The sequence below is a fragment of the Vidua macroura genome, chromosome 5 (assembly GCF_024509145.1).
Source record: "Vidua macroura isolate BioBank_ID:100142 chromosome 5, ASM2450914v1, whole genome shotgun sequence".
Classification (NCBI taxonomy): Eukaryota; Metazoa; Chordata; class Aves; order Passeriformes; family Viduidae; genus Vidua; species Vidua macroura.
Window position 1 is genome coordinate 71433159 of NC_071575.1, and position 1128088 is coordinate 72561246.

Consider the following 1128088-nt stretch of genomic DNA (forward strand, 5'->3'; position numbering starts at 1 on the left):
TTTTGCTTGTGTCATCTGGTGACAGTTTGTCACTCTCCCAGTCACACAACGAGGCACAGAGTTTGGCACAAAAGAGATGGACCTTGCCCAAAAGAGATGCACCTTGCCATGAAATCAGTCCGCTACAGGATGGGTTTTCCCTGGCTGAAGATACTAAGCAATTAATAAAATTAAGCATTTATTAACCTGCTCTGTGAACTTCGCCCTCGTCCAGAGGCACGAAAAGCAAGTGAGACATCTCAGCATGTCCAGAGAGTCTGGGAAAAATGGGACACAGATTGGGATGGTTATCAGTTATTAATCACGGAATCTCAGAATGGTTTGGGTTGGAAGGCACCTTAAAGATCATCCAGTGCCACCCCCTGCCATGGGCAGGGACACCTCCCACTGTCCCAGGGTGCTCCAAGCCCCATCCAACCTGGCTTTGGACACTTCCAGGGATCCAGGGGCAGCCACAGCTTCCCTGGAAAACCTGTGCCAGGGTCTCAGGAGTCGCTGAGCATCAGTTGTGTATCTCAAGGTACTTGGCTCCAGGAGAAGCAGTGCCTTGTCATCAGTGCCACGGGAGCAACATTTTAGGGACTGATGAAGCAGAGATAGACAGTGGCATATTGATTTAGGAAAGGTGGGAAGGTAATTTAGCTGTCAGGACAAATAAGGGAGGGGTGGATTTTCGCCGTATTCTGTAGGAAAGGGGAAAAAAAGAGAAGTCAAACATGATCTTGGGTTTCATCAGCCAGAAGGCAAGAAGAAGAATGGTGTTATTAAGTGTGTTTAGTTAACAGAGGTAATAGAGAGAGTTTAGAGGGAAGTGACTCCTTTGGGAAGCTGGAGCTGTATTCCGCAGCTCCTGGAGTGCCCCAGTGGAAATTCAGATAAAGCTGTAAACAACTGCAGATGAGTGGAAGGTGAAAATGAATGATGGGATAAACAAGATCCTGAATATCAAACGAGGTCAGGCAAAGCAGATTAATGTCACCTAATTTGTGCTCCCCAGATGAAAGAATATGCAAATTGAGACCTCGGGAAGGTGGGGGAAGATGCAAATCAGAAGAGATGGACTGGAGAACAGAAGGCAGATCCCTGCAAGCCATTGATGAACAGGAGAGTTCCAAACCTGCCTTTGATTGAAACTACCACTTGATGGGTACAAAACCCCAGAGGATTCCAAAATATAGGGGGAAATGGGAGGAAGAAGAGGATGGCTGCAGAGAGAGAAATACTCAGGGAATATCCACAGAGATAACAGTGCCACCAAACCATGGAAGTCGAGGGAAAGCAAGAACTCAAAGGGAAAGATCACGATGGGGGATAAAAATAAAGCAAGGTTTGGCCACTTGTTCAGGTAGGAATAATTCCAAAGTGGTTTCCGTGGAGATAGACGATGCTGGGTGGAGGCAGGTGAATGGAGAGGGGAAAAAATGAATGTAAGAGAGATACATGGATAAAAGGAGTGAAAGGAGATGGGACAATAACTGGAATCACAGAAGAATCTAGAAGAGTGTGTTTTGTGCAGGGGAGAGTGTTTTTGAAAAGGGAATTAAAGTATGAAAGGGAGAAGAAAGTGTCCGTATAGCAGACAAGAGGGAGCCAGGGAAGTTGGAGCTAATTTTAAGATTTGAAAGTGAGTTTCATGCACAATTAATTTAAACCAACGCTAGAGCTGCAAAGCTTCAGAAGGAGCAGGTCCCACTTGTGCAAACCCTATTTGAAAAATTAGGAACAGCCACATTTGCACACAGATGAGATTTTAGACCCAACTGTTCCCAGCTTTATTCCCATTCCATATCCGCTCTGCACTGAGCTGATCAAGGCAACGTCTGCTTGCTGGCAGCTCTGGGTCTTGCCAAATCCCTGCGGACTTAAATTGCAGCCCAAATTTAATTTACAGAGCCTGGATTATCACACATAGTGCCCAGACAGAGAAATGAGCTCTCCTCTGCTGTCTGCACTAGAAACCAGCACTGGTTTGACAGCTGTGGAGAAGCAGGGCCTTGGGAAGCCAGGCAGGGATTTAATTCCTGATGCAGAGCAAAGGTTACTGAGGGATTCTTGGACAACAGTGTCCAAACTTTCCATGGACTGGGAAAACACATCAGCTCTTCTCCTGCGACTCACAGGATGGTGAGTCCTGACCATGAAATCACCCCACGTGGAAAACAATGACTTCTCTACCCTTCCCAGCCAGGATTTTCCTCATTTGTTACAGTAATGGCTCAGTCCAGGAGCCAGCATGGATATCACTCACTTCACCCTGTCCCTTCCCAAAATTCACACCCTGGTAGGAGCCTGCAGGCACAGAGGTGCCACTTGGTGGCTTCCAGTGGTGCCACTCGGTGGCTTCCAGCTGGAAAGGGCTGGGCTGGGGCATGGCCAGGACAAAACTGCAAATGGAAGAACATTCCACATCTAAATCCCTTTATCTTTTTTGGGATTAAGCCCAAGTGGCAGCAGCCATAGAAGCATAGAATTATAGGATGGTTTGGGTTGGAAGGGACCTTAAAAATCACCTCATTCCAAGACCCATCCATGGGCAGGGACACCTTCCACTAGACCAGGTTCTCAGAGCCCCTGCTTGGGCCCCATCTAGGGCTCCCCTGGCCAAAGCAAGGTCTTAAATCACTTGGATTTATCTGAAATCACCACTATATCTGACTAAAAAATACATGATCAGAACTGCTCCTCTGTGTGTCTTTCCACACTCATTCAGAAGAACTATGGCAGATCATAAAAACCCAGCAACATCCCCCAAGCCCAGGGGGTTTAATGAAGAATTAAGGAGATTGTAACTGCATAGCTGAAATAATACTGGGGAAATTGAATTATTCCACCCATATTAAATGCATATATTGTGGAGGTTTCTCCAAGCCAAAATGACTCTGCTAAGCCATGGTGTGAAATCCAGGCTGTTTTCACACGGGTGCATTAAACAGAGCTGCCTGCTGCAGTACAGCAGCTCTGAAGGGAACAGAGAGGCAGCAGGATGAAAAAGTGCTCCCGACGTATGGTTATGTCAGCTCTAAATTGTCTCACAGATGTTTCTGGCTCCATTAAATGGAGCACTGGGTAATTTATAGAAGTCATTTTTAACAATTTGATTGTTGGTATATATCTGCTGAATTGATTGGCTGGGGAGACAGATCTTTATTTTTATAATGGCAATAACATCCTTTGCAGATTACTGCTCAATTTATCCCTGATGTTAACCGTGCTAGCCAGCAACTCTCCATTTATATTATGCTGTTATTTCTTAATTATCAGCTTAATTGCAGGGAAGAGTCTAAGATTGATGAGATTGGCTGGGCTGGACAAGAAACCACGCAAGTGAGGAGTTCAGCACTTTCCCTTTGGATCTTCTCCCCACTCCAGCTGAGATCAGTGGGATTTAAACACTCCAGCTTTGTGCTTTCAAATCTTTTTTGAAGTCTGCTAATCCTGTGTGGATTAGAGTGATAATTCCCACTGAAATCAACGGGAATTTGGTTACAGATGAGACCCACTCAGATGATGTTCCCATTTTTGCATCTAATGATGCAGGAGATGCTTGTCCTGGCAAAGAAGGAGCTTCCAATTCAGATCAGAAGGCTTTGATAGGCACGTGGGGATGTCCATGGATGACCAGAGCAGTGGCTGGGTAATTCCTGGTGCTGTTTTTGAGGGCAGCCAGTGTCATTTGACTCCCAGCTGCTCTGTGTTTTGGGAGGAATTTGTCCCCAGCCTCTGATAGTCCAGATGTGGTTTATACCTTGAAGCTTGGCAGTATTTTGGTCTGCTCTGAGCTCTTTTGAAAAAGTGCATTTGTTTCAGCTGCCTGTTTGAATTTGACAAAATAGCATTCACACCTTTGCTTTCAGTCCTTCGAGTCTCCAAGCCTCAGTGCTATTTTGGGACAGTGAGATTTGCAGATTAATTAAGCAATCTTTGATAAAGTACCTTTTTATATTAACTTTGAATTTGTCACCTCTCGGCTTTGTTTCACCGTTCCCAGGATAGAACAGAACTGGAAGTCTCACTCTGCTCTTCCTAAGTTTCTTGTTTTCCTGCATATTTCTGTTGATTAAATAATTAAAATTCTGAGGTACAGTTCTCTTCTGCATTTTCAGTCACCTAAGAGGAGACATCACTCAGTGAAATAGATAAGGAACTCAAGTCTTCCCCAAATTCCAGGCTAAATTCCTGGAATTTGTTTTCTGCTGTTTTGTGCTATTAAAAACTAGTCCTTGGTAGATGAAAATCTCCTTTCAGGTGTCAATTTCAGAAACCAAATGCAGGAATTACATTCAGTGTTTCCCTGACCTTGGAGAATGTTTTGTTTGACCAAGAATATGGGAGGGGGGATTCAGTCCATAGTCCGGTAAGCAAAGGACTCTCTGAAATACTCTGGTTTTTGTGGAATGAAAGGGTGGAAGAAAGGAGTGAAAGAGTTTGTTGGAAAACAGTGGAAAGACTTTTTCTGCTTTGTAGATTTTGAGGCAGGAAGGAAAAGCAATGGAAACAGAGGTAACTCATTCTCCCCTTGCTCAGGGTGAGTTAAGAGTAGGTGTAGTGAGCACTTAAAAATACTGGTGATATTTACCTTTGGTGCTGCTCCTGGAGAGGTTTATCCCTCCCTTCTCATGTCACAGCCAAGTTTCTTCCACTCAGACAAGTGACACCACTGATTTATAGAAACATGGAATGGTTTGGGTGGGAAGGGACCTGAGAGATCATCTCATTCCAGCCCTTGCCATGGGCAGGGACACCTCCCACTGTCCCAGGCTGCTCCAGCCCCAGTGTCCAGCCTGGCCTTGGACATTCCAGGGATGCAGGGGCAGCCCCAGCTGCTCTGGCAATTCCAGCCCAGCCAGGAATTCCTAATTCCCAAAATCCCACCCATCCCTGCCCTCTGGCAGTGGGAGCCATTCCCTGTGTCCTGTCCCTGCAGGCCTTGTCCCCAGTCCCTCTCCAATTTATGTCACAGGCTCTTCATTCTCTTTCATCAAGGAGTTACTGAAATTCTGCTCAGAGGTTCTTATTAACCCCCGGATTGTTTGGGGATTGTTGAGAGCAGGATCAGAGTCCTGGGTTGTGGGGGTTTTTTTGATAAAATCTATTCTGTATGTATTAAAAAGAATTGTGTCCACATTGCTTAAATGTCACCAAGCCCAGCAGGCTCAGGGTGACATCAATGGCTTGGATATAGAGAGGCAGCAGCTCCCCTGGAGTTTATCAGTGCAAATCAAACCAGTCTCCACTCAGCTGGTAATCCAGGGCTTCTAAGTGATGCTCAAATCCAATTTATTAAAAACACATTTGTTTTTCAAGCACCCAAGGATTCCTGATTAATTTCCAGCACCGTGGGTTATTTAATGCTGTGGGTTTCATTGTCATCTTTGATTTTCCACAGAGCGCTTGATTGATAGGAGCTATTGTGAGCCCGTTCTTTGAGCACATTGTTCTTGTCAAACAGCAACGTGCATCTTATTGATGGAAAGTCAGCGTGCCTTTTATAGATGGCAAAATCAGCCTGCGAGCTCGGGGACCATGTGCTGAGCATATGCACAAATGAAGGAGGGCTGGTGAATTCCGCCAGGAAAGTTTAATGTTGCCGGGAAGTTCCTGTTCCAGTGGAACAGTCGAATTCAGCTGGTGTGACATACCCAGCAAGCCATGACTCAGATGTTAATCAGTGTTAGATGCTCTTTTTATTTTTGTGCTACTGCTGAGAGGTACAAAATCAAGTGTCTTGTACTGAGAGCGCAAATCAATTTGAAATTAAATTAGCCTTTTGTTTGGGAGGCTCTTGGGAATTGTTTGGGCTTTGTTGACTGCCCCCAGCAATGGCTTTGCAAATTGCAGGTAGTAAAGGGGAGAAGCCTTCTGCTGCCTGTAGGATTTCACCATGTACAAAACCATCTTCTGGTTGCCCCTGAAGAGCCAAATCCTTCCTGCTGCTCCGAGGTGTTGCTGGGGAAGGGACTGCAAATTGCTTTTTAGGGGAGCAGTAAGATCCTTTTGTCCTGGACAGCAGTGACCAAAGCCTCTCTGGGAAACTTCTGCTAATGCCTGACCAGTCTCATATAAAAATTTGTCCTTATTTCCAGTCTGAACCTCTCCTGCTTCAGTCCACTCTCTCCAAGTCCTCCTGATGCCTTGACAATCTGACCTAGAGCAGAGACTAGGACATAAAGCAGGGATTTATTCCAAGGATCTCCTGCATGGATCCACCTTGGGCAGCACCAGAGCCCAGCCAGGGCTGCACCCAAGAGGAACCAAAATGGTCCCAAAATGCACGAGCGCTCCCGGGGGCTCTCACTGGGATCAGCTCTGCTCCATTTGCACCTTGCAGTTCATTGTCCCATTCCAGCTTTAGCCCAGGCACTCCCATCCTGCTTGTTTTTCTCTCTCCAGCCCACGCTGTTTGTGCTCCTGGGCCTGAGCTTTGGATCATTTGTCCTTGGTGCCCAGCTGGAGCAGGAACTGTTTTGTCTCCCTGCTCTGTGCAGAGAGCTCGCCATCCCATAATGTGAAGCCCAGATCCACACACTAAAGCAGCTCAGAATGTGAGAAATATAAAAGCTTTAACCCGAGGCATCATCTTCAGGCACGAAAACCAGGAGTGAAAGGATCTCTGTGCTCCTGTCAGGGCACCCTCACAACTCCTGGGCTGTGGCACTGGTTGAACTCACAGAAATGCAAATCCAAAGGTCAGGCAACTTGGGAGTGGAGCTACAACCTGGAGGAAGAGGTTTCTCACATTCAGTGTTGCTTTAAGAGTAGAGAAGTCACCTCTGAATATCAATAGGCACCTTCACAGGTCTTCCAGCTAATGATACATGAGCCACAAGAGTAAATATTTTCCTTTTCTTCTCTTGTTAAGGATAAAGATAATATCTTCTCACTCTAATCCCACATAATCAAATGTAGGACAGATAACACATTAGAAGGTGGAAGACAGGAATTAAATTCTTTGTATTAGAGTCTGGGAATGAAATTGTTTGTGTTAGAATCGTGGAAGGTGTAGAAACCACATTGTTAATTTTTCTTCTGCCATTTTCTGCACTTCTAGCAGGATATTTCTGGGGGATTATTTGTAGGTACAAGGACTTTGTAAGGCCAAAGGCTTTGCATATGGGAGAAGAGTTCAAGGATGACTCCACCCCATATTTGAGCAGAGCCAAATCCTCACCATAGCTCTGTGTCTGGTGGGCTGTTCTGAAATAAAATCAGATGCAAACTCCCACAGTGAGCTGTGGTGGGCCAGGCTGGTTGAAAGAGGATTTTGTGATCAAAATCTTGCTAATCTTTAATCTAAATCCTCATCCTTATGCCACAGCAAAGCCTCTTCATAAGGACTTTTTGATATTAGGGTTCATGTCCATGAGTGGTTTTATGTCAGCTTCATTTTTGGCAGTTCTTACTTTCTAAACTCCACGATGAAACTTTCTTGGCTGGTCAGGCTGTCCACAGAGCTGCTAAAAATCTCTTTTTGCACTGCTGTCAGTAAGAGAATGCTCGTGTTTGTGGGGGTTTTCTTCCCTACTGTTTGGGGGTGTGACAGATTTACTGCCTCTATTTGCCAAATGTGGGGGTTTTTAGGGGAATGCCTGAGTCAGGATAATAAAAATGGCTGGAAAAACTCACTAGTTATGGAAGAAAGTGGCTTAAACCTCCTCAGCTCCAACCCAGCACCCTTGGCTCAGGGCTGAGCTCCTGTGTGCAGATTCTGAACCTTCCCTTATGAATCAGCCCCTCTCCACAGCTGCTCAAAGCTTTGACATAAAGTTGTATAAATCTCCCACTAAAATCCCTGATTTTCCCAGTGCTGGTAAAGGAAGAAGATTAATTACCTGAAATTGTCTCTGCTCCACTGAGGCACAGCATTTGCCTCCAGCATAGCTGATTTTCCAGGATGAAAGCGACTCCGCACATGCCTTCCTTTCCTCTTTACTCTTACCCACACTCCTTGAAAAATCCCCTTGTACCCCTCAGCATAAAAGCCCCAAACTTTTAGATTAATCAAGATATAAATTGCACTCCTGGGAGGGAGAAACTTCTCAGTGTCTCAAAAAAAAAAAAAAAAAAAAAAAAAATCCACACTTTCTACTGTGCTGCAGTCCAGCACCTTGGCTTCAACAAGTGTGCAAGGAGCTGAGAGCCAACAGATTGTCTGCTTTGAAACTGAGACACAGCAATGCATCAAACATGCAAATCTGCTCTGCTGCTGCAGCTCCTTTCCAGGATATTTGCCCAAGGGAGCCGAGCAGCTGCTGCAGGAGCTTTGATAGTTTTAGCACGGAAAATCTATTATTCATAAACACACACACTGGAGGGAGGATTAATGGGGCTTCAAAGCTGTGCAAGGATGTTCCAATGTGTCCAAGCCAAGAGTGGAATCTCCAGCTCCAGAAGGAGCAGGGTGGGAGTTGAGTCAGCTTTTGAGAGGAGCAGGGCTGACATCACTTCCAGGTGCTGCATCCTGCTGGATGAACCACAGGATCACTAAGGGTGGAAAAGACCTCCAAGGTCGAGTCCAGCCTTGTCAGCCACAACAGAGCACCTCCAGTTGTTCCTGGAACAATTCCTTCAGCTGTTTTTCTGGAAGCTGTGGGTGTGACTGTGCTTTGTTAACCCCGTGACGGGGTGAGAAGGAGCTGCTCTCTCCTGCCAGCCCTCCTGCCCAACGTCTCCTCCTGCCATCATGGAATCGTGGAATCACTGAGATTGGGAAAACCCTCTAAGAGCATGGGATCCAGCCATTCCCCAGCACTGCCATGCCCACCCCTAATCCATGTCCCCAAGTGCCACATCCACTTTTAAACCCTTCCACTGGTATCCCTCTGCCCACTCAGGTGAGGCCCCACCTGCAGAGCTGCCTCCAGCTCTGCTCCCAGAACAGGCAGCACCCCAAAATGTTGGAGAGAATCCAGAGGAGGCACCAGGATGAGCAGAGGGATGGAGCAGCTCTGCTAGGAGGAAAGGCTGGGAGAGCTGGGATTGTTCATCCTGGGGAAGAGAAGCTTTGGGGTGACCTCATTTTGGCCTTCCAGGACCTGAAGGAGACAACAAGATGGAGAAGGACTGTTTGCAAGGGATGGAGAGACAGGACAAGGGGAAATGGCTTCAAATAGAAAGAGAGTAGGAGCAGATTGGATATTAGGAAAAAATTCCTGTCTATGAAGGTGGCGAGGCCCAGGCAGAGAGTACTCAGAGGAGCTGTGGCTATTCCTGGATCCCTGGGAGTATCCAAGGCCAGGTTGGACAGGGCTTGGAGCAGCCTGGGATGGTGGAAGGTGTCCCTGACATGGCAGGAGGTTGGAATGAGATGAGCTTTAAGGTACCTTCCAATCCAAACCAGTCCATGATTATGATGCTCTAATGACTCCACCACAGCCAGTTCCATGCTTGATCATCCTCTGGTGAAGAAATTTTTTTCCAATATCCATCCTAAACTTCTCTGATCCCTAAACCTCCCACATATTTTCTCACCCAAGGCACTTTCTGGTGTGCCTCAGACCCTCAGAAGGAACACATCTGCACCTGAGCACAGCTGCAGAGTCTGTCCAGGCACAGATCAGGAGCAGAGCTGGTACCTGGAGATAACACAGAGGTGTCCACAGCTGTCTGGAGATAACAGAATTTTCACACTCTGTGGCAGGGCCGCTTGAGTATTGTAATATTTTACCTGCGTACACTCGTGCCTTGTATCATCACCAAAATTTTACAAACAGACACCAAGCAAAAAAGAAGGAAACACAATGACTGAGGTGGGAAGAGACCTCTGCATGTCACCTGCTCCAACTGCAATATCTGAACTAGTGAAGGATCAGTGGAACCCTTGGGTGAGTAGACAATTAAATCCCTGCGTCCTGAGCCACACTAATGTGAGTCACAATAGTATGTTCTAAAATCCTCAGATTTATCTCTGAAATAATCAGTATTCACAGCAAGCCCCGGGGCTGGAGAGGTTACTGGGGGGTGTAGCACTTGAGGAGACTGAAAAGAATAAATTAAAAAAGCCCATGTGGAGTCCTCTAGCCTTGGGTCCCTCCTAAACAGGACAGACAATGCTGGCATCTTCCTGAAAAAGCTTTTTGACATTCTGATGCATCCATTTTAATTCATCAATAAATCCCTCTTTATTTCATCATCCAAATTTCCCTGAAATCCTGATTTCCCCAGAGCATCTTGCTAAAAGTGCAAAACTAGAGGGAAAAAAAAAAAAAAAAAAAGAACAAGAAAGGAGCAAGCACTAGTCCTTTTCTCTTTAATGAGTTCATTTGCTGGTGTTCAACTCACAGATTTGCTACTGATGTTAAATTAGCTGGTTAAATTAGCTAATTATGGAAAATGTGTACAATACTCTCCATTTGGGACAACTGGCAGGGAACAGCTACTCAGCTAAACTGGTGAAGAAGTTACGTTTTAGACCAAAGAAAGTAGAAATAAAGGAAATATTCAAATCAATCAGTGGCCTCTGGTCAGTATCCTGAGCGTCCAAAATTCAGTATTTGAGCAGCCTGGTCTGGTGAAAAGTGTCCCTGCCCATGGCAGGGGGTTGGAATGAGATGAACTTTTAGGTCCCTTCCACCCCAAAATGTTCTGGGATTCTTTGAGTGAATCAGCCATGTGATTTTGAGGGAGCTGCATTGATACATTTTATATTTTTACGTTTTAACATGCCTGGCTACAGGCTGTGTTTGTGTTTGCACTCACTTTACACATGGCAGTAAATGGGAGGGTCCCTGTTAGTCTGGTGTCATGGGACACTCAGGAATTCTGGATTCTCCTCCTGGCTCTGCAACCACCCTTGGCTTGGAAAAGTCATAGAACCATAGAATTAGTAAGGCTGGAAAAGACCTTCAAGATCATCAAGTCCAACCTCCAATTGAATGGCCACTAAACCATGTCACAAAGAGCCACTTTACATTTTTTTTTAACACTTCCAGGGATGGGGACTCCACCACTGCCCTGGGCAGCTGTGCCAGGGATGGACAACCCTTTCAGGCATGAAATCTTTCCTAAAATCCCCCAGACCCTCCCCTGGCCCAGCCCGAGGCCGTTCCCTCTCCTCCTGTCCCTGTTCCCTGGAGCACAGCCCGACCCCCCCGGCTGTCCCCTCCTGCCAGGGACTTGTGCAGAGCCACAAGGTCCCCCCTGAGCCTCCTTTGCTCCAGGCTCAGCCCCTTCCCAGCTCCCTCAGCTTTTCCTGGTTCTCCAGACCCTTCCAAGCACCATTCCCTTCCCTGGACATGCTCCAGCCCCTCAGTGGCTTTCTTGTCATGAGGGGCCCAAAACAGCCCTCAGGTTTTGAGGTGCCTCAGCTGGAAGGGGATTTTACCTTGGGCAAGTGCAGCCAAATAAATGCAAGTTGATCCAATTCTTGGAGTTCACAAGCTGATCCAAATGACTCCTCCTATCCCTCTGTGTCTTTTGCATTCAGGCACCACACAGAGATTCCTCTGACTGGCGTTTGCTGACACTTTAGCATAAAATTTACACTTTTTGCTGCCTGTGAAAGCCAGCACATCTCATTAAAAACCGATATTGATACACCGTCGTGGCACCTTGCTCGGGATGCAAATTCAATTTCTCCTTGTTGCCATACCCTGTTGAGCAAACATATGTCACGGCCTTTGAGGCTGAGCGTGGCAGATGTCTAATTGACCTGAATAAATTTCCAGCATACACCATAATGGGTCACTGGAAGGTCCTGGAATCCCCTACAAAATTTTAATCAAACCTAATGAGACCAACAAGTGAATGCAGAGATGAGTTGTGCGATGCAGCAAATGCATTGAGAACCACAGGTGATTAATTCAACCCCAATTTTCTCTTCCTGGAGCTTCAGAGGACTTTGCTGGCTGCAAGGCAGGGAAGAGGTTGAAGCAGAGCCAGGTGGATCCTATCCCAGCAACATCATGGAAGATTTCTCCCTCCAAAGGGAGTGGTCCTAGTTAGGGAGGAGATACTGTGAATAGACCTGTCATGAAATGAAATTTCATCAAAGATTGGAGCCAGGAAGCCACAAAACCCTGTAGGACAGAAGTGCTTTGCTGCTAATGAGCTGTCTGCCCTTGGAGGAGAGCCAGAACCAGACACATCCCAAATAATTCTTCAGCTTGAGCTTCCTCTTGCAGCTACCTGCTGGAGTGATGGAATGTGTGCTCCCAGCCCAGAATGTCTGAATGCAGATGTAGCTGGAACTTATGTTAAAGTAATTTGAAAAGAACCAGGGTCATGTCAAGTCTTAGTGCCAAATGTTGACTGTGTGGGCCTGGGACATCACCCCAGATTTTTGTCACCTCCCCTAATTAACCCATTCAGCCAAGACTGAGGCTTCTTATTCCAGCAGCACCTGCTTGTGCCACCACACTGTGCAAACCAATTTGCAAATATGCAAATTAAAGCGTATTTGCTGCTTGCCTTGAAGAGTTTACAGTCCCCATCAGTAATTCAAGGGACAAGTCTGGACAGAAGAGGTGCCCAGCAAGCAGGAATTCCATTTTCAAAGAATTAAGGAGATCATTCAGAGGAATGTAAGTAAAGGTGGAGAAACAAAGGCATGGAGCAATTTAGGTTTGTGCTGCAGAGCCCATAAGGAACCAGTACCAGGTAAGGAGAGGACTCAGGAGTCCTGCACTTGAGGCACTGTGGGGATGAGTCCCAAAAATTACCAAGGAATCAGGGAATGTCTGGCCTAGCATCTCACTGAACTCTGAGTATCCTGCACAAGCTTTTGTCAATTTCCATCAGGTTTAAGTGAAGGTAAATTTCCCGTTTCATCCAAGTTTTTCTTTCTGTTGTGGAATCCTGTGATTGAAGCAGATGAAATGGCCTTTGAGCCTGCCAGGAAAATTTGCCTCCACTTCTGACCACAAAAAGCCTCAGAGCTGCTGCACGAGCTGAATGTGCCTTTGGGAAATTTAATCAGATCCTTTTTGTCATGGCTTCCAAAGCAGAACGAGAAATTGGGTGCCTGACAGAAATCTGCCAGGTTGGAGCAGGGAAGGCAGGAGAAGGTAAAGCACCAAAATGTGTGTTTGCTGCTTCCTGCATTATTGCTGCATTAGAGGTGTCAATCTGCCACGGAAATTCGGGATGCAGAGATGGTGGATTCAGATTCAGCAAAGCCCATTACATTTACAAAAGCTCAGGAGAGATGTCCCAGCAAGACAGTGATGTAATAACTACACGAAAATGTATTTTCAAAAAGATGGGCCCTTGGCTAAACTGTGTGCACCAGGGGATCTCTCAGCTGAAAGCTTCACTTATTACTTTCTTAAAATCCTTATTACATTTCCAGCTCTATAAAAACTGCGTAATTACTGTCTTCAATTACCTCTTGGCGCCAACTTGATTAATGTCCTTTACACCAATTGCTTTGTGAACTGTTGGAGAGAAAAGATGATCTGGGTCAACTCTATAAATGACTTTTTCAATGCCTTGTTAAGCTGAAAAGTAGGAACTTGTGTTCTCAGGGAAGGGTCATCACTTGGTTGCTCTGAGGTGCTGGAATGGACGGACAGGTGGGAGCCAGATTTCAAAATCAGGGTCCATAATTTTGGTGATCCAGTGGATCAGCCTTATGAAGTTGGTTCTCTCTCTTTCCCTGCAAATTCCTCTGCTCTAAATCCCTGGCCCTGAGGCTGCAGAGGTGGCACTAAGTGGGAGGATCAATGGTTGTCTGTTCTGGCTTTAATAATTAAAGCTATTGAGCCGTTATGTCTTGGATCAACAAACAGGGCTCACAGGTCACTCTGCCTGGCCTTGTAAATTGATTATTTTTCTACAGACAGCATTAGGGTCAGGGGGTTTGCCTGACCTGTTCTCCCAGGTCTGGCTATAAACAACTGCTGATTGGGACCATCTGGCCACACTTTGGCTCAAGCCATTCATTATTCTCAGCACAAAAAGACTTTTCTCCTCCAGCAGAAGTGAGCAGTGTGTCCCTCGAGCAGGGACCATGGAATGGGACAGCAAATAGGATTTGCTGCTGGTGTAGCCCTAGTACAACCTCAGGATCTGACAGCTCATTAAAAATCCTGAATTCTCTCTGTTGGCCCAAGTCATTTTGGGACCTGAGTGCTGTGAATAGCTGGGCAAATGCTCCAGAAAACTTTAGCAGCTGCACATCTCCTGATTCAGCACCCAGTGCTGACAATGAGGAAAACACAGGAATTTGTTGAACTGCCAGGGAATGATCTGGAAGTGGGTAGAAGGAAGGTGGGAGAGGAACACAGCCACTTGTTGGAAGTACTCCTTAATAACTCCAACTGCCCTAAGAAATCTCACTCTGCCACGTGGCCTCCTGCCCCACAGAGCCCCATTCCCATTTCCCACTGGTATTTGGCCAGTCACTGGGAGGAAGGCTAAGCCAAGTCCTAAAAGAGGAGGGTTAGGCTGCCTGGAATGGCTGCTGGCTCTGTCCCTCAACACAGCAGGGAACAATCCATGGAGCACTTCCAGAATCCAGGCTGAGTCTTTCTCTGATATCACAATCTCCCTGCTTCCTTACAAAATCAGCCAAGCACTTGTCTTAACTTCCTGATCCCGGCTTTTTTGTGGATCCATCTCTTCTCCAAAGTTCCCGCACCGAGGGCCACTTGAGGCAACTCCAAGTCCCCACATGGGCCAGTGTGTCCTGGGAAGTGCAACCACACGTGGATACCTCCAGCTAAGGACCCCACTATTTTTTGCTGCCAGCTGATTTTTGGGTTCACCTGGGTCATGACCTTCAAAGAACCCCAGCTGCCAGGCTCCATTTTTAACCTACAGAGCCAATTACCAGCAGCACTAATTAGAGGGATGCTGAGCTAAACACTCATTTCTGCTGTGTCTCAGGCAGGGCTTGCAGCTGGCTCTGAGCATCCCATTGTGGATGCTGCCCCTCTCTCTGCCTCCCCAAACAGCTTTTAAAGCTCTCCCAGGCACATCCACATGGTCTGCAGCCAATCTCTGATTGCAGCATAAATGTTTTCATTATGATCCAAGCCTCGCAGACACATTCCAAACCTCTGGCTCTTCCTCCTGCCCGGCTTCCGTGTGGCAGGAGAAGGTCAGCCTGAAAACACTTTGTAATTGCTGAGGATTAATGTCATTTTGCAATGCCAAATCCAGATCCAAGTTGCCAGAGGTCTTCTTTGCACAGAGGATTTTCAAGCAGAGACAATGGGAAATTTGCTCCTTGCAGCACAGTAGAACAATTCCCAGCAGAACATTAGTCCATGCTTGGGTTTCATTCTATTATAATCTCACCTGTCTGTACTTTGGTGTTTAACTCCAAGCTGTCCCCTCTCATTCTTCATCAGACCCACAGTGCCACTTTCCAAATCAGGGCTTTTTGTACCCCTCATTCTCAGCTTGAATTTTCTCCCTTTTCCTTTGATACCTGCATGAGTTTGGAACACTTCAGTTTTACCTGGTTTAATGCCAGATCTCGATTTTTTTTTTTTTTTTTAAATTTCTTTTGCTCATTTTCACCTTTTGGGTGGGTTTTTCAATTTGAAGAACTTCAGGCTGGGACTGAAGGAGCCTTACTGATTTCAGTGTGGGGCTGTGTGGTCCCCAAGAGGGGAGGGGTGAAAAGAACTGCTCAAGGTTGGATGAGTGCTCTAATCCCTGTGCTACCACCACAGGAGGCCACTCCTTCCTGTGACAGGGGTTCAGACAGTGGGCTGTGTTCATCTCAGTGTGCATTGGACGGGGAAAGGGTGACAACACCTGATTTTTTAAAGTGGGAGACAGGACTTGCCTCATTCTGGCTGAGAACAAGGGCAGTGAGCAGCTCTGCTGGGGTAAAGAGGCTTCTGAGTTGCAGAACGAAAACTTTCTGTCTCAAGGGATGGTCACTGGTGAAAATGTTGGCATTTAGAGAGCCTGCAGGGATTTCAAAAAGAGAATTTTCCTGCATTTCCCAGATTCATTATCATAGACACCTTCCAGAGGAGAGAGCTGGACCCAGAGGTTCCAGGTGTGTGCCAGCCCAGCTGCTCCATTTGCTGTGATCCTTGGTGGCTCCAGGCTCCTCTCTGTATTCCCTGCTCTTTCCCAGCTCAGGGAGAACTGAGCACGTGGGGACACTGTGGAAAGAAGGAATCCAAACAAGGGGGGAAAAAAATCTCCTGGATTTTGTTTTCCTTCTGCAGCATGTTGATTTATATTTCCAGCTGTGGTGGGAATAAAACTCTAGATATTCCAGCTCCTTCTTATTCCATGGAAGCAGGGGAGCATTAACTTTGAAGAAATACACTGAGGAGTATCTCTACCCCCATGGCTTTTCCTGCAACTTCTGTACCCACTGAACTAAACCCACTTCACAACGGCTTCTTGCTGAAGAGGCCACAGCATTTTGCAAAGGTTCCAAAATTTACTGAACTCGTAATGACCACAGGTGGTTGCCGAGACTGTGATTGAGAGACCGAGAGGTTCATAACCCAAGGCTACAAACTTATTGCTTCTTCCCTTGGAAAAATGAAAGTGAGGCTGTGTTTATGTCCTCTGGTTCCTTTCTACCTCGGTGTGAAAAGCACACAGCAAAGGCTGTTCTCTGTTCTGCACTTTTCAACTCTTCCTGTCTGCCTGAATCCATGGCTGCCCTGTTTAATGCCATGAGCGCAGCTGGGTGGGGCCACTCTGCTCCCTGGGACAGTGATCCACGAGGGAATCTTGCTGCCAATACAGAGAATTTCAGGAGAACACAAATCCAGCATGGATATTCATTCTTATCACGTATCCACGTTCTGTAGCCCCCAACACAAGAAAGATGCTGACCTCAGTTTCAGGAGGGTGTCACAAGCACAGGGGACAGAAGAAGGTGGAGAGGTCTGGAGATCTTCTACCACAGTGGCACCAAATCACAGAGTCATGGAATGGTTTGGGTGGGAAGGGACCTTAAATCCCATCCAGTGCCACCCCTTGCCATGGGCAGAGACATCTTCCACCATCCCAGGGTGCTCCAAGCCCTGTCCAACCTGGCCTTGGACACTTCCAGGGATTTAGGGGCAGCCACAGCTGCTCTGGGAATTCCAGCCCAGGCAGGAATTCCTTTCCAATATCCCACCCATCCCTGCCCTCTGGCAGAGTAAACCCATTCCCCCTTGTTCCAACACTCCATACCCCTGTCCAAAGTCCCTCTCCAGTTCTCTTGCAGGCCCAGGAAATGGCTGAAGGCCTGAGGAAGGTAAAGCAGGACACGTGGGACACAGTTTCAGTCAGAAGAACAATTTCTGTTGGGACAGGGTATGATGGGCCTGGGTGAGCAAACCGCCAGCAGATCTTTCTCAGTGACAATTTCCTGCAGGACTCGCTGCATCAAGTCCCTTCATCTAAATTACGAAAGAAGCAGGAAAAAGTCATCACACGTTCACTTTAAGAGCAGTGAAACCAACGTGGGTTCCACAATTTCCATTTCAGCCTTCACTGAGGTGTATTTTATTATCCTGCTTAATTATGCTACATAAATCTCCACTATGCTACGGTTAAAATGTGGCCTCTGCCCTGATGAGTTTATAATTCAAATAGATGAGGTACATGAGTTAAGGGGAACGATCTAACACAGGAACCAGCAGCAAAAAGATTTGTAAATTTAGGTTGTGTCACTACAATTTTAAAAATGTCTGTGGTGTTTAGTGGAAGATATTAGGAAAATGTGAAGATGAAGGAAGAGGGGGCACGGGAAGAAGCAGGAGATGATTTGGGGAAGGATGGGGAGTGGATGGTGGCAGTGAAGGGGCGATGACAGACAGCAAAAGGAGCAGCTGAATGGCCTGCAGTGCCCCATCATCTCCAGCACCTGCTCTGACAGACACCTCTTAGTTTGTGGGAAATACCTGTTACTTGTGCTGATCTAATTTTTCACCAGACCCCTGCAGCTGGGTACTCCTTGAAATGTTTTTCTTCCCCAAACCCATAAAGATCATGAGGAAAAAAAAAAGATATTACATTGTAGCACTTGCCTTTCCTGAAGGGGAATTGTTACACAGCAACAGCAGTCACACCAATGCCGTTTTTAACGCTGAGATGAGGAGACCTTTTAGTTCATTTTATCACATTACATTTCATTTTTTAGATGTACAGCAGCTAACACTTCATTTTCTTGCTGAGCATTTACTATTGCCTGACCAGACTTTCAATGGGAATCACAAAACCTCTGCTGAATCATTTGGATACACCACCACCTCTAGGAACTTTTCAGGTGCACTGACAGCTTAAATTCCTGCAATTCCAAGTAAATCTCACAAGAGACTCATCTTTCTTGTGTTCCAAAGGTTATGTGGACCCCAAAAGGTCACCTCTGCTCCACTGACACCTTTTAAAGCACTGTCAGATCTTTTGGTGACTGAAAGATTATGGGTAAAACAGCCCAAAATCTCCCACCCTGACGTGTCTCCAACCCCGTGGCGGTGAAGGAGTCATGGGGTTCATCTGCAAGGCTCTGTCTTGCTGATTTTGCCCTTCTTGCTGACAGAAAAAAATTGAAGACATCAGTCTTCAGCCTTATTCAGTGCCCACAGAGCACTGCTGTGCAATAAAGTTGATTTAAGTCTGTTCCTCTAGATTTGGTGCTTCACTCGGCCCTTTATCACAAGGCTTTCAAAGCCTGCAGCACTCTGAGCATCCTCACTCTGCCCACAGACCCTTCACACCATCAAATATTTGGGAATTACCATCACTGACCTCTTGCAGATTGGTTGCTGCTCAACAGGTTCCAGTTGGAACTCTGAGGCTGCCTGATGGGTTTGTCTAGAAATGTTAGATTTGCCCAGCCTGAGAGTCAGGGCCGTGACTTCAGGGTTGGTCTTCCTCACCAAACTGGAATAATTCCAACATGATGCACTGAAAAGTTTTTGGGCAAGGGGAAAGTCAAACCCTTCTCCGTCACCTAAGCTGCAGAGCTGAGTCTGGGCACATAAAATCATGGAATTGTTAAGACTGGAAAAGATCTTGAAGACCATCAAGTCCAACTGCCAAGCCACCACCACCATGTTCCCCATTAAACCGTGCCCTCAAATGCCCCATCCTCACATTTTTTGAACACTTCCAGGGATGGTCAGTCCACTGCCCTGGGCAGCCTGCTCTAATCCTGTCCCATGAAAAAAAAAAAAAAAAATCCTAATATCCAATGGCCCAACTTGAGGCCATTTCCTCTTGTCCTGACCTCATGCTGTCCCAGGCTTGGGCATGGGGAGGGATCACAACAGTGGTCAGGATGAATTTAACTGGCACCATCAAAGGCAGCAGAGCCAAAAACCACCAGCCACATGTGACAGACACAGGATCATTGAAGCTCAGAGTGGGATATTACAGTACAGAAGGTCTGAAGGGCTTTAAATTAAAGAAACTCCCCAAAAGAAACCCTTTTTCTCCCTGATTTTTTGTCTTTTAGTGAAAATGAAGGACAAGGAGGTGCTGGTCAAACAGTCGGAGGCTCAGATTTCTAACACCAGTGTGGGAAGCCCTTTCAAAGGCACCTCTCATTTTCTGTAAAGTCACAGAATCATTTGGGTTGGGAAAGACCTCCAAGACCATCCAGTCCCACCTGTGACCGATCCCCACTTTGTCCCCACCAGCCCAGAGCACTGAGTGCCACCTCCAGGTCTTCTCTGGACACCTCCAGGGGTGGGGACTCCACCACCTCCCTCAGCACTCATTCCAACGCTTGCCAACCCTTTCCATGAACAAAATTCCTCCTGATGTCCAAACTGAACATTCCCTGGTGCAGCTTGAGGCCGTTTCCTCTCATCCCATCACTTGTTCCCTGGGAGCAGAGCCTGACCAGGCAATTGGTCTTTTGAATATCCATCAAAGTCCCTGTGTTGAGCTGCAGACTGAGCACAGATCATTCCAGTTTCTTCCCCTCTCGGCAGCAAATCCTTGACATTGTCAGGTAAGTGGGGACTGTTGTTGTGTGCTTGATTTTAGCATCCGTGGGCCACAGTTCCTCCTGTGAAACGGGGGTTTGTGGTGCCTGTCAGAGATAGATTTACTTTGTCAAAAGCGCTCTAGAAGTACAACAACCATCGTATTATCCTGCTCTTATATCACCTCGGAGCAAATTAAATTTGAGGCCAGCAGGACTGTTCAGCTGCTGAATCTTGTGCCCCATTTTCTGCAAGACAAGCCTTGAAATTGGCTGGCTGATGTCTCATTTCAGGAGGATTGATGCCACCGCTGCTTCCCTTGGAAATACAAGAGCGCGTTGCTGGTACCGGGAGTTTTACTTCAGTTCAAGTTCTTGTTGTTTCTCTTGCCTGGAGCTTCTGCTTACACAAACCAGAAAATATCCAAAGCTGCATTCAGCAGGATGAAATATTTCTGTGAGCACTGGAATTTCTGAAGTCTTATCTCCAGTGTTTGTTGTGCTCATCTGCCTGTGGCTTAATAAGGCAGAGCTCTGATCTGAGGGGTTGAGGCATCCATTAACTCTTCATCCCAAATGGATTTGCTGGGATAGATGATCCAAGTGTTCCAACTCCCCCTCAGTGCCAGAAGGACTTCTGGAACTTTCTTTTCTATCCAGCCACCTGTTTTCCCCCAAACTGTAGGAATTTAGGCGTGGATATCACTCGAGGCAAGAGCTGATGCCCAACAAATCCTCAAGTCAAAACATGAAGAACTTAATGGAGCTGGGTTAAAATAAGAAGTTTGTGGGTAGGATCTAAAAACTTTTTTACAGAAGGGAGGGAAAAAACCCATAATTAAACATGGGAGAGTTGGAATGGGAGTGTTGTTTTTTATGTCTCTCATATACCCAAAGTTTTCCATGGTTCCAAAGGAAGATTAAGACTTAAGGATTTTAATTTCAAGAAGCCAACAAGCAGCCTGCACCTGTTCACCTGAGGACTTGGAAAATGCCTGCAGACAATTGTAAAAACAGCATTCCCTTAGTGAGGATAAGCAAAATAAAGGGAAAAAATAAACCAAGTAACTGGATTTTTTTTTTTTTTTAATGGGTAAGAGAAGGAGAACATCCTCTCTTACAGCATTTTACCTGCCTGTGAAGAGCAACGCCTCACACCTGCTCTGCTTTCCTTCAGGGACTGCATTACCAGAGGTGCTGTGGATTTGACATTGGAAAAGCAGCAATATTTTTCCACTTAACTTAATCTTAGCTATTATTTTTCTGCAGCAGCAGAACACAGCACAACGTGGGAAATGTCAGGAGGCAAAAAGCAATAAGGAGACATTTGAATCATATCTCTGCATTGAGCCAGGCAACTTCTTCTTCTGCCCCAGGAGTTTCTTCTTATTCACAGAGACAAAAAGAATTGATGGCAGCTACATGCTGGAAAGAGAAACTGATTGTGGCTGTGCAGAAAATAAAAATAATAAAAAAAAGTAAATCAACTTTAGCTCACACTTATTTAATGGTAAATAGGAATAATGAGGTCATCCAGATGCATGACTAATCCTAGAGCAAAATCCTGATGTTTCAGCACACTTTTACTCAGTTCTTTACTCGGGCAGTTTGGCAAAGCTTGGTAAAGCTTCATAAGAAAACCAGAATTCTTTGTAAGTAGAAGGTGGCTGGAACACGATTCATTTACCCATGCACCAATTTCAGCTTAATGCAGCTGATGTGGGGGTGACCAGCTCTGTAAGAAGGGTAAAATAGATTTTATTAAACTGACTGAGAGATGCCAACAGGATTAGGCTCACTTTCTACAGGCAGAACTGCTCCTCCAGCTTAGATGGAAATTCTGGCCTTCACTCTGCTCCCATCTACACTGCTGGAAGTCAAAGGGGGTTTCATTATAACCAATATTAAGGCATTACACACAAGGCAATTGCACCTGTAAGAAGCTGGTGTGGGCTGAACCCTTTGGTCTGACATTTTCACTAATGTTTGAAATGAAATAACAAAGCACTTGTGGTATTCTTTTCAAATGTTAAAGCTGTGGTTGAGAGATCCCATGTGTACATCAGCCCGAAATCTCTTAGGTTTAGGAATTCACAAGAATTCCCAGGAAACACTTAGAAAATATCAGGGAATAGACTGTGGAAAGGGATTGCAGGTGAAATTGCCTCAGGAAAGGAGGGAAGCAATCCCTTAGTGTCACACAAGTCACATGGGGAAGGGAACTCTGACCAGTAGAGTTTGTAAAACACTTCCCAAGGGAATAAACCATTATTTCCCAAAAAACTGCTCTGCCTGTGCCTCTTCAGAATTCTCTTTGGCAGAACTCTGCACTGTGTGGGAAACTGGCCCAGTTGATGAGGAAAAGCTCAGTACAAGCTCACCCCTCCTTTTCTTTTTTGTTATTGAAGGGAGGATGGATGGGAAGGACAAGTGAAACCATCTGTGATTCCCGTTCCCTTCTGAATGGGGGACCCTGTACTGAGCCAATCTGATCTCTGTTGACAAGTTGTGACAAGGATTCATTCACCATCATGAACATTTTGTTTGTCAGTTTGGACTTTCTTTGCTTTCAGTAATCCAGGAACCACCCATTTTACCAGATACTAAAACACTATGTGAAAGGAATGTGAAAAAGAAAAAAAAAAAAATCTTTTGCCTGTTTTCCCTTCCATCAGTTTTCAGATTGAGACCTTTCTCTGTAAATTGTGTAAAGAAAAATGATGTTCTCATGAGCCTTCAGCCTCATTTTTATCATATATTATTAATCAAGAAAGACCTCAGCCTTCATGTGCTGCATCAGCCAGGCCTCGTCGATTTCTCCCCTTTTATTTAAAGAAAACATAAATTCCCACCTGTGGCTTTGCTTGGGTGAAGAGTGAAGGGAAAGGGCTGGTCAATGAAACCAGGCAGTGGGTCAGCAATTAGAGCCCAGGACTGAAAGGCAGCCGGGTCACAGTTCTGGGGCAGATTTGCTGTTGTTTGTCCTGATGAAGTTCCTCCTCAATGAGGTGATTATTGCAGCTGTCAGGAATGAAAAGGTGGGACCCATCGATTTCACCCCCACTGCAAGCTCCAGGCCCTGCTGGTCCAGAGCAGTCGATGGGAATTGCCAATTAACAAAAGCAATATTGGCAAGTCGGCAGTTTGAGGAAAAACTCCCTCCAGCCAGTGCACAAATCTCTTGCCATTCAAATCACCATCCTTGGGCAAAGGCATTGGCAAACCTGCTCAGAAAAACAAGGAAAATGAGATTTTTATTTTGACATAGCTGCATAGGAAATTGTGGAGCGAAGAGCTCGTCTGCACAGGGGAAATGTAGCAGAACAGCTTCACGGGAGCACACTGAAGTGCGCACCCTACCCGGAGATAAAAATCACTTTACTTTGGAGTAATTCTTCTGTTCTTGTTCCTTTATTCAGGAATAAAGTATCTTTTATTTCAGAATTAAAGTGCCCATGCTCTTACTCTGCCCTTCTGCTAATGATCATAGCTACAGTTGTTGATTAACACAGGCTCTTCCACAACAGCTACGGTGGAATTCTTCCCCTTGTAAATAAGGAATTATCATGCTTCCAATTACCTCGTGTTTCAAGCACAGCTCGTATAAATGGGTGCTCTTGACTCACCTACATTCAGCAATTTCCATGCAATTAAATCGTTAAGGTGCAGCTTTGGGCAGAAGAAACACTTCTGGAAGAGCAGCGTGTTTGACGTGATGAGTGAACCTGGTTTACAAAACACCCAGCAGCTCCAAGTGATGTAAATGATGGTTTTTCCTGCCTTTTCTAAGGAATTCTGCCTCTGCAGCAACAGTCCTGGGGTTTGCATGGTGTTTTTTAACACAAGCTCTCAAATGATGTGATGGGAAAAGTGTCCTTATCCCCTCACCTAGAAATGGGGAAAGTGAGCCAGTTCTTGGGAGAGGTTTGTGTGATGTTTGGTGAAAAACAACCTTTGGATTTCCAGCCCTGGACAGGGCGAGATCCACCTTTCCTTTTTCCAAAGGTGATCCCGCGGCAAGGGATGGAGTGTATCCACGGTAAAGCAAGGACTGTGGGCAAGGAGGTTGGTGTTTGTTATCGTGGAATCTCAGCATTGTAGGATCACGGAATATCCTGCGTTGGAAGACACAGCGAGGATTGGGTGTTGCAGCATTTTTGAGGTTGTGAACAGATTCCAATCCGTCACCTCCATCTGTTCCAAAACCATAATTCCTGTGCCAAACATTCAGGTTTGCTTTCAGAGCTGACTTCAGGTACCACCTGGGCTGGCTCATCTTTGGTCATCCCACTGCCTTTCCACGGAAAACGGGGGAAAATTATTCTTAATAACATTGTAGCTTAAAGACATTAAACTAAGGGAAGCGTCAGCAACTCTTGTGGTGTATTTGTGATCAAACTCGTTCAGGCTGTGACACACTGTGAGTATTTAACACTACCAATTCATCGAACGCGTTAATTTAAGTACTTAATGCACTTTACCCACTCTTAACTCTATTAACATTTAAATCTCTCACTGTTCAAGCAACCCTGCTCCATGAGGACCCTGAGGGGATGCTTTGGTCCCTCGTACTTCCACCGTTTCCTGCCGCTCCTAGAGTGATTGATAGCTTTTGGGCACCAGTGTCTTTGCAGGTGTATCTTGTCGGGTCGGTAATTTTTTAACCTTTTACTCATTTTTAACCACCTGCCGAAGGTTTGCGTGGGAATTTGTCTCGCCGCGGCCATAAAAACTACACCTCCCAGAAGGCTCCGCGGAGCATTGATGCTGCGTGCCCCGCCCTCCTCGCCTTCCATTGGGTGGCTGCCCACCCTCCTCGCCTATGATTGGCTGCGGCGCGCCAGCACGTGTGTCCGCGCCGTGTTTGGGGGGGGCGCAAGATGGCGGCGGGCGACGCGGTTGGGAGGTACCGCAGCACTGTGGGCAGGAGCAAAGACCCCTCGGGGCTGCTCATCTCGGTTATCAGGTAGGGGCGGCCCCGCTCCGCATCCTCCGCGCCTCTGAGGGTGACCTAGGGCAGGCTGCGGGCCATGCTGTGCTGGGGAGGCCTGCCCGGCTCGGGCTTCCGGGATGTGGGGTCCCTCCTGGGCATGAGGTGACCCGAGGCTCGGGTCCCTGCTGGCCCTGGAGCGCTGGGGAGGCTGCAGTGCTGGAGAAAACCTTGTCCTGATGCCTGTCCCGCTGCCCTGCCGCCCTGCCCGGCGCACTTCCTCCTGCTCCAAGTGCTTTGCTTCATCCTGGGGCCGGAGGAACCTGGGCAGGCTGGATGGAGGGGCTGGGACCAACGGGGTGAGGTTCATCAAGGCCAGGTGCCGGGTCCTGTGTTTTGGCCACAGTAACCCCCGGCACTGCTCCAGCCCGGGGCAGAGGGGCTGGGAGTTTGTGCAGCAAAACAAGACCCGGGGGTGCTGCTTGTCAGTGGCTGAACACGAGCCCAGGTGGGCAAGGAGGACAGTGACACCTGGTCTGTGTCTAAAATAGCGTGGCCTCAGGACGGGGAAGTTATTTCCCCCTGTTCTGGGCACTGATGAGGCCATACATCGAGTGCCGTGTCCAGTTCTGGGCTCCTCAACTCAGAGGACATTGAGAGGCTGGAGTGTGTCCAGGAAATGGAGCTGGGAAGGGCCTGGAGAACCAGGAGAGGCTGAGGGAGCTGGGAAGGGGCTGAGACGGGACCTTGTGGCTCTGCACAAGTCCCTGACAGCAGGGGACAGACGGGGGCAGGTCGGGCTCTGCTCCCAGGAGGAGAGGGAACAGCCTCAGGGTGGATTTTAGGAGGAATTTCTACACAAGAAGAGTCTTCACACACCGTAGGGACTCCATCGCTCCAGGGGCAGCGGTGGAGTCCCCATCCCTGGAGGTCTTGAAGAAAACCCTGGACGTGGCACTCAGTGCTCTGGTGTGGCTGACAAGGTGGGGATCTGTCACAGGTTGGACTCAATGGTCTTGGAGGTCTTTTCACAGCATCAGTGAGATTGGAATAAACCCTGCAGGTAGTACCAGCTTAATGCCCTTCATGAAGGCCAAGGCACTGTCATGTTACTGCTGTGGGGTCCATAAATGACCCCTACCCTCAAACACAGCAGCACCGAGTAAAATTCATCTGGCTGGAAATCTGGAGGACCAGCAAGTCCAGCGTGTGGACCCCATCCTGTGTGGGAATGCCAGAGTGGGCAAAGTGCTGCTGTTTCCAAGTCTGTCTTGTTGGCACTGAAAAGAAAGAGTTGTGTTCAGTCATGTTTAGCCATTGATTTTTATCTGCCCACATTCCTGAACTCTGCTGGACGATGGTTCTGTGATAGTCTTGGATGTGAATTCACTGTTCTCCCCCCAGTACTTTCCTTAAATCTTTTCTGTGCTGCTTAAAACCAGAGGATTGGCAGCTGATTGCACACAATGAAGGTTTTGAATGCTCTTACATATTTTAAATATTCTTATGTGTTTTGAATGTTCTTACACAGTGGGTGTGGGCAGCTGCAGTCACACCAGCAGGATGCTGGCAGTTGTACTGAGCTCCCAAACTTTGGCTCCTACTCCAGTGTCTCGGAGAGAATCTGTGGTCATTCTGGTTTTGGAGAAGTTATTGTGGCACTAGTTCTGTATCTAGGAAGAGTTATGATTTAAATATCCTCTGTGAATTATAGTGTTTAGGACAAAATTCAATTCTTTTTCATTGCTCTGAAATCTTTGAAGTCTTGCAAAACTTGAGGGAGATGTTGGTTCTATAAAAAAAAACTGGTGCCACTGTCAGTGGAAGAATAATAAACATGCACTGGTTGTGCAGCATTTCCTGTTGTCATCATCTTTTTTCCACATTTCCTGTAATTTCCAAGAGTATTTTAAGGTCTTCTTTTTGTACCTCTATTTTAATAAATCTGGGTTTATTAAATTTATTTAAAACCAGAAGAGTGAGCTCACAGTGCTCTGTTCTCCAAATAAAATGTCTGTCTCATAATCTTTGGCTTCCAGGCACTGATACCTTGGCTAGTTTAGGCCTGGCTTTTAGACACAACATTGAGTTATTGACTTTATGAAATTAAGGTTATTCAACAGAACAGCCTGATAACTAAACTTCCAGAATTTAATTAGAACTTGGTTTGGATGTAGAGATTCTCTGCAGAGCTTGGTCTGTCAAATTGAGCCAGACCATGAAAACCTGAGGGTAGAACTGATTGCAGAGGAAGGAAAAAGTGTTGTGGTAATAATATTGATGTTTCTTAGGCTTAGCCAAGTGCAGAAAGCAAATGGTGTGAAAAGGAATTTAAATCACTTTTCTCCGTATGTTGTTTTTGTGTAGGAACTCAGGTGAGGATGAACTTGCCAAGCAACAGGTGAATTTTTTAGTATGGTCATAAAATACCCCTGCAGACAAATTTAAACCTGGGTGGCTTAAATGTAATTTTACTCAGCTTCAGAAAAAATATTACAAATCTTAACAGCGAGCTGTTGGTTTGAAATGTGGCTGAGTTGCCTTTTGTTGATGGCTTTATTTCCAAAACATTTATGCATAATAGAGACTTCTGCCAATCCGTGTGGTTTTACACTTGCATGTCCCTGTTTATTTAGGCTGTTTATTTCTCCCTTGTTGCTGTGTGAAAGGTCCATAAAGGGAACAATGGATGAAAAAGAGCAAAACTTTGACTGCATTTTTGTGCTGTAAACAAACAAAACCAGAGGAGGTTCTTCAAGTCATTTTTAAGGTCTGCAAAATCTCTTTCTATTGTCTATGAAGTGCTTTGAAGTGTGAAGCTGAAAGGCTTTTTTAAAATAGAAATTATTTTATTAACGAAGGGATAATTTCTGGTATTAACTCGAGCTCAGCAGCTCTCACTCACAAGAGACTGAATAATTCCCTTTTCTGTAATCCCAGATTTAGGGATTCTAGTAGTTTTGTGACTGGACTTCCCAGGAGCAAGTGTCTCACTTCCAGGGAGAGTGTTTGGGGCGAGATCCATGACCAAGTTTAACTTGCATAGCAGCACTAAAATCCAGTCAGAAATGGTATTTTATGGGGTCTGGTTTGGGAATTTTAAGTTATCCCTGCTCTCTGTGGTGCTGCTTTTCAGCAGCTCTGAATACAAAAAGCTCTGAGATGAAGGAAAGCCCAACAGGAAAGAGTGTCCCATTTGTCATTCCTTTCTGTCCCTCTTAGGTGTCACTTTTTCCTGTTGTGTCAGGGAACACATTTGTTCTTTGCCAGTTGTTTCCTGTGGGAGGATCCATGCACTCATGGAATTCACCTTGGTTTTCTGGTTGTTGCCAAGATCAGAGACTAAAGGCAGCCTCAAGGATGGATTAATTTGGAAGAATGTTCCATGAGCACTGTCAGCAGTGAGGGACGTGCAGCTGTCCCAGGACAGGACTGATCCATCTCAAAAGAGCCAGGAGCTCCCAGGGAATTCCCAAATTTAGGTAGGTATAGTCCACCCCCAGCAGTGCTGGGGTCACACTGAGTTCTTGGCCAGTTCCCCTCTTGTTTCTCCCAAAGGAGAAATAAAGGGATTGTCCCCAGCAATAAATCTTTTGGAAGTAAAGAGTGTCTGGGAAGCTTAATGAGTGTTTGCAAAGTCTGCCCTTAAATTCCCAATTTGGCTGCAGCTCCAGGGAGCTTCCCTTCTTTTCCCTGTGCCTTTACAGCTATTGGAAGTATCTTCAATTTGTTCTTGTCCTCAAAGTGCTCAGAAGAAATGAGCATTATTTGCTACAAGAAAAGAGCTCCTGGGATTGTGACTTCCAGAGTGGATATTGGATATCGGGGCTTTACAGCTTCTATCCCTGTGCTGCTGCACTTGTGCTCATTCCTCAGCACACACACCTCTAAAACCTGCTCGTTCCTTTGTGGCTAAGAAAGATCCCTCAAGTTCATTAAATAAAAGGTACTTTGTAAGGTCAAGATGCTGTCACAGAAATCTGCTGATCCCAGGGGCTTTGGCAGTGTCTTTTTAAAAACCATGCAGATAACGGAGCAAATTTGGCTCTCCTGCTGGAGGACAACTTGAGGAATATTTTCTTTTATCACTCAGAGGACAAACACGTGTTTGTATATTGATTTTTCTTAACCTTTTGTTTTGTTGGTAGCTGGTTGAAGCAGCTTTTGTATTTTGAAACAAGCAACCTGGCATTTAGCAAATGCTTTTTTTTTTTTTAAGACTGAGAGATCTTGTCAGATTTTTAATTGGTGAATGTGTCTGCTTTTTATTTATTGTTGTGTGTTTTTCTTCCCAATTAAAGGTTGCTATTTTTTAAAACTGGCCTTTAATAGCTTCTTTAATTGGGGGAAAACAAACTTTAGCAGTGACTCTGTAAGACCTCAGTGAAATTTTTGTGCTGAGTTTTCACAGAAGCAGATGCACCCAACAGATCTCTGCAGAAGTTGAGATTGCAGGCAAAAAACCTTGACCATACTTTATTTTTCACAGGTGGGATTCTTTTTCTTTAATGCTGTGGCTATTATTTTCATTATAAATGAACTTGCTGAATGGATTTTTGCTGATGACCTGGCATTTGGACTTTTCTGTGTCTAAAACAGTCGAGCTGAGATCCCAGTTTGTGATGGAGAGTGAGGAACAGGGATGTGGAGCTGTTGCATTTGAGAAATAGCTGCTACAAGGAATAAATTTGAGTTATTCTGATCTGTAATGGTCTCTTAAAACCACTTTTATTGCAAATGGTGTTTTCCAGTGTTATAAAGGTAGCTGTTCTTCTATGAGAAAAGTACTTCAGAAATTCCCTGAAAATAAATTGTATATGGCAGAGTGTGGTTGTAAACTATAAATTTCCTTGAAATGATCTCCAGGCACTTGTATAAAATGTTTAGGTATTTTGCAAGTGTTGGGCTGTAGATTGATACAGACCCTTGGTTGCATTTAAAAATGAGTAAATGTGAATACACAACCACATAGCAAAGGACAAGAGGTGTGAGTGTGCCAAGTTAAAAGCTCAAAGCACTTTATTTTCAGCTCTTATTTTACCTTTAACCAGTGCAGAGCAGGAGTTGAACCTACCCTGGTAAAACTAGGAACTGGAAATACTGGGTTTTGTTAGGAAATGATTGTGCTTTGAACTCTTCCAGAGGTGTTGCCTTCAACAGCTCTTGGTTCTGGTGCGGTTTTGAAACCTTCAGGTGGATGATGAAATTCCCCAAGCCTCCTGCTGGTTCCTGCAGGTGGGATACCAAGGATGGGTTCATGGTGCAGCATGGGGAGTGGGTCCCAAAATGTTCTTTATGCCTTAATGATCCAAGTGACAGGTCTGAGTAGCACTGTCCAGCCTCTGCTCTTGCAGATCTGGAAATACTGATCCTTAGGGCTTTGACTTTCTCCTGGGAATGTGGTAACACGTGGAATGGCTGATTTGATTTTTGGATTTAAAATTAATTGCCAAAAGAAGAGTTGGGCCCTGTGGTTTCCTGGACATGGAGACAGTCCTGGACAGGGTCTCACACAGTGGAGTGGCAGCTGAGTCCCTCTGCTTGTGCCTGGAGGTGTAAGTGGCATCTCTGGGGCTGTCTGCTGCCTCCATCCCTGTTCCCACCTGGAAAATGTGCAGCTGCTTGGTGTCCCTGGGGTTTTCCTGTGTGTGGGATTGAAACTCTTCCTGTGCTGCTGTTGGAGCCACCTGAAGGAGGGGAATTCTGTTGAAGCCACTGCAATCTAATATTTGTTTCAGAAACCAGCTGATCACTCACTCCCCTGGCATCATTTGTATTGGGGTAAGGAAATTTGATTAAAGGTCGGTTAATTTAGCAAAATAAAGAATTCCCTGCTGGTATTTATTTAGGTGGCTGGAGGCTGCTCAGCCTTTTTGCTGCATCTCTCCTGTACCCATCTGCAAGTCCTCAATGATAAAAAGATCACCAGCTTCTGTTGAAAATGCTCTAACCAACTGTGTAAACAGCATGAAAGATTAATGGAATGTAAGTAGAGGAGGAAAATGTTTTAAAATGCTCTGTTTGCTCTGGGTGCTTAACAGGATTGTGAACAGACTTGGTGCTGCTGTTCTTGTAGTGAGCTATTTCTTTGCACAAGGGAGAGGGAGTTCCCTGCAGGCTGAGTACCTTTGTTCCCCTTGGTGAGGGTGGAGGGTGCTAGCCTCAGGATTTCACTTCTTTTTTAAATTATTATTTATAATTGTTCAGTCACTTCTCAGAATACCTCATTTCCCATGCCCATTGACTTGGACACTACAGTTTTTGACTGTCTGCTTTCTAGCACCTCATGGTCTTTGTGAAGAAGTATCTTTCCTGAATGCTTTAATTCATTTCCACAAATCCAGAATTTCACAGAAACAATCCATTAACCTGTGAAGATAATAAGAAAACATTCAACGTGTTGTTGCCAAGTTAAATTGTTAAATACCTTTTGGAGTCTTTTTTTTTTTTTTTTCCTTCTGTCTGGTTTTGTTTTATAAGGACCCAACTTTTACAGTGGTTTCCATGAGCCTCTGGAGAGGTTTCAAAACCTGAATTATCAAATTATACACTTTGAGGTTAAATAGTGCTGGAAGCTGTAGATCACCCCATTTGGGACTTGTCTTTAAGACAACAGTTTTCAATTATAAAATTCAAATAAGTCCATTTAGTTTAATGAACCTGTGGAAATTTGTAGCTCAGTGGAGACACAGTGGGTCGAAGTAGAGTTGTTCTTGTCCCAGGGAGCTTTATAAAACATTTTCAGTGTGATCTCTTGAAATGGAGCTGCTTGTGATGTCTCGTGGGGTGTAAGGGCAGTCAGGAGGAAGAATTTGTGCTGAACTGCTCTGGACAGGCTCTTTTCCCCAGAGAGGATATTTTTAAACCCATAAAAATAAGGTTGGAAGCAGGGGGAAATATGAATAACCCCTGAATTTCAGAAAGGAGCAGATTTTAGTGTCTCCTCACTTATGCATTTTATTCTGATTAACTCAGGGACTTAAATACTGGTAAGGTAAACATGTTCAAAATGTGTCTTTGATCTCAGGTGTTGCTTGACATTTTCACGGCAAGGCCCAGCCTTTGAAATGATCAGTGTCAAAGCCACTGTGATGGGGGGAAGGCAGTAACAAATGAGTGCATTTGTCATGGGTTATTGCTTGCGGAGCACTTAAATGCATCTTCCACACCTCTGGGAAGTCGACACTTGATGCTACCAACAACTTGCACTTCAAACTCCCTCACTGCAGCAATTCCTGGGATCATTTTCAGCTTGACAGTGCCTGAGGAGCTCTCGGCTCACGGTAGCATGTGCAGGGCAGTGAATGTGGGAGATGATCCCTCTCATCTCGGGTACCTTGTTCCCCCCTCACAGGCTGACCTCGCCTCTCTTCTCGGGTATTTTATTCCCCCTCTCACATAATGACCTCTCCTCCCTTCTCGGGTACCTTATTCCCCCCTCACAGGCTGACCTTTCCTGTCTTCTCAGGTATTTGTTCCTCACACGCTGACCTCTCCTCCCTTCTCGGTTGTTTTGTTCCCCCCTCTCAGACGCTGACCTCTCTTCCTTTTTCGGGTGTTTCGTTCTCCCCGTCACAGGCTGACCTCTCCTTTTTCGGGTACCTCGTTCTCCCCTAACACGCTAGCCTCTCTTCTCTTCTCGGCTATTTTATTCCCCCCCTCACAGGCTGACTTCTCCTTTTTCGGGTGTTTTGTTCTCCCCGTCACACACTGACCTCTCCTCTCTTCTCGAGTTCCTTGTTCTCCCCCTCACAGGCTGACTTCCCTTCACGAGTGTTTTATTCCCCCTCTCACGCTGACCTCTCCTCTGTTCCCGGGTACCTTGTTCTCCCCCTCACAGGCTGAGAGCTCTCCTCTCTTCTCGGGTATTTTATTCCCCCCCTCACACGCTGACTTCTCCTTTTTCGGGTGTTTTGTTCTCCCCGTCACACACTGACCTCTCCTCCCTTCTCGGGTACCTTGTAACCCCCCTCACAGGCTGACCTCTCCTCTGTTCCCGGGTACCATGTTCTCCCCCTCACAGGCTGACCTCCCTTCACGGGTATTTTATTCCTCCCCTCACAGGCTGACCTCCCTTCACGGGTATTTTACTCCCCCTCTCACAGGCTGACCTCTCCTCTTTTTTCGGGTGTTTTGTTCCTCGCACGCTGACCTCCCCTCCCTTCCCCGGTGCCGTTCCCTGGCTCTCGGGCTCGGTGCCGCTCTCTCCCGCGGCTGTGCTCGGCCTCGGCTGCCGGAGCACCACAAATGCTGCAGCGATCACAAGGGCTCGAACCCAAATGAGAAAGCAAATGCTGGGATTGCTGTGTGGCCACGGCCATCAGCAATGGGAATAACTGCATTCTAATAGGTTTCTTTCTACGCTGCTTTTTTTTTTTCCTCCTACTTTTCAATACTGAAGTTTCCTTGGCACATTGCAGCTGTTTCCTGCAGAGAGGAAACTGAGCTTTCTAGACATCCACAGTGCTCTGCTGAAATGATTATTTGTTGCTTCTAGCAACTGCTTTCTTTGTTTAACTCCACAAATCCTTTGTTGTTCGCAATTGTCTTTTGGCTAAGGCTGTACTTTTCTGTACCTTTTTGTACTCTAGTTTGTATTTTAGGTCCTTTGGTGTGGTGTAACATGGAGAATAACAAGACAAAATAATCCCCTTAATTTTCTTTCCTGAGGGGTGATTTTGATAATTTTAATGCCATACTGTGTATTTTATTATCTGGACTGGTGTAAGTATGTATGACAATTATGTGATACATATCACATGAATCCCCCTGTGCTGGGCACTACTGAGGTTTAGATTTTGATAACAGGAAAAATTCCTCCTGTGAATTCCACTGTCCAGGGCAGTGGTGGAATCCCCATTCCTGAAGGGATTAAAAAAAACCACTGTGTGGATGTGGCACTTGGGCATGTGGGTCAGTGGTGGCCTTGGCAGTGCTGGAGGAACAGTTTGACATGGTGAATTTATGGGTCTTTTCCAGCCTTAATGTGATAAATTGTGAAACCTATTCAGCAGAGTTTTTACAATATTTCTGTGTAGTACCTCCCCAGCATTTGTTTTCTGCAGATTTCTGAGGGACCAGTAAAAGAATTATCCTTTAACTCTCACCCAAACCATAAACCAGTGAAAACATCACCCAATTTCTTCGGGAGGAACGGATCTTGTGTATCCCAGAAATTCTGAGTTTTGCCCAGGGCTGCTGCTGTTAAACAGATTTTTTGTGTTTTTGCTGGAGGAAGAGGTCAGTACATCAGTGAGTCCTGCCTTGGCCACATATGAAATGCAGCTGGAGCTTTGAGCAGGACAAGCTTTCAGCCACGCTGCTTTGAGCAGTTGGTACCACAAACTGTGTGTTTGGAGCTTCAAAGGTGTTTTAAAGTGAGGAACTGGGAGCCTCAACAAGGTGTGTGATACAGCACAGAGCGCTTGGAACAGGTGGTGGGAAGTTTACTGTGGATTCCTGTGAAAACTGGAGCTTTGTTTGATTCCCCCCCTCAGTGATTCAGCACTCAGTTCAATTGCACTTCACTAAAATGTCCTTTTTTTCCTGATCAGATGAAAAATATTTAAATTCTGTCAGCTTGCTTTTTTTTTTTTTTTTTTGGTGGTGTTTCCCACTGTCTTTAATGAGTATTTTCATTTGAATGAGCGATGCTGATTGAAGAAGAGTGAATTCCATGCTCAAAGAAACCTGATCCAGAAGGAAAAGAGGATTATTCCTGGATTTCCAAGCTGCACCTGTGTGTCCTGTAATACTCTTTTCTGCCTTTAACCACAAATATTTACATAAGTCTGCTCTGATACTGGGGAGCAGAAGAAAAAAGGCTTTTAGAGGGACACAAAGACATTGAACACCCACAGTTGTGGTGAAAGCCAGCAGGGTCTTCAACCCTCCTTTCCTGTAAGAATTACCTGGTCCTAACTGAGCATTAATTTCCTAAAAGTTGTATTTGCATTATCTGTTCTTTCAGTTTTGCTTCATAAAAAAGAATCTGCAGAAGCATAATGCCCACATACTGTTACTGCAATGTTCTTCCTGTGAAACAAATTTTCTAGTCAGGAAATGGATAATTAAGCCTCAGTTTGCCATCCATAGCTTAGCAGTAATCACACTTAACAGGGCTGGCCCTAGGGCAGGTAAAATAGGCAGGCAGTTATCCAACCAGCCTGGCTGGAGGCATCAGAAAAAGCAAATTTACAGACATGAAACATTTATTATTCATTAATGTTAACAGTTTTCTCTTAAAAATTGACATAATCTAATTTTCTTGGTGTTTTATTGGGCAGGTAGGAAGCTGACAGCAGGCTGGCAAAAGGAATTGCTCATCTGCACTAGAAAACAGAGAGAAAAAATGTAATATAAACTCTGTGAGGAAAAATGAGTCCTCAGTGTAAACAGAAATTCTTACTGAATCTCAAATCAGATTCTTGTTCAAGGTGTAATTGTGAAGTTGGTGCCTGTAAATGGATCACCTTAAAGGTTGTAGCTGAATTTTTTTGCCACAGTGCAAAATATAAGGGGGTGGGGGGCAGCAAATGCAGGATTTGGTGGCAAAAATATTCCTGTGAAGGGAATGAAGTGACAGGGGATGAGATGAAGTAGGGGGGGTGTGGATGGCACCGCAAATTCAGGTTCACAGCACTGAGCTTGTTAGTGCTCCAAAGGTATTCAGCACCTTCCCAACCTAAATGGGGACGGATTGTGGGCATTTGGAGCTTGAAAATTCATGGATTTGTTTCCACCTGAGTTATTTTTGTTGTTGACCCTTGTAGAATAAAATAGAGGGGGAAATGGGACAAAGGGGGAATGGCTTTATGGTGAAGGAGGTTGGATTTCTGAGATTTAAAGAAGAAATTCTTGGCTGGGAGGATGGGAAGGGGATGGGTTGGGATTCCCAGAGCAGCTGGGGCTGCCCCTGGATTGCTGGCAGTGTCCAAGGCCAGGTTAGATGGGGCTTGGAGCAACCTGGGACAGCGGGAGGTGTCCCTGCCCATGGCAGGGGTGGCATTGGATGGGCTTTAAGGTCCCTTCCCACCCAAACCTTTCCATGGAAATAGAGCTGCTTCCCCAGTGCTTCAGTCTGAGGTACATTCACAGGGTGCTGTGTGCTAAAACTGAATCCTCCCCATCAAACAGGAAATAGACTTGAAAATGGAGGTGGAGGAGACTCCAGATTTGTTTAGAAACCTGTTTTTTTCCACATTTGCTGTGGACATCTATATGTCCACAGATACTCCAAGATACTCCATCAAGTACTTGATGGAGAATAAGATACTCCATCCTCTGGAAGCTTTGTGGTTTAGCAACACCAGCTGAGCTCTTTGGGCCTGTGATTGCCTGTAGGACCTGCCATGGTGCCGGGAAAAGCATTTCACAAAATCCCTGGGTTGGGAGAGACCTCCAAGAGCATCGAGCCCAGCCCAACAGCTCAGGCAGACCCTGGCACCCAGTGCCACATCCAGGCTTTTTAAACACATCCAGGGGTGGTGACCCCACCACCTCCCCGGGCAGCCATTCCAGAACTTTATCACCTTTCTGGAAAAGCTTTTTCCTGATATCCAACCTGAATTTCCCTTGGCTCAGCTTGAGCCTGTGTGCTCTGGCTCTGTCAGTGCTGCCTGGAGACAGAGCCCAAGCCCAGCTGAGCACAGGCACCTTTCAGGAGCTGTGGAGAGAGCTGAGGCCAGCCCTGAGTCTCCTTTTCTCCAGGCTGAGCACCCCCAGCTCAGTTCCTCACAGGCTTTGTGCTCCCAGCCCCTCTCCAGCCTCATTGTCCCCTCTGGACGCATCCCAAGCTCCTTCCCAAACTGAGGGGCCAGGACTGGACACAGCGCTCGAGCTGTGCCCTCACCTGTGCTGAGCACAGGGCAGAATGAGCTCCCTGCTCCTGCTGGCCACACCATTCCTGATCCAGGCCAGGAGCCATTGGCCTTCTTGGCCACCAGGGCACACTGCTGGCTCATGTTCAGCCGGCTGTTGACCAGCAAGCCCAGGTCGCTTTCTGCCTGCTCCCTGCCCAGCCACACCATCCCCAGCCTAGAGCACTGGAGGGGGTTACTGTGGCCAAAATGCAGGACTCAGCACTTGGACTTACTAAACTTCATTCAATTTCCTTTGGTTGTTCTCAGTTTGTGCTGAGCTTCTTGGTCTGGGGACTGAGCAGACAAATCTGGTGTGCATTTCATCCACATCAAAGCTCTTTTTGTAGGAGTTTGGTGCAGGTAAGCTGCCCACATTTGTGGGAACAGGAGTGATAGACAGAATAAAGATTAATGTGTGTGTGATGTGTGTTCTCTGGTGGGATCCACGATGTTAAATCCTGGTTTGAGGCTGGGATGCTTTTGAAGCTGGAAAATAGCATTTTTACAGAGGGAGGTGAGTGGTTTCGTAGTTCTGCAGCTGATCATCCCTCTAGCATTGCTGTGCTCCTGGAGTTATCTGTTGTGCCACATGATGAGTGGTACAATGGTGTTTGTTTTCTTCTGCTGCTGACTAGCTCAGTAAACATCATGTTCTCTCAGCTCCCAACAATAACAGAAGTGTATTAGCTTGTGGAGAAATGATAACTGATTTTCTGTCCTTTTACAGCATCTGCCTGTTGTTCTCTTGTGCTGTTTGAGTGCTGGAGAGTTTCCTTGTTCTTTCTTTCCTCCCTAAATTAGTGTATCACAGTGTGGGAGTAATTTTGGACAGAAGATGAGACTGGGTGGTAGTTGTTCATTTGGCACATGCACATCTGGGCCAGATCTATGGAAAGCATTGATTTGTCAAAGCACAAAGAGATATCCAACACTGCCAGTAGTGTGAAATAACTTCCTGTGGAGTGTGCTGGTGTTAGATGTTGCTGGGACCAGATAAATTACATTGGTTTGCAGAGAAAAAATTCTTTTATCGCTGGAGAATGTATGGCATTTTTGAAGCTCTGTCAGTATTTCTGTGGTAAATACACACCACAATTTTATACCTCACAAAAATGAGACATGGTCTGACTTCCTTCAAGAGGCACAGAACAGCTGGGATTGAAAGGGACCTTAAAACCCATCCAGTTCAATGGGCAGGGACACCTCCCACTGTCCCAGGCTGCTCCAGCCCCAGTGTCCAGCCTGGCCTTGGACATTCCAGGGATGCAGGGGCAGCCCCAGCTGCTCTGGCAATTCCAGCCCAGCCAGGAATTCCCAATTCCCAAGATCCCATCCATCCCTGCCCTCTGGCAGTGGGAGCCATTCCCTGTGTCCTGTCCCTGCAGGCCTTGTCCCCAGTCCCTCTGCAGCTCTCCTGGAGCCCCTTTAGGGCCTGGAATGTGCTGGAAGCTCTCCCTGGATCCTTCTCCTCTCCAGGTGAGCACCCCCAGCTCTCCCAGCCTGTCTTCTCAAAACTGAGCATTTTACTGAGAGAGCCATTTCATTTTGCTCCTCAGAGAAAGATTCTGAGACTCTGAGGTCTGTGGGGGGAAAAGAAGCTTCTGAATACTTAGTTGAGCATTTAAAATAAGTACATAAATCAACAATCTTGCCTTTCTCTTCATTAAAAAGTGAATTATCCTTTAGCTTTTGATGGCTACAGTCTGTGCAGCTGCTTTAAGAAGACAGGTGAGAGTAAATTCAAACTTCTTCTGGGTTGTGGCACTTTGTCCCTTCACCTGAAGTGCCAAGGCAGGAAGATTCTTGGAGAGCTTGGAGTTCATTCTGTTTTTTAGAGAGGTGCAGTCTTGTGCAGAAGTGGTAGAGCTGGAAGTTATATATAAATATATGTACATGTGAATACTTTTTCCTGTGTATTTACCTTTGGAAATGACCCGTTCCTGGCTTTCCTGTGAGCTGTTGGAGGAAGCATTTGAAGGCTTTGGGTGTTTGCACAATGACAAGGTTTCAGGGCTCCTGAAAAAATCTTTCCAGTCTCCTCCCTCTGCTCGTTGGGTTGGATGCTGGAAATAGGAGATGAAAAATGCTTGTGACCTACAGATCAACTCCTACTAAAATGAATAGTCCCAAAGGACTTTTTTTATTAATCTAATTCCAGTGTAAATTCAGTGACCTCAGGGAAATAACAAGGTTCATTTATTTTCTCCTGGGGAAAGTGCTGTACATCCTGTGATAAAAACATTTCAGGATTGTGTCTGATCATCTTCTCCTCTATCCTGTCTTCCATCTGTGGGAGTGACTCCAGTGAATGAAGCATTTTGCTTTTGTGTAATCTGTATTTTTAACTATGTAAAATCAGAAGTCTGTGAGATTTGGCTCAATGAATTTCTCTTTCACCATAGCATAAAAATGTCTCTCAGCAGACTCACAGCCAATTGGAATTATTGTAATCCTGGTGAGCTCTTGCTAATGAGACAGGCATCTGCAGCCATCCAGCTGCCAAGTACAAATTCCAGGTATCTTACAGAGGAGGAGGATTCTCATTTGCAAAAAATCAAAGTGGAAAAAAAAAAACAAGTGAATGCTCAGGAATCCCTCCTGGAAACCCCCACCAAGTTCATCATCTGCTACTCAGGATCTAAACTGATTTTCCTTCTGTTTGTCCTCTGTTTGGAATATTTTTCAGGGAGTTCTGAAATGCTGATGTATATTTATCATAGTTTCATAATCCTGTCCTGTTTTGTGATTCCCCCTTCAAAGTTCTTCCTGCGAAGTTCCTTTCCCAAACAATTTGGATCCTTTCTGTTTGACAAACAGTGTGTTGACTTTTCTTCTTCCTTGCAACACATTTTAATAGGACTAAAATAAGCAGAGATGCCCTTGGCTCACTATTCTGCAGTGCTAGCAGGAGCATATATAATCTCAAGAATATTAAGTATTCCTTGCTTTTCTCTTCCTTTTTTTTGTGCAGAGCAAGAAAAAGAAATGGCTCCTGTACCATGAGACTTAAAGGGGAAGTTCAGGTGTACAAAGTTTCAAATTCCAAGTGATTAATCCAGACTCATTATCACTGGAAATAACCAGATTCTAAACCCAAAACTTTACATTTCTAAAACTTACTGTGTTTTCCAGTAAAATGAAGGGGGAAAAAAAAAAAATCTCTGTTGCTTTTTTCCATTTGAGTCTTGGGTTTTGATTTAAATTCTTAGCCTGTCTGTAAGGAAACAATCTACAGGTGTTTAAGGCAAACTCATGTGAGTGGAGGGCTAAGAAGAAACCTGTTGGGGAAAATTTTTTGTGGTGTGGAATTTTTTATCCTTTTTGGTGTAGGATGTGGAGCCTGGCAACATTATTTAATGGTGGCCTTGGCAGTGCTGGGTTAATGGTTGGACTCCATGATCTTAGAGGTCTTTTCCAACCATAATAATTCTGTGATGGTTTGAACCAGAAAAGATTAAAGGGCTGTAAATAAATACAAGCTTTCTGGTCAGAACAGGAATGTGGTATTTTTAGTGGTGATTGTTCCTACAGTATTTTCCCAAACCAGGTAATTAAGTGTAGTGGTGTTGGTTTGTTAATTTGAGATTTTTATTAATTTTTAGATTTCTTAGTTAGTGTGCTAATTAGTGTATTGGGTTTGGTGTTGGTTAATTACTAATGTACTTATTTGTTGTTGTGAGATAGGAGAAGGGTAAAGTAGGTTTAAAAGTTTAAAAGGATATAAAGAAAAATTTATTAATAGTAACTAAAAGAAAGAGTAATAAGAATTAAAACCAGGATGTTCCCAGTACAGGTGTTTGTTCTGCATCCAACGGAGGCACCTGGAAATCCTGGAATGTGGCAATTGACTGAGCCTGAAACTTTGGTTCATCTTGGTTTAGTTGCCCTTTCCAAGGTGAGAGGAGACCAGAACTGTTCATGTTCATTTATGATCTCAGTAGGAATAATCTGGTGGGATCTCCAAGGTTTCTGATTTCCAACTGTCCTGGCTTTGTCCTTCTGCCACTTTTGGGGTTTTTGAGATAGAAACTGCTGGGACCTCTCAGGCTTCACAAGCAACTCTGCTTTGCTGGGCAGATGTTTTTAGCAAAATATATTTTTCCGATACAAAAGACAAGCTAAATTCAAATGCAAGGACAAAAATACTGGGCAAGACAATATAAATCTTCTTAAAAAATATGGCTGAGATTTGTTAGGAAGCCTGGGTTGGATGGGAATTTTCTGGAGCCGTGGAATCCCCGTGGCATCCTCTGACATGGGCGATGTAGCCTTAGCTTTGGAGACAGATCTTCAGCTTTTGTAACCAACTGCTGGCACTGCAGATGGATTCTGTGGCAAATCCAGGATTGTGAAATTGAATTTTGTTTTATTAAAACTACCAACTTTCCTTGTCTGTGCTCTGGGCCAATTTGGTTCTGCTGCTCCCTTGTCTGTCTCCATCCAGGATTCTCCTGCGATCTGTGCCACAGGTCAGAGAGGATGGATGTTTTCATTAACTGCAGGGACAGGCAGCTCCAAACTCAAACAAAATGTCAGTTCCTGAGGAGGATGTTCCTTGTGTCCAGTGTACCCATGCTGAAGAACATTCTTCCAGCAGAAATAAGCAGTTCTTCACAAAGAAAATGGATTTATCTGCAAGGGCTCTTAACAGAGGATGACTTTCTGCCAGCCTTGCACGTGATTTTCATTTTAGAGTTGTGGAATGGTTTGGATTGGAAGGGACTCGAAGATGGTCATGGGCAGGGAGCCTTTCACTAAAATTTATATTTTCTGGGCCCTAAGCAACCTTGTCTAGTGTTCCTACTTCTCAGAGCCTTTTTAAGAGCTTTAGCTAAAATATAATTTTTTTTTTTTTTTTTTTTTTTTTTTTTTTTTTTTTTTTTTTTTTTTTTTTGTGAAAAGCTGATTTAAGACACAATTAAAAGGTTTGGGAGTAGAATATTAATGTAATAACATGAGAAAGGATTCCTCTTTCTGTAGCTACCACGCAGCATGAAACATGAAATGCAATGAGTGTTATGCTTTGGAAGAAGCTGTTTTGAGGGAACATTTGTGGAGGGCTGCAGCTTCTTCAGGAGGGGCAGCTCTGACCTCTGCTCTCTGTGACAAGAACGGGTCCTGAGGGACTTTATTTCAGTTTTGTGCATGTACTTTTAAGGTACCTTGTCAGGGGAGGTTGAGGTTGGGTATCAGGAAAAGGTTCTTGCTGTTCTTCCTGGGATTTTTATCCTCTCAAAGGGAGAAGGGATGACATTGATTCTTGAATAGAAATTTGGATGACATCAAGAAGCTTTGAGCTATGTCCAGTTTCACAAAGTTTTCAGCAGTTTTGTTGCAATCGCAAACTTAATTGATTTCAATAAAAAGAATCTTACTACATGATGTTAGAGGTTAAAATAACTGAGGGGAGGAAATAGGGTCCTGGGGCCTTTTCTTGTTGTATTAGTATATATTTGAAAACTGACTGTTGGAAGACCTAGATAGATTTGTGATGGATTTCTGTGTCCCTGTGACCTCCCTTATCTTTGGCAGGTAAGTTACAGGAACTACAAAACTGCACAAGTTGCAATGATTCCCAAGACTAAAGTTAGGATTTTTTTTCCTTATAGCTCTTCATAAATCATAAATCAAGAAATATTTCAGATGTTACGTTGTGCCTGTATTAATGACTCCCTGGCAATGTGATAACCAATTGAGACCTTTCCCTGAAAAGGGAAAAGAAAAGCTCTGAATGTATGGGAATCAGAAAAATAGAAACTTCCACAGACATGGAAGGGTTTGATTTGCAGCCTTGGAAGAAGCTTGGATTGATGTAAAAATACAATACACAGATATTAAATAGAAAAATCATAAACTTATGTTTCTGTAGTTGTAAGTAAGAATATACCTTAAATGAGTGAGAAATTATATTGATAAGAATTATATTGATAAGAGAGAATTATATTGATAAGATGGTGAAGAGAATTATACTGATAAGATGGTAAAGAGTTTATAATGTAGGGGTGTGGTTGTATAGAATAAGCTAAGCATTTAGAAGTTGTAATAGAAATATATTTGTGCATGTGAGACAGAAGCCTATTGGACAAAAGTATTTGCAGTGCAGCAGAAGTGAGTAAAGGTGATAGGTTAGAAAAGCAAAATAAACCCTAGAGCAACTGTTTATTGGTTTAGAAAGTTCTGTATTGCTTTGTAACAAAGAACTTGTGACTACTCTTGAGCATTGGACACCTGCTTGCTCCTTTAAAATCTCACAGCCTCTGTTGTTTATCTGAGCAATAAATTGCTCTCAGCCTCAAAATAGTCCCATCCCTTCATTACAAGCGGCGACGGTAATGATATGAAGGGCTTGAAAACTGGCAGAGTAATAAACCACAGTATTGGTGGGTTTTATTTTCTCACAGTGCATTGACCTCTACTGAATAAACTCCAAGTAACTTTTGCCGTCTTGGTGTCCTCAGGACTTTGTCCACCAGCGATGACGTGGAGGACAGGGAGAACGAGAAGGGGCGGCTGGAGGAGGCGTACGAGAAGTGCGACCGCGACCTGGACGAGCTGATCGTGCAGCACTACACGGAGCTGACCACGGCCATCCGCACCTACCAGAGCATCACGGAGCGCATCACCAACTCCCGCAACAAGATCAAGCAGGTGGGAGCCAGCCCCCAGCGCTCCTGTCTTTGGGCTGTGGGAAATGCACTGCTGGAGAGTTTGTATACCTTGTGTCTTGGTTTGAACAGGCAGGTGTCTGCTGAGGAAGGCAGGAGCCTCCCCTGAAATGGAAAATGCAAACCCCCTCACTCTGAATTATTATAATTTTGAAATTAAAAGGCTCTCGGTCAAAGATACGGGATTAGGAATAACAGTTCTTAACTAGGAAAATTAAAAATACAAATGCAATAGTACAAAAAAGAAAACAACCCACTGCCAGAGTCAGAACAGAGCTGGCAGCCTGTGGGTCAGGGAGGTGGCAGCAGTGCCATTCCATGGGGGCTCAGCCCTCCTGCAGTGCCAGCTGTGCTTCTGCTGGAGCAGGATCCTGGACAAGGCTGGAGTTTTCCTCTGGAGCTCCAGGGCTGCTGGAGATGGGCCTGGGCTCCCTCTGGGAATGCAGTGGGGCAGAAAGCTGCTCCTCTGGGAATGCAGTGGGCAAAGGCTGCTGTGCTGTTGCAGGAGTCAGATTGGATCCAGGTAGGAATGCTTGGCTCCTGCCCTGGGCACAGCATCTCCCCATGGGATGCTGGAATTTTCTCAGCCATGCAGGGACACTCAGTGGCCATGGACAGAAGAGATCTCCTGGAGGGAGGATTGGCTGTGGGAGAGATAAAGAAAACTGCCTCATGAACAGAAGATAACTGTTAAGAAGATAACCCATCTCTAACAGATAGCAAATTGAATACACACTCCCCAGTAACATCTTTCAACCTCAGACAGATTGTTCTAGTGACAATATTAGTGCTAGTGCCTTTTGTGCTTCACTGTACACAGCAAACAATAAACAAAGCCATCAAAGAAGTGTTTTCCACTCAAGAGAGAGGGGGAAATGTGGGAAGTGGATTGGTAGAGAATTCTCAAAGCCTGACAGAAAGCTCTCACAGTGTGCAGCTGTATGCAAACCTTGAGATGAGAAATGCTGACTTAGAAATGCCCTGGAATGGGACAGACATTGCTGAGAGAGAAATGGAACTGGAAACAAGTTTCAAAGGGTGGCCTTGCAAATCAGACTGGAGACTTTGGAGAAATAGAACTGTGAAAGATGCATTGCAGTAGGACCCACGAGGGGTGATTTTAGAGCATTGGCTTTAAGGCATCGACAGCATGGTGTGGCTAAAGCTGACAGACCAAGAAACACTTATAATGTGTTGTAATTAAGAAATAATTGGCTTCTGATTGTGGTGGTGTGAATTATAACATCTGTATTGTCTCACCCTTCACGTGAGACTGGAAATGGAATAAAAGTTTTTAAAACACCTCTCAGTTACCCCATCTCTGCCTCAGAAAAGAGCTTAATCTGACATGTGTCAGCTCCACAGGCTGTGCTCCAGCTGCAAATATCCTTTTTTCCTGGCTGCTGTTGTATTGGTGGTTTTACTACCAGTGATTGAAGCTCCAAGCTTCCATTTTAAGCTTCTGATTTTCCCTCTGTTTTTCCAACTTTCTCATCATCATTTTAAATGGAATGAAAATTGAGTTGAGAAAGTGCTGTTACCACTAAATTCCCGCCTGGCATATTGTGTCCAGCCCTGTTGGAACAGGTCTAGAGAATGCCCCAGAGCTGCTCCAGGGCTGGAGCCCCTCTGCTCTGGAGCCAGGCTGGGAGAGCTGGGGGTGCTCACCTGGAGAGGAGAAGGATCCAGGGAGAGCTTCCAGCACATTCCAGGCCCTAAAGGGGCTCCAGGAGAGCTGCAGAGGGACTGGGGACAAGGCCTGCAGGGACAGGACACAGGGAATGGCTCCCACTGCCAGAGGGCAGGGATGGATGGGATCTTGGGAATTGGGAATTCCTGGCTGGGCTGGAATTGCCAGAGCAGCTGGGGCTGCCCCTGCATGCCTGGAATGTCCAAGGCCAGGCTGGACACTGGGGCTGGAGCAGCCTGGGACAGTGGGAGGTGTCCCTGCCCATGGCAGGGGTTGAAAGATGATTTTTAAGTTCTCTTCAACCCCACATCTTGGCGTGACTCTAAATCTAAGCTAGGCCTGAATACCAGTGACTCTGTGTCACTACAGGACCATCCAGTCCTGCCATTGTCCCCAGCTGTGTCTTACTGGCAACATTTTCTGTAGGATCTCCCTGAGAACAGAAGTTGTTAAAAGTCAAACTGAGAGGTGGATGTGAAGCACAAAGCTCTGCAGTGCCCCTGTTCATTTATTGTCTGGGCATGTTGCTCTCAGGTTTTTGAAGTCTCCAGGGCTGCTGAGCTCACACCTTTCCATCTCATCTTTTCATGTTTTGCTATCTTGGCCTTCAACCACCTCCTGAATAGTCTGGGTGATTCATCATCTTGCTTTTTGCTCACAGAATATGAATTTTGATGCTATTTCCAAGCTCAGCTGTGTTGTGTGAACATGAGCTCTGTGCCCTCGAATCTTTCTGCATTTTGAGTGCTCACACTTTAGGGTATGGTGCCAGTAAATAACTCTGGCACTTGTGGCTGGGGACTTGTTTGAGCTGCTCTGTCCCTGCAGCAGCAGATGAGTTCTTTGGGCTCCTATCTTGCACTTCCTGTGCAGTTTGCTGTACCTGAACTTTGCACGACAGGCACCAAATTTTTCTTGCTTCTTTTTTTTATTATTTCCTGGCTCTGTGGAAGTCTCAGCTTAAAACCTTTCCCAGAAGTGCTTTAGGAGCAGCAAATTTTTACCCTTGTGGGGTTACATACTGACCCTTCTGGCTTTGAAAATTCATTTAACATTTTCAAAGAAAATGAGACCATTCTGCTGCTTTCCAAGGGTAAGAGTTCATTCCAGGATTTATGGACAAAGCTCAGCACTCTGAAAGCAGAGATCAATTCCACTAAATTTGAAATCAACTGTAGGCAGTGGCCTGGTTTCACAGAGTGTGCAAAGCTTTGCAGAGGTCAACACAAGCAGAGAGTGGTGTGACCTTTGGGTCCCACCTAGAAGAATGACTGTGAGGGTGAGGGACCTTCTGGTATTTAAGTTTGCTTATTAGTTTTGGTCAATATGTATTGAAGTGCTTTTGACCTAATCTCACAGGAGGCCCCAGATCTGGTTTGTCATCAATCTGTGTTACACTCCCAGGCTTGCTCTTCCTGTTCCCCTCTGTGCAAGGTGGGAATTGTACAAGTGACAGATATTCCAGATCCTTCTGTGGATCTGCCTTTTGTGGACTCTCTGGTGGGAAAGGTTTAGTTTTGGGTTTAGCTACAGAGGTGTTGCCTCTGTAAAACTGAATAATGAAGCAGAACTGATCTGGGCTCCCAAGGGGAGGTTTTTTTTTAAAGATCTGTGTTCATTCCTTGCCCTGCCCCCAGATGTGGATGGAGTTGATGATCTTCCTTGCAAGGACAGGAGCAGGAATGTCTGGTGAGATTTCTTCTGGCCCCATGATTGTTTTGCTGACCTAATTTGGCTTTCTGTAGCTGCAGTCCACTGATGAAGCTGCCAGGTCAGTGAAACGTTTCCAATTAATGTATTGAACAGGGATTAGATGTGAAATGATCTCTGTGTGTGTTTTAGTTTGCCTCTGCTTTTTAGGACACTCCTACATGAGTTGTTTTTTTGTTGTTGTTGTTGTTTGCTGAGGATTTTTTCATGCTTCTCTTTTCAGAAGGACATTTTGGAGTGCAGTATTGAAATCTCAAACTCTCCTGCCTCTGAAGAGAGGCTGTTTTATGGAGCTGTTGTTATTTACCAGTGTCCAGTATTGGTCCACTGATGTGTTTTTCACATAGATTTTTTTTTTTTAAACTGCCTTCAGGTGAACAAGGCAGGAGAAAGTGCAGCTGAAGTGGGATTTGTGGAGTGCTTTAAAGGCTCATTATTTAAAAATAAATTGAAGGGCTCCTTCTGAGTGTCTCTCTTCATGTGTAATTCAGTGAGAGTTCAGCCTGAGAAAAGGTTGGACCCCAAGTATTCATAACTTATCACAAAACAAGAGTGGTGTGAAGGCAACGTGTGAAGCTGTGCTGCTAATTGCTTCCACATTTTAGTATGGATTGTTGATTTGCATTAAGCAGGAAAAGCTAGGTTACACTGACCTTACCAGGGAGAACCTGAAAGCAGGGAATGCTGTGAGTTGAGAGAATGGAAAAGGAAACTCTTGGTGTTGCCTAAATGGAGACAAATTAGAGATTTTGCCACTTGGATGATGGCATTAGGCTCAGAACCAAACTGCATGGCAGCACTGAAGGGTTTGTATGGCTTGATAAATAATGGAAATGCTGGTTTGAACTCATAAATTCTGATTAAATCTTCTCTTCCAAAAAAACTGGTATTGATCAAGTTATTGGAAAAATGGTTTTACTCTTAGCTAGTCTTGTTTCAGAGAAAAAAAACACCAAACTTGAAGAAAGGAGGAGACTGCCAAAAGATTTAATAGGCAGATGGAAAATGTTTGCAGCAGGAAAATAAGCGGTGGCTTATTTGCTTCCACAGAAAATTAGATTCTTGCTGTTTGCCAAAATACTGAATTGGTTCTTGGGAAATGGCCTTGGTTGTGGTTAACAGGATCTGGTGTTTTATTGCATTGTGGTACTTCAGTTAAATTTTCACTAGTGGTATAAAACTTGCAATAAAGACCATTTCACTATGAGAGAAGTTCAGTTTTTAGGGTTTGTAAAGCTCTCCTCAGCCAAGGCAGCACGAAGGAAATCAGATTTAGTTTTACCCTGGCGATATTCTTGGAATTCCTAATAAAGCAGACATGGGGAAGGGCTGCTCTCAGTCGCAGGGACAGATGTCATTAACCCTTGCTGTGCTGCTGCAGGTGAAGGAGAACCTGCTGTCCTGCAAGATGCTGCTGCACTGCAAACGGGACGAGCTGCGCAAGCTGTGGATCGAGGGCATCGAGCACAAGCACGTCCTGAACCTCCTGGATGAGATTGAGAACATCAAGCAGGTCCCTCAGAAGCTGGAGCAGTGCATGGCCAGCAAGCGCTACCTCAACGCCACTGACATGCTGGTACTCCCTTTTTGCCCTTCCTCCTTTTTGCCCTTCCTCCTTTTTGCCCTTCCTCCTTTTTGCCCTCCCCCCTTTTGTCCCCCCTTTCCCCTCCCATCTCCTTTTTCAGACTCATGCCTTAGTTCAAAATTAATTTTCCAGCCACCTGCCTGGATCATAGTCTTTCTTAAAATCTTGCCAATTCTTTCAAACCCGTTTTTATAACAGAAGGAGCTGTCCTGTGTCCCTCCTCTTTCATCCCCAGAATTCTCTCACAACTTTGGTCATTATTCACAGGGGAGGTTCTTGCACAATTTAGGTGGGTCTGCCTCATTGTCTGCATCAGAGGACAAAGCCTTAAGGTTTAGGTTGGGCATTAGGAGGAATGTCTTCACAAAAAGGGTGATCAGAGGCGGGAATGAACTGCCATGGAGTCCCCCTCAAGGTGTCCATGGAATTCCTGGATGTGGCACTCAGTGGTGGGGATTGGCCATAGGTTAGACTCGATCATCTCAGACATCTTTTCCAACCTAATTGGTTTTGTGACTCTGTGATTCTTTTCCCAATGCTCTTGATCCTTTCTTCTTACTTCCAGCTCCTGGTTAATCTCCTTTTCTCCCTTCCTTCAGGTATTTTTTTTCTCTTCAGTTCCATCTCTTTTATTAGCTTGCCTTTCAGTTCCAGTCTTGTCCAGGAGTTTCCTGGACTTCTCTAATAACAATCTTTCTTTTTCTAAACTTAACAAGCACATTTCCTGACCAGGCTCCAGTCCTTCCTTTCCTGGAACTGTCTTTAGGAATTAAAAACAAGAGAGGTGATTTTTCTCTTCTCAGTCCTGACATGTGGAGTGCTCAGTCCTGTTCTGGGCTCTCCAGTAAAGACAGATGGAGTTACTGGGTCCAGGCCAGTGGGGGATTACAGGGATGGTTAAGGAGCATCTCACACATGGAGAGAGGCTGAGAGAATCCTCAGGGAAATGTTTTTGATGGTTATTATTGTTTCATGGGAGGGTGCAAAGGAAACAGAGCCAGACTCTCCTTTATGGTGCCCAGGGATGGGAGAAGAGGAATGGGCACAGCCTGAAACACAAGGAATAGTTTGACCCTAAACCAGCCCTTTTTTTACTGTAGGGATGATTGAGTACTTGAAGTTCAAGCTCTACAGACCCAGAGAGGTTTTGGAGTCTCCCTCTGTGGAAAATTTCCAAATCCAGACTGGACATGGCTCTAAGTGACCATGCTTGGGCAGGGAATTGGATTTGATATTCTCTAGAGGTCCTTTCCATCCTGAACCACAAAAAGTAGAGGCAAAAGTGCTACTTCTATTTCCTACTCCTCTTTGCCAGACAGTGTTTTTAAGGCCATCTTTTCATTGCCTTATTTTGTTGTTTTTTTCTACTTCACTGCCCTTTGTTGTCTCTCTCAGCTGTGCCTCTTCACTTTCTTTTTAATAAGTCATTACCCAACAGGAGAAAGAGCTGGAAATTGTCAATCTGAGCTTTAATTTCCTCCTTTTTGCTTTATCTTATTTCACCTTAAACATGACTTTGTAAAACTTACCTTGTTCTCTCTGCTGGATTTCCCACAGCTGGATGCCACTCCCATCCCACCCTCCCATGGCCTGTGGAACCCACCTGGTTTTTGTTGTTGCTGTCACATCCTCATGTCTGGTTTCATTCTGCCATCACCTTCCTTTTGTTTTTCTGTTCCTCCTCCTCTCCTGTGCCAGTCCTGCTGCAGGATCATGGAATGGTTTGGGTTGGAAAAGGGACCTGAAATCTCATCCAGAGCCACCCCTGCCCTGGCAGGGACACCTCCCACTGTCCCAGGCTGCTCTAAGCCCTGTCCAGCCTGGCCTTGAACAGCTCCAGAAATGGGAGAATCAAAGTGTGGTGTTTGCCTGACATTTTCAATTGTCAGATGTAAAAAAAGAGGTGTTAGTTAAGGGTGTTAAGTGTAGGTACCAAAATGTGATACTTACAGTTGCCACCAGTATGAGTTGAAATGTTGGTGATTTTTTCACCAGTTTGCTTGGGTTTTTTTGGTTTTTTTTGTTGTTTGGGTTTTGTTTGTTTGTTTGTTTTGGTGGGTTCCTTTTTGAATTAAAAAAATCCTTTTCAAAATGCCAGACAATCTATTCATGCCAGTAATCTATTTCCTGTTTGAAATCTCTGTTAGGAAGTGTAAGAAGAAAAATAACCTTGCTTAAGATTTCTCATGCACTATGCTTTAGAAATGGTTTGCAGCCTGTGTATTTGATATTTACGGGTTTGCAATATTTTGTGTACGTTTATATTAAATATAAGCGCTTATGTGTTTATAAATATGTGTGCTTGGGTAAAGTTGCCTGTGGCTATGAGGGAGAGACAGCATTAGATCTCTCTGATTTATAGACTTCTGCAGCATTTCTGTTGCTGCTCTGTTTGGTTTTTTTTTTTTTTTTTTTGTTGTTTTCAGCATAGCAAATATCTTCCAATAAATCAAATAGTAATGATATAAAAAGCAGCTGTTAGTTCATGGGCTTTTTTGAATATATATCAAGGAATGCAGAGAAACCTCAAGTGGAAATTGAACACTCAATTTCAGCCACTCATTGACACTTGCAATTCTCATTTGAAGACAAATGTGCCTGTATAAAGAAACAGTAATTCACCTGCATTTGGAGCTTTTCCCTGGCCAAAAATCACTGCAGGCTCATTGGCTTTTGCCATCTTGTGTTAACACAGCTCTGCGAGGCTGTGATGCTGTAATCACTCACTGGCTGGGGATAATTCCCTTCTCCTTTGATATGATAGGAACATTATGTAAAATCATTGCTGATCTGTCAGGGAGGCACAGTGTCCATAGATCTGCCTGTCCTTTGGTTTCATTCCTCAAGGTAAACAGCTGCTCGTGGCTCAGGAGAAGCCCAAAGTGCTCTGACAAGGAGTTTGTAGCCCTCACCCTGTGATTTCAGCCCTGATTAATGCTGTTCCTGTAGCCTTGTGATCCATACAGTCAGAATTAGACCTCTGCAGCCCTTTGCTGGCTGGATGCAATCCTTCCAAAGGCATCATTCCAGCCTGCTGCATCCCATCCCTGCAGCCTGCTCTTTGTATTCCACTCACATTAATTGAAGTAATTTTGCCACTGAAGCGTGTTTCAAACCTCTGCATTTAAATTGAAATTTTAATTCCCTTATTGTTTGGAAAAGACGGCTGAGGATGGCTTGTTACAGGTTTCATTATCACTCAAAACTCTCCAGCTGCTGGTTCTAATGTGCAGTGACTGAGTAATGCAGGCAGGGATTGTTAATAAAAGACTGGCAGCTTTTCCCAGTTGGATAAACACAATGCAGAGGTACTTTGTGACAGCTTACATTTGTATGAAGTTAAATTTTTTTTTAAGTGACAGCTTTTTTTTTTTTCTTTCTGGTTCTGTATCCAGCCAGAGCAGCACACAAATATCAGGTGTTCCCGTTGCTTGTTCCTCCAGCATCTTGATAATTCCAGGAGCACAGGCAGTAGGATCAGGTTTGCTGTCCTGTAATTGCACATTACAGGGTGTCTAAAAGAACCCATTTCCAGCATCCTTTGAATTGTGAAGCTTTGGAGAATTTGGGAATGTCTGGAACAGATAAAACGCCTGTTTGAGCTGGAATGCGTTTTAGTTATTTTCCATTTCTTTATGTGCCTTTTTTATAGAGTGAGTTTGTGCATTGCCTGAAATGGAGCTGGTTTTTCACACACTGAATTACTGACAGCAATATTCACTTTTATGGGGCATTTGAGTGCACGTGCAGCCATTTGTGGGTGGTTTTTGTTTAATGTAAAACAAGAAAAAGGTTCAGGGGGGACCTCCTGGCTCTGCACAAGTCCCTGACAGGAGGGGACAGCCAGGGAGGATCAGGCTCTGCTCACAGGGACAGCAGGAGGAAATGGCCTCAAGCTGGGCCAGGGGAGGCTCAGGGTGGATTTTGGGGAGAATTTCTTCATGGAAAGGGCAGTGGTGGTGGAGTCCCCATCCCTGGAGGGATTTAAAGCCATGTGCATGTGGCATTTGAGGACGTGGACCAGTGGTGGCCTTGGCAGAGCTGGGAATGGTTGGACTCGATGGTCTGAGAGCTGTTTTCCAACCTAAACAATTCCATAATTCTGCCATCTGCTATTGAGGTCTGAAATTGTGACCCAGGAGGAGCTTCCTAAGAACATTCTGCAGAGAGGGGAGCAGAGCAAGGGCCAGAGATGCTGTCACTTCCCACTGTCACAACAGGGACACTGATGTCACTTCCCTGGAAGCTTGAGCTTGGCTGCTGGAATGAGGAATCCAAATTCTTCCAGAGGAGAGGTTTTGGGAGCACTCCACACCACCAGAAGCCAGAGCAGAGATCAGCAGCAGGACAGGCAGCAGTGGCCAGGACAGGAGATTCACCCTTGCAGGGAGCAGTTTCATGTCCAGTCTCCCCAGCACTGGGCTGTGCACTGATTATGCTCTGTGTAGTAATTAATAAACTAATTAGCTCAACATTGTGGAGATCTGTGCTGTTACTTTAGTTCTTCTGATTCCACTGTTGACCCATGAGGTCCTTGTAGGGAAAACTTAGTATTTGCCATTTGTTTCTGTAATTTAAGAGCTGAAATGCTGAAAACAGTGAAGAAACATTGTTGAATAAAGTAATTTAAGGTCATGTCATATAATTAAATAAAAACTCTTCAGGCTACTTTGGTTTTGTGTCTGGATTTGCCCTTGTGGCAGGTAATAAACACTGAAACTGCAGGAATCTATCCATGGGAGCAGAGGGAGGATCATTGCTATTTCCACCTGAATTTCTTTTTATTAGGAAGACAAGAAGGAAGAATGAAGGTGGGAAGAAGGAAGGATGGAGCCCTTTGATTATTCTTCACTTCACTTCTCCCATCCTTGTGTTACAGAGTGAGGAATTGGTGTTTTCCTCACGGGCTCATCCTTCTCCGGTGTCTTTTTCCCAGGAAATAAAAAGCTGCTAGTATTTTGTTTCTCCAGAAGCAGAGAATGCTCCAGCACCTACTTTTCTTTTTTTTTTTTTTTTTGCAGTGTTAAAGACTTAAACTTCATGTTTTTAATGTCAGGAAAATAATAATATGATGTGAGTAATAGCAGGAGGATTTTTTTGGAGCTGATCGCTTTCTCACTGCACACTTGGCATTTTACAGAAAAAGTAATTTTGTTTTTTTAAAGGCAGGACTTTAGAACACAGCTGAGTGACTGGGTGATAACAGGGGCAGAAGTGGATGGGCTGTTACTAAGTGGAAATGCTGTGCTGAAATCGTGGAATTCCAGAATAGTTTGGGTGGGAAGGGACATTAAAGCCCCTCCAGTGCCACCCCTGCCCTGGCAGGGACACCTCCCACTGTCCCAGGCTGCTCCAAGCCCCATCCAGCCCGGACTTGGACATTCCAGGGATGCAGGGGTAGCCCCAGCTGCTCTGGGAAACAAATGAAGGTGGCACAGGAAAAGGAGATAGAGGAGAAATTAATTCTCCTGGAGAACAGCGAGGACAAGGAGCCCTCTTGGTGTGGGAAGAGGGAGTCAAACAAGACTTTTAAGATATTAAAATGTTTTCTTAGGGGCTGAGGGCCATTTTTTCTCTGTGTGCAAAATATTTACTCATCCCATAATGAGCATCTCATCCCAGAGCAGCTGGGGCTGCCCCTGCATCCCTGGAATGTCCAAGGCCAGGCTGGGCAGGGCTTGGAGCAGCCTGGGACAGTGGGAGGTGTCCCTGCCATGGCAGGGGTGGCTCTAGATGGGCTTTAAGATCCCTTCAGCCCAAATTCTGATTCTCTGTCCTCCTCAGCAGCCTCCAGTGCTCCTCACTTTTCTGTGCACTCCACCTTAAACCTCTGGAAAAGCCTTTGGAGTGCCAGCACCTCCCTGGACATGGCTGGGAGGTTTCATTTTTATTTTATTATTTATTAATTATTATTATTATTATTATTATTATTATTATTATTATTATTATTATTATTTTATTTTATTTTATTTATTATTATTTTATTTTATTTATTCATTTTACCTGACTGCAGCTGCCACCTGTGGCTGTCCTCAGGATGGCACAAGGAGAGTCTTTCAATTAAAAATTCCTTGTAGTGAGCCGAGTTCTTACACCTTAAGTAGCCTGGAATAGTGAAATAAATAAAAATAGCAGTACAGTTCTCAGTCTGCATTTTATTTACTGCCTGCCTTTCAGTTGGAGCAAGGAAAATCAATAAAAACACTTTCATTTTGTTTCTGCATTCCTTAGTGCAGTGCTGCCGTGGAAGAGTTTTATAGTTTGGAATTAAGTGGGAATAAGAGAGCTGGGTTTGTTTGGGATTCTGTAGAAATGTTTTTATAGGTAAATTTAAATTTTGGCCCTGCTTGAAGTTCTCTTTTGAGAAGTGAGGTCTCTGGAGTTGTATCTCATTTCAAGTGAGGTTTCTGTTAATTGTTAATGATTGGCTAATCTGATTTTTTAGGGTGAGGGACAAGTGAGGAAGAGGCACCTTGTTTTTTGTTAATTTTATTAATTCCTTGTGTACCTGGAATATGTTCTGGTGATTGACAAAACCATGGAAATCGTGGGCTTTGTGTGACTGGAAGGTCTGGGACCACACAAGGAGGATCTGAGGGCTTTTGGTTTGTCCAGGTTGAGTTTGATACAATAATGGTAAATTCTTTATGCAAAAGGATTGGGGGGGTTTATTCTTAGATCACTTTTCACCTCTCTTCTGTAATTTTCCCCATTTTTTCCTTAAATTTAATTTTTTTTATATTTAAGAAATTAATTTTTTACATTTTTTCCTTAATTACTGCTTTGATTATTTTATTAATAAACTTTAGGCTACTTTTAAACACATTAGAACATGGAATTTCTGCCCCTTAGAAAACACTTTATTTTTTTTCCCCTGGACATAGTTATCAATGACCTGCTCTCACTCTTTCCCTGCTGTAATTTGCATTATCAGTGCAAATTTGAGTACCTAAAGCTCGTTTGCATGGCCATGTGTTTGACCCCAGCTCTCCTCAGGACCTCTCCAGAGCATCATCAGGGGGCTCTTGGCTCTGCTAATAACAACCCTTCATTCCAGCAGATACAAGTTTATTTAATAAGAAATCAGGCTGTGATGAAGGTGGAGCAGAGCTGGAATCCAGAGGAGGCTCTTCCAGCAGTCATTGGTCTTTCCAGGAATTCTTTTTTAAACTCGGGGGTGTAAGACAGAATTTTATCCCAGTAAAACATTGCAGCAACACCATGAAAGAATTGTTGAAGGGTTATGGGGCTCTGTAAAATAATCCAGATTGAATAAATCTGGATAAGTAAATCACATATAAATCTGATTGAATTGCTTTGAAAATGCAGCTTCAGAGCTGGCGGAAAGGTGTAATAAATTCAGTTTTCACTAAAGCATTTGGGATGAAAATGGAAATGAGAAGTGAAAGGAAAAAGTCTTGGGTAATTCTGTCATGCCAGGAGATAATTCTGCCATTTCAGGGAAGTCATTTGTCCATACTGGTGGAGAAATTGCAGAATTTGTGTTCAGGTCCAAGTGAGCAGTTGGATAAACCTCTTGTTTTTAGCCCCTGTCTTCCTTGAGCACCACTTTTGGTTCCAGCACTTTGTTGCTAGAAAGACATTGATGAATTACAGCGAGTGGAGGAAGAAGGAGAATGATTGATGGGTGACTGAGGCAAATGCAAAAGAATTAAATTTCTGTAGCTGGAGGAAAGGACAGCAAGTGAGGAACATAATTTTATAAATATTTAAAAGTTTGCAGAGGGAAAACAGTGTTTGGTCACTGCCATTGGAACACTTCAGAAAAATAAAAGCTGTTTGTCCTTTGTGTTCAGGTGTTTCAGACCAGGTTTGTCCAAAATAACCCTTTTACTTTTGTTTGTACATTTTTTCCTCTCCTTCCCTCCTCAGATCAGTTTGCTTGTCCCAGGATGAGCTGTTTTCCTGCAAACTGAGCACCTTTTTTGTGTGTGTAGCTCAGAATCTTTCAAAGTGATTTTCCAACCCTCTCAGCTTCAGTCATCTGTGTCATTCCCCTCCCTTTTTGTGCATCACAAATCCTTTCATGCCATGAAGGAGATTGAGTTCAGCTCTTCCCGAAATATTGCAAAAGAACCATAATCGTAATTTACAGCTCTTTCTCTGCTTTTTGCTTGTTGATTCTTACAAGATTTTGAAAGGTGAACAAAACTGGGAGCAATTTCTTCCCTCACCTGAATATCCACTGTGTTAGCACCCAGTGCTGTCCATCAGGTTAATCCTCATCTCCTGGCTTCCTTTGCTCCTTTTCCTGTTCTTAGGGAGAAGGAGGCAGTGGCAGTCAGGAATATCATCACTGATCTCTGTGCATTTCCTTTTTTCCATGATTTTACCACTGAACACACTCTGCTTTAGGATCATCAGGGTGGATTTTAAGTTCAGGGTCATCTTAATAATTCCTATTCACTGATTTGTTTTGATGCCACCTCACACTGTGCTGTGGCAATTTGGTAGCAGACAATTCCCATTTCTTATTTCTTAAGTTTTCCTTGTATCCCATTATTTGGCTGGCCCATCCTCAAAGGCCATCACTTTTCAGCTTCATCCTGATTCACCTTGCAACCAAAATACTGCAACAAATCTACAGATGAAACACAGCCTTGATAAAACTTGATAGCCTTGATAAAACTTGTGTCAAGGTTGGAATTAAAAGATATTAAATCCAAAAGATACATCCAAAAGATATTGGAATTGAAAACCATTATATCCAAAAGATACTGGAATTAAAACCACAGCCTTGATAAAACCTGTCAAGGTTGGAATTAAAAGATATAAATGCAGTGTAAAGCAGGTTTAATCAGGTGCTCGTTAAGTGCTGCCAGCAGTGGAGGCTGCAAATGCTTCACAAGCTTTTGGATTTTGGAATTTTGTGTTTCCCAGTGTTGTCCATCAAAAATGTGGGAATTTTGCAGCCTTAAATTCAGGGGCTCCTTGCTTATTTTATTGCTAATAAACTTAAGAGTGATTTGGAGATCTGAGGTGGGAAAAAACAGAGAACACAAACAAACCCTGCTGAAGTGAACGTTCTCTCACTGCTCTCCAGGTACAACTCATGTCAAACAGCTTTATTTATTCACTTCCCTTTTCACAAGTTGCTTTTTGCATGGCTTTTGCTCAATCTGTCACAGTTCCTGTGCTGAGGCAGTGGGTGGCACAGGAATTGGGTGGCACCTCGGAGTGTCTCTTGCTGCTGTTCTGCCTCTCACAGTGTCAGATTAAGCTCTTTTCTGAGGCAGAGATGGGGCAGCTGAGAGGTATTTTAAAAACTTTTATTCCATTTCCAGTCTCATGTGAAGGGTGAGACAATACAGATGTCATAATTCACACCACCACAATCAGAAGCCAATTATTTATTAATTACAACACATTGTAAGTGTTTCTTGGTCTGTCAGCTTTAGCCACACCATGCTGTCGATGCCTTAAAGCCAATGCTCTAAAATCACCCCTCGTGGGTCCTACTGCAATGCATCTTTCACAGTTCTATTTCTCCAAAGTCTCCAGTCTGATTTGCAAGGCCACCCTTTGAAACTTGTTTCCAGTTCCATTTCTCTCTCAGCAATGTCTGTCCCATTCCAGGGCATTTCTAAGCCAGCATTTCTCATCTCAAGGTTTGCATACAGCTGCACACTGTGAGAGCTTCCTGTCAGGCTTTGAGAATTCTCTACCAATCCATTTCCCACATTTCCCCCTCTCTCTTGAGTGGAAAACACTTCTTTGATGGCTTTGTTTATTGTTTGCTGTGTGCAGTGAAGCACACAAGGCACTAGCACTAATATTGTCACTAGAACAACCAATGTCATTAGAACATTAAACTCAGCACTTTGGTTCACAGGTTTGGGTGGGAAGGGACCTTAAATCCCATGGCAGTGACACCTTCCACCATCCCAGGGTGCTCCAAGCCCTGCCCAGCCTGGCCTGGGACACTTCCAGGGATCCAGGAGCTGCTCTGGGAATTCTATTCCAGGGAAGAGGGGGATCAGCATTTGTGGGTGTTGTGTCTCTCTGCCCCCTGCCAAGTCCCAAAAGCTGCAGTGTGAGGACTTTCCTGTTCCACAGCAGCTTCCAGGCTCAGTCCTTATCTCCTGCACGTCGGGTGCAAATGGAATTCAGTGACCTGCTTGTTTAGATCTGCCTACACTTATTGAAGCTGGTTTTTAGTCATTTTCCTTTCCTGCACCTTTTGAAAGTGAGTCCCTTGTAAAAGCAGCAGATCAATTCTCCTTTTAAATGTCAGCGTTGTTGTATTCACCAGCGAGGCAGCTGGAACCTTCTGGGTTGTTGCTTATTTATTTACTCTTTTATTCCGAGGGCTCAGCTTTTTCCCTTTTGTCAGATTGTGTTTGTGTAGGACTTTTTTTTTTTATCTGGAATTATGACCCACCACGTTGTTTCCTCTAAACCTTTCTCAGTTTGTGTGTTCATGTTTTCATATCTATTTTCCAAACTCAGAACAGACTGGTTTCCCAGACAGAAAGGATTTGGTTTTCTAGTTAAATAATTAATAATTGAGGAAGGAATTCTTCCCTGTGAGGGTGGGGAGGCCCTGGCACAGCTTGCCCAGGGAAGCTGTGGATTCCTGATCCCTGGAAGTGTCCAAGGTCAGGTTGGATGGAGCTTGGAGCCCCCTCTGGGATAGTGGAAGGTGTCCCTGCCATGGGGACTGGGTGATCTTTAATGTCCCTTCCAACCCAAACCATTCCATGATTCCATGATTCTATCATTCTATCATTATTTTGTTGTTTTTTTTTTTTTTTTCCCTCCCTGGAAAAAAAAAATTGAGACTTTTTTCTTTATCTCTGCTCACTTCCAGGCCTGTGGGGGTTCAGCAGAGCCTTGGAGGGAATAAACAGATTTCACTGTAAGCAGATTGGGAAACTCTGGCTGAAGTCAGGAAAGAAAGAATTTTGACAAATACCTTGTTAGCACTTAGGTTCTCATTTGTTGTAAAATGGTGAATTAAACCCTTCCAAATTTCCTCTTACACTAAGCAAGTGTTTAGCTGTGTTTTCTTTTTAAGGCAATTAAGCCCTGCTATAAACTGCCTGTGACCTTTTAACAAGCTGCCTAATGGTGCTGGTGCCACGGTTATTTTCTATAAACTTGCAATTTTTAGCTTATACAAAGCACAGCTCTTTTTTTTTCCAGGCTTATTTCATCTCTGTTTCCTAAAGGGTCTTTGCTTATTTGTAGGTACTAATAAGCAGAGAGAGATAAGAAGATTTGAACATCAGGAATTGCTATCAGATCATCTAAGCCAAATTCTGTGCTAATCCAGGCCAATATTTTAATTAGTGTTTGACTAAATTACACTTATTGTGTGTTCATGAGCAGCTTTCAACGGGAGAGAGAGCTGAATTCAAGAATTAAAGGAGGTGCTGGTGGGAACTGCCCATTCTTTTGGTACAATTAGCTCATTGTAAAGCAGTTTTTTTTTTTCCCCACTAGAATAACAACTTGTTTATTGTTGATTCCCTTTCCAGCTGCTCTGTGTTGCTGTGGCTCCTCTCTGCACCCCCGCCCCTGCCAAAAGATTAATGTGGGGGAGCTCTTTTACCTGCAATTATCTTTTGTGTCCAGCTAGTCTGGCACAATGCCGTGATCCCCCTGCAGAAAAACAAACAAAAATCACTTTATTTCCATTTAACTAAGCTGTGTGTGTAAAAAAAAAAAAAAAAAAAAAAAAAAAAAGACCCATCAAGGACCATCAGCTGCTTTTTCTGGAGCCTTGAACCACTTGTAGTCCTTCTGTACATCTCATTTCCAGGTTTTCTTGGGCTGCTTTTCCCTTATCAGTATTAACTGGAGTCTTGCAGGATAACTCCTCCTTTCTCTCTCCAATTCCACATATTTTAGTGCTTTTGGATGCAGCCAGCAGCTGATGGGTTAAAAACCAGGGAAAGCTGATTGGCATCTCTTGCATAATCCAAGTTTTGGTGTGTTAGGAGCTGAGTGGGGGCATAAAGTCAAAAAAGTTCCTCCTAAAGTTCCACTGTTGATCTGCCTTTAATGTATATTTAATTTTGTGCATTTTTTTCTTGATGTTTTTGCTTCCTTTTGGTTGTTTATGCTGTTCTGGGCTGGTCTATCCAGCACACAAAGGTTTTAATCTCATATTTTTTATTCTGGAATATAATCTTGGGTTCTGCTTTGTCCTCAAGGACCTAAATCATCTTTCTGTAAGCAAAACTGCAGAAAGGAAAAATGCTTGGTTTGGTTTTTAGCATAATATTTCTATTGCCATCTAAACCAACTGGAGACCTTCCTTTGACTTCCATGAGCATGAATGTAAGAAATGGTTAAATATTCAATTTTTTTTCTTTAAAAGATCTCCTTGAGAGGTGTATTTTTACCTTAATATTTTTGGTGAGCAATGAACTCTTTAGGAAGTGGCAAGACAAAACCAGAGCTAAGTGGAAAGTTTAAATTTCCCATTCTTTGCATTGCAGAGAAAACTTTTCTGGGATGTCTTGGATTTTTTTTTTTTTTTTCCTGTCACTTTTCACTTCTCTTCTGGCTGCTTTTTCATCTCTCAGTTTCTCAGTATGACAAATGTTGCTCCTGCTCCTTGCTCTGGTGGGATTTTTGGCCCAGCTCCCCTGAAACAACTGGGGGTGGGGGGGGATCCCAAATGCCTTTGGGATGGGGAAATTTGGGGGGAAAAAGCTCCACCTGCCAAAGGAAAAAGTGCCTTTGGGATGGGGAAATTGGGGTTTTCCTTCATCTTTGGGGTGTTTTTATGGTGTGTGATGTTCCCAGATGGATACTGGGAAGGAAGAGGATGGACAGTGTAGTGTGGCAAGTGAGGAGATTTAAAAATTAATATAAAAAGCTTGGCTGTCCCATGGATATTCCATGTTTGTCCTGGGCTTGGAGGCCAGCACAGGAATACTCTGGTGAAGGATGTTCTTTCAGGAGAGTGCCTTTGGAATGGGGAAATCTGGAGGAAAAAAGCTCCACCTGCTAAAGGAAGAAGAGAGGAATTAACATTTCTACTTCATCCAGAGTTTCCCACTTGGTGTCTGCTGAGCTCCTCCACTTGTGTGAGCTCTGCCATCTCTGCTGGGGAGAAGGAAATTGGGTTTTTCCTTCATCTTCAAGGTGGTTTTGTGATGTGTGATATTCCCAGATGGATAAGGGAAAGAAAGAGGATGGACAGTGTAGTGTGGCAAGTGAGGAGATTTAAAAATTAATATAAAAAGCTTGGCTGTCCCATGGATTTTCCAAGTTTTTCCTGGGTTTGGGGGCCAGCAAAGGAATACTCTGGTGATGGATGTTCTTTCAGGAGAGTGCCTTTGGAATGGGGAAATCTGGGGGAAAAAAGCTCCACCTGCTAAAGGAAGAAGAGAGGAATTAACATTTCTACTTCATCCAGAGTTTCCCACTTGGTGTCTGCTGAGCTCCTCCACTTGTGTGAGCTCTGCCACCTCCTCTGGGGCAAAGGAAATTGGGGTTTTCCTTTATCTTCGAGGTGATTTTATGATGTGTGATATTCCCAGATGGATACTGGGAAAGAAAGAGGATGGACAGTGTAGTGTGGCAAGTGAGGAGATTTAAAAATTAATTTTAAAAGCTTGGCTGTCCCATGGATATTCCATGTTTTTCTGGGTTTGGAGGCCAGCAAAGGAATACTCTGGTGAAGGATGTTCTTTCAGGAGAGTGCCTTTGGAATGGGGAAATCTGGAGGAAAAAAGCTCCACCTGCTAAAGGAAGAAGAGAGGAATTAACATTTCTACTTCATCCAGAGTTTCCCACTTGGTGTCTGCTGAGCTCCTCCACTTGTGTGAGCTCTGCCATCTCTGCTGGGGAGAAGGAAATTGGGTTTTTCCTTCATCTTCAAGGTGGTTTTGTGATGTGTGATATTCCCAGATGGATAAGGGAAAGAAAGAGGATGGACAGTGTAGTGTGGCAAGTGAGGAGATTTAAAAATCAATATAAAAAGCTTGGCTGTCCCATGGATATTCCATGTTTTTCCTGGGTTTGGAGGCCAGCAGAGGAATACTCTGGTGATGGATGTTCTTTCAGCAGAGTTAATATTTACTGGTACTGAGGGAGCAGCCCTTGGCTGGGCTGGCTGCTCACTGTATCTTTGCTTTTAATTTTTAATGTTTGGCTGACAGGTTTGTTCTGAACCGAGATCCTGAAGTGCAAGCAAATGACTTGTTTCACTGACAGCATCCTCAGTTAGCAGGGAATGGGTTTTTAAATTTTATTTTAAACCTCTGCATGCCAAACATGCTCTTTCCAGTTTCTTACAACATCAGCACTGAAGGTTTGGAAGCTGCAGAGGGATGCCATCATTTATTTATTGGTAACTGGAAATCTCTGTTAAATGGAAAACCAGCTGGGAGGGGTGCACAGTGAGAGTGTTGCTTTTAGGCACTGACCTGTCATTCCTGGTGGGTTTTTGTCTTTGTTTGGGTTTTGTCCACATTTATTTTTAGGATGGAAAAGAAAATTAGGAAATTTAAGTGCCCATAGGATGTCAGCTGGTCATTATTGCACATATTCAAATGGTGTAGCCACAGGACATAGCCCTTGTGCAGCCTAAAGGATGAGGCCTCCTAAGCTTTTTCAGTCATGAGTTTAAACAAATCAAATTTAAGCCATTTCCTCCCCATTTGCAGAATTTGGAATAATGGGTTTTTTTGGTGTTTCTGTAATGGAAAGAATAGCAACCATCAAACACTATTTGTCACTATCTTCTTCTAACACTTTCCTACTTAATAATCCTCTTATTTGGGGATAAACCATGCTTTGATTTTTATTTAAGAACTGTGTTTTCACTAACTTGTTTTATACGTATGCTTAATGTTTGAAGGCTGCGCATTAAATCTGAATTATTTGGACATTGGAACCCTTCTATATAATTTATTTGGGAATAGAAATAAAGAAATATTACTTCAAGATTCTCTGCTTTAGAAGGGTTTTAAGGGCAGAATCATCCTGAGATTCAGACAGTCCCTTAATCCAAGAGGAAAATTGAAAAACCGAACGAATTGATGGCGAGAGTCGAACGAATGGATGTCTAAAAACTGTCCCGTTTTCCCCCCAGGTGTCAGCAGTGGATTCCCTGGAGGGTCCCCTCCTGCAGGTGGAGGGGCTGAGCGACCTGAGGCTGGAGCTGCACAGCAAGAAGATGAACCTGCACCTGGTGCTGATCGACGAACTGCACCGGCACCTCTACATCAAATCCACCAACCGCGTGGGGCAGCGCGGCAAGGACAGAGCCCGCCTCGGGTGGGACAGCCTTCCCCGTGCCCAGCCACACAGCTGGCACACACACCTGCATTTCTGCCATGCTCTCTTGGTTTGGAAAGACAGGTGGCTGCTGAGGAAGGCAGGAGCCTCCCCTGAAATGGAAAATGCAAACCCCCTCCCTCCAAATTATTATAATTTTGAAATTAAGGGGCTCTCAGGCAAAGATATGGGAATAGGAATAACAGTTCTTTGCTAGGAAAATTAAAAATACAAATGCAATAGTACAAAAAAGAAAACAACCCACTGCCAGAGTCAGAACAGAGCTGGCAGCCTGTGGGTCAGGGAGGTGGCAGCAGTGCCATTCCATGGGGGCTCAGCCCTCCTGCAGTGCCAGCTGTGCTTCTGCTGGAGCAGGATCCTGGACAAGGCTGGAGTTTTCCTCTGGAGCTCCAGGGCTGCTGGAGATGGGCCTGGGCTCCCTCTGGGAATGCAGTGGGGCAGAAAGCTGCTCCTCTGGGAATGCAGTGGGGCAGAAAGCTGCTCCTCTGGGAATGCAGTGGGGCAGAAAGCTGCTCCTCTGGGAATGCAGTGGGGCAGAAAGCTGCTCCTCTGGGAATGCAGTGGGGCAGAAAGCTGCTCCTCTGGGAATGCAGTGGGGCAGAAAGCTGCTCCTCTGGGAATGCAGTGGGCAAAGGCTGCTGTGGTGTTGCAGGAGTCAGATTGGATCCAGGTAGGAATGCTTGGCTCCTGCCCTGGGCACAGCATCTCCCCATGGGATGCTGGAATTTTCTCAGCCATGCAGGGACACTCAGTGGCCATGGACAGAAGAGATCTCCTGGAGGGAGGATTGGCTGCGGGAGAGATAAAGAAAAAACTGCCCCATGGACAGCAGAGAACTGCCCCACCTCTGACAGATGGGAAATAGAACACACACCCCTATTTCCAACCTAAGACACATGCAAATCCCTCAGCATTGTGGCTGTGGAGAGCAGAAAATTCAGATTTGTTGATGCACCTCCGAGCTCATTCGTGTTCTTTTGCTTTTCTCGGTGCTTCTCTTGGGGTTCTGCTGCTTCCCACAGCTCCTTTGTGCATTCTCTCCCTTCCCTGATCTTATCCCTCTCCTGCAAATGTCGTGGTCATGAGGCTCAGGTCAGGGAAAGACTTCTCATTTTCTAGGAAATATCCAATAAAAGCCTCCCACCCTACCAGAAGGTAATGAGATGGAGGCCACAAAACTTAAGTGTCTGAGCTGAAATATGTTGGTTTTGATGTGTTTCCAAGGTGTTTTAAAGGTGTTGAAACTTCTTACCCAGTTGGTGCCTGTGGTCAGTGGAAATTTAGGTAATATAGGCTATTTTTTCCTGATTTTGCTAATTCTGAGTTGCTGCAGGGAAGGAAGAAAGTGGCTGGAATAGAGAGAGACAATGTTGGGAGGTGATTTTTGCAGAGTAGGAGAGGTGGGGAGCAAAATGAGCATTTTATTGCGAGAATGAACAAAAATCTTCTTGCCAAAAGTGCAAGGCAAGATAACCAGTTGCATTACATGAATTTATGAAGGAAAGGATTGGTTGAAATTGGAATTCCTAGGAAGGAGGGTTGCTAGCAAGTCATCAGTTTCTTCCTTAATCATCCTCTTAATTAAAAAGAGCCACAAAGCTTTGGTGTACCCAGACTGGGGGACTGCTAATTAACTGTTACAGGGACCTTCCTCTCACTCTGGATTCTCTTTTTTTCACTTTCCCTGATGCACATTGTGGATATTTGATAACAGGAACTCTTGCAGCAAGGGTGGCTTGTTGCTTTGGGTAGTTTTTCTGCAGGATACCAAGCCTAAACCTTGTTTTTTTTTCACATTTCCATGAGCATTTTTGACCTCTAAGCAAACATCCTGAGCTCCACTGTAGGAGCCTTCCACATTTCTTTCTCCTAAAAATGATTTCTTGCACGTTGTCCCCCTGCCACGTCCAGCAGCTGGGGCAGTGTGACAAAGTTTTGGCAACTAATACAATGTGAATTTTTTAAATGTTTTAATTTTTGAGTAAGGAGGTTCAGTTTGGGGAGTGATGTACATGGGTGGGCTCAAAACAGGAATTTGAAGGGCAGGAAAAAGGGGTGGAGGTTTTTGGTGGGAATAAAGAAGTTTGGAGGATTAAGAAGTTGACAGAAGGCATGGAAATGGGAGCATCTGTTAGGCTTAATCTGTTTCTCAGGCTTAAAATGTAAGGAATAAGTGGATTATTTGTTGTGAATAAATATTGTAAATAATAATCTGTTTGCTTTAATTCTTTTCCCTCGCGCAGGTCCCTTGTGAAAGACGCCTCTCCTGCGCCTCTGATGGATGTCACTAATTTATCTACACCTCGGAAATTCCTTGAGACTTCCCAGTTCAGTACTCCTGGAAGCTCCAGCAGTGAGTATTTAAGCCATATATATTCATTTGTAGACCTTCAGCTGGTTTTGCTGGAGTAGGAGGAGGCAAGTCATCCCCTCATGGCTCAGGGGAGACAAAAACCTGGGCAGTGATTTCTGCAGTGACACAGAACAAGTGGGTGCCATGTCCAGGGGCAGAACTTGGCTTTTTTTTTTCCTCATGGAAAATCATCTTTTCCCTCTCCTAACCCCCACCAGCATCTTAAATCCACTCAGTTTCCTGTGCCTGTTCTCACCTTGACCATGCTCTTGATATTTTGAGCCGCAGAGATTTGCAGTGGGTTCATTCTGGGTGGTTTCCTCAGCATTATTTACTGCAGGCAGCCAGCTTCGTGTGGATATTACTGAAGTTTTTTACTGTGTGGGAGCCAAAAGGTCAAATCTGTTCCTTGTGGGAGCTTTGTAACTTTGACTAAAGGTCTGGCTGTACACAGGAATAATCTGGGGCTGATCTTTTATTCCTGTTACTGCAACAAACACCGAGGAAAACTCTTTCACTGGGGCTTTTGTCTGAGGCTTTGGAAGGGCTGCAGAGAGGGGAAATTAATCTTTGTATTGTTTCAGGAGATTAATAAGTGGGGTTGTCCTTGATGAATAATACAGAAGTGACCTCCAGTCTGTTCCCCCTTTCAAACCTGACTGTTTCAGTATTCCTCAAGTGCAGAGAATATTTCCTTCTCTTTTCAGCCTTATTAATTCTTTTGTCCTTTTGTTTCTAGTTTTGTCACACTTGCCTCCCAGATTGTTCCATTTGATTACATTTATCTTCTGCTCCTGGAAGGGTTTTGTTCTTCAGCTCTGCCAGGCTGGTCTTGGAGCCTGGGGCTGTTTTTCTGTGTCCTGGAGGTTTGTGAGGAGTCACCAACTTCCAGAGCTGGAAACTGCAGCCTGGTCACTCAAAATCTGAAAGGGAAGAACCGTATGAAAATTCTGAGGGAAAAACTTAATTCCTGTTCTGCTCTGTGATCAGTGGGAAGTTCAGTTTTCTTGCAAAAGATCACAGGATTTTGAGGAACTGAGGAAATAAACCACAAAAAACCTGAATCCCAGCCTCACCACTAGAAATAGAATGGTTTGGGTGGGAAGGGACCTGAACGTTCCAACCCCTCTAAATGTTAAAACACTCCTTTTTCAGTGATATTTATAGTGTCTGCTGCTTTCTCCCCCTAAAATATTGCTCTTCTGTATAGTAATAAAACCCAAAAGGTCTGAAGTTGTGGAGCTGATGGGGATCTCCCACCTCACAGGTGGGGAACAGAGCAGGAGATGCCCCTCTTGATCTCTTTTTTAGCAGATCTCTTCTTGCTCTTCTCACCCAATGCACCAGAAAATCTTTTCCTTGGCTCCTCCTCGTGCTCTGCATCACTCAGTGAAGTGCTGGGCAAGTGTCCCTCAGCCTGGCAGAGATGTGGATTCTAACAGAAAACATTTCATCGGCATAAAATATGCAGATGGTTCTGCTTCAAGTGCACAATGTACTTATGTAGATTTTTTTTCCCTGTAATTTTATTTAAAAGTAGCCTTTTCCAGGACTGCACAACTAGCAGGGAATTTCAAACTTATGCCTATGCATAACAAAAGCTGTTTCTGCCTGTAGTCACTTAAGTTCTTTGGCTTTTTATTGATGAAACAAAGTGTCTGTGCATATTAATGGGTGTCATTCTAAAGCACTGACTCATTCATCCCATCCCAGCAAAGATACCAAAATTTGGAGCCCTTCCTGCACTCCCTTCCCAGAGGAGATGTTACCTTGTGCTGTAGAATCTTTATAAGGAAATTAAAGCTGTTCCTGCTGCACATAAAATAAACAAATCCTTTGGAAATGCTCACCTGAGGATTGGAGATGTGGCAGTTCACCAGTAACACTTTCCCTTCATGCCAGTTCAGAGGAATAAATTTATATTTCTCTGCTTGAACTTTCTGTACTCTGTAGGGTATTTAGGAAGGTTCCTGCCTTGCCAAGCTCTTCCTGGAACTCTAAAACGTGCTTGCAAACCCAAGAGTGCCTTTTCCTGGGAAATGTGGGACAATATGTCTTAGAAATCCAGCAGAAGATGAGCTGGTGGTGACAATAAATACTGCTGTGGGTGAGATATGTAGATTTTATGCTCGATTGCTAATTTATTTCAATGGTTTTTTGGGGCAAAAAGAGTTTGTAGGGCCAGGCAGTGTGGTGGTTCTAAGGTCAGGTCTAGGAACTGCTCCTGGCTCTCTTTCTTCAAGAACCAGAGACTTCTGTTACAACACGTGGAGACCTCCAAACCTGCTCCTGCAGGATCCCTCAGGAGCCAGAGCTTGGAATATCCAATTTTCAAGGTGAATCTAAAAAATGCCATTGTGCCAGTTCGTTGTCACAGGTGCCTCTGCTCCAAACATGCTCAATAAATCTTCAAAAGATTTCTTCTCTTCCTATGACCTGGGTAAAAATTGCCTTTATCATTTTTTCTTAGAATTGAATGATCTGGGAATGTGTTTGTGGAAGGAAAGGGAAAATTAAGGAGATTTTAGGTCCATGTGGTGAAAGCCAGGAAAGTAACACATAATTGCTCTTTCTGTGTAATTTCTTGAGTTGTTCCCAAGTTGTGTGGTCCCAACATCAAATAACTGGCTACAGTCCACTTATTTTTTTTCTTTGGAGACTTAATTTTGATGCTTGTATAGATTAGGAGGATTTTGAAGTGGGTTTTCTTCTGGGTTTGGTAGTGATGCAGAGCAGAAAATTCCCATAATCTTCCAAGGACCCATTTCTGCAGGAACTGCCCATTTGTAGCTCCATGAACGTGTCAGAACAAGGATTCAGCGCCAGGAATTAGCAGGTGATGTTCCTTAAAATCTGAAATTATGCCTTTGGGCCACCAGGAACTCCTGTGCTTTTCTCTGGAAGGACTGAAGGTACAAGGGATATCACCAGAAGGACATAAATCGTGGAAAATAGTACATGCCATTTTACAAGACTCCCATAAAAGCCCGTGGATAATGAAACCTCCATAATGAGGAGCAGCAAATTTTGGCTGTTCACTGGAATGAAAAACAAGACCCAAGAGCCATTTTTTTTTTTTTTTCTCAGCTGCTTTGCTTAAATGAGTTCCCAAAGTTGGGTTTTTAGGGATCAGAATGGAGCTGTTAAAAAGCTCCTTGCAGCAGGTTGGTTCCTTGGGAAATGGCAGCACTGAGCAAATGAATTCCAGTTGGAACAGAGGTTTTTGCAGGGCATCATCAGAGCAGGGATCAGGAAACTCCTCCCTCTGTAACTCTGGGGGTTACACATGGTTCAGCTTTTAGGGGTTTAACCCACAGCACAACTTCTGCCTGCTTGAACACAACTGAGCGTTTTCAGGTGAAAAATGGTTTGGAGAGGAGAAATTTGTGAAAATGGCTGCAATTTTATTAGAGAGAGTGGCAAAATCATCATTCCTTCAAGCTCTTGTCTTAGAAGGCTTTTGATAGGATGTATTTGAATGTTCTGCTTCACAAGAGGTTTGCAGACTTTGTTAGGACAAGAGGATCAGCCCAGTCAGAGTGGGTTCAGGAAAGGCAGGTCCTGCTTAGCCAACCCCATCTTCTGTGGAAGTTCTGAAGGGTATTTAGGAAGGTTCCTATTCAGTGTCACAGGTGCCTCTACTCCAAACATGCTCAATAAATCTTCAAAAGATTTCTTCTCTTCTTACAACCTGGGTAAATTGCCTTTTTCATTTTTTTTCTTAGAATTGAATGATCTGGGAATGTGTTTGAGGAAGGAAAGGGAAAATCCTCCATTTGAAGGATGAGGGAAAGGCTGGGGAATGTGTCAGGTCTAGCCAGACTTCGGTCAAGCCTTTATTTCCAAGAACATTCTCCTGGAGAAAGCTGTTTAACCTTCATCAATGACCTGGTGAGGGGATCCAGGGCACCCCCAGCAGTGACACTGGGTTGGGTGGGAGGTGATCTGCTGGAGTGTCTTGGTTTGAACAGACAGGTGTCTGCTAAGGAAGGCAGGAGCCTCCCTTGAAACTGAAAATGTAAACCCTCTCCCTCCAAATTATTATCATTTTGAAATTAAGAGGCTCTCAGGCAAAGATATGGGATTAGGAATAACGGTTCCTTGCTAGGAAAATTAAAAATACAAATGCAATAGTACAAAAAAGAAAACAACCCACTGCCAGAGTCAGAACAGAGCTGGCAGCCTGTGGGTCAGGGAGGTGGCAGCAGTGCCATTCCATGGGGGCTCAGCCCTCCTGCAGTGCCAGCTGTGCTTCTGCTGGAGCAGGATCCTGGACAAGGCTGGAGTTTTCCTCTGGAGCTCCAGGGCTGCTGGAGATGGGCCTGGGCTCCCTCTGGGAATGCAGTGGGGCAGAAAGCTGCTCCTGTGGGAATGCAGTGGGCAAAGGCTGCTGTGGTGTTGCAGGAGTCAGATTGGATCCAGGTAGGAATGCTTGGCTCCTGCCCTGGGCACAGCATCTCCCCATGGGATGCTGGAATTTTCTCAGCCATGCAGGGACACTCAGTGGCCATGGACAGAAGAGATCTCCTGGAGGGAGGATTGGCTGTGGGAGAGAGAAAGAAAAAACTGCCCCATGGACAGCAGAGAACTGCCCCACCTCTGACAGATGGGGATAGAATATCTCTTAACCATATCTTACAACACAGGACATGGAGGCTTGCAAAGCTCTGCAGAGCCCTTGTGTGGATCCCATCTGCCCCAGGGACCTCTGAGTGTCCAGGTGCTGTGGACTGACCATTTCCCTTGCAATCTGGGGCTTTGTTCTGCTCCCCATCTGTGCATTCCCCTGGCTGCCCTGAGAACAGGGTTTGCTGTTAAAGACTGAGGCAGAGAAGGCATTTGCTGCCTCAGCCTCAGATTTCCACCACATCCAGCAAAGGATGGAGGTTCTCCCCGGCCCACCTTTGCTTGCTGATGTATTTATAGAAGTATTTTTATTGTCCTTTACAGCAATAGCCAGGTTAAGCTCTAGCTGGACTTTGGCCCTTCTTATTTTCTCCCTTCACAACCTCACAGCATCCTTCTGTTCCTCCTGGGCTGCCTTCTGCTTCTTCCAAAGGTTAGGAATTCTGCTTTTCCCCTAAATTCCAGTCAAAGCTCTCTGTCCAGCCAGGCTGGACTTTTTCCTGCCTTGGCTCATTGGGCCAGGCTGCTCCTGTGCCTTTAGGATTTCCTTCCTGAAGGATGTGCAGCCTTCCTGGACCCCCCTGCCCTGCAGGACAGGCTCCCAAGGGAGTCTCAGCCAGGCTCCTGGACAGGTCCCATCTGCCCTCTGAGAGTCCAAGGTGGCAGATCTGCTCTCCCCCCACTTCCTTCCAAGAATCAAAGCTAGGAATAACTTCTCCATCCCAAAGAATAACAAAGTTATTCACGTTCCAGGTTTAGGAGTAAATAAAGCTCTCCCTTCTGGAGAGCTGATCTCCAGGGACAGCTTTCCTCACCCGTGGACTCCTCTGCCCACAGGGAGCAGCACGTGGGGCTGCAATTTTCCAGCTGAACTCCTTAATAAACACCTGGGTTCTTCGATGCCTTTCTGGAAGAGGAGGAGGACAGGAGGAGCTTGTTCTTGGGCCAAAGCTTTGTGGTCAAACAGCCCCTTGATGACATTAAATGGCAGGAGAGGATGTTTGAAGCGTGAAAGACACAAGAAAAGGACAGGAAAGTTACCCAGGGTTGGGATCTTGTCAGATCTCACAGATAAATGGGCCCCCAGAGCTAGCCAGGGCTCCTGTTTAACAGGGACAATGTGCAGGGAACACACTGAAAACAGGTTCCCACAGTTTTATCAAACAACCAGATCTGACAGAGCCTCCAGACCCGTGTGCAGCTCCCAGATATCGAATTGCTCACTTGGCTCTTGTTTGTGAGAGATGTAAATCAATGTCCTGACTATTTGGGGATGCTGGAAATTGGTTTGCTCTTTTGAAAATGGAAGAGTTTGTCTCAGTGTGCTGGCAGAGTTCTCAGCGAGATTGCTGCTTTTACTCCTCTTAAATGCTGTCCTCACATTTGGCTACAGCTCCATTTCCTCCCTCTTGGGTGTTCATTGTGTGATATTAAAAATAATTTACAAGCTGCTTACAGAGAAGGTGCAGCCTCATGACAGGACCTGTCCTCTGAGAGGCTGGGAAATATCTGCATTGAACTCAGAGAAACAAGATATTTCGGGCTTTTTTTTTTTTTTTTTTTTTTAAAGAGTAGGCTAAACCTTTCTTCCTGTAGCATTTCCAGTGTTTTTTCACAGCTCTGGTTCCAAAGAGCTCATTCTCTGTGTCTGAGTTTTGCTGTGGGTTTTGGAGAATAACAAATAACAATAACAGAGTGGGCAGAGACCAGGCCTGCAGCCACAAAGTCCTTTGCAGCTCTGTGGGGTGAAAGGTCTGTGATGGAGCAGAGCTTTGAGCAGGAACAGTTCTGCATCCAGTTGTTAAATTCCAATTGGTGTTTGAAATGTCTTTATTTTATCTTTGCTTTTTTTTTATTTATGTCTTTTTTTTAATTAACACCTTCTGGGTGTTTCTAGTTGCTTGTCCTGTAACTTGCTCACATTTAATTGAAAGAAGGGTGTGTGAGAGAGGAAAAAAAAAGCACTGTTTGATCTTCCTGATGTTCATTGCCAGAGGATCATGGAATAGTTTGGAGTTGGAAGGGCCTTTTTAAAGGTCACCCAGTCCAACCCTCCTGCCATGGCAGGGACACCTCCCACTGTCCCAGGCTGCTCCAGCCCCAGTGTCCAGCCTGGCCTTGGACATTCCAGGGATGCAGGGGCAGCCCCAGCTGCTCTGGCAATTCCAGCCCAGCCAGGAATTCCCAATTCCCAAGATCCCATCCATGCCTGCCCTCTGGCAGTGGGAGCCATTCCCTGTGTCCTGTCCCTGCAGGCCTTGTCCCCAGTCCCTCTGCAGCTCTCCTGGAGCCCCTTTAGGGCCTGGAATGTGCTGGAAGCTCTCCCTGGATCCTTCTCCTCTCCAGGTGAGCACCCCCAGCTCTCCCAGCCTGGCTCCAGAGCAGGATCCATCCTCACCTCACTCTCACCTGCTGCTCTGTCTTCAAATGTGAGGCCGTGTGAGCCATGAGCTTGGTTTGAGCCAGGGGTGCAGAGTTTGGGATCACACTGCAGGAATAAAGCAGCCTCTTGATTGATTGAGCCTGAGGTTGGTGTAAACTGGCACCCATTTATTGTGATTGTTTATAAATTGGCACCATGCTTGGGCTGTTGTGTTCTGGATCTTGCTCTACCTTAGCCCTGGTGCTGCTCCTCTGGTCAGAGCCCAGCTTCAGGCAGCTCCCCGTGCCATTCCTCACTCCTGCCACGTTCCTTCCACCCTTCTGCTGGATCTTTTGACATTTCTTCAGCTTCTTGGAAAAGTTTCACAGTAAAAAAAAAAAAAAAAAAAAAAATCTGTTGAGGAGTTGAAACCATGGGAGTCATCTGTCACCCAGCAGCCTTTTCAGAGCTCAGCCCCAGTCAGATGAAACAGCCTTTGGGTTTTAATTTTGATCCAAGGATCTGGCGTGGTGGATGGCACAGAGTGGCTGTAGATCTTCCAAGATGCTTTTAATTCACTTTGCCTTGAAGACACTTACTTCACATAAGTGTTTAAATATATTTATTAAATGTTTCAGCCAGTCTTTAACAGAGCCATGCTTTTGTTGTTGCTGGGTGTTATCTGTAAATTAAGAAATGTTGCTTAATGAACCTACTTAAAACAAGCAGAGTCTCTCTTGCTTTCCCATCCCCTGTCGCTTAGCAACAGGATTTCTCCCTGTGCAATCCCTGTTACTTCAGGACCATATCTGCAATATCCTCTCTAATTCTTCTCACTTTACCCTTCTAGAAGCCTTGCTGGAAGATTTGAGGAACTTCATCAACCCCTTGACAGACGTAATAAAGCAGAAAAAGATAAAATCAAACAATCAGTCGCTTGGGCAGTGTAAACTTTGCTGAATTCATCAGCAGTCTCTTAAGCTTGATAGTGTTTGTAATGAAAATTCCTCTCTTGTGAAGAAAATAGCAAGGAAAACCAGCTGGGGTGGAAACTGAGGGGGGTTCAGCCCCTTGAAAGGGGCTGAATCCCCACATTCAGGGGATTTGTAGGGATATTGTACCTTCTCATTTATGAATATCTTAATTGCAGCAGACTTCCTCTATTTCCTAACACGGAATTTACACCATGAATTGTTCCTAAATCAATCCAATGTGCAGGCTGCTGTATTTATGTCCAGGGAAGCCCCCAGGCAAACAGAAACTTCCACTGCTTCCCCCCAAAATCCACGTGTTCCTGGTTTCCTTGTTCATCCTTGGTTGCTCCACGTGCTGGGAGTTCTGTGAAGCCAGAGGAGCTCCCGTGCTGCATCTTCAGGGTGCTGCTGTTGGGTTCCATTGATAAAACCTGGGATTAAAATCTCTTCCAGTGCGAGACTGCAGCCTTCTGGAAATCAAAGAGGACACAGACCTGGATCCAGAGGAGAACAGTGCTGTCTTCATGGGAATCCTCATCAAGGGGCTGGCCAAGCTGAAGAAAATCCCAGAAACAGTGAAAGCCATCCAGGATCGCTTGGAGCAGGAGCTCAAGCAGATTGTGAAGCGCTCCACCACTCAGGTGGCTGACAGTGGGTACCAGAGAGGGGAGAACATTTCCCAGGAAAATCAGCCTAGGTAAGGAGATTTCAACTCCCAACCCTTGATTGCTGGGGGGAAAAAAAAAAAAAAAATTCCTAATTGATAATATGATTTGAAATGAGAAAATTCAGCCCGGTGATTTCGAGTGTAGCAGAGTCCAATTAAGCTGATGCAGGTGCAAGGCTTTGAAATCATGTATGGAACTAATTCTATCACAAATGTATGGCCAAGTCTCTAATTGTTTTGCAGCCCCATTTACATTAATAGCAAGGTGTGGAAGCCAACTGAGCACGGCGTTTGTGCTGCTTCTCAGAATTCACTGGAACTGGCCTTTGGAACAAAAGGATTCCAGCAGGAATCTCTTCCAGCTGAAATATTCATCTCCACATTGTCGTGATCATTGTCCAAAGGGAATTAAGGGCAGCAAAGTAAAGTGTGTATCTTCATTGTGTGCAATATTTGTAGTGGGAAATCACTCCCAAGAAAAACATCAGCTTGATAAAAACTCCTTTTTTAATTCCTCTCATTAGCACTGCTGCAGAAACAATTCTGTTTTGAAGACTTTGTAGAGGTACAGTGCTGATAACTCAGTGAAAATGAGCTTTTTTTAGATGGGTCAGAAGGCAGAATTTTAGTTTCTGATGCCAGGAGTGTAACATATTCTTGATACTTGTTTTATGAACCAGTCTGGAGAGGTTGTGTGGCTCCTGGTTGTCTGTTGGAATTGATAAATTGGATCAGATCATATATCAATGCCATTAACCTGCCCAGAGGGTTGAGTGAGGCACACAAAGGTTTAATGGGTTTTGGCATCTGTTGCAGAGTGTGAGCCTTTAAGATGCTCATATTCTAGAGCCATGGAAAGTGTCCTGAATTCTTGTGGAATACAGACATAATTAGAACTGGTTCTAAAGCTAAATCACACGTGAAGTTTACAGCAAGCAGGTGAATTCATTTATACTGAAAAGAATAAATTACAGTATGGAAGGGTGTCCCCACCCCTTAAATTAGCTTTGGTTTTAAATCAAAGCTCAGAGAGTTTCCTACTGTCAGGGGAGAAATAAATCTGAACAAAAACTCCCTGCTGCTTCTACAGAGCTCTGTAAGACCCCAGATTTGAGCACAATGCAGTGCCAGAACTGCTGAGCTGCTCGTGGGGCTGTCAGATGATCCCTGAAGTCCCTTCCAACCCAAACCATTCTGTGTCTGAGGATGAGGCTGATGATCTGCTTGGGGGAATTTTGGTGTAATTCCCTTTGAGACCCCATGCAGCAATGATTTGGAGCCCCTCTCGTTGTACAAGATGGAAATGATTTGTAGAACCTGGCCAGAAAAGCTGCAGATCTGATAACAGCCACTGCTGATCTCATTCTTCCTACTTTTGAAATTTAACTCTCTTTCCCTTCCTTCCTTAACAAGCTTTTCCATGTAGCTTTGTGCTGCCATCTTCTACATCTGTGTATAAAAATATTGTTAATTACTCCCAGATTTTTAAACTCAGTATTTTTCTGGTTTGTGGTGACTCTTTGAGTGCTCTCTCAGATCCTCAGAGCTTCAGGAAGGGCAGGAGCAGGTTCCAAGTAGCTCCTTGTCCCTGAGGGAATATAAGTTTGAAAACTCTGCCTGAATCTCACCACGTCTTAGCTGAGCTCACCTTTAATTTTAAAGCCTAGGGAAATTCTCTAACATTTTTAGACCTCTGTGCTTGAAAGAAGTTTATGGAGAAAGGCTTAACTATAAGAATTGCCACTGCCTTATCCTTAATTAGTGGCTCATTAGTCACACCTTCACATTTAGAAATCCTTACCTGGAGTTGTGGAGGACAGAATGTCCCACAAGAGGCTGTGTTGAGTTTCCTTGGGGCGCTGCTGCACAAACCTGTGGGGCTCTCCTGAATTTTGCAAGAGTTTGCACTTCAGAATAACAATGTGGGTGGATGCCTACTTGAGGGACAGATTTATGGGACATTTTGGTAAGGAAACATTAAAAATCCAGTGCATGAAGAGATGGGAGATTGACACTTTTGCTCCTGAATCCTCTTGTTTGGATTCCATGTGCTTTTCCCTACATGCCCATATTATATTTTGACTTTTGCCCTCATCTCCAGGCTTTGAAATAAGCACAGGAATTATGTCCAGGCCACCTCTCTGGCCATCACTTCACTCCCATTATTGCCTGGACCGTGGAAGTCCCTTCTGGGTGTGTGTCACTGTCACCAACACATTTCCTCTCACTCTGGCTGCAGGGGTTATGAGGTGGCTGTGCCAAATTTTCAGGAAAATGCGTCCCTTTTCAGCTCAGGGCACTCCCTGCCCCAACCCCATCCAGGCCAGACTATTTGATGCAATTTGCAATATAAATTGATGCAATTTGATGGGTTTTGCCTCGTTGCCTGTGTCTCATTTGGGTCACCTTCTTTCAAAAATGACCTGACAGATTTATAGGACTTTTGGGGAAAAGGAAATAAGATAAGAGGTGCTGGCTAAGCTGAAAGCAGGGAGATGTGGGAATACACAGTGTAATGTACTGGGGTGGCAGCTGCTGACACTGGAGTGTGGATCTGGGGGATTTCATGTCCATCAGTCTGGAATGTGGGAGCAGGAATTCCAAACAAAAAGGATCTGATCAGTGCAGTATTGCCCCAGTCATGGCTCCATAAACAAGTTCAGGCTTGTCACCCTGATTTTTAAAAGTGTTTTCTTTTATAGTTCTTTTGAAAGTTTTAAAGTTCTCATGAAACTTCTTTAGCCTTCTGATAATGTTGACATATTTGAGAGTCAGAGTTCTTAGACAATTTCATGTAGAAATAGAATTTTTTTACATATTTCTCTGTGGGTGGGGAGAAATGATGGATTGATCTTTGGACCAGTGTGGTTGGAGAGGTGGCAATTCCATCCTCCAATCCACGGTCACCTTTGGAATTCTATAAATACCAAATATTTGAATAAAACTTGCTCTTTTTCTCTTTTGAACTTAGCAAGCTTCTCATTTTGTGTCCAACAGTGACACAGGCTCACCTTGTGAGAATAAAGTGAACTTGTCCAACTCTCCAGGCACTTCAGTTCTGCAAAACTGTTCTTTCCTGGGGCAGCAAGGTGGTGTATGGATAACTGACTTGGTCATGGGATGTTGGAAGAAGCTGGGCTGGCACTGAGAACATTTTCTCAGTGGTAGAGAATTAATTTGGTTCCATAGTGTCACATTTTTTAGCATTTGCTGCTATTCTGAAATATAAAGAAAAGGGATCCATACACAATTTGCTGGGTTTTGTTTGAATAGGTATCTTGGTTCCAGGGGCTCTTTGTTTTTGTGGCTCTTTTATTTTTTTGTTACAGATGTTGTGGCTCAGGGCCAAAGCTGACCTTCAAAAAAAAAAAAAAAAAAAATTAGGGAAATGTCAGCTTTAAAAAAAAAAAATTAGAAATTCTGAAGATTTTGAGAAAAAACAGTTTTTATTGCAAAGCCAGCACTTCTTATCAGAGCTAAGATGTAAAGATTTCAATATCCAGATGTGATTAGAAAGTAAGCCCAATGTTTTCTATGGTTCAAGCCTTTCTTGAGTGAGTGTTTTGTCCCTTATAATAGAAGCTCTTAACACTTCAAAGAGAAGTGGCCACAACCCTGCTGTAATACTTGGCCTTAAAACATGTTATAGATTTATAATCATTAAAATAAAAATGAAGAGAAGTCGAGTCGAGAAGTTTGAGTCGAGAAGGTCACGAATTAATTCAGAGGGCTGGAGCCAGGCTAGGAGAGCTGGGGGTGCAAGGATCCAGGGAGAGCTTCCAGCACATTCCAGGGGCTCCAGGAGAGCTGCAGAGGGACTGGGGACAAGGCCTGCAGGGACAGGACCCAGGGAATGGCTCCCACTGCCAGAGGGCAGGCATGGATGGGATCTTGGGAATTGGGAATTCCTGGCTGGGCTGGAATTGCCAGAGCAGCTGGGGCTGCCCCTGCATCCCTGGAATGTCCAAGACTGGACACTGGGGCTTGGAGCAGGCTGGGATGGTGCCCAGGGATGATCTTGAGGGTGTCCCCAAAGCCATTCCCTGTTCCTGTGAGCACTGGAGGTGCTGGAGAAGGAGTGGGAGCAGCTCCTGCCGTGTCCTGCCCTGGGGATCGCAGCTTCTGCTGGGCAGACTTGGAGCATGTGGTGGCTCCAAAGCTGCTGCAGGAAATGTGATGGAGCCTGTCTGTCAGAGCTACAAGTGCCTAACATATGGATTTGGGAAGTGTTATCTTCACGTTTTGGTGGGGTTACGTGGGGACTCGAGCTGCTCATTAAACGGCGGTGAACTCCAGCGGGATTTTTCTGTTCTCCAGCAGTAAAAAGTGTGATGGTGCTGCCTCATCACAAACTGTTCAGGACTTTGCAAAGGTGCTTTAATTATGATAATTGGGCATTAGGGAACCATAGGAGCAGGTACAGTGCAGCACATTCAGATGATGTTATAGCTATAGCAAATATAGGAGTAAAATCATGGCAAGTGATGAGGGTTGATATTTTAGCTTTCTGATATTTCCTGTCATTTGAAACCTGCCATATTAATGTAATAACTCAAAAAAGAATTCCTTTTATCCTGGTTGGGTGGGTAAGTCAGTTTTTATTGCCCTGAGACTCATACTTTTTTTCTGGGGGAAGAGCAGGTTGTTTCCCTCCCTGCCTGGGGTCTCACAGTGGGCTCTAATATTATGTTAGTCCAGTTTAATTACTGTGGAGTTATTAATGGTTTTGTCTTCCCTGTAGCCCTAAACAGGACACTTTTAAAGTGAGCAATGCTGATAGAGGGAAGGGAGTGAGGAGAAAAATCGTCAGGAATGTTCAGGCAGCAAACCTGAGCTGAAATGAGTCCCCTGAGCCCACAGAGAGGTGACCCCCGACCCATGTCACAAAACAGGAGATGAAACCACAGCGCCCTGCCCCGCTGCGAGCCCTGGGGAACGTTCCAGAAGCTGAGCAGAGCTGTTTCTGTGCTTCCCAGGCTGCTGCTGGAGCTGCTGGAGCTGCTCTTCGACAAGTTCAACGCCGTGGCCGCCGCGCACTCGGTGGTGCTGGGCCACCTGCAGCAGACAGTGGCCTCCCCCTGCAGCCAGTACGACGGGGAGATCAAGCTCTACGACATGGTGGACGTGTGGGTGAAGATCCAGGATGTCCTGCAGGTAAGAATCCTGTGAGTCTGCTGGTTCCAAGTTGGGCAACTCCCTGGGTGCCGGAGTCTTCCCCCAGATCGGGGTGACTCCGGGTGGTGGTAAAGTCTCTCCTCCAACCCGTGCCTTCAAAGAAAGACTCAGTAGTCTTCATTTGTCCTGTCTCAAGGCAGTTTATTGCACGTTATCTCAAGGCACACAGACTCCCTGGCATTGTCCCTGACTCCTTCTCCCTCTGCGTCTCGCTCCGTCTCCCTCCGTCTTCCTCTCCCTTCGTCTTCCCCTCGTCTTCTTCTCTGTCTCCGTCTCTGTCTCCCCCGCCCGAGGGGCTGGTGCCATCTTTTATATCACACATTACGTATTAGATGTTTATAGTTTTTCCCCAATGCCTACTACCTATGTTGAACAGTGGCTTTCTACTCTAAACCAATCTGTGAGTGCCAACACCACCAAGAACATGGGGAATAGGAAGGAGAAAGAAGGAGGACAGGGCACGCCCAAATCCCTCCATCTTAGAACCTCTGACCCCCATGTACAAACCTCAGACCCCCCTGTACAAGGCCTAAACCCCCCTGTACAGCACTCAAAAATCCTACCTTTCACTTTGTGACTACTTCTATTATAATATCTAAACTTTTGTGATTTCTTGTTCTTCCTGCAAGGTTGGTGAATTGTTCCATGGGTCAAACTCAAGACCACAGGGGTTTCTGGCTGCCTGCCAGGGTCTCAGAGGCTTCTGCCCTGGACCAGGAACATCCAAGAGTGTCTGAGGGACACCTTGGGTTCCGACACCTGGGGGCTCCTGGAGACCCTCCTGGAGCAGCTCTGTGTCAGGAAAAGGAGATGCGTTGGATTTTTTCCGTCTTCAGCTTCTGTTTGTTGTTATCTTATCAAAGCTTCAGCACGCTGTCTGCAGCAGACTCTGCGTGCAGGAAAACAGCACCAAAATGGCCAACAATCTCGTGTTGCAAGGCCTTTTGAGCCTAATCAAAAACTAAGCTACCCAATTAAGAAGTGACACCTAAATTATTTCCCTTTCTAACCCAATAACTGACCCCTAAAGACCCGCAATGCAGATTTTTCTACCCAATTACAAGACACCACCTAAACCCAAGAAGAAAGAGGAAGAAGAAAGAAGAAGGGAACTCAAGACAACATCCTGTACCCTCCATCTTGAACCCATCTATAACATACCAAAAATCCTAAAACCTAAATTTCTCACCCATGTGACACACTACATTACTCTCTACAATCTCTACAATCTATTTCACACTTTTGTGGTTTCTGGTTTACCTTGAGGCTTTGGAAGTTTTCTCCATGAATGAGGGTCAGAGTCAGTGCTCCCCTGGGGGTCAGGACACCCCAGAGCAGACAGAGAAATATTCCCAGTGCCCTGGGTTTCCACAGAATCCCTCAGGTGGGCACGTTTTCAGCTTGGAGCACAGATGTAACAACTGGAAAATAATACAAAAAAACCCCTAAAATACAAAAATAATACAAAACCCTTTTAGAACTGTGCCAGAGAATACCTGTTGTGCTCAACACTCAGCAGTGCTGGGATTTATCTTTGGCTTTTTTGGTAAGTGGCCACATTTACAACAGATTGTAGAACTCCAAAGAGCTTAAATATCAGCAAAAAAAAAAAAAAATCCCATGGATTTATCCTTATGGTGTTTGGAAAGGTTGATTCCTTTTGCCTACCAAGTGATTTATCAGCAGCTTTCAAAGTGACATTTTTGTTCTGTGTTACCATGTCATGCCTGTCTTATAAAGTGTCACAGCTCTAATGGCTTGTCTTCTGCTGTCATTATGGCTGGGTTTAGGCAGCTCAGACACTTGGCTGCCGGCGTGTTTGCAGCAAATTCTTATTTGATTCTTCCTCTTAACTGCAAGAGACTAAAGCTGTGCCTTGCTTAGGCTTTATTCAGGTGCTGTGCCTCTCACCCAGGTATCTGTGGCTCTCTCAAGCAGCAGAGCTCTCATCTGTCACACCTGTTCTCTGATTTTTGCTGTGTTGTATGTTTTGTGTTATGCTAAACACGTGTTTAGTATTTTTTTTAAATTTATTTATTTGGAGATCACCCTTCTACATAGTGCACAGATGTGGAACTTCACCTGCCATGTGATAGAGGAGGTCAAAGAAGTGAGCCTGACATTATTTACAGGAGGTGGAAGGATTTATGTTGGTCATTCCAGCTCTGGGCTGGTGATGGAAAATGCTCTCTGCCTCCTGCCCTAATTCACTTTTTCAGTTTTGGGCTGGTTTGTAGCTGTTGTTCTGCAGGATTGTTTTACTGTGCAGTGATGCAGGTTTTTTTTTGCCTTACCCAAATATTCCAATGACTTTAAATACTTGGACATGATAAATGTAAGGTGCTGGCCTTCAATCCCCTTCACTGACTCCTTACCCACATATTGGTCTTTCTAGAGGAATTACTATCAAAGAAATCTCCATTTCCCTAAGCCACAGACTTGCAGCTCCCTTCAATACCGTTCTTGCAAAAATTTGCTTGGAAATGTCCAGCCAGAGGTTCATGAGGGGTTTTCTGAACAACAGAAAATGTCACACACCTGAAGTGGGAATAAATAAGGGAAGAATAAAAGAGAAGAATGAAATTTAAGGATGTGTGGAATGGGTTTGGGATGGGGAATCTGCAGCCATCTTCCTTTGATCCATGAGGCCCAGAAAAACTTCGAGCTTTGAGTTCTGCAGATTTTGCTCCCCTTGGAGTAAGAACACTCCCAAGACTGTTCCTTCAGTGTAGCAGAACATCAAGGCTGGATATTCCCATCCTCTGTGGGGGTTTGGGATGGGTTCAGTCCTGGTGTGTGGTGAAATTTGGAGTGATTTCTATTGGCTGTTCCTGAAAGCATTGCTAGAACTCAAAGCCTGTGGAGGTGTGAGCACTGAGGAGTGAAAGTGCTTTCTGTGCTGGGCAGACAGTGTCTGACCAAGATCTCTGGAAAAAGTGTGCCAAGAAAAACAAAAACAACCCACTTGGAAAGGTTTCCTTGTTCTTGGGTGTCAGGGGGAGTCGGAAAAGCTTCCACAAGAGCTTTTACAATGCATAAAAGCAGCACTTTAAGATCCATGATCTCTTGCTGGTTTAAGGTAAGAGATGAGCACTGACTGGCATGAAAGGGAGGAAATGCTGCATTTCTTTGTTCAAAATCTTGTCGGTGTTTGTACCTTAGTTCCACTGGAGTGGCTTAAAATATTTTTACCTTAGAGTGTAAGAAAACCTTTGATTCCAAAGCCTAAATTATCTCTAGCCCGCTTTTCTCTGTAAGGATAAATTTTGGAGGGGGGATCTTAAGTTTGCAGCAGAGGGAGCAGAAAACTCAGTTTTAAAAGTGTTTAAAGCTGTTGGGAGGGGCTGAAAACTTGGAGGAAGCGGCTCAGGGAAGTGATGCCATCCCTTCAAGCCCCAGTGAGTGGAATTTAGTCAGCACAGCAGAGCAATCTCACACGAGTGCAGTTCCCAGGGATCACGTTCTGTCCGTGTGCATTGTGCATCTCTGCGTGTGAAATTCATTACAGCAGGGTTGTCTCTCCAGGTCTTCACACAAAATTAACAGGAGCTCGTGCTGGGCTGCAAGTTGGGGTTTGTGGGGGATGAGTTGTTTTCTGCAGCTCGTTTTTGGAGCTGGGTTTTTGAAAGCTCCCTAATAACTGCACCAGGCACTCTGGTGTAGGGTGAGGGGTGGCTCAGCGTTGAGCAGTGTTGAGGTACAAAACATGCAGATGCAAAATATTTTTGACCTTCTTTGAGAATGGAGGAATAACACAGAACACAGAGTGGCCTATTCCAGTTGGTAGGGGAGTGCTAGAAAACAAACAAAAGCAGTTTGTCAAAATATCAGAGCAGCCTTGTTCAGGAAAACGCTGTTAGAAATTATTTCCTTGTCTCACAGCCAGCGTAGCCCTTGGTCATTTTGTTCCATCAATGGGAGAAGGGGGGAAATTTGTTTAAATTTTAACTTAAAAGTTTGGCATTTTGTGTGGAGCTAATTGAGCTCTTCAGTGAAGGAGTGGGTGGAACATCCTCCTGAACAAGCTCATTAATGCAGGATCAGGGCCTTGGCTGGAGAGAACTGGGAGCCACGTGCTGATGTCAGTGCTTGTGTCAGGATAAATAGTGAGGGAATTCTGAGGTTTTCTGGGACAATTCCTGTGCTGGATCGTACAGGAATGTTGGAATGAGTCCCTCTGCTCTGGAGCCAGCCTGGGAGAGCCGGGATTGTTCCACTGGAGAGGAGAAGGCTTCAGGGAGAGCTTCCAGCACATTCCAGGCCCTAAAGGGGCTCCAGGAGAGCTGCAGAGGGACTGGGGACAAGGCCTGCAGGGACAGGACACAGGGAGTGGTGCAGGACCCTGCTGCAGGAGAAGCCACCAATGACTTGTCCTGCTGGTGACATGACCAGCTCAGGCTGGAGCTGTTTGCCTCCACGGAAGAGATCTTCTCTCCTTTCTTAGTGGTGAATTTGCAGTTGATGATTCTCAATTTTTTGGGCTCTATATTTTTCTCCCTCCCACAGAAGAGAGGGAGAATCACACGTATTTTCTCTGGGACACAAATCTTTAGCAGGCTCTCTGGTGGGCTGTCTGCTGAGACGACACTGACAACTAATATGTTCCTTTTTTGGGTTTTTTTCTGTCTAATGCTTTCCCGTGTTTTCCAAAATTGGTGTCTTTTAGCAGCCCAAACATTGCTGAAACCATAAGGAAACTGGGGAAGGAGGAACTGAAGCCTCCTCTCTGCCCACACACTCCTGTTGTGCTACTGCAGAGCTGGGGATAGCAGACACTGAGCCTTGAGAAACCTCTCTTAACGATGCTCCACCGTCCTCATATCCTTCCTTTTCCAAAGGAATGGCATTTGATGGGGGGAGCAGGGAAATGGGATCATTTTGTGCCTCACATCTGGGCCTGGTGCTGGGCAGTGGGAGTGATCTTGCAGAAAAGCTGCATTTAAATTGCATTTGCTGTGTCACACTTGGCCAGGAGTCCTGGGAGAGCACTTGGAGATGAATTTCAGGGCTCTGCTGCAAGAACCTGAGTCCCTGTCTGGTTTTTAAGGGAATTAATGGCATAAAATCCTGGTTCCCTGGGGAACCCAGTTGAGCAGGGGAATGTCTGAGCAGTTCAGCTGATGCCTTGTGCAGGCTGAGCTAGAGCAGAGGCTGGGCAGAGCTGAAGAATAGAGCAGGGATTTCTGAAAAGGATCTCCTGCATGGATCCACCTTGGGCAGCACCAGAGCCCAGCCAGGGCTGCAGCCAAGAGGAACCAAAATGGTCCCAAAATGCACGAGCGCTCCCGGGGGCTCTCACTGGGATCAGCTCTGCTCCATTTGCACCTTGCAGTTCATTGTCCCATTCCAGCTTTAGCCCAGGCACTCCCATCCTGCTTGTTTTTCTCTCTCCAGCCCACGCTGTTTGTGCTCCTGGGCCTGAGCTTTGGATCATTTGTCCTTGGTGCCCAGCTGGAGCAGGAATTGTTTTGTCTCCCTGCTCTGTGCACAGAGCTCGCCATCCCATAATGTGAAGCTCAGACCCACACACTAAAGCAGCTCAGAATCTGAAAAATACAAAAGCCAAACCTGAGGCATCACAGCAGCCTCAGTTACTCGGTGGGAAAGGTGTGGAGAGGTTTCATCCCCATCCCAGCCTCTGCCAGCTGTGCTGTCATCCCACTGCTTCCTTTTCCACAGCCCAGGATGTTCTCCTTGCTCTGGCAGGATTCTCCTGTCAGGAATCTCATTTGAGGGAGTTGATTTGGCCAGGGGTTTGCTGCTGGCTGCTTTTTCTCCTCCTTCAGGTCCCTGAACTGTGGCAGGGCTGGCACAGGAACAGGCGAGGGAGGGAAGGCACCGTGGAAAAGGGAAGGGAAAAGGTTCTTTCCTGGCAGGGGAAGGGTTTTTCTGGCAGCTGAAGCTGCTCCGTGGAGCTGCTCATGGAAAACCCAAGTGCTTTTTGCTGGGTGGCTCAGCACAGGTCTGAACCTTTGCATTTGAAAGCTGAATGAGCTCTTTGTGACACAGTTGGTACTCAGAAAGTCAAATCAGCTCTTTGCATGAGAGCTGTTAATGTGCCATAAATCTTGGCTGGAACGCCAGAGCAATATCTGAAACTGCTGCTGCCTTTGGGAAGTTCACCAGGTGATGTTTTGAACCTGAAGCAGTTCTTTTTCACAAAGTGGCTCCACAGATATTTAATGGCTTTGTGGTCATCCTCCAAATAATGGGCCTGACAATCTTTGTGGTTCTTTTAAAATGGTCTGAAGTGTGTGGAACTGCTGCCCTTGGACTCCTGACTGGTTTGTCTCATTAATGCTCATCTCCTTGAGAGAACGTTGGTCATAAAAGGAATTTGTCTGCAGCTTTAAAAAACAAATACAGCTTCACTCGGTCTCTAGCAGGAGAAAGTGAGGAGGGAGAATTCCACTCCTCAGAAAGCTGATATTTAAAAAATGGAATTTAAATAATTAGAGTAGGTCACTTGATACTTTTCCCTCCCCCCTGTTATTTGACATGAGCTCAGCATACGCAGGAATAAATCCAGCAGGGTGTTACAGTGTTTTCTGCAAATATGTGCTGCTAAGAACATGAGAATTTCTGGGGAAGTTTATGGTCCAGGAAGAGTTTCATCTTTCTGGATCTAAGAAGGGACGAGCTTATTTTGCAGGAAGGTATTTTTTTAAATTTTGGCCTAAACAAAAAGATTTGCAATGTCCTGCCCCCCCCCCCCCCCCACTAAAATGTTTTATAGATTTGCTCCAATTCACCTAAAAAATTCAAGTCTTTTTGCAATCACAAACAGCAAATAAATTGGTGCTTTTGTTAAGCTCTTAAGAAGATGCAATTGGAATTTGGGATGGTGGAAATGGCCTTGATAAATGTGAAAAAAACGTGTCAGGAAGCGCAGAGAGATTTCATGGAATCACTGGAAGGGCACAGGAGATGGCAGTGGCATCTGGCCTTTAAAAAAAAAAAATAATATGAAGTAGAAATGCCCCAGACAGATCTGTTTTCTCTCTGACTGGACAATCCTGGCTGAGCTGTGTTCAAAACTAACTGAATTATGTGGTAACAGGTACCTGGACGAGCTCCAGAGCTGAGCTGGCTGCAGACATTGGATTATTTTCTTTCCCAGGAATGGCCCTTGTTGACCTAGCTGTGCCATATTTTATTTTATATTCTGTTAGCAGGGTGACAGAGCAGAATTTTCCTCCCATACTCCTTCATTAAGAACATTTTGTTTGGACACATTTTATCCTGGAGCTGTGGATCCAATGCATTGCATAAACACCCAACATTTATGCTGAAGTTCACAGAAATCAAGCCCAGAATAAAAACTATTTGTTTGAACAAATAATTCAACAATGTGCAGCTCATTGCAGAGGAGGGCAATGGGCTTTGGGGAGATTTTAAAAAAATATTAACTCCTTTAATGAAATATTTGCAGTTTTATGAGCAAGGAAAAAAATCATCATCTTTGTTCCATGCTGTAGAGAGCATCAAGCTGCTCTGAACTTCACTTAAGGTGGATTTTCCTTTTAATTGGTTATCACATTGAGTTACATTCTAGTTTTAAAGGGGTTTTGAAGTTTATGCCTAAATATTCATGTAACTCAAGCCATGTGAGTTAAAAGCAACTTCAACTCTGCTGAAGGTGCCGAAAAAGGTGCCCAAATTCTTGGAGAGAGAAATAATTTCAAAAAGCTGTTTGGTGGAGTTGTGAAAGTCAAAGTCAGCTCTGCTGGGTGTTAGGCTGAGAGGAAAAGGTTGGGAATGCAGGATAGGGAATGACACATTCCCTACTTTGATATTTGGCAGTTGGCACAAAACCTGTGCCTTGTGAACCCTGGGCCATCATTAAATTCTTTTTAATTGATACAGCTTGAGAACACTGAATTTTTTCCAGATTTTTTTTTTTCCCAGTGATGCCACTTGGAAGCTTTTCTTTCTCAAGTTGGAAGATTCTCTGATAAGGACTAAAAGGGGGCGTGGAGTGACCGTCACACCTGATGTGACTCTGTGATTCCAACAGCAATGTGAGTTTTGGAAAGAAAGGATGCAGAATTCCCAGCCTGTACATGGCAGGCTATATCTTCTTGGAGCTGATAAATGTTGATGTGGGAAAAAATGGAAATTCTGCTGCAGATTTGTGCTGTATCTTTTATTTTAACCATTTTTGAACAGTTTTGTCAGCTCTGATGTGGATTTTTTTCCCCCCTCTGTTTCCTGTCAGTGTCTGCTGCACTTCATCCCTGCTGTCAGCTGGAATTAGGAGGTGCTACAAGGAGTTCATCAGCATTTGTGGACATGTTTTATAGGACTATAAACCTCTCTTTTGATGTGCTGAGCTCATACTCTGTCCCTGTGTGAGTGCCTTTGTTCTGATGCCTTGTGAAGGCTGAGCTGGAGCAGAGGCTGGGCTAAAGAATAAAGCAGGGCTTTATTAAAAGGATCTCCTCCATGGATCCACCTTGGGATCTAGAATTAAATTAGCTTCAAGATCCCTTCCAACCCAAACCATCGTGTGATTCTAGCACAGGAAAGACCCTTATCTATCAAAATACAGAATATGAGTACAAAAACAGCAGCAGGATTTACCAACATGTTCATTGAAATCAAACAGCTGGAGAGGATTCACTGTGTCCATTCTAGCAATCATGGAAACCCATTTCCACCTGGGAAAAGGGGGGACAGGAGGGAATAAAGTAATTAAATGTGGCCTGGCCACAGTGATTTTACTCTCAGGGTGTAATTAAATGCCCTGGAAAGCTCTTTGGGGTCTTCATTTACTGGCAGAACTTTGGGGAACTTCATTTACGGGGTGTGCCCTGGGTGAAGCTGGGAGCTGCAATCTGATTTAAAAACATAATTAATGTTAATAAACATAATATGTTAATCCATATTTTCCAGTCAGAAAAGCTGCGCTCCCTCTGCTTTGCATTGGCTTGGGAAAAAACCCAAAATATTAAAGAGCAGCACCAGGAGAAAAAATCCCTTTGTGCTCCACTCTGTGGGCCCAGTGCTTTTATTGAGTGGAGCTTTGCCCTTTATTTTTAGTGTTCCAGAGCCCTGGAATGTCACTGATCACATCTTGCCACGGTTCCTGTGGGTGAAATGTTATTTTCCAGTGGATAATGTGGGGGTGGTGCCCACTATTCCCAGTGCAGCATTGACTGAGGGGCCCTGGAAAGTGCTATAAAAATAATTCTCAAGCTGTTAACTCAGACCTTGCTTTTCTGCAGTTTCTGGTGAACCACCCTATGAATTTCTGTGATGGATGAGGTTTTCTGAAAGAGCCAAAGGCATTTAGGTTCTAACTCCCTTGGCAATCTAGTGGGAATTGGACAACTAATTACTTTGGATTCTTTGGAAAATCCCAGATCTAATTTTGTATTATAATAACATGATTTCAAAGGAAGGTAAACCTCCAAGAAAAATAACATTTGGTGTAATTTTTTTACTTTTTTTTTTAATAGACACTAGAGCTGGTTTTATTTCTGGCCAGTTCTCCTGTGTTGAAGCTCCTTTGGAAAAGGCTTGGAGCTGGAGGTTGGATGGATGGGCTGGATGCTGCTTTTTCCAAGGCCCTGTGCAACACCTGAGATGAAAACTCCTGTCTGATGCACTCCAATTGCACAGAGGTTAATTGTGCCATTAATTTTCTCTCCTGGGCTTTAACAGTTGGAATTTGCTGCCCATGACAAGGAGAATAATCCAAATTAGTTACACCTCCCAGCAGGTCAGTAAATAAATAAATCAGAGCTGTCCCTTAAGTGTAATATCCAGAATCTGTCTGTTTTTACTGACAAAGGACACTGGAACAACATCAGGTTTATCTGGGACACAGTAAAGGGATGATCTCACTTTATTGCAGTGATCTGATGCTCATTCCCTCGCTGTTTAATCAGTGTCACATGGCTGGTGCCCTCCTAGAAAAACTGCATTTTCCAGCCCCTTTTCCTGCCAGAGTGATCAATGATGGTGCCTCTGAATTGTTCCTCTCGTGATGATTTGCTTTAATTCACGAGGGTGACTTTCTCTCAGAGCCCATCGTGGTCCTAAGGTGGAAAAATGAAGATGTTCCCAGAGATTTCTGTGGATGTGAGAGCTGTGGTGGAGAATGTTCCCAAAACTTAGTGATCTCTCAGGAAAAGTGCTGCTGATTCCTTCCTGTTACATAAAAATAATTTTAAAAATAAACATTAAAAAAAAAAAAAGTTCATCAATCAATATAAACCTAACTATAATAATAACTTTAAACTTAAACTTAAAAAAAAAATTACAACAACCTTCCTTCTACCTCAAACTACTTCAGAAACAACCTTAATTAAATCAACTAAGTTATTAACTAAATAAACAATCTCATACCATTTCTCTCACATTAAACAATTTACTAACTAATATTCAAAATAAAAAATGTACAACTCTAGAAAACGAAATAATTAATTTTCTTTTTTTTTAATACACAAACATAAATACAAAAACTTCAATAAAATCTACTATATAAACCTTTCCAAGCATTCAATATCTATACATAAAAACATACAACAATTACAAACAAATAGAACCAAACTCAAAATCAGATCCTGCCTTGCAAGGGGGATTGCAGCTCTCCCACAGGACACTTTTCTTTTTAGTGGGACCAATTTTGGAGTGTGGATTTGTCAGGGTTCATCTCTGCCAAGCCCACACTGATTTTTCAGTGTCCTGCCTGCCTTGCAGCTCTTCAGTGCTCACCAGGACTGCTTGGACACGTAGAAAATAGAGATTTGAAAGTATTTCTGAGAAAATCTGGCAGCTTTTGCTTTCATACTCAGAGGAATAGCAGAAAAAAAAAAAAAAAAAACCAAGGATTCCAGAGGATGGCACATTTGTGAAAATTACTGTGAAAATAATTATTCCCAGTGCATGGGGAGGTTTTGGTTCTGCTTTTGGTGTGGGGACAGGCCAAAACCTTGCAAGGCATCACACTGCAAGCAAAATTTGAGCATCCTGGTCCAGCTTTTTAGTGGGGAGTGGGATTGAAGGGGAGAGAATTCCATCCCTGCCTCCGTGTGTGGTTCAGGACTGGGCTGTCACACCAGCAACTCGTTAATGCTTTGCCTGGAGCAGAACTGTGACTCTCTTTCTGTTCATTATTAATTTGTCATTTTCAAATCTTACTCTTTTGGAGCTGTTTGGAAGGATGAGAGGGGGGTTGGAACTCTTTAAGGTCCCTTCCCAGCCCATTCAGTGATTTTCTGATCTTTGTGCAACAGGCACCTGAGTGCATCTGGGTTTATGCAGATCAGAGGATGTGATTTGCAGGAATTTGTACAGTCAGCCTTCCCTTAATGGCAACCTGTGTGATTCCTTGAATTCTCTGAGGTTGCAGGTTGTTTAAAGCAGGTTAGAATTTGATCCTGGTATTCCCAAATCCCGCTTTCCTTAGCAATGATTTTTTCAGCATAATGTTCTTTGGTTTAATACTCTTCAGAGACTGAGTTTGAGCGATGTTCTTTGTTACTTGTACCTCATATCTGCTGTTTTGCCTCTGCTCCCTGTGCCTTATCTCTTAGCTGTGTTTTCTGAGAGCCAGCCAGATGTGAATCTGAATTTCTGCACTGAATTTTCAGCCTGCAATGTGTTCTGTGCTCCAGCAGCAGCAGCAGAACGATTTTGGGTGCTCACAGTCCACCCCTAAACACGCTTTGACATTGGCTGCAAAGTCACTTGGATGAAAATCCCAACATCAAACAGGGACTGAAGGGATTCTGCAGATGCAGGGGAGACTGAGGTTTTATCAGATTTACCCTCGAGGTCACCAAAATGTGCTCTGCCTTTCCAGGAGTCTTTATTGCCACGCTGGGTGGGTCACTCCTCGTGTGCTGCTCAGCCCCCTGGGAGGTGCCAGCCTTGGCATTTTCTGGGAGTGCTTTTTCAAGGCCAGGAGTTCAAATTGAAGGTTTGCTTAAACATTCTTCTCTTTTACATTTCGTTTTGCTGTGAGCTATAAAATTACCCATTTCCTAAAAGATCAAGTTGAGGGTTTGCAGATTAATTGATGGTCTAAAAACAGCCTCCTGTGATATTTCCTCATGGCCTGTGTAGGATTATTGTGTGATCTGGCAGGGAATTGTTCTTTTGGATGCATAATTTTGTGCTGTATTCATGATCCTCGGGGCTTTTGGCTTTATTTTGAAAGGTGCTGTAGAAGGAATGTGAATCCCTTTGACATTTCCAAGCTACAGCCCCCTCAAAATTGTAACTCAGTGTCTGCTGAAGGAGTAGATGCTGGAAAACAGGAGCAGCACTGTTAGCAAATACATCCAGGGCAGGGCAATACAGTTAAATTTAGGGGGAATTCAGCAATTTGGATTTGTTTTTTTTTCTGTTTGAGGAACAGACAGGGGGCTCTTCCACACCCCCACCTTCCCTGTCATCCAGTGTCCATGAATTCCTGGAAAAGTCTTTATCTTTCCAAAAGTCCTTCTCTTTCCCCTGTAGTCCTGGCTGAGATATTGGAAAGGCAAAACTTCCTGAGGGTACGGAGAGTATTTAAAATGTCTTTGTGAGCAGAGAACTGAAACTTTTGGAGTTTTCTGGGTGTCTGTTTGAAAAGGCTCTGCATGATATTGAAAGAGCTACCCAGTAAAAATGTGCTTGCAGGGGTTGTTGGTCCTTTTAAGCTTCACAGTGCCATTTTTGGGGTTTTGGGGGATGTTTTGCTAATGTGGCATTAAGGAATGGGGAAAAAAGCGATGGCTTTTCCATTATAAAGGAAAAATTGATCTTTTTCGGGCTGTAATTGATTTGTATTTGCGGGGTTTTTTGCCTTGCTAAATAGTCTGGTTGTGTCATAATAACCCCAAGCCCCAGCACCTCGGGAAGATCCTGATGATGCTGGCATTTCTGCACCTGCTTAATTTGGGTTTGCAAGGGAGGCCAGCGAGGCTGCCTGGGAGACTTCACTTCAGCGATGTGCTGGCGTGGCAGAACAGAGCCCAGTGCACTTTAATGAATCTGAAATCATTTCCACCACGTATTTGCTGAACCTCAGCTTATTTTTGCAATCCTGTAAATGGCTCATTAATTGCTGAGAGCCTGACCATCCCTTTGGACCAAAGAAGTTGGGGCCAAATTAGAGTTTCTCTTAAGCAGAGCTGACTTGTTCCTTTAGAGTGGCCCTGGGTGGTTCTGTTTCTTTTAAAGGAGACTTTGGGTTGAAAACATTAATTTTTAGCTTTATCTGCCTCATTTTGTATCTGAATTTTTACAGAATCATAGAATGGGTGATACTGGCACACACTGGTAAGTTTTGAGCCTTCTCTGCTCCAGGCTACCCCTTGTGCTGGACGCTCCAGGTGTGGCCTCTGCACTCACCCAAATTCCTGCTGGCTTCTCCCTCAGCTTCTGAACCATCCCATCCTTGGATTGATGCCTTGAGAAGGCTGAGCTAGAACAGAGGCTGGACTAAAGAATAAAGCAGGGATTTATTAAAGGATCTCCTCCATGGATCCACCTTGGGCAGCACCAGAGCCCAGCCAGGGCTGCACCCAAGAGGAACCAAAATGGTCCCAAAATGCACGAGCGCTCCCGGGGGCTCTCACTGGGATCAGCTCTGCTCCATTTGCACCTTGCAGTTCATTGTCCCATTCCAGCTTTAGCCCAGGCACTCCCATCCTGCTTGTTTTTCTCTCTCCAGCCCACGCTGTTTGTGCTCCTGGGCCTGAGCTTTGGATCATTTGTCCTTGGTGCCCAGCTGGAGCAGGAATTGTTTTGTCTCCCTGCTCTGTGCAGAGAGCTCGCCATCCCATAATGTGAAGCTCAGACCCACACACTAAAGCAGCTCAGAATCTGAAAAATACAAAAGCTAAAACCTGAGGCATCAGATTAGGATCACTTTTTCTGGGATAATCTGTTCATATTTTAGTGATTTCCCTCCCCGTGATACTGTGTTTCACTGGAGGGTGAGGTTGTGCTCTGTAAATACTCACGTAAATTGTAAATACAACTTGTACAACTTGATGCTGCTTCTTTCCTGCACAGATTGTAAACATCTTGGATTTAAATCTTGTTTTCTTTTGGATCTCAGGTGCTGTAATATCCTCTCAGATCCTTGTTCTCCTGTGATCTGGTTGATGGAATAGGCTGGGTTATTTCGGAGTGGATGCTCAGGAGCTGTTCTGTTGCCTGCCTAGTGTGTTTTCCTCATTCCCCAAATTCCCATCTTCTCTGAATTTCCTGCTCTGCTCCTTCCTTTCTGCTGCATTATTGTCTGCAATACTTCCTATTGATTGTGTGTGTTGGGGATGATTTCCTCTGCTGAACACAGTTGTGCAGAATTGGAAGTCATTTGTTCTGAGAAGGGTTTTGGCTTCCTGAGATCTAGAAGACTGTTTAAAATCTCTTCTGTGGCCTGATTTGAAAAGGTTTGATACTCTTGTTAGGGAATTAACATTTTATTAAGACCACTTGGTGCATTCCTGTCTCTTTGGCTGCCTTTGTTTTCAGCCAGCAGGAAAAGCTGTTTCATTTAAGTTTAAAAAAACCTTACGTTATTAATTAAATTTCATATTCCATTTTGGGGTTCTCCAACCTGTTTACTGAGAGCAAAATACAGCAAAAAAAAATCAATTTAGTCACTGTCAGATCAGTCTTGTGGAGACTTGAGGGAAAAAGAGCATTCTGAGCTGGAGAGAGATTTATTTCCAATATTGCCCTGCAAGTTGTGAATTGTTGAGAGAGGTGAATAATCCACGTGCCATAATCTGTCAGAATTCTTGCAAAATGTTCTACTTCTAGGACTGAGCCAAGAGTTTAGAAATCACCTGTTCCTATCTGATGTTTGAGCTGGGTTTTCCTGAATTTGCAGGGGTTTTCAGGGAGGTTTGATCTATGGGATGGGAGCTCTGGCCCTGATCCAGGGGAGCAATTAATGGGATGGGCTGATGGAGGGACCCTGCCCAGGCTGGAAGTGGTGCCTGAGGGCTCTGCTGGCTCCTGGCCAGGCTGCCCAGCACCCTGCAGGATAAAGGCAATAATTTTTATAATAAATACTATATTTTATTTAATTCTGTATTTTATATAATTTGAATTTTATCTAATTTGAATTTTATAGAACCCCTAAAATTTTAGAGATTTTAAGGTGTGGGAGCAGGGCCAGGAGTTGGATTGGATGATCCTGGTGGGTCCCTTCCCACTCAGGATATTCCGTGATTATTTTAAATATTTTATAATAAATAAGCACAAGTCCAGCCTTCTCCATAAGGTGGTGGCAGCTCATTTTCATATCTTTACTGGGAAATAGCCCAGCCTGAATCTCCCAAGGTTCAGAGTGTGTTTTATGGAATATCAAGTGTGTTTTATTGAGTATCTCTGGCACTTCTGGACCAGGAGGATAAGGAAATAAAGTTGTCATTTGTATTCTGCTGTTTGTCAACCTGCAAAACAGGAGGATCTGGGGATAACAGTTCATTATTTACTTAACAAAATCTGTCACGTTGGGGATTAAAAATGTCATTTCTCCAGAAGTGGAGGGGTTGGATGTACTGCAGGAGCCAGGCACCTGTGTCAGAGCTGTTGTGTTTCCACGTGGGAATGGATAACAACATTTTCTCCTGTGCTTTCAGCCCTGCCCTGCGCTGAAAATGGGGAACTGACATTTTTTTTTAAAGACAGGGCATCTAATTGCTCCAAGAACTGGAGTGTTCTGTATCCCTGCATTATCCTCATCAAAAAGCTGCCCTTGAAACCCCATTCCTAACCTGCTGAACAGATTCACAAAAAATCCCAAACCTAAATAGACGAGGTTGATTTACAGCTCCAATTAAATCACAGAATCATCCAGATCATCTTGTCCAACCCTCAACCTGTCGTCAGAGGAAGAACAACGTGGGAAAAGTAGAAAAGTTTTGGTTGTGTTGGGATTTTTTTCTTTCTCTGGTTCTCCAAACTCATGAGCTTCCCCAAAAAAGAGAAGAGTTTTGAGCCCAGAGGTTGCTCGGCTCCCGTGACATTCATGTTTCAGGCACTTCTGAAATCTTCAGTTTAAAACCTTTACCTGGGTTGAGAGAATTGGATTCAAGTGGAACTTTTTTTGCAGAGAAGTTGCTGCAGAGTGTAGGGAGCAATTAGAGAAGGCAGGAGACACCTTCTTGCTAATAAAATCCAAGACAGCTCAGTGACCCAACAGCTTCAGGGCACAGAGTAAAGGAGATTTTTTTTACTGATTATTTTTTTAGAGAGAGCAAGTGGTGGTTTTTTTGTTTTGTTTCTTTTAAGAGAGCCAAAATGAATAATAGGCCCTTTCTGCAACTATAACTATAAAGGTAGTAGGACAGTGACAAAGAAAACACTTTCTGCAGTTTCATCTTTACAAATGGAAATGTCTAAAATCTGTGATGGCTCTTCAGTCAGAGGCAGATGAAGGGGTATTATGTGGCTGCATCTTGTTGTCATGATAATTCAAGAGGGACCATTTTCTTATCCATCTGAAAGCTGGGTGGTGATAGATGTCAAATATTTGTCCTGGGTGGTAAAGTAAATATTTGCCATCTACCTGTCCCCATCAGTGAGCAAATCGCTTGCAAACAACACCATATTGCAAGGAGGAGGAGGAGGAAACAAATGGCATAAAAATTAAAAGTGAAGCCACTGAATGAAAAGGAGACACTAAATAAACCTTAAAAGTTAAATAAAAACGAGGTGGATGGATTCCCTTGTGATGGAGAAAGCCAAATGATAGAGTGCATTATGCAAAGGTGGTGAGATGACAAATGTCAGTGGGAATCTGTAAAGCTGCTTGCAGACGAGGCACGGAAGACAGACTTGTTGTAGGAGGTGGGGGAACATGCCTTTATTTAAAGAATTCCTCTGTCTAGGGAGAGAAAAATTCAGAGTAAGAGGGGGCCACGTCCAGGGACAAAACCCCTGTGCTGTAGGAACTGGAAGGTGTAGGCAGGAATTCTGTCTGGAGTGGGAATGGAGTGGAATTTCTCCTTTTATTTAATGGAAGGAAGCTGTGCCAGGAGGCTTAGGTTGGATTTTAGGAAATTTTCTTTCCTCAGAGGATGCTGGGCACTGCCCAGGCTCCCCAGGGAATGGGCACATTCCCAAGGCTGTTCCAGGAGCGTTTGGAAAACGGGGCAGGATTTTAGGGTGCTTGGACTGGATGGTCCTGGTGGGTCCCTTCCCACTCAGGATATTCTGTGATTAAACACCCAGAAGAGCAGGCTGAGTATCAAATAATAAAATTAACAGAAAAGGAGGTAAAGCAAAACCCCAAATTCCAAAGTCCTAAACAGGCAAAGAAAGCGAAATTCCTCGTCTGCTGCTTCTCAGTTGTCCAGTCTTGAAATGATCTTGCTTTGGAGAGAAAGGAAAACACCAAACAGACAAACACTGCAGCTGCCGAGGCTGGAGCTGTGTTTATTTGGCACAAATAACTTAAAATGTAGAAATCGAGCCCCAGGAGAGCTGATGATCTGAGATATTTTTGAGAGGAGGCTGCAGGAGGGAAGCGAAGATGACTGTTGTGGGTTTTGTGGAGCAAATCTATTTGATGGATCTTTAGACCCCTAAAAACAAGACACCTGCAGAAGGCATCGTGGGTTTGTTGAATTGAACAAGATTTTGTGTTTAAAAAAAAAAAAAAAACCCATTCAACGTTATGGGAAAGAGAAATGATTTCTTTGAAACCAGTCTGGAGTTGTGAGAGTGTAGATGAGGAAACAACCCAGAAACTCTTCCCTTCTGATAATAAAAACACCCAGGCAGAGCTGGAGGCTTTAGAAAGAACTTAAAAATGAATTTAAGCTCCAAGGCACGATGTCAGAAGACTTTTTTAGGAAGGAGGAGTCTGAAGTCACTGAGGAGCCAGGAGAAATCAGCAGCCTCTCCTGAAAGCCTCCAGCTGAGGATTGGAGAACTAGCAGAAATGTCTTATTTACATCTACAAAAGAGCCTGCAAATTATTTATGTAGTGGAAAAATTGGCTCTTGTGAGGTTTATTTATTTATTTAATCACTCAGAGCACTTGAAATGGATGAGGAACTTTGCAGTGGGGTTATTTCGTTGGTTGCTGGGTTTTTGTTGTTTTGTTTTTAATTGACAAAAAAAAAAAAAATAAAACTGGCCAGGAGATGTAGACTAGGAATTGATGGAAAATTATCATAGTGAAAGGAAGGAAGGTTAATTCTGCTTTGGTGATGATCCTTGTGGTGCTGAGCAGGGCTTCAAAAAGGGCTGTGCAGGTTGACAGCAAATTTTGATGCCTGCCACAAAATCTTCTGTGTTATTTGGGACAGGAAGGGACTGATGGATCTGTGAGATGTTTACATAAGTGTGTTGAGGGGAGAAAATGAAATTATTTGTGGAGATTCCATGGTTCTAAAAGAGGCAAAGGCAGGAAAGTGTCATTTTTAGGAGGCTCAGTGGCAGCTGCTGTGAATGTGCAAAGTCTGATCTACTTGTGGGAGATGGTGGGGAGTGTAAAGGATGGAAAGCCAAGGAAATTTTATATTATTTTATAGAAAGGAATGCTGGCAGCCTGACTGGTGTCTGCCAGGAATTGTCTGGGCTCACCCTGAAGGATATTGCAGGACAGGAAGGGATTAGGATTGGGGCAAGGGGTGTTTGGAGCACATTCACCTTTGTCTTGATTTGAAAATGCAGGTGTCTGCTAAGGAAGGCAGGAGCCTCCCTTGAAACTGAAAATGTAAACCCCCTCCCTCTGAATTGTTAGAATTCTGAAATTAAGGGGCTCTCAGGCAAAGATATGGGAATAGGAATAACAGTTCTTAACTAGGGAAATTAAAAATATGAATGCAATAGTACAAAAAAGAAAACAACCCACTGCCAGAGTCAGAACAGAGCTGGCAGCCTGTGGGTCAGGGAGGTGGCAGCAGTGCCATTCCATGGGGGCTCAGCCCTCCTGCAGTGCCAGCTGTGCTTCTGCTGGAGCAGGATCCTGGACAAGGCTGGAGTTTTCCTCTGGAGCTCCAGGGCTGCTGGAGATGGGCCTGGGCTCCCTCTGGGAATGCAGTGGGGCAGAAAGCTGCTCCTCTGGGAATGCAGTGGGCAAAGGCTGCTGTGCTGTTGCAGGAGTCAGATTGGATCCAGGTAGGAATGCTTGGCTCCTGCCCTGGGCACAGCATCTCCCCATGGGATGCTGGAATTTTCTCAGCCATGCAGGGACACTCAGTGGCCATGGACAGAAGAGATCTCCTGGAGGGAGGATTGGCTGTGGGAGAGAGAAAGAAAAAACTGCCCCATGGACAGCAGAGAACTGCCCCACCTCTGACAGATGGGAAATAGAACACACACTTACCTTACAACCCAGGACATCCTTCTGCCCTGGGAAGAAAGGCTGGAAAGTTTGGGTTGGATTCCCTGAGGAAGAGAACAGATGAGGAGGAATGATAAAATAACGTGTGGGAAAGGAAAGTGACAATTCCTGCTTCTTCCTGCTCCCAATACACATAATTTCAGAATAATTTGGTTTGGAGGGGACCTTAAAGCCCATCCAGTTCCCACCCAAGCCATGGGCAGGGACACCTTCCACCATCCCAGGGTGCTCCAACCTGGCTTTGGACACTTCCAGGGATGGGACAGGGGCCATCAGCAGGGCTGTGGGGCAGGGAAAGGATTTTGGGACTGCAGTTGAGTGGAGGAGCTGCTGCCTGAATCAAACTCCCTGTGCCAATATCCGTGTTCATGGAACCATGGGATTAAGGCTGGAAAAGAACTTGGAGATCACCAAGTCCAGCCGTCACCACCACCATGGTCACCACTAAAATATGCCCTGATATGCCACACCCACACGTTTTTTTGGACACTTCCAGGGATGCTGACTCCACAATTTCTTCATCATTTACTGTCTCTGCATTGGTTTAAAATTTACAACTAGAAACGGACCGAAGGAGGCACGTGGGGAGATGTTCAGGCATTAAATATGTTCCAAAAAAAATCTGTGTTTCTCAAGTTATGGGCAGATTTACAGGTGAAGTGGATGAAACTCCTTGCCTGCTCTGCCTGACAAATGTCAGATTTAAGGAGATAAATCAAATCCATGGGGTTTAGATCTTCTCTGTGGGTTTTGTCTCCTCTTGCAGAGAATTTTATTACGGGCTGTCACCTTCCTCTCCCTCTTTGTAGTACCACAATTGAGGTCAGGTCTGAGGGAATCAAAATAAGCTGAAAAGTTGGACCAATCTGAAGAAAACATGAAACCCAGTTATTATTATAGCACTATTTTATATTAAAAATATCGAATATAAATATTTATTATTTTATATATTATTATATATTTATTAATTTGCATATATTTATAACTATATAAATATATTTATATTTATAAATATTTATTTTTTTATAAATAAATACTTGTAAACATATAAGTGTATATATGATTATATAAAGTGTATTTACCACTATGTGGTCCTTTCCAACTCAGAATATTCTGGGATTATTGTATTATCTGAAGAAAATAATACATGAAATACTATTAAATACTATGAAATCCAGTAGTGCAATGGTGGCCACGTTGTGCCAGGAGAGGTTTAGGTTGGGTATCAGGGAAAATTCCCTCATGGAAAGGATTTTAAAGTCCTGGCACAGCTGCCCAGGGCAGTGGTGGAGTCCCCATCCCTGGAAGTGTCCAAAATCAATTTGAGGATGGGGTTTAATGTTGAGCATGGAGATGGTTGGATTTGGTGATCTGGGAGATCTTTTCCAGCCTAAATGGGGAAAAAAACCTAAGGTGGAGGGAGGCCTTTGGCTTTGAGTCTATCAAGAGAGTTGGAAAGGGGAGTGTAATTGTGTTTTCCAGGATGTGATCCTGTAGGAAGTGCTGAGTTACAGCCTGGCCAGGAGACTGGAACATTCCCTGTTTTCCTGTCTGTCCCAGTGGAGAGTGTGTGTAAGCAGGGAGTGGCTTTGGGATGTTTATTGTGGTTCTGTATCCCCCCTGAAGAACTTCCCAAGTATCTCTCAGACAAGGGCAACATTCCTGGGAAGTGTTGGGGATGGACTGGGTGATCTCCTGAGGTCTCTTCCAATTCTTTGTGATTCCTGGAAAATCTCTGGGATTACAGCCCCGCCACCCACAGGGATGGGGTGAAACACCAGAGAGCCAATCCACCAGCCCAGGGCTGTCAGAGCTGTGGAACTTTTCCTGGGGGATTCAGCTCCAAAGGCTGCCCTGCAGGTTGGGATTGGGAGGAACGTGGCAATTAGATGTGGAATTAACGGGAGGGGGAAGGGACGTGTTGCATTTAACTTCACACTCGTGATTTAAGTGCCAGAATTAAAATCATCAGCTCCCTGTGTGGTCTCCTTATTTGTAAGAACTCAAGTGACATTAAAATTGGATTAAAATGAGCTTTTGGTTGAAGGGTCGATATTAAAATCAAGGGAAGCTGAAGGAGGAGGGGAGGGGGTGGCTTCCCTGCAAACTCCCTGTTGGCAGAGGGGAATTGTGTGTTTTTATATGGATCTGCACCCATCCTCCTCCTCTTAAAAGCTTTATCCTCACTGCAGCCATGCCCCAGCATCCTGCTTGCCTTGATTTATCAATTATTTACACTTGGGCTGTAATGCATTTAAACTTTTGGAAAATAAAGGTGGATATTAGTGCTGCATTTCTGACTGATAGGATGGGGGGAGCTGCAGCAGACTAATGGAAGGGAATAAAGGGAGCACTTGGGAGCTGCTGGCTCATCCTTGACAGTGATTTGTGTGTCTGCAGGATTTCCAAGTGCTCTGAGTGTTTGAAATGTGCCTGTTGCCTTTCCTTTGTCTGGCTGCAACCTGTGGGCCTGGATTTTTTTTTTTTTTTCCCCTTGGATCCTTCTCTTTTCCTTGGATCCTTCTCTTCTCAATGCCATTTTTATTTGAATCTTGGAGATATTAATGAATGTGCTCTGGATCTCTTGGATTCCTGGGCCTGGAACTTTGTTCCACCCTGTGTGGTGTCTCCTAAGCCTCTTCCTTTTATCCCTTGTAAATAAAAGTGACAAATCTCCCTGTCCTGTTGTCCAGCTGAGTACTGGAACTTCTTCCATCCTTCTCTTCTCTCTCAACCTCCATGAACTGTTGCTGTGGGGATTTTTAACTGTTTTTTTTTTTTTTTTTTTTTTTTAAAATTTATTTTATTTGAAATAGTTCTGTTTGCTGGAAGCTGCTCCTGCTGGGAGGGGGAGGGAGAACTCCTAACTAACAGCTTTTTTTAATCCATGGGAAGGGATTGGTGTCACACACCAATAAATAGGTGACTCTCCTCGCTGCCAACATTATTAGATTGCAGGAGACAGTAAATTCACAGACTCCCTCGTGAGTCACAAATGTCTTAAAAAACCTCACAAGTAATTATCTGAAATGGAGACAAGTTAATGTAGGTTTGTCTCTTCTAATTCTGGTTCATGGTTAGCAGCCATGTAGTAATTAGCTTTTTTTGCTGAAGTTATATTTATATATATTAAATGTACCGTGACACAACTGGACATGTAAACTGATGTACTGACAGTCCTCTTGACTTTTTTTTTGTTTTGTTTTGTTTTTGTTTTTTTTTTTGTTTGCAAGGGATGCAAGAAGGGGTTGTTTGAGTAATTGTGGTCGCTTGAAGTGATGGGTGATGCCTGTGCAGCATCCTGAGTAAATAAATGCATTTTTAACCTCTGAAGTTTCAGAGCAGGAGGGGAGTTGGTGCAGGAGGAGTGGTTGAATCTCAAAGGATGGAATTTGCCGTGGTAGTGGCAGCTTTTCTCCTGAGCAAGCAGCACTTCAGTGCTTGGAAAACTGGCAGCGTGCGGGAATGGATGCTCAGCCATCTGCTTTATCCTGGCTCCACCCTGTGGCATTCCCCTGCCAGTGGCACACACATTCCAAGGAATTCTGCATCTCCCTGGACCTGGGGCTTGGTGCTGGTGCAGGATTTGGTGCTTTGTAAGGGCTGAGGTGTTAAACACATGCGCTGTGTTTTCCTGCTCCTGTCCCAGGCAGGGGCAGTTTTGTTTGGAATTATCCATTCCTGTCTTTGTTGTTCGGTGCCATTTTAGAAGAAAATGAATATTCAGGCATATTGGAGCCTGAATTCAAATATCCAGCCTTCTGGCCCACATTAGTTGCTGACATGATGCATTTTACCTCTTTTCCTTCAGTTTTCAAACCAAACTAGTCCCCGCCTCTCTCGTGCAATCGCAGTGGAAGCAAAGATGACCATCATTGAAAATTGCCTGTGTGGAATTCCAGCAGGAAGGGCCAGGCTCTGCGATTCCTACTGGGGACAATCTGGATGAATTCACACCTCAAACAGTGGCAGAGGTGTTCTGCAGTAAAAGGCAGGATGGAGATGTCGGGCTGCTGCTCAGGAGAGGCTCTTTCTGAGCTCCAGCACCAATACATTGCTTAAATCCTATAAGAACACAAAGTGGAGGGGGTTTTGTGTGAGGCTTTTAGCTGTAAAGTGGATTCCTGTTGCTGCTGCATTGACACTTCCTTCTGGCAGTCTGAGGAGCTGTTTTTACTGGAAGGAACAATGACGTGTGGTTGGGTTGGGTGTTGGAAGCCACGGAGTGATTCCAGCAGCACTTACACTCTTCTGGGCAAACAGAAGTGAGGGCTGCAGGTCTGGCTGCAAAAATTTTATCTAAAATGATTTGAACACTTGCCAAATGCAGTGTGTTCTCGCAGGGCAAGGAGTGTTCTCAGGGCTGGGGAGTGCTTAGGAATTAGAGTGGAGAATTCAGGGCTTTCCAGCTGGAGGCTCAGGTGAGGCAGCCCCAGCTGCTCTGGCAATTCCAGCCCAGCCAGGAATTCCCAATTCCCAAGATCCCATCCATCGCTGCCCTCTGGCAGTGGGAGCCATTCCCTGTGTCCTGTCCCTGCAGGCCTTGTCCCCAGTCCCTCTGCAGCTCTCCTGGAGCCCCTTTAGGGCCTGGAATGTGCTGGAAGCTCTCCCTGGATCCTTCTCCTCTCCAGGTGAACATTCCCAGCTCTCCCAGCCTGACATTGGATCCATCTCCTCTCCAATTCATTCATGGACCCAGGGGCTTCACTTGGAATCTCAGGAAACCATGAAGGGTCTCCCTTCCCTTTTCCTCTCTTTTCTATCCCCATTTTCCATAAAAATCCCTCAGGATGGATCCTGAGTGTCCCAAATTCCAGAATCCTGGACCAGTTTGGGTGGGAAGGGACCTCAAAGCTCATTCCAGGGACACCTCCCTTATCCCAGGCTGCTCCAATCCTTCCTGGGACATTCCAGGGATGCAAGGGCAGCCCCAGCTGCTCTGGCAATTCCAGCCCAGCCAGGAATTCCCAATTCCCAAGATCCCATCCAGTCCTGCCCTCTGGCAGTGGGAGCCATTCCCTGTGTCCTGTCCCTGCAGGCCTTGTCCCCAGTCCCTCTGCAGCTCTCCTGGAGCCCCTTTAGGGCCTGGAATGTGCTGGAAGCTCTCCCTGGATCTTTCTCCCCAGGTGAGCACCCCCAGCTCTGCCTTTTCCTTCTCAGTTCCACTTGCATTCTGATAATCAATTGGGATTTTTTACCTGCCAATAACAGAGGAGGAAAGATAATCTTTACCTGGGAATTGAAAGCCTCTTGCTTCTCCCTGCCCATTCCTCATCCCTCTGTAGGAATTAATTTCATTGTTCCTACTCCATCCCTTTAAAGGAGTCAGAAGTGTCTTGAAGGTCACATTCCTCCTTGAAACTAATGATGGTGTTTTTCCTAATCCCATTACAAGCCCCCTGGTATCATTAGATGGAGCTGGTACTGTTGAGCTTCATTTGATAAGCTGATGAAAGGGGGAGGAAAAGGCTCCCTGATGCAGAAAAGCATTCAGGGATCTGCTGGAATGGAACATGTTCACAAACATTATAATCTGCTTAACAGTGGCATTTTGGTGCTGCACCTTTAGAGAGCAGCATAAAAGGCAGAAGAGAGCAATCCTGATGGATGTTTAAAAGCTGGAATGCCTCATGCACAGCAGCTGTAAACAGCTGGACATTTTTATTGGGTTTTTTTTTTCCCCCAAGCCTGAAAATGGGAATCTTGTCTATGCTGTGAGCTCCCCCCTCTGGCTTCACAGCATTTGGAATAATGTCAAAGACCCCGAAGCCTGACAGAAACAGGTATTTCTGCAACGAGCTCAGGGGCACTTTCCTTGTTAAAATGTGATTTGAAACCTCCAAAACCAGACTGCTGCCAGCACTGCTGCAACTCCCACCCGTTTGGGAAGGGGATGAATACAAAGCCATGGGTATTGTAGGTTTGACAAAGAGGTTCTGTAGTTCTGCTCTCATTTCAAAGACGCCAGTGGCCTTAAAGCTGGGCTTGAAATGGTGGCTGCTGGGTTGGTGTCAAAGGGGAACGTGCCCTTTCATCAACCTCTTGGTGGCACTGGGCTCTTTCGTACAGAAACCTCCATTTCTGCCCTGGAATTTCGCTGTTCTTTTGTAGGAGCTCTTCATGCCACTAATTTTCGGGGCCGTGTCTCTCTTTTAGGTGCTTTGCCTCCGGGCCACGGTTGTAAGTTCAGATGTGGTTGGATCTTAGAGGGTTTGGTCAATTAGGAAATGCCAGTGTGGGTTTAAAAGGGGTCAGGAAAGCATCTGGGGTTGGTTAAAGGGGGATGGTGGGTGCCAGGGTCTTAAATCTGAAAAGGGTGAGATCTGAAAGTCAATCCTGACAAGCAAGAGTTGAAATAGGAACCTACAAAATGTAGGATTTTTTAAATGCAGCATCACAGCCCTTCCTGTGACACCTATTTAAAAACCTTTTATAGATAATGAGGCAACAACCCCGAGTCTAACTATAGCAGATTTCCTTTTTTTACTCCACTTTTCCTCCTTCACAGGTTTGTAAATCCCTCTTTGGGTGATGTCTTCTGTTGCAGCAGCAGATTACCAAGAGGTGGGTGGAAGTTTCCTGGGGTGGAAGTTTCCCTGCTCATCCTCCTTTTTTCAAGTCACTCTGATGATGTTTCTAATTGCTCTGGAGGAAGATGAAGCAACTGGTGGCTCTGTAGTTCTCTTGCTCACTTTAATTAACTTTCATTGTCCTTACAGCATTTCTTTTTCACTGTTTTCTCTCTATTTACACTCGTTTCTCACTATTTGCTCCTCCAAGGCAAAAGTCTGCTCCTGAAATCCCTTGCTCAGCCTCTGAGCTAATCCCAGGTGCAGCTGCTCTTCCCTCAGATTGGGATTTGAACAAAATACTTATTTTACAATATTTTTGCCATAAAGGATCCTTGGTGGATCCCACAGCTGTGCTGGCTGCTGGACAGCCCTGCAGGGAAGGGCAGGATGCACACACTGATAACAAAATCCACGTGTCCCTGCCAGTGAGTTGAAATCAGAGACTGAAATCCTCCTGGTTTATGAGAATAAGTCTTAACTCAGATTTAAAGCAGGGCTTGGACTCCTGTCTGAGCGCCACATTCAGTTTTTAGATTGGTTCTAGCACGTCTGGAGGTTATAAATGTGCAAATCCAGTAAATTATCAGCATGAGGGAGGGAGCCCAGGGCTTGAACTGGTCCCTGGGAGCATCGTGGGTGGCTCGGGGCTGGAGCTGAGGAGCAGCAAGCTGCACTCTGGCTGCTCTCAGGAGTGTCTGGCACCACAGCCCGCTGCAGACACACTAAATTTCCTCCTGCTGGAGAAGTTTGTGTACTTTTGACTGGTGCTAATTGATGGGCTGTGCCCTGGAGGGGCATAAATCTCTGCAAGTCAGATTTATGAGGACCCTTATGTTTGTTTGGCAGCGTGAGGCTTGTTCCAGGGATAAATGGAGCGAGCAGGGAGAGCTGACACGCTGAAAAATGGGAGATCCTATTTCTCCCTTGGAATCCTGCACTTTCAGAGCCATAAAACCTGAATTCCTGGCGTTTGGGACCAGCAGCTCAGAGCTGGGGAGCTGAGGACTGGGAGATGTGCAGGTGTTTCCTGAGGGAAGCATCCCCAGGTATTTCTGTTCCCGTGTGCTGGAGGGATATCACATGTTTTTGTCAAGTGCCTGATTAAGTTTGACATTTGAAAATAGAACTTCACGCCGAAATAAGTACTGTACTTGTGAGTATTTAATTAAGATGTTTAGTTCCTGTCAAGGTTGGTAGTTTCTCTTTCCTGTTAAGGGCAATACATCTTCAGCTGCTGAAATTTCAGAAACCTGTACTTAACCTTTACTCGTCATTCCATTTACATAGAAATCTGATTAACAACTTTTAAAGTTCAGAAGCTGTGACTAAATGCAATTAAAGCCCTTGTGGAGTCTGTTATTAAGAGCTGGCATTTAATGAAGACTGAGGCCACACTACTGTTACCATCCACACTGGAGCAGGATGTCTTCAGCAATTAGCTGAAGGCATGGAATGCACAAAGTGTGCTGTATTACCCAGCACTGAACATGCTTGGTATTTAAGAAACATGCTTTTTTTTTTTTTTTTTTTTTTTTTTTTTTTTTTTTGTTAAATTTTTGCCCCTCTTTTTGCTGGATTTTCTGTGGCAGTTTGAGCTGCAGAAGCTCAGCTCAGGTGGGTTCAGCACAGCCCTGGTTTGGCTGTGCATTAGAATTCTTCCCTGAAAGGTGGATGGCACTAAACACAGGTGGAGGAAGCCTCTTTCTTTGTGATTTAAAAATGTTTAGCTTTACTTCACTTATGAGTATAAATTTCTAGCTGTATTCTCCCCCACCTCCAAACTGAGCAGAGCCACTGGAGCTTGGCTAAATTATCATTGCAGAGCAGAAATCTGTACTCAATTACTTGCTCAACTCTTCCACTCCTCCTTGACCTTTTTGTGTGCTGCATGAACTAAAGGAAGTCCAGTCAAACTGAGAGGGGGATTTAATCCTTCAGGGAAATGCTTTATTTTGTGCCATCTACAAAGCAGGTGGTAATTGCACCTTTCTGATCAAGTTCCTTGTTTTGGAGCACTTTAGTCTGAATTTGGCTCATAACTGAACCAGATTTATTTCACCAAGTTATCACTCATATCAGAAGGACCATGTGCTAAAGAGATACGTGGACTAGAATTGTAGAATCATGGAATGGTTTGGGTTGGAAAGGACTTCAAAAATCATCATTCCAACCCCCTGCCATGGGCAGGGACACCTTCCACTACCCCAGGCTGCTCCAAGCCCCATCCAGCCTGGCCTTGGACAGTTCCAGGGATCCTGGGGCAGCCACAGCTTCTTCTGGGAATTCTATTCCAGCCCATTCCCAACCTCCCAGCCAGGAATTTCTTCCTAATATCCCATCTAAATCTCCCCTCCTTGTGTGTAAATGTATGTGCAGACATAATGTGCAAAAACACACACACACACAAAGCTATTTTTATTTGCTCATCAAAAGCATAGGAATTACAAGCTACCACCCTGAAGCTAACTGGGCTCACTTGTCAAAAATTCCAAAAGGATTTCATTTTCTTTATTTGTTTTGTGTTTTGTTTGGGTGCCAAGAGCCTGATACCACAATGAGGAAGTGGCCTTGTTACTCAGATCGTTTCTGCCACTGTAATCTGTGTTTGCAGAACAGCTGAGGTGCCTGGAGAAAAATAAACGCTGTCCATTTGTTTTATGACCCAGTTAGTCAAATTGACTATTGGTAGCTTAAATAAATTTGTCACCAGTGTTTGTTTTTCTTTTATTAAAATATATAAATAAACCAGCAGAAATATAGGGGGAAAATGACAGCTCAGATCTTGTTCCCATTTATTTTAGAGACCAGGTTGGATGGGGCTGGGAGCAGCCTGGGACAGTGGGAGGTGTTCCTGTTCATGGCAGGGAAGTGGAATGGGATGAGCTTTAAGATCCCACCCAAAACCATTCCACGATTCAACAGAGCACATTTGGCTTCAGACTGCAGCATGAAAATGAAATCCCTTCTGATTTTCCAGCAATATTAACTCACGGGCCAGGCTGAAAATCCTGGCAGCACTTGGCCTCTAAAAACAGCCTCAAGATTCCCTCTCTCCCTGCACTGAGAGATTCCTGCTGCTCCCCCAGTGCCACCAGCCCCAGCTGCCCACTTGTTCTGCTCTCATCGTCCTCACGCAGGATTTTCATCCATCTCACATTTCAGTCTTACAAGTTCTGCTCTGGCCCTGCACTTCTGAAAAACCACAGCAAGACAGAACCTGAAAATCCACTTGAAAGGCAAGAAAAAAACTCAGATATTAAAAATATCCACTTGAAAGCCACCCAAAACCACCTCCATTTAAATCCTGAGACTGGGTACTTGTTACTGAGCCAGGGTCCCTTTTTATGGCAGCTCCTGTGGCAGTTTGGGTGAAAGTTGTGCTTTTCAAGTAATTTTGAGGTTTGTTCCTTCCCATCCTCCCTCTCTGGAGGGAGATGAATGTTCCCAAGTGTGCAGTAATTCCCAATTAGCATTGATAATGAGGGGAGCACTGATAGCATTATCTGCAGAGTTTGGGAGGGATTTTTTTTACTCCTTCCCAAAAATAAAAAAAAGGAATTCGTCTTGTACAGGAGTAGAATTGTGAGGTGCCTTTAAAGAATTAATTCTGGAAGGGATTTTATTATTATGTTTCAGTTAAATGGATTGGAGGAGCAACAAGGAGATTAGATAAAGCAGGTTGAGCTGCTTTACAGGTGTTCACAGCCCCTAAAAATTTTAAGTTTTATTCCTTCAGACTTCCCTTATTGCTTCCCCTTTGGTGTGTTTGCCAGGTGTGTGCTCAGCCCATGTTCTCCATGGGATAAAACTGACACAGGAAGCTCAGAGCTCTTAGAATTCAATTAACTGTTCCTTTTTTTTTTTTTTTTTTTTATTGAAATGCCACAATTCCTGCAGCATTTTAATTATCAAGACTTTTGATACAGCAAATTACTGGTAATTAGCTACAGACTGCTGCCTCACTGAGCTTTTCTTGCCTGGTGCTGGCACTTTGTGAAGAGTTCTCCTGTCTGCAGATCTTGTACAGGTGTCTGCTCAGGAAGGCAGGAGCCTCCCCTGAAATGGAAAATGCAAACCCACTCCCTCTGAATTGTTATAATTCTGAAATTAAGGGGCTCTCAGGCAAAGGTATGGAAAGAGGAATAACAGTTCTTTATTAGGAAAATTAAAAACCCACTGCCAAAATCAGAAAAGGACCTGACACCCTGTGGGTCAGGGTGGTGACTGAAGACACCATTTAATGGGACTTTTAATATTAAATTTCCAGGCTCCTCTTGTGCACCTTCCATCTCTTTTCCCTGATTTCTTGGTTTGTCATGCCAGGGTTTGATTTGGTATTACAGATGTATTGTAAACACAGGTGAACCCAGGGGAAGAAATGCTGATGTCTGACTCCAGGTCAGAAGCTGAATGATTTCTTTATTATAACTATGCTGTAATCCATTAATATACTATTTAAAGGAGATGCTAAAACTACAAACCTACTTGTTCTAACTCCCATATCTAACTCACAACTCTGACCCTCTCTGAGAGTCCAGCCACAGGTGGGTTGGATTGGCCACCAGGCTCAAACAATCCTCACCAGAATCCAATCAAGCAATCAGCCCAGGTAAACAATTCTCCAAACACATTCCACATGGGAAAAACAAGGAGCAGAAATAGAAATTGTTCTCTCTTTCTTTCTCCCTGTGCTCCTCTATGAAAAATCCTGAAAGAAAGAAGAATGTCCCTGTGACACAGCTGTGAGACCAAAACTCTGCTTTTTACAGCCATTTCCAGTGAAGTGATTAATACCCATTACCTTTAGTATCCCCAAATTTTCCAGACTCAACTTCAACACAATAATCCTGTAGATCAAGACTTCCTTTACTTTCTGTAGAAGTAGAAATTTTCCTCTGCTGACATTGAAATCCTTTGATTGATTATATTATTGAAAATAGGAATAAAAAGCACTAACAGGACATATGATTTTCTGTGTTCACTGTATTATTTGCCATTTTTCTCCCCAAACATTATAATTTATAAACCTTCTCCAGTATTTTTCCATAGGAATGTGAGCCAGGAAAAGTTCAGGTCATTCAATCCAGAAAGGGTTTGAAACAATATTTAAATAATTTAAATTTAATTAACATCTAAAGCCACATTTAAAGAATCATGGAATGGTTTGGGTTGCAAGGAACCTTAAAGATCATCCAGCTCCAACCTCAACACCTCCCAGTGTCCCAGGCTGCTCCAGCCCCAGTGTCCAGCCTGGCCTTGGACATTCCAGGGATGCAGGGGCAGCCCCAGCTGCTCTGGGAAAAGCCCTTTTCATGTGCTATCATTGATTCACCTTCTAATTACTGCTGATTTAAAAATGAAGATGGGTGGAATTGAGACTGAAAATGAGAAGGTTTCCATCCCACAAAAGAAAAGGAGGCTGGAATAATCTGGTGTTTCTCCTGGAATACAGAGGACAAAATAGGAATTAAGATTTCTGGGAGCTTGTAAAATCCAGTGTCAGTGATTTTCTCATTTCTAGTTGAACATTGTCCTGCACCTGCCTGGATTTCTTTGTTGACTTGGGGTGTTTTGGCTTTTGTCACATCCTTGGTGGACATAAATCTTCATCTCTTTCTGTTTATTTAAAGCTAAATTTGTCACCATCATAAGAATACTTTAACCAGGACCTTTTCATCTTGTGGAAATCCCTGTTGCTGGACATGAATTCTATTATTCCCCCTTAATTCTTTTTTAATAGAACCTTCTATCATCTGTTCTGTGATATTGCCCATGATCAATACGAGGTGGAGAGGCCAGTAATTACCTGGGCTTCTCATTCACCCTTGAAAAATTCGTGGTGTGTTGGTTTTCCTTGGATTTTCTGGACCCCCCCAAGTACAGGAAGGATGATGAAAATCAGGGTTTATGGTGTGGAGTTTGAAACTGGTTTGGTGATGGAGCAGAGTGTCCACACTGCAGCTTCCATCTGAATCCAGGGGATGTGAGGGTGTGAAATACCAATTAAAGCTTTTAATGTATAGAATAGGATTTATTCAGAGCTCAGCCCTCCTATCTAAAACTTCACAAAAGGTACAAAAAACCTGAATGAATTTATCTGTCACCCTGGCCAGGGGTGTTTTACTGCCCTTGCTTTGTTCAGGTCAATCCTGGGCATGATAAGGTATAAAAACCTATCCAGCTTGTCCTGGGCTCAGCCAAGGAAGGAAGATGTGTGTTGGATTAGGCCCTTTTCTGATTCAGAGATGGGGTAACTGAGAGGTGTTTTAAATAATTGTGTTCCATTTTCAGTCTCATGTGAAGGGTGAGATGTTATAATTCACACCATCACAATCAGGAAAAAGAATGTGGCATTGTAACTACCTTATGTCTATAAAGTAAATTAATAATTACTGTTACTTATTACTATTACCAATTATTTATTAATTACAGCACATTGTAAGTGTTTCTTGGTCTGTCAGCTTTAGCCACACCATGCTGTCGATGCCTTAAAGCCAATGCTCTAAAATCACCCCTCGTGGGTCCTACTGCAATGCATCTTTCACAGTTCTATTTCTCCAAAGTCTCCAGTCTGATTTGCAAGGCCACCCTTTGAAACTTGTTTCCAGTTCCATTTCTCTCTCAGCAATGTCTGTCCCATTCCAGGGCATTTCTAAGCCAGCATTTCTCATCTCAAGGTTTGCATACAGCTGCACACTGTGTGAGCTTTCTGTCAGGCTTTGAGAATTCTCTACCAATCCATTTCCCACAATTGTGGCTGTGGAGTGTCCCAGGAGCAGATTTGTCCTTGTGGCAGTGTTGCAGTTCAGAAGGACAGAGCAGAGCCAGTGTCACCAGCTCCACATGACAGACAGGCCACACACACTGCCCTGACCTTTGGGAATTTCAGAATTTAATTACACCTCCAAATCCATAAAAATTGCTTTTTTAATAAACCACTTTCTATTAATTTTCATTCCCAAAGAGCAGTTAGATGCAGAGTGCTTTCTTCTGTATTTATGGACAGCTTTATTTCTTTGAGGGATGTAAACACAGCCCACTGATGGCAGGACTCAGCCATGGAGCACAAACTCCAAATCCTTGTTTCAGATGAGTGGGATGCTGCAAACTTCACAGTCCCTCATAAATCTTGCTGTGCAGCCACGTGATTAATGTCTAACGAGGTTTTTGATTGATGCCTCAGCAATTCCTAAGCAGGTGCTGTGGGATCAAATCAAGAAATCCCTTACTTGGCTGCTTCAGGAAAGTTCCTCTGGCTTACACAGGCTGGAAGGGCCTGGTTTTGGGTGGCTTTCAAGTGGATATTTTTAATATCTGAGTTGTTTCTTGCCTTTCAAGTGGATTTTCAGGTTCTGTCTTGCTGTGGTTTTTCAGAAGTGCAGGGCCAGAGCAGAACTTGTAAGACTGAAATGTGAGATGGATGAAAATCCTCCGTGAGGACAATGAGAGCAGAGCAAGTGGGCAGCTGGGGCTGGTGGCACTGGGGGAGCAGCAGGAATCTCTCAGTGCAGGGAGAGAGGGAATCTTGAGGCTGTTTTTGGAGGCCAAGTGCTGCCAGGATTTTCAGCCTGGCCCGTGAGTTAATATTGCTGGAAAATCAGAAGGGATTTCATTTTCATGCTTCAGTTTGAAGCCAAATGTGCTGTGTTGAATCGTGGAATGGTTTTGGGTGGGAAGGGATCATCCAATGCCACCCCTGCCATGGCAGGGACACCTCCCACTGTCCCCATGTCCAGCCTTTCCTTGGACATTCCAGGGATGCAGGGGCAGCCCCAGCTGTTCTGGCAATTCCAGCCCAGCCAGGAATTCCTAATTCCCAAGATCCCATCCATCCCTGCCCTCTGGCAGTGGGAGCCATTCCCTGTGTCCTGTCCCTGCAGGCCTTGTCCCCAGTCCCTCTGCAGCTCTCCTGGAGCCCCTTTAGGGCCTGGAATGTGCTGGAAGCTCTCCCTGGATCCTTCTCCTCTCTCTCCAGGTGAGCACCCCCAGCTCTCCCAGCCTGGCTCCAAGAGCCTGACATTGGCTCCATCTAATCTCCAATTCATTCATGGACCCAGGGGCTTCACTTGGAATCTCAGGAAACCATGAAGGGTCTCCCTTCCCTTTTCCTCTCTTTTCTATCCCCATTTTCCATAAAAATCCCTCTGGGATGGATTCTGAGCCTCCTTGATCCCAGAATCCCGGAATGGTTTGGGTGGGAAGGGACCTCAAATCCCATCCCATTCCAATCCCACCATCCCAGGCTGCTCCAGCCTTTCCTTGGACATTCCAGGGATGCAGGGGCAGCCCCAGCTGCTCTGGCAATTCCAGCCCAGCCAGGAATTCCCAATTCCCAAGATCCCATCCATCCCTGCCCTCTGGCAGTGGGAGCCATTCCCTGTGTCCTGTCCCTGCAGGCCTTGTCCCCAGTCCCTCTGCAGCTCTCCTGGAGCCCCTTTAGTCCTGCCAGGGGCTCTGAGGTTCCCTGAATCCTCTCTGGAGATCTCTCCTGTCCCTTTGGCTGTGTCCTGCCACATTTCCAGTTAATTACTTCATCCCAGAGAATTTGTGGAACTGTTGAATTCAGGGCACTGGAGCAGAAAGAGCTTTGATCTGCCTGGCCCAGTTTCTGCTACACTTGAATTTTTTTAACTGGAAAATGAACTCCCAATTCCTGTCTCCCTGCTTTCATCTTCTCAGAGGTATCCACATCCCTGGAATGTCCAAGGCCAGGTTGGACAGGGCACCCTGGGATGGTGGAAGGGTCCCTGCCCATGGCAGGCGTGGCACTGGAGGGGCTTTAAGATCCCTCCCAATCCAAACCATTCTGGAATCTGATGAATTTGGAGGATAATTATCAAAATCAGCTTTTACAGGTTCTGACTTTTTCATAGCCTTGTATCCAGCCATCCTTCCCTGCCTGTCTAGTAAATAGTTGGAGTAAATTAACAATAAATTAACATTTTTCTCTATTTTTTTTTCCAAATTTTTGGCATTTTCTGAATATCTTAGTGCAAACTCATCTCACAATTCTCTGTTTCACCTGTTACCCACAGGGATAATTCATTCTGCTCCCAATCCAAACCTCTCTTGGCTTATTGTAATCCTAGATTTCACACTTAATATTCCCTCTTCCTTGATATCAAGTGACACCAGAATCGTGGAATCCATCATAAGTAGGTTTCATCCATAATGGAAGAACAAATTGCTTAATTTTTTTTCTTTTTTTTTTTTTCCCAACTTGATTAAGTTTGAGGGTTTAATTAGATTTTTGTGGCGATTTTCGGGTTGTTAATTTAAGTGGAGAAGATGAAATGCAAATAGGTGAATACAAACGGGTTTGCTAAATTAGTGTCAAAAATTAGCACAGTGATTATTTTTACCAATAAACACAAATTTTCAAAGCCTGTGCTCAGGTAAAGTTTTAATTGAGATGGTTTAGGAATCAGATTTTCTGTGTGTTTGTATTATTTTTTTTTTTTTTCCAAGCCATCCCAAATTGTTTCTAATTAGGGGCACGATTCCATTTGCCTGGATGTTTATTCCTGTGTAATTTGTTTCAACTTAAGGCAGCACAGGAGTGATGAATTCTTTTCATTACCTCCAACTCTCTTTGATGGGCTTTGACTGGCTAATTATTCACATGGAACACATTCCCAACAGCCTCTGAGTAGGTAAAAATTCCTGAAAATAAACAGACTTTTGAAATACACCGACAAAAGTTCATTTTTCAGGGCTTTCGTTTCATCTTCAGACACAAGGACATCAAAATGGAATCACTTGGAGTCTGGTTTTACTTCTGCACCCTAAATAATAACAAATATTGGGCTGCAAAGGTTTCACAAGGGGGACTTTTTGTGTCACAAAGGGAGCCCCCAGCTCCTCACTGAGGGATTTGGGGTTGGAAAAATCAATCCTAAACTCCACTGGCAGCTGTGGGAATTCATAATTTCAATGATGAAAGAAGCATGTTTGGGTTGGGAGCTAGTAAAGGACATTTTTTTGCAGCTTTCCAGGGTATTTTCCATCACATGGAAAATCACACACATGGATGTTTCCTATTTCTCCATACAATTATGTTGGAAGTATTTAAGCACATAAATCCATTCATAAACCAAGGTATTTTAACTGCACTGCTCACTATTGCAACCCTCTGTTTTTCAGAGCATTAATTATATTTATAGTCAGTGTATAAAGCTCACCCACCCTCTCCCCATGGCTGCCATGGATGGAATCACTTTTGGGAACTTTTTGCAGGTTCCTTTTGGGACTTGGAGCAGATTGAGTTGGTCAAAAACCCCATCCCTGGAAGTGTCCAAGGCCAGGCTGGACAGGACTTGGAGCAGCCTGGTCTGCTGGTCATAGCAAGGGGTGGGACTGGGTCATCTTGAAGATCTTCCCAACCCAAACCATTCTCAGGAATATAAAATAAATTTTTACCAAATTAGAGCCGGTCCTTGGGATATAATTTTTTTAAAAATAAAGCCGCGTTTCTGCGTTTTTGTGAATTTTGGTTGTTTTCCCACACAGAACCTGAAAATCCCAGGCATTCCAGGGATATGCTGATGCTGTTTCAGCCCAGCTGCTGAGCTCTGTCCTGTAGGTACAGAGTTTGTGGTAATTGGGAGTGGGGCTGCCCCATCCCTAATGGGCACAGCTGTGAGCAGCAGGTGAGCAGCACTGACAGCAGTGAGCCATGGAGTGCCCAGGAGTGCTGAGCCACCACGCAGGGAACAGAGGGCACACAGTGCATTGCACAAACATGAGGGGATAAAGGGTTGGGCTAAAGGATGAGAAGAGCAGATGCTTGCAGTTTCTGAAGTGACATGATGTTATTCTGTGTGGGTTGAGGCTTTGTGATATTGTGTGGTGACACTCTGGGTATGGTGGCTGTCTCCACTGTGACATGTGCTGTGACAGGATGGAGGGATGGAAGGAGGGATGGATGGGGCAGGCACACAGTTTGTGGTAACTGGGAGCTGTACAGTAATGGGCACAGCTGTGAGCAGCAGGTGAGCAGCAGTGAGCCACAGAGTGCCCAGGAGTGCTGAGCCACCACACAGGGAACAGAGGGCACACAGTGCATTGCACAAACATGAGGGGATAAAGGGTTGGGCTAAAGGACGAGAAGGGCAGATGCTTGCAGCTTCTGAAGTGCTGTGGTGTTACTCTGTAGGGTTGAAGCCCTGTGACATTGTATGGTGACACTCTGTGTGTTGTGGCTGTCTCAGCTGTGACGTGTGCTGTGACACTACTGCAGTACAGGATTTGAAAAATATAAAAGCTAAAATTCCAAGGCATCACCAGAACGTGCTTCAACCTCATCATGGAATGGTTGGGTGGGAAGGTGTAGGTTCAGAGTTTGTGGTAATTGGGAGTGGGGCTGTGGCCCAGCCTCATCCCCAATGGGCTACAGCTGTGAGAAGCAGGTGACCAATATTAAAGATAATGAGCCATGGAGTGCCCAGGTGTGCTGACCAAAGGGGACAGAGGGCACACAGTGCATTGCATGAACATGAGGGATATAAAAGGTTGGACTAAAGGCCGAGAAGGGCAGATGTTTGCAGCTTCTGAAGTGACATGATGTTACCCTGTGTGGCTAAATGCTGAAAGCCTTCTGAAATTGCATGATGACACTCTGGGGATGGTGGCCTGCTGGACTGCAGCATGTGCTGAGCTCTCTCCCTCCCCTCAGATGCTGCTGACCGAGTACCTGGACATGAAGAACACGCGCACGGCCTCGGAGCCCTCGGCCCAGCTCAGCTACGCCAGCTCCGGCCGCGAATTCGCCGCCTTCTTTGCCAAGAAGAAGCCCCAGAGACCCAAGAACCCTCTCTTTAAGTAAGTGCAGGGGTTTTTAAAGCTGTGCCTGAGCTGCCTTTGGTCCCTCGAGTGCTGCTGGTAATTGCAGTTTCACAGTGTGAGAGGTGTGGAAGTTCTGGCATGGGGATTTAATGCCCGGAGCTGAAGATCTGTTACGGATTCAGTGCTGGGTTTTAGAGCTGAGCTCTTCCCAGGGCTCGTTCCAGGACTGGGAATCCCATTACAGGAGCTGCTGCAGAGCATGGAGTGATCCATTCTGCCTCTCTTTGTCCATGGTAAATTCAGGAGCTGTTAGAGGGAGCGATAAAGGGCACTGGACAAAGGGAATTAAGATAACTGTGTAATTACTGCATAGACTAAGCACTTAATCCTGTCACTAACTCCTTTAATTCAGCAGTCAGGCCGCAAAGAATTAAGTGGTTGGGAGGAGAGTGTAAGGGAGAGGAGGATGAGAGAGGCTGGGTGGCCAGGGGAAGGATTTGGGAGAGCAAATTGGTGCAGCAGTAAGGAGTGAGGAGTTGCTGAGCAGTGCTGGTGGGAGAGGAGTCACATCTGGATTTGGGGGAGCTGTGCTGGAATTTTCTTCTCTTCCACCATCTGCCTGTGCTGGCCATTCTCTTGGGCCTCTTGAGGATTATGGAGAGGACCTAAAAGTGCTGTTTTATGCTCCCAGTAGATGTCCTCTTATAGCACCTGAGATCCCAGTTAGAAATCCAAGTCTTTGCTCTCCCAGGATGAGCTCTCCTGCAACCTCCTGTTAATAGAGGTGAAGTGTTGCCTCCTTCCCCTGTCAACCCATGATTGTCACCCCTCACCCTTTTATTTTAACCCCCACCATGGCTGTTTTGATCTGAGAATTCCACTTGGAATTTACCCTGACCTGCAGATGGCTATTGGAGCAAAATAGGGCCGCTCATCCCACGTCTGTCCCCGAGTGTACAAGGACCCAAGTTTGGGGTTGGAGGACTGAGTTTGGGATTACAGTTGGAGGAATGAGGATGCTGTGGCTCACCTGGAGCAGGCTGAGGCTGGGCAGAGTTTGTCAGCAGAGAGGAGGTGGCTGTAATTGTTTAGAGGTGGGTGAATCACCTCGTGGGAGCAGCATCTCTCACCACTCCTGGCGCTGTCACCGAGCGGTGCCGTCCCCGCAGTGACAGCATTGGGATCTCTCATTTGGTTATCTGTCAGCTGTCACCCTATCTATGGAAATCTCCCTCGAAATGGGATTTCTCAGCCCACTGAGGTTTGTACGTGTTTGATGGAGTGTTATTCTTGTCTCCCCTCCCATCTTCGGTGCTTCCTGTGCCAGGCTCCTTTCCCTGCCTTTCCATTAGCTCTGTCCAAATCTCGCCTCTTGTCACCACAATATCTGCATTTCATCCCTCAGCAGTCTCTTAGGGCAGGGCTCCACCTCGTGTTTTGCTCACAGGGGGATGCAGGTGTTGGTGCTGTGTCCTGTGGTAGCTGTGAGCTCATTTAATTAATATTAAATACTGAGCTCATTTAATTAATACTAAATATTTCTGCTAGTTATGTCCTCAAGGAATAGTGGGAAGTTGTCCTGCTCTCTGGAAATCAGGAGCTGGTATTTAGGAGAAACTTGGAATCCTTATTTCCTTATCTTTAAAACAGGTATAATAAAAAAAAAATATTTATTTAGTTGCAATGTTGGCTTGAAAAAGAAAGCTCCAGTTGAAGGGTAGTTTGGGAATTTGGGCAATTCGTGCCATCATAAACCTGGCTTTCTTCTCTTCCCAAAAGTAGCCAAGGGCATGCTCAGGTTGCCAGCTCAGATTTCCAAGATGGAAATTGGGAAATAAGATAGGAGTGAATTGTACAAGCAAGGGTTAAACACCCAATAAATCAGACTTGGCTGTAATTCTGTGTAATTCTAAAGAAAACAAAAATGTTTTGAAAGCTTTGTGGGAGGATCAGCATTGGGAAGGGAGTTACAAGGAGTTAAGTGGGAACAAGAATGTGGGGAAGGGCAGCTCGAGGAGGTGGCAGAGGAAGGGAAATAGGGGAGAAAACCTGGATGGTTTTGGAAAAGAAGGGATGAGGTCTGGGTTTGGTGCCTGGAAAGGTCTGTGGGATAATGCTGCTCTTATTGTCTCCCTGAGGCCAGAAGGGAGCACGTGGGGAGCACAGAGCCAAGAATTTACAGCTCATTTGATTAAAATCAGAAAGGTTTGTTGTATTTTGATAAATTATTAGTTTAGTTGCAATAACACCAACAGTCACAGTCCAAATTAAAGTAGAAAAGCCTCATTATTAGTAATAACCTTAGCACTAGTGCCCAGGAAAGCTGTGAAATGCTTTCCCCCTGTCTCTGGTGTGATGCTGGTGTTCCCAGTGTCCCTCTGGGCAGCACTGAGCCTGATTCCATCTTCCTGAGCTGTGGGATTGTGGAGGGAATGAGGAGTGCTTCAGCAACTCCTCAGCATCTTGAGGTCTTCTTGTGACAGAAGTTTCCTTTCCAAGGCTAGTGTCTGATGCCTCAGAGTTTAGCTTTTATATTTTCACATTCTGAGCTGCTTTAGTGTGTGGGTCTGAGCTTCACATTATGGGATGGCGAGCTCTCTGCACAGAGAAGGGAGACAAAACAATTCCTGCTCCAGCTGGGCACCAAGGACAAATGATCCAAAGCTCAGGCCCAGGAGCACAAACAGCGTGGGCTGGAGAGAGAAAAACAAGCAGGATGGGAGTGCCTGGGCTAAAGCTGGAATGGGACAATGAACTGCAAGGTGCAAATGGAGCAGAGCTGATCCCAGTGAGAGCCCCCGGGAGCGCTCGTGCATTTTGGGACCATTTTGGTTCCTCTTGGCTGCAGCCCTGGCTGGGCTCTGGTGCTGCCCAAGGTGGATCCATGCAGGAGATCCTTGGAATAAATCCCTGCTTTGTTCTTTAACTCTGTCCAACCTCTGCTCCAGCTCAGCCTTCTCAAGACATTATGTCCACTGGGGCTGTTTGAAGGTGCTCTGTCCCCACCACGACCTCCCTGGTCCCCTGAGCCCATCCAGGCACTCCCAGAAAATGGGGTTTTTTGCTTCTTTTCTTTGCTAAGGTCAGGATTAAATGTGTGAGATGATATTTCTTGTTTGGACTCAGGTGTTTATTAGTTCTTATCTATATTATAGTCTCACAAGCTGTGAGTTCTGTGTACTTAATTTTAATAAGCTAAAAATGAAGACATATCTCTCATTCTACACGGTTTTCTAAGGATAAACTGTCTGATTAAGAAATGACACTTAAACTATTTTTTAACCCTATAACTAACTACTTGTGGCTTGTAATGGGGACTTTTTATGTAATTACACAGTACTACCCAAACTTATGAAGAAGGTAAAGAAGGACCAGCTTCTGCACTATAACTTCTGTCTTGCTTTATATATGTTACTATATTCTAAAACCCTAAACGCTGAGTTTTCCACCATGTGGTACTATACACTTATAATCTTATTTTTATCCTTCCATTTTGGAAGCTTTTTCCACGGCCTCTGGTCAAATGCAGTGTTCTCTTGGGGGTCAGTGCCTGACAGCACAGAAAGTCTCAAATTCTCAGTAACCAAGGTTCCAACACCCAGGGCTGGGTTTTTTTGGGAAATGCCTGCCTGGAGCAACAGCCCTTGGCCATGGGGGTGTTCCCATGAGCTCAGGCAGGTCAGGCACAAAGCCCTTGGCCATGGGACACTTGTCACAGGGACACTGAGCTGTCCTCAATAGCTGAGGTGTCAGATCAGGGCCCAGTTTGGAGCCTTTTACTATATGTGCCAAAAATCCTCTTGAGGGCAGAAATAGTTGGAAAATATTTGGATTGGTCCTTGTGGATTGTTAGAGCCATACAACAAATAATAATTGATTGGTCCCTAATTTCCAGGAGAACAATATATTTACATCTTTATATTATTAAGAGCTGAGTGGTGCTCACAAGAAGGATGCTTCCAGTGCCTGAAATTGACTGAATTCCTTTGAATTCCAGGTTTGAATCCTCATCCCATGCCATCAGCATGAGTGCCTACCTGCGGGAGCAGAGGAGGGAGCTGTACAGCAGGAGTGGGGAGCTGCAAGGTATGGAAAGGGATCCTTGCTAATTGGGTAATTCCCTTCTGCACGAGTTGGAATATCCTGTCCAGCCTCTGGCAGGTATTGATCTCTGCCCTGAACATCTCCAGGTTTTAAGCTTGTGTTTATTATGAGGTTGTGAAGGGTTTCTCTTTATTCTCTCAGCATTTTCAGCTGGAGGTCGAGGTCTTAAAAAAAAATATTCATAAAACAAAAGGTGAAATACAAACAGCCTCACCTTGTGCACTGAGTTTGGGTGTTGGAGCTACCCTGGATATTTATCTGCAATTTGTTTCCTGTGATACTTACCCTGCATTGCTTTGGGAGCTGGGCTCAGGCAGCTCAAATTTGAAGCTGGATGGACTGAAGTGACCAATTCTTTGTGTTTGGTACACTTGAGGAGCTGCAGAGCGTTTGCAGATGGTCAATCTGGGGACTTGGGCTGCTTTTGCTGATTTATGTTGCCCATGGCAAGTGCTGTGTGTGCCCAGGGAAGTGTTCCCTGCTCCAGGCATGGCATCATTTCCCTTGTTTTTCCTGAATGATCCAGTGGTTGGGCTTGGCAGCAGAATCAAGGGAGTCTCCTAAGGCTGCCATGATCACGTACAGCAGGGCTAAATTCTTTTGGATCATCTATCCCAGTTTCTTCCTGGGCTAACCATAACAGGAGAATAATTTATGTTCTTCAAATATTACAGTGATGACAGAATTCAGGGCAGAATTTCTCCTGAAACTCTTGTCCATGATAATTTTCAGCTGGCTTTTAATTGAGAATGTTTTAGAATTTGCAAGAGACTTTTTGGATGCCTTCGTGTTCCCTTCCTCCTTTCATAACCTGTCCTCAGTGACAACTTAAACCCACAAGGGTGTGAAAAAAAGCCTTGAGAGGCAGAGATTACTCCTGTGACAGCTTGATTCACTTGGGTGACTCCAGAGGTGATCTCAGCACTGATGATCAGTGGTGTAATGGTTCTGTGGTGTTTGCTGAGATTGTCTTGGTTTGGAAAGACAGGTGTCTGTTAGGGAAGGTAGAAGCTTTCCTGAAATGGAAATCTCTCTGAATTATTATAATTTTGAAATTAAGGGGCTCTGAGGCAAAGATATGGGAATAGGAATAACAGTTCTTTGCTAGGAAAATTAAAAATACAAATGCAATAGTACAAAAAAGAAAACAACCCACTGCCAGAGTCAGAACAGAGCTGGCAGCCTGTGGGTCAGGGAGGTGGCAGCAGTGCCATTCCATGGGGGCTCAGCCCTCCTGCAGTGCCAGCTGTGCTTCTGCTGGAGCAGGATCCTGGACAAGGCTGGAGTTTTCCTCTGGAGCTCCAGGGCTGCTGGAGATGGGCCTGGGCTCCCTCTGGGAATGCAGTGGGGCAGAAAGCTGCTCCTCTGGGAATGCAGTGGGCAAAGGCTGCTGTGCTGTTGCAGGAGTCAGATTGGATCCAGGTAGGAATGCTTGGCTCCTGCCCTGGGCACAGCATCTCCCCATGGGATGCTGGAATTTTCTCAGCCATGCAGGGACACTCAGTGGCCATGGACAGAAGAGATCTCCTGGAGGGAGGATTGGCTGTGGGAGAGATAAAGAAAAAACTGCCCCACGGACAGCAGAGAACTGCCCCATCAGATAGGAATAGAACACACACCCCCACTTCCAAGCTGAGACTGAGATCCTTTTGGGTGGATTGAGAAGGAAGAACCTGGGGGTGACAGCTGCCCACCCCCTGCTTCCACAGCCTGTGGGAATGAAGGGAACTGGAGGTACCTGTCAGCTGAATTGGGATCTCACCTTTTACACACCTGGGAGAGGTGTTGAGCTCTCTGCCTTCTGGGATTCAGGTTCTCACCTTCAAAAGTGTCACGTGTCCAGGACTGACTGGGAGATGTCCCCCAGGTCAGTGGGATGATGCTCCATCCCATTACCAGGTTTTATTCCAGGAGGATTTAAGTAGTTCCTTCTCCATAGTTATGAGCTCTCTGACAAACTGTGTGGGACAAGTGTGGGCTTAAAGCCAAGAATTTTGTGGCTGTTGAGAATGTTGAGCTTTCTGGGGCCATCAGAGAGCCTGCAACACTCGCTCCAGAATTTTCTGTCCCTTTGGGATGAGTCCTGTTGCCTTCTGTCATTCCCAGCTGTCCACGTGGCTTTAAAAACAAGCAGAGAACAGAATTGATCCTCTCCATATCCATGTCCTCCTCCAGGTGCCTTGTGGCTGAGATTTGGGGATTTTTGTGGTTATTGCTGTTACACTGAGGGTTTTAAGGAGCTCCTGTTGTGGGTTTGGAGCCAGATTTCATGGAAGAGTGATTCCTTAGGGATACAAGACAAATCTTGGAGCAGCATTTGGGATGAGCAGGACACTGGGAGCATTTCCAGGAGAGGAAGATGCAGCAGAGCTGCTCAGGGAGCGTGGGGTGGGTGAGACAAAAAAGCCCAGGAGCTGACAAAGAAGTAAAGGACAAAACAGGAATTAGTGTGGAGAGGGCCAAGATCCTGCTGCCCTTTGCAGCTCAATTGGAAGAGCCTGGACGTGATGCAATAGGTGACAAAAAGTCAGTGTGGGGAGGCAGTGGGGACAATAGATGAGATGACTTTGCTGAGATTCTTTGCAGTTGAGCCATCAAGAAAAGTTTCCCTTTGAACTTGACGTTAAAAATGCAGTAACCTCTGTCTCTATTATGAGCTGCTGTTCCCTTTTAGGTTGCTCATTAATCTTTCTGAATCCCAGACCACAGCAAGATCTGCATTTGGATTTTATATATATATATATATTTTTTTTTTTTATCCCTTTTAAAGAGAAATACAATTTAATTGTTCAATCAGGTTAGTGGAAAGCAGGCATGTGACACTCTGTCTTCTGTGAACACTGCACAGTTTCTGTTCCCAACAGCCTTATCCACAGGGATGATTTTTCAGTGGCAGCAGGGGGAGGGTGACTTGTTAGGGAATCTTTTTTCCTGAAAAGATCTTCAAAGAAACATATGCATGAAAAGAAAGGAATTTATAAAAGTTTAGCTCACGCTAACTTTTCGACATAAGAATTTAATTTAAATAGCCTTAAAAACGTGTGAAGATCAGAGTGATGCTTTGTCATTAACCCCTTTGATTTGGACTGAAATAGTGCAGAGCATGAGGCTCACATTATCCCTCAGTGAGAGAAAGGGACCTGCTGCAAGTGGTTTAGAGCTGGAATTCTTCTGTCTCATTCCACTGAAATTGCAGGAGAAAGACTTTGGCCATGTGTTTTTTTCCCTTGAAGTTGGCCACACAAGTTCTCTGACAACTGTCATTAAAATAAAAAAAGGTGGGGGCAAGTACAGAAGTGAAATATTTCCTTCTAGACAGGTACAGTCTGGGGAGAGCTGGGGGTGCTTACCTGGAGAGGAGAAGGATCCAGGGAGAGCTTCCAGCACATTCCAGGCCCTAAAGGGGCTCCAGGAGAGCTGCAGAGGGACTGGGGACAAGGCCTGCAGGGACAGGACACAGGGAATGGCTCCCACTGCCAGAGGGCAGGGATGGATGGGATCTTGGGAACTGGGAATTCCTGGCTGGGCTGGAATTGCCAGAGCAGCTGGGGCTGCCCCTGCATGCCTGGAATGTCCAAGGCCAGGCTGGACACTGGGGCTGGAGCAGCCTGGGACAGTGGGAGGTGTCCCTGCCATGGCAGGGGTGGCACTAGAAGGGCTTTAAGGTCCCTCCCAACCCAAAGCATTCCATGATTCTCCAAATGGCACAGAATCCCAGCTGCCACTTCATCACCCACCCCTCTTCTGGTTTTTGCACTTGCCTTCCAGAAGAGGTTTCTACTCAGTGGGAAATATTTAGGAATTGTGCACTCTGTTTAGGTTGGCAATTCCAAGCAGGTGCCACTCTGTCAGAGTCACTGCCAGGTCAGCTCTGCCCTGTCCTGCACCTGGGGCTGACCATGGAATGGGAAGTGCTCCAGAGCTCCTGTGGTTCCCAAGGCTATGAATGGACTCCACACCTGCTCAGCACCTCCAAAAATTTTGGCTTGTTGTTTCTTTCATTCCCTGGAAGCTCAGTGCACTTCTGCAGCAATTCAACTTCTCTGTGGTTTTGTGGAGCAGGATTTTATTGGGGATGTGGCTGTGGGATGGATTGTCCAGGGAAGGATGTTGTGAACAGGAGTAGGATCAGAATTCCAGCGCCAACACTCAGATCCACTAGTTTTTATTGATTATTGAAGGTATTGATTTATAGACAGACAAACAGTGGCTGCCCTGCCACTCAGGAGGATGCTCCATGTGCTGTTCCTTGAGGAATCACTCCTACAAATGCTTTTGTTACATTGAAGGATAAAGAAATATTCTGGGATTCTTGTCATGCCTTTGGTTTTTTTTCCTTTTCATTTGTTTTGGGGATTTTGTGAAAAGTTCTCTGATCCTTCTGCTTTGGCAACTAGTGGATGAGTTTGTGCTCTGCTGGCACTGGAATTTGGGACAGGGCTTGTTGTACAAGGAAAGGAGAAAAAAGTCACCTGACTTCATAGAGAAAGTCTTTCATAGAACAAAGGATGAAACGTGTGCCCCAAAGCTGAATCCTCCCAACTATGGACACATCTTGTGTGCTGAACTGAAACAGCAAAAATTCAATATTACTTTATGACGTTATTTAGGTCGTTTCTGTCCAGTGCATTCCAGAGACGTGGTGCACTTATTCCTACTTAAAAAAAAATTGGACAAGTTCCCCTTGCTTCTGTGTGAAGGAACAGGAGGAGAATTGAATGAGATTATTTTTAAGGACCCTTCCAACCAAACCATTCTGGGACTCTGAAGTTTGTTTTTCAGATATAATTTTAAATACCCAGAATTTTGCATAGCTTTTTTTTTTTCACCTGTTGGGAGGAGTAAGAGCATTATATCAATTTATTTAAAAACTAAAAATCCAATGCAAGAGGCTCTTGTGGATTTTAAACATGCAGCACTTAAATATCTAAAAGCTGGCCAGTAGTTTAGCTGGAAGTGAAGAGCACTTCCACACCTTGGAATGTCCAAGGCTAGGTTGGACAGGGCTTGGAGCAGCCTGGGACAGTGAAAGGTGTCCCTGCCCATGGCAGGGGTGGCACTGGATGATTTTAATCCCAACCCAAACCAGTCTGGGATTTTAGGAACCTTCCAGTTTGCTCACCTTTGGCAAAGGATGGCAAATGTGGCAGTAAAACAAAGCTCTGGTATAACAACACAATAAATTATAGTGGATAGTTTTTAGAATTAAAAAATCCCCTGATCTTTTTCTTGCTGGCTGGGTGATGAATGGAAAGCCTTGAATACCCCTCAGACACAAATCTAAATTTGGGAAGTGGATTTGTGTTACTCCCCACTCCGCTGCTCATCCACTCTCCACCCAAGCCTGAAAAATTCCTTACCATAAGGTTTTTGAGCAATTAAAGAAAATCAACGAGAAACTCTGCTAATTAAGATCTGGACGCCAAGAAATAGCAGCAGAGGCGCCCAGGATCTTGATATGACAAGGGCACCATGTAAGGCCAGGTCCAGGGAAAACGCAGTTATTTGTAGGTGCCTTGTTCCATTTGGATTCACCCAGGGGCTGCTGCGGGGAGCCAGCTGTGCTCAGCGCTGACAGAAACCAAAGCTGACATTTGGGATAATGAAAATTCGGTTCAGCACCTCGCCGAGATGGGGATGATAATGTGTTGTCAGTCAGAGGTGCTGGGGAAGGGGAGAGGGAACAGGATTCACGTCTGGTTAAAGGAGACGTTGTGACAGGTGGCCTGTGCTGGTTAAAAAAATATTCCTTAAGGAAGGAATAAACCAGCGGAAAAATCGGAGAAGGAGGAGCTGATGCGATATCCCGAATTTCCCGTCACACCACTGCTTTTGTCTCCTCGTGATGAGCAGGATCACAGCTGGCTTTGAGCTTGGGGAGAGCAGGGATTTTCGGGGTTTTGCCAGCTCTGAAGCAATCAGCTCCCCCAGCCCCTGCAAAGCCACTCCTGATTTCCTCGGCGTGTGCTTGTCCCGGTGCAGTGGATTAGGGACATGGCCTCTTCAAAGGCTGCCCAATCAAGGAGGGGTTATTAAAACCAGGTTGCTTTATGACTGAGAATTAATTAGAGCAGCATTTTCATGCAAAACATCCAATTTTTTGATTAGCAGCGGAGCAGGGTTGCAATTAACACTCTAGGAAGCTTAAATTTCCAGCGTTTTGATTCTCAGGAAATGAGATTATCAAACTGGGGTCAGGCCCTTGACAGCAAAAGGGGGATTATGTGTAAGAAAATCGTTTGTTTCTTGATTTTTCCTCAGAGATTGTTACTAAAGCTGCAGGAGTTCAGAGGGAGATACCTAAAAAAAGGAGGCAGGAGGGTCCCTTTGCTTTGTCAGTGCAAAGAGCTCCTGGTGTTGGGGAGAGCACATTTGGCATTTCATCTACAGCAACAGGTTCCCATTGCTGGGTGGGGTCAGCCCTCCTTTTCCCATCCACGTGGGTTTGTTTTTTTTTCCTTTTCAACAATGTTTTTGATCCCTTCCAAGTGTCTAAATGTGTGTATTGCTGCTTATTAAAGGCTGACTTCAGCCAGCAGTCGAGTCTGTGAAAAAGGATCAGGGCATCTCTGTTAATCCTGGAGAACATTTGAGGGGGTTGAATTTCCCACTTAATTCTTGTCACTTCTCAGGGAGATGGGAGGTGTTGAAAGTCAGGCTGGGGCTGTGAAATCTCTGCTTTGTGTCGGGCACTTTGAGCAAGGTAAGGCAGGAGAGGAGGAGTTTTGGTGTCAGGGCAATATTTGGTGCCAGTGAGCACCGGGAGCGTCACTGTCCTGGAATGGTTTGGGTTGGAAAGGACCTTAAAGATCACCCAGTTCCAACCCCATTGCCATGGGCAGGGACACCTTCCACTGTCCCAAATTGCTCCAAGCCTCATCCAGCCTGGCCTTGGACACTTTCAGGGATCCAGGAGCAGCCACAGCTTCTCTGGGCCTCCCCACCTGGGTCTTGACCAGGCTCCTCTTCCTTTAATCTTTAACCCTTAGGCTGCTTTCACTTCAGAGCCCAAACACCCCTCAGGTGCCACGTGGTCCTTTTGGAACAGGAAAACCAAGAATAGGGGCATTAGGTGGTGTATGAGGAGAGGAGCTTCTCAAATAGAGATGGAGATTCAATGCTGGAATAATGCCTCAGGTTTTAGTTTTTATATTTTCAGATTCTGAGCTGCTTTAGTGTGTGGGTCTGAGCTTCACATTATGGGATGGCGAGCTCTCTGCACAGAGCAGGAAGACAAAACAATTCCTGCTCCAGCTGGGCACCAAGGACAAATGATCCAAAGCTCAGGCCCAGGAGCACAAACAGCGTGGGCTGGAGAGAGAAAAACAAGCAGGATGGGAGTGCCTGGGCTAAAGCTGGAATGGGACAATGAACTGCAAGGTGCAAATGGAGCAGAGCTGATCCCAGTGAGAGCCCCCGGGAGCGCTCGTGCATTTTGGGACCATTTTGGTTCATTTGGGTGCAGCCCTGGCTGGGCTCTGGTGCTGCCCAAGGTGGATCCATGGAGGAGATCCTTTCATAAATCCCTGCTTTGTTCTTTAGCTCTATCTAGTCTCTCTTCTAGGTCAGCTTTCTCAAGGCATCAGAATCCGCTTTGATTTCTGTCACCAGTTTGGATTCTTCATCCTCACAACTCTCCCACTTCTGCCATGCTTCTCTCCCCTGTTGATGTGTGGAAGCACCATCCTACTTTTATGAAATACCCCAGAAATACTCCACCCTCACTCATTCTGCTGGAAGCTGCTCCAGCAGGACTGGTTGGGTTGTGTTGTTACAGTTGGGACTCGCTGTGTCCCAGTGCCTTGTTTGCAAAGCAATCCTTGATTTTCAAGGCACTTATTTACAGCTCTTTTCCAGCTTTGAATCTGGATTACTGAAGCATTTGATGGCTTTGTGGTGAATTTACAAAGATAACATGGAATTATCTTGTATTATGCAGATTATAACAGAATAGGTGGAGAATGGTTATGCCTGTGAACTATAATACCCTGCTTTATATCAATTACTGGAGTTTTGTTGGAAGTACTGAGCCATGGAATTTGCGCTTTTGCCTAAATGTCAGTAGTGAACCATTTATTTAAACACCACAGAGTTAAGGTGTGAAATGAGGAATAAAATATCCATGGGAGTTCAGATCAGCTGGGTCAGAATTCAACCTGGTGGAAGTTGATCAGTTAATCCTGATTTTTTTTGGGATCTTGATTTTTTGGGATCAGACTGGCCTATACACGGTGTTGGGAAGAGTTTTATCATATATATATATACACACAATATATTTGGACTCTGATCATTGTGGGTCCCTTCCAACTGAGGCTATTCTATGATTCCATCTTCTTTCTAAAATGATTAATTGCTATGTTGTATTTTTTTTTCTTTTGTTTCTTCTGGCCTTTTCAATATTGAACAGTCCCGAGATGCTCATGGATGTTTATGTTTTCTCTTGAAGTCTTGCTGACATTTGACTTTTTCATCAAGATCTTCTTTTCATATTGAAGTTTCTCCACATCCATCATTTTTGCAGGTCAAATTTCTTTGTTTTCACCAGCTTGCTTAGCAAGACCTTGATAAATACGTTGCTGAAACATTCCTTTTCTGTCTCCCATTTGATGGGAGTGTATAATCCTAATTTAAAAAACAGCCCAATGCAATTATCTGTTGGGGCTGAGCCATTTTCTTGCCTCTTCTGCAAATTTTATCCCTTTCAAGCTGAGGTTTCTCCAGGAAGTAATTCCACATCACAGGGGATGGCAAATTCCAGCAGAGACCTTCGGGGTGAGCGTGGAGGGAGCTGCTGCTGCTCTTGTACCTGTTCAGGGGGTAAAGAAGTGTTTAATCTCTGGCCCTGTCATTCTGCTGCCTCTAATCTGTGCCTGAAATCCCTTCAAAATGCGACATCTTTGTTTTTCAAGGAGCATAACAAATGCACCCCAGACAGCTGTATTAGCATTTGGGGTTTTTCCCTCGCAGCCAAGAGGTTTTTATCTTGATAACGTTGAAATGGAACTTTACAGTGGCAGAGGAGTAGGCAGGCTCAGAAAACTCTGCTTTTAAAGAGGGTTGAAGCCGTTTAGGTGAGCATGAATTAACATTTCCCTCAGTCTTGTAAAGGTCAGCCTTTAATTGAGATTCACCACGCTCAGCCCAAAGCCCGGGTTGCAGAGTCCTCTCTCCAAAAGGGAGGCACAAATTGGCAGCATAATCTCATCAGAGGCTGAGGTTAGGTGGTAATAAATCACTCAATTCAAAGAGAACGAGGCTGCCATGGAGCACAAAACACGCCAGATGCTCCAAAGACTTTTGTGGCTTCGAGTTGGAATAACAGTTGGAGGATCTGTGGATGACTTGAGTTTTTTCTTAATAAGGAAGAACTGTTGGGGAGAAAGTAATTTTTACCTAATTAAAGGATTAAAATGCTACACATTTGATTTAATGTTGGTTGTTATCCATTTTACACACACAGGAATTGGAGGTGTTGCTCTCCTGTGTTTCCATGTGTGCATCATAGATCAGAAATTATTGCCAAAAAAAAAAAAAAAAAAAAAGCAACAGCTTTCATAGATCCATTATTCCCTGCCTTTTGTGAGGAGATAAATGTTTGCTGAGGAGGTGATTCTCTTCTGCAGGATGAAGACAGAACTTTAATCAATGAAGGGATGTGATTTAGGGGTCTGAAGATACAAAAGCTGACAAGTTCTCAAGGGCTCTGTGGGCCGAGTGCATCAATTGCTGTTGGAGTTTTTGTTTCCCTCATGGGGAAGATTTTTTTTTGTTTTTTTTTTTTCCTGAGCTTTGAATCCTTCTGAGATTTAAAGTGGGCTTTTAAATCTCTTATCTCCTGGATTTTTGTTGTTTTTGAAGCTTGAATGGAATTGTCCATTCTGGAGTGGGTGGCTCCCTATGATGGTTTGGGATGGCAGCCTCATAATTTAAATTCTGTTCAAAGGTCCATCAGGTGGAGTCATAGGAGGCCATCATGTGCATGTTGAACCAATCTTTTAAAGGGGCTCATTTTGGTGAATATTCCAATTTAAATGGCCTGAGAGGTGTGAACTTGGATGCATTAATTGAAAAATTTTGGAGTGGACCACCTAGCACTGGGGAAACAGAACCTTCCTCTCCAACTGGCCCTGAGTACCTCTCCAGCTGGATAATAACAACGTGAGGAGTGGAGGCTCCATGGGGTGATCCTTGTGGTCAGCTTCCTTTAGGACATCCAAAAGGGTAAATCCATGTTCTCCTCCAAAGGGCAAGGCTGGACTTTGGGATCCATTTGAGTTATTCCAGGCCTCAAAGGTTATTTCTGAACCTGATAAATTTGGTGGAGTTGCACATCCCAGAGTGATTGAAGCTGGCAGTTGGCTCTCAGAAGGATCTGGGTTGCCTGAAGCAGGAGGGAAAGGTGCCTTGGAAGGGTTCCTTCAAAGTTAACTGCCATCAGAAAATGTGATTTTGGGCAAAATGAGAGACATTTCTCTGCCTTGGTTTCCCAGAGCATTTTGGAGTGTTAGGGCTTCTCAGGAGTCAAAGGATTGCCTTGACATGGTTTTTCTTTTGTGGATACTCCCTCTCTCCTCCTAAAATTATGAGGCCCCTTTTTCCTTATGACAAGGGGTCTCTTTTCATCAGTAGGTTTAGAGTTCCAGCAAATATCTGGTGCTGTCACAGAGTCCTTGGGTTTTGTGTCTCCAGTGGCAACCAGGGTTGCATTAATTGGCTCAGTTTGGGAGAGGAGTGCTCCTGTGAAGCCTCCTCCCCAAGAATTCATTTGATGACACACCAGGCAGAGATTGGTCACCCTGTATAGTCATTAATGTGCCACATTTGTGTGACTTCCTAAAGCAAAGAGGACAGGGAGAGTGTTCCATGTTCCAAGTGGTGTTTGCATCCCCCACATCAATGTGCACACCAGGGCCTGCATTTAAATTCACGTTCTGGATATCAATTTCCCAAATTTTCCCGCTTCCCTTGCCAGTCTTTTGAGCCTTGCAGTCACCACAAAGGCGGAGAAGTTGTTGAAACCAGATTTTTCTGTGTTTTCTCCACATACAACTCATGCAGCTGCCTGCAGGAGGTTGTTCCAAGCGGGCTGGAGAAAGCCAGACTGATTCTTTTTCCTCAAAACATTGGATGCAGCAAATCCTCACCGCAGATCTCATTAATGTTTTCATATTTCACTGTAATTACTTAATAATATAATACCAAAGCCTTGCTGCTCAGTAGCTGGATTTTTACATAATACCAAAAATTCCTGTAAGTGATTGGGGGCCTCGAGTACATCTGTGCTCCTCTTTGGGGATTTTAATTGCACGGATCGTGAGGTTGTGTTTGAGTTAATTGTCATCAGGAGTTACTGGATGAGCTCCCTCCAAACCCTGCATTCACTGCACCTCAATGGCATCGAGGAATGGGATTTTTGTGGGAACAAATGGCGCTTCCTTTGTCTGCTTAATGAATGTGGAAGTGATTTCAAACGGCCTCTTCCCTCACACGGCCCTTCCATAATATGGGGGATGTGTTCATATGAAGGGGGGAAAGCTGTAATTCCAGTAATAAATGGTTTACGGGCTCTCAGCAAGGGGAGATGCCAATTTGGCCTGACCCCAGGGTGAGGAGGGATGTGCCAGTGGATGGTTGTACAGAAATCAGTGTTGGTGCCTTTTTAGCTGCTGTGGAAATGTGAGGATTTATCTGGAGTTGCCTACAAGTTACTGGAACCGTAATTTAAATTTAAAGTCTTAAAGAGTTCAGGAGCCGTGATGTGAAATGGAATCATAAACTTGGAAAAGCTCTCGAAGATCATTGAGTCCAAGTGTTCCTCCAGAACTGCCAAGGCCACCAAGGTGCTGAAGGGCCTGCAGCATCTCCGTGCCCAGGAGAGGCTGGGGGAGCTGGGGCTGCTCAGGGCACAGGGGACCCGGCTGAGGGACCCCATCCATAGGGATCCGTGTCCACAGGGAGCTTCCAAAGGGTGGAGCAGGCTCTGCTCGGGGCCAGCAGCGGCACCAGGGGAACGGGCAGGGACTGAGCCCAGGAATTCCCCCTGGATGTGGGGCAGAACTTCATGGAACTCACAGAATCCCTGGGTTGGGAGAGACCTCCAAGAGCATCGAGCCCAGCCCAGCCCAAGAGCTCAGGCAGACCCTGGCACCCAGTGCCACATCCAGGCTTTTTAAACACATCCAGGGGTGGTGACCCCACCACCTCCCCGGGCAGCCATTCCAGAACTTTATCACCTTTCTGGAAAAGCTTTTTCCTGATATCCAACCTGAATTTCCCTGGGCTCAGCCTGAGCCTGTGTGCTCTGGCTCTGTCAGTGCTGCCTGGAGACAGAGCCCAAGCCCAGCTGAGCACAGGCACCTTTCAGGAGCTGTGGAGAGAGCTGAGGCCAGCCCTGAGTCTCCTTTTCTCCAGGCTGAGCACCCCCAGCTCAGTTCCTCACAGGCTTTGTGCTCCCAGCCCCTCTCCCTGCTCCGGACGTGCTCGAGCATCTCAAGGTCCTTCCCAAAGTGAGGGGCCAGAACTTCTGCCCTGGGCAGAGCCCAGAGTGGGGCTGGAGTCTCCTCCCTGGGACATTCCAGAGGCACCCGGGCACTGCCCTGTGCCCTGTGCTCTGGGATGGCCCTGCTGGAGCAGGGAGTGGGGCCAGTGACCCACTGGGGTCCATTCCAACCTCAACCATCCTGGGATTCCATCTCTGCAGTAACAGGCTGTGCTGTTCTGTGCATTGTTTCCATCTTTATTATTTCTCCACGTGAGTTAATTTCTAAGTGAAAGCATTTTGGTGCAGAAAACAAAAATAATTAACCACCAGCAACTTCTTATGTGATTCCCCTCTCTGACTTAAACCAACCTCAAGATATTCCTAAATGCAGTTCCTAAAATATGGATAAAAACTAATTCCTTGTGATCTTTCCTTCCTAATTAGTTCCCTGGAAGAGGGAAGTGCTGGAACTTTATTAGTGGTAATGGCTGGGGTATGTGTGTGTGAAGAGGAGATAATGCTTTGCAAGACACATTTCCATGTAAATATCTGACACTTAATTCACATCTCTTATCCCTAATTGAGGGGTTTGGTGTGGCTTTTGGTATTTTATGGATCTGGAAAAAAAAAAAAAGGCCCTTCCATGCTTGGTAAGTGAAGAAGCCAAACGTTTGTTCAGAGGTGTGATTAGCAGCACAGGTGAGCTCCTCTCACAAACACCTCAGGTCTCCCTTGGAGTTTCAATGGAGCAGTTTGGCATTATTCCATCAATCCCAGCAAACTGGGAACTTCTCTCTATTCTCCCATTGTCTTTGTTATTATATCCTGCATTGCTGCTGGAATATTCTCCCAGAGCCTCTCTGGAATACAGAATAGAGTATTACAGAGAAAAGCCAGGGGTGGGGTTTATTCAAATATTTATAGTTCCTTGTCCTTCTTCTTGTTTCAAGAACTCATTTCATTTATATAAGTTTATATAATTGATTTTATTGATTATTCCATAATTCTTTATCAGAGTCTATGGTTTTTATCCAGAATTTTCGACCTGTTCACACATTTGTGTGTCTGAGCTCTTCAGACCACGGGGCTTTGTGTTTTCATTGGCACAGGGGTTTTGGGGCTGGGTGGAAATGCTTCTGTGCCACCTGCACACCTCAGATCCACCTGGTCTCCTGCAGCTATGAGGTGTTTGTGTCTCTAAAGGCTTTATTTTTATGACTTTTGTAACTGGAGGATCCAATTTAGGAATTTAACAAAGAGTCACCTGCTGGAGCTTGGCCTTTACCTTTGTACGACAAAAGATGCTTTTCCTATATCAGGTGATGCAGCTGCAAAGCAGAAAGGGGAGAATAAATTTATTTTTCCTTCTGTTGAGTGGTCATAGGGATCTGAAATACAGAGATAAATCTGTTTGGGGCAGGAAAAAATATGGCATCTCTTGTCTGGGAACTTGAGAAGCAAATCCTCCATTCCCAGTTAAAAGTTGCTACAAAAAGGGAGATGAAGGAGTTCCAGGACTCAGAATTTTGTGCTTCTCTGCCTCTGCTTGGACTCCTTTGGAAAACTGGAGTCCTTGCACAGAAAACTTGGTAAAATAGTAAAAAATTATTTGTAGTAGTTGAAACATCTGTCATGAAGGACTGGCTTTTGCTCTACTCAAAGAATCACCATCAAAGGTATCAAGCAAAAATGATACAATCTGAATTTATAAGAATGGGAATTGACATTTAGGGTTTACTCTTGTACTCTGTGGATGAAACAGGCAAAGGGAAATGGAGTTAGAATTGATTTGGAATGATTTCCACAGAGACCAAAAGGACAAGGCAGACTCCCCTCCCGTGGACAACAGTTGAAGGGAATTAACAGCGTGGATCTCATTAGGATGGATTTAACACACTGCCAGCAAATTCCTGAGGGTTTGCTGTGGATAGGGGATCCCTGCCATGGGTAAGGATGGATCTGTCCCAGGGAAAAAATTCCAAACCTTAAGGGACATCTCAAGGGAATTTTGAAGCATTTGGAGTGTGGTATGCAAAGCTTCATCCTCTATCCAAGCTGCCATTTCTGATACCTCCCCTTTTATTGACTCTATTTACATTCTCCTCAGCCAGAAGTGATTAAAACCAAGTTAATTTGATTATATTCTCCTGGTTTAAGAGTGCACCGTGAACCCACTAGTAAAAGACAGAAGAAAACAGATTTTAGGTGGAAATTTCTTTCATTTCTTTTGTATTTTTTCATTCCATGCTATAATAGCACAATCCCTGTCACCTTAAAAAACATCTTAAAATGTAATTAGTGTAATTTATCCAGGGGACACTTGGATATCTTCTCACTAGTAAAAATCAGTCCCAGGCTGCCTTTCTGGCCTGGTTTAATAAATGAATCTGATTTCTCAGGGCTATGCAAAATCTGCTTTAGGTGGGAACCACAGTGATTGTGTTGGGCTTTTTTTTTAAATGTTTGTTAACTCTGCTTTTAGTAGATACAGAAAATCAGAGAGAACCATGTGAAGGTTTGGCTTGGAAGGGACCTTAAAGATCATCAAGTTCCAGCCCTTGGCATGGGCGGGGAACCCATAAAATCACACGGAATTAAATCACAGGAGATTAGGAATGAATTTCCCTCTTTTCCCACTGGAATAAAGGAAATCCACATCAATCCCACCTAATTTCCTTTTTTTTTTTTTTTACTGGTCTGGGAGGTTTTCTTGGAAATGTTCAGAGCAAAGCCCTGTTGGGTTGGTGAGTTGGATGATGCATTAACCAGTTCTTTCTCAGCTTGTAGGAAATCAGTTGTGTGAGGGTACAACCATAAATACCTTATTGCCAGGACCAAAAACACTTCATTTTATCTTTTTTTTTTTTTTTTAGTCTTTTTTTCCTCTTACTGGATGTAGAAACTTCTGAATTAGTCCAAGCCAAGCATAATCCATGTCTTGTGCACTGAGTCATTAAAACAAAGTCATGCCAGACAATTGAATTAAATGTGGAGGAAGAAGATTTAAACATCTTTCTCTCTGTTTTAATAGGAACTTGATGAAAATGGCAGTGGATAAGCAAATTATAATACATTTGGATGAAGAAGTGGCAAGTTGGAGTGAGAGGTTGGAATGTCTGGGTGGGAAGTTAATGATGCAGTTGTGAAGCAGAATGAGGGGATGGATGTGGTGGATGTAATACCAGGGAAATTAAGCAGGTTAATTCCAAGCCTTGCTGCAAGATTTCCATTACTCTGCACTCTGAGAGCAGTTTATTACAGTTATTTAATGTGTTTAACCCACTTAATGCTTTTGGATCGTGCTTATGCAGAAAACCAGAGGATGGAAGTGTTTTAACTTCACTTTTTCTTTTGCAGAAAAAGGGATTTTGTTTCTAATTTGAAAATAGCTACATATGGCACACTCAGTGTCCATTTGCTGATATTTCCATGGAGAGCACAGCAGGGATTTAAGTGGAAATATTTACCTGGAGAAAAGGGCTCTGCTTGGCTTCCAGACTGCTTTCCAGTGTGGTCTTTATTTTATTTGTTGCTAAGCTTCCTCCTTTCTCCTGTTTCCTTCATTCCCTCTCTTTCCCCCCAAGAGTTTTCAGCCTGGAGAAGAAAAAACTCCAGGGAGACCTCAGAGCCTCTTCCAGGGCCTCAAGGGGCTCCAGGAGAGGGACTTGGAGAAATCCTGAAAATTTGGGTGCATATTTGGATGGTTTTTGTTTCTTCACTAGAAGTGGAACTTGACTTTCGAGGTCCCTTAACTGACCTGTTTTTGCTTTAAAAATGCTTCAATTTCTCCTCAGTGTCTCAGAAATATAAATATCCTGAAGAGATATAAATATAAATATCCTGAAGAGATATAAATATCCTGAAGCAGCTCTTAGGCTGGGATGTTTGTGTTCAGGTTTGGCTGAGCCCTCAAAACTGGGGGGAAATAATTTTATTTATTGTGGTGCCTGGTCTTTTAAGAAATACAGGGACAGGCACTGAATTTCCCTGGGTGAATGCATTGAGTGGTCAAGTCTTTCATGCAATTTCATGTCCTGGAGGTCTCACCATTTTTTAGAGACCCAAAAGTTGTTGGAACTGATAGACTTTGGAGACTGGGCAGCCTCAATAAATAGAAATGCATTTGCCTTGCTTTCTGTAGAAATCTCCTCAAAATCCAAGGTAATGTTACAACTTTTTACCTAACAAGTTTTATATGAAATACATAAATATGCTTTTAGTTAAGTTTTTGTCAGCATTCACAAGGGAGCATTTGAGACAACAGAGAAATACGTACATTGGGGGATGAAATTGATATTTTAGGGAAAGAAATAGGTATTTAGGGGCAAGGAATATGTACTTTAGGGCAAGAAATGGGTATTTTAGAGCAGAGGAGGAGAAGAGGAGGCTGCTGGGCTGGCAGGTTATGGAGCACAAGCCTTTCACACCTGTGGAGTCTGTTCTGCTCTTCCCTAAAAGTGCTCTTAGGCAGAACCAGATTTCTTCCCACAACGTGGGTTTCAAATTAAGTTGAGTGGATATTGCTGTTAGGGGTTACTCAGGAAAACTCATCAAGAAATTATCCATATTCACACCTAATTAAGTCAGGAGGAGGGGATGGTTTAGATGTCAGTGACACAGGTGCCTGCCTTGGTCTGGAATGATTTTGGTTGTGCTCTCAACCATCTCCCAGGATCACCTGAACTATTTAGGAACAACCTGATCCATGGAGATGGATTAGGAACCTGCAGGTGTTTTGTGCTCCCAGTCCATACCCCTGAACTGGCACTTGGATTCACTGCTTGAGCATGATCTTGGCTTTTCTCCACACCACAAATCAAAGGCTTTTGGGTTTTTTAGGGTTTCTAACAGAGCCTGCCCTTGAGGTGGTTAGTGCTGGGCTTTTACAGAGAAATCCTCTGCTTTTTGAGCACAGCTGCTGCTGTTGGGTGAAGGTTTTCACAGATCAAACCAGCTGTGCAGAATTATTTCCCCAGTGAGACCAAAGCACCCCCATGCTTTCAGCTCTGCTGGGAAATTTCAGTGTATTGGAGAAGGGAAGTATTATTAAAAAAATAATAAATCTGTTCTTCGACAGCACTAGCAAACGTTCCTGGTTTCTGAGAAGCAAGAGCTGTGTGTATTTACTTGGACTTTTTCTATTTGATGCCTGCTTCTGACATTCTGGACATTTATGGATGCATTTGCTTTGTCTGGCTTTCAGAGGAGGAAGCCATCTGGTACTGTCAGTGTTATTGGATCACCCTTCCAAAAACAAAAGGAGATTTTGCTTTTCATCTTCCATTTGAAATAGCTCATTAATTAAAAATATACTTGTTGAGAGACATAATACATTAAAAATATAGATAAATATATATTGGGAAACATAATGCATTAGGCTGTGATCTTGAATTATGCAGGGGAGGGCACAAGCCAAGGAGAGAAGTTGAAACCTCACTTGGCAGCAAAATCAGACCATGAAGTCCTGTCAAACACTGCACATAAAGAGTGCTGGGGACAGAGGGAAGGAAGGGGAGGCAAAGCTTTCCCTCAGTTCTCTGCACTTCGTGCTGGAGTTGAGCATCATTTCCTACCAAAGGGCAAAACCCCAGACGTCTTCATCTTGTGTTTCTGACTTTCCTGGTGGGTCGTTCTCAGCTGGTTGCCTCGACAGCTTCTCCTCAAGCTGATAAATGAGGGTTGCATTGTTTTTATTACCCTCAATATGTTGTCTACTGTGCTGTTAATGCTCAGTGGCAGGAGAAATTCCTGCTCAAGCTCATGCAGGGAATCGCTGAAGTATCCAAGACTCCCCAGAAGCAGATGTGAGGGATCTGATTTTCTCTGCTTGTTAACTCATATACAGAAGATGAAAATTAATCTTTTTTTGCTCCAGAAATTCTTGAGGTTAAGGCCATAGGTTCATCCTGACAGCTGGCAGAGGGTCCTTAATGGAATTGTGAGCCAGGCTGCTGCAGCATCTCTCCCCTTCCTCCTCCAGGGCAACGAGGTGTGAAAATTGGGAAAATTCCTCTTGTCCTCATCTGGGAACACGACGCTCTTTCAGACAGGAGATGTTTTATACCTCTCTCTCCCAGGATTTACGTGAGCAATGGACACGTTTTATGGCAAGTCCTACCTTGTTTTTCCTCTGTCCCTTGCGTTCTTTCCCCTTTGGGATGGAGCTTGTCCTGGTAACCTGAGGAGGCACTGACCCCACACGCCCTGGTGAGGCTTTATCTGCCTCTGGAACTTCTCTGTCACCCCCAGCCTTACCGTGAGGGCTCTTTTTGCCACCACCTTTTTTCCCTTTATCTCCCAGCCCGCGCGGTCGGCTGGGGAGCGCGATCCTGAGGGAGAGAGCTGACTCCATTTCCCCACTGTCCTTTTGATGCCATGTTGGGACTACCTAAAAACAGGGAATAAATTAAGGGAATAAAACAAATTACGTGAATAAAAGCAGTTGTATTTACTGAAGGGCCTCCAGGTATATTTAGGGCAGATGAAGCCCACCCAAAAAATGGAGCAAGGGTCATGGGTTTTCACACTTTTATAAGTTTGGTCCATTTGCATATTGGGGGTTAATCTTCCAATTGCAGCTTCAGGTAATGAAGTTATTTAACCCCCAATTTGCCGCCCCTCAAACTCACTTTTATTTACATTTCTCAGGGCTTGAGACAGTGAGGTGTCCTTGATTCCCAGGTCTAGAGAGGAATTATTGTGTCTAACCAAAAGGGGAAAGCAGCGGCTGACACGGTATATGGAGTTTAGAGTCATACACTGAAGAATTGCAGGATTGCAAAGAAATGAAAAATATTGTGAAAAGCGCCAATCACTTGTTCTTAGAATTTTTAAAAGTTTAATAATAATAATAATAAAATGGCTATAAAAATAGTAATACAATTAGAGTAATAAAAACTTAGAGTTAGGACAATTACAGGACAATAAAAAACAAAGAATTTCAGATGTCCGGATGTTTTGGGCACTGAGCTGCCAAAAACATGCCTTGTGAACAAAGGAATAACCCTTAAAAGCAACAGCCTGTTGCATATTCATATATCTCATACATGATGCATAAATTCCTTGCAAATTAAGCATTTTTCTGGTTTTTCTCAATTTCTTCCCCTTAATCCTGGTGGTTCCATAAAGATGGAAAGAAGGTGGAAGAATGCGTCTTTTCTGATAAGGAGGCTGCAACTCTTTATGTGCCCTGTTGCTGTTATCTCTGTGCAGAGAGTTCCTTGATTATCTCATCCCTTTTCTTGAGCTAGTAAAAAATAATAAAATATCGCAGTTTCAATTTTAACGTTATGTCGTAACCTAAAACTGTATTTAACACACTGCTTAAAAAGAATTAATACAGTATTACAAAATAACCCTCCATAACACATAGAGTATTGGATTTAGTATTTGCGAAGAGCCAATCATAAAATACGCGTTTTTCACAATATAAAAGCTAAAATCGAACGGCAGCACTTTGAGCTCTGTGGTTGCCGGGGAATGCCGCCATCTTGAGGAGGGGCCCTGTTGCCATTTCCTGTTTCTCTCCCTATCAGTGGGCGCCATCTTGGGAAGGGCACTGCTGCCATTTCCCTTTTCTCTCCCTCTCCATGGGCGCCATCTTGGGAAGGGCACTGCCGCCATTTCCCTTTTCTCTCCCTCTCCATGGGTGCCATCTTGAGGAGGGGCACTGCTGCCATTTCCCTTTTCTCTCCCTCTCCATGGGCGCCATCTTAGGAAGGGCACTGCCGCCATTTCCCCTTTGTTTCCCTCTATGTAGGCGCCATCTTGGGAAGGGCACTGCCGCCATTTCCTCTTTCTCTCCCTCTCCATGGGTGCCATCTTGAGGAGGGGCACTGCCGCCATTTCCCTTTTCTCTCCCTCTCCATGGGCGCCATCTTGGGAAGGGCACTGCCGCCATTTCCTCTTTCTCTCCCTATTAGTGGGCACCATCTTTGGGAGGGCACTGCCGCCATTTCCGCTTTCTCTCCCTATCTGTGGGCGCCATCTTGGGAAGGGCACTGCCGCCATTTTGGGGTCTCCCTGTTCCCGTGGGGTTCCCGAGATTTAGTGATTTTGTATCCAATGATTATTTACTTTTCCATTTTTGCCTGTTGCCATTTCGCTTGCTGTTTTTTTTCATTGATATCAACTCATAGTCATTGCATATTGGTGGAAGGGGATTGGTTGAATTTAAGTGGAGGTAACTTATTTTAAATTGTCTTTAAATTGTCTTCATCCAAGACAAGGGGCTCCAAAAGAGCTGGAGAGTGACTTTGGACAGAGGCCTGGTGGGGCAGTAGAAGGGGAAATATATTCCCCCTGCCAGAGGGTCGGGTTAGATGGGATATTGGGAAGAAATTCCTGGCTGGAGGGTGGGGAGACCCTGGCACAGGGTGCCCAGAGAAGCTGTGGCTGCCCCTGGATCCCTGGCAGTGTCCAAGGCCAGGCTGGATGGGACTTGGAGCACCCTGGGACAGTGGAAGGTGTCCTTGCCCCTGCAGGGATGAGATTTAATGTCCCTTCCAACCCACACCATCCTGAGATTCCATGAATCCCATCACCAACCCCTAGGAAACATTTCACACCTTTGGGCAGTGTTTTATGATTTTTTTTTGGCAACACAGATGTCAGAGGAGAGGGAAGATTTATGACTCCAGTGGTAGAAAAACAAACCAAGTGAAGCTCTCTGCTCTTTCAGGACTTACTGATGGGTAGAGCTTAAATTTCAGGTCTATATTGTGCCCTCAATACCTGAGTGTATATATATCCAAAAAAATGAACCTATTCAGTTGGTAAACAACGTTCAGGAGGAATAAAAAGCTGCTCCATTGATGTGTTCTGTGTATTTGTATCTTTGCATTGTGTACTCCTGTGTTCTGGGACTGCTGGAGAAGATCTCGAATGCAGGGAGCATAAGTCTAATTATTTTGTTCACTAGAGGCAATAATTGGCTTGTTCAGAAGTAATGAGATAACTCAGATGTAAATTCGTTTTGGAGAGGGGGAATTTTAATAATGGATAATCTAGGAAATTATATCATGAATGAAAGAATACTCTGTTTATAAAAGGAACAAGTAGTGTAACTACAGAAGGTTGGGGCCATTTCAACTCATTCACAGCTGGAAGGAAAATCTGGGTGATTGCTGTTGACTCCTGTTTGAGCGCTGGCTGCTCTGAGCTCGTGCAGAGGGGTTTGAACAAGGCTCTTATCCTGTGAGTATTTCCAGCATTCAGGAACTTCCCTATGGAGAGAGTTTATGAGATGAACTTTATGGTGAAAGCACGTGAGGGGCCACTGTAAGTTTAAACCTTATGAACGTGTTCTGGTGAACAGAATCCAGACTTGAGCAGTTGTGTCTTGGTATTTTTCCTTTTTTTTTTTCCCGTAGCATTCCTCAGAACAGCCTTCAGGCAGTTTTGCTGAGCCAGTGTGTGTTTCCCTATAGAAACAGGGTTTGCTGTCACAGCTCTGATTTCGAAGGGCTGGGCTTGCTTATTTAATGTCACAGCTTTATTTTCCTGATTCTCAAGCAGAACTGCTCTGTGCTGATTCCACATCCAATGCTGGCTTCTATTGGAATAAATCACGTGGACTCCATTTCCCTCATGGTGGAAAAAAGCCATTCTTTAGTCACATAACTCCTTTTTATACAGTTTTTACAGACCTCGTGTGGGACTCCAGCTGGTTGGGAGATTTCTTACCAATCACTTTATTGATCAATAACAAGTTGTTATTCTGTAATGATTGGTCATGCAGACCCCTGGTGTGTGTGTGTGCAGAGAAAGCTGTTTGTGAGAGATAGTTCTCATTTTTCTATTTAATAGTGTAAAAATAGTTTATACAGGTGCTGGTTGTTTTTCACCCAGGAATAGATTGTTATGCTCACACCAGGATTGCTTTCCCATGGGAATTTGCAAAGGGCTAGCCACTAGACAAGGCCAGCCACTGATTCCAGGAGAGCAGGCTGGATTTTATAAGGCCTTTCATTTATAATTTTTCTACCTTGCTGCAACAGGCTTCCTCTGGGGCTCCTGAGGAGTCTCCATGCCTTGGACTTTCAGCCTTGGCTTAGTGAGCTTTGCTCTGGTGGAAGGTGTGGAATAAGATTGTCTTTAGGGTCCCTTCCAGCCCAAACCATCCTGGGATTCTGTGAACCTGCTGAAGCAAAGTGTTGGTGTCCCCAGGAGCTGTAAAGGTGAGGATGAGTTAGGTGGGCACTTTCTGCCCTCCACTTTAGCTCTTTTGTCTGTGAATTCAGGGAATTGAGCAGGGTGAAGATTTGAGATGCTTGTCGAATTATCTTGGATTTAATCAAAGAATATTTGTTGGCTTTTTTAGCACCCTTCTCCTCCTTTCCCCTCGCCTTTGTTTCACCCTCTCTGGAAGATCTGAGTTACGTGTCAAGCCCTTCTGGTTGGCCCTGTGCTGAAGAACTGTGGCTAATTTTAATCAAGCCTGAACTGTCATTCCGGTTCATCAATGTCACATTAGCGTCATTTCTCTTCATCAATGTCACATTAACAGTAAATCCCAACTCCCTGATTATTAAAGTGGATGGAAATCACAGCTCTGTGTGTGGCCAAATAGCTGCTCATCAGCAGGGTGCTTGATGGGCCCTGATGGTTTCATTCAGGCCTTAATCAAGGACTCTCTGTTCTGCTGGGTTTATCCTCGTGCTGTGGAGTCACATTAGCACCTGCACACCCTCCCTATTCCCGTTCCACTCCCATCTGGAGCAGAAACCTGGATTTCAGCTGAAGCACTGCTGGTATTAACAGCTTAAGCCCTCGGTGTAATGAGACAGAATTAAGAATTGGTGTTAAAGACTGGGAATATTGGGAAGGTGGGGAGTTGTTAGGGAAGGAGGATGAACAAATGTGTTTAGGGCAGAGCACTGGGATAAATCTGCACTGCCTCATTAACCTGGGGTTTGTTTGATTATTGCCTCAATTTCTTCCCTTTTCCCCGTGCTCTTTGCCTGTATCTCTGCCTTGCCCCATTCCCACAAGTTCGTCCCAGTTTTGTCGGGTTACAGCTACAAACGGTTGGTTGTGCCTGAATTTGTGCAGGGTGATCCACACTTGGCTCTGAAGGTCCAAGGTAAAGCTTAGGGGTTTTAATCCAGCCTAACCTTTGTTACTTCTGTGGGCTCTGTTTGTCTTTTTGTTTTCTCTGTGGCCAGACAAAAACTTCCACATGTCAGCAGAACGAGTGTTTTGGCAGGAATGAAGACGGGATGTGATTTTTGGAAGCACAGATGATGCTCAGGTTGGAGCTAGGTGGTCTTTAAGGTCCCTTCCCAAACCATTCCATGATTCCATGAGGAATTCTTGTGGCTCTGTTATTCCTCAAATCATCCCATGCTCTGTTGAATTCCCTTGAGGCTTTTGCCTGTGACCCTTTATTAAAGAATAATTTGCTTTTCCCCAGTTGGTACAAGAGATCCCAGTGCAGTGCAAGGAGCATTTTGGTAATTCATTAGTAATTAGCTGAAATTGCAAGTTAACCAGCAGTGGTGCCCAGTAGCATAACAGGAGAGGTGACAGGATGAAGCTGCTCAGGCACCAAATAAAATTCCTATGATCCCTTAAGTTTCTCCACACTTAGAACAGTATATTTATTATAGAATTCCATAAAAATATCCATGGATGTGTGAGCATTTAAGACTCAGTAAAGGAGTAAGATTTGAGCAGAGGGGTTTGTGTTGCATTTTCTACACTCCAGCCCAGGCTCTTTCTCCTGAAGCCACTTGAGCTGCTGAATTTCCAAGATATCTTTTCCCCAATTCCTGCCTCAGTTTCTGTGTGCAGTGAGCACTTTCCCAAGAACTTTTGCCCAACTTTTACTGCATCATTGAGTCAGTCCTGCCACAGACTTCACTGGCATTAGACTTAATTAGTGCCAGCCTCGTTAAAGGGAAGACAAAAGGCTGTCCTGGGGTGTTTGTCAGTGGCAGATCTGCTCTGTCAAGGGGAGTTACAGTTAACCTTTAACTGGTTTGGATGGCAGCTAAAAGGTGCTTCCATCCTCTTCAGCTGTCTCCAGGCCTGGTTAAAGGTCAGCATTTTGCTTCTGGCACCAGGATCCTTCCAGGGCACTCTTGTTTTCCCAAGAGCCCACCTCACCCAGGGTCTGAATTCCAAGCTATACCCTCAAAAGACAAATAAAAGGCAAAATAAAATAAAGAAAATGCAGGTTCCATCTTAAAAACAACCAAGTAGCAGAGCACATGCTTTGGAAAGAACAAATTCCTGCGTGCACTCTTCATTAGTGAGGCCTGGATTTAATTGGAGTCCTTAAACCAAAAGCCCTGGTGGCTTCTTTACCCTGGTGTCACTTGTCAAAGAATCCACTCATTAGGAAGAAGCTCAGCCCCTTGTTTCCTCCTGTACTTTTCTCTTTTTGGGGTCTGTTTTTAGGAGATATTAAAAATCAAATTTAAATACCGTGCTCCTCGGGTGGGATTTGTCAGAGTTCAGCATCTCCTGCCTCCAAATTCTTCCCTCTGGAGCAGCAGCTGAATCAAAGCTCAGCTTCAGCAGCACTGGGCAGCTGGAAGAGAGTGAGAAAAGGGATGTTGGAAGGAGACTTGGGGGGTGGCAGAGCTTGTTTTGTCCCCTGAAGATTCTGGAGCCATAGAAAGCCTTTGGACTCAAGATCCACAGTGCAAATGAGCACAGAAGCTGCTTGCAAACCCAACTGGACTTTTAAAATCTGGACTTTTTATCATCCACATGGCCACAGCAGCATCTGAGGTGGAAACTTTACCCTGGAGCTCAGCAGATGCAAAGGCAAGTTATGGAGTTCATTTCTGGCTCTAAAATCAGCTCAGGTTTGGGTTTATGGGCTGGTGAGCAACAATTTAAGGCTGTAGTGGACTCTGGAAGGCATAAAAATCAGAGTAGCTGTAGGCAAGTGTAAAGTGTTTTCCTTTCTCAGTATCTTTCATGTTGTTAGAGCCGTGTGCTAAATAATAGGATTATTGGTATATTGGTACATGGTTTTGTAAGGCTTTAATTGAACAAGGGTCCTTTACAACTGATTTCAAACTCATTCATGGGTGGCACTGTAATACACTTTTTTATTTTGGAAAGCTGGATCTTGATAAAACCCAAGTAATTTTGCCTTTTTTTCAGTGATATCCACCTGTGGTGGAAAAAACACCCATCTTCGGGGATGATTTATCAATGAATTGGTGCTGAGTTTTTCCTGGAACTGCCACACAGGGGAAATGAAAAGCAATGACACAATTTACAAACAAGAGTAATTTCAGCTGTTTATACACTATTACATCTCTGCTCCCCAAGGAAACTGCTGAAGGAACATTGTAAGTTTAAGAACAGCTTTATTTTTATAAACACTTCTTTTAATTGCCGAGCTGAAGTTGTGTTTATTACTGAAAATTCCCAAGGCTTTCTGCAAACACTGCCATCTCGATTTAGTTATGTATTTTCATCCTCCTGGTTATGCTCTGTTTTTCTCATCTCCTCTTAAACTCATTTAGTCTCCAGGTTCCCATATATTGTGGAAACTATCTCTGTTTGCCTGAGACCAATTCCAGCTTTCTAAGTGAACAATACTAAAAGTTGACAAAAGACTTTGTTCTTAAATACCATCCTCATATAAGGCTTGGAAGTGTTACAGAAATATTCTCATTTATTCAGTATAAGCCTTGTCTGAAGTATCTTAATGTTGATTTTCCGGAGTAATACAAGGAGCAGAGAGGGATTTACCCCATTGATGTGCAGCACCAAAGGCTGTATTCTATAACCTGTTTTACCTTTCTTGGGTATCATGGAATGCTTTGGGTGGGAAAGGAATTTAAAGCTCATCCAGTCCATGGCAGGGACACTTTCCACTATCCCAGGCTGCTCCAAGCCCCATCCAGCCTGGCCTTGGACACTGCCAGGGATCCAGGGACAGCCACAGCTGCTCTGGGAATTCCATCCCAGCCCTTCCCCACCCTCCCAGCCAGGAATTCCTTCCATTGGGAAGGTTCCTGCCTTCTCTGTCTTCCTTTTGCTTGATTTGCTTCCTTTTGCAAGAGGATTGAGCTTCATTCCACCTTGCAGTGATCCCCCCCCCTTCTTCTGGTTTTGTCACTTATCCAGAATCCCAGTTTCTCAGCCAAGGATTAAGCTGTATCCCATTTTGGGGAGGAGGAGGAGGAGAATCCAGTTCACCTTGCAATGGCACCTCCACTGCTGGAGGAGGATCCCTGGATATCCCTTCTCCAGCCAGCACGGAGTGAATGTGAAAGGATGGACTCCCCTGGCTCTACACTCCATTTCTTCAATTCCCTTTGAGACCTTTCCCAGTGGATTCAGTAGGATTGTGACCTATTTTTGCTATTTCTGCCTTGAAAAATTCAAATTACGCTCCGTGAGTACTCTGGAGCTGTTTTATAGTCACTACAAAAAGCAGCTGTGGAGGGGGAGTCAGCAGCTGGGATGTGCTTTTCTGCCTCCCTCCTGTTCTGCTGTCCCAAATATTGCTTTTAGGGAGAAGCTGAATGTAGCTCCTGTCTGTGGTTGGGTGAGAATATAGGACAATCCCAACTATTCATTTTGGGGCTGGTGAGAATTTCTTAAAGCTCAAGTGACCTGACAAATGAGCGGTTTTTTTGTTTCTTCTCTGTTTTTTACTTCTTCTCCCCAGTCTCCCTCTAATCCTTTCAGCACATGCAGAAATGGATTTCTTGCAAAACTCTCATGGCACAGCGACGTGCACTGTGATTCCCACCAAACACTCATTACCTTCTGTGTGAAACCCATTTCCCTAAATTCTCCCATTCCAGCATCTTGATTTCCGAGTGCCTGTCCCACTTTTCTTTCTTTGCCATTAACAGGAATTTCTGAATACATCTCCTCGCAACAAATTAAACGAGGTTACAGCTTGGCACAAGAGCCTCAGCTCGCCTTTGTGTCTTCAATCTTTGAACTTTGGCTTTGTCCTTTTGCTTGTTGTTCCCTGAATGCTCTGGCACGAGGACAAAATTAAAAAGCACTTTAGCTGCTGCTGAATGGTGGGTGATGCTGAACCCTGGTCTTGAAATGGAAATTAAAGCCCCATCTTTTTTACATTCCTTTTCTTAAGCAACAGGATATTGATCCGCTGGGTTGAAGTCTTTAGAAGAGCTGCTCTGTTATCTTTCTCCCCGGTTTATTTTTCTGGAGGAGCACGTTTCAGTTGCCTCTGCGTTCAGCGGCCTGAAAGAACGTGGAGATCAGATTTAGGTTATTAGAGGGATAAATCTTGTGCTTCATTTGGTGCTTTCTTATCCTGCCTCATGCCACTGATAAAAGCGGCGGGATCTGAGGCCTTCCAGCTTTGTCTGGAAGTTTTTTTAACTGTGGGAAGGGTTCCTGTTAAATGCCTATTTGAGATTAAAGTCAGATGCATCAAAACCATTGATGTGTTAAGCCGAGTTCCTGTTTGGAGTTTCAATGTGTTGTAGTGCAGCTGGACACGGGTCTTTGTAAGGGATGCTGTCCCAACTCTTCCATGCAGTCGTTTCCTGGGAGCTGCTGCGTAAGAGCCGAGCTTGGACCCGTTTTGGGAGCAGTGGTGGCTTTGTAGTGGCTGTTCCCAGCAGCAAGCCCCGGCTCTGGGTGGTAGTATCTGTGTAGTAGGGGCTGCGTAGGTGCTCACTGCTGGCAGCACGTTCCAGTCCGCCTCGGTTCGGCTCCATCCCTTCTTCCCGACTCTGGAGATTTCAGGGAAGGTTCAAAACTGGCTCCTCTGCACTCAGTGGCTCACACAGAACTTCTGCGGCACGAGTGGAAAATCCAGCTCCAGGAGGTCAGGCAGAGGGGGAGGCACTGCAGCGTCCTGGGGTTGTTCCATGATCCCATCCCAGGATTCCATCATTCCTGGATGTGCTACTGGAGACACTACCTAGAGGAGAGGCTGGACAGAGTTGGAGAATAAAGTGGGGATTTATTAAAGGCCTTCAACAGATACACCCTGGGCAGTGCAAGAGCCTGGCAGAGGCAATGTTGGAGTTCAGGCTGCTGAGAATTTGAGACTCTCTGTGCTGGCAGGCACTGACCCCCAAGAGAACACTGCACTGACCTGAGGCTGTGGAGAAGCTTCCAAAATGGAATGACAGAACTGGGATTGTGGGTGTGGAGTTTGAACAGAAGTGTGTGATATCACAGGGTGGAAAACTTGGAGTTTGAGGTTTTAGAATATAGTAGTACATATAAAGCTAAGATGGAAGTTTTAGGGCAGTAGCTGGTCCTTCTTCACCTCCTTCTTCATGGGTTTGGGTGGTATTTTGTAATTAGGGTTCCCAAGATTCACGATGGTCACCCAAGATTGACGATGAAGTTTTTCAGGCAGATATAAGTTTGGTCTATTTGCATATCAGGGGATAATTATCCAATTACAGCTTCAGGTGATGAAGTCACATTCCCCCACTTTGCTCCTCCCAATTCACTTTGGTTTGTACTTCTGGGGCCTGAGGCTGTGAGGTGCCCTTGGTTCTGGGGCCCAGAGGGATTGTTCTGTCTGCCCAAACTGTGAGGAGAGCTTACAAACACTGTGTGGAGTTCAGAGCTACACACTAACGCAGTACAGGATCAGGAAAACAGAAAAGCCAAAACTTCAGGCCTCATCAGGGGAGGACTGCAGCATCCTGGGGTTGTTCCACGCTCCCATCCCAGCGTTCCGCCGTTCCCGGATGGCTGCCAGAGCAGATGGATCTCCATATGGACACTCGCTGGGGCTCTGCCACCTGTACTCAGGCTGGGCTTAGCCCAGGAGATGAAGCAAAGGGAGTGCAGCAGTGAAATCAGGAACCACTCCAGTTTTTATGGGGCTTGCTGTTGTCACAGCAATTACTGGAACGACCAAAAAAAAAAAAATAAATAAATAAACAAATGGATTTAATGAGTGTTTCAGCAATCCAGGAACAAGTGTTTCCAGCACCTCATTGCTGGGGTGAGGTGGGATCTACACGTTCTTGTCTCCAGAAATGCAAAATGATTTGTTTTGATACAGCTTTGGGGAGAAAAAAATGGAATTAAACAAGTTGGTTGTCATTAAAAGTATTGCTGCTGACTGATTTAAGCATGTCTTCATCTCCCAGAAATAATGATGTTCCAATTAATGATTAAGAGGAGCAGGTTTGAATTTTAAAAAAGCAGGGAAAATACATGCTACGAATGATTTGCCATAGATTTATTCTGTTAATGTGGGGTTTTTCTACAACATAGATATGATATCTAAATTTACATTTCTTCGCTTTTTTTTCAAGCAGCTCTGTTACTGCTTTGGATATTCTGTATGAGGTGGATCCTGTATTAGTAGGGATTTTTAAAAAAATAAATAGAAATATATAACTTTTAACAGTTTGGAGATTTTCAACATCCTGTTTGATTTTGCAATAATCTGTCATTTGGGCTCTGTTTTATATTTCTTAGGATTTGTTCTGGTGTCAGGATTGCAGTGAGACGTGTGCAATATTTTATAATCCAAGGGAAGCAGCACCAGAGATCTGAAGTTCTGGTCCTTCCAGGAGTTTTTGAGGTGGATTTAAATCATTCCAGTGTGTGCAACAGAGGCACTTTTAATGTATAGTGGATGGTGTTGAGGCTGGAAATGATGGATTTAAGGAGTTGGACGTAACAGGTAACGACTTGAGGACAAATCAAAAGAGATTTGTCCACACAAGGATGTTGCTTGAGGGCCTTCCTTCCCCAGTAACTCCATGTGGAATGGGAAAATTCAGATGTGTGAATTTACTTTGTCGCCTCCTATTTTATTTAAAAGCTTTCCTGCTCCGATCCAGCCAAAACAGTTTCAGTCACGGACTGAAAATTTCAGCATTTTTAGCTGATCAAGACATTTTTTACAGCTCAGTGTCCTCAAGGTCATGGCCATCTCTATTTAATTTTCTGTCTGTTGTGGAAAGAATAGAGAAGTCCTATAAAATTAACTTTTTTTGGTTCTCTTTCCACCTAAATATATGCACTGGAACTGGATGAGCTTTAAGGTCCCTTCCAACCCAGACCATTCTGGGATTCCCTGAATTATGCATTTATCTTTATTTTTTTCAAATGTTCCCCTTTCCTAGGGATTCACTGAGCATGGAGAGGACAGGTTTTAATGCCCCATCCCGCTTTGACGTGCTAGGGGAACAGGAGCAAATGGTTCCATTTCCCAGGAAGAATTCAGAAGTGAATTCACACCCCAGGAGCGAATGTGATGCACACAAACCCCGTGTCCCTGAGGAAGGTGCTGGCTGGGGTAATTCCCAAAATTCCCAGCAGCACAGAGTGAAGCCATTAAATCCAGGCAGCTCCCTGCACTCCTGGTGTGCCACCAGATCAGTTCCTAATGGATTGGTGCGGCTTTAATGACTGGACTTGTTTTCTCCAGGAAAAGCTCTTCCCAGGGACCTGACAGATCACCTCTGCCGTGCTTCCAGACGTCCTGGCTCTCTAATCCCTCTCCCTAACGAGTTTTGTGCTGCAAGATAAAATATTCATGTTCCAATAGGTTCTAAACTAATTATCTGCAGCCGGCACTTGCCTGAGCAGTCGTTTGCTGTTAGCTTGGCTCAAGTTAATGGCTTGTATTTCAGTACAAATAGTCCCTCCTGGCTGTTTCCTGTCACTGATTCTTATCCTAAATGGAATTTCCATATGTGTCGGCAGCTAATTCTTGTGACATCCAAAGGAGCTTTCTCCTCCTGCGCCCAGGAAGAGGAGGAGGATGTGTTATAGATAATATTTTATGTATTATGCAGTTGCTGCAACTGCGTTTTCCTTGGAAGCAAATGTCTCTGGGTCTGATCTCTTCACACTGTGCAGTTGTACTCAGAGCTCTCCTACACCTCGTGCATTTTTATCGGCTCGAAAATACGAGTTGTTCTACAGACAGGGACCATTCTGGTCAGGTACTGAAGTTAAACAGCAGGAAAAAGGGAAGAAATTGATATATCACAGGAAAACACACAGGTGAAAGAACCTCCGTGTTCATCTGGAGGTGTCACATTAAATTGGAAAATCCTCATGATGTTGATTTGGAGCTTAAAAGTGCCCTTAAAAAGGACTGTGATAAAGGCTGAATAAAATGGTTCCAAAAGGGCTAAAAACATTGTGAATTTTCATTATTCTGCCTGTGGTAATCAAGGGTTTCTCTCCATCCTTTTCTCAAGAGACAAGCCTCTATTTAAAATATTGACAGATCTTAATCTTTTAATGTTGCCATATGTCCACTTAGAGTAAAAATGTAAATACTTCCATACTCTAAATGTATGGCAGTGATTTTGACTAATCACATGTCCATATGACTAATTGTTGCTGGGATCAAGGCCTGCAAGTGCTAACATGGAAATAAATGAGAAATCTTTGGTTTTCCTTCTTTTTTTTTTTTTAAATAATCTTCATATTTATAGTGACTAATTTAAACAGCTTGCAGGGAAAAAAAAATCTGCTGAAGTTTCTGCTAATTTTTTCCCACATTAGTCCTAATGGGATGTTGCATCTGCCATGTCTAAAAAAAAATGAATTTAGACATAAAATTTAGTAGAGATTTGTGTTACAGAAGTGGAGAGAGAGTCTTGCTTTTGGTGTTTATTTGATACCTGAAAATATTATTCTGTTTTCACCTAAACTAATTGAAACTTTGTGCAGTCCAAGGGATATTTTCCAGCTCTTCATGGACCCTACGTGGGTGCACCCTTGGAGAGCTGCTGGAAGCAGAGGGGATTCACCCAAAATCTGCTGGAAAAGAAACTTCTCCAAAATCCCTGGTGTTGCAGAAATGAGCAGAACCTCTCCCCAGCCTGCACGGGTCACTCCACCTCATCCCAGATCCGTTCATTTTCCCATTACTCGGGGTTATTTCTTGTGGCATTTCACCACGAACCCGAGTTTGTGAGTCTGGTGAGCATCTTTAGGTCTGTGCACCTGCAAAGCCCCTCTAAGATCTCTCACCTGTGAGATTCCATCTTTAGGTCAACAGAACTTTGCAGATGACACCAAGCTGGGTGGGAGTGTGGATCTGCTGGAGAGTGTAGAGGGATCTGGACAGGCTGGATCCACGGGCTGGGAACAGCTGGATGAGGTTCTCCAAGGCCAAGTGTTGTGTCCTTGGGTCCCACCAACCCCATGGAGCACCACAGGCTGGGCCAGAGGGGCTGGAAAGGTCCCTGGGGGTGCTGGTGACAGCAGCTGGACATCCCCAGCTGTGCCCAGGTGGGCAAGAGGCCGATGGCACCTGGATTTTAGCAGCAATGGAGTGGCCAGCAGGACTAGGGAAGGGACTGTCCCCTGAGCTGGGCACTGCTGAGGGACCCCCTGGAATCTTGGGGTCACTTCTGAGCTCCTCAGCTCAGGAAGGACCTGGAGGGGCTGGAGAGGGTCCAGGGAATGGAGCTGGGAAGGGTCTGGAGAGGCTGAGGGAGCTGGGAAGGGGCTGAGCCTGGAGCAAAGGAGGCTCAGGGGGGACCTTGTGGCTCTGCACAAGTCCCTGCCAGGAGGGGACAGCCGGGGGGGTCGGGCTGTGCTCCAGGGAACAGGGACAGGAGGAGAGGGAACGGCCTCGGGCTGGGCCAGGGGAGGTGAGGTTGGACATCAGCAGGAATTTCCCCATGGAAAGGGTTGATAGGAATTGGAAGGGGATGCCCAGAGAGGTTTGGAGTGCCCATCCCTGGAGGTGTCCAAGGAAGGCCTGGATGAGGCACAGGTGGGGATGGGGACAAGGTGGGGATCAGTCACAGGTTGGACTCGATGGTCTCACAGGTATTTTCCAACTATCACTGTTTCGTATTGATGCTAAATTTTGCACGTCCTCAGTATTTTATGGAATTAAGGAGTCTTTAAACAAAACCAATTCTCCCAGCAGTGCAGATTGGTGCTCATGGGATTTGCTCTTTTTCCTCCTTGACTCCCTTATCCAAATAATCCTCGTCTCTGCAGTGTGAATATCCAGGAAGGCTGGAAGTGCTGAGACTTGAATTTCTCATGCAGGGAAGCAGAGAAATGATCCTTTAGTGTGGGACTTGAGGGAATACAAGTTTTTTTCCTGTGTTATTTGTATTCTTGAATGCAATTGTTTTATAAATCCATCATTTACTTGTGCTCTTCCTGAACTGCTCGTCCCTCTCCGAGTGGCGTTGAAGAAATAATTTTCTGCTACATGAAAGATGTTTGATAGGAGGTAGAAATTGATATCTTGATCCTGGCTGTGCTTCCAGGTATTTATCAGTGATAATTTCTTCAATATCCTCTTGATTTGGGGAAAAAATAACCCTGTCTCTTCAGAAGTGAGTGGAATGAATGTTATCTTACCATGAGATGAATGTAGATATAAAATTCACCTGATAGCAGCTCTTTTGTGGTTTTAGCTTGATTTTCTAGGAAATTAGTCCCATCCTAAAGGAAATGAGTCCTTTAGGTTCGTTCTGTCCATCCCTCCCCACTAATGGGACCGGTATCAGCCAAATCTGAAAGGAGCAGGAGGTGCAAAGATGTGGAATTCTGGGGGAAGAAATCTGTATATGTGAGCAGCTGCAAGAGGAATAAAAACAGGGAAAAACAAGGAAAAATTGGCCACTGTGGTTGGCAGAAGCCATCTTTCAGGGATGAGAGACAGAGCTTCAAACCACCCCTGTTTGGTGTGGAATATATGGATATTTATGGATCTATGGATATATGGATACTGTAGTGTGGTAGCTGAGGGGACAAAGAAAGCACTTCTGTTTCTCCAAGTGGTGATCCTTCAGCGGGTTTTTGGGGAACTGGAAGTGCAAATAGAATTTAGTTATTCCCAGGCATCTTTATTACAGACTTTGGGCCTGATTTTTGTGTTCAACATCCTCCACTCTGCTCAGACTGAAAACCAGAGGTACAAGTGTTCATCCTGTCTGGAAACAGTGAAAGTTTATTTTTCTCAGGTTGGAATTGAGTCCCTCACGGACACTTCTTTCTCCCAGATCCATGATTCTTCATTAAATGTAGTTGCATATCAAAATTAACTCCTGCTTCCTTGATAACTTTGCCTCAGTAATCTTGATTTTGAGAGATTTAACAAGGCTGCAGAACTTCCTGGTGTTCTCCCAAAGACAGGAGCATCCTGGGGACTTGCAGCACCTCTGGAATGGTCATCAGTGAAATATTTGGTGGACAGCAGTGAGATTTTTATGTTTCTTTGAACAGAATTTAACATGGAGTGTGAACAGGACAATGAACGAGCACGGGGTGCTAATTAACGGAGGTTAATTAGCTCTGGTGAGAGGCACTGAGCACATTTGTGTCCTGCTGGCTGTGCAAATGTAATTAAGAGACACGTGTTCGATGTGGTTTACGTTTGACCTGGGTCTTCCTAGGAGTTCCTTCACCTCTCAGTGGTGGGGTCAGCCACATCCACACGTTTATTGAACATTTCCAGGTGTGGTCACTCCACCACGGCCCTGGACAGTCTGTTCTGATGTTTTACAACAAAAAATCCCAAATATCCAACCTAAACCTCCCCTGACACAGCTTGAGGCTGTTCCCCCTCATCCTGTCACTTGTTTCCTGGGAGAGGAGCACGACCTCCACCTGGTTCCACTCTCCTTTAACGCTTCATAGGAAATATTTATTTAATATTTATTTGGCTCCTTCTGGGAAGGAAAACACTGGCCACACTTGAGCATTTCTGTAAAGGACTTAAGAGGGAGAAAAAGAGAATTACACTCAGGTCCTGAGTAGAGCTGAAATAATCCTGAGTAAATCAGGAAAAATCTTGGAAAAGAAGAGCTGTATTTGCACCAAGTAGTTCAGATATGGCACAAAGTTTTAAAGGGCTCCAGGAAGAAAATAAAAGCTTAGCCATTAATTGTTACAAATCTAATTCCTTGACTCATCCCTCTTTTTATTTTTTCCTCTTTTTGTTTTGGTTTGGTTTGGTTTTTTGTTTTGTTTTGTTGGGTTTTTTGGTTTTTTTGTTTGTTTGTTTTTTGGGGTTTTTTTTGTTTTGTTTTGTTTTTTTGTTTTTTTGTTTTGTTTTCTTATTTTGTTCCCTGGCTCCCCGTGGCCTCACAAAATTCCTAATTAAATTTGATAATAGAAAAAATGATTAGTCAGGTGTGTGGTTCTGCTGGAAGAGAGGACGGTTGAGGATGATGAGAAAGAAAAAAAAAATATCTTGAATTTCATTTGAACTTCCCAAAACTCTGACCTGAAATTGTGAAAGAGGAGCCAGAGAGTCTCCAGCAGGGAAGGGTTAAACGTGAAGTTCAAGAGTTTTGGTGGCATAAATAGGGATAAAAAGGGCTGTAAACTTTATTTTGAGAGCCCTTTAAGAAAAGTAAGCTTTGTTGACCAAGTTTTTAAGAAAGGAGATCAATCTGGTGCCATTGTGAGTGAGCATTCTCCAAGAACATCTGTAAACTGTTGAGTTTAATTGCCCTGCAGCTGCCTCTGGTGGGAGTTTGGGGGGGATTTTTGTTTCCTTTCACTCAGTCTCTCATTTCCTTTTCCCTGTGCTCTCCTGGTGTCATTGCTTTCTTTTTTGGGGTTTGTTTTTTTTTTTTTTTTAATGTTAAAAAGTAAATAACAACACAAACACAGCTCCTTGAAAGAGCCCTGAAGAGAAGAGGGCTTGGCTGGAGGAGCATCTCCTGCTGCTGGAGCATCAATGGGTTCCAGCTGCTCCCAGCCAGGAGAAGGAGGCTGGGAGTGAAAGGTTTGGGGGAACTTGGTTTGTTGGATTGGTTCACTTTCCATTTTGATTTTTCCCTCCATTTTTAGATTCTTTCCAGAATTGTTTTCTGGTGTTTAACGAGTTAACAGGCAGTGCTGGATGGTTCATGGAGCAGAGCTCAGCTCAGAATGGCAAGAGCAGGAAGGGCAAACAATTTTCAGCTGACTTTTCTTTTGTGCAGCTGAGCTGTGAATACAACAGTGGGGTTTTAGTGTTCTTTCTCCCCTCAGAGTCCCTTGGAAATAATAGAAAAGATGAGTTTGGCTGTTGTTTTCTTACGGAATCAATGTTGTCATTGGCAGAGGAGACAGAATTAGGTGACAGTAAGGGGCTACAAAAGTGCAACTGGGACCTTAAATTTATTTTTATTATTGTTATTAATGAGAGCTAGAGAGGGACTTGGCAGGACAGGACACAGGGAATGGCTCCCACTGCCAGAGGGCAGGGATGGATGGGATCTTGGGAATTGGGAATTCCTGGCTGGGCTGGAATTGCCAGAGCAGCTGGGGCTGCCCCTGCATCCCTGGAATGTCCCAGGAAGGATTGGAGCAGCCTGGGATAAGGGAGGTGTCCCTGGAATGAGCTTTGAGGTCCCTTCCCACCCAAACTGGTCCAGGATTCTGGGATTTGGGACACTCAGGATCCATCCCGAGGGATTTTTATGGAAAATGGGGATAGAAAAGAGAGGAAAAGGGAAGGGAGACCCTTCATGGTTTCCTGAGATTCCAAGTGAAGCCCCTGGGTCCATGAATTTCTTGGAGAGGAGATGGATCCAGTGTCAGCCTGGGAGAGCTGGGAATGTTCCCCTGGAGAAGGGAAGGATCCAGGGAGAGCTTCCAGCACATTCCAGGCCCTAAAGGGGCTCCAGGAGAGCTGCAGAGGGACTGGGGACAAGGCCTGCAGGGACAGGACACAGGGAATGGCTCCCACTGCCAGAGGGCAGGGATGGATGGGATCTTGGGAATTGGGAATGAATTCCTGGCTGGGCTGGAATTGCCAGAGCAGCTGGGGCTGCCCCTGCATCCCTGGAATGTCCAAGGCCAGGCTGGACATGGGGACAGTGGGAGGTGTCCCTGCCCATGAATTTTAACTGGAGGAATTTTAAGGTCCCTTCCCACCCAACCCATTCCAGTATTCAGTCAATCCTGTGATTATTATTTTCTCCCCAAAGCAAGTGATTGTTTTTCCTAGCTACTGAATAACTAATTATTCAGTTTTACCATTTGTTGAATTTAGAACATTAAAACTGGCTCTGCAGATTTAGAATGTGTCCATTTTTTTCCCTCCGAAGATAAAGATGCACTTTATATTGGAAAAGCACTCAGTATTTTAACATCTCTCAACACTGGTAAATCACAGAACTTGGGTTTTGCAGAACCTGAATCAGCAAATTTAGGAAAGAGCAGCAATAATTACAAAAAATAATATTTTTGAAGGGGGTGGATGGAGGGAATCACAGAATCACAGGAAAATCTGTGCAGAGAGGGAGCCAAATATGTATTTACATCTAATATTAAATAAAGGCATGTTAAAAACTCAATAACATTTGATGGAACATCTGGCAGAGTGTGTGGCATTGTTAAAAATTATTTTAAACAGCCAAAATATTTGCTGTTACAAAATGAAAACAAACTTCTGTGTGTCTGGGGCTGGGATATAATTGCATCCAGAGCAGAATATATTATTTTCCAAAAATCCTGTTAACAGCCTTCCCTGCTGGAGGTGGATATTTCCAATTAGGATCACAGCGTTTGGAGCGCTGCCTGCATCACCAAATCCAGCTCCTGCCTGTTCCTGAGGCAGGGCAATCCTTCAGTCCTGCTTGTAAACTTGTCCCACCCCGTGGGGACAGCGGTGGCTGGGGACGTGTGACCCCGGAATTCCGCGGGAAGGGTAAATCCCGGCGGCTGGGCCAACTTCTTAAATGACCCTTTTTCCTTCCAGCTTGTTCCTGTGCCAGGAAGGATTAAGCTGTTTGTGAGGAGCAGCTGGGTGGTTTTTTTTTTCTTCGGGAGCTGTGGGATACGAGGCGGGCTGGACGGATAAACCTGCGTCGGGGGGAGAAGTTGGCGTGGCTTCAGTGGAGGAAGCGGTCGGAAGGCGCGGGATTAGGGAACGCCGAGCGCCGGCCTCAATGGGACGCTGCACTCAGAGTGCCCTGACCCCACAGCAGCTGGGGCACTCTGGTGGTTGTGATCTCCAAAGGAATTCCTGTCTGGAGGCAGCTCGAGGCTTAGTTTTGGAATCGCTGTTGGGATTAGTACGGGAATGACCACAGAGCTGCTGAATAAAAGGCCAGGATGGTCCAGCAGATATTTGCGCCTTTTGAAGGATGGCAGGCGGGTTAGAAATCAAAAAAAAGTTAAAAAAAAAAAAAAGAAAGAAAAGGGGGAGAAGGGAGGTGAAATAAGTTGAGATTTAATTAATATCTGGCCTTTTTATGGAGCGCATGTCTCTTTTAAAGGGAAAATTGAGCAAGGAAAGGTCCACGTGAAATGGCTGTGACAAAAGCAGGGAATGGCGAGGGACAGGCTGTGGAATAAATCCAAAGTGAACAGAGGAACGACTGCAGAAAAAAGGGTTTGGATTGAAAGGGATCTTAAAGCTCATCTCATTCCACCCCTATCCATGGGCAGGGACACCTTCCACCGTCCCAGGCTGCTCCAAGCCCCATCCAGCCTGGCCTTGGACACTTCCAGGGATCCAGGGGCAGCCACAGCTGCTCTGGGAATTCCATCCCAGCCCCTCCCCAGCCTCCCAGGGAAGAATTCCTTCCTGATACCCAATCTGAGCATTCCCTCCTTCAGTTTAGGACTGGGGATGAAGTTGAGGGAATAAAAACAAAGCAGAAGAGCCACCTGGAGAAGAGAGGCTGTAAATGTTTTCATGGATATGGATGTTTTCCCAGCACGCTCCCACCATCAGGAGAAGGTGGAAAGTTTAGGGAAGAAGGTAAAATATCAATAAGAATGAGGTTGATATTTAGCAAATTATCATATAAGTGATTTGGCTTAATGTTGTGGAAGGAACAGATGTCAGAGGGAACAAATCCCAAGGGAGGCATAAGAACATGGAGAAATGGAAGGAAACACCAGAACAGGTGATCAGATGTGGCAGATTTCTGAAATCTGGCTGGACTCCTAAAAGACCACATTGGGAAGTGTGAAAGTGGGATGGGAGCTGAGCCAGCCTCGGAGAAACAGAGACTGGTTTAATCCTTTGGTAATAATTAGATTGTTTTTGGGGGGTGGGTTGGAACAGTAGCCAAAGAAAATACTGTAACTTGTAAGTGGTCAAACACTGAGAAAGATGCAAAAAAAATAAAGGAATAACTCGGGTTTTGGTAGTATCTGCTTTTTCTGTATTTTATTTTATCATTTTTTAAAATCCTGGGGTTTTATCAGCTGCATATTATGGGAATGGAGAAGCAAATCCATGTTAGGGCACTGGTGATGTGAGGGCTCCACTGTTCCTCAGTGCTGATCATTATCCACATGCAAAACCAACACCTTAAGCAAAAAAAAAAAAAAAAAAAATCAGTTAAAATGATTTCTGAAGATACAAAGAAGCCTGAATATCTGGAATTCGTTAAAAACTTAAAATTGTGTGTAAATATTTATGAGGAGGAACAGTGCTGGTGAGGGAGCAAAGCCATCTCGGGAGGCTTCCTGTCAATCAGAACACCCGGATACGTTCAAGATGATTGAAATTCCTCAAAAGGTGCATTATTCACATTAAATCTCCCATTTGAAGGGAGTGAGGGCAGGAAAAAAACATCAAGGTTTGAGAAAGGGCGGCTTTTTTTTTGGGTTTTGGTGACTCCTTGTGGGTTAGTGCTGAGTTTTGTGGCACAGCTGGTGAGAGGGGGACACGTGGTGGGAGCAGCTCCAGCCCACAGAGCATCAGCTCAGGGCCTGCTTGGGTGGGGAAAGAAGGAGAAAAACCCGGCTGGAAATTGGTCAGACTGATTTCTTGTGTGGTGCCATGGCTGAGGGAAAAGAGAATTTGATTTTTTTTTTGGTGGCAAGTATAGGGATAGAAGGGAATTCGAGGATGTTAAAGGCAAGGCCTTTCGCAGGGCTTGGAGCAGACACTCAAAAGATGCCTCAAAAATGGGCAGGGACACCTCCCACTGTCCCAGGCTGCTCCAGCCCCAGTGTCCAGCCTGGCCTTGGACATTCCAGGGATGCAGGGGCAGCCCCAGCTGCTCTGGCAATTCCAGCCCAGCCAGGAATTCCCAATTCCCAAGATCCCACCCATCCCTGCCCTCTGGCAGTGGGAGCCATTCCCTGTGTCCTGTCCCTGCAGGCCTTGTCCCCAGTCCCTCTGCAGCTCTCCTGGAGCCCCTTTAGGGCCTGGAATGTGCTGGAAGCTCTCCCTGGATCCTTCTCCTCTCCAGGTGAGCATCCCCAGCCTGACTCCAGCCCTGCAGCAGCTCCATGGATTCCTCTGGGCTCTCTCCAGCAGCTCCAGGTGCTGCTGCTGTTGTCCCCATGGCTGGGGCAGCTCTGCAGGTGGGGTCTCACCTGAGTGGGACACAGGGACAGAATTCCCTCCCCTGCTGCCCACACGGGGGGACAACCCCAAGCCCCTCTCCTCGTGGCTGCTCTCAATAAATTCACATCAACGTGGATTTGTGCACCTTGAGCCTTCACGTGCCGCAGCTTCTCTGTGTGTTGCTGTTGTTTACAGCAGGTTTTGCTGGTTGAAGCTACAGAACTAAAAATCAAATTGCACCAAGGTTAAACAGAGAGAAAACCTGTTGTTGAGTTCTTACCCCCCTAACCTTGAAGTAACTCAGCTACTTCAGACTCCAGGAAAAGAGATGGGCTTGTGCAGAATAACCAAGAACGTGCTTTGAGCGAATGAGGAACGTTCTTTGAGCAAATTTTTGAGCCAGGGGAGGTCACAACATTTTTTTTTTGTTTGTTTATTTGTTTTCCAAAGAGCAGTGTTTCCTTGGACAGTTGTATGCCAAGGTGTGCCTGGTCTGCTGATGGTGGCAGCAACCGGAGCTGGTGGCTTTTAAAAGAGCAACCAAACAAACCTGGCACTGGCAGGGATGGGGAACGTTGCAAATCCCAGCTGTGTTCCCTCAAAGGGCAGAGGATTCCTTGATGAGCCGCCTTTTGTCCTAAACTTTCCTCTGTTCCAGCTGAATAAAGCAACGATCCTCCCAGTCCTAACGACCACGTCTTTCTGGAAATGTAAAATTACCAGATCTCATTAATGCCGAGCTCTATCATTCATCAAAGCACTTCTTATGCCTCATGCTGGTTCCTTTTCTCTCCCTCTCTTAATCTTTCTCTCATTATAAGGATGTGTCTGCCCTTTGGACCTATCTGCTTCCAAGGAGTTGACACCTGCAGGGATCTCATTTGGGAAAGACTCGTTAACTCTTTGAGAGTTGAAACAGCTGAAATGTAGGGAAAACAATCCGGTGGGAGCAGAGGATGCTGTAAATACCCCGGGGACAAAGAGCAGGCAGAGGATGGCACATGAAGGAAAGGGAATTCTTTGTGTCCCTCTGCCTTTATCCTGATAAAATCTCAGTCTCATGGTCAACAGGTCCCTGCAAATGCCGTTAATGGCTTGAATTTTTTTTTTTTTTTCCCCCGCTTTTCTCTTACAAGGATTTTCTGCTGCTTTGGAGACTTCTCCCAGCCTAATGCACTTATCACATGTAGCTGGAAAGCTGAAAAAAAAAAAAAAAAAAAACCAAAACGATTTCAAAATGAGCCCAATTGCCATGAAATTAGACCTGGCTGGGGACAAAAGCGTTTGACACGTACGTGGAAACTGCTCCTCCAGATGATCCTCAGAGTTCTGTAGCAGCTTTTTATCTCAAGAACTAAAGCACTTTGCAAACAGTCAGATTACAGAAGTGCTGCACTGATCAGGTATTTTAGCCAAATAAATACTATTTATAAAGGAATTTTCAAAAGAGCTTTCAGAGATACCTGTCACAGTTTCAGCATCCTTCTTCAGTGACTCGAAGCTCTTATCTGTCTCAGTAGGGGATGCCAATTTACTGATGTACTTTTCAGTTAAAATCCAGCTTCCATAAGGCAGATTAGCAGTCAGAAAATGCAAGTCTCTTTGGGGGGGGGGGGGGGGAAATAGTTTGAAAGTTGTTTTAAAGTTGATTCTGTGATAAACGAGCCAATTGAGGAGATGTATCAGGTGCCACAAAAAAAAAAAAAAAAAAAAAAAAAAAGTGACTGGAAATTGCTGGATCTGTGTTGTTCCAAGCACCCCACCCATCAAGCCAAGCAGCTGAGTTCCCTTGTTCATCCTTTCCCCTCTGTGTCCATCTGTTCCTGCCTCAAATCCCATTCCCTTTGTGAGCTCCACGGGATCACAGACATTTTGTCATTACGAAAAGCAGGCTGGTGCTCTGATCAACATCTCCGCTCCCAGGTATCGATAGTGCAGGTTTTAATTACTTCATTAAATAAAACACTGCTTCTCGTGCAGTGTTTGCCAGGCTCCTGTCAATACTTGATCCTGACAGAGCTGATGTGGTGTAAGAGTTGTCAAGGAATATTGGCTTGGAGGGATGCAGGAAAGTTGTGCAGGAACGAGGTTGAGTAGAGGCTGTAATTCCATTAATCATCTCTAAATACAGCGTGACAGCACTGGAGAGGCTGCTGGAGTCACTCAGTCATTGAGACAACAAATCACTCAAGTAGAGGAGCACTTCTATCAAAACTTGGCCTTTCTTTGATCTTCTACTGAAAAACCAGCCCAGAAGTTCACTGCTTTGACATTTCTCCATGTTATTTTGATAATCCCATCTGGATTTTATCATGGTCACTTTGCATTTTATGTTTTAATATAGTCTCAGAGTACTTTCTTCTCTCCTGTGTTTCCTCATCTCATCTTTTAATTTCATTGATTTTTTTTTTTTTTCTTGTAAGATCAGCTAATTTTTCTCCTGGAATTCTCTCAGGAATTCCTTAAATATTGATAGGATTCCTGTCCTGACCTTAGTGGGAACTGTGTCTTGGATCGTGTTTGATTTTATGGCTCCATGGTTTGTGTGGCCCCAGGACTTCTGCCATTGATGGAAACACTTGAATTTGTCTTCTAAAATTCCAAATCATGCAGTGTTTACCTCATGGCAAACATTCTCAGTACCTGAAAGCACTGAAATAGGCAGTAGCAAATGATATTCCCTTGCTCCAGTGGCCAAGGTGTGGAGTATCCAATTCTCCTGAGTGTTGGTAATGACTTCATCTCTGGTTTCATCAGCACCTGCTTTTTGCACATTAACTTCTGATCAAAGAATAAGTAGGAAGATCTCCTGAGCTCATCCTCATGGATTTTCATTAGGAACCTCTCTGCAGTGCAGAAGTTGTTCTTTCAGTATAAATAATTTTATTTTTTAAGGATAAATTAAATTCATTAACCCCTGCACAGTCCTGTCACCTTTCCTCCCTTCTTCATCCTGATGTTTTCTTTCTCTCTGGGTACTTTTCTTACAATTATTAAGTCATTGAATGTATTAAGGAAGAAACTTAGTTCAAATACCAGAGCAGCTGTGGCTGCCCCACTCGTGGAAGTGTCCCAGGCCAGGTTGGACGGGGTTTGGAGCAACCTGGGATGGTGGAAGGTGTCCATTGGGGGAACCAAATGATATTTAAGCTCCCTTCCATCCCAAGTCATTCTGATGGATCATATTCCAGAAGGAATTAGTCCCTAAATCTCTGAATTCTCTGCTTTTCTGCTCCATGGGAGCTCTTACCCACATCCTTGTGGCCACCACCCTCACAACCATTCCCTGAGCACCACGGAAGCACCAGGAGATTTTTTTTGGCTGCTGTTTCCCCCCATCCACTGCTCCCCTGCTCAGGTGGAGCCCATCCCTCTCCCCAGAAGGACGAGCTGCTTTCATCAGCTCCATTTCATCAATTTGATTTCTGCTGGCAGCCGGGCTGGCTGTGGTTGACAGATTCTGTCTGAGAAGGGCTCTGGTAATTGCTCGTTCTGTTCGGTGCCTGTGTTGGTGACAGATGGTCACACTGAATGTTTAAAATGTTCAGGACCCCTACATGATCCCGAAGCTTATGAACAACAAACTTTGCCAGCATTTCTGTTGTCTATTAATTTAAAATGTTTGCTCGAATTACTATTTTTTCCCCTTACGTTTCAGGCGTGTTTTGCTGGGTTTGTGCTTTTCTAAAACGTTCTCTTTTCCCTTTTTTTTTTTTTTTTTTTTCCTATTAAAGAAAGTCTCAAGATGTTCATACAGACTGGCAGAAGAAAGTGCCAACTGCTGTTGCAGACTTGTTAACAAATTTATTTTTGCCTGAGAATGGCACATATGGCCCAGAGCGGAAATATTAGGGGTCTGTGGTCCTTGTGAGGGCTGGCAGATATTGTCTTGGAAAAAAATAGCTTTTGGGTCAGTCATAAATTTCATTTTTATTGCTGGAAGGACTTCTCAATTTTTCAAAAAAAATTTTTTTTTTTTCTGAGCTGATGGTCTTCAATCATTTCACAGTCCTGTGACAGCTCCAGAGCTGCAAAAAAGAGGTGGTGGGGAAGTGGCCAAATTATTTATGGCCTTTCTTTATTGAACTTGAGTAGCTGCAAACGAGGGAAGTTGGTTTATGAGGCCCATTGGAATTTCATGGACCACAGCCTGTGGTTTAGGGTGTCTTGGCTGACCTGCAGGGTTTGGTGCTTTATCTCCTGCATCTTTATTCACAAGACTTGCAAATCCAGATTATAAAGACAACAAAAATTACAAGGTCTTATATCCTTAATTCTCAATTTCTCCCAGTTTGAAGTGTTGGACATCTTTTTTCTAGGTAGGTTTTCAATCCTGCAAACTCTAAAAGCAAAACAACGTTTGGCTTCCTACAGATTCCTTCGTCCCCATCGTGTTCTGATAAAGAATGTGATTTATTATTTGTGTTTTCAAGGCCAGGTTGGGCAGGGCTTGGAGCACTCTGGGATAGTGGGAGCTGTCCCTGCCCGTGGCAGGGGATGGCACTGGGTTTAAGGTCCCTTCCAACCCAAACTATTCTGGGGTTCTGTGATTATTTCCAAATTCAGAATTGTCCCGTGCAGCAGGACCAGGAGCTGGACTCAACGATCCTTTCAGCTCAGGATTTTCTCTTGATTCCATGATTTCGTGGCACATTTCTGTCCATGCACAGCTGGATTTTTGCACCGTGGTCAAAACTTTGCCGACTTCTCAGATTCTGCTGAGGTTCAGTGAGGGCTGGAATAACCTTCCCCAGGTTTATCCCGCTGGATCAGCTTTGTGTATTCAGCTGGTGTGCGCAGCAAAAGGGCTGAAAATGAGTTCCTTGCACTTGCAATCCCTCCTGATGGATGTCTGGATAATTGTCCTATCTGCATATGTGAGAAGGAGAAGGAAATGATGCCGGCTCCAAGGAGTGAAGGTTATTCTGGAGATCTGGAGGGAGGGGATTGACGCAGGCAGGATGTGTTGGAATCAAATCAGTAAATTAATCAACATCTTGTTAGCCAGCGTTGAGTGCTGGATTTAATTAGGTAAAAAAAGGAACTGATGTGTGCATAAATATATATATAAATATATATATATATATGTGTGTGTGTGTTTGGAGGAATGGCTCAATATGACCAGACTCTGGGATTGCCTGGGATACACGAGGGGAGCAGGCCAAGGATGGGTGAGTTTTCCCCCAGCTGGCAGTGGGAGATGCAGGTGGATTCAGAGCTGGAGATGTCTCTGCCCACAGCACTCCTGCACCTCCCACTGCTTTTCCTCGGTGAATTTTTTGGGGTTCTGCTGTTTTGACCAGACCTCTGGCTATAAATGCAGTATCAGCCATGTTATTTTTAGGTTTTTCTTTGTTTACTTTGTATTAGGCACCTCTTTTTTGTTCATTTGGTTGATTTAGTCCAAGATTTATGTGGTTTTTTTTTACCTGTTTCTAGATAGGATGTTTTTAAATTAAAATTTCATGTAAAGAATCCATGAGCTTCTCAGTATTCCCTGCTTATTGTAGTGTTTATATAGAAATAGTTTGACTTGATGATTTTCCAGCCTAAATAATTCTCTGACTCCTCTGACTCCTTTTCTCTGTCTCTCACATCATTACATTGATGAAATCCTCGGTGCTGCTCCTCCTCATCTTTGGCTTGGAATTTTCAATCCTTGCATTCATTTTCTTCATTCAGTGGGAAAATACTGGAGCAGGTTGAAATGATCTTTGGTGCTTCTCTCCACTGCTTTTTTAGATTTTTTTTTCTTTGAAGCTGTATTTTGGAAATGAAGGACTTGGGTTTCCAAGTGGCTCCTGAACAAGTGCCCCAGCCCAGAACTGGAGACTTAAATCAGCAACAATTTCACCACCTGAAGGAAATCTGGAATTAAACACGCTGAAATATAGAAACTATTTTTGTTTTCCTGGTGTTTCAGCTGACTTGAGGAGTGCAGGCATCCCATACCCTGCTTTGCTAAAACCCTGTGTCACTCCAAGGATGGTTTTCATCGCTCTTTCCGAGGCTTGTGGATGAGCTGGGATTATCCAGGATGTTCTTCACCCTCAGGGAAAGCAGGGATGTATCAAAATACTCATTCTGAGTAAACCCTGTGCAGGCTGATGCTTGTTTGAGAGGCTCCAGGATGGGTCTGTCCTGGTGGTACCGTGAGAACCAAACCAGAGCTGGTGAAGCTCCCCAGGAACCACCTGAGTGTGGTGGCAACATTGGCAAGATGCTGGCTGGGCCCTGGAATAGGGAATGGTGACATTCCCAAGGCTGACGGAGCTCCAGGAGTGTTTGGACAGTGCTCAGGCACAGGGTGGGATTGTTGGGATGGTCCTGTGGGGCCAGGAATTGGGCTTGATCCTTGTGGGTCCCTTCCAACTCAAGATTTTCTCTGATTTTATGAAGACAACACAAACACGTGGCAGCTCTTGGCCTCTTTCCATGGAGCTCAAGACTCCTTGTGGGTCACTTCCAGCTCAGAGCCTTCCATGATTCTGTGGTGGAGGAGACTGGAAAACTCCCAGAGCTTTCTGGGAAAGCCTCTGTGGTTTGACTGCCACGGGTCCTTGAGATTCCTTTCCCAGATTAGGTGTTCCAGATCATTTGATCAACTCTTTGGGATTGTCTGGGACTGACTTCCAGCAAGGACTGCTCTGTTCCAGCACGTGGCTCGTTATTTTCTAAGGTAATTAGAGAGATTAATTACTTACCCAAGTTCCTTTTTTCCCCCCCCTTCTCCATGGGAATAGGACCAAATAAAGAGAGGGAATGAACGAACCCATCTGGTTCACCTGGCAGGACATCAACCTTGTCAAAGTGTCACCCCCAAAAAGTCCAGTGACACCAGTCCAAAGCTGAAGTGCTCCAGGTGTGTGGCAACCACCTCGAACATCTGGGTGGGGAAGTGGCTTCAGATGGAAAATATTCCAAGCAGGAAGGTCACGTTCAGGTGAGCCAAGGGCAGCACAGAGCTCTGAAGGATCTGCTTTTTTCTGTGTCCAGTTTGGAGCTGGGATGGAGCAGGAGCTCTTTCCACAGCACAGCTTTTACTGCAGGATTTGTTCTTGCCAAACTTACTCGATTTTTAAATCTATTTTTTAGCTGTTGTTGAGGGTTTTTGTAGTGGCAGTGTATTTTTGGGAATGGTTCCTTCCCTCAGGAGCTGCTGAGGTGCTGAATTCTCCTTCCCTTGCTTTGTCCTTCAGGGTCTCCAATTCCAAGAGGTCACGTTATGCAAAACTAGCACAAGTTGTGTCAAATATTGTTCTCAAATGATGTCGGTATTTAATTGGCATTTTGTCACATGGTGCCTTTCACTGCCCTTCAGGACTCTGCTTTCTCATTAGGTTTAATGTTTTAATGACTGTCAGGCCTTGCTTGATGGCCACAGTGATGGTGAGGATGAAATCACCTCCAGGAACTGGGTGATCTTGGGAATCCAAGGAAAAGGGATGAAATCTAATCCTGAATGCACTTGGGAATTGAGCTGAGCTGAACTTGGAGCTAATCCATTGGAAATGGTGGGGGATGAGGAAAACATTTGGTTCCAGAATTACTCCAAGCTGCCCAGCAGAGACTGGACAGTTTTAATGTCACTGTACCAGTCCTCTGAAATGTTGGGTGCAATTTCTGGCTGTTTATACTGGGGGGGGGAAAGGACTATTTCCTGCTGGAATTTGATCCCCTTTCCTACAAAAGGTATCAGGCACCTCAGGACTGAAAACTGGAGTTGCCACAGACAGGAATGAAGTGGCCAAAAGGAATTTTAACCCGGAAATGGGAAAAAAAAAAATATTTCTAACACGTAGAGAAGTGAGGTCTGAAGAGTAAAGGCAAGAACTGGGTTTGAGCTTGAGGTGGGTGTGAAAGGGAGAAGTTGGAGATTGTGTGGAGGAGCTGAAGGGGCAAATAATGGCCCTGGCAGCCCTTTCAAGCTTTTTGTCCTCGTTTGAAATCCTTTAGGTTTTAGTTTGTATGGAAATGGGAGGATTTCCCAGCAACTGCAAGGAAAACTTGCTGGAATCATCCAGAGTTTGCTTTTGTTGGTTACAGCTGCAAAGGGAAGAAATGGATTTATTTTAGAAAACAGCTGCCGCTCTGTTTCTCATTTTTCACAGAATTCCAGAATGATTTGGGTTGGAAGGGACCTCAAAGCTCATCCCACACCCTGCCATGGGCAGGGACACTTTCCACTCCCCCAGGTTGCTCCAAACCCTTTCCAGCCTGACCCAGGTACTTTTTATTGGTGCTGAGGTCTAAGAAATGTTGAAATCCTAAAAGACTTTGTGGTTGCTGCCTTCTCCTGGGTTTGTGAAAAATATCAAGTGTTCACAGTTGGAATTAGCTCGGAAGCAGAAGCTGGATCATATCAAAATAATGACAAATAAAATTCCTCCCAAAATGGCAAAGTCAGGGGAGGTAGATGACTTTGAAATAGTCCATAGTGACTGATCCAGTAACTGAGATTTCCTTCTGTGTCAGGAGCCTGAGTTAGTCCAGAAGAAAAAAAAAAAATCAACCAGTAAAACCAAAATTACATAAATAATGAAAGAGCTAAAATTGCCTCAGTTTTGTAATGTAGATGAAGGCAAGGTGTCATGACAGGAGCACATTTACATATTAGAATTATTTAATTATCGGATCTTGTCCTCTAAAGAAGCAAACCCACCATGAATATTCATGGATTCAATTAAAATATTAATGACAGGCTGAGGCTTTGGTTTTCAGGTCTCCAAACAGCCGTAAACAGATTTATTTAAATGCAGTGAGGAGTGGAGGTCAAAAAGGAACTGCCTTTTTGGGTTTGGGTGCAGAGGCTTCTGTTCTCCTTGAAGGCAGGAGGATTTTATTTGCTCCACATTTGCTTTGGGACGGTTTTGGAGAGGAATTTTGTGGATGCCTGTGCTCTGCCCCCACATCTGGAAGTATCTGCAGCTGTAGCTGTTTCACTTCTTCAGTGCCACCACCACGAGCATGTTTGGTGTCATCCCAGAAATGGAAGTTAAACCATCCTGCTGGCTTTCAATTAGGGAAGTTGAAGGTTTCATCAATAATTAAATGTACCCAGTCGCAGGCAAAAAAACAAAAAAAAAAGAAACAAAAAAAAAAAAAAAACCCACAACATTTCCAGCATGTAAATAGTTTTAAAGAAGAGAATTGAGATCTTGAGGTGGTAAAAACCTAATGAGGGACTACTCCAAAAGAATTCTACTCATTCTTAAATCTGATTTTGCTAATAAAAGGCAATTCCTTGAGAAAAAACAGTCAGAAGAGATGCAGCACTTTTGGATTTATCTGCAGGGAGGAGGAGATGCATTTGATGCTTTCATTTCAATGATGCATTTCATTTATCCAACAGAAGCAATTTTCCATTTTTCCATCTCTATCTGGTGCATTTTTCCATTTCTGGCTGTTACAGGGACACTGACAAAGCTCCTGGAATTAAAAATCTCTTGGGATTTGTCTGAGTTTGCCAGGCAGAGGGTGGGGAAGGAGGAAAGATCCCTTGGATGACACAAGGAAATCACAGATGAAGGAGTTGAAATCCAAGAGCTTCACAGTCACAGTTTTGTACAGACCTTATTTAATATTTAATACATGACTTTTAGGTTTCTGCCTGAAAAGGATGTTCCTGTTTTTGTTGAAGCCCTTTTCCTCCAAGGTTTAAATGGAAAATAGAGACAGGTTTTGTGGATGCCCCATCAGGAGGATGGAATGAAATGATCTTTAAGGTCCTTTCCAACCCAAACCAGTCTGGGAATCCATGAGAACCCTGAGATATTCTGATTTGTTTCCATATTGAGCCATTTTACAGCTTTTGGTGACAAGACTCAAGAGTTTTTTTGCTTGCAAAGAGTTAAAGGCAGCTCCTGACAGCCGGGGCATGAATTCTGCATAGACAACCCTGCATTTGTTTTGAACTTTAAAAAAAAACCAATGCTCTGATTAGTTGGAACAGCTTTTCCCTGAGGAAAGACTATGGAGTGGTAATTTCCTTACAAAATACAGTGCTTGGAGATGAGCTGGAGTTGGAATTTATTTTTTTTTCCCACCCTAAGGGATTTGACATTTCTATTTCTTGACATTTCTCTCATTGTTAGACTTTTTTTTTTTTTTTGTGCTGCTTTTTCCCCTCCCTTGGTGCAATTGGAGCTCTCCTTGAACCTTGGTGTGTCTCTTTTCTTGGAGGTAAAACTGATAATAGTTTGAATTAGTTCAACAAGCAGATGGTTGGGAAAGGAGCCTGTGTGGAAGTGTGGAGCACTGGGACATGTGATCTATTGCCAAAAAAAAAAAAAAAAAATGAAGCCCAAGTCTCTTGAACAGGGATATGTGTAAAACTGTCATTAGGGAAGGATGTTATGTGGTAAAAAGAGATGTAAAAATAGCAATGGGTTGCTCAGAGCTCTGGCTTGAGGTGTGTTAAGTGTGTCAAAAGCAGCACCTGAGGCAGGGTTGCTCCTGGAGCCCATTATTTTAGGAACAATGGATGTTGGGACAATGGATTTCTCAAATTTCAGCTGCTTCCCTTCCCTGTTCTTCCCTGCAGTCTCTGAGTTCAGTGGTAGCAAAGCCAGGCAGCTCCTCCAGTGCCTTGGAAGGTTTGTCCTTCATTCCCAGGGGTGTTTTTCCACCTCCATCCCTGGTGATTCCATGGGGGATGTGTCCTGCTGTGTTCTGGGAATGGGGAGCAGCCTCCTGGCAGAGCTCTCAGCTCCCTGCCAGCAGAACGTTGGGAATGTTGGGGATTTATCCCCTACTGATGCCTTGAGAAGGCTGATGGAGCTAAAGACTAAAGATGGATTTATTAGATGGAGCTAAAGAATAAAATTTATTTAGATGGAGCTAAAGAATAAAGCAGGGATTTATTCCAAGGATCTCCTGCATGGATCCACCTTGGGCAGCACCAGAGCCCAGCCAGGGCTGCAGCCAAGAGGAACCAAAATGGTCCCAAAATGCACGAGCGCTCCCGGGGGCTCTCACTGGGATCAGCTCTGCTCCATTTGCACCTTGCAGTTCATTGTCCCATTCCAGCTTTAGCCCAGGCACTCCCATCCTGCTTGTTTTTCTCTCTCCAGCCCACGCTGTTTGTGCTCCTGGGCCTGAGCTTTGGATCATTTGTCCTTGGTGCCCAGCTGGAGCAGGAATTGTTTTGTCTCCCTGCTCTGTGCAGAGAGCTCAGCATCCCATAATGTGAAGCTCAGACCCACACACTAAAGCAGCTCAGAATGTGAACAACAGCTGCTCCCTGGCATAGAGTCTGATGTTCCCAGCAGAAGCAGCAGCCACTATCTCTTTTTTCTTCTTCTTTTTTTTCTTCTTATTTTTCTTCTTCTTCTGCTGCTGCTGCTGCTTCTTCTGGTGTTTCTTCTTCTGCTGCTTCTGCTTCTTTGGCTTCTCCTTCAGCTTTTTCGACTTCTTGTTCTTCTTCGTCTTCTTCTTTTTCGTCTTCTTCATCTTCTTCGTTGTCATCATCTTCGTCATCTTCTTTGTCTTCTTCTTTGTTTTCTTCTTAGGCTTCATCGTCTTCTTCTTCTTTGTTGTCTTTTTCTTCTTCTTCATCATCTTCTTTGTCTTCATCTTCTTCTTCATCTCTCTTGTACCCCATTACAGGGGCATTTTATTCCTAAAACCTCCAATCAGCTAAAAACACGATTCTAAAACATTCTCTCTACACCAATCTAAGCTGAATTTCTAACGAGCAAAAGTAGTGTCAGTTCTTACACAAAACCTACACATATAATATCATCTATTCTACCTAGAATTCTAGGAAGAATATTATCTATTCTACCTAGAAACGTGAGCAATGTTCTGCTGTGGTTTTGTTATGACTGGAACTAAATTATCTGAACTTTAAACTAGGCTTTAGGGCCTCTTACTGGCTATGCAGTCTCTTTAAGGCACTTAAGATATATTTCTATTTACTTAAAACTAAAACTTACACTTCCGTTTCTTGTCTGTGTGGCTTAATTTCAGCTTCTCTAAAGGCTCTAATTCAAACCCTGCATTTCTTCCTCTCTCTGAAGGGCTCAGAGAGGCTTCTGTTCCCTGCATTCCCACAGGGAACAGAACTCTCCACTCTGCTCCAGTGAGGAGTGACTTCCATCTGTTTTTAAAGAGGGAACGCTGGATTTTCAGGCTGCAGCCACAACTCAGCTTGGACAGCCCGGAATGTGCTCTGAGGTCTTAGAATAACTTTGGGTTGTGTCGTTTCTCTCCCTTCTTTTAAAATATCTGCTTGAGGTCAAGTTGACTTTTTTTGCTTTTGCTGTTTCTGGTTGCTCTGTACCAGTGGGTGCTCCTGCTTCCTGCAGCTGAACATGAGAGCACAGACTTCCTTTAATTTTGAAGTTATAAGATCAAGATTCCAGATTTTTAGACTTCACCAACTGCTCAGTTCCTGTAGTTGGGAGCTGCTGAATCAGCAGAAGCCACAAATTAATTCATTTTTCTGTTGAAGCTGAAACGTTCAAGTTTGGCTTCTTTAGCTTTTAACTGTTGAAGCTTTTAAGTGAAATTAAAAATAAGGAAATTTGTAATTTTTTTTTCCCACATGTACTTCCTGAGCTTTTTATAAATTGACAGAATTATTTGGGCTGAAAAAGGATCTTAAAGATGATCCAGTGCCAACCCTGCCATGGGCAGGGACCCCTTCCACTGTCCCAGGGTGCTCCAACCTGGCTTTGGACATTCCCAGAGATGGGGCAGCTTCTCTGCACAACCTGCTCCAATTTTCTTATCCTTGATACCTGTGCAGCAGGAGCAACAAATGAAAAGGAAACAAAACTAAAGAAATCAATTAAGATTTTTCTATAAAACCGAGTTCTTGATTGTTATGTAGGGGAAACGTCAAATTTCCTGGTGATAGAAATGTACAGAAACATACGGAAAAGGCTGGTCAGCCTTCTCCCTGGAATTTGTGATATTGGAAACATCCTGATCCTGACACAGTGGCTGCTGTGAAATGGTGTTTTATTAAATCACCAGGTTATTCTTGTGCCACCAGTGGCTTTGATTAACACTGAATTAGGGTCATATCCTACAATAACAGCGTTTCTAAATCCCTGGCTGCGTTTGAAAGAGTTGTGATTAAAATTCTGGCTGTTTTCCTGCAATTTCTGATGTCTCTGAGGGCTGAGTCCCCTCCTCTTTATTGGCATTTGAGTTTGGTTGCAGCCCCTGGGGTTTGGTGCCAATATCAGTGACAATCTCAGGGGGAGCAACTCTGCATGAAAATGCAAGAAATAAAAGCTGTAACAAAATTAACAGAGAGCTCACGAATTGCCAGGGACCACGGTGGGGGCTGTTTCCTCAAGTCTTAATTCATCTTTGATTGAATTCCAAAGGCCAAACAAAGCAAGGGGGATGAGGAGGTGGGGAAACCCATCTGAAAGGGATTATGGATGAACAGGTTGAAGGATGCTGCCTGACAGCTCCCACTCCTGCCCGTGCAGGGAGTGGCTCTGTGCGTTTTGTGCACAATCCACTGCCTTTCCCGGGGGGAAAAGCTGGGTTATTCCTGGGGATCGTTGTGCATATTGCTGGAAAATGAATTCATTCCCAGCCGTGGAGGTGCAGGTGAGGAGTCAGGAGGTTCCTTTGTTGGTGGGAATTTATGGAGGCACCCCGGTGGGGAATCGCCCAGGAGGATTTATTCTGCCTGGTTTTACCTGCCAGGTTTGTAACATTCTCAAGACTTGTCAAAAGACGGGTGAATTTATCTTCATTAGAACCGACTCCTTCATTAATACATGGAAAACAAGCCCATGACAGCTTTCCTGGGGGCTGCTGGATCCCAGCTGTGTGCCAGCCTCCAAATCCTCTCTTTTACCATCATGGTAAAAAACTGAAGCATTTTTAGACCTCTTGGTTGGACTCAATGATCACAGAGATCTTTTCCAACCTTAATAATTCCATCATTCCGTGTCTGCTTCTTCCAGAAGACCGTACAACATTTTACTTGTCACCTGGACAAGGCCTGCAGGGACAGGACACAGGGAATGGCTCCCACTGCCAGAGGGCAGCGATGGATGGGATCTTGGGAATTAGGAATTCCTGGCTGGGCTGGAATTGCCAGAGCAGCTGGGGCTGTCCCTGCATCCCTGGAATGTCCAAGGCCAGGCTGGACATTGGGAGGTGTCCCTGCCCATTGAAACTGAACAATCCTTAAGGTCCCTTCCCACCCAAATCATTTTGTCCTTCTCTAATTCCAGCCAATTCCTTTGTCTAAAATGTCCTGGAGCTTCTAAATATTAAAGAAAAAAAAAAAAAAAAAAAAAAAAAAGGGGATTTTAGAGTTAAACAGCTTGTAAGAAATTAAGCCAGCAAATGACACTGTGTCAGGAAATATCTTACTTTATTTCACTTGCTTTTTGTTACCTCACGGTGAGGTTGTGGTTTTTTTTTCCTTTCTGACATTAAAACTGAATAGAAAACATGTCAGGGATATAAAAAATTCAGGTAGGAGCCATTTGCTGCTACAGGAGATAAGATAAAGGAAGAAAGCTCTGAGCAGAGAACAGTGGAAAAGTGGATGCAGGGTGTGAGTAATCACAGCTCATTAGCTCCAGTGTGTTTTCCAGTTCCGGATAAGGAATTCTGCTGCAGCCATGCTTTGGAAGAGCTCAGATCTGTGCACGGGGAGTTTTAGGCAAACCAACAAAATCCTAAATATGCAAGTTGACAAATCCATTAATCAAAGTGCCTGCTGCTCAGTCGTGTGGCCTGGGGGAGAGGAGGAAAAAAAAAAAAAAAGAAAAAGAAATCACAACAAGAAAAAGAGGAGAAATATGCATTTTAAACAATTTCTGTAGCTGGAAGGAGACTTTACATATGTGGCTGACACGGTGATCAAATGATAAAGGAGCCTCAAATTGAACCCCAACCTTTTGTGCAGGCTGTGAAAGCCGAGGCGCGGCGCCGTTTTTCAAGGCAGATGGAGTGTGAGCAACTAATAAATCAGGTTTTGAAACATTAAAGAGCAACTTATTTAAATGCATATGGTGTTGGATCTCAGACAAGGCGGGATAGGGGAGCGGGGAGGGGTTGGGAACATCAGCACAGCAATATGGCAGAGCAGGGGCTCGGGGGCTGCATCCAAATCAGGCACCAGTCCTGGGATGTGCCACAGGAACATGCTGGGAGAAGCTGTTTCAGGCTGGGATTTTGGAATTGTTGGTCAGTTTGGGACATTATTATGTGTTCAGTGGGAAGCTGAAGTCAAAGCGTGAATTTAAAACAGTGAATAAAACATTGGCACCTTTTTCCTGACATTTCTCAGAACGGCTTTGCCAGGGGAAAGTTGGAGCCACAATCTCAATTCCCCTTTTGGGGAAGTGAAATGCAGAAACCTGATCAGGGTCAGAGAGGCCACATCGGTCCTGTGGCTGGAATCCAGATCTGCCTCTCCTGCTTTGGGAAATCACTTTTCCTTCAGGGTTGAAGCAGAGTTTGATCTGCAAACCTGAACAGCAACTCCAGCTCTGCTCAGAATCCCAGAGTGGTTTGGCTGGGAAGGGACCTCAAAGCCCCTCCAGTGCCACCCCTGCCATGGCTGGGACACTCCCACCATCCCAGGCTGCTCCAGCCCCAATGTCCAGCTTTTCCTGGATATTCCAGGGATGCAGGGGCAGCCCCAGCTGCTCTGGCAATTCCAGCCCAGCCAGGAATTCCCAATTCCCAAGATCCCATCCATCCCTGCCCTCTGGCAGTGGGAGCCATTCCCTGTGTCCTGTCCCTGCAGGCCTTGTCCCCAGTCCCTCTGCAGCTCTCCTGGAGCCCCTTTAGGGCCTGGAATGTGCTGGAAGCTCTCCCTGGATCCTTCCCTTCTCCAGGGGAGCACTCTCAGCCTGGCTCCAGAGCAGAGGGGCTCCAGCCCTGGAGCATCTTATCCACTCCTTCTTTCCCATTTTATACCTGTGAGGGATTTGTGAAGGTTCAGCCATTAGACTTTACTTGATTTGACCATCCCTTAATTTCTGCCCTACATTTTTAGTGTTTCACTGAAAGATTTTAGGTTGGAACCTCCCACTCTGGGGACCATCACCCCAAATGCTGCTTTTGGGAGAAGGGCTGGGAATTTATCACTGATGGAAATGCTGAAATAGGATGAACTTCATAACCTTCAGGGTGAGCTTGAAGTATTTCCAGAGTGACTGGGGAGATGTCAGCAGGGAGGGCTGTGGCTTTAGGGTGCTCCTGCCCTTGCCTGTGCCAGTTTGGTGTCCCTTGTGCCCTGTTCAGGCTGGTGACAAGGAGCTGGGAGCAGCTCTTGGAGTCACTCAAGCATCTCCCAGCTCCCTTCCTGCCCCTGCAGGCTCCTGGCCCCAGGTCTGACAGCAGCCAGTGCTTTACAAGTAGTTACCACCTAATTCCATCAGTTTCGGCTCTTCTGGAGCTCCGTGGTCGCTCTGAGCTCTGTGGATTTTGGGGAAATGTGGGTGCATGTGTGTTTTTAAACCATCAGCCCCTTATTCCTGATGGTCTGATGTATAAATTCCCACTTGCCGTGATTAAAAGAAGAGCGGGTGATTAAGAGAAGCAAACAAGAAATGCAATCTTTCCTCTGTCAGAAACCTCTGCTAAATTGCTTCTCCCCTCAAGCAAGGAAGTAATCAAGTATTGGCTGGAGCTTATTCTTGTCTATCCTGATAAGGTGGATTTTTTTTTTTTTTTATCTGGTGCATCTCTGTTCCCTCATTCCTGTTCCAGGAGAGGGAATGGGAGCCCCATGTGCCAGGTCGGAGCAGGGATCACTCACTGCCAATTTGAGGGTGGAGAGGGCAGAGGGAACAAAAATCATCATTACAGAAGAACAGACAGAACAATGTGCCTGAAATAATCCCCAAAGTGCCACTGGAAGTGTCCAAGGCCAGGTTGGATGGAGCTCTGGGCACCCTGGGACAGTGGAAGGTGTCCCTGCCCATGGCAGGGGGTGGCACTGGGTGGGTTTTAAGGTCCCTTCCAACCCAAACCATTCTGGGAGTCTCTTAAATGAATGAAGTTTGAGGATTCAAGACATGCAGAAGAATTTGAGAGATGATAAATTGTGTTTGGTTCCATGTGAAAATAAATGAAGTGTGTGAGTGCCAATGCAGTGAATCAGTGCAGGAGAAACAGAACCTGGTGTTCCTGACCTGAGTGGTTCATGGAGCCAGCCTGGGAGAGCTGGGGATGTTCCCCTGGAGAGGAGAAGGATCCAGGGAGAGCTTCCAGCACATTCCAGGCCCTAAAGGGGCTCCAGGAGAGCTGCAGAGGGACTGGGGACAAGGTCTGCAGGGACAGGACACAGGGAATGGCTCCCACTGCCAGAGGGCAGGGATGGATGGGATCTTGGGAATTGGGAATTCCTGGCTGGGCTGGAATTGCCAGAGCAGCTGGAGCTGCCCCTGCATCCCTGGAATGTCCCAGGAAAAGCTGGACATTGGGGCTGGAGCAGCCTGGGACAGTGGGAGGTGTCCCTGCCCATGGCAAGGGGGTTGGAACTTTTGGAACTTCCAACCCAGATCATTCTGAGATTTATTTGTGTGGTCTAACATACAGAAATATGAAAATGCAGGAGATTTCCATTATAAAACTCCTCAGTTGCTGTTCACAGATCCATCCCTTCTCTCTGCTGAGCTGTTTTATGATCACCTGCTTTGCTCTCTCCGGGCACCTTTTGTTTTCCTGCCTTTGCACTGAATGAAATTTGAATTTCCATGCCTTGAAGATGATGTACAGGCAGTAACTGTGGTGTTGATTCCCACACAATCAAGAACTTTTGGGAAGCAGCATGCCATGGAAACTGGTTCCTTTGCTGCTCTCAGCTTGTGCTGCTCCCTCAGAATGGAGGAGCTGCCAGGATGTGCAGGATGTGTTGATTGCTCAGTTGTTGCTTCAAAGCCTCATCCTTTATTCTTCTTTATTCCTCTGTTCTGCATAGATGAACATGGAGTGGCTCCCTAGGAAAGGTGCCCTGATCATGGAGAGGGGCCCAGGAATTCTTCATTCCATGCCTGGAACCTGTTTAGGTGAATTCTGCATTGCAGAGAGATCAGTGAGTCTGTCCTGTGCTAACACAGGGATGGGAAGGGAGCTGAAGTTTTCCTGTGCTCCTCATGATTTTGGGACGTTGCTGTTTCCATTGATCCCAAATGAATATTTCTTGGATGTTTTGAAAAGGGATGTACTTGTGAGTACCATACCTTTGTGTCTGAAAGGTTTTAGTGACTGGTAGGATTGAAAATGTGGTAGGACTGAGGATAAAACTCATTTAGACAGATAAAACTCTGAAACAATGAGGTAACGTCTGATGGCTCCTGAAGTGACAGCATAAGAAATCTCACCCTTTTTTAGCTCTTGTGTGAGAGACAGAGAGAGCTTTTCTCAGGATGTTGTTAAAAAGTTACTTCATTACTTAAAATTAATTTTAAAACCTGCACAGCAGATCTTTCAGGGGCTGAGCTGCCTCTTCTCTGATGTGCTCAGGTCTTTCAAGGAAGAGATAAACACAAAGGGAAATGTGTGATTCCTCCTTAGCATGTTGGAAGAGCAAGAGAATAGAATCCCAAAATTCTTTGAGTGGGAATGGACTTTAAAGATCAAACAATTCCACCCCTCTGCTCTGGAGCCAGGCTGGGAGAGCTGGGGGTGCTCACCTGCAGAGGAGAAGGATCCAGGGAGAGCTTCCAGCACATTCCAGGCCCTAAAGGGGCTCCAGGAGAGCTGCAGAGGGACTGGGGACAAGGCCTGCAGGGACAGGACACAGGGAATGGCTCCCACTGCCAGAGGGCAGCGATGGATGGGATCTTGGGAATTGGGAATTCCTGCCTGGGCTGGAATTGCCAGAGTAGCTGGGGCTGCCCCTGCATCCCTGGAATGTCCAGGAAAAGCTGGGTACTGGGGCTGGAGCAGCCTGGGACAGTGGGAGGTGTCCCTGCCATGGCAGGGGGGGCACTGGAGGGGCTTTGAGGTCCCTTCCCACCCAAACCATCCTGAGATTCCCTGACATTTTCTGTAAACATGGAAGATTTCCATGCAAGCATTTACATTTTAACATACCAAGCAGAATGGAAAACTAAAGCTCTCCTAATGTTTGTTCTGACTTTCAGCACCTGCAGAGATTCCAGTTTCCCTGCTCATCTCTTTTTTCATGTTGAAGCCTGACATTTTAGGCTCCATTTCAGACACACCGAGCTCTGTCACTAATGGCCCCGTCTCTGTCACCACTTGCAGTGACATTCAGGTGGGCACACTTCATTGCCAGCACAGCAGGAGGGTGTCATTAACTCCGTGACAAATTTCACTTCATCTCCAAGTTTTCCTTATTTTTCTTTTGTTCCTCATAATGTATTGCCGGGGAGATTAAACCAGCAAAATTTTCTCCTGAGAGGAGACTGCTACAACAGTGGTGCTTACAGAGAGATGAGAAAGTTTGGGATGTTTTCCTGGACACACCAGGAAAATATCCCTGTGCAGAATTTGCCAGCTCAGCTCTGGTTTGAGAGGCTCCAGATTGGATCTCTGGTGGTCATTGATGAGGATAGAAAAAAGGCATTATTTCCACTCCTCGTGGAATTATGGAATGGTTTGGGTTAGAAGGGACCTTAAATCCCATCCAGTGCCACCCTTGCCATGGCAAGGACACCTCCCACTGTCCCAGGCTGCTCCAGCCCCAGTGTCCAGCCTGGCCTTGGACATTCCAGGCATGCAGGGGCAGCCCCAGCTGCTCTGGCAATTCCAGCCCAGCCAGGAATTCCCAGTTCCCAAGATCCCAGCCATCCCTGCCCTCTGGCAGTGGGAGCCATTCCCTGTGTCCTGTCCCTGCAGGCCTTGTCCCCAGTCCCTCTGCAGCTCTCCTGGAGCCCCTTTAGGGCCTGGAATGTGCTGGAAGCTCTCCCTGGATCCTTCTCCTCTCCAGGTGAGCACCCCCAGCTCTCCCAGGCTGGCTCCAGCCCTGCAGCAGCTCCATGGATTCCTCTGGAATCTCTCCCACAGGTCAGGGACCTTCCTTCCTCTGCAGCCTGGCCCAAGGGAGGTGTCCCTGCCCATGCAGGGGCTGGACCTGAGTGATCTTTATGGTCCCTTCCCACACAAACCATCCTGAGATTCTCTGCTCCCTGTTTCCTCCAGAGCTGCCAGTTTTGGGTTGTTTGGATGAACAAATCTTTCAGCTCCCTGCAGGAGATGCTCCTGGTGGACTCAGTCAGGATGAAGAAATATTCCTGGCGTGTTTTATGGAGATGTTGGTGGCTCTCCAGCGCAGGGAATTGGCTGCAGTGGAGGAATCGTGGCTGGTCCATGTGAATAACACATTTCAGACCTTGATACAATCAGAGGAATTCCCTGTGGAGATCTCCGATTCACAGGGAAAGGAATCCTTCACTCTCCAGGATTTTCCATAACAGTGTTCAGAGCAGGGAAGGAGCAATGGCATTAAAGTTGCACTGCTGCGTAGTTAGGATGTCCAAAGCATCACCAGGAATAAGATTTACACCTCAGCATCTTTTTTTGGGGTAAAATATTTAAATACAAGCAAAATCCCTCCCCCCTCTAGCCTGCACCTACCTGCAGAGCACCCACGATTACTAATGGAAGGCTGAGAGCCAAAGAGATGTAAAAGCACATTTTTCTCTCGGTGCCAGAGTTCTGTTCTCCTCAAATCCATCATCATCTGGCCCAGCAGATCAGACAGATTGTTTTATTCCTCGCCGTGGAGTTCATCCCAGTCAATAATATTGATTAGTGCTGGGTGACTTGATGGAACAAGAATAACACCCCTCTCTTAATTGGAGCTTGCATTTCCTCATCCCTGCCTCAGCAGCTCATGCTTGGCTGGCTTCTTCAATAATTCTGTTCAGACACAGAGCCCGCTGGAGATTGCAGGATCTGACATTAACAGGGGAAGTGAATAATTTTCTTTTCCTTTAACTCAACGCCTCTTTTCTTCCCCGATTAAACTGCCACGTTGTGAGAGTTCACTCTTTAAGCTGCCAGCTGAAATCTCTGGATTTTTTTTTTTTTTTAGCGCTGCCTCTTTCTAAATACCATCAGGAAAGTTTAAAAAGCTCTGTCTTCAGCTGCTTTGTGCTTCCCAAGCCCATATGTTGGGTAGGATTTATGAAGAAGCTCTGTGTGCTCGGGGTTCATTCGAGGAGCTGAGTCAGCTCTGGAAATGTTGTGACTGCAGGCTTCCAGTTCCCCAGGATTTCCCACTCCATGGGGAATTCAGAGCTGGAGCTTTTACTCTCACATCTTTGAATCTATGGGAATTCTTGCAGGAAACACTCCTGATCTAGAGGGATTATTTAGGGTATGAAATGCTGGTGTTGTTGACCTGCTCAGTCCTGGCACATTGCTGCAGAAGGGTCAAATAAATTCAGTCACCAAAGAGCTTTTTCTGCAGATTGGTTGTTCTAAAGCACATAAAATTCCCTTGGAAATGAAGGTTGGAGTAATTTCTTCATCAGTTGTGTTGCTCCTCTTTCCCATTTGGAGAAATCCTTTTTATTGGAGGCAGAGGAGATGTCAGGGTCAAAACCTTCAATGACCTGCTGGGGTAGCTTTGATTTAAAACTTTGTCATTTCCCTGCCTCTAAAGCTGTCCCAGTAATGTGATTGGCTTCTGTATTTATTATTTATTGTCAATCTTTAAGGAGATTTCACAGGGAAAGGGTTTGATAATACCTGAGAGTCAAACTTTGCCCAAGCTCCTTTTTGGGGAGGCCCTAGGCTGGAATTGCCAGAGCAGCTGGGGCTGCCCCTGGATCCTGAAGTGTCCCAGGCCAGGTTGGATGGGGCTTGGAGCAGCCTGGGATAGGGGAAGGTGTCCCCATGGGATTGGAACTGGATGGGCTTTGAGGTCCTTTCCAACCCAAACCACTCCATGATGATTTGTTTATGTTGGGGGTGTCTGGCCTGTTGTCCTAAAAATGTTTTCTTCAGGAATGGTTCCGTGTGGACTTTGTTGCAATCAGGACATGCAGCGTTTTCAGGAAGTTGGTGTTTTCCCTCCCCTCTCTTTTCTCTCTCAATATCCAAATTTAAGGTACTTTGCTGTCAGGAGCAGCCTGTGGAAGTAATTCTGGAGTGACACAGTGACACTGGTCAGGATTTATTGCCACTCCAAACCCTGGAGCTGTGGCGTGTAAATGATGTTCCCTGGGTTGTGTTTTGCTGCCAAATTCTGCAAATTTCTTTTTCCTGTAGCTTGGAGAGCGTTTGTACCCAGGTGGAACTCAGAGAAGGGAAAGTTCCAGGCTGGAATGACAAGACTCAGAGTTGGGAATGAACTCCTGGGAGAGGCAGTAATGCTAAATACAATAAATGATTTAAAATGTCAGTCACTGGCATCCAAACCAGGGCTGGAACTGCGCCAGCCCCAGTCAGAGGAAGCAGGAAAATTCTGGGAGTTGCTGCTCTCCAGACCCTTTCCAACCACTTCAAAACACACCCAAGCCACGTGGCTGAGGGGTTGGGTGTTTGTCACACGAGGTGAAGGACCTGGATTTGGTGGGTTTTGTGACAAAATGTCCCTGACTCCGGAATGAGGATCCCAAAGTCACCTCAAAGCACCACCTGCCCTGGGAGGGCGCAGGGAGCGAAGCCTGGCGTTAATTACTGATCTTTCACCAGGAAATAGGCATTTAATTCCTGTTTAATTATCGCTTGCTAAATGTTTAATTATCACTTACTCTCTGAAAATCAAGGGATGTCAGGATCTGTTAGACAACTTGTTCCACGTTATTTTCCAGGAGGACCAGATGATAACTTAATTGAAGGTGGCGGGTCCAAGTTTGTCTGCAAACCAGGAGCCAGGAACATCACCATCATCTTTCACCCCCTGCTCAGGTAAAATCTGCCTTTCTGCACATCTCTACAGCTGCAAAGCATTCAAATAAGTAGAATGAAACCTTTGACTGGTGGGGATGTTGGGCAAATTCCAGTTCTGGGATCCCAGAGCAAAGGGGCTGCTCTGAGGTTGTTGATGGTGTGAAGTTGCTATGTGTTAAAAAAAAAAAAAAATTTTCCTAAAATATTTAAATACGTAATATTAAATATTTTTCTAAAATCACTTAATATTTAATATTAAATATTTTTCTAAAATTAATTAATTAATTTTAATATTAAATATTATTTAAATATTTAATATATAAATATTTAAAATATTTAAATATTTAATATATAAATATTTAAAACCATTTATTTTAAAATTATTTTTCTTTCAATATTTTTAATCTTTGAATCTTTTTCAAACTGAACTGTGATGTCAGGTGAGATTTCCTGTCTGGGTGACCCTGTGTCACTGAGCAGTGTCATTTATTGACCTAAGCTGGGGGAAGTTTATTTGCAACCTGCCACAAATTGTTTCTTGCTGTTCTTTGTGCTTATTAAAAACTCAGAGGAACTGCAAGGTGAGTTCATTGATAAAACGCTGTGGGCTGGGGACTGCAAATTAATTCCTGATGCAGAGTGAGCCAGTGATTACCAAAATTGTCATAGCTGGGGCTTTAAAGAGAGCAAGACATTTAATGAACCTCTTCTCACTGCATCATTCACCTCTGATACCTGAATTTTGCTGCTTTTCTGGCAGTTTGTCCTGTTGGCTTTGTGGAAATTCAATAATACAAGGTTTGTCTCAGTTCATGTCAACCTCCCAGCTGTTTTTTTTCCTGGGAGGGTTTTCCTTTCTCCCCAGCCTTTCCCGGCTCTTTGGAGAGCATTTCCCTCCTTGCCTGTGTTTGTAAGAATTCACTGTCCTGAGTCACTCAACAGCAGGGGCTTCTCTCCAGTGCTAAACCCAAGAAGTCACAAAATAGTCACAAAAAATGATTGGAATCTGATCCCCAGAGGAAGGAATCTCCTCCTGCCACCTCCGTGGCTGAGAGCTCAGCTTATCTGTGACTTCTCAGGACTTAAAAACACAGTTGGAAAAGGCATAAATGCCTCCCAAACCTAAATTTCTGGTGTTAAAACAGCAGGGATTGGAATAATCCTGAGAACATCCTGAAATGTGTTATGGTGTGCAAGATCTTGCCTTGATAAAAAGAGTTTATCTCTTGCTACGTGCCCATAACGAAGTGGAGAATTCCATAAGCACATTTCATTTCCACCTCTGTCTCTTTTCAACTGAAGAAATGTGCTAAAAAAATAAATTTGCTACAGGATAATTTGTAGTTTTCAGCTATTTTATGATGGGAAAAGATGGGCAACTGAAATTCAGTGTTCTTCAAGGTGTGACTGTGATGATGTGGACTTCAATTTCTAAATCATTAATGAATTTACAGACAGCTTGCAAGCCCAGAGAGTGGGTGATGCTCCTATTTTTATTGATGAGAACTTTCCCATTGATTGAAATTCTTTCTCTTTGCCTTCCTGCTTTATTTTTCCCCATTTTTTTCCCTCCCATCTGAGCGAAACACGAGTGCTCTGCTTTAAACAGCACTTCTCCCAAACGCTTCACTTTGCATTCCCAGCCTGCAAGTCAGGCAGGAGGAATCATTTGCCTCATAAAAAAATAATTGCATCGAGATGGAGGTAGCTGTGTACAGTGTATTTTTCATGCCAACCACCTGCAACATCTTCACTCCCTTGCACTGAGGATTTCATCGATAACTTCAGGAAAAGAAGGAAAACAGGGAATGACCCAGTTTGCCCTTTTCTCCCTGCGGGATGGGAGAGTTTGGGGGTAGGAGTGGCCTCTAAAAACCATTTTAATGTGATTGTATTAATTTTAATGTTTTGTGTGCTGAGAGATTTAACTCATGATGGCTTAGGGATGAATGGGATGCAGAGAATCTGGGATGATCACAGGATTTCTTTAGCTGACAGTAATTCCCTGCAGGGAATTCTGTTCCTGATGGGATAGCCACGACCTGCCCCACCAGCAGCTGAAATGCTCAGTACGGTGAATTTGCTCAAATGTTGATGCTTGCAGTGACTTCTGGCACATGGAATCATAAAATCATCATCTCTTGGTTAGATCCTTGTTGCCCTTTACCAGATGTTCCTGTTTTAAATGTCCAGCTCTCCTGGAGGTAATTCCTGCAGAGCTGTGAAGTTTCCACCTGTTTTATTTTCCTTTTTGAGCTTCTTTATGACCCGCCCCCCTCATCTTTCATCCCTGTCCCCTGTACATGCTTGAAACGGATCTGGTTTGAATTCAAATGATCAATATTTTATTTACAAGAGTTTTTTTCCCCCCTTGTTTTTATTAAAGCTCCATAGATACATTGCCAGAGGAGCTTCAGCACTGCATGGACTCACTGATTTTATGAGGCAGCTGAGTGCTTCTGAAAGTATTAAACAAACTGGATCACTGAGAAACCAGACCCTGGTGTGCTGATTTAAAGGCTGAGCATCACATAAAGTGATGGCTTTAAAATATAATTCAGCCCTGGAATGTTGAGGGGAGAGTTGGAAGCAGAGCACTGATACCAGTGGGAACTTCTCTCTTTTGTACTCCTGCAATGAGAAGTGTCAGTGCTGATCACATCAGAGGTGCACAAGCACAGGGACAAATTTGCTGCTTATAAAGCCACTTGTTAATCCTTTTTTATTTACAAACTGAGGGTGGAACTTGGCTCCAGATCCTCTTGAAGAACACGGGGTCAGACTTCGAGGGGGGGTGTGCAAATTAATTCATTCCCAATAACCAAAGTTTAGAGAAACTCTTAATTAAAACCATGGGCAGTGTAAGGAAAAATACCTAAAAATGGTTTTCAAAGCTTTCCTTGCCTTTGAATTCCTTTTAGAGCAGGGAGCCAGAGTTGGGAAGTGAGATTTGTGTTGTTCAGGATGTGGGTCCCTAATTTCCACAAGGACAGCTGAGACACACCAAGGCCCAGATTAATTACCAGCACTTAATGACAGCAGCACACACACGCAATAAACGAAGAGCGCCTTTCTGAGAGACAAGCGGGTGTTCTAGAGGAGGTGATTCCTGGGAATAGGTATTCCTAACTGCATCTGGAAACTGATTGTGCTTAGAAATCGAGGCAGAACCCACCTCTGATCTTCCTTAATTACATTTCATGGGAGGTGCCAAAGTATAAAAGTTACCAAAGGAGTCCAGCTGCTTCCTTCATCCTTTGCTGGCAACCAGCACTGGAGTTACTGGGCTGAGGAATAACATCTCCCTTTGGAAGGAGGAATCACAGGAGCAATCCCAACGCCCTTCATTCATTCTGGAGTATGGAACAGCCTGGGTGATGTCTGTCGTACCATTTGTTTGGTGGGGGATTTTTTTTATTTTTTTTTTTTTCTGTATTTTATTTTTCTTTTTAATGTTTATTTGTTTCAGCTGGCATTTGAAAGGCACTTGGCTCCTCGGGGTAATAATCATTTTACATATGCTTTATAGAGTGTGTTTATTACCAGACAATTGAGGAACAGATGTCTGCAGTCTCGGGGCTGGAGGGGGAGGAATGGGAAGGGTGGGAGATGGAGGGGATGGATGGTGGTGCCGAGGCACACGCAGCTGAACGGTGCTGGATGCTGGATATTGAGGCCGGGGGGGTTTCCATTTATTACCATCAGCCACACTTCATTAGGATCAAGCAGCAATTAAAAGGCTCGGAGGATGGAGGAGAAAGCCAAGTGCTCATTGATTCGGAAGGAGGAGTCACTTCCCAACAGGACGTGACCTTGGGAAGGAGGAGTGGGGAGGAGGAATTGTCCTGGCAAACTTGGGATCTCCACAGGGTCTGCTGGGATCTCCCCTCTGCCAGGTGGGCAGGACTGGGATGTGCCAGTGGTGTCACTGCCTCGGGGTTCAGAGTCTGGAGAGAAAGAGGAAAACAAAGAGGAAGGGAAAAAGGGAAGAGGGAAAAGCAAAATTCCCAATTTGCCACTGCTGACATTGTTTGGGATGCAAAGAATGAAGGGGAGGGATCTCCCCTCTGCCAGGTGGGAAGGATTGGGATATGCCAGGGGTGTTCTGGTCACTGCTTTTGGGTTCAGAGTCTGGAGAGAAAGAGGAAAACAAAGAGTAGGGGGGGAAAAGGGAAGGAGGAAAAGCAAAATTCCCAACTTGCCTCTGCTGACATCGTTTGGGATGCAAAGAGGAGAGTTTAGTGCTCTGTGTGTGCAAAGTTTTCTGCCTCTATTTTTTTTTTTTTTTTGGGATTGATGGGGGTGAGGGGAAGAGAGCAGCAGTAGTTTGACCTTTTCATGTGAGATGAAGTATTTCTGTTCATTTCTACAGTCTCCATCACTGAAAGCAGTAGGCTTGACAGCAAACTTGGAATTAACTGTTTCTTCCAGTTGCTTTAATGCAAATAAAAGAGTGATTGCTCTGCTATTAAATTAAAAAAAAATCCTTTAGGGACTAACTGGGGAGGGTGATGATGGACTTTTGCTGCCTGTAGATATCAGAATGTCTCTCTCCAGTGGTGGCTCTGAGCTGCTGATGGTCAAGTGTCACATCCAAGGAATTCCCTGTCCTTGGGAGGGAAGAAGTGCACAAGGTGCAGGACAAGTGCATCCACCCAGGTGCACGAGTATAGTAGGGATGTTTTATGGGAATAATCCTGCCAAGCTGCTGTTGAAATCAGGATATGTCAAGATGAAAGGTGCTGGAGGTAGAATTTAAATCCTGTTTATTTTGAAAATGTGGGGAGGGAACAGCAAAGTTGTCATGGGACATCAAAATCCTTTGGTCTTTGAGCATCAACTGCTGCTGGTGTTAAAAACTACATCATTAAATTGATCTAAAACTCAGTGTATAACTCAGAACCCCTGTGTATCTTACCAATAACCCCTTTCATATCTGTACAGTTATAATAATAACAATAATAATCTCATTTTATTTTAAAATATGCTGTAATATCTTGTAATTGCACACTATAAAATTAATAGTTGATAATATAGGGACTGTTGGTCTTGGGAAGCAAAAGGAGTGTGAAAATTAGATGAGTTTGGTACATTTAAACTATGCTAAATCACACCAAATATTTTAAGAAAAATATGTGGTATTTTAAAGTCCAAGGGTTATTTATTATTAGTGAAGTAGATAGAAAATGTCAGGTCCTCCTGTGGCACAAATACTGCTAAATAATGAGAGCTGATGCCTTTAGCTTTCTGAATCAAACCTAAAATACTTGATTTCAGAGAAATAAGGCTAACTCAAGCTGGGCGAGGGAACTTGGAGTGTTCACTACCTAAAGTTTGTGTTTGAGTCTGAGTAATGTGCAGAGGATCAGGGTAAATTAAAAAAAAAAAATCTGAGGTGCTGTTAAGTGCACAGGAAACCTGATTTGGAAACTTTTTATGGTAGTAGGTCCTTGAAAAAAACCCTCCAGATTTCATCAGGTCTTACATTTCGACAGATCCCCTTCAAAGGGTAGGGAAATATCACTTAGTTAATGGAATTCTTGCTTCTGCAAGGTAGGGAATCTCTTCCTGCTCTCTGGGGCAGGGAGATGGGGCCTCTGGTGAGAAAGATGAGGCTCAGATCAGGAGATCACAAATTCCCGGGATCACTGAGGTGGGAAAAGCCCTCCAAGGCCATCCAGTCCAAGCTGTGCCCAATCCCCACCTTGTCCCCAGCCCGAGTGCCACCTCCAGGTGTTCCCTGGACACCTCCAGGGATGGGCACTCCAAAGCTCCCTGGGCAGCCCCTGCCAATTCCTGTCAACCCTTTCCATGAGGAAATTCTTCCTGGTGTCCACCCTGTCCCTCCCCTGGCCCAGCCTGAGGCCGTTCCCTCTCCTCCTGTCTCTGTTCCCTGGAGCCTTCCCAGCTCCCTCAGCCTCTCCAGACCCTTCCAAGCACCATTCCCTGGACACTCTCCAGCCCTCCAAGGCTCTCCTGTCACAAGGGACCCAGCACTGGACGCTCATGAGTGACCCCAAACTGGACACTGCCCTCGAGGGGCCTCAGCAGTGCCAGCACCAAGAGATCTCAAATCCTTATTGCAAAATTCAGCGCTGGAAACAAGGAGAGGGACCTTAAAGATCATTTAGTTCCAACCCCCCCACCATGGGCAGGGCACCTTCCACCAGGAGAACTTTCCCCTGGATACTCCCAGCTTTATTTTAGAAATTCCACTCTTGATGCAGCTTCTCATCCTCTGCTGCTTCCTTCCAGTGACCTGAATGGGAATCTTCAGGGAGCCATTTGACACCTACCTAGGGAGTGCTTTTCCCTCCCTATCCCCATTCAATGAGTGTTTAGGAGGCTTTTAGCTGCTGTTGACGTTCAGTATTTTCTGTCTTGCCAGCAGCAGGGATGGATGTTCCTCTCAGGCGAATCCCAACCCTTTTCCTCCCTGACAAGCCCTCACAAAGTTGGCGTTGCTGAAGGATAGAGACACACCTCAGCAGAGCTCCTTGTGTTGTGACAGTGCTAAGAAAAGGTTTCCTCCTGACTGGGGCCATCACAGGGATTGGGGACTCACACGGAGAAGGGATGGGGGAACAGCTTCACATTTTGTGCCTTTTTTTTTTTTTTTTTTTTTTTTTTTTTTCCCTGATGCTTTATGAGAACTGACAGTCTTGCTGTGTGTGTCTGATTAAAGATGACAGTTTATAAAAACCTTAAGGTGAGGCTGTTCATTTTCCATGACAGAAAATAAAGCGATCCCCACCCCGCCCCCCACCGCCACCTCCCACACAAACAAAAACTCTCACACGCCAAAAAAAACCAAAAACAAAAAAACCCTCTTAATATGTGAGGCATTGATTTTATATTGTCTGTCAGAGAATGTGCTTCAGCAGATCAGTCAAGTTTGGAGTTTTCAAACATGCTTCATCCAAAGGGAAAATCAACAGCCTGTCAGAAATTTCACATGTCTCCAGCTCCTCCTTCCCTTTGGATGAAATACAAGCTGAAGGAACAGAGAAATTTTGACATTTGCAAGAGCTGGGGCTGAATAGCTGAAAACAGTGTTAATGTAATTCCATGGTAATGAGGTACTTTGAACCAGGCTTGTGTTCATTGAGCCAGCAAAGCAGGATGAGCTCGTTCCTTCATGGGATCACAGAATGGTTTGGGGTGGAAGGGACATTAAAGATGATCCAATCCCACCCCCTGCCACGGGACACCTCCCACTGTCCCAGGGTGTTCCCAACCCCAATGTCCAGCCTGGCCTTGGACATTCCAGGGATCCAGGGGCAGCTCCAGCTGCTCTGGGGAACCTTAAATTTACCTCCAGCATTGCACTCGTGTTCTCGTGGAGGAGGATCGAGCTTCCCCACGTTGTTACTCTGATTTTGTCACAGGGATTGATGATGGCATGTGAATTTTCAGTCATTTATTCACTCCTTGGGAACAGCACAGTTCAGTCAGGAGGGATCTAACATGATGGGTTCATCTAACCCCCTGAGCAGCTCAGGGCTCACCACATGGCCAGAGAAGTTCTGAGCAAAGCTGGAAGGGCAGAACAGATCCATCGATTCATTTGAGCCAGCTCAGGTACGAAATTCCTGGGAAAAAAACTGAGTTCCACACTGAGATCCACGTTTAAGATTCACTGAGGTTGGAAAAACCCTTTAAGATCATCAAGTCCAACCATTAACCAGCACTGCCAAGGCCACCACATGTCCCCAAAGTGCCACAAGAATTTTCAGATATGTAAAATCTCAATCATAAGGTGAGATTCTGCCGTGCAGGAGCTGATGCCTTTCAAGCAACTGCTTTGCTATTGAGTAATGAACTTCCAGTAGTAGCTAAAACTTGCTTTAATAGCCCCAACTTTCGTTTCAAATACAGGAAATAATACTCTGATATTGCTAAAAAAAATCTGCAGAGCAACAGAAGAGCTCCCATGGCAGAACCAGAAAAGCATCTTTGATTTTTGTGGTGGAAGAAAAGGGAAGAAGAACTTGACAAATTCTAAATTTGTAATCTGTGTATGGAAGCTGTTCAAAAAAAAAAAAACTTCAGTGAGGGTTTTCCTTGAATGGGGGAAATCCAAGCATGAAAACACAATGTGGTTTAAGTCCACTTCATGGTTGTATTACCCTAAAAATTTTTATACAATGCCTCTGGTTGCTTTCATCAAGCTTTATGAATTTTTGACTGAAGGCAGGAGAGCTGGTGCTTGATGAGAACAAAAAAAAAGTGATTCCTGTACTTAGGATTTGCTGTTAAAAGCAAAGATCTGAAGCCTGGAATGATGGTGCCTTTTGGACCCCACATCCCCCATGGAGCCATCAGAGCAATGAAAGGAAAGATTAATAATTTAATTTTTTGTCATTACTGTGTTTTACATCAGTGTGGTGGTGTGGTGGTGTTTAGCTCAAGGGTTTGCTGGGAAAAGCCTTTGGTGGTGAGCTGGAATTCCCTTGGAGCTGGGCACCTCATGGGAGCTCTCAGCTTTGTGTTTTACCTGGATTGTTCTTGCAGGGTTTTTTTTCTTTCTTTAAAACCTTTTGTACAGTTTAAAGTGTTTGGGGAAACCAGAGCTGTTCCCTCAGAGCATGGAGATAAATTCTTGTCTCCTCCACAGGTGCTAAAAGAGAAAGAAGGGAGATTTTTCAAAGTGTTTAATTTTCATTTAAGATAATCTGAACTGTTTATTTCAACTATTCCACTCTTTTCAGTTTCCTGAGCTGAGCTACAAAAAATGGGTTTGAAGTTCCTTCACCACTAAGCTGCATTTTCCCATTCTGCTGAATTCCTGCATATTACAGTCCAGGACCCTCATTTATTCCTGTTTTATTGGGATTATTTGTTTCAGACACATCAGATGTGGCTCCACAAACGCTTGCAGGGTTTTCCTGGGCGTGTGGCAAAAGGAAAGTCCTGGCAGAACCTTGGGAAAAGCCTTTTAGGAATGTGAGCCCATGGAAAAACAGGTTTTTCAAGCACCAGGTCGTGACACAAAGTAACTTTTTGGTGGGATATTCCTGAGGGATTTAACCTTAAATTCTGATGACTTTTAGAGATCTGCAGAATAGGCATAAATACATTTTGCAGGCCAGAAGTTGGCCTTTAGTTTGGTTATTTTGGGTCCTGGGAATCTTGAATTTCGGATAGCTCAGCAGGAATTGCACTTTGTGGAATATCACTGAAAAGCACTTCAATAGTTCCTTTCCTCTGGTAACATCCAAACTTTTCAAAGACAGAATTCATTCACACCTAAGTGTGAAATTGCTCTGTCCATGGAAATCTTGATGCTGGAACTGCACCAGGAAGAAGTTGTGGGTGAAGTGTGGAGTTGAATGGTCCTGAATTCTGTTCAGATTTAGAATAAATGGGAAAACCTGGAAGTTTAAATTCCCACTGCTATTAATCAAGCTCCATATTTCCCATTTTATTGCAATTTTGTCTCTCCAAGTTGTATTTCTACAAATGGGTTTGCTCTGGAGGTGTGACAGGTCTGAGACACCTCCAGGAGTCCTTATTAATTCAAGCTTTATACACACTCCAAGGTGAAATAATGCTGCTGAATAAGTGCAGGTCCCTCAAAAGTTCCTTGGTTTTGGGATACCCAAGTTTGATATTTTTCACCTGAGCCAGGGAACTCATTCAGGGTATACAAGACAGAATTGTTCCTTACACAGAGGAAAAACTGGAGACCTTCTAGAAATAACAGTAATTACAACAAGAAGGGGAAAATGTTGACAAGTGTTATTTTCTAGCAGCTCTCCCAGAGGAAATCCTGGTGGATTTTGGAGGCGGATGAGTGACAGCCTGGTCTGGTGGATAGCCAGAAACTCAGAATTGCTCCACAAAGTAGGAAAATTTATATACTCCAAAGCTTTACAATCTTACAGGGAGGAAATAAAACCATCCCCTCGTGCTGCATCTTTGCAAAAGGTGGAGGCAAGTCTGGAGTCTGGGGTAATTCCTCATTTTATTCCTTGGGGTTGTGCAGTTTGTCACTGAGACAATCATCCCTCTTGATGTGCCCAGGCTGAGGGGTGTGAGGCAAAATTGGCCTTGTGGTGCACCCTGACAGCCAGGCTGGACCTGCAGCACAGTCATTAATCTGAACTGAAAAAAAGTTGTTGATAAAAGGTAATAAAAGTAGGGAATCCCTCGACTGCTGGTTGTTGTCTTATCTTAACATTGGGATTTTGATGTCTCGCCTTTGCCTGGCTCCTAAAGTCTTGTTTCATCTCCTTCCCAGGCAGTTACTCCAAGTTCTTCATGGCACTGAGTGTTTGGAATAGAACAGAATTATGGAATCATGGAATGGTTTGGGTTGGAGGGATGTTAAAGTTCATCAGTGCCACGGGCAGGGACACCTTCCACCATCCCAGGGTGCTCCAAGCCCATCCAGCCTGGCCTTGGACACTTCCAGGGATGGAACAGCCACAACCTCTCCGTGTTTTCTGCTTCCAGGTCAATCTTTCTTCCTTGCAGGTGGTGCCAAACTTTTTACTTTTCTGATAGAAATGTTCATCCAAGCTCTCCTCTGCTGCCTTGTCCCCACTGCTGATCCCATCACCTGTAGGATTCTTCACCACACAAAACCCACTTTTCCCATCTGCATCCCTTGGGAGCCTCCTAGGGAGAATTTTTACCACTTCTTCCCTGTTTAAAAAAAAAAATAAACCAAACAAATAGAAGTTGTCAAGGATGGGGAGCTATTGTTGCAGTGAGCAGAATGGGTGCTTATTATGAGTTATGGACACGCCCAGGTCAAGAGTGAAGTGGTTTTTTCTGTTTAGTTTGCTGAAAGGCTGGGATGGGTTTAATTGCTGGTTGTCATTTGTAATGGAGTAGATGCAGTATTAGAATTATTCAGATAATTTGTTGTAATTACCCACCATCAGGAGCTTTACAATGCTCAAAACACAATCTTTGAAGCAGTGGAACTGAGGCCTTTGAATGGAAGGCAGCAGCTCCTGAGAGCACAAATATCATTTATAGACGTCAATCAACTCAGTGAGGTAAACAAAACAAAGGTGCTTTTCCACAAATTCTTCCAGTGCCCTAAACCTTCCCAAAAATCTTGGCAGAACAAGCAACATGCCTGGAGTGCTGATAAATCAAAGCTTTTGCAGAGTTCCTCAGAGCAGGCAGGGTTTGAGAAGCATTGTGTGCCGTGAATAAAGCGTTATCCAGAAAAACCTCCCCGTGTCAACGCCCCAGGGATTGTTACTCATCCTGGCTCTGCTGCAGCAGGAGGGAGAACCTCTCTGAGGTGCTGCTGCCCCTGATTCTGCGTGAGAAACGCTGCTGAGAAGTGGGAAATGGGGCACAGCTTTCTGGGGAGGCAGAGGGGCCGATTTGCATTGCCCTCCTCTCCGCACCCAAATGAATGAACAGATGCAAACGAAGCAGGGGAGGCTGAGCTCCCAAATTTGTATTCTCCTGGCTCAGGGCCTGAGCCTCGTCTGGCAAAGACAGAGAGAGGGAGAGAAAAAACCCCAGAGCGTCATGAACACAAGTGTGGGCTCCCTGTGACCTTTACTGCGATAATTCTGATGTAGAACGACCAAATTCCTGGAGATGTTTAATCAGCAAAGTTGAATTTTGATGAAAGCGCGTGTCACAGGGCCATTGCTGCTGCAGGAATTAATTCTGATTCAGAGCAACGTTCTGGCTTCGTGAGGATTAACACCGGTGAACTGTCACCTTTTCAAATTCCTCCCAGCCCTGGTGGCCCAAAGCTTCATTTAAGATGGAAAAAAAATGTCACCTGGCACCCAAAACCCCCCGAGTGCTGGGATGATCCCACAGCAGGGGATGGGGATTTTGTCCCTGTGTCCCTGTGCTCAGGTGAGACCCCACCTGCAGAGCTGCCCCAGCCCTGGGGACAACAGCAGCAGCACCTGGAGCTGCTGGAGAGATTCCAGAGGAATCCATGGAGCTGCTCCAGGGCTGGAGCCAGGCTGGGAGAGCTGGGGGTGCTCACCTGGAGAGGAGAAGGATCCAGGGAGAGCTTCCAGCACATTCCAGGCCCTAAAGGGGCTCCAGGAGAGCTGCAGAGGGACTGGGGACAAGGCCTGCAGGGACAGGACACAGGGAATGGCTCCCACTGCCAGAGGGCAGGCATGGATGGGATCTTGGGAATTGGGAATTCCTGGCTGGGCTGGAATTGCCAGAGCAGCTGGGGCTGCCCCTGCATCCCTGGAATGTCCCAGGCCAGGCTGGACACTGGTGCTGGAGCAGCCTGGGACAGTGGGAGGTGTCCCTGCCCATGATCTGAAAAGGTCCCTTCCACCCTGAACCATTCAATAATTCCATGAGAAATTATCCAGTATTGGGACATCAAACTCCACACCCGCTCAGACGTGGAATTTATTTGGGTAACAAAGCATCAAATGAAAGCTGAATTAAGGCTTTGTGCGTATGTTCTGTATTTTTAGCCTAGATTTTGGATGAGGAGGTTTAAATTGATTATATCCAGAGAAGCACGTGTCTATGTGTAGTCTCGTGATGGGAGTGACATCACTGCAAATTCCCTAAAATCACGACCCAGAATTTCCTTCAACCCAAGCATTTAAAAATCACTTGTTCCTCTAATTTAATGCATTTTAGCAAAAAAACAGAGATGGAAAGTCCAGTGCTGTGACAACAAGGACATTTTTCTTCTTTCAAAAAGAAGTTGAAATAAAATCTTTCCTAGAATTCTTTCCAATTCCCCAAGCTCAGGTAGATCCTGTTAGAGACTTGTCTTTACCTTCAGGTGTTGAATTTCAAAGGCAATTTAAAATACATTGTTTTCCTCTCCTTTTCATATAAATCCAGTTGGGATAACTGGGAGTGACAGTGTATTTTTATGGGGTTTAATGGGCATAAATCTCTCTCAGGCTGGAATTAGCCTGGGGAATGACAAGCCAAGCTCAGGAGATGATCCATGTCCGTGTGTCCCTGTCCCCCACGGCCACTTCCAAAGAGTTCCCCGGGTTTGCTGGCAACTCCCAGCAGCTCCAAAAGGAAAAAAAGTCAAATTGTCAAAAGTCATTAGTGGCTGTCACTTCGTGGACCTTCACACTGGAGTTCCCCCTTTGGAATTTCACTGGAGTGGTTCTCTTTTTCCTCTACTTCAAATAAGTAGGACAATGTTGGACAAAACTGCTGGAATTTAACCAGTTTGTGGTTATGGCTGCGAAACAGTGGTGAATTCAGGAGTTTGAGGCTCTGCTCTGTGCTCTGCCAGGACCTTTTCTCCTTCTAATTATTGTTTTTAGACTCAAATTGCCCAATTCCTCTGCTCCAGGTCCACGTTGAAGCTACGCCACAATAAATCTCTGGTCCCAACTCCTCCAGGACATCCCTGCTCCAAAGAAACCACTGAAGCAGAAGTCTGAGAGGGAGATTCTTTAAATAAATCCCTTTTCTCTCCCTCTGACTATGAGAAGTGGATTTTGGGAGCCTTATTTATGCTTCTTTTTTCCCAGATTCTCAAAGCGCTGCTGCTGCCCACGGCTGCTGAGCCTGTGCTTCGTGGGAAGTTATTTTTACAGATTCATTTTCTGCACAAAGTCATCCCGAAATAGAAAGGTTTTGCTTTTCATTTATATGCTTCGAGTTCCCAAATTTTCAAGCATATATTAGTAATGCTCTGATTTCCTAATTAAACACCTAATTATATTTAGCAGTTTTAGGGTTCTTTGCCTCTTTCTGGTGGCTTTTGCTGCTCTGATCTTTGCTGTTTGTGACATTTCCAACATATGTTTGAATTCTTCCAGCTCCTGTGCCTTGTCATTTCATTGCTCTTTTTTTTTTTAGCACTGATACGTAACTTTTGCAAAATAATTGCACAATAACAACTCCAGTGTTAATTTTTTTTTTTTTCTTTTGGAAAGCTGCAGGAGCTGTAGGTGTTCCCTCAAAGAGATGGAATAGGAGCTGTGGGGCTGCAGGTGGGCTGAGAACAAGGACCCAGGTGGTGCTGGAATTTAACCAGTTTGTGGTTTTTTGGTTATGGCTGTGAAACAGTGGTGAACTTAGGAGTCTGAGGCTCAGTCCTGTGCTCTGCCAGGAGCTTTTCTCCTTCTAATTATTCATTTTAGGCTCAAATTCCCCAGTAGCAGAGTACTTGGGGTGGTGTAAAAAGTTTGATGTGTATTTTAACAGCGATTTGTGTAAAATCCTCTTTTAGGAGCAAAATATATTGAAGGGAGAAAAAGACAAGCAAAACAAGAGCATATAGAAGTCACCTTAAACCTGGCCTGGAGGTGCTTTTTACAGTAAATCTTTTGACATTTTTTGATATCCGTGTCACGACAAAGTTGGGGGGGGAAATTCCCACCTCGTGTGACAGGTGACCCCAAAGAGGGCAGCCGTGTCACAGGCCATTAATGTCCATCCTCCTGAAGCTCAGCCTGGCTTTTCCTTTGTTCATGGGGCCCAGAGGTGGCCAAGGGGGGTGGCAGGAAGGAGGTTCCAGGCTCCAGGGCTGTCTGTCTGCTCCAGCATCTGGAAAAAGCTGCTGGCCCAGCTGGGATTTGTGCCCAGTGCTTGGCAAGGGCTGGGTGACTCCGGTGTCACTTTGGGTTTAGCAGGGAATGTTGGTTTATGGGGGGAGACGAAGCCTGGCTGCCTCAGGGGGTTGGAATTGGGGTGGCAGCTGGAGAATCCCCAGCTGGAAAATCACTGCCTGTGCTTCAACTTCCCTGCTTTGGGTTTTTTTTTTCCCTTTGTTCAGCTGTTTGCTGTGGAGCAAAAAAAAGCACAGCAAAATGGTGCCACTCACTTTCCACACATCACTGTCCTTTTTTTTTTTTTTTTTTTTTTTTTTTGTTGTGTTTATGTACAAAACTCTCTCACTTGCGCTGAGGATGCTGTGGAGGTTTTGGGGCACAACATGAGGATTATCAGATTTTGTTCCTTCTAATAGAAATCACTGCAGTGACCAGTACTGGTGCAGTCTGGTGTGTTTTTATGGAATCCAGAGCAGGATGAATTAAAAACATGGATATTCATGGGTTGTTGGGAGGTGCTGAGCTGTGTTAGTGTGAGAGGAAAATCAGCTTTTTCCTGCAGTCACAGAATCCCAGAATGGCTGGGTTGGAAGGGATTTAAAGCTCATCTCATTCCACCATCTCATCCATGGCAGGAACACCTCCCACTGTCCCAGGCTGCTCCAGCCCCAGTGTCCAGCCTGGCCTTGGACATTCCAGGGATGCAGGGGCAGCCCCAGCTGCTCTGGCAATTCCAGCCCAGCCAGGAATTCCCAATTCCCAAAATCCCACCCCAATCTCCCTTTCCCAGGGAATTCCCTCCATTCCCAGCTCTCCCAGCCTGGGATTGGATCCAGCCCCACCCCGACTCCGCTCCAGGAAGGAATTTTGGGATCCGGGGGCTTCACTGGGAATCTCGGGACTCCAGGAAGGGTCTCCCTTCCCTTTTCCATCCCCAACTTCCATAAAAATCCCTCGGGATGGATTCTGAGCCCCCTTGATCCCAGAATCCCGGAATGGTTTGGGTGGGGAGGGACCCCAAATCCCATCCCATTCCAATTCCATCATCCCAGGCTGCTCCAGCCTTTCCTGGGACATTCCAGGGATGCAGGGGCAGCCCCAGCTGCTCTGGCAATTCCAGCCCAGCCAGGAATTCCCAATTCCCAAGATCCCATCCATCCCTGCCCTCTGGCAGTGGGAGCCATTCCCTGTGTCCTGTCCCTGCAGGCCTTGTCCCCAGTCCCTCTGCAGCTCTCCTGGAGCCCCTTTAGGGCCTGGAATGTGCTGGAAGCTCTCCCTGGATCCTTCTCCTCTCCAGGTGAGCACCCCCAGCTCTCCCAGCCTGGCTCCAGCCCTGCAGCAGCTCCATGGATTCCTCTGGAATCTCTCCAGCAGCTCCAGGTGCTGCTGATGCTGGGCCTGGGTTGGTCTGAGCCTTCCAAGGGCTCCTCAAGCTCCTCCTCATGTCAAGCTCAAGGACAAAGCACAGCTGATAACGAAATGTGCACGTTTTCCTTCAGGATATTTATAGCCACAGTGACAAATTTCCTCTTGCTTTGCATGTCAGATAGGTGGGAATTTGAATTCCTACAGACAAATTCCGTCCGGGGGTGAGGGCAGTGTGAACAGATATTTTTCACCTTCTGAGTTACATCTGGAAGGGGTGGCAAGATCCAGTTCTGTGTTTCCTGGAATGGATGTCAGAAAGGACGTGGCTTCATTATCCTGCTTCCCCTTTTCCATCCACAGGAATTCTGGCAGCTTTGTGGGTGTTGTTCAAATTTTGCCATTGATCCTTGGATTTCCATAATTCCACCATTCCCCAAGGACATGTGTGTATTATAATTATGTGATGACATGCAAATGATGTCTTCTAGGTGAAGAAGCCAGGATTCTGTTACTGATAAAAAGTTTAAAAACACTCTTTTGGTTGAACTCAGGGTAATGATTTTCCTTGCTTTAAGTCCCACGACTTTTGGTTTTGCTGAGTTCACAGCTTTTCCTTAGACCTCTCCAGTCAAATATCCAAAGCGACCCCATTTCCTTGAGTTATTGCCATAGTTTATTATTAGAATAGTTTCTTACTAGAATAATTATTATCATTATATATATTATATATATATAATGTACAATGTATACATTATATTATATATTATATATGCTTTATATTTTAAGTCACATATTACAGTGAGGGTGGGTGATTTTCATTTCTCTTGGCTGCATTTCACAGCAATTAATTAAAACAGGGAAACTTCTGGGAAGAAAGTGCTGAAGAGCCCTGTGGGGTTGAGACATCAGTGGCTCTTCCCTTATTCTAAATTTGGATGAATCAAATCCTTGTTTTCCCTTTTCCCCTTGGGTTGAATCTTCCACTAAGAAGCTTCTAAAAGGAGATGGGGTGGGTGGAAGCAAAGGATTTCAGATTTGAGATCAGGGCTGGTTGGACGTTTGAGGAAATAACTCTGAGTTGTGCCAGAGGAGGTTTAGCTTGGATATTAGGAGAAATTTCTCCATGGAAAGGATTGTCAAGTGCTGGAACTGGCTGTCCAGGGAAGCAGTGGAGTCCCATCCATGGAAATACTCAAAATTGTGTGGATTGAGGTTGTGGTTTAGTGGTGAATGCGATGGTGGTGCTGGGTGGACTTAAAGGTCTTTTCCAACCTTATCAATTCCATGTTTCTATAATTTCCTTTGAAAAGATGAACCTGTTGTCAAAACCAGCTGAAGAGGCAGCACCAACTGCCCCCTCCCCTAAAGACCTTTAAAGCTGCTTTAATAGGAATTCCTTCTTTAACTGCCATGGCCCGTTGTGGATAAATCCCAGAAATTTCACCCCACTTTTATCTTGCCTTTTTTTTTTTAAGGACTCTTCCTCTTTTCTGACCATTTTGGTACAAATCAGCATCACAATTGCACCGAAAATCCATTTTCCTAAACTTTCTGTTGCTTTGCTGCCATCTCCCAGAGACCAGAGCAGAAGGGAAGGGGATCAGACCTGATCCCAGCAACAAATTCACTTGGGGAAGGGTTCAGACCCTCCTCTCTTTAATGTCACTGCTGTCCCATGGTGACCTGATGCTGAGATGGATTTGCTTCCCCCCGACTCGTGTCACAGCAAGTACTGCCCTGACCTTTACAAACAACACGTTAACATTTATAAATTTTATTTTCCTGTGGCTTGTGGAGAGAAACGGTTCCAGGTGGACAGGAGGGGGTGTGGCAGCACATTCCCAATGCATCCCTTTCTCACCCCATCCACTCTTCCACGTTTCTTTTGTCTGTGCCTGTTGGTCTTTGGCTTTGATAGACTGATTTTTATGATATTTTCTACTTTGTGTGGCCATCACCAAACACAGATTAAAGGCAAACTTGGAGACCATGGCTGATTTTTGGTGTCTTTGGGAAGGAGGAGTTTTCTTGGTTGTTTCAATCCAGTTTCTGATGGAGGCACCTGGTAGGGCTTAGGATGATGATCCTTGCCCATTTCTGAGCAAATATTGCAAAATCCTGGCTGTGTTCTGGCTCTAAGCTGAAGTTTTCTCCCACAGGAAAAACACAGATTTAGAGCTCGCCCTCTTTGGGTTTGGCTCAGTAGTGGCAAACTTTAAATTTCGCTTCTTGCCACCTCTCCTGAATTTATTATGAACCAAAACTGAGTCTGAAGGGGAAAATGTGATTGCTATCCATAATTATATCCCATGAATAAATGCAAGTAGCAATTTGGCTAAGGAATAAATGGATTTAATTTTCCCTTTCCATCCCTTGGTAAGACACAGTTTGTTGTCTTTTTTCCTCGTCGTAAATTCAGATATCTGAATTCTGTGCTCACACTCCTGGCACTTGTGTAGTAATTTTTGGTTTCAAACTTGCTTTAATAATGCAAATTAATAAAAATGGCTTAAGAAACAGAGAATCGACGTGCTCTAAAGGACAGCTCTGGAATGCAGCTAATGAGGGGCAGGTATTTGTTTGGAGTGACCTGTTCTGGTTTCAGAACTGGACATTTAGAGGTTAAAATAAAATTAGGATGAAAAACAAAATGTCAGTTTTGTGGTCTGAATCTGGTGTATTCCCCAGCGTGGATGGGGAAGAGCTGGAGGTATCCTTGGGGAAGGTGTTCATGGTTGGAACGAGATGATCTTTTAAGACCCCTCCCAGTCCAAACCATTCTGTGTTTCCATGGTTGTGGTGCCTAATTCTTGGAAGACCCACATTTTCTTTAGAGGGGAATAACTTAGTAATGCCTTCCTGCACAGGACATGGAGCTTTAAATAGTCCGTTTCAGGGAAATTTTGACTTGTAGAATTGAGGAGGAGTTAAAGGAGGCCTCAATTCAGTTTTGTACTAAGTCTGGTGCAGCAGAAGGACCAAGATGTTCCTCTCACTTTGTTATTGCTCTGGATCAGTTTGGGGAAACTTAATTGGTTTTTAATGATGTAAGATTTTAAAGAGGGGGCAGACTTGATATAAATCCCAGAATTATGGAATGGTTTGGGTTGACAGGATGTTAAAGCTCATCCAGTTCCACGCCTTGCCATGGGCAGGGACACCTTCCACTGTCCCAGGCTGCTCCAAACCTCATCCAACCTCACCTTGGACTCTTCCAGGGATGGAGCAGTGTTTCGATTAAAGCAATCAAACCTTTATCAAAAAGCTTTTATAATGGAATTGAAGATCCAAAAAATGGGATCCCACTCCTTGCAGGACTCAATCCCAGCTCTCCCACTGAGCAGCCAGGTGCTGCTCCAGCACAGAACAGCTCTGCTGCCTCTGCTCTGCTCCTCTGCCTGGTGGAGATCATCTTGTGTCCTACCCATCACAAAAGGTTTGGGGATGTGTCACCAGCTGGTTGTCACCGTGCTCCTGTCCCCTCCCAGGGTGTGGGATTTGCTCAAGCAGCCAAGCAATCGCTGCTTAATGAGCATCCTCTGATTAACGACTGGAATTCATTTCTTGGAGATGACACTGTAATAATTAATACAGCCCTCTTGGGCTGCGTGGCATGGAATTGAGTCCAGGAACTGCAGATATTAAAGTGTCACCATCCTTGTCCCCACATGTGAAATGTCATCATCAGCTCCTGCAATCTGCCTTTATTACAGCCATATTAAAATGGATGTTTTACATCTTCATTGCAGCCTATTAACAGCATCTCCTTGATTTAAGGAATGGCTCCGGGATGCAAACACAGCCCCATTTCCATGAATAAATTTAGCACTTTAATGCTATTTATTTACTCCACGCTGTAAAATGGAATAAGATAAATAATGGGTCCCACTGGGGCGTGGGGTGAGGTGGTGATCAACGTCTCAGCAGGTCGGGGAACACAGCTCCAGTGAAGGAATAATGATGGAAATTCACGGGGCTCCCAGGGATGCCGTTCATATCCCTGGATCTAATAAAGGAGGAATTACAGTGTTAACAACGTGCCTGGCACTGGGATTGGGATGGATTGAGACCAGCAGGGGAGAATGTACAGCTGGATCACCGGAATCTCAGTGTCCCATCGGAGCTGGGGACAGCTGGAGTTTGGAGGATCTGATGCCCCATCCACATGGAATTTGCTGGCTGTTGGATACCTGGGATTGCTTCTTTACTGCCTGGAAAATCCAGTTCAGGACAAGCTTTCTGCTCATCCAGTCGTTCCTTGGACAGCTCCAGGGATGGGCACTCCAAAGCTCCCTGGGCAGCCCCTGCCAAGGCCTGACCGCCTTTCCATGGGGAAATTCCTGCTGCTGTCCACCCAGCCCGAGGCCGTTCCCTCTCCTCCTGTCCCTGTTCCCTGGAGCACAGCCCGACCCCCCCGGCTGTCCCCTCCTGCCAGGGACTTGTGCAGAGCCACAAGGTCCCCCCTGAGCCTCCTTTGCTCCAGGCTCAGCCCCTTCCCAGCTCCCTCAGCCTCTCCAGACCCTTCCCAGCTCCTTTTCCCCTTCCCTGGACACTCTCCAGCCCTTCCAGGTCTCTCCTGTCCAGGGCTGTCCCCAGAATTCCCTTCAAAGGGAATCCCCTTCAAAGGGTAGGGAAATATCACTTAGTTAATGGAATTCTTGCTTCTGCAAGGTAGGGAATCTCTTCCTGCTCTCTGGGGCAGGGAGATGGGGCCTCTGGTGAGAAAGGTGAGGCTCAGATCAGGAGATCACAAATTCCCGGGATCACTGAGGTGGGAAAAGCCCTCCAAGGCCATCCAGTCCAAGCTGTGCCTGGTCCCCAGCCCAGAGCCCTGAGTGCCACCTCCAGGTGTTCCCTGGACACCTCCAGGGATGAGCACTCCAAAGCTCCCTGGGCAGCCCCTGCCAATTCCTGTCAACCCTTTCCATGAGGAAATTCTTCCTGGTGTCCACCCTGTCCCTCCCCTGGCCCGGCCTGAGGCCGTTCCCTCTCCCCGTGTCTCTGTTCCCTGGAGCCTTCCCAGCTCCCTCAGCCTCTCCAGACCCTTCCCAGCTCCATTCCCTGCCCTGGACACTCTCCAGCTCTTTGAGATCTCTCTTGTCCTGAGGGTCCCAGAACTGGACACACCATGGAAGCTGTAACATCTCCAGACATCCAGACAATTAGCAATAATAAAAATCCAATTGAGGTTGCCTCAATTTCCAGCTGGATGAACCACTTCTACTTTCAGGTGCTGTCTTTTGTTTTCAGCAAAACATCAGCTTTGTGTGGAGCAAATGGATTCTTTTAATGGGAACGAAACCATTTATTTAATAGATAATTAATTCCAGGGGAAAATTGCAGGGATGATTTGTGACCACCCTTAGTCATGGAATCTCCATGGATCCACAGGCACATGTAGAGCAGATGTGCTGGACTAGGAACAGGCTCTTCAGACCCATCCCTTTTCCAACCAGGCCTGCATAAAATCCAAATATAATTTACATATCATTGAGACAGCTGGAATTCCCAGGTGGACAGGAGGATACGTGTCTTGTGTTCCATCTCCTTTTCATTCTGGTTAAATAAATCCTTTCCCTGTGTGGGAGAATAAAGCTTTCCATGAGCTTTGGTATGCAGGAGCTCCTTCCCATCAGCAATTCACACAGTGCTTGAATAGAATCTTGCAGGAACAGCCTCCACTGGATATTTTTAGGAATCAGGCATCAGGAAACCACTAGAGACATCTCTTCTGCCTCTGGATACACATCCTGGAATAAAAGGAGCCAGTTGCTGCCTAATGCAAAGAGGAATTGGAAGCCTGGCACCGACTTTTGCCAAGATTTTCACCTTCCCGGGCAAAATCCGCTCTCATTTCTTTGCAGAAAGCTCCAGGAATTTTGTGTGGAGAGGAGGAGTGAGCAGAAATTACTGCTGGGTGAAGTAAATTAGTTCAGGGACATGGCAGGCTTCCCCAGCGCTGCTTTTATGGATGCTGGATGTTTGGGGAGGTGTGGGAATGAGCCAGCTCTAATTGCTCTGGGTGAGCGAGGTTGATTTGTGTGTCTGCATCTGCCCCACTCTCACTTCTGGCATCACAAACTCTGCATCCCTGTGGTCTCCTGGGTAGGACAAGAGGATACAAAGAGTAGGAATCCCTGAGGAGAGAACTTCCTTGCTCTGCTGTTGCCTGAAAACCCCGATGTGGAGTGTGTTGGAAGAAATGCTTGTATTTCCAGCAAACTTGGCATTGGAGGAAGTTTCTCACTGGTTTTTGTTTAAGAAACAGGGAATCAACAACATCCTGGCCTGTCCCAGCCCCAGGGTGGGCACAGCCCCAGGGCAGGGACTGTCCCTGTGCTGAATCTACTGAGGGACCCTCTGGAATCTTGGGGGCAGCTCTGGGCTGAATGGAGAAGTTGCTTTGCCAGTGTAAGATATTTAAATGCTCCAAGGAGAGCTCAGAGCCCCTGGCAGAGCCTGAAGAGGAGAGCTGCAGAGGGACTGGGGACAAGGCCTGCAGGGACAGGACACAGGGAATGGCTCCCACTGCCAGAGGGCAGCGATGGATGGGATCTTGGGAATTGGGAATTCCTGGCTGGGCTGGAATTGCCAGAGCAGCTGGGGCTGCCCCTGCATCCCTGGAATGTCCAAGGCCAGGCTGGACATTCCCAGGCTGGAGCAGCCTGGGACAGTGGGAGGTGTCCCTGCCACGACAGGGGTGGCACTGGAGGGGCTTTAATGTCCCTTCAACCCAAGCCATTCCGGCATTCTACAAATATCTTTTGGGATATATAGGATTGGGAATGGAGCGTGACCTTGCTTTTCCTAGACACTCAAAAAGCAGAATAATGAAGAGGAAAATCCACTCCTGAACTGCAGGTGGAATTCTGTGCTGGGAAGAAATCCCAGTTTCTGATGCTGTAGGAGAATAACTGGGGGGGAGGAGGGAGTCTTGGCTGTTCTCACAGATTTTTCCAATAACAGTGCTGCTCCTCAGCCTGGGAAATCCAAATATTCCATCTTTGTCTTTCCATCCCTACATGGGAGCACCGTGTGACATCCAAAACCACATCTTTGGTGGCTCTGTGCACATGGTGCTAAAGATCCCATAACTCTGGGAATTAACCCAGGGCCGTCCCTTCCTAATCCAAAATGAGTTTTGATGTCCAGAGTTGCCCTTGGCTACTGTTTGAATGAATTAAGGTTCCAGCGTTGCCTCATATTTGCTAACTCACCGTAGAATGAACTGGGAGTCAGATCCTCATTTAGTTAAAATAAATGTACTTCCATGGTTTTAAACAAATTTCAACCAGCGGACGATTTTGCCTGGGGGGATTTAAGAGGCTGCGTGTTGGATCAGGTTCTGAGTTGCATTATAATGAGCAGGAAATGTGGAATATATGTGGAATTTGAGGGAAGAGGTTTATACCAGGCTGGTTTTCACCTCATGCCTCATTTTCCTAATCGGAACGGAAACAAATGATTGTGCTATTGAACTGAGGTGGAAACAAATGGATGTGCCATCAAATTTGTGGCTCCGGGAGGAGAATCAGTCAATACAACTTTGGAATGAACATTCCTTCAATTTCAGCCGGTAGATGCAGCTTTCCCTTCATGTTTTTATTGTTTGGGCCTTGTGAAGAAAACATTTCAATGAAGGAAAAGAGATCAAGGAACGTTTTCAAAGTCAGCTCTTCCCCCCACCAAACCTTTCAGTCTCCCGGCTCGTCTTCCCTACTCCGTGACCCTCTTGAATGTCATCTGCTCCTTTCCAACTGTAAAGCTTTTCCCTCTCCCCTCCTTTCCCTTGTGGGTCTCCTCTCTTCTAAGCTGGCCTTTCTTCCCTTGTGAGCCTTCGCTCCTCCTCCTCCTCCTCCTCCAGCTGCCTGACTGGGGCTGACACCTTTTGTCAGAGTTATCAGGCAGATCAGAGGACTCGGACTGGGGGGAACTGGTACAAATTCTTCTGGGTCAGCAGTTTGTTTCCCGATGATCCTTTGATTTCTCAGGACAAGGTGTCATTGATCCATGTCAAATTTGTGGCTAAGCCCAAGTTTGAATGAGTGTGGTTTTAACCAGCTGAGTTTTGTGTTTTTTTTTTTTTTCTTTTTTTGAGGGAAACAGTGATTTGGAGGAAAGAAGAGAAAGAACTGGTGGCTGAGTTTTTAGCTCTTTTCTCCCTGAACTTTTCATCTCTTGGGTTTTTAATAAATGTTCTCTGGGCAAAACAGGGTAAGAAAATGATCAGGATGGTCAAGGGAGATACTTGAAATTTTGGCAGGTTTGGCTTGTGATTCTTTCCAATTCTTCCAAGGAATTCTATCAGGCCTTCACAGATCCACCCCCACAGCTGGGAGATGCCACTGGGCTGTTCCCACCTGGTTATTTTGAACAGCTGCTGCATTTCCCTCCTCTGACACTCAGCAGTGGCTTTCTGGGTATCTTTACTGCAGGGGTTTGAGTAACATCCCTTGACCTTACATGAAAGGCCAAGAACATCCCTTCAGATCATGGAATTAATGTCTTTTTTTCCCACTCTGTAAAATGCTCCCCTTCTCTCTTAACACCAAGCTTTCCTCTCCCTCCAAACTGGAAAGAAGCTGTTTTCCTGTGCTTCCAAATTCATGAATATTCACTCAAGAATTTCAGAGTGTTTGGAGCACAGGGGCTCTGTAGTCCTTCACAAATCTCCCAACCCTCCCTGCTTACATGATCCATCATCACCTGTGGCATCCATGGCCGAATTCCCAATCCCGTCAGCCCAGCCCGGGGAAGGGGCTGGAGCTGGTTGTGTTTCTGGGTCTCCTCAGGTCCACGGCATCACCCATCAATCAAAAAGCTGTGAAAGGAGCTCGTTGAAGCTCTGCCAGCTCCTTTTGCCCCAAACCGGGGGACGAGCTGCCGACAGCTCTCGGGGACCTGCCAGGCGTGTGCCAGCTCCATCTCAGTGTGGAGGAGGAGACTTTGGGATTGCTCTGGGTGTACCTGGACAGACCTGGACCTCGTGCTCCAGGTGCACGTTGGTGTTTTCATCATAAATCCTATTTTTTTGAAGACCTACTCTCTCAGATCTCACTTAAGTACATGAGGTCAGTTTGCAAATCCTGGAGATTTTTTCCCTGGAGATCCTTTTTTTTTTTCCATAAGAACAATTTGAGGCTTGCTCTACAAAGAAGGAAGACCCAACGTGCTGATGTGTTTGTAGGGACCCAAACGATGCAATTTTTCCAAAAACACTTAAATCCTGCCCTGTCCCAGTGGTGTCACTGGGGTTGGGCCTCTGGAAAAGAGCCTGGCTTTATTTACAAGCTTGTGAAGAGTTGAGAAGTTCATATTAAAACGTAAAAAGGGAAAACCTTTCAAACTCTCTCTGCCACCTCTCTAAAATAATATTTACAGCATCTAAGTCTGCCAAAGTGAAATGCAATTTCAGTTTGTATTAGACAGTGACTGAGGTTAGAATGAGCACCCTGTGTTTTATTATCCGCCCTAACATGTACTTAAGGGAAATTATGACTTTCTTAAATCTTTTAACTCTTCCAGTTTATTCTTTGCTTGCTGCAGGTAACTGAGTATATCCTTGTGGTTAAAACATTTCCCTTGGTTTTTATAGGGAACAAACACTTCTGATCTAACTCTGATCTGTGGCACCGTTTACATGGTGAAGAGTCTGTTGTGTTGTTAAATGCTCTCATCTTTATTCATGTCCCAGGATGATTCAGCCTTCCCTGTAAATTACAGGATCAGGAGCACTTTACAACCTCTAGGAGTTTAGCTGGCATCCAGAATAAACAGGGGGGCTGTTTTAAGGTCTGTGTAATTTGTTTGTACACGAGGAGGATCAAGGTGAGCCCTGGTGCAGTCGAGTAGTTCTTTTGGTTTTAATAACTCACAGAAAACACGGTGCTGAGAAGGACTTTGTGTCTTAGGTTGAAAGATGTTAGTGGAGGTGTGTGTTCTATCCCCATCTGTCAGAGGTGGGGCAGTTCTCTGCTGTCCATGGGGCAGTTTTTTCTTTATCTCTCCCACAGCCAATCCTCCCTCCAGGAGATCTCTTCTGTCCATGGCCACTGAGTGTCCCTGCATGGCTGAGAAAATTCCAGCATCCCATGGGGAGATGCTGTGCCCAGGGCAGGAGCCAAGCATTCCTACCTGGATCCAATCTGACTCCTGCAACACCACAGCAGCCTTTGCCCACTGCATTCCCAGAGGAGCAGCTTTCTGCCCCACTGCATTCCCAGAGGGAGCCCAGGCCCATCTCCAGCAGCCCTGGAGCTCCAGAGGAAAACTCCAGCCTTGTCCAGGATCCTGCTCCAGCAGAAGCACAGCTGGCACTGCAGGAGGGCTGAGCCCCCATGGAATGGCACTGCTGCCACCTCCCTGACCCACAGGCTGCCAGCTCTGTTCTGACTCTGGCAGTGGGTTGTTTTCTTTTTTGTACTATTGCATTTGTATTTTTAATTTTTAAAGAACTGTTATTCCTGTTCCCATCTCTTTGCCTGGGAGCCCCTTAATTTCAGAATTCTGACAATTCAGAGGGAGGGGGTTTGCATTTTCCATTTCAGGGGAGGCTCCTGCCTTCCTGAGCAGACACCTGTCTGTACAAACCAAGACATTTTGGCTCTCTCAAATTGATGCTGTTTGATGAGAGATGCCCTCAGAAGCGTCGCTGGCTGCCATGAATGTAAATTCCCTGCCTTGATTCCTTAATTCCAGTATAAAAGCAGAACTGGGGGAGATTAGCAGCTCCCTCTGAATGTGGTAACTGGGCTCTCTCTGAGCTGTGCTGGCAGTAATTACCACGTTAAGTTCCCTCTGTTTGTTCATCCTTACAGTAAATTAAGAAGGGAAGATTTGGGACTTGTCTGCAAGTTGATGGGCTTTGCAAATAGAGATGTGCCTTCAAAAAGTCATTTAGAGCAATTATTTGAGAGCAGTTCTTTGCTGATGGAGACAAAACACGCTATTAGAAGGGTTTTTTTTAAAAAAAAGATAAGACCAGCACAGCAGTTATTTTCTTAATGTGCTCCCGTTTATGGCTTTTTAGTCCGGAATCGTGGAAACCCCCAGCTTCTTACAACTGTTTTTATACATTAACAGGGATTTTGAATTGCTACACCCGTAGCTCTGCTCCCAGGAAACCTCCTGATGAAGGGCTGGGATATGATACCCGACTATATTTAGATGGATTTTTGACTGGAGTGGGGCTGACTCAAAAAATCTTTGTTTTAATATTCCAGTGTGTCTTTTTTATTATTATTGGAAAGGCAGGGCTCTGCCTTTTCAGGGAAAGTGTGTTCCCACCAGGCAGTGGGACAGATGGACCCTTCTCCCTGTATCCCAGGCTGCTGCCTCCCCACAGGCACATTGGGATGGGAGAGATTTGGGACCTGGCACCAGAATTCATGTCAGCCCCCCAAAAAAGAGATCCTGAATCTCCAGTGAATCCTTGCAGAGAGACAGCAGCAATTTGTTTTCATCTCAGCTGAGACAGAAATATCAATTCTGGTTAGTGTCTCCTCTTAGGGAGGTTGTCCACTCCTCTTTAATTCACTTGGGGTGTTTCCCCAAAGGTCAGCTCCTCTCAGACTCCCAAAACCACCCCCTGCTGCTCCATGGGTTGGAAGTCACTGCTCTTTTGAGGTTTGCAGAAATCCACGGTGTGTTCCTGAGCTCCCCTGCTTCCTGAGCTGCTCAGTGCAAGCAGTTCCAGTGTGTTCTCTGGTGATTTATTTTTCTTCTAAGAAAACATTCAGTCCCGTCTGTAGAGTCAGGAGTGCCTGCAGCTTTCTGCTTTCTCCATTTTTTTTGGTGTGTTTTTCTGTGTCCAGACAGAGTGAAAGCTCACATTCCACTTTAGCTTTTCTCATTCCCTGGCTGAATTGGTCTCAGTGTGCTGAAATCTCCCATTCCCACCTCCAGTCCCTTTTCCTGCTCATCCTCATTCCTGTCCATACCAGCTCCACCTTCATGGAATCACCTTTGAGTTGCAGGGGTTGTCCTGATCATCCAGTTCCACCCCTTTGCCATGGGCAGAGAATCTTCCACGAGATGTATTCCCCTCCTAAAGATTTCCACAGGGCATAATATTAACCCGAGTTTTCCTCCTCGTGTGACTGTTGTTCCATCTCGTTGCTGGAAACTGGGATTGGTGTGTTTTTTGGGATGCTCAAGGAGCAGCTCTGTGTGGCCACATCTCCTCTGAGCTGAACAAGTGCTGCTGTCCAGAGTTATCCCTGCACATCCAGAGGTTATGGGTCTTGGGAAGTGATGGAAGAAATCCTGGGAGGACAAAGTCCAGAGGGAGCTCTTGACTCTGCAGCTTTGATGATCGGTCTGGAGTCTGTTCTCTTGGCTTAACTTGTCTGCTCCTTAAATGCATTAGGACACCTTGGGCCAGGTAAATCCCAGTTCTTCTCTCTCAGCTCCCTGCAAAGGCAAAGCAGGGCCTGGGGTGCAGCTCAGCAATCCCACCAGGCTTCCTGCTCTCCTCGTTTTTGTGGCCTCCTCTGGACTCGCCCCAGCAGCTCCACGTCCTTCTGATGCTGGAGGCAGCTCTGCAGGTGGGGTCTCACCTGAGCTGGGCAGAAGGGGATGATCCCACCCCTCACCTCCTGCCCACGATGGATTCTCTTGGCTTTCTGGGCTGAGTGGACGTGGCCAGGGCATGTCCAGCTTTTCATCCACCACCACCAGTCCCTCTGGCCAGGCTGCTCTCAGTCCCTTCTTTAGGGAAACCCTGACCCACTTCAGCACCTTGCACTTTGCCCTTCTTGAACTTCATCAAATTCCCCACTCCTGGAGCTGACAAAAACCCAAAGCTTTAATCAGTAACTGCTATGACAGGAACTCAAACTTCGGATTTGGAAGCTGCCCTGCTGTAACTGATGCACGTACCCCTCCCCTGAGTGCTGCACCACGGTGTTTTTCTTTACAAAAACGCCTGGATTGAACGCTTGTGATGTTACAGGATGTTATTGGGGGCTGTTAAAGACAGAGGAGTCATCAGAGGTGGGCTCAGAAAAGGGGATGAGAAAAAGCCATCAGCTCTCTTGTTGCTGAAACAACGGCAGATGGGGTACACAGAACGAGCTATTGAACGACAGCAATCGAAAATGAACTCTATTATTTCTCACTCACTCCTTCTGTCAGTGATTGAGGCATTGCAGAGCACAAGCAGGAAAATAATAGGTTGCTTTCACAATGGGAGAAGTTTAACGAGTGCTAAATCATTCATTCGACATCAGGGCTGTCGTCAGTGAGACTCCATCAGTGCTGCTGGTGCCTGGCTGTCCTGATTGCTCCACTTGCCTTTCACACCCAATCTCCTGGCAATGAGGCCCTCAGCATCCAAATTTTCTGCCCATGGAGTGGGATCGAAATGCTCAGGGCTACGATCAGGGAGATGCTTCAGGGTGAGGCTGAGCACAGAGGTTTTCACACAATTCCACTGGCACGCTGCTCCTGAGGTGGGGCACAGAGCCAGAGGATGGGGTTTGGGAGTGGAATATTTCCTGTGGGTACTCATGAGCCCTCTGGTATTGTGAGGATGTCTCAGCCCGTGTTAACCTGGGTTCCTTTTCTGTTGTAGGGTTTGATTTTCTGGTTTCTGTGCTTGGCAGAGCTTGATTTTGGGACTTGGTGTGAGCTGTGCCTTCAGTGTCTGTCACTCGTGTTCATCCTAAAGCTGGAAGTGCACTGGGTGTCCTCATAATCACTTGCTAATAATCACAGAAATACGGAATGGTTTGGGTTGGAAGGCATCTGAAAGATTATTCCAACCCTGCTGGAATCTGAAGTGTAAGGAACTCTCAGAACTTTGGGCCTGTTAGCCAAAGCTTAGAATTAAAAACAGGATTTGATCTGAGACCTTGGGAAAGGCTTCCAAACTCAGGTGCTAGAAGTGAGAATGTGGATTTATAGCTTGAAGCAGAGACACGTTAAGTAAAGAAGAAGGAAGTTTAGAGTTTTAGAGTTCAAGATATAGAAAGAATAAAAGTAGTTACACAGGTAAACAAGGAGTTTAGAGTGCAGTACTGTAGGTTTGTGTGCCATATCATTATTGGCTGAGAAAGCTACACTGTAGCATGAGACCATAAGATTAAATATTTAAGGATTGGGTCAAAAACATAAATATCCTCATTGGAAGTGTTTTACTGGTCAGTAAATCTTTAAAAGGTCTTGTAACTAGGGGTCTTGTGACCTTCTGAACCATGCAGTAACAAACCATGTGAGCTCACCCTTCCTGCCTGTGTAGAAGATAAGAAAATAAATTGCATCATCAAAAACAACTCAGAGGTGCCGTCTCTAACTCATTCAAAATTCCTTCAAAAATCCCCATAGAACCCCATCCATGGGCAGGGACACCTCCCACTGTCCCAGGCTGCTCCAGCCCCAGTGTCCAGCCTGGCCTTGGACATTCCAGGGATGCAGGGGCAGCCCCAGCTGCTCTGGCAATTCCAGCCCAGCCAGGAATTCCTAATCCCCAATCTCCCATCCATCCCTGCCCTCTGGCAGTGGGAGCCATTCCCTATGTCCCAGGTCCCTCTCCAGCTCTCCCAAAAGGGGCTCTGAGCTCTCCCTGGAGCTTTCTCTTCCAGTTCTGAGTGTTTCCATCTCAGCTGATGAGTTTGCTGGGACTGAAATTGGGACAGCTGATTTCTAAGGAGGCTTCTGCCTGAAGATTGAGAAGCACCTGGTGGGTTCTGTGTTGGGAAGGGGTCATTGCCCTGTTTTTTATGGATGGAAAAGCAGAGGTGTAGGAGAAGCCATGAATAACCTGGAGAGAGGTAAAGCTCCGTGTCCTTGTCCCCACTCCCTCCCTGTGACCTCTGCACACCTCCCCCATCGCTGTGGCTCTGAAGGCTTCTCACATTGATTTGAAAACAGCAATAAGAGAAATAATTTGTTGGTTTATAGCAGGAGCACATTCCAGGAGGTGACCTTTCTATTTAACTATAGCCAGAAGCGTTCTCTGCTCTCTGGGCTTTTCCTCTTAATTTCCAATGCACTTGTAGGAACCCAGAAAGAAGTTTTCCTTTGGAATGTGACTGTTTCACGTGGGGAATGGGATGAATTGGAGCTGCTTTGCCTTCTGTCCATGTGGTGATGTCCAAAGTCCTCAAAGCAGGATGTTGCTCAAAAGGCAGCAGTAACAGGCAAGAGGGGGAAAAATGGGATCAAGGAGAGGTGAGTGAGGAAAGTCTTGACAGCATCTTTCCTCAAACTGTTAGAAAAATACTTTTTTTTTTTTTCCCATTGCTTCTGCTCTGCTCGTCAGGCAGAAGCTCTGCCTGCCTCCAGAAAATCCTCTTTAAAGCAGAAATCTGTGTCAGTAGAGCAAAAACAGAGGTGACACAGCTCTCCCAGATATCCCAGGGCTGCAGGGCCACATTTCAGCCCAGCCCATCCTAAAATGGCTTAAAAATAGCTCAAGGCAATCAGCTCCCAGTGGCCACATCCCAGACCCCATCAGCTTCCCAGTGCTTTCATTTCCACTTGCATCCAGTCCAAAAATTTGAGATCAGAGGCTTGGGGTGTGAAGAGCCCATTCATTATTCCAGGCTCGAGTTTTAATTACCAGCAGCCTAATTTGGCCCATTAGGAGCAGTAAATATCCGAGTCCTTTCAGGCTTCACTTCCAGTTTAAAATTTTGTCAGTTAAAAAACAAAATAAGAAATCATCTGTCGTGTATTTGTCTGGAAAGAAAAACTGATAATTCCCTCTTGGAACAGAAGTTTCTTGTGCCTTGATGGCTGTGGACCCCTTGGAGGAATACATGAAATTGTTAAAAACGTTTTCTCCTTTTTGGTGTGCGTGTGACTTTTTTTTTCCTCCTCATTTATTTCCTATTCCTGTGGTTCAGGGCGTACAAACCAATATAATCACTCTTTGGTCCTGATTTAACATTTTCTCAGCTCTGAATGCAGGGATTGAGTTACCTCAGAGAAGCTGCTTTGCTTTGGGTAATTTGGAGGCTTGTTGTTAATATTTAGCAATTTGGGCAATTTGTACTTGGTTGCTTTATCTTCTTTTCACTGATCCCACTCAGTGCCTTTCAATAATGTTGTGCAAAGCCTCTCTCCCAGGATTTTCACCCATCCAGGGGGGAAAAGTGAGACTTTGCCCCTTCAGGGAACATCCTGAGTTGGAAGGGACTCATAAGGATCCTTGAGTCCAACTCCTGGCCCTGCACAGGACACCCCAAGAGCTATCCATAGGTCTCAGAGGAATAATCCATCAACATCAGGGCCCAAATTCAGCAAATCTGAGCCCAAGCTGCTCCTTCCACAGCAAATTTGGGGAAGCAGAGACACAACACTTCCACGAAAAAGACTCTTGACAAAGCCAAGCTGTCACGTGGAAGACGACAGCAAAAAACCCTTGGTTTCCTACTCCATCAAATACAGAGCAGCAGAACAATCTCATCAGCTGAAGGAGAAAAATTATGGAGTTTCCCATGATTTATTATGTGGAGATCTCCAGCCTCGTTTGTTGGGAGTCAATATTTTGCCCGCTGGCCGTGGCAGCCCTGCAGAACGTGGACGTTCCATTCTGAAGCAGCTCCCATTGGCATTTCTTTAATGAACTCATAATTTATGGGGCTGTGTTTTACATCTTCCCTCCCCTGTGCCGTGCCCCCAGAGTTTGTTCCAGCCAGCTCTGAAAGAAATGAGCTGTGGAGTTGTTACTCGCCTTGATTAAGTCAATAAAATCCATTTGTCTTATCAGGTGAGGAGCTCCATTTGGCCTCCCAGATTCTGCTTTTTTTTTGGGGGGGGGGGGGGATAAAAACAACAGCCAAGGCAATGATAAAATATGTGAGAATCAGAGCTGAGCAGGCAGTGCCTGGAATTGAGGTGATGATTTGGAATTCTCAGATGGTGACAGTGATTGTTCTACTGAAGAACGTTTTGTTGGTTTTAGATGATGAATTTTAATGATTTGGGTGTTTTTTTTTACTAAATTACCATTGCTGTAAAAGATAGGAGATGCTTCACATGCTGTCTTTCCTAAGGATCAGCCAGATTTCTGCTCCTTCATCCCAAAAGGTCACATTCCTGTCTTTCACTTGTTATAACCTTCACAATATCATCAAGGCCAGGGTTTTTATTTTCGTTTTTATTTTTCTTTTCATTTTCACCTGCTGTGATTCTCAAATTACACCTCAAAGGACTCCTTGTCAAGGGTGGCCATTCCAAGTTTAATCTAGTTTAATAAAAACAGTGTTTGTCCATTAACTTTCTTCCTGATCATGAAAAAGCTCCTCAGCTTTCAAGAGAAATGTGAAATAGCATTAAAACCCAGCCTCTGTTAAAGTCCTGGATCCCTGGAAGTGTCCCAAGTCCAGGTTGGACAGGGCTTGGAGTACCCTGGCTGGTGGAAGGTGGAGGGAACTGGGTGGACTTTAAAATCTTTTTCAACTCACAGAGCTCAGTAAATACAGGCAATGTCTGAGTCCTTCTGCCAGCAGCATCGAGGCTTTCAGATCCTTTTAATATTCCCTAATTCTGCTCCTGACCAGGCAGGCTGGGCCTGCTGGAAGCTTGGTGGGAGCAGCAGCACTCAGGTGGATGTGGAGATATCAGAGCAATTTATTATTATTATTATTATTATTATTATTATTATTATTATTATTATTATTAGTCCTGTAAGTCCTGGGGAGACACTTTCCTGAGAGAACAGTGCCCTGACCTCACTAAATCACTTTTATCCCAATTCTGAGCACTTCCAAACCCCCAAAGGATTGGCAGGAGCAGCAAGGACCAGACTCCTCTGGAGTTCCTCTTCTGTATTTTCTCCCTGTGCTTTGGAGTGGCTGTTCTGGTGTTCCAACACCCCCACAAAACCAGCCCAGGGATTCCTGTTGCATTACAGCAGGAAAAAGCCAAATTTGGGCTGTTTCCTGTGATCATTTGACGTGAGCCAGCACCGACACTTCAAAACAGGCAGACTTTCTGAACACAAACATCCTCAAAAAACTTTTCACTTTGGAATGTCTCTTTCAGAGCTTTCCAGTGTAAACTCCCAAGTCCCTCCTGGATTAGAGTTGCCTCAGAGCTGTCACGTTTTGGCTGCCGTTGTTCTGCAGTGCTTTTGCAATTGCTGACTCACAGAGCAATAAACCCCCAGGACTTTGGGTTGGAATCTCTGAAAACGAAGCAGCACCGAGGAATGGATTTCACCTTGCCACGAGGAGCTCTTGGCAACATTTAGAGTCTGTAGAGACAATTCATCTTCCTCTCCCTTGTAACTGCTGTGCTGAAATCCCATTGCGAGGCAATTAAAAAAAAGGGAATATTCTCATTTCAGTCAGAGTTTTTGCATCAGATCACCTTTTTAGAGCTCTCTTGGAATGCTCTCTGCTCATTGCACAGTCACCGTGGTTCCGAGCCAGTTTAACCAGTGGTGGGTGGTGCAGTGACAGCTGCTAAATTGACATAATTTGATGTTTTCTGATTAGCAAAACTACAAAAGCCAGAGGTGAAAAAAACATTTTAGATGATCCGGGTGCAATATCTCTGTTTGTTACGAGCGTTTTCGTGATGAATCAGCCCTTCAGCCTCAGTGGGGGCCCAGCAGGGCACAGGCAGATGAAAAGAGGATGAAATGTGGCTAAAGTGGGCAAACAAGGGGATGGGAGAATAGAAGGATAATTACTGCCACTTTATGGATGGGGAATGAACACCCAGGAAGATCAAGGGATTGATTGAAGAATCATTAAAGGGCCGTGTTCATCACTAAACCACGGCCTCAGGTGCCACATCCAGAGGTTTTTGGAACACTCCCAGGGTTGGTGATTCCAGCCCTTCCCTGGGCAGCCTCTTCCAATTCCTGTTCCAATCCTTGTGGGCTGTTCAGAGCTCTGCACTCCCCTGGCCTTGATACAACAAACAGCTGGAGCAACTTCGGATCTTTAATTCCCTGGAGTTTTAGAGAATCAGGAGCTGAACCAAAATTCCTGTCCGGTCCTTAAAATCTGATCCCATCCAACAGCTCAAGGAATAGTTTTCCTCCCATTTCTCAGCTTTGCCGATGCGTTTGGAGGCAGCAATTGAGCATATTTTGGGGGGGGGAAAAACAGCCCCAGATGCTTATTTCAGAAGGGAAGAAAGCAGCATTGTTAAAGCTGCATTTAAGTCGTTATCTCTTCTTATTACTGCTGCTTCTTTTAAGAAGTCTCTCCCGTTTGGCTTTCAGGGATAACAAACTCAGAGTGGAAAGCAGAGCTGGGGGCTGCTGGGCTATTCAACATCTGGGGGTTGGGAGGCAAAGAGAAAGGGGCAAATCTATGAACTATCAAAATGTTGTTGGCTTTTCATTCCCAGATCAATGTGGGATCTCTCAGCGCATCACAATGCGTAATGGTGCATAATATCACAGTCCTAAATTGGCCCAAATTACTGTGTTTTTAAGCCAAGCCAGCTTTGTTTAAATAATGGCTTTGCCATGGAGATTTGTCTCATTGATTGGATGCTTCGGAGTGGCAGAGTGAGAAAAATGAATTTGTGTCAGGCTGAATTACAGGTTTCCATATATTATTTAAGCGTTGCTCTTTACCTCTCCCTCTGTCAATCATCATTTCCTTGCAGATTGCTCTATTTTTAATATTTCTCAGAGTTGAATGTTACTTTCTTCTCCAGCAGCAGCTTTGAAGCAAGTGTGATTTTAGTGATGATGTTAATAGTAATTAATAATTACAGGATTTATGAATGTGTGTCTTGCCATTCTCCCCCTTGAACTCTCCTGAAACCCCACCTGCAGAGCTGCCCCAGCCCTGGGGACAGCAGCAGCAGCACCTGGAGCTGCTGGAGAGAGCCCAGAGGAATCCATGGAGCTGCTCCAGGGCTGGAGCCAGGCTGGCAGAGCTGGGGGTGCTCACCTGGAGAAGGGAAGGATCCAGGGAGAGCTTCCAGCACATTCCAGGCCCTAAAGGGGCTCCAGGAGAGCTGCAGAGGGACTGGGGACAAGGCCTGCAGGGACAGGACACAGGGAATGGCTCCCACTGCCAGAGGGCAGGGATGGATGGGATCTTGGGAATTGGGAATTCCTGGCTGGGCTGGAATTGCCAGAGCAGCTGGGGCTGCCCCTGCATCCCTGGCAGTGCCCAAGGCCAGGCTGGACACTGGGGCTGGAGCAGCCTGGGACAGTGGGAGGTGAATGATCTTTCAGGTCCTTTCCAACACAAACCATTCCATGATTCCATTATTTGTGGGCAAGAAGTTTTTCTCTTTCCATTTCCTGTTCAGTTGGTTTTCTATCCAGTCCCCCTGGACTTGGTCAGTCTGCTGCTCCCCTTGCTGTAGGATTACCAAAGGGAAATTGCAGCACACAGTGGGGCTGGAACTGGAAATCAAGAGTTGGAAGTAACAGAGCTGGAAGTTGAGGCTCCTCTTTCAGCCACCCTCACTGGCACCTCACACTGCTCAGGGAGATTTTCTCCTATTCCTTATTTCCATGGTTTTAGGAGATCCCCACAGAGCCCTTGCTGAAGTCCTGTGAAATCCCACATTTCTTGTTCATCAGTGGAGTGACTGAGCAGGAATGAGCTGCTCAAAAGCAAAAAGTCAATACCTATCACTTTTTCATCAAACCTTTAAACATTCCATGAAAAATTGACTGTTTGAGATCCCAGAAGCAGGACACAGCAGAGAGGGCAAAGCTTCAGGAAATCTTTAGGTAACAGTTTACAGACCCAAGTTCCAGGAGAAGCAATTCCTTCCTTTTTGTAGGAAAAATCGTTGGCCCTGGGTTTGTTCCTACAGGAACCTCATGTGCAAAAGGATGGAGCACAAGAGATTAATTCCCTTTCTTTTTTCCTCTGGTTTAAAGATTTCTTCCCAATTAATTGTCAAGAACCAGGGCAGCTGAGAGGCTCTTGTTGAGTTGCTTACCTCGTGGGTTTTGGAAAGGAAGGAGGGACAGAAGCTGCATTTTTATTGTGGAACTGGCGTTTAATAGTCAGGAGTGCTGCAGGTGTAGCCTGAGGAAAAGAAATTCCAGATGGGAGGGGAAGAATTTGCTGTGGTGCAAATGAAGAAGCATTCTAGGGATAGATACTTATCTAGTGATAAATAATCCATGGTCTGGGGGACACACTCTTCCTCATAGGAGGCTGGATCCAGGTGGGATTGGCCTCTTCTCCCAGGGAATGAGCAAAAGGATGAGAGCAAACAGCCTCAAGGTGAGCCAGGGGAGGCTCAGGGTGGACATCAGCAGGAATTTCCTCATGGAAAGGCTGGTCAGGCACTGGAAGGGCCTGCCCAGGGAGGTTTGGAGGTGCCCAGGGAGGTGGCACTCCGAGCTGCGGGCTGAGGCATCGGGCACAGCTTGGACTCGATGGTCCAGGAGGGTTTTTCCATCCTCAGTGATCCTGGGATTGTGTGGGTGCAAAACCAGCTGGGTGGCTGGACCCAGAGGCTGGCGGGCAGTGGATTTCCAGCAGTGGTGTCCAGTGGTGTTTAAGGTGTTTATCACAGATCTGGATTGAGGGCACCTTCAGTCAGTTCTCAGATCCCACGGGGCTGGGTGGGATGTGGACCTGCCAGAGGGCAGGGAGCTCTGCAGGAAGATCTGGACAGGCTGGATCCACGGGCTGAGGCACAACGGGACCACGTGCTGGGTTGTGCCCTTGAGTGACAATCACATCTAATGCCACAGGCTCCATGCCACAGCTGGATTGTTGATGGGAAAAGCAGTTTGGAGGAGTACAACCAGATGTGCTGCAGCCAAACATCTCCCTCGTGTCTTCTCCCCAAGGTGTCTAGGTTTGGAAAGACAGGTGTCTGCTAAGGAAGGCAGGAGCCTCCCCTGAAATAGAAAAAAAATGTAGACCCCCACTCCCTCCCAATTGTTATAAATTTGAAATTAAGGGGGGCTCTCAGGCAAAAATACGGGAGCAGAAATAACAGTTCTTTATTAGGGAAGAAAAAAAAAAGATAAAATAAACAATGCAGTGAACGACAACAACACTGACAGTCAGAATACAACCTGACACTGTTGGACAGGGTGTTGGTAGGAGCCCAGTTGGAATTGTGGTTGCAGCCCTCCTGGAGTGTCAGGTGTGGTTCTGTTGGAGCAGCGATCCTGTAAAAAAGGGGTGCAGTCTTCCTGCAGTGGAAAAGGCAGCTGTTCCTCTGGGAAATCCAGTGCAGGAAAAGCCGTGCTGGTGTGCCAGAAACTCAAGATTATATCCAGGTAGGAATGCTTGGCTCCTCCCTCTGGGCGGAGCATCTCCCAATGGGATGTTACAGTTCTCATCAGTCATGCAGTGACACTCAATAGCCCATTAACAGCAGATGTCTCCCCTGAGAGAGGACTGGCTGTGGAAGAGATAAGGAAAACTGCCCACTGAACAGAAGATAACTGCCATAGGGATGGGAAATGGAGTACATCTTGTTCTCAGTCTGGGACACAAAGCCACCACAGGGGCTGCTCATCCCTTGGGGTGGGACGTGAATCCTCTCCCTGTTGTGGGGAATCACTCCCTCTGCACCACTCCTAAATCCTTGTCTCTGACATTTGGGAATAGTTGGATATTAACAGTTCTGTCTTGCAATTAGAAATGCTGGCACAGTTCTGGGAGCGGCCTGGTCCTGTGGAAGGTGTCCCTGCTCATGGCAGGGGTCTGGAACAAGATTTCAGGTCTCTCCCCACCAAACCATTCTAGGATTCATTCCATGAAAATTCACTTTTTTAAACTAAAACAGCCTTTGAACAAAGTCAGTGTGGGAGCACTGCTGAGTTCCACCATCAGGGTGCTCTTTCCTCCAGTTCTGGCCGTGGCTTTGAGTTCTCTCAGCTGACATCATTTATAAAGTTTTGCAGGGAATTGTGGAACAACCATAGAATTTCATTTTACAACTCATTGCAGAGGGTGAAATTGTTTGTATTGAGCTGGGGTGTAAATGCTGGGGTTTTTTTGCAGGCAAAAAACCTTAAATTGACCGTCCACTTCCCTTGTCCAGCTCGCTAAAAAAGCAAGAAACAAAGCAGAGTTAAATTAAATTTTAATTTGGTTTCATAACCAGAAAGAGCAGGTCAATATTTTGTGAAACAGAGGGGAAAACTCTTCTTGGAAGGATTTTCTTCATCTTCAAAGTGTGGTTTATTGTAAAACTTTATTACTTAGAGCTGAATTCAGTGAAAAGTTCTTAGTGCTGACAGCTCCATTCCATTCCATTCCATTCCATTCCATTCCATTCCATTCCATTCCATTCCATCCCCTGTGTTTAAAATCTCTGAATAATCCTGGAGAGATGATTCCACTTGCTAATTACCTTTACAGACATTACTGAACCATCTCACTACACCTGCTGATTTCTCCCCCTGGTCAAACAGTATAGAATAATGCAGTCAGCATATTTTAATATTATATTTTTCATTTTCTTTCTCTCATTAATGGTTGTTCATCTTGAAAAGTGGAGTAGTTTATTTGACCTGCACCATACCTGCCCTGTCCCTGAACACTGTCTATCTTGTTTGAAAAATAACACTTATTTTTCAATGCTAAAAATTCAATACTAAAAATGTGGCTTTTTCTTCAAGAAAAAAAAAAAAAAACATGATTAGCTGGAAGAGAAATGAAGAGAGTGGTATCTGCAAACTCAGGAGTTCTTCTGCACTATTTATGCTTCTTATCATATCTGAAACAACCTAGGAAATCAATTTCTGCAATCCCTATCCACGTCAAACCAGGCTTATCAACAGGAGCCTCCTGGAAGTTGTTCTTGTCTGCTTGAAAGCAGATGGATCTTGAGGATTGGGATACAATCCCTTTCTTCTGTTACACTTGCAGGTGATGTTGTGGAATGAAGGGTTTTTTTTTTTCCACGGAAGAAAGGTGATAAAAATTGCTCTTTAAATTGTTCCAATCAAAGCAGCTTTTTATAAAAGTTTTCGGTGATAAGGGCAGAGCTCAGTGAGATGGGCACTGAACAGCTGGAAATGAGACAGGTTTCAATTTGGTTCAGTGAGTGGAGTTGAGACAGTCAAAAAATCAATTAGAGCCAGGTGGAGGAAAGAAACAAAAACCAAAACAAATCCACAAAAATTCCTTTGGCCAGAATTGCTGCAGTGAATCCAGAGGAATCCACGGAGCTGCTCCAGGGCTGGAGCCAGGCTGGGAGAGCTGGGGGTGCTCACCTGGAGAGGAGAAGGATCCAGGGAGAGCTTCCAGCACATTCCAGGCCCTAAAGGGGCTCCAGGAGAGCTGCAGAGGGACTGGGGACAAGGCCTGCAGGGACAGGACACAGGGAATGGCTCCCACTGCCAGAGGGCAGCGATGGATGGGATCTTGGGAATTGGGAATTCCTGGCTGGGCTGGAATTGCCAGAGCAGCTGGGGCTGCCCCTGCATCCCTGGAATGTCCAAGGCCAGGCTGGACACTGGGGCTGGAGCAGCCTGGGACAATGGGAGGTGTCCCTGCCATGGCAGGGGTGGAATGAGATGATGTCTCAGGTCCATTCCCACCCAAACCATTCCGTGTTTTAAAAAGAAGGAATTAAATGCAACCACGTTGGGAATGTAGGAGATAAAACACTTTTTCTGGACAAGGACGTTGCTCCCATCAGGGAGATCCAGCTGTTGCTGGCTGTGGACGACACCAATGGGGGGTTTCTTCCAGGCTTTACTTTCCCTTCTTTCCTTCCTTCTTTTTTTTTTTGTTCCCAGTCTCAAATGTTCAGCAGGATATTGGGTCACTTAATTGCATTTTGTTTTTCTCTGGCTGCTGTTCTTATCACGGCAGCACAAGACTCGGGGAGTTCAGTCAATACTTGTGTAATCCATTTAAAAAATGACAAAGGAGTCCTGGTAATTAGGGCCAAGCTGCTGCTTATGATTTTTCAATAATTACTTCAGCTTCCTCCTTCTCCAGCATCTCCAGAAAATGGGGGCTGATTGAAGGAGGGGGATCTTGCTTGACTGAGGACGTGTCAGAATTCCACAAATCCAAGCAGGAATTCAAACTGGGGCTTTTTGTTTCAGCACGTGATGGGGTTCTCAAGGAGACAGGGGAAGAGCGGAGTTGATTTTTATTTTTCCATGGTGCCACGGAGCAGCTGTGCCATTCTCTCCTTACCTGTTTGGCCTAATTTCCCCAAACATCAGCTGCCCTGGCAGCAACCCAGGGCTTGGAAGATCTCTGGGAACGGAGAAAGACAAAAAGTTTTGAGGGATGTGTTGCTCATTTCTCCTTATCTTTGTGGCATCCATGCATTTCTGAGGCCACTGATTTCCTGGATAGTCTGAGATCCAGAAGGGAAAGGGGGAACTGATGGTTTGACCACCCCAAACAAAGAAAAACCTCAACAGGGTTTTTGTTTTTGGGGATGGGAGGAAAAAAAAACTCCATAAAACCACGTGCTTCAGTGCTGAATCATCCATAAAAATGTTCCGTGGCATTTTCTGATCCCTCCCTTTGCTCAGCCAGGGAATCCACGGGATGGGTGAGGGATGAGATCTTCACTGCTGTGCCAACAGAGCCTCTCTGAGAGGGTGCAGAGCAGGGCTGTGGTCAGAACCTTGGGTGCCACCTTTCCCACCCAGATCCTGCCTCACTTGGAGAGGGAACACCCAGCATCCAGAGGAGCATCCTGGGTGGCTGGGAGAGGTCATGGTAAACTCATCATTAATGTTGGAAAGCCACAGGATGGTTTGGGTTGGAAGGGACTGTAAAGATCATCTCATTCCAACCCAAACCGTGGGCAGGGACACCTCCCACTGTCCCAGGCTGCTCCAAGCTGGCCTTGGACACTTGCAGGGATGAAGAGCCCCAGCTGCAGCTCAGTTTTGGTGTGTGAAGGCACTTCAATGGTCCTTCCCTGGCCAGCCTGGGGAAGACTTTCTGCCTTAAACACTGCTCTGTAACAGGGAAAAATCTGTTCCATTATCCTGCACTCTCTCCCCTTCTCCATAAATTGACTTTTTACTCCAGGGCTCAATAAACGCTCTGGTGTCCTTGAATGTCCTTTTCCAAACCAGCTGTGATGGAGAGGAGCAGAGCTGAGCTGGTTCAAAAGGAACTCAGAGCCCTTTCCAGCTTCTCTCCATCCCTCCAAGCCATGGAAATGTCCCCTCTGTCATTCCTGCATCCAGAAGAACCAGAATATGGATCCCACACAATCCTGGCCCTGAGCAGCACCTTGTGCCCACCAGAGATCTCACCACAGCCTTGGAAAAGGGAGAAAGGAGCAGGATGATTTCTTGGATTGTTGGGTTTTTTGTTTTTTTTTTTAATGGTTGAATCTATCACACTTCCTTTTATCCCTGTTTCCAAAAGTTCTGCTTTTCATGTGGGAAGTGTCGGAATTAATTTGGAAGTGTTACTGAGGAGTCCTGGTAGACACAGCTGTAAAAGCACCAGGACCTGCAAAAGCCCCCAAAGAGCTGTCAGAGCTTGGCTCTCACTGGAGAAATCTAAAATTTATATTTTTTTTTTTAATTTTTTTTTCCCCTTTTCCCCAAATGTGCAGAAGCTTTTTTGTCATTTCTCACGACTCCAAGGCAGCTTTTTAAAATCTCAATTTGCCACGTCCTGGTGCTGTGCTCCTGCTGTGCTGCCATATGGTGGTGACCCAGGTGTCCCTGCTTGGTGCCAGCCGTGGCTTCCTAGGGAAGGAGGTGGAACCATGGAATTTTAACGAGGAGCTGCCCCCTCCTTCCCCTGCTCTCACCGAGGCACAGACCATTAACAGACTGAACCCTTCAAAGGTGGCATCCAAGGTGTGACTCGTAAGATTGTCACGTCATTGCAGCCCTCAATTTTCTCCCCTTGGTCTGAAGACCTCAATAATCAGCCAAAGCTCAGTGTCTGTAGCTGCTTTTTTTTTTATGAGGGAGAAAGATGGGCCCTCACCCCATCCTGAAAATTCAGTTGCGTGTTTATTTTGAGACAAAAGTTGCCAAATATTTGGCTATTGATGGCCCAGATGAGCCACACAAAGAAATCCTGGGTCAATATTTTTGTAGTTTTGTGGCCACTGATCTCAAGATCCTAAAAGTTCCTCCCAGTTCCCTTTAGGATCATCTTTGCTGTTGACCAACAGGCAAAAGTTTAAAGTTGTTCTCTCTAAAAGCCTCTTGTTGCCCAGTGTTGGTGCCAAGTCCAATTCTCATTTGTTGGTTTTAAAACTGGAAAAAAAAAAAGAAAAGCAACATCAGCTTTTGTGCTAAGAAAGAAAAGTTTCTCTCGGCACATGAAAATAAAATGAGATCTGAGCTGTCACTGAAACGATGACAGAAATCCATGGCTCCTTTTGCTTTTCCGTGGGAGACTCAGTTCTCACAAGGAGTTAATCTTGGTTTGGATAAATCTGGACATTAAAGCATTTGCTGGTGAGGCCCTTGCTGCTACTACGTGATCCGAGCTTGGTTTTGGGCTGTTTAACCTCGTTTTAAACTTTCCTACCATGAGGCTTGGCTTTGTGGGTGTCTGAAGGACCAAGCAGTGATTCCTGGAATGGTTTGGACCTTAAAGATTATCCAAGTCCAACTAATGCCATGGGCAGGGACACCTTCATGGGCAGAGACACCTTCCATGAGCAGAGACACCTTCCATAGCCTAGGACACCTTCATGGGCAGAGACACCTTCATGGGCAGAGACACCTTCCATGGGCAGAGACACCTTCCATGAGCAGAGACACCTTCCATGAGCAGAGACACCTTCCATAGCCTAGGACACCTTCATGGGCAGAGACACCTTCATGGGCAGAGACACCTTCATGGGCAGAGACACCTTCCATGAGCAGAGACACCTTCCATAGCCTAGGACACCTTCATGGGCAGAGACACCTTCATGGGCAGAGACACCTTCATGGGCAGAGACACCTTCCATGAGCAGAGACACCTTCCATAGCCTAGGACACCTTCATGGGCAGAGACACCTTCATGGGCAGAGACACCTTCATGGGCAGAGACACCTTCCATGAGCAGAGACACCTTCCATAGCCAAGGACACTTTCCATGGCCAGGGACACCTTCCATGGGCAGAGACACCTTCCATGGGCAAGGACACTTTCCATGGCCAGGGACACCTTCCATGGGCAGAGACACCTTCCATAGCCAAGGACACTTTCCATGGCCAGGGACACCTTCCATGGGCAGAGACACCTTCCATGGGCAAGGACACTTTCCATGGCCAGGGACACCTTCATGAGCAAGGACACCTTCCATGGGCAGAGACATCTTCCAACGGCAGGGACATCTTCCATGGGCAGAGACACCTTCCATGAGCAGAGACACCTTCCATAGCCAAGGACACTTTCCATGGCCAGGGACACCTTCCATGGGCAGGGACACTTTCCATGGGCAAGGACACTTTCCATGGGCAGGGACACCTTCATGGGCAGGGACACCTTCCATTGGCAGAGACACCTTCCATGAGCAGGAACACTTTCCATGGGCAAGGACATATTCCATGAGCAGAGACACCTTCCATGGCCAGGAACAGCTTTCCCTATCCCAGGTTGCTCCAAACCCAGTCCAACTTGGCCTTGAGCACTTCCAGGGATGGCTGAACACCTCCAGGGGTGGGATGTGGCCACCAATGTTCTCCTGAGCCAGCAGAGTGTGCCTGGTGCAAATCTCCCAGCTGGGTTACTGCCTCTCATCTCCTGCCCAGATTTGCCATCCTTATTAATCACAATTAATTATTGAGGGAAATATACTCATCACAGAAACAAAAACCCCAGGTTGGAAGGGAGCCCAGGGATCATCAGATCCAACCTTTCCTGGCAATGCACAGCCTGGACAAGGTGGCTCAGGAGCCTGTCCAGCCCAATGTGGAAATTCCCAACCCTGGGAATCCACCATTCCCTGGGGAGATTATTCCAATGGCTTCTTGTTCTCCTTGAGAAAAACATTCCCTTTGTGTGCCACCAGAATCTCCCCAGGAGTAACTTGTGCCCATCACACCTTGTTTTCTCTGGGAAAAAGGGATTTTCCTTCACTCCCAGGAAGGCAATCACCTTAGGATGATGTTTTCCAGAAGGTACCTGGGTGTTGGAAATGGGTCACCCAAAGCCTGCAGTGTGGTTTCACAGAATCCCAGGATGGGTGAGGTTGGAAAGGACCCCAGTGGGTCACTGGCCCCACTCCCTGCTCCAGCAGGGCCATCCCAGAGCACAGGGCACAGGGCAGTGCCCGGGTGCCTCTGGAATGTCCCAGGGAGGAGACTCCAGCCCCGCTCTGGGCTCTGCCCAGGGCAGAAGTTCTGGCCCCTCACTTTGGGAAGGACCTTGAGATGCTCGAGCACGTCCAGAGCAGGGAGAGGGGCTGGGAGCACAAAGCCTGTGAGGAACTGAGCTGGGGGTGCTCAGCCTGGAGAAAAGGAGACTCAGGGCTGGCCTCAGCTCTCTCCACAGCTCCTGAAAGGTGCCTGTGCTCAGCTGGGCTTGGGCTCTGTCTCCAGGCAGCACTGACAGAGCCAGAGCACACAGGCTCAAGCTGAGCCAAGGGAAATTCAGGTTGGATATCAGGAAAAAGCTTTTCCAGAAAGGTGATAAAGTTCTGGAATGGCTGCCCGGGGAGGTGGTGGGGTCACCACCCCTGGATGTGTTTAAAAAGCCTGGATGTGGCACTGGGTGCCAGGGTCTGCCTGAGCTGTTGGGCTGGGCTGGGCTCGATGCTCTTGGAGGTCTCTCCCAACCCAGGGATTCTGTGAGTTCCATGAAGTTCTGCCCCACATCCAGGGGGAATTCCTGGGCTCAGTCCCTGCCCGTTCCCCTGGTGCCGCTGCTGGCCCCGAGCAGAGCCTGCTCCACCCTTTGGAAGCTCCCTGTGGACACGGATCCCCATGGATGGGGTCCCTCAGCCGGGTCCCCTCTGCCCTGAGCAGCCCCAGCTCCCCCAGCCTCTCCTGCAGGCCCTGAACCATCCTCCCATCCCTGCTGTGGCCCTGCCCCAGCAGCCCCAGGTCCCTCCTGTCCTGTGAGCCCACAGCTGGACACTCCAGATGTGCCTCACAGACTTCCCTGTCACACCTGGGTGAGGACTTGGGGCACTGGAACCAAACACCATTTTGATTCGCACAGATTTGCAGATGTCACCACGCTGCTGAGCACAATTTCCCACAAATCCCCATTTTCCTTGGGAAAACCTGGCTAGAACTTGTTTAGCCAGACTATTAATAGCAAAATACTCCAAAATTAAGGTATTTCTGTTTGATCCCTCAGTAATGCCACTGCTGCTTTGACTTGCTAATGTCTCTCCACGCTGCCCTAAACTCCTGCAAGCCAAACTAAACTGCTTTTCTGTGTGTTTAGAAAGCATTACGGTTTTACAATCTATTATACAAACCCTTCCTCACTGCTGCAGCTGGATTTCCTCTGATCACCTCTATTCCATCACTTCAGAAAGCATTCTTGATCCAAAGAAAAAGCCTTTTATCCCGTCCTCTGATCATCTGTTTGCTCACAGTAGGTAAAACAAAAGGCTGAGCTCCATCCCAGAAACCCTTTGTGCACCTCCCTGTTTTTAAATTCCCTGTCAGAGATTTCTCCCAGGATAAGCAAGCGTTAAAATCCTGGTTTAGCCCGGCTGAAGTTGTTTTTTTTTTTTTTTTTTTTTTGTCCCAATATATTGTGCTTTGCAGGGAAGGTGGTGGATGCTGGTTTCAGAATTCGATTGTTTCCGAGGGAAGATTTGATTCTGCTGGAAGTTATTGAACGTAATAACATTTTATTGCTCTTTTTAAGCAGCTCAGAGTTTCGTGCAGAGGCTTTGACAGAAGGAAAAGTGAGAGGAAGAGGGGGTGGTGAGATGAGGTGGAAAGCACGGGGCAGGAGGAAGGTGGTGGAAAAGGCAAATGGGATCTAGGGAAGAGTTTCATTAGGAAATTAACCAAGTGTTAATGAGGAGGGTTAATGTCGTTGCACTGGACTGTTTTGGAATTTTCCCTGGGGTACCTGTGGCTGATTCTGGTTGTTCAGCTTCATAAAAAGGGGTGAGAAGAGCTCTTGGAAAGAGCAGATATTCCTGCAGGAGCAGAGTGAAATAAAAATATTGAGTGGTTTCTGTTAGGAAGAGGAAAGCTTGGATCTGGGCAAAGTCCAAACTCCAGCCAGAAACAGGAGAGGAAAACTCCAGGCCAAGAATTGGAGAGGGAATCCCCTCTCTGCACACAAAACCTAAAAAAAAACATTTGGGGTTTTGCCCAAAATATGTGATTTCCCCCCCCCCCTCCCCCGATCCTGGGTGTGCATCACAAATTTTCACCAAAGTCCACGAAATTGAAATTAGGGTCCACCTGAAGCTGTGCCCAAGGCAGGTTGGTTGATTTTGGATGTTGATTCCGTTTGTGTTGCTGAATAAAACTTGTTCTGTAAAAATTTAGGATTTTTTTTGTGGGATAGGATTAAGGTGGGGGAAAGAAAATATCTTCCAAAGGTTCTGTTTCCATCAGATGGGACAGAGGCTGAATCTTGGTGCAGTGATAATGCTAAATAACCCACTTGGACTGTCCAATATCACATTAAAATATCATATAAAGGACTTTTATATCCCATTTCTGCTGCTGTTTTAATTTAATTGGAGAAGATTCCCTACAAACCAGCACTGATTAAACAGCTGCACCTGTGTTTATATTGTCCAACTTTTATTGGGAATATTTATTGTGCCTCAGATGAATTCTCTGTTGTTTAATCTCTCGTTTCTTGGGGAGGTTTATTTGCAAGATTTCCTTTCTTCCCCTAGACCAAGCTCATTTAGGTTTTCCTTTCCTTTCCTTCCTTTAGGTTTTCCTTCGAGGTTAGATGGGGCTCTGAGCAACCTGATCTTGATAAAGATGTCCCTGCCCATGGCAAAAGGGTTGGATCAGGTGACCTTTAAAGGTCCTTTCCAACCCATTCTGTGATTCCACAAATTAGAAAATACCTCCATAATCCTCATTTCTGGTTTTAAAGACCAAATTCTCTGCACCAAGGTGGTTTTACAGAGATTATTTGTGTTAAGACCCTTTTTTTTTTTTTTTTTATAATTCTGTGGGTGTAACAGAAATGGAACAGCAGCTTCCAGAGTCTTTGGCTTTGGGATGTGTGTGTCCATCCCTTGCTTCAGTTCTCTGGGATGTTTGGGCTCTTGTAGTCATAGACAGCAGCCTTTAATTTCAGCAGCTTTTCAATTTCATTCAATTCTTCATAGATTCTCCCTCCTCTTAATCACATAGATGCTGACATGGCACATGTGGCCATCAAAATGCAAAAAAAAAAAAGAGTTTAAAATGAAATTAAAAAGTGACTTTCCTGCTTCAGATCTAAAGATCTTTGACAAGGAAGTGCTTCTGTTGTGACAGAGGGGAATAAAAACATCCCATGGTGGGAAAACACCCCCAGAACCTTGAGCAAACTCAGTGCCTGCAATTCCAAATCACACCCTGAGCTCCTCTGGTCCTTACTCCATGAATTTTAAGCCAGCAGGAAGCCTGATCTTCCAGTTTATCACCCAGAAATGAAATAAAAAAATATAAAAGGGGAGGGAAACCGTGGCTAATTCAGTGCTCCTCAAAGCCTGCAGGCAGCATGGTAATGCAAATAATAAATTGGGAAATAATAAAGAGCAGAGTGGTGGTGAGGAGCTTCAGGCTGACAACAGGATTGATAAACACAGAGTTTAACATTAAGAAAAAAAAAAATCCTTTGGGGCTTCAACCTTCAGTGACTGTAGAGAGTGTCAGGCAAGAAATTACCATTTTTGTTGTTGTTGTTTACCTCAGAAAATTTGGGAAGAGATTGAGAATGGAAAAAAAAAAGATGCTTCAAGGAACCCTCCTGGAAAAAGTCCAAGCATTGCAAAGTTCCACAGATGAATTGATTTAATTAGGCTGTATCAACACTGCTGCTGCTGCTTCAGAGACAGACTCATAAAAGATATTAAAGATGCAGTTGGGGTGTTGCATTGTTGTTTCAAAGATGCCCACGACTCCTCAGCCATAAAGAGCTTCCCCCTATTCCTTTCCCTTTATTTTTACTGATTAAAAATGTCTTTACTGGCTGGAAATACTTAAACAGGGACAAAAACAAGGCAAAAATCCTCATTTCTGTGATGCCTAAATTATTTAGGAGGAAATTACAACCTTAAAAGATTGAGGATGAAACTGGTGTGGGGAAAATGGGATTGAGAACAAACAAAAAGGGGTTGTTCTCCTCTCTGGAGGATCTGTGTTGGTGCCAATGGCCAAGGTGTCCATCCAGATATTGGTGAATATTTGGGGTGGGAGGATTTTCCTTCAGATTCTTAGTGACCCACCAGTGATGCTGAATCCCCTGGAGTTCGTTCCACAGGGACAAGAGGGTTTTTTTGGGGGAATTTGCAGGTAAATTTTGAACCTTCATCTCTCTGCTCACAAACACAGGGATGGATAAAACCCCCCGGGGGAAGTGAGAGTGAGCTGGGTGTAGGGCAGGTGTAGGAACTTCCAAATCTTGGGGTGAAGGACTCTTGAGTCATGGATAAACCTTTGCTTAACTCCAAAAAAAAAAAAAAAATAGTGGAAAAACCATCAGGGTGTGTTTCAGAAAAAAAGTTGGATTTTTTTTCTGGAATAAACCACTTCCAGTGGATCATGGCAATCTTTGTGAGGGAACTTTCCAAGTTTTTTTTGGGTTATTGGAGAGACCTTTTGTGTCTCCACAAGCACTGATATGACCTTGGGAATTATCCCGTGCTGTGGTGGAAGAAGGATGGGAGAATCCTTCTTCATGCAAACTTATTGGCTGTCAGAGGGAAAATGCCAGGAAAATCCAAGTTTTCCATGCTCAATACCATGGACTTGGTATCTGCAGGCCTGAAATCTGTGACTGAAGTCAGGACTTTCCACTTCAACATGAGGGAATTCCACCTGGACGTGAGGAAAATCTTCTTTCCTGTGCAGTGACAGAGCACTGGAATTGATTGTCCATGGAGGGGGTGGGATCCTTTTTCCCTGGGGATATTCCCGAGTTTTCTGGATGCAATTCTGTGCCAGTGCTCCATGATGGCCCTGCTGGAGCAGGGAGTGGGACCAGATGATCCCACTGGGATCCTTTCCATCCTGGGGTGCTAGGAACATCAGGAAACATGGTTTTCCTGTGAGGGTGTCAAACACTGGAGCAGGGTGGCCCAGGGAGGTCGTGGAATTTTCATCCTTGAAGATCCCCAAAAGCCACCTGGACTCGGTCTTGGACAATTCCCCAACTTCAGCTCTTCCCTAACTCCATGCCTCAACATCGAGGTGCATTTTCCAGGCTGCCAGAACAAGATAAAGGGTAAGAGATGACAAATCAAACTTCTATATTGTTTTGATTTAAGGAATCAGGAATTTTCCTTCATAACCCTGAAGCCCGGCGCTGTTTAAAGTTTTTGTGCACAGCTTTTCCATGTCATAAAAAATAGACAGGGATGGGACAATGCAGGGAATTCCAGGCAGTGCAAGGAATTCCACATCATTTCCTGGGGTCTGTGTGTGTTTCACAGGGGCTGGGCAGAGCCTGATTTCTGCTCTTCTCTACCCAAAACTGTTTTATAATCACCGTGTAAAAATAAAACCCACGCTGTACAATTACTTTGTTACGCATTTTGCTGTGCTGGTGTATTTGTTTAATTAAGTCCCTCGCTAATTAGAGCTGTATGTACTTGTGTTAATTATTATTTGCTTAACACAATCAGCAGTGTAATTCTTTTCTGAGAAGCCACACACTTTCCAGTTCGACTAAATTACTGATTCCGTGGGCTCTCCAAAAGAATAGTTGCTCCCTTTTTGTCAAATGAGAGGTTGCATTCTTTAATGTGAATGAAATTCAATTTAGATTACCTGAAACTTCACATAATATATTGTATTTTTAATTGGTGATGAAGCAAAGAAAGAAAAAGCTGGTTTGATTTGTGCCTCGGCACAAAGATGTCTATTTTTTCTGACTGGATTACAAAATTGGACAGCTCTGCTATTTATCACCCTCCGAGACCTTTTTCTGTCTGACAAAGAAAAAGCACGTTTGTCTTCAGGCTTTGGAAAGAAACTGCTTTCTCATGCTTGAAAAATGTAACCCTGTGCAACTTCTGACCTTTTACCAAGCTTTTAATTAATTTTTTTTTTTTTATGCAGAGAGCTATAAACACATTACACAGCCAGAGCCCTGTCAGGATTTTAATGTTGTGCCCATTTCAGGGGCAAATTTCTGTTCTAAAACAGAAAGGAAAGCGATGCCATAAAAATCCTTAAATCATGTTCCAGAAGGGAGTTAATAACCAAGTATTGTTATTTATTTATTTATTTAGGGTTTGTGTTCACCCACACTCCCACACCCCATCTGGGTTGTGTCTCCCTCTGTCTGGGAAGTGTTGAGGGCTTTGACTTCTGCAGGTTGTTGCTTATTTGAGTTGCTGATCAGTTCTGCAAAATGTGTTTGGTGTTTGGGGGAGCCGCCGTGGATCAAAGTGATTTAGCTGGGAACAACAGGACAGCAGGAAAAGGAGGAAGCAACTCCTGCAGGAGGAGCAGGTGGAGGAAATAATTCTCCTGAAGGAAAATATAAACATGGCCAGGATTATGGAGGGAGATAGGGAGGATTTGTCCTCATCCCGGGAAGGTTGGGGGATGTTTCTTTGCATTTTTCAAGAAATGTGGCATTGAATGGGAACTTCATCAGCAGAGGAGCAGAATATTAATGAGTGTGTGGAGCCTAAAAAGTCCTTCCTAAACTCTGAAATGAAACCAGGCAGGAAATGCAAACTCTCCTGGAGTCCTCTGTGATTCACACACGAGCCAATCTACTAAACATTCACTAATTGCAGTTATTTTCAACTCTGCCACAAAATCAGCAGAAAGATTTTGTTTAAAAAGACAAATTCAGAGCTCAGGCTCTTGGTTATGTGCATCCAGTTGTGGCATTTTTCACCTGTGGTTTGACTTCTGCCCCGTGACTGAGTTACCTGGGGAATAGAGGAGTGAAAGCAGCAAGAATTGCCAAGTGCTTCCACGGCATGGCCTGAAATGCTTTGCTGAGCAAATGTTCAAAATGCACCTTGGCTGTTCATAATCGCCATGGAAAATGTGCCGGGAAATGGGAATTTTACAGAAATGAGGGATTTGCTCCTCCGTACAGAGTGATGGGCACGAGGGCACTGTTGGATATTGTGATTGAAAAATCACAGGGTGGGGGGGGAAAAAAAAGGCATTGAAGAATCACAGGAGAAAATACAGAGAAGTGGAAGAATCAATAATGACGTTAATGAGAACTGCTGGAAATGCCCATTAGTGGGAATCACTGTTTCAGGAATCATTTCAGTCCTGTTGCCTTCCCACACGAGGAGCATCTCAGGGATGTGAACCAACTCCTGAAATTCCCAAAGCCATCATGGTTGATTGGAGGCTCCGTTGGAGGATTCTGCTTTACCTCAGTGTGTTTTTCTCTCAGGGGTTGTGTGAGAAACATCAGGTGGTCCCCTCAGTCCCTTTGCACTTCTGTTGTCCACCTGGAGAAGGGGATGAGAATATTTCACTGTCTAATAGTGAAGGGAAAGTTAAATAAAGATTTCTTTGGTGAAATCTTGCTGGTGGTACCCTCAGGAGGGAGTGATTAATTCCAATCACTCGTTCCAGTTCTGGAAGGAACTCCAGAGCAGTTGGCAACAAGGTCAGAACTTCCCATGAGCATCACAAGCATCCACATTGAATAAAGGGCTAAAAAGGGTATCAAAGAATCATGGAATGGTTTGGGTGGGAAGGGACCTTCAAATCCTCCAGTCTCACCCCCTGCCATGGGGATGGACACCTTTCATCATCCCAGGCTGCCCCAAGCCCCGTCCAACCTGGCCTTGGACACTTCCAGGGTTCCAGGGATTCACAGCTTCTGTGGGAATTCTAGCCCAAGGCTCCGCACCCTCACAGGGAAGAATTATCTTTAACACCTTTAAATTCATACCTGAATCCATAAATTTGTCTTCCTTTGAGTGACTTTGTGCAGCAAAGGGGTCGATGCCACCAGGAATTCCATGAGGAGGTTTCCACTGGCTCCTCTGCTGTGGTTCTCCCCCATGTGCCTGCAGAAACAGAGCTGGATTAACTTAAGCCTGCCCTAATTAATGAAAATAAGACAGAACTAAGGTCTGACTGTGCAGGGGGCTACACAGAACTCAGTTCCACGTTCAGTGTGGTTGTTTGGATGGAATTGTTTCATTGGTCACCTCCTGGTTCCGCAGAGCTCCCACTTTCCCCTGTGTTTGCGTTCTAATCCTTCCCCTTAGGGCTGCCTACAGCAAGGAGGAAGAAAGGAAACACTTCTAATCCATCATTTATTCCAAACAGGAGGCTTTAGGAATTGGGGAGGTAGGGAATGTTTAATAAGACAACAAATTTCACTCACCAGCTCGTTTCAAGGCGGTTTTTAGTATTCTGGAAGAAAATTAGCAGATCCAGCACCAGCCCGGGCCCTGACATGTGTTTGCTAATGACAGTTAATTAGGGGCTGTCTGCAGCAATCATGGGCTGTCAGGCCTCATCCGGGCTGGGGACACGAGAGCTGCCTCCCCCCTCCTCCCCTGATTGGAGTGGTTTGCCAGGATTCACTGTGAATATCCAAGGAGGTGCTTTGACACTTAACAGAGCCTTTCCCACGTGGTGGGCAGGGCTGGAATTCCTGCTGGGCTTGGCATGGCGAGAGGGATATGATTTCCTGGGCTATTTCTTAATTTCTCCCATCTCCAGCCTTTCTCAAGGATTGCTTCTCAGGATTCCCTATAAAAACTGGGAGATGTTTAATCCCACACGACTTTTCCAGTGGCGCTCTTCTCCTCTCCAGCTTTGGGTCATTATTATCCTGGGAAATGTGGGTCCAGGTCCAGGAGGGAGGTAATTCTGTTGTCACTCATTCAAGCTTTTATGGAATTCTGGAAATCCTGATTCCCAGCAATTCCTGGTGCTCGCTGTGGTGTTTCAGGAAAATTGGCTTCGGAGCAGCTGCAACGTAGAACCAAGTTCTCCTCCCACTTCATTTTTATCTCAGAAAATCACAGAATGAGATGGAAGGGACCTTAAATCCCAGTTCCAATCCCACTGTCCCAGGCTGCTCCAAGCCCCAGTGTCCAGCCAGGTCTTGGACATCCAGGGATCCAGGGGCAGCTCCTCTGGGCACCCACCCTGTGCCAGAACCTCCCCACAAGGCAGAATTTCCAGACTGGTCACCTATTTACGGATGTATTTGCCCTTTGCTCATCTCCCCACTGCACTTGGAAGTCCTTTGAAGTGAAGTTTGATGTTGGGATTTCATAATTTAGGGAGTTTCCCTGCGTTCGCGTCAAATACTCGGTTTACCAAGTTCTTTGTCTGGTTTTTGCTGACCCTGAGGTTTGGTGGGACGGAGTTGTGTCCAGGTGATGTTCTGGAGGCACCATCAGGGTGTTCTGAGAGTTCTTTGATTTAAGGGCTGGACTTGATGATCCTTGTGGGTCCCTCCCAACTCAGAATATTTGCGAATCTGGGACTCCTCACCCTCAGTTGCCTCTCAAGGCCCAAGTGGAGGAATCCCAGAGTGGGAGAGGTTCTTGGTTTGGTTGTGAATCCAGAGTGACCTGGAAATCACAGCTGGATCTGGAAAACACGGAATTGGAAAATCTCTCCCAGGAATCTCAGAGCAGGAAAATTCACCTGGCTGGATTTCTCAACACTCTTGAAAACCAGGATTCTTGGCATGCAGCTCAGGATCACTTGGAATTGTGGCTTCACAGCAGTGATGGTGACAAACTTGGTGTCTTTTTGCATCAAATTTTGCTGTAATTGCTCCATCTAATCCCTTATTAGGCTTAATATTGCTCCTGTCATGTCAGACTTTTTCAAAGTTCATTTAAATGAAATGCTGACAATATTTTCCCTCTAATTTGTCCCTTTCCTGGCTGCTTCAGAGATTTTTGTGGCATTAATTATGATTTCGTGGTCAGGCCCTGCTCCTCCATAGGAGTGATGCAATTTTGCCCCCGCTGTGTCTTCAAACAAGGAATCTTCAAATATCCCTGGAATGTCTCCCACTGCTCCAGAAGATTTGATAAAATGGAGAGCTGATAAAGTAATCAAACAAATCCTATTTATGCATCTCTGGGAGGATAATTCATGCACCGGCGAGCGCTGGCAATGGGAAATTACCTTTGGAGTTGAAATTTCCATTCCAAAGTTGCATTGTACTTTTGTTTTTGCAGGCTGTGAGTTTCCTGCTCGAAATTTATATCCAGTTGCCACTTTTACTGTAGAAGCAAGAAGCTTGAATACAAAATATTTAATGCTCTTGTCTATAAATTGATATTTTGTAATAGTTTACTCGATGCTGCTGAATTTTACATTTTGTCTCTGGCATCTCAATAGCTCAGACATGCAGTCCTTTATGTGAGGGGTGTTCTTCTTAAATCTAAATAACAAAAACAGCAGTTGGAAATTGATTTTCTGGGCATTGTTCAACATCCTCTCATCCCTTGTACTCTGTCATCGTCACTCGGGGGTTTATTTGGGATATAAAAGAGCAGGATATAAAAACAAGAAATTTGAGGTCTGTTTTTTGGTTTGTTGGTTTTTTGGGCTTTTTTGGGGGGGTTTTTTTGGTGTTTTTTTTTTTTTTTGTTTGTTTTGTTTTGGTTTGGGGTTTTTTTTTGGTTTTTTGTTTTGTTTTGGTTTGGTTTTTTTTTTTTGTTGTTTCGTTTTTTTTTTTTTTTTTTTTTTTTTTTTTTTGTTTTTGTTTTTTTGTTTTTTTCTGGATTCTTCCTGGAAAGGGCTGGAAGAGCATTGGATGGAGCTGCCCAGGGCATTTGGGAGTCCCCATTCCTGGAGGGATTTCAGAGCCTTGTGGATGTGGCACTTGGTGACACGGCCAGTGGTGGCCTTGGCAGAGCTGGATCTTCCAGACTTCTGTATTTGCTTGGTTTTTTTTTTATTTTAGTCACCTGTGCTGTGTGGGGCCCCTGTCTGGCTTTCATCCATTCATTATTTTTCCCAATAATCATTAATCCATGAGATATTTTGGAAAGGAGATCATGCCCAAAGTTTACAAAGAGGGTTTGCACAGCTCACGTAGAACCACTCCGAAGGTCAGGAACAGATTCAACAATCTTGGTTTTTCCTCCTGCTTTGGTGGTCTGACCTTCATAAAACCTCTAGAAATCCTGTTTGGGAAGCAGAGGAATTCCCTGTGTCTGGAGAAGTTCAGGATTGACACAGGGTAACTCCATGGAATGTTCCAGGCCTGGACAGGGCTTTGAGCAACCTGGGGTAGTGGAAGTTGTCTCTTCTCACTCCTTCTTTCCATCCTTTCCAAGCAGCCTTTGAAACCTGACCAAGCTCTGGGAAGAGTTTCAGTTTCTCTAATCCTGTGACCACTTTCTGTTCAGGTGGAATAACGGAAGGAAACCTCGTTGTTTTTTCCTTGTTTTTTTTTTTTTCTCATTAATTTAATTTTTGGGTGCCCAGTTCTTTGAGGCCGTGGCAAATGAAGGAGGTGAGAGGAGAGCACAGCAGGAGGGATCAAGTACAAGGGACATTATTATTTTTTAATTAACTTTTCTTGACTTCATTCAGACCCTGCTCTATGTCAACATGAGGTTTTGTAAATCCAAGGAGCACTGAGGATGTTTTTGGATGGAGATCCAGTGTGGGGCCTTTTTAATGCTGAGTGCATCTGCTGAGATATAAATCCATTACTTTTCCATATTCCATACCCTGATTCTAAAGCAGGGATGAATTAAATGAGTAAAGAAACATAGGAGATTTTCTTTTCTATTTTAGGATTTTTCTATTTAATTAAAACCTCCAATCAAATAATTTTTTTTTCCTTAGGTCCTCCACTGGTCCAGGACTCAAGAGTTTAGGCTGATTTCCTTAACTCCATCTTAAACTTTTGCAGTTATTTTTTAATCAGACATTCCCTGAGCTCTGTGTGTCCTCAGTTTTCAGCTAATTCTGCTGAAGGTTGTTAATCACTTTTGGAATTTGCTTCCCACCCCACTCTTCCATGGAATTATGTATTCTGTGTTTTGTATTCTGTCTCCTCAATCCCCATCCCACCCCTCCAACCTCACATCCCATGAATATCCCAACTGATTTAATTCCCCCAGTGCTGGGAGACTGGTTTGTGCTCACTGCTGCGTGGAACTTCCTGGTGATTTATGGGATTTTCCTTCCTCCTGTCCCTATTTTTGTACAAATCCAGGGATCCCTGAGAGCCCTCCACAGATGGATATGTTGGGAATGCCAGAGGTGTCACTTCCCCAAGCCCTTTTTTCCTCCTCCTTTATTTATTTCCTCCACAGCCACTGACCAGAAACATTCTGTTGCCATTCCGCCGTTTCTCCTGTTTTCTTCACTTTTTGTCCCGTTTGCTTCCCACTTTTTGCTCCTCTCAAAAACTCCTGAAAACTGCACGTCTCCCAAATCCCTCAGCTTCCAAAGATAAGCTGATCTGGAGCTACTTAGGTAGAGCCTATCTCAAATAATGCGCGCTTGTGATACGGAGAGAAATATTTATAAACCATTGAATTCTTCGAATTGGCAGAATCTGGGGTTTATTTAACATTTTCCATGGGCCCATCTGCTGCTGCTGTGCTGCTATCGGTGCAATTATGATTTCATTGATAAGGGGATGGGGGTGTAAATAAATATAGGCAGGGAGGAACTGAGAGGGTTGTTTTTTTTTTTTTTTTTTCAGGTGTTATTTCATAGGGGCTGAGTGCTGCATGCTGATGTTAAAGGGGAAAAATCCAAGGGGAACAAAGCTCTTGGATTCCTCTTCCTGCTCTCCTCACTGGAGTTTCTGTCTGAGGAATATGGCAGAGGTTGGGGTTCCATCTGTGTTCAGCCTTCTCCCCTAAATTCTGTAATTAAATGACATCACAGAGGTTTAAATCCATCAGCTGAAGGCTGGAACATCCCATTAAAATAAAGGAATTTGAAAATCCCCTAATTCCATGGGAAGAGACTCCTTCCACTATCCCAGGTTGCTCCAAGCCCCATCCAACCTGGAACACTCCCAGCTAAAATCAATATATTCTGAAAATGTATTTCTTTACAAGAAAAAGAATCAGCATGATCATAAATTTGGCTGAATAATAAATTATTCACAGCATTCAAGCACTATTAGTTAGAGGAAAAAGATGAAATATGCAGAGGACTAAAGTGATTCACACAGGGCTGGATGAGTTAGGACAAGTATTAGGATTCCTGGTGCAGTTTTTACAGTGCAGGGCAATAAAAATTCATGGAAAAAATCCAAACTGAAACTGCTGCAACATCCATCATATCTATGAAGCTGCATTGCTGTATTGTACACATATTTTTCCTCTCTTTTTGGTAATTGAAAAGAATTGGGAGCTGTAAGGAGAGCGTATAAGGAAACTGAGCACAATTTACAGTGCAGGTGGCCACAAAGGCAGGGTTTATATCAGAAAAACCCACTCATATTTTCTCAGATTGCTGCTAAATGTCTTGGTGGTTCCCAGGATTTATTCCCAGCTCTTTCAGCTTCCCAAGCTCGGAGCTCTGTCATGCCCTGCAGCAATATAAACACAAACATGAGGCTTTATTTGCAGGGAGACTTGTGAATTCAGGCTGGAGGAGTTCCCAACCCTTGGTGCTGTAAAATCCTTGTAACCCAATAAATGTGGGGTTTTGCCAATCCTCTGGAAAACCACGAGCTCTGACTGGCCCTGTGCTTGTGGGATAATAACTGGATTAGGAAGAACTCTTTGATTAACAGTAAAGAGTTAATTAGGCTAACGACTTCCTGGCGCTGTGCCTCTGGAGTGTCCCTTTGGAAAATCCTGAAGTTCTGAGTGTGACCCCCCATCCCACCCCATCCCATCCCACAGGAGTGGGATGGCAGGGCAGGGCAGGGATGAAATCCTGCTAAACCAGCCCATCTGTTCCTATCCTTAATTAGTGTCATTCCTGTCAGGAATGGGAGATTCCCCATCCTTGATGTAATTAAGGACACTGGAGGGTTCCTCTTCCAGTGTGTAATGATGGGAGAGCTCAGAACCCCTGCCAGGGCCTAAAGGGGCTCCAGGAGAGCTGCAGAGGGACTGGGGACAGGACACAGGGAATGGCTCCCACTGCCAGAGGGCAGGGCTGGATGGGATCTTGGGAATTGGGAATTCCTGGCTGGGCTGGAATTGCCAGAGCAGCTGGGGCTGCTCCTGCATCCCTGGAATGTCCAAGGCCAGGTTGGATATTGGGGCTTGGATGGGTTGGGATGATGGAAGGTGTCCCTGCCCATGGCAGGGGTGGAATGAGATGATTTTCCAGACCCCTTCCAACCCAAACCATTCCATGGGGAGTTCCAGATGCTGGGAAGTGCTGTCCACGTGACCTTAACGTGGGAAAGGATGGGACCTGTCCCTTTCCAAAGGGCAGGGGAAGGATGAGGACAATGGCAGGGTCACCACTTCGTGCCTCTCATTATGGGGTGGCAATTCTCTACAACCTCACAAATACCTGAGCAGCCTCTTCCATCTGGATTTGAGAGGAATACTCCTGGTCAATACACTGCAGTGGGGTCTGCTCTGTGTTTGTGTGTAAAGATCATTTCTTGTCACACCAAAACAGCACCCTTTGATCTGATAATCTGTTATTAAGAGCCAGAGCGTGCCTTACTCTGTCCTTCCAGCCCCATTTTCCACAATTCCCTGCTGAAAGAACCAAATCTGCTCCTCGTGTGCCACGTGTCAGCTGTGCACTGTAATTATGGGATAATCAACCTGACACACACATGAACATCCAGTGACATTTCCCAGGGGCAGGAAATCATTTTCCCACTGGCACAAACAGCCCTGGATGTGTTTGTGCTCTTGTTTGCAGCAGCTTTATTAGGTAATGAATTAAGTGTGGTTTGTAAGGATCACTCTGTGGGCAGAAGCCAAGTGTCTGGGCAGGAGACAGCAGCTGTCAGGAATTCCTCATTCCAGGTTTGAGGATCAGGAGTTGGGAAAAAAAAAAAAAAAAAAGTCAGCCACAAATGGGAATTAGTGTAATTAGTTTGATTTGGAATAATGTAACTCCTGGTGTTGAGGCCATTGGAGCAAACGCCTTCACTCTTTGGAGAAGAGGAATGGGATCCCTAATGGAGGCACAGCATCCAATTTGTCCAAATTTTCTGCCTCCAGTAGCACAGGGCTGTTGCAAATCCATGCTCCTCATTAGCCTGGCCCAGACCCTGCATGCCAAATGAGGTGGATGATTCAAGGCAACCCCAGATCCCAGTTTTCCATCTCTTGTTTCCTCTGGAAGCTGATCCTGTTTTCCCCAAACACATCCTGCAAACACCCCTCCTTGTAAAAGGAGCCCGCTGAGCCTTCTGTCAACCCTCCAGAGGAGCAACAAAATCCTGGTGGTGTTTCCTTGCCATAAATTCCTTCATGTGGGAAACCTCCAGTCGTATTTTGAGGCAGAGCTGCAAACTCTGGCTCTGTGGCCAAGGTGTGAATTTATTAATGAGGAGATCCTGGAGCACAGCTGGGTCTTTGATCACTGGTTCTTGCCTTCCTAAATGGCAATATTGGTGTGTCCCCACTGAGCTCAGCTTCTCAGCCAATTAACTAATGAAAGTGATTAGCTTGGAGCTGTGAGTAGGTTAAAGTCACCTGGCTGGATTTGTGATCTCGACCTCAAAAGTGCAGAATTGTAACCCTGGCAGCTCTTTATAAACAGGATCTTTGTGTTCCTGTGCAAATACCTGGAACTGAACACCACAAAATGGTTTAGTTTGGAAGAGACCTTAAAATTCATCCCATGCCATGGGCAGGGACACCTTCCACTATCCCAGGCTGCTCCAAATGCTGTCCAGCCTGGCCTTGGACACTTCCAGGGATTCAGAGCTGCTCTGGAAAACCTGTTTTTTCTCCTCTGTGGTGTTGTGAGCCCAGGGTTGGTGAGAAAGGAAAGTCCTCGTGCTCCCATTGATCCACTGGGGTGTGTGATTCCTGACCTGGGTGTCCTGGAGGAATTTGGGTTGTCTCCACACTTCTGTCATAATTCCATGGGATTGAGTGTGGCTAAAACCAAACTCTTGTGCCCAGGTGGGCAAGAGACCAGCAGCCCCTGGGCTGTGCCAGCCCCAGCGTGGGCACAGCTGCAGGCCAGGGACTGTCCCCTGAGGGACACCCTGGAATTCTGGGGACAGCCCTGGACAGGAGAGCCTGGAAGGGCTGGAGAGTGTCCAGGGAAGGGGAAAAGGAGCTGGGAAGGGTCTGGAGAGGCTGAGGGAGCTGGGAAGGGGCTGAGCCTGGAGCAAAGGAGGCTCAGGGGGGACCTTGTGGCTCTGCACAAGTCCCTGCCAGGAGGGGACAGCCGGGGGGGTCGGGCTGTGCTCCAGGGAACAGGGACAGGAGGAGAGGGAACGGCCTCAGGCTGGGCATGGGGAGGGTCTGGGGGATTTTGGGAAAAATTTTTCCCCAAAAGACTTGTCCAGCCCTGGCACAGCTGTCCTGGCAGAGGTGGAGCCCCCATTCCTGGAGGGATGTCAAAATCCTGTGGATGTGGCACTTGGGGACATGGGCAGTGGTGGCCTTGGCAGGGCTGGGAATGGTTGGACTGGATGGTCTGAGAGGACTTTTCCAACCTGAATGACTCTGTGATTGTCCTGTCCATATTCTCAAGTCAGGCAATAACCTATGGAAATTATTTGGGATTTGTGTTCTTCTACTCCATCCCGTGTGTTTCAGGGTCATACCAACAGTTTTGGGTACATGACTAAAATGTGAAAAAGAGGGTAATTTGATGAAAGAATGAACTTGATGTTGACTGGGATAGAGGGAATTCATGCTCTGCCAGAGATTTCTGAAGTGATGGTGTCTTATTTCTATCTGTTAAATGAAAGGCTTGTCCATAGAATTCTGCTTCTCCAAATTCTTCCATGGACTCCAGTTTTGGAATGTTCAACTGGCTCTCCTGGCCTTTTCTCCACGTTGGATGTTAGAAAATCCAACTGCTGTGAGAGGACAGCCAGAATCACTCCTCACACAGCCCGGGTGGTGCCACAGGCTGTGGTGTCCCTAACAGGACATCTCAGCCTGTCCCAAGTCCTCCTGGAGCTCCACCAAGGCACTCCAGCACTGTCTCCTGGTGGGCTCTGGAGTTACGACCTTAACCTGGATTTCCCTTTGCCCTGGTGTGTTTTTGGGATCGAACTGGCTGTCCCCACTCCGGAGACTCGGGAGTCAGTGGGATGCTAAAGAGGGATTGTGCCACCTGGCCACTGATTTCTTGGAATGTCAGCACGAGGCAGACAGGACTAACTGGAGTCACAGGCACGGACAGTGATGGGGCTCTTTGCTGTCTGATGGTGCAGCCACTCTGATCTGATCCTGGCTCTTGTAGGCTCACAGAATCTGCCCCACCAAATCCAGGGGCTTTGAAACCTCTGGCTGGTCCCAGTTGTTCTTCCAAAGCCATCCCTATATTCCCATTCCAAATCAGAATAAAACAATGGAGTAACCCCCAGTTTGCCCATTTGTAAAGCTGTCACTACAGCTCCTTTATTAACAGAGCCATTTGAAAGATTTATCCTCAGCATATGTTGCTTTTTAAAAGGGGCCAGATTGAGAGCTGGGGGGTTGGAGCACAAAGGACAAGCCACCAGATCCAATCGACACAAAAAAAAAAAAAAAAAAATAATGGGAATAACAAGTTAATTTTTACAGAGCTTTTGTGCTCAGGAGAAAATGTGAAGTTGTGGGGGGTATCATTACATTCCAGTGGTGGTCAACAAACTGAATGTAATGGGACATTAAAGGAAATGGGATTTAATAATAGGAAAAGCTGAAGTTGGTGAACTTCATGTTTCACTTGTTTAATAGGTAGCTCTGTTAACATAATTATTGCCGTGATACCCAAATGTTTTACACACATTTAATGTTGCCTCACACTATTTCTGAGTGATGGGAAGGAATTCCTGTGGAATTGTCGGGATTGTTTAAAATTACAGTGGTTTGAAAGCAGGGCTGGATGATTTTTCTACCCTGCACGGAGCAAAGTAGAGGAGAAACGGTGTTACCTGTTGTGGGGAAGAAAGCCTTGACTTTGTTTTTATGTAACTTTAAAAAAGGAGAAATGGTGGAATCCTCCAGGTTTGGCTTCATGCCCTCTGGGTTCAGATAAAACAAGGACATCACAGACCTTTAGAGAGAGGGATTGATGGAGTAGTTGGGGCATTTATCTTCTGTAGGACTGGATTTAAATTACAAATGGATCTACTAATGGTGATTTAGTCCAGTGCTCATTCTGGGTTATCATCTCCATCTCAGAGCAATCTTGTCACTTGCAGGCAACTTGGCTCCACCTCACTCTAGTTTTGGGTGGGAAATTCAGGGATTCGAGGATGGGAGAGGAGCTGGGTTTGCTCAGTTCTGTATGAAGTGAAGATGTATCAATTATCAGTTTATTTTATTGGTGACAAAGGATGAAGTGGGAGCTCATCAAAGCTGGATTTGAGGCTGAAGGTGAAGCCTGGTGCTGTGCTGGGCTGGACATCCCAGCTCTGCTCTCCCTGGAAAAGCAGCATTTCACATTTCTCAGTTCCTTGGATGTGCACATTTGGGGTTTTTTGGTAATCATCCCATCCCCCCCTGAATTTGGAGCATCTCTGGTTTTGCAAACATTCATTCATGGGGGAAACTCAGGTTCTGTCCACCTGAACACCCCCAAATAGGTCCTCCATAAATGAGGAAGAGACAAAGCAATTCTCTCACAGGTTTCCTGCTTCCAGGTTGATGCTGTAAGGAACCTGCAGCTGTTTTGGGGGATGAAAAGCAGCCTCATGGCATAGAGGGAATGAAGTTGTTTGTTCTCCAGATGAACTCAGAGGCCTCGTGGTGTCCTCAGGAGTCTGTAGGGGGTGAGCAGGGGCAAAGCCTCTCCAAAGGCTCCCTGTGGGTCAGTGTCTGGGTTTGAACAGACAGGTGTCTGCTAAGGAAGGCAGGAGCCTCCCCTGAAACAGAAAATGTAAACCCCCTCCCTCTAAATTATTATAATTTTGAAATTAAGGGGCTATCAGGCAAAGATATGGGAATAGGAATAACAGTTCTTTGCTAGGGAAATTAAAAATACAAATGCAATAGTACAAAAAAGAAAACAACCCACTGCCAGAGTCAGAACAGAGCTGGCAGCCTGTGGGTCAGGGAGGTGGCAGCAGTGCCATTCCATGGGGGCTCAGCCCTCCTGCAGTGCCAGCTGTGCTTCTGCTGGAGCAGGATCCTGGACAAGGCTGGAGTTTTCCTCTGGAGCTCCAGGGCTGCTGGAGATGGGCCTGGGCTCCCTCTGGGAATGCAGTGGGGCAGAAAGCTGCTCCTCTGGGAATGCAGTGGGCAAAGGCTGCTGTGGTGTTGCAGGAGTCAGATTGGATCCAGGTAGGAATGCTTGGCTCCTGCCCTGGGCACAGCATCTCCCCATGGGATGCTGGAATTTTCTCAGCCATGCAGGGACACTCAGTGGCCATGGACAGAAGAGATCTCCTGGAGGGAGGATTGGCTGTGGGAGAGATAAAGAAAAAACTGCCCCATGGACAGCAGAGAACTGCCCCACCTCTGACAGGTGGGGATAGAACACACACCCAGAGCTCTGCTGGAATGCAGCTCCTGGAGGCAGCAAACGTCACCCCCTGTGCTGTCCCTGCTCACCAGGGACAGAGTTTGGGCCCTTTAGGGGCTTGAGTTTTATCAGGTTTAATCTAAAACCTCTGCAAAGATGTGGAGCCAACTGGGGCCATCTGCTGTAAGGGGGTGAAGGCCAACAGCAGTCCCAGGATGGTTTAGGATGGAGAGACCTTAAAGCTCACCCTAAGTGCCACCCTTGCCATGGGCAGGGACACCTCCCACTGTCTCAGGCTGCTCCAACCTGGCCTTGGAATTCCACCCCAGCCCGTCCCCACCCTCCCAGCCAGGAATTCCTTCCCAATCTCCCCATTTACATTCAGCTCAAACCCATTGAGCCATTCCCTAAGTAAAGCAGCCCCATTCCCTTGTCCCACACAATATTTTTCCTGTTTTTTTTTTCCCATTGCCCCGGGCTGTGATGCTCATTCATTTCACAGCCTTCCTCTCACAGTGGCAACTCCGAGTTGTACCGTTTTGTTCCTTTTGGAACTCATTTTCTCCAAGAGGTCCTCGTTCAGATTTCCCCAATTTGGGAAAATCCCACCTGAGGTTTGGCAAAACATGGAATTGCTGCTGATTCCTGAATTTCCATCCTGCCCTCGCAAGAGATGAGAGGATGGAGAGCAGGAGGTCTGAGCATCCATCCAACCACGCCAGAAACTTCCACTGGGTGGGGTCTTGGGATGTTTGGGAAGGGCGAGGGAGCAATCTGAGCTGCAGGGCACGAGGTGAACATTTCTCCACATCGTGAATCTCTAGATATTATTAATTCTGCCTCTACATCTCCTGGTCCCAAATACAAGCCAATATTCCCCTCTGGAGACATCAGAAGAAATTGCACCTTGAGAGAGTCCCGTTACATCAGAAATTTGTGTCCTTCAGGTGGCAGCTGAGCATTAAAGAAACAATATTTTTAGCAGCACTTGAGAGCTAAATTTTAATTTAATTTTTTTTTTTTTTTTTTTTTTGCCAGAGTGTTTGTGGGTGTTTGCAGGGCCTCAGAGACAACAAAACACTGATTTTTCTGTCACACCTGCAGGGGAAGGAGGCATTTCTTACCTCAATCTCATGGCTGAGCAACCACAACACAGAAATCGATTCTTTAAATCTTGTATTTTTTTAGCTGCTGCTAAAAAAGAGAAGTCCTGGCCTCTTTCATCTTCCAGCACTAAAGCTCTCGGCTCTGTGGGGACACAGAACCTTTTTACAGTAACCAAAAGAATTACCTCGAGTAGTTGAGCCTTTTTATGGTTTGGGAATTTGTGTTTGCACAGGGGCAGGACTGAATTTGGTGATTTATCCAAAATAACCCATTAAACTCAGCTTGGGGTTATGGGATCAACTCTGGCTGGTGCTGCCAGGTACTTGTAATTAATTATTAATTAATAATTTAGAGAAAAACACCCCAAATGTAATGTTTGCTGTTAGCAGCAGTCATTCCTCTGGTTGTCACCTTCCTGGATGTTTTCTAGGCTATTTAATATTTTAAAATAGCAGAAAATTAATGCTTTTTGTCTGGTATTTGGTGGTTTTTTGGTCTGGTTTTGCTAATATTTAAAGCACACTTAAAGTAGCAAAACCTCCTTTGAGTCTCCCAGAGCTGTCTACACTTCTTTTGGTGATAATTTTAATTGTAATCACATTTTGGGGTCACCTAGGAAGGATCTTAAACCTTTTTTTCCTCTCTTTAGAGTGACTTTGTACAAAATCAGCTCCATTACCTTGCATGGCCACGATGTTTATCAGCAAGGTGTGAAACATCAATCCTGGGGTGGCTGATCATGGACCAAAATCATTCCCTGCAGTGACGTTTTTAGGCAAAATAATGTGGTTTTTGTTACTTTAGGATCAGATTGGTTGGTCTTCAGTGGCAATGATCCATGGTCCATGAGCTGCCGTGAATTATTTGAATTTAATTGCATTTATTTTCACCACTAGTGTAATGATCAGGATCTTTTGTTCTGCATCTCCAGGCCCTGAAGGGGCTCCAGGAGAGCTGCAGAAGGACTGGGGACAAGGCCTGCAGGGACAGGACACAGGGAATGGCTCCCACTGCCAGAGGGCAGCGATGGATGGGATCTTGGGAATTGGGAATTCCTGGCTGGGCTGGAATTGCCAGAGGAGCTGGGGCTGCCCCTGCATCCCTGGAATGTCCAAGGTTGGACAGGTTTGGAGCAGCCCGGGACAGTGGGAGGTGTCCCTGCCATGGCAGGGGTGGAATGAGAATCTTTCAGGTTTTCTCCAACCCAATTCTTTCCATGATTCCGTTGACCCTCTCCCAAAATTCCCACTGTTGAGGTGAGGTGGCTTCCTGAGTGTGCCATGGACAAGGTGGGATCTTCCAGGTTTCTCTCTTGGTTTAATGTGTCCTCAGACTTCCCAGAACTCGCAATCCTGGGTATTTTATCCCTAATTTCCTTAAATCTGGAAAACCATTTTGGAATTTTTCATTCTGTCAGCAACTGGGATCCAAGGGATTTCTGATGTTTCTTTAATATTTCCTTCCTTTGCAGAAGCTCCACAAAAGGTTCATGCCAGGTACTTGGATGTTTCATGACTAAGGCAGAGAACAGTTCAGGATCACACAAAAATAATATGTAAATTTGGGCTGAATGTCAGAAAAAATTGTCTTAATAAGGTTCTGGAATATTTGATTTTTTTTTCCTGTCGTTCATTTGTTTGAGGAGAGAATTTCAGATATTATTACCATCATCATTAAGGCGAGGAGTCATTGATGCTCTGCAATTCCAATGTCTTCTGTTTCTTTTAATGATGTTTTAGAAGACATCTGAGAACAAGGAGTCAGAAGAAAGCCTTGGGAAGGCAGGAGTTTGTAGGTTTCTAAATCAATCCACGCAGCTTTTTTAGGTTTTATGCTTTTTATCCCACACTTTCAGCTTAGGTAAGACAGTGCTCACAGCCAATTACGTTGTGAGTTAGAATGAATTAAATTTCCTGAAATGAGGAGCTTTTTTTTTTTTTCTTTTTTAATCCAAATGACTGTCATTTACCAAAAGCTACTTCATTTCCCTGAAAGTGCTTTTCTGTCTACGGGGAATGCTTAATTGCAGCCACAAATCACCTCAAATGCTTTTATAAGAGGATAAAACAAGTTGAAAATTGTGCATCATTTTAAAAATGCAGGTTCTGAATTCAGGATAAGGTGCAAATTTCTAATTTTTTTTTTTTCCTCTTGGCTGCTCTGTTGAACAACTCCATCCTCACCGTGACATCTAAAACTTTCCTTCAGAGAAGGGACATTCCTACAAGCCTTTTTTTTTAGGATTTCGGGCAATTCCCAGGAATATCTACAAGTGGCCACGATACAAAATTTGGCGACACCCCTCAATCTGAATTTTTATTCAGATAAAGCGTTTTTGCATTTTGGAGGTGGGACACAATTGGTGGTTCTGAAATCAGGCTGGGAGAGCTGGGAATGTTCCCCTGGAGAAGGGAAGGATCCAGGGAGAGCTTCCAGCACATTCCAGGCCCTGAAGGGGCTCCAGGAGAGCTGCAGAGGGACTGGGGACAAGGCCTGCAGGGACAGGACACAGGGAATGGCTCCCACTGCCAGAGGGCAGCGATGGATGGGATCTTGGGAATTGGGAATTCCTGGCTGGGCTGGAATTGCCAGAGCAGCTGGGGCTGCCCCTGCATCCCTGGAATGTCCAAGGCCAGGCTGGACACTGGGGCTGGAGCAGCCTGGGATGGTGGGAGGTGTCCCTGTCCATGGATGAGGTGGAATAAGAAGATCCTTGAGGTCTCTTCCAGCCCAAACCATTCTGGGATATATACTCGTTTATGGGATAGCTGTGGGTCAAATTGCCTTTTTTTTTTTTTTTTTTTTGACATCTAAAAGTTCCGCACATGGCTTGGACGAGTAACACAACATTTTTGGCGAGGACTCTTAGGATGTATTTTTTTCCATGCTGTTAAACACTTTCTTGTTCTTTATAGAGACTGAATTCTGTTGAAATAAGGCAGCCAGCAGCATTTGAAATTGAAATAAATAAATAGCACAGTGTGTGGCTGTGTCTGCCAGGCAGAAAATAGGGAATATCTGTTGGCTCCTTAATGCCACCCAACATTTCCCATTTCAAACACTCATTTTCAGTTCCTTGTAGTTTGGCTGATCTTTTATTGCCAACTGGGGCTGTTTTTTTTAAAGAAGCATATCTGAGATACTTGTTTTTTTCTGAGAAGGAGGAGAAATTCTGGTTGAATTCTGGTGAGTTTTCCTTTGGCTGGGAATTTCTTACCTCCACATTTCTCAGCAAGAGGAACTGTTGGATAAAGGGCATGGAAAATAACCCCAAATTTGGCTTATTTGGACCCCTTGAAAGAAGTGCAGTGCTCACACTTCTGCTTCATGGTAGCTGAAATTCCCAATGGACACAATTCCAGGCAAAATTCCCAATGGACACAATTCCAGCCAGAGCTCAGCAAGACCAGCCAAAGGCAAGGGCTGGTTCCTGAGTTGACAACTCTCTCCCCTCTTGGTGTTTTTTGGGCTCCCAAATCTGCTTCTCTCTGGTAGAGAAACACAGGATGACCAAGTGGGATCAGGAACCGTGGAAAATAAGAGTTGGTTTTTTTTTTTTTTCACTTATAGCTTTCTTGACTTTAGCTGCAGCTAGCTCTAAATTTTCTGTTCTTTCTGTTTCTAAAGCCTACTTTCCCAGCTTTCTAAAAATCTTTTTGCCTTTTCTAATTCCCACAAACCTTCCCACAAACAGGAGGGGTGTGATGGGATGAGAAGGCAGGAAGCAGAGAACCCTGTGGGACTTTGTGGCAGAAGAGTCACTCTTGGTGTCACATTTATTCAGGTGACATTTAGACTTTGCATCCCTAATTCATGGAATCATGGAATGATTTGGGTTGGAAAGGACCTTAAAGATCACCCAGTTCCAACCTCAACATCTCCCACTGTCCCAGGGTGCTTCAAGCCCCATCCAGCCTGGCACTGGACACTCACAGGGATCCAGGGGCAACTCTCTTTTCTCTTAAATAATAAAAAAAAAATTATTGTTTTCTGTTTTTAATCTGTTCTTAATGGAATTCTGAGTTACTCTCCCAGTCTAGGATATGGAGGGTGCACCAGTGCTGCCATTCAATGTCCCAAAAGGATTCCTGGTGCAAATCTCACTTACACCTGGAACTTTGTGCCTCTTGCTTGAGCCCCCTGGTCCTGTGCCCAGCAGGATTTTGAAGGCTGAAGCTCCAGAGTGGCTGCCTCGGGTGCAGAGCAGTGTGGGACTCACTCTGCCTGCTGGAAATTCGGACAGGCCATCTCTGAACCATGGCAGATCCCAGCAAATGGGATCCCAGTTGTCCTCTGAGGCTGTAAAAAGTAACTTTTCCCACTGGATTATCGAATCCAGGAACTCCTGGGCTGTTCCTGCTGACAGCTACACTCTGACATCCATAGTTTATTTTTCTTTACCTTTTCTCTGCTTCCATTTCCCTCGGCTGAGATCTTTGGGATTAAATGAAGATATCACTGGTTTCCATTCCCATAATCAGTTCATCAAATTATCCTTGAGCATCCCAACTGAAGGTCTCCCATCTGTATCCTCCAGTTCTCCGTGCCCTCCACGGCTTCATTCTTAATAACTTCCTGCTGCTATCGAGTTGAATTCTGCTTCCTAAGCTCCTGATCATTTGTTGTTTATCACAAGTGATGCTGAACACTCACAAATCCCCCTTCAGTCAGTGCTGTCTGGCAGCTCCCTCATAATCCATGATTATTTTATGGTTCCTATCAAGGAAAACAGGGATATGGTTTGATCCTGACCAGCGTTAGGTGAACTCTTATCTTGTCCGTGCCAAGACGTTAAAACTTAATAGGACACATCAAGGAGAAGTCTTCTGGAGATGAAGGCACAGATCTTTAGGAAGGGTCTGGAATGGTGATTAATGCCAGGCACTGGGACACAAAAATTCTTGGTGACAGCATTTCCCAGAACTGACCTTTAGTCTGTGGTGCAGGAGACACTCGGGAACACCATCAGGATGTTGTGGGATGAGGAGTTGCCACTCCTGTTGTAGGTGAGCACATCTGAGCTCTGGTGGTTTGCACGTGGTCATTCTCCCTCTAAAAGGCTTCTTTTACTTGCTTTGGCCATTTCTGAGCATTTTCTGGATTTTAAAAGTTGTTCCTGTCACTTTGCTGGATGATGCTCATTCCCATTGAGCTTATGATCTTCTCCTTCCCACCTCAATGGGGTTTAACAGTAAAATTCACATTTTGGGGGAGTTTTGTGCTCTGTAAATAAACTTATAAAGGAAGAGTCAGAGATTTACTGACAGCCATGAAAGGACACAGTAAATGAGTTCAACACTGTCCCATCAACCCTGGCAATGTCCCCTTAAGGACATGAGTGGTGTCACTCGGAGCTGGTGACATCAGCTCTGATATTTCTGGGATCAGCTCTGTGGAGTCTCTGCTCTCTTCCCAGAAAACTCCACTGTTTCCCTGTTTTTCAAAGCTGATTCCCATTCTCACCCTATGAAATACAGGGAATAAAGCTGCCTGGCTCTGTGATTACCCTCCCTGCAGCATCTCTCCCTTTGGAGAACCAATCTTCCAACTGAGCTCCAAAGAATCCCCCCACAGAAGGTCCAAAGGTGTCACTCCAGACCCACGGAGTCAACAGGGAGAGGATTTAGGGAGAAAAGAGCTCAGACTGGAAAGAAATCATCCATGGGAACTGGCTCTTCAGTCAGTGCTGGGAAGGGAAGCACCTCTTCTGGAGTGAGGAACGTGGAGGTAGAAAATGATGGAAAATTAAGCAGATATAAGGGAATAAGGTCAGTGGTTAGGAATAAAATCGTGGAATCCTTGAGGCTGGAAAAGACCTCTAAGATCATCAAATGCAAGCATTGTTCACCACCAAACCATGTCCTAAGTGCCGCATCCCTGTTTTTTTTGTCAGGGATGATGACTCCACACTTCCCTGCCAGCCTGCTCCACCTCCTGACCACATCTCAGTGCATGAATTATTCCTCATATACAACCTAAACCTTCCTCAGGACAGCATATCTCAATCCATTATGGCTCCTGATACTCAATCCCTAATTGTTTTGAAAGGAATACCAATTCCACTGCCTCAGATGTAGTTAAAGACACGACGAGGTAATTTCTGGAATAAACTCCTCCGTGGTAAACCAGATGGCAGCACAGAAATAAAGAGATTTGAGGGAGATGGCAAACATTTGGTGCTAAAATATTCCCAGAGTCATCCTGCTGCTCTGTGTGCTCAGGAATGGGATCCTGGGATGGAACAATAAAGGGTGATAAAAATACACCAATAACACAGGCATCCATAATGCAGGAGGATAATGGCATCATGCATAGACATTGCTCTTTTTTTCATGTTTTTTCTGGATTTTGAGCTGGAATATTCTGTTGTTCAGTTTAGAGGTGGGGGAACCCACCTGTGGGAATCAAGTGATCACGCCCAGAAGGAAGCTTGGCTTTTTAAAGGGATTTGTGGCATCTTAGATTTTTTAATGGTGATTTTATTTTTATAAGGACATCTTCCCAGCATGTCCCAAATGGAAAAGCCAAATTTTTTAATATAAACATCTTCCCAGCATGTCCCAAATGGAAAAGCCAAAATTTTTAATATAAACATCTTCCCAGCATGTCCTAAATGGAAAAGCGAAGTTTTTTTATACAAACATCATCCCAGCATGTCAGAAATGGAATAAACAAATTTTTTTAACAAACAAACGGGAATTGTGCCTGGGATGTGGATTTTCTCTCATTTTATCTGTCCTTATCTTTAGCAATTTAAGCTTTATCTCACCAGTTGTTTGTAATTTTTTTTTTCCCCTATATCTACCCTGTGGACCTTTCCTCCTCTTCATTCCTCAAGTTGGGACAGTCCATGGTCATTCCCACACTGAAATGCTGGAGAGAAATGTTGCTCTGAAATGTTGGAGTGGCAAAGGCAACGCCAACAAATCTGAAGCATCTCCATGACTTAATTACAAATCGTCCTTTCTGCTTTCCAGGTTCATCCAGGAGATCGAGCTGGCCATGGAGCTGGGCCCAGCCAAGCAGTGCCCGCTGAGGGAGTTCCTCACCATGTACATCAAGAACATCTTCCTCAACCAGGTCCTGGCCGAGATCAACAAAGAGATCGAAGGCGTCACCAAGGCCTCGGATCCCCTGAAGATCCTGGCCAACGCCGACACCATGAAGATCCTGGGAGTGCAGAGGCCTCTGCTGCAGGTAGGAGCTGAGGGACGCCTCAGGACATCTCTGGTTGTCCTTGTCTGGCTGTGACCTGTGGGTGGCTTTAGCTTCCCCAAGCTGGTCATGTCGGGCACCGAGAGCGTCTCCGCTCCGGCCTGCGTCGGCAACTCCCCCAGGCCACCAGACACCCGTGTAATAAAAGCCTCAGCAGAATGATGGCTCTTGGTACAACCCAAGGGCTTATTAAGGAGAAATCCGAGGGTCCAGGCAGGGCAGGAGTGGGTAGAATCCAAGGAGGCAGGGTGGAAGCAGGAGCACAAGCTCTGCCGAAGGGAACCGGTGGCAAAGAGCCAGGACCGGGGCAGGGCTCAGGGTGTATCAGTGAGGGGAGGTGGAAAGGGTCAGGATACAAATCATCCAGTGGGGACACGAGTCAGGAGAGGAGATGGAGTGGGGTGACTTGACCTGTACCCATGGGGAATCGAGGAGGGAGTGATTTTCCAGGGAGGACTAAAGGGGGAACAGGGGATGCAGTATTTTCTAGAACAGGGGAGTGAACGCCTGGTGATTGACAGCCATCCCTTTGCCTGAAAAAGCGAGGAATCGTGTGAAGTTGCACCAGCCTCTGTGTTAAATGATGGTGCTTTCCCACGGCATCCCGGCCCTGTCTTCCCCATGGCCTTCTCCCACAGTGACCTGGTTGTGTATCCGATAAGGAAAAATGTGGAGCTGCTCTGAGGGCTGGAGCCAGCCTGGGAGAGCTGGGAATGCTCCCCTGGAGAGGAGAAGGATCCAGGGAGAGCTTCCAGCACATTCCAGGCCCTAAAGGGGCTCCAGGAGAGCTGCAGAGGGACTGGGGACAAGGCCTGCAGGGACAGGACACAGGGAATGGCTCCCACTGCCAGAGGGCAGGCATGGATGGGATCTTGGGAATTAGGAATATTTTCATGTTTGTCTCCCTGAGAAGTTCTGGGGACACCTGCCACTCACAGAACTGTGCCATCAGGCTGAATACACATTCCAAGCTCCCAGGAGGAGCAGGGATGGGATCCAATCCTCCCAGGCACGTTGGTGATTGATGTGGAGCCCCACGGCTCCCTCCATCAGAAAAAAAGCTGTGAGGGACTTGGGTTGCAGGTGGAGTGTTTGTAGAAGTCTCCTTTGAAACACCTTTTTTAAACTCCAGTGTGGAGCAGTGAGAAAAGCAGCAAGTTGTCACCCCAACTCCATGGGGAGCAGGACAGTGTGGAATCCCACCCCAAAATTCTGGATTTCATGTGTTGCCTGGCACTGCAAGGAATGAGCTGACCCTGGCTGATGGTCATGTCAAGCTCTTTTAATCCTTTGAAGTTATTCCCTCTTTCCTGGGAAATCCTCTCATCAGGGATGGATAATACTGGCAGAGTCCTTAGGAAGCAGCACCTTCATCCCAAGATTTATGTGGCCATTTTCTATCCCAGTTTAGAGCTGTAAAACACAGGGATATTACAATGCCATGCAATAATAGGAATAACTGTATTATTGTTACCATTTCCAGAATTTTTGATGGATTAATGGTCACTAACTCTGTGCCTGTCTGGGAGCAGCAGGGCTGGGATGGTCCTTGCACAACCAAAACAAAATCAAATTCTAGAATAGCATTTCCAGAAGTCCCTAGAGGGGGAACATCTTCTTTAGAAAGGGGCCAAAATTCTCTTTGCAGGAGCTGAAATGATACTTTGGAGCTGCACAGAATCCCTGGATTTTTTCCTTCCCAAGCTTTACCAACCTTAATATGGATAAAGTATTTTTTGTGGATCGTGGCTTCATTTCACATGAAAATGTATTCTATAATATCAATATATTTCCTTAAAGTTCGTTCAGGGTTGAACACTCAGACTGGCTTGGAATTTTCTCGTCCAGTTCCTACAATTTGCTTCTCTTGATGGATGGAAATTATTTTGAACTGGAATTATTCTTGGTCAAACTGTCTGTGGTCAGGAGGTCTCCTTGTTCCCGACATTAGAGAAGGGTAATTCTCTGAATAGAGAAGAAAAATTGCTGCCTCTTTGAACCAACTCATCCAAATAGCTCCCTAAAACAATCCTATTGATTTTCCATTAAAGGAAAAAAAAAAAAAGGCTGTTTCTGGAGTCTTTTCCCCCATCACCTCATGGATATGATGGAAATGTGGTGAATGATGATCTCCCCCAGTTTTTTTTTTTTTTGCTGTCCGTGGGTTCCTGGTTTAACCATCCCACTCTGTGCTATCCCAAAGATCTCTCTGAAGCCTCTCCAGCTGTGATTGGGACTGGGGAATTTATCAGCCCCACCCCCGGCTGATAAAGCTGCTTTGGGATCACTATCAGCACATGTTTGAGCTGAATTAGGTGGGAGATAAGAGCTTTTCAAGCGCTGCCTCCCCACAGATGAATCACCCATCCCTGTAAAGATTATCCTTTAAAAAAAAAAAAAAAAAATTGTCCTCTCTAAATATTCCATTTTAGCGCCTTGTTTTCCATTCTTCCCTCCTCAAATGTAAAACACTTGAAACTCTTTTCCTTTGCAGAGCGAGACTGAATCACCGTGAAACTCATTTGTCTCAAAATTATTCAGCATTAAATTTCAGGCTGTAATTGTTTAAATCGATCCTAAATTAGGCTACAAGTGCCTCGACAGCTTCTTGCAGCCTGTTCTTGTAGGGTTCTCAACGAGGTGATAAATCTTCCCACCCAGGTGGTCACTGGCCTTAAAAACCTGTTTCTCCATCTCCAAAAAAATGCAAATTGCTTCGCTCTGGAGCAGCAGAGTGGGATTTTTCCTCTCCTTCAAAGCCTCTGTTGTTTCTTATCTCAGCATAGTGTGGATGATGCTCTTGATACTTTTCTGGCCAAACTCCAGCAGCTGAAAATCCAAAAAAAAAAAAAAAAAAAAAAAAACCTCCTTAAAAAAGTCAGGCTGTGCAGGTGTTTTGGAGGATAACGACTTGCTGGAGCCAATTTACCACAGCACCCACTCCAAGCATGGAGTCACCCACCTGTGGCTTTCCAAGGAGACATCCCTGAGAGCTTCTGGAATGTTTTCTTCCCATCAAATGAGTGGTTATTAAGGAGAAGGATGGTCCCAGCTAGCAGCTTTAGATGGCTCACCAATGCTGATGGCTCCACGCTTTGATGGAGGCTGGATGTTATTATTTATTATTGTAAACAAATTAATTGTCTTTCCAGGCTGGCTCCCTGCCAGCAGCATCCATTAAGGGGCAGGCATGGCTGATCCATGGGGGTTTTTCCCATTCAAGGATCATTTTAAAGCAATTTTAATGGTTCTGAGCCTCATACTTCAACTTTGTTTTTTGCAGTGGCGTGGTGTTACAACCAAGATGTTTTCAGCCCTTGTTTATGTGTCTCACATCAAGAGGGTAAAACCCACTGACTGCAGAATTTGTGCTAAATGTCCTTTTCTAGCTTAAAATGAGAGACAAAATTATCTTTTGGTGGGAGCCTGACTCTCCCTGTTGCTTCCAGTGTTTCTTCAGATAATTTCTCCTCTGGGGCGGGGGAACATTCAGTGCAGTTCCTGCCTTTTGTGGAAGCTTTCAGAAGGCTCCTGTGTAAGTCAGCTGCAGATATGCGAGTTCTCCACCGAGGAGTTCTGAGCTGCACAAAAGCAATTGCTTTAGGCAGAACGTCAGGGTTTTACTTTATTTTAGAAACTCAGCTTTCACTGGCACGTTCAGTGCGTCCCAGGGCAGGGGAGTTGCGTGTGGACATTTTCAAGCGGTGCCCCCGGCAGGCAGAATTATTTTAGAATTATTTTCGTCCTCTTCAGATCTGCAGAAGCGGAGTCGCGCTTCGCAAACCACCCCACAGATGTGAGTCACGTCTGACCTGAAGGGAACAGCCCCGTGTTTGAGGTCTCTGGATCCCCTTAATCCCTGAAATCACTGGATGCCTCTTCCGTGTCGTGCGTCGGGAACTGGATAACCCTCGTTTGCTCAGTGATGAATCATTAAATTGTGGGATATTTTGGCTTGAAAGAGACCTTTAAAGTGTTGGAAGGGAGTTTTAAAGGCCGTGAGCAGGGACATCTTCCACAATCCTTGCTCCAAGCCTTATCCAACCTGGCCTGGAGCATTTCCACTGAGGGTTGGGTGCAAAATGTTGATGCTGGTGCTCTCTGAGGCCACCGATGTGTTTTGTTCTCCTCAGCAGGACTCTGCCATATGAGGGAGGTGAGGCCCTGGCACAGGGTGCCCAGAGAAGCTGGGGCTGCCCCTGGATCCCTGGAAGTGTCCAAGGCCAGGCTGGACAGGGCTTGGAGCAGCCTGGGATGGTGGAAGGTCCCTGCCCATGGCAGGGGGTGGAATGGGGTGGGCTTTAAAGTCTCTTCCAACCCAAACCATCCTGGGAGTCCATGAAGGGACCTCACCCTCACTCTGCCATGTGCAGCTTATTTTCAGTGCCAGCTCATCAGGTACTCCCTAGACCCATAAAACCACTAAAACTTCCTTGTAATTTACTTTATTTTCTTTTCTTCCCCCCTTTTGCATTCAGTTTTTCCTCAGAAGTTGTGAGTAAACCAAACATATCTGCCCCCAGCCTCCATCCCAGGCCTTAATTGATTATTTTAATTACCCAGAGAGCCCGCCAGGCTCCCTCAGCAGCAGCACTGCTCTCATAAATCCTCATTTTGCCTCACAGGGCTGGTGTCAGACCCAGCCCCCGTTACCTCCCTGGCCAGAGGAGAAGCCTTTTAGCCTGGCCACCCTCCTGCTTGTTTGAAGCTCCAGCTGCACTTTCCTCATTTGCAAACTCATTAAGAATCCCTGGCAGCAGAGCAGGGCCCTGGGATGCTGAGGCAGAGCAGCTTCTCCTCACTGCTGAAAATCCGGTGTGAAGTCACAGATCCAAGTGCCACAGGAGTGACACTCACCCAATTTTCCCTTTTTCCTCCAGCTCCTTTTTCCCCCCCCCCAGGATTTCTGAAATTTTAAACCAGTGCTTTGCCTTCGCCGGGGTTGTTTTGGTGATGGATGAGCTGGGATTTCAGGAGGAAGCTGGAAAGGCAAAGTCTGATAAACTTCATTTAAAGGAAGCTGTATTGCTCCATCACCAGCATTCCTCCAGGAATGTCTTCCACAGAATCCCAGGATGGTTTGGGGCAGAAGGGACCTTAAAGCCCATCCAGTGCCACCCCCTGGCACTTTCCACCACCCCATTTTGCTCCAAGCCCTGGCCTTGGACACTTCCAAGGCTGGGACATCAAAAACTTCTCTGGGAAACCTGGTTCTTCCATATCTCTCTTTTCCCTAGGAAAGTTTAATATTTGCTGTTCCAGAGGTTTAATTTGGGGCCTTGGTTGGGCTGGGCTCTCTGCACCCATCAGCTGAAGTTTGGGTAACCCTCTCACATCACAGATATTTTTCCCTTCCCTCTGCTTGGGATTTAAATCCCAAATCCAGCCTGGAACAGTCTGCCATGAAACACTTGATGGATGGCTCCAGGAGAAGAAACTTCCCTGTGTTCTTGCCAGGCTCCTCCAAAATCCCATTATTTTTCTTCCCTCGCATTTTGAAGCCTGGGCCCGTTTCATTGAGGAAGAATAACTCTCATTCCCAGGTTTTGAAATGTTTTTCCTAATCACAAGTGCTGCATGAGAGGAGCCATCACATTTTGAATAATTGATGGCTACTTTATTGAGTTGTCAGCACTAATTCATCCTCCTTTTGAAGTGCTGAAATGTTCAAAGAAGTCATCCTTTCACAACATGATCATTTTTTCGAGGAAAAGTTCATTTTTATAATATTTTTTTTTTCCTTTTTCCCTCCCCCACTGTGGAATGTAATTGTAGCTGAGAGGGAGGGATGAGGCACCTTCCAGCACCCTCTAAAATGCCTTTATTCCTCCTTTGGCTGCTCATTTCTCTGCCTCCCTCCTCTCGCAGAGGTTTAATTATACCTGTTTTAAAAGAGCATTTTGAAATATGACACCCAGCTCTGCCGAGGAACAAAAGAGACATTAATCTATTGTTGAAAGGGAAGGTGAAAAGCTCTTTTTTTTCTGTGTGGCAGGGGCTGCCCCTCCCTGACAAGCAGCGTTCAGTGGGGGTAGCTGGGATTTTGGAGGCAGTGATTTGTCAACAGGAGAATTATAAAAGGAACAACAAAGTGGGAATGCTGCCATTCCGCTGGAATGTTCCTCCTGGCACCGAGGTTTTTCTCTCTACCTCTGGAATCTTCCTCCTGAAGTGGATGAACTTTGCAGCTGGGAGGTTCATAGCGCTCTAATTTACATCTGAAAGAACTGAGGGAAGGCACTAAATTAAAAGTTTCCCCTCCTGGTTTTAATCTGTAAATAGAGCCTTTCCATGAAAATAAAATAAAATAAAATAAAATAAAATAAAATAAAATAAAATAAAATAAAATAAAATAAAACAAAACAAAGTATAACAGTTTCCCTCACACACACAAAGCTATCAGAACCATTTTTTTTTTTTTTTTTTTTTTACAAATGATCTGCTTTTTGTGCTGGAATTTTTGCTTTGTGTGAGCTACAGTGTAGAAGAGGGACAAGCTTTTCCCTCTCACCATGAAGCTGTACCAGGTGTGGTCATCCTGGGGCTGATCCAGGATTTCATTGGGATAAGCTCATTAATTAAAATATTTAAGGACTTTGTTTCTGTAAAGAAAACTGCTACAGGGTGTGAAAATCGAGGAAATGCTACAACTCTACAGGAGAGCCCTGGCCAGGGCTGGTTTAATTAATTAATTAATTCTCTGTTTAACTCTATTTTTTTATCATTTAGGGGTGGTGTCAAACATGGTGTTGAGTGACAGGTTGAACTCTCGTTGGGCATTCCCTGTTTAATTCCTGCTCTGTCATCTTCTATCACAAAAATTAAAAAATACTAATCCTTGTCCTCCCAATTAGCAAAGAAATGTTGGGGATGCTCCATATCCCTGGAAGTGTCCAAGGCCAGCTTGGAGCAGCCTGGGATAGTGGAAGGTGTCCCTCCCATGGCAGGGAGGCAGAACTGGATGATCTCTCATTTCCCTTCCAACCCAAATCCCTCTGGGATTCCACGACCCATTTTCCTGGAATATGAACTGCCAAAATGTGCAGGAGCTGGGGTTTTAGAGCTCCAAGTGCTGGACAAGTCATGGACCTGAAAATAAAAACTCAGTGGGAATAATTTGGGCTGTCCCTTGATTTGTTTTGATCAAAAACCTTGTGTCTTGCTCTGGAATTTCAGTTTATTGTTTTTCTCAAGTACTGGACCAACAAAACCTTTTTTGAGGTCGATATTGATTTAGCAGAAAGCTGAGCTGTTTTTCAGAGGACTCGGGTTTATCACAAGCCATTTCCAACTTCTTCTCACCCAGAGTGATCTTAGCAAGGATGGTTTGGAAGGACTCGGGATCCAGCAGCCAGGAATGCTTTACTTTTGTGGGAACAGAGCTGCTCAGCACCACCTCGAGCATTTGACCTCACTTTTATACCCTGAGGTCTCCAGAAAATTCTCTTTGAATTCCTCTGAATTCTCTCTAAATGCTCAGCTCTGAATTCCTGTTGGTGAGGGAAGGGCTCCTGGGACATGAGTGAGTGGGGCATGGAGGTGAGGATGGGATTTGTGTGACTCGGGGTGAAAAATCCTCCCTTTTCACACAGGGTGCTCTGTGCCACTGCCGTGATTCTGCTGAGGGACAGGAGCTTGTGAAAGCAGTTTAGCCAAAAAAAAAAAAAAAAAAAGACTTTCAAAAGGGTATTTAATTGGCTCTTCACTTGGAGAGAGTTCAGGAAACTCCTTTTGGGAAGTTGATGTAGCCACATGCCTCAGCCACCTCTGTACTGCTGAAGTGGAAGAAGATCTGTAAATACAGATTGACTTCGTGTTGCACCAACCAGTGAATATTTAAAATTCCTCTTTCCTCCCCGAAAATTCCCCTTTTTTATGCCCAATGATGAACCCAAATTGTCTGTTTCCCAGATGGGATGATTATCCCATTTCTCCAACACTTCCCTGTTGGGTGCACGTTCCTCATCAGGCCGCGTGTTTTCCTGGATAAGACAGGAAATGTTTTTTCTACATAGGTATAAAACAAAAAGCAGTACCTGAGTAGTATCCTGGTAGTAACTGAGTAGTAACATGGTAGTAACTCAGCTAGTCCAGTTTGCTCCTTCTGTGTGAAACTGAGTGAAATTTACTGCCATTAATTGCAACAACATCGGAGATGAATTCCCACCATTCCACCCGCGGGAGATTAATTTCTCCTCGGGTCTCTTTGCGTTCCAAGGGCTCTCCCATGAGCGATCTTGAGTGCCACCTGCCTTTCCAATAAAGCCTGGGATTCATCCACGAACATGGCAACAAACATGACAACAAACGTGACAAGATTCCAGAGACAAAACGATCTCCACTCCGAGTTAATTCCCCTTTCCCAGCAGGGCTGCGCGGTGACCCCGCTGCGTTTGGAAGCGCTGCTGTTTGGTTAATAGATGAATGTTTTGTGTGGATGGCTCCATCCCAGCCAAGTTTTGGCTGCCTCGCCTTCCCCACTGAATGCCTGCATGGATTTGTCCGCAGGACAATCACGCGAGCGTCGTTAGCCGCGGGAAAACAACGGGCGGTAAAACAAAGCGCTCCTTCCCCGCCATCCGTAACTGCCTGGGAGGCCTCTCGGAGATGCTCTGGCTGCTGGGAAGGGGAGATGGCTCTGTCAGGAAATGATGCACAAATTCCACGTGGGAAGGGAAGATCCATGGCCCCATCCAGCCCATTTTCCAAGCGGGATTGCTCGTTACGGCGCTGGCCGGGGATTGAACTGCAGCGCCGCCATTATCAGACATCTCCTGTAATGAGCTGACCCAGTGGGTTTTTCACTTCCCAGTTTGATGTCTTTTATTCTTTATTCCTCCTAAAATGTGGGTTTTTTTGGGGGGAAAAGACAACTTCTTTTCCATGCTGCTTTTTTGCTGGGTTTTGGGAGTGGGGTTTTGCCGTCGCACGGTGCTTTGCGATGACAGAAATCCTGGGTTAGGAGCAGGTGGTTGCTAAAATGCTGAGTAGTTCCTTGGATTCCCAGCTCAGGGAGTGGAAACACTCAGTGCTTAGTGTAGGAAACTGTGAAGTGCAGCTGTTTCGTTTTGGTTTGGGTTTTGGATTAATGGGCAGGTCTTTGGGAAAATCGTGATGAAAATAGTTGGGATCTGAAGGAAGCAAAGGTGTCCTTGATGTGTGATTCAGGATTTATCTTTACTGCAAGGCATGGAGGGGCAGGACACAGGGAATGGCTTCCCACTGCCAGAGGGAAGGGATGGAGGGGATATTGGGAATTAGGAATTCCTGGCTGGGATGGTAGGGAGGGGCTGGAATGAAATTCCCAGAGCAGCTGTGGCTGCCCCTGCATCCCTGGAAGTGTCCAAGGCCAGGCTGGACATTGGGGCTTGGAGCAGCCTGGGATGGTGGAAGGTGTCCCTGCCCATGGATGGGGTAGCATTTGGATGTGCTTGAAGGTTCCTTGGAACCCAAACGATTCTGGGATTGCTTTGGGACTATCTCTGTCCCGTCTATGAGATTCCCAGAAAATCACACAATCCTTGTGACTGGAAAAGTCCTCCAGCACCATCAGCTCCAACCTCTGCCCAATCCCCACCTTGTCCCCCGAGCACTGATTGTCACGTCCAGGCCTTCCTTGGACACCCTCAGGGATGGAAACTCCACCACAAGTCCAAGTGATCCCATTTCCACGCTGCTTTAAACTGGTGTGGCAGAGCTTTCCTAGCGGAGAAGGTCAGTCTGAAAGGGAAAGTGCCCTGCAGGCCTCTGGCATTTTCCAAATCCATCCCTAGAAATTCCAGAAATTTCATTTCCATTCCAAAAATTGGGCCATTGGAAATCCATTCCAGGAATTGGGCTACATCCTCACACCATGGCTCCTCCTTGGAATCATCTTCCTTTGGGAATGGCCCCACCCTTGGACCTGTCACCAGGTGGGGCCTGAGGCAAGAAGAGACAACAGAAGGAGAACAGAGTGGGTTAAAAATGTTCCAATTTGGCTCCCAGCCCACGGGGGGCTTGTAATTCCTGCTTGTTGTAATTCCTGCTTCTCCTGGCAGGAATCAAAGGCTGGTGTTGCCTGTTCTCCCATCTCCCCAGCTCCGAGTCTGTCATTCCCACGTCTCTGGGGGCTTGGGGTGGTCACTGAGGTTTGATGAATTCCATGTTAACACGAGCTGTCGGATCCTGGGAGCAGCCTCCACGCACGAGGAATTTCCAAGTAATCCTTTGGAGGCATCCAGGGACAGAGCTGTGATCTCCTCGGGCTTTGATGTGTGGAGCACGAGGCTGAATTTATTGAATAAATCACCAGTGATGCTGGCACGTGCAGCTTCCCTGAGTTTTCTCCTGTCTGTGCTTTATGGGGGCAGGAATGAGGCTGGATTTTCCCTTTTGGGATGTGCAAAGATCCCCTGAAGCACCCTTCAGTTGATCAATTCAACCTCTGCTCATGCCACGATCCAAAAATGCAAAATTTGCTTTTTTTTTTTCTTTTTTTTTTTTTTGTAGATAAAAAAAAAAAGTGAACCAAGAGAATAAGTGAAATTACAGATTTTTTTGTTTTTGTAATCTGCTTCATTTTGCAGGAAACAAGGCAATTCTCTTCATAGCTTCCAGCTTGGGAAAATCTGCATAATGCCAAGGGTTCCATAAAATTAAAAATTGTCATATTTGGATTCTATTCTTGTGTGGAGACCTTGAGTCCATCACCTCCCATTCCCAAGTGGTTTTGCTTTTTGAGTCATTCCTGGGAGGAGGAGCAGGGAGGAGCCCTCAGGGTTCTGCCTGGAGGTGCTTGGGAGGCCCCTCCTTGCATTGGGATTTCTCCATCCCAGCACTGCATTTGTTTGAAATCCTTTGGAATCAAAGGAGGTGGAGATTGGGAATTCCAATGTCTTGCTTGTCTTGGAGTTCAGTTGTTCCAGCACTGGCCTGTGCAATAAAATATTGAAATTCAAGTCCTGCTGAACAAACAATCTGAGAGAAAAATTTTTCTCCTTCCTATCCTTTTCCTAACCAATTCCTGTCTTTCCAGTGGTTTTATGTATAAATTGCATTCCAGCACTGGGATGTTCTAATGGAAATGTGAAAAATTTTGCCCATTCTGTTGAGAAACACCTGAAGAACCAAATTGTCACCCTCTGGCCACCTCTGGCCTCTTGTGTGGAAATTCCCCTTGGAAAAAATTTTCTCCTTCAAATTTAAGACCAGCCTTAGCCCTGCATAAAATCAATGCACAGAAAACAAAACTGTGAATTTACCTGCCAATCATGGGATTGGCAATCCCTTTGGGATGCCTCAGAGGGATGAATCCATAGCAAGGCCTCTGCTCTGCCCCCATGTTTGCTTTGGTGAACAAAGAATTCTTCATTAATTAGAGCTGGGTTAACAAAGGGTGAGACAGAAATGTGAATTTTGGTGCTGAAAGGTGAATTTTGATGCATAAAGGTGAGGTTTGAGTATCTTTTGGGATCCCCTTTATAGCAAAATGTCACTGCTGGTGACACTGGCCTGGTCACTCTGCGTTCTCTCACCTCTGCAAATGAGACTTTTAGACACTTATGCCAAAATCTGACAAATTGGCTTCTAATTTCAATGAAATGACATCTTTGTGAGCCCAGGAGCTCAGCCTGGCTTAACTCAGGGTCCCTCTTAAACCTTTACCCCTCATTCCTGGATGTCACCCTTTGTTTTCCAGTGATCTCTTGCACTTTCATTAATTGTGTTGAATTTAGATCACAATTACAGCCTTTGCACTGGACAGCACCATTCTGGGGGCACAACAACATTTTCTTTTGGCAGCTCAGCCCTGCTAAACCTTTCTCAATTACTTTTTTCCCCAATTTCTTTTAGTTTTCCATCACCCACCTCCCTTTGCCATGGTCGCTGTGTCTTCCCAGGAGCATCACTTGAACATTCATACCATCTCCAGCAAGACATTTTTAATAGATAAATATACTTTAAATACTGGGGTTTTCCAGTGATCTCTTGCACTTTCATTAATTGTGTTGAATTTAGATCACAATTACAGCCTTTGCACTGGACAGCACCAATCTGGGGGCACAACAACATTTTCTTTTGGCAGCTCAGCCCCGCTAAACCTTTCTCAATTACTTTTTTCCCCAATTTCTTTTAGTTTTCCATCATCCACCTCCCTTTGCCGTGGTCGCTGTGTCTTCCCAGGAGCATCACTGAACATTCATACTCACCATCTCCAGCAAGACATTTTTAATCGATAAATATATTTTAAATACTGGGGTTTCGAGACTGTGTGAAAAAAAAAAATAGATCTCAAAGCACATAAAAAATAACACTGAGGGGTTTTATTCTCCAAACTGGGCCAGCTGTATGAAAACATTTATTAAAAACGAGCTCCCAAACGGGCGGCTCGGCTCCCGAGCATCATTAATTCCACACTCCACGTTCCATTTGTGCCGTGCTGCAGCTGCTAATGATGTTCTAGAGCAGGGATGACAAAGGAGAGGGAAAGCTGCCACTCACCACTGGTGAAATAAATTTGTCACCTTGCCACCAGCTCACCTGTAATTGGGGGAGTTGTGTAAAAAAAAAAAACGAGTGAAAGCCACTTCTAGGAATATTCAGGGATGGGGGTGAAAGTGTCAGGGATGTTTTTTTTTTTTTCAGCTCCTACAGCACAAACCAGGCTGGGAATCACTGGCTGCGAGTCCCTTTTCCCTGCACAAATGTATATTGATTAATAAAGGGAGAGCCTGGCCTGTGCTGGCACTTCTAAGTGATAAACAGTTCTGCAGCAGTGCAGAGGGTGTATTAAAGGCTAAGAGCTAATGACTTTTCTGGTGGATGTAACACATTAAAAGCAGCGGGAAGCTGCAGCTATTTTATCACCTCACTAATGTCCCTGACAACATTCACTTGGTGGGAGTGAATGGATGGGAATCCATTTGGAGGAGTAAATTAAAATACCTTAAAAAATGCCTTTAATAATAACTCCAGAACTCAGCGGGATCAGAGAAGGGAGAGATACAAAAGACCAATTAAATTATCCCGTCCATCTCCCTGCCAAGGCACTGATATTCCTGATTATGCTGTGGCTGCTGGATCATTCCAGGAGGATTTTGGTGTCTCGAGGGGATAATGTCAGGGCTGGAAGTTGGGGCTGTCACAAACTTCCCCCTGTGTCCAACCAGATTTTCCCTTCCCTGCCCCTCTGCACTGCAAGTGAAATGGGAATAAATGAAAGAGAATCCTTGTCCAAGTGACAATTTTCCTATTCCCTGATTTTTAGGTTTGTAGCAAAGCTGGGTTGGGAGCCAGCTTGGGATCAGGGATTGAAGGTCATGGAAAGGCATCTCCTCATGTGGATACTTCCAGTCCAGCTGGGATTTTTGGAGGTATTGAGAGCACCTGGAGAGCCCACCTTGGCAGGGAATTCTCGGATTGTCCAGCACAGGCACAGCTGCCCAGGGAAGTGATGGAGTCTCCATCCCTGGAAGAGTTCAAAAACCATGTGGAGGTGGCACCTGGGGACGTGGTTTGGTGGTGGCCATGGCTGATGATTGGACTCAGTGATCTCAGAGGTCTTTTCCAAACTTCACCTTGATCCTGCTGAGATCCAGCCCCTTTTTGGGATGCTGGGAAGCTCCTGGGTGCTGGCCAAGGGTTGATGTTCTGAGAATTTTGTGTGGAATTCATGAGATTTGAACAGTTCTGGTGTGTTTTGGGTGGACAGATTGACTTTGCTGGTGCTGGAGAACAAAATGCCACCACTTTTAGATATTCCAGGGTCAGAGCTCCTGGGATGGAGCTTTTGTTGGATTGGGGTTTTTAAGCATAACTTGGGCGTCTTTTCTTGTGGAATTTGAGTTCAAAATCAGAATAAATTCACCAGATCTGCCAGCAAAGTTCCCCCAGTGATTTCTCCACCCAGTAATTTCCTCATCAAGTTCCGTAATTCCATTGGGAATGTGGCGACTCTCCCAGGAAAGCACCTGGGCTTGATTTTGAGCCTGTGAGAGATGGAGAATCCAGCTCACCCAGCTGTACCTGTGGTTAATTCAGAGACACAGAGCTCATTTCTGCTCTCCTGTGATCCAGCTTCAGCTCCCACCTGCTGGATCTCCTCATGGCTGGCTGGGAAGTCTGGAATGAAGTAAAAACAAGGAGCTTGGAAAGGATCCCAATGTCACAGGCATTCAGGAGGTCACAAAGGAAAGGGGTTTTTACCTTCTTCTGTGCAAATATCATCAAAGTGTCATGAAAGACAAGTCCAGGTCATCAGGGCTACGAAGAAGAGTTGAGTGGAGCATTTCCCCTTGGAAAAACTTTCCATGTGGAGTTATCCAGTCACATTTTCCTGTCTTGACACAGGCAAAATTTGTTTCTGCTGGGACAAACGAGTTGAAGTTGATGGAAGTGAACATCACACTTCACAGAGGGCAGTGGGGAAAAGCTGAGCTGCAGCCCAGGGGTTAAATCCATGTCCTGCTTGAAAATCCATGCAGGGAGAGGTTGGATGGTTCTGGGATTCTGTAGGAAGGGACTCAGTTTAACTGGAAATTGGGGAAATGGAGCCAGGCTGGGAGAGCTGGGGGTGCTCACCTGGAGAGAAGGATCCAGGGAGAGCTTCCAGCACATTCCAGGCCCTAAAGGGGCTCAAGGAGAGCTGCAGAGGGACTGGGGACAAGGACTGCAGGGACAGGACACAGGGAATGGCTCCCACTGCCAGAGGGCAGCGATGGATGGGATCTTGGGAATTAGGAATTCCTGGCTGGGCTGGAATTGCCAGAGCAGCTGGGGCTGCCCCTGCATCCCTGGAATGTCCCAGGAAGGATTGGAGCACCTTGGATAGGGGAGGTGTCCCTGGAATGAGCTTTGAGGTCCCTTCCCACCTAAACTGGTCCAGGATTCTGGGATTTGGGACACTCAGAATCCATCCTGAGGGATTTTTATGGAAAATGGGGATAGAAAAGAGAGGAAAAGGAAAGGGAGACCCTTCATGGTTTCCTGAGATTCCAAGTGAAGCCCCTGGGTCCATGAATGAATTGGAGAGGAGATGGATCCAATGTCAGGCTGGGAGAGCTGGGAATGTTCCCCTGGAGAGGAGAAGGATCCAGGGAGAGCTTCCAGCACATTCCAGGCCCTAAAGGGGCTCCAGGAGAGCTGCAGAGGGACTGGGGACAAGGCCTGCAGGGACAGGACACAGGGAATGGCTCCCACTGCCAGAGGGCAGGGATGGATGGGATCTTGGGAATTGGGAATTCCTGGCTGGGCTGGAATTGCCAGAGCAGCTGGGGCTGCCCCTGCATCCCTGGAATGTCCAAGGAGAGGCTGGACACTGGGGACAGTGGGGAGGTGTCCCTGCCATGGCAGGGGTGGCACTGGACGATCCTGAAGGTCCTTTCCTGTTGAGTCTTAACTTCTTCTTGTAAGGGTTGGGTTTAAATGTGTGAGACAGTGTTTCTTGTTTGGACACAGATGATTATTCATTTTTATCTACGTCACAGTCTCACAATCTGTGAGTTCTACGGCACCTCATTCTAACAAACTAAAAATGGAGCCCCACCTCTCTCTCTACAAGGCCTTTTGAGGATAAACTGTCCAATTAAGAAATGACACCTCAATTATTTTCACTTTTAACCCAATAACCAACCACCTGTGCCTGCAGTGTGGACTTTTTTATCCAATTACACAAAAACACCCAAAGCCATGGAGAAGGAGGTGAAGAAGAAGGAGCAGCCTCTGCCCCAAAACCTCCATCTTGCTTTGTATATATTGCTATATTCTAAACCCTTAAGCTCCGAGTTTCCCACATGGCCACAGTAATACAGGAAAGAGCAGATTTTATGGTTCATGTTCTCCTTTTTAAAAAAGACAAACAAATGTACATTTTGCTCTTCATCAATACTCCAGCTCACTGGAGCAAAGCTTTCCCGGATCGCACAGTGCCAGGTAAATAAGATTTATCCAAGACCTTGTTTGTGCACTCATTTGGCTCCTGCAACATCACATTTAAAGCAGGGAGAGAATTCCAGCAGCTCCTGGGCTCACATCCATGGGGTGAATTCACTCAGGAAAAATCCCATAAAAATTAAAATATCACCTGCATTGAAAAAAGAAATAATCCCTTGGAGTTAGGAGCATTTGGGAAGCAAAGTTGTAGTAGGGTGTAGTATAACCATAGTAACGGGCACAACTGATACTGGAATAATGGATTTTCCTGGGAGAGGAAAGCAGGCTGTCAGATTGGAGACTGTAAAAAGAGATTTTGCTGCTAAACATGCATTCGAATGGAATTGATACATTCCAAAAACTCCAGCCCTTTGTAAAACCTGGATGTGCCAGGAAGAAAAGTGGGAAAATGGTGTTATCACTCCACGTGGGATAACCACTGATCAGTAGAAGAGGGAATTTTGACTCTCCTTTTTCCTCTGTTAGCTAAAAAAAAAAAATTAATTTAGTTGGTTCAGGGCTGGTTTTACTCCTATTTTATTGTTTTACTATTTTATTTTAGTGTTGGTGCTGGAATAGGGCTCCAGGTTGGCTCCCCAGGGCACTGATGGCTCCAACTCTTCCCATTCCCACTCCTGTGGCCTCAGAGCTGGTGTTGGCTATTTTAGAGCCACCAAAGAGCATCAAACAGCCCATTTATCCCAAAATTCCAGGCAGACTGGCTCCCTAGCTCCTGCTTTTCAGGTTTCAGTGATTCCCATCTCTGACTCTGCTCATTTAGTGAGAGTTCTTCCATTTTTGAGAGAAATTTGGGTGAAAAGCCCCAGTTTTTATCTCCCTTTCCCACTGCCCTCCAAGGCACTGACAGCACTTGATATTTATTAGCACTTGGTATTTATAAGATATTTATTTATTAAATACCTGGGCAGGTGTTTAAGTTTAAGGAATTTAAGTTTTGTCCCTTGGGAGTTCCAAATTCAGAGCTGTGGCTCAGCACTGAGCCTGAAGAGCTTTGAAAACTTTCCCTCTCTCCTGTCCTGATTTAATTGCAGCTGGGCTCTGCTTGGTGCTTAAAAATTGTCAGGTGTCAGCTAAACTCCAGCTTAAAAATTAGATCAGGCTTTATTAATTCTTCTCCTTTAAGGCAGCCCTCATCTGGTGCCTTCCTCTGCCAAGGCATCTCGAGGAGATATTTTGTGATGGGCAGTAGTCAAGGAAAAATGGACAACTTTTCCAGTGCCAAGGTCTCTTCCTCCATCTGCTGTGTTTTGGTGAGGATATTTCTGAGCAGGACATTCCCATCTTTTGTCTGCATTCCCCAAGGAAATGCAGCGAGGGAATGGAGGTTCTCCTTCCCAAGGCATGGGAAAAGCTGTGATTTCTGGAAAAAAAATAAAATTTAAAAAAATAATCAAGGGAGAAGATTGTTCCCCTAATCCAAGTGCTCCTCAAAGCGAGCTAGAAAATAAAATTAAACACTTCCCATCCTTGGGAAAGTCCCAGCCCAGGTTGGATGGGGGTTGGAATAACCTGGGATAGTGGAAGGTGTTCTGCCCATGGCAGGGGTGGCACTGGATGGACTTTAAGGTCTCTTCCAGCCCAAATTATTCTCTGATTTTATGCAGAGCTGAAAGTTTTGGAGGTTTGAGCTGTTGGTTTGAATTTTGTGCATGTCGAGGACTCGTTGAAAATCACCTTTATTTGTCCTGAAATTGGGTTTTTAAGGAAGCCTTAAAAAGACAGCTGTGTTGTTTTACCTCCAGGGCTCTCTTCCTCCAGTCATTCTTAACCCTCTTCACTGGGATTCCACAGGGCAATAACCCCAAAGGAATGGCTGGAATACTGAAACCCCAAAGGAACGGCTGGACTACTGAAATCCCAACAGAATGGCTGGAATAATATCTCCAGAATATATATGGAATTTGTATATTCCATAGATAATATGGAATAGACAATATGGAACATATAAATTCCATATATTGCTGGTGTAATACCTGCTTGTTCTGCACCACCCCGCAGTCAGAGCAGGGATTCTGCCTGCCCTGGAGCTGCTTTACATCACCTGAAGCTCCAGCCCAGCTGGGAATAAGGAGCAAATCAAGGGATAATGGCAAATGTTTGCAAAACCCATTAAAGACAAACCCCACAGTGTTAATAACCAGCGGTGCTCTCTGTTTTATCCTCGTCCCCGACCACAGCTGAGGGACAGGAGGGCGTCAGGAGGAATTTCTTTTTCTTTTTAGCAGCCTTCAGCCTCTTTGAAAACCTTGCTGGAGGAGTAATGAACCATCCCCTCGGCGTGGTGTTGGGATTCAGGTGTGAGGGGCTGGATATTGTTCCCGGGATGAGTTTCCTTGTTAGTGTGGGGCTTTTTTTTTTTTTTTTTTTTTTTTTTTTTTTTAACAGGCTCCACTGAAGTGCCTCGCCATAAAATTAAGCTTTGATCACATCCATTAACGAATCCAGATGGGGCAGAGGCAACGGGATTGTGGCTCTGGGCTAATGTGTGAGCTGCCTTTCATTTTGGGGACTTTCAGAAGCTCCAAGGCTGGCCCAGCTAACGAATCCAGCTTCCCAAATGCCTCCTCAGACAGGGTGTCCCCAGGGACACCTGCAGAGGTGGCAGCAGGGCTTTGGGAAAGGTTAAGATGTCTCAGGGAAATGGCCATTACGTATCTGGCAGTGTCTTCTTTCATATGGTAATTCCCTTTCTTCTCCCTTTTTTTATTATTTTTTTTTTAATCATTCAAGTAGCTTTGTGTTCCCTTTACATCAGTAGGGTTTATTCTAAAATCCAGACACTGGCAGGAGCTTTGCTGGAATTTTAATGTTGTTGAGGAAAATAAGTGGGGAAAACTCCATAAAAACCACAATACTTTCTGTTTTAACAGCCACTCGTGCTTTTTTAGGTTGTTGTTTTTTTTCCAAATGCTGAGTTACAAAAAGAAATAGAAATGAGCTGGATCGAGGCCAGGTTTGATTCCTCCTCATGTGGTTTTGTGTCCACCCTAGGAGGGTTCACAGGAGGATTCGTGGCAGGACAGATCCTACTCCTGGGAAGATCCTGCAGAGGATCATTTGATTCCATGGATCTGCTGGAAACCGCACCCTGGAAAAGGAAAAATCTGATTATCCACACAAAAAATGAATTGTTTTCGTCTTCTGTGTTGCTACATGAGCTAGGGAAGGATTTTCTTCTTTTTATTCCTGAGGGATCAATGGTGACTTTAATCCCTCAGCACATTTCTCAGCCCATCGTGGGCATGGCTTTAATCTCAAACCACATCAGGCTCTGCTCAGGTGAGACCCCACCTGCAGAGCTGCTCCAGTCCTGGGGACAACAGCAGAAGGACCTGGAGCAAATCCAGAGGAATCCATGGAGCTGCTGCAGGGCTGGAGCCCCTCTGCTCTGGAGCCAGGCTGGGAGAGCTGGGAATGATCACCTGGAGAGGAGAAGGATCCAGGGAGAGCTTCCAGCACATTCCAGGGGCTCCAGGAGAGCTGCAGAGGGACTGGGGACAAGGCCTGCAGGGACAGGACACAGGGAATGGCTCCCACTGCCAGAGGGCAGGGATGGATGGGATCTTGGGAATTGGGAATTCCTGGCTGGGCTGGAATTGCCAGAGCAGCTGGGGCTGCCCCTGCATCCCTGGAATGTCCAAGGCCAGGCTGGACACTGGGGCTGGAGCAGCTTGGGATGGTGGGAGGTGTCCCTGTCCATGGATGGCATGGAATGGGATGAGCTTTTTTCCTCCAAGTGCAGCTGGGAGCCAAGAACATCCCAGGAACAGCACAGGCGGTGCCTGAGCCCTCGGGGAACCCCCATCCCAAGGATCTGGGAGAGTTCCCAAAGAGGATGAGGTTGGAAGGTGCTTTTTAACGAAGTCAGGGACAGGGAGCAGAGGAGGATCAGTTCCTGTCCCTCAGGGGTTGCTCTGGAGGAGCAGGATCAGGGATCAGGGCGATGCTGCCAGGCTTTAATCAGGAAATCAGTGGAGAGGTGGAAGCTGGGCTGGTGGGGGTTTGGCAGAGGTGGCCGTGTGGGGGTTGATGAGATTTTGCTGTGAGTCGCCAACTTCTCCTCACGTCTTGATGAACACAGGGGAAGGGGGGCTCTTCCCAAATCCCTGGGATCCTCCCATATAATTTGAGTCCAGAATTTCTCAGGGTTCCCAAATGCTTCAGTATCTTCCTTTGCCTTTTCTGCAGTTCAGGAATAACCCTTCACTCTACTGAGACCATCAATAATTCAATTTATATCAACCTGGGACTGCCGTGACCTCCCCTCTGTCTTGTTTGCAGCAACAAAATCAAACACAGTGGGCAAAATAAATACAAACTCTGCCAAGTCACCTTGAGGGGGCCTCAGAAATCCCAGAATTCCTATGGAGCTGTAGAAATCTTGGACATTGTTGGATATATGATTCCTCCTGCAGGCTGGAGGAAACCAAACCTGCTCATTGGGTGTTTTAGTGTCACTCTGGGCTCTGTTTGGGGTGGCAAGGTAAGGATTTATCAAAGGTTGGATTGGGTGGTCTGGGAAGTCTCTTCCAACCCCAGTGATTCCAGGATCTGTAGGATATGGAGCAGCACTTTGCGCTGTGTGTACCTCTAAAAATCACAGCTTTGCCTTTTGAGGTTTCACCTACTGAAGGAAACACCTGGTGAACTTCAGGAAGTGGCTCAGAAACCCAAACTTCCCGAGCTGATATTCAAACCCTTAAACCACTTTCCTCCTTTCCTGGCCCAGTCTTTCCCTTTCCCTCACTTGCTCAGCCTCGCGGGAGCCGCTGGCAGAGCACCAGCTGCACGTTTGTGACAAAAATCAGCAAAGCAGGAGAGGGCTGAGATAAAGCTTCACCGAGCTGCTGCTCACGCCTGGGTTTTTGCCCCCCCTTCCCCAGAGCACGGTGATCGTGGAGAAGACAGTGCAGGACCTGATGGACCTCATGCACGACCTGAGCGCCTACTCGGACCAGTTCCTCAACATGGTGTGCGTGAAGCTGCAGGAGTACAAGGACACCTGCACCCTGGCCTACAGGTACAGCCCCGGGGGGAATGGCTGCTCTTTGGCCTTGGCTGTTGTCTGGGTTTGAACAGGCAGGTGTCTGCTGAGGAAGGCAGGAGCCTCCCCTGAAACTGAAAATGCAAACCCCCTCCCTCTGAATTGTTATCATTTTGAAATTAAAGGGCTCCCAGGCAAAGATATGGGAATAGGAATAACAGTTCCTAACTAGGAAAATTAAAAATACAAATGCAATAGTACAAAAAAGAAAACAACCCACTGCCAGAGTCAGAACAGAGCTGGCAGCCTGTGGGTCAGGGAGGTGGCAGCAGTGCCATTCCATGGGGGCTCAGCCCTCCTGCAGTGCCAGCTGTGCTTCTGCTGGAGCAGGATCCTGGACAAGGCTGGAGTTTTCCTCTGGAGCTCCAGGGCTGCTGGAGATGGGCCTGGGCTCCCTCTGGGAATGCAGTGGGGCAGAAAGCTGCTCCTCTGGGAATGCAGTGGGGCAGAAAGCTGCTCCTCTGGGAATGCAGTGGGCAAAGGCTGCTGTGGTGTTGCAGGAGTCAGATTGGATCCAGGTAGGAATGCTTGGCTCCTGCCCTGGGCACAGCATCTCCCCATGGGATGCTGGAATTTTCTCAGTCATGCAGGGACACTCAGTGGCCATGGACAGAAGAGATCTCCTGGAGGGAGGATTGGCTGTGGGAGAGATAAAGAAAAAACTGCCCCATGGACAGCAGAGAGCTGCCCCATCGGATAGGAATAGAACACACACCCCCATTTCTGCCAGCAGTGGTCAGGAGTGGTCAAGGGTGTTTCCTTCTAGGGATAAAAAAGCTGGAATAATGGTCAGTGGAATTATGGGGAGTTGTGGTTTCACAGTGGATTTATCCACATCACAGCATGGTTTAGGGTCTTGAGATGTGGATGGCAGTGGTGGTAGAGTTTAGAAATTACTCCAGTTCTTCCCTTAGTCAGGCAGGATGAGACCTTCCAGGGCCTAAAGGGGCTCCAGGAGAGCTGCACAGGGACTGGGGACAAGGCCTGCAGGGACAGGACACAGGGAATGGCTCCCACTGCCAGAGGGCAGGGATGGATGGGATCTTGGGAATTGGGAATTCCTGGCTGGGCTGGAATTGCCAGAGCAGCTGGGGCTGCCCCTGCATCCCTGGAATGTCCAAGGCCAGGCTGGGCAGGGTTTGGATCACCCTGGGACAGTGGGAGGTGTCCCTGCCATGGCAGGGGGTAGAAGTGGATGGTCCCTTCCAACCCAAACCATTCCATAATTCCATGCTAAAATGTGACCTCGAGTTGGCCACTGAGAGTCTTAAGTGTCATCTTTAAAAATAAATGGCTGAATGTGACTTTTTCTCTTTGGTAAAGTAATTCAGATTCTTCGTTTGAACATTTTCAAGGAATTCAGCTTTATTTGAATTAATTCCATTGAGATTTGGGTATTCAGGTCTCGTTGCAATTTAGGGCTATTTCCTCTCATCTTGAAATTTCTAAGTTGCAGTAGGAGAGGTTTGGATTGGATATTAGAAAAAATTTCTTCCCTGAAACATTGGTCAGGCATTGGAAGGAGCTGCCCAGGGCAGGGGTGGAGTCCCTGTCCCTGGGGGGATTCAAAGTCCTGTGGATGTGACACTTGGGGACACTTGGCAGTGCTGGGGGTGGTTGGATTCCATCCTAGAGGCCTTTTCCAACCTAAAACATTCAGTGATTTTAGGAATCAGTAACCACGTGAATCCACACACTGGGTTTGGTGAAAGATTCCCAAAACAATTCTGTAATCTGGCAGGGAGTCACCAAATGCTCTGTCCTTGTCCCACTGGCATTTTGGGATGATCCACCCCTAACATTCCCCAACCAGAGCACAGAAGATCGAGGCACCACAGTCCATAGCCATGGATGTGTTTGGGTTTAAACCCTTCAAGTACTTGATTTATCAGAGATTTCCTGGGTGAATATCAATAAATAACTTCTAAGGGCATCCCAGTTATCCATCTGTAAAACGACCCTCCTGGACAGGAAAACCAGGATCACGCCTCATCCCATGGGGATAAGTAATTCCATTAAAAAACCACTACAAGATGCTGCAGGAATGTGGGCTGGAATAGCTGCTCTATATCATCCCCTCCGTGGCTATTGAGCCTGAAAAAGCCCTTGTGCTTCCTGACCAAGAAATTACTTCCCATTGCCTGATTTTATTCAGGAAAAACTTCATCCGGCAAATGGGCTCATCATCATCATCATAATTATTATTATTAACAATAGCAGTGAGCAGAGGATAAACTTTGCCTGAACACCCCCCTAAATCGAGAACTGCTTGTGTGCCATTGTCCAAAATATTCCTTTTTCACCCAAAACTTCCCTGCCTGGAGCCAGACAATGGATTTGATTTGTTTGGCTTGAACTTGACGGTCCTTCCTTCCTTTGCCATTCCTGGCTTTGGCACCTGCTGAGGGCTAATTAGGACAACGCTAATTTGGCCATCTCCTGATTGCAGCGAGAGGAAAAAAAAACAGGAAACGTTCTCGTTTTGCTGCTGGCAAAGGACTGAAATAGAAATCCGTACCCATTCCCGGGAATGCAGGGGAGCGGAGCAGCTCCCGGCCCTCCCGCTTCCATCCGCGGGGATGTTATGCCCTCTGCAGGGATCCGGGCTCCACACAGCCCTGCCCTTTGCTCCAGGGTTTTCCCTGAGGTGTTGGGATGGATAAATCCTGGTGTTGGCAAAGTTGGTGGAGTCAGGATTATTTACAGCTCCTTAAAATCAGGACGAACTCCTTGGAGCTGGGAGTCGATCCCACCCGGCAAAGCTGGCGGAGCAAGGGCTCTTCTTGGGATGGCAAAGAGTGAGAATTTGGGAAGGCAGAGAGGTGTTTTTGTAGGGTTTGTTCCTTCAGGGGGAATGTGAGCAAATGTGGGTGAAAAGCATCCAAAGGGAGGCTCCTCCAGGCAGGATTCGATCCGGAGTTCTCTGCGGGAACAGCTCGGGAAGGACGTCAGCACTGGGAAATGCACAGCTGAGATTGTTCATGTCTGAGCTCCCTTTGGCTCGTGTTTTCCAGGGATTTAAAAAGAAAAATATCAAACCTAAGGGGGCTGGATGGGATTGGACATTCCTATAAATAGCAGCTCTCGTGTGTTAATTGATGACGAATTTTGGGAGTTCAGCGTAGGTGAGGTGCCTCCTGCAAATCGCATTTTTGTCCAAAATTCCCATTCCAGTTTGCCACCCAAACTGTTTACAAATGTCAGCTCTGATTTCTGACTAATTGATGAGAGGCTGGGGCTGAAAATGCAAATAAAACTGGGAGATGGAGCCCCCAAACCTCCTGCCGTGCTGGCAGCACTTCCCAGTCGTGTCCAACCCCCGTCTCCAGCAGATTTCCAGGAGAGCAGCTCAACTCCGAAGTTTAAAACCATTTTATGTTAAAAACCTGAGTAGAAAACCATTTTTGTGGGATTTTTGGAGATACTGAAAGGAAAAACCTGCCCAGTTCACAGTTGCTGCCCTTAACATGAGCCCTTCTTTTTAATCCTCTGCCAACACCCTTCTCCAACAAAGTTTGCTGCATCAAATGCAAAAATTCACCTCTTTCCATGTTTTTCTACATAATTTTGCCAATATTATCAATGTCCACGTTGAAGTTGCACATTTTTATTTTGCTGTCCACTCTAAGCTCTGTCTTGTGTGTCCACCCCCTTCTTCCCCATCTTCATCCTCACCTTGTTCATTTTTGAACCTCTCTGAAGGTTCTGAATCCCTCACCCAGATGAGTCTTTTTTGTCTTAAAAGGAGATGGGCATCACCAAAATGTGGTTCAGAGAGTTTAAAAAGTGATTAAATCCTTTGGAGGTGCCCAGCTCCCTCTTTGGAGGCAGCTTCTGGCGACCGACCTCCTTTGGCTGAACTCTCTCAGCTAAATTTGGGGGGAAAAAATGGGAAATAACTGGGCCTGGATCGATCAAAATGGTGAAGAAAAGAAACCCCTCCTGCTTTCCAGCCAGGCAAAGTAAATCTAAGCCCCCTTTTTACTGAGAAAGAGCAGATTAATTCAGCCAAAATGGGGCAGCCAAACAGGAATTTTTGATTCCCCGGGAAATGCTTTTGCTGCTTTTTAGTGACACCTTCCCCTCCTTGCATGAACTTTTGGGGTTTAAGTTGCCTTTTTGGCTCTTTCTGGGGCAAAGGTGTCCCCTCAGGCTGTGGGTGCCTGGCCCAGCTGCTTTTTAACCCTTGGCAGCATGAGCTCAGCATGGAAACATCACTTTGGCAGTGAGAAGAGGGAAAAAATCATCCAAAAATCCACCTGGCACAAGGCAGAGGAGCCCAATTAGCCCCCGTGGCTTCCAGATGTTTCCTGCTGGAAAGCCACCCCCCCCCCCCAGCTGTGTCCAGGGATATTCCCATATTATTTCCCATAAGAGAAATGATTCCTCAGAGTGTAGGATTGGTACCTGGGAAGGTGTGACACACACCAGGATTTTGGCCACGGCATCAAAGCTGTCTCTCCTTCACCAGCAGGCTGGGAATGGGAAAGATTTTGGGAAAGACATATCCAGGATAGCTGTCCAGACTGATATTCCATATTTTAAGATGTCTGCTCCGCAATAAAAGGGGTTTTTTTTCCATAATTTTTCCTGCCTCTGTCCTCTGAGGGGGATGGAGCAGCTGGATCCAGCCAAGGTCAGCTCCCTATGGCAGCAGCAGGAAAAATTATGGAGGAGTTTGGGATTAGGAGCTGGGAGTGCAAGGAAGAGTTTTGAGCTGTACTAAAAGATGTCACCCTGTCCTGGGATAATTCACTCAAGGACACAAATTGGATGGACACTGACTGAAGGTTCAGAGGGGGAACACTGGCTGAGAAGCTGGGAAGAAAATGTGGGGAAAAGGAGTTGGGAACAGCTGGGTGTCCATGGGAGATCGGGGATGTTCCACCCTTTTCAGCATCTTCTTGAGGGGGTAGTTGGAGTAAAACCAACATCAGTAAAAATCAGGAGGTGTTGGAGCCCTGGGAAAGAGTGGGGATGTAATTCCAAGGGATCCAGGCAGTGCTTGGGGCTGTTCCATGGATTACTTTGGAGCTTGCTGATTTCATTGGATCCATGGATCTTGTCCATGGACTCCCCTGGATCCCTGGAATGTCCAAGGCCAGGTTGGACAGGGCTTGGAGCACCCAGGGACAGTGGGAGCTGTCCCTGCCCATGGCAGGGGTGGATCTGGATGGGCTTTAAGGTCCCTTCCAACTCAAACCATTCCAGGATTCCATGGATCCATGGGTAGCACCAAAAGGTGAGGAAAGCAGGAATTGTGGATTAGGCTCTTGGAAAACTCTGACCCCGGAAAAGCAAGGACAGCAGGCTGGGTTTGCAGCTTGTCAGAGCATCCCAACATCCTCCCCCGTCTCCCCCCCCAGCGCTGACTCCACAAACAATTGGGATTTTGAGGATAATAAGGATCATAAAACAGAGAGGTGGCTCTGTGTCTCTCCATCAGGACGCTCCCAAAGATGCCCTGGAGTCGTGGGTGTCTGAAGGGCCACGATAAGGCTGGAAATAATTGAAGAGAGCAAACAGTGGACGTGGAGAGAGCTGAGCTGAGAGGGGAAATAACGGGGAGTAATGGGATGAAATGGAGGAAAATAAAACACGAGCTCGGTATCAGGAGTTTTTTTATCCAAGAGTTGGATTTGTTCAAGTGTGAAATAGACTCCCAAGGGAAGGAGAGTATTACTGCAGTCTATTAAATGTGCAGAGGACAAAGCCCTGGCTGATGTGTTCCCTGGAACAGTTGTCTTGCCTTGGCACAGCAATGCCCAGATATCATCAAATCCCCCTTTTCCATCCCAGATGTCAGAGCTGCTGGTGGAGCTCTTTTATCCCCCTCAGTTTTCACCAGGGTGAAAAATAAAAGACCTTTTTTTTAAATTTTTTTTCCCCCCCTGAGTGGAAAAACACCACCTCCCTCCCAGCAGCAGAAGGCCAAACAGGAATGTTGACGCCGAGGTCTTGTGTGGCTGGAAACAAAGCTCAGCCTTTTGTGTGTGACAGATTGAACGTGAAACTTGAAGGGAAGGAAAATTTGTTTGTAAGTGCATGTGACAAATTCGTTTTCACAAATCCTGTGTGGTTCCTGAGCTGAGCTTGTTTTCCTGGCGGATGGGGAAAGGGTGGGATGAGACATGAGCTGTTCTCTTCAGGATGGATCAGAGCTGGCTCCTGTCTCGGTGCCTCTCTTGTTGTTTTCCTTTGCAAAACGCAGATGCTCGGGGTGTTGTTGTTTTTATTTCTATTTATTCCCCAAATCAGCACCTGAATGCTGCTGACACCTCATCTCTGCCCCAGCATTCCAGCCTGGATCAGGGAGAGTGTGGCTGGAATGGCTCTGCCAGGTCCGTGTCAGGGGGTGCTGGGCTGTGGCAGTGGCTCTGTTGGCTCAGTCCATTCCAGCCTGGAGCCAGCTTGGAAGAGCTGGGAATGTTCACCTGGAGAGGAGAAGGATCCAGGGAGAGCTTCCAGCACATTCCAGGCCCTAAAGGGGCTCCAGGAGAGCTGCAGAGGGACTGGGGACAAGGCCTGCAGGGACAGGACCCAGGGAATGGCTCCCACTGCCAGAGGGCAGGGATGGATGGGATCTTGGGAATTTGGAATTCCTGGCTGGGCTGGAATTGCCAGAGCAGCTGGGGCTGCCCCTGCATCCCTGGAATGTCCAAGGCCAGGCTGGACAGGACTTGGAGCAGCCTGGGACAGTGAGAGGTGTCCCTGCCCATGGGATTGGGGGTGGAAATGAGAATCTTTAAGATCCTGGATTGACCTTACAGCATCCCATTTGTTTCCTGAAATTCCCAGTCAGGAATTCAAATAATTTACCCTGCCAAAAACATGAAACAGGGAAATTCTTCCCAATTGGAATCCGGTGCAATCCCTGACTCAGTTTCCCACATAGGATTTAGGTGGAATCTCCGTCAGGAGATGCTTTGGATGACTTGGAAAGAAGATCCTTCATTCCCCTTCCTTGCTTCACCCCTGGTCCCCAGGCTGGGCCAGCTGTGGGGGGAGGTGGTGGCTCCCAGCCAGGTGTTCTGGGCTAGCCCCACCTTGCAGTGACCCCACCATGGGCAGAGGCTGCTGAGCTCCACGACGTTCCAGAGGAAAATGATCCATGGAGACACCAGTGCAGGGTGACCTCCTCCAGCTGGGTGCCCAACTGAATTCCCAGGGTTGGAGAATTTAGGAAAATGGCCCTTTCCCCCTTAAAAGATGTCTCAAAGTCCATCAGGAGTTGTGTGTTTAAGGGAATTTCCTACCCTGTCCACCCGCCTTGCTGTCCCCTCCATGTGTGGGATTCCTCTCCGGATCCTTTCCTCACTGCTCAACCCCCATTTGTGTGATATGGAGTGTAACAAATAAGACAGAATGAAATGAAAAGTGGCCCAAAAAGCAGGATTTGCTCCTCTCTTAAGGTGTTGTTGCCTCTTTCCCTGCAGGACCATCGTGCAGTCGGATGAGAAGCTGGTGATCAGCGCGTCCTGGGCCAAGGACGACGACATCAGCCGGCTCCTGAAATCCCTGCCCAACTGGAGCAACATGGCTCAGCCCAAGCAGCTGAGGCCCAAGAGAGAGGAGGAGGAGGATTTCATAAGGTAAAATATTGTGGGAAGGTGTGAAAGGGTTTCAAGGAGAGCGGCAGCAAAAAGTAGGAACAAGTTTATGGTGTTTTCGTAGATGTCGCGTCCACAGGCGTGAGGAGAATCATGGAATTATTTGGGAAATGGGAAAGACTTTGGAGATCATCGAGTCCAACCATTCCCAGCCCTGCCAAGGCCACCACTGCCCATGTCCCCAGGTGCCACATCCACAGGGCTTTGCAATCCCTCCAGGGCTGGGGACTCCACCCCTGCCCTGGGCGGCGTTTTGGGGGAAGAAATCTTCCCAATATCCAACCTAAGCTTCTCCTGGTGCAATTCCTGCTCACTCTGTTGTTCAGACAAAGCCATTTGGAGAGTTGTCTTTGTGATCCAAGTGCCAGGGAAGTGCCTGGGACTGGGGAAGGAAAGGATTGTTTTGAATCCAGGCAAATCCAATCCTGCTGGTTGGTGCTGCTCTGATCACCCACGTGATGAAGGGAGCAGCATTTTCTGACCTAAAGGAGGGGCCAGCTGGTTGTACTGGGCAGGAATTCCCAAAATCAGTGCTGTCAAAGGAATCTTTAATTTCAGCCACGACCACGGTGGACTTTCCCCTCCATCCCAACTCCAGGAACTAACTCAGGGAAGCAAATGAAAAATTCCCGTATTTCCAGCAGGAATTCTTTCGGAGACAACTCTCTGTGCCCAAAACCAGGTTGTTCCTACCTTTCATGCCAGTGAAAGGCTGGAAGGAGGCAGATTCCCTTCCCCTGCTCGCTGGGAATGGCTCAGCTCCTGTGAGATTCCAAAGCCTGCACATCCCCATCCCTATTCATCACTTCCTTGATTGGCACTTGGCTGTAAAACTGGAGGAGGAGGAGGAGGAGAAGCTGTTGAAAATAACAAGTCTAATTTGCCCAGATTGTCATTTCCCTCCTTCCCTGCCTGGAAGCCCCGTGACAGGGAGGATGCAGCCTGGAGAGGATGGGATTTGTGGGGTCACAGAAGGGTTTGCAGCTTGGGCAGGGATTTAAAACATCCCCAGTGGAGCAGGGGGAGGCTGCAGAGCCCTTGAGGTCTCTGTGCAGTCCCCGAGTTGAATTTCATGGATTCAGTCCTCACCTGCTTTCACATTTACCCTTCATTTCCTCACCTGGGAAGCCCCTCCTGGCTCTCCCTGTGATTCCTGATCCAGCAGTGTGGGATAGCAAAGCTCCAATGGGCTCTGCTGGCTGAGTAGAAACTCCTGGCCAGGCAAAAACAGATGGCCAAGCTCAGCCTGATGCTGACAGAACCAACATTTTCATCCTAATATGCATTTTATTCCATTCATTCCATTCTCCTGGCCATTAATTGAAGTATTTTGTGACAGTGGATCAGAGGAGCTCCAATGGCAAGCCTTTAGGAAAAGGCTATTAAGCCATCCACACTGAATTTCCTGGGAAAAGCTCCTGTGCCGTGGCTTTTTTTCAGCCCAGGCTTTAGGACAAAGATCTTTTCTCAGTGTCTGTTTGCACAGAGCATCATCTGCTAAGCCCCAGTTCCTCCCAGTGCCCTGTGAACGCTCCTGTAGCATTAATTTAAATCATAATAATTGCTCTGGGCCAGATTTAGCCATTGATGGCTTAGAAACTTCCTCCAGGATGAGTGGTGGTTGAATAGATCCCTCCTGAAAGCTTCAAAATAAAATTAATTGCTCGTCCAATTTTTTGTCATCCTCTTCCCATTTAAGCAGCCTTTTCCCAGCCTTTTCTCCTAATACAAAGGAACATGATTTCTTCACTGCTGCTGCTGCTTCTTTCTCTTGGCACTGCTGATGAATTGGGAATAATTCTGCCTGGACACTGCAGTGGAGCCAAAGGGAAGCAGGTCCTGTGGAATCCTTGGTTAGCAGAGAATGGGAGAGCTCATTTCATTATCATTTAACCTGTAAGATATTTAAAATTTCAATATTTGGTGTTCATGGGCCCTAATTCTTGGTTAGCAGGGCAGGACTACACACCCCTTCCTGGTAAAGGAGGTTCAAGCCTCATAAAATTTGGGAAAATTTTTTTTTTTTTTTTTTTTTGGATGTGGAACTACTCAGCAGCATCCCTTTATGAATATTGGTAAATTAAAACTAATCCTGAAAGTTCACCAGCAGTTTTTTGTCCCATAGCAGCAAAAGAGATCCATACCCAGCTTTCCTTCCCTCCCCAGCCTTCCTGTAACTCATTTGTTTAACTAAAAAGAATACAAACAAACAAACAAACAAAAATCTTTGCAAAAAATAATCCTCTGCCTGTGGACAGAGATTGATTTTGTTGTCTTAACCCCTCGCTGTCTCCTGAGTGAGGAGATGTCAGAAGGCACCAGCAGAATTTCCCATTAATATTCCAGTGGGATTGGGCAGCCAGAGGGACCTGCTGGAGCATTTTAGAGGAGCTCAGAGCTTGGTGAGTGTAGAGGTTTTGGTTTGCTAATTTAAGATTTTTTCGATTTTAAAATTTTCTAATTAATGTGCTGATGAGTGTGGTGGGCTTTAGTGTTGGTCAATTATTAGTGCACTTATTTCATGTTGTGAGATAGGATTAGGGGAAAGGTAAAGTAGGTTTAAAGCATTTTAAAGGGTATAAAGAAAATTTTATTAAAAGTAACTGAAAGAAAAAAAGTAGTAAGAATCGAAACAAACTAGATTTCCTCCCATTCCAAACCACAACAGTGAGAAACAGGCTGCCCTAATCTCTGGAGAAAGGGGATCCCACAGTTCATTCCCCAGGCAGAGGTGCTGCTGATAAACCCCAAAGATGTTCCCAGCTCTGCCTTGGAGAGGGAAAAGAGCTTGGATTCAACTTATATTACTAATATTGTTAAAAAAAAATTTAAAATCAGTTTTAAAAAATATTAGTAATAACACCATGTGTCATTAACTTTCATATCTTTATACAGTTTTACAACACAAAACTAACCAATATTTTATTTCTCATATCAAACCACACCCTTCACTTCCAAGATTCATAACAGAAAATCCTGATTTTCTGTCCCCGATTCCACATTCCTCAGGGGGCTTTGCTTTCCATTCCAGGGCTGCTTTTGGCAAAGAATCCGAAGTTCTGATCGGGAATTTGGGAGACAAGCTGATCCCTCAGCAGGAGATCCTGCGGGACGTCAGCGACCTCAAAGCCTTGGCCAACCTGCACGAGAGCCTGGAGTGGCTGGCAGGACGCACCAAGGCAGCTTTCTCCAGCCTCTCAGCATCCCAGAGTGAGTAACTCCCACGGGAAAGCTCTGCCTGGGGATTGGAGCAGCAGGAATGGGGGGGGGTTTTGGCAGGAATGAGCAGCTTTTGTTCCCGCTCCCCCAGCAGGTTTGTGTCAGAGGGAGGCAGAAAGCAAAGCAGCTGCGGCTCTTTGTTCCTCCTGGGGGCTCCAGGAGCATCACTTCTGTCCGGGTTTGGAAGGGCTAAGCAAGGCAGGAGCCTCTCCTGAAATGGAAAATGCAAACCCCCTCCCTCCGAATTATTATAATTTTGAAATTAAGAGGCTCTCAGGCAAAGATATGGGAGTAGGAATAACAGTTCTTTACTAGGAAAATTAAAAATACAAATGCAATAGTACAAAAAAGAAAACAACCCACTGCCAGAGTCAGAACAGAGCTGGCAGCCTGTGGGTCAGGGAGGTGGCAGCAGTGCCATTCCATGGGGGCTCAGCCCTCCTGCAGTGCCAGCTGTGCTTCTGCTGGAGCAGGGATCCTGGACAAGGCTGGAGTTTTCCTCTGAAGGTTGTTGTAGATGTCGGCGAATGCTGATGTCTGACTTAGTTCAGAAGGCTGAATGATTTCTTTATTATAATTATGCTATAAAACATTAATATACTGTATAAAAGAGGATACTAAATACTACATGCTACTTTCTCTATCATCTCTAACTCACAACTCGTGACCCTGCTCGCCAGACGCAGGTGGATCCGATTTGCCATCAGGCCCAAACAATCCACCATGATCCAACCAAGATAAACAATTCTCCAAACACGTTCCACATGGGAAAAACAAGGAGCAGAAATAGAAATTGTTTTCTCTTTCATTTCTCTCTGTGCACCTTTATGAAAAATCCTGAGAGAGAGAGAAATGTGCTTGCCACAGAAGGTCAAACTCTTTAAGTTTCCCTCCCAGTGACATCACACAGTTCTATCCAAACTCCACCCCCACAATCCCAGTTCTGTCATTCCATTTTGGAAGCTTCTCCACAGCCTCAGGTGAAATGCAGTGTTCTCTTGGGGGTCAGTGCCTGGCAGCACAGAAAACCTAAAATTCTCAGCTGACCGGCTTCCAACAACCTTTGTCTTGGTTTGAGCTCTTCCTCCTGCCCAGCATCCCTGGAATTAAATCTTGCGTGTTTTACAAATCCTGAACAAGCCCTGCTGTCTCGGGATGTGCAAGGGGACAGCTGAGGAGCTGGAAAAGGAAAAGCATGGAATAAATAATCCACACAGCTCGAGGGGATGCCAGGACTCGGGGGAATGTGGTGAGGATAGAAGGAATTTCTGCAGTTTGGTTTGGAAATTTGCAGCAGAATCCTGGGGGAAAGTGCCCAGGGCTGGGGGCAGCTGAGCTCTCCTGGGACGTGGGAGATGAAAATCAGCTCAAACTTTTTTTTTTTTTTTTTTTTCTCTGGGAAATCATGAGGGAAATTTGCTGGTGCTGAACAAAGCCACAGTGTTTTGTGTCTGTTAAATCATTCTTGTCAGCAGAGCCTCTCTGGGTGACTGAAATCCGTCCTGTGGTTCTAACTCTGCTCTAGAGCAGGACTTTAAACTCCTCACTCAGCTTCCCATGGATCAGATCCTTTGGATCCAGAAGGAAAATTAAGGTCATACAACCCGTGAACAATTAAAACCCAAATTACTCCAGGTAGCTTTAATATTCCTGTAACCCAGACTTTGACTCCTCAATACCTGGGTGACAACACTTGCTCTGTTCCAGCGTTTTTTTGTTATTAAACAAATAACAAAATTAAACAAAACCCAGTGGGAAACGCTATCAAAGTTCAGTAGACAAATATTTATTTAGTTACTAGGAGAGTTCTTGGGGCTGAGGATTTATGTTCTAACAGTCAGAGCTGTTAAAACAAAGCATCATTTATAATTTGAGGTCTGGTTGAAACTCAGGTTTTTTAATAAATCAATATTTTCCAGATATTAAAGGGCACGAGCATGACTTTCAGGCCTGGGAGAGGACGTTCCACGCAGCGGTGAATAAACATAAAAGCACAAAGTGTAATATTTCACTTGGCAGCGTCCTCCTGACAATAAAAATTCATCTTCCTTTGTAATAACTTCATCCTAAAACGTCTGTACACAAATGCCAGGAGTGTCTGGAACAAGGGGAGGAAGGGGCACTGGTAGGAAATGACAGAGGCTGGCCTGACCTCCTGCTTATAAATGAAATTTTCATCCTTTGATTGTTTCTCTTTTTTGCCCCAACAACTTGAGATTCAGTCCTGGTCCCACTCAGGGCATCACCCAAGTGTTCAGTGAGTGATCAGGACCTGAATTTTTGGTGGAATGCCAGAAATTCCCTAATCCCAACAAGCCCACGTGGAGGTGGTGGCCCTGGGGGAAGGCAGCAGTTTTTCCAGCACAGCTTCCTTGGATACAAATAATAAATATATTTTATTACATTTTTATATTTATATATATATCAAATATATTATAAAAATATATTTTATAAATAAAAAAATATATTATAAATAAAAGTATATTACAAAATATATTAAAATATATTTAATATTTGTAATATTTTTGTTTTATAATAAATATAATTTATAAAATTAGAAATAATAAATTCCCTCGGTCACCACAGCTCTGAACATCCTGAAAGCACAAGGTGGAGCTGGGCAGGTCTGATTTTGGGAACCCTAAAAAGAGGCGTGACCTGCTGGTGGCTTTGGGGTGAGGCTGTCAAAGGCCCCTTCCCAGAGATAAAAATTCAATAATCTTTGGCTGTGGACGTGCCACAATTATCCCTCATTTAAACCCAGCCTTGCTAATGGAGAGTTTTATCAGGCTGGGCAGTCTCTGCACTGTTCATTATTTGGTGTTTGCTGAGCTGATGGCTCTTCCATGGCTCTGCCCTTATCTGCTCCCCTTCAGAATTGGATTTTTTATTTCCCAAACCAGCCAGATATGACAAAGTCATTTCCTTCTGCTCTTGTCTTTTGAGGGAATACAAACTCCTTTTTAACAAAAACCATTTAAGGATTAAAATTGCTGGGAGAAGGTGAATTTGCTGAGGAAGTCGAGTCACTTTTAAAGGGGTTTTATAGGAAAATGGAAGTTGGGTTTCCCCTCCTCATCTTCTGTGCTGCAGACACAAACTCATCCTTTTCCCTTCAGGAGCTTCAGCATCCTGAGGTTCCCTGAATATTTTAGAGAAGGAATTATTATGAGCCACGAAGGAGTTGGGACAATCTTTTTAAAGATTTTAAACATTTTAAAGACCATTGCTTGTTTGTAGGGAGGAGGATGAAAGATGAGCTGTTGGCTTCTGGAGTTGGAGCTGCCCTTTAAATTCAGCTGCTCTTGGCACCTGGTGACTTGGGACTGCTGAGATCACCAGGGAATGGCTGACAGGCTTCAACTCAGAGCTGGGAATTGCTTTGGCATGGAATCAAATGGTTCCAGTGGGAAGGGACCTTAAATCCCATCCAGTGCCACCCCTGCCATGGCAGGGACACCTCCCACTGTCCCCATGTCCAGCCTGGCCTTGGACATTCCAGGGATGCAGGGGCAGCCCCAGCTGCTCTGGCAATTCCAGCCCAGCCAGGAATTCCCAGTTCCCAAGATCCCATCCATCCCTGCCCTCTGGCAGTGGGAGCCATTCCCTGTGTCCTGTCCCTGCAGGCCTTGTCCCCAGTCCCTCTGCAGCTCTCCTGGAGCCCCTTTAGGCCCTGAGCTCTTCCAGCTCAGCTAAATCACAATTGCCTTTTGTCACAGTACAAAGCAACACTCTCCATTTTCAGAAAGCTCCAAACTGGTTTTATTCTAGCACGCCTGCTTTTTATGCATTCTTACAAAACTCATAAATTTACACTTACTGATCACAAGAGACAAACAAAGTGCTCATTGGAACAGGCAGTTGCACCTTCTCTTATTTTTCCTTCTTGCTTTCTTGGTTTCTGTCGCTGTTGGACTCAAAATGAGCTCACAGAAGTTTGGTAAGTTCAAAAGAGAAAAAGAGCCAGTTTTATTTCTGACCTTGCAATATATAGAATTCCAAAAGTGACAGTGGATTGGAGGGTGGAATTGCCACCTCCCCAACCACACTGGTCAAACCAACAGTCCATCAATTCTCTCCTCCCACAAAGAATGCAAAACAATCATTATTTACATGGACAGGGCGTGAGAACTCCAGTGGAAACATGTAAACATTATCAGAAGGTATAAGAAGCTTTATGAGAACTTTAAAACTTTCAAAAGAACTACGAAAGAAAACATAATGCTTTTAAAAATCAGGGCAACAGGTTTCCAAGTCAACAACCTTGGTAGGAAATTCTTTCGGGGTAAACATGGATTCTTTTATCAAACATGGATACTCTTATCAAACACGGATCCTCTTATCAAATATGGATCCTGTTATCAAACATGGATCCTTTTATCAAACATGGATCCTGTTATCAAACATGGATCCTTTTATCAAATATGGATCCTCTTATCAAACATGGATCCTTTTATCAAACATGGATCCTGTTATCAAACATGGATTCTTTTATCAAACATGGATCCTCTTATCAAACACGGATCCTGTTATCAAACATGGATCCTTTTATCAAACATGGATCCTCTTATCAAACATGGATCCTGTTATCAAACATGGATCCTTTTATCAAACATGGATCCTCTTATCAAATATGGATCCTCTTATCAAACATGGATCCTTTTATCAAACATGGATCCTCTTATCAAACATGGATCCTCTTACCAAACACAGATCCTCTTATCAAACTTCTCTCTGGCTCACAGAAGTCACTGTAAAACCTCTTCCACAGTCTTTCTCTTCCAGAAGGTTCATTGGAATTAAACTTTTTGCCTTGGCTGTCACGGCTCAGCAGCTGCCCTTCCCTCAGCCCCTTCGTGTGGAGAAACCTTTATTTGCCCAGCGTGTCGTGTTCACCTTCTCTGTGTGGGCCTTGCCCGGGTCACCCTGGATGAGTAATACCAGCATTTTAATGCATTTCCAGTTCTGACTGGAAAAACAGCCACCGGCCTGAGGTGGGACCTCCTGTCCTGCCACTGCCTCCTCCACAAAGGGAAAATCTCTTCAGGAACACACCCTGAGGCCATTCTACCTCTTCACTGCGGTATCCAGTGCCCACGGCAGATATTTTCTCCTCAAATTCCCTAAATTCCAAGGGGCTGTGGAGGACGTTTTCCCCTTTTTCCTCTGCAGATGGGCAGCGCTTCCCCCACAGTCCCGGTTTGGGTGAGCTACGACTTCCATCCAAAGCAGGGGAGGAAAAAATGAGGTTTTCTACAGCTTTTAACCAAAATCCCGCATTTCTATGCCACCGCCTGCCTTTATTAATGATAACACTGAGCATTTGCATCTCATTTTCCAGCCACAGATCTCAAAATGCTTTCCAAGGCTTACTGAGGGCCATTAGAGCATCCTGGGATCATCAGCTTTGCTTCCCCCGAGCCTGGAGTGGGCTTTGATGGCTGAGAGGAGCATCCTGCCCCACTCCAGGAATGATGACTTGGAAATGGACAGCGGAGCCCTTTTCTGCCACATGGAGCTGTCACTTAAAGTCACTTTCAGGCCCCTCCGGAGTGGTGCACAGGGGTTTCAGCACAAATGGAAATCAGGCCCGGTGTGGAGGGGAAATTGCTGCCTTTCATTTGGCAGCCAGGCCACCCAGCAGTGCTGAGCTCGGGCAGGGCTTTGTGTTTAACCCCCTAATGATCTGAATTCAGCTCTTAAATGGGGCTCTATTTCTCTCAAGCTGCAGCTGTTTTATTTTTTTTATTTTATTTTTTTTTCCCTGTCACTGAACTTGTAGCACATCTTGCTGTATTGATTGCTCACGGAGAATTTTTTTTTTTTTTAAAGTTGTATTAATAGAAAACCTTATTTGAAAGCCAGATTAAAGATGATCAACACGAGCCTGCCCCGGGGCAGAGGAAAGGACTCGGTGAATGCTGTGGCTTTGTTATTGCAACAAAAGTAAATTTCTGTCTAAACCAGAAAAAGCTGCACATCTCCACCAAATGCAAACCACCTGCCATTAAATTAACAAGGTAAATCTTGAGTGCTTTGATTATTTGGCGAATATCTGCTGCTCCAATATGACTTAATCTAAACGACAGCTTTTTATTTAAGCTTCATAAATAGCCTTATTTTCCAATATTTCTTCTTTCCCACTGCCTGAGCAGTTGGGGCTCTTCTGGAAGAGCACAAATCCTGGCCAGCTTCCATTCCCAGGTGCTCTGAACCTCCTTTGTGTGATCATGGATGGGCCTGCCCTGGGTGCAGGAATTAACCTGGCCTGGGAGCTGCTGGTGGTGGACAAAGTCACTCAGTTCCTGTTGGTTCTGAGGAGAAGCAGAGGAATAGAAGGAAAAGCTCTTTTTGGGCATTTCACCTGCTTGGCCATGGTTCGTGTCCACAGATCTTTTTGTCCATCCCACAGCTCGGCCTGTTCCTGCTCTGGGATGCTCAGAGATTCCCAGTGTTCTCCACAAACATTGGGAATCTCTGAATCTCTCCAAACCTGTGCCCAGGTTTGGCTTCTCCAAACCCCAGCACGCCCTCAGCGAGCTTGGGGTGGTGTTTAATGAAGGAATGAGGTCCCTGCCTGGTTTCCTGGGTTTCCCAGGTGGGAATGCCCTTGAGCAAGGACAGGGAGCTCTGCCACCCTCACCCGGAGTGAAATGGGGTCTGTCACATCCAAACCAAACCAGGGGTGATCAGCTGCTAATTAATCACCATTTATAGCTTTGATAGAACTACAAATGTACTCAGACTTAGCAAAGCTGCTGCAAACAGCTGGGAGAGCTCAGAGCCCCTGGCAGGGCCTAAAGGCCCAGGAGAGCTGCAGAGGGACTGGGGACAAGGCTGGAGGGACAGGACACAGGGAATGGCTCCCACTGCCAGAGGGTGATGCCTTGTGAAGGCTGAGCTGGAGCAGAGGCTGGGCAGAGCTAAAGAATAAAGCAGGGATTTATTCCAAGGATCTCCTCCATGGATCCACCTTGGGCAGCACCAGAGCCCAGCCAGGGCTGCACCCAAATGAACCAAAATGGTCCCAAAATGCACGAGCGCTCCCGGGGGCTCTCACTGGGATCAGCTCTGCTCCATTTGCACCTTGCAGTTCATTGTCCCATTCCAGCTTTAGCCCATGCACTCCCATCCTGCTTGTTTTTCTCTCTCCAGCCCACGCTGTTTGTGCTCCTGGGCCTGAGCTTTGGATCATTTGTCCTTGGTGCCCAGCTGGAGCAGGAATTGTTTTGTCTCCCTGCTCTGTGCAGAGAGCTCGCCATCCCATAATGTGAAGCTCAGACCCACACACTAAAGCAGTTCAGAATCTGAAAAATATAAAAGCCAAACCTTGAGGCATCAAGGGCAGGGATGGATGGGATCTTGGGAATTGGGAATTCCTGGCTGGGCTGGAATTGCCAGAGCAGCTGGGGCTGCCCCTGCATGCCTGGAATGTCCAAGGCCAGGCTGGGCACTGGGGCTGGAGCAGCCTGGGACAGTGGGAGGTGTCCCTGCCATGGGATTGGAACTGGATGGGATTTAAGGTCCCTTCCCACCCAAACCATTCCAGGATTCTGCAGCCAAGAGCTGAGCAGAGCAATTCAGGCAGAGGACAAGAGTCCAGCTAAGTGTCCCTCTTGGCTAAGTTGACTTTTGGAGGACTAAAACCATGGAAAAAGTGGGATAGCAAAGTGTTAAAACACCTTCAAGACCAGCAGGGACCTGCTGACTTCACAAAGATAAAATGCCTGGTTTGATTTAACTGAGCACAAGGAGATTGTTTTGGTTTATTTTAGAATTTTGGCACGAAAATTTCATAGCTTATAAATGGCTCTGCTTTGCTGGAGCTCGGGGATTGAAACCACACAGTCCCCAGTTACCCAAAAGCTCCTGTTTTCCCATCAAAGTGATCTCCTGGTGCCTTCCAGAGCTTTTTTATTATTATTTATTTTTTTTTCCGCTGGAATGTCTGCAGTGAAGCTTTTCCCATGGATCCCCAGCCTCAGCGCTTTCCATGAAATATTTAATGGGATGAGGAAATCAGCCGCTGTTTCCCTGGCCTGGCTGCTCATTTATGGGTTGTTGTGGGAGACAGCGCCGGGGATCGATCCGTGGGGTCAGCACTTAATTCGCCATCATCATTACGCTAATTACCCTCGTTCCGTCCTTCCTTCCTCCCACCCACCAGCCCTAAACGCGGGGGATTGTCATGGAAATAAGTGACCCAATTAGCAAAGCTTTCCAGACCGTTTTGCAGCCGGGATCCCCGCGTGAGCAATGCCAGGAAATCGGGATTTGTGGGAATGGCTCCAAGGAGCCTGCTGGCCACTCCTGTTGGCTCATCCCATTTCAGTCTTGTTATCTCTTTTCTGGAGAAAACCATTCCCTGGTGGCAAAGATCGGGAGCAGAAAGTCCTCCCTGCTCCTTGCCCTGCTCCGGAGGGGGCGAAATAATTGGTGAAATTACGGGATGGGGACTCAAAATCCCAGCCGGGCTTTGACCACACCGTTGGGTCACCCTGCTCTCACCAGCACTTAAATCCCTCTGGGATTTGGGGGAATGGCTCTTAAATAACCAGGAATTGTGGAGAAATCAGGCTGAGTCTGATCACCCTGGTGCTTGTCCCTTTTTCTTTCCCGTTCTTCACCCTGAATTTGAGAATTCTTCATCCTTCTCATGGATGTTCCCATTCCCCACCTGCCTCTGGATTCCCTTGGACAAAACTCATTCTTTGTGTTCCAGGCCTCTGGGCTGCTCCTCTTGCTTTGCAAACCAATCTCTTAAAAACAAACAGCCCTCAAAAAAACCCACTTTTATCTATAATTGATTAATTATATTTATAATTAATTAATTGCATCTATAATTTTATCTATAATTGATTATTATAATGGATTTTATCGATAATTATCTATTTTTTTTGTCCAAAAACAAGATTGCTAAGGATCTGTTTCACTGTATTTATTTTCATTATGCTCTTACTCCTGGGCATCAGGACACTGATTAACTTGAGGAATTTTATTCCTTTCTCTTCCACTGAGTCAAACAGACTGGGAGATTTAAGGTTCTTTTGCAAATCCATCCCTCTGAAGGCCCAGAGAAATCCTGCAGGGAAGTTTTGAGGGCATTTTTTGGGGAGGTGCAGCTCAGTATCCTGGAGGACTCTGAGGAAAAGGGGGATGAGTTTTTGGTTTGCTGTAGATTGATGGAAGTGTCTACACTGACTTGTGATATTCCCTGTTTTTAAGTAAAATTTGGTGAAGCACATTGGGAAACACAAACAGGCAAAAAAAAAAAAAAAAAAAAAAAATCCTTCCCAGAAGCTCAGAAGAAGCTGAAAGGACTTTTAAAAATCAAGTAACTTCTGAGATAATCGAATTCAGCCCAGGAAATAATAATTCTGAGAAGGGCAAGTTCTGGGAAAGTTACATCATAAATGACTGAAAACAGGAAAAATTAACACAGAGGAATTTTCCCAGTTGAGGAACAGCAAATCCTGGACTTTTTAGGGAATCCTACCATAGTGAAATCAACTCTGTTCCTAATCCTGTGTTAGCATCCTGCTCTTCATTCTCCCTGCACAATTTTGCTTCCTTCAGTTTAAAAAAAAAAAATCTTATTAGTGAAAAACACCTGATCTTTGGAGTTTTTTTAATGAACCAATTGGTTTTGGGTGGCTTTCAAGCCTTTTCCAGACTGCAAAGTGCTTAAAGAAAAGTGTGGATCAACCAATGGAGCTCGAACCTCTGAAGTTGCCCCTCTATTTTATTTAACAGATTCCTTTCTCCCCTCCACAATAATCCTTTTTTTTTTTTTTTTTTTTTTTTTTCCCAAGGCTGCATCTTTGCAGAAAACAAACCCACTTTTTGGAGGAGTTATTGCCTTTTTTTAAAGCGCTAATTTCCTGGGGAAATTTATGCCCGGCAGCAGCGGAGGCAGGCGAGGAGCTCCGCAGGCAGCGCTAACGAGACAATTCATTAAGTGTCGAGTGTACACACGCCGTAAAAAAACATTAATTCCCCAAATGAAAAACTAATAGAGTGTTTAGGCTGCTCTTTATCACCAGTGACAGTCTGGGCTCTGCTCATCATTAGTGTTTACCCAGCTGATGGGGGCTGCAGCTCTTCCTTGCCACCTCAAAGGCTTTTTTTTCCAGCTTTGCCCCTTCTCCTGCACTTGGATTTTAAGGAAATTCTCAGTGCCAGCCCTTCATTTTTGTCTTCTTGCTTTCCTTTTCCTTCTTTCTCGCTTTTTTTTTTTTTTTTTCCCTTTCCCTGTGTCCCTGTCAGAAGCTCGAGGAGATTTGCAAGGGGAAATCCCTTCCTTAAATCTCCTCCAGCACATCCCTAATTTTTCTCTGAGAAAACAGGACTCATTAGTGGAAATTTATTAATGAGCAGCTCTCCCTGAGCTCGTTTCCTCTTCACTTCTGTTTGTCCTACAAGTGTAGCTTCGTCCCTTTGGCACCAGTGAGTGCCCTTGCCACTGATCCCAGTAAAAGGTGAATTCCCAGTAAAATGCTGGGAATTTGGACAATTTAGACATCCCAAATCCAGGTGTGAGGTGCCAGATACCTTGAAGGTTGGACTGATGGCCTTTAAAGTTCCCGCCCAACATTCTTGCATCCCTTCCATTCCATGATCTTGGAAGTCTTGGGAGAAATCATTCCTTTGAGTGTTTTATTTCCCTGGATTTTATCCCTACAAAAGAGAACAATTTAGGTAAAAAGCAGTAATATCTGGGTGAATATTTGAAGTATTTGTTTATATCTAAGAGGCCCAAATATTCACACCTCAGAGAAGAAGCACCCCAAAATCCAGCTTTGCTTCCTGAATTCCCATCACTCTGAAATGAATCCTCTGGGAGAATCAAAATCCAGCTCCAGCTTTTATGGCTCATTCCAGTCCTTTCCTAGAGAGCTGGAATTCCCAAATGGACCAATTTAGGAGAAGGCAGTGACTGATCTGTACCCCAAAGTCCCTTTTTGGTGGGGCATGGACACCTTGGTGACATTCCTGTCCCCTCACAAAGTTTTCCTCACCAGCAGCATCTTTCTCTTTCCCAGCTGAGTCCAGAGGGACACATAGAGGTGGCTTTTAAATAATGAAATATTTAAAAATTACTAATTTTTTTCATGCTTTTTGGGTGTGCAAGTCAGAGGTTTCCTGGCAGAAATCCCGCTGAAATAAGTCCTTGATGTTGGATCTGATGTTCACACCCTACTCCTTTAAAAAATAATCACATCTCTCATTCTGCTTGGCTTCACCCAAAGTTTTTTCCTTGAAACACCAGATATTCTCCTTTTTGAAGGTGTTTTAGTAGCGATTTCGTGGCCTTGTGGCATCATCTCCTCGTGGTGCTAAAAGCTGTGGGAACGGGGAGGCCCTGCTGGAATGGCAGTGAGGGATAAAATCTCGTTTTCCAGGTTTTTACCTGCTGGGAACTCAAGCACTGAAAGTGGTGCCTGACATCCCCAGGAAAGTCTCCAGCAGAGAGAAGAGTTAGCCCTGACTCTCCAAAGGCTTAATCCAGCACCTTCCCCATGACAAATTCCCTTTTCCCTGTGTTTTTTTTTGGAGTTACCTCTTCTGGAGAGGAAGGGAAGGAGAAATTCAAATTTAAGGAGCTGCGAACTGGTGCTTAAATTCAGCAGGAGTTTCTTGCTGCATCTCTCTCCCAAAGAAGAGGGATTTTCCCCCAGCAGGGCTGTAAAATGTCTCTGTGAGCCTTTCCTTGCCCCCATAGAAGAAATTAGGGAATGCTGTGCAAATCCTGAGCATTTTGGAAGTTCCTTCCTCAGGTTCATGGCGCAGAGTTTGTCTCCTTGGATTGATTTTGCTCCTGGTGCTGTTAAACCACTGGGATGTGTCAGTGGTCACTCTGCTCACGCCTGAGTGGCTCCAGGGGTTTTGTTTAAAATTCCAGAGGTCTGGCAATCTGCATCCATCCATTTACAACCTGCCAGCAGGCACCGTGGAACCACAGAGTGACTGAAATCCTGGGTGGCAAGGCCTGTGCTGAGTTTATTTTCCTCTGAGGGAGAGGATTTGGCTGTGATTTCAGCCAGGGAGGAGAAATCCCAAACAAAGCTGGGACTTTTATCCAGCAGCATGGAAAATTCACCTTCAAATTCAGCCTGGGAAGGCTCCAGGATGGTCAGGGCCAGCGGAGCAGGACATTGGCCAGGGTCTTGTGGTGGCCAGGTGGGCTCATGCTCAGCTGGGTGGAAACAGGTTAGGAAGGAGGAGAAGGGGAAGAAGAATTGGATGCCTGGTCTGTTTTGCCAGCATTCCAGATTTTTTCCCCCCTTTTCCCAGCATTTCAGCAGAGATCCCTCCCTTTGTTTCAGAGTGTGGTGGGTCCACAGCCACAGGAAGGCTCAGCCTTTGCCCTTTGGGCAACTCCACAGCCAGCTCTACATGGCATTTTCTACTCAAAGCCCTTCAATAATTTAGGCTCTGGTTATTTTTTGCTGCTCCAGCTCATTTGTTGGCTTCGTGCTGCCAAGGATGATGGAGTAAAACTATCTGGAGTGAGACTTAAAGGAATGGGATTTTCTCTTCTGGATGTCCAAAGAAGAAAGGAAAATTGATGGGCTCCGAAAAGCTTCCTTTGAGCTCCAAAAGCAAAAAAAAAAAACACAGGAGAAATTCAGATTCACCCCCCAAAAAAAACCCCACCTGAGCCTCCTCCCTGCCAGGGGGCCCCAGAAGGATTTGAGTGCTTTAAACAGGGAGCAGATTGTGCCCGTCTCCCTCCTCCCCTTATCTCCACTGACAAATATAATTACAGCTTCACTTAAAGTGCCGCAAGTGAATTGTGGAGAGGAGAAAAAATGGTGTGTGCATCTGCCTGCAGCAGGAAGGAGCTGACTCCTGCTTTTCTGGGATGGCTCCATCCATCTCCAGCACTTCCAGGGTGGCATCTCCAGACAGAGCTGGCTCGGCTAAAGAGAGATGATTCCTGCACCACGTGCATCTCCAGGAGGATAAAAACTTCTCAAAACGTAGGAATTTGGGCTTAAAAAAAATGATGGTACAGGTGGGGTTTTCTGCTTTCCTGTCACCAGGTAATTTTCCCTAGACCTGACCCTGAGCTGAAGTCCTGCCACCCTCCAGGGTCACTTGGAGGACAAACAGCTCTCCCCAAGTGCCTCCTGAGAGTCCTGGGATAATCTGGAATTAGAGCTTGTGTAAATAAGCCCCTCACCCCCTCGCTGGTAATTTAATTTTCTTGGTGGGACAGAGCTCAGTGAGCAGAGAGGGGCTGGGAGGACTCTCAGGGAAGGGGAATCCTCATCATTCCCAACCCACCCAGGCTGGATTGTCACCCTCGTTTCCCTCTTTATTTATTCCCCTTTCACACTCCAGGCCAGTTCATCATTTCCAGCAGTATTCACCAGGCTGGGAATTTCTCGGTGTTCCTTGGTTCAAAAAATGACTTCATGAATTTTGCTGTGACCTCAGGAGTTGCTGAGAGGGGTTAATTCCTGGAGTTAATTCATGGAATGGGTTGGGTTGGAAGAGACCTCAAAGATCACATCATTCCAACCATGGTCAGGGACACCTCCCACTGTCCCAGGGTGCTCCAAGCCCTGTCCAGCCTGACCTTGGACACTTCCAGGGATGCAGGGGCAGCCAGAGCTGCTCTGGGCATCAGAGATCATCTACTTCCACGTTCTGTGATTTCCACATTTAATTGTACAGTTCCCTCCTGTTTGTTCACCTCTGCTTTAATTTGTTTTGCACAAAAATAATTGGGGTTTTTATCCCCTCACTTTGCTTTTTTTTTTTTTTTTTCCTCTTTTCAGGCTGGATCTGAGGGTGTGTTTAATTTTAGGCCAATTATTTTTCGTGTTTAATCCAAAGTTCCTCTCCCAAAGCAGGGCTGTGGCTGTACAAAAGTCACATTTCTTGAAATCAGCATGACTCCAATTGGAATTTGATTGTCAGCAGCTCCTTGGGAATGCACAGATCCTTCCTGGGATGTGTTGGATTTGGGAAGGGTCTGGAGCAGCTGAAGGAGATGGGAAAGGGGCTCAGCCTGGAGAAAATGATCCTGTGATTCAACAAAGAGGGAAAGAATAATGTTGCCATGTAAAGAAGCAAATATAAATCATCAGTGAATAGGGTTAGGCTGGAAATTCAATCCCAAACTTTACCTTCCCTGTTGCAGAAGCATTTTGAAGGAGCCAGCAAGGGTAGAAATCACTGATATGTCACAGGAATCTCTACTTGAGGCCATGTGACACAGGGGTTGTGGGGATGGGACTTGGAGATCCAGGAGATCTCCTCACAATCCCATTATTTCATTTGAGTGTTTCAGGGCAGCCTGATTTCAGGCTCTGCTGACCACCCCAGCCAGGATGTCAGCTCCAAAGTGCTGCTTGAATGAGGCCTTGAACTCGGGTATTTGGGATGCACTTCCCCAGATCAGGGTGGAATGTAGGGTTACAGGGGTTTTTTTCTTGTTATGGAGCTGCTTCTGCAGCTCCAGTGGCTGCAGGGAGGAGCTTCAGGGCTCAGCCCTGGGATAGAATACAAGAGGTGAAGTGATGGAGCTGGAGCTGCTCTGGTGGCTGGGATAAAATCCCAGAAGGTTTTTTCAGGGAGGTTTCAGTGGGAAGGAAACCACCCATGAGCAGCTCATGGGTGTTGCCTGTGGTTTAATTCATTTTTACAGCCCCGAGGGATGAAGTTATGGAGTTAGACCTGCACTCATGGCTGGGATAAAATCCCAGAAGGTTTTTCAGGGAGGTTTCAGTGGGAAGGAAACCACCCATGAGCAGCTCATGGGTGTTGCCTGTGGTTTAATTGCTTTTTACTGCCCAAGAGCTGTGGTTAAGGAACAAAACCAAAGCAAGGCTCCTCTGAAGGGATGGGGACTCACCTGAGGGACATTGTGGTGACCAAAAAGGACCCTCCCACCTGTGGGTGCCTTGGCTCCCAAGCAGCTCCTCTCTCCCAGCAGAGGGAGATAAACACTCCTGGACTCTGCAGCCACAGGAATTCTCAGCCCAGAGCAACCTCTTCCCAGGAAAATGTCTCCTGGTGGTTGATGAAACCTCTCAGATCCACCTGGGAGTTCAATCCATTGCAGGAGTGTAGGAATATGTAAAAGACTTTAGAAAGTGCAAAAAGGCCTCAGAAAATAGACATTAAGCTTAGAAAAGCTGGGAAATTTCAAAACCTTCTCATGGGAAGCTAGGAAGTGAAGAACCAAGTGAATACATTTATATTTATCATAAGGAACAAGAAAGAACAAGAACTTACTGATAGTTCAAGATGTGAAAAGTCCTAGATATATGCTCTGCAAAGATAAAGAAAAAGTTTCAATCTTAAATAGTGAATTATTGTGTATTGTTTGAGGTCCTTTTGTTAATGTTAAACCCACGTGGGTCCTTTTCTTATTGGTCAGAGTATAATGACTTCACACCTTTTGTTTTACACTATTGGTTCAAAAAATATGTAGAAAAAGGCTTTGCACGGGCTGCCAATGAGACAGAGTAAAAATTTAACAGGGTAGAAATCCGTTTGGATTTAGGTGAAATGTGCCACTTTGAGCTTGCTAACACAAGTAAAATATGCTGTTTAGTCTGGTAACTGCAGCACTAGCAAAACTGCCCCAGCTGAGGAGAAAGAATGCAAATTTCCAATCTAAAGAGATAAGAGATAAGAAAGACTCTTCAGACCTTGAAACAGACAGACCCAGGAGTTCTCTCTGTGCTTTCTGACAAAAACTGAGTACAAGTGTAACTGGCTGTAAGGTGAAATCAGAGGAATGAATATGCATGAACCTATGGTGAAATTCTATGAATGTGTAAATTAGCTAGAGTAATAAAAAAGGATTGGGAGTTTTCAGGGGCACGCATGCCCTTTGAAGGGAAATCCTGGCGTGCGCCCGGCGCTGTAATAAAAAAACATACCGTGCCCTACAAATCGATTGGAATTGTGGGGTCTTGATTTTTCACTGCAATTCACCATCTTGCCTCTGCTCTGGATTTGCATGGATGTCTTTGTTTCCCTGTGTCTCTTGCTTTTTGCTTGTGTGATACAGACAGATGATAAATCCTAAGTCTGCAGCCAGTCGGGGTCCCGTGTTGTTGGTGAGACACGGACCCGTCCGGCAGACAGGAGCACTTTTGTCCTTGATCCACTCCTGAATCACAGGTGGAGGGAACATCCAGAGCTGGGATGGGAGCACACAGGAGGCTCTGGATGGGGTGGAGAACGTCCCAAATTTAACTCTTCTCTCTTGGCAGCCATGTCCCCAGGCCAGGACAGCCATGCCAGCCTGGAACACCTTCCCGCATCCGAGCAGATCCCAAATTTAACTCTTCTCTCTCGGCAGCCGTGTCCCCAGGCCAGGACAGCCATGCCAGCCTGGAACACCTTCCTGCATCCGAGCAGATCCCAAATTTAACTCTTCTCTCTCGGCAGCCATGTCCCCAGGCCAGGACAGCCATGCCAGCCTGGAACACCTTCCTGCATCCGAGCAGATCCTGCAGAGCCTGAGTGAGCTGGCCAGGTCCTTCCAGGAGATGGCCGATCGCTGCCTGCTGGTGCTGCACTTGGAAGTCAGGTAAAAACCTGGGGTTTGGGGATGGAAGGGGATCTTGGGAGTCTGCAGGTGAAGATCATGCCCAGAGGAGACAAATAAACTTGTCCACAGCAGCATCAAAGGTTAGTCCAGGAATGCCAGACCTCCAAATCGTGGATGGCCAAATGTGGGGTGGAGGCAGGGTACTAAAAGTGGTATTTCCTAGGGAGGTTTGTATCTCAACTAAAAGAGAATTTAGGAAGAAATTCCTTAATGTGGGTGTGGTGAGGTCCTACCAGAGCAGCTGTGGCTGCCCCTGGATCCCTGGAGTGTCCAAGGCCAGGCTGGACAGGGCTTGGAGCACCCTGGGATAGTGGGAGGTGTCCCTGCCCATGGCAGGGGTGACACTGGATGATCTTGCGGGTCCCTCCAACACAACCCACTCTGTGATTCCATTATTATAGTTCAGAGACCAGGAAAAATGTGATTTTCAGGGACTTCATCCTTCCAAAACAACACAATGGTGTTTTCACAGTCTAACAGGTGTCTCCACAGTTTGGTGGGGTTTTTTTGGGATTGCAAATAGGAGCTTCTCCTCCTACTTTTTCAAACAGTAACAGGAACTGGAGCTGGATTGTTTTCAAGGGCTGGGTAATTTCATGAAGTCTCTGCCTTCACATGCAAAGATCAAAGGCAGCAAATCCCTTTCTTCAGGCTGCCAGCTGCCCACTCCAGGGCTGGGAAGATGCTTTTCCCTGGAGAACTGTTTAGGCCAGGTGTATTTTCGTTGCTTCCCATGGCTCTGAGGCATCAAATAGAAGGGGAATGTCAGAGATTTGATGGATCATCAATTTGTTCTTCGGTGACACATCCCAAGCCACGCCGTGTCCCCGTGTGCTCTGCTGGAGTCAGCGTGGAGCTCTGGAAAAAAAAATCCACATTAATTCTGAAGGAGTGTCAGCACTCCTTCATCCTGCCATCCATCACCTGCTGGGCTTGGAAGGATTTGAGGAAAAGGTGGTGGAAGTATGGAAATGGAGCAGTTTTCTAGCTGGGCTGAAGTAACCCAGACTCTTGGGATGGGTTTCTGGCCTCTGTGGCTTTTTGTCACATTTGGGTTAAGCAAAAATCCCTAGAATGGAATTCAGGGGTAAATTCCAAGGGAATTTATCAAGGGATAAACTCTGCTGTAATTTAGGGCAGAGCACTGCCCAGCTCCTCCAGTGCTTCCAACAGGAGCCAAGTTTGGAGCTGTGAATTCACCAAACCACGTCACCGTGTCCAAAGGGTGGAAGGGATTGAGGAGAGGTGCTGACATCAGGAAAACCCCAGCGGGGTGGGAGCTTCCCTGGATCCCTCACTCCGCATTTCCAACCACCTGCAGTAACAGAGAACAATCCCAGTCCCTCTGGTGCCTGTTCCCAGCAGGATTCTCTGATCCTGCACCCATTCCCTGGATCTGCCATGTCCAAGGTGCACAGCGCAGTGGGAATCCATCCACGGAATCCCTGTGGTTTGAGAGGCACTCAGAGCACGTTTGGGAAGAGCCTGGGAATTTATCCCACCTCTGGCTGCTGCAGGTGCAACCTGAGGAGACACCAAAACAGACAGGGATTTGGGAATTGGCTCCATGAATTCTCCAGGAATTTTTGGGAATTCCACACAATTATCCCCTGACTTTCCCCTACCTCAGAACCCCCGTTCATTGCAGATGCAGGTTGGTGTTGTCTTCTCCTCCTCCAGTGCCCCTGGGCATGACCCTGAGGTCACTGAGATCCTGCTCCTTGGATTTGGATGTGCTTCCTTAAAGGAGACATTTGGCACACTCAGGTCATTCACCAAGCCATGGAATCACATCCTACAGTCCTGCAAAGGTTTGGGTTGGAAAGGACCTTAAAGATCATCCAGTGCCATGGGCAGGGGCACCTTCTCCTATCCCAGGTTGCTCCAAGCCCCATCCAGACTGGGAATGGAAGCAGCTTTTGTTGGAATAACCATGAAATTTTAGACTACTTAATGTCTGTTACAGGATTTTCATATTTTAAAACAATATAAAAAATTATATATAAGATGCTTTTACTCTGGGGATTACCCTAAACTGGACTTGCTTGTGATGGCCACCTCAAGGGTGTTCTCCAGGGAATATGGAAACCAGGACATCTCTGTCACAGCTTTGGGCCACTCTGGTGTGAGCTTCCTGTCCCCATGTGCTGACCCTGAGTTATGCCCCAAATGCCAGGGATTCTCCCTCAGGCTTTGATTTGTTCCCCTGGCAGGTAAATCTCAGAACCATGGAATCGTTTAGGTTGGAAAAGACCTTTAAGATCATGAGGTCCAACCATTCCCAGCTCTGACCCTGTCCCCAAGTGCCACATCCACAGGGCTTTAAATCCCTCCAGGGATGGGGACTCCAGCACTGCCCTGGGCAGCCTGTGCAGGGCTGGACGACCCTTTCCATGAAGGAATTTTCCCTAAATCCAACTTAAACCTCTCCTGGTGGAAGTAGAACCCAACCCTGTTCCCCCTGGGTGATTACAAAAGCAGAAGGAGCTCTGCTATGGATTTTTTCTGGACACAGCTCTTTCCTCTCAGGCTTTGAGAGAAATGACTTAATTACGGTTTTTTGCGGAGTCCTAAGAGGGGATTAAGCTGCATGGAATTTCTCCTTCCATGGAGGGGGTAAAATTGGGATTTAACTTCATGGAATTTCTCTTTCCATGGAGGGGTTAAAGTTGGGATTTAACTGCGTGGAATTTCTCCTTCCGTGGAGGGGTTAAAGTTGGGATTTAACTGCGTGGAATTTCTCCTTCTGTGGAGGGATGATGGTTGGGCACATTGGGATTTGACTGCATGGAATTTCTCTTTCCATGGAGGGGTTAAAGTTGGGATTTAACTGCATGGAATTTCTCTTTCCATGGAGGGGTTAAAGTTGGGATTTAACTGCGTGGAATTTCTCTTTCCATGGAGGGATGATGGTTGGGCACATTGGGATTTGACTGCATGGAATTTATCCTTCCATGGAGGGGGTAAAGTTGGGATTTAACTGCGTGGAATTTCTCTTTCCATGAAGGGAGATGGTTGGGCATGTTGGGATTTGACTGCATGGAATTTCTCCTTCCATGGAGGGATGATGGTTGGGCATGTTGGTGAACAGGAAGGAGTTGCAGTAGTGTGAAGAGTTTGGGAATAGGCACCATCTTGGAATGTTAATGATCATTCCATGACCCCTGGCTCGTTGGTCATGCCAGTTATCCCTTTTATGAGGTTTTCATGGAAGGAGTTCTTGTTGGAGGACTGGTATTGTATGGGAAGTTGGGGAATCTTGGGAAAATTCAGCGGGATGATGGAGGTGAGATCTGTCACCAAGGATCTGTTGGGTCCATCCCTGAAGATGGGACAACGACAAGAGGAGGACGCCTTTAACACAGACACCACCACCCATCTCATGAAGTTACTTTTTCACCAGCTTGAGGAAGGGAAAAACCACTTTGCATCCCACAAACACTTTAAAACGGGGGTTGTTGCATTGTGATGTTCCTCCCTCGTGCCTCACAGGGTTCACTGTTTCCACTACCTGATCCCTCTGGCCAAACAAGGGAATTATGCCATCGTGGCCAACGTGGAGAGCATGGACTACGACCCGCTGGTGGTGCGGCTCAACAAGGACATCAGCGCCATCGAGGAGGCCATGAGTGCCAGCCTGCAGCAGCACAAGTTCCAGTACATCTTTGAAGGTCAGGCACTTCCCAAGCCTTCCTCCATAAAGGGTTTTCCATTCTCATCCCAAAGCTCCACGGGGTTCCTGTCAGGGATGAAGCAGAGTGAGGTGCTGCTGTCACCTACAGAGCATCGATGAGTGAGAACCGTGTGGGAGAGCTGGGGGTGCTCACCTGGAGAGGAGAAGGATCCAGGGAGAGCTTCCAGCACATTCCAGGCCCTAAAGGGGCTCCAGGAGAGCTGCAGAGGGACTGGGGACAAGGCCTGCAGGGACAGGACACAGGGAATGGCTCCCACTGCCAGAGGGCAGGGACGGATGGGATCTTGGGAATTAGGAATTCCTGGCTGGGCTGGAATTGCCAGAGCAGCTGGGGCTGCCCCTGCATCCCTGGAATGTCCAAGGCCAGGCTGGACACTGGGGCTGGAGCAGCCTGGGACAGTGGGAGGTGTCCCTGCCATGGCAGGGGTGGCACTGGAGGGGCTTTGAGGTCCCAAACCATCCTGGGATTCCGTGATTCCCTGTTTGTTCAAGAAGAGGGAAATGACTCCACACAGAGCCATGGGGACCACTCACATCCTGTTGAAGTTTAAATTCATACTCAAGGTCCTCCTGAATCTCAGGCACCTCTTAAACCCTGGTCTGGGCTTTACAGATTTCCCATACTGGCTCCCTGTACATGAATTAGATCCTTAATTTAGACTTTTAATTGGCCTCTGGGCTTGCCCAGACCTGTGCAGTGCAAATCAGGCTGGGTTCTTGCTCTTTGTAATGTGGCACGAGTGGATGCATCATTTTGGGGGTGCCTGTGTCCCTTAGCCCCCAGCTGTGCCCTTCTGACATCCTTCAGGCACAGGAAACTGTTCAGGACTGATCAGAGAGGGGTTGTACATCAGGGGCATTGGAATGCAGCTCATTCCTGCTCCTGGAGACTGAATTTCCCAGGAAAAACAGGGAGAACACCACCCTGGATAACAGGTTAAAATCCTGTGGTTTTACAGGAGCTGCAGTGACCCATTGCTCTGCCCAGACAGGGAGAGAGACTGGCAGGGACATTATGCAAAGCCTGCTTAAAGATCAGTGGTCGTGATAACACAGCTCTAACTTTTGGGGCAGTTTTGTGTTTTTACTAAAGAGGTGGAAAGTCCTAAACTGCACCATGAAGGTTACTGAGGGTTTCCAGGTAAAATCCAATTATCCCTCGATCCAGCTCACAGGCACCACTTAACAGTGCTCATTTTGGGGGTTTTACCATGAATTATTGGCACTAAACCTCTTCCCCCTTGCAGGCTTGGGCCACCTCATCTCCTGCATCCTCATCAACGGCGCCCACTACTTCAAGCGCATCAGCGAGTCCGGCATCAAGAAGATGTGCAGGAACATCTTCATCCTGCAGCAGAACCTGACCAACATCACCATGTCCCGGGAGGCCGACCTGGACTTCGCCAGGTGAGCACAAACCTTGCCTTTTGTCACTCTTCTGGTGCCCACAGGAGCTGAGGTGGCTCCTTCCGAAAAGTCTCGGGTGGCCAGGTGAGTGGCAAGTTCAACAGCTGGAGGTGTTGGAGGCAATTTTGGCTTTCCTTTGGTTGAACAGCGTTCAGAGGGACATGGGATCATGGAATCAGGGGGGTTGTTAAGGTTAGGGAAGATCTCCAAGGTCATCAAGTCCAAGCGTGCTGCTAAAAGCTGTGGGAACGGGGAGGCCCTGCTGGAATGGCAGTGAGGGATAAAATCTCATTTTCCAGGTTTTTACCTGCTGGGAACTCAAGCACTGAAAGTGGTGCCTGAGATCCCCAGGAAAGTCTCCAGCAGAGAGAAGAGTTAGCCCTGACTCCCCAAAGGCTTAATCCAGCACCTGCCCCGTGACAAATTCCCTTTTCCCTGTGTGTTTTTTTTTGGAGTTACCTCTTCTGGAGAGGAAGGGAAGGAGAAATTCAAATTTAAGGAGCTGCGAACTGGTGCTTAAATTCAGCAGGAGTTTCTTGCTGCATCTCTCTCCCAAAGAAGAGGGATTTTCCCCCAGCAGGGCTGTAAAATGTCTCTGTGAGCCTTTCCTTGCCCCCATAGAAGAAATTAGGGAATGCTGTGCAAATCCTGAGCATTTTGGAAGTTCCTTCCTCAGGTTCAGGGCGCAGAGTTTGTCTCCTTGGACTGATTTTGCTCAATTGAATTGATTTTGCACATCAGCCTTGGATTGATTTTGCACATCAGCCTCAACTTCACATCAGTTGAGGCTGATGTGAAGTCCCACCAAAGTGTCTGTGCTTGGCACTTCCTTGGGGCTTCTCCAAAACCAAAAGCTTCCAGAGGTGGTGGGTAGAACTTAAACAGGATGACACTGGGGCTTGGATTTATTCCCAGGTCAAAAATATTTTGGTTTGTTGAAGGCTCAGGGCCACCAGATCCAGGTTGGCTTGAAGGGACATCTCCCTCGAGTTCTGTTACCTTGAAATAGCAGGAACAGCAAAAAAAAAACCCCAAAACTGTGTGTGACAGACCCCCTGCAAACCTCTCCCACATTATGGGGTTTCTTCACTCAGGGAGGACTGAGGGATAAGCAGGTGAAGGCGAGCCCTGAGCAGTGGTTTTGGCAGCTGGACTCAGGGCTGGCTGCAGGGAGCTCCTCAGCTGATCCTGTCTGGGTCAGGAGGGGACAGCTGAGCCCAGGAACTGCCAAAGGAAAGGTCTGGAACTTGGAAATGGAGGAATGGGGTCAAATGAGAGAGGTTTGTGTGAAACTTGGATCTGACCCACCACAAACTCTTGGTGCCATCACTTGGCCGCTGCTGCTGGAGGCTGAATTCGGAGGGAGGTTTGAACTGCCTGGATGAGGAGTGTGACTGACTGCCTCATCTGTTTGGGATCTCATCTGGGGATGGATCATTGCTGAATCCATTTCTTCAGATCAGCATTGGCATGGGGAAGCAGTGGATGCTGAGGCCCGCAGGACAGGGAGGGAGGAAGATCCATGAGAAACTCTGCAAGGAATAAACTCCCCAGATTTAATATTTTCTTTCTTGAATGGTTGTCCTGTGGTGAAGGAATTTTCCTGATATCCAACCCTAACCTCCTCTGGCACGACTCAAGGCCATTTCCTTGTGTCCTGTCCCTTGTTCCTTGGGGGCAGAGCCTGACCCCCACCCTCCCACAGCAGCTTTGTGCAGAACTCTTCCCATCTAATCAATTCAGCAACATTTCTTTTATTCCTTTCACAGCTTCATCACTTCCCTCTTTTCTTCTGGGGCGTAATTCCATGCTCTGTTTGATTGCTTAGCTCTTCAGATGACTCCTGAAAGTGTAAATGTTTATTACCCAGACTCTCCTTTGACATAAACAAGGCTCTGGTGCATCCAAGCCCTGCCCTGCTCACCTGAATTCACAATCACCTGAGCAAGGTTCTCACGTCACCCCAGGGACTCCACGGTACCCAGGTCTACTCAAGCTGTTAAATAAACATAACAACTCCCCTCCAGAAAGCATAAAACAACATCAGGCTGGGATAAAAGTGATTTGTGCCTCTGTGATATGGCTCAGGTGGGAATCTGTAAATGCTCTGTGCTGTGGATAACTCTCAGTTTGGCCTTTTCCAAGATAAAGTGGTTTTTTTATGTAGAGGAGCAGTGGCTGAGCTGATGGAGAAATCCAGGGATAAATTCCCTTCCTGCTTCATTTCTCCAGGGAACTGGAGGGTCATGAGTGGGACAGGATATTTCTGTGTCCATGATCCTGAGGCTTCCAGCAGCAATTAGCCACAATTAACAATCAATGCAGCGCTCTCCACACAGCCCCTCTCCATGCCTTGAATCTGAATTCTGGAGCAGGTCCCTTTTCTCAAAGTGAACCTCTTTGAAATCAGTTTGTAGGAAAGACCAGACCAGTTGAGAAAGGACCAAAAGTTTTTTGAAGGTTTTCCTGAGCGTTGTGCTTTTGGGTTTTTTTTAATTATTATTTTATTTTTCACTTCTGCTATGGTCTTCAAGGCTTTTTAGAGGCCTCAGAGAACACTGGGCTTCCCTTTCTCCTCTGCTCAGTGACTTCAGGCAGTAGAAATCCCAACCAGGGAAGCTGGAAGGGGAAACCCTTTCTCCTCTGAAGCCAAAATCACGTGGAGGATTCTCAGCAAGCCCAGGTAACACTTGTTGGTCCTGGTGAGGCTTTTGCTGTTTAAACCCCATTTTTCCAAAGCTTTGTAGCCTGCAGGTGACAACAGCAGCGTTTGCTGCTTTGGGAGCAGTCCCGTGGCAAGGAGAAAATGTGTTTTAAATGAGTTTTGCTCTCAGATTCTCAGTTCAAGGCAGGGAAAGCCTCAGCAGAGCATCACAAGGCGGAGCTGGAGCACGTTTCCACTGGAAAAAAAAAAAAAAATTAAATTGCCAAGTGGTCTGAGGAGTTTTTAACACCAAGAGAAAGGCTGGTTCTGACTGCTGAGGTGTCACAAAGGATTTGTGGCATTTGCTAAATTTCCTGCAAATATTAATAGGTTTTTCACTCCTGTGTGTGTTCAATATCTAGGCCAGCAGAAATGCAGGAGGTTGTTGGGGCTTCCACTGCTTTATTAAGGAAAAAGCAGGATTTTCTCCCTGTGGAACATCCAGGCATGTGCTGCAAAGTCTGGGACTGAGCATGACTTCCAAATGCCTCCAAATTACCGAAGTTTCACACCCATAATTAGATTTATGGCATGAAAGGGATAAAAGCTTCAAATTTGAATTCCTACTCAGGTCCTTTCCCTTGTGTCTTCTTTCCTCCTCTCCCTCTATCCCCACCCGAAATTCTCTGGGATTTTATGAAGATTTCACCAGAGGTAGTCACAAAGGGTGAGGATTCTGCTTCAGACTCAGCCTCAAACTAAAAAAAAAAAAAAAATCTGTGAAAAAAAGGGACTTTCTGAGTCATACAAGTGTTAACACTGAGTGTTCTGGAGAGTGAGCTGAGGTGGTTGCAAGGGGAACAGAGAGAGCAGGGATGAAATGGGAACATTTTCTCTAACAAGTGCCACTGTGACCTCGGAAATTAAGGAAATGAGCAGTGCTGTCATTGTCCCTGGGTCTCAGTGTCCTCCCTGCCTCAGGTGGTGGCAGCAGAGGGATCCAGAGGTGTCCCCAGCCCTGGAGAGAGTTGGAGCTTTCCCCGTGCTGCCATTCCAGGTGTTCCCGGGGCCACCCCTCCTGCAGGGACCAGGAATCTTTTCCTGCTGTTGATGACATTTCCAGGGCTATTGGCTGGGACATTTCCATCAGAGCTCCACTTGTTCCTGGCTTGGCCATCAATAAACCCAAATCATGGACTCACAGGGTCATGGAAGCTGGAAAAGATTTCCCAGACCATCGAGTCCAAGCTGTGCCCGACCCCCACCTGTCCCCAGCCCAGAGCTCTGTGTGAGGTTCCTTGGACACCTCCAGGGACAGGGATTCCAAACCTCCCTGGACAGCTCCTTCCAATGTTTAACAACTCTTATGGAGAAGGAATTTTCCCTAAAATCCCCCCAGACCCTCCCCTGGCCCAGCCTGAGGCCGATGCCTCTCCTCCTGTCCCTGTTCCCTGGAGCACAGCCCGACCCCCCCGGCTGTCCCCTCCTGGCAGGGACTTGTGCAGAGCCACAAGGTCCCCCCTGAGCCTCCTTTGCTCCAGGCTCAGCCCCTTCCCAGCTCCCTCAGCCTCTCCAGACCCTTCCCAGCTCCTTCCCTGGACCCTCTCCATCCCCTCAGTGGGGCTGGGGAATGCTCCCATCACTCAAACCCCGTCTTTATTCCAAGGCCAGGTTGGACGGGGCTTGGAGCACCCTGGGATGGTGGAAGATGTCCCTGTCTGTGGCACGGGGTGGCACTGGGTGATCCTTCAACTCCCTTCTCACCCAAACTGTTCCATGATCCCGTGAAAGGGGAGGATGGGAAGGTTTAGGATGGAGGATGCAGCTGGAGCTTGAGCTTTTATCAAACCCACGTCAAGCCCTGCATCACTGCCGGGCCGGGTACCAGGGCTGTGCTGCCAGGTTTGCCTCCTCGGCGCTCAGGGCTCCTGTCCTGCCAGGCTGGGCAGCTTTTTGTTCGGTTATCCCCAGATTTCTGCCGTTCGCCGCTGATCAGGGATCAGCAATGACCTGCTGCCATCTGCTGGGAGCTGCCGAGGGAAGGGGAAGCATTCCAACATCCCCGTGCTCCGCAGGAAGACTTTTCATTGCCAAATCTCATTTCTCTGTCTGCTTTTACTCTCTTGTGCCTGGGTGCCCAGGTTGCCTGAGGGTGGAGGGGATCTTCCTCTGAGAGCCATCTTTGAGCTCGAATTGTGTGTGGAGAGCATCAGGCCCAGCAAATCCTGACCCGGATCCCTTTGTTCCCTGCAGAGCTCCTGAGATGCTGCCTGTGGGTGAGGGAAGTATCTCAGATGTTCTCCTTGGGGCTGCCCTCAAGCCAGGACTAAATTTGGGGTGTTTAAGATCATTCAGTTTGAGTAAAACCCACATTAGCTGAGTACACAGGGCACTCTATTCCCCCATTTCTTTGAAAGGTAAAAATCCCCAAATCTTCACAGTCTGGATCCCAGGAAGTCCCTTCCCTCCAGGGGATGAGGACCAGAACAGGCTCTGGAGGAAAATCTTCCCTTTGGCAGCGTGGGAAAGCTGTGCTGTCCCCATCACAGACTGGATGAGATGGGGAGCGTGTCCTCGTTTGGGCTTGCAGCTTTTAATTAACAAAGCTGCTTTAGTTTTCAATTAAGGACTCGGTTACAACAAAATCCCTATTTTCTTTCCCTTTCTTTTCCGCCTTGTTTGCTCCCCCCTGTAGTTTCCGCTGAGCTTTGATCTCAGCGCAGGTTTAATTAGCTGTAATTAGCGGTTTCACCGCATTAACCAAAAATCCCGATCGCGGGAGGATTAAAAACCATCCCTCAGCTTGATGGCCTCATCCCCACCTTCCTCCTTTTTCTTCTCCAGGGGGATTTAGGGGATCAGAGGGTCCCTGTGTGGCCTTTCCCCAGACGGGTGCATCCCAGTGATCCACCTTTTTATGGGATCACTGAAACTCCCCGGAGCAATTCACCCACCCGTGGATTTCATTCCCAGTTAAATCTGCAGCTGCCAGGGGTTTTAGGATGGCACCAGTCTGTGCCTTCACAGCACTCCTTAGAGCATTTCTTGGGGTGTCTCCCTGCTTTCGGTACACTTGGAATCATGGAATTGTTTAGGTTGGAAAAGCCCTCTAAGATCATTGAGTCCAGCACTGCCAAGGCCACCAGTGCCCCAAGTCCCCCAAGTGCCACAGCCACATGGATTTTAAATCCCTCCAGGAATGGGGGCTCCAGCACTGCCCTGGGCAGCCTTTTTGGGAAGGAATTTTCCCAAAATCCACCCTGAGGCTCCCCTGGCCCAGCCCGAGGCCGTTCCCTCTCCTCCTGTCCCTGTTCCCTGGAGCACAGCCCGACCCCCCCCGGCTGTCCCCTCCTGGCAGGGACTTGTGCAGAGCCACAAGGTCCCCCCTGAGCCTCCTTTGCTCCAGGCTCAGCCCCTTCCCAGCTCCCTCAGCTTTTCCTGGTCCCTTCCCCAGATCCTTTGGCCTTTTCAGCCAAGTGCCTGCTCCAGGTTTCCCAAACTTCCAACTTTTCCTGGCCTTCAGGAGCTCCTGGAAGCTGAGGCGTGGCCAAGTCCTTTGCTGAAACTTCCCAGCACGGGGTGGAGAGGAGATTTTGGAATATTTTGGAGCTTTTGGAAGTTGTGGCTCTGCTCTGAGGAAACCCTGCTCTTCCCCATGGATGTGCCCAGTCCTTCTCCTCAGGGCTGCTCTCAAATATTCCTCGCCAGGCCAACCCTTGAGGAGGTCACGGAGCACCCACTCTCCTTGGGGATCGCTCCAAGTGCCAGAAGGAATCATCTGAAAGTATCAGCAGGCTCTGGAAGGCACCAGTCCTGCTCAGCCTCAGTGTTGACTCAATGTTTTATTTTGATCAGGCTTTTCAGCCCTTCCCCGAGGCGCTTTTAATCTTCGCTCTGTAACCTTTAAAAGAGAGAGGTTTTCGTGGCCTCCACAATGATTTTCATTGCCTGGACAGGGATGTCTGAGCTGCTCCGAGTAAAGAGATTAATTCAATTTTCCTAAACTGGAAATGGACTGAAAAACTGAGAGGCTTCATTGACTTTTCCTCGCTCGCTTCGTGGCGTGTTAGAGAAACAATCAATGGGGTGAACTTCTCAGCCAGCAGAAACCTGGTGTTCCCATTTCCAGGGAACCGGCTCGGGAAGATGGGAATAAACATTTTTAAGAAGTCTGTTTTGGCCAGAGCACGTTCCTCCTCTGCCTTAAAACCATCAGGATATATTCTCCTGGAAATGAGTTACAAACAAATCCCTCATTTATCCCCGAGGTGACAGTCTTTTGCTGATATGTGCTTTCTGGAGACTAATAAGTTTTGAATGTCAGTGGTGGCGGGGGGAGAAAAAAAAAAATCAAAGTAATTACTTTGTGTTCCCAAGCTCCTTATTTGTGTAGGTGCCTGTGTGTTTATCTCCCTCTGTCATGCTGCATTGCTAATGGTAATTAAAGGCAAGGGATTTTTCTTGCTGGAAGTTTTTTCTTCTTATTTTCCACCTTTAGTGATTTTGGCCTTGGCGATGATGCTTTGCCACCGGCCAGTTACTTGTGGAAGTGCTTTAATAGAAGGTCTGAGTTCAGGAAACTCTGCTTGCCCAGCTGGAATTGGATCCTTTTGTTTATCCAGGCCTGTGGAGTGTGAGGTGGGCATTGCTTTTTTTCAGGCCGGGGTTTGAAACCACGTCCTGGACGTGTCAGTCCTGGTGGCCACTGTCACCTCTGTGGTGGCTCTGGGAAATCGTGGAGAACTCGTCAATATTTGCTTTATTTTGCACAGAATTTGGGTTGTGGGTTGTGGTCCCAAAAATAGGGAGCAAACCCACACGGTCCGTGGTCAGCAGTGGGGTGGGATGGGCTCCCCACGGGCTCTGGATCCTTGGGAAACCCACCCAGGACACGTGGGCTGGGCTCAAGGGGTGGGACAGGGGGTTCTGCCAGCTTCCCAGCCTTGCAGGGGACTTCAGTTTCTCCCTGCACTTCATTTTCCACAGGAAACATGGAAGACGTTTTGTTGGGAAGAGGTTTTGGCTGGGAAGAGGCCACAGGGCTTTCCCCACAGGCCCTCCCAGGCTGCAGAGTCTTAGACCAGGTCTAAAGTCTGGATCAGGAGGCCAAAACTGCAGATCCAGACGGTGTCCAGGTTCTGCTAAGTTTTTCACCCCACAGAAATATGAGTTTGAGTGTGAAAGCTCATTTTTAGGTCCAGGTAAAGCCTCTGTGTGTGTGGTGGATCCACTGCTGGCTTTATCAGGATTTTGGATTTTGTGTGCACAGAGAGCGGCTTTATTTGTGGGCTTGCTCTAAAACTTCCGTAGGAACATTCCAGCAAATCCTTTCCTCTCTGTCCCATCCAAGGACCTTCCCCTGATTCCCTGCACTTCCACAGCTCCAGGCTCTGGAAATCCCATGGAGCAAAACACGAGGGGTTGGGCTGGAGACAACGGAGGCAGCAGCGTGCAGGGATGGCAATGGGACCCAGTGGAACTGGAAATGGGATCCAGTGGAATCCAGGCGAGGAAGAAGAGGGAATTACATTGGTTTTCCTTAATGAAAAGAGTTTTTTTTTGCTTTAGAGTAGCCAAGAGTGGCACCTCGCAGCACAAGGAACGGGTTTCAGTGGATCATCTTTGTTTGGAATCAGGGAAGCATTTGGGTTGGAAAAGCCCTCTGAGGTCATGGAGCCCAACCCTTTACCTGTCACTGCCAAGGCCACCCCTGAGCCTGTCCCCAAGTGCCACATCCACACGGCTTTGAAATCCCTCCAGGCATGGGGCCTCCACCAAGGCTGGAAAAGCCTTTTGGGGAAGAAGCTTTCCCTGATACCCAACTTAAAAATCTCCTGGAACTTGAGGTTGCTGCCTCTTGTTTTGTCAGCTTGGGAGAAGAGCCCAGCCCTCAGACTGAGCTTGAGCAAACATCCAGAGCCATGCCATGGGATGTTCCCATGTTCCCATGTATGGGAATGTGAACTCCCATGTCTGAGCTCTCCCATATGACTTTGGATCTCCTATTTGGGTTAGAAACTGCTTTTTTCTCCCGTGCTAAAAGGTGCTGGATACTGTTCTGGGAGGTTCTGATGAAATTCCCAACAAGCAGCTTTAAGGGAAAGGACAGATTCTTTTAAGAACGGAATTTGTGTGACACACACACAGAAAAGAAACGCCAAAAAAAAAAAAAAAAAAAAAAAAAAAAGGAAGAACCATCAGTGTGTCAGGAGCAGCCATCCCAGGCGTTTGTCTGCAGCTGAAGGAAAGGTAAATATCGGATTGTCAGCTGGAGATGCATCTCTGTTGCCTGGCTCCCACCTGCAAATGGCAGCGATTAGGAAAATGTCCTGCCTTTTTCACAGGAGGCGGCATCTTCCCAGCACGAGCCAGAGAGGCACAGGCGGGCCCGGAGGAGCAGATTGCTTTGCCCTGTCAGTCAGATCTCATTAGGACCTGCCGAGCCCCAGACCCCCTTATCAGCTCGGGAATTGCTGATCCCGGGGCTGGCTGGTGCTGCTGGAGTCACTGCTCATCACTTCCCTGGGCTCTGCAGTCACAGCTGCCACCGCGCTCTCCTCTCTCTTCATTAGAGTAAGGCAGGAGTGAAGCTTTCAGCCTGCTGGAATCAGAAATGTGTCCCTTGGAAGGGGTGGGAGCGGGCAGGGAGTGGCTGGGAGGGAGGAAAATGCCCGTGTTGGGACACAGAGGGACAGTGAGGACATGGCCAGGTCTGGGCACGGGGCTTGCGAGGTGAGAGAAGGGAAAAGGGAAAAGGGAAGGGAAAAGGGAAGGGAAATGGGAAAAGGGAAGGGAAATGGGAAAAGGGAAGGGAAATGGGAGAAGGGAAGGGAAATGGGAGAAGGGAAGGGAAATGGGAGAAGGGAAGGGAAATGGGAGAAGGGAAGGGAAATGGGAGAAGGGAAGGGAAATGGGAAAAGGGAAGGGAAATGGGAGAAGGGAAGGGAAATGGGAAAAGGGAAGGGAAATGGGAAAAGGGAAGGGAAAAGGGAAAAGGGAAGGGAAAAGGGAAAAGGGAAGGGAAAAGGGAAAAGGGAAGGGAAAAGGGAAAAGGGAAGGGAAAAGGGAAAAGGGAAGGGAAAAGGGAAAAGGGAAGGGAAAAGGGAAAAGGGAAAAGGGAAGGGAAGGGAAGGGAAGGGAAGGGAAGGGAAGGGAAGGGAAGGGAAGGGAAGGGAAGGGAAGGGAAGGGAAGGGAAGGGAAGGGAAGGGAAGGGAAGGGAAGGGAAGGGAAGGGAAGGGAAGGGAAGGGAAGGGAAGGGAAGGGAAGGGAAGGGAAGGGAAGGGAAGGGAAGGGAAGGGGTCCCAAGGCCAATTCCTGGTGAGATAGAGGAGGGAAAATGGAAACTGAGGAAAGGACAGGATTAGCAGAACTGAGAGGACCAACAGGCTCAAGCCATGACACAGGATTGGGGTAGAGCAGGGATGGCAGCAGGTGTAGCCCAGGAACAGCAGGGTTCCAGCCCTTTAAGTCGTTCTTTAAGGGAGGTCTGGACTGGATTTAGGAACATTTTTTTTTCCCAGAAAGGGTTGCAAAGCACTGGCACAGCTGCCCAGGGCACTGATGGAGTCACCATCCCTGGAAGAGTTCAAAACCATGTGGATGTGGCACTTGGGGATAAGGGTTAGTGGTGACCATGGTGGTGAAATGGTTGCACTGGACACTTGAATTTTGGCAGGTTGAGATACATTCCTCCATTTCCTCTATAGTTAATTACTCTTTAATCAACAAGATCTTTAACTCATTGATTTTTGGTCTGGCTTGGAGGTTTTAGCCAGCTCAGGGCTGGTGGTGAGTCCAGGTGCAAAGCCACAATTTCAGCTAGGAATAATCCTAAATAATCCTAAATAAGGATTTCCACCAGCTGCATTCTGCAACCAGGAGTTTCATCCTTCACCACCTGCTGAGGAGCCATGCCTGGGGATGTGCTGGTCATTCCAGGTGGTGGGATCTGTAACATTCCCAGCTATCACATCTTATCCTCAGGGTTTATTCCCAAAAAAAGTCCCAAGATGATTTTTCCACCTTTTAAATGCTGAGAGCTGGGGCTGCTGCTGCTGGGGGACACCTGGGGACCTTCCTTTATCACTGGTGCTGAAGGATTGACAGATGATTATGGGGGGAATTTGCCCTCATGCCAGTGAATGTTCTCAACAATCAGCCCTCTCCTGGCTCTGGGATCACAGAATCATGGAATGGTTTGGGTTGGAAGAGATCCTAAAGCCCATCCAGTTTCATTCACCTTTCCCTACCCCAGGGTGCTCCAAGTGCCTCACAATAAACCCTTTCCTCCTAAAACCAAATCCAGATCTCACCTCTTTTAGTTTAAAACCTTCCTTTTGTCCTGTCACTATCTGCGGCCTGTGTAAAAAGTTGCTTTCCATCTTTTTTTTTTTTTTTATTCATTCTCTTCAAGGATTTAAGGCTGCAAAGAGTTTGGGATGTAACCAAGATTTTATGGGCTCCATGGAGTCAGCTGGGGACAAGATGCCCCCTCAGCAGTTTCTGACCCATGGAGGAACAGCTCCACATCATCTTCTTCCCTCCCTTACTCCCCTTTCCTCCCTCTTCAGCTGTGCAGTGAGATCTTATTTGGGGGATTCAGCCTTCCCCATGGTGATCCCCAGGAGCTTTCCCGGGAAAGGCATGATCCATCCAAGCTGGATTTCGGTGTGATTGCCATAATTACCCTCTGACTTCCACCCTCGAGTGAGATGAGACGGCCCAAAAGGAGAGAGCTGTGATTTTTGCAGTAAAAAAAAAGAAAAAAAAAAAACAAAAAACAAACAGACTGAGAAATTATTCTTGAAGTGCCAAAGGCGAGAGGCTCCGGGGCAGGAATGAGCGGGGAATGCAGATCAGGCAACGCCGTCTATCCAAGGTGGAGCCTCTGCTGGGGCTGACATTAAAAATTCTGACTCAAATGCAGGAAACATGGAGTGAAGGAGGTGAATTATTGATGGGGAGCAGGGATTACCATATCTGACAGATGGAGACTGTCTGAGAACGTTTTGCAGAGTGGCATCTGCACCGTGCCTGATTGGCGTCCCTGAACTTTCGCGCGTCAGATGTCGAATATCAACACACAAACTCTGATGCAGCAATTAAATCTGTCCTCTGATGAACCTGGGCCTCGTAGCCAGGAGGCATCCACACATTCAGATAAAGTCCAAATGCCTCGATTCTTATTTTTTAGGGAGATATCTGAATAATTACATCCAGAGCACTGCATTGATGATGTCAACATTTAGATATATTCAGGAAATTATGTGCAACGTATCATGTCTTACTCCAATTCTACTGAGGGCTGTAAAGCTCCCCTTGTCTTTTATACTTTGTATTCCAGATTTGAGCTCAAATAATAGAGAAACTCTAAAATTCAGCTGCCACCTCACGTCACAGAGGTGCATTAACACCTAAAGCTGAAATGGGTCTCTCAAGTAGATCTTCTGCAGAAGTTGTAAATCAAACACGGATTCCATGTTGTCATGTGTGGAAAAACAAAGAGGAGAAGGAAAGAAGTGCAAATAAGAGCAAGTTTGATGCTTTGGTGGGGAACAGCTTGGATTGGGAAGAAGCAAGATATAAAATATGTCTTTTTTTAATAGGATTCAGTGCCTTCGGATCCTGGCTTGTTTTCCTAAGCCCAGCCCAACATGGGAAATAGGTGAATTTTTCTGCCATCTGTTAAAAGTGGGGTGCTGGGGGAAATTCAGATTTCCTTCATGGAGAATGTGCAGATTTTGGGAATCGTCAGGAAAATGTGCTTTTAGTCCCTGGAGGGGCTTTCAGGGGTGGAATCTGGGATTGGTTTCTCAAGGAGCATCACTATTAGGAAAAATCTCTTCAACCAAAGAAGGGCAGGGCTGGAATACCCATCTCTGGAGGGATTGAAAGCCATGTGGGTGTGACATTTGGGGACGTGGTCAGTGGTGGCCTTGGCAGTGCTGGGAATGGTTGGACTGGATGATCTCAAAGGGCTTTTGAATGGTTTCGTGATTCCATGATTCTGTGGGGTGGCTCTTGTTGGGTGGGATCCACCCCGTTGGATCACAGAACGGATGAGGTTGGATGGGACCATGGTGGGATGCTTGGTCCTTCTCACCCTCAAAGCAGTCTTTGAGAGAACAGAGAAGTTCTGGATGCAGTGTCTCCAAAGTGCTTCGGGAAATTCTCGAATGGGAATTGCGAGAGGTTGATAAATGAATAAATTACTAGGGAAAACTCCAGGTTCAGCTCTCGCAGCAGAGTCCTTTGGAGAGCCTGGAGGTTTTGTGCAGTTGAAGATGCGTCTCTGGGAGGAGATGAAAAGCAGTTCAGAGAATTGCTGTGCTTTTGATGGCTCTGAACTACCTCCAGTGCAGGGATTCTCTTCTCACTCTGTGGGGACCAGTTTTGTTTCCAAGGAGCTGCTGTTGCTCTGCAGTGGAGTCTGTCCGTGAAAAGTGACGAGCAAAGGGATGCAACTCCCAAGATATTCCATGAGTAAAACTTGTTTTTTCCATGCAGTGAAGAGTGGAGATAGAAACCCCATATACTCTGGGTTTTACCCTGCACTGACATCGCCTTGATAATATTTTCATTATGCTCAGGTTTGTGCTGTCTGGCAAAAAAAAATACTGTAAGTGAAGCTCTGTTGGATGAAAAAGTTGGGATAATTGGAGCTAAACCCACCAGGAATGGCCAGAAGAGGCCACAGCTGTGCTGCACACGGCAGTGTGGGAGCTGCTCTTTTAGTGGTGGTGGGTTTCAATCCCTCTAAATACGACTTTTGCCCTCAGAATGATAGAGAGGGAAAAGCAATTTCAACCAAAAATTCTGGAAATGAGCAGCAGCTGCCCATAAAAACCTGTGGCCTCAAACCTGGAGGTTTCCAAGCATCGGGAGAAGCTGGGATGAAATGTTCCCCAGGCGAGTGGCCACCACAGAAAGCAAGGAGGAGAGGGTTGAAGCTCTGAATCCCTCATCCAGGAGATCCACAGTTCCATGCTGGTGTCCACCACTTCTGGACATCTCAGATTTTGGCATTGAACCCATCCTGGTTTTTTTCTGCCATAGTTACTACACGGGCTCGTTGGACCTGACCACAGCTACTACAACTTAATGAACCTGACCACAGCTACTACTGGAGCATGACACACAACCACCGACCACAACGACTGCAGGCAAAATTGACTTGATGAACGCAGCCACAGCCTACCACAAGATACTGACTTGTTGGACCCAACCACGACCTACCCCAGGCAGACATTGACTTTTGGAACCCAACCATGACCTACCCCAGGTAGACATTGACTTGTTGGACTCAACCATGACCTACCCCAGGCAGACATTGACTTGTGGAACCCAACCATGACCTACCCCAGGTAGACATTGACTTTTGGAACCCAACCATGACCTGCCCCAGACAGACATTTGGAACCCAACCATGACTTATCTCAGGTAGACATCAATTTTAGAACCCAACCATGACCTACCCCAGGCAGACATTGACCTGTGGAACCCAACCATGACCTACCCCAGGCAGACATTGACCTGTGGAACCCAACCATGACCTACCCCAGGCAGACATTAACTTTTGGAACCCAACCATGACCTACCCCAGGCAGACATTGACTTTTGGAACCCAACCATGACTTATCTCAGGTAGACATCAATTTTAGAACCCAACCATGACCTACCCCAGGCAGACATTGACCTGTGGAACCCAACCATGGCCTAACCCAGGCAGACATTGACCTGTGGAACCCAACCATGACCTACCCCAGGCAGACATTGACTTTTGGAACCCAACCATGACCTGCCCCAGACAGACATTTGGAACCCAACCATGACTTATCTCAGGTAGACATCAATTTTAGAACCCAACCATGACCTACCCCAGGCAGACATTGACCTGTGGAACCCAACCATGGCCTGCCTCAGGCAGACATTGACTTGTTGGACCCAACCATGACCTACCCCAGGCAGACATTGACTTGTTGGACCTAACCATGACCTACCCCTGGTAGACATTGACCTGTGGAACCCAACCATGACCTACTACTGGCAAACATTGACCTGAGAGCCCTACTTGAGCTTCTGCCCCAGTTCTGACTGTTCTGTCCCCATCAGGCAGATCCCATCGTGTCCTTCACCCATCGGCAGCTCCCAACCATCCCTAGTTTATCAAAGCTCAGCTGCCACCACCCCAGTCACGTCCAGTTCCACGTCACTTGATCCTAAATAAAGCTGGGGGCTTGCCGCAGTGATTGTTGTTCCCAAAGGGAAGTGAAAATCGTGGGATTTTTTTGCTGACTGGAGCAATCTCTGCCGCACTTTCTGTGGAAGTGCTGACTCCCTCTTCTTTCAGGCTACATTCATTTCCACGTTCCCTCCAATTTATGCATGAGGCAAGGGGAAAAATCCCTTAATATTCCTTATAAACTGGCAGATGGTATAGATAATTTTTTTTTTTTTAACTATATGCAGTAAAATGCAAATGTGTGTGGCTTATTTGCAAATGCTGGCATTAATAACTGACATTTAAACAGGTCAGATTAACACTTTTACTGATCTATTAAAAAGAATCTTTTCCAATCATTTGCACACTCAAAATCAATTTTAATACAACATGTAAATTGAATTTAATTTTTTTACACAAAATTGCATTTATCTTCCTAAGCCATTAAATTTACTATTTAATATGTACTTTCCAGCTCACTTGGCTAGAATTTCATTGCTCTTTATCTGTATAAATTTAATTAGCCTTGATATCATCAGTATATTATAGAACTAATTAAAGATTTAGATAAGTGCTGAGGGTGCTTGTTTAATACCCTGTAAAGTTCCATTTGGAGAGCGAGAATTTCCATCTTTCATTAGGATCAGCCGGTTTGGAGCTACAAGGAGTGGCTCAGACATTGTTTTTTGAAGAATTATTTAATGGGCTTTAATGGATTTATCCTTCCTTTGAAAAGCTGTGTAATTGCTGTGTCTCACTGCACGCTGGGAGGGGGCTCGGAGGTGTTCAGGGATTGGGTTTAAGTGCTCCGTGCACGTGGGGATGCTCAGAGATCCCCATTCCCAGAATCCCAGGATTGTTCAGGTGGGAAAAGCCCTCCAAGCTCTGCCCGATGCCCACCTTGTCACCAGCCCAGAGCCCTGAGTGCCACATCCTTGGACACCTCCAGGGATGGGGACTCCAAACCTCCCTGGGCAGCCTTTTCCAATGTTTACCAACTTTTTCCATGAGGAAATTCCTTCTGATCTCCCACCTGAGCCTCCCCTGGAGCTCGTGTTCCCAGCAGGGCAGCGTTGTCCAAGTGATGAGCCCTGGGAGGAAGGGAAAAGGAAATAAGAAGGAAATATTAATGAGAAAATAATAGATAAGGCAGATAAATGGCAGGATAAAAAGGAGGAGGGAGAATGGGAGAGAGATTTGGAGGGGGTGGTGATGTTCTGCACGTCCCTTACCCTTCCCTTTGCTAATTAATTCTGCATTTAAGAGGTGATTTCTCATCTGTCTTTGACAAAAAGCTCTGCAGTGGTGGCAAACCCAGTGACAGAGCTGCATGTGGCACCCAGAGGTGTTGGCTGGGGGGTTTTTGTCCAAAATGGCTTTGTCTGTGTAAGAAAGCAACCCCCAGGTGAGCTGATTTGTATGTAGGGCTTCATACGCTGTCTCTGTGGTTTAAACTTTAAAAGGGAAAATAATTGGATTTTCTAACGAGGCTGTCTCTAATTAGAAGGCTGCACTTGTGCCCTTTTGAATAAATACACTTGTTTTTCTTGCCTGGCTCTGTACCTGATCAGAGCCCTGCGTGGGTACTGAGCAAGGGGTACCCTTCCCACCTCTGATATTTTTTCCTGCCTTGATAAATTACTTAATTTTAATTATTATTCCAGCTTTTTTTTAAAAAAAAAAAAACCAATATTATCCTTCCATCCCTTGATTATTTATTAAGGGCTGTGATTTGCAGAGCTACCACAGGAGCGTGAAGCACCACTGTACTCCAAATTCACTTTTATTTCTTCCTCTCCTGCTTTGCTTCCTTTCCCAAATCATTTCCCATCTCAGAATTTTGCACATTTCGAGTTTTTAAGTGGGGTTTTCCGTGTTCTTGTGCTTTTTTATGTTCTTGTGGTAGCACAGTCCCAGAGCCACCTGTGCCTCCTGCCCCAAATCGTGCCACGTGTGGTGATGGGGCAGCTGCTTCCAAGGGGCTGTGGATGAGGTGAGCGCAGAGAAGATGGAGATCACAGTGATAGGAACATTTTTGGCCTCATTTTGGGGTTTTTTCAGTCCTTGGAGCTATGTAGGAACCATGCAGTCCACGCCATTCCTCACCCCAGGCACGCAGGAGAAGTATCCAGGTCTTGCTGTGGTGTCTGAGAGGAGCTGAGGCTGACCAGAACAGCAAAACCATCTCTGATGTGAACTCTCCTAAAGCACTCTGGGTTCTTCTGGAGGTGCAGAAGGAACATTCCTGTTGTTGGCCCCAGAACTGCTCCGGGTTGATTGAAAATCAAGGAAGAAATCTGAAGGAAAGACAATCAGGATTTACATTCCCTCGTGGGACGATGTCCTGGGGGTGGAGTCCCTTATTTTAGGGTTGTAGCTGCAGTTGAGGATGAGCAGTGGTTGGAAAGAGGAACTGGATCCATCCCTGTGAGTGTCCAAGGCCAGGTTGGAAAAACCTGTGGGATAGGGAAGGTGTCCCAGTTGGAATTTGATGATTTTTAAGGTCCCTTCCAACCCAACCCATCTGTGACTCCGTGAAAAGCCGTGATGCAGCTGTCACCTCCCATCCCTGTTTTCCATCTCGTCATCAGAAGCTCCGGAGCTGGAACCAGCAGCTCCCACATTTGCAGATTTTTGATTTAAAATGCCGCTCACTGATGTGTGTGTGCAAACATCCCCGCAGCCTTCACCAGGTGCAGAAATTGAAGCAATTGCTGCTTTACCTGGATTTTCCTTTGGTGTTCTGAGCTTTCAAAATTGTCTTTGCAAACTCCTGCCTGGAACTCATCTCTCCTGCCCCATCTCCAGTGCCCTATAACCATTCTCAGCTCTTCCCCATTCCCACCTCTAATAACTCCAGAGGGAAACTATATAACTATATTGAAAATAACTCCAATCCCCATGGGATTTTCTTCTTTCAGCCAGGCCTGAAAATCCATTTCTTTTGCATTACTTGACTAAAGTCACCTAATTTCTTGCTGTTCTTTCCTTTTTTTTTTTTTTTTTTTTTTTTTTTTTTTTTTTTTTTTTTTTTTTTGCACTCACTCATCCCCCTCTGTAATTAAATGGCATGGTTCCACCATGATCTTCAAATATCAAAATGGAGTGATTTTATAACCACAGCGTTGGTCTTTTTTATCATCTTCAGTTTCTTGCTTGTCCTGTCTGGTGGTTTTTCATAAAATCACAGCATTTGGGTTGAAAAGGACCTTAAATATCATCCCAACCCCCTGAAATGGGCAGGAACATCTTCCACTATCCCAGGGTGCTCCAACCTGGCCTTGGACACTTCCAGGAACCCAGAGGCAGCCACAGCTGCTCTGGGAATTCTATTCCAGGGTCTCCCCACCCTCATCATAAAATCTTCCTTCTATCCTGTCTCCCTCTCCCCTCATTTAGTTTTTATCCAGATTTTTCCATAAGTGCTTCCTACTTAACCTTTTTGATTTCCCATTAGAGCAGCAATTCCGGGTGCTGCCAAAGCACCTCCCTCACTCATCCCCCAAAAGAGAGGGAGATAAGGGACAGAATTTATATTTCTCCTTTTTTATTTCTTTTTTTTTTGGTTCCCTTTGGCTAATTCAGCGCCCAAACTGGAATTCCTGCCCGGCAAATCCCTTCCTGTCTGATGCAGAGCAGGCCCCCAGCTACATCAGGAAGGGATAATTATAAGTGGGATCCTTTATTCTGAAACATCACCTCCTCTGAAGAAGCAGAGATCAAGTCATTCTCAGGGAAATCAGGATTTCATTTGGAATTCACCTGGCCACCTTTTGAAAACTTTTTTGGGTTAGAGGTGAACATTAGCATTTAAATGGAGAATGGTATTAATAGCCCTCAGAGGAGCTGGGCTCATCCTGATTGCCTTTCCTGAGATTTTTTTTTTTTTTTCCCTAAATGAGAAAGCTTCTTAATTTTTATTCTCTTTCTCCAAGAACAGAGTTCAAGAGACCATTTTTTTAGTATGGATATCTATAGATACATAAGCTCCAAACGTCTCCTTGCAGAATGGGTTCGTGGTTGGCAATTTGCTGTACTTTCTTTCAAAAATGCTGCTTAAAACCTGACAAAACAAGCTGGTTTGGGGGTCAGGTGGATTCTGCACTTTTGGTTTCCCCGTGGGATGTTTTTTTTCCTGCAGGTGGGAACCATTTCCATCCCATTAAAGGGATATTTAACCTTCCCTGTCTGCTCTTAGCACAGAGCTGTTCCTCATGTTGTGGTGGATCTTCCAGGAGCAATTCCAGATGGATAAAGGGAGCAGGGAGAGTTCAGTTTTGTCCCAAAAAATGCCCAAAATTCAAGGTAGCTTTGGACCCAATCCCATTGCCAGTGGTCAGAGGAACAGGCCATGGGTGTCTCGGTTGGGATGTGAGTTCGACACATGAGAAATGGATTTTATTTTTTGAAAAATTAACAATTGTTTGCCACCCAAGCCATCAAAATTAGTTAATTATCCGGTTTGAGCAGGATATTAATGATTTGGGATCCCTCAGGCAGTCCTTCACTCCTCATTCCCCAAAATATGCCATCAACACTGGGGCTGGATGCCAGTGGAGAAGTTTTTTTACCATCCTGAAGAGCTGAAGGCTTGGAGCAGATTAATTCCCTTGTAAAGAGCAACTCTTTATTCCATAGGGATTCAGGAGAGATGCTCCCTAAGAACCTGTTCCATGAGCCTGTTCCAGCCCAACAAATCCCATCGGTGCTTTTCAGCATAACACAAATAAGTGATAACTGAGAGTAAACGTGGAAATAAAATTATTTCTCTGTTGGGATGAGTCCCTGGGGCACTTTGTTCCCATCAGCTGCATTCCCACAATCCTAGAATGAGTCAGGTTGGAAAGGGACCTCCAAAATCATCCCTGCCATGGCACACCTTACATCATCCCAGGCTGCTCCAAGCCTTGTCCAACCTTGGACATTCCAGGGATCCAGAGGCAAGGAAGTTTTGCTCCAAAGCAAAAAAATCCGTGGCCTTCCCAAGGTGACAGAGCACCTTAAAGGGGAAAAAAGGCAAAAAAGGACCAAATCTGCACAAACTGATCACTGGACAAGCCCAGCAGCACAGCCCCATCTTCTCCTCACAGCTCCTTCCTCACCTGTCCTAAATCTGGGCTGGCTGAAGAATTCCTGCACCTCACAAACACGGGATTCATCTGTCACTCTTCTCGGGATCAGATTATTTTTTAATTAAAAATTTCCTCTAAAATAAAAGGGGAGCAAGCGAGGCAGCAGGGAAGGAGCACAAGGTGCGCATTTTTAATTGGGTGCAATTAAAAACCTGCCGCTCCGGCATGGCAGCGCCCGCGGCCAAGCCCGATTTGCATGAGTAATTATTCACTCCATTACAGAGTCTGCTCAACTTTGCCTCCCTTGTCTTTGAAAGTATTAATAAATATTGATCAGACACTCTCCTGTTTGCCTTCGCCCAAGCAGCTCTGATGGACTCAGCCTCTGATGTTATCAAATAATGAAATATGAAAGAGGGAGTGGGATGAGCCTCTTGTTCTGTGATTTTTTATTTAGGCTCCTCGTTTTCCTTTCACAAGTGTGTTTGTCCCTGCCATTATAAACCCTCTTTTGATTATCAAGAGGTGGCTGAGGAAGGCGAGTTGTAAAGGATGGAGGGAATAAATAAATGGAGGACAGGTGAGGGGAATCTGCTCCGTGGAATGCTGGCCAAGTGCTTTGTGGTTTTAAAGCTGAGGTTTAAAAGCAAGGAAAAGAATTAAAAGTTACCAAAGGCTCAGTCTGTCATCTGACAAATGGGTTAATAAATAATTATGTGGGGTTGGCAAACCTAACCAAAGAGCAAATTTAGCTCCCCAAGATCTCTTTTGAGATCTTGGGCATGGCCGAGCACAGGGAAGCTGATTTACCCTTTCCAGATCATCAGCCTGAGGAGGAAAAGCTCCCAGGGCTCAGCCATGGGATGGATATCTGGGGGGAGAAGAGAGGAGGTCAAAGCAGGGGTGGAACTGGATGGGTTTTAAGGTCTCTTTCAATCCAAACCATTCTGTGAATCTCAGCAAAGGGGATTTCTGTAACTTTGACTTTAAGACCTGCCCACATTGGGCACAGGTTACCCAGAGCAGCTGGGGCTGCCCCTGGATCCCTGGAAGTGTCCAAGGCCAGGCTGGACATTGGGGCTTGGAGCAGCCTGGGATGGTAGGAGGTGTCCCTGCCCATGGCAGGGCGTGGAACAAGAGGAGATTTGAGATCCCTTCCAACCCAAACCACTCTGGGATTTTAGGATGATCTTCAGCAGGAAGATGTCTGCGCTTTGTTCAGCTTTGTCTGCTCGTGGCACTGCTGAATAAAAGCAACAGCTCATGGAATTCTGCAAAAGCAGAGGTCCGGACCGCCAAGCACAACTTAACCAGGGTGTTTTTCTCTTTGCAGGCAGTATTACGAGATGCTCTACAACACAGCGGACGAGCTGCTGAACCTGGTGGTGGACCAGGGCGTGAAGTACACGGAGCTGGAGTACATCTACGCCCTGAACCTGCTGCACCGCAGCCAGACGGGTGTGGGGGACCAAACCACGCAGAACATGAGGCTGCAGCGCCTCAAGGAGATCATCTGCGAGCAGGCTGCCATCAAACAGGCCACCAAGGACAAGAAAATCACCACCGTGTGACCCCCGCTGCCACCCACGTCACCCGCGGCTGGCGGGTGGCACCTCCGAGTTCTTTTTGTCGGTTTTGTTCTGTTTCAATCAAAGAAAAAGTGGGAATCTTCCGGGCATTGTGGTGAAGAGGGAAGTGCCATTTGAGATTTGGGGTTGGGGTGGTTTTGGTGTGTATCCACGTGACGCTTCTTCAGTGTTCTCCCAAAAGTGATTCCACAGCAGGAACCCCAGTGGGGTTTGGGGTGGGGTATTCGGCTTTGCTGTGTTGCTGCTGCTTTGCCTGGAGATGTAAAGGGAGCTGTGGGGGAGGAGAAGGGAAAATTTGGTCTTGGAAATTTGGACCACACTAAATAATCAGCACCCTGCCAGTCAATCCCAGACCTGTTGATCACACGTGGGATCTTGATGGTTTGGAGATCTTTCTTGGAGCCTGCTCAGCTCTGCTAGTGCTGTCTCCAGGTTGTACCCACGTGAAGTTTCCCGCTGTTTCCACTGCTAAAAGATGCGATTGTTTGTCCCTTCAGGTGGTGATCAGCCAGTTCTCCACGTGGGAGGTAACACAAGACCATTTGTTTCCACTTCTCCTCTTTCATTATCCCTGAGCCATCTGGCGCCAGCTCCTGCAGGAGAAAATTGCCAATGTAAAATAACAAAAAAGCTTCCTTCTCTTGTCCTGAATAATATCTTTGAGTCCCCCCAGCTCCAGAGATATTTTGTGGCTGTCACTTGATGCACTGGAAGGACAGGCAGGGTTGTTTAGCTCAGCACCAATGATCAGCAAGGGCAGGAAGGGCACCAAATCCAGGGTCTGAGGCACACCCAGGGCACCAATTCTGCCCTGCCTTGACCCTCTAAATTCACCTGGCAAAAGGTTCCTTATTCCTCCAAAATCAGAATCCACTGCATTTGTATTTGCCAAGAAAACTGGGGACCCAGCTGGGTTTCCTGTGCTGAGAAAGGTTCTCTCTGAGCTGTAGGTGCTTTGTGTGTCAACCTTAAAACTGCAGAATTAAAGGATGTTTAAAGGCCCTGGTGGTTTGTCTGGCTATTTTTAAGAACTGTCGTTCCTGAGGTGTTTAAAAGATTCCTTTCCAGGCCCAAATTCAGTGTTCTCCAAGGCTCCATCAGCGCGGAAATGATTTTCTGAGTCACTTGGTCCAACCCTCAGCTACCACAGACCAACTCCAGAGGCTTCTCACCATCCATGTAAGAAGCAGAACCCATCAGTTCTTGTTGTTAGGAATCTTCCGAGGGTTTTTTTCCCTCATTTTATTCATAATCCAAATTTTTCTCGTGTCAATATCGGCCATTAACTGCAGGAGTTCCTCCCTCTCCCTGATGGGTTCGCAGGAGGGGGGAGAATTCCACGAGGGATGTGATGGGGTATTCCTGGAATCACAGATCTGGGTTCACCTGCTCGGACACTGCGACGTGGAGGCCCTGGAATGCTGGATATTCCCTACCCAGACTTTGGGAAAGGGAAAAGGAGCTGCCTGGGACAAGGAAATCCCATTTGAGACCCTTTGAGATGCGAGAGTGATGTGTGAGGAGCTCTGAATTCAGACTGGGCTGCTGTGGCCTGGTGTGCAACTGGTTAATTATTAATTTCTTAATAATCTGAGGCTCTGCTTCGCTGATCTCAGGCTTTGCAGTCCACATTTCCCACCCACCCAGCAGCTGTGCTGGTGGGGGCCAGGACAGATTGGATAAAATCAGGAAAATCTCGTCTTTGGGAGTATTTTTGAGTCTAAAACAAATTATTTAAACTGTTTTTCCTCAAGCTGCTCCTCACGTTGTCCATCACAGCCCCACGAGGTGTGAACAGAGCAGCAGTGACACTCAGGGACTCACCTGAAGCAGGTGGAGAGGAAAGAGAAGATTTTTCAATTGAGGTAATTAGAGTTCGCAATTAACTGGTGTCTCCTCAAGAGCTCAGACTCTCAGTCCTCTCCAAACCTTCATGAGGGAAGTGACTATTCCAGGGATCATACCAAGGAGAAAGGCAGGAGCAGCGTGTGGGATGTGTGAATCCAGACCCCAAGAACCTCATTCCAGGCCCCCAGGGACATTCCCTGCTCCAGCTTCCTCTCTACACCACAAGAACGCTGGACTCCACGATCTTAGAGGGCTTTTCCAACCTTAATTCCAGGATTCTTCCCTGCAGCAGCATCTTAGAATCCTCATCAAAGGATCCTCACTGAATATTTTTTCCTGGGAAGGTGGTTTTGGAAGGAACCACGTTTTCTTCCCACCATGAGTGTAACACACCACGGATGCTGTGATTTTGAAGCACAGAAATCAGGTTGTTTATCACAGAGAGTTGCTCAGCCTGGAGAAAAAGAGGCTCAGGGGAGACCTTCTCACTCTCTACAACTCCCTTACAAGAGGTTGCAGCCAGGTGGGATTTGGTTTCTTCTCCCCTAAGCAACAACCTCAAGTTTTACCAGGAAAGGTTTAGATTGGATATGAGGGAAGAGATCCCCTTGCAAAGTGTTGCTGTTTGTTTCAAACCCTCTCTTCACAAACAGGAGATACCGTGGGTGTGGGGCAGAGATTTTGGGAACAGTTTTTGTTTACAGAGCTGGGTTGTGGGTAGAGACAAGCTGTCGTGGTTGGGAGTAAATAACTCCTCAGACAACGCCCTCACCATGTCCACACACCCCCCCCTCCTCAGCATCCCTCTGCAGCCACACTCGGGGGGCTTCCTCTGGAAGAAGAGGGTGGCTCTGACACACCAGAGGCTCCTGAGGTGTTGGGGAAGTCCCCTGAGGGTACATTTGGTCACCAGGTGTTTGAAGCCCTGGAGTCTCCACACCACCCTTTGGGGTTTGGGCCGAGCCCCACGGTCCCTCATTGGTGCTCAGGTGTCCTCGTGGTCCTGCCCAGCTTTATCAGGCTCTGGCTGTGCTGGATTTATCACTTCTGAGGGATGGAACAGAAGCTCAAGGCTCCTGAGAGCACCAGCCCTTGGGAAACTTTTCTGCCCTCCCAGCATTCATTTTTCCTTTCCTGCTGCCTGGTTCCTGTTTCTCCATCCCAGCTATGGAAATCAGTCACACGGGGCATTTGTAACACATTTGCAGTGGGAGATGGTTTCCCAAAGGGGAAAAACCACAGGAGGGTGTTGGAAACTGTACAAAAATCCTGGGAACCTCCTTTATCTTCGACCTGAGCTGTGCAGAGCACGACCTACCCCAAATCTGCCCTGCAGGAGGGACCTAGTCCTCACTCTGGGATCTCTTACAAGAGCCAGAACATCTCCATCTGTTCTGCATCCAGTGCTGGATCCAACATGAGCAGCACCTGGAGCTGGTCCAGAGGAATCCACGGAGCTGCTCCAGGGCTGGAGCCAGCCTGGCAGAGCTGGGGGTGCTCACCTGGAGAAGGGAAGGCTCCAGGGAGAGCTTCCAGCACATTCCAGGCCCTAAAGGGGCTCCAGGAGAGCTGCAGAGGGACTGGGGACAAGGCCTGCAGGGACAGGACACAGGGAATGGCTCCCACTGCCAGAGGGCAGGGATGGATGGGATCTTGGGAATTGGGAATTCCTGGCTGGGCTGGAATTGCCAGAGCAGCTGGGGCTGCCCCTGCATCCCTGGCAGTGTCCAGGAAGTGTCCCTGGAAGTTGGACACTGGGACGTTAATGTCCCTTCCAACCCAAACCATTCCATGACTGTGTTCCCTTGCACCAATCCTTCCCCACGGATCATTTTGCTGTCCTGACATGACCCTGCAGGACACAACAGTTCTCAGACAAAGCCTGGAGATTCTGTTTTGTAAAGCCCCATGAAATGCCGGCAGCTCTGCCAGGAATCATTCCGGGGAAGTGCTCCTTTGGTGCTTAAAGAGACAAGGAAATACTTCTCCAGACCACAAACCCGAAATGTTTCCATGGGGGCTGTAAATGTTCATGAGGGTTTCACAATTTCCTTTTTACAGCCTCATAATCTTTACTGGGTTTTAATTATCCCACGATCTTGAAGCCTGTGCCAGACACAATAGGAAAGGTGGAAGGAAAAGCAAATTGCTCTGATTCCTTGCATAGCTGGAGTGTCAGCCTCCAGCACGTCCTCTTGGGAAAAAAAAAGGGAAAAAAGAGTTTCTTCCCCTTTTTTATCCTCTTGATTAAGGATGATACAAACCAGTCTGGCAGATATAAATTCATGTATTGGATGTACACACAGGGGCATGGATAGGACAGGGATGGATGGATGGATGGATGGATGGATGGATGGATGGATGGATGGATGGATGGATGGATGGAAGGAAGGACCACCCAGGGATATCAAGGTGTGGATTCCCCCCAGACTCATCACCTGCCATTCACAGACAGCTCTGGCTGGAGAGGTTTGCTGGGGAGCCTTTCCACTGAGGCTCTCTCTTTGTCTTTGACTGCAGCAGTTTTATTTTATTAGCATGAATCATAATTGCAAATCTCGTTCTGGCAGCGGAGGGGAGGGCACTCAGACAGGGAGCAGGGAAGAGGTGCCAAGAGGAAATTAGCACTGCAGTAATGTCGCTTCTATGGCTCTCAGACGAGCAGGGAGCTCTGTTGGAAGTGGAAAGAAGTCGTTTTACAGAGCTGAGACATGGAAAAATCCCACAAATGGCCACTTGCACACCCATCCTGAGGCTTCGGGATCCCTGTGATACACAATCCCTGCTCACCACCGCAGACCTTGGCCACAAAGCTGCCTGTGCTGTAATTCCAGGAATTCATTCCCCAAGGATTCATCCCGCCACACTTTAAATACCCAGTGACCCACATCAGTGCTATCCCAGGAGCAACCTGGGCCTGGATGTCCAAGGCTGAGTGCAGAACAGGGAATGTGGTACCCTGAGGACTCTGCTCCAAAGAGATGATAAATTCCAAAGAAAGCTGAGATCCAGGGAAGCCAAACGTTCTTCAGAACACAGTCCCTGGTGGACTGGCCCTGTTCTTTCATTCCTGGCTGGGAAATTAGGATTCCATCCTAATCCAAGCTGGAGCTGCCCATGCCCTGCAATTCAAGTTCCCGCTTTTGCACTGAGCAGGGAGCGTGCTCAGAAATGAGGTGTTTTACTTTATTTTCCATTCCTTCCTTTGCTGATTGGATCTAACCACCGAGCCAGGAACAACAAAAAGAAACGAGGTGGCTGCGGCCAGCATATAATCATTAAATTTCCTTTTGGATGACCTGTGCGAAATTCATCGGGAGCGATTTACTGGGAAGTTCATTGCATCAGTGTTCATTATTTACTCTGCTAAGCTGAGGCACAGTGGCAATCAGGAGAGAAAATTGGACTCTTCGGGCCTTGGACTTTGGTGTTTGTCATTTCCTCTACTGAGCCGCAGCATGAAATGTGTTTGGCACACACAGATCCCCTCTCAGGCTGCCTCAGCTCATCCCGTGGCACCCAGCCACTGTCAGGAGGAGGAAGCAGGGCTGGGAAAAGGAGAGGGAAACACAAAGCAGTCAGAATCCTGGTGCTGAGCACTTCCAAAGGCCTGTGGTGACTTTAATTAATATTGGGGTTATTTTGTAACCAGCAGGAGCAGGGAGTTCATCCGTCCGCTGTGCTCAGCACAGGTGAGGGCACAGCTCGGGTGCTGTGTCCAGTCCTGGCCCCTCCGTTTGGGAAGGAGCTTGGGACGTGTCCAGAGGGGACAATGAGGCTGGAGAGGGGCTGGGAGCACAAAGCCTGTGAGGAACTGAGCTGGGGGTGCTCAGCCTGGAGAAAAGGAGACTCAGGGCTGGCCTCAGCTCTCTCCACAGCTCCTGAAAGGTGCCTGTGCTCAGCTGGGCTTGGGCTCTGTCTCCAGGCAGCACTGACAGAGCCAGAGCACACAGGCTCAGGCTGAGCCCAGGGAAATTCAGGTTGGATATCAGGAAAAAGCTTTTCCAGAAAGGTGATAAATTCTGGAATGGCTGCCCGGGGAGGTGGTGGGGTCACCACCCCTGGATGTGTTTAAAAAGCCTGGATGTGGCACTGGGTGCCAGGGTCTGCCTGAGCTGTTGGGCTGGGCTGGGCTCGATGCTCTTGGAGGTCTCTCCCAACCCAGGGATTCTAGGAATTCTGGGAATTCCATGGAGCTGCTGCTCTTGCTCCTGGCTGGGTCCCCTCTCCCTGACTGGGCTCTGGCACAGGGAGGCCGAGCCTGAGCTGAGCAGAACCAGGACTAAGGGGAGAGAGAGAGACGGGCCCAGGATGGCCCCAGGGCAGGGACTGTCCCCTGTGCTGGCACTGCTGAGGGACCCCCTGCAATCCTGGGGACAGCTCTGGCCATTCATGGGAAGAAGGGGTTGGAGCACGTCCAGGGAAGGGGATGGAGCTGGGAAGGGTCTGGAGCACCAGGAGAGGCTGAGGGAGCTGGGAAGAGGCTCAGCCTGGAGCAAAGGAGGCTCAGGGGGGACCTTGTGGCTCTGCACAAGTCCCTGCCAGGAGGGGACAGCCGGGGGGGTCGGGCTGTGCTCCAGGGAACAGGGACAGGAGGAGAGGGAACGGCCTCGGGCTGGGCCAGGGGAGGGTCTGGGGGCATTTTGGGAAAAAATTCCTTTCCCAGAGGGGTTGTCCATCCCTGGCACAGCTGCCAGGGATTTAAAATCCAGGTGGATGTGGCACCTGGGGACATGGCTCAGTGGTGGCGTGGGCAGTGCTGGAGAACAGTTGGACTCGATGACCTTTGCGGTCTTCTCCAACAACTCTGTGATGTCCTGAGCCACTCTTGACCCCTCACCTGACACTTCCCAGATTCCTGCTGCCAGCTGTCCCCACATGGGGCCTTCTCCACATTGCAGGCAGCCACCTCTGATGTGACACAGACACTCCTGCTCCAACTCCCCAGTGCAAAATTTTGGGCAGGCTCAGCAAGAAACACAAGAAGATGATGGGGGAATGAGTAAACCCAAACTCTATTGGCTGCAGGGAACTGATTTAAGGAGCTTGGATGTGCTCCCAGCAGGAATCCCAGGAGCACAGCCCTGGGAAGAAGCTGAAAGGAGAGCGTCAAATAAATTCCACCTCTGCCCCACCACCGTGAAAGCCGGACGTGCAAAGCTGAGTTTAATGGGATTTGAGTTTTCTGCTTTCCACCTCACTTCTCTTCCTACTCAGGAGCATTTGGAGTTTCCTCCTTCTCCTCCCCACACCCAGCTGGGTGCTTCTACTGCCTGGAGCTTCCTGAGTGCATTTGTGTGGGGCTTTTACAAGTGCAGAGGGCTGCCCATAAATCTGCTTTGCATGTGGCACGGATTTGGGAGCTGATTCTTTTTATAATTGAACAGTAAATCAATGTATTTAAGGCCACTGTTTGCCATTAACACTCCTGAGTAGGAAGTGCTCCCTCTGTCAATAGTGGGGAGGTTTTATGAGGACAATAACTGCAGATTTACAGCTTCAGCTCTGGGTTTTGGGGTTATTTTTAATGGTCAATCAGTGTTTGCTGTTCCAGAGTCAGGAGAATTTGGGGAACATTTCACACCAGAGCCAAGCAGTGTTTGAAACTCAAACTAAGATGGAATATTTAGGGAAACGTCTCACCCATTTGTGCCCCACTGATGCCTCAGGTTTTAGCTTTTATATTTTTCAGATTCTGAGCTGCTTTAGTGTGCAGTTCTGAGCTTCACATCAGGATGAACTCTCTGCACAGAGCAGGGAGACAAAACAATTCCTGCTCCAGCTGGGCACCAAGGACAAATGATCCAAAGCTCAGGCCCAGGAGCACAAACAGCGTGGGCTGGAGAGAGAAAAACAAGCAGGATGGGAGTGCCTGGGCTAAAGCTGGAATGGGACAATGAACTGCAAGGTGCAAATGGAGCAGAGCTGATCCCAGTGAGAGCCCCCGGGAGCGCTCGTGCATTTTGGGACCATTTTGGTTCCTCTTGGCTGCAGCCCTGGCTGGGCTCTGGTGCTGCCCAAGGTGGATCCATGCAGGAGATCCTTGGAATAAATCCCTGCTTTGTTCTTTAGCTCTGCCCAGCCTCTGCTCCAGCTCAGCCTGCACAAAACATCACCATCAGCCCCATCTCCTGTGGGGGAGACCCGATTCCCTGTGTGCAGGAGGGAAGCAGGGAATGATGACCCTGCAGTTTGAAGAAGGCAAAACCCACAGATGTGGGCTGTCAAACAGGGGTTTGGCAAGGACAACATTCTAGACACCACAAAAGCTTGGAACAGCCCCAGCAGCATGACAGGGAGCAAAACATTGCTGCCCTTGAGGAGCTTCTGCTTGGCTTTGCAGCTCTGCTGATCCAGAATTGTTCTCCTGGGTCACAGCAAACCCCAAAGCCTCCTGATGCCTAAAGAGGCTACCTGGAACAGAGGCTAGGCAGAGCTTGTCTTAGGTTGGGAATGCAGGATGTGGCTGGGTTGTGTGTTCTATCCCATCTGTCAGAGGTGGGGCACTCATCTGCTGTCCATGGGACAGTTTTTTCTTTATCTCTCCCACAGCCAATCCTCCCTCCAGGAGATCTCTTCTGTCCATGGCCACTGAGTGTCCCTGCATGGCTGAGAAAATTCCAGCATCCCATGGGGAGATGCTGTGCCCAGGGCAGGAGCCAAGCATTCCTACCTGGATCCAATCTGACTCCTGCAACACCACAGCAGCCTTTGCCCACTGCATTCCCAGAGGAGCAGCTTTCTGCCCCACTGCATTCCCAGAGGGAGCCCAGGCCCATCTCCAGCAGCCCTGGAGCTCCAGAGGAAAACTCCAGCCTTGTCCAGGATCCTGCTCCAGCAGAAGCACAGCTGGCACTGCAGGAGGGCTGAGCCCCCATGGAATGGCACTGCTGCCACCTCCCTGACCCACAGGCTGCCAGCTCTGTTCTGACTCTGGCAGTGGGTTGTTTTCTTTTTTGTACTATTGCATTTGTATTTTTAATTTCCCTAGCAAAGAACTGTTATTCCTACTCCCATATCTTTGCCTGAGAGCCCCTTAATTTCAAAATTATAATAATTCAGAGGGAGAGGGTTTACATTTTCCATTTCAGGGGAGGCTCCTGCCTTCCTCAGCAGACACCTGCCTTTTCAAACCAAGAGAGAGTTAAATGAATAAAGTAGGGATTTATTAAAGATCTTCACAGGATACACCTTGGGCAGTGCAAGAGCCTGGCTGTGGATGGACCCAAGGTGGACTCTGAGTCACGAGTGTTCACACTTTTATAAGTTTGGTCCATTTCCATATTGGGGTTCATTGTCCAATTCCAGCTCCAGGTGATGCAGCCCCATCCTCCCACACTGCTCTCCTCAATTCCCTGCTGTTTGCACTTTTTGGGCCCAAATCTGCCCAAAACCCAAGCTGTCCTTGGTTCTCGGGATGGAAAAGGATTGTTTTGTCTGACTAAACTGTGAGGAGATCTTGCTGACACTTTTATATGAAGTTCAGAGTCACACACTAATGCAGAATCTGGTAAAATATGAAAGCTAAAACTCCCAAACCCCACTCCCAGACAGGGCTCCCCCTTCCCTTGCAGGGTTTTCTGTCCTTTCTGAGCTCTCTAGCCTGAGCCGTCGCTGCTGGGGGCTGCTCAGTGGAAAAGGAATAAAACCCATTAAGGGTTTTAACATTTATGGCCAGCAAGATAATAAAAGGACGTAATTCGGGGTGGCTTTATTGCACTTATCATAATGTTTCCCTGAAGCACAGAGATAAAAGTCAGCGAGCAATGTCCATAAGGAGTTTTTATATCTCCCTCTTCATTTTTTTTTCCTTAGCAATAACCACCTCACTCAAAGATGGTGTCACTTTACCAGCAAAGACAATTCACTGCAGTAACCCCATCCCCAATATTAAATTGTTTTACTACATGGGTAAATGCTTTCCCCGTGTTTATCTTGCAGGGACATGTATTTGGAGACGTCTCCTCATTTTCCCCTTTATTTTCTGACTTTTCATTCTCATTTCACCCCGTTCTGCAATGGGGAAAAAAAAACAAGGTGGATGTTAGACCCAAAAACTCAAATATCCTTAGCATCTTTATTTCAAATTTGTATTAGGAGCAGATTGCTGTCTGTAAGATACACGTGATATAAAAACAGGACAACACGCAAAGCTATCTCAAAAGCTATAATTTTGCTTTCCCCTGCTGTGACAGTCTCATCTCTCATAATTTCCCAAAAATCTTGTAAAATTATATAGATTTTTTTTTTCCCCCCCATCAGTTCTGAAATTGTGCCTTTCTCTTAAGGAAAAACAGTACTTCACCGCCAACTACGGAGCATTAATGGTGTGTCATGAAAGAAAGTATAATAACAGAAATCTAAATTATATTTATATTTTTCTCTGTGTGTCTATACATATATATATATATATATATATATATATATATATATATATCCCCAGGTCTGCTTCAGTGCAGTTGGAGGCATAAAACTCACTAAAAGTCATCCCTTCAGGCAGGAGAAGAGATACAACCATTTACTGATCCCTAACAACAAGTGTTTTCCCCGTCAATCTTTTCGCCCTGAAATCCCTCTTTTATGCTCTTTTTGTCCCTTTCCCCAATGGGATGGAACAATTACAAGTTATAGGTGGGGTTCTGGGGACTGTGCTCATACAGGTGAGACACGGCACACGTGGAAGCCGTTTGATCCTCAGGGCTGTCAATGTTAATATGCAAATCGGGCTTAATAACGGCCTGGGTTACCTTATGGTTGACCAAAAATTCTTTGGTCACCCTCTACACACTGAGGCGGCTGTAAAGGCTCTGTCTTCGCCAGAGAGCCTTTGCGCGCCTCTTTATCGCCTTAAATTGACATATTTATAATACTTTGTTCTGCGGCGGGAGCGACGCCGAGGGCTGCCTGAGGGAGGCGAACTACAACTCCCAAGATGCTCCGCGGCGAGGCGGACGGAGCGGGTGCGCGCCGCTTTGAGAACTACAATTCCCATGCCGCCCCGCTGCACGCTCTGCGCTCCTATTGGCTGGCGGGGCTGTTGGCGCGAATCGCCGCCCTCGGGCGGCGGCGGCGGCGCTTCCCGTCTCCATGGCAACGCGTAAACAAATGGCGGCGGCCAGGCCTGAGCGGGGACGGCGCCGATAGCGGAGTCTCCTCCGTCTCCTCCCTCCTTATTGCAGCTCATGGCGGGCGGCGAGGAGAACGGGACAGGAGACAGCCTCGGGGAGCCGCTTCCCCCTTCTGACGAGCCGCCGCAGCCCCTCGCTGAGGGGTTCCCCGAGGAGCAGCCGCGGCCCGGCCCGCCTCACCGCCAGGATGAGCAGAAGGAGGACGGCGAGGAGGAAGAGTCGGAGCGCTCAGAGGTTCAGCCCAGGGCTCCCCAGCTGTTTGGGGAGGGGTGTGTGCTCGGGAGGGAACTGCCCTTTTCCCCCCTCAGTGCGGATGTGGGGGAAAGAAGGGCGGCACCTCTCGTTTCTGCCTTTTGTAGGGTTCCTCCCATCCCCGTGGTGTCCAGCGTCCTCCTGGCTTGTCCCCCTCTCTCTCTCTCAGAATCAATTAGATTGGGAAAACAAAACTTTGAAGATTGCCAGTCCTAACCACTTACCCAGCACTGCCAAGTGCTCCTGCCATATAAGATTAAGGATAAACTGGCACATGTATGGCCAAATTAACCCCATTTCCTTTTTGAAGTCCCAGCCCCGAGCTTCAATAAGCCCCAATGGACACGTGTGAATTTTCTCTCCCTGCCCTGCGGAGCTTTAAATCCCAGCACCACAAAATATCACCCCATATTTTGCCTCGTGGAAATTATTCTGTGCTCTCCCTTGCTATAACATGTAGGTGCTATAATGAAATTATTCTATTATTTATCTTGGCACCTGCTGGACTATGCTCTTTTCTGACCCAGAGATGGGGCAGCTGAGAGGTGTTTTAAAAACTTTTATTCCATTTTCAGTCTCATGTGAAGGGTGAGACAATACAGATGTCATAATTCACACCACCACAATCAGAAGCCAATTATTTCTTAATTACAACACATTATAAGTGTTTCTTGGTCTGTCAGCTTTAGCCACACCATGCTGTCGATGCCTTAAAGCCAATGCTCTAAAATCACCCCTCGTGGGTCCTACTGCAATGCATCTTTCACAGTTCTATTTCTCCAAAGTCTCCAGTCTGATTTGCAAGGCCACCCTTTGAAACTTGTTTCCAGTTCCATTTCTCTCTCAGCAATGTCTGTCCCATTCCAGGGCATTTCTAAGCCAGCATTTCTCATCTCAAGGTTTGCATACAGCTGCACACTGTGAGAGCTTTCTGTCAGGCTTTGGGAATTCTCTACCAATCCACTTCCCACATTTCCCCCTCTCTCTTGAGTGGAAAACACTTCTTTGATGGCTTTGTTTATTGTTTGCTGTGTGCAGTGAAGCACACAAGGCACTAGCACTAATATTGTCACTAGAACAACCAATGTATATAAACTAATTTTGTAAACTTCCTTTAGTTAAGGTGTAAAACTCTATATTTTAAATTAGTTGTCTAACTATGATTTATCGTCTGTTTTAATTTGATTTGTCAAATCTCTTCATTTTTGAAGTGGTTTGGTGAATGGTTTTCTGAATGGTCAGGCAGGTCCCTAGGTTAGCAATTGCCCTGTGGCTCCTCGGAGCTGAGAGGAATTTCTCAAACCATTGGCTGATTTTCTCGTTAAACCCACGCCGTGGTTCATTAGTGCCATCTGTCAAGCAGCCTCTTTGGCAAAGATTTGTCCTCTTGAGGAGCAGCACCGAGCTGCTCATGCTGAACAAGTGGGAAGGGCTCCCAGTAATGTGCATTTTGGGGCGCAGCAGCCTGTTGGTGCTGATCTGCTGAGATGTTAACATCCATAATCTGTGGGAAAGCAACAGCTCAGGGAATGGGATCTGTGCTTCTGAATCTGACCTAGAGCAGAGGCAGGGCTAAAGAACAAAGCAGGGATTTATGAAAAGGATCTCCTGCATGGATCCACCTTGGGCAGCACCAGAGCCCAGCCAGGGCTGCACCCAAGAGGAACCAAAATGGTCCCAAAATGCACGAGCGTTCCCGGGGGCTCTCACTGGGATCAGCTCTGCTCCATTTGCACCTTGCAGTTCATTGTCCCATCCAAGCTTTAGCCCAGGCACTCCCATCCTGCTTGTTTTTCTCTCTCCAGCCCACGCTGTTTGTGCTCCTGGGCCTGAGCTTTGGATCATTTGTCCTTGGTGCCCAGCTGGAGCAGGAATTGTTTTGTCTCCCTGCTCTGTGCAGAGAGCTCGCCATCCCATAATGTGAAGCTCAGACCCACACACTAAAGCAGCTCAGAATGTGAAAAAATATAAAAATTAAAACCTTAGGCATCACTTCAACCAGGAGGGAATAAAATTAAAAACCTGATGAACCTTCTCTAATGGATGGAGCTGGCACGTGGCACGTTTCTGTTCAGTGCTTTGAGGGCAGGGTTCACCATTTTTCCCAAAAACAATTTTTCTCAGTGGGGTGCTGAAGCATTGGAAGCAGCATTTCATGGAGGTATTTATCAACCCTGCTCCCACTTGAACCCCAGCAGCCTCTGGATTCTCCCAGGTGTGGAATTTCCTTTCCTAAACCCCCCCTTAATCCATTTTTCCCTTTTCCTGGTGTTTTTTAGGGCCACTTGGAGGGGGTGTTGGATGAAGACACTGCTGCTGAGGGACTCCACACCTTTGGCCGCTCAGCCCTTGGGACTGAATATGTTTATCTTCATCTGTCACTTCCAGTAAGTACAAGCAAAAAAAAAAAAAACAACATGATTTTATGGCGCTTTTCTGCACAAATATTTCCTTTTTTTCAACAGCAAATAGCTGGCCTTGTGAAAAAAAATGTCAAGAGGTAAATTTTTGTCACTGCCTGTTTCATGTGCAGGGTTTTTGATAAGACTCAGAGTGGCTTCTGCTGACTGCCAGAGTGGAGGGGTGTTTGTTTTTTTTTTTTTCATGCATCAGCACTGAGATTTTTGATTTTGATTTTTTTTTTTTAATTACTTTTTCCTAAGCCAGTCCTCAGGTATGAAAAATGTCTCTTCCTCCTTCAGAGGAATGTGTAAAACACCTGGAAATGCTGCATTCAGGAAGTTGAAGTGGTTGTGTCTTTTCAAAGCTCTCTGCTGTCTCTCCCTTTTCCACACAGCTTTGTTTCCCTGGTGTTTTTCCTGACTGCAGCTCTCTTTTTGTTGTTCCAAATTTTTTTTTTTTTTTTTTTTTTTTTTTTTTGCATTTTCTCCATTTCTGGCTGCTCCAACATCACTTTCTGTAGATGTCACCTTGTCCTGCTGCAGCTGGAGGGACCTTGGGGCACCTTTCCCCAGCTGAGCTGAGTTATTAACCAGTTATTAAAATTATGATTAAAATCCCTTCCTTTCCTTTTTTCCAGGGTCGTGAGTTGCGTGACATCAGCATTCTCTCTGGATACATTCACCTGCAGAAAATGGAGCTTTCCTCCAATAAAATTAATGGTATGGAGTAAATAAACTTCAAATTCCTGGGTTGTGAAACAGTTTCAGATGAGAAATGCACTGGACCACGGAGTTTTACTGTCACAAAGCCTGGCTGACGTTTTAATGGTGTCAAACATTCCACAGAACCAGGCTTGATCTCCTCCAAAATACCCAAAATATCCACGGCCCATTAAGAGCAGCAGATGTTTATCAGTGGGAACATGGAGCTTAAACTCTCAGTTTATTCCCCAGAGATAAAACCCCAGCAGATATGTCAAGGTGAAGCTGGACATGTGCAGGCAGCAGAATATTCAAGTTATGCTTGGTTTGGTTTGCCCAGCCTTGAGTTTTCCCTTGTCAGGGTTTTCCACCGGTGTGACAAAAGGTAAAAAAAAAAAAATTACATTTTTTTTTACATTTAGAAAGGTGCCAAATGGAGACTGGGATGAACTCCTTACTTCTCACTCTTTACTTTATTTATTTATTTTTTTTAATTTAACATCAAGTGGAATAAGCTGTGGTGGGGCAACCACAAGTTCCTTTCACTTGAGGAGCTGGAGTCCAAGAATAGCAGCACTTTTGTAAAGCAGCTCCTCTCCCTGCTCATTTTAATAAGAGATTTTTCTTTTTTTTTTTTCTCCTGTGGAGGCCAGATATGAACAGAGCAGGGACTTTTCCATAGCAACCACTCATTTACTCCTCAGTCGTGGCCTAAATGCTTTCCTCCACTAATTGATATCTCAGGCCAGAGTGAATCTGTCATTCCAGAGGTGGATAGAATATAAAAATAAATTCTTGCTTTAAGGCAAGTCAGCTGGCATAATGAAAATTAAATGTCGAACTTGGATATTTATTCTTTGTAGTTTATCATTTTATTTTATTTTTTTTTTCCCTTTAGGAGAAGGTGTTAATATATCTGATTTCTGCACTTTAGGCGTCACTTTCTGAATCTGCAGCTCCAAATTGACTCTTAATTGCTCCAGGATGTAATTATCACATTTTGCTGTGATGATCTTCGCATTCAGGCGCAGGATTTGACATTTTGTTTCATTTTCTAGATCTTTCCTGCATCAGTCACATGCCTTATTTAGTAGAGCTGAATGCTTCCAAAAATGAACTGACCACATATTTCAATTTTAAGGCACCTAAAAACCTCAAGGTAAGTCTGGAAAAAAAAAAAAAAAAAAAAAAAAAAAGAAAAAATTAAAGTTTTAAATTCAAAAACATGTTCTGAATCTAAGTTAGATATATTTGAGCATAGGCAAAATTCAATTTCTATTTCTTTCTTATTCTTTTTTTTCTACCTCAATTCACATTTTCCTTTTCCAAATGTTTGGGTCTGTCTTTTAGTTATGTCTTTTATTTTTTTTATATATATATATTTATTTATGTGTATTTTATTTATATTTTTGTTCATTTATTTGTATTTTATTTATGTCTTTTATTTTCTTCCACACTGAACCCCTGCATGTGGTGGGAAGGTGGAACAAACTCCCAGCCAGAGTTGAGTGCTGAAGAAATAACCCCAAATTCCTCTTTTTTTTAATTTTTTTTTTCCTTTAGGAAGTAGATTTTTCACACAATCAAATCCCAAAAATGAAAGATTTGTCAGCATACCACGCACTTACCAAACTCCTGCTGGATTGTATCCTTTGGGGAATCTTGAATGGGAGAAAAGTTCATTTTATTTAAATTTTCTTCAAATAAATACCTGTTTTCTTTGTATTTTCCCCTTCATGTCACTTTTGTCCTTAGGACTGAGATGAAATTGTAATTCTGGTGCTGAGACTGAGCTTAATTTACTTAAGCACTGATGGTGTTAAATATTTGGGGGATTTTCCTGCTAGAGGAACACAAAAACTCCTTTTTGTATCATGGAAAAGTGAAAAGGGGAGATGTCCCTTACATCTTACCCATTACAGAGGTAATAAATAATAATAATAATAATAATAATAATAATAATAATAATAATAATAATAATAATAGTAAAGGATTTAAAATCTCAAATGTTAACAGGGAATCAGCTTGGAACACTTAAATAAAAAAGGAATTTGTTGTTTCATCTTAGACCCAACTAATTATGCAGGACAAGACTGTTTAGTGAAAATAAAGAGAATTTTTAAGAATTTAGGAATTTTTAAAAAGCATTTTTCTGTCTCTTGCCCATTAAGGAAATTAATCCAATGCCTGCTTCAAATAAAGCACTTGCAAGGCACCTGCTTTATATCATAAAAATATTTTTGATTAAAATAAAAATGATTTATTAGAATAGATGCTATATATGATTACATATGTATAATATATTAAAAGAAATGTAGAAATTTATATATTTAATTTAAATTATAGATTAAACCATATTTAAATATATGGTATTGTAAATATAATGTATGTTATATAAATAAATACATATATATATTATATTATATATAGATTTATTGTTATAATTATATTATAATTAATATTATAATATATTTAATTATTATTAAAATAATTTTTAAAATAAAAAATATTATTTGTGTTATTCCCACTCTACAAAGCCTGCAGGTGACACAAATCCTGTCACAAAATGGCACCAAACCACTCTCCTTTTGCAATCCTAATTTTCCACCACGCAGCAAAAACCTCTCCAGCAAAAGGAGAGAAAATGTTAAAAAAAAAAATATAAAACCAAAGATTTATCTTGTCAGTCTGATCCGTAGGTTTTGATTTGGTTTTGTGCTGCCTTGGATTTCTTTATTTGGTGACATGGGTACAAAAATGTTCTCATATACACGAGAGAAACCCCTAAAACAGGGGAAAAAAATAGGGCAGGATTGGAAATGCAGAATTCAGAATTCTCCTCACCTGGCAGGCAGAACAATCCTATTTTTAATCAGAGATGAAAAAATCCTCCCTGAAATATCCTGCAGAAGCAGAAACCTTTGGCATTCATTTCTCAGTGACAGTAGCTCAACTTTCTTTCCTATTTTTAAGTGAATTATGATACAGATGGTCAGGTCATTATCTCTTTTTTTTTTTTTTTTTTTTTTTTCTGTGCACACCTGACAGCTTTCTAAAGGGAGGAATTGTCCAAACCAGAGATAGACACAACTTGCCCAAAAATAAACGACAAAGCTTTCCAATGAGTCGTTAAAAGGCTAAAATTGAATTTATTTTTATTCAGTGCTGAGCAATTTGCTGCCTCACATTGATGCTTGTGGCTTAAACTTTAATTCAAACTTTTGCCTAACTCCAGTCACATCCCTGGGGCAGAATTTTACCCGATTTTGGGCAGATCCAGAGTCAGGTTCCTCTCACTTCATCCATTTAAAGGAGAAATTGGAGCTGGATCTGTTGTCCAAGGTTCTTTGTTTAGAGAAGTGGAGGAGTTCTGTTAATGCTGAGAGGAATTCTAATTACTTGTACTGCTGTTTTTAACTAGTAGTGCTAATTTAAAATACACTTTCTCCTCTCAGGACAGATGGCCAGGACACACCAGGTATAATTTAAACTGAAACAGCCTCATAAAATTATAACATGAATAATTTCTGTAGGAGCAGTGGGATTTAAACCCCTTCAGGATGAATCCTTTCCTGTCCAGCTCCCCCACGCCATAAACCCAATTTGTTAATTTATCACCTAATTACCGCTCAGGTTTTGTGTTCAGCTCTTTTTTTTTGTTGTTGTTTTTCCTGAAAACTCTGCACAGTTAATGAGATTGAGGAGATCAGAGGGCTGGAGGAGTGTCACAGCCTGACCCAGCTGGGTTTGTCACACAACAGGCTCACTGCCATCAGGGGCCTGCAGAATCTGCCCATCAGAATCCTCAATCTGGTAAGGAAAAAAATCCTTCTGATGGTTTTCCTGCCTCTCTCTTATCCACAGATCCATGCCTTGATAGAAATAAGAAATATAATAAATATGAAGATAATAAATGTATATATAACATATAACATATAATATATAATATATAATATATAATATATAATATATAATATATAATATATTATATATTATATATTATATATTATATATTATATATTATATATTATATATAACATATTATATATTATATATTATATATTATATATTATATATTATACATTATATATTATATATTATATATTATATATTATATATATAATATGATATTATATTATATATATGTATTATATATATTATATATAATATATGTATATATATTATGTATATCATATTATATATAGTATACATATTTTTTGTATATTTGATATTTTATATATATTTATTAATATAGTTATATATTAAATGTTTATATTTTTATATATGCATTATATATAATCTATTAATCTATTATCTATATAATGTATAATATATAATCTATTAATCTATTAGCAATATAATGTATATTGATAATATATATTATATATATTATAGATTGATATATTATATATATCCATATAATGTATATTGATTGTATATATATTATATTATATATAATATAGGCATTCTATACATTCTATATATTATATACATTCTATATATGTCTCTATATAATAGATATTATATATAATAGATATCTCATATATTATATATAATAGACATTTCATATATTATATATAATAGATATTTCACATATTATATATAATAGATATTACATATATTAATAGGTTATAATAAATTTTAGTCAATATAATAAATATGAAGACTATGTTATATATTTATTTATTTATGTTATCGATATAATTATATTAAATCTATATTACTATATTATAATACTTTTTATAAATATAATAAATATTAAGATAATTACATAACAAATTATCAGAAATAGCTGCAATGCCATACATTTTTAAAATTAATAATACAAATGTTGCCCAGAAACACAACCCAAACTTATTTTTACTGCAATCCAGTAAAAAAAAAGCAACAGGCTGCTTTTAAACAGCTTTTACTTTGTAATAAGAAGTGAAAATATTTAATGGGACTTTAAAAATAAGTCCCAAAAAACCTATACAGAGCTTCTATTGGCTACATTATTTTTAAGCACCCACATAAATATTTGAAGTGAGTGAATCAGGAATAGAAATATTCTTTTCCAATCCTTTTAAAAAATTTAAAGGTTTTTCCTCTATTCTGTGAAATTGGATATAGAAAATACCAACTCCGACTGGCCCTTGGCTGCTGCAGTATTCAGGGAAGGTGTCCACATTTAGCATGTTTTGAATAATGTATTCAAATAGTGTTAATAAAATTATATTTCAGATCTATGATACCTCCAGGAGCTCTCGGTGATTCCCTCAGTGGCAATAAATTGGAATTTGGTCTCATTTTTAGTGGAGAAGATTAGCTCAGATTGGCCAAATCCCATCGAAATGCCCTGAAAGGAGCTCTAGGAGTGTGAGGATCTTTTTTTTTTTTTAAATACTTTGAAGCTTTTTTTCTCCTCTCCAAATTTGAGCCACAGCAAGTCCCTCCACCAGTGTGTGCCCTGATTTCCTGGTTTGTTTAAAGGTCTAACGAGAATTCCCATGGGAATCTGCTCTCTCCACAGTTGGGAGATAGTTAAGTTTTCTTAAATATGAACCTGTTCCTCATTTGGGGTTCTTAGGTGCTGATATCAATATTGATAACACCGCCTGTCTTTTTTAATTAGCCACGTGGAAATTACGGGAACAGATTTTAGCGGAGCATTTTCTTTAAAAATTAGAATTAATTAGAATAAAATGCAGTTCTTTTTATTGTTGTTATTTTTATCCCCTCTCTTCCCAGTGATTCAGCTTCCTCTCCCCTTTCCCCTCGAGCTTTTTAGGTTGAAAAGAGTAGAAAGTTCTGAAGTTTGGGAGGAAGACTTCAAAACCTGCAAATCCTCCCTTGCTGTACCAAAAACCCCTTTGTTCCACTCATGTTTGCAAAGAAAAAAAAAATAAATAAATAAGAAGCACAGCTCTAATGAACTGGACCCTTAGGAATTTTCTGTTTTTAAAGGATCAAGCCCCAGATCCCTTTTGTTCACAGAATTTTCTGTGCACCTCTGGCCCAGCATTTTGCAAGTGCAGCTCTGAGCTGTACCCGATTAACCAGAGGTCTAACGAAGCTCAGGAACAGAGGGGGAGCCTCCATGCTATTAATAACCTAATTAAACATTTAAAAGTCAGGAAAAATGTCAAGGACAGACAACTGGATTAACATTAGAGTCAGCTGGCTTATTTATTCCCACAGTTCCTAAATATTTATTAATAGGAGATGAGGCTTCCAAGCTTTTAGCACAAGGTGAGGCTGATGGAAAAATAAAATCTCCAAGGTTATAGAGGAAGAATCCTGTGGAGAGGCCATCTGGGAATGGGTGGGACAGGGATGAGCATGGAGTTGTTATCCCTGCTTGGAGTTTGTGGCAGAAATGAGTCTCTGATTTGTGAGGCCCTGAGGAATGAAACCATCTGGAGGCCAGTTTGAATGAATGAATGAGGCCAGAATGAAACCATCAGGGCCTGGTTTGAAAAAACTCTGAGGGTTTGTTCTCAAAATTTTGGGGCGTTTCATGTGGGAAAGTCCAGATGAATTTACAGGAAAATTGGGGGGTTTTTAATTATTATTTTTTAAATATTTCTGTGCTGTCGCCGACAGTGAATGGAGGCTTCACGTGATGTGCATTAATACAAATTTCTGTATTCCAGAGAGATTTTGGTGTCATATCAGAGAATCAGGGAATCATGGAATGGCTTGGGTTGGAAGGGACCTTCAAGGTCACCCAGTGCCACCCCTGCCATGGCAGAGACACCTCCCACTGTCCCCATGTCCAGCCTGGCCTTGGACATTCCAGGGATGCAGGGGCAGCCCCAGCTGCTCTGGCAATTCCAGCCCAGCCAGGAATTCCCAATTCCCAAGATCCCATCCATCCCTGCTCTCTGGCAGTGGGAGCCATTCCCTGTGTCCTGTCCCTGCAGGCCTTGTCCCCAGTCCCTCTGCAGCTCTCCTGGAGCCCCTTTAGGGCCTGGAATGTGCTGGAAGCTCTCCCTGGATCCTTCTCCTCTCCAGGTGAACATTCCCAGCTCTCCCAGCCTGACATTGGATCCATCTCCTCTCCAATTCATTCATGGACCCAGGGGCTTCACTTGGAATCTCAGGAAACCATGAAGGGTCTCCCTTCCCTTTTCCTCTCTTTTCTATCCCCATTTTCCATAAAAATCCCTCAGGATGGATTCTGAGTGTCCCAAATCCCAGAATCCTGGACCAGTTTGGGTTGGAAGGGACCTCAAAGCTCATTCCAGGGACACCTCCCCTATCCCAAGGCTGCTCCAATCCTTCCTGGGACATTCCAGGGATGCAGGGGCAGCCCCAGCTGCTCTGGCAATTCCAGCCCAGCCAGGAATTCCCAATTCCCAAGATCCCATCCATCCCTGCCCTCTGGCAGTGGGAGCCATTCCCTGTGTCCTGTCCCTGCAGGCCTTGTCCCCAGTCCCTCTGCAGCTCTCCTGGAGCCCCTTTAGGGCCTGGAATGTGCTGGAAGCTCTCCCTGGATCCTTCCCTTCTCCAGGGGATCATTCCCAACCCTCAGCCTGTCTCCTCTCCATCCTACCTTAATTTTTTCATTATTTATTCTGTAATCACAAGTGTAAATAGAGCCATGATTACAGAGGGAAATTCAATGTATTTATGTATATATATTCCATAATTTTCCATGCATCTCTGTGTCCTAAATTTTGAGCTGGATGGTGACAAGAGTGTTCTTGGGCCAATATCAGCTTTTAAAAAATGTTAGAGCTCTTTTTGTTGCTGTTCTCTCTTCAAGGTGAGTTGGAGATAAGCTAATCAAGAAAGAGTTGATTCCCTTTTTCCAGGAGGAGGAATGTGATATATCAGCATGTGCATGAGTCTATTACAGAAAGGCCTATTTGTGACAGGATTCTCCACAAGAAAGGATCCTCAAAGGCAACAAATAACTTTTTTTTTTCCCCTCAGGAATGGTGTTTTCCATAGAGGTTTATCAGCAGGAATGTAACACATCAGGACATGCATGAGGCTAATGCATAAAGGCCTATTTTTTACAGGATCTCCATGACAAAAAATCCTCAAATCCAACAAATAACTCCTTTTTTTTTTTTTTTTTTCCCCTCAGGAATATTGTTTTTCATAGAGGTTTATTTGCAGTTTCTCTGCTTTCATTCTTCTTCCTAGAGCTTTAACCAGATTGAGAAGGTGGATGGGCTGAAGAGCTTGAAAACTCTGCAGAGGGTGGATCTGTCCAACAATAAAATCAACAGTCTGCAAGGCTTGGAGGAACATGACCTACTGGAGGTGATCAACCTGGAGGACAACCAGGTACCAGACTGAGCTCAGCTCCTTCTAACAGCACAGAACATTTTCATTTTTTAACACTCGCTTCCTTGAAGGGCTCCAAAGATCCTCCAGCACTGCAAGAAATGAATATTAAAAAAGCCGAGATTTTTTTCTTTTGGTGTTTCCCACGTTGATTCCTGGTGTCCTCTAAGCCCTTGTTTAATATCTAAGGTGGCTTTTTCTTCACTCAGGTGCCACTTTAGCTCTCTCACACACTGAGAATTTACAGTGCTCCCCTGGGTTTGGCCAGGCAGGGATGAGTTTGCAGATTTTCCACCTCGATTATTCCAGAGGATCTTTATTTACACCACAGCTCTGCTGCTGCCAGGCCTCAGGGGGGGTTGTTAATATCTCTCAGCCCAATTTTATGAGCACAGATTCTTCTGAGCTCTCAGCTGGAAACTCCCTGCAAGGCTGAACTGCAAGAACTCTGTTAAAAAGTGGGTTTTGTTATGCAGCATAATTTTCTGTACTGGAAATCCAATGGCACCATCCAACTCTTTTTGAATTTTGAATGCCAAGCCAAACATTCACAATAATTTTGATATTGATCTTCCAGCATCATTAACTGAAAAAAAAAATCAATTCATGAATCACTTTGACATCAAAGACACGTGAAAAAAAAAAAGATAATCTAAAAAAACAAAAATACACAGCAGCAGTGGAACATTTTCTGTCATTTTTCCCTCCTTGCAAGAGGATTTAATTCAAATCACTGTGCATTCTTTTTCTGCCTGTGTTTAGGCTGACATTTAAAGGTACCTCAATTGCAGCAGACAGGAAACTCTCTAATGGTGTGGTTGTTATTAGCATTAATAACACCACTTCCATTGCCTTATTTATTTTCCACTCTTCTTTGCAGCACATCAAAACTCTTCATTTTACCTCATCAAAACTTGCCTCTTGGAATGACGTCATTGAAACTGTTTAATGATTTCTTCTTTAATAATTTAAAGGGGAGTTTTCATTAATTAACACACGGAGTAACTTCAGCTCACGACCACTCAGAATGTTCTTAAATTCTGTTTTTTTTAAAAAAAATAGGGACAGCAGGTTCAGCTGCAAATGTGTCCCTTGTAAACACTCAGCAATTTTCAACTGTTGATGGCTGGAATTCTGGGGTTTATTTAAGAAATCCACTCAAATCGCAATTAACTTCATCCAAACTGTCCTGGGTGGGGTTATTCTGATCTCAAAGTGAGTTTTGAGTAGGCTGTGGTTGAGGTTTATGTTTTTAGATACTTTAAAAGGATTGAGTACGAATTTGGGAACTCTGGAGGCTTTTAGGTTCAGTTGGGCTTTCAGGATTTAAAAGGGGCTACGAAAGAGATGGAGGGAGGCTTTTTACATGGAAAAACACAGACAGGAGAAAAAGGAGTGCTTCTACACTAAAAGAGGAGAGATTTAAACTGGATTTGGGGATGGGATTCCTGCCTGGGCTGGAATTGCCGTGGATGAGTTTGAAGGTCCTTCCAACCCAACCCATTCCACAATGATTCTCTGATTCCATCTTTGAGCAGAAAACCAGCTTGGTTTGGGCCACACAAACCTTGATTAACCCCAATAACTGAGTGCCCAGCTGAGACCCCAAATAGGCAGGACCCTCTGGACCCCCTGATTTATCCCTCTGGACACATCCAAGGACAAAAATCCTGGTCCTTTTTTAGCCAAGTGCTGCAAGTTCTGTAAGGATGAACTTGAACTTCAGTGAAAAAGAAACTCTTAGAAGGATTTTTTTTTTTTTTAAACTACCCAGCCAGAGCACGAATTTAACTGCAGAATTGCCTCACTCAAGCACATCAGCACATAAAAAGCCAAATGTGTCAGGGGCTTGACATTTGAAAGAACTGGAAAAATGCAGGTGCTTGCAAATTGCTGTGTGGATTATCCTGCTGCTCCAGCTAACAGCCAAGTTGTCTCCTTTTGTGCCTGGAAGTGTCTCATTGAGTGCAGTTAACATGTAAACCCCTTTTGTGATTTAGAATGACTTTTTTTATGCCCAGATTTGAAGCGCAGGCATTAAAATGCTTCATTTTTCCCCCTGCCTAGTTCTCTTGGATTCTGTTGCTGCTGATTTATGCTCTGTTTCTGTCCCTGCTCAGGTGGCTGAGCTCAGTGAGCTTAAATGGATTGGAGATCTGCCTCTCCTCAGGGTTTTAAATCTACTAAAAAACCCTCTACAGGTAAGAAAGAACCAAAAATGAGAACCTAAACCTTGATTTGAATCCTTTTGGCCCCAGTCTCTGTCTCTAGAAGTGTGCAGGTCATTTGTCCTGATTGATCAAAGACATTTCTATCCCAACCCTTGTGATTTCTAAATTTTGTGTGAATTTTACAGTCATTCCCAATGCCAGAAAGAAGAAAAATATTAAGAGTTTAATTTTTTCTTGTAACTGCCAGGTTTTTATTGGCTTTTATGAGGCTGGTCTGTCATGGCACACAATGAAATTACCAGGAAAAAGTACCTGAAATAGACTATTCCTGATTTTCCCTCATCTGAAAGGCTTTTCCTGCTGAGATGTCCTTCTCCTTAGCAAAGTCTGATCAAATCCCTTTCCATTTTTAAATTCCCATCACAGCCTTTTGAATATTGTGGTTGCAAACTCTTGAACAATTCAGCTTTTGCTCCAGCAGCTGAGTTGTGAAGGGTCAGTTTGGGCAGTGTCTTGACACCCTTCAGGGTAAAAAAAACCCTTTCATTTTGCAATGTATTAAGGCAAATTTAATTCTAGCCGATTGGAATTAAATATTGGCTGGATGAAATTAAGTCTATTTTGTCAAAATGGAGACTTTTTTCTCTCAGGAAAAAGATAATTATCGGCTCTTGGCGATTTTCATGTTGCTCCAAGTCACAGAACTGGATCTCAAAAAGGTTTCAGTGGAAGAAAAGGTAAGCAAACATCATTTCATTCTTGAAGTTTTCTAAATAAATAATACAAAATCCAGACTTGCAGTTGTAGCAAGTCTGCTTGACAGAAATTCTCTTGGATTGGAAACCTTTCCCTGCTGTGGTGCCTCAACTGGAATTTGGTTGCTGCATGTGCTGTTTGGGGCACATTTTGTGTTCATAAAGGGAAATTTCCATGTTTTACTGGAAGGAGGAGATAATTCCATGAAAAGCATGGAAGGGAGAGGCAGGTGGATGCTCTTTTTCCAGTCTCACCATTCCCAGGTGATTTCTCCCAGTCTCGTTTCTCCTCTGAAAAATGGAATTTTTTGATTCTCTGCAGCTTTCTTATGATATTTGAGGAATTCTAGGAAAATTCTTCCACATAATCTGATGGAATATATTATAAATATATGTGTTATTGTTATTATCATCATTATTATTATTATTATTATTATTATTATTATTATTATTATTATTATATTGGCTACAGTGGGCACTGAGATCAACCTTTGTGCCCCACACCCCATTTTGGTGCTGAATTAATTCATAACTGAGTAACCTGATGGAAAAAATCCAGGATTTAGTAACTCAGAAATTTGTATTTTTATTGTGACTCTGTTTTCTGGGATCATCCACAACAAGCTGGAGCCTTCCCAGTGGGCCCAAGCCATGCTGGAACTGCTGTATTTCAGGGAATTATCCTTTTAAAATTATTCCTTTCAGGAAATCCATCACTCCCAACTTAATCTGTTTAAATTTTGGGGTTCTTGTTTAGTGCCAAGCTCTCTCCATCCTGAACACACTCTGATACCAGAGTGTAATTAACCCCAACTACCCAAGATGCTGATCTTATTCTTTGTCTTATGTGCCAGCCTCTCAATATAATTTTGAATATATTAATGAAATTTTTCCTTTTTATGGACTGTAAAAGTAAACCTGAGTGACTGGTTTAGACCAGCATTTAATTTCTGAGTGATAAAAGTTGTTTCACAAAGTCCTCTCCTCGTGTCATTTTAGGATGCCTCCTCTTAGCCTCAAGAATTCTCTTGGCAAACTGAATTTGGAGGCAGCAGCTCTGTGTCTCACTGACACAAAATGGATGTGCAGGAACGTGGGTTAGATCAGGAGTGTTGGAAGTGGAATTCCTGCTTGTCCAACTCACCACGTTTGGTTCTCACCGTGGAATAGTCTTGCAAAGTTAATAATATTAATAATAATCCTTCCTTCAGGATATCCTGATGTGCACCAGGATCCCAGCCACTAATTCAGAACAAAGGACCAAGTTAGAGCTAAAATTAAATTATTCTCCTCCTCCTGCTTTCCCCTGAATAGTGGGGACGTGGAGTTCTGAGTTCTGAATGCTTCCCCTCCTATTTCCCCATGCTGCTGGCTAATTAAAACAGGCATGGCTGCCACACAGCCATGGCATTCCAGGCTGGAAATGGATTATCCAGGCATGGATTATCTGTCCAACCTTTCTTGGGAAAAGCACAGGCAACACAAAATGGCCCAGCCAAATCCTAAAAGTGACCAGCATTGGTGAATCCACCACTTCCCAGGGGAAATTAACACAGAATCCAGAATGGTTTGGGTTGGAAGGGACCTCAAAGCCCATCCAGTCCCACCATCCCAGCTTGTTCCAAGTCCCATCCAACCTCCTCTTGATTATTCCAAAGGCTGATCGGTCTCACTGTGGAAATTTTGTCTCATGTCCCATTGGAATTGCCTCAGTCGTTCTTAACCTATTTCTGGGCCTTAATAACCCCCAAAATACACAACTCGTTAGTGGTCAGCAGAGTTTCAGCAGGATGGATGGAGGGAATCCTTGGAGTCTGAGTGCTCTCCCTCCCAGCAAAGACAGGAATGCATGGTCAGGAGTTTGCTCACAATGTTCATGCCCATCCTGTAATAAACGAGTGGCTTCAGAACTCAGGGATTTAAGTTTGGCCCCTTCCACCAGTGCTGAGAGGATGCAAATTAATGGGTAATTAAAACCTGCTTTTGCGTCATATGTGGCATCCTGTTTTCTTCCTGGGGAAAGGTTGACTGCATTAAAGATGTTGAGCTCTGGCTGGCTGCCTTCCATCCATCCATCCATCCATCCATCCATCCCTCATCCATCCATCCATCCATCCATCCATCCATCCCTCATCCATCCATCCATCCATCCATCCATCCATCCCTCATCCATCCATCCATCCATCCATCCATCCATCATCTATCCATCCCTCATTCATCCATCCATCCATCCATCCATCCATCCCTCATCCATCCATCCATCCATCCATCCATCCATCCCTCATCCATCCATCCATCCATCCATCCATCCATCCATCCATCCCTCATTCATCCATCCATCCATCCATCCATCCATCCATCCATCCCTCATCCATCCATCCATCCATCCATCCATCCCTCATTCATCCATCCATCCATCCATCCATCCATCCATCCATCCATCCCTCATTCATCCATCCATCCATCCATCCATCCATCCCTCATCCATCCATCCATCCCTCATTCATCCATCCATCCATCCATCCATCCATCCATCCATCCATCCCTCATTCATCCATCCATCCATCCATCCATCATCCATCCCTCATCCATCCATCCATCCATCCCTCATCCATCCATCATCCATCCATCCATCCAATCCATCCATCATCCATCCATCCATCCATCCCTCATCCATCCATCATCCATCCATCCATCCATCCACCCATCATCCATCCATCCCTCATCCATCCATCCATCCTCCATCCATCCATCCATCCATCCATCCATCCCTCATCCATCCATCCATCATCCATCCATCATCCATCCATCCATCCATCCATCCATCCATCCATCCATCCATCCCTCATCCACCCATCATCCATCCATCCCTCATCCATCCATCCATCATCCATCCATCATCCATCCATCCATCCATCCATCCATCCATCCATCATCCATCCATCCATCCATCCACCCATCATCCATCCATCCATCATCCATCCATCCATCCATCCATCCATCCATCCATCCATCCATCCATCCTCCATCCCTCATCCATCCATCCATCATCCATCCATCCATCCATCCATCCATCCATCCATCATCCATCATCCATCCATCCATCCATTCATCCATCCATCCATCCATCCATCCATCCATCCATCCATCCATCATCCATCCATCCCTCAAATCATCCTTCAATGCCCAGGGAAGATTTCTGCTCCCAGCCAAGCCCAGCACAAAGCCTGGCCCTCAGGAACACGAAGCCACCCTTATTCCTGGTGATCACCCAAGAGTTTTGCGCCTGGAAACAATTCCATCACTCCTCCCCTTCCTTTCCCCCCCCTCCTCTAAATTTTGGGAACAGGTGACTGCTGTGAATGAAGAGGACCCTCCTCCAGAAGTTGTGGCTGCTGAAGATCACAGGATTCAGACTTTGAACAACATTCGGCAGCCCCAGCGAGTCCTGGCCAGGTGAGTTCATTTCACAGCCGCTCCTGACGGTGGCACTCGAGTAAAGCAGAATTTTGTCACGTTCACAGGGACATTTTTCCCGAGGAGAACTCCTGCTGGATTCTGTCAGCAGCCTGGAAACGAGGCAAATCTGATTTGGTTCAAACTGATGATGAAACGAAGCTCGTCATTCACCTCTAAAGTCTGAGACAGATTGTCCACGGCTCCACTCCCTTTCCTCAATCTGTTGGAGCAGATGGGCATTTGCACCACAAATGAGAGATGCAAAATTCCTCCCCGTGCCCAAAGGCGCTGGAAAAATCCCTGGAGGCAGCAGAGAGCTGCAGAACTTCTCCTTCCCCTTCTGCCGGTGCCTTCTCTCCCCACTGCTGGCATCCTGTCGGGATAAAATGATTTTATTCGGGGGCTTTGGGGCACATTTTGTGTTCATAAAGGGAAATTTCCATGTTTTACTGGAAGGAGGAGACGATTCCAGGAAAAGCATGGAAGGGAGAGGCAGGTGGATGCTCTTTTTCCAGTCTCACCATTCCCAGGTGACTTCTCCCAGTCTCATTCCTCCTCTGAAAAATGGAAATTTTTGCTGCTCTGCAGCTTTGTTATGATATTTGAGGAATTCTTGGAAAATTCTTCCACATAATCTGATGGAATACACTATAAATATATGTGGATGATGATGATGATTATTATTAATTTTGGCTACAGTGGGCACTGAGATCAACCTTTGTGCCCCACACCCCATTTTGGTGCTGAATTAATTCATAACTGAGTAACCTGATGGAAAAAATCCAGGATTTAGTAACTCAGAAATTTGTATTTTTATTGTGACTCTGTTTTCTGGGATCATTCATGAAAAACAGGAGCCTTCCCAGTAGTGACAACAGCTCTGAGAATTCTTTTAAAAACAAAACCCCTAAGATTTATTTATTTTTGCAAGGATGGAGATTTCTTAAAATAAAAACACAAAATTGGCTTATTTTTCTTCTTTAAAAAAAAAAAAAAAAAAAAAAAACCCTAAAGGCACAGATTTTTTTTCCAGGGCTGTGTTTAAATATTTGCTTAGTGAATTTTGGATTGATGGAAAGAAGGAATTCTGCCTTCTGCCAGAGGAATCGTGCACACCAACACAAAAACATCAGCCCAGCCTTTGTGGGACTGCCCCAAAATTTGTTAATGACGCTCGTGCTCAGCTGGAGAGCACTCCAGAGTCATTAATGAAATCTTCCTAATGATTATTGCCCTTTCCACCCTAAAATGCTTTTTGGAACCAGACTGGGGGAGTTCATTTGCATCTCTCTTCCTCCATCAGGTTATAATTAATTCTGGGTTAGTGATATCTTTATTATTGCAAACAAAACCTGAAAACAAAAAGTTTTGTTCTTGCCTATCCTGCAGGCACAAAGCATTGAATTTCCTATTCTTTTCTTCACTCTCTCAATTTGTGATTTTATCTGTAATTATGTGGTAACACACAAGTGAATATTATGGGTATTTTCCCCTCCTAGAGATGCAGGTGACATTTGAAAATGTTGCTCAGAGTGACCACAGCTACGTGGGGAGCAGAAATTTAATTTAATCTGCAGTCTGTTGGGCCAGGACAGGATGATTTTTGGTACCTGGCTGTTGAGGAGGAACCCAATCAGAGAAGCACCAGAGCATGATTCTTTTTGACAATTAAAATAATTAATCATTGGAACAATTTACCAAGAGTTCTCCACAACTGGAAGGTTTTTAATTCAAATATGATCTCGTGGAACCCCAGGTATCGGGCTGGAAACAGGAACCAACTTGGGGAATTCCAAGTGGGATGAGGGGAGGGTGATAATCCCTTCTGCCCTTAAAATTGATTAATCTTTCACAGCAGTGCCCACAAAGATAAAAAAAAAATTGAATTATGAGTCTAAACCTTTTCCAGAATCTTCTTCCAAGCTGTAGGAACCCCCAAACTTTTTGTGTTGAGAACCAAGAAGGGGTGATGTGATGAAGGACAGGATTATGGAAATGTTCTCCTGATGAAATAATAAATCCCAGGAATGTGAGAACGTGGGGAATCAGGAATGTATTGAAGAGAATTTGAATTTTGAGCATGATCTGATCAAGGGATGATTTATTGGGTGTAACATTTCCTTGAAGAAGGAGAGACGCCAGAGGAAATTCTGCATTTTCCAAGCCTGAAACTGGAACCAACTTGGGGAATTCCAAGTGGGATGAGAGGAGGATGATTTAGATAATCAAAATAGTCCCTTCTGGCCTTAAAACTTATTGATCTTTCACAGCAGTGCCCGCAAAGATAAAGAAATTCGAATTATGAGTCCAAAACTTTTCCAGAATCTTCTTCCAAGCTGTAGAAACCCCCAAACTTTTTGTGTTGAGAACCAAGGAGTTCTCAATGTGATGAAAGACAGAATTATGGAAATGTTCTCCTGATGAAATAATAAATCCCAGGAATGTGAGAACGTGGGGAATCAGGAATTTATTGAAGAGAATTTGAATTTTGAGTGTGATTTTGTGGAGTGATGATTTATTGGGGTGTTATTGGGTGCAACATTTCCTCATAGAAGGAAAGATGCCAGAGAAATTCTGCATTTTCTAGGCCTGAAACTGGAACCAACTTGGGGAATTCCAAGTGGGATGAGGGGAGGGTGATAATCCCTTCTGCCCTTAAAATTGATTAATCTTTCACAGCAGTGCCCACAAAGATAAAGAAATTTGAATTATAAGCCCAAAACTCTTCCGGAATCTTCTTCCAAGCTGTAGGAACCCCCAAACTTTCAGTGTTGAGAACCAAGAAGGGGTGATGTGATGAAGGACAGGATTATGGAAATGTTCTCCTGATGAAATAATAAATCCCAGGAATGTGAGAACGTGGGGAATCAGGAATTTATTGAAGAGAATTTGAATTTTGAGTGTGATTTTGTGGAGTGATGATTTATTGGGGTGTTATTGGGTGCAACATTTCCTTATAGAAGGAAAGATGCCAGAGGAATTCTTCATTTTCCAAGCCTGAAACTGGAACCAACTTGGGGAATTCCAAGTGGGATGAGGGGACAATGGTTCAGCTCATCAAAATAATCCCTTTTGGCCTTAAAATTGATTAATCTTTCATAACAGTGCCCACAAAGATAAAGAAATTTGAATTACGAGCCCAAAACTTTTCCAGAATCTTCTTCCAAGCTGTAGGAACCCCAAATCTTTCAGCCTATCTGAGTGGGTTTTTTTCTATTTAATTGAAAAATTTTAACATCTTTGCCCAGCACAGGACATGGAATTCATGCAGGAGAGTGGAAAAATCTGTAGGATTGAGTTTATTCCAGGTTTATTCCAGTTATCCTGCTCGTTAAAATATTCCCACCTCTGGAAAAAAAAAACTCCTCAGCAAATCCCAGCCCTTTAGAAAAGGCTTCAAATCAGGTGAGATCAGAGCAAAAATAACATTATTCCTCATGAAAAAGAGGCTTTAATGCAGATTTTGGTGCTATTTTTACATTCGGAACACCTCAAGTTTTGTCCACGCTGTGAACAAGGTGAGATGAGTTGAAGGGGTGATAAAATCTCTGCCAAGCTTTCTAAAAAGCTGCTGAAATTTGATTTTTAGGTGATTTAATGGCCTCTGGTTTTCGTTTTTTGCAGCACTTTGCCTGGTTTTGATGAACCCTACCCCATGTTGGTGTTACTGGGCCCTGTGGCCGGGGGGAGGAGGCAACTTTCTCTCAAAATTTGCAGACAATTCAAGAATTTCTTCAGATTTGGGTAAGTTCTGCTCCCTGAGCTTAAAAAAAAACACCAAAGGATCAAGGTTGGAATTGCTGCTGGTTTGGTTTGTGGTTTTTTTTTTTTTTTTTTGTAAAGAAATTAAAAACAAAGAATTTTGCTGCGTTTTTGTCTCTTCCCAAGGCTTGATTGGCTGAAGTCATTAATGAGAGAAAAGCTGTTTAAATTATCAAATTAGGTAAACAGAAAACAAAACAAACAAACAAATGAACACGCAAATCAAAACTGAAAACAACCAAACTAAAACAAAACAAACAAATGAAAAATCACAGACCAAAACAGGAAACAAAGAAACAAAAAAAACTAAAACATAAAAACCAGAAACCAAAACAGAAAAAAAAAAGCCAACAAAACAAAAAATAACAATAAAAAAGCAAAAAAACCCCACAGGCCAAAAAAAAAAATAAAGCCAAAACCCCGAAAAACCATAGCCAAAACCAAAAAAACTTACAAACCAAAATAAAAAAGACCCCAAAACCCAAAAAAAAAAAAAAACCAAAAAAAAACAAACCAACAATAAGCCCAAAAAAACCAAAAATAACCAAAAAACTACACAAAACCCTAAAAAAAATCTCAAAAAAAAATTCAAACAAATAAAAAAAAACACAAAAAAAAAAAAATCAAAACCTGCTCTGCATTCCCTTATTCCCCATTTATTTATGGTGCTAATTTATCCATTCATTTTCTATTTTAAGGGAAAAATCTGTATTGCCACTGTAAAAATTCCTTTTTCCCCCCCCCTTTCTTTCAACTCATATTTTAGAAATTTCAAATTCAACTCCATTTGAAAATTTCCAAACATTCTGTGTGGGCAGTTTTTGGTTTTTTTGGGTTTTTTTTTTTTAAGAGCATTTTTACATTGTGTGTTTTATTCCCTACAACATCCATTAATGAAGGGGAAAATAAAAATAGGAAGAGACAGACCCTTAACAGAGCAGAAAATTGCAACCATAAAGCAAAGTTGTATTTTTAATTATTCAGGGGAGATTTGAGCAATTTTCTGCCTGGAAATTTCAAACATTCTGCTCATTAAAAATGGATTTTATGCAAGATACTCTGGCAGTCTGAATGTAAACATGGCCCTGCAATTAAAAAGGGCTGAAATGTGTAAAAATTGCAGGAAATCAAGTGAAATTGGCCCCTCCAACCATCTGCCTGGTGCTCAGCAGTGACCTTTGGAGCTGGGTGTGTTTGGTGTTATCCCAGAAAAAAATTAAGGAATTTTACAGAGCCTGTGTGCAACTCGCTGCTCTCATTTTTTTGGGGGGGAAAAAAGTGCCACCCTCTGATGCTGACACTGAATTTCTTACTGGTTTCCAGCCCAGCTCCATGGGATAAGGGAGCAGAAATGGCAAAGTAGAAATGAGGAGAAAAATCTGGTTTTCAAACAGAACGGGAGCCACTGAATACTGCAGTATTTAATTGTTACCTGCATTAATTAGATGGCATTTTGGGGTTTTTAGGGGGATTTTTAGTGGGTTTTTAGTGTTTTACCCTGGTGGCTGAAGTTTATCCTTATGGGATGGCAGAGAATTCCTTTCCCTGCCATTTATCCCACTTGAATGGCAAAGCAGAAATGAGGAGAAAAATCTGATTTTCAAACAGAACGGGAGCCACTGAATACTGCAGTATTTAATTGTTACCTGCATTAATTAGATGGCATTTTGGGGTTTTCTTGGGGATTTTGGGGGTTTTTTTTAGTGGGTTTTTAGTGTTTCACCCTGGTGGCTGAAGTTTATCCTCATGGGATGGCAGGGAATTCCTTTCCCAGCCTTTATTCCCACTTGAATGGCAAAGTAGAAAAGAGGAGAAAAATCTGATTTCCAAACAGAACCAAAGCCACTGAATACTTCAGTCTTTAATTGTTATCTGCATTAATTAACTGGGGTTTTGGGGTTTTTAGGGGAATTTTTTAGTGGGTTTTTAGTGTTTTACCCTGGTTGCTGAAGTTTATCCTTATGGGATGGCAGGGAATTCCTTTCCCAGCCTTTATTCCCACTTGAATGGCAAAGCAGAAAAGAGGAGAAAAATCTGATTTCCAAACAGAGCAAGAGCCAGTGAATACTTGAGTCTCAAATTGTTACCTGCATTAATTAGATGGCATTTTGGGGGTTTTTTACTGGGTTTTTAGTGTTTCATCCTGGTGGCTGAAGTTTATCCTTATGGGATGGCAGGGAATTCCTTTCCCAGCCTTTATTCCCACTTGAATGGCAAAGCAGAAAAGAGGAGAAAAATCTGATTTTCAAACAGAGTAAGAGCCAGTGAATACTTGAGTTTCAAATTGTTACCTGCATTAATTAGATGGAGTTTGGGGGTTTTCTTGGGGATTTTTGGGTTTTTTTTTAGTGGGTTTTTAGTGTTTCACCCTGGTGGCTGAAGTTTATCCTCATGGGATGGCAGGGAATTCCTTTCCCTGCCTTTTATCCCACTTGAATGGCAAAGCAGAAAAGAGGAGAAAAATCTGATTTTCAAACAGAACCAGACCCACTGAATACTGCAGTATTAAGTTACCACCTGCATTAATAATGTGGGTTTTGGGTTTTTTTTTAGTGTGTTTTAATGTTTCACCCTGGTGGCTGAGGTTTATCCTCATGGGATGGCAGGGAATTCCTTTCCCAGCCTTTATTACCACTTGAATGGCAAAGCAGAAAAGAGGAGAAAAATCTGATTTCCAAACAGAACCAGAGCCACTGAATACTGCAGTATTTAATTGTTACCTGCATTAATTAACTGGGGTTTTGGGGTTTTTAGGGGAATTTTTTTGTGGGTTTTTAGTGTTTCATCCTAGTGGCTGAAGTTTATCCTTATGGGATGACAGGGAATTCCTTTCCCTGCCATTTATCCCACTTGAATGGCAAAGCAGAAATGAGGAGAAAAATCTGATTTCCAAACAGAACCAGAGCCACTGAATACTTGAGTCTTTAATTGTTACCTGCATTAATTAACTGGGGTTTTGGGGTTTTTAGGGGAATTTTTTTGTGGGTTTTTAGTGTTTCATCCTAGTGGCTGAAGTTTATCCTTATGGGATGGCAGGGAATTCCTTTCCCAGCCTTTATTCCCACTTGAATGGCAAAGCAGAAATGAGGAGAGAAATCTGGTTTTCAAATATAACCAAACCCACAGAATAATTCAGGCTCTAATTGTTACCTGCATGAATTAGCTGGGTTTTGGGATTTTTTGGGGATGCTTTTGGTTTTTTTTTTTTGCTGGGCTTTTAGTGTTTTGTCCTGATGTGAAGCTCAGGTAGCTGAAGTTTTTACTTTCCCTGCATTTTATCCCACTTTTCTCCCCATTTTCAGGATTGTTTCTCCCCTTCCCGTTAGGCATCTCTTTAAAAATTGGACTTTTGAAGCTCTTTCTTAACCTCACAGTTCAGCCCAGCTGCTTTTCCACATTTAGGATTTGACTTTATATCATCCCCAAGCTGACAGAATTGGGAAAAAAATGGGTTCATCATTTCTCAGTCCCAGGCTGCTGTGACAGCTTCAGCTCAGGCCATCCTGGCCTGGGGAGGGATTTATAGCCAAAATACCACGTTACATTTAACTTTTTTTCCGGTGTATTTATGGGTTAATCTTTCAAATACGCAGCATTTAGGGGTGTGATTTGCACCTCTTTCTATTTCTCATATTTCTTTGCTGCTTAAAAATAAAATTATTTCTAGTTTCCCTGCTTTCCTCCCCCCTCCCACTGCTATTCCAGGGATTGAAAACAGGTTATTTCTTTATTATCCCATAAATCTCCCAGGCCCTGCCACACCACCAGGACAGCTTATTTTGGGGAAGAAAACAGATTCGATTATTATTTCATTTCTCAAGAAGAATTTGACAAAATGGTGAACACAGTAAGTACCTGACTCCTGTCCTTGTAGCTTTTTTCCTTCTCCCATAGTGAACTCAACCTCTCTGTGCAAGCCTGATTTATTTTATTTTTTATATTAGGTTCGTGCCTGGGTGTGAATGTTTATTCACTCTCAGTTGTGGTTTTAAGTTTATAGACAGAAACCACAAATTTCTGTTAGATTTGTGCTGTCTTTTCTCCTGTAAATGAATTTATAGAAACCACTAGATGGGCAAAATGGCCAGTGGGGAATATTTAAATAATAGTATAACAAAGAAATAAACTTATTTTCAGGCACAAATATAGCGTGGGGTTTATTGGTTTTATTTTTTCAACATTTTCCAGCAACCCTGCAGGGAATTCCTTGGAAGTTTAGCAAATCCCCCCCTAAAGGAGTGAGTTTTCTCTGAAGGATTTCTGCCTCCAGCTGCTCTTTTTGATGCCTTTTGCAACAAAACTTTGCCTTGAAAAGCCACAACAGAGCCCATTATTTGTATTGATACCAAAAGGGGGAAGCCAGCAGAGCCTGAAACAACTGAGCTGGCCCTTCATGATAACAATTATCAAGGAGTTCAATTTTTAAAACATAAAATAATCTGCTTCCATCTCTCCAGGGCTGCAGAACTTTGAAATGCCTCAGCCAGCTCCACGTTCCCCTTGCAGATGTGTTGCAGTTCTTCCTTTCCCTTGAGATCTCCCATTTTTGTTATAAATCCACCAGAAGGAAGCCCCTTGCTTTGGATGTTCCTTTCCAGTGGGAAGGAATAACCCAGGAATGCTGTCAGCACTTTGTTGCCAGGATTTTGGAATTTGATTATCCATGGACAAGGCACAAGCCCAGATATGGGGGCTCTTTTCTGCTGATTTCAGGCTCTCAGTGCCCTCATTAATGCTGATTTAAACAGGAAGAAACTTTGTAGGGAGAGAAATCAGGGAAATCTAAAGTGTTTCACTCATTTGAGGAAGTTGTTCCCATTGGAGTGTTTCCCTTGGCATTATCCTTGTTCTGAATTTCAGGGGAAATTTCTGGTAACCTACAAATACAGTGGCCACAGCTATGGACTGGGAAGAGACACGGTGGAATCCATAGCCAGGGAGGGGCTGGCTACCTGTGTCCACCTGGAAATTGAGGTGAGGATCACCTGGGTGGGGCCATTTCTTCATGGGATTTGGGACAGGACAAAGGGAATGGGCTCAAGTTGTGCCAGGGGAGGCTCAGGTTGGATACTGGGGGAAATTTCTTCCTGGAAAGGATTGGAACAGGCAGTGGTGGAGTCTCCATCCCTGGAATTGTTCAAGAAACACGAGGATGTGGCACTTGGGGACATGGGTCAGTGGTGGCCTTAGCAGTGCTGGGGGAATGATTTTGGAGGGCTTTTCCAACCTTGGTTTAGTCAGAAGGATCCCTCTGCTGATCTGCTGTTTAAATTTTCAATTTCTGGTTGATTTTTTCAGCATCACCAGCACTTCCCATTTGTCTTGGTTTGTACAGACAGGTGTCTGCTGAGGAAGGCAGGAGCCTCCCCTGAAATGGAAAATGTAAACCCCCTCCCTCCAAATTGTTATAATTCTGAAATTAAGGGGCTCTCAGGCAAAGATATGGGAATAGGAATAACAGTTCTTTACTAGGGAAATTAAAAATACAAATGCCATAGTACAAAAAAGAAAACAACCCACTGCCAGAGTCAGAACAGAGCTGGCAGCCTGTGGGTCAGGGAGGTGGCAGCAGTGCCATTCCATGGGGGCTCAGCCCTCCTGCAGTGCCAGCTGTGCTTCTGCTGGAGCAGGATCCTGGACAAGGCTGGAGTTTTCCTCTGGAGCTCCAGGGCTGCTGGAGATGGGCCTGGGCTCCCTCTGGGAATGCAGTGGGGCAGAAAGCTGCTCCTCTGGGAATGCAGTGGGCAAAGGCTGCTGTGCTGTTGCAGGAGTCAGATTGGATCCAGGTAGGAATGCTTGGCTCCTGCCCTGGGCACAGCATCTCCCCATGGGATGCTGGAATTTTCTCAGCCATGCAGGGACACTCAGTGGCCATGGACAGAAGAGATCTCCTGGAGGGAGGATTGGCTGTGGGAGAGAGAAAGAAAAAACTGCCCCATGGACAGCAGAGAACTGCCCCACCTCTGACAGATGGGGATAGAACACACACCCAGCCACATCCTGCATTCCCAACCTAAGACACCATTCCAGCAACCTCAGCTTCCCACCCATCTCCACCCCACAGCAGCACCAGTCCAGGTCCCCCCTAAAAAAAAATTTCTCCTTTGCTGATGAAGCCACAGAGAGTTTGAGGCAATATTTGAGACAGAACTATTAATTTTTTTTTTTTTTTTGAGGGGTTGCTTTCCCCTGTAAGAGGTTTGTCAGGTGCTCAGAAGCTGGGCCACAGTAGGAGACTGGGTCACAACAAAGAAATGCCAAGACCCTTCTCTTGGAACCCCAAAAGCTGAAGTTTTTAGCTAATTTTATAATTAAACTTCTCATTCCCTTGTGTCAGTCTTTAGTAGGTAGGTGAGGTGACAAAAAAGGAGAGGCATTCTGCATTTCCTTCCGAATTATTTCTTCAAAATAAGCTCCCTCTAGGTGAGATTCCAAAATGAGAGGCTCCAAGGAGTGCCTGGAATGTGGCACCGAGTAAAACAACAGAGATAAAAAATGAATTGAGGAGAGTGTAGTGCTAACACAGGGTCCTGAGCTGAGCATCCTGATCAAAAGCTGATAGTAATTTATCATAAATTACAGGATTTAAGTAATTTATCATAAATTATAGGATTAAAGTAATTTATCTTAAATTACTTTAAAATGATAAGTAATCATTTAAGTAATTTAAGATAAATTTGTTTGGGAAACTGGTGATCAAAAAATCTGATTTTCAGTTGAGTAAAACAACAGAGATAAAAAGAAACATTGGAGAGTGCAGCGCTAGCACAGGAATCTGAGCTGAGCATTCTGATTTTAAATTTCATAAATTACAGGTTGCTCATTTTGTTTGAGAAACTGGTGATCAAAAAATCTGATTTTCAGTTGAGTAAAACAACAGAGATAAAAAGAAACGTAGGAGAGTGCAGTGCTAACACAAGAATCTGAGCTGAGCATTCTGATTTTAAATTTCATAAATTACAGGATGATCATTTTGTCTGAGAAACTGATCAAAAAAAAAATCTGATTTTCAGTTGACTACCTTGGTGTTCATGAGGGAGTTTGGGCCCAGAATAAACCCATGCACATCCACTGGCTGGAACATAAATGTACAGATAACAGCAGCACTAAAAACCAAGTGTTTCCTTGCTCAAAAGAGCAACAATTTAGTGCTGCAATGCTGCTTCTGAGTGCCCGTGACTCAGCTATATTAAAGAGGGAATTAATTACTGCATCTCTGGGTATTTCCAGCTGTTTTTCCCCTCGGTTTGGGCAAGAGCTGTGAATCACCCTGGCTCTCCACTGATGGGCACGGAGCGTGTTCCTTGTCTCGCCAGACAGGCCTTAAATCCACAAAGCAAGAAAAACAGAATATGAAACCTTGATGGAATTTTCAAGCTGTCACTGATTTATTAAAGAAATATGGATATTGATCTAGCACCGATATCCAACTGTGACGGACAAAAACTCTCTGACAGTTTGAAGTTAGAAAGTGTATGTTCATTGCGGCGCCGGGCAGCGTGCGGGACAGCTCCCAAATACACACCGCACCTTTCCAATGATTGCAGAGTCCTTTTATCCACACCAGAATTGAATACCCAAAATACAAACACATATTCATCATTTAGTACATCCCATTCCTCGCTCCGTATGCTAATCATTCCCAAAGCTATTAAGCATGCAGAGTTTGTTCCTTGAAATGGGTCGGTGGTGCCTTTCATGGGGAGGGGTCCCAAAATGAGGAAGTCAATGAAGTCTTCCTCATTCTGACCTCTCTACCTTTTCAATGCAAATATGACAAATGAACCTTGGTAGAACTCCCATTCCCTGTCTTCAATTGGTTTCAGAACAGAGGAGGCCCACAATTGTCTCATGTTCCTAAAAGCCATTTGTCAGTTTCTATATTCCTCATTATAAACCCAGCTAACTAAACATTGTGTTGACAAGCAATCAATTATTAGTTAACTACTAATTCTTAACTTCATCAAGGCCTACTTACAGAGGCCTTTTATTTTAATTAACTCTAGTAAGGCTTATCTCTAAAATCTTAGCTCCTCTAAAATCTCTAAATCCCTTAAAGTTTATGTTTCATCACTTCCTCACCAGGGCAGACGTGTCAGCAAATAATTTAGGGGATGGGGCTTAATGCAACGTGGTGTTTGTTTATTTATTCATGAGGAGCTGAGCCCACACCACAGGCCCCCACCGTAACTTTTATTGGGAATTGCCAAAGCAGGCAGCTAAAACCCCTCTTGTCCCCCAAGTTTTGGGAGCACACAGGAATTATGCAGTCACAGCAATGCAGTTACACTCAAATATTAAAAAAAAAAAATCAGCAGAAACATCAATACACCTAAAACAGCAGCTTGCACATTCCATACATTTGATTTTCAGTATTTGTGTCAAGAGAAACGCACTTAGATACTGCTGCCAGGTGTTCCTCCAGACTATCAAAAATAATGTATTCGTTTAAATATTAAGAATAGATGTGGTCAGTGAATGAGGTTGCTGGATAAGAAAACAGTGGGTCTTGGCATAAATTATGAATATTCTGACCAAATTCTGATTACAGCTGACCAGAATCTGGAGGCAGAAACAGAGGGTGTAGATGAAGAGAATGATTCTATGGAATTAACAAATCTTTCAAGTTAAAACCTAACTGAAATGTTGCCTTGGAACAAGCTCATTCCAGTCAGTGAGATTTTGTGAGATTTAGAAACCTGGCCAGGAAACAAATCCTCCCCTTCCTGCCATTTGCAAGCTCTTTTCCATAGTTTTTGTTAATTCTTAGCCACTGTCACGTAAAACCTCATCCCACAGTGAGTTTTGTATCACTGTGGGCTCTGAGAAACAATAATTTTGAGTTATGGGTGGGAATTTGAAGTGCTGAGTCCATTGTCTGCCACAGGGCTCAGAACAAAAGTGATTTAGCAGCATTTAAAGGAAATTTTAATTATGGGCCGTGGGCTGAGACTGAAAATTTAGAGCTGTTCATTCCCTTTAATTTAGAGTGCATTTTGGGCTGATAAAGGAGACTGACACCAATTTTAAAAGTTCAAATCTTGCTGAGCCTACACTTGCAATCAGAGAGGCTGCTGCAAGTCTGACACTCAGTTCTGTTTTAAAATTAAATTAAATTAAATGTTTGCAGTGCTTCCCCTTTGCTCTGGTAGCCACCAATGCCTGCAGAGCAACCTCCAGCCACTAATTTGGGATAAACACAGAGGGAAAAAAAAAAAAAAAACCTCAGCTACAACTTCAACAAACACTCAGTTTCATAAATAAATCCCTATGGATTTTTTCTGTTTTATTTTCAAGGAGAAAAAACTCAGCTACAAGTTCAACAAACATTCAATTTCTTTAATAAACCCCCGTGTTTCTCTGCTTTATTTTCAAGGAGAATAAACTGGGTTCCTTGATCGACAAACATTCAATTTCAAGAAAAAACCCACTTTTTTTGTCTTGTATTTCAGGGAGAAAAAACTCAGCTCCAAATTTAACAAGCACTCCATTTCAAGAATAAAAACACTGGTTTTCTCTTCTTTATTTTCAAGGAGAAAAAACTCAGCTCCAACTTCAACACTCAATTTCAAGAATAAACCCCTATGGGTTTTTTTTTTTCTGTTTTATTTTCAAGGAGAAAAAACTCAGCTTCAAATTCCACAAACGCTCCGTCTCACAAAAAAAACCACTTTTTTTTTTTCTCTTTTCTTTTTTTCTTTTTTTTTTTTCTTTTTTTTTTTTTTATTTTTCTGCTTTATTTTCAAGGGCGTCCGTAGCTTGAAAAAGACCCACTTTAAACCCAGGTACGTCCTGTTGGTACCAAAGGACAAATGGAAATATGGGGAACACCTGAGGAGGACAGGATTGTTCAGCAGGCCAGAGATTGAAGAGGCAGTGTCCAGAGTGGACATGTACCTCCAAATAAACCAGGACTGCCCTGGGTACTTCAGTGCAGTCATCTACACGGGTGAGTTAATTGCTGATTTCCTTTGGGATAATTAGGGACAGCAGGCTGTTGAGTTTTTAATCTTCTTTTCTGCCCAGGTTGGGATGAAATGTGTGAGATGGTATTTCTTGTTTAGTTGTTCTTATCTGTGTCACAGTCTCACAAACCCTGAGTTCTACAGCACTTTAACAAACTAAAAATGGAGCCCCACCTCTCTCTCTACAAGGCCTTTTGAGGATAAACTGTCCAATTAAGAAATGACACCTCAATTATTTTCACTTTTAACCCAATAACCAACCACCCGTGCCTACAATGTGACTTTTTTATCCAATTGCACAAAAACACCCAAAGCCATGGAGAAGGAGGTGAAGAAGAAGGAGCAGCCTCTGCCCCAAAACCTCCATCGTGCCTTATATCTATTCCTGTATTCTAAACCCTTAAACACTGGGTTTCCCACCCTGTGATATCACACACTTCTGTTCAAACTCCACCCCCACAATCCCAGTTCTGTCATTCCATTTTGGAAGCTTCTCCACGGCCTCAGGTCAGTGCAGTGTTCTCTTGGGGGTCAGTGCCTGGCAGCACAGAGAGTCTGAAATTCTCAGCAGCCAAGGTTCCAAGAAGTTAATTGCTGATTTCCTTTGGGATAATTAGGGACAGCAGGTTGTTGAGTTTTTATCTTCTTTTCTGCCCAGGTTGGGATGAAATGTGTGAGATGGTATTTCTTGTTCAGAGTCAGATGTTTATTAGTTCTTATCTGTGTTACAGTCTCAAAAACCCTGAGTTCTACAGAACTTTAACAAACTAAAAATGGAGCCCCACCTCTCTCTCTACAAGGCCTTTTGAGGATAAACTGTCCAATTAAGAAATGACACCTCAATTATTTTCACTTTTAACCCAATAACCAACCACCCGTGCCTGCAATGTGGACTTTTTTATCCAATTACACAAAACCACCCAAAGCCATGGAGAAGGAGGTGAAGAAGAAGGAGCAGCTTCTGCCCCAAAACCTCCAGCTTGCTTTATAGATATTCCTGTATTCTAAACCCTTAAACTCTGAGTTTGCCACCCTGTGATATCACACACTTCTATCCAAACCCCACAATCCCAGTTCTGTCATTCCATTTTGGAAGCTTCTCCACGGCCTCAGGTCAGAGCAGTGTTCTCTTGGGGGTCAGTGCCTGGCAGCACAGAGAGTCTCAAATTCCCAGCAGCCAAGGTTCCAACAGCAGGTGGGAGAATCCTTTCTGGAAGGAATCCCTCTCTAATTCATTCCTTTTGTAGAGGTGGTTTTTGGGGCTTACCACATTAAATTACAGCACCGTGGTGCAAGTATTGCAAATTTGTAAACGTGGCAGACAGAGCTTGCAATTTAAACTTAGCCCTAAAGAAATAAACCAATAGGAAAATATTTATGAGAGTGCAGAACCTGAATTTCAGATTTTCTCAGTGTGCTGTTTATGAAGACGAAGGTTTTTCTCCCCAAGAGACATTAAAAATGTATTTCTGTGACAAACAACATATTTCTGTATTTTCTGGCTAAGTTAAAAACGTATTTCTGTGTCAAACTCATGTGATTTGTGTCTTTGCACTGATGAAAAGTTGGTTTTTTATCCCGTTTCTCTTCTCTCTGCCATGAAATGCATTTCCCTCTCTGCAGATGAGCTGGATGAGGCATTCACAGAGCTGACTCGCCTTGTCAAGGTCTACCTGGGCTTGGAGCCACCTGACTCTGTGGACAACGTTCAAGGAACCAAGAGCAGGGCAGGTAAAGCGGTTTTATCAGCTGAACAGTCCAATTTATTGGTAATTGATTTATTGAAACCTGTAAATGATGCAGCTTGTGACACCCGAAACCTCCACAAGCTGCTCTGCAATGGCTCTCCCAGGCTGATTCCTCCACCAGGATGGTTTTGGGCTCAGATGGAGTTTCCAACTCTCCTGAGGATGGTCTTGAGCTCTGGATGGAGTTTCCTGATTCTCCTGAGGATGGTTTTGGGCTTTGGATGGTCTCCTCACTCTTTTTTGGGCTCAGATGGAGTTTCCTGACTCCTCCGTGGATGGATTTGGACTCAGATGGAGTTTCCTGACTCCTCTGATGGTTTTGGGCTCTGGATGTTCTCCTGACTTTTTTGGGCTCAGGTGGAGTTTCCTGACTCTCCTGAGGATGATTTTGGACTCAGATGGAGTTTCCTGACTCTCCTGAGGATGATTTTGGACTCAGATGGAGTTTCCTGACTCTCCTGAGGATGGTTTTGGGCTCAGATGGAGTTTCCTGACTCCTCTGTGGATGGTTTTGGGCTCAGATGGGGTTTCCTGACTCTCCTGGGGATGATTTTGGGCTCAGATGGAGTTTCCTGACCCATCTGAGGATGGATTTAGGCTCAGATGGAGTTTCCAACTCTCCTGAGAATGGATTTGGACTCAGGTGGAGTTTCATGACTCTCCTGAGGATGGTTTTGGGCTCAGATGGAGTTTCCTGACTCTCCTGAGGATGGTTTTCGGCTCAGATGGAGTTTCCAACTCTGTTGAGGATAGATTTAGGCTCTGGATCCCCAATTCCAGATAAATCCCAAGTGAGGGGTGCTCAAGGCTGGACTTTGAGCAACAAGAAACAGGGATGGCACCGGGACCTCCCTTTACTCTTCCCCAGGATGGCCCAAAGGGCAGGAAAATCTGGATAATAAGATGAAAAAACAACTTAAAACTCCACTCCAAGTGCTTTTGGGGTGAGCCACTGATCCCAAACGATCTGTGGTGTGTTTCAGAGAAGCCTTTTAACCCCTGAATGGCCGAGGCTGGAGCCTCGTGGCCACTTCCAGCTAATCCAAGTGCTTGCTCTCACTCCTGCTGGTGTAACTCGGGTCAGGGAATGGTTCCAGGCAAAATTTCATGGAATTCCTGAGTGGGAAGGGACCCACAAAGATCATCCAGGCACAGACACCCCAACAATCCCACCCTGGGAGCGGTGTCCAAACGCTCCTGGAGCAGCCTTGGGAATGTGCCCGTTCCCTGGGGAGCCTGGGCAGTGCCCAGCACCTTCTGGGGGAAGAAATTTTCCCCAAAATCCAACTTAAACCTGGCACAGCTCCCGTTGTTTCCTGTCCCTGCCACAGGGAGCAGGGATTGGAGAGACCTCGAGGGGTCTCCCCTCACCTCCTCCTCTCCAGGCCAAACAAACCAGACCCTCCTTATGTAACTTCCTAAATTTATTAAGTTATGTAAATTCCTAAATTAACACAACAAAAAGAAACCCCAGAACTCTCCCAAACTTTCAGACAGATCAATTCCTTGATCCTGCAGCCACGGAATTGGCTCCAGGAGGGAAAGAGAGCGAGAAGAACTTTACTGGAATAAAAAAAAAATAAATAAATAAACAAAAAGGACATCATGGTAAAAAAGAGGATGTGCAAGATGAATTAAAAAGAAGCTAATCTTTAGGAACTTTTCCCTCTGACTCCAGGAATTTTGTGGATTTGGTTCCATTTTAGATCCATTGGAACAGGGTGGAGAATCAGTTCCCCCAGGAGCACAGAGCCAATATCCACGGCCCGTGTGGCTGGGGAAGGCTGCAAATAAAAGTATCTGGAAAAAGGGCAACATGTCTGAAAATTTTAATAAAGGACAGTGCAATATTCATCAGTTCATCATTTCATGTAATTTTGGATCATGGAAGAATGAATAATATTAATTTCCCAGCGGACACAGGAAAAGCTTCTGCACACACTGTGGCTCCTCAGAGCTACAGCAGTGAGGACTTTGCTGAAAAATCTTATTTAGCTTTAAATTAAGTAGATTTTATTTTAATTTCCAGGACTTCCACGTTCATCTGAAATGAAAAAGGTGATTTCCTTGCCTTATTTGCTGTAATATTGTATTTTCTTGCCTTAAAAACTCTGGGGACGTTTTGTCTCAAAGGCAACAAACCCCACCAAACCCTAGAGAGATCATTAGAAAAGAAGGAAAAAGGCTGAGGATTAAAAAGAAAAGATTTTTATATAATCCTGGTATTTTTGGGGATAGATTTAAGCATCTGAAGCTCCTTTTAAGGACTTTGTATTCCTCAGCAGCTCTTCCAGAGAGGCACTTGTCACTACAGAAACTTCATTAACACTGCAAGATTTTTGGCAATTCTGCTGCTCATAAAGTAGCTTTTAAATTTACTACACGCCATTAAATTCACTCAGAGCCCCATTTATAGGTGTTTAAATAAGTTCAACTCTCTTATTTCTAGAGATCCTCTCTTCTCCTGGACTGTGGGAAATAATTTATTTTCCAAACCTTGCCCCGAGGTTGTCTTTAAAAGGGAGGTTTTTAGTGAGATTGCAGAGGGGGAAGTTTGCTTGTGGGAGATTATGAGAGGTTTATAATTGTTTTTCTTTTTTTAATGAACTGCTGGGCAAGATCTTTTGCTGGTGTACAGAATAAAAAAAAAAAAAATCCAGGGAGAAAATCGATAAGTTCTTTTAAAAATCTTTTAATAGCAGAAGTAGAACAATTTTTGGAGCTGATAAGGCTTTGTACTTCCATTGGCAGCTTTCATCCATGGGATCCAGTGATTTGAAACTATTAAAATCCTGGATGGTTTGGGTTGGGAGGGAATTTAAAGCCCATCCAGTTCCAACCCTGACACCTTCCACTATCCCAGGGTGCTCCAAGCTGGCCTTGGACACTTCCAGGGATGGGGAAGCCACAGCTTCCCTGGCAAGCCAGAGCCCTCAGAGGAAAGAAAGCCAAACAACAATATTTATAAGGTTATTTCTATGGCTTCATTTCACATTTAGATATGATTTTATACACAGGATAAATCCCAGTTTACGGATTTTTTTTTTCAATTTTGAAATGATTTGAATTATTCAAAATAATTTTGGTTTTAAAAACTGAGCTGTGTGGAGGGACCTTCAAGCCCATCCAGTGCCATGGACACCTTCCACTCTCCCAGGTTTCTCCAAACCTGTGGTGGTTTTGTATGGGAGTTATTTACAGAAGTGATACAAATTTTCTAATTACTGAAAAGCTGTATACGCTTCCGTGAAAAACACGCGTGAAACATGAAAGAACCTGGAGAACAATAAACTGACAGAAATTTTTGTTTCTTTACATTGTCATTAAGAGAGAAAAGGTTGTAGGGAGAGGAAAAGCGTCCGGTTTTGGTTTGCTAATTTGAGATTTCCCCGCTCGTTAGCGCTCATTAGCTGCAAATCTCAAATTAGCCAACCAAAACTGTCCTAGTTGAGAAGGTCACAATACAAATACTCCATTTTCAGAAGATCCAAACTGGTTTTATTCTAGCATGCATGCTTTTTGTACATTCTTACAAAACTCATAAATTTGCACTTATTGATCACAAGAAACAAACAAAGTGCTCATTGGAACAGGCAGTTGCACCTTCTCTTATTTCTCCTTCTTGCTTTCTTGGTTTCTGTGTCAACGACCTTGGTAGGAAATTCTTTCTGGGGTAAATGGATCCACTTATCAAACATGGATCCTCTTATCAAACATGGATCTTCTTATCAAACATGGATCCTCTTATCAAACATGGATCCTCTTATCAAACATGGATCTTCTTATCAAACATGGATCCTTTTATCAAACATGGACCCTCTTATCAAACATGGATCTTCTTATCAAACATGGATCCTCTTATCAAACATGGATCCTCTTATCAAACATGGATCTTCTTATCAAACACGGATCCTCTTGTCAAAAATGGATCCTCTTATCAAACATGGATCCTGTTATCAAACATGGATCTTCTTATCAAACCTGGATCCTTTTATCAAACATGGATCCTCTTATCAAACATGGATCTTCTTATCAAACATGGATCCTCTTATCAAACCTGGATCCTCTTATCAAACCTGGATCCTCTTATCAAACATGGACCCTCTTATCAAACATGGACCCTCTTATCAAACATGGATCTTCTTATCAAACATGGATCCTCTTATCAAACACGGATCCTGTTATCAAACACGGATCCTCTTATCAAACATGGACCCTCTTATCAAACATGGATCTTCTTATCAAACATTGATCCTTTTATCAAACATGGATCCTCTTATCAAACACAGACCCTCTTATCAAACATGGATCCTGTTATCAAACATGGATCTTCTTATCAAACATGGATCTTCTTATCAAACACAGATCCTCTTATCAAACATGGATCCTCTTATCAAACACGGATCCTCTTATCAAACATGGATCTTCTTATCAAACAGGGATCCTCTTATCAAACAGGGATCCTCTTATCAAACAGGGATCCTCTTATCAAACACAGATCCTCTTATCAAACATGGACCCTCTTATCAAACATGGATCTTCTTATCAAACAGGGATCTTCTTATCAAACATGGATCCTCTTATCAAACTTCTCTCTGGTTCAAAGAAGTCGCTGTGAAACCTCTTCCACACAAAACCACCACAAAAACCCAATCCAGCCGGGCCTGGGCCACTCCGCAGGGATGGAAAATGAAAATGGAAATGTTCCTTCCCGCTTGTGTTCAGAACATTTCTATTGAGGATTGTCTTTCCCACCCCAGGTTCCAGAAATCAGCTCTTCCCAGAGGAAAAGTTGTCCCCGGGCAAGGGAACTCCTGCGCGCTCTCGGACTCTGTCCTTCGGTGGCCTCTTGGACCCTTCTGCCAAAAACTGTCCCAGAGACCTCCAGGATTTGCTGACTGCACCTCCAGGCTCTGTGGTAAGGAGCAGCTCCTGTCACCTGAGAAACCAGGAGCTGCAGTCAAACCTTTTCCAATTTTCAGGGGAAAAAATGTTCTCTGTTCTCTGTCCCGTTCTGATTTCAACAATATTTCCCAGTTCTCCTGAACCGTGGAATGGTTTGTGTTGGAAGGGACCTTAAAGATCATCCTGTGCCACCCCTGCCATGGGCAGGGACACCTTCTGGAATTCCTGTTGTGCACATTCCCAAAAAAAAGGTGAAGGAGCTGAGATGGGGAGTTTTGGAGCTGAGGGATTTGATGGAATAAATAATCCCCAGAAGGTGACAATTTAAGGGGAGGAGACTCAGCCCTTCAAAAGCACCTAAAAATATCTCTGGGTTGATTTGGGTTCTTTTTCAGTGACCTGACAGAACACAAAAAGGGGGCAATTTAAAGCCAACAACCACAAAATCTTCCCAAGAGAGGAAGGAAAAACTCCTCCAGCTGCAAAATTCCAGGGCTTGGGGCATTTCCAGTGGAAGTGGGGTTGTACCTCTGGAATTCCTGCCATGCACAGGAATTCCCACAAAAGGGTGAAGGAGCTGAGATGGGAAGTTTTGGAGCTGAGGGATTTAGGACAGGAGTTGTGTTTCCCACCAGGGCTCTGGGTTGGATCACTTTGGGATTCAGGCACCAAAAGGATTTCATTTTTCCCCATAAATCCTCAGCCCTGCCACAGCAATAAAAACAACGGGGAGAAATGCAGATCCCAGGAGCTGCTCCCTGGTTTTCCCCTCACTGTGCCTGAGTCTCTGTTTGTGTCCTCAGCTTGGCTGGGGTGGAATCCTGGAATGGTTTGGGTGGGAAGGGACCTTGAACTCCTCCAGTTCCACCCTCTGGACACTTCCCACTACCCCAGGCTGCTCCAAGCCCTGGCCTTGGACACTTGCAGGGATCCAGGAGCAGCCACAGCTTCTCTGGGAATTCCACTCCAGGGCCTCCCCACCCTCCCAGGGAAGAATTCCTTCCCAATATTCCATCCAACCCTTTTCTCTCTCAGCTGAAGGCCAATCCCCCTTGTCCTGTCACTCCATTCCCCTGGGATTGAGGCAGCTAAACTCAGAGAAGAGCACAAATCGTATTTTCTGCTCATCTTTACTCCAGAATAAACCCATTAATGATTTAATCCATTTGTGTACTGGGGTGAGGAGCAGAATTTCATCCCTCAGTCCTACACAAGGACGTGGAATTCTGTTTTGTGGGAATATCTGGATGCAGTCCTTATCAACACCATCCCGCAGCAGTGCAAAACTCATCCAGCCAAGCCCTTCCCAGTTTTATTCCAGTGATAACTGCCAGGCATCAAATTTAATCCCATTTTTTCACCTGCTTTTGCTTTTTTTAATCAAAAAAACGCTTGGATTTCAAACAACCTCTGGAAACTCTTTCCTTTTTTCCCTTTTCTCCCTTTTCTCCGTGGCTGCTGCTCCTTTTACAGGAGAACAGCAGGAAAAAGAGGAAAAGAGAAATGAAAGCTGTAAGACCAGCTCAGTTCCAGGGAGGGATGGCTTGGCAGGCACCACAATTCCCCTATTTTTAATATTTCTAATACACTCCGTGTATTTCTAATTCCTCTGGTGTTTAAAATCAGGGCTGGGGGGTGGAGGAACAACCCCTGCCCTGCTTTTCCCAGGATTTAAAAATGGTGTGGAAGAAAGTTCTGCCTTAGAAACAAACAGGGGAACTCCCACCTTTCCGTTTTCTGGAATGAAATTCCTCTTTTTGAGTGCAAAGTTCCCAAACTGCCAGGAGCGCTGTTCGTTTTCATCCAAAGCTTCGTTGGTTTAAGGTGAGGGAGAAGCCAAAATATTTCCTTTGTGTCACTCTGCCCCAACAATTTCTATTTTTTTCACTTTTATATTCAGAGTTTACATTTTGCATACAGTTTATGGTGGAGGAGGCCATCATTTACCTCGGGTTTAACTCACTTGGTGACCACAAAACTCTTTTTTCTTATTATTCTCCTTTCTCAGGAATAACTTTGTATTTACTGTTTTAAATATATATATTTATAACAAATTTTTTTATATATATATATATACTATATACTATATATAATATATATATATTTATACTATATACTATATACTATATACTATATATATATTTATACTATATGTAAAATTATATATAGTAAATATATATGTATATAGTAAATATATACTATATATAATATATATAATATATATTTATACTATATATAAAATTATATATAGTAAATATATATGTAAATCTATATAATAAATAAATAAATACCTTGTTATTTGATTCTGTTTTTCCCCACATGTGTCCACATTCAAGGTGAAACCCAGATGCCTCTTAGACCAAATTAAATGGGAAAATTAGAAATATCTCTGCAGCCTTAAAGCCAAATTTTTCAGCTGTTACATTTGGGACTTTAAATTATTTTGGCACCCAAGTAATGTGATGTCACCAGAGTAACCACACTCCCCTCACTCCAAGGAGAACTGAAATAAAAAATAAAAAAATAAGAAGAGATTCATGTGAGGTTTCCATGAACCAAGGAGAACTAAAATAAAAAAATGAAAAATAAGAAGAGATTCATGTGAGGTTTCCATGAACAAAATAAGAATCTGATTCCTTGCAGCCTCCTCCCTTGTGATCAGGCCAGCCCTGCCCTCGTTTTCTCTGGCTGTAATTAATTATAAAAGGTAAGAACAGAGAGGTTCTATACCTGTAATCCACCCAGGGCTTAAAAAAAAAAAAAAAAAGGGGGGGTCAGAATTCTATATTTAACAGAATAAAATGAAATTAACACCAAGCTCAGTGGGCATGTGAGCATGAAGTAATTCACAATTGTAATGTGAATATTTTATTTGTATTTATTTGATTTCTATTTAGTGAGCAGTTGAACTTGCTCTGTCTCAGCCCATGCCATTAAATTGATAACTATCAGCTGATACCAAAGCAGGTTTTAATAAAGTTCCTCTGGAATTTACATTTTTTCTTTCTGCTCACCGTGGTGCTGGGTTTGTCTGACCTGACAAATGAGATTGTGCCCCAGCACACGGTAATTAATGGTAATTAATGGTAATGAACACACCCTTCAAACTCCTCATTTCCCAGCTCTGCTGAGATCTCGTTGTAAAAAATTTCATTGCAACTCACTCAAATTTGCTCCAGGAAATCCCTTCTTCCATGGAAATTAAGGCTGGAAAGACCTCCAAGATCATGGTCGCCACTCAATCCTCATTTTTTCACTTTTTTTCAACTTTTTTTTCACTTTTTTCTAACTTTTTTTTCCCAACACTTCCAGGCTCGCTGACTCCACCACTGCCCTGAGCAGCTGTTCCAGTTCTTGACACGTTTTTTTTTCCACGGGGAAATTTTTCCCTAAAAAATTCCCCCTGCCCCCTCCTGTCAGGGAATTGTGGAAATTATTTGACTCCTGTGAACAAATTAAGCTTCACCAGAGATCAAAACCCAACACATCATTCCAAGCCAAAAATATTTTAGAATTATTATTTATGTAGATCCAGCACCTCATTAATCCTAATCCAACCCCGCTGTCTTCCCAGGATATTTAAACACAAACCCCCTGGAATCTCAGCAGGAGAAAGGAGGATCCAAAACATTGAAATCACCACAAATAATTTAAAATTGGTCATTTTTTTTTTCCCTTTCTTTCCCAGGAAGAAGCCTCTCTCCAAAGACGTTTCTCTGCAGCACATCAGCTGCTTCTTTTCCACAGGTAACCTGGAATAATTCCAATTTAATTCCTTGCAATCAACTCCAAAAAATGCCTTTTTAGGGTTTTCTTCCCCATTTTTTAGGGTTTCTTCCCCATCCCTCTGAGGGATGAGTGAGCAGAAACTGTCAGGGGTTGCAAATCTCACGGTGAAATCTCATTTTTTGAAATCCAGTCCTCCAAATAAATCACAACCCCCCTGGTTTTCGACTTGGGAGTGCAGCTGAAAATCTCACAGCCACAAGGAACAGGTCGAAAACGATGAAATTATTACAAATTTCTGTGAGAGAAGGAAAAAGGAGCATTTTTTTTGGCAGCTCACAGTGCCTGAGGTGATTTTTTAGCCCTAATAATTAGTGTTGGAAGGTCAACACAATGTTTTTTTTCTGCAGTGGTTATCTCTGTTTAAATAAGATTTCTAAAGCTGATTTCAAGTCTTAATTTTTTTTTTTTTTTTACTAATTTCTAATAGAGTTTATCATGACTGCCTTTCTTCCTCCAAAAATGGGTTAAAAACTCTAGAAATCTCAATAAATCTTCTCTGATTTATTGATCTTTTGTGGCTCTCCTGCCTTCCCCCTGGTGTAAACCTTCCTAATCCAAATTCTTTTCCTGCCTGCTGAGGAAAAAAAAAAAAAAAAAAAAAATCACAGTGGTGGAATTTAAAGCAGCAGAAGGAAGAGAAAAGTTCAGGGGATTCTAGCTCCACCTTCCAGATTTGTTGGTGGGGATTATTCCAGTGGCAGAGTCTGGAGAATCAGTCAAAAAAGAAAATTATAAAAGCCTCCAGAATTAAATTGTCTCTAAGAAAAACAATGCTTCAAGCTTATAGGCAGATGCATTTTGCAAATTTTTACTGAAATAAAAGATTTTTTAAGTAGTTGATTCATTCATTTTAGATTATTTTGAAACGGGGTGGGAAAAAAAAAAAGGAAATCAGTGTTTTCTTTTGCTGGAGGTTTGGGGTCTGATTTGCAGCATAAATTCCTCATCTCAGTTTGCTTTAATTATTGATTTTTTTTTTTTTTTTTAACTCCTTTTATTCCACAATTTTCACTCCTGGGCAGCTGATTTTGGAGTTAAGCTGTGGGGCAGGTGAGAGAAAATCCTGTCAGCCCCAATCAACATTTCCAGAGGAAATGTGGCCCTGAGGGACAGGGGGGGAATGGGAGGCAAGAGCAGCCCAAGGGCAATCCCTGCAGGAGCCGTGTCCACAGGGGCCACCAACAGCAATGCCATGAAATTCTTGGCATTCGGAATCCTGGGGTGCAGGAATCAGCAGAAAACCTGGAATCAGGCAGCCCAGGCAAGTGTTTGCTGCCTGGGTGTGCTTTGGAGTGCGTTTCTTTAAATTAAGGATTAAATCAAGAATTAAATCAGAATTAAATCAGAATTAAATCAAGAGTTAAATCAGAATTAAATCAAGAATTAAATCAGAATTAAATCAAGAATTAATTCAGAATTAAATCAAGAATTAATTCAGAATCAAATCAGAATTAAATCAGAATTAAATCAAGAATTAAATCAAGAATTAATTCAGAATTAAATCAAGAATTAAATCAGAATTAAATCAGAATTAAATCAAGAGTTAAATCAGAATTAAATCAGAGTTAATTCAGAATTAAATCGGAATTAAATCAGAATTAAATCAGAATTAAATCAAGAATTAAATCAAGAATTAAATCAGAATTAAATCAGAATTAAATAAATAATTATAATTAAATCAGAATTAATTAGAATTAAATCAAGAGTTAAATCAATAATTAAATCAGAATTAATTCAGTATTAAATCAAGAATTAAATCAAGAATTAATTCAGAATTAAATCAAGAATTAAATCAGAATTAAATCAAGAGTTAAATCAAGAATTAAATCAAGAATTAATTCAGAATTAAATCAAGAATTAAATCAGAATTAAATCAGAATTAAATCAAGAGTTAAATCAAGAATTAAATCAAGAATTAAATCAGAATTAATTCAGAATTAAATCAAGAATTAAATCAAGAATTAATTCAGAATTAATTCAAGAATTAAATCAGAATTAAATCAAGAGTTAAATCAAGAATTAAATCAGAATTAATTCAGAATTAAATCAAGAATTAAATCAGAATTAATTCAGAATTAAATCAGAATTAAATCAAGAATTAAATCAAGAGTTAAATCAAGAATTAAATCAGATTTAAATCAAGAGTTAAATCAAGAATTAAATCAATCAATTAATTTAGAATTAAATCAAGAATTAAATCAGAATTAAATCAGAATTAATTCAGAATTAAATCAAGAGTTAAACCAAGAATTAAATCAATCAATTAATTCAGAATTACATCAAGTTTTAAACAGCTACCAGAGAGGTTTCCCCTTGGAAAACTCCCCTAGGGTTTGCTGGATCTTTCTCTGGATATGGAATTATGGAAGCAGCCCTGGAGGTGCCCAAGGCCAGGCTGGAGAGGGTTTGGAAAAAGCTGGGATAGGGGAAGGTGTCCCTGCCACGGGATTTTTAATGTCCCTTCCCACCCAAACCATTCTGGGGAACAGATGAGGAGAATAAAATCGATTAAAGCTGATTAGTTTTAATTTTTATTTATTTAAAATTTTATTTTATTTGAGTTTCTTTTTTATTGGGGGAAATTACAGAAAACTTTGCTCTCAGGGCTTTGCAGGAAACCTGAAGCAGCCTAAACCAAGGATTTTACAAATATTAAAATTTCAATAGCCCAAAATCATGAATTATACAGATTCTGTGTATTTTTACCACATGGAAATTCCAATTTGATCAGCTCAAATTTTCCACAATGGAGGATTTTTTTTTTTTTTTAGCTGTTGGACCAGATTTTATCTGTATCAATGTTCTGAGCAGTGTTTTATTTAGGATTTTATATAGGATTTTTTATTGAGGATTTGGGTCCTGATTCCTCTGGTTGAAAAGAGCTGTTGGTTCAAAGCAGATTTATATATATATATATATATATATTTTAATCCACGCATTTTTCCTGTCATGAAATGAGAAAAAAATTCAGTAATTTTAATATTTCATCAGTGGCTCACCCAGCAGAAATACCTGCCTGTGACCAGAACAGGTAGAGGCCAGAGAACCCTTATTCCAATTAAAAATAAATCAAAATCTTAGGAAAAATATCTCAAACTGCTGCCAAAAATAGCAACAAAAGCACCAAAAACTTTGATTTTCTGGGGCATCACTAATATGAAAAGATGAATCTCCTCCTTGCACATTTTTAATTTAAACAGGAAATATATTTTTCCTGAGCCTGGCAGAAAATTTGAGGCGGTGTCACACAAGAATCCAACTTCTTTTATTTATGGCAACCCTGCGGGCTGATCTGCATAAATTTGGATCCTTAAAATCCAAATTATTCTTTGCCTCTGGCTGTGTGCAGGTGCAATTAAAAGTCATTTGGATGTCTCATTGCCAGGCAGCGTTTGGTGCTTTGCTCTGACTGATTCCAGTGGTTGTTTGTGTGGATTTAATTCATTCCGTTTTTCAGAATCACAGATTCAGAGCATCATTAAGGTGGGAAAAGACCTCTAAAAGCTCTTAGCTCAGCGGTTCATTAAGGGCTTCTCTCATTTTGGCTGCTTCTCTTGGGTTTAAACCTGGAAGTGAAGTGGTGTCCACACAAATGATCTGCTAAATAATAACAAAAAAAAAAATCTCAATTTCTGATTGACCTCACCCCATTTGGGCTGTGCTAAATAATAAAAATTTAAATATCTCCATTTCTGATTAAACTCGCCCCACTTGGGCTGTGCTAAATAATAAAAAAAAAATCTCATTTTTTTATTAACCTCACCCCATTTGGGCTGTACTAAATAATAATAATAAAAAATATCTCAATTTCTGATTAACCTCACCCCACTTGGGCTCTGCTAAATAATAATAATAATAAATATCTCAATTTCTGATTAACCTCACCCCACTTGGACTGTGCTAAATAATAATAAAAAAAATCTCAATTTCTGATTAACCTCACCCCATTTGGGCTGTGCTAAATAATAAAAAAAAATCTCCATTTTTGCTTAACCTCACCCAATTTGGACTGTGCTAAATAATAATTTAAAAAATCTCAATTTCTGATTAACCTCACCCCACTTGGGCTGTGCTAAATGATAAAAATTAAAAAATCTCCATTTCTGATTAAACTCGCCCGACTCAGGCTGTGCTAAATGATATTTTTTTTAAAAATCTCCATTTTTGATTAACCTCACCCCATTTGGGCTCTGCTAAATAATAATAATAAAAAATATCTCAATTTCTGATCAACCTCACCCCACTTGGACTGTGCTAAATAATAATTAAAAAAATCTCAATTTCTGATTAACCTCACCCCACTTGAGCTGTGATAAATAATAATTTTTAAAAAATCTCAATTTTTTATTAACCTCACCCCACTTGGGCTGTGTTAAATAATAATAATAAAAAAAAATCTCCATTTTTGCTTAACCTCACCCCACTTGAGCTGTGCTAAATAATAAAAAAAAAAAAAGAATCTCAATTTTTTATTAACCTCACCCCACTTGGGCTGTGCTAAATAATAAAAAAAAAGAATCTCCATTTTTGCTTAACCTCACCCACTTGGGCTGTACTAAATTTAAAAAAATATCTCTACTTCTGTCTGAGCAAGTTGCCCTCTCGTGCTTTGTGTTCCACGTGTGACAGGAGCTTTATTTTTGGGTCATTTCAGGGATTTGGATCCTGAATCCGGGTGCTCCCATCAGCAGCTCCCCAAACCAGTCCCACCTCTGTCCTCAGGGGCCAGCAGTGGCCTCCAGGAGCAGAACTTGCCCCGGGCTACCCCAGAGAGCAGGTGAGCTCATTTTGGGGTGGGATGAAGGTCAATTTAAACCATCACCATTAAAATTAACGGTGATTAACAATTAAAATTGTGGGGCTGCAGCATTTCCTACCAGGGACAGGTAGGAATGGTTTCATTTTATTCACAGCAGGGGATTTGCAAGAGCTTTCTTTGTAGGAGGTACTTGAAGGGAAAAAAAAAAGGTGCTGAGAGAAACTCGGTGCAGGTGTGGAAAACCAGAAGTGGAGTGAGAAATACGGTTTAAAAACCAGAGTTATTCTCTCTCTACATGATTAGCACAGTTCCTGCTGAGCGAGCTTGAAATCCTTCAAGAACTGAACCAAAAAAAATCTTGAAATTGGTGGTGCTGGGTGCTGAGCCCCGAGGTGCCTTTACCTCTCTCTGAGCAAGAGTGGATCTTTCTCTGGATGTGGAATTACAGAACCACCCTGGAAGTGTCCAAGGCCAGGTTGGAGAGGATTCAGCAAGGGACTGCTGGGTGACATTTGGGAGAGATCCTGAGCTTGAAATCCTTCAAGAATTGAACCAAAAAAAATCTTGAAATTGGTGGTCCTGGCCCCGAGACGCCTTTACCTCTCTCTGAGCAAGAGTGGATCTTTCTCTGGATGTGGAATTATGGAACCATCCTGGAAGTGTCCAAGGCCAGGTGGGAGAGGATTCAGCAAGGGAGTGCTGGGTGACATTTGGGAGAGATCCTGAGCTTGAAATCCTTCAAGAACTGAACCAAAAAAAATCTTGAAATTGGTGGTCCTGGCCCCGAGACGCCTTTACCTCTCTCTGAGCAAGAGTGGATCTTTCTCTGGATGTGGAATTACAGAACCACCCTGGAAGTGTCCAAGGTCAGGTTGGAGAGGATTCAGCAAGGGACTGCTGGGTGACATTTGGGAGAGATCCTGAGCTTGAAATCCTTCAAGAATTGAACAAAAAAAAAAAAAAAATCTTGAAATTGGTGGTCCTGAAATTGCAGCGGGTGCTGAGCCCCGAGGCGCCTTTACCTCGCTCAGCCTCGTGTCTTGAGAATCCTCTGCCCCTGCGTGAGGAGCGCCCTCCATCCTTTATTGACTTATCCCGCTCCCAAACAGGTGACACCTCCCGTGGCACTGCAAGGTCACTTGAAGGGGGGTGACACTTCCTGTGTCACTTGAAGGGAGGTGACACTTCCTGTACCACTTGAAGGGAGGTGACACTTCCTGTGTCACTTGAAGGGAGGTGACACTTCCTGTACCACTTGAAGGGAGGTGACACTTCCTGTGTCACTTGATGGGGGGTGACACTTCCTGTGTCACATGAAGGGAGGTGACACTTCCTGTGCCACTTGAAGGGAGGTGACACTTCCTGTGCCACTTGAAGGGGGTGACACTTCCTGTGTCACTTGAAGGGAGGTGACACTTCCTGTGCCACTTGATGGGGGGTGACACTTCCTGTGTCATTTCAAGGGAGGTGACACTTCCTGTGCCACTTGAAGCGACGTGTCACTTCCTGTGTCATTTGAAGGGAGGTGACACTTCCTGTGTCACTTGATGGGGGGTGACACTTCCTGTGCCACTTGAAGGGACGTGTCACTTCCTGTGCCACTTGAAGGGGGTGACACCTCGTGTGCCCCTTGAAGGGAGGTGACACTTCCTGTGTCACTTGAAGGGGGTGACACTTCCTGTGTCATTTCAAGGGAGGTGACACTTCCTGTGTCACTTGAAGGGGGTGACACTTCCTGTGTCACTTGAAGCGACGTGTCACTTCCTGTGTCACTTGAAGGGAGGTGACACTTCCTGTGTCACTTGATGGGGGGTGACACTTCCTGTGCCACTTGAAGGGGGTGACACTTCCTGTGTCACATGAAGGGAGGTGACACTTCCTGTGTCACTTGATGGGGGGTGACACTTCCTGTGCCACTTGAAGGGAGGTGACACTTCCTGTGTCACTTGAAGGGGGTGACACTTCCTGTGTCACATGAAGGGAGGTGACACTTCCTGTGCCACTTGAAGGGAGGTGACACTTCCTGTGCCACTTGAAGGGGGTGACACTTCCTGTGTCACTTGAAGGGAGGTGACACTTCCTGTGCCACTTGATGGGGGGGTGACACTTCCTGTGTCATTTCAAGGGAGGTGACACTTCCTGTGTCACTTGAAGGGGGTGTCACTTCCTGTGCCACTTGAAGCGACGTGTCACTTCCTGTGTCATTTGAAGGGAGGTGACACTTCCTGTGCCACTTGAAGGGGGTGACACTTCCTGTGTCACTTGAAGGGAGGTGACACTTCCTGTGCCACTTGATGGGGGGTGACACTTCCTGTGTCATTTCAAGGGAGGTGACACTTCCTGTGTCACTTGAAGGGGGTGTCACTTCCTGTGCCACTTGAAGCGACGTGTCACTTCCTGTGTCATTTGAAGGGAGGTGACACTTCCTGTGTCACTTGATGGGGGTGACACTTCCTGTGTCACTTGAAGGGGGTGACACTTCCTGTGTCACATGAAGGGAGGTGACACTTCCTGTGCCACTTGAAGGGAGGTGACACTTCCTGTGTCATTTCAAGGGAGGTGACACTTCCTGTGTCACTTGATGGGGGGTGACACTTCCTGTGTCACTTGAAGCGACGTATCACTTCCTGTGTCACTTGAAGGGAGGTGACACTTCCTGTGTCACTTGATGGGACGTGTCACTTCCTGTGTCACTTGAAGGGGGTGGCACTTCCTGTGTCACTTGAAGGGGGTGACACCTCGTGTGCCCCTTGAAGGGAGGTGACACTTCCTGTGTCACTTGAAGCAGGGTGACACTTCCTGTGTCACATGAAGGGAGGTGAGACCTCCTGTGCCATTTGAAGGGAGGTGACACTTCCTGTGCCCCTTGAAGGAAGGTGACACTTCCTGTGACACTTGAAGGGGGTGACACCTGTGCCATTTGAAGGGAGGTGACACCTCCCGTGTCACCCCGAAGCAGAATTCTGAGCTGACCCTGCTAAGAAAACCCCTCAGAATTCCCTTTATATCCCAGCCGCTCTCCCGGATGTGAGGTACAAGCGTTAATTACGAGCACCTAATTAACAGCCTGGGAAAAGGCTGGGTCTGGAGGCTCTGCAGATCCATTTATCCCCAGAATTTCTGCTGAGGGAGCTGCTGAGAGGAAGCGGGTGTGGAATTCTGCATCATCGCTCCCCAGCAAGAGGAAAGACCTGGAAATGTGAAGGTGGAAAAGTCTGGCCCTTGGCAGACGGGAGGAAAAATCTGAATTTCCAGCCCAGCACGTCGGGGTTGTTGTGACTCGAGCGGTGTTTGCATTTAACACTCTCAACAACAGAGTGGAGGAACAACTGTGAGGGGAGGGGAAAAAAAGCAAATTGCTCATCTGAGTCATTTCCTAGGCCTTGCAGCAAAATTGTGATGGAAAAAAATGGAGAATTCAGGAAAAAAAAAAAAAAAAATTGCTGATTGATTGAAATCCTCTTGTGTAGAGGATTGAGAAAAATCCCAGCAGCTGGTGAGAAAAATCCCCCATTTCTGAAATATTCTGGTCCAGCCTGTAGTGTTTTTTTTAAAAAAAATATTGAAGTGGTGTAATATTTTTTTTTTCTTCTTTCTCTCCAATTTTATGCTTCCAACTCTTGGGATGGAAAAAGGAATAAACTAAAAAAAGCCATCAAGGGGTAAGAACATGGATGTGTTGAGCTCCAGATGCATCTGGAAGGAAATGACATTTTCCAGCATCAGGGATTATCCAATCATGGAATTATTAAGGCTGGACAAGACCTCTGAGATTACCAAATCCAACCCTTTTTTTTTTTTTTTTTTTTTTTTATTTGTCCAATATTTATTTTTTAAAAAAAAATCAAAACCTTCAGCTGTGTGGGAACAACATCATCATTCCTCAGGTCATTAACACTCCTTGGAATCGAGTCCTGCCGTTGTTTATTTTATTTTATTTTATTTTATTTTATTTTATTTTATTTTATTTTATTTTATTTTATTTTATATTTTATTTTATTTTTCATTTCTTTTCCATGTAGCTAAATAGGAAATTTTACTAAAGGGAAAACTAAAAGTTGGCTGCTTCACCTCTAATAATTCTCTGTACTGAGCTGTTCAGGGCAGGACTAAATTCACATTATCCAAACTCATTTATAGGGAAAAAGCAGGAAGGAGAGGGAGGTTTTATTCCTTTTAAACACCTTGGGCATCTCCATTCCTTTCACGGGATAAAATGTTCCTTTTCCCAGGATAAAATATTTCTTTTCCAGTATAAAATATTCCTTTCATAGGATAAAATGTTCCTTTTCCCAGGATAAAATATTTCTTTTCCAGGATAAAATGTTCCTTTCACAGGATAAAATATTCCTTTCACAGGATAAAATGTTCCTTTTTCCAAGATAAAATGTTCCTTTCCCAGGATAAAATATTTCTTTTCCAGGATAAAATATTCCTTTTTCCAGGATAAAATATTCCTTTCACAGGATAAAATATTCCTTTTTCCAGGTTAAAATATTTCTTTTCCAGGATAAAATGTTCCTTTCATAGGATAAAATGTTCCTTTCACAGGATAAAATATTCCTTTTCCCAGGATTACCTCTGGTAGCAAAGAATTCCCCATTTCTCATGGAATTTCCACATTTTTACCCCGCTATTCCTGATCCCTTCCTCCTGCTGTGTGGATTTATGGAGCCACCAGTGAAATATTTTTTCCCCTGTAATCCCAGCATTCCCACAGGCCCAAAAGCTCCTTGCAGGAAGGACAGGGTGGAATTATTTTGGATTTCTGCACCATGGATGAGGTCAGGGTGGATAATCTTCGAACTCCTTCCCAGATTGATGAATCCATAAATCCATACATCCATAAATCCATAAATCCATACATCCATAAATCCATAAATCCATAAATCCAAAATCTCTGAGCTGCCCCAGACCAGAGACATTCTGGAATGTTTGAAGCAGTGCCAGAAAAATCCTTGATCAATCAAAACATAAACACACACACAAAAAAAAAAAAAAAAATTACAAAATAAATTAAAAACTTATTAAAAAAAAATTCACAATTACGAATTTCCCCGAACAACTACCGTTCATAAAAACCACAAAAAAACCTTTTTTTTTTTCCTTATTAAAAAAACAACTATTCTGAGGCCTTTTCCTTGCTTTCCTTGGAGTAAATGGATGAGATGAGGATGGGAATGGGAAGCTTTTATCAGAGGAAGCTCCAGCGGGGTCTGAGCACTCCGATTTTGGCTCTGGATTTTCTGCAGAGAGGGAATTTGGATTTTTTTTCTGCAGGAGATACAACAACTCAGAGAGGTGCTCCTCGAGGTTTTTTTGTTTTTGTTTTTTTTTTTCTCCTCCCTAGGGTTTACAGGAACCTTTTAAAGGAATTTTTCTTTTATTTATTTACTTGGAATTCTTCCTTGCAATGCTGCTCCACAGGTTTGGGAATCCCAGTCCAGGGAGCTCCAATCCTGATCTGCTGCCGGATCTCTTTATTGCCCCTGATTAATTAAATCAAGAATTTGATTTAAAATTGAGAGTTGTGGGCGTTGCCTTTGCGATCTCCCGAAGTCCTGAGGGGATTGGGATCGGGTTTTTGTGGGGTGTGGGGCTGCAGCGTCAGTACCTCTGTCAGACACGATGAATTTCCCTTTTTCCTCCCCTTTTTTGAAGCAGGAATCTTTTCTCCCCACAGCTCCAGGGGATTTGGGCGTGTCAGGGCACACGTTTCGGTCCCACCTGATGCAGCTCCTGCCGGAGTGGACCAAGTTCTGTGGACCAAGCTTCCCATCCCTCAGAGGCACCTCCCTGGAGAAGCCAGAGGAGCTGGAAAAGGAGTGGGCACCTCAAAAGGTTGGAGTGATATCCATGGAATCACAGAACCAGGGTGGTTTGGCTTGGGAGGGACCTTAAAAATCATGGGCAGGGACAATGTCCACCACCCCATATTGCTCCAAGCCCCACCCAAAGCTGGACACTTCCAGAATTCCAAATATTATAAAAAAAAAAAACCAAACAAAACAGTGGCTGCTTAGAGTGGATGAGGTTGAGATATTCCCCCAAAACCACTGGAAATCTGGGTGGAATTTTCGCTTTTCATTGGAATAAACCCTCTTTCCTTCTCTTAATTCCTGCAGAGGCTGAAGGGCGTGGTGAGAACCTCCTGAGGAAACCCAGCAAGGCCAAGGTGGGGTCTTCTCCTGTGCCTGGCTCCCGCTCCAAACCTGTCCTGCCTTCAATCCCACCTGGATGGAGAAGCACCAAGCCCTGACGGCCACTTCCATCCCAATTCCTGTCACACTGACTCTTTCTAACCCTGCTTTTCATCTCTTTCTCTTCAAAATCTATCAAATATTATTGCTGGATCCATTTCTGATTAACTTCCAAAAAAAAAAAAAAAAAAGGGTTATTTATTTATAACTTTATTAAAAAGCAATTTCTGTATTTCCCAAAGCCAGAAATTATTTCCCTGGCCACTCTCAGCTGGGAAATGGTGGAGATTTTTTCCTACCATGGAATTGTATCTTCCATTAATTTTATAGATTTAATCGAGGTGTGGAAGCAAGAGGGCATCTGATTATATTGTCTGTATTGTAGGACTGGTGAATTATTTAGAAGAGGGATTCTGTGAAATGTTCAGAGGGAAATTGGGAGCGAAAACCAGTTCAGAATTTTTTGTTCTTTTTTTTTTTTTTTTAATAAAATGTGGTTGAGTCACAATTATTTGATTGGCAAGTGGATTTAAACAACCTAGCGAGGAGCCATCAGCAAAAATGAGAAGAATTATTAAGAGACAGCTGAAGGGGTAGGAAGTGAGTGAAGATTTGGGTTTTCACAAGACAATAAAACTCCTGAATTTACGTTTGTCCTGATTAATTTTTGTTGCCTTCTACTTCCAGAGCCTTTTGCCTCGGCAGGTTCCTCCTCAGAGCGCTTTCCCTGCACAGAAAATGGGATTTTGTCCCAGTTTGGAGCCATGGAAGAGCCAAGGGTTTTGTTGATTAAATTGGATGAATTGCACCAAGGGGCTCAGGGTGAGTAATTCAGATTCAGGGAGCCTCAAATTCCACAGCTTTTTTAGGAAGCGCTTTCCACGGAGCAGGATCCTCAAGCTGAAGATCAGCAGCTCTTCCAAGGCTCCAGATTTTCACCATGGATTTTGGCAGAACAAGAAGTGATTCCGTAGCCCCGGGGCACAGAGAGCTCACGGCCAAAACTGCAAAATTTTGGGATTTTTTTTTTTTGGCCAAGGCAGTTAAGTGAGGTGAGTGCTGGACTGGACTGAAAAACCACCCAAAATCCTGCAGCAAACCATGGAATCGTGGAATGGTTGGGTGGGAAGGGACCTCAAATCCCATCCCATTCCAATCCCACCATCCCAGGCTGCTCCAGCCTTTCCTTGGACATTCCAGGGATGCAGGGGCAGCCCCAGCTGCTCTGGCAATTCCAGCCCAGCCAGGAATTCCCAATTCCCAAGATCCCATCCATCCCTGCCCTCTGGCAGGGGGAAGCCATTCCTTCAAACTCTGATTTGAGATTTTGAGTCTTTTTTGGAGAACCTCAAACTCTGATTTGAGCTTTTGAGTTTTTTGGGAGAACCTCAAATTCTGATGGTTTGAGGATTTGAGCCGTTTTGCAGAACGGAAAATTTTGATGGTTTAAGAACTTCAGTCTTTTTGGAGAACCTCATGGTTTGAGATTTTGGATCTTTTTGGAGAACCTCAGATTCTGATGAAGATTTGAGTCTTGTCTGGGACCCCAAACCTGGACAGTTGTGAGGATTTCAGTTTTGCTGTGAGACCTCAAATCCCGAATTTCCTCCTCCCCAGCTGCTCCAGGCTCCCATTGGTGCTGGATTTAGGGAAAACTTGGATCTGATGGTGGGGTCTTCTCCAGAGCCCCACCCAGCCAGGCTGAGTCTTTCCTATTTTCTCTTACATCAGAGAAGAATGGTGAGTTGTTACTTAGATTGGACATTCAGGGAAAATTTCTTTGTGGAAAGGGTTGGGACAGGGCAGTGGAGTCCCCATCCCTGGGGGATTCCAAAGCCCAGAGGATGTGGCACTTGGGGACATTCATTAGTGGTGGCCTTGGCAGGGCTGGGAATGGTTGGATGATCTTAGAGGGCTTTTCCAACCTAAACAATTCCATGATACCATTAATTTTCCAGCCACCAGCAAAGCACAAAATGAGACACAAACCCGACAGCCTTTGAAGAGGAAACAGATTTATTTCACTTTAAAAAAACCAACCCAAAGCCCACCCTAAACCCAACCAGCCACCCCAAAAGCGGTCGGGCTCCTTCCCTTTTCCAGCCTCTGCTAAAAAATAGGTGCTCTGATCTCTACACAAACATTAAAACCAAACTAATCAGCAGCCCCAGCCTGGAGGGGGAGCCTGGGTTTAATTAATTTTGGCTAACAAGGCCCTTCTGCCTGGACCTTTCCTCCTCTGTCCTCCAGCAGGAAGGGAATTGCTGCCACTCCCGCGACTCCATAAATATTCCAAACGCACTGATCACGCCGGGAAGTTAAAAAAATGACCCTGACAGCAACAAACAACCCATGGTTGATGTGTTGGGAGTGAAAAGCACATGGTAAAAAAAAAAAACAGGAGTGCCCAAATCCCCCCAATATTCCCGTGTCCCACGGGAATTGGGGACAACATGCAAGGTCCTGGAGAGGAAGAGTGACCCAGAGGATGCACAGGATGGGAGCAGCTCTGTGCCAGCTCTGCTCAGTCCCTGGATCCAACAATCCCTGCAACCTACAATCCCTGGATAAAACAATCCCTGGATAAAACAATCCCTGGATAAAACAATCCCTGGATAAAACACCCACTGGCCTTGAGTTACAGCTCCGGTGTTTCCCCACCGGGTTTGATTTCTGAAGAACCTCACCAGTTACTCCCTGTTCCCAAAATCCTTCATCCCGAATTTCTGTTGGCTTCCCCACCTCCCCAATCCCAGCTGAAGCTCCGTGTGAAGAGCCTGGAAGATGAAAATCAGGGATAAAGGTTTTGCCTCTCTCTGGGTCCTTCCAGGAGCCACCACAAACAGCTGGAACAACACCTGACCTACACCAGGTCAGCCTCCCCGTCTACGAAATCCCTGGGAAAATCCCATGGCACTTGAAATTCAGCTTTTTCAGGCTCAGGAAAAATGGAAACTGGGGGAAAAAAAATCCTTCAGGACATCAGGATGGAGCTGCAGGTCCTGGCAGCACCTCGCTGGCTCTGCGAGGGACGGAATTCCCTTTTCCCACACCGAGATTTGGGGTTGCTCCCAGCACAGCATGGAGCCTTTCCCTTTTCCCACTCTGCCTCCCAGCAAGGATGAGGCCATGGAAAGCTGGGAAGGGGATTATCCCAGACAGCTGACAAAAATCAGCAGTAAAAATAGAGGGAAGAGGTTTTGGAAAGGTGACCTTGGCTCAGGGAATGCCTGGGAGGGAGGTGTTGCCCTTACATCACTTTGGGATTTTTTTTTTTTTCCATCGTTTTTCCTTTGCTATTAAAACCCCTTCATCCCTCCTGGCTGCCTCAACTGTCCCAGCTGAGCAGGGACAGCAGCACCACCACGGGAACAAGGTGCTGCTCCAGGAAAACTGCAGGGAAGCTCCAGGAAAACCAGCCAGGGTGACACTGAGGGACAGGGAGGCTGTGCCAAGCTGGCACAAAAGCCATGAGGAAGCTGATCCCAAGGGATGGAAGGAGAACTGGGAAAGGAAACCCAGCCCTTTCAGGATCCACTGGGCAGACTGGAAGCTCCAGCTGGGGCTGTATCCCACATCCTGCCAGCACAGGGCTCAGGGATTCCCACTGGAATGGGGCTCAGCCATCAGCTCCAGACACCGGGACAATTAAAGGATGGCACCAAACTGGCTCAGGGTCCAGCTGATCCAAGGCAACAGCACGGGAGTTGGGCTCCCAACAAAGCCCTGGATCAGCTTCTCCTTAAAAAGGGCTAGTCCAATGGGGGAAAAAAAAAAAATAAGGGAGGAAAAATTAGAAGCAAAAGGGGTCACATAAAAAAATGCCAACTCGCAAAAAACACCCAGATTGTTTCTCCATGATCCCTTCCCCAAGTTCCCAGCGGAGGATCCCCGTTTTCCCAGGAGCTTGGCACAGCCAACACCTCCCCTGTTATCAAAACACCCCCCCCGGGGTGGGGGGCTCCCTGCTGCTCCGCTCTGGAAAACAACAGAAAGTTCCCTGCGGAAAAATCCCTGGATTCACTCCTCCTTGGGCCTGCTGCTCCTCCGGCAGCGCGCCAGGAGGGGCCCGAGGCTGTTCCACACCTCGGTGTACATCAGGGTGCCCACGAAGACAAAGGCAGTGCCCAGCCAGTGCCAGCCCGTGAAGGGGTTCTGGAAGTAGAGGATGGAGAAGATGAGGCTGACGAACTTGCGGAGCGTCACCACCAGGGTGACCGTGAGGGACGTGCACTCCGTGGTCAGGATGAAGACGCCGCGGATGCAGACGTACCTGGGAGCAGGAGGTAAGGGACAGCAGGGATGGAGAATGGGGGATTCCCTTTGGGAACAGGCAGCCTGCTGTGGATGGGGGAAATTCCCTCCTGGGATCAGATGGGTTGGAACGGGACGCATCAAACTCAGGGACATCCCAAATCTCCCAGTTTCCCCTGGGTGACAATCCCTGCCAAGGGAAGCTCCAAACTCCTCCATTTCCATGGAGCAGAAGTCCCAGAATCCCAGAACAAACCAGGCTGGAGAAGACCTTTGAGATCATCGAGTCCAACCTAAAACCCAAAAGTTCCCTTTCCCCGTATTTTTGGAGTTACACCACCAGCAGCTCCCGAGGGCAGGGAAGACTCCAAGGATTTACCTCCTCCTGGGAGCAGGAGGGAAGGGATAGCAGGGATGCAGACTGGGGATTCCCTTTGGGAATGGGAAGGAGCAGGGAGATGGGCAGCCTGGTGTGGATGGAGGAAATTCCCTCCTGGGATCAGCTGGGTTGGAAGAGGACACTACAAACTCAGGGACACCCCAAATCTCAGATCCCCCTATTGGAGCAGCCGGGGCTGAGTTGGACAATGGAAGCTCCAAACTCCTCCATTTCCACGGAGCAGAAATCCCAGAATCCCAGAACAAACCAGCCTGAAGAAGACCTTTGAGATCATCGAGTCCAACCTAAAAAACAGAACTTCCCCTTGCCCATATTTTTGGAGTCACACCACCAGCAGCTCCCGAGGGCAGGGAAGCCTCCAAGGATTTAGGAAGCCAGCCCCAATCCCGCTGTGCCACCCCACAGAGGGGTGGGATCAAGGATAAAGGATACTGGGTGATGACGTTCATGAGGAGGTAGAACCACATGATTGGCAGGGTCAGGCCGATCACCGGCACCTGGAACAGCTCTGCAGGGAAAAAGGATGGGATGAGGTCACTGCTGGAGGAGCCTCTCTCCTTGCCTGGACTAACCATGATCCTGCAGCCTTACGCAGCCCTTCTGCTTGCAATTCCAGAGGGAAGAATGGAAAAGAAGGAAAAATATTAGGAGAAAAGCTCTGTCTTGCTCTTCTGGGTCAGAGCTCTGGTGCTGGAGGAATCCACTCTGTTCCCACAGCAAATCCTGGGGAACACCAGTAAAAAAAAAAAAAAAAAAAATCCCAGCAGGTCCATGTTTACATCCCTTATTGAGGATTAGGTCCTGGTACTCCCATTTCTGAGCTACCACGTTCCTTTTCCCAGGGATCACTCTTGGATGTGGCTGGTGTGTGGGAATTAGTAAGAAACTTGGGCTTTAATCATGGAATTATGGAATGGTTCCTTAAATTCCATCCCCTGCCATGGGCTGGGACACTTCCCACTGTCCCAGGCTGCTCTGTCCAGCCTGGCCTTGGACATTCCAGGGATCCAGGGGCAGCCACAGCTGCTCTGGGAATTCCAGCCCAGCCAGGAATTCCTTCCTGCAAATTCCTCAAAATTCAAAAGGCTTGGAACACCCCAGGATGCCAGGATGCACAACTGCAGGAAGGGAACTTCCCAGAGGATTTTCCAGAGGACAGGAAGGCCCAGGAGCACGGGTCCCTCAGCACAGCACTCACCAGACTGGTTGAAGAGCACGGCGTGCTGGTAAATGTTGGGAGCCAGGAGCAGGAATCCAGGGAGTGGCAACGCGTGCTGGGGGGAGAAACAAACCCATGGTGGGATCAGGGGATGGGAATCCACCCCAATTCCCTGCTGGAAAGCAGCTGGATCTGAGCAGGCTCCTCACTGCTCCATCCTGGCAGTGTGGGATCCTTTTTGTGCCCAGTCCAGGAGTGGAAGGGACCTTGGAGCAGGGAGAGCCCCGGGGACTCACGTTGTAGAACAGGGCTTCCTTGGAGTGCTTCCCAAATTTCTTGTACAGCGTCTCCTGGAAAATCCCCATCCTGGCAGACATCAGCAGGGCGAAGGTGAGGGCAGCAATACCTGGAAGGGAAGCACAGCCCTGCAGCTTCAACTCACCAAATTTGGCTTTCAGGGAAAAAAAAAAAAAAAAAAACCAAACAAACTGCCCAGACTTGGTAAGAAAACTGATAAACAATCCTGGGGTTTGATTACAGGTCTCCCAGAGATCCCTTAAGAATAACCAGGGATGCAGTTTGTGCCACTACTGAGAATCATCAATCCCAGATTTCCCAAAGAGCCACCAACAGACCCAGGGTGGAGGTAGAAAACCACACTTTAAAGCCTCCTCCATGAAATCTTGTGCTGAAGGAACAGCCCCAGCCCCTCTTCCTCTCTGCTCCAGGCAGGGCTGCTTTTGCCAAGAGAATTCCAAGAATCCTGCCAGTATCCCAGAAATGTGGGCCTCACATACCCAGCAACCACCAGAGGAAAGCCTGGGGTCCATCTTCTTCATTTAAGCTGGAGTCAGACGCCTGAAGGGAGACACAAGAGTCACCAAGAGCCACCAGGCCTCTGCAGCAGCCACAGGCTTCCCACTCTGCTCCAGGGAATGCAGAGATTCCAGCAAAAAAAAAAAAAAGGGCAGAGTCTGATCAAATCAGGATTTTTCCTGAAAGGAAGGGCCTGGTTTGATGAGACTGAACTCGTTTAACCACAAAAATAATCAGTGTCACTTTTCAAGCTCCCAAAGCCAGCCCAATCCCAGGTTCCTGTGTCCCCATCCCATTCCCAGGTTCTCAAATCTCCATCCCATTCCCAGGTTCCTGTGTCCCCATTCCTGGGTTCCTGTGTCCCCATCCCATTCCCAGGTTCCTGTGTCTCCATCCCATTCCCAGGTTCTCAAATCTCCATCCCATTCCCAGGTTCCTGCATCCCCATCTCATTCCCACATTCCCGTGCTCCCATCCCATTCCCGGGTTCCTGTGTCCCCATTCCCGGGTTCCTGTGTCCCCATTCCCAGGTTCTCAAATCTCCATCCCATTCCCAGGTTCCTGTGTCCCCATTCCCAGGTTCCTGTGTCCCCATTCCCGGGTTCCTGTGTCCCCATTCCCGGGTTCCTGTGTCCCCATCCCATTCCCGGGTTCCTGTGTCCCCATTCCTGGGTTCCAGTGTCCCCATTCCCAGAGATGACTGTGTAGGAAGGAATAAGAGCTCTGGCCAAGTCCGTCAGGAGCTAAAACCAGACCTAAAACCAGGCTTGTGGTCAAGAAATTGAGGATATCAGGCTGAGGGCACAACTCCAGCTGGATTTGCCTCAGCTCTTTCCCCGTGCTTCAGGGAAAATCAGATTTAGTCACCTCTGCCACAACTGTCAGCTCTACCCCACATTCCAGCCCTGCTGGGAGTTGATGTGGATTAACAGAGAGCCAAGGTTGCAGAGCCCAGCCCTTCCTCAGCCATTCCGAGGGTAAAAAGCTCTGAAATGATGGGGAATTTGGAGCTTTGACAGCTCCCTTTCATTTCCAACCTCTCGGAGCTGGATTAAGTGCAGCCAATTTTCACTTGGCCGCCACTTTGTGCCATTTTTTTGTCATCAGCTGACAGGGTCAGGCCGTGGGTGCTGACTCCGACTGTGTTCCACATGGATTTGCTTCCCTCCCTCCTGCTCTCCAAGCACTGGCACTTTATTTAAGGGTCAGGCTGGATGACAACAGGAAAAATCCAGCCTGAAAGGCAACAATTTCTGGTGGGATGGAAAGAGGGAAGATTTCTGATGGCTTTTTGTTGAGGATTCACCTGCTCCTGCCTGCCACACAAGGCAAGAAAAAGCAGCTTCTTTCTGTTACCTCTGAGGCCAAAAAAAAAGAGGTTTATTCCCACAAAAAGCAGCATGAACAGGTGAAGAGACACCTGTAATTAAATTAAATCCCACAGGAAAATAAAAGCAGGAGGAAAAGCTTTTGGGGAGCAGACGTAGAGGTCGGAGACACCTCGTGTCTCCATGAAAAATCGGGCAAAGGGAATTCCTGAGGTTCCTTGTGCTTTCCCATCCTTACCACTTGCTTTGCAGACATGAAGGTGCAGGTGAAGATGCCCAGGGACACCAGGGCTATGGAGCTGTATTTTGACACGCTGTACCTGCACAGGGGACAAGGGACACGTCACCGACCCCGCCTGGCTCGTGTCCGTCCCCTGCTTCCCTGCATTCCTGCTCTAAATCTGGGATAACGGGCACACTGCCACTTCCTAACCCTGGGAGGGCCAGCTGGCTCCAGCTCAGCACCTGAAGAACCTTTTCTCCCCACATTCATCCCAGTTTATCCCAACACTTCTCCCAGTTTATCCCACAACTCCAGCCTTGACTCTGTGCAGGCACGGCTCAGCGTTATCAACGTGTTAGCAGCGTGTTATTAACGTGTTATCAACATGTTATCAGCGTGTTACCAGCACTGCTGGAGCCACAATCCCCGGCACAAGGGAGGCACTGAGCTCCACCCCAGCCACAGCCAGTACAGAATCCCTCAGGAGCACTTCCAGAAGAGCCAGGAGTGAACACAGAGGCTGCAGCTGTAGAAAATCTCTTCCCAGCCCATAACTCCAGCCAAGACAGGAGGGAAGAGGTGGAAATGCAGAAGGAGCTATTCCAGCCTCTGTGCCATGCTCTCTGTCCCAGTTTCCCATCATTAAAATCAGAATATTTAACAGGAAAAGTGATGGCACAAAACACCCAGCACGATTTAATCCCCGGCAGAGCATTCCCTAAAGATATGAAGTCTGTGATTTACCTTTTCTTCAGGATGATGATCCCTAGAGCCATGCTTGCTATGAGAGAACCCTGGGGACAAAAAACAGAAGGGAAAACCAAAACATGAGGTCAGCAGGCCAGAATTTCCCAGCTTGGGATGCTCATCCCAAAGGGACACTGCAAACTCAGTGTGCTGGATACCAGAACACCAAGAGAAACGCCACGTTTGAAGCAGGAAAACTGACAGGGAAAAGGAACAGCTTCCTTGAGGTTGGATATTGGGAAAACTCCTGCCCTGAAAGGGTTGTCCAGCCCTGGAATCCCCATCCCTGGAGGTATTTCCAAGCCCTGTGGATGTGGCACTTGGGACATGGAGCAGTGATGGCTTGGCAGTGCTGGGACTGGTTGGACTCCATGAGCTTGAAGTTCTTTTCCTGCCTCAGTGATTCCAGATTCTCTTCATCCAGGAAAAGGGGAGAAGGTGAGCTGGGTGCCTTGGGTTATAATAAGGATATTGGGATGGATCTCCTGGCCAGGGGACCTCCCGTTTATTTTTTTTCAGTGGCCAAATCCCACTGGTTTAACTGGAACCAGGAGCCCAGCTCCAGGGATTGAGTGCAGGAGCAGAACCACCCCTCACAGTTCACGTGGGACAGGCCTCCTTCAGTGTGGGCTGGTTTTGAACCTCTCCTGATTCCAGATATTCCAGCCCAGGATGTGCTGTGGGAAAACAGCTCCCACCAGGAGATTTTGTTATTCCCAACAGCTGGGGCTCCATTTCCTTGGGGTTTAAGAGATCTTTTAGCCTGGCACTCATCCACACTTAAGTGAAGATGCAGTTTAATGTTTTTTTTTTTTTTTTTTTTTTTCCCCAAAGCAATGACCTATGCAGGTGGAATTGGGCCAAATCCCAAATCCCAAATCCATGCTCTCTGACCTGTGATGTTCAAGACCAGAACATGAACCACTTGGTGGCAGGGAAAGCTGGATCCCTTTGGCCAACCAGAGTCTGGGATTGGTTTTGTCACTGCCACTTCCCCCTCAGCTCTGGAATTCCAAAGCCTGTCTGAGCCTGTTTCCCTGTCTATCCATTAAGCTGGAATTTAATGATCAACACCATGAAGTGAAACCTTTAGAGCTGAGCTTTGGAGCGAGGCTGCTCTCCCACCAGCTGGATTTCCACAGGGGTTTGGTGCTCTCAGGACACATGGAGCAGGGATAGTTCCAGCAGAAATGATGGAATGGGAGCTCCAGGAGGAGGAGGAGGAGGAGGAGGAGGAGGAGGAGGATGGGGCTCACCGAGCGGAAGATCATGTGCAGCGGCATCGCGATGTTCAGGTTCAGGGCGTAGTTATTGACCACGCTGACGGTGAAGAACATAGCCACCATGATGAAATAGTTCCTGAAACATGGAAAAATACCTGGGAGATGTGCAGGAACCTCCCTGAGATGCTGAGAGACCCCTCAGGAATGATCGTGGGATGCAGAGCAGAGCTCCCGGGTCTGTCACCAAGCTCGTCCCCAGTGGAGAAATGTGAAGTGAATTTGGGTGATTTTCCAGGAGAACTTTCCCTTCCCACTCCCACCACACCAAATCCCAGAGATAAAAAGCTCTTGAAGCACAACAAACTCTTCCCTGTGCAAAACTCTGCCCTGTTCCTGTGACAGGGAAGGATCTGATGGCAATTTCCCATTAAAAACTCCTGATAAATGAGTGGGGATTTTATCTGGCCTGACAGCTTCCCAACGTGGCTCTGCACATGCTGCAGGATGGATGGGATTGCCACAGGATAAGTGGAAAATCCACTTTATGAAAAGCTTTTTGGAGATAAGAGAGATCCAGGCAATTCCTGCTTGGGAAAACCTTGGGACTGTACCTGATGGGGATGGCCGGGCGCTTCCTCCCGAAATTGGCCTCGAAGATAAAACCTTCCACTGCAATGAACAGGAACTGGGAGAAGGTCACGATGTTCCCACATCCTGGGAACTGCCTGCAGGCAGGGAGAGACAAGCATCAGAGCCATTCCACGGAGAAACAACACTGGGATCCAACAAAAGGAGGCAGCAGAGTGAGAATCCTGTCCCTTTTCCCAGAATCCTATCCCTTTTCCCAGAAAGAGACCCACCCTGGAGAGGCTTTACTCAGGGTTTGTTCACCTGAGCTTGTGCAAACACCTGCAGGGTGTTTCCTCCAACATTTCCCAAGAGGAACTGTCAGGAAATGAAAGAAAAAACTGCTGGATCTCTCTCTTTCCCACGGGAAGTTGCTTTAGGAGGACTCTGTCCCTTCCTAAAAGCTGCTGTGTTTGTTAGAGGTCAGGTAATCTGAGGTAATCTGCCTTTCCAGGGGGAAAAGCCAGCTGGAAATTCAATATTCCTCATGCCTGCTGCAGGAGGGAAGTGCCAAGGTCAGCTCTGTGCTGGCAGAGTGTCCCTGGTTCAGATTTGTTCAATTTCCTCTAAAAAAGCTTCAGCTCCCCTGAGATTTCTGGATGCAAAAAAAAAAAACAAAAACAACCCTTCGGTTGTGAATTCTAGAAGGGACCAAAACTTCTCACAAAAACCCAAAAAAGTCCTGGCAGTAAATCCCACATGACATCCACGGATCTTTTTAATGTGACAGCAACTGCACCAAGCTTCAAAATCCACAAAATTTTGTCTGAGCTCAAGAGGGTCCCTCTTAATCCCTTTTTTTGTCCCCCCTAGAGGGACCCAGGAGTGCAGAAATGCCACCACCTCCGAGCAAACCAAGTGTTTGTCCTGTGGGAACAGGAATTCCACAATTCCACACCAGGGAATTCAAACAAACGCTCCCTGAGGAGCTCCCAGGGAGCAGGGAAGGATTTCCTGGGAAGCAGAAGCTCAGAGGAGGCCGTGACAGGGCAGATAATGAGAAAGCTTATGGGAGATGGAAGGATTTAGGGAATCTTTCCCTTTTTTCCTGGTGCAAGACAGAAACTGAGGTCAAGCAGTCCTGGGAGAGCCCTGCTCCTCGTGGAACACGCTGTCCCTGGATGCAGTTTTGCAGGATTCAAGCTGGGAAATGCCCTGGAAAACAGGAAATTTCAAGCTGTCTCCTCGAATTTCTCCTCTGTCACCCCACAGAGCTCTCAGGAGCAGCAGCCACCTGGGGAATGCAGGGCTGACCCAACAACACCTGGAAAAATCCCCTTTTCCCTGCTTTTTTCCAGGGATGGGCACCACCCTGAGCCACTTCCCTCTGCCCACCTGCCAATTCCCACATCCTTCCCAGAAGCAGAATTATCCATAAAACTTCATTATCCATAAAACTTCAGCCCCGAGGCTGAAAGGGTCAAAAGTTCCTGGGAGAAAGAGAAGAAACCTTGAAGCAGAGCCAGGAGCTCCAGGATTGCAATTCTTATCTCCAGCCTTATCTCCAAGCTTTCACCCTCCAGAGGGGATCAAAAGGAGCTGGAAACCTGGGATAACCCAAGGCTGGGCTTTGCCTCCTCCCAGATCACAGAGCCCTGGACATGACCCCATTTTATCAGCAGCGTTGGCACTCAGGGTTTTGTGCTGGCTGATAAGACACAGCTAAGAAAGGGCTCCTTCTTTGGCTCACTCAGATCCACCTAAAAAAATGAGATAAATTTGGATCTATCAACCCAAGATCTGCTTCAGCTGCAGACAACCAAAAAGAGTCCTCCCAGCAAGAAGTCTCCCTGCTCTCTCTCCTACTTCACCACGTGGAAAGGGAGAAAATCTGATTTTTGGGCCTGATTTACATCCCTTCCACAGCAATTTGAGCCCCTTAAATCAAGAAATTTGAGATTGCTTGTTCTGCCTCCACAGCCCAGCAGAAATATTTCTGTCCTCTCCTCTGCAGCCACTCTCCACATGTTTAAAGTCTTTTGTCTGCCCTCAGGCATTTCCAGACTAAACACTTCTCATTCCTTTGCTTTCCTTATAAATCCTGAGCAAGTTTCTTCCCAATCACCTTTGCTACTCCTCACCAACCTGGCCACTGCCTTTTCCTGGGATCCTGCTCCAGGATTTTGTTTGCTATGGGAATATTCATGTGCATGAGGAACTTTCCTTTCCAAAACCCAACAAAATAATTTGTGTTATCCCAATTTTGGGACTAAAGGTGAGCAGGGCAAGTAAAAGGCACAGGAATTGAGCTGTTGGAATTTTTAGGAACGGAGGAATTTTTAAAGTGGATGAGAGGTGCTGCTTGAAAGAAGGTTTTGTGTGAAAAGCAGATTTTCCTTGATGTCTGCAATTGGGTTTCTGGAATTTGCTCCTCTGGGCTTCAGTCACCTTTGAATAATTCAGTCTTTGAACAGGGCCAAATGTTTTGGTTTGAGGTTTGCTTGGAGGAGACACAAGTGGCCAAAAAAAGCCAAATCCAAAGGGTTTTTTTTGCTTCCAAAGGGTTCATTCCTCCCCTGTCACTGATGCTGCAACACAAGCCAGGCAGGAAAGGCAGAGGTTGGAGTAATCCCTGAGAGGAAAAACAGCTCCTCACACAAGCTCTCTTCTTCCAGGAACTGCTTCTTGATTTATCCAGGGATTGTGCACTTAAATCCCATTCTGGAGCAAATATCCCAACTGCTGGATTTTGCAGCCCCGTTTTCCTTCAATAATCTGGGATACTGATGGGCTGGGAGGGAGTAAGGGCTGTTTTTGGAAGCTGGAGTGCACTGAGGGCTCAGGGGGTGCAGCCCCACGCTGACTCACTGGGATTTTACACACCAAACCAGTTCAGGCATCACTTTTTTTCGCAGTAAGGCCTTCCCAGCTTTCTGACCAGCCCTTTCCCAAGCTCTTCCAGCCTCCCTCCATCAGGGTGAGGAAGGTGAGATCCCCAAAAACATCAGGGTGAGGAAGGTGAGATCCCCAAAAATATCAGGGTGAGGAAGGTGAGATCCCCAAAAATATCAGGATGAAGAAGGTGAGATCCCCAAAACATCAGGATGAGGAAGATGAGATCCCCAAAAAACATCAGGATGAGTGAGGAAGGTGAGATCCCCAAAAACAACAGGATGAGGAAGGTGAGATCCCCAAAACATCAGGGTGAGTGAGGAAGGTGAGATCCCCAAAAACAGCACGGTGAGGAAAGTGAGATCCCCAAAAAACAGGGTGAATGAGGAAGGTGAGATCCCCAAAAAATATCAGGATGACTGAGGAAGGTGAGATCCCCCAAAAACATCAGGGTGGGGAAGGTGAGATCCCCAAAATCAATCAGCCTCCAGTCTGGGAATTCAAGGGGACTCGGTGACTTTGCAGCGAGTGACGATTCCGGGTGGAAAACATTCCAAGATTCCAAGCTCGGATTTCCAGGTGGGGAACATTCCCTGCTGTGCCCAGGGGCAGCTCCTGTCTTGTCCCTGGGATTTCAGCGGGAGCTGGGACGGGGTGGGATGGGGACACCGCTCCTTGTGCCGTGGGCAGGGGACACGCCCGGGGCCCGGACAGGTCACCGACACGGCCCACACCCAGGGGACAGCCCCAAAACACCCCCAAACCCCATCCAGCAGCGACACAGGGCCATGATCCAGCTCTGGGCTCGTCCATGAAGGGGCACCAAGGCCTGAGGGCTAAAACCCCCTCAGTGCCAGCCGCGGGTGCCCCCGCACCCCAAATCCCCCAAACCCGCCCTGGCACCGCTGCCGCGTCCCCTCACACACCCTGAGGCCTCACCCCGATCCCACTGGAATGGGCTCCCCTGACCCTTTATCCCCCACAAATCCTCTCCGCGGCCCCGCACCTGGCCAGCAGCTCCAGGAACACCACGTTGCTGCAGCAGCCGCCGAACACCAGCCCCACCGCCACGGCCGGGTGCATGGTGTCGCTCCGGGCAACGAGGCGGCGTCCCGGGCCGCGGCCGCATCCCGATCCCGGGACTCTGCCTCGCTCCCGGCCCCGGCCCCGCCGCCCCCGCTTCCTCCGGCCGCCGGTAGTTCGCTCGCCGCCCGCCGCGCCGCCGCCGCGGGGACTACAACTCCCGGCAGGCTCCCCGCCGCCCCAGCGCGGCTCCCGGCGGGCGCCCAGCCGCGGGGCACGACGGGAGTTGTAGTTCTGGGCGGAATGGCGGCGCTGAGGCGGCGTCAGGAGGAGGCGCGGCTCCCGCGCTGTTTGTGGTGAGGAGCAGCCCGTAATTGACTTTTTGGGGTTATTTAGTGACCCCAAAACGCCAGTTAGAGGCAGTACCTAAGGATTCTGTGCCTAAGAATTCTTTCGCTGTTCAAAATAATAATTATTATTGAAAGAGAGAGCTGGGGGTGCTCACCTGGAGAGGAGAAGGATCCAGGGAGAGCTTCCAGCACATTCCAGGCCCTAAAGGGGCTCCAGGAGAGCTGCAGAGGGACTGGGGACAAGGCCTGCAGGGACAGGACACAGGGAATGGCTCCCACTGCCAGAGGGCAGCGATGGATGGGATCTTGGGAATTGGGAATTCCTGGCTGGGCTGGAATTGCCAGAGCAGCTGGGGCTGCCCCTGCATCCCTGGAATGTCCCAGGAAAGGCTGGAGCAGCCTGGGATGGTGGGATTGGAATGGGATGGGATTTGAGGTCCCTTCCCACCCAAACCATTCTGGGATTTTGGGATCAAGGGGGCTCAGAATCCATCCCGAGGGATTTTTATGGAAGTTGGGGATGGAAAAGGGAAGGGAGACCCTTCCTGGAGTCCCGAGCTTCCCAGTGAAGCCCCCGGATCCCAAAATTCCTTCCTGGAGCAGAGTCGGGGTGGGGCTGGATCCAATCCCAGGCTGGGAGAGCTGGGAATGGAGGGAATTCCCTGGGAAAGGGAGATTGGGGTGGGATTTTGGGAATTAGGAATTCCTGGCTGGGCTGGAATTGCCAGAGCAGCTGGGGCTGCCCCTGCATCCCTGGAATGTCCAAGGCCAGGCTGGATGCAGTTTGGGATAGTGGGAGGTGTCCTTGGACACTGGAAGGGCCTTAAGGTCCCTTCCCACCCAAAAAATTCCACAATTCCATCATGGGTGGAGTTTCCAGCTGGAAGGTTTCGTGGCATCTCCTCAAAATCATCTGTCAAACCCCCTGTGATCGACTCAAAAGTGGGAATTCCATCCTACAGATACTTCAATCCATTTTTGATCTGAATCTGACCCTAATCTCTTCTTTTTTTTTTTTTTTCACCTTTGAATTCCACAGGTGTGAAATGCCATGAACAAATCCCAAATGAGCCCGTGAATGAAGCGCTGCTTTTTTTATGACTTCCAGCACCTCCAGGAATGTGAATGAAACCTTGGCAGCTCCTCTGCTGCTCAAAGCTGCTCAAGAAAGGGTGAAATTGCCAGGATTTCCCTTTTTTTTTTTTTTTTGCTCACTGTGAGACTTTTTGGGCTCTCTGACTCCAAACTTGAGATCCCAAGGTTTCAAATTCTTACCTGGGGGCTGGAAATGGAGATTGGTTGGAGCAACTGAAGCAACAAGAGCCAGAATTTTTTTGATATCTCGAGGGTTTTATCTACAGATAGAAACCCTTAAGTCTCTTGAGGAAATCACACCAAAATCTGGGGATTTGGGGCCTCCTATGTGGCATTTCCAGGTATTTTGGCTTGGATGTTCTGACAGGAATTAATTCTTCAGGGCTTCTGTGAGACCCTGGAAACCCAAAGGTTTTGCTGAGTTCTTGCCCTTTATTTAACTGAAATTCATTCTGCCCACACCTGACTAAATAATTTGGTGTTTTCTGACCTCTCTTTGGGTAGAAACCCCTCCCAAGTGACTTCCTTGATCTTCCATCAAGCCCTTTTAAAATGGTTTATTTTTAATTAAAAATCACCTTGGCCCATTAGCAGCAAACAAAGCTGATTTCTGGGCTTTCCTGGCACTTTTTTTAATATTTCCAGACTTTCCTGCTTCCACCTCCTCTGCTCTGCACAGGTCAGGATGATGGATTTTTTTTTTCCCTGTTCCCTTCACTAATCAGCTCTTGCTACTTTTGGCCTTTTAATTTTGCTTTCTTGGAGCTTCAGATGGAGGTTTTTGGGGGAGGAATTGAGGTGGTTTTGCTGCCACAAAAATGCAGCAGCTTGGCTCTGAACTGGATTAAAGCCACACAACAAATCAGTTTTTTTTTTTTAAGTGCTCCAGTGTGAAAATAACCCCAAAATGACAGCTCAGGAAGCTTTTGGGGGTTTTTTTTTGGCCCTTTCCTCCCATTCTGTCCCTTATTCCTTGGGAGAAGAGCCTGACTCTCACCTTGCTCCATCTTCCTCTCAGGGAGTTGTGGAGAGAGATTTAATAATAAAATTCACTCCCACTCCAATTAAAATGAAATTCATTCATAACTCAGTTCACGTCAATTCTGCGACATCCAAATAAATGACTAAATAATGTAAGAAAACAGAAAAAAATAATTAATATTTAATAAATAATTTAATAGTCAGTTCACCTTCATTGGTACGAATTTGTGGCACTCCAAGGTTTTGGGATGAGCCCTGGCAGCAATTTGAGATCCTGACTTCTGGAATTAAGGAAAAACCCAGAATTGTGGCCTCTTGGGATGTTGGGTGAAGGATCAGGAATCCTTCAGCTGTGCCCAAGAACCACAATTTGAAAATGGGAGCAGGGAATTCAGAATCCCAGATTTTTTTTTTTTAGTAGTTTGCCACTTTTCCCAGCCTTGATTCCACAAAGAATCAATTTTTGGTTTTTCCTTTGGGTGCAAACCCAGGGATAAGGGAAACCAAGCAGAGCTGCTTTGTCCTCTGTGAAAAATTCTCATTTTATCTCCAGGAAATAATTTTTTAAGTCTGTTAAAAGGGGCAAAATGTGATAAAACACCAGGAAATTTGACTTTGTGGCACAGAGAGGTTGTGGGAATTCCATGCCTGGAAGAGGCATCTGGAATGATCTGGGTTTTCTGTTTTCCCTCTCTGATTTTAGGAGCTGAGAGAAGATGAATCCTGATGATTTATGGGTTTGGAGCACCTTGAAGATTCCCACTGTGGGAGGCTGATCCTGGGTTTTAGTGGGATTTAAAAACTCAAATAAACAGCATGGGAAAAAAAATGCACTCAAACATCTCAAAATGATTTTCCTGAAACCCCAGCAAGGTGAGATCCCTTACCTGGCTCCTCTCCTTCCCACTCCCATTCCTGAATCCCATCCTGCTGCTTTTCCCAGGGAAAGAGGAAGAATTCCTTGTGGGATTTGGCTGTGCAGACAAGGCTGGACCTCTCCTCACTCCCTGGTCCTGAATTCCCTTCAGGATAAAAAAGAGATTTGGAACCAGCTGGGAAATGATACCTGGGGAATTGCTTGGGGTTTCATCCCAAATTTCTGGGAAATGAAGGGAGGGCAAGAGGGAAGAGCACCCTGGATTTTAATGGGATAACAGCCAGCTGTGGGATTTGGAATGCTGAGTTGGATTCTTTTTTTAGGGATTTCTTCCCTCAGCTCTTCAGCAGCCTGTTATTAATTCCATTTTTTTTTAGTGGGTTTAGGTGGGGAGACTCTCCCACAACATTCCCAGAGAAGCTGTGGCTGCTCCTGGATCCCTGCAAGTGTCCAAGGCCAGGGCTTGGAGCAGCCTGGGGTAGTGGGAAGTGTCCAGAGGGTGGAACTGGAGGAGTTCAAGGTCCCTTCCCACCCAAACCATTCCAGGATTCCACCCCAGCCAAGCTGAGGACACAAACAGAGACTCAGGCACAGTGAGGGGAAAACCAGGGAGCAGCTCCTGGGATCTGCATTTCTCCCCGTTGTTTTTATTGCCGTGGCAGGGCTGAGGATTTATGGGGAAAAATGAAATCCTTTTGGTGCCTGAATCCCAAAGTGATCCAACCCAGAGCCCTGGTGGGAAACACAACTCCTGTCCTAAATCCCTCAGCTCCAAAACTTCCCATCTCAGCTCCTTCACCCTTTTTTTGGGAATTCCTGTGCACGGCAGGAATTCCAGAGGTACAACCCCACTTCCACTGGAAATGCCCTGGAATTTTGCAGCTGGAGGAGTTTTTCCTTCCTCTCTTGGGAAGATTTTGTGGTTGTTGGCTTTAAATTCCCCCTTTTTGTGTTCTGTCAGGTCACTGAAAAAGAACCCAAATAAACCCAGAGATATTTTTAGGTGCTTTTGAAGGGCTGAGTCTCCTCCCCTTAAATTGTCACCTTCTGGGGATTATTTATTCCATCCAAAACTTCCAGCTCCCCCCACTCTTCCTGCTGCTCCCTCCTCAGCAGAGAGGCATTTTTCCCAGAGAATTTTTTTTTTTCCCCAGGAATTCCAGTTATTTTCTAAAATGTGTCTCATTTTTGGAGCTTTCCTCAGCTCAGCATTCCAGAAATTATCCCTATTTCTCTGGATGGAGAGGAGAAATTCCTTCTATCCCAAACATTTCATTTTTTCATGAGATCCAGGAGATTTTTTTTCACTCCTGGATTTTTTCCCCAAGTTCTTCCCTTGGTCCAAAGTTCCAGCCTCCTTTCTTTTCATCAATTTTTAAATTCCCCCCATTTTTTTTTCCTTTTATTTTCCTCTACCAAGTTGTTGTTTTGGTTTTTTTTTTTGGGATGAATTCCAAATTCTTCTTGCTGCTCCAACTGCCTGTGTGTGTTGGAACTTGTCAAAAATAGTAAAGCCTAAAACCTCCAAGCATATTTTGGGGGAAAATTTGAAATAACTCTTTTTTTCTTGTTTTGGTTTGGTTTTGTTTTTTTTTTTTTTTTCTTTTTTTTTTTTTAAGCCCTCTCCCCCTTCCTCCTCCTCATTCCTTAAGGTTGTTAAATTTGACATCCCTGTAAATGAGCTGGAGAAACTCCAACCTGAAATGCTTTTCCCTTTGGAAAACCTCCCTGAATCAGATTTGTCTCTCCATGCTTTAGGCAAGCGACTTTCCAGAGGTGGTTGATGGGAATCTTTTCCATTAAAATTCCCTAAAAACGTGCAAACAGGAGGAAAAGAGATTTTTATAATTTTTTAACTGTTTTTTTTTCCTTGTCCAGAAAGTGAATCAGAGCCATCTATATCCAAATATGTTTGGATTTGGGATTTTTGCCTTCAGTGGGATCCAAGGGAACCATCCCAAAAATGTTTTTCTCTGGGCTTTGTGTCTTTTTTTCTTTACGTTTTTCTCCAACTTTTTCTGCTTTTGCCTCCCACATTTTGCAATTCAAGCTCTTCCCAACCTCATGGAACCAAAAATTTGGTTTCAGTTCACTGCAAGATGTGGAGGATTTGGAAAATTTGGGAATTCGAGCTCTTCCCCACCTGAGTGCCACGTCCAGGAATTCCTTGGATCCTTTCCCTTTTCCCTTGGAGCCAGCACACCCTCATTCTAAAACACCTCTAATTAACCTAAATTTACCTTCCTTTAATTGAAAACCACCACTCTTTGTTCCCTTTTTTTTTTTTTTTTACAGGCCCCAGAATCTTCACCTGAAACAGACAAAAAGGGAAGAAAATTCAATTTATTCTCTTGCTGCTCCATTACCTGGAGTTTTTCCCTGAATTCCCTTCTGCAGGTGGGATAATCTCAAGGACCACCAGATCTAGACAGGGGTGGCCTCCTGAAGGTCCTAAATCCTGGGAAAGGAGCTGGGAATGGGGTAGCTCCACGTTTAACCCCTCAGCTGCCAGCACAGCCCCTCCCTCCTCTCTTTATTTCCCTAAAATGAGGAATTTGAGATTTATTTCTGGTTATAGTGGGAGTTGAGGATGGGTTATGGATGATCCCCGTTTGCTTCAGTCTTTTAGTCCCTCTTCAATTGTCCATAAATTGCTCCAGTTTTCCATAAATTACTCCATTTTTTCATAAATTACTACATTTTTACATAAATTACTCCAGTTGTCCATAAACCACTCAATTTTTTTCATAGATTACTCTAGTTGTCCATAAATCACTCCAATTTTACATAAATCACTCCATTTTTAAATAACTTACTCCATTTTTTCCATAAATTATTCAAATTGTCCATAAATTACTCAATTTTTTTTTCATAAATTACTCAATTTTCTCATAAATTACTCCCATTTTCCCATAAGTTATACCCCTTGTCCATCAATTACCTTTTCCCCCTTGGCTCCCAGGGTTTCCCTGCAGCTCAGCCTCAAGGGAATCCCATTTCCATGTGGATTTTCCAGGTTTTTCCAGCCCCTACAGGCACTCCAGGTGGCACTGTCGGTGCTTTGGATGCACAGACAGCATTCCCAAGCAGTTCTCCCAGATTTTAAAAACCCAAATCATGGAATCATGGGATGATTTTGGTTGGAAAAGACCTCCAGGATCATCGAGTCCAATCCTGAATATCCTAAATCACTTTGTCAAGTGTCACATCCAGTTGTTTTTTTTTTTTTTTTTTTTTTTTTTTTTTTTGGACACTTCCAAGGATGGAGACCCCACCATTTCCCTGGAAAACCTGTCCCAATTCCTGACCACTCTATCAGTGAAGGAATTTTTCCCAAAATCCAACCTGAACCTCCTCTGGCACAACTTGAGGCCTTTTCTCCTCATCCCATCACAAGATTCCTGGGAGAACAAGCCCAACCCAAAACCTCCTTCCAGGGAATTTTGGGGTTTTTCTTTTGCAAGAATTGAGTGGCAACAAACAAAACCAAGGATTGAGGTTGGAAACCAAGGACAGGAGATAAAAAATGGGATAAAAACCTGTGGAAATCATCGCCAAAGAACTCGGAGAAGGTTAAAAAAAATTTCAGCGGTTAAAAAATTTTAAGATTCCCAGAAGTTCCTACAGGGTGGTGAATGGAAACACATTCCAAGGTGCATCCAGGAAATCCCTGGATTATGGAAGGATGGAGCTTCTCCAGGTGCTTTTCCTGCTTTTCCCTGGAGGGAACAAACCCCGACCTCCTCCTGTGCCTTTCCCTCATCCCTCGCTCCCAACATCTGCTGCTCTTGCAGGAATATTTCCCTGGCACCAGCTGCAGCTCCCTGGCAGCACGAGAGGCAGCAGGGTTGACTCCCAGCTCCTTGATTTTTTCCTGGAATCTGCAGGATTTCCAGTGTGTCCCGGAGTGCTCAGCTCCCTTCCCATCTCTTCAGATGAAGCATCTCAAAAATGCTGAATTTTGGATGCTCCCCTTTTGTCTCCCGTGGAGCAGGTGAGTGAAAAATGGGAAAAAATATCTGGAAAAACGGGGGGGAAAACTCTGTTGTAGTCCCTGCCCTCCAAAGTGAGGACATGAGATAAGGTTGGGATTCTGAGTCTGATTGGAATTGTGAAAAAAAAAAAAACAAAAAACTGCAAAGGAGGGAAAATGAGATTTATTCTTTTCTTGTTACTGGGGTTTTTATACTGTGACCTTCTCATGAATTTCCAGGCTGGCAAATCCGACTTGGAGCAAAAAATATCTGGAAAGGGACAAAAAAAAAAAAAAAAAAAAAAAAAAAAGAAGAGATCTGTGAGGTTCCTTCAATATTCCTTGGGACACTTGGATTCAGGAGAGTGATGCAAATTTAGGGGTAATTTGCCTCCCTCCTTGCATTACATCAAATCCTGCAGCTTAATATTTACAGGGAAGATAAAAATGTGAAGTGGAGGCTTAAAATCTCATCCATAGGAGTGGCTCTGGTTATTTTTAGGGATCACTGGCTGGTTTTTCCATTGGATAAATCCGAATTCCAAGCTGGCAGCAGCTGGGGTCCTGTGCCGTGCCTGGGGTGGGTGATTGTCACCGTGAGGGGACAGTTTTGTGTCCCCCGCTTTTATCCTTCTCCAGTTATTTTTATTCCAAAGAAACAGGCTCATCCTGATGTTGTTCCATGGCAGAAATGGGGTTTTTATCCCTCCGTTTTCCATCTAACTCCCTGTGGAACAGCCACAAATTTATTCCCATGGAAGAAAGAAATCCACACCCCAGGAAGGGCTGGGGACAGAGGCCACCCTTTCTCTGTTCAGGAAGAAAGCAAAAAATTATTTCTTTTATTTTATTCCCATTATTTTTTTCCCTTTCCAATTCCTTTAATCCTGGCAATATTAATATTATTTAATATTATGAATATCCTAACAATATGAATATTATTAATACACTGGAAATAATGATATTATTATTAATACCCTGACAATATTAATATTATTTCTTTAGGGACAGACTGGAGGTGGCACTCAGTGCTCCGGGCTGGTGACAAGGTGGGGGATTGGGCACAGCTCAGACTTGGTGATCTTGGAGGGCTTTTCCAACCTAAATAATTCTGGAATTCTGTGGGATGTGATCCAGAGGATCCCTCCAGGGCTCTGGGAAACTTGGCAGGGGAAGGGGAGAATTTTGGTGTTCGTGATGAGCAAAGTGGGACCTGAGCAGCTGAAACTTCTGGAAGCTCCTGAGATGCTTCCAGCGGGGAATTCCGTGCTTGGAATGGGGATGCTCCAGCTGTGGGGTGGGGGTGAGATCTGAGGGCTTCCCTCCCCATCCCACTTCACTTCCCAGCCTTTCCCCAGGATCCCTGTGGAGACAGAGGGATGGCTGACACCTCCCAGAACTTCCATCCAAATGTCCTGGAATGAGAGGTCTGGGAATGATCAGGCTGGGAATAAACGCCATCCCAAAAATTGGAACGGGCGAAATCGCTGCTGGATTGTGACCAAAACTGTGGCCAAAAATTCCCAACGCGTGGAATTGCAAATCCCATCCCTTCCTGGAGCTCACGGGGCAGAGCAGCCTGGGAAAAAAGCTTGGGAAGAGGTGGGAAAATGGTCTTTGGACACCTTGGAAATGGTTCTCACCAGCAGCTCCTCTGCTGGGCTGCAGGGGAACGTTTTTGGGACGTTTTTGGGACGTCTTTGGGATGTTTTTAGGAGCTGGAGTCCCGTTGATTTTGGTATAGGAATATCTACACATGATGGATTTCCCTGTGCAGGACTCCAAAATTGGGAATGGATCCCATTAAAAGCTTCAGCTGTTTCAACTCTTCTGATTTTTCTCTTCAGCTGAATTATGGGGTTTTAACAGCAGAATTTTGACCAGAATTTTGACTGCTCCCCAGTTTGGAGTGACCCAGCCTGCGGAGCAGTCCTGTGGGAATGGGATGAATCCAGACCTTGTCACTCTCTGTGACCACGATGGCTCAAAATCAAAAAATTCTCATGGATTTCCCTCTTTTTTTTTTGCCATTTTGGTATAGGATCATACAAGGATCATACCAGGAGGACAGAACTGGGAATGTGCTCCAGGACTGAGGCCTGGAGACCTTTTGGTCTCAAAAACATTGAGAGAAGAGGCCATGATTGGGTTGGGAAATTGAAAAATTGGGGAATTTGGATCTCAGGCCGCTCCTGTGCTCAGTGACCAAACTGAGGTGGCTTTTTCATCCCTGGCAAGATTTTTGCCACATGCCATCCATGGAATTGCCACCCACCTCTGCACCAGTGGAGCTCTGGGACTGGCAGCAGCACATCCCAGCCTGGAAATACCAGAATTCCAGGATTACTGAGGTGGGAAAAGCCCTCCCAGGCCATCCAGTCCAAGCTGTGCCCCATCCCCACCTTGTCCCCAGCCCAGAGCCCCGAGTGCCACATCCAGGAATTCCTTGGACACCTCCAGGGATGAGCACTCCAAAGCTCCCTGGGCAGCCCCTTCCAATTCCTATCAACCCTTTCCATGTGGAAATTCCTGTTCTTGGAGTCGCTCCCTCTGGATTCCACGTTGGGATGTTTTCCCTGGTTCAGATTCCCAGATCTCTCCTCCATTTCTGGTCTAACTCCGCTTTTATTTTCCACGTTGAAACATTCCCAGTGAAATCCTGCTACTTCCAAATTAAAACCCCCCTTTCCCAGTGTGATTTAGATCACCCTAAATTGAGAAATCCCAAAAAGGTCCTCAGTGCTCTGAAGGAGATCCTTGCTGGATTTTAATTTTCCATTTTTCAGTGAAATTGATGGATGCTCCAAAGGATATCCTGAAGTGATTTTTCTTTTCTTTTTTTTTTTTTTTTTTTTTTTTAAATAAATTGATGAAGGGGGGGAATGTTTGGAATTGTTTGCCATGGATCCCATGCAGGGTCACACTCTGATGAACTCATCCAGCTGTACATTCCCTGGAATCCAGCTGGGCTTGGATTCACTCTGGAGATTCAAAAAGCTGAGCAGGGAACCAGGAGTGGTCCCATCTCCTCATTCCTTAATTACTTTTCCAAAGATTGGGAGAAATCCCCTTCTCCCAGTCCACATCCAAGGGGGGCTGCTCTTGTTTCCCTGGATCAGTCCTTGGGTTGCTCTGGGTATTTTTGGCTGGAAAAGGAGCAAGTTTTGGCGTGGCCATAAATAATTGAAAGGGGTCTGTGGGGAGAACCAGTTAAACCAGTAGTGGGGAGGAGGACACTTCCCCTAATCCCATTGACACCCCCGTTGTGGGGTTGGACATTCCAAGCAATGTTTCATCTCCCTGTTTTCCATAAAAAAGGGAGGGAGAGGGATTTTTTTGTATGGATATAGTGACAGGGCACAGGGAATGGCTCCCACTGCCAGAGGGCAGGGATGGATGGGATCTTGGGAATTAGGAATTCCTGGCTGGGCTGGAATTGCCAGAGCAGCTGGGGCTGCCCCTGCATCCCTGGAATGTCCAGGTTGGACACTGGGGCTGGAGCAGCCTGGGATGGTGGGAGGTGTCCCTGCCATGGCAGGGGTGACACTGGAGGGGCTTTGGGGTCCCTTCCAACCCATTCTGGGATTCTAAAGCACCTTTGTTGGACTTTCCACGGAGCAAAGTGGGAGAGTCCAGCAAGGAAAACAACTGGGAGCACAATTCTGGACGGGAGCAAAAGCCACTCAGGCCATTTGGGGGCCAAATTTATCAAACGAGAGCTTTATCTCGAAGTGGGACTGATAAGAACCATCCCATGAGCTGGAAATCCTCAAAGCTCCACAGGGCTGAGACCTCATGGAGCACCTTCACTCCAGCTGTTCTTGGTCCCATCTCTCATCCCAAAAAGTCATTTTTGGGTCTTCCCTGCTGCTTTTGGGGCCTCAGGAAGAACAATGGGACAGAAAAAGGGGCTGGGGGCCTTCCTGGTGTTTTTCCAGAGGTGCTTTGGGATCAGAAAATGCTGCTGGACCTTTCCCAGCTTTTATCTTATGGATGAGGTGTGGCTGCCAGGACTTTTTGCTCAATATGAAGCCAGAATTCCAGCAGATGGAAACCCTTCCCTCTCCAGAGGGGTTGGCATTCTGGGAAGTGGTGAATTCTCCTCCTTGTTTGCCTCGCCTTGCTCCCATTGATTGCTCCCAAATATTCCTGATTGCTTCAGGAGCTGAGGAGCCTGGCTCGGAAACCTCCCAAATTTGCTTCAGCACAGTTTATTTTTGTGGTTTGCATTTGGCCTCAGTTTGATGTTCCCCCCTCCTGGTTGTTTTTGTGGGTTTTTTTTTTTGTTTTTGGTTTTTTTTTTTGTGACAATTAAAGAACTCATTTTGTTCTTCACCCCTGCCCTGAGCCTTTGATGGAGCATGTTTGGCTCCGGGGTTTGGGAATAAAGGCACGGAATTGTTCAGCTCCAGGTGTTCCTATCACACCTGTCAAGAGCCCAGCATAAAAATTCCACATGGCCCAAGCCCAGATCCATAAGGAAAAGTCACCCATCCCAACATTTATGGACAGGGACACTCCTACCATCCCAGGCTGCTCCAGCCCCAGTGTCCAGCCTGGCCTGGGACATTCCAGGGATGCAGGGGCAGCCCCAGCTGCTCTGGCAATTCCAGCCCAGCCAGGAATTCCCAATTCCCAAGATCCCATCCATCCCTGCCCTCTGGCAGTGGGAGCCATTCCCTGTGTCCTGTCCCTGCAGGCCTTGTCCCCAGTCCCTCTGCAGCTCTCCTGGAGCCCCTGGAATGTGCTGGAAGCTCTCCCTGGATCCTTCTCCTCTCCAGGTGAGCACCCCCAGCTCTCCCAGCCTGGCTCCAGCCCTGCAGCAGCTCCATGGATTCCTCTGGATTTACTCCAGCAGCTCCACATCCTTCTGCTGTAGGGTGTCCCCAAGTGCCACTTCTCCACCTCTTCCCAACCCCTGCAGGGTTAAACCTGGCTGGACCTGGGTTAAAACCAGAACTCCTTGTCCTGCAGCATTTTGGGCAGCTGGAGCCCAAATCCTGTGGGGAATTGTGTTGGAGCTGCACAAAGACCTCCTGATTGCCCCACTCTGGGTTTGGGAGTGGATTCAGTTGCTGAATGCAGATCCAATTGCAATTAAGCCCATTCAGCTCCCTAATGAGCCATTCAGGGCTTTAGGAGGTTTATAGGGTTTAATTAGGCTCAGTTGTCAAGCCTGAATTTATGGAGTGCTCCTCTGAAGCCTGGGATGAGCATCAATCCCTAAAACTGGAGTCGTCCCGGAGAGCTTGGAGGCAAAAATGATGTCAAGGGGAGGAAAAATTGTGGATATTTATGGACAGGAAGCAGTTAATTCCTGGGGTTTTCTGCTGGAGTGGGGGAACATCAGCTCAAGTGATTTCCCTGCAGGCTCAGGCCGGGAAGAGCAAAATTCCACCTCTCCCAACTTCTAAACCCGTGGATATTTGAACACCTGGAAGCTGATGGGTGATTTAAATCTCTTCTAGCAGCTGTTTGAGGCTCTCATTTATTAATGGGGCTCTGCTGATCCTTTGGCCTCACCTGGAGCCAGGTGGGGCTGGGATTCCCTGGAATTTTTTTCCATCTCAAGCCAATGTGTTCCTGTTCACCCTGGAGGCTCCTGGTTTTCCCTTTTCCTCTGTCCTTGACCTTTTTGGCCCATTTAGCTCCTGGCCAGAGGATCTTTAGGGATGGATGAGTGAGATCTGCCCTTCATCAGCTCTGGAATTCCCAGCACCCCGGGCACGGAAATCCTCGGTGCAGATCTCCTACTCCAAGCAGGAAAACTGCTGGGTTTTTGGGATGTGGGGTCTCTAATTCTTCCTAATTTTTTTTTTTTTTCCCTGAGCTGAAATCTCCTCTCTTTGTGTGGTGGGAGCTCCACAGGTGACTGGATTGGGGTTTTCCCAGTGGCTGGAATCTGCCTTGGGGTGCAGCTCCAGATTTGGCTACAGAAGGTGGCTGGAGCTGAGGGGAGAATTCAGATTTATTCCTGGGATCCTGTCTGGAGCCAGGGGTGAGAAGTCAGATTTATTCCCAGGATCCTGTCTGGAGCTGAGGGGAAAACTCAGATTTATTCCTGGGATCCTGTCTGGAGCTGAGGGGAGAACTCAGATTTATTCCTGGGATCCTGTTTGGAGCTGAGGGGAGAACTCAGATTTATTCCCAGGATCCCATCTGGAGCTGAGGGGATAACTCAGATTTATTCCTGGGATCCTGTCTGGAGCTGAGGGGAGAACTCAGATTTATTCCTGGGATCCTGTTTGGAGCTGAGGGGAGAACTGAGATTTATTCCCAGGATCCTGTTTGGAGCCAGGGGTGAGAACTCAGATTTACTCCCAGGATCCTGTCTGGAGCTGAGGGGAAAACTCAGATTTATTCCTGGGATCCTGTTTGGAGCTGAGGGGAGAACTCAGATTTATTCCTGGGATCCTGTCTGGAGATGAGGGGAGAACTCAGATTTATTCCTGGGATTCTGTTTGGATCCTGTTTGGAGCCAGTCTCCCTCTCCAGGAATCCCCATGGAATGTGTCCCACACATTCCCTGCCCATCACCCCAGAGCTTTGGGGTCACCCCAGTGTCACCAACCCAAGGATCCAAGTGTGGTGCTTGGGTCCTTTTTGGGGTCATTTCCCAAACATTTGAACCTGCACTGCCTTCCCTGCCTCAGTTTCTCACTGTCTCCAATTCTCCATCCAGGAGACAATTCCATGGAAATCTCTGCTGTGGGGAGATGAGACAAATCAGGATTTCATTTGTGCTGTCCCCACTCGTGCCCCTCCAGCCCCCCCCCCCCCCGCCCAGCAATGTCAGCCTCCCATATTTGAACCATAAATCACTTTTCCACCCCAAACCTGGTGTTTCCCACCTGGAGCTGATACCTGGAGTTTTTATCTCCCTGGGAACAAACTTTCCCCCTTTCCCTGCGCCGGCCCCTTCCCTTGCAAACATCCCAGTTATTTTATTATCATTTTATGCCCACGAGGTAAAAATCTTTTAATGTTCCCCCCTTCCCTCCCTTTCTCCCCCCTCCCCATTCCCACATCCCCTGGCCCGATCTCCCCCTCCATCCCAGCTGCCGGGGAGGAACGGGAGCTGGAAGGGGGGACCCGCCTGGAGCAGCCCCTCCTCCCGCCTCATCATTCCTTCTTTTCCCCAGCCTGTGGAAGTTTCTCCGCCGCGGATTCCCGGTGGAGGGACCCACCCCGGGACGCTCCGGGCCTGGGGGAGGAGAGGCCGGCGCCGGGTGAGCAGCAGGGTCGGTCTGTCTGTCTGTCCGTGTCTGTTTGTCCGTCCTTGGGGATTTTTTTTTTTTTTCCCCCACTCTTCAGTCTCAGGTTGCAGTTAAAGAACTGCGGAGGGGAAGGAGGGAGAGGGGCCGGGGAGGAGGAGGAGGAAGAGGAGGAAGCAGCAGCAGCTCCCCAGGGGGAGGATGAGGAGGAAGAGGAGGATGAGGAGCAGCAGCTCTGGATGAAGGAACTGAAGAGGGAGAGGAGCGTGGGGTAGGAAGAGGAGGATGAGGAGGGAGCAGCTCCCAGTGGAGGATGAAGAAGATGAGGAGAATGAGGAGGCAGCAGATTCTGATGGGGAGGAAGAGGACGCAGCAGCTCCTGAGGAAGAGGAGGATGAGGAGGCAGCAGCTCCTGATGGGGGAAGATGAAGATGAGGAGGCAGCAGTTCCAGATGAGGAAAATGAGGAGGATGAGGAGAGTGAGGAGTCATCAGCTCCCTGATGGGGAGGAAGAGGAGGCAGCAGCTCCTGAGGAAGAGGAGGATGAGGAGGCAGCAGCTTCTGATGGGGGAAGATGAAGAGAATGAGGAGGCAGCAGCTCCCAGTAGGTAGGATGAAGAAGATGAAGAGGATGAGGAGGCAGCAGCTCCAGATGAGAAGGATAAGGAGGATGAGGAGGCAGCAGCTTCCAAAGGGGAGGATGAGGAAGATAAGGAGGCAGCAGTTCCAGATGAGGATGAGGAGGCAGCAGCTCCTGATGGGGGAAGATGAAGATGAGGAGGCAGCAGTTCCGGATGAGGAAAATGAGGAGGATGAGGAGAGTGAGGAGGCAGCAGCTCCCTGATGGGGAGGAAGAGGAGGATGACAAGGAAGCAGCTGTGGATGAGGAGGATGAGGAAGCACTGCATGGGGACACTGGGGAGGAAGAAGAGGTTGAGGAGCAGCAGCTCCCAGTGGGGAGGATGAGGAGGATGAAGCAGCCCCAGCTTCCCCCTGTGCTGCACAGTTTGAACCCCTTGCTGTCCCAGAAGGGCCCGGGGTGCCCCAAACCTGTCTGAAGTTGGAATTTTGGGATGACTTTTCACCTCCCCTGGTGGGACGTGGCTCAGGGGCAGCAGGGAGCGCTTGGGAAGGAGATTCCAGAGCATCCTGGAATATCCAGGGTTGGGAGGGACCCACAAGGGTCACCAAAGTCCCACTCCTGGTCCTGCCCAGGACAATCCCAAAATCCCACCATGTTCCTGAGAGTGTTGCCCAAATGCTCCTTGAGCTCTGTTGGCATTGCCAGAGTTCCCATGGTTTTGTTTTGGGGTATTTTGAGGTGTTTTTGGGAAGAAGCCAATTCCTGTTGCTCCTTTGATGCATCCAGGGGGTGTGAGCGTGGAGTGGGCAGAATCTTATCCCAGAAAACTTCCCCCCAGTGGGATAAGGAGATGGATTTTTCCTCGGATCTTGTTCTGTGCGAGGTGGCTGAAAGCAGGCCCTGGATCAAAGCTGGGACAACAACGGAGCAAATCCCCTGGGAATGGGTATAATTCCAACAAAATGGATATTCTGGTGGGATGTGGGAGAAGCAGCAGGAGGGGTTGGTCTGGGGCCATTCCTGGCTGGGGAACTCACAAATTCCAGGGTGGAATTCTCCTTTTCTGCTGCAGGTTTGATCGTGGCAATGGATGCAGGGATTGCGTGGCTGGAATCCACATCCAGCTGCGGATTTGCTCCTTTCCCAATCCAGCTTTTCTTGCCCCAGGAGCACCAGTGGTGGTGGTGGTGGCTGAGATCCACTCACAATTCCCAGCTTCTCCTGTGGATGCTGGAATAATATTCCACAAATTTCATTTTGATTCACAAATTTTTTTTTTTCTTTTTGGCTGCTCTCCATCGTGGCCCAAAATAACGGGAATTCTGCTGCAATCAGGAATTGCAGGGAAGTGCTTTTCAGAGGAGGAAATCAACCACCAGGGAATGATTCCTGGAATGTCTCAAAAGCCTTTGAGGCTCTTCATGGTTTGGGTGGAATTTGCAGGAACTGCTTCCTGTGGTCACTGCACCTGGGAGGAGGAATAGGAAAGGGACAGGGAATGTTGGGGCTTCCCAATTTTCCTGCAGCTCCAAGGATCCTCAGGAAGGGCTGGAGGGATTTGGGGACACGTCCTGGCTCTTTCAGGTGGCATTTGGTCCTTTTTGAGTGTCACTGGATTTTTGGGATCCAGATTTTTTGAGTGTCCCTGGAATTTTGGGATCACTGGATTTTTTGGTGTCGCTTGGTCCTTTTTGGGTGTCACTGGATTTTTGGGATCACTGGGGTTTTGGGTGTCATTTTCTCCTTTTTGGGTGTCATTTGGTCATTTTGGGGATCACTGGAATTTTAGGATCACTGGAATTTTTGGATGTCATTTCATTCTTTCTGACTGTCACTGGAATTATGGGATCACTGGATTTTTAGGTGTCATTTGGTCCTTTCTGGGTGTCACCAGAATTTTGGAATCACTGGATTTTTGGGTATCATTTGGTCCTTTCTGGGTGTCACTGGGTTTTTGGGATCACTGGGTTTTTGGGTGTCATTTGGTCCTTTCTGGGTGTCACCGGAATTTTGGGATCACTGGGTTTTTGGGTGTCATTTGGTCCTTTTTGGGGTCACTCAGTTTTCCCAAGCATGGCTTGTCTGGGAATGGGAAAACCCAGTGGAGTAGGGGATGGATGGATGGATGGAATGGATGGATGGATGGATGGATGGATGGATGGATGGATGGATGGATGGATGGATGGATGGATGGAGTGTGACTCTTTGGGATTTGGGATGAGGCAGCTGCAGGCAGTGCCGAAGCTGTGGGATGTTCTCACCACAGGCCTCACCTTCCTGAGGAATTAATAACAAAATTAATGGGAAAAGTCAGAGATTTGGGTTCAGATCCTTGGCTCCAGCTCAGGGACTGGGGGATCTCTTCCTGACTGGGCAGGGAGTGCCTCTGGATCAGCCTCTCCCATTCCCTGCCCATAAATCAGGGAATCACTGGGGGATTTGTGTTGGAAGGGACTTTAAAGCCCATCCAATTCCTACCTGGCCATGGGGCGTTGGGTCAGGAGATGGGAATGTGGGAATTCCATTCCCAAACTCTCCTTGCTGCCTCCTTCCATGTCCTTGTTCCAGCAAAATCGAATCTGGAGGCAGGGAAACAGCAGCAGATTCCTGCTGGGAGAGTTTCTTCTGCCCCAAACCCAGGAGGCTCCCAGGGCGTGCAGAACCTTTGGGATCTTTGTTTCCTTTGTCCCAGCTCCTGTTCCCCTGGGGAGCACTTGGAAATGTGAATAACCTGGAAAAGTTCCAGCTGGAGGAAGCGGAGCGGTGCAACCCTGGCTGACAGCCAGGCACTCAATCTCTTCATCCATCACTTTCCAACCCTTTCTTTTCCCCTTTTTTTAACCCCCACCTCCTTCAAATCCAACGATTTTCCCACAAATCCCCACCTCTCCTTGGCCACGAATCCTGCTTCCCTGGAGATATTCCCTTTTTGAGAATGTATAATCCCCTTCCACCTTTTTTAAGGGAAAACAGATGAACAAACGTCACTCCCACGTGGCAGCAGGGTGACAAAACTGCAAATATCCCATTCTTTGTTCCATGAATCCATCTGATGAGCGGTGATTCCCAACAAAATTCCCCTTTGGAGTCGCCCACCCCAAAGCTTCACTCCTCTCCTGGGATTTCTTGCAGGAATTGGAGCTCAGGGGTGGGCACCAAATCCCTCCCTTGCTGTTTGCAGCAGCTGCACGGGCAAATCCAGCGGTTTTTTTTCCCTTCAAATTGTGCTTCTTGGAGAGGGAGGAAGGTTCTGCCTAGAGATGATCTTCCCAAGAAACACCCAGCTGGAATTTTCTGCTTGGAAAAACGTCTAAATTTAGCTTAAAAAGGTGTTTTTAATGTGAAAATCTGATTTGTGGGGAAGTCACCATGGAGCAGGATAAAGGAGAGGAGGGTCTGGATGTCATTCCCAGGACTCACCAGGTGTTTTCCTGCTTTTCCCCTGGATGCTTCCAAGTTGAAATCCTCCATCCCAAACTCCTGGAACATTCATTGTCACAGGAATCTTAGAGGGACTCCTTATTCTCATTAATCCCTGGTGTTAATTGGAATGAAATCCCTGGAAAATAATAAAGCTGGATGAAGCCATTGAGATTTTTTTTTTTTTTTTTTTTTCCCTGAATCCATAATTTCCACCTTGGAACTTGTCCACGCTTCCCTGGGAACAGGTGAGGCTCAGAGCAGGAGAAGAACTTTTGATTGCCCATTGAAAAAGAATAAAATTCCTTTTGGCAGCACCACTTCTGCTCCACAGGGAGAATTCCCTGTTTTCCAGAGGGGGAATTCTGCAGCAGTTTTGGGAATCATTAAACCACCAGCAATAACCAAAATTCCAGACTCCTCTGGCATGGTGGGCTGGATCCTCAAGGAAGTTCATCCTGGATTTAGGGTTGATCAGGGTTGGATGCAGGTGATTCCTGATCTTCCTGGCCTTTTCTCCCAGATTAATTGAAGTGGGAAGTCTCTCCTGCTTTTGTCCCACCACCAATATTCCCATTCGGGCTTCAGTGCCTCAGGTGGATGTTGGGAAAGGAGGGGCAAAGCTGAACTCTCAGCGTTAGCAAAGAAATTAAGGAATTCAAGGATTTGTGGATTTCAATCCCAATTTTCCAAGCCAAGAGGAGCCTTTTTAGCTGGAGAAAAGCTTTTCCTGGCACTGAGGGTGGGTGGGAACGTCAGCCTCAGGTGGCCCCAGCTCCAACCTCTTTCCCTCTGCAGGTGAGGGACTCTCCAGGCTCTGTGCTGACTTCCAGGAATTCCCAGGAGCTGCTTCCCGAGGGAAATGTTGTGTTTCCAGATCCTTGTCCTGGCGGTGGCCACGGGGCCATTCCGAGCTGGGGCTGCTCATGAAGGTGAGTGACAAGTGACACCTGGGTCACCACAGGTGCAGCACCTGGGACGTTTCGGGGAGGAAAATCCCTTTTCCAAGCAGATTTTCCTGCTCCTGGCATGGATCCACACATGGAACTGCCGGGGTGGGGCTGTGGTGCCTTTAATTCCTGCGCAGGATCCTCTTTAGTTTGGGATCATGTGGATAACAGAGCACCTCCAAAGGAATTCAGGGCCTGAATTCCTGCCCTGGGATTTATGGAGCAATCAGGGCTCTGCTCAGTGTCCTGCCTCTGTTCCAGCTCCTGCTCCAGAGGAAAGTGGGGAGAGAGGGAAAACAAACCCCACCCTGATTCTTCCTCTGAATTCCAAGACCTGGTTCCAGCAACCACACAGGAAATGGGAGAGGAAAAACCTCAAGGAAGCCTTGAATCCTTCTGTTTTTTAGGGAGTTGGGATGGCACAAGGATTCACCTCTCCAGCTCCATGCAAGCCCACAGAGAGCTTTTGGGGATGAGGGCCTGGATCCAAAAAGCAGGAGGAAAAAGAATTCCAGGGAAGAGCCTCATGGATGACCCAGGGTGTATTTTTGGTCTTGGAGAGGGAGATCCTTGGGACCATCCTGCAGAGCAAATCCAGAGCTCCCAGGATTGTCCCAGGCTGGGTAGGATCCTCCTTTTCCCAAGAAACCCCAGGTTTGGAGGTGCAGATCCACCTAAATCCGTTAAATTCAACAAGGAGTTAATGGAATCTTCAGCATCAGCTTGGAAATTAACTTGATTAAGCTGCTGTCCATCAATTAACCAAGGAACTTGACTCTAATGCTGTTTAATTCCGGGCTGGGAGCGGGGCAATAAATCAACGTTTGGAGATGTCTCTGGCAAAGCCATGATGGATGGAATGGGATCGTTCTGGAGGTGCATGGAAAATTCCAACTCCAGTCCTATCCCCCGGTGATTAATAGAGCTGTCCGGGGTGGGATTTTCTCCAGAAGGTACCAATCCAAATACCTTTAGCATCCCACATTTCCCATGACAGCTCTAGGTGCCTGATCCAAGCAGGAATTCCGAGGTTTTGGGAAATTTTTGCCAAAAAAAAAAAAAAAAGCCAAAAAAAAAAAAAGCCAAAAAAAACCCCAAAAACCAACCAAAACTAACAGGAAAGCCCCCAGATTGAGCTGGGATTGTCATGTTTATAGGGGAAAGGGTGCCATCCCACCCTTTTGGAATCCCATATTTGCTGTTTTCCTCCTCCTTATCCCTGGATGCAAATGAGGGTGGGGTGAGGAAGACTCTGAAAAATCAGGATGGATGAAGGAAGCTCTCTGGGAAATTGGGATGAGGCAGCAAAGACCCCTCTGATACTGATTTAGAGGATGTTTTCCAAATCAGGGCCAAAAAAGCAGGAAATCCTGCACTTCCTGGATTAGCTCCAAGAGGTGGACAGTTCTGGATTTTGTTGGGAATTTCTTGTGGGAATACAGGGTGTGGTTACCCTGAGAAGCTGCTGAAGGATTTCCACCAGTCCTAAGGATGGAGACCAGGACTGGGATTTGCTTCCCTCCATCTTTCTGGGGGAACAGGGACATCAAAACCCCAAAGCTGAGGAAAAGGAACAGATCCAAAATAGAAGCAGCAGCTGGGAAAGGAGCTCGTGGTGATCCATGAGCAGCTGAGCTGATTCCAAACACCCCGGACAGGGAGATCTCTGGGAAGGAAAATTGAACTAATTGTCTCCTATTTTTCCTCAAGGAAAAGTGCTTTATATTCCAAATTTAACCCAAAAAAGAGCCAATCCCTATCTTCCTGCAGCAAACAGAGTTATGTTGGGAAGAATTCAGGGTCAGGAGCAAAAAGGATGAAAACCCCAAAATCCTTGGATAACATCCATCCACAGCTGGAAAATGATCCCTTCTCCTGCTGGTGGCCAAAGAGGATTGATCAGGGACACAGCAAGGAAGGACAGCACAAAACCCAAATATTTCCAGGCCCTTTAGGGGTCCTGCTGGTAGGAATGGGATAAAAATCCAGGGAATTGAAGAGGTCAGGCTAGAATGGGTTTTCCATGTGCAGCAGAATCCTGGGAAACACACCCAGCTCCTCTCCCTGGAAACCAGGACAGATTCTCCAGCCTGCTTGGAGCGAGTTGGGGCTCCAGAGCTGCAGGTGGAAGTCAAGGCTGGGTAAAATCCAAAATGACCCAAAATGGGAAAAAAAAAAAAAAAAAAATAGGGGACAAGGTTGAGCCCAATCCCAGTGAGGAAGATCCAACCCCTCTCCTCCAGCAGGGTCTGGAATAACTGCCTGCAAGGGAGAGAAATTCCAAGGAAAATACAAATTTTCCATATCCCTTGCAGAGTCTTCATGAGTTTAAGCATCCCTCAAAGTCATGAGGTTCCTGTCCATGAAATGGATTTATGGAATGCCTAAAAAATACGGAATTCAGTTGGGAGGGAACACTGGGAAGGGGAAAATGCCTTGCTGTTGGTTAAGGAAATTTCCCTGTACTCCTGTCCCTTCCCTGCCATCAGAGCTGTCGTGGGACAGCTTGGAAAACCACTCCAATTGTTCATGGTTTGCACAAAATTCTGCTCATGCCCAGGTTTGGGTGGTCCCACGTCTCCATTGGCGTCCCTGATATGAATCCCAGGATGGCTGATGGGATGGCAGAGCTGCCACATTCCCAAATTTCAGTTATAGGTGGCTCAGGGGTCTGTGTGTGGCTCTGGGAATGTGGAATCCCCAGGCTTGGGATTCCACTCTGGAATTCCCTTGCTCCCAGTGTCCTACACACCTGATGCTTTGATGGAGCTGGGATTTGGGGTTTGTGCTGAAAATCATGGAATAGTTGGAGATGGAAGGGGCCTTTTAAAGGTGATTGAGTCCAATCCTGCCATGGACAGGGACCTTCCACTATCCCAGGTCATCCTGGCCTTGGACACTTCCCAGGATGGGGCATCTCTGGATAAGCAACTTCTCCTGGGTCAGAACATCCAAATGAGGAGGAAATTAAGGAGAACACAACACTCTGGGAAGCACCTAAACATGGTCTCTCCATCTCTTTCCCTTCAGTATCCTGGGAATTCAGGTGGCTCTGGGGGGTTTCCCTCATTCCGTGGTGTGGCATGAGCCCCCCTGTCCCTCTTGTCCCCCAGCCTGCAGGACAGCAGAGGTGGCCAAGGTTCTGTTCCTCGTGGGGCAGTCGGAGGCTGCAGGGAAGGAGAGCTCACGGCTGCTCCAGGATTTCATCGGGAGCGTGGCCAGGTCCTTCGAGAACGCGGAGATGGGAAGAGGAGGAGTCCAGCTGGGCCTGGCTCTGTATGGGGAGACACCAAGGTGGGTCTGACCATCCTCCTGCAGCCACTCCTGGAATCCAGCTCATGGATGAAAAGCTTCTGCAGCTCTGGGGAACCTCTGAGCAAGAGTTGAACCCTCAGCAGAGTCATCCAGAGGTGCTTGGCCACCGGGAATTCTTTCAGGGCAGGAAGGATGGGTTTAACGTTCAAATTCCAAGTTTTAGATCCTGGGTTGTGATACCACGGTCTGGGGCTCGTTCCCTGCACTCCCCTGACCACTGTGAGGAGAACTTCTTGGCATGTGTTAAATCCATGGAGTGGTTTGGGTGGGAAGGGACCTTAAAGACCATTTCATTCCAGCTTTCACGAGCAGGGACACCTTCCCCTATCCCAGGCTGCTCCAAGCCCCGTCCAGCCTGGCCTAGGACACTTCCAGTATCCACAGACAGCCACAGCTTCTCTGGGCAACTGGAAACTAAATGTCAACATTATTGCTGGTTGTGACCATTGTCAGCGCGTCCCTTGCTCTTTATTCCCCCATCTCTCATTGCCAGGATGAGTGTTGAGCTCACGGATTACGTGACCATCAAAGAAACGCTGGATGCAGTTCAGGATCTCTCCTTCCAAGGCAGCAGCCTCCAAACAGGCTCAGCCCTGGCTTTTGCAGCTCAGGCTTTGGCACCCAAGGACACCCTGAGAGAGGAGGCAGCCAAGGTGGGTGAGCTGCTGAGGTGTTGTCCAGGGAGCAGCTGGGTCATCCCAGAATCCTGGAATGGTTTGGGTCGGAAGGGAATTCAAAGTTCATCCAGTGGCACCCCTCTGCCGTGGGCAGGTAGACCTTCCACTGCCCCAGGTTGCTCCAAGCCCCATCCAACCTGGCCTTGGACACTTCCAGAGATCCAGCCACAGCTGCTCTGGGAATTCCATTCCAGGGCCTCCCCACCCTTCCAGCCAGGAATTCCTTCCCAAGATCCCATCCATCCCTGGCCTCTGGCAGTGGGAAGCCGTTCTCCCTTTGTCCTGTCGCTCCATGATCTTGCAAGTTGTCCCTCTCCACAAAATTCTTTCCTAGTATCCAATCCACACCTAGTCCTCCCTTAGGAGCTGCTCATGAGGACTTGTAGGGATGAATCCTCTCCCTGTGCTGGCAGGAATTTCCTCCTGGAGTTCCTGCCCCAAGCAGAGATGAGACACAAGGGCAGGAGGGCCCTGCAGAGAAGATCCTCAGAGGAGCAGCTCTGCTCCTTCCCAGCTCATGGGAATGATTCCATGGGAGTTTCCTCACAGGTGTTGGGGTTTTTGGAGGATTTAATTCCAAGGGAGGGATTTCATTGGTGCAAAAACCCCACATGTGTCACCGTGACCTCCTGATGTTGTGCCCATCTCTTCCTTGGCTCTTATCCCAACTCTTGCAGGTGGTGGTTCTGATCACGGATGGGAAATCCAGCGATTCCGTGGAAGAGGGAGCTCAGATCCTGCAGGATGGGGGGGTGACAGTGTTTGCTGTGGGTACGTGTGGCCACCAAAACCTCTGTGTGACCAACCCTCGTTCTTTTCCCTGGGAAATATTCCTGATTCACCACACCCTCTTCCTAAAAACTGCTCCCATCCCCAGGCTCAGCCTTTGGAAACCACTGCAAGTCCAGGAAAATTGTTGTGTTCTTGGATATTTTTGTTGTTGTTGCCAATAACTGATTTATTAAGTAAAAATCTGTGGTTTTGTATCTATCAAAGCCACTTGGGAATTCAGAAAATGGTTCCATAAAATGTTTTGATGTGACATTTAGAAAAAAAAAAAATCCACAAGCAACTAAAGGTTCCACTGCTCCTCCTATCCCCAGGAGTGAAATTCCACCAGTCAAATCCTTCCCTTCCTCAAATATTTTAGGGAATGACAGGAATGGTGGTGGGGTTTCAACACAAAGAGCAACCAGGCCGATTTGAACCAGTGTGAGGTGAAAACTGAGGAAGGATTGGTTTGTTGGGTGGGTTGTTCCCCCTTTTTTTGGTTCAACCACAGGAACGCCCTGGAATTTTCAAACAGCCTCCCAAAATCCCGTTGTCTGCTCAGCACAGGAATGCCTCTGTATCCAATGGGAAGGACATCCTGCTCTGTTCCTTTTCTTTTCACCTCTCAGCCCATTACCAGCACTGACACAATCTCTATGACACCTCTGGAGAAATCCTGGCCTCTTTTCCCTGGTGGAAGACGCTTCCCCCATCCAGCTTGAGACTCCATTCCTTGTTCCCTCCTTTTCCTTGGCAGCACAACCCAAAATCGGTGTCAAACTCAAAGCCCAAGACGTTGCTCCCCCTTTCCAAAGCCCGCCCTGCCCCTTTGGATGGTGTTTGATGTCCTCTTTTCCTGCTCTTTCCCTCCCCTAGGGATTAAGGATGCTGACAAGAACGAGTTGGGCAGGATTGCTTCCGATCCCACTGCGGAGCACGTGCTTTACGTGGAAGATTTCCAGCTGCTCCCAAACGTGGCTCCCAAACTCTCTCGGAGGCTCTGCTTCACCGCCTCAGAGCCACCGCGTCCTGTCAAGCAGAGGGTGCAAGGTGTGTCCAGGCTCTCCCTTGATCCTGCTTTCCATCTGCTCAAACCAGTCTCTGGATGTGCTTCCATGGGGATGAACTTCCCACATCCCTCAGAGGGAGCTGGAGGGGTTGGGTGATCCTAGAGGAGCAACCAGCTCATGGAGCAGCTCTTGCTTTGGGACAGTGGCTTTATCTTGATGCTGCCTCTCCATGGTTTGTTTAGGGATACCAGATCCTGGGAATTTTGATGCTGGATCAAACAAAAGGAGCAGCAATGGGATGGAGCAGCATTTCTGCTCCTTGGGGTATTTCGTTGTGGGATTGTCACCAGGAATTCTGGCAGCACAGCTCAGGGTCTGGGGAAGAACTTCATTCCCTGCTGGAGATCCAAAGACATCTCCAAAGAGATTTCCAAAGAGATCTGACACTGCGTGAATCCAGAGGTGATGGCACTGAATTCCTGCCCCTTCTTGTCTCACGAGTTCATGAGAAGCTGAGTTAAAAACTTGGGGTAGAAATGGGGAGAACTTAACCTGAAACTTTAAAGAGTCTCTCTTTTTTTTGGCTTCTTCTGTGGTTCTGCAGCACTTCAGGGCTTCCTGTGATATTCCATGGAAAATCCAGGCTTCCTGTGACATTACATGGAGAGTCCAAGCTTCCTGGCAGATTTCTCCAGTGTCAGGAAGGAGAAGGGCAGGGGGGAGCTTCTACCCCATGCATCAACCAGGTGTTCACTGGGGAAGCATAGCCAGAACCAATTTTGGTTTTTTGCTTTGTGCTGTCAAAAAAACTGGCCAAAAAAAAGAGAAAAAAAAGTCCTGCTGGAGCATCTCCTGTCTGGAAACGGATCCCAAGCGTCCCTGTGCTCCCAACCTGAGCGACACCCGTGGCTTTCTCTGTGTGGAATATGTTGACTCCATCCATCAACTTCCACACGTGGTGGAATCCAATCCAAACTCCTCCCTTTGTGTTTTTGCAGCTGAGCAGATCCTGGGCCCTCGGGAGCTGCGTGTCAGCGAGCACAGCCACAGCTCCCTGAGGCTCTCGTGGGTGGCAGCCACGGGCAGGGTGACAGGGTACAGTGTCCATGTCCACCCCTCGCTGCCACCGGGGCAGCCGGAGCCAGAGCACCAGCGGCAGGTAGGGTCATATTCCCATTTTCCAGGGCACCAGTTGGGTTTCAGTTCCCAATGTTGGGTTTCAGTTCCCAGTGTTATGGGGTCATCCCATCTTGAGGGCACAGCCCAGTTTAGGAGGTCACACCATGTCCTTCAGTCATCCCGGGCACAACGGAATTGGCGGGAATTCCTGAGGGTTGAAGTGAAGGTGGAGATCCACCATGGGATCCACCAGTTTCAGTCCCCAGTGTTGGGTTTCCTTTCCCAATGTTGTGCCACAGCCTGGTTAGGAAGTGGCACCGCATCCCTCAGCTATCCCGGTCGCAATGGGATTGGCAGGAATTCCTGAGGATTGACGTGAAGGTGTGGATCCAGCATGGGATCCACCAGTTTCAGTCCCCAGTGTTGGGTTTCCTTTCCCAATGTTGTGGGGTCGTTCCATGTTGATGCCACAGCCTGGTTAGGAGGTCACACCACGTCCCTCAGCCATTCTGGGCACAGAGGGATTGGCAGGAATTCCTGAGGGCTGAAGTGAAGGTATGGATCCACCATGGGTGTGGATCCACCATGGGATCCACAAGTTTCAGTCCCCAGTGTTGGGTTTCCTTTCCCAATGTTGTGCCACAGCCTGGTTAGGAAGTGGCACTGCATCCCTCAGCTATCCCGGTCGCAATGGGATTGGCAGGAATTCCTGAGGATTGACGTGAAGGTGTGGATCCAGCATGGGATCCACCAGTTTCAGTCCCCAGTGTTGGGTTTCCTTTCCCAAAGTTGTGGGGTCGTTCCATGTTGATGCCACAGCCTGGTTAGGAGGTCACACCATGTCCCTCAGCCATTCTGGGCACAGAGGGATTGGCAGGAATTCCTGGGGGCTGAAGTGAAGGTATGGATCCACCATGGGTGTGGATCCACCGTGGGATTCACCAGTTTCAGTTCACAAAGCTGGGGGTTCATCCTGTGTTGAGGGCACAGCCTGGTTAGGAGGTCACACCACGTCCCTCAGCCATCCTGGCCACAGTGGGATTGGCAGGAATTCCTGGGATTCACCAGTTACAATTCCCAGTGTTGGGTTTCAACTCCCAGTGTTGGGGGGTCATGCTTGGTTAGGAGGTGGCACCCAATCTTCCCAATATCCAATCTTTTCTCTCCTTATCTTTATGATGCCACCACTCAATCCCATCCAGCCTCCCTGGCAGCATCTCCTCCTCCTCCTCCTGCTGCCCGAGTTGTTCATTTTGGTAAGATCTCCATGGATTTTGGGATTTTCCATGTCCTTGTGTGAGCGATGGTGCTGCGTGCTCCAGCTCATCCCACACCACACGAAGTTTGGGAGTTAGACTGAAGGGTAGGAGATACTTGCCCTAAAAGCTTTGGTTCCTAATAATAGAACAAAGCTATGAAAGCTTAAATTATTTAGGTGAAGATTATTAATTGTATTAATTATTAAAATTGTATTTAACTGGAATGATCATCTTTGGCAGCTTCTGTATTTTCCCTGTTATTATGAGATCCTGACATTCTGTTTCCATCTCTTGCCCTCAGGTTACATCAAAATTTCCTTCTCTGAGCTTAAAAGGAGCTATCTTGGTTGTTTTTCCTTCATTTTCTTCAAAGGAATTTGAGATCACCCTTACCCGTAATGCGCTCTCCATGTTTTATTTCCTGGGCTATTCCATGGGTTATTCCATGGGCTGTTCCACAATTTGAGGATCACAACCTCTGGCTGAGGGTTTTAAGAGGCTTCCTGCTCATGGGAAGTCACCTTGAGCAGGTGTGGAAGGTGACCTGATGTTCTGCTGTGGGTGTAACGGTGTCCCTTGTCCCCGTGTGTGACAGATGGAGGTGGATGGGGACACAACCACGGTGCTGGTGACAGATCTGAAGCCCAGCACCAAATACGTGCTCACGGTGAGGGCCAGCTATGGAGGGGCCCTCGGGGAGCCGGCAGCCACCAAAGGGAAAACAAGTGAGTGTCCCCTGGGCCAGCCCTGTGGAAAACACCCACCCCAAAGCTGGAGAGGAGGGATGGATGGATGGATGGTGGCATGGTGGGATGGATGGTGGGATGGATGGAGGAATGGTGGATGAATGGATAATGGCATGGTGGGATGGATGGATGGATGGATGGATGGATGGATGGATGGATGGTGGGATGGAGGAATGGATGGACTGACAGATGGATGGTGGATGGATGGATGGATGGCGGGATGGATGGAGGAATGGAAGATGAATGGATAGTGGCATGGATGGGATGGATGGAAGGATTGATGGATGGATGGACTGACAGATGGACGGATGGATGGAACAGGAAGTCCATCCATGGATGGATGGTGGATGGATGGAGGAATGGATAGTGGCATGGTGGGATGGAGGGATGGGTGGATGGAGGGAATGGTGGATGGATGGATGGATGGATGGATGGATGGATAGTGGCATGGTGGGATGGATGGAAGGATGGATGGATGGATGGACTGACAGATGGATGGTGGCATGGATGGATGGAAGGATGGATGGATGGATGGATGGACTGACGGATGGATGGATGGATGGATGGATGGATGGATGGATGGATGGTGGATGGATGGAGGAATGGTGGATGAATGGATAGTGGCATGGTGGGATGAATGGACTGATGGATGGATGGATGGATAGTGGCATGGTGGGATGGATGGATAAATGGAGGGAGGAATGGATGAGGGAGGGAGGAATAGATGGTGGGATGGATAGCAGGATAGATGGATGATGGAGTGGTGGGATGGATGGATGGATGGATGGATGGATGGATGGATGGATGGATGGATGGATGGATGAATGGATGGATAGTAGCATGGTGGGATGGATGGATGGATGGACTGACGGATGGATGGACGGATGGATGGACGGATGGATGGACGGATGGATGGACAGATGGATGGATGGATGGATGGATGGATGAATGGATGGATGGATAGTAGCATGGTGGGATGGATGGATGGACTGACGGATGGATGGACAGATGGATGGACGGATGGATGGACGGATGGATGGACGGATGGATGGATGGATGGATGGATGGATGGATGGATGGATGGATGGATGGATAGTGGCATGGTGGGATGGATGGATGATGGAGGGAGAGAGGGAGGAATGGATGGAGGGATGGAGGCTTGGATGGAAGGATAGATGAATAGATGGATGAATGGATTGATGAATGGATGGAGGCATGGATTTGGAGCTTCAAAGTTTATTAGAGAAGCTCCTGTTGAGTCCTGCGGTGCAGGAAGCTCCTTGGCATTCCAAACTCCTCCAAGAGGAGCCTGGATGGGGCTGGATCCAACCCCAACCCTGGACTGTCAACAGATTGAATCTAAGGAATTATAGAGGCGTGGTTGCACCTTGTCGAAGGATTAAAGATGGCAAACCAGGTTTATTTATATTATATAAAATTTATATTAAAATGAATGATTTATTATGATAAATTAGTAGATAGAAAGATCTTAATCAGCATTATTCACTGCACAGTAGAGAAGCTAAAACTACCAGGATAGGACAGAATCGTGCACTTTATCAAAGTAATTATACTGTAGTAATTATATTAAAGTAATTAAAGTAATTGTAATAAAATGAGCCAAAAAAAACCCAATTTTTGAAGTAGAGATGGATGTCACTCACCCAGACCAATGTCCAGAGGCAAATCTCTTCTGCTGACCCTCAACTTTCAGGGATGTCCCCACCCAAAGCAGGAATCTCCATTCCCAAGAAGGGATATGGGGATATGTCAGGAGAACATCTAAACGTGGGACTGGACTTTCATCACCTCTGCTTTTAGGGATTTTCAGAGTTTAAGGGGTTCACTGATGTCACTCTGTTCCCTGGATGGAGCTCCAATCCTGCTTTGCCTGAGGGGTTTTGTAAAGAATTTTTCCTTTCTTCCCTGCCTTTTGTTCCTCTCCGCACCCCCTGCGATGTCCGGAATTGTTTGTCTTCTTGAGGGAAGATCTCTGACAGGATGAATAAATAAAGCTCCTCAATGAGGTTTGACTCATCTGTACTTGCCAGGAAGAAGATGGAATGTCTTTATGGGTGGAAATAAAGCCATTTGATCTCTCCTCTTATTATCCCCAACACGAAGCCAGAGGCAGGAGCTATAAATCCGTCTGCCATGGCTGGCTGGATCCAAATGGGCTCCTCTCCCTTGGAATTGTGGCCGTGGGAGCAAAGCAGGCTTTGATTCATGGCTTTGATTCCTGCTCAGTCTGCAAGAACTGCAGAGTTTCCCCTGCCCAGGGTAGATATCCTCTGCTTGTGAGAGGATATTTCAGATCCCAACACCATTCCCAGAGAAAACTCCCAAAATTTCTGCCCTGGGATGTTTTGTCCCTATTTTCAAGAGGAAAAAGGGTTGGTAGGAGGGGGATTGTTGGTTTTAAGGAATCAGCTGAGGGAGAGTTGGTGCTTCTCCTCTTTGTGTCTCTCTGTCCCTGAAGACAAAAGATTTTTCCAAGGATCTTTTCCAGTATTCCGGCACTGCCACCTCCATTTCTGGCCTGTTTTTGTGTCCCCAAAGCTCCTGTGCCTCCAGTCACCAATTTCCGTGTGATAGAAGAAGGACTTTTCAGCCTCAAGGTGGCTTGGACACCTCCCCTGGGCAAACTGGAGGGTTACAAGATCTACATCCCCAGGGGTGAGTTTTATTGATTTTTAATTAATTTTATTAATTGTAATGAATTTTAAATTGATTTTTCTTAATTTTTCTTGGCATTTGCATTAAAAGGAGCAGTGATCCAAGGGAAGGTGCTGTTAACTCCTGGCATGACTCTGGAAAAAGTCCAGGATAGACTTTTCCAAATATTATGGTCCTTCCAGGATAGAGAAGAGTCCTTGGAAGGACTTTTCCTTGGAAGAACAAGCTGAAGATAATGCTGTGAATTCCTTGTTTGCCCTGGCATATCCAGATGTTTTTTCCACTCAGGTGCCTGCTCTGGTGGGGATTTGGGATGAGTTCGGGATGCCTCCCACTCCCCTCTGTGGGATCTGAGGGCTGGGACAGCACAGCCAGAATTCCAAGCAACACCACATGGATTGGGAGACACCAACCACACCCCTGAGCCACCTCCATGGTGTGAAGACCTCCCTGTGGGATTTCGCCTCGTGGAAACGCTTCACCATCCCTTTTCTCCTTGATTTTGCAGCCAACAAGCCCGGGGTGACCCTCGAGCAGATCCTGCGGGGCGATGTCTCTTCCCACCTGCTGGAAAACTTGCAGGAGGACAGGGAATACAGCATCAGCATCTACGCCGTGTATCCTGAGGGGCCGAGCCAGCCCGTGGCTGCCCTGGGGAGGACACGTAAGAGCTGTGACCCCGTGGTTGGTCCCTTCTGTCCCCAGCTGTTGTGTCCCCACCTCGGAGTTGGTGCCCTCATGCACCAGGACCTTCCCAAATCCATCCTGACTCTTCCCTCATGGACATGGACATCCTCAATACCATCCTGAAGTTTGGGGGAATGTGGGAGATCGTTTTCCCTCCTGTTTTGCACCCACCCTTCACAAGGTTGGTGACTCGGAGGTGTTTGGTCCTGGACAGTCACAGGTTGGGCTGTTCTACCTCTGGTTTATGAGATGCCTTCAGCCTCCAGGCAGGAGCTCCTGGAAATCCCTCTCGTGGAATCATTAAGGCTGGAAAAACCCTCTAAGATCCCTGAATCCAACCATCCCAGCACTGCCAGGTCCCCAAATGCCACATCCACTTGGCTTTGAAGTCCCTCCAGGGATGTGAATCCACCACTGCCCTGGGCAGCTCTTCCAATGCCTGACCATCCTTTTCATTGAGAATTTTTTCCCTATATCCAACCTAAACCTCCCCTGGCACAGCTTGAGGCCATTCCCTCTTGCCCTGTCCCTCATTCCATGGGAGCAGAGCCCAGTCCCACCTGGCCACCTCCTTTCAGGTGTTCCCTTCACCCAGCTGAGCTGGAGGAACATTCATGGAGGCCCAGCAAAGTCCTCCACTCCCAAGTGGATGCTCTAAAATTTTCTTCCCTGTCCTCCTTCCAGTGAAGCTCCTGCCTGTGGAGAGCCTCTTGCTGCAGAACGAGACCACGGACACGCTCCAGGCCCGGTGGAGCCCTGTCCGGGGAGCAACGGGATACAGGCTCACCTGGACATCAGCAGGTATGGATGGGGATGGGATTCAGGCTCACCTGGACATCAGCAGGTATGGATGGGGATGGGATTCAGGCTCACCTGGACATCAGCAGGGACAGGGATGAGATTCAGGCTCACCTGGACATCAGTAGGTACAGACAGGGTGGGATTCAGGCTCACCTGGACATCAGCAGGAAGGATAGGGTTGGGATTCAGGCTCACCTGGACAGCAGCAGGGACAGGGATGAGATTCAGGCTCACCTGGACATCAGCAGGGACAGGGATGAGATTCAGGCTCATCTGGACATCAGCAGGTACAGACAGGGATGAGATTCAGGCTCACCTGGACATCAGCAGGAAGGACAGGGTGGGATTCAGGCTCACCTGGACATCAGCAGGTACGGACAGGGTGGGATTCAGGCTCACCTGGATGTCAGCAGGGACAGGGATGAGATTCAAGCTCACCTGGACATCAGTAGGTACAGACAGGTTGGGATTCAGGCTCACCTGGATGTCAGCAGGGACAGGGTGGGATTCAGGCTCACCTGGATGTCAGCAGGGACAGGGTGGGATTCAGGCTCACCTGGACATCAGCAGGAAGGATAGGGCTGGGATTCAGGCTCACCTGGACAACAGCAGGACAGGGCTGGGGATGTGTATCAGTCAGCAGGACATGGAAAGATGGGAGCTGTGAGATTCCCGAGGTGCTGGATGTGCTTTGGATTGGATTGGATTCCACCTATGTCCAGAAGGAATTGAGGTTTTTTGGGGTTTGTGACCGGTGGAGTTTTCTCTGCCACGGATGCAAAATTTCCTGCTGTGGCTCTGCATGAAGCAGGCTGGTGGATATCCAGCCTTGTTACATGGAATTAGTATTCCATGGATTTACTGGACCTGAGGAGCCTTTAAATAGCTGAGAGGAGCTGGGAAAACCCTCCCTGCAGAGTTGCACAGCCCCTGAGTATTTGGGGTCACCCCTTTTTGGGGGGACAACTGAGGATGTGATTTCTGGGGGGACAGCCTGGAAGTGCCTGTGCTCATGGCTTTTGTCTCTGCAGCACTAAAACAAGGCTACATGCCCCAGAATCCTCATTTTTCAGCAAATTTGGGAGTTTGGAGACAGATCCACCTGTGCAGCTGGAGCTTTTCCCCTGCCCTGAAGCCAAAGATATTTTCCGTGGTGCCGGGAGGAGGAGCAGGAGTGAGAAATTCCAGTTTGATGTCAGATTATGGCCTTGGGAGATGGATGTTTCTGGGGCTCAGGGACGTCAGGACACCTGGGTTCTATCCCAGGCTTTGGAGAAAAACCACATTTTCCTCTCCCTCAGCTCCCCTGGTTACAATGGAAGGAGACATCTCCCACCAGGAAAGGGGGGGATTAGTGGGAGAACAGCTCCAGAGGTCACCAGGAGGGAAAAACCTTCGCAGGGAAGACATAAAACAGTTTTTATGGCTTTGCAATGAACCCAAAACTCAGCAGGCTGTGCCCGATATTCCAGCTAGGAATGGAGCTCAGTCTGGGAGTGGGGACACTGAGGGGACAGTGGGACAACCACAACACCTCCACCCCAAATTTCCAGCTGCTTTTTCACCTGGTACCAGCTCACCCCAGTTCCAGGGGTGGAAAAATCCCAAGGGCAGCCCCCGCTGGCCTCTGGATCCTCTTCCCACACTCCATCCCATCCCGGGATTAGGAATGTGGTGATGGGATCCGGACCCTGCTGCCCATCCCAAGCACGGGAGGGGTTAGATTTTCCCCGTCTGACTTTTAAAACCAGGATTAGATGAACACACACTGGAGATGGGAGCTGTGGCGAGCAGGTGGGAAAAGGGGGATGGGGCTCCGGGTGCCGCTGGAACAGAAAATGGGGACGTGGCACCATCCAGTGACCAAACTGGAAAAGGCATTTTCCCCTCTTTTAGAGGTTTTCTTCGACATCCTGCTGCCTGCGCCTCCCTGCCGCTGGGAGTCAGGGGTGGATCCACAGGAATTCGGTTTTAACTCTTCTCCTGCTGGGGATGTTTAGCTGAGCTGGGTTTAGCCCTCAACAAGGACATTAAAACTGGGTTTTGGGGCATCGCTGGCTTCAATTCCTGCAGGGAAGGCAGGATGACTTAAGCACGGAGTCACCCAGGGCTGGGCAGGCTGTGGACCCTTTTATGGGATCACTCCCAGACCCCAGTGTGACCGGTTCGGGGCTTTCCTGGTTTATTCCCTTTGCTTTGCAAATCCACGAGTTACCTCGGTGATCCCTGAGCTCTTCCCAGGTGGGTGTGGATTATTTCCACCTGCTCCCACCCGGGGGTGGTCCCAGTGTGCTGCAGGGTGGGGTGGGCTGAGCCAGGGGACACCGTTTCCCTTCCCAGAGGGCAGCATCCAGGACGTGACCCTCGGCAGCTCCTACAGCTACTACATGATCCAGGGGCTGGAGCCGGGCATGGAGCACACGGTGACCATCAACCCCATCTTTGGGGACATCGAGGGACCGGTGGTGACTGGCAGAGCCACCACGGGTGAGCGTCCTGCAGCAGGGGTGGCATTCAGCCCACGCAGAAGTGGGGGGGGGTGCTGGCACAGAGCTGGTGTCACTTCTGTCACTTCTCCGCGTCGTTGGGTTTGGGGAAGTCTTTGAAAGCTGTTGGAACCTTGACGGAACTGGGCAACTCTTCTCTCCTGCAGTGGCATCCAGCACTGTCCAGATGCTGAAAGTGAGCGAGATCTCCATCAACAGCCTCCTGGTGTCCTGGGATTCAGTCATGGGAGCCACTGGGTACAGGGTGGCCTGGGGTCCGACACCAGGTGAGATCCGTCTCTGCTCTCCCTGGAATGGGAGAACCTCAGGAGTGGTGGGAGTAGGGCAGGTCCAGCTCATGAACTGCTCCAAGCAGCCTCTCCCACAATTCCAGAGCGTGAACTGAAGCCAGGGATTATTCCTGGCCCTGAGATACCAACCTGGCCCCAGCCCTACACAGAGTGAGTTCCCAGGAAGGAGACAGGGAACATTCCCAGATTCCTGTGGTCCCTGGATATAAGATGGTTTGGATTCAGTTCCTCTCAACTTTGGTTTGGATCGTTTAGGTATTAAAATTCCAGAATAAATAACCACAGGAAAACTCTCCCTTGCCCTGGTGAACACATGGAATCCCAGCATCACTGAGGTTGGAAAACACCTCCAAGTCCAACCTATGCCCAAGCCCCGCCTTGTGATGGAAGTGCCACATCATTTGTTCCTTGGACACCTTCAGGGATGGGGACTCCAAACCTCCCTGGGCAGCCCCTTCCAATGCCTGACCACCCTTTCCATGAGGAAATTCCTCCTGAATTGTCCCAGAGCGGGTGTCCTCCAGCAGAGGGAACGCGGTGGATTTCCCAGGATGCAACAGAGCTGCTCTCCAGACTCTTTCTCCTCTTGTGTTTTATTTTCTCTTCCAAAGAATTCTTTGGCAAGGACCGTCCCCGTCACCTGTCCCTCAGCAAGTCGGTGACGTCCCACCGGCTCCGCAGCCTGGCCCCTGACACCGAGTACGTGATTTCTCTGTCCGTGCTCTTCGGCTCCGGGGAGGGCCCTGGGATCACCACCTCGGCCAGGACGGGTGAGTGCGGGTGGGATGGTGGAGTAGCTGCTACAGAACGTAACCTCTGTGTATCTGGTTCGACCCTGTGTATCCCTGGCTGGGGCTGTTCCTGTGCTCTGGGCTTGGGAAGAGCTTCAGATTCATGAGATCCTGGATTGGTTGAGGTTTGGAAGGGTTGGAAGGGTTAGAAGGGTTGGAAAGTTTGGAAGGTTTGGAACGGTTGGAAAGTTTGGAAGGGTTAGAAGGGTTGGAAAGTTTGGAAGGTTTGGAACGGTTGGAAAGTTTGGAAGAGTTAGAAAGGTTGGAAAGTTTGGAAGGTTTGGAAGGGTTAGAAAGTTTGGAAGGGTTGGAAAGTTTGGAAGGATTAGAAGGTTTGGAAGGTTTGGAAGGGTTGGAAAGTTTGGAAGGATTAGAAGGTTTGGAAGGGTTGGAAAGTTTGGAAGGGTTGGAAGAGCTGGAAAGTTTGGAAGGGTTGGAAGAGTTGGAAGGTTTGGAAGGGTTAGAAGGGTTGGAAAGTTTGGAAGGGTTGGAAGAGTTGGAAGGTTTGGAAGGGTTAGAAGCCCATCTTGTTCCAACACCTTCCACTATCCCAGCTCGCTCCAAGCCCCATCCAACCTGGCCTTGGACACTTCCAGGGGTGGAGCAGCCACAACTTCTCTGGGAAACCTATGCCAGGGCCTCCCCACCTTCACAGCCAGGAATTCCTTCCCAAAATCCAACCTCCGCCTGCTCTCGTTCAGTTTAAAGCCACTCTCCCTTACCCAAAGTCCCTCCCCAGTGCCCAATCTGCCCTCACTGAGCTTCCAGGTATCCCAAAATTCACACCAATATTAAGTCCTCAACATTGTTAGAATCCATAAAAAAAAAATCTGAAGAATAGGAAATCTGGGTAAAATCTGCTGTAGGGAACCATAGGAGGATAAAGAGGGTGGCACATCCTAGTGCAGTCCTTTCTGCTTGGTGATAGGGGCTGTCCCCTTCCTCAAAGAATTCCATAATTCCAAAGGAATCCTTCTGGGAGATCAGATTCCCTGGACAAGAGGCAGCAGATGCAAATCCTTTGTGTAAAATAGGGAAAGTTGATGGACAAACCTTGTCCGTCTCTCAAGCTTCTGGGCTGCTGCTCTGGGAGCAGGGGAAGGACAGTGCTGCTGATCCAAAAGCAGAGGTGAGATTCTTGGAAAAGGTTCCAAAGTGGCAGCAGGTGACTGGAAACCCTGGAATACCACATGGGGGAAATGGTCTGACCCTTGTGAGGAAGAGAACAGGGAATATTCCTCAACCGTGAGAGCTCTGGGTGGATATGGATCTCCTGACTCCATGGATCCCTGAACTGCCTGTCCTGGCCTTGCTCCCACTGGATCTGGGCAGAACGTGCTCCTTGATGACCTCAGGGAGTGGTGTGTCTCCAGGTGAGGGTGAGGAGACACCAAGGATAAACAAAGACACCATTTTTAACCCTTCAGTATAACTTTGACTCATTAACGTGTCCATGATGAGCCTTTTGTGGATATTCTCAGCTCAGTCAGAGAGAAATAGAAAGGTTTTCTAACCAGGCAAAAGCCTAAGAAACAGTTGGGAAAAATGTAAATAATTCTGTAATCTACCTTGTTATTCACATTGTTTATAGATATGTTCTGCTGCTGTGCATCATTCACTGCCCACCAATGGTGTGGGATGTCTTTACTGTAAGATCAATGAAATCAGTCTTCTCAATGTTCTCTATAGATAGAGTGGTACATCTGAAACAAAGAGAGAACTCATTTTCTTTGCCTTCTGATCTGGAGTTCTCTGTTCCCGTCCTGCTCAACGGCGTCAAGCCTTTGGGCAGGAATCAGGACACTCCTGATGTTGTCCCCGTCCTGCAGCTCCTCTGGGATCTGTCTCCAACTTCAAGGTGACGTCGCACACCAGCACCAGCCTGTCCTTGGCCTGGAGTGCCACAGCCGCTGCCACCAAATTCAAACTCACCTGGAGCCCCGTGGGAGCAGGCAAAGGTGAGCAGGGAAAGGACATTCCAGGCACCTTCCCAAATTCCTGACCCGCTCCTTGGGGGTAGGAAGGAGATCCCACAGCTGGGAAACTTGGGTCCTGTTGGAGATCCTTCTTCCTCTTTGTTTTCATGGTTTTATTTATGGAGATAATCCCCAGCGCTCTGGGCAATGCTGCAATTTCCTTAGAAGGAAGGAAGTGAGCTCCAGGCTCTGAAATATCCCTATTTTTCCAGGAAAACAGGTTGCCAGGACTCGGTACCTGGGCAGCAGAGTGTTGGCTCATCGGATTGACCACCTGGTGCCCAACACCCTGTACAGGGTCGGTGTCCGGGCTCTGTTCAGCAGGACCGAGGGGCCGGAGGTGATCCTGACTCACCACACAGGTAAGTCCTGCTGGAAAAACCCTCCTTGACTTGGGATGCAAAGCTTGGATTGATCTTGGCACAGTTGGTCAGAGCCCGGTGATAAAAACACCGCAGTTTTGGGTTCAGTCCTCATGTTCATCCCTTTAAGAGCTGGACTCCATGATCCTGGTGGATCCAGCTCAGGATATCCTGTGGATGGTGGAGGCACGAGCAGCTCTCACTGCTTGGTGGCAATAATCCATGGCTGTTCCCGTGGGAGGGAGTGGACACGCCCTTCTGGCACATTGGACAATCCTGGATTTATCAGCGCAATTCCCAGAGTTATTTATCCACAACCACCTCGGGAACGCAGAAGCCTCTCCGCAGGCACCACCCAGGGTCACTCAGCAGCCTGCACTCCCGAGGTTTTGGCAATTCCTTGGATTGTGGCTCTCCCTCTTCCAACACGGAGTTCTGGCTCCTTTCAGTGTCTTTTTTGCCTGAATCCATCTCAATGAGTTTTTCGTGGAATTTGAAGATGTGTGTGGATGATCCATCCTCTCCTGGAGTTCTTCTCATCTCACTCTGTGTGTCACCAGTTTGGTGTGGGTGGTAAGAGATGTGGATGAGTCTCCTCAGCTTGGATTCCATGGATCCATTAGGAATTTCAGCCTGGCATCCTGGATAATGTTTGGAAAGTAGATATTGAATGAATGCCCATATTTTTCTCCTCCACCACAGCTTGGAGCCGTGGTGCCGCTCTGGGACTGAGCTGAAATCTTATCCTGGTTTGTTTTTCCAGCTCCTTCTGGAGATTCCAACCCCATCCCGACCATCCAAGACCTGAGGGTTACCGACACTGGTGTCAACACTTTGAAGCTGGCTTGGAAAAGCCTTCCTGGGATAAGTCACTACAAGATATCCTGGGAGCCATCCAATGGTAAGAATCCAAATCTTTGGTCAGGGAACACAAGGAACCCACAAAAACGGGGAGTTTGGCTCAGGAAATTCCTTTTTCCATGGGTGGTCAGGGTAGGTGGAGACTTTACTGTCTACAGGGACAGGGTGAACTCCTCTAAACGAGTCCTGAGCTAAGCTTTAGGGTCTAACCACGGATAGTTAGGATGTAGTCGGGATTTGGGAATTCCAAGAATTAGTTCCTTTCCATATTTGTGACCAGATCTCTCCGCTGCCTGTGCCTCAGTTTCCCCGTGGGCAAAATGAGTTCCTTACTCTCCTCCCTGGCCAGGTCCTGTCAGATGTGTGTGAAGCTGCTGTAACAATGAGTGTTACACTTCCCTTTCCGTGGACACCATGGATTTTTTGGGATGTCTCCTCTCAGGTGACTCGGAATCCTCCCAGCTGGTCCCGGCAGAGGCCGTTTCCTTCGCGATTCCCAAACTGAAGGGCAACACCACCTACACCATCTCCGTGTCCGCAGTGGGAAAGGGGCAGGAGGGAACCCCCACGGTCCTCACGGCCAAAACCTGTGAGTATGGGATTCATGGATTGGGATAAGAGCATCTCCACAGGGGAATGAAAGAAAAAGAGCAGTTTTGGCTGATGGATGCCTTATTCCTGGAACCCAGAATGTTTTGGCTTGGAAGGGATCTTGAAGATCATCCACTTCCAACACCCTCCGTAGACCAGGTTGCTCCAAGCCCCATCCAACCTGGCCTTATTTCTTCTCAGATCCCACCAAAAAACAGACATTGATCCTGTCTTCTTATTACCGAGGAATGTTGGGATTTCCCTGTCTTCCCCTGCCAATAATTCCCATTTTTGTGGCGCATTTTCTTGGAATTCCCTCTTTATGCAATATCTTGACCTTTTCCAGCAGGTAAAGGCCAACATCCCTCATGAGTTGTGCCAAAACAGGCAAAGAGATCAAACCGAGGAGAAAATCAGGGATGTGGAGCCAACACTGGGATTTCGGGGAAAAAAAAAATCACAGTAAAAACTTAATTACAAGTTTTACAAGTTACAGAAAATTACAAGTTTCAGTCAGTTTAAAGTCCAGACTGAAGATCTGACAAAATTTCCACCGGTTCCCACTAAATGAGAACCTGGTCTGATTCAGCTTCTTGGAAAACGCCTGAAGTGCTGGAGGAATTCCTTCCTCTCACCAGAACCATGGAATTTGGGAGGCAGAAATGTCCCCAAAGCCGTTTCCAGCCCCTAAGCTTTGTCCCTTGCTTTTCCAGCAGTGGATTTGCCCAAAGTGACAGAATTCACCGTGCAGGAGGCCGCGGATTCCAGCGTTTTGTTATCCTGGGATGCCGTTCCTGGAGCATCCCTGTATTTACTGACGTGGGGATTGTCCTCAGGTAACGTTTGGTGCGGGAAGGAAACCCCGATCCATCTCCTGAATTCCTCTGGATCCTGTTTAGCAGGAGAACCCTGGGGGTTTCCATGGGTTCCTTCATCTCAGCTTCTCCATTTGGCAGAAAAAGAGGGAAAAATGGGAACTGGAGTAAGCTCATAAAACGTCCCATTTGGCCCATTGCAAAATCCTTGGGGGAAGAAAAAAAGGAGGGCTGGGAATAGCTTAGGAAAAAGGAATTTTGGCATTATCTGTGTCCCTTCCTGTCCATCAAATCCACCAAAAAAAAAAGGTGGATTTTTGTCATCCATAAAACCTCATTTTTATCTGTTTCAAATCTCTGCTCTACTGTGAAGGGCTTTGAAAAATTCTTTTATCATTCCTGAACATTCCTTTTCCCAGTTGATTTGGCTTTTCAGGATTTGCCCTTTTAAACCACCGACTCCATGATTTTTTCCTGGATTGGACTAAAATCCTCTTTGAAATTTGGAGCTTCCTGTCCCTGTGGCTTCAACCACAAACTTTTTTCCTAGAGTCAGTTCATGTCCAAAGTCAAAGAAACCAAATCCAACAGAATTCCCTGTGCTCCCTGCAGTGCTTTTGGAACTACCAGGAGCTTTAATTTATTTATTTATTTTAATTCCAAGGATATTTCAGGATTGGCAGCTCCATACTTGTAGGTTGTGTCACCCAGGATGAACCATCCCATGACAGCAGCATTTTTTTGGGGATAAATATTATGGAAAAGCGATTTAGGAATGGGACCTTTAGATCTCTGGGGTGATTTTAATAATCCAAAGCAACTGTTCCCCTTCCTGTGCTGTGCTGTTCACATATTGATCTGGAAGGACTCAGAAATCCCTGATTTCAGAGTTGTCTGGGAATCAGGAATGGATAATCCCATGTCTGACAGTCCCTCCATGCCCTCTCTCCATCGATCCCGCTGGGATGAGTTCATAAATATTGATTTCCCATCACCAGCAGATGAATCCTGACCCTGCTTCTCCATTGGATAAAATTTATGCTCCTGAGTGAGTAATTCCAATTTTTCCTGGTTAATTATCCCGACTGCCAACACTGGTGTATAGAAGCAATTAAAAGTTTGGTCCTTATTTTTTGTCTTGATTAATTTTCCTTCACACAACTTGTTTTTTTTTTTCCCTAGATGAACGTTATTTTATTGCACATTTTCCTTGTTCCTTTTTAAGCTCACTTAATGCCCTTTTCCCTGCTGATTCCATCCAGCCTGTCCCATAAAAAAATTGGATCCCTTTCTATTCCACTTGAGATCATTCCACCTGTGGGTCAGACAAAATAAACCAATTTTGGCTATTTTGACTCAGGGAGGGAAGCACAAGAGTTTAAGTCAAATTTCAAGAGGAATTTTACTATTTTATTTAAAGGAGGAAAACCTCCCTTCCAAATATTTTTGTAGAGAGTTAAGAACAGCAAACTGGATTTGCTCTTTGGAGATCTTTTCCAACCTTAATTCCATGAGTTGATTATAGTGGAGCAGATTATTTGCACTGATTTTATGTCTTGCCACACAAACTGAGCTTTTTGGGTTATTTTTTTTAAGTAAAATGTTATTTCAGCATAAAAAAGGTACGAATTTCACTTTGAACAATGTCAAATTCATCATTTATTATTTCTAAAGCAAAGCACTTAGTAAATGTCGATCATTATTATGACTTTTTTTTTCCTATCATTATTTTAAATCAAAACTATGACTTGTGTGCAACCAAATTTCTCAGTCAAGTCTGATTTTATTTTTTCATCAAATTTACATTCATTCCCAGAAAAGAATCTTATTTCTATCCATCAGAACCACTGGATAGAAACTGGTCTCTCAGCCCTGAGCACCACTTACACCAAATTCCCTAAATTTTGGCATAAATTCCAAATTTTCAATGCACAAAATCAACCTAATTTCATCTGGTTTAGGACCTGCCCATTACGCTTTGTAAATTGTTTGCTTTTTGCCTCTTCTCCAAATCCTGGGAATAAATCCCCAAGTTCCTGTTTGCCAACAGTGATGCCACTGAAATGGGAATGACTCTGTGTTTTTCTGGCTCCCAGTCATGTTCCTCCTGTTTCCCACAGCTCCCGCTCTTTCCCGGGAATTGTTACCAGCAGCTTCCCAATCCTATCGGGTGACTGGGCTGAGCTCCAAGGAAATGTATTTTTTTTCCATCAAACCAATGTTTGGAGACTCAGCGGGACCGGAGACGACGCTCCTTGGACAAACAGGTATGAAGGATGGAGACCTGGATTTTCCAGGGAAAACTGCTCTTGAGGCTGATTTTTGGGCTTTCTACCCTTCTTCTCTTTGCTGGAGAGGCTAAAAGAGGTTTAAAATTCACCTTTTCTGTTTGGGTCCTACAGCAGGAGCTCCCAGGGAGCCACCAACTGCTCCAGTGGCTCCTGCACCGTTGGATACGAGGGAATCTCCATCCGGATCTCCCAGCAGGGTGGGGACCACTCCTCTCCCAGTGCCCACCAGTACAAAGCTCCCAGAGCCCCCAGTATGGACCAGCACGGTGTCGGCACCGCTGACAACCCCGCCTGGGCCCAGTGAGTGGGGGGATGATGATGATGATGATGATGATGATGATGATGATGATGATGATGTAGAAATAGTCAAAGCTTCCAGAGGCCAAGATCTTCTCTGATCCCAGGAGCTAAAACCGGTCTTAATTCCCTGAAAAACAGGAGTGGACAATGTCAGGGAAGACCCAAAGCCCATAAATGCAGTGAAGGCCTCAGCACCACCCTGGAGGTGGGGTGAAGGTGCTGCTGCTCACCCAAAAATTGGCATCACAAGAGGGTTTGGGGTTTGTTCTGTTGCTCTGAACACACAAAACCCCAGGATTCTGCTTTAGGACCCCTCAGCTTACGGAATTCCTCTCTTCCCTCTGCAGTTTGTGGGAAGCTCAAGGCAGACGTTGGGTTCCTGGTGGATGAATCCTCGAGTATCGGCCAGAGCAACTTCAATAAAGTGAAGGATTTCCTCTTCCGGATCGTTTCCTATTTCCCCAAGATTGGGCCTGAAGGGACACAGGCAAGATTTTCTCATTCCATTTCCTGAAGTTTTTTTCCTTCCTTTTTCTCCTTCTGCTCAGCCCTGCCTGGAGCAGAGTCTGCTCACCCAGGAGTTGTGGAGCAGAAAGGCCAGGGAAAGACCTGTGTGGAGCAAAAAAGACAGGAATTAAAGTCTCCTCAATGTCAGCTTTCCCATTTGGATAATTTCCATTTCTTGGTTATTTTTCCAAGACTGAATCATCGGGAAAAAAAGCAAATTCCACATCTGAAATGCTGTCTAGGTTAGCCCAGAGATCTGTTGGGTGCACATTCCCCTCTCAGATCCTATTTCTGACCCCATCCAGAGTGGGAATGATTGGAAATTTAGACCGGGAATGGTTGGAAATCGAGAGTGGGAATGGTTGGGAATCCAGACAGACAACAGTTAGAAATCCAGAGTGGGGAAGTGTTGGGAAATCCAGAGTGGGGAAGTGTTGGGAAAGCCAGAGTGGGGATGGATGGGAAATCCAAAGAGGGGATGGTTGGAAATCCAGAGGGAGAATGATTGGGAATCCAGAGTGGGGAATTGTTGGAAATCCAGAGTGGGGATGGTTGGGAATCCAGAGTGGGGAATTGTTGGAAATCCAGAATGGGGACGGTTGGAAATTCAGAGGGAGAATTGTTGGGAATCGAGAGTGCAGAATTGTTGAGAAATCCAGAGTGGGGATGGTTGGAAATTCAGAGGGAGACTGACTGGAAATCCGGAGTGGGAATGGTTGGGAATACAGACAGACAACAGTTAGAAATTCAGAGTGGGGACAGTTGGGAAATCGAGAGTGGGAAGTGTTGGGAAATCCAGAGTGGGGATGGATGGGAAATCCAGAGTGGGGATGGTTGGAAATCCAGAGGGAGAATGATTGGGAATCCAGAGTGGGGAATTGTTGGAAATCCAGAGTGGGGATGGTTGGGAAATCCAGAGTGGGGAATTGTTGGGAATCCAGAATGGGGACGGTTGGAAATTCAGAGGGAGAATTGTTGGGAATCGAGAGTGCAGAATTGTTGAGAAATCCAGAGTGGGGATGGCTGGAAATTCAGAGGGAGACTGACTGGAAATCCAGAGTGGGAATGGTTGGGAATACAGACAGACAACAGTTAGAAATTCAGAGTGGGGACAGTTGGGAAATCGAGAGTGGGGAATTGTTGGGAATCCGTAGTGGGGATGGTTGGGAAATCCAGAGGGAGAATTGTTGGAAATCCAGAGGGAGAATTGTTGGAAATCCAGAGTGGGGAATTGTTGGGAAATCCAGAGTGGGGATGGTTTGAAATCCAGGTATGGATCCAAGTGGGAATTGCAGGATGTCCCAGCAGCTCCCTCCTCCAACAAACCAAAGCCCCAGGTGATGATGGGAATCATCTGCAGGGCAAATGAAGCCTGAAGGATTTAATGACAGCAAAGCCAATGGGAAGACTCAGTTCCTCATTTATTTGGGGTCACTTGTTTAATTTAAATTAGGAAGGGAGAGTTACAGAGCTTGGTTTAAGTTGAGCAGGAAATGGGAATTTCTTGGACTCTGCTTGGAGGTTTTAGGTGAATGATGAAGTTACCCTGGGTCAACAAATAACTCTGGGAACATAAAAAATTTTGATTTAGGTGAGGATCTGACTCCCTTTTCCCAGAGAATTCAACCTCTTCCCATTCCCACGCTCTGACTCGAGGCGGTTTGTCCCAGCTCCTGTGGATCTGGGAGTTTTAATCCCTGTTTTTGGCAGGTTGCTGTTGCTCAGTACAGCGAGGAGCCCAGGGCAGCTTTCCACTTCAACCAACACCGCGACCGCAACGGAGCCCTCAGAGCCATCAAAGGGCTGAGCTACACCGGAGGCAACACCAAAACAGGTCTGGGAAGGGACTTGGACACCTGGGATGATCCTTCTGGCCCAGGACAGAACCTGGAAGCCAAGGAGAACATTTCTCTTGAGTGGTTTGGAGCCATTTCCTTGGTGGGAACGTTGTGCTTAAAGTTGTTCTAAATTTGAGAACGGATTAAATTTGATTTTCAGGAGTGGTTTTTCCAACCACATGGTGCTTTATCCATGTCCTGGTTTTTCCCCCGGGTTTTCCTCACTATTTTATGATTTTGCTTGCACTTGAGGGAGGCTTTTACACCATAAACATGAGGATGGCTGATGTGAAGCATTCTTGCATCCCTGAAATCCAGATATTTTGTCTCATTTAAAAAGCTCAGAGAGGGACAGCACTTTCCATGTGCTCATTCCCAGCTGGACACTGGGAATACCTGGTTCCCTGGAGCAACACAACCAGGAATGGTAAATTAAAGATGGTTAATTTTAATTTAATTGCTTAGCCCAATTGGTTGGAACCTGGTGCCAGTAACTCCAAGATTTGATCCCCCTAAGGACCATTCAGGAATTGGACTCAATGATCCTTGTGGATCCTTTCCAACTTGGAATATTCTGTAATTTTGTGATTTTTCAATGAATTCTTCATATTTGAGGCACCCAAATCCCTCATCCTGCCTCAGTGGTATTGGACAAGAACACAAAAAAACAGGAATAGTCAAAATACAGGAATTTTCATGGGATTGCTTAGGGAAAGAAGGCATGGAATTGGTCAGGCTGGAAATTCCTGGGTAACCTTGCCTCTAATTCTTCTTTTCATGGAGTTTGTGTCAATAAAGACATTTTACTCCATGTAGGAATCTTTCCATGGTGTTTTGGAGCTTCTTGACCATTTCAATCTGTGGGAGATTTCTTTGTGAAACTTTCTTGGTCTTTCCAAAGGCATTTGGAAACGGGAATTCTGTGGATTTTATTCCAGAAGTGTAAGAAAAGTGCTTCAATTTTCTGAATATTTTGGTTCCCCTTTTCCAAAACTATTCCAGCCAAGCTGATTTCCTGCTGTTATCCTGCAAAAGACATTGTCCCATACCCAGGGCTTTCCACTTTTGAGGAATTCCCTTCATCCTCCACCCATGGAAGGAGATCCAGAGTGCAAACCTGTGGAATTAATCCAGACTCCCACCCTGTCTCTTCTCCCTGTCTGCTCAGGCCATGCCATATCCTACGTGCTAAAGGAATTATTCCAGCCCTCCAGAGGGATGAGACCAGGCTTTCCTCACATCCTGGTGCTCGTGACCGATGGACAATCCCAGGATGACGTGGTGTCCCCAGCCAGAGCAGCCCATGCTTTGGGTAGGAGTTCCCAGTTGTGTTTCCCTCAGTTCTCCATTAATTTCCAGGGGTTTGAGGTTGCCCTGTTGTGTTTCCCTCAGTTCTCCATTAACTTCCAGGCGTTTGAGGTTGCCCCGTTGGGTTTCCCTTGGTTCTCCATGAATTTCCGCGGGTTGAGGTTGCCCAGTTGTGTTTCCCTCAGTTCTCCATGAATTTCCAGAGGGTTGAGGTTGCCCAGTTGGGTTTCCCTTGGTTATCCAATTTCCAGGACGTTGATGTTGCCCCATTCTGTTTCCATGGTTCTCCATGAATTTCCAGAGGGTTGAGGTTGCCCACTTGGGTTTCCCTTGGTTCTCCATGAATTTCCAGAGGGTTGATGTTACCCTGTTGTGTTTCCCTCATTTCTCCATGAATTTCCAGAGGGTTGAGGTTGCCCAGCTGGGTTTCCCTCAGTTCTCCAGGAATTTCCAGGGGTTTGAGGTTGCCCTGTTGTGTTTCCCTCAGCTCTCCAGGAATTTCTGGGGGTTTGAGTTTGCCCAGTTGGGTTTCCCTCAGTTCTCCATGAATTTCCAGGGGGTTGAGGGTGATGCACTGTGTGAGGAGTCACTTTGAGGGCACTGTTGGTTCCTTCCCTCCTTTCTCTTTTCTCTCCCCACCCTGTCTTGGTTTGCTGTAACTCACACCCAGCTCCAGGCGACTTCCCTGTGGCTTCTACCTGATCCTTTTTACCAGGTAGGGGTTTGGAAACTCTGATCCCAGGAATTAGGAGTGGTGGAATCCATGTCATTCCAGGGCTCCGTGTCGTTGCTGTGGGGGTGTCAGGAGCTGACCCCGTGGAGCTCCACAAGATCTTGCTGCAGCAGAACCCCCAGGACGTTTTCTACGTCAGCACCTTCGATGACTTCCCCCAAATCCTCCAAGAGCTGATAGAAGCCATTTGTTCTGATCCTCGGCTTCCAGGAACCCAAATCCCACTGGGAAAGGTGAGTTCCTACTCCTGGGAGTAAATCCAGCTTGGAGTGGGTCAGGCACAAGGAAAATCTTCCCTGAGGGACGTTTCAGAGCAGAATCAGAGTGGATTTAGGACGCCGTGTCCCACCCATCCTGACCTCACTGTCCAGCCCTAAAGAAACCTTTGAAATCCAGGGAGTGGAACTGGGGAAGCCAGGATAGAGCTGGGAATGTTTCAGTGGATAAAGCCACTGCAGAACACTTAGATATATTAAAAATTCACATTATAAATTCATAGGAATATACTTTAAATGCCTGAGAATTCTCCTGAATGGTCAATTTTGCTTTTCTCTTTTTTTTGGCCTAAGCCAAGAAATGTTTTAGTCTGTATTTTCCTGGTCGTTCCAGTTTATTTGCCATCCTTTGGTGGATATTAATTCCCTGATAATTTTTTTTTTTTCCTCTTTTCCACTGAAGATCTCCAGGGGCTCAGCAGCTCACAGGGGTTATGACCCCCACACCACAAAGGGAGAGAAAGGGGAGCGGGTGAGTCACGGAATATTCTCAGTTGGAAGGGACCCACATGGATCATCGAGTCCAGCTCTTAGGGGAATGGCCCCACAGCGTGATCCACTTGGATAATTAATATCATGGAATCTTGGAATGGTTTGGGTTGGAAGGGACTTGAAAGATCATCCAGTTCCAACCTCGACACCTTCCGTTATCCCAGGTTACTCTGTCCAGCCGTGGCCTTGGATAATTCCAGGGGTGGGAGAGCCACAGCTTCTCTGGGAATTCCATTCCAGCCCCTCCCCACCCTCCCAGCCAGGAATTCCTTCCCAATATCCCATCCATCCCTGCCCTCTGGGATACAACCAAATTATGACCAAGGAAGAGTTCGAGCAAAGAATCACTCTCAGATTTTTTCTGTCGATGTTTTGCTCTTCCTGCTCCACGCTGGCTTTGAAAATCCAGGAAAAGGGACAGCTCTGGGATTTGGGAACGCCCTCAAGTGTTAGGGTGCTGCATGAAGCTGTTTGGGTTTGCAGGTCTGAGGTCATCCCCCCCACGCTGTTCTTTTCCATGTTTTTAGGGTCTCCCTGGGAAGGACGGCATTCCTGGGCTGCCGGGCAGGCCGGGCCGGCCGGGTCCTCCAGGTCCCGCTGGAATCATGGTATGGATTGGTTCTAACAAACTTTTCCAAAGGGCAATTCCAGAGAAAAGTGACCAGCGTCCCTCTGTCCTGTTTTGCAGGGGCTCCCTGGCAGCCAAGGTGACGTTGTGAGTATTTGGAATCCCGGGGTGGTTTGGGTTGGAAGGGACCTTAAAACTCATCCCATTCCATGGGCAGGGACACCTCCCACTATCCCAGGGGCCCCATCCAACCTGGCCTTGGACACTTCCAGGGATCAGCACCCATGGTCTTGAGGGCGTTTTTCTGTTTAATACTGCAGAATTTATTTTTAATTCCAGGGATCTCCAGGCTATCCAGGGCCCACGGGGCCAAAAGGAGACAGAGTGAGTTCCATTCCTGGATTTCACTGGGAAAAATTAATTTCTTTGTTGTGACCTCTCTTTTCCAAACATTTTCACCGGGATCTTTGGCAAATGTGATTTTTTAAGCTGTGTCTACCTAATCCTACACTGCCAGACTTCATCTTGGGGAGTTTCCCTCAGAAATTTTATGTCTTTATGGAGAAAACTGCTCAATCCTAATCCCAAATTCTGGGCACGATTAATTTGTTAATTAATTAATTAAAAGTTAATAATTAGTTAATTAATTGCAGGAGATGGTGGGGTCATTCTGCCTTTCTGAGTTTCCATTATTAACAAACCTGGTTTGATCCATTTAGGACACTAAAATATTTCAAAATTTACTCGGGGCAGATTCCAGGAGGAGCTTCCTGTCCTTCTCCCAGTCTCCATTCCTCCTCTTTCCTTGCATCCCTCCGAGCTGTCTGTGCAGATGAAAGCAAACCTCCATTTTTTCCTTGGGATTAATTTTTTTCCATGCCAGCAAGCAAAACTCAGGTCATGGCCACGTGGTTTTGGGTACCAGGTGCTTTGGGTTGATGGAATTGCCCCAAAATCACCCGATCTGCTCCTGGATCTCCCAAGGTGCCTTTATCCACAGGGAGAGCCAGGCTATGTCCTGGGAGGAGTGGAGGTGATTCCTGGCCGGAATGGGCAGCCTGGCCCCCCTGTGAGTATCAAACCCCAGGTGTGGGGGAGCCTTCAGCTTCCCAAGGGCTGGGAGAGATCCCAAATCCCTCCCTCTCCCGCTTTTCCTTGTTGCAGGGACAGAAGGGGCAGCCAGGGGTTCCTGGGGTTCCAGGACCACCAGGTTCTCCAGGGCCACCAGGAATCTCCATCAAGGTGAGTTTGCAGCACAGTTCTGGGATGTGCCACTGATGCCTTGAGAAGGCTGAGCTGGAGCAGAGGCTGGGCAGAGCTAAAGAACAAAGCAGGGATTTATTCCAAGGATCTCCTGCATGGATCCACCTTGGGCAGCAGCAGAGCCCAGCCAGGGCTGCACCCAAGAGGAACCAAAATGGTCCCAAAATGCACGAGCGCTCCCGGGGGCTCTCACTGGGATCAGCTCTGCTCCATTTGCACCTTGCAGTTCATTGTCCCATTCCAGCTTTAGCCCAGGCACTCCCATCCTGCTTGTTTTTCTCTCTCCAGCCCACGCTGTTTGTGCTCCTGGGCCTGAGCTTTGGATCATTTGTCCTTGGTGCCCAGCTGGAGCAGGAATTGTTTTGTCTCCCTGCTCTGTGCAGAGAGCTCGCCATCCCATAATGTGAAGCTCAGACCCACACACCAAAGCAGCTCAGAATGTGAAAATACAAAAGCTAAACCCACAGGAAAAGGAAACCCAACACCAAATATTGCAGGTGGAAGTGTCTGGAGACCTCTCCTAAATCTCTGCCTTCCAGTGGGAGTGGGAATTTTGCTCTCTTGGATTGTCAGGCTGCAGGATTTCTTTGTTGGGATGAAATTTGGTGAGGAGCCCCTAAATGCCCATCCCATGGGAATTCTCCTCGTCCTTTCTGTTTCAGGGTGAACCAGGGGATTCAGGAATCAGGGTGAGTACCTGAGGTCAGCTTTCACTTTGGGACAAAAAGCCTTTTTTCCATAATTATTTCCAAGCTGCCCAGGAAGTTCTGGCTTCCAAACTTCCCAGAATTCCATGGAGATCCATGAAGGGATCATGGAGTGAGACTTTTCCTGTGCTTCATGCAGGGTCCCCGTGGGAGGAGTGGCCTCAAAGGTGACAGAGGAGACACGGGAGAGCCGGTGAGTGGTCCCAGGAAGTCAGGGAAAAACTGGGGCAGATCCAGAGGAGGGAAAAATGTGGATCAAGAGCGTGGCACAACAAATGGCCCAAACTGACAGCAGATCCAAAGCAAGGGAAGGGATGGTTCTTCCCAGAAATCATCCCACAAGGAGGTTTGGGCTGTGGGAAGTTTGAGTTCAAGGGGAGATAAGAGAAATCTATGGAGGATTAGTGGGAATACAAGAGACCAGGATTGGTTTGGGAATTCCCTGTGTTACAAATGGCTCGATCTGAAGGATAACATCCCTGTGCTGTTTTCCATCCTTCCTGGATCTGTTTTTGGTTGTTTTTGCCATAATGGAGAGCCATATCCCATAAATCAGCCCTTTCCATGGGTGTGGATTCACCATTCCAGACCAACGTGGGCTGCCAGCCTCTGTCTCCCATTGTTTTCCCTTCCTGAGTTAAGCCAGAGATTCATTATTTGTAAGGGAAAAGGAAATTTGGGAATGCACAGACAGCTCTGCAATTCCTCAGTTTTAAGGGAACTGCTCAGATGGACAGATCAGGATGAATATTTCTCTGCTGAATTAAAAATAAACCTTTCCAATTTGGAGAAAAAAAAAAAGAGATTTGATGATGTTCCTTCCTTTCCAGGGAAAGCCTGGTTTGCCAGGCCCTGTGGGGCTCCATGGGGCTCCTGGACTGCCTGGACCACAGGGAGAGAAGGTTGGATATTTCCTGAATCCCTCAGCCCAGAGGGAAAAATGACAGGAATAGCAGGGTAGACCTATGGGAAGGCATTTTGGGATGTCCCAACATTCCTGGAATTCATTGGCTCTGCTCAGAGCCAAACATTTCCAGAGGAAATCTCTCCCCTCCTGTTTTGCTAAGAAAGACTCTGGAGCAGAAATCTGGGCAGGAATGGATGCTCTGGGATCAGCATTCCTGAGGATTCTGTGCTTTCCTTGCAGGGAATGGCAGGAATTGGCATTCCTGGCACTGCTGGCATGAAGGGGGAAGAAGGAGAGCAGGTGGGTTGGGAATCTTGCAATGAGATTTGCATTAAAATCCTCTCAGAGTGTTCACTGTCTCCAGAGTCTCCTCCAATATTTAGGTTTTTTCTCAGAATCCCGTGGTTCTTCATGGAAAGGGTGAGAGAAGGGAAGATTTGGGGTTTAAAATCGGAGCTTTCACTGTTTCCTCTGTTGTTTTCAGGGAATGGTGGGACCTCCAGGAGCACCAGGACCAAAGGTGGGTGCTGAAATCCTGAACCCGAGTTCCCGGGCCTGGAATTCAATTTCCAAGGAAATTTTCTGCCCCTAACCACCGTCATAAGGAATCATCATCATAATTCCTGTGGGAATCGTTGGATCATGGAATGGTTTGGGTTGGAAGTGACCTTCCAAGGCCACCTCATCCAGGGACACCTTCAACCACACCAGCCTGGCCTGGAGCCTTCCAGGCTCAAAAGCAAAGAAAGGGAATAATTTTCCAGTGCCTGGACTCTGGAATCCCTTGCTGCCAAGGAGAGACCTGGAATGGCAGCAAGGTGGGATATTTTAAATAATAAATGGCACTTTTGTGGCCAGGGGGACTCCAGAGTCCCAGGCTGGAAGAGCTGTCCTGTCATTAATTGAAAATTGGGAAGAAGAGCTCCATCCTTCCCTCCCTCCCTCTGGACAGCAGCAGGAGCCAAAAATGTTGGATCTGTTTTCATTCTGGTGGAAATTCCCTTCTGATTTCTTCCAGGGAATTCCAGGACCTCCGGGGCAGAAGGGAGACCAAGTGAGTAGAGCAGTAAGAGAACATGTGGCCAGCTCAGGTGGAATTATCCTGATTTTTCCCAGCTTATTCCCTGTGGGTTCCAGCAGGGATGTCCTTGAGCTCAGTTCTCCCCTCTCCTTGGCTCTTGTGCTTCTGAGATGACTCTTAGGCATTTTTAAGGAATAAATGGTGGGAAAAGGGATGAGAAAAAAAGCTTTCCCTGCCTCACATTTTTCATTCCATTGGCCACCATTCCTTCCTTTTGCCTTGCAGGGAAATCCAGGATTTCCAGGTGCTCCAGCCTTGGAGGTAACTTGGAGTGGTTTAGGGCCCTTCTTGTCCTTCAGCTGTGCAGCTTCAATCCCAAAATGCCAGAATTCCAAGAGTTGTGTCCCACAGAACCACGGGAAGGACACCCAGACCATTTCCCTGACCCCCCCCCCTGCCAAATTTGTCCTCTTCTCCCTTGCTCCACTTCCTTTATTCCCAATATTCCCACTGTCCCCTCAAAGGAGCTTCACTGCTCTCCAGGAAACATAAGGATAAAAATTCCCACCACGGAATCCGTGTGCTCCAGGCCTGTCCCTGCTCAAGCTCCTCATCCACAGGGATGAGCCTTGCTGGACACCCCCAGCTCTCCATGTCCCTCCAAATCCCAGCTTTAAGGAGAAACCTCGGTGGTGGCCACCTCTGTGGGCCATAAGATTTCTTATCCCATAATAATTCTTATCCAATAACAATTTTTATCCCGTAACATTCCCTGCTTTGCAAAAGGAATCTCAAAATCTCCACGAAAAAGAGATTTTTAAAATGAAATTAAATCAAATTTTTTTAAACAGAGGATTTCTGTGATTTCTTCTTCTCCTCAGATTTTGGGACCTCCAGGCAAGAAAGGTGTCAGGGTAAGACTGACATTTAATTAATTAATTAACTAATTGGCACTGTTTGAAAAGGTAAATTCTATTCCTAGAAAAGCAGAAGTTGTTCCATGTTTCCTGAATTCCATCTCCCTTGTGATTGACAGGAGAGGAGAGCTTGGAAAAGTCTTGTCCTGGGGATATTTCTCTTGCTTTTATTCACGTTTTGTACCCGGTATTCCCATTCTAGCCTTAATCCAGGGGAAATCTGGGATTTCAGAAGGGAGACATCACTCAAGTGCAGATCCAGCCCAATCCCAGAAGACACTTCCAGCCAAGGGAAGCTAAAATCAGGGATGGAAGAGGCTGGAAGGGATTCCTGGAGGTCTCCAATCCCACCTCCTGCCCATTCCAAAGCTGGCTCAGATCTCCTGTGCTGAGAATTCCCACGGATGGAGAATTCTCACATTTTTAGGCCCCTGATGCAGAGTTTGGCTTCATGGAGAGAAAACTGAATTACCAAACCAAGGAGCTGTTCCCTGGCTGAATTGTCCATATTTTCCAGCTCCTTTAGAGAATTCCAATCACTTTCTCGGTGGCTTTGAGGTGGAACGTGACCTGGAGTATTTTAAATTGAATTTTTAAACTTTTTTTTCAGTCTTGCTTTCTCATTGCCATCCTGCCAAGAACCTTCTCTCTGCGAGAAGGTTTTACTCCAGGACTGATTCCACATGGCTTTTCCATGGAAATTCCCTTCAGTGCTTCCGACCCCCCTCATTCCATAGACACAAGGAATTTTGACTTTTTTTCTGGGATTTGATGTTGGAATCACCTCCTTTTCTCGGTCCTACTGCCCAGACTGCTTAACCTTGGCTGGCAAAAATCCCTCTTTTCTTTTAGGCTGAGCTTAAGTGGTGTCCTAGGAATTTTGCTGTGGCCTTGTGGCCTGGAATATCTGAATTTTTTTATTATTTTTTTATTATTTTTTTTTATTATATTTTATTACTATTTTTTATTATTATTTTTTATTATTTTTTATTATTATTTGTGATATTTCATTGACAACCTGCAGAGAAATGACAGGTGCTCATTTTATTCATTTTAACCCAGTAAAATTGTTTCTATGGTGCTACGTGGTGTGGCAACAACTGTGATGAATTTGGGATGGCAGAAGGCAGGTGCCATGGAAAAAATTCCTTATGAATCCAGGATGGATTGGATGGATGGGTGGAATTGGCAAAGGAATTTTTTCCAGGGTGCATTAGAAGTGCAAAATGCAGCCCTAAGGAGTCGTGGGAACAGGGCTTGGCTTCCTGCAGGATATTCCTGGTTTCAGGTGTGTCTTTTATTCCCAGGGAGATCCCGGACCAGCTGGACCACAAGGAGACAAAGGAATCCCAGGAGAAAAAGGGGAGAAGGTGATGACCTTGCACTTCCTTTAGGGATAAAAGGATTTTTTTTTTTTTTTAATTTTTTTTTTTTTTTTTTTTTTGTGGCCACCAAGGAAATTCTGAGGGAGATGGAATTCCTCCCCAGGTCATCCATCCAGGAATCCAGGGATGTGTAGAAACCCAACGCTCCTGGAAAGGAAATCAGGGAGGGAATAAAAGCTCAGCTCCTTGGTTCTCCATGGGGATGGAAGTACCTTGGATCTGCTCTGGCTTTTCCTGCTCTGAGGAGATTTCTCTTGAGCTTGGAAAAGCTGCCTTGGCAAGACCCTGTATCCCTTTGTTTTTTCAGGGAAGTCCAGGATTTGGAATTCCCGGCCAGCCTGGGCTAAAGGGAGACATTGGTGACAGGGTGAGTGGGACAGTGGGGTGGGTGTGGAATGGGAAGGGCCCAGGGGACAAACCAGGAGGTTTAGGGACAAAATCTCGCCGTCACCTCCATGGATTTGTTGGCCCTGAGGAGATGAGCACTGGGGAGGTGACAAGGAGCCAGGCTGGTGACCCTGTGGAGGTCTGGGGTGACAGGGCCATGAGCTCTGTCCTCAGGTCAGGTGCAAAGGTGGGATCCCCCAAAATGTGGAGAATTCCTCGTGACTGGAGGAAAACACGGACGGTCAGTGCTCAACTGACAGAATCCAAGGAAGTCCCATTTCCAATTATTTTCCCTCCTGAAAGTCACCTTGATCTGCATCTTGACTTTTGTGTCTAGGAAGGTCTTGGTGGCTCCCCTATGACTCCACTGATGTCCAGGAAGGGTTGGGTTAATCCTTGCTGTCCCTTTCTCCAGGGACATCACAGTCCCGTTCATTTTAATCCAGCAAAAATTGGCAAATCCCAATGTTATGGATGAGTATCTTTGGAAGAGGGGTGAGAAGCTGAAAATATTGATGGCTTCAAAGTGGGGGAGACAGGAGACACCTCTGGACAGGGTGCACTTGGCACAGCCCCTCGTGGGACATTCCCGGTTTTCCCCTTTTAACTGGAATTATCTCACCTGTGTCATTCCTTCTGTGTTTCTGCAGGGAAATGTGGGATTGTCTGGGAAGCCAGGTCAGAAGGTGAGTCCATGGAAAGCTTTGTGCCTTGTGAGGGAGGTGAGGCCCTGGCACAGAATTCCCAGAGCAGCTGTGGCTGCCCCTGGATCCCTGGAAGTGTCCAAGGCCAGGTTGGACATTGGGGCTTGGAGCAGCCTGAGATAGTGGAAGGTGTCCCTGCCATGGATAGGGGTGGAACCAAGTGGTCTTACATGTTCCAACATCTTTGATCAGGCCTTAAAAGATTCCTGCTAATCCTCACCTGCAGGATTTTTCCCAGGAAAAATTCAAAACCAGTGGAGAAATTTCTGGAAAAGAGATCCCACCTGTGGAATTTGTTCAGTGAGTGTTTCGCTGTGGGCATTCCTCAAACAGGGATCCCCCCCAGGCTTGGCTGGAGGAGGGTTTGGGTTTGGGAATTGTTCCATAGATCAGTGAATGGAATATTTAGGCCGGATCAGCTTCCAGGGCATGGACAAATGGGATGTCACAAAGTGGGATGCAGCCAAGCCAGGAGGTGTTGACGAGATGTGTTAACGAGGTTGCAAAGTGGAGGCAAGGAAAGGTGTTTGGGTTGGGAGAAGGCCTGGAGAGGTGGTGTCACAAATTTCCCAGATTTCATGGAATATTCTGAGTTGGGACAGACCCACAAGGGTCATCCAATCCAGCTCTTAAGGAAATGGGATCAAATCCACGACCTTGTGGGACAAACATCAAACAGAGCAGATGAGGACCCATCCGTGAGAGCTCAGCTGATTTAAATGGGAATAAAAATTAAAACATGGAATGGGAATTGATCCTGTGCCCAAGACTGGATCCATCTCGAGTCTCTGCTAATCTGAGCTGCTCCTGGAGGTGCAGAAGCTCAACAGATTCTGTCCTGAGTGAATTCCAGGGGTGACTGTGGAGTATGGATAGATGAGGTTAGAGTTGGATGCTTTCCAGGCCGGTAACCCTACAAAAATAATAATACTATAATTAAATAAATTGAAATACTATAAACATATATTATTAAATAAATCAAAATAAAATAAATATTAATACTACAAAACCTACAATCCCAACCCTTCCTAGCACAGGGTAAATGCTCTGAGCCCAACCTTCACCCAGGATTGTGGAAGCAACTCCATGACCATGGATGTGCTGCTGGAATCTGCCCCCGCAGTGTCTGAAGTGGGAGGGCTCTGGAATGCAGGACAGGAATGTGACAAGTCTTGTTTCCTTTAGGGGGAGAGAGGTGAACCAGGAGTCCCTGGAAAACCAGGAGAGGCTGGGCTCAGAGGAAAAGATGTGAGTAAAGGCAGGATCCAGGGGGATGGAGCTGCTGATCCTTTGGGACCAGCCAACAACCCCGGCTCTGCCCTGAAATGACAAACAAGGGACAACTTTTCTTCCTTGTTATTCAACATCAGTGCCCAGAGCAGCTGGGGCTGCCCCTGGATCCCTGGAATGCCCAAGGCCAGGCTGGACACTGGGGCTGGAGCAGCCGGGCACAGTGGGAGGTGTCCCTGGAGGGGATTTAAGGTCCCTTCCAACCCAAACCATTCTGGGATTCTTTGATCAGGATTTTTTTGTCACATCTGCTTGATGTGGATTTAGCTCGAGGTGCAGCCACACCAGCCCTGAGGGGTCACTTCTGGTTCTGAGCCTCAGATGATCTCCACTTGGAAAGGATCCATAAAAATCATGGAGCCCAGCTCCCTGATCCCCAGAGAACTGCCCAAATATTTCCCTCTTATGGCCAAACAAGGTGGGTCCTCACAAAAACAGCAGAACAGGCTTCTAGAAATTTCTCCTGACCCCAGCAAAGAGCTTTCCTCAGCTCTGAGGGCTGGGTTGGTCTCTGGAAATGGAATAGGAACCCTATTAAGAGTTCCCTCTTGGGATCGAATGAGGTGGCGCCTCACAAAAACAGGATGGGCCCTCACAGAAAACAGGATGGGCCCTCACAGAAAACAGGATGGGCCCTCACAAAAAACAGGATGGGCCCTCACAAAAAAACAGGATGGGCCCTCACAGAAAACAGGATGGGCCCTCACAGAAAACAGGATGGGCCCTTACAAAAATCAAGATGGGCCCTTACAAAAGTAGGTGGCCCCTCACAGAAACAAGATGGGCCCTCATAAAAACAAGATGGCCTCTCACAAAAACATCCTGACTGGCTTCTGGAAAAATGGATTTTTATACATTGAGCTTGATGTCACATGATCTGGAATATCCCTGTGGTCAGTTCGGGATATCCCTGTGATCAGTTCAGGATATCCCTGTGGTCAGTTCGGGATATCCCTCTGGTCAGTTCGGGATATCCCTGTGGTGAGTTTGGGATATCCCTGTGGTGAGTTTGGGATATCCCTGTGGTCAGTTCGGGATATCCCTGTGGTCAGTTTGGGATATCCCTGTGATCAGTTCGGGATATCCCTGTGGTCAGTTCGGGATATCCCTGTGATCAGTTCGGGATATCCCTGTGGTCAGTTTGGAATATCCCTGTGGTCATTTTGGGATATCCCTCTGGTCAGTTTGGAATATCCCTGTGGTCAGTTCAGGATATCCCTGTGGTCAGTTCAGGATATCCCTGTGGTCAGTTTGGGATATCCCTGTGGTCAGTTTGGAATATCCCTCTGGTCAGTTCAGGATATCCCTGTGGTCAGTTCAGGATATCCCTGTGGTCAGTTTGGGATATCCCTGTGGTCAGTTTGGGATATCCCTGTGGTCAGTTTGGGATATCCCAGAGGTCAGTTTGGAATATCCCTGTGGTCAGTTCGGGATATCCCTGTGGTCAGTTTGGAATATCCCTGTGGTCAGTTTGGGATATCCCTGTGGTCAGTTCAGGATATCCCTGTGGTCAGTTTGGGATATCCCTGTGGTCAGTTTGGAATATCTCTGTGGTCAGTTTGGAATATCCCTGTGGTCAGTTCGGGATATCCCTGTGGTCAGTTCGGGATATCCCTGTGGTCAGTTTGGAATATCCCTGTGGTCAGTTCGGGATATCCCAGAGGTCAGTTCGGGATATCCCTGTGGTCAGTTTGGAATATCCCTGTGGTCAGTTCGGAATATCCCTGTGGTCAGTTCGGAATATCCCTGTGGTCATTTTGGGATATCCCTGTGGTCAGTTTGGAATATCCCTGTGGTCAGTTCGGGATATCCCTCTGGTCAGTTTGGGATATCCCTCTGGTCAGTTTGGGATATCCCAGAGGTCAGTTTGGGATATCCCAGAGGTCAGTTCGGGATATCCCTGTGGTCAGTTTGGGATATCCCTGTGGTCAGTTTGGGATATCCCTGTGGTCAGTTCAGGATATCCCTCTGGTCAGTTCGGGATATCCCAGAGGTCAGTTTGGGATATCCCAGAGGTCAGTTCAGGATATCCCTGTGGTCAGTTTGGGATATCCCTGTGGTCAGTTTGGGATATCCCTGTGGTCAGTTCAGGATATCCCTCTGGTCAGTTTGGGATATCCCAGAGGTCAGTTCGGGATATCCCTGTGGTCAGTTTGGGATATCCCTGTGGTCAGTTTGGAATATCCCTGTGGTCAGTTTGGGTCACCTGTCCTGGCTCTGTCTCCTCCCAGCCCCCCATGAATTCCCAACTTTGCTCCTGGAAAACCTCTCCTGACCACAGTCAGTGAAGAGCTTTCTGCAGCTCCAAGGGTTGGGTTGATCCCTGGACGTTGAGTGGAATAGGATCACCCAGGGAAATCTTGGGAAAAAATAGGAAGCAGCTGCATTCCAACAGCCCTGACTTTGGAGCCATAATTCCAGAGCAAGAGCTCTGAATTGGAGTAGGAAATGATGGTAAAAAACTTGGGAAAACGCAGCACCTTTGCCTTGTAGGGAGAGCCTTTGGAGGAAAGGCTCCTCTGGGACCAAGGTGCTCCCACCCCTTCCCGAGGTGCCAGGAAAACAGCAGCTGGAAAATGAAACCCTTGGATTTGTCCTGAAGTTGATCCCTGCTCGTTTTATTTGTCCATAAATGAGAATCCTCTTCTTTTATCTTGGATTTCACATTCCAAAAGGCTGGAGTGGAAAAGCCAAAAAAGAACCAGACTGGGGTTTTTTTTGGTGGTTTTTTTTTTGTTGTTGTTGGTGGTGGTGGTGGTTTGGGGTTTTTTTGTTTGTTTGGGTTTTTTTTGTTTGTTTGTTTGGTGATTTTTTGGTGGGGTTTTTTTGGGGTTTTTTTGTTGTTGTTGTTTTTGTTGGGTTTTTTTGTTGTTGTTTTGTTTTGGTTTTTTTGTTTTGGTTTTTTCATTTTTCGGGATTTGTTTGTTTTGGGGTTTTTTTGGGGGGGGGGGGGTTGTGGGTTTTTTTTTTTTTTTGTTTGGTTTTTTGGTTTTTTTCCCTGGGAGATGCTGAAAACAGAGTGTTATATCCCAAATATCCCGAGTTGGAAGGGACCCACCAGGATCATCCAGTCCAACCCCTGGCCCCACACAGGACATTCCAACAATCCCACCCTGTCCCCGACATCATTATCCAAACATTCCTGGAGCTCAGAACAGTGGGATTTGATGGCAATCACCTCATCCTATTCCTAAACTTAAATATTCCAGTCACCCCACACCTTGTGCCCCTTTTTCCTCATTTATGGGAATGCTGTAAAACACCATCCCTAATTTAAGACACCCCAGATATCCCAAAACCTGCCTCTATCCCAGTTTTCCAAGCATTAAGCAGGGCTGAAGAGATTTTCCGTCCATTAGAGCTCCTGGAATGTTTGGTGGACTTGGTTCTCTCCCTTTAAACCATTTCCTCCAGGTTTAAGTGCAATAAAATCCCTGTCACTTGATGGAAAAGCATTTGGAAAGCTGCTCCTCTCTTTTAGGGAGAAGCTGGAGTCCCTGGAGAGCCAGGAGTGAGAGGAATCAGGGTAATAATTCAATTTTTTCTCACTATTATTGTAATTTCCTGCCCTGGAGAGTGGTGGGGCTGCTCTCTTTCCCTTCTCCACCCCAACGGGAGCCCTCACTTGGAAATATCCACTTCCAAATATTCCTTTCCTGTGGGAAAAAATTATATTTTCCTTGCAATTTTCCTTTTCTGAGCTGCTGCTCGGGCTCTGTTTGGGATTTTTTTTCTCTCAATCTCTTCTTGCAGGGTCCTCCTGGAATCCCAGGACGACCTGGAGAGCAAGGAATGAAAGGAGATCCAGGAGAACCTGGAAAGGATGTAAGGAAACCCTGAACGAGCAGCTGGGAGAGGGTGGATTTTGGGAGAGCTTTTATTTATTCCCAACATTATAAGTAAATAATATTTATTTCTTCGGATTGGGGTTGGATGGATCCAACATGGATAGATGCAGCAGAGATGGATTCACTCCATCCTTTTTTCATCCCCGTGGGGAAAAAAAAAAAAATCAGGGAAAATATTGCCAAGTTTCTCATGACTTTACCTAAATCCTATTCAGGAGATTCCCAAAAATATCAAAGCAGCTCCTCCCCAACTCCCACCCTTTTTTCCCTGTGGCCATTTCAACAAGAATTGCAAGTTTAAATTTGTAATTTAATAATTTAATTTGCTTTATTATTTAATTTACTTCATTCAATTTATTCTATCAAATTATTTAGCTTATTCCATTTAATTATTTGTTTTAATTTTTTAAAATAATTTTATTTATTTTTAATTTTATTTACTCTTGCTGTTTATTTTGTGGGGACCGGGAAGGACACGAGGCAGAGCAGCCACAGCAGCAATTCCCAAGAAATTTTGCCGTGCTGGGAGGAAAAACTCATTCCCAGAGGTCCAAAGGGTGTCTTTGGATCGATCCTTCGCAGCCATTCCTGCAAAATTCCTGATTTGCCTGCAGGACTCGTGTCCTGAGTCACAGGAGAAGTGGGATTGGGGGAAAAGCTGCAGGAAATATCCCCGTGGATCCAAAACAGATCCAATCCCAAGGCTTTCCCAAAGAAATGGTGTTGCTTCCTCAGCCAAGACGTGGTGGCAGGGAAATAAAAGCAAAATTTGGGTTGCACAAGAGGTAATTCCGTTATTCCAGGTGGGATAGCAAAGGAAAATCCAGGAAAAGCAGGAAAACTCCCGGGAACGTGAGCCCTTCTGGTGGCCAAGCTTCCAGTGAAGAGTTTGCCCCAGATTTAACCTAAAAACAGGAATTAGGGAGACACAAGAAAGGGTTGGTTGGTCCCTCTGGAAAAAGTGGCGGTAGTTTGGGATCAGCACCCAGGAAATGGGAATTTTAGAGGGAAACTAACACATTCCTGCTGGTTTTCAGGGAGATCCTGGGAAGGACGGCCTGAGAGGTGAAAGAGGCCCCCCAGGCCCAAAGGTAGATCCTGAGTCCAGGTTTTTGTGGAGGTGCCACCACCTTGGGCAGGTCAGATGGGAGGAAAACCCAGCTCAGGTCTCCTCTGACCCCCCCAAAAATTTGGGATTTCAAAGCAGAGCTCCTGGGATGGGCTCAGGAGCTCGTGGTCGCGCCAGGGCCGTGGTCCCACATCTCCACAGAGCTTCTTTAGGAAGAAGAATGTCCTTCAGGAGTCGAACGGGATAAATTTCCGGAATGTTCACCGATTGTTCCTTCTTTTCCTCCTCCTGCAAGTTGAAGAGCACATGGAAAAGGGTGGAAGGAGGAATGGCTTCGGATCCCACACATCCAAAATCTTTAGAGGTGGGAGCAGCTCCTTCCTTAATGGAGAGGAAAACGCTGCAGGAAGCAGCACCAGTGGGGACAGGGAGATTTCCTGGTTGCCACGAGATCCAGACCTTTGGAAAAGCAAAGATGCATCCAGGGAAGAGGCATCCCAAATTCTCCCTGACACACCTTGGCTGGAGAGGCCGCCGGAGCCTTCCTGGTGCCCTTCATTCCACCGGAATCTGTCGATGCAGAACCCGGATTTCAGTGAAATGAAGCCCCTCAGAGAGGCAGGTCAGCCCCACCTCAGCAGATGTTCCTCACCCCAGGAGCCTCCCGGCTGGACCTTCCAAACCCCTGCGGCTCATCCGTGATTTCATCCCCGCTCGACCCAAGACCTCTCGCCTGGAGACGGAATTCCATCACCGTGACCCCTTCCGTGGGAGCCCATCCCGCTGGAGACGTTGGGCCCAGCCACGTGTGGGGCCACCAGCACCGTGGCCACCTCCAGAAGGGGCCACCAACCGCAGGAGCACGTTGGCCATGGCCCTCCTTGGTACCCTCTGCACTGATGGCACTGGTGGCACCGAGGGACCTCAACAATCCTTTCCTTTCCCACACGTTTGTGGCCAAGAGGAGGAGAAGGGGATGGAGCAAAGCTCTGGCCCAAACCTCGCTTGGATGCTGCTCATGGGCCAGGCTTTCCCTACAAAACCCCGCTGTGCCCGTGTCCTGTGGAGGAGGGAAGGAGCAGGGTGGGATTCAAACCCCTAAATGGGATTTATCCGGGATTACGGAGCAGGCTGGTGGCAGACAAAGGGTCAGATATGGGATTACCCCCCTTCCTCTTCTTGCTCCTCATGGAAATGATGGAATTAATGAGCTGATCTCGTTTATTCCAAGGGAGAACCTGGCCCTCCAGGAAGAGGAGTGGAAATGAAGGTAAATAAATCAAAATTAAAGACCGAGCAAATGTTGGAAGCACCTCCCTCTCTGTGTGGGTTGGGATGGCAGAGGGGACCCAACGTGTGTCCCCTTGGCCACCTCCAGGAGAAACTTCCTGGAGAGCAAAGGGGGAGAAATTGGGACTTTTCTTTCCCCTTGCAGGACCTGGAGAGGCTTTTTGAAGCGTACGGGATCAAGGTAGGAGATCCTTTGTCCTTCCTCCCGACCAGGGGTTGTAATTTGGCTTTTCCATCTCTTCCCTCTGGAATCCTGGAGGTGACGTTTGCTCCCCCAGCAATCCCAGGAAGGTCCATTCCATTTCCTTTTCCGGGATATATTTAAATATTTCTGGGACAGATTTTTTGCTGCCATTTTATGGGGTGGGTGGTGGCTTTGAGGCCCCTGTGACAGTGACACGTGGACCTTAAAGCCCCTCTAATTCCAACCTCAACACCTTCCACTATCCCAGGTTGTTCCAAACCCCACCCAACCTGGCCTTGGACACTTCCAGGGATGGGGTAGTCACAGCTTCTCTGGGAATTCCATTCCAGCTCCTCCCCACCCTCCCAGCCTTCCAAAAATTCCTTCCCAATATCCAACCTAAATCCTCATTCAGTTTAAAACCCTTCCCTCTTGTCATATCCCCATATTCCCATGGGAAAAGGGAATTTTTCCCCACTCTCCCTCTTCTTTAATCCCCCTTAAAGTCCTGAAAGGCCACAAATGTGGGGTTTTTATTTGGGATGGGGACAGACCACACAGAAGCTCCATGGATCATCTCCATGATCCCAAACCTGTATTTAAACCATCCCCGGGCTGTGAGCTCCCGGGAATCCGTCATCCCTTGTTTTGGGCTGGCTGCTCTTGGGGACAGGAGGGTGTTGGGGACAGGAGGGTGGCACTGGGCTGCCTTACTGGTGTGCACTGGTTCCAGCTGGCGCTGCTGAGGGACCTCTCCGACGCGATCCTGCGGGACGGGCTGGACGGGCTCCTGTGGCACCGGGGCGGCTCCAGGACGAGCAAAACTTCCGTGGAAAACCAGGCAGCCGTGCCTGTGACCGTGAGTCACGTCACCTGCCAGGGGTGACAGACCTCCAGGGAATGAGGGAGATGGGAATGAGCCACCGAAGCCATCGGGGTCACCTCTGTCATCGAGCAGCTCATGGTGCCTTGGGAGAGGCTGTGGCTGGCACCGGGATTTGGGATCTTTGGGGATAAAGGGATACAAAACACTCATTTTTTAATGGGAATGAAGGAATCGGTCAAGCTTTGCTGTCCATAGGAGACATTCCCAAAGCCACCAAAGTGTCCTTGCGCCCTCTGGGAGTTTTTGGAGTGGTGGGTGTGGGGCTGGAAGCACCAAAAGGGGTCATGAGTGGGGTCTCGACGGCAAAAGGGATCCCAGGGAGGGAGGAGGATTCCTTGGAAGGAAAGCTTGGATGCGGCCAGCAAGGAATCGCTGCCCACTCGCCCCGTCCTGGCTCAGAAACGTCACCAAGTGGGACAGAGTGTGCTGGAAGGTTGGGAAAGGTTGGAATGAAGCCCCCAGGATCCAGCTCCTCACGGGTGTGGATCCTGGGAGCTCGGGGCTGTCGCTGTCACACCAATCCCTTGTTTTGGTGTGGCAGGATCCGCTGGTGTCCGACACTTCCCGCGGTGTCCCGGCCGGCACGGAGGCGACAGGAGAAGGACAGAGCCTGGAGCTGGAGGCTCCGGAGGTGCCGCTGTCTGGAGGATTCCCTGAGGTGAAAAGAAACAGCAGGAAAGACGAATTTGGGGTTTTTACTGTGTCCAGTTCTGGGCTCTTCCAATCAGGAAGGACACGGAGCGTGTCCAGGGCAGGGAACGGAGCTGGGAAGGGGCTGGAGAACCAGGAAAAGCTGAGGGAGCTGGGAAGGGGCTGAGCCTGGAGCAAAGGAGGCTCAGGGGGGACCCTGTGGCTCTGCACAAGTCCCTGCCAGGAGGGGACAGCCGGGGGGGTCGGGCTGTGCTCCAGGGAACAGGGACAGGAGGAGAGGGAACGGCCTCAGGCTGGGTGGACACCAGCAGGAATTTCCCCATGGAAAGGGGGTCAGGCCTTGGCAGGGGCTGCCCAGGGAGCTTTGGAGTGCCCATCCCTGGAGGTGTCCAAGGAATCCCTGGATGTGGCACTCAGAGCTCTGGGCTGGGGACAAGGTGGGGATCAGGCACAGGTTGAGCTCCATGGTCCTGGAATTCTTTTCTATCCTGGGATTCTGTGGAGTGCTTCCTGCCCTGGCAGGGATGAATCCAGTCCTATTGTCAGGATGGATTGGGATTGTCCATGCTGGGACTGCCAGAGCTCCAGGAGCGTTTGGACAACACTCCCAGGGACAGGGTGGGATTGTTGGGATGTCCTGGGACTGGATGATCCCTGTGGGTCACTTCCCACTCAGAGCATTCCATGATTCTGTGACTCCAGAGCCCTCATTTGGAGTAACCGGAGAAATTCCAGCCACCTGCATCCTGATTAACAGCTGCTATTTATGGGAATCAGGAATTTATCCACAATTTTAAGGCTCCTCTCCATGCTGGGCTTCCTGTAGGAGGCATCTCCTGGGGTTTTATCTCCCTCTGTGGCTGGATCAGGATGATCCAATTCCTCAGAGACTTGGACAAGGTGGGACAGGACATTCCCTCTCAGCCCCAGGCTCCTTCCATGTCCTCAAGTTCTTCCCAGATTTTTCTGAGCTGGATTAGGACATTTTAGGGGCTTGAGAGGGGAGATTTGCACCAAGAGACGCAACCCTGGAGCCAGCAAAAGTTGGGGTTTGGGATACAGAGACCCCAAAACTGTCTCTGTTAAGCTTTGGGAGCCCAACCCAAACTGGAAAAAAGGATTTGGGACCATCAGAGCATCCCTCACTCCCTCAGGGAGGATTCCCTCAGGGAATTCTTCCTTTTCCATTGATGCTGATTGGATGGGTGCAAAGGAGTTAAAATTCCCAGAGCCTGACTGGACAGATCAGTGGAATTTTGAGTTTTGCCCTTATTTTATTGCAATGGAAAATGAAATTAAGAGAAAGGATAAGGATTTCTGCATGGACCAGTGTCAGGGCTTGGGAGAGGCTCCTGCTGTCCATTTTTTCCATTTTTTTCCCGGTAATTAATGGAATTTTGTTGGTGTTTATCCACCCCTCTCTGCAGAGTTTGGCTGTGCCCCCACCACATCCAGGAGATCGGCAGGAAAACCATTCCCTGGATCTCCTCCAGCCCTTGGAGGAGAGGCTGGAAGGACAAGCCCAGCAGGACACCAGCCAGGTACGTTTTCCCAAGGATTTCACACCAGGGATGGACTGGGATGCAAACCTTAATCCTGGGAGTGGCTTCTCAACATCCCTGGAGGACACCAGAGCTCCTGGAATGGGCAGGATGGCAGTGACAGAAATCCCTTGGGAAATGTTTTGTTGGTTAATTCCACAATTCTGGGGGCAAAACCATGGATAAAATGGATCCCATCTGGCCACACCATCCTTGTGTTATTCCAGTTTGGTTGACTGAAGAGTTGATGATTCCCAAGACTTTTTAAAACAGGGATAATGCAGACTCCAAACAGGGAATTTAAAATATGCCTCCTACAAGACGTTTCCTTTTCCTTCCCACTTTCCATGGATATAGAAATTCATGGATATGGTCTCAGGATATTCCACAGATATTCCAGGATATTCCTGCTATGCTCTGGAGCATCTGAGTCATTTAAAGAGGAGGATTTTAGGGTCTAGGCAGGAATTTGGGGATTTTCTCCGATCCCTAAAATCCCATTTCCCTGTTTTCCTGCCCTCCTGGGCAGAGATTCCCTTCCCAAAACCAGCCCTCTCCAGTCTGGACATCCCTATGGAATTCTTGGAAATACCCAGAGGCAGGACAGCGCCAGCTTTAAAAAGCAAAGGGAAAAATCCCTTGGATATTTCCTTGGAGCTGCAGGAACAGCATCAGCAAGGATATTTTTAAGGATGGCAAGAGGGGAATGACTGGAAGCGGGGAGATCCTGCTCCAGGAAATCCTGCTCTGGTTTGCCGAGCTCTTCCTTCCGCTCCCGTCCCTTTATCCCTGCCCTGGCTCGGGAAATGAATCCCAGGGATAATCACGGAGCTGGAATCACGACGGCTCAGCAGCCACGAGAGGGCTCCCGGCTCCAGCGGAAAATCCTGGAGTGGGAACTGCGGCTCTGGAGAGGCCGGGATGTGCCAAGAGCATCCCTGGGCTCCGCTTTTCCTCCTGGATGCTGCAGTTCCCTCTCCTGGGAATGGTCAGGCTGGAGGAACACAGAGGATGGAGCCCAAATCCATCGCCTTTGGAATGGTTTGGGGGAGGAAGGGATTTTAAGGATCATCCCATTCCATCCCCCTGCCACAGGCAGGGAATCTTCCACCATCCCGGGCTGCTCCAGCCCCAGTGCCCAGCCTGGCCTTGGACATTCCAGGGATGCAGGGGCAGCCCCAGCTGCTCTGGCAATTCCAGCCCAGCCAGGAATTCCCAATTCCCAAAATCCCACCCCAATCTCCCTTTCCCAGGGAATTCCCTCCATTCCCACCTCTCCCAGCCTGGGATTGGATCCAGCCCCACCCCGACTCTGCTCCAGGAAGGAATTTTGGGATCTGGGGGCTTCCCTGGGAAGCTCGGGACTCCAGGAAGGGTCTCCCTTCCCTTTTCCATCCCCAACTTCCATAAAAATCCCTCTGAGTTGGATTCTGAGCCTCCTTGATCCCAGAATCCCGGAATGGTTTGGGTGGGAAGGGACCTCAAATCCCATCCCATTCCAATCCACCATCCCAGGCTGCTCCAGCCTGGCCTTGGACATTCCAGGGATGCAGGGGCAGCCCCAGCTGCTCTGGCAATTCCAGCCCAGCCAGGAATTCCCAATTCCCAAGATCCCATCCATCCCTGCCCTCTGGCAGTGGGAGCCATTCCCTGTGTCCTGTCCCTGCAGGCCTTGTCCCCAGTCCCTCTGCAGCTCTCCTGGAGCCCCTTTAGGGCCTGGAATGTGCTGGAAGCTCTCCCTGGATCCTTCTCCTCTCCAGGTGAGCACCCCCAGCTCTCCCAGCCTGACTCCAGAGAGGTTCCAGCCCTGGGAGCAGCTCCATGGATTTCTCTGGATTTGCTCCAGCAGCTCCTGATGATCCCCAGTCTATCAGGAGCTTTATAAACATGGAACAACTCCCACAAAATTTTTAGGACACTCCAAACTCCCTCAGCAGCATGGGATCTGCATCCCAAGGATGTTTTCCTCGCCTGCATTTGGGGTAAAATCCCATTTATCCTCATGAGAAGGGAACAGCAGATTCCAAAGGCAGGGAGGGAGCAGCTCCCACCTCCCAGAGATGCCAAGGAGGGAGGGAACCAGTTTTCCTGCCTGTTTCCCCAGCAGCAGCAGCAGGAATGACAAATTTCCACCTGGAACAGCCTGGAACAGCCCAGGAGCTCCATCCCTGAGGAGCAATTCCTGGCAGGAGTTAATTGGAAGCAAAGGAACCGCTGGGAAGAGCGGGATGAGCCCAAATCCACGTGTCCGGAGCAGGGCTGGATACTCATCCATGGATGAGCCACTGCTTTGGGGTTATGGGACCATCCCAAAAAATTCCTGCTCCTCCATCCCTGGATTTAAGCTTATTCCTTTCCAGAGTTCGTTTGGATAAATCCCCCTCATCTCCATATGGATAAACCCACAATTGCTTCATCTTCTTCCCTGAAATCCTGTATTTTTTTTCCCTATTTTTCCCTTTCCTTTTTTGCAGGGATATTTTTTTTCCCTCTCCCTTTTATTTAGATTTTTCTCTTCCCTCCTTTTCTCCCTTCCCTCTTTTCCTTCCTTTTTTTTTTTTTTAACCCCCTGCCAGCAACAAATCATTCCTTGAGGAAGCAGCAACCTCCCAGTTTTTCTTGGAAGTGCCTCATTCCTGGAGTAGGAAACTGCCAGAATTACGGAGGAATTACAGAATTAATGGATTCTCGTTACTCCAGGCAATTTCCCAGTAAATGGGATCCCAGGGAACATTCCAAACCTCAGCCAGGTCTTGGCAACCTCTGGAATCACCTCCACGAGGATCTGTGGAGCATTTTAGAGCCATTCCCAGGGGAATGAGCAGTGGTGCCATCCCACGGTGCCACCTCTGGGGGACTTTCCCTCCTTTATCCCAAAAAATCCCACCCTGGATGGGTTCTCCCCATGCCAGCCCATCCTTCATCGCTCTTTTATCCCTTTTCCCCTCATCCTCATCCTCTTCCAGTAAAGAATTCCAGTTTTAATTGGCTCAAAATTGGTTTTTTTTTCCCCCGGTGAGCCAGAAATTTGCTGGGTTCATTATCCATGAGGTGGAATTATCCCATGGTTTGTTAAAATCCAGGAAAACAGGATGACCATCCCTGAAAACCTCACCGAGCTGCACTCACCAGCATTCCCTGGAAGTTTAGGATTTATTTTCCCTGCTTAAACCATCTAAAAATCCAGGAAATTATTGGAGGTGAATCCAGATCTTTGTTCCTAAAAAAAAAAAAAAAAAAAAAAAAAAAAAAAAAAGGGAATATCCCTAAATAACTGCACCACATCCTGACTTTTCTTTCTCCTTGCACTCCTGGAAGCTCTCAGGACATTTATGGCAAATAAATTCAATTTTTGCTTTCAGATCCAAATATTCCCCAAATATTTGCCTCAGGAAATAATCCCTGAGAATATTCTTGGTAGGAATATTCTCATTTTTCCAATAGATCATTTCCCACTGTTGCTATGGAATAGCAGGAACAATTTAGGAGCCAGGTCAGGAATTATTTTCTTTACTTTGTGTGCCTTAAGTATTCCAAATTACCACCGAGGGGCTGATTAACACGTGGCCCTTAATTGGCATTAATTGGTGGTTTATTCCAATTGGATGCTCCAGGTGCAATAAACACGGAGTTGCCCGGGAATGGCTGGAGTAGGGAGGGATTTTTAGTTCCATTTTGGAATATTTTAGGTGGGGTTTTATTGCTTTGAAACAGCCACGGATTTGTGGCCTGGTGATAAACTGGAAAATGGAATTGTGGAAATCTCAAGGTTGTGAAAGATAATTTTGGTTTATTGGTATTAATATTATTATTTTATAATTATAAGTTCATGGAATCACGGAATGGGGTGGGAAAGACCCTCAAGCCCATCCAGGGCAGGGACACCTTGCACTATCCCAGGTTGTTCCAAGCCCCATCACCTTGGACACTTCCAGGGATGAGGAATCCACAGTTTCTCTGGGAAACCTTTCCCAGGGCCTCCCCATTCCCTGGGTAAGGAATTTTTTCCTCTCACCCAATCCAATTCTCTCCTCTGTTGGTTTTAAACCATTCCCTGTCCATATATCAGGTGCTGTGTTTCCCTTCCCACAGGAAAATGGGAATTCCGACAACGGCTCCGCGATCCCAAGGCACAGATCCAGGAGATCTCATGAGCATGCGGGACACCCCACAAGGATCCCATTCCAGAGCCATCCCTGTGATCCAGGAGGAAGCACTGCCCCTTCCCTGGAGGATTCACCACCAGCTCATCCCCCCGGTGCTCCAGGAGCTCGGAAATTCCCGTCGGGATCCACGGTGAGCAATGGATCCCTGTTTTCCCACCTGGCCAAAGAGACAATGAATGTGGAAATTTAGGGATGAATATCCATAAATAAAGCAGGAAACAGCTGCTGCAGGATCCATTTTTCATTTTTCTCCATTAATTTATCCACGGAAATGAGGGAACAAAATAATCTGGTTTTTGGGGAAAACAGGACAACTGGAATCCCCTTGGAATGTCGAAGGTCTTTCCCTGTGAGGGTGGGTGGTGATAAACCTGCCCATTCCTGACAAACCTGGACATTCCAGGGATCTTTAACCCAAGATCCCAGAAATGGGGGGAAAAAAAGTTGATATTTATAAAATTTAGGAGCAAAAATTCCTATTCCCAGGAGTTAAGGATGGAAAATTCTGGATAGTTTTCCTGTAAATGGATTTCTTTGAAAGCAGGGAGTGAACCTCACCCTGCATTCCCAGGAGGAATGAGCTCATCCACACCTTCTCCAGAAATCCCAGGGTTAAAGTGGGACACCTGTGCCACTGCCAAAAGCCTGGAATTCCTCAGGAATTCCTCAGGAATTCCTTGGTCCTGGCAGCTCCCAGATGTCCCATCAGGCTGGAGCAGATGGGGAGCCTGGAGGCCACCCCAAATCCAGCCAGGAACCCTCCAAAGGATCCTGGTGATCCCTGGAAACCCCCAGCTTCCCTCTGGGAATTCCCCACTTCCTTCCTCACATCCCATTCCTCAGAGGCATCTTTTCCATGGCTCAAGGAAAAGTTTTTCCAGCTGCTCTCACACTTCCCTCTCCTCCTTTTGAATCCAAGGCATATCCAGGCCCTCATCATCCAAGGAGAATTAAGGTACGGAATTCCTCCTGTCCTGCTCTTATCCCAGGGAAGAGGCAGCTGCTCCTTTCTCCCATCCCATCCCATCCCATCCCATCCCATCCCATCCCATGGATCTCTTCCCATCCTATCCCATGGATCCCATGGATCTCATGGATCCCATCCCACAGGTCCCATCCCACGGATCCCATCCCATGGCTCCAATCCCATGGATCCCGTCCCATTCCATGGATCCCATTCCATGGATCCCATCCCATCCTATCCCATGGATCCCATGGATCTCATTGATCCCATCCCATGGATCCCATGGATCTCATGGATCCCATCCCACAGATCCCATCCCATGGCTCCCATCCCATGGATCCCATGGCTCCCATCCCGTCCCATGGCTCCCATCCCATGGCTCCCATCCCATGGATCCGATCCCATTCCATGGATCCCATTCCATGGATCCCATCCCATCCTATCCCATGGATCCCATGGATCTCGTGGATCCCATCCCATGGCTCCCATCCCATGGATCCCATGGCTCCCATCCCGTCCCATGGCTCCCATCCCATGGCTCCCATCCCATGGCTCCCATCCCATGGATCCGATCCCATTCCATGGATCCAATCCCATGGATCCCATGGATCCCATTCCATGGATCCCATTCCATGGATCCCATCCCATCCTATCCCATGGATCTCATGGATCCCATCCCACGGCTCCCATCTCATGGATCCCATTCCATGTATCTCATGGATCCCATCCCATGGATCCCATGGATCCCATCCCATCCTATCCCATGGATCCCATGGATCTCATTGATCCCATCCCATGGATCCCATGGATCTCATGGATCCCATCCCACAGATCCCATCCCATGGCTCCCATCCCATCCCATGGATCTCATGGATCCCATCCCACAGATCCCGTCCCACAGATCCCATCCCATGGATCCCATGGATCCCATCCCATCCTATCCCATGGATCCCATGGCTCCCATCCCATCCCATGGCTCCCATCCCATCCCATGGCTCCCATCCCATGGATCCCATCCCATCCCATGGCTCCCATCCCATCCCATGGATCCCATCCCATCCCAGTGCGTTTTTTCCTTGCAGAAGGAGGGAAGTGGCCCAGCAGATCCCTCCTCCCGTGGCCCAAAGGTCAGTGCTTTTATCCCACATTTTAATGCTCATTCCCAGGATAATGGTCCATTTTCCCAGAGCTGCCTCACTTTGGAAACTGAGGAATCACAGGAAAATTCCAGGAAAATCAAAATTAAATCAACAGTTTTGCCATTGGTGATGAGCAGAAATTCCAGGATGGAATCTTTCACAGCTGATCCAAACATGGGATTTGTGTTTTGGGAATTATTAATCAGTTTGGAATTCCTCCTGTCTCCTTCAAATTCATGGGATTCTTTAACACCCACAGTATCCTGGGATAGGGAAACCCTGGATTTGTCCTTTGCTCCAGGATTTGTGCTTTTCCCTCTGCATTCCCACTGCACAGAAGAATTCCCAATCCATTGTGGGAAAGCGAGTGCTGGAAATCAGGGATTCCTCCATGGATACTTGCCAAAAACCGCAGCAGGAACGTGGGCAGCACCCACCTGCTGCAAAGAGGGAAGGGAAAATTCCTTGGAAGAGTGAATTTTTGGGATTGATTTTTTTTGGCGGGGGTGGGGGGGGATTGGTTGTTTTCCAGGGAGAAATGGGAGCTCCTGGATCCCCTGGAGACAAAGGAGAAAAGGTAGGGATGGGATTTTCCAGCCTGATCCTTTGAAACCAGAATTCCCTGTGCTGAGAGGGTCTGGAAAGGGAAAGGCAGTTGGGAATACGCCCATGGAGAGGACGATCAGGTCCAGTGGAAACTGGGATTGGCACGTTCCCACCTTTATCCCCGAACCTTCCTGGGGGTTTTGTTCCCAAATTCCAGCAGTTTTTCCACACTTCTGCCGCGCTCAGGAGGAAAATCAAAATGTAAAGGTTGGATTTAGTGATTTTTGAGGAATTTCCCGACCTAAATGACGGAATTATTCTATCCTACGATTCCAAACATTCAAGCAGTGCGAAGAGGGAAGGGAAAGTTCCTTGGAATGATGAATTTTTGGGATTGAAGGGGTTGCTGGCTGTTTTCCAGGGAGAAACGGGAGCTCCTGGAGCCCGTGGAGACAAAGGAGAAAAGGTAGGGATGGGGTTTTCCAGTCTGATCCTTTGAAATTCTAGCAGTTTCCCCCACATCTGCCACGCTCAGGAGGAAATACGAAATTTAAAGGTTGGATTTAGTGATTTTTGAGGAATTTTCCAGCCTAAATTATGGAATTATTGTGTTCTATAAAACTGAAAATTCAAGGGGGGGGGGTCCCCAATGTTCATTTTCTGCTGGATAAGAGAACTAAAAGATGGGATGGGCAAGGAAATTCCAGCCCTGGCACGAGGGTAGGGATGGAAAAAATGCCACAAAAAATTTCACTTCACTGGACACTTTGGGCAGTGAAATGTTTTATTATTTATTATTAATAAATAATTAAACAAAAATGTCTTCATCAGAATTATTTCTTACGGAGAAGCTGAAACTCCCAGGATGGGACAGAACAGTGCATGATACCGAAGTAATTAAATTAATTTAAATTAATTATTTCGGTCTTCGAAAAGAATTCATTTATTTAAAGCAATTGTTTTTAAAGCAATTAATTATTATTTTATCATATTTATTATTTATTTTTAAGCCATTTCCTTAAAATTAGCCAAAAACCCCAATAATTGAAGTAGAGATTGATGTCACTCAGCCTGACAATGACCAGAGAGGGGCGTTTGATGTCCCCTCTCATCCCATCACTGAATTCCTTGGAATTAGGGCGTTTTCCCAGCTTTTCCCCCACATTCCAGGCAGAGAATCCCTGGAAGTCTCTTGCTCAGGTGTGACAATTCCATGACCTTGGAATCCTCTCTTTATTCCCCAGGGCGCCAAAGGAGACCAAGGGGAAGAAGGTCAAAAGGTAAAGGACAAAGCTGGTGCCAGCCAGGGGTGACTTTTCCTCCTTTTCCCATATCCCAACTTCCCGCCTCGGGATCAGCGTCCAGGTCACCTCCTGAGGTGTGGCTGGGGACTGGGAGGAGATTCCAGGAGGATCACAGGGACAGGACACCCTGGGAATGAGTCGTGAATGCCAGGGAATGTGTCTGGCCCAGAATCCTGGGATACCATTCCTGGGAATATTCCAGGAGGATCACACAGACAGGACACCTTGGGAATGAGTCATGAATGCCAGGGAATGTGCATGACCCAGAGTTTTGGGATAACATTCCCAGGAATATTCCAGGAGGATCACACGGACAGCACACCTTGGGAATGAGTCATGAATGCCAGGGAATGTGTCTGGCCCAGAATCTTGGGATACTGTTCCCAGGAATGTTCCAGGAGGATCACACAGACAGGACACCTTGGGAATGAGTAGTGAATTCCAGGGAATGTGTCTGGCCCAGAATCTTGGGATAACGTTCCCAGGAATATTCCAGGAGGATCACACAGACAGGACACCTTGGGAATGAGTCATGAATGCCAGGGAATGTGTCTGGCCCAGAATCTTGGGATACTGTTCCCAGGAATGTTCCAGGAGGATCACATGGACAGGGCACCTTGGGAATGAGTCATGAATGCCAGGGAATGTGTCTGACCCAGAATCCTGGGATACTGTTCCCAGGAATGTTCCAGGAGGATCACACAGACAGGACACCTTGGGAATGAGTAGTGAATTCCAGGGAATGTGTCTGGCCCAGAATCTTGGGATAACGTTCCCAGGAATATTCCAGGAGGATCACACAGACAGGACACCTTGGGATTGAGTCATGAATGCCAGGGAATGTGTCTGACCCAGAACCTTGGGATAACATTCCCGGGAATATTCCAGCTCCCTCTTTTCCAGAGCTGATTCCCAGGAGTTTCGTCTCTCCAGCTCAGATCATCCAGAGGAGATGAGGGCTCTGCAGGAACCCTTGGAATGGGATCAGCTGTGGGATTTCAGCTGGATCTCCACGGAGCAGCGCAAGCCAAACTCTCCCTGTGCTGGGTTTACACTGGAAGGAGAATTCCTGATTTTTCCCGACTTTCTTTTCACAGGGAGAACCAGGAATTGGGTTCAGAGGTCCCATTGGCCAGGCTGGGCCACCTGGACTTAAGGTAAGGTTGAATCTCGCTTGGAATTTTTTTTTTTTTTCCCTGGGTTTTTCCTCTTTGTCATCCTGGTTTTCCACTGCTGGGTGTGGAGCATGGAAGTGGCTGCGAGAAAGCACCAAAATCATCCTGGGAAAATGGGAGAAGGATTTGGGATAGAGGGAATGCTCTGTGTCCTCCAAAGGGCCATTCCAGAGGGAGATCCTGAGGATAAATATGGAATCATAGGAGGGTTTGGGCTGACCCCTCTGCAATCAGCAGGGACATCCTCAGGCTGGGAAAAAAAAATTCCAGGGAATTGTGGGCTCGGCAGGAATGAGTTCCAGATATCCCTGGAATACTTGAATTCACCACAGGAGCTAAAGGCTCTGTCCTTATTTAGCCATGGAAAAGCCCTTTTGTCACCAAAACTTGGGAAGAAAAGACATCCCGAAGTTCAGTGACAATTTCTCCAGCCCTTGGATCTCCTCATGGATCAGGAGTGGAAGTGGTGTCCCAAATTCCCCACACTGGTTGTGGGAATTCGAGGAGACATCCCAGACTTTCTCCAGGACCTCCAGCAAATCCCACCCAATATCCCAATTCCTTGTGATTCCCTCACCAGGGCGAGCCAGGGGCTCCAGGACCTCCAGGAGCTCAGGGCATCCAAGGAATTCGTGGCAACGCCGGCACTCCCGGATCCCAGGGGGACAGAGGGGCTCCAGGTGTGCCCGGAATTCCAGGAGAGAAGGTGAGGGAACACCATGGGTTGTGTTTGTCACCTCAAGGTGACCACAATGAGCAAACTGCCCGTGCCAGGTGGCTCCTGTGGGCCAAACCTCCACAATTCCAGGTCTTCCTGAGCCTGGAGGTTGTCAGGGAAGTGGGGGAAAAAATCCCTGTTGGGAAAGGAAAGGTACCAGGAATTGTTGGAACGATGGGATGCTCCTCAGGTTCCAAAACAGTGGAGCTCCCAGCAAGTTGTTCTTCCTGGGAATTTAATGGTGTGGCTGGAGGAGGGGACTGGGAAGGAGTGGCAGCTGGAATGTTGGGATCATTAATCCCTGGGAGCGGAGGGAGGAATCCCAGAATCCCAGGATCACTGAGGTTGGGAAAGCCCTCCAAGGTCACGGGGTCCAGCTGTGCCAAATCCCCAGTGAGTGCCACCTCCAGGAATTCCTTGGACACCTCCAGGCATGGGGACTCCAAACCTCCCTGGGCAACCCCTGCCAAGGCCTGACCCTCCTTTCCATGAGGAAATTCCTGCCAGTGCAAGGAACACTCGGATCCATGCTCCTGCTTTTGTCTGGATCAGGGAAGTTGGGACCTTTCCCATCCGTGTGTTCTCCTCTCAAAGGCTCTTGTTTTCCAGGGGGAACGTGGGAGGAGAGGCCGGAGTGGATCTCCTGGGCCCGCGGGACCATCGGGATTCCCAGGAAAAGAGGTGGACTTGTACATATTCCCTGTGCCTTTTGGGCGGGATGGATGAGGGATCTGGGCTTGGATGGGCTTCGATCCTCTGGGAATGTTGGGATAGGAGAGCACTGAGCACTTCCAAAGCAAATCCTCCCTTTTATTTTGTTCTCCTTGTCCTACAGGGAATTCCTGGGACACCTGGACCCAAAGGCAACAAGGTCAGTGCAACCCTCCCGGGAAAGTCACGAGCAGAAATCCTGGGATGGGAATGGGACAGATCCCTGCCTTCTCCTGGCTCCTCATCCCTGACCCCATCCTACTCCATCCCATTCCACCCTCACTCCCTTCCTCCCATGGTTCCTGGAGCAGCCTCCCGAGAGAATAGCAGAAAATCCATGGAATTGAGTCTCCTGAGTCTTTCTGGGATTTCAATCCTGGCCAAACTAATCGGGAATTGTGTGGTGGGGTTTCCCTGCTCCCGGTGACACCTCTGGAATTCTCTGCTTTCCAGGGAGAAGTTGGTGTTGGAGCTGCTGGTCCAAGAGGTCCCCATGGATTCCCTGGCCCTCGGGTAGGTCTGTCCATAAATATTCCAGGCTTGGATTCCTGCAGGCCCCTTTGGAGGCAGCTTTATCATACATCACCTCCCTCCCACCCATCCCAGAAATTCCTGAAGGGTTTCAGGCAGCAAAATTCCCTTTTCATCCTATCCCTGAGAAGTTTTGGTCTCGTTCCGGCAAAGATGGAGTCGGAGGCCGCGTTTAAATTTGCTGCTCCTGTGGCTGTCCCACAAATAAATCGGGATTTTATGGCCCCATCCATCAGGACAAACTCCCCACCTGCTTTGGGATGAGGCCCCCGAGGCAAAACACTCCCTGGAAATGTCAACAGCTGTGGGTAAACCTCGCTGGAGCTTCATTATCCAAAGGAAATGATGGAATAACGTTTCTTCTCTTCCGACTCCAGCATAAATCTAAATCCCAGGATCTCAGGTTGTGTTGGCTTCATATGGGAGACCTAAATTTGGCCTCAGTTATTTGGAATTTGGGCAATTCCTGAGGTTTAAAGGCAGGTCCTGTTGGGTCAACTCAAGGAGGTCTCCATGGACCCTCCAGCGCTGCTCTCATCCCAATCCATAAGAACACCCGGCATCTAATCCTGACAGAGGGAAAAAGAGGTTGGACAAGTCCTCTGGAGACAGGGAATTCTGCCTGCCCCATTCCCAGCAGGATGGTTTGTGGGTTTGGGATTCCCTGTGTGCCTCATTCCTCCTTGCTATCCCTGCCCCTCTGCGTCCCCCAGGGTGACGAGGGCATCGTGGGAATGCGGGGTCCCCCTGGAATGATGGTGAGTGTTCCAATATTCCCGGAAAACCGCGGATCCACGGCTGGCAGAATCCCCACGAGCCATGAGAGAAATACAAGGGGATTCTTCCGGTGGGAAATAGAGATTTGGGATCCTGAATTCCAGTGGGATGGGGGAGTGGAAATCCTGTGAATTCCTTACTGTCCTTGTCCATTTGGGTGGCTCATCCCAAAGTTTGGAAGCCCTCCTGGAATATCAATCCCTCCCTGCTGTTGTCAGGTCTGCTGGAATTTCAGGAATTTCACGGCAGGAATTTCAGGTTCTTGTTCCACTGGAGGGGGCTGGGTAGGGGGAGACACAAAAAGCAGATGGAATTTGGGTAAACTCATTATTATTTATTAATTATTATTTATTAGGCTGTTATTTTTCATGGAATGAAAGGAAGAGGATTTTTTAATAAGGACACGGAGCAATAGGAAGTGGGAAATGCTTTGAACTGGAATAGGGCAGGGATAAATGGGATATTGGGAAGAAATTCTTCCCTGTGAGGCTGGGGAGGCCCCGGCAGAGAATTCCCAGAAAAAATTGTGGCTGCCCCATCCCTGGAAGTGTCCAAGGCCAGGTTAGACGAGGCTTGGAACGCCCTGGGATAGTGGAAGGTGTCCCTGCAGATGGAAATTCCCATCTTCCTGCATATTCCCGGGAATTTAGCAAACAGGGGTGACCACGATGGCTTTTCACCTCCCCAAATTTGCTTCCCGTCCTGCCTTGGCCTCCATGGGATCTGGAGATCCCCATCAAGGATCCACCTCCACCTTGGAGGAACCTCTTGGAGGAACCCCGGCTTTTCCTTGATGTTGAGGGTCCAAAAATCCCAGCGGGATTCTCAAAACGAGGGAATTTGGCTGAATTTATCCGCCTGCCAGGAGATCCCGGTGGATTAAAGTAGGAGCTCCTGTGCTGGTTCTTCCAGCGGATTTTCCATGCTGGAGCCCACCCCTGGAAGCAGCTCTGCCTTTGGATGGAGGCTGCTCTTTCCCAACTTTCCTGCCTTCCCACCTTCCACCTGTTTTTGTGGATCCTTAAGTATTTTTTATGTGTTTTTCCAGGGTCCAAAAGGCTTCCCAGGCATGAAAGGCCAAAGAGTAAGAACTGATCTTATCTACAAAACTTATTTTATCTGCAGCTCTTATCTTATCTACAAATCTTGTTTTATCTACATCTGTTATCCTATCTACAACTCTTACCTGCAGCTCTTATCTTCACTTTGTTCCCTGGTGTTGTGGGCAGCAGCTGCCCTTTAAAACCAGTGGGAATCATCCCAGGATCTCCTGGGAATGCACTGGGAGAGCCCCTGGATCAGCCTTTGGGAATCATCCCAGGATCTCCTGGGAATGGACTGGGAGAGCCCCTGGATCAGCCTTTGGGAATCATCCCAGGATCTCCTGGGAATGCACTGGGAGAGCCCCTGGATCAGCCTTTGGGAATCATCCCGGGATCTCCTGGGAATGGACTGGGAGAGCCCCTGGATCAGCCTTTGGGAATCATCCCAGGATCTCCTGGGAATGGACTGGGAGAGCCCCTGGATCAGCCTTTGGGAATCATCCCAGGATCTCCTGGGAATGCACTGGGAGAGCCCCTGGATCAGCCTCGTGTGCTCTGCACTCCAGCTCCTATTCCATACGGATTCCATTAAAATATTTGAGGGAGAAATTTGGGAAATCCTTCATTTTTAGGATGCCATCATCCCACCCCTGCAGGATGGAGGTGCTGAATCCCATTGGGATGGGAAATCCAGCAGCAGTCCCACATTGTGCTGAGCATTGAGTCAGGAAAACCATCTCAGTCCTCTGGGGTTTTGTTCATTGTCAGTGCCACAAATTTGGGTTTTCCACATCATTTCATGGCGAGCTGAGGGTTTTCCGGAGTGTCCAGAGGATCTGGCTTCCAGCTCCAGGAGGTTTTAGTGGCTTGGAGTGGGAATCAATGACCTGAGCAACACAAGAGGCAATAAAAAGGGAATAATTCACCTTTTTTTTTTCCTTTTCCTGTTTTTAGGGTGATCGGGGACTTGTGGGACCAAAGGGAGAACGAGTAAGGACATCCCAGATTTTTTGGGGTTTTCCTTTCACTGTGTGGCTGCCAGAAAAGCCTGGATCCATCCTCTCCTTGTTGTGCCTATAAAATTAAGAGGAGGCAACACCTGGGTTCTCCCCCTCCTTTTTGGGGGTCTCCACCAGTTTAAATCAAATTTTTTGATTCCATCCTCACACTGGAAACATCCCTGGGAGCTGAGTTTGTGAGATGGATTTTATGGGATCCTACAAAGCACAACAATAAAAAAAAAAAAAAAAAAAAAAGAGAAAGTAATTTTGGGAACAATTTGCCTGACAGGTAATGGGAAAATAACTCCTCAAGTGCTCCTGGAAAATGCTCAGGAACCGCTGAACTCGTGCCCGGCGTTTTGTTAAGTCCCTTCCTGGCCGGAATGGCTCTTTGGAAAATGAGGTTTTGGAAAAGCTCCGTGATGATGCCGCCTTTGAGTCACGCAATATTCCGTGATTAAGGCCCATTTGTCTCTGAGGAAGCTCCTCTGGAAAGGAACTCGCCCCGGAGACCAATCAATTCTTAATTTGCTTTGTGAGGAGGCCTCGGAGCTCTTCCCAAGCCGAAGGAATGTGGGATGAGTTTTCCAAAGGATGCCTTCGTAAAAGATGAGGTGGAATCGGAGATAAAACGGGAGCCGGAGGGAAAAAATGGCTTGGGTTTGTTCCACCTGATTGCAGCTTAATTTTCCATCTCGTTCTCCCTGGATCAATGTGGGAATAACTCCATGGATCCCAGGGTTGGATTAAACTGCAGGATTTTTTGTCTCCCTTCTATTCCCAAAATTTGTTGAGCCCCATCCTGCCTCTGTTAGAGAGCTGGGAAGCAGGAATGTGTATGAAACCAGAATTCGGGCAGGGTCCCGTGGAGAGGGTTGGGCAGAGTCCAAAAAATGCCGGATTTTTGGGAATATTGACGGATGTGGAGCTGTTAAAACCCCAGCAAGGCAGAATCACCCAGACTGGGAATATTTGCACTGAAGGGAGTTGAGTGAAGGGAATTTTTTCTCCGAAGGGAACCCAGCTGCCCACCTTTGGAGACGCACCCATCCCTTCTCCAGAGCAGAGACATTCCTTGGAATAGCCGGGATTCCACTCCCTGAGGAGCTCGGCGCGGATGTGTCCGTGGGGTCCCTGTGGCTCCCAGGGGTGGCACTTTGGGGTGTCACCTCCCAAAACCTCCCTCTAAGGGGTGACCTCGGTGCCATTCCTCAGCTCCGGCTGCATCCATAAACCAGGACACCACGGACAGCTCCATTCCCTGTTCCTGCCGGCGGCCGCTTCCCACCGCTGGGAAGGGCTGGAAATCCCGACCCCCTGAGTGCCACGGGTCGCTCACGGAATGTATCCCGGCACTGGGATCAGGGAATGATCCCGTTGTCCATTTCCATCCCGGAGAAATGCGCTGGGATAATGCCAGCGGGCTCCAACATTTTTAGGGACGGCAGGTCACTGGGAAACCTCAGGATTTGGGGTTTTCTGGGCACGTTCACGATCCAGCTTCTAATTAAGGTTGATTAACCCTAACAATTAACGCTGTTGTTAATCACTGCGTTCCCAGTGGGATCCATCAGCTCCCGGTGGATCCCTTTCCCTGTTTCTCCTTTCTCCAGGGTGAATCCATGACAATTTTTGGACCTCAGGGCTACAAAGGCACCAAAGGAGATCCCGTAAGTTTGGCTTTCCAAGCTGTCCCTTCCCTGCTCGGGATCAGCGCTGGGAAGCAGCGCTTGGATCCAGCTGGATCCTTCCAGGAGAGGTGGAATAATTCAAATCCACCCATTCCTGGTTTTCCTTTCAGGGTGAGCAGGGACTGCCAGGTTTTGATGGAGACAAAGGCGAGAAGGGAGAGGACGGACCCGTAGGAGAAAAGGTGGGAAGTTCCCAAAGCCTGTGAGGAAGGGACTGAGGGTGGTAAACGGAATTCCCAGAAAAATTATGGATGCCTCTGGATCCCTGGAATTACCCAAGGCCAGGTTGGGCGAGGCTTGGAGCAACCTGGGATCATGGAGGGTGTCCCGTGGCTGGGATCGGAACTGGGTGATCTTTAAAGTCACTTCCATCCCGAACCATCCTGGGATTCTCCGGCCTCTGCTGGAAAACACAGCCACACCCAACTCTGGCACGGGCAGGGAGAGGAGGGGGCTGGGCAGGGGGACCCCAAACACATCCCATTGCTCAGGTGTCCCACTGGGAATAGCCACCATTCCATTCCCACATCCCCCTCTCCCTCCAGGAGCCATCCCTGCTCCTGGAGCCTCTGGAATGCTCTTGGTGAGGCTTGGATGGCTCCTGAGTCCCTGTTGTGTCCCCTGGGTGGTGGCAGAGCTCCTCCCTCTCCCTCTGCTCCCCAGGAGCTCATCCCAGGTCCCAACCCAGCCGTGTTTTCCTGGGAGGAATCATGGAATTCTCCCACTCCCAGCTGAGTCACAGCTCCCGTCTCCGTGTGCTACTCATCCCAATTTCCATCTCACGGAAATGGATTTGGCCTCACAAGCCTGACCCAGGACTGAATAAATTGAAGTTCCCACAGCAACCGTGACACATCCAGCTCCTGTTATTTCCCACGGGAAGCTGGATCCCGGTGTAGTCCGGGTGGGAATTGCCTGATCCAAGGTGGGCACGTCCCTTGGGAAGAGGCAGATCCTGCCCTTTTCTGATCCCGCTGCTCACGTCCCCAAAGTGAAGGAAACTCTTGGAGATTCTCCCATGTGTTTTTTAAAGTCGGATAAAATTCCATGTATTTCATGCGTCCGGTTGGACTCTGATGAAAAATCCGCCATAAAAATTAATCCATAAAAAAGAACCCATTAAAATAATCCAGAAAAAAAATAATCCATGAAAAATTATCCATAAAATAACACACAAACATCTCCTCTTGGATAAATATCTGGATGACTTTGGAGAGTGGAATCTCCAGCCCCAGTGAGCCCAGCAGGGACTTCTCCTGGATTTTTGGCAGAGATACGGCTCATCCCGAGGATCCAAACCTTCTTCCTGCCTCTTCTCCTTCAATCCTCACCACTGGGCAAGGAATCTTTTCCGTAACAATTCCCAGAGGTTCCTGCCAAGTCCTGGCACTGGTGGCTTTCTTCCCGACCCTGGGATGGAATTTTGATATGGAAATGGTGCTTTTGGTCATCTTCGTTATCTCCATGGGTTTTTCCATGGATAAATTCCAGAGAGTAGGTGCTCACAATGTATTTAACAGGGATTTTAACATTTTAGGGAATCAAAGGAGAAGCTGGATCCAAGGGAATGATGGGACTTTTCGGGAGCAGAGGACCCGTTGGACAGAAGGTGAGCTCCACACTTGAGGCATCTCCTGCCAGGACTGCAGTGGAAAATCCCATCCCGGTTTTCCCATGGGATATAATCCCTCATTCCCTCCCCAAAATTGCTGATTGGAATGATTGAAGCTCTGGAAAAGCAGGAGCAGCTGCACTTTTCCAGGAAAATCCTGAGGATTTTAAAGGAGCAGAGCGCTCTGGGAGGTTTTCCAGGCTGGAATGGTCACTAAGGAGTTGCTGGAATGTCAATATTCCAGGAGGGAGGTGAGAGATGTTCTCCAAGCTCCGTTTAGAGCCGGTGCAATCCAGTGTTTTCCAGCTGGGATATTTGGGATATCCCACTGTCCTTCCAGCTGCTGCTGTAAGGAGCTCCTCAAAGCTCTCCTTGTCCCTTTTCCAGAATTCCTACAGCATTCCCTGTTTCCAGAGGGATCTCAGCTCTTCCCCAGGGTAACTCATCCCCGCTTTCCTTGCAGGGGGAGCCAGGAGAACCGAGCTCGCCGGGATCTTCTGTGAGTCAGAAAACGTTTCCCTGTCTTCCCAAACTCTGGGCCCTGGTCCTCTCCCAGGCCAGGAATTTGGGAAAGGGTGGGAAGAGGCCGTGGGAACTCAGAGCTGCTCCCTGAAGTCCGTGTTCCAAGAGGTTTTGCTGGAAAACCAGCTTGGATATCAGGGATCACAGCCAGAGGTTTGGGGTTATGGCCTGTGGAAGAAATTCCTCTCTGTGAGGTTCCAGATGCCCTGGAATTCCCAGAAAATTATGGATACCCCATCCCTGGAAGTGTCCACGGCCAGGTTGGAAGGGGCTTGGAGCAGCCTGGAATAGTGGAAGGTGTCCCTGTCCTTGGGATTGGAACTGGATGGGCTTTGAGGTCCCTTCCCACCCAAACCATTCCGTGATTCCATGATTTTGCATTAAGGAACACAAGAAAAACACATTTATTTAATGTTTTTAATGCCTTTGGTGTATTCACCCCAAGTGGAAAAGTCTCCAAGCTCCAAAGACTCTCAGAATCGTGGAATCATGGAACATTTGGAGTTGGGAAGGACCCACCAGGGTCATCGAGTCCAGCTCTTAAATTAAGGGCCCAAACTCCAAATTTCCAAGGTTGTCCAAAGAAATAAGTCCCCGTTGCTTCCTGGTCACAGCCACGGAATTATTGACAGGCCTGGAATCCCGAGTGGGAATTGCTCCCTGAGGAAAAGGCCCTCATCCAATTAGTTATCTTATTATTATTATTAATAATTGTAAATAATCTTCTGAGCACTTGGCCAAAGCCTCGAGGCCGGAACGTGCTGCAAGACCTGGGATCAGCACTGCTCGGTGTTGGATTGAGGATATTTATGGGATTGTTTTGTAGGGAACCCCTGAATCCATGGGGTGAATCCATCCAGGAATAGAGCAAAGTTTGCTGAGTGCAAAGGGATCCCAGCATCCTGGTTTTCCCTGGATTTTAGGGGATAATAACTCCCACAGAGTGGTGACCTGCCATCCACCATCGGAGCAAAGCAAAGGAATCTTCCTTTTGGAAAGATCCTGGGATTCTGCTGGTGCAGGGCAAAGCTGGGATTTGATCCCTCACCACATTCCCAAAATTGTGAAAGCCAGATCCGAGCTGGGACGCTGCAGGAAGACCCAGGATAAATTCTGGAATTCATCCCACCTGGGGCTACCTCTGCCAGGTTCACTTCCCACTGGTTTTATTGGAAGATTTAGGGAATTCTCACCCATCATTCCCATCCATTCAGGCACCTGAGGGAGGATCCTGATGGGAATTAAGCTCCCACTTCATTTCCTAAGCTCTCCCACTTTGATTATTCCTTCCCTGAGTTATTCTCGAGCCGTCCATCATTCCCCAAATCCTCATTCCCCCTTTTCCCGAGGACAGAACTCCCATCCTGCCTGGATCCAACGCCAAATCTTCCAGGCAAAGCCTCATGCTCCTCATTTTCCTTCATTTCCCTCTAATCCCATCTTTTTTATTCCCACAAATTGCCAACAATTGCAGCTCGTGCTGAATTCCCTGGCAGTGATTTCGGCGCCCTCATCCATTTACTCTCCCGATTTTCTGATCCATGGAAGTTCCCAACCGAGCTGACAGCATTTGTGTCTTCTCCCTGCAATTATTCCTCGGAAAATTTCAATGGATCCACTTGACTTCACACACGGGTCCAGTTTTGATATTCCAGGCGCCTCCTCCTCCTTTCCCCTCTTTTCTAAAAGCTCTGCTCCCTTTTTATTTTGCCGTTCCTGCCTCTCTTCCCTCTTTGATGTTCCAATTGCTGCTTTTTATTCCCATTAACTCGTCATTTGGATCATGGGCTCAAGCTTCCAGCTCCTCTCCTTTATTCCCTGTGATTGTGCATTAAAATAACGACGGGTTAACCCGTTATTTTCCCCAAAGCTCTGATTTTTAATGCTCTTTTCTCTCATTTCTTGCTCCCCGTTTTGGTTTTCCGAGGATTCTGAATCCCTGGAGTCTGGAGGGCACCAGACTCGGAGCTCAGCAGGAGTGGGAATGGTTTATAAGCAGGAATTTGAGTTTATGATGGATATTAAGTTTCCCAGGAAAACTGGGATTGCACAGAATCCTAAAACGCTGAAGTTTGGAGCATTCCCTTCCAGATCCTCTCCTTCCAAACCCCCCGCCAAGGGGAATTTTCCACTAAACCAGGCAATTCCCACCCCAAACACCAAATTTTTTTTGGGGGGGGAAAGGAGCTCAAAACTGCAGCAAACAATCCTGCCCAGAACCCAACAACAGGGAAGGGCTAAAACCACGGCTGGAGCTCCGAGGTGGAGATTCCATTTGCATCATCCCATCAAATACTGAGGAGCGGGAGCCCAGGAGGTGGAAAACCTTTTAGGGGAAGTTTGGGAATTCATCCTCCTTTTGATGTGTGCCTTCAAACGGCTCCATCCTTTCGGGGGAGCGTCCCGATGGAGTCCAGCCTTTCCCAGGGTGTCCCTGCTCATTCCCAGCTCCTCCCTGCCTCCAGCCCGGAGCTCCGCGGGAATTTTTGCCTGGAAGCGGAGGATCCGAGGTTTCTCTGCGTCACAGGGTTGGTGACTCAGCCTCTCTGCGTGGACCCGGAGCGTTGGCAGTTCAATTCCAGCAACACTGTAATCCCAAATCCAAAGAGCCGGAGCCGTTTCCAGTATTCCCGCAGTAATTGCCTTTAAATTGCCATTTAAATTTTAATTTACTCCCATTTATTGTCCAGCCTTGACTTCCCTGGCACGACACCGGGATGGAAATCCGAGGGAACAAATTTCCATTTGGCTTCTTTGCATTTTCTTCTTTTTTTTTTTTTTTTTTTTCCTCTTTTAATTCCTCCTGTCCCATCTTTTCCCTGTCCTGGGAAAGCATCACCTCCATGACCTTATTCCCTTTCAGGCCGTGTCCAATCCCGATTTTAAGCCTTCCAATCCATATTCCAAAATCTCTCCAGCCCAGGATAAGCAGGAAACCACTTATGGAGAGATAAAACCCAGCTCTAAATCTTATTTATGTTGCCTGGACTAAGTAGGCCAGGCTTAGACCCAGTTTTCCAGCACATCCTGATGATTTTAAACATTCCAATCCATATTCCAAAATCTCTCCAGCCCAGGATAAGCAGGAAACCACTTACAGAGAAATAAAACCCGGCTCTAAATCTTATTTATGTTGCCTGGATTAAGTAGGCCAGGCTTAGACCCAGCTTTCCTTCAGCATATCCTTAAGTGAGCTTAACTTTTCCTAAAACCATCTGGGGTTCTCTCAGGACGAGAAGGATCTCATGGAAAGCAGGAAGGTGAGTTGGACAGGAAAACATGGAAAACCTGGCACTGGAGATATTTGGGATAATTAAGAGAAATATTAAAGCTGATTAGGAGAACTCTAATTAATGTCAGGGTTTTTAGTGCACCAAAAGAAGCTTTTTGACCCATTCCTGGTCTGATCCCAGCTCCCAGCTCCTTCAAAACTCCAGGCACTTGAAGGTATCCCGGATTTGTGGGATTTAACCATCACACAAATGGTTTATTACCCTCCAATCTGGCCCAACAAACAGAAATATTCCCATTTTCCCGGGGTTTTATGGCTTATTTACGTTCCCAGATGGAATTTCCTATTGATTGTGTCAATAAATAGTTACCAATAAAGAGATATCTGTGCCTGATAGTGCCTGGAATATGGAGGAGCATGGATTTTCCCTGATCCAGGGCGTCCCCAGTAGACAAATCTGATTTTTTTTTTTATCTTAATGAATTTGTTTCCTTCCAACAACCACAGCAAACAAATTCCAAGCAGAGAATTATTCCACTTGTTCAGCTCCTGATTTCCTCAAGCAGCCAATTCATTCTCCCCTGAGAGGGGCTCAAGTGGGGATAAATCCAATTTTTCCTTCACATCCAGCTGCTGGAAAATGCCATCAAAATTGGCCAGGATGGATGAGGAGACTGCAACAACCTTGGGAAAAAAAAATTAAATTTAAAAATAAAAAGAAAAGAGGATTTTTAGCAGCTTTATTTGCTACCACAACAACGGGAGACTCCATGAAATGAGCTCCCAGTGCTGGATGTGGCTCCAGAAGCCAAAAAAATTCCAAAATGGGATAAAAAACCTGCAGCCCCGTGGGTCACACATTCCCTAAATCCCTGTTCCCATTCCCAACCCCATCCAAATCTCCTTGCCTGGAATGACCCTTTTGCTGCCACAATTTCCCCAGCTGGAATTACGAATTCATCCCCTCCCAGGTTTCATTTGCCAGGGATTTACAATCCATGGAATTGGGGTGAGGGATGGGAGCTAAATCCCAACCTCAGGCCTTGGGGCTGTTCCTGGGGGAGCTTCTGCCCTTGGATTGAGGGATCCTACAGCTGGGATTCCATCCTGCACTGTCCTCATCCCTCTTCCCTGTGAAAAATGGGCTCTGGAATGAATTTTTCCCAATTTTCTGGCAGGGTGCAGCAGGACTCGATGGGAAGAACGGGATCAAGGGAGCCAAAGGTGACAGAGGCCTTCAGGGACAGAAGGGGAAGCCGGTGAGTGGCAGGAAGGGACACGGATTGTTTGGAAAAGGCTCTGCTCCTTCCCAGATCCCACATTCCTGGCCGCTCAATCCCACATTCCTGTCTGCTCCTTCCTGGATCCCACATTCCTGTCTGTGCTTTCCTGATCCCACATTCCTGTCTGCTCAATCCTACATTCCTGTCTGTGCCTTCCCAGATCTCACATTCCTGTCTATTCCTTCCTGGATCCCACATTCCTGTCTGTGCCTTCTCAGATCCCACATTCCTGCCTGCTTAATCCCACATTCCTCTCTGCTCCTTCCCAGATCTCACATTCCTGTTTGTGCTTTCCTGATCCCACATTCCTGTCTGCTCCTTCCTGGATCCCACATTCCTGTCTGTGCTTCCCAAATCCCACATTCCTGTCTGCTCCTTCCCAGATCCCACATTCCTGTCTATGCTTTCCTGATCCCACATCCCTGTCTGCTCCTTCCTGGATCCCACATTCCTATCTGTGCTTTCCTGATCCCACATTCCTGTCTGCTCAATCCCACATTCCTGTTTGTGCCTTCCCAGATCCCACATTCCTGTCTGCTCAATCCTACATTCCTCTCTGCTCCTTCCCAAATCCCACATTCCTCTCTGTTCCTTCCTGATCCCACATTCCTGTCTGTGCTTTCCAGATCCCACATTCCTGTCTGCTCCTTCCCAAATCCCACATTCCTGTCTGTGCTTTCCTGATCCCACATCCCTGTCTGCTCCTTCCTGGATCCCACATTCCTGTCTGTTCCTTCCCAAGTCCCACATTCCTGTCTGTGCCTTCCCAGATCCCACATTCCTCTCTGTGCTTCCCAAATCCCACATTCCTGTCTGTGCTTTCCTGATCCCACATTCCTGTCTGCTCCTTCCTAAATCCCACATTCCTGTCTGTGCTTTCCTGATCTCACATTCCTGTCTACTCAATCCCACATTCCTTTTTGTGCCTTCCCAGATCCCACATTCCTGTCTGCTTAATCCCACATTCCTGTCTGCTCCTTCCCAGATCTCACATTCCTGTTTGTGCTTTCCAAATCCCACATTCCTCTCTGCTCCTTCCTGGATCCCACATTTCCTGTCTGTGCTTCCCAAATCCCACATTCCTCCCTGCTCCTTCCCGGATCCCACATTCCTGTCTGTGCTTTCCTGATCCCACATCCCTGTCTGCTCCTTCCTGGATCCCACATTTCTGTGTGCTCCTTCCCAGATCCCACATTCCTGTCTGTGCTTCCCAAATCCCACATTCCTGTCTGTGCTTCCCAGATCCCACATTCCTTTCCCTTCCCACCCCCTTAAAGGCCTCAGGGTCTTTCCCAAATCCTGGAAAAGTCTCCAATGCACATCCTGGCCTGCTTTTCAGGAGTTGTCCTCCTCCAGTTCCCAGCATGTCCATATCCCAAAATTTCTTACTTATCCCGCGTTTCCCAGCCTGAGTTTCCCTCTGTTTCTTACCAATGCCCAAATTTCAATTCCCTTCACATCCCAAGTCCCTCTCGGCCTGATGGAGAGCAGGAAACCAAGGAATCTTCCACTAAATCCCTCATGGATTTCCTGGGATCAGCTCCCTCATGACAGGGAGGCTCCCAAAAAAACTTCCAGCACGTGGTTGGGATTTTGTCCCGTTATTCCTGAACATTCATCTCCTTTGTCCTTTTTTTTTCCCATGTAGGGAGGGAAAGGTGACCCTGGGACCACTGGTGACACCGGGCAGAAAGGGACAAAGGTAGGACATGGATGGGATCCTGGGAAATCTCCATCCTTGGAGATGCCCAAAATCCTTGGGAACGTGGTGGAACAGCTTTGGGTGGCACTGCTTGGATTGGGAGTTGGAGAAACGTTCTCCAGAGCTCCTTCCAACCTCAACCACTCCCTGATCCTGGGAAATAAAGGCTGGGACCAGCAGAGATGGGGAAGGAGCTTCCAGCACCCCCAGAATTCCTCCTCTGCCCTCATTCCCTGTGTTCTCCTTTATTCCCAGGGCTTGCGAGGGCTTCCAGGCCGGATCGGCGCTCCCGGAGCCAAAGGCGCCAAGGTGAGCCAAGCCCAGATTTCCACCCTGCTCCAGCTGCCCCATTCCCAAAATTGTTTCCCACTCATTCCCAGGAAAGCTTCATGCATGGAATCCTGAGGGAATCCACCCCATTTCTGTGGGAAAATCCCTCCTGGAAGGCCGACAAGGAGCAGGGAATCACGGATTGGGAAGCTTTAAGGCTTGTGGGGAATTTCAGGATAATCTGGGGTTAAAAACTAAACTAAACCCTGCCCAAATCCCTCCTGGTCCGTGGCTTAGCAACGGCCTGGGCTCAGATCTAAATTGGTGCCGGGCTCTTATCAGCACCATTAGTCCCTTATCAGTAAACAACGCTAATGAGCCTTAATGGGCTTTTTATGGAGGGTTTGGGGAGCTTGATAAGAGAAGCTGGAGCTGCTGGTGACAGAGGCAATGTTGTTGTCATTGTTGTGGTTACAATAAATTCTAAAATTAATATTGTTTTTATTATTGTCGTTACTAACATTTGGGTCCATCGGCCCTGCTCCATTTCGTAAGGGAATTTTTTTTATCTAGGGAATTCCCCACCTGCTTTCCTCCAGGCGAGCTTGGAGTTGGGATAATCCCCAGTTGTAAGGATTCCCAAAATTGTCTTGGTTAGATGAGTTAAATTAGTGTTAGTTTGTTAATTTGTCTCATTCGTTAATAGTTAAATTTTAGTGATCTGAAATTTCCAGGCTGAGGTGAGACTTTATCTCTGAGTGTCATCCCTGGATTATCCCTTTCCTTGCTTTTCCAGAGTTTTTCCCACTGTTCTGGGGGTTCTTTGTCCTCACAGCACCTCCACTGCTTTTCCATCCACAGGGAGAAGTTGGCAGTTCTGGAAAACCAGGAATTCCAGGATTGAATGGACAGCATGGACCAAAGGTGAGGCTCTGAACCATCACAGAATCATGGAATGGTTTGGGAAGGAACATTAAAGGTCATCCCTCAAGAGTTTTCCCAGAAGTTTTCCCAAATCCCCCTCTGGAAAACGCTAGTTTCTTCCAGAGGGCATAAATTGGGTTTTCCTGGATCTGTTCCCATAAATCAGCATGGATTGGGTGAGGATTCTTGGATATTGGGATTGGGATCTTTACTCACCTCCTCAGCTGAGTTCATCCATCCCAATCCTGATGCTCCACAGGCTCTTTTCCATTTTTATGGGAATTTTCCCCTCTCCTGGAATACCACCAGTGTGCAGACTGAGGTGACACTCAGTAAATAACCCTAATCCAAGCAAAAACCAGTTAATTCCCAAAATCCCAGCTTTTCCAAGCCCACGTTAGCCATGATTTTACCTTGGCTCCTTCCAGGGCGAACCAGGAGCCTCAGGGAACGACGGCGCCTCGGGAATTCCTGGGGAGAAAGGAGAAAAGGTTGGTGCTGAGCACGCTGCCATTTCCAAGGAATAAATCCCACATCCATCAGGTGGAGTTAACAAAATTTAACATTTTCCACATCACTGGTGCCCTTTCCAGAGGGGAAATGTCAACTGGCTGGAACGTTAGGGTTGGGAATGCAGTTGGAAAAGGGCAGGAGAGAGAGGTCTCCTGAAATTCCCCTCTGTCCATGGATGAAATCCCAGGAGGAGGCAGTTTAGTGTGAGGAGAAGCCATCCAGAGGGGCTGGGAGTCACTGGCAGAGTTATTCCACCACCATTCCCAGGGTAAATCCCTGGGATGCTCTGGGGTAGGAGAAGTGGATCAGGCTGTGGCATGGGAAATGGGAAAGGTCTCCAAGCTGATCCCAAGTTCTGTTCTCATCCCCTTGAGGAATTCCCACCTGGATCACTCCCCACCAACCTTCCTCCTCGGCATTCCTTAATTTCCTGCTTTATTCCTCAAAAAAAAACCACACCTAAATTTGTGCTCTGCCATCTGGGGGAAAAACTTGGGATTTCTGCTAAAACAGTAATTTTTTAAGGGGAAAAAAAAAAAAAAACCCAACAAAAAACAAATGAAATCTCAGGAGCCTCCATCAAATCTCTTGGCATTTCCCACCCTCAGACCCTTCCTGCGTTCCAGTCTCCAATGGATTTGGGATCTTAAAGGGTTTTATTGGTAACAAATCTGTTCCCCACTCCCTGATGGTCAAACACCTCCTGAAGTCTCTGGTTGGTGGTCTGGAGATCATTCCCAGGGAATTCTCATTCCCTTCCTCTCCTGGCCTTCTCCTCTCCCACAGACTTGTTTCCCACCACTGCTGGGTATTGGATTTTTCCTTCTGCTGGGTTTCATGGGAATTTTTCCTGTTCCAGCAGCTCTGGGAGAAAGCTCAGTGGTGAAGATGAAATTTATAGGTTTGGGATCTTCCTCTTTCCTCCTTTTTCCCAGGGTTACAAATGAAAGGGTTCCGTTTAGGTGAGCTGGGAATTTCGGAATTCTTGGGAATAGTTGGATGGAAAAATCCAAGTCACCAATCACCTTCTGGACTAGGAAAGGTGGAGAGCAAAGCTCCCACACCAAAGGAATGTGGGAGGTGTTCCCGTATTCCCAATTCTGTGGAAGTGTTTGGATGAGGTTTGGCTGCCCCATCCCTACAAGCCCTGTGATTCCCAGGGAGCCAAGGGAGTTCCTGGACTGGGAGGATTCAAGGGACAAGCGGGATGGCCTGGGAAGCCTGGAGGGGCCGGAGCAGCTGGACCTCGAGGGCCACAGGGCGAGCCAGGCCCACAGGTGAGCAGCAGGTCCTGAATCCCACAGATCCTGAATCCCACAGGAATCCCAGTAGATCCTGAATCCCACATGAATCTCACAGATCCCGAATCCCACAGATCCTGAATCCCACAGGAATCCCAGTAGGTCCTGAATCCCACAGATCCTGAATCCCACAGGAATCCCAGTAGGTCCTGAATCCCACAGATCCTGAATCCCACAGGAATCCCAGTAGGTCCTGAATCCCACAGGAATCTCACAGGTCCTGAATCTCACAGATCCTGAATCCCACAGATCCTGCATCCCACAGGAATCCCACAGGTCCAGAATCTCACAGATCCTGAATCCCACAGGAATCAAACAGGTCCTGAATCCCACAGGAATCGCACAGATCCTGAATCACACAGGAATCAAACAGATCCTGAATCCCAGTAGGTCCTGAATCCCACAGGAATCTCACAGATCCTGAATCACACAGGAATCCCACAGGTCCTGAATCCCACAGGAATCTCACAGATCCTGAATCCCACGGGAATCAAACAGGTCCTGGATCCCACAGGAATCCCACAGGAATCTCACAGATCCTGAATCCCACAGGAATCAAACAGGTCCTGAATCCCAGTGGGTCCTGAATCCCACAGGAATCCCATCAGGTCCTGATTCCTACAGGTCCCGAACCCCACAGGTTCTGAATCCCACAGAAGTCCCAGTGGGTCATCAATCCCACAGGAATCCCACAGGAATCCCAGCGGGTCCTGAATCCCACAGATCCCAAATCCCATAGGAATCCCAGCAGGCCCTGAACTCCACAGGAGTCCCAGCAGGTCCAGAATCCCACAGATCCTGAATCCCACAGGAATCCCACAGATCCTGGTTCCCACAGGAATCCCAGTAGGTCATGAATCCCACAGGAATCCCACAGGTCCTGAATCCCACAGATCCTGAATCCCACAGGAATCCCAAATCCCACAGGGATCCACTCCTGGACACCCTCGTGTCCCCATGTCCCCCCTGTCCCGAGCTCTCCCACATTCCCTCTTCCCGCAGGATCTTGATCCATGGATTCCATCTCCCGCTTCCTTTCCCTCCGGACATTTCCCCTCCCCTTTCCTCCCCTCCTTTCCCATCTCTTCAGGGGAAGATTTGACCTCTCCACGGAGAGATAATTCCAAGTGACCAGGGCACCAAGTGGTTAATTATCCCAGGATCAGAATGCCGGGGCTTGGGAAGGAGCCGGTGGCTCTCAACTCCAGAATTTAATGAATATTTTTGCATTCCAGCCACGCTGGGCACCTTTAGAAACGTAGGGGAAAAAAATCCTGGGAAATGAGATGTTAATTCCATCGATGAGCAGGATCACCCTGCCCTGGAAGTTTTCTTGAGACAGCTCTGAGAAATAAAGAACTTTCCAAAGTGAAAAAAGGCTGGAAATGAAAATTCCCTCCATGGTTTTGCTGGGAGAGTTTCAGGCTTGGATTAAAGAATACAAAAATTGCCTGGAAGATCCAAGAATCAAAGAAAAGCCGGCATAAAATAACCTGGAAAACCAAATTTTATCCGTAAGCCCTGCTTGATTCCTGACAACGACAGCAATAATTCGGATTTTGGAGGATGGAAGTTGGGACAATTCCCCATTTTCTGGGAAAATCTGAGTCAGTCTGGATCTCATTAGATCCACTCTCCTGGATCTCCAAGGTCTCCTTGTCCTACAGATCTTTGCAGGAATTCTGACATGGATGGTCACTAAAAAATCTCTATTCCACCTCATTCCAGCAGAATTTTCCTACTTTTTTTCCAAGCCGGTGTCCATTGACAACTTTTACACCACATCAGCTCCGTCAGGATCAAATATTGGCAGGATTTTGGCAGATTCCACATGAAAAATAATGTTTTGATTAATTAAGTTATTAAAAACCACAATATCGATATCTGGAATGGGAGATGTTGATCAGAACACGAGGCTGCTCTTCAGAAAGACAAAAAATGTGTGATCCCATGGAATTCCCAAAAAAAAAAGGGATTTAAGGCAAGAAGAGGGATGCAGAGCAGAAAGGAATAAACAAGGAACTCAACCCACATCCGGAAATTCCCAATAATTTTCTTTTTTATGGCACCAGATCTCCTTAATCAACTCCTTTATCAAAAAAATCAACTTTAAAACAACTCCCAGATCTTTCTCTTTTTTTTTTTTTTTTTCCCCAAAGACACTTGGATTTTCTCCTGGCTAATTTGCTTTTTGGAAGCTGAATTTTACCTGGAAAATACCTCTGGAAATCGGCATCTTCCTTAAAAATAAGAGCTTGAAGTCCCTGAATAAACATGCTGGAAGTGTGACAGGGATCTTTAAGAGGAATTTCGAAGGGTGGTTATTGGAGGAAGGTGGAAAAAGGTCCTTCCAGAGCAATAAAATATGGATTAAATCCTGCTCCAGCCCATGGAAACAAAATTATTCTTCCTTCTCTTGCTCCCCAGGCTGTGCCTTGCCATGAAAAATAAATCAAAGAAATCACAGGAGGGAGGAGGGAGCTGAAAGTACAAGATTCCCTCATGGATATTTAAAAAGGCTGGAATTTTTGATGTTATTAGCGAGCCCAGAAAAGCCTGTCTGGGATAATAAATGGCTTTTTTTTTTTGGACACTGATTAAAGAGAGGCTGTGAGGTGCCACTTTTTCCACCCACACCGCTCCTTGGCTTCTCCTGGAATTAAAGGAGAAACGCTGGGAATGGCTTGTGGGGTTGGGAGAGAGGGAAAAAAATTCCAGAGCAGATTCCCATCCCAGGCTGGGTTTTAGGGGGAAAATCCCAAAGAAATGTGGGATATCTCTGGAAGTGCTGACTGAACTCTCCTTTTCCTCTCCAGGGTCCACCAGGGAAAAGAGGGAGATCCCAGCTCTGCCTCCAGGGACCCCCGGGCATGGATGGGCCAAAAGGAGAAGCGGTCAGTACGGGAACGATCCAGTGGGGTTCCCAAAATTCCAAACTGGGGTTGGATGAACCTTGGATCTTCCAGGTTTCATTTCTCAGCTCTCCAGATTTCCCAACAAGAGCACAGCCATCGGAATCCCAAATTCCAGACATTGGACATGGGCAGTGCTGCCCAAATTCCTGTCTCCAGCTGGGGGGAAGATTCCTTTGGGATCAAACTTTGGATCAGCACATCCCCGAGGCAGAGCAGGAATGAACCAATAATCAGTGCAGGGTAATTAATGCACAATTAACGCTCAGCAGAGAATTCCAACCAGAGCTTCGGATTCCAACCCCAGCCTGTTTGGGGTCAGTCCCTACACCCTGCAAACCCCAGTGTCCCAAGGGATTTTAGGGTCAGGAGTGGCCCTGCTTTAACTCCATGTGCTGCTGGTGGATAATGTGATTTTTTCCTGGCACTGGAAGTGAGCACGGATTGAGAAAAATGATCCTCCCGGCTTTAATTGGGATCATCCTTCTTGTGCTCCTTGTCCTTTAATATTTTGAAGTACCCTTAATCCACAAATCCAGTTTCCAGCAGTTCTGAGCGGAAAATTTGTCAGGGTGTTTTTTTATCCCTTGTTGACAAAGCTCAACATCTCCTGGTTTTTCCATCTTTCCAGCACTGGAATTGCAGCTCCAGTTCCAAATCTTCTGCTTGAGCTGATTCCCAAAGATTCTGTGCAGGCCAGACCCTCTCCATGTATCCACCTCTTCCAGCTGGAAAACAAACCCGACTTGATCCATGGATTTCATCTCCCAGCTCGTTTCCCTCCAGAGATTTTCCATCCCCTTTCCTCCCCTCCTTTCCCATCTCTTCGGGGGAAGATTTGACCTCTCCACGGAGAGATAATTCCAAGTGATCAGGACATCAAGTGGTTAATTATCCCAGGATCAGGATGCCAAGGCTTGGGAACGGTGGCTCTCAGCTCCCGTTTTTAACGAATATTGTTGGGATGGAGCAGAGCTCCCAAAAAAATCTGGGACGATCTGATGGACACGTGGATGAGGCCGTTCCTGTCGGCCCACTGAGCCACTCGCAGATATCCCTAAAATTTATGGGAAAACACGTGAGGCTTTTAACCCACCTCCCTTCCGAGCTATCATCCCTAAAAGGAGCACTTATTCCCGGAGCATTTCATGGACAATCTCCGGAGATTTGGTAATGATGGAAGTGTTTTTCACAGGGGGAAAATGGTCCCGCCGGGCAGAAAGGAGCCAAGGGAGATCCGGGCCTTTCCGTGAGTGCTTTCTCTCAAGATCGTTTCCCATTTCGGGGGGAAAATGGAGAAAATTGGCCAAAACGGCCCTAAAGAGGCCGAGGGGAGGAGGGAAATGCTGAGAAACGGATCCGCTCCGAGAATATCTGGGAAATGAGGCTGTTGGTGTTAGCCAGGGACGGCAGAGCGGGGCGGGAGCAGAGCTGGGCTCTACCAAGCCAAGCCTAAAGCGCCAGGCCAGATTTTCCCTCCCCCATCTTTGCCATGACTCCCAGCTCCTGGTTGTCCGACAGGATCGGTGCTCCAAGGGCTGATCCAAGCCAAAGGAAAAGCAGGAGAGGGAAATTTGCCCCATTTTCAAAGCCTTTAGGGAAATGCTGCTGCCAAATCCTGAGGAAGAAGGAGGGGTTGAGCCACGTGGATCTGGACAAAATTCCTGTTGCAGCTCCCTCCACATCCCTTCATCCCAGATTTTGTGCCGCTTGACTGACACAAGGCAATATTTCCATTTTTCCCAGGGTGTGGATTAATTTTCCAAGCAGGATTAATTTTAGCAGGGGGGTTGTGGGAAAGGATCTCCTAAATCTGGGCTGCTGAAAATTCCAGCTCCCTACATGGGGAAAATGCCCCAAAATTTGGAATCCCAAGAAGGATAAGAAGTGATGACCCCAGGAAGCCCAGTAGGACATCGATTATCCCAGAGGGAAGATTCCCAATGGGATCAGTGGCTGTTAGCTGTCCCAGGGATGAAGGATGGGCTCCAAATCCATGAGATCGGAGGTCTCGTTCTGTGGGAAACGGCGTTGGCTGGGAAAGAGGCAGAGAAAGCAGGAGGAGGTGCAGCTCCAAATGATCAAATGTGGTTCCACAGCCCCATTCCCAAGGGACAATCCTGGAGGATAATTTGGATGCAGGTGGCTCCAAGGATTTTCAGAGCTCGGGGAAATTTGGGAGATCGTGGCTTCGGGGACAATGCCAGGAGGGTGGGGACATTCCTTGGAAAGCCAGCCCAGGTTTGAGGGGTGACGAGGTTTTTTAAAGACCCTTCCAGTTTGGGACACGGAATGGTTTGGGATGGAAGAGGCCTTAAAAATCATCCAATCCCGAGGCAGGGATTCCAACAGAGAGTTGGACTCGATGGTCTTTATTGATCCCTTCCAATTTGGGTCATGGAATGGTTTGGGATGGAAGGGACCTTAAAAATCATCCACTCCTTGGAAAGCCAGCCAAGGTTTGAGGGGTGACATGGGTTGGGCTCCCATTTCCCCAGAGGATGCAGGAAAACCAGGAATTTCCAAAGGGAATGGGCCACAAATCTTGAACCGAGCTCCCCGTCACACCAAATCTCCCCTCTCGTTGCACCCAAAACGAGGTGGCTCCACCTCGGTGGGACAATGCCAGGAGGGTGGGGACACTCCTTGGAAAGCCAGCCCAGGTTTGAGGGGTGGCAGGGGTCGGGGTGCCATTCCTCGTGGCCAGAGGAGCTGGCTGCAGGAAAACCAGGAATTCCCAGAGGGAATGAGGTGCAAATCTTGAACCGAGCTCCCCACGACAAATCTCCACTCGCTCTCGTTACACCCCAAACGAGGTGGCTCCACCTCGGTGGGACAAGCAGGGAGATGCTGCCGGGGTCGGAATTCATCCCTAAATTCCGTTTTTCCCACTCTGGCACAGGAGGAAGAGGTGAAGGAAGTGCTGAGGAGTGAAATGAGAGGGATTTGTGGTGAGTTGGCCCCGTGGCGACCCTGCCAGCAGCTAAATTGGAGCCATTTCCTTGCCGGCACGCGTCCAAATGTCACCGTTAGCAGCAGGTGGAGCTGGGGCCCCTCTCCAGGAGTGTGGAATTCCAGGCCCTGCAGATTCCTGACCTCCTGAAACTCTCCATTTTTATCCCTTAACCTCCCCCCTCTCTCTCTTCCCATTTGGTTTTGTCAGCAAATCTTTCCCCCATTTCCTCGTGGATTGGGAAGGTGCTGGGTCACTTGGAGCTCACTGAACTTTTTAATTCCCAGTTTTTTGTGGCATTCCTTGGCATACACAATTCTCCACTCCCACAGGGAATAACTGCCACCAGCACCACAGGAAAAAAAAAAAAAAAAAAAAAAAAAGCCAAAACCAAAAACACCAAACAAACAAACAAACAAAACCCACAAAAACCAAACAAAAAAAACCCACAAAAACAAAACCCAAAAAAAAAAAAAAAACCAAACCAACAACACCCACCAAAAAACACCAAAAAAAGGAAAAAAAAAAGAAAAATTTGGGGATGGTTTTATCCCAGAACCTCAGCATTGAAATTTTTTGGGGTCTTGCCTTCCTTGCCCTGAAGAAATCCATTTATTTGAGATCCAGCAGAACCTCCCTGCCCCATTCCCTGGGCTTTCCCTATGGATATGGAAGATTTTTAGGTTCACCACCACTGGAGTTGTTAGGAAGTGTTTGGATCCTTGAAAAGGGGATGAAAAATAATCCATAAAAATAATTATTTCCTTGAAAAATCTGATTTGTGTTGGGAAAAAAAGTAGCAAACTCTTGCCTGTCTCTTCTGTCTGCAGGTTGTGGAGGCGAGTTGGGAAGGATGTCCATGGAAAAGGGTAAGGCTGGGAATTCCTGCAGGAAATTATCTTCTCCTTGCCCCAAACCAGCCCGAAACTGCAAGTGAAAAGTTGTTTTTAGGAATAAATGGGTTTTTTTTCTGGGATTCAGTGCAGGAAATGTTGGATCAACACCAGCTTTTGGATCCTGGTTTGAGGGGGATGGGTCTTCCTGAGAGGAATCTGAGGGATCAGAGGGAATCCTGGAAGTCTCCTGTTTTCACCCTCTCCTCCAGGACATGATCAAATCCCTTCCTGACTCCCAGTTTTTAAAGCTGAACCCACAGAAATCCCAATCCCTGCCCACAAAATTCTGGGATTGCTCCACCATCCCAAACCATCCCCGGGATCAGCTCCAGGACTCGTGGAATCCTCAAATCCAATGGTCCACGGAGCCCGGAGCGCTGATCTGCCCTCCCCAAAGCATCGGATTCATCCTCAGTGACCCTCAATCCGCAGGTCTGGAGGTGGCTGAAGCCCACAGGAGGCTCCAAGGGTATTCCCAGCCTCGGGAATACACCGGGAATGGTGGAAACTGGGAAGAAAAACTTGGCACAACTCACGGCAAGACCGCGGTGCAGCCCTTCGTGGAGCCACCTCCACTCCTTGCAGGTGAGTTCAGCTTCCTCCTTCCCGTCTTTCCAACCATGGAATGCTCTGGATAAATCCGTGATAAATCCTCTTCCCTGGAATTGGGCAGGAATGAGGCAGGGATGGGATTCCCAGTGAGGGCTCCCACGCTCTTTGACACGACACGAGCCGATGCCCCTGGAAGGTGAGGAAAACCCAAATATTCCTGGGATCAGTGGTGATCCCAGCCTTCCAAAGGGTTCCTTTGAAAAAGCTGGGAGGAGGCAGCCATTTCCAGGCTGATTTTTTTCCCACTTTTCCCACCACATCCTTGGCAAGTTCCAGTAAAACTTCCAACCAGGCAGAAATGGCATCTCTGAGACCAAACACTCATCCCAGACTATTTCTGTCCAGGGCCTCGTGAAGGTTGTAATAAAGGATAAAACCACAGCTTAAAAACATGGAAAAACATGTTTTCCACGAGTTTTATCCTGATCTCCTCACCGGGGCTTGGATTTCCATCTGGATTTGTGGGAGAGAGGGAAAACAGGACAGGGGGAAATTGAGGGATTGTGGAGTAATTTGTGGCAGGATTCCTCCTACTTGGAGCTCAAAACCCAAAATTCAGGAGAGGATTAAAAAGGAGGGAGAGTTTGGGAGCATTTCTTGCAATCCAGCAGATGGAGGAGGAGGAAGAGGAAGGTTGGGTACAATGGATGGCACAGCCGGAGAAATAATTTAAAATAAATTAAAATAAAAAATAAATTTAAAAATTAAAAAATAAATAAATAAAATAAAATTTAAAAATCCCATTGCACTGAGCAAGACACCCCAATGTTGTCACCTTTACATCCCCCAAAATCAGCTGTAGTGTTGTCCTACAGTTTACAGGTGTGGGGGTTTATTATGGGATGCAAGTGTGATGTTCCTGGGGAATTTCTTCCAAATTAGGGGGATGGAGCAGTGGAATGGTTTGGCAGCCTGGGGGTTTGGGGCTTAATTAAACTTGATCAAGCACTACTAAATCCTCATAAAATCCTCTTTGTCACCCCAAAAATATCCTCTAGAGGAGGTCTCAATGCTCCAGATTCCAGTCTAAGAGGGAGCTGGACTCCATGATCCTTCCAACACCTTCCAGTTTGGGACATGGAATGGTTTGGGATGGAAGGACCTTAAAAATCCTCCAATTCCAGGCCAAGGGGTCCAACAGAGATTTGAATTCCAGGGTTTTTACAGGCCTTGTTCCAGTGTGGGACATGGAATGGTTTGGGATGGAAGGGACCTTAAAAATCCTCCAATTCCAGGCCAAGGGGTCCAACAGAGATTTGAATTCCAGGGTTTTTATAGCTCCCTTTCCAACTTGAGGCATGGAAAAGTTTGGGTTGGAAGGGGCCTTAAGGATCATCCAATTCCAAGCTCATATTCTATGATTCCATGATTCCCCAGGATGGAGAGCTTTGGGAAGAGCTTTGGGAAGGGTTTTAAGTCAAACCCGTGGATGATGGCCCCATCCAGGGGTAAGGAATGAACACATCCCAGAAATTCCAGCCAATCCTGGAACCAAAACCCCAACAATCCCCTCTCCCCTCCCGCCCCACTCCGGGCGCTCTCCCGACGTCTGTGCCAGACGTCAGAGTCTCCCATCTGGATCTAAACTCGATTTATCCCGCGGCAGCGCTCGGGATCAGATGGATGGGACATTCCAGGTGTTATCGAATCACGGCAGCAGCCAACAATCCCATTAAAAGCTGGGGCTGCGGCAGGAGGGCTCATAAATCCCTCTGCTAAGTGACGAGCGCGGAGCGGCTCCAAATGTTAACAGGATTCTGCAGCCGGAGCGTTATTGCCGCCAGATTCCAATCGCTCCCGGCTTTTCCGAGGCTCCCGAACTCCAGCCTGACATTTATCTCCGGCAAACAACCACCAACACTTCCATTTTCTCTGACGAACGCCCAGCCTCTCCCACGGAGTTGTTTAACACCATTAAGGGTTTTATTGCCGCCGGTTCCTCGCTGCCCGTGGCCGGTTGCTCCGTGACATTTATTAGGAGAACTCGTTAGCCACGGAGGGCTCCAAGGATCTTTATTTAAATGAGGGATAATTTGTTTGCGCGCCCTCATTCCGTGTGGTTTCCTTGGCTTTTTCTCCCCCCGCCAGCCCCGGCGCAGCAGACAACGGGAACCTCTCAGCGAGAAGGCGACAGCCAATTACCAGGTGAAAAGCTGGGAATGAAGTGGCATTTTGGGAAGTCACTTCCCAGGTGGGAAGGGCCGCTTGGCCTTGGGATCAAGGGATGCGGCACTGAAGGAGTTACACAAGGTTAAAACTCAGTTTGGGCTTGGCTTAAAGCAGCTGGGTTTGCCCCGGGGGTGTTGAGCTGGTGGTGAAGGAACTGGAGGGGGTTTTGATCCAGAAAAACGCACTGGGAGGATCCTCCTGGAATTCCCTGAATGCAAACATTCCTGTGAAAATGTCCCGCCCGCAATCCAGGGTTTAACCATCCCTTTGGAAAGGTCAGGGGCCACCATGGTGGGAGTCGCAGGGATGGGTGATGGAGCAACACGGAGCTCATCCCACGCTGGGAATCCACTGCTGGATGTTCCCCTTTGTCCCCTCTGGGAATCCACTTGGATTCCCTCCTTTATCCACTCCCACATATCCCCATTTTTCCTGGAGAATCCGCTCCTGGATGTCCCCATTTTCCCACTCTGGGAATCTACTCGGATCCCCTCCTTTGTCCGCTCTGGGATCCAACCCAGGGGTGTGTGTGGGGTGTTTTCCAGAAAAAATCCAACCCATGGACTGTTATGGGGATGTTTTCCAAAGTGTGGCCCTTTCCCACCTGAATCCAACCCCTGAGTGGTTGTGGGGTGTTTTCCCAAGTAAATCCAGCCCCTGGATGGTTGTGGGGTGTTTTCCCACCCGGATCCAACCCCTGGGGGTGTGTGGGGTGTTTTTCCACCCGGATCCAAACCCTGGGGGTGTGTGGGGTGTTTTCCCACATGGATCCAATCTGTGGGGTGGGTGTGGGGTGTTTTCCCACATGCATGCAGCCCATGGGAAATGTGGGGTGTTTTCCCACCCGGATCCAGCCCCTGGATGGTTGTGGGGGTGTTTTCCAGAGAGAATCCAATCCCTGGGGGATGTGGGGGTGTTTTCCCACACGGTTCCAACCCGTGGGGAATATGGGGTATTTTCCCACCTGGAGCCACCCCATGGGGAATGTGGGATTGGGCAGGAATGAGGCCCAGATCCAACCCATGAGGAATGTGGGGTGTTTTTCCGCCCTGGATCCAACCCATGAGGAATGTGGGGTGTTTTTCCACCCTTGATCCAACCCATGAGGAATGTGGGGTGTTTTTCCACCCTTGATCCAACCCATGAGGAATGTGGGGTGTTTTTCCACCCTGGATCCAACCCATGAGGAATGTGGGGTGTTTTTCCACCCTTGATCCAACCCATGAGGAATGTGGGGTGTTTTTCCACCCCGGATCCAACCCATGAAGAATGTGGGGTGTTTTTCCACCCCAGATCCAACCCATGAGGAATGTGGGGTGTTTTTCCACCCGGATCCAACTTATGGAGAATTTGGGGTGTTTTTCCACCCGAATCCAACCCATGGAGAATTTGGGGTGTTTTTCCACCCGGATCCAACCCATGGAGAATGTGGGGTGTTTTTCCACCCCGGATCCAAGCCATGAGGAATGTGGGGTGTTTTTCCACCCGGATCCAACCCATGAGGAATGTGGGGTGTTTCCCTGCAGCCCGGTGCCTGCAGCCCATGGATGAGGGCTCCTGCCAGCACCATTCCCTGCTCTGGTACTTCCACGGCCCCACCAGCTCCTGCCGGCCCTTCCTGTTCGGGGGCTGCCGAGGGAACAGCAACCGCTTCCCATCCCGGCGGGAATGCGAGCGCCGCTGCCAGAGCTCCCCAGGTGAGCCTGGGCCCTCCAAATTCCCTCTTCCTCCAGCCAGGAGCCAGGCCAGAGCGGGAAAACCCATCCAGGATTTCCCCACTCCCGCTTCCTTAAGGTGGAAGTGCCAGGAAGTTGCAGGGTTTTCTTCCCCTCCCGTTCCCAGATCGTTCCCAGCAGCTCCTGGACATCTCCCTTGGGTCAATTCCATGGGTGGGATGGGCATGGATGTGTGTGTGGATGCAGATCCAGATATTCTGGACGTCTTTTGTGCTTTCCAAGGACCGAAATTGTGCGGGAATTTGGGGATTTGTGCCCTCAGAACCCTGGAATGTTCCATCCAAGCACACTCTGGCCTCTCCAGCCTCCAGGCAGAACCTGAAGTCTGACCTAGACCAGTTTAGGACTGGATTAACACCCCGGGGTTGGGGTCTCGCCTCATCCAGGGGTTCAGTGGGAAAATCTCCTGGAAGCACAGCTTGGCTTCCATTGCCAGATCCAGGGGTTTTGGGATCAGTTTGTGTGGATTTTCCATCCTCTCCAGGTCATCCCAGGGAAAATGGGGCCTGGCAGGAATGCAAACCCTGCTCCAAGCAGGGCAGGAGCTGTGACTGATCCCAGCCTTCCAAGGAAAATACTCCTTTCTTGGAATTCCCTCTGCCTGGACACCTTTGGAAAAAAAATCCATGAATTCTTCACAATCCATTAAAAAAAAATCTCTGGTGGGATTCAGCTGCTCTGGGTTTGAGGGAAACTTAAAAAAGAGAGAGGAATTAAAGGCTCAGATCCATAATTTTGGGAATCACTCCAAGGGCTTGAAATCCAGGCCCAGCAGCACCAGGAAATGACTGAAACTCCTCCTGCCTGTTTTTTTTCCAGGGAATTTGCTTTAGGAGCCACTGGGAACTTCACAAAGCAGTTGAGGGTACCTCCAGCACTGTTTGTGGGAAGAAAAAAAAACACTGGGAATGGGATTAATCCCAATCCAAGACAGATCCCTGAGTCCTCCGTGTGCCAATTTTTCCTGGCTGATCCTAAACAGAGCCAGGATCCAGCCAGGATTGGGACATTTGCTTTTTGTGGATGTGGGATGGGACAATCCCATGGTGTCAGGGACCTCCCAAGCCGCTGTGAGCTTGGGAATTCCAAGGGGGAGCCCGAACTGCAGCCAACATTCCCATTGATTCCTCTTCTCTCTTTTTCCCCAAACCAGGCAGAGGGAGATGAGCGGCTCCAAGCGCTTCATTTAAATCCAACGGGATTGGGAGGAGTCGCTCTGACACCTCCGGGGTGGACAAGGAAAACAAACACCAAAGCGTTGGGAAAAAAGATGTCGGAAAACTGGAATTATGGACGTTATGGGATGAGGAGAGGGAAACCTCTGGCTGCTCGGGAAAAGGAGGATGGGAAGGGCAGAATTCCTGAGCCAAACCAGGTGGCACAAATTCCCGAATTTTATTTTTGTAAAATAAAAGTGTCTCAATGCTGTGGAGTTCTGGATCGTTCGCCTGGAAGAGGGAAACCTTGGGAATGGCAGAGAAAGGTGGGAAAATCTATTTTTCCAGCTGGAGCCCCATCCCTTTTGACCTGGCCCTAAATTCCCTGAGGCCTTCAGAATTCCCACCTCCTCCTCCTCCACTTGGGAATTCCCTGGGGCCTTCAGGAATTCCCTGTGGCCCTTAGGAATTCCCACCTTCTCCTCCACTCCTCCTTCCTTTAGGAATTCCCTGGGCAGGTTAAGAGGAGCAATCCAAAAATCTCCAAGAAAAAAATAGGGATCCAAGCCAGGCTTGTCCCTAAAAAATGCCACTTCCAATTCCTCGAGGAGCCTGGAGCTGCAACTTGTGAAAATCCAAGAAGAGGAGTGGAAATCCAGTAAGAGGGATTCCAAATCCCGGGATTTTGGTCCCATGGAGACACGGACACAGCTGAGAGGGGACAATCCCCTCCATGGGACAATCCCTGGGAAAGGTTACAGGATTTCCAGTGGGAAAACGGGGATTTATTAAAAATTTTCCGTGTAATTTGGTAAACCTGAGCTCAGATTTCCCAGGTTTCAGAGTTCCCAGATTTCAGATTTCCCAGGATTCGGGGTTGGTTCTTTGCTCCTGGTAGCACAGGTAGGAAAAGGATTCCCCTCACTCCCAAAATCCCAGGTACTGGGGAGGGAGGAGCAGAGATTTGGGGACTTTGCTTCTTTTTCCTCCTCCCCTAAAAAAAATGAAAAACGTGGAATTTTGTAAGCCTTGGCAAGGAGCCATTTCCAGAGTGACAATTCCAGCCTCTCTTCCTGAAATCCTGGTCTGTCCTGAGATGTCCTTGGGCAGGAAAAACATTCCAGAAAAATATTCCCTAGGAGAAGAAACAAAATGTTCCCGGTGGGAAAAGTGGTGTCACCTGGAAGGGAGGGATTGGGCTTTTCCACAGGGCTTGGGAACAAGTGGAATTCTGAGAAACATTCCCACATTTTCCCGTTTTCCTGGTTTCCCTGTGTGAATTTACCCAGGAATCCTGAAAGACGCGGATCTTGGGATGCTGCAGCCTCTGGCATTCAACATCCCAGGAAATATGGAATGAGTGGAATTCCAGCCCCAGGGAATTGAGACCATCCAGGGAAATAAAGGATTTGAAATAATCAGGAAATTATCTCATTCCCAAATTAAATGGGCAAAAAATGATCAGGGAAAGGGAGGCTTGGAGGAGCCACAGGTTCCCTGGCTGGAAAATAAAATCATGGAATGGTTTGGATTGTAGGGACTTGAAGGAATATCCAATTCCACCCCTGCCATGGACGGGGAATCTTCTGCTATTCCAGGCTGCTCCAGCCCCATGTCCAGCCTGGCCTTGGACATTCCAGGGATGCAGGGGCAGCCCCAGCTGCTCTGGCAATTCCAGCCCAGCCAGGAATTCCCAATTCCCAAAATCCCGCCCATCCCTGCCCTATCCCTGTTTAAAGCCATTCCCTGTGTCCTTTTGCTCCATATTAAAAATCCTCTTCCTTCCATTCCATTAAGGACAACAACCTATTCAATAATTAAGTGCTCATTAAGAACTCAACATGGAATTTTTCCCCAAAAGGCAAAAATCCAAAAATTTCCAAGGGCAAAAATCCCTCATCCCCCCCTGTGCATCCCTTGGGAGGCTCTTCCCAATTCCTTTGGATGCTCTGGGACCAGGAGGCCAAATCCTGCTCCAGCCTTTAGGATTTGGAGCCAAAAGTTGGGGGAAGTTGTCACCGAGGCGGAGGAGATGCCAAGCAGCAGAAATTCCATGAAAATCCTTTTTAGAGCTGGGAATCCACAGGGATGGAGGCAGCAGGAGGGGAGGAATGGATCTGTGGGATCTGGGAGACTGAGGAAATTCCCTTCCTGTGTTGTTATTCCCAGAAATTTTCGGCCAATCCCTTCATTCTCCCTTTCCAGCCCAGTGCCATCCCTAAAAATCAGACCTCGCCTCCCCGGCTTTGGAATTTCCCAGCAGCTTTTGGCTCCAAATCCCAAATCCAAGGCTGGAGAAGGATTTGGCCTCCTGGTCCCAGGAGCATCCAAAGGAGTTGGGAAGAGCCTCCCAAGGGAATGATTTGGCTCAAAACTCTCCACCAAAATCCACATTCCTGAGGGATCCGAGCGATTTAATCCCGGTTTGGAAGAGCTGGGAAGTGAAAACCACTATTTAGGCAGGCCTAAGGTCAAGCTCAGTGGATTAAACCCAGCTCAAATTCCCATCACAGCTCGGGGAAATTGAGAACTGGAATTTTTTTTAATCCCCCCTGGATTAATCAAATGTTCCCTAGGGATTTGCCATCCGGGCTTTGGCAGGGCCACAGCATTCCGGGAATGCAGCCCCGGCGCTTCCCTGGAAATGTCAGGGCAGCCTAATCGAGTTCCTTGAAATGATCTCAGGGCAGCAGTGCGGGGAGAGGCTTTAGGTTTTCTGGTGGCTTTGCAGGCTCCGAAGCAGAAAATTCCAGAACATGCTTCGGAGAAAGGCCTTGGGAAAAGCCGAGGTGAGCAGCGGAAATCCGGGATTTAACGCACGCCAAGCCAGCTCACAAACCCGCATGGAATTTGGAAATAAAGAGGGATTCTGGGTCGGGATTTGTGGCTCGGGGATGCGAATCCATGGATTTAGGAGCGTTCCCAGCCCCTTTCCAGGAGGGGATTCCTGGAATATCGGATATTGGAATACGGATTCCTGCATGCAGCCGGGGGATCTTGGAATCTCCCGGCCGCAGCCTCCGATGTCCGCGGCAGTTCCTAAGCAACCCCGACAAAGGAAAAGGGATGGAGAGGGAGGAGAGGCTGGGTCGGGATAATTTGGTAATTGGATAACGAGCCAGCCCTGAAATGGCCACGGCTGAGCCTCACCCAGCACCCTCTGGATGTGCCGGGAGATTGGATCGGATCCGTCGGGAAGGAGCCGACAAAACCCTGCCAGATGGAAAAGCAGCCCCGAAAATCCCTGGTGGTGTTCCCAGCTGGAATGGGGCTCATTAATTATGGATTTTTGCAGTGGGAGCAATTCAAGATGCCCTTAATGGAGGGCTGGATTTAATCCTGGAATCATGGAATGGTTCGGTGGGAAAGGATCCTAAAGCTCACCCCATGGCCAGGGACACCTGCCACGATCCCAAATTGTTCCAAGCTTTGTCCAGCCTGGCCTAAATCTTGGAAAAGCCTCCGTGACTCCCTCCAGCCTCTCCTGGGGCTTTTCCTGCCATCCACAATCCTTTTGGGGTGGACTCCTTATCCCTGTTCCCAAATCCCCATCCCCATCCCTGTTCCCAAATCCCCATCCCCATCCCTGTTCCCAGATCCTTATCCCTGTTCCCAAATCCCCATCCCTGTTCCCAAATCCCCATCCCTGTTCCCTGTTCCCAAATCCTTATCCCTGTTCCCAAATCCCCATCCCTGTTCCCAAATCCCCATCCCTGTTCCCTGTTCCCAAATCCTTATCCCTGTTCCCAAATCCCCATCCCTGTTCCCAAATCCCCATCCCTGTTCCCTGTTCCCAAACCCTTATCCCTGTTCCCAAATCCCCATCCCCATCCCTGTTCCCAAATCCTTATCCCTGTTCCCAAATCCTCATCCCTGTTCGGAGCAGGAACAGTCCCCCCTATCCCTGAATCCCCAGGGAATTCCCATCCCCATTCCAAGGGTAGAATTGCATCCCAACACTCTTGGGAAGGCAAAAAAAAAAAAATCCTTGGAAAATCCTGGAAAACCTTCAATGCCAAGCAGGAAAGGGAGAAAAATCAGGATGGGTTTGTCCCTGGAGATCCAAGGAGAAATCCCACCTTGGGCTGTTTGTCCTGCTCCGTCTGGCACCTGAAACCACCTGGAAAATCCCAAAAAAAAAAATCCTGGAAAGGCATCAAAACCCACCTGGAGGGAATGAAACATTCCCTGAACTTTTCCAGCCTTTTCCAGCTGCTGCAGCCTCGGCAGTGGGATCAGATCCCAGCTCTGGGTGCAGGAGAAAGCAGGAGCAGCTCCAAGATCCTTGGGATAAAAGTGGATTTTCCGTTGGGACGCAGAAAATCAGGGAAAATTCCCGGAGTGTGAGTGAGGATCCAGGCTCCCTTCACTAATTCCTGGATTTTCTGTCTGTGCTGCCCACGTGCCCAAGGAGGTGCAAAAATCCCTTTGGAAAAGGGGCAGGAGATGCAACAGAGGGAAAGAAATAAAAACATTCCAGGAAAATTTGGAGGATTTGGGATTATTTTTTCTCTTCCACCACTTTTTATCTCCTCTTCCTTTGGAGGGAAAGCAGCAAAATCCAAGTTTAATTCCAAGTTTAATTCCAAGTTTAATTCCAAGTTTAATTCCATGCCCAGGAGTTGCCACTGGATTGGATTTTTGGGTTTGGCCCGAGTGATTTTTGGGAATTTCCCAAAAAAGCCCCAAAGCCAGTTCGTGCCAAGGAGCTTTCCTGACATTCCATTGGCATCCAATGCTCCAGGCTTTAATTAATTGAATTAATTTTTAATTAATTGAACTAATTTATTTAAGTCCCAGGAAGATCAAACAGGGAGAGCTTTGTGGAAATCCAGGGATACAAATGCCCTCGGAAAAGGTGAAAAAAAGTGCAAAAAAAGCAAAATAATTATTCAAAATTTTGTATTCCCAGCTCTTCTCTTCCCATCGGATGGAGTTTTCCAACATTTGGGAAAACTTTACGGATTTGAGCTGTTGGAAGGAGTGAAAATCACCCCCAAAATGGGGTTAGAAGGAAGAGAGATCCCATAAAATCCCCTAAATCAGCCTGGTGGCAGAGGAAGGGTTTGCTGTAGGATTTTAGGGAAATTCTCCTCCTTCCATAGCCTGGAAAATGCAAACTGAGCCCTAAAAACTGGGAAAAAAAAGGGACAAAGCCAAACAGAAAAGTCCTTTCTGCCCCTCAACACATCCATGGAATTCCATGGAATCATGGAATGCTGGAAGCACCAAGGGATCACCAAGGGAACTTCTGGGATTTGGGATTTTTGTTTGGTTTTTGAAGTTCCTGGGCTGGAATGACCCCAAATCCCTGATTTTCCCCGGCTTGTGGAGATGAAACTTTAATGAGCTCCGAGCAAAGATTCACTCCCGGAAATTCAGCTCCCGGGAAAAGGTGAGGAGAGGTGGAATCCCAGGGATGTGTGGGATTGCTCCTCACTTCCTGCATTTTTCATAAATTCGGGATTTTTTCAGGGAAACTTTTGGGAAGTTTGAGGCCTCCAGGTCCTGTGGGCGCCCTCAGATGTTCCTGGCTCAGCTCGCTCCTTCCCGAGGGATATTTGGATGGAATTTGCCCTTGGAAACACAATTCTCCTGCAGCAAATTCTCCTCCCACGGCCGGGAATTCCAAACCGTGGCAGCCAAAAAAAGTCGGATTTGCTTTTCAAGGGATGAACCGGGAAATTCCTTCTTTTTCCTGCCTTCTCTTCCCTATTTTTCCTTAATAAAGCCACCACGAAAATTCCACGTCTGAAATGTGGAAAAATCCATGTCTGGAGCGTGGATTTGCCTCTTCCAAGGACATTTTCCCTTCCCAACAAAGATTTTGTGGGGAAAAGAAATTTGTGGGGGGAATAAAACTCAGGAAAACAGCCCAGGATGGGATCCAGAGGTGGAAAAGTCTCTCAGTCCCGTGCCCTGGTCCTTTTCCTTGGAAAAATCCCTCACGTGGATTTTCCCACCCAGCTCCTTGTGTTGAGTTGAGCCTGGGAGTTTTCTTTCCCAGAAGCAGCTCCAAAATTCCAAACATTTGGAGGAAAAAATTCCCTTCCAGGCCTCAGGGAAGGAGGGGAGCCAGAACCACATCCCAGGAGCTGGAAGCTCCGAACTGAGGTGGGAAAGGAAGGAATTGCTGGAGAGGAGGATCCTGACTGGGCAGAATTCCCGAGGTTTGGAGGCAAAGGGAAGCTCCCAGCTCAGATCCTGGATCCTCATCCAGGAATTCCCACAATTCTGGCTCCTTCTCTCCAGGCTGGGAGTGGGAACATCTCCCCACCCTAAATCAGAGCCCACCCCAAGTCTCTGCTGGCTCCAGGGTTTTCTCCAGGGATTTTTCCCACTTTTAGTAGGATTTGCCTCATTCCCAGGGATAACTGCTCCCCTCCAGCTCAGCCATGGCTTTTCCAAGGAAGTTTCAGAAAGGAGTTTTTGGATAATTTGGTCCTGGAGCCTCCAGGAGAATCCAACCCAGCCAAAAATCCGTGGTGGGACCCTTTGGAGGGACCTGAGATCTTCCTTGGATCACATGGAAAAATCCCTGTCCCCAAATCTCCATCCCTGTTCCCAAATCTCCATTCCAATCCTCTTCTGCTCCCAAACCTTGGGGGATTCCAGGAGTTTCCTCTCCGGGCTCACTGGGACCAGTCTGGTGCTGGGAGCCCAAACTGGGAATTTCCCCCCCCCCCCCAGCTGCAGTTTTGGGATGATCCCAGTTAATCCTGCTGGAGTTTTAGGGAATTGGAGCGTTTTTTCCCCTCATCCCACACCTCGTCCTTCCCATCCTCTCCCAAAGCTTCTCCTGGGATTGTGCTCACAAATCCTGGGAGAAGTTTCCCAATTTTTCCATTTTCCAGGGGGTTTCCCTGCATGACTGGGAAGAGAAAATTCCCTGGGAAATGGGAAAAACAGGGAAAACCCTTCCAAATCCCCACTCTCGGAATAAAAACCACTTTTTGTGGGATAACCTCAATCCACGCTGGAACCCCAAGAGCCATCCTTGGAGCCGGAAAAAAAACCTTTGGAATTGAAACACCCCTGCCCCAAAACCCCGGGGACAAAGCCGTGCGTGATCCTACAAAATCCCGGCACTGACGCCAGCCCCGCGTTGGGGTGACTCTTCCCAGATTTTGGGATCCGACGTCTTTTCCCCCCCCCCCCACCCCAATTCCCGTTTTTTCCCTGCGGATGGGGAGAGGCTCCGTGACGTCGCCGGCTCGCTCTGATCTCATTTTAATGAAATCATTCCCAAGCCAAGGCTCCGCGTCTGGAATCACGACTCCAACCCCGTGATCCCTGGGTTTTTTATAAATACACCGGGGAGGGGGGGAAAGGTTTCCAGAGAGAGGGAAAAAAATATCCCAGTCCCTGGGAGGGAAAAAAAAAAAATAAAATAAAATAAAAAATAATCAAGGAGGAGAAGTTGGGGAAAGGCTCCTGATGCCTCTTTCCTGGGAGTGATTCCACGGCAAATCCTTCCCATCCCAAGCATCCAGGAGAAGCAGGTGAGTGCCTGGATTCCATTCATTCCCCCATTTGCAAAAAAAAAAAAAAAAAATTAAATATTCCACTGTTTTCCTTGGGAAATCAGATTCCAGGGGTTTTTTTGGTTTTTAGGGACTGAGAGACTTTTCCACCTCCGGATCCCATCCTGGGCTGTTTTCCTGAGTTTTGCTCCCCCACAAATTTATTTTGCCACAAAATCTTTGTTGGGAAAGGAAAATGTCCTTGTAGGAGGCAAATCCACGCTCCAGGCATTGAATTTTCCAGGTTTTTTGGGGTTTTTTTGTTGTTGTTGTTGTTGTTTTGTTGTTGTTGTTTTTTGTTTTGGTTTTGGGTTTTTTTTTTTTTTAGGGAAAAAAAGAAAGGCAAGGTAGGGAAAAGCAATCCAAGATATTTTGATATCACAGGATTCAAAATTCCCCTCGCCCTCCCTCCTAGGAAAAACAATTTTTTTTTTTTTTTTTTAATTATTATTATCCCAGCAATTCTGGGAGGCAGACTGGAATAGGCAGCAGGGGAAGGATTGGGAAATCTTGGGAAAAGGAAAATTAGGGAGATAAATCCCTGCTGTCACCGCAGGGATGGGGAGGAGAGCAAGGCACAGCCACCCCCGAGCCCCGAGCCCGCCCGGATTTTGGGAATCAGCCGCGGGAAAAGCGCAAAGCTCAGCGGGGAAGCGCAGGCAGCACCGGACAGTTGAAGAAGTCCCCAGGTCCCATTCCCAGATTTATCCCAGACTTACCTGGGAAAATCCCGCTCCATTCCCGGCCCTCTGCCGCCGAGGCCAGCAGCGAATCCCTGCTCCCGCTTTTCCTCGCTGGAACGGGGCGCTTTTCTCCTTCCAAACCCAGCGGGAGATTTTTCAGGGTCGGCAGCATCCCGATAAAATTCCTGGAAAACGCTCCCGGCTATCGCAGCAATTCCCGGCGGGCGGAGCAGCAGCGCGGATTTAATTCCCATTTTCCTCCGATTCACCGCGGGTGGTTTTCCTCCTTTTCCTGCCTTTTTTTTTTTTTTTTTTTTTTTTTTTAGCAAGGAGGAAAACGCAATTCCAGCTTTTTTTCCTGCTCCGTAAAAACTTCCTGGAGCGGAGGGGCACAACCCGCCCCCCACCCCCGGCAAAAACAAACCCAATCCCAAAAAAATCAGCTTTTCCTTGCTTTTTTTTTTTTTTTTTTCCTTTTATTTCTGTTCTTTTTGCCAGGATATCCATCCCGGCGAGGAGCAGGAATGGGCGCGGACGGCTCCAGCCGCGTTTTCCCCTTGTTCTGCCTTTCCCTCGGCTCAGCTGAGATTCCCAGAGTTTTGCTGAGCGGGAAAGGATGGGAAAAAAACCCCAGGAAAAGGCGCTGGATTCAGTCCGTGGAGGGAGCTGCTGCTCCGAGATTCCAGACGGGGCAGGAACACCCTGGGGATCTGCCAGCTCTGGAAGGGCTTTGGGCGACATTCCCGCTCCCCATCCGGGATTTGGGAATCATGCAGGGGTGGGAAAATCCCCAATCCCTAAATTCCCATCCCGAGCATCCCATCCTGCAGGGCTTTGCTGAGGGTGGAGGGAGGTGAAACGCAGCTGGGAAAAAAAGGGGAATTTTGGGTTGGGAGGAATCTTCATCCCGAGTCCTTCGGGAATCTCAGCCTTGGATCACATGGAAAAATCCCTGTCCCCAAATCTCCGTCGCCTTTTCCACGAAAAAATTAAATCCTGGGATATCCTCATGTTTAAATGGCCAAATGTGGGATTTGGGGCTGGAGGAAAGGAGAGTTTGGGGTCCTCGATGATCCCATGTGGAGGTCGAGTGCCTGGGAAGGGTTTTCCTCCCTTGATCCTGCAGGAAAAGCTTTCCCTGGATCATTCCACGGCTGCTCCTCTTCCTCTCCCATCCGGATCCAGGGAAAGGTGGAGGGGATGGATTTGGGGGTTTTGGGAAGGGGTGAAATGGGAGGCAAAGAAGTGGGAATGGAGCAGCTCCCTGGAATCCTGAGGGAGGATCGGCACGGCCAAATCTCCCTCGGGAAGGGGGAAAAGGGAAGAGTTCAGGGAATGAACCTCCCAGACCTCTCCCCTTTCCCATGGACAGCAAAGAGCAGAGTTAAAGGGATAAACCTGCCCAAATTTAAGGGGAAATTTCCCAAAACTCCCTCTCCAAGGGATGGAAAAGGGCAGAATTAAAGGGATAAACCTGCCCAAAATTCCCCCTCCAAGGAATGGCAAAAGGCAGAATTTAGAGGATGAAACTTCCCAAATCTCTCCCCTCTACGGACAATAAAGGGCAGAGTTAATGGGAATAGACAGAAATTCCCTCTCCAAGGAGTGGCAAAAGGCAGAATTTAGGGGATAAGGCTGCCCGAAATTCCCTCTCCAAGAGATGGCAAAGGGAAGAATTAAAGGGATAAACAAACCTTTCCAAAATTCCCCCTCCAAGGACCAGCAATGGGCAGAGTTAAGGGGATAAACCTGCCCAAAATTCCCTCTCCGAGGAATGGCAAAAGGCAGAATTTAGAGGATAAAATAATTCCCAAATCTCCCTCTCCAAGAGACAGCAAAGGGCAAAGTTAAGGGGAAAAGACCTTCCCAAAATTCTCTTTCCAAGGAATGGAGAAAGGCAGAATTTAGGGAATAAAACTTCCCAAAATTCCCTCTCCAAGGAATGGAAAAAAAGGCAGAATTTAGAGGATGAAATTTCCCAAATCTCCTCCTCTCTTGGACAATAAAGGGTAGAATTAAGGGAATAAACCTGCCCCAAATTCCCACTCTGAGGAACAGCAAAGGGCAAATTTAAGGGGAAAAGACCTTCCCAAAATTCCCTCTCCAAGGACAGACCTACAGGCATAAACCCGCCCGAAATTCCCTCTCCAAGGAATGGCAAAAGGCAGAATTTTGGGGATAAAATTTCCCAAAATTGCCCCTCCACGGACAGGGAAGGGCAATTTTAGGGAGCGTGGCTCAGCAGGTGACAGATCCCAGACCGTGGATGGAGTTTGGATGGATCTGAGGAACACCCCCCCCATTCCCAGGAGTATTCCCAAGACCTCCTGCTGCTCCGCAAGCCCCCGTGGGAATAAAATCCGCTCCCAACCCCAAAATCAGGGATGGAATTCCAGCCCCAGCTGAGGTCCCCGCCATCCCTGGATTGTCCCCAACCAGGAATTGCCGCGCGAGCCGGTGGCCACAAGATGGGGCCAGAAGATTGGGAATGCCAGCAGGATTCCAGGGTTTTGGGAATGCCAGCCGGATTCCAGGAGCTTGGAGAGCCCGCCCGGCCTCGGGGCTGGCTGGGGACATTTTTCCATGCTGGGAATGGGCAAAAAGCCCCGCGGGAGATCCTTGGTGGCTTTTTGGAGAGGTCAGGTGGGGATAAAGGGAGATGGGGAGGGTTTGTGGAGCAGGAGGGCTCTCCAGGGATTTACAGCCCCCAAAAATGGGCCAAAAAGACCCCAAAAAGACCCCAAAAATGACCCCAAAAACGACCATGTTTCAAGCAGGAGGATCCTGGGGACCAAAAATACCCCAAAAATGACCCCAAAAACGACCGTGTTTCAAGCAGGAGGATCCTGGGGATGGAGCAAGCCCGGAGCACCCAAGGCCAAGGCTGGAGAGGGGACACGGGGCCATCACACGGGATCATCATTCCCACATCCTTTTGGGACTGAGGGAGGTGGGATGGGCTTGAGGAACATCTCTGGTGACTTCAGGGAGAGCAGGGGACAGGGAATGCCACCTTTGTGGCAGCCAGGGACACTTCGAGGAGCTGGAGTGGGATCTGTGGGGTCCCCATGGTCCAAACAGGGTCTCCTGCAGCAGCCACGCGTGTGCCATGAAGGAAAGGCTGAATCTTCCTCCCCAGGGAAGTTTCATGGAATTTCCATGAAGGAAAGGCCAAATCCTCCTCTCCATGGAAATCCCATGAAGGAAAGGCCAAATTCTCCTCTCCGTGGAAGTTCCATGAAGGAAAGGCCAAGTCCTCTCATCCATGGAAGCTCCATGGAAGTTCCATGGAAGAAATGTCAAATTCTCTCCATGGAATCTCAGCTCCATGGAAGCAAAGGCCAAATCTTCTCATCCATGGAAGCTCCATGGAAGTTCTGTGAAGGAAAGGCCAAATTCTCCTCTCCATGGAAACTCCATGGAAGTTCCATGGAAGGAAAGGCCAAACCCTCACCTCCACGGAAGCCCTGTGGAAACTCCATGGAAACTCCATGAAGGAAAGGTCAAAATCTCCTCTCCATGGAAGCAAAGGCCAAGTCCTCTCATCCCTGGAAGTTCCATGGAGCTTCCATGGAAGCAAAGGCCAAATCCTCCCCTCCATGGAAACTCCATGGAAGTTCCATGAAGGAAAGGCCAAATCCTCCTCTCCATAGAAGCTCCATGGAAGTTCCCTGGAAGCAAAGGCTAAATCCTCTCATCCATGGAAGTTCCATGGAAGAAATGTCAAATTCTCCTCTCCATGGAATCTCCATGGAAGCAAAGGCCAAATCCTCTCATCCCTGGAAGCTCCATGGAAGTTCTGTGAAGGAAAGGCCAAATTCTCCTCTCCATGGAAACTCAATGGAAGTTCCATGGAAGGAAAGGCCAAATCCTCTCGTCCATGGAAGCTCCACAAAGCAAAGGCCAAATCCTCCTCTCTATGGAAGTTCCATGAAGGAAAGCCCAAACCCTCACCTCCATGGAAGCCCTGTGGAAACTCCATGGAAACTCCACAAAGGAAAGGCCAAATCCTCTCATCCATGGAAGCTCCATGGAAGTTCCATGAAAAAAATGTCAAATTCTCCTCTCCGTGGAAGCTCCATGGAAGCAAAGGCCAAACCCTCACCTGCATGGAAATTCCATGGAAGCTCCATGGAACTGAAGCTCCTTGGACATCCCACCTCCCATCAGCACCCCAAACCAAGGGCTGGGCGTTGCTCCTTCCCACCTGTCCCAACCTTTGGATGGGACCTGGGAGGTGACTCCAAGAGCGCAGGAAGGGGAGTTTAGGGATCGGGAAGGGATGAGGAGATCTGGACCTCCCCAGCTCCCACGGGAAGCTCACGTCCCTCTCTGCCCTCCCCTGGGTGTCTCCACGGCCAGGCCACCGCCATGTCCCACCCCAGGCTGCTGCTGCTCCTCGTCCTGCTCGGAGCTGCCGGGACCGGCCGGGCCCTGAGCCTCTCCAGCGCCGCCTCCATCTTCAGCTGCCTCAACGCCGCCCTGTCGGGAGCGCAGGGGATCCTTCCCGAGGAGAACGCCGTCCTGGACAAGCGCGGCTCCGAGTCGCCGTCCCTGGAGGAGGCGTCCGAGGAGGACGCGGCGGAGGAAGAGCTGGGGAAAAGGACATTCCCGGGGGACAGCCACTACAAACACGCGTCCCCGGCGCCGGCGAAGGGCAAGACCTACCAGAACCGGGCCAAGAGCGACCGGCGCACCAAGGTCACGCTGTCCCTCGACGTCCCCACCAACATCATGAACATCCTCTTCAACATCGCCAAGGCCAAGAACTTGCGGGCCAAGGCGGCGGCCAACGCCCACCTCATGGCCCAGATCGGGCGGAGGAAGTGACTGGGCCACCGCCGGAGGGGACTCATGGCCGGGTGTGACATCGGCGCTGTCTGGTTTTGACCCATCGAGCGGCCTCACATCCATGTTCCTTCTCCTCCCCTTGTCTCCTCCCCGCTCGCCTCCGCCATTCCTTCCGGACATTTCCACGCGCAGGGAAGAGGTCCCTGTCCCCGGCAGGGCGCAGGGGACGCGTCACCCGGGAAGGTTCCTGATTAAAGTTACGATCTCTGGAGTTTCCAATGCTTTGTTGTCCCATCTCCTGCCCCGGCTGCTCCGTTGGGTCCGTAGGGATTCCTCCCCCAGCTCGGCCTCGTGGCCCTGTCCCCACCACGGCCTTCCCAAATCCCACCACGAGCTGCTCCTGCCACGGCCACCAATCCACTGGGAAGGGAAAAGTGCAGGGACAACCTCAGGATGGATTGCCCAGCTCCTCCTCCTGGGTCTTCCCTGAGTCACCAGCACCTTCAGCATCAACTTCCCACCCACACGGCCCCGGTGTCCCCTGATGGGCTCTGGCCATTGTCACCCACACAGCCCCGGTGTCCCCTGATGGTCATTGTCACCCACACAGCCCCAGTGTCCCCTGATGGGCTCTGGCCATCGTCACCCACACAGCCCCGGTGTCCCCTGATGGGTCCTGGCCATTGTCACCCACACAGCCCCGGTGTCCTCTGATTGTCATTGTCACCCACACAGCCCCAGTGTCCCCTGATGGGTCCTGGCCATTGTCACCCACACAGCCCCAGTGTCCCCTGATGGGTCCTGACCATTGTCACCCACACAGCCCCGGTGTCCCCACATAGGTCCTGGCCATTGTCACCCACACAGCTCCAATGTCCCCACATAGGTCCTGGCCACTGTCACCCACACAGCCCCAGTGTCCCCTGATGGGTCCTGGCCATTGTCACCCACACAGCCCCAGTGTCCCCTGATGGGTCCTGGCCATTGTCACCCACACAGCCCCAGTGTCCCCTGATGGGTCCTGGCCATTGTCACCCACACAGCCCCAGTGTCCCCTGATGGGTCCTGGCCATTGTCACCCACACAGCCCCAGTGTCCCCTGATGAGTCCGGCCAGGGCCGCCCACACGGCCCCAGGTGGGTTTGGATCCCAGGACCTGGAGGTGGCTCCGTGGCTGCTCCAAACCCACCCCGGGTCCCACCACGAATTCCCACCTGTCCCTTCCCATTTCCCCACTGCTCCGTTTTCCAGCTGGTCCAGGTTCAGCTCCTCATCCACAGACCATCCGTGCTCACCCCGCTCCTTCCCGGCCCTCCACCTTGGAATATCCATCCCTTCCTCTAAACCCTTCTGTCCACCTCCCAGCCCCGCTGGAATTCCACCTGTTCCCTCTTCCCTGCATGCAGCAGGTTTGGGAGGTGGAGAGAAATTTGGGAAAGAAATCTGGGACATAAATTTGGCCCTTCTTCCCCCAGGAGGTGCTCACCAAGAGGAGAAAATGAGATCCCGCCAGCCCCATCCAGGGCATGGCCACGGGGACATTCCGGGTGGGACACCACGGGACAGCCAGAGGGTTGGAAATGTCCTGGTGGGTGGGAAATGTCCTGGAGAGCCGTCAGAGGGACAATGACCTCCTGCCTCAGCGCCAGGGGTGCACGGGAGGGGGTCTTTTCCCATCGCAATCCGCTGGAATCTTGGATTATATGGATTTTTATAGCCCAGCAAATTCCCGGTGTTCTCAACCAGCAGGACATGGGCATTGTCCCCATTTTCCGTGCAGGGAAACTGAGGCACGGGAAGAACAAGGTCACACCTGCTCCGTGTCCAGTTGGACGCTCATCCCTTTGTTGGGATTGTGGGTTGTCCGGGTGGCCCCAGGTGTCCCAGGCTCAGCCATCGGGATGCTCAGAGGATCCTTGGAAGGAGGGACAGAGGGATTTGCTCAGAGCCCAGGGAGAAATCCCTGCTTTGAGCAGAAATTTGGGAGAGGTTTCCCACTGGGATTCCCAGGAAAGCGCCGCTCCAGGTTGGGAACAGCTTTTCCCCCCACCAGCCCCTGCCTGGGATCCTTTCCCAGCTCCTGGCTGGACAAGGAGAACATCCCAGCCCTGTGGGAGAGACTGGAATTCCAAAGGTCGCCTGCCTGGAGCTCCCACGGGATCTTTCCTCTGGAAGGAAGGAAATTCCCAGGGGAGTGGGAAGGGATGAGCGCAGGGATCTGCTGGTTCCAGGCAGAGCTGAGGCAGGGGCAGCTCTTATCAGCTGATAAGGAGTGGTGGGGAAGGCAGGGATCCTCCCTTCCCAGCTGCATCCCGGCGGGAGTCCCGCCCACACCTGGCACCCGGACAAACGGATCCTTCCCAAATTAACCCTTCCCAAACGGATCCTTCCCAAAGGAATCCTTCCCAAACTGACTCTTCCCAAATGGATCCTTCCCAAATTAACCCTTCCCAAACGGATCCTTCCCAAATTCACCCTTCCCAAACTGATCCTTCCCAAACTGACTTTTCCCAAATGGATCCTTCCCAAATTAACCCTTCCCAAACTGATCCTTCCCAAAGGAATCCTTCCCAAACTGATCCTTCCCAAAGGAATCCTTCTCAAACTGACTCTTCCCAAATGGACCCTTTTGAAATTAATCCTTCCCAAATTCACCCTTCCCAAATTGATCCTTCCCAAACAGACTCTTCCCAAATGGATCCTTCCCAAATTAACCCTTCCCAAATGGATCCTTCCCAAGCTGACTCTTCCCAAATGGACCCTTCTCAAATTAATCCTTCCCAAACGGATCCTTCCTAAATTAACCCTTCCCAAATTGATCCTTCCCAAACTGACTCTTCCCAAATGGACCCTTCTGAAATTAATCCTTCCCAAATGGATCCTTCCTAAATTAATCCTGCCCAAATTGATCCTTCCCAAATTAACCCTTCCCAAATTGATCCTTCCCAAACTGACTCTTCCCAAATGGACCCTTTTCAAATTAACCCTTCCCAAACTGATCCTTCCCAAATGGACCCTTCTGAAAATAATCCTTCCCAAATGGATCCTTCCCAAATGGATCCTTCCCAAACTGACTCTTCCCAAATGGACCCTTCTCAAATTGACTCTTCCCAAATGGATACTTCCCAAATTAACCCTTCCCAAACTGATCATTCTCAAAGGAATCCTTCCCAAACTGACTCTTCCCAAATGGATCCTTCCCAAATTAACCCTTCCCAAACGGATCCTTCCCAAATTAACCCTTCCCAGGCTCTGCCCAGCAGCTCCGGGGTGCCCAGAGGAGCTGAAGCACCGGCAGATTTCCTGAGGAAACGGGGTGGGAATGGGAGCACTGGAATCTCCACCAACCCTCCCATGGGGCTGGGAGCACCCAGAGCTTGGGAGTGCTTGGGAAGGGCAGCATCGATGTTTGTGGAATTTTGTAGGATCCAAGGGAGGATTCCAGGCAGGATTCAGCCTTTCCTGCCTTTTCTCACAGGGATGAAAACCAAACTCTTGGTCTTGTACCCGGAGCTGCTCACCCAGACCCACACATCCTCCTGCTCCCACTGCCGGATCCCATCCCAAATCCTTCCCTCTGCTGGATCCCATCCAGCTGATCCAAATCCTTCCCACTGCTGGATCCCATCCCAAATCCTTCCCCCTGCTGGATCCCATCCAGCCCATCCCAAATCCTTCCCTCTGCTGGATCCTCTCCAGCTGATCCAAATCCTTCCCACTGCTGGATCCCATCCCAAATCCTTCCCCCTGCTGGATCCCATCCAGCCCATCCCAAATCCTTCCCTCTGCTGGATCCTCTCCAGCTGATCCCAAATCCTTCCCCTCTTCTGGATCCCATCCAGACCATCCCAAATCCTTCCCACTGCTGGATCCCATCCAGCCCATCCCAAATCCTTCCCTCTGCTGGATCCCATCCAGCCCATCCCAAATCCTTCCCTCTGCTGGATCCCATCCAGCTGATCCCAAATCCTTCCCCCAGATATCCAGCTCTTCCCTGCCTCCAGGAATCCCCTCATCCTCCTTTTCCTCCTCCGCGTGCCAACACTCCAAGGTTTTTTCCCCACTTTTTTCCCCTCCCATCAGAGCAAACCAGAGGTGCTGCAAGAGTTCCGACATTCCCGAGGACAGCAGGATCCTGAATCCCATCCTGGGACCGAGGAGGATCCAGCCCCACCTGCTGAGGGACAGATTCCAAAATTACACTCCCAGTATTTAGGGAATACCCCCACGTTCACATCCATGGGGTTTTGGCCGGGAAAACCAAGGCAATTCCCAGCAGCGAGCAGGACAAGGAATGGGATGGATTTGTAGGGAATTCTGTCAGGAGCTCTGGAGCAGGGGCTGCAGGCCCACCTGGAGCCATCCCTGGTGGAATGAATCCCCTTCCTGGGATGCTCCTGGGACGTCCTGTCCCACAGCTGGGATGTCCCTGGGATTCCTGCCTGCTCCAGACTGGCCCAGGTGGGGCCGGGACCATTTATCCTGGGATTTGGGGCATTCCCAGCAGCCGGAGCTCCTCATGGACCCCCCTCAGCACAGGGACAGGAGATGGAAAATCCAAAGCAGGGTGAGGCCCTTCCCCAAATCCCAGCCCCAGCTCCGCTGGCTGCTGGACGGGATCTCCATGTCATTCCCGTGTGCTTTTCCTTTGATTCTTCATCCATTCCCTTCCTGACCAGTTTTTACGGATTTTTCCCGGGAACAGCCTCATTTCCTGCTTTCCTCAGATGATCCCAACCCTCCACTGAACCCAAGCAAGGCTTGGGACAGACCAGGAATGTCCAAGGGGACCAAACCGTGATTCCCAAGGAGCTGTTCCCACATCCTAAACATGTGTAAAGTTTTAAAACTCCTTTTCCCGGCCTCTGGGACACCTCGTGTCCATGAATTCCTTGATTTTGTCTGCTTTGCATGGAAAATAAAACCATTGTCCACCTGCAACGGGATTGGTCTCACTGGTGACTTCAGTCCTGGCTTTATCCCCTCTCCCACAGCTTCTCCAGGACTTCCAGGGCATCCCTAACTCCCCATCTCTGATGGAATTTTTATCCCTATTTCAGGGAAGGGACACTGAGGCATGGAAAGGTCCCCTCCCCACCGGTGTGCCAGGCCCCTCATTCCCTCTGGAAGTGGGATCCAGCTTCCATGGGGAAGGCTTTGGCTTGTCATTATCCATGGTTTGGGCTCAAGGAGTCAAAATTCAGGATTATTTGGGGTCAGGGAGCTGGAGCTGCCCTGGAGCTGGGACAGTCCAAATTTTCATGGATCCAGTGCTGGAAGAACCATCCCAGTCCCGTGATCCCAACCCAGGAGCCCCATCCCCAGGAATTCCAGCGTTTGGAAAAGGAGGGTGGGAAGCAGAAAACCCCTTCCCAGCCCTGAAGGTTGCAAGGGAATTTTGGAAAATGAGCTTAGTCCTTTAAATAGACTAATTTTTAAAAATTTATTTCCCCCCCCAAAAAAAAAAAAAAAAATTCCTGAAATTTTTCTGAATTCACAGGAGGTGCTGATGGACGTTATAGGGAAAGCAGCAGTGAGTGAGGATTTAGAAGCCAAGAAAACCCCAAATTCCATGGATTTGCTGGTGCAAATCCTTCAAAGCGCCTCCATTTCCCACCTGGGCATTCCCAGAATTCCCGGAGCCTTTCCCAGCAGGAGGGGACAGGTTTTAGTGTCCTCGTGTCCCCCGTCACCACCTCACCCACCAGACCCTCTCTGCCACCACCAAACAATTCCAGGAGGGCACCATTCCCGCGGTTCCTGCGTGATCCAGGGGGTTTTGGGATCTTCTGGACCTCTTCAGGCGCGGTGCTCCCAACTTCCAGCCAGGTGAATTCCACAAAGGCCAAGGGCAGATCTGGAGGAGTGCCAAGAATATTCCGTCGGCGCCGTGATCCTGGCTGGATCCTCCATCCATGACACCCACAGCTCCCAGGCAGAGCTGGAATTGTCCCTTCCCAAAGCCCCTGGAGCGCTGCGCACGTGCTGAAAACCCATCACTTTTAATTAAATTAAAGAGGTTTTTTCCCAGCTCCTAAACCTGCTGGGGCCAGGAGGCTGGAAGGAGGCATGGAAAAACCTCATTCCTTCTGCTGGGAATGCTCCAAGGAAAAGGGCAGCTGGAGGTGAGGCAGCTCCCGGGATTTCCCACCTCGGTGACCTCCCAGCCCCAGGAGCTCCCATGAGGAAAAAATCAGGATTTAAATCCAGCTCCCTTCCCTCAGGTCATTTAAACATTCCCGAGCCAGCCCTTCAATTCCAGCCTGATCCAGCTTTTTCTTTTTTTCCTTGGATTTTTACTTTTTTTTCCTTGGATTCCTCTTTTTCCTTTCATTTTTTCCTCCCCAAGCTGCTTTTCTTGGCTCCCTCACGGCACAGGGAGTCCCCAGAGGAGGAGGAATATCCATGCTGCAATCCAGGGAAAGGCAGAGGTCAGGCTCAATCCCCTTTCCCAGCTCGTTTGCAGCTTCCAGGGATTCTTGCATCACGTCTGGGAGCAGCCAGGAGAGGGAAGGGATTTTTTTTCAGGGAGACAGGGAGCTTGGGCACGGTTTTATAGGAGGCTGACAGAGCCAAAACGCTGGAATTCCCATCTCAATTCCAATTAAATTTCCAGCCCTGGCAGCAGGACAGGGATTGCTTTAGCAGGAATGAGAGGTTTAAGGATTCCCTAGGGAATTGCTGGCAAAAGTATGGAAAAAAGTGGATTTAATCTAAAAGCGAAAGCGTGACAAAGCTCCTTGGCAAAGCTCAGCCTGCAGCTTTTACTGGATGGGGAAAAGCTCAGGGAAAAATAAAACCTAAATTTGAGCCACCTGAAAGTAAAAATAAACAAAAAATGAGCTGTGTGGAGGTTGGGAATGGGAAAGGATAAAAGGAATAAGGGAGATCTTCCCATGGAATCCCAAGGTTCAGAGGGAGCCCCTTCATCAACAGTTTCAAGTTTTTAACCTTTAAATTAAAAAATGAAATTCAAATTAAAGCTCTTAACTAATGGCCTAGCTAAAACAATTGAACAAAAGGTTCTGTAGAATTTACTATCAGCACAAAGTAATTCGCTCAGTGGCTTAATTATGAATAAAAGGCAATTAAGAATGGTGGAGGGGTGGAACAGGGAGGGATGTTCCCAACATTCCTGCAGGCTGGAATTTTGTTTTGCTATTCCCAGAAGAGAAAAGAAAGCTGAAGTCACTCGACCAGGATTCACCTCTTGTGGAGAGAATTGGAGGCTCCAGCTCCCCAAAATCTGTGGGGTTTCCCCCAAAATCCCTCAGGGGACAACCTGGGATGGGAGCTTTGGGGTGACTCAAGGGACCCCGACCTTCCCAGAGGCCACCAAAGAGTTTTGGGATCCTTCCACCTCCTGTCCCAAATGTCAAACACAGCTCCCCTCCCTTTCCCTGTCCGCATTCCCGGCCGGCCCTGGAATCTTCCCAGGGACAATCTGGGACGAAAATCTTGGGGTGAAAATCTTTGGGGTGGCTCAAGGGACCTGGACCTTCCCAGGGGCCACCTCCAACCTGGTCCTGGCTGTCGCCACCCCTGGCTTTTTAGGGCCAACAAAGAGTTTTTGGGATCCTTCCACCTCCTGTCCCAAAGATCAGATGGAGCTCCCCTCTCCTCTCCCCATTCCTGGCTGGATTTCCCTGTTTTGGGAATATTTCCCAAATCCTCAGCACTCCCCCAAAACCAGCAGGATTTGCTCAGGCAACACCTGAGCTTCACCAAAGGTGGTGAGGAGGCCAAAAAGTGCCCCCCCCACCACTACTCAGAAATGATTCCCTGATCCCAGACATGGAATTCCCTGAGCAGCAGCCAGCTCCAGACAGAAATTCCCACGGGATATAGGACACTTCCCCCACCACACTCATTAGGGCGGATGACTCTCACAGCACACCCTGATCAGCATTTGCTCTTCTCCTCAGGACGTCTGCGAGCAGGAACCTCCCCACCAAACGCCCCCGGGGGAATCCAAGGAATTCCGAGCCAAAGAAACCCTCTTTATTCATATACAAAAAGCCATTTGCGTAGAAGTTTACAGGTGCGTTTCTAATTCCAAAGTGCTTTTACAAGAAAAAGCCAGAAGCGAGAGTTTGCCATCCCAGCCAAAGCAGGCAGCTTGCAACGTTCCCGGGGTGAGGAACCGGGATCTCCTGGCTAGGCGGGATGTCGGGCCTAAGTTAGGCCTAAGTCGGGCCTAAGTCGGGCCTAAGTTAGGCCCGACTCAGCGCCACTCATCAATAAACAGCAGTGGGGTAAAGCTCAAGACACCCAGGCTACAGAGGAGCTCTGCGAGCCCAAACTATGCAAGCAGTGGGGGAGGTTTAATACATCAAACACGGCCGGTCCTTCGGCACCTCCGGGCCCTCAGGAATTCGGGACACGAGTCTGCATTCCAGCTGGGGTCAAGACCAGGCCGCAGTCTGTCAATACTCATCCTCATCACCCTCATCCTCCTCCCCGTCCGCCGAGTCCCTTCCAACCTCCTCATAATCCTTCTCCAGGGCCGCCAGGTCCTCCCTGGCCTCGGAGAACTCGCCCTCCTCCATGCCCTCCCCCACGTACCAGTGCACGAAGGCCCTCTTGGCGTACATCAGGTCAAACTTGTGGTCCAGGCGGGCCCAGGCCTCGGCGATGGCCGTGGTGTTGCTCAGCATGCACACGGCGCGCTGCACCTTGGCCAGGTCGCCGCCGGGCACCACCGTGGGCGGCTGGTAGTTGATGCCCACCTTGAAGCCCGTGGGGCACCAGTCCACGAACTGGATGGAGCGGCGCGTCTTGATGGCGGCGATGGCGGCGTTGACGTCCTTGGGGACGACGTCGCCGCGGTAGAGCAGGCAGCACGCCATGTACTTGCCGCGGCGAGGGTCGCACTTGACCATCTGGTTGGAGAACTCGAAGCAGGCGTTGGTGATCTCCGGCACGGAGAGCTGCTCGTGGTAGGCCTTCTCCGCCGAGACGATGGGCGCGTAGGTGGTGAGCGGGAAGTGGATGCGCGGGTAGGGCACCAGGTTGGTCTGGAACTCGATGAGGTCCACGTTGAGGGCGCCGTTGAAGCGCAGCGAGGCGGTGACGGAGGACACGATCTGGCCGATCAGCCGGTTGAGGTTGGTGTAGGTGGGGCGCTCGATGTCCAGGTTGCGGTGGCAGATGTCGTAGATGGCCTCGTTGTCCACCATGAAGGAGCAGTCCGAGTGCTCCAGCGTGGTGTGGGTGGTCAGGATGGAGTTGTAGGGCTCCACCACGGCCGTGGACACCTGCGGGGCCGGGTACACCGAGAATTCCAGCTTGGATTTCTTGCTGTACTCCACGGAGAGCCGCTCCATGAGGAGCGAGGTGAAGCCGGAGCCGGTGCCTCCTCCGAAGCTGTGGAAGACCAGGAAGCCTTGGAGTCCACTGCACTGGTCAGCCTGCAGCAGAACATCGGACATTTATCCAAGGACTGGAAAACTACCCCGAGAATATTGGATATTTATCCCTGTAAGGACTGGGATAACTATCCCAAGAAAATCTATATTTTTCCCTTTAAGGACTGGGATAACTATCCCCAAAGGAATGGATATTTATCCATTTAAGGACTGGGATAACTATCCCAAAAGAAATGGATATTTATCCCTTTATGGACTAAGACAACTATCCCAAAAGAAAGGGATATTTGTCCATTTAAGGACTGGGATAACTATCCCCAAAGAATCGATATTTATCCATTTAAGGATTAAGATAACTATCCCAAAAGAAATGGATATTTACCACTGTAAGGACTGGGATAACTATCCCAAAAGAAATGGATATTTATCCATTTAAGGACTGGGTGACTATCCCAAGTAGTACAGCACAAAATTCTGCTTGGAGCACACACCGAGCACCTTAAGCCCAGTTTTAACGCGACAATTCTCTGCTTTTAGGACAAACCCACAAATCCAGGGGGGGCTTTCCCGAGCCCCAAACCAAATCCCAACAGCAGCAACAACCCTTGGACCTCACCTGAATCACAACAACCCTTGGACCTCACCTCACCTGGCGGCCCTGGAGAAGGATTATGAGGAGGTTGGAAGGGACTCGGCGGACGGGGAGGAGGATGAGGGTGATGAAATTAAATTTTTTTAATTTAAGACTTTTTTTTTTTATTTTAAGACTTCTACCCCAAACTCGGAAAATGTGAACGGTGTTATTTTAACCCAAAACGTGGCGCTCCCCCTCACCATTTTCCGGATCCTGCTGAGCACGGTGTCGATGATCTCCTTGCCGATGGTGTAGTGGCCACGGGCGTAGTTGTTGGCGGCGTCCTCCTTGCCGCTGATGAGCTGCTCCGGGTGGAAGAGCCCGTGGTAGGTCCCGGTCCTGATCTCATCTGCACCAGGAGGAGAAATCAGCCAGAGCAGAGCGCACAGAAAGGTTTTGGGAGAAGCTTTCACGGAGCAAAATCCATGGAATGTCCAGCAGGAGGTCATGGCATGGTTAGGGAAGGGTTGTGGGAACAACGGAACGGGGAGGAATAAACTCACACGGGTAAGGTCCCACCAGAACTCCACCCTCACCCTACACCTACCCTGAAATCCTAAATTAATCTGGTTTCATGAGCGAGGACACCACAATTCCAGCGTTTTTGTGGGATCCGTTACCACGGGCAGCTTGGAGGAGAAGTCTGGAAGCTGCAGCTCCATCCTCTGCTCTCCAGCTCGGAAGGGACACAGACAAAGCCCCTCCAGTGTTGACATTTCCAACCTGACCCAGCTCCAGAGGGTTTTTAAATCCACTCCATCCCAACACTGGGCACATTCCATAATCTCCTGGCTCACTCATTAAGTTCTGCATTTAATACCTTAATGAGGTGTCTATAAATTAAGCAGAACCCAAACAAAAGTCTGCAATCCTTTAATTAGGACTAATGAGTCACATCCCAGATGGAAAGATAGGAGGAGAAGCCTGGAAGGCAGGAGCAGGTGGTTGGATTTGGAGTCATTTCCTAAATAAATAATTATTATTCTCTAGGAAGACACCTCGAACTGAGGTGCCACACAAACAAACACCCAGAGATCCCCGAGGGAGCTGGAAGGGGAAATGGGAATCTTTTGGAATCCATCAGGCTGGAAAAGTCCTCCAAGGGATCAAGTTGGCCACACAGGACAGCCAGGTCCCACAATCCCGTGGCACCCCGCTTTGTGGGTGGCATCAGGACCAGATGTGCCACATCTGGCCATGGGATGGTGGAATTCCAGCCAGGACCACCAAGGTTGGCAAATCCAGGGCACTTTCCACCTGCTGAAGGTCCCAAAAGGAGGGAACAAAGACAACTCAGCGACAGCCACGGGTTTGTCCCTCCTGGTCCCTTTGGAAGTGTAAATTCAGTCTGCTTCCAACGGCTGGGGACATTTAACCAGAGCAGAGGAGTGGGGGGCAACAGGAACCCATGGAAAAAGGGTTGGGAATTACGGATCAAGATGGATCTGGGGCGAAATCCCGGTTTTACCAATGACAGTGGGCTCCAGGTCTATGAACACCGCCCGGGGCACGTGTTTGCCAGACGCTGTCTCACAGAAGAAGGTCTCGAAGGAGGAATCCACTTGCTCGGAGTTGGGATCCATGGATTTCACCTGCTTGGAGCCGGGAATGGTCCCGTCGGCCTGGATGCCGTGCTCCAGGCAGTAGAGCTCCCAGCAGGCATTGCCCATCTGCACTCCGGCCTGCCCGATGTGGATGGAGATGCACTCCCTCTGGAAAAGGGAAACGGGGAATTTCACACATCCTGCGCAGCGGGATGTGGGTGGAAATGCACTCCCTCTGGAAAAGGGAAACGGGGAATTTCACACATCCTGTGCAGCGGGATGTGGATGGAGATGCACTCCCTCTGGAAAAGGGAAATGCACTCCCTCTGGAAAAGGGAAACGGGGAATTTCACACATCCTGTGCAGCGGGATGTGGATGGAGATGCACTCCCTCTGGAAAAGGGAAACGGGGAATTTCACACATCCTGTGCAGCGGGATGTGGATGGAAATGCACTCCCTCTGGAAAAGGGAAACGGGGAATTTCACACATCCTGTGCAGCGGGATGTGGATGGAGATGCACTCCCTCTGGAAAAGGGAAACGGGGAATTTCACACATCCTGGGGATGGGGAGTTCCAGCCCCCAGAGCTCCCCTCAGAGCCATGCTGGGGATGATGAGGGAAATGGGACACCACAGGAGCTGGAGCCAGGATTAACTGGGATCTGCTGGACACAGCATTCCTGGGAAAGGCTCTCCCAGCCCAGGGGAGGAGGAAAGAAGGAGCTGCTGGCTCCATGCTGGGGCAGGAAGCAGCACCAGCTCCTCGGAGCCGCTGCCGATCCCTCACATCCTGATGGGACACCAGCACCAGCAGCTCCAGGCTCTTGACCCCGGAAAAAAAGAGCTCAGGGAGAAGCCAAGCTTGGAAAACCTGAGCCAAGCTGGAGTCACAGAGGCTGGAGAAAACAGGGATTGCCCCGGGGCAGAGCAAGGCCGGGCTGGCTCCCGGGAGCGGCTCCGGATTTATCCAGGTCATCTCCAGCAGGCTGTGATTCCAGGGAAGCTCCGCGGGGAGCGGCGTCTCCTGGAGGCTCCCTGGGCACTTCCCTGGGTAATTGGCATCTGCTGCTGCCACCACGCCAAGATCAAAGCCATGGCACAGCCTCCTGTCCCAGAATCCCAATCATTGCCGTGCCTGACACAGGGCAGCGCTGCTTCCCGAGGGATCACTGGGAAAGGGAGCTGATCCCAACTGGGAAGGGCAAGCAGGGCGGCTGATCCCAGTATTTGTGGCATTATCCATTTGTGGCAGCTTGGCTCAGGTCTCACCTCACCAAGCTCTCTCCACAGGCAAGCCCAGCTTAGAGGGGGGGTGGTGGGAAGAGCAGATCCCAAAATTCCAGGGAAGCGCCCAGGAGTCTCCACAAGATTCCAGCTGGACATCCCGGGCCACCAACCACTCGTGGCAGGGAAGCGATCCAGTGAAACTTTTCCATCTCATTCCTCAAGCATGGATGCGCCAAGACTTTTCCCATCCCTCAAGCAACTGCAGAGGCCACCACGGAGCCGGGATAGAGCACGGCAGGACGGGATCATTCCTGGGACACCGACCCAGGGCTGCCCAAACGCCCCCAGATCCCAGCGCGGGATGAGCCCCCCAGTTCTGCGGGGTGTGGAGGCTGCTGGGATCAGGGATTGCTGGGATCAGGCAATCCCAGGATCGGAGGATTGGTGGGATCAGAGGCTCCTGGGATCGAGGACTGTCAGGATAAGGAGCTGCTGGGATCCCATTCCTGCTGGGATCAGGGATTGTTGAGATCAGAGGATTGGTGGGATCGAGGACTGTCAGGATAAGGAGCTGCTGGGATCCCATTCCTACTGGGATCAGGGATTGTTGGGATCAGGAGCTGCCAGGATTGGGGAATTGGTGGGATCAGAGGCTCCTGGGATGAAGGATTTTTGGGAAATGGAACTGCTGGCATCAGGAGCTGCTGGGATCCAGGATTGTTGGGTTCAGGGATTGGAGTGACCCCATTCCTGCTGGGATCAGGGACTGGGGTGATCCCATTCTTGCTGGGATCAGGGATTGTTGGGGAAAAGAGCTGCTGGGATCCCATTCCTGCCAGGATCAGGGACTGGGGTGATCCCATTCCTGCCAGGATCAGGGCTTGTCAGGAAAAGGAGCAGCAGGGATCAGGGATTGCTGGGATCGGGGATTGTGATGATCCCATTCCTGCCGGGATCAGGAGTTACTGGGATCCATTTCATGCTGGGATCAGGGACTGGGGTGATCCATTCCTGCCAGGATCAGGAGTTACTGGGATCCCATTCCTGCTGGGATCAGGACTTACTGGGATCCCATTCCTGCTGGGATCAGGGGCCGGGGTGATCCCATTCCTGCTGGGATCAGGGGCCGGGGTGATCCCATTCCTGCTGGGATCAGGGATTGGGGTGATCCCATTCCTGCTGGGATCAGGGATTGGGGTGATCCCATTCCTGCTGGGATCAGGGATTGGGGTGATCCCATTCCTGCTGGGATCAGGGGCCAGGGCGATCCCATTCCTGCCGGGATCAGGAGTTACTGGGATCCATTTCATGCTGGGATCAGGGATTGGGGTGATCCCATTCCTGCTGGGATCAGGGACTGGGGTGATCCCATTCCTGCTGGGATCAGGGGCCGGGGTGATCCCATTCCTGCTGGGATCAGGGGCCGGGGCGATCCCATTCCTGCCGGGATCAGAGACTGGGGCGATCCCATTCCTGCCGGGATCAGGAGTTGCTGGGATCCCATTCCTGCTGGGATCAGGGACTGGGGCGATCCCATTCCTGCTGGGATCAGGGATTGGGGTGATCCCATTCCTGCCGGGATCAGGAGTTATTGGGATCCCATTCCTGCCGGGATCAGGAGTTATTGGGATCCCATTCCTGCCGTCCCAGCTGCCATCTGCACTATGTGGGAAATGCTGCCTGCCCGGCCCAGCCCTCCCAGCAGCGTGGTTGGGATAGTTCCCCATCCCAGCTCTCCGTGCTCAGCTTCCCAGCACTTCCCTGGGACAGCTGCTCCGCTCCCAAATCCCCATTCCCAGCACCTGCTGCACTGGGAGCCCTGGAATTTGCAGCCAGAGCTCAGGGAAGGAGAACAAAGGAAAGAAAAAAAAAATGAAACACAAAAAGTGGGAGCTGCTGGAAGGAAAAGAGCGCAGCGGTTTGTCGGAGGTTTTCCCCTCCTCTTAAATATTCCAGAGGGGAATTTTTTTTTTTTTTTTTTTTTTTTTTTTTTTTTTTTTTCTTTTTTGGGATCTTCCCAACATTTGCATCCAGCTGAAGTGCCTTTTACAGACTCTGGCTATAGGCAGCCCATTGTTGTCCAGCTGATTTTCCCACTGGGAACACCATGTAAATATTTTAACACTTTTATAGCCAGGCCAGACCAGAAATCCGCAGACTAAAGGAAAAGTTCAAAGCCAAATCCCTGGGAGCCACTTTGAAGTGCTCTCCCATTTGCAACCAGATTTTTCCAACAAGTTGCTCCTTTGCATCCACAAAAAAAGTGCCAGTTGGGATCCTCTTTCCCAAAAAGTTTCAGCTGGAGCAGACAGAAATAATCAGGATTGCAGATTTTTTTTTTTTTTTTTTAATCCCCAGCTCAATCCACTTCAGTTTCCCAGCTGCAAACGTTTTGGGGCAGGGATTCCACGAAAAAAACGACATGGAAAAGGGGGATTTTTAGATTTTTATCCATTTAATATAATCCCAAGGGTTTAGAACAGACAAAGGCAACATGGCAGCTCATTCCTAAAGGGAAAAAAAAACAAAAAAAACCCAAAAAAAACCTAAAGGTTGTGTTTGTTGCAGCACATTGGGAGTGTTAAAATTTTGGGGAAAAAGGGGCAGCAGGATGAAAAATTTTGATTTTAATTGAGGGGGAAAACACACTGGTGCTACACACACACACAAAATAAAATAAAATCAATTAAAACACCAACTTTTTTAAAAACTTTCCAAGTCTCCAGACCCCCCTCAACCTCAGGAGCTGCAAACTCCAGAGGGGAAAAGCACCGAGAGGCCACTCCAACAATTCCAAGCACATCCCTCACTTTTCCCTTATAAGGAGCAAACCCCGAATCAATAACCCAGAAGGTGACGAGCAATTCCAGCAAAGCTGCTGGAAATTAAACCCCCCCCCCGGGAGAAAAGAGAAGGAAAAGAGGGAATTTCGAGCTTGGAAGCCTTTGGAGGGCGGGGGGGGGAGAAAAGTGGGAAAAATTGGGAATTTTAATGCTCTTACCATGGTGAGGCTGGGTAAGATCTGAGCAAAGCAGCTGCTGCCTCTGCCTCTCCCTGCAACTTTATAGCCCAGGAAATCCTGACTCCACCTGAATTTAAAGAAGTTTCTCTGAGCTTAAAGGAGCAGAGCTCCTTTTCCCTCCATCCCAAAGAAAAATCAGGATTAAATCCTGCCTAGCTTGATTAAAGGCAGTGTCATGTAAGCTTTTTTTTTTTTTTTTATTAATTTTATTTTATTTTATTTTATTTTTTAAAGGGTTTGGATTCGAAGGGGAATAAAAGTTGATTTTTGAGTGTGGGGCTGGTTAAAAAAAAAAAAAAAAAAAAAGAAGGAAAAGTTTTGTGTGTTCCCACATTATCCAGCAGGAACAACCTGCCTCTATCATTATTCACAGCGCTGACAGTGATATTCTTAATTTTGGCAATTTTTAGACAAAATCCTGCCATTTTTTGGGGCGTTTTCCCCCCATATTATCCATGATTTCATGGGAATCTGCTGGGATTTGCAGCTCTGGGATGTTCAGGTGGAGGCTCAGCCCCTCTGGATTCCTTAAGGATTCGTTTTCCCCTCCTGCCAAGGATTGGGAATCACTTTTGGCCCCGTTCCTGTGGGATTTCCCAGATCCCAGCAGTGCCTGTGTGCTTCTGCTGATTTATTTTTTCCCCTAAATCCCTTATTTACCTCTTCATCTCCCATTAAAAATTCCCAAATTTCCTTTGATCCATCCCAAATCCCAACAAGTTGGCAGCTCTGGATTGAGGGAGACAAGAATATCCCAAATGGGATCAGGAGCAGGGATTTTTTTTTTTTCCCCTTTAGTTCAGCATTTTTTTGGGATTTTCTTTTCTTGCTGGCTCCAGTTTGGAATTCCCAGTATAAAACCCACACTGGTAAACTGGAGCAAAATCCATGGATTTGGGTGGGTTTGGAGCAGGGAATGGGATTTGAGAAGAGGAAGAGCTTTCAAATCCCCAGGAATTTGGAGAGAGTTTGGAGCAGGAACGTGAAGATTTGGGGAATTTTTATCCTTGGATGAATCCCAAACCTTCCCTGATTTTAGGGGTTTGATCACTAAATCACCTTTTTGGGCAACCCCAAGCCCAAAACTTTGGGGTTTTTTTGGGAAATGGGAAGAGGGAATTTCTGGAGCTGGTGGTGGCAGAGAGAAACTTCCTGGGATTTCAGGTTTTCTGAAGAAAAAATGAGGAATTTTGGTGGTTTCTTCACTAAATGATGCCTTTTTGGGCAACCCCAAACCCAAAATTTTGGGGGTTTTTTTGGGAAATGGGAAGAGGGAATTTCTGGAGCTGGTGGTGGCAAACAGAAACTTCCTGGGATTTCAGGTTTTCTGGAGAAAAAATGAGGAATTTTAGTGGTTTCTTCACTAAATGGTGCCTTTTTGGGCAACCCCAAACCCAAAATTTTGAGTTTTTTTTTCCTTGGAAAATGGGAAGGACAAGAGGGAATTTCTGGAGCTGGTGGTGGCAGACAGAAACCTCCTGAGATTTCAGTTTTTCTGGAGAAAAAATGAGGAATTTCAGTGGTTTCTTCACTAAATGATGCCTTTTTGGGCAACCCCAAGCCCAAAACTTTAGGGTTTTTTGGGGGGGAATGGGAAGGACAAGAGGGAATTTCTGGAGCTGGTGGTGGCAGAAACTTCCTGGATTTCAGTTTTTCTGGAGAAAAAAAAAAAAAAGAGAGAAAATTAGGAATTTCAGTGGTTTCTTCACTAAATTATTTCTTTTTGGGGCAACCCCAACCCCAAAATTTTGGGGTTTTTTTTTTGGGAAATGAGAAGAGGGAATTTCTGGAGCTGGTGGTGGCAGAGAGAAAGAACCCACTTGGGATTTCAGCTTTTCTGAAGAAAAAATGAGGAATTTCAGTGGTTTCTTCACTAAATGATGCCTTTTTGGGCAAACCCAAACCCAAAATTTAGGTTTTTTTTTTCTGGGAAATGGGAGGAAAAGAGGGAATTTCTGGAGCTGGTGGTGGCAGAGATTTCAGCTTTTCTGGAGAAAAAGTGAGGAATTTCAGTGGTTTCTTCACTAAATTATTTCTATTTGGGCAACCCCAAGCCCAAAACTTCGGGGTTTTTTGGGAAATGAGAAGAGGGAATTTCTGGAGCTGGTGGTGGCAGAGAGAACCCACTTGGGATTTCAGCTTTTCTGGAGAAAAAAAATAGGATTTTCAGGGGATTCTTCACTAAATTATGCCTTTTTGGGCAACCCCAAACCCAACATTTTGGGGTTTTTTTATGGGAAATGAGAAGAGGGAATTTCTGGAGCTGGTGGTAGCAGAGAGAACCCACTTGGCATTTCAGTTTTTCTGGAGAAAAAATGAGGAATTTCAGGGGTTTCTTAACTAAATTATTTATTTTTGGGGCAACCCCAACCCCAAAATTTTGGGTTTTTTTTGGGGAAATGAGAAGAGGGAATTTCTGGAGCTGGTGGTGGCAGACAGAAACTTCCTGGGATTTCAGCTTTTCTGGAGAAAAAATGAGGAATTTCAGTTGTTTCTTCACTAAATTATTTCTTTTTGGGGCAACCCCAAACCCAAAATTTTGGGGTTTTTTTGGGGAAATGAGAAGAGGGAATTTCTGGAGCTGGTGGTGGCAGAGAGAAACTTCCTGGGATTTCAGCTCCAGGCTGGATTTAGCAGAGACCACCCCCCCCTTCCAGAGGACTTTTTATAGCCAGAGCTCACAGCTGCTGCCTCCTTCCCACATCCCAAATATCCCAAATCCCTCCCTGGCTCTTCCCACTGCTGTCACTGCTGGTTTATTCCCTGGGGTTATCTCCAAAGATATCCCAAAATATTCTGGGAGGTGAATTTTGGGCAGGACTCACCAGGAGGTGCTGCTTGGACACTTCAATTTGCTTCGAAATCAAAAGATTTCAGGCCTGGGAAGAGAAAATATTTCATTTAATGTTCTTTTTTTTTATTTTTATTTTGGATTTTTTTGGGGGTTTTTGGTAGGGAAAAGTTGAATCCCAGGGATCTTCAACCTGATCGTGTTTTTCCATCTCCACTTCCCAAGGGAAATCCACTTTTTGATCCAACCAATCCTTTGGACGTCCACTTATTTTGCTGATATTTGTTGATTTTTTTTTTAATATATTTTGCTGATTTTTTTCCGATTTTCTGCCAAATTTTTTGCTGATTTTCTGCTGATTTTTTGCTGATATTTTTGCTGGGTTTCACTAATTTTTCCTTATTTTTTCCTGATATTTTGCTGGTTTTTTTGCTGATTTTTTTTGCTGATTTTTTGCCAATATTTTTGCTAAGTTTGGATGATTTTTTGCTGATTTTTGCCCTGATTTTTACCGATTTTTAAATTATTTTTGCTGATTTTTTTTTGCCAATTTTTTCCTGATTTTTGCTGCTTTTTTTTTCCCTGGTGGCACTCCCAAAACAAAACCAATTCACCTTGCCCCCCCCCAAAAAAAAAAATTATCGATTTAATCACAATTATGAATTAATTAAAATATATTTTAAAACAAAGCATTTGGCATCAGCTGGAATTTTGATGTTCTTTATTGTCCTGCAAAAAAAAAAAAAAAATGAAAAATCTCCATCAGGGGTGTCTGGACAATCCAAATTTTCCCTCATTTTTTCTTCCCAATAAATAAATAAAAATGGGCAACAGCTGCAGCAACAAGGAGAATTTATTTTGATTTATTCCTGATTTCTACTCCCCTCCCTTTAATTTAAGGAAAATGTTCCTTTTCAAATAATTTGGAGAAAAATTCTTCTTTAAGGAGGTTTTTCCTGCTTTGTATGGACCCTTAACAGAGTGAGAGAAAAATGGGATTTGGGATATCCATGAAAAAATGGGATTGGGAATATCCATGTGAAAATGGGATTAGAAATATCCATTTAAAAAGAGGATTGGGAATATCCAAACGAAAAAAAATGGGATTTGCAATATCCAAGCAAAACGAGGATTGGAAATATCCATGTAAAAATGGGATTTGGGATAGCCAAGGAAAAAAGGGATTGGGAATATCCATGAAAAAACGGGATTGGGAATGTCTAAGTAAAAATGGGATTTGGGAATATCCAGGTAAAAATGGAATTTGGAGTAGCCAAGCAAAAATGGGATTGGGAATATTGATTTAAAAAGAGGATTGGGAATATCCAAACAAAAAAATGGGATTTGCAATATCCAAGGAAAACCAGGATTGCAAATATCCATGTAAAAATGGGATTTGAGAGATCCATGTAAAAATGGGATTGGGACTATCCAAGCAAAAATAGGATTGGGAATATTCATGTAAAAATGGGATTGGAATAGTCATGTAAAATGGGATTGGGAATATCCATGTAAAAGTGGGATTGGGAATGTCCATGAAAAAATGGGATTGGGAATGTCCATGAAATAATGGGATTTGGGATATCCATGTAAAAATGGGATTTGGGATATCCATGTAAAAATGGGATTTGGGAATATCCATGTAAAAGTGGGATTGGGAATGTCCATGTAAAATCGGGATTGGGAATATCCATGTAAAAATGGGATTTGGGATATCCATGTAAAAATGGGATTTGGGATATCCAGGTAAAAATGGGATTGGGAATGTCCATGTAAACATGGGATTTGGATATCCAGGTAAAAGTGGGATTGGGAATGTCCATGTAAAATCGGGACTGGAATATCCCTGGCCAGATGACGAGCAGTTCAAGGCAGCTTTGGGAACTGCAGGGAATGAAGCTGTGCCAGGGCAGGCTGAGGCTGGGTTTTAGGAACATTTCTTCCCCCAGGGAACGGGCACATTCCCAAGGCTGCTCCAGGACAGCGCTCCCAGGGCTGCCCCAGGGTGGGATTTTGGGGTGTCTGTGCAGGAATTGTTGTTTGACCCCCCTGATCCCTGTGGCTGCATTCCAGCTCAGGATATTCCATGGTTTTCTGATCCTTCACCCTGCACACAAGTCCAGCACCCCACAGCACCCAGAGGGGAGCAGCAGCCTCACCTTGTCCAAAAGAGGCAAAAAAAAAAAAAAAAAAAAATCAGCAAAATCCTGGGAGGAGAACCAGTTCTTCCTTAAAAAAAAAAAAAAAATAAACCAGGATCCAAGAGAAATGGGATCACCCCTGGAGATCCGTGCTCGGATCTGCTCTGCCCTCCTGAGCTCCCAAGGCATGATTTCAGCAGAGAAAGGAAAAAAAAAAACCTCCCAATGTCTGTGCTGAGCTCTGCAACCCGATGGGAAAGGCAAATTCCCAAATCCCAGAAATCAGGATGCAGCCAAGGCAGGACTCAGCTGTGGAGAAGGACAGGGGAGGAATTTGGCTGGTGGAGATAAACTGGATTCATGGATTTTCATCCATGAGCAGCTCCCAGCCACTACAAATGAAACGTTGAGTGAGGCAGCACAGCTTTGCTGGGGTGTTTAGCTTTGAGCCCAAATGGAAACTTCACAGCTTGGTCATCTTAAATCTGCACTGGAATAAAAAAAAAAAAGAGCAAAATTAATTCCCTTTTTCTTTGGCATCATTTCCCTGCTGAGTCTGAGTCCTCTGGCACACCTGGTGCCCCAGGAATGCTCCCTCTCCCGTCCCAATGGATGCTTTTTTCCACCTTCCCCCAAAAAAAAATAAAGAAAAAGCACAAATTCCTTCTAAAACCTTTAAATCCTCACTCTCACATCTGCTTATGTGCAGCTTTTTGACAGCTTAAGGAGGGGGCATCTCCTTGTCTGAATCAAGGTACAGCTGAACTTGTGGGTTTTGCATCTCTGAGGAATCCATTTGTGTGATTTTTTATTATTTTTTTTTTTTTAACTTAAATACAGCCAAGAAAGTGAAATGCTTTGTGCACACGTGGGGGTTTTTTAATGGGTTTTGTGGGTTTTTAAAGAATTTCATCCCAGGGCTGCCCAGAAGCTGAGCTCACCCTGATGAACCTGACCGAGTGTAAAAGGCTGTTCCAGCACTGGGGTGTCAGAGTTGTCAAAAGGAGATTTTTCTTTTGCCAGATCTGTCTGGTCCAAAAGCAGATTTGCACTCTGGAGGAGATATTCCCAATTTATAAGCAGGGAAAAGCCCCCCCCTACTTATAGGGATGGTTGGGGGTGTCACCCCATGAGGGGACAGACCCCATCCCCTCCTCATCCCTGCCACTTTGCAGAGGGAAAAGGCTGGAGTGGAGGAAAATCCAAATCTCAGCCAAGTGGGACAGATTTCCAGATGATCCCCTTACCTGAGAGTATCCAAAACTTCTCCCAGAGTCTGGCTGGAAGCAGCACTTGACCCTGATGTGGGATGGGAGGAACAGCAGGGGCTCCTGATGGCTTTTCAAGGCAGGGTTTGGGGATTTGCTGCTCTGTCTGGCCAAAGCAGCTGCTTTTTTCCAGCTCGGTCTCACTCAAAAACCTCACCACAAATGGTTTAGGCAGTGGTTTTGTGCCACAACACGCCTCAGGATTTAATTCCCTTGGGTGTGTTTTGAGAGAGGTGACTGAGGTACATTTTTGGGATTTGAGCTGATTTCTGAGGTGGATTTTTTCCTCTTTTTTTTTTTTTTTTAGGAAAGAGCTCGTTCTCCTCCAAAATTTCGCTGATTTTTTTTTTTTTTTTTTTGCCTCTTTCGGACTGGATGAGGCTGTTGCTCCCCTTCCCAGGAAGAACTTTTTCCTAAAATCCAGGCTAACCCCACCTCTTAGCTCCAGCTGTTCCCTCCCAGGGATCACGGCTGGGGGTGGGAATGGATGGATCAGAGTTCCAACAGGACCAAGGGCCAGGTTCACCCCATGGAGCGCCCCAGGCTGGGCCAGAGGGGCTGGAAAGGTGCCTGGGGGTGCTGGTGACAGCAGCTGGACATCCCCAGCTGTGCCCAGGTGGGCAAGAGGCCGATGGCACCTGGATTTTAGCAGCAATGGAGTGGCCAGCAGGATTGGGGAAGGGACTGTCCCCTGAGCTGGGCACTGCTGAGGGACCCCCTGGAATCTTGGGGTCACTTCTGAGCTCCTCAGCTCAGGAAGGACCTGGAGGGGATGGAGAGGGTCCAGGGAAGGGGCTGGGAAGGGTCTGGAGAGGCTGAGGGAGCTGGGAAGGGGCTGAGCCTGGAGCAAAGGAGGCTCAGGGGGGACCTTGTGGCTCTGCACAAGTCCCTGCCAGGAGGGGATGTTGGTTTTCTTAGTTTTTATAGAGATGGGGTAATTGAGAGGTGCTTTACAAGATTTTATTCTATTATCAATCTCAATAAACAGTAAAACACATTCTAATTCTCTAAATTATCTAATCTTTTTACAAAACCCTATTTTAAAACTTCTAATTCAATCTTTCTCTCAACAATATCTCTATTCTATAACCTTCCTAAATCAACACACCTTATCTCAATATTTATATGCAAATATACACAACTATATAAACTTTCTAACAAATTTTACAAATTCTTCACAAATCTATTTCCCACAAGGGGACAGCCGGGGGGGTCGGGCTGTGCTCCAGGGAACAGGGACAGGAGGAGAGGGAACGGCCTCAGGCTGGGCCAGGGGAGGGTCTGGGGGATTTTAGGGAACATTTCTACATGGAACGGATGCCCTGTGAAGGCTGAGCTGGGGCAGAGGCTGGGCAGAGCTAAAGAATAAAGCAGGGATTTATTCCAAGGATCTCCTGCATGGATCCACCTTGGGCAGCACCAGAGCCCAGCCAGGGCTGCACCCAAGAGGAACCAAAATGGTCCCAAAATGCACGAGCGCTCCCGGGGGCTCTCACTGGGATCAGCTCTGCTCCATTTGCACCTTGCAGTTCATTGTCCCATTCCAGCTTTAGCCCAGGCACTCCCATCCTGCTTGTTTTTCTCTCTCCAGCCCACACTGTTTGTGCTCCTGGGCCTGAGCTTTGGATCATTTGTCCTTGGTGCCCAGCTGGAGCAGGAATTGTTTTGTCTCCCTGCTCTGTGCAGAGAGCTCAGCATCCCATAATGTGAAGCTCAGACCCACACACTAAAGCAGCACAGAATCTGAAAAATATAAAAACTAAACCTGAGGCATCAGAAAGGGAGATTAAACATTGGAAGGGGCTGCTCAGGGCAGTGGCGGACTCACCATCCCTGGAGATGCTTAAGGAACGACTGGACGCGGCTCTCAGCGCTCACGTCTGGCTCACAAAGTGGTGCTCGGCCACAGGTTGGACTCGATGGTCTCCGAGGTCTCTCCAGCCTCAACACCACCTGCGATTCCCGGGAATATCGGGACGCGGAGGGCGATGCCCGCCCGCCCCGTGCCTCAGTTTCCCCCGCGGCCGGGGCGCTCCCGCAGCGCGCTCCGCCAGGGGGCGCCGCGCCCGCCGCCTCCCTCACAGCCCGCGCCGCCCTCCGGCCACGCCCCCGCGGCTCCTGATTGGCCGCCGCCGCCACCGCCGCCATTTTCAAACCGCCGCCGCCGCCATTTCTCCCCGGGCTGAGGCGCCGCCGCCGCCGCCGCCAGCCCCGCTCCCGGTCCCCATCCCCATGGAGGCAGAGCCCCTGGGACAGAAACCCCCTGGGAGGAGACGGGGCAGGGCCAGCATCTCGCCCCCCGCGGGCGGCACGCCCGGTGTGGCCGCCTCCTGCAGCCGGTAGGAGTCGCGATCCCCCCGCGTCCCCCTCCGTGAGGGGCTGAGGGTGACCCGCGGGGCGTGTGCGCCCTCGGAGGAGATCTCGCCGGTCTCCTGTGTGAGGAGGGTCCCTTTAGCTTCCTTACTGCCTTGTGAAGGGAACCCCCGGCCGGCTGTGAGGGGATTTTTCCAGGGAAATTCCCTTCCTTCCCATCTCCTGTGGGGAATTCCTCTCCTGCGGGCTGTGGGAGAATCCTTTGCTTTTCTGCCTCATGAGATGGGCGCTTCTTTCCTCAGGCTCTAACAGCTTTATAACATGTCCCCTAACGAGGAGGGGGGTCTGTAGGTGCTCCTAGCACGCAATTTTAAAGGGTTGGAACGATCCTTAAGGCTCATCCAGTGCCACCCCCTGGCATGGGCAGTCCCAGGCTGCTCCAGCCTGGCCTTGGACTTGCAGGGATCCCAGGAGCAGCCGCAGCTTCTCTGGGCAGGGCTGGGATCATCTGGGCATAAAATCCACCGCAGCACCAGCTGTGCTTTTATTCTGATTTTTTTAACCCCCTGTGTGAGATGTGTGATACTGTTACTCTGAGGTGTGAAACTTGAGAGATTTTTTTTTTTTTCCTGAGGTCACACCCTGGATGAAACTTGCGAAAAAAATTACCCTGAAGTTCAGTTCGTTTTATTTGTGTTGACCCCAAAATGTTACCTGGGTGTGTTGAGAATTTTAGCAGATTTGACAGCCCCAGACCAGCAGAGGTTTGGATTTTCTGTTGCCTTCAAGGTTAGGAGATGACTTCTCCAAGCGTGCAGATGATGTGGAAACCTCTTGTATCTGGCCAAAGTGGCTTTAGTTACCTCAGCACAGAATTTTCCTACCTCCAAACGCTGTGTTTGGACAGAAATTTCTTCCTGGGCGTGAGCAGGGATCAACCTTTGCGTCCCAGCTTGGCTTGGAGGGGTGAGAGATGCTCCTGCTTTTCCTCCAGCCTCATTTTTCCATGGAAATGAGAGCGAGGAAGGTGAGTGGAGCAATCCCTTGCTTTGAAACCTGTTAAAAATTTCCCAGGGGCTGGAGTGGATGTTCTTAATTAGGCGATAAAAGCAAAATGAGCCTTGACGAGCGTGGGTTTTGCAAGCATCGAGGAGCTCTGGGTGGCAGAAGGGTTTAACAGGCTTTGAAAAAGAAATGTTTTCATAGAAACGTGCTCTTGAAAAACCAACCTGGAGCCTCCCTAATTAAAACACTTAGAAAAGCAGAGCCTAACGGAAGGCTTTGGTGCTTTGGGATGATCGAGCACTCCTGGGTGAGGCCAAAGGGATTGGGATAAAACTAGAAAGGGATGAATGCAGGTACATCTGGACACCCGAGGTGATGCACAGCAGCTCAAGATGCTGCTGCTTGAGGCTTGTTTAAAATAAAGAAAGAGTTTAACTGGGAGATCTCCTGCCCAGCTTCAAATTTAGGTCAGCTTGGCACTGGCTGGGTGAGCTCTAAAAACCTCCAAGGACAGGGATTTTCTTACCTCTCAGTGGTCACGCTCACTGGGGGACAATTTTCCTTGGATTGACTGGAAATTTCCCATGCTGCAGCTTGTGCATGTGGAAGGGTCTGCTTCTGGTTTGATCTCCTTTTTAGATCGTCTAGACAGCACTTAAATCCCTTTTTGCCTTCCCTGGATCCCCTTTTACCTTCCTTAAATCCTTTTTTTCCTTTGCCTGGATCTCCTTTTTTTTTTTTTTTTTTTTTTTTTTACCTTGCCTGGATCCCTTTTTTCCCCTTCCTTCAACCCCCTTTTTGCCTTGCCTGGATCCCTTTCTTCCCTTCCCTAAATCCATTTTTCCCCCTTGCCTGGATCCCTTTTTGCCTTTCCCAGGCTGAACCCCCTGCTCTCTTTATTAATCCCGGGCATCATTTTGCCCCAGTTTGCTGTTCCTTGTCCTGGGAAAGGCAGAGCTGCTCCCAGGATCCAGATGGGATCTCCCAAATCCCAACTGGCATCATTTGAGCTGTTTGCTTCCCCAACCACCAACAACAGAATTTCAGTTGTTTAAACCTTGCAGCTGTTGGGGACAGAGTGACAGACGGTTTGTTTTCTTAATTAAAAAAAAAAACAGACCAAAATCTGGAAGCACTCATATTTTAAACTTCAGCCAAAATCTGGTTTACGTTCAAGGGTCTGACTGGGATTTAAGCAAGGCCTCCACTCCCTGCTAAACCATAAATATATTCAATATATGCACGACAAGTGACCTCAGTCCCTGCTGGTTCGCCTCGGCCCTGAGCGTGTGTGCGCACATCCGTGAAGGAGCTTTTGTCCCCAGCCCCGTAACCTGAGCCTGCCTTTGGGCAGGCTCCAGATTTGAGTTTTTTTCCGGATTTTTGAGATTTGAGTTTGCTCCAATGTCAGCCCAGGCTCCGGGAGCCTCGGACTCCCTAAATCCCCGCAGCAGTGGTGGAGGGCGCGGCGCTTTCAGTGTGAAACCGGGCAGAAGCTCTCCTTTGGTGCCGTGCTTTTGGCTCGCTAATTTGAGGTTTTGTTCAGCTTTGAGATCTCTTGGTGGGTGCGCTGATGAGGGGGGTGGGTTTCAGTGTTGGCTCATTCGCAGCGCACTCGCTTCCTGCGTGGATTTAGGGAATCCGGAGGCTCCTGGAGCTCTGCTGGGAGAGGGCTGGGAAGAAATTATCCCTGAAACTGAGTGGAAAAAGTCATTAAAAAGAAAAATAAGAGTCTTTAAGGGCTAAAACCTCACTTGTGCCCTTTGTTCCTTGGGCTTCTCCTCAGCTGTCCTTGGCACAACAATTCCACAATATTCCAGCAATTGGGAGAGAAATAAGAGTTTTTAAATGTTTAAACCTCACTTGTGTCCTTTGTTCCTTGGGTTTCTCCTCAGCTGTCCAACAATTCCACAATATTCCAGCAATTGGGAGACAAATAAGAGTTTTTAAATGGTTAAATCTCACTTGTGCCCTTTGTTCCTTGGGTTTCTCCTCAGCTGTCCTTGGCACAACAATTCCACAATATTCCAGCAATTGGGAGAGGGCTGGGGAGAAATTATCCCTGAGTGCAATCATTCATTAAAAACAAATCAAATAAGAGTTTTTAAATGTTTAAATCTCACTTGTGTCCTTTGTTCCTTGGGCTTCTCCTCAGCTCTCCTTGGCACAACAATTCCCCCAATCTTCCAGCAACTGGGAAGAAATTATCCCTAAAACTGTGTGGAATCATTCATCAAATAAAAAAGAATTAAGAGTTTTTAAGGGACTCGTTGTGAAGTAGGAGTAGGAGAAAGGCAAAGTAGGCTTAAAACTTTAAAAGGGTATGAAGAAAAACTTATTAACAGTAACTAAAAGAGTAATAAAAATCGGAACAAAATGTTTAGAACGCTTCTCCACCCCACACAGCCTTTCTTCCCACTGACAATGTAAAGAAACAACACCTAAAATTTCAGTCAGTTTACCACTTCTAAAATTCGTTTCCTTAGGAGGAGAAGTCCTCCTTGTTGATGTTATGGAGATTTCTCTATAAGGAAAAAAAAAAAACATTTTCTCGTGGCTTTCTCATGCATAGCAGCTGCCTGCTAGAAGAGAAAGACAAAGTTCCGGGGTGTCTTTCCTCCTTAAAATGTTTTTTCACAAAAGCACGTACAACTTTCTAGTAGCTAAAAGTTCTGTATCACTTCTATAAATGTCTCCCGTGTCAAACTAAGAGAGGGCGAGGTAATTCCCTTTATTAGCCTTGACTTCTCAGGGCTACAACATTCCTGAGCAGCCTCGATCTGCTGCTTCAGTGGGGTATTTGTAAAGGATCACATTTCACTCCTGCCGTGCTGCTGGAGGATTCCTGATGCTCCCAAAAGAGAGCGAGGTGGGAAGGGACAGGCGATTTGTAGCAGCCTCTTGTTTGTGGTGTCTAAAAAGGGAGGAGACTGTGCTGGAGACGGTGACTTCACCCAGTTATGAACAGGGAATGTTTGAGCTGAGGCTGCTTTTCACATCTTCTCATTTTCTATTTATCTTTTCATTTCTTCCCCCCCCCGGCAGTGCACCTGCAGCTCTTGTGTTTCACGTTCAAAAGTGAGAGGTAATTGCAGAGGAAGCTGCAGAGTGCTCAGAAGGAAAAGTAAAGAATGACTTTCCCAAGGAGACATTCTCTCTTTTTCCAGAAGTTTTCCCAGAATCTAGGGGCACAAGTGGATGAGTGTTTTTCTCTCAACCTTTTCCTCACCCCAACTCTAGCTGCAAGGAGATAACAAAAAAACCTGACAAAACCTTTAATCCGGGACAGATAAAACTCCATTTATTGTGGGATTTGTTTGTTTACTCTCTAATCTTGTTCCCAACTTCCCTGTTTCTCTAATCTGGAGGTGAATCCAGGTGAAGCTTTTCTGATGGAACCCATGGGAATAAAGCTGAGGCCTCTCTCCTGCTCCAGAAACTTTCATCTTTTTCCCAGAGAATGGCTCTGGAGCAGCTCCTTCCAGCTGGGAGAAGGAACCCTCCCACCCCAGGCAGGCCTGGAGCTTGGAAAGCTGATTTTGATCTCTCTCCAGAGCCAACTGTTCTCTTTGACACCTGGAAACAATCAACTCCAATGAGATTAATCCCGATTAATTGGCTAATTGTGAATTAAAAGCGTTTTTCTGAAGGTCACAAGAGGGTGGAAGGTGGAAAAGCTGCTCGGGGCCGGGAGAGCCAGGCCAGGCAGCTCCTTCTGGGATCAACCCCGAGGCTGCCAAAGGAGCAGAGCTCAGACTTTTGGGTTGGGTTTTCTCCCAAACTCTCAACCTTGAGCTGCTGCCCAGGGTGGAGTCCCCAAAGCCTTCAGCCCCACTAGGGAGTTGCTTTGCTTTTGAACCTGTTAGAAAAGTCAAGTTTTTTGTTAAAAAAGTCAAGTCCACCTTTCCCTGTGGCCAGGGCATTGCAGGGATGAAGAAGGGAGAAAGGTGGAATTTTTTGGTGGCAGCCTGAGAGGTTTAATGTGAAACAAAACCCTTCCCATCCATGCAGGAATTTTGTCAGGGGGAGCTTTGTTTGCAAGGAATTTGTTGTTCGCTCATCACCAGGATTGGCTTTAAGAGGCATCTCAAGAGAGAGTCCTTCCTGAATTATAGATTTCAGAAAAGCTTTTCAAAATCTTCCCTGATCACCTGCACAAGCTGCCATAAATCCAGTTGCCTTTGATTTATTCCCTCGCCACATTTATCCCATTAAAGGCAGTTGTTTGTTGGCCACTGACCTCACTGCTGTGAGGGCCAAGTGCTTTTGATGCTGGTGCTTTTCTTGCCTTTCTTCTCCTTAATTATGGCTTTTCTGGCAGCAATGTTTGTTTGCTCTTGATCTTGGCTGCGATTAAAGCTCTGTTCCAGCAGATTTTCTAGGGCTGCTGAGAGCCTCCCCAAGAGTACAAACACCCACTTTTCCTTGCCATTATCACTTCAAAGTTCACCCAAGCTGGAAACTTCTCCTCCCCTGAAGAAGGTGGTGATTAAAATGCAGCACTTGAGCATAATTGGAAGCTCCAAGCTTGCAGAAAATGTCCAAAGGCTCCAATTCCCAGTAGTTTGTTGTTTTTATTTTTTTCCAAAAGCAGCTTGGGAGTGTCTGGAGCGTGAGGAACCCACAAGCACTGCAGGCAGTTGTCCTTCCAGAGGCCTCAAACAATTCCCAGGGGAGCAGAGTATCCCAAATTAGGAATCCATATTTTGGCCCGAAGTTACTGGAAAAGACTATTGATACTTTGGGAATCAGTCATTAGAAAAAAAAAAAAAAAAGTCTAATAAGAGTTTTTAAGGGTTAAGACTCAACTTGTGTCCTTTGTTCCTTGGGCTTGGCACAACAATTCCACAATATTCCAGCAACTGGGAGAGGGCTGGGAAGAAATTACCCCTGAGTGCAATCGTTCATTAAAAGAAAAAAAAAAAAATTCAGAGTTTTTAAGTGTTTAAATCTCACTTGTGTCCTTTGTTCCTTGGGCTTCTCCTCAGCTCTCCTTGGCACAACAATTCCACAATATTCCAGCAACTGAGAAGAAATTATCCCTAAAACTGAGTGGAATCACTCATTAAAAAATCGAGTTAGAGTTTTAAAGTATTTAAACCCCACTTGTGTCCTTTGTTCCTTGGACAAGAATTCCACAATCTTCCAGGAACTGAGAAGAAATTATCCCTAAAACTGAGTGGAATCACTCATTAAAAAATCCAATAAGAGTTTTAAAGTATTTAAACCCCACTTGTGTCCTTTGTTCCTTGGACAAGAATTCCACAATCTTGGAGAGGGCTGGGAAGAAATGATCCCTGAAACTGAGTGAATTTGGCTGTGATTTTGTGATGGTTTGGGGTTTTTTTTCTGCTATAGAATAGTGTCCAGTGAAACATTTTAAGGTCACCTTTCTCTTTCCCTACGTTTTGAGTGCCCGGGTTTATTAAAATCCTCATGAAGTGGAATGAAATCCTGATTTCACTGGACATCTCTTGTACCTGGTGTGTTCCTCCAAGGGACAGAGAAGGTGTGAGCAGCTCTGGAAATAATTCCTGGATTTTCTGTTAGGATGTGTTGGAACACAGAATGCATAAACCAAGCTGAAGGATAATTTCATGTCCTTTTGCCCTGTGGAATCTCTTCTCTTCCCAGTGCAATTTGGTGTTTCTCCGTGCTTGGAAATGCTGGAAAATGAATTTTCTCATAGGAAAGATGAGCTAAAGACAGGAGAAAGAAAATACCTGTAAACTCTTATTTTTAAACCATGCTGCAGTGATTAAAACCCAGGAAAACCTTTCAGCACTTGCCATCCCTCAGTGTAAATGTTGATTATCTTAACACCAGGCTTTTAATTACTTTATGCTGATGATAGACTGCTCATTATTGTCTTGTAAAGCAGAAGTCAAGCTACACTTAGCAAATAATTATCTTCCCTCACAAATCATTATCCTCAACATCCAGTGGAGTTGTTTGTGCTGCTTTAATTAATATTTTCTGGCCAAGCTCATGGCAGGTGCTTTGCAGAATGGGAAACCTCAAAAGGGGGGTTGAATTTCAGACGTCAAAAAAATGGAAAAACGTCCTTGGTGATAAGGATGAGCCCTTCAGTGCTTTTTGATCCAGTGAAATAAAAACCCAGAGGAGATTCTTCTCCTTGTGAGGAGCTGCAGTAATTCTTAATTAAAAGAAAAAAATACTTAATTTATAAAAAAAGCACTTGGAGCAGAGCTGGGTGGCAGAGCAGCTCCTGGTGTCTGAGGCAGGTGGTTAAAATACTTAATAATTTCTAAATGAACAAATGATATAAACGAAACTCTTTTCCTGCTCAGACAGGAATGGAGCTCAGAGCTGTTCCCAAAACAGAGCCTACAGAAGGTTTTCCTCGTGCTCTCCCAGCCTAAACACATTCCCAGATTCCCTGAGTCTGACAGCTGCTGCTCCTGATCTCAGATCTCTGGGAATGTGCTGAGGAAAGAGATAAAAAGTCTCGTGCAGAGATTCCCACAAGAGCTTCATGGACTGGGCCTTGGGCTTTTACAAGGAGAAGCCCCCGAGCCTCATAATCCAGGAGAACTGGCTGATCCCAAATGATGGGAATGGCTTTTGCATTTTAATATTTATCATTATTTATTGTAGCATTCGATAGTTATACATAACTATATTTTAATATATATATTATATATAGTATGCGTTATATATTATAAAATATATATGATATATCCTATGCACTCTGTAATTGTTATCTATTATAGTATTAATAAATTAATAATTATATTATTTTCTTATATACTGTATTATTATAAATATTATATTATATTATATTATATTATATTATATTATATTTACTATATATAATATAGTATATATATAATATGTATAGTAATATATACTATATATATACTATATAATATATACTATATATATACTATATTATACTATATATATAGTATAATATAGTATAGTATATATAGTGTATATATATACTATATATATAGTATAGTATATATATGTATATTATATTATATTTTATTATATTTTATATTATATTATGGTAAAGTATATTATAGTATATTAGAATATAGTAGATTATAGTATATTATTGCATTACATTATATTACATATTATATTATATTATATTATATTATATTATATTATATTATATTATATTATATTATATTATATTATATCTAAAAAAATTTCTAAATCCTTATTCTAAACACTAAATCCTATTTCTAAATACTTTCAATCACTAACAGCATGCATAGGCTAATACATAAAAGCCAATATTATCTGGTCATTTTTCTGGAACTGGTGACTGTGAAGGGAAACTGGGAAACAATAACGGTGGGAAGAGAGGAGGAGGAGGAGGAATTGTGCACTTTGGTCAGGATGGTGGGAAAAGGGCAGGATTGTGCTGCTGCCCCACCAGTGGAAAACTGTGGGACAACTTCAGCTTCTGCTGGGGAATTGAGCTGTGTGCTCCAAATACTCCCCTTATTCCTGTTCCTATGGAATGGGCCCTGCTGCTTTTCCAGGGAAAAGCCCAGGGAAATCAAGTGAAATCCCTAAAATGCTGCTGCTCCGGCCAGGGCAGGAATGCTCAGTCCCCATCCCACATCCCCACAAGGGTTTCACCTGGGCTTGGATTGGGAATTTTCCCTTCATTTCGTTCGGCTTTCATTTTGTCTCCCCAAAGTTCTGCCAAGTAAAGCCCGACCTATAGGACTCCAAAATATTCCTCTTCCTCTGGATTTAATTTTTGGGAACAGGATGGGAGCAAATGACCTTTTCCCAGAAATCCAAAGTGAATGCCCAACTCTAAAATTCCCTGCAGCTCCTTTGAAATAATAAATCTGGCACCCTTCTCCTCCACTTCCCAGGAGCAATTTCTTTAACAGCAGGACAAGAGAAATGCAAAATTCCTCTTGATCTTCCTCATGTCTTCAGGAGGGTGATGATGTTCTTCAATTTTGCTTTTTAATATCAGAGGGTTTGTTTGCACCAAAATATTTTTTAAATACCCAGGATAAGCTGTAGGGAAATTTTTATTGCCTGAAAAGAAAGATTTCCTCAGTCTTTGCCCGGCTTAATTTTAGAAATGAATTCCTCAGTAAGGGCTTATCTTTGCTGGAGATCTGGGGGTAATAATTTCAAATATATATTTATTTCTATAATTTGTGAGATGATCATGATGGAGATGGGATCTCTTGGCATTTCTAGTGGATGGTGCTGTTTGTGGGGATAAATTTGGGACTGGAAGTTCAGGAATGAGAGAGGAATTTTGGTTAAAAAAAACAGAGTTTAGATCTTAAAATTATAAATTTGGGACCACCCAGTTTTACAGACATTTTTTGTACTCAGAGGTTGCTGACACTGTTTCCTTTCCTGATTTGCATTTCTTTTCTTGGTGGGGTTTTCACCAAAAAAAAAAAAAAAAAAAAAAAAAAATCTCTTAAAACGGAGCTAAGGTATAAAAGCAAATTCAGTGGAACTGATGGCAAAATTCCCTGATTTTCGCAGAATATTCCATGATTTTTCCCTAAACTGCTTTGTAGAATGGATTGACTTCAAGTGCCAGGCAATTTGACTGCCATGGGATGTTCCCATTTTGGCTGATTTACAAGAATTTCCCCTCTGGATACTGGGAAAACTTCACTCCTATTTGACTTCCATCACTTTTTGCATTTTCTTTTTTTTTTTTTTTTTTTTTTTCCCTTTTTCCTTCCTTTTCTTTTCCTGTCAGTATTTTACACTTTCATTTCTGCCTCTCTGCTCTCACCTGAGGGAACAGCAGGAAATTTGGGATCTGGGGAGCATCAAACCACAAAAATTAAAGGAAATTTTCCAAATGCCCAAGAAAGGAAAGCAGAGATAAAGCAATAATATATGGAAATAGGAATTATTCCCAGAAATGTCTGGGATAACAGGACTGGGAAGGAATGGTCAGGTATTTAAAGGTCATTAAGTTGAAGCTGTTCTATTCCCTTAGTTTTATACAAATTTCCTGGAAAGCAGCTGCAGTTTAATGGAATATTTCCATGTGTAAATCCATTCCTTGTTCTTTTAATTTCAATTTTGCAGCTTGCTTGCTTCAGCTGGGGAACTTCAGCCCTTTGCTGGGAGAGAGGAACATAATTCCAGGGTTTTCTCCACACCTGGAATGCCAGGAAATCTCTTGGATTGTGGTGGTCCCACACTTCCCACATCCTGGTGAGGAGGGAAACACCTCATTAAAGGTGCTGCCCTAACTGGAATTAATTGGGAATTGCTATTAATTATCTGCCCAAACCTTCAGCTGCAGCTGGGACCGGACAGGAAGGCAAGGCTTGATCACAGCAATTTTATTTTGGGCTCCTTTGAAATGTGCCCAGAAATTCAAGAGAGGTTAGGCTCTCCCAGTAATTTTAAGAGTGAGGAAAAAACTCCCAATTATTCCAGCCTTGACTCTCAAATGTTTGGATGGATCCCAGATGGACAAGGAGATTTTTTTTTCTCCTTCAGCAGCACCCTGTGCTTGTCAAGGAGCTTAAAAAAAAAAAAAAGGGTTTATGCTCTGAAAATATAAAACACATTTTATAAAACACATTTACAGGTCCTACAAGCTCCCATTTGGGTGGTTCTCTGCTCCCCTTTATTTTGGTGAAGCCAAAGAAAACCCAGACTAAACAAAAAAAAAAAAAAAAAAAAGGCACGGAACCAAAAATCTCTTTGGAATTGCAAATCCAGGTGGGCCCCACCTCGTGTGGAGGTGGAGGAACAACTCCAGGCCGAGTTTTCCTGCAGGTTTGAGCAGGCATTTCCAAGGATAAACGGCACCAGGCTGGATTCCTGCCCAGCTGCCGTGGCCTCGGGGTCTCTGATGTCTCTGAGGTGCAACAGTTCCTTCACAGAGAAAAAGAAAAGCTTAAAACCCCCCCCCAAAAAAAGCCTGGTGGAGATCCATCCCTGAGGGTGGGGCTGGAGGGGAGGTTTAGTAGGAAAGGGTTAAACAGGATTCCCTTTGCTGGGCGTTATTCCAGAGGCTCCAAGGTTTGCATCCCCCGAGTCCAACAGGCAGAGACCCCCCAGGAGCCTCGGGAAGAGCCTCAGGCTTCTCCCTTTGCCCTCTGCTTTTTCCTGGAGCACTTTCTCCTTCCAGAGGATGAACCAAAGGACTCCAGAGCCACTTCTGGCTCAGGCAGAGCTTTACAAAAATTCCTTTTTCATTCCTTTCCTCTCCCTCTAGGTGTCACCACTGGATTGGGAATCAGAGCTTTTCCTTTCCGTTCCAACCACAGCGTTGGAATTTCACTCCTGCTTTGGGTGAAATATTTAATATTTCCTATAATTGGGATTGGTTTCATTTTACCCAGTCAAATGCAGCAAGGCTGAAAGGAAATAATTCCTTAATACTTCAAGGTGATTTTTTTTTTCCCTTTCCTGCACTGAATGAATATTTATGGAATGACAGAAAGATTTGGGTTGGAAAACTCCAAAGGATTTTAAGGACCTTAAAGCTCATCTCATTCCTCACTTCCCATGGGCAGGGACACCTCCACAAGCCCAGCTTGCTCCAAGCCCTGTCCAACCTGGTTTTAAATATCCTGAAATATCCTCAAATACCCACACTGCCTGCTGCCATGGCCCTTTCCTGAACCTTTGCAACTCCAAGGTTCCCTGGGGAGGGTAAAAAAAGAAAAAAGGAAGCAGGTGAAGGTGTCCAGGATGCTCCAGGCTCTGAGCACGTGGGTGGGCTGGGAGTGTTCCTCACCTGGGTCCTCACTTAAAAGCTCCTGAGCAAAAGTTGTCTGGGTGGTTTGGGAGAGCCCCGGATGTGCTGATCCCAGCATCTGAGAGACCACAGGAGCTGATTGCATCAAGGTGCAATTAAACTGATTTCCCTCCCACACACCCAGCAAGGTCTCCAGACTCCGGAGCTGCTCCGTGTCTGCCTCGGGGAGAAGGAGCAGTTACAGAGCTTGGCTCACTTTAAATTCGGGTTTGAAGAGCTTTTCCAGTGAATCCAGGTTTGAACCTCTACACACGAGCTTTTCCAGTGAATCTGAGTGGTTTCATTCCTAGGGGTGATTTTTTACATTCCAGTTGTGTTCATGAGTCCCTTAAACTCCTCCTGTGGCTGTCCCTGGAATGTCCAAGGCCAGGCTTGGAGCAGCCTGGGATAGTGATTTCCTGGCATTCCAGGTGTGGAGAAACCCTGGAATTATGTTCACCTCTCCCAGCAAAGGGCTGAAGTTCCCCAGCTGAAGCAAGCAAGCTGCAAAATTGAAATTAAAAGAACAAGGAATGGATGTACACATGTAAATATTCCGTTAAATATTCCATTCCCTGCCCATGGAATTGGAGGAACTTTTAAAGAGCCTTTCCAACCCCAAACCGTTTTGTTCTGAACTGCTTGAAAAATATTACCCAGAGAGCACTAGGAAGCATTAATTAATTAATTAATGACGTGCACTCAGGTTCCTCCACAAATGACCTTGCTGTTTGTTCCATGGGACTTCGTACAGCGATCCTGGCAGCAGCTGCCTTGGATACTGCTGAATTCCTTGGATACTGCTGAATTCCTACAAGCCCCTCGTGTTTTTAGATTAATTTCGATTTTTTGGTGATTATCTCCTTGCAGCAGGGCTGTTGCACTGTCACTCCTCCACATCAGGGGGGCAGCTCTGAGCTTGTTCTGCAGCTTAAATCGGTTTTCTTTGTGTGTTTGTGAATAATCTTTAGAACAGACAGATTAATTTTCCTACTCACTGTCCAGGAATGTTCTCCTGAAGGTGAGGTTGAGCTGAGGGAGATTCAATAATGGTTTTCCTGTGGCCATGTCTAACAGACTTTCTCCTCTCTTAAAAAAAAAAAAAAAAAAAAAAAAAAATCTGCTTTTTCCCCCCTGCCCTGGGAGATTTATTTTGTGTGTGGGTGGTTGGTTTGTTTGTTGTAAGAACTAGGAATTACTGTAATGCTTTAATAAAACTTCTTTATTACTCTGTGATTCAAACCTGCAAACAAACTTCAGGTGTATTTATATTTCTGCCATGGAAAGAGATGAGAGGCTCTGAACTCTCCTCCCTTTCTCCTCGTGTTTTCTGCCTTGGCCCCTGAGCTGCTTTTCCCTGCCAGGCTCCATAAAATTCTCCCTGGAGGCAGCAGTTCCTCGTCTGCTGCACTAACTGCATTTTCCTGCATTTCTTAATCCTCCACTCTTGTTTTGTCTCAGTTTTGAGCTCTTTTTTTTTTTTTTTTTTTCCTCCTTGCAGGCCTTTTATTTCTTTATCCTTTATCTGCTCCTGCCTCCAAAACCTCCATGGGTAAATAACCAAATAAAATCCATGATTTTCATCTCCACAAGGAGAATTTGAGTGAAACGTGATCCCTGCCACCATCCATGTCTAGATTAGGAGAAAAGAAGGGATCTCAAGCTGGAAAATCCATCCAGGGCCTGAACCAAATCATTGCATGTTGGAAATAAAAAACCAACAATTGCAGAGCTGATTTTCCTCTCTTGTTTTCCCACCAGGAAGGAGAGGAGGCTCTTTTTATCCTCTTTGCAGGCCTTTCTTTTTGTCCTTTACCTGTTCCTGCCTCCAAAACCTCCACAGACAGACAACCAAAAAAAAAAATCCAAGATTTTCTTCCCCACAAGGAGATTTTGAGTCAGACCTGTTCTGGCCACCATCCATGTGTAGATTAGGAGAAAAGAAGGGATCTCAAGCTGGAAAATCCATCCAGGACCTGAACCAAATCATTGCAGAGCTGATTTTCCTCTCTTGTTTTCCCACCAGGAAGGAGAGGAAGGCCACAGGAAAATCAGGAGATACCCAAACACACACAGAGGGGCAGGGAGGGCTGAGAAAATTTTATTTTTGGTTTTCTGTTGGGGTTCTGTGAGTGCAGGTTTAGCTCAGACACAGATTCCAACGCCTCTCCCAAAGTTCAGGGCTGAAACGCTGCAGGAGAAGGGAATCCAGGGATCTCCAAAGTGCTGCAGAAGGGAGGTTCAAGGTTAAAACAGCCTGAGGAAAGGGAATTCATCTTGCCTAAGCACAATGAAAGGGCTTGAAATGAATGAAATCAAAGTGAGCAAACGCTGCTGGAGCACAGGAGCTCTCCTGGCTGTGTCACCTGAGCCCAGGTCACTGCTGCTGGCTCCTGCCCGGCCTATCAGCCCTAAATGTGTTTGCTTTTTTGCCATTTAGCAAGGGCACAATGAAAGGGACTGTGCCTCGAAAAGTAAAAGCATTAAACAAACTCTTGTCAGAGCAAAGTACACCTTCAGCTCCTTGTAATGTATAAATATTTAAAATATGAAGTCACTCGGTGCTGCTTTACCACCCAGCCAGCCAGGCCTGCTTCTCTTCCATCTTCCCCTGAAATTGTACAGACATTACAAACCCCAGCTCCACCCTGCAGCCATTTCCTGCCTCCTGCTCTTTTCTGATTATTCTTGTGCTCCTTTCAGCTCCATTTTCTCCTCCAGGATTTTTTCTGATTATTCTTGTGCTCCTTTCAGCTCCATTTTCTCCTCCAGGATTCCCAGACTGTTCTCCTGCCCAAATCTACTCCTGGCCCTCGTTTCTTTTTTTTCTCCTGTGGGATAAATGCTACTCCCCCTCAGCAATGCAGGGCAGCTTTTTATAGCCCTGCTGAAGCCAGCCAGGTGAATTTCCCTAAGGACAAGGCCCCTCTGCCCCAGGTGCTGCTCCCAACAATGATTTGGGTGCTAAATAGGACAAGGCTGACGTTTGTGAGGCTCCTTTTTCCTTCACTCCACCACTTCTGGAGTTTTCAGCTTCATCTGACAAATTTATCGATTTTCCAGTCCTTGTCCAGTCTCATCCCAATCCCACCAGGATAACTTTTGGCAGGAGTCCTGCAGCTCAGTTGTGTCTTTGGGGTGTTGCTGATGCCCCAGAGTTTGGCTTTTATATTTTTCAGTTTCTGAGCTGCTTTAGTGTGTGGGTCTGAGCTTCACATTATGGGATGGCGAGCTCTGTGCACAGAGCAGGGAGACAAAACAATTCCTGCTCCAGCTGGGCACCAAGGACAAATGATCCAAAGCTCAGGCCCAGGAGCACAAACAGCGTGGGCTGGAGAGAGAAAAACAAGCAGGATGGGAGTGCCTGGGCTAAAGCTGGAATGGGACAATGAACTGCAAGGTGCAAATGGAGCAGAGCTGATCCCAGTGAGAGCCCCCGGGAGCGCTCGTGCATTTTGGGACCATTTTGGTTCCTCTTGGGTGCAGCCCTGGCTGGGCTCTGGTGCTGCCCACGGTGGATCCATGCAGGAGATCCTTGGAATAAATCCCTGCTTTGTTCTTTAGCTCTGCCCAGCCTCTGCTCTAGCTCAGCCTCCACAGGGCATCATTCCCACCACTGAAACTGGCAGGGAAAAAAAGGGATTTGACCTCTCCCACCTCAGTCCCGCTGAATTTTATGGCTTCTGCAGAACTGGAAAAATGCTGCCTCGGATCATTTTAAATCCGAGCTAAAAAAGGGGAATTTGTGTCTGTCAGCACTCAGTGTGTGTTTTCCTGTGGGTTCTCTTGTGATAACTCCTGATATTTATTGGATCAAGCTCAGTTCCCACAAGAACTCAAAATAGTTGTCTGGATTTGAAGCAGCGTGGTCCTCCTTGGCTCCCTGGGCTTCTGGGCACTTGGAATTCCTCTGGCCAGACCCCTGTCCCCAGGGAATGCTCAAAATAGGGATCCCAGGGGAAGGGGCTCACGGGGGTGACACTTAGGGATGTTTAAATCCCACTGATGCCAGCTGAACTGGCTGGAAACGTTCACAAATTTCAGTGTTCTCATGGAGCTCGAGAGGCTGATTTTGTGGGAATGCAGAAAAGGCAGGTAAAGTTAATTTGGAGGGGTCGGTGGTTCATTAAACATCCAGAGAGCTCCACTCTGGTCCATAAAAACTCTGTGGAAATTCCTCATCTCCCCATCCAGTCTCTATGGGACACTGCTTTCCTGAAAGGATTTCTGTGTCCAACATTTGCTTCCTTTCTCTTTCCTTGGACACAGATGCCTCAACCTTCCTTCATGGCATTTTCTAACATCTTTGCATCGACAAATCTGCTTTTATTTTGACTTTATTTTTATTTTCTTTGTACTGCTGGTGGTTTTTCTAGACCACAGAACTCCGTGCTGACCTTGGGACTAAAATTGCTGAGGAACTATTTTGAGTAATCTTTAGTCAGGCTTTATTCTAAGCCTTTCCAAGTACCTGCTATCAATGCCCAGCTAGGATGACACCAGCAAGTGAGGCAAAAATGGATTTATGAACGTTACGTCTAGAAATTTCAGGAGCTGGTGCCTCCTAACCGAGATTCATTTCACCTAAAAGCCGATTGCTTAAATCTGAGCCTCACCCAGGGTTCCTTTATAGCCCCTGCAGCAAGAGAGGCGCCTCAGGGCAGCTTCAAATGCTTGGCTGGAGGTGTCACCGTCCTGCAGGAGTGACAGGAGGGCCTGGGCAGCTGGGGACAGATGAGATCAGCCCCAGCCGGGAACGGGGGAGCTGAGTTTGGCATGTGGTGATGGCCTGGGGGCTTTATTTCTGTTCTGGGGTTTAATGAGCAGGATTAGCCCCAAGCTCCTCGTTCAGGGCTGATTGACAAGGGCCTGGTGCACCCAAATTTGTGCTTTGGGAGCCTTGGGGATCCTGTGCCAGGGCTGCTCCTGCAGCACCCAAATTTGCGCTTTGGGAATTGGGAAATCCTGCTTTGGGAGCTTTTGGGATGCAGCTTCAGGAGCTTTTGGGATCCAGCTTTGGGAGCTTTTGGGATGCAGCTTTGGGAACTTTTGGGATCCTGGACTCTGCACCTCCTGGATTAGGGCTGCTCCCGCAGCACCCAAATTTGTGCTTTGGGAATTGGAAAATCCTGCTTTGGGAGCTTTTGGGATGCAGCTTTGGGAGCTTTTGGGATCCAGCTTTGGGAGCTTTTGGGATCTTGGGCTCTGCATCTCCTGTGCCAGGGCTGCTCCTGCAGCACCCAAATTTGTGCTTTGGGAATTGGGAAATCCTGCTTTGGGAGCTTTTGGGATCCAGCTTCAGGAGCTTTTGGGATCCTGGGTCTGCATCTCCTGTGCCAGGGCTGCTCCTGCAGCACCCAAATTTGTGCTTTGGGAATTGGGAAATCCTGCTTTGGGAGCTTTTGGGAGGCAGCTTTGGGAACTTTTGGGATGCAGCTTTGGGAGCTTTTGGGATCTTGGGCTCTGCACCTCCTGGGCTAGGGCTGCTCCTGCAGCACCCAAATTTGTGCTTTGGGAGTTTTTGGGGGATTTGTGCTTTGGAAGTTTTTTGGGATCCTGGGTTCTGCACCTCCTGGGCCAATGCTGCTCCTGCAGCACCCAAATTTTTTGGGATCCCACGCTCTGCATCTCCTGTGCCAGAGCTGCCCCTGCAGCACCTAAATTTGTGCTTTGGGAATTGGGGGATCCAGCTTTGGGAACTTTTAGGATCCTGTGCTCTGCATCTCCCGTGCCAGGGCTGCTCCTGCAGCAGGGACAGTCCTTGCGTAGATGCTGAGGAGCAAAATATTTTGGCAGCAGCTGCATGGCTTCTTCCTCAGCCCTGCCTCCTCCTCCTCCTGGGTGTTTGCATCACAGCCCAGGAAAGGAAAGCACAACCAGCTCCGGAGTGGCAGATCCTGGGAATGTGCTTACTCACGGAGCAGATGATGCTCCTTCCTTCCGTCAGCAGCTTTCATTCTTCTCTCATTCAAGGAGAAAGTTTTCCTCTTTCCAGTGATGGATTATTGCCATAATCCTCTCTGGCCTGCTTGGGGAATGGAGCTCTCTGCCTGTGTGGGGAGGAGAGTTTATTCCTGCCATATGGAATGGTGGGTGTTTGGTGGGGGGAGAGCTGGGGATGCTCTGAGGCATCGGGAGGTTCAGGTTGCTGTGATAGGTACAAATTAAAGGGGGGAATTAGGATAAATATCAGGGAGAGATTCTTTCCTGTGAGGGTGCTGAGACCCTGGAGCTGAGGTTGTGGCTGCCCCTGGATCCCTGGGAGTGTCCAAGAAAAGTGGGAGAAGAGAAGGCTCCAGGGAAACCTTGGTGCTGCTTCCAGAGCCTGAAAGGGCTCCAGGAGAGCTGCAGAGGGGCTGGGGACAAGGCCTGCAGGGACAGGACACAGGGAATGGCTCCCACTGCCAGAGGGCAGGGATGGATGGGAGATTGGGAATTGGGAATTCCTGGCTGGGCTGGAATTGCCAGAGCAGCTGGGGCTGCCCCTGCATCCCTGGAATGTCCAAGGAAGGATTGGAGCAGCCTGGGATAAGGGAGGTGTCCCTGGAATGAGCTTTGAGGTCCCTTCCCACCTAAACTGGTCCGGGATTCTGGGATTTGGAACACTAAGGATCCATCCCGAGGGATTTTTATGGAAAATGGGGATAGAAAAGAGAGGAAAAGGGAAGGGAGACCCTTCATGGTTTCCTGAGATTCCAAGTGAAGCCCCTGGGTCCATGAATGAATTGGAGAGGAGATGGATCCAATGTCAGGCTGGGAGAGCTGGGAATGTTCACCTGGAGAGGAGAAGGATCCAGGGAGAGCTTCCAGCACATTCCAGGGGCTCTGGGAGAGCTGCAGAGGGGCTGGGGACAAGGCCTGCAGGGACAGGACACAGGGAATGGCTCCCACTGCCAGAGGGCAGCGATGGATGGGATCTTGGGAATTGGGAATTCCTGGCTGGGCTGGAATTGCCAGAGCAGCTGGGGCTGCCCCTGCATCCCTGGAATGTCCAAGGTTGGACAGGTTTGGAGCAGCCTGGGACAGTGGGAGGTGTCCCTGCCATGGCAGGGGTGGAATGAGAATCTTTCAGGTTTTCTCCAACCCAATTCTTTCCATGATTCCGTTGACCCTCTCCCAAAATTTCCACTGTTGAGGTGAGGTGGCTTCCTGAGTGTGCCATGGACAAGGTGGGATCTTCCAGGTTTCTCTCTTGGTTTAATGTGTCCTCAGACTTCCCAGAACTCGCAATCCTGGGTATTTTATCCCTAATTTCCTTGAATCTGGAAAACCATGGTGGCACTGGGTGATCCTTAATGTCCTTCCAACATCTCCTGCCCACTCTGTCCTCCATGGACTGCTCCAGGATTGCTGGCTTTTCCCTGGAGCACAGATTTCTGGGATATTTATGGAGCACAATGGCAGTTCCAGATGGGCTGTGCAGCTGCAGAGTGATCCCAGCTCCAAGATTTTCACGTGGAACCTTCTGCTGCTGCCAGTGCCAATGTTTGTGGAGCTGGGGCATCAATGAATTCCCTGGAACAAGAATCCCACAGGGATTAAGGACCTTTGGTACCTGGTTCATGTCACTGCTGAGCTGCTCTGCATTTACTGAAGCACAAACATTGGAATAACCTGGACAGCTGGAAAGGGATTGGGGTGGGGAAAAGAGGAGCCTGGAGTGTCCTTTTTTTTCACAATTGGGATGGGAAAAAGAGGAGCCTTGAGTGGGTTTGGGGTTTTTTTCCACTATTAAGATGGGAAAAGAGGAGCCTGGAGTGTCCTTTCTTCCACTATTAGGATGAGAAAAGTGGAGCCTGGAGTGGATTTTTTTCCATTATTGGGATGGGGAAAAGAGGAGCCTGGAGTGTCCTTTTTTCCACAATTAGGATAGGAAAAAAGGAGCCTGGTGTGTTTTTTTTTTTCCCACTATTGAGATGGGAATAGAGAAGCCTGGAGTGTCCTTTCTTCCACTTCTGGGATAGGGAGAAGAGGAGCCTGGAGTGCCCTTTTTTTCCATTATTGGGATGAGAAAAGAGGAGCCTGGAGTGTTTTTTTTCCCACTGTTGGGATGAGGAAAAGAGGAGTTTTGAGTGTCCCCCTGAAATATCTTTTCTCCTATGGAAAGCTCTGCCTGTCAACCCTAAGAGGGAGCTTTGGATTTGCTTGGAGCAGAGTGGGGAGGGAAGTGTGAGGGCAAAGAGGGAGGAAAATGTTTGGCTCAGAAGGGAAGTGTGTGGTGGGAAGATATCCCTGAATCCTCAGCTGGAGCTGCTGCCCTGCTGGCACTGGAGAGCCCGTTAATGGGCAGGTCAGGAGGGTGATTATTCTGGGATATCAGCGCTTGTTTAATCTCCTCAGGCCTTATCTCCAGTTCAGGGATTGCTGCTGGGATAGTCCAGTACCTGCCAGGAGCAAACCCTGCCTGGAAAATCGCTCCTCCCAGCCAGTGTGAATCCCACAAAACTGACCACAGATCCAATGTTCTCTCTCTAATTCCGACCTGCTCCAAGGCGCTTCCTTTGAGAGGCAGAGCTTGTGCCAAGAGAAAAGAACAAAGTAATGGCAATTCCAGAAAAGCACAGGGAGTTCTCAGCTCCACGGGAGCGCTGCTCAGTCCCATCCTGTGGATTCTTTAACTTCTTTCCTGCCTCTGTCAGGGTCGGGATGGAAGCTCTCGAGATGGTGTTTGGTGTTCAGACTCAAATGTTTGTGAGTTCTTATCTGTATTACAGTCCTACAAGTGGTGAGTTCTACAGCGTTCTACTAGCAGAATTAGTAATTAGAATTACTAATTAGTAATTAGAATTACTAATTCTAATTTTGTAGCTACAAAATGGCCAACTACTTTTCTCTACAAAGTCTTTTGAGGATAAACTGTCCAATTAAGAAATGGCACCTCAATTATTTTCACTTTTAACCCAATAACCAACCACCCATGCCTGCAATGTGGACTTTTTTATCCAATTACACAAAACCACCCAAAGCCATGGAGAAGGAGGTGAAGGAGAAGGAGCAGCCTCTGCCCCAAAACCTCCAGCTTGCTTTGTATCTATTAGTATATTCTAAACCCTTAAACTCTGAGTTTGCCACCCTGTGGTATCACACACTTCTATCCAAACTCCACCCCCACAATCCCAGTTCTGTCATTCCATTTTGGAAGCTTCTCCACGGCCTCAGGTCAGTGCAGTGTTCTCTTGGGGGTCAGTGCCTGGCAGCACAGAAAACCTAAAATTCCCAGCAGCCAGGCTTCCAACACCATCCCTGCTTGGGAGTGTTTCCCATCCCTGTTTAACTCCTATTGGCAAGCGGAGCCTGCTGGAATTCCTAAATTGGAATTACCCTGCAAATTATTGCAGTTTTCAAACCACATTTCCAGAGAGCCACCCAGCATTCCTGTTTAATCCTATTTGCTCCCGATTTAATTAGGGCTGCAAGGATCCCACTTGAACTCCAGGCTGGGTTCACCAAATTTTCCAGTTCAATCAAATTAAAATACTGAGTTCTTCTGTCTTGCTTTTAGAAGTGTCAAACGTTTGTCAATAGAGTTTTCTTCAAGCAAAGCTTTTCCCCTGGAGCCTTGCAAGATAAGGAACTGTGACAAGCCCAGCCTAAGTGCCTTGAGGCAGGCTTTGTTTGCACACAGCTTGGGAGGCCTCTTCCAGCAGCCAAAGCCTCTGGATATTGTGGAAATATCAACTCTTAACAAGTTGAAAATATTTTTTTTTTCTCCTCTGCAGAAAAGCTTTGCATTCAAATTCAAAAATTCTTTGTGGAGCTTTCTTGTTCTTATCATTCCAAGCAGGATTCACTGATTGTTTGGGGGGAAAAGACCTAATTTTAATCTATTCCTGTTCTGTTCACTATCTTAAAACTGGTTTATATTTAAGAACATCTTGCTCTGAAAACACACAAAAAAAAAAAAAAAAAAGGAGGTTGGAAGTCAGAGGGGAAGGAAACAAAAATTGCTGTCCAGCCTGAAGAATTTATTTTGGAACTTCCAAAAAATTCAGAGTCCTGCCAGATCAAAGCATTTCTGCAGTTTCCTGGAGAAGTCATCAAAAAGAAGGGAATAAAAGGGGGCAGGCTGTCGAATGGTGCTGACTGGGCAGTGCTGATTTACAGGAAAAAGGGAGAAAAACGACATTAATGGGAATTTGCTCTGCTGTGCCTCACCCTCTGACTGATGGAAGCTCTTTGCACGCCCTTTGTGGCTTCTTTTGCATTCTTGCTGACCCCAAAATCCCATTTATGGCTTTCCCCCCCCTCCTTTCTTAAAACCAAGCAGCAAAAACCAATGTACAAAAAACCCGACCTGCATCTGGTGAAGAGAAGCAGTGAAAAGTTTATGAACAACGTAAGACTCGATAGAAAAATCTGCTTTTTTTTGACAAATAGCCTTAAGATTCGAGGGTGTTTTTGCAGTGCTGTTGAACTTTACTTGAGGTAAATCATTCCCAGGACAAATATGGCCAAGAGCTGAGTGCTTCCATAGGATCCTGGCAGGAGGATCCCACTGTTTATCCAAGGAAGGTGGGGAACAATGAGCGTTTCCTACTCTGCTCCCAAAGCCAAACAATCGAGCTGCCCACTCTCCTTTATCAATTCCTTATCTATTAATTACCCAAACTTCCTCTATTAAGATTATTGGGGCCACATCTCCTCCTCTGCTATGTTGCCAAACGGGTTTTGCCTTCAGGGCTTCTCTCTCAGCGTTGGGGTGACTTTTCTGACTAGAAAATCCCACTGGATTTCTCTCTTTGAAGGTTAAAAATATTCCCTATGGATCATCAGCATGGCAATCTCTGTTTGAACAGAATTATTTTCTCTTGGCAGTGCCATCATTTGCTGGGAAAAGCCTGGAACATTTCATTTCTTGAAGCAAACACAGGGTACCAAAACAGAAATGTTTGTTCTCTTCTGTACAAGGTTGGCCTGAGTTTGGAGGGATTTGTTTTGCCTCGATGTTTTACATCTGCAAACTTTTATTTTTGTGCCTTCTCATAACCCTGAACTCCTTAATCACTCTGAGGTATGAATCAGCCTGCCCTAATTAACCTTTTGTGCTCCTGCTGAGGTGAGGAGAGAGTCTGGCTGCTCACCCTGCCCCAAACACAGGAATTCTGCTGCACACAGAGCCCTCGAGGATCTGTTCCTGACACAACCTGGGCCTGTCTGGGTGACAGTGACACAGCTGGGATGTCCCTCCTGGAGCAGCTTCCCAGTAAACAGGGCCACGAACTCCAGCTGGCACCAGCTGGACACTTTATTTTGCTCTCTTCAGATCCTAAAATATTCCAGCCAGGCCACTCCGAGCTCGGTTCAATCCATCACGGAGTGTTTTGAGCAGTGCTCAGCTCTGCTTCTCCTCACGTTGATTTGTGGAGGGAGAACTTCCAGGATGGTTCCAGGGCATCGTCCGTGACCTTTAACTCACCTGGACTGGCTTCAGCTCCGTGCCAGGGATGGCCCCTGAGTCAGCCCTGAATGCAGGAATCCACGTGAGAGCAGGCAGCTGGCTCAGCTGGGCTTTGGAAGGGCTGCAGGGAGAGAAACCCAGCCCAGGCCTGGTGCCACTGCTCAGGGCTGGAATGGGAGCTCAGCGTCATCGTCATCGTCATCATCGTCATCATCTTAGTCATCATCATCATCATCATGGTCATTTCTGCTTCGCTCTCTTCTCATTTGACTCCTCTAATTAAACTGCTGAAGAAGAAATCATGGAATGAATCATGGGAAAAGACCTCAAAGCCCATCCAGTTCCCACCTTTCCTGGGACACCTTCCACTGTCCCCAGTGCCCAGCCTGGCCTTGGGCATTCCAGGGATGCAGGGGCAGCCCCAGCTGCTCTGGCAATTCCAGCCCAGCCAGGAATTCCTAATTCCCAAGATCCCACCCCAATCTCCCTTTCCCAGGGAATTCCCTCCATTCCCAGCTCTCCCAGCCTGGGATTGGATCCAGCCCCACCCCGACTCCGCTCCAGGAAGGAATTTTGGGATCCGGGGGCTTCACTGGGAAGCTCGGGACTCCAGGAAGGGTCTCCCTTCCCTTTTCCATCCCCAACTTCCATAAAAATCCCTCGGGATGGATTCTGAGCCCCCTTGATCCCAGAATCCCGGAAAGGTTTGGGTGGGAAGGGACCTCCAATCCCATCCCATTCCAATCCACCATCCCAGGCTGCTCCAGCCTTTCCTGGGACATTCCAGGGATGCAGGGGCAGCCCCAGCTGCTCTGGCAATTCCAGCCCAGCCAGGAATTCCCAATTCCCAAGATCCCATCCATCCCTGCCCTCTGGCAGTGGGAGCCATTCCCTGGGTCCTGTCCCTGCAGGCCTTGACCCCAGTCCCTCTGCAGCTCTCCTGGAGCCCCTTTAGGGCCTGGAATGTGCTGGAAGCTCTCCCTGGAGCCCTCTCCTCTCTCTCCAGGGAACATTCCCGGTTTTCCAGCCTCCCCTGCCCATCCTGGTGCTCCCAAACCCCAGGAGGGAGGAGCAGCAGCTCTGGGACAGCTCTGGGGTGCACAAACCCCCCCTGGAGTTGAAGGGAACTTCTCCATCCAACATTCCAACATTCCACCCCTCTCCTGGGAGCTGGGACTGCCTCTCCCCCAGCTGAGGGACAAAGCCCAGGAGCTGCAGCTGGAGCTGCAGGAATTCCTCTCCAGCTCCCGTGGACAGCTGGAAAACCAAAGTTCCCTGTGGGGATTTGGGAGCCTGAACCCCGTCAGACACCTCCGGCCAAAACCGCTGCAATTCCCAAATGAATTCCTCCTTGTTTCCACGGCTCTGCCGTCCTGACATGGGTGACTGGGATTTCTCTGGCTGGTTTTCCACCCTCCTGGGGCTTCCAGGCCACCATCTGCCTGCTGCTGGGCTTGGAAATGAAGATTCCTGGGATATTCTTCATCCCAAAATACAAATTCCTGCCTTCCTGGAGGCTCCATCCATTCTACCTTTGGGCATAGTCTGCAGGCCATTAATTATCTTTAATTTTCCATCTCCAGTAAAGGAAGGTTTAATCAAACTCCTCAATTTCCTTAGGTGAAATGTTGGGATTTTTCCTTTTCCTGGGAAAAAAAAAAAAAAACTATTTGAAATTTCAAGTTCAGATTTTCTCCCTGAGCGGAATGTACCCTTCTAAATCCCAAATAATGTTCCCTTCCAGAGGTTTCTGTGGAATGCAGCTCTTGGAAATGCCACTTTCCTTCCTGGAGCAGTGTCCTGGACACAGGGATGGTGTCCAGAGGCTGATCCTGGAGCTTGTGTGATCCAAGGAAAAGCCTTCTCTGATCTTAAATACATTGGAATTGTGTTTATGGTATTTTCTCCAGTTTTTGCCCTGCATCAGACACATTCCTGCCCCAGAATCTGGGAATGAAGGGAGTGAAATTCAGAGGATTTGCAGCCCTCTGTTATTCCCAGATTTTTGAGAATCCCATGGCATCTTGGGATGAGGAAGAGGAGGAAAAAAAGACAGAAAAAGGGGGAAATCTCCCCACAAAAAAGTGGGAAAAAATTTGTGTGACTCATTTGGGATCAGACACATTCCTGCCCTAGAATTTGGGAATGAAGGGAGTGAAATCCCTGAAATTCAGAGGATTCACAGCCCGTGGTTATTCCCAGGTTTTTGAGAATCCCATGGGATCTTGGGATGAAGAAGAGGAGGAGATGCCTGAGAGAAAAGGGGGAAATCTCCCCCCCAAAAAAGTGGGAAAAAATTTGTGTGACTCATTTGGGATCAGACACATTCCTGCTCCAGAATTTGGGAATGAAGGGAGTAAAATCCCTAAAATTCAGAGGATTTGCAGCCCTCTGTTATTCCCAGGTTTTCCGTAATCCTGTGGGATCTTGGGATGAAGAAGAGGAGAAAAAAAGACAGAAAAGGGGGAAATCTTCCCAAAAGAAAATTGGGGAAAAAATGATGTGGCCCATTTGTGACTAAAAACCCAAAAAAACTCACTAAGAGACACAAATCCCTCCAACCTCGGGCCAGGAGAAGCTGGAAAAAAATCTGGCTGGAAAAAATTCCTTAAATCCAGCAGAGGGTGAAAGCTGGGAGCGGAATTTGTTTGCTCAGGTGGAGCTGGTTCAATGAAGGGCTCAGCTTTGTTCAAAATTGGGATTACAAAGGGCCCTTTGTGTGTGCCTCAACTTCCCAGGAGGAAAATTCCCTCCAGGAAATCTCCCAGTGCAATTCCAGCCTGGAATTCTATGGGAAGCTCCAAGGCTGCCTTGTCAAAATAGGAAAATGAGGCTGTAAATTATGATTATTTTTTATTTTTGCTGTTGTATCCTCCCTTTCTTTTTTTTTTTAAATTTGGGATCAAAAAGAGCTTTTCTTACAATTCCCAGTGGAAAATTTTACACAAAGCCCCTTTTTATTACAGAAAATCAGGATTGTGAACCCAAAATTAAAAATTTTGGTGGGGAACGCTGACAATCCTTTGGCTTTCCACTTCCCAAAAAAATCCTCCTTTCCTTGCCTTGGCTGTGCTGGGAGCTGTGGGAAACATGGAATTTATCAATTCTGCAGCAGGAATTAAATAATAATAGAAATATAATAATAATAATAATAATAATAATAATAATAATAATAATAATTGTTTTCCTCACAGGTATCCTCTGAGACGAGGCAGCTCCTTCACATTCCTGACTCCAGGCCCACACTGGGATTTCACCCTGGTGAGTAAAACAGCTGGAAAAGCAGGAATCCAGAGGTGAAGGAAAAGCAGGAATCCAGAGGTGAAAACTCCTCTGGAAAAGAAGGAAAATCAACATTTTCCTTGGAATAATTCCTGAGTTTTCCAGCTCCTGAGCTCAGCCAGAATTCAGGGAAATTCTGGACACTTTTCCATGCTGAATTCCTGATTTTCTGATGTGTTTTAGCCCTGGCATGGTGTGAAAATAAAATGAGGAGTTTTTTATTCCTTAAATGCAAAAAAAAAAAAAAAAAAATCTGGATTTTATTGGTGTGGAGAAGCTCCTCAGAGGGAAATTTTGGTCTTCCTGTGAACTCTTTTTTCCATCCTTTATTTCCCAAGGCCTGGAGCAGGTAGGGAAGGATTTCCCTTTGGAATTTCCCTCTGGAATTGTCTGTCCTTCAGGCACGGAGGGTTTTGAGGAATTCCAGCTCCTGTCCCATCCTAAAGCTCATTCCCATCATTTGCTGCCCATGGAAATGCTGATCCCATCCTCAAACCTAAAAAAATTCCCTTTCCAAACCCAACCCCTGGAATTTTGGGATGAGCTGATCTGGCACAGCCAAACCCACAAATTCTCCTAAATTCAAATTTTGCTGAATTTTAGAAACTTTCAGTTCCATTAAACCCAGATTTTTAATTCTTACAAAACCTTTTAATTTATTCTTTTAAATCTGAAAATTCTGTGCTCTAACAACACAAACTAATTTTTTTTTTCCCCAAAATTTTTGCCAGTCCCAAAAATCCTCTTTTCATAAGATAATTTATGCAGAGGTTTGGCCAAAAGGCTGGAAAATGAACCTGGCTTGGGAAGAAATTTAAAATTCTAAGCCAGAATTTTCCATGTCTGCCAAAGTGGGATGGATTTTTAGGGAATGATCAGTGCTTGTTCTACACAATTCTAAGAAAAAATTAAATCAGTTTGGGTGTAAACATCCTCTGACTGGAAGCAAAATTCCTCATGGAATGTTTCCCTTCATTTAATTTTATTTCCTTTCATTTAATTTTATTAAATTTCAGTTTAATTTTTTTTTTTTGAGGATTTATTTCTGGGAAAATTGGAGCTTTGTGGATTTAATGATCCTAAAAATCTCATTAAAGTTTCTGACTTCAGGTGGGCAAAAAGCACCAAAAACCACTCAGATCCTTCCAAACCAAAATATCCTGGACTGACACAAAAAAAAAGGAGGAGAATTTAATTGGAATTATTTCCCAATTCAAACCCAGTCATTGCTTCCAAAGAATTCCTGGAGCTTCCCTCAGAATCCTTGAAATTCCATGATCAGCCCTGAGGTGTTCTGAAATAAAATCCCAAAATATTTTCATTTTGCTTCATGAGCAGCATTTCTTTTAATTTTCTGCCCTACAAAGCCCCTAAATTGGGTCTGGGGGTTTCATAATTTTGGGAAAAGGAATTTTTTCCATAGGATTTGAGGGCTGGGAAAAAAAGGAATCTTCTCCTTTAAGAACTTTTGAAAAAGGAATTTTTCCACTGAATTTGGGGGCCATGAGAAGGGAAATTTCCCACTTCAATAATTTTGGGAAAAGGAATTTTTCCCACAGGATTTGGGGACCATGAGGAGGGGAATTTACCCCTTTAATAACTTTGGGAAAAAGAATTTTTTCCACACAGTTTGGGGGCTGGGAAAAGGGAAAATTTCCCCTTTAATAACCTGGGGAAAAGGAATTTTTTTCCACACAGTCTGGGGACTGGAAGAAGGAGAATTTTCTACTTCAGTAATTTTGGGAAAAGAAATTTTTTTCCACAGGATTTAGGGGCTGGGAGAAGGGGAATGAGTGGGATAATGGATGGTAGAAGACCCAAAAATGGGAGAAAAAAAGCATTTTTCAGTTGCTTTTCCATCCTGTGGCTCCAAATCCTTGGATTTGAGCCTTTTTCCCTGGATTTTTTTTTTTCCTCTCTCTTCTGGCTCTGGAGTGCAATGTCTAAGATTTTATCCAGAATTAAATTATTGGGCAGAGGAAATGGAGCCGCAGCCAATGGAATCCTGAGTCTCGCCAGTTTAAAAACAACATTTTGGCCTCATTTTTGTGTCTGGCTTTGGGCTGGAGCTTTATGGGAAAAATTTAAATCCTCCACCCCATAAGGAACCAATAAATCCCAAAAAATAAATCCCCTCAAAAAGGGGGAGGGGGGGGGTCTTTATTGCATTTTTTTTTTTTTTCCTATAAAGAAATCATTAAATCTTCATTTTTTGGGAAAAATCACCTGGAAAAAAATCCTGAAATCCTCAAGGTTTTTTTTTTTTTAGGAAAAATCACCTGGAAAAGTGTGGCCAGAGCAGGCTTGGAGAGAGAACCGAGCTGGAATAATTCCCTGATCCCAAAGAAAAATAAAAAGCTGGATTTGCATTTTTTTTTCCAAGGCTTTCAGGGGGTCTGGAAAAGGATGGAGACAGAAATAAGGGAATTTTTTCCTCTCTGCTTCAGGAAATCTGTCAGAGGAGGGATTCACGTGAGAGTTGGGATCTTGTCTTTGCAAACTCAGAAAGAAAAATTGAAATAAGTGAGGAATTTTATCCTTGAATCTGAGCTGAGGAAAGAAAACAACAGCCAAATTGCAAAAAAAAAAAAACCAAAAATATAAGGAATTAGTGAGTGAATTTCTGTTAAACACCACCACGAGCTGGATATATTTAATATTAAATAATATTTAATATTATATAAGCATGGTGTGGACAGGCAAAACAAATTAAAAATTACTGTAACTATTGAAAATGTTATAAAAAATATTAAAATTGTATTTTTACAGCTTAAAAACACCATAAAAAGGAGCACTAAACACAAAAAGGGGTTTTTGAGAGCCCTCAGATTCTCAAAGGAACTTGGAAACTGAGCTGGTCAGCATCTAAAAAAGAATTTTAATGAATATTTCTCTTCAAATAACTCCAAAATTTCAGCTCTGGCAGAGCTCTGGCGTCACTGCAAGCGTCTCTAAATATTGGAATGCATTTTGAAATGCCAAGAAAACAGGAACTGCACCTTTGCTCCTGCCAGGAGGTCAAAGTGCTGCAGTGGGAGGGCACAAAAAGCGACTTTTGAACTTGGGAGTGGGGCAGGGGCTGGTCCTGCTCTCACCTCCTGCAAGGGATCCAGGCTAAAAAGGAGGAGAATTTAATTGGAATTATTTCCCAATTCAAACCCAGTCACTGCTTCCAAAGAATTCCTGGAGCTTCCCTCAGAATCCTTGAAATTCCATGATCAGCCCTGAGGTGTTCTGAATAAAATCCCAAAATATTTTCATTTTCCTTCACGAGCAGCATTTCTTTTAATTTTCTGCTCTACAAAGCCCCTAAATTGCATCTGAGAGTTTCATAATTTTGGGAAAAGGAATTTTTTTTCCACACAATTTGGAGGCCAGGAGAAGGGGAATTTTCCACTTAAATAAATTTGGGAAAAAGAAATTTTTTTCCACAGGATTTAGGGGTGGGAGAAAGGGAATTTTCCACTTTAAAAATTTTTTTGGAAAAGGAATTTTTTTCTACAGGATTTGGGGATGAGAGAAAGGGAATTTTCCACTTTAAAAAAAATTGGAAAATTATTTTTTTTCTGCAGGATTTAGAGATGAGAGAAAGGGATTTTTTCACTGAAATAAATTTGGGAAAAAGAAATTTTTTCCACAGGATTTGGGGGATGGGAGAAAGGGAATTTTCCACTTTAAAAATTTTTTGGAATTTTTTTCTACAGGATTTAGGGATGAGAGAAAGGGATTTTTTCACTGAAATAAATTTGGGAAAAAGAAATTTTTTTTCCACAGGATTTGGGGGATGGGAGAAAGGGAATTTTCCACTTTAAAAATTTTTTGGAAAAGGAATTTTTTTCTACAGGATTTAGGGGATGAGACAAAGGGATTTTTTCACTGAAATAAATTTGGGAAAAAGAAATTTTTTTTCCACAGGATTTAGGGGATGGGAGAAAGGGAATTTTCCACTTTAAAAAAAAATCGGAAAAGGAATTTTTTTCTACAGGATTTAGGGATGAGAGAAAGGGAATTTTTCACTGAAATAAATTTGGGAAAAAGAAATTTTTTTCCACAGGATTTGGGGGATGGGAGAAAGGGAATTTTCCACTTTAAAATTTTTTTGGAAAAGGAATTTTTTTCTACAGGATTTAGGGGATGAGACAAAGGGATTTTTTCACTGAAATAAATTTGGGAAAAAGAAAATTTTTTTTTTCACACAATTTGAGGGGTGGAAGAAGGAGAATTTTCTACTTTAATAATTTTGGGGGAAATGAACTTTTTCCACAGGTTTTGGGGGTGTGAGAAGGGGAATTTTCCACTTAAATAAATTTGGGAAAAAGGAAATTTTTCCACAGGATTTGAGGCTGGGCGAAAGGGCATTTTTTTACTTTAATATTCCAGAAACAGTGGGAAATAACAGGAATCTTAGTGCAGATGCCTTTGATCATTATTCCAGTGGTTCTGTTCTTGGGAAGGGAAAAGAGCTGAGAATTCCCAGGCCAAAAACCTCATTTTTATCCCACAAAAATCCTTGGTTTTTTTTAGCCACTCGCATTCCCAGCAGGAATTCTGCAGCCACAGCCCTGTGCTGGCCATGCCCAAAGGAATGGGAAATCCCAAAGCTCTCACACACAGGCAGGGACATCCTAAATAATAATGAAAATATAAATAAAAATAAGAAAAATAGAAATAAATAAATAAAAATCCAGAACTTCTGGATCCCTGGAATGTCCAAGGCCAGGTTGGAGCACCCTGGGATAGTGGAGGTGACAGATTTGGAACAGGATCCCAAAATCCCTTTCAATCCAGGATCTTATGACTTTAAATAAATCCCAAATCATTTCCCAGTGATCCCTGCTGCTGCCACTTCCTACTTAAAAATTCAATTCCCAACCAGAATTAATGGATGAGAAGCTTTAAGACAAATAATTTAATTTCCAGGTGACAAACTTCATTAAATAACAAAAAAATTGTGTTCAACTTTTAATTTTTGAGTACTTGCACTTAGCTGGGCATGTAAAAAATGAAATATTTCCAGATTACTGTATTCAAAATTACATTTCTGACCCCAAACCCATCATTTTGTTTGGTTTCTCACAGAAAAGGAAGCGCCGAGAGAAGGATGACGACGCTGTCAGCCTGAGCAGCCTCGACTTTAAGGTACTGAAAATCAATTTACACCACCTGAAAATGAATTTACAACACCTGAAAATCAATTTACAACACCTGAAAATGAATTTACAATATTTGCAATCCCCTCTTTTGGCCATTTCTGTGGAGTTTTCAGGGTTTTGAATTTAGGGTCGTGCCCAGCTGGGTTTGCTCCTCTCCCAACCCTGCCTCAATCCCAAATTCCAGGTGGGATGTGGTGTGAAATAAATGAGCTTTACCCACAAAATGTCACTTTTTGTGCCCTCCCACTGCAGCACTTTGACCTCCTGGCAGGAGCAAAGGTGCAGTTCCTGTTTTCTTGGCATTTCAAAATGCATTCCAATATTTAGAGACGCTTGCAGTGACGCCAGAGCTCTGCCAGAGCTGAAATTTTGGAGTTATTTGAAGAGAAATATTCATTAAAATTCTTTTTAGATGCTGACCAGCTCAGTTTCCAAGTTCCTTTGAGAATCTGAGGGCTCTCAAAAACCCCTTTTTGTGTTTAATGCTCATTTTTTTATGGTGTTTTTAGGCTGTAAAAACACAAATATTAATGTTTTAATAACATTTTTCAAGGCTCAAGGCCTCTGAGTCCTCCTCTCCCAACATTGCTGCTCCTGCCTCAATCCCAAATTCCAACCCCACCTCAGGTTGGATATTGGGTGAAATAAATGTGTTTTCCCCACAAAATCAGCGTTTTTTCAAGGGCCAGGAAGGCAAACTCTGCAAAGCCTCTTCAAATATTGTTTTATTTTGATTTCAGTGCCCTGGGTGGGGGTGAGAACCAGCTGGACTGGCTGGGTGGGAAATTGTCCTTAAAGCTGGGGATTGAAGGGATTTACGGAGCTCAGGTGGAGCTTTTCCTGATTTTCTGAGGGAAAAAAATCCTACATTTGTCCTGAGGTGGAGCTTTTCCTGATTTTCTGAGGGAAAAAAACCCTACATTTGTCCTGAGGTGAAGCTTTCCCTGATTTTCTGAGGGAAAAAAACCCTACATTTGTCCTGAGGTGAAGCTTTTCCTGATTTTCTGAGGGAAAAAAATCCTACATTTGTCCTGAGGTGAAGCTTTTCCTGATTTTCTGAGGGAAAAAAATCCTACATTTGTCCTGAGGTGAAGCTTTTCCTGATTTTCCTGGGGAAAAACTCCTTCATCCATTCTGAGGTAAGGTTTTTCCTGATTTTCTGAGGGAAAAATTCCTCCATCCCTCCTGAGGTGAAACTTTCCCCGCTTTTCCCGCTTTTTTTTTTGAGGGGAAAAACTCCTTCATCCATCTCGAGGTGAAGCTTTTCCTGCTTTTTTTGGGGAAAATTCCTTCATCTCACCTGAGGTGAGGCTTTTCCTGATTTTCTTGGGGGAAAATTGCATCCTCCATCCTGAGGTGAGGCTTTTCCAGCTTTTCTGAGGGAAAAAAATCCTTCATCCATCCTGAAGTGAGGCTTTTCTGAGGGAAAAATTCCTTCCCACTCTCCTGAGGTGAAGCTTTTCCTGCTTTTCTGAGGGAAAAAATCCTTAATCCGTCCTGAAGGGAAGCTTTTCTTGGGGAAAAATTGCATCTTCCATCCTGAGGTGAGGCTTTTCCTGCTTTTCTGAGGGAAAAACTCCTTCATCCATCCCGAGGTGAAGCTTTTCCTGCTTTTATTGGGGGAAAATTCCTTCATCTCACCTGAGGTGAAGCTTTTCCTGCTTTTCTGAGGGAAAAAATCCTACATTTGTCCTGAGGTGAAGCTTTTCCTGATTTTCTTGGGGAAAAATTCCTTCATCCATTCTGAGGTGAGGCTTTTCTGAGGGAAAAATTCCTTCCCATTGTCCATCTGTCTCTCCTGAGGTGAAGCATTTCCTGCTTTTCTGAGGGAAAAACTCCTTTATCTCACCTGAGGTGAAGCTTTTCCTGCTTTTCTTGGGAAAAAAATTCCTTCATCCATTCTGAGGTGAAGCTTTTCCTGATTTTTTGGGGGGAAAATTCCTTCATCTCACCTGAGGTGAAGCTTTTCCTGCTTTTATGAGGGAAAAATTCCTTCCCACTCTCCTGAGGTGAAGCTTTTCCTGCTTTTCTGAGGGAAAAAATCCTTAATCCATCCCGAGGTGAAGCTTTTCCTGCTTTTATTGGGGGAAAATTCCTTCATCTCACCTGAGATGAGGCTTTTCCTGATTTTCTTGGGAAAAAATCCCTTCATCCATCCTGAGGTGAGGCTTTTCCTGATTTTCTGAGGGAAAAAAATCCTTCATCCATTCTGAGGTGAGGGTTTTCTGCGGGAAAAATTCCTTCCCATTGTCAGTCTGTCTCTTCTGAGGTGAAGCATTTACTGCTTTTCTGAGGGAAAAAATCCTACATTTGTCCTGAGGTGAGGCTTTTCCTGCTTTTCTGAGGGAAAAAATCCTACATTTGTCATGAGGTGAAGCTCTTCTGAGGGGAAAATTCCTTCATCCCTTCTGATGTGAAGCTTTTCCTGCTTTTCTGAGGGAAAAACTCCTTCCCACTGTCCTTCTGTCTGTCCTGAGGTGAAGTTTTGTCCATTTTTCTGAAGGAGGAATTCTTTCAACCCTCCTGAGGTGAAGCTTTTCCTGATTTTCTGAAGGAAAAACTCCTTCATCCTTCCTGAGGTGAAGCTTTTCCTACTTTTTTTTTTTTTTTTTTTTTTTTTTTTTTTTTAGGGAAAAACTCCTTTATCCCTCCTGAAACGAAACTTTTCCCACTTTTCTGACAGAAAAACTCTTTTCATCTGTCCTGAGGGGATGCTTTTGCTTTTTTTCTGAGGAAAAAACTCTCTCATCTGTCCTGAGGTGAAGCTTTTCCCAATTTTCTGAAGGAGAAATTCCTTCATCCCTCCTGAAGGAGTTGAAGCTTTTCCTGATTTTCTTGGGGGAAAAACTCCTCCCCATTTTCCATCTGTCTGTCCAGATGGGGACACGAAGAGAAAAAGGAATTTTCCTGTTTAACACCTCTTTAGTTGAAGCTTAACTAAGTGGGGTTTAAGGTTTATTAGGCTGAGATTAAAGGCAATTTGCTAGTGGGGCATTTCCTGTGTGACCTCATGACCAGGGCATCCTGCTGATGTCACCTCATTTGCATTTCTGAATTAATTATTTCTTCTGAATTAATTTTTTTCCCTGAATTATTTCTTCTTGATTATTTATTCGGAATTAATTATTCTGGATTATTTCTTCTGAATTATTATTCAGAATTAAATATTCTGAATTATTCTGAATATTTTTTCTGGATTATTTCTTCTGAATTACTTATTTGGAATTAGTTATTCTGATTATTTCTTCTGGATTAATTATTCTTATTTTTTCTTAATATTTTTTCTGGATTATTCTGAATTATTTCTTCTGGATTATTTCTTCTGAATAATTCTGAATTATTTCTTCAGAATTCATTTTTCTGAATTAATTATTCTGAACTACTTAATATGAATATTTTTTCTGGATTATTTATTCTGAATTATTTCTTCAGAATTCATTATTCTGAATTATTTCTTGTGAATTATTTCTTCAGAATTAATTATTCCCCTGGCATTGCTGGATCATGCCCAGGCAAATTCTGGGTTGTGACCCTCTGAACCTGATTTTTTTAGATTTATTTTGTTCCTGAGGGAATTCTGTGTTCCTGATGCAATGGGAGTGCTCAGACAGGGAAATCTGCCCTAAGGGAGGAGGATTTTCTTATTTTAGTTTCCTTTTTTTTTTTTTTTTTTTTAATCAGACAAGCTCTTCACGTAGCGAAAAAATCCCCTGTGCTAGAATTTCTCCCACTAAGCACTTGTGAAATTAAAATATCAACAATCATTTTCACAGAAACTTTCCAAAAGGAAAAAAAAAAAGGGAATCCCTGGGCTAAAGTTCAGCTTTTCTTTCACTTCATTTTTGAATTTATTCTTTAAAAAGGATCAGCCTCTGCTGGACCTGTGGGATTTTGAGGCACACCCACCAAAGGAACTCCAATTTTTTTTTTTTTTTGGTCAAAATAAATGAATTGTAATTTCCAGGATTTTTGATCCCAACCCTCCAGGATTTTTAAAGTTTCAAAATATTCCTGTCAGATTTCCCAAACTCACCACCAGCCCTTTTGAGCCCATTGAGCTGTCCCCAAATTATTCTTTCCTCTGCCTACATTTAACCAAAATGAACCCAAAACCCCAAATTTGGCTCCATCCCAGCTGAAATAAAATCACAAGAGAAAATCACAATAATTCAATCATGTACTGATCAAACCACGTATGTTTTTAGCCCCTGATAAACTGATTTTCCAGGGTTTTTCTCTCTAAATCTCCAGCAAAAAATGGGATTTCAGCTCCAGCAAATTTAGCTGGAAAATCCCCAATTTTCCACCCTCCCCACATGCTTTTAAAATAAAGCTAAGGGGATTATTTAATTTTTAATTAACTGGGATCTTTATTTATTAATTGGGATTTATTTTATTTTTATCAGTTGGGATCTCTTTTATTAATTGGGATTTTCTTCTGAAAAGCTCCAGCAATGCTTTTTAAAGCTCCCATACCCAGATTATTCCACACACTGGGAATTTGGGATGTGGAATGGTCAGGGGGATCATCCAGAGGCATGAAATGCCTTTATTTATTTAGAAATAAAATCTATTTATTTCCTGGCTCATTTCCTTGCTTTTTACTCAAAACCCAACCAAATCCAGCAAATCTTTGAGACTTCTGTTTTCAAACCATCCAAATATTCCCAAAATCTGAGCAGGATTCCTTCAGCCTCTTCTCTTGTGCCTCCTTTGGGGAGAAAATCAGGAATTTTCTCTTGGGATCATGCCTAGAGCTGCTCTAGAATATAATTTATAATTGACTGTAAGAAGTGGGAATGGAGGGCAGGAAATTCAGTTTTTCCCGCTTTAAAGCTGAATTATTTCTGCATTTCAGGTGAGTTTGGGGCTGTTGGTGATCCCAAATCACCCCCATAACTGACTATAAAGAAACAGGGAAAATTGGGCAGGAAATTCAGTTTTTCCTGCTTTGAAGCTGAAATATTTCTGCATTTCAGGTGAGTTTGTGGCTGTTGGTGATCCCAAATCACCCCCATAATTTACTATAACAAACATAGGAATGGATGGCAGGAAATTCAGTTTTTCCTGCTTTAAAGCTGAATTATTTCTGCATTTCAGGTGAGTTTGGGGCTGTTGGTGATCCCAAACCGCCCCCAAAACTGACTATAAAGAAACAGGGAAAATTGGGCAGGAAATTCAGTTTTTCTTGCTCTAAAGCTGAATTATTTCTGCATTTCAGGTGAGTTTGGGGCTGTTGGTGATCCCAAACCACCCCCAAAACTGACCATAACAAACATAGGAATGGAGGGCAGGAAATTCAGTTTTTCCTGCTTTAATCCGTGCATTTCGGGTCCGTTTGGGGCTGTTGGTGATCCCAAACCGCCCCCAAAACTGACTGTAAAGAAACAGGGAAAATGGGCAGGAAATTCAGTTTTTCCCACTTTAAAGCTGAAATATTTCTGCGTTTCAGGTGAGTTTGGGGTTGTTGGTGATCCCAAATCACCCCCATAATTTACTATAACAAACACAGGAATGGAGGGCAGGAAATTCCATTTTTCCTGCTCTAATCCCTGCATTTCGGGTCCGTTTGGGGCTGTTGGTGATCCCAAACCGCCCCCGGGGCTGTGTGAGGTGCGGCTGAGTCAGGGAGGAAGCAGGAGGGTGTTTTTTGAAGGGCTGGGTGTGGATCTTGATGGTTGTTAGCAACTAAATAAACACTGGCAGCGCCTGCCGGGGCAGAGACTCAACTTCCCCCGAGGCAAAACGAGCGAAAAAAATCACTTTTTGGGTGATGTTTTCTCCTCTTGGGTTGGCCTTGTGAGGATTTAGGGACAGGGATTTCTGGAGGGAAGAGAAATCCCAGTGAGGATCCTTTTACTGAGCCCCCCAAGCTGCGTCCTCTGCAAGTGTCTCTCACGTTTTAGGGGGAATTTCAGCCCAAATTTCCAACTCCTGGAGCTGGAGGAGTTTGGGCAGCGGAATTATGGAATGGTTTGGGTTGGAAAGGACCTTAAATCCATCTCATCCCACCACCCTGGCAGGGAAAAAGGAACAGGCTGTGGTGATAAAGCTGGTGGGGACAACATCTCCAGGCAAGGCAGAAAACACTGATTTAATTTTATTTTTAATGAGAAAAAAATTACTTAGAAAACAGAGGAGAGGGGGAGGAAATCCTTGTTTCCAGAAAATCCTGGATTCTTGCCAGTGCAGACCACTTGGAGCCATCAATGAGAGGCATTCCATGGCTGGAGTCCTCACAAAACCTTCTCAAAAACCTCTTTCCTCTCAAAAATCTTCTCAATCCTCCCAAAACCTTGTAATTCCTCCCCAGAAAATTCATTCCTCCCACAACCTTGTCATCTCTCCCCAAAACTTTCTCATTCCTCCCCAAAATCTTGTAATTCTTCCCAAACGTTGTCTTTCCTCCTAAGAACCTTCTCACTCCTCCCCAAAACCTTCTCAACTCCTCCCCAAAACCTTCTCTTTCCTCCTCAAAATGTTGTAATTCCTCCCAAAAACCTTCTCATTCTTCCCAAAAACCTTCTCATTCTTCTCAAAAACCTTCTCTTTCCTCTTCAAAATGTTGTAATTCTTCCCCAAAACCTTCTCATTCCTCCCAAAACCTTCTAATTCCTCCCCAAAACCTTCTCATTCCTCCCAAAACCTTCTCATTCCTCCTCAAAATCTTGTAATTCGTCCCAAAAACCTTCTCATTCCTCCCAAAACCTTCTAATTCCTCCTCAAAATGTTGTAGTTCTTCCCAAAACCTTCTCATTCTTCTCAAAAACCTTCTCTTTTCCTCCCCAACCTTGTAACTCTCCCCTAAAACCTGCTCATTCCTCCCAAAATTTGTAATTCCTCCCACAAATTTCATTCTCCCCAAGAACCTTCTCATTCCTCCCAAAACCTTGTAATTCTTCCCAAAATCTTCTCATTCCTCCCAAAAACCTTCTCATTCCTCCCAAAAACCTTCTTTTTCCTCCCAAAAACCTTCTTTTTCCTCCCAAAACCTTCTCTTTCCTCCCAAAAAACCTTGCAATTCATCCCAAAACCTTATAAATATTCCCAAAACCCTTGAAATTCCTCCCAAAACCCCTTGGCTTCAGGCAGGGATAACCCAGCCTAAAAATCCTCCCCAAACAACACCAAAAATAAAATCCCAAACAAACCAAACCTCCTCCTTCTATTCCAACATGCCCTCAAGCTTTAAAGAAACAACCCAACCTCTCCTTCCCTCATCCCAGAGGTTTTTATGGGAATTTTCTGGGCGTGTCCGATCCCTGCAGGAACGTGCCCGTGCATAAGTTACAAATTTGTGTTTGAAAATCGACTTTGATGCCGTCCAGCAGCTCCGAAAAACAGCTCCTGGCACGGGAGCTGAAGGCACCAGGAGCTTCTTGCCCCATTAATCCCTGGGAAAAAAAGGGATTTAGTGCTTAATGAGATCCCTGGATTGGCCCGGCCGTGGTTTCTGCTCTCTCATCCATATTCATGAGATGGAAATTGCTTTTCTGCCCCAGCACAAGGCGGGTCGGGGGAGCTCATTCCCAAATGCTCCAGCGTGGATTTTGCCTTTCCTAAATATTCCCAAAATATTCAAGGAGAGATTTCATTTTTCCTAAATATTCCAAAATGCTCAAGGGTGGATTTTATTTTTCCTAAATATTCCCAAAATGTTCCAGGGTGGATTTTACCTTCCCTAAGTATTCTCAAATGCTCAAGGGTGGATTTCACATTTCCTAAAGATTCCCAAATGTTCATTGGTGGGTTTTACCTTTCCTAAGTATACCCAAAATGTTCAAGAGTGGATTTTACCTTCCCTAAATATTCCAAAATGCTCAAGGGTGGATTTTACCTTTCCTAAATGTCCCAAATGTTCAAGCGTGGATTTTACCTTTCCTAAATATTCCAAAATGCTCAAGGGTGGATTTTATTTTTCCTAAATATTCCCAAAATGTTCCAGGGTGGATTTTACCTTCCCTAAATATTTCCAAAATGCTCAAGGGTGGATTTTATTTTTCCTAAATATTCCCAAAATGTTCCAGGGTGGATTTTACCTTCCCTAAGTATTCTCAAATGCTCAAGGGTGGATTTTACATTTCCTAAATATTGTTCATTGGTGCATTTTACCTTTCCTAAATATACCCAAAATGTTCAAGAGTGGATTTTACCTTCCCTAAATATTCCCAAAATGTTCAAGGGTGGATTTTACCTTCCCTAAAGATTTCCAAATGTTCAAGGATGGATTTTACCTTTCCTAAAGATTCCCAAATTGCTCAAGGCTGGCTTTCAGCAAAACCAGAGTTGATTTTTTTTGTGGCTGTTTAAAGGATTTAAGTGGCTACTAATTATAGTCAGCTCCCAGCATCCCAAAAAAACGCCGGATTCCAGAGCAGCTCCTAAAGTTCTTGGATGACCCAATGGTCTCTCGTTGGGTCATCGCCTACTTTTGCTCATTTTCCAGAATCCTGCTCTGAATTTGGCTGGGGATATAAATACCCAGGAGTGGAATGATAAACACAGCTCGTGGCCAGTAAACAGCCTCGGCTCGGGGTCCCACTGAACATGGACGGCAAAAGCCCAGAGTGGAAAATCCTGTTTATCCCATCCTCGAGTGTTCTGCGCCTTCCACCAAAAATACCCCAGTAAAAACAGCTGGGAAGGGATGGTTTAGGTGGCTGGCAGTTCCCAGGAAATGGGATTTCAAACTGGAAATGGGCATGGACTGGATGATTTCGTTTTCCCCGAGACTCGCAGCCACCCAAGGGGTTAAAATGTCCCAGGTTCTTGCTTGGAAGGAATCGAATCCTGGTGGATTCCACGTTCCAGGATCTGGGAAAACTGGGGAAAAACTGCCCACTGAGGAACACCCACCAGGCTCTGCAGTGCCCCAGCTCCAACCTTCTCCTCTCCAACCAGGAGCTTTGATCCCTGGCTCTTGGATTAGGGATCACATGGAGCCATCCCAGAGCTGGACTGGGTCCCTCTGGCTCTGGTCCAGGGGGTTCCCAAATGCCTTGTGACCCTTCGTGGTCACCACAAACTGATGGCTTGATGGAGCAGAGGCTAAAGAATAAAGCAGGGATTTATTCCAAGGATCTCCTGCATGGATCCACCTTGGGCAGCACCAGAGCCCAGCCAGGGCTGCAGCCAAGAGGAACCAAAATGGTCCCAAAATGCACGAGCGCTCCCGGGGGCTCTCACTGGGATCAGCTCTGCTCCATTTGCACCTTGCAGTTCATTGTCCCATTCCAGCTTTAGCCCAGGCACTCCCATCCTGCTTGTTTTTCTCTCTCCAGCCCACGCTGTTTGTGCTCCTGGGGCTGAGCTTTGGATCATTTGTCCTTGGTGCCCAGCTGGAGCAGGAATTGTTTTGTCTCCCTGCTCTGTGCAGAGAGCTCAGCATCCCATAATGTGAAGCTCAGACCCACACACCAAAGCAGATCAGAAAAATATAAAAGCTAAACCTGAGGCATCATTTAGGATTCATGGCCTGGCCAGACCAGGTGCTCTAAGGATTCTCCTTCTGATGATGGGCTGAAAATCCCAATCCTGCTGGGATTCTTATGCCTTCCTGCTGCTCCAACACCTCATTTCCTTGAGTTTTTCCAAGAGAAAAGGCAGGATCAGGTTGTGTGTGTCCACCCTGGGGACATTTTCAGCTGTTGGGGACAACATTCCTGCACGGCCACACTTTGGCAACCCCTGGCATGAGGCAGATGCCAGGTGTCACTTCAACAACCCAGTATTTTTATCCCTAAAAACTTCCATCAGCCTGGAATTGCCTGCTGGAATTTTGGAATTTCAATGTGTGTTTTCTTCAGAATTCATCCTTTGTTAATCTCCAATTTATTGGATGATGCTTTGGGGCCGAAATAACAAATTGGCATGGCAATACCCCGGAGAGGATTTTTTTTTTTGGTGGCAGCCCTTCCAGGAATAAATTCCAGGAATGTCACAGGGATGAGGCTGCCCAGGACTCAAGGAGAACAGCTCTGTGGGAATGAAATCCCAGCCTGAAAACAAGAGGAAAGCTGAGGGTTGGGTGATTCCCTGTCACTCCAACTCTTCCTAGCTCCCTGATTTGATAACAGGAGAGGAGTCACCGAGGGATTTTGCTCCTGGAAATTAAAATCTCCATGGGAATCCAGGCCAGGAATGCTGTGGATACCCCCTGGCAGGAGAGCAGGAAGAACTGGTCTGGTATCCATGTCTGGTATCCACGGCCTGGCCCGGCTGCGTTCCTGAGGCTCCTGGAAGGACAGGGAAGAGGGGGAAGGGAGCACTGGGAGATCTCGTGGATTGAAGGATGTGTCCCGAGCTGGAGGGAAACTGGAATGACAGCGCAGGGTTTACAGGGAAATCCATCAAGCTGGGTTGTTGCTCCTTCCTCTTCCCATATTTTGGCTTTTACCCGAGCATTCCCAAGTTGCACAGCCTTGTTCGGGATGGGTTGGCATCCCAATGAACTCCAGTAAATTTAAGATATTCCCTCTTCCACGGCAGAAGTGGAGCAGAGGCAGGCGAGGAACGTGGAGGAATCTGAGCACGCCCAGAGCCACGCTGGGCATCCCGGGGAGGTGATCCTGGGAAAGGGTTCTTGGAGCTGTCCTTGGGCACATCCCAGCCTGGCTGTCTGCAGGCTTCTCCGGGTCTATGGCCTTCCCTGTCAGTTCCATCCCTTGGGATGATTTATGGTCATCATCTTCACCCCTTGGATGGGTTTATGGTCATCATCTCCATCCCTTGGATGGGTTTATGGTGATCATCTCCATCCCTTGGGATGGATTTACGGTGATCGTGTCCATCCCTTGGGATGGGTTTATGGTGCTCGTCTCCATCCCTTGGGATGGATTTTTGGTGCTCATTTCCATCCCTTGGGATGGATTTTTGGCGTTTATCTCCATCCCTTGGGATGGATTTTTGGTGCTCGTCTCCATCCCTTGGGATGGATTTTTGGTGTTTATCTCCATCCCTTGGGATGGATTTTTGGTGTTTATCTGCATCCCTTGGAATGGATTTTTGGTGTTTATCTCCATCACTTGGGATGGATTTTTGGTGCTCATGTCCATCCCTTGGGATGATTTATGGTCATCATCTCCATCCCTTGGGATGAATTTACGGTGATCGTGTCCATCGCCTGGGATGGATTTGTAGTTCTCATCTCCATCCCTTGGGATGGATTTTTGGTGTTTATCTCCATCACTTGGGATGGATTTTTGGTGCTCATGTCCATCCCTTGGGATGGATTTATGGTCATCATCTCCACCACTTAGGATGGATTTTTGGTGTTTATCTGCATCCCTTGAGATGGATTTTATGGTGTTTATCTCCATCCCTTGGGATGGATTTTTGGTGCTCATCTCCATCCCTTGGGATGGATTTATGGTGGTCATCACTCAAGATGGGTTTATGGTGCTCATGTCCACCCCTCAGGATACATTTAGGGTGCTCGTGTCCATCACCTGGGATGGATTTGTAGTTCTCATCTCTATCCCTTGGGATGGATTTTTGGTGTTTATCTCCATCCCTCAGGATGGATTTGTGGTGCTCATGTCCACCATTTGGGATGGATTTGTGATGATCATCCGTATCCCTCAGGATGGATTTACGATCGTGTCCATCCCTTGGGATGGGTTTATGGTGCTCATCTCCACCACTCAGGATGGATTTTGCCCCAAAATGTCCTGGATGACCTGTACAGATCCAACTGGCACACAGAAACCATCCCACCTCAGACTGCACCAGCTCCTCAGGGAATTGGTGGCGCTCAGGCCTCTCTCCAAAGGCAGGGCATTTCCCAGGACACAAATCCCTGTGCCCAGCCCTGGAGCTCTGTCCCATCAGGCCAGGAACGTTTCCTCACCGTCACCTCACCTGGGCCTTGCATCACCACGGATCCGTCACCTCCCCAGGTGTCACCACAAAGTCAGGGATCACCCGTGGCTGCGCCACGCGGCCCTGCCCGAGGACAGCGCAACACCCGCGTCACCAAATGTCACCAGGCGCCTCGGATGGCAGCAGGAGGAGCTTTGGGACACGGGACACACCGGGAGCGTTTCGGTGTCACCTCGGTGTGACTCTGCTTCACAGCTCCTCTCACTCCCGGGGGTTCATCCCCTGCTTTTAGCTGGCTTTTTGCCATCTCCCTGCAAGGAAATGAATCTCCTGAATCTTTAGGTTGAGTTTAACAAGGCTTGGACCTTGGATTTTAGGAGAAACGGGTTTGATAGTGTCTAAAAAAAGATCAAATCAAGGGAGGGTTTGTCTGCTCCTCCCCAGAGTCAGCGTCACTTTGGTGTTAAAAATAGCGGATTTCAGTAATCCAGGAAAGCATTTTTGTGTCTGGAAGAGTCACAGTCTGTCCTTTCAGCAAGTGGAGACCCTGTGTATCCTGAATTTCTGGGAATCCTCAATGTCCTGGCATTGCATGGCAGAGGTTAAGCGGGTGCAGATTTGCTGAGAGAAGCAAACAAAGCCAAAAGTTAGAAATCCAGGGGAGGGGACAGCAGGATTTTCCTTTTTCTCCTCCTCCTGACTCTGAAAACCGCTGTTTGCAAACCTCCTGCTGGAACCCACCCCAGATTTCCCTCCTTGAAGCAGCAGCTTGGTCAGCACAGGTAGGCAGCCAAATCAACTCAAGTTTATTTTTACCAGCACAAGAAAGTTTTTACTTCAAGAGATTTGCAGCAGTGCCAGGAATAAAAGGACTTGAACAAACAAACAGAAAATCCAAACCCTTTGCAGCTCCAGCCGGGCCTGCCGAGACAGGCTCCCCTGGGAGAGCAGGGGGAGAGGCTCAGCCCAGCCCCAGAGCTGTGCCAGCACAGCTTTAAAGCTCAGAGCAGACTTAAAAGCACAGGTCTAGACAAGAATTATTATTTTTTTTAAAAAAAACATTTTGCAGCAGCAAAGGTTTTATATACTCCAGCGTTGGCAAGGAGAGCTGCTGTTAAAAGGAGGTTGTCCCGCCAGGCTGTAAGTGCCAGGAAAAAACACTAAAAATGGGGGGGAAAAAACCAAATATATGCTTGGCTTTGTGGGATGGGACAGACTCTTTGCCCTCCTTGCAGCAGAGTCTCTTGGAGGTCCCGTTTTTCACAGAATCCCAGGATGGGTGAGGTTGGAAAGGAACCCAGTGGGACACTGGCCCCACTCCCTGCTCCAGCAGGGCCATCCCAGAGCACAGGGCACAGGGCAGTGCCCGGGTGCCTCTGGAATGTCCCAGGGAGGAGACTCCAGCCCCACTCTGGGCTCTGCCCAGGGCTGGGCTCTGCCCAGGGCAGAAGTTCTGGCCCCTCACTTTGGGAAGGACCTTGAGATGCTCGAGCACGTCCAGAGCAGGGAGAGGGGCTGGGAGCACAAAGCCTGTGAGGAACTGAGCTGGGGGTGCTCAGCCTGGAGAAAAGGAGACTCAGGGCTGGCCTCAGCTCTCTCCACAGCTCCTGAAAGGTGCCTGTGCTCAGCTGGGCTTGGGCTCTGTCTCCAGGCAGCGCTGACAGAGCCAGAGCACACAGGCTCAGGCTGAGCCAAGGGAAATTCAGGTTGGATATCAGGAAAAAGCTTTTCCAGAAAGGTGATAAAGTTCTGGAATGGCTGCCCGGGGAGGTGGTGGGGTCACCACCCCTGGATGTGTTTAAAAAGCCTGGATGTGGCCCTGGGTGCCAGGGTCTGCCTGAGCTGTTGGGCTGGGCTGGGCTCGATGCTCTTGGAGGTCTCTCCCAACCCAGGGATTCTGTGAGTTCCATGAAGTTCTGCCCCACATCCAGGGGGAATTCCTGGGCTCAGTCCCTGCCCGTTCCCCTGGTGCCGCTGCTGGCCCCGAGCAGAGCCTGCTCCACCCTTTGGAAGCTCCCTGTGGACACGGATCCCCATGGATGGGGTCCCTCAGCCGGGTCCCCTCTGCCCTGAGCAGCCCCAGCTCCCCCAGCCTCTCCTGCAGGCCCTGAACCATCCTCCCATCCCTGCTGTGGCCCTGCCCCAGCAGCCCCAGGTCCCTCCTGTCCTGTGAGCCCACAGCTGCACACAGCACTCAGAGAGGAACGAGCAGGAGCAATTTTTGGGAGAGGTTTTTTTTTTTTTGGGAGAGTTCTGGAAGAATTTGGGGCTCCGGGAGGGTCCGCAGCGCCCCGGGCACCGAGGGGGCGTGGCTTTGCCGTGAACGGGGCGTGGTTTGTGCGGCGGCCCCGCCCCCTGGGGTGAGGTCGGGGGTGCGGCGCGCGGCGGGCGCAGAGCGCGATGAGCGCGGGCTGAGGGAGGGTCGGGCGCTCCTGCGGCCATGGTGGCGCACGACGAGCTCGGCGGGCTGCTGCCCATCAAAAGGACTATCCGGGTCATCGACGCGCAGAACCAGCACTTCAGGGAGCAGGAGGTGAGCGGAACAGGGGCTGGACAGGGGGGAAAAATGGGATTTAGTTGAGGGGAGACTGGGGAGGGGGAGCCCCCTCAGCTTCCCGCCCTCCGCGTCTGAGGGGAGGGGGCGAGCCGGGCAGAGCGCGGAGTAGACAGCGATTTAAGACTCATATATATATATGTTTAACTTCATCTCTCTGTATACACATATTTTGTGTAAGTGTATATATATACGCAGTATAGTTAAGCTCATAGCCCCCAAAGAGTGGGACCAGGCAGCCAGAACCGATGTCGGCGCCTCACCCAGCGATTTATATACTGTATATATGTTTAAGTCCATATATGTATATGTTCATATATATTTGTTTGCATATATATACGTTACAGATACAATATATATACGTTACAGATAATTATATTTAAGCTCATAGCCCCTAAAGACTGAGCCAAAACCAATCTCGGTGCCTCACCTGACCCCGCTCCCCCCAGGTGGCTTTTCATTAAAAATTCGCTTGTTTTCATTTGAAAATCGCCTGTTTCCATTAAAAAATCTCTTGTCTCTCAGCGCTCTTTCCACTGACAGGATTTTTCTTAATTAAGGTGCTTTTTTGCTGCTTAAACCTTAGAAAAAAACCCTCGTGGGCTTTTGAGAGCTGGTTTGTTTGATGGAAGTATTGTTGTTTTTATCGCGTGTTGTTATGCAGATGGCAATAATTGCGCTCCTCCAAGGTGTTCCCAAGGCTCCTGCTGCGACAGGAGCAAAAGTTCAGCAGCCAGGTAGGGCCCGGCTGCCTTGGGCTGGGTTTATTGCTCAGATTAGTGGCGAGAGATGAGGTGGAAACGTTTTTAAAAAAAAAAAAAAAGGCGTCTCCAGACATGGCTGGGGTTTTTGAGGGCTCAGCGCCGAGTCACCAAGCTCAGCAAATCCCGGCTTTGCAACAGCCAAACTTGGGCAATCTCATTGTGCAAAAGGGAAACCAGATGTTGGGGGAGAAATAACATAAAGCAGAGCTCTGGCAGGGGAGTAAATCGCCTCTAATTCTGAATTCTGGAGTGAGGCAGCGCTTCTGTCTGAGCCGGAGTTCAGTCGGGAACGGGCTGTTGGATTTGGGCAAGGGCTGATTGTTCAGCTTGAGGCTCAGCAAGCCCCTTGCGTGTGGATCTTCCATGGTCAGGTGGTTGGTGATTTCTGGCAGGAATTATTCAGGCTGCTGACTAAAATGCCTTTTTTTGCTGAATTGGCTCGGTAGGAAAAGTTTTTGTCACGCGTGGTTTTGCCATTGCTCACCGTGTTTGTGTGGGGCTGGTGTGAACTGTGTGCGGCACGTAGGAATTGCACTCGAGCAAGGGATCCTTGTAAAAACCACTAATTATTACCCAGCGCAGGGGAAAGGTTGTGGGTGTGCTGCTGGAAAAAAAAAAAAACCTTGCTCAAAAGTACAGCCCGGTTTTCTTTCCAGCAAGGTGCAATCTTTTCATGAGTTAACCTGCACTTAGAAGCGCTTGAAGGAATTTCAGGGGTGTGAAATCTCGCCTGGCACAAAATTAGCTTTAGTGGCTGCTCTCGTGATGTATTAATTCAGTTTTAATAAAGAGTTCTCTGGAAACACAATATTTCCCGATGGAGCTGTTGACCCCGCTGGCGTTTTAATTATTTGTGAGTGCTGTAACACCCCTGGATTGTTACAGAAACCTCCCAGACTTTATTGTATGCTGGCTCCTGTAAGGAAGACGGCGTGGAGACAGGAGAGTCATTGTTTGCAAGTAGAGAGCTAAAAAAAAACCCCTCCTGAGCCCGAGTTATCCGCAGTATGAACCGCCCGGAGTCTCGGCTTACACCGCGCCGGCCGGACGGGGAGTCCGTGACCCCGGGCTGAAACACAGAGCTCAGCCAAGGGGGAGTTTCCAAGCACAGGGGTTTTATTTTCCTCCTCCCTGCTCTGGATCAAACGATCTTCAGGAGGAGGAGAACAACCAGATGGGTTTTTTTGGCAGTCGGGCCGTGTCTGAGGAGCGCTCAGACACAAAGTGGGAATTTTTATTTTTTTTTTTTTCTCCTCCTTTACGAGAGGAAAAATGTGCTTTTGCTGAGCTGAATTCAGGAATTCCTGCTGCCAGCCCTTGGGCACGTGCACGTGTCACTTCAGCCGGGCACAGATGTGCTGGGAAGGCATTCCCACATTCCCGCACGGCCCTGGGCTCCCGGCCCCGTCACTGGATCTCTGCGGAGCTGCAGCGCTGACCCTTCGCCAGTGACCTGGTGGAGCCTCCCCATGGCTCGAGGTTGCTTGCTTTTCATTTTCAGTGTCATATTTTGCATTTTCAGGTTATTTTTATCCCTGGCCTTGCCAGAGCCGTGGGTGGCTTTGTGTCTGCATCTTCCCTGATTCAGTCCTGCGCTTTCTTAAGCTTGTCTTGGCCCACGACCCTTTATTTATCCATCCTACATTTATCCTGCACTTTCTAGAAGTAAACACCTCCCTTTTCTTCCACTCAGAAGCATCTGCAATAAATTAAACCTTCCTTGTTGTCTTTGAGCCTGGCCTGACTTTCCAACCTTTTCCTGACTGTCCCTGTCCTGAGCTCAGTAGAGGAGTTCCTGGTGTCCCACTTGGAGTTCCTGGTGTCCCACTTAAACCCAGCTGAGGATCCCATGATCCAGGACACTTTTACAGCTTTTCTCCATTTTTATGGTACCCTCCTAACTCTGACATTTCCCCAAACGCTTATAGCACAGCTTTGTGCTGTGCCAAGAGCTCTTTTCTTCCTGCACGGCTCATAAATTGTTTCTTTTCATGTTCCCCCCCTGCAAGTTTGAAGGCTGAGCTCAGGGTGAGCTCACCTCCTCCTCCTCCTCCTCCTCCTCCTCCTCCTCTATTGCCCAACACCGCGTGTGGGCAGGGCTGCTGCTGGGGTCGAGTTGCTGAAATCGGATCTTACACACACACACACGTAGCTTTTATGCTTCTTCAGTCTTCATGACTGGAATCCAGCTCTGTGTGTTCCTATTTCCCGTTGTTTTTTTTTTTAGTTTTGTTTTCAACATTTGTCACTTCTGGGCGAAGGGTTTGGCCACCAAGCTGGGCTGGGAATGGAAACAGCCCAGAGCTCGTCCTCAGCAGCCTCCACAGCCTCTGCCTTTTGAAAGAGTATGAATTCAACAATAATTAACCCATTTTAACTGAGATGAACCCAAATTGAGGCTGTTCTGCTTCCCTGTCCTGATGGAGCTTTGTGCTGAGCAGTCTCCTGAGGATGAGTCACGTCCAGCCCTGTGCCAGATGTTTGGGAGCACCAGGACAATCCTGCAGCCTTTTCCAAGGCTTAACTCGGAGCCCATCTCTTCCCAGCTTCCCCCTGTGCACACCTTTCCTGCCCAGCCCTCGACACACAATATTTTTGATGTCAAACACGTCGAGTTGCCAACAGAATTTTCAAAACTGAAGCAGCAGGAGCTTTCCAGGGGCGTTTCCTCTTTCTTGGCAGCGTTTGGGTCGGGACAGACTTGAGCTCCCGGCAGGGATTAGCGGTGGAGAAAAGCAGAAGCTCCAACTTTCAAATCTAAACAACGTGTTAGAAAAATTGCAGTCATTGCAGGGGGTGGGGGAGAGCAGGAGGAGGAGGAAACTTTGCAAAGTGAAGGATTTCAGCTTTTATCTGTGTGCGTGTCCCTCGCAGGAGTGTTCAGCTTGTGGTTGTTTGCTGGTTGTTAAAGGAGCTGCCGAGGCTGTGCTGGGCCCCCACTGCTGCCCTGCTCTCCAAAATAAAATGGAAAAACACATTTTTTCTCCAGAGGAAAAGATGAGGAAATGGAGAAGCAGATCCCAGCTCCATCTTTAGCTGCCGCAGAGTGTCAGAGAACACTTTAATCTATTTCTGTTCAAAGCATAACAGTCCCTGCTGGAGCCCTATTTTGAATTCTCACTGATGTTCTCTCACCTCTTTTAACACTGGGCAAAAACCTCTGCAGTTTAATTGCTGCCTTAAAGTTCAGACAAATATTTATAGCCTTGAAAGATGGATGGCTGCTTCCAAACACTCTACTTGCTGTGTTTGCCACTCCTTAAGTGGGTTTGTGCTTTTGGAAGCTGCCTGAGAAATTTCCGAGGGAGGCACAGCCAGGACAATTTGTTCTCTGCTTGCTTTGCAGGAGCCAAGCACTAAACGGGTCCGGCCTTTAGCACGAGTCACCTCCCTGGCAAACCTGATCTCTCCTGTCAGAAATGGGGCAGTTCGACGCTTTGGGCAGACAATCCAGGTAAGACCAGAGTAAAACCTGGAGATTTGGGCAAGGGATTGGTTGGATGGGGTGAAACAGGCACCCCGTGGGGTTCTGAGGCGTCTCGTGGAGCTCTGTGTGAACTTTCTTGGGCCTTGGGGTTGGAAAGTGCTACCTCAGGAGTGCACAGGTATAAAGTGCTGTACAAACAGGTTCAACAGTAAATAAAATCAACTGCTTCAGATAAAGAGCTGATAAAGTGCCCCGGGCCTGGGCACACGTGTGCTGCAGCATGATGAGAGCTGACCCTGCTGCCCAGCACTGGCACGGCAGTGTTTGCCAAGGAGCTCTGTGCTCACACCTGCAGATAACAGCACGTCTGGCTTTTAGGAACCGTGCAAAACACCAGGGCAAAGTTCACGTGGCTTCTCATTAACCTCTTCAGAGCAAGAGTTACGAGCCTCGTTTATTTACTTCCTCATACCTTGGAAATAAGGCCAAGCTTTGCTTTCCCATCTTCCTCCCCAGCGTATCAGTGCAGGGAGAGGGGCATGGAAAACCTTGCCAAGCTCTGGGCTTTCTCAGCAGCTTGATTAAAGCTTTCCTTTATCTGAGGAAAAGTGTCTGGGTGTGTTTTCCGGCCCTGGATAACCCAGGAGGACGAAGGATTGGGAATGGGATGGCTAATCTAATACTCCTGAAATGTTGGCTCTCCACGGTTTTTTATAGTATTTTTCATTATTTTTTTCAATCCCTGCAGTCGTTCACCCTTCGCAGCGACAGCAAATCCCCTGGCTGTGCCCAGAAGCCATGCAGCAGGTCTGCTGCTCCCACTCCCCCTAAGAGGAGGAACAGCGTCCTTTGGTCTGAAATGTTGGACGTCAACACGAAGGAATCCCTGAGCACCAAAGAAATCAAGCGCCAGGAGGTAACTGCCCATGGAAAACGGGATTGGGAACAGCAGCCGAGGCCTTTTGTCCCTTCCCTTGCTGGGAAAGGAGTAACAACCTTTGGGGGAGGGACTGCATCTTCCTGTGCACCTAAACCTAACATTTATGTCTGCATCAGCCATGGGAAAAGGTGGATTCCACTCTGGAATTCATCTCCCCAGTGTGACCCTTTGGAGATGCCAAACTTTCCACGGCATTCCTGAAATCCCAGCCCCAGCCCCGCTGGCTGCTCTGCAGCTGCCCCAACCTCAGGTTCCTCGCAGAGCCAGCTGTCTTTCTCCTAAAGCTCCTGACAATTGGTTGGAAGCCAAGCAGCAAGGCCTTGGCTTGCCTTTTTCCTGGAGATCTTGGACAAATCTTCTGGAGACGGCACAGGAGCTGCCGGAAGCCGCCTGGGATTTGACCTCTGCGGTTTCGGGGGTTTTGTGTTTGCAGCCTTGCCTGGCTAAAAGCAGTGATTTAAAAGGCTCCAGTATTTAATTTGGCTCGTGCAGGGGCCATCAGGGCTTTCACACAGTTGGAAGCAAAGCTGCTTTCTCAGGGCTGGGAAAGCAGATTTACTCGGGGTTGTCATGCCCAGGTGCCACCGAGGGATTGGGGTGGCCAAAGGCCTATTCAGGGCAGGCTGTACATCATGGGAGCTGAAAGGCTCTTTCTGAGAAAGACTGGGACTCCAAATAACTCTGGGTGCTTTATCCCCTTCCTCCCAGGCCATCTATGAAATGTCCAGGGGAGAGCAGGACCTGATTGAAGACCTGAAGCTGGCCAGAAAGGTGAATAGGATTTTTCCTGCTGTCAGTGACGACATTCCAGGGAATAATGGGGGGTTTTTTTTTGCACCATCAAACATGACGTGAGAGCTTTATCAGCCCCAGAATCCCCAGTTTGAAAGCTGGCCCAGAAAGCTGACGTGAGCACTGGGCCAGCACTGGTGTGATTGCAGCAAACCCAGCCATAAAAGGATTGTGCAGAGCTGCTTGGGGGCTCCCTCTCCCAGCTGGGAACAGTCCAGACAGGAAAATGCTTTTCATTTAAGTCCTCCATACTTCACACAGAGTGAATATTCTAGCATCAGATCAGTGTTACTCTTTCTGTTGCCTTCACTTATTTAACCTGATAAATCAGTTTAAATCATCAGCTCTGGGGCTTGGCACATTCGAATCTATTTGAATATATTTTATTTGACAGGCCTACCATGACCCCATGCTGAAACTCTCCATCATGTCTGAGGAGGAACTCACCCACATTTTTGGGGACTTGGATTCCTACATTCCTCTGCATGAAGGTAAGAGCAGCTGGGTGGTTTGTGCTCGCTAGGATTTAACCTCTCTGCTTTCTCCTGTCACTCACTGGGGCATTGGTGCAATTCCTCTTTCCCTGTTTCCATTCCAGACTTACTGGCAAGTTTGGGAGAAGCAACAAAACCAGATGGAACAGTGGAGCAGATCGGGCCCATCCTTGTGAAGTGGGTGAGTTCAGAACTTGGAATCAACGGGCTAAAACTGAGTTTAGAGAGCACCTAAAGGCAGGAGCTGCAAAGCTCTGGGGCTTTTGTGGCCATCAGTGCAAGACTGGAAGGGAAATCCTGGCAATGCTGAAAACAATGGGATTCTATCAGCTGGAATTGGCCCTGATTTCACCCCAGAGACTTGGAATGATTTGCTGATTGAGGGTTGAAATGTCTGTGTCTCCTGGACTCTTTGTCCCAGTGTGAGTCCAGGAGTGTTATCCCTGCTAATCCCAAACATTGGGAGCTTCCTGGACTCACCCAAACATTGGGAGCTTCATGGGCTCCAGGTGCTCATCCTCCTCACGAGATCCTCCCTTACTTACCTTTTCTGTTGGGAAAAATACCCCAGTGAGTGCTGTAGAACTCCACGAGTTTGCCATGTTAGTGACATCTGCTTTTCCCACAGGGAATCTGACTCCTAAATCTCCTCTGTTCCCTGTAGTTACCCCGACTCCACGCCTACAAAGGCTACTGCAGCAATCAGCTGGCAGCCAAAGCACTCCTGGATCAGAAGAAGCAGGACAGGAGAGTGCAGGATTTCCTGCAGCGCTGCCTGGAGTCCCCCTTCAGCCGCAAGCTGGACCTTTGGAGCTTCCTGGACATCCCTCGGAGCCGCCTGGTCAAATACCCCCTGCTCCTCAAGGAGATCCTGAGGCACACTCCCAAAGACCATCCCGATATCCACATCCTGGAAGAAGCCGTGAGTAATCCTGATTTGCTTGTTCTGACCCAAGGATGTCATGTAGCAGCTCCAGAAATCTTCCTTAAACCCCTCAGCAGTTCCCAGGGGGATTTTCTTGAGGGGCACAAACCTGTGACAGGGAAAGTGAGGGATCAGTCCGTGTGGATTGCATCCTTAGGAGTTGTGAAGGAGCACAAGCAGAGGTCACACAGGGAAGCAGTTAATCCCTCTTAATCATGTCTTTGGGTTTTTAGATATCCATAATCCAAGGAGTCCTCTCTGACATCAACCTGAAGAAGGGCGAGTCTGAGTGCCAGTACTACATTGACAAGCTGGAATACCTGGATGAGAAGCAGAAGGATCCAAGGATTGAAGGCAGCAAAGCTTTGCTGTGCCACGGGGAGCTGAAGAATAAAAACGGACACGTAAGTCCCTCGTTTTTTACTTAATTAATTCTCTAGCCTTCCCTCAGAACAGGACTGAGAGCCTTCCACCCTTAGGGGTAGTTTGGATACTGGATAAAAGAGCAGAGGAAAATCCCTTATTGTCAGCCTCGTTTTGGGGTGTAAGGGAAAGTTTCCTGCTGACAGCTCCACAATTGCCTTTGGGAAGCTGGAAAATCATTAGCACAGAATGCCCACAGAAAGTGCTCTCCATCCAAAGGGATTTCCTGCCACTGTTTACTTCCCAGTAATGCTCTGACATTCCCCATTAGGAGCCGTGGCTCTTCCAAACAAAAGGGTTCCTGCAAAAGCCTGTTTGGCTTTGGGCTGGGCTGCCTGCAGTTTATCTCCCACCCACTGCACTCCAGGCTTTGCTGCCTTTTGTCCTGATTTCAACCTCAGATCTCCTCATGTTTTCTCTGTTGATTGGGGTTGGGGTTTTTTTTGGCTGTTTTACTCCTGCACACAAGGCATTCCATGCACACAGGAAAGATATGGCTCCTAATCACCCTATCCCAGGCACCTGGGAATCATCATTCCCTTTCTAAGGATCAATAAAATAATAAAAGCTGCTGATGTAATCCTGGTGTGTGCCAGACCTTGGCATTGTCACCGGAGAGTCTGAAAATTACTGTGGGTGAAACTGCAGATAAGGTGGCCTTGAATCCCACAGGATGCGTGACCTCATGGAGCACAGAGTGAACGCTGGAATGTTTTCCCTTCCAGAAGCTCTACGTCTTCCTCTTCCAAGAAATCCTGGTGCTGACGCGGCCGGTGACCCGCAACGAGCGCCAGGCGTTCCAGGTGTACCGCCAGCCCATCCCTGTCCAGGAGCTGCTCCTTGAAGACCTCCAGGATGGAGATGTCAAAATGGGAGGCTCCTTCCGAGGAGCTTTTGGAAATTCTGATAAAGGTATGGGTCCAATCAGCCAGTCCGTGGATTCACAGCTGGGGCTTGGATTAGAAAACATCTTTGTCTCCCTGATGGATTTTTAGGATTGGGAGGGGGTTTTGTTGGGATTTCAAACCTACCAATGGAATCCCTAAACGTCAGCTCGGAGCTGATCTGCCTTTCCCTTTATCTGCAGCCAAAAACATCTTCCGAGTGCGTTTCCAAGACCCCAGCCCGGGCCAGTCCCACACGCTGCAGGCCAACGACGTCTTCCACAAGCAGCAGTGGGTGAACTGCATCCGCACGGCCATCGCCCCATTCCAGAGGAACATTCCCGCCCCCGAGCTCAAGGAGCTGCCAGAGCTGAGCGAGGAGTCCGAGGAGAACAACCCCTCCGTGCCCAACATCCCAGCCCAGAAGCGCCAGTCGGGAATATCCCAGATGGAGCTGGATGAGAGCGCGGCCGAGTGCGCTTCCATCCTGGACTCGGAGGAAGCCAAAGGGGTGAAATCCCACAGAACCTCATCCGGGCACAGAAAATCCAGGGAGAAGCAGCTCAGCGGGAAGCGGAAAGAAACGCTGGTGTAAGGCAAGAAAGGAGCCCCGGTGCCACCCTGGGGGAAAACTGTTAATTTATAAATAATTCGTGTACATTTTTGTACCGGGAGCGCCTCCGGAGCCGCTCCGCGGATCAGATCCTGGGTTTGTGTTGGAATGGCAGCTACTGGTGTGCAGTTACTGTTGAACTGAGGTCTGTTTTTACACTTTGAATCCATGAGGGGTTTCTGAAACCCCCGTGGCAGATCTGAAGAGCAAATTTGGGTTCCTGGAAGTTTTCCACAGCCGTGGTAGAGGATGGAAAATAAAGTGGAATTTTGGGCAGCACAGGGGGTTTTGATCAGCACTGCAAAAGTCCTTTAAAGGCCACAACACCTGAAGTGACTCTGGTGTGTGGTTATGGTAATTCCTGCAAATTTCCCAAAAAGAAAAATCCTATAAAAACAGACCCAAAGTTCAACAGGTTCTCAATTCACCTACTGGAATCTTTGATCTCTGTGTGTCCTTTGTACATTCCTCTGTCTCACTCTTGTATCTTGCCAACTATTTAATTTTTTTATTAGTTTTGTTTCGAGTTTGGGGGTTGGGATTTTGGGATTTTTTTTTGTTTTCTTTGATTGGTTTATTTTTATTTTTGTATTTTTGTTGCTCAGACTTGGCATTTCCTTTCCAGTACTTGATCCTTCGTGCTCCGAGGGATGATGTCCCAACTGTCCCTCACATCACCCCGGAGCAATCCACGGGCTGGGGGGAGACACTACTGAAAGAGAACTGCTTTACTCTAGGGTGTAGGAAGGTTGTAGGCACGTTGTAAAGGGTTTGGGGAGCAGTGAGTAGAGGGAGTAGCAGGGAGCAAAGGTAGATTCTGTGTTTTTGTTGCCTTTTGGAAATGAAACGCTTCCCACTGGGAAGCAGGACTTGGAGGCAACCAAGGGGTTCTTGCATGTGGTAGAAAGGTAGAGGAGAGGAAGTGTTGGAGGTGTGAGGAGAGGAGAAGGAGTGGTTGTAAATACTCAGGGTGGCAGCACTGCCATCTTCTAGCGCTCCAAAGATCCAGGGAAAATCCAGGGAAAGACCCAGCTTGGGAATGGCACTGCAGAGCGTCGTGGGAAGCAAAGTGGTGACAGCGGGGTGTCCCTGAAATCCAGCACTGGGGACTGGGATCCTGCAATCCCTGCCACCTGAAATCCAGGACTGGGGAGCCATATCCCAAAATCCAGGCTTGGGGAGCTTGTTGGTGACTCCACATCCAAGGATTGCCATTGCCTGTCCCATATCCGGCTGGGAACTTTGGGAATGGGCAGAGGGTGTACATAGACACAGCATGTGGTTCTCTGTAAATGTTGTACAGTTTCCAGTGCCAAGTTCCATTAAATTCCTGACGGCCTCTCCTGCTTCATCCGAGTCCTGCCTGGGAGGGAGGGAGGGAGGGATGTGTTGGCTCTGGCTGGCTCTGGATAAAGATGGATCTCTCCAAGCTGAGGCTCCAGGAGGAACCCCTGCCCTCCTGCCATGGTTCTTCCGTGTCCTGTTGTTCCGCCGTGTCCAGGCAGGACACGAGCACAGCAGCTGAGTTCATGGACTCTGCTCAGTTCCTCAGGGAAAAGGGAGCAGTGGGATTCTCCTCGCCCACGGAGAAGATCCACCCCCATCGGCTGGAGCGTCCTCATTTAGTAAATGTTAAACCCTTGGGAAGGGGGATCCTGCTGGGCTGATCCCAAGGAAGCTTCCAGGGAGTCGTACCAGGATAAACCCATCCAGTCTTCCCAGTTTTCCCAAAAACCTCCAGCCTGACCCTGAATGGGGGATCCGGGCTCAGCTGCAGCTCCAGGAGAGCAATCCCAGCTCCAGGCTGGCCCCGCTCCCCCGGGAGGGCAGGAGCGGCTCGGTTTTAGGGACGGGATTTACACGTTTACAGATGGGATGGCACGGGATCCATGGGATGGGAGATGATGGATGCCAGGATCTCTGCCAGGGAGGGCGATCCCAGCTCCAGGCTGGCCCCGCTCCCCCAGCAGGGAAGGAGCAGCTCGGTTTTAGGGACGGGATTCACAGCTGAGCTCTGACCTCTGAAGCTGATTTGATCCAGAGGGAATTCAGCCCGTCCCGAGCAGGGAGAAGCTGGAAAAACGGCTCCTCCTGCAAAAGAGCGTCAGCGAGCTGCTGGAGCACAGGGAGAGGAAATCCCATGGATTGTCTGCTGGGCTGAATCTGTGTCTCCTCATCCTGCAGCCAGCAGCAAAGCAGCCAAAAATCCTTAATTCCCTTAGGAAGTAATTCCCTTTAAATAATTCCCCACGACTGCTGCTGGTTCCTCTCCCTGCTCAGTCCCTCCTGCAGGAATGTGCAGCCGTCTCAGCCCTTCCTTCTCCAGACTAAACAAGCCCTGCTCCCCTGGATTCCTCACATGGAATTCCATGGGATCCCGGCTCTCTGCTGAGCCAAGACCCCCCCATCCCATGGGCGTGGAGCCCCGGGATAGAGCGGGATAAAATTCCCAAGGGTGGAGGGGAACCTGTGGTGACATCCCTGTGCCAGGAAGGGACTGGGAACGTGTCCGTGCCCACGGATGTGGCACCTCCGCCCTGCCCTGGGTAAGCAGCTCCCGGATGGATCCGTGTTTGCCCTCGGGATCCACCCAGCTCCGGAGTGGAGCCGACGCCTCCAGGGTTTCCAGGTGGGACCGTCCCGGAGTCGGGATCAGAGCCGGGGTCACTGTGGGGCAGAGTCCTCTCCAGGAATTCCCACATCCCAATCCCAGCCTCTTCTCCACGGGGACATCGACGATCAGGGTCCCTTCGCTCCAGCTTTAGGAGCTGCCCTTCACTTCGCCCTTGGATTTGGGAATCTCCATGGAAGCAAAGTCTAAAACAAACCACCGAATCCCAAATTTTACTCCCAACAGCCCCAGAACCCTCACAGCCATTTCGGATATTGACCCCAAGCCCACCCTTTCCAAAATCCCATTTTCCACACTAAACCACGGCGTAGTTTTTGCGGGATTTTGTGGAGATTCCTCCCCATCCGCACAGCCGCTCCTGGGATCAGTCTGGGCTCGTGCAGGGACACGGGGCCCCACGGAGCTTCCCCTGTCGGAGCCGTTTCCCTCTCCACCTCCCAACTTTCTCTTTTTCCATGAATTCACCCCCCGCCGTGTCTGCAGCTGCAAACCCAGACACATCTGTGCACATCTGGGCTGGCCTTGGCAGCCGAGCCGCCTCGGGAGAATCCAGCTGGAAGCTTTTCACCTTCTGGACTGGGGGAATTTTTCCCCCCGTTCCCTGGATTAGGCCCCTCAAAGCCAGACACCGAGCCTGGAAAAACTCCGTGTGAGGCTTTAACGGGGCCCTCCTTCATCAAAGCAGCTCCAGGTGGAGACATCCCGGGAAATTCAGCTGCCAAAAAACCCGGCGGCGGCGGTGGCTGCGTGCTCCCGATCCCAGCACGGTGGTCTCCCCTTCCCTGTCCCAGCCCACAGCCCACCCCGGATCCTGTAAACAGGATTAGGCCATAAATCACGGGATTTTATGGGCCAGCAGGAGGTTTTATTGGGATAATTACCCTGACAAATGAGGCGCAGTTAAGCACAGACAAAATCAAGGGCTGGCTTTGACCTCATCCTGAAAATTGATGATGGGATGGGATCCATGGAATGGGATGGGATGGATGGGAGATGGTGAGTGCTGGCAATGGGTGCTGGTCACAGGGATGTAAAGGAATGGGATGGGATGAGAGGTGATGGGTGCTGGCCATGGGGATGGGATGGGATGGGATGGGATGGGATGGGATGGGATGGGATGGATGGGAGATGGTGAGTGCTGATCACAGGGATGTAAAGGAATGGGATGGGATGAGGTGATGGGTGCTGGTCATGGGGATGGAATGGGATGAGAGGTGATGGGTGCTGGTCATGGGTCTGGGATGGGATCCTTGGACTGGGATGGGTGATGGGAATGGGATGGGATAGGATGGGATGGGGTGAGAGGGGGTGGAGTGGGATGGGGTGGGATGACAGGTGATGGGTGTTGGTCATGGGGAGATGATGGGTGCTGGTCATGGGTCTGGGATGGGATCCTTGGACTGGGATGGGTGATGGGAATGGAATGGCATGGGATGGGTGCTGGTCATGGGGAGATGATGGGTGCTCATCATGGGAAAGGGATGGGATGGGATCCATGGGATGGGATGGGAGATGATGGATGCCAGCAATGGATGCTGGTCGATGGGATGGGAGCTGGGCACTGGGATGGGGATGGGAGATGGTGAGTGCTGGAAATGGGTGTTGGTCAGAGGAACGGAATGGAATGGAATGGAATGGAATGGAATGGAATGGAATGGAATGGAATGGAATGGAATGGAAGGTGATGGGAGCTGGTCATGGGAATGGGGTTGAATGGGATGAGAAGTGATGGGTATTGGTCATGGGGATGTGATGGGAGATGACGGATGCCAGCAATGGGATGCCAGTGGCAGGGATTTCATGGGAAGGAAGCAGCAGATTCCAGCTTTGATCCACACCAAGGGCCACCCCAGACAGCACAACCCCTCCACCCTCAGCCAGGTGACACAGGGACCCCAGATCCTGAACTCCAACCCTGAACCCTCCCAGGCCTCCAAACCCCGGTGATCTGCCGGGATTTGCTTCTCCCAGGCGGATCCGAGCCAGCTCCGCCTCCCCTGGGCTCTTCCCGGCAGTTTGGATCGGATCTAATTAAATCTGGAGCAGAGCAGCGAGTGTGGGCAATCAGACAGATAATTAGGGAGCAGCTCTTGCACAGGAGGAGCTGCCAGGGCCTCCCCTCCCCGAAACCTCTCACCAGACAGGTTCCCAGCACGGCTCCCACAATTCCTCCTGGGAATTGCAGCGTTCCACATGCCCAGAGCTTTTTCCGTGTGAGGTTTTCCCCAGGAGGACAATCCCCTCCCAGATTTATCCCACCATTCCTCAGGTGTCCCTCAGTTGTCCCATGGGCTGGGTTTTGGGTTGTGCCCTCCAAATCCCACAGCTCGAATTCCTCACTGGGAATAAACTGGGATCAACCGGTGCCGATTTCCCGTAGCTGAGAAAGTTAAATTATGTTCTGCTGTGGAACTTCCTGGTCCAGCAGCTCCTTGATCCGGCTGGTGAAGGTCACTGGACTGTTGCGGGCACAGGGGAAAGAGGAAGGGATGGATGGATGGATTCCATCCATTCATGGATGGGATGGATGGATGGATGGATGGATGGATGGATGGATGGATGGATGGAATCCATTCATGGATGGGATGGATGGATGGATGGATGGATGGATGGATGGATGGATGGATGGAATCCACTGATCTGATGGCATCCATTAATGGATGGGATCCATGGATGGATGGATGGAATCCATTAATGGATGGGATCCATGGATGGATGGATGGAATCCACTGATGGAATCCATTAATGGATGGGATCCATGGATGGATGGATGGAATCCACTGATGGAATCCATTAATGGATGGGATCCATGGATGGATGGATGGATGGAATCCATTAATGGATGGGATCCATGGATGGATGGATGGAGTCCATTAATGGATGGGATCCATGGATGGATGGATGGAATCCATTGATGGGATCCATTGATGGGATCCATGGATGGATGGATACATGGAGAAACACCCCCTCATTTGTCACTGCCCCCTCCTTTACACCCTGAGTAAGAGATGAGTAAACCCAGCCTGACAGTGGGGAGAACCCTCCGCTCACCCCTGAGTAACAGGGCAGGACCCCACACGCCTGCCCTGATCCAGCCCCACGTCACCATCCTGGATCCAGCCCCGGAGGAGGCCCCAGGGGTGACTCAGGGCCCCGGCAGCTCCGGACAGCCGGGATCTGCCGGGACCTGCACGGGGATCCTCCTTCAGCGCCTTCGATGTGCCTGGGGCTGGGGAGGCTGGAGGGGGGGGAGACTCCTTCAACTCCTTTGTACAGCTCCAATCCTCTCCAAAATATCCCTAAAACTGGGAAAATCACGTGTGTCACCCCCACTGCGGCCTCCCCCCGAAACCACGGAGCCACAGCCCAAATCCCTGATTAGGGCTTTGTGGGGATCTGGCCCCATGAAATGCCACCGTGGGAGCAGCGGGACGAGAGCCAGGCCGGCCCCGGGGGGTTGGGTCACTCTTCTTCCCCAGCTCCCAAACCTTCTGGATCCACTCCCATTGCTGCCTCCTCCTCCTCCTCCTCCTCCTCCCGCTGCCGATCCAGGGAGAGGCACTGGGAGGGAGGAGGCTCCGTCTCCTCCTCCCCGCCTCGCCTCGGCGTGCCGGGACAGAGCCGCGTGCCGGCGGGAAGCACCATGGCCGAGCGGCTGTCGGAGGAGAAAATCGCGGAATTCAAGGAAGCTTTCTCCCTCTTCGACCGCGACGGCGACGGCTGCATCACCACCAAGGAGCTGGGCACCGTCATGCGCTCGCTGGGCCAGAACCCCACCGAGGCCGAGCTGCAGGACATGGTGGGCGAGGTGGACGCCGACGGCAGCGGCACCATCGACTTCCCGGAGTTCCTGTCGCTGATGGCCAGGAAGATGAGGGACACGGACAGCGAGGAGGAGATCCGGGAGGCTTTCCAGGTTTTCGACAAGGATGGGAACGGCTACATCAGCGCGGCGGAGCTGCGGCACGTCATGACCAACCTGGGCGAGAAGCTGACGGACGAGGAGGTGGACGAGATGATCAAGGAGGCCGACTGCAACAACGACGGGCAGGTCAACTACGAGGAGTTCGTGAGGATGATGACGGAGAAGTGACGGCCCCCGTCGGCCACCTCCGGCTCCATTCCGCAGGTAACTCCCTGGGACGCAGCATCCATGGAAAATCCCCAAATCTTGGCTCCCCCTCCTCGTGTTGGTTGGTTGGAAAAAATCGATTTTTGTGGTGCTTTTTTTTTTTTTTTTTTAATTTTTCCTTATTTTTTTTTTTTCTTTCCCATAGGGAACAGAGGTTGTGGTGGTTCTCCCCCAGCCCCTCCATCCCCTCCCACATTCTCCACGTTGGAAAAATCCTCTTTTATCCCAGTTGGAGCGTCACCAACTGGCGTCTGCATCAGATGTGGGATGCAGATGGATTTGGGGTCCCCATGGGATGTCTCGTGTCTGTAGATATTCCAGAGGCCACTGAAAATTCCCTGACATCCCTGAGTCCAATAAAAACGTCCCCCCACATCCTGGTGGCTACTTCATTCGGCTTCCCCTTGGGATCCCTGCTGAAAAATATTCCCTCAAATCATCCTGGTCAGGTTCAAACCCCTCCTCATCTCCATCCTCTTCCCGAGAAGCTGGAAAGATGCCGGAGACCAGGATGTGGCCTTCCCCATCCCACATCTCACCACTTTTGGGATCTGTCTCCACCCCCAGGATCTCAGGGGTCCTTTTCCCTCTTCCAAGCTGGATTTACCCCTAATCCCATCCCAAAGCTGAGCAGAGCAGGATTCACCTTCCCTGGCCGTAATCCCAAACTCGCCGTGACTCAGTTTCCCCACAACGAGGGGGAATCCTGGGATGGGATCATTCCCTCCACAGAGGAATTGGAAGGAAAATTCATTTCAACGACTCTAATTAATGCTCCGTTGCTAACGAGCAAACGGGGCCGAGCTGCTCCGTGGGGAACTTGGGATCCGCCACGGCTTCACCCCCCGGCTCCAGCCCATCCCTGGGGCTGGGAACTTTGGCAATCCCAGTTGTTTTCCCGGGAAAACCGGGCGGGTCCTGGCAGAGCCCAGCACACCCACGCTCGCTCCCAGCACCTTCTCCCTCACACTCCCAGCATGGGAGCGGGGCAAAGTCCAGCCCCAAAATCCCTAAATCCAGCAAAATCCGGCCGGAAAAAATTCCAGGGTCACGCCGGGCTGTTGTAATGGATGGCTAAAATTAGTCCTCCCCATAAACCTGGATTATTTATTTCATGCCAGGGTCCAACTCCAAACCAATCCGGGTATTTTTAGGCCTGACCTTTTTTTTTCTCCTTCTATTTTCGGGTTGTTTAAGTCCCGGAGCGTTTTTTTCGCTCCGCTTATCCCGGGATGGTTTTTCCTAACGATGATCCTGAACGGGAGCCTGGATCCCGGCCCGGCAGCTCCATCAACAACGGAGAAAGTTCATCCCTGTTTTCCCATTTTTCCCCAGATTTGGTGCTCAGGAGAGCGGTGGGAAATTCCCACCAGCATCCCTTGGGTTGGACACATGGATGGACAGGATGGTCCCGTTTTTTTCCAGCAGGAAAAGGAGGGGATTTTCCTTCCCAAATCCAGGTTTTCCTCCCCATAGTGTCCCTCTGGAGGAGAAGGAGCTGATGGAATTGCAGGATCCGGCCCAGCAGATCCACGACCAATGGAATTCCATCTGGTCTTGGTCAATAATTAAATTAATTTAGGTCCTGGGGATGCACTTGGAGCCTGGGAAGTTTGGAGGATCCCTGCCCTCTCCCTGATCCCTCCACATCCCGATTTTCCACCCTAAAGCTTGGTCAGGATGTTCCTTGCACCTGGGGATGGGGATTGATGGATGGGATGTGGAACAGGGATCACCTGGGATTGGACCTGGGCGTTCATCCAGTGTGGAATCTGGGACAGGGATCCCCTGGAATAGATCCTGGAAGATCATCTGCTACGGGATTTGGGATAGGGAATCACCTGGGAGGGTCCTGTGGGATCATCTGGTGTGGAATCTGGGACAGGGATCACTTGGGATGGGAACTGGGAATCATCTGGGATAGGGATCACCTGGACTAGATCCTGGAAGATCATCTGCTATGGGATTTGGGATAGGGAATCACCTGGGAGGGTCCTGTGGGATCATCTGGGATAGGAATCACCTGGGAATGGACCTGAATGATCATCCAGTGTGGGATTTGAGATAGGAATCACCTGGAATGGCTCCTGGGAGATCATCTAAACCAGGACATGGGGTAGGAATAACCTGGGATGGGATCTGGGGGATCATCCACAGTAGGGATAACCTGGAATGGATCCTGGAGGATCATCCAGTGCGGGATTTGGGATACAGGGGTCACCTGGGATGGGACCTTGGAATCATCTGATCTGGGAACTGGGATAGGAATCACCTGGAATGGGTCCTGAAGGATCATCTACTGTGGGATTTGGGATAGGGGTCACCTGGGATGGGTTCTGTGGGGTCATCCAGTGTGGGATGTGGGAAAGGAATCACCTGGAGGATCATCCAGTGTGGGATTTGGAGCAGGGATAATCTGGGATGGGAGCACATGGAATGGCCGATGAGGGATCCATGGAATGGACCATGAGGAACCCCTGGGGTGGATTTAGGGTGGGACATGGGGATCAGCTGGAATGAGATGTGACTGAGGGGATCCCTTGGGATGTGACTGGAGGGGAAATCTCCTGGATCCAGACTGTGGCAGCTGCTCCCACCTCCACCACGGACAATCTCCCACCACTTTTCCAGGTATTTTCCAACAAAAAAAAAATCCACTGAGGGTTCCAGGACCACCCAAAAACACGAATCCAACTCTGCCCCCATTGCTCCCCTTTCCCTGCTCACCTGGACATCGTTTTCCCCCTAAAATGGGATTTTTAAGGAAAAACAGCAGCTCAGGAACCCCCCCCCCCAGCATCCCCCATCCTAAAGGACCGGAGATGTTTGCTCCAATCCTGTGGAATCAATCCCAAATTCTCCCCATTCCCTTGAATTTTAGCAACCCGAGATGTTTCCATCCCGTTTCAACAACGAGGCTTTAAAAAAAAAAAAAAACAAACATTAATTAAATTTGGGAAAGCAACACCGAGACCTCCCAAGGTTTTCCCAAAGGAAAAGCAGGATTTTTTTTCCTCCCAGTTTTCCCCATTTTTCCCCTTTCCAAGCCCCCTGGATCCGTGGCTCCCTGCCCCCTCCCCGGCAATAACTCTGCCCCTGAGCAAACATGACGTGGTGCCTGGGAAATGTCTACGGGAAGAGGAGGCCCCTCCACGTCCAGCTGCCAGAAAAAAAGTCTGGAAAAACGGCTCTGGAAGCGGGATTGCTCCAGGTTGGTGGGGTGAGGGGTTGGGGATGGGGAGCTGGGCTGGGAAATCAAGGCAGGTTCTGCACGAGGGGACAAAAACAAAGCCCAAAAATCCGTTTATAAACTCGTTTTTCCAATGTTTGCTTTGGAAAAAAAAAAAAAAAAAAAAAGAAGAAACGGTTCCATTTCCCTGGGGTGTTTTTGTAACCTGTTTTACAGGGATTTTTCCCCCTGGTTTTCCACTTTCGGGTTGTTTGTGGAAGGAGAAAATCCCGTCTGCGGGAGAAATGAAAAGAACCACACAAATCATCCCAAAATCAGGCACGGGGAAATGTGGGAAGCATTGTCCAGGGATGGCCAAAATGATGGAGAACGGAAAAATTTGGCGCCAGCTCCGGCACTGAGGCTGAGGTTGTACCAGATGGGGAAAAGCTCTGGGAGAAAATCCCTGATTTGGGGGCTGGAGGGGGTGGGTTTATCTCCAAATTAATTTTTTTTTTTGGCATTAATCCCTCATGGAAGTCAGGGGATGAGGAGAGGGGACAAGCAGGACAGGGAGATGGGAATGAGGAGAAGGAGAGGGGACAAATGGGATGAGGAGAGGGAAAAAGAGAGCAGAGCTGGGGACAAGGGAGGGGACAGGAGGGACCAGGAATTGGGGACAGGAAGAACCAGGAGAGGGGGAAACCAAAACATGGAATAAAGAAACGGTTCCGTTTCCCTGGGGTGTTTGTTTAACCTGTTTTAAATTGATTTTTTCTCCCTGGTTTTCCACTTTTGGGTAATTTGGGGAAGGAGAAAATCCCGTCTGTGGGAGAAATGGAAAAAACAGGAGATGGGGACAAGAAGGGGTGGGGGGCAAGATGGGACCAGGGGACAAGGAAAAGTGGGAGGAAGAAACGGAGAAAAGCTGGATCGGGAGAAGGGACAAGGGGACAAGGACGAAACTTTGGGCTGGGGATAAATGGGAACAGGAGGAAAACGGGACAAAAAAGGGGACCTGAAGAAACCAGGAGATGGGGACAAGTGGGACAAGGAAAAGTGGGAACAAGAGGCACAAAGTGGGACCAGGGGACAAGGACAAGGCTTTGGGGTGAGACAATCCCGGTGTTCCCGCAAGGAGGGGCCTCCCCAGCCCCTCCACCCCATTCCCAGCGTTCCCAAGGTAAATCCCAAGGGATTTTGCCCAGGCCTTGGGGCTCCTCCAGCTGCCCCCACATCCCACAGGGCTCCTCTCCTCTTCCACTGCCCAGGGGCTTTTCCAAACTCCAAATCCCAAAATATTCCCCAGGGCATCAATCCCGAGGGATTCGGGAGCGTGAAATCCAAAAATCCCAGGCAGGGAATTCCAGCAGCCCAGGATGGGCAGAGGTGGCTCCAGCCCGGCCGGCTGGGGAGGGAATTCATCTGGAAAAGGAGTTTGGAGGCGCCTGGAGGGGTTTGGGAACATCGGGAAAGATCCCAAACCCCGCAGATTCCATAGGGGGGGTGAACCCCAACGAAAACCCTCTCCAGCCCAAAATTCCTCAGAAAAGTCGGGAATCCCTGCGGGGGTTAAGCGCAACCGGCGCCGCTCGGTTTTCCAGCCCCGCTGGAGCTGTCAGGAATTTTACCAGACGGGAATTAATAGGAACATGAGCTCAGCCCCGCGGGCCGCCAGCCCCGCGTCACCACGGCCCAGCCCGACGGGAGTTTGGGAATCTTTTCCCTCTTTTTTTTTTTTTTTTTTTCCCGCCGGGATAAGCGGGAGGATGGGGTTGCTGCTCCAGAAAACACCCCCAGGGATAAACAATTAAAATTCCCACCCCTTCCCCATTCCCAGCTCCGCTTTTTCCTCCGTTAAAAATTCACCTGAAATTCCCAAACTAATCCCAAATCAGCTCTGGGAAGGAAAAATAAAAAAAAAAATTTAAAAAATTAAAAAAAAAATTAAAAACAAAACAAAACAAAAAAAAAACACAAAAAAAAAAAAAAAAGAAAGAAAAAAATTAAAAAACAAAAAAAAAAACAAAAAAAAAAACACAAAAAAAGAAAGAAAAAAAATTACAAAAACAAAACAAAACAAAACACAAAAAAAAAAAAGGAAAAAAAAAACTGAAAAGAAGGAATTACAATTTTATTTTCCCCCCGTTTTCCCTGATTTTCAGCCTATCCATGGAGGCACAACCTGCCCTGCGCTCCCCCTTCCCTCCCTATCCAAGTCTTTCCCGAAATTCCTGCTTTTCTCCTTAAAAATGCACCTGCCCCGAGCCCAGACCAGAGGGAATTTTATTTTATTACAGATCTGGGAATTCCAAGTCTTTTTGAGACCGTGAGAATTGGAGTCTGGAGGTGGGAACTGAACCCTCTGGAGGCGATTTCTTGTTCCCAAAAAAAAAAAAAAAAAAATCCGGAATTCCCAAAACCAGGACTAGCGGGGCCCGTGTTTGCGGACTGGGCTTTGCCGGGATCAAAGGGAATTTGGGATTCGCGGTTCCTTCGCCTCCCGCCCACGGGAAACCGCCCGGGCTTGTTGGAGGGAGCAGAATTCGCCAAGTTTTCCCAGGATTTGGGACGAGCGGGGCTGGTGCAGACCCTGCTGGTTGGGAATTCCCATCCCCGGAATTCCGGGAGCTTTTCCTGGGGGGAGCAGCTCCGCCAAGCGGCGCCGCGCGGGGAAGAGGCTCCCGCGCCCGAATCCCGCCGCATTTGGGGTTTTTTTCCCAAAAATCCTCCCAAAAATTCCTCCGCAAAAGTCCACGGGCAGCTCTTCCCCATCGCAGCCGGCTCCGGGATAAGGACCCGGTGAGGAAATTGGCTGCAGAGAATTCCTTAGGGGGAAAAAAAATGGGATTATCCCGTTTTCCCCAAGCATCGTTTCCCTCCCTGTTTCTTTGGAATGTTTCCAGCCTCTGATTCCTTCCAGAGGCCAGGATTTCTCTGGGAAGATTCCCCAGCCCCAGCCTTTCTTCCCAGGTTTTCCCTGGGAAATGAGGAATGAAAGGTTTTGGGAAGGGGATGAACATTGTGGGTTTTTTTCTTTATGGAATCATGGAATGGTTTGGGTGGGAAGGGACCTTCAGGATCATCCAATTCCAACCCCATTCCATGGGCAGGGACAATTCCCTATCCCAGGCTGCTCCAGCCTGGCCTTGGGCATTCCAGGGATGCAGGGGCAGCCCCAGCTGCTCTGGCAATTCCAGCCCAGCCAGGAATTCCTAATTCCCAAAATCCCACCCCAATCTCCCTTTCCCAGGGAATTCCCTCCATTCCCAGCTCTCCCAGCCTGGGATTGGATCCAGCCCCACCCCGACTCTGCTCCAGGAAGGAATTTTGGGATCCAGGGGCTTCACTGGAAGCTTGGGACTCCAGGAAGGGTCTCCCTTCCCTTTTCCATCCCCAACTTCCATAAAAATCCCTCGGGATGGATTCTGAGCCCCCTTGATCCCAGAATCCCGGAATGGTTTGGGTGGGAAGGGACCTCAAATCCCATCCCATTCCAACCCCACCATCCCAGGCTGCTCCAGCCTTTCCTGGGACATTCCAGGGATGCAGGGGCAGCCCCAGCTGCTCTGGCAATTCCAGCCCAGCCAGGAATTCCCAATTCCCAAGATCCCATCCATCGCTGCCCTCTGGCAGTGGGAGCCATTCCCTGTGTCCTGTCCCTGCAGGCCTTGTCCCCAGTCCCTCTGCAGCTCTCCTGGAGCCCCTGGAATGTGCTGGAAGCTCTCCCCGGAGCCCTCTCCTCTCCAGGGAGCATTCCCAGCTTTCCCAGCCCTGGAATTCGGGATGAGGCTGCTGAAGGAAGAGGATTCCTGGGCACATCCCACACCAACAGCCGGACACGGGCGAGACTTTTCCAGAGTGAATTTTAATCAGGAATAACCTGAACCCTTCCCGAGCTTTGATCAGGAATGAATTCCAGGTGCCCAAATTCCCAGCACTGAAGAGTTCTTCCCCTTTCCAGCATTTCCCGAGCGCCTGAACCCAGGGAAAATCCGGGATCTCGGTTTCAGGGCACCACCAAAAGCTCAGGACCCATCTCAAAGTGAAGGAGTTTGGGTTTTTTTTTTTTTTTTTTTTTTTGGGATCCGAGGATTTTGTCCCTGGTGACGTGCAGGAGGGGTGGGAAAAGCCAAAGGATTCATCCAGTTCTCCAGAAATCCCAAGGAATTGGGATTGGATCCCTGCTGTGGGTTTGAGGGCTGGGTGGGAGTTGGGAAATGTCGATTTTGGGGTTAAAGCCACGACCTGGTGCTCCAGGGATTTTTCTCCCGACTCCCCAGATCCACCCAAAAATTTGGGATGGGCACCAGGAAGATCTGCAGGAGCGCCTGTGGGAAAGCTCAGGGAAATCCTCTGGATGTTTGGGTGGATTTATTCCCAAAGCCAGAGGTGGGACAGAATTCCAGCTCCCCATTCCAGAGGATCTGAGGGATGCAAAGCTCAGGAAAACTCCTGGGAATGTTTTCCCCTCACACCAAGACCCCCGAAGGTGCAAAGCAGGAATCCCAGTCTTGCTTTTGGTGGGAGTTGTCCCTTTCCCAGTTTTTCCAGGGATTTGGGAAGCTGCAGCACAAACCCTGCAGGGATTTCCCTCATCCAGGGGATCCAGGAGTGAAATTTTCCAGCTTCCCAAGGAATGGCTTCAATCCCACCTTGTTTTCCCAGGATAAACATCAAATTTTGGGAAAAGCTGCCAGGATCCAGCTCCCCTTCTCCAGCCCAAATTCCAGCCAGGAGAAATCCCAAAGATTTCCATGGATCTTGTTCCCAGCTGGAATTTTTTTTTTTATTTTGGATCACTCCCTGCCCTGCTGGATCCACAGGAAAGCCCCATGGAAGAGGAATTATCCGGAAATTTTTCAGCTGGGTTTGGAATTTGGGACGCCTGGGAAGGGGAGGATAAAGCCTGGTGGGATTTGGGATGGATCCAGGCCTGGATTTGGGAATAAAGGGTGAAGGGATTGTCCCAAAGTGACCCAAAAACCAACGAGGCCCAATCCAGGAGTTTATTCCCATTATTCCAAGGATTCAGCTGCTTCTGGCATTCCCAGAAATCCCAAAATCCTATAAATCCCCAGGAAAGACACCCCCCCTCCAGGCTCTGTGATCCAAGAGGGATTTGGGTCCTTGGATTCTCCGAGGTTTTCATCCCAATCCTTGACCCAGAGGAGATCCAGATGCTCCTAAAAATGCAAGGGAAGATCCCAAAAAATTCCAGCTGGGATCAAATAAACTGGGATTGGCTTGGAATTGGAATTAATGGGATAAATGGAATTATTCCCAGTGATTCATGGATCAGGAGAGGCCACAGCCCAAACGTCATTCCCAGTTTTCCAAGCTGGAATTCCAGGATGGTGCCTGAAGCTCTCCTGAATCCCAGCAGCAGGAATTCCTCCAATGGATTCAAAATAAAAACCCCCCAAACTTTGGGATTCCCCCAGAAAGGCTCCAGACTCGGGGGAAAATGAAGATGGAACCCACGGGATTTGGGGAATTTCCTCTTGGTTCTTCAAGGAATCTTTTTGCTTTTCCAAGGGAAACTTGGATTTTTTAATTCCATTATTGTACCCGTGTGGGGAGGGTTGGAAAAAAACACCTAAAAGGGGATTTGGGATCCCTAAAAAGGGATTTGGGATCCCTAAAAGCAAATTGGGAACCCTAAAAAGGGATCTGGGATCCTAAAACAGGATTTGGGAACCCTAAAAAGGGATCTTGGATCCTAAAATGGGATTTGGGAACCCTAAAAAGGGATTTGGGATCCCTAAAAGGGGATCTGGGAACCATAAAAAGGGATTTGGGATCCCTAAAGGCAAATTGGGAACCCTAAAAAGGGATCTGGGATCCCTAAAGGCAAATTGGGAACCCTAAAAAGGGATCTGGGATCCTAAAACGGGATTTGGGAACCCTAAAAAGGGATCTTGGATACTAAAATGGCATTTGGGATCCCTAAGAAGGGATTTGGGAACCCTAAAAGGGGACTTGGGATCCCTAAAAAGGGATGTGGGAACTCTAAAAAGGGACTTGGGATCCTCAGAAGGGATTTGGGAACCCTAAGAAGGGATTTGGGATCCCTAAACTATCCCACAAATCCTTTTTCCTGCCCTTCCCAGGGATGAATCCCACAAAAACAAAACCCCTCTGGGGCATCCCTGAGCTTCCCCAGTTCCACATTTCCGGGAATCCCAGCCCAAAACTCGGGATGAGAACAGCAGGGTTTGGGATTTCCAGGCTGAAAAGGGGAAGGGAGGAATAAATAAAATGAAAATTAAACTAAAAACCCCATAAAGTGCATTCAGCCCCAGCTCAGCATTCCCAGCCTGGATCCCCAGTGGATTCCAGGATTTCTGCAGGAATTTGTTCTCGTGGGGAAACTCTGGGATTTTCCAGGATTATTGGGGGGAAAATGGAAAACCTGGAAGGGGGATGAGAATCCCAGCTCAAACATCCAAGGACAAAGCCCCAGGTGCCCAAGGAATTCCAGGAATTCCAGCTGGGATTCAGGCCTGAAATCCCAATCCCAATCCCTGGAATCCCAATCCCAAACTGGCATTGGGAAAAGAGCTCCAAAGGGGGAAAATCAATCCCAAAATTCCCAAACTTCCAGGCAGAACCCAGCCCTGCTGCATCCCACGGGATCTCGAGGGAGGGGGAAATCAAATCTGGGATCAGGGAACGTCCTGGGATGTGGGAATGGGACTGGGAATGGGACTGGGAATGGGACTGGGAATGGGAATTTGAATGGGACTGGGAATGGGAATTTGAATGGGAATGGGATTGGGATTGGGAATTTGAATGGGAATGGAACTGGGAATGGGAATTTGAATGGGAATGGGATTGGGAATTTGAGTGGAAATGGGATTGGGAATTTGAATGGGAATGGGACTGGGACTGGGAATTTGAATGGGAATGGGACACAGCCAATCCCAGGCCTCTCCTCATTCCTGGTGTTGATCCAAAGCCTCTGGATGCTCCTGGAAAACCCGAAAAATTCCCAAAAATAAACGAGCTGCAAGTGCCTCTAATTAGCCCTGAGCTCGTTAATTTAGGGAATTCATTTAGGGAATTAATGAATTAACAGGGAATTAATTTGCCCCCAGCCGGGCTTGCAGCTGTCACCAGAGTTATTCCCAAAGGTGGGATCCCATCCAAACCCAAGGATTTGGGAATCCAAGGATTTTCCCTCCCAGTCCCTCTGCAGCCAGCAGGGAAAGGGGCCCTGGATCATTCCAGGCTGGATCATCCAAAAGGGGATGGATGATCCCTGCAGGGAAAAACGGGATAAAAACGGGAAAACTGGGATCAGAGGGGTCTCTGCAGGGAAAAATGGGATAAAAAACGGGATCAGAAATGGGATAAAACCAGGAAAAATGGGATCAGAGAGGTCTCTGCAGGGAAAAATGGGAAAAAAAAGGGAAAAATGGGATTGGAAATAGGTGCAGAGGGGTCTGTGCAGAGAAAAACAGGATGAAAATGGGATCAGAAATGGGAAAAATGGGGGAAAAAAATGGGATCAGAGGGGTCTCTGCAGGGAAAAATGGGATCAGGAATGGGAAAAAATGGGATAAAAATGGGATCAGAGGGGTCTCTGCAGGGAAAAATGGGATCAGAGCTGCTCCAGAGCAAGGAATTCCCAGCTGGGATGATTCCCACTCCCCGGTTATCCCATTTCCCTCCCCCCTGGCTGGATGCCACCGAGGAAATCCGGGAAAATCACCTAAAATTCCACCCGGGAAATTCCAAGAAAACTCACGGAAAAGAGGACAAATCCTGACAAATCCTATTTACAGCAGTGCCTGAAATTAAATTAAAGCGGGGTTTTTTTTTTTGGTGGGGGGGAGGTAGAAGAGAAGGAGAACTCCGGTCCTGTGGGGTTTTTCCCGGGAATCCCAGGAATTCCTCCTGGCTCTGTCAGTTGTAGGAGAGGTACTGGATGAGCCGGGGGGGGATTTCCAGCTTGGAGATCTTGTCCAGGCCGCGCTGGCCGGCCGCGCGCCGCACCGTCACCCGGCACAGCTGGGCCAGGCTCAGAGGGGTCTCTGCGGGGACAACGGCGTGGGAGCGGGTCAGGAACGGGAGAGAAACGGGACAGAAACGGGAGAAAAACGGGTCAGGAACGGGTCAGGAACGGGAGAGAAACGGGATAGAAACGGGAGAAAAACGGGTCAGGAACGGGAGAGAAACGGGATAGAAACGGGATAAAAACGGGTCAGGAACGGGAGAGAAACGGGAGAGAAACGGGAGAAAAACGGGTCAGGAACGGGAGAAAAACGGGATAGAAACGGGAGAAAAATGGGTCAGGAACGGGAGAAAAATGGGATAGAAACGGGAGAAAAACGGGTCAGGAACGGGAGAGAAACGGGTCAGGAACGGGAGAAAAATGGGATAGAAATGGGAGAAAAACGGGTCAGGAACGGGAGAGAAACGGGTCAGGAACGGGAGAAAAATGGGATAGAAATGGGAGAAAAACGGGTCAGGAACGGGAGAGAAACGGCAGCAGAAACAGGATAAAAATGGGTCAGGAACGGGTCAGGAACGGGAGAGAAACGGGATAGAAACGGGATAAAAATGGGTCAGGAACGGGAGAGAAACGGGATAGAAACGGGATAAAAATGGGTCAGGAATGGGTCAGGAACGGGAGAGAAACGGGTCAGGAACGGGAGAAAAACGGGAGAAAAATGGGAGAAAAACGGGTCAGGAACGGGAAAGAAACGGGTCAGGAACAGGAGAAAAATGGGATAGGAACGGGTCAGGAACGGGAGAAAAACGGGAGCAGGAACAGGAGAAAAACGGGTCAGGAACGGGAGCAGGAACGGGAGCAAAATGGGAGAAAAATGGGTCAGGAACGGGTCAGGAATGGGAGAGAAACGGGAGAAAAATGGGTCAGGAACAGGAGAGAAACGGGAGCAGAAACAGGTCAGGAACGGGAGAAAAATGGGAGAAAAACGGGAAAAAAACGGGTCAGGAACGGAAGAGAAACGGGAGAAAAACGGGTCAGGAACGGGAGAAAAACGGGTCAGGAACGGGAGAGAAATGGGAGAAAAACGGGTCAGGAACGGGAGAAAAACGGGTCAGGAACGGGAGAGAAATGGGAGAAAAACGGGTCAGGAACGGGAGAAAAACGGAAGCAGAAACGGGAGAGAAATGGGAGAAAAACGGGTCAGGAACGGGAGAAAAACGGAAGCAGGAACGGGAGAAAAACGGGAGAGAAATGGGTCAGGAACAGGAGAAAAACGGGAGAAAAACGGGTCAGGAACGGGAGAAAAACAGGTCAGGAACAGGAGAAAAACGGGAGAAAAACGGGAGAAAAACGGGTCAGGAACGGGTCAGGAATGGGTCAGGAACAGGAGAAAAACGGGTCAGGAACAGGAGAAAAATGGGATAGAAACGGGATAAAAATGAGTCAGGAACGGGAGAAAAATGGGATAAAATTGAGTCAGGAGCGGGAGAAAAACAGGATAAAAATGGGTCAGGAACGGGATAAAAACGGGATAAAAATGGGTCAGGAATGGAATAAAAACAGGAGCAGAAATGGGTCAGGAACGGGAGAAAAACAGGTCAGGAATGGGAGAGAAACGGGTCAGGAGCAGGAGAAAAACGGGTCAGGAACGGGAGAAAAATGGGATAGAAACGGGTCAGGAACGGGAGAAAAACGGGATAAAAATGAGTCAGGAAGGGGAGAAAAACGGGATAAAAACAGGTCAGGAAGTGGAGAAAAACAGGAGAAAAGCGGGTCAGGAATGGGAGAAAAAATGAGATAGAAATGGGATAAAAACGGGTCAGGAATGGGAGAGAAACAGGAGAAAAACGGGTCAGGAATGGGAGAGAAACGGGATAAAAACAGGTCAGGAACGGGAGAAAAACGGGAGCAGAAATGGGAGAAAAACGGGATAGAAACGGGTCAGGAACGGGAGAAAAACGGGATAGAAACGGGTCAGGAACGGGAGAAAAACGGGATAGAAACGGGATAGAAATGGGTCAGGAACAGGAGAAAAATGGGTCAGGAACGGGTCAGGAACGGGAGAAAAACGGGTCAGGAACGGGATAAAAATGGGATAAAAACGGGAGCAGAAACGGGATAAAAATGGGATCGGAAATGGATAAAGATGGGAAAACAGGTTCAGAAACGGGATAAAAATGGGATCATAAATGGGAAAATGGGATCAGAAACAGGATAAAAAGGGGAAAATACAGGATCAGAAACAGGATAAAAACGGGAAAACTGATCAAAAATGGGGAAAACGGATCAGAAACGGGGAAATGGGATCAGAAATGGGATAAAAATGGGAAAATGGGATCAGCAACAGGGAAATGGGATCAGAAATGGGAAAATGGGATCAGAAAAGGGATAAAAATGGGAAAATGGGATCAGAAGTGGGAAAATGGGATCAGAAAAGGGATAAAAATGGGAAAATGGGATCAAAAACGGAATCAGAGGGGGGCATCTGCAGGGAAAAGTGGGATCAGAAATGGGGAAAAATGGAATAAAAACAGGATCAGAGGGATCAGAGACAGGATCAGAAGGGTCTCTGCAGGGAAAAGCAGGATGAAAATGGGCAAAATGGGATCAAAAATGGGAAAAATGGGATAAAAACAGGAAAAAGGGGTAAAAACAGGATCAGAGGGGACACTGCAAGGAAAAATGGGATCAGAAATGGAATCAACCCGGATTATCCCAAAGTTCCTCCCAACCCAAAGAATTCCACAGATTCAGAGATCCCGAAATCCAGCTGGATCAGGAGATTTGACGGCCAAATTCCCAATAAAAAGGGGATTTGATGACCAAATTCCCAGGAAAACGGGGATTTGATGGCTGAATTCCCAATAAAAAGGGGATTTGATGACCAAATTCCCAATAAACAGGGGATTTGATGGCCAAACTCCCAGGAAAACGGGGATTTGATGGCCGAATTCCCAATAAGAAGGGGATTTGATGACTGAATTCCCATGACAAAGGGGATTTGGTGGCCAAACTCCCAGAAAAAGGGGATTTGATGGCCAAATTCCCAGGAAAACGGGGATTTGATGGCCGAATTCCCAATAAGAAGGGGATTTGATGACTGAATTCCCATGACAAAGGGGATTTGGTGGCCAAACTCACAGAAAAAGGGGATTTGATGTCTAAATTCCCAGGACAAAGGGGATTTGATGGCCAAATTCCCAATAAAAAGAGGATTTGATGACTGAATTCCCAGGACAAAGGGGATTTGAAGCCCAAATTCCCAATAAAAAGGGGATTTGATGACCAAACTCCCAATAAACAGGGGATTTGATGGCCGAATTCCCAGGAAAAGGGGATTTGAAGCCCAAACTCCCAGTACAAAGAGGATTTGGTGGCCAAACTCCCAGGAAAAGGGAATTTGAAGCCCAAATTCCCAATAAAAAGAGGATTTGAAGCCCAAACTCCCAGTACAAAGAGGATTTGGTGGCCAAATTCCCAGGACAAAAGGGATTTGAAGCCCAAATTCCCAATAAAAAGAGGATTTGAAGCCCAAACTCCCAGTACAAAGAGGATTTGGTGGCCAAACTCCCAGGAAAAGGGAATTTGAAGCCCAAATTCCCAATAAAAAGAGGATTTGAAGCCCAAACTCCCAGTACAAAGAGGATTTGGTGGCCAAACTCCCAGGAAAAGGGGATTTGAAGCCCAAACTCCCAGGAAAAGGGGATTTGAAGCCCAGACTCCCAGGAAAAGGGGATTTGAAGCCCAAACTCCCAGAAAAAGGGGATTTGAAGCCCAGACTCCCAGGAAAAGGGGATTTGAAGCCCAAACTTCCAGGGAAAGGGGATTTGAAGCCCAGACTCCCAGGAAAAGGGGATTTGAAGCCCAAACTCCCAGAAAAAGGGGATTTGAAGCCCAGACTCCCAGGAAAAGGGGATTTGAAGCCCAGACTCCCAGGAAAAGGGGATTTGAAGCCCAGACTCCCAGGAAAAGGGGATTTGAAGCCCAGACTCCCAGGAAAAGGGGATTTGAAGCCCAGACTCCCAGGAAAAGGGGATTTTCCGCACTCACTCTCGTAGAACTCGAAGCACTTGGCCGTGGGGCTGCTGCTCCAGGTGTAATCCGAGGGTTTCTTGCCCCGGTTGTCCCGGGCGTAGATGTTGCCCCCGAACTCCACCAGCAGCTCCACCAGGTCCACGTTCCTCACCTTGGCCGCGTGGTGCAGCGCCGTCTCGTGCAGCTTGGCGGCGTTCACGTTGGCTCCTGGCCGTGGCACGGGGAATTCCGGCGTGGGAAAGGGGGGAAATCCCGCCAGGAAAAGGGGATCCGGGCAGGGGAAAGGGGATTTGGTCAGGGGAAAGGAAATTCAGGCAGGGGAAAAGGGGATTTGGCCAGGGGAAAGGGGATTTGGCCAGAGAAAAGGGGATTTGGCCAGGGGAAAGGAAAGTCAGGCAGGGGAAAGGGGGTTTATCCAGGGAAAAGGAAATCCAGGCAGGGAAAAGGGGATTTATCTCAAGGAAAAGGGAATTTAACCAGGGAAAAGGGAATTCAGGCAGGGGAAAGGAAATCCAGGCATGGAAAAGGGAATCCAGGCAGGGAAAAGGGAATCCAGGCAGGGAAATGGGAATCCAGGCAGGGAAAAGGGGATTTATCTCAAGGAAAAGGGAATTTAACCAGGGAAAAGGGAATCGGGCCAGGGAAAAGGGGATTTGGCCAGGGAAAAGGAAATTCAGCCAGGGAAAAGGGGATTTATCCAGGGAAAAGGGGATTTATCCAGGGAAAAGGAAACCCAGGCAGGGGAAAGGGGATTTGGCCAGGGGAAAGGGAATTTATCCAGAGAAAAGGGGATTTACCCAGAGAAAAGGAAATTCAGGCAGGGAAAAGGGGATTTATCCAGGGAAAAGGAAATCCAGGCAGGGGAAAGGGGATTTGGCCAGGGGAAAGGGGATTTATCCAGAGAAAAGGGGATTTGGCCAGGGGAAAGGAAAGTCAGGCAGGGAAAAGGGGATTTGGCCAGGGAAAAGGAAATCCAGGCATGGAAAAGGAAATCCAGGCAAGGGAAAGGAAATTCATGCAGGGGAAAGGGGATTTACCCAGGGAAAAAGGGATTTAGCCAGTGAAAAGGAAATCCAGGCAGGGAAAAGGGGATTTATCGCAAGGAAAAGGGAATTAAACCAGGGAAAAGGGAATCCAGCCAGGGAAGAGGGGATTTGGCCAGGGAAAAGGGGATCCAGACAGGGAAATGGGGATTTATCCAGGGAAAAAGGAATCCAGGCATGGAAAAGGAAATCCAGGCAGGGGAAAGGGAATTTAGCCAGGGAAAAGGGGATTTGGCCAGGGAAAAGGCTATCCAGGCAAGAAAAGGGAATTTATTCAGGGAAAAGGAAATCCAGGTGGGAAAAGGGAATCCTGGCAGAGAAAAGGGAATCTGACCAGGGAAAAGGGGGATTTAGCCAGGGGAAAAGCAATCACAAATGGGATCGGGAATGGGATCAGGAATGGGACCGAGGGGTCTGTGCAGGGAAAAGCGGGATCAGGAATGGGATCGGGAATGGGATCGGGAACGGGATCAGGAATGGGACCGAGGGGTCTGTGCAGGGAAAAGCAGGATCAGGAATGGGATCAGGAATGGGATCAGGAACAGGATCAGGAACGGGATCAGGAATGGGATCAGGAACGGGACCGAGGGGTCTGTGCAGGGAAAAGCAGGATCAGGAATGGGATCAGGAACGGGATCAGGAACAGGATCAGGAACGGGATCAGGAATGGGATCAGGAACGGGATCAGGAATGGGATCAGGAACAGGACCGAGGGGTCTGTGCAGGGAAAAGCAGGATCAGGAATGGGATCAGGAATGGGATCAGGAACAGGACCGAGGGGTCTGTGCAGGGAAAAGCAGGATCAGGAACGGGATCAGGAATGGGATCAGGAATGGGATCGGGAACGGGACCGAGGGGTCTGTGCAGGGAAAAGCAGGATCAGGAATGGGATCAGGAATGGGATCAGGAACGGGATCAGGAATGGGACCGAGGGGTCTGTGCAGGGAAAAGCGGGATCAGGAATGGGATCGGGAATGGGATCGGGAATGGGATCAGGAATGGGACCAAGGGGTCTGTGCAGGGAAAAGCAGGATCAGGAATGGGATCAGGAATGGGATCAGGAATGGGATCGGGAACGGGACCGAGGGGTCTGTGCAGGGAAAAGCAGGATCAGGAATGGGATCAGGAATGGGATCAGGAATGGGATCAGGAATGGGATCAGGAATGGGACCGAGGGGTCTGTGCAGGAAGCCGTTTCCCAGCGTGATTCCCGAGCCTCTCCCAGGCGGATCCGAGGCGGGAGGGCCGTACCTGCCTGGAGGAGCAGCTTGGCACAGTCCAGGTGCTCCCGGGCACAGGCCACGTGCAGGGGGGTCCCGAAGTGGCAGTCGTGAGCCTCCAGGTTGGCACCCACCTCGATCAGGAGCTGCACGCACTCCGGGCTGCCTGGGCACAGGGAAACCGGGAAAATCCCACTGGAGTCCGGGAATCCCCGCTGAAAACTGGGAAATCCCAACCCAGCAGGGTGGAGTTCCCACTGAAAACCAGGGAAATCCCACTGGAATCCGGAAATTCCCGCTGAAAACCAGGGAAATCCCGCTGAAATCTGGGAAATCCCAACCCAGCGGGGTGGAGTTCCCACTGAAAACCAGGGAAATCCCACTGAAAACTGGGAAATCCCAACCCAGCGGGGTGGAGTTCCCACTGAAAACCAGGGAAATCCCGCTGGAATCCAGGAATTCCCGCTGAAAACCAGGGAAATCCCGCTGAAAACTGGGAAATCCCAACCCACTGGGATGGAATTCCCAGTGAAAACCAGGGAAATCCCACTGGAATCCAGGAATTCCCGCTGAAAACTGGGAAATCCCAGCCCACTGGGATGGAATTCCCAGTGAAAACCAGGGAAATCCCACTGAAATCTGGGAAATCCCAACCCAGCAGGGTGGAATTCCCAGTGAAAACCAGGGAAATGCCACTGAAATCTGTGAATTCCTGCTGAAAACTGGGAAATCTCAACCCACTGGGATGGAATTCCCAGTGAAAACCAGGGAAATCCCACTGAAATCTGTGAATTCCTGCTGAAAACTGGGAAATCCCAACCCACTGGGATGGAATTCCCAGTGAAAATCAGGGAAATCCCACTGAAATCTGGGAATTCCTGCTGAAAACTGGGAAATCTCAACCCACTGGGATGGAATTCCCAGTGAAAACCAGGGAAATCCCACTGAAATCTGGGAATTCCCGCTGAAAACTGGGAAATCCAACCGAAAACCAAGAATTTGCGCGCCGCCATGATGGAATTCCCGGTGAAAACCAGGAATTCCTGCTCTGCTGGGAAAAACGGGACCAGAAATGGGATCAGGAATGGGATCAGGAATGGCCCTGGAATTAATTAACCTTGAAATGACCCTGGAATGGCCCCGGAATTGCCCTGGAATGAATGTCCCTGGAATTGCCCGGGAATTGCCCCAGAAATGCCGTGGAATGGCCCTGGAAATGCCCTGGAACAACCCCGGAATTGCTCTGGAATTGCCCTGGAATGACCCTAGAATGGCCCTGGAACACATGTCCCTGGAATAACCCTGGAATTACCCTGGAACTACCCGGGAATGGCCCTGGAAATGCCCTGGAACTACCCTGAAATGGCCCTGGAATTGGTCTGGAATTGCCCTGGAATGAATGGCCCTGGAATTGCCCTGGAATTGCCCTGGAACAACCCTGCAATGGCCCCGGAATTGCTCTGGAATGACCCTGGAACAGCCCTGGAATTGCTCTGGAATTGTCCTGCAATGACCCTGGAATGGCCCTGGAATTGCTCTGGAATTGCCCTGGAATTAATGTCCCCAGAAATGCCCTGGAATGGTCCTGGAAATGCTCTGGAATGGTTCTGGAATTACCCTGGAATGACCCCAGAATTGCCCCGGAATGGCCCTGGAATTGCTCTGGAACAGCCCTGGAACGGCCCTGGAAATGCTCTGGAATTGCCCTGCAATGACCCTGCAATGACCCTGGAATGGCCCTGGAACGGCCCTGGAACGGCCCTGGAATTGCCCTGGAACTGCTCTGGAATTGCCCTGGAATGCATGTCCCCGGAATGTCCCCGGAATGAACGCCCCTGGGACTCACCGCTCATGCAGGCCTCGTGCAGGGGCGAGGCCGTGTACAGGGGCGGGTTGACCTTGGCTCCGTGCGACAGCAGCACCCGCACGCACTCCACGCTGCCCGAGGCGCAGGCGTCGCACAGCGGCGTGCTGCCGTCGATGTTCCGCGCGTCCACCTAGGCACCGCCCGCAGCGGGACAGCGGGGACAGCGGGGAAAAGCAGGGAGAGCAGGGAGAGCAGGGGAGAGCAGGGAAAAGCAGGGGAGAGCAGGGAAAAGCAGGGGAGAGCGGGGAAAAGCAGGGGAAAAGTAGGGGAGAGCAGGGAGAGCGGGGAGAGCAGGGAGAGCGGGGAGAGCGGGGGAAAAGTAGGGAAAAGTAGGGAAAAGTAGGGGAGAGCAGGGAGAGCGGGGGAAAAGTAGGGAAAAGTAGGGAAAAGTAGGGGAGAGCAGGGAGAGCAGGGAGAGCGGGGGAAAAGTAGGGAAAAGTAGGGAAAAGCAGGGGAAAAGTAGGGAAAAGTAGGGGAGAGCAGGGAGAGCGAGGAGAGCAGGGAGAGCGGGGAGAGCAGGGAGAGCGGGGGAAAAGTAGGGAAAAGTAGGGAAAAGCAGGGGAAAAGTAGGGGAAAAGTAGGGGAGAGCAGGGGAAAAGTAGGGGAGAGCAGGGGAGAGCAGGGGAGAGCAGGAGAGAGCAGGGGAGAGTGGGGGAAAAGCAGGGAAAAAGCAGGGAAAAGCAGGGGAGAGCAGGGGAAAAGTAGGGAAAAGTAGGGGAGAGCAGAGAGAGCGGGGAGAGGAGGGGAAAAGTAGGGGAGAGCAGGGGAGAGTAGGGGAAAAGTAGGGGAAAAACAGGGAAAAGCAGGGGAAAAGTAGGGAAAAGCAGGGGAAAAGGATGTTAAAAGCAGGGTAAAAGTAGGGAAAAGCAGGGAAAAGCAGGGGAAAAGTAGGAGAGAGCAGGGGAAAAGCAGGGGAAAAGCAGGGGAAAGCAGGGAAAAAGCAGGGGAAAAGTAGGGGAAAAGTAGGGGAAAGCAGGGAAAAAGCAGGGGGAAAGTAGGGGAAAAGTAGGGGAAAGCAGGGGAAAAGTAGGGGAAAAGCAGGGAAAAGTAGGGAAAAAGTAGGGGAGAGCAGGGGAAAAGTAGGGGAGAGCAGGGGAAAAGTAGGGAAAAAACAGGGAAAAGCAGGAGAAAAGTAGGGAAAAACAGGGAAAAGCAGGGGGAAAGTAGGGAAAAGCAGGGTAAAAGTAAGGTAAAAGTAGGGGAAAAGTAGGGAAAAGCAAGGAAAAGGACGTTAAAAGCAGGGGAGAGCAGGGGAGAGCAGGGAAAAAACAGGCAAAACCAGGGGAAAAGTAGGGGAGAGGAGGGGAAAAGTAGGGAAAAAAAACAGGGAAAAGCAGGGGGAAAGTAGGGAAAAGCAGGGGAAAAGCAGGGGAGAGCAGGGGAAAAGTAGGGGAAAAGCAGGGGAAAAGCAGGGAAAAAACAGGGAAAAGCAGGGGAAAGCAAGGAAAGAGACGTTAAAAGTAGGTTAAAAGCAGCGAAAAACGTTAAAAGCAGGGTAAAAGTAGGGAAAAGCAGGGAGAAGTAGGGAAAAGCAGGGGAAAAGTAGGGAAAAAGCAGGGTAAAAAGTAGGGGAAAAGTAGAGAGAAAGAAGAGGAAAAGCAGGGAAAAGCAGGGAAGAGCAGGGAAAAGCAGGGGAAAAGTAGGGGAAAAGAAGGGAAAAGCAGGGGAAAGCAGGGAAAAAGCAGGGGAAAAGTAGGGGAAAAGCAGGGAAAAGCAGAGGAAAAGCAGGGAAAAGCAGGAAAAAGCAGGGGAAAAGTAGGGGAAAAGCAGGGAAAAGCAGAGGAAAAGCAGGGAAAAGCAGGAAAAAGCAGGGGAAAAGTAGGGAAAAGCATGGAAAAGGACGTTAAAAGCAGGTTAAAAGCAGCGAAAAGCAGGGTAAAAGTAGGGAAAAGCAGGGAAAAACAGGGAAAAGCAGGGTAAAAGTAGGGAAAAGCAGGGAAAAACAGGGAAAAGCAGGGGAAAAGTAGGGAAAAGCAGGGGTTAGCGGGGAAAGAGACGTTGAAAGTATGGAAAAGCAGGTTAAAAGTAGGGAGAAGCAGGGAAAAGAAGGTTAAAAGCAGGGAAAAGCAGGTTAAAAGTAGGGAAAAGAAGGTTAAAAGCGGGTTAAAAGCAGGTTAAAAGCAGGAAAAAGCAGGTTAAAAGTAGGGAAAAGCATGGAAAAGTTGGGAAAAGCAGGTTAAAAGCAGAGAAAAGCAGGTTTAAAACCAGGGAAAATCTCAGCTGGGATCATGGGATCATGGAATTGTGAAGGTTGGGAGTGATTTGGAAGGGGGTGGAGGTCGGAATGGTAAAGGCAGCACTGATCGATCCCCAAGTGGCACATCCACAGGGAAAAGTCAGGGATAGAGAAACCTGGGAATGGCACCTGATCCATTGGGGGAAATTCAGGAAACCAGAAACTTGGGAATGGCACTGAGTGAATGAGAAATTTGGGAATGGCACTGAATCCCTTGGGGAAAAATTCAGGAAACCAGAAACTTGGGAATGGCACTGAGGGAATGAGAAATTTGGGAATGGCACTGAGGGAAGGAGAAATTTGGGAATGGCACCTGATCCATTGGGAAAAATTCAGGAAACCAGAAACTTGGGAATGGCACAGAGGGAATGAGAAATTTGGGAATGGCACTGAGGGAAGGAGAAATTTGGGAATGGCACCAGATCCATTGGGAAAAACTCCAGGGATGGGATCAGACAGCACGGATGGCCCAGGACTGGAAGATCCAGAGGGGATGGATGATCCCTGCCCTCAAACCCCTGGGAATTCCCAGCCTGCCCTGGAGAATTCCCACCCTTTCAGCACGGAATTCAACCAGGCACTCCTGCAGCTCCCAAAATCAGCTCCCAACCCAAGGAATGCTGAGTTTTCCCTGCTGGCTCTGCACAAGCCATCCTCCAAGGAATGATGGAATTCCTTGGAATTCTGCTGATCCGCTGCTCCCTCCTCCTTCTCCTGGGCAGGGTGATGGGAGCCAGGGAATCGTTTGGGTTGGGAAAGATTTCTAGGATGGAATCCAACCATTCCCAGCCCTGCCAAGGCCACCCGTGTCCCCAAGTGCCACATCCACAGGGCTTTGAATCCCCCCAAGGAATGGGGGCTCCATCCCTGTGCCAGGGCTGCACAGCCCTTTCCAGGGAGGAATTTTTTCCCCAAATCCCCCCAGACCCTCCCCTGGCCCAGCCCGAGGCCGTTCCCTCTCCTCCTGTCCCTGTTCCCTGGAGCACAGCCCGACCCCCCCGGCTGTCCCCTCCTGCCAGGGACTTGTGCAGAGCCACAAGGTCCCCCCTGAGCCTCCTTTGCTCCAGGCTCAGCCCCTTCCCAGCTCCCTCAGCCTCTCCAGACCCTTCCCAGGAGCCGGGATGGCCCCAGAATTGCTCTGGAATAACCCTGGAATAACCCTGGAATTGCCCTGAAATAACCCTGGAATAACCCTGGAATAACCCTGGAATTGCCCTGGAATAGCCCTGGAATTGCCCTGAAATAACCCTGGAATAACCCTGGAATTGCCCTGGAATAACCCTGGAATAACCCTGGAATAGCCCTGAAATAACCCTGGAATAGCCCTGAAATAACCCTGGAATGACCCCGGACATTCCCTCCCCTGGAGTTTCTCCAGCCCCTCCAGAACCCTTCTGGGACTGCAGACCCAAAACCAGGACAAGCCCACGCAGAGCCTCTGTCCCCCCTTTCACCTCTAGAGCTGGGGTGACCCAGACCCCCCAAAGTAGGCTCCCCCAGTCCCATCCAGGCGAATTCCCAACCGGATCCGAGCGGGACGCGCACCTGGGCGCCCGCGTCCAGCAGCAGTTTGACACACTGGGTCTGTCCCCTGAGGCTGGCCTCGTGCAGGGGCGTGATGGAGTCGTAGGTGACGGCGTTGACGCAGGCGCCGCTCTCGATCAGCTGCTGCAGCTGCAGGATCTCCCCTCTCCGGGCAGCCTCGTGCACCGGCGTCCTGTCGGCCCAGAAACCTGGGAAAGACGGGGAGGGGAAAAATCAGCAAGTTCGTCAGTAAAATCGTGGGTGTGGGGGGGGAAAAAAAAACAAAAAAAGGGTGTTTGGCATGCCACGGGATGGAATTTCTGGCTGGGAGGGCGGGGAGGAGCTGGGATGGAATTCACAGAGGAGGTGTGGTTGTGCCGTGATGCTGTCGAGCAGGACGGGAACAGAGAACTCAAGAGAAGGCAAAGAAAATGAGTTCTCTCTTTATTTCTATCTATAGAGAACATTGAGAAGACTGATTTCATTGGTCTTACAGTAAAAACATCCCACACCATTGGTGGGCAGTGAATGATGCACAGCAGCAGAACATATCTATAAACAATGTGAATAACAAGGTAGATTACAGAATTATTTACATTTTTCCCAACTGTTTCTTAGGCTTTTGCCTGGTTAGAAAAGCTTTCTATTTCTCTCTGACTGAGCTGAGAACATCCACAGTCCCGTCCTTGGAATTGTCCCAGGCCGGGCTTGGAGCAACCTGGGATGGTGGAAGGTGATGGAAAACGAGGTGGGTTTCCAACCCCTTCCAGCCCAAATTGTTCCATGGAGATCTGGATTCCTGGAGGAGCATGGAAGGAGTTGGGATCAAGGGGAAAACTCAGCCCAACTCAAAAAAATCCTTTCCCAAACTCTGGGTTGCTGGAGAAACAAGGAAAGCTGGGATCATGGAAAAAGTCAGCCCAACTCAAAAATCCCATCCCAAACTCTGGATTCCTGCAGGAACATGGGCGGGATAAAAGGAGAGCTGGGATCAAGGAAAAACTCAACCCAACTCAAAAATCCCTCTGGATTCCTGGAGGAACATGGGCTGGCTGCAAGGAGAAAGAGCTGGGATCAATGGGAAAACTCAGCCCAACTCAAAAATCTCTTCCCAAACTCTGGGTTCCTGCAGGAACATGGAAATGAGCTGGGATCAAGGGAAGACTCAGCCCACCTCAATAAATCCCTTCCCAAACTCTGGATTCCTAAAGAAACATGGAAAAAGAGCTGGGATCATGGAAAAACTCAGCCCAACTCAAAAATGTCTTCCCAAACTTTGGATTCCTGGAGGAGCATGGAAATGAGCTGGGATCAAGGGAAGACTCAGCCCACCTCAATAAATCCCTTCCCAAACTCTGGATTCCTAAAGGAACATGGAAAAAGAGCTGGGATAAAGGAAAAAGCCTAACTCCAAAAATCCCTTCCCAAACTCTGGATTCCTGCAGGTACATGGAAAAAGAGCTGGGATCGTGGAAAAACTCGGCCCACCTCCAAAAATCCTTTCCCAACCTCTGGGTTCCTAGAAGAACATGGAAAAAGAGCTGGGATTAAGGAAAAAGTCAGCCCACCTACAAAAATCCCTTCCCCAAAAGTCCACGGAGCTTGGAAAGAGAAGTTCCCACCTTCAGCACCTTTGCCCAGCACCCAGCACGGGGCAATTCTGGCTCAGGTGGCACCGTGAGGTGACAATGTCACCTCCTCGCGGGTGGGCTTTGCTGTGGAGGTGGCCCTGAGTAAAAACAGCTCTGTGTGTTAATGCAGCCTCTCCATAAATCAAAAAAAAAAAAAAAAAAAAAGAGGGAATTCTGAGTCCCAACATTTTCACAAGGAATTTTTCCCTTGGTTTGGGAGATCCTCATTCCTTTGCCAGTATCCCTGGGCAGGGTGGTTTTCCTTGCCTGGAGCTCCTCGTGGATTTTATGTCGGGAAAGCAAATCCAAATGAGGATGGAGAGCTGCAGAGGGACTGGGGACAAGGCCTGCAGGGACAGGACACAGGGAATGGCTCCCACTGCCAGAGGGCAGGGACGGATGGGATCTTGGGAATTGGGAATTCCTGGCTGGGCTGGAATTGCCAGAGCAGCTGGGGCTGCCCCTGCATCCCTGGAATGTCCCAGGAAGGATTGGAGCAGCCTGGGATAGGGGAGGTGTCCCTGGAATGAGCTTTGAGGTCCCTTCCCACCCAAACTGGTCCAGGATTCTGGGATTTGGGACACTAAGGATCCATCCCAAGAGATTTTTATGGAAAATGAAGATAGAAAAGAGAGGAAAAGGGAAGGGAGACCCTTCATGGTTTCCTGAGATTCCAAGTGAAGCCCCTGGGTCCATGAATGAATTGGAGAGGAGATGGATCCAATCCCAGGCTGGGAGAGCTGGGAATGTTCTCCTGGAGAAGGGAAGGATCCAGGGAGAGCTTCCAGCACATTCCAGGCCCTAAAGGGGCTCCAGGAGAGCTGCAGAGGGACTGGGGACAAGGCCTGCAGGGACAGGACACAGGGAATGGCTCCCACTGCCAGAGGGCAGGGATGGATGGGATCTTGGGAATTGGGAATTCCTGGCTGGGCTGGAATTGCCAGAGCAGCTGGGGCTGCCCCTGCATCCCTGGAATGTCCCAGGAAGGATTGGAGCAGCCTGGGATAGGGGAGGTGTCCCTGGAATGAGCTTTGAGGTCCCTTCCCACCCAAACTGGTCCAGGATTCTGGGATTTGGGACACTAAGGATCCATCCCAAGAGATTTTTATGGAAAATGAAGATAGAAAAGAGAGGAAAAGGGAAGGGAGACCCTTCATGGTTTCCTGAGATTCCAAGTGAAGCCCCTGGGTCCATGAATGAATTGGAGAGGAGATGGATCCAATCCCAGGCTGGGAGAGCTGGGAATGTTCTCCTGGAGAAGGGAAGGATCCAGGGAGAGCTTCCAGCACATTCCAGGCCCTAAAGGGGCTCCAGGAGAGCTGCAGAGGGACTGGGGACAAGGCCTGCAGGGACAGGACACAGGGAATGGCTCCCACTGCCAGAGGGCAGCGATGGATGGGATCTTGGGAATTGGGAATTCCTGGCTGGGCTGGAATTGCCAGAGCAGCTGGGGCTGCCCCTGCATCCCTGGAATGTCCAAGGCCAGGTTGGGCAGGGCTTGGAGCAGCCTGGGACAGTGGGAGGTGTCCTTGCCCCGGGAATTGGGACACGAGCCCCGGGAGCAGCCGCTGGCCCGGCCGGGATTTGGGCACCCGCGGCTCCGAGGTGGGAAGATCCCGATCCTACAGCCCCGCACGCGGGGATTTAGGGAGGAGCACGGATCGTTCCCCGGGAATTAGGGAGGAGCAAGGATCGCTCCCGGTGTCCCGACGCTGTCCCCAGCGCATCCTCTTATCCCTTTCCTTGCGAAAGGCCCCGCGCTCCCTAAAACCGTCCCGCAGCCCCCCAAATCCCATCCTTTAACCCCCAAACCACTCTTTAACCCCCAAAGTCACACTTCAAACCCCAAAACCGTCCTGCAGCCCCCAAATCCCATCCTTTAACCCCCAAACCGCTCTTTAACCCCCAAAGTCACACTTCAAACCCCAAACCCATCCTTAAACCTCCGGACCAGTCTGTAACAGCCCAACCCACGCTCTAACCACCTAAGCCGCGCCGCGAGCCCCAAATCTCCCTGCGAGCCCCAAAGGCCATCCCGCAACCCCCCCAAACCCGCCGCTCCGCGCAGCCCCCGTCTGTTCCCGGCGCGGCTCCGCTTCCCGGCTCCTTCCCCAGCTGTCCCCCGAGGTGTCCCCAGCCCGGCCGGTGCCCACGTACTGATGTCGCCCCGCAGGGAGCCGCTGCCGCCGGGGCTCTCCATGGCCCGGCCCCGCGGAGCCGCCGCTGCGGCCTCGTCCCGCTGCCGGGGCCTCCCGGGGCTGGCCGGGCCCGCCGCGGAGCACGCCGGGAGTTGTAGTGCGGGGACGGGCCGCGCTGCGGGCACCCGCGTGGGGAACGGGGCACTGGGGGGACTGGGATGGGGAATGGGGGGACTGGGGGGACTGGGATGGGGGACAGGGGTAACTGGGGACTGGGATGGGGGGAACGGGGTGTACTGGGGGGCTGGGATGGGGAACGGGGAGACTGGGGGGACTGGGATGGGGGGAATGGGGTGTACTGGGGGGACTGGGATGGGGAACGGGGGGACTGGGATGGGGGAAAGGGGAACTGGGGGTACTGGGATGGGGGACAGGGGTATCTGGGAGGGGGGACAGGGCGACTGGGATGGGGAATGGGGGGACTGGGGGGACTGGGATGGGGAACGGGGGGACTGGGGTGGGGTCGGGGGGACTGGGATGGGGGACAGGGGAACTGGGGGGGACTGGGATGGGGAACGGGGAGTGGGATGGGGGGACGGGGGTGACTGGGAGCACTGGGATGGGGAACAGGGGGACCAGGGGGACTGGGGACACTGGTGGGTGGGGGGAGGGGGTACTGGGAGCACTGGGGTGGGGTGTGAAGGTTACTGGGAGCACTGGGATGGGGTGCAGGGGTTACTGGGAGCACTGGGGTGGTGCAGGGGTTACTGGGAGCACTGGGGTGGGGTGTGAGGGTTACTGGGAGCACTGGGATGGGTGCAGGGGTTACTGGGAGCACTGGGGTGGGTGCAGGGGTTACTGGGAGCACTGGGGTGGGGTGCAGGGGTTACTGGGAGCACTGGGGTGGGGTGTGAGGGTTACTGGGAGCACTGGGATGGTGCAGGGGTTACTGGGAGCACTGGGATGGGGTGCAGGGGTTACTGGGATGGGGTGCAGGGGTTACTGGGAGCACTGGGGTGGGGTGCAGGGGTTACTGGGATGGGGTGCAGGGGTTACTGGGAGCACTGGGGTGGGGTGCAGGGGTTACTGGGAGCACTGGGATGGGGTGTGAGGGTTACTGGGAGCACTGGGATGGGGTGCAGGGGTTACTGGGAGCACTGGGATGGGGTGTGAGGGTTACTCTCCTTTCAGGGAGAGCTGTTTCTCCAAGCAGAGATCCTGCAGGATTCCTTCATTTTTACATTTTTTTAGGAAATTCCTTTTTTTTTTTTTTAGGGAGAAAAAAAAAAGTAAAATTCTATCGCTTCTATTCTGCAGTGACTTCACTTCTGAACATAAAAATCCACCCTGTCCTTGGTCCCTGCTGCGATGGAAAAATCCATGTTTTTCTCCTGAAAATTACCAAATTGGGAAAAAATACCAATTTTGGAGGCAATACCAATTTTGCCCCTGCAGGAGGATGAAATTCCATAAATCCGTTCCTGTTTGAAATGACGGAACTGGAAAATCCATGGCAATAATTCCATCAAAACTGCAATTTTTCCATCCTGCCAAGCGAGAACGGGAGGATTTTTCCAGGCTGGCATCTCCCAAAAAAAAAAAAAAAAAAAAAAAGATTTTTCCCAAAGAAATTGTGGCTGCTCCATGCCTGGAATTGTTGGAATTTAAGCTCAATATTTAGAAATCTCCAGGTTTATATTGCAAAATCATCAGCTAAGCAGCAGCAGGAATTATTTTTTTTTTTTTTAAGAATGAAGAAATTAAATTAATAATTTTGGTGAAAAATAGAGGGGAGAGGGGAAATGGCAGAGACTTGAAAAAAATGAGAATTTTCTGCCTTCTTTGTCACCTTTGAGTCATTTCCTGAGGATTCTCTGTGGTTTTACAGTTGCACCACTAAATTCAAATAAGCTGGGTTTAGTTCAAGCCTTTTGTCAGGGCTGGTTTAACTTTAGGTCTGACTCAAAAAACCACCAGGACTATTTGAAATGTTTGGCAGCACCATGTGCAAAATGCCAAAATTGCTAAAAAAAAGAAAACCAAAACCAGGAAATAAATCAAACCAAAAAGCAAAAATCTTAACTGGGTTGGGAGCACTGCATGAAAAAGCATCAAAAATTCTCTTTCATGGGGTATTTTTGATGATTTTCACCATTTTTTTTGGACAGGCGTGACAAAATTAAAGGAGAAATAAAATAAAATTGGGCAAAATTTGCTGTGAGATCTTAGAGATTGAAGGAGTTTTTCTTGAGTTGAGTGAAGAACTCAACTCAGGGGGGCAAGGGGGTGACACCTTGGTGTGGAATTAAGTAAAAACTTGTGTTAAAAGGTCCAGATTTTGCATTTTTATGTTTTTTTTTTTCTTCTGGTTTGACACCCCTTTAGAGAAAATAGAGCAGAAATGGGGGGAGTAAAATTTCTGCCCACTTGAGCTGATGGGCAGAAACCCAGGGATTTTGGAGCAAATTGGAGAAATCACTGCCTCGCTGTCAAAGTTGGCTTGAAAAATCGATGGAAGGGACAGAAATGATCACAAGCTTTATGAAATCAAGGGGAACCAACCCAAATTCTGATGTCACAAACTACGTGGGAGGGTGGCGAGGCTTTGGAATGGAACTCCCCGAGAATTTGTGGTTGTCTCATCCCTGGAGGAATCCAAGGGATGAGGTTGGAAAAACCTGGGGATAGTGGAAGGTGCCCGTGGAAGAATTCCTGGAATGTGGAATTAGGAGATGTTTAAGGTCCCTTCCCACCCAAACCATTCTAAGATCATAAGGGAAATAGGAGAAAAATCAACATTTCCATGATAATAAATAAGAGAAAATGCAGCTTTCCCAGGAATTTCTGGGATTAACCCAGGGCAGGAGGAGGATCCTGTCCGGTGTTTGCAGGTTGTGCTCTCGACCCTGGGCTCCCAGCACTGCCCCACACAGTCAATAATAAATGGAATTATTTGCTTTACCCTGATGTCATCAGGAACTGCTGCTGCCACCTCCCACTTGAGTCATTCCGTTGCGACTCTTCACGGAGCGACCAACGGAATAATTCCATTTTTTTTCTTTTTTTCCCCCTGAATAAAAGAGGGAAATAAAACTCCAAATGGCTTCTTTAAATTCACACTTAAGTACGCCAGAACTTTATGGGTTAAGGTTTCAAAGGAGCCAAAAGAAAGCCTTGCCAGGAACCAGGTCCCCACCACGGTGACATCATGGGCTTGGCTTGTCACCACCCAAAAAAGCCATGAGGCACCAAAAAGGGACAGAGAAACTCCACTTAAAAATGGGCTCTGACCTCCAGAGGCTCCAGTTCCTCTCCTCAGCGAAATGAACAAAAGAATTAAGCTTGGAAAAGATTTTTACGGTGATCCAGTCCAAACCATCAGAAAAAATGCCTTTGAATTCTTTGCTTTTCTAAGCACTGAAAAAGGAGCTGCCACACGAAATTCCACATTTCCCCACCAGAAGTAGCTCCCAACGCTAAAATACTTGGATTTCACTGGGACAGTGACTGCCTGATCCCACTGGAGGTGGAAACTTGGATGTTCTGACTGCAGGTGTCAAAATCGCAGAGACCTCCTCACACCTCGCAGGTCAAGGCACAGGGCTGTGGATTTTCCCCCCTTAAAGGGCAGCCAGGAACATATTTCTGTCTCAGCAAGAATTCCAGGTTTTTATCTGCCAGAAGGAGCTAGAAAATCCCACGGATCTGGCGAATTTGCTGTGATAAATGCTATAAATAAACAACAATACATAAATAATAATAAACAAGCCTAAAAATGTTGGCAAATTTGCTGTGATAAATGCTATAAATAAATAACAAACATAAATAAAAATAAATAGTACTATAAATGCGATAAAAACTGCTATAGATGGTGTCCTGCCCCCTCAAAAAAATCACTTTTTCTCCCCCCAACTTCATTTTTTTCACTGGGCAGCAGCACTTTGCACTGTGCTGCTGCCATAGCAAACTCTTAGGGTGGGTGAAATATCCATAAGGGCACGTTCCTGACTTGTTTGGCTAATAAGTGACTCATAAATGAGTTGGCCCATTGTTGTTCCTTCTGTTTTAATTTCTTTGCCAACCTTTCCTGCAAAGATCAGCAGAGCTAAAGCAGAGCCTGGGCGCTGAGCATCGAGACACCTCAGCAAGGATCAGGAATCAGCCTCCCCATAAATATTTATGACGGATTCAGCACCGCGGATCTCGTTGCCAAAAGGAATGCCAAGTGGAATCCCCTCCAAGACTCCTTGCTCAGCCAAACACAACCTTTGCCCCAGAGTTTAGGATGGGGTGTTCCTAAATCCTCTTATGTAAGAGGCTGGGCAAGTCCAGATCTCCCCGTTCCCTGCTTCAAAGTCGATTGCAACATTTGCTGTTGGATGCGTTTTTGGCGTACCTGCCAAGCTTGGTGGAGCCTAAAAATTTATCATCGGCTTCTTCTGCTCCATGTCGGGTTCAATACTGGGGTGAGACAACTCAGAACCATCAGATGGGACTTTAATGAGCCCCTTCCCCCATCATTTTTTTATCTGTTCTGGCCCAGTGCTTTTCCTCAGTTTCTCATTTTGGATTTTCCCTCAGTCCCCTTCCTCTCATTCCTTGTTTATAATTCCTTGTTCCTTCTTTCCCTCACCCCTCACATCATTCCTTAAACCCCTTCCTTCACCTCAGTCCTTGCCCCTCAGAGCCTTCCCTCAATCCCCCAAAATCCTTTTCCTGATCCCCTCAGCCCCTCATTTTGGCTCTTCCCTCAGGACCTTCCCCAGCATTTTCTATCTGTTCAGGCCAAGGGTTTTCCTCAGTTTCTCATTTTGGCTCTTCCCTCAGCTCCTTCCTTCAGGGCCTTCCCTCATCATTTTTTATCTGTTCTGGCCCATTGTTTTTCCTCAGGCCCTCATTTTGGATCTTCCCTCAGACCCCTTCCTCTCGTTCCTTGTTTTCCTCACCCCTCACATCATTCCCTGAGCCCTCTCCTTCACCTCTGTCCTTCCCCCTCAGAGCCTTCTCTCAATCCCCCTAAAATCCCTCCCCTGATCCCCTCAGCCCCTTCCCTCAGGGCCTTTCTCCCATCTTTCTTCATCCATTCTGTCCCCTTCCCTCACCTCCTCTCCCCATTTCTCTGTCACTCACCTTCATCTCCTCAGTCTTCTTTCCTCACCTTCCCCAGAGTTTTGTTTTGGATCTTCTGTCATTCCCTCACATCATTCCGTAAACCCCTTCCTTCACTTCAGTCCTTGCCCTCCAGTGTTTTTCCTCAGCCCCTCATTTTGGCTCTTCCTTCAGCCCCTTCCCTCAGGGCCTTTCCCTGTCATTTTTCATCTGTTCTGGCCCAAGGTTTTTCCTCACATTGGATCTTCCCTCAGTCCCCTTCCCATTCCTTCTTTTCCTCACCCCTGATATCATTCCCTGAGTCCCTTGCTTCACCTCAGTCCTTGCCCCTCAGAGCCTTCCCTCAATCCCCCAAAATCCCTTTGCTGATCCCCTCAGCCCCTCATTTTGGCTCTTCCCTCAGCCCCTTCCTTCAGGGCCTTCCCTCATCATTTTTTATCTGTTCTGGCCCATTGTTTTTCCTCAGGCCCTCATTTTGGATCTTCCCTCAGACCCCTTCCTCTCGTTCCTTGTTTTCCCCTCACAGCCTTCCCTCGATCCCTCCCCTGATCCCCTCAGCCCCTTCCCTCAGGGCCTTTCTCCCATCTTTCTTCATCCATTCTGTCCCCTTCCCTCACCTCCTCTCCCCATTTCTGTGTCACTCACCCTCATCCCCTCAGTCTTCTTTCCTCACCTTCCCCAGAGCTTTGTTTTGGATCTTCTGTCATTCCCTCACATCATTCCGTAAACCCCTTCCTTCACTTCAGTCCTTGCCCTTCAGTGTTTTCCCTCAGCCCCTCATTTTGGCTCTTCCCTCAGGGCCTTTCCCCGTCATTTTTTTATCTGTTCTGGCCCATTGTTTTTCCTCAGTTTCTCATGTTGGATCTTCCCTCAGTCCCCTTCTCAGTCCTTCTTCTCCTCACCCCTCACATCATTCCCTGAGTCCCTTCCTTCACCTCAGTCCTTCCTCCTCAGAGCCTTCCCTCAATCTCCCCAAAACCCCTTCCCTGATCCCCTCAGGACCTTCTCCCCGTATTTCATTATCCATTCTGCCCCCTTCCCTCATCTCCTCACCCCATTACTGTGTCTCTCACCTCAGTGCTTCCCTCCAGCCCTCAGCCCCATCCCTGTTCCCGATGTCCCCTTGTCCCCCATGGATTGGGATACCCCTGAAGTCCCTCACAGGGTGGCCGCAGGCCAAACACACACACACGGAAATGGATGTTTAAGCAGAAAAAAGAAGATAAATAATCCAGTTTTTCTGCACCACCCAGAATCTGCCCAGATCAGCGCGGCAAGGAGAGAGTTTGAGTAGTTGTGGGAAGAGCTGAGGTCAGGTATGGAGGGGCTGAGAGGATCAGGAAGAGGATTGAGACAAAATACTGAGGGAGAAGGACTGAGGGGAGGGAAGGGGCTCTGGCCATGATGCAAAGCGTGAGGGGAATACGGAAAGGAATTTTGGGACTGCGGAAAGGCCCAAAACAAGGAACTAAGGGAAAATACTGAGGGGGAAAGACTGAGGTAAGAAAAGGAGCTCTGGCCATGATCTAAGGGGACAAGGGAAGGAGTTTGGGGACTGAGGGCAGATCCAAAACATGGCTCTGGGGAAGGCACTGAGATGAGAGCTCAATGCAGAAAAATGATGGAAAGGGCAATGGGAAGAGCTGAACAATCACTGAGTTGGTCAGGAAGTGAACTGGGGGAAACTGAGGGAAGATCCGAAAGAGGGAAAACACTGATGGGGAAGGAAGGACTGAGGAGGACAAAAAGGGCCTCTCCCCATGATGTGAGGGGATGAGGGAAGGGGCAGGGGGAAGAGCTGAAGTCAGGCATGGAGGGGCTGAGGTGATGGAGGAGGAAGCCAGAGCAAGACTGGGGCAAGATCCCCAACACTGATGGCCGAGCCAGCAGCTGACAATGAGGGAGCAACGCCGAGGGACGGAAGAGGAAAAGCCGGCTGCGGACAGCCGAGGGCCGGTGACCGCGGGAAGAGGAAAACCCGCGGGCGGCCCCTCGCTGTCTTTCCGGTTCAGTTTTCACTTTCTGTTTTTTTCCCCGCCGCTCCCGCCCCTCGTCCCCTCCTTCCCTCCCTCTCTCCCTCCTCCCCCGCCCGCTCCGTCCTTCCACTTCCTGGGGCCGGCGGATGGCGGCGGCCGCCCCGCACCGCCTCATGCCGCCGGCCCGGTAGCGGCGCCGCGCCGGGGGCCGGGCGGGGCGGCCATGAGGGCGGCCTGAGGGACGGCCCGGGCGAGCCCCGGCCATGGGCGAGAGGCGGCGCGGGGAGAGCGGCGAGCCGGGCACGGGTAAGCGGGGCCGGGGGGGGGTGGTGAGAGCGGGCGGCTCCGTCGCGCCCTTCCCGGCGAGTTGGGCGGTGGTTACCGGCTCCACGCCGCTCTTCCTTGAGGGAGGGAAAGGCGACCGGCTCCGTCCCGCTCTTCTCTGGGAGAAGGGAAGGCGAGCGGCTTCATTCAGCTCTTCCCTAGGAGTGGGGGGGGGAATTACTGGCTCCATGCCGCTCTTCCTTTGGAGAGGGGAAGGCGACCGGCTCCATCGTGCCCTTCCTTAAGGAGAGAAGGATTCCCGGCTCCATCGTGCCTTTCCTTAAAGAGAGAAGGATTCCCGGCTCCATCGTGCCTTTCCTTGAGGAGAGAAGGATTCCCGGCTCCATCGTGCCCTTCCTTAAGGAGAGGAGGATTCCCGGCTCCATCGTGCCTTTCCTTAAAGAGAGGAGGATTCCCGGCTCCATCCCGCCCTGCCCTGGGAGAAGTGTGTAGGGATGGGGGGGGGATTACTGGCTCCATCCCGCCCTTCTCTGGGAAGCAAAGGGTTACCGCTCCATCGCGCTTTTCCCCGGGGAAAAGACGATTTACCGGTTTCATCCCGCCCTTCGGCGGGGAGCGGAGCGTTTACCGGCTCCGTCATGCCCTTCCCCAGGGTAAAAGAGGGTTCCCGGCTCCATCCCGCCCTTCCCTGGGGGAGCCGCCTTTGCCCCTCTCCCGTGCCCGCTGCTGCCAGGGGGAGGTCGGTGAGGCCCCGAGCCCGAGCTCCTGGGAGCCTCGGACACGTAGGAGCCAGCTGGTTTTGAGATTTTCTAGCTCACCAGCGACACGTTGGCTTTTCCAAGTGGTTGGTCCCAAGGCCTGAGCAGCTGGGAAAGTCACGGTGCTTTTTTGGAAACACGTGCTGGGTGATGCAGGTGCCCTTCAGGAGCGGGGTTTGGGAATAAAAACAGCATGGATGGGTGCCCATCTTTTTCTGGAGGGGCTGGAGGGCTCTTGGTCCTCCTTTGGAGCAGCTGCAGGGCTGAAATTTGGCCTTATAAGGGGAGAAAAATACGTTTGTGCTCTGGTCTTGCACAATTCTAATCCCAGATTGTCCTCAAATTATCCCACAGAGGTTTGGATTGCAGCAGAGTTTGCCCAGCTCTAGGATAATCTGGGATAGATGAAACAAGCAGCAGGCTGGATGGCACAAAAAGAATTGTAAATCTTAGTCCTCGCTCCATGGAAGCCAATTTTTTTTCATAAAAAACATGCGTTCTGTGGTGATCCAGAATGGTGCAGGAGGTGCTCTGGTTTTTTTGGGCTACTCAGGTCGGAACATAAAATTAATGGATTTACCCCAAGTCTTGGATAAAGTGGATATTTCTTAGAGCAGCTCCAAACACATTTTGGTTTCCATAAAACACGGGGTTTTGCTGTGGTCAAGTCTGGAAATCACTACTCTGCTCTAGAAGGAATTTTTTATATAAGTTCTGTTGTAACTGAAGTGTCTGATTTCACAGAAATTGTTATTTTCCAGCAAAAAAAAATTGTTATCAGAGCATTTCAGAAACTCTTATCTCCTCTGGTAAGGATTGTGATTAATTACGGTTAATTGCCTTGCACCAGAGGCTGTTAGGTGGCTCTGAAATTGGTATTATGTATAATTTGCTTTATTTGTTTTTAGTGTTCCTCTTAAACCTTCAGTTTTTGGCAACAGCAGAGCCAGCTTGAATATTCCCCATTCCCAGATCTTCACCCTCAATATTCCTTAAAATCCCACCTTGGGATTTTCTTTCCCAAAGTGACCAATTCCTTGTTCTTGCTTAGAATCTCTTTGAGACCAAGAAGTGAAATGTTGGTTTTTTTGGGGGGATAAATTCTGGTTTTTGCCCAATCTGGAAAGTTTTTTTTTGGTGATGAGACCCCACAAATTCTGCGGGAATCTTTGGATTTGAGTGCTTGGCTTTGGTTGTTTTTATTGGGAATTTTCAGGGTGTGATTTCCCCAGCCAAAGAATCCAGGGGGAATTTGAATTTAGTTGGAGGGATTTGTTTTGATTTTTTTTTTCCCTTTTCCCAAAGGGAATTTCTCTGCCTCAGCGAGATTGTTGCTAACACTGCTGCTCTCAGCTCCATGGAAAATAACTGAACTGGCTGATTTTGCAAACAAAATGTTGCTTTTTTTGTCATCCAAGTGCCAAAATTCCCGTGCTGGTGACTTGGGAAGAGTCAAGTGTCACTGGAGTGAACCCACAGCTCTGGGTGAGGTGACAAAAATCGGGGTTTTGTGATAAAAACTACTGATTTTTATCAATTAACGGGTGAAACGTGTAAAAACCACCTTTTGAATTTCCTGAGCAGCTGAAAGGAGCAGGAGGGAGGTTGTAAAATCCAAGAAATGGCTCTTGGAAGGATTGTAGCTGGAGGATTCCTGCCCCGAGGAGATTTTTCATCACAGTGGGGTGGATGTGGCTTTGTCCAGCCAGGAATGGGGACCTGTCCTTTTCCAGGGGGGGAATTCCAACTTCTCATCCAGCCTGAACCTCCCAAGGAGTTTTTTTTTGTTGGTTTTTTTTTTCTTTTTTCCCTTAATTTTTCCATCTGCTGGTGCAGCAAGAGAGGCTCCATCATTTCTCCACCAGGCTGGATTTTTCCAGCTTTTCCCTCCTGGATGAAACATTTCCTTTGGAATTCTTTTGCTGGAGCCAACCAAAAGAACAGAAGGAACAAAATTCCAGGTGGGAATTTGGAAACACCCGGATTTGCTGCAATTTCTGATGACACAGAATTTTTTTTTTTGGGTTGTTTTTTGGTTTTTTTTAAATTTTTTTTTTAAACACAATGCAGGAACATCACTTTCCCTTCCCATGAGGAAACTGCTAAAATTCCCTAAAATTCCCTACCCATCCAATGGTCGAGTGCAGCTCTCTGAAGGTTGCCCTGAAAAGATGCCAGGAATTCCCTGCAGCACCTGAACCCCATCCAAATAAATCCTGCCAGGCCCTAAAAATCATCCTGCAGCCTCCACATCCTCATTCCTTTTCCATGGAGAAATGTTCCCTAAAATCCAACCCAAACCTCCCCTGGTGCAGCTGGAGGCCAAAAACAGGATCAAAAATGGGATCAAGGAATGCTGAGCTGCTCCAGAGCATGGAATTCCCAGCTGGAATCAGCCCTGGGTGATTGGGAAAAAAAATTAGGGAAAAAAAAAAAAATAGGAAAAAAAAATTACCTGGGTTTGCTTAGGAACAACCACCTTGGCTCACTGAGTTAAAAACAGCAAAAGAAATGATCCCACCCCAAACCAGGATATAATTCCCAAGTTTAGGGCCAGGGAGGATTCATTTAGGAACGTGGAGCTGCGTCCTGAAAACTCATGGAAACTCCCATTTCCTGAGGAAAATGTGGAATCTTTGCATCTGTGGATTGTTTTTTTTATTCCTCATCTGCAGCATCCTGGGGCAAGACCTCCAGGAGACACATGGAAACATCAGCCCAGTTTATTCCAGAGGTTTTGTTCTGATCCCAGCCCATCCCATTCCCAACATCTGCCTGGAAAGAGATGGAAAATCCCACTCGTCCTGGGGTGAGGTCGGATCTGTTATCCCTTGGCAGCCTCAGCCACCACCAAATCCAGGGTTCAAATAATTCCCTGTGTCCTGGCGTGGGGAAAAGCTGGGAAAGTGGAATTCCAGAGTTGGAAAAACCCTGGGAGATCCAATCCAGCCATTCCCAACCCTGCCAAGGCCACCACTGATGTCCCCCAAGTGTCACTTCCAGCTTTTAAATCCCTCCAGTGCCCTGGGCAACCTCTTCCCATGCTTTTTAGGGGGGAAATTTTCCCTAATATCCAAATTTTCCTAAACTTTCTGTTGTTACCAGTCCGCTCAGCAAACAACTCCCAGGAGTGGGATCAGCTGGAGAAGGAAAATCCCTGGATCTCAGTTGGAAAAGGAAGAAAATTCTGGATCAGCCAAGGGGAGACTCTGGTTTTTCTGGGAAATCTCCCACAGGGAAAGAAGGAAATTGGGATAGGAGGAATTAAACTCCAAAAGAATTTGGGAAAGATGATCCCAAGGAACCTCTGGAAGAACCAAACTGTTTTTTGGGATACTCATGGTAGGATAAAAAGCTCCCAGATTTATCCCAAATTTTGATGTAAATCCACAGTGGGATGTTGTGGTGCCAGAGCTGATCCTGTTGGTGATTCCAAATATTCCAGCTCAATCCAACCTTGGGATCAAGCCAGGAAAATTGTTAGGTCATGGAATTTTGAGGATTTGACAGCATCCAAATGTCTGCAGTGAATGCTAATCAAATTTTAAGGTTAAAAAAATTAAAAAAAAAAAACCCGGAAATTCTGCACTTCCAAAACCAGGAGTTTTCCTCCAGGAATGGGAAAACTCCCTTGGAAATTGCTGAGTGCTGAGGCCATCCAGAGATCCCAGAAAAAAAGGATGAGCCGAAGGAAAATCCTGGATTTTGGAAGTCCATGGCCGCAGCTGAGCCAGGGGAGGTTTGGATTGGATTTTAGGGAACATTTCCCCATGGAAAAGGTGGTCAGGGATTGGAACTGCCCAGGGCAGGGATGGAGCCCCCATTCCTGGAGGGATTCAAAGCCCTGTGGATGTGGCACTTGGGGACACGGGTGGCCTTGGCAGGGCTGGGAATGGTTGGATTCCATCCTAGAAATCTTTCCCAACCCAAACGATTCCCTGGCTCCCATCACCCTGCCCAGGAGAAGGAGGAGGGAGCAGCAGATCAGCAGAATTCCAAGGAATTCCATCATTCCTTGGAGGATGGCTTGTGCAGAGCCAGCAGGGAAAACTCAGCATTCCTTGGGTTGGGAACTGATTTTGGGAGCTGCAGGAGTGCCTGGTTGAATTCTGTGCTGAAAGGGTGGGAATTCTCCAGGACAGGCTGGGAATTCCCAGGGGTTTGAGGGCAGGGATCATCCATCCCCTCTGGATCTTCCAGTCCTGGGCCATCCGTGCTGTCTGATCCCATCCCTGGAGTTTTTCCCAATGGATCAGGTGCCATTCCCAAATTTCTCCTTCCCTCAGTGCCATTCCCAAATTTCTCCTTCCCTCAGTGCCATTCCCAAGTTTCTCAATTTCCCAGAGTGCCAATCCCAAGTTTCTCCTTCCTTCCTTCTCCTTCTTCCCATGTTTTTCCTTCTTTTCTTTCTCTTGACTTTTCCCCATGGATCCAGTGTCATTCCCAAGGTTCCCATTCCCAGAGTGCTGTTTCCAAGTTTGTCCTTCTCTGTGTTTTTCACCAAATTCCCAAATTTCTCAATTTCCCTGAGTGCCATTCCCAAGTTTCTCATTCCCTGACTTTTCCCCATGGATCCAGTGCCATTCCCAAGTTTCACCCCATAGATCCAGCACCATTCCCAAGTTTCTCATTCTCTGACTTTTCCCCATGGATCCAGCACCATTCCCAAGTTTCCTATTCCCAAGTTTCACCCCATGAATCTGATGCCATTCCCAAATTTCACCCCATGGATCCAGCACCATTCCCAAGTTTCTCATTCCCAAGTTTCACCCCATGGATCCAGTGTCATTCCCAAGTTTCTCATTCCCTGACTTTTCCCCACGGATCCAGTGTCATTCCCAAGTTTCACCCCATGGATCCAGCACCATTCCCAAGTTTCCCATTCCCAAGTTTCCCCCATGGATCCAGCACCATTCCCAAGTTTCCCATTCCCAAGTTTCCCCCATGGATCCAGCACCATTCCCAAGTTTCCCATTCCCAAGTTTCCCATTCCCAAGTTTCCCCCATGGATCCAGCACCATTCCCAAGTTTCCCATTCCCCAGTTTCCCATTCCCCAGTTTCACCCCATGGATCCAGCACCATTCCCAAGTTTCCCATTCCCCAGTTTCCCATTCCCCAGTTTCACCCCATGGATCCAGCACCATTCCCCAGTTTCACCCCATGGAACCAGCGCCGTTTCCCATTCCCAAGTTTCCCCCATGGATCCGGTGCCATTCCCACGTTTCTCACTTTCACTTTCCCTTCTGCCGTGGCCACTTTCACTTTCACCTTCTGCTCCTGCCCTGGGATGTGCCAGGATTTGGGATTTTTTTTCTGGGATTTTTTTTCCTTAGGGTTGGGATACATTTTCCCTAAATCCAGGAGGGAATTGAGGGGTGCAGCCATTTGGGCTCAGTTCCCTCTCATTAATTTATTTATTAATTATTTAAAAATAATTTCCCCCCCGTCTGGATTTTCATTCTGAAGCTGCATTTAGGAAAAAATATTGGAGTGATCGCCTGCAAAATTCCCAGGTTTTTTGTTGTATTCCCAAGGGTTTTCCATATTTATTTTTTTTTTAGCTTTATCCCTGAAAATATCTGATATTTTCCAGAAAATGTTGTGGTGTTCCAGCAAAAAAAAAAAAAAAAAAAAAAAAAGGGAGGTTATGTTGAATCCTTTGAGCTGAGCTGGGATTTAAAATTCCATGAAATTTTATATTTCATTTTAATTTTTTAAAATTTTATTAAAATTTTATTTCATTTTATTTTTTTTTTTAATTTTATATTTAAAATTTCACATTTTATTTAAATTTTAAGTTTTCTGCATGCTTCCTTAAGGGCGCAGGAAACACAGGAGGAAATTGCAAGAAGAATGAGCAAAATGAGCTTTTCTCATTAGGCCCAAAGACATGATACTGAAAAAAAAGCTGGAAAATCCCATTATTTCCCGATTTTCTGCTCTTAATCTGCTTTTTCTCCTAATTCCAAAGATTCCAGAGGCAGCACCTAAAAGCAGGAAGTGTAAGAAGTGAATATAAAAAGGCCCAAAAGACCCAAAATGTGGTTTAAAGCAGAAAAATATTCTTTAAAGACTTCCCTCCAAATTTCCATCCTCGCCTGCCAGGTTTTTCTTGGATCATTTTGAGATTCTTGCATCATTTTGGGACTCTTGGATTATTTTTAGATCCCTCCACATTTTTCCCTCATCTAGATTTTTCCCTTTTCCCTTTCCCCACCTAATCCTGAATCCCCGCATTGATCTGGCAATTCCCACCTGGAATATTTCCCTTTTTTCCATCCTCAATCCCCACATGGATCTGGCAATTCCCACCTGGAATATTTCCCCTTTTTCCATCCTCAATCCCCACATTGATCTGGCAATTCCCACCTGGAATATTTCCCCTTTTTCCATCCTCAATCCCCACATTGATCTGGCAATTCCCACCTGGAATATTTCCCCTTTTTCCATCCTCAATCCCCACATTGATCTGGCAATTCCCACCTGGAATATTTCCCCTTTTTCCATCCTCAATCCTCACATTGATCTGGCAATTCCCACCTGGAATATTTCCCCTTTTTCCATCCTCAATCCTCACATTGATCTGGCAATTCCCACCTGGAATATTTCCCCTTTTTCCATCCTCAATCCCCACATTGATCTGGCAATTCCCACCTGGAATATTTCCCCTTTTTCCATCCTCAATCCTCACATTGATCTGGCAATTCCCACCTGGAATATTTCCCCTTTTTCCATCCTCAATCCTCACATTGATCTGGCAATTCCCACCTGGAATATTTCCCCTTTTTCCATCCTCAATCCTCACATTGATCTGGCAATTCCCACCTGGAATATTTCCCCTTTTTCCATCCTCAATCCCCACATTGATCTGGCAATTCCCACCTGGAATATTTCCCCTTTTTCCATCCTCAATCCCCACATTGATCTGGCAATTCCCACCTGGAATATTTCCCCTTTTTCCATCCTCAATCCTCACATTGATCTGGCAATTCCCACCTGGAATATTTCCCCTTTTTCCATCCTCAATCCCCACATTGATCTGGCAATTCCCACCTGGAATATTTCCCCTTTTTCCATCCTCAATCCTCACATTGATCTGGCAATTCCCACCTGGAATATTTCCCCTTTTTCCATCCTCAATCCTCACATTGATCTGGCAATTCCCACCTGGAATATTTCCCTTTTTTCCATCCTCAATCCCCACATTGATCTGGCAATTCCCACCTGGAATATTTCCCCTTTTTCCATCCTCAATCCCCACATTGATCTGGCAATTCCCACCTGGAATATTTCCCCTTTTTCCATCCTCAATCCCCACATTGATCTGGCAATTCCCACCTGGAATATTTCCCCTTTTTCCATCCTGAATCCCCACATTGATCTGGCAATTCCCACCTGGAATATTTCCCTTTTTTCCAGCCTGAATCCCCCCAGCACTCTGGCAGTTCCCACCTGGAATATTTCCATCCTGAATTCCCACATTGATCTGGCAATTCCCACCTGGAATATTTCCCTGCTTTTCCCCAGGATTTCCCATGGAACCTGAGGAGCCTCTCTGGCAATTCCCAGCTGGAATATTCCCTGTTTTCCCCAGGATTCCAAGGAGCAGAGTTCCCTGTTGCAGCCATTCCCAGCTGGAATATTCCCTGTTTTCCCCAGGATTGTCCCTGGATCCCGAGGAGCAGAGTTCCCTGTTGCAGCCATTCCCAGCTGGAATATTCCCTGTTTTCCCAGGATTTCCCCAGGATCCCGAGGAGCAGAGTTCCCTGTTGCAGCCATTCCCAGCTGGAATATTCCCTGTTTTCCCAGGATTTCCCCAGGATCCCGAGGAGCAGAGTTCCCTGTCAGCACGGATTCCAGTACAGCAGAGCCATCCTGGTGGAAAACGAGCTTTTCCTGAGTGAGGTAAGCCTGCAATCCCAGGAAAAATGGGATTTTTTGGCAGCTGCACACCTCTGGGAATGCTGATTTATTGCCAGCTCTGTTTCCTTTCCCTCTTGAAATTCCCAAGTTTTTTTTTTTTTTTTCCCTTTCCTTGCACTTCCATCCCCATCAGGAGTAACCAATGGTGCTCAAAATTCCTGGAGCCTTGGGAATTCCAAAATTTCCTTTGGAATTGGGAGAATTCCCTTCCATGGGTTGCGTTTCTGCTGAGTGACCTCAAAGGGGATTTTTGGGATGTCTCTGTCTCCACCTTTCTTTTCCTTTTAACCTTTTTTTTTTTTTTTCCCAGCTGTCTGGACTTTAAAAAATCCCTTAATTCCCACTTTTCAAACCCCTCCATCCCATTTCCACTTCCAAAATCCCTTTGTTCCCACTTTTGAAATCTCCACATTCCCACTTTTGAAATCTCTTCATCCCATTCCCACTTTTCAAATCCTCACAGTCCGACATTCAAAATACCCTCATTCCCATTTTTCAAATCCCTTCATTCCCATTTTCAAAATCCCTTCATCCCCTTTTTCCCACCTTTAAAATTCTTAATTCCCACTTTTAAAATCCCCACATTCCCACTTTCAAAATCCCTTCATTCCCACTTTTTGAATCCCTTCATTCCCATTTTCAAAATTCCCACTTTCAAAATCCCTTCATTCCCATTTTCAAAATTCCCACTTTCAAAATCCCTTCATTCCCACTTTCAAAATCCCTTCATTCCCACTTTTTGAATCCCTTCATTCCCACTTTTTGAATCCCTTCATTCCCATTTTCAAAATTCCCACTTTCAAAATCCCTTCATTCCCACTTTTAAAATCCCTTCATTCCCACTTTCAAAATCCCTTCCTTCCCACTTTTTGAATCCCTTCATTCCCATTTTCAAAATCCCTTCATCTCCACATTCCACTTTTCAAAATCCCCTCATTCCCACTTTCCAAATCCCTTCATTCCCACTTTCCAAATCCCTTCATCCCGTTCCCACAGCTGATTTTTCCTGTTGCTGTTACGTTGAATTTTCCTCACACCTCAATTTTTTGGGATTGCAAGGCTCAGGAATTAAGCCACATCCAGATGTTATTCCAGCTGTGCTGGGCCAGATTACTTTTTTTTTTTTTCCTTAATCCTGAAAAAAAAAAAATAAAGTGGGAAAAGAATTTTTTTCTGGGATCAGCATCCCCTGAGACCAAAATTTTGGGAATTTTTTCCCAGCTCCAAGCTTTTGCCCGAGCCAGGAGGAGCTGCAGGAGACCTTTGCATTCCTGCTCTTTGACAAGGAGGAGGAGGTAACCTGCAACGGGATTTTCCATGGAAATTTGGGATCCAATCCCTGCTTTTTGTCCCATCACACCCAGGAGATTCCCAGGGGAATTCCTGCTGGGAAAAACTCTGGGAGCAGCTCCTGGGGGGGGGGGGGGTTTGGGATGGCTCTGATGGGAAAAAAGGGAATTTTCCTTGCTGCCAGTGGGACTCTTTGGGATTATTTGGAATTCCTTGGGATTATTTGGAATTATTTGGCTCCTGGGGGATTTTAGGATTGGATCTGATTGGAGAAAAAAGAATTTTCCTTGGTGCCAGTGGAATTATTTGGAGTTCTTTGGGAGTATTTGGAGTTCTTTGGGAGTATTTGGGATTATTTGGAATTATTTGGCTCCTGGGGGGATTTTAGGCATGGATCTGATTGGGGAAAAAGGAATTTTCCTTGGTGCCAGTGGAATTATTCAGAATTATTTGGAATTACTTGGAATTCCTCATTTCCTGGGAATATTCCTCATTTCCTGGGAATATTTCTGATTTTCTGGGAATATTAACACCGTTTAGCACCCAACACCTGATTTCCTGGGAATATTCCTCATTTCCTGGGAGTTAATCCTGGAAGAAAGGTGGAAAAAGAGGAATTTTCCCATTCCTTGCAGGCCCAGCAGGTGTGTCAGAGCGGGCTCCGTGTCAACAGCAGCAACATCTCCACCCTGGGGGATCCTGCCAAAGGTAAAATCCCACCTGGAATAGAAAATTCCCACTTTGGGAATGAAGCTTCCTCCAAATTCCTTCAAATTCCCACTCTGGGAATGAAACTGCTTCCAAATTCCTTCAAATTCCCACTCTGGGAATGAACCTCCCTCCAAATTCCTTCAAATTCCCACTCTGGGAATGAAACTGCTTCCAAATTCCTTCAAATTCCCACTCTGGGAATGAAACTCCCTCCAAATTCCTTCAAATTCCCACTCTGGGAATGAACCTCCCTCCAAATTCCTTCAAATTCCCACTCTGGGAATGAAACTCCCTCCAAATTCCTTCAAATTCCCACTCTGGGAATGAAACTGCTTCCAAAAAATCCCCACTCTGGGGGGATTCCATATTCCTTCCAAATTCCCACTCTGGGAATGAAACTCCTTCCAAATTCCCACTTTGGGAATAAAGTCCTTCAAAACTCCTTCAAATTCCCACTCTGGGAATGAAACTCCTTCCAAATTCCCATTTTGGGAATAAAACTCCTTCCATGTTCCCATTCTGGGAATAAACCCTTTCCAAATTCCCATTCTTGGAATAAAACTCCTTCCAAAACTCCTTCCAAATTCCCACTTTGGGAATAAAATCCTTCAAAATTCCCATTTTGGGAATAAAACTCCTTCCAAAACTCCTTCCAAATTCCCATTTTGGGAACAAATTCCTTCCATATTCCCATTCTGGGAATAAACCCTTTCCAAATTCCCATTTTGGGAATAAAACTCCTTCCAAATTCCCACTTTGGGAATAAAGTCCTTCCAAATTCCCATTCTGGGAATAAACCCTTTCCAAATTCCCACTCTGGGAATGAAACTCCCTCCAAATTTCTTCAAATTCCCACGCTGGGAATGAAACTCCTTCCAAATTCCCATTTTGGGAATAAAACTCCTTCCAAACTCCTTCAAATTCCCATTTTGGGAATAAACTCCTTCCAAAACTCCTTCCAAATTCCCATTTTGGGAACAAATTCCTTCCATATTCCCCTTCTGGGACTAAAATTCCTTCCAAATTCCCATTTTGGGAATAAAACTCCTTCCAATGTCAAGGCAAGAGGTCAGAATTCCTGGGTTTCACTGCAAAAATCCATGGAAAATTCAATTTTTTTTTCTGCTTCTTCAGCCAGGTGAGGATGGGATTTTCCCCAGGGAATGACAGCATTCCTTCAGCTCTTCATTTTCTGGGAATATGAACAGCCTTTGTCACCCAAAACCTGGTTTTCTGGGAATATTTCTCATTTTTCTGGGACTATTTCTCATTTTTCTGGGAATTTTGGTCATTTTCTTGGAATATTTCTCATTTTTCTGGGGGATATTAACACCCTTTATCACCCACAAGAATTGATTTCCTCGGAATATTTCAAATTTTCTGGCAAAATTAACAATCTTTATCACTCAATAATTGGTTTCCTGGGAATATTCCTCGTTTTTCTGGGAATATTTCTCATTTTCTTGGAATATTTCTCATTTCCTGAGAATATCAACACCCTTTATCACCCAATAATTGGTTTCCTGGAAAATTTTCTGGGAATATTTATAATTTTTCTTGGAATTGTCCTCATTTCCTGGGAATATTTCACATTTTCTTGGAATAGTTCTCATTTTTTGGGAATGTTTCTCATTTTTTTTGGGGAATATTAACAATCTTCATCACCCAAGAACTGATTTCCTGGGAATATTGCTAATTTTCTGGGAATATTTCTCATTTTTCTGGGAGTATGTCTCAATTTTTGAGAAAATTTCTCCTTTCTTTGGGAAAATTTCTCATTTTTCTGGGAATATGAACCCAATAATTGATTTCCTGGGAATTTTCCTCATTTTCTGGGAATGTTTCTCATTTTTTTTAGAATATTTTTCATTTTCTGGGAGTATTAACAACCTTTGTCCCCACAAAAACTGATTTTCTTGGAATATTTCTCATTTCCTGGGAATATTTCTCATTTTTCTCAGAATATTTCTCATTTCCTGGGAATATTTCTCAATTTTTTAGGAATATTTCTCATTGTTTGGGAATATTTCTGTGAATGTTAACAATCTTTATCACCCAGTAATTGATTTTCTGGGAATATTTCCTCATTTTTCTGGGAATATTCCTCATTTTCTGGGCATATTTCTCATCTTCTGGGAATATTAATGCCCTTTTATCACCCAATAAATGATTTTCTGGGAATATTCCAGAATTCCTCCTTCCCCTGCTGACAAATAATTCCCTTTTTTTTTTTTTTTTGTTGTTTTCCAGGGGTTTATATTTCCAAATATTCCGACTGCCTCCATCCCAGCCCTTGGCACCACGGAAAATCGGGATTTATTGTCATCTGTAAACTCATCAAGGTAAAACCCAAATCTTTATTGCCCATAAATCAAACTCCAGAATCCAAATTTTCCTTGGATTCTCAGGAATTTTGGGAAAGAGTTTGTGGTTGGTTTTTGTTTTTTTTTTTTTTCCCTTCCTGCTGTGTGGATGGATCTTTGGGAATAATTCCATGGATTTCCGTGCTTGGGATGGATTTTTGCAAAGGATTCCATGGATTTCTACTCTGGGGATGGATTTCTGGGATTGATTCCATGGATTTCCATCTTTTGGATGGATTTTTGGGAATAATTCCTTGGATTTCCATCCTTGGGATGTGTTTTTGGGAAGGACTCCGTGGATTTCCACGCTTGGGGTGGATTTCTGGGATTGATTCCATGGATTTCCATGCTTGGGATGGATTTTTGGGATTGACTCCATGGATTTCCATCCTTTGGATGGATTTTTGGGAAGGACTCCGTGGATTTCCACGCTTGGGGTGGATTTCTGGGATTGATTCCATGCATTTCCATGCTTGGGATGGATTTTTGCAAACGATTCCATGGATTTCCACTCTTGGGATGGATTTCTGGGATCGATTCCATGGATTTCCATGTTTGGGATGGATTTTTGGGAAGGACTCCATGGATTTCCATGCTTGGGATGGATTTTTGGGATTGACTCCATGGATTTCCATCCTTTGGATGGATTTTTGGGAAGGACTCCATGGATTTCCATGCTTGGGATGGATTTTTGGGAAGGACTCCATGGATTTCCATGCTTGGGATGGATTTCTGGGATCGATTCCATGGATTTCCATCTTTTGGATGGATTTCCGGGATCGACTCCATGGATTTCCCACCTCGGGATGGATTTCTGGGATCGACTCCATGGATTTCCATGTTTGGGATGGATTTCTGGGATTGATTCCATGGATTTCCATCTTTTGGATGGATTTCCGGGATCGACTCCATGGATTTCCACCCTCGGGATGGATTTCTGGGATCGATTCCATGGATTTCCCCCCTCGGGATGTGTTCCTGCCGCAGGGCAAGGTCGGAGCCATCCCCGAGAGCTCCCCCAGCAGCTCCACGTTCCCCTCGCCCGGCTACGACTGCCGCGTGTCCAGCGGGAGCAGCCAGGTACTCCGGGATTGCCCTTCTCCAGGGATGCCTTGGATTGCCCTTTTCCCACTCCCACATTCCCGGGATTGCCCTTTTCCCACTCCCACATTCCCGGGATTGCCCTTTCTCCCAGTCCCACATTCCGTGGTTTCCCCGTTTTCCCCGTCCCGTGGATTTCCACTTTCCCCGTCCCCCATCCCATGGATTTCCCTTTTTCCCCATGGATTTCCCTTTTCCCAGAGCCACATTCCGTCATTTCCCGGTTTTCCCATGCCCATTCCATGATTCCCTGTGTTTCCCTCATTCCATGATTCCCTGTTTTTTCCTAGTATTCCATGATTTCCCAGTTCCCCATGGATGATTCCCAGATCCCCATGGATTATTCCGCATATCCCACGGGTGATTCCCAGTTCCCCATGGATTATTCCCAGTATCCCATGGATTATTCCCCCATTCCCCATGGATGATTCCCCATTCCCATGGATCATTCCCCATTCCCATGGATATTCCCCATTGTTTCTCCAGTACTACGTGTACGAGGTGAGTGGGGTGAACTCCCCATTCCCCATGGATGATTCCCAGTTTCCCATGGATGATTCCCAGTATCCCATGGATTATTCCCAGTATCCAATGGATGATTCCCCATTCCCATGGATTATTCCCATTTCCCCATGGATGATTCCCCATTCCCATGGATCATTCCCCATTCCCATGGATCATTCCCCATTTCCATGGATCATTCCCCCATTCCCAGGGATGATTCCTAGTTTCCCACAGCTGTTCCCCGTTGTTTCCCCAGTACTACGTGTACGAGGTGAGCGGGGTGAATTCCCCGTTCCCCACGGATGATTCCCAGTTCCCCATGGATGAATTCCCAATTTCCCATGGATTATTCCCCATACCACATGGATGATTCCCAGTTCCCCATGGATGATTCCCCGTATCCCATGGGTGATTCCCAGTATCCCGTGGATTATTTCCCCATTCCCATGGATCATTCCCAGTATCCCATGGATGATTCCCTGTTTCCCTAGTACTATGTGTATGAGGTGAGCGGGGTGAATTCCCCGTTCCCCATGGATGATTCCCAGTTCCCCATGGATTATTTCCCCATTCCCATGGATTATTCCCAGTATCCCATGAATTCCCAGTTCCCCATGGATGATTCCCCATTCCCATGCATTATTCCCCATTCCCATTGATGATTCCCAGTTCCCCATGAATTATTCCCCCATTCCCATGGATATTCCCCGTTGTTTCTCCAGTACTACGTGTACGAGGTGGTCGGGGTGAATTCCCCGTTCTCCATGGATTATTCCCATTTCCCCATGGATTATTCCCCATATCCTATGGATTATTCCCAGTTCCCCATGGATTATTCCCCCATTTCCCCACGGGTGATTCCCATTTCCCCATGGATTATTCCCATTCCCACGATGATTCCCAGTTCCCCACAGACCATTCCCATTATCCCATGGACCTTTCCCTGTTTCCGCAGTACTACGTGTACGAGGCGAGCTGGGTGAATTCCCCGTTCTCCATGGGTGATTCCCATTTCCCCAAGGATTATTCCCTGTTTCCCATGGATCATTCCCAGTTCCCCACGGATGATTCCCATTTCCCCACGGACCATTCCCAGTATCCCACGGCCATTCCGTGTTTCCCCAGTACTACGTGTACGAGGTGAGCGGGGTGAATTCCCCGTTCCCCATGGATGATTCCCATTTCCCCATGGATGATTCCCAGTTCCCCATGGATTATCCCCACGGACCATTCCCAGTATCCCAGGGAGCATTCCCTGTTTCCGCAGTACTGCGTGCTCGAGGCGAGCGGGGTGAATTCCCTGTTCCCCATGGATGATTCCCATTTCCCCATGGATCATTCCCAGTTCCCCATGGATTATTTCCCCATTCCCATGGATTATCCCCACGGACCATTCCCAGTATCCCAGGCCCATTCCGTGTTTCCGCAGTACTACGTGTACGAGGCGAGCGGGGTGAATTCCCCATTCCCCATGGATGATTCCCCATTCCCAGGGGCCATTCCCAGTATCCCAGGCCCATTCCGTGTTTCCGCAGTACTGCGTTCCTGAGGCGCGCGGGGTGAATTCCCCGTTCCCCATGGATTATTCCCATTTCCCCATGGGTGATTCCCAGTTCCCCATGGATTATTCCCACGGATGATTCCCCATTCCCACGGACCATTCCCAGTATCCCAGGGCCCATTCCCTGTTTCCGCAGTACTACGTGTACGAGGCGAGCGGGGTGAATTCCCCGTTCCCCATGGATGATTCCCCATTCCCATGGATCATTCCCAGTTCCCCATGGATTATCCCCACGGACCATTCCCAGTATCCCAGGGAGCATTCCCTGTTTCCGCAGTACTGCGTGCTCGAGGTGAGCGGGGTGAATTCCCCGTTCCCCATGGATTATTCCCCCATTCCCATGGGTCATTCCCAGTTCCCCATGGATTATCCCCAGGGGCCATTCCCAGTATCCCAGGCCCATTCCCTGTTTCCCCAGTACTACGTGTACGAGGTGAGCGGGGTGAATTCCCCGTTCCCCATGGATGATTCCCCCATTCCCATGGGTGATTCCCAGTTCCCCATGGATTATCCCCACGGACCATTCCCAGTATCCCAGGCCCATTCCGTGTTTCCGCAGTGCTGCGTTCCTGAGGCGCGCGGCCCCGCCGGGTGTGTCCGTCCGTGCTGCAGTGCTGCCAGCGCCGCCCGGCCCGCGAGATGCCCGCGCCGGCCCCGCGCCGCCCGTAAGGAGCCCCGCGTCCCTCTGCTTCCCCTGGCCATCCCTGGCGTGCCTTCCTGTCCTTTTCCCTTCTCACGTTCCTTTTTGTCCTTCTCCCATCTAAAATTCCTTTTTGTCCATTCCCCCATCCTATATTCCTTTTTATTCTTTTCCCATCTCTAATATTCCTTTTTATCGTTTCCCCATCTAACATTCCTTTTTGTCCTTTTCCCCACTAATACTCCTTTTTATCCTTTTCCCATCTCTAATATTCCTTTTTGTCCTTTTCCCATCTCACGTTCCTTTTGGTCCTTTTCCCCATCTAATATTCCTTTTTGTCCTTTTCCCATCTAATGTTCCTTTTTGTCCTTTTCCCCTACTAATACTCCTTTTTGTCCTTTTCCCCATCTTATATTCCTTTTTATTCTTTTCCCATCTCTAATATTCCTTTTTATTCTTTTCCCATCTCTGAACATTTTCCTTTTATTCCTTTTCCCATCTCTAATATTCCTTTTTATCCTTTTCCTATCTCTGAATATTCCTTTTATTCCTTTTCCCATTTCTAAATATTTCTTTTTATCCTTTTCCCATCTCTAAACATCTTCCTTTATTCCTTTACCCATCTCTAATATACCTTGTTATCCTTTTTCCACCTCTGATATTCCTTTTATTCCTTTATCTATCTCTAAAATTCCTTTTATTCCCTCTTTTCCCATCTCTGAATATTCATTTTATTCCTTTTCCCATCCCTAATATTCCTTTTTATTCTTTTCCCATCTCTAAAATTCCTTTTGTTCCTTTTCCCATACCTAAATTTTCATTTTATTCCCTCTTTTCCCATCTCTAAAATTCCTTTTATTCCTTTCCCCAAAGTCTAAATGTTCCTTTTATTCCTTTTTCCATCTCTGAAATTCCTTTTTATTCCTTTTCCTGTCTCCAAAATTCCCTTCCATGCTGTTCCTATCTCTAATACTCCTTTTATTCCCTCTTTTCCCATCTCTGAATATTTTCCTTTTATTGCTTTTCCCATATCTAAATATTCCTTTTTATTCTTTTCCCATCTCTGATATTCTTTTATTCCTTTTCCATCTCCTTTTGTTCCTTCTCCCATCCCCAAATTTTCCTTTTCTTCCCTCTTTTCCCATCTTTAAACATTTTCCTTTTCTTCCTTTTCCCTTTTCTCGTTTCATTTTTTTCTATCTCTAAAATTCCTTTTCTTCCTTTTCCCATCTCTAAAATTCCCTTTTATCCTTTTCCTATCCCTAATATTCCTTTTATTCCTTTTCCCATCTCTGAATATTTTCTTTTTTTGTTGATCTCTCTCCAGAGCGGAGTGGAACCACCAAGGTAAGGGCAGCTGGGTTTGGGGTTTTTGGAGTTGGGGTTGCTTTTAGGTTTGGGGTTTTGGGGTTAGGGTTGTGGGTTTGGTTTTTGTGGTTCTGGGTTTTAGGTTTGGGGTTTTTGGATTTGGGTTTGGTTTTTTTTTGAGGTTGGGGTTTTTGGGGTTGTGGTTTTTCAGGTTGGGTTTGGGCTCTTTGGGGTTGTAGGTTTTGGGTTTGGGGTTGTGCTTTTTTTGTGGTTGTGGGGTTTAGGTTTGGGTTTTTTGGGTTTGGGGGGTTTTTGTGGTTGTGGTTTTTGGGTTTGTGTTTATTGAGGTTGGGGTTTTTGTGGTTGGCGTTTTTGGGGTTGGCGTTGCTTTTAGGTTTGAGGTTGGGGGTTTGGGGTTTTTGAGGTAGGTTGTGGTTTTGGGGTTATGGTTTTTGGGTTGTGGTTTGTGGTTCTGGGTTTTTGGGTTTGGGGTTTTTGGGTTTGGGGTTGTGGTTTTTCAGGTTGGGGTTTTGGGGTTTGGGGTTTTTGGGTTTGTGTTTTTTGAGGTCGGAATTTTTGGTTTTGGGGTTGTGGTTTTTCAGGTTGAGTTTGGGTTTTTGGGGTTGTGGTTTTTGGCTTTGGGATTGTGGTTTTTGAGGTCGTAATTTTTGGTTTTGGGGTTGTGGTTTTTCAGGTTGAGGTTGGGCTTTTTGGGTTTGGGGTTTTTGGGGTTGTGGTTTTTGGCTTTGGGGTGTTTGGGCTTGGGTTTGGGGTCGGGTTTCCCCGTGGATTGTTCTCTCCCCTCTCCCGTTCCTCCGCAGAGCCGCGGTCGCTGTCGGCAGCGGCGCCGTGCCCGTGGCGGGGCCAGCTGTGCATCGGGGGCCAGCGCCTCTGCACCATCGGCCTGAGGAGCGAGCACAGTGCGGGCAGCGTGCCCGCCCAGCTGTGAGTGGGGCTGGGCTGGGGGCACTGAGCCGGGCTTAGGGCACTGAGCTGGGCTTAGCACAGCTGTGAGTGGGGCTGGGCTGGGCTTAGGGCACTGAGCTGGGCTTAGCACAGCGCGGGCAGCGTGCCCGCCCAGCTGTGAGTGGGGCTGGGCTGGGGGCACTGAGCTGGGCTTAGGGCACTGAGCCGGGCTTAGCACAGCACGGGCAGCGTGCCCGCCCAGCTGTGAGTGGGGCTGGGCTGGGCTTAGGGCACTGAGCTGGGCTTAGGGCACTGAGCTGGGCTTAGCACAGCATGGGCAGCGTGCCCGCCCAGCTGTGAGTGGGGCTGGGCTGGGGGCACTGAGCTGGGCTTAGCACAGCGCGGGCAGCGTGCCTGCCCAGCTGTGAGTGGGGCTGGGCTGGGCTTAGGGCACTGAGCTGGGCTTAGCACAGCTGTGAGTGGGGCTGGGCATGGGGCACTGAGCCGGGCTTAGGGCACTGAGCTGGGCTTAGGGCACTGAGCCAGGCTTGTGTACCTGAGCTGAGCTTCTTAATCTGAGCATGGTTTCTGTAACTGAGCCTGGGGTCACACACTGAGCCTGGCTTATCACACTGAGCCTGATTCCTTAACCCAAACCTGGTTCCTCAAACTGAACCTGGTTTCTTAAACTAAACCTGTTTTTTTAACCCTAAACCTGTTTTTTTAACCTAAACATGTTTTTTTGACCTAAGCCTGGTTTCTCAAACTAAACCTGGTTTTTTGACCTAAACCTGGTTTCTCAAACTACCCCTGTTTTTTTAACCTAAGCCTGGTTTCTCAAACTAAGCCCATTTTTGTCTTTTCCTGCCTCATCCCTTTGCTGCTGGAATGTCGGGTCACAGCTGGGTGAGGAGATAAAATCCTTTAAAATGATTTAGTTCTGACACCTCCCACTAAGTCAGATTGCTCCAAGCCTGGCTTTAAACATCCTAGGATCTGTGATTTGATGATTTTCAGGATTTGCACACAGGATCCTGAGCAAGCTGCACCTTTTCCAGAGCTTTTTTTTTTTTTTTTTTTGGCTCCACAGAACTCCCAGCTCTCCTTAATCCTGATTTTTTTTTTGGTGCTTTATCCCCTCAGGCCTCCCAGCCTGGACATCAAACACGTCATGGGATTGTCTGACTTGAAGAAAAAACTGCCAGAAGCTGCATTTGGGAAAAAAAATTACACTAGGAATGAAGGTGGGTGTGAGAAATATCCCAATTTCCAGTGCTCCCACCAATTCCACCTCCGTGCTGCTGGGACAGAGTCCCTGGAAATTCACCATCCCAACCCCAAATGCTTTCTCTTCCCCCCCAGTCTGCTTTCAGGGTGTTTACTCCAGTCTCTATGAGGTGGAAATATCCAATAAGGATCAATCCAAAATGGATCAGCTGGTGGAAAATCTGAAGGAGAAGGACTTGGTGAGTGTTTTCCTGGGGGAAAAGTGGCCTTTAAATGACATTTTTGGTGTCATTATCCACAACTAATGCAGCGTGGAATTAGTTCCCCTGCTTTAAATGTTAATTTCCTACTTTGTTGCTCTCCAGCATTTATTTTTTGTGTTTATCACCTGAAGATTAACACCACGAGCTGGGAATTATTTCTGGAGTTTTTGCCCTGGGATATATATTTTATATTCTATTTTTCCCAGCACGTTTGAGCCTGGTGTCCCCAGGAGAAAGCCACAGCTGTCCCCTCCTGGGGTTTGCTCTTCCTGTAAACCCAGAGCTGGGATCATCCATCCTCCCCTGGCTCTCAGCTGGAATCTTGGCTGGAATCTTCATTTCCAAGCCCAGCAGCAGGCAGGTGGTGGCCTGGAAGCCCCAGGAGGGTGGAAAACCAGCCAGAGAAATCCCAGTCACCCATGTCAGGACGGCAGAGCTGTGGAAACAAGGAGGAATTCATTTGGGAATTGCAGCGGTTTTGGCCGGAGGTGTCTGACGGGGTTCAGGCTCCCAAATCCCCACAGGGAACTTTGGTTTTCCAGCTGTCCACGGGAGCTGGAGAGGAATTCCTGCAGCTCCAGCTGCAGCTCCTGGGCTTTGTCCCTCAGCTGGGGGAGAGGCAGTCCCAGCTCCCAGGAGAGGGGTGGAATGTTGGAATGTTGGATGGAGAAGTTCCCTTCAACTCCAGGGGGGGTTTGTGCACCCCAGAGCTGCTGCTCCTCCCTCCTGGGGTTTGGGAGCACCAGGATGGGCAGGGGAGGCTGGAAAACCGGGAATGTTCCCTGGAGAGAGAGGAGAGGGCTCCAGGGAGAGCTTCCAGCACATTCCAGGCCCTAAAGGGGCTCCAGGAGAGAGGGACTGGGGACAAGGCCTGCAGGGACAGGACACAGGGAATGGCTCCCACTGCCAGAGGGCAGCGATGGATGGGATCTTGGGAATTGGGAATTCCTGGCTGGGCTGGAATTGCCAGAGCAGCTGGGGCTGCCCCTGCATCCCTGGAATGTCCAAGGAAAGGCTGGAGCAGCCTGGGATGGTGGGGTTGGAATGGGATGGGATTTGAGGTCCCTTCCCACCCAAACCATTCCGGGATTCTGGGATCAAGGGGGCTCAGAATCCATCCCGAGGGATTTTTATGGAAGTTGGGGATGGAAAAGGGAAGGGAGACCCTTCCTGGAGTCCCGAGCTTCCAGTGAAGCCCCCGGATCCCAAAATTCCTTCCTGGAGCGGAGTCGGGGTGGGGCTGGATCCAATCCCAGGCTGGGAGAGCTGGGAATGGAGGGAATTCCCTGGGAAAGGGAGATTGGGGTGGGATTTTGGGAATTAGGAATTCCTGGCTGGGCTGGAATTGCCAGAGCAGCTGGGGCTGCCCCTGCATCCCTGGAATGTCCAAGGCCAGGCTGGACATGGGGACAGTGGGAATTGTCCCTGCCATGGCAGGTTGGCACTGGGTGATCCTGAAATTCCCTTCCCACCCAGCCCATTCCACGATTCCATGACAAACCAGCCGGGATTAATCCCATATCCCTCATTCCAGCCCCTTTGGGATGTGCTCCTCCCCTCCCTCTGCTTTTGGGGTCTGTGGGTGAATCCACTTTGGCAGCAGCTCCCAGACAAAATTCCCTGGATTTCCTTTCCCTTTCCGTGCTGTGGGAAAAGCAGGGAATTCCTTCCCTGGAATAATGTTGTTTTTTTAGGTTTTTTTAATTTAATTTTTGTTGAGGTTGGGACTGAAGGCATTTGAGATGATAGTTTGTGTTCAGACTTAGGTGTTTATTTTTTTTTTTTTATTAATGTTATTGTTTTACAGTAGTGAGTTTTGTAGCTTTTGTAGTAATAAGGTATAAAATGCTTATATTTATTTATATATATATAAATATACATTGCATTATAATATTATAATCTATTAATTATAATATAGTATAGCATTTTATGATATATATCAGTATATAATAATAATATAATATTTATCCTTTTCCCATCTCTGAATATTCCTTTTATTCCTTTTACAATATACAATTGTTACAATATATTATTATAGTGTGTATTATATATAAATATATAAAATATATAAAATATATAAATATATAAAATATATAATATAAAAATATATTTATATACATTTGTGTTTTTATATATATATAACCTTTATAACCATTATATATGTATATATATATAATGGTTCTGATATTATATTATTATAATTATTAGAATTATAATAATATTGTAATTATATTATACTGGTTATAATGGTATATTTTTTTGTTATAAGGTTTTCTAAGATTAAATTATTTAATTAAGAAATGATGCTTCAATTATTTTTATTTTTAACTTAATTATTGATTTTTTGAAGTCTGCACTGCTGGCTTTACTGTTTAATTATAAAATATTACTTAAACTTATGAAGAAGAACAATTTGGCTTTGTCCTAAAATCTTTATTTTGTTTTTTATATATTACTCTATTTGTAAACTCTAAACCCTAAGTTTTTTACTTTGTGATATTACACACTTTTAATTAACTACATAATTGTAATTTTCGTGTTATTAATTAATTTGGGAAGGTTTTTTTATGGCTTTGGGCTGAATGCAGTGTTCTCTTGGGAGTTAGAGTTTGTTTGTAGAGGAAGTTTAAATGGAATGGCATCAGGGGACTTCCAGGTTTATCCAATTCCTGGAAGATTCCTGAAAAAAATGCAAGAAAGATCCAAGTTTGGAAGAGGAGAGGCAATCCCAGGCACCAAACACAAGGAAAAGCTGATTTTTAATCTCTTTATCCATCTGCTCCTGGAAATCTGGGACACAATTCCAGGACTTTTTACACTCAGCCATTTTTTTTTTTTTTTTTTTTTTTCCCCCCAAAGATTCATTGATGCTGCCAAAATCCAGCTGAGCTCCAGCCAGGTGGTGGCTGGAATTTTGTCTTTTCCAGGCTGCTGGAATTTTGTGTTTTCTTTTCCCAGGATGCTGGAATTTTGTGGCTTTCCTGGGATGCTGGGATTTTGTCTTTTCCAGGATCCTAGAATTTTGATTTTCTCCCAACTGGCTGGAATTTTGTGGTTTCCCTGCATGCTGGAATGTTGTGTTTTCCAGGATTCTGGAATGTTGTGTTTCCCAGGTGCTGGAATTTTGTTTTCCCAGGATGCTGGGAAAACCTTCCCCTTTGGGCTGCAATTCCTAGCAGGGATGGATTTTTAATCCTCATTAATTCCAACCAGCTTGATAAGGATATTTCTTTATTTTAAGGAATTTTAGGCCTGAGCAAGGAATATTTTGGATCCCAGCTCCCAGCTGGCACAGGAGGCAGGGAAGGAGCAGAGTTTGATTTTTTATTTTTTTTTTTTTCTGTGTTTGTTGCAGGCAATCATCAAATATTTACAGGACCAGGGAGTTCTCATCCTGCTCACATCCTCAGCCTTGGCACGGGAGGATGGTAAGGCCGGGCTGGGGCTGGGCTTAATTCCTGCTGGGTTTTGGAGGCTTAGGAACCTAAACTAAACCTGGTTTCTGAAACTAAACCTAGTTTAAGTTTCTCAAACTCAACCTGGCTGCTCAAAGTGAACCTGGTTTCTGAAACTGAACCTGGCTTCTGAAACTAAACCTGGTTTCTGAAACTGAACCTGGTTTCTGAAACTAAACCTGGTTTCTGAAACTGAACCTGGTTTCTGAAACTGAACCTGGCTTCTGAAACTGAACCTGGTTTCTGAAACTAAACCTGGTTTCTCAGACTATGTGCGTGATTTCTGAACCCAAACCTGGTTTCTGAACCCAAACCTGTTCTTTAAAACTAAGCCTGGTTTCTCACACTAAACCTGGTTTCTTAACCTAAACCTGACTTTTCAAACTAAACCTGGTTCCTTAACCAAAATCTGGTTTCTCAAACTGAACCTGGTTTCTTAACCTAAATGTGATTTTTCAAACTAAACCTGGTTCCTTAACCAAATCCTTCTTATTTAAGGAGGATCTGGTTTCTTATTTAAAACCTGGTTTCTGAACCCAAACCTGGTTTCTCAAACTAAACCTGTTGTTTTAACCTAAACCTTGTTCCTTAAATTAAGCCTGGTTTCTCAAACTAAGCCTGGTTTCTCAAACTAAGCCTGGTTTCTCACACTAGACCTGGTTTCTTAACATAAACCTGATTTTTCAAACTGAACCTGGTTTCTTAACCCAAACCTGGTATCTTAACCCAAGCCTAGTTTCTCAAACTAAACCTGGTTTCTCAACAAAAACCTGGTTTCTGAACCCAAACCTGGTTTCTCAAACTAAACCTGTTGTTTTAACACTAAACACCTGTTGTTTTAACCTAACATCTGTTCTTTTAAACTAAGCCTGGTTTCTCAAACTAAGCCAGGTTTCTCACACTAGACCTGGTTTCTTAACATAAACCTGACTTTCCAAACTAAACCTGGTTCCTTAACCAAAACCAGGTTTCTCAAACTGAACGTGGTTTCTTATTTAAATCCTGGTTTCTTAACCCAAACCTGGTATCTTAACCCAAGCCTAGTTTCTCAGACTGAACCTGGTTTCTCAACAAAAACCTGGTTTCTGAACCCAAACCTGGTTTCTCAAATTAAACCTGTTGTTTTAACACTAAACACCTGTTGTTTTAACCTAAACCTTGTTTCTTAAACTAAGCCTGGGTTCTCAAACTAAGCCTGGTTACTCACACTAAACCTGGTTTCTAAACATAAACCTGATTTTTCAAACTAAACCTGGCTGCTCAAACTGAACCTGGTTTCTTAACAAAAAACAGGCTTCTGAAACTAAACCTGGTTTCTCAGACGATGCATGATTTCTGAACCCAAACCTGATTTCTGAACCCAAACCTGCTTTTTTAAACCAAACTTTGTTTCTCACACTAAGCCTGGTTTCTGACCCCAGCCCTGTTTTTTGCAGGCCTGGAGCCCAAGGAGCCCGTCAGCCTGCTGGCCCTGTTCCTGTTCAGCTCGCCCCGGGCCCTGAGCCCCAGAGGTAGGAGCCTCCCAGGCTCTGGTTTAGGCTGGAGTCCTGGCTCAAAGGTCCCATTGCTCTTCAAAAGCTGAATTTTCTGCTCAAAGGTTGGGATGATTGGTGGGATCCATGCAGAGCAGGTTGGGATGATTGGTGGGATCCATCCAGAGCAGGTTTGGGATGTTTGGTGGGATCCATCAGGAGCAGGTTTGGGATGTTTGGTGGGATCCATCCGGAGCAGGTTCGGATGTTTGGTGGGATCCATCCAGAGCAGTTTGGGATGTTTGGTGGGATCCATGCAGAGCAGTTTGGGATGTTTGGTGGGATCCATGCAGAGCAGGTTGGGATGTTTGGTGGGATCCATGCAGAGCAGTTTGGGATGATTGGTGGGATCCATCTGGAGCAGGTTGGGATGTTTGGTGGGATCCATCCCTCTGGGGAGGATGGGATGTTTGGTGGGATCCATCCGGAGCAGGTTGGGATGTTTGGTGGGATCCATCCGGAGCAGGTTGGGATGTTTGGTGGGATCCATGCAGAGCAGTTTGGGATGTTTGGTGGGATCCATCCAGAGCATTTGGACATTTCCCCAGGGCTGAGCCTTTTGCAGGCTGATTTTTGGAGCTTTTTATTTTAATGTTTCCTTTTTTTCCTTTTCCTTTCCTGTCCCCTTTTTCCTCTTCCCTTTTTTTCCCCTTTCTTTTCTGCTTTCCTCTTTCCTTTTCCTTCTTCCCCTTCCCTCCAATGTTTCCCTGCACCAGGGAAATGATTTAGTGAATTCACTCCTTTGCTAACCACTTTGATTTTCCTTTCCCAGTGGAAAAGGAGGACCCAAAGGATGGGAAGGAGGGCAGTGCCAGGAGTGCCATCTCCCTAAAAATCGCCTCGGTTTTGCCGGGACTCCGCTACGCCTTGCGGAAAGCAGCCAGTTCCTCCTGGAACGCCACGGGCAGCCCCCGCATCCAGGAGCACCTCCAGGAATATGCAGAACTGCAGGAAAACTCTCAGCCCAGCCCTGGCCAGAGCAGTGACGTTCCCGTTGCTCCTGTCCCCTCTCCATGCCGGGATGGGGATGCTGACCCTTCCCAAAAGCTCTCGGAGCGATCCCTGGCCCAGCTGCGGCGTTACCTCTCCGACCCCAGCAGCTTCACCCTGGGAATCTCAGCAGCCTTGCAGTGTCTCAGTGGGGCTGGCAGGAATCTGGGAGCTGATCCTGGGAATTCCTCCTCAGTGCCCCCAAATCCTGCTCCTCCCAGCAGAGCAGCGGGAATAACACGGGATAAGACAGAGCTTCCCAGTCCCGCTCCGGAGAGATTCCTAAAAAGCATCACCTCTCCCACCAAGCCCTGGGGCCGGGAGATCAGGAGGAAATCCAGCAGGATCCTCGGGAAGAATGTGCCACCCCTCAAGGCACAAACACATCCTGGAGAGAACAGCAGGAGCAGGGAGGCAGCCAAGAAAAAAGCCAACGTCGCTTCCTCTTGTCCCAAAAAATCGGGATCCACGGGCAATTCCAACGAGCCCATGCTGAAATTGGCCAATTTGCAGTTGCCACATGGAAGGAAAAGAGGTGAGTGCTGGAAAAATGGGATTATTTCCTCCTTATCCAGGTGGGATAAGCTCAGGGTTCACTGGGAACCACCCAGGAGCTTTGCAAGTGCTTGGAGCATGCAAATAAATCTCAGGAATTATCCCTGATCCTGAAGTTGGGTGCTTTCAGGTCAGATTTTACTTCTCATTATCCCGATTGAATTGGGAATAAATTAATTATGTTCCCAATTAAATCAGGATAATGAGAAGTAAAATCACCAAAGCCCCTTCCCCCCCCAATCCCTCCCTCTTCCCAAGGAATTTTTAAGCCAGAGCATTCCCAAATGAAAACCAACCCCTCCTTTTCCCTGTCCCAGGTGCAGAGGTCCTGGCTGCAGAAATTGTCCACAAACCCCCGTGTGAAAGTGCTGAGAAGGAAAGCTCAGCTCCCAATGGTCCTGGCGTGGAGGCAAAGAGGCCAAAAACCCTGGAAAACCTGGACTCCAAGAAGATTCCTGCCACTGAGAGTGGCACAAAGCCAGGGAAAAGCAAAATGCAGAAAAACGTGGAAAACAGAGCATCAAAACCTCCGGAGAAGCAGCAGGAAGGGAGCGGTGAGAAAAGATTCCCTTGGGAAAAAATTCCTTTGAAAGCTGAGCCATCCAATGGCAGGGATGAAATAAATAGTTTTGGATTGAAACAGGGGAAGTGTCAAATACTGGGGAGAAATTCTGGGATGGAATTCCCAGAGAATCCTCCTGGATCCCTGGAAGTGTCCAAGGCCAGGAGCAGCCTGGGATAGTGGGGTTGGAATGGGATGATCCTTAAATTCCCTTCCAGCATTCCATGATCCAACATTCCCTCGTTGCCTTTGGAGCACCCAGAGTGCATCCAGCATCTCTCCCATGGGATGGCTCCTGCAGAACCCCAAAAAAATCCCAAAAAAACCCAAGTTTGGCTGTAAGAAACCCCCAATTTTATGTCTCAGTCAATAATGGGATGAGCCATGGGGTTGGATTGGGATGATCCTTAAATTCCCTTCCAGCATTCCATGATCCAACATTTCCTTGTTGCCTTTGGAGCTCCCAGAGTGCATCCAGCATCTTTCCCATGGGATGGCTCCTGCAAAACCCCAAAAAATCCCAAAAACCCCAAGTTTGGCTCTAAGAACCCCCAATTTTATGTCTCAGTCAATAATGGGATGAGCCATGGGGTTGGAATGGATGATCCTTAAATTCCCTTCCAGCATTCCATGATCCAACATTCCCTCGTTCCCTTTGGAGCACCCAGAGTGCATCCAGCATCTCTCCCATGGGATGGCTCCTGCAAAATCAAAAAAATCCCAAAAAACCTCAAAGTTTGGCTGTAAGAACCCCCAATTTTATGTCTCACTCAATAATGGGATGAGCCATGGGGTTGGATTGGGATGATCCTTAAATTCCCTTCCAGCATTCCATGATCCAACATTCCCTCGTTCCCTTTGGAGCACCCAGAGTGCATCCAGCATCTTTCCCATGGGATGGCTCCTGCAAAACCCCCCAAAAATCCCAAAAAACCTCAAAGTTTGGCTGTAAGAACCCCCCAGTTCTGTGTCTCACTTGATAATGGGATGAGCCATGGGGTTGGATTGGGATGATCCTTAAATTCCCTTCCAGCATTCCATGATCCAACATTCCCTTGTTGCCTTTGGAGCTCCCAGAGTGCATCCAGCATCTCTCCCATGGGATGGCTCCTGCAAAACCCCAAAAAATCCCAAAAAAACCCAAGTTAACTGTAAGAACCCCCCAATTTTATGTCTCACTCTGCCCTTCCCAAGGAAATGAAAAGCCACTCGTGGCCCTTGAGCCCAGCTGGGATTTCAGGATTTTTTTTTTTCCCCCTGGAAGGGAAATTTTGGGGCTGGATTTTAAGAGCAGGAATCCACCTGATTCCCTGGCTTCATCCTGGGATTTTTAACCCCAAAAATTGGATATTTCTGAATTATTCCTTTGGGAACCCCCAGGTTCCTGTGTGTGCTCTTCAAAGATCAGGGGGTTTGAGCTCTGCTTTTGAGCTTTTCTGGGGTTTTTACACCTAAATTATTGCAAGAACAGCACAGAATCCATTAGGGAAAATCCCAAATACTCCAACCTTCAAAAAAAAGCAGAATTAAAAAGGATTAAGGAAAATGAAATTTATAATTTTTTTTTAACTGGATTTTGTTCACACTGGATCCTGTCCCTTTTATTCCTGAATAAATCTAATTCCCAGCTATGGATCATTTCCTGCTATCCATGACCTGCATGACCACAGAGATATTTTTTAAATTGTGGAAAATCCATCTTGGGAAAAAAAAAAAAAAAACTTTTTCCCTGAGAACCTGCCTCAAACCCTCCTTGGGGCAGAGTTGGGTGGCCTTGATTGATTTTTTTCCCTTTTTAAATGGATTTCCCCCCCTTTTTAAATGGATTTTTCCCCTTTTTAGATGGATTTTCCCCCTTTCTAAATGGATTTTTCCCCTTTTGAAATGGATTTTTCCCCTTCTTAAATTGAATTTTTCCCTTTTAAATTGATTTTCTCCCTTTTTAAATAATTTCCCCCCTTTTTAAATGGAATATTTCCCTTTTTGAATGGATTTTTTCCCTTTCTAAATGGACTTTTTCCCTTTTAAAACTGAGTTTCCCTTTTTGATTGTTTTTTTCCCTTTTACAATTTTTGTCCTTTTTAAAATTGATTTTTTCCCTTTTAAAATTGTTTTTTCACTGTTAAATGGATTTTTCCCTTTCTAAATGGATTTTTTCCCTTTTAAAATTGATTTTTTCCCTTTTAAAATTGATTTTTCACTGTTAAATGGATTTTTTCCTTTCTAAATGGATTTTTCCCTTTCTAAATGGATTTTCCCTTTCTAAATTGATTTTTCCCTTTTCAATTGACTTTTTCCCTTTTCAATTGATTTTTCCCTTTCTAAGTGGATTTTTTTCCCTTTTCAATTGGATTTTTCCCTTTCTAAGTGGATTTTTTTCCCTTTTCAATTGGATTTTTCCCTTTTCAATTGGATTTTTCCCTTTCTAAGTGGATTTATTTCCCTTTTCAATTGGATTTTTCCCTTTTCAATTGGATTTTTTCCCTTTCTAAGTGGATTTTTTTCCCTTTTCAATTGGATTTTCCCCTTTCTAAGTGGATTTTTTTCCCTTTTCAATTGGATTTTCCCCTTTCTAAGTGGATTTTTTCCCCTTTCTGAGTGGATTTTTCCCTTGGTGCCCCCACGCAGAGCGGAAGGAGCTCCGGAGCGAAGCCTCATCCGAACCCCCCGGAGCAGAACTCCCCAGGAATGTTCATCCCGTGGCAATTCCCGGCGCTGCCTTCGCCCTGCAAGGGGACGACAGCGACTCCCACGCCCTGAACCTGCTGGCTGACCTGGCCCTGGGCTCCTGCATTCCTGCCTTTATTCCCAAGGATTCTGGGCTCGTCCCCGTGGGATCCGGGGATTCCTGGGAGCAGCGGAGCCCTCCCGACGCCAAATCCCTGCGCGCGCCTTCCGACCACAGATACCACAGGGCGGACAAGCAGGGCAAAAAATCCACCTCCAGCAAGGTGGCCCTGACCCAGGCGCTTCCCGAAGAAACAGATTCCAGCCAGCTGGCCTCTCCTCCCAGGGAAAAAACCTCTGGAATTTTCAGCGGGAGCAGCGGCGTTCCCATCCCCGCCGCGTTCCAGGCGTTTCCTCCCCGCCGAGCTCCGCAGGCCTCCGAGGTGAGCAGCCACTCCATCATCTCAGCCGAGCACTCCTACGCCTCCCCCATGCCCGATGATCCCAAAACGCCCCCAGATCCCAAAGGGAATCCCAGTCCTGGCTCCAGGAGCGCTCCGGCAGCTCCCTTGGTCGGGAAGGTGCTGCCGTTCCGGCACCAGCAGAGCAGCGCCGCCGAGCCCGCCCGGAGCAGCGGCTGTGCCAGGAAAAAGGAGGATTTCTCCAAGAGCCACACGGTGAATCTCTCTGGGAATTCCATGAAGGTCACGTGCCGCTGGGAAGAGGAATACCTCTTCCACCTGGACAGCAGGTACACCAATGATTCCCTGGAGAAAACTGTCATCCGTGCCCTGCATGGGTAAGTCAGCCTGGGCGTGGCTGGATGAGTTTGGGAATGGGGTTCCTGTGCTTTTTAGCCCTTTGTTTTCCATAACTGTGGGGTTTGTTCCCCGTGTTGGTGTGGGTTTCTTGGGGAAAAAGGGTTTGGGGCTGGTGGTGAGGGGACAGAGTGGATGTGGCCCAGCCTCGTGTGCTGGACCCAAAATTCTGCCCCATCCTGGGGTGATCCACGGTGTGGGCAGCAGGAAAAGGGGGAATTGGGGAATTCTGGCCCCCTCGGGTGAGACCCCACCTGCAGAGCTGCCCCAGCCCTGGGAACAACAGCAGCAGCACCTGGAGCTGCTGGAGAGAGCCCAGAGGAATCCATGGAGCTGCTCCAGGGCTGGAGCCAGGCTGGGAGAGCTGGGGGTGCTCACCTGGAGAAGGGAAGGATCCAGGTAGAGCTTCCAGCACATTCCAGGCCCTAAAGGGGCTCCAGGAGAGCTGCAGAGGGACTGGGGACAAGGCCTGCAGGGACAGGACACAGGGAATGGCTCCCACTGCCAGAGGGCAGGGATGGATGGGATCTTGGGAATTGGGAATTCCTGGCTGGGCTGGAATTGCCAGAGCAGCTGGGGCTGCTCCTGCATCCCTGGAATGTCCAAGGCCAGGCTGGACACTGGGGCTGGAGCAGCCTGGGACAGTGGGAGGTGTCCCTGCCATGGCAGGGGTGGCACTGGGTGATCCTTAAATTCCCTTCCCACCCAACCCATTCCATGATTCTGCAATTCCCGTGGCTCTGCAGCTGGAATTGGTACCTAAAGCCACGACCCAAATTTCTCCATCCCTCCTTTGGAGCTCGGATTTCCTCTATTTTTATTTTTTTCCTACAAGAAGTTGGAATCTGCATCAAGCAGTGTGTGCTCCTGTGCCTTGGGGCTGAGCCCTGCAGGGAGCCAGGGATGAATTCCCAGGGATGAATTCCAGGGATGAATTCCCTGGAGCTGAACGGGGGAGGATGAGGATGGTCCAGACTCTCTTTGCTTCCCTTCCCAGGCCCTGGGATCCCGATCTTCCCGACGATGTGGAAGGGATGAAGCTGATCCTGCACATGTGGGTGGCTCTGTTCTACAGGAAGCCCAGCAAGCTCCTGAGCAGCTCCAGGAAAGTGGTGGAGCACAGCAATCCCAGGAAATTCGTCTCCATCAACAGCTCCGGTGGCTTCCTGGAGCTCAGCGACGACAGCCAGGACTGCTTTGGCTTCGAGACGTGTCCTGCAGACTCCGGCTCGGATCCTGACCAGACTCCCAGCAGCTCCCTGGATCCCAGCACCCCTTCCCAGGGCGCTGCCCAGCCCGAGAAAAGCCCCGCGGATTCCCAGACGGACGCGGACGGAGCTGCTGGAGCTGTGGACAGCACCGTGTCCTCCTCCTCGGGGGAGCTGCCCTGCGGGGAGGAGGAGGAGCCTTCCTCCACCAGCTGTCCCGAGAGCCTTTCCCCGCAGGATCATTCCAGGGAAAAGCTGGATGTGGCCGGCAGGGAGCCGGAGGGCGTGCGCGATGTCTCCAGCGTCACCGCGGTGAGTCCGGCCTCGGGGGGCTCCCAGGAACATTCTCCTCTTAGAAGAGCAGGATTTTCCTCTTAGAAGAGCAGGAGTTTCCTCTTAGGGAAGCAGGATTTTCCTCTTAAAAGAGCAGGAGTTTCCTCTTAGGGAAGCAGGATTTTCCTCTTAGAAGAGCAGGAGTTTCATCTCTTAAAAGAGCAGGATTTTCCTTTTAGAGGAGCAGGAGTTTCCTCTTAAAAGAGCAGGAATCTCCTCTTAGAGAAGCAGGATTTTCCTCGTAAAGGAACAGCATTTTCCTCTTAAAATAGGAGAAATTTCCTCTTAAAAGAGCAGGAGTTTCCTCTTAGAAGAGCAGGAGTTTCATCTCTTAAAAGAGCAGGAGTTTCCTCTTAGGGGAGCAGGATTTTCCTCTTAGAAGAGCAGGATTTTCATCTCTTAAAAGAGCAGGATTTTCCTCTTAGGGGAGCAGGATTTTCCAGAGGAATGGAGCAGCTGTGCTTGTGGGGTATGCAGGGGAGCAGGGATGTTCTCCAAGGGGGAGGAATCCCAAATTAAAGTAATTAAAGCGTCGAGCTCAGCGCCTGTTCCTGATTTAAATTCCAAGTTTGTCTGTCCTCAGCTGAGGGATCAGGGGAGCCCGCAGCATCCCAGAGCAGAATTCCAAATCCAGCACAGCCATTCCCACGTGGATTTGGAAAGCTGGGATTTGTTGTCTCGGGACTTTTTCCCCCACACAGGTGCCAGTGCAGTGCTTTGCATCATTTCCCTCATCCCTCCAGTGAAATCCATGAGAATTCCATTCTGGATAAAGCTTGAAATTAAGTTTTTACACTTTTCTCCAGTCTGCACGTGGTCAGGAGTGGAGGTTCTTGGGATAAACATAAAACGTGGGAATCTGCTGAGATATTTCCAAGCCTGAATTCTTGAATTAAAACAATTCCTTTAAAACTTGAACAGAGGAGTGGCTTCCATAGGGCTGGAACTGTTTTGCAGGAAGGAAAAAATATTCCAGTGGTTTTTTTTTTTTTTCCCTGCATTTTCCTATGAGGAATGTTTTTTCCTTGTTAACCTGTGGGTTGTGTTTCAGGAGGAGCCAGCCAAGGAGGAGCTGGTGGATGCCAGGATCACCCCCAGCCCTCCCGAGGAGCTCGGTTGTCCCAGCAAATCCCCGGAGGCACCGGGCACGGAAAACCCCGGGAGCCAAGCCCCGAATTCCAGCACAGCTCCATGGACAGACCCCCCCTGTTCACCTCAGGAAAACGGGGAGCAGCAGCAGGAAAACCAGCAGGAAGCAGGCTCAGAGAGTGGCCCTGGCCCTCCCGAGGATGAGGAGGCAATGGGAGGCTCTGGGCATTCCCGGGAAGTTGAGGATGGCGCTGATCCTGCCTGGGATTCCATGCCCTTGGAAGCAACTTGTGGAAGTGCAGAGCCTGGGGGAGCCACTGAGGAAGGGGAGGAATCCCAGGAGCACTCGGAAAAGGAGGAGAGGGAGGTGCAGGTGGAGGAGGAGAAGGAAGAGAACGAGGAGCTGGAGGATGAAAGCCCTTTCGTGGGCGCCGTGGATTTGGTGCTGTCCGAGAGCAGCGATGCCGAGATGGAATGCGAGCACGGCGAGCAGAATCCAGGGAATTCTGCGTCTCCAGAGGAGTTTGGTGCTCCTGAAGAGGACCCCATGCCCAGCCCCACCTCCCTGGCACCCCCCTGCCCCGACAGATCCTCCCCAGCACCCTCAGATGGGGCTGGGACTGACCCTGGAGGCTTTCCTGAGGAGATGTCACCAAACCAGGAGGAGCTCCCGGATCCCTGGGATGCTCCGGGCACGCCGGATTCGGAGACAAACGGGGTTGGAGTGGCCAGTCCGGCCGAGGTGGGGTCACCCCACAGTGACAGCGGGGAGCTGCCAGTCCCCCCTGAGCCCAGCCTTGTCCGTGGGGCACAGCCCGACAGCGTTACGGACAGCCCGGGGCCTGCTGGAGCCACGCTGGGGAGCGGCTCGGAGCACAAAAACCGGGATCAGGCGCCCTCCGGGGAAAGGTGGGAGCCTGCTGGGAGCACGGGAATGACCCTGACGCTGTCCCCCGACTCCAGCTCCGTCTGCCTGACCTCTCCCGACAGGTCCGTGGATCCGTGGGCTGCTCCAGAGGATCAGCCCATGGAGAGCGTCCAGTCACCGTCCCAGAGCGACCGGGGACGGAGCAGCTGCTTCTCCCAGCTGGGTGGGGACGACGCCGATCCCGACCCCGATTCCCTGGATGCTGAGGAGTCAAACCAAGGCGGGAACGGGGTTTTGGAGGAGGAGCAGCAGGGGAGCCCCTCTGCCAACGAGGAGGAGCTGGATGATCCCATGGGAGCAGGAGATGGCCGGGACTCCCCCTTTGACTACACAGACATGGGAGATGACTGCAGAGCTGAGGAGAGCGAGGATGTGTTCCCCGGGGCAGAGAATTCCCCTGGGAACGGCAGCACGAACATGGAGATGGAGGAGATCCCTCTCCACCTGGAATCGGAGCCCTCCTCCTCCATCAGAGAGGGCATCTCAGCCGTGCAGGAGCTCCCCAGGCAGCAGCAGAGCTTCCCAAACATCCACGGGGACTCGGCTCCTGCTTCTCCTGCCGCCGGAGACTCCCATCCCGGCGTTCCCGCCGTGCCGGGCCGGCGCGAGTCGGTGCTGTGCCGCCTCTGGAAGCCGTGCCGGGAAGGAGGAGCCGCGCGGGTGAGCGTGGCTGCCTGGAGCCTGGATGGCTCCTTCCATCCCAGCTGCTCCCAAGAGCTGTCGGAACGCCCAGCTCCCTGCTCCCCCGTGGATGCGGCAGCGGGGCCGGGATCTGCTCCTCCTTCTCCGTGTGACCCGTGGGACGATCCGGAGGCTGCGGAGCCGGGCTCGCCGCTCCCTGAGGCGCTCCCCGGGATGCTCCCTCCCACTCCGGACAGTGCCCAGTGGGCCGGGAGCCATGGCAGCCCCGGGAGCAGCCCTGGGAACTGTGGCAGCCCAAGGAGCCATGGTAGCCCCGGGAGCAGCCTCAGGAGCCATGGTAGCCCCGGGATCTGTGGCAGCCCTGGGAGGTACGGTAGCCCTGGGAGTGGTGGGAGCCCCAGGGACCATGGCAGCCCCAGGATCCATGGTAGCCCTGGGAGCCATGGTAGCCCCGGGAGCCGTGGCAGCCCCAGGATCCATGGTAGCCACGGGATCCATGGCAGCCCCAGGAGCTATGGCAGCCCCGGGAGCCATGGTAGTCCCAGGATCCATGGTAGCCCCAGGATCCATGGCAGTCCCAGGATCCATGGCAGTCCCAGGAGCTATGGCAGCCCTGGGAGCTGTGGTAGCCCCAGGAGCCATGGTAGCCCCAGGAGCCATGGCAGCCCCAGGAGCTGTGGTAGCCCCAGGAGCCATGGTAGCCCCAGGAGCCATGGCAGCCCCAGGAGCTGTGGTAGCCCCAGGAGCCATGGTAGCCCCATGGGCTGTGGTAGCCCCAGAAGCCATGGTAGCCCCATGGGCTGTGGTAGCCCCAGAAGCCATGGTAGCCCCATGGGCTGTGGCAGCCCCAGGAGCTGTGGTAGCCACAGAAGCCATGGCAGCCCCATGGGCTGTGGTAGACCCAGGATCCATGGTAGCCCTGGGAGCTGTGGTAGCCCCAGGAGCCATGGTAGCCCTGGGAGCTGTGGTAGCCCCAGGAGCTGTGGTAGCCCCAGAAGCCAGGCAGGGGATGCCAGAGGGAGCCCTGGGGAGGAGCCCTTCCCGCCAGAGGACCCGGAAGGAGGCAGCGTTCCCAGTCCTGCACCTTCCCCAGCCCGGGAGTGTGCCCTGTGCGAGCCCTGGGATGTGTGTGAGCACAGCCCCGAGGGACTCCAGGCGTTCCCCGATCCCGACTGTGCCGGCGCCGAGGTGGGACAGGGAGAAATTCCCGCTTCTCCCATCCCGTGGGACGAGCCCAGGGATCTCTCTGGAGAAAACCTGGAGTTCAGTGATGCCGAGGATATTTCGGATCTGCTCCCAAGGGAAGAGCAGCTCCCAAGCCAAGACACACACGAGGGCTTGGCCTTTGAAGATCCATTGGAGAATTCCTTTGGTGACTCAGACCAGGAATATTTTGAGGGGAATTCTCACTCCCCTCTTCCAAGCAGGAGTTCCTGCATCATGAGATCCATGGATGCCGCAGGAGCAAGGACTACCCGGGACAGCTCCTCCAGGAGCTCCGTGCACACGGAGGAGCACGGGGAGGCCCGGGACTGGGACGTGCCCAGGGATTACAGGAGCTTTGTCATCACCAGGCAGTGCCAGGAGAGGACGGAACATCTGCAGCTTCCCAGGAGGCGCAGCCGCCGTGCCCGGGAATCCCACCTGGCCCTCTCCCTGATGGAGACCTGGAGGGACTTTGAGGAAATCACCCAGAACACTTTGGACATGGAGTGTCTCCGCTTCCATTATAAGCTGAAAGAAATCCTAAGGAAGGGCAAACCGCCCTTTTCTACCTCCAAAAGCATCTTCCCAACGGACTTTCCTCCCCGCCACGCCCCCATCCCGCTGTCCCCGCGCAGCAGGAGCCCCTTGCAGGTGACAATTCCCCCCTCGGACACGTGGCCGGGCGGGCTGTGCTCCCGCGGGGACGCTTGGGCCACCAGGAGAGGCCGATCCCGGGCCAGGAGCCGGGACCGCCGGGCTCCCTCGCACCTGGGCAAGCTGCGGTACGAGCACGCCCCGCCGGAGCCGCGCGGGGACGTGGCCGGCATCCTGGACGAGTTCTCCGAGTTCCAGAGGGTGCTGCTGGCCGGGGCCGAGGCCGGGAGCGATCCCGTGGCGCGGGGGGAGGCCGGGAACGGGCGGGCGGGGGTGGCCCAGCCCCGCGGGACGGCGGCGTTCCGGGGGATGGCGGCGGAGCTGTGCGGGGCCCTGAGCCGCCACCTGCGCCGCGTGGCCGCCAGCGGGCAGCCCGGAATGTTCTACCTGCTGGAGACTGGGAAGGAGCCCTTCTTCGACAGGGTGAAGGTGGGAGCTGTTCCTGGATGGGGATGGATTGGGGTGGATTGGGATGGATCGGGGTGGATGGTTGTGGATCGGGATGGGCGGCTCCAGGGCACAGCTGAGGGTGGCAGGAGCAGGGAAGCTTGGGCAACCTGACAGGGATGGTTTGGGGGCCAGGAGCCACCTTGGCTCCCAGCACCAGGAGTTGGAATCCCAGGAGCCTTGGGATTGAGCCACTGGAGAATCATGGAATGGTTTGGGTGGGAAGGACCTTAAGGATCATCCAATTCCAACCCCATGGCAGGGACACCTCCCCCTGTCCCAGGCTGCTCCAAGCTCCATCCAGCCTGGCCTTGGACATTCCAGGGGTCCAGGGGCAGCCCCAGCTGCTCTGGCAATTCCAGCCCAGCCAGGAATTCCTTCCCAATAATCCCACCTAAATCTCCTCTGGTTTAGTTTGAAGTCCAACCATTCCCAGCACTGCCAAGGCCACCATGTCCCCAAGTGCCACATCCACGTGCCTTTTACATCCCTGCAGGGCTGGGGACTCCCCATTGCCCTGGGCAGCTCATTCCCCTTCCTCTCCCCGTGTTCCCAGGGAAACATTCCCCATCCAGGCCTCCCCTGTTTGTGTTCCAGGCCCTGCTGAAGGCACAGGGGTTTGTGAGGACAGAGCCCCTGAACTTCTGCGGGCACCGGGACAGCGAGCGGCTGCTGGTCATCGTCAGGAACGAGGACATCGCCTCCCACATCCACACTGTGAGCCTGAACCCCTCTTCTCCTCCTCTCTGCACTGGTCTTTAATCCCAGGATCCATTAGAAAAGTTGGAGCCCGGGTCAAAGCAGTGAGGTTGGGCTTCCCTTGTCCAGCCTCACCCTGACTCAGCAATCCCAGGGAATGTTTCATCCCTGTATCCAGCGCTGGGTTGGGAACGTTGGGATGCTGCAGGGCTGGGCTGGGCTCGCTGGATCTGGGGGCTGTTCCCAAAGCCCTGTTCCTGGAGCAGGTGCCGTGCCTGCTGGAGCTGAAGCGCTGTCCCAGCGTGGTGTTCGCCGGCGTGGACGATCCCGAGGAGGTGACAGGGGACACGTTCCAGGAGCTCTTCCAGGCTGGAGGATTCGTGGTGTCCGACGAGGAGCTGCTGGAAAGGGTGACCTTGGGTGAGTCTCACACATTCCCAAACCTTCCCCTTGGCGGGGAATTCTTGCCCTCTCTCTGACATTTGGATCCCATCGGGATGGAGTGCCCAGCTCGGGGGTCCCCAGAACATCCCAGGGCAGGGCAGGGTTGTCCCAGGATGTTGATTTGGCCTCGAGGCTCATGGAATGGTTTAGGTTGGAAGAGACCTTAAGGATTATCCAATTCCATGGGCAGGGACACCTCCTGCTGTCCCAGGCTGCTCCAGCCTGGCCTTGGACATTCCAGGGATCCAGGGGCAGCCCCAGCTGGAATTCCATCCCAGCCCCTCCCCACCCTCCCAGCCAGGAATTCCTTCCCACTATCCAGTGGAAAAAGGAGGAGAACTTGCTGCTGCCTTCAGCTCCTCAGTGGGAAGTGGCAGAGAAAACAGAGCCACCTCTCCTGGGAGATGCTCAGTGAGGTGACAGGGAAAGCTGCACCCGTCCTTTGGGATATCGGGAAAATTCACCCCAGGACGTGATCCCGGTTCCCCATCCTGTGCAGTTTGAGTCTCCATCCTTGCAGAGACTCAAAGCTCCCCTGGACAAAGCCCTGAGCACCCTCAGGTGGCCCCACTTGGAGCAGGGCTGGGCCCAGAGACCCCCAGGTCCCCCTTCCCACCCACCCTGAGCTCTGGTGTCCCCTCAGGCCAGCTGAAGGAGGTGGTGAAGGTGCTGGAGAAGCTGAACAGGAGCGGGAGGTGGAAGTGGCTCCTGCACCACAGGGAGAGCAAGAAGCTCAGAGGAGACCTCAGGTAAGGGCTCTGCCTGGGAAATCGGGGATTTTTGGGATGGAGCAGCAGGACTTGGGACCTGGAGAGCATCAGATGGCCTGGAATGTTGTCCTGGATGTGATCCTGGATGAGGCAGAGCTCTGGCAGCTCTCCTTGCTCCCTGCTGGGCTTCCATGAGGCTCTTCCCTGGCTCCTTGGCAGAGACGCCCTCAGGGAGTGTTGTGGGCTCCTGGAGAGGCACAGATTTCCCTTGAGGAGCTGCACATTCCCAAAACTCCCAAAGCAAACTTCCCTCCCTTCCCACCAGCTCATCCCAGCTCCTGACACACCCCTTGGAGCTCAGGGCACCTTCCTGGGGCTCTGCCCCCTCTGGTCCTTTTCCTGCCCAACCACATCTGGGATTTGGGCGTGCAGAGAAGGAATTGCCACTCCAGTTCCCACCAGGAATGGTTGAAGATGGAGCTGCTCTGGCGTGGCCTCATCCATGGCTCTCCCTGGCATGGGTGAAGTGAGAAAAGTCCTGGGTTGGGATAAAGAAGTTTAACAGGGAAAGGAAAAGCTGGGAAAACCAAGAATTAATCCCCATTTCCCAGCACAGGCCATCCCCAGGAGAGCCAGGCTCCATCATCACCACCTCTCCCAACACCCCCTGTTCTTCTCCTCCCAGCTTTATATCCTGAGCATGATTGCAGAGTCTGGAACATCCCTTGGGACAGTGGCAGTCCCCTGTCCTGGCCTTGTGCCCCCCAGGCCCTGTGGGGTGAGCGAGGAGCAGCCTTGGCTTTCCCAAACCCTGCTCCAGCAACACGAAAACATCCCTGACCTACCCACAGCTCCCAGCACAAGCCCCAAAAGCAGCCCCTGAGATGAAAATGAACCAACCCGGGGCAAAACCAGCACAGGCAATCCGGGAGCAGGGGGGAATTTGTCACTTGGGATCCAAAAACCACCCGTGGGTGTGGAAGAAGCGCCTGGAAGGGCAGATCCCATCCTCCCTGGGGAGGGATGGAGAGGGACTGAGCCCTGCCCGTGCCCCTCTCTCAGCAGGGACGATGCCAGTGCCCAGAAGAAGCAGCTGCTGCTGAGGTGGTGCCAGGGGGCAGAGCTGCTGGAGCCGCTGCCCTTCCACGGCTGCGACTCCGCTCCCGAGAGCCGGCGCGCCCAGTGCCTGCTGGAGCTGCAGGTGCAGCACGTCCGCGCCAGGTTCGCCGTGTACCTCACAGGTAAAGGGATCCCAGAGCCCTGCAGCTCTGAAATTGCCCTGGAAAAGGGATGGAGGAGGGATAGAAAATCCCCGTTTCCCTGCGGGAATCGCTTCTTCGAGCGTGCGGCTCAGGTGTGAGTGGTGGAAAGGAATTTGGGATTTTTGGAGGTTGATGAATTCCAGCGGTTTTTGGCGCCTGTGGGTGGCTGAGGCTGTTGGCAAAGCACCAGAGCAACCACGGTGGGATTTAGGGATATTTCCCACAGGTTTAGGAACAACGTGGTTTGCTGGAATTAACGGAGCTGCTGCTCCTCCCCTTGCAGAAAATCCCAGCTGCAGCAGCAGGGAGATCCTGGAAAGCAAAGGAATTCTTGTGGCTGACATCAACACCTTCCTCAGCACGGTGCAGAAAGTGGCTGCTCCCTTTAGAAGAAGCTACTGGTAAGAGGGAAAAGCTTGGGATTGATCCCAAAAAGCTGGGAACAGCTCAGGGCTGTCTCTAGGATGGCCAGCAGGGAGCTGGGACCCTACAGCAGAGCAGGGACCATCCCGAAGTGCTGGATCTGGGATCTGCCAGCACTCAGAGCCAACTCCTGCAGCTGGATCCAGGAGAGCCACGCTTGGCACTGCTGGAAAACAGGAAAAACTCCAGGCCTGGCCCTGGGGAGGCTCTGCAGGAGGCTGGCACTGCCCAGAGGAGCCGGGCACTGACCTGGGCCACGTCTCTGTGTTGCAGGTGACAGAGCGAAGCCACGAGGACACTGCTCCTCCCCAGTGTGGGCACCCCGGTCCTGTGGGGGACATCCCCTCCATCCATCCCAGTCAGTCCCAGTGGATCCCCACCATCCATCCCAATTATAATTATCCAATTATAATTGGATCCCAGGTATCCCAGTGGATCCCAATTATCCCAGCTGCTGCTGGGGGTGGGGGAAGTCGGTTTTAGCTCTGTACATAAATCTTATTTAAAGGTGGGGAATGCAAATCCTCGGGGGATTCATTCCCTGCCATCCAGTCTCGCATAGGAAAATTCCTTTTAACGGTACAACTAAATTATTGGAGTGGTTTCAAGTCTTTCGTGCAGCTGCCCTTGGAGCAAGCAAATGAGTTTGTCCCAAAGTCTACTTGAAGATTAGGAATGAGAACAAATCCCTTTTCCACGCGGTCGTTGCTCTTCAGGCCCACACTACATTTCATCTCACCCCCGTTGCCTCCTGCTGCCGGTTCCCTGCTGGGACTCGTGGAATCCCAGCACGGGGAACCCTTGCTGATAGCAGGAAGCCGGGACGCAGGAACAAAATAAGCTCTTATTTATGGGGGCCCCGTTCCCGACCCGGCACCGCGGGGCAGGGGCGTCCTTTTAGTTCGTTTTTAAATCCAAGACTGCGAGGCCGTTGTGTACAGGATGAATTTGTAAAGAGTTTGATTAATAAAACCTCCAAAATAACGAAGTTTCACACAGCTCTGCTTTCTGGAGAGGGGGTCCCGCTCAGCACCCAGCCTTTTCCAACAGGGAAAGGGAGGGCAGGGGATTTTCCAGCTGGGACAGAGGTTGGGAAGCAGCAAGGAGTGAGCAAGACCGTGGTGGGCTCCTGGATGATGGATCCCATCAGGAAGGGTGGAATAACCAGAGGAATAACCAGGTTAGAGCAGGTAGGGATAATGGGATCATTTAAGGATTTATTTTCCACCTGCACTGGGTCTGGCCTGGCTTGTAGGCACGGCACTGAGGGAGCTTCCCCAGCCCCACTCCAGCAGCTGAGGGTGGGAAGGGTTCCTGGAAGCAGCACCTCAGGATTGTTCCTGCAAGTGGCACCTGGGGAGGAGGAAGTGCCAAAAGCCCCGGCTGGGAGGAGGGAGAGGGGAAGCCCCAGGCGGGCTCAGCTCAGCTTTGGGACCGCGATAGGATCAAAGGCCAGTTCCTGTGTGGGAAGGCCACCCTGAGCCACCCTGGAGAGCTGCTCCGAGGCTTTCCCTCAGTTCTCCCGGCACTTGGCATGGCTGTGCCAGCCAGGGAGTGGGGAAGGATCGCTCCGGACTGAACAGCTCGTGTTGAGGATGGAGAGCAGCCCAAACAGGAATTATTTATTGCTGCTGCCAATTCCAGCTGTGGCACTGGGTGGCTGCAGGGAGCAGGGACTGTGCCAGAGCCACACCTGCCCCGCCAAACGCAGCCAGAGCAGCACAGCCTGGGAAGCACCACGGAAGCAGGAAATGTTTTCCAGCAGGAAACTCCTTCCTGCAGGAAACGCTCCCGTCTCACCCTTGGCACACAGAGATGCTGCAGGATCTCAGCCTGGAGCCGCTGCTCCCGGGACTGAAGTGAATCAGACCAGAGGCCAGGACTGGTTTCCAGAATTTGGCTTTACTTCGCAGTACAGAAATCATTTGGAGCCTTCAGGAGACACGAGAAGCACAGGCTCTGTCATGCCGATACCGCAGCGCCGTTTGGTCCATCCGAGAAGCCACCAGGGGACAGAAAATACTTCCACATCTTGCCTGCTCTGTAATTTGTTCTCTCAATTTTATTAAGATTAAAACACAAAGGAGCCTGAGGCACAGCTGTGTCCCAACCGATGTAAACGGGTTTAGAAGCTTAAGTGGAGGTTAAGTTCTGTGCCCAGAACGAAGCCAACATTTGCTGCTACAATAGGTGTGGGCTTTGTCCATGATACAACTTTGCCACAGAGTTAAGATTGATGGGAGAGACTTTTAGGGATGCTGTCCACAATTATGGAGTGCTCAGTTTCTATTTTCCTTGATATCAGGTTTGAGTGACATCAGCGTCACATCTACGAGCTCACCAGAAGCACAGGATTGTGAAGGATGTTTTACAAATGATTAAAAAGACAAGGTAAGACACAGCTGTCAATGAGTTATTTCAAATCTGCACCCACGTCTACGTCTGCAAAAATAATAATAAGTTCAGTCTGCCTTTCGCTTACGAGGTTAGTCAGGAATACCAGTCAGGAATTTGCCAGATTCTGGACAGCAGCCCTACTAGAATGAAATAATTAACACATGATATCCAAAAAGGGAACATTACCAGTGCAGTACTCTTCAATCTCTCAGAGATGGGATTACAAAAGCAGGCCTTACAATATTGAATTTCGTACAGTGTTCATTAAGTTCCTTATATATTCATATTAGCCGATTTAAACTTCTCCTAATTAGAGACTCTCATTACTGCTGCTCCTCCTCCCCGTAGATGTCGTTCTTCTTGCGTTTCATCTCCTCGAAGTCGAACTCTGATCCCATCATCCTCTTATAAATATCTTTGATGTCGTCGCACGTCGTCTCGAAGTGGGTGGTGGCGTCGTAGGTGCGCGAGATGAAGATCTGGAAGCAGAAGCAGCGTTGGAGCCCCGAGCTGGAGCCTGTCCCCTCCCAGCCCGGCTCAGCCCTCACTCACCTGGCTCTCGGTTCCGGGGTCGGTCGGTGCAAACAGGTCACTGATGCTCACAAACCTGGGGAAAGGGAGAAAAAGCCTTGGTTTGGGTTTGGAAAAAGGATGGTTTCGGAGCAGGAACGCTTCGATGCAAGGGCAGCGCTCAAGGCGCTGAGCAAACTGAGCCTGAACAGCTCTTGGCAGCCTCCGGATGTCCCAGCAGACATGGGACATGTCTGGGGGGCTGGCTGAGGACTCACTTCTGCTCAATGGGCTCCAAGAGGTCCAAGGCTGGCTTGATCTCCTTCTCCGGGTCCGCGGTCTCCACGGTGGTGCTGGCGATGGCGATGTACTTGCCCTGCGCCGCCACGTTGTGAGCAGAGGAGATCATGCACACGTAGATATCTGGGGGGACAGGGCACAGCTGCAGCCCAAAACCTCCTCAGCCTCATCCCAAAACCTCCTCAGCCTCATCCCAAAACCTCCTCAGCCTCATCCCAAAACCTCCTCCGGCCTCATCCCAAAACCTCCTCAGCCTCATCCCAAAACCTCCTCAGCCTCGTCCCAAAACCTCCTCAGCCTCATCCTAAAACCTCCTCCGGCCTCATCCCAAAACCTCCTCAGCCTCATCCCAAAACCTCCTCCAGCCTCATCCCAAAACCTCCTCCAGCCTCAACCCAAAACCTCCTCCAGCCTCATCCCAAAACCTCCTCCAGCCTCAACCCAAAACCTTCTCCGGCTTCATCCCAAAACCTCCTCAGCCTCATCCCAAAACCTCCTCCAGCCTCATCCCAAAACCTCCTCAGCCTCATCCCAAAACCTTCTCTGGACTCATCCCAAAAACCTCCTCAGCCTCATCCCAAAAACCTTCTCCGGCCTCACCCCAAAAACCTCCTCAGCCTCATCCCAAAACCTCCTCAGCCTCATCCCAAAACCTTCTCCGGCTTCATCCTAAAACCTCCTCAGCCTCATCCCAAAACCTTCTCCGGCCTCATCCCAAAAACCTCCTCAGCCTCATCCCAAAAACCTCCTCAGCCTCATCCCAAAAACCTCCTCCAGCCTCATCCCAAAAATCTCCTCCAGCCTCATCCCAAAACCTTCTCTGGCTTCATCCCAAAACCTCCTCAGGCCTCATCCCAAACCCTCCTCCGGCCTCATCCCAAAACACTGCCCACATTTCTTCCCACTGCCCTGACATTTGGCACCCCCTGGATTGTTTAGAGAACCTGCAGTGAGTCCCATCCTTTCCCTACGTGCTCTCATCTCCTAGCTGAGCAGCCTGGACATGGGAGATCCCCAAAATTCAGTTTCCCTTGATGGCTCCCAAAATCTGGTGGGATTCGCAGTGCTCTGTTCCAGGCTGAGGCAGCCTCTCACCCACCTCTCCCAGTCTGGGGCATTTCCTGACGCAGGTTCCTGACCCAGGTTCCTCACGAGGTTTTCCGACCACAGGCTCCTCCCTAACTGCTCTGAACTGCAGCTCAGCCTTGCTGGGCCCTAAAAGCCCCTGGAGCAGGGCACGAGGCGTCCATGGCCCTTGTGTGATCCTCACCTCGTGTGCAGACAGGCCGGGAACGCCGCCCTGCCTCACCCAGGTGCTGAGACTGCCCTGCACGCACCTGATTTCCGGTTGACCTGGTTCTGTGGAATGATGATCTGGCACGAGTTGGCATCGTTTGTGTTCTTGATGGGGTGGCTCAGGATGCAGATGACCCGGATCACCTGGCCCACCTTCGTCACGCGGTCCGACACGTAGCTGGGGTCGCAGATGAGCTGTTTGCAGCGAGCCACCTGAGCACCAGCGTGGAAACATCACCCAGGTCACGTCAAAAATGGTTTTTCCAGAAACGATTTACAATTTATCAATCTGAAGCCTCCAGGCTGCACACACTTTGGTCTCTAGCATGGATTGTCACCTCTGCTCCCGGCCAGGACACGTCATTCCCACCCCAAGGGACACGTTATCCCACCAGCAAGTGCTAAACTGTCCCATCAGTGCCCGCTCCAGTCAGGAGCGCACTGAGAGCTCCCAGGCTGGCAGCATTCCCAGTTCTATCCAGCCAGGTGGAGGAGAAGCTGCAGGAAGGCCACGTGCCAGCTGTCAGAGAGCAGCTGAGAGTGCCAAGGGCAGAGCTGGTTCTGAGCTGGACGCAAGGAACAGCCCCTTCCTGAATTATTCACTGCCAGCCCATGGAGAATTCATCCCAACTCCTGGAGCAGGGACACTGAGGACTCTGGCCATCAGGACACTGCCCTCAGCAAGCTGGCACAGGGACAACAGCCCCAGCCCAGCACGTTTGGCCCTTGGGCTTAAGGAAGGGTTTTCTCTGTGTTTGTTGTGATCATACCCAAAAGATGTGAGTTCTGAGGGGCAGATGTGGGGCGGGGAGCAGGGAAGGTGGGAAGGGTCCGTACCTCCCCCTCGGACTTGACCCCGACCACTTTGCCGTTCTCTATGACGATCTCCTCGATGGGCTTGTTGAGCATGTAGGTGCCTCCGTAGATTGCACTGAGCCTGCAACAGGAAAATCCCTTCAGCACCTCCAGGGCTGGACTTGAACAGCCCTTCCAGCCCCCAGGGTCTGCTCCTCTTGGATAAAGCCCTCCTCAGACCTAAACCTCCTCAAAATCCTCTGCTTAAACACAAGGGATAAATACTCTGCCAACAGCATCTCTCAGCAAATCCAGAGCTGAACAAGCCCACAAGGAAAGAATCTCAGGTGGAGGAACCACTTCTTAATTAAGTGAAAGAACCATTAAGGACCACAGTATTTTATGCAGCATCACATTCTGGAAGCTCAAGCAGTGACTCCACACCCCACTGGAGGAAGGGCAGAGTGAAAGCCAGGTGCTCACCTTGCAAATCCCTGGGGCAGCTCTCCAAGGCCATAGAGGGGGTACAGGTAGGGGCTCTTCCCGTATCGAGCCAGCGACTCGCTGTACAGCTTAATCCTGTTGATTGTTTCTTGGCAGGGTTGATCTAGATAGCTGGGAAGGACAGTTACACCATTTGGGATGTTTCCCAAACCAGCACTTCCAGCAGAATATTCTGGAAAGCAAAACACTGACTTCCCATGACATTTCCTTCCCACCCTCCAGCTGCTCCTGGCAGTTCCCTTTAAGGAGCACTCAGTGGCACAAGTTTTACTCAGGAGCCCTCCAAGTTTAAAATAACCAATCAATCCCATCATAACCCCAAATCCTGGGATTTGAGGGAGCAACTGACCACCCCCACTTACTCATCAGTCCTGTAGAGAGCAAGGGCATGGCCTGTGAAGTCAATGACATCTTGGCCCAGGTCAAACTTCTTGTACACATCCCTCATGGTGGTTTTCTTGGGATCCACGCCCTCGAAGGTCCGCGGGTCGTTCTCGTCAAAGTTGGCCACGTACACCAGGAATTTCCTGAACCGGCGCTTCTCAAACAAACCCATTAAACCTGAAACCAGGGGTTTGTGAGAATTCAGAACCAGGGGTTTGAGAGAATTCAGAACCAGGGGTTTGTGAGAATTCAGAACCAGGGGTTTGTGAGAATTCAGAACCAGGGGTTTGTGAGAATTCAGAACCAGGGGTTTGTGAGAATTCAGAACCAGGGGTTTGTGAGAATTCAGAACCAGGGGTTTGTGAGAATTCAGAACCAGGGGTTTGTGAGAATTCAGAACCAGGGGTTTGTGAGAATTCAGAACCAGGGGTTTGTGAGAATTCAGAACCAGGGGTTTGAGAGAATTCAGAACCAGGGGTTTGTGAGAATTCAGAACCAGGGGTTTGTGAGAATTTAGAACCAGGGGTTTGAGAGAATTCAGAACCAGGGGTTTGAGAGAATTCAGAACCAGGGGTTTGAGAGAATTCAGAATCAGGGGTTTGTGAGAATTCAGAACCAGGGGTTTGTGAGAATTCAGAACCAGGGATTTGTGAGAATTCAGAACCCGGGATTTATGAGAATTCAGAACCCGGGGTTTGGCAGAACTCAGATCCTCAGACTTGCGTGGCTTTTCCATTATCAGCAGTGGGTCAGAACCTCTGAGTGTTTAAACAAGGAATGGTTTGGCTGGGAAAGGACCTTCAAGGGCCTTAGTTCCACTTCCCAGGGACACCTCCCACTGTCCCAGGCTGCTCCAAGCCCTGTCCAACCTGGCCTTGGGCAATGCCAGGGATCCAGGGGCAGCCACAGCTGCTCTGGGAATTCCAGCCCAGCTAAGAATTCCTTCCCAAGATCCTGTCTAACCCTGCCTTCCTTCAGCCTAAGGCCATTCCCCTTTGTCCTGTCCCTCAAACCCCAAACATGAGGCTGGACAAGGCACCATTTCTGCACTTGAATTCTCCACAAATTGCAGATGCAAGACTGGAAACGTGAGGGCAGAGGCAGCACCTCCACTCCTGCCAGGATGAGTGTCTTGGAGACCACACATGAGACCTGGGCAAAGTGAAGGAATTCCAGATTCCTTCAGCACACAGGAATATCTGCCATGAGGAAGGCTCAGACCTACAGATCTGGGGCCTTAACTGCAGGAGTCACTTTATCAGAAGATTTTTCAGAGGTGCTGCTGAACACATCCCACGTCTGGAGCTCATGGAATGCCCTCTAGATCTGAATGGATTTCACCACACTGTTATTAGTTTTATTTGAGGAGTGAAATTTAAGTAGGCAACAATTAAGGTTTGAGGTGCCACACGTTGGAATTAGTCATTCCAATTTGCCTGCAATGTTTTTCACATGCACAATTCCAACAAGGGCATGACATCAAATATTTATGGCAGAGCTGGGAGCACGAGCCCCAGATGGAACCTCTTGAGGAAGGAAAACACTGCCAGGTTCTCAGCAGAATCTCACTGAACAGGCAGCTTGGAAGCTCCAAGAAAACAAGGCTCAGCAAACCCAAGGCTCACACTGCAAGGGGTGTTTGAAGTCAAAGGGGTGCAGGAGAACCCTGAGGATGCTCCTTAACACATGAGAAGCATTAAGAATATCCCAAGGGATGGGTTTTCCTCTGTTCAGGGGATTCAGAGAGAACAGATATGGTGCAGCTACTCACTGGAGGCCAAAGCTTCTGCCTCAGTGGAAGGAACTTTGTAGATCTTTCCTCCCTTGTAGACGAAGCTGCCCTCGATCACCTTGAAGTCCAAGTAACGAGTGACTTCTGTGTAGAGCAGCATCTTTACCAACTGACCTGCAAGGGGTTTGGCACAGTCAAACACGGACACAGCAGCTCCCAAGGCAACAAACCCTTCCCCATGCTCAATTCCCACAGCAGGCTGAAGATAAGCTGGGACTAAAGCATCCAAGCCTTGGCTGGGATCTATCCGTTCTTCCACTGCAGCAGCCCTGAGCCAGGCACTGCTCCATCCATCCATCCATCCATCCATCCAATCCATCCATCCAATCCATCCATCATCCATCCATCCATCCATCATCCATCCAATCCATCCATCCAATCCATCCATCATCCATCCATCCAATCCATCCATCCATCCATCATCCATCCATCCATCATCCATCCATCCATCATCCATCCATCCATCATCCATCCATCCATCCACCCATCCATCCATCCATCATCCATCCATCCATCATCCATCCATCCAATCCATCCATCATCCATCCATCCATCATCCATCCATCATCCATCCATCATCCATCCATCCATCCAATCCATCCATCCAATCCATCCATCCAATCCATCCATCATCCATCCATCATCCAATCCATCCATCATCCATCCATCCATCCATCATCCATCCATCCATCCATCCATCATCCAATCCATCCATCATCCATCCATCCATCCATCCATCCATCCATCCATCCATCCATCCATCCATCCATCATCCATCCATCCAATCCATCCCTCATCCATCCATCCATCCATCCATCCATCCATCCATCCCCTGGTGCTCCAGGATGAGATTCCAGCAGCCAGGGGCTGGTTTTAGGCAAAGGGAGCTGGCCCTGCACTGGAAACCACTTCACTGATGGGGGTTTGCTCTAGACCAGTCCAGTACTGGGGCACACGGCACAAAGCATAAGGATTATAGGGAATGACAGTGCCTGTCCTATTCCAGCACCCAGCACCAGCCCAAGGAATATCTGGGAGCTCAGGATCACTCACCATTAGCCATAAGGAATTTTGGAATGAGGTCCACGTTCCAGTCTCTTCCCCGCCCCATAGATTCTGGTGGAGTTCCCGGGAGATTAAACCTTTTGTAGAGCTTTGGAGAGAGAATACAGAACTTATTATAGCCCAGGAAATCTGTCTGGGTGTCATTTCTCCCACACATGGACACACTTTCCACCCCCACAGCTCCAGGCTGAACACAAGCTCTTCAGAGCCAGCTTCTGGCTGCAGTTTTAGCTCCAATTTGAGTTTGGAACACACAAATGCATCCACTGAATTGTTACAGTAAGAAGCAGGCAGTGTAATTCTGCTCATCCAGGCTTTGGGAATCTATGAACCTGATGAACTGTTTAGCATGACATTTCTTAGTCCAATTTACAATTTAGCTGAAGAGTTTTAACACTCAGCTGTAACAGCTCTGGAACGCTCCGTGCTGGGATTTGCTCGGATTCCAGCTGGGAATTACAGGAAACAAGCACAACCCACCAACTCCAAACACCCCTGTTTGGAGTGTTACCTGCTCTGTAACTGTTACCTGCTGAGGAAGTACCATAAAACTTCCTGACTCAAAGGAAACCCTTACAGTCATTATTTGAAGCCACCCCAAGGGTAACTGGGAATAAATCCCCTTTCTGTGTCCAGGAAGGACACAAGGCTGGGTGTCTCCACACTTACATCTTCCAGGGGTGTAATGGAAGCACTTTCCCCTCCATAGTAAGAGTTCCGATCCATGTGAAGGACTTTCTTTCCATTCACTGACATAATCCCGGAGAGGATGCATTCCTGCAGGAAGGAAAGGATGCAAGGGACAGGTCAGCTGCACTGGAGCCTCCTCCTTCCCATTTTTCCTAAGAGCATGTTCAGACAGCTCCACTGCAGCCCTCTGCAAACAAGCACAGCAGTTGCCTCATTCCAGAATTCAGGCGCCTCTTGGAGGCAGATTAACCTCTTAATAAATTTATTGTCTGCTCTGGGCAAGCCAAGCAAGGGGTTAGAGATTGTGTGTAGGTTGTGATCCCTACACAAGGGTGTAGGTTGGATCCCTGCACAACCACCACCTAGCAGGGCTTCCCAGAGGAAATTTTTGGGAATTCCACGCATTTGAGCCAAAGGAAAATGTGTCCTCTAAGGCACCAGCTATCAGTTTAAGGATGTCCACAGAGAGGCAGCAGGAGCATGAAGTCTTACCTGAACTTCAATCAGTCTCCTCAGAACCTCAATTATTAATATTTGCCACACTGGGACACTCAGAATAATCAGCAGCTTCTCTCAGAGAGCAGCATAAAGAATAAATGAAGGCACCTGGGGTGCTTTATCAGCTCAGCTTTGCTTTCCTTGCTCTGTGCCCACTGAGGCTCCCTGGAGCAGCAGATCAGCTGCTGTGTCTGACTGCAGCAGCAAGAGGCTGAGCCTCACCACAGAGCACACACAGGCTGCAGAACCAGCTCAGGCCTTGCACAACTAAATCCCCATTAAAACACGACTTTGCACCGGCTCTGGCATTCCCCAGCCAAAGAGCTTAACAAAAACTTCAATGTCTGTGTGCTTAGGACAGCTTATCTTGGAGGTTTTACTGATCTTGCTGTGCCTCAGCTCCCTCCAGCAGCAGAATTCTGGCTGCAGCTGAGCTCCCATTCACCACCACGATCTCACTGGTAGGTCCTGGCCACATCTCACGTGATGGGTGAAGCTTTTGGAGGGGGCTTGAAGCAACCTGGTCCAGTGGAAGGTGTGCCAGCCGTGGCAGGATGGTTTTTAAGGTCCTCTCCACCCAAACCTTTCACTCAGTTTGTAAACCCCCATCCAGCTGCTGAAGAGATGCAACCACTGCACATCTGACAGGATTCCTGCAGGCAGGCTGGCCCTCCTGCAGAGATCTGTCTCCAGGAGATCCTTCCTGTTTACTCCACAAGCACCTCAGTCAGGACTCTCCTCCTGTGTCACTTCCCCCACGTGTGGAGTGCAGGAGGTTCATTTCCAACTCCAGACTGACCAATGCAGCTGTCAGGCAGGAAAACCACAAACACCAGGAGCTTCCCACTGTGGATTGTTTGTGTAAATCCTGACTCCAGTCAATCCTCGGTGTAAAGGAAGCTGTAAAATCAACTTGCCAGCCACAGCTGCTCTCAGGGGTTGTTTTGTTCTAAGGTCAGACATCTGTAGGTGCAGGGATGGTTGGCAGGGATTGCTGGCTGAGGATCTGCTGTGCTGGTGCTTCCAGGTGGCAATGGAAAAACCTTCTCCTTTGGGATAGCAGGGCACTGCTGGCCAGTCTGTCACCCACCAGGATGTCACCAAAACCCAGCCAAGGACCTGAGGAGCAAAGCTGGAGCTGCCTCACGCACAGCAAGGACGCTCTGAGTTGAATCCCTGAAGTCATGGAAGATTTCCAGCATGGTGCCCACAAGGCTTCATGATCACCACGTGGACTGTGAATAGTGAGCCACAGTGCTTCCCACAAAAGCTCTCCACGACCCATCAGCTGCTCCTTCCACTGTACCGTCCTTCCAAGGATCCTACAAGGTCCCTCCTTGTTCCCCCACAGGCTGGAGCAAGCAGAGATCCTCCCAGCAGATGCAGCTGCACCAAAGCTAGTGTGAAGCCACTACTCAAGGCCTACAACGCAGAGTAACCACAGGAGTGAAAGTGGCTACAGCGTTAATGATTAACCACACCCAAGGCAGGACTGTCACACCAAGGGCCTCGTCACCAACCAGTTACATTCACTCTGTGGTTGGACTCCTTGCTCTACCCTGTGATTTATCCCCCCTGGAACATCTCCCAAAACCCTGGCTCACCAGCTCTGCCAGATGGTGGCACAGGACTGCAAGTGTCCATGCTGGAGCTGAGCCACCAGGAAGCCAACCGGGATTTCAAGACTAAATAAGTACCAAAAGGAGGGTAAGTAAAAGCTTACTGCTTACTGCACAAGCCACATCCACTGGTCTGGATGTCAGCTGATTTCAGTCACCCACTTAACCTCAAAGCATTCCTTTTTCTGTCTTCTCAGAAGAGGGTGTGCATCCCTTGAAGTGAATCTGGGCACCAGCAGAAGATACAAGAGGCCTTAAGTAACTCTCCACTCTTCTTTCATACCCATTAAACACCGCTGTGGGGACTGGAGCTATTACACTGCTGCTTAACCCAAGGCTCACTGAACACACTGAAATCTGCACAGTCCTTTCAGGCCACTTCCCTCTGCGGCCATGATGGCCATGAAGCACCCGGGCTGCACAATGGATTTATCCTCCCAGCTCAGCAATTCCTTTGGATGCCGCGCTGGCCGCGGGACCGGGAACCGCTTGATGTGTGACGCTGTCATTTGGGTCAGGGAGCGAGGAAAACAAACAGCCTGTGCTGATAAGGGGAGGGCCGGGGAGAGTTTAGAGTGCAAATAAAAAAGGGGAAGTGCCACAGTTCAAATCTGTGCATTTTTTGCCATTTTATAAACGTCGCCACCACCAAACAGGAACAGGGAGCAGCTGCTGACAGCAGCAGCAGGATGGAGCAGGGAGAGCTCCGGGTATCCAGGTCCAACAGAATCCATGCAAATTGCAGTCACGCTGCTACTACAATGCACTGCCTCAGCCAGTTCAGGTTACGAGCTCCCAGGAGCTCATTGTGCTGCTGAATGAACGATCCGAGCGCCATCGATGTCGTCTGCTGCAAATGGCCAGGGAACCAGGGAAAACCAGCACTGGGAATGTGGGGACAGCACATCCACTGTGAGTCCATGGAAATAAAAATACGGAGTAACTTGGAGGTATTGGTGCTTCCACGCTTGCTTAAGAGCATCAGCTCCTCCCTGGAGGGCAGGAGCTGGTCATGACCAGACCCTGTGCATGCAGAGGCCTTGAGGAATGGAGGGAAGCAAGGAGGTTTCCGTGGATTTTCTCCAAGTAGGGCGGCAGTTCAGAAAGGCTCAGACAGCCCAATGGAAACTCGAGCCAGCGCCGCTCCTGTAACGGCGCCGAGGGGAGGATTGGGCACTGAGCATTGAGCAAAATCCCTTCAGCTTTGGTGGTCTGGCACCACCAGGCTCTTTCTTCGAAAGGCAGGGCTTGCTGTGGCCAGAGAGTCACACAGTGGCTGGGCTTGGAGGGGACTCTGGAGATCCTTGCTCCAACCTAGGCAGGGTCACCTGGAGCAGGTGACACAGGCAATTCCACCTCTCACCACCCAACCCAAAGCTCTGCTCATCCTACAACTGCCAAAACAACTCCTCACTGCACTGCAACAATCCCCTCTGCTACCAGGGGATGATGCAAAGGGCAGACTCCAGCTTTCCCTAAAAAACAGGGAAGAAGCTTTTTCCTCCTAAGCCATTCCTCCACCTCAAAGGAATGAAAACAACTGGGAAAGCTGGGTGTCCCCTACAGCAGGTGCTCCCACATGGTCCTCAGGGTCACTCTGAGGCTCTTTAGGCCACGAGGCTTGGGCCTGTATGAATAAATATATCCTGAACCAATGAGTTTGGCTCCTCTGCTCCTACAGAAAGTGAATCTGTATCTTTGTGGTGGATTTAAATAGCTTTAACATGGGGAGGCAGCTGGCAGGTAAGAAGCTTAGTTCAGCCTGCAAAGAGTGAAACCTCAGCAGGAACAGAGCATTCACCTACCGAGGCTCAACTGGAGGGTTTAATTATCCCCAAAATTCATGCAAAATAACTTTATAGAGGCACAGAGGGCAAATAACAGAGACTGTCACCAGGCACAACATCCCTCTCTGAAATAACCCAGTGGGGAAGTACCAAGCCACTCCCACAGCAGAGAGGTGGAAATTACGGTGAGCTGAAAAGAGAGGTGTGCAAATACAGCCATGAGGAGCTCTCCAGTCTGTGACCACTGCACCAGATTAAAAACTAGTCTGTGCAGGTCTGCGGGAAGATGATCCCTAATCTGCCACACACGACGCACACGGAAAGCCTAAGACAAGGACCTTAAAGCTATTAAAGCTCCAGCACCCTGGAGAAGCCATTCCCACCAGGAATGAGGCAGCTGGAAGATCTACCAGCTCTCATGCAGCCAGAGCCACCAAGGTCAGCAGTAATTCAGGATTATTTTTCCCCACAGGGCTAAGACACATCTCTATGAGCTGGCACTGCAATGGGGTCTCTGATTAGCACACAGAAGGGAAAAGCTGAAATAGTCTGAGTGCCGGCAATCCCAGTCCTACAGCTGCATTTAGTCCTTCGTTACTGTTGAGGAAGAGATTAGCACCTGAAATATTCATGTTGCACTTCCAGATCCATCCCTGCGGGATTTACACGTGCACTCACTGGCCCCAGAGACCCAACCAGAATGACCACTACAATGGGTGTATTTGTGCTCTTTTACAAAGCTTCCAACGACTCATTCTTCCTCTTTAAACCAACAACTGAACTTTCCCTTTGGAAAAAAGAAAAAAAAACCCTCCAGATCAGCAGCAGACACACAACCTCAGAACTACAACAGGGGCCTAATGGGGCTCCAGCAGCAGAATCCAGGACCAGCTTGAAGGAAAGGGAGGCTGCAAACATCACTAGAACTTCCGCGACAGCTCCTCTGGAAAAGGAAAGGAACAACTGGATGCGTTTCCAGCTCCTTCTCCTCAGGTACCACAGGTACCAGGCTCCTTTTCTGCTAGCACCAAAGCTGGAGGAGCAACCTTCAAGCCTCATCTGAGTGCAGGAGAGTCCTTCAGCCCAGCTTGATCCAGCTCTGCTCCGACACCACTCGCCAGCCACAATGGTTGAGCCGACACCAGGAATTCCAGGACCTCTGGTTCCCATTCTTTTCCACATGAGCTGCTCAAGACAAGACGAAGTCCACCCTAATTGGTATTTCAGAGGGAAAGCCAGCACACCAGAAGCAAGATATGCACTCCTGGATATTCCCAGGCTCTGGAGTTTGGTCAGCACACCTTAAAATACGGGCGTAATTTATTCCTTTTAACTCAACCGCTGCTCATTAGCAGGAGCTTGTCTTAAAAGTGATTTCACAAGAGGCCTTTTGTCAAATTTACACTGGCATTTGTCAGTTTGAGATTAAGCCCTGTGTTCACCAACTTGATACCCTGCTCACACTAAAGCATAAATTAACATTTTAATGGAGCTCGGATCTATTGGAGGCCCCTTCACTACAAGCTCATTATATTTCACCTCCCCAGAAGTCCCTTTCCCTGCTTTGCTGAGCTGGGACAGGCTTTAGGACAGACTCCAGCTTTCCCTATCAAAGGGAAGAAGCTTTTTCCTCCTAAGCCATTCCTCCACCTCAAAGGAAGAGCCTTGAAAGGAATGAAAGCAACTGGGAAAGTTGGGTGTCCCCTAGAGCAGACGCTCCCACACCTTACACATTTCCTTTGTGCCACATCCCAGGTTTGCTACCCTTCTTCCCAAACCCAAAAGAGGGGGATGATAATCCAGCTCTGCCTTTGGTGGGGTCCTGTGTCAGCAGCCCCATCCATCACAGCACCCAAACCACGGGAGGAAATCCACGAGTGGATTTCAATTTCATCTCCAACCCCAGGGGAAGTGGGGGAAAAAATCCCTTTGTCCAGCCACCTTTCCCCACCAACAGGAAGGAACAAAAGCAGGAAAGGCCAGTTGCACAAGGAGGAAAACCTCTCCACCATATTGGATTTTCTATTCCCCTTCTCTAAACAATGCCTCCCATTTGTAACCTGCAATCCACCCTCCCGTGGCATCTCCCGGCCTCCAGGGATGCAGGAACCGGGAGAAATCCTCCCGCAAACCTCCCGGGCAGCGGCACTGCCATGTTTTTATCCCCCAAGGCTGCCTGCGGCGCGGGCTGCATCCTCCACAATAGGACAAAGCCCCACCACGGCTCATCCCCCTCCCTCCGCCGCACCCCCATCAGCTGTCAGCTTTCCTTAGGGATCACCGGGATGCAGCGACATCGCAGGAAAGGGTTTTCTTTTTTTTTTGGCGGGGGGAATAAGGGAAATTTGACAGGCTCGCCAGCCTCCCATCCCCCTCCTGCTGCAGTCAGGGCTGGATGGAGCCGAAGGCTGCAAAGGCGGAGCGGGAATGGGGATGGAGAGGCGGGGGATAACCACGGCTGCCTCCACCCTGCACGGACCTGCAGCCACGTTAGGTTTGTGCTACGGGGGTGGAGGCGGGAGAAGAGATGCGTGAATGGAAAAAAAATAAGGTAATAATTTAAAAAATAAATAAAAGGCAATAAATGCCCGTCGGCGTTTTATTGTCCGAGTCTCCCCACGCCCTCCCTCTGCAAAACAACCGCATTTTCCTGGGGCCCCCTGGGAACGGCGGGGATCGGGGATGGGGGTATATCCAAACACGAGGAGCTGTTGTAAAACAGATACAAAAATCATATAAAAACCCCACCCGGGGGTCCAGTTAGGGATGGGGAGAAGGATCCAGGGTGGGGGTGGGATTGGAGCTGCGGGGTGCTGTGAGAATGAATGATGGGGAAATGAGCCAGGGGTTCCCCGGGGGGATCTCACACACCAGACCCCCGGGGTAATGCTGAGGGGCGGAGGGGGAGGGTCCCAGGCTGGGCTGGAGATGAATGGGAAAGGCTCCAGGGTGGGGGTGGGAATGAAGCCGAGGGGGTGCAGTGATAATTAATGACTGGGGAAAGCACCCAGGGGTCCCCCAGGGGGTCACATACACCAGATCCCCGGTAATTGTGAGGATGGGGACGGGGGGAAGAACCCAGAGAGAGGCGAGGGGGCTATGACGGACAGGTGACAGCTGAAGAAAACGACCTGAATGGGGCGAGTGGGGTGATAATCAGGTGAGAGACTGGGGAGGGGACAGCACACCCTGGGGGAGGGGATAAAGACCCGAGCGCCCGAGGCGGGGGGGGGGGTCTCAAACCCAGGCTGGGGGGGGAGGATCAGGTGATAGACGGGCAAAAGGACAGTGGCGCCGAGGTGGGTGAGAGATGGGGAAGGGGGTCAGCCGCAGAAGCCGGGGGATGGCGGAGGGGGGGCGGCGGGGCGGGGCAGGGCGGCGGCCGCCCGCAGCAGGCCCGAGGCGCGAGCGGGCGGCGGCTGCTCCTCACCGTGAGGCCGGTGCCCAGCACGATCACGTCGTACTCCTCATTCATGGCGGCGCGCGGTGTCTCGGGGGTCTCTCGGCCGGGGCTGAGGCGAACCGGGCGCTACGCGGGGGCCGCGGGAGCGCGAGAAAATGGAGCCGCCGCCGTGAGGGGACCGCGCCGGGAGGGGCGGGGCCGGGCCACCTGCGCCCCGCCCGCGCGCCTGCCAATCACAGCCCGATACGCCACGCCATTGGCTGGCAGGGCCGTCACTCAAGGGGCGGGAGCGCTGCGCGCGCGAGCGGCGCTGCCACCGTGGTGGGGGCGCGGCGCGCATGCGCAGTTCCATGGCCGCCCCTAGGGGCTCGGACTGCGCGGGGTGGGGGGGGGGGGGGTCCTAAATTTGGGGGTGCTCCTTAATTTATGGGGTTCTTCAGTTTGGGGGGCTCCTTTATTTAGTTTAGGGGGGACTTCAGTTTAGGGAGCCCCCAGTTTGGGGGGATTCTTAATTTGGGAGAGTCCTTTATTTGGGGTGGTTTCAGTTTAGGGGGGCCCTTTCATTGGGAATTTCATGGATCCTCAGTTTGGGGGATTCCTCAGTTTTTAGGGAATTTCCTCCACTTGGAGGGGGGCCCTCGGTTTATAGGGGGTTCTTTATTTGATCTAGGTTTGGGGGGGTTCTCAGTTTTGGTGGGCTCCTTAACCTGGGGGGTTCCTCAATTTAGGGAATTCATCAAATTGGGGGAGTTTTCAATCTGGGGGGGTCCTCAATTTGGGTTTTTTTCCTCAATTTAGGGGATGATCCTCTATTTGGGGGAGTTCTTAATTTTAGGGGACCTCTCATTAGTGGGGGATACAGCTTAAGGGGCTTCTCTGTTTGGGGCAAGTCCCCCTATTTGGGGGATCCTTAATTTCGAGGGGATCCTCAGTTTGGGGGTGTTCCTTAATATTGGGCAAGTCCTCAATTTAGGGGGTTCTCAGCATCCTCAATTTAGGGAGGTCCTTAAATTAGGGTGGGTTGTCAGTTTAATGGGGTCCTTAAATAAATAATGGGTTCCTAAATTTGGGGGTTCCTCAGTTTAAGGGGGGTTTAATTGGGCCCCCCAATCCCTCCACATCTGATGCTTTTCCATCCCATCCCAGACACCCCGTGGACCACTTTTGATGGGAAATCTGCTAACTATCCCAACAAACACCCCTAATTAGGCTGCATTCCTACTTCCCAAAATCCTGTTTGGGGAAAAAAAAACGGGAAGGAAAAGTTTTTTTGGAAAAAAAAAAATGAATTCCCTGGGGGAATTTTGCAGGCATAAAGCTGAATCCACATTCCTTTTCTAACCCTCAAAATAATGCACCTTCCCCTTAATGTTTTGAAATGTGCTTCCATTTTTTTAAGGAGTTCCCCCATTGTGTTTCCATGGATATTTGGGAACATTCCCACTGGTTTTTCTCATCAGTAATACTGGGAGGACACAGCTATTCCATGGCTTATTAAAATGATAAAAAGTGGGAATGAAGCAGCTCCTTGCATTTCCTGCTGTAGGGAGGCCAGAGCTGGATTTATGGATTTAAGCATCCATAGATCCTTACATTTTAAATTTAAGGACTAAATTTAATCCTTTAATTTTTTTTTTTTTTATTATTCCTTTTAGAGGGATAAAATCATTTCCTCACCCCACCCAGGGGCTGATCCCAAATTCCTGCTCCAGGGATAGCAAGGTGGGAATTTCCCACTCGAACCCAGCCGTGAGCACCATGGTTCACAGTGCACACCTTAACTCTTTTTTTTGGGGGGGATGGCAGATGTTAAAGATCAGGAAGATCCCTTCCTGATCTTTAACATCTGCCATCCCCCCCAAAAAAAGCAGAATTCCATCCGTTTTTAACTCTTGGCATTACAAACAGACAAGGACACATCACTTTTCGATGGAATTTATAATTCCAGCTGCACAAACCCAACAGCTGCAGCTGCTCTTACCTTGCTGTGTATTCCAGGCTTCCAAGAGCAGATTATTGGGATTTAAATTATTGGGAACTGCCCAAGCATTCCAGTCTGGAATAAAACACCTCCTTATTTCAGTCTGAGCCAGAGATCCCTGATGTCCTCACAAGGCTGAGGTCCCACTACAGATTCCTGCAGGTTTTGGCATCAGCTGTGGGCTACAAGAAGGATTCAAAAGGTTGATGCAGCTTCAAGAGTCTCTCTCCTACCCAAAGAGGTCAAATGAAACATTAAATTGCAAATTAAAGCAATTTAAGGGATTAGTGGAGAGCAGGTCCGTGAAGAGCTAGAAAAATCCATGATCCAGGTGGATCTTCTCCGTGGGGATGGTCAGGGTGTGGAAATTCCCAGGAAAAGCCACGAGGATCCCTGGAAGAGGCACTTTCCTTGGATGGCTCTGTTTCAGGGAGCTGCACAGGAAGAGGTGAAAGAAGAAAATAAATTTATAAAGGTGGATCAGAAGAAGAATGTGATAAAAACATGGAATTGTTTGGGTGGAAAGGGACCTTAAAGATCATCTCATTCCAATGGGCAGGGACAACTTCCACTATCCCAGGTTGCTCCAACCTGGCCTTGGACACTTCCAGGGATGGAGCAGCCACAGCTTTTTTGGGAAACCTGTGCCAGGGCCTCCTCACCCTCCCAGGGAAAAGCCCAGACCCATCACCTCCATTATCATTTGAGATAATCCTATTTAAAACATTTCTCCTAAATCTACAGCCAAATGCCAAGCTTGGCTCCTCTGCTCAGTATTGGGTAAAAATCCTTGGTTTATGGGGGGTTCTTTATTTGGGGACAGAACTAGGTTTGGGGGCATCTTCAGTTTTGGTGGGCTCCTTAAACTGGGGGGGGGGGGTTCTTCTATTTAGGGTATTCATCATTTTGGGGGAGTTTTCAGTCTGAGGGGGAATCCTCCATTTAGGGGGTCCTCAGTTTGGAGGGGGTTCCTCAATTTAGGGGGTTTTCCTCAATTTAGAAGATCCTCTATTTGGGGGATTCTTAATTTTGAGGCTCCTCTCATTAGTGGGGGATATAATTGAAGTGGGTTCTCTTTTTGGGGCAAGTCTCCTTAATTTAAAGAATCCCCTCACTTTGGGGATTCAATTTGGGGATTTTAATCAGCTCTTTCCCTGAATCTGGCAAGGAATAAGCGATGTACCATGTGGCAAAGGAGCAGGCCCCCTCCTCTTCACGTGCTGACTTGTGTTCCCTGGAAAAGCTGGATGACATCAGGCCTCCTGGCCAGCTGCTGGGCCAGCGTTCCCGTGGCATCGGGAGCGTCCCGGAGCCCGGCCCGCAGCAGGATCCCGGCGGCTTCCGCGCGCTGCCCGGCGCTGGCCACGTGCAGGGCTGGGGTGGGGGGGGGGGACACAACACCAGCTGGGGTCAGCTCATCCTGCTTTGCAGGGAAACAGGAGTCCCCGTGGGAATAAATGGGTGGAGGGTGAGAAATGAGTTCTGCCAGTGTGGGATTATGGAGTGGTTTGGGTTGTTGGGTTGGGGTAGAATCGCAGGATTAAGGTTGGGATCGTTGAGTCTGATCTTAAAAGATCATCCAGTTCCACCCTCCTGCCATGGGCAGGAACCTCCCACTGTCCCAGGGCTGCTCCAGCCCCAGTGTCCAGCCTGGCCTTGGACATTCCAGGGATCCAAGGGCAGCCCCTCCCCACCCTCACTGTAAAAAAAATCTTCCTTCCATCTAATCCAAAGGAGGCGTCCTGATCTCTCTGGATAATCCTGATGTGGATGAGGAGCTTCCCAAGGACGCAGCGACCCAAACCCAGCCAAGGAGGAGCCACAGGGAAAAAAAAACATCCCAGGGTTGGATGAGCTCAGCAGAGCTTGGATTTAGTCACTGAGGGGGAGGAGGGAGAGATGGCACTGCTAAAATGTGGCTTTAACCAAACCCCAGGGCTGGGGAATTTGCCAATTTTGGCGATGGCTGAAACAAATTTGTCTTTTTTTTATTTTTTAAATTTTTTTTTTTGGGGTGGGGGGGGCGATGCTGATGCAAGAGCTGCCTGAGCCTTTCCCGCTGGGAATGCCGACGCTCCAGCATCGCTATAGCAACTCCATTTCCGTGCCAGCTCTCTGGTATTATTTGCTCATCAGCCATTTCCAGGCTGTTTGCTAAGGAATTGAGGCTGGAGAGCTCAATCCTTGTGTTTGCCCATCCAACATGCTTCCAACAGGATCATTCCAGTCAAATTTGAGGCAGCATTGGAGCTCCTCAGGTGGAAAATAAGCAGGAAATTCCCAGTTTGGGTCTCTGTTCTTCCCCCAAGGGAAAAGCCCCAGCAGAAATTCCAGCAAATTGAAAGCCAGGGAGTGCAAAATGCCCCCCCAAAAAAAAACCCTGGGATAATCCATCAAGCTGCTCCCAGAGCAAATATATCCAAGGATTTGGCATCTCCCTGCACGCTGAGGTTGGGATGTGCTTATGGAAGCTCTTGGTGTCACATAAAGCTTGGAAAACCAGCTTGGAATTCTCACCAGAACGGCCCTTCCCATCCTTAGCCTGGAGATCAGCACCGAGGGACAGCAGGGTCTGGATGGTGTGTCCATGTCCTTCCTGCAGAACGTGGAATTTGGGATCAGCTCTGTGCTTGGATCCATCCCTAACCTGGGATTGCACAGATCTGCTCTGTCCTGCTCAGGTCTGGGGGTACCAGGAGCTCCAGAGGATCTTGGAGCAGATGGAAATCAGGGTCAGCTGCCCTCAGATCAGATCCAGAAGGCAGCAACTGTTATCCCATGGGAATCACGTAATCCCATGGGAACTGGCCAGAAAGGTGCCACCAGGCACCTTCCTAAAATCCCAGAATGGTTTGGGTTGGAAAAAATCCTTAAAGATCATCCAATTCCAACCCCTGCCATGGGCAGGGACACCTTCCCTACCTCAGGGTGCTTCAGCCTGGCCTTGGACATTCCAGGGATGCAGGGGCAGCCCCAGCTGCTCTGGCAATTCCAGCCCAGCCAGGAATTCCCAATTCCCAAGATCCCATCCATCGCTGCCCTCTGGCAGTGGGAGCCATTCCCTGTGTCCTGTCCCTGCAGGCCTTGTCCCCAGTCCCTCTGCAGCTCTCCTGGAGCCCCTTTAGGGCCTGGAAGGGGCTCTGAGCTCTCTCCAACTCTTGAGTTTCAAATCCCTCCAATTCCCAGGGGATCTGGAGTGGATTTTTCTGGGGTTATTCCAGCTCCAGGAGGAGAATCTGTTGCTCATCTGCCTCCCTCAGGCACTGGCATTTCCTGAAGAATTCCTCCAGGATTTGTGGTGCCCCGGGAGAAGACCAGGGTCCACTGTGTCCTCCCTCCTTCCTCTGCCAGGAGCCAATTTCAAATTCCACAGGGAAAAACCCAGCACAACCCCCACCTCCTTCCACCCTGCACAGGCTTTTCCAGAAATAAATCCTTTCTCCCTAAATAACATGCCTGATTTTGGAATTACATCCTCAATGCCATGAATTAGTCTTTGTCCTGCAGCCTGGGAATGGAAAGCTCTTATTTTTATTCCCCCCCCCCAACTCTTTTTCCCTATTCCCATAGGATTCCACAGCATCTTCCCTGATCCCAAGGCTCCCATTTCCCTGCAAACCCAATTCCATGGCAAAGCCACTGAGCCAGGAACTGCTGCACTGCCACAGCCCTGGCAGCAAATTGAATTTAAAAAATAATTTGATTTTCACGTGTTTATAAATGCAAAAGAATAAGAAAAGAGGGAGATAAAACCACAAGCCACCAGACAAACAAAAGGTGCTGTAAATACAAAGTGACACCGAGCCCGGGGAAGGAAGGGAGAGAATCCCATCCAATCATTCCCAAATCAGCCAGGAGCTGGGATTTTCTCCAAGGCACATTATATTCCCCCAAGAGCCTTGCTGTTCAACGTACCCTTGGCAACCAGAAGGGCTTTGAACGTGGTTTCTGGGAGCAGGAGGCCAGGAAAATGGGAGAAAGGGCTCCTTTGTGGCATGGCTGGATGGTGCCAGCATTCCCAGGGAGTGGCACGGATGTTTTTGTAGGAGCAGGGCACTGGGATGAGGTTTTATTCCCACCACAAGGCTCAGAGTGCTGTTAAAATCCTGGGTTTAACATCCCTGGGGCTGAGCAGGGACATTCCTGTGCTGCCAGCTGGATGTCAGGAGGGATCCTGGTCAGCAGGGAAGTTTTGGGATCTGCTCTGCATTCCCAGGGAATGTTGCAGGACCCACAACTCTGCTCCCTACACGGGTTGGGAGGAGGAGAAAGCTCCAATGGTTCTGGAATTCAAAACAACTCTGGTGTGAAGGACACAGATAAAATTCTGGGAGCTCTCCCTGCTTTCCCAGCTCTCCCACTTCTGGACATGTCCTGTCCCTCCTCTGCAGGCAGCTGGACACAAACATGGAATTCCCGGGCTGGAAAGGACCTCAAAGCCCACCCAATGCCACCTTTGCATGGCAGGGACACCTCCCACTGTCCCAGGCTGCTCCAGCCCCAATGTCCAGCATTTCCTTGGACATTCCAGGGATGCAGGGGCAGCCCCAGCTGCTCTGGCAATTCCAGCCCAGCCAGGAATTCCCAATTCCCAAGATCCCATCCATCCCTGCCCTCTGGCAGTGGGAGCCATTCCCTGTGTCCTGTCCCTGCAGGCCTTGTCCCCAGTCCCTCTGCAGCTCTCCTGGAGCCCCTTTAGGGCCTGGAATGTGCTGGAAGCTCTCCCTGGATCCTTCTCCTCTCCAGGGGATCATTCCCAGCTCTCCCAGGCTGGATCCCTGGGAACTGAAGGGCTCCAGCCCTGCAGCAGCTCTGTGCACTCCTCTGGGCTCTCTGCAGCAGCTCCAGGTCCTGCTGTTGGCCCCAGGGCTGGGATCTGGTGCTCCAGCTGGGATCTCACCAGAGCAGAGCAGAGGGGGAGAATCCCACCCTCACCCTGCTGCCCACATTTCCTTTGATGCCCAGAAAACAGGGAATGGGACTGGTCAGGATGGACAGTGGCAGAGGATGAGCCAGGAATGCAATTCCTCCACGGTGGCCAACACCTGATCCAGGCTGGTTTAGGCTTTTCCAAGGGAATTTGGGAGCAGGGACAAACCTTGGCTGCGTAGTGCAGGGCTGGCAGCTGCAGGGACGTCGCTCTCCCATTGACATCCACGCCCAGCTCGGACACCAGGAACTGGATGGAGCCATCCTGGGCTGTCACAGCTGCCCTGTGCAGGGCCTGAGCACCCAGGGCATCCACAGCTGTGGGACAGGCCTGCAGTTAAGGAATAGCATGGAAATAACACAAAGTGTACTCATCCCAAATGAGATCAGCACCCTCTGGAAGCACCAGCACTGCCAGGAAACCTCCACGAGGTTTCCCACCTCTCCCACCCTCAGTGCTTGGAACGTGAGGTTAAAACCACAACAAACTTCCCAGTCCAGAAAACAGGATCTCCTTTTCCTTAGGACATCCAGGATCTGACCAACACCTCTGGGAGAATCAGCCATGAGGGGGCCCCAACCAGCTGGGATCAACCAGCAATCAATTAATCAATCAATAAATGATTGATTGCAGTGGTCTGGTTCCTGCTGTGCACAATTGGCTCTAATGGCATTCCCTGGAGGAAATCAGGGATTTTTTGGGAGCCATCACAGGAGCAGGAGCTGCCAGGAGAGAGGGAGGGCAGGGAAGAGCTCTGGATAACTCACGGATGGACATTTCCATGTTATCCATGGCCACTGGAGCCTCCATGTCCTGGCATTCCAAGAGCTGCTTTTGGCTCTGCCACAGCTGCCCCTGGAGCGCTGGGAATGTCCTGTCCCCTGCTGCCACTGCCTGGTGTCACTGTCCCACCCCACCAGCTCTGGGGACATGTTTACCACAAAAGCTGTGGCTGTCTCTGGATCCCTGGAAGTGTCCAAGGCCAGGACAGGGCTTGGAATCACCTTGGATAATGGAAGGTGTCCCTGCCCATGGCAGGGGTGGAATGACATGATTTTTAAGGTCCTTCCAACCCAAACCATTCCATGATTCCCGCCCCAGGAGCTGATTCCTGACGACCTCACTCAGGCAAATCCTTCTCATCTCCAGGGGGAATTTGCCTTTTTTACACCATTTCTTTTCTCTACAATTTGGGAACTTGCTTCCTTACGCTCCAGTCAGGATGAAACGTGGCTCACCTGTCCTGGCAGCTCTGGCTCAGCTCCTGGGAGAGGCAGTTGAGGAATTTTGGCACTCACCTGGTGTTTCTCCAGGAGCAGCCGGGCGATGCCGACGTGCCCGTTCTGGAGAGCGTCCATGAAGGGAGTGACCCCACAGCTGTCCCTGCTGTCAGGTTTGTACTGGCACCTGGAAGTGAGGGGAGAAAAAAAAAAAACAGGACAGAGCTGTTGGCAGCTCCAAAATCCTTATGGAAGGAGACTCTCAGCAGCTGGGATTGAAAATGGAATATATGAAGCTCGTCCATAGACCATGGATAAACCTGTCCTGGTGTTTTAGGGCCTGGGGAATGATTTGTGTGGGGTTTTTTTTTGGGATCAGCTAGTTTGGGCTCTACAGATGATTTATAATTCCCTTTTTCCTGACCAGAGGGTTTCCAGAAGGGACAAGGTGTACACTGGAAGCAGGGAATAACCAGATCTTCATGGAATGATGGACAAAATCAAGAGACCACCAACCTCATTCAGGTTAAACTCCAGTGAAATGAGAGAAAATTGAATTAAAGCCTGGCTTAGATCACAGAGCTGTTTATGCTGGGCCAAGCATGGACAGGCTGGGATGAGCTGAGATTCCCAGGAAAAGCTGCTCCAGCTCTGGGAAGGGAAGGGTGAAGAGAGGAAGGCAACAGAGTTGCTTTAAAGCCACTTCCCAGCAATTTCCCAGGAAAACAAGGATAAGCCCAGCCTAAGGAAGCTGCTCCCAGCACAGAGCTGCCAGGAATCCCTTTGGTCGTTGTCACACTGGGCATGAATCAGCAGGGAAAACAAACCCAGGGCTGAGTTACATAACTGGGATTTGTGTGTCTTTCCCAGCTTGGAATCCTTGTGTCTTTCCCAGCTTGGAAAAAACCTGGAGCACGAGGAGCCAGCCTCGGGGTGGAGGGCAGGGCAGCTGTGCTTCCCCAGAGGAACAGCACAAGCATCCTTTGTGTCCAAATCCTGGCAGGGAATGGGAGGTGGGGGAGAAAAAGCTGGAAGGAGCCTGCTTACCGTTCCAGGAGCAGCTCCACGACCTGGGAACAGCCGTGCATCGCTGGGAAAAAAAGCAGGAAAAACATGGATTGCTTGTGGTTTTGTGGCATTGTGTTCCTACAGTGAGGCATGCTCGGGTTGCTGATCCTTTTGGGATGCAAGGGGCTTTATTCCCATCAATTTTTTGGTGGGATTAAAAAAAAAAAATTAAAAAAAGGCTTCCCTTCCTCTGATCCGATTGGGAAATGTTAGGTAAAGCAGGGAAAAGGTAAGGAATGGGCATTGCCTGGTTCTACCTGCCACAGAATTCAGCTGGAACAAAGAGGGCTTCTCCCAGTTATTTGTTCATTCCCAAACTGGGATCTGGGAGAAGCAAAAGGAACACAGAGCAGGGAGCTGGGGAAAAGCTGGATAACATTCCCAGCCCTCCTCAGCCACTCCCATCTCATCATCCTCACCCATCTCAGAGGGAAAAAAACGACAGAGGGGGAGGATTTGAACCCGAGGCACTGAAATATTCCAGTTTTTTTCTTGATTTTTTAAACATTTCACTTCACACAGCTTTGATCCAGCTTTTTTTTTTTTTTTTTTTTTTCCCTGCAGGTCATTTTGGCAAAACAAATGGAACATATTCAAGAGAAAAATAATATCAAACCAAGGCTGGAGCCTCATCCCAGTGAGGGATTCCCAGATTTTGGCTCTTTGTTCCTGCTCCCTGCCTGTTCTTCACCTGAGCTGATGAACCCAAGTTATGGGAATAAAAATCCCTTACAATTCCATCTTTTATCAGGAACAGAGACTTGGGACAGCTGGGATCCACTGCTGCATTCCACATCCTCTAATTACCTCTTCCCAGCTTTCTTCCCTCGGGATAGAAGAAGCAACAAAGCTGAAGGAATCAACCCTTATTAATATAAAAAATAACTGCAGGAGGGAGAAAATGACCTTTCAGGAAGACAGCTGGCCTGGTCACGGGTTAATGTGCTCAAATCCACACCCCTGGGATGGAAATCCATGGAAAAGGCAGTTAGTCCTTTCATGATTTCCCCTGGCAGCTCCAACACCATCTCCAGCCCCTCACCCCTGCTCCTGCCTTGGGAACTGGGAATATCCCCTGGGATAAGTGTGGGGATGCAAGGGAGCAGCAGTTTGGGATCAAATTGCACTGGGGGCACTGGGGGGGGCTAAGTCATAATTCCATAATTCCAGCCCTTCCCAATTCCCAGTTGCTCCCACTCCAGCTGCTGCTGCAGGGTCTGGATGGGTCAGGAAATTCCAGAAATCCACCCAAATTGTGGACTGGTGGCTCTGCCAAAGGAAACACAGGTGGAGACATCCCTAGAAAGCAGAATCCAGGTGCTGGATCCCAATTGTATGCCCATGTCCCAAGGCAGGGAGAAGACTTTGCCTCAAGGTCAGAATTCCCCCTTTCCCACAGGATAATCCCAAATCCCAGAGCTCACCCAGCCCCTCAGCTCCCAGATCCCAGCCCAACATCCACCTCCTGCTGGGAGAGGAGCTGCCAGCTCCATGGAAACAACACCTGGAACTGGGCAGGGATAGGAGAGCATAAAGAAATCGGGATCAGCCACTTGAGGCAACCTGCTGTGATCCCACAAACAGCTCATTCCCTGTTTTTTTCATTCCCAGGTCAAGCACAAGGACTCAGGGGTGCCCAAGGGCTGGAATTGTCACTGCTGATGAGCCAAGAGTGACAGAGCAAGGGCTGGAAAAGCCACGGGAGTGACAGCACAGCAGGGGCTCCTCCTAGCACCTCAGGTTTTTCCAGAGAGTCAATCCCAATTAAATTCTTTGGGAAAGGAGGCTGGGTAGCCAGGGCTCATCTCTGCTGCTGGAATACACAGCCTGATTCCCACTCTGGATGTGGTCTGAGCCCTTTTCTGCTTCCCAACAATCCTGAGGATGGCTGGGATTTCTAAACGTGCCCCATTCCCTTGAAATATCCCTTAAAAGCAAGGAAAAGGGCAGGGAAAGGGAATTGTGGACATGGTGGGCTCCAACAACAGCTCCTGTGTATTCCCAGCACAGAAAGAACCTCTGGAATTCTCACCATGGGATGAGAGCAAGGTGACTCCCAAATTTGGAGTTTATTATTGGAATCATGGAGTAATTTTGGTTGGGAAAGTGCTTGGGCCTAACCATTCCCAGCACTGCCAAGGCCACCACTGCCCCGTGTCCCCAAGTGCCACATCCACATGGATCTTAAATCCCTCCAGGAATGGGGACTCCACCCTTGCCCTGGGCAGCTCATCCCAATGCTTACAAATTCTTATAATCCCTTTCCATGAAGGAATTTTCCCAATATCCCACCTGAACCTCCCCAGGCCCAGCTTGAGGCTGTGAGAAAGAAATCCACCTGCAGGCAGATCCCAAAAAGTTCCTCTCAGCAGCTCTGCTGCTTTCAGGAGTTTCAAATGCCAGGATGTGCTTGGAGCTGGGGAGGTTTTCACACCAGGAAGGAAAATCATATCCATATTCCAAGCCAAGGGAGCTCGGATCCATCTGTGCCAGGGAGACATAACTCGATCCAAGGATACCAAGAATTCCAAGAGGCAGATTTGTGGATTTCCTGAGGGGAAAATTCCCATTTTTCTGCAAGTAGACACCAGCCTCTGCTTCCCCTGAGGGAAAACCTCATTCCTGCTTATCCCACCCCCCAAACCAACCAAAATATCCCCCCAAATTCCCAATTTTTGGCCTCTTTCCCCTCAGGCCTGGCTCCACAGTGGAGCAGGAGAGGCTGCAGCAGCTCCTGAGTCTGATCCAGGAGGGAAACCTGGATGTGCTGTGGGATTTTGAAGAGAAAATTCCCATTTTTCTGCAAGAAGGCACCAGGCTCTGCTCCTCCTGAGGGAAAACCTCATTCCTGCTTATCCCACCCCCCAAACCAGCCAAAATATCCCCCAAAATCCCCATTTCTTTGGCCTCTTTCTCCTCAGGCCCGGCTCCATGGTGGAGCAGAAAAGGTCATGGCGGCTCCTGAGGTTGATCCAGGAGGGAAACCTGGATGTGCTGTGGGATTTGTGGATTTCCTGAGGGGAAAATTCCCATTTTTCTGCAAGTAGACACCAGCCTCTGCTTCTCCTGAGAGAAAACCTCATTCCTGCTTATCCCAACCCCCAAACCATCCACAATATCCCCCAAAATCCTGATTTTTTTGGCCTCTTTCCCCTCAGGAGCCTCCATGACAGAGCAGGAGAGGTCATGGCAGCTCCTGAGGCTGGTCCAGGAGGGAAACCTGGATGTGCTGTGGGATTTTGAGGGGAAAATTCCCATTTTTCTGCAAGAAGGCACCAGGCTCTGCTTCTCCTGAGGGAAAACCTCATTCCTGCTTATCCCAATCCTGCAGACCAACCACAATATCCCCCCCCAAATCCTGATGTTTTTGGCCTCTTTCCCCTCAGGAGCCTCCATGACAGAGCAGGAGAGGTCATGGCAGCTCCTGAGGCTGGTCCAGGAGGGAAACCTGGATCTCCTCTGGGATGAGCTGAGGCTGGATGAGATTCCAGAGGTTTCCCTGGATCCACCCCTGCTGTACCTGCCGTGTGCAGAGGAGTTCTCCCCGTGGTGCTCTCCGTGTCCCAGCAGCTTGGGGACACATCCAGGAGGTACCGGAGCACCTGGGGATGCCCTTCCCTGCTGGCAATGTGGAAGCAATTCCAGCCATCCTTGTTCCTCAACAACGGGTTGGCTCCGTGCTCCACCAGGGTTTTGATCACTTCCAAGTTTTTCCTGGTGCAAGCCATCATCAGGGGAGTCCTGGAAGAAGATCCAGGGAAATAAAATAACCTGGCACAACACATTTGATTCAGGTGCTTTGCCTGAGGACCCAGGAGATTTTACAGCACTGTTTTTCCAGGCTGGGAATACTCCAGCTCCTTTTCCATGCAGTCCCTCGGAGCATTCTGTATTTTTAAGGCAAATGAGACTTTTTCCAAAGGTTTGGATATGCCTTAGGAAGCGCAGAGCTCCCTGGTTTTAATCCATGGGTGGAAGAGCACGGCCACACAAATCCAGGCTCATGAAATCCTCAGCTCCAGGCTGGCACAGCATCAATTCCCAGCTCTGGAATGCTGCCTTTGGACTCGTGGCAATTCAGCTCCAAAGGGCCTTCCCAGGCTTTCATCTGGGAGCTGGGGAGAATCCTTGTTTTCTTTTTCCAGAAACCCCCATCCCTAAGGGAAGAGCGGAGCAATAATTTACAATTTTTAGGAGAGGGGAGGGGAAAGCATGGATAGGGCTGGAATTTCTCCCAAAAATCCAACTGGATCCACAGTGTGGGCAGCAGGGGAAGGGAATTCTGCCCCCAGGTGATCCCACATGGAGTCCAGCTCTGGGATCCCAATATAAGGACCTGGAGCCGCTGGAGCAAATCCAGAGGAGGCCTTGGAGCTGCTCCAGAGCCCCTCTGCTCTGGAGCCAGCCTGGGAGAGCTGGGAATGCTCCCCTGGAGAAGGGAAGGATCCAGGGAGAGCTTCCAGCACATTCCAGGCCCTAAAGGGGCTCCAGGAGAGCTGCAGAGGGACTGGGGACAAGGCCTGCAGGGACAGGACACAGGGAATGGCTCCCACTGCCAGAGGGCAGCGATGGATGGGATCTTGGGAATTAGGAATTCCTGGCTGGGCTGGAATTGCCAGAGCAGCTGGGGCTGCCCCTGCATCCCTGGAATGTCCAAGGAAAGGCTGGACACTGGGGCTGGAGCAGCCTGGGATAGGGGAAGGTGTCCCAGGATGATCCTTAAGCTCCTTCCCATCCGTTCCATGATCCCAAACACTGCCTCCAGCAGCCACATTCCCACCTTCCCCACCCAATCCCAAATCCCAGCACCTACCAGTCAGCCTTTTTCAAGCAGTCCACGCTCGCCCCTCTCTCCAGAAGGAAGGACACACATTCCTGGTGTCCCATGGAAGCAGCCTCATGGATGGGTCTCTTGTAGTCCCCATTGGTCACCTCCATGTCCATCCCGATCTCCCGGACCAGGAATTCCAGCACATCCCGGTGTCCCAAGCGAGCTGCGTGGTGCAGCAGGGAATCTCCCAAACGTCCCCAACGCCAGCTGGGAACCTCTGGAATCTCATGCAGCCTCAGCTCATCCCGGAGGAGATCCACGTTTCCCTCCTGGACCAGCCTCAGGAGCCGCTGTGGCCTCTCCCGCTCTGCCATGGAGCTGGGCCTGAGGGGAAAGAGGCCAAAAAATCAGGAATTTGGGGGGATATCCAGGTTAGATTGGGGGTTGGGATAAGCAGGAATGTGGTTTTCCCTCAGGAGAAGCAGAGGCTGGTGTTTACTTGAAGAAAAATGGGAATTTTTGCCTCAGGAAATCCACAAATCCCACAGCACATCCAGGTTTCCCTCCTGGACCAGCCTCAGGAGCCGCCATGGCCTCTCCTGCTCTGCCCTGGAGCCGGGCCTGAGGGGAAAGGTGCCAAAAAAACGGCACCTTTGTGGGATTTGGGGGGATATTTTTGTTGGTTTAAGGGGTTGGGATAAGCAGGAATGAGGTTTTCCCTCAGGAGAAGCAGAGCCTGGTGCCTTCTTGCAGAAAAATGGGAATTTTCTCTTCAAAATCCCACAGCACATCCAGGTTTCCCTCCTGGATCAGCCTCAGGAGCTGCTGCAGCCTCACCTGCTCCGCCATGGAGCCGGGCCTGAGGGGAAAGAGGTAAAAAAATGGGGATTTTGCAGGATATCCTGGTTGGATTGGGGGTTGGGATATGCTGAAATGAGGTTTTCCCGTAGGAGAAGCAGAGGCTGGTGTCTACTTCCAGAAAAATGGGAATTTTCCCCTCAGAGAATCGCCAAATCCCACAGCACATGCAGGTTTCCCTCCTGGACCAGCCTCAGGAGCTGCCACAGCCTCTCCTGCTACACCATGGAGCCAAGCCTGAGGGTAAAGAGGTAAAAAAATGGGAATTTTTCAGGATATACTAGTTGGATTGGGGCATTGGGATATGCTGAAATGAGGTTTTCCTGTAGGAGAAGCAGAGGCTGGTACCTACTTCCAGAAAAATGGGAATTCTTCCCTCAGGAAATCCACAAATCCTTAGGTTTTCCCTCAGAAGAAGCAAAGTCAGGTGTCTACTTGCAGAAAAATGGGAATTTTCCCTCAGGGAATCCCCAAATCCCACAGCACATCCAGGTTTCCCTCCTGGACCAGCCTCAGGAGCTGCTACAGCCTCTCCTGCTCCGCCATGGATACGGGCCTGAGAGAAAAGAGGCCAAAAAATGGGGATTTTGGGGGATATTTTGGTTGGTTTGGGGGTTGGGATAAGCAGGAATGAGGTTTTCCCTCAGGAGAAGCAGAGCCTGGTGTCTACTTCCAGAAAAATGGGAATTTTTCCCTCAGGAAATCCACAAATCAGCCTCTTCCTTGGGATGAGCAGGAATTTCCTTCTCCCTCAGAATAACAAGAAAGTTTTCTTCTCCCTGTGGATAATTTAAAAATTCCCTTCAGAAAGCCAGGATCTGGCCTCTCCTTCAGGAAAACCAGGATTTTTCCTCTCCCTCTGAAATTCAGGAAGGAGTCACACCTCAGTAAAAGCAAAAAAATCCCATTTTTCCTTGGGAAAATTAGGATCTGGTCTCTCCCTCCAGAAAAAAGGATTTTTTTTTTTTTTCTTAGGATTTCTTTTTTTTTTTGCTTAGGAATAGCAGGATCTGCTCTTTCCCTTAGGAAAAACAGAAATTCCCTTTTTTCCTCAGGAAAACCAGAAGCTTCCTTTTCCATTGGGAAACACAGGAACAAAATGCTCTCTGTGGAAAAGTAGAAATTCAGTCTTCCCTCTGGAAAACCAGAAATCAGCCTTTCCCTCAGGAAAACAGGAGACCTTTAGGCAAAAAGAAATTTCTTTTTTTCCTTTGGAAAAACAGAAACCAGAGCCTCCCTCAGCAAATCCAGAAATTCCCTTTTTTTCTCAGGGAAAAATGGACAATTCCTTTTTATTCAGGAAAACCAGGACTTCACCTCTTCCTCCAGAAAACCTGAATTTCCCTGTTCCTTTTGGAAAACCAGGAACTTCTTTTTTTCCTTGGGAAAACAAGGAAAAACACCCATCAGGAAAAAACAGAATTCAGCTTTTTCATATGGAAAACCAGGAATGGGTTTCTCCCTCAGGAAAACCAGGAATTTCCATTTCCCCTCAGGAAAATTAGAAACCAGCCTCTCCCTCTGGTAACACAGAAATTTCCATTCCCTCTGGGAAAACTCCAAAATTCCTGTTCCTCTTAGGAAAGCCAGAAAGCAGCTGGAAATCCATAGATTTTCCTTTTCACTCAGAAAAACTTGAAATTCGCCTTTTTTCCTCTGGAAAACGAATAATTTCCTTTTCCCTCCGGACAGCCGGACACCAACCCGTCCTCCGGGAAAAGCAGCAATTCCCTTTTCCCTCCAAAACGAACGGGAAATTCCCTTTTTCCTCAGGAAAAAAGCCCAAAAAAATCCCTTTTTCCTGAGGAAAAAAAGCCCAAAAATTCTCTTTTTCGTCAGGAAAACCAGAAATTCCTGTTTCCTCCGAGTCTCCCGGGAAAAGGCCGCTCCCGCAAGCCGGGATCTCCCCCCCTTATCCCCTCCCCATCTCATCCCAAGCCGCGCAATTCCCGCGGGAAAATTCCCGGTTTTTCCAACCCACCCGCGCGCCGCGGAGCGCTCGTGACGTCACACGCGGGGGACTTACGTCACAGCAATGGGAGAAGGAATTAAACCCCTCCCAACCCGGAAGTGCCACGCCATTGGACAGCGCTGGGCGCTGCTCTGGCTTCTGATTGGGCAGCGCGGAGGGGGCGGGACCGGAGGAGCGCGCGGGGCCGTGAGCGCCGGGAGCGGGTGAGGCTGGGGGAGGAGGGCGCGACCATTCCTGGGCAACGTGGGGGGGGCGCAGGGAAGGGGTTCTTTGGGAACGTGGAGGCCCTTGGGAATGAGGGAATCCTTGGAATTGAGGGATTAGCACCGAGGGGACCCTTGGCAAAGGCGGGGGATTGATATTCAAAGGGCTTTTGGCGCTGCGGGGAACCTTTGGCTCTGAGGGGACTTTGGGAATGGAGGCTCCTGTGGCGTTGGGGGCACCGTTGGAAATGGGGGAGTCCTTGGAATTGAGGGGTTTGGGAATGAGGGGACCCTTGGAAACGAGGGGGGACTTGGTATTGAAGGGATTTTTGGTACTGCGGGGGGGCTCGGACATTGAGGGGGCCTTGGGAATGGGGGCTCCGTCGACGTGAGGGGACCCTTGGAAAAGGGGGAATCCTTGGAATTAGGGATTGCAAATGAGGGGTAACGGGATGGGGGAGTGAACGGGGGCTGAGAAGGGGTTAAAAGGGAATTCCTTGGGAATGAGGGGCCCCTTGGGAATGAGGGAATCCTTGGAATTGGGGGATTGGCGCTGAGGGGACCCTTGGCAGTGAGGGGGTCCTTGGGAATGGGGGAGTCCTTGGGATTTGAGAGGACCCTTGGGAATGGGGGAATCTTTGGGATTTTAGGGTTTGCCAAAGGGGTAACGTGGTAACGGGGGTGGGGGAGTGAGCAGGGAGGATCTGGGCTGAGAAGGGGTTAAAAGGGAATTCTTTGGGAAAGAGGGAATCCTTGGAATTGAGGGATTGGCACTGAGGGGACCCTTGGCAGTGAGGGGGTCCTTGGGAATGGAGGAATCCTTGGGATTTGAGAGGACCCTTGGGAATGGGGGAATCCTTGGGATTTTAGGGTTTGCCAAAGGGGTAATGTGGTAACGGGGTGGGGGAGTGAGCAGGGAGGATCTGGGCTGAGAAGGGGTTAAAAGGGAATTCTTTGGGAAAGAGGGAATCCTTGGAATTGAGGGATTGGCACTGAGGGGACCCTTGGCAGTGAGAGGGACCTTGGAAATGGGAGAATCTTTGGAATTTTAGGTTTTGCCAAAGGGGTAACGTGGTAACGGGGTGGGGGAGTGAGCAGGGAGGATCTGGGCTGAGAAGGGGTTAAAAGGGAATTCCTTGGGAATGAGGGGATCCTTGGAATTGGGGGATTGGCACTGAGGGGGCTTTGGGAATGGTGGGGGATTGGAAATGAGGCGACCCTCTGGATGAGGTCGGTGCATCCATGTGGGAAAAGGGTTTGGAAAGGAGGTTCTGGGGGGAAAACGGGGAGCAGCTCCAGCTTCCTCCGAAATATTTCTCTGTCCCTCTGGAGCTTCCCCCCTCCATCCTCTGATCCTTTGACTTCCCAGCTGGAATGTCGGAAGCCACACGGGAAATCTTGGGAAAAAGGGGGAAAAATAGGGATGCAGGTGAAAGCTGAGCAAGAAATTCCATTTATTAAGTAGAATCCTGGGATGATTTTGGTTGGAAAAGATGGGTAAATCATCAAATCCAGCCCCAAATTCCCTCAGCACATTCCTAAAAGCCATTGGAGTGTCTTGGCTTGGGGTTTTTTTTTCCCTTTTACTTGCCTCATTTCCCATATTTTGAGGAAATTGGGATGTTGGAAAACAGCCTCCCCAGGGAGCTGAGTGGTTTTTAACTCTGCTGAGCTGAAAAGGAGGAAGCAGCACGTCCATAAAATCATCCAGCTGAGGGAAAAACCCCACAAATCATCCAATCCAAGCGTTATCCCAAAAAATAACCAGGCTGATCCTTGGGTCCTGCCCTGAAAGGGAAATGGAGCATTTGTTTGGGGACGTGTTAAATAGAAATAAATAAATAAAAGGAAGCAAAAGTGAAACTGCTGACGCTGGCAGGAGGGAGCTCAGCCCTTCCTGCTGGATTTGGGTTCTTTTGTGGGAAAAAAATTGCATTTATTGGGGCTTTTTTGGGGTTTTTTTTTGTGGCCAGAAGAGAGGAGTTTGTGCCTATTCCAAGTAAGGTTTGGTTATTTTATGGGAATAATTCCCAGGATTTATTTTTTTTTTTAAACTGCAAATGGGTTAAATTTCCTCCCCTAAAGGATGATCCCAGCTTGGAAAGTTTGGGTGGTTGAATGTTGGATCCAGGGTGTGAGGAGCAAGGCTTGTTCTTTAAAATGTTTAAAAGTTTAATAAGGGATAAAAGGATTCCATAAATTCCATGAAAAAGAGTTTTCTTAACTGATTTCCTCGCTGGGAAAGTGAGTTTGTAATTTCATTTCATTTTTATTTTTATTTTTATTTTATTTTATTTTATTTTGGTTTATTTTAATTTTATTTGGTTTATTTTATTTATATATATATCTATATCTATATATATGTATATTTATTTATATTTATATTTATATCTATATATATATAAATATATATATATCTATATATAAATATATATATATATATATATGTATCTAGTGCAAATTGCCAAAAGCACACCATTAGCTCAAAATAATTTTCTTCTATATTTTTTTATTTTATTAAAAGCATATTGTTGAGGATTATATATAGTTCAATATTATATATATTATATATAGTTACGTAAATAAAAGCATCTGACTAAATTATTTTAATTTAATTAACATTTGAATTTTAATTAAATTTAATTACATAGTTCCTGTTTTAATATTATGTGAAGACCTAAAACTATAATATGTTCATTTGATTACTATTTATATATCTAAAAAGTAGATAAAAGAGATTATAAATCGTATTATATGAAAATTGTTGTGGATAATAATAAGTTGTAAAAATCAATACATAAATGTGGAAGTCAATAATTATATTATAATATTATTATATATACTATATATTATATATTATCGTATTTATTATATAAAATATTATCTATTCCATAACCTTATATCATTATAATTCTATATTCTGTTATAAATTATTATATTATATTATATTATATTATATTATATTATATTATATTATATTATATTATATTATATTATATTATATTATATTATATTATATTATATTATATTACATTATATTATATTACATTATATTATATTATATTATATTATATTATATTATATTATATTATATTATATTATATTATATTATATTACATCACATTACATTACATCACATTACATTGCATTGTATTACGTTATATCATTACATTATTAATATAACATATTATAATGATTTTATTATAATATTGATAATATAATAATATTCTATAATGTAATTGTATCTAGTTATAATTTTAAAATAAAATAATGTAATATTACTAGTTTATAATTATTATAAAATAACATATAATCATGTTTTATGTTATTAATAATATTATACTATTATTCAGGTGTAGCATTAGAATTTAAATTTTATGGTAATTGTAATAGTATTACATTTCTGATATAATCAACTATGCTTTATTATATATTATATTTATAATATATATTCTTAATATAATACAATATGATATAATATAATGTAATAGAATGTAATAGAGTGTAAAATAATATAATGTAATGTAATATAATATAATATAATATAATATAATATAATATAATATAATATAATATAATATAATATAATGTAATGTAATATAATATAATGTAATATAATGTAATATAATGTAATATAATATAATGTAATATAATGTAATATAATATAACTTAATATTATATTTTAAATATTATATATACTATAGCCTATATATTATAATATATGGTATACATGATATACATTATTTATGTTATATACAATTGTATTTATAATATACATAATAATATATTATAAACATACAAAACTTCTTAAATATATATTATATTATATTATATTATATTATATTATATTATATTACATTACATTATATTATATTACATTATATTATATTATATTATATTATATTACATTACATTATATTATATTATATTATATTATATTATATTACATTATATTACATTATATTATATTATATTATATTATATTATATTATATTATATTATATTACATTATATTATATTATATTACATTACATTATATTATATTATATTATATTACATTATATTACATTACATTACATTATATTATATTACATTACATTACATTACATGATATTATATTGCATTGTATTATAGTGTATTTATTCTATTATATTTATCCTATTTTAAAACTATATTATCATTCATAACAAGGGCCACCCCCAGCTTCCCTGGGAATTCCCTGGCAGCCAGGAATTCCTTCCCCACACCCCAGCTGGCTCTGCTCTCAGGAGAGCCCCTGAGGCTGGGGCCTCTCCCAGTGGCCGCTCTGGGTTTTCCCTGCAGCCTCCGCCGTGCCGGGGATGAGGAGCTCCCGGCGCAGGCGGCTCACAGCCCCCGAGTGCGCCGCGCTCGCCCGCAGCCCCGAGGGCTCGGCCCCGCTGCGGCAGCCCCTGCGCCTGGGCACAGGAGGGGGAAACCGCGGCCTTCATCCCGTCCACGGGACACGGAGACATCCCAGAGGTACTGCTGGGAATCCTGGAGCCAGCCTGGGGGAGCTGGGAATGATCCCCTGGAGAGGAGAGGGATCCAGGGAGAGCTTCCAGCACATTCCAGGGGCTCCAGGAGAGCTGCAGAGGGGCTGGGGACAAGGCCTGCAGGGACAGGACACAGGGAATGGCTCCCACTGCCAGAGGGCAGCGATGGATGGGATCTTGGGAATTGGGAATTCCTGGCTGGGCTGGAATTGCCAGAGCAGCTGGGGCTGCCCCTGCATCCCTGGAATGTCCCAGAAAGGATTGGAGCAGCCTGGGATAAGGGAGGTGTCCCTGGAATGAGCTTTGAGGTCCCTTCCCACCTAAACTGGTCCGGGATTCTGGGATTTGGAACACTAAGGATCCATCCCGAGGGATTTTTATGGAAAATGGGGATAGAAAAGAGAGGAAAAGGGAAGGGAGACCCTTCATGGTTTCCTGAGATTCCAAGTGAAGCCCCTGGGTCCATGAATGAATTGGAGAGGAGATGGAGCCAATCCCAGGCTGGGAGAGCTGGGAATGCTCCCCTGGAGAAGGGAAGGATGCAGGGAGAGCTTCCAGCACATTCCAGGCCCTAAAGGGGCTCCAGGAGAGCTGCAGAGGGACTGGGGACAAGGCCTGCAGGGACAGGACACAGGGAATGGCTCCCACTGCCAGAGGGCAGGGATGGATGGGATCTTGGGAATTGGGAATTCCTGGCTGGGCTGGAATTGAATTCCCAGAGCAGCTGGGGCTGCCCCTGCATCCCTGGAATGTCCCAGGATAGGCTGGAGCAGCCTGGGATGGTGGGATTGGAATGGGATGGGATTTGAGGTCCCTTCCCACCCAAACCATTCCGGGATTCTGGGATCAAGGAGGCTCAGAATCCATCCCGAGGGATTTTTATAGAAGTTGGGGATGGAAAAGGGAAGGGAGACCCTTCCTGGAGTCCCGAGCTTCCCAGTGAAGCCCCCGGATCCCAAAATTCCTTCCTGGAGCAGAGTCGGGGTGGGGCTGGATCCAATCCCAGGCTGGGAGAGCTGGGAATGGAGGGAATTCCCTGGGAAAGGGAGATTGGGGTGGGATTTTGGGAATTGGGAATTCCTGGCTGGGCTGGAATTGCCAGAGCAGCTGGGGCTGCCCCTGCATCCCTGGAATGTCCAAGGCCAGGCTGGGCATGGGGGCAGTGGGAATTGTCCCTGCCATGGCAGGGGTGGCACTGCAGGGGCTCTGAGCTCCCTTCCCACCCAACCCATTCCAGGATTCCATGAAAAAAAACTTTCCTTAACCAATTTCCTCTCGGTGAGAGTTTGTCATTTTATCCTCTTATTTTATTTTTATTTAATTTATTTTATTTCTGTTTGGTTTATTCTTACATTTTTATTTTTTTAAACTTTTTTTTTTTGTTTTATTTGATTTCTTTTTCATGTTACTTGGCATTATTCGTTCTTGTGGTTTTATTATTTTAATTTTTGGTTTTGCTATTTTATTTTGTTATTTTGTGTTTTGTTGCTTTATTGTTTTTCCTTCCTCTAGGTTTCACTTATTGTGTCTTATTTTTATGTTATTTTACATTATTTATTTTTGGTTTTATTTTATTTTTATATTATTTTATTTTTCGCATCAGATTTTCATTTCATTTGTATTTTTAATTTGTTTTTTATTCTTTTATTTTTATATAGTTTTATTTATTTTATATCAGATTTTAATTTTTTCATTTTCTTTTTTATTCTCTGATTTTTATTTTATGTTATTTTAATCAGATTCTAATTTATTTTTATATTTTTCTTTTGAATTCTTTGATTTTTATTTTCTTTATATTGGATTCTAATTTAATTTATTTTCCTTTTTTCCTTTGATTTTTATTTCATTTTCTTTATATCAGATTTTAATTTAAATTTTTTCCTTTTTTTCCATTTTATTTTATTATTTTATTTTATTTTATTTTATTTTATTTTATTTTGTTTTGTTTTATTTTGTTTTATTTTGTTTTATTTTGTTTTGTTTTGTTTTTTTTTATTTTATTTTATTTTGTTTTATTTTATTTTATTTTGTTTTGTTTTGTTTTATTTTTTTTATTTTATTTTATTTTATTTTGTTTTATTTTATTTTATTTTATTTTATTTTATTTTATTTTATTTATATCAGATTTCAATTTAATTTTTCATTTTCTTTTTTAATCCTTGATTTCCATCCTATTTCATTTCATTTTATTCCCCACATCCTGCTGCCTCCACACCTGTGGCTGAGCAGAAACCCAAGACAACCCACGTGGAATTACTCCTGAAAATGTGGGATTCACACCCACTTTCCTGTACTTGCCTCCCTTCCCAAAAACCATTCCCTGCCCAGCCTGGGAAAATCCCGAATTCTTCCTCACTCCGCGATCTCCGCGGAATTCATTCCCGCTTTTCCCCTTTGTGCAGCAGCAGGCCAGCAGAGGAAAATCCTGGATTTCTTTGGGATCCTGAAGGCGCCGCGAGCGGGAGCTGCCGCCATGCAGAGCTGTGGGATCAAGGAAGAGCCGCTGGATCCCTTTCCCCCCGCGCCTCCCGCTTCCTTCAGCAGCCCCTCCCTTTCCCTGCCTCCCCAGCACTTGCTGCCACCTCCCAGGGGACATTCCAGGAAAAGAGCAATTCCCAAGCCAGAGCAGGATCTCTGGGAGGAGCCTGAGGAGAAGATTCCAGAGCTCAGCGGGATCAAGCAGGAGTGGGAAGAGCTGGAAGTGGAACCCCTTCCCGATTCCCACTACGGGCTCCTGGGCACTCAGAGCTGGCAGGTTCCTCAGGGATCCATGGATGATCTTCCTCCTGAAATCCTCAGGAATATTTTTGCTTTCCTGCCAGTGCTGGATCTGTACCAGAACCTCAGCCTGGTGTGTCGCTGCTGGAGGGAGATAATCCAGGATCCACGGGTAAGGAACGCTCTGGGATCATCCCATGGGATCATCCATGCCTCCCTTTGTTCCTTTAAATCCCATCATTCTTCCCATGGGATCATCCATGCCTCCCTTTGTTCCTTTAAATCCAATCATTCTTCCCATGGGATCATCCATGCCTCCCTTTGTTCCTGTAAATCCCATCATTCTTCCCACAATTCATGAAGTTTTAGGTCTCCTGTCCTTTTGTTTTTGGTCTTCTGGACCAAAAGTTGCTGCCCTATATCCAGAATCCAGGATCCACGGGTAAGGAATGCTCTGGGATGATCCCATGGGATCATCCACGCCTCCCTTTGTTCCTTTAAATCCCATAATTCTTCCCATGGGATCATCCATGCTCTGCCTGCCTCCTTATTCCTTTAAATCCCATGGTTCTTCCCACAATCCATGAAGTTTTAGGTCTCCTGCCATTTTTTTTTTTTTTTGGTCTTTTGGACCAAAAGATCCAAGATCCATGGGTAAGGAACGCTCTGGATAATCCCATGGGATCATCCACACCTCCCTTTGATCCTTTAAATCCCATAATTCTTCCCATGGGATCATCCATGCTCTGCCTGCCTCCTTATTCCTTTAAATCCCATGATTCTTCCCATAATCCATGAATTTTTAGGTTTCCTGCCATTATTTAGGACCAAAAGCTGCTGCCCTATATCCAAAATCTGAGATCCGTGGGTAAGGAATGCTCTGGGATGATCCCATGGGATCATCCATGCCTCCCTTTGTTCCTTTAAATCCCATCATTCTTCCCACAATCCATGAAGTTTTAGGTCTCCTGCCCTTTTGTTTTTGGTCTTCTGGACCAAAAGATCCAAGATCCACGGGTAAGGAATGCTCTGGGATGATCCCATGGGATCATCCATGCTCTGCCTGCCTCTTTGTTCCTGTAAATCCCATCATTCTTCCCACAATCCATTAATTTTTAGGTCTCCTGCCATAATTTTGGACCAAAAGCTGCTGCCCTATATCCAAAATCTGAGATCTGTGGGTAAGGAACGCTCTGGATAATCCCATGGGATCATCCATGCCTCCCTTTGTTCCTGTAAATCCCATCATTCTTCCCATGGGACCATCCATGCCTCCCTTTGATCCTTTAAATCCCATCATTCTTCCCACAATTCATGAAGTTTTAGGTCTCCTGCCCTTTTGTTTTTGGTCTTCTGGACCAAAAGATCCAAGATCCACGGGTAAGGAATGCTCTGGGATGATCCCATGGGATCATCCATGCTCTGCCTGCCTCTATTTGTTCCTTTAAATCCCATGATTCTTCCCACAATCCATTAATTTTTAGGTTTCCTGCCTTTTATTTTTTTGTTTTCTGGACCAAAAGTTGCTGCCCTATATCCAAAATCCATGTTGGAGCAACATTCCTTCCCATCCATGGGAAAAAAAAAATATCTGGAAGATTCCATAAAATCCCCCTTGCACAGTTTTCCCTGGAGCCTTTTTTCCTGACAGGAATTATCCAAGGAATTCCTGCAGTGTCTCCAAGCCTCTGGGTGTGCTTGTGGTGCCTCTTGTCACCAAATGGATTTGGAGGAAAACCCTGGAGCTCTGTTTTGATGGATTTTGGTTCCTCTGGAATCAAGGCAAACAACTGGAAGGAATGATCCCCAAATCCCACAAAAAGTGGCTTGGGAACAGCCAGCACCTCTCCAGTCACTCACCATTCCCAAAAATCCAGCCCTATTTGCAGGCTTTGAGTTTTTTCCCCTCTCTTTTTTCCCCTCCCTCTCTTTTTTTTCCCTCCCTCTTTTTTTTTTCCTTCCTCTTTTCTTTCCCTCTCTCTTTTTTTCTCCCTCTCTCTCTTTTTTTCTCCCTCTCTCTCTTTTTTTCTCCCTCTCTCTCTTTTTTTCTCCCTCTCTCTCTTTTTTTCTCCCTCTCTCTTTTTTTTCTCCCCCTCTCTTTTTTTCTCCCTCTCTCTTTTTTTCCTCCCTCTCTTTTTCTCCCCCTCTCTCTTTTCTCCCCTCCCTTTTTCCCCATTTCTCCCCTTTCTTTCCCCATCTCCCTTTCCCATCCAGCTCCTTTTTGAACCCCAGGACTTTCGGAGCCCCCTGACTTGTCTCTTTCCCCCTTGGAATGCCCTTTTGGAATGCCACGAGGTGAAACCTGCTGCTTTGTGCTTCCCATCCCAGTTTATCCCTTGGAAAAAGCTCTACCACCAGTACCTGAAGAGGGAGGACTCAGCCCTGCAGAGAGTTGAGCAGATCCTGCAGGAATTTTCCATAACCAAGGAGCAGCAGGGATGTGTGCTGGGGCTGGTCAGGTGAGTCCAGTTTGCACCTGCACATCCTCAGATTTTTCCTTGCTTTGGCATTTCTTCTGTTGGATCCTGGGAATTGCCAGCTTTGTTTTCTAAACAGGTGAGAGATGTGCAGGAAAATGGGGAGGAGAAGTGATTTTAATGGGGGAAAAAACACTAAAAAGAGGTACAAAACTTTTCCTTGCTCTGTTTGGACACAAGATCATGGAATCATGGAATTATTTAGGTTGGAAAAGACCTCTAAGGCATGGAGTTCAACCATTCCCAGCACTGCCAAGGCCACCCGTGTCCCCAAGTGCCACATCCACAGGTGCTGGAACCTGAAATACAAAGAACTCTCAGAACTTTGGGCCTGTAAGCCAAAGCTTAGAATTAAACACAAGATTTGATCTGAGACCTTAGAGGAATCTTCCAAACTTAAGTGCTAGAAGCAAGAATGTGGATTTATAATTCAAAGCACAGACACGTTAAGCTAAGTGAAGGAAAGTTTAGAGCTTTAAGATATAGAAAAAATAAAGTAGCTACAAAAGTAAACAAAAAAAAATAGAATGCAGTATTGTAAGTTTGTGTGTCATAACATGATTGGCTAGGAAACTTACACTGAAACATAAGTCCTTTAGACAAAATATTTAAGGATTGGGTCAAAAACATAAATATCCTTATTAGCAGTGTTTTATTAATCAATAGCTCCTTAAAAAAATCTTAAAACTAAGGGTCTTGTGACCTTCTAAGCCATACCATAACAATGAGACCTGAACTCACCCTTCCCACCTGCACAAAAAAATGAGAGAAATGAATGACATCATCAAAAAGAACTCAAAAATCCCATCTCAAATTCCTTCCAAAATTCCCCACAAATAAACTATCACACACAGGGCTCTGAAATCCCCCTAGAAATGGGGACTCCACCCTTGCCCTGGGCAGCTGTGCCAGGGCTGGACAAACCTTTCCATGAAGGAGTTTTCCCTAAAATCCAAGGGGCTGGAATTCCTGTCCTGCTTGCCTGATGAGAATCCGTAGAGACCATGATTCCATGATTCTATTTCCAATGGATTTTCCTCTTTTCCCCATTCCTGGCAAGCAATTTTCCTGGATCTGCACTGATTTATCCCCCACAGCTCCCAGCAAACCCAATCCCAAGACAAATCCTTGATAGCCACGAGTGCTTTGCTCTCATCCCTGTAGTTCAGAGGGGAATTCTGTGTGCTGGAATTGGGTTTGGAGCAAGGTGGATCCAGCTTCTAGAATCATGGAGTGGTTTGGATTGGAAGGAACCTTAAAATCATCCAGTTCCACCTCCTGGGCATGGAATTCCACTAAAGGAGACTTGGAGACAGCCAGAAGGAGCTTCCAGGCTGAGGGCTGGATGCAGGAATTTATCCCAGCTCTTCTGGGTCACTGGGACACAAAAGTGTCCACTTGGACACTTCTTTTTTTTTTTTGTCCAAGTGGCTCCTGGCACAGGAATGGGCTGGAAATCCAAGTTCCAGCTGCTCAAATTCCATGGGAAAACACTGCAGGGATCAGTGAAAGCTTCTGCAGCAACACTGGGGATGCTTTGGAGGTAGCATAGTAAATTCCTCCTAGTAAAAGGAGGAATTGAGTATGGTTCCTATTAATATGGGTGTGTTCAGGTGGAGAGATTTAAAAATAATTATTATTGGGACATCAGCATGTTCATGTGTAGAGAAGATTTTTAAATTATTATTATTGGGACATCAGCGTGTTCAGGTGAAGAGATTTAAAAATAATTATTATTGAGACATGAGTGTGTTCAGGTGGAGAGAAGATTTTAAAATAATTATTATTGGGACATCATTGTGTTTAGGTGAAGAAAAGATTTTAAAATTATTATTGGGACATCAGCATGTTCATGTGGAGAGAAGATTTTAAATTATTATTATTGGGACATCAGCGTGTTCATGTGGAGAGAAGATTTAAAAATAATTATTATTGGGACATCAGCATGTTCATGTGGAGAGAAGATTTAAAAATAATTATTATTGAGAGATGAGTGTGTTCAGGTGAAGAGAAGATTTAAGAATAATTGCTATTGAGACATCTCTGTGTTCAGATGAAGAGAAGATTTAAAACTAGAGTATAATTATTATTGAGACATCAGTGTGTTCAGGTGAAGAGAAGATTTGGCAATGCATGCATGGTTTGGTTGCTAGACCTAAACACTCTTTTCTTTCCTGCCTTTTTTCACAAAATGCAGAATCACAGAAAGGTTTGTATTGGAAGAGACCTTAAAGATCCTTCAGTTCCAGCTCTCCTGCCATGAGCAGGGACATCTCCCTCTAGAACAGGTTGCTCAGCACTGCCTGAGGCAAAAATCTCAGATTCCCATATTGTGATGTGATCTGGAATAGTGAGGTATCACCAAGCACCTCAAAATATTAATCAGCAGTTAAGGCTCAGCTGTTTCCACTGCACTGTTTGTTTTTTACTTCCTGGGGTACACACAGTGAAGCAAAAGCTTGTAAAAAGTGTTGGCAAGTGTAGTGGTTTTGGTTTGTTAATTTAACATTTTTTTTAAAGATGTTTTTGTTAATGTATTAAAGAGTGTGGTGGGTTTTGGTGTTGGTTAATTATTAATGTGTTTATTTTTTGTTGTGAGATAGGATTAGGAGAAAGGTAAAGTAGGTTTAAAATTTTATAAAGGGTATAAGGAAAATTTTATTCATAGTTTCCAGGTTTCTCTTTTAACATGTGTTTTTCACAGAAGCATGTCCATTTTTTTAATGGTTGGAAGCTTTGTATCGCTTTTTAAAATGTCTCTCATGTAAAACTGTGACAGCAAGCATGATTGATTGTTTCCCCTGTGAGTGCAGAAGCCAAAACTGTGCTTGAAAAGGTATCTACAGACACATGAATATTTGAAAATTATCTAAAAGATGGGTATTTGGTAATTTACCCATATACAAAGTTAGGTGAACACTAATTTGTGTGCAATGCTCTTTGTCCAGAGGCAATCCCTACCGACAGTTATTAGCATTATTTTTGATTAGTCCAGCAAATCCCAAAGGCTCCGTGCTGCATTAATAATGAGCTGTGGGCATGAGCAGGATGTGCTGGGGAGGAGCCACAAATTCCTTGGAGAGTAAATCCCTCCTTATCCCTCCTGCACAGGTTGGTGTCATCCACAGGACCCAAGGTGGATCCCAGCGTGCTTCTCCAGGCTTTGGGAAGTCATCCCCTCTTCCCAAAGGCTCAAGTCTGTGTCCTCAGCAGATTCCCAGATTTACAGAGCAAGCCTGGGGTGAGTTTCACTCTTATTTCTGTTTTTTTAACAAATTCCTGCAGTGTCCCCAAGCCTCTGGGTGTGTTTGTGGTGCCTCATCACCAAATGGATTTGGAGGAAAACCCTGGAGCTCTGTCTTGATGGATTTTGGTTCCTCTGGAGTCAAGGCAAACAACAGGAAGGAATGATCCCCAAATCCCACAAAAAGTGGCTTGGGAACAGCCAGCACCTCTCCAGTCACTCACCATTCCCCTGGGAACTGAGCTCAGACCACATTTCTGGGGAGATCCAGGCTTTCCTTCATGCCATTCCCAGAAATTTCGATGGATAAGGCTGGACAGGATGCAAACATGGGATGTGCTCCTCCCTCCCTAAGGCATCCTAAAACTCTGCTTGTTTGAGGTCACTCTGCCCTCCTGTGTGCCAGTCTCCTCCCTCTGTGGCATTATTTGGCATCATTTGGGCTGATAAGGATGCCTCAGGTTTAGCTTTTATATTTTTCAGTTTCTGTGTGCGGGTCTGAGCTTCACATTATGGGATGGCGAGCTCTCTGCTCAGAGCAGGGAGACAAAACAATTCCTGCTCCAGCTGGGCACCAAGGACAAATGATCCAAAGCTCAGGCCCAGGAGCACAAACAGCGTGGGCTGGAGAGAGAAAAACAAGCAGGATGGGAGTGCCTGGGCTAAAGCTGGAATGGGACAATGAACTGCAAGGTGCAAATGGAGCAGAGCTGATCCCAGTGAGAGCCCCCGGGAGCGCTCGTGCATTTTGGGACCATTTTGGTTCCTCTTGGCTGCAGCCCTGGCTGGGCTCTGGTGCTGCCCAAGGTGGATCCATGCAGGAGATCCTTGGAATAAATCCCTGCTTTATTCTTTAGCTCCATCTAGTCTCTGTTCTAGCTCAGCCTTCACAGGGCATCAATTTATGATTTAACAGCTCCTCACGGAATTTTTCCACCTCCAAGCAGGATTTTCCTGGAAACTCCAAGCTTTTTTTGCTGTGTTTTCCTTGTCCTTTCCCAGCCAGAGAAGATGTGGGCGATCTTTGCTGTCATGGTGCTGTTCTCCGACGGCGTCGGTGACATCCGGAGGCTCCTGGAATGTTTCCGGAGCCCCCGCTCGCAGCTGGCCGTGCTGGAGGTCACCGAGGTGCTCCACTGCATGGCCACGCTGCTCCTGGCCATGAGGAACAAGAGCATTCCCATCTCCAACAGGTCAGGAGCTTCCCATTCCAGCCCTGCACGCTTCCCACCATCCTCAGGTTGTTCCAATCCAGCCTTGAATGTTCCAGGGATGAGGCAGCCCCAGCTGCTCTGGGAGTTCCCAATTCCCAAGATCCCATCCATCCCTGCCCTCTGGCAGTGGGAGCCATTCCCTGTGTCCTGTCCCTGCAGGCCTTGTCCCCAGTCCCTCTGCAGCTCTCCTGGAGCCCCTTTAGGGCCTGGAATGTGCTGGAAGCTCTCCCTGGATCCTTCTCCTCTCCAGGGGAACATTCCCAGCTCTCCCAGCCTGGGATTGGATCCATCTCCTCTCCAATTCATTCATGGACCCAGGGGCTTCACCTGGAATCTCAGGAAACCATGAAGGGTCTCCCTTCCCTTTTCCTCTCTTTTCTATCCCCATTTTCCATAAAAATCCCTTGGGATGGATTCTGAGTGTCCCAAATCCCAGACCAGTTTAAGTGGGAAGGGACCTCAAAGCTCATTCCAGGGACACCTCCCTTATCCCAGGCTGCTCCAATCCTTTCTGGGACATTCCAGGGATGCAGGGGCAGCCCCAGCTGCTCTGGCAATTCCAGCCCAGCCAGGAATTCCCAATTCCCAAGATCCCATCCATCCCTGCCCTCTGGCAGTGGGAGCCATTCCCTGTGTCCTGTCCCTGCAGGCCTTGTCCCCAGTCCCTCTCCAGCTCTCCTGGAACCCCTTTAGGGCCTGGAAGAGGCTCTGAGCTCTCTCTAACTTTGAGCTTCAAATCCCTCCAAATCCCAGCAGGACAGGAGCATTCCCATCTCCAGCAGGTCAGGAGCTTCCCATTCCGTCCCTACACACTTTCCACCATCCCCAGTTGCTCCAATCTGGCCTTGGATGGTTCCAGGGATGAGGCAGCTGCAGCTGCTCTGGGAATTCCTTCTCAATATCCCATCCCAAATCTTCCCTTTTTTCCAATCTGAAGCCATTCCCTGTGTCCTGTCCCTCCATCTTTTATCCCAAAGTCTCTCTCCTGGAGCCCCTTTAGGCCCTGGAAGAGGCTCTGAGCTCTCTCCAACTTTGAGTTTCAAATCCCTCCAATTCCCAGGGGATCTGGATCTCCAACGTGGCCTTGGACACTTCCAGGGATGAGGCAGCTACAGCTCCTCTAGGAATTCCATTCCAGTGCTTCCCCACCCTCCCAGCCAGGAATTCCTTCCCACTTTCCCATCTATCCCATCCCTCTGGCATTCTGCCTTATCCTGTCACTCCTTTCAGGATACAATATTCAAAAAACTCCCAATTTTTCCCAAAATGAAAGCAGGATTTAAAGAATCTTCCTGCTCAGCTCCTATAATTTAATGTTTTTATTACCTCCCAAAAATGGATTTGTTTTCCTTCATTCCAAGTCCTAGGAGCTCCTTCCCTCATGATCCTTTTGGTCCCAAAAAAAAAAAAAAAAAAAAATAAAGGGATCTGAGCAAAGATTCCTTGAGATTCCTTCAGGATTGCAGTGAGGATAAGGATGAAGGACACAGGGAAATCCTTCTTGGGAGAAAATTGGGAAGGAACTGGAGTGGGAAATGAAAATATCCAGGAATTAGATGGCTCTGGAAGCTGTGAGTTCTAAGGCACTGTAGGACAGGGAAAGGTTCATCCTGAGGGAAACTGGGATGGTTGTTTGGAATGTTAATGATTGATTAATTGCTGGATAAACTCATTAACCTGCAGGAAATGTGGCAGGATGGCCCTGGCCAGCAATGAGAGCTGTGATCCAGGTCAAAATCCAAGGATTTTAGAATTTCCATCTCCCTGGACAACCCAGACCAGAAAAAGTGGGAATTCCTCCTGGGAATAAGGAGGAAATGTGTCCTGGAGGAATTGCCTGATTGCTGTTTGCAGTAATTAATGAGTCTGAGGGTCCAAATCGTGATGAGAGACACAAAATCTGTCCTGGAAGGGTGGAAGAAAGCAACAAAACTGTCCTAAAAGAGGGAAAACCACAGTGGGAAAACCCTGCTGGAGAATCCAGGTTAATTTTAAACCAGTTGTTGTCAACACAGTTAAACCCAAAGCAGTGAAAAACCACCAAGAATTGTTATCAGAGTTAAAAACCTCCCCTAAAACCATTCTAAACCAAAAACTGCTTCACTGTAAAAGCCCAAAGCAGCCCCAAATTCCCTCTCAGCTCCCCCAGCCCCAGCTCTGGTGTTAATTGTGGCTCAGGAGAGCAGAATTATTCCCTGGACTCTGATCCCAGGTCATGTTTGCATGGAAAACCCTGGAATAAAAACCTGGCAGGGCTGAGGGGGAGGCCACACTCAGACTTGACCCCACAGTGCCTTTGCTGTCACTTTTCAAGGCAGAATCAATTTAAAGAACATTTTAAATTATTCATCATTTCCTGCAGAGCTTGAGGCTTTTTTTTTTTTTTAATTATCCAAGATACTGGTGGTGTTTAAGTGGCTACAGAAGTTTAATTTGTTATTAATGATTTCTCAGTGGTAATTCCTGTCTTATCCCTTTTTTTTTTCTTTTTAAGGATTCACTACAATATTTTCTACTGTTTGTATCTGATGGAAAATGCCTCTGGAATTGTGCAGCCTCTGGAAGAGAGAAGAGTGAATTTGTGTTCCAGGTGATCCAAGCAGTGCCCTGAGGGAATGCTGAGCATTCCATGGAGTGGGGAGCAGATGGGGAGAAAGGGAATGGGATAAATTCATCCATCACTGAGGTCTAACGAAGATAAAACTGGTTTTAATGAGCTTAAGGTGCCAAATTCATTCTTAAAGCACAGAATGGTCCCTTAAAAAGATATTTTCCTTTGTTGGTGTGTGATGTTTTCCTATATTCCCTAAAAAATCTTTCCCAGGATTTTTTTTTTATTTTATCTCCAGTATTTTTTTATTCCATGCTTTTCTCCTTTTCCCAATAACCAAGATGGGATGGGATCAATCAATCCCTGGCTTCCCTGTTAATTTCTTTTATGTGGGAGGATTCATTTTAGGGATTTTTAAAGGATTCATTCCTTTCCCACTTGTTGATTGGAATTTTTTTCCCTGTTTTTAGTGGATGGGCTGATGTCAAACTGACCCATGAACAGCAGAGGATTTTGAGTCACAAAATTGAGCCTGGCCAAACAGTGAAAATAATGGCATTTGCAGGTAAGAGCCCAAAATGTTGGAAAAATGTCTGGACAATTCCCAATCTGCTCCTTCTCTCCCTGATCCCTCTGTCTGAAGGATTGTGAGATCCCAAGGGGAGCAATTTGTGCCTCTGGGATAACAAATTTAAGGGAAAATCTGCCAAAAAATGGAGGCAGAATAAAAACAGGGGAGAGAGGAGTGGGAAAATGTGGATCAGCCCTACAGATCCCAAATTTGGGGAAGAAGGAGGAGGAGATGGTCCAGGTGCTGGAGTTGAGATTTCCCTGGAACCCCTGGAGGAGCAGTTCCTGAAGAACTGACCCCATGGAAAAGGGAGCTGTTCCTGAAGGACTGACCCCATGGAAAAGGGAGCTGTTCCCAAAGGACTGACCCCATGGAAAAGGGAGCAGTTTCTGAAGGACTGACCCCATGGAAAAGGGATCCAGGCTGGAGCAGTTCCTGAAGGAGTGACCCCATGGAAAAAGGAGCAGTTCCTGAAGGACTGACCCCATGGAAAATGGAGCAGTTCCCGAAGGACTGACCCCATGGAAAAGGGAGCAGTTCCTGAAGGACTGACCCCATGGAAAAGGGAGCAGTTCCTGAAGGACTGACCCCATGGAAAAGGGAGCAGTTCCCAAAGGACTGACCCCATGGAAAAAGGAGCAGTTCCTGAAGAATTGACCCCATGGAAAAAGGGATCCACACTGAAGTAGGCATTTCCTAAAGCTGTGCCAGGGAAGGTTTAGGTTGGATATTGGGACAATTCCTCCATGCAAAGGCTTTTCCAGCCCTGGCACAGCTGGCCAGGCAGGGATGGAGTCCCCATTCCTGGAGGGATTTGAAAACCCTCTGGATTTGGCACTTGGGGATGTGGATGCCCTGGAAGTGCTGGGAATGGTTGGGCTTGACCTTAAAGAGCTTTGCCAACCTAAATAATTCCCTGAGTGAAGTGGAATATTGGAGTTGGGACAGCAGGAAAAGGAGGTGTAAAAAAAAAAAAATAAAATATATGGAATCATTCATTCCTGACCGTGGATATTTATTTTTATTTTATTCCTTCTTTTCCTCTCTTCTCCAGGCACGGGGAAAACCTCAACCTTGGTCAAGTACGCGGAGAAATTCTCAGAGCTGAAATTCCTTTACCTGGCTTTTAACAAAGCTGTGGCAGAGAAGGGGAAAAAGGTTTTTCCAAGGAATGTCACCTGCAAGACCTTCCACTCCTTGGCTTTTGGAAGCATTGGGAGACAGTGAGTGGGGAATTACAACTCCTTTGTGGAAGCAGGGAAAGGATGAGGAAGGGGAAGTGGTTCTGAGGGAAACCTCCAGGATTTGAGGCAGCACAAAGAGTTGGGGGAAATTTGTCATTTATGGTTGCAGTTTCCAGGGATTTTAGCATCCATGGGAGCACCCCAAAGCCAAGGAGCTCCTCACAGGGAGGTGGAAATTCACTGGGAGTGAGGTTTTCCCACTTCCCATTCCCACTGGAATGCTACAACTGCTCCAAGTGCTGCTTTTCCTGAGGAGCAATTCCTTTTCCAGAGGATCAATATCCTTATCCTGAGCTGTTTTCATGATCCAGTTTCTGTTCAGTTCTGGCACATTTAAGCTGAGGGTAGGAAGGAAAATGAACCATGACCTAGAAAAAGAGGGAAATCCCATTCCTTGCCTCTGCAAACACACTGGAATTCTGGGGATGAGCTCAATTTTCCATCTCTAAAATGTATAAAATCAACACATTTGTGCTTCCACCAGGACAAATCTGTGCAGATTTAAAGATATTCCATTATTAGGATGAATTGGGATATAAAGCTGAGCTTTTTCCAGGGATAGTGCACCAAAAAAAAAGGGATTTCTGTGTGTTTAAACTTTTTTTTGTCCTCTTTTGTCTTTTTTTTTGTCTTTTCTGTACCTCTGGCACAGCTACAAAGAGAAAGGCAAGCTGAACTTCTCCAAGATGTCCGTTTATTCCATCAGCTTCCTCCTCCGGAACAGGGAGGGCCAATCCCTGTTTGTAAGAGGGAAAACAGTGTCCCAAACCTTGGAAAACTTCTTCTCCTCCTCAGATGAGGAGATCTGCGAGGAGCACGCGCCCGCGTGGTTCAAAAACACTCACGGACAGATGCAGCTCGTGAGCCGAGAGGAAAAGAGAGTGAGTTCTTGGGATGGAGCCTCTGGAATTTTCTGAGGTTGGATGGGGTTTGGAGAAGTCTGGGATAGTGGGAGATGTCCCTGCTCATGGGTGGGGTGGCACTGGATGGGCTTGGAGGTTTCTTCCAAGCCAAAACATTCAGTGATTTTATAATAAAATAATTCATGTTCGTCCCCCTTCCCAAAATGTTGATTGGTAGGGATCTTCTTCCCGTGTTGGGATTGGGGAAATTTGGTGTCGGGGAATCCTTCAGCCAGAGAAGGAGTTGGGGTAAATCTTGAGCTTTGGATGAAATCAGAGGCTGGAAGCAACATTCCAAAGGAATTGGGAGGAGGAATCAAAGATTGGAAGGAAGAATCAGAAGACTGGGAGGAAGAATCAAAGATTGGGAGGAGGAAAATCAAAAGATTGGGAGGAGGAATCAGAAGATTAGGAGGAAGAATCAAAGATTGGGAGGAGGAAAATCAAAAGTCTGGGAGGAGGAATCAAAGATTGGGAGGAGGAAAATCAAAAGATTGGGAGGAGGAATCAGAAGATTGGAAGGAAGAATCAGAAGATTGGGAGGAAGAATCAAAGATTGGGAGGAGGAAAATCAAAAAATTGGGAGGAGGAATCAAAAGATTGGGAGGAAAATCAAAAGTCTGGGAGGAGGAATCAAAAGATTGGGAAGAGGAACCAAAGGATTGGGAGGAAGATGATGTTTGGGAAAAAAGGGATAATCCCTGTTTTCCCTAAAAAATACTTCCAGCCAATCTCCTCACCAAATCCTCGTGGATCTGAGGAGCTGCTTGGGATGGGAAAAAAGGAACTGGGGCTTTTTGGGAATGGCTCCCACTGCCAGAGGGCAGGGATGGATGGGATCTTGGGAATTGGGAATTCCTGGCTGGGCTGGAATTGCCAGAGCAGCTGGGGCTGCCCCTGCATCCCTGGAATGTCCAAGGCCAGGTTGGATCACCCTGGGATGGAGGAAAACATCCCTGCCCATGGATGGGATGGGCTTTGAGGCCCTTTCCAGCCCAAACCATTCCATAATTTTATTTTTATTCCATTATTTTATCCCAATCCTCCTGTTTTCCCATTTTAGATCAACGTGGAAGAGGCCAAAGAGATTTGGCACAACATGAAGAAGCTGGATGGAGATGCACAGAAGAAATACAAGATGACTTGTGATGGTAAAAGAGATGGAAAATCCCTTGGGAAAAAGGGATTTAATGGTGGAAAAATCAGTGGATTTATTATTCCTGCTTTTGGCTGAGCATCCAGGAGAAAATCCCTTTTTTTTCCTGCTGCTGGCTCATCAGGGAATATCCCTCTGGCTCAATTTTTCATTTTATGTGTATTTATAAAATACATAAAATGAATTTGTGCTCCCACTAGGATAAAAATGTGCAGATTTTAAGGATATTTCCACTTTTTAGTGGCTTCAAATCAGGCCCAAAGTTGGAAGTTGCTTCCAGCACATCCTTTCCTCTGGATAGTGCTGGCGATAACTGGGAAAAACCTTTTTCCTGGAATTTTTGGTGGGCATGAAGAAGCTTGAAATCATCAAATTTGGGCTGCCAAGGGAGACCAGAGATTTTTTGCAGCCCTTCCAAATGTGGAAATTCCAAGCAGGAAGCAAGGCCAGAAATGTCACAAAAAAAAAAAAAAGAAAAAAAAAAAAAAAAAAAAAAAGAAAAATGGGATTTGTTTTAAAGATCCTGGTAGATCTTCCCTGTCCTTGAAATTCCTGCTTTTTTCCCATCAGGATATTTGAAACTTTGGCAGCTCAGCAAGCCCCAGCTTTCGGGATACGATGCCATTTTTGTGGATGAAGCCCAGGATTGCACTCCAGGTGAGTTATTCCAGGAGCTGGAGCTCCAATCCCACTTCCAGAGAGGATTTCCATGTGCTCAGGAACGTGGTGGAAGTATCTTCACCAAAATACTTGGAATTTAAACAAATTTTCCCCTCAGGTTTAATGTTTAAACCAAGCTTTCCTTGGGTTTGGAGCAAGTTCTTCCCTCATGATCCAGATTGAGTTTTCCTTGGGTTTTGTGCAGGTTCTTCCAAATTTAACTTTCCCTTGGGTTTGGAGCAGGTTCTTCCTTCATGATCCCATTTTTTTTTTCCCCACAGCCATCGTGGATATTGTACAATCCCAAAAATGTGGGAAAATCTTGTTGGGAGACCCTCACCAGCAGAAGTTCTTCCCTCATGATCCCAACTGAGTTTTCCTTGAGTTTGGAGCAGGTTCCTCCAAACTGAGCTTTTCCTTGGGTTTTGTGCAGGTTCTTCCCTCATGATCTAATTTTTTTCACCACAGCCATCATGGATATTGTGCAATCCCAAAAATGTGGGAAAATCCTGGTGGGAGACCCTCACCAGCAGAAGTTCTTCCCTCATCATCCAAACTGAGATTTTCCTTGGGTTTGGAGCAGGTTTTTCCCTCATGATCCAAACTGAGTTTTCCTTGAGTTTGGAGCAGGTTCTTCCAAACTGAGCTTTTCCTTGGGTTTGGAGCAGGTTCTTCCTTCATGATCCCATTTTTTTTTTCCCCCACAGCCATCGTGGATATTGTGCAATCCCAAAAATGTGGGAAAATCCTGCTGGGAGACCCTCACCAGCAGAAGTTCTTCCCTCATGATCCAAACTGAGCTTTCCCTTGAGTTTGGAGCAAGTTTTTCCCTCATGATCCAAACTGAGCTTTCCTTGGGTTTTGTGCAGGTTCTTCCCTCATGATCCCATTTTTTTTTCCCCCATAGCCATTGTGGATATTGTGCAATCCCAAAAATGTGGGAAAATCCTGGTGGGAGACCCTCACCAGCAGATCTACACCTTCCGAGGGGCCGTCAACACCCTCTACTTGGTGCCTCACACCCACGTGTACTACCTGACCCAGGTAAGGGCAGCATTTTCCATGGATAAATCCCAAATCCATGGAAAACTTGGCACTGTGAAGGGTTTGCTTTTCCCTGGATTGCTGGGGAATCCGGCCGCTGTGGGGCTTTAGTGGAGGGATCCCATCCTCTCGATGGAAAAGTGGGAGTTGGGATTGAGGCCTTGTTGCGGGGAGATTCCTCTTCTTTGAGGGGATCACATCTGGAATGCTGGATCCAGCTGTGGGATCCAACTGACCTGGAGCTGCTGGGAAAGCTGGGAATGTTCCCCTGGAGAAGGGAAGGCTCCAGGGAGAGCTTCCAGCACATTCCAGGCCCTAAAGGAGCTCCAGGAGAGCTGCAGAGGGACTGGGGACAAGGCCTGCAGGGACAGGACACAGGGAATGGCTCCCACTGCCAGAGGGCAGGGATGGATGGGATCTTGGGAATTGGGAATTCCTGGCTGGGCTGGAATTGCCAGAGCAGCTGGGGCTGCCCCTGGATCCCTGGAATGTCCCAGGAAAGGCTGGAGCAGCCTGGAATGGGATGGGATTTGAGGTCCCTTCCCACCCAAACCATTCTGGGATTCTGGGATCAAGGAGGCTCAGAATCCATCCCGATGGATTTTTATGGAAGCTGGGGATGGAAAAGGGAAGGGAGACCCTTCCTGGAGTCCCGAGCTTCCCAGTGAAGCCCCCGGATCCCAAAATTCCTTCCTGGAGCGGAGTCGGGGTGGGGCTGGATCCAATCCCAGTCTGGGAGAGCTGGGAATGGAGGGAATTCCCTGGGAAAGGGAGATTGGGGTGGGATTTTGGGAATTAGGAATTCCTGGCTGGGCTGGAATTGCCAGAGCAGCTGGGGCTGCCCCTGCATCCCTGGAATGTCCAAGGCCAGGCTGGAGCAGCCTGGGATGGTGGGAGGTGTCCCTGCCCATGGCCAGGATTTCTGGGAGTATTTTGGAGAAATTTTGATGCTTTTTCCATGGAAATAAATTGTCCAGGAGGTTGGCAGGACTCAGATCATTTTTATTTACGAATGAACGGGATTTCTAGGAATATTTTGGAGGGATCTTGGTGCTTTATCCAAGAGAAAAGTTCTCCAGAAGGTCTTAAGAACAACCAGGATTTCTGGGAGTATTTTAGAGAAATTTTGATGCTTTTTTAACGGGAAGAAATTGTCCAGAAGATCGCTGGGAATCCCACAATTCCATCTAGATAGATAGAATTTTATAGATTCCAAGAATTCCTTCTCGTTTTCCTGCTGATCCCGGGGTTTTTCCAGAGTTTCCGCTTCGGCCCCGAGATCGCCTACGTGGGATCCACGATCCTGGATGTGTGCAAAGGGATCCGCAGTAAAACCCTGGTGGGAGGAAACCAAAAGGGTGAGCTGGGAGTGGGAATTCCCGAGAGATTCCCAAAGAATTCCCCAGTCATACGGATTTAATAAGTAATTAAATAGGAAATCGTTAATTAATTCATTATATTGAATAATAACATTCATTTATTTGGGAATAATATAATATAATATAATATAATATAATATAATGTAATGTAATATAATATAATGTAATGTAATGTATTATAATGTAATGTAATGTAATGTAATATAATGCAATATAATATAATATAATATAATATAATATAATATAATATTATATTATATTATATTATATTATATTATATTATATTATATTATATGTAATATAATATGTAATATAATATAGTGTAATGTAATATCATTATATTATATTATATTATATTATATTATATTATATTATATTATATTATATTATATTATATTATATATTTAGTTTAGCAATTATAATTGTAACTATAAATTATAAATATATTAATTCTATTAATTATATAATAATATAATTATATTAATACATAATTATAGAATTGCAATAACTATATAACCTAAACCTATGTCATTATATATTAATTGTATTAATATCTAATTATATGGGTTTAGATTGTATCATTTTTGCAATATTAATTATATTAATATATAATTATATAAGTTGTATAATTAATTATGAATATATTGATTATAAATTATACATATATTAATTAATTCCATTGGGAAATAATTTATTTATTATAATAACCAATAATATTAATGGTAAATTTATAAATATATAAATATAATTTATAATTTATAATAATATTATTTATAATATATAAATATTAATTTTTAATTAACTGGGAATTCCTGGCGGGAATGGCTGTGGATAACTGGGAATGGCTGTGGATAACTGGGAATTCCTGGCAGGAATGGCTGTGAATAACTGGGAATTCCTGCTGGGAATGGCTGTGGATAACTGGGAATGGCTGTGGGTGACTGGGAATGGCTGTGGGTGACTGGGAATTCCTGTTGGGAATGGCTGTGGGTGACTGGGAATTCCTGTTGGGAATGGCTGTGGATAACTGGGAATGGCTGTGGATAACTGGGAATTCCTGGCAGGAATGGCTGTGGGTAACTGGGAATGGCTGTGGATAACTGGGAATTCCTTCTGGGAATGGCTGTGGGTAACTGGGAATGGCTGTTGGGAATGGCTGTGGATAACTGGGAATTCCTGCTGGGAATGGCTGTGGATAACTGGGAATTTCTCCCTCAGGGGACGTGAGGGGAGGCCGTGAGGGGAAGGTGGCGCTGCTGTCCCGGAGCAACTGGAACGTGTTTGAGGACGCCGTGGAATTCTCTGGGAGAGACCCCCCGGCTAAAATCCACGTCATTGGGGTGAGGGCCATTGCTCCCAGTCAAATCCCAAGGATTTCAAGGAATATTCCAGGAAAACACAGGAATCTTTTGTGCCCAGGGTTGCCATTATTCCCCAACCCTTGCAGGCCTCATCCCATTTTGAGGCTTCTTCGTGCAGGCCTCAATCCATTTTTTAGGATAATTTGTCCCATTTTTATGAGGGATAAGGCTGAGAAAAAGGGAGGGACATCTGGAATAAAGAATTCCAAGGATTTCAAGGAATATTCCAGGAAAAATCAGGAATCTTTTGTGGCCAGGGATGTTATTTGGAGCTGTTCCTCTCCAACCCTTGCAGGCCTCATCCCATTTTGAGGCTTCTTCGTGCAGGCCTCAATCCATTTTTTAGGATAATTTGTCCCATTTTTATGAGGGATAAGGCTGGAAAAAAGGGATGGACAGCTGGAATAAAGAATTCCAAGGATTTCAAGGAATATTCCAGGAAAAAGCAGGATTTTTTTTTAGTTAGAGTTGTTCCTCTCCAAGCCTTGCAGGCCTCATCTCATTTTTTTAGGATAATTTATCCCATTTTTATCAGGGATGGGGCAGGAAAACAACAAAATTGGTGGAAATTGAAAAGGTTGGGAGCCTGATTTGGGGAATTTTAACAGGTTTGGACCTTGATCCTTGGGATATTTCAAATTTTCCACCTAAATTCCAAGTCAAGGAGGGATTGAAGTGCTCAGGACTGAAAATCTTCTGCAGTTTGGAATAAATTGAATTGATAAATACAAGAAATTTATTATTTTTATTTGGTGTTATATTAGTTTATTTTCATTTATTTTTGTTTATTTTCAGTTATTTTTTGTTTATTTTAGGTTATTTTTGTTTATTTTATGGTTTGTTATTTTATTTTCTGTTTTGTTATTTTCTGTTATTTTATTTTAAACTATTTTACGTATTCTAGAAATAAATTTTATTTTTGTAAATAAAAGAAATACATAAACATATAAAATAGATATTAAATAATAATTTAAAAAAATTAAAATAATATCTAAAAAATAACATTTGTTTTATAACTAAATGTTATTTATGTATTTTATAAATATATTTTTCTTCCTTTCAGGGATTGGAGAGATTTGGCCTGAGCAGAATTTATGACATTTGGAAGCTCAGCCTACCTGCAGACGTCAGGAAAAACTGTGAATATTCCCTTTTCCTTCTTTTCTCCAGGATTTTTTAGGTTTTGCTGGAAATCAAAACCCTTTTAATTATATCATAATAGTAAAATAATCTAATTTCATATATTATAATTATATATATTATATATTATGTCTTATAATTTAATCATTAACTCCATTTAATTTTATATTTCCTAATTAATTTTTTGATTGAAACCTCATTTCTTAATGATTTTATCACGGGCTGGACAATTTTGGCTGCTTAATTCCAGAAATCCCAACATTTGGGAATTTTTGTTAGGCATCTTTTCCCAGCCTTCCACAGTGATTCCATATTTTCAGTGTAAGCAAACCCAGAATTTGGGATATTTTTCCCAAAATTTTTCAAATTTTCGATCGATTTTCAATTTATTTTCAGCCTTCCCTGGATTGTTTTGGGTGTAAAGCTTCAGTTTTTAATTTTCCTTTAAAATATGGAATAAAATTCAAATAAAATTCAAATAAAATTCAGGATTTCCTTTCAAAAACAGAATAAAATTCAGGTTAAAATTCAGGATTTCTTTTAAAATACGGAATAAAATTCAGGATTTCCTGTAAAATATAGGATAAAATTCAGGATTTCCTTTAAAATATGGAATAAAATTCAGGATAAAATTCAGGATTTCCTTTCAAGAATAGAATAAAATTCAGGATCAAATTCAGGTTAAAATTCAAGGTTTCCTTTAAAATATGGAATAAAATTCAGGATAAAAATTCAGGATTTCCTTTAAATTCATTATCAAATTCAGTTTAAAAATTAAGGATCTCCTTTAAAATACGGGATAAAATTCAGGATTTCCTTTAAAGTATGGAATAAAATATGGGATAAAATTCAGGATTTCCTTTAAAATACAGAATAAAATTCAGGATAAAATTCAGGATTTCCTTTCAAGAATAGAATAAAATTCAGGATCAAATTCAGGTTAAAATTCAGGATTTCCTTTAAAATACAGAATAAAATATGGGATAAAATTCAGGATTTCCTTTAAAATATGGAATAAAATTCAGGATAAAATTCAGGATAAAAATTAAGGATCTCCTTTAAAATATGGGATAAAATTCAGGATTTCCTTTAAAGTATGGAATAAAATTTGGGATAAAATTTAGGATTTCCTTTAAAATACAGAATAAAATTCAGGATAAAATTCAGGATTTCCTTTAAAGTATGAAATAAAATTTGGGATAAAATTTAGGATTTCCTTTAAAATACAGAATAAAATTCAGGAAAAAATTCAGGAAAAAATTCATTATTTCCTTTAAAATACAGAATAAAATTCAGGATAAAATTCAGGATTTCCTTTCAATAATAGAATAAAATTCAGGTTAAAATTCAGGATTTCCTTTAAAATATGGAATAAAATTCAGGATAAAAATTCGAGATTTCCTTTAAAACACAGAATAAAATTCAGGAAAAAATTCAGGATAAAATTCAAGATTTCCTTTAAAATATGGAGTAAAATTCAGGATAAAACTCAGGATAAAAACCATCCCTTTAAAATCCAGCAGCACCAGATGAATTTTTCATGGAGGCAACAAAAGATTCCCCAACTTTCCACAAATATTTGATTCCATGAGTGTTATTCCCACTTTTTTTTTTTTTGCGAGGTGAACTCCCGGCAAAATTCCTTCGGCAGCAGGAAATCAATACAGGGATGGGAAAACCTTAATGAAACCGGGAATAAAAATTTAAAATGTATTGAATGAATCCATCCCCACCCCCCCCCTTTGCCAGCAAACCTGGTGATTGAGGATTCCTTCATCAAAAAATGGGAAGAATCCGAGGGATTGGTGGGGCTGAAGGAATACGCGGCGCGCGTGGACGACAGAGAGCTGGAGGTGAAGATTTCCATCGTGGAGAAATACAGGGAGAGGATCCCGGGGCTGGTGACGAGGATCAAAGGGAGCCACGTGTCCCAGGAATCCCTGGCAGGTGAGCACTGGGATGGCAAAGGCTCAGGCTGGGTTGGGTTGGGTTTTTTTTTAGGGAGAGCAGAGGTGGAATGGGAAGTTTTGGGGATGGAGTGTTTCTGCTCTGGAGGCAGGTTGGAGAGTTGGGAATGCTCCCCTGGAGAAGGGAAGGATGCAGGGAGAGCTTCCAGCACATTCCAGGGGCTCCAGGAGAGCTGCAGAGGGACTGGGGACAAGGCCTGCAGGGACAGGACACAGGGAATGGCTCCCACTGCCAGAGGGCAGGGATGGATGGGATCTTGGGAATTGAGAATTCCTGGCTGGGCTGGAATTGCCAGAGCAGCTGGGGCTGCCCCTGGATCCCTGGAATGTCCCAGGAAAGGCTGGAGCAGCCTGGGATGGTGGGATTGGAATGGGATGGGATTTGAGGTCCCTTCCCACCCAAACCTTTCCGGGATTTTGGGATCAAGGAGGCTCAGAATCCATCCCAAGGGATTTTTATGGAAGTTGGGGATGGAAAAGGGAAGGGAGACCCTTCCTGGAGTCCCGAGCTTCCCAGTGAAGCCCCCAGATCCCAAAATTCCTTCCTGGAGCAGAGTCAGGGTGGGGCTGGATCCAATCCCAGTCTGGGAGAGCTGGGAATGGAGGGAATTCCCTGGGAAAGGGAGATTGGGGTGGGATTTTGGGAATTAGGAATTCCTGGCTGGGCTGGAATTGCCAGAGCAGCTGGGGCTGCCCCTGCATCCCTGGCAGTCATCCCAAGGCCAGGCTGGGCATTGGGATAGTGGAAAGTGGAGCCCTTCCCATTTATGATTCCTGTTGGAATTTGGGGAGAGAGAATTCCTCAAATATTCAGCATTCCTGTTTGGGAATGTGGCTGGAGCTGGCTCGATGCCAACCAGGAATTTCCCTTGGTACAAATTCCCTTCATCCATCCGGATTCCCTACAGAGGAGCTTTGCTCCTGATTTAACTCTGGGACAAGGGGAATGGATGCAGAATGAAACGAAACAAAAAATACCATTATTGCTGCCAAGGCTGACCCTTTTTCCTTGCTTTTCCCAGATTTTCTCATCGGGACCGTGCACCAAGCCAAGGGCCTGGAATTCGACACCGTTTGCGTCGCGGATGATTTTGTGCAAATCCCTTCTGTCAGTGGGGCTTTCCTGAGGAGAATGAACATTGCTCTTGGTGAGGGAACAGCTCCCTGGGGACCCCAAAAAGTGGGAAGGAAAAGCGTGGTGAGGGGCTGGAGAGTGGGAACGGAGCTGGGAAGGGTCTGGAGAGCCAGGAAAAGCTGAGGGAGCTGGGAAGGGGCTCAGCCTGGAGCAAAGGAGGCTCAGGGGGGACTTTGGGGAATATTCCTTCCCAAAGGGGTTGTCCAGCCCTGGCACAGGGATGGAGCCCCCATTCCTGGGGGGATTTAAAGCCCTGTGGATGTGGCACTTGGGGACACGGGTGGCCTTGGCAGGGCTGGGAATGGTTGGATTCCATCCTAGAAAGTCTTTTCCAGCCCCAAGGATTCCCTGGCTCCAGCAATCCCATCCCAGCAAGGAAGGGAGCTGGAGAAACCATTCCCAGGGGGGTTTGTGTGGAAGGCTCATCCCACCCATGGCTGTGGGAGGCTGAGCCAGGCTCAGGGGTGCCCAGGGCTGATTCCAGCTGGGAATTCCGTGCTCTGGAGCAGCTCAGCATTCCCTGATCCCATCTTTGATCCCTCAAGCTGAGCCAGGGGAGGTTTGGGTTGGATTTTAGGGAACATTTCCCCATGGAAAAGGTGGTCAGGCACTGGAACTGTCCAGGGCAGGGGTGGAGCCCCCATTCCTGGGGGGATTTAAAGCCCTGTGGATGTGGCACTTGGGGACATGGGTGGCCTTGGCAGGGCTGGGAATGGTTGGATTCCATGTCTTAGAGGCCTTTCCCAACCTAAATAATTCCATGATTCCCTGATTCCATGATCTTGTGTCCAAAGAGAACAAGGAAAAGCAAGGTCAAGTCCCTATTTTTTTTTTTTGTGCCTATTTTTAGAGCCCTCCCAGTGATTTTTCCCATTAAAACAACTTCTCCCTCCTCATTCTCCTGCACACCTTTTCCAACTCTATGGATTCTCTATTCCATAAATATTCCCACATCCAAGCTTGGAGCTGTGTAGCAGCAAAGCCCAATCCAGCCTTGGGAAAGCCCTGAGGCTCCTGTTCTGGAGCTCTCCCTTCCCAGTGAATTCCCAGAGGGAATCCAGGGACTGGGAAGCTCCTCCAGAGCCAAGCCTGGGCTCCAAACAGAAAAACAGGAATTTGGGAGTGGCTTCTCCAGCCATGCAGAGTGGAGGGAGAAATGTGGGATGAGGCAGGAGATGCAAACACAGGGGCTGCAAATTCCTGTTTTCCCAGAGAAACCCCCACTGTCCTTCCAGAACTGGATCCTGGAATTGTTTGGCTTGGAAGGGACCTTAAAGCCCAAATTCCATTGGATGGGCTTCCATCCATTATCCCAGGGTGCTCCCACACCTTCCATTATCCCAGGGTGCTCCAAGCCTCATCCTGGCTGAAGCATTCTTTCCCAGCCTCAGTAATTTGGGAATTCTGTGTTCATACTCCCATGATAATTCCCAGTGCATCCAGGTTATCCAGGGAATGAGCCCCAGGAAAAGAAGGAGCGGCCTCAGCCTGGGCCTGGGAAGGTTTGGATTGGATATTTGGGAATTTCTCCATGGAAAGGAACCTCCAGCCATCCCAAATCCCTCCAGGCTTTGTTTTCCTCCTTCTCCTGCCAGGACAAGCAGGAGTGGGAATGTCCCAGGTCTCTTCCCAGCTTTCCATGGAGACAGAGCCTGAAATCCTCAGCGGGGAGAAAATCGGGATCAGATTCCCACCCCAAGCACATCCAGCAGCACAAAATGCCAGAGACTCATCCCAAATGGAATCCTGGAATGGTTTGGGTGGGAAGGAACCTCAAAGCTCATTCTGGGGACTAGTTGAAGCACTGGAAGGACCACAGAGGGCTGCTCATCCCTGTTCCCTAAATCCCTGGATTGTCTCTCCTCCCTCCTAGACAGGACCCCTCAGGATGAGTGGAACCTGCTCTACGTGGCCGTGACCAGAGCCAAGAAGTGCCTGCTGATGTCCAAATCCCTGGAAAACCTTTTATCTCTGGCTGGAGTAAGTGAAACCTTCCCAGGGCAAGGGAATCCTGCTGTGGGGTGATTCAAGGTACAAAAGGATAATCCTAAAATCCACCCTGATCCTAGGATTCGTGCCATGGACTGCTCCTTGTGCTGGCACCCACCAGAATAGCAGGAATCACTTTTATTCCTGCATTTTGCTGCTCCATCAGAGATTCCAGTAGGAAGACACAGGATTGCAGTGGGCTTTTTCCATAGTTCTTGCATTTGGATGCTGTTTTCCACAGATCCTGGGTTTTTATTTCCATGGAAGTGTGGAGGTTCCCTTTTCCCTGCCTGCAAGGACTCCCAGCTCTTCCTTTATCTCCTTCCTTCCTTCCTTCCTTCCTTCCTTCCTTCCTTCCTTCCTTCCTTCCTTCCTTCCTTCCTTCCTTCCTTCCTTCCTTCCTTCCTTCCTTCCTTCCTTCCTTCCTTCCTTCCTTCCTTCCTCCCTGCCTGCCTGCCATTGGCTTCTGGAGCTTTTTGATCTCCAGGAATTTGAGGTTTTGTTCCTTCTTTAAATCCCATCATGTTCCAAGTCTCTTCCTTAGGGGTTATAAAAATTATGGAAGAACCTTCAGCTTCCCTCAGCTCCCTCTGAGGGGTGAAATTCCCTTTTTTCCTGTTTCCTAGGAGCGTTTCCTCCGGGTGGAGCTGCTGAGTGAGGCTGGGAAGGACAAGGATGGAGCTCCTGTTGCTTGTTGTGTGTCAGGATGTACAAAATCCCTGGAACTCAGCTCCGGGCTGGTGGTGAAGAAGCTCCCATTGACTCACGTACGTCCATTCCCTGGGATTTGGGATTTGGGATTCTTCCCGAGCCATTCCAGTCCCTGCTTTGAGCAGGGTTCTCAGCTCCCCATCCATTTCCTTGTGCTCACAACCAGGGGTGAATTCCAAGGGTAATTCCAGGTCGTGTTGCACTTCCCACAAATCCACTCCATCCCGAACATCCCATCTGAGAGCTCAGCTGGATCCAGGTGTGGGGTTTTGTTGTGTCAGATCCCAGGTGTGACTCCTGCAGCCCATGGAATGTCCCTGTGGGATTGGCACAGCAGCCCTGCCCCAGGCACAATCCAACTTCTGGGGCCAGGTTTGGCTTTGGTCCCACCTGGATCCTTCTCCAGAGGGTGCTGGGAAGCTCCGTAGGGAACACCAGGTCCCTCTGGGCAGCTCCACGTCCAGGACAAGGGACAGGACGAGAGGGGACAGCCCCAGGCTGTGCCAGGGGAGGTGCAGGGTGGCTGCTGGGGACAATTCCTCCATGGAAAGGCTTTCCAAGCATGGGAATGGGCTGCCCAAGGCAGGGTGGAATTGCCCTTCCTGGAGGGATTTCAAAGCCCTGTGCATGTGGCACCTGGGGACGTGGGGTGAGGCCTCAGCTTTGGCTTTTGTATTTTCACATTCTGAGCTGCTTTGGTGTGTGGGTCTGGGCTTCACATTATGGGATGGCGAGCTCTCTGCACAGAGCAGGGAGACAAAACAATTCCTGCTCCAGCTGGGCACCAAGGACAAATGATCCAAAGCTCAGGCCCAGGAGCACAAACAGCGTGGGCTGGAGAGAGAAAAACAAGCAGGATGGGAGTGCCTGGGCTAAAGCTGGAATGGGACAATGAACTGCAAGGTGCAAATGGAGCAGAGCTGATCCCAGTGAGAGCCCCCGGGAGCACTCGTGCATTTTGGGACCATTTTGGTTCCTCTTGGCTGCAGCCCTGGCTGGGCTCTGGTGCTGCCCAAGGTGGATCCATGCAGGAGATCCTTTCATAAATCCCTGCTTTGTTCTTTAGCTCTGCCCAGCCTCTGTTCAGCTCAGCCTTCACAGGGCATCCGTTCACCTTGGAGTAGTTGGACTCGATGTCCTTAAAGATGTTTTCCAACCATTCCATGATTCTGTGTGGGATTTCCTTGCTTTGGGCACATCATGGCTCCCTTCCCTGGACTGTGGCAGAGCTGGGAAGCTGAGCTTGTGTTCCCGCACCTTCCTCTTCCCTGAAATCTCCTCTTTTCCTCCCACAGAGCGACGGCAGCCAGGATCCAGGGGGGTTCCTTTGCCAGGCTTGCACCCAGATGTTCTTCGGCTCCCTGACTCCACTCACCTCTTTCCCAACAATCCAGTAGGAGCCCATCCAGCTCTAACAAAGCTTTCCAGCTTCCCAGAGCTATCCTGGATGTGGGACAAATCCTCTTGGCACATCCCAGCTCCAGAATCAGGTGGATGTTGGAGCAGGATTTTCCCAGCTCCAAATTCCAGGTGAATGTTGGAACAAAATGTTCCGAGCTCCAGAGGAACTTCCAGGCTCCCTGGGGATGATGTGATGCCTTTCCTCCAGCCCTGCCTCATCCTCCAGGAGCTGGGAATGGGATATCCAGAGGAATCTGCACTTCAGGCATGGATCAGACAGAACAGGGTTAATTTTGGAACATTCCCTCTCTTCCCCCTGTCACCAGGAGGATAATCCTGAATATCTCATCATTCCTGGAAATCCCTCTGACCCACTGGAAAAAGAGGAAACACAACACTGGAAAGTATCCAAAGGAAGTTTATTTCTTGGAAATGAACTGTTCCTGTCCAGCCCTGGGAGGAAATCATGACTCTCTCTCAATGAATTAATTTTCCATCCTTGCGGCTGAAGGGTTTCCCTGGATTCTTTCCCTTCTCCCTGCAGCCAACCAGGAAGGAAGAAATGAGGCAGCAGCAGAAAAATTCCTTTGGATTGGTTCCAGCCAAACTCAGGGACAAACTGGAGGGGGATTTCCAATCCTAAAATTAAATTTATAGCCAAAAAAAGCCTTAACACTTCCTTTATGTCTCTTCCCTGCCCTTAAATACCCTTCATTTCCCAGGAATGCTCAGGTGGATCACGCTCTCAGTGCACTGTGCCACAATTCCAGAGCCTGTGCCATGGGAAACCAAAACTGAAAGTGGTTTTAGGAATCTGCCCTTGGACACAAACTGGAGCTGTGGGCTGTGCCTGCTGCAGGAATCTCAGACATCCTGTTTTTTTTCCATTCATGGAGCTGCTTCCCTCCCTGTCCTTTCACTATCGAAGCTGACTCCAGGAATGCATTCCCATGGTGGGCAGGAATTCTCCCAAACCCTTGGATCTGGATGGAAGCACAAAGCCTGGATTGGGCATTGGACCAGGCACCTCCAGTGCTCCCTCCCAAGTTCCTTGGGAACAGGGATGTGCCCAGTGCTGTGCCTGTCACACGTCCCGGGATCAGAGGCACAAACAGGACAAGAGCAGCAAGGAAAAGCCATGGAATTTCAGCTGTTGGATCCCTACTGCTTCCCAAGCTTTTTGAGAACTGGCAGCTTCAGAGGATGGGAATGAACCCCTCATTTCCGTGCTGTCCACTGGGAATGCCCTTGGTGCTGTGGGGATGGATTCATCCCAATCCAGTCCTTCCCAGCTGAGACACCCAGTTAAAGAATCCACTGCTCTGTTATTTTCTATATAAAATATATTTATTTATACATAAAAATAAATAGCTGTCTTTTCCAGAGTGTAAGCAAACAAGTGGATAAAACCTGGGTAAGGAAACAAGTGGCTAAGAACTGCTGATGGATAAAGGAAAAACACACAAAGGAAAATATTCCCTGAATTGTGTTACTTGGTCCTTGATGGTGTCTGTAGAGAGACTGCTCCAGCTTGGATTCCCCGCGAGCCGGTGGGGATCGGGATCCAGAGCTGGGATCGGTGCTGGAAGTGCTTCCAAAGGATCCCTGAGCTGTGTGTGGGGTGGGATGGTCCCAACACCTTTGGCTCTGGCTCAGTGGCTGGAAGAGAGCAGGAAAGGGATGAGGGTGTGGGGAAATGCTTGGCTGGGTCCCTCTCCATCCATTTTCTGGGATTTGGGAACAAAGCCAGGAAAAGGATGGGACAGGTATCCAGCTAATCCAATTCTATCCATGCTCCTGGACAGGGAATGTGAATTTCCTAGGGCAGGGCAGCTCAGCTTCATCCCAAACCCCATCCCAACATCCCAACCCTCTCCCTATCCACCAGCAGCATCCCCAGGGCCAAATCCCAGCTCCCAGTGCAAGACACCCACCCACCTTTGGGATCATCCGTGGGAATCATCCGTGTTCAGGCTGGGAGGAGCAGCCATGCATCCCTGGCTGCTCCGTGTGCTCGGCCACTCCTCAGGGAAGCATCCAGAATTCCATCCTCCGGCATCCCTCGGGATGGGTGCGCCCGGTGTCCCCAGGGTGGGCGCTCAGCCCGTGGGGACAATGGCAGGAGGTGCCACCTCCTCATTCCCAGAAGGATGAGCCTCCATAGGAATGTCCATCTCTGTCACCATGTAGCCCTGCCTGGCGCGCCTGTGGAGGGAAGAGGAGCATCAGTGGCATTCCAAGGCTTTTCTTTGGAAAGCATGGAAGCTTTGGAAAACTCATTCCAGGGGTTTGGCACTTACTTCCTCCTCCTCCAGCAGCAGACGGCCGCAATTCCAATGGCCAGCAGCACCAGGAGTCCTGAGGGATGGACACTCGGGGTGAGGAGCATCTCCCAACCCACGGCTGATGAATTCCACCAAAATAGCTCCATAAGGAGCCAAAACCACTCTGGGCACCATCACAAAGTGCCCTCCCCACCCCCGGAGGGAGGGAATTGGGAATTATTCTTTCCAGGAGGAAATCTGGGTGCTAAATCCTCCCCCCACTCAGTGGCATTCCCATTGGCCATGGAATACAGCTCCCACAGCCCCCAAAAGGGATTTGAAGCTTAAAAAAATTAAAATAAGCCCCTGTTTCCCAAATAAGTTTGGTTTTTTTTTTCCCAGCTTACCAACAGAAGAGGCCACGGACTGGATGGAAACTGGAAAAGAGGAGAGAAAAGAAATTTTGAGCTGCAGAGGTTGGAAAGGGGTGGATGCTGGGAGGAACCTCATTGAGAAGGAGGTTGGAGAGAAGGAAGAATTCCATTGGAAAAGCAAAAGAGCCTTTGTGGATGAAACAAGCCCCAGGGGAGGTTTGTATTCCCTTGGGAAACGGCCCAACCTGCGGCATAATCCGTGGGCGGGATGGGCAGCGGGGTTGTCCCCTCTCCCAGCGTGGATGTGTCCAGTGTTGGAATCATCTCCGGTGGCCTGGATCCGTCTGGTGGCAGCCCATCAGGTGCTGGTGGCACAGGTGATTCACTGGAAGCTGGAGAAGGGCTGGAATTCGGGCTGGCACCGGTGGTACCTGCTGGGAAAACAGTGGGAAACGTTTAAATTCCCAAAATCAAGAGGCAGCGCCGTTATTTCCATGCCCTCATCCAACAGCTACAGAATGCTGGGATTTCACCCCATGGGGGGAATCTGATCCCAGCAAGGGAATGTTGTGGTTTCCACACCCTGGGAGTGTGGCTTTGCCGTGGCTGTGGCAGCTCCAATCCCAATCCCAATCCTGTTCCTCACCTCTCTGGGTCGTGCTCTCCGGGCCGGGGGTTTCCCAGGAAAGAGCCGGATCTCCTTTGGGAAAACAAAACAGGGAGACACCATCAGCTGGGAAATGAACTCTCTAAGTGGTTTGGAAAGTTAGAGAGTCAAAATTATTTTATCCAACATATAGGTCTGGGGGAAATTCCACAAATTCCAAAAAATGGATGTTCGTTGTCAAATTTTAACAATTTTAGCAAAAAAAAAAAAGGGAATTAATGTTCACTGGCTTCAAGTTATTAATTACCATTCTGTCTTCTGTTGATTAATATTTTGTCGCTTTTTAATTATCCTAATTAATCCATATTTTCAGCCTTTTCATTCTGTTTTCCCAGATTGGGCACCTCTGGCTTATGCAAAGTGTCTCTGTGGTTTATGAATTCCGCGTTCCTGGCGTTCCATCCTCAACAATAAATTCCTCCCGCAGGTCTGGGAACACTGAAGGATGCGAGGCCCTAAACTTTTGTTTTCCCACCCCACGGACATCACCCATGATCCATTAGGAATTCCACGGGTTAAATTCCTCTCCGTAATTCTCCCCCCCCCCATTTCTGATTCTCTTGGAAGAAACAGAACGTGGGTGGCACTCGCATTTCTTCCCATCCTCCGGTTCCGGAGCTGTCCCAGCTCCCAGATTCCCAGACTGAGCACTTACGGATGCACTGGAGCGTGGGGTCAGTCCAGCGGGGCTCGGAGCCGTTCCAGAGGATGCACTGGATGAGGCTGGAGGTCCCGGCCTTGCGTTTGTATCCGGGGTTGCAGGAGTAGCGCAGGCGGGAATTCAGCTCCGTGCGGTTCCCGGCGTCGATGTGAGCGTTGGCCACGGCCTTGGGGCGGCTGCAGCGCGCTGGAATGGGAACGGGATGGGAAAAAAGCAGATGGAATCACAACTGGGAGATCAGACATCCTCTGGCTGCGCTGGGGAATTCCCCACTCCTCATCCCTGGAAGCGTCCAAGGGCCGGGTTGGACGGGGCTTGGAGCAGCCTGGGATAGTGGAAGGTGTCCCTGCCCGTGGTAGGACAGGGAATGAGGCCATCCCTAAATTCCCTTCCAACCCAAACCTTTCCATGATTCTATAAAATCCTGCCTAGGGATTCATCCATCCTGCAAAAATAAAGGGACCCCGTGCCTGACACAGGGAATGGAGAAAGGGGAAATATTCCCAGCATTTTTGGGAGCAGCTCCTCCAGAGGCTGGAGAAAGGGAAGACACTTCCGGCGTGTTTGTGGTCACTTGTAGCAGCTCCTCCAGCCAGCAAGGAGTTTTTATGGAATTCCATCCCCTTGCAGTGACTGTCCCAGGCCAGAAGTCCCAGCTGCCTCCAGCTGCTGAATTCCAGCTGCGGTCACCGCCCCCGTCCTTCTCCACTCATTTCACAGCTGGGCATAAAAAATTCCAGCTGCTGCTGAGTTCTCCAGCCACTTCCCAGGGGTTTTTCCCCTCTGGAAGGTGGCAGTTGAAATCCAAGTATCCCAGACAGAGGGACAATGATGGATTTTGAGTTGTGGCTTTGCTTTTCCCCAAACGAGCTCCCGCTTCCCCTTTGGCCTCAGGATGAGTTCAGTTCTGTACCAGGGTGATGAAATTTCCCATCTTTTCTGGTGCAAGGGGCAGAATCTCCTGGCTGCTCCAAAACTCTGCCAGCACCTGGATCCCTGTGGTGGGGTGGGAATGGCTTATCCGTGATCCTGGCTGCTGGAAGCTCCCGTATCCCAGTGGGAGCCAGCACGGAGAGATGGAGAGATGTACAATGGGAATAACACAAAATGCAGCTGGGATGGAGCCACAGATGGCCAGGATGGGATGGATGAGGGAGTGATGGATATCTGGGATGGGATGGATGAGCAGGAGGGAATGATGGATATCCGGGATGGGATGGATGAGCAGGAGGGAGTGATGGATATCTGGGATGGGATGGATGAGCAGGAGGGGCTGATGGATATCTGGGATGGGATGGATGAGCAGGAGGGGCTGATGGATATCTGGGATGGGATGGATGAGCAGGAGGGAATGATGGATATCTGGGATGGGATGGATGACCAGGAGGGAGTGATGGATATCCGGGATGGGATGCACAGATGGGATGGATCCATGTAGGGTTGGGATGTGACGTATGAGTAGGATGGAGCAATGGCAAGTAGGAATAGGATGGAATGATGATAACTGGGATGGGAAGTAGGAATAGGATGGAGCAATGGATATCTGGGATGGGAAGCATGGATAGGATGGAATGAGGCATGGCCGGGCTGGATGGATGAATTGATGCCTGCCATGGATGGAGCAATGTCCAGCTGGGATGGAGCAACACACAGCTGGGCTGGGATTGTTATGGAATAGAGATGGAAGAACAGTGGGAATGGGAATGGGAATGGGAATGGGAATGGCATGGCAGTGAGGACAGAAGCATACAGGGATGGGAACATGCCAGTGACAAGAACAGCAGGCACCAGGGACAGGAGTGTGATGGCAGCAGGGATGGGAGCAGGATGGGAATGGAAATAGTGGGAATGGGAGCAAAATGGGGAATTAGAGACCATGGGGATGGGAGTAGGATGGGAAGGGGACAGTGGCACAGCAGCAGTGGGGACAGGAACACAACATGCTCCCACAGCACCCAAAACATCCAGAGATAAAAATCTCCATCCTCAAAAACTCCTGCCCCAATTTGGGGTGTATCCCCAGAACATCCCAGGGGGAATCTGCTCCATTTCAGTGCCCAGGTGGATCCGGGTGTGATCCTGGCCCGTGTGGCCGGAGGACATGAGTGACTTGGGGACACGCATGTGCTGAGCACAGCAGCTGTTGGTCTTCTTTCAAGATGTGGGTGAAATTCCTGGAATCAGCAACTCTTGGAACCAGGATTTGAAGAAATCCCCCCTGCCTGGAGGATGTTTCACAAGTGTCACCATGTGGATATTCTCAGTTCAGTCAGAGGGAAAAAGAGAAAGATTTCTGCCAGGCTAAGCCTGGGAAAAAAGGCAAAAAGTCCCAGAGGAATGTAAAGAGTCTATTATCTTGCTTTCCATTCGTATTGTTTATAGATGTGTTCTGCCACACTGACCTAAGTGTGGTAGAACACATCACCCAAGTCCAGTGCGCCAATCAGGTGAAATGTTCTTACTCTAAGACCAATGGAATGAATGTTCACGATGTTCTCTATAAAAGAGAGAAGTGCTTTTGAATAAAGGCTCATTTTGCCTTCTGAAACCGTGCGAGTCGTTTCGCCCGTCCCTGGCTCAACAGCGTCATCACAACTCACCAGACCTGGCCGAGCGCGTTTTGTCCATGAGAAACCCTCCCAGTGCCAATTCCAGCTGCGCCTCCAAAGGGAGCACAGCAAGAAATCCAGCCGGAAACACCAAAAATATCCAGGAAAAACAGGGATCTGCAAGCTCTGTTTATGCCTTCCAGCTTTTAAACCTGCTCTCCTTATCCCTCCAAAGAGGTTTTTTGGTTTTTTTTCCCCCAGTTGGTTGGAATCTTCTCTTCCAAAAAATGCCCAAGTTGTTCAAACAAGATCCCAGCAGCGCCGCCCTCCAGGATCACCATCCATGGAATTCAGCTTGTTTGATGAGACCAAACACATCCCAAGGGGGAAAAGGGGAGGAATCAGCTGGAGATGCAGGATTTAGGCTTTAATTCCTCAGCAGTGAGTTGGAATTTCCCATGGATGGATCATCCCAGGTGCTCAAAGACTCATCCCATCCTTGGCCAACCTCCCACAGGAGCTGCGGTGCCGGGAGCCGACCATCCCAGGAAAACACCTCCAGCTGCCTTATTTCCACCTGGATCCTGCTGGGATAAAGTATCCAGGGTGAAACGTGCCCGATATCCATGGATTTTGCATTTCCGTGGATTTTTTTACTTCACTTTTTCTGGTCTTTCTCCACCAGCGACCTCCAACGATGCCAGCTGGGGAGGATGAGCTCATTCCGGCACGTTGGGAAGCAGCACAGGAAACGCAGCCAGGATGATCCCAGGCATGGAGATGCTGCCATGTGATGTCATCCCACGTCCAAAAACAGCTTCCCGAGGATAAACAACCACAGCTGGAAAATCCACACCGGGAAAAACTTGGCTGTTCTCCTTAAAAAATTATCAGGAAAGGGCCCAGAGAGGTGGTTTTTTTTCTGCTCAAAATTTAAAAGCCATGAGCCAAAAATAAAAAGAGGAGAAAAGAGGAATTTTACAAATCTGGATGCAAGAAAAATCCATGAGAAATGCCAAAATCATGTAAATAAATAAAACTTTCACGTTTTAACTCAAAAATATTTCCAGTTGAGCAGGAGAGGACAGGATGCCCAGTGGGAACATCATGGGATGCAGCAGCACATCCTGAATTATCCATCACATGAACTAAAAGAAATAAATATCATTCATTTTCTCTAAGACCCCCTAAACCCACGGTTTTTGCCCCAGACAAGGATCCTGGTGGCAGCACTGCTGCCTGGAATGTTGTCTGGATGTCTGGGCTCAGTGGTCAGTGAGGAATGACTTTGGGAGAGCTATTTTTAGGTGTCTTCCCAGCACATGGGGCTCTTCTGGCTTATTTTTGTCACCCAAGACTTTCACGTTATTCTGTTACAAATAGGGATAAATTCAATTTCCAGGGCTTCAGGAGCACACAGGAGCTTGGAGAAGAGCGAGCACTGAAGCTGTCCCAAAGCTTTGCATTTCCTTCCATCCTTATTTCACAGAATCCTTCGCAGCTGCCAAATTATCAGCAAATGAAATATTTCCTAATGGTCTTGCCGCTTCCCGCAGCTCCCAGGGAGGATGAACCAAAGCGTGGTTCCAAGGCCTGAGCTGTGATGAGATTTTTCCCAAAGCTCCAAGAGCAACAGAGCTGGGGAAGGGTCTGGAGAACCAGGAAAAGCTGAGGGAGCTGGGAAGGGGCTGAGCCTGGAGCAAAGGAGGCTCAGGGGGGACCTTGTGGCTCTGCACAAGTCCCTGACAGGAGGGGACAGCCGGGGGGGTCGGGCTGTGCTCCAGGGAACAGGGACAGGAGGAGAGGGAACGGCCTCGGGCTGGGCCAGGGGAGGGTCTGGGGGGATTTTTGGGAAAAAAATCCTTCCTGGAAAGGGCTGTGCAGCATTGGAATGGGCTGCCCAGGGCACGGGTGGAGTCCCCATCCCTGGAGGGATTTAAAGCCCCGTGGATGTGGCACTTGGGGACATGGTCAGTGGTGGCCTGGGCAGTGATTGTTAGACTCAGTGACCTTGAAGGTGTCTTTCAGCCGTCATGATCCAGTGATTCCAGGATTTTGGACTTTTGCAGAAGCAAGACAAATGATGTGACCTTCGAGGCTCAGCAGCCATGGAAAACTCCCAGTGCCATGGAAAACCCACAGAGCGCACCCAGCCCGAAATCCCACAGTGACGCAGCTCCCGTGGCTCCATCACACAGATCCTGAACATCACCCCCAGCCCTCCCTGGACACTGTGAGTGGGTGGTGTGGGAATGCCAGGAGCGAGGTGAGTACCCAGGGAACACAGGGCTGCAGCCTGGGCACTCTGGGGGGGGGTGGGGGTCATGAGGCACCCAGGGGAGAGGTTTGGGAATGCAAGGAGCAAGCGTGGGCACCCCAGGGAGCAGCAAGGACACCTTGAGTGGGAGCTTCAGTACCCCTGGGAGCTGCCTGGGAACCCAGGGAAGCAGAATAGACACCCCAGGGAGCAGCATGGGCACCCCAGGGAGCAGCATGGGCACCCCAGGGATGGCATGGGCACCCCAGGGAGCAGCCCGGGCACCTCACAGGCATCCAAGGAAGCAGAGAAAGCACCTTAGGGACGGGAGCAAACACCTCAGGGATGGCACGGGCACCCCAGGGATTGTATGGGCGCCCCAAGTTGGGGCTCAACTACTCCGGGGAGTAGCATGAGTCCTCCAGGAAGCAGAGCAGACTCCCCAGGAAGCAGAGCGGGCATCCCAGTGTGAAAAACGCGTATTTTATGATTGGCTCTTCGCAAATACTAAATTCAATACTCTATGTGTTATGGAGGGTTATTTTGTAATACTGTATTAATTCTTTTTAAGCAGTGTGTTAAATACAGTTTTAGGTTAAAACATAATGTTAAAATTGAAACTGCGATGTTTTATTATTTTTTACTAGCTCAAGAAAAGGGATGAGATAATCAAGGAACTCTCTGCACAGAGATAACAGCGACAGGGCACACAAAAAGTTACGGCCTCCTTATCAGAAAGGACAAACATCCTTCCACCTTCTCTCCGTCTTTATGGAACCACAGGATTAAGGGGAAGAAATTGAGAAAAACCAGAAAAATCCTTAATTTGCAAGGAATTTATGCATCATGTATGAGATAGATGAATATGCAACAGGCTGTTGCTTTTAAGGGTTATTCCTTTGTTCACAAGGCATGTTTTTGGCAGCTCAGTGCCCAAAACATCTGGACATCTGAAATTCTTTGCTGTTTATTGTCTCCTAGTGTCCTAATCCTCATTGTCCACATTTTTATTACTCTAATTTTATTACTATTTTTATAACTATTTTATTACTAATAAACTTTTAAGATTTAAAAAAACCCAAGTGATTGGTGCTTTCCACACCAGGGAGCGGCGCGGGCAGTTTGGGGATTAGCGCGGGAAGCGGAGCGAGCACGTTCGAGACCGGAGAAAGCACCTTAGGGATGGCACGGGCACCCCAGGGAGAGTGTGGGCACCTCAGTGGGAGCTTGGAAACGCCCGGGAGCGGCGCGATTCCCTCCGGAAGTCGGGCAGGCTGGCCAGGGAGCGGGGCGGGGATCCCGGCGAGTACCGCGGGCATCCCGGGAAGCGGAGCCAGCACCTCGGGGAAGGCGTAGGGACCCCGGAAAGGGTGCGGGCACCCCGGGCAAGGTGCAGAGATCCCGGGGAGGGTGCGGGCACCCCGGGCAAGGTGCAGAGATCCCGGGGAGCGTGTGGGCGCCCCGGGCTGGGCTCGGACAAGCCGGCGGCGAGGCGGGGAGCCCGGGGCAGCCCCGCTTACCGGTGTCGGCGGCGGCGCGGAGCAGCAGGAGAGCGGCGGTCCCGCAGAGCAGCTGCAGCAGCGGCGGTGCCATGGGACGGGCCCGGGGGCAGCTCCGGGCTCCAGCGGGAGCTCCGTGGCGCTTCCCTGCCGCTGTCGCCGTCCCGGTGTGGCCCGAGTGGTTTCGCTTTCGCTTTCGAACCGGGGCCACCGGGTGGGACGCACCGCCCTGCCGGAATGGCAGCCAGGGGCAGGGAGGGGATGCGGTGTCCGGGAGGGGCGATGGGGGTGGCAGTGCCTGGCGGGGATTCGGTACCCGAGGGGAATTCGGTGCCCCGGGACGCAATACCCGGAAAGGAATGAAATAGAGGGATGCAGTCAGTATCCAGCGTGTGAGCTGCCCTGGGAGGAAAAGGATGAAATATTTGGGTTCGTGGCCCGGGGAGTGCAGTATCGGGTGGGGGAGAGGGGATGGGACACCCCTGGAGAAAGCAGCGCCTGGGGGGATGTGATACGGGGCCACTGCAATACGCAGGAGGGTCGTGGTTCTCTTGGGATGCAACAGCTTGGGAAGGGATGTAATCCCGGCAGGAGATGAGGCAGCGCTCCCTGCCCAGGGAAATGTGCTATGCGAGGGAATCGCGGTGTCCTGGGGAGATGCGGCTCCTCCCTCCTGTGCCTGGCCATGGGTCTGGGGGGATTCCATGAATTCCAGTGCTGGAGCTGGAACGCGCCGGTGCCCGCACAAACCTCAAAAATTGAAAACAAGCTGCGATCCAGCCCTGGGAGTTCTGCAGAGCTCCTGCGGGCAGTCTCCACCCCACAGCATTTGTAGAGCTCAGATCCCACAGATTCTACTCACAGCAAATCCTCCCCAACTCAGCTCCTTGCTCGTGGCCTCTTTGTTTATTCTCACGTGGGGTTTTTTTTTGTTTTGTCAGTGAGCATCAGCAAATAGCCCCACATGTGTAGAAAAGGAAAAACAAAGGGTAACTTGGATAACATTTCATGGCCAATCGCCAAATCTTCATGTCAGGGGAATAAATTCTCCCTTTGCCATCAAGGAAAGAGAATTAACCTCAATTAACCTCCCTGAAGCAGAAGAGAGGCTGCACCCGGGACAAACCTCTGGACCCTCCAAATGTGTAGAGAGAGCAGCGTGAGCCTGGAGAACCAGGAGGAGATGCCCGAGGGTGGTGCTTAGGAACATTCCACATGAAAACGCTGCAGGAATTCTGCTGGAAGCCTGGCTGCTGGGAATTTGAGACTCTCTGTGCTGCCAGGCACTGACCCCCAAGAGAACACTGCACTGACCTGAGGCCGTGGAGAAGCTTCCAAAATGGAATGGCAGAACTGGGATTGTGGGGGTGGAGTTTGAACAGAAGTGTGTGATATCACAGGGTGGGAAACTCAGAGTTTAAGGGTTTAGAATACAGGAATAGATAGAAAGCAAGATGGAGGTTTTGGGGCAGAGGCTGCTCCTTCTTCTTCACCTCCTTCTCCATGGCTTTGGGTGGTTTTGTGTAATTGGATAAAAAAGTCCACACTGCAGGGCACAGGTAGTTAGTCATTAAGTTAAAAGTAAAAACAAATTAAGTATCATTTCTTAATTAAACAGTTCATCCTTAAAAAAACTTCTAAAGAAAGATATACAACTCAAGTTTATTAGTGTGAAATACTATAAAACTCACAATTTGTAAAGCTATAATATAAATAAGAACTAATAAACATCTAAGTCCAAACAAGAAATACCATCTCACACATTTAATCCCGACCCTTAACAAAACAAAACAAAACAAAACAAAACAAAACAAAACAAAACAAAACTTCAACATTAAGGGGTGAAAGTTATAAAAAACAGTCAGCAGGGCAGCGTTCACAGCAGTTTGTGCAAGTGCTGAGCGTGATCATCTCAGCTTGTGGTAAAGAAAACTCACTCTAGGAAGACTTTGCCTTTCTTCTCAAGAATTCCTTCAAAAGATGTAAAAAATCCAGTTGTGTCTGAAATTTCCAGGTGAGGGTTTTGGTGCTGCTGATGCAAATGAGCTCTGCAGCTGCCAATCTTCCAGAGGATAAGCAAACCTGGGTGAGAGTTCACACTGGTCAGACTGGAGGGTTGTGATTCCTGGGAAGGGCACATTTTCACAATACCTTCCCATGAAAATCCTCGAGCCTTTCCATGAAAAACCAGAGCTAGGGAATGACTGGCTGTTGAGGAATGCACTCAGTGCAAGCGGCTGGTCAGGCTCTGGGGGGTGACAAGAGGATGTGAGTTGGCACTGACCAGCAAAGGGACAGGGACCTGTGGTCCAGCCAAGTGACCGGACACTCGGAGCCATGGCAGGAGCTGAGGAATCCAGAATTTTCCATGCTTGGACTGTGAGGGTGTGCAAACCCAGGGTGTTCTTTGCCTCCTGAGAGGCACCAGCTCGAGCTGCTGTTTTATTATTTAATTATTGCACTGAGATTAAATTGTTTTAAGGATTGAGCCATCTGAGGCGCTGCCATGGGAAACCTGGAGTGAGTGGTCTGACCCTGTGAGTGGGAAGGAATTCCCAGCTCAGGAATTGTGAGTTCCAGAGCAGCTCCGGGGTGGTCAGACAGGGAATTTTCCCTGAGAGGCTGATTTGTAGGATCATCCCACCAAGCCTTGCCATGTCCCTGTCTCAGGGAGCCCTTTGTGCACTCCCTGAGGCACAGCATCAAAGGATCCTTCCCACCCAGCACGAGGACAAGGATGTGATCCTAAAGCATCCCTCCCTTGGGGCAGGGAGAACACCAAGGGCTGGACACAGCATCTGGATTTCCAAAGGAATTCAGCACCCCACATCCAAGCTCATGCTTTAGGGGTTGTCTCTTTTCAAGTGCTTTGAAGGCCTGAGAAGCAATTTTTGGGCTGGGTTATCACCACTGTCTCGTCACTGCCACCATCAGTGGTATTGGCAAAACCAGGTTTTAATGTAAATTTTATACAATTATGGAAAAGTTTGGGTGGGAAGGGATCTTAAAATCATCTTTTTCCACCCCTGCCATGGCAGGGACACCTCCCCCTGTCCCAGGCTGCTCCAGCCCCAGTGTCCAGCCTGGCCTTGGACATTCCAGGGATGCAGGGGCAGCCCCAGCTGCTCTGGCAATTCCAGAGCAATGTCCAGCCCAGCCAGGAATTCCCAATTCCCAAGATCCCATCCATCCCTGCCCTCTGGCAGTGGAAGCCATTCCCTGTGTCCTTGTTCTCCAGGTGCTCACTTGGAGAAGGATCCAGGGAGAGCTTCCAGCACATTCCAGGCCCTAAAGGGGCTCCAGGAGAGCTGCAGAGGGACTGGGGACAAGGCCTGCAGGGACAGGACACAGGGAATGGCTCCCACTGCCAGAGGGCAGCGATGGATGGGAGATTGGGAATTGGGAATTGCCAGAGCAGCTGGGGCTGCCCCTGCATCCCTGGAATGTCCAAGACCAGGCTGGACACTGGGGCTGGAGCAGCCTGGGACAGTGGGAGGTGACCATGGATGGCGTGGCACTGGATGATCCTTAAGATCCTTTCCAAGTCATTCTATGATTCCATGATTTCCCATAAGTAATCAGGAAGTTTCCACGCCGGTCACCACCCAAGCTGGGAACTACTGGAGGGGGTTATTTCAGAGCTCTGCTAACAATGGCACTTTTCCACTTGGGATGATTCCAGGCTGTGATATTCCAAAGCCTTCAGGAAATAAGGGATTATATCTTGTTCTTCACCTTGCTCAGGCAGCTGGGGCTCTTGATGTGGACAATTCTCCCACCTTTTCCATGCACAAGTTCCTGGTGTGGTCAAGGGATGTCCCCTGCCCAGCTGGTTTGGTCAAGGGACACTTCACCATCCAGGTGGGAATTCCTGAGGCCCCCCAGCAGCTCCAAGGAAGGGGAAGCTGGGGGGATGCAGCACCACAAGTGGAAGTGGTTGAGGAATTCCAGGTTTCTCCATGGATGTTGCTCATGGAAAGGTTGTGGTTTTCGATGTGATTCTTGAACTGGAGATTTCTGGGTTAAAAAAGCTGGATTTTAAGTCAGGACTAGAGATTAGTCCAGTGTCCAAAGGGAGACAAATGCCTTGTTTCAAGGCACCAGAGATGAGGATCCATCTCCTTCCAGGGCAAAAATATTCCTTTGCATTCATTTTCCAGAAACAGAAACCAGAACTGTGCCTCAAGGAGCAGAATGATCCAAACTCCAGTAATTAATCAGCTTTTGTTTTCCTGTGAGGATTTAAGCAGGCCTTACTTAATTTCTTATCAGCTCTCACAAGTTCCTGCCCAGAGTGCATAAAACGTGCTCAGGATGTGAGTTCATCCTCTCAGAAGTATTTGTGGTTCACCCCTGACAATTCCATGTCCTCAGGGAAAATGATCCCAAAAAACAGTTTGTAAAGCTCAGCTTGGCAGCCTGGGATGGTTTCCCATCAGGTTAATTACTTCCATTTTAATTAACTACTATTAATCCAGCAAAAAGCAGTTGCTGGGCCTGGATTCTGTCCCAGAGCAGCGCTGCACATTGCTCTTGGAGGCACCTGGAAAAGTCAAAATATTGCCTTGGAAATGAAGAGGGATGGAGAAAGGAAAAAATTCCAGTGGTAACATTTTGTGTTATGGGAATTATGAATTAATTTTTTTTTTTAATGAGAGGAGGAGGAGGAGGAGGAGGAGGAGGAGAAGGAGGAGGAGGAGGAGGAGGAGGAGGAGGAGGAGAAGGAGGAGAAGGAGAAGGAGAAGGAGAAGGAGAAGGAGAAGGAGAAGGAGAAGGAGAAGGAGAAGGAGGAGATCCAGTGCTAAGCATTGCAGTCGACGTCATGCTCTCATAAAAGCTAAAATACACCACATGTGACACTTGCTACAGTTTCACAACTGAAATTTTCCTCTTTTGGCTGGAATTTGGCAGAACTGGTAAAAACGAGGTGTCTTTGCTGCCCAACAGAACACCCAGGCTGTGGGAAGGAGCCACTGCTGCATTTATGGCCTCGGGCTGGAGAGATTCCAGCCTTTCCAGAGCTTTCCAGGGGAAATCTCTCCCTGCTGGAGTGTCAGAAGCGTGACCTTACAGCTGAGGAATCCAGCAGGAGGCAGAGGAGCAGGGTGGGCTGTGCTGGGCTCAGGGGATCTCCGGTGGCATTTTCTGGAACTTCAGCTCCTTTTCCGTGTGAGGGGAAAGCAGCTGTGAAACCACCCCGGGGGATTTTGGCCACGGGGTTGCTCTAGGTCTCAACTTCTGGTCTGGGGACTTCCAGTTCTCAGATGTGAGGCTGCTTTTGAGAGCCAGCCTTTTCCCAGGAGAGAATGAGCAGACTTTGGTCCCAAACCTTTATTTAATCCAATTAAATTGTTCAAGGAAGGAAGAGCAGTGACAAAACACGAGGTTGTGAAAATTGCAGCTGGAGGCTTGGACACATCCCCTTTTCCCTGCAAATAACATTCCCAGAGGGTTTCTCCTGAAACAAAGTGAATTCAGACCTTTTTTCGTTCTATGAGGGTGAGAAGGAAGAGGGAAGATTTTCCACCCTCACTTTTTAGGAATAAATAAATGTCCATCACGTGAGGTTTGTTTCCTTTTCCCCTTCTATAATTAATTCCAGTCAAGTGGGGAAACCCTTTCCTTTTTAAAGTTTATCTTTCCTTTTTAAAGTTTATCTTTGAAGTTTAAAGTTTATCTTTCCTTTTTAAAGTTTATCTTTAAAGTCAGCAATTATCAAATTCCACTTGGCTCTGCTGTCAAGAGCTGTGAATTATGATAGGCTGGGAATCTTGAATATAAGCCTGTGGTAAATCACTGGAAAAACTTATAAATAAACCCAAATATTCCCCTTGGAATTAAAGCTGTGATGTTCTCCTTGACCTCTACAAGCCCTTGAAGGAAACAATGTGTTAAAGAGGAAGAAAAACTGCAGGAAAAACTTGTTTGTGAGATTTGTTTAGGGATTTGTTTTGGAACAATTCCTCTGCCTGCAGGTGGCTGAGATTACAAAACCTCAAGTTGGAGGTGGAAAACCCAGAGTTGGGAGCGTGGCAGCAACAGCTTTTAGATATATGTTTATATATATATGTGTTTAATATATAAAATATATAGTATTTTATGTTATATGTTATATAGGATATATTACGTATAAAGGTATCTTAAAATAATAGATAATATATTATTTCTCACCAAAAAAAAAGGGTTGTTTTTCCCTCTTCATAAATCCTGGGGATAAATGTCCTGCTTGTGCTGCCCACCCACAGAAAAGCCTGAAGGCTCCTGGGTGCTGGGAGATGCTAAAATGAGGTTGGGGCTCCAAAATTGGGGGTTTTCGGTGGTTCTGTCCCCTCCATGCTTTTGGGGGTGTAGTAAAATGTGAGGAAGGACAGAGTCACCTCAGTGGAGAGAGTAATTAAAATAATAAAATAAGAATTTTTATTGAAAGCTCTTCAGCAGAGGATTAAGGGGATGTCACCAGAGGTGACAGCACAACCTCACCCCAGCCAGGTCCAGGGTGGCACAAGTTCAACCAGGAGACAAGAGGGAAATCTGAACTCCAGGAGAATCCTGAGCAGATCCAGAGAAGCAAATATGAGATAAAAAGTTGCCCCCAGGGATTATTAAAATGGTATCATGTGATATTATGTCATACAATGCAATATATAATATTGCATGTAATATATAACTGTATACATTAAAATAATCTATAATATATGATACAGATATAATATAATATAATATAATATAATATAATATAATATAATATAATATAATATAATATAATATAAATATAGTATACAACTTTTACCACACCATAGTGGGGTAAATATACATAAATATAATATAATAATATGTAAATATATTATACAATTTTGACCATACCATAGTATTGGCGAGGTAAAAGTTGATAGGTTAAGAAATGTTTATAAAGTATTCATTTTGGTTTTGTTATTGGTTTAATACCTTAAAACCAATCATTTAAAATTACCCCTCAGAAATCCTACTACACTACATCTTTCGTAATGACATTTCTCCAAAATATCTAATCTTATTTACAAAACCATCCTTGAAAATTTATTTCTAATTCTATTTGTCTCTCAACAATTTCTATCCTATTCCGTAACATTTCTAAATCAACGTTTCTCATCTCGAAATTTAGATACAAATGTATACTGCATAAACCCTCCATTAAACTTGGAAAATTCTCTACAAATTCATTTCCCACAGCTGGATGGAGTTGAAAAATAAAGCAGGGATTTATTAAAGGATCTCCTGCATGGATCCACCTTGGGCAGCACCAGAGCCCAGCCAGGGCTGCAGCCAAGAGGAACCAAAATGGTCCCAAAATGCACGAGCGCTCCCGGGGGCTCTCACTGGGATCAGCTCTGCTCCATTTGCACCTTGCAGTTCATTGTCCCATTCCAGCTTTAGCCCAGGCACTCCCATCCTGCTTGTTTTTCTCTCTCCAGCCCACGCTGTTTGTGCTCCTGGGCCTGAGCTTTGGATCATTTGTCCTCGGTGCCCAGCTGGAGCAGGAATTGTTTTGTCTCCCTGCTCTGAGCAGAGAGCTCGCCATCCCATAATGTGAAGCTCAGACCCACACACCAAAGCAGCTCAGAATGTGAAAATACAAAAGCCAAAGCTGAGGCCTCACCCCACGTCCCCAGGTGCCACATGCACAGGGCTTTGAAATCCCTCCAGGAAGGGCAATTCCACCCTGCCTTGGGCAGCCCATTCCCATGCTTGGAAAGCCTTTCCATGGAGGAATTGTCCCCAGCAGCCACCCTGAACCTCCCCTGGCACAGCCTGGGGCTGTCCCCTCTCGTCCTGTCCCTTGTCCTGGACGTGGAGCTGCCCAGAGGGACCTGGTGTTCCCTACGGAGCTTCCCAGCACCCTCTGGAGAAGGATCCAGGTGGGACCAAAGCCAAACCTGGCCCCAGAAGTTGGATTGTGCCTGGGGCAGGGCTGCTGTGCCAATCCCACAGGGACATTCCATGGGCTGCAGGAGTCACACCTGGGATCTGACACAACAAAACCCCACACCTGGATCCAGCTGAGCTTCAGCCCACGCTGTTTGTGCTCCTGGGCCTGAGCTTTGGATCGTTTGTCCTTGGTGCCCAGCTGGAGCAGGAATTGTTTTGTCTCCCTGCTCTGTGCACAGAGCTCCCCATCCCATAATGTGAAGCTCAGACCCACACACCAAAGCAGCACAGAAACTGAAAATATAAAAGCTAAAACCTGAGGCATCATTTCTCCCCTTTAAGGCTAAACCAGGCCTTTACCCTGTCGAGTCTCTATTCTAAATATCCACTAATAATTGGTATTTGATAACAGATAAGTATCTGATTTGTGGAAAAAAAAACTCTCTACAACTTGTAAAAGTTGTAAAGATGGTATGATTTATTTTAGTGGACATATGCTCCTCAAGGACGTGTGCAGCTTTAAAAATCTTAAGTTTACTTTATCCCCTAATTTGTTGCATATGCATAAAAGGTATATGCATGTGCATTAAACTGTTTTATCAATTTTATCAATTTTTTAAATTTTAAATGTTATGAGTCTGCAGATTTTTAGTTACCTAGTTGCAATGTGGTGTTTATAACCTAGATTTAGTTTTTCTGTTTGCTTCAGCTTCACGTTGATTGGGGCCTTTCCTTATCTCTCTTTAATTTAGGAATAGTTAGAAATAGTTGCATTCCTTTCTAAGTAACTTTACATTTCCTTTTTTTCTCTCCGTAGACCTTTTTGTGAGCACCCAAGTTAAAAGACTAAACAAAAAATCCAAAATTGGTTTTCACCTTGAGTTAAATTTCCAACCCCGTGTTTCAGTGTCTAAAAAGAGCAAACAACTATCCATAGAAACATCTACTAATAAACATCTACCAACAAATAAATATTTATCAGTAAATAAATATCTAACCACTAGTGAAGTATCTAATAACAGTAAATATCCCAATTCCTCATATTTTAGGGAAAACTTATTCGGTCACATTCCCAGCACTGCCCATGTCCCCAAGTGCCACATCCACAGGGTGTTTAATCCCTCTGGGAATGGGGACAAACTTTTCCAGGAAAGAATTTAAGAATTTTCCCAATATCCAACCAAAACCTTCCCTGGCATGACTTGAGGTAGTTTGTTTTTTTTTTTTTTCTTGAGGGGCTCAAATGCATGGCGTGTTATGGGAGTTCTGTGTGAGGTACACGAGTTACATGGGAATTACTTGGGATTTACACGTGAGTTAATTGCGAGTTACACATGAGTTACGTGGGAGCTGCTTGGAAAATTAATGAGAATCCTTTTTTTTCTGCCATGGGCACAAAGGTTTTTCTGCCTTGTGAGTTAACTCTGTTGTTAACATGTGAGATATATGGGAATTATTTTTTTTTTTGTTTACCAAGGGGCTCAATGCTTGGTTTGTCATGGGAATTAAGTATGAGTTACATAGGAGTTACTTGTGACTTACCCCGGCTTTTACCAAAGGCCCCAGAGGGTGCGATTGTCACTTGAATTCCATGTGAATTCGATGTAAATTCCTTGTGGACTCCACACGAGCTCCCGTTTCTTGGCCAGGAGCGCAGAAGGTTTATTTATCTATTTATTCGTTTCTCTGCCCGCCAGCCGAACCTCACTCCCCTCACGAAATAACGACGCGGCTCCTTTAAGACGCGCCCTCACGCTGGCCCCGCCCCTTCAGCGCGCGCGCGTGGGGGCATGGCTCGGCCTGGCGAAAGGTCTTGGGGTTGATTGACAGCGCCGCTGCCCAATCAGATGTCAGATAGCGGGATGAGGGCGGGGCTTCCGGCGGGGCAGCTGAGGCGGCGGCGCTCGGAGGGAGCGGGAGCGGGGCCGCCATGATCAAGAAGTTCGATAAAAAGGACGAGGAGTCCGGTACGGGGGGGTGCTGGGGGCGAGAGGAGCGGGGCTGGGGCGAGGAGGGGGCTGAGGCGTGCTGGGGTGACAGCGGGGTGGAGATGAGGGGGACGCTGAGATGAGGGAGGTGCTGAGGTGATGGAGACGCTGAGGTGAGGGGCACGCTGAGGTGAGGGGCACGCTGAGGTGAGGGAGATGCTGAGGTGAGGGAGATGCTGAGGTGACAGCGGGGTGGAGATGAGGGGAGACGCTGAGGTGAGGGGGATGCTGAGGTGACAGCGGGGTGGAGATGAGGGAGACGCTGAGGTGAGGGGGATGCTGAGGTGATGGAGACGCTGAGGTGAGGGGAGACGCTGAGGTGAGGGGAGACGCTGAGGTGAGGGGAGATGCTGAGGTGATGGAGACGCTGAGGTGAGGGGAGATGCTGAGGTGATGGAGACGCTGAGGTGAGGGAGACGCTGAGGTGAGGGGAGATGCTGAGGTGAGGGGAGATGCTGAGGTGAGGGGGATGCTGAGGTGAGGGGGATGCTGAGGTGACAGCGGGGTGGAGATGAGGGGAGACGCTGAGGTGAGGGGAGACGCTGAGGTGAGGGGGACGCTGAGGTGAGGGGGACGCTGAGGTGACAGCGGGGTGGAGATGAGGGGAGATGCTGAGGTGAAGGGGAGATGCTGAAGTGAGGGGGATGCTGAGGTGAGGGGAGACGCTGAGGTGAGGGGGACGCTGAGGTGAGTGGGATGCTGAAGTGACAGCGGGGTGGAGATGAGGGGAGGTGCTGAGGTGAGGGGGCCGCTGAGGTGAGGGGGATGCTGAGGTGGAATAGAACTCCCAGAGAAGCCGCGGCTGCCCCTGGATCCCTGAATGTGTCCAAGGGCGGGCTGGGCTAGTGGAAGGTGTCCCTGCTGATGACAGGAGGTAGAAGTGAATGATCCTTAAATCTCCTTCGAGCCCATCTCGTGGTTCTGTCATCTCTCGTCTCTCACAGCTCACGTGGGGTATTTGTGTTTCAGCTGTGAGAACCCCTCTGGTGACAAATCTGAAGGAGCTGGGGTCTGTTTGCTCTCCCTTTTTTGCACAGCTGATTTTTAGAGAGGATTTTATCCCTGGCTCTGCTCAGTGCAGATGTTTCATCCCTCAAAAAAAAGAGTTGATTACGTGTATTTCTATACATATACTAAACCCTATATAACGTAATAACACACATGCCCTGTGTATTTATATAATAAACCCTATATAATAACCATAACCCTGAACAATGAGCTGATGTATGTAAAGAAAAGAAACTTCTCTTTTTAGTCATTTTGCTCTCATTTAGGCTGGACAGAGCTTGGTTTGGTGTTGGTTTTTGGGTTTTTTTCCTATTTTTGTTAAGGTTGGGATTGAAGTGTTAGGGATGGTATTTTGTGTTTAGGTTTAGATGTTTATTCTTTTTTATTTATATGACAAGTTGTGAGTTTTATAGTATTTTATTAATAAGTTATAAAATGGTTAATTATTTTTTTAGGTAAGGTTTTTTAAGGTTAAATTATTTAATTAAGAAATCACGTTTAAATTATTTTTACTTTTAATTTAGTAACTAATTATTTGGAGTTTGTAACGTGGACTTTTTTTGTTTAATTACAAAACATTATTTAAACTTGTGAAGGAGAAGGTAAAGAAGAAGGATTAGCTGCTGTTCTAAAATTTTTATTTTAGTTTTATATATATTATTGTATTTTAAAACTTTCAATGCTAAGTTTTTTACGTAGTGATGTTACACACTTCTAATTAAAAGTTTAAAATTCTCATGACTCCAGCATCCTGGGACAGTGGGAGGTGTCCCTGGGCAGCCCCTTCCAAAGGCCTGGAAGTTAAATCCAGTTTCCCTACAACAACTGATGCTGCTCTGAGCTCCAAATGTGCCCAGCTGGGCTTGAGTTTGTTCCCTTTTCAATTCCCTCCTGCTTGGGATGGGAGAACTGGGGAACAAATGAACTGGAAATGAGGAATTCCTGCCTGGGAGGAGAGGATCAGGAGCAGAAGTGAGGCTGTGGTGGGGATTTATGTGGCTGAAAAGTTCTGTTTCACATCCTGATCTGCAGCTCTGGTGTTGCTGCCTTCAGTGCTTTTGGTGCCTGAAGGAATCAAAACAGGTGGATTGGGAAAGTAGAAAAAGGAAATAGTTTTATGTAAAGGCCATTTAGGTGTTAAAAGGTATTAAAAAATATTAAGTATATAAAAGGTATTAATTAAAAAGTATTAAAGGTATTTTTAAATTTTCTTCTTCCTCTCCTTTTTGTTATTTTTTACCTTTATTCTTTCTATAACTCTGAATATACCACTTAAGAAAGTGAATTCAAAGCTGTTGATGGCCAACATCAGTTATTCAAAGAGGAATGTCACTGGTTTGAGGTGGTTTGGTAAAATTTTGGGGCTGTTCCTGCCTGTTCAGACCTGCTGGGGTGTGTGAGGAATTAATTTCCTCAGCTGAGAGGTCTCTTTTTCCTCAGGTAGTGGCTCCAATCCTTTCCAGCATCTGGAGAAGAGTGCTGTGCTTCAGGAGGTAGGAATAATCACAGGATAATGCTGTTTAATGAATGATTTTTTCCTTCAGGAAGCACTGCAGGATGACTGTGGGGAAATGTGGATGGCTAAATTCATAGAATTTAATTGAAAAGCACAGAGAGTGTCAATAAATTAATTTTATCTACAGTTAATGAAGGGTTTTCTTAGGGTAATTAGGTGACACGTGGCTTCTGCCTTCCATATGGACATGTGGCATCTCAGGGGGCTCTTCCTGAAGAAAAAAATGTTTTATTTTGAGGCATTTTTGCCAGTTCCAGATGGCAAATTGAGTTGTTTGTGCTTTGTTCAGATTGCTGCAAACGAAAGATGCAAGAACACATTCGCTGAGACACGTATTTAATACAAATAAAAATTACAAGCTGCTCAGCTGGAAACAGATTCATTTAATTCTGAACACATTCTTTGAGACTCATATTTAATACAAATAAAAATTACAAGCTGCTCAGCTGGAAACAGATTCATTTAATTCTGAACACATTCTTTGAGACTCATATTTAATACAAATAAAAATTACAAGCTGCTCAGCTGGAAACAGATTCATTTAATTTTGATGTTGAAAGAGAAATAATAATAATAATTATTATTATTGGGATCTATTCAAGCAGAATTTCTGTTTCATTTCCAGGCACGGCTCTTCAATGAGACCCCAATAAACCCACGAAGATGCCTCCACATCCTTACCAAGATCCTGTACCTGCTGAACCAGGTAACTGTTAGGATTTCTCTCCATCCAGAATGAATTTTAATAATATTTTAGTGGGAAATAGATCATATTTTTAGTGGGAAAAAAGTTTTCCACAAGGAAAACTCCTTGGGAAACTTCCATCCCTGTGGGGGGCATTTAGAGTGGAGAGAATTGTGGATTCCCTGGGAAGGAAAGGATGGTATTTTACAGGAGAAAGTCTCCAAGGAGAGATTCCTGGCGTGTGGGAGGGCATTAGAAAAAGGAGCTGGATAATTCCTGCTTTTCCTCTCTGCTAATTCCAGGGTGAACACTTCGGAACCACGGAAGCCACGGAAGCTTTTTTTGCCATGACCAGGTTGTTTCAGTCTAATGATGTAAGGAGCTGGTGTTTTGCCTCTCCCTGCTTCTGTCTGGGCTTGCAGGAGCTGCCAAACCCTTGGAATTTGGGATGTGGGAGGCAAGCACTGCACAGGAGGAGCTCTGGAGGCAGTTCCTGGTTTGGAAATAGAGGACTGGATAATAAATAACATGTGGTTGTTCTGTGGGTTGGGGGTGGAGGTGGGTTCTGAGTTAATTACTGCTGTAAAAGTGGGGATAATGACAAAGCCTGGATTTATAAACAAGGGGCACTTGATGGTTGTTGCTTCCCCTTGCAAATCACCATCTGCTTAATTGAAAATAGAATTCTAAAATTGCCTGCAGATCAAAGGCTGCTGTTCCTTAGAAGATGGATCAGCCTTGATCTCATTGAGGCAAGGGATCAGAGCACCCTACAAATCATAGAATGGTTTGGGAATTGAATTTGGGAATTCAGCTTTGGGCTCAGCAGAGTGTAAAGCCCTTCTGTGATCTCTTCTGCAGAGTGTGAGAACTCAGAGCAGTGTGCTTCATGCAATGGGCCTCATTAATTTCAATTAAAAATGGTTTGCTTGTTAGAGGTTTGTTCAAGGAAAGTGTAGCTGTCCAAAGATGTCATAAAACTGTTGGAAATACAGAGTGTTTGAAGTGTTTCTCATATCCACATTTAAAAAGTAGAGGATTTCTTAAAATATAAAGTTAATTTTTTTCACAGACTTAATGTCAACACTCCACATGTGTTTCCTTTTTTTTTTTTTTACAATAACAAAGTTATTTTCAAAGCTTTTAACTGATGATTGTGAGGCTTCTGAGTACAGATGTGCTGCATCACTTCTTTGATAATTATCATGGATTTTTATATTAGTTCTTATCATTTTACTAAATATTGATGTCCTGCTCTTCTGATTTGTTTGATATCAGGGAGTTTGGCCCTTATCCAGGGATCAAATGTAGTTCTACACTTTTAACTTTGAATTGAAAACAATGTGTTTTGTTTAAAAGCTTAATTTTCTTTCGAAGCGAAATATTTAATTTTTATGTTCATTTACCCTTTAAAAACTTCTAATTACCATCGTGTTTAATCTTTTTCTTCACATTTCCACAGCAAACCCTCAGAAGAATGTGTTACCTCACAATCAAAGAGATGGCCAATATCTCTGAGGATGTCATCATTGTCACCAGCAGGTGGGACACCCTCGGGCTCAGCCTCTGGAAATGGGGCTGCAGCTCCCTGGCTTTGGATGAGCTGCTACAGTGTTGAGCTTTTATAAGGATACAGCAGTTCTGTGATACACAGTCTGTGCCACCCTCTGAAATGTTATTTTGTTCCCACTCTGTGGGAAAATTCAGTTTATCAACATGTTGTTACTTTGTTTTCTTGCCGTTTAGGGTGGTGTGGTTTTTTTTTTTTTTTTTAATTCTTGTTTTGTCAGAGCTTAGGCTGCGACTTTGCTGTCAGAGCAATTAAAGTAAAACAGAGCAAAACCCAGTTCATTCTCCCAGCTGAACTCTTAAATTTTTTTGACTGCAAAAGTAGACACTGCAGCTGTTGCAAGAGCAAAAATTGGATCTGTTGTTGGATTGCTGAACAACTATAGACATATATAAAATAAATCAAACAGAAATTTGCTCACTATTTCTGAATCAAAATTCAATGTGGAACAAGCAGCAGCACCAAGAAAGAGAATGAGCTAAACAAACCAGGCCCATGGCAAAGCAATTCCATGGACTGTGCATTTTATAGCTCAGTATCTCCCCAGGTTTTGATGCTGATAAATCTCAAATTAAGCTGATTATGAAGAGGTTGCTCCTAAGCAGAACTAGAGCAGCTAAATGAGGTGAATGTCACAGAAGCACTGAGAGATGGGGATATTCAGGAAGTGTTAACAGGATGTTTTGGTGGTTTCAGCTTGACCAAAGACATGACAGGAAAGGAGGATGTCTATCGAGGCCCGGCCATCCGAGCTCTGTGCAGGATCACTGATGTGAGTACACACCGGGGGAGAGCTGATGAGTGGCTTTAAAATCCCAAAACTGCCCTCTTGCAGGGTGCATTTTACAGCAGGGGTGGAGCTGCTGCCTTATGGAGGGCTGCTCAGTGCCCAGTGCAATTTCCAGCAGCTCTGTGACACTTGAATTGTGGTGAAAAATCAAGACCCCATAATTCCAATAGATTTGTAGGGCACAGTATGTTTTTTATTACAGCACTGGACACATGCAAGGGATCTTTCCCCTTCAAAGGACATGCATGCCCCTGAAAACTCCCAATCCTTTCTCATTACTCTAGCTAATTTACATATTCATAGAATTTCACAATAGCTTCATGCATATTCATTCCTCTGATTTCACCTTACAGCCAGTTACACTTGTACTCAGTTTTTGTCAGAAAGCACAGAGAGAACTCCTGGGTCACTCTGCGCTGTCTGTTTCAAGGTCTGAAGAGTCTTTCTTTTATCTCTTTAGCTTGGAAATTTGCATTCTTTCTCCTCAGCTGGGGCAGTTTTGCTAGTGCTGCAGTTACCAGACTAAACAGCATATTTTACTTGTGTTAGCAAACTCAAAGCAGCACATTTCACCTAAATCCAAACGGATTTCTACCCTGTTAAATTTTTACTCTGTCTCGCACTGGGAATGTGCAGCTGGAATGTTTGGAAGCTCCTTTCTGATCTGAAATTGCTCTGCTCAATGCCCTGTGCAATTTCCAAGAAAAATGTGGTGCTGGAGCACTGGAATGTGCAGTTGGAAGATTTGGGACCTCCAGTTTCTATCTGAGATTGGTCGTCTTGATGCCCAGTGCAATTTCCAGGAGAAATGTGACACTGGAGCACTGGGAATGTGCAGCTGGAATGTTTGGAAGCTCCAGTTTTTATCTGGGATTGCTCCACTCAATGCCCTGTGCCATTTCCAGGAGAAATGTGGGGCTGGAGCACTGGAATGTGCAGCTGGAAGATTTGGAAGCTCCAGTTTCTATCCAGGGTTGCTTTGCTTGATGCCCTCTGCAGTTGCCAGGAGCACTGGGAATGTGCATCTAGAATGTTTGGGAGCTCCCATTTCTATCTGGGATTGCTGCACTCAATGTCCTGTGCCATTTCCAGGAGAAATGTGGGGCTGGAGCACTGGGAATGTGGGGCTGGAATGTTTGGAAGCTCCAGTTTCTGATCTGGGATTGCTCTGCTGTTGATTTTGTCGCTGACCCTTCAGGACCGTGCAGCTCAAACCCAAGTCTACCTTGCAGAATTAACTCAAGATTTTTGCTGAGAGTCCTTTGAATGTGGATTTTTGCCTTCTGCTGCTTTTATCCTCTTCCTCCAAAGCATCCACACTTCCCTTTTCCCTGTTTTCCCCTTGCCAGGGTACAATGCTCCAAGCCATTGAGAGGTACATGAAACAGGCCATTGTGGACAAAGTCCCCGGCGTGTCCAGCTCTGCACTGGTGTCTTCCTTGGTAAGTAAAGCAGAAGATTTTTGTAAATCTGGTGTTTTGTCAGGCTGGGAAGCTGAGTCTGCTGTGTTTGGTTTGGTTTTTTCTCTGAGATGTTTCTTCATTGCACTGGAAAATAAGGAATAAACAGAGTTTCCTTTATCTCTTCCAATTCCTTTCTTAACATTTGAGTGCATCAATCATAATAATTTCTAGTGCAGCCTAGTGCAAAATGCTCAGATTTCTGCAGTCAGTGTAAAACATGGATTTATCTGGGATGGAGCCTTGAAATCACCTGCTGAAACTGCAATTCAGGATTATTTCTGCTAATAGACACCAGGAGGGCAAGATGAAGGAATCCACTCTGATTTCCTCTCCCTTTTTGAGGCAAAAAGGCTGGGAAAGATCTCATGAGTGAATATTTTTCTTAACAGAAGTGAGCATGGTAATTTGAGACTGAGATGGAGGGAAATCCACAGTTTACAGGAGTTTAGGATAAAGGCTGTGGAACTGCTGTGAGTTTGTCTGCAATGTCAATTTTTTTGCAGCACATGATGAAGATCAGCTATGACGTGGTCAAAAGGTGGATCAATGAAGCTCAGGAAGCAGCCTCTGGTGACAACATCATGGTACAGGTGTGTTTGAGGGTGGCTGTCCCTAAAAATGCTGGGGGGGTGCTTAGTGGCATTCTGGGAGCTCTTAAGAAAACTTCAGAAAAAAAAAATCTTCTTTTTCTTTAGTCTTTTAAAAGCAAAAATTGTGATTTTTGGGAAACAGCTTGACAGTTTGAAAAATTAATGAACTTTTCCATGATGCCAGCACAAGATTGTTAATTAAGGGCTGCCTCTGGAGTATTCTTCCCTTTTTCCTGCTAAATTTATGGTAGCTGGAATGCTGCTGCCTGTTCCACAGTGGTTCTTGCAGAAGATATTTGAATCTGAGTGCTGAAAAAGCTTGGGAAATTATCTCACTGCCTCCCAATGAGCATCTCTTGGCCTTCAGAAGATTTGACAGCTGCAAAAGATGAACCCAAATATCAGCAAGATCTCCACAAGAGTAAATTTTTTGCACAGATATTCCAGACACCTGTGGAAATGGAATTATTCTGTGTGTTCAGAATATGGAATTATTCTGTCTGTTGCAGGCTCATGATCAGAAAAATTCTGTAAAATCAGCTTTGTTCTTGCCCACTTAGCAACTTCATTAAGCCTTGCAGTAAATCAGTTTTATGGGGGAAAAAAAAAAACAAAATAACTTGACAAAGAACTAGAAATGTCCCTTTGTGCTTCCATCAAAAAGGCCTCAAGGATTTTTGTGAGGTCAGCTGTCATTTCAAGGCCTTGGGATATCCTGGATGTGGAGTTCATTAGAAATGCAGGAGTTACTGTGCAAAGCTGAAACCTTTGAAGTTATGAGATTTAATGGGGGGGGAAAAAGGAAATAAATGAACTTTGACTCTTTGGATCTTCAGGAATAGTTGTGAGTGAACAGAAAGGGTAAGGAAATGTTGCAGATCTTTGCAACTTGTCAGGAAACTCAGCTCAGCTGAGGTTGGAAGGTATTTCTGCCAGGAAAGAGCAATAATTACCCCCTATTTTGATGCTTTAATGTGGATTTTCCAGCTGTACTCAGTGCCTGCCCCTCTGTTTCCCATCCCATAGTATCATGCTTTGGGGCTGCTCTATCACCTTAGGAAAAACGACCGCCTGGCTGTCTCCAAGATGCTGAATAAATTCACCAAATCTGGCCTGAAATCCCCCTTTGCCTACTGCATGCTGATCAGGATTGCCAGCAAACTCCTCAAGGAATCTGAAGAGGGGTAAGTGAGAGGCAGGATTTAAATCATTAAAATTAATTAATTAAGGTTTGGAAACAGCCGTGTTTTTTTAGTGTTTGTGGAAATCTCCACAGAGACTGAACTGTAGTGCTGGGATAATGCAGGGACTTAATCTTAAAGGGAGTTTTCCAGCCTAAAAGATCCTGGGATTGTTGCATTTGTAGCCATTAAAGTCTTGGACTCAATCTTAAATGGGTTTTTCCAACCTAAAAGATCCTGGGATTGTTGTGTTTGTAGCCATGAAAGACTTGGACTTGATCTTAAGGGATTTTTCCAGCCTAAAATCCTAGGATTGTTGTGTTTGTAGCCAAAAGGGCTTGGACTCCATCTTAAATGGGTTTTTCCAACCTAAAAGATCTTGGGATTGTTGTGTTTGTGGCCTTGAAAGCCTTAGGCTTGATCTTAAGGGATTTTTCCAGCCTAAAATCCTGGGATTGTTGTGTTTGTAGCTATAAAGGCTTGGATTCAATCTTAAATGGGTTTTTCCAACCTAAAAGATCTTGGGATTGTTGTGTTTGTAGCCAGGAAAGTCTTGGACTTGATCTTAAAGGGACTTTCCCATCCTAAAATCCTGGGATTCTTCCTTTGTAGTTATGAAAGTCTTGGGCTCGAGCTTAAAGGGTTTTTCCAGTCTAAAAGGTCTTGGGATTGTTGTAGCCATAAAGGCTTGGACTCAGTCTTAAAGGGATTTTTCCAGCCTGAAAGATCTTGGGATTGTTGTGTTTGTAGCCATAAAGGCTTGGATTCAATCTTAAAGGGATTTTTCCAGTCTGAAAGATCCTGGGATTGTTGTTTGCAGCCATGAAAGTCTTGGACTTGATCTTAAAGGGACTTTCCCATCCTAAAATCCTGGGATTTTTGTGTTTGTAGCCACAAATATCTTGGATTCAAAGGGTTTTTCTAGCCTAAAAGATCCTGGGATTGTTGTGTTTGTGGCCATGAAAGTCTTGGATTCGATCTTAAAGGGATTTTCCATCTTAAAACCCTGGGGTTGTTGTGTTTGCAGCCATGAAAGTCCCCTGTTTGACTTCATCGAGAGCTGCCTGAGGAACAAGCACGAGATGGTGATTTATGAGGCTGCCTCTGCCATCATCCACCTGCCAAACTGCACTGCCAGGGAGCTGGCACCTGCTGTCTCAGGTTGGTCACAGCCCTTTGTACCCCTGAAACAGCTGGAATAAAGAAATTCAGAGAAAATCCAGCAGAATTATAATACCCAAACCCTGATTTTCTGGTAACTTGGGGTTAAAAGTCCTTTAATTCCAAGTTAAAGGGCTTTTGGATGGGATCCCTTTTCCCTTTTTCATCCTGAGGTTTAGGTGAATGGCATTAGAGGTGGCACGGAGGTGATGCTTGTCTTTATCCAGCTGCAGGAATTTGGGGTGGGAGGGAACCATCGATTGTTTTGGGTTGGAAGGGACCTTAAAGATCACCCAGTGCCATGGCAGGGACACCTTCCACTATCCCAGTGTGCTCCAAGCCTTCTCCTACCTGGCCTTGGATATTTCCAGGGATGGAACAACCACAAAGTCTCTCTGGGAAAACTCTCCTCCAGCTGGAATATAGAACTGGAATTTAGAGACAACCGATCCACTCCCCTGTTATTGGCAGTGGGATAAAAACCAGGAGTTTCTTTCTAACCTGTGTGATAAATTATGCATAGTGCTGCATGAATATTTAGCAATGTGTAGTTGAATGGAGATATATTAGATTTTCTGCTCTATTCCCTTTCTTTGAAGAGGCCATAGCTTTGTTTTTTGGTTGGTTTTTTTTTTTTTATTTCCAGTGTTGCAGCTTTTCTGCAGCTCTCCGAAGCCTGTCCTGCGCTACGCAGCCGTGCGGACCCTCAATAAAGTGAGTGCTTCAAAACCTCCAAAATAATGTGTGTGTTACCTCAAGCAGAGCAGCTGCCCTTGGGATGACTTTATTTGGAATTATTCCATGCTGGAGAATTGGCTTTCCCATGCTAGATCTCCTGGTGGGACAGAAATCTTTCCTGCATTCGGGCTGTGTTTGCTCATTTTGGGACCATGGGGATATAACAAGCTGTAGTTTGATAATCTGTGAGATTTCAGCTGGAATCCTGGATATTTAATATTACAAAATCCACTTGAAGGAAATATTCTGATTTCAGAGCTGCACAAGACAACAGCAAAGATTTGAGATTCAAACCCACGAGCTGTAACTTCAAATCCATTTAAAACACTGCAACCAAACCCCCTGAGCTCTGCTTGCATCCAATGCTTTCAACTACAGGGTGCTACACTTCCCACGTAATTTTGGAATTGCATTCCTTGCAGGTGGCCATGAAACATCCATCTGCAGTCACTGCCTGCAACCTGGACCTGGAAAACCTCATCACAGACTCCAACAGGAGCATCGCCACGCTGGCCATCACCACGCTGCTGAAGACTGGCAGCGAGAGCAGCGTGGACAGGCTCATGAAACAGATCTCCTCCTTCGTGTCAGAAATCTCAGATGAGTTTAAGGTGTGGCATTGGAGGCCTCTGCTCTTTCCAGCTGCAGGTTTTTCTCCTATTCTTGTTTGGTTCTTTTTTTATGAAGCTTTTCCTGTTTGTCAACGCTTCGGTGGTTTAGTCTGGCAGGGCAAAGTTTAGGATTTGCTTTCCAGCTTAAATATCCTGTGTGCCTTCCTCCCACCACTCCAAGAAAGGAAAAATATCATTTGGTGGATTCCTGGCTCCTGTGCAATATCCTGCAAATCTTGTACTTCTTTCTGGCTGTTTTAGAGAGGAAGAAGGATTTTAAGTTGAGTTTATATCACATCAGTCTTGATGCATAGTTAGGAAACTGTGTTAATTATTAATTTCTACCTAATTTGTAAGATCTGTAGTGACTAAGCTGGTAAGAAATTGGTGCATAGTTTGGAAACTGTGTTAATTAAGAATTTCTACCTAATTTGTAAGTTTTATAGTGACTGAACTGGTAAGAAATTGGTTCAGAATGGTTCAGTTGTACCTGTTACATCATGAGGAGCACAGCTTTGCAAAATCAGTCTGCTTCAAGTGGTCTTAGGTCCTTGTTTTTATGAGAAAAATAAGTATCAGATAAGTTTGAAATTGCAAAGAGTTTTAATGACAGAACACGGCAAGTTAAAATTGGATCATGATCATGCCTGGGCAGAAGGAAGAAAGGAGGGGAAACCTTTGAGTTAAGGTCTAATTCCATCCTAAATTCCAATCTTTTTAGCAGAGCCAGGCCTTGCTCACCCTGGCACAAAGTTGCTCCACGCTAACCCTGAGAATCCACCACCTGATTTTTATCCTTGTACATGGGTTTAATCAATCAGGGAGACAACTTGAGGTAAAAGCCTGTGTTTTTCCTAGGGCAATGAACACATGACCCACATCCTTCTGTGTTTCCTGCAGGTTGTGGTCGTGCAGGCCATCAGTGCCCTGTGCCAGAAGTACCCTCGGAAGCACAGTGTGATGATGACCTTCCTCTCCAACATGCTCAGGGATGATGTACGTGTGGCACTTGCTCTGGGGAGGGATTTTGGCAGATTTGGACCTGCTTGGTGATGGGAAGGGTCTCTTCTGTCAGTGGGTGCACAGGGAGATGGGGCTGAGTGATTGCAGCTCCTGATGGGTCAGACCTGTGTGAAATGCTTGGGAAATAGTGATGCCTTGGAGTGGCTCTCTAGAGCAGAGGCTGGACAAGATTAAGACAGTAAAGTGGGTATTTATTAAAGGCCTTCAGTAGGTACACCTGGAGCCTGGAGAGGCTGCCTGGAAGAGAGGCTGGTCAGTATTAAATGAATAAAGTAGGGATTTATTAAAGATCTTCACAGGATACACCTTGGGCAGTACAAGAGCCTGGCTGTGGATGGACCCAAGGTGGACTCTGAGTCACGAGTGTTCACACTTTTATAAGTTTGGTCCATTTCCATGTTGGGGTTCATTGTCCAATTCCAGCTCCAGGTGATGCAGTCCCATCCTCCAACACTGCTCTCCTCAATTCCCTGCTGTTTGCACTTTTTGGGCCCAAATCTGCCCAAAACCCAGAGGCTGGAAAAGGATTGTTTTGTCTGACTGAGCTGTGAGGAGAACTTGCTGACACTTTATATGAAGTTCTGAGTTACACACTAATGCAGTACAGAATCTGGAAAATATAAAATATAAAACTTAGAGCATCACACCTTGGGCAGTCAGAAGCCTCCAAGGGGCTACACCCAGGATGGCCAACGGTCACAAGTTTTTCAGATAATGCAAGTTTAGTCCATTTACATATCAGGGGTTAATTGTCCAATTACAGCTTCAGGTAATGAAGTAATTTACCCCCACTTTGCTCCCCACCAAAGGCACTTCTGTTTATGCTTTTTGGGGCCTGAGGCTGTAGGGTGTCTTTGAATTTCAGGCCTTGAAGGATTGTTTTGTCCAACCAAAATGTGAAGATAGTAACTAACACCCTATATGGAGTTCAGAGTTATACCCCTAAAGCAGTACAGGATTTGAAAAACATGAAAGCTAAAATCCTGATGCTCCTGGGGCTGAGAATTCCCTGTGAGGTCATCCAGTCCACTTTCCCCCCCCCCAGTTTGTACAAATGATTGTTTTCTCCATGGGAAGCAGTCACTGAAGCGTGAAGGAGCTGAGCATCTCTCCAATCCAAGCCTCACTGTCCCTGATTCCCCTTTGCCAGGGTGGCTTTGAGTACAAGAGAGCCATTGTGGATTGTATCATCAGCATCATCGAGGAGAACCCTGAGAGCAAAGAGTCAGGCTTGGCTCACCTGTGCGAGTTCATCGAGGACTGCGAGCACACCGTGCTGGCCACCAAGATCCTGCACCTGCTGGGCAAGGAGGGCCCCAGGACCCCGTCCCCCTCCAAGTACATCCGCTTCATCTTCAACAGGGTGGTGCTGGAGAACGAGGCTGTGAGGGCTGGTGAGTGCAGCTCCAGGCCTGCAGTTCTGGCTCCTTGCTTTTTTCTCAACCTGGAAATGAAATTCCATATAATTTTTGTTAGGTGTCCTGGTTTAGGGCAAATTTGGGAGTGTCTCCAAAGGGGTTTCTCTAAAAAGCAGATTCAAGGGGCTGCACACCGTGTTGGCCACCAAGATCTTGCACCTTGAGGTGCAAGAGGAGGGCCCCACAGTGGTGCTGATGAATGAGGCTGTGAGGGCTGGTGAGTGCAGCTCCAGGCCTGCAGTTCTGGCTCCTTGCCTTTTTCTCAACCTGGAAATGAAATTCCATATAATTTCTAGTAAGGTGTCCTGGTTTAGGGCAAATCTGGGAGAAACTCCAAAGGGTTTAGAATCTTCAAAGGGCTTTCTCTAGGAAGGAGATTCAAGCAGCCCCACACCCTGCTGGCCACCAGTATTCAGTCTGATTTGCAAGGCCACCCTTTGAAACTTGTTTCCAGTTCCATTTCTCTCTCAGCAATGTCTGTCCCATTCCAGGGCATTTCTAAGCCAGCATTTCTCATCTCAAGGTTTGCATACAGCTGCACACTGTGTGAGCTTTCTGTCAGGCTTTGGGAATTCTCTACCAATCCATTTCCCACATTTCCCCCTCTCTCTCGAATGGAAAAAAATTTTGATAGCTTTGTTTATTGATTGCTGTGTACAGTGAAGCACACAAGGCACTATAATTAACATTGTCACTATAACAATCAATGCATATAAACCTATTTTGCAAAGCTCCTTTAGTGAAGGTGTTGTGGTGGCTTTAGTTTGAAATTGGGTGGAAATATTAATTTTGTGTATTGGTTTGGGTTTGTTCATTTCAGATATTTTAATTTTAAGATTTCTTGTTTTAATGTACTAAAGAGAATGGTAGGTTTAGGTGTTGGTTAATTACTACTGTATTTACTTCTTGTTGTGAGATAGGATTAGGAGAAAGGTAAAGCAGGTTTAAAACTTTTAAAAGGGTCCCACACCGTGCTGGCCACCAAGATCCAAGATATCCACCAAGATTTAAAGGTGGATATCTTAAAAAAAAAATCCTACAAATTCATTTCCCACATTCAGTAAAACCTCTCACTGTTCAGAAGAGATGACAAATTCAGAAAGTTCTTGTTGTGGGGTGTAGCTTGGCTCACCCAGTCTGTTATCAGTTCCTCCTGCACTGGAAAATGTGTCCTGGGCCCTGGTGGGCCACAGGTGTGAGCTCCAGGTGTTCTTCTGGGTGTTCAGTCCAGAGCAGGTTTAAACAGTTCCAAGAAAAAGAAAAGCCACAGTCTGAGCAAATTCTCTGCCTCAGCCAGCTAAAAAAAACTAACTAAAAAGCAAAGGAGAGCTCTGTCCTGCTGTCCATGCAGAGAGCACAGTCCAGGAGCAGGAATGTGGAGCAGTGCAGGTTCTGAAAACAAACTGGGTGCTTCTTCTTCCCTCCCTTTGTCCTCAAAACCAACCTTAAAGGTGTAAAACTGAATATCCAGCATAAACAGAACAGATAATTGGGGATACAAGCATCATAAAGTCACCCCAGGACAGGAGGTAATACAAGTACAGGTTTTTATTTGCCCTTCAGGGGCAGTTATGGAAAGATGTCTACAAAAGGCTGCTCACCCAGGGTGGTACATTTGTATAGGTTTTAAGAAATGAGTAGAATTGATTAAAAAAAAGCACCAATTAAGAGGACAAGTGATGATGCAGTTTTCTCCCAGGTCAAGTCTTTTTTTTTCTGGAGTCTTCTCCTTGTGTTTTGTTCATAAGAATGTATTTCAGAGAGTTCTTCTTTTTCTTGGTTCCCAAGAAAAAACAAGATAGCATTGGAATTTTGTGTTCTTCAAGCTTGGAATTCTAGAATTTGTATTTTTACTTAGAGAAAGGCCATGGAAAATTACTGAAAAAAAACTTAGCCACTAATATAATAAACTATAGAGCTACAAATATATATGCAAAGAATCCAAAAAAACATTTAAAGGAAAAAAAGGCAAAACCAAAACAGCATCAGGCTGAGCTCTGCTAGAATTCCCTGAAGCTGGGTTTGGAGTGTGGGGAGTGATGGTTCTTCCCCAGTCCCTGTGCAGAGCTGTGGAGGTGATTTTATCCTGAGGTTGTTCTATCCTCAGATTATCTTGACCTCCTGCTTCAGAACACAAATAATATACTTATTTATTTATATTTATATATTTGTTTGTTGGTGATATAGTAATTTACTATAATAAATTCTATAATTCTCTAATTAAACATTTATAATATATTTCTAGCAAATAATATATTGGTTCTAGGCCCTTTGCACGCCTGCTGCAATTTAAGGTAGTACATGAGGAGGGGACACTGCTACTTCCCTGTTGAATGTCACTGTCATAAGTTTGTACTTCCTGAATCAGCTTCCTCTTCTTTCTGGGTGGGGATTTTCTCCAAGCTGAAATGTGATGGTTTTGGAGAGGCAGCTCCAAGTGGTTGCTGAGGAGTTTGAGCTCTTGCCTTGGTCACCACTGGATGCTGGTGTGGAAAAGAGATTTATCAGGAGTGGGAGCTGCTGCAAATGGCAGAAGGGCCAACAGCTGGAATGTTCCACAGAGCTTCAGCAAATATCTGACTGAGAATTCCCTCAGAACAGGTTTTCAGAGCTGTTAAGCTGATCTTGATCACAGAACTGTTTCCATGTGGGAATACAGGAACAGTCGAGTCTTTCCATGTCATTGAAAGGTTTATGGTGTGGAAGTGCTGTGTAAATTGAAAATTCAGGACTGTGAGAATGTGTTTGTGCAGACCTTGGGCTCCTCTGACACCTCCCCGTTCTCTCTGCAGCTGCTGTCAGTGCTTTGGCAAAGTTTGGGGCACAGAATGAGAATCTGCTTCCCAGCATCCTGGTGCTGCTGCAGAGGTGAGTGGGGCTGGCTGAGCCTCTGGTGACACTCTGGCCTGCAAACAAGGTCACAGCAGGCTGGGACTGGCACTGAGGTTGGCAATCCCAGCTGGGGATTGGGAAAATGCCTCTCCCACCTTGCCTGCGTGGCTGGAGGGAGCAGAGCACTGCTGGAGGAAGAAGAGAGATGGAAGGAAGGATCACAAGGAAGTGAAGGATGGGATTAGTCATGGAAATGTGTGATTTGGTCTGAGGACATTGCTCAGGGGGTAATAAATCACAGAGTCATTGACTGCTTTGGGTTGGAAGAGCTTAAAACTCATCCAGTGCCACCCCTGCCATGGCAGGGCTCCTTCCACCGTGCCAGGGTGCTCCAAGCCCCATCCAGCCTGGCCTTGGATCTTCCAGGGCTCCAGGAGTAGCTGCAGCTGCCAAGGCCTCCCCATCCTCACAGACAGGAATTTCTTGCTCACATCCAACCTAAATCTCTTCTAGTTTGAAGTTGCTCCCCCTTGTCCTATCAATATCTGCCCATATAAAAAGTCACCCTCCCACTACAGAGGGAGCATTTCTACATGTGAGCATTTTTAACACCCCTTGAAGCAAGAAAATTCCTATCCGGGTTCCTCAGAAATAATATTTGTGTTTCCAGAGTCTATGGGTGTTCCCATGTCACAGGTTCATGTTTCTTCTTAAGACATGTGGTATTAATGACTTAATTGAAATTAAACCAACTCCTGTGTTGTACAAACACATTTTTGCACAGTTGGAAAATCTCTGGAGGGAGCTCTGACTGTCACTGCAGTATCAAAGGCAGTTTTCTCAGTGCCATTTTTAGCTCAGCTCTCTGATGTCCAGAGCTGGCTGACATTGTCCCCTTGTCCCCAAACAGGTGCATGATGGACAGCGACGATGAAGTCAGGGACAGGGCAACGTTCTACTTGAATGTCCTGCAGCAGAGACAGCTGGCCCTGAATGCTGCCTACATTTTTAATGGTCTGTGAGAGAAAGGAAACCACTCAGAGCTGTTCATTCACATGTTTTTTCTGGCCTTAGCACTTCCATGCCAAGAGCTTGTGCTGAGATTGGAAGATTTAGCAATCTAAACCTGTCCAGCCTGGCCTTGGACACTCCCAGGGATCCAGGGGCAGCCCCAGCTGCTCTGGGAATCCTAAATAATCTGAATTTGGGAAGCATGATCTGGGAAATGGAGCCAGGAGTATGACCTGGCTTTCATTTCTTGATTTTTGCTCCATCTTTTCCAATCCAAAGCGAGGCTAAGGGTTGGTTATAAAAATACTTTGTCCGTGATTGAAAATTCATGTGAGCAGAGGATTTAATTAATCCATGTAAAATTCTTGGGAACTGTTTAGGCTTGGCAATTTTGTGTCATCTTCAGAGCAGCTTTTTTTTTCTGCTTTGCCTGTTTTGTGTTTCCTGTGGATCAGCAGTGCCTGGGCTCTTAAAATGGAAATTTTCTGCCTTTCTCCTCTGCAGGGCTGACAGTCTCTGTTCCTGGGATGGAGAAGGCCCTGCACCAGTACACACTGGAGCCCTCAGAGAAACCCTTTGACATGAAAACTGTTCCCCTGGCTACAGCTCCCATCTTTGAACAGAAAGCAGGTAACACCCACATGGATGGCAACGGGCTGAGGCAAGGCTCAGAGCCTTGTTGTTCTGATCTCATTAGCAGGGACAAATCTGTGCATAATCAGCATTTATTGGTTCCCAGCCTTTGGAAAAAGGCCATTCCAGGAGCTCTCAGTCACTTCTTTGGCTTTTTTCCATGTCCTTGCACAATTCTTGAGCAACTTCATTTAGCACAACCAGCTTTGGGGTTCTTTTTTTTTTTCTCCCCTCTCCTCCTTTCATTTTTTTTTTTTTTCAGGTCTAAGGTGTGATTTATTCCTCATTACTCAGACTTGCTTTCTTCTACTTTCAATCCAGTATTTCCACACTAAAAATAAATAAATAAATAAAAAAGATATTTCATTGTGTGAGGAGCCAGACTGGCAGTGGTGTTAGCAGCAGAATGTGAGAAACATATAAAGAATATAATAAATATAAGGAAGATACTGTGAGGAAGACAATATAAGGAATATTTAGTGGAGACTTACTGGCATTTAAACCTCCTGCATGGTTTAGTTGAGACAGAGCATAAAGTCTTTGCTTTTTTTCTCCACAGAGATTGCCCTGGTGACCAGCAAACCTGAGAAAGTGGCTCCCTCACGCCAGGATATATTTCAAGGTAGGAGAGATCAGTGGCTGTCCAGAGCTACAGGAGAGCTGCAGAGGGACTGGGGACAAGGCCTGCAGGGACAGGACACAGGGAATGGCTCCCACTGCCAGAGGGCAGGGATGGATGGGAGATTGGGAATTGGGAATTCCTGGCTGGGCTGGAATTGCCAGAGCAGCTGGGGCTGCTCCTGGATCCCTGGAATGTCCAAGGCCAGGCTGGACACTGAGGCTGGAGCAGCCTGGGACAGTGGGAGGTGTCCAGGGAGTGGAACTGAATTATCCTTGATGTCCCTTCCAACTCAAACCATTCTGGGATTCTCTGAAGTGTTGAATGATAGCAGGATCAGAGCCTGTCCCTGCTGATCTTCTTTTCCTTCCTGCACAGAACAACTGGCAGCCATCCCAGAATTTAAGGGCCTGGGTCCTTTGTTCAAATCCTCTGAGCCAGTGCAGCTCACAGAAGCAGAAACAGAGTATTTTGTTCGCTGCATCAAACACGTGTTCCCAACCCACATCGTTTTCCAGGTGAGAGAACCCACCCCCTTTTCCCAGGGCCCAGCAGGATTTGGCAGAATTGATCAAAACACAGGAAATGTGCTGCATGCCATGGAGGATTTCAGCTGATTTTGGACAGGGGGGGAATACTCTGGTTGAGGATGTGTTGGCAAGTCCTTTTCCCTGTGTTTGCTGCTGCAGTTTGACTGCACAAACACCTTGAATGATCAGCTCCTGGAGAGAGTGACGGTGCAGATGGAGCCATCAGATGGTTATGATGTGATCTGCTGCATCCCAGCTCCCAGCCTGGCCTACAACCAGCCTGGCATGTGCTACACCCTGGTCAGGATCCCCCAGGATGACCCCACTGCAGGTGAGAAATTGTGCCCCACAAATCCCTCAAATGAAGGTTTTGGGGAATGCCAGGAGTTGGGGGTGTGGGGTTTGGCTCATCCTGAGGTCCTTGGATTTTTCTTTTCTGTGTGCGTGGTGGTTTTAGTTTGAACTGGGTGGAAATATTAATTTTGTGTAGTGGTTTTGGTTTGTTAATTTGAAATTTCGTTAATTTTAAGATTTTTTTTGGTTAAGGTATTAAAGAGTGTGGTGGGTTTTGATTATTAATGTATTTACTTCTTGTGAGATAGGAGGAAGGTAAAGCAGCTTTAAAACTTTAAAAGGGCATAAAGAAAATTTTATTAACAGAAGGGTATAAAGGAAAATTTATTAACAGTAACTAAAAGAAAGAGTAATAAGAATTAGAATACAATTTTTAGAATACTTTTTTACGTGTACAACTTCTCAGTAGTTCCACAAACTCTCAGTTACACAAAATCTGTTACATCACTGCCATAGATACCACCACAGAGTGTCACAAGTGCTGCTTTTTAGCAAAATAACTTTTATAAGTAATCAGTGGTGTTGGAGGATTAAAAATGGGATGTTAAAGAGGATTGCAGAGCATGCAGGTAATGGAAACTTGGATTTATGGCCTGGAATCAATGGAAGGAACACATTTAAAACCATGGATGTTTGGTAGTGTTCAGGAACAGAATCAGTAAAAGGAAAATGCAGACAGAATAAAAATATTCCTAATTTGAGGCTTTATTTAATGGACTAATTAATTTTTTCCTCTCTTTAGAGAATCAGAAACTACTAAAAAATATATGAATGAAATTTTCTTGGATGTGAAACTTCCCATTCTTTTCTTACTCTCACTTAAACACCACTGGGTTTGCAGTTATTTAACATGACTTATCAGTGGAGTGGAATTTTAAGTTATTTTAATACCAGAGAAGAGTAGAAATAATCTGAATTTCCTAAACTGTTGGTTTGGATGATATTCCATTTGTCAGAAATCCTTGTGGAATTTTTCCTGGTGGCTGCTGCTGGATTTCATGGCAGCATTTGGAATCAGTGATTTGTTACCCCTGGACCTCTCCTGAGCTCCTCCTTTGGCCTTTATTTTAAAATCAAAGGGAAAAATGATATTAAAGTGCTCTGTCCCAGCCACATCGGTATTCCTGGGGGAAAACTGATGGATATTGCAGCCTCTTTTTGGGAAGAGAGGGCTCCAGCAGAGGAATCTTCCCCAGTTATCCAGGATTTCTGTCTCTTCCCAGTCACTTGTACCTTCAGCTGCACCATGAAGTTCACGGTGCGGGACTGCGACCCCAACACGGGGGTGCCAGAAGAGGATGGGTATGAGGATGAATATGTGGTGAGTCCAGGATTTGTTCCCTATTCCCCATTCTCACTAATTTGGGATAAATGTGACCATTGGGTCAAGTTTCCTCTCAATCCTGAAATCAATCAATCTGCCTGAAACAGCAAAATACTGTAGAATGTCATTTCTAGATCCTTCCCCAAATCTGTCAAGGTTTTAGTGCCCTGTGGAATGGAATTTGTGGGGACAGAGAGGAGGGAAGGAAGAAATAACTTCCATTGTCTGTTTTCAGAATTGTGCTGCAGTCTTTCCACCCCAAACATTGGGATTTTTGTTAATTGTGTGGTCAACGATAGGGATAGAGTCAGATTTCAGGAAGTATTGGAGGAAATAAAGGCTCCTTCTGGAGCTGTGCTGGGGGTGCTCACCTGGAGAGGAGAAGGATCCAGGGAGAGCTTCCAGCACATTCCAGGCCCTAAAGGGGCTCCAGGAGAGCTGCAGAGGGACTGGGGACAAGGCCTGCAGGGACAGGACACAGGGAATGGCTCCCACTGCCAGAGGGCAGGGATGGATGGGATCTTGGGAATTGGGAATTCCTGGCTGGGCTGGAATTGCCAGAGCAGCTGGGGCTGCCCCTGCATCCCTGGAATGTCCAAGGCCAGGCTGGGCACTGGGGCTGGAGCAGCCTGGGACAGTGGGAGGTGTCCCTGCCATGGCAGGGGTTGGAACTGGATCATCTTGAAGATCCTTCCAACCCAAACCATCCTGGAATTCCATGGATTCTGAGGAAGTCTCTCCATGGAAGAAGTCCAGGAGGGGCTGTAGAGGCTTTGACCCATCAAGTGATGGCCTCATTTTCTGCTCTCCTTTAGTCTCACAGATGTTTTGTATAAATATTTTTAAGGTTTACAGATTAATAAATAAATACTATTTATATATTCATCATAAATACTATTTCCCCTCTTAAATAAAAAGTATTTCCCCATAAATAACCATAAATACTATTTCCCATCTTTTTAGAAGCTATTATGGTATGGTTCTCCTGGAATTAAAACCAGCATTGTCTTGCCAAAATGCTGTAGGCTCTTTTTCCCTTTCCAAGGTGAGGATTATTTCCATAACTGGCCTGAAAATTTCCTTTTTTTTTTTCCTCCCAGTTGGAAGACTTGGAGGTGACAGTGTCTGATCATCTCCAGAAGGTTTTAAAGCCCAACTTTGCAGCTGCCTGGGAAGAGGTGGGCGATGACTTTGAGAAAGAAGAAACCTTTGCACTCAGTTCCATCAAAACCCTGGATGGTGAGATAATCCCTCATTTATTGATCACCCACCTGCCACGCTGGGGTTTTATTTAGTGCAGTAAATAATTACCTGGAATGATTTTCTTCTTCAATCTCTGAATGCAGAAGCTGTCAATAACATCATCAAGTTCTTGGGCATGCAGCCCTGTGAGAGGTCAGATAAAGTGCCAGAAAACAAAAATTCTCACACCCTCTACTTGGCTGGTAAGTGTTCCTGCTGCTGAATTTCATGTTTCCATGTCCCCACGGATTTTTCTAAACGAAGGGAAATGGTTTAGGAGATCCTGTTGTTATTTTGGGAGTTTTTTCTCTGTAGAAAGAGTTTTTTTCTCTGAAGTGACCCAGTGTGTTGAATGCAGCTGGTCCTAACTTGGAGACCTCTGCCTTGGATGTGCTCAGGCCAAGCTCTTGGAATGGGGAGATTCCATCTGTGGGAATGGTGGAGAATCTCTGATTTGGGAACTTGCAGAGCAGACAGAATTGAATCCCTTAAATGCATGAGCTTATGTCAGAAGGATAATTCTGGGAGGGTCTTATTCTCAACTTCCTGGTGCTAAAGACACATCCTGAGTTGCCCTGCAGCACCCACAACTTCTTCTAGAATCATGGAATGGTTTAGGTTGGAAAAGCCCTCTGAGGTCATCAAGTTCAACCATTCCCAGCACTGCCAAGGCCACCACTGACCCATGTCCCCAAGTGCCACATGCACAGGGCTTTGAAATCCCTCCAGGAATGGGGGCTCCACCCCTGCCCTGGGCAGCTGTGCCAGTGCTGCACAGCCCTTTCCATGAAGGAATTTTCCCTAAAATCCCCCCCAGACCCTCCCCTGGCCCAGCCTGAGGCCGTTCCCTCTCCTCCTGTCCCTGTTCCCTGGAGCACAGCCCGACCCCCCCGGCTGTCCCCTCCTGCCAGGGACTTGTGCAGAGCCACAAGGTCCCCCCTGAGCCTCCTTTGCTCCAGGCTCAGCCCCTTCCCAGCTCCCTCAGCTTCTCCAGACCCTTCCCAGCTCCTTCCCTGGACACCCTCCATCCCCTCAGTGGGGCTGGGGAATGCTCCCATCACTCAAACCCCGTCTTTATTCCAAGGCCAGGTTGGACGGGGCTTGGAGCACCCTGGGATGGTGGAAGATGTCCCTGTCTGTGGCACGGGGTGGCACTGGGTGATCCTTCAAGTCCCTTCTCACCCAAACCATTCCATGATCCCGTGAAAGGGGAGGATGGGAAGGTTTAGGATGTCCCCTCCTGGCAGGGACTTGTGCAGAGCCACAAGGTCCCCCCTGAGCCTCCTTTGCTCCAGGCTCAGCCCCTTCCCAGCTCCCTCAGCCTCTCCAGACCCTTCCCAGCTCCTTTGTCCCTTCCTTGGACACTCTCCAGCCCTTCCAGGTCTCTCCTGTCCATGGCTGTCCCCAGAATTCCAGGGTGTCCCTCAGGGGCACAGCCCAGGTGCCATTGGCCACTTGCCCAGCTGGGGATGTCCAGCCACTGTCACCAGCACCCCCAGGGCCTGTCCCAGCTTTCCAGGCTGGAGCATTCCATGGGGTTGTGACCCACGTGCAGAACCTGGCTGCCCTGGGTCAGGACTGCATCCCTGAGCCTTTCCAAAGTGACCTCTCCCTGTTGCTTTGTCCCAGGTGTGTACAGAGGTGGCTGTGACGTGCTGGTCAGGTCCAGGCTGGCACTCGGGGACGGTGTGACCATGCAGGTGACAGTCAGGAGCAAGGACGAGACGTCCGTCGATGTCATCCTGGCTTCCGTGGGCTGAGAGCTCCAGCAGTGCAGTTCCTGGAATTGCCCCTTTTTCCTGACTGTCCTTCTGCATGTCGTTTTTATTCCTCAATTTGGGAAATCTTTTGTATGATGTTCATTAGTGGCTGGCTGGTACTGAGCCATTCCCATGCCCCTTCCCTCGTTGTCACACAATTCCCACCTAACTTATGGCATCTCAACCAGGGAAGAGAAAAGAAGATGTGAAACAACGGAATCAGATTTTTGTCAAAATTGCTTTTTATTAACAGAAAATAAACACTGGTTCAAGTGGTGGAATTCATATGAATTACTGTTAATAAAATAGAAATTTTTGTTCTAATTCTGTCTGCTCCAGTACAGAAAAAATATCCCATAATGGCTGTTTATAAAGCAAAAACCCCTTATTCCTAAAGGGATGCTATTAAATTCCCAACATGAATAGTTGAAAACCACCCCAAACCTCCAAATTTGCAATATTTTTGTGACTGTCTCTTCTTCCACACAGAAAAATCAATGTACAGAAGGAGATTAAACTCCATCTCTTGAGGCAGATTCAATTCTCTGAGCTTTATGTCAGGTAATAACCAAACCTCAGGGCAGCCTTTTCCTGGATTCAAATTGGGAAAAATCCCATATGGAAAACTGGGAAGGGAAGGGGGACAGAGGGATTTTGTGAGGGAACTTCTGCCTCTCCCTGCTGATGAAGTGGTTGTTTCTTCCCAAGTCAGGGTGATGAAGGAAGTAAGAAATTCTGATTTCATGTTCATTTAAACCTCTGCCTCTCTAAATAGAGAGTTAAGCTGGGCAAGAAGGGGAGTGCAGGGCTGGAAGAGCTGCCAGCATCCTGCTTTTCCCCTCATTTTTCCAGCTGTCCAAGGATTTAACTCAATTTGGCAGCCCAGGATGAGGGTGAGAGCGCAGTGTTGGATTTGGGAGAGAAAAATCAATGTTTCTTCCTGCCCCCAAAGCCTGACTCTAAGCAAAGAGTGAGAGCTGAGCTGCAGCAGCTCAGAAGGAGTTGATGAAGTTCAGATAGGCATTCAGAAATCCCATGGGATCCTCCAGCTGGGGATAGTGGCTGATGTGGTCATCCAGCACGGACACTGTGGACATGGGAAGCACCTTCCTGGTGGAAGAACAGAGCAAGGCTTAAGCACAGGAATTGCTGCAGACTCAGCCCTCTTGCACAGCCAGGATTCTGCCCATTTTTGGGATTAAAAAAAGCCTGGAGCAGCTCCATCTGACCCCTTCCAAGTGCTGGATTTCCTTCAGGTTAGTTTGGAGGAGGAGACTTCCTCAGGAAACAAATGTCCCCTGTGTGGTTTTAAAATGGATCATGACTGAAAATCCTGATTTTGGTGCCTAAAATGCAGAACCAATTTCCAAACTGCTCTGACTGAACCACCTGGCTGTGAAGGTGCCAGTGGGAATTAAAAACAGCTTCCTTGAGGATGGAATTGAAGGAATAGCCAGGCAAAATATCCCTTGGAATGAAGCCCCAGCTGCACATTCCCATTTTTGTCTTACTTGTAAAGCTGGAGGAACTCCGGGTGTGGATTCACAGGGTCCAGGGGCCCGTAGATGAGATGCACTGCAAGGGAAGCACAGACAGAGATTTTATATCCATAAATTAATGGATTCATTAATTAGAACATCCCCAAGGAGACCTGCAGGAGTGTTCCCTCCTCACACAAAGCCTGGGAAGCTTCCAGTGGAGCACTGAACAAAAACAGCTCTGAATGGGCTTCTGCTGGTGTGCCCTGGGGTCAAGTCCAGCCTCCAACCCCCAAATTTTTCCCTGGTTGCAACTTTTTTTTTTTTAAAGCTCCTCAACTTCCCTGGAGCAGCACTTGGAGAACCAGCTGTGAACCAGGGAACGTTGTCTCTGCTGCAAAGCTGGGTTTGAGCTCAGAATAACGAGAGGCTGATGAGTGGAAAGGAGGCTGGAAGCGAGGGGGGCAATTCCCAAAAATCCCAAGCAGTAAAAAGGAATGGATTCCTACTCACATGGGACCGAGGTAGACATCAAAGCCCCAACCCAGCGCTCTCTGTGCTTCTTTCTCTGGTTTATGTACTGCAAAATACTGAAGGAAGGAAGGACAAGTCCTTGTCATGCAGTGGATGCTGCCCAGCCTGGAATTTGCTCCCAGGGCTGTGGACACAATGAGATCCAGGTGGGATCTGCATCTCCCGTGGGAATCCAGGACCACACCATCATCCCTGGGCTCAGGGACTCTGTTCTCCCACTGGGGGAAGGGGAGACAAGGAGCTGAGCTCAACCACCAGCCCAAGAGCCTTCTGAAAGCCACAAACTGGAAGAAACACGTCCTTCCAAAATTGCCAAGCTGAAGATTCGGGATTGGGACTTCTGGGAATGGTCCAGAAGGTTCAAATCCAGAGGCAAATCTCTCCTGGGACAATGCTGCTCAAATACCTGCCACAGATTGGGCTCCAAACCCCCCCCAAATCCAAACCCTTGACTTCCAAAGAAAAAAATCCACATCTCAGATCCAACTCCAACCTTCATTTCCCTGCCTTGCATCATCCCAGAGAATCCCTACTCCAACATCACCCCCCAGCTCTTTCTTGGGATGTAATGTTGATCCCACACTCCAAAAGCAGCAGCTGGAAGTTCTGGAGAGCCTGGCTGAGCTCCAGGAACCTCGGAGCAGGTGTGACATTCAGCTCATGCAGGAATTCATGCCGAGGTACCTGTCCATAACGAGATTCCCGTCGTTATTCCGCACTGCCGTCCACATATCCCAGAATTCTGCCTGGGAGGGCTGCGTGTAGGGCCCAAAAACTGCCCTGAGCCTGGAAAAAAATGGAATTTGGAGAGACACGGCAGCAGCTGTGTCAGGGAACCACTCAAAAACTACTCGAGGGCAAAAAATTCCAGCACTTCCAGTTTCCACAGCAAAGCTCCATGTGCCAAGATGTCCCCCAAGTAAGTTGGATGGCCTGAAAGGGCTTTTTTTGGAAAAAAAAAAAAAAAAGAGGGTTTTTAACACTGCTAAAAATATGAAAATCTGATTGTGCAGGGCCTTTGTTGCCTCTGAAATGTGTAATTCCAACACTTGTGGAGAGGAGGATTCCAGTGTCCAGGGAAAAGTTGTTTGGTTTATTTTTAAACTGAAGTGCTTGGCCAGTGTGGAGAGGGAATGGTGCAGAGGTCAATCCCACCTCTCCAGGGCCAGTGCCAGGGAATCTGCTCCCTGCCAAATCCCTGATTTATGGAATCATGGAATGGTTTGGGTTGGAAGGGAATTTAAGGATAATTCATTCCCACCCCCTGCCATGGACAAGGACACCTCCCACTATCCCAGGGTGCTCCAACCTGGCCTTGGACACTTCCAGGCATCCAGGGGCAGCCACAGCTGCTCTGGGAATTCTATTCCAGGGTCTCCCCACCCTTCCAGCCAGGAATTCCTTCTCATTCCTGCATTTCCCCTTCCCCACTTGGTTCACATCCTTATGGATTGTGCCCAGCACCCCTGAGACCCGACTCACCCTCCGGAGAAGAAGAAGAAGTTCATCAGCCGCAGGAGGATGGGGGACAGCAACCCCCCATCCTTGAGGAGCTTGGGAAGAAAGGGGAAAAAGGAGGGAGCACAACACGGCATCGGACACGCGGATAAATCCATGGAGAGCTTTTCCCATCACGCCCAGCCCAGACCCTTGAGGTGTCCATGGGATGCGACAGCAGCGCTCCAAGGGGTGTTTGTTTGGGATTTTGGGATTCAGCATGACTGGAGAGGGGAGCAGCTCACCTTCTGGATGAAGCGGGGGTAGTACGCTTCGGGAAAAATCCCTGGAAGGACATCAAAAGAACGGAGCTGTAAGGCTGGAAGTGTTTTGCTCCACATCTCCCACGTTGTCCCCCTTCACGGTGCCATGAAAGTGGCCCAGGGAGCCCCAGGACTGATGCTCCCAGTTAATTACAGCACCCTTGATTGCAATCCTTGGGATTTGGGTGATGGAGATGGGAGAAAGCCAATCCATCCCATGGATCCCCATCCCATGTGTTCCCATCCCATGGATTCCCATCCCATGAATTCCCTTCCCACGGATCCCCATCCCATGGGTTCCTCTCCCATGGAACCCCATCCCGTGTGTTCCCATCCCATGGATCCCCTTCCCACGGATCCCCATCCCATTGATTCCTATCCTGTGGGTTCCCATTCCATGGCTCCCATCCCATGGATCCCCATCCCATTGATTCCTATCCTATGGATCCCCATCCCATGGGTTCCCATCCCATGGATCCCCATCCCACCCTGGACAAACCTTACCTCCGTTGGACAAACAGAGGCTGTTGATCAAGATGCTTCCAGTTTTGTTGTGCTCATACCTGGGGACAGCAGAGAAGAAGGTGAAACACGACCAAACCTCTCCGGGCTCCAAGAAATGACCGAGCAGGAGCTCAAATTGTGTCGGATCATCTCCGTTTCCTTTGGGAATTGGACGGACAGAAGCCTTGGATGTGCCCTGAGACACCTCAGGCACAAGGAGAAGGGGATTCTGCACCATGTCCTTCCACTTATCTGCTGGAAATCGTCTTGGTGGAGACAACAAAGGGCAGGAGGGGTGGCAGGGACCTGTGGAGCAGCTCCTGGGCCACCGTGTCCCCGTAATCGTGGGACAGGAGGTTGATCCGCTGGTGCCGGAGCCCGAGGTGTCGCAGCAGCCCCTCCACGATGGTGGCCTGCTCGAAGATGGAGTAGCCATGGGGCCTCTGTAAAAGTGGGAGAGGGGTCCCAGTGAGAGCCTGACCCAGGAGGAGCCCACAGATTCCAGAATAAATGCTCCAAGGGAGGAATGTGGAATTATGGAATATGGAAAGAAGAAGCTTGTGAGCCCAGACTCGGCGGTTGGGATGTCCTCTGATGTCCACAAGGCCATGGGAGCATTGTCCATGCTCCAGAGGGGTCAAGGTGCATTTTGGAATTCCATCAAACCTAGCTGAAGGTCCACCAGAAACCTTCCCTATCCCTTCCACTGTTGTAATGACTTATCCCTTTTCCAGAGGTAAATGGGAGGAGAAAAACCAATTTTTCTCTCGGATGACAAAAAACAATTTTCTGGAGTGCTGGGCCGAAAAGCAACCATGAAAATCCTCATCCCAGGGTACTCACAGGCTTGTCACTGAATCCAAATCCGAGGAAATCCAGGGCAATCACCCGGTGGAAGCGCTGGGTCAGCCCTTCCCAGATCTGGGAAGAGGAGAAACGCATTGAAAAAGCATCCAGCGGGAGCAGAGGATGGAAAGATCTGCAGTGATGAGCAGCCATGGATGGACGTGCTCCTCCCCACCATCCCAGCAGAACACTGCAGCTCCAAGAAAACAGCAGCAGGTCAAAATTTCCCCAGTAAACAGCCACACCATCCCCACCAAAAAAAGCCCAAAAGGAATTGTTGTGGCTCTTTTCCTGGACTGTGGGATGTGGAAAGAGCTTGGATTTCACACTGGGAGAGGAACAAGGTGATATCCTGGAGCACGGTGGTGCCTCCGGCAGAAATCAGGAATTCTCCTCTGGAGCATGGCCCACCCCTGCTGTGCTGCCTGCTCATCCCCAGGAGGTGAAAATCCTGGGATTTGCTGTCAGATTCCAACCCCCTCACCTTGCTCCAGTCGTAGCTGGACGTTGGGAAGCCGTGCAGGAGCACCACGACGTCAGAGCTGCCGACGGCGCCGCTGGAATCTGTGGGGACAACGGGACACCTCAGGGTCAGCTCTTCCCAAAATCCCTCCCTTCTAGGACAGGAATTGCTCCCTTCCAGAACGGGAATTGAGTCCATCCCACTGGGAATCCACCTCTCCCTCTGCTCCTCAAAACCAAGGATGGGTTTGAGTCCCACCACAGCTTCCCTTCGGAAACCTCACCGTCTCCGTGATCAATCCAGGGATTGATTTCAAATCTGTGGATTTTAAATCCATTGATTAAGGGATTTAATTAGCCCAGATTAATTCCAGCAGCCTCTGTGCTGCTGCAAAAAGGGTTTCCAGTGTCTTTTCCATGTTGGCATCCATTGGAGGATCTTGGGATCCTTCCCACCAAGGCACAAGAACCATCTTTCCCCAGTGAAACGTTCTGATCCATCCCTGGCGGATCCAGGATGGCAGAAACCAGCAGGGATTTGTCACCACCTGGCCCAGGTTTAGGAATGTCCCCATGGCCACCAAGGGATGGATGACTCTCACCTCTGTAGAAGATGTTCAGGTCCTTGTAGGTGAAGAAGCTTCCGGAGGATTTCCAGGAGCGGAGCGCCGGGGAAAGCTGGGGGGGTGGGATGTGCAGGTAGACGGCGAGGAGGGGCACGCCCAGCAGCCCCACCTGCAGCCACCACTCCTTCATCCTGCGGGACACAGCCGGGACACCGGGGTCACCCCGGAACTCCTGCATTGCCACTGAGCTCACCAGGCCTGGAGAAACCACATCCATGTCCCCAAAACTCCCCTGTTCCTATAACCCACCTCCATGTCCCCAAAACTCCCCTGTTCCTATAACCCACATCCACGTCCCCAAAACTCCCCCGTTCCTATAACCCACCTCCATGTCCCCAAAACTCCCCTGTTCCTATAATCCACCTCCATGTCCCCAAAACTCCCCCGTTCCTATAACCCACATCCACGTCCCCAAAACTCCCCTGTTCCTATAACCCACCTCCATGTCCCCAATACTCCCCTGTTCCTATAACCCACCTCCATGTCCCCAAAACTCCCCTGTTCCTATAACCCACCTCCATGTCCCCAATACTCCCCTGTTCCTATAACCCACCTCCATGTCCCCAATACTCCCCTGTTCCTATAACCCACCTCCATGTCCCCAAAACTCCCCTGTTCCTATAACCCACCTCCATGTCCCCAAAACTCCCCCGTTCCTATAATCCACCTCCATGTCCCCAAAACTCTCCCATTCCCATAACCCACCTCCATGTCCCCAAAACTCCCTCATTCCTATAACCCACACCCATGTCCCCAAAATTCCTTCATTCCCAGAACCCACCTCCATGTCCCAAAAACTCCCCATGTCCCCAAAACTCTCCCATTCCCACAACTTCCATGTCCCCAAAGCTCTCCCATTCCCATAACCCCTTTCCATGTCCCCAAAACTCCCCCATTCCCAGAACCTCCATGTCCCCAAAGCTCTCCCATTCCTATAACCTCCATGTTCCCAAAACTCCCCCATTCCTATAATCCCTCCTCCATGTCCCCAAAATTTCTTCATTCCCAGAACCCACCTCCATGTCCCCAAAACTCTTCCATTCCTATAACCCCTTTCCATGGCCCCAAAAGTCCCCCGTTCCTATAACCCACATCCATGTCCCCAAAGCTCTCCCATTCCCATAACCCCTTTCCATGTCCCCAAAACTCCCCCATTCCCAGAACCTCCATGTCCCCAAAGCTCTCCCATTCCTATAACCTCCATGTTCCCAAAACTCCCCCATTCCTATAATCCCTCCTCCATGTCCCCAAAATTTCTTCATTCCCAGAACCCACCTCCATGTCCCCAAAACTCTTCCATTCCTATAACCCCTTTCCATGGCCCCAAAAGTCCCCCGTTCCTATAACCCACATCCATGTCCCCAAAACTCTCCCATTCCCATAACCCTCCTCCATGTCCCCAAAACTCCCCCATTCCCAGAACCTGCGTGTTCCCAAAACTCCCCTATTCCTATAACCTCCATGTCCCCAAAACTCTCCCATTCCTATAACCCCTTTCCATGGCCCCAAAACTCCCCCATTCCCATGACCTGCATGTCCCCAGGGTGGCAGGTCCAGCAAACATTTGGGGTCTGAGAGGGAAGGTCGGTCTCATTTGGGGTCTGAGAGGGATTGGTGGGCCATTTGGGGTTTGAGGGAGAACAAGGATCCACTTTGGGGTCTGAAGGGGACTGTGGGGCCATTTGGGGTTTGAGGGGGAACGAGGGTCCACTTTGGGGTCTGAGAGGGATTGGTGGGCTATTTGGGGTTTGAGGGGGAACGAGGGTCCACTTTGGGGTCTGAAGGGGACTGTGGGGCCATTTGGGGTTTGAGGGGGAACATGGGGTCATTGGAAGGCTGTGGATCCGTAAGGGGTCTGAGGGGGGGTTGTGGACTCATGGGGTTTAGGTGGAAGGGGGCATGACCCCACTGAGTGTCCACGGGGGGCTATGGGGTCACTTGGGGGGGCCTTCAGTGGGACCATGGGCTAATTGGGGGGGTCCTGAGGGGGCCCTGGGGTCACTGCGGGGGTCAGGAGCTTATTGGGGTCTGGGGGGTCGTGACCCCAGCGGGGTTCAGGGAGTCAATGGCAGTCAAAGGGAGGGGACACGCCCACCGGAGCGGACACGCCCATCGGATGAGACACACCCATCAAAGCCCCGCCCACCGGAGCCACACCCCAGCAGACCCCGCCCACAGACCGAGCCCGGGACCCCCACCCCCCCCCTCCTCAGGCCACGCCCCCTCGCGGAGCGCGGGACGGGCGGGGCGGAGCCTCCGCGCGCGCTCCCGGCGGGGCGGGGCGTGGCCGCGGCCGCGCGCGCGCCGCTCTCACCTGCGCTCAGGTGCGGCCGCGGGCGCGCGCCGCCATCGCGCTCTCCCGGCGGGGCGGGGCGGGGCCGGAGAGGCGTGGCCCCCGCCCCGCGCATGCGCGGCTCCCCCCCCTCCCTTCACCTTCCCCGCCGCTTCCCGCCCGCCGCGTCCCTCGCGTTGCCGGGCGACGCGCGCGCTCCCCGCGGCGCGGCCTCTGATTGGCTGCGGGCGCGGCGGGCGGCCAATGGCGGCGGGCGTAGTTGCGGGGTGGGCGGGAGGCGGGAGCGCGGCCGCGCGTGAGGGACGGGCGGAGCGGGCGAGCGGCCGTGAGGGGAGATGTCGGCTCGGGGCGGATTCGGCGACCCTCAGGTGCCTTGAGGGGCTTTCCCTTCTCAAAACCCTCCGGGCGGCGAGGGGGGGCACGGGGCACGGCCGGGGGGGATGGTTCGTGCGGCCCCCGAGGCCGGGAGAGCTCCGCGCGGAGAGAAAACGGGGAGTTCTCCTTTTAAATCAGCGGGGTTTAATACCGAGATGAGGATTCTGGGATTTCTCGCTTGTCTTTCTGTCTGTTAAAACCCTTCAAATGACATTTTCTGCTCCTATTCCTGTTTTTTTTTATTATTATTTTATTTTTTTTTAATTTTGGCTTCTCGTCTTTTCCGTTTTGAAACAGCTTCTAACCCGGCGCATCCCCTCGAATCCCAAGTATCAACATATTAAAACTCGTCTGGATACTGGTAAGTAAAATTATTGTGGGGTAAAACTACCCGAAATTGGTGTAGGGTGACAGAAAAATATAATTAATGTCTTAATTATCTCTGCCCGGAGCTAAGTCACCCCAAGCCTGCAGAATCCTTATTGTAGTTATAACTTGTCTCACCAGATATTATAAAAATTACAGAAATTTCCTATTTGCAATTATTAAAAATATAAAAACCTCCTATTTACAATTTTCCTTCAAAGCTGAAATTAAAACAAGCGCAAACTATACAATTTATGTGCATTTATATATTTTTTATGTACTTATGTGTATTTATCTTCACACATCACCGTGCACCCCCCTGAAAATTGAGATTAAATGCTCTGTGTGTAGATGACCGCATGTTTAAAGTCTTTGTTGCCTTAAAACCTGTTTATTTATTTATTTTTTCTCTACTCTTCTTTTTTAAAGAACAGTTTGGGGGTTAAATAGGTTTAAACTGGGTCAGGCTCTGTTGTGGTGGTTCCCATAGAAATTACTGGTCTTGGAATTTCTGTCCATGGACTTTTCCTGTATCTTATCAAAGGTGTGGGTCAGGAGAATTATTTGAGGGGTGTCTTTGTGGTTTTTTTGTTGTTGTTAAAGCAGCTGAATTTTATCCAATAATGTTATCTTCTAGTGTTCTCACCAAAATGCTGGGGAAGGAACAGCATATCCTTGGATTTTTCTGTTTAGCTCTGCATTCCTTGAGAGAAAAGAGGAAAACTGTGCCATTTTTGTACCTTTTATTGCCACTGTGAAGGAGGATCTACAACAAACAGCTGTTTCCTTCAAGGCAATGAAAATTTAAGCCTCAATGGGCCTGAAGAAAATAAATAATTGTAATTAATTGATTTTTTTTTTTTTTTTGGTTACAGGAAATAGTTTGTCGAAATACATGGAAAAATTGGAAGAGATCAAAAGAAGTGAGTACCTGGGGAGGAGCAGGATGGGTTAAAAACGGGTTGGTTCAAAGCTCAAAGAGCAGGAGATGAATTCCAGGAGGTTTTCCTTGGAAATCTCCACAGATTGAATTGAAAAATCCAAGCAGGAATCTTCCAGATCCTTCTTTGTTATTGGATTTTATTATTGGAAGCTCTCTGAGCTAAGAAATCCAGGCTAGACTGATGTGGGAAGATTTATGGATCATTTCTGAGACTTGTATTTCACTTTTAGGTCATAACTTCAGCTCTTTTATCTTTATATAATTTCAGCTCCTATCAAAGTACTCCAAGACAGGAAAAAAACAAGCTCATTTTTTGTGTTTACATTGTTTTCACCACTCCTAAACATTGATATTTTGAAGGCTTTAGGTTGCTCAGATTAATGAAGGCCCAAATTATTTTTATTTCTCTCATTTTTCCACCAAAACCAGGCTTTTCAAATAATTTTTCCCAACAAAACCAATGATTTATGACTTTATTCCCAGCTTATTCTCACATCAGGAGCCAGGAAAGCTCTTCAACCTCAAAGCTGCATTTATGGAGGTGAAAAAAAGCCCTGAATTGAGCTGAAAGCTGCATGAATTAGGATTTGAAATGTTCAGGTTTAGTTGTCAGCCCCACTTTCTGAGGGAGCTCAGGGGAATTTATTTGTGCAAAACAGGCCTTTGTTTGTGGTTGGTTTGTTGGGTTTGGGGTTGGTTTTTTTCCAAACACTGCAGGTCTTTGGGAGGGGAAAAATAAAAAGAGGAATGACCTTGAGCTTTCCAAAATGCTCTATTGACTGAGATTTCAGTGCTGGACACTGCCTTGCTTTTTATTTGTGTTGAAAATCTTGGGGGTTTTTTTGTGGGTTTCCAATCTCACCGTGGATCTGTTCTTTTATTCCCTCCTTTTTTTTTTTTTTTTTTTTTGGGGAGAAACTTTCTCATTCTCTGCAGGCTGAATGGACACGTTGTGTTCCCAGGGAGTGGAGGAACTTCTCCCCCTTGGTTTCTCAGGGATAGATGACACCCTTTGGATGCAGATTTAAATCCCCAGCACAGGCACCTCTCTGTCCCTTATGTAACGTGAGAGATTTAAATCCACGCCATCAAAAATTAAAGAGCTGCACCCACCACAGTCCATCCTTTGGAGGATTGATTGACTTGAGGACACACAGGAGGGCTCTTCCTTCTCTCTGCTGTCGCTTCCCTCCTCTCCCAAAGCCCTCAGGAGCCCATCCCTGGAAAACAGAACCATTCCAAGCAAAACCATGTCAGAAAATTCCAACGGATCCGCCAGGACCGGACCGGGTACGTGGGGTTGCTTTTGGAGCTGGAAGCAGCACTTCTGAGCTCTCTGGGAAGGCATTTTGGGTGGCAAAGGCAGGATCTAGGGCAAAGAGGCTTTTTTTGGGGTAAAAAGTCCTTATTTGAGGTGGGAAGGAGCCATCCAGGAGCTGCATCGTTTGGCAGCGGTTCTGCTTTAGTGTTTTTTTATCCATCCAGCACTTCCCAAGCTTTGCTGCTTCTATTTGTCCTTCTAAATGAAGTTTATTTGCCGTGACAGAAAGGCTCTTTTTTGGCCTTTGCTGGGCAATTTTAATCCTTAAGCAGATGAAACAGGAAATAATTACAGGAAAAAATTGTCGCTGGGTTTTTTTTTGAATTAGAGGAAGATTTAACAACCACAGTTGAGGTTTGAAACCTGGTGGTTTTGCAAGAACCACGAGGGTCATTTCCCAGGTAATTGACATCCTGCAATCCAGTTTCTGCACCTCCTCATCCTGCAATCCAATTTCTGCACCTCCTGTGCTTCAGCCCTGTGGTTTGCATGTGCAGTGGGTATTTTGGAAGGGCTCCTTTTTTCCTAGGACAACTTGTGAGGAGCAAAGAGGTGCTTGTTTTGCAGCCTGATCAAAATGATTTCGGGCAGGATGTTGAATTTGGGGAACTCTGAATGTGTTGGGAAGAGATCTCAGCCTCCAGCATTCCCATGGCTCTCTAAACAACTCAGCTGGGGAATTTCCATAAGCAAATCCCACAGGAATTTTTTTTGTGTGGTGGCTGCAGGAATGTGCAGGGGAGCCCTTCCCCCTTCTCCTCATCTCCCCTAAGCTAATGGAACACTCAGCAGATGGTTTCAGAGGATTTAGAATCGTTGAACTGAGTGGATTTGCCCAAGATCCTGAGCTCCATTGTTATCCCTAGGAGTTGAACAGCTGGAGAGGGACCAGCTCCTTCCCAGCCCTGCCTTTCCCAAAGGACAAAGCTCCCATTGCTTCCCAGGACAGGTTATTCCATATCAAGATGTTCCTACTGATACCCATCCTGGCTTCTCTTTCCTCCTCCCACCTTTTGTTTCACTCCAGGAGGTTTCTCCCTTCCTCTGCAGGATCTGGATGGGACCAGGCTCCCACCTTGGCTCTGGGAATCTCTACTCTGGATCTTTGCCAGCAGCTCTGCTCAGTTTTCTTCTTCCCTAAGCTGTGTCTTCAGGATTAAGATTCAATTAGGCCAGTTTCTTGTATTAATTACCCATTAAGACTCAATTAGTCCAGTTTCTTGTGTCAGTTATCCGTTCCTTGCGAGATCCGTGTCAGCAAGTGGAAAAAATCAGAATTTAATGATCAGATAAAGTATTAAAATCTTGGATTTTTTCAATTGTTAAGATGAAACCTGCGTGTTTATCTTGGTATTTGCAAAGACATGATGCCCCGTGCTCTGATACTGCTGTAATTTACACAAATTAAAAATTAAGGTAAGTTAATCTTTTGGTTTAAGGAGCTGTGTGACTCCAATGGGCCCCAGAGAACAGCAGGGAAAGGGGGAAATCCTGAACTGCTTCCTGCCCCAGCACCATGGAAATCATAAATTCATATTTGAGTCTAAAAGCAACTAAATCTTCCTCTTCCACTTCATCATGTCTGGACAAGATCTCTCTTTATAACTGGTCTTAATTAAAATTTCTCTTTATATCTGGGATTAATTAAACCTCCTCTTTATAACTGGTATTAATTAAACCCTTTCTTTATAACTGGCATTTCACAAACTCTCCAGATTTGCTGCTCTCATCCTTCAGCACAAACCTGCCCTGAATTCCTGCTTGGCTGTGGAAGAGTCTCAGAGAAAAGCTGGGATTAAGCCGTGACCTGGTGTCTAAAAAAAACTGGGAATGAGCTGAAAATTTACCTTGTCCTCTTTGTTTTGTTTTTGTAGATTACAGGTATAAAAAGGATGAGCTGTTTAAAAGGCTGAAGGTGACAACTTTTGCTCAATTGGTACGTACAGATCCCTCTCTGGCCTCCAAAATCTTTTAGGAGCAGCATTTTTCCTTGGAATAAAAATTCCTCTGTAATTATTTAGCTTTAGTTGTAATTATTCTGTCTTGGTTTAATTCTACCTTTAATAAAAGCAAATAATTCATTTCCACATTGGCCAAATGCCTTAATTACAAATTAAAGTTTGTGGTGACTACATCTTTGAAATTTATTCCTTATTTGATTTGTCCATTAACTTAAAAGGATCTTCAAGGATTGTGCAAAAGAAAAAGGCTGTGTAAAACAGCACCTAAATCTGAATTTTGTGTCTGCAGCCCTCCGTGACCCCAGGTTTAACTGCAGAACGTGGGCAGCTGGGACTTCAAGGCTGTCTGTGCATTATTTTATTTAACAGCAGTGAATCATGATATTTTAAAAAGTGAAAAATTGATCAGGAAATAAAGAGCTGGGGAGTGCTGGTTCAAGAAAACTGCTTCAAACTAGAAAAAAAAAACCCAAATTGTCTTCTCAGGAGAGAAGGAAAGGGAAGGTCAAACTTGGAGATGCAAAGAGTGGGATCCTGCAGACTCGGGATTTTTTTTTCCCCTGGATTGTTTTCCTTGAGCTGCTCCCTGCCGTGGATGTGGGGATCAGTGTCTGCTTGTTTTTTGTGCCCTGCAGGTTCTCCAGGTCGCCTCTCTGTCCAATGAAACCTTAGAAGTGACAAACGAGGAGCTGCACAAGCTGCAAGGTGACAACACTGATGGCAGGGACAAAGGGGGAGAGCTGGGGGTCGCTGCCAGGGGGTGAAGTGGCAGAGCTGGCACTGCAGCAGGGCTTAATCAGGGGGAAAAATGGAAAAATAAAACTTCACCTGTGGCTTGGGAATAGAAACACTCCTAACAAAAGAAGGGTTTGCAACTAGGAAAGGCCTTGTGCTGGCAGCAACATAATCCACATCAAAAATTCTGTTTTATTGACTTCTTCAAATGAGAGCTCAAGCCCTAAAAAATCTGTTGGCTCTTTATTATTTTAAATAAGGAGGCTCTGGGTAAATTCTCCTCATTAAGAGGATGAAGCTAAAGCTGTCACACTTTTCTTTCCAGGAATAGAAACTGCCCTTAAAACCTGTTTGTTTACCTCCTGCAGCTCCTTAGCTCCTCGTGCCCTCTTCTCTCCCCAGATGCTGATGGTGCAGGTGACAACGCAGCGGGGACAAATGGGAAAGGGAGCCCTGAGGGGACACCCAGCCCTGTCCTGTTCCTGAACAACTCAGGAGCCGGGGAATCCCATCGCTCCACGCTCCAGAGGTGCCTCACAGTAACATCATTTTCTTCCTGGCTTAGCTGATGATTATTTGAGCCCAGCTGCTGATTTTAAATTGCTGCTGAGTGGTTTTATCCTGTATTTCTCATTAAAGCCTGGGTTTGTAGGTGAGAGGGGGGGGGATTGGCAGGATTTCCTGTTGGAATGGGTTTGGATTAAACAGCAACCCAAGGTTGTTGTCACCTGATGAAGGTCTGACAAAGAAATGTGTTTGTGGGATTCCATCCAGGCCCCCACATTCCAGAATTTTGGGGATAACACAGTGCTCTGGTCAACTCAGTCATGTGCATTCCTGTTAGTGATGGTTTTGTGTGGATATGGAGGGACAGGACACAGGGAATGGCTTCAAAGTGACACAGGGATATTGGGAAGGAATTCCTGGCTGGGAGGGTGGGGAGGGGCTGGAATAGAATTCCCAGAGAAGCTGGAGCTGCCCCTGGATCCCTGGCAGTGTCCAAAGTTGGGCTGGACAGGGTTTGGAGCACTCTGGGATAGTGTCCCTGCCCATGGCAGGGTGTGGAATGAGATCCTTAAGGTCCCTTCCCACCCAAACCATTCTGGGATTGAGAATAACTCCAAACCCACCATGTGAAGAGATCCCAGGATGGTTCAGGAAGAGGCAGCTTTATGCCAGCTCTTCCCCAGCCTTGGAAGTGGTGGGGAACCACAACAGCATTCCTTAACCTGCCGTTCCCTTGGCAGCGTGATCAGTGGGGTTGGGGAGCTGGACGTGGAGAAGGATTCTCCGAAGGAGGAGGAGGACACCCAGGCCAAGGAGAGGCCTTATCCCGACTGCCCGTTCCTGCTGCTGGACGTGCGGGACCGCGACGCCTACGAGCAGTGCCACATCGTGGGAGGTGAGCAGCCACAGTGCCACAGGCACCTGGGCACGGATTTCAGCTCTGGGAATGCCAGCTCTGCACTTTGTCCCCCAGCTGGGACATCACTGGGTGTCCCAGTGCTTATCCCTCCTTCCTGGGAGGGGATGAGGGGCCTGAGCTGATGTTAATCCCATACTCAGTGGGTTCTCAAGGCTGTTGGTGTTCAGCCTCTGGATGATTTTCCCTCTTTTTGTTTTATTTCCCCTTCTACAGCTTATTCCTACCCCATTGCAACGTTGTCTAGAACCATGAATCCATATACAAATAACATTCTGGAATATGTATCCTTTACATGGGAACGTGAGGGGATGTTGGTGGAAAAATCCAAAATCAAACTTAGGCATCTCAAAAGGGGTGGGACGGGTGGTGGAGTTGCCTGGTGCAGCTCCACTGCCCCCATCAGAGGCTGGATTCTGTTTCCTCAAAGCTGCTCTTGACTCCAGTGAGAGCTGCCTGGATTTGGCATTTCCCTGGATTTGGGCTGCTGGAAGGCCAAGCCAGACTTGGGCTTTGCTCTCCTGCTGTTGCTCCAGGGATGCATCCATCAAATCCTTTGGCTTCCTGTCAGCACCTTGATGGGACTGGGGACAGACAGAGGATTACTAAGTGGGATTAGGTTGATCATTCCCAGGCTGTTGATTCTGAGGGGAGGTTGTAAACAAAGGGGCTGTTGCCATTCCCAATCTTCAAGCAATGCTGGATCCAGTGGGAATTAAGCTGTGCCTGGCAAGCCTCAGCCACTGAGAATTCTGCAGAGAGAAGGTTCCTGCTGGATGCTTGCAAGCCAAGTATGGAGTATTCCCCTCCCCAATCCCACTTGTGTCTTTTGCTTCCTAAAATGTTTCAATATCCTCTTAAGTTCAGAAGTGACTCCTTAACAATTCCCATGGCAGAAAAATGCCCATGGAAAAATCATCATCGTGTACGACAACGACGAGCGCTTGGCGAGCCAGGCGGCCACCACCATGTGTGAGAGGGGCTTCGAGAACCTCTTCATGTTATCTGGGGGTAGGTGGGGCTGGGAGAGCTCCCCAGCCCTCCTGGGGGAAAGGAGAGTGGGGAGCAACTTGTGGGAGCTGGAGATGGGAAGGATCTGGGTTGTGGAATCACGGGATGGTTTGGGTTGGAAGGAAACTGAAGGATCATCCAGTTGTGTCCCTATGGGCAGGGACACCTCCCACCATCCCGGGGTGGCCTTGGACATCCAGCCTTTCCTTGGACATTCCAGAGATGCAGGGGCAGCCCCAGCTGCTCTGGCAATTCCAGCCCAGCCAGGAATTCCCAATTCCCAAGATCCCATCCATCCCTGCCCTCTGGCACTGGGAGCCATTCCCTGTGTCCTGTCCCTGCAGGCCTTGTCCCCAGTCCCTCTCCAGCTCTCCTGGAGCCCCTGGAATGTGCTGGAAGCTCTCCCTGGATCCCTCCCTTCTCCAGGGGAACATTCCCAGCTCTGGGAGCAGCTCCAAGGCCTCCTCTGGACTCTCTCCAGCAGCTCCACGTCCTGCTGCCGTTGTCCCCAGAGTTGGACTCCATGTGGGATCTCACCTGAGCAGGGCACAGGGGCAGAATTCCCCCCTCTCCTGCCACCCACATTTCTCCATCCAAACTTTGGCCCTGCAGCTGCATCAGTCCCTCGTGACTGGTCCCTCCTGACCCATCCAGCTGGGATAACAGCTGCTCTGTGTCCCTGCAGGCCTCAAGGTCCTCGCCCAGAAGATCCCAGAGGGCTTGATCACCGGCACGCTCCCCGCGTCCTGCCAGGTGGCAGCTCCCACGGGAACTGCCCGGAGGAAAGCGGCTCCCAGGCTGCCACCCACACGTGCGGAGAACAAGTGGAGGTTTTCTGCAGATGACCTGCAGAAGTTAAAGCATTACCTGGCTGAGGAGCAGATTCCTTCAGACACTGCCAGTAAGAGTCCAGTGCTGCCTTTTTGGGCTTGCCTAGAAACACAGGGCCAGGCTGATGCCTCAGGGTTTAGCTTTTATATTTTTCAGTTTCTGTGCTGCTTTAGTGTGTGGGTCTGAGCTTCACATTATGGGATGCTGAGCTCTCTGCACAGAGCAGGGAGACAAAACAATTCCTGCTCCAGCTGGGCACCAAGGACAAATGATCCAAAGCTCAGGCCCAGGAGCACAAACAGCGTGGGCTGGAGAGAGAAAAACAAGCAGGATGGGAGTGCATGGGCTAAAGCTGGAATGGGACAATGAACTGCAAGGTGCAAATGGAGCAGAGCTGATCCCAGTGAGAGCCCCCGGGAGCGCTCGTGCATTTTGGGACCATTTTGGTTCCTCTTGGGTGCAGCCCTGGCTGGGCTCTGGTGCTGCCCAAGGTGGATCCATGCAGGAGATCCTTGGAATAAATCCCTGCTTTATTCTTTAGCTCTGCCCAGCCTCTGCCCCAGCTCAGCCTTCACAAGGCATCAAGGCAAAATTAAAAGTATAAAAGGGGATATATTTAATGAAAGACCTTCAGGTACATTAAGGGCAGATGAAGTTAATTAACCTTTTATGTGGAGTTTAGTCATGCACTAATGATTTGAAAAATATAAAAGCTAAAATTCCAAGGCATCACCAGAACATGCTTCAACCTCATCATGGAATGGTTGGGTGGGAAGGTGTAGGTACAGAGTTTGTGGTAATTGGGAGTGGGGCTGTGGCTGAGCTTCATCCCTAATGGGCACAGCTGTGAGCAGCAGGTGAGCAGCACTGACAGCAGTGAGCCACGGAGTGCCCAGGAGTGCTGAGCCACCACACAGGGAACAGAGGGCACACAGTGCATTGCACAAACATGAGGGGATGAAGGGTTGGGCTAAAGGATGAGAAGGGCAGGTGCTTGCAGCTTCTGAAGTGACATGATGTTATTCTGTGTGGGTTGAGGCTTTGTGATATTGTGTGGTGACACTCTGGGTATGGTGGCTGTCTCCACTGTGACATGTGCTGTGACAGGATGGAGGGATGGAAGGAGGGATGGATGGTGCAGGCACACAGTTTGTGGTAACTGGGAGCTGTACAGTAATGGGCACAGCTGTGAGCAGCAGGTGAGCAACATTGAAGGCAATGAGCCACAGAGTGCCCAGGAGTGCTGAGCCACCACACAGGGAACAGAGGGCACACAGTGCATTGCACAAACATGAGGGGATAAAGGGTTGGGCTAAAGGATGAGAAGGGCAGATGCTTGCAGCTTCTGAAGTGCTGTGGTGTTACTCTGTAGGGTTGAAGCCTTGTGACATTGTATGGTGACACTCTGTGTGTTGTGGCTGTCTCAGCTGTGACATGTGCTGTGACACTAATGCAGTAGAGGATTTGAAAAATATAAAAGCTAAAATTCCAAGGCATCACCAGAACATGCTTCAACCTCATGGTTGGGTGGGAAGGGACCTTAAACCCCATCCATCCCACCATGGGCAGAGACACCTTTCCCTATCCCAGGCTGCTCCAAGCCCATCCAATCTGGCTGGACACATCCAGGGATGGGGCAGCCACAACTTGTGGACAACCAATTTGTGATGTGGGGTTGTTTTTCCCGCAGGCCGCCTTTCCCGGGGTCTTTCAGGCCACGATTCCAAGCTCTCATCCGTGAGGAGCAACCCCAGCCCTGCTCGCACCATGGGATCCCTGAGCAGCCGCTCCCACAGCAGGACCAGCATCCAGAACAGGCCCTGGAAATAAATGAGCATCCAGGTTTTGGGGAATCCTGAGCAGTGCAGCCCGTTTGTGGTTTTAGGAATCGGCAGGGAAAAGCAGCCGTGGTGAGAATTGGCAGCTCGGGTAAGGCTGGGCAGCTGGAATGATGTTTCCTAGAAGCAGGAATGGCATCACTTGGGGTGCAGGGCAGGACAGAGGTGATAGAACTGGTTTTGTAGGGGAGGGAGAAAACTGCTAGTAAAGGCTGGGACCAGTAGAAACTGTTCCACAAAGTTTTTAGTCCAGCTGAAGGAATTTGTGTCCGTAACATTCCTGGGCCGTGCCTGGAGCCATGGAATGGAGTGAGAGTGAACAGGCCACAAATCATCTGTGAGCACAAACTTTGGTGGTTTTAGCAAAGATAAATACATTCAGCAACTTGCCAAAAGTGAGAGAAGATCCTGGAAGGGTTGTTTGTTGCTTTTTTTAAATAAATTATGATAATGAACAGAAGTATTTGTAATAAAGAGGTTTTTTATTGCTCAGCTGGTGCTGTGACAGTCGTGCTTGCTTGTGGACACTTTGTGAATAGTTGTGTCTTTTTCAAGGTGAGAGAGAGGAGGAGAATAATTGGAAGTTTTTTTCCCAATGACTCCTTTTCCAGTGGTTTTTTAGGAGTTTCTTTAAGGTTTAGGGTGGCTGAAGGAAAATTTGCTGCTGCTGCCTCACCAGGGTCCCTAAAACAGAGCGGGGCCCTGGAATCTGGAAGTGACCAGGGTAAAGGTTTCCTGGAAAGTGAGTAGCACAATTTTCCTCAAATTGGTGCTTCTGGATAACCTGGGAATCCTCTGATTTTCCTGAGCTGTCTATGGGACACTTCAGAGGTGATTTTGGAGGGATTCTGCTCTCCAGTTTTTCCATCTGGCATTGTTGAACCTGGTCCTGGTTTAGCTATTGTGGTCTTGTGGGGTTTGTGTGTATTTTTGGATTCAGTGGTTTTTCCCCTTTTTGAAGCAGACAATCTTCAACACATCCCAAAACTCACGAGTGATTTTGGGATAATTCTGGTGAAAGGACAAAAAGTAGGAGAAATGGCACATAATTTCCTGTTGGGCAGCTTAGGATTCAACATCCCTATTTATCTTTTATTGTGGCTCTGAGTGTGAAATCAGACAATGCTGATTTCAGGACTGGCAGGTTCAGTCTGATCAGGTCCTGCTGCTGTGGGAGTAGATTTTTCCAGCTCCATGAGCTCTTGGAAGTGTCATTGCATTGGCTAAAATCCTGGTTTTGCTATCCAGCTGTGGGAGACAGATCCAGAATCCCTGGCTGCTCTGTGCTGCATGAAAACCTCCTGGTGAAACTGTTGGACAAAACTGGCTTGAGTTGTTTGAGATCCTCCAAATCCAAGGAATCAAAGCAAGGACTGGATGTGCTTTCCCACCATCTCATTGAATTTGTGTGGATTTGGACTCTTGGTGTTGTTTGGAGCAGAGTCAAACTCTGTAGAGGCTGAGAGGTTTAATTGTTTAATTTAATAAAATGTAAATTACAGCGTCTGTTTGGGTGATTTATTTGCAGCTTTGAGAGCTGTGGAGAGCCTGGAAAAGCTGGGAGTGAGCAAGGGCTCAGCTCCCATTCCCTAGGGATTGCAGCAGGTAAGGAAGGATCACACAAGAAAGGTTTGGCTGGGAAAGAGACCTTAAAGCCCATCCGGTTCCAACTCCTGGACACCTTCCACTGTCCCAGGTTGCTCCAAGCCCTGTCCAGCCTGGCCTGGAAAACTTCCAGGGATGCAGGGGCAGCCCCAGCTGCTCTGGCAATTCCAGCCCAGCCAGGAATTCCTAATTCCCAAGATCCCATCCATCCCTGCCCTCTGGCAGTGGGAGCCATTCCCTGTGTCCTGTCCCTGCAGGCCTTGTCCCCAGTCCCTCTGCAGCTCTCCTGGAGCCCAAATAAATCCTGCTGACTTCATTTCCCAGAGCCCAATTCCCTTTCCATCCTCTGCCAGATCAAAGGGAAAACCACCACCTTCCTTCCTTTTTGTTCCTGCTATTTTCATGCCCTTTCAATCAATTCCTTTTCCAGGCCACTGGCCCAGCACTCCCTGTTTGTGCTGGCACCAACTCCAGCTCCGAAAGGGCTTTTCCACCCAATTTGGGAAAAAGGAAAAACAACCACAAGCTTTTCTCATTCTTCTTCCCATTTATTTACTGATTGCCTTCTTCCCTCTCTCCAGCTGCTCCAGCCCTGATCCCAGCTCAGTAGATGTTGTCCCGGGCGTGCTCCATGATGACCTTCAGAGCCAGCCAGGTCTCCTCGGCGGTGGGAACGATCTGTCTGGCGGGCAGCAGGAATCCGTAGCGCCCCGTGTCCCGCAGCTCGAAGGTGAAGGAATATTTAATCCCCTGGTTGTAGGTCCAGTCGACGGTCGATCCACTCGCTCTGTCTGAGGGAGGAAAAAACGGGGGGGGATTCGGAGCCTCGATCGCTTTGTACAGGAATCCCATGGGATATTTGGCCGGTGTGAGGGATGGTTTTGGGATTTGGGGATTTTGGGGCTGCCCCAGCACTTACAGATGGTGGTGATGATGCTGCCGTACTCGTACTGGGTGCCGTACAGGGAGGACAGAGCTGCCACGGCCTTGGCAGAAATCATGTGCTGGGAATACAGGGAAGGGGGAAAGATGAGCCAAAGAAAGCAAAAACCTGTGGGATACAGCTTTTTTCTGGGTGCAACAAAGCTCCTCCCAGTTTCCCAATGGATGCAGGGCAGAGGTGGCTCCTCCTTGGAGCAGCAGAAGAGCTCAACCCCATCCCAGCCTCTCGAAGCACATGGGCCTCACCAGTTCCTGCTCGTTTGGTGCCGGGGTCTCGGTGTAGCCATAGGGGTAGAGCAGGAGCTGGGAATAGCTGTGGATGGAGACGAAAGCCTTGATGTTGCCGTGGCTCTTCACAAAGTCCACGATGGATTTCACCTCGGGCTCCGAGTTGGGGTAGGGTCCGTGGTACGTCTCCGAGCAGGAGTTTCCGCTGGCTCCGGCATCTGCCGAGAAGAGGATGGTGAGAACACAGTGGGAATCTGGGGGCTTCCAAGCCCAAGAGGTATTCCCACCCCTCAGCTCCTTGGTGGTGATTAAGGAATGCTCCTGGGGCTCCTCCTAGAGATTTGTATGGTGACTTTCATTTGTCACTGGGGGACATCAAAGCCCTCAAAGCCCTGGTGGAGCCCAAACCCTCGGCTCTGCCACGGAGAGCAAATCCCACCTCTTCCCCAGGGGACATCAATGGATCTTTGAGCCAGAAACAGCTTTGGAGCCTCCAGCTGGAGAGTGGAAATGCTCCACAGATGAAAGGGGACAGCTCTGACCTCCAAAACCTGCGTCCCAGTTGCGGTTGGGGTCCACTCCGACACAGATGGCACCCGAGTGCCTGGACCTGGTCTTGCGCCACATGCGGTTCTGGAAGGGCAGAGCCACCTCAGCTGGTGCCCAGGGCTGGAGCTCCACAGCTCGTGGTGGTCCCCATCCCATGGAAACATGGGTGAGGAGGCTTTGCCCTCTCAGGGATATGCAACACCCCAAATCCTGCTCCCCAGCCCCATCCAGAGCAGCTGTAGGAACCAGGGAGAGGAAATCCGGGGCGGGTACCGTGGTGTGGGTGTAGGCAAAGCCATCTGGGTTGGTGACAATCTCCAGGAAGATGTCCATCGTCTCCAGGACGGAGGCCACACCTTCGTTATTCGCGTGATCCTGGACAATCTAGAGAGGATGGAGGTTTGAGGCTCCCTGTTCTCCCTGTGGGACACCCACCTGGATCCCACAGCTCCTGAGGACCGGGTGGCCCTTTTGGGATGTGTCAGTACCTTCTTGGCAAACCAGACGCCGCTGGCCTGTGTCACCCACTCGCGGGAGTGGATCCCGGTGTCGATCCAGATGGCCGGGCGGTTTGTGCCCCCTGTGCTGAACTGGGAGAGCAGAGAGGGCGGGTTGGCTTTGTCCCGGTCGCCACTTTCCCCTCTGGATCACCATCCCCAAATCCTCACCTTGAGCACGTAGAGGGGACGGTTCTCGGTCGAGCGGCCAATCTCCAGCTTGCTCACCAGGTTGGGGTTCTCGGCCACCAGCATGTCCATGAAATTGTAGATCTGGGAACGAGACATGTGGGGGTCACTCCCAGCTCACCCCCTGCCCAAGAGCAAACTTTTCCCCCCAAAATGCCCCAATCTTGTGCTTTCCCACCTCATCTAGGGTGTGGTAGGTGTCATAGTTGAAGGTGCTGGTGTCGAGCGGCAGCTGGCGGCTGCTGCGGAGCATCTCCATCTGCTCCTCATCCAGCAGGGCCTGTGGGACAAGGGTGGGATGAGCCTCATTCCCACTGATGGGATCCCAGCTCTCCCCCGCCTCCCCTGCAGCACCGCTGACCTGCACATCCTCGATCATGATGGAATAGGAGACCCCAGCGGCCTTCAGGTGGGCTTTGACCGCCTGCAGGCTGGGGAAGGGCACGCGGATGTCCACGGGAAGTCCGAGCCTGCGGGGAGCCAGCCAGAAATCCAGCTGGACGGGGAAAAATTGGAGATAAGGGGTGAGATCCTGCCTTGGGATGCACCCCCCAGCACCAGCCTGTCTTGCTTTTCACCGCTTGGTTCCCATAATCCCACATCCAACCCCATCCTTGCTTTGCTTGAGGGGTGTAAAACAAAGGCTGTGGGCTGGGGGGTGTCCCCAAAATCCACCTCCACACCCAGTACCTGCAGATGCTCCAGGTCCTGCAGCTCCTGCACCTTCTGCAGCTCCTCATGGCTCTGGGGCACGACGCGCAGCACCTGGTGCCTGTGGGGTCAGGGGGTGCTGGGGGGTGTGGGACGAGCTCCGGCCCCATTAGTCTGACCTAACCCCACCCATCCATCCCCCCATTCTGGGGATTTCCCCTGAGCCTTTTCCCTGTGCTCCCTCAGGGCTGAACCAACTCCTTCTGCCCCACCAGGTGCCACCGTCCCCATCCCGGCCCCCTTACCCAACGAAGGTCTCAGTGCAGGTGGCCACTGCCACCAGGGCAGCCAAGAGCACGGGGAGCCTCATGGTCAGCGGGGAGAGCTGGTTTCACATCCCAACAGCGCCCTGGGGCCTCTTAAATCCCATGGGATGGCGGCCCTAGCCCGGCCCCTCCAGCCGTCCCTTTTCCCAGGGCCCTGGGAAGGCTCTGGCTGCCACCAGCCAAGGTCAGGCCCTGCTGTCCCCATCCAGGCGCTCCCAGTCCTGGCCAAACCTGTCCCCATGAACCTGCTGGGGCCCTGGTGAGTCAGCTGCCAGCAAGGTGAGACCGGGAGGTGCCAAAATCCCACAGCCTCCAGCGCTGGCTGAGGGGAGGGAAAGAGTCAATTTGGGTTGAGAATGCGCAAAACGCAGATTTTCACTTGGGGCTTGGTGAGCTGGATCCCTGAGTCACAGTGCACGGGAAACTGGTTTAAAATTTGGCTGAGGAAAGTGGTGTAAAGCTTGGCCCAGGACAGAAGTCAGAGCAGGTGACAGTTGTCCCAGTAGCCAAAAATAAACAGCAAATACCCTTAGGGTACCCCACGTCCCTCCTTGTAGCCCCCTGGGAAGGGATGATGAAGCAAATCTGCTCAAAAACCCACAAATTTGGGGTTGCTCGCCCAAAAAACCCCATCTCCTCCCATGCAGGCTGTTGGCTCCAAAGGATGGGGACTTTGAGCCAAAGTCATGAGGGGAAAATCAACACCTGCAGGGCTAGGAGTCCTTTTCCACCCTTTTTTAGGAGTTTAGCATGGAAAAAAATGAGGGTGTCTGAAACCACTGAATGTCCATGAGGATTTATTGAGAGGAGGGAATGCCGTGGGAGATTTTGGGGTCAGTATGGATGCTTCAGGACGTGGACCATGATGTCCAGGAGCGCCGGCCACGTCTCGGTGGCAGTGGGGATGATCTGGGAGCTGGGCAGGAGGAATCCGTAGCGCCCCGAGTCCCTCAGCTCCAAGGTGAAGGAATATTTCACCCCGTTGTCGTAGGCCCAGTCGATGGTGGTGCCTCCTGCCATGTCTGCAGGGAGAAGAGCCCAGATGGGAGCCCATTCCCGAGGGATTTGCTGCGGGATGAGGGAGGGATACTCACAGATGGTGTTGGCGATGCTGCCATAGGTGTATTTTGTCCCGAACACAGCAGCCAAGTCACTCACGGCCTTCTTGGCCAGTTCATTCTGCAAAGGAACCACCAAAAGTGGTGGGATCTGGGGGATTTAGAGCCCATCATTCCCCAAACCTTCTGCTGTAGGTTTTCCCAAAAACCCTTAATTTTTGAGGTTTGAGGTCCATCTCACAGGACCTCCTCCAGGACCCAGGTGCAGGGGTTCAATATTTGGGTTGCATCTAACGAGAGGAGCAGGGAAGCTCCTGACGTGCTCTGCCTGACTTTGCCAGGTAGTCACAGCCCCACGTTTTGGGGCCATCTCACCATTTCCTGGTGGTCGGGTGTGGGCGCCCTCCTGTATCCGTAGGGGAAGAGCAGCATCTGGGAGTAGCTGTGGATGGAGATGACGGATTTCACGTTCCCGTGGGTGCGGATGAAATCCACGATGGCTCTCACTTCCCTCTCGGAGTGGGCGTGAGGGCCATGATAGGTCTCGGAGCAGGGATTGCTGCTGGAGCCAGCACCTGGAGCAGGGGGAGGAGGAGATCCAGAGAAGATCCCTCAGGAAGGGTTTCCATCCCTGGGTTTCTCTGCTCTAGCAGAAAGTTTTGATGTTTTGAGGCACAAACAATGCCCGGCGTGGGGACCTGGTGGCCGAGGTCTCACCTCCAAACCCAGCATCCCAATTTCGGTTGGGATCCACTCCGACGCAGCGGGATCCAGCGTTGATGGACCTGGTCTTGCGCCACAGGCGGTTCTAGGAGCGCACGGAGAGGAGACTGGAACGGGGATGTGAACCCCAACCCCTGCCAAGCATCTCCAGGGATCTCCACTCACCGTCCCACGTGGGGAGGAACATCCCTCCCCACCCAAAAACCACAGACAGCCATGGTTGGGAACAGCGCTGGAACATCCCCCCACGATGTCCCCACACTCACAGAGCTGTGGGTGAAGGCAAAGCCGTCAGGGTTGGTGACAATCTCCAGAAAAATGTCCATGCTGTCCAGGATGGCCGTGACAGAGGGGTCCTGCCCGTATTCCTTGGCGATCTGTGCATGGAGAGGTGCAGGAGCTGCCCTGGTGCCCCTCGGACACAAGGGGTGGGACGGATGCAGGGTAAGAACTGGGGTCCCACATCCCAGGTGATCCCAAAGTCACCTTGTTGGCCGTCCAGACACCGGTGGCTTGGGTGATCCATTCCCGTGAGTGGATGCCGGTGTCCAGCCAGATGGCCGGACGATTCGGTCCCCCAGTGCTGAACTGTGCAGAATCACACCATTTTTCCAACTATTGAGGTTGGGAAAAACCCTCCAGAATCATGGAATCCACCCTGTGCCCCATCCCCACCTTGTCCCCAGCCCAGAGCCCTGAGTGCCACATCCAGGGATTCCTTGGACACCTCTAGGAATGGGCTCTCCAAAGCTCCCTGGGCAGCCCTTGCCAAGGCCTGACCCCCTTTCCATGGGGAAATTCCTGCTGCTGTCCACCCTGAGCCTCCCTTGGCACAACTTCTCATCCTGAGGGGGATTTTCAGGACGAGGCTGCCCCAGGACCCACCTTCAGCACGTACAGGGGCCGCTTCTCGTAGCTCTGCCCGATCTGGATCTTGCTGACGAGGCTGGGATGATCCTCCACCAGGACGTCCATCCACTGGTAGATCTGGAAGGAGGAGCTGTTGGGTCACGAGGCTCAGCCTGGTTCTCACCTTTTGCTTTTGAGGGTATCCAGCACTGGCTGCCACAAGCAGAGCTTCCCTGGGGAAGATCTGGTGCTTCCCTGGAGACCTGGGACTCTCCTGGAGAAGACCTCGTGATTCCCTGGAGAACACGAGGTGGCTGAGGCTCTGTGTGAGCAGGGAAAGGCACATCACGAGGTTTTTGGAAAAGTAGAATGAATGGTGGGGGGAAAAGCTCTGAGAACCACCCCCCCCCAACACCACCAGAGCCCCAACCAGTCCCAAACTGGGCTCCAAGCACCCCCAAAGTGAAGCTGAAAATGTCTTCCACAGGGTGAGAGATTCCAGGCGTGGCCATGCTGGATGTGGAAGGTTTCCCAGTCTCCCATCTCAGCTAAAAGCTCCACCAAGGAGGAGAAACATGTCCCAGGGAGGTCTCGCTGTCACAAGAACTCACCACAACCTTCACCACATGGATGTGACCCCAGCAGGACAAAGCCAATGCTCTGCAGAGAAAGGTACCTCATCTATGGTGTGGTAGGAGGCGAAATCGAATGTCCTGGAGCTTCTCTTTACCCTCCTAGACCTCCTCATGCTTTCCTTTTCTTCATCCAATAGTTCCTGGTTAGGAGGCAAAAAAAAACCCAAGATCAAAAAGGTTGGAAGGAGCCAGATTTTTCTTCTTGATTTCCAACTGTTTGGACTTTCTCTCAGGATTGAGCTGCAGGAGATCATCCTGTTCCCATCATAGCTGTTACCTGCACGTCCTCGATCATGATGCTGTAGGAAAAATTATGGGAATCCAGGAATTTTTTGACTTCTTGGAGGCTGGGGAAGGGCACCCGCAGGTCCACGGGGTGGCTGGGGCTGTTGGGGTGACGCCAAAAGTCCACCTGGGAAGAAGAAGTTGAGCTGAAAGGGAGAACTCGGCCCCATCCTTCGCTGGTGCTCATCCACTGAGCTCCCCAACACCTCCAGGGGTCTCACAGGAATTTCCATGAAGGATCTAAAAAGGTTTTTGGACAATTTTTGGGCCACAGATGGATGTCTGCATAGGGATTTACAGAAGTGTTTCAGCCCAAGTTGTTTGAGTAAGTACTTGTGGAATGTTCCCAGTTCGCACGAAACAGGAGCTCTGAGCTCAAAGAGCCCCAGGTTAAATTCATATTTATATGGTTCTAAGTTATACATCTCAAAAATGGGGAGGAAAATTGGATTGGGTGGCAAAAGGAGGAGGGAGCCCTGGATTCCCCAGGGTCTGTGACCAGGGAGGTGCTCAGGACCCCTGAGAGCTCACCTGCAGCTCCTCCTGCTCGCCCAGCACCCTGAGCAGGACGATGTGCTCCTCGTTCCTGGCTGTGACACGCAGGACCTGGTCCCTGCAGGGAGGCAGAGGGGTCACAGAGAGGGGACTCTGGCCTGGGGGGAGGCTGGGAAAGCTCCACACCGGCTCAGAGGGTTGGAAAATGCATCAATATTTGGTGTTGAGAGAAAACAATGCAGGTTCAAAGCAGCCATGACAGGGAAAGAGCAAGTGCTGGGAGCCTGAGATGATCTCCAGCCTTGTTTGATCAGCTCCCAAGATGTTGGGCAATATCTCACATGGATATGTTCTCTGTCTATGGATGTATTCCCTAGCAGAGGTCCCAGTCCAGCCTGGCTGGGCTTCCCAAGGACAGGCACAACCCCTGGAAAGGAGGAAATGTTCTGTGGGAGAGAGGTTTTCTTATCTCAGATCAATCCTCTACCTCCAACCTCTCCTGTTGGGCAGTGCTTAAAGCCACTCCCAAAATGGCACAAAATTCCTTCACCTTTCCCCTTTCATACCTTTCATCCTCTTAACTCCCATTTATCAGTTTAACCACTTCCCCAAGGTGATAGCAATTTCCATTCTGTGCCTGGGGGACTCAGGCAGGCATTAAATCCTTGTGATTTTTTCCTGAATCAGGAAGCAGCCCTGACGTTCCCTGGCCAGTCTTGGCTTGCGGCTGCTCGGATCCCTCCCGGCCACCCCCCTGCCTGGAGGAGAGTGATGGGATCCTGGAGGGATTCCTCAACCACGGCATCGTGTCCAAGGAGGAAGGAAAGCAGGGAGGAAGGTGGGTTGTTCACATCACAGAATATCCTGAGCTGGAAGGGGCCCATAAGGATCAAATCCAAGTCCAGGCTCTGCCCAGACACCCCAACAATCCCACCCTGTTCTTGAGAGTGTTGTCCAAACACTCTTGGATCTCTGGCAGCCTTGGGAATGTGACCATTCCCTGGGGAGCCTGGGCAGTGCAGTGATCCTCGTTCTGGATCAGGAACCTTTCCTGATATCCAACCTAACCCCCCCTGGCACAGCTCCATCCATACCCTGGGTCATGAGATCACCAGCTCTGGCTCCAGCGTCAGTCCAGCTGGTGGGATGTCCAGCATCCTGAGGGTTCTTTTTTATGGATAGGTTTTCCCTACTCTGAACATGGAATTCCCACTTCCTCTACAAATTAGTTCTCATTGCCAGTCCATTTCTGGAAATGGGTTGGAAGCTTTGGGAGTTTTGGGTTGTCCTGACCCCCTGCTACATTCCATGCCCCCTTCTCAGCCTCATTCCTGCACTGGTGCTGTTCCTATCTCCAGGAGCTGCAACCAGGATGTTCATCCTGGAAAAGTGCTGGCCTCCCTCCACAGGGCTCCTTCTCCAGCCACATCTTGTTCTTTCCCACGGTGTGTTATTCCCAGAAATCCTTGGCTGTTATTCCCAGCAATCCTTGGGTTTTATTCCCGACAGTCCTTGGATGGCTCCACAGCCATCGTCTTTGAGCCATACAAATGCTCCCCATATCCTCTGGGATTCCACAGCCTTGCAAAGCTTGGAGCGATGCCCTCAGGCTTCAGCATTCCCTAATTTCAACCTGCTGCACGCTCCAAACCTCCCTCCAAACCTGGGCTGAAACCAAATCTTTCCTAGTTGGCAGAAAACCCTGTCGGATTTCCATCCTTTGGGATGTCACCCTTCTGGTTGACCCTGAAGGACGGTGGGTGGGGATGTGCCTCTCTCAGCTGGATCCCCATCCCAGCTGTAGTGTCCCACCACCCTCTGTCCCAGCAGGACTCACCCCACGAAAAGCTGCTCGGTGCTGGTGACCCCCAGGAGGGCGAGGAAGACCAGGAGGGTCTCCATGGTGGGTGGGAGCAGAGCACAGCCCCGAGGACAGACAGAACCCCCTCGGTGGTCGGGGTCCCTCCCGGAGCTCCTCACCAGGGCCGCATCCGCCGTCCCCGTGTCGGCGTCGGCAGCGACAAACAGAGCAGGCAGGAAGGGCTCCCGCGAGCCCAAATGTTTGCTTTATTTGGCAAAGTCAACACAAGAGCAGCCAAATTAGGGAGGATCTGATAACGTCTTCCTCGGTGAGTGGGCCTTGGATGAGTGTCCGTGCTCCCAGCTCCGAGCTGCCGTGGGCACGGGCGGCTCCCAACCCACGGGCGTGGGACAGTGGGGATGGCGTGGTCACAGGAGCCCCAAAACCACAAGGAAACACCTCTTTGTTTCCATGGATTTCTTCATTACACATTGCTATGAGTAAGTCAATCCTAATTATGATTAGTAATGCATGTGTAATTACAAGCTACTACAAAGTTACTTGCAGAAAAAGGAAGCATTTAAGCATAGACTTATTTATGATTAATTAGTTTATGCATACATTATAGATATAGATACATTTAGTATATATATATATGAAATGTAAAATATATTATTCAAATTATTCATCAAACCATTCCCAGGAGTGGGGTCACTTGATGGTGGATGAAATCTCACTTCAAAGCTGATGGAAGTCGTGGAGCTCAGAGGTGCACAAGGACGTTCAGCTGGGGTAACGCTCAGACAGAAAGGCTCATTTTTGGGTAGAAAATGAATTATTTTTATGTTTTCAGTGTAAGCAGTGGCTCTGGAGCAGCTGTCACTGACTGGGGCTATCCCAGGAGGTCAGTTTGTCAGAGGTGTCTTTGTTCCCCAGTTAAAGCAGCGTCTTTGTTCTGCAGGTTACAGCAGGGCCTTTGTTGGGCCTTATCTACACTGCCCCTGAGCTCCCACCGCGCTTGTCAGGGATGCTCCAGGTTCCTGGGCTGTGTTCCCAGGCTGGCAGGCACCTCCCAGCGCAGGTTGTTACAGCTGACATCCTCTGACCATGTTTTTCTCCATTAAATCCAGGGGATTCTGGCTGCACCAGGAGCAGGAGGTGCTGTGGGAAGGTGCTGGGATCTGTTGGGGCTTTGCAGTGCAGAACTGGTGCTGTTGCTGAGGTGGTTCCAGGATCTTCCTCGGGGCAGGATCATGGGGTGGTTGAGGTGGGAAGGGACCACGGGAGGTCTGTGTTCAATGCCTGGGTGGAGCATGGTCAGCTCTGGGGACCCACCAGGGCCCTCCTCGTTGGATCTTGGAGTCCTCCACAGATGGAGGCTGCACAGCCCCACTGGCACCAGGTCCTGCTGCTTCTCCTCCTGGTGAAAAGCATGTCCTGCTATCCCTCCTGGTTCTCCCTTGTTCCAGCTGATGCTGTTTTCTCTCCCATCACTCTCTGTGGTGAAGAGCCTGGCTGTTTCCTCAATAATCTCCTTCCTTGGGATGGGAAGGTCTCTGTTAGGTCCCCCACCCCAGACCTGTGTCATCTCCAGCCCATCTCCCTCCTCGCCCCACCATGGCACACACTCTCCTGTTCCTCTGGGTGGCATCCACTGCTCTGGCTCCAGATCTCTCTGGAATCAGGGTTCCAGACCGGGATGAGCTCTCCTAATACCAGGCACTTAAAGAGGAGGGGACAGGGGGCCTCAAGCCCTGGACGGTTGGAATGAGCTTCCACACCAGGACAAGGTCACAGTTCCACATTCCCAGGTGAGGCTCCCCAAGCTCTGCAGTTCCTGCTCTGGAGACAAGAGCTCATCCAGCTCCAAGAGCCAGCTGTGTGCTCTGTCCCTGGGATTCACCATCAGTGGTTTTTAATCACCGGGCAGAGGATGGGATTTTGGAAAGCTGGGTCAGTTTGGGAAGCAGGTGCCACTGGATAAGGCCACGAGCATAGGGGACAGAGACATGTGGGGAGCACTGGCTGCCTCAAGCATGGGTTTGCTTTCCAAAACAGCTGCTTTTAACCCAAACCCAGCCCCCTGGGGTACCTCCCTCAGCTGTGCTTTCCCATTTTCCTGCCAACAGCTCCGTGCCCTGAGTCCGCAGGGTTTATTGGACACATCAGTGCTGTTTGCTCTCCTGCCAGCCTCCCAAGGGTGAGTAACTCACCAGCTGCTGGGGGGTCACAAGACACCAAGATAAACCTGTTAGACTCGATAATCACCACAGCAGCAGCAGCCAGAGCTAATCTCTGATCCTTCAGGGCCTCCTGAGCTCTTTGCTCTTAATCCCCAAGAAATTTGCAGGATGAAAATGGAAAGAGGGGCTCCCGAGGGCCTGGGTGCAGGATGAGGGGAGGAGTCCTCCCATCTCCATCTTCCCTCCAACCATGTCCACTGGGAACACATGGGAGGGAGAAAAGGGGCAGCCAAATAGATGGGGGTGTACATTTGAGGACAGTGGTCAGGGGCCTGGCAGGGTCCTGAGGCTTGTTAAGGGAAATTAAATTCCTTTAATCAGTTCCATAGCCTAGATTATGCTGGTTAACACCAGGCCCTCTGCACCAGCCCCTTCAGCCTGGAGAAGGATGCAGGGAGAGCTTCCAGCACATTCCAGGCCCTAAAGGGGCTCCAGGAGAGCTGCAGAGGGACTGGGGACAAGGCCTGCAGGGACAGGACCCAGGGAATGGCTCCCACTGCCAGAGGGCAGGGATGGATGGGATCTTGGGAATTGGGAATTCCTGGCTGGGCTGGAATTGCCAGAGCAGCTGGGGCTGCCCCTGCATCCCTGGAATATCCAAGGCTAGGCTGGACACTGGGGCTGGAGCAGCCTGGGACAGTGGGAGGTGTCCCTGCCATGGCAGGAGGTGGCACTGGATGTGTGGGCAGGGAGAATTGTGTCCCAAAATCTCCTCAAGGATGCGTCACGCATAAAGAACAGGACACGTGCCAAACACCACGGAGGGATTGCACAGGGGTTTATTCAGCCCTTTCTATCGTGACAGCCATCACAGCACACAGAGGATTTATGAGCTGGTGCTGCAGAGAGCTGACTCCCAGCCCAGCTCTCAGGAGGACTTGTCCCGCACGTGCTCCATGATTTTCTTCAGGCCCAGCCAGGTCTCCCTGGCAGCGGGGACGATCTGGTTGGCGGGCAGCAGGAAGCCGTAGCGCCCCGTGTCCCGCAGCTCGAAGGCAAAGGAATATTTGATCCCATTGTCATAGCTCCAGTCAATGCTGCCTCCACTGGCTTGGTCTGGAACAGAAAGGGAGATGGTCCAGATGGGGGAGCAGAGGAATGGTGGAGCTCTGTTGTCCTGCTGTTTGTATTTTGGGGGACAAGGATGAGGTTTGGATGGGAACGCTCAGGTCCGATGTGTGACCGGTGGTGTCACTGCACAGGAGCACTGTGGCTTCCACAAGGGACAGACCCTATGGGGAGGACAGGGATTGGTGTCCTGGGACAGCCCCTAAAAGCTCTGAGTGGCCAAATACTCACAGATGGTTTTGCAAATGGTGCCCACTTGAAAGGTGGTGCCATAGAGGGAGCGGATGGAACTGGCAGCAGCTCTTCCCAGAGATTCCTGGAGGGGAGAAGATGAAGGAAAATAAAGAAGCAGCCACACTTCCTGAGATTAAACATTAGGATTTCACCAGAAATCTCCAAACTGCTTTGGAGATGATTCACACCAACAGCAAGCACAGCTTCCACAGCATTTCTGGGAGGGGCCACTGCGGGTGAATGAACTTCCAGCAGGTTCTGTAAGTGTTCATCCACTGTTTATCTCACTGCCTTGTCAAGGAGAGGCTCAAGAGATACCAGAAATTCCCAAGGCAGTTGGGATCTTCCAATACTCCAAGGTCAACTTTGTGTTCACTTCAACTACGTAATGGGGGTTGGATGGAAAACAGAGCTGGGTTCTTTGTGAAGGAGGGAAAAAGGCAATAAATTGCCACAGGGGAACTGCATTTAGGCATTAGGACAAAACAAAATCCCCATGAGATTAGGGAAACTTTGGGACGAGCTCGAAAAAGCTGTGGAATTCTTCTTTAGAAATATCAAAACAATTCATCCAAACTCAGACTGAAATTGGCTCTGACTCCAAAGCCCTCCCAGCACAGGGTTAGAAAAGAGACCTCCAGAATCTTTCCCATTGGAATTGTGGTTGTGAGATCCACATTGGCTCAGAGATATTATTCCAGCTGTGGTGCTGTCATTAGGGAAGAGTATGGAAAGTACAGAAAGGCAGCTGGACAGAAGAGAGGAAGGTAAAACCAAGTCCTGTTGTCTCACCAGCTCGGCATAATCATCTGGCCTGGTGCATTTGTATCCATAGGGATACATCAGGAGCTGGGAATAACTGTGGAGGGTCAGGAAGGCCTTGAAGTTTCCATGATTCTTGATGAAGTCGACAACAGATTTCACTTCCACCTCGGAGTTGGCATGGGGCCCGTGGTAGGAGTCAGAGCAGGGGCTGTCACTGGCTCCAGGACCTGGTGGTGCAAGGAGGGAACAGACCCGTGAGGAGTGGAATTCCTGGGAGGTCAGGGCAGACCCACACAAAGCTGGGCTTTCCTAAGGACAGGGCTGCAGCCAAAGCAAGGCCTTAAACGCTGATAAATGCTCAAAGAGCAGCAACAGAGTGTGAATGTTCAAGGGATGTACTTTGAGATTATGCAACCCGGAACAGGTTGCCCAAGAATCCACATTCCTGGGGGTATTCTATGGTTGGATGGGACTGGAAACAACCTGGGATAGTGGAAGGTGGCTTTGCCCATGGCAGGGAGTGGAACTAAATAATATTTTGGGTCCTTCTGAACCCAAACCATTCTGTGATTCCATGATTCCGTAATTCCATGATGCTGCCTCATCCTGTGCTCTAGGGTGATTAATCCCCTTTATAAAGGCAGCTGCTGGTTCTGTGTAACAGGATCCAGAATCCAGAAGCTTTATCCCTACCTCCAAAACCTGCATCCCAGTTCCTGTTGGGATCAACTCCGACGCAGATGCTGCCGGGAATCTTGGAGCGGGTTTTCCTCCACATGCGATTCTACAACAGAGAAATGCTCAAAAGGGAGCAAATCTCGGTGCTGGCACCAAAACTGCTCCCCAGGAAGAGCTGCCATCCATGGGGGATTGATCCTAGACATGATCCCAAGAGTATTTTGGACTGCCAAGATGGGCTAATGGTCAAGAATCAAATGTATTTACAGGGGGTTAGGAAGGGTTAGACAAATGATGAGGATCTTTGTCTGCCCAACTCTTTGGTAACTCCTCTCACAGCATTAAGACTTTGTGAGCCCACTTCCCTCGTGTTTATTATTTCCTTGGAAGAGCCAGGAATCTCACTGAGCTCAGACAGAGAGCTGACCCACCATGGTGTGAGTGTACACATATCCATCAGGGTTGGCGACTGGCAGCAGGAAAAGATCCATCTTGTCCAGCAGGGAGGTGATGGACTCATCTGTTCCATAGTCAGAGGCAATCTAGGCAGAGACAGAGCACACCCTGCTTAGCAGAGTAATTCCTTCCCAGATGTTCATTCCCTCATTGTTTGGGGCAGAGGAAAGGCTGGATTTTGGGGCAGGAAAATAAGGAACATCCATCATCTGCTACATAACTGTTCCTTGTTATACATGTGGAGTGAGCAGTGAATCTGTTTTATTATTTTACTCTGAAGACAGGAGGTCTTTAGAATAAAATGGCAGAGGATAACAAAATTTTCTCCTCCCTGTCCCAGACAGCAGGCCAAGGCTGGCACTAAGACTGAGATGGAAGAGCCTGGTTGGGAATTCTCAACTGTGCTGCACTGACAGAGCCCAAGGAGCTTTTGGACAACACTCTCAGGCACAGGATGGCTCTTGGGGATGGTTCTGTGCAGGGCCAGGAGTTGGACTCCGTGATCCTGGTGGGTCCCTTCCATCCACTTATTCTGTGATCCTGTGACTTCTCTGGTGGCTCAGTCATTGCCAGCAGGATTTAAATCCTCATTTATAGAGAGCTGGAGGTCTGGGCATTTTGTGGAAGGAAACCAACCCCACTGCATTTTTCTGGATGAGCAAAGCAAAGCAGCAATACAATCTCAAAGTCTTTGGTTATTTGTGTAACAATTTCACCTGACCCACTGCATTTTGTCTGCCTAAACTCAGCTGTTCTAACAGGACAGAGGTTCCCAATTCCAGGTCGAGGCAGCCACCACATCCTCAGGGAGTCAGCTGCTTTTGGGAGGTGAATTAACTAAACACACAGAGGGGTGATATCCTCCAAAACAGCAGGAAACATTCCCAAGACAGGCCCAAGATGAATCCCTGCTGCAGGAACCTTGTTGGCGATCCACAGGGCGCTGGCCTGGGTGACCCACTCGCGGGAATGGATGCCGGCGTCGAGCCAGATGGCCGGGCGGTTGGAGCCTCCGGTGCTGAACTGGGAAATCAAAACAGCAGCATTTCAGACTCTGACACCTCTCAGTCGAGGACATCCCATAATAGACTGGGGTGCTCTGGGCTGTGCTGTCATTCATCCCTATGGATGCATTCCGTGATATCTGTCGTACCTTCAGGACGTACAGAGGCCGCTTTTCGTAGGATTGCCCGATCTGGATCTTTTCCACAAAGCTGTACTCGGATGCAAGATTGTCCAGTTCTGCATTAATCTGAAATGCAAGGCCATGAGGACATTAACATCATATTTGAGGACATTAATACCATATTTATGTGCTCTATCATTCCTTCCAGAGAATCGTGGGCTGATTCAGGTTGGAAAGCCCATCCCATTCCACCCCCCCTGCCACTATCCCAGGTTGCTCCAGCCTGGCCTTGGACATTCCCAAGGATGAGGAAGCCACAGCTTTATTTCCTTTTAGTTCTCTATTTCCCAATTTCAAGATCCCTTTATTTCTCTTTCTTTAGAAGGATGGGGTTTGACAGAGCCTGCAGGAGAATTTATGGAATTTTGATCAACACTGTCTCAGGGACAGCACTGGCTGATTGTTCTGAGCACAAAATTAATACTGCAAAACACAAACCCATGAGCCAGAAAAAGGTGCAAGAACATTTTAGATCCTAATATAGGATGGTGAAATGAAGACAGCATGCAAAAAGACCAGAAAAAATCAGAATACTCTTCCCCGGAGGTACTCACATCATCCAGAGTGTGGTAAGCACCAAAGTCGAAGGTGCTGCTGCGGTGCCTTAGGGCACTCTCAGCCATGTCTTGCTTTTCTTTATCCAGAACAACCTAAAATAACATTCAAATGGTGAGAAGTGTCTGCTTCACTTGCTAAAAGATAAATAAATGAAAAGGCAGTGAGTTAATGCTGGTTTAGGTGCCCTTTGGGAATTGCTGCTCATGAGGAAATGTCAGATTAGTGCCCAAGTGGGTGATTTCTATCCATAACTGCTCTCAGCAGAATTTACTGAATGATCAGTAACTTCAGTGTTAAACAAATGTCTGGGATCAAAAGTCCATGTGTAATTCCTCAGGGGTTGTCAGAAGAGCCCTGTGGAGTTTATTGATGTCACTACTCAGAGAACACCTACAATCCAGGTGTGGATTGTCTTTTAGGAATAATCCACAACCTACAAAAATAACGGGAGGATCCCACAGAAAACAGAGTATGGAAAAGTGGGAGCCAGGCCAAATTGTGAATCAGTGTTTCCAAAAGATGTAAGAAATAAGTGCCAGTGGCATTGCCCACCTGCAGGTCTTCAATCAGGATGGAATATGCAATCCCCTGGGATTCCAAGAAGGCTTTCACTGACTGGACACTGACAGCAGGAATTCTCACATCCACGGGGAGGGCAGGGGCAGAGGGGTTGATCCAGAAATCCAGCTGGAGAGAGAAAGGAAAATGGATTTGGTCTGGGGAAGGCATCCTGCAAACAGCTCTTGCAGAGTTTTAGAAATGCTGATTTCTCCCCAGTCCAATGGCCCCTGCAGAGAGGAGCCCTGGAATGCTCTGTTCTCTGTGGCTTCACCACAACCTTGTATCTATTCTTCTGATAAACTCAATAAAATAAAAAATACCAAGGGCTTGAGTCAGTTTTTTCACTGACTTCTAGGCTTTGGTCACACAAACGAGGAAATCTTAATTGTTTCTGATGACTATTTTATTATTCTCCCTTTTACTAGAAATAATTTCAAGAAAAACTCCATATTCTAGTCTTATGTAATCCATGAAATCCATTGTTTTCATTTCTCCTATTATCTCTTCTTTGGTAGGACTTTTCTAAATTTTAATTTCTAAATTATTCATATAATATTTTTTTAAGCCAGTGATTTTAAAAAGTAATGTTAAAAATTCTCACCAATGCAAATAAGAGCAGTAATAACCTGACATTTTACATTGTGTTTTCCTGTTTCAGTACAGTGTAGACCAGCTAATAAATTTCTTCCATAACTCTTGAGAGACAAAACATTGCCATTCCCACTGGAAAAACAAGTTTTTCAACACTGAGATTAAGATCTAACAATTCAAATATGATGTAAACCCAGTAGGAAAAAAAACCTATCAGTTCTGGCCCCTACTCGAACTTGCAGGTCAAATTTAAAATGTTGAGAGAGTAAAATTATTTATGGCAGCTGCCCCAGGGTGATGGGAACCTTCCAAATGAGATGCAGATTCCCACCCTGACCTGTTGTGAATGAGATGCAAATCCAAAATGCCTCGTGGCCGTGACCCACCTCCAGGTGTTCCAGCGATTCCAAAAGCTGCAGCTGCTTGACCTCCTGCTCATTTTTGGTCTTGATTCGGAGCACCTGGTGCCTGCAATAAATCAGTGTTTTCAGAAGCAGTCTCAGAAGGGGGCTGGCTGTCCTGGTTTGTTCCTGGGATCGTTAATTCAGTGTTAATTGTGTGTTAATGGCTCCTTTAATCGCTTGATTTGGTGTCACCCAAGAGTTCAACCAAGCACCCGCACCTTCCTCATAAACCAGACGACGTGGCTGAGTTTTAAATCACAAGGATCAATCCTGAATCCATCGGTTACTTCTTGGCAGCAACTTGTGAGGAAAAGAATATTCCAGCTGAGCTGGGGAAGGACCCAGAGTTTGGGGAGCCGAGCAAACACTAAACGTGGGATTTGTTTCACCTTCCTGCGGTTCAGTCAGACTGCTGAGGGTGGCTCGCACCATTCCAGGTGGGATGAATCACCCTCTGGAAGCGCCTCGCTCCAGAGGCTGGAGTGATAAACCCAACAGCTGGGAGCACAGCTGGAAACCTTTGCGATGGAAATGAGGTAAGAAGGGTCTCGGCACGCGAGCTCAGCTATGTGGGTGTTTTATTTCCTGCGGGACTCGTTTACAGCACGTTTACACCAGGATCCTCTCCCCGGCCGGCAGAGGGATAAGATCTCTTTGTTGAATGGAGTTAAATCAGCTCGGAAGGCACTTTTCCACATTAATAACTTATTACTGGATTCTCCATAAGCTTTATCTCAGGATTGGATTTTGCTGTGAATTCTCCACAAGCTGCTGAGGAATGGAATCACCAGAACTCGGTTCAGGATTAAATTATCACAATAGTCCCTCCTGGCTTTACAAATCCCCGAGTTTTGGGACATTATTTATATTAATTTTTTTATTCTTAATCCTTAAGCCTTCATGCACAGATTTACTTACTGGAATCTAGTACTCACTTACTGCACCTCAGGATTTATCCAGTAGGATTTTATAATCTTTGATTATTAAGACTCTTCCATGGTCAGTGAGGCTGTGAGGAAATACCCTGCAGGATAATTTTTGCAATGCAACATAAAGACAGACCTTTAATAACTGGGAACCAGGATTTTAAATGCTTAGAAAGGAGGAAAGAAGAGGAAGAAAGAGAAGTAAGAAACTTGGGGGGAAATAGGGGAAGTAGTGAACCTTCTGATCTGAGGACAGGTTCTGGTCTTTCAGCTCTGCTTTTGCAGTGAGGTTCAACTCAAGCCAAAATCAAGCCTTGGATGAACAGGAATTGGGGATTTCAGCTCCACAGCTGGACCCTTCTCCTTAGAAAACCCAAACGAAAGTAAAGAAAGGTTCCCTCAAACGCCAGAGCAGCAAAGCAACAAGAACAATCAGTCACAAAAGCCAAAAAAGTGTGCCCCGAGCAGATTTTGTGAAGTTGAGGCGATGAAAAACAAGAAGAGAATACCAGCCCTAAATGAAAGGTTTTCCACAAACGTGTAACTCACCCAACGAAGGTTTCCAGGCACAGGGAAGCCCCGATGAGGGCACTGAAGATCAAAATCAGCTTCATGTTTGCTGCAAGTTCAGCTGGGCCTGGCAAAGGGGATTTTATACAGAGCTTTATTTTTCAGATCAAACACATCTGATAGAACCTATCACTCCATGTGATCAAGTTCTCATATTTATCAGAGCCTTCAAGGCAACCAGCAGGCTGATTTCACCTCCAAAAAAATATTTTCCACAGACACATCCAAAGCAGGGGGGGGAGGAGTCAGTCCCAAAGCTCTGACCACAAAAATGTGTGTGTTCTTTCTTGTTCTTCAGGGCAGAGGAAAACAGGGACAAACTGAACTCATCCCAGCTCTCACTGGGGGTCAGGAGCTCTGCCAGCCCACTCTTGGTTGTGGGCATTTTGAGTTGTCCATTCCTTGTTCCAAAGGGTATTTGAGGAGTTGTTATCCACGTGGGATAGCACTCCACTCCTGCCTGAGCTTTGGGAATAATCTCCCATGGGAACACCCAGCTGTGGCTGTCCCACAACTGCAGGTAGGCCCACAGGGCTGCTGGATAAACTTTTTGTTTATCCAGATCAAAAAGTTTCTGAGGGACAGCCAGGAGCTGAGCCTGCTGTCACACCTGGAGTTCCCGGGGAGCAGAGACAGGGCAGATGTTCAGCTGCTCAGTCCACCTCCGGAGAAGGAGGAAAGGAACTCCCAGAGGAAACTTTTAATAAAGATCTCAATTGTATCATTCAGCATTTGTCAGCACCTCCCTGAGGAGTCTCCTCTCACCTCCACTCCCACTCCTCCACAGGTGTCCTGTTGTGTTCACAGTCCCAGGCAAGTCCTTTGTCTCCTGTTTTTGAGAACAAAGGGAGCCCCAGGCAGGAATTAGTCCTGTTTTGGCCTGTAGGATTGAGTCATCTTATAACTGCTGTGTCTTGGGGGCACCAGGAGAACATGCTCTGGTCTCTAAGGTTTAACCAAACCCAGTCCCTGGGGAAAAAGATCTCCACTTCCTCAACTTAAACCAAATATTAAAAATTTATCCCAAGGGACAGGAACCATCACAGGAATTTCCTGCTTCTGGAACTACAGCAACTCTGGTGGAAGTGAAACCCCATCTGTAGCTTCCAGACTCCAATATTTCATAATAGAATCAGCTGACTGTCGACACGACCTGCCACGGTTCACTCTTTGAAAACAGGAAGGAGGGATTTAATCTAGGGCAAAATTAGAGCTTGTTTCATTACTCACAGTACATCCCACATGGATTTCAGGGCTGCCAAGAAACCCTGCCAAACCTGATGTCAGGATCCAAAGTATCCCAACAAGCCCTGAGTGCCCTGATCAGCATCCTCTGGGGCCTCCACCCAGGGCATTTCAGGAGCTGCATCTAAATCCAAACCTTGGACTCTCTCCTCATGCCCTGGAGGGGCTGCAGGGCCCCCAGCAATGACCATGAGGTCCTGAAGGGTCTGGAGATCAGCTCTGAGCCACGGGCATCCATGAAATTGGAGTGAATCCAGAGGAGGCCCTGGAGCTGCTGCAGGGCTGGAGCCCCTCTGCTCTGGAGCCAGGCTGGGAGAGCTGGGAATGATCACCTGGAGAGGAGAAGGATCCAGGGAGAGCTTCCAGCACATTCCAGGCCCTAAAGGGGCTCCAGGAGAGCTGCAGAGGGACTGGGGACAAGGCCTGCAGGGACAGGACACAGGGAATGGCTCCCACTGCCAGAGGGCAGGGATGGATGGGATCTTGGGAATTGGGAATTCCTGGCTGGGCTGGAATTGCCAGAGCAGCTGGGGCTGCCCCTGCATCCCTGGAATGTCCAAGGCCAGGCTGGACACGGGCTGGAGCAGCCTGGGATGGTGGGATGGTTGGACCTGGGTGGGCTTTGAGATCCCTTCCCACCCAAACCATTCTGGGGTTTTAGGAGGCTGAAAACATCCACAGCGCTGACGCCAGGGTCCAAGAGGGGAGCAGCAGGAAGGCAAAGGTGACACAGCAAGGCAGGTGGCAGAAGGGACCTCACCACAGGCAGCAGAGCCCCACGGGATCCAGGCAGCAGGAGCAGGGCAGGTCTGGTGGCACTGACAGCTCCCAGGACAGCTCCACAGCCAGGATGTCACCAAGCACGGGTCCGAGTGCCCCCTGAACCCAGCGCAGCTCCAACCAGCCCCAGAAGAGTTGGGCTCAGCTTGGGTGCAGCTCCACGGGCAGGGTGGGTGGAGGGCGTGTGGCTGAGGGCAGGCAGGGCTCTCCACACTGCCCTGCAGAGGCTGTGGAGTCACCCCGTGAGTCAGGAACACCCTGGTGACACCCCAGGGAGGGAAAGGTTAAATCCATCTCAGCCAACCAACCCCCCTCCTCGCCTAAAATCGCCGTGTTGACACAAATATTCCCTGAGAGAGGCCAGAATGGATATGTGCCCCCAACAACAACAACTAGAAAAGCCTCAAAAATCATTACATTTCAGTGAGGTCGGTCCATTTTTGTAAAATCCAGACCCTTTGTTGTTGCTGCTTCCAATGATGCAAACCAAGATCCAGTGTTGTAGCCTCTCATGTGATTTTTAGGAAAAAAAAAATCCCAGAAACTTTTCATAGAAATATTTCACTGGCATGGCAAAGGGCTCCACTGGCAACACATCTCCTGGATAATCAGAGTTAATTTGCTGTAACGCCAATTTATTTTGGATTACTGATGAGGGAATTTTTATGTCTGTAAACAATGGATTGCCTCCATGTCCCTAATCCCCCTTGGAAATGCCCTGGATAAAGAATGAGTAGGGATTTCAGTATGTGGCTTACCACGTGTACACTTAGAATTAATTGTAGAAGCAGAACCCATATTTTTTGATGATTCTGGAAAATCTTTAGGCTTTATGTCAGGAAAACCTGAGGCTTTATATCAGTGTAATAACCCTGGCTGCAATGGAACTATGCATTTCCAACTCAGTTTTCCTTAAATTAGGAAATCAAGGCCTTCAAATTTGAGGGGTTATTCTCACACAACCCTTTCCATTTACAGCATTTCGGAGCAGAAATACGAAGTTACACCTGGACAAAAAATTTAAAGTTGGGCGTGTGTTGGAAGTTATATAACTTTCCTAATTTTCAATTGGTCATTTTAATTATTTATGAGCAGCACCCACTTTTAAAGCACTAGTAGAGCTTCTCCACAGACCTTTATTATTCCTTTGATCATTAAATAATCGATTAAGTTTGTTAAAATGAACCCTGACAAACTTCAATGAACAGACCCAAAGAATTTGAAGACTGTGGGAATCTTAAATTTATGGCACTTCAAGGATATTGGAATAACCAGAAAATTAGAGGAAATTAAGGCCTGAAAGGCTGGAGACTCCATGTCTGAGAAATAAGATAACAAAATTACTAAATAATTTGGACCAGATCAGTAAAAAAAGTGAGGAAATGAACAGGGAACATTTATTACAATAGTAATTAATGAAGAGAACTATGAAATTTAGAACCAATGAACACCGTTAAAATGTATAAACAAGTGAAAAGGTTTTGGGGCTCATGTGGAGGCCTGAAATTTGTCAGCCAAACACACAAACCTCGGCCAAGAATAAATACTCTAACATTTTAAAAAGGGGTGTTAGGAGTTTTATTTATCCCCATGGTTTCGGTGAGTGTGAAAAATGCACATTTTATGATTGGCTTTTTGCAAATGTTACAATGAATATTAGATGTGTAATGTTGGGAAGTTATGCTGTATTAATTCTCTCCAGTGGTGTGTTGAATGTATTTTTAGGTTATAACACAATGTGAAAATAGAAACTATACTATGTAAGATGCTTTTTAACTAGCTCAAGAAAAAGATGGGATAATCAAGGAATTCTTTACACAAAGATAATAATTACAGAAACCCCTAAATTTTCCAGAGGAGAGGAATTTATGGCTTTCCTTATCAACAGAAACGAACTTCTTCAAGCCTGACTTAGACTTGAAGGCACCTGGGGATTAACAGAAACTTTTTGACAAGTACCAGACAAATTTCTTGTTTTAAATAAAATATATTCATAATCATGAAGTGTTTTGTATATGCAACAGGTTGCCCCTCTTAAGGAGTAAATTCTCTTTTAACGGGGTCCTTTTCCTGGCTCATTTTTGTCCAAAAAGAGGTACCCAGCCTGGGCTGTAACTCTTGTCTCATTAATTGTCCTAACTCTAATCGTCTAACCTTTATTACTATACTTGTATTATTATTTTTATAACCATTTTAATTTAATTAAACTTTTATAAATTTTTAAAATCAAGTGATTGGCGTTTTTCACATTAGCTACAAAGACAAGTAAAAAAATGTGAAAAACGCCAATCACTTGGTTTTTAAAATGTTTAAAGTTTAATAATAATAAAATGGTTATAAAAATAGTAATACAATTAGAGTAATAAAAATGTAGAGTTAAGACAATTACAAGACAATAAAAAGCAAAGAATTATGGACGTCCAGTTACTCTCAGGCACTTAAGCCACGACAAGCATGCCTTGTGAACAAAGGAATCACCTTAAAAGCAATAGCCTGCTGCATATACAAAACACTTCATGGTTATGCATATATTTTATTTAAAAATATAAAAGTATTAAAAATATAAAGAAATTTGTCTGGTACTTGTCAAAAAGTTTCTGTTAATCCCCAGGTGCCTTCAAGTCTAAGTGAGGCTTGAAGAAGTTCGTTTCTGTTGATAAGGAAAGCCATAAATTCCTCTCCTCTGGAAAATTTAGGGGTTTCTGTAATTGTTATCTTTGTGTGAAGAATTCCTTGATTATCCCATCTCTTTCTTGAGCTAGTTAAAAAGCATCTTACATAGTATAGTTTCTATTTTCACATTGTATTATAACCTAAAAATACATTCAACACACTACTGGAGAGAATTAATACAGCATAACTTCCCAACATTACACATCTGATATTCATTGTAACGTTTGCGAAAAGCCAATCATAAAATGTGCATTTTTCACAGAAAAAATTAAAACAAAACAAAGCGAAATTCTGCCCGTGAGGGCTCCTTCGCCCCCCCCAACATGGCGGCCCCCTCACGCCCTTCCCGCCAAAACCCGCCCGCGAGTGCCCGCCCCCTTTGCCCCTCCCCCGGCGCGGCCGGTGACGCGGCGCGAGCGCCCGCGCAGGCGCAGAGAGCGCGAGGCCGCGGCGGCGTGAGGGGAGCCGAGATCCCCGGCGGGAAAAGGGGAAAAAAACTGCCCGGCGTGAGGGGGAAACGGGACAGATCTGCGGAGAGGTGAGGCGAAATCTGGGCACGGGGGGACAGCCGAGCTCTGGGAGGAGGACGGTGAGGTCTGGGGAGGGGGAGCGGTGAAATTTGGGGAGGGTGGTTGGGAGGGGAGAAGGGAGGTTCGGGGAGGGGGAGAGTAGAGGTTTGAGGAGGGGGATCAGAGAGGTTTGAGGAGGGGGATCAGAGAGGTTTGGGGGGATCAGAGAGGTTTGGGGAGGGGGATCAGAGAGGTTTGGGGGATCAGAGAGGTTTGGGGAGGGGGATCAGAGAGGTTTGGGGGGGATCAGAGAGGTTTGAGGAGGATCAGAGAGGTTTGAGGAGGAGCACGGTGAGGTCTGCAGAGATGAAATGTGAGGAGGGGGAGAAGTGAGGTTTGGGGAATGGGAGGAGCAGAGGCTTGGGGTGGGGAAGGAGGGGAAGTTTGAAAACGGGAGAGTTTAAATTTGGGGAGGGTGATCAGAGAGGTCTGAGGAGGAGGAGGATCATCGAAGAGGTTTGTGGTGAGGGAGAGGAGAGCTTTGGGGTGGGGGAAAGGTGAGGTTTGGGGAAGGGGTTGAGGTCTGAGGGGAGATGTGAAGGCTGCCTGCCTGTGACAGGGTTGTCTCCTTCACATAAGGTGTTACTGGGCATAAAGGAGGAAATAAAATCTGTGGGTTTAAAATGGCAGAAAATACTCTGTTACCTACTGAAATAAGTGAGAATTTTCACTAAAAACACTGCTCTTGCCCGGAGGAGGCAGGAGCTTTCCCTCAGCCTTTTGAAAGACATTATTACTCAAAAATGAGGGGGGAAGATGGACAGTGTTCCACAGAAACCTGGCTGAAAATCTTCCTGCTGATTAAAAACTCACAGATGTTGCCTTTTCCCTGTGTTCTCACAGACAATGACACCGAATAAGAGTCCAGACACTTCCCTCATCGACCTGGCTGTGAAGATGAGGAAACAGGCTGAGACCAGGAAGGTGGTGCTGGCCTGGGGGCTCCTCAATATATCTGTAGCAGGCATGATCTACACTGAAATGTAAGTTAATTGTTCCATCTGATTCAAACCAGCAAAGATTCCACCGTGTGGAGCCCTTAATATCCCCCAGAATTTCTGCTAAATTCTCCCTTCTTGTTTTGCTTTTCAGGACTGGGAAACTCCTGAGCACATATTACAACATCACCTGCTTTCCCCTCTGGTACATTGGTGAGTGGTTGCAGCATTTAAATCAAATGTCAGGATTGTTTTTTACTCATTTTTATTGCTGGGAGGTCGTTTTTAAGGCAGGTGGGGTTTTTTTTCTGTTTGAGTATTAAACCAAATTTTGCTTTCTGTGATCTCCCTTGAAACTGCTGGAATTCCATCCTTTTTAGTGGCAGATAAGGAGTGTTAACAGCTTTTTCTCTGTCCTGAAAGGGCAGGAAGGACTTATTTAATGTGTGAAATCTTTCTTAATGTGTGGACTAAGGCTTTAGGGAGCCTTAGATTTATTTTCCTGCTGTGTTGAGCTCTGGGTGTGGGTGAAATTTTACAACAATTCAAGTCTGTTTCAGAAGAGGAAACTCTAAGCTCTGTCAAAGAGGATGGAAAGAAGCAAGAATCATGAGATTTCCTTTTTGGAAAATATCAATCCTATTTTAAAAATTAAACTTTAAAACGTATACATTAATTTCAACAGTGAGGAAAGTTATCTCCAACAGTTCTTGCCTAAGAAAGTGAAGAAATCTTGGATATTTCTCCAGACTGGCAGCACTAATAATGACCTTATTTAAATAGACATAGCCTGATTTTGCAAATAATGTAATTTTTGCTCAAACCATGACAGAAACTCGTGTGTTTTTTTGCAGAATTTGCCCTGGCAGCCCTGTTCAGCCTCAATGCCCTGTTTGATTTCTGGAGGTACTTCACCTACACAGCAGCACCAACCAGCTTGGTGACGAGTCCCAGCCAGCAGATCATGGGCTGGCTGCGCAAGGCAGGTGGGGAATAAACCCTCTTTTTATTCTTTTTCATGGTCTTATTGTTGTTTCTCCAGTGCTGGATTCTTTATTCTGAATTATCTCCTGACAAGAGCTGTAAGCTGAGCTGGGCCTTCGGGGTTGTCCTGTGCAGGGCCAGGAGTTGGGCTCGGTGTTGTTCCTCGTGCTGGGGTTTAGTTTATGGCCATTTGAGGTGGTGCTAATTGTGTTTTAGATAATTGAGACATGAATTAGTGTGGTAAGGATGAGAGCAGTGGGCAGGTGGAGGAGCTGATGGAATATTAGAGAAGCCCCCCAAGCAGGATTTATTCCGAGCTGAGCTCACAGGACTCAGTTTTATCTGAGTTCTGTAGGGACCAGGTTTTCAGCGTCCCCTTTTAACATCTCTAAAATTGCCTTAAACATTTTATAAAATTAAAAAGCAATTTAGGTTAGCAATTTGGCTAACCCTGCTGGTCCTTCCCTTGCAGCTGTACAAACCAGCCCTCCACGGGAGCCAGCGGCCAAGCGAGTGCTGTCCCTGACGCCGTCCCCACCGATCCAGGGCCAGTGTGTGCTGAGCTACAGCCCCTCCCGCTCGCCCAGCGCCAGCCCCAAGTTCTCTGGGAGCTGCCTCAGTGGCTACAGCCCCCAGCTCCAGGCTCTGCCAGGGACCAGCCCCTCGCACAGCACCTCTGTCACTTACTCACCCAGCAGCAGCTACACTAAGGTAATGTCCAGGACACATCCCAATGGCATAGCTTTAACCTCGTAAATGAAAAGAAATTAAGTTTTTTGTTGTTGTTGTTTTCTCCCAAGGTTTCCAGCTTCAGCCACTCTCCCAATGGATCTCCCTATTCCATGAGCGTGGGGCCTGTGGACAGCGGTGGGATAAGGTCTCACTACCGATTCTCCCCCATTCTGTACAACAATTCCACCTACAAAGACGACTGTATCACAGATGTCAAATCCCTGGACACCTTCCTGAGGAACGAGGAGGAGAAACAGCACCGAGTTCAATTGGGTAAACTGGGGCATTTGCTGGGAAAACCTTGCAAGGGAAGAGGTGTTGGTTGTATCCAGTGTTGGCTTTTGTGATGGGAGAAGTACCAGTAAAAATGTACCATTTGTTTATGGATCACCTGTGAGCTTGGCAAAGGTCCTGCTCCTCTTCAGGAATTGGGGTGTGAGGTAGAGCCCCGTTGTTTCCCCTTCAGGCAATTTTGCTCCAGTTTTTCCTTGGATCAGGATCTAAGCATGGGAATGCTGATGAATTATCTCTGCAGCAGCTGGTGGCTGTAATGGACTGAGATAAGATCACCTTGATAAGAGGGGGATTTTGTCCAGGTGATTTCAGATAAAGGGGCTGAGTCCAGTACATTTTTCTCCTGGATTGGGACAATCAAGATAAGGATAAAAGGGATGAACTACACCCAGTAAGTTTTTGTTCTGAGTTGGGACAATCAAGATAGTGGTAAATGCAGTGTTTCTGCAGAGTGACTTCAGTGTATTCACTCACACTGACCTGCTGTCCCCTGCTGTTTATCCAGAATTACTTGGCAATAATTGAACTGAACTTCTTAATGAATGAATCTTTCCAGGAAGCTCAGATTCCAGCTCTCCCTCCAGCAGCCCAACATTTTGGAACTACAGCCGCTCCATGGCAGACCACGCACAGATCCTGAGGAAGTTCCAGTATCAGTTGGCCTGCAGGTCCCAGGCTCCTTCTGCACACAAGGATGAAGCTGATCTGAGCTCCAAACAGGCTGCAGAAGAGGTAAATTCCACCAAAAAAAAAAAAAAAAAAGTCAAGAGGGAGAAATGGGATTTTAAAATGTACTTTCGTGCAAAGGTTTGGATTTGAGCTGGGTCAGGAATGTGGGGGAAAAAAAGTCCTCCAGCATTCAGCCAACTCCTTTCTTTTGCAAGCAGCAGGAATAGTCACAGACCCTGAGAACTCTGGGTTCTGTGAGGTTCTCATCTGGATTTGCTAAACCTTTCCATAGGTTTGGGCACGGGTGACAATGAACCGGCAGCTCCTGGATCACATGGATTCCTGGACAGCAAAATTCAGGAATGTAAGTCCCTCTCTGAGGAATTCCAAGTGGAGTGGGAAAATGCCTCCATGTCCTCTGTGCCTGAGATGGGAAGGGTTGCAGTGCCTGTCTGAGGGTTGGGGTGGTCTGTCACACACAAATCCCACAAATTTATCATCTCCCTGCTATCCTGAACCAAACAGGAGAGGGACTGGATCTGTCAGTCTGTTTGGAGGGCTGTGATTCATAATCCCCTTTCTTCATTGTCCACAAAAGCTTTACCTGGTACACATGGGTATTCCCAACTCCTGTACATGGAATTTTCTGCTTTTTCAGAAGTTGTTAAAGGGTCACTTAAAATCTGCCTGGCTTGATAATTAAATTAAATTATTTCCCTCCTTGACTGGCTTCAGTATTTCTGTTAAACTGCTTTGTGGTTGTGGTGGGGATGATTATAGGGTGTAAACTGAGGGGTTTATTAAACATTCCTGTTGCTTCTGAGCTTGAATTTTCCCCTTTTTCCTTCCCAGTGGATCAATGACACCATTCTGGTGCCACTGGTGGAAGAGATGGAATCTGTGAGCACTCAGCTGAGGAGGATGGGCTGTCCAGAACTGCAGATTGGAGGTAGGATCAGCAGCCTGGGAATTCCCTTGGAATGGGAGTAACATAAATTTGGTCTGGGAAATAATTTTGTTCCATTTCTGCTCTCTTTTAATATTGTCTTTGTTCCACCTCCTGCATTTTGTTAAGCTGGGAACATTTTCCATAATACTTCTATAAATATCGATGCTTGGACACTTGGGTAAAATTCTTAAATTTCTCATTTTCCTCCCATAAACTTAATTTTACAGCTCAAATTATCATTAATAATAATTGATTATTAATCAGGCAGAAAGCATTTCAAAGATGTGCTGTAAATTCTCCGTGTCTCCCAAAAGTCTCACTGTCTCCACTGCTATGTGCTTTCCCAAGTTCTTCCTTCAAATCCTTCCTTCAAATCACCCACTTTCTGAAAGAACTGTGTTTTTTAAAATTCTATCATTTTTTTTAAAAATTCTAATGAATTGCAGTTCTGTTTTTCAAGTCAGGTTAGGATTCTGCAGCAGCTGCTTCTCCTGTTGTTTTAAGTTAACTGAGAAGTGGATTTGATGTGGTGGCTTGTAATTAAATTATTTTGTTTGGACTGTTCTTGGAGTGTTTCTTAAAAGCTACTGTTGCAAGGTGCTTAAAAAACAGGTAGCTGCTGCTTTTATTTTCACTTTGTTTCTCTCCCACTGCTCTTAAGTTGGTTCCTTGTAGCTGATGTGAAGGAGATTTGTGCTACTTTGTAGTAAGTGAGCTGACGTTCGGGGTGGTGTGGGCTGTCCGTGTTTCCAGCCTAGCAGGGCAGCTGGCCGTGCCCCAGCTGAGGCCGAGCCTCCTGTGTTGCAGAAGCCAGCATCAGCAGCCTCAAACAGGCAGCCCTGGTGAAAGCCCCGCTCATCCCGACCCTCAACGCTCTGGTGCAGTACTTGGATCTCACCCCAAACCAGGAATATCTGGTGGAAAGGATCAGAGGTTCGTGGTGTTGCTGTTCTGATTGCCAGACTTTTCCATACTGCAGTGAACTTACTGGCTCTGTATCCCACAGCAGCTGGGGCTGCCCCTGCATCCCTGGAATGTCCAAGGCCAGGCTGGACAGGGCTTGGAGCAGCCTTGGGACAGTGGGAGGTGTCCCTGCCAGGGCAGGGGGTGAATGATCCTTCAGTTTCCCTCCTATCCAAACCATTCCACAATTTCCTCCTGCCTGCTCAGGGTGCAAAGGGATTGAATGGCTTCATTATCTACCAACAAAAATCATCCTTTAACTTTCCCCCCTTTATCAATATCTTCCCTAGCAATTTGAATTTTTCCCATTTTCTACAAGCCCCCTTTGTTTAGATGTATTTCCAACCCCCAGGAAGTGAATAACTGTTGTCATTCCAGAGCTTTCCCAGGGAGGATGCATGAGCTCCTTCCGATGGAACGGAGGAGGGGATTTCAAGGGCCGGAAATGGGACACGGACCTTCCCACCGACTCCTCGGTGAGTTTCCAGGGACACCTGGATCTTAAAGCTGCTTGGATTTTGGGATAGGGTTTGGAGGGAGCAGCCAGGAAGTCTTTGAGGAACATGGGAAAATCAGAAAACGGAGCTTTGCAGCTTTGCTGCTGGATAATTAAAGAGATTGCATTGCTGGAAGTGGAAAATCAACCTTGAAATAGGGTTTGATTTTCTGGTTGGGAACGTGGTTAAATATTTGGAATTGTCCAGCTATGGAGCAGCTCTCAGTGTCCTGATAAACAGGAACAGCTCAAAAGTGCAAATAAAGAAGTTTTGACATTAATTTAAGGCTATTGGAAAAAAAAATAGACAATTTCACATTTTTCTTAATTTTGGGTAATAAAATGCTGTGAGGTCCAAGGTGCATCTCCCAGATTCTTTAAGATTTGTGGCATTTTTTTCCCAGCAAATCCACTTCTTCCTGTCAAACAGCTCCTGTTGGGTATAAGGAACACAGAAAGCACCAGATCACAGACAATTTGCTGATGTTACCCACATAAAATAGTAAGAACTCTCCAGAAAGGGTTGAAACAACCCTCAGGCTGCCTCTGGTTTTCTGGCTGCTCATCCCAGGACTTTATTTCTCAATTTTGGCACTCCTAAGACTGGTGGCCAGCCCAGACTTTCCCAGTGATTTCATGAGGGAAAGGGAGAAGTTTCCTTGCTGGGTTTGGGGTGGGCAGAGCTGTTTTTTGAGCTCCTCTGCTGTTCTCAGCCAAATCTGGAATTGGTGATTTAGGCATGTAGCTGCTCCTAAGCCTGGGGTTAAGCCAGCATTGTAAGCACAGATTATCAAAGACTGGGATTAACTCCTGGGGTCACGGGGAGGAAGCTGCTGGGTTTTGGGGCCATTCCAGTGAGATTTGGTTGTGATTGCCCAGATCCTGATGCACGTGTTCTGCACTTACCTGGACTCCAGGCTCCCGCCTCACCCCAAGTATCCCGATGGCAAAACCTTCACTTCCCAACACTTCATCCAGACTCCAGATAAACCAGGTACTGCGCTGGCCTGGGCTCTTTTCCTCTGGGATCACAGCAGCACCTCTGAAATCTGTTTTTTTAATTAACTTTTAATTCAGACACTTCAAATGAAAACGTGTTCTGCATCTACCAGAGCAGCATCAACCCACCCCACTACGAGCTGATCTACGAGTGCCACGTCTACAGCCTGCCCAAGGTATGGGGGTTTGTTCTCCTCCTGCTCTCAGGAATCATTTCCAGGGCTGATCTGGGGTCTTTTTAAATCCTAGACACGTTTTTGTCCATTTGCACAGAGGCTGGTTCAGCTTGGTCTTTGCCCAGCACATGGTACTCTGCTGCTGAGTACTACCTGTGGTGTCTGTTCAGGAGACAGGAGTTCCTAAGCAGGATCTTCCTCTTATTAATTTTCTGCCAATTCATTGTAAAACCCCAAATCACAGTCCCTGGTGGGTGATGTCACTGATGTCACCCCTTGAGGCCAGTGTAAATTCCGAGGGGAAGTTCCAAACTAGGAAAATGCTGAGGTTTTTACTTGTTTTGATTTCTAAATCCTTATTTCTCTCCGTGTGCTCCAGGGCAGGAACAACATGTTCCACACCTTGCTGATGTTCCTGTACATCATAAAGACAAAGGAATCTGGGATGTTGGGGTAGGTAGCCCATGGGAACAGGATGGGAACGGTGTCAGACCAAAACCACCACAGTGGGGTGATAATGAATGGTGTTAAAATCGAATTAACAGCAGCTTTTAATTGTGCTCCCTTTGGCTTTTGCAGGCGTGTAAATCTGGGTTTATCAGGAGTCAACGTCCTGTGGATCTTTGGGGAATAACGGGACGCAGCTCTGGAGGACAGCGCTGCTCCGAGGGATGAACTTTGATTTAAACATGCATTTGCTACAAAACAGGATCATTAAAGCTCAGCTTTGTGGACAGAGGGAGGAAGTGCCTCTAATTCCCGTGTGGATTTTGTCAAGGCATTCCATAGAATATTTCACTGTGGAAATGCTCCTGTGAATGAACTCCAGGCAGGAGTTCTCCTTCCTGCTCCTCACCTCAACCAGTCCTGTTGAAACTGAGCTTCACTGATCTCAGACTAAACCAAACCAACCAAACCTCCTTTGAAGGTGCAGCTGGAACAGCCTCCCCAAGGCTGTGCACAGCTGTGAGCACTTGGAAGGACAAAGCAACTTGGACAACTTCAGGATCCAAGACATTCCAAATCCAGAAGCTCAGACTCAGTTTTGCTTCATTTTATTCCGTATGATAAAAACCAATTATTTTTATCCCTGATTATTGGTGTAATTGTGATTTCTGACCCCTCAAGATGTTCTTGCAGCTGAAAAGGAAGGACAAAACCATGTTTGTCTTGCTGAATTCAGTAAATAAGAATTTTACTTTTATTTTCCATTTTTGTTTTCATTGTTTTGTACAAAACCAGCGTGGCCTCCCCTCTTAGGGAGCCTTGTGAGCTCTGAACTCCCCAGGTACCTTCACTGCCACCAACTCTCACCTGCCTTTGCTTTTGAATTTAATTTTCCTTCAGCTTTTTTCACTAATCACCACCTAATTTGGGAGCTTTATGCACCTTGGTGGGAAACCAGGCCCTACACACCCACAGGTTTTTGGGAATGTACCTTTTTTGGTAAAAGCACTTGGATTTGCTTCAAAGGAAGGATCAATCAATATTTGTCAAATTTCTCTAAGGGGCAGGGGGAGAACTTGTAAATTCTGGTAAATGAGTATTTTAGCAGTGTATATAGGACCATAAACACATGGAATCATTGTACTGTATTTTTTACTGATGGGGGAAAGAGGAATTTTTGGAACTTTGCTGTTTTTTGGTGTGAACTGACTGGTTTTGGTGACTCTGTCTCTCTCTCCTGGGGGACCTGAGTTTTTCCAAGGAACTGGTAACAAAATGGCTCATTTGGTTCTTGTATTAAATGAGTTTGTTTTTTCAAACGCTTTTTGGAGTTTTTATTGCGTTCAGCTCACCACATCCATCCATGTACCACAGAGGAATGTTCAAGAACCAGATTTAGCTGGGTTTTACCCCAAAACTCCCCTCCTCAAGGGCAGCAGAGCCCCCTGAGGTCCATTAGTCTCACATTCTAAAACCTTGAAGTGCAGAAATCCCTTCTTTCACCAAAAAGTGGGGATCCTCAGGATGAGCCCATCCCATAGGACACCCTTGGGTGCCCTGGGATCTGCAGCCCCAGGAGCCTGCATGTTTTTGGGGTCCCCAGAACTCCATATCCCTCTGTGCTCCCAGGATCCTGCACAGCCTCTTCCCACAGAGCCTCCAGATGGATCCTTTTGCACCCCAACAGGTCACACACCCCAATCCTGTACCCCAACAGATCACACACCCCAGTCCCTCTGTACCCCAACAGGTCACACACCCCAGTCCTGTACCCCAATAGATCACACACCCCAGTCCCTCTGTACCCCAACAGATCACACACCCCAGCCCCTCTGTACCCCAACAGATCACACACCCCAGCCCCTCTGTACCCCAATAGATCACACACCCCAGTCCTTCTGTACCCCAACAGATCACACACCCCAGTCCTGTACCCCAATAGATCACACACCCCAGTCCCTCTGTACCCCAATAGATCACACATCCCAATCCTGTACCCCAACAGGTCACACACCCCAGTCCCTCTGTACCCCAACAGATCACACATCCCAGTCCTGTACCCCAATAGGTCACACACCCCAGTCCCTCTGTACCCCAATACTCTGTGCTTCACACCCCTCAGTCCCTGTGCACCCCGATGCATCCCACACCCCAATACATCACACCTCCCAGTCTTTGTGCACCCCAATACCCGGCGTGCTCTGCTCCCTGTACACCCCAACACATCACAAACCCCACTCTCTGTGCACCCCAATATATCCCACACCCCAGTCAGTCCCTGCGCCCCCTAATACCCCATCCACCCTGCTCCCCGTGCACCCCAGTACACCACACATCCCAATGCACTCTGCACCCCACTCCCAGTACAGACCCCAGTCCTGGTGCCCCCTGACACCCTGTGCACCCCAGTTCATTGTGCACCCCATTCCTGCTCACATTCTGCACCACAGACCCTGCTGCCCGTGCACCCCCTCCTTGTGCACCCCAACATTGCACACCCCCTGCTGCCCGTGCACCCCAATACACGGCACACCCCAGATCTTGTTCGTTCTGATCCCTGCGCATGCTCCATACACTGTGCACCCCAATTCCGGGGCACCCCGATATACCACACACCCCACATCCCTGTGCCTCCCGGCACCCCAATATCTGCACCCCCTCACCTGTGTATCCCCATATACCGCGCACCCCGCTCTCTCTGCACCCCGTTATTCCACGCGCCGCATCTCCGCACATCTCTGTCCCTGCGCATCCCTTTCCACCCCGCACAACTCAATCTCTGCATCCTCTCACCTGCGCACACCCAAAACACCCGCGCACCCCGATCCCCGCGCACCCCGATCCCCGCGCACCCCTATTCCCGCACACCCCGATCCCCGCGCACCCCGATCCCCGCGCACCCCTATTCCCGCGCACCCCGATCCCCGCGCACCCCGATCCCCGCGCACCCCTATTCCCGCGCACCCCGATCCCCGCACACCCCTATTCCCGCGCACCCCGATCCCCGCACACCCCGATCCCGCACACCCCGATCCCCGCACATCCCGATCCCCGCGCACCCCGATCCTCGCGCACCCCGATCCCCGCGCACCCCTATTCCCGCACCGTTACCAGGTGCATCCCACCCGCGGCGGGGGCGGCCCGGCCCCCCCCGCGGGGATGGGGGCGGCTCCCGGGGGCGCGCATGTCCGGCCCCGCCCGTTAAATTCCGGCGGGCCGGGCCGGGCCGGGACCACCCGCTCTGCACCTGCTGCTCTCGCCATGGCCACTGACGCCGAGCCCGGTCGCCGCCGCCGCTGCTGCGCGCAGGACACGCCCGGTGAGCTGGGGGAGGTGGGGTGGGCACCGGAGGGGGTTCCCCCATCCCTGGGCACCGGTGGGTCGCACCCTTCCCGACCCACACACCGGGTACCGAGCGCGATATCCCCGCCACGTACCGGGCGCTGGTGGGGTCTCCTCTCCTGAACATCCCCTGGGTACCGCCCTGGGAGCTCCGTGTTCCCCCTGCGGGGTTTGCGGACCGAGGTGACAGCCCAGCACAGCAGCACTTGGCTGTCCTGCCGTACTGAGTCCGGGCAGGCTGTGGGGACATGGCCCCAGCGTGACTCCGACAGCTCCCGCAGATGCTCCCAAGGTCCCCGATTCCCGCGGCGACAGCGACGGGCCCCGGCGGGGCTCCCTCTGCGACCGGCACTGCGCTGCCATCAACAACGTGCAGGGGGACCTGGGAGAGCTGGGCTGCCACCTGCACCGTCCCCGTGTCCCCCCAGGTAGGGTGGCTGTGGGTTGGGCTGGATGTGGGGCCCTGGGGGGGTCCCACACCCCCTGTGACCCTGCGTGTCACCCACAGCCATGTCCACCCCGTCCTGCTGCCAGCAGCACTCGGAGGAGGTGTGCGAGAGCTGCGTGGTGAAAACCACCCTGACGGCCGAGAACGCCGTGGAGGCCAACAAGCTCTCCAACAACTACAAGGTGGGTGGGGGCACCCATGGGTGCTCTGGGGGGGTTGTAATGGGTTTTCATTTTCTTGCTCTTCACTCATCCCCCAAAAAAACCCTCTCTCTGCAGTTTGGATTCAAGAAATGGAAGAGCCACGTGACAGCGCGGCCCTGGGAGGACCGATCGGAGATCGTCAAGGAGCTCTACTCTGACCTCAACGTCATCCGAGGCTCTGGAGGTGGGTGGCCTTGGGGACAACCCAGTGTGGATTTGGGCAGCTGCAGGTGGCAATGGTCCCACCTGGTGCCTTCCCTCCTGCAGGGTCCACACTGACGTGTGGGAATGTCCTTTACCTGCTGCTCTTTGGCTGGTGGCTCTCGCTCCTCTACGTCCTCATGGCTGCCGTGATGTTCATCACCGTCATGGGGGCTCCTTATGGTGAGTTCCACATTTGGGACCCCCATGTGAGGGCTGGATGAGCTCGGAACTGCACCAGTGGGTGTTGGGGTCTCCTGGGTCCCTTCTCCATGGAATGTCCCTGTAGGTGGAAGGGACACTGATGGTTGTGTCCCCACAGGGAGGCTCTGCTGGGACCTGGCCGGGTATTTCCTCTGGCCCTTTGGCAAAGTGATCCAGAAAGTGGAGGTAAGGGTGCCTTGGGAATCTGCTGGGGGGGTCTTGGGGTGCCCTGTGCACACCCTGACATCCCCCCTCTCCCCAGGTCCCCAAATCCCATCAGGCGTGTGAGGCTGGCGTGGGGGAGAGCTCAGCCCTGCTCGGGGGTCCCACACCGCTCCGCTGGCGCCCACGGTGCTGGGAGGGCGCTGGATACTGGGTGAGCCCCTGCTGGACCCCGTGTCATCACCCCTGGAGCCCCCAGCGTGCTGGGGAAGGTGCCCATGGTCACCTTCCCTCCCCTGGGGCCAGCGTTTTGGGGGTCAGTCCCTGAAGGTGACCTCCTGTTAACAGCACCATGCCAGCACCGCCGTGTGGCTGTGCCTGGGCTACCCGGTGCTGCTGCTGGCCCACGGGCTCGTGTGTGTCACCGCGTGGCTCCTCATCGTCCTCATCCCTGTGGCCAAGCTGAGCGCCCGCACCACCTCCCGCGTCCTGCCGCTGCCCCCGGAGCGGGTGCTCATCCGGCGCCTGAGGATGGTGAGTGACTCTGGGCAGGGTCTGGGTCCCACACCCCGCTCCAGGGGGGATTTTGGGCTGGGGGTGACCCTCGTGTCCCTCTGCAGACAGAGGTGCCTCTGGAGGGAGAGGTGATTCTCTGCTGCTACCGTGCCGCCAACCCCTACTACTACAAATACGCCGTGGACGGCATCAACGTCTTCGCCGTCAGTATCCTTCTGGGAGCTGGAGAGGGATGGGTGGGGAGTGACCCCAAATCCACCCCGCTCTGTTGTGTCCTTGACTGGCCCCCCCAGACCTGCTGCCACTGGTGCTGGTGACGCTGGTGCTGGGCTACGTGGACAGCCCCAACCACCTGACCGGCTCCGCCGTCAAGTTCACCTTGGCCCTGCTCTCCATCATGCCCCTCTCCTACTACATCGGCATGGCCATCGCCAGGTGAGTGGTGACGGGGGACACTTGGTGGCAAAGTGGGGACGCTTCAGCCCTGCTGACACCCTTTTCCTCCTCTCCAGCATCTCGGCCCAGAGCAATTTCGCGGTGGGAGCTGTGGTGAACGCCACGTTCGGCTCCATCACCGAGCTCACCTTCTACATCACTGCCCTCATCAAGGGCTCGCGTGAGGGCAACCGCTGCTACGCCGAGGTGGTCAAGTCGGCGTTGACAGGGACGCTGGTGGGCTGTGTCCTCTTTGTGCCGGTGAGACGGGTGGCACTGAGAGCTGGGAGGGTGCTGCGAGCAAAGCACTGAAGGGGGATTTCTTTGGGGCGTGTTTTCTCCATCCCCAAGGGTCTGTGCATGGTGATCGGGGGCATCCGGCACCAGGAGCAGCGGTTCAACAGCCGCTCTGCGGGCGTCAGCTCGGCCCTGCTCTTCCTCTCCGTGGGAGGTGAGTTGGGGACGGGGGTGTCCCCAGGTCTGGGTGTCCCACCAGGGTGGGTGCCTGCTCCACGTCCTGTCCCTGCAGGTGTCTTTGCCCCAACGCTCTTCTCCAAGGTGTACGGGAAGCTGGTCTGTGGCGAGTGCCACAACGTCACGCAGAACCCGCTGGGCCACTACCTCTGCCACAACTGTCACTTTGACCTGGTGAGTGGGGACCTGGACGCCCAACAGGGGGAATTTGGGGTCAGGGATGTTCTGAGCCCCCCTGGCTCTCGTGCTGGGTGGTGGCACTGGGGCTGTCCCTTGTCCCCCGTATCCCTGTTGACAGGCACTCTCTCTGCAGATGGACAACAACGGCACCCTCTACTACAGCCACGTCCAGTGAGTGTCCACTGCAGCGGGGACAGAGCTGTCCCCACACTGGGGTGGCACCTCCTGGGTTTGATTGTGTTCCTGCATCCCTCCCAGGGCCCTTCTCCACCCCAATGACCCCGTGCCCCATTTCCTCATCCCCAGGGGAAGTCCCCTGGGGTCTCCATGCCAGACCCTGGTGGCACTGACAGTGTCACCTGTGTCCCACAGACCCCTGGTGTACACGGTGTCCATCCTGCTCCCTGCTGCCTACCTCGTCGGGCTCTTCTTCACCCTCAAAACCCACACACACATCTACGACATCCACATCAGCGACTGTCACAGTGAGTGTCCCCAAATGTCCTGGCTGCGGGGCCGGCTCTTGTCACTGCTCTGGAGTGTCCCACACGTCTCTGCTCTCTCCCCAGTGCCTGGCCACCACCACAGCGCCGTGGTCCACTGGTCCCGCTGGCGGGCCCTGGTCATCCTCCTGCTCTCCACCCTCTGCATGTCAGCCTGTGCTGACCTGGCCACGGAGCACATCAGCCCCATCCTCACCAACTCCACCATCTCACAGGTGAGCTGGCTCTGGCTGTCCCCAAGGACCAGCATGGGGACCTGCCCTGGCTGCAGTTGGAGCCCCAAAAGGAGTTGGGGGAAAGATGCTTGAGATGCTTTGCACAGTTGGCCAGGGCTTGGATGTGGTCAGGCCTGGGCTGATGTCACCTCTTCCCTGCAGTACTTCATTGGTGTCACCGTGCTGGCAATGGTGCCTGAGCTGCCGGAGATTGTCAATGGCATCCAGTTTGCCCTGCAGAACAATCTGAGCTTGAGGTGAGATGGCTCCAAGGATGAGTTCTGGGGTGGTTCCTGTGCCCTGTCCCAGTCCCATCACTGTGCCTTGGTGCCCATGATGGGCTGCCCAGCCACTGGTGGGTCAGAGTCTGTGTCAGCTTGTCCTCAAGGAGATTAGTCATCCAAAAAATGGTGTCAGAACTGGGATGGGCTCTGTGGTTTGGGATTTCCTCACCCAGGGACCCATTGCTTGGCCCTTGTCTTTCCTCCCCAGCATCGAGATTGGGAACTGCATCGCGGTGCAGGTCTGCATGCTCCAGATCCCCATCCTGGTGCTCTTCACCATCTTCTATGTGAGTAGCCCCAGGACAGCTCCTGGGGGGACCTCCTGCAGCAGGGCTGGGGACACGGTGTCCGTGGGACATGGAAAGGACACAGCTGCCCTTGCCAGTGTCTCCCCTCTGCTCAGTGCAGGGGAAGTGGGGTCAGGTGTCTCCTGCTGCTGTCCCCACCCTGGGGACGTGTGACAGAGGGGGTTTAAGGGGTGACACACAAGTCCCCAGACAGAGTCAGTGTGGGGTTGCCCTGGCTGGCCATAAACCCCAAATCCTCTTCCTCGCAGCCGACCAACTTCACGCTTGTCTTCAGCGACCTCCACGTCTATGCCAGCATGTTCAGCGTGGTGCTCATGAACTACATCTTCATGGATGGCAAATGTGACTATTTCCAAGGTGACCACCTCCCACAGGGCTGCTGTGGGACTTGGTGCATCCCTGTATCCCCTGGGATGTGGGGTCCTGGCTCCAACCCTGGGATCATCTGCTTTTTGGGGCTCTTGGTGTGTGGTGACCAGTGATCCAGGGGTCTTGGTTGACCATCTTGGAGTTGTCCTCCTGCAGCAGCTCCAAGCGGGGGTGATTACTCCCATTTCCCTCTTTAAAAAGTTTTAAATTCCCTTTCAATGGACATTTTGTAGAGAACCATGGAAGTCCTCTACAGGGGGCTAATCCAGACCACAGCAGGTCTTAAACCCATGCCCCTCCTTGCTCCAGGGAGTAACTCCCTCCCACCCCTCTCGGTCTGCCCCAGGCACCGTGCTGGTGATGGTTTACTTCATCCTCCTGGCCGTGTATTTCTTCGCCCCGTCACCCAGCGGCTGCTGAGGTTTGGATTCTCCTTTCTCCAACCCCCTCGTTGGGATCAGCACCCATCAAGACCTTCTCCAGTGTCTCAGGGACTTGGCCGGGCTGGCTCCGGTCTGGAAGCGCCGTTTCCTGAAGCTGCTGCTGCTGCAGGGATGGGAAGGGTGGTGGCAATGGGATCGCTCCCGAAATGAGGAGCCTCAAAGCCAGAGCACGTCACACAGGCATCTCCAGCCCACACTCGAGTGGCTGGAAGGAAAACTGTCCTTAGAGGAGGGTCTTGAAGGGGATTTCTGTGTGTCTCGAGGACAGACCCCTCCCTGGGGATGTGCTGCACTGGGAGAAGGTGCCTGAGAAGTCCCTCATCCTCCCAGGCCTGGGAGTGGCCTGGGAATCGCACACGGGATGTTTGATGGCACCAGAAATGCACCCAAAGGTATTTTCAGCTGTTTTGTCATTAAAGCAGTTTTGTACAAATCAGAAACAAGTTTGTTTCTCCTTAAACGAGCCTCAGGCACCAGCCTGGGCCCCTCTGTGGCCACCATTCCCTGTCCTCTGTCACCTCACCCCAGGGACAGAGCCAATGGGGGTGGCTGGGAGCTCCAGCTTTCTCCATGACCCTCCCAAAGCTCCAGCTCATCTCCAGCCTGGTCTTCTCTGACTCTTTGGTCCCCCTGGCTTTGAGGTCTGTACCAGACTCCTGAGATGGTTCAGGGATGCTCCTGGTGTTGTCCATAGGGTGTGACAGAATGAGGGCATCTCCCTCCACGCAGGGAAATGCCGGTGGATGTGGTGAGAGGGACAAAGCTGGGGCTTGGATTGATTTATTATCTTTACAAACAAAAACAATCCCAAAGCAAAACACTGACTGACCCATTAACACAGGCAAGGAGGCTCTGGTGCCTCTTCCCCCTCCCCTGCTCCATCAGCATAAAAGGCAGGGAGTGCTGTCACAGCAGTGTTGGACTCTGACAGCAGGGCCAGCCCCGAGTAGGCAGGAAGCAGCCTGGGCCTGCCCTCCTTTGCAGGGAGGGCAGCAGCTCGTTAGTGATTAATGAAGCTGCCTTATTAAGCCTTTTTGTTTTCCTAGGGAGGCATCAGCAGGGCCAATCCTGCTGTCCTTAGTCCGGGACATTTGGGAGCATTCCCAGATGAGCAGCTGGAGTTTCTGATGGCAGGACATGGAAAGGGGATGGGAGAGAAGAAGCTCTAGGAGAACCTGCTCAGTGCCATCATCTTACTGAGATCAAGCAAACCATCACTCCTGGGGTGAGGGATGCTCAGGAATTCTGTTCTGAGCTGGCTTTCCCTGTCTCCTTATATCCTGTCCCCATCCCAGGCAGCACTGTAGATGCTCTTACCTCTCTCCATCAGTTGCTGCAGATGCTGGATCCTTTCCCTCTCCCTTAGGGAATTATAATTAAAGTTTTCACCCACAGGCAGTAGCCCAGCAGGAATTAAAGCCCCATTCAGCAGGAGCTGTGAGCTCAGTGCTTAAACCAAGTCTTTTTTTTAGGAAGAGTAGCCTCCAAGGATCTTGTGTCCCTCGTGAAGCAGCCAATGGAGGTTATGGAATGGCAAAGACCCCTGGAAAACCCATCAGTGGGTGATGCTTGTATAGCTTTTATCAGCAAAAGTGAAGTCCTTGGACCTCTTAGGTCCAAGCTGCCGGGAGTGGAGGGATCCACAGGAATCAAGTCCAACTCCTGGCTCTGCCCAGGACACCCCAACAATCCCCCCCCAGCCCTGAGAGGATTGTCCAAATGCTCCTGGGCTGTGCCCATTCCCTGGGGAGCCTGTTCAGAGCAGGACCATCCCCTCCCTTGCTGCTGTCCCTGATGTCCCCAGGACAGAGGTGTCCCCCCTGGCTCCAAGGCACTGCTGTCCCATCACCCAGGACCCCCAGGTCCTGTCCCACAGCTGCTCCCCAGCCTGTCCTGGATGCACTTTGCTGAAGTCTGAAGATTCCACCTCCTGCCTTTCCTGGAACATCCAGGTGGGTTGTGCTGTTGTAGCAGGAAATCAGGGTGGCCAGGCAGGGTTTCCCTCTCCTGAAGCCGTGCTGGCTGTGACCCATGTCTGTGCTGTCCACCAGAGGTTTATCAGTACTTCCCAGAATAATCTTTTCCAGGGTTTTACCAGGCACTGAAGTGAGACTGACAGCCCTGTGGTTTCCAGGGTTGTCCCTTAAAAATTGGGACCAGCTTCCAGCCAGCTGAGACCTCTCCAGAGTCCCAAGACTGCTCCAAAATCATTGAGAGAGGCTTTATGACAACCTCAGAGAAAGCTCCAGAGATTTCCAGAGTAAGGAAAGTCTAAGAACCTAAGGAATGTGCTTGCTCAGAGATCCAGACTTTGATGGCTCCAGTATCACCTTGGGGATGAGGAGAGATGCTCTTTAAAGCAGGTGAGAGGAAAAACCAGCACAGGGCTGACCAGGCTGCTCCAAGACAAAGGTCCACAAGGCAAAGATGGAAGTGTGGCTATTCAGCCTCAGCGTTTGGGATGGAAGAAGGAGCTGGAGAAATGGTCCTGCAGGTCACTGCAAGCCAGGGAAGGAGAGCAGGGAACCTTTCCCCAGTCCACAGCTGCCAGCAGGGTCTGGACTCAGCAGCCAGGGAGGCTGGGAAGGGGTTGAAAAGCACAATTCCTGTGAAGGTGCAATGTAGGGGATGGAGACACCAGAGCTCCAAGCAGCTCCCACCAGTTCCTGTGGTCCAAGCACCTGAGAAAGCCTCAGCAGTGAGGTCCAGACTTTGTTTTCTGAGCCTTGTGGGGGGAAAAAAAAGCAGCAACTGAAGCTGGAGAAAGAGGAAAATCTATTCTCAAGACCAGGGGAAGTTTAATTTTGAGACAAGGGGTGAGTTCCCTACATGGGGGGCAGTGACTCCAGCAGGCAGCACCTTTGGATTAACAACATGAAGACAATGCTATGGTTTATTTAAACATAAATGCAATCTCTTAAAAAGAAACTAAAACCCCAGAGTGTAACCTCTGCCTTTGATGAAGAAGAAAGCATTGGGAAAAGCTGATTTTAAAAACAAAAGGCACTTAAAAATGGGCTCCAACTGAAAAGGATTTTGCACAAACCTCATGCCTGGAGCTGTTCAGAGTTCAGTGGCCACTTAAACAAATGCAGTGTAGAGAGCACAAGAGGATCAGAGCCACCCCTTCCTGTGCACAGACAGTCCCTGTTCCCAGAAGGAGGGACAGTTGTTCCCTTTCCCCTTTTTTGGATGCTGTATTTCCTGGGCTGAGCTATCTACAAAGCCACTCTCCAAACTGGCTTTAAATCACATCTCCCACCCTCAGGGGAGGGTGAAACAAGAAGAAAAAGGCCAATTTGGGTAGTGTGGGAGGAAGGAAAACCAAAAGCTGTGAGATGCTGAGAACCAGGGCTTGGTTGAGCAAGTTCAAAGAGCTCTGAAATCTACAGGGTGAGTTTTTGCTGTAGCTCGTTCTGGGTGCAAAGTGAGCCAAAAAGATTTAAAAGAGCCTCAGGAAAACCTCCTTCCTCTCCACCCCCAGTAAAAACTACACAGTAGTCCCCTAAGTGGCAACTTTTTCCCAGTTTTCCAAGCAAACCTTTCAATATGAAAAGGGGAGGACACAGACACTGCACCAGGGAAGCTGCACGGGCCAAGCTTCGCTCGCCGCCCCGGCGACGTTCCAGCCGTCTCCGGAAGCTCAGGGATGGGAACATGCCCATGGAACACATGCAGGGCTGAAGGAATGGGCTGGGTTTGGAGAGGGGGAGCTCAGCTGGCTGGGAGGGATGGGTTATCCAAAGCAAAAGAACAGATTGGTGGTCGTTCTGCAGCAAATGTCCCTCGTTGGATACGATGGTGGAAATACCAAGGTGAAGGTGCCACGTGTAAGCACGGGCTCAGACATTCAGTAACTCGTTAAGCTCCCCAATTAATTTGCAAGCGTGTGCTGATGACAGGTTGCTGGTTGGCTGCTTAGTCTCAGAAAATACTTTTGGATTAATGGTGTAACTTAGAGCTCCATAAATAAAAAGGGGATAATTTTTTTTTTTTTCAATGACTAAAAGTAACAATGTCTGGAAAGGCATTGATGTATTTGCTGAGTAAGGCCTTGAGCAGGTTTCTCCATGTTCTTAGCAGGACCATCCATGGAATCCATAAATAGGGGATGGGAGGGGGAATTCTTCAACGTGGTGAGTCTTGGACAGAAGTGGGAGATGTTCTCATTTTAGTCGCTCAACAAGTCCCTGCGTCAGTCCAAGGTGCAAAAGCTGGGATCTGGAGAGACTTGCTAGGTGAGGGAAAGATTCCAGAAGCTTCTCCCAGCACAGTTCCAGCAGGCTGGGCACCACCAGCCACATTTTGAACAGGGAGCCAGTCCGTTTGTTTTGGTGGATGTTGACCACCCCTCCGTGGACATACATGCAGCCAGCCTGGGTGGGGAAAGGGGACAGGAGTTACAGAGCCAGGAAAAGCAGGATTGGGCTGTCCCCATTCCACCTCACAGCCTTCAGCAGAGGTGTCACTGCCTCAGCCACTCACTCTGGGATCCTCTCAGTCAAGGGAGGAATCACTGCTGGAAGGGCCATGTCTCATCCTAAACCACATATCCACCACCTCAGAGTGCTTTGCTCTGAGATTTAGGTGATTTCTATCTCAAGAAATCCATTTTAGGAGTGTGGCAAGCTGTTAATAAAGTAGTACAGAGCCATACTCATGCTTCAGCTAAAAATAATGTATTTTTAAACTACACCCACCTCAGACATTCTGCATTCCCTTGGCTCAGCACAACCCTGCTCCAGGGATGACAGGAACACAGAGAGATGGGAAAAATTCAGCTGCTGAGTAGCTTTTTTTTCCCCCACAGGCTGGCAAAGAAAGGGCATTCCAGCTGCCCAGGCAGTCACTGAGCTGCCTGGGAAACACCTTTATCAGGCTTCCCAGGAAAAGCTGCATTTATAACGTTCCCCAAACGAAGTGACACCGAGGAATGTGATCTCTGCCCTAAGGAGATGAGGAGCTGAAGGAGGTGAAGGCACAGCCAAAGGCATTTCTTGCTGCCTGTTCATTACCAATCCCAGGTCTCCAGCCTTCTACTTATGGCCAAAAGCTCTGGCAATACCAACATTCCTCAGTGGTTTCCAAAGGGCTGGAAACAGCCTCACCCAATCTTCCACCTCAGGCTGTTCTCAGTAGGCTAAAATCACTTTACTCAGGGAGTATTTGTGCTTTTTTTTTTTTTTTTTTTTTCCTTTAACAAGCAGGAACTGCTGTTCCCACAAGGAATTAAAAAGCTCAAATTCTGCATAATTTCTTTCAGAAAGCAAAATCCACAGTGTGGCTTAACTTTTCAAACAGCAGCAGGAAGAAGAGCCTCCCAAAAGCTGCTGCATCCAGTGGAGGCCCCATCAGCTCTATTTGCAGCCCACACCAAGGGAAGAGTGCTTGGAGGAAGGATCCCAGCTCCAGAGGAACAAAAGGAGTCACTTACTGGGGTGACAGCAGCACAGTGGAAGTACACAGGCTCTGGCATGGCAGCTGGGAGCTTGACCCACTGGAAAGTTTGGAGGTTCAGCTTCCAAACGTCTCCCAGAATCACCTCTCCGTTGTAGCCTCCACACACGAACACATCTGCAAGAGAGGAGATGTGGGGAGCTGCCAGGCCCAGCCATGCCCCTGCCAGGAACCACAGGACACGCTGGAAGAGAGGTCAGGGATCACCTTCCCCACACAGGTTTGGGATCAGTAACTGTTTTACCTCAACAAAGGTTCTTAGGATCTGCCAAATTGGGCCCACCACAAAGCAGAGGCCACTTAAAGATTCCCAGAATGGTTTGGGTGGGAAAGGACCTCAAAGCCCATCCAGTTCCAACCTGATGGGCAGGGACACCTCCCACTGTCCCAGGCTGCTCCAGCCCCAGTGTCCAGCCTGGCCTTGGACATTCCAGGGATGCAGGGGCAGCCCCAGCTGCTCTGGCAATTCCAGCCCAGCCAGGAATTCCTAATTCCCAATCTCCCATCCATCCCTGCCCTCTGGCAGTGGGAGCCATTCCCTGTGTCCTGTCCCTGCAGGCCTTGTCCCCAGCCCCTGTGCAGCTCTCCTGGAGCCCCTTTAGGGCCTGGAATGTGCTGGAAGCTCTCCCTGGATCCTTCTCCTCTCCAGGTGATCATTCCCAGTCTGGCTCCAGAGCAGAGGGGCTCCAGCCCTGCAGCAGCTCCAGGGCCTCCTCTGGATTCACTCCAATTTCATGGATGCCCGTGGCTCAGAGCTGATCTCCAGACCCTTCAGGACCTCATGGTCATTGCTGGGGGCCCTGCAGCCCCTCCAGGGCATGAGGAGAGAGTCCAAGGTTTGGATTTAGATGCAGCTCCTGAAATGCCCTGGGTGGAGGCCCCAGAGGATGCTGATCAGGGCACTCAGAGGTTCTTGTCCCAGCCTGGCTCAGAGCAGAGGGGCTCCAGCCCTGGAGCAGCTCCATGGATTCCTCTGGGCTCTCTCCAGCAGCTCCAGGTGCTGCTGCTGTTGTCCCCAGGGCTGGGGCAGCTCTGCAGGTGGGGTCTAACCTGAGAGGGGCAGAATCTCCCCTCCCCTGCTGCCCACACTGGGGGATCAAGGTGGATCTCTGGCCCATCTCCCCCTTCCCAGCCTGCCCGTGATCCCAACCCCACCTTGGCAGACTGAGGGCTAAATGTCACTGCAAGCAGGAGAGCATTCTCTCTTTTCATAGCCAAGCTGGGTTCTCAGGCACCTGGGCTTGATCAGATTCCAGGGATTTTAAACCCACAGGGAACAGCCCCAGCTCCCAGCTCTGCCTTGCTCCAGCTTTGCCCAAGTTCTCAGTTCAGGGGCTGCCAAATCCTGCTGGTGGGCTGGAAGCATCTCCCAGCTCCTGCCTTACTTTTATTGGCACAGTTAACACTCCTAGGAAATATAATCCAGCATTTCCCTCCACCCTTCAACAGAGAGCATTCAGCCACTGACCTGAAGGGTTTGGAAAAGAGGGATCAAGATTGTAACTGGTTTTTTTTCAGTGCAGAAGGAATGGTGCCAACCAGGCAGCTTAAGGCCTGTGAGTGAGGAAGAAATCCTCTTCCAGAAAAGCCACGTGTTCCCTGCAGTTCTCTCCAACTCTCCCCTGTTTGGTTTTACAAGATACACCAATTTTCCAGAGGTAAATCTTACCATTTTTTATCTGGACACAGCTGTGGCATCTTCTGGCTGCTGGGAAGCCTGAGGAGAATAAATTTAAAAATATATATCAACAATAATTGCTTTAAAGTGCTAATGCAAGCAGTGATTTTGTCTCAACATTTAATCATGGAGTTTAAGAAGTTCTGCTTTCCTCCTATCCCAGGTATAAAAGGTGTAATTTTAGGCAGCTGTTTCAGGTTTGAGTCCTAGTTCCTCTCCAGGGAAGAAAGAAAAATGCTGGAATTTTGTTCCCCAGAGTCTCAAACCTGGCTTGGTGAAAAGCAGCTGTGAGATTCCAGGGAAAGCCCAGGGCCTCAAAGGGAGCAGGGATGATCTGGATCCTCTGGGAGCAGATCCAAGCACTGCCACCTTTCCCAAGCAGGGAGAGAGAGAAGCCAGACTGCCAAACTCCCTTGGATGGGTTAATTCTCAGTGCTGCAGCACAAGCAGGATCTCAAATCCAGCATAAGTCACTTATTGAACAAGCAAACTGCACTTTCAAGCAGGGAAATTCCAAACTCACCGACTTTCTCGTGAGGTTTTGTGGTGATCTCCTCCCAGGTGTTGGTTTCCAGGTTGTAGGCATGGATCTGGAGGAAAAAAAGAGGAGCCATGAGATTCCCCCTGGCTCTGCCAGCACCACACAGGCTCTGATCCACTAAATATAAATCCCTTTTTTTCATTAAGTGTAAACCCAGAAATAGCTGATCCCAGCCAGTGACTAAGCAGGTCTAAAATCACCTTCCAAGTTCCATCCCAGCTTTGCTATTTCAGCCCTACAGCTGAAAAAAAGATAAGAATATTGCTTTTTAAAAGAGCTGGACCAATTAAAATCTACACCCTCGAGCTCTCAGAAGGATTTAGAAATACCTTTCTCCTGCTGCACGTAGGGAGAAAAATGGGACAGTGGAGAGATAAAATGTCACATAAAGTGCTGCAGACTCCACTTTTTTGGAAGCAGAGCACTATTTAAAGTGACCACAGATTCATCACCAGGACATTCTGTGGCAAATTCAGGTTTTACAGAAATAGGAGAACAATCTGCTCTCAATTATCTTTTTTTCTTTTTTTTAACAGGCTCTCCAGGCAAAGCCAGATGAAGAGGTGCTGCTGGTAATTCCTCAGTGTGGAAACCTCCTGTCCAGGGTTCCAAATGCCTCACCTTATCCAAGGAATAAGCTGTCCAGGAAGTTCCACCTCCCAGGATATAAATTCGTTGCCCATCATGAGCAATTTCATGTCTGTACCTGAAGGTGCAAAGCAGCACAATTAGCAACAACAAAAAACCTTCTGGAAATCACCATCAAATTCCAGGGATTTGAGCAGAAACTCCCAGGCCTGGCTCTGCTGCCATCAATCCCTCAGGCTGGGAGCATTCAGGAGATGTGGAAGTTTTCCTGGGCCCTCCAAGCAGCACCCCAGAAGTTTGAAAGGCATTTTCTGATTGCAGAGTGATTATTAAATAATTAAGTGCAAGGATTAGTGAATACCAGGACAGCCATCAGTATTCTAAGGGACATGTCCAAGGCCAGGCTGGACAGGGCTTGGAACAACCTGGGATAGTGAAAGGTGTCCCTGCCCATGGCAGGGGGGTGGAATTAGATTTGTTTTAAGGTTCCTATGAACCCCAACCACCAAACCATTCTGGGATTCTTCCATTTCCAATTCCCTGTTCTCAGCTGGACACCAAACCACGGATGAGAACAACCAAAATCCTTCCTCCCAATGCCAAAACAACTCCCAGGCAAAGGAAGGCTGGAAATGCCAACCAGAGCAAGGTATCCCAAAGCTCCCCATTCCCTGCCTCCCAAAAAAAGCTCCCTGGGGCTGCCCAGGTGCTCACCTCTCCTCTGGCATGTCACAGGACATATTGTTTGGCTTCAGCTGGATCCACTCCCGGGTGTTGAGGTCCAGCTTGTGGAGATCAGTGCTGTAAATGTACCCAGTTGTTCCTCCAAACACGTAGAGACACCCATTGATGATGGCCATGGCCTGGCAGAGAAACCAGTTAGAAAGGACTTGGGACACCTGGGGCTGGAGAAGAGGGAATTCCTGCTCCTCCAAAGCGGATGTGCACCAGCAAAAAGGGTCAGTCCTGCGGTGAGTGTGAATTAATTTCCTTGTCCACCTCGTTCATCCAATTTATGGAAAGTCTTAAAAGGTGTAATTCTAATATAAAGGAACCCTAGGAACTTGCATTCAGAGATTTGGGTTTTGAAGGTTTCAACTATGAACCACTCCTTAAATCGCTTTTTAATTTTTGTTTAAAGTTTTGGGTTTTGAAGGTTTCAACTATGAACCACTCCTTAAATCACTTTCTCATTTTCATCTAAAGCTTTGGGTTTTGAAGGTTTTTGACTACCAACCACTCCTTAAATCAGGCTTTTTTTCATTCAGCTGCACCAGGCATTTAGTGAACAAATTCTAACTAAGGTGAAAACCTCCTTTCCTTTGAAATCTCAAAGAACCGATGCTGCTTTACTTCTTTACGAAGGACACCTGCTTTTCCTCGTGCTTTTACACAGAGGGAATGACTCTGGTGAGGCGCAGAGAAGGGATTTTGGTGCTCTGAGCCCTTGTGAGGCACTTGGGGCTCCCTGGTGCTCCCTACCTGGCCGTAGATGCGGTTGGGTTTCTTGCCGCGGCAGCTGAGCAGAGCCCATCTCTTGTACTTGACGTTGCACACGTGGACGTCGTTCCCGTTGCTCTCTCCAAAGGGGATCCCGGTGCCCCCAAAGACCAGGAGGTTGTTGCCATGTAAAACAACTGGGAGAGAAAGAGGGGAAAACCAGGGATGCTCATTGCTGTGAGATCAGCAGAACGGAATTTTTCCAGGCTGTTCCAAGTTGGGTTGGACTGGGCTTGGAGCAACCTGCTCTAGGGAAGGTGTCCCTGCCCATGGCATGGAATTGGATGATCTTTAGACTCCCTTCCAACCCAAACCATTCCATGTTCCCATGTTCTGGAAACAGCAGTGCTCAGTGCTGCTCAAATTCCCTACAATCCACCCCGTGCGTTGATGGCTTTGAGAGGCTCTAAAGGAGAAAGGATCCCAACTAAAACCATGGTAACCAAAGGTCTGCTTTGAAAAGTGAACAAAGAGAGCTATTTTTGGTTGCTTTGAGATGTCTGCATGAGGCACCTTCCTGCTGAAAGCACAGCAAGATAAACACCTGGAAAACACCTCTTGCTTTCCCATTCTTTTCTCTTCCCTCCATCTCAACTGAGCAAAAAAGGGAAAGAAAAATCCCAAAACCCAACCCAACCCTAGGGCCTGCTTGGAAAAACAGCATCCAGATTTCCAGTTCTTGTCTGGATTAAAATAGCCAGGATTAAAAATAACTCCAGGAGCAGGCAGACAAGGAGTTGGATTTCCGTACGTACGTGACATGGAGGCCAGCTCCCTGGGCATGTAGCCTTCGGTGCCCATCTGGTGCCAGGTGTCTGTGGCAAAGTTGTACCTCCAGAGCTCCCTGAAGAGGGGGTAGTCCTCGTTCTCCGGCCCCCCGGACTCATCGTAGTCGGGGTTGTAGCCCCCGAAGACGTAGAGGTTGGCGCTGTCGGCCACGCAGCGATGGCCGCTCCTGGCCGGGGGGCACCTGTGGCCTGCAGGAGGAGGGGGAGAAAAAACAGCTCCACAAGGTGTGCCCCGGGGCCAGGAGTGCACCCACAGGATGTATTCCACAGGGAATCCATAGGGAAGCGCCTCTGCGGCAGGAGGAAATGGCTTTGTAAGGACAAGCTGGCCAAGGGACGGCCGGCGTGTCACCGTTCTCATTCCTGGCCACTCCACCTCTGCACCATGTGGCAATCCTTCCACAACAGCCCTTTCTGAGGTGCTTTATAAAATCCCTCTTCTTTCCTTCTGTTTGGCAAACTTAGCTTAGAAACAATTCCAAATGTTTGTATTTAAAGCTGCCCAATAGAGAAAAAAAATGAAGGATTTGCCTTCCCTCCTACAAAACCTCTCTGTGACTTCCCTCTTTGTTCCTTGGATCTCAAGATGACTTTGTCACTGAACTGTATTTAGTTTATTCTGTCTGACAGAACAGGGAAAATCTGCTCCTGAATAATTAATAAATAATAAAAATATGAATAAAAAAAAATCCTGAAAATCTGCCCATTTGCACTGGGCAGGAGCAGGGAATCCAGCTGAGATCCTACAGGCAGATGAAGCCATTCCCAAAGGGAATCCCTCTGCCTGCTCACCCCTAAAAACTCGATGGAAATAAAAGCAGGGAGGACAATTCCAGCTCAGCTCTCAATTGGAATAGATAAAAAGATGGATTCAGCCAAGGAAAAACTAACCAGGAATATTCTTGGACAACAGAAATCGAGGTCTTGGCTGACAAGTGACCAAAACAAACCCAAACAAATCAGTGACCTTCACCTCCCACCTGCTCCCACAGACTTTTTTTATGGATTTTAGGATGGAAAAGGAGCCAGGAAAGCATCTAATTAGGACCCAGCATGTTTTCTTCTGTTATAATTCCCAGCAGTGAATCTGACACTGCAAAAGAAAAAAAAAAGAAAAAAGAGGCATGAAGCATTTTTCCTACAGGAAAAGTGAAATCAATTATTTGTCCAGACCAAATAATGAACTTGAGCTGAGCACAAGCAGCTTTGCTTAATCATGTTCAACTCTGGTCCAAAATTAAGCTGCTCTCCTGGGTTCAGACAAAGTTTTGACAGATTTGGGGTGTTTCCAGGAATAATTGTGTCTCACAGCAATTCCCACTTAGAAACTAATAAGCACTGGCTGAAGAAAGAGGGGAAGCAAGTTAAGGAATTAAGGGAAAAATCTGTAGTGGGGGCACAGGACAGGGGGATATTCCACATCCTAATTTAAAAGATGTTAAGGAATTAGGAGTTCAGATATTATATTAAATATAGATTTTATTTCCCTCTAGTTCTAACACTTGCCATGAGAATTTACTGGAGGGAAAAGAGGAGAATAAGGCTGAATTTTACATAAAGCAAATAAACTCAAGGTAAGAGGAGTAATTCCAAGAAAATTAATTAAAACACACCCACCCAGGAGGCCTTCACTGCCACCCACCTCCCAAAATTAAGTAGGGAAGGCACCTGACTTTGCCAGAAATCCCAGTTTTCAACAGGAAGGGATCACACATCCCTGGAAGGGTCAAAGGCCAGGCTTGGAGCAACCTGGGATAGTGGAAGGTGTCCCTGCCCATGGCAGGGGGTGGCACTGGATGATCTTTCAGGGCCTTTCCCTCTCTTGCTCATCACTGTTTTCAGGGAAGATCCCTCCAATCGTGTCTTTTTAAGGAAAAGAGCTGTAAAAGCTGTTCAAGGGTTAATTCCAACGAGTTCCTTCTGCAGCCAAATTCCACGGCTCCAATAAAGAGCTGCACTTCCATTTAATTAGGACTCACTGGATGATTCACAGCTCCTGCTGGAATTCAGGAGAGGCTTGCAGCTGGTTTTGCTGCCCATTCCACAGGTCTAACTTTTAGATGGGAAAATCCTGGGATTTGCTGAACTTCATCGTGAGCAAAGCCCATTTCCCAAAGCTGAACCCCAAAACACCCAAAGCTCAGGGAAGCACAGCAGGGCCCCGTTGTGTGAAAAGCTGGAATTCACCAGGTCCTGCTGTGAATTCCCTGATGCTGGACATGGAAAGCAGCAGGATGTACCAGGTCTGTGGGGAAGAGGTCGTAAAGTTATGGAAAATGGCTTTAAAATGGATGGATGGATGGATGGATGGATGGATGATGGATATGATCTGGGAAGCACCTGTTTTCCCAGTTTAAGATTCCAGAGAGAAGCAGGAAGGATGGGAAGGTGCACTTACAAGGAGGTTCTTTTTCCTTAGTCCTGAGGGCAAAAACGGGAACAGTAAAAATTTCAGGGAATAAGTTCCACAATCAGAATGAAGTTTAACAACAGGATGAGAGGAAACAGCCTCAAGCTGTGCCAGGGGAGGCTCAGGTTGGACATCAGGAGGAATTTCCCCATGGAAAGGTTTGTTAAACGTTGGAAGGGGCTGCTCAGGGAGGTTTGGAGTCCCCATCCCCACCTGGAGGTGTCCAAGGAATCCCTGGATGTGGCACTCAGTGCTCTGGGCTGGGGACAAGGTGGGGATTGGGCACAGCTTGGATTGGATGCCTTTCCCTGCTCACACAGAGCCTCAGCCACCTCGTGTTCTCCAGGGAATCACGAGGTCTTCTCCAGGGGAGTCCCAGGTCTCCAGGGAAGCACCAGATCTTCCCCAGGGAAGCTCTGCTTGTGGCAGCCAGTGCTGGATACCCTCAAAAGCAAAAGGTGAGAACCAGGCTGAGCCTCGTGACCCAACAGCTCCTCCTTCCAGATCTACCAGTGGATGGACGTCCTGGTGGAGGATCATCCCAGCCTCGTCAGCAAGATCCAGATCGGGCAGAGCTACGAGAAGCGGCCCCTGTACGTGCTGAAGGTGGGTCCTGGGGCAGCCTCGTCCTGAAAATCCCCCTCAGGATGAGAAGTTGTGCCAAGGGAGGCTCAGGGTGGACAGCAGCAGGAATTTCCCCATGGAAAGGGGGTCAGGCCTTGGCAAGGGCTGCCCAGGGAGCTTTGGAGAGCCCATTCCTAGAGGTGTCCAAGGAACTCCTGCATGTGGCACTCAGGGCTCTGGGCTGGGGACAAGGTGGGGATGGGGCACAGCTTGGACTGGATGGCCTGGGAGGGCTTTTCCAAACCAATGGATTCAGTGATTCCAGGCTGAAACACCACGACAGGGATATAATTAAGGAAAGTCCTAATTAAGGGCTGAGCCATCTGACAGAAAGCAGCTGGCTGGGCACTGACCTGCCAACACCCTGCTAAATTCCCCTTGAACAGTGATTCAGCCCAGGAGTTCTGAGGGAGCTGCTGCATTGACAATTCCAAGCTGTTCCTAATTGAACTCCTCTCCTGCAGGAGCTGTAATTAGGACAGGGGATGAAACAAGAAGGCGTTTCCAGATGTGACACCGGAGCAAAGGAGGCTCAGGGGGGACCTTGTGGCTCTGCACAAGTCCCTGCCAGGAGGGGACAGCCGGGGGGGTCGGGCTGTGCTCCAGGGAACAGGGACAGGAGGAGAGGGAACGGCCTCAGGCTGGGCCAGGGCAGCCTCAGGGTGGATTTTAGGGAAAATTCCTTCATGGAAAGGTTTGTCCAGCCCTGCCACAGCTGCCCAGGGCAGGGGTGGAGTCCCCATTCCTGGAGGGATTTCAAAGCCCCGTGGATGTGGCACTTGGGGATGTGGAGCTGTGGTAGCTTTGGCAGTGCTGGGAATGGTTGGACTCAGTGGTCTGAGAGACCTTTTCCAACTGAAAAGATTCCATGATTCCATGAATATGAAGTTGTTTTGAGCCTCCTGAAGCCATCCTTTTTCTTATGACTGTCAGAAACCCTAAACAAATCCATTTGTATCTCAAGGGTGGGTGTGGAGGGGAATGGGACAGGACTGCTCAGTGACAGGAGAAGGGACAACGAGCACAACCTGAAACACAGGAAATTCCAGCTGGATATGAGGAAAAACTTCTACTTTGAGAATGGTGGAGCACTGAGCAAGCTTCCCAGAGCAGCTGGGGCTGCCCCTGGATCCCTGGCAGTGCCCAAGGCCAGGCTGGATGGGGTTGGAGCCACCTGGGACAGTGGGAGGTGTCCCTGCCCATGGCAGGGGTGACACTGGATGGACTTTGAGATCCCTTCCCACCCAAACCATCCCACAATTGTACACTCCTTTATCAGTTCCCGTTTTTCCCAAGCTAATTTAATCCCAATATCCACCTCAGGGTTATCAGCAGCACTTTGAGTACCTCAAAGTTCTTCCTGTCAGGATAACAAGAAAAGGAACAGCAGTGAAAAGTCTGTCCTGTTATCAGGGTGTCCCAAACAATCCATGGTTTCAATCCCACAAATCCCAGTGCAAGGCCATCCCACGAGGTGTGTGTTATACCACCACATTATCAGCATCACCACCAGCAGCAGAATTTCTACTTGAAGCCCTATTTTTGGAAATATAAACAGAATAACTACAGGGTGTAAAACCAACAAATCCAACGTGGCTTTGGATCCTCCTCTTTTCCAAGTGCCACATCCGTGGTGAATATCCCAAGGCTCTGCACGTGTCCTTTTCTCTGCTTTTTAAAGCTTTCTAAAGATGGTTTTGTGATTATTTTTCCTCCTGCCTGGTTTTTCAACATCCACAACAGCAGGATTCCATCTCTCCCTTTCCATTTCTGATCCCTGCAGGAATCCTGAAGGACATTTAGGTCAAGGGCTGAACCAGAACAACACAAGTCAATATTGACTTTGACTCCCATCTTCAAAGTTTCATCTTTTCCACAACAGCAGGACAAAATAAGTTTGGAACTCATGTAATTGGAGTCCCTCAGGAATGTTTGGATAAGCAGGATTGGGAATGCATCGCTGAGAGTGAGGTTTAAAACCTATTTGTTCATCCAGCTGTGTTCAGCCTCTGCAGATCCCACACTTTCCTTCCTTGGCAGGCTGCCCACACCTGAGAAATTCCCAAAAGGAAAAGTTCCCAAAAGGAAAAATTCCCAGCTGTAGCTGGGTCCCTGACCAACGGCTCTGAGGGGCTGAGGGAAAATGGGAGAAGCCAGAAGATCCAGCCAAGGATGCCAAACACAACCTGCAGCACAGCCAAAAGATTTCCAGATATTACTGAGACCTCCAAGCAGTGTTTCCAGAATTATCATCCTGGGAGAGCTCCTGGGTTTGGATCAATGTCAGGAACAGGCAACGAGGCTGGAGAGGGGCTGGGAGCACAAAGCCTGTGAGGAACTGAGCTGGGGGTGCTCAGCCTGGAGAAAAGGAGACTCAGGGCTGGCCTCAGCTCTCTCCACAGCTCCTGGAAGGTGCCTGTGCTCAGCTGGGCTTGGGCTCTGTCTCCAGGCAGCACTGACAGAGCCAGAGCACACAGGCTCAGGCTGAGCCCAGGGAAATTCAGGTTGGATATCAGGAAAAAGCTTTTCCAGAAAGGTGATAAAGTTCTGGAATGGCTGCCCGGGGAGGTGGTGGGGTCACCACCCCTGGATGTGTTTAAAAAGCCTGGATGTGGCACTGGGTGCCAGGGTCTGCCTGAGCTCTTGGGCTGGGCTGGGCTCGATGCTCTTGGAGGTCTCTCCCAGCCTGGTCATTCTGTGAACAGGTCTGGTTCTCCCAGGCTTTGTTTCCAAAATCTTTGGGGCAATCACGTTTTAAAGGATTTTACACCACTAAAACGGAGCGACCCTTGGGTTGTTTGTTTCCAAGAAGCAGAAAGGAAAAGAAAGGAATTGTGGAGAATGAAAACCATAGAGCTGGCAAGATCATCTGGTCCCATGTCCTGTGGGAAAAGGAGCTGGGATGAGGTTGTTCAGCACCTTGAGCAGTCACATCTGAAACCCTCCAGGGCCTCCACCACATCCTGGGGGAGGCTGTCCCAGGGAATGATGGAATTCTCACTGTAAAAAATGTCTTTTTTCCATTGGGATGGACCTTCCCAGTGCACCCTGTCCTCACTGCTCCTTGTCCTCTCCATGGAAAGGAGACCCTCCATCCTTTAAGGACTGGAAAACACAAATGAGGTTCCATCTGAGCCCTCCCTTCTCACAGAATCATGGAATGCAATCCCAGGATGGCTTGGGTTGGAAAGGACCTTAAGGATCATCCCATTCCATGGGCAGGGACATTTTCCCCTATCCCAGGCTGCTCCAAGCCTCATCCAACCAAGTCTTGGAGACTTCCAGGGATCCAGGGGCAGCCACAGCTGCTCTGGGAATTCCAGGGAGAAGGGACTTGAATCCTTCAGCCCTTCCTTCCTTGGACCATCTCCTTTGGATGCTCTCCAGTCTGCCTGGGAATTTCTTGACTTGTGGAGACCAGAACTGGACACAGAATTCCAGGGGCACTGGGAAGAGCAGGATGATCCCACCTCTCCCTCCCAAAGTCCCTGTGGACACAGCCCAGGCCCTGATTTGCCTTCCCTCAGCTCCCTCTCTCAGTTGGGGCTGCTCCCAAACCTCACAGATCCAAGATTTTGGACTCTTGGGATGTCATTCCAGCTGCTGCACTTGGAATTTTGTCTTTGGTACACTGCACACTTGCCTGCCCGCTCCTCCAGCCTCAGCAGGTCCCTGGAATGTTATCCCATTAATTAAGGAATTCTCCATGACACAAAGGGCTTTGGGATATTTGGAATTTCTGCTCTTTTTTAATATCTATTAAAAACTGAACCTCTCCATTAAAAAAAAAAAAAAAAATCCCAAACCCTTCTGTGACTGGGAAAATTACAGCTGAAGGCAACAGCAGGAATGCTGAGCCAGGAGAGGCAAAAATCCATTTAAGTGTCCAGATTGTCCCAATTCCCTTAATCCCAGCAGTCTGATGAAAACACTGAAAAACGTGGACAGAAAAAGAAGAACCAACCACAAACCACCTGTATTTGACTCTTTTTTCATCTTTCCAAACCTTACAAACACCAGGGCATGGAGCAGCGTGGGGAAAATGGAGGAACAACTCCTGAAAACTCTGGAAGAGAATTGGGAGTAAGAAAAGAATCCTGAAAAGTTTGGAAGAAAATTTAAGAGAATTGGGAAGGAAAGACAACCTGGAAATTCTGCAGGAAAGCTGGGAGGTGAGGAATGAAACCTGACAATCCTAGAGGAGATCTGGGAGCTAAGAAAACAAACCTGGGAACTCTGGAAGAGAACTGGGAGTAAGAGAAGAATCCTGAAAAGTTTGGAAGAAAATTTAAGAGAATTGGGAAGGAAAGACAACCTGGAAATTCTGCAGGAAAGCTGGGAGGTGAGGAATGAAACCTGACAAGTCTGGAGGAGAACTGGGAGCTAAGAAAACAAACTTGGGAGCTCGGGAACAAATCAGGTTGGTGGAAATGGAATGAGGGGAGGAAAAATTCCTCTCCCCGTGGTTATGTAAGGGCTGCTGCTGGAGCTCTATAAACAGGACCTTAACAGGTGTCAAACTGGGAGAAAACTCCAACAATCCAGGATTTTTGGGGCTGGCAGTCAGTTTGGGGTTGCTTTAGGCTGGTTTAAGAGGCAAGGCTGAGCTGGGCCAGGTGCAGGGAGGGACAGAATCCATGCAGGATGAGGAGGATGCAATTCCCATCCCAACGCTTCAAATGCAGCAAGGGGAAGAGAACCAGGGCCTGTGTTTCCAAAAAAAAGGCATTTCTAAGGAAGGAGGGAAATGTGGCTGAGCCTTTGCCCAAAAATAGAAGGTGTGGAGCCACTCAGCAAATTCCCAGTGCTGCTGGAAGAGGCTGGAAGGCTGAGCCAGAGCGTGGCATGTGGGAAATGAATTTATAGGGAAAAATATATGGCAGGTTTCAGGGATGGGAACATGGATTGAGGAGCCCTTCCCAGCTGCTGCTGGTGCTGCCACCCCTGAGGGGTGAGGGGCTTCATGTCCCACGTGAGTTGAGGGATGTGAGTGGCAGGAAAGGATTCCTGATCCTGGGATATGCAGCTCAAGGTCACGAGGAGCTACAGGGATAAGGAAAAAAGGGATATTCCCACAGCAGCTGGGAATATCACAGGGCCAGGGGCTGTCCCACATCTCTGCCAGTACTGCAGAAGTTCCCAGTCCTGTGATCCTGGGCTAACCTCAGCCTCCTCCTGGAATATTTGGGGGCTGTTGGGGGTGACAGACATCCAGAAGTTATGGAATAACCCTTCAGCCTTGCTAGGAGAGAGGTGGAGAAAGGAAAGAACCGCTTTTCCCAGGGAACAGGACAAAGCTGATGTCATGTTCCAGGCAGGATCTCCCCTCCCAGGATTGTGGGGATGCCCCAGAACCCCCAATAAGCTGGGATTGCAAAGTGGGGGGGGTCACTGGGCTTGTCCAGGATGACTGAAACAGAGCTGATCCCTGTGGGATACCCCTATCCACGGGGATGAACAGCCCACGGGGGGCATCCAAGCACCTCCCAGCAGCTGGAAAACACTGGCATGGGGGACCCTACACCGGGTTGTAGGAGGGGGTGACCCTAAATCCATTTGTCAAAGGATAACTGCCCCCTCCCCATCCCTGATCCCAGGTTCCATACCCCGGGATGGGAACAGCCCAGCTCCCCCCCAGCCCACACCATTCCCGGGGTTGGGGACAGGGTGACCCCATTATTCCCGGTCTCCTGGGGTACCCCAGCTCCCCCCGGGGATGTCCCAGAGCCAGGGACAGCTGTCCCCTCGGGGCCTCCTTGAGTGTCGCGCTCCCAGTCCCCTGAGGGCCTTGGGGACACGCGTGTCCCGGTTTGGGACACCGGCACCTCGTGGCCGGGGTGACCAGACCTCCCCGGAGCGTGGGGGTGCCCCGACTAAGGACCCCCCAAGGAATGGGGGTGCCCCGCTCCCGAACACCGCGGCGATGGCTGATTCCCGGACTCCTTGAAGCCTTGGGAACGGGTCTGTCCCAGCCCCGTTGCTCCGGGATGGCGGTGCTCGGTCCAGGACGCCTCAGGACCTCGGGGACGGCCGTGTCCCCGTCCCCGACCTCCCGGAGAAGGGAGTGCCCCGACCCCCAACCCCTCGGGACCTTAGAAATCGGCGTGCCCCGATCCCGGTCCCCCTGAGACGGGGATGCTCCGCTCCCAGACCCCTCGGACCCCTCAGGGTCGGGGCTGCCCCGGTCCCGAGCCCCTTCTGGGCCTTGGGGTCGGGGTCATCCCCGGCGCCGGCCGCCACTCACCCGCCGCCCGCGGCCTGCCCGGCAGCTGCACGAAGCGGTTCAGGATCCCTCCCCCGCCGCCATCGCCACCTCCCGCGGCGCCGCCCGCGCCCTCCCCGAGCCCGTCCCGGGCCGCGGCCGCCGCCGACATGGCCCGTCCGCTGCCTGAGGGACGGGGCGCCAACCGCCAATCAGCGCCGAGCTTCTTCGGCCGCAGCCTATCAGCTGCGGGCTTGTTGGCAGGTTGGGGGAGGCTGCGGCGAGAGCGCCGCTGTGGGGAGAGCTGAGCGATCGATCCAGGCTGGAGCAATAGAGCGCCGAGAGCGGGGGGGCGCGGGGGCGTTCGCGGGGACGCTCCCGGGGACATTCGCGGGGACTTTCACGGGGGCGCCGGCGCCCCCCGAGCCCTCCGCGAGCTTCCGGAGGCCGCGCGGGGGTCGCGCGAGGTCATGAGCGACCCCTGCGGCGTGAGCGGAACGATCGTGCGCGGGCGGAACGTTCGTGCGGGCCCGCGTTTCCCGGGCCGTGACGGGAGGGGGAGGGACCAAAATGGCGGCGCCCAGCGCCGGGGGAGCGGTGGCGGCGGCGGCGGCGGGGGGGAACCGAGGGCGGCCGCCCCCCGTCACCCCCCGGCAGATCCGCGACCTCATCGACGGCGGCATCGCCACCGAGGGGCCCGGGCCCGGCGGGTGAGGGGCAGCGGCGGGGGGGACTCGCCTGCACCGGGCTGGCGTCGGGGGGAGGCCCGGCCGTGTGAGGGGAGGGGGAGGGCTGGGGGCTCCTGAGGGGACCGGGGACCCCTCGGTGTTATTTGGGGTCCTGGGGGGGGGAGCTGGAGTCGGCGGGAGCGTGGCTGGAGGGGACTGGGGGGTGCTGGGGGTCGTTACTGGGGAGAGAGAGTGGGGGAACGAGCTGGGAGCGACTGGGGAGCACTGGGAACGGGGGTGCTGGGAGGGGGCTGCGGGGACTGGGAGCACTGGGGACACTCAGGGATACTGGGAACACTGGGGAGACTCAGGGATACTGGGGAGACTCAGGGATACTGGGAGCACTGGGGAGATTTAGGGATACTGGGAGCACTGGGGAGACTTAGGGATACTGGGGAGATTCAGGGATACTGGGAATACTGGGGAGACTCAGGGATACTGGGAATACTGGGGAGAATCAGGGATACTGGGAGCACTGGGGAGACTCAGGGATACTGGGAATATTGAGGGGACTCAGGGCTGCTGGGAATACTGGGAGGACAAGGAGGTAGCAGTGGAAACACATATTGGGACACTGGGAGGGCCCTGGGGGCACTGGGAGAGTACTGAGGATACTGGGAGGGCACTGGGAGGGTACTGGGGGCACTGGAAAGGTACTGAGGATACTGGGAGGGTACTGAGGGCACTGAGAGGGTACTGGGTGCACTGGGAGAGTATTGGGGCACTGGGGGGTACTGGGAGGGTACTGGGGGCACTGGGAAGGTACTGAGGATACTGGGAGGGCACTGGGAGAGTATTGGGGGCACTGGGAGGGCACTGGGGGCACTGGGAGGGTACTGAGGATACTGGGAGGGCACTGGGGGGGCACTGGGGGCACTGGGAGAGTATTGGGGGCACTGGGAGGGCACTGGGGGCACTTGGAGGGCACTGGGGGGGCACTGGGGACACTGGGAGAGTATTGGGGGCACTGAGAGGGCACTGGGGGCACTGGGAGGGCACTGGGGGCACTGGGAGAGTACTGAGGATACTGGGAGGGCACTGGGGGGGCACTGGGGGCACTGGGAGAGTATTGGGGGCACTGAGAGGGCACTGGGGGCACTGGGAGGGCGCTGGGGGCACTGGGAGGGCACTGGGAGGGCGCTGGGGGCACTGGGAGGGCACTGGGGGCACATGGAGGGCACTGGGAGGATACTGGGGGCACTGGGAGGGCACTGGGAGGGCACTGAGAGGATACTGGGGGCACTGGGAGAGCACTGAGGGCACTGGGAGGGCACTGGGAGGGCACTGGGGGCACTGGGAGGGCACTGGGAGGGCACTGAGAGGATACTGGGGGCACTGGGAGGGTACTGGGGGCACTGGGAGAGCACTGAGGGCACTGGGGGCACTGGGGGCACTGGGAGGGCACTGGGAGGGCAGCCCAGGCAAGTGACCCGTGACGTCCCCGTGGCCTGAACTGGCCCCGTCCTGGTCACAGTGATGGTCGCACTGGGAGTCACTGGGAGTTACTGGGAGCACTGGGAGCAGGGGGGGCTGAGCTTTGGGGGTGTCCCTGCCCTGTCCCAGCCATCCCTGAGCTTTGGTCACTGCCCAGGCACTGCGATTTTATTCCTTCATTGATTCATTAGCAGTTAATTAAGAGCTGCCCATGGGGAGCTGTGGAAGATCCTTGTTAGGACAGGCCTGAGGGATGGGGGGGGTTAGGAAGTGCTTTGTTTTAAATCCTAGTCTTAAAATCCAGCTTTTTCCTAAAATCCAGCTTTTTCCTAAAATCCAGCCTTTTCCTAAAATCCAAACTTTTCCTAAAATTCAACCTTTTCCTAAAATCCAGCCATTTCCTGAATTCAGCCTTTTCCTAAAATCCAACCTTTTCCTAAAACCCAACATTTCCCAAATCCAGCCTTATACTAAAATCCAACCTTTTCCCAAAATCCAACCTTTTCCTAAAACACAGCCTTTTCCTAAATCCAGTCTTTTCCCAAATCCAGCCTTTTTCTAAAATTCAACCTTTTCCTGAAATCCAAACTTTCCTAAAATACAGCCTTTTCCTAAAATCCAGACTTTCCTAAAATCCAACCTCTTCCTAAAATCCAAACTTTCCTAAAATCCAACCTTTTCCTAAAACCCAACATTTCCCAAATCCAGCCTTTTCCTGAAATCCAACCTTTTCCTAAAATCCAGCCTTATCCTAAAATCCAACCTTTTCCCAAATCCAGCTTTTTCCTAAATCCAACCTTTTCCTAAAATCCAGCATTTACCAAATTCCAGCCATTTCCTAAATCCAACCTTTTCCTGAATTCAGCCTTTTCCTAAAATCCAGCCATTTCCCAAACCCAACCTTTTCCCAAACCCCAACCTTTCCCAAACCCAGTCTTATCCTAAAACCCAACCTTTTCCTAAAATCCATATTTTTCCTAATTCCAACCTTTTCCTAAAACCCAACATTTCCCAAAATCCAGTGTTTTCCTAAATCCAGCCTTATCCTAAAATCCAACCTTTTCCCAAATCCAGCCTTATCCTAAAATCCAACCTTTCCCAAATCCAGTCTTATCCTAAAACCCAACCTTTTCCTAAAATCCAGCTTTTTCCGAAATCCAACCTTTTCCTGAAACCCAACATTTCCCAAATCCAGCCTTATCCTAAAATCCAGCCTTTTCCTGAAATCCAGCCTTATCCTAATATCTAACCTTTCCCAAATCCAACCTTTTCCTAAAATCCAACCTTTTCCTAAAATCCATATTTTTCCTAATTCCAACCTTTTCCTAAAACCCAACATTTCCCAAAATCCAGTGTTTTCCTAAATCCAGCCTTATCCTAAAATCCAACCTTTTCCCAAATCCAGCCTTATCCTAAAATCCAACCTTTCCCAAATCCAGTCTTATCCTAAAACCCAACCTTTTCCTAAAATCCAGCCTTTTCCTAAAATCCAGCTTTATCCTAAAACCCAACATTTCCCAAATCCAACCTTTTCCTAAAATTAAACCTTTTCCTAAAATCCAATCTTTTCCCAAAATCCAGCCATTTCCTAAATCCAACCTTTTCCTAAAACCCAACACTTCCCAAAATCCAGCCTTTCCCCAAACCCCAGTGTTTTCCTGAAATGCAGGAACTTTCCCAGGAGTTTTCCTTGCTGCCTTTTCCTTTCAGGAAGGACACGTCGGACTGCTCGGAGCAAGCCAAGGGACCTTCCCAAATGGAAGCTCTTTCCTTGGAATCTGCCAGCAGGGAAGCCTATTTCAGCAGAGTGCAAACCTTCACCATATCCTTTGGGATGCTGGAAATTCCCACCTTGGAATTGTTGGGAGGAGATCCTCAGGGATCATTGATCCAATTCCTGGCCTTGCACGGCTATCCCAAAATTCCACCCTGTCCCTGAGAGCTGCTCCTGGAGCTTTGGAGATGTGACTGTTCCCTGGGGAATGCTCAGTGCCCCAGCACTCTCTAGGGAAGAGCCTTAAAATCCCATCTTTTCCTAAAATCCCATCTTTTCCTAAAATCCAGCCTCTTCCTCAAACCCAGCCTTTCCCTAAAATCCTGTCTTTTCCTAAAATCCAGCCTTTCCCTAAAATCCAGCCTTTGCCTAAATCAAACCTCTTCCTCAAATCCAGCCTCTTCCTCAAACCCAGCCTTTTCCTAAAATCCAGCCTTTCCCTAAAATCCTGTCTTTTCCTAAAATCCAGCCTTTCCCTAAAATCCTGTCTTTTCCTAAAATCCAGCCTTTCCCTAAAATCCAGCCTTTGCCTAAACCAAACCTTTTCCTAAAATCCTGCCTCTTCCTAAATCCAGCCTTTTCCTAAAATCCAACCTTTTCCCTCAAATCCTGCCTCTTCCTCATATCCAGCCTCTTCTTCAAATCCCAGCTTTTTCTAAAATCCAGCATTTTCCCAAAGTCCTGCTTCTCCTTCAAATCCCACCTTTTCCCTCAAATCCTACCTTTTCCCTAAAATCCAACCTCTTCCTAAAATCCAGCCTTTTCCTAAATGCAACTTCTTCCTGAAAGCTAGCCTTTTCCTGAATTCCAGCCTTTCCCTAAAATCCCGCCTCTTCCTAAATCCAGCCTTTCCCTAAAATCCCACCTCTTCTTCAAATGCAGCCTCTTCCTCAAATCCCACCTCTTCCTAAAATCCAACATTTTCCCAAAATCCTGCCTTTTCCTAAAATCCTGCCTCTCCCTCAAATCCTGCCTTTTCTTATAATCCAAGCTTTTCCTAAATCCAACCTCTTCCTAAATCCAACCTCTTCCTAAAATCCAACTTTTTCCTAAATCCAACCTTTTCCTAAAATCCAACCTCTTCCTAAAGTCCTACCTTTTCCTGAAATCCCGCTTTTCCTCAAATCCCGCCTTTTCCTATAATCCAAGCTTTTCCTAAATCCAACCTCTTCCTAAAATCCAACCTTTTCCTAAATCCAACTTTTTCCTAGAATCCAACCTCTTCCTAAAATCCAACTTTTTCCTAAATCCATCCTCTTCCTAAAATCCAACTTTTTCCTAAATCCAACCTTTTCCTAAAATCCAACCTCCTCCTAAAATCCAACCTCTTCCTAAAATCCAACTTTTTCCTAAATCCAACCTCTTCCTAAAATCCAACCTCTTCCTAAAATCCAACTTTTTCCTAAATCCAACCTCTTCCTAAAATCCAACCTCTTCCTAAAATCCAACTATTTCCTAAATCCAACTTTTTCCTAAATCCAACCTTTTCCTAAAATCCAACTTTTTCCTAAATCCAACCTCTTCCTAAAATCCAACCTTTTCCTAAAATCCAACTTTTTCCTCAATCCAGCCTCTTTCTAAACCCAGCCTTTTCCTAAAATCCCGCCTCTCCTAAACTCCCCCGAGCACGCTCCCGCCACTCCCTGCGTTCCTGCCCTGCTCCCGCTCCCTCTGCTTGCCCTCCCGAGCACGCTGCAGCCCGCTCCCAGCTCTCCCTCTCTCGGAAGGATTCCCCAGCCCATGAAAAACTGGGAATTCTGGCCGGGAATTCTGGGTGCTGTCTCCTTTCCCCATCCCATAAAAAGCCAGGAATTCTGGCTGTTGTCTCCTTTCCCCATCCCATAAAAAGCCCGGGAATTCTGGCTGTTGTCTCCTTTCCCCATCCCATAAAAAGCCCGGGAATTCTGGCTGTTGTCTCCTTTCCCCATCCCATAAAAAGCCCGGGAATTCTGGCTGTTGTCTCCTTTCCCCATCCCATAAAAAGCCCGGGAATTCTGGCTGTTGTCTCCTTTCCCCATCCCATAAAAAGCCGGGAATTCTGGGTGCTGTCTCCTTTCCCCATCCCATAAAAAGCCGGGAATTCTGGGTGCTGTCTCCTTTCACCATCCCATGAAAAGCCGGGAATTCTGGCCGGGAATTCTGGCTGTTGTCTCCTTTCCCCATCCCATAAAAAGCTGGGAATTCTGGCTGTTGTCTCCTTTCCCCATCCCATAAAAAGCCCGGGAATTCTGGCTGTTGTCTCCTTTCCCCATCCCATAAAAAGCTGGGAATTCTGGCTGGGAATTCTGGCCATTGTCTCCTTTCCCCAGTCCATGAAAAGCTGGGAATTCTGGGCACTCTCTCCTTTCCCCATCCCATAAAAAGCCCGGGAATTCTGGGTGCTGTCTCCTTTCCCCAGCCCATAAAAAACCCAGGAATTCTGGCTGTTGTCTCCTTTCCCCATCCCATAAAAAGCCGGGAATTCTGGGTGCTGTCTCCTTTCCCCAGCCCATAAAAAACCCAGGAATTCTGGCTGTTGTCTCCTTTCCCCATCCCATAAAAAGCCGGGAATTTTGTCTGGGAATTCTGGCTGTTGTCTCCTTTCCCCATCCCATAAAAAGCCGGGAATTCTGGCTGTTGTCTCCTTTCCCCATCCCATAAAAAGCCCAGGAATTCTGGCTGTTGTCTCCTTTCCCCACCCCATAAAAAGCTGGGAATTCTGGCCGGGAATTCTGGCCATTGTCTCCTTTCCCCAGTCCATGAAAAGCTGGGAATTCTGGGCACTCTCTCCTTTCCCCATCCCATAAAAAGCTGGGAATTCTGGCCGGGAATTCTGGCTGTTGTCTCCTTTCCCCATCCCATAAAAAGCCGGGAATTCTGGCCGTTGTCTCCTTTCCCCATCCCATAAAAAGCCGGGAATTCTGGGTGCTGTCTCCTTTCCCCATCCCATAAAAAGCCGGGAATTCTGGCTGTTGTCTCCTTTCCCCATCCCATAAAAAGCCGGGAATTCTGGCTGTTGTCTCCTTTCCCCAGCCCATAAAAAGCCGGGAACTCTGGCTGTTGTCTCCTTTCCCCATCCCATAAAAAGCTGGGAATTCTGGCTGTTGTCTCCTTTCCCCATCCCATAAAAAGCTGGGAATTCTGGCTGTTGTCTCCTTTCCCCACCCCATAAAAAGCTGGGAATTCTGGCCGGGAATTCTGGCCATTGTCTCCTTTCCCCAGTCCATGAAAAGCTGGGAATTCTGGGCACTCTCTCCTTTCCCCATCCCATAAAAAGCTGGGAATTCTGGCCGGGAATTCTGGCTGTTGTCTCCTTTCCCCATCCCATAGAAAGCCGGGAATTCTGGCTGTTGTCTCCTTTCCCCATCCCATAGGAAGCCGGGAATTCTGGCCGTTGTCTCCTTTCCCCATCCCATAGAAAGCCGGGAATTCTGGCTGTTGTCTCCTTTCCCCATCCCATAGAAAGCCGGGAATTCTGGCTGTTGTCTCCTTTCCCCAGCCCATAAAAAACCCAGGAATTCTGGGTGCTGTCTCCTTTCCCCATCCCATAGAAAGCCGGGAATTCTGGCCGTTGTGTCCTTGACGGGCTCACCCGCTGAAGTGGGCGGGCAAGCCGCACGCGCTGTCCCCGCTGGTGTGCGCCAGGTTCGGCTGGCTCAACGTGGAGTGTGACCTGCTCAGGTGCTCCAGCTGCCAGGCCTACCTGTGCGTGAGCCTGCAGCTCGCCTTCGACCTCAGCAACTGTGAGCAGCTCGGGATTTCGGGATCTTTTTTGGGATTTCGGGATGCAGCGGCTTCCAGGGGCGCCGGAGTTTGGGGTGTCTGGGAAAGCAGCTCAAGGGAAATGAGTGGTGTTTAGCTGGGGGTGGGGTGGGATAATCGATCCTGGTTTGTGTCAGGGAATTCCAGCTGGGAGAGGTCGTGGAATTGTCAGGAGTTTGGGTTGGGAGGGATCTTAAAGCTTGTCCTGTTCTGTCCCGAGTGTCCAGGGAATGGTGGTTCTAAGGAGTGATGGTTTCAGGGAATGCTGGTTCCAAGGAATGGTGGTCTCAGGGAATGATGATTCCAAGGAATGGTGGTCTCAGGGAATGATGGTCTCAGAGAATGATGATTCCAAGGAATGGGGGTCTCAGGGAATGATGATTCCAAGGAATTATGGTTTCAGGGAATGATGGTTCCAAGGAATGGTGGTCTCAGGGAATGATGATTCCAAGGAATTATGGTTTCAGGGAATGATGGTTCCAATGAATTATGGTTTCAGGGAATGATGATTCCAAGGAATGGGGGTCTCAGGGAATGCTGGTTCCAAGGAATGGGGGTCTCAGGGAATGATGGTTCCAAGGAATTATGGTCTCAGGGAATGATGATTCCAAGGAATGGGGGTCTCAGGGAATGATGGTTCCAAGGAATCATGGTTTCAGGGAATGCTGGTTCCGAGGAATGATGATCTCAGGGAATGATGGTCCCGAGGAATTACATTTTCAGGGAATGATGGTCCCAAGGAATGATGGTCCCAAGGAATGATAATTCCAAGGAATGATAATTCCAAGGAATGATGGTCCCAAGGAATGATGGTCCCAAGGAATGATGGTTCCAAGGAATGATAATTCCAAGGAATGATAATTCCAAGGAATGATGGTCCCAAGGAATGATGGTCCCAAGGAATGATGGTTCCAAGGAATGATAATTCCAAGGAATGATGGTCCCAAGGAATGATAATTCCAAGGAATGATAATTCCAAGGAATGATGGTCCCAAGGAATGATGGTCCCAAGGAATGATGGTTCCAAGGAATGCTGGTCCTAAAGAATGATGGTTCTAAGGAATTATGTTTTCAGGGAATGATGGCGCCAGGAGTGATGGTTCCAGGGAATGATGATCCCAGGGAGTGATGGCCCCAGGAAATGATGGAATTCTCACTGTAAAAAATGTCTTCTTTCCATTGGGATGGACCTTCCCAGCACACTCTGTCCCCACTGCTCTTTTGTCCTCCCCATGGAAAGGAGACCCTCCATCCTTTTTGCACCCATTCTTTAAGGACTGGAAAACCCCAGAGAGGTTCCAAACCTCAAATCAGACCAAAGGGAATTATCCAAAAACGTCTGAAACACTTCCAGGCTTGGGGCACTGATCACCTCTTGGAATATTCCAGACTTGGATCATCTTGCTAGAGAAACAGTTCCTAATGTTGAGCCTGAGCCTCCCCTGGTGCAGATTTGAGCCATTCCCATGCTGGAATTCCATGCCAGTCTTGCCACAGGATTCCAGGGAGAAGAGTTCAGCACTTCCCTCCTCCAGAAGTTGCAGAGTTCACCCCTCATCCTCCTTTTCTCCAAAAAATCCCAAGGCTCTCAGCCTCCTTCCAGGTTTTCCAGCCATTTCTCCAGCCTCATTGCCCTCTGGATGCATTTAAGGATCTGAAAATCCTTAAAAAAAAAATCTCTTTTCTTTCCCAATTCCTGGATCTGCTTTCCTGATCCTCCACTGAATTTTTCCAGTGTGGAAAAATTGCTTGGTGGTTGCTGCTCACCAAGGCCATTCAGGCAGAAATTACGTTGTGAGATTTAATTATTCCTTATTTAACTCCTTATTGTCCCACAAGGAAGTGTCATCCCCACTTCTCAATTTTCCTGGCTTCAATTCCCCTGGAAGTGGACACAGGGAGCACATTCCTGCTGCCTGCCAAGTGCTGCCATGTGGGAATACTGAGCCTTCCCTTTTGGGTCACTCAGTATCAACATTCCCTATTTATTCACATTATCTCTGTTAAATAAACCTTGGCCTAAATTATTCCACTGGAAATCATGGGGTTAGAAAAATCTAAAATAATCAAAGATGGGAAAAAAGGCATCGAAAAACAAATTGAAAAAGAAATTATTTGATTCTGAAAACGTAAGTGAAATTAAATGTCAGATCTTTTTTTTTTTTTTTTTTTTTTTTGGTTTTGGGGAAGTTTGATTTCCAGACATGGCTGGGATTTGGCTCCTACAGCTGGGGTGGAGGGATCAGCTCAGCCAGGGATTGGCAGCATCCCAGGAGGAAAAACTGGCAGGATCCAGCAGGTTTTGTGCCCGTGGTTGGCTTGGGCTGTTTTTCCACAGGCTCCCCTGTGCCTGGGAATGGGAATGGGAGGGATTTTGGCTGTGGGCAGGTGGAGCTGCTGAGGTGACATTTGCTGCTCTGGGGCTGCCTGAGGGAGCCTGGAATTCCTCTTGGTGGGAAAAGGGGGGAGAAATCTGATGTTGAAATCCTGGATGTGCTGAAAAGCACGGGAAGTTTAAAATTCTCAGCATCCAGGATTCCAACAGTCTGAGGTGAAGCTTCAGGCTGTGCAGCCTCCAGCCTCAGGCAGCATCCTGGGAAATCCTGGGAAAGCATCCCAGGGAAACTCTGCCACCCTGGTGGCTTCCTCTCCTGGCTTGGTTTTCCTGGCCATTCCCTGAGTTTTTCCCTGCAGACAAGGAGCGCTGTGAGGAGCTCAGGAAGGCCCTGAGCACTGCCCACGAGAAGTTCTGCTTCTGGCCAGACAGCCCCTGCCCAGGTGGGTGCCTCAGATTCCTGCATTATTCCCATTTTTTCCCCCCCTTTCCATTGTTATTCCTGTCATCACACTCTCCTTCTCCCTGTGGGAATGGTGGAATACAACAGGAAAGCAACACCCCTGAGCAGCCTCAGCAAATAAAAGCCCCAGGGCTGTATCCAGCTTTTCCTGACCTTTGGGTGCCTCTGGAGCAGTTAAAATGGTTTTGGGGTGTACCTGAGAGGGGACAGGGGAGATTGGGTGTCATGGAATGCTCAGAGAGGGACAGATCCTGTCTTGGGAGCTGTGCTGCTTGGGAATGCTGTGAAGAGAAAAGGCTGTGCTGAGCTTTTCCTTTAAAAGCCAGAAAAACAATCATGGAATTGTTGGGGTTGGAAGGGACCTTAAAGCCCACCCAGTGCCACCCCTGCCATGGCAGGGACACCTTCCACCATCCCAGGCTGCTCCAAGCCCCATCCAGCCTGGCCTTGGACATTCCAGGGATCCAGGGGCAGCCCCAGCTGCTCTGGCAATTCCAGCCCAGCCAGGAATTCCCAATTCCCAATGTCCCACCTAAACTTTTCCTCCTTCAGCTTAAGGTCATTCCCTCTTACCCTGTCACTGCATTTACGTGGAGACCCTGGCTGGGCTCGTGTCCTCCCCTTCCCTGTGGGATAAGGAGGGGTTGGGAATGCTGAGCACAGCTTCTGCTCTCCCCAGATCGCTTTGCCAAGCTGCTGGTGGACGAGCCCAGAGTCCTCCTCCAGGACTTCCTGGATCGCTTCCAGAGCCTGTGTCAGCTGGAGCTGCAGCTGCCCTCCCTCAAACCAGAAGACCTGAAAAACATGGTGAGTTCCCTCCTGCTCCCAAAATCTGCAGCATTCCAGGCTCCAGGGACGAGCCTGGGCCCACCCAAAATCAGGAATTTCAGCCTGTGTGTGTGTGAGGGATCTGCTCCCACCTTGTTTTTTCCCTTGGACGTTCCCCGTGTGGAGGTTCCACCATGGAAACGTGTGAAGAGGAGTTTGGAACGGCTCATCAGCTGGGAAGTGTGTCTGGTTCCCACTCTGGACCTTTCCCAGTGTCCAGGCTGCTCTGTGGTGCCTAGGAGAGGGAATTTGGGATCCCACAGACTCCTTTGGGAGCTCTCCCTGGCAGCTCCAAGCGCTCCATGAGAAGGGGCAGCCCACGGATTCCTCCTTTAGCTGGGATGTCTGGAGACAGGAATCTGGGATGCCAGGGGATGCCACCCTGAACCTGAGGTGTGGGCAGAGACCTGGGAAGGTGAAGGAGCTCGAGGAGGCTCCACAAGCAGGAGGGAAAAGCAGGAAAAGGCAGGAACAAGTGTGGAATTGTCACCCTGCAGGAACCTGTCCTGGCCCTGCTCCGCCGCAGCCAAGTCTGGCTCATTGGACACTCCTTTGCCAGGGAGCAGATGGCTCTGGGCAGGCAGGAGCTGTGTGGGATCCAGGGAATCTTCATCCATTCAGCACAGCCACAGGGGTGTTTTGGGGCTGGCTGAGCTCGGAAAGCACCGGGAGACTCCCAAAGCCACGGCAGGAACGGGACCTGCTCCACTGCTCGGGGGAGCAGATGGTGCCTGGGCAGATCTCATGGAGTGGGGAGCCAGAGGCAAGGAGGATCACTCTGAGTGGCTTTTCCCTGTTAACCAGAGCTGGGGGTGATGCACGATGCAATTCCAGGGGGTGGAAAAAGGGATTTTTCTCCATGCGGGACAGGATTTGGGAGTAAAGCCCAGTGCATTTGATCCCTGTGCTCTGCAGTCCCTGACAGAGGAAAGGATCACTCGGCTCCTCCAGCTCATCGGGGAGGAGCTGGAGCACAAAGGAGCAGAGGGAGAGAAGCCTCCTGGGAAGTTTTCCACGGAAATCCTGCAGGTGCACGTTCCTGCCTGCATCCTGGCGCTGTGTGGCTGGACCTGCAGGTGGGCAGGGCTGCAGGGATGGGCCTGGAATGTCCCTCACGCTCTGGGCTTGCCATCAAAGCTCTTGGAGGCTGGAGGGATGTGGAATGTTCAGTATCCCTTTTTTCACCATTTTTCTATTTTCCCTCTTTCTCACCATGCTTCTGCCTCACTGATTTTATTTTCCCAGTTTCTCTGTTTTTCACTACTCCCCTGCTTCCTTTGTTGTCAGTGTTTTCCAATTTTCCCTCTTTCACTAGGATCCTGCTTCCTTTTTTTAACTATTTTCCCACTTTTCCACTACATTCCTGCTTCCCTTATTTTACCACCTTTTCCCCTCTTTTTCACTAGGATCCCGCTTCCTTTTTAAAACTATTTTCACATTTTCCTCTACATTCCTGCTTTCCTTATTTTACCTCTTTTTCACTAGGATCCTGCTTCCTTTTTTTAACTATCTTCCCACTTTTCCACTACATTCCTGCTTCCCTTATTTTACCACCTTTTCCCCACTTTTTCACTAGGATCCTGCTTCCTTTTTTTAACTATTTTCACATTTTCCTCTACATTCCTGCTTCCCTTATTTTACCACATTTTTTCCCTCTTTTCCCCTCCTCTGTTCCTGCTTCCTGGCAAGGCTAAACACAACTTCAAAGTTTAAATCAACGTCATAGATGGGATTTAATGGACTTATTTCCCTGACTTTTCCAAGCCCAGGCTTATCCCTGACCACCTCTCCTGACTTTCCCCAACCCTGGAAGTGTCCAAGGCTGGGTTGGATGGGGCTTGGAGCAAGCTGGGATAGTGGGAAGTGTCCCTGCCCATGAGGGGTTGGAATGAGATGATCTTTAAGATCTGTTTGAACCCATCCTGTGATCCCATGAGGACTCCATGGGGATTCCATGAGGATTCAATGAGGGTCCTATGGGGATTCCATGGGGATTCCATGAGAATCCCATGGGGATTCCATGAGGATTCAATGGGGATCCTATGGGGATTCCATGAGGATTCCATGAGGATCCCATGGGCATTCCATGGGGATCCCATGAGGATTCCATGGGCATTCCATGGGGATCCCATGAGGATTCCATGGGGATTCCATGAGGATCCCATGGGGATCCCATGGGCATTCCATGGGAATTCCATGAGGACTCAGTGAGGATCCCATGGGGATCCCATGGGCATTCCATGAGGATTCTATGAGGATCCTATGGGGATTCATTGAGGATTCAGTGAGGATCCCATGGGCATTCCATGAAGATCCCATGGGGATTCCATGGGAATTCCATGAGGATTCACTGAAGATCCCATGGGGATCCCATGAGGATGCCATGAGGATCCTATGGAGATCCCATGGGCATTCCATGAGGATCCCATGGGGATCCCATGAGGATCCCATGGGCATTCCATGGGGATCCCATGACTTGGCTCTGTCCCTGCAGCGCTGCCTCGGGCTCCATGAACCTCTCGGTGATCACCTGCTCCCGCTGCATGAGGAAGGTGGGGCTGTGGGGCTTCCACCAGCTGGAATCGGCTGCCGAGCCGGATTCCTGCGGCTCCAGCAGCACCGCCCCGGCTGCTCCCGAGCGCTTCCCGCCCGTTCCCACATCCCCACGCAGGATGCTGACGCGGAGCCAGGATCCAGCATCCGAGCAGGTACGTCCCGCAGCTGGGCAGGGCAGGGACACTTGGCCAGCTCCAGCTGTTCCAAGTCCCTCGTCCACATCCAATGGACGCATCTGTGGGGCGGGAAGGGCTCCTGTGGGATGGCTGAGGGGGGTTGGAGCCAGCAGAGGAGCTCCGTTAATCCCGTTTTTCCCCCCAGCAGCACGAGAAGAGCCCATCCCCAGTTGTGTCCCGCCCACGGGGTTGGGATTCTCCCAACTCCATGGACAGGGGCGAGTTGGATGTGACCAGCCCCGCTCTGAGGAGCCGCCCCGTGACCCGGAGCATGGGACAGGGGGACAACATGGAAGTGCCATCCAGTCCTGTCCGCAGGGCCAAGCGGGCACGGCTCTGCTCCTCCAGCAGCTCGGTGAGTGATCCGGGCGGGCTGGTCCTCATCCAGGGATTTGGTGTTGTAATTTGGGCACAAAGAGGGCTTCTTGGAGTCTCTAAACCACCCCATTGTTGTGTCCCTTCTCTGTCACCTCCTCGCTTCCCAGGACACTTCCTTGAGGAGCTTCTTTCACCCCAGCTCGCAGCACCGTGATTGGTGTCCCTGGGTCAGCACTGGGGAGGGAGAGGAATCCCTGGAAGATGCTGCATCCCAGACAGAGAAGGAGCCTGGGAAGGCTGAGCCAGGCTGGGAAGTGGTGCTGAAGAGGCTCCTTGGCATCCAAAAATGTGACACAGTGTCCGAAACGGAGCCAGTGGTGAGCCTGGGGCATCCCAACTTCTCTAGGCAGCAAAAATTTGGGATGGATGGGCTTTGTTTGGGATCAATCCCAGCCAGAGCTGCTGGCATTCCCACAGCCAGGCTCCATCCAAGGCTGGGCTGTGCTGGAGCTGCTCGAGGGCTGCTATAAATAACAGTGCTGCTCAAGATCTGGTTTCATTCCGTGTGCCCAGAGCTCCTCTCTGCAGCCATCCCAATTCCTGGCTCCAGGCTCTTGGGTTGCCAGGTTTGCTGAGGCCACAGCTCCCTCCCCGTGTGGCTGTGGAGCAGCTGCTGCCTCCCTGGATCTCATTATCCACTTGGATTCCTCCTGCCAGCTCCTTCCTGCTTCGCTTGGAGCTCAGGGGAGCGGTGGAGCATTCCCCCTTCAGGATTTGTCCTGGGGGTTTCGTGTGATTTGTGTCCCCAAAAGGTCCCTTCTAGTGGAAGATGTCCCTGCCCACAGCAGGGGGTTGGAACTGGGTGATCTTTAAGGTCCCTTCCAACCCAAACCATTCCATGATTCCGTGATTCTGCCATGTGCCAGGAAAGCTCCAGATGGTCCAGTGGGACCAGTCACAAGTCAGAGGCACCAGACCCAACTGGAGCAGGGGATGGTTGGAGCCCCTTCCTGCTTTTTGGGATCCCTTCCTGCTTTTTGGGGTCCGTTCCTGCTGTTTGGAGCCCCTTCCTGCTTTTTGGAGCCCCTTCCTGCCTTTTGGAGCCCCTTCCTGCCTTTTGGGATCCCTTCCTGCTTTTTGGAGCCCCTTCCTGCTTTTTGGGGTCCGTTCCTGCTTTTTGGAGCCCCTTCCTGCCTTTTGGAGCCCCTTCCTGCCTTTTGGGATCCCTTCCTGCTTTTTGGAGCCCCTTCCTGCTTTTTGGGGTCCGTTCCTGCTGTTTGGAGCCCCTTCCTGCTTTTTGGAGCCCCTTCCTGCCTTTTGGGATCCCTTCCTGCCTTTTGGGATCCCTTCCTGCCTTTTGGGATCCCTTCCTGCTATTTGGAGCCCCTTCCTGCCTTTTGGGATCCCTTCCTGCTTTTTGAGGTCCCTTCCTGCTTTTTGGGATACTTTCCTGCCTTTTGGGATCCCTTCCTGCTTTTTGAGGTCCCTTCCTGCTTTTTGGGGTCCCTTCCTGCTTCTTGCTTGTAGTCTCCTTGTTCTCCCCTCCAGCTGGCCAATTGGGATCATGAAAATGAGGAACACACTGCTGTCCTGGCAGCCAGCTGGGATATTTTGGATTTGCTGCAGTTCCTCCTCGTGCCCTTTGCCAGCGGCGGTTGCAGGTCCCGCTCCAGTGCCTTGACAAAGCTGTTGCTTTGTTCCCGTCTTTTCCAGAGCCTCTCGGAGAAGTCCTGCAAGGTGTTCCGCATTTTCCGGCAGTGGGAGAGCACGAGCTCCTCCTGAGCAGCACGGGGGCACGCTGAGAGATCCAAACCTCTGCGTGGTTCCTGCGGCGGCTCCGTGCCCCCGGGGAAGGGGACCCGAGGAAGCTCCGTGCCAAACGGAGCCCCGGCCACGCTGGGATCCCCCTTCCCCGACTGCCCTGCCTTCACAAACTGCTGCTGTGTCCCTCCCTCCGAGGGCTGGACAGCCCTGCCCGCAGCTGGCATGTGCTGGGGGGTGACAAGGGGACGCCGTCACCTCCCCAAGGTGGCCGTGGCGCCGGCAGCGCACGGAAGCGACGCCAGGTGGGAATAAACATTTCATTTTTGTTGGTTTTTTTTTTTTTTTTTTTTTTGCTTTTGCTTTTCCCCGGGGTAGGAGGAGCTCTGAACCTGGTGTGGCTCCTGTATCCCTCAGGATTCTTGTCCTTATGGGATCAATGTCCTGCTGCCTCCCTGTTTCCCACTCCACAAAAATGCCCGTTGTGGGCGTTTTTCCGTTGCCTCAATCCCTGTCCCTCTACTGATGGCCATTTTGGGGTGATGAATCCCTCTGGCTGGAAGGTGGGGTTCCCAAAACCTGGGAAGAGGTGAGTTTCCATGCCTTGGGCTGCTGGGAAGGGAATGGTGTCATCCCCATCCTTGAGGATATTGGGGAAAGGGCTTTGGGAAGGGCTGGGATTCCACAGACAACCTGGCACAGTTGGATCTCCTCCCTCCAGGTGTGTGGATGTGGGTGGAGGCACAGGGATATGTCATTCCTCTTTTTTTTTTTTTTTGTTTTTTTTTGGAAAGGATCTCCTGCCTCCATTTCCCCAGCCCCATCTCCGAGGTTTCATCTGTCTCATGCCCTTGGGATGGATTTTGGGATTCTGGCTGCCCTGTGCCTGGGAATGCAGTGTCTGCCTTGCTCAGGGCTGATCCTAGCTCTCCCTGAACCCCAAAATTTGGGGATGCACCTGGCCAGCTGGGGGCTTCTCCTGGGATCCACCGTTTTGGGATCTTGCCCTCTTGGGCAGGAATCCCACGGGAAGCAGCAGGGCCTGAATTTGGGTGGATTCCCTTCCTTTCCTGAATTACAGGGCCCTAACGAGGGGCTGCTGCACCCCATGGCCCTGCTGGGCTGGGAGTTGGGGTGGGAATGGGGATACCCCCAATCCAGAGGGACGAGGATGGGCAGGGAAGAGCCCCTTTTCCAGCTGCCTGCACCTACAGATCCCCCATCCCCAAGAGCCCCCCGTGCTTTCCCCATTGCTTACATCTCCCTGGAACTCTGGTTTCCCCATTTCCAGTGGTTTCCAGCAGTTCCCTTTGGCTCCCTCTATTCCCTACATTCCCTATCCATGGATTCTCCTGGCTCTCCCCCGCCCATCTCTGATCAGGGGAAATCATGGTTTCCCCGAATCATGGTTTGCACCCAATCCAGGGAGGATGATATTCCCATCCCGGGGTGGGAAAGCCCAGCCACGACCCCTCTGTCCCAATTTCCAGACCGAGGAGCGCTCAGAGGATCCCCAAAATCCCCTCTGCACCCACATTCCAAGCTTTGGGTGCTGTAAGAGTGGCATTGAGGTATTCCAAAAAAGGATCAGGGTGCTGTTGTAGTCCCTGGTATCCTGGAATAATCCCTGGTGTTTCACAGATGGAATAGAAGCATTGCAAGAAATTATGGTAAAATCCTTGTTTTTCCCTGTCCAGTTCTCCCAGTCACTTGGAACCAGTCAGGGAATATTGTGGCCTGGGAAATACAGGATCCTCTATCCCAAGTTTTCCAGCTGCTCTGCTCAAATAGAACCCCGTTCCCCTGCCAGATCCCCCCCCTGAATTGCGGGGTGTGGATTTGAGTCCCCTCAGGTTGGTGTCACCTCCTGCCCCTGCCAAACTCGGGGCATTAAATGGAGGAGCTTTTTGGGATTCTTTGGCTGTGTGTCCTCCCCACAGGGGGAGGAAGCACGGGGGCAGATTTATGGGATGATGCCGGGGTCAGGAATGTGGGGCGTGGAGGTTCCACACCGCAATCCCATCGGTTTGGGAGACACCCGTTGGTGCCGTCATCATCCGGGCGGGTAAACTGAGGCACCGGGAAATGCTTCGCCGGTGTCACAGCGGAAATCCGGAATGGTGACTCCTGCTGCGGGGCCTGGCCAGCCGCCACGTTCCCGCTTGGATCGAACGGGATTGCCGTGGGCAAACTCCATATTCCGTGGGGTGGTTCCCGGATCCCCGTGGGGATGGGAAAGAGGGGAATAAGGGGGCACCAGAATCCGTGGGGAACGAGGGGGATACTGGGAATAGGGGGAGCCGTGGGGAATTGTGGAAAAACAGTGGAAATGGGGGAGCCGTGGGGAATTGCAAGGCCCTGACAATAGGCGCGCCCCATAGTTTATGAGGTGGTGGGAACGGGCAAAATGAAAATGGGGGAATAAGAGGAGTGCTAGAATCCACGGGGAAGGGGGGAGACCCAGGGAATGCGGGGAGCCGTGGGGAATTGCGGGAAGCGTCGGAAAGGGAGGAACTGGAGCTTGCGGCCCCAGCGGGGCCTCGAACCCGCGGCCCAGCCACCATTCCCCCTTCCCCCCCTCAGAACTACAACTCCCGGCGTGCCTCGGGGCCGGCGGAGCGTTGAGGGCGCGGCCAATGGTAGCGCCGCGGGGCGGTGACGTCACCGCGGGTGACGTCAGGGGTCCAGAGAGAGGCTGGGGCAGAGGCGGCCGGAGCGGCTGAGGGAGCGCGAGCGGCGCGCGGGGGGGGGGCCCTGTCGGCGACAGCGGCGACAGGAGCGGCGACAGCGACAGCGGCGGGTCCCAGCGCCTCGCGAGCCGGCGCTTCCCCGCTCCCCTCGGCGCCGGGCGGCCCCGGCCCGCGGCGGCGGCGCTGACAGCCCGCCCGGAGCCCCGGGGGCGGCCGCGGCCACCATGTCGTCCCCCAGCCCGGGCAAGAGGCGGATGGACACCGACGTGGTCAAGCTGTATCCTTGCCGTGCCCCCCCCACAACTCCGGGCCCACGGGGGAGGAGGATTCCCCCCCCATCACCACCACCACCATCGAGGCCGGGCCTGCAGAGGGGTGGGAGGGCGGGGGGCAGCGGGGACCCCCGCGGGGGTCGCCCCCCAAACCCCCCCAGTCGCAGCCCCGCGGCCTCTCCCCGGAGCCGGGGGTCGGATCTGCCTTCCCCCCCCCTCAGCCGGGGAGGCCTAACCGCCCCCTTCGGCCGTGTTTTGGGGGGTTTTTCACCCCCCTCTGTGGCTTGACAGGCGGCCCTGGGGGTGTCTGCAGCCTCCCCTCGGTGGTGCCCCCCCAGTCCGGGTGCCCCGCACCCCCCCTTGCCTGCCCTGGGGAGGGCGAGGAAGGGAGAGCAGTTCCAGCAGCCAGAGCCCAAAGAAAGGCTTTTGTGGGGTTTATTACTATTATTATTTATTCCCCCATTGCACCCCGCTGTCCGTGAAGCTTCTGGTGCTGGCTTAAGGGTTTAATTTTTTGGGGAGGACGGGGTGGGGGGTCCCTCGGGGTCTGGCTCAGCAGACCCAGGGGTGGGTGAAGGGCATCAGGGCCCGAGCCCATCTCCCAAGAGGTTTATGTAACCCTCCAGGTTTGGTTAGGCTTTATTACTTCTTATTTTTCCCCTTCTTCCTACATAGATCTGTTTATATTTTTTTCCTCCTTGTTTTTATTCCTGGCCCTTTACGGGGCGGTGAATCCCTTTTTTTCTCTCTGTCTGGAGAGTGGGTGGCGTTGAAAAATACCATTGGGAATTCGGTTCTGGGATTGTTTTATTAATAGTTTTTGTTTACAAGGTGGCGGTGTGAGCATGGAAAGGGTGGCAGTGACAAGAGTGGATGAAATGTTTTCTCGGATCTGTCTCCTGAACGTGCCCGACCTCCCTCAGCAGCACTCGGGGCTGGCGGCTCTGCCGTGCTGCTCTCGAGGGGGTCGAGAAACGGGTCTTGATTTAGTTCCCAGAGAGAGATAAACAAACTTATCTGGATTTGGTGGTGTTTTTTTGGAAGGGGGGGGGGGGGGGAGAGGGAGGAGCAGCAGCAGCGCTCCTGTTTGTGGCTTATCGAAGGAAACTTGTCTGACGTTCGCGCAGCGCCTTTCTCCCCACAAAGCTGCTCTCGGTGTATTTTTCGCCCTGTTTTTAAGCAAATAGGAAATGAGTCCTGATGGTGCTCGAATCGGAGCTATTTTTATCCGGGGGTTTAAAGTTACACACATGTCAGACTCCGCCAATTGCGATCGATGCTTAATCGCACCGGGAGGAGGGTCGGGAATTCCAGCTGTTTACTGAGGGGGGAAAACCTTTCTTAGGGATACCCTGGAAAGAGCTCTGGGCCAGAGCGGGGCCGAGGCCCAACCTGATCGGCTGCTGCTCTGTTTCCCTTTCCCCTCCCCCTCTCTTTTCCTTTTTTTTTTTCCCCCCCCCCCTCCCCTTTTTGTTCGGTTCCTTGCCGGCTTCTCCAGCGATCGCAGCATTTTGGAGGACAAAGAGCAGGATTTCCCTGCGAAACGGCTTTGCTGTGTGTTTCTAGGAGCTGGGTAGGTAGAAAGCCCCGAATATCTGGGATTCCTCTCGGTGCTGGGCAGTTTCTGCTCTGCTCTTTCTGCCCCCCCCGACAAAAGGAACCCTAATGGCTTTTCCAAAAGCAAAGCTCTTGTCGGCTCTGCTTGCCTTGTTTTCCAAGGGGTGAGGGTTAGAGCAGTCGGTCTCCTGCGGACAACAAACTTAGGAAGTTGGATGTGTCAGATGACTCCTCACCACTCCTCCCTCCCTCTCTCCCTCCCTCCCCAGCCTTTTTTTGTTTGTCTGCCTGACTTGCCCGGGGTGAGCAGCTCACTAGGCCCCGGCTCCCGAGATGCTTCCCTGGGGAATCTTCCCCCTCTGGAAGCTGATCAGAAATCAGGGTCTCCTTTGAGACACGACAGCGAGGAGGGTCTCGGTGGTGGCCAGAGAAGGGACTCGTCTGAAGGAATGTGCTTGAGGGCATCTCCTCCTGGGGCTTTCAGGGTTTTGTTGCTGTGGAGGGTTTTTGTTTGGGGTTTTTTACCCCCCCCCCCCTTTTTTTTGCTGCCATTTTCATTACAGTTTCCCTTTTCATCCCCTTTCCACGTCTCCAACGGAGAATAATAGTATGGATTTATGGCCTGCCAAGGGCTACCTTTCCCAGTAGGGAGGGGGCACCGAGCAGGGTGAATAACACTCCTGCCTTCTCCTGCTCTGACAGGTTTAGGAGCCGAGCGAGGTCTTTTTATGATTCCTATTTTCAATCCTACCACGTCCGTGTCCTTTTGTGGATGCCTCTTTGTGAGGAGGGAAGGGGAGAGGTGGCTGCTCTCCGCGGGGCTGCAGGAAGGGCAGAGCTCTGCGGGAATGTGTGCAACCGATGTTTAATAATCTCCTGGACCAGGATGTGCTCGAGCTCCCCCCCGTCACTCATTGTCTCCCTCCGGACTGGGTTTGTGCTGCTGAGGCTGGGAAAAAGAGAGCCAGAATCGCTCCTCCCCGTTTTGGGGGGCTCCAGCCAAAGTTTCCTGGGTAACCTGTGACCCTTCAGAGCAGGGGTTTTGCAGGTTCCCCAGAGCACCTCCAGACCCGCTCGCCAGTGGCCTGGAAGCGTAGGGTTATCCCACTGGGAAGCCCCCGGGCTCCAGGCCAGGCTCTCCAGGTAGCTCCCACCCTGGGGATGGCAGAAACGGGGGCTCCCCTTTGTGGTTCCCCCCAGTTTCGGGGCGAGTGCCAGCCTCGGAGCCGTGTTTGCAGGGAAAAGGCCTCGAGCTCTCGCAACTCCGCGGATTGGCTGCTCTGTTACTACCCGGAAACCGGGCCCGGGGCGGAGCGAGGCTGCAGCTGATGGGGTGCCCCTGCCAGGGTGTTTACACCCATGGGGGGGACCCACCCCGGCACCCCCATCCTCCCCCCTCCCCAAAACCCCGGGGCCGTTTCCCGTTCCAACCCCGGGGTTTATTGTTCCGCGGCCGCTGCGCTCGCAGCTTCCCCTCGGCCGGGAGTTTATTTAGTGCTGATTTATTTTCCTCCTTTTGTGGAGAAACGCTGCTGGCTGGCTTGTAGTCCCCGAGCTCTATTTTTAAGCGTCGGAGCTGGAAAAGGGAAGTGTCACCCTGTTTTGTGCCTGAAAGGAATTATAAATAGTGGCCAGCTTTGTTTGAATCTCCCTGTGCTGCCCGGTTTGCAGAGCCGGGGCTTCGGGAGCGTAATTCACGGAGCGTTGCGCTCCCTTGCTAATTTTAGGCTCGTCCTGAGTCAAGGAGAATAAAGGTACAAAGCTCCTTAGTTTACCTGCAGAGCGTTTTGTAATCTCAGAACTCCCCCAGCCGTGTTTGCTCCGTGGAGGCAAAGGGTAGGACAGAGTTTACATTTGGGATAAATTCCTTTTTCTGGTCATTATAGGCTTACACCGCACTTATCATCCCACTTGAACACCTTCCAAGAGCAGCGTTGAGCAATCGCGGGGTCACGTGGCTTTGTTCTCTTTGGCCTGTCCCCAGGGAAGAGCGTGTGCACTGGAATGTCTTGTTTTGGTAGGGTTTGGTGGGGCTTTGTTGTTTTGTTGGGGTTTTGTTTGGGGTGTTGTTTTTTTTTTTCCCCCTTTTTTTTTTTTTTGTTTTGTTTTAAAGGATGGATATTTCTGGAAACTTTGAATGTAAATTTTCAAATGTCACGCTACGCTTCTTTCTGCTCCACCTTCTGGGGCTCTGTTTTAATGAGGTCTCCAGGGATGAGGGGAATCGTGTGGTGATGCTTCAAAATGCACAAAGACGTGGCAGCAGCCCCTTCCCAGAACTGGGAGAGCCCCCCTTTTTCCCAGAAAGGCTGTCACAGGTGGTGGTTTATAAATCAAATCAGGTAAACGTGGCTTGGGAGGTGGTGCCTGTCTTTAGGAGAATTCAAAATCCATAAATCTCTGCCCAAACCAACTGGAGGAAAATAAATAATCTTTGTTGCCTAAATGACAACTTCCAAGGGTATCATCTTGCTGCTTTTAGAGCAGAATTTGGAGTCTTTGCTGGTGGCTGGATGGTTTTTTTCCCCCAGATAATTGGCTGGAGCTGGAAGTTCACTCTCCCTTTGTTGCCTTGTCAGTTGGATTGGGGAGGATTTGGGAGCTGGGGCTCCTCGAGCAGGCCTGAAAGCCAAATGCACCTGTTTAATCATGGAATTGCCACAATCATGGAGTTCAAACTGGGAAATAAGGGTTTAGGGCTGCTTGGAGCAGAGTGCCTGTTGGAGCCTGACATCCCAGCCCTGCTTAAAATAATGAAAAATAGGGGTAATTTTAATTATATCCCCATCTCATTCCCTAGACTCGGAGCAGAGTTTTTGGAATACTGAGTAGTCTGGCAGGATGATGCTTCCCAGATTCCCAGTTCTGAAGTGGCATTGGAGAGCTAAATGCTGATTAAACAAATTCTAGAGGCCTTTTCTTTGTCGTTACAGTTTAAAAACCCCAAAAGTGAACACGGGATTTCAGGAAAACAAACATAGCCTGTAAAATGATCTCCTTGCTCTCCCCTCCACTGGGTCCAGCAGGTTGTGCCCGCTGCTTTTCCTGGCTTTCCTAGGGAAGCTGTGCTTGGATTTGTAGTAGGGGATTGTTTATAAGTGTCACCACGACTATTTTACAATCCTGGGGAGCTTTTGGAAACCTCTCCTGGAGTGGCTCCCACGTGCTCGGCATTTCTCAACAGCAGGAGCTGAAAATGGGAGCTGGGAGCTGAGCTCCCAATCCTGCAGACCCTGTCACGTCCCAATATTTTAGATGAAGCAGGAGATGCCCCTCCATGAGGCCCTGCATTGTTTCATTTGCCAGGGGAAAATTACATTTTATATCTTCACAGGAGTGTTCTGTCCTGCTTCTGCTCATCGTCATGCACTGGCATTAAATGGTGATTGGGGTTTTTTTTTTTAATGTTTTGGGGTTTTTAAAATTAATTTCTCCTTCAAACTCACCCTTAATTCCTGTTCCTGGAGGAGCAGACAGTCTGAAAGCTGAGGGAGTAAATCCTGGAGTGCCTCCTTGGGAGCTCACACCTGGATCACTGCAGGAGATCATTCCTTGGAGGCTCCAGGTTTGCTGCCTCCATGGGAATGCCAGCACAGCAGGGAGGTACCTGAGCATGGAGGAGATTCCCAAAGGGACAATTCCCTGCACAGGCTGTTACATCTTGGGCAGGATCCCTGCCCTGTGTCCTGGGGGAAGCAAAAGCAAAGGAGTGCTTAAACTGAAAGTTTTGATGGAATTTTTTTTTTCCTCTCTATTTCCTTGGATTTTTTCTTCCTCAACTGAACATCCTGATAGACATTTTCACCCTTTGTTTCCTTGAGTTTTATTCCTAAACCCAAAGTCTAGATAGACTTTTTCCCTCTTTGTTTTCTTCTTTCCCCTCTAAATTTCAAGTCTTGATAGACTTTTCCCCTCTTTGTTTTCTTCTTTTTTCCCCTCTGAATTTCAAGTCTTTATAGACTTTTCCCCTCTTTGTTTCCTTGGGTTTTATTCCTAAATTTCAAGTCTTTATAGACTTTTCCCCTCTTTGTTTCCTTGGGTTTTATTCCTAAACTGCAAGTCCTGATAGACTTTTCCCCCTCTTTGTTTCCTTGGGTTTTTTCCCTAGATTGAAAGTCTTGATAGACTTTGTCACTCTTTGTTTTCTTCTTTTTCCCCCCTAAATTTCAAGTCTTTATAGACTTTCCCCCTCTTTGTTTCCTTGGGTTTTATTCCTAGATTGAAAGCCTTGATAGACTTTTCCCCTGTTGATTTTCCTGGGATTTTTTCCCCCTCCCATCAAGGCAGAGCAGCAGGAATGGGGCTGTTGGGAAGGGAAGGTGCCTCTGGAAGCACCCAGAGCTGGGTGCAGTGTCACCAAATGTTCTCAGCACCTGTTGGTGCTCGGTGCCCTTCTGAAACCGTGATTTAATCGGAGCCATCCCCGGGATAAACACAGAACAGGTTGTTGGGAAGGAAGGAGAGAGCCCACAGTTAAAGTGACAGGCTCCCATATGGAGCAGATTCCCAGCCAAATTCCTCCTGCTTTCACTGTCTGCTTAAGTCAGAGGTGATCCCACGCTGAGGCAGAAGTGCCTGAATTTTCCTGCTGTCCTGGACTTTATTCCGGCAGCAAAAAATGCTGAATAACATTTTTTTTTTTTTAAATATGAAATGTGAATTATAGATGTGGGTGTGTGTATCAGAGCTCAGCGCTTCATTGTGTGTCTTGCTGTGTGCATTCAGCTTCCCTCCTTTCACTCCCTCCATTTCCCTGTGGATTTTGTCCATGTATTTCTGGAATAATGAACACAGAGCCCCGCTCTTTGTTTTTCCTCACCAAAATAGAGCTCGCGTGACTGAAGGATCATCCGACCTTGTCATCTTTGCTTTCCACTGGGTCATGCAGCCCGTGTGGATTCCAGCAGGAGCCTCTGGATGAGCTGGTGGATGGGATGGACCCCCCAGCACATCCCAGGGGAATGGGCTGAGTTGGTTTTGTTGCTGGCAGAGCCGTGCAGGTCTTGCTTTTTTTTTTTTTCCCCTGCTTCTTTTATTCCTTTTTTTTCACCTCCTTGGGATGCTCAGAGCTGTTTGTGCCTTGGTGTGGATATCCCTGGAATGCTGGTTATTGGAGAGGAGTGCAAGGATTCACTCTCCCATCACCAAAGCAGTCTCTTCCCAGGATTTCCATCTGCTGTCCCCCCTCATCCCATCACCTTTATGAGCCCTCACCACCAACTGCTGCCTCCTCATCTTCACTCCCCATCCTTTCCCAGCTCCTCAGCCTCCCTAAAGATCTGTCTGAGGTTGAGGGTGGATTTAATCTCTTGGAAAACAGTGATTTTGCTGCTTCTTGTCTATCCAGTAATGATAGGGTTGGTTCTGGATTCAGGACTTGGCCACTGTTTTATTTTGCAGCTTCCAAGAGCCATCCTCTAATCTTAAATCACTTCACTGATTCCCTGGAGCAAATTGATGCAGCCTTCCAGGAGAAGCCAAATCACTCCCAAATCACTTGGCATGAGGTGTTGCAGATCACTGGAGGGGTGGATCATTTGTAAACTGAGCTGGTGGTCTGTCAGCTTTAATCCCTTTGAACTGGGAATTACAGAGCAGGGCTGGACATCCTGCATGATCCACGTGCAGGGGGTGATGGAGACTCCCAAATATTTGTGAGTCAGCGTGAGGAAGGGGTAGAGCCATTTTGGATTGTTTTTGCTGAGGGTCAGATGCTGCTTTCCAGAAATTGCTGCATTGCCCTGTGTGTGCTTTCCTTGGAATCACTACAAGAAAACAGCATGAAATATATGTTTTATAGGGATTGTACAAATGGAACTTTTGGGTGGATAATTCTGAAAGGTTTTGCAGTCTCTGACTTTAATTGTTTGGGGGTTTTTGGTGTTACTTCCTTCAAAATGAATGTTTTGAATTTGTTAATGTTTTCTGTGGGAAAAGTCTGAATTTGCTGCCTTTTAGAGGAGCTTCACCCTGGAGGCTTTGTGTCATTCCCTGTGAATGGTTGAGGTTAAAAGCTGACAGTTGATTATTAAATAAATTTTGCATTATTTGCCACATTCCAGGGGGCTTTTACCTGGCTTTGAGCAGTGGCAGGGGGAACTTGGGGTAGAAATGAGAGCTGTGCTTTCTGCCTTCTCAGTGTCACAGCTGTGTCACAGCAGTTTCTGGGCACTGGGGTGGGGATCTTTTCTAAAGCCTGGCTTGGGACAGGCTGTGGGAAGGAGAGGGGTGAGGTGCTGCCCTGCATAATGAAGGAATGGGATTGAGGGAGCCCAGGCTCCCTGCTCCCACCCCTCGAGCTGGGAATGGCATGGAAAGGTGAGCTTGAGGATGTTTGCACCAGGGACAGACACTGGCTGGCTGTAAAATGTGGGATTTTGATAAAACAAAACTGATTTTTAGGGTAGGATCAGCTCTTTACACAACTCACGAAGCGTAACCCCTGAAAAAGTAAAAACCAGTGTGTGATACTGAACCTGAGTGTCCCAGATTAACCTCCACCATGGTAGATTAATGGATGCAAAGTTGAAAAGATTGATAAATTATTAACTTAACCACGCTGGCAATTTTTTTTTTTTTTTTTTGTGGGCTGTGGTGCTTTGTTTTGTCTCGGTGCTGGCAGGTCCAGGCCTGCTCCGAGGCTGTGTCCGAGGAGACACCCGATTTCTGCAGCAGGAAAGCTGCATGAGAACACAACCCTGGCTTGTCTGAGCAGAGACTGAGAGTGATTTTGCTCTTAAAGGAGTTTCTAAATCAAAATGCTGTTTTAAAACTGGGCTCCGAAGTTCTTGGATCACCAGCGTGGCCACAGTTGAAGAGTTAAAACTCCTCTTAGTTTTATGAAATGAAGCTGCTCCTTTAAGCCTTGCTTAGTGGAGTGTGAGTGGTGTGAAGCCAGATCTCTTTTTAGGTTGAAAAGGGCCAGGTTTAGCTTTCAGATGCACTTGGGGAAGGGAGTTGTTGGCTTTTTAAAACATAATACTGGGAGATCTGCACTGAGAGGAACCTGGAGGAGCAGAACGTGGAACCACAGGGTGTTTGGGTGGGAAGGATCTTCAGGATCATCCAGTTCCCACCCAAACCATGGGCAGGGACACCTTCCACTATCCTTGGACACTTCCAGGGCTGGGAACCCCACACTTGCCTGGACAGCAAAAACATGGCATGGGATTGGTGAGAGGTGAAGCCCAAAAGCTGCCTTTGGTTCCTGGCTGATTTGTTCAGGGAAAACCCTTTTCTAATCGATCCTTTGTTTAAATTCTCCTTTTATTTCTCTGGTTTTTCTTCCTTTTTGGGAATGGGGAGAGGTTTCTCCCTGCTGCTAAATGGGGTGGAAGCTGCTCCATCCGAGGAAGCCACCGCTCCGTCACCCTCTCCTTTCTGCTGAAGGCAACTGAAACTGGTTTTGTTTTTCTTCTGTCTGATGCCATTAATTCAGACTCGCTGACCTTCCCCCTCAGATCTCCAAAGCCAGGAGGGCTGGACCCGGTCTCACATGGCAGCCAGGCAGGTTTTAAACCTCACAATGCCCCGGCTGCTTTCGCGCTGAGCTCATGTTCCGCGGCACCGACGTGCCCGTGCCCATGGCTCAGCAGCACTGGGATCCTTTCCCAAGGCACCCACATCCCCCTTGGCTGTGCTGCTCAGTTCTAGGAACTCTCTAAACACCAAGTCAGCTTTGGAAACCAGCAGGGGCTTTGTTTGGATAAGAAGACAGTCAGGGGCTGTTTTTCGCTAGTTTTGGGAATGGCCTTGCTTGGGAATCCTCAATTCCAAAGTTAACAGGGCTGAAATAAAGGAACAGTCCTTGCAGGGGTGCAGCAGTTATCCTGGGAATGTCACATCTCTGCAGGGGCTTTGTTTGGATAAGAAGACAATCAGGGGCTGATTTTTGCTAGTTTTGGGAATGGCCTTGCTTGGGAATCCTCAATTCCAAAGTTAACAAGGCTGAAATAAAGGAAGAATTCTTCCAGGAGTGCAGCAGTTATCCTGAGAATGTCAGATCTCTGAGGTGACTCAGCGTGGTTACACTCATTTATTCCTTGCTGCTCCTGAAGGCACCTCCTACTTTTTGTTTCCCACTGTTTATTTTTTTACTTTTGAGGCTGTGTCAGTGTTGAATTGAGGGAAGCAGTAGAAATAAGGAAGCTGAGTGATCAGTGCTTTGTTTAACATCGTTGGTAACTTAATACTCCTGGCTCAGGGGAGGAATCCGTGCCTGGATATTGGAGAAAGCTCAGATCCCAACAGGAGAATGTGCTTTGAGAAGGGGGGGACACGGGGCTGGGTTGAAAAGTTGGGATGTCAGAAATCAGATCCCGGTAAGTCAGAGCCAGAGCCTGTGTTCCTTGAAAGGGAAGGTATGTGAGGAGGTGTTAACTCACCCTGCTCCCACTGGAGCTGCTCCACGCTTTTTTCAACTCCTGTGCCTCTTGGAAAGCTCCAGGGTCTTGGATTTAAACAGATTTTGTCGTGCTCACAACTGCTGAGAAAGCTGCAGATTGCTCAGAATCCACTGGTTTTATTCCTTTCATGGTTTCTGTCGTGTTTTGTTTGGTGTTGCCGTGAAAAGATAATTTTAAATGCTTGCCCAGTTTGGAGCAAAAACTCCCCAGAAAATCACCACCTTCTGCAAACTGGGCAAGAGGCAAAACCAGTGTGTTCCACACGTGGAGAAAACCCAAACACCCGTGACAGGGGTGGCAAATGCCTCAAACCCTCAGTTTGGCAGGACTGAAGAAATATTCCCACATGGTTTCAGCTGTGAGCCCTGCTTGAGTCACTGATCACTGCTTGAAGTAAAATCGAGAGTTGAGCCTTGCCAGATGAAGCAAAAGATCCCCTAAAAGTGAGCTGATGAGCAACAATGTGCCCCTAGTGGATCCCTTTCATCCCTGGGAGGGCCCCATTTTGCATTTCAGGGTTTGCCACAACTTTGCTTTTGCTCTGAAATGAGGAAATTTGCTGACCCAGTGCAAAACCCTGTGTTTAATCCTGGTGCTAAACTCAATTTTACACTTTTAGGGAATAGATTGTGGAGGAGAGGGGTGTGTTTGGCTCTTCTGGTGTGTCCCAGAGGGTCAGATCCTCCTGTTGGGATTTCCAGCTGCTCTCCCTCAGCTGCATCACAGCAGTCCCTGCAGCTCCTCAGGTGTGGTCCCAAACTGCCAGAGCTTTTTAAATGTCAGTTCTCTGGAAAAAAAAAATCAGAAATTTTCCTCAGCAGCATTTATTGGAAAAGACTTGAGGGGTAAGCAAAGATTTGCCTGTTCCACCTGTTTAAATGTAGCAAGAAATGGGTTTGTGGGGTTTGTGCAGGGATTCTGTTGTGGCAGAGTGCCTTGAGAGAGCCCTGGTGCTGCTGGTGCCTCTTCTCAACGTGGCTTTGGGGCTTTTTTTTTCCATTAGTTTTTTTTTTTTTCCCTGGAGTTGGTTGGATAAGTGGGAACTGTGTGTGAGAAGAATTTTTGTTATAACACAGCAAACTTTAACACACCAAACCTGGTCTAGGGAAGGTGTGGCAATCAGATGATCTTTAAGATCCTCTCCACCCCAAAATTCCATATGAACTGGCTGCTTTGAGTCTGAACCATCATCTCTGTCTTGTTAGGGGCAAATTTTAGTCCTGTGCTGATAAATGTTGAATTTGCTTCTTTTTGCACTTCAGCTTTTTGCAGGGGCTTCCTGCTCAGTGAGGCTGGCACATAACAGGGTTCTGCAGGCTCAGGAGATGCATTAATGGGGTTTTTTAAAGAGTTTTGGAGGGTTTTTTTCAGCCCAGTAGCCACTGCATCCTTTAAATTGTCCTCTGTGGCTCTTGGTGGCTTCCAGAGTCACAGATTTCTCTGGTGCCACCCAAAGTTCAGTGTCATTAAGGCATTTCAGGATATTCTCTGTGTGAGTTTCTCTTGCCACTTTTCTCCAGACTTGGAAAGCACCAGAGGTGAAAGCTGGGATAGGTGAACTCCACAATCCTCTGCAGGTTTTGTTTTATTCCCAGGGGCAGCTGTGAATCTGCTGCTGAGCATCCCAGGAAAAGCTGGATGGGGCTGTGATGCTGAAGGCTTTGATACTCTTTTACAAGGTGCTTTAAACAGCAAAAAAAAAACCACCCTGAAAGGGGGACTTTCCCCAAATTCTTTCAGGATATAGGACGGATCAGAAGCAGGAACCACTTGGCTCAAGCAGATCCTTTGGGTGCAGGTGTGAAATAATGCCCACGTTTCCCATTTTGGCTCTCCTGAAGTCACCCAGGAGGCAGCAGGACTTTGCCACGTGCACATCCCTCTCTCAGGAAGTGGCTGGAGCTGCCACAGGCGTCACAGAAACCCACATCAGCTGGTTTTTAGGTCATTACCAGACTGGGCTAAATTTAGCCTGTGAGCCAGAAGAGGGAGGTTTTGGATCCAAATTCCTGCCCCATCCCTTTTTCTGGGCTGTGCCCTCCAGCCAGCCTTGCCTCTCCTGAAATCCCTGTTTTGTTTTTTTTTAATCCCACTGGGCAGGGACAACGCTGAGCTTGGCTTGGGAAGTTCCTGAAGGAGGAAGTGGAGGTGGAATTGAAGGGAAGAGTAACAGGACATGGAGCTTGTATGGATCAGGGGCTTGAGTCCCATACAGGGCTGCCAGGGTGGCCAAGAGGAGAATCCTGGCCCGTTTTTGTGTATGGATCAGCTCCATATCCCAAAAAACTGTGGCTTGCTGAACTCTGGTTGCTGCTGGAAATTTGTGTAGGTTTAGGGTGGGAGCAGCTCGGGATAAAGGGAGAAAACCACTTTTCTCATTACCCTTTAAATTTATCTCAAGGAAGGAATGTTCCCACTTTTTATTTTTTTTTTTCCCAAGCCCCACATCTCTGCTAAAATTGTCAAGTGGCAGAGATGAGTAAAGGGGAGGAAAACAAGTCACTGTGGCAGCACAAGGGAAAATTGCTGGGAGCAGTGAGCTGGTTCTGTAATTCCAAGCTATCTTTATTTGAACTTCCTTGATTGTTGCAGCATCCTGGTTCTTTGCAGCAGCACGCTGGTTAATTGGGATTTTTTTTTTTATTTGTGGATTAGTAATATTGTCCTCCAAAATGGCTTCAAGTGTGTCAAGGCTGCTTAATTCTGATTTATTAAAGAAGGCTGTGATAAATGTGTGTCTTTGAAAGGCTGCCTGGCTCTGTTGGAGGTCACCTGGAATTCAGAGCATCTGGCAGAGGTCGGCTCCAGGCTTTTTGTTCTGTGCTGGGGAAGACTTGGGGGGGTTTTTATCAGCTCCTCTCTGAAGGAGGAGACACTTCAAACTTGGTGACAAAATCCCACTTTTCAGGCAGCTGCACCTGCTAACGACTAAACTGTTAATTAGTTTTTAGTGCAGTTGCAGTGGTGCTCCTTTGTCTCTTCTATAATGGTGATTCAAAGAGAGGATGTCAAGGAATCTTCTGTTTCAGCTGAATTTAACTAATTGTGAGAAAGCTCTGCCTTCACTCCAAACACAGCCTAAAAGCTGGGAATTACAGTGTCCTGACACCACCATTTATCCTGACAGTGTGGGGTGTATTCCAGGCCTGAACCCAAAGCTCAACTTCAATTTTAAACTGACTGCTGGTATTTTTTCTTTTTGATCCACATAACAAACCCCAGGTATTGTTATTCCTGTGGGAAACCTCCAGGTGAGTTTTTCTTCCTGCAGCTCTGCGAAATAAGAGGACATAAATTTAGGGATGGCTGATTTGTAACTCTCCCCTGGGCTCTGCCTTCCACACGAGTTTAGGGAGTTGAGAGGGAAGTGGGGTAATTCAGCCTGAGCAGATGTGCTAGAACAAGATCTGGATTTGGGAGCAGGAGTGTGGATGAGCTGCTCCTGATCCCAGCAGATGCAAACTCACCCCTGTGTCCTGCTTTCCCTCTCCAAGTGGATTTGGTGCTTCTGGGTAGGGAACTTAACTTCCAAGAGTTTCCAGCAGTGAGAGCACCTTCCGAACTCTCCCAGGGAAACATCCCAGTCTTTCTGCAGCCCTCCCACTCCACGTCTTGGAGGTTGTTTTGGGGGAATCTTGGCCACAGTGAGCAGGGCTTTGTTCCTGTGCTTCACCAAAACCCTCTGCTCTGCTGCTGCTGCTGGTAGAAAAAGATTCCCTTCTTCCTTTCCTGTGGTTGTGTTGGTGTCACCTGCACCAAAGTGGCTTTGATGGACCCTCCCAGTGCTTTAAGGGGGCTTATAGAAGGAGGGAGAGGGATTAGGAAGGGCCTGGAGGGACAGGATGAGGGGGAAAACTGAGAGAGAGGAGTTTTAGATCAGATATTGAGAGGGAATTCCTGGCTGGGTAGGTGGGGAGGCCCTGGGCTGGAATTGCCAGAGCAGCTGGGGCTGCCCCTGGATCCCTGGAATGTCCAAGGCCAGGCTGGACACTGGGGCTGGAGCAGCCTGGGACAGTGGAAGGTGTCCCTGCCATGGCAGGGGCTGGATGTGGGTGATCTTTAAGATCCCTTCCCACCCAAACCATTCCACAATTTTAATCCCTGCCTTCCTGCCATCAGAGGTTTCCCACAGTCAGAGAAATCCCCAGTGCTTGAGAACAGCCTGGACCTCTTCCTTCTCCTTCTGGTGCAGCTGCTGAGCCAAGGAGGATCTCCAAAGCCTGCAAACCATTAAAAATAGATGCTTTCCATGCCTGCCTTCAGCATGGCAGCTCTGCTGGGCTTTGGGCACCCTGCACTCCTGGCTCTGGTGTTGCCCCAGCTCTGCCTGGCCGTGGGTTTGTTGGTGCTGGCGAGCTCAGACGTTCCCAAGTGCAGACAAAGCTCCCGAGGCTTTGCTGGCTCCCTCCTTGGCCGCAGCCTTTCCGCTGCGCACGGAAGCTCCTGTGGGGATCATTGTTCATTCCAGCCTGGCTCTCTCATGTCTTCCTCTGGAACACAATGCATCTTTAGACCTTCAACTTGCAGGAAAATCCTGTGTGATGAATCCCTCGGGAAAGGCCAAAAACCCCTCGGAAGCTCAAGACTGTAATGGCTTTTTTGTTCTTGGTGCAAAGGCTGATGGTGGGAGCTGGATCAGGAGGGATGCTGGGATTAAGGGAAGCACCAGCCTGATTTCCTGAACTTCCTAGGCTGATAAATGAACTTTTTGCGGGTGGTTTGGTGATTAACTGACCCCGTGTCAGTCTTTTTAATTTACATTCTAAGCAGAGTTGGCCAGGCTGGGTCGAACTTGGAGCAGCCTGGAGTAGTGGAAGGTGTCCCTGCAGGTGGAACTGGATGGTTTGAAGGTCCACTCCAACCCAAACCAGCTTGTGATTCCACTTTTCCAGAGTTAATGGCTTGATGGGAACTACTTGTACTGACCCAGCCTTGGAAATTGTGTATTTGTATTTTCTTGGGACTGATCCGTGCAGTGCAATCCCACCTGACTTGGCAGAAAGCTGAGTGATAAACTCAGATTTATTAATGAACTCTTTAAATAGAAATAGCCACATGCACTAAAATGAGGGACAAACCCACTTGTGCAGCCTGGCTGTTCCCAGGCAGCCCTGGGATTTTGGATGTGTTTATGGGATGCACTGGGGAAGCCACAGTGCCCCATTGCCCTCATTCCATTGGAAGGATGAAGAGGATAATTGATTTAATAGCTGTGACAGTGGCACCTTGGATTGCTGGAGGAATTTCTGTACAAAAGCCTGGCATGCAGGAAACTCCTGCTCCTTTTCCTGTAGCAATCCTGGGCTGCAGTTTCCTGGTGTGTGGCTTTGTGGTGGTTTTATGTGGCAGGTGACCTGGAAAGAAGGAAAATTTTATGAACTTCAGCTGTGTGTAACCAGGGTGCTTGTTCCTAAATCACTTGGGGTTTTTCTGCTTTGGTGTGAGAGGAAAAAAAAAGGGAAATTGTGGTTGTTGTAACTTCACCAGGTCTGTGATTCAGGTTTGGAATTTGTGCTCAAAACCCAAGGAGATTGTGTGTAAATCCTGCCTGAGCTGCTCCTTTAAAACACTTTGAACAAAGCCAAGGAGGGGGGAAGAAGCAAATCTGATCCCTCTGGAAGTTCTGGCAGGGAGAGAAGGGAACAAATCCCATCCTCTGGGGTTTGGGAGGGATCTGTAAAAGTCACAGCACCCTCAGGTCCTCAACCCCAGACTATTTCCACGTGGGATTGGAAGGAGCTCTGCAAAACAACCCCACTGTGGAGATACACCAAGGAAAATGGAATTTAGAGGTGCTTGGGGAGCAGGAAAGGAAAAATCCCACAGGATTCTGTTCCTGGCAGGCCATGGAGAGCTATTGTAAACATTACCCCAAATCAAAGGAGCAGGATCCTGACCAGCACTGCAAATGTTTCAGATGAGCCTTTCCAAGGTGTGTGCCTCAGCACTTGGGGAAGAATTTTGGGTGCAAGCCCCTTCCACAGGCTTGATGTTCATCCTGTTTTTCCACTGCTTGTGAGCTGCTCTGTGCCTTCTCTGCTGCACCTGAGAATCAGAAGAGCAGAATTTCACTTGTTCTTGCAAGAAGTGTATTTTTAAAAGTGTTTTGAAAGGAACAAAAATCCCCAGGTGCCTCAGGAATGATCCACCCTGGAAAAAACCACCTGGTGGATTCCTTCAGATTGGGGGGTGAGAAATCTGCACTGAAGGCAAAGCAAGATTTTCCTCTGTGTTACTTTAGCTTAAAGAAATTGCACTAATCTCGAGCTTAATTTCCACATTCAGTTGGCTTTTATTTCCCCCACCTATGCTGGAGAAATCCCAGTGGGTTTGGAGATTTGTTTTAAAGCTCTTTTCTTTGAGGATTGGCAGATAAGAACCAGGAAGGCTCAGAACTGCTGGAGCTTCTGGCTCAAGTAGCAAAGAGTTCTGGAACAAACAACTGGGGAATGGCCTAAAACTGGAGAGGATAAGTTTAGATTAAATCTTAGGAAGAAATTCTTCCCTGTGAGGCTGGTGAAACCTTGGCACAGGTTGGCTGTGGCTGCCCCAGGATCCCTGGAATTTTTAAGACCAGGTTGGACACTGGGGCTGGAGCAGCCTGGGACAGTGGAAAGTGACACTGGATGCTTTTGAGATCCCTTCCCACCCAAATTTTATGATTCTATGAGATAGCAGTTGTTCTTTCTTCTTCAGGGGACAAATCACCCCTAGAATATCTATGGGAGACCTACCTGCTGTTGTGGTTGGAGCAGAAAACACCTGGTGGGAGGCAGTTCCTGCTGGGAGTTTGGATTTGAAGCACAAAAGCCAATTATTGAGGAATTAAAGTTGAAGCAGCTTTGTGAGCACAGAGCTGCCTCATTTTCACTGGCACTATCCATTTCTGTGGGCTTTGAGTCTGGTTTAGAGTTCAAGCCCAGCTTGCCCAGGCTGGAATTTCAAGCAGTTGGTGCTGTCTCATGGGTTAAAAACCTGGTGCAAGTGGGATCAGGAAATGCATCCCTGAGTATTTCTAGTGGGCTTGGAAGGAACTCTGAAAAACCCCACACTGGAGAGAACTCAGCTTTCCTTGGTGTTGGAGAGGCTTGGGGAGCAGGACAGCAAAAATCCCACTGGATTCTGCTCCAGGCAGGTCTGCTCAGGATCCTGAGCAGGACTTGGGAAGTATTTCCTCCCCCTTGAGATGTTTCAGCAGTTCAAGGTTCAGTTTGTTCGTGGGAAGCCTCTCCCAGGCCTGATTTTTCTTGTAGCATCCCAGCGTGGAGTGTTTCTTAAAGCAGTTCTCAGTTTCACACTTCCTTAAGTCAGTGTTAGGCTGGAGTTTGAGCTGAGGATCAGCATCTTCTCCCTCAGTCTCTGTGGTCCATTCAGCATCTTTTGCAGGCAAGGAGAGGTCCTGGCAATGGGCAGCAGAGAGGATGTGGAATCTGCCTCCAGAACTGGACCTGCTCCATGCCAAAGCTACATTTAAGCTTCATTTCTTTTAAGCTTAAAATATTTCCTTTGACACTTTCTGCTTCCTGCCACGAAACTCTTTTATCTTGTTTAAAATCAAGACCTTGACATGATTCTAGATTTTTTTTTTTTTTTCCTGACGAAGCCCTTGCCAAAGCTCAGCTCTTGGCCTCCTCTGCCTCTGCTTTGAGTGCAAACATCTCATCCCAAGGGTTTTCCAGCAGGAGGGGATGGATGTTTGTCCCTTTGGGGCTTCATGTCACCGTTGCTGAGGTGCTTTGAGGCAGTTTCTGAATGAATGTGGAGGTTTCTGCAAATGAAAAAAGCATTTCACTAAAATCTACAAAAACCTAACCCAAACTCCCCTTGAGGGAAAAGGCCAAATCTTAAAATAATATTTTTTCTTCCCCCTGAAGACTAAATTGGAGAAGTATTTGAATATATCAAAGCAATCTGCTTTTAACAGACCTGCTGCATTCTTGTAAATCACGTGATGAGGCCCAAAATACTCTCAAATCTTGGGCTTGGTGTCAGGTCTAGCACAGGTTTGGGGTCACGCTCAGTCCTGTGGTTTCACAACCACGGTTTCTCTTTCACAAGAGTTTCAGCACTTCCTGAATCCTCCCAAAGAGGAAATGAACCGTTGCCAGCACACCTGGAAAAAAAAAAGCAAAGGTTGCATTTTCTCCTTCTGATATTTCTCTGAAAACACACTTGAAATTTCTGGCTGGTTTGAGAAGTTGATGATTTGTACACGAACCACTCAATTCCACCAGAGTGTCCCATCTCCATGGAAACCAACTTCTCGGGGTGGGAGCTTGGAGTGATGCAAACATTAAATCTGGTCCTTCAGCTCAGGGATGGATGTGTGGCCACCTAAACTATTCCAGTTCCACCCTCAGTGCTCCTGGGTCCAGCTCTGGCTCTCCCTGAGCTGAGGCTCACAGTGGGGAATTCTTCTGGTTCCTGATGATTTCCAGCTCTCATGGAATTCTCCTGGGAAGCTCTCGGGTCAGAATGGAATCCTGGGGATGTTTTTGCCTCTCCAGATAGCCCAGAGAAGTCCTCCCTGTAGGATCCATTTAAGGAGTTTGCTCTTTGACAGTTGCTTCTAATTAGGTGTTAATTGCCCCTCTCGGATCCCTGTTTGGCTTTTCCTGTGATTTAAGGAAATCTTGTGCTGGTGGAGGTGCCTCTGTCACCGCGGTCACACACGGGGACATCCCTTCAGCTTTATTGATCCCAGCTTCATTCCAGCTCCCTTCCATCAAATCCAATCTCCTTTAAAATTCCTGAGCCAGCTTCTCCTCACCTTGCCTAATGCATCTCCCTGCCAGGATCGTGGAGCTCTTGTTTAAAGGGATTGTGATCTGTTTGTGGGATGGAGGGAGGGAATTCCTGGTGCCACCACTGCAGTTCAGTATTGGCCCATCCCGTGGAAGCTGAGCACAGTTCTAGACAAGTCTGTTCCAATCTGTTTTCTCTAATTAAAAACAAAAAACAAACATAAAAAAGCCAGGATCATGGAATGATTTTAGTTGGAAAAGTCCTCTGAGCTCATCAAGTCCACCCGTGTCCCCAAGTGCCACATCCACAGGGCTTTAAATCCCCCCAGGAATGGGGGCTCCACCCCTGCCCTGGGCATTTCCAGTGCCTGACCACTTTTTCCATGGGGAAATGTTCCCTAAAATCCAATCCAAACCTCCCCTGGCTCAGCTTGAGGCCGTTCCCTCTCCTCCTGTCCCTGTTCCCTGGAGCACAACCCAACCCCCCCGGCTGTCCCCTTGTGGGAAATGGATTTGTGAAGAATTTGTAAAATTTGTTAGAAAGTTTATATAGTTGTGTATATTTGTATATAAATATTGAGATAAGGTGTGTTGATTTAGGAAGGTTATAGAATAGAGATATTGTTGAGAGAAAGATCGAATTAGAAGTTTTAAAATAGGGTTTTGTAAAAAGATTAGATATTTTAGAGAATTAGAATGTGTTTTACTGTTTATTGAGATTGATAATAGAATAAAATCTTGTAAAGCACCTCTGAATTACCCCATCTCTATAAAAACTAAGAAAACCAACATCCCCTCCTGCCAGGGACTTGTGCAGAGCCACAAGGTCCCCCCTGAGCCTCCTTTGCTCCAGGCTCAGCCCCTTCCCAGCTCCCTCAGCTGCTCCAGACCCTTCCCCAGCTCCTTTCTTTTCCATGGATAAAAGATCCAATATGTACCTGCCTTCTTTTTTTCCCCAAGTTGAAACTTTTTAAGGGAGCAGCAGAGGGTTGGGGAGGGCAGGAAGTGGATTTATTTCTCTAGGAGAAGGGCAGTGCTGCTCCATCCAGCATGGAATGGGGTGCACCTTTTTTTTCCTGTGGTGCTTCTGGGGAAGGAGAACCAGGTTTGGAGGCTGGAGTGGAGGAAAATGCTGACTTGGTTCGTGCTGGCTTCAGAGCAGCCAACTCGGCTGCAAAGCATCTCCAGGGAAAAGCTGACTTTTCCTTCTACCTTTTCTTTATTACTCCACTTTCTTGGCACAAAGCTGGGTGGAAATCAGCCAGATGTAAATCACCAGGAGCTCCAAAGCACGCAGGGCAGACTGGAGGCTTTGCTGGAACAGCATTTCCTTCTCCTCAAATCCCTTTTTTCATCCAGAAGGTGCCTTTTGCTTCCCAGGAAAGTTGATGGGGTCAGCAGTGACCAAGGGGGGAATTTGCCATCCTTATGTGAAATTGGGAGTGATGCCTGTAGAATAATTGAAGAATTCTTTTTTTGTGTGTGATTTCTTCCCTCAGACAGGTAAAACCTGGTGGAGAAGTGGCCAGGAAGGTTTTTTGTTTTTTTTTTTTGTTTTTTTTTTTTTTTTGTTTTTTTTTCAAAGCAAGGCTGCATTTCCAACAAGGAAACTCTTGTGTGCAGTAAAATGGAAACTCAGCAGGCAGGCACAGGTTGCTGCTCAGTTATTAATTCACAATTCCTGTCCTTCCAGGGCGTTTCTGGCAGCAGACAGAGCTGGTGTTGTCTCACAAGGAGTGAAACCCCCTCTGTGCTGAGGTGTCCCTGCTTCACTTGTCACAGGGATCAGGAGAGCCAAGGGAAAGGTGTTTGTCCCCTGAGCTTTCCAGGAGTGCTTTGCTGTCCTTTTTCTGTGTTCTGTAGGATTGAAATCGGTTCTGTGGCTTTCAGAGCTGTGGGATTCCTGGAAAAGGCCAGTTCAGACTCAGGGAATCCCAGAATGGTGTGGATTGAGAGGGACCTTAAAGATCTTGGGCAGGGACACCTCCCACTGTCCCAGGCTGCTCCAGCCCCATGTCCAGCCTGGCCTTGGACATTCCAGGGATGCAGGGGCAGCCCCAGCTGCTCTGGCAATTCCAGCCCAGCCAGGAATTCCCAATTCCCAATCTCCCATCCATCCCTGCCCTCTGGCAGTGGGAGCCATTCCCTGTGTCCTGTCCCTGCAGGCCTTGTCCCCAGTCCCTTTGCAGCTCTCCTGGAGCCCCTGGAATGTGCTGGAAGCTCTCCCTGGAGCCTTCCCTTCTCCAGAGGAACATTCCCAGCTCTCCCAGGCTGGCTCCAGGGCAGAGGGGAGCCCTTGGAGCATCTCCCTGGTCTCCTCTGGTTCAGCTCCAGGTTCTTCTGCTGGTGACTCCAGAGCTGGATCCAGCTCTGCAGGTGGGATCTCACCAGGGCAGAGTAGAGGGAGAATCCAGAGGAAGGAAAGTTGGGATTTGCCCCAGGAATGTGAGGGTGAAACCCCAGCAGTGTCACCCCAGGAACTGTTCAACAGAAGATGCTTGGCAAATAACAAACCTGGGCTTGGTGCTAGAAAACCCCTTTGCTTAAAGGGAGAAACTCTTGAGGGTGCCCTGTGGCAGTGAGAATTCCTGGCTTGAGGGAAACCCGTGGATTTTAATATGGGAATAATTTTAGCCTGGAGTTCTCAAGAAGTTTGCAACAAATCAGGTGCTGAAAATCCACCCCTTGCTGCTCCAAGAAACCACAGCTTTTTTGTGGCCTCTGTAACCTTTTTGACTTCTAAAAGTCCTTTTTTTCTGGTGCCCTGCAGGGCTGGAGGAGGGAAGTTAAATGTGAATAACTGGGCAGGGAGTTGGAGAAAACAGGGATAAAGGGAAAACAGGGATAAATAAATATTCCTTAAAGCATCAAAGCCCCGGTGCTGGCTGTGGTTTAACGTGTGCCACGTGGGCACCTGGGGATGTTGTATCAGGAGAAGGAGGGACTTTGGAGGAGGCAAAGCAGCTTCCAGAGGCTTGGAGGCAGGGAGGGACTGAGCTGAACTTGCCCTTTGCTGCCCACGCACTGGGAACTCCGTAAATCCTGGAGCTCATCTGCCTTTGTAAGGAAATAAAACATGAATAACCATCAGCTGCACTGGAGGAGGTAATTGATGTTGCAAAACTGCTGCTTGCAAAGGCTTCAGAAGAATTCACACCTCTGACACCTCGAATTTCCATAGAGCAGGTGGTGTAGAGCTCTTCACAACAGAAAAAAAGTCAGCTGGCTGCCCTAGTTCAGGGCAAATTTGGGAGAAAACCTCCAGGAGGAGCCCCCAGAAAGCAAACCCCCCACCTGGTTCGGGAAGGATTTCCTCGGAGAGAAGTAGGAAAAAAACCTGTTTATTTAACAAGCAAAACACTCCCCAATACAAAAAAAAAAAAAAAAAAAAAAAAAACAAAAACAACACCAGATGACAAAACTCTGACCGTTCTGAAGAGATGACAAATTCAGAAAGTCTCTCCTGGGAGTGGTCGCCCAGTTCTGAGTCTCCAGCGCTGGGGGTGGCTGCTGCAGGTCACAGAAATGCAGGCTCAGGTCACAAAATGCAGGCTCAGGTCACAGAAATGCAGGCTGAGGTCACAGAAATGCAGTCTCAGGTCACAGAAATGCAGTTTCAGGTCACAAAATGCAGGCTCAGGTCACAAAATGCAGGCTCAGGTCACAAAAATGCAGGCTCAGGTCACAGAAATGCAGGCTCAGGTCACAAAAATGCAGGCTCAGGTCACAGAAATGCAGGCTCAGGTCACAAAAATACAGGCTCAGGTCACAGAAATGCAGGCTCAGGTCACAAAATGCAGGCTCAGGTCACAAAAATGCAGGCTCAGGTCACAGAAATGCAGGCTCAGGTCACAAAAATGCAGGCTCAGGTCACAAAATGCAGGCTCAGGTCACAGAAATGCAGGCTCAGGTCACAAAATGCAGGCTCAGGTCACAGAAATGCAGGCTCAGGTCACAGAATGCAGGCTCAGGTCACAGAAATGCAGTCTCAGGTCACAGAAATGCAGGCTCAGGTCACAGAAATGCAGGCTCAGGTCACAAAAATGCAGGCTCAGGTCACAGAAATGCAGGCTCAGGTCACAGAAATGCAGGCTCAGGTCACAGAAATGCAGGCTCAGGTCACAAAATGCAGACTCTGGTCACAGAAATGCAGGCTCAGGTCACAAAAATGCAGGCTCAGGTCACAGAAATGCAGGCTCAGGTCACAGAAATGCAGGCTCAGGTCACAAAATGCAGACTCTGGTCACAGAAATGCAGGCTCAGGTCACAAAATGCAGGCTGAGGTCACAAAATGTAGGCTCTTGGTGTTTCTTGGTGTTTCCCAGGTCTCAGTCCAGAGCAGGTTCAGATGATATTCAGGAAAGGGAAAGGGAAAAAAAAGGAAAAAAAAAAAAAAAAAAAACAGCCCAGGGTAAAAATTGGACTGCCTAGCTAAACTAATTAATGAGCAAAAGCAAGCAAAAAAGCCTCTCCTAGACACCGACCATGGGGGGAGCTGAGCCGGCTGATAACAAGACAAAACAATCCTTCACTTTCAGAGCCAGTCCTGAAGAACATAATATCAGGCATGAACAGAACACACGACTGGGGATACAAACGCCACACCACCACCCTAGGACACTGGCTCAGTGTTAATCTCATGTTTAAATCACCTTTTATCACAAAATAAGGTGACTTATTTGCTCAAAGGCAGATTCTCTGCTTAGGTGGCAAAGCTGGTTGATTTCTTTTTTATTTTTTAATTATATTCAGGTGTGCTGTTTAGTTTTCCTTCAAATTCAGGATGATTTCTCTGGTAATTCACCTACAGACAAGTGTCTAAATAAGAGAGGACATGACAGAGATCTTTAAAAGATTCTTAATTCCTCATCATGATCCTCAACCCATCTCTCACTTCAGTTGTAACCCCCAGATAAATCCACAATTTTATTTTTCCACAGGACCTTCCATCTTTCTGCTCCTTTTGGCTCAGAACTGCTTGTGGCCACTTGAGTTGCTTGCTGAATATTTTTAGCTGGAAAACTCATTTTCCCAAGCTTGTAGCTAATGTTAATTTTAAAGAAACTTAATGAAAGGATTTTTTTTTTTTTTTTTTTGGAGTGAAATGTTTGCCAGGAAAAAGCCACTCAACCCTGTGTACAGACAGACCATCTGTAGGCCATGATGTTCAGCTGGGATTTGGGGAGATCTGGGTGTGAAGTCAAATCCTAACAAACTTTTATTTTATTGCTGCAGGGGAAATCCAGCCCTGCAGTGGTGGGTGGCCCTGCAAGAGCATGAGGAAATGGGAATTTGACCCTGGAACAGGCAAATCAGCAGTGGCCACTTTTTCCTGACTGCTGTGGACAGGTCCTGACACTCCAGATTTGAAAGGTTTTGTGGGAATTTTGTCCTGATGTAGAAAAACCAAAATGCTTTAAATTGCTTTTTATTCTGACCGAGGAAACAATTTCAATTTCAGTTTTCTCAATGAGTTCAGCCTGAAAGCAGAGTCTTGATCCCTACAGGGAGCTGGGGATGTTCCTGTCACCCTGTCCCAGGGAGCTGGGTGTTCCTGTCACCCTGTCCTGGGAAGCTGGGTGTTCCTGTCACCCTGTCCCAGGGAGCTGGGTGTTCCTGTCACCCTGTCCCAGGGAGCTGGGGTGTTCCTGTCACCCTGTCCCAGGGAGCTGGGGTGTTCCTGTCACCCTGTCCCAGGGAGCTGGGTGTTCCTGTCACCCTGTCCCGGGGAGCTGGGTGTTCCTGTCACCCTGTCCTGGGAAGCTGGGTGTTCCTGTCACCCTGTCCCAGGGAGCTGGGTGTTCCTGTCACCCTGTCCTGGGGAGCTGGGTGTTCCTGTCACCCTGTCCTGGGGAGCTGGGTGTTCCTGTCACCCTGTCCCAGAGAGCTGGGTGTTCCTGTCACCCTGTCCTGGGGAGCTGGGTGTTCCTGTCACCCTGTCCCAGAGAGCTGGGTGTTCCTGTCACCCTGTCCTGGGGAGCTGGGTGTTCCTGTCACCCTGTCCCAGGGAGCTGAGGTGTTCCTGTCACCCTGTCCCAGAGAGCTGAGGTGTTCCTGTCACCCTGTCCCAGGGAGCTGGGTGTTCCTGTCACCCTGTCCCAGGGAGCTGAGGTGTTCCTGTCACCCTGTCCCGGGGAGCTGGGTGTTCCTGTCACCCTGTCCCAGGGAGCTGGGGATGTTCCTGTCACCCTGTCCTGGGGAGCTGGGTGTTCCTTTCCCAGGGAGCTGGGTGTTCCTGTCACCCTGTCCCAGAGAGCTGGGTGTTCCTGTCAGCCTGTCCCAGGGAGCTGGGTGTTCCTGTCACCCTGTCCCAGAGAGCTGGGTGTTCCTGTCAGCCTGTCCCAGAGAGCTGGGTGTTCCTGTCACCCTGTCCCAGGGAGCTGGGTGTTCCTGTCACCCTGTCCCAGGGGGCTGGGTGTTCCTGTCACCCTGTCCCAGGAGCTGGGTGTTCCTGTCACCCTGTCCCAGAGAGCTGGGTGTTCCTGTCACCCTGTCCCAGGGAGCTGGGTGTTCCTGTCACCCTGTCCCAGGGGGCTGGGTGTTCCTGTCACCCTGTCCCAGGAGCTGGGTGTTCCTGTCACCCTGTCCCAGGAGCTGGGTGTTCCTGTCACCCTGTCCCAGGGAGCTGGGTGTTCCTGTCACCCTGTCCCAGGAGCTGGGTGTTCCTGTCACCCTGTGCCAGGGAGCTGGGTGTTCCTGTTGTGCAAATCCACATCTCCATCCTCCTTTGAGCTCCTGGGACGTTTCAGGCACTGGAAGGGGAGCCTGAAAAATTCCTTTGGCTCTTTGCTTGCAGCCCTTCCAAGCTTCCATAGCATCATCTCAATATTCCAAATGTTTACTGGTGTTAAAATTCTCTTCATAGTCCTGGGAGTAAGAGAATTTATCTTCAGGTCCTCAGGACTCACTTCTCATTTCTGTGGCTTTTGAACTTAAGAGATCTGACTCATATCCAGATTTTTCTCTTTTTCCTTGACTTTTCCACTGGGTTTTTTTGGCACCAGGTCCAGTTGGCATCCTGAGGTGATGAGGAGATGAAAGCAGCAAGGCCAAAAGTCTTGGGAGGGATTTGGGTGATGGTTTTTAAACATTTTAGGGTGTGGGATGTGTTACAGGATGGGTTTGTAGCTGTGAGCTTGGCTCTGTGTCCTTGGCTCGTGTGGGGACAAGGGCTCCTCCTTCCAGAGTGAACCCCTGGAATCAGGAATGTTTAAAGTCTTCATCCATTAATTGCTTGGATCTTTGTAAATTTAACTGATGAAAAGTGCACTGAGAGAGAATGTGGGTGCAGAGAGATTGGCCTGGACAGGATGGACTCAAAGGTCCAAAAAAATAGTCTTCCAAAATGGTCTTCCCAAAAAAAAAATGCTGGATGTGTGGGTGAATTCCTGGGGGCTTTCTGCAGGGATATACATCAGTATCCAGTGGAAGGAGTGGCTGGGAATTGTGGATACAAATGTAGCAATCCCAGGAAAAAAGGTGTGGGAATCTTGCTCCAAGTTCTTGGTGCTCCTTTCCTGGGGTTTCCTGAAGCTGTGCTTGCTTTCTGAAGGCGTGGAATGTTTCTCATTCCTGGGAGTTCCTTGGAATTGCTGCAGGATCCATCACCAGAACCTGGATGCAGGAGAGGACATCCCACGTGCCCTCGGCACAGCTGGGTTCCTTCAGGATTGTGGGTCTCCAGACAGGGCCTGGATTGCTCCTGGATCTGAGCCTGCTGATTAATTCCTGGCATGTTTGGGACAGAATTCATGTGGGATTTGGTTGTAAGACTTTGGCCTTACGGGAAAAAATTCAGCGTGAGCTGAGAGAACAGTTGGGTCAGAGCCTGGATTCACTCCCAGATACATCAGCAGGAGTGATGGTGGAGCTTTCTCTGGGAATGTGGTCTGGACACTGCTCCAGAGGTGTTCAGTCCCTTCTGCTGGGACAGTTGATGGGATGGAGGAGCCTGGAGATCCGCCTCAGATTCCTGGATTTCCCAGCTTCTGCAGTAACTGTTTCCTTTCCTGAAGAGTTTCTGCAGATGGAAAAAGCTTGTAGGGGGGAAATGTTCTCTGTACCAGCTCCATGCAGTTCTCCCAGGAGTGATCTCAGCTCTTTTGTTGGTGGGATTCCAAGATTTCACTTTCCTGGGCATCTTTTCCTTGGTGGAGAAGGGAGAGGGCAGGTGGTTCACCCCAGCTGTGTTAGTAACTGGAATTCACCTAATTTTCAAGGAAATTTCCCAGCTTCATTTCTGCTGATGCACTTCTAGAGATTTCCCCAGTGTTGATGCAAGGGCTCTGTTTTATTTTCAGTCTGTCCTCAGTTACAGAGTCAGGGAATGGTTTGGGTGGGAAGGGACCTTAAAGATTCCAACTCAAACCATGGCAGGGACACCTCCCACTGTCCCAGGCTGCTCCAGCCCCAGTGTCCAGCCTGTCCTTGGACATTCCAGGGATCCAGGGACAGCCCCAGCTGCTCTGGCAATTCATGCCAGGGTCTCACCCCCCTCACAGGGACGATTTTCTGCTATCGTGTCGATAAACAACGTGGGTGTTCCCAAACCTTTCATCCCAATATTTCTCCCTTTCATGAACCTAACTCACTCGCTGATTTTTTGGTAAGGATTTTAGGTCTTTGCCACAACAAGGACAATATTCTTACGTGGCCCTCTGTGGCTCATGAATATTTTTTGAATTTGGCAACACCAGGATCGAGTCCGAGTGTGGAAAACTCAGCTTTAATTTACAGTTGGCATTAACTCAGGGAGCTGAGGAGCATCCAGCCTGGAGCTGCTCAGGATCAGCCTGGGAGAGCTGGTTTTTATTAAGCAGGACTTGATTTAGTCCAAAGTAAAACCATTTGTGTTTAATCTGATCCATGAAGCTTCTGTGAGTGTGAAAATCCAGAAAATGAAACATTTTCTGGGCCATCATTGCACACAGCGGGACCATGCAGGACTTTGGGAACCTGCAATAGTTATCCAGGGATACATTTCCTAAGGAATTAATACCACAACAGGAAGTTTTAAAGTTTGAGTGCCACAAAAAGATCTGGTGACAAATGTCCCTTAGCCACGACACTTCTTGGGAGGCTCCTCACCACAAACCTGGAGCGATGCTGCTTTTCCCAGAGATTCCCTTTGGATTTCAGCAGGAAAATCACTTGCACTGAGGGCATTTCTGTTTCCATCTGCCCTTTGTGAGCTGCTCCTGGGTGACTGCAGTGAGCTCCTTGCTGTGGAATTTTAGGGCAGAGCAGCTCATGCTGAACCAAGAAAATTCCAGAGCCAAAACAAGCGGCTGTAAACTTTTCCCTCTCCCCATGAGAACGAGGGGAAGGAGGTTGTTGTGTCCAAACCCTTTTGGAGCTGACACTGTGGGAAAAGTCTGTCCAGTCTGGGAGTTATTGTACTTCAGGAATTGCAATAAATCCTGAGGGACCCCACAGATGGGACTGGGATCTCCTCACAAAAATTGCCGGTGTGGAGTCGGCACTTTGGGATGCAGGAGCCTCACACAGCAGATTTCATAGGTTGTAATTTAAAATCAGGCCTCTGAGGTGGGAATTCTTTGTTCCTGGTGGTTTTTGAGAATTCCTGGTGGGTTGGGAATATTTCAGTGTGTGCCCAGGTGTCATCAAGGTCTGTGGAATTCCTGCAACCCTGGGCAAACTTGGTGCCATGAAAGCAGGAAACCTTTTCCATCCAAGGTGGGGAAAAGGGGGATTCTGCCTTTAGTTCCCAGTAGCTGGAACATTCCTGCCAAGCCCCTGCTGTGATGTGAGGGATCTGTACATGAAATATTCTGTGTCCCCTTCCTTCAAATGGGAGCAGCCTCAGTGCTGCAGAGCCAAACTTCAGGTGGGAACAAACCTTTGATTTTCTCCTGCTTCCCTTGTAATTCTTATCCAGGCCATTGATGAAAGGTAATTGCTGTAGGATAATATTCCCAATCCATTAACCCTGATTTACAGCAGAATTCCTTATCAAGCTTCTGTGCTGAAACACCACCACTAATTGTTTTAACCAAGCCTGGTTTGGAATAAAGATTTTCTGCCTTTCCCTTTGTATTCCCTTCTTCCCCACTTGCCTTTCCCTTTGTATTCCCTTCTTCCCAAAGCACTTTGATTCTTCCTGTTGTTCTCTTCACTCTGTCTCCCCCCAGACTCAGGAGTTTTTTGGTCTTGCAAGTCAAATTAACATGAGATTGCCACGGTTTGCATGGGAGCTGTGGGAGGGGAAAATGGAATTCATTGGAGCAGTGGATTGATTTCAAACACGTCCCAGTGCTCTCCCAAATCCGAGCTTACTCCGTGCAGGAGGGGATGGAAAATGGAAGACTCTGAGGATTCACCCCAGGATTCCTCAGAGCAGGGGAGGGTGGGGAATTGGCTTTTGCCAACATCACTGTGGTGCTGTGGTCACTTAGATGTGACTGAAATTCCATGTGGGGCTCGGGATATTTTGAATAATTGGGTCAACGGGCTTTGAGTGAATTCCTTGGGTCTGAGTAAATGGGTTTTGTTTCCTGGATTGGATGTTTTTCCTTGACTTGCTGCATCAGGATCGAGAGCAAACACGAAGTCACAATCTTAGGAGGACTCAATGAATTTGTCGTGAAGTTTTATGGACCACAAGGAAGTAAGTTTGTGACCTTGCCCTTCCAGAAAAACAATCCACTGGCTTGGGGAATAAGGAAAGGACATTCCAGAGGGGATAGAATGAGCAAATCTAAGGGGGATGGAGAGAAATCCATCTTCTGGAGGGTGGGGAGGATCCAGCTGTGGTCATGGATAGACCCCATCCCTTGGAGCTCTGGAAAGCTCTTTCAGCACCCCTGAGCTTTCCTAGGCCTGGCCAAACTTGCATCAGTCATGGGAATTTCCATGGAGTTTGTAATTAAAATGGCTTTTCCACCTTAATTTAGCACCATCTCCAAAGGTAAGGAGATTATCCCACAGTGCCTGTTTTTAATCAGGCTCTGGTGTCTTCGTGCTGAGATCTTTTCAAATCGTGTGAAGCAGAGCAGGAAAAAGGCTTTTCCTGTGGGAGCTTTGAAATCTCACCCCCAGTGGAGCTGTGGATTATTCCAGAGATGTGTTTTCCTGAATGTTTATCCTCTCCTCACTGTGGAGTGTCTAATTCCTGCTTTTTCTCCCTTGCAGCACCGTATGAAGGTGGAGTATGGAAAGTTAGAGTCGACCTTCCTGACAAATACCCCTTCAAATCCCCATCTATAGGTAACAAATACTCATTTTCCACTAAAATCCTGTGATTTGGGCCTAAAGTTTGCAGGTGGGGTGATACCAGTGTAATATAAGGACTTGAAGTCTGCAAAATGTTTTTATGGGATTTCAGATCCCAAGAAGAGCAAAATTTTGGGCTTTGGAAGGAGGAGGAGCTGGGAGGAGGAGGATTTGGCTGCATATTTGTGTGTTGATCAATTCAATCTCTATTCCATGTGGGGTTTTTTTAATAATAACTCCACTTACTGTGGAGTGATGGAGCAAAGACCACAGTTCTTGGTGTTGGGGTGAACCCAACTTTTGGGATCTTCTGTCCAAAAGTGGATGGAACTTCCTCCACTGAAGCCACCATCCTCTTGGAGCAGGGAATACATATGTGGAAGAACAGAAAAGCAGGGATTTATCAACAAAAAAACTGCTGGCTTGACTGGTCAGGCTTTTTGCCTTGGACAGCAATAGGAAATCCCATTAGGAAATGGGATTTTTAGCTTGGCTCCATCCTTGGGGAGCAGGAAACCACCTCGGATGCCTTCAGGTGCCCATTCCAGTTGCTGAAGCCCTTTCCAACATCAACATCCTCCTCTGGAGCTCCAAGTTGTGGCTGCTTCCTTCACATAACCCCTTAGGCTCAGATTTTATTTGGGAGCTCTGTGGGATGAGGAATCATCTGTTCCAGGTGGGAATTGTGCCTTTTGGGAGAGGCTGCTGCTGTTCATACTCCGTCCTTCGCCTTTTTAAAATTTTTTGTTCGGTTTGAAATCTTCCGTGACCCCCAGAAATGTGCAAACATTTTTTAGTAACAGCACAGGAATCTGCAGCTCTGAGGAGCCTTTTCTTCCTTCTGAGTCAGCTCTGGAAATCCCTCTTGGAGAGGCACATTCCAGGTGGGAATTCCCACTGTTTGCTGCCTGTCCTTTGTCCTTCCCCACCTCCCAAACCAGTGCAGGTCACGGCAGTCTTAAATCATGGAATGGTTTGGGTTGGAAGGGATCCTAAACCTCATCCAACCCCAGCACCCTCCACTATCCCAGGCTGCTCCAGCCCCAATCCAACCTGGCCTTGGACACTTCCAGGGATCCAGGATGATCCTGGAGCTGGGAGCTGTTTTCTGCTCACATCTCTGAGTCCTTCTGGCTCTTCTCATGTGGATTTTGCTGCTTTTCTCTCAGTTTTCCATCCCTTGCTCGTTTAAATCTGTTGTGTTCCCACTGGTTTATCCCAGACCTCATGAGGAGCTTCCTTCAACCTACAAGTCTCTGTTCAAGTGGCTGAGAAACCCTTTTTTTCTTCCTAAAAAACTGCCTCTTGCTGGAAAAAACCATTTCTTTCCTTCCCAGAATCTTCCTCTTGCTGAAAAACCCCTTTTTTCTCCTCAAGATCTTGCTGAAACCTCATTTTTTTTCTTCCCAAAAAACTGCTTCTTGGTGGAAAATCCTTTTTCTCCTCCCCAAAATCTTCTTCTTGCTGAAAAATCCCTTTTTTCCTTCCCAAAATCTTCCTCTTGCTGAAAAACCCCTTTTTTCTCCTCAAGATCTTGCTGAAACCTCATTTTTTTTTTTCTTCCCAAAGTTTTCCTCTTGCTGAAAAATCCCTTTTTTTCCTTCCCAAAATCTTCCTCTTGCTGAAAAACCCCTTTTTTCTCCTCAAGATCTTGCTGAAACCCCTTTTTTTTTTCTTCCCAAAAAACTGCTTCTTGGTGGCAAAATCCTTTTTCTCCTCCCCAAAATCTTCCTCCTGCTGAAAAATCTCTTTTTTCCTTCCCAAAATCTTCCTCTTGCTGAAAAACCCCTTTTTTTCTCCTCAAGATCTTGCTGAAACCTCCTTTTTTTTTCTTCCCAAAGTTTTCCTCTTGCTGAAAAATCGCTTTCCTTCCCAAAATCTTCCTCTTGCTGAAAAACCCCCTTTTTTCTCCTCAAGATCTTGCTGAAACCTCATTTTTTTACTTCCCAAAAAACTGTCGCTTGCTGGAAAATCCTTTTTTTCCTCCCCAAAATCTTCCTCTTGCTGAAAAACCCCTTTTTTTCTTCCCAAAATCTTCCTCTTGCTGAAAAACCCCCTTTTTCTCCTCAAGATCATGCTGAAACCTCATTTTTTTTTTCTTCCCAAAGTTTTCCTCTTGCTGAAAAATCCCTTTTTTTCCTTCCCAAAATCTTCCTCCTGCTGAAAAACCCCTTTTTTCTCCTCAAGATCTTGCTGAAACCTCCTTTTTTTCTTCCCAAAGTTTTCCTCTTGCTGAAAAATCCTTTTTTTTTTCTTCCCAAAATCTTCCTCTTGCTGAAAAACCCCTTTTTTTCTCCTCAAGATCTTGCTGAAACCTCATTTTTTTCTTCCCAAAAAACTGCTTCTTGGTGGAAAATCCTTTTTTTCCTCCCCAAAATCTTCTTCTTGCTGAAAAATCCCTTTCCTTCCCAAAATCTTCCTCTTGCTGAAAAACCCCCTTTTTCTCCTCAAGATCTTGCTGAAACCTCCTTTTTTTTTCTTCCCAAAGTTTTCCTCTTGCTGAAAAATCCCTTTTTTCCTTCCCAAAATCTTCCTCTTGCTGAAAAACCCCTTTTTTCTCCTCAAGATCTTGCTGAAACCTCATTTTTTTTCTTCCCAAAAAACTGCTTCTTGGTGGCAAAATCCTTTTTCTCCTCCCCAAAATCTTCCTCCTGCTGAAAAATCTCTTTTTTCCTTCCCAGAATCTTCCTCTTGCTGAAAAACCCCTTTTTTCTCCTCAAGATCATGCTGAAACCTCCTTTTTTTTTCTTCCCAAAGTTTTCCTCTTGCTGAAAAATCCCATTTTTTCCTTCCCAAAATCTTCCTCTTGCTGAAAAACCCTTTTTTTTCTCCTCAAGCTCTTGCTGAAAACCCCTTTTTTTTTCTTCCCAAAATCTTCCTCTTGCTGAAAAACCTATTTTTTCTCCTCAAGCTCTTGCTGAAAACCCCCATTTTCCTCCCTAAAAACCTGCCTCTTGCTGGAAACAAGAGTTGAGATGGATAAAATCCTTGCTTAGAGCTGAGCTGGCTTAGCAGAGCAGAGCTCAGGAAAAGCTGGGAAGCCCCAAGGAAAGTGCTGGGACTCAGGAAAGCTCCCAAGAGGCTGCAGGGAAGGGTTTGTTTTCCTTTTTTTTCCCATTTTTGCTGCCCCAGCCCAGCTTATCTGGGACAGGCAGGCCTGGGTGAAGCCTCCTGGGGCATCCTGATTATCTCTGCTTTGGGCATTGCTGATAAAACCTTCATCCCAGCTGAACTGGGAGCACTGGGAACGATGGAAATGGGAATTCTCCCATTCCTAACCCAGCCTGAGCTCTGGATAATGATAATCAGTAGGGAAGAAGTTTCCTGTGGAAATCTCTGCTTTTTAGAGGTGGAAGTGAAAGATTTCCTGGATTATGGAGCCCATAAATGGACAGGAGGTCCTGGACTTGTTCCTGTTCTCAGCAGAGTTCAGATTGTCCATGTGAGTCCCTCCTTGGAGAAAATATGGGATCCAGCAGCTTTTCCTTGAATAAATTCCACCTTTATCCCAAAGCTTAAACAACAAATCCCATCCTTGCACCTTCCCTTGATATTCCAGGACTGGAGGCTGAGTTATTCCTTCCATCCTAAAAAATCTTTGATCCTGGCATGTTTTTTTTTTTGCAAAAAATATGACTTTTTTTAGCATTTTTGGCTTTTCTTTTTGGTTTTACCCTTGAATTTTTTTTTTTTTTTTTTTTTGGAGTGTATCCATGTGCTCCAGAGAAATCATGGGTAAGAATTCCCTTCTAAACTTTTAGAATCTTTTAGAATCTTTTATCCCAGCGTGGCTCCAAGGATGAGATCCAGGTGTTCTGTCCTAAAGTACCAACCTGACCAGGGGAGGGTTTTCCAGTGGGCTCCAGAGCTGTCCTTGGGAAAGGTGTGGATGTGTTGGGAATCCCTGAAGGATCTCTTTGTCTCCAGGAGAAGCTTTTCTGCCTCTTTTCCTGCCAAATCTTCTCTCCCTTCTCCCATCCTCAGATACCCCTGGCATTTATTCCCTGTTCTTCACGTCCCTAAAAATTGCACTGGGAATTTTTGAGTATTCCCACACTTGAGGACTTCAAACCATCCTGAATTTTTGTGTGGAGATTCCTGGGACAGCTCCATCACATCCTGGGGTGTTCCTGGCACTGCCTGGATTTGCTGTGGAACCTGACAGAGCTTGGATTTTTCAGGATCATTTTTTTCCCAACAGGAAAAACCCCCCAAAAGGGAAATGCACATCCCAGGAAAACCAGGAATTTAAACAGAGCCTGGTGTGGGGCTGGCTCTGGGCTTGAGTGCTCCCATCAGGATAAATAAATCCCTGAGTATCCCAATTTTCAGGTTTGAACTGGAGCAGTTGGTCCAAAAAAAAAAAAAAAAACCCAACTCCTGGTGTTCCAGGGTGGGAAGAGCTGCATCCCTTCCTGGTGTGGAATTCCTTTGGGATGTCCAGGGGCTTTTCTGTTATCACCCAAAGCCTTTTTATCCACGTGGATTTTATGCTTTTATTCCAAAGGCAATCCTGGACTTCAGTATCTCCATATAGAAAAGGGTGGATTGTGCTGCTCACATTCTTCCCAAGCTTTGGCTTTTCCAGGAGTTCAGTGGGAATTTTGGTTTAAAATACTAAATGTTTACAACCAGTCCAGCACCTGGAATCACAGGCTGTGACCTCGGCTCCACGTCATGGAAAGCACCCCAAAATCCCAATCCTGTCTGATGGGGAATGCTCACCTGGAATTCTGCACAGTGCATTAATTGGGATGTGCTGTGTGACAATAAACCTTGCCCCAGTGCTGGGATTTTTTTCTTTCCTCCCTCCTGGCTTCCTGGAGAACTTGGAATTTCATTTTTACCTGGATGTTTATGGGCGCTGTGTCCTTTTTATCCATCAAAATAAATACAGAGCCAGTCGGGTTCATGGGAATGATGTTGGCACAGGAGAATTTACACTTCAAATAAAGGAGGAGAGAGTTGTGCTTATTCCTGGATCGGGAAAAAAGAAGGATTTCCGTGGAGCTGCTCTTGGCCTGAGCAGTTTGTGTCATGGAATGAGGCTGGGGGATGAATCCTTGGAAATGAATGCAGGGAGGGAATGCTCCTGTTCTTCTCTGGAGAACACCTCTTCCATTTGGGAACCTTGAACCCAAGGACAATGTGAAGGAAGGGATTTTTTATTCCCAGTGTCTCCCCCACCCTCTGTATCCTTTCTTTGGATTTTCCCCCGAAGAGCCAGGCAGGATTTAGGATCGGGATCAGCGCTCGCCGCAGCTCAGCTCCAGCAAAATGGATCCGTGACCTGATTTAAACTTGTGGGAGCTGCAGAACGTAAATATTTGATGGAACTACAGCTTCCCTTGTTAAATCTGCTTCAGTTTTTCCAGCTGAATCCTGCCAAGCTGTTCCTGAAATCCGCTTGTTAGCGTGGAGATGTTTTGGAGTTCTCCTTCCTCTTGGAGGTTGTTCCGGCTTCGGGCGTTGTCTCAGCCTGGGGTTGGATTTGTGCAGAATCCCCCGGTCCAAGCAAACCTGGAATTCTGCTTGTGTCAGAATTCAAGGGAAGGAAGGGATTTCAGTCCCAGCTGGGATCCCTGCTGTCACTCAGACTGGGATTGCTCCCTGTTTGGGCAGGGATGACACTCCAGTGCCTCGCCGGAAGCGTTGGATGAAGGTGGGCGAGGTTGAGAGCTTTTTAAAAATGCTTAAATGTGGATTTTTAAGGCTTTTTTGGCTGCTCTGGAAAGAAAACTTCTGTGTCTTTTGAGTCCTGGAAGGAGCTTTATCCATGGATTGAGTCAATATCCCAGACCTGAATCTCTTCCCTGTTTTTATCCTTGTCAGAAGCAATAATTGCTGTTGGTTTAAAAGGATTCCTGGAGAATTCAGGGAAATTCCCACCTGGGCCATGTTTGTCGGGATTTTTGGGCTGTGGGATGGTGGCACAATAGGGAAAAGGAGAATTTATGGCAAATTCTCAATCTAAAAAAATGGCACAACAGGGAAAAGGAGGATTTATGGCAAATTCTCAATCCAAAAAGGTGGCACAATAGGGAAAAGGAGAATTTATGGCAAATTCTCAATCCAAAAAGGTGGCACCACAGGGAAAAGGAGAATTTATGGCAAATTCTCAATCCAAAAAGGTGGCACAATAGGGAAAAGGAGGATTTATGGCAAATTCTCCATTCAAAAAGCAACTCCAAGGTTTGGAAGCAGCGTGTCCTGGTTGGAGCCACCCCTCTGGGAGGAGCCCTAATGATTTAGCCAAGCCAGAAATGGAGGAATTAATTCCATCCCTGTTCCATGTCTAGTTTGTGGCCACATCCAGATATTTGGGTTTCCTCCTGTTGAAGAGTTTGGGATCCTGAATTTTGAATCCACTCTCGGCCAAAAAAAAAAAAAAAAGATTTTTTTTTTTTTTTTTTTTGGGTGGATGTGCTCTGCTTCCACACAGGCTGAGGATGGTGCATAATTCCATTAATGTATTTTATTTTATCATTATTTATTGGATAAAAAAAGAATTTCCATCTGGAAACTCTTTGGAGTTTCCAGCTGTCTTGAACTTGAGGTTGAAGTTGGCAGCTGGAAAACAAAATTTATCTTTTGATTAAAGCGTGGGGCACCTTCTGCTGGGACATTGTAAGGCTCGAAACCATTTCAAAATTTATTCTGAATAAAATTTTTTATTTAAAAAAAAATATTCAAAATAAATTTATTTATTTTTTTTTCAAAATTTACTTTATTTATTTCAAAATTTAATTTTGAAACTCAGAACAAAAAAAAAACAAACCCTCTCAAATCCAGAAATCTGAAATGTGGACAAAGCCACATCAAGCTTCCTCCTCCTAAACCTCACCTGAGCTGTTTTTTAGGAGACTAAAGGCACCAACAGGAGAACTAATAGCTGTATTGATGGAAAATTTGAATTATTACCTCCCTGGCTCACAAGTGTAGATTAACGTCGTGATGTCAAGCTCATAGAAAATCTCTGTTAGGCAAAATATATTAAAAAAAAAAAGAAAAAAAAATCAAATGTTGAGCTTAAATTTGTGTTCAGTGTTTATTCTTGCTGTTCTAAACCCTCTTCATCAGGTGTGGGAGCTCCACTGAGCTCATGGACAGGAATTTTCAGGATCCAACAAAAGCTTTGTGGTTGCACTGCAGAGTTTTCCTGAATTTCCTGACTCCAGGTTTCTTTGGATTTTGAGGGAACGGAGCCCAGGCTGGGAATGGTGCCTGCTTATTTTAAAGGTTATTTATGGCTGGCATGGCTTTGGGTCCTTGTTCCATAAATTCCAGACTTGTCACATTAAAAAAAAAAAAACATTTATTTGGGTTTTTCCTGCTCATTTCCCTCTGTTTCTCCCTTGCAGGATTCATGAATAAAATCTTCCATCCCAACATTGACGAAGCGTGAGTAAATCCTTCCTTCATGTTTGTAGTAAATCCTCAAAAATTTCAAATATTTCCCCATCATTTTTTGGTTGTGTGGAGCTTCCATGGCAGTGAAATTCCAATTTATTTTCTCTTGGGCAGAGTGGGAAGATTGAGGTGGTTAAAGACCATAAATAGCAATAAATCAGGCCTGATCCCAATCCCTGGGGAAGGGGTTGGGGAGGAGTTTTTTCAATTCCCAGAGTGTTTTGCAGTGTTAATTCCATTTTTCCCATGTGTTCCAGGTCAGGAACTGTATGTCTAGATGTAATCAATCAAACTTGGACAGCTCTCTACGGTGAGTTGGGCATTTTCAGACCACTTTTGGGAGGTCTCTTCCCTTTGATTTTGGGTTTTTTACTGAATTTGAAACTCCTTCCTCAGCCAAGATCTCGAGAAAAATAAGATTTTTTTGCAGGTTAGGAGGTGGTAGATGCTTCAGAGTGGTTTTCATGGGCTCATTTCTGGTTAAAAATCCAGTTTTTAGAGATAAACAGGTCAATTTAAAAAACAAATCATTTTATAAAAATCCAGTTTTTAGAGATAAACAGGTCAATTTAAAAAACAAATCAATTTTAAATAGAGAAAGCTGGAACTGTTAGAAGGAACACAGCTGAATTCTCTGCTTAAAAATGGGAATTTCAGCTATTCCAGCTACGCTTTGTGGAAGAAATCCAGGGGAATGTGGACATCAAATCCTTCAGGTTCTTCCCTGAAAAACTGATTTTAGCTGGAATTCCTCCTTGGAATTCTGGAATTCCCAGTGTGGTGGAGGGATGAGCATCACAGCATGGATTTGTTGTGGGACATCAGCTTCTCCACTTCTCCAAAGGACAAAAGGAAATAATTCCAGTGGTTTTGTGCTCCAGCATTCCAGCTCCTGCCTTGGAGCTGCAGGGGGACACTGGCATGGCTGAATTCCCTCTAAAATCACCAATCCAAGATTCCAACACCACCTCACAAAGAAATGGAAAAGGGGGAATAATCCCTTTCATTTTTGCATTTAAAAAAAGGAATTTTTCAATTCCTTTTAAAGCAGAGCTGGCAAAAGATCTGGGTCAGATAATTCCAGCAGCAACCAAGGTGGGAGAAACCTGGAATATGCACCAAAAAAAATTCCTGAGGTTCAATTCCTGCTCATTCCCTGGGGAAGCAGCAGCTCCTCAGTGCTGTGCTTGAAATTCCTGCACGTGCTCCAGCTGTTCCTGCTGAACCAGCTGGAAAACAAAATTTATCTTTTGATTCAAGTGTGGGGCACCTTCTGCTGGGACGCATTTGGGGGGTTTGAGGGAAGGGAATCAAGAAAAAAATGATTTTGCTGGGTGTCCTGTGAGCCACGGGGGAATTCCAGGGCTCTGCTCCCTCATCCTCAGGAGCCTTCAGTGGCCAGGTGGCCACAAAGAGGCTCCTGAGCCAAATGGACAGACCTGGCCCAAATTTTACACATTAAAATCAACTTCTTGCTGCCAACGCCCGAATCCAGTCCCTGGCAATTCCAGCTACCAAGGGCAAGCCCCTGCCATGGAAATATCCATGCAGAGCACTCCTGCTGTTTTCTGGGATCCCTTTTTTGGGATTCAGATGCTCTCTCCAGGTGCTGTTGTGCTCCATCCCAGGAGCTCAGCGTTCCAGCCAGGACACATCTGGAGCTGGAGCCTGGAATTCTGTGGCTGCATCCCGGAGCTGGAGGAGCTCTTTGCACAGGGAGAGCACCTGGAGAGCTCCTTCCCCTTTTTTTTGGGGAATTCTTTGGCAAGTTGAGGGCTCTGGGAATTGAATTCAGCAGCTCAGTGAATGGGATAGAGCTTTTTTCCCAGGAAAAGGGACAGGTTTGAGGTGGCCACACTGCTCCTGTGGCGGGTCCTGGGCAGTGATGGGATTCCCAGGTTCTGATCCATGCAGGAGGACACTGATGATGCTCACCCCACAGCATTTCCCTGCCACAAGGAAAGAGAGACAGACAAAAGATTTCTAGAACATTCCCACGGGAATCCCCCATGCCAGGAGCATTGCCAAGGATGGCTCCTGAGCATCCCTGCCTCTGGAATGGGGGGGTTTGTGCTCTCAGGGACGTGGGAAGAGGGGTTTGTGTATCCCCAGTCACGCCTGGGCAGTTTCCTGCTGTGGATTATTTGGTGACAGATTCCTGCTGGCACCGAGGCGTTCCTGGGAGCTCTGCACATTCCCTGAATTGTTTATTTTTTAGTGGTGGTTTCTGTTAACGAGACCATGGAAAGCTCTGGAAGAGCTTTGTGCTTTCCAGGAATCGTGGAATGATGGTTGGGGTTGGAAGGACCTCGGAGACTGAGCTCCAGCCCTGCTCCACGGGCAGAGAACTTCCATTTAAATAGAGATTGGAAGGGGTAAAGAATTCAGGGAAGGGCAAAGCACAGCACTGTTCGTTTGGAGTTTTTCCTAATTTTTCAAGCCAGGCTTAAAAATCAGGAAAATTCCATCCCCTTCCTTGCTTAACCCATGGATATCAGCATTTATGTGTCAGGCTGAGGAGTCTGTGAGGAGTTTCATTTTCATTTTTGATTTTACCCCCTTGATTTCACCTCATTTTCAGTGCATTTCCCCTTGGAGTTTGTGCTGCTGTCTGGGTGTTCCAGGGTGGTTTTTTTGGCGTGGCTCTGCCTCTGGGGACACGGACACCAACGTTGTGTTTGCCTTGCAGATCTCACCAATATATTTGAGTCGTTCCTGCCCCAGCTGCTGGCTTATCCCAATCCTATAGATCCTCTAAATGGTGACGCTGCAGCCATGTACCTCCACCGACCAGAAGAGTACAAACAGAAAATTAAAGGTGAGGCCTAATTAACACAGTTAATTGGGATTCCATCCCCTGGGAGTGATGGCTCTTTGCTGCAGGTTTTGCCTGGTTTTTCCCCTTCCAGGGATGATGTGAAGGAAGGAGGGGTGAAGTGCTGCTTGTATTGGAAACTGGGGAAGCTCAGGTATCCCAAAACCTGGGATCAGCTCTGCCACATCACCCAGGAGTGGTTAAACCTGGAGTCACTGTTCTGGTGTGAAATGCCCAATTTTTAGGGTAGAACTCTCAAAATTTGATTTAAACTGTGAATTATTCAGCCTCCCTTGGCCGATTCCTCTGACAGGATTGTGGGAACTTCCCTGCAGATCTGCCCTGCTCAGTATCCCAAAGTCCATTCCCTTCTTTTTCATACCAAGGAAAGGCAAAAAATTTCATACCTTGCAGGCAAAAAATGGTTTGTCAGATAAAATCTCCAGTGCCAGCACTGAGAGTCCTTCGGGCTTTCATGAAAACAGCCTAAAATCCAAAAATATCCTTGGAAAAAAGCCAGGAAAACTGATTGCAGCCTAAGGAAGCTCTGAGGACATCCCTTGGGATAAAGGGGTAGCCTGCTCCCTCATTCCCACCCTTCCAGCCAGGTACAGATGATCTGGAAGGAGCTGGAAGTGCTTGGAGTGTGTTCCATAAATCCCAGAGCCCTGATTCCACCGGCTCTTCCCGGGATTGCGTGACAAGGATGGGATGGAGCTAAAAAACTCTGCCATCCCTCATTTTAAAAAAATAACCTTGGACCTGTTAAAATTGCTGCAGAGGATCCTGGCAGCTCCTGTGCTCTGGGAAACTCGGGAGTGCAAATCCAGTGTTTTATTTATTGCTGCTGCTCCTGGTGTTTCCATCGGTGGGAGCTCAGGGAATGCTCGTGGTGCTTTGGGGAGGGGGGCGCAGGCGCGGAGCCGTGCCCCAGAATTTGTCATTCCTCCTCTCCTCTGCTTCCTCTCTGGGAGATTTCTTAGGGAATCTTCCTTTGGCAAGGTGAGGAACAGCTGGAGGATCTCCAGGCTGAGTTTTTGCTGGGAGCTCAGCACATCTCTGGGATCACTTTTCCCACCCCAGGTGTCTGGAATTGCAGTAGGATCCCTTGGAACACCAGGGGTGTGACCACAGCTCGTTCCTGGTGCTCCAGGCTCTGTGAACAGATGAATCCAGTGGTGTTTTCCTGGCAGGAATTGGTGCCATGAGGGTTCCCCTTGCTGAACACCCTTCTGTGGGAGATGCTTTGTCAATATTTAGATATTTTGGGGTTTTTTTTCCTTGATGGACTGAAAATCCCAATGCAAATCCCAATCAATGCGACATTCAGCGTGGAAACTCCCTGGAAATTTCACTTTTCCTGGGTCAAACCTTCCAAAACACCCAGCCTAGGAGCTTTCCTGGATTAAAAAAAAAAAAAAAATGGCATTTGAAGCTTGAAGAGCTTTGAGTTTCAGCTTAGGCTCGAGGAGGCCTTTTCCACCTGCAGCTTCCATGTGGGAATGTCCCCTGGAGCAGCCAGTGAGGAAGTGCTGGTGGCCTCCTGTCCTGCCAGTCCCTGCCTGGTCCTGCTGTGTCTGGAAGCTCCCAAAGCAGCTGCCAGCCAGAGTTTAGGTGGATTGGGAATAATCCCAGAGGGAATTTCGGAGGTTCCCACAAAGGGGTTTTGACATCTGAAGTCTTGCAGCAGCACGTGGGTTCCCTTTGCTGGAATGGGCAAGGAATAACAAATTCCTTGGGATCTTCCCGTTGATTCCAGAGGGAGATGAGCTCTTGGGAAGCTCTGGGAAGGGAGCAGCCACCTCAAGGATGTGTCACAGAATCTTGGAATGGTTTGGGCCAGAAGGGACATGAAAGACCATCCAGTTCCCACCCCTGCTGTGGGCAGGGAATCTTCCACTATCCCAGGGTGCTCCAAGGCCTGTCCTGGAGCATTCCCAAGGATGAGGCAGCCACAGCTTCTCTGGGCAATAGGATAATTTATAATTGATACACTTATATGATGTATCAGTATTAATTTTTGTGATAATTTACGGTAATTCATCCTATTCCACGATAATTTCCAGCATTTTTTATTCACAATTCTATTTCACATTATCACTTCTATAAGAAATCATTTGTGTGACTTATCAAATATGCCACGACCCTAAATATTTTTTTTATTTTTTTTTGATTTTTTTTTCCTCTCTCCCATCCAGAATACATCCAGAAATATGCAACAGAAGAAGCACTAAAAGAACAGGAAGAAGGCACCGGGGACAGCTCATCTGAGAGCTCCATGTCCGACTTCTCGGAAGATGAGGCTCAGGACATGGAATTGTAGTAGAGGAGGCCACCTGCTTTTCAGAGAGACTCTAATTTCCTAACCATGAGAAGCAGACTATAATATTCATATTTAAACAAAGCAATTTTTTTTATTACTAAACAAGGTTTTTATGAATTATAGCATTGAGATATATATATATATATATTTATATATATATTAAAAATATATAAATATATATATATATATATATATGTATATCACCCTTTAGGTCTTGATTTTCTCGGTCATTTCCCGATTCCCGAGGTGCATTAGAGCATTCCCAACATTCCATTCTGGTAGCAATATGCAGCCCCGGGTGCATGCGTTGAGATTTTCCATTTGGCCAAGTCAGCTTTGGTGGTGTGCTACCAAACAGCTGCCCTGGGAGGGAGGGAATTAGCAAAAAAAAAAAAAAAAAAAAAAAAAAAAAACCAACAAAAATCCAAAAAAAAAGGAGGGATTTGCTGTCGGATCGAGGTCTCCAGCTGAGATTTTGGCGTTTCCTCCAAGCCTAAAACCTTGGGGGGGTGTAAGGGATGGAAGGGGCTCCTCCAGGCTGTGTTTAAAAAACAAAAAAGAGGGATTTAACTCAAAAAACCAACCAAACAACCCCAATGCAAAGGCGTGGAGCTCCTGAGAGCACTGAAGACGACTCGCTGGGGATTTCAGTCCCTTCCTGCGTGGACTCCTCGCTGCCCTCCCGAGCTGTGGGACTGACAAGCCCTGGTGGATTCCGGGGACTTTGGAGGAGCCTGGGCTGTTGCTGCCCTGCTCGGCGTGGATGAGGAGCTGTTCCCTTGCCGGGAGGGAAGAACCACGGATGCTGATGCTCTTGGAACTGGGATTGACCCCGGAGCACGTGGAAGTCCAGCTCTTCCTCTGTCCCACTTTGGAACCTGCTGCCCTTGAATGGCTTCCAGTTGGCTTTGTTATTTTTGATTTTTTTTTTTTTTTCTCCTTTCTTTCTTTTCCCCCCCCTCCCTCTTTTGCTGGAGATCTGGTTCAGACACCTGACAAACGCTGGCTGTGTCCTGGGAATTCTTCTCTGACCAGATGGATTGGCCTTGCCAGAGCTTCAGATCCACGGAATTGTCCCGTTGGCCGAAGTCCACGAATCCATCGGCACCGATTTTCATTTTCCTTTTTTTTTTCCTTTTTGTTTGTTTTTTTTTTTTTTTTTCCTTTTTAAGTCTTTCTTTCCTCCCCCTTCTGCACCAGCTTGGTTCCCATCTGCTTGTGTGTGTACAACAGGATAAAAATTCCTTAAGAGTTAACAAAGAATATGATCTAGGAAAAAAAAAAAAAAAAAAAAAAAACACACAAAATTTGAGCTGAATAAAAAAAAAAAAATCCTAAAAAGCACCAATTGAGGAAGCAAATGAATTCACTCTTTGGCTTTTTTGTTGGTTGGTTTGGTTCTTTTTTTTTGTTTTTTTGGGTTTTTTTTCCAGGATGTTTGGGAATTGGAATGTTGGATTTCTCCTGGTATATTGCAGCAAGCTGAGAGATTTTTTTTTTTTTTTTTTTTTTTTTGCTGTTGTTCCTAGAAATCTGATAAGTAAATGTCTCCTTGGGATACTTGAATTGGGATAATTGTGCATCGGAGATTCAAACTGAGATGGATTTTTTAAAGCTGAATGTTACCTGCTGTTTCCTTTTGGGGATTTTTCGGAGGGGTTTGGACAAGATCTTTTCATTTGTGATGCGACCTGCAGGAAAAAAAAAAAATCAACCCACCCTGAGCGACTCTGGAGCAGAGTTCTGAATGTCAGACTGGTACATTTGTCATTTTCCCAGAATTATTGGGCTTTATTTCCTTTCGAGGCGTCACCGAGCTGGGGCTGGGAGGTTCCAACCCCACCTCTGATTCATAAAGCACAATCAGTTCCTTTCATTTCTGTTGCTTTTTGGGGGAGAAAAAAAAAAAAAAAAAAAAAAACAACAAACTCCATCAAGTCCCACTTGGCTTTGGCATGAATTTCCTTAATAAAAAAACCTACCATGAATTTCCTTTCTGTTAATTCCGGGCACGAAGCAAAGGTTTTCCCTCTCCTTTTTCCCATCCTTTTCCAGCAGTGGTGTAGGGCTGTGGCTAGTACTGTGCTGAAGTTCTCTATCTAGCATTTGTGGCTTGTTGGAGGGTAATATTAATTATTTAACATGTAATGATGTAATTAACTCTTATCTAGCACGTCGTTTGCTCATTAATTTGGGGAGGGAGGGGCCACGTTTAACTCGCTTTTTCCTGCTGCCCTGGCAGTTTTGCTTGTGCTATAAACCTTTACTTGTAGGTGCTACTTAGGAGTAGAGTCAAGTGCTGGGTGGTGATTTCAGTTTAAAAAGCTTCAAAAAAACGAGGAAAAAAAAAAAAAAAACAGGAAAAAAAAACCAAAAAAAGGCAACCAAAAAAAAAAAAAAAAAAAAAAAAAAGAAATCACAATAAAAATTTGTATTTTTTCAATATTGTATAAAAATAGTGTTCTAATTCCCTCACCCCCTTCCCTTGCAGGGTTTTTCATCTCCATCGTTCCCCTCATGTGGATTTAGGGCATCCAATTGCTGGATGGGAAACACTAAACTGGGATTCCCCCCAAAAAAAAACCCCAAAAATCGGGCGAGCACAGCTGGCTGTGTGAGACACAACGGGATGGATTCATGGAGCTTGTCCATGAATCCATGGACATTTTCAGCCACAAAAATGCACATTGCCAGCACTTCCCAGGCTGTGACAACTCCCAGCATTATTGGTCCTGGCAGGAAAAGCCAGCTGCCAAAAACGCCCCTTGGAGAAGTGTGCTGGGGGAAGGTGCCCCAGGGCTGGGCTCTGCTCCCTCCTGCTTCTTCCCCTCCTGCATTTTCCACCTCTTTTCACCCCAAATCTCCCTTTTTCTCCCAACCATCTTCCCCCCCACCCCTAAAGTATGTCTGTAAAACTTCACCAGCCTAATCTGGGTGAAAAGGTGGAACCGTGTTGGAGCAAGAGAGGTTTTTTTTTATCATCTCCACCTTTTTTTTGTCATCTTCAGGGTGTTTTTCTTCTTCACCCAACAGTGGTGGCGTCACCTTGGGGACCCTGGGATGAGCTTCCCAAACTTTGCCACAGCCCCTTGGAGCTGCTTTGGGAACAGCCTTTGCCTTCTCCCCCCCCTCATTTCTCCTTTTCCCCTCGAGGTTTTTTTTTCCATGGAAGGAGAAGCTGAGTGGACACATCCCTCTGCCCCGAGGTTTCCCCACCCAGGGATGGTTTTGGCAGATGCCAAAGGATGCAGGCCCAGGGAGCAGAGCTGTGCCACCAGCCTGAACCCCACCCCATCCCTCAGCCGTGCCACAGGGATGGGGCTCCCTTCCCTCCTCCCTCCAGGAAGGCTGGGATACGTTTGACAATTTTTTTTCTTATTTTTTTTCCTTTTTTCCCATTTATTCCCCTCCCCTCCTCCCTCCAGGAAGGCTGGGATACGTTTGACAATTTTTTTTTTCTTATTTTTTTTCTTTTTTCCCATTTATTCCCCTTCCCTCCTCCCTCCAGGAAGGCTGGGATATGTTTGACTTTTTTTTTTCTTATTTTTTTCCCATTTTTCCCCCTCCTCCACATCCTGCTGCCCCTTTGCAGCAGCCACGTTTCCCCCACCCGTGCTGGGTTCCTGTCAGGTGAGACCAGAGATCTTGGGGTGGTTTGGCCCTTTGGTTGAGTTGACTTTTTGTTATTTTTCCTTTTTCTCCTCTTTTTCCTGGCGTTGTCGGTAGAGTGGCGCAGCTGCCTCTCCTCTGGGTATAACCTCTCCAATAGCTGTGTATAATTCAAGACATGTAAACTTCCTTTTTTTTTTTTTTTTTTTTTTTTTTTTTTTTTAAATAAAATCTGTATATACCTTGAAATCTGCCTGGTGCTTGGGCTTGCAGGGAAGGCCCTGGGCCGTGCTGCATCCATGGGATCAGCTCCCAAACCCACCACCGGGCACTTTTCCAGCTGGAGGTGATGCTGGGAGGGCTGATGATCTTGGAGGGCTTTTCCAACCTCAACAATTCCTTTTCCAGCTCTTTAGGTGATGTCCTTCCATGCCCCGTGACCACAGCTGCGGGCCCCGAGCTGATTTTTAGGATTTTGGGGCTGGCAATGAGGGACCACGAGGCATCCCGTTCCTTCAGCTGTGGATCCCAAGGTCTCCTTGCAGCTGGAGGAGTTGTCCCAGGTGAGGCTGCCCGGATTTCCACGGGAGCTGTGTAATTATGGATGGTAATTAGGCAGAGTGGCTGTTTTCCGGATAATCACTCCTGATTTTGGCTCAGAGCTGGGATAACGCGTGCAGGGAATGGTGACCGGGAGCGGGAGCAGCTCAGGGACCCGCAGGGGCTGTTTGGGGCTGTGCATGGGCCAGGGAAGGTGACAACGCCTGGCACGTGGCTTGTCCCCTCTCATCCTGCTTTAACTTCCCAGCAGCTGCTGGAGCTGAGCCCGACCTTCCTCTCCATCCTCCTCCTCTGGGCTCGGGGCTCTTTGTCGCCAGCTTGGGGACACGCTGGCGGCTCTGTGCCACGCCGGTGCCACCTGCTGCCAGCCGGGCACCCCGCGCACGCCGCCGGGTTTTGGGGGTGCCACACTGTCCCCCGGCCACCTCCTGGTGCCACCAGCGTTCCGGGCTCTGCCCCTTGCCCTGCGGAGGGAGCCGGGAAGGGGGGGGACAGTGCCACGCCGCCCTCGCTGTGTCCCCTCGCTCGGGGCGGCTCCAAGGGCCAGCGGGGGTGGCACTGTCCCCTGTGCCCAGCAGGTGGCCCCCGTGCCCCACCAGTGGCCTCCCAGTCCGCCCAGTACAGGGCAGAGCTCCCTGTCCCCTGGCAGCGCCCCCGTGGCTGCTCTGTCCCCACTGCGTGCCAGGTGCCACCCGCTGTCCCCCCTCGGGGCGTGGCTGTGGTTTGGGGGAGGTCGGTGTTGGGGTGACATGGGGGGGACAGGGACACAGAGCTGGTGGCAGGTGCTGGCACCCGGCGGTGCCACCCTGCCCGGTCTGACGGGGTCAAAGGGACCCGGGGCTCTCTGGGATGTGGGTGACACCTCAGGGGGCTCTGGGTGACATTCCCGTGGGGTTCTGGGTGACATTCCCAAAGCACTCTGGCTTTTACCACCGCAGGGCTTTGGGTGTTGTCCCCAAGGAGATTTGGGTGCCATTCCCACGGGACTTCTGGTGTCACTCCCACGGAGCTCTGGATGCCACCCCAAAGGGGCTTTGGGTGCCATTTCCACTGGGTGCCATCCTTAAGGGATTTTAGGTGCCAACCCCGCGGGGTTTTGGCTGCCAGCCCATGGAGTTTTGGGTGCCATCCCCGAGGGTCTCTGGGTCCTGTTTCCACGGGGCTTTGGGTGACATCCCCATGGAATTCCGAGGACTCTCTGGAGATCTGGGTGCTCCAAAACCCTGTGGTGCTTTGGGTGCCATTTCCTTCGGGCTCTGGCTGCTCTTCCCATCTGGCTCTGCTTGGTGCCATCCCTGTGGGGACCTGGCTGCCACCCCCATGAAGATCTGGGTGCCATCAGGCTCTGGTTGGTGCCACCCCCGAGGGTCTCTGGGTGCCACCCCTGTCAGGCTGTGGCTGGTGCCACCCCCAGGGCCCCCCAGCCCCTGTGACAGACGGGGACAACCCAGCGCTGGCAGCTGCTCAGGGCTCTGGTCCTGGGGCTGCTCCTGGTGGGAGTGTGGCATTCCCAGCCCTGCCGGCTTTGTCCCTGTGCCACATTCCAGGACCTTCCACCTTGGGAACCACTCCCCATCCCCGCGGAGATCCAGAGGATCTCCTTGGATCCTGCCCTGCCCGACGGCTGCCGCGCGTCCGTGCGGATGCACCCCGAGCCCCAAGCGGGCACCCAGACGAGACAGGCCACTTGTGGTGACCCCGATGTCCCTGGGGGACACCTGAGCCTCTCCGCCTGCCCCGCGCCGGCTCCGGTTACGGCCGAATTGTTCCTCCCGGCTGGAAGAAATGCCGTCAGCGCCGGCGGATCGGTGGCCATTACTAATGCATGACATTCCCGCGGGACACGGCCCTGTCCCACCCCCCGCGGCACCCCCCGAGCCCCCTGCACCCCTGGGGAAGGGCAAGGAGGGGCAGGGATGGGTGTGGGGAAGGGTTTGGCTCCCTCTTCCTTCATCCAGACCCCAGTGCCGGCTCAGGATGTGCCTGTCCAACGGAGCGAGCCAAGGCCTGTGGAACACGTGCCTTCCCGGCTGGAATGGTGGGGCTGGAGCCAGAACGGACCTTCCCAGATGGATCCCACCAGCCCTGTCACACCCCAGGAGAGCAGCAGTGCTCCCACAGAGAACACTCCCAGCTCAGGGCACGTTTGGTGACAAATGTCTCCGTTTTCCCCCTAACCGGTGGCTCTGAGCCTTTCGGAGCTGGGGTTTCTCCCTCCCTGCTTCGCTCCTTCCCAATTTTTAGCTCTTTTCCCCCAGCTCCTCCCTTCATCCCCAGTTTTCCTCTCCCCACCTGAGCGTGGTGATGCTGAATCCAACAGCTGCAGACCCAAAAATCCCCCCACCCCCTGGAACGGGATGCTCATCCCTGCTCATCCCAGCTCGGGGTGACGCCCACCAGGGCGAACCAGGCTCCCACCTCCCTCTCCCTGAGCTTCCACCCCATTTTGAAGCCGGGATCTCATGGAACAGGGAGGACTTTGCCATGGAATGTGGGGAGGGTTCCCTGGCTAATGCACCTCGGCTGCTCCCTCATCCCTCCCCATCAATATTGCATTATCCTTCCATCCCCCTCCGAGCCCAGAGAGAAACCCGGCCCCGGCAGAGCCCCCGCCGAGCGCCGCCGGGGCGGCCCTGCCCGACCCCCTCCACCTTTCCAGAGGCTCCTCCAGGCCCATCCACGTTCAATATTCGGCGCAGGAACCGAAGAAGGCGATGTAAATTTTTAAACAGGGCCATTTGCTCCGCTCGGCTTACGCGGGATGAGGCCTCCGTGACATTTCGGCCGCACCTCGGCGGAGCCGAAATATTGATGATGCCAGGAGAGGGATGAGCCTGGAGCTGAGGGCCCCAGGCCGTGCTTGGGTTGGCACCGTGCAGGCCATCGGGATGTCCCAGCTTTGGGACCATCCCTTGGCATGGCCACCACCCCAGGAGCCTCCCTGCTTGGGGACTGTCCCACGCTCTTGGGGACCATCCTTAGCTGGGGCCATCCTGGGAACTCAGGGACCATCCCAGGCTCTTGGGGATCATTGCAGGTTCCTTTCTTGCTTGGACACCATCCAAGGACCCTGGGGGGGGAATCCTCCTGGTTTCTGGGGATCATCTGGGATGCTTTCCATCTTGGGGACAGTTTTGGAGTGTCAGGAACCATCCTGGGGTCTCAGGGACCATCCCAGGCTCTTGGACACCATCCTGGGGTCTTGAGGATCATCCTGACTTCTGGGGACCATCTGTTGTTCTTCTTTCCTTGGGGATAATCCTGGAGCCTCCAGAAGTGTCTTGAGGTCTCCAGGACCCTCTTGGGGACCATCCTTGCACCTGGGGCTCCCTCCCTACTTGAGGACCCTCCTTGAAATCCTGGGAAGCATCTGGTGGGACGTGGGTGCCATCCCAGGCGCTTCCCTGCATGGCAACCATCCCTGGGGACCACCCCTGCTTCGTGGGGACCACGCCAGGTCTTGGGGACCACCAGAGGTGCCGCCACACTTCAGGACCACGCTGGGCTCCCTGGGTTTGGGGACCATCCCAGGACCCTCCTTTCTCCAGCGCCACCCCGGGGTCCCACAGAGCAGCATCCCAAGCGCATCCCAATCCCAGGATCCACCGCCCTCACCCGTGCCAGCCCCTCCTCCTCCCCTTGTCCTCCCCTCCCCTCTCCCCGTATCTCTCTTGGGGGGCTACCCCCACCCCAGCCCCCCCCTGCTCCGCGCCCAGGGGGTTTAACCCCCACAGAAAATCCCGGGAAGCTCCGGTGGCTTCTCCCACCCTCCGTCCCCGCGGCCTGCGGCAACCCGATCCCGGTCCCGGCGGGCGGCCCGGCCCCAAACTGGTCGGGCTGGTTTGCGGCGCTGGAGCCCAGCGCTGCAGCGCACCTTGGGGGCGGGGGGGGGGGCGGCACTGACCCCCCCCCGAGAGACGGAGATTTCTGTAGATTTGTATTTTTATATATCTGCATTTCTATATATTAATATTTTTATGTATGGTTCCAACCTGCGTTATTGCGCTGGCGGGGTTTGGGGGCCATTCGGGAGCGGGCTGGGGGTTTAATCTGGAATTTTTTGGGGGGGGGGTGGGATATAATTTTAGCAGGGTGGGGGGCTGGGTGCTCCGGTGCGGACCATCCCCTGTAGCTGCGGGGCCGGGACAAGGAGGGGACCCCTCCGGAGCCCCGGGACAACCGGGAAGCGCTTTCCACCCCCCGGTATCCATCACACGAGCCGCGCCCCCCCCCGCACCCGCACCCGGGGGTCGCGGCCCCCCCCGAACCCCCCGCCCATCCCCGACCCCTCGGGGCGGGCGGCGGCAGCTGCGCCTCTCGAGTTGCGGTGCCAGGGGGTGCGGGGGGGGCTCGGGATCGGTTTCCTTCCACCCCCCCCCCCCCGGCCCCGAGGGGGGACGTGGGGGGAGTTCAGGGAGCGGGAAACCGGATCGGCGGCGGCGGGGCGGCTCAGGTGCGCGGGTCCGGTGTCCGACAGCCGGTGAGCGGCCCCGACGGCGGCCCCGGGGCGGGACGGCACCGGCTATAAAAATGCCCCCCCAAGGGGAAGGAACCGCCGGCTGGGGCTCAGCCTTCCCCGGGCCCTGCCCGCCGCCGCCGCCGCCGCCGGGACGGAGCCGCCCGCCCCGAGGCCGCGGGGATGGGCGGGCACCGCCTCCCACCCCACGGAGCGCAGGGAGGGATGGAGCGGGGCGGGGGCGGGGGCGGGGGTCTTCTCCGCCTGTTTAGGAGCCCCCGCTCCGTCCTCAGCCCTCGGGGGGTCCCGCCATCACCCGCTGGGGCTGGCCGGAGGGGGAACGGGGGGCACGGACCGCGCCGCCGGCCGCGGCGGGGCGGCCCCGGGGGTGGGGTGCGTGGGAGGGGGGGGTGGCCCAAGGTGAGCCCGTCCCCCCCCCCCTCCCCGCCCCGGGCCCGGCTCCACCTTCCGGGGCACCTGGGCCAATTGGGAGCCGCAGGGGGGGTCCCCCGGCCGGGCTAAGGCCGCCGCCGCCGCCGCTCCCCGCCACTTGGGCGAGCGCCGGGGCGGCGGGCGGCGGCGGGGACCCCCCCCCGGGGGATGCGGGGTGGCGGGGGGGGGTGTCCCGTGTCCGTCCGTACCCCCCAGCCCTACGGTGGCCCCCCCTCCCTCCCCGTCGGGCCCCGGTGCGGGCGCCCGGAGCCGAGGCAGCGCCCGGAGCAGAGGTAAGTGCGGCCCTCGGCCCCGGGGGGGGGGTCGGGTCCTGCCGGGACCCCCCCGGGGCTCGGGGACCCCCCCCCCCCCCTTTGAACCGCTCCCTTTCCCCCCCCGCTCACTCCCGGCGGGACCCGACCCCGGGGCGGTGCGTTCCCTCCTCTCCCCGCTTTTCCTCGACGTGAGGGTCCCCAAACCCCTTCGGGCTGAGCCCCCCGTGCCTCACTCCCCCCTCCCGGCGCCCCCCATCCTGCCCGGGGTCCCCCAAACCTCTGCCGTCGGGGCGGTGTCGCAGCGGTCGCATCCCGGCGGGGCGATGCGAGTGACAACGAAATCGCGCCGCAGCCCCAGCGCCCGCGGCCGTAGCCGCCCCCCGGCCCTGGGGGGGCTCTTTGGGGGTCCAGGGGTGCCTCTCCCGCCCCCCGGGTGCGGTGCGTGGCCGCTCTGCAGCCCCGATGGCAGCTCCGCTGTCACAAGTGGTGCCGGTAACGAAAGCCCGGCTGAGGGGGACCCCGGAGCACGGGGGGGCTGCTCCGGGGGGCTGTCCAAGCCCCCCAACCCCCGGGGTGCGCGCCCCCTGCCCCGCCCGGTGCTGCGGAGCGTGGAGGGACCCCGGGGGGCTCAGGCGTGTCCCCAGTCCCGTTTGGGAACACCAAACCTCAGTCGGGGTGGCAGGGTGGGGTCCTGCCCCGGGCTGGGGGCTGCTGTGGGGTGAGGAGGCGTCCCCCGGGCGCTGGGCGGGGCGGCACGGCCGGTGTCTCGGGCACTGCGGCACAAATCCGCCCGGTTTAGCCCCGAAATGGGGCTCCCGGCAGCTCTGTCCCTGTCCCTGTCCTCCTCTCTGGCTCCATCCCTGTCCCCATCTCAAGCCACATCCCCATCCTCGTCTCTCTCCCTGACCAAATTTCTGTCCCCATCTCCGTCCCGTTCCCATCCCCGTCTTTATCTGTCCCCATCTCCGTCCCTGTCTCCATCCCCGTCCCCATGCCCAGCCCTGTCTCCTTCTCCTCTCCTTCTCTTCCTTTCCTTCTCCTCTTTCTCCTTGTCCCATGCCTCATCCCCATCCCCATCATCCTCATCATCTCCATCCGAGTCCCCATCCCCATCTTGTCCTTGTCCCCATCCCCATTCCATCCCCGCCTGGCGATTCCCATGGATGGGCACCTGCAGCCACACGTGTCAGGGAGTCGAGGCCGGCCGGGCGCCCACCCCCTCTGCCCCCCATGGCAGGGGAGCCACCGGCGGTGGCCACATCCAGGAGCCACCACGTCCCCGTCCCTCGCCGTGGCCGAGCACCATCTCGGTGCTGTCGGCGCCACGAGCATCCGCAGGTGACTCTGGTGGCCTTTTGGGTTTGGGGATGGCGTTTTGCCTCGTTGGCCCCCAGAACGTGGCCCGGGGGCCAGGGGACCCCGACGTCCCCGTGCTGAAGGTCTCGGGCCTTGCGGCAGAACCCTCCGGAGCCCTCGGAGGGGGGCTGCGGGAGCGGGGCCGGGGGGGCCCCGGGGGGGCAACATCCGCAATGCGGCAGCTCCCAACGTCACGAGCCGGGGTGCGGCGGCTCCGCAGAGGGGCTGGCTCAGCCCGGGGCCTGGGCTGCCGCAGTGGCCTTGGGCGGAGGCGGGGGACGGGGACAAAGGGGGCACCCCAAGGCCGCAGCCAGCCCGGGACGGCGGCACGGCCGGCGTTGGGGCGCGGGCGGCCGGCGGGGAGCGGCCGGGTCCCGCCTGGCGCGGTGCCGGGGCCACGCGGGCGACGACGGCGCGGATTAAGGCGAAGCCGTCGCGTTCAAAGTCACGCCAAGGATGGCGACGGGCTCGGCCTGGCCCGCGTCCCCCGGGGACCGCTGTCCCCAAGCCGCTGCGGCGCCAGGGCGGTGTCCCCCAGGTGAGGACGGAGCTGTGGTCACGGGGGGCTTCTCTTCCTTTTGGGTTGCTTGGCTGAGCGCCACGGGTTTTGGGGCTTCTCCAGGGTTTTTGGGTGCCTCCCGGAGGGGCGTTGCTGTTGGAGCCCCAAAGGTGGGTGCAGGTTGGGGACAGGTCTGTCCCTGCTGGCGCTGACCCCTCCATGTGCGACGCTCCCAGGCCACCGGGACGGCCGAGCCCGGCGAGCGCCGCCGCTCATCTTCGTCCCCAAATTCGAGGCCGGATGGGGTGCGAGGGGCCGGGGGCTGCGTCCTCGAGGGGGGTCAACTCCCAGCACTGCATCCGGGGGACCCCGAGCTTATCCCGGGCCCGCTGGGCTCGCTGAGGCCTCGGCTTCAACCACACAAAGGAGACTTTGTGCCTTCCTCCTCTTCCGCCGCGGCCGCTGGGGACGGTGTCACTGCCAGCCGGGGGTCCGCAGCCATCCGGGGGGGCTTTGCCACCGTCCGAGGGGGCTGCAAGTTTCTGGGGGGCCTGCGGCCATCCAGGGGGGGTCTCAACCACTTGAGGGGTCCTGCATCCGCTTGGGTGGGCTCATGCTTTTGGAGGCTCTTCAGCAGTGAAGAGGGTTTGCAAGTTTTGGGGGGTGGTTCAGCATTTTGCAGCCATTTGGAGGTCTGCATCTTTTTTGAGGTGTTGCAGTTTTGGAGGGTCCAAAGCCGTCAAAAGTCTTCTCAAATGTTTTGGGGGGGTTCTGCCCTTCAGGGGGTTTGTGACCTTTCAGGGGGGTTGCAGTAGTTTTTTTTGGAGGGGAATTCAAGTTATCTGGATGCTTCAAAAGGATCCAGGGGAGGTTACAACTTTTTGGGGGTGTCTGTGACCATCCAGGGGGGTTTTAACCTTTTGGGGGCTTGCAACCATCCAGAGGAGTTGCAAATTTTGGGTGGCTTTCAGTCATCCAGGGGGGTTGAAACATTTTTTGGGGCTGCAGCCATCTGGACAGTTTGGAATTAATTGGAGGGATTGCGGCATTCTGGGGGTTGTGGAACCACCCAGAGGCTTTGCAACATTTTGAGATCTGGGACCGTTTTGGGGGGCTTGTGGCCATCTAGGGGAGGTTGACACATTTTGGGGCTCTGGGACCATTTTGGGGGATTTGCAGCCCTCCCAGGGGGTTGCAGACCTGGAGCTGGGATTCCCGGATAACCCTGCAAAAGCAGTGGCTGGGAAATGGCTTCCAGCATCCCCATCCCAAAAACTCCACCAGCTGAGCCGGGGACCGGATCCTCCCCACCCTCCCCGGAGAGGCGGCACCGGGGTGAGCATCTCCCCTCACTCGGCCATTCCCGAATCATTTTGCCAATCAATAATAATCGATTCCCGTTTTTCCTGTCGCCGCTCCGGGGCCGGGGGCGCGTCGGGCTTCTGCTCGTGGAGGATCTGGGTGGAAATCCAGGGGGGAAAAAAGGCGAGCTCGCTACTCCTGTTCTGTGTATGGCACTGGTAGAATTCACTGTGCAACCCCGCGGTCAGTGAATTACCATAGGGCCATAAACAGAGCAGAGAAAGACCCGCGAGCCCCGCGGGGCCGTCGCCGACGCCGCCTGGCCCGTTTTGGCACTAGCACATTTTTGCTTTGATTTGTAGCTTTTGAGCAATTATGTGTAGTGCCAATATGGGAGAGGGCGGAGAGAGCAGCGCCGGGGCCGGGGCCGGAGGAGCGTCGGGGTTTCGGTGGGGGGATGCTGGGATGGGGTGGTGGAAACCCCTCTGGAATTGCTGGGCTGATGGGGGCGGGTGTCTGTCACACCCACGCCGTGGTGACATTGAGGTGGTGTCCATCCCAACGTGGTGTCCCAGCCCATGGGGACACCTCGGCCAGGCCGTGTCCTCATGGTGGCCACCACGAGCAGGATGGACCCCACACCTCTTGTCCCCTGCCGGACACGGCGGTGGCGACTCCCCACGGGGTCGAGCTGAGCGTCCCCACGGGGGATCTGGAGCCGCGCGTGGGGTTTTCTGGCCGGATGGGTGAAATCATATATTTTTCCTGTTTTTTGCAGCTTTCCAGGCCCGGCACCGCGGCCGCGCGTCCCTCGTTGTCCCCAGGCCGGGCCGGGCTGCCCCCGGGGCTGCCTTTGGCAATGGTAGAACTCACACTGGTGCGGTAGCAGGATCCGGTGGTTCTAGACTTGCCAACTACGGCCCCGGGGCACCGCCGCGGACACGAGCCCCCGGCGTCCCCCTGGCACCCCCCAGCCCCCCGGGGCTCTGCTGCCGGGCTGGGAGGGCCCCGTGGGGTCCGGGGAGGGCCCCGCTCCACCCAGCGCGGATCTGGGGGGAAGCTGTGGGGTGTCCTGCACACGTGGTGTGGGGGGGACGGCGATGCTGAGCCGCCCCCCGGCCCGAGAGGGGGGTTCTGGCATCCCAGCCCACCTCCATGGCAGGGGGGAAACGGGGATCTGCGGGATACCGGTCATTGGAGCAGCGTGGCCACGTGTCCCCGCGTGACTCCGGGCGTCAAGGGCTGATCCGGCCCCGCGGTCCGGGCAGGGCCCTGCGGGGATGGGATTAGGCCACCAGCCCCTGCCCCGGCCCCGGATCCAGCCCCCGCTCCCGGATCCAACCCCACGCCAGCCCCGTGCGGGGAGGAAACTGAGGCACGGATGAAGCAGCTGGCGGTGGCAGCTGCCACATGTCCCCTGCCCGTCCCCAGTGCAGGAGCAGGGATGGTGCCAGCTTTTAGGGGACAGGGAATATGACGGGAGGGGCAGCTCCGGGCTGTGCTGGGGGTGGGGGGCTGTGCACGCCCCCTTCCCCCCACAGCCGGGGCTCGGGGTGGCCGGGATGTGCCGGGGTATGTAGGGCAGCGCCGGGTGATTACGGAGCTTTCGGCATAAGCCCGCGGAGATTGGATCACGCTGGATTAGGCCGCGCGCTGCAATCATCCTCCCCGCGCCGGGGGGCAGGGAGGGACGGACAGACGGACGGATGGGGGTCCCCATCGCCCTGCTGGGGCAGGTGGGGGCTGTGGGGGCGCAGGTGTCCGTGCGTCTGTCTGGCCGTTCATCCGTCTGCTCGTCCAGGTAACAAACACCCAACGTCTGTCCATCCCTGCAGCCACGTCCATTGGCTGTACGGACACCCATCCCCTGTCTGTCTGTCTGTCTGTCTGTCCAGGCGTGGAATCATCCATCCATCCTCCTGCCTTTCCATCCATCCATCCATCCATCCATCCATCCATCCATCCATCCATCCATCCATCCATCCATCCATCCATCATCCATCCATCATCCATCCATCCATCCATCCATCATCCATCCCATCCGTCCGTCTGTCCATCCATCCCCTGACCCATCTCCCAGTCTGTCCATCCCTCCTCCCTCCCCCAGTGGGTTTAACCCCACCCTCGCTCTGCAGCGGGGCCCTGCCCTGCCGGGGGGAGGATTTGGGGGAGGTCAGGGGGTGGAGCAACCCCAGCCCCACCCCCTGACCACACCCACAGGAGCCCCACCCCTCCCAGAGGCTCCACCCCAGGGTGTGTCCGGTGCCCTTCCCAGCTGCAGCAGCCGGGCTCATCCTGAGCATCCACCTGCATTTCTGGGGTCAAATCCTGCCATTTGGGGCCGCCTTTTGCAGTTCAGGGCCCTCCCTGGGACGGGGTGGGGGTAGAGGCAGAAAATCCACACAAAGACCCCCCCAATGCCTGGGGGACCCCCCTGTAACACCCAGGCTGGGGGAGGGAACGGGTCCAGCCCCACCAGTCTGTCCCAGTGTGATGGGGGGGGTTACTGGTGCAGGGTCCAGCCCCACCAGTGTGTCCCAGTACAAGATGGGGGTTACTGGTGCAGGGTCCAGCCCCACCAGTCTGTCCCAGTATGAGGTGGGGGTTACTGGTGCAGGGGCCAGCCCCACCAGTCTGTCCCAGTATGAGATGGGGGTTACTGGTGCAGGGTCCAGCCCCACCAGTGTGTCCCAGTACGAGATGGGGGTTACTGGTGCAGGGTCCAGCCCCACCAGTCTGTCCCAGTACGAGGTGGGGGTTGTTGGTGCTCGGGGGCTGCAGGAGCCGCCCCAGCAGGAGGCCCCAACCTGCTTATTAAAGGCCGATTAACGAAGATTAAAACCTCCCAGCAGCGTCTGCCAGGCCCAGCCGCCTCCCCCGGCCCTGCTGCTGGACCCGCGGCCCCTTTGGGGCACCCCAGCCCTGCCAGGGGATGTCCTGGGGTCCCCAGAGGTCCCCAAACCCCCGGGTCACCCTCTCGGCACCTTAGCTGGCCGAGGGATTTGCTCCAGCTGGCGGGAATACCTTGGAGCTTCCGCAGGTGCTCCAGGGAAGCAGCCCCATTGCTCCTGTCCTCCCTCTCTTTGTCCTTGCAGCTTTTCCTGCTCTTCCTCTCACCCCCGGCCACCAGGAGCCCCCGCAGGATTCCCTGGATCCAGCAACCATCCTTCAATAAAGCTGCTGAAACCCATCCCTGCCTTTCCCGGCTCTTCTTTGGGTTTGCATCCCCAAAAAAAATCATCGGCCCTGGGGGTGAGACGGGGCTGAAAATGGAGGAGTTCACCCCAAAAGGCAGCTCAGCCGCTGGGTGGGAGCATGGGGGGATGCTCCAGCACCACCAAGGCTGATGCTGGAAGACGAAAATGAGATAAATTGCACCAAAAAAAAAAAAAAAAAAGGATTAAACCCCAAAACCATCCTGGTGATGCTCAGCTTCTCCTCTCCAGCTCCAGCATGGGAGGGGGGAGGGACCAAACCCCAAAACACCCACCAGGAAGGGAGGGGTGGCAAATATTCCTAAAAATCCCCCCCAAATCCCCCAAAACAGGAGAGTTGGACACCCGGGTAGACACATTTGTAACAATTTATTGAATGAGGCAATAATAGACACTGGGAAAACAAGGGGGGGGGTCCATGCTCTGCAATTTGCCTGGTTTTTGTCTTTTTTTGGGGGGGGGACTAAAAGAACCTCATTTCATCGTCAAAGAAACACTGACTTGGAAAGCCACCGACATCTTCACAACAACGATAAAAAAATAATCATTAGAAAAGAAAAAAAAACCAAAAAACTTCATAAATTGGAGAACCAGGACTGTTTCTATGGAAAGATCTCCCTCCCCTCAGAAAAAGGACCGAAGAACTGTATACAAAGAACATTTGATAGGTTTGTTTTTGTGTTTTTTTTTTTTTTTTTTTTTTTCCCCATATAAAACAAGTAAATACAAGAATCTGAAAACCTCCTCGAAGGCAGAGCGAGACGTGGAGAACTTGGAAATCATAATAAAAAACCCCCCAAAATAACCCCAAAAATTAAATCCCATGGGAAGTGCTTGCGGGGATGGGAGGGGTTTGGTTGGGCACAATGGTTTGGCCCATGGGGATGCTGAGTAAAATCTGCCCCCCCCAAAAACACCCCACCCCACCCCAAAGGCTTTTTTGAGCCCTCCTGGGAAGGATTTTGGGGTTAAAACCGTGCTGGGAGAGGCACAGGGCAGGACCAGGATGGGGCAGAGGGTTGGGGTGAAGAGGGGGCCCCCAAAGGGAAGGGTCTCGCTCGCATCCCCCCTTCAGGCAAAGCTTTTCCTGTAGGAATTGCAGGAGGAGAGGTCAGCAGGGAATGGGATGAGCCCGAGGTGGCTCCTTATTGAGGGAAATCCCGGGAATGTGGTGGGAAAAAAAGGGGGAGGACACAGCCAGAGCCCCTTTAGAGGCGCTCCCGTTCCGCTCTAGAGCCACGAAACCGGGAAATAATAATAACAACAACAACAACAATAACAATAATAATAATAATAAAGGGAAAAAAAAAAAAACAACAAAACAGAACAACCCCAAGGATCTAAAATGGCAGGTACGAGAGCAGAGAAGTAGGAACAGGTCTCCAGTGTGCACCAAGGGGAGCCGAGCGGGGCGCGGATCCTCCGGCAGGCTCCTGGAAGAGCATCATCCCTTCGGGAGGTCTCCACCCCCCTGCAGTCACACATGCATTGGATTTTTTTTTTTTTTAATTTTTTTTTTTTTTTCCTTCCCAGGAGAGGAGTCTTTTTTTTTTTTTTTTTTTTTTTTTTTCCTTTTGTGGTTTGTTGTTTTTTTTGTTGGGTTTTTTTTGTTTGTTTGTTTTTCCGGGGCGGGTTTTTTGGAATATAAAAGTCCATATTAAAATCTTTGATACCTAATTTGCTGTCGAGGTTGGTGCTGGCTGAGGGTGTCCGTGCTGGCCCCCAGCCTCCTCCTGCTTGATCCCACATGGGGGAAAACGGGGCATAAAGGGTCGCTTTATTTTTATTTTCTTTTCAACCTCCTCAGAATCAAAGTCCCGTCACAATTTGGCTTCTCGTTCCTCCGAGAGCAGAGTGGCACTAGAAAAATGCACTTTACACACATCCTCTGCCAGGATTTGTTTGGTTTTTTTGTGTTTTTTTTTTTTTTTTCTATTTTTTGTCGATTTAAAAAAAAAAAAAAACAACAAAGAGAAAAAAAAAAAAAAAAAAAAAAAAGGAAAAAAAAAAGGTCAACAAAACCTTTCGTTTCCAAAGCTGGGAGACTCAAATGCCACCTGATTGCATCTCTGGAGAGGCGTAAAAAAAAAAAAATGAAGTGGAGGAGAATGGCCACGATGCCGCTGTGCCGTCACTGATCCAAGGTCACCACCTCCACCGCCTGCCCGTCCATGGTGACCGCAGTGTCCGCTATCCTCGTGGTCACCGGCGCCATCGCCACCTGCACGGGGCCGTTGCCTTGGGCCAGGCTGGTCACCACGGTCTGGTACATGCTCACGGGGATCTGCACGAGCCCTGCGGGGACACAAGGGACAGCGGTGGCATCGGGAGGTGCCCGGGGAGCGGTGGGGGCTGCCTGCTTGTGGCAAGCGCATTTCTCTCTCTCTCTCAGGATTTTTTATTGAGGTGCACAGAGAGAAATGAAAGAGAAAACAATTTCTATTTTCTGCTCCTTGTTTTTCTCTTGTGGAATGTGTTTGGAGAATTATTTACTAAGAGTGAGCACTTGGTTGGATCATGGTGGATTGTTTGGGCCTGATGGCCAATCCAACCCACCTGTGTCTGGGCTCTGGAGAACAGGGTCACAAGTTAAAAGTTAATTAGATATAATAGTTAGAAAAAGTAGCATGTAGTATTAATATCCTCTTTTATATAGCATATTAATGTATTATAACATAATTATAATAAAGCAATCATTCAGCCTTCTGAAATGGAGTTAGACATCATTATTGTTCCCATTGGGTTCATTGACATCTACAACACCTGCTGGCGGTGGTTCCTTGGGGGGTCAGAGCTCTTGCAGCTGGAGGAGGATCCTCAACTCTGTGAGGACCTGGAGCTGCTGGGGTGAATCCTGGGGAGGCCCCAGGGGTGCTGCAAGGCTGGAGCCCCTCAGTTCCCAGGGAGCCAGGCTGGGAGAGCTGGGGGTGCTCACCTGGAGAAGGGAAGGATCCGGGGAGAGCCCAAAGGGCTCCAGGAGAGCTGCAGAGGCACTGGGGACAAGGCATGGAGGGACAGGACACAGGGAATGGCTCCCACTGCCAGAGGGCAGGGCTGGATGGGATCTTGGGAACTGGGAATTCCTGGCTGGGCTGGAATTGCCAGAGCAGCTGGGGCTGCCCCTGCATCCCTGGAATGTCCAAGGCTGGACGGGGTTTGGAGCAGTCTGGGACAGTGGGAGGTGTCCCTGCCATGGTCTGGGTTGGAACTGGATGATCCTCAAAGTTCCTTCCCAGCCAAACCATGCCATGATTCTATCCATGAAAGCCAGCAGTCAGGAAGGACAGTGGCCCCACCCTGCTGTGTCCAGGCTGGATGAATGATCCGTGCCTTGGTGGCCTCGCTGAGCTGGATCTGCCCTTGGGATGGGAGCAGGGATGGGATGGGGTTCAGATGGGTGGCAGCACCTTGGGGCCCACACCCCGGGGCTGTGCGGCTGCTGGGAGGGAATAAGGATGAGGAGGAAAGAAATAACATAATTTCTGGAGGAGGAACCCGACCCAGCCATGTCTTTGGGTGGTACAGCAGGGACCTGCTCAGCCAAAGCCACCAGGCCGAGTTTTCCTGGAGGCAGGGGTTGCTCCCACCCACCCCAAAGCCCATCAGGGATCACCCACTGACGAGGAACACGCTCCCCACATCCATTTTCCACTTGATACGCCCAGAACTGGGAACCGTGGGGCTGAGCAAGGGACAAATTTGGCTTCCCCCATCCCGTGTAACTCTGCAGGTCACCCAAACACCTCCCCACCGGTGGCACGTGAGAGGATCCCATTGCTGTGCACCCATGAACCCCATTACAGCCCCTCTCCAACACAATTCCCTTCCTCCTGCTCCCTCTCCATCCCAGCCAGGTCCTTGTGCCCTCACAGGGGAAGGGCAGAAGGGACCAACAAGCTCTGGCCAAGCCAAACCTGCTCCTGGCACTGGCCCCAGGCTCTCTCTCACACGTGTATGTGACACATAAAACAGAGAAAGGAAAGCAATGCCCCTTTCTCAGCCCTTCCCAAATCATGGATGGGTCCAGCAAAGCAGAAACAGCTTTTCCCAAGGCTGGCCCAGCTGCAGGAATGGATCAGATGCCTCCAGGCTGAGGATGGAGCTGGCAAAGGTTTGGGCTGGGAGGAAAACGCCGCAGCGCCAAAGGCGAGTCCTGGTGAGCCAGGAAACACCAACCAAGGTGACAACAAAACAACGAGGCCCCTGAGGGTCACTGCGATGGGAACGGTGGAAAGAGGTGCAAAAAACAGCAAGGAGCACTGGGCAGAGCTGGGCAGGGGAGGGGAATGGCAAATCCTGCAGGCTGGGAGGAGAAACTCCATCATTCTACTTCGGTGTTATCCCTGTGCCCACCTCCACCTTTGGCTTGGCCAAGGGGGATTTGGATAATTTAGACATTTCAGGAAACACCCACACCTCTGCCGGGGGAAAAAACAGCTTTTTGAGGTCAACAAATCCTTCCAGCAGCAGCAGGGGATGGATGGCCAGCCCTGCCACGACACCAGGCTCCCGAGCGAGGCTTTCCCGAAAAAGCAGCGCAATCCCTTTGGGCCGAGGAGCGGGGAGCAGAGCTCTGCCCCGCCAAGGGCACTGGTTTGATAACGGGGGCGGCTCCGTGTCCTCGGATAACTCTGTGTGCAGACAGGAAAGCTTAGGAGGAGTTAATCGTGCTGACCAGGTGGGTGACCCCGGCGCTCCTCCAGCATCCCTCCCCTCGGGGTCCCAAAGCACTCCGTGGGCTGGGAGGTTTCCTCAGCCCCCAGCCTCAGGGGTCGTGGCCACGTTCCCCGGGCCCAACCGAGGAGTTGGTTCCCCGGTTGGTTGCTCAGCACCAGCTGCCACCAAAGGCACAGAGTCAGGAGGAGGCTCCCCGCTCCCAGGGCGCTGTCAGGTCAGTGGGAATTTCAGGCAAGAGAACAAATGAGAAAACAGAGCTCAGGCTCAGCCCTGATGAAGAAAATCTCCGAGCAGACCCCTCGGGGGAACACAGCACATCCCAGTTTAAGCAAGAGCTGGAGCTCTGGCCTGGGATGCACCTCAAATCCCCGCTCCAGACCAACAAGCCAACTAAGCCCTTTGGGTTACTTGGCTTGTTAACCCAGAGGAGATCAAACGACACATGGACAACCCAAGGAGCAGAGCCACCACCACCCCCGTGGGCCACGGACCACGCGACGCCCAAGCCGCGATCCCTCCGTGCTGTCCAAAGGTGCCAAAACCGGGCGCTGGCGAGCCCTGAGCACCCAAAGGGGGGTGTGTGGGAAGGGTGAGTTAATTCAGACAGGGCTTGGCCGAGCCTGGCCACCTCTGGGAGCGCGGGGAAGTCTCCGTGAGAGACGGCGCGGCGCAGATCCCGTTCTGCGTGGGATTAACGCAAATCGCCTCAGCAGATGACGTGGCGGCCCTTCCTGCCAGGGGTGGTGACAAACCAGAGGAGGAGAGGGCTGGAAAGTCTGCTGTGCATTAGAGCAGAGCTGATCGCCCTTGGGAGAGAGACGATTAAACCACTGAGATGCTGTAATCAGGTCTGGGATTGGCCCCGCGCTGCATCTGCTCAGACCTGCACCCTGATTAGCCCTAATCTAGCTGGCATATGTTAATCTAAAGCATGGATTTCAGACCCTTTCAATTGTATTAAAAACAGGAAATCCATTAGACAAAAAAAAAAAAAAAAAAAAAACAAAAAAACCAAAACCCAACCAGCCCAAACCAACTTCTCGAGTCTTTGGAAAATACATTTCTGCAAAGAAAGTGGAGCGGGGCCGGGGAGCGCTGTGAGGAACGGGGCAGGCAGGGAAATGGGATCCCACTGGAACCTGTGGCTGCTCAGAACAGCTCCTGCCTGGCAGGCACAACAGCAGAGGTGATGGATCACACACAGAGCAGCACAAACCGTGGCCACGGGCTCCCAGGAAGATGCAGCCAGGCTGTGCCTTTGCTTCCCCGCCGTGAAGCCACCCAAAAAGCCCCTCCTGTCCTCGGCAGGGGTGAGGAGCCAGCTCCAGGCAGGGGGCACGAGGGAGGCAGCTGGGACAGCACCAGCTCCTGCCACACCCCAGAGAAAGATGTTTTTGGTGGAGGATCAGCTGGATTTGGGATGAAGGAGGGTCGGTGATGCCATGGGGGGAATGGGCAGGACACGAGGGTGGCCAAGGGAGGAGAAGACCCATGGCCTTCGGGGGATGAAGAATGAAATGTTTGCCCTCGGTGGGCAGCACAACAAAGGAGCACTGGGCAGGCTTTGGTCTGTCTTTCCAGGTGTAAATACATCAAGGCTGATGCAGGTTAAGTGGGGAATAAGAATCTTTTCAGATTGTCTTTCCCCCAGTAAGACACGAGCTTGAAGTGCAGCATGGAAACCTGCACCTAGGAGGTGGCAAAAATCCCAGACGACCGCTAAATATAAGGTTGGTGAAGCTCTGGAGCAAAGTCTCCATCACTGGAGGTGTTTTAGAGGAAGTAAGACTGAGGCTGGCTCAGGAAAGGGGCTGGGCCTACAGAATCCTGGAGCAAAAACCATTTCTATCCTCACCAACTGCACTTTTGGACACCACCTGGAGTGTTACTGCCAACACCGCTCAGCACAAACATTAAAATGTCCCACAGTTGATTGTTATTAGATGTTTCCTTTGACTGGGAACTTGGGTTGCAAAGATTTCAAAAAAATATCCTCTTGACCACCTCCCTTCTGGGGAACTGACTTGAGAGGCCTTCAAGAGGTGGAGGAGTGGGCACGAGGGTGTATTTTCAGGGAGATAAACCAGTTTCTAACGAGGTCCAGCCACGGCAGCTGAAACAAGAGCTCTCAAAGTCACGGGTTACCCTGACAAATCCTGAAGTGCCAAACGTGTCCCCTAAGGCACGAGGTGCTGCCATGACACCATGGAAGGGATTTCACCCGAAGCCAGCCTCAGAAATAAAGCGTTTCAGGAATCCCACCACACTCAGCAGTGACAGAGGAGCAGAAGACATCTCTCGACATGGACACTTGGTTTAAGATAAGATGAACTGAAAGCTCAGCCCTCCATCTTTTACCACCTCAACTGCAAGAGAATCCATTATTAACTGGCATCTTTCAGGACGATAATTGGAAGAATTTTTCCCGTCAGAAATGGCTCAGTGCCCCATCTCTGCAAGTGTCCAAGACCAGGTTGGATGGGGCTTGGGGCAACCTGGGATAGTGGGAGGTGTGGCTGGAACAGGATGATCTTTGGTCCCTTCCAACCCAAGCTGGTCCGGATTCTGTGGTATTGACAAACCACAAAACCCCGATGCAATGATTTAAGCTCTGAGATCTTTCCAGGCTCACAAGTCACAGCTCTTCCCTACAGAACCTCTGTGCCAGCCAGGTCAAAACATGAAGGTTTCTCCACCAAATTATCTGCAAAAAGCTGCGGTCCTCATTCAAGATCCTCCATCATCTGTCTTTTCAGGAGCTGCTTTGGTCAAAACCCCAACAAAGAACAATTTAATGAGGCACCTGAAGCTTTGATATCAAAGTTGAATCAGTTAAGTTTCATCATAGCCCTGACTTTTCCTTAGAACGGAAGATAAATGCAGGAGATGAGATCCAACATTCCCATCGACAGCTGCACGGGATGCAGCCCTGGAGTCACTGCCTCCTTTCCTGCATCCACCACTCCTCCATGGTCACATCTCATCTCTCAGGCTGTCCCTGGGGGTCACCTGCCTGCTTAACATTGTCAGTGATTCGTTCTTTCCTGAGCTTTTCAAGGAATGCCTGGGGGTGGCACTCAGGGCTCTGGGCTGAGGGGACAAAGTGGGGATTGGGCACAGCTGGGACTCGATGACCTTGGAGGTCTTCTCCAACCTAACTGAGCCAGTGAGGGATTCTTTGGTTCCTCTGGATGTGCTGCAGGGAGTTTTCCTTCTCTGCTCACTCAGGGCAGCAGGAGTTGCTGTCTCAGTGGCCCATAAAGCCACTGGTTGATCCGGGACCTCCCGCCCGACACCATCAGAACGGGAATGGTCAGGAAGGGACACCACATTTGCACAGCTCAATCTTCCTCCCACCCACTCAGCTTCAGCAGAATGTTGGTATTTTGCAACAAGGTGTCGTTTTAAATAAAATCCAAACACCCAAACTTGAGGTTTATCTCCAAATCTCGGTCGGGGACCAACCTTCCTTCCCTAGCTGGGAGCGCGAGCATCTTTGGGACACTCCTGGTTTCTTCCACCCTATGAGGAGGGAAGGGCCACGGCCTAGCCAAGACCTGAAACATCTTTGGCTTAATCTCCCTTATTTCTTCCAGATCTTTTGTGGGGGCTTTGAGTTTTTGGGGTTTGTTTTGGATGTTTAGGGAGTTTCTAGACTTCTTTTAAGGCTGCGGCACTTTGAGACAAAAACCACAGGGCTGGAACTCCTGATTTACAGGAATTATCTCCTCTGCAACCTCAGCACTTCCATGGAAAGAGGAAAATCCCAGTGAGCCAAGCTGATGCCCAGACTCCTCCCTGGCACAGCAAAGACCCACAGTCTGCAGCAGGGGTGACAAACGTGTCCTTCACCGGTGACACCAGTGCCATGGACCTCTGCCTTTGCAGTGAGGACAGTCCCAGAAAGAAAAAAAAAAAAAAAACTTGCAATGATGTTTAACATGGAAAACAATCTGAAATCCCAAGTTTTCCATTTTTTTTTTGATGGAAAAACTCCCAAGAAAAGGGTGCTTGGGAAAAGCAGAACAGCAGTTTGGTGTCCTGGGGGTGGATTAGCCCCACAACTTTTGCTTTGTTTTACCTGAGGCCATCTGTCCCCTCCTCTCCCCTTCATGGGGCGAATTTAGAGCTGGAGAACAGGCCCTGGGCATCACCTGAGGCAGAATTAAGCTGTCCCTGCTTAACCTAGACTTGCCCCTCTAGTGCTGGGTCTCCAGGGTGTGGCACCTCAAACTGGAGTCGATTTGCCACTTAGGAGAGGTGAAAAACACAGGGAATGTGTCTGCCTGTGGGAAGGAAGGTTTTTCCTCGGCTCCAGGCCTGGAAGCTTAGAGAATAACCTGTCTAAGCCTCCGTGATGAGCTGGCTTTGGCGTGGACACACCTGAGAAGATTAGGAATCTATCGTGGTCAATCATCTCTACACGAAACACAGATAAAAATAGAGAAAGCCCAAACCCCAAAGGGCTGCTCCAGCTGGGCTTTGCTGTCCCCACGATCTGCTGGGTGTTAACATAAAATATAGAGCAGGGGTGATCTGTGCCAAGCTTCTCAGGAAGCAGGGAGAGGAAACACCTCAGAATAAATCAGAGCCTGCTCCTCTTCTCGGGAATCAGGTGTTAAACCCATGAATGAGATTCTGAACAATCACCTCAAAGGGATCCCCGGTAGATTTTTCCATAAATACTTTGCTGACTGCCCTGTTATGCCTTTAACATCCCCAGGGGCTCTCCCAGAGGAAGAGATGGATTCTTATCCTGCTTTTTTAAACAGCTTTTAGTGTCCTGTATTTTCCACAGGTTTTTATTAATGGCTACTGTGTGAAGCATGGCAGGGCTAAAATTTTGTCACCTAAAATGACAAAACCGTTTTATTACCTGAGTGATATCACCACATCCCAAAGGCATTTCAACTCCAAATGGTGTCCAGGCACAAAAACCAGACAGACACAGCCCCTTTAACCCCGAGAAACACCAAGAGGGACCTAAAGGTCCAAGTGCAAAACCAGCTAAATCCCAGCATTCCAAACTACCACCACAAAAATCCATTCACCTGATGAACCCTCTGGCATGTTCCACTTGCAACATGAATAGTCTGCTGCTAGGATGCCTGACAATGAAATGCAAGTGTAAAAGGAGAAATACTACAGCTGGAGAGAGGGATTTAGTGGGGTGATTAATGTATTCATAGGAAATGCATCCTTTGGTTTACTGGGTGAGTGCAAAAATTCAGTGCCCACATAGGAGTAGCACCCCAATATTAGGCAGAGCAATTAAAATATTTCCAATTCCATGCAGAACATTGAGTGTGTAAGTGGGAGGTAAAGTGGGAGGTAAGAACAAAGCACTGCCGGATATTTTACCCACATTTAGATGTTTAATTGGCCCAGAGAGGCCCAATGAGGAAAGTCTGCACCGAAGCAGTGAAATCCATCACGGAGAAGCTCAGGCCACCTCCAACAAAGCTCTCCACAATTCCCACCGTGAGAGACAAATGAGGAGCAGAAATGGCTGCCAGAGTGGAATTTCTACGTATCCCAGGAGCACGAGGCTGGGAAGTTCACGAAATCCAGGCACTCCTTGGGGCCTGGGAGGAGCTGCAGGTGATTTTAAGGCTCTGAGGGCCTGGCTGGTTTCAGCGGGGCCGGTGCCGACGGATCACATGCGAGCACGGCCGTGGGCACATCCTATGGAGCGCTGAGCACACGGAGACATAAAGCAGCCATTGTGCTGGCAGAAAGGCAATCTGTAACCAGATAGGCCCTGGCTCCATCTAAAAGCCATTTTCCCAGCATTTCTGCTGATTTGCTCCCCAGGAGCCTTCCCTGCCACAACAGGGTGCACATTCATGGCCAACCGGCGGGTCCAACGCCACGGGTTCTCCCCCCGTGCCCCATCAGTGCCTCTGTGCCAGGGAATTCCGTGCTCTTAACCCAACAGAGGTGGCATGAGCCCCCCAGCAGAGCCTTTGGAGCAGGAGAATTCCTTGGGAAGGCATTTAAAGCCTTACCTTGATACTGAAAGCTGCAGCTGTGGTGATCTGCTGGAGCCTCACCTCGCACTAGGTCCTGCCCAGCTACCAGGAGGTAAGTTTGGCTTTTTTCCTCAGGGGAAAAGGGGCTGGAAATGCACCTGAAGGCTCCTTTTTTTCCCTTCTCCTCAAAGCACAGCTTCCAAATCCAGCTAGAAAAGCATCCCTGCTCCAAACCAGCACATCCCCTCCTGCAGCAGTGCGTCCACAGCCTGTCCTTTATAGGACAAGGGACACATTTAGCACAGTTTCCCCCCCAGGTAGGACCTGGCCCATCCTCAACGAGGTAAGCAATAAATCACAGCGAAAACACGGCTCAGATGTGGAACTTTTCATGTAAGGAGCAAGTTTTTACAGTCCACATTCCTCCTTTTTTTGTACACCACCGTCTCTCGCAGGTGAGATGGGTTCCCACCTTGCTCTCCTGAGAGTATTTATCCTTGGAATGCTGCTGCCTCTGGCAGATTCCTCCCTTTTAAACTCTGCACATCTGGTGCTAAAAACAAAAATTCTGGGCTCTGGCCTGGCAACCAAAGGCACAGAACTTTTGTGTCCCAACCATCCAGGCCTGGGGGTTTGGAAGTGTCCTTTGCACACCAAGAGAAAGCAACGATGGGTGCAGGGAGAGGGATGAGTTTGTTTTCCCAAAAAGGAGATTTCCAGCTGTTTTGTCCCTGTGGGTCTCACCCTGGATGTGCAAAGTGGAGATTTGTGGCACGTGGACCCGCACAGACAGAATTTGTCAGGAGAATCAAGCAGTGCAAGAGCCTGTCCTGTCCCTTCCCAGGCAGACAGAACAGGTTGGAAAATGAGAGAGCTGTGATGGTGGTGGCTGGAGAATTAATTCTGGTTTTTATTTGCTGGGATGATTCATGCCCAAATTCCCACTGCTCTGGCTCGGATGGGAGGCCCACAGGTGAGGAAGCACATCTCCAACAGCAGCAAACACACAGAAACCCTAAAACCCGGCCGAGTCCAAGTCTTAATTTTCTGCTGGACTTCAAACCTCTTAATACGTAATTCCTATTTGGAAGTGAAACTCAAAGGGGTTTTTTTGAGAGAACACACCAGGAACCTCTGAGAAGGCCATCATAACTCATCCATGGGTCAGAGCAACGGGAAATAACAGGGACCAAACTCACTGCTGGCTCTGATCGAACAGAAACCCCCCTGGCTGCTGATCCCTGCGACTTCAAAGGAGCTGAACACCCCCTGTTTATGCCAGCAATAAAATCCCACTTCCATTAGCTCCATGTCCACCACTTAAACGCAGCAGTCCCAATTTCCACACCAATTAGAGCTCCCCTAATGCTTGGGAGTACAAAAGCTTTGGGGTTTTTGGTTTTTTTTCCCCCCAATGGGAAGAGGTGGAAGGGAAGAGATCAGGCGGCTCAGGGGAATAGCAGAGAGCCTTTCACTGCGAGGGCTCGGGCTCAAATCTGTCCTAGGCCAGAGGAACAGATGGTCCCTCCCGAGGGCTGGGCTGTGGCTTACATGAAATAAGGGATTGTCTCAGGCCACTGGTGGACAATTTATTGCAGCCACAAACATCCTGCTGGTGGTTTCTGCTCGAGAAACCCATGGATTCCATGGCTACGAAGCAACTGCTGCCTACCTGATCCCAGGTACCTCATTCCTGCAGGGAACTGAGGGGAATTGCTGCCTGTGAGGTGCAGGAACCTGGATCTCAGGCTAAAACCACCTGCTTTAGCTGTCATCGGCTCCCTGGACTTGTCAGCACCAGAACACTCTCAACGACCTTCCCCTGGGAGGTTTGGGAGGTTAAAATCACAGGGAAAATGGAGATGGGGAAGTTCAGGGAGCTGTGGTAACAAGGGGGCAAACCCACAGGGAAAGGAAGTTTGCTACAGCCTGTAAGCTGGGGATGGGAATCATACACCCATGATTAATTTCAAACCAATTCCAAGCTCCCTCAGCCTGTATCTTCTCCAGGGCAGAACTGAACTTCCCATGGGCAGATGGCAAAAAGTCCAGTGAGTATCCCAGGAGCAGAAGAGGGTCCACATGAGCCATCAGGAAGTGTTACCCAAAGAGAGGAATTTGTAGAACTGTGAGGGAATACATTATGCCAAAAGATATGGAGGGTGGGAGGCAGAAGTCAAATTCAGGCTTAAAAATGCCACTCATGGTTTTGGAAAATATTCAGAGGAAACCACTTGAGGAGAAATGGCTTTTTAAAAATTCTTGGAACCTGTTCTGCAGCTCCACGAGGGCTCCCGGGAGGAATCCTGGAAGCGAGGGCTCCTGACCTGGCTTTTCAGGGATGCCTCCAGAGACATCCAGTGGGGATGGGCTTGTGCAGCCTCTGCCAGCCTCCTGCCCCTGGTGTGAGGAGCAGGGAAAATAGGGCGATTCCCCGGAATCTTCCTGCACAGCTGTTTAGGCGCTGCGGATTACTGCTGTCACATGAGCTGCTTTACAGCAAAGCCAAGCTGTCTCCATGAGCTGAGAAGGTCACTGGGAGACAGGGCCCTGCAGGGACAGACACATCGCCCTCCCCTGCCACTGCCACTGCCTTCCCAGAGGGACACCAGGCTGTGGGAAAAGCGTTCCCCATGGTCAGAGGGCAAGGGAAGGTGGTTTTGCCTCCTCCCCTCTGCTCAGCTGGACTCCGCATCACAAGGAGGGACAGCCCACTGCTGAGCCACTGCTGTCCATTGACAGGCTCCAAGCGAAGTGCTGGAAGCTGGAAGAGTCCTTATGGTGACAAATTTGCCTTCTCTTCCTTGGGTGCTCACCAATGCTTGGGACAAAGCCACAAAGCCACCCGATGGTCACCAGCCAAGGGACACCAAGGTGCAGCTGCATCTCTTCAGGCTCTTGTGCAACCTGCTGATGCCTCAAATAACACCCCAGTCAACCCCAGAGCAGGAAATGTCCTCCTCAACCCCAAATCTAACGGCTGAACATCAAGGAAGAGGAAAGAGTTTCACCTGGTAAAACAGAAATCTGAAAGTTCAGTGCAGCCACTTGGGGAAATTCATTAAAACCTCCCATCTTCCTCGCTCTGCCAGGGCAGGGCTGGTGCACAAGGACAACCTTTCTGCTCAGAGGCTCTGGGGCTTTCGGGACAGGGCTCTTAACTATGCCCCAGAGGCATAAGACAGATGGGGCTGTGCTTTTAGGCTTTAAAATCAGACCCTGCTCTGCAGATCCAATGAGGAGGATAAATCCAGGCACCGAGTGATCCTCTGGATGTGCTCGGGAAAAAGCAATAGAGGAACTTGGGAGGTCAGAGCCTGCTAAGGAAGCAGCTGAGGCTCTCAGAAAAGAGGGGCTGAGCACTTTTCAAGGCAAAGAAAGCCAACAGCCACCTGGAGTTTGGAGAAGTCCATCCAGGAAGTGGGAAACGCACATTCCAAAGAGGAGCAGGGAGAGAGGGAGAACAGAAACCACAAGTGGCCCGCAGGGAGGAACCTTCGGTGTAAAACAAAGGGCCACGAGCTCGGTAAATGAAGAGCCAGCAAACCTCAGTGCAGGGAGCAGCCCCAAGTTGTAGGCAGGGCATTTCTCCTTCCCGGGGGCTGCCCGGCAGGGGGGGAGAGCTCACAAAGCCCATCTCATTTCCTAAGATGCCTCCCGCAGCACCGACAGCTTGCTGGGATTTCAGCCAGCTTCCCATTTGGATCAGATTGCACCCCGCACCCACTGACAGCCATTAAGGGCCCTCAGGTCAGACGAGCCTCCATCCATCCCCTACAGCGACATTTTCAGCTCTGCAGTGGAGAGGACAGCCTGACCCAGCCCAGCCCAGGGATGGCAGGAGCCGTGCCCTGCTGTCACCAACCAGCAGATTGCAGCAGGTTCTGCCATGGGGGTGCAGGGGGATCAGGGAGCCCCTCTCCATCTGCCCAGGGCAATCACAGGTCATTCATTCCTTGGGTGGTGCAAGGGGCAAGGAGTGGCACGGCACAGGTGGAAGCACCAGTGACCTCCCCTGTCCCTTCCCACCACGGGTGGGGATGAGGCAGGAGGCCTTGCAAGCCAAAATCTGCCAAAATCTGCACTGGGAGATGCTGCAGCTGCCCCACAGCCGTGGGGACCACTGCCCATCCTCAGCCCTGGGGTCAGGTGGGATCAGCTGAAGGAACTGCCCTGAACTCCAGGCACAAATTTAGCTCTGCTCTGGGCAGCAGCTCACAAGGAGGGAGAGCTGGGACCTCTCTTTGGGGTTTCCTGGAGGAGCAGGATGAGCAGAGATGGTGCCAGCAGCACGAAACTGCCCTGGGATGTCTGCTGTTCAGCTGGAAGATCTGCCAGAGGTGGGCTCAAAAAGCTGAGGCGGGGCTGCCACACGCTTCAGATAGTTTGGAATGAGTTGTTACTACAGGGAGGATCCAGCACACAGGAATTTTATCCTGGGGAAAGGAGCAGCAAAGCAGAGCTGGTCTCGATTTTGGCTTCATCTTCATCCACCCAGCTCCACACTGGTGGGTTTGAACGTTCAGCTCCACACCCAGCACAGATGTGTCCAGCAGAAATGGCACAAAGCTGCTTTCCCCAGGCTGGTGGTGCCTTCCAGGAGAGCACCACAACCCTGTCTGGAGCCCCTGAAGAAGCTCTGCTGGTCAAGCTCTGCCAAGCCTTTGATCCGGGTTAGGTTAAGTGTGGAGGAGGAGGAGACCTGGAAAAAGGACTCAGAAGCATCTCTGATGGGTCAGGAGAGATGCAGGGCTGGGCAGAGCTGGATTTCTGCCCCCACCTGTGCCCTTCTCCCTAAGCCAAGGGTTATAAATAAAACAGCACCAGGCTGGAGAGGTGCAGCTTGTCAGGAGAGCAATTCCCTATCCTGGAGCCAAAACACCGATCCCAGAGGGTGGCACTGCTGAGATCTGCTTGCAGACACCCTTCAAAAACACCTCCATCCTTTCCATCCCCATTCCTGGGCTAGAAACAGTGGCAAACAAGGAAATGTTTGTCTGTCCAGCTCTGTGCTTCCAGATGTATTTAGGAGAAGATGCCAACTCTACTGGCTGCCATCCCTTTCCTGCCCGGATTCAGCCACATTTCTTTTAGACAGGAGCTTGTCCAAGGATTAAAATTCCCATCTACTGCAGACACCCCAAAAAAATTGCTGTGACCACAGAGCCATGGGCCCTGACAGCCCCGGACACCCAAAGGGGATCAGGAAAGCTCAGGGCGTGGCTCTCAAAGCCAAGTTGTTGGGGATTTTGACACAATAAATGGAAAAAAACCCTGAAATTTAACATGAATGTTGGTGGTGGAAAAGTCAAATGAAAAGTCACTAAGAGATCACAGAACCATGGAATGGTTTGGGTGGGAAGGGACCTTTCAAGGTCAGCCAGTGCCACCCCCTGCCATGGGCAGGGACACCTCCCACTGTCCCAGGCTGCTCCAAACCCCGTCCAGCCTTGGGCATTCCAGGGATCCAGGGGCAGCCCCAGCTGCTCTGACAATTCCAGCCCAGCCAGGAATTCCCAATTCCCAAGATCCCATCCATCCCTGCCCTCTGGCAGTGGGAGCCATTCCCTGTGTCCTGTCCCTGCAGGCCTTGTCCCCAGTCCCTCTGCAGCTCTCCTGGAGCCCCTTTAGGGCCTGCCAGGGGCTCTGAGCTCTCCCTGGAGCTTTGGTTTCTTGAAGACAGAGAAAAGAGCACGATCCAGGGAATACAAATAAGATCCCTTCACCTGCCAAAAGGCCTCTTTTCAGCACCCATCCTACACTGAGCAGCTCCTTCTGAAGCCTCCTGAATTCCTGAGGGGCTGTGAGATAAAGGTGCTGAAGCCTGGGAAAATACCATACAAATCCACCAAACAAACAGGCTTCAAATCCAACCCAAACCCACAAGGAATCCCAGTCAAGCATCACATTCAGAGTGTTCCCAGCCAGACTGACTAATTCCTGCTTTTGGGACGAAGAGTCACCATGCAAATTGTGGGATTTAACAAAAACCATCTGGGATCCATCAAATACGAAACTTCCCAACACGACAACTCAGAAGACAGAGTCAGATCGTCTGAATTTTCCAAGGAAAATTCAGGATCAGCCAAAAGAACTTCAGCTTCCTATTAGCACGGCAAAGATGGGAACTGCTTTAAATTCTTGCACCAGCCAACAGGCAGCTCCTCTTTCAAAATTTATGGCTAAAGAAGAAATCCTGCCCAGCCTGGAGTCACTAGCAGTCCTGCTCCCTTCCCTCTTGCAGCCCAGAACAAAAGGGAACATATTGCAACTATGCTGAGACAGAGAGGAGGGCTGCTGTCTATTGCTTTAAACGTAATGTTAATGCCCTGTAATCAGCTTTAATTTTTAAACAGACCCAGCCCTCCTGTCCATTTCCCCTAATTCAGGACACGTGGAAGGTAAATGGCCTGTGCTTAAACCAGGCCAGCCTGGGCTGTGACAGCTGGGGAGCCTGTAAGGCTCAACTGCCTGATCACAGCAATGGATGTCAAAACTCACCAGGGGAGGGGAAACAGGGAGGGCAGGGGAGGTGCTGGACACGCTGTGAGGTCAGGGAGAAGCCAGGACACAAGGCCAGACAGGGCACAGCTCATTTAGGGGGTGGGAGCTCCCCAGGAAAAGGCAGTGGGAGAAATGATGGAAGGGATGGAGCTGTCCAAGGAAAGGCCTCAGAGGTGGCTCCCTGCCCCAGGGAAGGGGCTCCCTGTTGGGATGCTGGGAGCGCTGGCATGGACATGCTGAGCAGGAATGGCTGCTGGCTTTTAGGGACAACATCAGGAGCTGAGTCACTCCTGGGTGCCTCCCCAGGGCGCTGCCTCCTCCCTCTGTGCTCTCAAAGAGCAGCCTGGAGACTTCATGTGAGACTTGGGTACAGAACAGGGGCACAAAACCACCCACTCCTGGTGCTCCTCGGGCACTTTGTGAAGAGGAGAGAGGCCTTGGAACATCCCAAGTGCTCATCATATCAAAATATCCCCAAGAATCACGGAATGGTTTGGGCTGGAAGGGACCTTAAAGACCCAGCTCCAACCATGGCAGGGACAGCTCCCGCTGTCCCAGGCTGCTCCAAGCCCTGTCCAACCTGGCCCTCGACATTCCAGGGATCCAGGGGCAGCCACAGCTCCTCTGGGCAACCTGTGCCAGGGCCTCCTCCACCCTCCCAGCCTGGAATTCCTTCCCAAAATCCCATCTGACCGTGCCCTCTGACAGTGGGAAGCCATTCCTGTAACTCTCACTCCTGTTAAGTCCCCATTCCACACCGGAGGGCTGCTGTAAGGTCCCCCTGGAGCCTTCTCAAGGCTAAATAAAGACAATAAAATGAGGTTTTTCTACCCCAAAAGGCCAAAGTGCCCCCAGAAATGACCATTCCGTGCTCCCATCAAGGAAGCCCAAAGGAACCCACGTCCAGCCCCTGCTGGGATGTGCGGGGCTGGTTCCACCCCGCACCTGGAGCGGGACCCGGGGGAAGCTCCGGATGTGGGGCAGGAGGGACTATTTTTAACCGCGGTTGGTGGGCAGACAAATCCTAATCGTCAGCGGCAGCCGCCTCATCAGCAGGGCCAGGATGTCAGAGCAAAGCCGGCCGGTGGCCGTGACAGCCCCGCGTCACAGGGACAGCGGGATTAGCGGCGGCGAGCAGCCAGGACCCGCAAACGCCACGGGCTGGCTTCGAAGGGCGGGGCAAGGTGCGCCAGGGCGGGCAAAGAGCAGCTCTTTAGGGGCCGGGGGATGGTTTTTACCTCTCCTTGTGCTGGCATCGGAGCTGTGGCTGGTGCCCCAAAATGCCAACAGGGAATTTCTGGTCACGCCCAGCAGAGAGCCAGAGGCTGACAAAAGTGTTGGGTTTTTCCCAGCTTTTCTAGAGATGGGGCAGCTGAGAGGTGTTTGAAGAGATTTTAGTCAGAGGCTGACAAAAGTGTTGGTTTTTCCCAGCTTTTCTAGAGATGGGGCAACTGAGAGGTGTTTGAAGAGATTTTAGTCAGAGGCTGACAAAAGTGTTGGGTTTTTCCCAGCTTTTCTAGAGATGGGGCAACTGAGAGGTGTTTGAAGAGATTTTAGCCAGAGGCTGACAAAAGTGTTGGGTTTTTCCCAGCTTTTCTAGAGATGGGGCAGCTGAGAGGTGTTTGAAGAGATTTTAGTCTATTATCAGTTTTGGTGAATAGTGAGGCACAAGAGATGTAAAACTCAACGCTATTCCATCAGAAGCTAACCTGTTTTTTGGGTACAATACTTTGTAAATGTTTTTCAGCCTATTTGCTTTTGCCACACAATGCTCCTATTACTTCTAATACTGATCACTTAGTGTTACCCCATCTCGATAAAAACTAAAAAAAAACAACAACAGGGAATGGGGGAGGGCACGGGATGCAGTCAGGAACCCCCTCTCTACAGGGCACACGCAGGGGAGTGAGTGTCCTTGGAATCATGGAATGATGAAGGTGGGAAAACACTTCCCAGACAGAGTCCCAGCATCCCCCAGCACTGCCGAGGCCACCACAGCCCCACGTCCCCAAGTGCCACATCCACAGGGCTTTGAAATCCCCCCAGGGATGGGGACTCCACCCCTGTGCCAGGGCTGCACAGCCCTTTCCATGAAGGAATTTTCCCTAAAATCCACCCTGAGGCTCCCCTGGCCCAGCCTGAGGCCGTTTCCTCTCCTCCTGTCCCTGTTCCCTGGGAGCACAGCCCGACCCCATGTCCCCAAGTGCCACATCCACGGGGCTTTGAAATCCCCCCAGGGATGGGGACTCCACCCCTGCCCTGTTCCAATGCCTGACAGGAGAGGCATTTCAGTGCCTTTCAGTGAGGATTTTTTTTTCCTAATATCCTAAACCTCCCTGATGCAATCTGAGGCCTTTTCCTCTGGTCCTGTCGCTTGTTCCCTGGGAGAAGAGACCCCAACCCGACACAGATTAAACTCCTTTCAACTGAGGCTTATGCCAAGGTATTTCACTCAGAGCCCAACAGCTCCATTGCTGATAATTATTCATTGATACACAGCAATCTGTCCTCTAGGAAACACCTCTCCCTGCTCCTGGAGCTGCTCAGCAAACCCAGGAATTCACTCTTCTTCTCTCCTGGCTGGCTGCCTCTGGCTTCTCTTCTACTCTCTCATCTGAAACACACCTGGAAAAAGGATTTTCCTCACCTTTCCTTCAGATTGGGATTAAATCCTACCTGTTTCAGTGTAAACCTTCATAAAAAAATTCTGTTCCCACCAGGGAGACCCTACAAAAAGCTTCACTCTTTCCTTCCTGTCCTCCTGGATGCAAACATGCTGAACTGCACTTTGCCAAGCTGCTAGCGACTCATTTGGCTCCATCTTCCCTAAAAAGGAGATCCAACAGGAAAAACATAAAATACTCCTTTTTTTAAAAGTGCCATTTGCAGCCCCTAAACCTCCCCCACCCATGAAATTTATAAATATTTTTCTCATGTGAAAAAGCCACCAGCTCCCAGTGGCTCCGTGTTGCACCTCCCTATCCTGAGGAATCCCAAAGCAAGGGATCCCAAACCTGTCCTGGGTTTTCCCATCTGTGTTCCTGCCCTCTGGGAGACACACACAGCACAGGGAACAGGATCCCAATCCTGCCTTTCCCTCCTGGATGTGTTTTCCTCTGCAAACAGCTGGGTGGGACTGGCAGGTACAGAGCTCCAGGCCCGGAGCTGCCAGAGGAGCGTTCCCATTTCCCATCTGCACGGCCCAGGGTGGGGACAGCTTCCCACCTGTTGACTTTGTGTGGGAAGCTCGCCCAGAACCGAAGCTTTTCCAGCATTTAAACCTCTTCCCACACGGAAATCACCACCTGGAGCAGCAGTTCTGTGTGGCACTGTCACCCCAAACGCCGCTGAGGCTCCTTTATCCCACGCATGTTGGAGTCCTGGATGCTGAGAATTTGAAACTTTCTGTGCTGAAGGGCACAGAGCCACAAGAAAATACTATATTTGACCCAAGGCAGTGGAGAAAGCTTCCAAAATTGATTGATAGCACTGAGATTACAGGCGTGTAGTTTGATTAGAAGTGTGTGGTATCACAGGGTGGAAAACTTAAGAGTTTAAGGTTTTAAAATATAACAATATATATGGGGCAAGATAGAAGTTTTAGGGCAGTGGCTAGTTGTTCTTCACCTTCTTCTTCATAAGTTTAAGTAGTATTTTGTAATTAGACAAAAAAGTCAGCATTGCGGACTTTGAGTGATTAGTTATTAAGTTAAAAGTGAAAATCATTTAGGTGTCATTTTTTAATTGGATAGTTTAGCCTTAAAAGACCTTATATAAGAAGATAGAGGGCCATTTTGTAGCTTGTTAGTAGAATGCTGTAGATCTCACCACTTGTAATATAAATAAGAAATAATAAACACCTAAATCTGAACACAAAATATCACCTCGAGAGCTTTGATCCCAGCCTTGAGAGAAGCAGAAAAAAGAAGCCCAAAAACCAACAGCGCTGCTGCCTCCTTCCGGGGCTTGTGAAAGCAGGGAGCTCTCTAATCCCCCCTGCCCACGTCAGACCCTAATGCTCCTCACAGATCCTGGCTCAGCCCAGCCCTGGACACGGCCGCCTCCGCTTGTATGGAGAGCAGGGATTGGATTTTTGGGATGGAGAAGGGCAGGACTCGGTGTGGGATCCTCTCAGTGTCCCCCTTTGTGCACCCAGGAGCATCTCCAGCAGCACGGGGAGGAGATCCAGCAGGAAAATCTGCTCTGGGGACAGGAAAAGAGCAGCCAAGGGGGGACAAGCAGGATCCATTGGATCTCTGGCTGGGCCAAGCTCCGATCTGTGAAATTAATCCCCTGGTTATGGCTCGATCCCACATCCTCCACAGCTTCTTCCTTCCCAACTCTTCCCACGGCGCCTCGTTCCATGCCCTGGTTTGAATCCCAGCTGGAGCTGGAGCGTTCCACTCCTCTCACCTTCCACAGCAAGCCCGGGTTCGTGCTGCCCCGTGGCTGTTAAACCCTCCCTGGGCAGGGAGCTGCTCTGCCCCTCCCGGAGCCTCATCAATATTTCAGGATGCAGCCGGGAAGCCCTGGCAGCTCTCAGGGCCCCACGGATCAATGGCAAACAAAAGGCTGCAGGAGGAGGATGCTCCAGCACGGCTCCTTCCAATGCTCACCGAGCTCCTCTCACTCCAAAAGCAGCTCCAGGGCACAGAGGTTTCCTCAGCAGAGCATTTCCCAGCATTTTCTGGGACTGCTGCTGCCACGCTCCCCTCCACTTGCTCTCCATATTCCTCTGCTCAATACCAACCACTTAGGAACAAAACCATCTGAGCCTCCAAGTGTGGGGTCACCAGTTCCTGCATCCCCACTCGGAGCAGATGCTCCTGAGGAGCAGGAAAACCATAATGCACTTAGCTGGTTTGACACTGCATGGGAGCAGGAGATCTTGTTTCCTTCAGCTGGGAATGGAACAGAGCACAAGATTATCCACAGCCCTTTCGCAGTGCAGCCACGTTCCTGGGCTCCCTGCAAGATATCCAGCCCTAGATTCCAACATTTCCATGGAAATTCAGAGGTCTCCTCTTTTTAGCCATCTCGGTTGTCTTGTATTGTTATTATTATTCAGATCATTCCAGAGAAGGGATGGGAAAAATGCCACAGTGAGAGATAAACCAAAAAAAAAAAAAAAAAAAAAATAGAATAAAAGAGAGTAATTACACTTCATGGCTAAAATCAGGAATGAAACACCTTGCCTGACCTCCAGACATTTTCATAGAAATTATGGAATGGTTTGGGTTGGAAATGAGTTAAAGATCATCTCATTCCTGCCATGGGGACACCTTCCACTATCCCAGGTTGTTCCAAACCTGGCCAACCTGGCCTTGGACACTGCCAGGGATGGGGTAATGTCCAACTATCTCCTTTTCCTTATCAGTGAAGATGGAGATAAAATTTCTATCCTATCCTTCCAGATAGGTTTTTTCCCTCAGAAAAGTCCTGCAGAAGGATCAGAGCATTCCCAGAGAGAAGCATTTATTGGGAATATCAGCAAATTAAGACCTTGCAAGCAACAGCGAGTAGGGAGAATTTGCTGGTGAGGACCATTCTGGCTCTGGCAGTTGTTTTCCCCAAATCACTCCCAATTCCACCTCCTCTGGACAGAAGGGCACAGAGTGGATTTTTCCTGCTGCATCCATCAAATGGTGTCCAGGAGGATGCTCCCACTCCCACCTCGGCTACGGAGATAAATCCTGCCGGCAGTGAAATCCATCTGCTCTCCCTCCCCAGACAGAGACAGCAGCAATGGATACCAACATCTCCTCCATCCCTGAGGGAGATATATTAGCTGGTTACGTAAGGAACCAACAGCATGGAGCTTCCAAGGACTCCAAAGCCCTTCCCCTTAATACCACCGGAGATTAGAGCAAATCGAAGGAGAGTGGAAACCAGGCGAGGGGCTGTGGGCGAGGTTGTGCTCACAGGAAAATGCTGCAGTCTCTCCTCTTAATGCACTCTAAATCCCATCTGATTTCCAACTCGGCTGCTAGGAAAAAAAAAAAAAAAAAAAGAGAAAAAAAAAGGGGAAAAAAAAAAAAAAAAAAGCCCAGCCTGTATTGAAATGATGTCAATGCTGGGAGAGTGAGGTGGAGTGACTCAGGGAGGGTGTGGAGAAGGGGAGTTTTAGGGGAAGCATCCAGAGGAATCCAGACTGTGAAAGCATTTTGGAAGCAGAGCAAAAGGAGCCAGGGGTGTGGATCTGCTTTTCCAAATCTGATTAGTTGCTGGTTTCGAGCATCCAGGGTCAGATCCTGCCTCTGATAAACACACAGCACTTATCGCCCTCACGCCAGGCTGCCGGCACAATAAACACAATCCTGCTCCTCCCTCGGTGCCAGATGCATTCCCAGCTCCGGGGACAGGGATTTCCCTTCATTTCTGCTCCCTCTTCAGGCTGGCTGACTCCACAGCAAGGGAACCAAACCAGCTCCGAGTCAAATTCCTCTTCCCTCCTCTGCTGCAAACTAAACCTCGACGCTTCACGCGGAGCGCGCTCCTGGCTGGATGAGGATTCTGATGGAAGGCAGCTCTCAGCTGAGCAGGTTTCTGCTTTCTGGGTGACAGTTCTGTCACCCAGCCACACGTGCTTGGCCTCTCTTTGACAACTCCTGTCCAAACAGCCCCACCCTCAAGGTTTCTTTACAACTTCACCCTTTGTGCCCTTTTGCAGCTGATTTTGACACACCTCCTTCCACCTAACCCAACCAACCAGTGGGTTTCTTTGGGTAATTCCATATTAACCAGTCTGAGCTTGGAAATTATCCCAGAGTCAGGCTGGAAAAGACCTCTGGGATCACTGGATCCAATCTGTGACCCAACACCAAGGCATCCAGTGCCACGTCCAGGTGTTCCTTAAACACCTCCAGCGTCAGGCAGAAGCACAGGGCAACGGGAGGCAGTGGATGAGCCCCAACGAGGCACATTTTCATATTCCATTCATCTCTTGAACTGGATTTTATAGATTTACAGTTTTGTTTCTAGTTTGAAGAGCTGCAAAAGTCACCAGACTTGACAGAAGGCAGGTGAGAAATGAACAGGTGAGAAATGCTACAGAGAATCCCTGGAATCAAGAGATTGACTGTGGTGAGAAGATGGAAAATGAAGCAGGATGAAAATGACTTGAGGCTGACTCAGGAGCAGCCACCAAGCACAGAAAAAAAGCCTTGAGAAGGGCAGGAAATAAGTAATAAAATGTTGGTGTAAGAGTTCTGGAGATGAGTTTATTATGGCACCAACTAATTGTGTTAATTAATCAAGGCTGGCCCTTCCTGTGCTGGACACAGACACACATCACAGAGCAGTTTTCCCTAAAAAAAAACCCCTAAGGATATAGAGCCAGCTGGCAGAGGAGGGAAAGATCAGAGCCACCAGCACCAGGGGAGCAAACAAGGAGTTAATGCTCCCATTCCACCCTGAGATTAAAACTCACAACTGGTCAGTGACCCCTTGAGTGAGGGAGGAGTATTTTACCACCCAAACCGTGCCATTTCGATAAAAAGAGAGGAAAAGGCCGTTTTTATGATATAAATAAATAAAAAAAATAAATATAAATATAAATATAAATATAAATATAAATATAAATATAAATAAATTTTTAAAAAAAGCCAAAAGAAAACCTTTGCAGAGGCCTTACCATTGGCATCCTGGACTCCGGTGAGCGCCCCGACCGCTGCTGCAGTTTCCCCAGACAGGACAATCTGTCCCCCTCCTTGAAGGGTGGCCTCGGCCAGCGTGGCTACGGCGTGGGCAGCGGCTTCACTGCGGGCGTGCAGAGGGGAGAGAAGGGTTAGGAGCACCAGAGGAACAAATAACTCCATCTTAACCAGCAAACACACGCCAAGAGAGCAGCCCGGAGCACAGGGATTTGTATCTGGCCTGGATGAAGTGATGCACAGCAGGAAATCAGCACTGGAGGAGGAATGGATGGGAAGGAGCTGCTTCTGGTGGGTTTTTTCAGGTCTCTCAGAACAGCCCTGTGTTCTCCCTTTCACCTGGGACTCGGATAAAACTTTGGGACAATCCAAGCAGTTATTCCACGTGGCTCCTTCCTGCCTCTGCATTCAGGTACCAGACTTTTGGCACTGGCACATCCTGGGGCTCTGCAGATTTCAGAGCTCTCCCTTCACCACTGGTTCTGCCCTTTCACCTCGCCTAACATCACCAGCTCTGCCTTCAACTCCTCCCCTGCCCAGTGGCTTAATAATTCTTTTTAATGAGCATCATTCATTATTTTCCAGCAGAGTGCTGTTAAATTTCTTCACACAAATGAGGCCAGGCCCAAAAGCCCTACAAAGGTGCCCAAGGAGTTCCAGAACAGGGATGGGGTAAGGAAAGAAGGAAAAAAAAGCTGGGACTGACTCCAGAAAGGTTGAGCTGCTGAGATTGTACAGCTGAGAGGGTGTAAAAGGAGCTGAAACCCACCCAGATCCAGGGCAGGGACACCTTCCACTAACCCAGGTGAGCCCCACTCAGCCTTATTTGTGCCTTTGAAAGGTTTCCTGCAGCCCTCAGGAGACAAAACTGGCTCTTGAAAACCCCAAAGCAGCTGCAAAGTGCTTCAAGGTTGTTGGATTAAGCCTTTTTTTGGCCCAGAAATGGGGTGGTTTTGTGGTGAGATAATACAGGTGCTATAATTATATATATCTATTATATATAATAATAATAATTACATATATATAAAAATATATTACATAATCTATAATGATATATATTTTCGATATTATTATATATAATATATAATATTATATATATAATATATAAAATATATATAAAATATATAATATATAATATATATAATATAATATAATATAATATATATATTATATTATATATATTATATATATGGGGTGGTTTTGCAGGTGAGCCAATACAGATGTTATAATTCACACTATTACAATCAGAAGCTAACTATTTCTTAATTATAATACATTATAAGCATTTCTTAGCCTATCAGTATTTACTACACTATGCTGTAAATGCTTTAAAGCTAAATTACATTTAAATTACATAATCTAAAATTACTTCTCACAAATCTTACAACAATACACTTTTCATAGTTATATTTTCCTAAAATACCTAGTCTTATTTACAAAACCATCCGTTAAAACTTGTTTTTAATTCCATTTCTCTCTTAACAGTGTTCATCCTGTTCCAGGGCATTTCTAAGTCAGCATTTCTTATCTCAAAGTTTACATACAAATACACACTATGTGAGCCTTCTGTCCAACTTTAAGAACAAATTCATTTCCCACACAAGGTCACCCCAGGCTGTTTCAGTCAGGGTCTGAGGTGGGGACAGGGTTTGTGGCCAGCAAAGCTGTCCTGTGCTGTCTCACAGCAGCCCTGCTGTGAGAACTGCAGTGCCAGATATTTAGGAAGGGATGTGCCCAATCCTTCCCTTTCTACACCCTCCCAGCTTCCCAGAGACTGCATCTGGACCATCAGCTCTGAACTGTCTCTAATCCCCTCTGAATCCCATCTATACTTTTTGCTTCTCCAGTATCCTGGAGCGGAGTTCCACATTTAATTAGAAGGAAAAATTGCATTATGGTGCTTCAAAAACTCCTGGCTGGGCGGCCCTTTAGTCTGATATTGTGAGAAACAGAAAATAAAACGTTTCCTTTTTTGTTTTCCTCATGGTTTCACACATTTCCAGTGATCTCCTTCCCACAGCCCACTGTGGCATGGATCATTCCTGGGGTTTGATCACTCTTTTCTATTTGAGCGTTGAGCACTTCCCACACTGTCCAAGAGGTGAATGCACCATCAGTTATTCCTAATTCTGGCTTGCCCTTAACGTCTTTCCCTGTAATTCCTAATATTCAACTTTGACAATATCTGCTCAGCAGTGGTAAAACATTCCTGAAGTCAAATTTCCTACCAATTCCTACCTGAATTAAGCAAAAAAAAAAAAGAAAAAAAAAAAAAGAGGGATTTCCTTTAGCTTCCCCATGGATGCTCTCCCTCTGTTCATTCTCTGCTTGATCAATTGACTCAAATATTTTCCAACTATTTCCTCATATTTTTTCTTATCTTCCCTCATTTCCTACTTACATGCCAAACATTTCCTACTGCATCCACTCAGGGTGAATTTTACAGGGAAACTATTTAGTAAAACAAGCCTATTTGACCAACCTCATGTAGCAGATAAGAAATATCTGAAGGACCCAAGTCTGCATCATAAAGAGCATAAACAGTTCTAGGTGTGTTTGGGATTCAATCCCAACAGAGATTTGGGAGCAAACTGGGGTCAAAGTGATTCCTTCAGCAATTTCTGGATGGAGCAAGGTCTTGGAGCTTTATTCCAGCTACCAGCAGCGTGGTCTGGTGCCCTGTCCCATCCCCTGGCTGCTCAGCCTACAGCCTCTAACCAGGATCCTGGTTTGGATGAGGGAAATTCTTGTCCACACCTCAGCAGTGAGAAACCTCCTTCACTGCTGTGCTGTGGTTTCCTATCCCTCAGGGAGTGCCAGAGCCATTTCCAGGTTTTAGGAACAGCAGGATGAGTTTAAGCAGCTCAGAAGAGGCTGAGCAAAGATATTTTGTCCTGCTGGATGGACCTGTGGAGCTACACCTCACATCTTGCTAACCTGAGTGCAGCCAAAAACCCTAATAACCCTAATAACCTAATAAAACCCTAATAAACCCAAAAACCCTAATAACCTAATAACCACTGGAGCGCCTTCAGCTTCTTCTTCAGAAAGACTGGAGGGAAAAAAACCCCAAAACCTGTGGAGGAGATTCTGATTCTGAACAGAGCAGGAAACAGGAGCTGTCCTGCACACGCCACCTGCCGCAGGAATCCGCTGAGGAAAAGCCTCTCCCAGGACTGTACAGGGTGAACTCTGCCCTAACAGAAGGAAAGCCAGGCAGGAGATGCCAGGCTCAGGTTGTGCCCAGCTGTGCCCTCTCCAGGTACCTGTTGAGTGCCATGGTGACAGTGGCTCCCTGCTGCATCTCCTGCGACGCCGCCACCGCCGCCTCCGCTAGCGAGGCCACCGCCTGCGTGGCCTCGGAGGCCTGCGTCGTCTGGATGGTCATCTCCCCGCCCTGTAGCGTCGCCCAGTTCTGCTCCACCTGCCAGGGGAACACAGGGAGAGGCTGTAGGATTGGGATATCGGGATCACCCCCTCCAGGGCCGCCTGCTTCCCAGAAAGAAAAATGGATCGGTTTGCGCAGAGCGCTGCAGGTGTCCGGCTCTGAGAGCGGGGAAAAAAAGGGAGGGAGGTTGGGATCCGGCTGAGGATGTGGCTGCACACTGCAGCCCTCCGTCAGCCATGAGGCTCCCAGTGCATAAAGAGCCAGAAAAGTCCTCAAAAACCAGAATTCCCAGAATCCCTGGGTTGGGAGAGACCTCCAAGAGCATCGAGCCCAGCCCAGCCCAACAGCTCAGGCAGACCCTGGCACCCAGTGCCACATCCAGGCTTTTTAAACACATCCAGGGGTGGTGACCCCACCACCTCCCCGGGCAGCCATTCCAGAACTTTATCACCTTTCTGGAAAAGCTTTTTCCTGATATCCAACCTGAATTTCCCTTGGCTCAGCTTGACCCTGTGTGCTCTGGCTCTGTCAGTGCTGCCTGGAGACAGAGCCCAAGCCCAGCTGAGCACAGGCACCTTTCAGGAGCTGTGGAGAGAGCTGAGGCCAGCCCTGAGTCTCCTTTTCTCCAGGCTGAGCACCCCCAGCTCAGTTCCTCACAGGCTTTGTGCTCCCAGCCCTTCCAAATCCCTCTTGTCCTGCCAAATCCTCAACAAAACTGGGCAGTGTAGTTTTTGTTGTACCTGGATCGCTGCCTGCCAGCCTGGGGTGTTCATTAATTAGCTGTGTTTAATGGCCATCAATTAAAACATTAATTGATGAGACATCCCAAAGCCACCTGGACGTGTCCCTGTGTCACCTGCTCTGGGTGGCCCCAACTTGGACTGGATTATTCCAAGGTCCCTCCCAGCCCCAGCTATGCTGGAATTCTGTGTTTCTGCAGTGCTGGAGGCCCAGCACAGATCACATCCCTCAGGGAAATGAGCGGTGTTTTCCTCCCTGTTTCTATTTGCACATTTTGGGGATTGGTCCGTGTTCCCATGCAGGATTTCTTTGGACAGCACCTGTGACCTTGGATGGGATTGAGCCATATTGCTTCATAAAAGATGCTGCTGGCTGAAAATGTTCATTTATCCCAGGTATTTAAAATTCCAGACATTCCCACAGGTAATTTTCCTATTACCTAAAGTTCACCCTGTTGCTCATTTTCCCCCATATTTTCATGTGGAGCTTCACAACTGGTGAGATAATGATTATATGGTCACAAAATCCACCAGGATGGGAACTAAAAACATACTTTGGACCAAAAAAGCAGAGGATCTGCTGACAAATCCTACTGGCTGCTTTGCCAGGTGGAGATCTCCCTCCACCTCCCATCCCCAGAAACACTTTTTAGGACACTCCCCAGCTTCTGAGACACAAATAGAAATGCTGTTAGGTGGTGATGAAAAAAAACCACCTCAATTAGTTGGGATGGAGATGGTTAAAAAAAATCCATTTTTTAGACAGAAACATTTTTTAGGACACTCCCCAACTTCTGAGACACAAATAGAAATGCTGTTAGGTGGTGATGAAAAAAAACCACCTCAATTAGTTGGGATGGAGACGGTTAAAAAATCCATAAAAGCAGAGGTGATTTGAGGCTCAAGGTAAAATTTTGCACGAGGAAGTTTTGTTCTTTGGGCAAAGGTTAATTCCAACACAGGATGGAGAGGGAGGGAGGGAGAACCTGAAATTCTGGGAGGGAAGGGAGATCCCAGTGATGCCCTGCAAAGGTGCCCAAGGAGTTCCAGAACAGGGATGAGGTAAGGAAAGAAGGAAAAAAAAGCTGGGACTGACTCCAGAAAGGTTGAGCTGCTGAGATTCTACAGCTGAGAGGGTGTAAAAGGAGCTGAAACCCACCCAGATCCAGGGCAGGGACACCTTCCACTAACCCAGGTGAGCCCCACTCAGCCTTATTTGTGCCTTTGAAAGGTTTCCTGCAGCCCTCAGGAGACAAAACTGGCTCTTGAAAACCCCAAAGCAGCTGCAAAGTGCTTCAAGGTCACTCCAGGCTGCTCCAGTCAGCTCTGAGATGGGAGCAGGGTTTGTGGGCAGCAAAGCTGTTCTGTGCTGCCACCTCTCGCTGGGCAGAGCACGGGGACACAAAGGGACAGCAAGGGACAGAAAGGGACCCACAGCCTCATTTAAAGGTGGGGTTTGAAGCCAAGACGGCAAAAAATAATAAAAAAAAAAATCTCTATAATTTTAACGGGCTGTTTCTTAAACCCAGAGAAAGAATTATATTATTTAATGTACGATTTGATTTTTAAAAAAGGGGAAAATAAATGTTTGCAAGCTTGAGCGTTCAGATTTAGGCATGGAAATGCCAAAAAACCACCCCTAAATAAATACTCTATAGGAGGTATATATAAAAAAATAGCAACAAAATTCTGACCTAAGATTTCCACCATAATTGTGGAATGATACATATATATATATATATATATATATATATATATATATATATATATATATATATATATATGTGTGTGTGTGTGTGTGTGTATGTATATATTTATTTATTTTTATATATTTATATAAATATATATTTATATATAAATATATACATATATTTATATATATGTGTGTGTGTGTATGTATATAATATAATTTATACTATAATGTAATTTATATTTTTTATATAGAAAGTGCTGAATTGTTATTTCGGCTCAGGATCCTGCAAATGCAATTTTATACATATATCTATAAATAAAATATTATATATATAATATTATATATAACAAATATAATTGTATATATATAACTATATATAATATATAGTTTTATATATATTATATTCTATTATATATAATAGAATATTATATATATATATACAATTGTGTTTCCATAGTCCAGAGCCAAAATTATACATGGACACAATTATATATATACTTATACACAATTATATATATAATATTATATTACATATATAATATAATATAATATAATATAATATAATATAATATAATATAATATAATATAATATAATATAGAATATTATACATATTATATTTTATGCCATATATTTTATATATATAATTGTGTTTGCAGAGTCCTGAGCTGAAATTACACATGTACACAATTATATATATATAGCATTGTATCTATTATGTATATAACTAATATATAATGTAATATAATGTAATATAATGTAATGTAATGTAATGTAATATAATATAATATGTATTGTATATATTATATATTTTTTAATTTATATGCATATAAAATAGTGTTTGCCGAGTCCTGAGATAAAATTACACATGTACACAATTTTATATATATATCTACCATTATATCAATTATGTATATAAGTAATATATAATATGATATGATATGCTATGATGTGATAGATAATATATATAATATATAATTTTTATATATGATATATATGAAATATATATTTTTTACATTTATATGTATATAAAATAGTGTTTGCCGAGTCTTGAGCTAAAATTACACGTGTACACAATTATATATATATCTACCATTATATCAATTATGTATATAAGTAATATATGATATGATATGATATGATATGATAGATAATATATATAATATATAATTTTTATGTATTATATATATGAAATATATTATATATTTTTTTAAATTTATATGCATATAAAATAGTGTTTGCCGAGTCCTGAGCTAAAATGACACATGTACACAATTATATATATATCTACCATTATATAAATTATGTATATAAGTAATATATAATATGATATGATATAATATGATATAATATGATATGATATGATATGATATATGATATGATATGATATGATATGATGTGATAGATAATATATATATAATATAACATATAATTTTATAATTGATATATATTATATAATTGATATATATAATATATATAATATATTATATATATTATATGTATTATATATATTATATGTATTATATATATTATATCTATTATATCTATAATTTTATAATTGATATATATTATATAATATATATATTGTATAATTAATATATAACATATAATTATATATATATATGTATTTCATATATATATATATATATATATATATATATATGAAATACATATTTTTTTTAATTGATATGCATATAAAATCGTGTTTGCCGAGTCCTGAGCCGCAATTCCAATTCACCCCTCTCTGCACCCAGCCACAGCCTCCTGCTCCGTGCCAGCCCTTATCCCTGCAGGCTGGCTGCTTGCCCCGAGCCCCGAGATGTTTCTGCCAGTTCAGGTGCCCGGGAAGCCGAGGCAGCTCCTCACCTCTCCGTCGGCCACCGCGGAGTAATTGACTTGCGCCACGGTGACCGTGGTGGGCAGCTCGGAGGCGTCGGCCAGCGTGGCCACCGTGGCACCCGTGCCAACCTGTGGAGGACAAGACAATGCATCTGTTACTGCAGGAAGTGTCCACAGCACTCAGGCAAAGTGTGTGGGGTGGGGTCTCACGTGCTGCCAGATTGGAAAAAGAAAGGATTTACTGTGAGGGTGGTGCAGGGAGGTTGTGGATGTCCCATCCCTGGAAGTGTCCAAGGCCAGGCTGGACAGGGCTTGGAGCAAGCTGGGATGGTGGAAGCTGTCCCTGCCCATGGCAATGAGAGGATCTTTAAGGTCCATTCCAACCCCCTCAAATTCCATGATTCTGTGACTAATTGTAATTGCAGAGCTCACAGAAAACACGGAGCTGTCCCCAAGCGGGAGGAAATCCCAAGCTGGAGCTGTGTTAATCCATGGCAGCTTCCAGACTGGAACCAAGTTTTGCACATCCCTCGTGCTGTCCCTATGTCCACGAAGGCCTCAGCAGTCTCCCAGCCTCAGGAAGAGCAGCTGTAGGAGCATGGTGGAGCCAGCTCCCTTCTCCCACCCACCCAGCACTGCCTCAGAATTCCCTGCACACCCTCCTTGCTCCCCATTCCCTGGGTCCCATCTCCAGGCACCTTGGCAAACATCAGCTCCTCCTCAATACCCCTTTGGAAATGATCTTTTCCCCATTTAACAGCTGGGAAAGGACAAAGGCAGGGAGATGGGCAGCTTTGTCTCTGAAGAGAATGAAATATAAATGCCAGGAAGTCAATGGGATCTCAGGTGTCCAGCACCTGAAAGGACACCAGTCAAAGGGAGATTGTATGGACAGGTGAGCAAAGAGAACCAGCCTGGCAAGTCTGCTGGGCCTGGGTGGGGAACAGAAAACCCTAACAGCCACTGAAAAGCTTCATTTGGGAAAAAATACCCTACTCATACACTCAGCTTTTATCTGCATTATATCAGAAAAGTCTGTCTGAGACTTCACTAAAAATGTGATGCTCGAGAGGCACAAAGTGCTGGGCCTGGCTAGGAACCACCACCAGTGGTGGTTTGGAGGCACAGGGGAAACTGAGATTCAATTCTCACTCCCACAAGGAGTTTGTGGGAAGTTTCAAGAGAAAACCTGATTTTTTTTGACATCCCGAGCTGCCAGAATCTGCCTTCCCACACAGGGAACAACAGCAGCAGCACTGAGCTAAGAACAGTGTGAGAGGAATCCTTATTCCATGAGGACAAATATGTATTTGGTGTTTGTGATAAATGTAATACACTTCAGGTGTCAGAGGAAAACCTGGGGCACAGAAACACCTGACCTATATATAGATATCTATATTTTATATAGATATAAAATATATATCTATATTTTTATATATATGTATTTGGTGTTTGTAATAAAGACAATACACTTCAGGGGTCAGATGAAGACCTGGGGCACAGAAATACCTGAGATATTTATATATATATATAAAAATACATATATTTACATTTCAGGTATTTCATATATATATAAAATACATATATATATATATAATATATATAATATATATAATATATATATTATATATATTATATATATTATATATATTATATATATTATATATATATAATATATATGTTGTTTCATTCATATATATATATTATATATATTTCATATATATATAAGATATAATATATGAAATACCTGAAATGTAGCTAATTAAACTACATTCCATACCATTAAAGGAAGGCAGTTCCACCACCTCTCCTCCCATTGCCACCACAGGTGTTGTGTGGTGGCACCAGGGACTGGATTTGTTGCAAGCAGGTTCACTAAACTCGGGTCAAATCCCTGATTTTTTTTTTGACCACATCACAGAAATCCTTGCACTGGAGAACAAGGGGTGGGAGTCGGGAAGAGAGAGGATGAGGATGGATCTTTGTCGTGGGGTAAGACACGACAAAAGGCAAAATCCCTGAAGGAGAAGTTTAGCTGCTGAGTTTCCTTAAACCGCCCGCCTGAGGTGCTGGAAATGGAACAGCCAGGGGGTTGCTCTCACCTGGATGAGGGACACGGTGCCGTCGGGGTTGCTGAAGGTTTGTACCACGGTCTGGGAGGGCACCAGGTGGGCGATGCTGTGCGTGGTCGTGGTCTGCGGGGTCTGCTGGTCCTCGAAGGCGTAGAGCAGGTCCTCGCGCCCGTGCTGCTTGTAGCAGTTCTTCACGATGGTCCGCAGGGCCTGGGTCCAGGACACCTTCCAGCAGGAAGGAACAGGGGATGGTGAGGCCAGGGGAGTGTTCTGAGCCAGCTCAGCGCTGGGATTTGCACGTGTGTCTTCACTGGGGTTTGCTCACTGGGCAGCAATTCGCAAACGAACAACCCCAATATTTAATCTCCCTCTGCTCATCCCCTCCTCGCCCCAAGGAATCACCCTGGAGAGCCACCTGATCCAGTGAAGAGGTCCCTGCTCAGTGCAGGGCTTGGATGAGAAGATCTTTAAAAGGGCCCTTGCAACCCCAACCATTCTGTGACTCCAAGCAGAAAACCACGGTGATTTGGGAAAGCACCAAAATGCTGCCACAGCACCATTTCCAGCCCCGAACCAGCCTGCACAGGTCCTGCTGCCTCCACACCACGGTGCCTTCCTTTCATTATCTTTGTGACAGCTCGGTAGAAACTTTACTTTTTCACCCGGTTATCTCATTTTCCCTGGCCCCACTGCACATCCATGACTCCTTCCTTGAAGCACAAAGCTCCCTGCTGCTCTGAACAGGACAGCATCCCTTCCCTCCTTCAGGAGGCCATGACACAGACCCTTTCTTCTGTCCCTCAAGGCAAAAACCACTGCCAAAATGCAGCCTGCAGCCCCCTGTGCTCCTTTTGGAGGCAGACAGGGAGACACCCACCCGCTGCTTCTGTTCCTCCGTGCGGACGTCGCTGCGGACGTTGGCCCACGGAATGTCCTCGGGCCACCAGATGGGCTTGCAGCTCTCCTTGCCCCAGCCTGGCTTCCCACGACCCGTGGAATACTTCAGCATCTCGGGGATGAAGGCTCTCAGCTGTGCCTGGAACAAGCAAAAGGTTGAGAGGTGTTTAGGAATTCACATCTCGGGTAGTTTTGAGGTGCGTCGTACAGAATTATTGTGTTCAACTTCCATCTTGATCCATCCATCTTGGAGCCATCAACTGGAAGAGGCCTGAAAGCCCAAGGAAGGTGGACAATACTTTGCCATCTTCTCCCAAGACTCAGCTTGGCAGCAGGTGGAAGAGAAGAAACAAAATTCAGTCAGCCAAAACAAAATTACAACACCAAGGCAAAGCCATTGTATTGACACTTCACAATTCAAACACTACCAGGAAAAGAACGAGCCAACCTGAAATGGAAAAAAAATTAAATAAATCACAAAAACCTATTAAAAACCCACACTCAATGTCCCTACAGTGGCAGGAGCTCAGGCATGAGCTGATGTATCATTTACAGAGATGCTGCAAGGGGATGGAGCTTCAGTGACTGCTGAAATGTGGAAACCACAATCTCACACTTCTCCAGCCCTGTCCCGCCAAAATAAATGAAGAACTCACACAGGGTTTTGTAACAAGACTGGTTTTGTACCAAGGACTCCTTGGAGCACCAAGAAAAGGCTGGTTCAGCTGCAGAGTAGAGGAGGAAGGGGAGAGCTCTCCTTATATCAGAGGAAATCACATTTAGAGTTTAAAAACTGCATTTAGGAGCAGGTCCCTGCATCACTTCAGAGCTTTTAGAGTAAATTATTTCATAGAACCATGGAGTCACTTTGGTTGGAAAAGACCTTTAAGTTCTCCAGAACTGCCAAGGCCACCCGTGTCCCCAAGTGCCACATCCACAGGGCTTTAAATCCCTCCAGGAATGGGGACTCCATCCCTGTGCCAGGGCTGCACAGCCCTTTCCAGGAGGAATTTCCCCAAAATCCACCCTGAGGCTGCCCTGGCCCAGCCTGAGGCCGTTCCCTCTCCTCCTGTCCCTGTTCCCTGGAGCACAGCCCGACCCCCCCGGCTGTCCCCTCCTGGCAGGGACTTGTGCAGAGCCACAAGGTCCCCCCTGAGCCTCCTTTGCTCCAGGCTCAGCCCCTTCCCAGCTCCCTCAGGAATTCTCCAGACCCTTCTCCTTGTGCTCCAGCTCCGTTCCCCTCCCTGGACAGAGTCTGGATGTTGCATCCATTGGCCCCAAGCTGTCCATGATGTCCATGAACTCATTTCAAGCTGCCTTTTCCACCTTCCACATGAAATATGCATTAAAGCACCTTTTCCCCAGCCTGTCCATGATTCACCTTCCACTGCAGGGCCAACACTCACCCTGACACGCTCCAGGTTCCCTGAGTGAAGCCTGGTGAAAGGAGCAGAAAGAATTCCTTCCACAGAGCAGTTTCTTTAAAAATACATTGTTCATAGTCCAAGGGAGAAAAGAATTTGTTCTTCAGAAGCTCTGCAATAAACAGGGCTGAGTGAGCAGAGCTGGGGAAGGAGGGAAAACCAGAATGGAGCTGTAAAAGGCAGGGAGGTCACCCCCAAGGATTAGTATTAGCAGTAATGCTAAATAATTTGCCCAATAAATGATTCAATAAATAAATTAATAATAATTTGCCCAATAATTTATTCAGATAAACCTGATAGCAGCAGGGCTTTTTGGAGTTGCTGTTGGTTTTTGTGTTTTTTTTGTTTGTTTGGTTTTTTTTGTTTTTGTTTTTGTTTTCGTTAAGGTTGGGATTGAAGTGTTAGAGATGGTATTTTGTGTTTAGGTTTAATGTTTATTATTTTTATTTATATTATAAATATATATTCTTTATGATATATTATTTATATTTATAATATATATTTATATTTATATTTATAGTATTCTATTAATAAGTTACAAAATGGTTAACTATTTTTGTATAAAGTTTTTTAAGGTTAAACTAATTAAGAAATGATGCTTAAATTATTTTTATTTTTAACTTAATTAATTACTTGAAGTTTGTCATGTGGATTTTTCTGTTTAATTACAAACTACTATTTAAATTTATGAAGAAGAAGGAAGAAGAAGGTAAAGAAGAAGGATTGGTTTTTTGTTTTAAAATGTCTATTTTTTAATATATATTATCTATTAAATAATATATATTATATTATATTATATTATATTATATTATATTATATTATATTATATTATATTATATTATATTATATTATATTATATTTTAAATAATAGATATATATTTTAAAATTCTTACTTTGTGATATTACACACTTTTAATTAACTACACACTTGTAAGTTTAGTCTTATTAATAATTTTGGTTTATGGCTTTAGGTTTAATGTAGTTTTCTTCTGGGGGTTCGAGTTTGTTAGCAGAGAAAGTTTAAAATTTTTCAGCATTTAGGACTCCAACAAGTCGCCTGGTGCAAAAAGAGTTAAAAGCTGCTTCCCTGCCCTGCCATCAGCCACCTCCTTGTTTCCAGCTGCATCAATTACTGCTCCCTGGCAGTTCAGGGCTCAAGCTGCTCAGGGTACTTGTTAAGGAGGGTTTGGCTTTAATCCATGGGGAGACAATCAGCAGCACTGCCAGGAGAGAGGACTTGGCTAATTAGTGCCCTAACGAGGCTCGGGGCTCAGCCACAGGTAAGGTCCCCCACACCCCTTAGGGCACAGGTGGGAACATTCACCTGCAGGAGCCACCCAAAAATCAAACATCTGCTGAAAAAAATCCAGTGGCACATTCCAGTCTGTGCCCTTGGAAAGGGCTCCAGGTAACCCCCAGGAGGGAGGATTTGGGAGAAACTGTGAGAAATGTTTCTTTGCCACCCTTTCACACAGGCTCAGTGTTTTCACTTTTAATGTTAAATTCAAGAATTAATGGTACTGAGCTGTCCCAAATGCAACAGCCCAAAGCACAGCCAGCTCTATTCCAACTGCTCTCCAGAGCTGGAAACAACAAGGAAAGTGGTTTCTATAGCAGAGCAAAACCTGTGGCTGGGAATGTTCTACACATCCCCACAGCTCAGCCTTGGGATCTCTGGGAAAAGCAAAATCGAGTCCATGCAGGACCTCGGCTGCACCTGGAAGTGGGAGAGGGAAAAGCAGCACCTGCACAAGAGCTGGAAGTGAACACTCATCCCTGAACCCATCCCTGCTGCATTTCCCAGAGCTGGGAAACCATAAAACCATCCAGGCTACTGCTCAGCTGTGTGGGAGCTGATTCCAGCAAGGATTCTGCCCCTGCCACGTGCCAGGGACCAGCTGGGAGAGCAGGAATGCAGCTCTCAGGAGGTGAACGGGCACCAGGATGATCTTTGAACAACCTTTTAAAGTTTTTTTTTTTCTGGCTTGTAGGAGCCAGAAAAGCTTTTACTACCTCCTACAAGCAAGTTATAAATCACAGGGGCTTAAAAAAAGTCAGATTAAAGGACAAATCACCTGTTCATAAAACAGTGAGAGCTGACTGAAGCACTGAGCTCAGCTTGGCTAAGCTCAGATTACCCAATTTTACTCCTCAATCACATCAACGAGCAGCTGAGAACAAGTTGAGGGGCAAACTCAGCTGTCACCAAAGTCCAGAAAGCACCAAGATGCCCCTCTGTGAAGGCTGAAAATCCCACTGCACAGGAAAAAACAGGAAAACACAGGTTTTCCTGCCCAGCCCAGGTGGGTGATACTCTCCATTCCCAAGGATATGGGCAAATAAAGGCTTTATTTCCCTCCAGACCACTGGGGAAGCAGAGCAATTAAAAGGAGAATTATTTTCACCTCCTCACTGATGACACCTCTACACCTGCCTGCTGGCACCTGCTGAAAGCAGAGGCCTCATTTTTCCAGTCCCTGCCATCCCCATCCTAATTACATTTATATTTATTTTTGTTCCAGTTTTCCATAGGGTTTTGTGCAACTTAGTTGCAAAAAAAAAAAAAAAAGAAGAAAAAAGCTGTTTTTTTTACTAGAAAATACAAATATTTATGCTGGAAGCTCTGGGAATCAAGATTCCCACAATAAATGATGTCACCTCTGTGCCCAGTTCAGGAGAAACCTTTCCACAAAGCTCTTCTGAGCTACCTCGCTGTGCTGGAACAATGAGGGCCATTCCTAAAAAGATCCTTGTTTTTCTACCATAAAGCAGCAGGGGAGGATTTGAAAGAAATCCTACAGGTTCTACATCAGCACTTTGGGCTGGCTGAGCAAAAGCCCTGCAGGACAAGGAGGAGAAAAACATTTCCATGGGGAACTGTTCCTGGTACACAAAAAAAGCTGCCCACGAGCAGCTCCTGCAGGTGCCACCTTTCACTGGGGTTTAAAAATCCAAGAAATAATTTTTGTCTTATTTGTCAGGGATTGGGAAAATGATCTGTACCAGCCAAAGCACAGTAAGCTCAGTAAATTTTTATTATGACTGTGAGCTTGTCTGATTACATTAAGAAATGGAAATGGTGTTTTGAGCAGGGTGTGACCTCTGCAGAGCACAGAAAAATCTGCACATCTTTGCCTTGCTCCTGCACCTCTTTGTGCACTGCTACTCCCTCAGAAGAAAAATTGCCTTTCAGCATTTTAAACTTGTTGTGGTGCCTCAGACTGGGTGTACCCAGAGCCTCCTGCAGGACACACCTGCCTGAATTCAGGTCCTGCATCCCTGGGAAGGAGATTTCCCTCCAGGTGAAGCTTTCCTGGGAGCCCCCTCCACTTTCTCCCAGCAGTCAGGCCAGGCTGGACCTGGAGAGAATCTCCCACATGCCCAGGGCAGATAATTCCCTGTCTCCAACAAAAATATCCCACTCAGGGTCTGATCTGGGGTTAAACTCCCCTCTGCTCCAATCCACAGCAAGAAACAGAGGAGAGAATGAGCTACAGGACACAAAAAGGTGTCCATGAGTGACCTTCCCAACTTCAGTGCCTGAAGATTGTGGCGAAGTGTGGAACAAACATTTTCCCTGTTCCCATTTTCTGGGAGGTGCCAAAGCCAGCTCCAAAGGGAATGCTCCCAGCAGCCTGAGCTCTCCTCACCAGCAATTTTTTTTTTTTTTCCCCAGAGAAAATCAGCACCACTAACAAAGCTCCAACAAAAATATCTCAGGGTCTGATCTAGGGTTGAACCTTTGGCAAACTCCCCTCTGCTCCAGTCCACAGCAAGAAACAGAGGAGGGAATGAACTACAGGACACAGAAAGGTGTCCACAAGTGACTTTCCCAATTTTGGCACCTAAAGATTGTGGCAAAGCATGGAACATTTTTTCTGTTCCCACTTTCTGGGAGGTGCCAAAACCAGCTTTAAATGGAATGCTCCCAGCAGCCTGAGCTCTCCCCAGCAGTTTTTTTTTTTTACCCAGAGAAAATCAGCACCACTAACAAAGCTCCACATCCAACCACGACCTGAGCTGTTGCAGCCCCAGGGGAAAGAGGAGATCAGAGATATCCCCTGGAGAAGCAGCCACACAAAACAACAGGATGTGACTGCAAGATGCCAAACATCCCTCTGTTCCCCTGCCTCTGCCACGGGTGCCTGCTCACCTGGGTCATCCTGTCCACTCACCTGGGTCATCCTGTCCACTCACCTGGGTCATCTTGTCCACAGAGACGGGGATGCCATCGATGGTGAGGGGTGGCAGCTCCGAGTTGACCTCCTGAGGGGCCGGAGCGTGCTCGGCCAGCGCCGACTCCAGGTCTTCCAGGATCGTGCTCTTGTACTTGCGTACCTGTGGGGAGTTGTTAGGCTCAGGTAAACAAGGTGAGCAGCACCAGGAGAGGAGCAGGATGCAGGCCCAGCCACCTTCCCCAAGGTGCTGCAGAGCAGGAGGAGCAAACAGTGGCACAGCTGGCAGGAAACACCCCCTGAGAGTCGGCCCCACGGAAGAGCTGCTGATGAAACTTGAAGTAACGCTGGCAAGGGAAGAGTTTGTGGGATGAAAGGAAAAGTTCTGAAGGTAGAAATTCTGGGCAGGATCTGCAACAAGCAGAGCTGAGCTAAAATATGTCATTTTTTAGAGTTTAGTCTGGAGCAAAGGAGGCTCAGGGGGAACCTTGTGGCTCTGCACAAGTCCCTGCCAGGAGGGGACAGCCGGGGGGGTCGGGCTGTGCTCCAGGGAACAGGGACAGGAGGAGAGGGAATGGCCTCAGGCTGGGCCAGGGCAGCCTCAGGGTGGACATCAGCAGGAATTTCCCCATGGAAAGGGGGTCAGGGGCTGTCCAGGGAGGTTTGGAGTTCCCATCCCTGGAGGTTTCCAAGGAATTCCTGGAGGTGGCACTCAGCTCTGGGCTGGGGACAAAGTGGGGTTTTGACACCTTGGACTCAATGATCCTGGAGGTCTTTTCCAACCTTGGGGATTCTGGGATCATGGCCTGTTCCCTCTGATGATTAATCCAGGATATTCTCCCCTGGTGAGATGTGCCAGGCAGCCATTCTTGCAGAGAAGAGAGGACCTTGGTGCTGCCCTCAGGTCAGGGAGTCACAGGAACATAAAGGCTGGAAAAGATCCCTGAAATCCCTGACTCAACCAGGTCCAGCACTGTACTCCATAAAACCTAAACTCTGTTTTCCAGGGTTTTTTAACATGACCTTCAGATCCCTACCAGGCTTCCAAGGCTGCCCTGAGCAGAATGAAATCTGCAGAGAGGGTGAGGAATTTCTTTCCTCACTTCCCATGGGACACCTACCACGTTCTCCAAGGGTGCAGCACCGAATACTTTGAAGACAGGGTTGGGTTTGGAGGGTGAGATGCACAGGACGATGGCCTGCTGCCCCACTCTGGTGGTGTACTCATCCAGCGTGGCCCGGAGCTTCCTGAAACAGGGCAAAACCAGGGAATGGGCATCAGCTGAAAGCCCTGCAGAAACACAACCCCTCTGACTGCCAGCTCCCTTTTCACAAAGCAGGTGAGAAATGGAGCCCCAGCTGCTCGGCTTGGCCACATATTGAGTTTATTCCTCTGTTCCACAGGCCTGCTGTGCTCCCTGCAGTCACCCAGCAGCTCAAATGTCAATTATTCTCCCCGCTCTCCTTTTCTCATTGATGTAAAAAGAGAAAGCACCAGAGCAGCAAAGCTGGGGCAGCAAGAGTCTGCACTTCCACTCTGTCTCAGCAACACAAAACTTGTGTTTTGTTGAAGCACCTGAATGATTCATCAAAAGAGGCCTGCAGACAGAGGTTGTTTTACATCCAGATCATGGCAGTGCAATTCTCCAGCACCAAAGTCCTGCTCAAACCAGATCTGTAGGAATTCAAGCTACAGGATAGGCAAGAACTGGAAATATTGCAACAGCTCAGCACAGGAAACCCAGGTGTCCCAACACCTGCCCCATCAGCAACTCCCTTCGGAATTAAAATGTTCCACTGGATATTTTCTGCCTCTTATTCCCTTTAAAGCAGGGCAAGAGTCAGAAATGGTGGCAGAAACTCCAAAAGCAAAAGAGAAGTAGTGTGTTCCTCAGAAAACCTGAGCACTCCATGAGGTGACAGCTCGGTCCCTGTCCTGGTCATTTCAGAACCTGCTGTTGCCAAAAAGCACCACCAGCTACACACAGATCCCACAGTCAGGGGTTTGAAATTACCACTTGATTCCCAGTGGGGTGAAAATCAAGCACAAACATGTGTTCAACTGGTCAGAGTGGAAAAAAAAAAAAAGATGTTTTGTCATTATCTTAATGTAGTAAAATGAAGTAGTAGTGTGAAAGGAGAAGAAACAATTCCTTCACTGAGCAGTTTCTTTAAAAATATATTGTTCATATTTCAAGGGAGAAAAGGATTTGTTCTTCAGAAACTCTGCAATAAGCAGAGAAACACTGCAATAAAGAGGGCTGAGTTGGGGGAAGGAGGGAAAACCAGAATGGAGCTGTAAAAGGCAGGGAGTTCACTCCCAAGGATTATTATTTAGCAGTGACTCTGTTAATTTAACATTAACTGCCCAATGAGATCCCAAACAGCATAAAAAGCAAGAATTGCTTTGTTCCAGAAGCAAGGGAGCAGTAGCAGCCAATATTCACAAATGCCTGCAGAGCACAGAATTTCAGGTGGTGTCTCCAGGGCTGTGCAGTCCCATCGGCTCTGGTGTGGCTCGGGGGCCATCAGGTGGGCAAACAGCCTCAGAGCACCTGGAATGCAACACCTGCAGGGCTGTGGAGCTCTGCTGTCTCCACAGGAAGTTTCCAAAGCCAAAAAAAGTGTTTCGACTCAGGCAGGAATCTCCCCTGGATGATTCTTCCTAAAACTGTGCTCTAAACCCCACACTGTGGGGTTTGTCCAATGGCAAAGGAAATTTGGATATACACACACTGAATTTATCCCCAGAATGGTTTGATCAAGCAGAAAAGACTTGTTTTGTGAGGCAGATAAATCCTCTGCAGAGCTGGGATATGGATGGAGCTTCAATTTCTGCTAAAGCCACTCTGGATATCTTGCAGTGTCACTGTGACTGACTTAACTGGTGATTATTTGGGGTTAAAACAGAACAATGGATCCACCAGAGTGTCAGTCCTGGTGAGCATAAAATCAGAGATGAGCAGAGCTGCAATTTAACCCTTTAATGCAAACTAAAACACAACTCTCGGGTTCCAGAAAGACACTCCCAAAAAATCCCCGCGCTGGGTGACTTGTGGGCAGCACTTGCTGTGACCACACAGGCCACCAGAGCTGGCTGGAGGACACCGAGGTGGCAGGGACAGGTGAGTGCTCACCTGAGCAAACGTGTCTGCTGCCTCTTCCTGATGGAGGGGTTGGACTCAAACACGTGAGGTCGCTTCCGTTTTTTCCCCGTTGCCACTGCAGCAGCTGCTGCCATCCCCACAGGGCCTGGAAATCAAAGCACAGAGGGTCAGTCAGCACCAGCAGCTCAGGGGGGACATTGTCACTGTGCCCCCCCACCCCCAGCCAGGAATGGGTGCCCAGGGTGTCCCCATGAGAGCCAAGTGACACAAATCCCTCCCTGAGCTCTGCTCTCCAGCACTGCAGTGAAAGCTCCATCCCCCAGGCTGGCAAATCCCAGCTCAGTCCTGGGTGAAAGTCGCATATTTCAGCCTAAAGCTTTCCTTACACTCACAGAATTGTGTATTTCATCTTCCAAACATACTGAAAAACTCCCAAGACTTTGAATAGCTGAGGAGATCCTGGTGGCTGGGAAGAGGAAACCAGGCACAGCTCCACAAATCCTGCTTGGACACCTCAACTACAGCATCAGGAGCCTGAGGCTTTCCTGAGGGATTAAGGACCTGTTCTAATGGGAAAGAAGTGTAAAATCCAGAGCTCCCAGCAGTGTCCTACCAGGGAAAGAAATGTAAAATCCAGAGCTCCCAGCAGTGTCCTACCAGGGAAAGAAATGTAAAATCCAGAGCTCCCAGCAGTGTCCTACCAGGGAAAGAAATGTAAAATCCAGAGCTCCCAGCAGTGTCCTACCAGGGAAAAAAAAGTAAAATCCAGAATTCCCAGCAGTGTCCTACCAGGGAAAGAAATGTAAAATCCAGAATTCCCAGCAGTGTCCTACCAGGGAAAGAAATGTAAAATCCAGAGCTCCCAACAGTGTCCTACCAGAGCCTTCTGAAGACCACCCAGGCCTGAAAATCCTGTGTGCTAGAAGGGAAGGGGAAAGAAAAATTCCTGCAGTATGGGAGGCTGGAAAATTCATAAGCAAGAGCCATGGGATGCTCAGGGGGTGGTGGAACCTCACAGGTTTGGTCTAAAGTCTGACACGGAGTCAGGCCAGACTCATCACCCCATTTTTCTGCTAATGCAGACCCACTGCAGGGCCAATCTGGAGGACATTTGGAGGAATCTGTGATTCTGAAGTACTTTCCCAATGCAGGTATGTCAGGATCTCCTGTGGATCTCCCTGGCCTGACACGTGAGCTCCCTGACTCAGCAAGGCCGCGCCGCGCTCCTGGGTTATTTTTTGCTGTTGTTTATGCGGGGCCTGAAATAATTTTTCCTCTTTGACATATTCGGAATTTTAATTTCGTTACTTGAGGCAGCATTTTAGCAGGGACCTTTGGATAGACCAGCAATTCCCAGCACCTCTGTGATCCACACAGAAACAGTGCGGGATTCAAGAGGCCAGCAGGGAGAATTTCCTGTGGAATATTCCTGTGGGTGGGATGGACCAGTGATGCCTTAGGATTTAGCTTTTCTATTTTTCAGCTCCTGTACTGCTTTAGAGTATAACTCTAAAACTCCTTAGCCTGCCAGCTGCTGTTCTCCCATTTTATTCAGACAAAACAATTCCTCTCTAGGCCTGAAACTCAAGGACACCTGACTGTCTTAGGCCTTGAGAGATGTAAAAATTGCGGGGGGCAAACTTGGGGTAAATGACTTCATTACCTGAAGCTGTAATTGGAGGATTAACCCCTGATATGTAAATGGACCAAACTTTAATTGTCTGAAAAACTTGTGACCGTTGTCCATCCTGGGTGTAGCCCCTTGGAGGCTTCTGATTGCCTAAGGTCTGTCCACTAAAGGCCTTTAATAAATACCCACTTTTATTCTCTTAATTTTGTCTAACCTCTGTTTTAGGTAGCTGTTGATTTTTTGGGGGTTTTTTTGGGACTGCTGCCACCACCCTGAACCACAGGGGGTCAGGTCTGTTCTGACTCTCTGACTCTGGCAGTGGTTTGTTTTTAATTTTAATTTTTAATTTTCCTAGCAAAGAACTGTTATTCCTACTCCCATATCTTTGCCTGAGAGCCCCTTAATTTCAAAATTATAACAATTCAGAGGGAAGGGGTTTATGTTTTCCATTTCAGGGGAGGTTCCTGCCTTCCTTAGCAGACACCTGTCTTTTCAGACACCCCAGACAACTACACACTCATAATCTTAGCTCTATCATTCAATTTCGGAAGCTTTTTCTCCGGCCTCAGCTCAAACGCGGTGTTCTTTTGGGAGTTAGCGTCTGTCAGCACAGAAAACCTAAAATTCTCAGCAACCAGGCTTCCAACAGCCACTCCAAGCATCACCAGGAGGTAGTGGTGGTGGTGATGATGATGATGGAGCAGCCCCCTGGCTTTACCTGCAGCCGCCAGGTGAGCGGTGACCTCGTCGGCAGCCGTGGAGTTGAGGATGTCGGAGTCGTCGTAGGAGGTGTCCTCGGGCGAGGAGGGCGAGTCCTCGTCGGCGCTCAGCATGCTGTGCTCCGTGTAGGTGGCCACGTGCACCTGCTGCACCTGCTGGGCCACGGCGTGGGCCTCGATGGTAGCCATGTGCTCTGCCTGGGTCACTCCGTGTTCTTCCATCAAGAGTCACTGGCAGAGGGGGCAAAAAGCTGTGACAAAAAGCTGTGAGCACGAGGCACAGAGATCACCTCCCCCCAGGGACATGTAGTGGATGTCTACAAGAGGGAAATAACTCTGCCAGCAGCCAGGAGAGGAACTTTAGGTTAAAGGGTTTGGAAAAATCCACGCTTCCAAGCTGAGCACAGCGCCCAGACAGCGTTATCTCTGCTGGGTCCCCAAGGACCCTGCAGCTCTGAGATTGTCCCTCACCCACGCCTTGAAGGGTCAAAGCTGGGACTTGCTTTTGCCATGTCAAGTTCCAGCTTTCAGGGAAGAGTTCTGAGGGTGACACAAAGTCTCCTCTGACCTCAACAGCTCAGGACACAAACGAGGATGCCAGTACAGAATCCCAGGACCACTGAGGATGGAAAACACCTCTGAGCTCATCGAGTCCAACCTATGTCCCCTCCCCAGACCAGAGCAGCGAGTGCCACATCCAATCCTTGGACACCCCCAGGGACAGTGAGTCCACCATCTCCCTGGGCAGCCCCTTCCAAGGCATGACCACCCTTTCCATGGAGAATTGTTCCCCAAAATCCCCCCAGACCCTCCCCTGGCCCAGCCTGAGGCCATTCCCTCTCCTCCTGTCCCTGTTCCCTGGAGCACAGCCCGACCCCCCCCGGCTGTCCCCTCCTGCCAGGGACTTGTGCAGAGCCACAAGGTCCCCCCTGAGCCTCCTTTGCTCCAGGCTGAGCCCCTTCCCAGCTCCCTCAGCCTCTCCTGGTGCTCCAGACCCTTCCCAGCTCTGTTCCCCTCTCCAGCGCCTCCAAATCTTTCTGGTCAGGAAGGGCCCAGATCTGGACTCAAAGTCCAGAAAGAGGCAAAGCCATCACAACCCAAGCACAAATATCACAGAAAGCTGATTTATTTAAAGGTGTCCAGTGGTAAAGCACTGAGCAAAGCAGCAGCTTACAGAGTCAGCAGGGCCCTGGACCACACACTGGGAACAGATCTGTGCAGAAGGACCAGGATGGGAGGTGCAGGGATATTTTCAGTCTGTGCCTGCTGTACGTTTGTGGAAAAGAAAAGGCACATCCCTAAGGTATTTTCAAAGAGGAGAATTAGAACCTCAACCCTTAAAAAAGATTCCCCAAAGGGAATCTGTTCCTGCTCAGGGCAAAGAGCAGAAAGAGGTGAGCAGCTGCAGGGAATAAGAAAATAAACAAAAAAAGGTTCTGACCTTGTAAGTACAGTCATGGAATTACAGCTCCTGACTGACACACATCACAGAATGCCATGAGGGGTCAGAGGGACACGGGAACCCAAACCATTTTGTCAAGAGGGTTATTTTGACCAAACAAAAAGGAGGTTGTGGCCAGGTGGGAGTCAGTCTCTTCTCCCAAGCCACAGGACAAGAGGAAAAGGGTTCAAGTTGTGCTGGGGAGGTTTAGATGGGATTTTAGAGAACATTTCTTCTCCTAAAGGGCTGTCAGTGGAACAGGGAAGTGCTGGAGCCCCCATCCCTGAAGGGATTTAACAGACCCTGAGGACATGGTTAGTGGTGGGATTGGCAGTGCTGGGGAAGGGTTGGAATATTCCAGCCTGAGGGACAGCAGAATTGTTGTTGTGAGACTGTCACAAACCCACTGAGGCTACAGCTAAAGCCAAACCAGCTTCATGCTCCCAATCCTTCCAAAAAAAGCTGCTGGAGTCTGATGTTGCTGTTGTCCAACCCTGTTTACAACTTGGGTTGTAATATTAGAACCATCCAAAAATAGCAGGAGTTCAAGCAGTGCCAGTGAGAAAGGGACTGAGATGTTGAGGTACATTGGGACAAACTGAAAACTTCTGGTGGAGAAACAATCAGCTCTAACCTCTTTCCATGAAACTCACACTGCCATCACCACAGAAGAGTGGGTGGGAAAAAATATTTCAAGTAAATCCTTATGGACCAGCTTAACAGATTCCCCAAGACACCAAGCTTTTCCTGAAAGGGGACACTGCTGCTTTTCTTACTATTAATATTAAAAAAAAAAAAATGGAAAAATGTGATCAGAATATGACTGATAGAGCACAGTGACTTTAAGGTCAGGAGACAAAACCCCAAGGCAACGGATGAAACCACTGGAACCAAACCTTGCACTCAAAGGCAGCCTACACCTAATGCCACCAACACTGAAACCTTGGGAAGCCATTCCCACATTCAAATTATTCCCAAAGGATTCCTGACACAGGCCAGGCCCTGTGGGCCAACACCTTGACTGGCAGGTGAAGGTGTCACCAAGCTGGCCCAGCCAAGCATCCCTGTGGCACATCCGAAGGGTGGGGCGTGGATTTGAGCAGGGACCCAGGCACAGGGATGAAAGGAAAGCTGTCCCCTTCATCCTTCAGAGATGAGCATTCACCACTCCAGAAAAGGAACGTTGATCCCTGGTTTTCTCCCAAAAGCAGAGTGGTTTCAGGAGGAGGGAAAGCCTAATGACACTGCAAAGACATTTTCTGGTAGCCGTGGCGTAGTCCAGAAGGTTTGGATGACAGCCAGAAGTAGTTTTAAAGTCATTTAAAGTGCTTATAAAAAATATGAGGATAAAGTCCCTCTCATCACACAGTGCAGTTGCTTCACTGAGTGCGTCAGTGTTCCTTTGATGTCCTGTCAGCCCTGACCAGTGGCTGCTGACACCGTGGCTGGAGGAACACCAGAAGCAGGAGGAAACAGCAGAGCTGCACCACTCAAACCACCAGGAAACAACAGGAACTGGTTGCAAACCCCATAAATTCTACACCAAATTTAATCCCACATGGACTGAAATGAAGGTCTCTGTGGTGTGATTGTAACAAGTCACAACTCAACCCATAAAAACCCCCCACACACCATCCAGGTTAACGGATGCTTAAAACTGAGTCCAAAATAAAAATTCCACACTAGAAAAAATCATGAGGAACAGCAGCACGATGGAAAAACCCCCTTACACAGGCAGGGACTGGAATTATTTTAAACCTTTATCCCGCTGAAGAGGTTTTGCTTCAGATGCTGCAGGAGACACGACTGAGACAGCCTGAACCAGGAGATGAGCATTCATCCTCTGCAATGTTAAATCATGGTGCCATTTTTACCAGCTCAGCCCACACCTCATTAATTTGAAACCCTGCTCAGATCAGCAATAAATAAAAAGAATCGCTGGGTCTCGCTTTTTTGGTGGTTTAAATAACTTTGAAAGGAAGCAAAATAGGAATTCTAAGGAGATTTTGAGAGACCTGCTTGCTCTGCCCTCTCATGAGCATGCATGAGAGGATCCCTCCTAGGATCCAACCATGAAAGGGATCTTGGGGAATGCAGGGGCAAAATTTTAAGTGAAATTGGGTAGATTTAGATCAGATACAAGGAAGAAATTCTTCCCTGTTGCCCAGAGCAGCTGTGACTGCCCCTGGATCCCTGGAAGTGTCCAAGGCCGGGCTGGACAGAGCTTGGAGCAGCTTTAAGGTCTCTTCCAACCCAACCCATTCCATGATTTCAGCATTCTGAAATAGGGTGGGAACAACCAATGGCATCCAAAACAGCAAATATAAGGCTCTTGTGTTCAAAATGATCAATCAATGTGATGTTCTTGCAAAACTTGCTTCCTTGCTAATTATCCTGATTGTCAGAATTCAGCCTTCATATTTTCATATGGAGAGTGAGTCATTCTGGGTGGAAAACCAAATGGGAGAAGTTTCCCTGCATTCTGTACCAGCATCAACATGAAAACGAATACATTTCATAACTAAAACTAAAATTTTATACCTAAAATGCAGGAATTAGCAAATCCCCCCACGGCAAACGGAGAGATCAGCTCTCACACAGCCCGCTGAGGGTGCACAACCTTTCCCAACCAAAGAAGAAGGAAATCCCATCCCAGAAATTAATATTATTGGATGGATGTTCCCAGCTCTGCCTTCTCTTGGAGGAGTTGGAAATTACAGGGGAGGAAAAAAGAGAGGACCAAGGAAAACATGTTCTGAAAGCTCAGAATCCTCTTTACAAGTGATCAACATCCCCAGTTAGTTTAACAGACACATTTAGGAGGTCTGGGGACTGTCCCTGTTCTCACTTCAGGCTGCTCAGGTCCTGGACCTTCTCCTCTTCCCAAGGATGAGACTCAGGAGAAAATCTGCCACCCTCCAGAGGCTTTTGAACCACTGAAAGGATGGAATCATGGAACAGTTCAGGTTGGAAAAGCCCTCTAGGATCATCAAGTCCAATTGTTGTCCCCCTGAACTGCCAAGGCCACCACTAAACCCATCCCCTGCTGATGGACCCACCCAAACACACAGAGCAGGACACAGCTGGGGCCTCGTGGCCTGCAACACTCTTGTAGATTAAGGCTTCTCACATCCTTTTCCCCAAAATCATGCCCTGTACTCAGCAAAAGCATGGAGAAAGGAAGAGGCAATCAATGATGTGGTTGCTCGGTCAGCTCAGGGGACATCAGATGCTCCCGGGGTTTTTAATTTATTTTGGTTTAATTTGCTTTGTTTTTTTTAATTAAGTAATTTAAAGGGCTTATTTGAGAGGGTCAATCCTACACTCTCAGGAATAATCCCTCTGCTTTGTTTCCTGGTTTCTTTCAAAGGAATGAAAACATTCCTGGTTTTCCTTTCCCAAATAATTTTCTGTTTGATCTCTGCACTGCAGTCAGCACCAATTCCTTACTGACAACCCTGCTCCACACAGGAACTCAGCACGGAGCACTTTGTCTGGCACTACACAGGAATCTCGAAAACAAGAGAGAAAATCTGGCTCATTATTCAAGCTGGTCCCATTCCTCCTGCTTTCACTTCAGGGAAATCCTGCTCCAGGTGTTTTCCAGAACACCTGCAACACCTCCTGCCTTTCTTCTGCTCTCCTGTGAAGCTGACAAGCTTCTGGAGTTCAATGGAGTCAAGCCTCTGCCATAAATAAGTCGTTTGTTCTGCATTAAACAACATCACAGTGGCACATCTGTTCTGGGAGGGGCTGCAGAGCTCCTGTGATCCACAGTGGGAGTTTTCCCTCTCTCACCTCTCCAGAGGTGCACGGTGTTCACCCTTTCTCATGCACCTCTGCAGGAAATCACCCTCTAAATCAGGTTCTGGCCACTGTTTGCTGTTCCCCTTCCTTTTGCTGGGAGGGAGCCGTGGTGATTCCTCACTGCCTGCTGCTTCATCTCCATAAACCACGGAGCAAGGCTGGAGCAGTTTCCAGCTTCCCAAGATGCTGCTGGTGGCACCCAGGACTTCCCACCTGCTCCTGCTGAGCCGCTTCCTCACTCCCAGGAGGGTAAGGAAGACCCCACTTCCATTTACTTCAAGATCTACCAACTGCTTGTGGCTGCAACTCTTCCTCCTCCTCCCTGCCACAGCACCATCGGCACCGCTGGCAGCTCACGATGGGGGGGAATCAAAAGTACCTTTGATGATCTGGGTTGACGTGATGTGAGGGAGATTTTTCAACTGGGTCACACTTGGTGGATTCAATCAGATTAAAAAGCACTTCCTCTGCACTTAGTGCTCAGGAATGTGTTATTTAAAAAGCTGTTCCAAACTTCCGGCTGCGCGTCTCGATAAACTCCAATTTCCCTGCAGAGGCAGCCTGGGATAATTCGTAAGTGAAAACTGATCTTAGCAAGAAATCAATCACTGGCCATTTACTAATAAAATCAAATCCTGTTTGAGTGGAATTATACCTTTGAAATTGTCCAGTCCTGCTTTTCCTGTCCTGGCAAAAGACCCTCTACGCAGTTTTTCAGGAGAGCGGGAACGTCCTGCTTTATCACCTGCAGATTTCTGATACTTTACATTTTGATGGTCACAACCACAGAGAGCCAACCTCATCTGGGAACAAACACAAATCCAGGGATGTATTCCACGATTTTCACCAGGTGCTGTGACTGAAATCAGTGGTCAGCCTCGCTAGTCTTGAGGGATTTGTCTTCCCTCGGATGAGAATGGCCAGAAACGAGCTGGTTTTGGTGGTTCCTGGCATGGTCTGGGTTAGAGGAGCTGCTGCCAGCCGAGGGGAGGATTAGAGGGCAACCTTTAAAAAGAAGGGATGGCCACTCCTGGTGCTGTCCTGGCTCTGTTCCTCCTCCGTCTGGGCCAACCTGGCATCCCATCCACCTCCCAGCCGGGGCGCGGAGCTCCCTCACGGCACTTCCTGACAGCGCTGGTTAAGAAAGCACTTCCAGGAGAAATCAGAGCTGCCAGGAGCTCTGTGCCAGCCAATTCCAACGGCACCAGCTTCTGGGAAAGCCCAGGGAACGGCCCCCACTCCCTTCACTCAGCAGAGCTACCAGCACTGAGCCAGTCCCAGACCTCCTCCTGGTCTTTTCTCCACGGGGACAGGAGGAAGGGGATGTCCAGGCGTCCCTAGAGGTAATTCCAGACTCCCAGTCATAGAGATGCAGCTCTTTCTGTGATTTCCACGTTGCATTGGCATCTCTCACTGGGTAAATATCATTCATTAATTCCTCTTTAGGGTGAATTTGACACTCCTGTATAAAACTGTGCCTAGAGTGAATCACCCCTGTGGGGTTGGTAAACAAACACCACCATTCACCAGGATAAGCCTGATTAATATCTCACTTATTACCACAACTCCTTGAAAATGCACATTTAAATACCAAAATCCCATTTTCCACGGAAAGAAAAAAAAAATGCTCCCTTGCTCACGGGGAGAATTTTGAGACCTACACCTCAACCTGATAAAAACCAGCTTTTTTTTTTTTTTTTTTCTCCAGTGGAGCACCTGCCCCTCCAGAAGCTGCTCAAGGTTTTGGATGGGAAAGACTTTCCAGGACACTGACTCCTGTCAGCAGCACAACTGATACCAGGCACAAAGCAAGATAAGACACTCCAGTTTATTCCCTTCCTATCAAGACTGAAGTGAACATCTTATTTACGTGGTTGACACAGATAAGGTGACTCAAGCAACAACAGGAACCAGCTCTCGTTCCACAGCGTCCTCCTGTGGCATAACATTAGTAAAATGATCCTTTTAATTAGCATGGGGAACAAAAAAAAAATCCCAATGCTCCTGGTTTCAGCGTGAAAAGCCCTGAAATCAAATGGATTCTAGCAAACAAAACCAAAATTCCTTCTATTAAGGCGCTCTCTTTGTCACAATCTCGCATCAAAGAGCAAAGAAATCCCCCTGCAGGAAAAGCTTCCCACGTGTCCCTTCTGCAAAAGAAACAAACAGGATTTCACAGGTATTTATTAGGATAATAGCTCCTACTTGCTGCTGAGAGCTGCCCTTGGGTGATGTGATAGGACACATCAGGGACAATGTGACTTGCAGTGGGTCCTTTTTGCAGCTAGATTTCATATATTTAGCACCAAACACCAGCAGGAAGCCACGGGGTAAACACAAGGATGAGGTGGATTCCTCTTGAAGACTCTTCTCAAGCTTTTGGCACCGAGAAATAGCATCCCAGTGGAATCAGCCCTCCCCAGGAAGACCCCAAGAAAGAAAAGGGCACATTTCGCATTCGGAAACCCACGGGAAGGGCACCACCACATCCCAGCCTGTGGCAGCCGAGCGTAACCCAAAACTGGAAGTGAAACTGCACCGCACTGGATGGAATTCTCATTTAGCATTCCCGTGCTTGCCCTAGGCTCTGCAGGTTTCACAGGAAGCATTTTGGGGTGGCTCCTCCTCACCAGAATCCACCAGTAGCACCTTTTTCCCCTAAAATCTTTTTGCAGGATGTGTGGTCTGCCACGAGTTTAGGAACCAGAACATGAGAAATGCCATTCTCTGAGGTAAAACTTTGTCACCTCACACACCCTTGCATTTTATTCAAAGCCACACAGAAATCCCAATTTTAACCTATTTTCCTCAGACCTGCAGAACCCAGGAGTCGTTCTAACACAGCGTGAAGCGAGTTACTCATCTTCAGTCAATTCAGCTCCTTTAATTAACAGGCAAAAGTGGTCTTTTAAGAATTCCTAACCCAATAAGCACAGGCTGCTGTTCGGGGCTGGCTGAAGCGTTCCTGGCTCGGCACAGAGGCGCAGCCCTTGGGATTACTGCTGGAAAAGACGGAGCGCGGCCCTCGCTGGCTGCTGTAAGGTGCAAACGTTCCCAGTTTTAATCCTCTTTTATGGAGAGAGAGGATTAGTGGTTATGCTGGATTACCACAGGAAAAGAGAATGGCAGTGGGTGACACAGAAAAGGTTTGAGCAAGAGGGTGAGGACAGAGGTGCCACAGCCTCGTCCTGATCGTCCGCGGTGGGAAGGATCACCACGCGTCCAGCATGGACGAGCTCTGTCCAGCCTTGGCTCCATCTGGGAATATCCTCAGTTGGAAAGGATCCACAGGATCATCAATCCAACCCCTGGCCCTGCACAGACACCCCAACAATCTCACTCTATCCCTGAGAGAGCTGTCCAAATGCTCCTGGAGCTCCAGCAGCCCTGGGGCCTTGCCCATTCCCTGGGGAGCCTGGGCAGTGCCAGCACCCTTGGGAAAGAACCTTTCCCTGATATCCGACCTGATATCCACGCTGGCCCTCCCCTGACACAGTTTAATACCATTTCTTTGGATCCTGTCCCTGGTCACACAGAGCAGAGATCACAGCTGCCCCTCCTCAGGAAGCTGCAGCCCCCAGTGAGTGTCCCCTCAGCCTCCCCTCGTCCAGGCTGGACAAACCAAGTCCCCTCAGCTGCTCCTCCAGCCCTTTCCTCATCCCTGTGTCCCTCCTTTGGACATTCTCTAAATACCTTTGGACCTTTTTGCTATTGTGGCACCCAAAATTACAATGAGTCACCTGAAGGACTCGGTCCTCACATGGCATTAACTCATAATCATGGCATTAACTCATGATCATGGCATTAACTCAAGATCAGCCACTAGAGTCCTAACCACGTTTAATTATCAAACTTCCACCAAAATGGCAACCTGGCCACCCCTTCTCGATGTTCAAGTGGTTCAAGAACGCATCTGCTTGGCTGCCCTGCAAAATATGCACTTGAGGGGGAAAAGCTCCCCAGAAAATCCACTGGGAACTAATGAACATTAGAGCTGCTGGAGCAAATCCACAGGAGACCAAGGAGCTGCACCAGAGCCCCTCTGCTCTGAAGCCAGGCTGGGAGAGCTGGGGGTGCTCCCCTGGAGAAGGGAAGGATCCAGGGAGAGCTTCCAGCACATTCCAGGCCCTAAAGGGGCTCCGGGAGAGCTGCAGAGGGACTGGGGACAAGGCCTGCAGGGACAGGACACAGGGAATGGCTCCCACTGCCAGAGGGCAGGGATGGATGGGATCTTGGGAATTGGGAATTCCTGGCTGGGCTGGAATTGCCAGAGCAGCTGGGGCTGCCCCTGCATCCCTGGAATGTCCAAGGCCAGGCTGGACATGGGGCTGGAGCAGCCTGGGACAGTGGGAGGTGTCCCTGTCCTTGCCCATGGCGAGAGATGAGCTTTCAGGTCCTTCCAGCCCAAACCATTCCACAGTTCCATGATGACTCCACAACCCTGAAAAGGGTTGTGCAAACCCAGTGCAAACAACACAGCGGGTACACGAGAAAATCCCACGTCACGCTCGCAGCCTCACATTCCGCACCACCAAAATTTGTGTTTTCTGGAGGGGAAAAAAAAATTGCATTTCCAGCCCAACTACACCAGAGAGATTTGCCTGCCAGTCTTTCAGGTCTAAAGCACCTCCAAGCTGGGTTTAAATGCTGATCCCATATTTGGCCTCTCCACACTGACAGAGCCTGTTGAACAGGCCGGGCGCTCTCCGTGTCCCCTCGGTACCTGGCTGCCTCCCACAGGGGCAGAGGGGACTCTGCAGACCCACAAAGAGCATCCAGAACTGAGCCATCCTGGAATTCCAGCCCTGACCCACCCTAACTCTGTGCTTTTCCTGCTTTGAGCATGGTATGCAAATCCTGAGGGAATCCCAGGCTTTCACAGCTCCTGCCACAACCCCGCGTTCGATACGCTGAAAACGGACCGTGGATTTTTTATTTGCTGCCACGTTTTGTTCTTCAGATGTCTTTCACGTCTCTCCACCACCACCTCCATCTACATATGCTTCTGATTATCAGGGCTGAAGTATTCCAACCATTCCCAGGGAAATTCACCGTTTCCTTCTGGAGCAAGGGACCAAATTCACCGATTTACCCCTAAATCCATGGGAATGCTCATGATGCAGAATTCATAAGCCAGAAAATAACTCAATTTTCAACCCAAAGCAACCACAAGAAGAGCTCTGAATCCACCAGCTCCTTCTAGGGAGGGAAGGGAGCAGCACTGTTGAAGTCCCTTCTCCTTCCAAAGGGAAATCAGGAGTTAAAGGATTTTCCTGGTGCCCAAGGAAGCGGCTGCAGAAGCAGCAGGAGACTCTAAAGGCTGACACCAAGAATAAACTTCTTCATTTAGACAGCATTCCTCAGCATAAATAAAACAGGGGCACTCTGGGCTGTGGTTTGGCGAGCATTTTTGACCCAGAGTATGAAGTTTTCCAAGTCATCCCTGTTTGATTCCTTTAATTAGATGGTTATGTAATGAACAGTGGGAGGGACTCAGTTACTTCTGGATTGGCTTCCTTGGTCACACTGATCACAAGCAAACGTGGTCTGTGAGTGAAAATATATTTTCATGGGTTTTCCCTTCTGTGTTTGAGGTCAGGTGAATTTTGTAGGACTGAAAAAGTTGAGTTTCCCTCCGAGTCGCTGCAGGACCTGAGCAACCCATTTATTATTTATAGGCACCACAGGCAGCACACAAACAATTCACACATCTGCCGAACAAAAATAACAACAAAAATAATGCTTGAAACCAAGGAGACTCCTGCTTCCATCCTTTTGTGCTTCCATCCAGCACAAAACCAGGCTCCACTCCCTGCAAAAGCACCACAGTCCCTGAGAAAGGGTGGAAAACAGGAAGGGAAGGAGACACTGGAATTCCCAATCCTACTGAGACGGAATCCACCTGCCATCCACAGCGTCCTAGAAGGTTTTTGTACATCTTTTTTTCCAGGAGGGGAAAAAAAAAAAAAAACCAAGATGGAATTTCATTGACATCAAAATGTCAGCGTGGCTCAGGACAAGCTGCGAGCTCCACCAAACACAGCCTGCAGCTCCCCGGGTTCCATCTGGCAGTGCAAGGGATTCCCTCTTGGACTTCTTCTTGGATTCCTTCTCGGAGTCTGGCAAGAAACTCATCCACAACAAACCCAGAGCAGCCTCAGAGTCCTTCCCAAAAAACTGGAATGCAGTTTTTTGCATTCTGTTCCAAAATCCTGGGCACCCTCTGACACTCGGGTGAAACACAGGGACAGCTCCTGGCTGTAGCTGTGATATTCCCAAAGGATAATGGGCTCTGAGGTTTCCCAAAAACTGGACAAACCCAGCCAGCCCTCCCAGTGGGACTGTCCACCTGGCAACGGGATCAGCCCCACCAGTTTTTGGGGGAAAAAAAAAGCAGAAGTAGAAGGACCAGCATTGGGGAAGCCACAAATATTGAACCCCACTGCAATTGGTGCAGTGGGCACAGAACAAAGCTGAATTTCCCCAAAGCTGGAAGGTCCTGGAAGGTGCAGGTTTAGCCTGGACAGGTGAGAGGCTCCTCTTATCCCTGGCACAATTCTGGACCTTAAAACTTTTCTCACACTCCACTGCAGCCTGTAGGCTGGGAAGTGGCGAGGGCTTCACGTGGGAGTTTTAGTTTGAAGAGATAAAAGCCACCAATGATGTTCTGAGTCCCACAGTTTGCAGTATTTGGAAACCAGAGGGGTTTTTTTTGCCAGGATGTATTTACCTGGTTTGGATTCACAGGCAAAATGAACTGATGAAGAGATTCATGAGGGCAGACACACGAATTTAATCACTAAAATAAGTGATAAATGGATCAGGGTAGGGGTGTGGATCTACACCCAACAGTGGGAAAGCACTAAAGTGACCTAACAAAAAGCTGAATTCCAAACTCCAAGAGGATGGATTCCCTTTAAACACACACAGGGACAGGGTTCCACTTCATCCAAGGGAACAACTGGAGCTGTGTCAGGGGGTTTAGGCCTGATTTTGGGAAAAGGTTCTTCCCCCAGAGGGTAGTGGGGTATTCAACAGTACAAGTAAAATCCCCACTGTGCAGAAGTTATTTTAAAACCACCCAAAAAAGGTGGTTTAAAATTATTCTCTTAAATATCTCGGGCACTGGGTAATGGGTAACACAAAATATCTGAACTGTGTGGGTTTTTTTTTTCCCACAGATCAACTTCAGAAGCAACCTAAGGAAGATAAAGTCCAAGGCTGAATTTCACAGAACTCCCTGCACTGAAAATCATCAACACAACCCCACCACTCCTACTGACAGCACAAATTGTTCTTATGTAGAAAAGTCTGGATTAAATTTTCTTGGTAAAAGGGATTCAGGAGCACAGCAGAGTTCACTGTGCCCTGCTGCCTTCCTGGATGACAATTTCCCAGATCAGAGAAAGGTAATGCATAAAAAATAATAATTCCCAAATCCTTCAGGAGAGAGAAACCGCACGGAAATCTCCCTCCTTTGGAAAAGCAGTGGAAGTATTCCCAAAGCTTGTGCATGCACATGGCAGAAGCTGGACATGACCAGCCTAGAAGGGAGATGGACACCAAGAGTGGTCCCAGTGCTCCCAGTCTGGGCTCCTCCACTCTCCTGGGGTTCCTTGGTTTCCCCTATAAAGCTGAAATATTCCAAGCCTGAGCTTGCCAGAAGTTGAACTGCCTGGTTTAAGGCTGAAAAAAGGTGATCCAGGCTCCTGAGAGACAGAAAAGTGATGAAATCCCAACCTGTGAAGAATTCCTCACGTCAAAACACCTGCGGGCTGCTGGTGGACATCAGAGCAGGTGACCAGGCACGGGGCTTCTGTCCAGGGAATTCCAGACAATTAACTGGCAGGAAAAAGCCCGCTGTGGCCAAGCTCCCTGGGCAGCAAAGTTTTGCTCACAGAATTGGGGAAGTTGGGAAAACCCTCTGAGAGCATCCAGTTCAACCATCAACTCAACCCCATCGCGTTCACCACCAAACCTCGGGTGCCACATCCACAGGGTTCTGGACAATTCCAGGGATGGGGATTCCACCACTTCCCTGAGCTTAATTCCCCCAAGTTTTCCATTTTCCTGATGGAGCAGCACAGAGGTGCAACCTCCCATCCACGCTCACTGGCAGAGCTGGGTTTTCCAGGATGGTTTAATTTAACTTCTGGCATGGGGCGTTTGTTGTCCTGGCCAAGTCACCTCTGTCAGACCACACATTTCCTAAATCCTAAAATATTCCAAAACCCACATGGGATGAAGCTGAGAGCTCCCAGCTCGCCGTGTTTGTGGCCTGTGCACAAGAGGTCATCACAAAAATGATGTGAGGCTCATGGAAAACAACCAGGATGAAATAAAACTCCGTAAAAACCAACTGAGACGCTCTGCAAAACACCAAACACACCAAGAAACTGCAGAGGAAGATGAGAGGATTTAAACGAACGCTGCACGGTGACACATGGTGGAATCGTGGAATGGTTTGGGTTGGAAGGGACCATGAATCCCATCCCATTCCACCCCCTGCCACTCCCCACCATCCTGGATTGCTCCAAGCCCCACCCAACCTGGCCTTGGACATTTCCAGGGATGGATGGGCAAGGTTAAAACCCTGAAAAATTCAGTTGCTACAATCCTCAGCTTTCCACAAGTACCATCATCATCATCATCATGCACTTCCTCTTTCACTCTCGACAGAAAAAAATAAAAATCATTGCTCCCAGTTTTACCACCAGCACGAAAATTTCAATTGAAAAGATGAACAGTTCTCTCACCTATTTCCTCAATATTTGGGAATTGAAAGCTCACCGTGAGGGGATTTGGAAAGGAGCAATTGTGATGTGGGTGAAGGAGAATGAAGGATGAGTTCACATTGGGAATCCTCTCAGGATGTGGGAAGAGGGTCTAAAACCATGCTCAGAGACCAGCAAGGCTTAGAAACAAAACCACAACAGCCAGGCCTTGCCTAAGGGATTAAAAAATCCCAAATTCAGGAAATAACAGTTCAGTGAAGGAGAAAAAAAATAATAAAAACATAAAGCAGAGTTCCCAAACTTGAACAGAGAAAACATCTCCCCACGCAACGAAAATCATCTGTAGCTGCAAGAAAGCTTAGACCTGGGAAGAGTCTTGAGCTGAATTATTTCTGTCCCTTAATTATTATTTACACTAAAAAGGGCCTGAGCACCTCAGTCACAGCCAGGTCTGCCCTGAGCCAGATGTTTAGAGCTCTTTTTTTTTGGGTATTTTAATACATAGCCAGTTACACCCCTTTTTTATAGGCAATTTACAGCCCTTTTTTGGGTATATTAGATGGAGGGGAGGTGAGTGATTAACACGTTTCAACTCGCTCCCACCCTCCTGTACAGGGGGAGGAAAATTAACGTGCAAAACGAAAGAAATGTAAAGAAAAATGTAAAGAAAAATAAAGGGGAGGCGGGGAAAGGGGGGTAAAAGGGCAAAAAAGGGGTGAGAGAAAAAAAAAAAGAGGGGGGCAAAGGGAGCATGAAGGGGAGCTTCAGCAATGAGCTCACAGGTCTTTTCCAACCTAACTGGTTCTCTGATTCTGGGGCAAAAAAAGAGGTGAAGGGAGAGGGGGGGGAAAAAGGAGGCATGAAGAGGAACTTCATCAAGGTTGGACTCATTTATCTCTGAGGCCTTTTACAACTTAATTGATTATGGGGGGGAGAAAGGGGAGATGAAGGGGGGAAAAAAATGGGGGTGAAGGGAAAAAACCGGAGGTGTGAAAGGGGAAAAAAAGAGAGGGTGAAGGGAAAAAAAAGAGGGGGTGAAGAGAAAAAAAAGAGAGTGAAGGGAAAAAAAGAGGGAGTGAAGGGAAAAAAAAGAGGGAGTGAAGGGAAAAAAAAAGAGGGAGTGAAGGGAAAAAAAGAGAGGGTGAAGGGAAAAAAGGGCAGGTGAAGATTAAAAAAAATGGGGGTGAAAGCAGAAAAGTGGGGGTGAAGGCAAAAAAAGTGGGTGAAGGAAAAAAAGGGGGGGTTGAAGAAAAAAAAAAGAGGGAGGGTGAAGGGGGAGGGAAAAAAAGGAGGCATAATGAGAGAAAGAAAGAAAAAAAAAAAAAAAAAAAAAAAAAAAGGTGGCGAGAGCTAAAAGCAGGAAAGAAGGGGCTCCGAGAACACCAGGGAAAAGGGCGAAGCGAAAGCCCCGCCAATGTCTGCGGCCGCGGCGGCCCAACTTCCCCGGCCGGCCGGGCCCGGCTCCCCCGGGCCGGAGCTCCGAGGCCGCCCCGCACCCGCCGCCCCCCGGCCCTCGCCCCGCTCGCCGCTCGTCCCGGCTCCCCCGGCGCCGCCGCTTCCCCGGGGCGGCCCCGCGGGCCCGGCGCGGCCGGGCGGTCGCGGCCGCCGGGGGAGCGGGTGCGGGCGGCGGGGGCCCCGCGTTGGTGCGGCTGCGCCGGGGCTGGAGGAGATTGCGCGGTAGGACGCTCACCTCAGAGCGGCTGCGCTGCGGCGGGCCCGCGCCGCGGGGCCGCGGGCGGGCGGAGGGCGGGCGGCGGGCGAGCGGGGCGGCGGCGCGAGTCGCCCTCGGCCGCCGCGGTGGCGAGCGCGGGAGGCGGGGACCGGCGGCGGCGGCGGCGGCGGAGGAGGCCGGGGACAGCGAGAGGGGGGGAGCGGGACGTATGGCGTCATAGCGCCGCGCCGCCGCCATCTTGGGGAGGGCGAGGGCGGCGGGGGCGGCCATAGGCGGGAGGTCTGGCGGGGGGGGCGCCATCTTGGGGAGGGCGCGAGGCGGGCGGCGCCATGTTGGGAAGGTCGCGGCCGTTCCCGCCTCAGGGGCGCTGAGGGGCGCGGGGCCTCGGCAGAGCGGGAACGCTGCTAAAGGCGGGCTTAGCGCGCCAAGCCAGGCTTGAAATGGATTTTTTTTTTTTTTTTTTTTTTGGGAAATAATTTTGGTGGGAAAATCCAGTTTGAAGTGGGAGTTGCGGAAAAATCGGTTTGAAATATGTTGGTTTTGTTGGCCATATTTTTGGTGGAAAAATCAGTTTCAAATAGATTTCCCCCCCCCCCCCCCATATTTTTTTGTGAGAAAATCGAGTTTAAAATGGGATTTGCAGAAAAATCAGTTTAAAATAGATTTTTTTTTCCCATATTTTTGGTGAGAAAATCCAGTTTAAAATGGAAGTTGCGGAAATATTCGTTTCAAATAGATTTTTTTTTTCCCCTCATATTTTTGGGGAGAAAATGCAGTTTGAAATGGGAGTTGCAGAAAAATCAGTTTTAAATATGTTGGTTTTGTTGGCCATATTTTTGGTGGAAAAATCAATTTCAAATAGATTTTTTTTTGCCATAATTTTGGTGAGAAATCCAGCTTAAAATGGGAGTTGTGGAAAAATTAGTTTCAAATCGATTTTTTTTTGCCATAATTTTGGTGGGAAAATTAGTTTAAAATAGATTTTTTTCTTTTTTTTTTTTTGCCATATTTTTGGTGGAAAAATCAGTTTAAAATAGATTTTTTTTCCCATATTTTTGGTGAGAAAATCCAGTTTAAAATGGGAGTTGCGGAAAAACCAGTTTAAAATATGTTGGTTTTGTTGGCCATATTTTTGGCGGAAAAATCAGTATAAAATAGATTTTTTTCCCCCATATTTTTGGTGAGAAAATACAGTTTAAAAGGGGAGTTGCAGAAAAATCAGATTAAAATAGATTCCCCCCCCCCCCCAATATTTTTGGTGAGAAAGTCTGGAAAAATCAGGTGTAAAATGGAAGTTACAGAAAAATCAATTTTAAATAGATTTTTTTTTTTTGGCCATAATTTTGGTGGGAAATCCAATTTAAAATGGGAGTTGCGGAAAAATCAGTTTAAAATAAAAAATTTTTCCCCAATTTTTTTTGGTGAGAAAATCCAGTTTAAAATGTAAATTCCTGGAAAATGCCTTTTAAAATAGACATTTTGAAAAAAAAATCCGTCTAAAATAATTTGGTGGTGGTTTTTTTGCTTTTTTTTTGTGAAAAAAAATCATCTTTAGAATGGATTTGTCTTTCATTGTTTTGGCGGAAAAAGCCATTTTAATATGGAAATTGTGGGGAAAAGCCAGTTCAAAATTGAAACATTCCCCTTATTTTTTGGTGGAAAAAAATACAGTTTAAAACTATTTAATTATATTTATATTTTTATTTCTATTAAAGATACAGTGTAAAAGGGACATTTCCCCTTTTTTGTGGGAGAACCAGGTTTAAAATCTATATTTTTTCCCCATTTTTTATGGAAAAACCCATTTAAAAAATTATTTCCCCCCATTTTCTCTGGAAAAACCCAGTTAAAAATACAAATTGTTCCCATTTTTCTGTAGAATTCACAATTCACCTCAGTGGACTTTCAGTGGGACTTAATAATATTAAAGGCCAATGTAAACAATTCCATGCTTTATGGAGCTAAAAAATAAACATGGATTTGAAACAGAGAGGGGAAAGGAGCTGAGGGAAATAATAAAAATGGGTGTAAATCTGTGGGATTTTCGACTCTTGAGGTGGAACTTGATATCTGATGCCCTGAAGCTGACAAATTTTATTTTTTTTTTCCTTAGGAATGACACAGAAAACACAACGGGGCCAGGCATGAGAAGAGTTCCCAGAAGTTGTTGAAGAGCAGCCTGGAAAGCAAAATATTTTCAGGGATGTCCCTTCATTAAGGGACAATTTGTGTTTATTCCGTGCTCTGTGCTGGAGATCTGGTGGGTGCAAAAATTCCTTGGGATTTATATTATATTATATTATATTATATTATATTATATTATATTATATTATATTATATTATATTATATAATATATTTATTATAAATATATTTTATATTATATATAATATATAAAATATATTATATTATATTTATATTATATTTACACTCTAAATATAATATGATATATAATATATAATATATTATATTATATATATATGATATATGATATATGATATATGACATATGATATATAATATATAATATATAATATATAATATATAATATTATGTAATGTGACATGATGTAATATAATATGACATAATATGACATAACATAACATAATATAATATGACATAATATAATATAATATAATATAATATAATATAATATAATATAATATAACATTATATTATTATATATAAAAATATATTAATAGGTATCTTGATATTTCTACTTATATATTTATGTTTCTACCTATATATTTATAGATCTACTTATATATTTATATATCTCTATCTCTAGGTGGATATAGAGCTAGAAGTTCTGTAGAACCTGGGATCCCTGCAGGAGGAAGGTCCTGGAGAAATGTGGATTTGGGTGAGGCAGCAGGAAAATCCCACAGGGGTAGGATGTGACAATTCACCCGGGCTGGAGGTTTTGGGAGCAGGTTGGACAAAGCAGGCTCAGGAATGCTGCAGGTGCAGCTGCTCCTGCCTCAGGGAGCAGGGTGGGTGACAGGGATGCCCCATCCAGGTGCATATTTCCAAAGCCACGTGTTTGTGTGGCTGCTGAGTGCTGGCACCTGCAGTCTCTTTTTTTCTTTTTCTTTTTTTTTTTTTTGTGGAAAAAAAAAATTAAATCACATTTTAAATGGTTTTTTTCTTTCCTTGTTTTGGCGGAAAAATCCATTTTTAAGTGGAAATAGTGGGAAAAAGACAGTTCAAAATGGAAAATGTAAGTTAGAGAAAAATCAATTTTAAATAGATTTTTTTTTTTTTTGGCCATAATTTTGGTGGGAAATCCAATTTAAAATGGGAGTTGCGGAAAAATCAGTTTAAAATAAAAAAATTTTTCCCCAATTTTTTTTGTGAGAAAATCCAGTTTAAAATGTAAATTCCTGGAAAATGCCTTTTAAAATAGACATTTTGAAAAAAAAATCTGTCTAAAATAATTTGGTGGTGTTTCCCTTATTTTTTTTGGTGGAAAAAATAGTTTAAACTAGAATATTTTTTTAATTTTTATTTTTTAAAAGATACAATACAAAGGGAAGTTCATCCCATGGGCAGGGACACTTCCCATCATCCCAGATTCCTGGGAAAATCACAGAATCGTGGAAGGGGCTTGGAAGAGAATTTAAGGATTATGCAGTTCTATCCTCTGCCGTGGGCAGAGACACTTCCCATCATCCCAGATTCCTGGGAAAATCATGGAATCGTGGAAGGGGCTTGGAAGAGAATTTAAGGATCATCCAGTTCTATCCTCTGCCATGGGCAGGGACACTTCCCATCATCCAGATTCCTGGGAAAATCATGGAATCGTGGAAGGGGCTTGGAAGGGAATTTAAGGATCATCCAGTTCATCCCATGGGCAGGGACACTTCCCATCATCCAGATTCCTGGGAAAATCACAGTCGTGGAAGGGGCTTGGAAGAGAATTTAAGGATCATGCAGTTCTATCCTCTGCCATGGGCAGGGACACTTCCCATCATCCCAGATTCCTGGGAAAATCATGGAATCGTGGAAGGGGCTTGGAAGGGAATTTAAGGATTATCCAGTTCTATCCTCTGCCGTGGGCAGAGACACTTCCCATCATCCAGACTCCTGGGAAAATGATGGAATCGTGGAAGGGGCTTGGAAGGGAATTTAAGGATCATCCGGTTCATCCCATGGGCAGGGACACTTCCCATCATCCCAGATTCCTCCAGCCTGGCCTTGGGCACTGCCAGGAATGTGGAGTCCACAACCTCTAGGACACCCTGAAAAAAGTGAAAAAACCACTCTGAGAGACCACAAACAGCAGTTTTTCAAACATTCATGATACAGATGGAAGAGGAGAGAACACAGCTGAGGCTCCTTGGCTTTTTTCTTCTCTCCCTCTTTCCCAGAGTAAAAAGAAAATGCCATCCACTGCTTTCCTTGAAGTGTGTCCTTGCAGCAGGGATTGTTCAGGAACGTGCACTGAGCTGTCTTTGCACGGCTCATCAAGAGCCAGGATGGTTTTCCCAACATCCAGGGGGAATTTTGGTGGTGCTTTGTTTTAAGTTTAAGCCCAGCCTTGGCCGCGCTCTACCTTCCACGGCTTCTCTGGAGCCGACCAAAGTCAAGGCTGAATTTGGGGATGGTTCCTATAGGGGAAAGCTCTGTTAGGGATTGCAGTCCCCAAAATCTGTAATTGTTCTGGGGAGCTGCTGCGGGAGGGGGGGATTTTGGATTCCTGCAGCATCTCCCAGCACCTGTCAGGGCTCTGCAAATGCACATTTCTGATCTTTCATCTGAATATTCCCTCTCTCCAGTTGAGATCCTTACATGCAGTGCAGCAGGCTTCTCAGATATTTTTCAGCTTCTTTTCACTCCTTATTTTCAAATTTACTATATTTATAAATGTGGATATACTTTGGTCAAGTTCACCACAGAATGGATTGGGTGGGAAGGGAGCTCAAAGCACCTCATGTACAATTAATGGGGAGACAAAGATCAGACTGAAGAAGGGAAAAATGAGGTGGGAACTCGTTGGCAGGAAGGCCTCCATAAACATCGGGGAGGATTTTTTTTTTAAATTGGTTTTTCTGGAGTGGCTGCTGGAGCATCTGATAATTTTTCCTTTTGTACTGTATCTTAGAAAAATTACAAAAATTAAAAAAAAAAAAAAAAGTCCGTTATAAACTGCATTTTTTCCACCAAAAAAAAAAAAAAAAAAAAGGAAACATTTCCATTTTGAACTGGCTTTTCCCACAATTTCCACTATAAGATGGATTTTCCCGCCAAAACAAGGAAAGAAAAGTCTGTTTTAAATATGATTTTTTCCCCCCAAAAAATAGCAAAAAAAACCCCACCACCACAACTATTTTAAACAGATTTTTTCAAAACTTCTATTTGAAAAGGCATTTTCCAGGAATTTACATTTTCAACTGGACTTTCTCACCAAAAATATGGAAAATTCCCCGCCCCCCCCAAAAAAAAAAACTTATTTAAGAAAAAAAAATATTTTTTTTTCTATTTTAAACTGCTTTTCCCCCCAGCTTTTCCCATTTTACACAGGAGTGTGGGACAGAGCTGGCAGGGCTGACACCTTGACCCTGCTGCCACCGCATCACACAGAATCCCCTGCTTCTGTCGCGGTGTCCCCGTGGCCGGGCGGGTCCTTGCTCAGCCCTGCCCGGGTTTTTGGCGGCAGGAGCGATAAACTCTGGGCAGGAGAGATAAACTCCGGGGAACTTGCCCGGCTCTGCTCTGCTCCCCCCTCGCAGGCAGCGCGGTTTTGTCCCCTGAGGTGCCCCGAAGGCACAGGCCGGCTGGTTTCCCTTAGACACTGGGAATATCCCACACAGTTTTACCCTTGTCATAGAGATTTCTCAGTTCTCTCACACTCCTTTTTGTGGCCTTTAGCCCAAATTCCTGAGGGCTAAGCCGTGGCCGTGCTGATTTCCCCTGTGAGGAACTTACATTTCTGCAGCCAGGCTAAATTTTAGATTTTTTTTCTCAGCAAAATCTTATAAATCTGAGGTTTATACCTCAATTTGTACCTAAGCAAGACGCTCGGGGCTGCTCTAAGCCCCTGCACACGTTTAATCAGAGGAATCTCATCCTGAGCTGCTCTCCCTGTGTTAATCAAGAGAACCAGTCCCAGCATCGATGCAGACATTTAGGCTTGGGGAAGATCAGGAAAACTGCAGGCTGGAGGTGTTAATTGTCAGCTTGTGCTGATGAAAGGGCAGCAGTGTGGGGAAGGGAGGAAAGCAACAAGAATTACAGGTTTGAAATATGTAACAATATTAAAGGGTGGAAGCAGGGCGCTTTGTTACCCTAGCGAGATGAAAGGAGGGATTTTAAGGGAACGGGGATTTAACAACACTCACTTCATGGAAGATCAGTGGGATCAGGTGAGCTCAGGATTAGCAGAGCTCTGCCACATGAATTCCACAGGAACTGGAACAGTCCTGGAGCCACCTGAGAGCTGGAGGACCCTGGGACACACCAAGGGGCACCGGGGAGATCACCAGAGGCACTCCCAGGAGATCACCAGTGTGAATCCCACAGACTCCTCCTTCCATCTCCTCTCCTGAAGAAACTTGTAGAGGAGAACTTTTAAGACCTGCTGAAGCACTCTGAGAGACCCCAGCTGTGGTTCTAGGGGAGAAAAAGCAAAATATCAGCTGCCAGTGTAAGAGCTGGAAGTGTTTCCCACTCTGCTGTCTGCTTTTCTGGTGATGGGAACAGAAAATGTGCGAAGCACCTGAGGAAGGCAGTGGAAAAGGAGGAGGAGTTGATAAAAGTGTGCAGGTTTCTAAGAAAACAGAGCTACTCCTGGGACAGTTCCCAAAGGGCAAGCAATAACTGTGAGGTACTCCCCCAAATATTGTACCTAATTTCAGGACGTTCTTCCTGACAAACTATCTTAGGAGCCAAAGCAACAGGTGACAGAAGCTTTCAAGGACCCACCTCAGGCCATGTGGTTTGAGAGGGTTTGGACCCCATGCCAAACTCAATGGTTACAACTGGAGTAAGAAAAAGGGCTGGGAAAGCTCCAGTACAACCCAGCAGAAGACACCTGTTTCTCTGGGTGCTCCCTGCCTTAGTGGCTTGATAAAATCAGCTGACAACCCAATCAAACCCCACAGACAGGAAATCATCGTCCTCAAGAGGCCCCTGCCCTTCTCTACTGAAAATAATTCCATTTTATACAAGCAAAGTGCTCCCAGTTGCTCCTCCTCAAGCACCTTTAGTGAGGGACACCTCAAACCCCAGAGGGAAACTCACAGAGCCACCACAAACAAACGTCACAGAGCAGGAATTCCCCCCAGACAGAAATGTTACAGCTCCAGCAAGCTCGGTCTGGCTCTGCAGCATTTTGAACTGCCATAAGAAACCCTTAGGAAGTGTCCCAGAGCAGGTTTTGTGTAAATACCAAAGGAGCCAGATCATTCCTGCTGTTCCCTGGGCGATCCAAGCCGTTGTCACCGTGCCTTCAGCACACAGAGTGCTATGTCATGCACTGTGGGAGCAACCCATCCAATCACATGAGCACGTGGGGCAAATTTATTCTACAAACCTTCTTTTTCAGACTAAAAGAAATCAAAAAAAAGTGTTAAAAAGCGAATTATTTTTTTTTTCAGGAACAACATAATTTAAGGAATGAGCATTTTGCCATAAATGTGACGAAGAAACATCAGAGTTTTTTGGGGAGTGGCCATAATTCACGTGCCTGTTTCCCATCTCCTTTTTATCCCTAGGGAGATCCCAGCATGACCAGCTCAGCACCCACAGCTGTGCTACAAAAGTGCAAAGCAGGGTGAGATAATCCACATTTTAAGCCCCTTTCAGGTGTGTTGGCCATGTAAGCACTGAGAAAACTCCAGGAAACCCCAACTGCAATAATTATTGTGATTTAATTGCTTCACTGATACAAGTTTAACTCAAACACCGGTGGTGTAACTTCTGATTTAACATCTCAGTCCACACAGAAAACTCTTATTCCAGGCTGATTATCTCCATCCTTCACAGAACAGGCACTTCCTATTAAATGATGTGGGAAAAGTGCCCCCAAGATTTGCATGACCTACTTGAATCATCCTGAGAGAGAATGAAAAAAAAAATAAATTCTGAAGTTCAATGCAATTTTTTGCTCGTACTAAACAGCTTTAAGCATTTTTGTTTTCTTCAATTATCCATGTGCCACTGTCTCCCTGCTGACATTTCCTGTAGGATTGTAGGAGCACTTGGCCTATCCTTGTATTTTCAGCTATTAAAAATACTCCAACATTCAGCAGCAAATGCAGGCAAACTTTTAGATATTTACTTCAAGAATTTCCACCAAAGAGAAAATTGTTCCTTTCATGGCACAGGATTCTGCTGCAGCCATGAGTTCCATTAAATATTTCCCTCATTTCTCTTACACATTTCTCTCTTTTAGTGCCAGTTACAGCTCGAGGGCAAATGCTGACACTTTTTTTTGCATAAAGAAGATTTCACACTTGGCTTACTTTAGCTTAGTTGTGAATGTATCAGACTTTAAATTTAAAAATTCCTTTTGAGTGTTTCTCCTGAAATCATGTGGCAATAACCTAAAAGGAATACAGCAATTTTAAAGGCCTGTATTTTATTTTAAAGTAATGGAATATTTTTTTTTTTAATGAAAGCATGTGGAGCCTAAACAAACAAACCAAAAAAAAAGGAGAGGGAAAAAAAATAAAGGAACAAGGTGGTTTCTTTCCAGGATCCTTTAATGGTCTGAGGCTGTTCCTCTAAGGGGACACCAGAAGAAGCAGGACTCCTGAATTCCCTGAATATCCCCAGAAAAGCACTGGATAATTTCAGAGTGGATAACACACCTGGATGTAACAAACCCATCCCAGTGTTCCAGCTGGGAGACTTTGGTACCTGCAGGTACCTTTTAGGTGCTTGCCTAAAAACCATTCCTGTGAGCTCTAAAATTTCATTCCTTTTGCTCCTTTGTATGACAGTTACAAAAGCAAAAGAGAGAAAAAAACAGCTCATGTAATTAAAAAAAAAAAAAAAAAATCGACAGAAAGTTTGTAAAACAGAGCCTTATAAAAAGACAGTAAAATTGAGTTTTTTTTGTTCTTGAAATGGTACCAGGTGAGGACAGTGAAAGATAAATGAAGGAGAGAGGAGTTAACCCATTGAAAACTTTATTTTATTTCCCTCTGCTGACACTCTTTAGTGCCAACATTTTAAAAGCCTCTTGCAAGGAAGTTTTTCTTTAAAAATTCTCCACGGGAGCCTCTTTGTTATGGAGATACCTTTTATGAGGAAAAGAGTCTCCATCCTCCCCTGGAGCTGGGAAATAACAGCCAGGGCAGCTCTTCAAATGAGAACGGGGACAAAAGGATCCCTGCCCCTTCTCAAGCCTTTCTTACACGTCCAAAGATCCACTGTGCTTTTCCTCAGGTGAAATAAGGTGGAAGGAGAAACCTGGCAAAAAAAAAATCCAGAAATCCAGAAATGCTAGCTGGAGGGAAGGGAAAAGAGAGGAAGCTGCTCACATGCAGCTTGAATTCACCAAATGTGCTGAATAATATATTTGATTAAACTATATTTATAGTTATAATTTATAACTTCTATTTAGAGTTTATTTATATTTTAAATTATAATTTATATTCACAGCTATAATTTATATTTATATTTATATTTATGTCTACCACTCCCATCCCAGAACAGCCCTGTGACTCTCCCCACCCACAAACACGCACACCCCAACATCTCCTGTATTTTTAACAGCAGGGCTCTGGTACACAACTTCCTGCAGGAAACGTGAGCCAACAGTGGCAGCAGAGCACAGGAAACCCCAACACTTAAAAAAAACCCCAACACAAAAACTTAACTCCCTGCAAGGCCTGACACACGGAACACCACGAAGTTCCCCGTGCCATAAGAAAAGGGCATCTCCAGCTTGCAAATTCCCCTCACAAAACTCTTGGTGGATTTGGACAGAGCAGGAGTTATTCATCATGAACTCGGCTTAAATCCTGCACCCCAGAAAAACCCATCAGGGAACCAAACTCTTACAGGCTGGGATGAAGCAGGAATAGCTGCAACTGTCACCCTGTCACATCCACTTTTAAGCAAATCCAGCCATTTGAAATCCAAACTTTTCTTTAGAGATGTCTTTTGGTCTTTATTAACCACCAGGGAGATGGAATTACATGCAAAATTCAGCTGAGGTAAAAGGAAAAAGGAGGGGGAAAAAAGAAAAAAAATGTTTCATTACTCAGTTTGGGATTGTTGGGGGAGTTTTTTCATCTGCTGTCAAAGAAGTGAATGGCAACTTTTCAGATGCACTGGAAAGCAGAGTCTTTGTCCTTTGCACTTCACTGGTCACCATCTGCTGAGTTCAGTGGCATCATGCTGAAATCAGAAATTTTTTTTGTTAAAGAGAGAACAAAACTATTATTTAATAAATATTCCAGTAAATTTTGGGCACTGGAACTTGGAGTTTTGAAACCATTGTAGCTCCAGTTTACCACAGATGTAAAAACGGCCTTGCTCACTTTTAACCATCCTTAACCACGTTAAGCAGTTCCTACTTCAGTGCTCAGAAACATCTGTCCCTAAAAGCTCTGCGTGGTAAAGATATCATACAAAAATCTAGTATTTTTGTGTTTTAACTGATTTCTTAGCTGGAGATGCTGAATACAGAGGTTGCAGAGGATCTCTGGTTTTAGAAGGCTGATGACTGGAGCAAAGAGCTGCGAGCTGCTGTGGCAAACGACTTCCTGGTGGGTGGTGAGGAAGCGAGACACGAGAGAAGGCTGAGGAGGAGACGTAGGTGCACAGCTCAGAACAAAGTGGTGCTGCAAACCACATCCCTGCGTCATCAGAGCAGGCCAGCTGCAGCTAATGAGCAGGGAAACAGGAAATCCAGCAGCCTGGGTGTCCCTCCTGAGGACATGGCTTACTGCTCAGCACGGGCTGATGGTTGGACTTGGTGATCTTTTCCAGCTCGGAGCTTTCCCCATCTTGTGGTTATTTTCTTGACATGTTGTGAGAGAGTGAAGTGGCTCGTGCATTAGACATTGCTAAAATCATCAATCAATCATTTTGCTCACTGTAGCAAACTGCAAAGGAACTGCTGTCCATCTGTGACCACCAGAGCCACCCCTCCCCAAACACCCCTGCTAACTGGAATGTTGGATTTTGAACCGGGGATAAGACAAAGGTGGTACTTTTGTCCAGTTATCCCAGGTCTGGGAAGAAGAATGGATCCACAAGGGTATTGGAAGGGAGACTGTGACGCTGCCAGCTCACACATTCAGGGGGCAAGGTAGGATGTGCAAAGGAGCACAGCCCAGCTCAGGCTACAAACTGATAAGGGACCTTTATCAGCTCTGAATAGGGCACTGCCTCTTTGTCCCTGCTCAAGGGAACTCATGGGATAACTCCCTACCCTGGAATATCGGGACATTCACAGGTAGCCCCACGGTGTTCACCTCGGCCACAATGGGCTACAATGGACTGAACTGTGCCGACATAAAAGTCAGCTGAGTCATCTTCGAAGGTGTCAAAGAGTCCCAAAGTGTCCCATGACCCACAGCATTCCATCATCCAGGGTGAAACTCCCCACTCCAGGGGAGGCACCTGGGAGTTCCCACTGAGCCTGAGTGACTGTAAACCCAGATTTTGTGTTCTGTGCATTTCTCCCACCACTTCTTGGAGATTTCCCCTCATCCCCTGGTGGATCCACTCTGTGACCACCAGTTGGACCAACAGACACTGAGATTGCAACAACCAAGTCTCATCACAAGACCTGTGGGTGGTGAGATCTTCCTCCTCTTATCCTTTCCCTCTCTTCCTTTTCCTGATATCACATTTTCTTAAGTGTTACTTTTGTGCTTTCATATTGTCATATTAGTACAGATAGTAACAGCCAAAATGGCTACATGGCTGTTTTCTTCTGCAACCAAATTGCTCTAAATCAAACCCTTCATATATTACCTACATATATAATTATTAAATCCTACATTTTTTCCCCCCAAACACCAATTTTACCCTTGGCTTTCTAGGGTGGGTTGTACCACACATAGGTGAAAAGAACCCAGTGGAGTTTGCAGCAAGCTACAAATGATAGCAGCTGGCTGACAAGCAACACCACCAATTATGATTTTCCCTGGTCAAAACCTCCTCAGAGAGGGAATGTTTCAGAATGGAGAAACAGCACCAGGATTTCCAAGCCTTTATTGGCTTGGGTTGATGATAATTGACTGTTACCTGGAAGTCAGAGGGGTGGAAAGGTCTGGGAGAGATGCACAGCTCCTCTCAGCGTGGTGCTTCATGGTTTCCCCAGGGCTGTGTTGAACACCCGTGGAGGAAATGCAGCAAAAGGGCTCGGAATGTGACACGGAGCTTGTGGTGTCCAGCCAGGATGTCTGGGCTGAGAGTGGTCACAGTGAGTGACAGCCTGGGGGTGAGGGGCCATCACCACCTCCGCTGGGTGTAACAGAATCCCTGACAAGGCCTAAGACACATTCCCAGGATCATTTGGGATGGAAAAGACCTCCAAGATCATTCAGTCCAAGCTGTGCCTGACCCCCACCTGTCCCCAGCCCAGAGCCCCGAGTGCCACCTCCAGGGATTCCTTGGACACCTCCAGGAATGGGGGCTCCAAAGCTCCCTGGGCAGCCCCTGCCGAGGCCTGAGCCCCCTTTCCATGGGGAAATTCCTGCTGAGGCCGTTCCCTCTCCTCCTGTCCCTGTTCCCTGGAGCACAGCCCGACCCCCCCGGCTGTCCCCTCCTGGCAGGGACTTGTGCAGAGCCACAAGGTCCCCCCTGAGCCTCCTTTGCTCCAGGCTCAGCCCCTTCCCAGCTCCCTCAGGCTCTCCCCACACCACTGGCTCTGTCAGTCCCTCCTGAGCTCAAGGAGGGTCTCAGGGACTCGTCCCGTCCCTAAGGAGTGGCACGGGGTGGGTGAATCCAGCCCCAGCACAGCCCTGCCGAGGCACAGCGCTCCATTCCACGCAGACCCGCAGGGTGAAGGGCCACGGCTGAAGTGACAATGGCACAGTGTCCCCTGCCATTTGTCACCGTGTGTGAGCTGCAATAAAAGTGTCTTTGTACGGACACAGCGGCGACCAAGAGAAACATCTGAGCTGACCACTGCCGAGGTCAGGGTGGGTTTAATCACAGCAGAGAGCGTTCACCAGGGAGTTTGGTTCTCACTTCTTTTTCTTCCCCTTCTTTTTGAGAGAGCCAGGCCAGGGATGGCCCCGGAATTCCAGGAAGGCAGCGGCATTGTGAGAGATGTAGTAAGCGTTGAGCATGGCAGCTGGGCTGAGGAGATCCACTTCTTTCACACTCTTATCTGCACCCTTTTTGGAGCTTTTGCCTTTGCCACCCTTGGGTTTTTTGGTTTTGCCTGCCTGCAGAGAGAAAATGACCACAAATCCACTCAGTTTTGGGTCTTTGTTGTCTCACTTTTGGGTAGAGGACTCCAGGCTGAGAGACTGAGATCTGGGGGTGTTCAGCCTGGAGAAGGATCCAGGGAGAGCTTCCAGCACATTCCAGGCCCTAAAGGGGCTCCAGGAGAGCTGCAGAGGGACTGGGGACAAGGCCTGCAGGGACAGGACACAGGGAATGGCTCCCACTGCCAGAGGGCAGGGATGGATGGGATCTTAGGAATTGGGAATTCCTGTCTGGGCTGGAATTGCCAGAGCAGCTGGGGCTGCCCCTGCATCCCTGGAATGTCCCAGGCCAGGCTGGACACTGGGGCTGGAGCAGCCTGGGACAGTGGGAGGTGGTTGGAGATGAGAAGGTCCTTCCAGCCCAAACCATTCCATGACTCCAAGACATCCCAGAGCAGCTGTTTTGTTCTTTTTAGTCCTGCCTCGCAGAGCCCCTCACCCAGACCCCAGAACTTTGTGGTGGTTTTACGTAAGGACTCACAAGCATTAACACACCTTCCACCCAATGTTTGTGCACAATGAAAGCCAAACATTCTCTTCCACTGATTGTTTTCTTTTTTTAATTCCTACACGAGGATGCAATGCTGAAGTAACTCGGCCTGTGTTCATCCGTTCCTGTGTTCCTGCTTGGATGTTAAGCCAGGAAAGCAGGACTCCCTCCTACAGCTTCCACGGATCTGGGATGGAGCTGCTCTCCCGCCACTGCTGGTTACACAAATCCAAACCCACGCACGTAGCGGATTTTCCACGTTCTAATTTCTAAAAACTCCTTTCACACCTCCTCAGCTCTACTCCGTGCAAAAGGGACAAACATTTTTGCTCTGAGGTGTGAGGGCAGAGTAAAGGGCACAATCCTCAGAATCAGCTGGAACCAATTCGTGAAAGAATATGAACAGCTAAAGAAAAAAATTTAAAATAATCAAATTTTTAATCTAAAGCACACAGACCCTCTATTACAGAAGCAAAAAAGAGAGAAAATAAGAGTGTAAACTGCAGCTGCTGGCAGATAAATTGCAGAATTAAACTACTTGAGCTCAGACATATGTTTGAGATGGCACAAGCCTCTTTCTCAGACCTTAATTGGACAGAATTTGTGGAATACTTCACATGCTGGAATGTGCCCCCTTCACAGGGACATGCTTGTGCTAGATTTTGCATCCAGCCAGTCACCTGAGTCCCATTCCTTGTTTGCCCAGGTGGATTTTGTGAGCCCTTGTAGGCTCCTGGGAGGAATTCAGCCTGTAGCTGATCTTTCCAAACATAAAAGACGCTCACAGGCTTTTTATGCTATGTACAAAATTTTACAGCCTGCAGCCAAGAACAAAAAAAGCTAAAAATCAGAATCAGGTTTATACTTGCACACAAAGTGAATTTAGGCAGGTCAGTTCTGTCCTGCAGCTGCGGGAAGGAACCTTTTGGATGTTAACCCTTTTCCTTAAAAAGGTGTTATCAAGACTTCTGGAGGATCAAAGGTGTTTTACCATGGCTGAGTCTTTTTACAGAGCAGCCAGGTCTTCACATCAAGCCCTGGAGATGGACCCTGCAACACAAAATTACATGGTGAGTTACAAAGTGTAAAGCACCTGTGTCTGTGTCGGTCCCCACTAAACTTTGAGGAGAAAAAGGGAAAAAATAGTCCCTTGCAAAACCAGGTCGGGGCAGGTCATCCCTAGAAGCTGATACTCACCTGTGAAATCAGCTGCTAATTGTCAGATTCCAGGACTCTGAGCTTTTCAGCAAAGCCCTCGAGGTTTACAATCACAAAATCCTGGACAAGACCTGCAAGACCAAGTCCAGCCGTTGCCCAGCACTGCCAGGGCCACCACTGACCCCAAGTGCCACATCCACGGGGCTTTGAAATCCTTCCAGGGATGTGCGAGGGCTGGACAACTCTTTTAGGGAAGGAATTTTCCCGCTATCCAGTCTAAACCTCTGGCGCAACTTGAGGCTGTTTCCTCTTGTTCTGTCCCTGTTCCATGGGAGCAGAGCTCGACCCTCCCTTGGCTGCACCCTCTGTCAGGGAGTTGTCCCGAGCGAGCAGCTCCCCCGTGAACCTCCTTTTCTCCCCCAGCTGCCCCCAGCCCCACTCCCTCCGTCACCGCCCCGTGTCGAAATGGCAGAATCTCACCTTCCTGTCCCCACATCACCGGAGCTCTGTAGAAACCCCGGCTCCTCTTCCCCCCTACGGCCGCCATGGCCTCCCCTCCTTCCCCTCAGCGTCGCGTTGTCATAGCGACCCGGGGGCGGGGTTTGGTGATGATTGACAGCGCTCTGTCCAATCCGCTGCTGAGGCACCCGTCCGTCACCCAATCAGCTGCCGGGGGGCGCTTCCCGCCACTGCGCTCGTCACGGGGAAAAGGGCGGGAAAAGCTGTGAGGGGTCTGAGGGGGGCGGCCGCCGTGTCCCCCGTGCCTGTCCCACGCACAGCCAAAAGCCGCAGAAATGTCACAAAACCCTCACCACAACAACTTGGAGCTGAGAGGAGGTCAGGAGCAAGTCGCACTTTCCGAAGGTCTTGGAAAGATTGGCTTTTGATGGACTATTTAGTGGAATGTTCACGTTATTGCTGCGTGACACGGGGGAGTCTCTGTTTAAATTCCTGACTCAGCCTCCTTCACCATAAAAATATGTAAAAAACAAACTCTGCTTTGCATCCTTGCAGAGCCACAGCTCCGGATAGCAGGCTCTGAAAATGATGTATAATTGAGGTTGGACATTTCCAATAAATGCCCATAAACTGAGGCCTAAGACACAGAATTGATGGAGGTGGAGGGGTCTGAGGGAGGGACAGGGACATGAAGGGTTCATTTTGTTCTCTGCACCTTTTTTAGCCACAACAATTTTATCTAAGAGTAGTAATGATTCTAAAGGTGGAGTGATTTTTAAATTTGGAAAAAAAAAAATATGGGAAAGAGGAATTTCTCCTGCATCCTTCAGCACCAGATTCTCACTTGCAAAGCACTAAAAAAATAGGCACAAGTGAAAAATGTCAGTAGGGGCTGAATTCCCTCATAGAAAAAAGAGATAGCTCATAATTGCAGTATTGCCAAACTCCAACAAACACATCAGCGAGTCTGCCTAGATCATGGGTTTATTTTTACCTTTAACATCAACCTCTCTAAATGTGCTCTCTGCTGCATGAGTAAATTCCCTTCCTTCTTGCCTAATAAAAAGACTTGGTAGTGTAGCTCAGGGAAAAAAGTCTGCGGATTTGGGAGTAAAATCCTCTTGAATGAGCCTTGGATAACGAAAGCAAAAATGAAAAAAAAAAAATAAATACTGATTTCCACTCGGTTCAGGGAAATTCTGTTTCATCTGTATTAACAAACCACACGGCATAAAAGAAACAATCGTAATTGCACTAATTATCTCCTTTTAGCACAGACAACTGTCCAGAAGCCACAATATAATTATTGAGGCAAAAAGGAAGGCGCTGAGCACTGGAATGTTCAATCAAGGAGACAAAAATGATCCTCAAATGTTGTGTTTTGTGGCAGTGCGTGGACCTGGCTGCAGAACAAGCTGCTGTTTACACATGCAAGGCTTTGATAAATAATTAAGGGAAGCTTCTCAAACTCCAGAGTATAATAAGCCTGGCCTCATACAGTCACTTCTGTGGTTACAAGTGGGTAAATACAGAGTCAGCCAGGACATCTCCGTGTTGTTATTTTTATGGAAATATTCACAGGAGAAAAAGGAGGGATTTTTTTTTTAAACACTGCCAGACTGAATGGATAAAGACTAAATCCCCCCCTTATTTTCTTTTTTTTTTTTCACCACTCTCTCCTTTTCTCAACTCTGAAAGGAACTTTGTATCTTTGTGACCTTCTATCCTTCACTGACATTTGCATTAAATTCACCAAACAGCTCCAAAGTTGCTTAGAGAAGACTGAGAAATTAACAAGTCAATTCTGTATGTTTTATATCCCCAGGAAACGGGAAGAATCTACAAGAAAACAGTGGAATCTGTGCTGAGGTGCTGAAGAAAAGGTCTTACCCACAGCAGAACTTTCAGCAGCCACCTGTAGGGTAGAAACAAAAGAAAAAAAAATTCTTTATTGCAATTACAGCAGGAACTGGGAACACTGGAGGGTTCCTGGAACCAAGAGTCCTGCTGGGGTGAGATAACAGATGTTCCTCCAGCTGTGCAGAAACCACCCAAAACTTCGTTCTGAAACTGCCTTGATGAACACATGAAATGATTATTCTTTAATTGCTGGCCCCCAGCTCTTCTGAGAATTTTTAAACAGGAGAAAATTCTCATTGTGAAGCAAAAAAAAAAATTTGAAACTGCTGCTTGCTTGCCAGGATGGGACATAAATATTTCAAATAAAGGCGTAGCCTCTCCCTAAGTCATTTTTTTATGCAGAGGTTCAGGTTTTCTGTGGAGATCTCTCTCTGGGAAGCAGAAAATTTGGTAGTGGTGGTGTGAATAATACAGGGTAAGTTTGTACCGTCCTCCACCACACAGACATTCAGGTAAGAAGTTGGGTTTCTAATCTCAGTGAAAATAACAGGCACTGAAGTGTCTCAGTGAAAATAACAGGCACTGAAAAACACAATTTAAATATAAAAATATTTAAATAAATATAAAATACAGAAAAAATGCACATTGGGTATGCACTGTTTTGTTTTTTTTTTTCCAGCATATTGTGGGGGGAAAAAAAGGTTTGAGCCAAATACCAAGGAGCTTTCTATGTTTTTTAGTAATTCATTCAATTTCCCCTTGAGTGGAGATGGGTAGGAGTGAGGGCTGAGTTTGGGGGACGTTTTTGTCCTTAAAAAAATAATAAAAAAGAAACATTTAAATTAAGACACAGGAAGAAAAAGCTTAAATAAAGAGGTATCCTTTAAAAGTTGGTTTATTTTGAACAAAAGCAAATTTTAAAAGGTTTTTAAAAGGCTTAATGGCATTTCCATGAACAAGGCCTTGGACGAACCCCATGAAAGAAACATTCCCAGGTTAATTAATTATTTAAGCAATTAGCACAAATCCTGCCATAACAAACACTTGTTTATTTAGGGCTTCCCTGCCCTATGTGAACACACGATGCTTTGACAAATGCCACCCTCATGCAACGCAGCTTTACCCAAGTGTAGTGTTCATTATTTCATTTAAGTATTAAGTTATTAAATTGATAGAAAGTTCACAGCTCAACATCCTGTTCATTCTGAAAGTTACAGACCACAGAATCCACTCTTTTCCTCGTAAATTGTTCACCAAAGCACCTTCCCTCCCTACCCTAAGACCTGGCACAGACATTCCCCCAAACAACCAAAAACTTGGTTTTGTTTTTTTGTTTTTTTTTTTTTTACATGGTATTTGTTGTCTCCTCAGGGCTGGAAGGGCTGGAGAGGGTGTGGAATCACAATGACACTCAGGGAGGAGAGAAAAGGGATCTCCCAGCTCCGCACCTGGAAACACTGCACGGCACAGGGGCGCTTCAATAAAGGTGAGCGAGGGTGGAGGAGAGAGAGGGGCAGAGGTGACGGGCGGCTGTCCAGGGGACACGCAGGACCTGTCCCTGGTGGCACCAGGACTCTGAGCTGGGCCGTGTCACCCCAGCAGCAGCAGTGCCAGCCCAGGGACAACACGGGAATGCTGTCTCCATCCCAAGCTGTGTTCCTGCTATCCCGGGCCGGCAGGGCGGTGTCGGGAGCACGTCAGCAGCCAGCCAGAACCGAACAGAGCCAGACAAACCGAGGCACAGCCGGGAGGGGTGGAATTCCCAGCTGGGAATCCCTACACCAAGCCTACATGGAGACACACCTGGGCTCTGAGCTCGCTCCGCAACCGATGCTTTATGGTCTCCAAAAAGTCACAGGATGACCTCCAAAAAGAGGTGTCTGCTGGGCACGGAGAGACGCGGTCTCTTTGGAAAGTTTAGGGTTTGATTTTTTTTTTTTTTCCCAGCTGTGCTTTAAAACCCCCCAAGATCCACCCCAGCCCGCGGCACCGCCGGCCCTCAGGGAGGCGGGAGCGGGGGCAGGCGGAGGCGCGGCTGTCACTGGCAGTGCAGCAGCTCTTCCCAGCGAATGGGCTGCGAAAACACCTCCCGCTCCAGCCAGAGCTCGTAGGAGTAGTGGAAGTCCTCGGGCAGCTCCAGGCGCTGGCCCAGCACGCTCTGCAGGCAGTTGTCCACCGGGGCGAACTCCGAGTCCTGCGGCTTGTCGTACCTGCGGCTGTTGAAGGCTTCGATGTTGGCCCTCAGCGTGCACTCCTCGGCCTGGAAATCCCACGGCCTGGCGTCGATGTCTGCAGTGAAGGAGGAACAACACCCACGTAACGTGGGAAACACCGCTCTGACAAGGTCTGAGCAAAAGAAAGGCTGAAGGTTCCATGTGAATTAACCAGTCACTCCTAATTGTTATTATTCCTAACCAAATCCCATTATGTGTGCATTTTCATTTAAGATAACCCATAAAAATGTAATTATTCCCGCATTAAGGACTCTGTAATTACCCAGTCCCTGCTTTTTTCTCAAAGACCGCACCGCTTTTACTGAAAATCTCCGCTGACCACTGATGCAGGGATAAAGATTTAAAACATTTAAAAGCTGGTGAGCTTATAATGAGCTCCTAACCCCAAATATTTTAAAATTTGGGCAAACGTAACTATGAGTGATACTGAAAAGCTGCAATAACCATGACATTACGTCATATTATATAAACTTATAAATATGAAAAGAATCCCAGTATTTTCAAAGCTGGCTTTCACGAGCTCTAAGTCTGACGGTGCAGAACGGTGCCATAAGACTCCTGGGAGAAATCCCCAACAGTGACAACGATTTTAGAGGTTTTAGGCCAAAGCAAGCGAAGCTCCCACAAAGCCAGAGGCAGAGGGACGAGGCCGGGCAGGACTCACCGTTGCCGTAGGCCCAGTCGTCGTTCATGCGGTGCCGCACCTTCTGGTAGATGGCAGACATGGTCTTCATGTTGCTCTTCCTCCACTGGCGCCCCAGGTACTTGGTCTGGATTTTCAGCAGCTTGAGCACGTAGAGCTGCATCATGGCCTGCTTCACCTTCAGAGCCCGCTTCAGGATCGGGGCTGATTTAAACACCACCAGCATCTGCCAGGAAATCAACACCCATAAATGCAAGAGGGCTCGGGGAGCCACACAGACGCTGCCTGGGCTGATTTGGGCACCAACACCTGGGCCTCGTACACCACAAACCCCCAGCAGGGAGAACAGGAGCGTTCGACACAACCAACACCCTCTGCACGGGGCTTGAGGGTCACAGAAATAATGTTATTTGCAGGAGAAAAAGTATTTCTGCATTTAAGGCTCAGTCTGTGAAAGGAAAAAGGGAAGATGATGAAGAGCAGAAGCTCCAGGACTTCCACAAGAAACCCTGAGTGCAAGGCCAGGCTGAACCCGCTGTGTAGAGCCAGGGACATGCTCCAGGTGAAATGCTGGAGGGTCTCAGGGGGAGGGGACACCCCTTTACCATTGTCCTCGAGTGTTTCCACTTGGTCAGCTTGTTGAGGATCCTCAGCAAGTTAATGCAGGAGAACAAATTCCTCCAGCAGAACTGGTTGTTGTCTCCAGCTTCCTGCAAGGGGAGAAGCGCAACCCTGACCACAGCGTTCATCAGCACCGCCACAGAGATGTCCTTAGGCAGAAATCTTAATTTTTATTGTCTGCACAAGCAGCAGAGTTTCCTCCTCACTTGGGTTATCATCAGCAGATTCTGGGGAACACCATTCTGAAACGCTTCAATTTTAATCTGCTTTTAATTTAGAGTAAGAGCTAATAATGGGATAAATCACATTATCCCATCACGGGAAATATATTTTGTGGTAGATTTGTATTCTTTGTTTACAGCACAGGAGAAAATTTCAGCCTGGTGATCACCACTGCTTTTGGTAACTATATAAATTAATTCATGCTTAGAGCACACATTACAGACCAGCAAAAGGAAATCACAAATCAACACAGGATGACAAATAGCAACGTTTGTATCAAGAGGACGAGACCTTTCTGTAATAAAAATCCCCTCCAGCTTAAGTGCTGCTGAGACATTGTTTTAAATATTAGGTAACTGTAAACACCCCCAGCTCCGGCTTGTGGAAATAGTGCCTGTGGCACTTTGAGTGGTAATTCCACCGCTGCAGTAACTTGTTCCATGTTTGAACAACTCCAAGCACAGGAGAAGTGTCCCACAGAAATCCTGTTTGGGGATTAGTACAAAACAAGGGCTGCTGAATCTATAAACCACTCACAGCCAGCTACAGCCTTCTTAACTTGGGGCAAAACCTCAACCCATTCCAGGATCTGGGCACCCTCAGGAGGAGCTTGAAAGCAGATTTACCCAAGAAAATACCATCAGCACAACCCCTTTGCTTTTAAAGGCAAGTGCCAAACAGAATCAAGGAATCACTGAGGTTGGAAAAGACTTCCAAGGCCACCAAGTCCAAGCTGTGCCTGATTCCCACCTTGTCCCCAGCCCAGAGCCCTGAGTGTCATGTCCAGGCCTTCCTTGGACACCTCCAGGGATGGGGACTCCAAACCTCTCTGGGCAGCCCCTGCCAGTGTCCGAGAGGCAGCCAGAGGTGGGATGTCACCAGAATGTCACCAAGATGTCACTGAGGTGCTCGTGGACGCTGTCTGATACTTTGGGGGTCCCGCACTGCATTGCCTCTGCAGTGCCACATCATGCCCAGGCCTAACCTGCACCCTCTACACCAAGTAATTTTCCCAAAGATCCCAGTGGAATAAGCCAACATCCATTTCTTAGGCTGATGGATTTGATTGTCACCAGTCTGATATTGTCTCTACAGATTCAAGGAGGGAGAGTCTTTCCATCAGATTTATGGGAGGAGGGAACAGGCTACACAGACTTTAATACCCCTGCTAAGGGGTGGGTTAAGCCCTTTGCAGACCCCTCTGGAGTGACAGGAAAGGGGAGATGGGGACTGGCCAGGATTTGAAGAGCCTTTCCCACAAAAGGTGGGTGAATGCCCCACCACCTCAGCCACTCCTGATTTACACCGGGTGGGGACAGCAGTTACCCCACGAGCCCCTCCTTGGGAGACAGTGCTGGACTCATCCTGGCTCTCCTTGGGATAACCAAACACGCATCACTGTGCTCAACCCACTGAGAGCAGAATCATCTGTTACATCCTCTAAGAAATGTGTTACACTGAAATATATTACTCATCAGAGTGGTAAAAAAAAAAAGCCAAAACAACGTATGAGGTGCTGGCTGAAGAAATATAAATACGCGCACAAACATCCGCCTCAAGTACCAGGGTGTGTCTAATTCCTATTAAATCCTTACTTCCATGGGTATCCTCCCAAAGACAAACCCTCGTGGTAAAATTCAGGTTGATTTCTGCATATTTTCTATTTAAATTGCTCTCCCTTGACGATAACATCCATGTCTGCATGGAGGGAAGTGAAACGTGCTGTCCTTGAATGTGACAGCTCTCAAATTGTCAAGACCCTACTGGGAATATTTTCCCTAAAAACGTTCAGTTTCCTCCTACAGCCTTAAGGCTGATGGTGAGGATTACACAAGCCATGAAACCCTCAGTGAAGTGTCACTAGATGTCCCCATCGCTCCAGAATACGATGGAGTCTGGCAGGGCTGGATGAGGACACCCAGCCTTCAGCAGCCCGTGGATCTGGGGAAAATCTTCCTCTGGTGATTTTGACCTTTACACACCTGAGGAAAACAACGCAGGCCCCAGACTGCAGCAGCACCATGAGATCATCCCTGCCTGGACTGGATTTGCTCAGGATCCTTCTTAATGATTTAGGGTCTCCATTCCCTGTCCATTATTTCCTGTTAACCCCAAAGCTTTCCCCTGTGCTGTCCAAGTCCAACTTCCCTCTACATTTGAATTATTGTAGTTATGAACCTGCCAGCGTTATTATCCCATCTGCAGTCTGTGTATTTGCCCAGCCCATCCTGCTGGCCAGTCTCTGGAATACTTAAGGCTCCTCTCCACATGGAATTTGGTTAATTCCTTAAACATAAAACAGGAGTGCTCAGAGCAACTGAAACCTGGGAGGCAACAGCCTCTGGGTAAATTCTCTTTCAAAGCAGAAGAGTCTTGTCTTGACAGAACAAGAGGAAACAGCCTCAGACTGTGCCAGGCGAGGCTCAGGTTGGACATCAGGAAGAATTCCTTATGGAAAGCGGGGTAAGGCCTTGGCAGGGGCTGCCCAGGGAGGTTTGAAGCTCCCATCCCTGGAGGTGCCCAAGGAATTCCTGGATGTGGCACTCAGAGCTCTGAGCTGGGGACAAGGTGGTGTTTGATAAAGGACTGGAGTTGGACTTGATGATCCTGGAGGTCTTTTCCAACCACAACGATCTTGGAGTTCTGTGATTCTATTCTGTCAGAGGGAAAACCCTAAACCTAACTATTTTTATGGGGTGCCCAACACCAGCAGTGTCTCTTCCCCACTTCCCTACAGCTGACAGTGACTCAGAATAGTGACAGGAGGGATTTTCAAGCCTGGAGGGGAAAAAAAAAGTCCCATTTTGGAAAGGTTGGCGGTTACAGAGAAAGAAGACAGAGAGTAGAAAACCCAAGTCCTTCCTTATGCTGTCACACAGAACAATCCTGGCCACAAAAACCCTCTCTGTGCTGCTTACCAGACTTTCTGCTGTGAGCTCGGGCAAGTCACAGACCGTGCAATGCGGATAATCCAGGACGGAGATGCTGCAGGAAACGGGAAAGAAGGGGCTCGTTAGCAACCAATTAACATGAGAGGAATTTTTAAGGCGATCTATATGATCATGTCCAGGAATCTGTAACAATTTTCCTCCTCTGTGACTGGAAATGCAACAAGAGATTTGGGTGGGGAACAATCCCATCTCCAGCACACGAAGCGGCCGTGCTGACGGGCCTCCCTCCGGCACAGACAGCATCCAAACAGGATCCCAGCCTCAGCACTGCCTCAGCCCTCAGCTTAATGGAGCACGTCGATGCCTCCTGGCTCCAAAGCTCCATCCTGAGTGCATTAATAAGGACTCGAAGGACTTGGATCCATTAAGACAGGACAGATGAGTTATTCATATGCATATTTAAAAAGGGGAAAAAAAGTAAACAAAATAGATCTGAGGTTCACAGGGAGGCATCTGGTTGGCAGCAAGAAAATTCATGGTGAGCGAGTATTTAGAGTATCACGTTTTTCAAAGGCCTCCAGGCCTGTGGAATTTGTAAAAGTAGTCCATTTGTAAAAATAGACCCAGAACTGGAATTTACACCTCCCTGGCTCAGAGCATCCAGCTGCACATGCCACCTCACTCACAGGTGCGTATCCTGCCTGTGAAACCTCCATCCCAGAGCAGAGGAGGGAGCTGAGTGCTCCTGGAATATGTTTCCTCCTCATTTAAAGCACAGGACCAAAAGTGGAAATATTTACAGCAGGAGGATCAACATATTACTTCCTATTTTTCTATGCATGCCTCCTCACACAGACACAACCATACCGTGCAGGAGACAGACCAGCCTACACACGCAGCTGAAGAGCAACAAAAAGAGCATCAAAAAGGAAGAAAAAGGATCTTTTTATCATTCCAACATCCCTGTGGAGCTCCTCTCCAAACAGAGGAATCCTGCCCTGGTGAGCTGTGAAAGACCTGTGCTGTCTCAGGACTTTGACCCATGGTGGTCCAGCCAGTGCCCTGCTCAAAATGGGGCTGGTGCCTCTCTCAGATCAGCAGTAAAAGGCAGTGACAGCTACGGAAAACCTGAAGGAGTCAGGAAAAATGAGTTACAGCTATAAAAAGTGGGAAAGACCTGGAAGGCCTTGACGAAGCTGCGTCCCAGAGATGCTTGGTGGCACTGGATGGCTCCCCAGGAGTTCATGTGAAGATGAAAATTACTTTATTTTAAAGATGAAGCCTATTTTATTTTAGTACTATTTCAGCAGCCCAATCAGAGATTGGAAACCCAGCATCCAGTCATCCTCATCATGCCAAAGGGATTTGCTCCCTCCACGTATTTCTGTAGTGGACAGGACACCCCAAAGCCTTGTGAGGACACCTGGACCCCCCCAGGCTCCTCAAGCACGAAGCCTTCCTGCCCCATCACCTCTCTGTCCCCCACCAGTGGCTGTACCTGTTTTTGGCAGCGATGTAAGACATGATGTTCTGGTTGAAGAATTTCAGGATCAGAGGGATGCAGTTGGCAAACACCAGGTGTTGGGACACGTACTCAAACTGGGGGAGAGAAGGGAAGGGGGTCAGCGTTAGCTGGGACAGCTGGGAGCACCACCTGGGAATGGAAACCTCTTTCCAGCCAAAAGCAAAGCACTTGGCATGGTTTGCCCCAGACACCTCACAGACCATTTTGTCCCTGAAGTTTGCTGTGTAAGGTTTGTGTCATGCACAGCAGCTGGGAAATTCCATTTGCCATAGAGAGGACATGCACACTTCACGGCAGCGCTTTAGGAATAGCTGCACCTCATGGCTTTTCAAAATTAAATCTGGCAAAACAGTGTGTGGGAAAGAGGGAAGGAGTCGTAGCTATTACATGAGAAAATACAATAAATCCTATTGCTCTCACACACTAATCCCAGTTCCCTCAGAAATTTTGACTGAAATAATATCCCTATTTTCCTACTTGCTTTTAATTCCTCTCTCCCTCAAAGCATTAAATGGTCTTCAAGGTCCCTTCCAACACAAACCACTCTACAGTTCAATAATGCAACAAATCTCTCCCGCCCTCTAAAGCTACAAACTGCAGCAAAACCCAATCCTACCCCATCCTGCCCTTCCCATGCCTCTCCATCCAGATCTCCAATTTGAGAAGGAAAGAACAGTGTGTTCTCATCTCAGCCTGGTGCCAGCTGTCAGCATTGGCACACCACAGATGACACAACACCACAGATGACACAGACTGGGATGTGCTGGTGAGTAATCGACCCTTCCAACCCAAACCATTCCGTGGTTCACTGATTCCTTCATTTCAGACCTGCTGGAGTTCTCATGGTGCTCCCTGAGACCACCTTTGTCACCGAAAGAACAAAATCACCCAGATCAGACACAAAGAAAAGCAGAATCAGGGGGGGATGAAACCCTGCAGCTTTCTCCAGGCTCAGCAGCAGGCTGCAATGGCCCTCCTGCCTGGGGGAAAGAAAGGAGAGGAGCTGCTTTGAAGTGAGAAAAATTAATGAAGGCATGTGGGGGGGGGGAGCAGAACAAATGTAGGATTGTAAAAATGTGGGAGTTGGTTTCATTTTATCCAATCCAATACGTGGATTTATATTTATCCTCGGTTAAATATCAGTGGGTTTTTTAATGCAGAGGGATTTGTAGCGTGCTGAAAGCTTTAACAGAAAAAATTAGAAAACATTAATTGTTTGACTTGCAGAACAAGTGGAGAACTGGGCCACAGCTCATATTAGTGCTTGGGTTTTTTTAACCAAAGAAAGCCCTGAAGTGGGTGCAGTTTGATTGCTGCCATGCGGACGGAACAAAAATCATATTGGGAACAAAAATCAGATGGCAACTATGACCCAGATCTCCTGCCTCTGTTGAAAGTGGAGCCCCAAGAACCTGATCCTGCCAAAACCAGATTAGGAGACCTCGTGAGGCCACTATTTCTGGGCACTGGAGATGACAGAGCAAAAGAGAGTCTTGCCTAATCCCCTTCCTCTTCCCCCTTCTGTCAGGGAGGCTCGTGCTATTTCCTAAACTTAACCTGAATGGATATTCCCAGAAGTCTAAAATCTCCTGCCACAAGAGTAGAAATGATGCTGTCAAAGCACAACGGGGTTATCCCAGCCTGAGCGACCCTGTACAAATCCCAGAGCTATGGAAATCTGATTACAAGCTCCTCATGGAAACTCTTCCTGGAAGTCTTCCAGGAGAGGGTTTATCAGGACCTTCAAGCCCAGCTGGGCAATGGCCATCCCTTCCTCTAGGCCCACCTGGTAGATGTGGTTCAGCTTGAAGTGCTTGAGGAGCAGCAGCAGCAGCGCCGAGATGCTCTTCACGATGATCTCCTTGTGTCTGTTCACGTCGATGCCCAGCTTCATGCTCTGCAGGACGGTGATGCTGGGGTGGAGGGAAAACAGCACCGTGGCTGTGGCAGCAGGGAGCCCAAGGGACTGCGGAGTTCTCGTTCATCTGGATGAGCTCTACGAAACCAAGCGCCTTCACTCCCCCCGGGACTCCCATTTCCACCCATCCTACCTGGTGATGCCAAAACGCGTTCAAAAAGGAGTGAAAAAAAAGTGGATTGCCCTCCACCAGGAATCCTGGCAGAGCGGTAGGGAGGACACCTCCTATATGCTGACAAATCTTTATGATTTGGGTCAATTAGCAGGATTTTATCATTTGTGCCACTTAGCTTGGAGTGGCTGCACTCAAATCATCGCAGCATCGCTTCCTTGGCTTTCACAGCTCTGCCCTGGTGCCAACTGTAATTTACACCTACCCAAACAGATATCCCAAATCTGGAGCCCCCCAAACCTATTGGCTCTCCTGCTTGGTCCAAGACTTGGTGGCAAGGCTGGGATGGCTGGTGGCCACCTGGTGAGAGACTTACGGCATCTCTTCAGGCAACACGTCTGCCAGGATGTTGATGGAGTCAGTCTTGGCCTTGGAGGTGGGTGCAGCAGCCAGGAGGATCTTCAGCAAAGCGATCTGCAGGAGAGGGCAGGTGTGGGGGGATGGTCCAGGAAAGGGAGTTCCTTCCTTCTCCTTCACTTGCCAAAACTGGACAACTCCAAGCCAACTCTACAGGGTTTCACCAGGCCACACTCAACCTCTGACAGACAGGACAAGTTTGGGGAGCTCAGCAGCTCTGTTTGATCCTTAACCTAAGGCATCATGTGGGCCTGAGCTCTGGTAGGGTGGGTGAAACAGCACAAGGAACACCTGGAGTTTAAATGCACTTAAATCTCTGTCTCTCCCTGCAGAGCCCATGTTATCCAACCAGCATCTCAGAATCCTCTGAATCCCTCCTCTTGGACTGTACTTTCCTCCCAACTCTGCTCAGGATTCCCACCAAAATCTCACCATCCAGGTCCTGAACACCCTCCTGTGCTGAGCTCTGCAGCTCCTGGACTGGCACCATTCCCTACTCCAAAGCTCTTCCTTCCTTTTAAGGAAGGGGGGCTTACCATGTACTGGGGGAGATTGTACAACATTGCTCGATACAAGACCTCACAAGGGGTTTCTTGGACTTCCTCTTCCCCCTAGGGCAGAGAAACATTAAAAACAAGGGAAAATGAAGTAAAAATAAGCACGGATTTACGTGACACCTTGGAAACCTCTCATCTTCTCTCTGGTGGTGGGATGAAGCAACTTCCTTCTTACCAGAGACATGGGGCACTTCTCCAGCTCCTCCTCGTTCTTGATCTGGACATCCGAGATGGAAACGTACTTGTGCTGACAAAACACAGACAGAGGCAGAGCAGTGTCACAGCTGAAGGAGGAAACACGGCCAGTGGTGGTCACAGCAATATCCCAGTGAGCTGTGCAGGTCACAGCAGAGCCACAGGGAACTCATCCCTGTGTGGGACATCCCTCTGTCCCCAAAGCCTCTCACACCTCCTGCCTTTGATTACTTCCACCTGCTCCTTCTAGGAGCTCTCTGTAAGGATTTAGAGGGACAATCACCTCCAAAAGACAACCCAGACCTTGGATAGGGTCAGATGGCCTCTGGAGGGGTCTCATTCCCTGTGGAGCACTGCAGGAGCTGAGGCTGGCCATGCTTCCCTCTGGGAACAGCACCAGTTTGGGAATGCATGTCCAAACCCAGCTCTGAAAGTCTGCCACCTCCAAAACACATGGCAGACACTAGGAAACAGGAATGCTACGCCTTGGATAAAGGGAAAGTAAAAATGCTGGAGAGGCTACTTGAGGACTCAGTTCTTAATTTTTCGCCTCGATTCCTGCAAGAAGCTCCAAAAGCTCTTCCTGTGGCACCCAACTTCTTACTCCCTGCAGTAACAGTGTTTCAGGGAGGTTGGCCAGGAGGATCCACGTGGTGGATATCCCATGGAGCCACCATCTCACCTGCTTCAGGGTCTTCACACTTTCATGGATCGGCCGCGGGAGCCCTATCAGGGTTTCGGTGTCCCTGGGGAAGAGGAAGGAGGGTCAGTACTGAGAAGGAAATCCATATTCAAACATTTCCATGTCATAACAGGTAAAAGAGGGAGCCTGGAGCCTGCTGAATGCATCCCAGATGGGTCAGGAATTGGGAGAGGTGTTGGCCTGAGCTGCTGCCTTCCCAGCTCCTCCTCATCATGCTTGCACGAGAGGAGAGACATCGGGGTGAGGAACTGGGATGAAAACAGATTAAATCAGAATTTGGGTGAAATCAGATGACATCAGAAATAAGGTGGAGCCAGTCTGAGCCCAGCACTGCACCTAAAAATGAATGTACCCTGCTGGGGCTGTCCCAGGATGACTCTGCACCCGCAGCTTGATTTATTCACAAACTGGGTAATTTGCTGTGGATACCAAACTGTCTCAGCTGCCTTTCACATCAAACCAGTTCTTGGCTTGGGCCAGCGGTCACTTATTCCGGGCTAGGTCTGATTTTTAATAGAAAGAGGTCCCTGGGGACCAGTGTCTCCAGGAACATGTTTTTCTAGCACTGCTTTCATTGCTGCAGCTCTGGCAAACCCAGCACTGCCTCATCCTGAGCAAGTCTCGAGCAGGGAAAACCTTTGTGCACACCTCCCACCACTTAACCCCCACTGATGGAAGCTACAGGGCAGATTTCACGGATGAAACACTCACTGTCCCAGCGTGAATCCAATGAATTTGTTCCTGCTTGCTTCCAGGAAATGCTCGATGTCTTTCTGTCTGATGGAGCAGCGGAGAGACAAAAACAAGGAGAAGGTTGGAAAGCAGCCACATACAAGATCACAACCTCAGACTGATTTCTAGAGATCTCAACAGCAGTGGGCAAAAGCCACCCTTGCCCTCAGTGAACCACCAACGTGAACCCAAACCATTTGTATTTGCTGTGCAACTCCATGGGAACGTGTGAGTAGACGGAGAGGAGTTTTCTGCAACCAGCACCTTTGTATCCACCTCCTGTGCTCCTCACACGCATCTCCAAGGAGCATCTGCTCACTCTGAGAGAACAAATGTCATCTCCACGGTCTGTCAGAGCACACGCTGCTCCGACAGCAAGCTGACATCTTGTCCACCTTGGGCATCTTTCATGGGAACTGCTCGGCAGCTCTGCACTACAAGCAGGACATGAGCTGTGAGCCAAGGCTCTCCTGGGCAGAAAGGAATCCAGCTGCATTTCCAGCCAGCAGCCAAGGAAAGCAGCAGCCACTTGATTTCAAAGCTGAGAGTGTTAAGTGACGTGGAGCACCACAGCACCACCATGGAGATCCTGCTGTGTTTCTGCTAGGAATGCTCTGGACAGACAGACTTAACCCTGTCACTGCTCCTATCTCAAAAATATCTATTTGCTCCTGTGTTTTAAAGATACTGGATTGAATCCAGGCTTGGGATAAACAGCAAAAAAAACCTCACATGGATCAGAGGGAAAGGGGCAGAGGTTTTCATCCTCTTTTCCTAACATTCCCTCATTTCATGTGTGGATAGCTGCCTTAGGAAGGAAAGGCACCAACTCCTTTATCCTTAGATGTTTTTCTCTGCCACTAAAAAAAGGCTTCACCTGGCAACACAAGGGTCCTACTCACCCAACAAGGTGTCATTAACCAGCTCCTAAGATGATTAATCAAGGACTTTGTGCTACCAAGATCCACTGGGACCTGGTTGGGAAAGCTGACCCTGCTCCCACAGCGCCCCAGCACAGCCTCCTTCCCAGTACAACCTGGGATATCCAAAATTGGATCACCGCTTATTGGGCAATAAGTTGGTTTGGCCATTTATTGGCTTGGGCTGGGTTTAGCTGAGCTCTTCCCCAGGCTTTACACACCAAACGTGGCAAGCGGCCAATCTAGAAAGGACCAAGCCTGACAAAAAGAGAAGCGGAGTCACTTCAGTTCAACTTGCCAGAGGCCAAACCAACTTCCCAATGCTTCCCAAAAAACTTCAATGAACTCCAGGACAGGCAGGGCTGGGGAGGATGGCGGTGGCACCAGGTGGCTTTACCTGACTTTGGGGGCCCAGGGGAGCCCCTTGGGGAAGGACACCCTCTCGATGGGCAGGCGCTGAGCTGGCATCGCAGGGATGATCGCGTCCCGCTCCATCAGGTCCAGCTCCCCCTCGATCCCGCTGTCCACGTCGTCATTCTCCTCTTCATCAACCCCTCCTTCGTCGTTCTTGAAGGGATCTCTCTCGTTGTAGATATCCAAACTGTCTTGCTTCATCAGGGGCTGCAGCAGAAGGAGAAGGAAAAATTCAACTCACTTCAAGGGTTTTATTTCCCTCTCAGGTGCTGGCACCAGATATCTCCATCCTGAAAGGATCAAGCTCTCAGATGTTCCTCAGGTAAGGATCTTCCTCCTAGCTGTTGCCATCAAAGCCTGCACAAGGATAATTCCTTCTGTACCTCTAACCTTGCTGCTCTAGGAGGTGTGACCCCATTTTCCACCTTAAGTTTTGGGGCTTCCATCTGACATCTCTTCCTTAGCAAAAGGCATTTCCATCCTCAGAACACAACACAGCAACTCCAAGAGCAGAGCTAAAAAAAGAACTTGCTGTGAGCAGTTTGTCCCTGGTGCTTATCAGCCCTTTGCCATAAGGGCAGGATGTCCTCTGGCTTCCTCTGGATCAAACACCCCATGGGGCTGATCTGTTGCACTTGAAATTGGTGGATGAAAAACTGGACAGGCTCTGACCATGTGTACTGAGAGCCCAAAATCCCCCCCAGCCCTGGGTTGGTTCCCCAGCATGGGCAGCAGGGGAGAGGGAGATCCTGCCCCTGTGCTCAGGTGAGACCCCACCTGCAGAGCTGCCCCAGCCTTGGGGACACAGCAGCAGCACCTGGAGAGAGCCCAGAGGAATCCATGGAGCTGCTCCAGGGCTGGAGCCCCTCTGGAGCCAGGCTGGGAGAGCTGGGAGGGCCCACCTGGAGAGGAGAAGGCTCCAGGGAGAGCTCAGAGCCCCTGCCAGGGCCTGAGGGGGCTCCAGGAGAGCTGGAGAGGGACTGGGGACAATCCTGCAGGGACAGGACACAGGGAATGGCTCCCACTGCCAGAGGGCAGGGATGGATGGGATCTTGGGAATTAGGAATTCCTGCCTGGGAGGGCAGGGAGGGGCTGTGCTGGAATTGCCAGAGCAGCTGTGGCTGTCCCTGCATCCCTGGCAGTGCCCAAGGCCAGCTTGGCTGGAGCTGTGAGAAACCTGATCTAATGGAAGGTGTCATTTGGAACTGGATGCTCCTTAAGGTCCCTTCCAACCCAAAACAATTCCGTGAGCCTAAAACTGGAAAACACCGGAGCACTCGGGTGGGGGCGGGGAAGGGAACCATAACCACGAGCACTCCCGGCTCCTCCCGCCGGTGCCTGCTGGAAACCCATCCCGGCCCGGGAGGACGCTCCCGCTCTCACCCTGCGGCTGCGGTGGCCCCGCTTCTGCTGCTGCTGCTGCTGCTGCTGCTGCTGCTCCACGAGCTCGATGGCGTAGGTGGGCGGGGAGGCCGCACGCATCCCCCGCACCACCTGGATGCTGTCCTCGGGCAGGGGCGGCAGCCCCAGCTCCTCCCGCCGCCGCACCTTCATGGTCTGCAGCGCCTCGAACCCGCCCAGCGTGAACTGGGGACAGAGAGGGAGGGGAGAGCACGGAACCCACCCGGGCAGCTCCCAGCTGGGGGTCATCAGCGGGGAGAGCCGAGATGAAGGCACCACAGCACTCGTTTGTTCTCCAGAGTCCTCCCCCACCCCACGCCCTCAGCCCACCCTCATCCCAGAAGGAACTGGTTCCTTGTGTCAGCTCCCGGTGCCTTCCAAAATAACCCCATCACGATTGGGGTGAATGGTGGGGAACATCCACGCTGCAGCAGCACTGTCCCAGAATAAAAGTTTCTGGAGCAAGGAAGGGTTTGCACTCACCAGGAGCACCTTCCAGAGCAGGAGCAGGACCTTCTTCATGGGGAAGTGTGGAGCGTGGCCGCTGCAGAACTTGGTCACCATCGTGAAGAGCAGCAGAGCAAACGGCTCCTCAGTGTGCACAGGGAAACCTGTGGAGAAGGGACCAGGACCGAGATCAGAGCCTATCCCCTGTCCCTGAGCTCTCCCCACTGGTCCAGCACAACAAAGGGACCTCAGTAGGGCACAATGAACTTTGGGGCTCACTCAGCTCCATCCTGAAGGTCTCCCGGCAGGTTTTCCACTCGGGGGGATCCGTCTCCTGCTCCACACGGATGTTCTCCACCATCAGGTACATGACACTGAGCAGGACCCTGCCAGGACAGCACGGCAGGCAGGTGTGAGGCCGCTGTGCCCCCGGAGGTTGTCCCACACCCCTCCCAGTGCTGAGGGGCTACCTGAGCTCCGTGCTGTCGGCCAGGGAGATGGCCGGCTTCCGCAGGGCGCTGCTGCAGGCCTGGCTGTTCCTGCAGGAGAGGGATGAGCTCAGCGCCAGCCCCCTCATCCTCACCCCAGCCAACGTCTGCAGCGCTGGGAATGCCACACCGGGGCACATGACACGGCTGTGGTACCTCCCGAGGAGGAGGAGGAGGATGGGGAGAAAGACAATGAAGAGGAGGGTGAGGAGGATTGAAGAAGAGTGTGAGGACGATGGGGTGAAAGAAGATGAAGAGGAGGAGGATGAGGAGAAAAGGGTGAGGAAGATAGGGAGAAGGAAGATGAGAAGGATGAAGAGAAAGATGAAGAAGAGGATGAGAAGAAGGAAGATTAAGAGGAAAAGGGTGAGGAGGATGAGGAGAAAGAAGATGAAAAGAAGGAAGGTGAGAAGATGAGGAGAAAGTGGAGGTAGAAGAGAAAGAGGAGGATGGAAGAAGAAGGTGAGGAAAGTGGGGAGGAAGAAGTTGAAGAGGAGGAGAGTAAATTGAATGGAAGAAAAGAAGGAGAGAAAGCAGATCAGAGAATCACAGAATCATTTTGGTTGGGAAAGACCCCCAAGGTCATAGTCCAAGAAACAGAGGTGTGAGAAGAAAGAATGAAGAAGAGGACAAGGAGGGAGAGGTGGGTGAGGGCAGCACAGTCCTCTCACTCAATCTCCATGTTGAGAAGCTCCAGGAAGGCAGAGAAGGTTCCCAGCTGGTACAGGAGGAAGCTGTTGTGCCGAGACCAGTGCAGGACATCACCTTCATTATCACAGTCCCCAAAGACACCTGGAGAGGCCCCAAACAGAAACACCGGTGAGGGAGGATCTGCCTTTGAACCCCTGGAGTCCACAGGACCACCCAAGGCAGGAGCTTCACATGGCACAACCCCGAGAAAGGCTTCTCCCAAAACCCCATGGCAGTGGATCCGTGGCCACATCCGGCCACGGGGGACATGTCCTTACCCTGTGCCAGGTACAGGATGGCCCGTGCTACTCTGAGCCTCTTGTCCCTGTTGACCACCTCCAGCCCATCCAGCAGGTGCATGATGTAGGCCTTCTGCTGAGCCCTGTCCAGCTCCAGCCACCTCCTGTCCGGCACTGGAAAAGGGACACGGCCTCCAGCCGGGTGCTTCCCCGGGGGTCCCGCTCTTGCCCCAGGCAAGGGGTGCTGAGCCCAGAGCTGGTACCTTGAGTGTGAAAATCCTCCTCGAAGCATCTCCTGTTGTGGCTCAGCTCAGGCTCCTCGGTGTAGCTGTACAGCTCTGGTGGAGACAGGGATCAGCAGGGACGTGGAGGGGCTTCGCCCTCCTTCTTGTTCCCAAATTCCTTGGGAAGCGTGCCTGTGCACCCAGGCAGACACGGGACAGAGATCTAAACTGGTCTCTGAGCTCTCCTGCAGCTCCAAGGGTACCTTGTGGCCACCAAATTCATCCCCGTGTTCTGGCTGGGCTGTTCCCACCTCCTGCTCCGGCTGCATTTGCAATTTCATTGGGGTTTTTGAGGGGACATTTTAAGTCTCACTTAAGAGTTTGGGAATGAAGGGAATGCAGGAACACCCAGGCAGGACCTGCACTGATTCCCCACCCAGCAGCTCAGATGTTTTGGGTCCTGCAAATAGGGGCTGGACTTGGAGGGACACGATGTTGCACCTGCTCTTTTGTAATTCCTGCCCGTTCCCACGGAATTCCTGCCTGTTCCTATAGGATTCCTACCTGTTCCCACAGAATCCCTACAGTGCTGAGGTGCTGAGCAGCACCACGGAGGACTGAAGTGATCCTGCAGGGAAGGAGGAAGGATCCCTTGCAGAGGAAACGTGTTTTTGCCAGGCCAGCTCGTGCAGCTGAGATACGCCGAGCTAAATATAACCCCATTTTCTCCGGACACGCTCGGGACCGGGGGGGTTACGGAGCAGAAGCAGCTGGAGCCGCCACACAGCAGGAACGCAGAGGGGACAAGGACAGAGCCGCCTGATAAAGGGTGACACCTCCCGCCTGGGCTCTGTCACCGGACACTCCTGCCAGCCCCGGCGTTGTGCCCCGGGTAATGGGGAGCGCGGGGTAATCCCCGTGTCCCCACGCGTCCCTTCTGCGTCCCCAGGCTGTGAGTGGCTCTCTAATAATAAACCTCACTTGCTCAGTTACTGCAGGGACGGCACCACTCAATATCCATCCCCCATCCCGGCGGGATTTGCATTTTCCCTGCCTGCCGGGCACCTATAAATAACAATGCAGCACCCAAAACCTGCCTCACCTGCCAGCTCAGCGCCGTGGCCGTCGGCATCCCCGTACTCAAATTCCAGGTTGGGACAATCCACGGAGCCCTGCGGAGAGCGGGATGGGGTTAGGAGGGGGCTGGCACATCCCTGGGGATATTTTGGGATGCGGGATGGCTGCCAGCGCTCGCAGCCTTTGCGCCAAAGCTGCTCCAGCCGCCGGAGCAGCGACTCGCAGGGATGGATCTCCCGGGCTGGAGCGGGGAGTCCGTGCGCGGCCGCTTAAAACACAGCGGAGATGTGGAAGGCGTGTGTAAAAACAGCATTTCTCAAATCCCACGGAAAGCAAAGGCACGACACAAAATGCGGGTGAATATTTGATGCATTTCAGAGCCCTGCACGCCCTAAAAACAAACCCCGGGGCTGGTTCAAAGCAAAAGCCCGCGGGAGGATGCTGCGGATCCCTGGGCTCCGTCCTCAGCACCGCAGATCTGACAGCTCTCGGGGCCGGGCTTTGCCTTTCTGATCTCCCCCTCCTCCCCTGCGGATGAGGAACTGGAGCATGAAACTTCGCCGGAGGATTCCGGCGGGGCAGCGAGCAGGCAGCCGCAGCCAGACGACCCAAGGCCGGCACCGCGCCGCCCTGCCCCGGGTAAGGGAACACATGAATGGGTAATCAACGAAAATTAACATAATTCCCCATTCCGAGTCCCAGCATCCCTCCTCGGCAGCCGGGCTGGAACTGATGCGCATCGTGGCGATTAATATTGAAGACCCAGGAGGATGCGCGGCTCTGGGATGAGCCCCACTTGCCCAGAAACGCTGGTTCCTCACCCAATTTCTGCAGCCCGGCCGGCGGGGCGGCTCGGGCAGCTAAAGCTGGTGAGGAATTCGGCGAAGCGCGTGCAGCCCTAATCCGCTTTGAGAGACCGAGCCAGGGGAGCAAAGCAAACCCCAAATTCACGAGTTGAGGGCACGACTTGGACGCCGTTCCCGGGGACCCTTTTGGGGTTAGGGAGCTCCAAAGGTGGCTTTACGGTGGCCGGGGACATCAGACCCCAGTGGGATCCTGGTGACCCGATCCCGGTCCCGCTTCCCCAGCCGGGCACTCACGAAGCCGCTCGGGCGCAGCTGGGGCAGAGCAGCCCGGCGGGGTTTGGTGTTTCCCCCGCGCCTCGGGGTTATTGGGGCAGGAGGGGACAGCGGCACCCGGACCTTGGTGAGGGGCAAAGGGGAGCCTGCAGAGTGTGGGGGAGCCCAGGGCCCAGGTGGGTCCCCAAAACCCTGCTGCCGGCTCTGGGCGTGGGGCTGGCAGGTGCCAGTGCTGGGGCTGAGCCAGCACCCCAAAACTCTGCCAGCTGGGTCTGGGAGTGGAGCGGGGAGGTGGCAGTGCCGCGGAGCGCCCCTGGGGACTCCCCGCTCCGGGCTGGGCACCGCAGGACGCTGAAGCCACCCCCGCAGGACCCCTAAAGCGTCCAGTTGGGGCCAGGGAGCACCCCCAGTCCTGGATAAGGCTCCTTCCGCAGGAACCCCACCCCCGGAGCAGGGACCCCCCTAGGCCATAGCAGGTCCCGGCGGAGCGCGGGGGGTGCCGGCACCGAGCTCCGCGCTCTTACCTCGGACTCCTTGCGCTGGCCCCTGAAGAGCTCCCGGCCCTTGGGCTGTGGCTGTGGCTGTGGCTGAGGTTGTGGCTGGGGCTGGGGCTGTGGCTGTCCCGGGCGGGCCCTGCCCGGGCCCGGGGCTCCGGCGCCTCCCGCCGCCTCCATCCCGCGGCCGCCGCCGGCACGTGGGGGCCGGGCCCCGCCACGCCCCGCCACGCCTATTGGTCCGCCGGGATCAGGGGCGTGGCTAAAGGACACACCCCCGCCTCGCCATTGGTCCGGAGCGGGATGGGGCGGGGCCCGGGGTAACGGTGGAGGGAGCCGGGGAGAAGCCGGGGGTCCCTCGGGATCGGGGACGGGCTTGGGGGGACAGGGGGTGCAGAGAGCGCTGTGGAAAGGGTTTACAGGATGTCCCTGGACTGCTGGGAGGATGGAATGCTGGGAAGGAGGATTCCTTGGGGTGCTGGGAGGACAGAGTGCTGCGATGGGGGGGTTTTGGGGTGCCCCTGGAGCGCTGAACTGGGGCAGCAGGGCGGGAGCCGGTGGTGTCAGAGCTGCCCATGGGGTGACGGGGGGGTGGCCATGGAAGGGCCGGGGGGCACCTGCGGGGCTGCAGCTGCCCCAGCACAGGCAGGGCCGAAGGTCCCCGTCCCCGAGGCACCCGCAGGAGCAGCCGGCCAGTCGGGCTGCCCGAACCCCGCCGTCCCCATTTTGGTCCCAGGCAGCTCCCGGAGCCCTGGAGCAGGATTTCCATTCCCACACCCAGTAAGGGGCGGGGGGGGGCGGTTGTTTTTGGGGTGACTGCGCAGGTTTGTGGCCGGGTGCCCGATCTCGGTGCCCCCATGTCCCACATCCCTCCACAGCCTCTGGAAAGCTGGGTTTGGGTCGGCATTTCCCGTGGCTGCCGCGGCAGCGTGTGCGGCTCTGCAGCGGGGCCCGACAGGGCGGGAGCAGAGCAGATAACGGGATTGTTCCAGAGGAGATAACGGCACCGGGATCGTTCCCACCGCTTCCCAAGGACACGCCAGCCCAGGAGCCCAAACAGCTCCGCCTGCCCCAAGGACGCGGCCCCGGAGCCGCTGCCCCAGCTGGAACTGTCTGGAAACAGCAGGAGCTCAAGGCTCTGGCTTTGGGGACAACCCCTCCCATCCCAGCACCATCCCTGATCCCTCCTTGTCCCCCTCCACCCCGCCTGACCCCAAGGACGCTCGGGAGACGCTGAGTTTTCCAATGTTTTATTTGAGTTTTGAGATTACAGAGTCTTTATTGCTGATCTAATACAATCACTCAGACATTAATATTTAAAACATCCTTCTGAAATGTTACGGTTGTGACGTTTTCGTTTCCTCACTGCTGATGACGAGTTTTGTCTTATTATCTCTAAAGTTCAGAACAGAATTAATTTCCTTTATGCGATTTTGCTGGTGTTACCTAAAATCTCCTTTTTCCTAAGTCTTGAAAAATGTGTTACATTAAAAAAAAAAAAAAAAAAAAGAAAGAAACCAAACCCCATTACACGTTTAATTTAGAGATGATCATAGGATATGATTCCAGGTTGATTAGGAAAAAAGCCAAGCAAGCCAAAAAGCTTTTACAGGAGAAGCAGAACATGGAGAAGAGCTTTAAAAATCGAGGTGGGAAAAGCCAGTTGGGATTTTAGTATTAATATATATATATATATTTTTTTTTGTCCCTTCCTACCTACCTGGAAGATAAAAGGGGTTAGAATGGGGCACGAGGGGATCCGGGGCTGTGCAGAGCAGGCACAGGGCGGGAGGCGGCTCTGGGGATGAGAGGGGTCGGGATGAAAGGGGCTTTTCCAGGGGGAAGTGGCTGTGCTTGGGTTGGGATGGGATTCCCGTCCTTCCCAAAGCTGCTCTGCCCCAGTGACCCCACGGCCACGTCTCACCTGGGCCAGGAGCAGCTCCCACGTTCCCAGAAAACAGCAGGGGCTGACGCAGACCAGGATCCAGCCTGGGGAGAAAGACCTGGGTGTGATGTTTCAAATAGCTCAGGGGATTCTTCCCAAAAAATCTCAGGATCCGGGTAAAATGAACGAGCAGAGATCGTTTCAAGTCTGTGGTTAGCGGCCAGTCTGGAAGCTTCTCAAAGCCTGAAGGTCTCCTCAAGGCCTTCGCAAAGCCCTGACGCCTTCCCAAGGCCTCTTCCAGGTTTCCTCAAGCTCTTCTCAAGGTTTTCCTTCCTGATTTTGAGAGATTTCAAAGAGAAACTTGGAATAAGCCAGCACATGGGAACGTTTGCTCTGGAGATGAGCGACTTGTGGCCAACCTGACTCCAAATCTCCTGAGAGCCGTGGGAAGGACTTGAGGCCGTAATTCCTCCGTTTTCCCTTCCTTGTGCGTGAACGAGCTGCCACAAAAAAGTTCTCCATGATGGCAAAGAAGCCCAGGAGGACAAAACACGGATCTGCAGCCGATGAGAGACTCGGGAACCAACAGGGAGGACAGAGGCTTCTGTGCTCACGGGGCTGGGCAGTTTTATTTCAGCAGGATCACATTCTCCACGTGAGGGACAGAAGTGGCTCCGCTCAGACACCGGCACTTGGGAAGTCACCTTGCTAAGGGTCACGCTGTCCTGTGCTCAGGTGGGACATCCTGGGATAAAACAGGGAACTCTGGCAAATTTATTCTCCATCAGCTCTGACACGTCGAGGCGACCAAAGGGTTTTAGTGATGCTGAACTCTCCCCTCGCACAGAATCCGTGGAGGGTCACTCCGGCGGACGTCTCATACATTCCAAAGGGGAATTCCAGATTCATACAAATATGACCAGAAAATAAAACTCCGAACGTTTCCAATGAGGACTGAAATTCAGCTGGAAAAGGACCTGGGTCCTCCCAGCCGGGCGGCCGGCGAGCTCTGCTTGGCGTGGCAAGAGCCGCCGGGCGCGTGAGCAGCATCGGTGGGCGAGGCCCTTCCAGCAGCGCGGGCCCCGCCGGGAACACGACTTTGGTTGATCCAGAGAGGTTGGCACTCGGAACGACAGCAGCAGGAAAACGCCGCGGGGCTGCGGCCGGGGGAGCGGCGCCGGCTCCTCCGCGCGCTCGGGGCTCTCCCCGGGCCGGCGCTGACCCTCGGGCACGGCTCCGGGCAGTGCTAAGGCGAGGTTCCCCCGCTGGGCACGGCCCCGGGCACTTCCAGGGCACACGGAGAGGCTTCTCCATTCCCGAGGCAGCTCCGGCTGGGCGGCAGCGCCTGGAGCCCACGAGGATTTTGGCTCTGTTGTCAAACCGCCCGAGATTCCCCGGCTGCCGGGATCCGGCGCCGCCGGAGAAGCGCTGGGGTGTGGAGGAAACCAAAAGCGACTCCCAGGCCGGGTCCCGCCGTGCGCGGGGGTGAGCAGGGGATAAGGGACTATTCCACGGCTCGATTCCAGCAGCTTCCTCCTCGCCTTCCCCGTCCTCCCAGCCCCGAAAAAGAACGAACCCAAAGAGAAAAACGAAAGGAACGGAAAGAAAATCCAGCGTCTCCCAGTCCCGCGGCAGGACGAACACCAGTGGCAGAGGCCACATGAACAGTATCCTAATTTAATAAATAAATAACGTAAAACACACTGTCGACTATGGCAGCAAGCCCGGCTCTAGCGTGGAAAGCTTGCGCGGTTTCATCCTGTACAGTAGTTGAGAAAGACTCGGGTGCTTGTTGCAGTTCCTGGCGATTCTCCGGGATGCGGCGGCAGGAACTCAGTATCTGGGAAAAGAAGGAAAAACGGGGGTTTGGTGAGTGGGGAAGGGATGAGAAGCTGCCCCGGCACCAGCACGGTGGATTTTGGGAGGGTGAAACGCCAAGGATAGAAATGGTTGAGGAAGGGACTCGGTCCTCGTCGCCTCCAAGGTGCCCACGGGAAGTTGGAGGGGTTGTGGCTCCCCCTCAGCGCAGGGAATTCCCCGAGACCCTCAACGATCCCAACCTCTCCAGGACAAACCTCGCTCCCAACAAGGCTGGGCTATGCCAGGCACCAAAACCAGGCACAGAGAACTGAACCAGAGGGAATTGCTCCACAGCCACGGGGAAGCACCAGGATTTTGCAAGGAAAAAAAGCTCAGGATCTGGGAAAACCCAGTAATCCCCAAACTGGGAGTGTTCTGGTGCTCTCTGCCTGCCAAGAAAATCCCTCTTCTTGCAGGAAAAGGATCTGGGTTTCACCCTCCCAAGCAGATCCACTTTTGTGCAAAGCCGTTTCATTTTCACAGTGGAAATTCGTGGCAGTGCTGGCTAAAAAATGTGGAAAGGGAAGCGATCCAGGGGCTCCTACTGAAAATTATTATTATTTTGGGGATCTGCCCAGCCTGTGCTCAGGAAGGAGCCGTGGAGCTGAGCCCGTGGGAGCAGCCCCGGGGCCGAGGCCGCTCTGTGCCACCTCATCCTTCGTCAAACTTTAAAAATAAAGCTGCCACCGAGCCGGTGGCATCGCGCTGGCATCTGCCACGTCTGGGTGACAGCTGCTGCCACGCACAAAGGGCTCCTGTCCTGCCAAGCGCTCCTGTCACGGCTCCAACTGCACCATCCCCTTCCTGCTGCCTGCACCGGGACTGAGCAGAGACACCTCGGAATCCTCTCAGGCTTTGAGTGGGGTTAAACCCCGTCCCCTCTGCCCCCACAGGCTGGGAGGGCACAGGGAGGGGACAGGTCTGGGAGGGCACTGGGAGGAGGAGAAGGCTGGGAGGGGACAGGGAGGAGAGAGGACTGGGAGGGCACCGGGAGGGGACAGGGAGGAGCAGAGGGCTGGGAATGCACCGGGAGGGGTCAGGGCCGGAGGGCACCTGTAGTAGTTGGGTTTGAAAGGTCCGTTCTTGTTGAGCCCCAGGTACTTGGCCTGCTCGTCCGTCAGCTCCGTCAGGTGCGCGTCGAAGGTGGGCAGGTGCAGGCTGGCCACGTACTCGTCTGGGGGGAGGGCAAAGGAGGCCAGGCCTCGTCACAGCAGGGAAGGGAGGCCACAACGAGTCCCCCGGGCTGAGGCACAACCCACCTGACATCTCTGGTAGGTGTCACCTCACCCTAACATCAAGATAAGCCTCAAAAACCCCAATTCCCACCAAAAAGCCCATCCTGCAGGCAAAGCGTGCCCAGGGTGGCCGTGTGCTGGGGAGGGGGCTCTGCTGGGGGAGCTGCTGGCAGGGCTGAGGCCCCATCCCTGGCAGAGGCCCCACGGGACACCCCCTGCACCGGGAGGCACCCCCTGCTCTCCACAGGTGCGACAGGAAAGCAGCAAGAGCCCAGGGCCAGAGGGAAGGAGCTGCTGGAAGCCCCTGAGCTGGGCCCAGGGCCACCTCCCAGCTGTGACAGTGACCCAGCCTGGCCCAGTGCCACCTCCCAGCTGTGACAGTGACCCAGCCTGGCCCAGTGCCACCTCCCAGCCGTTCCAGCCCAACAGCCAGGAGGAGAAGGCAGCAGGAACACTGTTACCCATTTTTTTAGGCAGCAAGTACACGTCCTGCTTGTAGCGGCCCTCGGGAGCGTTGTAGAGCTCTATCAGAGCCAGGGCCTGCGGAGAGGACACTGGGGTCAGGGGCTGCCATCCCTCAGAGCAGGGCCTGCCCCCGGCCCAGCCCGAGCCCCCCTCACCTGGGTGGTGGCCGTGATGGACAGGACGAAGGTGGGCACGGTGGAGCAGCTCAGGTTCAGCAGGCGGCCCTGGGAAGCAGAATCTGGTTGTTAACAGGGCACCCAACCCAGTTTGTAACCCCACAGGAGGGACAGGGACCGCTGGAGCGATGTGTCCCAGCTGTCTGGCACCTGCACCGAGCCCCAGGGTGTGGCTGCCCTTAGGAAGTGGAAATCTCCCTGTGGGTGATACCCTGGAGTGGGATGAATTAAAACAAGGGGGCTTTTCTTTGTCCCAGGAACCTGGGGGGGACCTTGTGGCTCTGCACAAGTCCCTGCCAGGAGGGGACAGCCAGGGGGGGTCGGGCTGTGCTCCAGGGAACAGGGACAGGAGGAGAGGGAACGGCCTCAGGCTGGGCCAGGGGAGGGGTCTGGGGGGATTTTAGGGAAAATTCCTTCATGGAAAGGGTGGTCAGGCACTGGCACAGCTGCCCAGGGCAGGGGTGGAGCCCCCATTCCTGGAGGGATTTCAAAGTGCATGTGGCACTTGGGGACATGGGTCAGTGGTGGCCTTGGCAGTGCTGGGAATGGTTGGACTTGACGGACTCAGAGCTGTTTTCCAACCTAAACCATTCCATGGTTCCACGATTCCCTGAGCCGAATTCCACGACCCACAGGGACCCCTCAGCTGCAATTCCTGCTCCTCCCACCTCTGCCAGCAGCACGATCCTCTTCCCGTCGGGCCAGATGACGTGATCCACCTGGGACCTCACCCGCTCCCAGGTGAGCTCGGGCGTGCGCAGGCTGGCCTGGAAAACGGGGACACGTCACAGCAGCACCAGAGCAAGCCCAGGACCTCAGAAACGGGATGAAAAGAGGCAGCAAGCCCTGCCAGGGTCCTGGGATTGTCATCTCCCTTGGATCCCACCCCAGCCCCAGAGCGACACAGCCTCCGTGATTCACAGCCTGAACTGTTTTTATGAGCAAAGCTCCACCACGGCTGTCTGAGATCTGGTGAGGAGGATTCACCATCACCCCAAACAGTGTCATCAAAGCACCATTATCCCAAACACCGTTGCCCCAAAGCACCATCACCTCAAAACACCATTATCCATCACCCCAAAACACCATCACCCCAAACAGTGTCACTCAAAGCACAACCACCCCAAACACCATTGCCCCAAAGCACCATCACCTCAAAACACCATCATCCTAAAGCCCAAAACACCATTACCCCAAAGCACTCTGACCCTAAAAGAGTTGCCCCAAAGCACCACCATCCCAAACACCATTGCCCCAAAGAACCACCATCCTAAAACACTGTAACCCCAAAGCACCATCACCCAAAAACACCATGATCCCAAAGCACCATCGCCCAAAACACTGACAGCCCAAAATGACGTCGGTCTAAAACACCATCACCCTAAAACTGTCACCCCAAACACCATCTCCCCAAAATACCACCAGTCCAAACACTGTTAGCCCAAAACTCCATCACCCCAAAACACCATCACCCCAAACAGTGTCATTCAAAGCACAACCACCCCAAACACCATTGCCCCAAAGCACCACCACCTCAAAACACCATCATCCTAAAGCCCAAAACACCATCACCCCAAAACTCCATCACCCCAAAACTCCATCACCCCAAACAGTGTCACTCAAAGCACAACCACCCCAAACACCATTGCCCCAAAGCACCACCACCTCAAAACACCATCATCCTAAAGCCCAAAACACCATCACCCCAAAGCACTCTCACCCTAAGAGTTGCCCCAAGGAACCATCATCCTAAACAGCTGTAACCCCAAACACCATCATGCCAAAACAGTCACCCCAAACATCATTCAGCCCAAAACATCATTATCCTAAAATATCATTACCCCAAACACTGTCACCCCAAAACACCATCACCCTAAACCACCATCACCCCAAAAGAGTCACTCAAAGCACCACCACCCCAAACACAATCACCCCAAACACCACTGCCCAAAAGCACCATCATCCCAAAACACTGTAACCCCGAAGCAGCACCACCCCAAAACACCATGACCCCAAAGCAGCACCGCTCTGAAGCACAGTCCCCTCAAAGCAGCATCGCTGCAAACCCCATCCCCACCCCAAAGCCCGTGCTCACCACGTCGATCTCGGTGTTGGAGTGCCCCATGTTGCAGACAATGCAGCTGTTCTTCATCCTGTCCAGATGTTCCCTGGTCACCACGTTCTTGTTCCCTGCCAGCACCAAAACCCCGGATAAATCCCCAGTCCTGCCCCGCTTTTGGGGCTTATCCCTCAGGTCCAGGCTGGGGTGGGGCCATTTTGGGGTGTGCATCCCCATCTCCCACCCTCCTGGCCCCGTACCTGTGCAGGTGATGACGATGTCGACCTGTCTGATGACTTCATTGAGCTTCACCAGCCGGAACCCGTCCATGCTGAGAGGAAAAACAGGGACAAAGTGACCCCAGATCCCGATTTTATCTTCCTGATGAGCCATTGGGAGTCTCTGGGGTCATGCTGGATGGTCTGGGACATTTGTGAGGAGAAGTGAGAAGGGATTTTGGGGCTTTCCCATGTCCTGTCAGGGCCTTCTCATCTACAAACTTCAATTCTTGACCCTGATGGGTTTTTTTAGAGCTGTTCCTCCTGCAAGGAACATCCAGGAGCTGTGGATCCATTCAGAATCCAGGTTGGGATGGATTTAGAGCATCCTAAAAATCTCCCCAAAGCTGTGGGTGCCTCTCACCACCCCAAAATCCTTATTTAGGCACCTGCAGAACCCTCAGAGGTGCTGAGCCCCCGGCAGGCCTGCCCTGCCCTCCCCAGCAAGGTGAGCTCTGGGATAACAAGGGCAGGGTGGGGTTTTTTTGGGATTTGTTGACAATCCTCCCCAGAGCTCCTTCCTGTGCCTCTCACAAGCTGCAAAATCGTAGTTGCTAAAAAAAAAAAGTATTTTTTTTCCTTCTGCATGTCCCCGTTTCCTGAGCTTTTTCCCCACTGCAAGCTCCTCCTGAGAGGGGCCACGTGCTGCTGCTGCTGCCTCGTGCAGGGTCAGGGAAGGGATTGCTGGAAATTCCCAGAGGAGGGTGGAGGAAGGGCACGGAGCCACCCAACAGCTCTGCTAATTAGAACTCGTTAGTTGAGGAGCGGGCGGAGGGTTTTGGGGGGCTCTGGGTGTTTTTGGGATCCCACAAGGAGGATCCAAACCCAGCTGTGTCTGGAGGGGTCGAGGTCGGGTCTCAGGGGGTGCTCAGCCTTTTTTGGGGTGTCCTGGTGCCAGTGAGGGCTCTGTGAGGGGTGGGGGGGGTTCACAGGACCCCAAACACCCCCAGGGTGAGGTTTGGGAACAGCCCTGGGAGAGCCAGGGAGCAGCTCATTCCCAAAATCCCTGCAAGCCATGTCCCAAACTCCTGGCTGCTGTGGGATGGGATAAACTGGAGATGTTTTAGGGCAGGGCCCTTTCCCAGGATGGGATAAACTGGAGATGTTTTAGGGCCAGGCTCTTTCCCAGGATGGGATAAACCAGGAGATGTTTTAGGGCAGGGCCTGTTTCATGGGATGGGATAAATCAGATGTTTTAGGGCCGGGCCCTTTCCTGGGATGGGATAAACTGGAGAAGCTTTAGGGCAGGGCTTGTTTCATGGGATGGGATAAATCAGGAGATGTTTTAGGGCAGGGCCCTTTCCCAGGATGGGATAAATCAGATGCTTTAGGGCAGGGCCCTTTCCCAGGATGGGATAAATCAGATGTTTTAGGGCAGGGCCCTTTCCCAGGATGGGATAAATCAGATGTTTTAGGGCCGGGCCCTTTCCCAGGATGGGACAAACCAGGAGAAGCTTTAGGGCAGGCCCCAGGAGAGGGCTGTGGCTGCAGGAATCCCTCTGGGAAGGGAGCAGGCTGTGCTGGGGCTGCCCAGCACGGGCAGGGGAGGGCTGCAGCCCTTACCAGGCCTGCAGGGCGCAGATGGGGTCGATCTCGGTGACGTAGACGATGGAGCCCATGGCCTTCAGGGCAGCACAGCAGCCCTTCCCCACCTGCAACAGGGACAGGGGGATTCACATCCACGCCTGCTGCACCAAATCCCTGCACTTGGAGCGATCTCAGACTCAGGCCTGGCTCAGGGAAGACAGGCACTAAAAACCCCCGCTGGTTTTGGCCCCAGGGATTATTTTCCCCCCCAAAACACCCCAAGGTCTGGAATGCACCACAGCAGGAGATTCCAATGATCCCAGGGAAAGTTCCAGAGCCTCCTGCAGCCTTTGCTCCACTCAGGAAGCTTTAGGGGTAATTAACCTCGGAGGGTTAATGAGCTTTAACCTTTGCCCAGCACGGGCAGTGCAGGGAATCCAGGTTAAAATGTTCCCAAAAATGTGATTACAGCAGGAAAAAAGGACCCATTAAAAAAATTCCAGTAGAGCACCCACTGCAACTGGTGTGAACTGGTCCTGAGAAAAAACTGGGGAAAAGGGGAATATTCCCATGTGGAGAGAGGGTGGGTGGAGGGATAAATCAAGATTAATTCTCTCTTGACCACACTGGAATGCCCAGAACATCTGCAGAACCTCTGATTTTAGTAATATCAGGTGAAATATAATATTAAAATTATATAAGTATGTGTTGTATCAATATGTGGGCATGCCAATATCCAGATATTAAAGACATGCAGAATATTTAATGTATTTTTTTTAAAGATTCAGCTTTGGCATCTCTTTAATAATAAAGAAATGAAGAAAACGTTCAGTTTTTTGTCAAACTCCTGTGGTTTGGAGGGTCCTGCAGGTGCAGAGCACAGACCTGAGGGTGGAGGAAGCTGTGCTGATTTCACACAGGGAATTCCCAGTGGGAAAAGGGGGAAAATTGGGAAAGTGGAGCCCCTTACCTCCCCATAGCCACAAACCACCACCTGCTTCCCTCCAAACATCATGTCTGTGGTCCTCTTCAGGCTGAGGAAAAAGGAAATAAAACCACAATGAAAGGTCAGAATTCCAGCCCAGCACTAAGAGCTGCTCCAAGGATGGATCCACAGCTGGATCCTGCATCCCTGAAATTCCAGGGGAAGAGAAAACCCCAAAAGCACCTAAAAATTCCCTTTTTCTTTTGGAAGGGTGGGGGTTCTTTTGTTCTTCCAACAAAAGAGGACGGAATTTGGGTTTGGAGCCCTTTTTCTGTTGACTTTTATCCATTTACCCTTTGACACTCCCAACATACTGAAAATCCTCTCCAAAAAGACTTTAATCTGGATTTTTATTGTCAACCCCAAGTGCCCCCCAAGGAAGAGCCCCAGGAGCAGCAGGGGAGTGGGAACTCCTTGCCAGAATCCCAGAGCTTTTCCCAAATGCAGCTCCCCCTTCCTCTGGCTTCCTTCTGCTCCCTCCCTGAGCGTGTCCTACATTCCAGGCTATTTTTAGCTCTGGAGTAAATAGGTTAGCAGTGCAGGGAAGGTGAAATTCCCTCCCTTTTCCAGGGAAATTCAGCTAAAACCCACAGCAGCTCTAAGGCACCTCTGCCCTGATCCTGTCTTCAATTCCTGCACCAGCCTGAACCCAAATCCCAATTTACTCTTCAAGGTGTTTCCATGGGATTCCAGGACTTTTTGGGTTGGAAAGAACCTTAAATCCCATCCCATCCCAGGCCAGGGACACCTCCCTCTGTCCCAGGCTGCTCCAGCCCCAGTGTCCAGCCTGGCCTTGGACATTCCAGGGATGCAGGGGCAGCCCCAGCTGCTCTGGCAATTCTGCTCCCATATTTCACCCCCCTCATTATTCCCATTCCCTGTTCCTTGGAAGAGGGAATTCAATTTGGAACCCCAAATTCACAGATTGTTCATGGATTGTGCCACAAAGGATGTCACAACAAGGACAAAACCTGTCCCAGCCTCACTCGGCCGTGATGGGGTTTGGGGCTGGAGGGACACGGACACCCAATTCCACAAAAAGCAAGGGAATAAAGAGCTGGAGAGAAAAAAGGGATAAAGAGGGGAAGGAGAAAGGGCAGGAATGCTGAGTCACACAAGGGACACAGGTGGATTTTATCCAAAGGGGAGAGGGACAGGACAGGGATTCTGGTGTGAACCAGAAGTAGGGATGGATTTTATTCTCCCCTGACACACAAATTGAGCCGAGATGATCCAAATGGCAGCACAGCAGAGCCCTGTGGGATTCCTCCCCATTCCCATTCCCTGTGGAATTCCTCCCTGTTCCCTGTGGGAATTCCTCCCCGTTCCTGTAGGAATTCCTCCACGTTCCCTATAGGAATTCCTCCCCATTTCCTGTAGGATTCCTCCCTGTTCCTGTAGGAATTCCTCCCTGTCCCTGTAGGAATTCCTCCCTGTTCCCTGCAGGAATTCCTCCCCGTTCCCTGTAGTAATTCCTCCCTGTTCCCCTGTAGGAATTCCTCCCCATTTCCTGTAGGAATTCCTCCCTGTTCCCTGTAGGGATTCCTCCCTGTCCCTGTAGGAATTCCTCCCCGTTCCCTGTAGCAATTCCTCCCTGTTCCCCTGTAGGAATTCCTCCCCGTTCCCTGTAGGAATTTCCTCCCTGTTCCTGTAGGAATTCCTCCCCATTTCCTGTAGGAATTCCTCCCCGTTCCCCTGTAGGAACTCCTCCCTGTCCCTGTAGGAATTCCTCCCCGTTCCCTGTAGGGATTCCTCCCTGTTCCCTGTAGGAATTCCTCCCCGTTCCCTGTAGGGATTCCTCCCTGTTCCCTGTAGGATTCCTCCCTGTTCCCTGTAGGATTCCTCCCTGTTCCCTGTAGGAATTCCTCCCTGTTCCTGTAGGAATTCCTCCCCATTTCCTGTAGGAATTCCTCCCTGTTCCCCTGTAGGAATTCCTCCCTGTTCCCTGTAGGAATTCCTCTCCGTTCCCTGTGCCCAGTTCCCTGTAGGAATTCCTCCCAGTTCCCTGTAAGAATTCCTTTCCGTTCCCTGTAGGAATTCCTCCCCGTTCCCTGTAGGAATTCCTCCCCGTTCCTGTAGGAATTCCTCCCCGTTCCCTGTAGGAATTCCTCCCCGTTCCCTGTAGGAATTCCTCCCCGTTCCTGTAGGAATTCCTCCCCATTCCCTGTGGGAATTCCTCCCCGTTCCCCGTGGGACCCCTCTCACCCGTCCAGGATGGACTCCCGGCAGCAGTAGAGGTTGTCGAACTTCTGCTTGGTGACCGAGTCGTTGACGTTCATGGCTGGCACGCAGAGCTTCCCCGCCTTGGAGAGCTGGTACAGCCTGGCACGGGCACGGAACCAGGGATTATCCACGGGGAATTCACCCCTGCACTCGGGGGGGTTTGTGATGGAAAGAGCCTTAAAGATCATCCTGGCCACGGGCAGGGACACTGGACACTGTCCCAGTGCCCAGCCTGGCCTGGGACATTCCAGGGATGCAGGGGCAGCCCCAGCTGCTCTGGCAATTCCAGCCCAGGCAGGAATTCCCAATTCCCAAGATCCCATCCATCGCTGCCCTCTGGCAGTGGGAGCCATTCCCTGTGTCCTGTCCCTGCAGGCCTTGTCCCCAGTCCCTCTGCAGCTCTCCTGGAGCCCCTTTGGGCTCTCCCTGGATCCTTCCCTTCTCCAGGGGAACATTCCCATCTCTCCCAGCCTGACATTGGCTCCATCTCCTCTCCAAGAAATTTATGGACCCAGGGGCTTCACTTGGAATCTCAGGAAACCATGAAAGGTCTCCCTTCCCTTTTCCTCTCTTTTCTATCCCCATTTTCCATAAAAATCCCTCAGGATGGATCCTGAGTGTCCCAAATCCCAGAATCCCAGACCAGTTTGGGTTGGAAGGGACCTCAAAGCTCATTCCAGGGACACCTCCCTTATCCCAGGCTGCTCCAGTCCTTCCTGGGACATTCCAGGGATGCAGGGGCAGCCCCAGCTGCTCTGGCAATTCCAGCCCAGCCAGGAATTCCCAATTCCCAAGATCCCATCCATCCCTGCCCTCTGGCAGTGGGAGCCATTCCCTGTGTCCTGTCCCTGCAGGCCTTGTCCCCAGTCCCTCTGCAGCTCTCCTGGAGCCCCTTTAGGGCCTGGAATGTGCTGGAAGCTCTCCCTGGAGCCTTCCCTTCTCCAGCAGCCCCCTGCTCTCAGCTCTGGGCACAGACTTGACTCCCCTCAGCAGGAAAATCACTAAAAATGAATTTTAACCCCTTGCTATATCTCTTTCAAGAGAGTCTGGAAATCCTGTTCCTGCTCCAGCCCTTGGGAAGGAGAACCTGCCTTGGAAATCTCTTCTTCCCACCCTGGGATTTCGGATCCTAGAAATATCACCAGTCCTTCTCCTGACCCCACTGGTGCAGAGCTGGAGCCACTTCCCTGTTTCACACATTTCATTTCCCTGTTCCAGGAGCTGCCTGAACCTCTGGCCAAGCTCTGATGCAGCCCAGAGCCGCAGCCAAGCCTTTCCCCCTGCAAGAGCTCAGCAAAAAGTGCTGCTCTCCTCAGTTCCCTGTTTCCTGGCACCTGGGATGGGATGAATTCCACGGAAAAGCTCCTCTGACACCTCCCAGCCCCCAGAGCTGCTCCCAGCCCAGCTCTGCTCCTGCCAGGGACTGAGGGATTTCACTCACTCATCTCTGAGGTTCTCCCTTGCCCAAAAAACAACTCAGTTCCTCTTCCCAAATCTCACCTCTTCCCACAGATTTAGGGGCTCTTGGCTTCCTCCTCAGCCCCTCCTCTTCCATCTCCCACAGGGGGTGAGAGCCTCCTCTCCCTCTCCCTCTTCCTCTCCTCTCCCTCTTCCTCTCCTCTCCCTCTTCCTCTCCTCTCCCTCTTCCTCTCCTCTCCCTCTTCCTCTCCTCTCCCTCTTCCTCTCCTCTCCCTCTTCCTCTCCTCTCCCTCTTCCTCTCCTCTCCCTCTTCCTCTCCTCTCCCTCTTCCTCTCCTCTCCCTCTTCCTCTCCTCTCCCTCTTCCTCTCCTCTCCCTCTTCCTCTCCTCTCCCTCTTCCTCTCCTCTCCCTCTTCCTCTCCTCTCCCTCTTCCTCTCCTCTCCCTCTTCCTCTCCTCTCCTCTCCCTCTTCCTCTCCTCTCCCTCTTCCTCTCCTCTCCCTCTTCCTCTCCTCTCCCTCTTCCTCTCCTCTCCTCTCCTCTCCTCTCCTCTCCTCTCCTCTCCTCTCCTCTCCTCTCCTCTCCTCTCCTCTCCTCTCCTCTCCTCTCCTCTCCTCTCCTCTCCTCTCCTCTCCTCTCCTCTCCTCTCCTCTCCTCTCCTCTCCTCTCCTCTCCTCTCCTCTCCTCTCCTCTCCTCTCCTCTCCTCTCCTCTCCCTCTCCCTCTCCTCTCCCTCTCCCTCTCCTCTCCCACCTGGACACCCTCCCACCCACAGGAGGGGCTCCTGCTCCTCCTTGGAGCTCAGAGCAGTTCCAGGTGTCCTGCTCAGGATTTAAAGCAGTTTCCATGGCAAGCCAGGCCCAGGCTGAGGGAAAAGCCGAGCTCAGGTGCTGGAGGCTCAACACCGAGCTCAGCTGTGGGGACTGGGCTTTGTCCCAAACCTGTGGACCCCGGTGACGCTCTCCTCCACAATGCCCTTGATCTTCTTGAACATGTTGGGGTATTTCTTGTAGATCCAGTGGGTGAGATCCCCCCCATCATCCAGGATCTGGAATAAGAACAGCCACAGAGTCACCCGGGGCCGGGCAGGAAGCCACGGAGCCACTGCTGGAATGGAAACGTTGGAGGTGAGGAACCCTCGGGAAAACTGCCTTGGGAAGGGCAGGCAGGAAAACAACTCAGTCCCAGAACCCTCAGAATTCCAGGGAAAAGAGAGGTCCAAGAGCTTGGCCAGTCGTATGTGCATGGAAACACCTGGAATGGCACCCAGGGAAGGTGCTGGGCTCAGAGGGATTCCCTGAAGAAGAAAAGCACAAGAAAAGGGAAAAAAACCCCAAATGTGGATTTTGCCACATCCTCCTGCCCCCAGGAGGCCCCGGTGGCCTGGGCAAGGTGGGAAGTGTGAGAACCCTGCTGGATTCCAGGGAAAACAGGGAGCAGAAGTCACCCAGGGCAGGGGAAGTGTCCAGGGGCTGCACAGGGTGACAGCACAATGGCCACCATCAGCCTCAGGGTCACCATCATCATCATCATCCTCATCCTTGCATATTCCACACACTGATGTCAAAGACTTTTCACTGCATCATCATCATCATCATCATCATCATCATCATCATCCCACTCTTTGCACGTTCCCTAAACCAAAGACGTCTCACTGCATCCTCCTCCTCCTCCTCCTCCTCCTCCTCCTCTTTCTATATTCCATACACTGAGGTCAAATACTTCTCACTTCATCATCACATCACCATCATCACCATCTTCATCCTCTTCTTTGCATGCTCCCTATTCCAGGGCAAGGAATTCCGACTGCATCATCATCCTCACCATCATCCTCACTCTTGCATATTCCACACTGATGTCAAAGACCTCTCACTGCATCATTGTCCTCCTTTACCTCCTCCTTCTCCTCAAAGATTTCTCACTTCATCATCATCATCATTATCATCATCATCATCATCATGCCCTGGCCAGAGGCTGCTCCGTGCCCCATCCACGGGCTGGGAAGGGTTAAGTGGAACTGGGAGCTCTCCTGTGCCAGCCGGGGAGGAATTTGGAATTCAGAATGGGGAATTCCCAGGACTCTTCATTTCATCAATCCCTGTTTAATGGAGGGATGTTTAATGTTTCATCCTCTTCCAAGAGAGAATCCGGCCCTTGGCAGGTTCCCCTTTCCCAGGAGAGGAGGGATGGAAACCCCACAGAGGAGATCCCTGGAGGGGCTGGGAGGTCACCTTGGTGTGGCACCCCTGGACATCCAACAGCCCATCCCACACTCCTGCAGTTTTCCCAGATTTTTGCAGGTTTGCCCTCGTTCCTATTCTTCCAGGCAGGTTTGGGTTGGGTTTTTTTTTTGGTGGGAAAAAACCACTTTATTTCAGATGGAAATCATTTTTCCTAGAGAAAAGCAGCCTTGGCAGGTACCCGGAGCTTCTCTCCAGTCACCAGCTCCCTCCCTCAGCCCTTCCATCCAATGTTTTCTCCAGCAGAAAATCCCTGGAGAGGCTTTTCCATGAAGGAAACCTCGCAGATTCCATATTTTTCCAGGAATAAAAAAAATCCCTTTTCTGAACCATTCCTGTCCAGAAGGAGCCTTCCCCTGAAGGTCAGAATTCCCAGAGCTCTCTCATGAAGGATTCCCAGAATGGAATGGCCATGAACTGACCCCATGTCCAAGGATCAGGGAGCAATGATGGGAAAAATGAGGGTGGCACAGAATTCCCAGAGCAGCTGGGGCTGCCTCTGGATCCCTGGAATGTCCAGGGCCAGGCTGGATGGGGCTGGAGCAGCCTGGGACAGTGGGAGGTGTCCCTGTGGAATGGGATGGGATTGAAATCCCTCCCAACCCAAACCATTCCATAATTCCATGACTTTAAGATCCTTCTCACACCCTGTTCCTCACCCAGCGTCCTCTTTCTTATCTCTAAAACCATTTATAATCATTTCTTATCTCTAAAACCACAGATCTCCAAAATCCCTGGGAAGAGCTCCAAGATCCTGGTGCTCCCTCCATCATTTCCATGCTCCAGGAGCAGGTCTGGAAACAGTCCCAGAATGAAGAGATCCCGGGAAAGCAAAATCCACATTTTCTGGGACGCTGACTTGCTCCAAAAGTGACATTTTGGATGGGAAATGATTCCCCAAAGAGCAGAACAAAGCTGCTCTCAGGTCTAGACTCAGTCTGATACCGCGGGGGTGGATTTTTTTGACATTCCTGGTTCTTTTTAAAGGTGACAGCGACTGCAAGGGACAAAAATCCCACCTCAAATGAGCCAATATTGGCAAAAACCCAACTCAGATCCACGTTTCCACCTTTGATCACTTCTCACATTTAGATCAGGAGCTCCAGGGCTCAAAATCTCTGGGGAAATGTGATGAAAACAGCACAACTGACAGCTGAAAATTATTCTGCTCACCCAATTCCAGGCTCTCTGTTTTCCCTGGAAACAAGGGCAGGATAAAAAGGGAGTCCTGAGGTTTGTGTGGTTTAAAGTGTGGAAATCACGGAAAAAACCTGGGCTTTGTTCCCAAAAATCACCTCAGCCAAAGGCGAGAATTTAAGGGTGAAAAGGATGAAAAACTCTTCTCAAAAAATACTGATTTGGAGCCATTTTGAGCAGTTTAAACTGCAGCAAGATGCTCTGAAATCAAACGAAACCCCCCCAAAAAACTGCATTAACGCAGCTTATTTTGGAAGCACCGAAACCAAACCTCGCTTGGTGAGAGCCAGGAGATTTTAGTTGGCCTTCCCTTCCCTCTCCAGGTGGGATTTCTCCAGGTGGGAGTTTCCCAGGTGTTTCCCAACTCACCATGTTGGGCTGCCAGCCCTCGACGTTGACGCAGCGGTCGATGCACCACCAGAAATCGTCCTCGGATTCGCCCTTCCAGGCAAACACAGGGAACCCTGGCCAGGGAGGGAGAGGTGTTAAGGCAGGAAAATCCCTTGGGAATCAGCTCTTGGACACTGATTTGTTAATTCATGTGCTATTTGAATAGATTCAATTATTACTCAGCTTCAGCCGGCAAGACCCACGGTGGGTTTGGCTTCTTCTGGGTGTCCCAGAGCTCGTGGTCAAACCTGTGGCTTCAAGGTGAATTCCTTGACTTTATCCAGGTAAAATCCGTGGGATTACTCAGGGAAAACCCCTGGAATTATCCATGTAAAATCCCTGGGCTGACTCAAGTAAAATCCCTGGCCTTATCCAGATAAAATCCTTGGCCTCATCCAGGTAAAACCCTTGGACTTATCCAGGTAAATCTCGTGACTTTGCCAAGTTAAATCCCTGACTGTATCCAGGTAAAATCCTTGGCCTTTCCCAGGGAAAACCTTTGGCCTTACCCAGGGAAAATTCCTGGTCGTATCCAGGGAAAACTCTTGGTCTTTTCCAGGTGAAACCCCTGGATTTATCCAGGTAAAATCCTTGGCCTTTCCCCAGTAAAAGCCCTGGTCTTACCCGGGTAAAATCCTTGGCTTCAGTCAGGTAAGATCCCTGCTCTTATCCAGGTAAATTCTCTGGTCTTATCCAGGTAAAACCCTTGGTCTTTTCCATGTAAAATCCCTGGCCTTACCCAGGTGAAATCCATGGCTTTATCCAGATGAAATCCTTGGCCTCATCCAGATAAAACCCCTGGACTTATCCAGGTAAATCTCCTGACTTTGCCAAGTTAAATCCCTGACTGTGTCCAGGTAAAATCCTTGGAATTTCCCAGGTAAAACCCCAGGATTTATCCAGGTAAAATCCTTGGCCTCACCCAGGTAAAACCCTTGCATTTACCCAGGTAAAATCCTTGGATTTATCCAGGTAAAATCCCTAGCCTTACTCAGGTAAAATCCCTGGCCTTACCCAGGTAAAACCCCAGGATTTATCCAGGTAAAATCCTTGGAATTACCCAGGTAAAATCCCTGGCCTTACCCAGGTAAAATCCCTGGTCTTACCCAGGTAAAAACCCCAGGATTTACTCAGGTAAAATCCCTGGATTTACCCAGGTAAAATCCCTGGTCTTACCCAGGTGAAACTCTTGGTCTTTTCCACATAAAATCCCTGGTTTTGCCCAGGTAAAATTCCTGTCATTACCCATGTAAAATCCCTAGATTTATCCAGGTAAAATCCCTGACTGTATCCAGGTAAAACCCTGGCATTTACCCAGGTAAAATCCCTGGTCTCATCCAGGTGAAACTCTTGGTCTTTTCCACGTAAAATCCCTGGTTTTGCCCAGGTAAAATTCCTGTCATTACCCATGTAAAATCCCTAGATTTATCCAGGTAAAATCCCTGACTGTATCCAGGTAAAACCCTGGCATTTACCCAGGTAAAATCCCTGGTCTCATCCAGGTGAAACTCTTGGTCTTTTCCACGTAAAATCCCTGGTTTTGCCCAGGTAAAATCTCTGGATTTATCCAGGTAAAATCTCTGGATTTACTCAGGTAAAATCCCTGGATTTATCCAGGTAAAATCCTTGGAATTACCCAGGTAAAACCCTTGGATTTACCCATGTCAAATCCCTGGATTTACCCATGTCAAATCCCTGGATTTATCCAGGTAAAATCCCTGGATTTATCCAGGTAAAACCCTTGTTCTTTTTACATGTAAAACCCCAGGCTGTATCCAGGTTAAAACCTGTGGCCTCACCCAGATAAAATCCTGGTTTTAGGGAAAACCCCTGGATTCAGCCAGGATTTCCCAGGCAAGCCCCACATGCTCAGTTTCTGCCCTGTGAATCACACCCCCTCCCCAAATTCTCTCAAGTTATGCCCCAAATTATAGAATTTAAACCCAATTTAGCTTTGTTTTTTCTGAGCAAAACAACTTCCAGCTTCAGCTCATAAATTACATTTTTACCACAGGTTTTACCTGGATAAGTCCAGGGGTTTTACCTGGGTAAGTATGAAAAAAAAAAAACATTCCAAGAGTTCCAGAGCTTTGGAAAGGGGTGATTTTGTGCTGTAGGTTTATTCTAAATTGAAGAGAATGCAGGGAAAAAAACTCCAAGGGGTGATAAATAGCCTAAAAACAATGGGGCAGCAAAAATTCCCAATAAAATGCAGCAGGAATTCCCCATAAATGCAGGAGGAATTCCCTATAAAATGCATGAATTCTCTATAAAATGTGGGAGGAATTATCTACAAAATCCATGAGAAATTCCCTATAAAATCCAAGAGGTATTCCCTATAAAATGCAGGAGAAATTCCCCATAAATACAGAAGGAATTCCCTATAAAATCCAGGATAAATTCCCTATAAAATCCAGGAATTCTCTGTAAAATCCAGGAAATCTCTATAAAATCCAGGAGGAATTCCCCATAAATGCAAGAGGAATTCCCTATAAAACCCAGGAGGAATTCCCTATAAAATCCAGGAGGAATTTCCTATAAGACGAAGAAGGAATTCCCTATAAAATCCTGGAGGAATTCCCTATAACACCCAGGAGAAATTCTCTATAAAACCCCAGAGAAATTCCCTATAAAAGCAGGAGAAAATCTCCATAAATGCAAGAGGAATTCCCTATAAAACCCAGGAGGAATTCCCCATAAAAGCAGGAGGAATTCCCCATAAATGCAGAAGGAATTCTCTATAAAACCCAGGAGGAATTCCCCATAAAAGCAGGAGGAATTCCCCATAAATGCAGAAGGAATTCCCTATAAAAGCAGGAGGAATTCCCCTTAAATGCAGAATGAAATCTCTATAAAACCCAGGAGAAATTCCCTATAAAACCCGTGAGGAATTCCCCATAAAAGCAGGAGAAATTCCCCATAAATGCAGAAGGAATTCTCTGTAAAACCCAGGAGGAATTCCCTATAAAACCAGGAGGAATTCTCTATAAAACCCCGGAGAATTTCCTATAAATGCATGAGGAATTCTCTATAAAACCCAGGAGAAATTCCCTATAATACCCAGGAGGAATTCCCCATAAATGCAGAAGGAATTCTCAATAAAACCCAGGAGAAATTCCCTATAAAACCCAGGAGAAATTCCCCATAAAAGCAGGAGAAATTCCCCATAAATACAGAAGGAATTCCCTATAAAACCCAGGAGGAATTCCCTGTAAAAAGCAGGAATTCCCCAGCAGAGCAGGACCAGGGAATGCAGCTCGTACCGCTCTCGGCCAGGGCAGCGGCCACCTCGTTGAGGGTGGAGTAGATGTTGCAGGCGGCCCAGCGGCACTGAGCTCCCAGCGCTCCCAGCGTCTCCATCAGCACCTGCGCCAGAAACACCGGGAAAATCAGCAACATCGGGCTGGGATGGCAACAAACACTGGGAAAAGGAGAAAAATCGGGCTGGGATGGCAACAAAACACCGGGAAAATCAGCAACATCGGGCTGGGATGACAAAAAACACCAGGAAAAGGAGAAAAATCCGGCTGGGATGGCAAAAAAACACACCAGGAAAATCAGCAACATCGGGCTGGGATGGCAAAAAAACACCGGGAAAATCAGCAACATCGGGCTGGGATGGCAACAAACACCGGGAAAATCAGCAACATCGGGCTGGGATGGCAACAAACACCGGGAAAAGGAGAAAAATCGGGCTGGGATGGCAACAAACACCGGGAAAAGGAGAAAAATCGGGCTGGGATGGCAACAAAACACCGGGAAAATCAGCAACAGCGGGCTGGGATGGCAACAAAACACCGGGAAAATCAGCAACATCGGGCTGGGATGGCAAAAAAAACACCGGGAAAATCAGCAACATCGGGCTGGGATGGCAACAAACACCGGGAAAATCAGCAACATCGGGCTGGGATGGCAACAAACACCGGGAAAAGGAGAAAAATCGGGCTGGGATGGCAACAAAACACCGGGAAAATCGGCAAAATTGGGGTTGGATGGCAACAAAACACCAGGAAAATCAGCAAAATCGGGCTGGGATGGCAACAAAACACCGGGAAAAGGAGAAAAATCGGGTTGGGATGGCAAAAAAACACCAGGAAAAGCAGTAAAATTGGGGTTCGTTTGAAAAAAACGCCAAGAAAATTGGTAAAATCTGGGTTGGATGGCAAAAAACGCCAGGAAAATCAGTAAAATTGGGGTTGGATGGCAAAAAAACATCAGGAAAAGCAGCAAAATTGGGCTGGGATGGCAAAAAACACCAGGAAAATCAGGAAAATTGGGGGCTTTATTTGCAGAAACACTGGGAAAACCAGCATCCCCATTTGGGGTCAGTTTAGGGGATGAGCAGTGGGAATGCCGTTTTTGGGGTCAGTTTATGGGATGAGCAGTGGGAATGCAATGTTTGGGGTCAGTTTATGGGATGAGCAGTGGGAATGCCCCGTTTGGGGTCAGTTTATGGGATGAGCAGTGGGAATGCCCCGTTTGGGCTCAGTTTATGGGATGGAAATGCCCCGTTTGGGCTCAGTTTATGGGATGAGCAGTGGGAATGCCCCGTTTGGGGTCAGTTTAGGGGATGAGCAGTAGGAATGCAATGTTTGGGTTCAGTTTATGGGATGAGCAGTGGGAATGCAATGTTTGGGCTCAGTTTATGGGATGAGCAGTGGGAATGCCCCGTTTGGGTTCGGGGCCGGGCTCTCACCGCCGTCTGTGCCGTGATGTGAGTGCAGCCCACGATCTTGGCCCCGGCCAGGGGCTTCTCCCCCTGAGCTCTCTTCCTCAGAGCCATCAGCGCCGGCATCTCTGCCAGGGAAAGGGGACAAGGGAAATGAGGATGGGCTCAGGAGGAACAGCCCCCACACATGGAGTCCCCATAAACTCACAGAGCTTCAAAACAGCCAAACCCCAAATACATCAAAATGACCCCAAATCCCTCGGGACTTTTCCCTATTTTGTTCAGATTTTTGCCTCCAGGTGAGGCAGCGGGAAAATCCGCTTTGGGTGAGGATTTGGGATTTGCTGATTTGCTCCACCTCTCCAGTATCCAAACCCTGCCTGGCCTTTGCTATTTTGTTTTTTTTTTCTTGGAGGTAATCAAGCTAAACCAAAATTGTGATGTTTATGGGATGGATTCCATCTTTTCTACTGATTTGACAAAAGAACTCCGACCATAGAATAGTCCTTTAAGAGTTGGTTGGAACCCCACAGCACAACCCTGTAACTCCTTTCTCATTTCCCAAAACCCACAGAAGCTTTCCAAACCCCATAGAAGCTTTCTCATCCCCCAAAACCCCACAGAAGCTTTCCTTATTCCCAAAACCCCACAGAAGCTTTTCAAACCCCAGAGAAGCTTTCCCATCTCCCAAAACCCCACAGAAGCTTTCCAAACCCCAGAGAAGCTTTCCCAACTCCCAAAACCCCACAGAAGCTTTCCAAACCCCACAGAAGCTCTCCCAAACCCCAAAACCCCACAGAAGCTTTCCCATCTCCCAAAACCCCACAGAAGCTTTCCCATCTCCAAACCCCACAGAAGCTTTCCCATTCCCCAAAACCCACAGAAGCTTTCGCATCCCCCAAACCCCACAGAAGCTTTCCCATCCCCCAAAACCCCACAGAAGCTTTCCAAAACCCACAGAAGCTCTCCCAACTCCCAAAACCCCACAGAAGCTTTCCAAAACCCACAGAAGCTCTCTCAACTCCCAAAACCCCACAGAAGCTTTCCCATCTCCCAAAACCCCACAGAAGCTTTCCAAACCCCACAGAAGCTTTCCAAACCCCACAGAAGCTTTCCCAATTCCCAAAACCCCACAGAAGCTTTCCAAAACCCACAGAAGCTCTCCCAACTCCCAAAACCCCACAGAAGCTTTCCCATCTCCCAAAACCCCACAGAAGCTTTCCCATCTCCCAAAACCCCACAGAAGCTTTCCAAACCCCACAGAAGCCTTCCCAACCCCACAGAAGCTTTCCCATCCCAGCAGGAAGGGGGTCAGGACGCCAGCAGCTCCCTGAGCCTCCCCAGGAGGGATTTGGGGGAAGGAGGAGCCCCGGAGGAGCAGGAGGAAGGGGCCCCCTTACCCTGCTCGGCGATCTCGATCTCGCGGCGCCCGAACTCGGCCTGCTTGATGTTCTTCACGCAGAAATCGCTGCTGCCCTTGGAGTTCTTCTGCTGCTTGTCCCTTGGGGAGGTCTCGTCGTCGGAGCTGTCCGTGTAGGAGGCAGCTGCAGGGAGCACAGGAGGTCGGGAACGGGGTGAAACATTCCCAAAGTCCCCAGCACCCACAGGGAAGCTGGTGGGTGCGTCACGGAGGGTGTCCGTGGATGTCCTTCCATCCCAGCTCCTTCCATCCCCAGCTGGGATCTCTCCTCCTCCTCACAAGGATAATTTTCCCAGCTGGATTTACCTGGGATGGATTGTTAATTCTCATCGATCTCCACTTCAACACCACAGCAGAGGTGATGGTTCCCACACGGGCTCATCTCCACGGCCTTCTCCCACCTCTCTTCCCAAACATTCTCCCACCGCTCTTCCCCCAAGGTTCTCCCACCTCTCTTCCCAAACGTTCTCCCACCTCTCTTCCCAAACATTCTCCCACCTCTCTTCCCAAATGTTCTCCCACCTCTCTTCCCCCAAAAGTTCTCCCACCTTTCTTCCCCAAGGTTCTCCCACCTCTCTTCCCAAACATTCTCCCACCTCTCTTCCCAAATGTTCTCACACCTCTCTTCCCCAGCATTCTCCCACCTCTCTTCCCCAGTTTTCCCAACTCTCTTCCCAAACATTCTCCCACCTCTCTTCCCCAAGGTTCTCCCACCTCTCTTCCCAAATGTTCTCCCACCTGTCTTCTCCAGTTTTCCCAACTCTCTTCCCCAAAGTTCTCCTATCCACTTGTCTTCCCTGAAGGTTCTCCCACCTCTCTTCCCAAATGTTCTCTCACCTCTCTTCTCCAGTTTTCCCACCTCTCTTCCCCAAAGTTCTCCCACCTCTCTTCCCCAAGGTTCTTCCACCTCTCTTCCCCAAGGTTCTCCCAACTCTCTTCCCAAATGTTCTCACACCTCTCTTCTCCAGTTTTCCCACCTCTCTTCCCCAAAGTTCTCCCACCTCTCTTCACTCAAAAGTTCTCCCACCTCTCTTCCCCAGTTTTCCCAACTCTCTTCCCAAACGTTCTCCCACCTCTCTCTCTTCCCCAAGGTTCTCCCACCTCTCTTCCCCAAAAAGTTCTCCCACCTCTCTTCCCAAATGTTCTCCCACCTGTCTTCTCCAGTTTTCCCAACTCTCTTCTCCAAACTTCTCCCACCCACTTGTCTTTCCTGAAGGTTCTCCCACCTCTCTTCCCCGGTTTTCCCAACTCTCTTCCCAAACGTTCTCCCACCTCTCTTCCCCCAAAAGTCCTCCCACCTCTCTTCCCAAAACTCAGGCCTCCACAGCTCCAAGACATCCCACAAAATGCCTGCTGAGGTTTAGGGCACTTCCAAGCCCAGTAGGAATTGTAATTCCAGACCCTATTTCATCCCAAACAGTCACAGGGAGTTGATGATTATCCCGTCACTGTGGGATTCCCAATCCTTGGATTTGCTCCATTTTCCTTCATAGTGAAGATGAGCTGCTGGCTGGGAGGCTCACGTGGGGTGGTTGGGAGGAACTTCTCCATTGGGAGGATAACACAAGCCTGGCTCCCCATCCTCAAGGGATTTCGGGAATTGTCTGGAAAGACGGGGATCACCGGATCCTGTCCTGAGCCCCACGGGATGGGATTAAGGCTCTGCCTTAAGAGGGGGTGTGGATGTGCTGAATTCATTCCAGGAGCTGTCAATAATCGTCTTCCTTCTGTTATCAGTGTCCTCCAAACGTTTGATTATGGAATTAGACCATGGCAGACCCGTGGAAGAGCCCTTCATGGAGTTAGAATTCCCCTTTCCTGTTTGATTCCTAAAATCCCATGTACTTAAATAAAATCACATCCATTTTTGATTTGAGTCACCATGGATCAACCACCACTTTGGATCAGCTGAAGGAATCCTTTGTGCCACGTTTTCTGGAATTCGGATTTCGGATTGCGCCACATTTTTGGATTCTCTGGAATCTGCCCTCACTGTGGGAAACCAAACCTCTCCTTCCATCTTCCAGGACTTACAGCAATGCAATGAGCTCCAAACCCCAGCTCCTCTTTCCTCTTTCCTCTCCAGGTGACCCTTCCAGGACCCAACTGGCCATTCCCTCATTCCTCATGGAATTCTTCTGCTCCAAGTCTTTTCTCTCCAGGTGACCCTTCCAGGACCCAACTGGCCATTCCCTCATTCCTCATGGAATTCTTCTGCTCCAAGTCCTTCCTCTCCAGGTGACCCTTCCAGGACCCAACTGGCCATTCCCTCATTCCTCATGGAATTCTTCTGCTCCAAGTCCTTCCTCTCCAGGTGACCCTTCCAGGACCCAACTGGCCATTCCCTCATTCCTCATGGAATTCTTCTGCTCCAAGTCCTTCCTCTCCAGCTCATGTGGTGCTTGTAAAGTGACCCTGAGGCCTGGCATCCAACAATTTGCTCCATCCCAGAGGAATTCCGTGGTGGAACAGCTCCATCCATGTTGGCCCTGGTGGAGCTGGCCGATATTTTGGATCGCCGGGAATGATGGACACGGTGATGGATACTCCTCCTTCCACATCCCCACAGGCCTCTGGAACCCACAGGAGCCGCTCCAGCCACCGGTCAGGATTCCCAGTTTCCACCCCAAATCTGCACCAGGGGAATGGGGCAAGCAGGAAGGGGGGAGGTTCTTGCAGTGCTGATCCCACCAGCATTCCCGGAGAGCCGCGGCATTCCAGCCGTATCCAGGCCTCGAGCGGGGATGGATTCCAACAGCCCCTTCATTTATTCAGAGTAAATCAAACATTCTTCTACCCTGATCAGCTCCAGTGACATTTCCACACCAAAAACCCCCAAAAAAGGTGTTAAACTGGCCATGGGGTTGTGTTTCCTGCAGGACCCAACAAGCTCCACGCTCTCCCTCCTGGCTCACGGGAAGGGTTTCAGGATTCCAAGGAAAAAGCTCAGCCTGGGCGCCCAGAGCTGCCCAGCTCCCGATCCCAGGGCATTAGGAGGGAATTAGGCATTGCTGGAATTTCTCCCCATCCTCGGCAGGGGGTGAAGGGCGAGTCCCACCTTGCCAACAACCCCCCGAGGGCAGCGGGGCTCCCGCTCTGCTCCCAATCCCACAGCAGATCCCGAGGGACCAGGAGCCCGGATTAACCACAAAGGGCACCTTATATAAAACCAAGCTCTACATCAAGGGCTCCAGGAGGAAGGATTAATTAGTTGGAGGAGGATTAGTTCCTTGAAGAGAGTTAATCTGTGTAGAGGTTGCTTTGAAACCAGGGAGTTTTGGTTCTGGGGGTTAAAAGTAATTTTTTTGAACAAAAAAAAAATCCTGCCTGGAGTCGCCAGATTTTCATAGGCAGGAGGTTTTATGCTATTAAAAAAATCTAAAGTATAGAAGTGTGCATATAATTGCGGTAATTAAATTAATGCTGTTAGTTAATATAACAGCAAGCCAAATCTCTAAAAGTCAATTTTACCTTTGCTTTTCTGTAAAATGAAAAACAAGGACTGAAAGGAAAGGATTCCTGTCATCAACTAATGGGACAGTTTCCTAAAAATAATCTCCAAAGTTGATTAATGAAAACTTCCTCCCTGGGCTTGGTATTCTGTGAGCTATGGAAAATTGAAACATAAATTGGATTATTTGTGTTACGTGCTTGTATCTCTGTCCAGAGAGGTTGAGGATTCCACATCCATCAATCCATCATCCATCCATGCATCCATCCATCCATCCATCCATCCATCCATCATCCATCCATCCATCATCCATCCATGCATCCATCCATCATCCATCCATCATCCATCCATCCATCCATCCATCCATCATCCATCCATCCATCATCCATCCATCCATCCATTGTCCATCCATCCATCCATCCATCCATCCATCATCCATCCATCCATCATCCATCCATCATCCATCCATCCATCCATCCATCCATCCATCCATCCATCCATCATCCATCTATCCATCCATCATCCATCCATCATCCATCCATCATCCATCCATCCATCCATCCATCCATCCATTGTCCATCCATCCATCCATCCATCCATCCATCATCCATCCATCCATCATCCATCCATCCATCATCCATCCATCCATCCATTGTCCATCCATCCATCCATCCATCCATCCATCATCCATCCATCCATCATCCATCCATCATCCATCCATCCATCCATCCATCCATCCATCCATCCATCCATCCATCCATCATCCATCTATCCATCCATCATCCATCCATCATCCATCCATCATCCATCCATCCATCCATTGTCCATCCATCCATCCATCCATCATCCATCCATCATCCATCATCCATCCATCCATCCATCCATCCATCATCCATCCATCCATCCATCCATCCATCCATCTATCCATCATCCATCCATCCATCATCCATCAATCATCCATCCATCCATCCATCATCCATCCATCCATCCATCATCCATCCATCCATCATCCATCCATCATCCATCCATCATCCATCCATCCACCCATCCATCCATCATCCATCCATCATCCATCCATCATCCATCCATCCACCCATCCATCCATCCATCATCCATCCATCATCCATCCATCCACCCATCCATCCATCCATCCATCCATCATCCATCATCCATCCATCCATCCATCCATCCATCATCCATCCATCCATCCATCCATCATCCATCCATCCATCCATCCATCCATCCATCCATCCATCATCCATCCATCCATCCATCCATCCATCATCCATCTATCCATCCATCATCCATCCATCCATCCATCCATCCATTGTCCATCCATCCATCCATCCATCCATCATCCATCATCCATCCATCATCCATCCATCCATCCATCCATCATCCATCCATCCATCCATCATCCATCCATCCATCATCCATCCATCCATCCATCCATCCATCCATCCATCCATCCATCCATCCATCCCTCTGCCACTGTGGGAACTGAAGTCCTCCATCAGGAATGCCAGTCTTGCTCCTTTCATTAGCAGGAAATTGAACATTTCCACGAGATCATTAACTGCAATTCTGATGTTAATTGCAAGGAGAGGAAGAGAATTCCCCAAAGTTGCTCCAAGTCCTTCCAGCTGTGACTTGGGAGTGAACACAGTGACACCAGCCAGGATAAGCAGACTTAGAGTCTGCAAAAATAGTCCCAAAATATTCCCAGGTGCTCCAGGATCAGATGGAGTTGTGGATTCCAAACAGAGCCTGGGCTGATGTGCCTCTGGAGAGAGCGTGGCATGAGCATTCCTGAATTTCTCCCTTTTCCATGGGAATGCAGTCAGTGCCCGCAGGATGGGTCACCCACGTGGTGCCCAACCTTTGGGGGGCTCATCCTGACCTCTGGAAGAGACTTTGGGGGTTGGTCCAAGCCTGCGAAGCAGCACAAAGGAAGCAGCAAGCCGGGAGCTGGGAAAGGAGATGAGGAACAGTCGGCATTCCCGCAAAAACCGGGATGAAGCCGTGGGACTGCGGTGTCCAGGATCAGATCAGAACCTCCATCTTCTGGAGATGAGCTCCTCTGCCAGGAGCTGAGTGACCAGATGGGCACGGCTTTTCCAGCTCTGCTCTTCCAAACCTGCTGAGGAATGCCAAGAGCTCCAGCCCGGTCTTGTCCCAGCTTTTCTCCGGCATCCTCGGCATCGCGGGAAGGAGTGGAGAAACACCAAGGAGAGCTCCCAGTGAGGAGGACTTCTGCCCACCAGCCAGGTCTGTGTGCAGCCACCAGCCGTGAGCCACCAGGAGCAGCTGGAGTCGGAGTTTCCTGAGGTTTTCCATGCTGGACAGAGCTGAATCAGAGCTTTGAACCTCTCAGGCCGGGCTGGATGAGGCTTGGAGCAACCTGGACTCATGGAAAATGTCCTTGACCACGGCAGGGGGGGTGGAATGAGAGAGCTCTAGGGTCCCTGAAACCACCCAAATACACCTTGAGCTGCCAAGTATCCCAAAAATCCATCCAGCAAGATTCCAGCAGGAGAAACCCCTCCCAAGAGCCCTTCAAAGTCCCCAAAGACTCCAACCTCATGTGCAACAAACCTACGGTGGGATCCCTGTGGATTTGTGATGCTCAAGCAGGAATAAAGCGTGGAAACACTTTTCCTGGGAGGAACAGGACAGGGAGGAGAGGAGAGAATGGAAGGGAAGGCAGCAGCAGCTGCACACTAGGGTTGTAAGGAGAGAGCACCAGAATAATTTAATTTTCCATCCAGCTATACAGGACAAGGAGGAAAAAAGCAAAGCCCTATTTCCATGCCTTCCCTCTGACCCCGGAGCAGGTGTGGGAGATGCCTGGACACACCTGAGCTGTAGCTGTCTGTCGAGGACTGCGAGATGGAGCGCGACAGCGACCGGCGGCCGATCTTGGTCGGGCGCTTGTTGAACTCCTGCTTTTGGTCAGCAAACTGGATCTGTGGAAAGAAATCGGGGATTTTCCGTAAAAAGCCCAACAGATCAATCCCAAGAACCCAAAGCCTTGAGCAGAAACCGGCACCACCTCAGTCATGGCCCGGAGCACAATTCCTGTTATTTAATGAGGACAGGATATGGTAAATCGCCCATTTTGTTTAATTTCAGTCCTTCCAGCCAAGATTAGAGATGTCGCTCTAATCCAGATGTCACTCCAGGCTGCTGAGTTTTGGGAGCACAGATGGCTGGAGAACACAAGTTTTTAGGACTACACAACACCATGACACCGGATCAGGAACACCCATGGGAAGGGAAAATCCACACCAAACTCAAGTTACAGCCAGTGCTGTGCCGGGATTAACGCCCTGATCCCGGCGGGACGGGGGCTTTGCACACACACCAGGGTTTATGTTCCTCCTCTAAGAAGCTGCTGGCCTGAAATAACTTCCCTTTTTTGTCCTTTTTCTTCCCTTAATTTAGAACAAATCCCTCCACAGCTGAGCAGCTCCATCGCAGGAGGAGGTTATTGGCGTGAAGCGGAGCTGGAGACACGCAGGGATTCTAACAAAGGGGGAATAATTTGGGTTAAATTCACATTTTCCTTTCCACATCACCTCTTCAAGGACATCGAACACAACTTTTCACACAACGCAATGATCTTGGCAATTCAGAGCTCCCTGAGCCCTCACACATCCGAAACCAAATAAACGACGAAGCAAAAGAAGTCCTGAACTGAATCAGGCAGAATTAGAGCCAGACTTAAATAAACCCTTTAAGGTTTAAACCCCTTAAACATGGCCACAAGCTGGGCTCAGCTTCAGCTGACACAGCCAGGAGGTGGAAGGAAGCATCAGGAAAGAAAAATTCGGGAAGGGGCCAGGTCAAGGCTCGGATCTGCTTTTGGCTTGCGTTGGCCGAGGTCCTTTGGGTTTAATCCTTTAGGGAATAGAGAGAGTGGGCAAAAAGGGAATTTCACAGAGTCCCGGAATGGTTGGGGTTGGAAGGGACCTTAAGGATTATCCAGCTCCACAAGACACCTTCCCCTACCCCAGGCTGTTCCAATCCCTGCCGAACCCACAAGAGCCATGTTCCAGCCGGGCTGGACAGATGGGAATGTTCCAGATGGGATGAAAAGAGAGATTTGGCTCCAGGCTGAGCTCAGTCAGCTCCCACCAAAGCCCCTCTGAAGGCAACAGCTCCAAGGAGAAGCTGTGGAGCCTTGGAGAGCTGCAGTTCCTTGGATTTAGGAGCCCAAGCTGCTCTGAAGTGACACAAGAGCTGCTGCTTTCAGCTTCCAGCAGGAACAAACAATTCCCACTGGAAAACCTCACCTGCAGGGGCACAAGGGGTTAATGCAGGTGAGGTTTCACCTTTACATTCCAAATGAGCCACTGCTCATCTGACCTGGGGTTTCCATCACAAAGAGCCACCTTGAGCTACTCCTCCGTGCAAAAAAAGGTCTCCTTATCCAAGGTTTTCCTGGAAAACTTCCCCACGCCGACCCCACCAACTCCCCCAGACAGAAGAACAACCCCGGAGCAACGTGTTTGCCTCGACTCTTCATCACTCCCGAGAGAAAATTAAGAGAAGCTCTCCAGAGATTGGGATTTTCTCCCACTGAGGAGCTCCAGGAATAAGTGACTGGATGGAAACAGCGAGGAAAGGAGGAAGAAGAGAGAGGTAACAGAGAAACAATCGCGTTTTTGAGCAGAAAAACCATTATGAAACAGTCCCGAAGAGTGCCCTCACCTGGGCTTTCATCCCCGTTGACTGCCCGTTGACGTTGTATTTCTTCTTGTTGGGCATGGTGGCCTCGCCGGCTGCCCCCGGGCGCGGCTCCCTCCGGAGCAGGGAATGCCCCATTTATATCCGCCACCCCATCCCCATCCCGCTGATCCTGCCCGCTCCGGTTTCACCGCAGGCGGAGGCAGCCAGGGCGGGAGGCGAAGGGAACCGGTTGGGATTTTCGGACTTTTTTTTTTTTTTTTTTTGAGTTTTTGGGTTTTTTTTGGCAGACCCCAGGGACTTAATGAGGCGTCCCGACAAACAATTCCTGCCTGTGTTTTGTGTGGAATTACAGCGTTCCCTGACTGACCTCCGGAGCTCCGCGGCAGTTTTGAACGTGGCCTGGCTGGTGCGTGCATAACAATGCCTTGTTTATGTAACCAGAACATTTCCCTGCTCGCTATAATTAACTCGCTAATTAAGCTCCTTTAGCTTGGGTCCTCCCCTCCCCGCTCTCTCTCCTTCCCCCCCAATGTCAGATGATTGCGTTAATGGAGCCTCGTTAGATGGAAATTAACTAATGAGCAACTAAAACAACGGGGGCGTTTGTTGGATGGCGAAGTGGTTTTTAATTATTGTTATTTTAATTATCCCGCTCCTCGCTGTGTCCCCCATGGCAACCAGGGCAGAGTTTGTCCTTGGAAGGGTCCAGACTCCAACATCCATCCCTGTGTTGTTCCAATCCCTTGGGAATTATGGAATCATGGAATGGTTTGGGTTGGAAGGGACCTTAAATCCCATCCAGTTCCACCCCACCATCCCAGGTTGCTCCAGCCTTGGGCACTTCCTGGGATGGAGCAGCCACAGCTTCCCTGGGCAGGACCTTGAGGGGTTTTTATGGGAATTATCTCAGGTAATAAATTATCAGGGATAAAAATCCTTGGATAACAACGCCAGACGCTAAATGAGAATTAAAATTATTATCCTGCACGGTGTCTGCTCGTTCCACAGCCTTTTAGGTGGGAAGAGATGATCCAAGGAAGAAAAAATGGGAAAAACGAGGCTGGTGAGGCACTGGCAGAGGTTGGTGGGGCTTTGAGGACTCCTCCAACCCAACCCATCCTGTGATTCCATTCTGTGATTCCAAGGAAAAGGGCACCACTGATTGTCCTCAGCACCAATTCTGACTGAATATGGAATTAAAAAGCTCCCCCAGCCCTGATTCTTTCTGCACACCGGATTTACACCGGATTTACGTCGGATTTACCCTGGGTCGGATCTGATCCTGCTCCTCAACAGTTGTCCCAAGGATGGAAAACGCTGCCAGGGAAAATTCCTTCCCCAGAAAATGCCTCCCATGGCATTTTCCATCTCCAGGGCAGATTTCAAGGAATTCACTAAAAGAGCAAAAATTCCTGAGCTATATGAAAGATGGATGGGGGAAAAAAGGAGGGAAATCCCCCCCAGAATTCCTGAGTTGTACAATGACTGAAAGATGTGAAAAATGGAAATATGAATTATTTCCAGTGTGGAAATATCTCAGGGAATAAGAAGCTGGGATCAGCATTGTTTTTCTCACTTGACATTGCAGCCCAGGCTGTGTTTTCCAGGTAAAGTTTTCATTTTCCACATTATCCAAGAACCTTCTCCTGCAAAATCCTAAGGGAGATGAGACTTCAGCTCAGTGTAAACCAACTCAAAGCATTTAAAGTGGGTAAAAAACTCATTTTATGGTGACACCAAAGCACAAACACCTTTTCCAGCAGGTTTTCACACCACGTTACTTAAATCCAAAGGCTTTTCCTGGAGGAAAAAAAGCCTTTTTTTCCCTCAGTGAAGGTCTAGTCCAACACATTAAAATTAACCATATTCAATAAAAATGCTAAAAATAAAAGCTTTTGCTTCATCTCCACGCCAGAGCTCAGGAATCTTCTGTAATTTCTGTGTCAATCTGGCTCAGTCAAATAAAACCAGAGAGAACTACGCTCAATCCCAGTAAATTGTTTTGTTCTGAGTGTCTTTATTTGATTCTTGGCCACGGATATTTATTATTTTTTGGGAACAAAGGGAGAAAACAAGTGTTTTCTGAGGGATTAAGCAGCACAAGCTCTCCAGCATCACTGGAGCTTCCAAATCCACCTGCCAAGAACTTGGGAATTCAAATTTCTGCATGGAATGAGTTAAAATCCATCATTTAATGGATGGAACAGCAGGACAAGGCGGTGGCCTTGAAGAACTGCCACTGCTCGGTGACAAACTTCCTGGGAAGTCTTTTCCCAGTGGAAAAACATCTCATCCTTCAATGATGCAGAGAGATAAAGTCAATTTACATTTTTTTTTTTTTTAATAAAGGAGGGTGAAGATTGGTGAGAAATGATTTTTTTTGTGCTATGACATGGGGGGACCAAGGTGATTGTCCTGATGTCCCACTCCAAACCTCATCCTTATTCCTGAAGGAAAAGTTGTTTTCCTGCAGCGCTGGAGCTGCCAAGGCGGATCCTTCACCTGGTGACACCTGAGAGGTGTTGGGGACACCGGTGTTGGCACAAGGCTGGCTCCTCCCACGGGGTTGGTGATGCCAAACCCTCTCCATGTTGGGAATGAGCTCCAACCCTCAGCCTCACCTCTCCTCACCCACCTCCCGAGCCCGGATCGCATCATTCCAGGCGAGGGATTGTCCCAGCCCGCTCATTCAGGAGTTCCACATCCCTTAAATCGATGTGGGATCCCCCCTGAGCTGAACATTTCACCAGAGCTCAAAGTGTTCAGATTGATCACATGGAGCACAAAGCCAGGTTTAACCCTTGTGTGGAAAACACCCGGGGAATGTGCGGGTTGAAGCTGGTTTTAGCCCGAGGATTTGCGAGAGGATGGGAATGAGGAGTCGCCCACCTGGGCCAAAACGCTTTTCCAGGGGGGTTGGGAATTCTAACTATTGATTCTTGAAGGGATCACCCTGATGCTTCAGGTTTGGCTTTTATGTTTTCAGTTTCTGTGCTGCTTTAGTGTGTGGGTCTGAGCTTCACATTATGGGATGCTGAGCTCTCTGCACAGAGCAGGGAGACAAAACAATTCCTGCTCCAGCTGGGCACCAAGGACAAATGATCCAAAGCTCAGGCCCAGGAGCACAAACAGCGTGGGCTGGAGAGAGAAAAACAAGCAGGATGGGAGTGCCTGGGCTAAAGCTGGAATGGGACAATGAACTGCAAGGTGCAAATGGAGCAGAGCTGATCCCAGTGAGAGCCCCCGGGAGCGCTCGTGCATTTTGGGACCATTTTGGTTCCTCTTGGCTGCAGCCCTGGCTGGGCTCTGGTGCTGCCCAAGGTGGATCCATGCAGGAGATCCTTTAATAAATCCCTGCTTTATTCTGTAACTCTGTCCAGCCTCTGCTCTAGGTCAGCCTCCACAGGGCATCAACCCCAGTGCTGGATCATGGAATGCTGGAATTCTGGTTGGAAGGGAGCTCAGAGCCCCTCCAGTGCCACCCCTGCCATGGCAGGGACACTTCCCACTGTCCCAGGGGAATCCAGTGTCCAGCCTGGCCTTGGACACTTGCAGGGATCCAGGGACATCTGACAGAGAATCCCTTGGAACTGGTGGGAGCAGGGAGGAGAAATCCTTCAAAGAAGAAAACAGCAAAGCCCCAACCCAGGCACTTCCAGGGGGGACAACGGGAAGGACAAGGAAGAGAGAAATCTCCTCCCTCAGCAGTGGAATGGGTCCCCTGGGCCATCCCAGCTCTGTTGGCCACAATCCCACAAAAAGCAGGAAAACCAGGAAATTGGTAATTCCACATTGCCTCAACTTGCAACGAACAGGCCACGGGTGTTTTGTAATTTGAAAATGTGGGATCTCAGCGGCTGGAGCTGGAAAATCCCGCGGAGTCACCGCCTGCCAGGACACCTCATCCTGGGCCAGCATCCCGTGGGATCCCACAGTTCCTCCCACAGCCGCACACGGAGTCCTGCCACGACTGCTGAGGGTGTTCAGGGGGTCCAGGTGGGATTCTGGGGAAAATTCCTTCATGGAAAAGCCTGTCCAGCTCTGGAAAAGGCTGCCCAGGGGGGTTTGGAGTCCCCACCCCTGGGGAGATTTCAAAGCCGTGCGGATGTGGCACTTGGGGACATGGGGCAGTGGTGGCCTTGGCTGGGAATGCTTGGACTCCATGGGCTCAGAGGGATTTTCCAGCCTCAGGGGTTCTGTGATTCCATCAGAGTCCCAAAATATGGGAGAACCCACATTTTAAGCTGCTTTCCCAAGAAGCAATCCAAAGGAATTATTATTATTATTATTATTATTATTATTATTATTATTATTATTATTATTATTATTACTGTTCACTACTAATATAATTTTCCAATATTTGGTTAATATTAAGAGGTGGACGTAAAAACAGCAAGAACATTAAGACCTAAAAGACTCTTTGAAATAATGACCTTAAAGATAATGAGCAATTTAGAGCTCGGGCTAATTATTTCTTGAAATGTGGCTGCTCCCTCCCACGCTGACCCGAGGAACCACATAAAATGCAAATGAGCCGAGTTAAAATCCTGATTAAAAATGTTGCTGCAGGACATGACCCTTTGGAGCCCTTTGGAGATGGATTTGATGCCACAGCAGCTTTAAACCATCCATGAAATCATAAAACCGCGCTGGAAAAGGAAATTATTAAAGCAATAAGAATTAAAAAAAAAGTCTGTTTAAACAAAGTTTTTGTCATCTGATCCTGATCCCAGAAGCACCGAGTCCGTAATGGCAAAATTAGAGAACCCACAGGGGGAGGTTTTGTTTTTAAGGAAATCTCCAAGTTTTTACAGAGCAAAACCCACATTTGAGGCTATAAATGAAGTTGTGAATGATGCAAAGTTTGCCACTGATAACCCTAAAATGCAAAATTCATTCCTGGTTGTTGATACAAATATGTTAAATCTGGGGGAAGGCTGAAAGAATTGTGTCGCCAAAAAATGAGTGAGAGGCAGAATAAACTGGAATTTTACAATAAAATCCACACAATTAAGAAAGGGATAGCAGGGAACATAAGGATGGATATAAAGGGGAATAATGATGTCCGAATCCAATGCATGGACAATATTTGTAAATAAAATCGAATTCCTTTGCTGGAGCAACAGAATTCCAACTTTTTATCGCATTGATCCAAGTATTTTTGGAAGAACTACCAGGAACGACAGCTTCAAATCCAGAAATACAGGAAGAAATAACAAATATTGGTCCATTTTTGGGCCACAGGACACCACACCAACAAACCCCCAGGGGACACACGGAGCCAATTCCAGACATGGAATTCTGCCTTCCAAGCCCTGCCTGGTTTTCTGGAACTATGTAATTTTATTTTCAGCTGCTTTGGGAATTCTTTCCACCGGAGAAGAAGGGAAAAGTGGATTTTAATATTTGGGATCCATTCTAAACTCTTTAACTGTTAAAATCAGGAGCGTTTGGTGCCCTGGGGGGCGTCTGGAAGTTTTAGAGGTTTTATCCTGACAGCAGAATGTAAATTGCTGGTAAAAATTAAGCTGAAAAGAGGGACCTGAGATGAAATTCCAAATCTCTTGGAACACACTGTGGATTCTGCCACTCCTCCTCCCCGCCAGTCCCAAATTCCTATAAAAACTGGTTGTGAATACAACGGATTTGGGGTGATCAGGGGGGGTGTCCTGTACATTTGGCCCTTATTAACGAGGCAATTAATGCCAATGATGCTCGTTAACCTCCCACCTTAACGAGCCTCATTCCAGGGCTTATCCTGAGGTTCTCACCAGGAATTCAGCTGGCCAGTGCTGGTTAAAGGCGGCAGGTCAGTAACTCACCATCCACTCGGGCAGCTGGAAGGCACCGGCGCCGCTGTCCCACATCTCCGACGGCGAATCCCTCCGCGCTCACATCTGGGAATGCACTGGGAATGCACTGGGAATGCACTGGGAATGCACTGGGAATGCACTGGGAATGCACTGGGATGCACCAGCCCAGCCCCACAGCTCACGGGGCCCTCAGGGACAGATGTCCCACAGAGAGATCCCCTCAGGATCCCGCCTCGCGCTCAGGGCAGCGACGGGTTCCTCATTCCTGCTCCAAATCCCGTGCCCGGGAAGGGCTCGGATCCAGCCCGTTTTTACAGCCCTGATTTCCCACCAAACCCAGCTCTGCTCAGCGTCTGGGTCAGGAACAACCTGGCTGTGGCGTGGAGGACGTGTCCATCCATCACCTGCTGACGATCCCAGCCCGGCGCCCCCAAAATTCCGATGTCCCCGTGAATCCGGCAGCAATGTCCCGCAGGCACGCCGGGATTTAGACCTGGAGGCTTCCGGCACCGAGGATTTCACTCGGCACCACCAAAATTCCTGCAGCCTCAACCAAAAGAGCGCAGGGATGCCTCGAATCCTGACCCAAGCTCAGCTCCAGCTCGATCCGGTTCGGAATGAGTTCCACATTCCAAGGGGGAGTGTTCTAAAGGATGGATCGGGATAGGAATGAGCTCCACATTCCAAGGGGAATGCTTCTAAAGGATTGATCCGGTTTGGAATGAGCTCCACATTCCAAAGGGAATGCTTCTGAAGGATCGATCAGGTTCGGAATGAGCTCCACATTCCACGGTGAAAGCTTTTAAAGGATAAGAGCAGGGACACGGAGCCGCTGGAAGGGCTGCAGCTCCCTCTGCTGAGCAGACAGGACAGGAAGGAACATTTGGAAAGGGATCTCCTGCACAATTCCACATCCACACCGGGATACAAACACAATCCTGGCCCTCTGCGGGATGAAGGCTTGAGTTGAGGTTTCATCTTAACTGAAATTCACTCAAAATTCCACATTTCCATGAGCCCTCCTTGGATTGTCGGCGGTGCCAGGGTGAAGGTGGGGCTGGGAGCATTTCCCCTTCTTCTTTCTCCCTTGGAATTCCTGTTCTCTGCTGGGAATGTCTGGGAGTTTGTTATATTTGGGGTGCTATTTTCCCACTGTTGGCAAGAAGCTTCCGGTCACTGCTGCCTTGAGACCGTCCCATTCCCATCTCCAAGAACACCAAGTTTAATTTGTGCCAGGTAAAAGCAGAAGTGTGGGGGATTTGCACAGCACGGATATTCCCGGGGAGCCAAAGGATTCCCAGAGCTCTCGCTGTCCTTGCACACTGGGCATTCTTTCCTCCATGGAAAGCATGGAATCACTGAGGGTGGAAAAGCCTTTGGAGACCATGGAGTCCAACCCAGCACTGCCAAGGCCACCAGTGACCCTGTCCCCAAGTGCCACATCCAGGTGGCTTTGAAATCCCTGCAGGGATGGGGACTCCAGCCCTGCCCTGGGCAGCTGTGCCAGGGAAGGACAAACCTTTCCAGGAAGGAATTTTCCCAATATCCAACTTAAACCTTCCTTGGAACTTCTCCAGTGTCCTTTCCATGGGGCCAGTCCTTCAGGAACTGCTCCAGCCTGGATCCCTTTTCCATGGGGTCAGTCCTTCAGAAACTGCTCCCTTTTCCATGGGGTCACTCCTTCAGGAACTGCTCCCTTTTCCATGGGGTCACTCCTTCAGGAACTGCTCCAGTCTGGATCCTTTTTCCATGGGGTCAGTCCTTCAGGAACTGCTCCCTTTTCCATGGGGTCAGTCCTTCAGGAACTGCTCCCTTTTCCATGGGGTCACTCCTTCAGGAACTGCTCCAGTCTGGATCCCTTTTCCATGGGGTCAGTCCTTCAGGAACTGCTCCCTTTTCCATGGGGTCAGTCCTTCAGGAACTGCTCCATTTTCCATGGGGTCAATTCTTCAGGAACTGCTCCCTTTTCCATGGGGTCAGTTCTTCAGGAACTGCTCCTTTTTCCATGGGGTCCGTCCTTTAGGAACTGTTCTAGCCTGGATCCCTTTTCCATGGGGTCAGTCCTTCAGGAACTGCTCCAGCCTGGATCCCTTTTCCATGGGGTCAATTCTTCAGGAATTGCTCCCTTTCCCATGGGCTCAGTCCTTCAGGAATCTGCTCCAGCCTGGGCTGCTCTCTCCATGGATCCACAGCTCCTGCCAGGACCCTGCTCCAGCAGGTCCTTCCCATGGGATCACAGCCTCCTTGGGCATCCTCTTCTCCGGTGAGGGCTCCTCCAGGAGCTGCAGGGGGATCTCTGCTCCCTCATGGACCTCCCAGGGCTGCTGGGCTCAGCTGCCTCTCCAGGGGCTGGGAATCTGGGAATCTCTGGGGATCTCTGCTCCAGCACCTGCAGCAGCTCCTCCCCTCCTTCACCACCGGGGAGCTGCTCCTCTCACATCCTTCTCATCCTCTCTCCCGTTGGGGTCCCACCTGCAGCGTCTCGTTTTCCCTCCTGAATTTATCCCAGAGGTGCTCCCACCATGCCTGATGGATCCAGCTCCAGCCAGTGGTGGCTCCAACGTGGAGCTTCTCACAGAAGCCACCCCTGTCCCCTGTCCCTGTCCCCATCGCTGTGTCCAGTGCTGGGTGTCCCAGGACAGGAGAGGAACCTGGAGCAAGCCCAGGGCAGGACCACACTGGTGGCCAAGGGAGGGCAGCAGGAGAAGCTGGGAATGCTCAGCCTGGAGCGAGGACATTTTGGCACAAGAGGGCCTGGACAGTGCCAGCACCTGAGGAGAGGAGAGGACAAAGCCAGGATCTCCTCGGTGGTGGGAGCCAGCAGGGACAAACAGGAGCACAAGAAATTCCCGGTTTTCCTGGGAGGGTGACACTGCTGAGGCACAGGGACACCCCGTGGAGGCTCCATCCTTGCAGAAATCCAACACCTGACGGGATCTGGGCCTGGCCAACCTGCCCCAGGTGGCCCTGCTGGACTTGATCCCCTGAGACCTTCCTGGGAAGTTTGATCCAACAGAACATTCCAATGTATTAAACCCCGAGTTGTTTCCATTTTCCACGTCAAACCTTTCCACTTTGGGATAATCTCTCAGATCAGGAATTTTGGCACAAGGGGGGTGTTCCCATTGCTACCCATCTGGGCCCTACAATGTTATTTTAGGGAAAAAAACAAACTAAAAAATGTGGATGATGAGTATTTAAGCTCCTCTGAAGTTTTAGATGAGATGAAGCTTTAGGTCAGAATGAGGAAATCAGGATTTTCCTCCTTCCCCTACCGTGATCCCTGAAAACACTGGAACAAAACCTCCCTGATGCTCCCCAACCTTTACCTCCCTGTGGATGGTGATTTCCAACTCCCTGACTCAAACCAAGGTTTATTATCAAAAAATTCAGGAAATACCAGCAGTGATGTGCTCGGAAAAGCTGCTCCCAGGAAAAGGGAGAACAATGATGAAAATCTTTTAAACCCTACTTTAATTAATAAATCACTTAGGGTTGAGTTTCAGAGCAAAGAACAATTCAAAGCCTCAGTAAATACAAAATTCCCAGTATCCAGAGGCTGAACGGGATTAAAGCCCTGACCAGAGAACAAGAATTAGGAATTACTGCCCGAATCCTCAAAAATACAGGGATTGCTATCCCTGCTGAAATCTGGGCCCGATTCCGTGACAGAAGGATGGGATCAAAGCCGGGCTGCTGGAAGAAGGAGGGAATGGGATGAATTCCAGCTGAGAGGCTGCAAGAGCCGCACGCAGGCACGAGGGGGAGCGAGAGCCTGCGGAAAATCCCAACATTTTCAAGGCAAAAACCACAGAGGCTTTGAGGAGCAGCCACGAGCCTGTGGGAAAATCCCAACATCTTCAAGGATGGAGGAAAACGGCAAAAACCCGAGAGGCTTTGAGGAGTATCCACGAAAGGGCATTTGTAAGGATATTTTCCAACTGCAAATGCCATCGGCTGCTGGGGAATGGAAGATTGGGAAGGGATTCAGAGCCTGTCCCTGGATGGAAGATGAGGGGAGTTGTCCCTGTTTTGTGTCCTGGTGTTCCCCAGCTGCACGTCCCCACCAAGGGTTCCAGCCACTGCTCACCTGGGAGCTCTCCAGCTCTCCCCTTCCCTTGGAATTCCAGAAAATCCAGCACTGGTGAGGCCCCATCTCAAATCCTGGGGCTCCCACAAGACCTGGAGGGGCTGGAGCATGTCCAGGGTGGGGACACGGGAATGGAGGGACACAGGGAATGGAGCTGGGGCTGGAGCACCAGGAGAAAGAAGGGTCTGGAGAACTTTGGAGAGAGCCATGGAATTGTGTCACTGGGACAAGAATCAGAGATGGAAGTTTGGGAGAGAGCTGGGAGTTTTCTTCAGGCTTTGATGTGTGGTGGGAAGAGGAAGAGAAGAACTAAAAAATGGAAACCAATTATGAATCAAGACTTTTGGGTTAAGTGTCCCTGGCTAAGGAGGAGGAGGTTGTGGCCAGAAATGGTGAATTCCATGTTTGGAAAAAACAATGGACACACCACAGAGCTCACCGAGTGTAGCTGAGCAGCCTGGTCTGGTGGGAGGTGGAATTTCTGCTGGAAGCCCACGGAATCCTGGAATGGTTTGGGTGGGAAGGGACCTCAAAGCCCACCCAGTGCCACCCCTGCCACGGCAAGGACGGGGTTTGGAAGCTGGAAGTTGTCAGCAGGAGCTGGAATGGGATGGGCTTGAAGGTCCCTTCCCACCCAAACCATTCCATGATTCCACAGTTCTCATCCCAGAGAACCTCCCCAAAACCCAAAAGCTGATGAGAAAACCCTGCCCTGCTCCACCACCGACCCAGATTTGGGTGTTTGGGATGGAGAAGCCTCCCTGAGATCCCGCGCTCGGAGCTGCCCCATGAATTCCCGATTCCAGGCGTCACTGCTGGAAACCAAACCTCTCCCTGAGCAGCTCGGTGACTCCGGGGACCGTCCCCACAGCCAGAGGGAAGGGGGTGGCTCCAGCTCCCACTTCAGTGGCAATGGAGTTAATGAGCAGAGCTTTAATCAGTGGAGCTTGGCGTAACGAGGAACGGAGCCCCTGGAACAGGGAACGAGAGCCCAGCGCTCCCTGAGCTGCCTCTTTCCCATGGGAATGAAGTTATGGGGTCTCAAAGGGGAAGGAAAAGCCCTTCAAATCCCGGATTAAGGATAGGGGACGCAAATCCAGCTTTTCCCTCGGGTTTGCCGCCATTCAGGAACGCCGGAGCAGAGGAGATCCAAGGGAAGGAGCAGAACAGCTGGAACACGGAGAAGAAACCCATTCCCTCATTAATATTGCTCATAAGTTTGCACAAAGCCAGGCCTTGTTAAGCCAGGTTTAATTCCAGTCCGTGCTGGATAAAAACAAACCCACCCAAAATTCCAAGGGTTCGTCTCCAGTTTATTCCAAGGGTTCAGCCCCTGCAGATCCAGGAGTTCTCAGGGCACTTTTTCCAGGCAAATCCTGGAAAATGCCTCACAGATTTTACTCCAACCTCCACCCCAGCTTCCTCCCCAGCCCTTCAAGGAGTTCCCAAATCCCTTGGAGATTTCCGTGGATGTTCCCAGCTGAGGGATGTGAGGTTTTTCCTTCCCAAGGTCAAAGCTCCAAACTGGAACAATCTCAACCCTTTTTTATCCTCACTGAGTCCCCATTCTGTCATCCCCTGGCTTATTTTTGGGGATTAAACCCCAAATTTCTGAAGTTTCGCCTTCCCCTGACATGGAGTCCATGATCCCAGGCTGCTCCAACCTCTCCTTGGACATTCCAGGGATGCAGGGGCAGCCCCAGCTGCTCTGGCAATTCCAGCCCAGCCAGGAATTCCCAATTCCCAAGATCCCATCCATCGCTGCCCTCTGGCAGTGGGAGCCATTCCCTGTGTCCTGTCCCTGCAGGTCTTGTAATCAGGACTGCTCAGAAATTTATCTGCTCTTTTAAAGTTTATTTCTGTATTGGATCCTTCCCATTCCTTGTGACTTACACAAATCCCTGTTTTTAAGATCCAAATCCCTTGGTGCTTGCAGAAATTACAAATAATTCTGATTATCTCCCCCTTCCTGTGCCGAAGCAAAGCTCAAACCTGACCTAAGCTGGCGTTTTTTTTTACACTGGGAATGTCTTTTTGCCATTAAGGACAAAATATTCCAGCCCTGGGAATGAATAATGGAATTTTACAGATCCTCATGACTTCCCCCTGCACCAAGAGGAAAAGGACGGAGCAGGGATAAAATATGAAATATAAACCCAGTTATTAATATGGAATTAGTGGGGGAAATAATTCAAATAAATAGGGGCAAATAAAACAAATCACGGAGAGGGAGGGGAGGAATTGCTGGCAATCCCGTGTTTTCCCCAGGTTAATTCCTGAGCGGAATGGAGTCTGACAAGCGCAATTAAGAGCCGTTAATTTGGGTGTTTTAATCACTCAGCACCCAGAGGCTGTGCCAGAGCCCGGAGCTGGGAGAGCCCAAAACGTTCCTGGGAGCACGGAGAGCCATGGAAAAGCTGGGCCCTGCTGTGAAGGTTCATCTTCCTGAGCTCCAAGGGATTCCCAAAGTCAGGAATGTTCCACAGCGTTTCCTCCTCTCCTTATCCCAAGTGCTGGCACTGAGCACTGGTGATGCCCAAATCCATCCAAAACTGAGTTTTCTTAGCTGTCTCAAAATAGGATTTTGGGGGAAAAGTGAATTATTTGAATATTCAGATTTGTTTTAAAATAGCTAGATTGCTCTGGAAGATAAATCTGCCCCAGCTTTCTCACAAATTTGGAGTGATTTTCCATTTTAATCCGAAAATCCCGGAATGGTTTGGGTGGGAAGGGACCAAAGCTCATCCCATTCACCCCTGCCATGGGTGGGGAAATTCCCCTGTCCCAGGGCGCTCCAAATCCATTCCAGCCTGGCCTTGGGCACTTCCAGGGATGGAAAATCCACAACCCCTCTCCTTTTTGAGACAGCTGGATTGCTCTGGGAAAGGAACCCTGCAGCACATTCCCATAAACTCACAGGGATTTGTAGGGATTTTCCATCCCGGTTCCTTGCTCCCTTTCTCACCCGTGGCAGCAAAGTCTGGGATTTATTCCCATTCCGACCTCCTCTCCTGCTGAGCTGGGAAAACACGGAGCAACCCACACTTATTTTAACCAAACCCAACCAGGGACAAACTGAAACTCGAGGATAAAGGATAAATTCCTTGGAATTTATCCTTGGAATCATCCGGGAGCCATCCTGGAGGGCTCCAAGGGGATTAATAAACGCAGCCCGATAAACCCAAAAGGAAAGAGAGAGGCAGGTGAATCAATTAAGGATTTTTTTTTTTTTCTTTTCATGTGTATTAAAAGATCAAGGGGGACGTTAAAATCCGTGTGAGAGCCTTAAAATGAGACTAATGAGGGATTACTAACGAGCCTCCCTCTGGAAGCTCTGACAGCTCCCAAGGAAAAGCTGAGTTATTCCCTCCCACGCCCGGGAATGGGATCCACGGGGGTGACAGGAGCGTGGAACACGTGAAATTGGCTCTTTATGCACTGAGGGTTCCAAAAGAGGCACTGAATTATTCCAATTATTTGAATTGTATTTGAATTATTTTTAATTATTTTTTAAAATTATTTTTGAATTATTTTTGAATTATTTCAGGCAGGATCTGTTCCCAGCTTTGCAGAGACGCCGGAGCAGGAATTTCAGGGATAAATAATAATGACTCTGCACCCAGAGTTTCCAGCAGTACTTGGTGTCCTTTTCCAGCTTTCCTGGATCCCGTGGTCCCACTCCAATCTGGTTTCCTCCCATCTGCTCTGCTCTGCTCACCCATCCCCCCTTTGTGTACTAATAGAAAATAATTAAGGGGAAAAAAAAATCATCCTGAAAACCAAGCAGGTGCTCCACGTTCAGTTCTCCACCAAAAAATCACTGCTCAAAGCTAAATTCAGCCTTTTTTTTCACTGTAGCACACTGAACTTATCATCATTTCCTTGGATTTACGGAAAAGACGCTAAAATCTACATTTTTTTGGGGATGCAAACATCCAAAAGTGCTGATGCCACCACCTCAAACAACTCCAGGGGAAGTTCCCAGCTCCTCCAGTCTGCCCAGTGAGGAATTTTTGGGTGTTCCCAACCTGATTGAGCCAGAATTAACTAAAATAATTATTTGCTGACCAGGCTGGTCTCAGCGGGGGCAGAAGAAATCTTGAGATCCCTGAGGAGTTTCAGGAGACAACCCCAGCCCCCGCTGGAAGGTGCAGGGTTTATAAAAAGCAGGGGTTGGGAACAGCACGTATGAACACGGATAATTAACACGCATTAATTAACACAGCGTTAGTCACATTCTGCTGGAGAAGGGGCTGACAGAGGGAATATCCTGGAAAAATCCAACCCAGCTGCTGTTTTATCTGGGAATCATCTGGGGTCTCGTCTTTAAAAATAAAAGGGTTTTGTGGACTGGGGTCTTGTCTTTAAAAATAAAAGGGTTTTGTGGACTTGCACGTTGCCCAAACCTGCATTATTTGCAGGTTTTTGGAAGTCAGGGATTTGTCATCCATGACATGGGTGACTCAGGATCAGCAGAATAATTCAAAGGATCTGCTTGGGATAAATGGGGATGGGAGGGATCATGGAATGGTTTGGGTGGGAAGGGACCCCAAAGCCCCTCCAGTGCCACCCCTGCCACGGCAGGGACACCTCCCTCTGTCCCCATGTCCAGCCTGGCCTTGGACATTCCAGGGATGCAGGGGCAGCCCCAGCTGCTCTGGCAATTCCAGCCCAGCCAGGAATTCCCAATTCCCAAAATCCCACCCCAATCTCCCTTTCCCAGGGAATTCCCTCCATTCCCAGCTCTCCCAGCCTGGGATTGGATCCAGCCCCACCCCGACTCCGCTCCAGGAAGGAATTTTGGGATCCGGGGGCTTCACTGGGAAGCTCGGGACTCCAGGAAGGGTCTCCCTTCCCTTTTCCATCCCCAACTTCCATAAAAATCCCTCAGGATGGATTCTGAGCCCCCTTGATCCCAGAATCCCAGAACGGTTTGGGTGGGAAGGGACCTCAAATCCCATCCCATTCCAATCCCACCATCCCAGGCTGCTCCAGCCTTTCCTGGGACATTCCAGGGATGCAGGGGCAGCCCCAGCTGCTCTGGGAATTCAATTCCAGCCCAGCCAGGAATTCCCAATTCCCAAGATCCCATCCATCCCTGCCCTCTGGCAGTGGGAGCCATTCCCTGTGTCCTGTCCCTGCAGGCCTTGTCCCCAGTCCCTCTGCAGCTCTCCTGGAACCCCTGGAATGTGCTGGAAGCTCTCCCTGGATCCTTCTCCTCTCCAGGGGATCATTCCCAGCTCTCCCAGCCTGCATCCCTGGGATCTGAGAGGCTCCAGCCCTGCAGCAGCTCCGGGGCCTCCTGTGGATTTGCTCCAGGTCCCTCTCCCAGGGCTGCTCCCCATCCCTCCATCCCCCAGCCTGGATGTGGGGCTGGAATTGCCCAACCCAGGTGCAGGATTTGCCCCTGGCCTCGCTGATCCTCACGAGGTTTGCACAGACCCCCCCTCCCCAGCTGAGTGCATTTTTATTCCGTGTTTGTGGCACTTTCAGAGCTTTCCTTTTAACGATTCTAATGGATTTTCCCCTCAGAAATCCAAATGGATTCTCCCAAAGGATCAACAGGCAGCATCACTTCCTCCAGGTCCCCTCTTCTCCTCATTTCAGCTTCCCCGTGCAGAGGCAATAAAATAATAATTTCCAAGGAAGTGAAAAGCCGGATATTTGGAATTTGCAGGAGAATCTGAGCCCTTCACAAAAGGTGCTGCAGCTCCTTTTCCCTGCAGCTGAACTCCAGAGCTGGGCCTGTCCTCAGCACCATTCCCAGGAGCTCAGAAAATGGGATTTAATGAGTGTGGCAGGAGGAAAAGCTGAAAGGAGCAATTTGAGAGCCACGAGTTTCTAAGGAGCAGCAGATTTAATGAAGAATGTCCTCGCATTTCCAGGAACCCCACGGAGATAATGGCAGCAAAAGGCTGAGAAATCCAAAGTGTGGGGGATTTAAATAGAAGGGTGGAAAGGCCAGGCTGATGGAGGTGTGGGAAGAGAGGCACAGGAAGGGAAAAGCTGAACCAGGTGGGATCTCAGCACAGTTTTCCAGCTGGAAGAGAAAATCTCTGGTATTTGTTCACCTGAGTGATGATATCTGCTTATCTCACGTGATGATATCTGAGATAAAGCCCTGCAGGCTGGATCAAGGTGCAAAAAGAGGGTGAAGGATTTTTAAGACACGCAAATAATAGCAGTAAATAGCATTTTTTATGGAATCACAGCCAGGAATTTGGGTTGGAAGGGACCCTAAAGGGCTCCAGTTCCACCCCTCTGCCACACACAGGGACAATTTCCACCATCCCAGGTTGCTCCAAGCCCTGTCCAGGGCCACTTTCAGATTTGATATCAGATGAAATGTCACTTAAACACCGCTCGTGGCTCTCTGCACGTTGTTCCACCTCCAGCAGGAATTGTTTTGGCACAGGGATCCCTCACCCCACCCCAGCACGACGCTCCCAGGGGCTCAGCTGTGCACTGGGAGCAGCATCAGGAGCTGGGAGATCTCTGCCAAGAAGGCTAAAATGAGAATTTTGAGCCTGGTCAAGATTCCAGCAGTTTTGGTTCTGGGGACTAAAAGCAATTTTTGGAACAACAATAACAACAACAAAAAAAAATCTCCTTTATAGGCAGATTTTTTGCTGTTAACTGCATCTAAAATATAGAAGTGTATACAGAATTGTGGTTATTTCCCTGAGCACTCTCTTCAAGGCAGCCTTACACAATGCACAGCTTAAATAAATTAATCTAAAATTCCAACAAACCCTCTGACACAGGAGTGGGAGCCAAGGAAAAAGGGGATTCCTCAGTCTTCTGGCAAAAGGTGGGAACCTGTTTGAAAGGCAGGATTTTGGCTTTGCACTCATGTTCCCTTATTAATTTGGGGGAGGACAGAAAGGTCAAGGCAACCAAATCACATTAATGGCAATTTTTCCATTCTCAGCCATCCAAGCCTTTGATTTTTGTTTTCCTCATGCCCCGAGAGTCACTGGCAGGTCAGAAAATATTTCAGTTAATGAGATTAGAGCAGCCCCAACTCATTCCCGTTCCTTCCCTTTGCCAGCATCCTCAGTCCAAGTGAGATCTGGAAAGGACTCCACTTGTTTGGGGCAGCTGAAACAATCCAATCACTGCTGTGAATTACATTAAGTTAATAGCAAAGTTAAATAATAGTTAATAATAGCAAAGTTAAAATCAAACGGGTTTTAGAGAGAGAAATTGGCTGTACAGATGTTGAACTGAAGAGAATGCAATGAAATATTCTTAATCTGACACAGAAAACAGGGAATGCTGTGAGGGAAAGCATCCCAAAGCCCTCTGTTCATCCCAAAGCTCTCCCTCCATCCCAAAGCTTTCCCTCCATCCCAAAGCTCCCTGTCTATCCCAAAACTCTCCCTCTATCCCAAAGCTCTCCCTCCATCCCAAAGCTCTCCCTCCATCCCAAAGCTTTCCCTCCACCCCAAAGCTCTCTGTCCATCCCAAAGCTCTCCCTCCATCCCAAAGCTTTCCCTCTATCCCAAAGCTTTCCCTCTATCCCAAAGCTCTCTGTCCATCCCAAAGCTCTCTGTCCATCCCAAAGCTCTCCCTCCATCCCAAAGCTCCCTGTCTATCCCAAAACTCTCCCTCCACCCCAAAGCTCTCTGTCCATCCCAAAGCTCTCCCTCCTTACTGCTTAGGCAGGAAAGGGTTCTGGGAATAAAGTTATGGATGGATCCAGTGGAAAAAATGGAGAATCCGGGGGGAGGTCAAACCCAAGCCAGCCCAGGCACCTGGAGGAAGAAGGACTGATGGCACTGGGATTTTTCCATGCAATCCCTGGAGCTGCCAATCCCATGGAACACGGGATTTGCTCAGTGGCTCACAGGGACGAGCCCTAAAAACCTCTCCAGTGACACGTGGTGAGAGGAAAACCCCCAGGGGCTGCTCCCACCATTCCCTGCAGCAAACACAGCTCTTCCCAAATTTGGGAATGTCCTGGAGCCAGGCTCTGAGCAGCCAAGGCCTTCAGTGAGTAATTAATGCCCTCAGAATGCACAGAATCCCTCAGCATTAATTAATCGGGCGTGCTGATAACGATGGCCGGGTTTCCCTGAATGCCAGCTCGGGTTCCATCCTCTTCCCAAGCACGGGAATTTTGCCTTTGGCACCAGGGCAGGCTCTCAGAGCTGCTCTGGGATTGTGGGGTTGTGGGAGCAGGGCTGGAACGGCCGCGGCACAAAGCCCAGAAAGGGTCCCCAGAATCTCCTGACCCCAGGATTCCACAGCAGCAAATCCCTGCAGGTGTTCCCTGTGATGCCCTGTGGAGGCTGAGCTGAACAGAGGCTGGCAGAGCTACAGAACAAAGCAGGGATTTATTCCAAGGATCTCCTGCATGGATCCACCTTGGGCAGCAGCAGAGCCCAGCCAGGGCTGCAGCCAAGAGGAACCAAAATGGTCCCAAAATGCACGAGCGCTCCCGGGGGCTCTCACTGGGATCAGCTCTGCTCCATTTGCACCTTGCAGTTCATTGTCCCATTCCAGCTTTAGCCCAGGCACTCCCATCCTGCTTGTTTTTCTCTCTCCAGCCCACGCTGTTTGTGCTCCTGGGCCTGAGCTTTGGATCATTTGTCCTTGGTGCCCAGCTGGAGCAGGAATTGTTTTGTCTCCCTGCTCTGTGCAGAGAGCTCGCCATCCCATAATGTGAAGCTCAGACCCCACACACTAAAGCAGCTCAGAAAAATATAAAAGCTAAAACCTGAGGCATCAGCCTGGTGAATTCAGGATAATTCAGCCACGTTTGGGAGAGGCCGGGAAAAGCGGGATCTGCCCCGGGATCGGGGCCAGGGCAGCTCTGCTGCCATCGGGGCAGGGATCGGGAATGTCCTTCTGGCTCTGCCCAGCTCCTGCCAGGAGCCAGCGGGGATCGGGATCTGCTCCAGGGAATGAGCCCCGGGAACAGAGGCAGCGGCCTCAGCCTGGGCCAGGCAGGCTCAGCTCGGAGATTTGGGATCATTTTCCATGGAAAGGGGCTCGGGCCTCGGCAGGGGCTGCCCGGGGAGCTTTGGGGTGCCCATCCCTGGAGGTGTCCAAGGAATTCCCAGAATTCCACTCAGGGCTGGGATCGGGCCCAGCTGGGACTCGGTGCCCTTGGAATTCTTTCCCAGCCTCAATAATCTGGGAATTCTGTGCTCACACCCCCATGAGAATTCCCAGCACATCCCGACTATCCAGGGAATGAGCCCTGGGAGAAGAGGGAGCGGCCTCAGCCTGGGCTTTTCCAACCCCAGCGATTCCATGATTTTCAGATGATCCTGCTGTTAGCATCCCTCAGCCTCCATCCCTTGCCCTTTTCCCAGCCTCCCTGAGGTCATTTCTTTCCCCACCAGAATTCCCAAACCTTCTCCCCGCTCTCCTGAAGCAGCCTCACCCCTCACCCCTGCCCACAGCAGCTCTGCCTTGGAATTTGTGAAATTACAGCCTTTAAAACACACACACACACCAAAAAAAAAATCTCAAAATACCCCGAATTTATCAAAATCAAAGCTCTTCCTGAAGGTCCTTCCCTGCCCTGCTGCACCCACAGCCCCGGGGCCACAGCTCAGGGTGACCCCGAATCTTTGTGGGATTTCCTGCACGGCTGAGCCCTGCCCACGGTGCCAGTGTGTGTTTAGGGATTATTCTGTTTATTTAAAGGATTCCAAACACCAGCTTTTCTCACAAGGCTTAAGCCTTTCCTCCCCTGATTCCTCCAACCTAAATTTGGGTGCTGTGGAAGGCAAACCATCCCATTCCTAAGCTTTTCCAGCAAATCTTTTGACATTTTTAGGCCTTCCAGCAACACCCTCACACCACGACAACTTCCCTTGTAGAGCCCAGAGTCCTTGAAGGGTTCAGTAATTCCTCTACAGATAAATAACTCTGTAAAGAACAACAAATTTCTGTCCTTTTCTGTGTTTTCCCCATTCCAAGACAAAATTTTTTTGTTGCATCAGAGAATCATGGAATGGTTTTGGTGGGAAGGGACCTTAAAATTGGGGGTTTTTTCCACTCCTGCCATGGGCAAGGACACCTTCCCCTATCCCGGGGTGCTCCAACCTGGCCTGGGACACTTCCAGGGATGGAGAATCCACAACTTCCCTGGGCAAAAACATTCCTGGGAATGCAGGGGAGAGAAAAGAATATCTGAAAACCACCCAGAGCTCCACGTGAGACGGACTTGGAGAGAATCAGTCCCCAAAAGGATGGATAAAAACAAAAAATAAACTCAACATCCTCGCTGACCTTTCTGTCTCATCCCCACGTTGACTCCTCACCCTCCTGCACAACCAAAGATTTTGGCTTTCGATGCATTCAGGGAAAAAAGAAAAGGACAAATCCCATTAAAAACACGGATTCCTGCCTAATTAACCCGAGGTTTGGGCTGCACCTTTGATGAATTTCAGTGTTTAACTCTGCTTGTGTTGCCCAGCACAAACCACACCTTCCACCTGCAACTTCCTGATGCCACAAAACCTTTCCTAGCATTTTTTGTGAGGGAGAAATTTGGTGGGAAAGGGGGGAAGGGAAGGGAAGGGAAGGGAAGGGAAGGGAAGGGAAGGGAAGGGAAGGGAAGGGAAGGGAAGGGAAGGGAAGGGAAGGGAGGGAAGGGAAGGGAAGGGAAGGGAAGGGAAGGGAAGGGAAGGAAGGGAAGGGAAGGGAAGGGAAGGGAAGGGAAGGAAGGGAAGGGAAGGGAAGGGGAAGGGAAGGGAAGGGAAGGGAAGGGAAGGGAAGGGAAGGGAAGGGAAGGGAAGGGAAGGGAAGGGAAGGGAAGGGAAGGGAAGGGAAGGGAAGGGAAAGGGAAGGAAGGAAGAAGGAAAGGAAAGGGAAGGAAAGGAAAAGGAAAGGAAAGGAAAGGAAAGGAAAAGGAAAGGAAAGGAAAGGAAAGGAAAGGAAAGGAAAGGAAAGGAAAGGAAAGGAAAGGAAAGGAAAGGAAAGGAAAGGAACAGGAAAGGAAAGGAAAAAAGGAACAGGAATGGAAAGGAAAGGAAAGGAAGGAGGGAAAGGAGGGAAAGGAGGGGAAAGGAGGGGAAAGGAAGGAGGGAAAGGAAGGAGGGAAAGGAAAGGAGGGGAAAGGAAGGGAAAGGGAAGGAATCTCCAGCTCAAGATGTGAATCCTGGGCATGGCTTTGTTCTGTTTAGATTGTATCACCTAAAAATACCAACAAGTTCCTCGGAAATTCTGCTTTTCTCATGGATCCAGCCTGCAGGCAGGGAATTCTCCATGGATTTCAAGGTTTCCTCACTGCCAGCTCAGAATGGGCTGGTTTGGGGTGACAACAGCTGTTTGAGGGGGCTGTTCCCAACATCTGTGTGAAGGCTCAGGGAAGAGGGAAAATTTGGAATGGTTTGGGTGGGAATGGCCTCAAAGCACATCCAGGGACACCTTCCACTATCCCAGGGTGCCTCAAGTTTTTATCCTTGGACACTCACAGGGATTCCAGCCTCTCTGGGAGTTCCATTCCAGCCAGGAATTCCTTCCCAAATCCCATCTTCTCTGTGTCCAGCTCTAACACCATCATTCCCTCCATCCCTCAATGATTTTATCCCAAATTTGGCTGTGGAAAACCCATTCCCCTTCCGTGAGGAGCACAAACCAGACCTGAGATGGTTTGGTTTTTTGGGGTTTTTTTGGGGGGAAATGTGGGTATTTCCAGACATTGGAACTTCCAGGATTTGCCACTCCAAACTGGAATAAACACACAATAAATAAAGGAGGAAGCAGGGCTTGTGTGATCTTCCAAATGAAACATTCCCTTTGCTCCTCGTTGCTTTAACAAAATCTTAATTACCCCGGAGGTTTTGATGGCTTCAATTACCACAACACCACATTTTCTACGTCTAATTTTTTTTTTTTTTTTTTAAAGTCTGAAAACATCCAATTGGGCAAAAATCCTGCTGCAACCACATTTTTTTATGGTTTATTATCTGAAACTGCTGCAAGTGCGGAGCGGCAGGGGCGTCTCTCAGCCGGGAAAATCCCGTGGGATGCACGGGCAGGCTCCTTTCCTAATTGGAAAATGATTTACGTCCCCTCCGAGGGGAAGGAGAGCCATTTCTGCCTCTCCTCGCAGCCAAAATCCGGCAGTGATTGATGACCAGAACCCGGAATTGCAAATGAAATTGCAAGCAGGAGCTGTGGAAATCCAGGGGATGGATGGAGGAGGAAAAACGAGGCGGAGAACGAGTGGTGGAACGGCAGGAAATGGGGTGATCTCGGTGTTCTCAGTGCTTGGATCACGGCGCGGTTCAGAGCCAGCCTTGGTGGCAAATTCCGTTCGGAGCCTTTGGATGAGGGAGCTGCGGGAAATGGAATTTCCCCCTGCAAAATTCCAACTTCCGTGACAAAATTCCATTTCCCACCGCAAGATTCCATCTCCTGCGGTAAAACTCCATTTTCCACTACGAAATGCCATTTTCCGCCACAAAATTCCATTTTCCGCCACAAAATTCCATTTTCCGTGACAAAATTCCATCTTCCATGACAAAATTCCATTTCCCACCGCAAGATTCCATCTCCTGCAATAAAACTCCATTTTCCACTACGAAATTCCATTTTCCGCCACAAAATTCCATTTTCCGTGAAAAAATTCCATCTTCCATGACAAAATTCCATTTCTCATGACAAAACTCCATTTTCCATGATGAAATTCCATCTTCCACCACAAAATTCCATTTCCCACCGCAAGATTCCATCTCCTGCAATAAAACTCCATTTTCCACTACGAAATTCCATTTCCGCCACAAAATTCCATTTTCTGTGACAAAATTCCATTTTCCGTGACAAAATTCCATTTCTCATGACAAAACTTCCATTTTCCATGATGAAATTCCATCTTCCACAGCAAAATTCCATCCTCCAAGATAAAATTCCATTTGTCACAAGTTTCTATTTTCCACAATGAAATTCCATCTTCCACCACAAAATTCCATCTTCCACAACAAATTCCATTTTCCACAGCAAAATTCCATCTTCCATGACAAAACGCCATTTTCCACAATGAAATTCCATCTTTAACCACAAAATTTCATTTCCCATGACAAAATTCCATCTCCTGTGATAAAACTCCATTTTCCACAACAAATTCCCATTTTCCACAATGAAATTCCATCTTCCATCACAAATTTCCACCTTCAACCACAAAATTCCATTTGTCACGAAAAATTTCCATTTTCCACAATGAAATTCCACCTTTCACCACAAATTGTGGTGGAAAATTCCATTTTCCACCACAAAACTACATCTTCCACAACAGAAATTCACCTTCCACAGAAGCATTCAGTTCTCCACGACAAACCTCTATCTCCCACAATAAAGCTCCATTTTCCACCACAAAATTCCATCTTCCATGACAAAACTCCATTTTCCACAATGAAATTCCATCTTCCACGACAAAATTCCATTTCTCACGACAAATCCCCATTTTCCACGACGAAATTCCATCTTCCACCACAAAACTACATCTTCCACCACAAAAAAAAAATCCACCTTCCACCACAAAATTCCATTTTCCACTAAAAATTTCCATTTCCAGCCACAAATTTCCACCTTCCACCACAAAATTCCATTTTCCACTAAAAATTTCCATTTCCAACCACAAATTTCCACCTTCCACCACAAAATTCCATTTTCCACTAAAAATTTCCATTTCCAACCACAAATTTCCACCTTCCACCACAAAATTCCATTTTCCACTAAAAATTTCCATTTCCAACCACAAATTTCCACCTTCCACCACAAAATTCCATTTTCCACTAAAAATTTCCATTTCCAGCCACAAATTTCCACCTTCCACCACAAAATTCCATTTTCCACTAAAAATTTCCATTTCCAACCACAAATTTCCACCTTCCACTTCTGTGGCCCTTCCTGACAAGGCCAAAACTAAAGAGGCCAAGCAGGGGAAAAAAGTAATTAAAAGGCAAAACCAACTCTTGTGTTGCTCTGTGCTCACCGAGGGAAAACAAGGACAGGCTTGACGAGGGTGATTAATTTGCTGGAGAATGATTTGGGTGATATTTGCCATAAATTGGCTAGGAATCAAAAAAAAAAAAAACCAAACAACAGGGAAAAAACCCAGCCACACATGAATTACTGAGCAGGGAATGAGAATTCTCACAGGATTTTGATACTGAGAGAAGATTATTATTATTATTATTATTATTATTATTATTATTATTATTATTATTATTATTATTATTATGGATGGGAAATGGAGGCTGGGGGGATCCAGAGTCCAGGATCCCAAAATTCCATCCACATTTTCCTTAGTGCTTCACTATAAAATAATGGGAATTATGGATGGAACAAGCAGGGACACGATAAAAAAATACCAGCATCAAGTAAATTATTGAGGAGTTCTCCATCCAACTGCTTCAGCCCTTTGCCACAGACTCCAAATAAACCCAAAAGTTGAGCAGATTTTTTAATTAAGGTGAAATTAAAGCCAAGCCAAATTGTTCGAGGAGAGCTGCACTGGATCAGAGAAATTCCAGGGATAAGGGATGGAGGGACAGGACACGGGGAATGGCTTCAGATTGGAAAAAAGGGGAGATTTGGCTGGGATTTTGGGAAGGAATTCCTGGCTGGGAGGGTGGGGATGGAATCCAGAGAAGCCGTGGCCGTGGCCGCCCTGGATCCCTGGAACGCCCAAGGCCAGGCTGGAGCAGCCTGGGACAGTGGGAGGTGTCCCTGCCATGGCAGGGGTGGCACTGGGGGGGCTCTGAGGTCCTTCCCACCCAACCCATCCCAGGATCTGTGGTGGATACAACCCCCAACACCTCCCAGCTGCTGGGTAAAGGCCAAAATTCCCGATGTTTCCAAGCGTTCTGGATTTTCCACCTTGCTGGGGAAGCGCCTGAACTGCCCATCCTGGAGGTCGGGGCAGAGCTGCAGCCCAGCCCCGGGAGGGAAGTGTCCCTTTAATGACAGCCACCAGACACAACAGAGGGCAGGACACAGAGAACAAACAAACACCAGAAAAAAGCAGCTCAGAGGCCCCGCGGAACAACGAGAGCTTTGTCTGGGCTGGGCTTCAGCCAGGAAGCTCCGCAGGTCTTTGCACACACCTACTCAGTTTTCCTCAAGTAACCCAAGCTAGAGAAGCTAAAAATCCCACCCAAAATCGCTTGATGAATCGGGCAGAGCATCACAATCTGAACTCCAGCTCCAAACCAGCTTTTGGTTGGACTTTTCACGGGGCCTGACCCAAGCAGCAGCTTCCTCACGCTCTGGAATCACCGTCTCAGCAGATCAGAGTCGGGTGAGACACCCAAAAAAGTATCACAAGGAGCACTGAAAATGCTTTACATGTTCAGGCAGCCCCGTGACTCATCTGTGGTCATTCTGCTGCAGAGAAACCAGAAAATGTTTCAGCTTCTTTATATTAAAATTTAAAAAAAAAAAAGAAGAATGCAAAGCAAAGCACAGAAAGTTCTTGGCACTCGGAGTTACCCAACAGCTTCTCTGCTGTGGTGAGCAGATAACCCAAGCCTCGTGCAGAATCCTTTCCTGGAATCACCCAAAATAATTCTTCAGTCAGGGCTGCAAAGTGGATCTCGGCGGCTCTGCCCTGTCTCAAAGAACCCGACCCCACTTGAAGAGGCTCCCACAAAAATGACATTTACAAGCAATGCATTGCGGAACTTCAGAGCCGGAGAATTCTGCCAAACACTTTTATGGGTGTTTGAGTCATCGCCGATTTTATTTGAGACAAAAAAGTAACTGGTTCAGAACGAACTAAAAACCCTTTTTTCATCTGGGGGCTGTTCCCTTTGAAAAGCTCAAAAGATATCCTGGAACAGCGTGAGCACAGCTGGGAGCAAACTCCCTCCACACCCAAGCGCTCCTTCCCATCCTCTCAGGATCCATTCCCCCTTCCCCTGAACCCTTCAGATGTCCGGAAATGAATCCTTGGGATTGCACTGGAGCAGGGTTTATAGGGGATGCTGGAAGAGTCAGGGTGTGGGAATGGCTGGCTGGTGTCCAGGCAGAGAAACCAGGCAGGAAACAAATCTGGAGCAGGGAATAATCCAGCAGGGAGTTAAGAGGGAGATGCCAGACAAAAAGCTCTCCTGGAACATCGAGTGGATGGTGATTTCATCTCTCCTGGAATTGCAAATGATCTTCAAACAGCACAGCACAAACACTGCCTGGGCTTGGGAATGAGGAAGGCACAGGCAGAGCTGGGGGGATTTGCCCAAGGTCATCCTAAAACCACACCCAGCCCTGGCCAGGCACAGGAGGATTTTCTGTTCCTCACCTCCCTGCTTCTAACGCCTCTTCCACCCCACAGATGAGTGGGCCCCTGTGTTGGAAAGGACCCCAGAGCCCCTGCAGTGCCACCCCTGCCATGGCAGGGACACCTCCACTGTCCCAGGCTGCTCCTGCCCCGGTGCCCAGCCTGGCCCTGGGCACTGCCAGGGATGCAGAGTCCAGAACCTCTCTGGGAACCCAGCCTGTGGGAGGTTTCTGTGCTGAGGAGGGGATCCAAGACCCCACCCGAACAATCAGAGCTGGTGTCTCCTGGGTTTTCCCTCTGCTGTTTGGGTGAGATTTGGGCTGGCACATCCGTGCTGATGCCCAGACCACAACAGCTCCAGCTTGCCACGAGCCCACCAAACGCAGAGCAACAAAAACCCTTCAGTGCTGTGTTTGAGGCCAGGAATGAGCCAGGAAAGCAGGAACTGAAGCGTTTTTCTCCTTCTGTCAGGAACTGACATCCAGCCCTTCTGTGCCCATTGCTGATGAAGAATGAACCATCCCAGACACCTCCCTGAAGCAGCTCCCTTCACACAGGCATCAACCAGCTCTGCCTTGCTGCTTCTCCTGGGATCAGCAGCCAGCTCCAGCTCCCAGCTCTTCCCTGTCTGCCCATCTGGAGGCCCCTGGAGCTCTCCAAACCCGTGTGCCTGTGCAAGCCCCGATCTGCAGCTGGGCCTTCTCCCCGAAACGCCTCGGGGCTCCCTTCCATGTCCTGCCTTTGTCTGCTCCTGCTTGTTCTGCACCCACAGGAGCAGCTCCCCAAACCCTGGGAGCACACACGGCTCCCCGTGATGCCTTAAGGTTTATATTTCATATTTTCCAGATTCTGTGCTGCACTGGTATATAACTCTGAACTTCATATAACGTGTCAGCAAGTTCTCCTCACAGCTCAGTCAGACAAAGCAATCCTTTTCCAGCCCCTTGGGTTTTGGGCAGCTTCAGGCCCAAAAAGTGCAAACAGCAGGGAATTGAGGAGAGCAGTGTGGGAGGATGGGACTGCATCACCTGGAGCTGGAATTGGACAATGAACCCCAACATGGAAATGGACCAAACTTACAAAAGTGTGAACACTCGTGACTCAGAGTCCACCTTGGGTCCATCCACAGCCAGGCTCCTGCAGTGCCCAAGGTGTATCCTGTGAAGATCTTTAATAAATCCCTACTTTATTCATTTAATACTGACCAGCCTCTGTTCCAGGCAGCCTCTCCAGGCATCACCCAAACCCAGCAGGGGACACCCAACCCTGGAAGCTCCGGGCTGTGTTTGCATTTCCAAGGAGCCTTTTGGCTCCTCTCGGTGGCTGCTGCAGATGAGGGATGCACTTCCCTCTCCAGATCCTTCTCCCAGCTCCTTGCAGAGCCCTTGCTCCAAGGGCAGCACTGCCCAGCCCCTCTCTGGTGCCACTCGGGCACGAGCTCGCCCTGTTTGCCAGGATTTGCTGGCCAGAGGCCGCTCGGGTGTCACACTGCCATGGGAAATGCTGGGAATGGCTGCACGGAGAATTCTGCTCTGATTTAACCCCCCGAGACTGAGCTCTGCTGGCACTGCTCCTGACAAAGCCTGGCACCACGGGTGGCACCCTGGTGACAAAGCCTGGCAGCCCTGCCCACGGCAGGGGTTGGAATTGGAGATCTTTAAGGTGCCTTCCAGCCCAAACCAACTCAGGGCTGCAGAAAACAAACACATCCATTCTACAAAACACCCTGACTGTGCTCTGCTCCAGATCCTCGCTGCTGAGGGCTCCATCCCAACCCCTTTCCTCATCTCACAACCCCAAAACCACCCTGGGAACAGCCTTCCCTTTCCTGAACCTCTCCTCTACCTCTCTACCCAACATCAGAATTTCAAACCAGACGTGAAACTGGTTCTGATTTTTAATTTTTTTCCCGTCCTTTTCTTTTTCCTCCTACTCTGTTATCAGTTTGGTCCTCCTACTCTGTTATCAGTTTGGAGCAGGTTCAGCTTAAACACTCTGGGTTCCAGTCTGTAGGAAGGGTATTTACAAAATAAAGGGTGTGAAGCCTTTCCCAGGGGTGGAGGTTTTGTTACTGGCTCCTTATGGATTCTTTGTGTCCACCAGGAACAGAAATTCCAAGAGGAACACACGAACCTGGTACATCACATCCTATTTGACAATTAGCAAAGGAAACCCCAATTCTTTTCCCCTCCTCTCTTTTTTCTCCTCCCTTTTTTCTTCTCCTCCAGATGTTGACCAAAACAATTGATCTGTTTGAAAATCATCTGCAAAGCAGCTGTTCCACATATGGAAGAACATTTCAAAATTCACCTGCCAGGAATATCAGTCAAAAACAAAAAAAGCAAGAATGAGCAGTTAAACACAGAGCTGCTGAATGCACAAAATCTGGTATTTTTTTCTCTCAAAAATAACACAAGATGCACCTAAACAGCAGGTTAAATTAAAACTAAATTAGGAAAAAATCTTTGGGTTTTTTTTAAAGTGCCCCACAGCACGACAAGAGCTTTGATACTCCCGAGGTTCTCCTAAAAATTTGCATGACAAATTTTTCCACCCAGCTGTGACATTTAAGGATTTCTCCCCCATTATTCCTCTGTGAATCACGGAACCATTATAAAATCAGGGAATGGCTGGGGCTGAAAGGGATGTTAAAGCTCTCTCTGTTTGTTTTTATAGGAATTCAGGAGGAGAGGGAGCAGCCTCAGGCTGGGCCAGGGGAGGCTCAGGGTGGACACCAGCAGGAATTGGTGTGGCTGGACACAAAGGATGGACAGCAGGCTGGGCACGAGCCAGCAGCGTGCCCTGGTGGCCAAGGCCAGTGGCACCTGGCCTGTGTCAGGAACGTGTGGCCAGCAGGAGCAGGGAGCTCACTGTGCCCCTGTACCTGGCACAGGTGAGGGCACAGCTCGGGTGCTGTGCCCAGCTCTGGCCCCTCAGTTCAGGAAGGAGCTTGGGACACATCCAGAGGGGACAACGAGGCTGGAGAGGGGCTGGGAGCACAAAGCCTGTGAGGAACTGAGCTGGGGGTGCTCAGCCTGGAGAAAAGGAGACTCAGGGCTGGCCTCAGCTCTCTCCACAGCTCCTGAAAGGTGCCTGTGCTCAGCTGGGCTTGGGCTCTGTCTCCAGGCAGCACTGACAGAGCCAGAGCACACAGGCTCAGGCTGAGCCCAGGGAAATTCAGGTTGGATATCAGGAAAAAGCTTTTCCAGAAAGGTGATAAAGTTCTGGAATGGCTGCCCGGGGAGGTGGTGGGGTCACCACCCCTGGATGTGTTTAAAAAGCCTGGACGTGGCACTGGGTGCCAGGGTCTGCCTGAGCTGTTGGGCTGGGCTGGGCTCGATGCTCTTGGAGGTCTCTCCCAACCCAGGGATTCTGGGAATTCTGGGAATTCCACGCAGGTCAGACAAAAGCCATTATTGGTGCTTACCCTGTCACCTTGTAGGACCTCCTGTTTCTACCAGAGCTGTCAACCCCCGAGGGTTGCAAAGTTTACAACTATGGCAAACAGATATTACCAATACCCATCTTTCAGAAAATTTTCAAATAGTCATGTGTCTGTAGATACTTTTTCAAGCACAGGTTTGGCTTCTGCACTCACAAGGGAAACAATCAATCATGCTTGCTGTCACAGTTTTACATGAGAGACATTTTAAAAAGCGATACAAAGCTTCCAACCATTAAAAAACTGGACATGCTTCTGTGAAAAACACATGTTAAAAGAGAAAAGAAACCTTGAAACTATTAACAAAATTTTCCTTATACCCTGTATAAAATTTTAAACCTACTTTTCTCCTAATCCTATCTGACAACAAAAAATAAATACATTAATAATTAACCAACACCAAAACCCACCACACTCTTTAATGCTTTAACCAAAAAAATCTTTAAAAAAAAAATCTTAAATTAACAAACCAAAACCACTACACTTGCCAACACTTTTTACGAGCCTTTGCTCCGTTGAGTGTACCCCAAGAAGTAAAAACAGGCAATAAGGAAAGCTCCAGCACAAAGATCTTGGTGTGATTCTGGAATTCTGACCCACCACAGGAAGAGATCCCGGTGCCACAGCAAAGGGCAGCTTGGCCATTCCCAGTTCCAAGGTTCCCTCCTCATCCCGTTTTTATTTCCCTCTCCTTTTTCATCTCCCCGCTCCTCAGCCCCATGGGTTGATCCTTGCACTCGGCTCCACGCGGGCACCTGCTAAAATTAACCCAGATTATCACACCAAATTAAAGAATTTGCCTCTCCCCCGGGAAGGTTTTCCTAAAGAGCATTCCAGCATTTCCTGGGAATTCAGCCCCGGGGGAAGAAGCATTTATCACCTGGCAGAAGTGATGGCTGGGGGCTAGAAGGGAGAAAAAAAAAAATCCTTAATAGAGCTGAAAACGCCTCATTCCTGTGCCTCGAACCGAAGTGGGAATTTCCACGGGGAAAGGCAGGCTTTGCTGCCAGTGAAATCTGCTGGGAAGCAAGGTCAGAGCCATCATTTAGAGGAGCCACATGAGAGTCATTTATAGCCGGAGCAGAACAAAACCTCCCGCGGCCGTCAGGTGATGTGCCAGCCCAGCGAGCAGCAGGCATTCCTGGGGACGGAATGGCACCGCCAGGGGTTCCAGGAGGGTGACAGCCGAGCAGGGACGTGACACGAGCGTGTGGCACCTCCTCAGCGGTGACAAAAGGCACCGCTTCCCGCAGCCCCCGGCGCTGCGGAGGCGTCGGCAAAGAGAGAACGGAGCCGGCGACGTGAATCGATCCCTCAAAGCCAGCACAAAACCTCGGCTTTGATCATCGGGAGGAGCTCGAGAACACAGCTGGAAACCCCAGCAGGCGGCTGGGCTTGCTGCGCAGTGCCTGGGACAGGGGGGGCAAAAAAAATCACCTTTGCTTTGGAGCTCGGTGTTTGCTTCGTGTAAAACTCGCCACTTGCTGAGGTTTAACCTTCCCAGTGTGGGGTGCAAGAACTCCCAGAGCCCCGAGCACCCCACAGCCATTCAGTCAAGACCTGAACCTTGATTTCTTGTGGCAGGGGTCAGAACTGGTTGGGCTTTAAGGTCCCTTCCAGCACAACCCATCCCACCCTGGGATTCTTCTCCCAGCTGAAGAAAGGGAATCCACAGGGTGATTCTTCTTGAGTTGTCATCTCCCAACCATTAAATCAAGACCTGAATCTGATAAAATTTAAGTTTTCTTGTGGCTGAGGGTGAGAACTGGATGGGCTTTAAGGTCCCCTCCAACCCAACCCATCCCGTTCTTCACGGAGCTGTCACTTCACAACCATTCAATCAAGACCTGAACTGGATTAAATTTGATTTTTTTCTTGCTGCAGAGGTCAGAACTGGATGGGCTTTAAGGTCCCCTCCAACCCAACCCATCCCATGATTCCACCTTCTTCAGAGTTGTCACTTTAAAATCATTACATCAAGAACTGAATCTGATTAAATTTAAGGTTTCTTGTGGCTGAGGGTCAGAACTGGACGAGCTTTAAGGTCCTTTCAAACCAAACCCATGCCAGCCCAGAATTCTTCTCCCAGCTGAAGAAAGGGGCACGGAGTTGTCACCTCACAATCATTAAATCAGTCTGAATCTGATAAAATTTAAGTTTTTCTTGTGGCAGGGGTCAGAACTGGATGGGCTTTAAGGTCCCTTGCAGCCCACTCTGTGATTCTTCTCCCAGCTGAAGAAAGGGGCACGGAGTTGTCATCTCACAATCGTTAAATCAATCTGAATCTGATTAAATTTAAAGTTGTTCTTGTGGCAGGGCTCAGAACTGGATGAGCTTTTGGTCCCTTCCAACCCATCCCACCCTGGGATTCTTCTCCCAGCTGAAGAAAGGGGCACGGAGTTGTCACTTCACAATCATTAAATCAAGACCTGAATCTGATTAAATTTAAAGTTTTTCTGGTGGCAGGGGTCAGAACTGGTTGGGCTTTAAGGTCCCTTCCAACCCAACCCATCCCACCCTGTGATTCTTCTCCCAACTGAAGAAAGGGGCACAGAGTTGTCACTTCACAGCCATTAAACCAAGACCTGAATCTGATAAAATTTAAGTTTTTCTTGTGGCTGAGGGTCAGAACTGGATGGGTTTTAAGGTTCCTTCCAGCCCAACCCATCCCGTGATTCCACCATTCTTCTGCAGCTGAAGAAAGGGGCACAGAGGTGTCATGACAAGGCTGAGATTGCCCAGTTAATGAGTTTGGCAGGCTTAATTAAGGCTCCCCCCTCACTAATAACAGGATTCCCAGAAGTTCTGTGACTCTCAGCTGCGTGGATCTGGGAATGCTCCAAGAATTAACACAACACCAGCATCCACCACCCCCCAGAGATGATGAGCGATCATCTCATCATCAAAACACCACTCTAAACCCCAAAACCAGCAGCCACCACCCCCTAAAGCTGATGAGCGATCACCACATCATCAAAACACCACTAAAACCCCAAAATGGAGCCAGTGCAGGTGACTCAGGGCCTGACTCACAGCTGTGAACACCTGGAGCTGCTCCCCAGCCCCTGGGTCCACCTGGCAGGGGGAACGGGGCCGGGCTGACCCCAAATCCACCCCACAGCCCAGCCAGGGCAGCGTCCGGCTGCTCCTGAGGGGCTTTTCCAGCTCCCTCTGCATTCCCAGCTCTTCCTCCACCCCACTCTCGAGAGAGATTCGTCCAGCAGGAAATTCACTCAGCCCAAAGTGAGGAATTGCATCCTCAGCTTGGAGCCACGGGAGGAGAGCGCGGAGAGAGGGGTCAGGGGAAGGTCTGGAACCTCCATCCCACACCTGCCCAGTGTGGGGTGCAGGAACTCCCAGAGCCCCGAGCACCCCACAGCCATTCAGTCAAGACCTGAACCTTGATTTCTTGTGGCTGAGGGTCAGAACTGGATGAGCTTTTAGGTCCCTTCCAACCCAACCCATCCCACCCTATGATTCTTCTCCCAACTGAAGAAAGGGGCACGGAATTGTCACCTCACAATCGTTAAATCAAGACCTGAATCTGATTAAATTTAAAGTTTTTCTTGTGGCAGGGCTCAGAACTGGATGAGCTTTAAGGTCCCTTCCAACCCATCCCAC

The 1128088-nt window shown here is 47.9% G+C and overlaps 29 protein-coding genes and 5 long non-coding RNA genes across 59 annotated transcripts in view; 17 read left to right on the plus strand and 17 right to left on the minus strand.

The window, feature by feature from the left end:
• The first annotated feature begins 24702 nt into the window (after positions 1-24702).
• Positions 24703-333659, plus strand: EXOC4 (exocyst complex component 4). 4 transcript variants are annotated; one of them, XM_053978843.1, is made up of 18 exons: positions 24703-24806; positions 43090-43279; positions 48078-48272; positions 63355-63539; positions 65804-65913; positions 74329-74572; positions 79519-79696; positions 117276-117421; positions 121383-121471; positions 184875-184971; positions 257408-257627; positions 278462-278598; positions 286059-286214; positions 289264-289442; positions 305868-306009; positions 309523-309701; positions 310972-311131; positions 332402-332730. In XM_053978843.1, the coding sequence occupies exons 1-18, from the start codon at positions 24721-24723 to the stop codon at positions 332637-332639; spliced, it is 2931 nt and encodes a 976-aa protein (XP_053834818.1). In that variant the 5' UTR covers positions 24703-24720; the 3' UTR covers positions 332640-332730. The 4 variants fall into 4 exon arrangements, with proteins under 4 accessions (XP_053834818.1, XP_053834819.1, XP_053834821.1 ...); XM_053978844.1 differs by lacking the exon at positions 309523-309701 and having other exon boundaries at positions 332402-333659; XM_053978846.1 differs by lacking the exons at positions 184875-184971; positions 257408-257627; positions 278462-278598; ... (4 more) ...; positions 310972-311131; positions 332402-332730 and adding an exon at positions 137002-137034.
• Positions 333660-343556: 9897 nt separating this feature from the next.
• On the plus strand, positions 343557-397590 carry LRGUK (leucine rich repeats and guanylate kinase domain containing). Of its 3 annotated transcripts, XM_053978954.1 has the most exons (22): positions 343557-343867; positions 346165-346272; positions 346926-347007; positions 348048-348148; positions 348553-348634; positions 350678-350802; positions 355126-355269; positions 357390-357470; positions 358091-358177; positions 361545-361651; positions 365279-365398; positions 369167-369263; positions 370277-370390; positions 375164-375365; positions 377005-377112; positions 381890-382047; positions 385723-385781; positions 390478-390600; positions 394218-394244; positions 396266-396423; positions 396708-396757; positions 397470-397590. In XM_053978954.1, exons 1-22 carry the CDS (start codon positions 343688-343690, stop codon positions 397569-397571), a joined length of 2415 nt encoding a protein of 804 aa, XP_053834929.1. In that variant the 5' UTR covers positions 343557-343687; the 3' UTR covers positions 397572-397590. The 3 variants fall into 3 exon arrangements, with proteins under 3 accessions (XP_053834929.1, XP_053834930.1, XP_053834931.1); XM_053978955.1 differs by lacking the exon at positions 394218-394244 and having other exon boundaries at positions 343559-343867; XM_053978956.1 differs by lacking the exons at positions 385723-385781; positions 390478-390600; positions 394218-394244; ... (1 more) ...; positions 396708-396757; positions 397470-397590 and adding an exon at positions 384678-384731 and having other exon boundaries at positions 343559-343867.
• A 1192-nt stretch (positions 397591-398782) lies between these two features.
• SLC35B4 (solute carrier family 35 member B4) lies at positions 398783-411602 on the minus strand. Its single transcript, XM_053978994.1, has 10 exons — positions 411398-411602; positions 407544-407657; positions 406966-407068; positions 405707-405756; positions 404978-405059; positions 403393-403453; positions 402892-403001; positions 402635-402710; positions 401869-401944; positions 398783-401055 (listed from the first exon to the last, which is right to left on the minus strand). Exons 1-10 carry the CDS (start codon positions 411472-411474, stop codon positions 400803-400805), a joined length of 1002 nt encoding a protein of 333 aa, XP_053834969.1. The 5' UTR covers positions 411475-411602; the 3' UTR covers positions 398783-400802.
• A 112-nt stretch (positions 411603-411714) lies between these two features.
• On the plus strand, positions 411715-415303 carry LOC128808169 (uncharacterized). Of its 2 annotated transcripts, XR_008437387.1 has the most exons (4): positions 411715-411770; positions 412804-412936; positions 414544-414713; positions 415104-415303. It is a non-coding gene; the product is annotated as an uncharacterized LOC128808169 (long non-coding RNA). The 2 variants fall into 2 exon arrangements; XR_008437386.1 differs by lacking the exons at positions 411715-411770; positions 412804-412936 and adding an exon at positions 412964-413538.
• A 1722-nt stretch (positions 415304-417025) lies between these two features.
• Positions 417026-518308, plus strand: LOC128808122 (collagen alpha-1(VII) chain-like). Its single transcript, XM_053978950.1, has 86 exons — positions 417026-417114; positions 418512-418711; positions 425833-425919; positions 430706-430839; positions 433971-434151; positions 434666-434825; positions 435527-435620; positions 436497-436670; positions 437629-437789; positions 439604-439733; positions 442314-442430; positions 442939-443094; positions 443802-443918; positions 446259-446405; positions 446572-446691; positions 447327-447485; positions 449336-449464; positions 449695-449844; positions 450608-450745; positions 451148-451294; positions 452013-452132; positions 454232-454378; positions 454514-454702; positions 455050-455189; positions 456920-457043; positions 458216-458359; positions 459131-459321; positions 459767-459835; positions 460383-460463; positions 460544-460570; positions 460763-460807; positions 461424-461492; positions 461588-461665; positions 462349-462375; positions 462533-462586; positions 463224-463295; positions 463541-463600; positions 463785-463820; positions 464319-464354; positions 464607-464642; positions 465203-465235; positions 466546-466608; positions 466931-466990; positions 467661-467696; positions 468900-468962; positions 472486-472530; positions 472758-472829; positions 473890-473943; positions 474217-474285; positions 475153-475191; positions 475357-475392; positions 476129-476254; positions 476823-476939; positions 478360-478473; positions 482566-482769; positions 483559-483594; positions 484686-484730; positions 485275-485319; positions 485710-485754; positions 486533-486568; positions 487690-487749; positions 488348-488473; positions 489095-489166; positions 489321-489356; positions 489650-489709; positions 490441-490485; positions 491553-491588; positions 492502-492537; positions 494162-494218; positions 494350-494421; positions 495777-495848; positions 496315-496350; positions 500784-500864; positions 502537-502590; positions 502846-502899; positions 503722-503784; positions 504213-504275; positions 505458-505574; positions 508415-508492; positions 509706-509759; positions 511413-511461; positions 512294-512332; positions 512792-512944; positions 515060-515116; positions 516667-516837; positions 518030-518308. Exons 4-86 carry the CDS (start codon positions 430770-430772, stop codon positions 518041-518043), a joined length of 7188 nt encoding a protein of 2395 aa, XP_053834925.1. The 5' UTR covers positions 417026-417114; positions 418512-418711; positions 425833-425919; positions 430706-430769; the 3' UTR covers positions 518044-518308.
• Positions 518309-525458: 7150 nt separating this feature from the next.
• Positions 525459-531301, plus strand: UCN3 (urocortin 3). The gene is made up of 2 exons (XM_053979005.1): positions 525459-525535; positions 530602-531301. Exon 2 carries the CDS (start codon positions 530611-530613, stop codon positions 531067-531069), a length of 459 nt encoding a protein of 152 aa, XP_053834980.1. The 5' UTR covers positions 525459-525535; positions 530602-530610; the 3' UTR covers positions 531070-531301.
• Positions 531302-539009: 7708 nt separating this feature from the next.
• TUBAL3 (tubulin alpha like 3) lies at positions 539010-555052 on the minus strand. Of its 8 annotated transcripts, none has more exons than XM_053978977.1 (7): positions 554855-555052; positions 551978-552243; positions 549652-549705; positions 546806-546893; positions 542501-542744; positions 541233-541381; positions 539010-540440 (listed from the first exon to the last, which is right to left on the minus strand). In XM_053978977.1, the coding sequence occupies exons 4-7, from the start codon at positions 546806-546808 to the stop codon at positions 539457-539459; spliced, it is 1380 nt and encodes a 459-aa protein (XP_053834952.1). In that variant the 5' UTR covers positions 546809-546893; positions 549652-549705; positions 551978-552243; positions 554855-555052; the 3' UTR covers positions 539010-539456. The 8 variants fall into 8 exon arrangements, with proteins under 8 accessions (XP_053834952.1, XP_053834949.1, XP_053834950.1 ...); XM_053978974.1 differs by having other exon boundaries at positions 551978-552248; XM_053978975.1 differs by having other exon boundaries at positions 551896-552248.
• Positions 555053-555180: 128 nt separating this feature from the next.
• NET1 (neuroepithelial cell transforming 1) lies at positions 555181-611884 on the plus strand. Of its 2 annotated transcripts, XM_053978962.1 has the most exons (12): positions 555181-555365; positions 581669-581735; positions 586836-586895; positions 605394-605501; positions 606223-606390; positions 607123-607185; positions 607601-607697; positions 607805-607881; positions 608365-608622; positions 608859-609029; positions 609774-609960; positions 610136-611884. In XM_053978962.1, exons 1-12 carry the CDS (start codon positions 555259-555261, stop codon positions 610525-610527), a joined length of 1755 nt encoding a protein of 584 aa, XP_053834937.1. In that variant the 5' UTR covers positions 555181-555258; the 3' UTR covers positions 610528-611884. The 2 variants fall into 2 exon arrangements, with proteins under 2 accessions (XP_053834937.1, XP_053834939.1); XM_053978964.1 differs by lacking the exons at positions 555181-555365; positions 581669-581735; positions 586836-586895 and adding an exon at positions 601133-601262.
• A 4889-nt stretch (positions 611885-616773) lies between these two features.
• On the plus strand, positions 616774-617710 carry LOC128808162 (calmodulin, striated muscle). Its single transcript, XM_053979007.1, has 2 exons — positions 616774-617306; positions 617455-617710. Exon 1 carries the CDS (start codon positions 616821-616823, stop codon positions 617268-617270), a length of 450 nt encoding a protein of 149 aa, XP_053834982.1. The 5' UTR covers positions 616774-616820; the 3' UTR covers positions 617271-617306; positions 617455-617710.
• Positions 617711-624327: 6617 nt separating this feature from the next.
• Positions 624328-644257, minus strand: ASB13 (ankyrin repeat and SOCS box containing 13). 5 transcript variants are annotated; one of them, XR_008437380.1, is made up of 7 exons: positions 644152-644257; positions 640385-640572; positions 636583-636733; positions 634768-634902; positions 632489-632680; positions 626531-628517; positions 624328-626406 (listed from the first exon to the last, which is right to left on the minus strand). XR_008437380.1 is itself a non-coding variant. In XM_053978999.1 (6 exons), the coding sequence occupies exons 1-6, from the start codon at positions 644192-644194 to the stop codon at positions 628390-628392; spliced, it is 837 nt and encodes a 278-aa protein (XP_053834974.1). In that variant the 5' UTR covers positions 644195-644257; the 3' UTR covers positions 624328-628389. The 5 variants fall into 5 exon arrangements, 1 of the variants encoding a protein (XP_053834974.1); XR_008437378.1 differs by having other exon boundaries at positions 624328-626398; positions 626461-628517; XR_008437377.1 differs by having other exon boundaries at positions 626448-628517.
• A 7204-nt stretch (positions 644258-651461) lies between these two features.
• Positions 651462-665608, plus strand: LOC128808168 (uncharacterized). 2 transcript variants are annotated; one of them, XR_008437384.1, is made up of 6 exons: positions 651462-651523; positions 660071-660166; positions 661406-661479; positions 662110-662182; positions 664436-664527; positions 665536-665608. It is a non-coding gene; the product is annotated as an uncharacterized LOC128808168 (long non-coding RNA). The 2 variants fall into 2 exon arrangements; XR_008437385.1 differs by lacking the exon at positions 661406-661479.
• A 355-nt stretch (positions 665609-665963) lies between these two features.
• On the plus strand, positions 665964-693670 carry TASOR2 (transcription activation suppressor family member 2). Its single transcript, XM_053978329.1, has 27 exons — positions 665964-665996; positions 666136-666150; positions 666410-666424; positions 666876-667007; positions 667109-667132; positions 667279-667293; positions 667421-667606; positions 667851-668006; positions 668133-668199; positions 668289-668379; positions 669682-669701; positions 670484-670607; positions 671712-671812; positions 671931-672034; positions 675414-675486; positions 676950-677024; positions 677818-678570; positions 678908-679144; positions 681781-682618; positions 683635-684157; positions 685230-686855; positions 689742-689861; positions 690110-690263; positions 690931-691036; positions 692063-692238; positions 692543-692660; positions 692956-693670. The coding sequence occupies exons 1-27, from the start codon at positions 665964-665966 to the stop codon at positions 692957-692959; spliced, it is 5886 nt and encodes a 1961-aa protein (XP_053834304.1). The 3' UTR covers positions 692960-693670.
• An 895-nt stretch (positions 693671-694565) lies between these two features.
• GDI2 (GDP dissociation inhibitor 2) lies at positions 694566-709919 on the minus strand. The gene is made up of 11 exons (XM_053978983.1): positions 709750-709919; positions 702395-702502; positions 701714-701813; positions 700640-700774; positions 698847-699045; positions 698464-698595; positions 698023-698122; positions 697227-697398; positions 695868-696012; positions 695632-695686; positions 694566-695558 (listed from the first exon to the last, which is right to left on the minus strand). Exons 1-11 carry the CDS (start codon positions 709792-709794, stop codon positions 695403-695405), a joined length of 1347 nt encoding a protein of 448 aa, XP_053834958.1. The 5' UTR covers positions 709795-709919; the 3' UTR covers positions 694566-695402.
• Positions 709920-711643: 1724 nt separating this feature from the next.
• ANKRD16 (ankyrin repeat domain 16) lies at positions 711644-724283 on the minus strand. Of its 2 annotated transcripts, none has more exons than XM_053978984.1 (9): positions 724192-724283; positions 723735-724076; positions 722442-722662; positions 718901-718943; positions 717872-718040; positions 716802-716963; positions 714221-714299; positions 712887-713077; positions 711644-712137 (listed from the first exon to the last, which is right to left on the minus strand). In XM_053978984.1, the coding sequence occupies exons 1-8, from the start codon at positions 724281-724283 to the stop codon at positions 712917-712919; spliced, it is 1269 nt and encodes a 422-aa protein (XP_053834959.1). In that variant the 3' UTR covers positions 711644-712137; positions 712887-712916. The 2 variants fall into 2 exon arrangements, with proteins under 2 accessions (XP_053834959.1, XP_053834960.1); XM_053978985.1 differs by having other exon boundaries at positions 717932-718040; positions 724192-724281.
• A 3689-nt stretch (positions 724284-727972) lies between these two features.
• Positions 727973-761489, plus strand: FBH1 (F-box DNA helicase 1). The gene is given in 21 exon segments (XM_053979010.1): positions 727973-728969; positions 730917-731225; positions 733642-734129; positions 736286-736416; positions 739546-739675; positions 740681-740871; positions 743387-743482; positions 743914-744008; positions 745069-745237; positions 745911-746139; positions 747224-747311; positions 747887-747973; positions 748884-749020; positions 750279-750378; positions 751618-751739; positions 752824-752899; positions 754650-754847; positions 755890-756015; positions 759998-760124; positions 760126-760165; positions 760167-761489. Coding segments are annotated over 20 exon segments (2916 nt in total). The 5' UTR covers positions 727973-728969; positions 730917-731065; the 3' UTR covers positions 760293-761489.
• Positions 761490-762323: 834 nt separating this feature from the next.
• LOC128808171 (uncharacterized) lies at positions 762324-763171 on the minus strand. Its single transcript, XR_008437389.1, has 3 exons — positions 762987-763171; positions 762775-762804; positions 762324-762461 (listed from the first exon to the last, which is right to left on the minus strand). It is a non-coding gene; the product is annotated as an uncharacterized LOC128808171 (long non-coding RNA).
• A 70-nt stretch (positions 763172-763241) lies between these two features.
• Positions 763242-770468, minus strand: IL15RA (interleukin 15 receptor subunit alpha). Its single transcript, XM_053978330.1, has 3 exons — positions 770396-770468; positions 764064-764255; positions 763242-763441 (listed from the first exon to the last, which is right to left on the minus strand). The coding sequence occupies exons 1-3, from the start codon at positions 770466-770468 to the stop codon at positions 763242-763244; spliced, it is 465 nt and encodes a 154-aa protein (XP_053834305.1).
• A 9698-nt stretch (positions 770469-780166) lies between these two features.
• COPG2 (COPI coat complex subunit gamma 2) lies at positions 780167-804650 on the plus strand. The gene is made up of 24 exons (XM_053978952.1): positions 780167-780246; positions 782716-782768; positions 783417-783497; positions 783779-783850; positions 784939-785018; positions 785743-785818; positions 787186-787278; positions 787803-787889; positions 788916-789073; positions 790098-790231; positions 790878-790945; positions 791392-791580; positions 792481-792576; positions 793754-793997; positions 796814-796889; positions 797764-797867; positions 798369-798494; positions 799057-799119; positions 799495-799634; positions 799806-799977; positions 801224-801321; positions 802425-802563; positions 802671-802769; positions 804196-804650. Exons 1-24 carry the CDS (start codon positions 780210-780212, stop codon positions 804324-804326), a joined length of 2616 nt encoding a protein of 871 aa, XP_053834927.1. The 5' UTR covers positions 780167-780209; the 3' UTR covers positions 804327-804650.
• Positions 804546-812919, minus strand: MEST (mesoderm specific transcript). The gene is made up of 12 exons (XM_053978995.1): positions 812851-812919; positions 810513-810667; positions 809933-810012; positions 809446-809523; positions 808909-809045; positions 808603-808661; positions 808081-808121; positions 807821-807891; positions 807023-807124; positions 806318-806394; positions 805838-805901; positions 804546-805436 (listed from the first exon to the last, which is right to left on the minus strand). The coding sequence occupies exons 2-12, from the start codon at positions 810664-810666 to the stop codon at positions 805319-805321; spliced, it is 981 nt and encodes a 326-aa protein (XP_053834970.1). The 5' UTR covers position 810667; positions 812851-812919; the 3' UTR covers positions 804546-805318.
• Positions 812920-813113: 194 nt separating this feature from the next.
• Positions 813114-825134, plus strand: CEP41 (centrosomal protein 41). The gene is made up of 11 exons (XM_053978992.1): positions 813114-813197; positions 813502-813565; positions 814446-814493; positions 817709-817770; positions 818431-818500; positions 818933-819059; positions 819778-819932; positions 820170-820237; positions 820850-820964; positions 821650-821865; positions 823486-825134. Exons 1-11 carry the CDS (start codon positions 813165-813167, stop codon positions 823623-823625), a joined length of 1098 nt encoding a protein of 365 aa, XP_053834967.1. The 5' UTR covers positions 813114-813164; the 3' UTR covers positions 823626-825134.
• A 673-nt stretch (positions 825135-825807) lies between these two features.
• LOC128808146 (carboxypeptidase A1-like) lies at positions 825808-828664 on the minus strand. Its single transcript, XM_053978990.1, has 11 exons — positions 828600-828664; positions 828334-828415; positions 828005-828139; positions 827822-827923; positions 827626-827727; positions 827446-827547; positions 827231-827341; positions 826942-827041; positions 826427-826617; positions 826158-826242; positions 825808-826029 (listed from the first exon to the last, which is right to left on the minus strand). Exons 1-11 carry the CDS (start codon positions 828662-828664, stop codon positions 825842-825844), a joined length of 1263 nt encoding a protein of 420 aa, XP_053834965.1. The 3' UTR covers positions 825808-825841.
• A 790-nt stretch (positions 828665-829454) lies between these two features.
• LOC128808144 (carboxypeptidase A1-like) lies at positions 829455-834567 on the minus strand. The gene is made up of 11 exons (XM_053978987.1): positions 834503-834567; positions 832702-832783; positions 832163-832297; positions 831927-832025; positions 831287-831388; positions 830888-830989; positions 830668-830778; positions 830396-830486; positions 830054-830253; positions 829715-829799; positions 829455-829642 (listed from the first exon to the last, which is right to left on the minus strand). The coding sequence occupies exons 1-11, from the start codon at positions 834565-834567 to the stop codon at positions 829455-829457; spliced, it is 1260 nt and encodes a 419-aa protein (XP_053834962.1).
• Positions 834568-837470: 2903 nt separating this feature from the next.
• LOC128808143 (carboxypeptidase A2-like) lies at positions 837471-845535 on the minus strand. The gene is made up of 12 exons (XM_053978986.1): positions 845472-845535; positions 844686-844773; positions 843193-843274; positions 842207-842341; positions 841651-841746; positions 841064-841162; positions 840832-840933; positions 839886-839996; positions 839470-839560; positions 838804-839003; positions 838009-838093; positions 837471-837765 (listed from the first exon to the last, which is right to left on the minus strand). The coding sequence occupies exons 2-12, from the start codon at positions 844748-844750 to the stop codon at positions 837578-837580; spliced, it is 1254 nt and encodes a 417-aa protein (XP_053834961.1). The 5' UTR covers positions 844751-844773; positions 845472-845535; the 3' UTR covers positions 837471-837577.
• A 4324-nt stretch (positions 845536-849859) lies between these two features.
• TMEM209 (transmembrane protein 209) lies at positions 849860-858941 on the plus strand. Its single transcript, XM_053978965.1, has 15 exons — positions 849860-849942; positions 850817-850956; positions 851066-851124; positions 851766-851897; positions 852368-852606; positions 852696-852900; positions 853478-853653; positions 853883-853954; positions 854443-854539; positions 855347-855472; positions 855881-855978; positions 856878-856992; positions 857076-857173; positions 857553-857626; positions 857753-858941. Exons 2-15 carry the CDS (start codon positions 850820-850822, stop codon positions 857805-857807), a joined length of 1683 nt encoding a protein of 560 aa, XP_053834940.1. The 5' UTR covers positions 849860-849942; positions 850817-850819; the 3' UTR covers positions 857808-858941.
• Positions 856351-857590, minus strand: LOC128808170 (uncharacterized). Its single transcript, XR_008437388.1, has 3 exons — positions 857327-857590; positions 856905-857047; positions 856351-856431 (listed from the first exon to the last, which is right to left on the minus strand). It is a non-coding gene; the product is annotated as an uncharacterized LOC128808170 (long non-coding RNA).
• Positions 858942-860751: 1810 nt separating the features above from the next.
• Positions 860752-866774, plus strand: LOC128808126 (uncharacterized). 2 transcript variants are annotated; one of them, XM_053978958.1, is made up of 20 exons: positions 860752-860939; positions 861244-861390; positions 861471-861592; positions 861689-861797; positions 861881-861997; positions 862137-862204; positions 862281-862394; positions 862529-862714; positions 862801-862903; positions 862990-863131; positions 863209-863392; positions 863483-863582; positions 863661-863779; positions 863919-863956; positions 864158-864270; positions 864355-864503; positions 864666-864760; positions 864996-865074; positions 865344-865452; positions 865811-866774. In XM_053978958.1, exons 1-20 carry the CDS (start codon positions 860780-860782, stop codon positions 865882-865884), a joined length of 2328 nt encoding a protein of 775 aa, XP_053834933.1. In that variant the 5' UTR covers positions 860752-860779; the 3' UTR covers positions 865885-866774. The 2 variants fall into 2 exon arrangements, with proteins under 2 accessions (XP_053834933.1, XP_053834932.1); XM_053978957.1 differs by having other exon boundaries at positions 863483-863779.
• Positions 866775-868767: 1993 nt separating this feature from the next.
• Positions 868768-885900, minus strand: KLHDC10 (kelch domain containing 10). The gene is made up of 9 exons (XM_053978972.1): positions 885738-885900; positions 876427-876648; positions 875654-875808; positions 874886-875034; positions 874205-874289; positions 873566-873632; positions 873034-873081; positions 871342-871481; positions 868768-870283 (listed from the first exon to the last, which is right to left on the minus strand). The coding sequence occupies exons 1-9, from the start codon at positions 885865-885867 to the stop codon at positions 870074-870076; spliced, it is 1206 nt and encodes a 401-aa protein (XP_053834947.1). The 5' UTR covers positions 885868-885900; the 3' UTR covers positions 868768-870073.
• A 73-nt stretch (positions 885901-885973) lies between these two features.
• ZC3HC1 (zinc finger C3HC-type containing 1) lies at positions 885974-902137 on the plus strand. The gene is made up of 10 exons (XM_053979012.1): positions 885974-886405; positions 889568-889679; positions 893203-893353; positions 896067-896150; positions 896850-896977; positions 897914-898074; positions 899493-899706; positions 899879-900085; positions 900216-900425; positions 901762-902137. The coding sequence occupies exons 1-10, from the start codon at positions 886266-886268 to the stop codon at positions 901828-901830; spliced, it is 1476 nt and encodes a 491-aa protein (XP_053834987.1). The 5' UTR covers positions 885974-886265; the 3' UTR covers positions 901831-902137.
• A 2486-nt stretch (positions 902138-904623) lies between these two features.
• On the plus strand, positions 904624-949245 carry UBE2H (ubiquitin conjugating enzyme E2 H). Its single transcript, XM_053979004.1, has 7 exons — positions 904624-904776; positions 934028-934104; positions 934629-934703; positions 942071-942110; positions 942377-942429; positions 944809-944937; positions 947133-949245. Exons 1-7 carry the CDS (start codon positions 904724-904726, stop codon positions 947255-947257), a joined length of 552 nt encoding a protein of 183 aa, XP_053834979.1. The 5' UTR covers positions 904624-904723; the 3' UTR covers positions 947258-949245.
• Positions 949246-964505: 15260 nt separating this feature from the next.
• NRF1 (nuclear respiratory factor 1) lies at positions 964506-1025183 on the minus strand. Of its 3 annotated transcripts, XM_053978966.1 has the most exons (12): positions 1025123-1025183; positions 1009449-1009680; positions 1007131-1007245; positions 1005115-1005241; positions 1004016-1004156; positions 998375-998533; positions 997528-997722; positions 995453-995554; positions 991034-991191; positions 987749-987873; positions 982792-982941; positions 964506-965257 (listed from the first exon to the last, which is right to left on the minus strand). In XM_053978966.1, the coding sequence occupies exons 2-12, from the start codon at positions 1009669-1009671 to the stop codon at positions 965094-965096; spliced, it is 1659 nt and encodes a 552-aa protein (XP_053834941.1). In that variant the 5' UTR covers positions 1009672-1009680; positions 1025123-1025183; the 3' UTR covers positions 964506-965093. The 3 variants fall into 3 exon arrangements, with proteins under 3 accessions (XP_053834941.1, XP_053834942.1, XP_053834943.1); XM_053978967.1 differs by lacking the exons at positions 982792-982941; positions 1025123-1025183 and having other exon boundaries at positions 964974-965257; XM_053978968.1 differs by lacking the exons at positions 964506-965257; positions 982792-982941; positions 1025123-1025183 and adding an exon at positions 985664-985885.
• A 1418-nt stretch (positions 1025184-1026601) lies between these two features.
• LOC128808167 (uncharacterized) lies at positions 1026602-1033154 on the plus strand. 2 transcript variants are annotated; one of them, XR_008437383.1, is made up of 3 exons: positions 1026602-1027364; positions 1027890-1027991; positions 1031510-1033154. It is a non-coding gene; the product is annotated as an uncharacterized LOC128808167 (long non-coding RNA). The 2 variants fall into 2 exon arrangements; XR_008437382.1 differs by having other exon boundaries at positions 1027890-1027964.
• Positions 1033155-1038197: 5043 nt separating this feature from the next.
• On the minus strand, positions 1038198-1040736 carry SMKR1 (small lysine rich protein 1). 2 transcript variants are annotated; one of them, XM_053979008.1, is made up of 4 exons: positions 1040630-1040736; positions 1040189-1040280; positions 1039983-1040041; positions 1038198-1038459 (listed from the first exon to the last, which is right to left on the minus strand). In XM_053979008.1, exons 3-4 carry the CDS (start codon positions 1039983-1039985, stop codon positions 1038256-1038258), a joined length of 207 nt encoding a protein of 68 aa, XP_053834983.1. In that variant the 5' UTR covers positions 1039986-1040041; positions 1040189-1040280; positions 1040630-1040736; the 3' UTR covers positions 1038198-1038255. The 2 variants fall into 2 exon arrangements, with proteins under 2 accessions (XP_053834983.1, XP_053834984.1); XM_053979009.1 differs by lacking the exon at positions 1040189-1040280.
• A 3052-nt stretch (positions 1040737-1043788) lies between these two features.
• On the minus strand, positions 1043789-1062903 carry STRIP2 (striatin interacting protein 2). Its single transcript, XM_053978953.1, has 21 exons — positions 1062742-1062903; positions 1061164-1061233; positions 1060101-1060175; positions 1059877-1060011; positions 1059580-1059700; positions 1058891-1058959; positions 1058700-1058806; positions 1058457-1058584; positions 1057956-1058159; positions 1056556-1056779; positions 1055218-1055283; positions 1054486-1054549; positions 1053784-1053855; positions 1053588-1053662; positions 1053011-1053108; positions 1052391-1052517; positions 1050578-1050678; positions 1049107-1049173; positions 1045951-1046055; positions 1045367-1045571; positions 1043789-1044757 (listed from the first exon to the last, which is right to left on the minus strand). The coding sequence occupies exons 1-21, from the start codon at positions 1062889-1062891 to the stop codon at positions 1044507-1044509; spliced, it is 2514 nt and encodes an 837-aa protein (XP_053834928.1). The 5' UTR covers positions 1062892-1062903; the 3' UTR covers positions 1043789-1044506.
• Positions 1062904-1063945: 1042 nt separating this feature from the next.
• The window catches only part of AHCYL2 (adenosylhomocysteinase like 2), a 68576-nt gene continuing 4433 nt past the window's right edge, over positions 1063946-1128088 (minus strand). The window contains exons 2-17 of the mRNA XM_053978961.1: positions 1093045-1093153; positions 1086717-1086860; positions 1085344-1085444; positions 1083911-1084013; positions 1080627-1080721; positions 1077762-1077868; positions 1075387-1075503; positions 1073167-1073230; positions 1072233-1072321; positions 1070652-1070722; positions 1070428-1070522; positions 1069001-1069099; positions 1068312-1068380; positions 1068153-1068231; positions 1067510-1067630; positions 1063946-1066436 (exon numbers count right to left, since the gene is read on the minus strand). Of these exons, the coding sequence (XP_053834936.1) occupies positions 1066430-1066436; positions 1067510-1067630; positions 1068153-1068231; positions 1068312-1068380; positions 1069001-1069099; positions 1070428-1070522; positions 1070652-1070722; positions 1072233-1072321; positions 1073167-1073230; positions 1075387-1075503; positions 1077762-1077868; positions 1080627-1080721; positions 1083911-1084013; positions 1085344-1085444; positions 1086717-1086860; positions 1093045-1093153 (1470 nt within the window). The 3' untranslated portion in view covers positions 1063946-1066429. The remainder of the gene's footprint in view (positions 1066437-1067509; positions 1067631-1068152; positions 1068232-1068311; positions 1068381-1069000; positions 1069100-1070427; positions 1070523-1070651; positions 1070723-1072232; positions 1072322-1073166; positions 1073231-1075386; positions 1075504-1077761; positions 1077869-1080626; positions 1080722-1083910; positions 1084014-1085343; positions 1085445-1086716; positions 1086861-1093044; positions 1093154-1128088) is intronic.

Bases quoted from the DNA above. Each gene is read 5' to 3' on its own strand.
- LOC128808146 (XM_053978990.1), bottom strand. From the start codon at position 828,664: ATGAGGCTCCCCGTGCTCTTGGCTGCCCTGGTGGCAGTGGCCACCTGC. The intron at 828,416-828,599 runs GTAAGGGGGCCG...CTGACCCCACAG, and splicing joins TGCACTGAGACCTTCGTTGG to GCACCAGGTGCTGCGCGTCG. The intron at 826,618-826,941 runs GTCCCCTTTCAT...CAGATGCCGGAG, and splicing joins AGGTTTTGGAGGTCAGAGCT to CCAGCGGAAACTCCTGCTCG.
- COPG2 (XM_053978952.1), top strand. From the start codon at position 780,210: ATGATCAAGAAGTTCGATAAAAAGGACGAGGAGTCCG. The intron at 782,769-783,416 runs GTAGGAATAATC...TTTCATTTCCAG, and splicing joins AGAGTGCTGTGCTTCAGGAG to GCACGGCTCTTCAATGAGAC. The intron at 785,819-787,185 runs GTGAGTACACAC...TCCCCTTGCCAG, and splicing joins CTCTGTGCAGGATCACTGAT to GGTACAATGCTCCAAGCCAT.
- LOC128808143 (XM_053978986.1), bottom strand. From the start codon at position 844,750: ATGAAGCTGATTTTGATCTTCAGTGCCCTCATCGGGGCTTCCCTGTGC. The intron at 841,747-842,206 runs GTGGGCAATGCC...ATGTTATTTTAG, and splicing joins TCCTGATTGAAGACCTGCAG to GTTGTTCTGGATAAAGAAAA. The intron at 841,163-841,650 runs GTGAGTACCTCC...CTTGCATTTCAG, and splicing joins CTTACCACACTCTGGATGAT to ATTAATGCAGAACTGGACAA.
- ASB13 (XM_053978999.1), bottom strand. From the start codon at position 644,194: ATGGAGAGCCCCGGCGGCAGCGGCTCCCTGCGGGGCGACATCA. The intron at 640,573-644,151 runs GTACGTGGGCAC...CGTCTTTCCCAG, and splicing joins CTCCCTGCGGGGCGACATCA to GTTTCTGGGCCGACAGGACG. The intron at 636,734-640,384 runs GTGCGCGTCCCG...GGCGGTGCCTAG, and splicing joins TGCTGGACGCGGGCGCCCAG to GTGGACGCGCGGAACATCGA.
- LRGUK (XM_053978954.1), top strand. From the start codon at position 343,688: ATGGCGGGCGGCGAGGAGAACGGGACAGGAGACAGCCTCGGGGAGCCG. The intron at 350,803-355,125 runs GTAAGGAAAAAA...TCTTCTTCCTAG, and splicing joins CCATCAGAATCCTCAATCTG to AGCTTTAACCAGATTGAGAA. The intron at 390,601-394,217 runs GTGAGCTCATTT...GGATGGAAAAAG, and splicing joins CGGGCTACCCCAGAGAGCAG to GAATAAACTAAAAAAAGCCA.
- UCN3 (XM_053979005.1), top strand. From the start codon at position 530,611: ATGTCCCACCCCAGGCTGCTGCTGCTCCTCGTCCTGCTCGGAGCTGCC.
- SLC35B4 (XM_053978994.1), bottom strand. From the start codon at position 411,474: ATGCACCCGGCCGTGGCGGTGGGGCTGGTGTTCGGCGGCTGCTGCAGC. The intron at 407,658-411,397 runs GTGCGGGGCCGC...CCCTGCCTGCAG, and splicing joins TTCCTGGAGCTGCTGGCCAG to GCAGTTCCCAGGATGTGGGA. The intron at 401,056-401,868 runs GTATCCTTTATC...TCCTGCTCCCAG, and splicing joins CTCATGAACGTCATCACCCA to GTACGTCTGCATCCGCGGCG.
- LOC128808144 (XM_053978987.1), bottom strand. From the start codon at position 834,567: ATGGAGACCCTCCTGGTCTTCCTCGCCCTCCTGGGGGTCACCAGCACC. The intron at 830,779-830,887 runs GTGACTTTGGGA...CTCCATGCACAG, and splicing joins GTGTCTGGACGGCCAACAAG to ATCGCCAAGGAATACGGGCA. The intron at 830,487-830,667 runs GTGAGTGTGGGG...GTGCGCTCCTAG, and splicing joins TTGCCTTCACCCACAGCTCT to AACCGCCTGTGGCGCAAGAC.
- LOC128808162 (XM_053979007.1), top strand. From the start codon at position 616,821: ATGGCCGAGCGGCTGTCGGAGGAGAAAATCGCGGAATTCAAGGAAGCT.
- STRIP2 (XM_053978953.1), bottom strand. From the start codon at position 1,062,891: ATGGAGGCGGCGGGAGGCGCCGGAGCCCCGGGCCCGGGCAGGGCCCGC. The intron at 1,058,585-1,058,699 runs GTGAGCCCCAAA...CCTTCTCCACAG, and splicing joins GACCTTCAGGATGGAGCTGA to GTTTCCCTGTGCACACTGAG. The intron at 1,044,758-1,045,366 runs GTGAGTCCTGCC...CCTTCACTGCAG, and splicing joins CGACTGGGCCTACGGCAACG to ACATCGACGCCAGGCCGTGG.
- NET1 (XM_053978962.1), top strand. From the start codon at position 555,259: ATGGAGGCAGAGCCCCTGGGACAGAAACCCCCTGGGAGGAGACGGGGC. The intron at 605,502-606,222 runs GTAAGACCAGAG...CAATCCCTGCAG, and splicing joins GCTTTGGGCAGACAATCCAG to TCGTTCACCCTTCGCAGCGA. The intron at 607,186-607,600 runs GTGAATAGGATT...TTTATTTGACAG, and splicing joins ACCTGAAGCTGGCCAGAAAG to GCCTACCATGACCCCATGCT.
- GDI2 (XM_053978983.1), bottom strand. From the start codon at position 709,794: ATGAATGAGGAGTACGACGTGATCGTGCTGGGCACCGGCCTCACG. The intron at 699,046-700,639 runs GTGAGTAGCTGC...CCCTGGTTTCAG, and splicing joins GGCAGAAGCTTTGGCCTCCA to GTTTAATGGGTTTGTTTGAG. The intron at 695,559-695,631 runs GTGAGTGAGGGC...TTCTGCTTCCAG, and splicing joins ACCCCGGAACCGAGAGCCAG to ATCTTCATCTCGCGCACCTA.
- LOC128808122 (XM_053978950.1), top strand. From the start codon at position 430,770: ATGTTGTGTTTCCAGATCCTTGTCCTGGCGGTGGCCACGGGGCCATTC. The intron at 478,474-482,565 runs GTACGTTTTCCC...CCCTTCCCACAG, and splicing joins CCCAGCAGGACACCAGCCAG to GAAAATGGGAATTCCGACAA. The intron at 486,569-487,689 runs GTAAAGGACAAA...TTCTTTTCACAG, and splicing joins AAGGGGAAGAAGGTCAAAAG to GGAGAACCAGGAATTGGGTT.
- MEST (XM_053978995.1), bottom strand. From the start codon at position 810,666: ATGAAGGAGTGGTGGCTGCAGGTGGGGCTGCTGGGCGTGCCCCTCCTC. The intron at 810,013-810,512 runs GTGAGAGTCATC...TTGTCCCCACAG, and splicing joins CCTGAACATCTTCTACAGAG to ATTCCAGCGGCGCCGTCGGC. The intron at 807,892-808,080 runs GTGAGCTGCTCC...TTTCTTCCCAAG, and splicing joins ACCCCCGCTTCATCCAGAAG to CTCCTCAAGGATGGGGGGTT.
- NRF1 (XM_053978966.1), bottom strand. From the start codon at position 1,009,671: ATGGAAGAACACGGAGTGACCCAGGCAGAGCACATGGCTACCATCGAG. The intron at 995,555-997,527 runs GTGAGAGCAACC...TGTCCTCCACAG, and splicing joins GCACCGTGTCCCTCATCCAG to GTTGGCACGGGTGCCACGGT. The intron at 991,192-995,452 runs GTGAGGAGCTGC...TTCCCCTGGCAG, and splicing joins CCGCGGTGGCCGACGGAGAG to GTGGAGCAGAACTGGGCGAC.
- ANKRD16 (XM_053978984.1), bottom strand. From the start codon at position 724,283: ATGGCGGCTCCTGAGGCTGGTCCAGGAGGGAAACCTGGATGTGCTGTG. The intron at 722,663-723,734 runs GTAGGTGCTGGG...ATCTTCTTCCAG, and splicing joins TGCTTGAAAAAGGCTGACTG to GACTCCCCTGATGATGGCTT. The intron at 718,944-722,441 runs GTACAGCAGGGG...TTTTTTTCCCAG, and splicing joins AACTCCTCTGCACACGGCAG to CGATGCACGGCTGTTCCCAG.
- TMEM209 (XM_053978965.1), top strand. From the start codon at position 850,820: ATGACACCGAATAAGAGTCCAGACACTTCCCTCATCGACCTGGCTGTG. The intron at 851,125-851,765 runs GTGAGTGGTTGC...GTTTTTTTGCAG, and splicing joins CTTTCCCCTCTGGTACATTG to AATTTGCCCTGGCAGCCCTG. The intron at 852,607-852,695 runs GTAATGTCCAGG...TTTTCTCCCAAG, and splicing joins CCAGCAGCAGCTACACTAAG to GTTTCCAGCTTCAGCCACTC.
- LOC128808126 (XM_053978957.1), top strand. From the start codon at position 860,780: ATGGGGGCGGCTCCCGGGGGCGCGCATGTCCGGCCCCGCCCGTTAAAT. The intron at 861,391-861,470 runs GTAGGGTGGCTG...TGTCACCCACAG, and splicing joins CCGTCCCCGTGTCCCCCCAG to CCATGTCCACCCCGTCCTGC. The intron at 864,504-864,665 runs GTGAGCTGGCTC...TCTTCCCTGCAG, and splicing joins CCAACTCCACCATCTCACAG to TACTTCATTGGTGTCACCGT.
- UBE2H (XM_053979004.1), top strand. From the start codon at position 904,724: ATGTCGTCCCCCAGCCCGGGCAAGAGGCGGATGGACACCGACGTGGTC. The intron at 934,105-934,628 runs GTAAGTTTGTGA...TCTCCCTTGCAG, and splicing joins GTTTTATGGACCACAAGGAA to CACCGTATGAAGGTGGAGTA. The intron at 942,111-942,376 runs GTGAGTAAATCC...CATGTGTTCCAG, and splicing joins CATCCCAACATTGACGAAGC to GTCAGGAACTGTATGTCTAG.
- ZC3HC1 (XM_053979012.1), top strand. From the start codon at position 886,266: ATGGCGGCGCCCAGCGCCGGGGGAGCGGTGGCGGCGGCGGCGGCGGGG. The intron at 889,680-893,202 runs ATATCCTTTGGG...TGACGGGCTCAC, and splicing joins GCAGAGTGCAAACCTTCACC to CCGCTGAAGTGGGCGGGCAA. The intron at 896,978-897,913 runs GTGAGTTCCCTC...TGTGCTCTGCAG, and splicing joins CAGAAGACCTGAAAAACATG to TCCCTGACAGAGGAAAGGAT.
- TUBAL3 (XM_053978979.1), bottom strand. The intron at 541,382-542,500 runs GTAAAACCGGGA...CTCCTGGTGCAG, and splicing joins CCTGGAGCCCACTGTCATTG to ATGAGATCAGGACCGGGACC. The intron at 540,441-541,232 runs GTGAGGGGGAGC...GTTCTGCTGCAG, and splicing joins TCAGCAGGATCCGGAAAATG to GCTGACCAGTGCAGTGGACT.
- CEP41 (XM_053978992.1), top strand. From the start codon at position 813,165: ATGTCGGCTCGGGGCGGATTCGGCGACCCTCAG. The intron at 814,494-817,708 runs GTGAGTACCTGG...TTGTTTTTGTAG, and splicing joins ATTGGAAGAGATCAAAAGAA to ATTACAGGTATAAAAAGGAT. The intron at 819,060-819,777 runs GTGCCTCACAGT...TTCCCTTGGCAG, and splicing joins CATCGCTCCACGCTCCAGAG to CGTGATCAGTGGGGTTGGGG.
- KLHDC10 (XM_053978972.1), bottom strand. From the start codon at position 885,867: ATGTCGGCGGCGGCCGCGGCCCGGGACGGGCTCGGGGAGGGCGCGGGC. The intron at 873,082-873,565 runs GTGAGTTTGGAA...TATTCTCCTCAG, and splicing joins AAAACCTCACGAGAAAGTCG to GCTTCCCAGCAGCCAGAAGA. The intron at 870,284-871,341 runs GTAAGTGACTCC...TTCCCCACCCAG, and splicing joins ACTGTGCTGCTGTCACCCCA to GCTGGCTGCATGTATGTCCA.
- TASOR2 (XM_053978329.1), top strand. From the start codon at position 665,964: ATGGATGATTCCCAGATCCCCATGGATTATTCC. The intron at 672,035-675,413 runs GTGAGTGTTTTC...TGTTTGTTGCAG, and splicing joins ATCTGAAGGAGAAGGACTTG to GCAATCATCAAATATTTACA. The intron at 690,264-690,930 runs GTGAGTCTCACA...GTGTCCCCTCAG, and splicing joins GCTGGAAAGGGTGACCTTGG to GCCAGCTGAAGGAGGTGGTG.
- IL15RA (XM_053978330.1), bottom strand. From the start codon at position 770,468: ATGGCACCGCCGCTGCTGCAGCTGCTCTGCGGGACCGCCGCTCTCCTG. The intron at 764,256-770,395 runs GTAAGCGGGGCT...TTCCCATTCCAG, and splicing joins CCGCGCCGCCGCCGACACCG to CGCGCTGCAGCCGCCCCAAG. The intron at 763,442-764,063 runs GTAAGTGCTCAG...GTTTTCCCAAAG, and splicing joins CCCCACGCTCCAGTGCATCC to GAGATCCGGCTCTTTCCTGG.
- EXOC4 (XM_053978843.1), top strand. From the start codon at position 24,721: ATGGCGGCGGGCGACGCGGTTGGGAGGTACCGCAGCACTGTGGGCAGG. The intron at 117,422-121,382 runs GTAAGTGCAGGG...TTTGAATTCCAG, and splicing joins CCCAAGAACCCTCTCTTTAA to GTTTGAATCCTCATCCCATG. The intron at 121,472-184,874 runs GTATGGAAAGGG...GTTATTTTCCAG, and splicing joins CAGGAGTGGGGAGCTGCAAG to GAGGACCAGATGATAACTTA.